Raw genomic sequence first — 1,118,607 nt, forward strand, 5'->3', positions numbered from 1 at the left:
AACATCACACCTGCATCCCTTAAGGTAGCAACACACAATGTAGCATTACACAATCTAGCACCCTCCAAATGTGTTGGACTACATCCTCATTATCCTCAGCCTAAATTTCTATTGACTCCAAGTTGGGAAGGTATTACACCTAAGATGTTTGTACAGAAGGAAAAGCCCAAATGTTTTTCTAGGTTTTTAAGGGAGAATCCAAGTAGTAATGTTGGGTTTTAACATTCATTATATGAGCACAGATGCATCTAAATATGTAATTGTTTTGAAAAGTATATTACAGTTCTAAGACTTATAATTAATTTACTTTCTTTCATGTTGGGTGCAGTCTTGCACTGCATTATGTAATGTTGGAAGACTAGCAAATCATGTGAACATGAAGCACCTTGCCAAAATATTGAATAAAGAACTTAGGTTTAGTTTTCTTTGAGAGACACATAATATTAGGCCTAGATGGTTCAGAAGTTTTTCAAGATCTGATGGTTCGTTGTTGTTGCTAACTGCCCTTGAGTTGATCTCCTCGCCCCTCCTACTAATGAACTCTCTGTGTTTCCTCCTGTTTCTTTGGAAGAACTCTCTTCGCTGCTGAACTCATCCAAACCTACCACCTGTTCTCTTGACCCACTTCCTTCTCGTCTTCTAATCTCTATAGCCCCCTCTTTGTTACCCTCCCTCCTCTATATCTTTAATCTCTCTCTCTCTTCGGGTTCCTTCCCCTCAGTCTTCAAACATGCCTTAGTTTCCCCTATCCTGAAAAAACCCTCTCTCGACCCCTCTTCCTTAGCTAGCTATCGTCCAATCTCTCTTCTTCCTTTTCTCTCCAAGGTGTTGGAACGAGTCATCTATTCACACTGTCTTGAGTTTCTTGAAACCAACTCCATTCTGGATCCCTTCCAGTCTGGTTTTCGCCCACGGCACTCCACAGAGACGGCCCTTACTAAGATCTCAAATGATCTTTTGTGGGCCAAGGCGAATGGCCTTTATTCTATCCTTGTCCTACTCGATCTGTCTGCGGCCTTCGACACCGTGGACCACTGTCTCCTAATAGATGTACTCTCTGACCTTGGTTTCTCGGGCCTTGTTCTCGATTGGTTCACATCTTACTTGTCAGATCGATCTTTTTCAGTGGTCTCGGGTGGTCAGACCTCGTCTTCTGTCCCCTTATCTGTTGGAGTTCCTCAGGGCTCTGTTTTGGGTCCCCTTCTGTTCTCTTTATACACACTCTCCCTTGGCAAACTTATCAGTTCTTTTGGTTTCTCCTACCATCTTTACGCTGATGATACCCAGCTGTACCTTTCCACCCCTAATCTTTCACCAGAGCTAGAGCAGCAAGTGTCATCCTGTTTAACAGCTGTCTCCCACTGGATGCACCATCGGCGTCTGAAGCTCAATATGTCCAAGACTGAGCTTCTTGTTTTCCCTCCTAAGCCCACCCTTCACTATTCCTTTTCTATTTCCGTCAATAACATCTCGATCCAGCCGGTCCAGGAAGCCTGCAATCTCGGTTTCATCTTTGACTCCTCTTTGTCATTTATCCCACAGATCCAGACTACAGCCAAAGTCTGTAGATTTTTTCTCTATAATATCGCCAAAATCCGTCCATATCTCTCAGCTTCTACCGCAAAGACACTGGTCCATGCCCTAGTGGTCTCACGATTAAACTACTGTAACCTCCTCCTGGCAGGGCTTCCTCTCTCTCACCTCCACCCATTAATTTCTGTTCAGCATTCAGCTGCACGCATTATTTCACTCGCTCGCCGTTATGATCATGTCTCCCCTCTGTTGTCTTCCCTTCACTGGCTCCCTCTTCCTTTCCGCATCAGGTACAAACTTTTGCTACTCACCTTTAAAGCCCTGCATGGGCTGGCCCCTCTTTATTTAACTGATCTTCTCTCTCCCTACATCCCTACTCGCACTCTCCGCTCTGGTAGCCAAAATCTCCTCTCTCAACCCAGGATCTTCTCTGCCCCGTCCCGGATCCGTCCCTTCTCTCTAGCTGCCCCTCATTCCTGGAACCTTCTTCCTCTGCATGCACGGCTCATCACTTCCCTAACCAGCTTTAAAGCTGAGCTGAAAACCATATTGTTTAGGGAAGCGTTCTCAAGGAATTTGTGATTGTTATCTGGCTGTCTGACAATATTTGATGTGATGTGATTTGTTTGATATTTGATGTTTTTAATCTGTTTTTTTTCCTTTCTATATGGTAATTTTATCTATTCCTCTTTTAATTATTATTATCTTAGAATGTACGCCTTGGGCAGGCTTTTATTTACTCCTAATTTTACCGACTTTGTACAGCGCTGTGTATAATTACAGCGCTATAGAAATAAAGTTTAATAATAATAATAATAATGAGACATCTCCAAGACCCCTTAGCTTCCACTGCTTTGCTTAAGTCTTCCAGATTCATGCCTGTCACCTCCCTAATTGAGTCTAGCATGCAGTCTTCCTCTATATCTATGACCCTCTACCTTTCCTAGGATTATTGCCTTTTCCAATGAACCTTGCCTTCTCATGATATGGCCTGAGTACAACAGCCTCAATTTCATCATCTTGGCTTCTAGGGGTATTTCAGGCTTGATCTGTTCAAGGGCCTATTTGTTTGTCTTTTTGGCTGTCCAGGGTATCCTCAGCTGTCTTCTCCAGGACCACATCTTAAATGAGTTAATCCTCTTTTTATCTGCTTTTTTTCACTGTCCCGCTCTCACATCCATACATAGTGATGGGAAATACTGTGGCTTGGATGTTTCTAACTTTGTTGCTCAATTGTATATCTTTGTAGTGAGCATTGATTCAAAGCAACAAAGCATGAACAACCATCTGGCCAACAACTATCAGGTCGAATGTACAGGGATGCCACTGAAATCCACAAACACCTAGACAACTTTAACAGGAAAGACGAAACCCTGAAAGTAAATGAAGTTTGGCTACCAGTCCTGAAAAACACCAAAATCAAGACCCAACAAGTGCAAATGACAACCACCCAGGGTGAGGGGTTTTCCCAGCAGACAATGGATCACCAATTTAATAGACATCCTGAGGCCTTGCCATTCAACAGCAGACCAACAAACAGATTAACATGTAAATCACTTCCACTCAACCAAGGGTTACATAGTATATATACCCCACTCACATCCATGTCAGCATTCTATGAAGATGCCAGCCACAGATGCTGGAGAAACGTCAGCAATAAACTCTTCCAGAACACAGCCACATAGTCCAAAAAACCTACAAAAAATTATGGGTGCTGACTGTGAAAGTCTTTGACTTCACATAAATATATTTGTTGTAGCTGCCTCTTTTAACTTTTCAGTTTGTAATGTCATGGCAATTTTTTTAAAATGGAAATTTCTGTTCATTATAGTTATGTTGAATACCAGCTACTCACCACAACACCAAAGATGGACAGTTTTCAGAAAACCTGACATGAAGTGAGAACCCAGGGAGTGAAGTAAATGCTTTACAGGATGTCTTGCTGGAGAGTTTGGGCTGTGTTGACCCCAAGGATAACAACAGTAGCCCAACACACCTGGTTGATATGCACAAGTAGTTGAAGAGAGTGTTGAGGTTTCCAGTTTGAATGGAATTGAATTACAGGACAATGGACAGCTCCAAGCCTTGCCACTTGCTTCAACAAACTTCACAATGAAACTAAACAGACTGATTTGACTCTCCCAGAATAAGGAACATCACCTTAAAACAGGAGTGGACAACTTCCATCAGCCCTTATAAGAAAAGATCATGGTGAAAGATGCTATAAATTGCAGTACAACCACATGTGAAGGGCCAAAAAGTTGTTTGTCCTGGCCATAATTCTGCTCAGACCATTATAGTCCTGCAGAGATATTTTGACAAGCTTCCTGTCACCTCTAAGATACAAGGTGGGTTACTGTGACATCTGATACAAGGTGGGTTACTGTGACATCTGATACTGCTGGCAGTTTGAAGGGGAAATGGTAGGATTGGCAACTTTAGGGTTGAGTCTACAAAGCACTGTCTCTCAGTCCCCTTCCAGCCCCCTGCTTCCATTCTCATCTTCATAGACTGCTGCTTTAGTACAACTCTGTGAACCCTTCATGGCTACCTCATCTTTTTTGGTACCCGACTCTGCATCCAGGTCTAGACATAATTTCTACTCTTCAGACTCTATCTCTGTCATGCCAGTTTAGGCTATGGTGTGTTTATTTAGAATTCACTTATATTACCAATCCAGAGGTGAATCCATTTCATGAGTATTTTGTGTTTTACAGACAGTATATTGATGATATTTTCATTCTTTCTTCACAAGCCACTAAGGTGAAATCAGTTTTTTTCATGGATTACTAATGTTAATCCCCACATCAAATTTACATATCATTTTAATTCATACAAAATTCCTTTTTGGATGTTTTAGTGTACATTCACAATTCTAGGATTGGAATATGTAATTTTCATAAATCTACTGATCAAAATTCTATGTTATATTTTTCCAGTTGTTATCCTTATCATTGAAAAAAGAATTCACCATATTCTCAATTTTTACATTTGAAAAGAAATTCTTCTAATGAAAATCATTATAAAGTGGCTGCAGACCAATATCAACAGGAATTGATTGATATTATTATCAAGGCAAAAAAATAGGGCAGAGCAAAGGGATAGAGCTTTGTTTTTGCATCCTATGGTAAGAAAATACATGATAGAATCATAACAGAATTATAGGTTCTCTGGCATTTTATCATGTTTCTCATCACATCAAATATCATTTTCAAGAATTGGCATTTAGTTCAAAATATTCCAGATTGTTCCAGATTACCTATTATAGGATTACAGAGAACAATGAATATAATGTACCCGTTGGTACACATGGATTTTCCTCAGTATAAACAGGATAATTTAATTGCCATATATACTCAACTATAAGTCAATCTCATGTATAAGCCGAGGGCAGGTTTTGGGGCCAAAATTAGGGATTTTGATATGACCCATTGATAAGCGCCTCGATTGCATTTTTGTAGAGAGGGAGGATATTTATTATTTTTATTATTATTATTATTATTATTATTATTATTATTATTATTATTGTCAAGAGTAAAACTTAGGGACATGTAACAAAGGATATAAGGAAAGGAAAATAATGTCAAAGAACAATGTACACCATTGGCAGGTTTTATTTTTATCGATTTTACTGATTGTATGTACAGCGCTGTGTAAATCTACAGCACTATATAAATAAAGTATAATTATAATAATAATAACATAAAAAAAATCCATCAGACATTGTTTGTGCTTATACTAAAGGCTGGATGGATGTGAGAATAAATAGGGGTCAGTGCTTCCAGGACAGATTATGCTCTTGCCTTTCCCTAGGGGCTGGTTCAATTTTAAAATAAATGATGAAGTACAGTACTTACACTGACCCTTGGATAAGTCATCACAGTTTTTTGGGGTTAATGTTTTGCCTAAAATTTATAGACCTATACATGATTCTATATGGTATTACAGGTCACTTTAAATGCAGACACAGTTCCTGTTGTAAACAGTCTTTGGAAATTAAGAATTTTATACACCTGATATGAAAGGAATGTTATCAATTGAAATCATTCATTACTTGTAATTCCAAGAATGTCATTTATATTATCTTCTGTCCATGTCAAAAGATATATGTAGGCCAAACATCTAGAAATTTAAAAACTAGAAAAATTGAACATAAGAGCAAAATTAGGAACGGCAGCCTAGACATCCCTCTTTCAAAGAACTTTGTTCAATTTGACCATCCACCAGATTCCTTAAGGTTTTTTGTTTTTGTTTGTTTTTGTTTTTGTTTTTGTTTTGCAAGAGAACAGATTAAGTTACGTCTCTTTGAAAGAGGGTCCTTCCAAAGCAAACTTCTACAAAGATAAGCTTTTTTGATTCACAAACTTCAATCTAGTAAACCTCATGGCTTAAATGATTGTTTAGATTTGTCTGTTTATTTCTAATTAATGTTCAATTTGAGGTGAAATACCATGGGAGACATAGTTGGTACATAACTACAAACATACAGTACAGCATAATGCTGGGTTGTTGTATTAAAAATTATCAGTGTTAATGTTGCTACAGTACTTTTAGCCATACTCAGGTTTTCAGGTTTTGGAAAACTAAAGTTGCCAATATAAAATAATGTCAGTCGTGCCAGATTATATTTAAGTAGATTCAAGATTATCAACATTATAATTCTGTAAAATGATATGATTGTTCTAACTGTATGCTGGTTTTAAGTTTCTTCAGCCATGTCTAGCATTTCAGTTTATGGGAGCTGTAGTATTTACAAGGTACTTCTACAGCATTAACAGGTATGTCCCTTTAAGGTATTCAATTGGTATTAAGTTTCATCTGGAAACTATTCCTAACAGATTGTATAAAGCTACCTGCAGAAAACAGCATACAAAAAGACTTATTATAACAAATGGGGAGTAGTTTATTTCCAAGAGAGGTAAGATTTCAGTGTCACCATTTATTACATATTGATTTGGGGGGATAATGGGTATTTCATGATGTTACCTTTATGTTTAAAGTTTTTTGGAAAGTTTGTGAAAAAGCAGCATCTTGGACATTGAATTTTGGAGTCTATACTGAGCTGGGATATATAGTTCAATACAACTGATGAAGATATATCAAAATGGCTTCAAAATAAACTCCAGAGGTAGTCATCTTGTCTGCTACCATTGCTATTTAGTTGCTTTCTGGCTATCATTGCTTTCCAATCATTTTCAACAGTTTCTACAATCAGCAAGCTGCATTGTTGCAACCACTTAAATGGGAACCATTATCTATAACTTATGGAAATATAGCTCGGAATTGGAGTTGTGAAGATCAGAGAGAGCACTAGCTTACTATTTGTGGAACCTTATGCCAGCCTCCATTAGTAGAAACTTTTTCACTGCAGCAGAGGTTGTCAGGACCTGAGGAAATACTTAGCTTGGGATACTCTGTTTTCTGTAGCATGCTAGATAGGTATTTAGTGTTTTTCAGAAATCTACTATGTGGTTACTGTACATAAACTATTCAATGTTGTATATATGTTAGAGTGGTGAATTGAGTCCTTGGATACATTCATTCCCCTTATGTACCACAATTTAGTGCATAGTCTGTTTTTCTATGTTGTTTGTGAAACCCTCCTGTTGTGTGTGTTCTAATCCCCATGCTGTCCCACTTTTTGAACAGCTTTTTAAAATGTTCTAGTTCCTTTCTTCTCCTTCCATTTCCTTCTCTTTATCCTCAGCTTACTTCAGTCCTGCACACTGTCTTTAATGTGAAGAAGTACTGTAGCTGGCACTCAGTTAATTTAGAAGGACAAGAGGAGGGGAAGGAATGGAATCTTACTCTTCCCAGAAGACTCAGGTAAAAGCAGAGTGCTGCAGCATCTCTGAGCTTGTCTGTTCTTCCACATTGTTCTTCCACATAACTCTGGCCAAATCAACCACACTCTGATGTTGCTTGGCCATTTATGTCCTGGTTTTCATCTGTGAAATGTTGGAGGCAAGTTTATGTGAGGATGCTTAGAAAGAGCAGAGTTCCATTTATTGGCTTATTGAAACTAGGAATCTGAAATTCTGAATGGAGCATGCAGGTCTGGTAGAATGAAAGGGGGCTGTATTTCCTACTTCATATAACTCACCATTGCATTGACATGAGTTTAGATAGCTGCCCATATTATAGATTCTCACACTAGTACTTTATTTAGGGGTGCATCTCCACTGTAGAAATGATGGAGTTTGATGCCACTTTAATTTCTGTAGCTCCATCCTATGGAATCCTGAGATTTGAAGTTTTATGAGATAGTTAGTTTTCTCTGTCAAAAAGTGCTGGTGCCTCACTATGCACTAAAACTACAAATTGCAGAATTCTGTAGGATGAAACCATGGCAATTAAAGTGGTGTCAAACTGAATTATTTATGCAGTACAGATGCAGCTTTGGATTGTGATTATACCTCTCTGGAACCTACCCATAGAGACAAGAGTCTGAATACTCATTTGCTTCAAAAAGTATCATTTAAACAACCCTTATACAATACTGTAATGAAAATAAAACTCATGAGTCTATGCCTTTTATGGTCTTGGGTGACTACAAAGCTAACATAGGATATTGATACCAGTGCTGCTGTAGAATGAAAAAAGGAGAGAAAGTCTATGCAAAGTTATTAAATGATATTCATAGCCTAGAGCTTCAGTGCAAGAGGTCAGGTTTAATGTTTGCCCTGTGCTGTCTGAAGGCTGCCACCAATTAAACCCTTTAGGGATCAGTAAATATTCAAAAGACCTATCATGTTCCAGGAATATTTTGAGCAAGGGGAAGGTCCAAGATCTTCTCTTCTGCTGAGGCTCACAGGGGCACTCTGACAAAATATGGAGAGATTCCTGCAGTTGTATCTGTTAGGAGGTCTTTGTGGGACTGGTTGAAAGACACAGAAGAAAGAAGAAATTTGGAGTTCTGCTTCAGCGATAGTCCAGAGCTAATCTCTAAGCTTTACTTGTTTGGCAACAAGGTGGGGTTCAGCCATCATTGGTCTAAACCTAACTCTAACCTTTCTAAACCATGCTTCATCAAAGTGATATCAGAGAAGTAGTAAATAAATATGTAAGAAAAACAATCAAAATAATAAAAGGGTCTAAAAACTACTCCTGGGGACTGCATGTGGCCTATGAGCCATACATACCTTGCTTGCTGGACTAGTGAGAAGCTAATTTTATATGCATCTCAAGAACCTAACTAGAGTTGGAACTTCTATCTAAATTAAGAGGGAATAGAGTTTATAGGGTAACTGGATAAACGATGGTTAGGGGGAGGAACCAGTCCTTTATATAATTAGGTTATTAAAAACTACAGTAAAATATCTAGTGTTACAAGTGATTGTCTTATATTTAAATAATAATATCAAGTGAATTGAGTCTATAATAAGTATAGTTAATATTGCCAAATTGGGTCAAATTATAAAAGTATGATTAAAGTATACCTTGGACTCTGGGAGACCAAGGTTCAGAACTTCACTCAGTCAAAGAAAGCCACTGGTTACCTTGGTCAAGTCATATTCTCTCATCTTAAGAGGAAGTTAATTGCAAACCTCCTGTGAATAAGTTTTGCCAGGAATACCCTAGAAGAAGATCAATATAAGTTGAAGTTCACTTGAAGGCACAGAACAAGTAATGATTAGCCCTCTTCATCATCTACTACAGTTATAGAGTGTTCATTGTCCCTTTATCCTGAGTCATCAGATTTCACCATGCTATGAAGATAGAATCATATACTTCACACCCTGCTCAGCATAGAAACCCACTGGGTGATCCTGGGCAAATCACATTCTATCAGCCTCAGGGGAACGCAAATGGCAAACCTCCTCTGAACAAATCATACCAAGAAAAACTCATGATAGGTTCGCCTTAGGGTTGACATAAGTTGGAAATTACTTGAAAGCACAGAACAGCAAATACACACACACACACACACACACACTCTCTCTCTCTCTCTCTCTCTCTCTCTCTCTCAGAGAGAGAGAGAGAGAGAGAGAGGAAATACAGTGGATCCTTGTTATACGCTGGGGTTTGGTTCCAAGATCCCCCGTGTATAACAAAATCCGTGTATGCTCAAGTCCCATTAAGTATAATGACATAGCAAAATGGTGTCCCTAATAAAAAATGGAACATCAAGGTAAATTTATACTTTTTTGGAACATTTTCAAACTGTGTGTGCTTAAATCCGTGTATAAAAAATCAGTGTATAAGAAGGGCTGACTGTACTTTGCTCACCTATTAGTCAGACAGCTGTCGTCACATGTGAATGTGCAATTACGGATAAGTTGTGACTGTGCATTTTGGTACACCCAGAATAAGTGACCATATATAAAATGGGATTTTTAAAAGGGCAAGTAAAATGATACAAATGATACAGTTTGACAGCTGTTCATTTACTGAAAATATTTGATAACATTCAAAGTGCTTTTAAAATAATTTCATTTATAGGGAATATTTCTTACTAATTGAACCTGTCTCCTCCTTTATTAAATAGAAAGGTTTTTCAGAATTACATCTGACAGTTCAGGAGTTATTCCTCTCTGGAGCTCTGTGACTGTGAAGTGGACTTTTCATAAGGCAAATGCCTATTATTGTGCAAAAATGTGTTATGAAGAAACTTAAAATTGTATTTGTCATGGTGCTAGGCATTGCTTTGAGGTGTTGCTACTTCTTTAGAAAGTACCACACTTAAAAAACTTTCGGGTTTGTTTAGCCTCCAGTGTTTTCAATTATTTTTCCAGCTTTCTCTAGAAGCAGAAACTTTGAAAAATGAAAGTCTTCCAAGCACATTTGTTCACTGAACACTTAATGTTAGCATGACAGCACTGTATATCACTGAAGATTTAAATTTGAAAATCTACAAAGGTTAGGAAAGCCAACCTAATTTCCAATTAGTTGGGTCTGGAGACAGATTAATTGGAAAAATGGGAAACACTATCCGAAAGTGAACATGTTTTTAATAAATGTAAGGCATCCTTAATAGCTTCTCATTTTTGACATTTTTTTTACATTGGATGCATCTACATTGCAGAAATAATGCAGACTGACAGCACTTTAAGTGCTGTAGTTCCATTTTATGGTATTCTGGGAACTGTAATTTTGCAAGGTCTTTAGCTTTCTCTACCAGAGTGCTGATGCCTCACAAAATTAAAAATCCTGGGATTCAGTAGGATTGAGCCATTGCAGTTAAAGTGGTGTGAAACCGCACTATTTCTACAGTATAAAGGCACCCATTGATGGGTAGAAAATAGTGCAGTGGTTCCCAAACTTTGTTCTTTCAGGTTTTTTGGACTTCAGCTCCCAGAATCTCTGGGCATCAGGGCCTTCTGGGAGCTGAAGTGCAAAACACCCAGAAGACTGAATTTTCCTTGCTTGTACACATTATGTGTAACAAATGCAGATCAATCTATATTTCTACATGAGAATCCTACATGGAACCAAACACCGGTCAAGGCTTCCACTGACATCTACATACAGGCAAGAAGAAAAGCGTATGTATTTCCAAACTGTGCTACTCCCAGCACAGGCCAATAGAATAGTCACTCACCCTATGAGGTAAACAGAGCATTTAATAATTCCATTGCAGATTACATATGCTTTTGTATGAGTATATGTTGAGTATGTATGAAATTGAAGTCTATGCTTTCCAGCTTCAGTTAATGGGCTTTTTGAGTTAATTTCTTGAGTTTAAGAGCTATTTCCAATTTTAATAAGAGCACAATGCATAAATCTTTTCTTTGTGCACAACACCATCAGTTAAAGTTGTGCAGCAACAATGATAAAGCAGTGAAAAAGTTCCATTTACTCCATTCAACAGAGAAAGAAATTAAGAATAACCCACATTCTCATCCTCAGCAGGAGCTGGCCACAAATTAAATAGACAACCCCATCAGATACCAAGAGACTTCAAAGTTGTAAAAGATAGAAGCTCTAGTGCTCTGTAATTCAAAACAAAGCTAGGAGGGGTTGAGGAAGAAGCTCTACTCTAGTTGTCTAGGAGTACTGAAGAAGATGAATCAGGGATCTCCAGATACTCTCTAAATATTTCTGTCTCTCTAAATATATCTGCTCAGAGTGTGGTGATAGGAACTGCTTGGTGTGCAGGGGGTTGGACTGGATGGCTCTTATGGCCCCTTCCAACTACAAGATTCTGGGACTCTCCATTTCATTGTTGTTTGGGGGAGAGATCTCTCAAAAAAAATCCTATGCATATATATATAAACCAGAAGTGAACAGAACATATTTTCTGATTTTAGGGGGAAAGTGGTGATGGGTGGCCATAAGGGCCCAAAATGAATGCATATGGCAGAACTTCCACATCTGTTCACTTCTGCTGTAGAGTTGTGGGTTAAAGGCAGCTCCACTTTTAAAAGAAGGAAACCAAATAGCAAGGGAATGAAATACACAAGTGCCTTCACTAGGATGTTGATCTGCAAATCACTCCTGAGCATTTGCAGCATCTTTGAGTTTTTACATTGGTAAGGAACTCTCAATTACGGAATTACATCTGTAGTATCTTCTCAACAGGTTGGTATTTAGGACTAAAACTAGGGTTGCCATAACCCGGCAGGAGGCGTGACTGCCCCGCTTTCTAGGGGGCGGCCCCGGTCCCTTCCCGCCCTCTTCAGGTCCTGGGTGGCTGCCCGGCTCCTGGCCCTGCTGCATCCCTATACTGTGATGAACTGAGGGAACGCAGCAGGGCTGGAGCTGGCAGAGGGCGGGCTCTGCTGCTCTGCCTTGCCCCCTATTGGCCAGCCCTCCCAAGGAGCAGGCTTAGTCAGGCAGGGCTCCTCCTCGGTTTCTCCTCCTCCTCCTCTTGCAAGGAAAGGGCTCTGAAGCACCCGGAGAGCTGCCTCATCAAAGGGGAGGGGCGCCTCAGGGACCCAGCCGTCGGAAAAGAAGAGGAGGAAGGGGCTGGCACCCGGGAGAGGCAAGAGGGCACACCCTTCTGGGCCCCAGGCTCCCCCCAGGATCACCCCCACCAGACATGGGAAGCCCTCTCCCCAAGGCCCCCCAAACACACACCCCTCTCCTCTCTAACCCTCTCTCTGATTCCCTCTCCCTCTGTTACCCCACTTTAGTTAAGCCCTCTCTAACCCCCTTCTATCTACCTCCTTCTCTCCATCTAAACCCCCCTCCAACCCCTCTCTATCTATTCCACCCTCTCTCTAACCCCCTTATTTAATAATAATAGTAGTAGTAGTAGTAGTAGGATTTATTTATATACCGCCCAATCACTGGGAATCCGAGTGGTTTGTGAAATTCACAGATAGCCAAACTACACAGGCAGATCAGCTCCTGGCACTGAACAAGCAGAGCTCTGCTCTGGAGCCACAACAAACTACATTTCCCAGAATTCCATAGCATTGAGCCAGAGCAGTTAAAGTAGTGTCAAACTGGGTTATTTCTGCAGTGTGTATGTAGTCTGAGAGCCCTGCAGAGAGAATGACTCTGGTGCTTTAGAATTTAAGCCCATGCCCATCTAACCCCCCTCTATCTAACTCCCTTATTTATAAGCCTCTGAAATATGCAAGAGGCCACGTTAAATAAAGCCATGTTCAATGCCCAAATGTGCTGTTTGAAATGGAGGGGGGGTGGTTTGGCCAGAAAGGGAAGTACATTTCTGCCATCTGTCTAGGAATAATGCTCAAATGTCCTCCATTTTGATCATGCCTAAGAAACATGCATTTATATTAACATTTTTTAAAAATCATGCAATTTTTCTGCATGTCCTCCATTTTAAAAAAAAGTGTCCTACATTTGAAAATGTTGTCCTACATTTGTCCCGGTTTGGAGGTCCTGACTTATGGCAACCCTAAAACCAACTGTTAATCCCAGCTAGAATAGAGTATTGTGTAGCTGGTAACTTCATAAATCTTTCTAGCTATCCTAATCTCTCAATGGCTTGAATTCCCAGGAGTTAAGTATAACTCCTAATTCTTCTCGTGAGCTACTATATTTATGCCCTGCCTCACTATTCCTTTCAGTGTGCCTGAAAAACTGGCTCCTCCTGGCTCCATCTACTTGTGATACAGTGGAAATGGAAGGCAGAAATCAGTTGTCTCCAAAAATTAAGTCTCATTTCTTTTTTACTATAAAAAATATATATTTATATGTCAATAATAATCTCTAACATCGGCTTGTTTGGTTTATGTAGCAGTTATTTTTGTATGTTTAGCATTTCTTACATTGCTTTCTAGGTTTTTATCTTTCGTATTTCCAGCTCTGATTTTTCAGCAACTTTATGTGTATGTGGAACTACTTCCTGTCCTTTGAAGATTAACTGGAGCATTAGATTTCTTGGAGTACAGTCAAATAGGTTTTAATTAGGACAAAACCAGGTTGAACCCAAGTTTTAGAGCAAATGTAGGGTTACTTAAACAGACGTCTTAGATATCCATTCCAAGAAAACAGAAGGCACATAAAGACATGTAGCCTGAAATACCACATCTGGAATGGGAAGTTTATGTTACAGGCTTCTGGTTTCAGCCTTGGTCAGCTCACTTCAGCATTCAATTCCTCTCAAGTGGTTACACATATGACAAAATTAATCCATACTCCATTGCACACATTGACTGGCATGCAACCAGTTATGAGTGACAACCAATGATAGGTAACAACTATCTTTCCCAGTACAAGAGGAAACACTAACCTGAGACTTAAATGGACCTAAATTAGGAAGGCTAGTAAAAGCTTTCTTATTTAGAGGCTGTATTACAGAAAGAACTTATGTCTTGATATTACTTAAAACATTCTGCAAGGAAAAAAAACACTCAAAATGCCAATGATCTGATATATTCTGGAAGTAACTGTTCTACCAGTACCATCTGTCAGCTGGGTGATAGCTCAGGAATCATAGACAGGTTCCTGTCATGTGCCACTAGCTTGTGTTCTCTTTCATTTTAGAGATGAGCAGGTATTTTGTTAAGCCTTAGCAAATGATTATTATATAGCAGCCCATGTGCATCTGTTCTAACATAGCACATTGCTTTGCTGACTGTTCTCACATACACCTCTGTGAGGAGCAGGTTGTAGTGTGCAGAAGAACACTTCCTATTCTGCAGAAGAGCACTTCCTATTCTGAGGATTTGGTTGTAGCAGCTGCTTACAATGTTTGAGTGGAATGTAAAAGATATAGAAACGCAAGCCTGAAGGCAGATAATTCAGTCAAGAAAGCCAACTGGCCTGTATTCTTGAGGGCTGGTAAGGAACAAGTAGAAAACCTTTGCAGCTATGTAAAGCCAACAGCCTTTGTATATGGGATTCTGCTTCTCAGTGCATGTATAAAAGAAAGGGAGCTCTTGTCTTTCCTGGAGCCCTTTCATACTCCACAATTATCATGCTATGATTCCATTTTAACTCCCAAGGTTGCATTCTATGGAAGTCTCAGGTTGCAGCTACACTGAGGAATTAATGTAGTTTGATGCCACTTTAACTGCCATGGCTCAATGCTATGGAATTCTAGGATCTGTAGTTTTGTGAGTTTTTAGTCTTCTCTGTCACAGATCTCTGGGGCCACAACAAACTACAAATCCCAGGATTCCATAGAATGGAGTCATTACAGAGAAAGTTGTGTCAAACTGCATTAATTCTGCAGTGTGGCAGCAGCCCAGATTGCTGGTTTGATTAGACATCAGAGTTATCTGGTTGAAAATTCTAAATGCCCCTCCCCAAACTGCAGATCCCAGAACTCCATAGGCTGGAACCATAGCTAAGTGAATGATAGCACTACAGTTGTGTAGTGCAAATGGGCCCTGGATCACACTGCTTGCTGGAAGCCTGCAACATCTCATATTGGGTTTCTACCAAACCTGTGATTTTCTAAGGTTTTCAGCATCCTTACGAAAGCCCAGTCACTAGCTGGGGAAAGAACCAACAGCTGTTACCTTTGTTTTAAGCCAGTTTAAATAACTTTTTATATAGATATATCTACCTGGTACTATGCTTAAAATGTTGCAAACACTTTGATAAGCAGATGCAGAGATTTCTCATTCCAGCAGCTTAAAAATCAGGATGAGTCCAAACTGAAAGTGTGGAAACTTTGGGAATTATCTTCAGTAAAGATAAGAGATAAGACAAAGAGGTTTCTTAACATGATTCCAGGTTCCTAGATGTTTTAATTGTTTTGACACCTCAGCTCACCAATTTTATTGCAATTTTAAAGGTTTTATCTGTGAACCACCTTGGGTTCCTCTAGGGGAAAAAATGGGTTATGAAATAAATAAATAAATAAATCCATCCATCCATCCATCCATCCATCCATCCATCCATCCATCCTAGGTTTAAATATAGTCAGTACTCAGCTCAAGTAGCTCCATTTAGTGAGTGGGACTTGTTTAGTTAACACTTATTGAAGTCCCATTGAATCCAGCGGCTTTCTCAACTAAACACAGTTGCAAGGATAGGCTGTAAATCAAGGTTGTGGAGCCTATGGCAATACAGATATTGCTATACTGCAAATCCCATCATCCCTGATCGTTGGCTATGTTGGCTGGAGCAGATGGGAGACACAATATCTAGAAACATTCAGGTTCCCTGCCCTGGAATGGACTATGACAGTCTGCAAAGCAAAGCAGCCATTAATAATGTTTTTAATATCCTCTACATATGCAGCATGTTAAGAGCAGTGCACTGGTTGGAGGGAGAGCTCTTCTAGGTGCTAACCTTCTGCAAGATCTTACAGGATGAAGGTTTTAAAAACAGACAAGTAACCAAGTAGCTCCAAGTAAAAATGAAGTAGAAGGATAAGCTGCACCCCTGCATGGCAGAAAAACATGAGTTTATGCAAGATTTTATTTTTAAAAACCCTCAAATCCCAAAAACATGTGCTTGCAAAAGAGTGAAGTACCCTTCAGGCTCTCTTAAATGGTCCAAACAAGGTTGAACAATGAGATAGTGTACACAGGACAAAAATTCAATCAAATATAGATACCTACTATCTTTGAAACACATATGTGTTTACCAGCCTCCCCAAAGGCAGCATCATAGGAAGTGTCCTAGTCTGAACCAGTTTGTCTGTTCGTAATCAATGTGACTATTTCCTTGTCAGCAGGAGAGGGGCAGAGTTTGGGAATGCTCAGTTTGCAGTATAGCTTGGTTTTCACAAATGGACAAAAAAACCAGGCCACCATCAGCCCTAGTTGGTCCATTATGAATTCTTTAGACCAGGCCTGCACAACATATGGACCTCCCTCTATCCACCATCTTGAGGAAGAGGAAGTCAAGGCAGCTCCAACAGGCCTTGCCTGAAAGAAGAAGAGCTCTCCCTGTATCCACCATCTTGAGGAAGAGGAAGGCGCTCTCTAGATGGGCACATAGAGGCGCCATCATCACGTGTGAGGGGCAGCGTTTTTAGACGCCCCTCGCCCCTCACATATGACGAGGGTGTCAAAATGGCAGCGCCCTATACACATGGGCACCACCATTTTGACATGATGGACAACTAGTGTCCGCACGTCTCGGCGCCCTTGTGACGCCACAAGGGCACCATTAACACCTTGCAGCATCACAACCGCGCCGGAAAAAGACACCGCTTTTTGCGGCTTCTTTTTGCTGTGCAGGGGAGCTGCATGGTTTGTCCGCTGCAGCTCCCTCATGCAGCAAACAAGGGTAGTGGCAGACTGCCCTTTTGGGCAGTCTGTAAAGTTAAGGCAGCTCCAACAGGCCTTGCCTGAAAGAAGAAGAGCCCTCCCTCTATCCACCATCTTGAGGGAGAGGAAGGCAAGCCAGCTCCAACAGGTCTTGCCTGAACAAAGAAGAGCCCTCTTTCTATCCACCATCTTGAGGGAGAGGAAGGCAAGGCAGCTCCAACAGGCCTTGCCTGAAAGAAGAAGAGCCCTCCCTCTATCCACCATCTTGAGGGAGAGGAAGGCAAGGCAGCTCCAACAGGCCTCTGAGGGAGAGCAGGTCTGCTGGACTTTCCCCCTTCCCTACTATCATTCCCTTCTCTTTTTGTGTCTTGTCTTTTTTAGATTGGAAGCCTGAGGACAGGGAAATGTCTAATTAACAAACTGTAAGCCACTCTGATAGCCTTGGCTGAAGAGCAGTGTATATTATTATTATTATTATTATTATTATTATTATTGATTTTGGGTGGCCCATGAGGATGTGGAATGACTTCAAGCCTCCTCCACTAGTAAGCCTTCTCCTTAAGAGAGGGCCATGTGTTGAAGGAGGAGGACAGGCTCCAGTATGCTTGCCCTGCTATGCTTTTCCACTGCTCAGCTTTCTCTTGAGCAGAAGGCCAGGTGATGGTGGAGGAGGAGGAGGACAGGCAAACCCTTGCCCCTCAAGGATCCTCCACTGGCCAGCTTTCTCCTGCTGAGAAGACCAGGTGGTGGTGGTGGTGGAGGAAGGCAGGCAAATGCTCACCCTGCAAGGCTCCTCCTCCACCCAGCTTTCCCCTGAGAAGGCCAGACAGTATACAAGAAAGAGAGGCACATGTTTGCCTCTCAAGGCTCCTCCATCACTTGGCCTTCTCCCAAGGAGAAGTCTGAGTGGAAGAAGAGGACAAGCAAGGCTCTTCTGCCATTGGCTTTCTCCTGAGGAGAAGGCTGGTAGGAGAAGGAGGAGAATGGAATTAATTCTAATTAATATAACTGATTGATATAATTAGTATTTAATTAAAACCTATCTGCGGCCCGAAGCAGTTAGTCTATTGTAATTTTGGCCCTTACCTACTGCCAAGTTGTGCAGGTCTGCTTTAAACTCTGTCAAAAGATACATTTCCTGTGTTACGGTATATATCAAAGTCTAACATTCATACTTACTGAGCATAACTAATAACAAGTGAGCTCTCTAGGACACATATAGGCCCTGAATACACACACTCTCTGTTTCTCAGTACTGCTTTCTTTGAACAGCAGTCCTCACTCTCTCCTTCCTCATCAACACAATTCAGCAAATGTCTTGGGAATCATTTTTACAGAAGATGGGAAAGAAAGGAAACAGAGCTTCCATAGAAGTAGTTTCTAAATGATACTTTCACTCTCTTCCAGGTCCTTGGAAGTAACCAGCCTTGGTTACTTCAGTCTCAACCCAGCCATGGGAGGGAAAATAGGACATTAGTAGGCAACTGTGGAATGCAAAGCTAAGGCGCGTTACAGACCTCCTGTTTGGGGCGGCCTGTAGGCGCTCCTTTCCCCACCAGAACGGCAGCCTCCGAGGCCCCAATCCGCCACTTTCCAGGCCGCGGGGAAGCAGCAAAAGGTCGCTCGCCCGCGGCCTGGAAAGGGGTGTCCTTGGGGCTTCATGCCTCAAGGACACCCGATAGCGGCGGGGAGGAGGAGAAAGGGGCTGCTCAGCCCCTTTATCCTTTGAGTCGCTGGCGCAGCCGTCTAAAGGCTGCACCAGCGACGCAAACCACGGAAGGAGCTCTGTTTTGGAGCTCCTTTGTGCGCTGCGGAAAGGGCGCTCTATGTGCCCTCGTGCGGTGCAAAGACGTCACATCCGCGCCACCCCGTTTAGAGCCGGCGCGTTCGTGACATCATAATGGCAGCCCCCGTGTGGAACGGGCATTGCCATTTTGTATGTCCTGGGGACGTACTAGGGTTAGGTGCATGCGTAAGGCACGCACTTTGCCTAACCCTAGTACTTCCCCAGGACGTACTTTACGCTCGTTTGTAACGGGCCTAAGTAATGTTAATTTAGCATGCAGGGACAGGGGAAAAGAACTGACTTTTCAAACCAGGTCAGATTTCTGAACAGAGAAGCTTGGAATATGTTTTCATTATGGATTGAAAAATATATGATCTCTTGGATAAACAAAAATGTGTAATGTGAAGTCGAAGGCTTTCATGGCTGGCATCCATAGTTTTTTGTGGGGTTTTCCGGCTATGTGGCCATGTTCTAGAAGAGTTTATTCCTGACGTTTCACCAGCATCTGTGGCTGGCATCTTCAGAGAATGGCATCTTCTCTGTAGATGCCAGCCACAGCTGCTGGCGAAATGTCAGGAATAAACTCTTCTAAAACACGGCCTCATCACCCAAAAAAAATCCACAAAAAATATAGTTTTATATTGTTCAGATTGAATGGTTACTTTTACTTCTATGTAGCACTTTCTCCAGTTTAACCTCTCTACTTTCCAGTGAGTTTGCAATATTAATTAAAAGTAGAATGATGCTTCTCAAACTTTTAAAATCTTCTCAAATTTTTAAAAGACATAGATGATGAGCTCTTTGCTAAACTACAGAACAGTAAAATGAAATCCAGTTCTTGCTTTGCTTCTTAAACTCTGAATTACCATGTTCCATATTTGCTGATTTATTGCTTGGAGGAAACAACCAGGTTGCTGAGTTATCACTTGGATTGTTGCAACTGCTCATTTGCAAGAACCATACCAGTTTCTGGGGCATGAGGTAGGGAAAATAGTTTCTGAGACTGTTCTTTTGCTAATTACTTTGGTTTAGATATTTGTGAATGTGCCTGCCTAAGCCTCTGGCTTGGATTCTCACCCCTTCCTTTTTCTCCTCTTTTGCATACCAGAGGATTAGATAATAAGCTTTCATTTCCATTTTCAAACTAATAACAGTTCCCTGTGGTGTTCAAAACTCTGTTGACAGGCTGCTTTAAATTGTGGTTAGTGAGAAAAAGTCACAGCTTGATCTTGGCTTCTTGTTGTCAATTAACATCATTTAAACAGACTACAGTTCAAACATAACAGGGAACAATGGTTTTAAAAGCAGAAGCAGAAACTTGCAATTTCCACTTCCTGGCACATGGAAGGTCAGCAGGGAGCATGTAAACCTAATGCTTTGGGAGACTTATTCATATGGCTGTAAGCTATGACTTCCCATTGCATTTGCATTGGACAATGTACTGAAATACTAATATGTTGTTCTTATTTGCTATCAAGTTGGCTTTGATGTACAGTGACTCTATGAATGATTGATTGCCAAGAGCCCCAGTTATCAACATCCCTGCTCAGGGTTCCTATCTTGAAGAACTGTGGCGTCCTTGATTGAACTAGTCCACCTGTAACATAGGGGTGCAGCAGCTCATCGGTTAAGATGCTGACTCTGACGATCGTAACGTTGGCAGTTCGAGACCTAGGCGCCATGTGACGAACTCTCATCACTAGTCCCAGTTTCTGTCAACCTAGCAGTTTGAAAACATGTAAACGTGAAGTAGATAAATAAGTAACAGTTTGGTGGGAAGGTAACAGCATTCTGTATAGTCATGATGACCACATGACTATGGAGTCATATTTGACAATGCTGGCTCCTTCAGGTTAGTAATGGAAACATGGTCGCACTTGTAATGCACTGCCTGTACAGAGCATCAGTACGAATGATACATTGGCAAAGCACAATCATGGACACCCCCCCCCACACACACACACACACATATATATCCCCTTCATCCAATGCCCCCCTGTTGGACTATCTGGTTTGTGTATATTGTAATTACATTTATTGGAGCTGTTGCACTTTCATTTCTTTGCTTTGTCACACCCCCGCACTTTCATTGGGGCATTTATATGCAGGCGTGAAGATGCACATTTTCTGCCTTGAGTTGGACTATCCTGGCTTCTTTTTGTTCTAGTTTCCAGTCTCTTTTGAGCCATGTATCATATAAACACCCTGCCTTCAAAGTGGCTGGAAACTGCTTTAACTGGCCTATCCGTTTCACCCTACAGTCTTCCACTTTTCCTACTGTATTCCACTTTATCAAACTATCATCTTTTCCAGTGGGTCACATCCTCTCCTGATATGCCCAAAGTATGAAAACTGCACTTTAGTAAATTTGGCTTCTAATTAGAGTTTTTGTTTTGCATATATATATATATATATATATATATATATATATATATTAATTACAATGGCTTGTTTTGCTTTCAAGACCCATTCATTTGTCTTTATTGGCAGTCCATGGGGTCCATAGAACACTTCTCCAGCATCACATTTCAAATGAATTGATTCTTTTCCAATCAGCTTTCTTTACTGTCCAGCTTTCACAACTATGTGAAGAAAACAGAAAGACTATGCTATGGTTTAGTTCTGACTTTGATATTTAGGTTTGAAATAGACAGGCAAGAAAGAGCGGCTTCTGGCCACTCTGGGGGCAAGGCATGCAGATGACACACACCCATCAGAGTGGCTGGAAACCCACTGAAGAGTGGAAAAGCCAAAGTCTGCTCTTTGCCAGCATCCCATTTGGAATTTCAGTGGAGGCCCAGATTGGGGCTGGGCCATGTGGTTGCCCTGTTTGAGGGACCACCAGGACTGGAGTGGCCTCAGGCAGCTCCAAGCTGCTGGTCTGCATGACCCCACTGTCACATATCTTTACACTTGAGGATCTTACCTAGTTGCTTCATAGCTGTCCTTCCAAGATTCAGTTTTTTAATTTTGATATAGGACTGAGCCAAGGTATAGACAATCTTTTACTATTTCAATGCTCTCATAAATTCTAGAGATCTTTCCTGGTCATGATTTTCTGTTTCCTTAATGTTACCTGGCTTTTGCACCTTCTTTCTTACAATTCATAAGTAGCTATTCCAAGTCTTAACTATTTTCTGCTTGTAGTATAGTGAGTGACATCAGCATATACATTTATTTTGTTTCTTCCTCCAGTTTTCAAAATTTCTTCTGCTGATTCTGTTCCTGTTTCCCCCCACAAATGCTCTATGTATAAATTAAACAGATAGGATGACAAAATGCAGCCTTGTCTATTGCCAATTGGAAACATTTTATTTCTCCATATTCTATACTGACAGTGGCCTCTTGTCCAAAGTATAGGTTACTCATCAAAATAACGAATGTTGTGGCACACAACAGGTTGTGGTAATCCCAATGCACAATCTGAGCAGTTGTGCTTGAATGTCTCTGACTTTCTGACTGTGTCTAAAGTTTGTGCTCCAGGATGCTTCTGGCATCACCATCCATTGAGCCCTGAAGCCTCAGAAGTGTGATGCCCAAAAGCCACAAAGGAATTATTTTTTTCATTCTACAGGATAAACAAATGCTTTTTGAACTTCAACTCCCATCAGCCCTAAACAATGGTACGGCTTTGTGAGAGATGCAATTCAAAAGCATTGGGAAGACCACCATTATCCACTTTAGTCTATAGAATCTACCTTCACTTTCTTGTTCCTTCTTGGTGCTTGCCAATGATTGTACTCTCTTCTTATTTCCATTACTGCCCAGACAACTATGACCAGTTACACCCATTGTTGTTGTTATCATTACTGTTATTATTATCCTGCTTTCTTTCCAGTTTAGGACACAATGTGGTTTACAACAGATTTTAATAATTCCGCAAAAATTTACAAAATTTAAAAAGTGATTAAACTACCAAAAAAATTAAACCAGTTAAAAACATAAACCATTTAAAAAACGTGATACAACAAAAACAGCAAATAGAATATCTAGTGCATTGTTTAGACAGGATGGTCCTTGCACAATCAGTTCTTAGAGGCCTGTTCAAACATGAAGATCCTCACCTGTCTGTGGAAAGTGAGGAGGGAAAGTGCCAGTCTAACCTCCCTGCAGAGGACATTCCAGGGCCTGGGACTTAGTAGGCACCCCACAGCAGATCTCAAAATACAGGCAGGTTTTTAAAGGAGAATATGGCCATTCAGTAATGTGTACCTGAACTTTTATAAGGCTTTAGAGCTCAAAACCAGCACTTTCAACTGGGTGCCTGGAAGCACCCAGTTCAAAGTGTTGATTTTGAGTTATAACGTCTGGCAGCCAAAAGCAATCTGGCAGCCAGTGGATCTATTGCAACAAGGGATTTGTTCTTCCTGTAGCCAGCAGCTCTTTGGAACAACTGAAGTTTCCAAGTACTCTTCAAAGGCATGTTACAGTGCTCCAACTGTACACTAAGTACTAAGTCTAGTACACTAAGACATGTGTCACCATGGAGAGGTCTAATATCTCAAGGAATGGGTACAGCTAGTCCACAACTCTTAACTCTGCAAATGAATTGATGGCCACTGCTGAAACCTGAATTTTTCAGGCTCAGAGCTGAATTCAAGAGTACACCCAATCTGTGAAGCTGTGACTTCAGGGAGAGTGTAATCCCATCCAGCACAGGCTGAATCATGTGATCTGTGATCTGTATTTCAACTGACCAGGCCTCTCTATCTTGTCTGGATTAAATTTCAGTTTGTTCACACACATCCAGTCCATTACAGCTTTAGGCACTGCTTTAGGACTGAAACAGCTTCCTTGGACTGACTTATCCAGCCAGCTTCATCCTGTTGCCTCCTTTACCCTCCTCAACTAACAGTGCAGAGCAACAGTAACCAAAACCCTTAGTTTTGGTTTAGTTTAGCCCAGACACAGACAATTCACATTAAGCAGGGAAAATTCATGTTCACTCCACTGCAACCAGCTAAATTTACATTGTACTCTGGAATGATGGAGAAGTGCTGAAAGAAATATAACTGCGTGACTTGGGATTGGGGCAAGCACAGGGCTTCTATAGCCTTGCTTATCTCTTGCTTGCACTGGTATTATGCACCTGGCCATTGGCCAAGCATACACAATGTTGAACACACCTCCATGTGTTTCATGCGCAGAGAGGAGTAGCACCAAAATGTACAGTACTAGTGATAGGTGGATGTATAAATAAATGAATAGCACTGTGCTGAAGATACAGATCTTGTTCCGCAGCCATAAGCATGCATATTTTATCACCAATAGGCTGCCTGTCTCTGGAGAATAGGGTTTACAGCTGAAGATCATAAAGAGGATTTTAAGCCTTTCTAAGGGCTGGGAACATGGTAATATTAATAAGCTAAGCTGATGTGCCCTCTCTATTGAATACAATTTCTAAACTTATGAATACAATGAGTTTATATCCAGCTGCTTACTACATGTTCTTAAAATTGAAATAATTGTCAAGAAAGGACCTACCAAAGCTGATTTCCGATGACTGATGTTCAAGATCTTTTGATCCATTGTATGGTACTTGTGCACTTTGACCCATCCAACAATTAGCTATTAGTTGGAGCAACCCTTGCTTTGGGAAGTCATTCCCACCTTCCACATCCTTATAATTATTTTGTATTCAGTTTTAGTTACTGAACAGGCTTTGATACAGCTCGTTCACTGCCTTGTTATTGTTTCCCCCCACACTCCTTGTGCATTTATGCAAGAAGCTTATACACTGCTGTAAAGAGGCTGGTTCTTCTTTATGATGTCTCTATTTCCTCATTCTCTTAATGGGCTACTTGTGAAAACTGATGTTTCAGCAACATTTCTGTTATTAGTTATGATGCTGGTAAATAGAGGTCGCAGCAGTGGGTGAAATTTAAATTGAGTTGGAAGAGTGCTGAAATAATTCAGCACTTTACTTTCACTCTGCAGTTTGGTTTGCTTGCACAGTGTATGATTGAGTTACCATTATTCACATATAAACTTACTGAATTGATGTTGTTTTGCTTGAATTGTGACTAAGGACCTCTGGTAACCAAATGTCATTTACAGTAGCTAGTACTGAAATGTGTGCCCTTTCCATTCTGCTGTGCCAATTAACACTGGAGCAATAGCTATTTTAATTTATTCAGTACCATATAACCGAGCAAAATCAAGCTCTTTTAAATGCATGAGTTTGTTTTGCACTGTAGCAATATGGAAAGAGGGAGAACCAGCCATTCAAAAGATAACTGCTTGAAGTGTAGCACTCACCCAGAAAAGACCACATTTTTAGTGGAGCTTAAATCCTATAAAGACATAAGAAAGTCAGTCTGATGGGCAGTAGATACAGTATTGGATTTGTATTGTGGAAATTTGGATTTGAGATTAGGGTGAACTGATGTCTCTACTTAGTTATGAAGTTCAATAGGTGAGTTTGGCCCAGTCTTTGTCTGGTGCATTCCACCAGAATTATTGTACAGACAATCTAAAGGGTTGTTGTCTTGAGATTCGGGGGGGGGGGGGAAGGATAATTTGCCAACCTTTTTTTTTAATTGTTGAGCCTCAGATGGATATTTATCACATGCCAAATGATAGTTGTGCATCATATGTTCAACATCTAAATGGGAGGATTTGACTAGAGGCCTTTTCAGCCAATCTTTGCTGTCCACAGCCAGACAGTCAAAAAGGTTTGCTCTTTGAACATACACATGCATATCTTGGTGAGGTGTTGTACAAATACTGTAATAGTTGGAAGGGTAGAAAAGAATGAGAAAGCTAATGTCAGTGGAGGCAGTCTCATGGCAAGCAAAATAATGAAGAGAGAATGGGTTTCAGGGACAAAAGCTGGCAAATTAGGAGCATCAAGACAGAGAAAAATCTTCCCATGTTGCTTAAAGGAACACAAGCAGAATGTCCATGGTGAGACCAGAAATGACATGGAAGGGTCAGTGAATTACCAAGCCGATATCCAATCAGCCAGGTAACAAAGAAAGATTGTATTTGTCCCTCAGCTTTTCATGTATATTCCAAGTGCAAACTTGAAATCTAGTGTTCTTGCCTCACAGGACTTGGCAGGTGACCAACTCAAGTTTTCATCTCAAGAGTTTATACAAAAGCATGACAATAGTTCAAAGCAAAGCATATGAACTGGAAAGTTCATTCTGAAATGGATCTTGCAAAGTGTACATTTCTTGTTCACTTTCCAAATATTTCCAAATTTGATAGTCCAAATGACTTTAAAATTAATCCATGTGTGCAACCAAGAATTCCTCATGACTCTCCTCTGGAGTAATTTTGCCATGCTTTCAAAACAGCAAGAAGGGACAGTTGAAATTCATGATATACAGAACTGACAATCAGGAAGTAGCTAATATCAAGTGAAAGTATTGATTCCAGGTAGCTTAGCATGCATTTTTCTGTAAGATTAACATATTCTCCATATTCATAAATTTCATGATGCACACATTTCTGTATTTATAAAGGCCCCATACCCAAAAATACAGGATTGTTTTTGCACATCATTCAGTCTATATAAAAAGAAAAATCTTTCATTTCTTAAACAGAGGGCATCTCTTATGATACCTGTTATTTCTAACCAGTAAGGGATAAGATTTCTGGCCTTCAAATAAGGGACATTCCTTTTTATAAGAGACACCTGGAAGCCCATTCTGGAGTAGAATATGAATACTAGACTCTTGCTTAGAGACAAGGTGCGTAATTTACATAGGTATATAATAACCATAGTTAAACATGCTCTCGGCCTCAGGCAAAAGCAATGGCAAACCTCCTCTGAACAAGTATTTCCAAGAAAACCACATGATAGGTTTGCCTTAGGGTCACCATAAGTCAGAAATGACTTGAAAGCACACAAGAGCAGCAGCAGCAGCAGCAGCAACAACAACAACAACAACAACAACAACAACAACAACAGAAACATGAAATGTTATCCAGTGGAACAAATGGACATCTTTTTCACAGCTGATCATGGTGATCAAGAACCATACCCATCATAGAGACCAATTCAGTGCTAATGAACTGTCATCCTTCGGCCTGGGAGGGAGGGAATAGACTGACCCAACTCCATCAGGGGCTAGCCTGAAGATAGAGGCTCCTCCCTCCATAACTGTCATTCTTCGGCCTGTGAGGGAGTGAATAGGCTGGCCCAGCTCCACCAGGGCTAGCCTGAAGAAGAAGAGTCCTCCCTCTAGTCCATCTGCCTTGGTCCAGGCATCAGAGGGAGAGAAGAACCACTGGACTTCACCCCTTTCCCACCACCATTCCCTTCTCCTTTTGTGTCGTGTCTTTTAGATTGTAAGCCTGAGGGCAGGGAACCGTCTTATTAAAAATAATAATTGTAAGCCGCTCTGAGAGTCATTAGGGCTGAAGGGCGGGGTATAAATAACATAAACAATAATAATGTAAATATTACATATATTGATAAAGTCCACCAGAAAAAAGGAAGAATGCAGTGTGCTTATAAGACTATATAAAACACAGAAACCCATTTCAAAGCATCTCCAGCCTAGGGGAGGAGGGGAGGTCTGTTGATATCTCATATAAAAGAGGAATATAAGGCAAGAAAGAATTTATGGCTAAGTATAGGTGCCTTCCATAAATTACAGTGGGCCCTTGTTATCCTCTGGGGTTTGTTTCCAGGACCCCCCATGGATATCAAAATCTGTGGATGTTCAAATCCCATTCAATGCAGTGGCAGAGAAAATAATAATAGTAAAATTTATTTGTGTTTCCCCACCTCTCCCAGTGGATCGAAGCGGGGTTACAGACTACTAAAATTGATAGATATAACACTCTTATAAAAACATAAAATACAACAGCAATATTACATCAACACTCATCAATATAACAGTACAAAATTCCATCAACCATCCAGCATCCAGGGGCAAGGCAGAATATCATTGTCAGCAGGAATACACCTTGGGGGGGAAAGCTTGACAAAAGAGTACAGTTTTGAGTCTCTTTTTAAATGTTTCCAAGGGGGTCATGAGACGGAGCTTCTCAGGTAAGCTATTCCAGATCCGCGGGGCCATTATGTTGAAGGCCTTTTGGGATGAGGAAACATATTTGGAAGATGGTGTTTCCAGTAAATTCTTACCAGATGTTCTGAGTGTACGGGGCAAATCATACGGGGAGATGCGGTCCCTCAAGAAACCCGGGCCCAAGGCATGTAGGGCTTTATAAGTGATAACCAACACCTTGTACTGTGCCCGGAAGTGAATGGGAAGCCAATGAAGATCTTTTAAGATAGGTGTTATATGGTCAAACCTAGATGCACCGGTGACCAATCTGGCTGCCATATTTCGAACTAATTGAAGCTTCCAGACTTGGTACAAGGGTAGCCCATGTAGAGCACATTACAGAAATCTAGACGAGAGCTTACCAAGGCGTGTACCACTGTTTCAAGGTCCCTTTGGCCCAGGTATGGTAGCAGTTGGCGTACCAACCACCCCAATTAGACTTTCTTGGCCTAATCCACTTTCCTGATGGACCCTGGCAAGGTCTCTGCAGGCATCTTAAGACAGAACAGGACCCCAAAGTGGTGTCTGCAAACCTTCTTAGCTTTATTAGTCCTCTGTAGACCTCTGCTCTCCTGGGCCCTGGTTAGGCTCCTGAAGACAACTTCAGCAGGTCTCATAGGTATCAATTAGGGTTTTGCAAATCTGATTATGCCTTGGTGGGTCTCATAGACCTTGTTAGATCTCTGCAGACCTCACTGGCCCCCTTGGACACTGACTGTCCTGTTAAGCATATATTTGTGTGCTTGAGTATTGGATTAGGACTGTAGACCTGGTTAGGGATGGTATGGGTTCTAAAAAGACATTGAGAGTTCAAAAGGCAAAGGGCCAGCTAGGAGCTCACCTGTTAAGTGGCCACCACATGAAGTGTCTTCATCTTCTGATGATGAGAGGAAGGAATAGTTTGGGCATAATCCCACCCACCCACCATAATGCTACAGGAAATTAGCTGAAAATTTGGCCATTTCTTGCCTGGGTTATATCAGTACTCTGTCGACTATGTGAGAGTTGGGAAACAGGTTGCTGCACTTCATTTCCATTGTTGTTTTAATTTGTACTTGGGGTGGGCTGCTTGGATATGTGGAGGAGGAGGCACAGTCACAGCCCTGTTGGCTGGTATCCTTGATGAGTGTGTACCAACAGTAGTTCCTTGGTGTCTTATTGCATGGGCTAGTAGAGGCCTGGTTTTCAAACTGAAAACTGAAGCCTGGTTGCAAGGCTACAGATTTCTTTTGGCTAGACCCTCTGTGCCCTTTGTGAACACCCCCCGCAGACCACCCCATTCTCTTTTGTAGTGTTAGCAGGGAAAACTAAGATATCAGCCTCACTGCATTGACCCCAAGTTAGAACTGAACTGTGAGTTGAACCCTGAATTTGTATGGAAAGATTATTCTCTTTGGCCAAAGTGGTTCCCTCCCTCCTTCTATAGAAAATACAATATTCTGTATCTGGAGCAAAGAACAGCTTTCTTAGCACATATCAAAAAATTTTTGTACTTTCATGTTATGATGGCACAGCAAACTCTGAATACAAATGTACATCATGGAGTTTTCTTTATTTAATTGGGTGAAAATACTCACCGAATTAGTTGTTAACAACCACCAATAGAGCATTCAGTACTTCTACAGTGTCTGCCCAGTGTTGCTCAAACATAGCAAAGAAGGATACATTTAGCAATGGGAAGGGCTGCAGTTCTTGTAGTTTTGCAGCTGCAACAAGATCTAGTCTCTGGGAACTCAGACATCTATTGGCAATATGGTTGTGCTTTGGTTTATTTTGAATTTGAAATCTATAGCCCCTCTAAAGGGAAATCTCTAACAACTGTGGACTTCTATTACCAGAGCATATCTGGTCTACCCACAGTCAGTCTGGTTGCTGTCCATGGTACTGAATTTTACAGCCCTTTTCTTAAGCCATGCAGCATACGGTATCAGGACCCTTCTAATTTCTTTCTTTTTGCCAGGGAAAGATACTGAGTTCTGCATGTAGTAGCTAGCTTTATTAATTCAAGATTTTTGCTGTATTCAAAGACATAGCAGTGTTAGTTTGTATCAGCATACAAAGAGCTGAAGGAATCTTGCAGAACCTTGAAGACAGAGAAAGAAATCTCTAGCATAGATTTTCATAGATGGCTGCATTTGGCTTACTGAAGAAGAAGAAGAAGAAGAAGAAGAAGAAGAAGAAGAAGAAGCAATTTAATGGGGGTTGTGGTAAAGGGGTGTGTGTGTGTGTGTGTGTGTGTGTGCATTCAGACATGCATTCATGTATACACAGATTGATAATTTAGGGATTATTTTGTCTCCTGCCTCTGAAACAATTTAGAACTCCCATTAAATCACAATGGAGTTCACATGAGGAGCAGGGGGATGAAAAATGAAAAGCCCCTGGGAAAGTGTTCTAACTATGTGTCTTGCCCAGTTATTTCACCTTCATCCACAAATAAAGGGGGATATAACTTTAGTACCAGTGTCAGAGCAGGGGGCATCTTTACAAAGGGCCCTTTCAGTGCTGACTGTGACCATCTGGGGGCTCCTGCCATTTGGGGAACACACAAGCACACAGGGTATGGGTTACTAATGAGATTCTTGACTGTTGACAGCTCTTGAGGAATGATTGGCATGGTACCAGAGACTGATGCTGCAGTAAGCAATGTTTTCAAGGAGTCAGGGGCCTAGTCATCCCAGTCTCTGTCTCAAGGTTGTCAGGCAGGACAGCATAGACCAGGTAAGTCTCGCAATGCAGCTCACAGTCAGTAGGGCTTTTTAACATAGTCTTGCAGGGGCATGGAACTAATTTGGGACTTCTTTGCACAAGGAATGGGACAATTGCCTATTGGGTTGTATCTACAGAATAGCAAGCCTGCAAACAGCAAATGTCTTTTAGCTGCTTTATAGGGGATGAGAGAAAAACATGGGGGAGGAGCTCAAGAATTAACCAGAGGGAAACCTAAGAAAGAGTAGATGGATCAGACCGGGGCCAAAACCTGGCTCCCAGGTTTTCTTATTTATGCTGCGATCACAGATTGCAAATTTGGCATAGCTTATCACTGAGTTAATATATTGACATCATGTATTATTCAATGTAGACTTCATGAGAACTGCATGGTCTTTTGTGATGAATCATTTAGTATAAGGCTGCAATCATCTCATTCCTTTGCTGGGATCTGAATGCAGAATATTAACCTGTCAGGCACGTGCAAGATGATGCATCTCACAGTAGGATCTTGTAGCATTTTTGAGACCAAAGCCCGAAACACATGGGCCAAAAGAAGTAGCTTCCAGCCACTTTGGGGGCATGGTATTTAGATACCCCTAATGGAGTCAAAAGCCATGCTGAAGCTGCGCTCTGGTCAAAAGGACCAGATCAAAAAGGAGCTGTTTTAATCTGGGCCCTGCAGTGTATGCTTTGGGAATGCAAGCAGTGGCCCATTTTGGGAACAGGCCATGTAGTTGCCACAGTCATGGCCTGATCCCAGCCAGAGACCACTCATTCCTGGCTGTCTGCTTCACCCCATAATGCAAGAAAGAAGTTGGTAGCATGAACTTTCATAGACTTGAGCTTATTCCATGCATCTGAGAAAGTAGGCTCAAGTCTATGAAAGCTCATGCTACCAACTTCTTTCTTTCACTTAGTCTGAAAGGTGCTACAAGCTCCTGTTGCATGCTGATTTTCCAGACTAACATGACTATGTCTGTGAATTCTACTACCATAGTGGACAACACTATGTACAATAGGCATGAACCCCTCTTTCCAGTTGTATTGAGGGGCTTGGATGGCTCTTGGGCTGGTATCTCCTCCTCACATTACGGAGTTTTGCTGTTTCATGATGTTTCATTACCTTTTTCAGAGGGGTTTTTTTGTGTTAGTGAGTTAGAGATGCCACCTAGAGGGGGCAGCTCTGGTAAGACATTTGAGTTGTGGGATGCTCATCTCCTTAAACAGCAGGTGGCCCTTATTATTTGTTCCCCTAAGACAAACCAGAGGAGAATTGTGACAACTCTACAGTGGCAAGGCAATATGCCCTATATTGGCATAGCATGAATTTTTGAAAGTTAGCTGGCCCTCTATTTTGCCTTGCTGATAATTCTCCTCTGATCAGATATCAGTTTCAGGTAGCTGCTGCTAAGGCATTGTCCAGTTTGGGCCTAAGTGTGTTTCGATTTGGAACTCACTCTTTTAAAATAAGAGCTGCCCCAGTAGTATTTGCAATGGGCATGGGCACCATTCAGAAGCTGGGGTGATGGAGGTCTTCAGTTTATAACATATTTGCATTCTCAAGTGTTAAAGTTGGTGGTTCACTAATTCTAGGTACAGCTTGGAGAGGGTCCATGTTTTTATCTGCAGACATAGCATGGTTTATTGGGAGTACAACAACCACAAACATGCTATTTCAGGTCACAACTGGGCCTAACTGATAAAGTCACAAACAAGCAGCTGGAGAAGATGGGCCTGCAGTTGCATGGTTTGCTTCCTTCATCATTCAGGGCCTCTGCTGCACATTCTAGCCATTCACCTTGGGGGTAATGACCTTTGCTTGCTGAAGGGGAAAGCCCTGATTATCCAGGCAATCCATGACTTTCAATTATTCAAGCCTGGTGTCCTAGGGTGCATTTACTATGTTCAGCCATTCTTTCTCATCAGGTTTGGCAGGGTGAGGTTAATCTATGTTGTCTGGATAGGAACCACAAATGCATCAACAGGGAAGTTAAGAATGCATTTGGTTGGACCATTTTTTACATCTCCAAATAGTATTTCAGAGGCCTGAATTTTACACAGCTGATGGTGTTCACTACTCAGCAAGTGAGAACCTTGTTGGCTGGTCTGGTGAGGAAAGGGGGCTAAGCAGACACTTGTCCCTTGTCCATGGTAGGTTATAGAATGAGAAAAGTAAGATTACAGCAAATACCTATGACATCCATTTTGGTGAAGGGATGGCCTCTGGGACTGCCTCTTTAGGTAATGGGACCAGTGGGATGGGGAAGACAACTACCCTTAGAGCTGACCTGGAGGCTGTGCCCACACTTTAAGTCATGCCATTTGGGGGAAGGATTCCCTGGGTTTGCCTTCCATTAGGGCTGGGCGGGGAGCAACCCAGATATTTGGGTTCTGTTTGTGACTCTGGTGTTTGCTCAAGGGAAGTTAAGGAGGGGGTCTGATGGAGATCACCTCAGTTGCTCTCTTACCAGGCTGCTCCCCCTTATCACAGAATTTAAATTAGTTTAATAGGTCAATCAAGCTGCCTTTATCTGGTCTATTTATTCCTACTGTGGGTCAGCAAAAGTGGGTGTTAAAAGTGGGATACAAATAATAATAATAATAATAATAATAATAATAATAATAATAAATGTTCTAACAATTTGTTCCCATGAAAACATCTTGCCAGGTTATTAACACTGTTTTATATAGTCTAAAGCTGTGGCTAGATATTGTCACGGGGCAACTTACACTGATAGTCCTACTTACAGAAAGCTGTTATTAAAGCAGAAAGGGTGGTAGCCATGTTATTCTGTTGTAGCAAAAACAACAAGAGTATTGTAACACCTTGAAAACTATCAATTTTTATTTGTCATAATATTTCATGCAGCCCACTTCATCAGACAATCTGCCTCTGAGAAAGTGGACTGAAACCCATGAAAGCTCATGGTAAAATAAACCTAAAGGTGCTGCTAGATGCCTTTTTTCCCCTCTTGCCCTCCTCTTTACCTTTTGTGCTGCAACAGATTAACACAGCTATCTCTGTAATCTGATAAAGTGGGGTGCAGTCTACAAATATGCATCAAATATAACTTGTAAGTTTTTAAATGTGTTACAAGGTCCCTTGTTGCTTTTTTCACCTCTCAAAAATACAGTTTTAATTTCTATGCTGCAATTTACCTTTGTATAAATCGTTAGTTAAAAAGTTTGTGTGACAAAGCCAGACAAAGACCCAGGGCCAGTTTCATATTCTCGTCATGATCATGTGTGCCTCATGACTTGATGGAGACATTTGTGTTTCCCCACTTTACACTTTCTGTCATGGCAATGATTTACCAAAGTCCACTCCTGTGAATGAAAATTACAATATGGTGGCATTCTCTGCCCTGCTGAGAATATGAATGCTGGTGGCAAGAGTCTCTGCTGACCTGCATTCTTGGGAAGCAGGAGAAAGTAATGGGAGTTACTGGGGTCAACCTACTGAGAATGAGGCTAGAATTGGGTTCCTGCTGTGCTTGCATGAGACTGATGATTTAACCTTTACATTCACAACAGATAATATAACCTATTAATAAGATGCATTTCATTTTAACTGGAAATTTTGTCCAATGGCCTAATTACAAGCTAATTTGTACTTGAGAGGAATGAGAGAGATTTGATTTATACAGCTATCACATGTGATTAAATCACTAGAGGTAGAAAGGACAATTTTCAGTTCTTTCTTTTTTCTATGTTTTTAAAACAGAGAATGAAATTTCCTTCCTAAGAATTACCCCCCTAGCCTTCACTCCTTTCCTTTTTTCTAGTTTAAAAGGATCACTGTGTTTATATTTGTCTCCTTAAAATACTGATATTTCAGCTTGCAGGGTGGCTTTAAAGTCTAGTATGAACTTTCCAAGACACCTAACGATCCATTCTGTTATCCTCCCAGGACAAATCTAGTTTCACTGATTTCATGGGGAACTGATTCAGAAAATGTGTTCTCCCCCCCCCCCCCCCACCACCCCTGGCCATCTTCTAGGCCTTTGGATCATTTGTTGTTAGAGACTTTCTTTTCTTTGTAACAGTATGGTGGAGTAAATAGCTGCAGAATATCAGAAAGACCTGGGGTAAGGAAGAAATATGAAACACACATTGTCTATAACCTGTCAACTGGGTACATTTACCACATCTCAATAAAATAGTGTGAGTTAGATGCTGCTATTCCATTGCCAGATTCCTTTTGAACTTAGTCTCTTTAGTTTACAGTACTCCTCTGCTTGTGTCTAAACAGATATAACTGGCTACCTTAAACTTGACTTCTGTATATTAATTACAGAGACAATTTACTTACAGAGAAATAGTGCAACTGGAGGGGCTGATTATGTCAGCTAAAAGCCTACAGATGTTAATCTCAGGACCCCCTGCAGTAAGAATGTAGTAGAGGCATTACTAGTGAAACCTCAGCAGTAGCATGATCTGCCAATGCAGTATCCCAATGGAGAGTATCATGTGTGTTTGGAAGAAGAAAGGGTTTTTGTCAGCATACTGACGTTTGTTATATCTTGATCCCAATTCAGTGATAGCATCACTGAGTACAGATAAAAGAAGTGGAATGGTGTAGGTCAATCTACCCCAGGGAAATGCTTCTTAAGCTATTTGATGTGGGAGACAGGATTTCCCCCTAGTGTTCAAGGGACCAGCTCCGTATTTGTGTCCCTTGGCAACTTTTTTTTTTCATCCTGGAAACTCATCACAGACCAGAAGCTCAGAGACCAGCATTGGCCCACACATCATCATATTCAGTAACATTGCTGTATGGAAGTATTGTGGGAAGTAAATGAAAACATAGCACCTCTATCTCTCAGAAAGCTATGACAAATTGTTCAAATTCCTGACCCAATCAAGGCAGATCAAAGGATATCAACCTCAGATGAGGAAGTGGGAATCCATCATTCATATACACAGAGCACAGAGGTGTACTGCTTAGACCTTTGATTAATTAACCAGGGAATAATGTTACTAATGGGAATTATATGATGAAAGTGCATCAGGCCCCAAAAAGAAATACTAGAGGTTTAACCCTTACAGTAGACATTGCAGAAATATGTTGTTGTTGGTTGTTGTTAACTGCTATCAAGTCAATGTGAAGTCAAAGGCCGGCATCCATATTTTTTGTGGGGCTTTCAGGCTATGTGGCCATGTTGTAGAAGAGTTTCTTCCTAACATTTCACCAGCATCTGCGGCTGGCATCTTCAGAGAAATGCTGGCCACAGATGCTGGTAAAACGTCAGGAAGAAACTCTTCTAGAACATGGCCACATAGCCCAAAAAACCCACAAAAAACTATGCTATCAAATCAACTTTAACTTATGGTGACCCCATGAATGAGAGACCTCCAAGTCATCTTATCATCAACAACCCTGCTCAGGTCTTGCAGACACAAGTTAGAGGCTTCCCTGATTGAGTCTATCCATCTGGAATGCGGGTTTCCTTTTTCCTACCGCCTTCTACCTTGCCTAGCATTATTGTCTTTTCTAATGAGTCATATCTTATGATATAGGCAAAACACAATAGTCTCAGTTTAGTCATCTTGGCTTCTAGGGAGAATTCAGGCTTCATTTACTGTAGGACCCACTGATTTGTTTTTTAACAGTCCCCGGGATCCATAGAACTCTTCTCCAGCACCACATTTCAAAGGCGTTGATCTTCTTCCTATCAATTTTCTTCACTGTCCAGCTTTCACAACCATACATAGAAATGGACCTGGACCTCTCAGCGGCTTTTGATACCATTAATCATGGTATCCTTCTGGACTGCCTCTCTGGGATGAGCCTTGGAAGTACTGTTATACAGTGGCTCTGTTCCTTCCTGGAGGGTCTAACTCAGAATGTGATGCTGAGGGACTCCTGTTAGACCCCCTGGTCATTGATCTGTGGGATCCCTCAGGGTTCTGTGTTGTCCCCTATGCTGTTTAACATATACATGAAACCGCTGGGAGAGGTTGTCTGGAGTTTTGGGGTGTGGTATCATCAATATGCAGATGACACTCAATTCTACTACTCCTTCCCACCTCAATCGAAGGAGGCTGTCCTGGTCCTAAACCAGTGTCTGTCTTCAGTAATGGACTGGATGAGGGCAAACAAGTTGAACCTTAATCCAGACAAGACAGAGGTGCTCCTGGTCGGAGGGCAGATCAGGGAATAGGGATCCAGCCTGTGTTTGATGAGGTCACACTCTCCCTGAAAACATAGGTTCGCAGTTTGGGGGTACTCTTGGACTCAGCTTTGAACCTGGAAGCCCAGGTCTATGCTGTGACCAGGAGTGCTTTCACACATTTAAAACCTGTGCGCCAGCTGTGCCCGTTCCTTGAGAAGCCAGATCTGGCCACGGTGGTACATGCCTCGGTTACATCACGTTTGGACTACTGTAATGGGCTCTACATGGGGATGGCTTTGAAAAGTGTTCAGAAAATTCAACTGGTTCAAAGAGCTGCTGCCAGGCTGTTAACAGGGGCAGCCCCTGTTGAAACAGCTTCATTAGCTGCCAGTTTGTTTCCGGGCACAATTCAAGGTGCTGGTTATTACCTACAAAGCCCTACATGGCTCAGGTCCACACTATTTGGCAGACCATTTCTCCTGGTATGAACCAGCCCAGACTCTGAGATCCTCTGGAGAAGCCCTTCTTCCTGTCCCAACACTATCACAAACACAGTTGGTGGGAACACAAGAGAGGGCCTTCTCGGTGGCTGCCCCTAGACTCTGGAACTCCCTGCCCAGGGAGATCAGAACGGTTCCCTCCTCGATGGCCTTCCACCGGCAGGTGAAGACCTACCTGTTCAAACAGGCATTTAAGGAATTGCTATAAGGACAAGCTGGGATGTTGGACCAGTTTAAAAATCCTTTTCAATGTACTTTTTAAAAAAAATATTATTATTGTACTGTTTTTTAATGCTGTGAAGCCGCTCTGAGTCCCAGTCCTGGGGAAAGAGTGGGATACAAATAGATAGATAGATAGATAGATAGATAGATAGATAGATAGAAATGGAAAATATGATGGCATGGATGAGCCCAACTTTAGTGTTCCATGATATATCCTTACACTTCAGGATCTTTTCTAGTTCCTTCATAGCTGCCCTTACAAGTCCTAGCTATCTCATTATTTCTTGACTGCAGTCTGACTGATGACTGAGCCCAAGTCTGGAAAATCTTGACAATGTCTTCATCGTCTCCTTTAAAGTTATGTAATTCATCTGTGGTTGGTATTTTTGTTAATGTTCATCTTTTAACCTGCCTTTACAAGTGAAGCTTGCAGCAAGCCCATCAGCAGCAGTAACCAGTACATTTTAGCTGTTTTTCTTATTCTAATAAGATGAATGAAGTGGAGGAATGAATGACAGCAGAATGACATGGAATTGTGGGTGGAGTCGAAGTGACAATGTGATTAGATGATGACAGCAAGGGGTCAGCTGATTATGAAGTAGAGAGCTGATAATCAGGAATACTGTTAAATAGGGGAATTAGTTACTTATGTGAGGTTACTAGAAAAGACAATATACATAATTTAGAATCAAGTGATTACTTTCTTGGGATGTTATGTTCCATAAATATATATATATTGGGTTTTAACTACTTGTCTTGTGATCTGGATGGATTTCAACCGTTAGTTCATCTCACCACACATTTTGGCTTTCAAGTGCAAAGTCAAGCAAATAAAATGGAAACACCTACTGTAGGGGCAGTGGGCTCATACTTGGATGACTTGTTCAGTGACCTCTTCCAGCCAAAGCCTTGTGTGGAAGCTCTAATGTGCCATAGCCTCTGTGTCTATGTACATTGTTTGGTGGACAATTATGTGTCTTTCAAGCCATACTCAGTGTGCAGAAACATAAGAAAAGCCCTGCTGGATCAGAGAAAAGTTTTCTCCAGTTGGGCAATCTGTTCACAGAGTGGCCAACTAGACACCTATGGGAAGCCCACAAGCAGGACCAGGGTATAACACCAAGCTCCCACTCACTTTCTCCAGCAACTGTTATTGAGGGGCATACCAGCAACTGGTGATCAGAGGTTTAAAAGGATTAAACAAGTTCATGGACTATAGGACCATATGGCTACATATTACTTCCAGGATCTGAAGCAATAAACAACTGATAACTTTATCCTCCATGAATTTGTCAAATCTCCCCTTTAAAATTTCAGGTTGACCGTATCTTGTGATGGCAAGCTGTGGGAGGTTCCCTAAGGCTTCAGCCTCTGTTAAGGAAACAAAAATATCAAAATATCAAAGCCAAGCCTATTAGGGTCTAACTTTTAAATCAGAAGAGCAGCAGAAACGTGTCCTTGTGTACTTCTCTAAAAACTGAGGCTGACTCAAAGACAACACAAATAGTTTGAAGTTTTTTTTTAAAAAAAAAACTTTACTAATGACTTAAATCTACATATACATAGAAGCTACATCCTAACCTATCTAACGAATAGTTCAGGTAAAAGAAGAAATCTTTATCTCACCATCTTTTGGAAGAAAGTTGATAGAGTAGGAAGATTTGCACAAGGGTATGTGGTTGCAAGGGCTGGAAGTGAAATATGACCTTTGTATCTGGGAATTCTGTCTGGGAGCTAGAGCTGAAAAGAATATTCTCTTGCTATCTGACTCTCTTTAAAGCATATTTTTTTATACTTTCAAGTATTTTAGTTGCTTGTTTCTAATTGGTATTGCTCACCCTGAGCCTTTGGAAATAGGACAGGTTAAAAATCCAAATAAACACATAATTAAATCTTAGCTACAGGAACAATTCTTGTTCTAAATCTAGGACACCACAGTACAACTATTCTGGCATTACACACAATAAGAATTTACAGTTCAATTGTAAAAAGGTTAACCTGGAAAGTGTTAGAGGTAGCAACCTTAGCACAGTAGTTGTTTATACACAGTAGTTGTTGGGATATAGCAACTTCGCATGCTGAGAAGACCTTCTAGTAATGCATGTCTATGGTATTTTATTGCCTACTAACAACCCCTACACATTGCCCCTCCTCATTTCCTGTTTACCCATAAGGACACCTAACCTTTTGTTCCCAAGAAGAAGAAAGCAAGGATGAGTCGCCATTACTACTTTCTACTTACCTACTAATCTGCTTGCCTGTGTCCGGAGCAAATGAAAGGATGCTGGGGCAGCATCCTTTCCTGAGATGCATGTAGACTACATTTCTACCTCATTTTTCTTGCAACATGAAGCTAGACCTGTGTATTTCTTCATACACATGATTTTGTAAGTAAACTTGTTTCTTTTTTCACTTTTAACCAAGTGACTGTGTTTTTATTGGGGACATGTGGGCTGGGAGAGAAAAGTGGAACTAGTTGAGTTTTCCTGCTTGCCTCATATTCCACTGTGTGAACTCTACTAGTAAGATTAAACAATCTTGCTTACTTTCCTGAGTTTCTAACCATCCTCAAGAAAGAACTACATTTCCTAACAGTAGTTGCTACTTTGCATGTTTCCAAGGGTGCATCTATACCATAGAAACAATGTAGTTTGACACCACTTTAATTTCTGCAACTCCATCCTATGGAATTCTGGGATTTGTCGTTTTACAAGGTCTTTAGCCTTTTCTGCCAAAGTGTGATGGCGCCTCACAAACTTACAAATACCAGGATTCTGTAGGATGTAGCCATGGAAGTTAATGCTGTGTCAAACTGCATTATTTCTACTGCGTAGATACACCCTAAGAATTTAGGCACAACCTGTATTCATGTAATACAGGTATGATGATTCAAATCATCAGGCTAAAAAACCCCCACGACTTCTAAGGAGTCATTCAGATGTTGTTTTTTTAGCACGGCGATGCAAATCATCTCACTTGCACATACTGAGTTTGTTATTCACACTATGGAACCACAGTAATGTGAATCTCTGCAAGTTTGGTTACTCACATGTGCAAGCATTCTAATAAAGATGGAGGTGTGAATGTAAATGTATTTGGAACACGTTCAAGGCATGCAGAGTTTTATCCCTGGTCTATTTGGGTCTATTCACATTAGTTATTCACACTACTGATGATGTGGATCTTGGGGGAAAACCTGTTATTGATTATCTTGGATTACGTGGGGTTTTTGGCAGCCGCCACAAAATTAATCAGGTGCATTCAGGATGTGTGTGAACAACAGAGATTCAACCCAGATTCATCCTGGATTATTTTCACAGTTTGAATAACCCCTGAATGGCCTCTGTGACTTTTAGAGGATATGCACTAGCAACCAGTTTGAAAACCTAGGCAATAAGCAACTTCAATAGGAGGATGTTCAGTCCCCTTCCTCATTCTGTTCAACAGGAACCCTGGAAGGTGGAGAATGAGATATGGGAAATGAATTACAGCACTTTCATTTTCCTGTGCCTGAGTCACCCAAGTTAGAATTTGAGGAATGTTGGTAACATTGGATCGCTACCTTCTGTATAGCTTTTATGTTTGTAATGGATGTTGTTCTTTTAAATGCACTGGTTGGTTATAAACTTTCAAAGTCCTTGTAGTGTATAGCTGTCTGTGTAAAGATGATTAGTATATGACATCCTCTGATACATTAACTCACACTTGCAGCCTTGGCAGTGGATTGTGGCTATGTGCAATGTCACGGCTAATCTAGAAAAAAAGCAAGTGTACACCCAGCATGTTCCCTATCATATGTTCTAACTAAACCCTTCATCTACCTCCTAACATATTTATGATAACTTTAAAACCAATTCTGTCAAATCTCCAAGACTACCAAGCTCAAAATAAGCAAACTGTAGTATATAAGTGTGTTTTTCAACTTCAAGCACAAAGGACTGTGTGATAAACTGTGGTGTGTTTGTGTGTGTGTTTGTTTGTGTGTGTGTGTGTGGGGCAACATAAAGGAACGTTCAAAGAAATGTTACAAAACTTAAAATAAGAGAACCCTTTCAAATCAGATATATTTTGCTTTCAATGAAATAAAATGATAAACAGATCCAGTGTGGTATAGTGTTCTAAGCATTGTACTACAGCTCTGGAGACCAGGGTTTGAATCACTGCTTAGCTGTGGAAACTCACTGGGTAACTTTGGGAAAGTCACAGTCTCAGCCTCAGAGGAAGGCAAAGGCAAACCCTCTTTGAACAAATCTTGCCAAAAAAACAAACAAAACAAAACCCATGATAGGTTCACTTTAGGGTTAAGTTAGAAATGAGCTGAAGGCATAAAATACAACAAAAACATGATAACACTTTCCAGTAGAACAGCTAACTTTTCACAAATTTTAATGGAGGCAAAAGTATCCTACTCTTAAATTATTCTTAATGTCATTATAGAAACAGATGAGGGGAGGGGAGAAGAGGGGAGGGGAGGGAGAAAGTCTAGACTATGTTTAAAACTAACTTATTTATATTTTGGCATGAGCTTCCATGGATATCATACTGAAATGTAGTCCTCCCTCTGTTCTTGTGGTCTTCAGACTCGCATCGCTCACTTATGCATGAGGGACAAATGGAGGGGGAATGAAAGGGGCATGTGCTCAGGGTGCACCCCCATGCGCCAAGGCCTATATTCAAACCAATGGAGCTTGAATATAAGCGAAACTCTTTTTCATGAGGGTGTCCAGAATGGAACCCCCATGAAAAAAAGGGGTGACTGTATATATCAGTTAGACTTAAACGTGCTGCTAGATTCCATTTTTTAAAGTCTCTCCTCCCATTTTTTCCCAATGCTGAAAGACTAACATGGCTGCATCTTTGAAAATTCTTAATACCAGGCTCTAAGACATTTTGGCAGTGTCTGCATGGGCCAAATAACACATTCTTCCTCTCTTCTCACTCACAGCAATCAGTCCAGATGACACAGGGCCAATTTCAAATTCTGATGCAAACTGTCCTAGTGAGATACAACCAGTTCAGCACTGAACCCATGTTATACCACCCTTAAAATGGATGTTAAAAGCTCACCTTTTGCACCACCTCTACCCAGAAAATTCAGAGCTCTCTGGAGCAATGGCAGACGGCTGTTCACACATCTGTCCCACTGTGAGCTGCCTGGCCATGTGATCAACATTGGGCTTCTTGTTCTGACCTCATAGGGAGCCACCCATGCCACAACCAGTGGTGCCAGGTGGCACAGCAGGGCACATGTGCAAATAGTCACCTGGCATCATTCGGCAAAGCACAGATAATGGGGGAATTCAGGGTCAGAATATTCCAGGCACCTTCCAGAGTATTCACATCCATGTGGATGCAACCTTAGTTTCTCCACTCTACTATGTCTTAGTTGCAAGTTAACTTTGCATCATTTTTAACTTTGCCTACACACTGATAGGAGGCATTGGTCTATGATTCTGGAAACCAGGGTTCAAATCCCAGCTCATCCATGGAAACCCACTGGGTGACCTTGACGTGCCCAGAGGATGGCAGTGGCAAACCCCCTCTGAAGAAACTTGCCAAAATAACCCTATGATAGGTTTGCCTTAGGGTCATCAAATGTTAGAAGTAACTTGAAGGCACACAACAAACATACCCTGTCAGTAACTGACCAAGGGATCTAGGGGTTTAAGGCTGACATCTCTATGAATATGCTAATACAGTGTGTGGCTCCTGGAAAAGAAAGCAAATTGGGCATAATTAAAAAAGGAACCACAGTGGTCTTATACCAATCCATGATATGATCACATGTACAATACAGTGCACAGTCCCAGACACTGCATTTCTAAAGGTCATTGCAGAGATGGAAAAGTGCAACCAAAATTACCAAAGAACTGGAGTAACTAGACCATGAGGGCAGGCTGCAATCTTTGGCACTGCTCTTAGAAAAAAGGCAAGACATGAAGTATAAAATTATGCATTGCTCATTATCCTGGAATACAACAGATAACAGTAAGTAAGCAGAGCATAAGAAAATGGTTAAAACATAAAATTATCTGCTGCAAAATGTGATGGTTGCTAACTTGGATGGCCTTATAAGTGGCCTGGGTAAATTAACAGGGTTGCCAGATCTCAGGCTGATCCAGAATTTTCAGCTTTTGTGAGTCATCTCCAAGCAGGAGACCAAGGTTCAAATTCTCCAGTTTTGGTAGGCTCAGCTGCAAGCAACAGGTAAGGGCTGTGTCTGGTAGCCAAACTTTGTTTACTTTTAGGGTTTCCTCTTTCCTGTTGAAGTTGTCTAGCTGTTTGTGGATTTCAATGACTTCCCTGTGTATTCTGATCTGAATTTCAGTGTTTTCAAATAGCATTTTATGCCCAGCTTGGTTTTTAATGTGTTCTGCTACTGCTGATTTTTTCTGATTAACCCAGTCTGCAGTGTCTCTTGTCTTCCTTGATTCATGTTTGAACACTGCATTTGGTGTTCTCTATGTAGACTTGTCAACAACTGCATGGTATGTGGTAAACTCCTGCAGCCGTAAGAGGGCCTCTCTTGTCCTTTGCTGGGTTTTCTTGGTCGGTTTGTTGATCATTTGGAAGTTGTGTTTCCTCACTAGTTTCCCTATTATGTCTGTGACTCCTTTGATGTATGATAAACATACATCATTTGATTGTCTTCATTCCTATGGGTTTGGCCAGACCCAGAAACAATCAACTATTAACTGCATGCAAACATTAAATATCTATTCCATGTTTTCCTAAATCTTCCAGCTGGATTGTATGCCCTATATTTTGTGCCCACTTATTCATATTATCTTTTACAGTCTCTTGTTTCATCTAGATTTTTATCAATATTTTATATAATTTTGTAATAATTTGCTTGTTTCCAGTGTGCAATACATTATCAAATTCTGCTTTGTCCATTAGTCCCTCTGATTTTGAATCATTTTTTAATCTTTTGGAAAACTGTTAATGTGGGAACCAGTGGCAGATAATTCCTTCAGCTCTTACTTCATCTCTTGATTTTATCAGATGTTGTCCATCATCCGATTTTAATAAATCTCTATATCTTATCCAATTTCCTTCTTGCAACTTTTCTTTCTTGTGTAATGCCATGTGGATCAAAATCCAGAGAGGCATTCTTCAATTTTTAAAAAAAATTGTTTTTATATTTTAACCATGTTTTCAACAGTGGTTTCCTTACATAAAATCTTTATGTATTCTACTTTTATTCTATCACAGGTACACATGCCTTCTGTGGCTGCAACCACACTGCAGAAATAATCTAGTTTGACACCACTTTAATAGCCATAGCTCAATGGTAGGTAATTCTGGAAAGTGTAGTTTGTTTTGGCACCAGAGATCTCTTAGAGGGAAAACTAAATGTTTCACAAAACTAGAATAATAGAATCATAGAATCATAGAGGTGGAAGAGACCGCAAGGGCCATCCAGTCCAACCCCCTGCCATGCAGGAAATCCAAATCAAAGCATCCCCGACAGATGGCCATCCAGACTCTGTTTGAAGACCTCCAGGGAAGGAAACTCCACTACACTCCGAGGGAGTTTGTTCCACTGTCGAACAGCCCTTACTGTCAAGAAGTTCTTCCTAATGTTGAGGTGGAATCTCTTTTCCTTCAGCTTGCATCCATTGTTCCGGATTCTGTTCTCTGGAGCAGCAGAAAACAAGCTTGCTCCCTCCTCAATATGACTTCCTTTCAAATATTTAAACAGGGCTATCATATCACCTCTTAACCTTCTCTTCTCCAGGCTAAACATCCCCAGCTCCCTGAGTCGTTTCTCATATGGCATGGTTTCCAGACCTTTCACCATTTTAGTCACCCTCCTTTGCACACGCTCCAGTTTCTCAACATCCTTTTTAAATTGTGGTGCCCAGAACTGGACACAATATTCCATTTGGGGCCTGACCAAAGCAGAATAGAGTGGCACTATTACTTCTCTTGATCTAGACACTATACTTTTATTGATGCAGCCTAAAATTGCATTGGCCTTGTTAGCTGCCGCATCGCACTGTTCACTCATGTTCAATTTGTGGTCCACTTGGACTCCCAGATCCCTTTCACATGTAGTTTCATTCAGCCAGGTGTCCCCCATCCTATATCTGTGCGTTTTATTTTTCTGCCCTAAGTGCAGTACCTTACATTTCTCCGTATTGAATTTCATTTTGTTAGCTTTGGCCCAGCTTTCTAGTCTATTCAGGTCATTTTGAATGTTAATCCTGTCCTCTGGAGTATTAGCTATTCCTCCTAATTTCGTGTCATCTGCAAATTTGATAAGCATGCTCCCAATTCTGTCATCCAAGTAATTGATAAAGATGTTGAATAACACTGGGCCCAGGACAGAGCCCTGTGGGACCCCACTGGTCACTTCTCTCCAGAATGAAAAGGAATCATTGTTGAGCACCCTTTGGGTTCGGCCAGTCAAGCAGTTACAAATCCATGTAACAGTTACCTTGTCTAGCCCACCTTTTACAAGCTTGTTTGCAAGAATATCATGGGGAACTTTGTCAAAGGCCTTACTGAAATCAAGATATACTATATCCACAGCATTCCCTTCATCTACCAAGCTGATAATTTTATCAAAGAAAGAGATCAGATTTGTCTGGCATGACGTGTTTCTCTGAACCCCATGTTGACTTTTTGTGATTATGGCATTGCCTTCTAGATGTTCACAGACTTTCTGTTTAATGATCTGCTCCAGAATCTTTCCTGGTATTGATGTCAGACTAACTGGATGATAATTGTTGGGATCCTCTTTCTTCCCCTTTTTCAAGATGGGGACAATGTTTGCCCTCCTCCAGTCTGCTGGGATTTCTCCTGTTTTACAGGAGTTTTCAAATATTATTGCCAATGGCTCTGATATTACATTTGCCAGTTCTTTTAATACTCTTCAATGTAGTTCATCTGGTCCTGGAGACTTAAATTCATTTAGATTAACAAGGTGTTCCTCTACTATCTCTTTACTTATTCTGTACTGAAATTCCCCTATTCTGTCCTCTGCTCCATTATCCTCAGGTTGATCACCTTTTTCCTTTTCTGAGAAGACTGAGGCAAAGAAGGTGTTGAGTAATTCTGCCTTTTCTCTGTCTTCTGTTAGCATTTTGCCATCCTCTCGATGCAGTGGCCCTACCATTTCCTTCTTCCTTTTGCTGCGGACATATCCAAAAAAGCCCTTTTTATTGTTTTTAACCTCTCTAGCAAGCCTGAGTTCATTCTGCACTTTAGCTTTTCTGACTTTACCCCTACACATGCCTGCTATTTCTTTGAATTCTTCTTTGGTGATTTCCCCCCTTTTCCATTTCTTATACATGCTCCGTTTAAAACTTAGCTCAGTTGAAAGTTCCTTAGTCATCCATCCCGGTTTCTTGAGACATCTCCCATTTTTCTTTCTCACTGGAACTGTTTGAAATTGTGCCTTCAGTATCTCCCTTTTAAGAAACTCCCATCCGTCCTGAACTCCCTTATCTTTTAGTATTTCTGACCACGGGATCACCCTCAATACTTCTCTAAGTTTACTGAAATCTGCTCTCCTAAAGTCTAGGATGCGTGTCTGACCATGCTTGGCTTCTCCTTTCCATTGTATAACAAACTCCAGGAGAACATGGTCACTTCCACCTAATGATCCCACCACTTGCACCTCATTAACCAAGTCATCCCTGTTGGTTAGGATCAGATCCAAAATAGCTGACCCCCTTGTTGCTTCGTCCACCTTTTGGACCATGAAATTGTCTTCCAGGCAAGTGAGGAACTTGCTAGACCTTGAGGATTTTGCTGAGTTTGATTTCCAGCAAATATCAGGATAGTTGAAGTTGCCCATCACTACTACATCTCTCTTTTCTGACAGTGTGGTCATCTGTTCTAGAAAGATATCATCCAATTCCTCAGTCTGACTTGGGGGGTCTGTAGTAGACTCCCACTGTAACATCCTTGTTGTTTCCCTCCCCTTTGATTCTTATCCAGATGCTCTCCACCTGGCTTCCATGATTGATGTCCTGGATCTCTTCACTGGTGTAAATATCTCTGACATATAGTGCTATTCCTCCTCCTTTCCTGTTTGGCCTATTTCTCTTGAAAAGGTTATACCCCTCTATTTCCACATTCCAATTATGAGACTCATCCCACCAGGTTTCAGTGATGCTTATTATATCATATTTGCTTTGTTGTACTAGGAGTTCGAGATCATCTTACTTATTTCCTATGCTCTGTGCAGTTCTCACAAGTCCATAGTGTGAAGCCATGGCAGTTAAAGTGGTGTCAACCTGGATTTTTTTCTGCAGTGTGGATGAAGCCTTTGTTCACTTTAAATCCTGACAATTCTCAGAATCCAATATTCATATTACTCTTTCAATATTGGTATTAGGGTCTTCTAATCACAAGGTCATCTGCGAAAGTGTGTAGTTTATATTTATGGCAATTTTTCTCATCACAATTACTTTTCTCGTCACAATTTCCAACAGAATTAAAAATAATAGAGGTAACAGAGGGCACCCTGTTTTTGTTTGTTTGTTTGTTTGTTTGTTTTCCATGATTTATCCTCCCTCAAGGGAGGATATTATGATTTATGCGGCTGGAAGCCATGCCGGAAGGAGGGGAGCCACGCCCTAGAAGAAAACATTGGTGCGTGCTCCTGTGGCATGTGCCCCATGTGCCACTGTTATGCTGCTGTGGGCACGAGCTTGAATAGGGCTTGAGCATCCGCGTTTTTAACCTTATGCGGGTCGGTCCAGAATGGATCCCTCGTGTAAGTGAAGGGTCGACCGTATTCTATATGTCTACAATGATTCTGATGTTCATATGTCCTCTGGGAGAAAGCCATTTGATCATCCTGAAGCCAGTCTTTTAGAATTCTCTTTAATCTTTTTGCCAGCATTGACACAAAAATATTTTAATCTTTATTTAATAATGAAATGGGCCTGTAATTTCAAAGTTCTGGGATGTCTTTTTTTCTTTGGGAATCAGAGTAATCATAGTATTTCCCCATGATTTTGGCCTTTTCTTTTTACTGATTTCTGTAACTGTCATATGTTGTGGAACTGTTAGTTCTTCTAATTTCTTATAATAATTTGCTATAGGGTCATCAAGTCCTGGCTTTCCTTGAATTAGTTCTTTCAGCGGCTTCTATCACCTCAATTAATGAAACTGGAGAGTCAAATTATTCCCTTTGTTGGTCAGAAATTTTTGGAATTTCTTCTTTGTCTAAGTAGTCCTCTGTTTTCTTTTTCTCGTTAAATGTTTGTGGGATATCATCAAACAGCTTGGAAAAATAATTATAAAACGCCTTTTTTAATCTTGTCGAGTTTGTAATACTTTCCCATCTTTTATTTCTAATATTATTTTCCCCTCTTTTTATAATTTATGAGAAATTTATGTGGTTTATTTGAATGTTTGAAATTTCTTTATTTCTTTATTTCTTTTCTAATTCAACGGTCATTTCTATGCTTAGCTGTTTTTTAAGATTAATACTTTTGGAGTTTTCTTTTTCTTTCTTCTTGATCTCTTTTAAAAGTTTATGTTCTTTCTCTCTTTATCCTTTTTCATTCCTATTAAATGAAGATACCTCTTATTACTACTTTAGAGGCTTACCAAAAGAAAAATGTAGGGCAATATATCATTACAGGGAGAAGGTCTCTAAACCAAGTAGCATAAAAGATTAACAAGGAAAGTCTGGTACTTATGAATACTCATTTAACACTTAGAAAATAATACAAAAAAATTCTGATCATATAATAAATAGCATATATTTACTGCAATAATATCATTTAAACCATCCAGTGGAATAATAATATCATATAAACCATCTAGAAAATGATCATACAGCCAAAATGAGGTTACCAGTATTTGAAAGCAACCATAACGTAAGGCATCCTAGCCATGTAACTTAAAAAATACCATCAAAGGAACAATCATATATATAATGCCCAATAATCATTTTAAAAAGATATGAAATTCATGAAGTTTTTGATGTACATTTTACAGAAAATGAAGTCTGAAGACCTTATGACTTAAAGGAATCTTGGGCCAGAAATGTATGGGCCAAATAAGGTGGCTTCCAGCCACTTGGGTGTGTGTGTGTGTGCGTGTGGCATTCAAACAACGCATGCCCCCAAAACAGTTGGAAGCTGCTCTGATGCCATGCTCTGGCCCAAAGAACCAGAATAAAAAGGAGCTGAAAAAATCCAGCTCCTGGCCACACAGCTTGGGGCCTGTGGCGGCAACCACTTTGGAAGTGAGCTGTGCGGTTGCTGCAGTCCTGGCTCAATCGTAGCTAGAACAGCCTGAGGCTGCTTCTTCCCAGCCATGTGCTCCACATCTTGGAAATAAATTTTACTACTACTCTGGCCTAAATCCATTTCTTATTCCCAACTAAATAAGCTGCTGAACAGTATGCCAGTACTTACAGTATGTGAGTCCCATTGATCCTGTGGGTCTACTGTAGCTAGGACCAGCAATTAGATTTTTGGCTATTAGCCCAATTGGTTTGTTTGCGTGTTTATCTGAAATGTGCCCCAGTGTATTCAGTTGATCTCAGGCACAGCTAAACATGCATAATTCAAAGTAGGACATATTGAATTAAATTCAGTAGAACATATTATGAAGTGAGACATTCCTACTTGATGACAACAATAATGTCATCACTTATATCCTATGTTTTCCTCCAAAATGGGACTTGGGCATCTCACTAAAATTAAAACAAATACAGATAAACATTCATACAAACTCATATAGGGGAAAACATGCAAAACATTTTTGCTAAAAAGTTTATCTATCTATAGATAAAAACAAAAACCTTTAAAAAGGTAAAAGGTAAAGATCAATACTACAGCACATTGTTAAATAGTACAGCACATTATAGTCAGTTTTCTAAAGCCCGCCTCCCTTGCAGGTGGTAGAACTGGGGGAAGGAGCTGTCTTTAGCCTCTTCAGGAAGGGAGATGCAAAGCCTGGGTTTATGGGAGAGAGCTCCATGCTGTTTATCAGACAATAAAGACCTATAAAACTGGTCAATTTTGTTCACTCATAGACTAAGGAGAGCATGGCCTATTGCTGGAATGCACAATATTTTTAAAAGAGCACATGAAAACACTGGACATCCTTTCTGCATGTTGACAATTTATCACTCAGGGCACAGTTCCAGTCCATGTTAAGTACTTAACTTTCCTTGAGCTTAAATGGTATTCAGATTGATTTCTGTACATAGTTACTTAGTGGAGTCCCACTGAATTCAATGGAATTCACATACAAGAACATGTGAGATATGTTTTTTAAAAGTGCTTAATTTTAAGCACACAATACTATGTGCTCAGGCATGGCTTCATGACCTTTTCATTTTAAGCCCAATTTATAATTCTGAGATCATCTTAATCATAGATAGTTTAAAGCTCAAGTAATTAAAAATATACTATTGAGGGGCAGTGTTAGGAGAAAAGGTTGTGAATAGCAAATGAAATGTAGTGTTGATAAATTAATGTGACAGAAATTTGGAAAATAGCACTAGTTAGACCTATTCAGTGCTTCGATGGTGAATTAAAACTATTGACATTCAAGGAAAACATGAATCCTTTGCACCGTAACCTCGAAAGAGATAAATGAAGGATTTGAATCCAAGTATCACTGTTCCATGCCCACTTGTTAGAAGATGCAATCAAACTGAGAATTTGGAAAAGGTAACTTTGAACCCATACAAACTTTGAGCCCAAAATAAAGCTGCTTCAGGTCAGCACAGGAGGTATGCCCAAGAAGCCGGAAGCCATGCCAAAGCCATGCTCCAGTCCTAAGGACTTGAGTACAGCTTCTGGCACAGCTTCTGGCCACTAGAGATGCATGTGTCATTTAAACAGCATATCTCCAAAGTGACCCAAAGCAGCTTTATTTTGGCCTGTCTGTACAGGCCCTTTGTTAGATGTGAGTGCTGTGTACCTTCAAGATATTTTTTACTTATGGCAACCCTAAGGTTTTTTCTTGGCAAGTTTCCTCAAAGGAGGTTTGCCATTGCCATACTCTGAGGCCAAGAGACTGTGACTTGGCCAATGTTATCCAGTGGAGTTCCATGGCCAAGCAGAGATTTGAATCCTGGTCTCCAGAGTCATAGTCCAATGCTCAACCACTATGCCTTACTTGGCCCTAATGCAAGGGTAGGAAGCATTTGGCCATACAGAATTGTTGGACTTCAAGTTCCAGAAGCCCCAGCTAGCACCTAAGATCAAGAGATTGTTGGATTTGTGCTCTCAAATATCTAGAGGACCAAAAGTCCACCACCTCTGTCCTAACAGCTGCTGCTGAAAGTAGAAAGTGCATAAGTTTAAACTAGGGTTGCTAGAATGAAAACTGGAGAGGATTTTTGAACCTTTAAAAGCTATTCTGCTTCTTACCTGGTTGCATGACCATTTCAAACTGGCTTCAGGTCAGGATACGGAGTGGAGACCGCCATGGTCAATGATCTCCATCTGTGCATCGACGGGGGAAGTGTGGCCCTGTTGGTGGTCTTAGACCTCTCAGCGGCCTTCAATACCATCGATCGTGGTATCCTTCTGGAACACCTGAGGGAAATGGGAATCGGGGGCACTGCTCTGCAGTGGTTCCAGTCCTATCTCTCGGGCAGATTCCAGATGGTGTCACTTGGCGACAGCTGTTCGTCCAAGAAGGAGCTCAAATTGGGTGTCCCTCAAGGTGCAATTTATGTCTATACTTCCAGAGGCAATAGTTGACTCTGGCAATATGTAGGACAGACCCCTAAGGTGGCACCATTTGAAAGAATATTCCCTGAAGCAGTGGTTGTCTTTAGTAGGCCAGAGTAAAATCACTCTTATATCTTCCAGCTGTAGGTACATTGTATTCACCACCCTCACTTGCTCTGAGATTCACTGAGGTATTTTGTTCAGTTGCTTTTAGTGATAAAATGTTGCTAGTCCTGAAGAATCATAATGTTTCCTGTTTTAAGTGACTGGTAAGTGCTCAGGTTAGTCTTTTGCATTTACCTCGCCCATATATTAAATACCAGCAGAGAGAATCTCAACAACTAAATCCATTTGTCCTGTAAATAAATACAAAAACCTACATTAGACTATCCTCATGCTTTGTGGGGATCATTTTGTATCTTACTCTGAATCTTTCTTCCTATTGCATCCTGCCCTCCCTGTGTTACCTGTTTCTTGGGAGGAAGTAACACCTAATTCCAATCTATTAGACACATAAAGCATGACATGAAGTAGCAGCTCATGCACCAAACATATTTGTGTGTGTGTGGGAGGCTCATCACAAAATGGTGGGTGGTCCCCCTCACAGATTCCATGCGTAGCCCATGATGACACACAGTGGTAGAATTCAAAGATATAGCCATGTTAGTTTGTAGAATCAGTATGTAGAGAGATCTTGTAGCTCCTTTGAGACTAACTGAAAGAAAGAAGTTGGCAGCATGAGCTTTTGCAGACTTCAGTCTATTTCCTCAGAGGCATTTGGATTGTCCCAACCCTTTGTGTGTTTATTTGGAAGTTAGGTTTTACTGAATTCAATAGGATTTTCTTTCTGATACGTGTGTGAAAGAAAGCAGCCAAGCGACATGATTCTGTACATAATTATTAATCACATTTTTGAAATTCTGAAAATTCCATATTTGGGAATGGTTTTTGTAATCTATATTGGGAGGTTGTTGTTGTTGTTTTTGTACTGAACAAAAAATACAGACTTGTAGGAAATGTAGGTTCTAAAGGGTAAGACAATACCCTTCTCAAACACAACATTTTGGAGAGTAATGTTGTGAAAAAGGTTGTAAAGCAAAATTACTGTCTATCAGATGCTGTGGAGGTAGACAACTCAAGACATATCTTTTCAGTCGTAGGAACAGTACCGAAAAGCAGGATAAAGAGATTGTGTGTGTGTGTGTGTATTGTGGCTCCAAACTGCATCATATAGACAGACCTCCTTTGAAAAGTTCATGAATGGTGGCTGTTATTTCCTTACTGGGTCCTACATGACAAAAAAGTGTACCAGGAGGTGTCAGATAGTTGTCTAATAATGCCTGGCTCTGCCTTAGTCTTACCTAACTGTAGCACCTCCTTTATCCACTTATTTTATGATAATGATGGGATTTAAAGATAGGCTGGGAACAGTGGAAAGTTCTTGTCAAGTTCAACCAGACAGTATGTGGATTTCCCTGTTCCTGCCAAATCAAACATGATTTTCTGTCCAAGTGCAGCAACTGAAGGTGTCATTGGTCCTGGAGGCATATCACTATTGCACTATAAGCTGTCACAAGCCTATATCCAAACAGGAATAATGTGGCATTAGTAACAATATTAGATCTGTTCTAACTTTATAGGATGTCCTAGGGTAGGAGTAAGAATTATGTACCAGATTTTGATGAACTGCAACTCCCAGCATTCATCACCACTATGCTGGCTAAAGATAATAGAAGTTGCAGCTCAGCAACTGGAGTAGGACACAATTTGTGTCCTAGGGAAGGAATTAAACTATGCATGGTTAAAATACAATGTCAAACCAGTTTGCAAGTTTAAAATTAGACAGTCAGAGGATCTCTGTGTATGTAGTCTCCTGCTGCCGTATGGTGATCCCATGAATCTTATAGGGTTTTCTTAGGCAAAGAATACTCAGAGGTGGTTTTGCCAGTCCCTTCCTCTGAAATATACCCTGCAGCACCTGGGATCTGGTTTTCCATCCAAGTATTAACCAGGGCTGACCCTGCTTAGCTTCCAAGAGCTGAAGAGATTTGGTGCCTTAGGCTATTTAGGCCCTCTACCAACCACTAGGCTTCATGAATCCACCTGCTGCACAGTCTCTTGGAGTTCTCAATTTGGCAACAGCTTTTAAAAGCACGATTTAATTACATTGGAAAGGGCTCCTAAAATGTGAGGACTCAAAGGAGCTGCCTAGGTATAAATTCCCATTGATCTCTCCTGAAATGCTGTACAGAGCAACCCCCTCTACTCCCGGCCTTCATTTCTTATAATAGTAGCCTGGAGGAGCTTGCAGCTGAGGAATCAATTTGGTCTGCGGGTGCTACTTCCGATGGGCCAAAAACAGAAGACGGTTGGATGGATGGAGGCATTCCTGCTGGGGTTGCAGGCAAGGTGCTTCAGGAAAGGGATAGAACCAGCCCAGGCACCATTTAGGGCAGAACATTATTATTAGACTGAAGAATCTGACTAGACACAGAGGACACTGGCAGGAGCAAGAAGGGAGCATGTGTGTGGAGATGGTGGCATGCACAGGATGCATCCACACTGGAGAAATAACCCAGTTTGGCACTGCTTTAACTGGCCTGGCTAAGGCTATGGAATTCTGAGAGTTGGAGTTTGTTGTGAGGTCCAGCTCTGGTCTGGGCCCACAACAAATTCCAACTCTCAGAATTCCATAGCCTTGAGCCAGGCCAGTTAAAGCAGTGCCAAACTGGGTTATTTCTCCAGTGTGGATGCATCCACAGACTGGGAGCAGGGGTAGCATCTGGGTTGCTGACAGGCAGGGTCAAGAGGAAAAGAAGTTGAGAACTAGGACTGGTCAATGTGGCTGCCCCCCCCCCCCAGCCTATGCTGTGCACAGGATGACCAGAGGTCCTCCTTTTCCAGGACATGCCCTACATTCCAACCTTCTGTCTAGGAGGAATTCCAAAATGTCCTCCATTTTGAGCATAACTAAGAAGCATGAATGTGTACATGTAGAATGTATATTTATATGAAGTATTTTGTGCTTTTCTTTGGCCATGTCCTCCACTTTTTTGAAAGCCCTCCATTTGGGGCCTGACTAAGAAGCAGGGATTTACATCTCTAAGGAGTGTCCTGAGCTATTTCTTTGGCCTCCATCTTTCCTGAACGCCCTTCATTTGGGGCTTGACTAAGAAGCAGGGATTTACAGTTCTAAGCCTTTCTTTGGTCATGTCCTCCATTTTTTTGAACGCCCTCCATTTGGGGCCTGACTAAGGAGCAGGGATTTACATCCCTAGGAGTGTTCTGAGCCATTTCTTTTGGTCCTGGTCCCTATATTTTCCTCGGAGGCCCTCCATTTTGCGGTGTGGGTGAGGAGGAGGAGGACCTGTGGGGCCCAGCCAGGCAGCCAGCCTCCCTCTCCATCAGCCCAGGCTGCTTGCAGAGGGATGCTTGGTGGCTTTGGGCTGGAGGAGGAGGAGCAGCGGGGAGAGCATGCGCAGTGGCTGAGCGGGGGGGCATGAAAGGGAGGGAGGAGGGAGGGGGAGGAGGGAGCAGCTCGGACGCCTATTTGAGGCGAAGTCCCACTTTCCCTCGGCTCAGTCTTGGCCACAGCGGAGCTGGAGGGCTGGGAGGACAGAGAGAGAGGCCCCCGGAGAAGTGCCCTGGACGCAGGGAAGGAGAGGGCAGGCGGCTTGGTCCAGAGGCTGCCTTCCCTGGAGTAGCCCTCCTCAGGCTCCATCCTGCGCAGCTGGAGGCGCTTCTTGGCAGCCCCCCAAAAAAGGAGAAGAAGAAGGAGAAGAAGAAGAAGGGGAGAGTTGCTGCTGGCTTCTCCCCGCCGCCGCCGCCGCCGCCGCCATCCTCCTCCTCCTCCTCCTCCTCCTCCTCCGGCGCTGCATTTTTAATGGGAAAATGGCGATGTGGGCTCCGAGCTGCCTGGTCCGGGCTCTCTGCAGCCCCGTCCTCCTCCTCTGCCTGCTCCTCTCCACGCCGCCCCCCGCCCAGGGCTACAGCTTCCCCCAGAACTACACGTAAGTGCCAACACACACACACACACACACACACACACCCCAGGGGAGAGGGAGAGGGCTGCGGCCACACTGGGGAGAGAACCCGCTTTGGCACCGCTTTAACTCTTCTTCTGGCTCAAGGCTATGGAATTCTGGGAGTTGGAGTTTGTTGTGGGGCCCAGAGCGGAGCTCCGCTCCGCTCTGGGCCCCACAACAAACTCCAACTCCCAGAATTCCATAGCAGAGAGTCAGACAACAAGTTAAAGCGATGCCAAACCGGGTTATCTCCCCGGTGTGGAGGCAACTGCCGGGTCTCTCTCTCTCCCTCTCTGCCTTCTGACTGACCGACCTCCTTGGCAAAGTAACGGGAAGAAGTTTCCCATGTTGTTGTTGTTGTTTTTAATCCAGGGCTCTTTTATTGTTGTTGTTGTTGTTATTATTTATTTATTTATTTGGGTGCCGTGCATTTTCCTTTGCAAAGCCAGGCTGCTGCGTAACAAGACACACACACTTCTCTTATTAAAAAAAGGAAGGATTGGAACCGACAAACAGGACCCCAGGAAGAGTGTGATGTTGAATGTAATATATATATATATATATATATATATAGAGAGAGAGAGAGAGAGAGAGAGAGAGAGAGAGAGAGAGAGAGAGAGATTAACAGAAACAACTACAGGATTTCTTAATTGCACACTGCAGTGTTTTTCCCCATATATATAGTGTTCATTAACACAAACAACTATATCCATAGATATATATGGAAAGGATTCTTAAGTGCACATCACAGTGTTGTTTCTTTTTATATGCATACATAATTTTCATTAACACAAACAACTGTATATGTATGTGTGTGTGTGTGTATATATATATATATATATATAGAGAGAGAGAGAGAGAGAGAGAGGAAACAACACTGCGATGTGCACTTCAGCAATCCCTTCCATGACTGCTGAGGTTGGGATGGAGCGCTTGAATTGCCTTCCAGCCAAGGCATGAAAGGACCCCATCATCGGAAGAGACCTTTCCTATGATAGCAGCCCCTTGGGAAACGCAGCCTGAGCAAAGTTTGGGAAACGTCACCAGGTAGCAGCCACCCTCGCCTTTCAACGGTGCCCCCTTATTTACAGCAAGATGTGTTTTCTGAATAGTTCAGGCATCAGCGCAAATGTTGGCAGCCTCAAGTTTCTATTTTTAAACCCCGCTTTTCCTGCGCCTTTTATCAGTTTCTGCGCTCGCTGCCTCACGTCACGTAACGTGCCGTTATTTGCTAGCATCCTCAGGAGTGGCATGAAGAAGGTAGCTTATGTTCCTAAGTTTTTCAGTTAAAAAAAAAGATTCTTATTGAAAGGTTAGTGTTAGTCATGGATGAAGCGGAGATGGTTTTTTGGGGCTTTTACAGGTGCACCCACGCAGTCTCCGTGACACAGGAATACCTACAGGAGCTCTAAACTAATAAGGTATTGATAGCTGCATTGCCACAGGCTGTCTATACCTCCTGTGTTAATAATGTCATTAATGCCATGAATGTACTGGCACAAATAGATTTTGTGGCAGAAGATCGCAAAGTATTGCCTCAGACAGCAAGGCGAGAGGCAACATGTCAAATTTCTTTCCATTAGCAGTTTGCTGTCAAAAAGCCCCTCATTTTAATGCCACACTCATTCCAAGCCTCTTTCTGTAAACCTTCCTGATCTATGATTGGGAACTGGTACAAGGAGGCAGTATAAGGAACAGTATAGGGAACACAAACCGGCTGTTCTTGTGACACGACAGGAAGGTTTGCCGGGTGTCTCATTATCCACCTGCTTCTTCAAGCGAAGAAAATAATAATGTCTCGATGACCTGAATCTGTAGTAGTCATGTCAACCTTAACTTTCCATTAGTATTTTTGTTGGAATGCCCTAGATTAAACCTTATCATGTAGGATAAATTTTGTGCAATAATGAAAAATATTTTGACAGTGTTAACTGAGCAAAAGATTTTGAATGCACTTGACCTGCTGAAGGACATGCCTGTCTGAAGGCATGGTCAGAAGCTCATATAAAAAGTACGGCTGCTCTCCCCAGTGGAAGACTTTAAAGCCCCCCTTGGGAAGAATCAGAGTGATCCAGCAATGCCCCCACCTCCAGCCTAAAAGTTCCCTGTATTCACTCGCTGATTCTCTAGATCAGCTGTGGATCATAGCTTGCGTCCTTCTAAGCTTCCACATATTATTGACCTCTGGGACTCAGCTGCTGAGATCTCTTTCTCTGAATCTGACTGTCAAACATGAATACCAATTCCACAGGGCTATGAAGTCTAGAGAGGTTTCTCCCTGGGGTGAGGGAGGCAAAATGCTTCTACTTGTTAAGTACTAAATGTTTAGGATTTTATCTTGCCATCTCCTGTGTGCATGAGTAATCCTTACTCATGCAAGCAATCCTTTTAGAAATAATCAGTTTACCTCGCTCTGTGAATGATCGCAGAAATAGCCCCCATTGCTTGAATCATAGTGTCAGTGTTTTCCTAGAAACTGAATTTGTTACTTTACATTAATAATTTATAAGGAATTCCTGCATTGTTCGTACACAAATCTAAATAGGAACCATAACCTAGGAAGCATATAGGTTTTTACAGCATTTATAGACATCCCATACACAGAAAAGCTGGACATTTTGTTAAATCTAGTGTGCCAAGTTTCCCCATACATTCTTTTGGAATAAATTAGTGGGAAAATAGACAGTGCCGCAGCAGTTTTATATGTACTTACTGAAAGTAAGCCCCACTGGACTCAACAGCACTGAATCTACTTCTGAACAAAAACAGATAGAAATGGGCTATACAAAATGTATGTTTATATCAACTCTTCTGTCGTAAAGTCACCCATCATGTAGGGGTTTGAGACTGCATTCTGAAACCTCTGAAAACACTTGTAGAAATCAGTGGCTGTTAGCATGTGCTCCAATTCTGTGCAGCAGCATCTGGGAAATTAAAAACCACATACTTGTAACTTTTCATGGGGTAGCAGTGTGAGATTTACCCATAATATACAGTGCATACCTCTGGTTCCTGGGAACCAAACAAGTTGGCATTGCAAATGAAAACAGACAGATCTTGGTTGGCCACTTCTTAGATCTTCTAAGACTTCCCTTTTTCGATCCAGAAGACGCAGGAGACATAAATGGATATCTTGGATCTTGATATTATCACTTCTGGTTAATTCCCTTTCACATATGTGTTATAATGCTAGATAACAGCTCTTTAAAGGTCCTAGCTCTGGTGTCAGTAATGGTGGAGGTGGGTAATACTCTCCATTGAATTGCTTTCCGTTATAAGCCTCACTTAAATGACCCTTAATGAAAAAACTGTGTTAGTAATGCATATAACATTTTGCAGACTTTTTCAGGGGGAAAAACCTAACAAAATGAGATTTTTGATCTACTAAAATATTTGCTTTCCTTTCTTCAGACAAACATCTAATTGTATGTAAGTGTATACATCTGTACCATCTATGTGGTACCTTACAGTGTTTCGTAGAGAAACCCACAAAGCTTACAGATTTAAATAGGCAATGGAAAGCAATGGAGCAGAGAAGGAGAATGGAAAAGGAGTAGCAAGTGGTGGGTGTGGGAAAATATAGATATATATGTACTTAAACTTGGCTCCAGTTGGCAATGAGGATTACTAGGTTAAGCCAAAGGCTTTGTGGAGAAGGTAGGTGTTGGGGAGAGATCTGAAGGAATATATGTTGGACACTGTATCACATGAGACTGATACTGGGCTTTTTATTATTATACAAGCTCTCAGTTTTTAGATATTGTTCACATTAAACTCTTAATCTTTCTGTCTCTTTCTTTTTCTGCATATATGTCTGGAGTCTTCAAATATAAGTGCTTTGCCTGGCTAACTAGTCTTAGAGCTGCCTTCCATTACAGTAGGCAGTCTTGCCTGCAGCATGCAGAATGATTAAGAGTGTTTGCACTAGGATTGCTGCAATTCGGATACGGTTTAAACATTCACAGTGGTTTTGCATATCAGTTCTGTACCCTAGAAAACCTCTGGTGTTTCATATTATCTCTCTTTTCCTGGGTAGCATGGTTTTAATCATCTTATGCTGAGCTAAGGAAGGCTTGGCTCAGTCTCTGTTGTCTAATGTGGAATTTCTCATCGAGATTTAAAAAGTGAAATCCCAGATTGGAACAGGCCCATTCAGTCGGGCATGTTGGGTGGTATCCCCTTGATTGACAAGTTGCTTTGGGTGAGTGGGTATGCCTGTGCACACAAATAGGATTAAGGCTTTGCTCTTTGATGCTGATTCTTCTCTTAAATACTCTCCAGCACTGGCTAACTGGTGCTAAATAGAAGTAGGATCATGTGGAGGTATGTCAGCAACCGCCACATGATTCTGTGTTTGTGTTTTGTGGTGCAAGATGATCCTGTATAATAATCAATCATTTAAGAAGATACTCCTCTGTCTGTTGCCATTTCTGTAAGACATTAATGGGAACTGAAAAATGTATAAGCAGTGCAGAATAACCCAAATATATATTCTAAAGCTATAACAATACTCATCTCTTTCTGGAAGAACAACTAAGAGCCCTGTGGCATGTTAAGGCTAACAAATTTATTATGGCATAAGCTTTGTGGGCTACAGCCTACCTTATAAGATCCATCAAATATACATTATCAATATTATAACCTTTTAAGAAAAGCAGTTTTATTCTTTGCTCTCTAAGAAGGTTGCTCTTGTTTTGAATTTTAATGAAGCTTTCTAAACATTGGGAAGCTGTTCTTCTGCTTATGGAACAGAGCATACTTTGGACTAGTATCCATAAAGGTGAGATTTGGCTAGTGAAAGCCTATCATCTGATAGTATTGTTTGCTTGTTAACATGGTTCAGCTCCTATCTCAACACGAGTCACTTTTTTTTAGTATTAATCCCTCTATCTCCTGGGTGGAGTAATGTTAGGTGCCCATGTTTTAAAATGTCTTGGTGCTTTCTTGCATAAATATTTTTTAAAAAACCAAGTCTACAGCTGTTCCTAAATACTAATTTATTCAGTTTTTTATACAATATAAAGTGCATTGCAATAATAATAATAATAATAATAATATGAATTTAACTCTTTTACTAAAAACATCCAGAGCAAGTCACAACATAATTGTAGCATCATATAATATTAAGAATGAAGATGAAAGTTCAAGCAGTATTTCAAAAATCATAAACACCCTTCATTGCCCCCCCCCCAACCCACAATTAAGGCAAAACAAAAACAGAAACCTGGCATCACCATAATTACATACCACACATCAAAACTGGTATTAAAATCCCATCCAAATAAGTGTCTTTAGTTTCAGACAAATAAGTGCAGAAGGAGGCTGCTTGGTAAATGGCAACTGGGAGAAGAATGTGTAGAGTCATGGCACTGCTACAGAAAAGTCACAGCACCACCCATTTCATGCTCACTTGTGGTAATCTTGTCAGACAGCATCTGCAACAAGTCCTATTGGATCAATTATAATTCCATGGCAGGGCTATATGGGGGCAAGCTGTTGTCTCAGATAACTTAGTTTTTACAACATGCCTCTGTTCAGATTCAAATTCACCTTGGTACACGTGTCTGAAGAACACAGAAATACAGGGATCTTTTGAAGAGACATGGCAAGCACACCACAGATCATGCCATCTGCTCCCACAAAGTGAAGAAATTAGTTCACCGATGAAGATGACAAAGAGATGGTGCGGCTTTATTTTACCATAAATGTTTACAGACAGACCCACAGAGAAACATAGAAGCAGGACATCATTTTGCCAGACAAAGAGCAAGGAAGATGCAAACGATAAGATGAGGAAGGGTGGTTTGGACAATATATACAACACAGATTTCTTCAGCTTTTGTTGGAATGAAATGGACCTTCTTAAGAGGTGAAGAGATGTTCCAGAGGATGTTTAAGAAAAAGAGGAAGAAAAGAGTGAAAATGGATATATTTACTTTCTTTCACTGTGAGAAGGACCCAGAGGTTGGTCACAGTTGCTTAGAAACTCACAGCAGGCAAAGACTGCTGTCTGGTATACTGGCATATGGTAAGGAATTCATAATGGAGTAATTACTCTGGAAGTCTAGATAACTGTGTGCACCAGTTTGTCCAAAAACAGCTCAAAGGCTTATGTATCCAACACTGGTTAGGGCCAAGCAATGACAAGGAGGGTGAACAGTTGGCCAAGCCATTATTGGAGACCCCAGAGCCAAATCCATTGTGACTCAGGATGAAGCAGAACAAAGAGATCAAGAACTCAAAGGCACAAAAGGAGACTTTAAAATGGTTCCTAGCTACTTGACTGAATTAAAATGAGTTGTCCAAGCATTTCAAAGATCATGCTTGAGTATTAAGTGGGCTGTCCAAAAGATATTTTAAAAGTGATGCTTGAGGTTGCTGGCTTGTCTGGGATGAGGATGTTTCAGAATTGGAACATCTTTTCTGTCAAGCTTCTAGATCAGGCATGGGAATCATGCAGCCCTTCAGATGTTGTTGAGCTGCAAGGCCCAGCAACCCCAACCAGTATAGCCAATGGGGAGGATTATTGGAAGTTGGAGTCCAAGAATATCTGGGCAATTATATGATTACTCCTTTGCATTAGATTGGCACATTTTAATACCCCTATGAGTAGCCTGGGTGCAGAGGCGTGGTATTCAGGAAAGCATTTGTGCTTTCAAGATTTTTAAGCTTTTTATTCTTAGCAGGGCAACTACTTTTTAATTTAATTATAGCAGCAGAGCCTGTAATCAATGAACTTTAATTACAATAAAGGTATCTACTCTTAACATCTTCTTTCTCCTGGCTACTGTGAGCCTCTTGTCCATCTAACCTTTCTAAATAATAGGTGAAGAATTAGAATGATGCCAAGAAAATATAGACAATACTTGCACAAAAACCCAACATGGCTGAGCTTCTCAGTAACGTTGTCCTAAGCTGTTCAGGTTTTTAAGAGCTAGAGCATGTATCAGTTTTCCAGGTATTCAGTCATAAATCTACTCAATCTAATTACAACACAAATCTGCCATTTAAAAAAACCTGCACAAAAATTAATTTATTTTAATAAGTTATTTGTGTTAATGTTGATTCTGTACAAAAATTTCAATTTTCCATATTGTATTAATTTTGGTTTACTATTTCTACCAATGCATGCATTATTATTCATTGATTTCCCTAATATATGTATCTTTCCCTAATACATGTAACTTTCCTTAATATATGCATGTCTGTCCATAGTTTTGAGCTGAGAACTGCATTGCAGAACTTGGTGAAGTGCACAATATGAATGAACACTGTCTTCCAACTTCCATATTAGTCTGAGAGTTGCAAATTAGATCTCAGTGTGCTTAAATATACGGACCAAATGAAATTCTCCACTATTCCTGTTGAAAGGCTGAATCAGCACTTTGACTTGAAACAAGAAGAAATGGGGAAAGGTTATGAATGGTGACCACCAGAAAAAAAACTTACACATTTTGGCGTGAATCATAATAATTGAATCTGAAGGTGACTGAAGCATGGATGACTGAAGTAAAGTCCACCTTCTTCAGGGAAAATCACATATGTTATATCTGTCAAATCTGGTAAAGGGTACCCTTAGCAACTGTCACAACCCTAATATTCAGAAAAATTGATGGATCAAGGAAAACCTCCAAGTGGCATTTTTGATTCTATAAGGGAATTGCAGTTTTCTCCAGAATAGGTTGAACCTCATCATATAGGTCATCATTATTCTTGATTAATAATATTCCTTTCTTGTCTGAATGAAGCTTCATCTTCTTTAAACATATCCAGTTTTGAACTGAATTCAGATGCCAGTTTGTCATTTTTACTGCTGGGCTTGGATTTTGGAAATGTGGGGACTGTGTAATATGCATATTGATGACACCTCAGATGAAGCCTATACAGATATTATAAAACATGACTGACAGGATGCAAATTCATGGTACCTTACAGGCCAAGCACAGTGGAGTATAATCACACTCTTTGGGTCTAACCATCCATGTAGGAGTGGTAGTGCACATATTCTTCCCAGTCAGAAGTCTCAGACCTGTTACAGACTGCCAAAATAAAGCTGCATGGGGTCTCTTTGGAGGTATGCTATTTAAATGATGCATGGGTCCTAAGAGTCCAGAGGTCACGCCAAAGCCACACTCCATTCCTAAGCACTGGAGTGCAGCTTTGGTGCAGCTTCTGGATTCTTAGGATGCATGCATCATTTAAACAGCATACCTCCAAAGAGACCCAAAGCAGCTTTATTTGGGCAGTCTGTAACAGGCCTTTAATTGCTATTGTGGTGAATAGTACTGAAGGGCTCTGAGCAATCCAAGTGAATCAGCATGGTACCATCTTCCAGTCTCCTGAGATGCAAGCTATCCCACAAAGAGGCCAAAGCAATTCCTGTTATAAAACCAGACCTTTAAAAACCCCTCCAAACTGGAATCACTCTAAATAATTAGTTGCATTCTGGAACAGAAATGAATATACAAACTTAAGACACTTGCTTATTGAGATGTAACGAATTTGAAACATACTGATGCTAATATCACCAGTCTCAAAGACAGATTTCTTCCATAAGGATTTAGCATCCTAACTGCACAACTCACCCCCTCTCTTGTTTTAAACAAGCAAGAGGGTCCAACACAAATGTGGCTGCTCTCTTTCCTCCAAGGATCGTAAGCCCTCTGGACCAACAATGTGAAAGGTAAGCATAAAAGTTTAACAAAGAATTGGTCAATAGCTCAGCTATTTTCACACTGAGAGATCAACAAGAGTATCACAGAACCTCTGGAGATGTGAATAGAAAAATCTCTGAGAGACATCAAGTTGTCAAGAGCCCAAAAGGGATTAGAAACTATTTGTCTGTGGTAATGAAATCAGTGGGTGTAAATACCCTAAAGGCACCAAAATCTGCTCTGATCCTAAAACCTAAGCAGGATCAGCTCTGCTTAGTAACTTGGTTGAGAGACCACCAATAAATACCAGGTGGTGTAGATAATATTTCAGAGGAAGGATCTGGCAAGAGCACTTCTGAGTGTTTCTTGCCTGAGAAAACCCTATGAAAGTCATGGGGCTTCTATAAGTGAACAAGCAACTTGAAGACATGCGCACGCACACACACACTGAAATCAGCAAAAGGCCCCCTTCCACAGATGCCATCATAATCATGATGTAAAGGAAAAACACCAAATCAAGAGTAAGCTATATATGTGCAGCAAGCCACATTAATTTGAGGGAGATCTATGGTTCCCATAATGGCCACAAGGTCTTGAACTACTCCCAACCTTGGGGCATAGATAGTAAAATTTTCCAAGGTTATGGTGCCTACAACACCACTCCCCAGAACAGTTGCATTAGATCAGAAAGAAAACTGTCAGGCAGCATGGTGAGTGGTACGTTAGCAGTGTCCCTATACTCTTTTGGCATCCCAGGACAACATGGAGAAATATATGTCTAGTCAATCGTTGGATGGGGCATCCAGTCATGGAGATAGTGTCTGAACGAACCATGATAACATGTCTCCTTCATCGAGTGTATGCTGATTTTGCACTTGGGAACAAGGTGGGTAAAGCTGTGACAGAACAATTCCTCCTTCATTGAGGTTCCCCTACCCAGGGCAAGTTGATATTATCGTGCAAAATTAAATCTGGGATGGCAGATGTTTTATTATGTACCACCTTGGCACCGAGGAACAGCATTCACAAGCTGAACAGTTGACTGGCATTGGCATGTCTAACTGGAACTACAGGGCTGTAGGAAGGATTGGGAAGAAACATGTTTTATTTGTTATTAACCCAATAGAGGGTTTCTGTTCCTATCATATCCAGTATTTTATGTTAATTAGCTGTATTTATGGAGTGTAGGGAAAATGCAGCACCACGGCTAGCACCCCTTTCTGGGTGCTAGCCAAGTTGGGACACAGGGTACAACGGGACTGCTCAGCCTTTTTCACAACTAAATTCCTTATACACAGTATGTGCCTGTCCTATAAATGAACAGTTTGGGAGGACCTTAACTCTTAGAAATGCATCTCCTTCCTGCAGCACTTTGAGACTCCTGGAAATATTATCAGTGAGAATCTTGGCTGTGCCTGAAGGAGTGTTCTGTGGAAACCTGAAAGGCTGTAAACTCTTTTATCAACAGAAGATGGTCCACTAAAAGCTATCATCATATCTGCTTGTTGAAAAGCTTGGCAGTTAGGAGCCCAAGCAGAAAGCAGGTAGACAGTAAAAATGCTTTTGTTGTAGACTCTCCTTTCCATTTTATTTCCTTCCATTTCAATCTAGGCTTGTTTTCTGACTATATACAAAACCCTCATTTGAAAAGCATAAACAGTATGGAAATGACATTGCTTATAACCCCAATGTAGGTAGCTGTTTCTGATTAATCAAGTTATAAACAAAATCTTAAATAGTTTTAACAGCACTCTGTTTTTTCTCCTTTCATTTTAAGCTCTCTGCACAACCTTTAGCTTAATGTGATACTATTCACTTCATTTGTGGGTAAACAAAATAGAGCAGTGTTGTAAATGTATCAGAATGGCCTATGCATGAGCCACATATAACCAGAGAATCATTTTTTAAAATTTATTTATTTATATTTATTTAGGAGATTTATCTCTGCCTTTCAGCCAAAAGGCTCCCAGAGTGGCTTGCAAATAATTAGTTTGACAGTTCCTTTCCCTCAGACTTGAAATCTACATAAGATGTTCTTTGCCTTCAGATGAGGAAAAAGAAATGGCAATGGTGGACAGGATTAAGTCCAGGAGATGCTGGCTTCTCTTCTTTCCCACTGAGGCCAGAGCAGTGGCAGGAGCAACATGGAGGGAGGGCTTCTTACAGTCACAGAACCCAGTATCTTGGAGCTGTACCTGGTTACTCTTCTCTCCCTCAGTCAGAGCAATGGCAGTTGGAATGGAGGGAGGACCTCTCAGCAGCAGCTATGAAATCACTGAACTATGCAGAATTCAAAGATATAATCATGTTAGTCTGCGGAATCAGTATGTAGAGAGATCTTGTAGCACCTTTGAGACTAAGTGAAAGAAAGAGGTTGGCAGCATGAGCTTTCGTAGACTTCAGTCTACTTCCTCAGATGCATTTGAAGTAGACTGAAGTCTACGAAAGCTTATAATAAATAAAGTATAGATTGGCATTTAACACCAGATAGACTTTAAAAGATCTCAAAGATGTATAAAAATGCTACTGACAAATGTTGGAAGGGTGATCAAAAGGCTGGGACATTTTATCATATGTGGTGGCCATGTGATACAGCTCAGAAATTTTGAACTCAGATTCATATAATGGTGGAGGGCATTTTAAAAATAAAGTTCTGGAAGAAAACTGAATTTTACTTATTGGGAATGATGGAAGGTCAAATTGAAGGGAAATAAGGAAGGATTTTACAATATATAATTACAGCAGCAAGAATTGTGTTTGCCCAGAGATGGAAGAAAGTTGTTATTCCAACACAAGAAGACTGGCTGATTAAGATATTTGAGCATGCTGAAATAGACAAATTGATAGTGCGAATCAAGGATAAATCTTTGGTGAATTTCCAATTTTTTTAATATGTTAACAATGGGGGAATTAGTTTTGAGTTGTTTAAGATTATAGCTACGTGCTTACAGTAGAGGTCTTACTTGATTGTGATGTTTAGGAAGTATAATATAGTTGGAGTTAAAGCTGTGGGGGAAGTCATATATGTAGGGATTATTATGTGTGTTGTTTCCCCTCCCTTTTGTTGTGTAAAGTATGTTTTTCAGGGGGGAGCGTTTTTCAGTGTTATTTTGTGTATTTAAATTTATGTGTCAAATAAAAATAATTTAAAAAATATCCCACTTCTCAACTGAAAAAAAAATCCAGAGAATATTTGATTTCAATTAGCAAGCGAATAAATTATTCAGTGAACTGGTTTCATTTATTTTGTTGGTCCCATCCTCTCTCTCAAATGTCATCTGCACTGCAGAAATAATCCGGTGTGGGACCACTTTAACTGCTGTGGCTCAGTGCTGTAGAATTCTGGGAACTTTAGTTTGTTGTAGCATCAGAGAGCCATGGCAGTTAAAGTGGTGTCAAACTGGATTTTTTTCTGCAGTGCAGATGCTCCTAAGAGGAATGTACTTGGAAATCAGAGTACAGTGGAACCTCGCCATAGGCGGGTGCGCCATACGCGGCCTTGAGCATACGCGCTCAAGCCGCGGTGCGCACGCAGGGCGGAAGGGGCGGCGTGTCCCATTCAGTTGAATGGGCGCGTGCGCCCATTGTGCCACGCGTGCACCCGTTGCGCCCCGCGCACCTCTGCACCACCGTGCACGAGCCCCATTATTTACAATGGGGCTCGAGCATAGGCGGAAATCACCATACGCGGCGGGATCTGGAACATATCCCCCGCGTATGGCGAGGTTCCACTGTATTGGATCTCCATTAAATAGATTGTAGGGGTGAGTCTTTCTCCTTCTTGATATAAAGAAGCCACTCTGCAGAGCTATATACACAAAGCTACAAAGATCCATACAACTAGGCCATTCATTTTAAGTTACTATGTATCAGAAGACACATGAGCTGAAGGAATGTAAGATTCATTTTAAGTGTTCTTTCTCCTTCATGGACAAGAATATCACTCTGCAAAGTTGTAAAGCATGGATAAGTATCATGTAGCCTGGGGCTTGTGTGCTGGACTGTCCCTCCCCTGAAAAATGGGGGAGAAATAGTTAGACTTGCTGTTCCTGGAAGTCTTCCTTTGTTATCAATGTAATCAGGTAGGTGGGTACCTGGGCCAGGCATGCTGTATGGTGCACTTCAAAGTATCCAGTATTGCCAATCTACCAGTTTCCTCAGGTCCATCGGAGATCTCCAGATATCCCACAGTAACTGTGGCCTTTCAGATGTCGGGCGAACTGGACACCAAGCCTTCCAAAGACAAATTGGTTCTTATAAACTTTGCATGAGGCATGGGCTATTTGCTTGCAAAGTGCAAGCATAAATGAGAAAGAGGAAAAGAATGGCAGTCATATCTCTTTTACCTTTCGCAGGTAGGTTTGTCTATGGGGCAGCTGGTGCTCTGCTTCCATGTGTGTCAGTGCAAGCTGAAGCACCTCATCGAGGGGAGTGATGGGTGGGGGATCATTAGACTGTCTCAGTGGGGCCTTCTTCAAGGACTGGCAGCAAGTCCAAAATGCATAGCAACACAACCCTTCATGCCATCTGACATCATCCGGCCTCGGAGGTAGACTCAGCTCCATCAGGCCTAGCCTAAAGTAAGAAGAAGAGCCCCCTCTCCAGTCCATGTGCTATGGTCCAGGCCTCAGAGGGAGGGAAAAACAGCTGGATGTATATTCCCCACTGCCATTCCCTTCTCCTTTTGTGTCATGTCTTTTTAGATTGTAAGCCAGGGAGCAGGGAAATGACTGTCATTTTGTGTCTGAAGAGCAAGGGAAAAAATACAGTAAATAAATATACAAATAAATAAATAAATACATTTGCTTGCCCCTCTAAAAGTGCATTTTCAAAAGTAGGGGTAAACCACCTCTACACCTGTTTGCTTTCTTTCTTTTATGGGGTGATATGATCTATGGCAAGTCAAAAATTGGGTTCTGGACCCTCAGTTGGCTCTGGATACGTATGGATGTTTGAGAGATGCACCAAGTAGTTCTGTTTATATGCTGTTTTGTTGGGTTTTATCTGCTCAGCTAGATATCTGGATTGATAAGAGTTATTACATCATTATTTAATTCCCTGGAATTTAAGTTTGCAGGTCCTGAAACTCCATACTGGAGTAGAATGAGAGTTAGGAAGCAATTTGTTACATATAACAAGTTATTTGTAATTGCTTTCTCCAATGGTAACTTTAAAAAAGTTATTATTTTATCTTAGTGAAAATCTAACTGATTTGGTTGCTTTTAGTTTCTACAGTTTTAGTTACTTGAAGTTACTGCAGTTTTACAGCTACAGAATAGGTAGGACCTAAGTATTTGGGTGTTGTTGTTTTAATCAATGAGCCAGCTGTAATGTTCAATTTTTTTTTCTAATAACATCAAAGGAATTTCTGATTACTTTTGAAATAACAAGGGGACAATGAGTTGCTCTTTAAAGATATAACTATAATGGTAAATAACTACCTTTTTGGGACACTTGGAAATGTAACTGTAACTATTTTAAAACATTCATTTCTATGACCTGAATAAAATATCTATGCTTGCTACCATTTGAGGCAGGAAGAGATTGAATTCCATTGCAAGGGTAAAGATTGTTTTGTTGTATAGAAAAAGGACTTCTCTTCATGGCAGAGGCAAACATTATTCAGCTGCTCATCATGTTTGTCATGGCAGAGGAAAGCATATTTAATTATTAAAAGCCTGGAAGCCTGTGAAAGTTCCAGCACTTGTAGTTAGGAGTATATAGTAGCTTTGATAAGAATCCAAGGCTTGCTTCTTATTTCTCCTTCTGTAGAGCCAGAAAGATCCTCTTTGGAAAATGCTTAAAATCAACAAAATGCTGGATTTTTAATTTCCTTTAGTAGTTTAATGTATAACAGTGACCAAACTCTTGGCATTCTCATCCTTACCAATGAATGACAGTGATCGTGAACCCCTCAGGGATGGAGTGAATCAACATGAACTCAACAGAAATAAGTGCATTTCTGCCTACACATGGCTGAGCATACATAGGCACTGTGCCGAGAATCAGTTTTCATCACAGTGGAGCCATCCCTACAGCAATGGGGGTTGCTGTAGAGAATCTCCTCCAGTCTCTAAAGCTGTATCTAAAAGGGAAAAGCTAATTGGTAAAACACCATCAGGATATTTTAGAAAGTTTACTCTGAGCATTGCCCATCTTAGTAAACTTGTACCTCCAATGAATATAGCATTGTCTCTTTGGATATATAAAGACTACCAACACCCATGGATCTTGTGGGAGGCACAATTATAGTCTACACCAGTGTCAAACAGAAATTCCCACTCAGAAACATTTTTGAAGAAGTGACAGCTATCAGACATTTTTGTCTAAGACAGTCATTTATGACTGTCTTGGATACCATAATGTTCCCAAGGGCATCTCATTATGCCCTGGAAAGTATAAGTCTTTAGTTAATTCTTACATTAAAGGAAAAAATAATTTCCTTTATATGTGGATATGCTAATAGTTTTGGGTGCATGCATATTTGGGTAGCAGATTGTGAGTGGGGAGGCCTTCGTCTTGCAGAGAAGACATCTTGGGGGGTTTAACTATACAGTGTTACATTCCCTCCCCAATGCAAAACTTGAGATTTATAGTTTTATGAAATATAGAGTTGTTGGATGTGGGCAGAGCTGGGTTAAATCACAAGGGGTGAGTGTATCAGCATTTCCAGAGGATTGGCTTCAATATGCTGCATAGTTCTTTGATCCTCTCTTATAGGATAGCAGGAGTTAGACTTGTGGAAAATGCAGCCAAATTTAGGCACTTTTGGCTACATTTGCACTATTTTTAAAATTTAAAATTAGGTTAGCTCTTTGTCCCTTTGGCCATTAGCCAGAGTTAATAGGCTCAATCCTAACCCCTGTGGTTTTTAACATCTACAGGAATCCCCTGGCAGAGGTAGTCTAGAATTTGGGGGATTGGGTCCCACCACTGTGCTGATGATACTGACTTCTATTTCTCTTTTGAAACTCATACTAAAGAGGCTGTGAAAGTCTTGAATCATTGTCTTGATGCAGTGAGGGATTATGTCCATGTGAATAAATTGAAGATGAACTGTCCAAACAAATTCTGATGATCAGGATTAAAACTATGCCAAAACTAGAGCTGAAACCTGTTTGCAAAAAGGTTGCACTTTTTCCTGAAAGAACAGGTTCATTTCCCCATGAAACCAGCATTTTTTTGCTGATGGACCTTTGGATGCTGTGGCCAGGAGGGCTATTACTCCACTGCAATTGGTGCAGTGGCTTCACTGCTTTCAAATGTAGACAGATTTGGCCACAATGGGTTATGTCTTAATTACTTCTCAATCAGATTACTGTACTATGCTCTGTGTGGAGCGTCTCTCTGAAAACCACAGAAAATGCAAGATACAGGCCTCATTCCCACTATGGTTTAAACCAGATTGTGATTTGGTATGATCCGGTTTAAATGAGCATGGTTCCCACTTAATCTGAATCATGAAGCGATTTGGTAAGGGGGGGGGGCATGCTCTAGACTCGTTTAACCCACGTTGAAAAGAGGCTGGTTATTTGCGGGTCTTTTGGGCTGAATCGGTTTATTTAGAAATAAATGGATTTAGCCCAAGTGGAAACCAGGTGGATTCAAATCTGCCGCCTCGCCTGCCTTCTCTGCCCCTAGCCTCCTTCCACCACCACCTACCTGTCAAGCGCTCCAGCCATGCTAGGGATGGAGAAGACCGGATGGCGGAGAAGGGCCCTCCAGTGCAAGTCCCTTTCTTCTGCCATTCAAGGGGCCCAAGGGAAGACTGCCCAAGTGAGTTCCTATTCCACTTCCTCCTGTTGTTGTTACTGGGGTCCTTCTGGAGGCCTTGGGGCCAGCCAGGATTGCCTGTCCCATCATCCCCCGCCACTGGGGAGCTTTGGACCGGAGCAAGGGAATAATGGATGGGCGTTGGTGTGGGCCTTCTTCTGGTGCAGCACACTGACACCCATCCATCGCTCCCTAGCTCCAGCCTGAAGCTCCCCAGGTCTGGGGGAATAATGAGACAGGCAGTCCTAGCTGCTCCCAAGGCCTCTGGAAGGACCCCAACACTAACACCAGGAGGAGGAGGAACACACCTGGGCAGCCTTCCCTTGGGCCCCTTGGATGGCAGAAGAATGGGACTTGCACTGTCCTTCTGTGCCACCGGCCTTCCTCCTTCAGCCCCAGCCTGCCTCTCCTCCACTTTGGCCTGCCTCTCCTCCGTCCATTCCAGCACAAATGTAATGGGAACCACGCTGCTGCTGAATCTGTTCCTGGACCAAATCCAGGAATCGGTTCAGCAGCAATTTACCAGTAACTGGGAATGAGGCCACATTGGCCAGACTGTTGTCTGGTATGTGTATCAAAGACCTCATATCACCAATCTTGAACCAACTGCACTAGTTTTCAGTCTACTTGTGAACTCTGTTCAGGGTAATGGTGTTTACCTCCAAAGCCCAAAATGGGCCAGAATATCTGAAAGAGCAATAGTGAAGGTTTCTCTCTTGTTGGAACAATAGATTTGAAAAGAGACTAACTGAGACAAGGTACTATAAAAAGGCTTAATCTATAAATACATAAAAAGGGTAGCAAACAATATATATAACAGAATCATACAAAACCCATATATACAAAGGATACAAAATAAATCATAGTAGTAATGCCAAACATAATAATAGCAAATAATAATATAAACTATATGATGCAATCAAATAACACAAGTATAATGCAACAGAAAAGAAGGCTAAGAATAAAGTGAGCAAAAGAGGGAGAGAGAGGGAAGGCTCACTACAAAGCTAGCCTTATTAAGGCTCAAAAGTTTATTAGAGCTGTGCCTATACAGCTGTACGTCATCTGTGTTCTCAGTAGCTCTCCATTAACCCTGTATTGGTTATTAATCCTACAATGGCTCAAGTGTAGAGCTTGCTAGTATTCCAACATCTCTGAACCTAGGTTCTGTCCCCCACGCTATTTAACATTTACATGAAACCACTGGGAGAGATCATCTGGAGATATGGGGCGCAGTGTTATCAGTACGCTGATGACACCCAAATATGTTTCTCTATGCTTCTGATTCTTGCAGTGACCAAAGATGGCACATCTCCTATGAATGCCTGCCTTGAGTTGGTAATGGGCTGGATGAGGAAAAACAAACTCAGTCTGAATCCAGAGAAAACGGAGGTACTAGCGATAGGATCCCTAGGCCCAGGCAGGGAAGTTTGCCAACCTGTCCTGGACAGGGTCACACTTCCCCTAAAGGACAATGTTTGCAGTTTGGGAGTACTCCTAGATCCGTCTTTGCAGTTGTCATCTATTATTATTATTATTATTATTATTATTATTATTATATTATTATTATTATTATTATTATTATTATTATTATTATTATTATTATTAGGTCCCTTTCTGCTGGTGCTGAGCTGGATGAGACCCCTTGAGACTATTTTTAAAATAAAAAAGAACCTCCCTGCTACCACCACCTGATGAATTATCCTCTCCTCCCCTTAGCAACACATCAGGACTTTGCTGGGGAATTCCACTAATACGTTTCCTTGCCAACTTAGGAAAGAACTAGTCAAGCCAATGAAAGGAGATCTATAACAAAAGGAGTTCTCTACATCAAAGGTTAACTTGTCCTCCAGGCACAAACAGAAAGTGCAAGTTACCGAGTACAATCATTTCAGCCGAACCAATAAATGAAATTAAAAAACCTAACACCACTGACTAGTACATGTTCCTAATCTTACTCACAGCTCAAATGGGAATTGTAGTCCTTGGCCTTTCTGGATAACTAGGAGCCTGGACTCAGTTGTCCAGATCTTCCAGCTTGGAATGATCTGCTTGATAAGAGTCAGAGGCCTCTACTAGCCAGCAGGCAGGCAGACCCACTCAGATAAGACCCACACAGACAGACCCCAAAAGGCAGACAAAAACCTCTCTCTTAGAACCCTCTCAAAAGTTTGCGCTTCTCCCCAACTCTCATCTCATTGGACAGTTGCCATCTCATCACCTGTGATGTAACCCTAGTTAAAATGTACCTCTTCTAACACCTAACCCTTTGTTATTTAGGAAGAAGGCTCTGATAAATGGAGGGTTGATAAATGGATAAATGGCTCTCATAAATGTCATTTATCACAGCAGTGCCTTCCATGTGAGTCTGGCTGGAATTAGATATCCTGAGCAGAAACCATGTCTAGTAACTGAAAAGGTTAGGCTTCTGAGTGCATCTTTCTCTGTAGCAACATCTCAATTATGGAACTTCCTTCCAAAGAAACATAGGCTGCTTTGTCCCTTATGTGTTTCTGACAGATGGGCAAGGAATGAAAGTTCTGCATGCTCAGCTTTGGGTTGGTGTTTGGAAGTATTTTGATTTCTCCTTAAATAATATTGTATTGTTTGCATTCAACTGATTTCTGACTTAAGGCAACCCGAAGGCAACCCTGTCACAGGTTTTCTTGGCCTGTTTCTTCAGAGGGAGTTTATCTGTGCTTTAATAATTTAAAATAATTTTTAAATGTTTTAATCTGTTTTAAAAGATTTTTAAAATCTATTGTACATTGTATCAAAGACCCTGGCAGACTAAGGGTAATAAATAATACTTATAATAATCACACACACACAAACACACATACATACACAGAAACATATTTATTCATATAGTTGTTTGGTACAGTGACGTGGGCACATTATACACTGCTTTCAGCATACTCTGAAAGTAGTGCTGTTTCTTCTGGCGCTGTGCACCGGAAGAAACAATGGCATGTGCGCCCATGGCGCATGCGCACCGCCGCCACACACCACCATATGGGCTCGAGCATACACGATTTTTGTTTTATGCCTGGAGGGTCCGGAATGGATCCCCTGCATAAAACAAGGGCGCACTGTATTTCCTTCTGAAGAGTTTGCATTTCATTTCCTAGGAGTGTCCAACCATTGGCTGAGTTGGTGTTTGCCTTCCTGCTTGCTTTACTCATGTTATATTAATGAGAGGAAATTCTATTTGCAGTACTATATCATATATAATGGCCTAAATATGCTAAAGGCACCAGATCCTATCTGATCTTGGCAACTAAGCACGGTCAGCTCTGGTTTATAAATGGAATGGGAGACCATCAAGGAATACCAGATGCTGTAGGCTATATTTCAGAGGAAGGAACTGGAAAAACACCTCTGAGTATTCCTTTCCTATGAAAAATCTATGAACTTAATGGTGGTGGTGGTGGGAGGGGGTGGTCACCATAAATTGACCGGCAACTTAAAGGCACATACACCTGGATCATAAAATGTAACAGAAGGCTACTTTGGACTCATACTGACAAAATACTTGAATTTTACCACTGTTTCTGCTTGAAGGAATGTTCTTCCCCTGACTGTGCAATATTCTCATACGGTGAAGGTAAATTCCCCATTGACAAGGTTGTCATGTTCTGCCTTACTGTAGGGGGCAGTAGGAGGCTCATCTCTGATACTAAGCCGAGGGGGCCAGCATTATTAAAGACAATTCCTTGGTCATGTGGCCAGCATAATTGCACAGAATTCGGTTACCTTCCCACCAAAGTGGTACTTATTTATTTACTTGCACTTTTACATGTTTTTGAACTGCTAGATTAGCAGAAACTGGGATTAGTGGTGGGAGTTCACTCTGTCACATGCCATTTGGGCCTCAATCTACCAACCTGCTAATCTTGCAATTGTCAGAGACAGTGTCTTAACCGTTGAGCCTCCGAGTCTCTTGTGAAACCCTGACATTATTTGTTGTACTTAATTTCCTTCGGAAGGTGTGATAGTGTCTACTTTGGGATAGTATTGTATAAAGAGGCCAAAATAGTGGGTACAAGGTTGCATGTGGGATAAGGGCACATGTATGTATAGAGAGGGAAAATCTCTTTCTGCTTACATCTTTTGAATTAGAATCCTATTTTACAATCCTAATCTCTGTCAATTCAAGCCATAGATGAATGCAAATATTTGCACTGAAACTACCTAGCAAAACAAACAAAAAAGAGCCAGTTAACAAATGTTCTTTAGCAGCTTTTGGAAAAGTAGGCATATGGCCTTCTTGTCAGGAAGTGGGTCTGTCATGTCATATGGGAATCACAGATGAGTGGAAGATGTGCCTGCAGCCAAAATAAGCATGTGAGTGGCTTAATCTACTCAATTGTATCCTCAGATTCATTCACCAGCAGTACCACCCTGTGCTCATCCTATATTTGGTGCATAGCAAGTGTTCAGTGCTTATATACACATTATACAATGCTTATGTAATTCTGCTGATTCAATAAATACTGTTCAGTAATTTAGTTAGAAATCATCAATAAACCTACTGTTGGGGTAGGTGATTTTTTGGTGCCCGTTAAGTTGATATAATGTATAAAGCTGTCAGATGAAGACTTTATCTGTGCAGTCCTGAGCATGTGTACTGCCTTGCAAAAGTAAGGGGAAAATACTGCTCAGTAGGCAAATACAGAACTGCAGTGTTAATCTATTTAAGTATGCCTTTTCACTGAATGGTTTTATTAGATACATTTTTCATACCTATAAAACGGATTCTAATATATATATATATATATATGTGTGTGTGTGTGTGTGTGTGTGTGTGTGTATATATATATATATATATATTATTCTAATTCTCTAAATTAACAAAATTATTAATAAATTTAATATATAAAGTGGTACCACTCATTGTTAGATGGCAGGGCAAGGCAAGGGCTCCCTCATTTGGCTCAGGGCCCACTTCAGTTCAGATTGATTTCTCCCTGATCCAGCCCAGTTAGTAAACCCAAAAATTCACACCTGCCACTGACTTGCAACCATTGCTTTTATTCCACACAAAATCACATGAAATAAGAAGATATGTTAGCTCTCTCTGCAGGAATTAAGCTTGTTGAATATAGACAACTGAAAACATTCTGGTGCCCCCGGGCTTTTGGAAACTGAATGGAATGGGCTTTTAATGTTGTGTTTTGCTGTTTTATGGTTTGTATAGCCTGTCTTTTAATTAATGTCAGTGATTTTGATGTTTAATGCTTTAAGTTTAGAAATGTTTAATTGTTTTAAAATAACTTCTATATTTGCCCTTCTTTCATATGATATCCTTTCAAATATTTAAACATGGCTATCATGTCATCTCTTAACTTTCTCTTCTTCAGGCCAAGCATACCCAACTCCCTAAGCCACTCCTCACAGAGCATGGTTTCCAGACCTTTTACTGTTCAGCATTTTGGTTGCCCTCCTCTTGATATGTTCCAGGTTGTTAATATCCTTCTTAAACTGTGATATTCAGAACTGGATACAGTATTCCAGGTGAGGTCTGGCCAAAGAAGAGTGGCACTATGGAGATTATTGCACCGAGGAATCCCGATGGGAGAAACGTGGGATCTAAAAGACGAAAATTGATTTACCTGTGTCCAGCCTGTAGATAGCCCATATCCACTTGGACAGCCCATTTGTAACCCATAGTTCTCCCATGACTTTTTCAAGAACAAGATTTTTCCATTCTTGAAAAAGCCGTAGGAGAAGTCCGGGTTGCAGATAGCAGATGGGCTGTATGAGTGGATACTGGCAGCCTACGGTCTGGACATGGGTAAATGCGATAACATTTGTTTTAGACTTTTAGATCCCGCATTTCTCCCACCGGGATTCCTGGGTGCAATAATCTCCTATTACTTCTCTCAGTTTAGCCACCATATTCCTATCAGTGCAGGCTAGAATCACATTGGCTTTTTTAGTTGCTGCATTGTACTGTTGTCTCATGTTTAGCTTGTGGTCTCCTAGATCCCTTTCATATGTATTATTCTCAAGCCAGGTGTCACCTATCATATAACTGTACATTTCATTTTTTTCCCTGCCAAAATGTAGTACCTTGTATTTCTCCCTGCTGAAATTCATTCTGTTAGTTTTGGCCCAGCTTTCTAATCTGTTATGGTCATTTAGAATTCTGATTCTGTCTCCTGAGGTATCAGCTACCTCTCCTAATTTGGTGTGATCTGCAGATTTGATAAACATGCCCTCTATTCCACCATCCAAGTTATTTATGAAGATATTGAATAGCACTGGGCCTAGGACTGAACCCTTTAATATCCCACTGGTAACTTCTCTCTAGGGTGAAGAGGAGCCATTGGTGAGCATCCTTTCAGTTAGGTCCATAAGCGAACTACAGATCCACCTAACAATAACATTGTTTAGCTCATATTTTACTAGTTTGTAAGAATATCATGGGGTACCTTGTCAAAGGTCTTACCTGAAATGAAGGTATGGTACATCCACAGCCTTCTCTTCATCTACCAAGCTTGAAACTAGTAAAATAAATAAATAAATAAATATAAAATCACTTGTTTTTGAGAAACCCATGTTGACTTTTAGTGATCATGACATTCCTTTCTAAATGCTTACAGAGTGTTTGTTTAATTATCTTCTCTGGATTCTTTCATGGTATTGATATCAGGGTGACTGGGTGGTATTAATCTCTTCCCTTTTTGAAGATGGGGACAAATTTGCCCTCCTCCAATCTACTGAGATGACTTCTATTCTTCAGGAATTTCTCAAAGTGATTCTGAGATTACTTTTGCCAGTTCTTTTAATACTCTTGGATGTAGTTCATGTGGCCCTGCAGATTTGAATTTGTTTAGAGTAGCCAGGTATTTATGTACTAGCTCTTTATCTGTTCTGTGCTGCATTTCCCCTACTGCATCATCTGCTTCATTTCCCCCAGGATGAACACTGTTCTCCTTTTCAGATAAGACTGAGGCAAAGAAGCTGTTGAGTTGGTTGCTGTTGTTCAAGTCAATCTCATTCTGTTACCTGTTAGCATTTCACCATCTTCTCCACATAGCGGTCCTACTATTTTCTTGTTCTTCATTTTAGAAGAACAGTGGCTATGGACATAACAACAACAAAAAATATCCCTTTTTATTTTTTTAACCTCTCTAGCAAGCCTAAATTCATTCTTCACTTTAGTGTTTCTTCCTTCCTGTCTACACATGCTGGCTATTTGTTTCAATTCCAGTTTGCTGATTCCCCACTTTTCTCATTTTTTGTACATGACTTTTTTTAAAATCTTGGCTCAGTTGAAGGTTCTTTAGACATCCATCCTGGTTTCTTGAGACATTTCCCTTATGTTTTAAACTGTTTGAAATTTTGCCTTCAAGATCTCACTTTTAAGAAACTACTGTTCATCACTATTTGTACTATTCCTGAACATGGGATCAATCTTACCTGAATCCGAGTATCAGTCTAAATTGTCCCAAACTAGTTGCAAATCCCTATTAGGTGGAGAGCTGATTTTATTTCCTTTTTATTAGATTTTTAGGAATCAGAAATATTCCTGACCACAATGACATACAAGACACAAAATGTTTTCAGAATAAGCATTTTCAATACGCATATTCTGGATGACCCAGACTGAAAGAATATATTTGTACTGGCAGAACTAAACACTGCTACCTGTACCTCTGTAGTCTAAAAAACTGTGTGTTGGAGGAGGGCTTCTTTCAGTTCCACCCACCTTCCTCAAAGATACACATTAGTGGCAACAAGCAGGGGTTTTCTCAGTGGCTGCTCCCAGGTTCTGGAATTCCTTTACCAGAGAGGTTAGGCTAGTTCTCCTTGCTCTCTTTCTTTTTTAAGACTTAAAAAAAATGGCAGCCTGATCACTCAAGAAGACTGAACCTTGAAGAATTGAGCTATACATGCCTCTCTGTGTTTTGATTTGTTTTTTTGTGTGTGTTTAGTCGCTATGTTTTTAGCCAGCTTTAATTTATGGCTAGTTTATTTTAAATTTTTATATTTTATATATATTTAAAGCTATGTTTCTTTTAACTGTTGTAGGATGCCTTGAGTCCTAGATTGCAAAGAAAGTGGGATATAACAACAGCCACCATCTCAACAACAGCAACTCCTCCACATTGGGAAAGCAACAATAACAATGCACTGAATTATAGGGATGTACATCTTTGACTATTTCAGTCTCATACATGAAAAAATTAAAAGTTTTCTCCTTACGATTTCCTACTGTATGATACCCTATTTGCTAGCTTGATATTAAATGGAACAGTTTAGGGTTTCTTTTCCACCCAGGTTGGTGGAGGTGAATTGGGAAAGATGGTACTTTCCCAGCAGAGGAGATCGGAACATCCTATAGGCTGGGTTGCTCCTCCCTTTTGCTCCTAGTAGGCAGGAAAAAGAAAGGATGTCCCTGACCCCATGTGGGAGGAGCAAGCCTCCCCGAGGGCAGTCTTTTTTCCTGCCATAGCTCTTGGTAGGACATGGTTTCTCTTCCCAGCTGATCATCGAGACATTTGGACAAAGATTGGGATAAGTGGACGCCCCTGGATTGCCTTCCTCTCATTCTTTCTCCCTCCTTTTCCTCCCTTGCCTCTTCCTTTTAAAAAAAAAAAAATCCTTATCCCTTCTTCCCAACCCTCAGGATGTCCAGGGAGGAAGGCACAGGAATCAGAATGCATACTTACACTTTCTAAAATGCCAGTTTGTAATGTTATCAAAACCACTCAGTCGTAGAATATATTTTTGTCTCTACAATTGCTATTTTTAATGTGTTCAATTTGTAGCACTCATATCCTTTGAAAACTGCAAAATTTAGCAGTCCAAGATACAGTTTATGTAGCAGTTGGAAAAAAGCCAAGGTACCTGGCATATATTTTCTTAATCTGAGATTGTATTTTAGTTTTATACCTTCAACCCCATTTTGTAGCTGCTCCTAAAACAACATTCTTATTTTTGACATTATATCTGCAAGGTGGCCAATTTCAGGATATTCTGTTATCGTTAATTCAGGCTAAAGTTAATTTCAGGCTAAAGTTGTCTGTCTATAAGTTGTTTGAAATGGAAGGTGAAATATAAAGCTTACTGTATTCTTTTTGAGTATATGTCAGAGAATTCAGTTTGAATTTACTCAAACTGGGTGAATTCAGACATTTCTTACAAGTGCCAAAAATTGGATGTACTGAACAGCCAACAGTGAGGTCAGCTACACGCTACCCATGATAGGAGCTAATAAATTAGTATGACTGCCGATGAGTCAGTATTTCTTGAGGAAAGGGAATTTGGATGTTTATAAATGTGGTCATCACTTTAATTGCAAAGTCCATCTTTCTGTACAGTCTTGAACAATGCTCTTTTCTTAAGCAGCTAGAAGAGCAAGGCTACAAATTGCCAATTATTCATTGTCTGCAGTATTATAATTTTGTAAATTAAACAGGTGATTTCTGCTGCATAAGCTATTTCACATTTGGTTCCTTACATGTTGTGTAAATTATGGTGGATTTACAATAACTGGTCAACAATACAATTTGTGCTAACTTTGCATTTGTTTCATATTAAATTATATTTATCTGTTCGACAAGGTACAATTATGTTTGTCCCTTAAAGAAACAGACCTATCTTAGTAAGGCTAAAGTCCAAAATTTCTGTTGTCACACATCAAATACTGACCCCTTCTTTTTAGCATGGATTCTGTGACACACACACACACACCCCCCACCCCGATGAACATATCTGATTTGTGTGAATATGTGTGACTAAGAGAGAGAAATTCCAAAGGCCATTAAGCTGAGTAATTTACATGCTTCTTGAGCTTGTGCCTAGGGAAATATATTTCACAGGTAATTTCAGGTCTCTTGGTGTGTGGAAAAAATCATTATTCTAAATAGAAAGGGTTGATGATGTCATAAGAACCATCATGTAGGACCACATTAAAAATGTGTTTTGTCTTCTGGAAAAGAAAGACAAACCCTAGAATATAACCTGAATTTTTTTTCATTGCTTGAAAAAAATAAGAATATTTCAGTTTGGTGCCAAAAGTAGAAACACAAATTACCCTTGGTGTCCCTGTGTATGAACGATTAATCTCCTAAAAATGTTTAGGAATGCAGATTGTTTTCAGAATTTATTTTCTAAGAATATCAGTTTCTGGCATATAATCCATTGAATCTAAAGATCAGAACAAATTTGCAGAATTTATGGGATATTCTGTAGTTTTAGAACTCTGGTATCTGTATAGGACCTGAATGACCAATCTTTAATTATTTTAAATCTTTAGATCAGCCACCCACTTCTAAAAAAGGGGGGCGACTTCTTATTTTCAGCTTTTAAACCATAGCAGGAATTCCATATAACCATAAGCAATTGTTTTTGCAGTCCCGGGAACAGATATGTGTAGAATGATGGAGAATGCCTGTAGCGATTAGAGATTCTCATTAAGGAGCAGCAACACCAATAGTTTGGCAAACCAAACTAATGGCTTTAGGTGAGTCACTTAGGGTGCTAAACTAATCTGGTTTCACTCTAGTGAAGCACTGAGAGAGGAAGTGGCAGGAAGAGAAGAAGTGGAGAAACATCTCAAAGAGTATCAGTTCTCATCACAGATGGTTCAAGATAGGCAGACAAAAGAACACTCTTTGGGTTTCTCAAATTATCTAACTTTATTATCACTGCCCTATCCGAGGAATTCTTGTTCTTGTCTCTTTGGTGTCAAGCTTTGTTGCACTTGTACCACAGAAAAATAACCTATAACAATTTGAAATGTACATTTTCCCCTGTGTGCTTCTATTTTGTAATAACTGTCTTAGTTATTTTGGTTTAATTCAGGCTGATGCATTATGCATGGATTTCCCTCACTCAGTAATATTGCACCATGGCTTTTGGGGTCTTGAAATATACACAAATACATTTCCCCCCTTTTTGCATTCATATTTTTATTTCATTTTTCTTATACAGTTGCATCTCCTTTCTCACAGACTTGAGGTCCGCAGTCTTGAATATTCATGGAGGGGCAACCTCAGTTATTTTCAGTGGGGAGCTCTCCCATGGCACACATCCAAGCCTATGGGACTTGAATATAGCCAAGTCTTTGTTTTAGCGGGGGATGGGTGGGTCTGGAATGGATCCTCCATGAAAATGGAGGGCCCACTATATAACATATAAATCAAATTGATCCATCCACAAATCAACTGATTATATTATCTTACATTCCTTTTTACATTGATAGTCATTTTATTAAATCATTCTAACTCCAAAGAATATTTAATTTTTCCCATTTCTTTTTACATTGTTGCGTTGTTTTCCCTTTGATGAGCATCGTCAGTTTATCCATTATTGCTAACTCATGTATTTTTACTTTCTAATCTTCAATTGAGGGGACATCCTTTCCCCCCAGTATTTTGCATAAATTATGCATGCTTAACGCAACAATATATTATCATATATAATAAAATGTTTTTTCCCTCATAATTGAATTTGTCTTTTAAGTCATCTGTTATATTTAATAAAAATAATTCTGGGTTATCTTGAATTTCTTTTGTAATGTCTCTGATATATTTTTACGAATTTCTTTCCAAAATTGTTTGGCTTTTTTTGCAGTGCCACCACATATGATACACTGTTTCGTTTGGTTCTTCACACTTTCAACAACTGTTCTTGCCCTTATTCTGAAATTTAGCAAGTCTTGATGGTGTGATGTACCATCTATAAAATAGCTTATAATAATTTTCCTTGAGGTTATTGCATTTGGTGAATTTTAGATTATGTTTCCAGACTTCCTCCCAACTTTTTAATGGAATTTGCTTTCCTATATTTTGTATCCACGTTGATAATTTCCTTGATTGTTTCTTCTTTTAACTCTGTATCTAAAAGTATCTTTTGGGCGGGTTACAGGCCGCCGCCGCTGCTTGCTCCGTGTGGGAGCTGCAGCAGCCACACTGCATGGCTTCCGCACGGACCGAAAAAGAAGCTCCAAAATGGAGCTTCTTTAAGCGACGTCATAGACGCCGCAACACGTGCGGACGCACAGCTTCCAATATGTAAATATGGCGGTGGCCGTGTGGAGCGGCCGCTGCCATATTGTACATAAAGAATACGTACTAGGGTTAGGGGGGTGCGGAAGCACCGCCCCTTCCTAACCCTAGTACGTATTCATTACGTACTAAATGGCGGTGTGTAACCCGCCATAGATTTTCATTATCATAAATATCTTTCTTGAAGTTTTCTGAGATTAGTTGATGGAACAGCCATATTGTGCTTGAAGTCATTCTACATCTACAGCTTAGTGGTCCTAAGTCCTTCACTCTTTGGCTTTGTAATGATACCAAGACAGTAAGTGTCCCCAAAGTGAATTGACCAAACATACAACAGTCTCTTTGGTGCAAAAGAGGGAGAGGGAGAGAGAGAAAGAGACAGATTCAATGAGATTATAGAAGGAGTTATGGTTTCACATAGTTAACATATTGTGAGAAGGTCAGGAATGAAAGTATACAAAACAGCTTATTGGTATAGCTTGAATCACTGAAGACCTGAGTGAACATGCAGTAGATAGAATGAAAGCACTGCAGAATTCAATAAATCTACTGAGTATGCATTGCAATATTTCCTTTTTTACATAATTTGCAGAACTTGACATGAATTTCATTATTGATGAAATTCAGTGGAATCTTTAGTCTTTAGTTTTAGGTAGCTTAATCCAACATTAGGCCTACTAAGAAAGAATCCATTGAAATTAATGGAACTTAAATGAATGCATTATATTGCATTATTTATACCCCACCTTCCTCCCAAAGCTGAGACTTAGGGTGGTTTAAAAAGAATTACAAGTGAAAACGTATGATAAAAATTTCCAAAGTTATGTTTAAAATAGCATTAAACTGTCTACAGGGTTAAATCCATTTGAAATATCTATTTAAAATCAAAGGGTAAAAATAGTTCAACCCACTAAGAAAATTCATTTTCTTGTAAAACAGTCAGTTCCCAAAGGTTTGTTGGAATAAAAGGGTCCTCACCATTCAACAAAAGGGCAGCAAAGAGGGAACTGGACTATTCCCCCTAGAAAGGGAATTCCAGACCTGGGTAGCAGTCACAGGGAAGGTCCCCACCCACCTTGACACCTGACATGGCTGAGGGTGATGGGACCAGGAGATATGTCCCCCTTGAAGATGTCAGAGCTTGGACAGATAGGAAGATATGGTCCACATATAGTCAGAATCCAGGTCATATCAGCACTTTGAATTGTGGTTGGAAACAGACTGACAGCCAGCAGAGTTCTTGTAACTTGGCAACCTGGTGCTCTCTAAAGCCAGCCCCAGTGAGCAAACTGGCTGCATTTCTTTGGACCAGCTGTAGTTTCTGCAGATCTTTAAGGATAGCCCCATGATGCATGTGTTAAAGTAATCCAAACTGGGTATAACTAAAGCATGTGTTAAAAAGGTGAAGGTAAAGGCTTCCCCTTTACATGAATGTCTAGTCATGACTGACTGCAGAGGTGGTGCTCATCTCTGTTACTCAGCTGAAGAGCCAGCACTGTCTGAAGACGATTCCATCGTCATGCGGCCAGCATGACTGCATGGAGCGCTGTTACATGTGTTAAGCAGTGGTCCCCAAACTGTGCTCTTTTTGGACTTCAGCTCTCACAATCCCACACTATGGCTGAGGCTTCTGGAAGCTGAAGTTCAAAATCTCTTAAAGGGCACAGTTTGGGGACCATTGTGTTAAAGCATGTGACACCACGGCCTAATAATCTCTAATTATTATTTCTGCTAGTTTCTTGAGGGTTTGGGTCCTCATACTTCATTCAGGGTCTTGAGTCCAGATCCTGCAAAGATCGTACCATTCAATCATGTTCACATACATGCAGAGACACAAGCAATAGGCACAACATTGCAACCCCCCTCCCCCATGACACAAGCAATAGGCACAACACTGCAAACCCCCCCCCCCCCCATTTTGCCTTCCCCTTTTCTGGTTCTTAATTTCAGCTGGTGGTTCATGCTGGCTGGCGTGAAAGAATTTGGAGGAGGGAGGAGTCTGAATCAGTGGCTTGGAGGGGGAGGAGTCTGTGTCACTGTTGGCTGTAATAGAGAAGAAGAAGGGGAGTAGAATGAATTTTCTTCCTCCCCTAAAGTGCCCCCATTCCCATTTCACATAAATGGCAGCATTGGTCATTCTACTTGGTACATTCAGTTGCAAAACAATTAGTGCCTAGATCAGCTCATAATTCCAGATTGAAGTGCTGATTACAGACATCGGCTCAGGTGAACCTTCCAGTTTAAAGGAGTCAAAGTATAAATCAGAATCTGGAAGTGGGTTGCTTATTTATTTTTATTTTTTTAATGATGAAATGTAGCAGCATGCAGTGGTCTTGAAGAGAAGGTAGAAAATTTAAGTCAAATCATGTGAGCATAGTGCCTCTGCATTCTGTGGCATTAAGAGCTTATCCCCACAAGATGAATTTTGAGTTTAGAAAACAGAACAATTCTCTAGATGCAAAACACTGACAAGCTTTATTTTTATGAGTATCTTTGTGATCTTTCTGTCACATGTTCAGACTGAATTCCTTTTTCTTGTTTGACCTATAAAACCCTATACGGCTTGGGTCCAGGCTATTTGAAGGACTGTATTTTCCTGTAGGAGCCCCCCAGAATATTGAGGTCATTGGGAGAGGCCCTCCTCTCTATTCTACTACCCTCTCAGATGCATTTGGTGGGAACAAGAGAGAGGGCCTTTTCAGCGACTGCTCCCAAGCTCTTGAACTCCCTCCCTAGGAAGGCCAAGATGGTTCCATCCCTGCCGTCCTTCTGGTGGCAGGTAAAGACGTTTTTATGCCAGTAGGCTTTCACATGACATGGATGTTTCGTTTTTGTTTTTTAAAAGTTTTAAACTTTAAATTTTAATAATGTTTTTAATTGTTTTAATTGTTAATTTTTTTTTTAAACTTGTATTTTGCATGATTTATAGTGTTTTAACTTGGACTGTTTTAGATTTGTTAGCCGCCTTAAGTCCCTGTGCCGGGAGGAAGGCAGGATATAAATAAACATAAACATAACATAAACAACAACAACAATAATAATAATAATAATAATAATAATATGCTTCGTGCTTCAAAGCCAGAGAGAAGGTTGTAGGGCTTCTCCCAAGGAAATTTGGGCCACATATCACCTATAGAGTCACAGTCTGTTGCCACCTGAATGTTCACTCCAAACAAAGAGTAAACAAAAACAAACAGCTTCATTTATATACCGCTTCATACTGAACTAACAGTGTCTAAGCAGTTTACAACAGTAAACTAATTGCCCCCAACAATCTGGGTACTCATTTTAGCGAACTTGGAAGGATGCAAGCCTGAGTCAAGCTTGAGCCCTTTTGCTGGTATTGAACTCGCAACCTTATGGTTTATGAGTGAGTGGCTGTAGTACAGGCATTTAACCACTGCGCCACCAGGGCAGTAGTCTCTGATTCTTCTTGACCATTACAAGTCATGTCAGACTGCCCCCTTTTTTACAATAGGAGAAAGTGCTTTCCAGAGTAGAATAGCAAAAATATTTAACACAAACATTGGTCTTACTGAATATATCACTGTGCTTGTTTTTTAAGAAAAGGTTTGGGTGAGAGGAGAAATCATTCAGTATTAGAAACAGATAGAACAGATAACAGGAGAGAAGCTTTATAACTAAGAATGCAATCCCCTCTGGAAGCTTCAGCATGTTTACAAGTAGAATCTTGCATTTCTGGCTTATATGGGGCTAAGCTTGAGACTTCTTTCCTCCAAAACTGATCACTTGGACTAAACTGGTAAAAATGAGCTAATTGGATTTAGGATTACTGTGTGAATGTGTTGTTTGTAGCTGTTGATACCACCAATGGCTGTGAGTCAGTTCAGCTGATTCACATCATAGTAATGGACATTACAGGAGTGATGGCTAGTACGATTATACTGTAAGGGTTGTTGGAAGTGAAAAGGTAACATTCAAGAAGGGTTCATCAGTTTGCTCCTATTTTCAGTTCGTATAGAGGTGGTTGAGCCCTGCTCCAGATTTCCTTGATTTTGGTGGTATAGCACCAATGACATAACTTTTTGCTTTTCTAGATCTTTACTATGCTGTAGCAGCCATTAACATCACTACCATTTTGACTTCTGAGGCATTTGTCTTCAGTCACCTGAGCAAATCCACATAGGAGATGAAGCTTCTGAGTATGTATCACCTCCTGAACCAGAAACAGTGGCAAACATAGGTAAAAAGCTAGAGGGAGTCACCAATACTATTATTATTGTGAAGTCAAAGGCTTTCATGGCCGGCATCCATAGTTTTTTGTGTGTTTTTTGGGCTATGTGGCCATGTTCTAGGAGAGTTTCTTCCAGACGTTTTGCCAGATGCCAGCCACAGACGCTGGCGAAACGTCAGGAAGAAACTCTCCTAGAACATGGCCACATAGACTGAAAAACCCACAAAAGCTATTATTATTATTATTATTATTATTATTATTATTATTGGCGCGTTCCAGATGTGCAAAAAGTACGTACTAGGTATGTACTAGGGTTAGGCGTCCAGAAAGGACGCCCTTTCCTAACCCTAGTACGTACCTAGTACATACAAAATGGCAGCACCTGTTTTACATGGGCGCCGCCATTGGGACGTCACGACCGCACCACCTCCAAACGGAGTGGTGCGGAAGTGACGTCCTGAAACCGCACGAGGGTGCCTGGGGCGCCCTTTCTGCAGTGCCGGAAGGAGCTCTGAAATGGAGCTCCTTGCAGGTTTGTGGTGCTGGGTGCAGCCTTTACACGGCTGCGCCAGTGTCACAAAAGAGAAAGGGGCCAAGTGGCCCCTTTCTCTTCGTCCCTGCCACTGTCGGGATGTCCTTGGGGCATGAAGCCCCAAGGACACCCTTTTCCAGGCCTCAGGGAAGTGGCCTTTTGCTGCTTCCCCATGGCCTGGAAAGTGGCGGATCGGGGCTTCAGAGGCTGCTGCTGTGGAAAGGGGCAGGTACAGGCTGCCCCCAAAGGGCGGTCTGTAAACCAGCATAGTTATCTATATAGCGCCGTAAGTGTACACAGAGCTTTACATAGTCATCAGCCAAGATACAGATAAAACCTGCCTACGGCATACAATCTAAAATCAAAAGCAGCAAAAATTATAAAATAACAACTTATAATAATATAATATGTAAAAAATACATAGCAAAAACAATAAGAATCAGATAACAAGGCAAATCACACTAACAATAAAAAACAAAGGAATGGATAGCAGTTCAGAAAAACAGTAAAAAATGCATAACAGTAGGATAGTAATCCCCATTCTCAACCCCCCCCCCCCCTTTTCCCGGTCCTGAAAACAATATTAAACAGCCTCAGCTGTTGCCTTGGTGGAAAAAGGCACAGACAGCCTCATGTTGGGCTTGGAGCTGGAAGACAGAGGTTGCTGGGAGGAGTCTGGATAGGAAAACCTTCCATGACAGTTAGAAGGAACCAGTAAAGTCAGAAATATCAAAAAACAAGGGAAGACAATTCACTTGTCTGCTGGTCTCAGCAGGATAATTTGCAATAGCTGTGAAAGGATGTGGCTGTAGTTTGTTATTTTGGTAGAGCTGGCCAAGAGGTTGAGGGAGAAACAATCAGAAAAGGCAGAAGGAGCCAGCTTGGCTTTACTGGCCAGACTGGGTGAGCCTATGCCCAGCAGCCATTCCAGTGGCCACTATGTCAAGGGGAGCAACTGCAGACAGCCTGATGGATGGCCCAGCCAACACAGGAGTGCCAGGAAGCTATTTTGAACCAGACAGGTGCAGACCAGCCACTGAATAGAGTTGGATCTGTGAGGCCTTGGTTTTTAGCACTTCAAGGGAACTGCAGCCATGCTTCTGCCTCCAGGAAATAAAATTTTAAATTGCACAGAAATGCTCCTTTGAGCTTCTTCTGGTGGCCTGGAGTTCCAGGACACACTGTTTGAGAAATGCTAAGCAATATGTAAACAAATTTTGAAAGAGTTAATAAAATACTAAGGATTGGTAAACTGGCATCTTTTACAAACAACTATGGAGTAAGCAATCTTTCAGAAACAACTATGGACACTACTAAATGTCACCATGTCCAGCTCTTACAGAGATATGGAAAAGGAGCCACTGGAGAGAAAGATAGGAGCGTACTGAAGGTAGAGTGAAAATCATGGAGGGGGCGGGGAATAAGAGATTTGATGAAACAGAGAAAATCCCACCCCAATTAATTTAATGAATGTGAATGGGTGCTGGGATCCTGTCTGAACAATAGTGTTGTTTATTAGAGAGAGATGGAAGGAAGAAATTCCTTGTGCTGGAAGTGTTTTTCCTTTCCTCCACCTCATCCATTTCTTAGCAATTCCTTCCCAAGAAGTCACTGGTGCTATACAATCAAGGCTATGGAGTCTAATTCTGAAGTGAAGAAATGGACCAGCACTCTGTTAGTAACATGCAAAAGCCTAAGTCCCATGTATACCTGCATGTTTGTTTGTTTGTTTGTCATTGTGGGAAACAATATTTCCTGGAAGATTCTGTGGGGTGCAATTTGCCATTTGGGGGCAAAATAGCTTTGAAAGGCTTAATGGGGTCAGATGGTAGGATGCCATACTAAGTGGGTGCCACCCTTGCTTCATGTTTGGAGGCAGGGTGCTTTTGAACTCTGGAAAGAAAGACCATCCCTGGATCTCTTCTGGCTGGTACAACTATCTGGAAATTCTGCAGCCACCTGTATAAGAAGCTTGATGAAGGAAAAGTAGAGGTCAGCTTTTGACTCCATCTGACCCTCAATGAATTTCATCTTAAGAAAATCTTAAACTGCTAGTGCAAGATAGTATAGCAGCACACATGTTCATAGGTACCCCACTGCTGGAGGATGGGGGAGCTAATGACATATTAAGACCTCTCTTAGCATGACCTTAAGACATGAGTACATACCCATGGATTCTTTTCATGTTTGTTTATATAACAAAAGTATGTTTTTTTCCACATGTGCTGGGCTAAGAAGTTAAGTCTAGTTGAATGGAAGGTTTACTTTTTTCATTTGAAGTGTTTGTTGACATCAACTGGAAGCAGGGAAGAGGTACAGTGATATAAAATTATTTTAATTTGGCATATTACATTTGAAACTGTTTCCTGAAGATAAAGGAATTTTCATATAAATAGGTATGTGTGTATTTCTATAATAATAATAATAATAATAATAATAATAATAATAATATATTTATATCCCGCCCCATGAGGTCAATCGGGGCGACTAACAGCAATAAAATACAATACATTGTACATCAAAATTTCCTCCCCCCTTAAAAATTATTAAATCAATTATAATTAAAACCAACAAATTAAACAACATTAACACATACACATTATTACAAGACAAAAAACAGAACAAAACAAAACAAAACAAAACAGATAAAACAGTAAACAGTAAAATTCCTTCCAAATTACTTTAAATTTAGACTTAAAAGAATGTAGAATAAATAAAGATACTGGCAATACTGGAGGTGCAATTTAAAAAAATTCCCAGCTTTGTCTGTTTTCAGGTTTTCCTTGTACATATTTAGCGACGTAACATCCATGCAACTTTGATAGATCCTGTTTAAGAATTCTTTTCATTTAAGCAATTTTGTGTAAAGATCATGAAGAAATGCAGCTGGAATTGTGCTTTACCCAGTTCTTGCCAACTTCAAATCAATTTACCATAGAGCAGTTTGGCCTGATGTCAAGAATAAATGGTGAGCAGGTGCACTCTGACTATCCACACAACATTTGGCTTACGCTCTTCATGGCAGTGTTCCTCCCAGAGTTTGACAGAGGATTTTGGGTGGGTTTTACTAAAAACCATTGTCCCCCATGCTGTGGCAACTATACAATATGATTCTATGCTTCAGAAACTGTTTTTATTTACCTGTTTAGTATCTTTTGTTCCCACTTTGATGGCTTTCCTGCATGTGTCTATGTATTCCACATTCAGCGCCTGATTTTTGCATCTGATGAAAAAGACCTAGTCTTTTGTGCCACAATAAAACAGATACTGTAGATTCTAAAGTGTCACAGTACCTTTTGCCTTGCATGACTGCTGTTTCCAAATTTGTGAGCAAGCATTCTCACCTTTGATTTTGCTCAACGGCTCATATATACTTGGTGAAGGGATTCTGGGAATGAGCCATCTGTAGCTAGGAGGGACTCAGGTTGTTACCTCTGTACAGCATCATTGTTACAGTGCAGAGAGAAAAGGGAAAAAAGTCTCTAGGTCACTGGCTGTAGCAGAATGTTGGAAAATGCTCTAGATGGTTCAGTTCTTCTTTGGCACATTCCACATGGATATGGGTACAAAGTTATCCAAAGGTATTCAAAGTTATCCAGCTTTGGATAAAATCGATCTATGGAGGGCAGGCTGTTCTCTAAGCTCCCTGATTTCTGAAAGTCCATTCATAGTTAGCAGTCTGGGATCACATGAATTTAGAGTTACCCAGTTATCTGCTACATATGATGAGTGGGCCCTCGTGTCTGCTGTGGTCACACTCCTAGTATTTTATTTTATTTCTGTGCCACCTTTTTCCCAGGAATGGACCCAAGGCAGCTTACAATATATAAGAAGGAGACAACTTGTTTGTGTCTACTTTCTTTTTTTTTTTAATGAGGATTAGTATTTTGCTGAAGGTGTGGTTTGTGATGAATATTTAAATTCACACCCCTCCCCCCAGCTCTTTGCTGTACTAGAGGATCCACAGGTTATCAGTACTTGCTTTTCTGATCAGCAATTAATTACTTATCTTACATGATGAAAAGATGCCATACACATTAAATATAGCAGTGCAGATCTAATGGAAAATATTAAGTAAATTCTTTTTCTTTTTATTCTTCCTCCCTCTCTCTCTCTCATTTCTTAAAGAAACAATCCTAAAGACTTCTCCTAGGAACAAAGTACCCTGTATGTAAAATGACAGGGTTCTGCATGCTTGGCTATTGAGAGAACAGAGTGAACATTGCTAAGTGCTTTATAATAACTATGATTATTCCACCCTCTCTTAATGATGCTGTTCTCATGAGTGAGGAACTTTTCTCCTGTGTAGCAGTGACTGGGAATGGGTTTGGTAGATTAACAAAGGACATATCACGCAGGTTGGCTCTCCAAGCTTCAGAGATGCATGATACATAGGATTATAGTGTGTGGGGTAGGGTATCAGACCAGCCCAGCAACTAATAGATCTGTACAATTGGATGCTTTTACACTTCAAAAGCCAGAACTCTGTTAAAACAGAAATCTATATAAGGGACATGGGTGGTGGGATGACGCCCCTTTCCTATCTTGATTGGGGCTGCAACAACCTCACGGCATGGCCCTGATCCAGCCTTTGAAGGGCTCAAAAATGAGCTGCAAAAAGCAGCTCCTTGTTGCGTCCTCAAATGGGTGCCATAGCCACGGCAGAGCACTTATATGGCACTCCTTTGGCGCTGCATCATATGGATGCAGCACCAGAGGAGCACCATGATACTGCACACCGTGTGGAGTGGTGCACGGCATCATAGCATCCTGAGGGCGGAGTTAGGACATGCATCATTTGTACACGATGCCCTGACACCACTCCCAGGTCGGCCTTTCAGGCTGGTCTGTACAAGGTCTCAGTCACTTTTATACACTGCATAATTTTTGAACTTTGAAGGAAACTTGCATTTTGTAATGACAACTTGCAGTATATCTCATGCTTGGTTAGCTAAAATAAATGTGTGTACATACATCTATGGATGAGGTTATGATTATGACTAATAGTGGAAGTAAACAGATATCTTTCTTTAGAGACATTTGTGTGACTCCATGTAGTTGCTGCCTGGAGAAAAGAGGGTTGTTTGCAGAGGCAGTATAGAAATTTTCCTATTTGCCAAAATTTGTGCAGAAAATACACAAAGATATATCTGTTTCTAGATACATCTTTGTTTTTGTTGTTTGTTGTTGTGTGCCTTCAAGTAATTTCCAACTTATGGCTGCCATGAGTTGAAACTGACATGAAGGTGGTTAGCAGCAACTAAATGCAAACCTATCATGGAGTTTTATTGGCAAATTTCTTCAGAGGGGGTTTGTTATGGCCATCCTCTGAGGCTGCCCAAGATCACTCAGTGGGATTACATGGTCAAGGTCACCCAGGGTCACCCAGTGGGTTTGAAATGAACAAATATAGGATGGGTGACACCTGGCCAAATGAGACTACATGTGAAAGGGATCTGGGAGTCCAAGTAGACCACAAATTGAACATGAGTCAACAGTGCGATGAGGCAGCTAACAAGGCTAATGCAATTTTAAGTTGTATCAATAAAAGTATAGTGTCTAGATCAAGGGAAGTAATAGTGTCACTTTATTCTGCTCTGGTCAGGCCCCACCTGGAATACTGTGTCCAGTTCTGGGCACCACAATTCAAAAAGGACATGGAGAAACTGGAGCATGTCCAAAGGAGGGCAACCAAAATGTCCTATGATGAACGACTTAGGGAGCTGGGGATGTTTAGGCTGGAGAAGAGAAGGTTAAGGGGTGATATGATAATAGCCCTGTTTAAATACTTGAAGGGATGTTATATTGAGGAAGGAGCTAGCTTGTTTTCTACTGCTCCAGAGAACAGGACCCGGAGCAATGGATGCAAGCTCCAGGAAAAGAGATTCCACCTCAACATTAGGAGGAACTTCCTGACAGTAAGGGCTGTTCGACAGTGGAACAAACTCCTTCAGAGTGTAGTGGAGTCCCCTTCCTTGGAGGTCTTTATACAGAGGCTAGATAGCCATCTGTCGGGGATGCTTTGATTTAGAATTCCTGCATGGCAGGGGGTTGGACTGGATGGCCCTTGCGGTCTCTTCCAACTCTTTGATTCTATGGTTAAGTCAAGATTTGAACCCTGCTCTCCTAGTGTCCTAGTCCAACACTCAAATGACTATGCCATGCTGGTTCTCTATCTTTTGAGGTTGTATGAAATAAAAACGTCCTTTAAAGCAGGGGTAGGCAACCTTTTTGAGCCGGGGGCCAGGTTGCTGTCCCTCAGGCGACTGGGGGGCCGAAGCCAGGGGTGGAGCTTCAACCATCCGGGGCGGGGCCACGTGCCGGCGGTGGAGCTTCCACCTTCCGGGGCGGGACTGCGTGCCGGGGGTGGAGCTTCCACCCTCTGGGGCGGGGCCGTGTGCCGGGGGTGGAGCTTCCACCCTCCAGGGGCGGGGCCGCATGCCGGGGGCAGAGTTTCCACCCTCCAGGGGCGAGGCCTCCCCATCTTTGCTGGCCCCTGACGGGGCCCCAGGCAAAAAAGCTGGGGGGGCCGCCAGCGCTGGAGGGCCCCCTGGAGGGCCCCAGCAATGGCACCGGGCCTCCCAGAGGCCCCCTGCCGCCCTCGGAGCCCTCCTGGAGGGCCCCGGCGACGGCACCGGGCCCCCCAGAGGCCCCCTGCCGCCCTCAGAGCCCTCCTGGAGGGCCCCAGCGACAGCACCGGGCCCCCCAGAGGCCCCCTGCCGCCCTTGGAGCCCTCCTGGAGGGCCCCGGAGACGGCAGCGGGCCCCCCAGAGGCCCCCTGCCACCCTCGGAGCCCTCCTGGAGGGCCCCGGAGACGGCAGCGGGCCTCCTAGAGGCCTGCTGCCGCGGCCGCCCATCGCGGTTTTTCGCCTCTCTGGGCGCCGCCATTTTGGGCGGCAAAATGGTGGAGAAGTCTCGTGCGACCTCCCCGCCATTTTGGGCGAAAAAATGGCGGCGCCCATAGCCCCAGAGGTCACTATGGGCGCCGCCATTTTTTCGCCCAAAATGGCGGCGAAGTCTTGCGCGACCTCGCCGCCATTTTGCTGCCCAAAATGGCGGTGACCAGAGCGGCAAAAAGCCGTGATAGGCGGCCGCCGCAGCGGCGGCCACAGCAGCAACAGTGGCCAAGGCCGGTCGCCAGGCCTCCGCGGGCCACATCCGGCCCGCGGGCCGGAGGTTGCTGACCCCTGCTTTAAAGTGTTAAAAAATAATCAGAAATAGCTTTTTTAAAAAACCAGATTCTGAAATCCCCAATAAGTACCATAAAACAGAGAATGAACAGAATGATCTTTACATGTTTTTCACATTTGTTTTACATGTTTTCAGGCTTGACCTTTGATAAATCTTCTATAAGAGGGAATTGTGAAGCAGTTAGTGGGGATTCCTCTACCTTTGCAGTTGTTGTCAAGACATGATGTGCATTGAGTTTTTGAAGAGAACTCCTTTAGCCCGTGTTTGAGATTATCATCAGGTGTAGGAAAATAATTGTTCTGTAAATATGACTGCAAGAAATTTTAAAACTTCATAGATGAAAATCAACCAGAGTAGAACACTGGATTGCAACATTGATCAGGAAAGCCCGTAATGTCTCAGTCCCTTCTTTGCATTGATATGAAGTGAAAATTCACACAACTTTTAACTCTGGCAAACTCAGCCTTGGACTGTTTGGACTAAATTAATTACATATCATTTAACATATGTTTGCAACTGTTTGGAAATAGTATAGACTGGCACGTTCCAGTCAATAGTTGATTGCATTTGACAGTAAACATGCAGTAAAGGTTAATCACATTTTAAGTAACTTGAGTCACACATTTTCTAAATACGCAAATTACACCTCTCTGCTATTCTCTAATCCTTGTATAATGAACAACGTGGAGCACTGTGAGACTTCCATAGCAGTTTCCATGAGATTCCATGCAGTTGTCAGCTACTAGACTGGAATCTCCCCATCAAGTGTATTTGGCATTGCATAAGAGTAGCCTTATCAAACTTTTCATAGCTTTAATCATGTCATACCAAGATCTCAGGGTTGATGGTACTAAGCTACTGAAAGATCTTCTGACAACTCCAGAACACACTTTTTGTTGATATTCTCCTTACCCTGCAGGTGTGTGTGTGTGTGAGTGAGTGTGCATACATACATGTGCATTATTCCTAGGTAAACCCAATTGGATGTCTGATGTCTCCAGTTTTACTATGGATCTAAATTCTCCCTAAAATTCCCAAAGAATAAATAGTTGCTTCCACCTGCTAGATTATATAGCATCAGGATTCTTGGATGGTTTGAGAGGACCTAACTGGAATGCCATGTTAAAAGTTCATAGTTGCTTCACCATGTAACTTCAGGTTTCCATACTTACAGACATCATTATAGATGTGCAAAGGAGCTGACCAGCAGAGCTATTAAGAAAGTAGTATCTTCTGCCCAGCACTGCTGTGTCTTCTGAGATTTCGCCAGCTCGGTCAATGCCAGAATTCTTACTTGGCTCGCTCTGCCAGTGGCAGCTTCTGTGTTCCCATCCTGTCTGAGACAAGAAATTCCTGGACCCCATCTTAGTAGAATCTAAGCTGTTCTTCCGGACTGCTTAGCTTTCTCATGCTGTTCCTTTTGGTGGCAATTCTGCTGTTCCTCTTCTCTCTCCTAAGGGAGGTACAGATTCTTGACAGAGCAAACAAATAGTCTGATGTGTCTATCATTACACCTGGAAGTGCTTTAATAATTCAAGGTTCTTGCTGAGCTTCCATTACATGTGCTTTCACTGAGCCTTCCATCTTTTTCATCCTGAGAATTCAGAGGAGATGGCATCTTTTCAACTCTACCCTCCATTTAACAGTTATAAGAATTGAAGGAATGCATAGAGTGAAGCTTTGGAATGAGCATTTGCCATTGGATCATACTGAGTTAAACAAAGGGTGCCAGTCAGTCAAATTGCAGTTGAAAATGGATAGAGGAGAGCTTTATCTGGGCAAGAACTCTTATCCAGTTGGCCCTTGGCTGATTTGTTAACTGTTTTAGCTTGTAACTCATAGTCTCCCTAGGTCCTGTGCATTTATAACCTGGGAGTACTGAGCTTGTGATTTCCTAGGCACCTGAGAAAAAGCCATATTTCTGTTCTGGTTCATCAGGTTGACCCAAAGAGTGTCTCACATATTCATGTTGGCTCATTCTTCCTTTGGATGGAAAGAATTGATGTTTTGGACATATATAAGCTCGTGTAGAATCAATTATTTTTTAAATAATCATTAATTTATTTAGCCCAATATAATTAATTAAATTAAACCAAACACAAACCTCTGCTTTGAATTTGTTGCTAAACAGAAAGGAGACATTAAAATGGGATTTGCATTTGCTGAAACTTGCTGAATCGACTGCAGTTCTTGCAAGTTCTGTGAATTTTTTTTTTTAAAGTTCTGTTTCACAGGGATAGATTAAATGAAAAGCTGGACCTTAGTACTGTGCTCACCTATTGAGAACTCATCCCATTGAACCCAGTGAGTCAAGTCCTATAGGAAGTTCACATCAGTTCATAAATTCATTTATCTGAATGTATCTCTGCCTGCAGAATAAATTTGTCAAGTAGGAAGGTCATAGAAATAGAAGTAAATTATAATGTTTTTACACACACAACACACCATGCTGCTGGTCCTGAAATGTAAAATAAAATACAGTACTACATTAAATCTCCCATAATGTATTTTGGAATGCTTGGTGAATACTGGACATTTTCACATGAGGCTCACTCTCACTGTGATTGTATTAGCAAAAGTAAATGGACACATACAAGTCTGGGAGCCCTCAGTATCACACATTGTTCCTTCAATAGTGCAGCTAGGGCTGTTTCAACCATTATGAACTTATGAACGAATGTGAACTTCCTATAGGAACTTACTCACTGGGTTTAGTGGGATGAGTTCTCAATAGGAGAGCATAGTACTAAGGTCCGGCATTTCAGGTCTCTTCCAGACTCCCCCTTAACCCCGCATTCCTACTCTATTGTTCTACCCAGTTTGCCTTTCATGTTTTTATAATTTTAATTTTAGTTGTAACACAATTTAGCAATTATGGCAATGTGATACTGTGAAATAAAGGGGGGGGGAGAAAGAAAGTGGGAAGGAAAAAACCTCAGCCTATTTGGGGAGATGGAGAGAGGAGGAGACTGAGACCATGTGACTGTCCAATCTTGGGATTGCAGCTGGAAAAATTTATCACACCAGAGCACTAATGCCACAGCAGTACAATTGGCAGCTTATTGATGGATGTTCCCCATCAGTGGCAAGGGATGCCGTAACCACACTTTTGAAGCACAGCAACAATGGTTTGGAGGTGACATCTTGTGATAATTTTCACCAAATGTGCTATTATCCAGCTCTAATTCTTATTAAAAGTCTTGTATGATAAAATTCATTGTCTTTGAGAAGGCCAATACAAACTGAATTGGTTCACAACTCTCAGACTAATCTACAGGTTCATACTTAACTAGTCACCTTATCCAGAATATACCCCTGAAATATTTATTTTTGTGATAAATTCTGCAATAGTTATTGGCTGAAAAAAGGCTGTACTATCAGCCCCCCCCCCTTAACTACAGATTTTGCGTCCACAGATTCAAACATCTATGGCTTGAAAATATCCTCCCCCCACTCTCCAAAAACAAACAAACAAACAAACAAACAAACAAAAAACAAAGTTCAGAAAGCAAACCTTGATTTTGCCAATATATAGAAAAGACATAGGCCATGTACAGACAGGCCAAAATAAAACTGCTTCAGATCACTTTGGAGGTATGCTGTTTTAATGATGCCTGCATCCTAAGAGTCCTGAAGCTGTGCCAAAGCCACACTCCAGTCCTAAGGACTGGAGCATGGCTTTGGCGCAACTTCTGGACTCTTAGGATGCAGGCATCATTAAAACAGCATACCTCCAAAGTGATCTGAAGCAGCTTTATTTTGGCCTGTCTGTATGGGCCCTAAGTTACTATGCCATTGTATATAATGGGACTTCGGCATCCATGGATTTTGGTATCCATGCCTGATCCTGGAACCAAACCCCAGTGGATACCAACACTGTACTGATATATTAGAAATATTTATCTTAAGAGAGAAATTGTATTACATTTTAAACGTTTATGTTTACATATGATTTATGAGGAATTAAATGAAAATCACAGAGTAATATGGAAATGAGACATAACAGACGTATGAGTGACTACATGTCCAAGTGAAAAGGTTATTGCATTGTTTTTGTTTTTGTGTGATTTCAAGTCATTTCTGACTTATGGTGACAGAATTTGCTCAGAGCTAGTTTGCCTTTGCCTTTCTCTGAGGCTGAGAGCGTACGACTTGCTCAAAGTCACCTAGTGGGTTTCCATGGTTGAGAGGGGAATTAGCCCCTAGTCTCCCAGTGTCCTAGTCCAACAGTTAAACCACTAGACAGCACTGATTATTGCATTACACCATTACAATTCTGGTTCAATTCTGTAAGTGTGTTACTTGGAAGTATCATGAGTTTTATATTACTTTCTGGTTTTGTGTGCACAGTTTGGATTATCATGGCTGTAGTACTTAACAAACAGTATAAGCATGTCACAGACGTTATTAGATCATCATAGCAGTAGTCATCTGATAACAGCAGTATCATTCAAGAGGTATGGATGCAAGTGCAAATATCCAAATTCATATTTGATTCTTTAGGATAAATCCCTCAGTGTGGAGCAGGGGGATACTGGAATGGACCAAGGGATTAATAATTTTACTTATCTTGGATTTACAATTTGTGCAAGATTGACATGTGCTGTACCACTGGTCATGGAATACCTTTGTATAATTTTATGCTAATGGTTTTTCAAGATATCTGAGAATTCTCCTGAGTGCTGGATTTCACCCAAGTATTTTTGCCAGAATTAAAACACGAAGTGAAAAATGATGAACACTTGTAAATTTGTCAGACCCCAGTTTTTCTGCCTCAGTTCAGTTTCATAGAAGCTTTCAGGGACAGTGGAATGCCAGTTTTTCCACAGATACACACTACCTTCTTCTGGGGTGTGAGAGTGAAAATCATGTGACTGTAAATGGAAAAAAAAGTAATTCTTTACTTCTCTCCCTTTTGCTTAGATTCTGGAAGCAAAACCAGGGAATCAATAATCAAGGGGACAGCAAGGCCCCCTTGCAAATGTTGAATAAGGTGTTAGTTGTAGACATATTTTATAATATGAATATGCAGTAATTTTAAGCCTGCATCAGAATGTCATTTCTAGTGGTTGCATTTTACCTAATCCTTCTTATGCTGAATGATGGTGAGTTGAATTGAGAAGGCTGAGTGTGAAATGGTTAATCCAATTTTGAGTTTGATTTACCAGCACAGTTCTTTGTTCTAACCTAAAGAGAGCACTGTGCTTCCCTGCTTAATGCTCCATATGCTTCTATTTCTTTCTTAGGTTTTCTGATGTATTAGAAAGACTCTTCCCTCCTGCAAGCCACCTGCTGGCTTCTGAGTTCTGTTCAGCTGGATGACCCAACCTGTTGTTTGTTCCACAGTGTACAATGGAGCAAGCAACTTTAATGCGCCAACCCCAGCACTCCAGATCAGCAACAGCAAACCTCTATGATACAGTTGTGGACTGTTCCCTACTTTCTTCCACCCACCAATCATTTCTTTTCCCCATTCCTTTTAGATCCTTAAAGTATGTTTTTAAATATTCAGTGCAACAGTGCAAACTTGTGACTTTCTCCTTGGCCTTTTTGATGTGTAGCATTGTGTGGAGAACTGTGCTAAATCACCCCACCCAACACACTGCATAAGGTTCTGAGATTTTCATACTTTTTTCACTTGTACACCTGTTGAGATTCACAGTTCCACCAGCTTTTTGAGTCTTCAGTACTACATCTCTCAAACTATGATTCTTCAGTCTCTGCCACATTATATAGCATCCTAAATGTGTGTTTAATTACTGCCCAATATTGTCCATGTCTCCTCAGAAACAAGCCTCTCAGTGACATCTTTTCCCAAATAAGTGCATAGCAGATCAAAGAGGTTTATTGCCTAGTTTGTGCATTGCAGCCTTAAATACTGGGAAAGAACAATGATTTGAGTAATTAATTTTAAGGCTGCAGGCTCTACTTCAGAGGAAGGAATTGGCAAAATCACTTCTAAGTGTTCCTTGCCTAAGAGAATCCTTTGAAATGCATGGGATTGCCATAACTTGACAGGCAACTTGAAAGCGTGGAGACAGACAGACAGACAGACAGACAGACAGACACACAAAACATTTCCCCATTATCTAATTCTCTTAATTAATATATTTCCCAAGGAGAGAAGCATAATAGCTGCATGTTTTTAAAGCCACCTAGGACAAACATAGCCATAAAGTAAAACAGTAGTATCATACAAATAATAATGTGTGCAAAATGAAACGCAAGATTAGCAGTACCAATAAAGAACATATTCACTAGAAATGGTGAATTGTTCAAGAGGGAGTGGGACCCCAGCTTTAAGTAAACAGCAACTTTTTTTTCAAGAGAAGGTCTAGAAAGAGAAGTTTGGTTGCTATTTTGAAGCTGAATGTAGAGTATTATAATTCTCTAAGGCCTGTTACAGACTGCCAAAATAAAGCTACTTCGGGTCTCTTTGGAGGTATGCTATTTAAATGATGCCTGGGTCCTAAGAGTCCGGAGGTCACGCCAAAGCCACACTCCATTCCTAAGCACTGGAGTGCAGCTTTGGTGCAGCTTCTGGATTCTTAGGATGCATGCATCATTTAAACAGCATACCTCCAAAGAGACCCAAAGCAGCTTTATTTTGGCAGTCTGTAACAGGCCTAAGAGAAGAATGGCAGAACTTTGTACCATTTATATAAATCACAAGTATTCTTTGTGAGATATTTAAAGGGCATGTCAGTTTGCAAATGGTAACTTGAATCACACAATGCAAGTTTTGGACTTGCAACCCCACTGAAAAATCAGATGCATAGTTTGGGTGTATTAGCAAAGTTTGCTTTATTCCTGGATTTTCAGGTTTCTAGGCCTCAGGGGAGTGCCTTTGCATAATTATAAATAAATAAAAATAATAATTTAAACGGAGATGTTTAATTGTTTCCCTTTCAGAAAAAAGCAGTCTTTGACAGAGGCTTTAGTCAAATTGAGTTTTGGCTAAACAAAAAAGGCATCTGTGAAGAAACACCATATTTATGAGTTTATGTTTTTGTTTTGTGTACATACTGAGTGTGGCCACTCAGTAAAATTATAATATGACAGCATAGGTGTGATACCTTTGCTATTCTGTTGTGGCTGCCTTGATTATGGATGCTATGAAAAGGAGGGTTCACTGAGTTTGACAGTGACTAAGGGAAAGAAGCTGTCTTGGGTTGGATGAGTCACTGAGGGTCAATAAAAGAAGTAGAAGTTAGAATCATAGAGTTGGAAGAGACCACAAGGGCCATCCAGTCCAACCCCCCTCCTTGCAGGATCTCACAATCAAAGCATCTGTAATGCAGTCTTCCTCTTTTCCTACTATTTTATACCTTACTTAGCATTATTCAATAAAGGAAACAACAGTTATCATCTGTTATTTGTCAGGCCTACAGTGTGACTGGGTCTTGAACTCTGTTGTCTATGTGTGGTTTTTGAAATGGTTTTGTTCTTGATAACTGCCATCATGTCATCTTTGACTTATGGTGACCATATGAATGAAACATCTCCAAGTCACTCTGTCATCAACAGCCTTTTCAGGTCCTGCAAACTCAGAGCTGAGGTTCCGTGACTGAATCTATCCATCTGTAATGCAGTCTTCCTCTTTTCCTACCATTTTATACCTTACTAAGCATTATTCAATAAAGGAAATAACAGTTATCAGATCCAGAGGAGGGTACTGGGGACCAGGGCTGTTGGAAGTCTCTCATTCATTTGTTAATTGCCATCAAGTAGACCTCAATTTATGATGACCCTATGAATGATAGTCCTCCAGATCACCCTGCTATTAACAGCCCTGCTCAGATCTTGCAAACTCAGGACTGTGGATTCATTTTGGATTGTCTAATCATAAGGTTTTCATGGTAAAATATATTCAAAGGGGGTTTGCCGTGCTTCCTTCTGTGCAGTACTAGCAGTCTTAGCTATGATGCCAATGCCATTGTTTCTGAGATTTCATCCACCATTGTCATAGTTCACTAATGCTGCAGCCCAGAGGCTGTTTGGAACATTTAGTTTGGTTCTTCAGCAAAAGCCTGTCTGACATGTGAGATCCTACCAGCAACACTGCTACTAGTAGCATAGCCTCTTGCCTTGCAAGTGTATGTAATCTCAGCACTGCAGAAAGGTAGTGCCAAGGTGAGGAAAAAGTTTTATCTGCTACTTATTGTCCCTCTCTGCCCCAGGCTGCTGCTACTTGATTTTGTTTGTAATTTTAACTTGATGTGCTTATACTCCCACACACCTTGTTACAAAAAATAACAAAAACCGAGATTTAATAAAAATATTATTTAAGTAACGGTTTTATTTTAATTGTTTTCTTGAGAACTGATGTGAGTTTTCAACTGATTTCTAATTACTAGTGCCAGGATACAAAAGCACTGAATACATGGACCAGACCTGATGACTTTGGAAGGCAAATACATCCTACATAACATGTAGTAATGAAAGACCACTACAAATCATGTAGAAAACTCCAAGAGGAATTGGAAGTGGCTCAAATATATAGTTTGGATTAGTTTTTTGTGGGATTTGTTTCAACTAATGAGTCCTGATTCTTCCTTTGTAAAGAAATTAAGGATGTGACAATGGTTTGATTCCAAAGCATCATAATATCAGAAGCATCGTAAGATTAGAAATACGGGCTGTCAAGTTCTAGCCTTGAAATGTGAGAGTGATTCTTGATACCACTGTTTTATCTTTTGAAAGAAACCTTAATTACTGATTATCTATCCATACAATGTTATTTTATTATTAAACAGTACATTTATCATAGTACTAAATAGTATGTATTTCAACAATAACAAAAAATAGTGGGTCCTTGGTATCCACTGGGGTTTGGCTCCAGGACTCCCTGTGGATAGCAAACTCTGTGGATGCTCAAGTCCCTTTATATACAATGGCATAGTAGAACAGTGTCCCATATATAATGGTAAAATCAAAGCTTGCTTTTTTGTATTTTGTATTTTATTTTGTATGTGAATATTTTCAAGCTATGGACGGTTGAATCTGTGGATGCAGAATCCGTGGATAAGGAAGGTTGACAGTATAATCAACAAGAAGGAATTTATGTTCAGCCCTTTCATGTTCCCATCAGGAAAGAGAATTTCAGTTTGAGCAACCAGAGGTTCATATAAGTTTCAGGTAGGTAAGTCTGGAGTAATGTATACTGGCACATACTCATCACTTTACATATACACAGATGGAATCTTGGTGGATAACAATGAATCAAAAAAAGCAATCATGGAGGACATGATGGATTGCTCAGTAAAGATGTCAGTTTCAGTGTGCTATAATGAAAAAAAAACCCAATTCACTGGTAGGAAAAAAAATACTGAGAATAAGACTGTCAGTGTAATAAAGCCCAGTTTTGAGCACTGTTGCTTGTTCCTTTTGTCATGGCATCTAGCAATGCAGGTGAATAAAACAAGCCCCATATTTTCTTGTACTTCTCAGACTAGTGGGAAACTTTCTTTTGTATGTAGACCAACTTCCCTCTATCTCAACTATGTGTGAGCAATGCAGCAAAGCCACTCCAATACTGAATTTGGTGTTCAAACCAGGTGACAACTTCAGAAAGTCTGAGGCCCAGTAATGCCTCTTGAGAGCTGCCACAGTCAATTCTCTAAAAATGTGGCGGGGGTGCATTTTTCTTTCAAAATTCAGTGACTAAATGTTCACTTCCAGTTCTGAAAAGACACCAGAAGCCCACCACATCGACACACTAAAGTTGTGATCCCATACTTGCCTTACATGGAGGCTTGCAAGAACGTTGTTTCTTTTTTAAGGAATCCCACTTGCATTTTTACCAGTGGCAATGTGGGCCACAAAACCAGGGAGCTGGTGCATGTTGTCCATGGGTCTTTCCTTGTCCACTATGATTTTAAATGTAAGGTACATGCTAACAAGAATAAATAGCTACTGTAACTGTAAATAAGGCACGTAGGAAGTATACACCTTCTTTTAAGGACAAAAAGACTTAAAAAGTGAAAACTGCTCTTTGTTCCTCTGCCATTGAATTAAAGCAGTAAATTCAGCTGTAGCAGAAAACTTTCAGGGGCTTTTGAAATGGCCGAGGTTACGTGTTGTCTAACTGTCCTTCAAAGCTTGAGTTGAGGGATTATCTTTTCTTTTCCTTAGCCCCAAGTATCAGCAGAATTTGGTATTTGTGTTGGTTCTACACCTGTGAGGTATAAACAGAAAGCCAAGGTGAATTTCTGCCTCTCATTTTATCTCCCAGTGCAGACACATTTGGTTCTAGCTGTACTTTCTAGGGGTTAGAGCTTTTCAGCTGCCCAGCAGAAGTAATGAAAGCCTGTATGTCCCCCCTGTCTCTTGGTCAATTTCATCTGGAGAGGCAGTGGAGGTATCTTACTCTTGTGCCTTCTTGCATGTGATGATGGAAAAGAAATTAATTGGTTTCATATCTTCCTGTGGTAAGGTACAATTTGCACCTCCTAAGCTTAGCAACAGAATAAAGTAAGTAAAGTCGAAGGCTTTCATGGCCGGCATCCATAGTTTTTTGTGGGTTTTTTGGGCTATGTGGCCATGTTCTAGAAGAGTTTCTTTCTGATGTTTCGCCAGCATCAGCCACAGATGCCAGCCACAGATGCTGGCGAAACGTCAGAAAGAAACTCTGCTAGAACATAGCCCGAAAAACCCACAAAAAAAACTAAGAATAAAGTAGATTGTGTCTGAATAAAGTACATTGTGTTTGAAAGTACATTTGAAAGCCTTGAGATTCATTTCAGCTTAGAAAAAAATGTACACCCCCCAAAAAAAAACCCACCATGCATGCACTAAAATATGCATGATTGCAATATATGCATTTGAAGAATGCACACAAATATACTTCAGCCAATAGGGGAAATTAATTAAAGTTATACATTAAGAAAAATGTGTATAAAAGTGCACATCAATTTCTTTATGGGGAGAAGAAGAAAAGTTGTACAACCTGATACAGAATTAGGATGGGATAATGTCCATGAGAATTTGGAAATGAAAACAACACAGATCTGCACGTCCATAGCTGGATGGACAGAGGTCCTTTGGCTGGAAAGATAAAGCCTGTTTGTCTCTGTTATTTCTAACCTAGCTGCAGAAGAACAGGAGAGTAACCCTGACCTTGTTCTGTGTTTCAAAAATAAGACATGAGTATGTGTTGGAAAAAGACTAAGTAGCTCAAGTGAGGAAGAACTAAAGCATAACCAGTTTAGAAAAACAGACAAAAATTATGCATGTTGTAAAACTGAGGTGGGGAATTTAAGTCCCATTGGCTCTAGAACTGGTTTGCAGAGAGTGTACGGAATGACGCTGCCTAGTATTATCCATAAAAGAGTAGCCAACAAAGGAAAGTTGGGTTCCAACACCATTGACTGTCTCATAATAATAGAAATTCTATTTATCCAATGAAATTGATTGGTCATTCATTCAGACCCAAAGTAGGACTACTTCAGGAAATTCATTCCCATTGGTGTGATCGTTCAGATGACCTTGAACTAGAATTACAAATTCCTGGATGTGAAATGTCACAGTGGTGGGTGGTGAAGAGATTTAAATTGAACCTCTGTGTTTTCAATGGTATCATGGTACTGACTACTGTTTGTTAAAGGGGGACATTATTTTCATGTCCTAGTTGAGAGCTTCCAAGAAGTAGCATGTAGCAAGTACATTTCTATACGACTTATTAGTACACTTAAGCACTCCCTGAGCAGTTTACAATGTGTAAGCTAATTGCCCCTGACAAGCTGGGTACTCATTTTAGTGACTTACAGAAGGATGCAAGGCTGAATTGACCCTGCAGGATCAAACTTGCAACCTTGTGGCTGTGAGAGGTTGCAGTACCAGCATTTAACCAGTGCGCCACCAGGAATATGATGCTTTATCTTGGAAAAAAAGATGCTAGATTAGATGGGACTTTGGTTAGCCTAGAGAGGCTCTGTAGCCTTTTTGATCAGATTGCTAATGAATCCTTGCTGGACCACTCGTTATGTTTGACTTTATAATCTTTGGAAATCTGGCACTTTGCTTAGTGTGCTTTCAGCTAGATAAAGCTGGAATATAAGAGTCACATGAAGTACAAAAAGTAGAAACAGGTATTAGAGGTAAAAAAATTCCAGTTACTAATGGGAAAGGAAGTGTGTTAAAGAAACGATAAAGATTTAAATTTAAACATGAAATGAAAAGAAGGGTTGTGGGGCTTTATTATAATTCTTTAAGGAAAAGTGTTTATGATGCATGATTTAGTATGTATTGTATTGTGGAAATACTTTAATAAAAAAGAAAAAAAGAAAAAAAAGATAAAGCTGGTTACATCTTTTACCCTTAAAAACTCACTAGCTCAGAGATTTGTACCTGTAGTTGTATTTAAACATGCGAGAATGCTTTAGCCAACCAGGCACAGATTAAGTTCTCTTATTGGTTTGATTAGTATTGTTAGGTTGTTTACTACATTTGTGTCCTGCCTTAAATGTCACAATGGCCTGTTACAGACTGCCAAAATAAAGCTGCTTTGGGTCTCTTTGGAGGTATGCTGTTTAAATGATGCATGCATCCTAAGAATCCGGAAGCTGCACCAAAGCTGCACTCCAGTGCTTAGGAATGGAGTGTGGCTTTGGCGCGACCTCCGGACTCTTAGGACCCATGCATCATTTAAACAGCATACCTCCAAAGAGACCCGAGGCTGCTTTATTTTGGCAGTCTGTAACAGGCCATAGGCTGCCAACATAAAACATAAAAACATAAAGTACATTATCAGTAAGATAAACATTAAAACTGTGTCTGTGCCTTGATGAATGACTGGTTTGGCTAGTTTCTGTAGCTGGGATCCTATTGAAGCATCATGCTAGCATGACCATGTTTTACATGTGGTTGCACATTCATGTTTGACTGTGTGGAGGGGGAAGATAATTGACTGCTGCCTGATTAGTAAATGCAGGTCTTTGTGATCAGTTGTGTCATTAATAATAATAATTTTCTTACCTGTCTCTGCCCATGGATCAAGGTGGGGACAAGAACAATTAAAAGACACACCACATCAGTTAAAACACATCAATTAAAATACATATCAGGTTAAAAGAACATGCATACATAAGGGTTGGATCCACCATAATTCCACTATCCTATATTTCCACTACACTAATCTTGCCAAGAAAACCCCAAGATAGGTTTGCCTTATGGTTGCCATAAGTTAGAAATGAATTGAAGGCACGCAACAACAACAACAACAACGACAACAACAACGTTGTATAGAATACTGGCCTTTATGCATTATTATTAAATGAGAGTTTGCAAGAGTTGTAAGAAGTTTTAAGGAACGATTGGTCTATCAACTCTGCAGTACCACCCCGAGGCATGCCTTAATAGCCTAAAAAAGGCACTGACTGTCATGTCTGATCACTTACACTTTATATACAGAGCTGCTTCAAAGTGAAAAGCCCATGTACATAATGGCATATCTGTGTCTTGCCCTTTTCCTCTCGACTTTATTCACTTTCCATAAAATATAAAGTGTTGTAAATAGCTATAGAGTGAGGTGACAGGTCAGATGAAAGTGAACAGAAATAATGACTAAAATAGTCGTAATCTTGTCAACTGATATAGAAAGTGATATCAGATTCCTGGTCATAAGATTCACTCATCTAAGTGTAAATATGCTATTCAACATTTGAACAAAATGCCTAATGGTGAAATAATTAATGAACAGACAGGCATAGATTTTTTTTTAATTCTCAATGATTAAACATGTTTTACACAAGTCTTTCCACATGTCTCCTGTTTTATTTCTTGATCAGATTGAACTGGGATGAGCTTTTGTACAGAGCTTTGCAGTCTCATTTCCTAGAGCTGTCGTATAACATATTTGGGTAGACTCTAAGGAAATACCTACTTGTTTGTTATCTTTACTATGAATTTTGACGTGTACCTCTCCCCTATAAGGCATTTCCCCCCCAAACAACTTTGAGTGAAAATTAACTTGAAAATGAATAATTTAAAATGTATTTCATATAAAATATAATAACATTTAAAAAATAATTCTCATTTCCATATACGGCAGAAACTACTCTTCCTGTTATTGTCTTCTGTATAAATAAAAGACACCGAAATATTGTACATTGTTTGAAGAAATCATTGGAAGTGATTTTTCAAGGATGAGTGAATACTGGAATAAATGTAAGTGCACCACTGACCTGATCAGGCATGACAACCTGTATTCTTAGAGAGGAAAAGAATAGACAGATGTTAATGTGTATATAGGATCTACAGGTAGAAAGATCTCAGTGGAAATTACCAGCTGTTCAGTCATGCTGCAGGCATTCTCAAATCTGTTGCTGTCTACTGCAAAGGTTTGTGAGGCCTTGCTTTCTTCTGTCTCGGGAAACGTGTGCTTTAGTTCATTCTTTTTTAGCCATCTGTATTGTCTTCCCTTCTCAAGCCCCAAAGGACTATGATTCACCATGGTCATGCTTGCTTCAGAATCTGTGATCCACTGTGTACAGGATTACGCTCTGATTTTTGGGATTTAAAAAATATCTTCCATCTGGCAAATGGCAACAGATTAAGATTTAAGAAATGTAGGCAGATATTTGATACTATTCAACTATCCTGATTTGGTAGGGACAGTTCCAATTAATAATCTGTCACCTCACTTTTGCAACTGCTTTTGAAATGTCTCTCTCTTCTTCCCACTTTTCCCCTTTCTCCTCAGCTTACTTTAGTTGTCGCAAAGTGAGTGCAAAGTGCAAAAATACCTTACATTCAAAGGGGAGAGGAAAATGTAGAATCCTTCTCTTCCTTATAGGCTAAGGCAAAAGCAAGCTGCTGCACCCTCTCCTAGTTTGTGTGTGTTCTGCTTCATTAATAACTTGCCATCTTGACCACACGCCGATGTTACTTGCTCACATTTGTCCTTGTTTTCATCTGCTAAATGTTGGAGGGTATATCATTAACCTTTGGCAAATTCTATGAGCTGTGATCAACCCATTCCAGCAGACTGAGGAATGTGGCCTGTTATAATAAAATATTCTTTCAGAAAAGTACACCCCAAGTGTGAATGAATTTTTATAGAATTTTGAATATGAAACACAATTTAGACAGCGGGATTAGTATTTGCTTTCTTCTAAAAGCTTAATTACTGTATACGGGATTTTAAGTTTTAGTTGAAGAATCCTGTTTGTCTGATCTTGTTTTAGAGTAGAAGGTGTGGACTGGATAGGTGTATGTGTGAATACGTTCCTGATCTGGGGAAGCTGCTAGTCTCTATATGGAATGAAATACATACCGTGGGCCCCTGGTATCTGCTGGGGTTTGGTTCCAGGAACCCTTCAGGATACCAAAACCGTGGATACTCAAGTCCTATTAAATATAATGACACAGTAAAATGGTGTCCCTTGCATAAAATGGCAAAATCAAGGTTTGCTTTTGAGAATTTCTGTATGTTTAAAATATTTTCAAACCTTGCATGCTTGAATCCGTGGATAAAAAAATCCGTGTATATGGAGGGCTGACTGTACATAAAAAAGCTAAAACACAGTTAAGTTTGCAATTGTTTATTTCCCTCTTTTTCTCCAAAGTTCTGATAGTATAGCCTTGCAAGTTTGGTGTAGTGGTTTGAGCAGTCAATGATTCCGGAGATCAGGGTTCAGTTCCTTGCTCGGCCATGGAAACTCATTGGGTAGCCTTGGCAAATTACACACTCTTTGTGATAGGATTGTCTTAATTCAGAAATGACTTGAAGACACACCACCACCACAATAGCAACAAGCCTTACAAGCAGAATGCATGGAGGTTACTAGCCTGTGATTCATCATACAGGTCAAGATAGAAAAATACTAGTCTATTTTATACCAGCAGCAGCTTAAAAGAAAAACACACAGCCTACTTGGTCACCTCTTGTTTTTGTTCTCCAGGAGTTGTTGTTACAGGTTGAGTGTCCCTTACCTGGAAATCTGTAGTCTGAGATGCTCCAAAAGACAACGCTTTTTGAGGGCTGACATGATGTTTCAAGGCTTCAATTTTTGAATATATTTGCTTTTGAAAGACTGAAGTAGCGTAGTGCATGTATTGTATTTCTGTGAACTGGCAGAGAGTGGATTTGTGCCATACACTAAGCTTGGATTTTTGCCATTTCACAGACCCTCACTCTCTCTCCAGCCTCACAGGTACATACTATGCTACTTGTATTTCAAAAACAGGGGGGGGGGGGGGAATCCCAATTACAAAATACTTCTGGTTCCAAGCGTTTTGGATAAGGGATACTCAACCTATATGAACTTGTAATGGTGGAATAGAAGCTACTTAGATGTAGTGTTTCACTCGCCAAGATCACCTGCTCAGGACATAAATATGTGATAGGGCATGAAATATAATAAGTGTATTCTTAGGCTGCATCTGCACTGCAGATTTAATCTAGTTTGACACCATTTTAACTTTCATGGTTTAATGTGATTCTGGGAATTGGAGTTTGTTATGGCACCAGAGCCCTCTGACAGAGGAGGCTAAATGTCTGGCAGAACTACAGTTCCCAGAATTCCTTATCATTGAGCCATGGCAATTAAAGTGGTGTCAAACTGGATTATTTATGCAGTGTGGATGCAGCTTTAATTATTCATGGATGTGGATAAGCAAATACAAATAATTCTTATCCCAATGAAAGCTGCAAGTTAGATTTTGGCATGATCAAAAAAGGTTTTGTTGTCTTGATGTGAAGGGGAGTTTATTTAAAGAGTTAGTTGTTTGTTGTTATGTACCTTCAAGTTAACGGAGGTAAAGTCCCTTTTAAAATGTAATTTTCTTTTAATCAACAAATGTACTTAATCCAGTATGTCTAGGACATCTCACAACTACATAAAAGATGTGTATATGTGTGTGAACATACATCTATACATACATATATCAAAGTAATTGACAAAAAGAAATAAAAAAAATAAAACAAGAATGAAATGTTTCCACCCATTTCCGTTGCTCTGTCATCTGAATGTGCAGTTGTGGGAAAACTATTGGGCAGAACTGAAGGGGATTCTTAGAAAAATATCATTATAGAGGGCTACAATTCAAAATTTACGCATGGCAACTCCATCATAGAGTTTTCCTGGCAAAAATTATTCAGAGGAGTTTTGCCATTGCCTTCCTCTGAGGCTGAGAGAGGCTCAAAGAGTATGACATGCCCATGGTCATTCACTGGTTTTTAAAGCTCATTGGGGATTCAAACCCTGGTCACCTAGAGTCCTAGTTCAACCTTCAAACCACCACACAATACTAATTCTTTACCACTACATCTGTTGAAAAGCAGAAGATTTATGTTAATTGAAGGGAGTTGAACTCGAAGAGACTCAGTTCTATGGCAGGTTTTTCTTAACAAAGAAGAAAGCCAACTCTTTATTTTGAATTTGTTTCTGGTGTTGTTTTTCTATAAATTTTAAACTATTGGAAGCTAGTTATCCGGGAAACTTGTCAGATGGATCCATCTCACTTAGAAGTCAACCATGCTTGTTGTTGTGCCCACAGCTCTAACATCAGAAGGAGTGTGTACAAGCTAAGTTCTGGGAACTAATTGGTAACCATCCTTTTTCTTGTACTTCTGTAACTGACTTAGTGTGCTTTCCATCCCTTTGTCTTTCAGAATGCAGTACTGGGCCAGAAGGCTGGAGCAAGAGATTGATGGAGTGATGAGGATATTTGGTGGTGTTCAGGCACTCAAACGGGTAAGTTCTAGCTCTGCCTTGCCTTCAATTTCATTCCATTTTCATTGTGATGGCAATATTTCTGAATAACATTGTCTACTTCCAAAGCAGTTGCAGGCATTCAGTATATATTGACTCTGGATTCTCATGAAGACACAGGCTTTAGCCTTACACTATATGAACAAGCCATGGCAAGCTCCCTTTCCCTCCTCCCCCTGTGTTCTCTTCTCCCCTTCTTCCTCTTCCCCTACCTTTTCATGGTTGGATGAGTGGTCCAGAAGTTTTCATTTCCATTTCTGGACTAATATCAGTCTCTTGTGACTTCTGGATTTGTTGGTTTTTTTAATACTGTACTTTGCAAGAGCAAACCAAGATCTGAAACCTTACTTTTCTCAGCTAACTGTTAGCCCTGAAATTCTGGTAAGCTGAAGAGTCTGTCACTAAGTGTTGAGTCTGGCTAGTTTGACAGGGTGAGCAAGACAGTCTTTTCCTAATCTTGGTTCTGAAGGAGCTTACAAGACTGCTAAATAGAAACAGAAGCTGAGACCCAAAAGTTAATAACATGAGAAATATAGACTACTAATAATAGCTCCTAAACAAAGACTTAATAAGAATCTCTTTTCCTGTACATCTGCATGGCAGCACAGTCAGAGCCAGGATACTTATTTGGGTGCTCTGGGACTCATGCTGTCCTTTCTTAATGTTGTGACTCAGTCTTTTCTGTCTTGGTGATTAAAAATAGCAGGAACATTGTCAGAGGAGATAACGATCTTAGACCTACAGATCTGTCAAATACCATCATTTACAACTCTGGATTTTTTTTGTTTTGGGGGGTTTATCACTATGTGCAGAGTATGCATGTCACACACAAAGAGAGGCAAGGAAACAAACACATATAAACCTGAATCTGATCATTAGTCTCAACTACAGTAGAGCATTTTAGTCAGTTGCATTCACCTACATGTTGACTCACCATTCAGTAATTGATACAATTTAGGTTTACTCTAGATGAGAGACACCTTTTCTTTTAAAAAGAGTTTTCCTTCTTAATGTCTTGTCTCTTTTTTGCTGTACGTGAATATGCATTTGTGCTTTGGTTATTGACTGAAGTCTCATAACTGCTCTGCCACATGAGGCATGAAATTTATTATGAGAAATATAGCATCAGAAAATGTAGAGGTGCTGAGTATTTTTTCTGATGGGTGGCACAAAAACAGTTTTTAAAGATATTTTATTCATTTTCAGAAGCAAAGAGTGTTGATGACTGCCTAGGGATATTTTCCTGTGTCTAGAAATCATAAGCATCACTTACTAGCATTTGTCTACAGTACACAACTTGTTAATCATCTACTTATTTTTGTTCTCCTCAAAGCGAGTCTCCAGTTCTTCCACATTGCAAGGAAGATAGACCAGAAGTGACCCATTCCTGGCCAGTTGTATCTAGTTCCACAGAAAGGGAATTTGTTGGAGGTCTGTGAAGACTTCAGACCCATGTCAGCATACCTAGACTAATAGATTTGGAAACATCAGAATAAATGGCCTTAAACTCAAATAGTTTGGGCAAACTAGCAAATGAACAGTCACCTGTATGCATGATTGTTATTAAGAAAATCACAACACTCCTATCATTGTGAGTTTTTTTGTGGTGTGTTTTAGGTTTTTTGTCTTGTTTTGTTTTTGTAGATAGAATGCAATAACTAAAATGCAGTGGGAGCATAGAGCTCTCCTATATCTTCATCTTACGAAGTAAGAATCAGGCTTCAGAGATGGCTTCACGCCTTATGTTCTTCATATAACTCTGTTTTCAGCTTTCAAACCTTTTTGCTAATGTGCAGTTTCTTTTGTTAACCACTATGGAGGACGTGTCCCCTGGAAGACACTCCAAAAACCAGTTACTCAAGGGAATTTGTATTTAGCTCAAAGGTAGGGGCTGGGGGTAGACAGCCCACAAGATCTTCTACCAGGTATACCAGGTCCGGATTAACAGAACTCCAGAGGCAGGTTTGCAAATAACAATAATAATTTTATTAAAAGGCAAAAGATCAGCAACAAACACACACACTGGAGAGGCTGAAGGAATCAAGGGGTTCAAAGAGGGACAGGACAGGAGTGAGGCTCCTCTCACAATTACCTGAGATTATCTGGTCTTCAAAGGCTGAGGGTTCTTGATGAAATGTCAGACTCTTCAGCTTCCATGTCACAGGGGTATTGGGCAAACTTGCAGAGGAACTTAGCCAGACTGACTAACAGGGATACTGCCTGTCAACTGACTGAGCTCAAGACTGAAGCAAAATGGCCCAGTATATATGTCCCATTTCTACCGTGGGGCTAATACCAAGAACAAATGGTTGGGAAATGACTTTGTTTTTCCGGGTGGAAACAATAAGCCAATATAAAACAGACAAGGGTGATAGATGTGCCATTCCCAGAACAGATAGGCTTAATGCACAGTGTTACCAGGGCTTTTGTTGTCTAGGAGCTTCTTGGCCATTTCCTTTGTCCCAGGTCCCCTTCAGGGTGATTGACAAATACCCTGATTCATGTCCACTATTGTAACACACTTGGGAGTTGGAGTAGCTGAAGAATCTCTTTCTGAAGACTATGAATTTATACTACAAACTTTTGTGATGGCTTTATGTTCCTTCATTAAGTTATAATGTGGTAGTTTGGTGTTATGTCGTAGGGTTAGTCTACATGTCAGTGCATTATGCGAATTGCTGCAGATTTTCACACATTCACATCAACACTTAATTGTCTTCCCTTTTCTGTACAAATTCATATATGTTTGCATCTATTCACCCTTCCTCTGCTGAAGATGTGCAGCCATGATGTGAACTGGATACATGTTCAGTAATGTACATCCTTGTGGATACTTAGAATCGTAGAGTTGGGAGAGACCGCAAGGGTCATCCAGCCCAACCCCCTGTAAAAACTGTGAATCCTTTTTAGTGGCATTTATGGAGTCCGCCACCCCCGGTGCAAAAAGCCTGAATTTCTCTGAATCACTTGTGGCCACAGTCTATTCACTTGGAAAGAGAAGTACAGTTGCCCCTCCAAGTCTGCAGACTTGAAAATCCACAGAGGCATGACTGCCATTAACCTCAATGGGGTGTGAGCCCTTGGCATGCGCCCTGCATGCACACACCCCATTCAAGCCTTTGGGGCTTGAATATGTACACATTTTGGAACCCGTGGGGGGGGGGGCAGAATGGATCCCCCGCGAGTTCCAAGGGGCAAGTGTATTTTAATCCTGTAGATCAGCCCTTAGTTATTCTTGTTATATACCATCCTAAGCCTTTACATGGTGCTGTAGCCAAATCTAATGCTGTTGTCTTGTGTGCTGAGCAAGTATTGTTATTTCTGATATTATAAGAATCACATCCTGTCTACTTTTGGAGACTCTCTCCAACAACATTTGCAACAATTTTAGTTGTTGCAAATGATCATCTGCTCTTGAGGGCTCAAAAATGAGAAAATTATCGACTGTAATGTTGATGGAAAAAGTGAACTTTTTTCACATGTTTACAAAAACACTATAGTGTTATGTGTAAACCTTACCATATTGGGACTCCCCCCCCCCCCGATGCGGTGTGCATATGTTTAGTAATTGTAGTGCAATTCACAAACATTAATTGCAATTATATAAAAACCACATAATAAGGCACAAAGTGATTGATGCCTTCAAATCCAGCAGGGAGTTAATTGGTGGTATGTTGAGGGATTTAACTCAGCTTCTAGAGGTCTATACCTGGACCCCATCTGCAGGGATTATTTTTACCTACCATTTAAAACAAACTGGAGTGTTTCTAAGCATCCATGGAAATGGAAATGGTTCTTTCACTATTTATTACCACTTTGCTCATTTTCCACAGTCAGACAAAAGTTACGCCATACAAATGTGTTTGAGAGTTTCATGTCCAACTAATGTTTGGATGTGTATCTTAATAAATCAGACAAAATATATGCTATAGAAACATGTTTGAGAGTTACATGTCCAACTAATGTTTGAATGTGTATTTTAGCAAAGGATTTATTGACACTGGGTTCTGGATGTTATACTCTCCACCTCTGGATCCAGTTGGTATTGAGTAATATCTGATTCTGTGATCCTAATGGGTTCTCTCTGCATGCCATCTAAAATGAGTTCATTACCTTGTGTAGCTCCTTTAAAGTCTAGAATAAAATTTAGAGCAGATTCACAGCATTACTTAAGTGGAGGCTACTGACCAACATAGCCTCAATTGGTCTGAACCCTCTATTTTATTCCTTTCCCCTAACTTACTAGAGTGGGGAGGAGTGATGTAGCTATTGAAACAGGAGGTCTGATTCAATGTGCAGCCAGTTCAAAGACTAGCAGTTTCTTAATTATTTCCACAGGCCTGATACAGACAGGCCAAAATAAAGCTGCTTCGGGTCTCATTGGAGGTATGCTGTTTAAATGATGCATGGGTCCTAAGAGTCCGGAAGCTGCGCCAAAGCTGCGCTCCAGTGCTTAGGATTGGAGTGTGGCTTTGGCGTGACTTCCGGACTCTTAGGACCCATGCATCATTTAAACATCATACCTCCAAAGAGACCCGAAGCAGCTTTATTTTGGCCTGTCTGTATTGGGCCACAGTGAACTTGGATTTGCTGATTATTCTGTAAGTATTCTGTAAACCATTCCATATTGATAGGGGTCTGTCACATGGACTTACATAGAGACAGAAGGTGAATGGTCTAATCTGCACTGCAGATTTAATGCACTTTGACACCCTTTTAGCTGACACGGTGCAATCCTATGGAATTCTTGGATTTATACTTTGAGAGATATTTAGCCTTCTCTGCCAGAGAGCTCTGATGCTACAACACACTACAAATCCCAGAATTCCATAGCGCTGAACCATGGCAGTTACAGTGGTATCAAACTGGATTATTTCTGCAGTGTGGATGCAGCCTAAGAATACACCTGTTATATTTCATGCCCTATCACATATTTATGTCCTATGGGAGAAGGTGAAGTACTGCACCTGAGTGGCTTCAATTTCACCATCACTATAAGCATTACCAATTTTTTTCTACAGTACAAATTAGATCTAAGTGTAGAAACTTTAGAAAGTTCCCTCTTTTCCCACATCACTGGTTCAATGTATTATGCTTAGCTGACGATCTTTTGTAGAACTGAACTTGGGCGGCCACATGAAAAGTTCTGTAATCTTAACATCTCTGTGGTAGAGAGAATTTCGGTAGGTATAGTTTGTCATGAGAGTGACCTTGCTGAGATCCCCTCAGTCACAAAAAATAAAGCAAGGATGGGAACCTGATGCCCCTCCAGATGTTGTTGAACTACAGTTCTCAGTAGCTCTACCTAACATAGGCAGTGGTGATAATTGCTTGGCACTGGAGATGAAAAACATCTGGTTGTGTACCTTCCAGTCATTTCTGACTTATGGCAACCCTGAGGAAAATCTGTCACTTATACTTGATTTATGGTGACCCTGCCACAGGGTTTTCTTGGCAAGTTTCTTTAGAGGGGGTTTGCTATTGCCATCCTGAGGCTGAGAGGGTATGAGTCAGTGGTCAGCCAGTGGGATTATATGGCCAAACTGAGATTCAAACCTTGGTCTCCAGAGTCACAGTCTGACACTCAAACCATTAGACAGTTCTCACCCTATACTCTAGTTTTGTGGGCCCATATTATTATTTTATAGACATTCCTCTGCCCTTGGTAATAGTAAGGGCAAAAATTATGCTGCTATTTGGTTCAGCCCTCTCTGTCCTTATCACCCAGTGATGGTTTGCTGAGTAATAGACAGTGCTGGCATCACCTCCCAGACTGTAATGAGGAAAACACCCAGTCCATAAAGAAGTCCAGATGGCTTGAGAGCTGAGTGCCATTGATTGGGAGTGGTGCGCAGCTTGCTGGCAGTGCTCAACAGCCGGCTAGCCTGCAGCTGAATTACATTTGATCCTCCTCAACAGGTGTTCTTTCCTGCAGCTGAAAAGAAAAAAAAAACATGGAGAGGGATGGCAAACAGTTGCTAGTCAGGAGGAGTGCTCACACTCTTCCAGGGAAATGTAGAGGATCCATTTCTCCTTTGTGAGGGAGCATGTGTTGGAGAGCTCTGTCGTTTTCCTCTTGCCTTGGGAGGCCTTGGTGGTGAGTGCGAGCAATTGGAAGGAGCTGGCTGGAGTGCCTCTCTAACTGACTTGACATTTCATTTCTCTTAAGTGGCTTTTCACAAACGTTCACCGCATCAGTACTCTTAGTCTCTGTTGTGGTTTCTGTTCCTTGGCTAATTACCTCATGCTGACAGTCTGGCAGGTCTAGTTTCCACATAGTTCTGCTCTTTATTAATTTTGGTGCCTATGAAAGTGAAAAAGGACTAAAAGCTTTTGCTGGGGCTTCAGGATTGATCTAAAGTTGAACTTCTCTGTCTTGGTCTTACCCTGCAGCTCCACCTTCTGTTTGAATTGCAGAGGTCTTGCCAACATGCCCCAGCCGGGCTTTGCTTTTTTTCTTCATGTAAGAACATACCTTGCATAGTGCTTCATTGAGGAAGATGGAATGGGCTGCATTTAGTGAAATACACTTGACTCCTGCTAGTGGCTGTCTACAGCCTTTTATCAAGATAAAGCGGTAGAGAAGCAACAAGCATAGTCACCAGATTATTAGGGGCTGTACTATCAGCCTCTGGATTCAGCAGAGATGCCCAGAGCCTGATGTTTAGGATGGTGCTTATGCATAATAATAATAATAATAATAATAATAATAATGCTTTATTTCTACACCGCTCTCCTGAAATGATCAAAGTGGTTCACAGATCTGTCATTATGCTGATGACAGACAGGTCTTTCCTTTTCATCCAATTCCAAGAAGCTGTTTTTGTACTAAAACAGTGACTGCTGTCAATAATGGACCTGATGGAGGGTGAACAGATTGAAATGTAATCCAAATGAGATAGAAGTGCTGCTGGTCAGTCAGATCAGCGAATAGGAATTGGGCATGTGCTGGATGGGGTTACACTCCCCCTGAAATCTCAGGTTTGCAACTCAGGTGTGCTCCTAGACTTGGATCTGAGCCTGGATGCCCAGGTTTCAGCTGTGGCCAGGAGTGCATTTTCACAGTTAAAACTAGTGTGCAAGCTGTGCCCATTTCTTGAGAAGTCAGATCTGACTGTGGTGACACATGCCTTAATTACATCTCAGGAGCATAAAGGCCCACTGGGTGATCTCGGGTAAGTCATATGCTCTCAGCCTCAGATGATGGCAGTGGCAAACCCTCTCTGAAGAAACTTGCCAAGAAAACCCCATGATAGGTTTGCCTTCGGGTCCCGTAAGTCAAAAATTACTTGGAGGCACACGACAACCAACAACAACTTCTCCTCTGTTCGAAAACTCTCAACCAGGGCTGATTGCAGGGATAATGACTCTCTTGTTGAAACAGCCCCACTGGTTACCAGTCTGTTTCTAGGCAGAATTTAAAGTGTTGGTTTTGACCTTTAAAGGCCCTACACGGCTTGGGTCAAGACTCTCTGAAAGGCCATATCTCCTTGTGCAAGCAGGTGCAAGCTTTAAGATCTGCAGGGGAGGGCTTTCTCTCAGGCACATTTGGTGGGGACTCGGCGGGAGCCTTCTCTGTGGTTGCTCCCAGGTTGTTGAATTCCCTTTCTGGGAGGTTGGTCTTCTCCCCTGTTCTTCCTCCAGCAGCAGATTAAGACATTTTTATACAGGCAAGCCTACTAAAGTTGTGTGCTATATTTTTTAATCTTTTGCTGGAAATTATGCTTTAAATATATTTTAGTGTTTTTAACTGTTTTTAATCATTTTAAAATTAATATTGTGGTTTATTTCTTTTTTTTAACTTTTGCAAACTAATTTTTTTGTTTAATCTTTTTTTAAAAAATTATAAGATGCCTTGAATCCCATCTTGGGAGAACGGCAGGATATAAATTCAATAAACAAACAATTAAATAAATAAAATTATTTTTTTGCTATATCACTGATCTGATTCTCTTTGGTACAGCCTCTGTCAAGTAGTGTGTGTCTGTGGGTGTGGGGGGTTGGTTGAAGATTATTTGCAGGTGGAAGAACGATCACCTTTAGAGATCAGGGAATATTCTTCAAGGTTTCTTTTCTAATGTGACTTATCACCCCTGTAGTCTCTTTCTCTTTGACCAGAAATGTGTGGTGTATCAAATCTTGCCCTCTTAACCAACACACAAACCCTTCTGCACCCTGCGGTGTCCCTGCACCTGGTATCACCCAGTGTGAGGAGGCAGGGCTTCCATGGAGCAGCGCTTCTGGGGGGCATCCTTCCTCCCCTCATGCTGCCTATCCTTTTCCTGCTAAGGAAAAGGATGGGACAGAGCATACAGGAGGAAGCATGTAGGGAGCAGATGGGGGAAGTGCACAGGGATGGCAGACAGGGGAGAGGGCCCAACTGGGTGTCACCCCTCATCTAGGATATCACCCGGTGGGCCACACCACTGCACCACCCTCCCAGTGATGCCACTGTCTGTACCTAGTATCACAGCTATAAGGAACTGCTTTGGGCTCAAGCAATGACAAAACACAGTTATTTAATGTTCCAGTTCATCCTGATTAAACCAACAAAATCCTTTTTATTCTTGCTTTCCTGCCTTATCTCTCTGAATATTTCCTGAACCAAAACCTCAAATTAGGGTGCTGGTAAAATGGGTGATAGATTCTGGAAAGTTTACATTTTGTTAATGCATGAAAAAAAAACCTTGGCTCGGTAGAACTGACAGTCAAGTGCATCAGCCCAATGTCACTAGCGTTCCTGTAAGAATATTGATTTTAAAAAGAGAGATGGAAGACATTTTTTTGCTCACGATAAAAAAAAAATTTAGAAGATAAAGACAGTCAGTCAGTTTTTCAGTGGTATTAATTCAGGGTAAAAACAGTGAGATTTATGTAGCAGGAGATGTTATCTGGAGCCAGGTATTGCTTTTCTTGTGACCCTAAATCCTGGAGCATGAGATTCTAAACTGGTATTAAGAGCTAATGAAATGTTTGCTCTCATTATATTACTTTTGTTCAAATAAATGGACATGGGGCTGGTAATATGTCCAAACTGTATCATAGAGTGCAGGAGCGAATGGGGTGCAGGTGCAAGGAGATGCTGTGCATTTTATTTATGTGGATGGACTGACAGCTCCTCCCCTTGTCCTTTGTCTTGTGTGTTCTTATGCAGTCAGTGTTGCACCAAAATTTTGCAGCTGACTGTATTGCTTTTGCCTGAACCACTTGCAAATATAGCCTCCTCCCCTGTTTTCTTCTTACCAGTACTAGCAAATTACAATGTTAAACCAGATTTTGGAAAAGTTGTGTTTTTTTTTACCAACCTGGACCATCCAACAATCTCTCAATTATAGCCAAAAGTGGTATGTAGGAAGAACTGCTTTTCCATAGGGTGCACTGATTTTGCATATTAGAGCTTTGAGTCTTCCATACTTTAGCTACCTGATTAGTTCAAAACCTTCCTTAGTCTCATGTTTTTTCCTTGCCTCAGCTGGGAGCCATGCACATGGCCTTACCTTAAAATATTACAATAGCTATTCCATATCTGTCCCTCATGTGGGGCTTTCATGTTCTCTGTGAACACATGTTATTGTAGAATCCACACTAAACTAGACCTGAAATGTTAAACTGTTTCCTTAAATTCCAGCAGCTTGCCTGTATAAACTGTTTTAAAAACATAGACTACATTTGGGAAAAACAAAACAAAACAAAAAATCCAAATAAATCTATTGCTTTTGGATAGGCTTTTGCTTTTATAGGATATTGGAACAAAAATGTCTAATGAGCTGTAATGACCAAAGCAGAAGCAACATGCTGTGGTTGTCAATAGGTTGTCCCCATGACTAGAATGTTAGCATTCTCATTGGGGTCAGGAAGTGCAAGAAGACTACAGGAATCCATACCCTCAATATTTTGGAATTTTAGTTGGTGTCAGAAAATGCTCCACAATTCACCCAGTGCAAGCTTTAAAAAAAAAAAAAAAAACACTTGGTGCACAAGGGTTAAAGCATGCTCTTGTGCTCCAAAGTTTTGGCCAGTAAAGTGCTGAACACATTTTTAGCAAGTAATATGTCTATTTTAACTAAAATTTGCCAGGAGAAGTGATATTATTTAATCATAGTTAAATTAAACTTAACATTTATATTTTTTACCTAAGCAGTACATAACAACTCCAAATCATTGTAGTAAAATTTCCTGTTCTCTTCAATTGGGACCCATCTTAATCCTAGATATTCTTTGGCAATAGTATGAATACTACCAGTGTAAAGCAACATGACATTGGCTTTCTAGGTCTCACATCATCTACTTTGAAAGGACAACACATACGATGCTACATATTTGCTCCCTCCCATTTGCTCCCTCCCATTAGGTTTCTGGGTTGTTGTATTTGAGTAACTCCAATAGAAGTGGAGGAAGTTGGTCCTTGTTAGCTTATTCAGTGATACAAGCTGCGGAAGATTTTTGCCCCTGATTCTTTGTCTTTTCACTCAGAGTTATATTGCTATCCATCCTAGGAAATGTCAAGGGAGCATATGCTCTGGCTTTTACTTCATTTGCATAATGAAGTAAATGTGTATGCACAACAAATAGGGAATATCTTCATGGAGTGATTTTCTCTGTGGTGTTTGTGCCCCTTGTTAAATTCTTTCCCGTCTGGAATGCAGGTCCTGTACTGCAGGATACCTTCCAAGTGAAAGGAATGTTAAACTTTGACTTATACAGATGGTAGCTTAGGTAAGCTTCTATGGTGAGAGAAATTCTTCTGGACTCACAACCAGAACATTACAGAGGAGGAGAAAATAGTAGTTTTAGTACACTTTCAACCACTAACATGATGCATTGAAGGAGTCTGAATGAATGTCTTGTATTTCAAACTATATGACTACTTTGTTAATAGGTTTAGGATAGTCTTCCTCAATCTAGGGCCTGCTCAATCTGTTGAACTATAACTCCCTTCCTTCCTGACAACATATTTGGTGCCCATGCTGGATTGGGATGATGGGAGTTGTAGTCTGAGAGGGTACTAGGGCATGAAACCTGGTATAGTCATGAATGAATTCTATATATTGTGAAATACTGTGATACTTTATAACAATGATAGACACATCTTACTTTTTAAAGTTGGCACATCCTCCAAATATTTCAGATTATGACTTCTAGAATTCTAGTGTTTTTATCTCAAGCATCTGGAGAGAAGTTGTTTGCTCCTGGTATAACAGGAATGTTTAGTTTATGAACCTTTACCAACACAATTCATAATGAGGAGCCCTGTGGTGCAGTGGTTAAATGCCAGGACTGCAGTCACAACATTGTGAGTTTGATCATAGGGCTTCAAGGTTGACTCAGCCTTCCATCCTTTCATTGGTTGGTAAAATGAGTACCCAGCTTGTTGGGGGCAATTGGTTTACAGATTGTAAATTGCTGAGAAAGTGCTGAGTTCACTATAAAGCGATGTAGAAATGTAAATGCTGTTGCTGTTGACTAAATATGGGCATGTACATCCCAGAGTTAGATGGACACCTGTGGTCTGAGCAGGAAGGGTCCTTGACCCAGCAGTAGCAGAGTGAGACCTCTCCCTTCTGCTCCAATCAGTTCTGGTTTCAGAGCTGAATAATAGGGGGAGACATAGCTGAATTCTGGTGAAATGCACAGACTTTACTGTAAAAATAAAGAAAGCCTCATCTGTGTGAGACTGAGGATTGTTCTACTCTAGCACTTTGTTTCCCTCAGTGGCCATCCAAATGCCAACAAGAATTCCTGATTTCATGTGTGGATACGTTCGACAATGTCATCAGTGGCTGAAATGGCTACATCTAGCAACAGGCTACATCTAAAAACAGAAAACAGAGTTGACATGGGCTACATATGGAAGCAGCAAATAAAGTAGATAAGGAATGTCTTGAGGAAAGGTCTAGGGATTAGGTTAAAGGTCATAACTGCCAAACTACTCACCAAGTCAAGTGAGGGAAATCCAGAGACATCCAAATCCAATATCTAATGCCAACAGAGCCAACTATTTCTCAGGAATGCCAGGAGCCAAGAAGCACTGAGTTTTGGACTTACTGCTACTAGCTGCTCCTGCTACATTCATATCCAGTTGCTGCTCAGTCATCACAGCTGCAGTTATTCAGAGGCTACTTAGCAACGTTTCCACATGTGGGATTCCACTGTAAGTTTTCCAGCCTTGCACCCCTTCAAGACAGGGCCATTCTGTGCTGCCTGTTTAAGCATTGCAGCTCTCAGGGGTTTGTGAATAGAATTCAAAGTTACAAATACCTCCTCTGAAGGGTGTAACTCTTCAGCCATCTTCTGCAGAACTTCCTCCTAGTGAGAATGGTTTCCATCCTCAGGGTTTGAATCCCTGCTCAGCCATGGAGACATACTGGGTGAATTTGGGCAAGTCTTGCTGTCTCAGCCATAGTGGAAGGCAAAGACCAACCCACTTAGAACAAATGTTGGCAAGAAAAGTCCATGATATATTTGCCTGAGGGTTACCATAAGTCTAGAAATAACTTGAAGGCACTTAACAACAAACTCTATCTCCTTTCATTTGCTGGAAATATTGTGGGACATTTACCAAACCACACATGTGATTTGAGACCATTTAACCCTTGCAGAGGGAATAAAATTTACATTCCCAAAATGTTGACAAGAGAAGGATTATTCCTGATTCATTCCAAAATACATTTCTGGGCTAGTTGATAGATTTGCAAAACATAATGGCGTACCTAGTTAGTTTTTGTAGCTGAATTAATAATTCCGTTTCACTCTCAAAACATGTAACACTTTCTTCCTCCATAGTCTTCCCTGTAATGAAACTCATTTTTAATTATCCAGTCACTGCAATGAAACTCACTGCCAGGAAATTGAAGAAAAACGGCACTTCTGAAGACACTGCTCACTATGTTGCTTCATGGTAAAAACACATCTGCAGAGCTTGATGTTTTATCTTTACTTAAGTTCATACTGTGAAAGTCATCTATTCCACAATACAAGACTTCAAGCTGCTTTTTATTTTTAATGAAGCAGTTAAATTTGTGTTAATAAAAAGACTCAACCAGTCTAATTCTGGGGTCAAAACCAATGGCTGTTCAGTGATTTCTCTTATTTCTGACTGAACCGATTGCCAGAATTGACTCACAGTTGGACACAAGGATCACATGTGGAAATATGAACCGGGGTGTCTGCAATCCTTGCAACATTCAACTGAGCATGACCCCACAATATGCCCAAGTTCTAGGAGAGATAAGATCTGCCTGAAATTAGTTCAACACAATTTTCTCTGATATTAAAAATAAAAAAGAAGAATTTCTATACTCCATCTCTTTGAAAACCGAAAGAGCACACACTATGCCATCAGTAAAAGCTTGCCTCCTTAAAAACACAGATATATTATTCTTTAATGGATATTTAATTGTCCTATTATTCTCTCCATATGGTTCTTCTTTGAGCTCAGCATGAGAACTGATGTGTTTTGGGATGCAAATTCCTGTGAACTACAAAGAAAAGTAAAAATGCAGGAATGCTTGGTGAGAAATGAGAATAAATAAGAAACATGCCCACATTACCTCTTTTTCTCCCATGGCTCAAAATGGTACTTGGTAGGCAACTTGCCTTTATTTTTCTTTGCAAGTTTCTTGTTTGCTAGTTCAAGGAATCTGCTCTCAAAATGGAAAACACTTATTCTTTTGTTCTCTCAAGTGATAAAATAATGGGGTAGCTGTTCATTGGCTTGAGCTGAAGTATGTGGTTATTTCAAATGCTAGAGAGGAAAGAAGACTACTCTTAACAGTGAATGGGAAGGTTTATTAGGGCAACTGCTGATTTTGCAGCTACTGAGTGAAAGCCACTGTATCCCTCATCAACATGGATGAATTTGCATTGAAAGACTTCAGAGGTATTTTTGACTCCATGGAAATTCCAGTATACCTCAGAAGGTTAAATATTCCTGTAGTCAGGAAGGGGAGGGCAAGTAGAAGGTTGATCAGGCAGAACTGCAACAGGAGAGAGGAAAGGACCCAGGGAAGGCTCGGGAGGAAAGGCTGTAGACCTGGGGGAGAGGGATAAAAGATCAGGGAGAGGCGAACGCAGGGAGGAGGGAAAGAGGTGGAAGAGATGGACGCGAAGAGGTGGTCGGGACAAGGCCAGAGAAGGTAATTAGGAGTCCTGGCAGTGAGAGACGCCGAGAGTCTTTACAAGACAGGCCTGGGTTGCTAAGAGCTGGGCCATCACTGAGAGAAAAGCTGCTTGGCCAGAAAGACCAAGGAATGCTGCAAGGAGAGTGGTGGGAGTTAGAGACTGAACAGAGGAAACAGAGTCTGAGGCTCAGCGAGAGAGGCAAGGAAGAAATAGAAACCCTGGAGTCGTGGTCCACTCGGAAGGGAGAGGTTGAAGAGGAATCTCAGTGAAGAAACTAGAGACTGCCTTTGATTGTAGAGTTTATTTAGGTGGTGGGAACCTGTGAATTCTGTTAAGTAAAGTTTGAAACATCTGTGAAGCGTGTTTGTGGATTTGTGCCTACAAGAGAGAGTTTGTTGGAACAGGCATGGCCAATTTGTCGCAGGGTGTGAGCACCCCTCCCACAATCTCATGCCCGCAGGAGTGGTGGTAGGTATGAAATGAAAGGTATTCCACAATGCCTAGACACCAAGAGCCAGAAGACACACATCTGTTGGCAGATAGATCCAGCGTTAATGTTATTTGGGGGTAGCAATGGAAAAATAATTGAAAACAACAACAGCAACAAAAAATTTCTCAAGTGTCCAAAAACAAACAAACAAAAACCTGATAAATAGAACCCCCCTGAAGCCATTTTCTCAAGGCTTTTTCTCTCCCCCGCCCCAGGTCAGACTGAAGAACGACCACGTCAGACTCACTTTTTTCTCATTCCCCCTACAACCTAGAAGGATGGGATTCCCCCTACAACCTAGAAGGATGGGATAGGGTAGCTATGTAGAGAGGACAGTAGGTTGTATTATGTATTATGGGACCCAGCACACGATGACAGCATCTGCATTATATTGAACCAGCTGCCAGAACAGTGGTGGGGAGGGCAATTCTCCTTGCTTAGTTGCATCCCATGATATCAGGATAGGGAAGACCAGCCAATTATAGGCCCGTTCTGCACGGGCAGAAAGTACGTGCCGCGCACGTACTAGGGTTAGAAAGGGGCGTCCTTTCCGGACATCCCTAACCCTAGTGCGCGCTCGGCGCGTACAAAATGGCAGCACCCGTTCTACACAGGCGCCGCCATTTTGATGTTGCAGACGCCTAGCATCCACACATCACGTGGCGGAAATGACGCCATGAGTGCACCATTGGCGACTTGCAGTGCCATTTCCGTACCTCAAGAAGAAGCTGCATTTTGCAGCTGCTTTTTTGTTGTGTTTAGGAATTGCATGGTTTGTCCGCTGTAGTTCCTGAATGCAGCAACCAGCAGGGCCGGCAGACTGCCCTTTTTGGGCGGTCTGTAAAGCACCATAGAATACAGTAGTCTCCCTGAGTAAGCCTAAGTATTTGAAAAGCACTAGATCCTGTTTGATCTTAGAAGCTCAGCAGGGTGAGTCCTGATTAATACTTGGATAGGAAACCATCAATGAATACCAGCTGCTGTAGGCTATGTTTCAGAGGAAGGGACTGGTAAAACCACCAATGAGTATTCTTTTGCCTCAGAAGCTAGCTCAAATAAACACAGGAGACCAAATTGGAAGAAAGGCCACAACTTTATTAAGCAAACCATTGGAAGGGTTGGCATAAAGCATAAGGTCAGGATCTGAAGATATCAAACAACCCCATGTCTGTCTGATAGCAAAACCTGGTACCCACCAGGCATTGGGATGACCTAGGGGCTAATGAACACCGCTTGACCGCACCACTGCCGTGTGTTCACATATTCTCTAAGCCCCTGGTCACCGGGAGGCGTCCTTGCGTTATGGCCCCCGCAATGGCCATACGCCTGCCCAATTTGCCCCCGGGTCCCTACGGACTCCCAAACCAGAGCTCCGTAGCCCTGGTACCCAACCGTGCAGATCCTGGCCTATGCTGCCGCCCCATAGTTGTGACAGCAAACCCACAAAGAAAGCGGTGGGTGGGTGGGAGAAGCACACAGCCGTCTGCTCCCTTCCAGCTTGGCTCCTTCCACGCTGGAGCCAAGCGCCGACTGAGGGCCGGAGCCGTCCGCGCGGCCTTAAATAGGCCCCGGCTCCGCCCCCAGATCACCTGATCCGGGAGACTCCTCCTCCAGGGCAGCTAGCCAATGAGCTGCCCTGGAGGACCGGAACTCCCGGACCATAGAGCCCGGCCCCCAGAGCGTCGTGGGGCGGGAGCAGCATACTTCCGCCCCACACACCAATCAGGGGCCGGTGCGAGCCCCAGAGGCATCTGGGGCTTGTAGTTCGCGCCGCATCTAGCGGCAAAGCGGCCTGCCTGCCGAGCCAGGCGGCCGCTTTTTGCCTCAGAAGCTAGCTCAAATAAACACAGGAGACCAAATTGGAAGAAAGGCCACAACTTTATTAAGCAAACCATTGGAAGGGTTGGCATAAAGCATAAGGTCAGGATCTGAAGATATCAAACAACCCCATGTCTGTCTGATAGCAAAACCTGGTACCCACCAGGCATTGGGATGACCTAGGGGCTAATGAACACCGCTTGACCGCACCACTGCCGTGTGTTCACATATTCTCTAAGCCCCTGGTCACCGGGAGGCGTCCTTGCGTTATGGCCCCCGCAATGGCCATACGCCTGCCCAATTTGCCCCCGGGTCCCTACGGACTCCCAAACCAGAGCTCCGTAGCCCTGGTACCCAACCGTGCAGATCCTGGCCTATGCTGCCGCCACAAAAGCCGTCACCACAACGGCTACCGCCAACCCTGCCAAGAGCGAAATTAGTGCTCGCCGCAGCAGTCCAAGTGCGGATGAACATAAACCGAAAAGGCCTTAGACTTCCATCTCCCAATGCGCATGATATCACGCACCTGCATGCCTGCGCGGGAAGCAGCAGTAGCCGCACCAATGCGGAAAGAATGTCCCCCGAAAGCATCGGCTGGGAGCCCCAAAGCATGTAAAGATTTTTTTAACACCGCAACAAATTGGTACCTCGTCAAAGGAGTACCATCCATGTGAACAAACAAAAACCTGTCGACCAAAGGCCGAATTTCCCAATAATCCCTCAAGGCTTTAACAGCACAGACAGGAGAACCATGCAAGCGACGCAACTCAACTGTCTGTCCAGCCCCCAGCTGGTCGCACTTGGACCTGCGCACAGTAAGATAAACACCATGTCTCGTGAATGAAATGTCAGAGGCACAAAATGCCCTACCTGACATATCGCTCTTGGACCCAGCCACCAGCTCTCCCAATCTGAATGCCCCCAAAAATGCAACAGTATAAGCAGCAAAAAACAGTTTACATTCAAAATTGGAAGAACAAATAACAGGCAATTGAGAACATAGCTTTGATAACAGTTGAAAACAAATCGGCCTGCGAACATCTTTGGCCGCAGCATAAATACGTTTCCAGCCCTCAACAGCCCTTTTTACCAAAAATGATGAGCAAGGATCAACAAATCCACCCGCCTTAGAAAAGAATGTGATCCCGGCAAGATGAATCAACATAGTCTTGGGAGCAATGTTGGAATGTCTGAGCCAAACCAAGAAGCGTAAAACCACATCGGTATGCACCGGCCAAAGAGGCTGCATACCCACTGCAGCATAAAACTCAAACAATTTTTTGATGGCATGTTTATATGTCCGAAGGGTGGACGGTGCAATAGAAGATATCACTCCCTCCATTACTTCAGACATCCAACTTCCCACATGGCAACAGGAAACTGGGTGGGGCACAGGTCGGCCTCTGGAGCCAACTGTCGAAATCGTTGTTCCTGGAAACGAGAAATGGCGTCTGCAATGTTATTTTGTAAACCAGGAATATGGCGGGCTGTGAACGAAATGTTATTGATGAGACAGCATAAAACAAATTTACGAACCAGAGCCATAACTCTCTCAGATTTAGAAGATTGTTTGTTTATGACAGCAACCACGGCCTGGTTATCACACCAGAAACAAACCCGCTTATCTTTAAACTCAGAACACCAAATTTGAATGGCCACCACAATAGGGAATAGCTCCAGGAACGTCAAGTCCCGCAGGACACCAGTTCCATGCCAAGACTCAGGCCATCTCTGTGCGCACCAGTGACCCTGGAAATAGATTCCAAATCCGATGCCCCCAGCTGCATCAGAAAAAACCTGCAATTTGTCACTGAGGCACCACACCCTTTGCCAGATGGCAACACCATTAAAACCTTTTAGAAATTGGAGCCAGATATGAAGATCCAACTTAATGGATTTAGTCACCCTAATAAGATGATGCAGCAACCTAGGGCCAGCCAAAGACCTGGCCAGCCTCGCACAAAAAGCTCTGCCCGGCGTAACAACTTTACAGGCGAAATTGAGGTGACCCAGCAAGGATTGTACCTGTTTAAGTCGTAGCTTAACAGAACTCAAAGCATGTTGAATTAGATCACACAGAATAGCAATTTTGTCTATAGGCAAAGCAGATAACCCTTTATGGGAGTCCAATTGAATGCCCAAAAAGGACATGGATGAGGAAGGACCCTCGGTCTTATTTGGAGCCAAAGGAACCCCAATCTCTTGGGCCAAAACTTTAAAGGTGTCTAACAGCTGAGCACACCTGGGGGAATTAGCAGGGCCAACAAAAAAGAAATCATCAAGATAATGGGTCACCAAAGGCGATGAAGCCCTTTTTTTAACTTCCCATTCAAGAAAGGTGCTAAACGACTCAAAGGCCGCACAGCTGATGGAGCAGCCCATCGGCATGGCCTTATCGAAGTACCAGTTACCTTCGAACTGGAAACCTAAAAGATGGAAATCGTCAGGATGGACAGGTAACAACCTAAATGCAGATTGAATGTCACACTTTGCCATGAGAGCACCTTTACCACAAGCCTTAACCAGCCGAACCGCATGGTCAAAGGAGGCATATTTAACAGAACATAGCTCATCAGGAATGGCGTCATTTACAGAGGACCCAGGCGGATAGGAAAGGTGATGAATAATACGAAATTCACCAGGCGCCTTCTTTGGGACGACGCCCAAAGGAGATATATGTAAATTAGGCAACGGTAATTCAGAAAAGGGGCCAGCAACACGTCCAGCCGAAATCTCTTTTTGGATTTTTGTCCTAAGGACATCAGGCATGGACCTGGCAGATAGTAAATTTTTTGGGAAATTATGGGCCAGGGGAGCAGAAACCGGGATTCTGAAACCAAAAGAAAAACCCTTGGCCAGGTAATCGGCAGCCTCCCGATTGGGATAGCTAACCAGCAACTTACAAAGGGCCTCAGGATTTATCGGGGAAAAGGCCTTCGAGAAAACATGAGATGAAGAAGAGGCAACTGAGTTATTTATGGCCCCCTGCAATTCCGGCCTCCAAACCCCCTGATCCATCCTTTTTGCCGGCAGTTGCTGAGGCAGGGCGCCCACCCCGAAAGGGCTGAGGCGCCTGAGAAGGCCGGGCACAAGAAGACTTAGCATGGGGCCCTTTGCAAATCATACAACAATGGTCATATTTACACTGAACACGCGTACAACGTCCAGCATTAAAGTCCCAACATGGCAAAATACGAGAACTCTTTTTTTGCAGTGTCCTTTTGGGATCCTTTAAATCTGGCTTGAGTGCCAACTTCTAGCAACCAGATCTCATTATGCAGCAAGTCCCATCGCTCCCGCGAGTTTTGTGATGCATGCTGCCTGAATGCAGCATCATAAGCAATGGCCGCCGCGTCACCCGCGAAGGCCTTTGCACGAAGAACGTTCAACAGATGACTGTCCAGGTGCCAAGCACGCTCCGGGAAGGCCATAGAAACAACGGCCTTAAAGACCGTGAAACCTTCCAGCCAGTTAGCAAAGGTATGATCTGCAGGAGCAACCTTAGACTCGTGCTTGGACTTCTTCGTAGAAGTCACCGCAACTGCTTCTTGACCCTTCGGCTGGAGAAGGGAGAAGACATCAACATAACACCCCCGCAGGATATTCTTCCGGACCTTCCTAGACAAGTGTGCCCCAGGGGGGCGCTCACCCGGAGAGCAAATGGGGTATTCAGCTGCATTAGAATCAACCCACACACCCTGAAGTCCAGGGCGCCAAGCCCTCTTTTTAATGGCCCAGCGAGGCAAACCCGGCACCAAAGCGTGCTCAATCCAAAAACCCTCCCTCCCGATTGGCATAGAAGGATGATCACCACCTTCGGAAGATGGCAGCCGCGCTGCAGCACCATGGGATCTGTGTCTCCTCTTGGCCTTGCGTTTTCGCTTCTTTTCTTTCCGCCGCGAAGACGCAGAAGATGGTCCTCCGTCATCGTCGTCATCGGAAGACGAAGTGGACGAGCTCGATGAAGAAGAACTGGACGAGCTGGACACACAACCCACAGCCGGCTGAGAAGGCAAAACGCCGCTGGCAGCTGTGCTCTGCAACAATTGAGATACTGGAGCAGACGAGCTGGCTACATGGTGTCTAAATGGCTGACCAGAGGGAGGGACAGGCGAAGACTCAACAGTAGACCGGGGAGACAAGGTTGCTTGTTGAATCAGCTCTGCAATGGATCTGGACAGAGCATTCAAAGTCTCAGGTGATAGCCCACCAGCCACACTACGTTGAGAAGAAGCCTCTGTGCTCATAGGCAAAGCAGAATGTCTCTGGTCCTGAGATGAGCCTCCACCAAAACCAGCTGACCTGCCAGAACGGGAAGACCCATCACTGGTACTAGCAACCGACTCAACAGGCACAGGGGCAGGAGAAACCTTGTCAACCCCAGACTTCTTAGGCCTTTTGGAAGGCATGATGAAGCAAGCAGCAATATGTAGTTCACAGCGACTCTGTACTGAGGGAGCGGCACAAAAAACAAAAAGGTCCCACCAGCAAAAAACCGGCAAGGAAAAGCCACAAAATTCAGGGAGAGAGAAGGTAACCAGCCCACAGGAAAAAAAGGTGGGGGCTGCTGAGAAAAAGGCAACTGCTGAGTTGAAGAAGGGCAGCAAAACAGAAAGGCCGACAGAGAAGAAAAAATGGGAAGCTGACTCACAAAATGGCACAAACAGGCCAAACAAGATGGCGGCTCCCGCCTAAACAAAATGGCGGTTCCCGCCTAAACAAGATGGCGATTCACGCCTAAACAAGATGGCGGTTCCCGCCTAAACAAGATGGCGGTTCCCGCCAAAACAAAATGGCGCTTCCCGCCCAAAGAAGATGGCGGCGCCCGCCTAACAAGATGGCGGCTCCCGCCTAAAAACAGCGGCGATTCCCGCCTAAACAAGATGGCGGGCGCACCCAAAAAAGTGCAGCCCACAGGCCTGAACAAGCCCCAAAAAAGGGGGCCGCCGGCAAGGCCGCGGACCCGGGTAAAATAGCCCTAGCGGCGCGGGGATGGGGGGAAGACGAGCCGCCCCCCACCTGCTCCGCCCCACTCACCCTGGTCCGGCGCGGCCTAAAAGGAAGGGAGCAAAGGCAGCGCAGAAGCACACAGCCGTCTGCTCCCTTCCAGCTTGGCTCCTTCCACGCTGGAGCCAAACGCCGACTGAGGGCCGGAGCCGTCCGCGCGGCCTTAAATAGGCCCCGGCTCCGCCCCCAGATCACCTGATCCGGGAGACTCCTCCTCCAGGGCAGCTAGCCAATGAGCTGCCCTGGAGGACCGGAACTCCCGGACCATAGAGCCCGGCCCCCAGAGCGTCGTGGGGCGGGAGCAGCATACTTCCGCCCCACACACCAATCAGGGGCCGGTGCGAGCCCCAGAGGCATCTGGGGCTTGTAGTTCGCGCCGCATCTAGCGGCAAAGCGGCCTGCCTGCCGAGCCAGGCGGCCACTTTTTCCTAAGAAAACCCTATGACATTCATGGGATCATCATAAGTTGACAGGAGACTTGAAGGCACACACACACACACACACACACACACACAACTTTGATCCTTGTCCTCCCCCTATTCTCCCCAGTGTCATGCAGGGGGTTGGGAGCAGAGAAATGATTTGAAGTTGAAGGCTTTCATGGCTGGCATCCATAGTTTTTTGTGGATTTTTTGGGCTATGTGGCCACATAGCCTGAAAAAACCATAAAAAACTGGAGAAATGATTGATATTCACTCAGCTTCCCTTCATGATGCCATGCAGAAGGTGGGCAAGGAAGACTATAGCCTCTCCTGATGTTCACTCAGCTTCCCTTCTGACTGCCCTGCCACTGGAGACTTTCTACCCCCATGAGACCTTTTCAAAAACTGCATCGTTTCCAAAGACATCTAGCAGCTGGGATAAAATTGATTAAATGATTTGTTCTGCCTATGGGAATGAATAATTTAACATAGCATATCTCTGTTGTGGGTAATTTTCTACTCCAATAACAAAATAGTTTCTCCTGTGGGAAATGCCTCCCAGTGAAGGGTCTTTTTTATGCTAGCCACTCTAAAGGCATCCAGAGTATGTCACCTAAATGCTACAGTGGTCCTTGGAGGCACATTTTCTGCTGGCTTTCTTACTCATTGCCTTGTTGCTGATGATGATGTTGTGCCTTCAAGTCAATTTATGGTGACCCTATCACAGAGTTTTCTTGGCAAGTTTCTTCAGAGGGGGTTTGCCATTGCCATTCTTTGAGGCTGAGAGAGTGTGAGTCACCCAAGATCACCCAGTGGGGGTTCCATGGCCAAGTGGGGATTTGAACCCTGGCCTCCAGAATCATAGTTTTATTAGGTCTAGGTAAGGCTAAATTGAAGTCCAACAGTTTAAACCTGTTTGTGATCTAGCTGTTACTCAGGCGGGTTCCACACTGCCAAAAAGTAAGCGCTCGGCACGTACTAGGGTTAGGAAGGGGCATCCTTTCCGGACGCCCCTAACCCTAGTACATGCCGTGCACGTACAAAATGGCGCCGCCCATTCTACATGGGCGCCACCGTTTTGACGCTTAGAGTCCGCAAGTCTCGTTGCCATTATGACGCCACAAATGCGCTTTACAGTGTCATAATGGTGCCGCAAAAAGAAGCCGCTTTTTGCGGCTTCTTCTTGCAGCATGGAGGAGCCGCACGGTTGTCCGCTGCAGCTCCTTCATGCAGCAAACACCGGCACTGGCAGACCGCCAAAGTTTAACACATCACAATAGTATACATGCTAAGGGGGGATTTTAACTGCGTCTCACAATCAAGATCATCCATTTTGTAACTAAATGATACAGCTTTTAAATTGCCATGTATGCCCTTTTTGTCATTGTTAACTGCCCTTGAGTCAATCCCAACTCATGGTGACCCTGTGGATGAGACATCTCCAAGACTCCCTACCTTCCACTGCTCTGCTTAGGTCCTGTAAATCCGTGCCTATGAGCTCCTTAATAGAGTCTATCCATCTAGCATTCTTCCCTCTACCTTTCCTAGCATTATTGTCTTTTCCAGTGAGTCACTCCTTCTCATGACACGACCAATATACAACAACCACAACTTTATCATCTTGGCTTTTAGGGACATTTCAGGCTTGATCTGTTCTAGGACCTATAAGTTTGTCTTTTTGGCTGTCTGTGGTATCCTCAGCACTTTTCCCTAGTACCACATCTCAAGTGAATTTAATTTCCTCCTATCTGCTTTCCTCACTGTCCAGCTCTCATAACCACTTCCATACATGATAAAAACAATGACTTGTATGATTTTAACTTTTGTGCTCAGTTAGATATCTTTACATTTTAAGATCTTTTCTAATTCTCTCATAGTTGCTGTCCCCACTCTTAGGCCTGTTACAGACTGCCAAAATAAAGCTGCTTCGGGTCTCTTTGGAGGTATGCTCTTTAAATGATGCATGCATCTGAAGAATCCAGAAGCTGCACCAAAGCTGCCTTCCAGTGCTTAGGAATGGAGTGTGGCTTTGGTGCGACCTCCGGACTCTTAGGACCCATGCATCATTTAAATAGCATACCTCCAAAGAAACCTGAAGCAGCTTTATTTTGGCAGTCTGTAACAGGCCCCAGTCTTCTTATTTCTTGACTGCAGTCCCCATTCTGATCAGTGTTTGACACAAGGTACTGAAAGCCTTTAACATTACAATTTCCTTTCAGTTTCATTGTCTAGGTTGTATCTATGCAGATCTTCCGTGGTCATTATTTTTGTTTTCTTTTTGTTGGGCAGTAAGCCTATCTTTGCACTTTCTTCTTTTATCTTCTTTAGTTGTTGTTCCAGGTCTGCGATATTGTAGTAGTTGTTCCAGGGCTGTGAGTTGTTCCAGGTCTACAATATATTCATTGCCTTACTACCTAGGTAATGGCTGCCTGTTATGGTTTATTCTTTCAGCTGGTGCCAATGTACATTAGACCTTCAATGTGCAATAGACTTCAGTGGAATCTCTGTCAGTTCTAAACTGCTGGAAGCATGAGGAGAGTGGGCACATGTGTTCATCTGTCCCAAAGTTCACCCTAATCTATCTCAATGGATAATCCTGAGTTTTGGTATAAGGAAACTGGGGGGGGGGGGGGGGGGGAGACTACTAGCCTATCCACTTTCTCTACACCAACCCTATTTTTTATATAAATCTACCCCTACTCCTCCTGTGGTTTTTGATTGGATTTGCTATATGGCCAACACAGCTACCCCTGGATGTTTTCCAATTGGCAATTCAAACATAATGCTATAAACCAAACCATATTTTGAAAAGCAAACCATAATTTAAACTTCTGAACATGTCAATCTGTCTATTGACATTTTTCTTCTTCTAAGCAATCCTGTTTTTATAGTTTTTCATCTTCTGAAGCAAGGTGCCAGCAAAATATTGAATTGTCAGTATACTGTGTTTAGTGCAAAACTAAATCAGAAATTTGTCAAACCATAAGTAACCTTTCTTAAACTTAATTGGGAGGATGTCTCTGCTGAGCGTATATCTGTAGATCCTCCTAATATTGATGTGATTATGTGTTTTAAATGTGAAGTAACTTCATAGCCATTCTGTGCTGTGGATTTTGAGGGATAAAATAGTTTCGTGGAGAACAGACTATTTTCTTGAATTGTGAAGTATGTTTTAGTGAGAGCATTCTGAGGTGCTGATAGGATGCTTTCTCTCAATTAATGCTTCAGCCTGATTATGCAATTTTAGAGAGAGAGGTATCAACTCTGGAATCAATTCAGCCACTCCATGTGTTCTAACAAAAAATGTCTGCATATGTATGCCCTTGGGAAGCAGAGATATTGATTTTGTGACATGGTAGCAGTTTCTGTGATACTGAAACGGCAAAAGATTATGTTGAAAGTAGGCTTGATTTGACTTATAGCAGAGTTTGTGTTACTGACGTCTTCTGCCAACTTGCAGAAAATGTCAACTCTGACTTCTATTTACAGGTCTATTCTCACTCGTTTGGGAACTATAGGAAAGTCATGAAAGCTAAAATGTTTCATAGTGGAGACAGAACAAAAATGACCCAATTTATATGTGAACATTTAGGTTATTTTAAGGTTATGTTCATTCTGCAGCAGTGTTGATAATCACTGACCCCCCCAAGTAAGTTAGACATACCAACTTGCTCTCACATAAGAGTCATAGACTCTTAGAGTTGGAAGGGGTCCCGTGGGCCATTGAGTTCAAGCCCCTGCTCAATGCAGGAATACCAGTTACAATCGTGTCACCCCTCAGTCTTCACCAGGATGAACAAGCCCTGTTCCCTTAACCTTTCTTCTTATTTTTTGTTCTCCATTTATCTTTGTTGCCCTTCTACATCTCCTACTTTGAGCCGACCACATTAATGGTAGATAAATAAACAGAATAACTGGATATTGAATGCCCAGCTTTTAGAAAGTTTTGTCTTCTACACAATCTGTTTTTGTGTGCCTTCAAATAATTTCTGAACTACGGTGATCTTATCACGGGGTTTTCTTGACAAGATTTGTTCACAGCCTTTGCCTTTCTCTGAGGCTGAGAGGGTGTAACTTGCCCAAGATTACACAATACTAAAAAATAAAACATCTGTCAGTGAGAAGTGCAGAAGAAGAACACCCATGGATTACTTTTGTTTTAGCATATTTCCCCTCACATTCACCTGTTCTCATTTCATCTGTTCATGAGTCAGCAGGTGTAATCTGGCTCCTTAGGGGATTGCCTTCTCATGGAAGTTCCCTTCTACACTGAAGTCAGGCCAGGCTCTGTGCTTAAAGCCATCCATCTCTAAAGTCTGAGTGGCTGGTGCACTGTAGACACTCTCGAATTCCCTCCTCATGGAATTTTTAACAGGTCTATTCCATGGTGTTCTTTTGGAAAGTAGGAATCTCCTTCCTTTCTGACAGACAGAAGGCAGTGGTTTAGAAGTTCTGGGCTTTTTTAAACTTAGAGATGTGGTGTATTGTCCTGCTGTTTTGAACTGACTGATTCAGTTATTTTAGTTGGGCTTCTGGTTCACATTATACTTAATTGCTGCTGTTTCAAGTAATATGGTCATATACCCTGTGTGCTCAGATGAGCTGTTTGGTAGGGCAAACTTTACTTCAAATAAAATACTGGCTGGCAGGTGAGGGAAGTACATTTATGCAACTTTTGGATCTGCAGCCACCGTGTGTGGTGTATAGTTAGTTTTCCTTCTCAATCTGGTACATAGTAGCTCATCAGTGACATTTTGAGGAGCTTAAAGCATTATGGGGAAGAAAATTAATTGGGTTTGACAAACGGCAGTTATCCCTTGGGAATCTGTGAGTGCAACATTTATTAAAAAGCCAGGCATAGGAAATAATGTTTAAAAAGCTCCAGTGCTCATTCACCTTTATTACAGCTGTAAAAAACAAGAGTGAGACAGTGAGAGTACCTTTTAACCTGACTGAGGTCTCTACCAAAACGTTTGGTGTCCACTTGGGCAATAACCTTTTAAGAGAACTTTCTGGATGGATCTGGCATTCTCATTCTTGATACTGATGTGCTACCTAGAAAGATGCAAGAAAACACATTTTTTTTTAGTCTGGTTAGTAAGCTTTGATTTGTTTTTTGTGTGGTAACATATAGATAAGACTTTGATAATAGGGTGGGGAGGGAGAGGGGAAAAATTTCCTTGCTACATTTTTTATTTTTTAAAAAAAACATTGTATTTTTTTTTTTTTGTATACACACTTAGTAGGAATTCAAGCTGTGTTTCAATTTCACATCCATTTAGAAATGTGGTTTCAAACAAGGCAGCAAATACCTTATTACCACTATAATTCTTCTGCAGAGCACTTATAATTTGCAAAGTGCTTTTACAGTCTTGTATCTTGTTGTTCTCCTGAAATCCTGTAAAATAAAACTCTGTTATCCTAACCAGCAAAGGACAGGTATACATAGGGTGGCTGTATAAGGATTCTCTTCTTGGATCAAGAGTCACTACTCCAGACTGGATCTAGTAAAAACATTTCCAGATAAGATTTTCCTTGTGCTGTCATTCAGATATAAGGAATTTGTATGCACTATATGTGTATAAATGGATGTACCCATTTCCATTAAAGCGCAATGCAACAGAGAAAATATATCCTCACTTGCTGTCTTTGGTGGCATGTGTATTGTTGCAGTCAACTATTATTTGGATCTGGGTCCACTGTTTCTACATGGCCAGAAAGCCACCTAATTTAGCATAGGTCAGGGTTATTTATGATTGCAACACCCCGAATCAGTTGCCATCAGATTGATTTATGTAGTCCAGGGTGTGATGTGTAAATACACCACTGGCAACACTTCTAGAGTCTTAGGTAATTTCAGGTAGCAACTTGAACCATAGAAAGTTAGTGTGTGCTAAATACTTATTTGTGAAAACACATCTCGTGGGACCTGACAAACAGCCAAGCCGAGGCACACTTTGACAAAGTGTGATGTTGTAGGTTGTATATTAAATGATGAAGTGAATCAGGTTGTTGGTAGAAATATTTATGATCATTTGTGCAGGGTCAGACAGTATTACACAGGGAAAGAGAAGGAAGCTTGGATTTCTCATGCAGCTTGCTATCATTCTCCCAGACAGATTTTCTTCTAACATTTCTGAAATTCTCTATGGCAACTGAAATTCTTATCTGATAAGATGTTTCCCAAGGCAACTATCATTTGGGTGTGAGCATTTACGTGTGGCATAGTGTAGCACCCTTCTGTCACTACCACCTGAGTTAGTATAATGATAACTGGTAGGGAACAGAGCAAAATGATATTAAGCTAACAGTTTGCTCTTGTTTATGTTAGATGAAGCCACTTCCATTGATTTTATTGGTATTTGCTGCCTATTAAGTGGTTCATAGGCTTGGCATCTTAATTAGACTTCCTTTGTGAGAGGTAGCTGTAAGTTAGTTTAGTGCAGGTTAGCTACTTTTATTAATACAATACAGCAGCTTTCCCCACATAGTCCTGTTTAGATGTGCTGGATGACTATTGCCTGTGACAGAATGACTATTGCCTACCAGAATGACTATTGCCTGTGACAGGATCAGATGATGATAGTTTTAGCAGAGAAAAGTTGGTTTCTTGGGTCCAACCCCTCAGACTTGGGTGAGACTAGAATAGATTTTCAGAACCAGTAACCCCCAAGCCTGTTATCTAGATAACCATTGACAGAAAGTTAGGAGCCAAGGTGAATATTTTATTGAATTCTAGAAAAGGTGGATTGTAAACTGTAATTAAATAGGTCCAATATTTAGTTCCACACTGTGAAAGCAGAGACATAAGTCCAAAACACACTGCAGAAATAATCCTGCTTGAGACTGCCTTAACTGCCATGGCTCAATGTTAGGGAATTCTGGCAAGTGTAGTTTTGCGAGTCATTTAGCCTTCACCACCAGAGAGCTCTGTGTTCCAATAACTTAGATTTCCCAGGATTCCCTAGTACTGAGCCAGGGCAGTTAAAGCACTCTCAAACTGGATTATTTCTAAACTGTGTTTTGGACCATAGATGGACTTTGTGAGAAGGAATTTCTTTTACCTCTAGTGCTTGTGTGTGTGTGCTCCTTCAAGTTACTTTAGGCACTGAATATTTTTCATTTGGAAACAGATTAATGTTGCTGTTAATCTCAGTGGAGGATGAAATGGCAAAGGTAAAATAATGGCATCCCTCCCCCTTCTTGCTGGTATTAGCCATGCAAATGAATTCTTAACAACAGATCTGCAAATGCAAAAAGAGATACTTGGTAGAATGAACTAGTAGAGCAAGCAGTGTTGAAGTCAGTAAGAAGAGGCGAGCCATAGATGCTGATATCTCTGTTATCTCAGAGATGGGAGAAAAACTACTTAAGTAATTAATTAGGGGTACTGAGAAGTTTCGATCTCTGTGGCAACAGTCATTACAAATGCACACAAATGCTCCAACAAGCACAAATGCAGGATAAATATTACCCAGCAGACTGTCAGGGTACCTTGGCACTGTTAGCTATAGATGCAAATAGAGCTGATACAATATTCTTTCAATCTTCTACTCTTGTCACTAACATCTATTCTGGGTATATGAAGGCTGGTACATGTGTTTCTCAGTGTATGCTAATTAAGGAGCTTAATACTCAGAGGTGGTTTTGCCAGTTCTGTCTCTGAAATATAGTTTATAGCACCTGGTATTCATTGGTAGTCTCCCATTCAAGTGCTAGCCAGGGCTGACCCTAGTTAACTTCCAAAATCAGACAATGTCTGGTGCCTAGGGTGTTCAGGCTCCCACAAGTCTTCACTCTCTTGTAAAACCAACAGTTTGCAAACAGTTTTTCCTGGCCAAGCAGGAATCTGCCACAAGTCTGTGGAATGATTTGTATAAGCAGTGCTTGGCTTATTCTCACCAGAGCCACATTTTCTTTCTCTTGGGAGTAGGCAAGACCGTGAATCTTTTCAGTGACAATGATGGTTTGTTTGGTTTATAAGTAATTGTGGCATTGCCATTATATTCTTATTGGCAATGATAATAATTCATTTCACTCAAACTGGATACCGATTTATAGCTGTGGTGCCCAAAGTGGGGCTGAAAACTAACTTAAGGTGGGCCACATCAGAAGAAGAACCACAAATTTTTTCCAGGTTGTTTTAAAAATAAATCATAAAGAAGAGAAAGGCAGAAATACATATGGAGACAAGAAGAAATTAGAGCAGAAGAAAGGACATGGAAAAACAAGTAGTAAGAAGAAAATTGGTTGCCTCATAACACATTTGGCTATAAGTGGGCCTAGACAGGAAAAGTGGATAAGTGTAAGAAAATCAGACAACTGCAGTATTCTGGAGGGCTGATGCTCTAGCCAACTAGGCACAAGAGTATACTGAAGTAGAGCACAGTGACTGATAATACAAAATACAGCTTTATTCATTACAAGTACAGGTAAATGGTATATGGATGCAGTAACAAAAACCAATCAGTGTGCCAAAATATGATCTGACGAATATCCTAATGGAATTTATAGAGAAAGTGAGAAATAAATTTGCACTATTTAATAATAATAATTTGTTTTATTTATATACCGCTATTCCAAAGATCATAGCGGTGAACAGCAAGTAAGCTAATTAGCAAGTAAGCTAATTTGCCCCCAACAGTCTGGGTACTCATTTTAGCGACCTCAGAAGGATGCAAGCCTGAGTCGAGCTTTGGCCCTTTTGCTGGTCTTGAACTTGCAACCTTGTGGTTTTGAGTGAATGGCTGCAGTACAGGCATTTAACCACTGCGCCACCAGGGCTCATTATATTAAGTATAATGGACTGGGAACTGGAAGAATTATGGTGAGATTCTAGGGATATAATCAGGAAATAATCTAGAAAGACACTATCTGTGGCTACAAAGAAAGAGAAGAAGCAGTGAGTGACAGATGAAATGCTTCAAGCAGTAAAAGAAAGATGAGTAGCAAAAGAAATGGGAGATAGAGAAGATTATCACATGGAGTAAGGAAGGGTCACTCCCATCCTTATCACATCCGTGCTTATCCTGTCCTTCTCCCATCAGTGGCTCCATCATTGTATAAACGGGAGTTTCTGTTAATACACAGTGACAGGGTTATGCTACTTCAGTGACGGGAGAAGGATGGGATAAGTGTGATGTCGTTGGATAATCTTATGATCGTTTGATAAGGACAACTGAAGGATGGGATAAGGGCAGAAGTCATCTGATAATCTTTGCGTGATTGCACCATAAGGAAGAGGCAAGGATGGGAGGGAATCATTCTTTACCCTGTGTGGTAATCTCCAGAGTCAGAAGCAGAACCATGAAGACAGCTGTTGAATGATAGCACAAAAGGATAAAGAGAACTGCTGTAATAATCAGTGGGGAAAAAAATAGAGGTTGACAAAAAAGGTAGAATATGAGAGCTTTCCCACAAGATCCATGAATTCAAAGGAAAATTTAAACCTAGAATGGGGAAGCTCTGTCAGAAGAGGAACATATTATAAGATCAAGATGAAATAAAAAGACGATGGAAACAATATACGAAGAGCTATATAAGAGAGTTGAGAGGATGAATGACACATGGGAACAGGAGTCATATGAAGATGAACCCCAAATCTTGGAAAGTGAAGAGAATAAATCACCAGGAACAGATGACATACCAATGGAATGGCTATAAACCACACAGACAGGATCAACTTTAGTTCTAACTGAAATTTGCCACTCAGCATGACTGATGGGTATACCTGACCAAGATATATATGAAGGACAGCCTACCTTTTGTTTCCAATAATTGGCTGTTGCATCCAACTGAAATTCTGAACAGTTACCAGATAGACATACTCTCAGTAAGATGTATAATACAATAATCTAGGCAAAGATTGCTATATTCTTGGGTTTTTCTCCCACCTTTGTGTGATGGATACAGTGGCTGGAAACTCACTCATCCCAAGCTCCACAGCATTGATGTAGCATGTCAGAATGATGTATCTCTGAGAATGATGTACTACTGGGAGTGGATGGGTCTGATGGTTTTTAGAAGAGCCTCCTCCTATATATCTGTTACCTTGTTGCATGTCATATCTTTTACTTAGTTGCACATCCAGTGTTGCTTGGAAAAATTCAGTTCCTGTGGCATTAACAAGTTAACAGCTTTCACAGCAATATAACTTTCATATATCTGAGGTTACAGGGTTAGAGAAGGGAGCTGCTCAAGTGATGATAGTGAGCTATACCAGCAACAGGCTGCTCATCTCCCAGGGTGAGGCAGTGTCAAACTCATCTCATGAACTCTAGAAAGATACCTTGAAGTGATTCTTGATGTTGGAGGGGAGCAGAGTCAGATAGAAATGAGGCAAGTGGAAGTAATGTTTCCTATTTCTTTTAGTTCTCTGGCCTTGGAGATAAAAAGCCTGAGTAGGCTGGGTAGAGTTGAAAGGAGAAGGAGGAAGAGAAGGATCTAGGCCTGCAGTCTTATCCCTCTATCAACTTGCTGGTAATTCTAACCCACTGGGTCTCAAACTGTGGGGCATGACCCCCAGGGTAGGCATGATAGTTGCTCAAGGGGAGAGGTGCAAGAAAAGTCAAGCCTGCAAGTACATTAAATGTGAAAAAGAAGGGCAAGCATCTCTCTCTCTCTCTCTCTCTCTCTCTGTGTGTGTGCGTGTGTGTGTGTGCGTGTGTGTGTGTGTGTGTACACTGTTGAGGATTGACTGGTCCCTGCAAAAGAATGGGACTGTCTTCCTGATATACCTTCCTCCGACCTCATATGTAACAAAAACTGGCTTTCCCTTTTCAATGTATTTCCTGCTCACTTCTGTCATTGGTGCAGCAGCCCTGGCACCACTGGACAGTGTTCTGATTTCAAAGGGCAAATTCTATTAGCAACCAAAAATGCTGAAATTCACTACACTCTACTGTGTATGGACTGAGCTGTAATAATCTGACAAATGTGAGGTGCTGAACTTCATTTTGTACCTGAGGCATCCTTCTTGAGAGAGTATGGAGATAGACTGCCACCATCCCCAGCATACTCTCTTTCCTCCCCTTGAGACCCACATAATTATTTTCTCTTGGTTTTGGCATAAGGAGTGATGTTTAGCTGGCTTTTCTTGCTGTTCATGTTCACCTATTGTCTTAGAATACTTTGCTTTACTATATCTCACAATTTTCATATAACTCTTTTTGCAATCATAAATTCAGATTTGCCTTTGCTTTAAATGAAAGTTGAGATGGTAAGGGCACTAGGCTGTGCACCCAGCACACAAATTCTGCACTGTTGTGCATCTATGGAACTGAGTTCACTGCATGAGAATCATTAGTGGCTACACCTTATAAATGTACGAAATATTGGTATTTGTATTAAGCAGTGTGCCCCAGTGTAATATGAGCTTCTGGTGTTGAACAGGATAGAAATAGCAAGATGCTCTGGTAAGGTAAAAAAGTAAAACTTTCACATGCACTTCAAAGTTCTCTTTCTCCATAGTTACTAAAAAACAGGCGTTGATGCCTCTTTATTTCCAACAATGAATGACTTGTTCTCCTTCCCCGTCACAGAGAAAGCACAACATAGCTTGTTGATGACTCTTAGTGTTGAACTCTTTCTTGGATACTAGTAGTAGCTGAGATCTCCCATGTTGTTACTCTCCAGTGGTTGTATAACAGACTGTTGGACCCCAAACATGGACATTTTAGCTGAAAAACTGCACAGAGAAGCCACACATTTTTGTTGTAGAATGCAAGTGAGTGGCCCCCATTTCTCTATTGAGCAGAAAGCCATTTTTTCAGTTTGACAAAAGGCACAGCTCATCAATGCCAAGGACAATTGAAAGTACCGATAAGAAGCAAGCTTTGCCTTCATTCTGTTTCCTGGGTTGATATTGTATGCTGTAAGTCTTGCCACTAGATCTCCAAGGAGCAGTGCCCTCCCTCCCTGAAAAAGGTTTTATTTTCTTGACTCCATGTGCCAACAGTTTTGAGGTTCCTGCTGTTTTGCATTAGAGCACCGTGTCAAGAAAAAGCAACTCCTGGGTTCAAGTGCTACCTATTTGCTCTTTTTATCAGATATTTACTTAGGAGGATTTCATTATGCTGAATCTACAGGCTGTGAATAAATTGGCAGGCAGCAAATTTATTCCTTTTAGAAGAGAGACTTCCATGCTGGGTAAAACTATTTAATAAAAAAGGAACGTTTATACAAAAAGCAATTACTTTGTCAGTAATTTTTTTTATGTATTCTCATAGCTGCTACTGTAGATACACTCTATTTGTACTTCAGTATGAGCTTTCTCTCAGTTGCTGCTGTAGTGCTTACAAGTTGTAAGTTTGAATTTTTGATGTCAACTGTGCTTCAGATGAGCAACCACCTTTGAAAAGAGATTAGTAGGTATGTGCTGGCAGAATGACTTTAACTCCACGATATGTATGGCTATTATTTGCAGTGGTCTGTTTTCCTCTGGGAGTCCCTTAGGCAAGCCTCAATCTGCTTAACAACCATGTGGAGTTTCAGAGGGGAAAGAGAGTTTCTTCTACCCCTAAATTAGCTGGTGCATGCTATGGCTGGCATGGGGAGGGGACAGGTCAGAGGTAGCAACAGCAGTAGCATTTACATTTCTATAACACTTCATAGTGAACTCAACATTCTCTAAGCGATTTACAATCTGTAAGCCAATGGCCCCCAACAAGCTGGCTACTCATTTTACCAACCTAGAAAATGATGGAAGGCAGGGTCAACCTGGAGCCTTCTGGAATTGAACTCACAATATTGTGGCTGCAGTACTGGCATTTAACCACTGCACCATGAGGGCTCCATTGGTCATCTGATAAGGCTTATATCTCTGTACAATGCCCTTGTCCACTACCTCTTGTGTCCACCCTGTCCTGTTCTTTTCGCTACCCATGTCATCTGCAGTTCTGAAGCATTTACAAGATTGAGGAGGTGCCCTTTGCTTCCTTTCTGTGTGCATTTTGTCAGTTTTGCATGGAGGGCAGCAGTTACAGGCAATGATGCCTTGCAGAGGAAAAGGGCACAAAGAAAAGGGCTTCTTGCTCAAAGGCTTGCCAAAACCTAGAGCCAGTATAGTAAATACCTAAATTTAGCTATTAATACAACTGTCACTGTGTCATGTTATATACATAAGAGTTATAAAGACTTATTTGTGGATCTGTGAAACAAACCCACCAGGTTTCATTCATTCTGTCTGTCAGGATCTGAGTCTCTCAAAGTTCTGCCATGCTTGTTAGTCATTTATGCTGTACCCAATAGCTTAATAATAATAATAATAATAATAATAATAATAATAATTTATATTCTGCTTTTTCTCAAAGGAATCAAAGCAGATTACAGCAATAAAATTACATACAATTTAAGAAATACAAATAAAAGCCCCAGAGCCCCCAGCCCTCCCCTGTAGTATTACTGGATGATGGGATATGCTGTACTCTGTGGTGTGCTGAGTAGAAAAACTGTTTATTTTTCTGGAGTTGAGTAATGAACAGAGGTGAAGGGGAGGAATTATGTCCGGAGAGTTGTCAAAGTCTGTTCTGTGGGAATGCTTGGTATGGCGAGAGACAGTCAGGCAGTTCTGGGAAAATGAATGTTTTGGTTTGGGAACAAATGGGGTCTCAGCATGTGAAAGGCTTTTATTTTATTTTTTTGGTGCTTTTAATATACTGTATAACTGAAATTGCTTTAATTCTAACAGCAGCGCCATTCTGTAAACAACTTTAATTTTCCTGAATAAAGCGTTCTGTTTTTCTCACTGAAGCTGCATTTTTGAACTAAGGGTAGCCAGTATATGAGTATATGACTCTGTCTGTCTGTCTGTCTGTCTCTTTCTCTCTTTCACACACACACACAAATACACACCCTTGACTAAGGTAGTCAGTTTGTCACATGAAGGAAATAATGGTGAAAGCTAATTATGGAGTACTGTGGAAAGTGCTAGCAAAAATAAATGTTCCATGTTCTATCCCAACAAGACCTTTTAAATATTGAAGATGAGGATAAGCTTTCTCGAAGATGGCTGTCCTCCCAGCACTGTATATTAGACCACCTTTCCCCATCCCGACATATAACAAGAAAGAAAGAGAGAGGAGGGGAGGAGAGAGAGAGCACACTGGCTTGAGATCTTTGGGTCTTCATCTGTCTGTTACCTTTATATACAGCAATAGCTACATGGATACCACTGCCACAGATAAAAACCATCCATTACTGTAGATGAGGACAAGCCTCTCTCTTCAGAGGGTGTCAGTATGTTGGGTTTGAAAGACTGCAGTGATTCTGAGTTCTAATGCTTCCTTTGTGTAGATTTAATTACACAACATTTCAGAAGAGGTCACAGTTGGGATCTGTTTATCGTATTTTTGTCATCTTGGCAAAACACTCTTAGAATTTTGAGGCAATCCCTCTGGGGTCCTATAGCAGATGTTATCCCTTTATTGTTAACTTGCTTACTCTCTGCTTCTGTTGTGCCCCCTACGTTTTCTGTAAGTGCATTTCTTATTATAAAATGCTTTTCTGCTTACCTCAGAATAATTTATGACCCAATATTTGCAGTCCTATTTCTGCTTTGCACTGCAGAGATTCTGTATGATTGGTGCTTTTCTGGTAAGGAATATTTGAGCTGAGAAATAGTTATAAAATGAATTGTATGATGAACATCCAAATGGCAGTAGTTGCAATTCTAGGCACAGTAAGCTTGCTGAAGGAAATGATGCTTGCGTCTGAGTAAAGATGTACAGAATTGCCTTGCATGTCTGTTGCACCATAGACTGCATAAGAAAACAGTCTCTGTAAAAATAGGCCAGAGCTCAGATTGTTATTCCCCCCCCCCCCCCCCAAAGTGCTGCATCAGTTGTTAAAGTTTTGGTTTCTTTTGGTAACATATTAAAGTACTATGGTAGGCCCTCCCCATTCCCTGAGTTTAGGAGTGCGGGAGCCCTATGAAAATGGAGAAGCCACAAATTAAAAAAAACTTTTTAAAAAACAAATCTGAGAAAATACATCTCTAGGAATTTCTAGACTCCTCCAGCACAATTCTGTGATCCACTTCCAGCAGAAGGTGATCATAGAATTGTGCTGGAGGACCTAAAATGCCCAGAGAAGTGTTTTCTCTGACTCTATGGTAAACTTCCAGCAGAGTCATGCTGGAGACCCTAGAGAATCCAAGAGAGAGTATGTTAATTAAATCCATGAATAATCAAATCCACAACAATCAAAGCTGCAAAGGTAGAGAGTCGACTGTACTTCTTTGTTACTTTTTCAATTACTTGTAAAAAAAAAATTAATGAATACAACAATAGTCCCAGATTCTGTAGATGTGTCTCCACAAAACAGTGCTTTCCAATTAAGTAGTAAATGTTATTTGTTTCACAAAATGTACACTCTCCTCACCAGATTTTTTGTTATTTTATGAAAACAGAGTCATTATTGCCCAATTCTCCATCCTCAAAGTAACATGTTACAGATAACATTATAGTTGCTCTTCCCTTACATGGGGGATCCATTCCAGATCCTGCCCCATAAGGGAAATTCTGTGTATGTTTGTGCCCCTTGCAAACAATGGGGTGCGTGCTTGCGGTGCAGCACAGTACAGGCACCATGAGCACATGCACCATTTGTTTTATTGCCACACAGCTTCAGCATATGCTTGAAGCTGTGTATGGTGCACCCACATACAGCAGCACGGATGCACTCTATTATTTGTACATTGCATGTTAACTTCCAAATACTGAGATGGGTATATAATCTAATAAAGCTTGTTGGGAGCAATTGCGGACCAACTGCACTAATTTCTGGGGAAGTCAGATCTGGCCACAGTGGTACATGCCTCGGATGTTTGGCCTGCCTTGGGAATTGCCTCTGGACAATGTTTGGAAGCTTCAGTGGATCCAAACTGCTGTGGGTAGAATGTTGACTTGGGCTGGCTATACATAATATATTGTTAGAACAGCCTCACTGCTTACCAGTCTATTTCTGGGTAGTTTTCAAAGTGCTGGACACAATTTCAGAAGCCCTATATGGCTTTGATCCACCCTATCTGAAGATTTAAGTTTCTTCATGGAGGGCTTTTATCAGTCTCACCATTGTCATGGGCATGCTTAATGAGGAGACATGAGAGAACCTTCTTGGAGGCTGCTCCCAGACTGAGGCTCTCCTACAAGAGGCTAGGCTGTTCCCCTTCTCTTCGCCCAGCAGCCAAATTCCTTCTTTTTAAAAGTAGGTTTCTTGCCCTGATCGATATGGAAGTTTCTTTCTTTCTTTTCTTTTTCTTTTTTAAATGGAAAGTGCTTTACTTTCTCCACATTGTTTTAAATGCTGGGGCCCACATTTGCCTATCCCTGTGATGCAACACTCATTTTGTTACCTATATTTGCTGTTGCTCTTGATTCTCCATCTAAATTTAGATTTCACTTTTTAAAAACTACTTCCTTATATTCTCATTTCTCTTTGGCAGGTTTCCCCACTGTGCATTCTGGTTATTATTATGTACATGATAAAGACTATTCCTGGATACCAAACACTCAAGAGGTTTAGTTCTCTGAGAGCTACTCCTGGCCTAACATATAAATCAGTACATTGACCATTGTTACATTATCTTGAGGTATTTTACACAGTCTTTCCACTGAATGATTTCTCTTTTTAATTTGACATGACAATGCATGATATAATTTTTACCTTACCATTTTGGGGGAGGGGGAGGGGGAGGCAACATTGATCCTGTTCTTACACATCAATGAAGTATAGTTACTTGTGCTTCTCTTGGCATTAAGAGAGTTTTTGTTACTGTAAAAGAGCACAATGGCCTGTTACAGACTGCCAAAATAAAGCTGCTTCGGGTCTCTTTGGAGGCATGCTATTTAAATGATGCATGCATCCTAAGAATCCGGAAGCTGCACCAAAGCTGAACTCCAATGCTTAGGGATGGAGTGTGGCTTTGGCGCGACCTCCGGACTCTTAGGACCCATGCATCATTTAAATAGCATACCTCCAAAGAGACCCGAAGCAGCTTTATTTTGGCAGTCTGTAACAGGCCAATGATATAAAAACATACAGGCACAGAAATCTATCATTTTGTACATTAGTTACATGTCTTGATTGAAGAAACTAGTTTATTTGTCATTGTTTCAATCAATCCATATAGAACCTGTGTATTGTGTACCAATGTACTTTGGGGATTCTTAGTTGAGCCCACAATGGCCCTAAGAAAGAGTGCTGGTGGATTAGATCAAAGACCCATTTTATCCAACATTCTGTTCACAAAGCGATCAGCCAGCCAGCTGCCTACCTGAATTCCACAGGCAGAGCATGAGTGCAACAGCACTTCACACTGATCATGTCATGTGCTCCAGCTACTGACATCGAGAGTCGTACTGTCTTTGAGATCAGAGGGAATATATAGCCTTTACAACTAGCAGCCCTATTCTCCATGGATTTTCCCAATCTCCTTTTCAAAATTGTCCAAATTGGCAGCCTTCATTACATACTGTGATAGCAAATTTCACAATTTAACTGTAGAACTGTGTGAATAAATACTTATTTTCATCTGGCTTGAGCCCCACACCATTCATCCTCTGTGGACAACTCCAGGTCCCAGGATTTCAGGAAAGGAGAGGTTTTTCTTCCTGTCTACTTTATCCACACTAGGAATAATTTTATATACATGTATCATGTCTCTGCTTATTTAACCCTTTTCTAAGAAAGTCTGACCAGACATTATAATTTTTTTTTTTTTGGGGGGGTCTAACCCTTAATCATATTGACTGTTCTTTTGTCCACTTTTCTGATTCTATGATTGTTTTTGAAGATGTAGTGATCACAGCCAGCCAACATGGCCTAATGGTTTGATTACTGGATTGCAGCTCTGGAGACCAGGGTCCAGTTCCCAACTTGATGCTGAAATGCACTGGGTGGCCTTGAGCAAGTCACACTCTCTCAGTCTCAGGGGAAGGCAATGGCAAACCTCCTCTGAACAAGTCTTGCCAAGAACCCATGCTAGGTTCACCATAGGCTCACCACAAGACAAAAATGACTTGAAGGCACATATTAACACCGGCCTGACACATATGGGCCAGATAAAGTGACTTTTGGCTGCTTTGGGAGCATAGTGTTTAAGATGAGGCATGCCCCCAAAGTGGCCAGAAGCCACAATGAGGCTGTGTTGGGGGAAGCAAAAAGCCATCCCAAAAAGGAGTTGATTTAAATCAACTCCTGGCTTGCATAGCTTGGGACAGTGGCAGCAGCCCGCTTTGGGAGCAGGCCATGTGGTCATTGCAGTCCCAGCCTGATCATGGCCAGAGCAGCCAGAGGCCACTTCTACGAGACTGTTTCCTCCAAAGTAATCAGAACTATAAACTGCACAGTATTTCAAGTTACAAGCTGGCTGGAGTCTTCCATGTCAGGGAGGCAGTGAATCAACTCTGTGTTTTCTTCCATAGTTTAAAGAAGCTGTCCAAGATGTTGAACCAGTTTTGGACATAGGGTTCAGCCACTTGGATAGTTACTTTAAAGTCTGGCCACCTTGGCTAAGTGTGGTTTAATTCTAGATTTGTATAATAACGAGTATATTAGTGGTGATTTATTTTTTTATTCCTTTTCTAATTATGCCCAGCATGGAATTTGCCCTTTTACAGAAGCCACATGCAGTGGGTCATCTCTTCTCTGCAAAACAACTCAAAAGCCTGAAGGGGATGACAGATGACATTATTGTCCCTGTTAATCAAAAAATCAGCTTTAAAGTTGATTCTTCAGCATTTTGAGCCTTGTCTGTGCTACACTGCTGTCTAGCATAGGCATGTAACTCCTCAACTATTTCATTCTTGCATGTAAGGACAAATAATTAGGACAGATATTTACACACTGTGGGGGGGAAAACCACATTTCTTCTCAATATGTTCCCTGTATTTGAACATCCCTAAATATTGTGGAAGAATTATTCTGAAGAGAAAATTGTGTAGGTTTTTTTGCAACATTTTTGCTGGCCTGTTATTCTTTTTGAATGGGTTTCCTGATGCCTGGAAACTCATTTTTTAACATGACTATGAATAGTTATGAATATTCTTTCCATCTCCCATTCTAACAACTTCTCAGATCCTGTGGATTGTCAGGCAGGTGATTCAAAGAAAGGAACTGAAAAGAAATCAACTGGACCTGGAAGGCAGCCTCTTAACAGCTTTATTGCAGAGTGGGTAAAGTCTTCTAGGCTACACTTGTTCGCTGAAATTTTTGCAATGCAGGAACTCTAACCTGGGCAGAGTCCTGCTGCCTTTTCAGCATTCTGTTTCATCCCTTTTCTTTCATTGCATTTTGCATTAGGGAGCCAGATCTGACACAACCTCATAATCTTATTCTGACCTATTATATGTAACCTTCCCATATGTATGTTATCTTTGCTGTCGTATGCTTTCTGATAGGACAACTCATTCTCTCTCTCTCTCTCCCTCTCTCTCTCTCTCTCTCTCTCTGTGTGTGTTTGTGTGTGTGTTTCTGTGTGTTATCAAAATATGAGTCCTTGTACTGGGAGGAAGGCAGGATATAAATAAACATAATAATAATAATAATAATAATAATAATAATAATAATATAGAAATAGCTTAAAATAGATATAGATAACTCTTGGGATGTGACCCCACTACGTGTTAAATGGTGAGGTATATTTTCCCAGTCTCCCTTCATTTTTGCATATTACTTTAAGCTGGGGTAGTCAGAACACAGAGCAGTTGTGCAACTGATTTGGCTTAGAAGAGTTTGAGTGCCGCCATAATATAATGACCTCCTCTTGTCATAAAAAAATTGAGAAAGGCTGTTGAGCTCCTCTCCACGTTACTAGCAGCATAGTCTCCATATGCTTTCTTACTACCAGTAGCGTGAAATATTACTCCCAGATATTTAAAGCAGGAGACCTGTTCAGTCTTGTGACCATCTATAATCCAGTTTCGGTTCTTAGGCCTTTTTACAAATGCCATGATTTTAGTTTTTTGGTGGTTAAGTTCTAGCTGATCCTCTTTGCAATACTGTGTTAGTGTACTTAGTGCTCTTTTTAAACCAATAGGTGTTCTTGAAATTACTGCTGCATCATCTGCATAAAGCAGAGCAGAGATATGCCTTCCCTCTAGTCTCAGAGAATGAAAATTTGTGTTGTCTAAATGACCCACAATGTCATGTATGTAAAAGTTGAACAAGGGTGGAGCTAGAATGCAACCTTGCTTGACACCTTTCTCGGTGGTAATGGTGTTGGTGAGATGGTCTTGCAGAGTGCATCTTATTTTTAGTGGGTTCCTTTCATGCAGCATATGAATTTGGTATAGTAGATGCGAGTCAATCAAGGAAGCCTCCAGTTTTTCCCATAGTTTGGTTCGAGATGCAGAATCAAAAGCTGCTTTAAAGTCTATAAAGGCAACATAGATAAAGACTGTGTTGCAGGTGGCATACTTTTCAATGAGGTGTTGAAGTACAAGGCACTGGTCACTGAAGCCAGCTTGTTCCTCTGCAAGTATGTTTTCTTGATCCAACCAATCCACGAGCTTCCACTTGCATAGAGTGCATAGTGCCTAGTGTCTTGCATAGAGCTTGCTGATTGTATTGAGGAGACTGATTAGTCTGAAGTTGCCAGAATTGTTCTTCTTTCCTTTTTTAAATATGGGGACGATGATAGCAAGCCCCCAGTCCTTAGGTGCTCAACCATAGTTGTCCATACAGGTGAAGAGAGATGTCAGAATAGGGGCCCACCTTCCAAATTATTTTTAATGCCTTCAAAAGGTATTACCCTGTGGAGTAGTTGTTACTCACATTTACATTCTGTGCCACTCTTGTGATGCCTGAAATAGCAAAAATACATGAAAGGCATGTTATAGGAAATCATAGAGGACGTGCTCAGACCATTTTCATATGGCTTGGCAGTGCTAACACCAGACCTTCCTTTATGATCTAGCCATACTAAGACATGAGTCTTAGTAGAGTATTATTTATTATGAATTATTTTTGTTTATTTAATTAATACTGGGATATGAAGGCAGTTCAGATTTTTAAAAAAACACAGTTAAAAAAAAAGTACAGCTTCCCCCAATATACAGTCCCCCCATTAAAAGCTCCTTCCTCAGCATCCCAGCCATTTGTCCAGAATGGAAGGATGATAGATAAGGGCCAGTTCCAGAAACAGAGAACAGTACCTGAGAAGGCCATTGGTGGATGACTGTGGTGAAGCGATCATTCTTATGCTGCAATCCACAACTGTCCTCATGCTTAATCATTGAGAAGACTCAGTCAGAAAATATCAGTGTGACACGGACTGTGGAGATGGGTGGTTTTTCCATGACAGTCATTTCATGTGATGCCATAGCTAATACCTCCTCCCTTCCTGTTTGGTGTCGTATCAAAGCCAGCCAAAATTTGTGCCCATCTGAAGCCACTTGCCTCAGCTAATGTGTTATTAAAGTTTTATAAAGCGTTGCAGAAGGGAAACAGTTCATCTCTATCTCTTTCTTTCTCTGTCTGTGAGAGAGAGATCGCGCAAGAGGGAGAGCTTGTACGGTGGCTGCCAGCAAATGTGTGCACTGAGAGTGTGTGACTGTTTTGTTGATTGCTCCTTTTGCTCTCAAGGAGATTAAGCTATTTTTAGACCAAACTATTGGTGTGAAGCCAGCAGAAACATTACATCTTTTAGATTTATGAAAGTTGCTGGGCAGATCTCTAACACTTCCATGGAACTAGCTGCATTTATTTGTGTTTCCCTCAACCCATCTTTAATATATTTTTATCTTTACTCTGATTTGTGTAGGAACCCCTCAACATTGATGCAAACCCTGCCAGGGACAGGGGCTTGTCAGTAATCTGATTCATTCGACATTTGATGGTTGTGCTGGGCTTCTTCTTTTCTTTATTTAAAGTAATTTATTTTCTAATTATTCCTTGTCTAGAACACCCGTGCATTGCTAAAGTGTCACTATTTAAAATATTTATCTCTGTGCTGCGTGATCTGCTTGAAGGCTATAGCAGAGCGATGTAATAAAAGCACTCATTCTCAATGCAGGCACATTACTTTGACTTGTCTTGGGATGTTTTGACATCTCCCTGTAAATACATTTATTTTTCATTATGATGTTTGTGGGCTTGTGGCATCCAGGAAAGCCAGAGCCATTATTCTGTTTTTAAGTTACATGTGAAATGAAGATAAACAAGTGTAATTAACTTCTGGAGGTGTCAATCCTCTTTCTTCTGCTTATTGTGAACATGCATGTGTTTGTGTGTTCTTGTGTATTGCTGTGTATGTGTGTGCATTTCTTAGTTACACACCCATTCTGTTTGGACAGCCATCAGCACATGTGCTATTCATTTGAGATTCCAGTTCAGCTCTCCCGCTGGAAGATCTTGATGCCCTTTACAAACATTAATGAAGTTAGCCTCACAGCATTTATCCTCTGGAATAGACAAGGGTAGTTATCCTCACTTCCATAGCCCAGGAGAATGGCTTGTGCAGAGCTGTGTGATGACCTTGATTTGAAAACTAGTTTTCCTTGTGTCCCCTTATCATCTTTCCTAATACCCCCCTATCTTTCTCCAGTTCTGGCAGGACACTAACCTTTCCAAAAGCAAGGTGAGCTAGTTTCTTAAGGCAACAGCTTGCAGAGGTGGTACAATTTCCATGGCTAAATCCTCCAAGAAATGTGCCACTCTTTAAAAATAAAAATTGGGGAGGGGAGACAGGTGCCCCCTTATGTTTCAGAAAATCCCAGACTCTCTTGTGTCCTATTAGTATAGACTCCAACTGTCCTAATTTAGCAGGGACTGTCCTGATTCATCTTCTGTTGTCCCAGTCCCAGTTTCTCTCTCCTCTGCTTTCTCTGTTTGTCCAAAGCTTATTTCATCTTCTGCAAACTGAGTTCACCATAATTTTCACTCAATAGCAGGGGAGGAAAGGAAAGGGGGAGCAGAGTGAAAAGGGGGAGCCCTTCCCAGTAGACTCAGGAAAATGCAAGCTGCTGCAGCCTCACCTGACTTGCATGTTCTTCATCATTCATAACTTTTTGGCATTATGACAACACTCTGATATTGTGTGGCCACATGTGTCCCAGTTTTCATCTGTGAAATGTTGGGGGTATGTGGTAGACTGAACATAGCTGGAGGGAGTGTTCTGCAATGTAACGACTCTCTGTTCACCTTGGGAAAGTTGTTACATATTTGCTAGCATTAAATGTCCTATTTGAATTGTCCTTTCAAGGCCTTCATGTGTTTAATTTGTATGCAATTATAATGTATGGTAAAGCATTGTTTAGAATGATGTTTGGCGATCTCAGAGATGTTTAGGTCATACAAATCCAGCTCTAAGTAAGTATGGAAAGAGGAATTAAATGGAAAACAAGTTGTTTCCAGTTTTCCAAATTGACAGATTGAATAATTGCTCTCTTTCTCCTCAGACTTTCTCCATTTATTATATTCCCTTTTGCCCATTGCAAACTGATGCCTTCCCAATCAGTTTTTTTTTTAGCTCATTGAGTCTGAGAGTTTTATGCTGAATTTTAAAATAACTTCTCTTTCCTCCATCTCTGAAGTGCTAATCTCCCAAGCTGAGGGATGCTGGGACAATGAGGAGTCCTCGGAGTGGAACTCTGTAAAATTAGCTTTTGCGGTATTAGTGTTTGCACAGTTATAGATTGACGACCAGCACTTCACTGGATTGATTGGCAGCATACTTCTTTTCACAGCAGGAGATGGCTGTGGTTGGCACCTCCCTTTCTTCTGCAGCCAGCTCTATTGTCCTAGGAGGATGCAGGAAGAAATGTTCATCATGATTTGCAAAGTGATTTCATCAGTTTAGTTTTTCTTTTGTTTTTGCTGTTTGTTTGCTATACAAGAATTACTTCTAAATATATATCGTCTACACACCATAGTTGAAGACCTGGTATTTCAATACATGGTAATTATGTACTGGATTTATTGCCATATAGAATCATAGAATCATAGAAAATAAACTTGTGCAGACAATTCAAGTTTGTGAAGCACTGAGTCCCTGGGATCCCCCCCCCCTTTTATCCCCCCCCCCCCCCCCGGAAGAGCTGTGAGTTATGACTATGGTCCTCTGGCAGAGTTTTATCTTTCATGAATCTTTTCTGTCCAGTGTGGTGTGGTGGTTTGAGCATTGGACTACAGCTCTGGAGACCAAGATTCCAATCCCTGTTAGGCCATGGAAACCCATTGTGTGACCTTGGGCATGTTGCACTCTCTCAGCCTCAGAAAAAGGCAAAGGGAAACCACCTCTGAACACATCTTGCCCAGAATCGGATTGCCACTTGTCCCAGAAAACCTGGAAAGTACCGGATTGAAGGGACTAAAAATGTCCCATCCAGCTGGACCAGTTGAAACAGTAAACTCCAGCTGTCTCCTTCATCACAGGCTGATGGGTAGGTTAAAACACAGCAGTGGCAATGAAGCAGGAAAACATGCAAAAAAAAATGGCACTGATGGGAGCTTCATCTTGCCCTTCAGTCTCTGGTTGCTACTGCACAGGGGTCACACAGCCACCTTATTTTTCCATTCCCTCCCCTCTTCCATCAACAAGCTCAGAAGGCAGTAAAGGAAAGAGCAAAGAGGGCCTTGTGTTGTGTGGTGATTGTGTCGGCATCTTGAGCCTAAGGTTAGGCAGCACAGTGGAACTTCACTTCCAAACATCCTGAAGAGAGTAAAGGGCATCCTTTCACTCTCTGGGGGTGCTTGGAAGCCTCCCTCTCTTCACAGCAGCTGGGGGGGGGGGGGAGGCAAAAAAAGCATGGTACTGGTACTGAGGCTGAAACATAACAGTAGAAAAAGTACTATGATTAATGTGTTGAATATACACAATTAGAAGGCAAATTAATAATAGGGATAATTAGATGCTTAGATATGAGGGACTGGAATATAGCAACCTTAGCCCAGAAAAGTGTGTAATAGGGTTGCCATAAATGACTTGAAGACATACAACAACAACAACGACAGCAAGAACAACAGAAAAATTAGACTCTGCTGCTAATCTAAGCAACTTTTTTGGGTTAACCTACAGCTTTCTTGAAGTGTCATTAGTATACATTTATGCAAGAGTTCAACCTGGTATTCCATTTATCTTCCTCTTACCATTTACTGTTATACTCAGGACTAAATAGAGAGGTGTGCTGTGTATTTCTACTGAGGTGAAAAGACAACCTTCTTTGTTTGTTGTAAATCTATAAATATATAGCATGTTATTCATGAATTGGTGGTGGTGGTGATGACAATTGTGATGATGATAGATGGGGATAATAGGTGTGTTATCATTATGCTCTGCCTATAAAGAACTGTTCCTATTTATCCTTAGGGTACTGAGTATAGGTAATATTTTCTTTCTTTTGACAGAACAAGGTATTTTATAAAACAACAACAGCAAACAAACAAGCCAAAATATGTAAATCAGAATGAACTGTAAAACGTACAGTCATTTCTAGATCCTGTTCTATTTTGGAGTTGGAAGAGTATTTGGGAGATGGACTCTGGACAGGAACTGTGGTTCACCAGAATTTCCCTCCCATGTGGTAAACACTGGATGGGGATGCTTAGCAATAATTTGGCAGCAAATGGCAAACAGAAAGTAGGAAAAGGCACAAAAAGTCACAGAAAAATAGGCAGTCCTGGACAGAAACTCTAGGCAAAATTTTATGTTTTGTATCACTAGCTAATTAACAGGCTTTTTGTTTTGCCTTAAAATTTTCATTACCAAGTTTACCAATTTACCAAGTTTACTGTTTTCTTTTCTACAGCAGAATTGTTTGTAAAGTTGTAAAAAGTGTTTGTGAATCCCATTATGGGAGAAAGGTGGGATATAATTCCTGGAAATAAAAATTAATAAAAAATAAAAGTTATTTATTTAAAGTACAGTGCGCCTGTATCATACATGGGTGCACTATATGTGGCTTTCAACTTATGCTGAAAGCTGTGTGCCAGACGGACATGCCGCGCTGCATGCACAAGCCCCATTATTTTCAATGGGGCTTGAGCATTTGTGGAATTTCCCTTACGCGCACGGGGGGATCCGGAACGGATCCTTGCATAAGGAAAGGGCGCACTGTATTTCTGTATTACCTCTCAGCCCACAGGGACTCCCAGGGCAATGAACACATAAAAAACAATTCAAACAATTCAAAGATAAAAATTTTTTTGAAACGCATTAAAATATTCCTTTGAAGTTCCTAAAAGCAGTCTAAAAACAATCATAGAATTGGGAGGAGGTAGAGAAAATTATATTAAAACAGCAAATAGGTGGTACTACACGCCATCCAGAATAGCTAAATATTACAATCTAAAAGATGACAGATGCTGGAAATGTCATAAGGAAAAAGTTTCCTACTACCATATGTGGTGGTCATGTCAAAAAATAAAAAAAAATTGGCTCAAAGTTCATAAATGTATCCAAGAAATATTTGTAATACAATATCTGCTATCTCCAGAATTGTACTAATTAAATATGACATCTTTTTTGGGTGAAAAGTTGGAAAAATCCTTCTGGAGAATTATACTTTATCTGATCACAGCAGCAAGAACATTATTAGCAAAAAACTGGAAATTGGAATATACTCCAAGAATAGAAGACTGGTTGCAAAAAATAATAGAGTATAAGGATATGGAATAACCTATGGGTCGCAAAAATAGTATATATAAGTTTGATGTATTGAAATATATATAAGTTTGGGAAGATTGTATTCAGTAATAGTATTCTGTATTCTGTAATTTTTATAGAGTGCAATATATTGGGAAAATAATATGTAATACACACATTGGTTATGAATGTAAATAACTATGTCAAAATCAAATAAAAATATTCCAAAAGAAAAAGAAAAAGAAAGGAAACAGATCTTATTGCACACTTTTTTGTCCAGGTCAGCCATATATCATATCCAGTCTGGACTCCTGGCGTACTTTTTGAACCTATGATACTTTTCCATCCTTCAGGGAGTGTGCCAGGAGTCTAGATCGGGTGTGTGATGCAGCTGAGCTGGGCAGAGAGGCATGCAGTGAGATCCATTTTCACCTGTTCAAGTCCATGCCCAGATCAGGTGAAAATAGACAATAATCTCCTAAGTAATATGGTATCCCAAAAAAGACAGGAAAAAAGGCATTTTTCGAAGGTCAGATAGGTGGTCAAATGTGCCCAGCAGATATAGCAGTTGTTACCATTCTTGCTAGGATGCACATCCTGTGTGGTCTTCCTTGTTGTAAACATTACACTTTGTTTTCCTAGGGCCTATGCTGTTTCTGGGACCTATGGGAAACTTGCCATAAGCCCCAGGAGATATTTTCTTCCCTGCAACAATGCTTCCTGGGCTTGTACAACAAGAAGGTGTATGCATGGCAGTGCTGGTACTTTGCTCCCTGCCTTGATATACAGTACGTTCACTGTCTTTCGCCATTCCTCTCTTCTGACCCCTGGCTTTTTGGTGTAAGAGAACAACACACACATACCACTTTTGTGATAAGCTAGCTGCAAATGAGTAGAGATAGGTACCTAGTCTTTAAGTACACCTCACATACAAAAACATTTTTTCTTCTCCAAAATCTCTTGCCCTGCATTTTGCCTTTCTGCTTTAAAGAGTCAGAGAAACAGCAATTCCTTGAGACTTTAGTCAGTGCCTTGAAAGCTGGCAAATCTAAGTATGGAAATAAATACAAATGAATATGCTTATTGACTGTGGCAGACATTTTAGTAATACTCTCATACAGTGTTTTTGTGTAATTTCTTCCCTTGCCTATTCTAAGAAATGCAGATATATATGAATAAAATATAAAGAATGCTTATTCCTAAAAGAATGGTCAAGTTGGAAAATGATATGACATCTACTCATTGGGAAGAACTTACTTCAATTACAGAAGACTAGACTAGCGACAACTTCTCAGAGGACTTTTATTTCCATCACCCCAAACTTGTGGAATGACCTGCCAGAGGTCTTATTACTACCTTAGATGCTTTCAAGAAAGCAGTTAAGACAGATCTCTTCTGGCGGGCCTTCTCATCTGACTCTGTGTAAAATAGCCCCATCCACTTCAATACTCCAGTTTACTGATTATGATTAGATGAAAATTTTAACTGTTAATTTTATTATTGTATTATGGGAGGGTTATGGTCTTTGCTAAAAAATATTATGGGTGACTGTAACTGCATTGCTTTTCTATTGCATTTTATCTGGTTGTAATCCCGCCTCAATCCGCAGGGAGAGTCGGGAAGTATAAATAAGTTGTTGTTGTTGTTGTTGTAATGCTTTTGTCTACCAGTTCCTAACTGGTGAGGCCCAAATGCAAACACAAGTGAGATATGTTTTATGAACCGATTAAAGACTTACATCACAAAAAAAAAAAAAAAAAAAAAAAGAGAGAGAGAGAGAGAGAGAGAAAAGAATTGGGAGGAGGTAATCTTTCAAATATCTTGGCCAGTTGGCCCCAAGTCATTTAGGATTTTGTGGGTCAACACCAGCATCTGAATTGGCCTCAAAAGCAAATTGGAAGCCAGTGCAATTCTTGCAGGACAGTTGTTATATGGTCTTTAAAATGCATATCTGACACCAGTCTGTCTGCTGCATTTTGCACTAGCTGCATCTTCCAAACATTTTTCAAGGGCAGACCCACATACAGCGCATTACAGTATGTCTAAACAAGAGGTTTCTAAGGCATAAGTCTCTGTAGCCAGATTTGAGGCAGAATAAGTTCCAAACTACAAATAACCTTCAATAACTTTATCACAGTGGGGAAAATGCTGAAATACTTGTTACTACATCGAGAAGAAACTTTAGTGAAGAATTATATCCCAGTGTCATAGCAGATGGCAGATGAAGCTTGAACTGCACCCTAGTTTGCGTCTTTCTTCCTGTTGAATTTAGTTCCATCATGATCTAAGTCTGCAGAAGAAGTAGTCATAGCTTCCTTGCATCAAGATTTTTTGCACTGGCAAGAGGATATTACAGTAAAGAAGTTGATATTCATTTCAGAATACAGTGCCAGTACTGAAGAATGGCCATAGCTTAAATGGACTCTATAACCAGTTGGTTCAAAGACTCACTTTGACAAGACACACTTCCCACCACTTTTAATCCCTAGGTAAAGTTGCATTATAAACTTCTTTTTCTAATCTGAGTCCTGGGAGCTTTCAAAGCAAAGATTCAAATAGCATCAGAGTCATATTGTTGCTGAATTTCCTATTTGGTTAATCCCAAAACATTTTTATTTGCTTATTCCTTTCTAGTCCTCTGCTTCCTCCTGTAATTCCTTGGATTACATGGCTGCTGTATCAATCTTTTCTTTTTAGATTACTTTGTTGGCAGTCTTCTTGTTCTCCTTCTCCACAGCCTTGGCTAACCTCATCTGTTTGTTATAAGCGATCTTGTACCACTGAAAGGCTTTGGCTCAAATCTGATTCTCATTCTATTTCATTACCAAATATTGCTCCTCTTTTTTGTCGTTCTTTCTCATGCTCAACATCGTTAGTTTCTCTTCTCTAATTCACTAATACACAATTACCCATCCTCTCCTAAATGTGCTTTCTTCACCTATCCTTCTATGTCTTTCTTTCAAATATTTCCTCAGTTCTTTACTGAAGGAGAAACTAACATGTTTTTGCATGGGCTAACCTAGAAAAACATTTGCATCTCTTTTTAATTGTGTTTCTTAGCCCTAGAAAATTTGAAGTTGAAGGCTTTCACAGCCAGCATCCATAATTTTTTTGTGATTTTTTGGGGCTATGTGGCCATGTTCCAGAAGAATTTATTCCTGACATTTCACCTGCATCTGTTGGCTGGCATCTTCCAAGAATGGTGGCATGGAGGTGTGTGTGTGTGATATATATATTGTGTGACCCTTGGTTGAGAGGAAGTGATTTACAAGTTAATCTGTGTGTTGATCTGTCACAACACAAAATCAAGACTCAGCACATACAAATGAACATCATCCAAGGTCAGGGGGTTTCTCAGCAGACAATGGATCACTAATTAAATAGACACAATCATTCTTGCATGTCCTCCCACCCTAGGGTTGCCATAGCTGAGGACCTCCAAACCGGGACAAATGTAGGACAAGGTTCAAAAATGTAGGACTTTTTTTTTTTTTTTAATTTCCTGGCCAGGAATATTAAAAAAAAAAAAAGGTCCCACATTTTTGAACCTTGTCCTCCTTCTCCTTCCCAGCTTGGGAGGAAGCCTCGGGCTGCTCCCAGGCCGGGAAGGAGCATGGGGGCCGCCTGTCATCACGGCCATTGCCGCGGTGGCAAGCAGCCTCCTCCTCGGCCTCTGGGGCTTGGGAGAAGCTCTCCCAGGCCCCTCTGGAGAGGCCTTGAAGGACTCCACAGCCGGAGCTCCGACCACGGAGCCTCTTCCAGGGCTTCCAAAGGGGCCTGGGAGAGCTTCTCCCAAGCCCCAGAGGCCTTGGAAGGAGTGCTCCGCGATCGCGGAGCCTCTTCCAGGGCTTCCAAAGGGGCCTGGGAGAGCTTCTCCCAAGCCCCAGAGGCCTTGGAAGGAGTGCTCCGCGATCGTGGAGCCGCTTCCAAGGCCTCCAGAGGGGCCTGGGAGAGCTTCTCCCAAGCCCCAGAGGCCTTGGAGGACTGCTCCGCGATTGCAGAGCCGCTTCCAAGGCCTCCAGAGGGGCCTGGGAGAGCTTCTCCCAAGCCCCAGAGGCCTTGGAAGGAGTGCTCCGCGATCGCGGAGCCGCTTCCAGGGCCTCCAGAGGGGCCTGGGAGAGCTTCTCCCAAGCCCCAGAGGCCTTGGAAGGAGTGCTCCGCGATCGCGGAGCCGCTTCCAAGGCCTCCAGAGGGGCCTGGGAGAGCTTCTCCCAAGCCCCAGAGGCCTTGGAGGACTGCTCCGCGATTGCGGAGCCGCTTCCAAGGCCTCCAGAGGGGCCTGGGAGAGCTTCTCCCAAGCCCCAGCCTCCAGGCCCTCGCTGGGAGGGGGGTGTCCCGGGGGCGGGGCCAAACCGGGGCGGGACCGTGTGGACCCGCCCCAAACCGGGAAAGCCCCGCCCCCAGGCGGGATATGGCAAGCCTATCCCACCCTGAGACCTTGCCATTCACCAACAGACCAACACATAGATTAACATGTAAATCACTTCCTCTCAACCAAGGGTCACACAGTATATATACCCCACATACCTCCATGCCACCATTCTCTGAACTCCAACAGGGAGAGCATATGTGTCCAGGGTGAAATGTGGAAAGCACTTCAGCCTGGTACTATTCTAGAGGTAAGAGATCCTATTTAAAAAAACTGCTCACTGCTCAGTGTTTTTTCCTTCTCATTGACTAGTGTTTGGCAGAATGCCTTTCCCACTCTCTTTGCCTGGTGAGTCAATTAATCAGCTTAGCCTGTATTTAGGGTCTGGTGTTGTGTCTGTTTTTTTTGGTCTTTTCTGGTTTGGTTATTGCACCCTTCTGGCAGTTATGATGCATTAGACTGTCATTCTATTTCCTTCCTTCCTTCTTTTCCTCCCAAGGATTTCCTACTGTTAGTTCATGTTCCTTAATTTCTCTTCATGTCCCCTTATCTCTTTGTGCTGCTTTCTACACTTTTGATCATGTTTTATTTCATCTTTTAAAATAAATAGCTCCTGCAATTATACCTGTTCAGCTTCACATCTTTGATCTGTCCTTATGCTCTGATTATTTTGCCTCCTGCTTGAAGTTCTTCCTGTAACTATGCTCGTTTCTCATGTTCTTGTTTTTAAACACACACACACCTTTCCATTGGCTAAAATGTGATCCTTTTGCCTAAATTTCAATCAAGGTCTTTATATTGTCTCTGATAATTTGCTCCTATGTTTGAATGATCTTTGTGCCAAGACTTATAGTCTTTTTAAAATTTTATTTTACTCCACCACTTTTTACTTTTTTTGTCTTGGATTTGTTTTTTTGTTTTTTTGCATTTGACACCATAGATTATGGTCTTTCCTATGTTTTTTGAGTCTTCTTATTTCCTGATTCTAATCATTTATTTCTCACTGTTGCTTCAAACATTTTACTAATAGATTTATCTTTTCCTCTCTTCTCTTTCCTGATGTCATTCTGTGATATCATTCTCTGTGCTTCTTTCCCAAAAGAATTTTCAATCTTTTAAACCTTTATATTTTTACCCTATTAGTTTATTGTTTCTTTGTTGTCACTACTCTACTCTATTTTGCTCACTGCCACTCCATCATTCATCTTTTCTCTTACTGTCTTCCACCCTGAAAGTGTGTGAAGTCTCCATATTTCTACTCAGTAGCCAAATCTTGCTGATACTGTATTATCTTTGTAGTAGTTTTGCAAATCCTACAGTATTTGACCTTTCCACCATTTAGATACAGCTTAAACTCCTTGTACACTTTCTCATCATCTCTCTCCTTTCTGATGGTTAGGAAGGGGAGGCCACCATTTCAAAATAAAAATAAAGAACCAATATATAAAGCGAGACGTTTACCACAACCAAGTACAGGCACATTGTCTAGCTAAACAGTTCCAAATGTCTTGCATGTTCTGCTTCTGAGTCATTGTAAATATATTTCACATTCTCTATATCATAACACTTTTTGGACTGAACTTCCTTCCTCATCCTGTCTCTTTCTTGCACCTTGGATCATTCATCTTGGAGATCGTCCTGCTGAGATGTAATTCCTACTTTTTGTTCTCCTCATAGGTTCGGTCCTTCTAGTTCGTGTTGAATTCAGATTTCTTATACAGGCTAAGTCTCCCTTATCCAGAATTACAAAATCCAAAATATTCACAAAATCAAAGCTTTTTTCATGGGTGGAAGAGACACTGACACCTTTGCTTTCTGATGTTTCAGTGTACCCAAACTTTGTTTCATGCACAAATTGTTTAAAAATATTATGTAGAATTACCTTCAGGCTATGTATATAAGGATGTATATGAAACATTCATAAATTTTATGTCTAGACTTGGGTTCCACCACAAGATACCTCATTATGTAAGCATATGCAAATACTAATATTCCAAAATACAAAACACATCTGGTCCCAAACATTTCAGGTAAGTGAGACTCAACCTGTATCTGGTTTTAAGTGCCTTCATTCTCTTGCTTCTACGTAACTATTTTCCTTTCCCTTCCCTTCCCCTCCCTCTATGTTGTTTGATATTCCATTTCCTTCATTGGCACTCTTGTCTACCACAAACCAAATATTACATCCTCTCCTCTCCCACTCAACTGCTTCACCCTTGCTATCACCTAATGTAGGGAAACAACCAGTGTTTCCACTGGTGTATTTAAATGCTTGACAAATGCTTCCCCCTTTACACGGCTGTTTTCTAGTCTCGTATAGCTACCTGTTCCTTCTATTTCTCTTCTCTTGTTTTCCCTTGTTTTATTTAGCTTGTAAGCCCGAGGGCAGGACTTGCCTTACTTTATGTAAATTGTCTGCTTTTTATAAATACTTCATGTGGCAAAAGATTAGCACTACAAGTAAGTGGATCAGCATTGCCAATATGTGCAGAAGAATTCTATAACAGGTACCTTTATCAAGAAACACACAGCTATCACATTTTTGCCTTATATGATGCAAGGTTTATTTTCCATTAAACAAGAGGACTGCTAATATTCTTAACATTCCATCTTGAACACCCTCCAAAAGTTCCTGTTTTTCTGAAGGAGTGATGAAAATTGCAAAGGATGAGTCTCTCCAGATGCTAGGCCATGTGAGAAAAAGCTTCAGTTCAGACATAATGTATAAAACATTTTATATTATATTGTTACACTGAGTGCATAAGATATGAGATCTGAAAATGTTTTGACTGAAGATGACATTGTAATATGAGTGGCTTGGAGAAAACTGAAGAAGAATCATGCTAGAACCTGGACCTGGTCTTCCTGTGTCAGGTGGTTTTTTGTTTTTTGTGAGGAATAATTTTATTGCTGTTCTTATTGTTTTGCAAATGAGATGTACAATTTCAGTCTGATTTTGTTGTCTGTGGCATTTACAGCCTTTCTCTGTCCGTGAGCTGTATTCTACAGCTGCCGTTTTAATAGAATTACTCTTTGGCAAAGTGGCATGGCCTTCCAGAGGCACACTGATACCTGATCCAATTAGGCATGTTAAGTCTTAGTACAGTTGACAAAATTCTGATTCCTTTTGTGACAATATAATATTCAAGGGATTGGCTTCAACCTTGATTTGAAGGGCTTTGATCCTTGCTCACAAAAGACTCAATATAAGACATACATATTGATCCTCCTGTATTGCCTTTTCCCATTGCAAGCATGATGTAAAATGTGGAGGTTAGAGTGTTGTGTCATAGGCCGCTGCTACCAATTTGAGCAGAAAACTACAGGTATTTGTTCATCCTGAGGGCTACCTGGCATCGGCCACTGGGCCCAGTGCCTTGGGCACTGGCCAGTTCTTTCATTTGACAGGGCAGCTGTCTTCCCCTCTCTAGTATTGCCACTTCTACCTCGATACTTATCATACCTTATGGCAACTGGTTTTCTTCTTTACATCTTTCTTCCTTTTTCAGTCTGGACTCTTTGTTGTCTCTGATTTGATCTCTCAAGCAACAAACTGGCTTTTAATTCTGCCTTTGATTTTTGGTGCTTGATTTCTTGCTTCTCCCCATGGATAGTCTTCTGTATATTCTCTCGTTTTCTTTGTTTCCTTCCTTGGACCATATTATAAATCCTTAAATAGCTATTTTCCAGGCAGATTCCAAGTCTTAAGCAAATGTTCTCATCCATAAACAAAATAAAAATAATAACACAGGAAGTAGGTGTCTTTTGGGGATTTTTCAGAGCAATGTAGCTTTATGACACCTGATTTCATGAGACATGTTCCATGAAAAGATGCAATACTTAACCAATCACTTTGTTAGACTAATTGGTAAAAAACAATTGAGTCACACAAAAAAAGTTCCCCTGATTAAACAGGAAATACATTTGTTGTTTTTAAAGGCAACTATTATAGTACAAATTCTAATAGAGTTCTCTTATAAGGATTGTGCTTACTGCAATATAGGCATTAATTTATTTTTTTATTTATATTCTACCTTTCTCCCAGAGTTGGGATGTAAAGTGGCTTATGACAAAACTTAAAAACTTGCAATAATAATGCAATAAATTATACACATTGGCATTGCAAATTAAATAAATTATACTATTGAAAAACCAGTTAAAACAGTTTTGAAACATAGTACTGATGATAAATAAGAATGAAATAGTGAGAGCAGGGCCAGTGTGGGATAGTGGTTTGAGTGCTGGACTAGGACTCCAGGACTCCAGAGTTAAACTTCTCACTGAGCTATGATGGCTCATTGGGAGACCTTAGGCAAGTCATACTCTTTTAGCCTTAGAAGAAGGCAGTGGCAAACACCCCAAAATAAATCTTGCCAATAACCCTGTGGGAAAAGGTTGCCATAAATTTGACTTACCTTGAAGGCACATAGCAACAACCTATTCTATTCTATTCTCTTTTTAAGAGCTAGTGTAGTGTAGTAGTTTGAGTGTTGTACTAAGAAATAGGGAGATCAGAATTTGAATCTCTTTAGCCATGGAAACCCATTGGGTGACCTTGGGAAATTCACACACTCTCAGCCTCAGAGGACACTACCCTCGTTTGGAAGGATGGTGCAGCATCTAAGACGAAAATATGCTTTTCACCTTTCAGTATTGTTCATCTGCAAATTTATGCAGATTCAATTGACTAATAGATTAAAACTTGTGCACTTAATCAAAGGGTTTTGTTTTATTTAATTAAGGACATTTAAAAACTCCTTTTCATTTAAAAAAAAAAATCCAAACCAGTTTACAGTATTACTGTGTTAATGACGAGGAAATATTTATGTCCCAGAAAATACAATGTAACAGTGCCCCAAACCACAGAAAATAAAATATTTCATTAAAATCACTACTACTAGGATGAAGACTACTAGGATAACTACTAGGTTAGCAATCTGGAAAATGGCTAGCCATACAAATAGGACTCTGATTAGATGACAGCCCTACTTCTTGCAACTAGAACAAGAGAAATGAGACACTGGCTATAAACATGTTCTTCTCACCTCTTATTCATTTGTCTGAAATCTGTTTTAGTCAGTTGTGAGATGGTGGCAACTGACTAATAGGTGCTCAGTGACCCAGGCAACATGATTAGCACTCTCTGGTCTATCTCTTCTTTTTCCTTCCCACAGCAGGATGGCAAGTGGCAATCACAGCAAAAGGACCAAAAATAGACTTCTGTGTCAATTGAAAACCAAGTCTTCTTGCCCCCTACATAGCTGATCTGTTGTGTGGAGGAGAAGTGGCATGGACCAAGATTTGCTCAGAAAGCAAACAAGTCAGTGTGCATATTTTTTTAGTTAGCTCAGCTGTGCCTTTTATCAGTAACCTTACTGTGGAATTTGGAGGACTGGCAAGCTTGCTGAATTGTGTGTGGACTTTCTCTATAGTTTCTCCTTTTGAATGTTTCTTAACAGTTCTTCTGACAGTTGTAATGCTAAAGAATGTCTTGACTGAGAGACTAGTTTACTTAGACCAGGGGGCAGGTAATGTCAGTGGACCCAGGGGACCATTTCCTGTTCCAGGAAGCCTCCAGGGGTTGCAAAATGCCCCCTAAGTCCCGAAAAACAACATTGGAAGTCACTTCTGGTTTTGAACAACTGGATTTTTTTAAGGTTGCAATGCAGGGTGACCCCACAACCTGATTAAAACATGCATCACTTTGCAAGGCAATTCACCTCCTCTTTTTGCTGGAAAAAGGGAAGTTGGTGAAATTGGGGGCAGAAGCCACAAGAACTGCTTCGAGGGGCTTTATTCCCAGGGCCACACTTGGTCCCCAAATACTACATGCTATTCGCCACACATTTCCAAAACTCAGAGAGTTGCATGTGAAAAGATAATAACCCAAGTGTAATTGTTATATCTGGAGTTGAAATTTGTATCTATTAAAATGTGATTTATACTCACACACACTCCTTCCTTTCAATTATTTCAATTCTTTGAAGATTTGATACTAGATGAGTCAAAAAGGCTTTGTTGTTCAAAAGCATGGCTACTGAACAATAACTCAGGAGTTGAGTTTGAATCAATACCTGTAAAATAATTTGTACTTACCTTAATGCTGATCCTGTAGGAACACATGGCATTCCCCTGGGTTAAACCAATTTTTTTAAAATCCTTTTTTTACTCCACAATTTCAAGGAATTTTTCCGCTGGGTTTATTTTATTTATTTATTTATTTTTGCAAAGTGTGTCCTGCCGGTTCAGTGTAGTATCGGTGGTGGTGGTGGGGAGTTGGAGTGCAGGTGGGTGCCATCCTCCATCTGCCTGGCATGTGGTTGACTATTGTGCAGTGGAACTGGATTATTTCTCTGGCATGGATTCAGCCAGAGTTGTAGTCCAGTTGAATAATGGGAAAACTCAGGTTGTCTGACTGCCTTCTCTTAGCTATGTTTATGGCATGCTACCGGGACAAAACATCCATCTCCTTTTCCTTTGATATCCAATTACCACTCACTTGACCTCTATTATTACTTCAGGCATAATTGTATTTCAGCAAAGCAAGTTTATTTTCAAAGATCAGGCTATCCAACACATAAAAAAGTCCTCTGTGACAAAATCTTTGCATGAGGAAAAGAAGACATAAGAGCTTTTGCCAGAAAGTAGTGAGAGAATGTGACAGATTTTCTGTGCTACTAGTGAAAATCTGTTTCACTTTTGTTCATTTTATCCATATCTTACTTGTTTTTCTTCTTCTTACCATCCTTGTTTCATATCTTGGCTGCAAATTTGTGTCTTTTCCCCTTCTGCTAAAAATAGTTTCAAAAATATTTTTTTCCTAACTGGCACATTTGTTAAGGTGGTTTACCTAATTTGCACATTTCCTACCTTAAACTAAAAGTTGTTTCTGTATGTCCTCCCCCCACCCCCTGGCATTATATGCAAGATAGCTGTTTTCCTTTTAAAACAGGCACAGTTCATCATACTCTTTCTATTTCTTAGCACCCCCCTATAAGCCCCAGAGATATACAAATATTTGAGGTAAGCATTGTGACAACAGGTTGCAGGAACTACAGAAGGCATGTGATTGCTCCCTCTCTTATCTTGGTTTTCCCTTTGCAGACCTTCAGAATGCAGAATATGCTGTTTGTCCCATTCAGCCACAAAAGCCTGTGCTACCTGTTGGGATGTCCTCTTGGATCTGGCCCGGCCAAGCATACTGTTGTTCTGGCTGGGTGAGGTGAGATGGGTTATAGGGATAGACATAGGAAGGGAAGGTCTTGCTCTGATCCCTCATGCATTCATCGCCATTGGGGACAACAGGGTTGCCATCTGTGGATGCTCATCCGCAGATGGCAAACCCATGGATACTGAGGTCCCACAGTATCTATGGACAATCCCATACTACACTGTCATAGCAATATTATTCCACTTTTACTTTCAAGGCTACCTCCTGTGCCTCCTTCTGGGGTTTGTAGTTTAGTGAGGCCTAAGAGCTCTCTGGATGATCATTCTAAATGCCCATCTCTAGACTGCAAATCCCAGGAGGCAGCTGTACAGGAGGTAGCTGTAGCAATAAAAGTGAAATAATGGTGCTATAACAGTGTGGTGCAGTACTATCCTTTGCTACTGTTTCTTTTCATTTTCTTTGTTGACTGCTATTTGGAAAGTGGTCAGGACACAGAACCAGAGCCACTTTAAAGAGGAGTGGGACCTGCCTGCTCTCTTAAGGGATGGATGAAACCGATTATCTGGACCCATTTCAAACTGGCTTCAGGACTGGAGATGGAGTGGAGATGGACATGGTCTCTTTAGTCGATGATCTCCCTCTGGGCATCGACAGGGGAAGTGTGACCTTGTTTGTGCTCTTGGATATCTCAGCGGCTTTTGATACTGTTGACCATGGTATCCTTCTGTAATGCCTGAGGGAGTTAGGCATTGGGGACACTGCGCTCCAGTGGTTCCGATCCTACCTCTCGGGCAGATTCCAGATGGTGAAGATGGGGACAGCTGCTCTTCTAAAAGAGAGCTGACATCTGGCATTGCACAGGGCACCATCCTGTCCCCCATGCTGTTTAACATTTACATGAAACCGCTGGGAGAGATCATCTGGAGACATGGGGCGCGGTGCTATCAATATGCTAATGACACCCAAATTTATTTCTTTATGTCTCCGACTGATGCAGTGACTAAGGATGGCATCTCTCCTCTGGATGCTTGTCTTAAATCGGTAATGGGCTGGATGAGGGAAAACAAACTCAAGCTGAATCCAGAGAAAACGGAGGTATTTGCTATAGGTTCCTCAAGTCCAGGGTCAACCAGTCCTGGGCGGGGTCATACTTCCCCTAAAAGACAAAGTTCATAGTTTGGGGGTACTTCTGGATCCATCCCTACAATTATCATCTCAAGTAGATGCGATGGCCAGAAGTGCCTGGTATCAACTTCAGTTGGTACGTCAACTCCGCCCCTACCTGGACCAAAAGGAGCTTGAAACATTGATACTTGCACTGGTAATCTCTCGTCTTGATTTCTGTAATGCACTTTACATGGGGCTACCTCTGTACCAAGTTCGGAAGCTTCAATTGGTGCAAAATGCAGCAGTCAGACTGGTCACTGAAACATTTAGATCAGACCACATAACACCAGTACTAAAATCTCTTCACTGGTTGCCAAATAGCTTCTGGGCACAGTGCAAAGTGTTGGTTATCACCTTTAAAGCCCTATATGGCTTGGGCCTGAGTTACTTGAGGGAATGCCTCTCCCTACACAATCCGCCTCGCACACTCAGAACATCTGGAAACATTTGGATTATCCAAAAACTAGACTAATATCAACCTCCCATAGAACATTTATTTCCATGGCCCCCAAACTGTGGAATAACTTACCAGAAGAGATCTGTCTTATTACCACCTTAGACACCTTTAAGAAGGCACTTAAGACAGATCTCTTCTGGCGAGCCTACCCCTCGATCTTCAATAAACGGTAAGAAGACACTTATCCTGAGCATGTTTATTTGAAATGAGATTATTATTATTATGGTATTGAATAAATAAATAGATTTTGGGTTGAAAGCTTTCAAGACCAGGTCCTGTTAAAGGATTGTTGGTCCTTTGTCACTTCCTGATGACAAGGGAATCATGGAATGGCTTGTACCCAGGTAGGATCCTGATCCTGAGGTGTTCTCCTAACAAGCAATGCGGAAGTGTTGGTTTATCAATCAAAAGGCAGATTGACTGATAGCTGGATCCATTCCCTCCTGCTGTGCCAAAGCATTTTTGCTGCAACCACTGAAGTTGTAGCCATATTTTACTCCTGCAATGTGTTTGTGAATGTTTCTTTCCCCCTCCACCGTTAACCTCCCTTTTACTGCTAAAACAGCAGTGTTAACATTTTCTAAGACTGGGGAGATTACTACACATGACTTTTAAATCATGATTACATCTGGAAAAAGCAGCTTTGCCTATACTTACTGCATGACACCACCTCCAACCAAGAGCTGATGCGTTGTCCAACCAGGATTAGAATGAACCTTTTCATTGATGGAAAAAATTCATGAATGAGCTGTCAATGAACATATGCCTACGTGTAAAATGTCACTATCAGCGCAGTCATATTATCAAAGTCACATGATGTCCGTATCCACTCCTGTCCCGCTGTCCCCCTTTCCCTTGCTATTCCTAGATGATGATGATGATAATAATAATAATAATAATAATAATAATAATAATAATACTTTATTCTTATATACCACTATTCCTTTTTCAAGATCATAGCGGTGTACACGTTAAAAACTGTATAAAAACAGCAAAAACAGCATTAAAACATCAGTCTGTTAACTCCCCCCTCCTCATTTTCTTTCCTTGTATCACTTTTTTTACTGACCACTAGCAAAGCTCTGGAACTGCATGAGTTAAATAAATAGATAAATAAAATCAAAATGAGGCATTAGGCAAGGAGTCAGGGTTAAAGGAGACTCACAAAGACAGGATGATGACAGGAGCAGCCTCAGGCATGAAATTCTGAGGATGTGCAATATTGGGGCTCTGAACACTGTATGTTTCCATTTTTTTCCTCCGATGCTATTGCTGCAAGAACAGGGCTGATAAGCTCTAAGCCCAACAAAATTCATTTCTACCCTGCCTTGGATAAGCCAAGTGGGAGATGGACTGTTCAAATGACCTCATCTGTACAAATTACCTATCTTGATTATTAATGAAATGCCAACTATCTACAACATCTCAGCTATCACTGAGCAGGGACCTCATGGAGGCAGTAGGATGGTCCCAGACAAGCACTTCCTCTTTGAAACAAAACAAGACTTTTTTTTTTTTTTTTTGCTTTTTAGTTAAGGAGGACAAACCTTTTGACTATCCTGAATTACAGAATAGAGTCACAGCTTCAAAACTGGTCACATGGGCTTATGCTGCTCACAGTAGCATAGGCACAAAAGAAAGTTTTGGACCATGGTTTCAAAGTAGAGGTTATGATGAGTAAGTGCAGAATAATTGAGCCATAAAACTAAAATCACAATAGCCCTAGTTCAACTGTAATGCATCTTTGCAGTAGCATTTCTGACTCCCATTTCTGCAGTTTGGAAGAAAGTAGGAGGGAGGGCCCTATGGTGTTTTGCACTACTACAAACAAATATTGTGCTCCATGGGATGACCTGAACTTTGCACAGGCAATGAAAGGAATAGTTTCCCTGATTAGGTTAGATCTGTCTAAACAGCATGGCCCAATATCAAAGTTCAGCTGACCTAGTGGTTTTATTCACATGGAAAGAACTAGGGAGCTGATTTAAGAATGACATTAAAAAATCCCCAACTGTCAGAGGGAAGCTATTAATTTACTACTTTTTAGGAAGTGAGCCTAGGACCTGGCTGGAGAATGGTTTAATTTCAGATGTTGGGTGAAAGGATAACAGTTTGACAGTGAGTACCTGCTATGGAATTCAGTGGTTTAGTAGTTAAGATGCCAGATCTGATGATCGTGAGGTTGGAAGGCTGGTAGTCTGAGGCCCAAGTGCTGCATGATGGGGTGAGCTCCTGTCACTAGTCCCAGCTCCTGTCAACCTAGCAGTTTGAAAATGTGAAAATGCAAATAGATAAATTGGTACTACTTTTCAGTAGGAAGGTAACAGAGTTCAGTGCAGTCATGCTGGCCACATGCCCACTAGAGCAGTCCTCGGACAACGCTGGTTATTCAGCTTAGTAATGGAGATTAGCACTGCTCCCTACAATCAGTTATGACTAGATATTCATGTCAAGGGACTACCTTTACTCGCTGTTCTAAGTCTCATGTCTAGTACATTACAAACTGTACTGATGGCTTCCCTATGTTCACACACCCCTCTTCTCTTTGGGTATTTATAAAATACTTGGAGCTGAAGCTTGCTATTAATGTGCCAGTCTTCTTGAAAAAAAAGAAAATTGGTATAGAAACACATCATTTGACTACACTGGCAGTTAGTTTTTAATATACTGTAATATCAAGCTGCGCCTACATTGCTCCCAAAGTATACTGTTGCCCTTCCGCATTGCTTATTCCATTGTTGCCTGGATGTGAGAGCTCACTGAGAAACAAATTTAATGAGAGACACATAAAAGGCTCATGCAGGCATTTTATAAGATATGATATTTCCCCCCGTTTCTTAAACATAATTCACATCACTAGGCTTCTCAGAGACAGAGCACACCATTGTTGCAGAAGACAATTAATGAAAGCAAGAAAAAAATAGTGAAGCGTGCAAAATAGCAGAGGATGGGAGTTGATGGAGAGGAAGAGAAAGCCAGGGCAATGATCACACATTTAACCAACATGGAACTGTAACTCTGTCATCCTGGGAATAAATGCAGTTTCCTCACTAATAGATCACTGTTTTCCCAAGGATCCCTTGGATGGCAAATAAATAAATAAATCTGTTTGAGGCAAACTAATGTCTGGAAGTAAACTGATTTTTTTAATGGCCTTTCCTAGGGTGTCATCAACTTGGCAACAAGGTGTATGGATAGAGAAGAGAGAGATTTAACCAATGTATAGGAAAGAATTTGCTACCTTTCTGTTAGTAAATATTGATGTAACAATTTCTATATGGTCATCTCTTTAATTCACAAATATGGATTTTGATGGTCACTCACCAATAGTTTTGTTTCATACAATGTATGTGAAACAGAGGTGGAGTTCACCACATGGCACATTCTAAATCCCTCCTGACTTACCACTGTCTCATTGGCTCCCCAGTCAGGAAGAAAAATCTCAACTGATCAGGTCTGCATATTTGGTTATGATATTCCCTCCCTCCATCTTACAATCTCTCTCTCTCTCACACACACACACACACTCACACACACACTGCAACAGTGGCTTGGGATAAGAAGCAGTTATTCGCTAACAGAGTTTGGGGACAAAGGCCAGGCCTCCAGGGGTTCTTTACACAGGTGTTTAACAGGGGAAACCCAGTCTTGTTCACTGCCTCCTTAGGAGTTTTCAGGGACCTGCTGCAGTCACCTGCAACACTTGTGAGATATTTGTCTTCTTGCCCACAGATGTGGGGAACTTCACCTGCACCAAGTGCAAGTTGGTAGCCCTCTTAGAAGAGAAAGTACAGCAGCTGGAGGCCCAGGTAGCTACACTTCAGCATCTTAGGGAATAAGAGGTTTTCCTGACCAGAACGGACAAGACAGTCCTGAACGGGAATCACACAGAGGAAGTTGCTGGGGTGGAGGAGATCACTTCACATACAACAGAAGTAGATAGTTGGAGGAATGTCAGACACAAGGCACAGCCTTCAGAATATTTTAAGGGATTATGAGGCTTTGTGTAGGAAGTTGAAAGAGATGGATGCACAGGTTGTCATCTCACCTCTTCTCACAGTCAAAGGGCATGGTCCAGGAAGGGAGAGGAAAATAACAGAGATGAATAACTGGCTCCGCAGATGGTGCCGCCAAGAACAACTTGGATTTTTGAATCATGGTCTGAGGTTCCCTGAGGAGGAACATCTGGCAAGGGATGGGTTGCATCTCACACCAGTTGGCAAAAACGTTTTTGCCAATAGATTCAAAAATTTGATCAGGAGCTCTTTAAACTGAGTTATGTGGGGGAGGTAGCCAGTATTCTGGAAGGCAAAAGGGCTGGAGAAAATAGTCAAACTGACACAGAGGGAACAAGACAAACAGTGAAAGGACCCAAAAGTGGAAGGCAAAAAAAAAAAAAAAACTTGCACAAGCAGCAAGTAAAGGGAACACATGGACTTAGATGTCTCTACGCTAATGCACAGAGCATGGGGAATAAGCAAGATGAACTTCAACCCCTAGCACAACAAAGCAAATATGATAGAATAAGCCTCACTGAAACCTGGTGGGATGAGTCTCATGACTGAAATGTAGAAATAGAGGGGCAAAACCTTTTCAAGAGAAACAGGCCAAACAGGAAAGGAGGAGGAATAGCTTTATATGTCAGGGACGTTTACTCCAGGGAAGAGATCCAGGACATCAATCCTGGAAGCCAGGTGGAGAGCATCTGGATAAAAATTAAAGGGGAGGGACACAATAGAGATGTTATTGTGGAAGTCTACTACAGACCCCCAAGTCAGACGGAGGAATTGGATGATGCCTTTCTAGAACAGATGACTACACACTCAGAAAGGAGAGATGTAGTAGTGACGGGTGACTTCAACTATCCTGATATTTGCTGGAAGTCAAACTCAGCCAAATCCTCAAGGTCTAGCAAATTCCTCACTTGCCTCGAAGACAATTTCATTGTCCAAAAGGTGGAAGAGGCAACAAAGAGGTCAGCTATTTTAGATCTGATCCTAACCAACAAGGATGACTTAGTTAATGGGGTGCAAGTGGTGGAATCATTAGGTGGAAGTGACCATGTTCTCCTGGAGTTTGTTATACAGTGGAAAGGAGAAGCCAGACATAGTCAGACATGCAGTCTATAGTAATCATAATCATAATAATAATTTATTTATATTCCGCCTTTTCCCGAAGGAATCAAGGCAGATTACAAAACAAAAAATGACAATAAAATACAAATTACAATAAAATCACATTTTAAAAAAATATCCCTTACCCCCACCTCCTCCCAATCATAACCCACAGCATTACAGAATAACGAAACACATCAGTTTCAATAATTATACAATTTTTTTTTTTACAAATACATAACATAGCAGGATAGTAAAAGCATAACATAACATAACAATCAACAAAACAATCACCAGCTCTCCAATAGCAGTAAAAATAACAACCAATTACAAATAGCATACTAGGACTAGAACAGGCCACTCTCCCGCTGAGTCTCCCTAGTCCTGATGTTACTGAGGAGGGAGGCAAATCCAGTCTATAGTCCTCCAGAAAAATGCTGCCCAAATGCCCTACGGCATCTCCTCTCCAGTGGGGGGTATTTGGCAAGCAGGGAAGGCAGGTTTTAAAGCCCCAGAGTCCTCCACGCCCAATGCCCAGGTGTCCTCCAGTGTCACTCTAGACTTTAGGAGAGCTGATTTCAGTAAATTTAGAGAAATACTGGGGGTGTACCCATGGTCAGGAATACTAAAAGAGAAGGGAGTTCAGGATGGATGGGAGTTTCTCAAAAGGGAGATACTGAAGGCATAATATCAAACAGTTCCAGTGAGGAAGAAAAATGGGAAGTGTATCAAGAAACCAGGATGACTAAGGAGATTTGAACTGAGCTAACTTTTAAATGGAACATGTATAAGAAATGGAAAAATGGGGAAATCACTAAAGTGGAATTCAAACAAATAGCTAGCCTGTGTAGGGGTAAAGTCAGAAAAGCTAAAGCACAGAATGAACTCAGGCTTGCTAGAGAGGTTAAAAACAATAAAAAGGGCTTTTTTGGATATGTCTGCAGCAAAAGGAAGAAAAAGGAAATGGTAGGGCCACTGCATGGAGAAGATGACAAAATGCTAACAGAAGACAGAGAAAAGGCAGAACTACTCAACACCATCTTTGCCTCAGTCTTCTCAGAAAAGGCAAAGGGTGCTCAACCTGAGGATAATGGGGAAGAGGACAGAACAGGGGAATTTCAGCACAGAATAAGTAAGGGAATAGTACAGGAATATCTGGTAAATCTAGATGAATATAAATCGCCAGGACCAGATGAACTACATGCAAGAGTATTAAAAGAACTGGCAAATGTAATATCGGAGCCATTGGCAATAATCTTTGAGAACTCCTGGAGAACAGGAGATGTCCCAGCAGACTGGAGGAGGGCAAACGTCCCCATCTTCAAAAAAGGGAAAAAAGAAGATCCCAACAATTATTATGCAGTTAGTCTGACATCAATACCAGGAAAGATTTTGGAGCAGATCATTAAACAGAGAGTCTGTGAACATCTAGAAGGCAATTCCATAATCACAAAAAAGTTAAGATGGGTTTCAGAGAAACAAGTCATGCTAAACAAATATGATCTCTTTTCCTGATAAAATTACCAGCTTGATAGATGAAGGGAATGCCATAGATATAGTATATCGTGATTTCAGTAAGACCTTTGACAAGGATCCCCGTGGCATTCTTGTAAACAAGCTAGTAAAATGTGGGCTAGACAAAGCCCACATGGATTTGTAATTGGTTGACCAGTTGAGCCCAAAGGGTGCTCAACAATGGCTCCTTTTCATCCTGGAGAGAAGTGACCAGTGGGGTCCCACAGGGGTCTGTCCTGGGCCCAGTGCTATTCAACATCTTTAGCAATGACTTGGATGACAGAATTGGGGGCATTCTTATCAAATTTGCAGATGACACCAGATTAGAAGTAGGTAACACCCCAGAGGACAAGATCACAATTCAAAATGACCTGAATAGACTAGAAAGCTGGGCCAAATCAAACAAAATGAAATTCAACACAGAGAAATGTAAGGTACTGCACTTAGGGCGGAAAAATGAAATGGACAGATATAGGATGGGGGACACCTGGCTGAATGAGACTACATGTGAAAGGGATCTAGTAGACCACAAATTGAACATGAGTCAACAGTGTGTTGCAGCAGCTAATAAGGCCAATGCAATTTTGGGCTGCATCAATAAAAGTATAGTGTCTAAATCAAGGGAAGTAATAGTGCCAATCTATTCTGCTCTGGTCAGGCCCCACCTGGAATACTGTGTCCAGTTCTGGGCACCACAATTCAAAAAGGACATTGAGAAACTGGAGCGTGTCCAAAGGAGGACGACCAAAATAGTGAAGGGTCTGGAAACCATGTCCTATGAGGAATGACTTAGGGAGCTGGGGATGTTTAGCCTCTTTAAACAGAGGCTGGATGGCCATCTGTTGGAGATGCTTTGATTTATATTTCCTGCATGGCAGGGGGTTGGACTGGATGGCCCTTGTGGTCTCTTCCAATTCTATGATTCTATGATTCTGTTGTTTTTGTGTGCCTCCGAGCCTGTTCCCACTTGCGATTTACAACGCTTTAAAATACACCGGTATCAGTTAAATCGATTCAAAATAACCCTGGTCTTATCCCGCGTTCCGAATCGCTTTTTTTTCTTCGTTCTCATTTACCAATTGATTCGCTTTAAGTGATCCGCTTTCATTCCTATTCAAATAAAATGGTGTATATAAAAATCGGTTTTAGCCTTATTTCGTTCCCACTCACCATTTTGGGGCTGTCAATCAAAGCAACGTCATCATAACGTCACTTTTAAATTTCGCGGTTTGTTATAGAAGAACCAATGAGGAGGCGCTTAAAGTGCCTATGAGTCCTGCAATTATTCGTGGGGAAGGATGGTTGAGGGAGAGAAAACTGCCCAAAGCACTTTTGCTGCCTTGGAAGAAAGACCCCAGGCTGGGGGAGGCTTCTGGCAAAGCGAATTTGGGGAGCCCAAGCTGTTTCCAGAGAAACTATGGGGATGGGTTTTGCAGGACAGCATCCTCTCTTGATGTCTCCCAAGACAGCCAGGGAGAAATCCCTTCAGAGAGCCCAGAGATCAATGAAGTAGGCTGCTGGCAAAGCGATTTTGGGGAGCCCAAGCTGTTTCCAGAGAAACTATGGGGATGGGTTTTGCAGGACAGCATCCCCTCTTCATGTCTCCCAAGACAGCCAGGGAGAATCCCTTCAGAGAGCCCAGAGATAAATGAAGGAGGCTGCTGGAAAAGCAGGGAGGGAGCACTCTTCCCAAAGATTCTCTTTCCAGGGTTGGAGGAGAAGGCAGATTCCGTTTGAGAAAGAGAGGGAGAAAGGCTCTATTCCCCCCCCCCCCCCCACTGATCAGAGCCCTTCCCTGCCTGGGCGAGATCAGATGCCTCCTCGCGAGGAGGCTTCCCTTCCCTGCCTGGGCGAGATCAGTGCCCAAGCGGGCAGGGAATGCCTCTTCGAGAAGAGGCTTCCCTTCCTGCCTCTCCTCCATTAGAAATGGGCTCTCCCCACACAGAGGGGAGGTTGCAATCCACCGGGGGAAGCCTTGTAGTCCTTTGGCAGATGCAGGCGCTTGAGCAGCTGGGACTTCAGGCGCTTAAAGCGCTGAAGAGATTAAGCGCCTGTAAACCATTAAAATAAAAAATAAAAAAAATCCTTATCTCTTATTGAAAGACCACAGCGGACAAAGGGGTGAGGGTAGCAAAAATGGCGACAGCCACGACAGATGGGGACAGAAAGGGCAACTCTCCCAAGGCCAGCCCCATCGCACTCCGCTCCTCCCATCCAGCTAACCCGATTTCAAAGGCTGTCGTTCCTATTTAAATGCTCCGGTTCCTATCCCGATTCAAGGGAAAAATGTAGGTTCGACCCTTCTATTTTTTTAACCCACGTTAAATGACGAAAACATGAATCAAATTTATAAACCGCTGTACGATTCGATTTCTAGTGGGGACGATTGCGGGTTGCTCTAGAACTGTTCTAGATTTAATTCGGTTTCTAATAGGAACGATGTACCTTGGATTCGATTTGTAACACGGAGTATAAGCAAGTGAGAACACCCCCTTCAAGTCATTTGCAACTTATGGTGAACCTAGTACAGGGTTTTCTTGGCAAGATATGTTCGGAGAGGCACATCTCTTATATGAGTTCATGTGCATTTATGAAGGGAGCTCTTAGTTTAGGGTTGGTGCTTTTCCATAATCAGTGGAAAAGATGAGGGGAAAGTGATGCTAAATTTAAAGTGACTATAATTTTAAGAGGGGCTGTAGAAACTATTCACAGCACTCATAATGCAAGAGTTGGGGTAGACCATCATAAATTATTTTCCAAGGGGAATATTTGTACTGATGATTTAATTTATACATACACAAGTTCCTTTCTTAAATTCAAACCTTCTGATTGTAGAATATGGGTAGAATATGTCAAACATTACATGGAAATATCACCCATTGCTAGCTTGTGCATACTTATAAAGGATGAGGAAGGAATAAATAGGCAGAAAATGCTATTCACTGTGGTTGTCTCTCATTTCCCAGTAAAATTTCCATGAAACAGTTCACTTATCCATTCACTTTTATGGAGCTGAGAAAACAATATACCACAATCAGCAGCAAAGCAGTCACTTGTAAGTTCTATTTTTATTGAAAATCACAAATGCTAAAGAGGTTGCATACAGCATATCAGACCTCTCACAGCACGCTTAATTTGAAAAGCTAATTTCAAAATGCATTGGATGCATGTATAAATATAGAAACCCACAAGGAGACTTTTCAGTGTTGCCTCTTGTTCAACACTGTAGCAATTGGGAACATGACGTTCTCTGGAGAAGCATGTTTTTTTAAAAAAAGTAAGTGTGTTGGTGACCTTAAGAGACATTCTAGAAGGGGAAGAAACGGGGAGCAATAGGATAGAACAGACAACTATGATACTGGGGTTTTTTTGTTTGTTTTTTTGAAAATAGTTATATTAGTAGAGTTTTGTGGGGTTTTCAGGCTATGTGGCCATGTTCTAGAAGAGTTTATTCTTGGTGTTTTGCCAGCATCCGTGGCTGGCATCTTCAGAGAATGCTTATATTAGTGCTTGAAGTAATCAGAGGTATTCACAAGCAACAGTTCAGGGGAGGAGAGAGACTGTTAATAATACCAATAAAAGTATCCAGTCTCTTTCAAATCAGTTGTAAAGCAGACATCATCCATTCCTAGGGTTAGAAATCAGGCCATCCAAATTATAGGCCCTTGTGACTGAACAGTTATGTGGGTGGTGGTTTCATTTAGCTGCAAAGCACATAAGTAGCCAAAAGTTAGTTTTGTTTCCTGTCATCCTGGAAAGGTGTCAACAGAATAGAACAAGGTTGTCAGCAGAGTGAAGCATCTTCTAAAAAAGTATTCATTCCATTGCTAGTAGCTTGGCTGTTATTGAACAGAAACCTCTAACAGAGTGTGTTTTTTAGAGAAGGACTCATGGGGGGGGGGGGTACACTGCAAGCAGAGGAGCTAAGGGTGAGCATGTTTTACCAATAATCAGTCATGAAGGATCAAGGTTTTCTCAGTGTGTGAGTACAATTTTCCAGAGGGAAAAGTAGGGTTGCAATTCCATGAAAGCTATTCATGGAGTGGTAAAGGGAGAATGGAAGGATTTGGGACAGGAATGTAAAGGGATAGGGTTAAATACCCTGGCATTTGAGGTGGGGATATATAGAGGTTGCACAGTTTTAAATTTTAATGTGCATGTGAATAAGGTTTAGGGCCTGCTTCCTATTCTGTTTCCTCAGTGGAATTTCTAGTGTTGTTGTTGTTGTTTTAAATCTATGTTTGCTTCAAGCAGAACAGATTCATTCAGGAGTTGGGAACATTTTCTAGAATTTAGAATCTAAACCCACTGGTGAAGAATAACAGCAAGGAGTTTTGAAGCAGAGATGTAAATACCACTGCCCTAATGCAATGGCATGAATATAAATTGTAAGGTTTTTTTTGTTTTGTTTGTTTGTTTGTTTTGTTTTTTGCCCTGGTTAGTTCTGTCTGTAGTGCCTGCATACCTAAAAGCTGAAGTATTGTTTGTTAACTCTACTATAACGCTATCCAGTGCTGAGGAACTTTGATTTGGATATATTAAGGCAACAAGAAATCCCTGATTTTCCACATGAGGGGAGGCTCCAGCCACTGCAGGAGGGCAAGGTTAGGATTCCCCAAGAGCAAATTTCTCTTTGCTTTTTGGGAAAAGTTGTATGGTAGGATTGCTGTTCTTCTTGTCTATTCAATGCATATGCAATAAATTAAAACACACACACACACACACACACACACACACACACACACAGAAGACTTAATAAAGACCAGGTCTTTATCCTTTGCTTCTGGATATGCCCTTGCCTTTTCTTTTCCATGTTTCATTTGCATTAACTCAGTTGTGCCCTCTCTTTTGCTATGCTCTGGATTTGTGCTTTTGCCAGGAAGGAAGAAGGGTCGAGAGAAATGAGAAGGGAGTGCTGGGATGGAATTTGTGCTGCAGAGATGCCAACTCCAATTTTATCATCTCGGCTGTTTTCAGGGCCCCTAAGCCAGAGTTCAGCAAAGGGTGTATTCAGAGACATTTACTGTAGATGCTGATGTGAAAGGCAAGGGTAACAGTGGGCAAAGGAAAGCCTGGGAGGGGAGAAGATTGCTGGGTAAAATGCTTCTGGCTGAGGAGTACTAGCAACTGCAGTGCTTAGGTCACAGCTGGAGGGTGTATGGATAGTGTCGCCACTGTGAGAGTTTCCTCTTTAAATTTTTGTATTAAAAACTTACACTGTGTGTGTATGTCTGTGCATATGCATAGACTGTTTTATATCACATGCTCATCCCAAAGACTTTCACAGCTAAATACAAAATGTAACAAGCTAACTATAAAATGTAACAAAATGTTATAAAATGTAACAGTAGTAACTAATTGGAAATAACTGCACCTATAAATAACTATTTACTTGTAATTAATTTCAGTTGCTAGAGAAAACCATGTTACAGTGCAATTTTAATTTCATGAGAGATAACCTCATTCCTATTGCATTGTAACTAGAACTGTGCCAGTTATTATTCTATTTACTGGGGCATGTGGCATTCTGTCTTATGAATGAAAATAAAGCCCTGCAGCATAAAGAACTTATTAGTTTGCTTCTGGCTGCTGCCTGGCTTGAGATAGCCAAAAACTGGAAAGTTGAATATTGCAGGATAGGGGACTAGACTCTAGGACTTGTGGTTAATGGAGAAAATGGCAGATAACAACAGAGCGAGAGACTTACACTCTGGATTGACCTTTCATAAGATTTGGCACCCCTTTATTGAATATATTCAGCAAGATCTGGGACCCGTACAGACAGGCCAAAATAAAGCTGCTTCGGGTCACTTTGGAAGTATGCTGTTTAAATGATGCATGTATCTTAAGAGTCCAGAAGCTGTGCCAAAGCCATGCTCCAGTTCTAAGGACTGGAAAATGGCTTTGGTGTGGCTTCCGGACTCTTAGGACTCTCGCATCATTTAAACAGCATACTTCCAAAGTGACCCGAAGCAGCTTTATTTTGGCTTGTCTGTATGGGGCCTTAGTCTTTAGACATCCCCCAATTTTAGCTAAATTTTTATGGAAAGATGTCTTTCAGGATCCCTTCGGCAAGGAATTCTCAGAGATGGTTTTGCCAGTTTCTTACTAATAGTTTAATAAAGCATTAGAACTCCTGGGGCATTATTAGTTAGTTCTGGTAGTTAGATAGTACTAGGGCACTATTTTGCCAAGAAATCCTGATTTGTAGCATTTTCTTACTGAGGTGCTGTGTTAGAAAAGATGCATCCTTAGGTCTGTGTAGTCTCGATATTAAATCAAAAGTAAGACAAAAGTATACATTTTATCTACTTTGAGCTGGTATTATTAGTTGATACATCAGGCTACATAATTCATGTATATGCCAGACTAAGGATGGTAAATCTCAATTTCTAGAAGTCCCAAAAGATGTTGAGAACAACCTTTTTCTTTCTTTCTTTCTTTCTTTCTTTCTTTCTTTCTCTCTCTCTCTCTCTGTACCTTTGAGACACCAAAGATTTGGGTGGAAATGATGGAAAACAATATAGCTGTTCTATGAAAACTGTGCAGCTTCCCCACAAAACTGTACCATTTTTGGAAGCTACACAGCTCCTCTTGAGAACTGCACAGCATACTCTGAAAAGTGCATAGCTTTTGCTACAGAAAGGGCTGCTTTTAGGCAGCCATGTGTATGTTTGTGCAAAATTGCCTTTTTAAATGTAGTAAACAACTGTTATTGCCCAACAGAAACTATAGCATAACAGAAAGGTTGTACAAAATTCATCAATGTTTTACAACAAAACCATGTGGCTATATGTTGTACAACATTGCTGACTTTGTGCAACATTATTGTTGTGCAACATTGCTATTTTCTATGTAAAGATGTTGCACCAAGTCAGCAGTGCTGCACAACAAAACTAGGTGTGGCTAGTCTGCCTGTGTTTCTTTTCCTGCTGTGTAACATTTGGGTTGCACAACTTTCAAACTAGGGAAAGTTTCAGTTATGTTGTGGGAAGCTTTCCTGTGTTGTTTGTATAGGGATATAGCGTGCAATTTAGTTTTGCATTTTCTGCCGGTTCCCCAAGGATATAATGAAAAACATTGTAGGTGGGTGAGGGGTTACCCCCCCCCCCTTGGGAATGTATGCGTGTGCATAGTACAAACACTGGGTATAGGTTTTGACTGCAAAGCAATAGTTTCTCAAACTCTTGGGCAGATCTCACAAACTTTGCAGTGTGTGCTGTGTTAGGAACAACAACAACAATGTCAAAAATGACAATGCTGTGTCATTTTTTTCCTCCTGCCTATTTTTTTCGAAGAGTCAGGACCTCCAAATTTGGTCCCAGTCAGGAAACCAATGATTTCCCATTTGGTAAGTATTTCAGACTGATGGGCACCTTGAGCTTAAATATATTGAAGCCGATAGTATTTATCTGTTTAGGGTTAAGGTGAAAAACAAAAAGTGGTTCGCCAATGTTTTCCAGTTTCCTCTTTGGTAAATGGTGCCTAGAAGTAAAGAATGTTTCTATACAGGTCACACAGGTCTCAGTGTAAAGATGTCAAGTATTTTTCTGAAGATGTTGATCAAATTTATCCTGTGGTGGTTGTGAATGTTTATGTACAGTATGTACGAATGAACACAAGGAACTGGATGGACAGAGAAACTATTAATTTCTAACAAGTTTTTTTTAATTGAATTCTTCCCTCATCCTAAACAGCTTCTATTCAAGAAGGTGGCATGTCTTTCTTAAGCAATGGGGCTTTAATGATGTCTTCAGTGGGATCCTGAAACTCCACAGGCAGCTAATTGTGCCCTTAAAAGCAGCAGGACACATGAATATGTGATTCTTCCTTCTCTTTTTTGTAGAAGTTCACTTTTAAAAAATTTAATTCACATATTTCCATTCTTCCAGTTTCACCAATTTCTACTGCTGTTTCTCTTGCTTTCTCATCTAGCCAAGATGCTTGATTCAGCAAAGCATCTGAGTAAATTACCAACATTCTTACACACAAACAATGAGTTTACAAAGTACATATAACAAGTGCATTTTAAGCACTTTTGCTGAATCCAATAATAATAAGTGGAGCAGGAGAATAGTGCAGATTTTGTACTGTGGCTGAAAGGTGGAGTCTGTTAAACTCCTCTCATTTGTACCTTGTATGCCAGACCTTCAGAGACAAAAGGCCAGCATATTAACCTGCTGAATGAAGTACTCAAATTGAGTTTGAAGTTGTTAAGTGGAAAAGAAAATTTCCATGACAAGTGAATCCCCTGATCAGAAGACAAGCTATAATGAAGCAGGGCAGTTTGGCTAAGGTTTATGATGACAGCTGTGTGCAAGGCAGACTTTCAGTCTCTTTCGAGAGATATGAAGGGGGAAAGAATCAATGAAGGGGGAAAGAATCAATAGAAATCCTTACCTATTTAGACAGCATTGGTTCTTGTTACACCTTTACCAATCACAGTACTTTCTTGGCCATCAGGATGTGCATTATTACAGATGTATTACATGTACTTCATTATAGTATAGCTAATAAAGCAAAACCACTATGTTTAGCTAGCATGCTGTACTAAAAGCTACTGTCCTGTCACCCATTATGTGTTCTCTTTTAAAAAGAAGCATTTGCTGCACTTTTGGTGATGAATTTCCATGCTAGGCTGGGTTTTTGTAGCAATATACAGAGATTAATCAAGACTGGTTTAGGGAACATGTGGATGTCTTTGAATGGGACAAGTCATTTGTATAATGCTACCAAGCAACCATTGTTTTTGTTTTGTTTTTCCTGGATTTCTTCTTTGGAAGTCTCCATATTAACATTGGTTTATCGTGGTAGATGCTGGAAAATGTGCAAAGGTCTCTCTAGAATGTGTGTTACTAACGAAGTACCATTTGCAGATCTATACCGGTTTGGGATTGCCAGCAAAAAGGGAGAGACTATCTACCCTGTAAAGCAATGGGATTACATAAAGAAGCAAGGAAGCCTGATTTTGCCTTATAGTTTTGCTGTATCCAGTGTCCTATTCAAGCAGGAACTTGGACATCAGTAAGTTTTTCTTTTTGTAAGGCATTGTTGCTGTGGCAGAAGTGGTCCAACACATGCCTCTGAAAACAAATTAAGACCTGATGTGACACTTCTCCAACATGAAAGTATTATTCTAATTTACAGAAGAATAGATATGCTTTCATAGCTCCATGGGAAGTGATGCCCCTCCTTGTTCCATCCCTTGCACCCCACACCTCTTTTTTCATAAGGCATTCTTGCTCTGAACTGTGACTTCCCATTGCTGGTATCAAAACACCCCCACAGACACACACATCTAATGCATTCTTAGTGGACTGTATCTTGGGATCCTTGCACATGACCCTATGCTCTGCTATTGTTTTCACAGGAGAACACAGGAGTGGGCTAATACAGCAGGATAACAAGGGTCTACTGTAATAACAATTTCATGGATTATCAAAGCATCCTATCAAGTCCAATAACAACACTCGCCTTTAATTTTATGATTATGAATTGTATCATTTTTCTGCACTCACTCCATGTACCTCTTTAGTCTGTGCCAAACATTTTTTTTCATTGATTTATGGCAATCCTCTGCTAGGGTTTTCTCAGCAAGATTTATTCACAGGAAATTAGCCACTGACTTCCTCTTCGGCAGAGAAAGTGTGATTTGCAAATGGCCACTTATTAGATTTCCATGGTTGTGGGGTAATTTAGAAATGGTCTGCTGTAGTGTTTATCCAACACTCAGATCACTACACTGTGCTGGCTCTCAAACTCATTTTAATATATATTAAAGTGTCTATGGGCCTGTACAGACAGACCAAAATAAAGCTGCTTCAGGTCACTTTGGAGGTATGCTGTTTAAATGATTCATGCTTCTTAAGAGTCTGGAAGCTGCACCAAAGCCATGCTTCAGTCCTTAGGATTGGCGCAGTGACCCAAGGCAGCTTTATTTTGGCCTGTCTGTATGAGGCCTACATTTCCTTTCCACTTGTAGTAGTCCTCTGCTCCCATTCCTCTCCTTTGCCCTGAACCCTGTTTTAGACATACAAAGTATGCCAGAGTAAACTATTCCTTGTCCTCCATGCCTATTCTATCAGGCTTGGTTTTGAGATGCTTTGAATCAGAGACTGGAGTAGCTTCTAATACCTCATGATTGGACAAACAGGACAGTTTTTGTGCAAGAGGATTAATGGAACAAATCTGATATGAGAAATGGCAATACCCAAAAACCAGGTGCAGAATATTTCCTCCTTCCTGAACACACAGTAAGTGATTTACAGGTTGCGGTCTTTGAACAAGGAAATTACAAAGGAAGGCTAGAAAGAAAAACTGCTGAATTGAAGTATACAGTATACACAAATTCCAATCCATTGGAAGTGGTATGAACAAAGGCAATGACTTCATGGTACACTACATATATTAATACAAGAGTCTTTGCTACTGCACATATAACAATAATGATCTTCTTAGAGGGAGTTTTGAACCCCGGAAACTGACTTTTGGTAGGCAGAGTTATTGCTTTGAAACATCAACACTAACTAAGCACTAAAGTTCTCAATGACCTGTATCACTTTATGTATGTAGCCTTTAGAAAATGTAAGGGAAGAGTCATGATTTGTGTCCTTCTGAATCCTATTAAATTCTGTCCAACTCCCAAAACTGTATAAATATGCTATAATTCTGAGCATTTATTATCACTCTGTATAGCATCTGTAGAAGTGGGTTTATATTCATGAAATCTCATGCAAAAACAAAAGGCACTTAGTCTTAAAGGTGCTGCTGCATTCCTTTTTCTCCACCTCCTCTTCCTCCCTCCTTTTTATGCTGCAAGAGACTAACATGGCTACTTTGAAAACTGTGATCTTATCTTACTGCTGGGTTAATGCAGTTTCTTCTCTAGAAGGTGACAATGAATCAACCTGACTGTCTGGACACTTCTGTCTGGGACAACCATAAAGTGACCTTCAGGGTGGTTGGATTTATCTCTCTTTTTTTTCTGAGCAGGCAGTGAATTCCTGATGCATAGAGAGATACTGACTAGCAGCTGTTTCAGCTTGCTTCTCCACCTTCCAAATTTAAACTATGATTAGATTTATTTTGTTTCCCATCCTTTTCAGTATGGCCCTCAGAAGAAATGGCTTACTGTATTTCTTGCACGGCTGCTACTGCTGTGCAAACTCCCCACCCCATATAGTTCCATCTGAAGAGACTATCTCCCCCCCCCCCAAAAAAAAACCCCAAATATTTAAGAGCTTAAATGGTTCACATGTTTAACATGTCCCTTCAAGATTGTATCCCATCACACAAATTACTTGCATTTACTCATTCTGTTTTATATCATTCCTGCTGGGTTGCAACAAATGCCATGGGGCTCTGCAGAGGAAGCAACACTACAGATCAAAACCCACCAATGAAACCAGAGAGAGAGAGAGAGGATGCCTTTCAAGACAGATAGCAATCACGGGGCAGGCTGACCCCATTAGGAATTGCCCATTCAACAATGTCAATTAAAAATACAAACCCAAATCAAACACAGTATAAATTGAAATTAAGCACAAGATCAACATTACTGTTACTCAACAGAAAGAAATCAATTCAAAGTAATTCGAATCAGAAAACAAAACAAAAAGTTTATAATAATTACAATAGGAAAATAATAGCAGCAGCCAAAAAGCAGAGTAAAAGCACTATCATTGCGACACCAATGCAAGGAAAGTGAATACAACAAGGATATGAAATGAATGAACTGGACTTCAGTGGATTCAGACAGACTTTACCTGGCCCATTTTACAATATGCAATTAATGGTGCTGTGATTTCACTTTATCAATGATGGCACCACACTACAGAATCCTGGCATTTCCAGTTAAGGGAAGAGCATGGATCTCTAATGCTTCCCCAAACTACAAATCCCAATATTCCATAGTATACAGCCATGACAGCCGAAGTGGAATCATAGCACTATAAATGTCCAGTGTGAAAGGACCCCTGGCGTTTAAAAGATAACCAAGTTCCAACTTGTTCTTTAATTATGGGACAACCATACAGAAATCCTTCTTTGTAATCATCACATGCCTGACCTCGGAAGGCAGAGGCATGCAAAGAGACTCGCTGATGATGCATCTGCTGCTGTATATTTTCATATGGGAAAAGGCTGCTCTTCAGATGACCCCAGTTGTGGGATTGTTGAGGGCCATAGAGCCATCAGTTTGAAAAGTGGGAGCAAAAATCATTTGAGCAGATGATTATTTTAACAGGCAGGTATTAATTTATTTTTATTAATTCATATATTCCCCCCCCCCCCCATATCAAAAGGTCATGGAGTGCATTACAGGTTAATATTAACAATTTAAAACATTGTAAAGGAATGAACATAATTTATTTAATCTATTCAAACAAGTTAAACACAATAACAAGTTAAAACAGATTTAAAAGATTAAAATGATTTTAAAAACCTGTGGGTAGTATTTGTGGTAAATCAGTGAGGGCCAAGAATTTAATATGAATAGCTGGAATAAAACCAAAGGATGCACCAATCAAGCCTTTAAGGGGAGGACATTCCACAATTGGGGTGCCATTGCTGAGAAGGCTATCCACACACAGTGCATTGACCACACTGGTGAAAAACTGAGGAGGACCCACCCAGCAGAACCCAGTTCTTGGGCAGGCACAGTTAAGAGAGAGGTGCTTCATCAGATATCAAGCTCCCAAATCATGTATAGTTTTAAATGATATCACAAGCACCTTGAATTCAGACTGGAAGTGTATTGGTAGCCATGCAGTCATCTGTGTAGCCTTTATTAGCTCAAATTTATATAAAGAACTGTAGAAGACTGTTCCTGTAGATTAGATTAGTCAATGGATAGAAATTCTGAGTCTAAATTTTCTACCTCACAAATCCTGGGATTGTCAATCCTGAAACTGCTAGAAACTATCTTTGAGGGCGCTGTCCTACTTTTCATAGACTCAAATTAAGTGTAGTGCTGCCAGTTCAGGAAAATCTATGGGCCAACTTCATGACACTGGATGATCCATAACTGATATTCTAGAATTTTAATGATTTTTTAAAAGAAGGAAATGTAGGTGGGGTTGGAGTAGGGATATAATTAATAGCAATAGCAAGTACATTTCTATACTGCTTACTGATGTACTATGAGTTTTACAAAGTGTAACCTAATTACTAACTACTAATTGCTAACTTATTTTGTTCTTGAAGGAAGTAATGAGTAATTTTAGAAGCTTTATTCCTTCTGTGTGAAAGTCACAATATGGGACTTATTCTGTGTAAAATTTGTACATTATTGTTTTGTACAGAAAGCAGCATTTTCTACACAGAAAATGTTTCCATGCATAAATATTATTTTCTGCACAAAACAACTAAATGCAAATTAAGTCCCAGATACTGTTTGCTGCAGAGAAAATGCTGGTTTTGGTGCAAACCAACTGTGCAAAATGTGTGTGAGATAAGTCCTGAACTGTGAAGATTGCCATCGGTCCAGGATTCTTGCCATTTGGACCTGGTATCCAGTAATAAAAATGTTTTGCAAAGTTTTTGAATATCCTCTCCATCCTTAGATTGGAGTTTCAGAAGTGTCGTTGGTGGGGAGCTACATAACGCTTTCTGTGAACCTTTTTTGTGATTAGAGTTGCTCCTTTGTACCTTGGTTCTTTCTTACCTGCAGGGAAAACAGTAGAGGCATCCAGAAGCTCTTGTGTTTGTTTACCCACTGGGACATTTTTTAAAAATTAAAAAGTGTTATGTTAGAAAGTGTTAAGCAGACCTTTCCTACCATGGCTACTGCTTTACTCAAACTCACAACTTGCCTTTCATTTAAAAAGGAGGGACCTTGTAGCTTGCTTCCTAATATGTCCTTATGATTAACATGAATAAAGCTGAGCTGCGGTAGAAACATACTGATTTGGAGGTTAGCAGGTGAAAGTTTTAAAGATGAACTTTGGTGTCTGTCATGTGTGTTGGAGGGGGAAATAAAAAGGCCAAAAGCAAGGTATGTGTAGGGAACACATGAAATAATCCAAAAACAAGGTATGTGTAGGGAACACATGAACTAAGATTGCAATGCTGTTGAGTGATTGTGTCCAGAACAACATATGATAACATTTGAAGGTAAAGGAGGCTTTTAAAAGGATCCTTAACTTTTAACAGATTATTTACAAAAACTCTTCTTGCATGTAATTCTTCTGCTGCATACAAGCAAGGCTTGCTTCTACATATTTTTTCCAGAGCAGATTAGAGATTTTCTAATTAAGGAAAGAGCTGAATATTAAACACTGAAATGGATAAGCGACTTATAAAGAGACTAGTAAATTACGAAGTGAAATCATTAAATCACCCCAGCCTCTTCTCCCATCATTGAATAGACACAGTTGATGTTGTATGCAGATGTGTATCTATGTGCTATGCAGCTGCATTTTGTAGGTGTTTGTTTAGCGAAAAGAGAAGATAATGAGATGAGAATGAATTTGAACTTTACTGAAAGGTACTGTAGCTTTAAAAAACAGTGAGGAGTAGGGGATATTGTTGTATGGGAAAAATCAGAGTTTACACCCTACTTAGACATGGCGCTTACTTACTGTACTTACTTACCTTGGTCAAATCACTGTAACTCTGTTTAACTCACCCAACAGATAAGCTGTGAGGATGAAATGGGAGAATCACCCAATGGGAACCCCCTGTGTAGCAAAACATCAGGAATAAACTCTTCCAGAACATGGCCATATAGCTCAAAAAACCCACAAAGAACAATATCAAATACTGTTGTATACTTATCCTCAAGAAGATGTTTTAAACCAGAGATTTGTTTTCATACTGTCTTTTCCATGGAGGAGCCTTTCTCCAACTGTAAGCTATTCTTTTCCAAATATGGAGGCTACTAATATAGATGTTACATTGGTGCCTTCTCCTGCCAGCACTCTGGCATGACTGGTAAACAACAGGAGAAAAGCAAATGAAGTTCACCATTGCCTCCAATATTAGAGGGCATGTGATTAAACTGTGGAGAATCTAATGGCAATGGTTAAAGTAGATTACTGTCAGGATTCTTTGAGGCATATGGGTATGCAGCTGGTGTTGGAAACTGGTTTGGTTACATTTGCTATACTGGCCAGTGGTTTATCAATAGAGAAGACAAGAGTCTGAGCATTTGCAAAATTGTACAAGTATGTTCATCCTTTATCCTTGTATTCTCACAAAGTGATTGCTTTGATACACTGATTGCAAGAATAATGGCTCACAGATTCTTAGAAACCAAAACCTGTAAGTCAGGGAAGCATTATCTCAGCTTTAAAAAAATTTAATTAACCTTCAAAAAGCCTACCTTGAATTCCTGAAAGATTTTGACAGAGTTATTTTCTCCCAGTGTTATGCTATGACTCATGCAGTGGGTGTTGGTAAAAATTTCCTCCACAAATTTAGTCAATTAGAAGAATGCATTGTAGTCTTAGTTTTTACTTGCTATCTGGAAAAAGTAGATTTGCAGTTAGTTTCCTGTGCATGGTAGCTCCTTGTCAAAGCAGCAGGATGTTACTGATTGAATAAGTCTCTGAAATCCTATCTCATTTCCGTGACTTTAGCATGTGGTTCTTTCTGGATTCTTCAATGGTATGATTGCTTCTTGTCATGCATCTAGAAGATTATTTCATATATTTACTTTAATCCATTAAAATGCTTCTCTTTAGATGTCTTTTTTGGGGGGAGGAGTCCAAAGGCTTGTTTCTAAATTCTGTTTCTGTTTAGCTTGATATGTACCATTTAAGAGTTAAGATAACAAGTCAAAAAGCTGCCAAACCATGAAGCACAAGTAGAATAGATATGTCTAAGTCATCTGTTTTAACTCCAAAGCTCATTGTGTGTTTGTTGTTGTGTGCCTTCAAGTCATTTCCAATTTATGGTGATCTTAAGGTGATAGTTTTTTCTTGGCAGGTTTTTTCAGAGGGGGTTTGCTATTGCCATCCTCTCAAGCTGAGAGAATGTGACTTGTCCAAGGTCATCCAGTGGGTTTTCATGGCTGAGCCAGGATTTGAACCCTGGTCTCCCAGTGTCCTAGTCAAACACTCCAACCACTACCTTGGGCCTTTTCACTCTAAAATGTTATAGCACTATGATTCCATTTTAACTGTCATGGCAAGATCCAAGTTTTTACTTGAGGAGGGGGCATTGGAGTTGTGAGGCAGACACTTTTAAGTACTTCCTCCCTAAACTATAAATCTCAGGATTCCATAGGATTTTGACATGACAGTTGAAGTAGAATCATAGTGCTAAAATTGTGTAGTGTGAAAGGGCCCCTAATGCCCTGAAGCACATTTCTCATATTGTGTTAATCCAGAGTGCTCCAATGTAGGGCAGGGTAGATGCGAACCCATGTGCAGGTTGACATGCCTTAGTTTCTGTTCTAAGATGGCGGATGTTGCTACATTGTTGGGGAGTTCATTTTACTTTACTTGTTTGGAGGATTGAAAAGTGAAATTCCAGTAAATGGTTGTTGGCTGGATTTCTTGGGAAGGCCAAGTGGCATGGAAATCAGTGGCCAATATCAGTGGCTCCAATATCAGTGGAATGGTGAATTTATTCCAATCTCAGCTGTATGGTATTTAGCTGAGGTGCTGCACCCCATCACCAAAAATATTTTCAGCACCTTGGATATCTTTTAAGGGCACTGTGTGGCTTCATTGCCTCACTGACATGGGAGCAATCATCCTCTTGCGTCTTTATAAGTGGCATGAAAGAGGGAAATTCAGCAATTAGGGCTTATAGGACAGGCTCTACTGTCATTGGCACAGAAGGAGTCCTGTCCTCTTTTGCACCTGGCCACCTTATCGACAGTGGCTTTGCATTTACCAGTATATTAAATGAATTCAGTTATATTCTACCCAGGTCTGTTGTTTTGTTTATGAGCTTTGGCTGTTTCCTGAATTTTGCTGAAGCTGCTAGCAAAATGTTAAAATAACACTGTATATATGTACATGTGTGTGTACTGTATAGCCATATCTATATCTGTGGGTTGAGCGGCAAGACACATAATTTAAAGAAGCTGAAAAGCCCTGAATTAAAATGCCTGAAATGTGTCCATGGGACCAAACACTACTTTTAGCCAATATATGGAAAGCTGATTAACAAGGTGGTGATGGAGGGAGGGATAATAAACATTTATGTTCAAGAAACACAGATGTCTGTATGTATTGCACATTTTTATGTTAATATTCCCATTCCAACGCCTTCAGTTTCTCTCTCTCTCTCTCTCTCTCTCTCTCTCTCTCTCACACACACACACACACACACACACACATTTACATTATTCCAATTTTAAATTATGTTGATTTTATTTTATTGATTAGGTACTTGAAGACACACGACACACATACTTGAGCTAGAAAGCCTTGTGTAATGGGAATCTCATTCTCTTGCATAGGGACAGCCTTTGGACCTAGTCATCTATGCTGAAAGAACAACCAACTGGGTCAGTAGAGCTGATTGTGACAGGTATCTCCACCTGATTATCAGCTTTCTGTGCCACAGCTCATGCTACTCAGGAGAGCCCCCCAAGCATCTCTGTAGCAGGTTTAGGTACTTCAGAAGATGGCAGGGGAAACAAACCCCTCCTTTTTATCAATCAACATTGGATGCAATCCTTTGATTTTAGGCAGCAGTCCTGGCAATTATCTCTTGTTTGTTACTGTGGTAACTATTTTTCTTTCTAATGGCACAACTTTTTCAACCCTCTTGTTACTTCTTAGATCAGAATATGCCACATTTCAGGTATGTAGGACAAAGCCCTCCAGTTTTATAGAAAGTTTAAAAGGCACATGTTCATTAATCTTGATGCTGATTTCAATGGATAAATATGCCAGTCTTCTCTTTGTGCTAATTTATTTTAGAGCCTTCTGACACAAAGTTTTCATCCATTTGTACCACTCACCCACCTACCAGCACCTGTTAAAAGAGTCTCCATTTTGAAGACTCCCAATTTATAGCTAGCTTTCAATGACACAACTTTCTCTAAATTGTACATGCAGGTCCAGTTTATGAAAAAGAAAGATGCTAACCCACAGCAACAAGAAATATTTGTTCCATTCACTCGAACGTGTATTCATTTTCCAGTATAAAAACAAATGAGATGAGTGAGGCTCATTAGTTTCATTTTCTATTCATTTTCAGAGCAAACAGTATTGCACAGAAGTGATACATTTCCAGGTGAATGGACTTGTTCATCTGTGGCAGTAAAACCAACAAAGACTCTTCTAGTACAAGAGTTTGTTACAAACTAACAAACTTTATTTGGCATAAGCTTTCCTGGACTTCAGCCTAAGGTGCCACAGGACTCTTTGTTGTTTTTTCTGCAGCAGTCTAACATGGCTGTCCCTGGAAGGTTTTGCAATGGAAGCCATTACATTTAGTTATGTGATTCACTCCTGAGATAAAGGCTAAAATAAAATGAGGAAAGAGGGGGAGGGAACAGCTTGGCCAAAAAACTGGAGAATGTCCAGTAGATGCTTTCTACGCTTTGTACATGTGAAGCATTAGCCAGCAAACATGAGTGCCTTGGTGCATCATAGAATCCATTTGGCAGTATGAGGGGCACTAAGAGTGTTTATTAGCTATTTGATTTGTTTTCTTTTTATTGTTTTGGGGTTGTTGTTGTTGTTTTTTTGGATACCTTGTTCCAGACCATTGCATCAGAGGGGAAAGTAAATCACAAATAAATACATCTATTGGTGTGTCACAGGTGTTTAAAGGGATTCTGCACGGTGAGTTGCTTTTAATAAAGGTAAAAGTAGATGACTGGTGGTATAATCTCACACTTGCTGTTTCAAAATATAGGAGTTAGAAAAGATTTAGCGATAGAGAAATAACAAGCAGGTCTATAGTAGCTGTTAAATGATTTTACACCAGGAAAAAATGCCAACCTTAGTATCTTATCATTATACAGAGCACATCCAGACTGATTAAAAGACCAGATTTCGTTCATGCTCTTTCTGATTTTATTTTGGAGATCTATATTTTATCCCCAAATATTGTTTTCATCACCTGGTACAATCAGAGACTTATTATTATTATTATTATTATTATTAAACTTTATTTCTAAAGCTCTGTAATTATACACAGCGCTGTACAAAGTCGGTAAACTTAAAGAGTATATAAAAGCCTGCCCAAGGTGTACACTCTAAGATAGTAACAATTAAAAAGAGGAAAAGATAAAATTACCATATAGAAAAGAAAAAACAAATTAAAAACATCAAATATAAAAACACATCACATCACATCAAATATTATCAGACAGCCAGATGACAATCACAAATTCCTGAGAACGCTTACTTAAACAATATGGTTTTCAGCTCAGCCTTAAAGCTGGTTAGGGAAGTGATGAGCCGTGCATGCAGAGGAAGAAGGTTCCAGGAATGAGGGACAGCAAGAGAGAAGGGACGGATCCGGGATGGGGCAGAGGAGATCCTGGGTTGAGAGAGGAGACTTTGGCTACCAGAACGGAGAGTGCGAGTAGGGATGTAGGGAGAGAGAAAATCGGTTAAATAAAGAGGGGCCAGCCTATGCAGGGCTTTAAAGGTGAGTAGCAAAAGTTTGTACCTGATGCGGAAAGGAAAAGGGAGCCAGGGAAGGGAGGACAACAGAGGGGAGACATGATCATAACGGCAAGCGAGTGAAATAATGCGTGCAGCTGAATGCTGAACAGAAATTAATGGGTGGAGATGAGAGAGGGGAAGCCCTGCCAAGAGGAGGTTACAGTAGTCTAGTCGTGAGACCACTAGGGCATGGACCAGTGTCTTTGTGGTAGAAGCTGAGAGATATGGATGGATTTTGGCGATATTATAGAGAAAAAATCTACAGACTTTGGCTGTAGTCTGGATCTGAGGGATAAATGACAAAGAGGAGTCAAAGATGAAACCAAGACTGCGGGCTTCCTGGACCGGCTGGATAGAGACGTTATTGACAGAAATAGAAAAGGAGTGGTGAAGGGTGGGCTTAGGAGGGAAAACAAGAAGCTTGGTCTTGGACATATTGAGCTTCAGACGCCGATGGTGCATCCAGTGGGAGACAGCTGTTAAACAGGATGACACTTGCTGCTCTAGCTCTGGCGAAAGATTAGGGGTGGAAAGGTACAGCTGGGTATCATCGGCATACAGATGGTAGGAGAAACCAAAAGAGCTGATAAGTTTGCCAAGGGAGAGTGTGTATAAAGAGAACAGAAGGGGACCCAAAACAGAGCCCTGAGGAACTCCAACAGATAAGAGGACAGAAGACGAGGTCTGACCACCCGAGACCACTGAAAAAGATCGATCTGACAAGTAAGATGTGAACCAATCGAGAGCAAGGCCCGAGAAACCAAGGTCAGAGAGTACATCTATTAGGAGACAGTGGTCCATGGTGTCGAAGGCCGCAGACAAATCGAGAAGGACAAGGATAGAATAAAGGCCATTCGCCTTGGCCCGCAAAAGATCGTTCGAGATCTTAGTAAGGGCCGTCTCTGTGGAGTGCCGTGGGCGAAAACCAGACTGGAAGGGATCCAGAATGGAGTTGGTTTCAAGAAACTCAAGACAGCGTGAATAGACAACTCGTTCCAACACCTTAGAGAGAAAAGGAAGAAGAGAGATTGGACAATAGCTAGCCAAGGAAGAGGGGTCAAGAGAGTGTTTTTTCAGGATAGGGGAAACTAAGGCATGTTTGCAGACTGACGGGAAGGAACCCGAAGAGAGAGAGAGATTAAAGATATAGAGGAGGGAGGGTAACAAAGAGGGCGATATAGAGATTAGAAGACGAGAAGGAAGTGGGTCAAGAGAGCAGGTGGTGGGTTTTGATGAGTTCAGCAGCGAAGAGAGTTCTTCCGGAGAAACAAGAGGAAACACAGAGAGTTTATTAGTAAGAGGGGTGAGGAGATTAATGGTGGGAGCCAAATCATGAGGAGTTAACTCAGAACGAATGGTAGTGATCTTTGTAATGAAATAATTGGCGAAGTCGGAGGGAGAAAATAATGGAGAGACGGAAGGAGGAGAGGGTTTTAACAGTGTGTTGAAACAGGAGAACAAACGCTGTGGGCGCCTCTCGTTGGTGCAGATCAATGATTTAAAGTAGTCTTGTTTTGCCATCAACAGGGCGCGTGAAAAAGATAAAAGAATGAATTTATAGTGGATAAAGTCGGCCCACTCCCTGGACTTTCTCCAGAGATGTTCGGCTGCTCGGGAGCAGGACCGGAGGAATCTAACAATGGGAATGATCCAGGGCTGAGGCCTAGTCGTAGAGGAAGAGGAGGACACGCGCGTAGATACTGGGGCAAAGCTGTTATGAGTTGAAGAGAGAGTAGAATTCAGTAAAGACATAGCTGAGTCAGCAGAGTCCCCAAGATTGAGAGAAGCGAAGGATGAGTGCAAAGACTGAGTGAGATGGTTAAGGTTAAGAGAATTAAGATCGTGGAACTGGCGGAGGACGGTATGACAGGGAGGTGGGATGTAGGTAAGAGTAAAGGAAAGTAGGTGATGGTTAGATAGTGGAAAATCAGAAGCCGAGTAGTCGGACACGACACACTTGGAAGGGAGAACTAAGTCAAGACAGTGACCAAGGGAATGGGTTGGAGAGTTGGAATGTGGTTGGAGACTGAAGGAAGCTAAAAGAGAGCTGAAGCGAGAGGTTGAGGAATTCTTGGGATCGTCAAGGTGGATGTTAAAGTCACCTAAGATCAGGGAGGGGACAGTATCTGAAAGAAAAAATGTCAACCAAGACTCGAAATCTGTGAAAAACTGAGACGCTGAACCAGGATGACGATAGATGATGGCAACCCGAAGTTGCAGAGGAAAATAGAATCTAATGGAGTGTAATTCAAATGAGGAGAAGGAGTAGCTGGGGGGAGGAGAGAGAACCTGAAACTGGCAGGACTTTGATAATAAGATGCCGACCCCTCCTCTGCGACCCTCAGGGCGGCCTGTGTGAGTAAAAGAGAGACCGCCAAGAGAAAGGGCAGCAGAGGTAGCGGTATCGTCGGCCGGAAGCCAAGTTTCAGTGAGGGCGAGAAGATTGAATGATTGTGACAGAAAAAGATCATGGATTGCCGCTGCTTTTGGGGCAGTGGAGCGGCAGTTCCAGAGAGCGCAGGAGAATGGGAGTTGGGAGATAGGGAGGGGGCAGATCGGGATGAGATAAGGAGAAGGAGAGGTGCGAGGAGCCATGGGGAAGAGAGGTTTGGGTGACAAACAGATGGGAGGAGAAAATGTAGAAAAGAGAAAAGCAGAAAAATAAAAGTGCAGTCCAACAGTGCTGGAAGGGATGGGCTGACGATCCCAAGACGTGAAGGAATTGACAGAGAACAAAGGGTAGCTATGGGAGCCTCCGGACGTCCCAGGTTCTAAGGGTGAGGGAGGGAGGGAGGGATGGCTGAGGGGATGCTGCCCCACCTCTCTCTCTGCTGAGCTGAAGGTGCTGCTGCTACTTCCAAGGAGACCCAGAACAGTGGGAAGAGGGAGGGAAGGTCAGCATTCAGGAGAGGTTCCTCTCAGGAGGCAGGCTGGCTGGTATTCACAAGGGAGGAGAAGGCTGAGACAGTGCCCTTTTAAGGGGAAAGGCAGCCTCAAGCTCGGTTTGTTTTAACGTGATATAAAATCAGAAACTTTATTATTCTGAGAACAGGAACAAAATCTAGGATTTTTAAAATCAGCATGAATGTGCCATATCTCAGATTTCTAGGAATTCACATTAGTTAGAAGGGTATTTTTGTAAAAGCAGGCAAAAAACTGGGGGGGGGGGGGGAATAATGCTAATTTCACATTTGAGTGAAAGGTGTGCTATTACAGTGAGAGGACTTTTCTGCACTTCAGCCTTGAAAGCAAAGGGGTAGCAGACCATTTCTGCAAACATTACAGGCAAAGTCTTCAGTGTCATATGCCACTTCAGGTAGGAAATGGGAATATTTGTCTAATCATAGGAATGAGTAATACGGATGCAAACCAACATCATAAGATTCTGGTCACAAACCAGTGAAGTGCACAGCTGTACTCTTTCCTCTTAGCTTCTGCATGATTGCTAGAGAATGTGCTTGGAAACTGATAAGGTTAATGAGTTGTTGCTATGGGTAGTTGGGAAATAGACATTTTGATCTCTTAAAATATTTTTTCTCTTTCTGTTTTTACTTTCTGTGGAATTCTTCCATCCCTTGTTCTTTATACAATACATTTTGTTTCTTTTCTTCCCCACACAGTGAATCACAAATGTCATGAAGTTCAGATTTCTCTGTGCTGGTGCTTAATGACCGAATAGTCTTAGCTTTATTTCATTAAAACCTTTTCTTAAAAGTCATGGTACCAAAGATACTTTGTAAGCCAACAGTCCAGAACAGAAAATACAAAGTGAAAATGCATTTGTAAAAACAAAGAGGTGGGTTGGTTGAGAAAACGGGGTATTGTGCACATTGTTTTATGCACTGCACCTTTATATTGACAAATTTGTTGCAAAATAGTTCTGATATGTGAAAAAGCATAAAAATGTACAAAACCTCTTGTAGTCTGTCCTGATGAGAGGAAACTTTTGCAAAAAATCAAAATGAATGAAGACTAACATTAATTTCATTAGAACCACAAAGATATTCTAGTGTCAATACTCATACTGATTACAAAAAAAAGTTAATAGTTATTTTTTTAAAATAAACTTAAAAAATACCCTGGCAAACCATTATGATTGTTATCACTGTTAGCTAAGGAATAAATCTGAGCTATTCATGGAATAATTTTTCTCTTCAATTTTCATCTAAGAGCACCAGACTCAGCATGCAATTAGCATTTTATTTTAAAATGCAGTTAGTGGTAATAAAGCAAAATAGCAGCAACATTTATGAAACAAAAGCCAGGGTTTTAAAGGACACAGAGCATTTTCCCTAGCATCCTCAGTGACATGGCGTCATGGCATAATTGGCAATATTTAACTGTGGTTAGGTAATACCTCTAACTGAGTGGATAGTTGGTAGTATCCATGGGGGAGCACTACACATCCTATTTTTCAAAAGTGCCCTTCATCTGTTTTTTACTCATGATGCCCTTTGCAGATCTGGCATTAAATATATTCTGTTGTTTGGTTGGTAAAGGACAGGCACTTAGGAGCTAAACAGACTGGCGCTTAATGCTGGCATAGGGATGGAGTGGAGGTGTAGCGACTGCATAAGTCATGCCATATCTTTGGCTCAGAGTTCAGATGCGTTGCACCAAAGAAACCCTGAAAAGCCACTGCCACAGTGGCACTTTTGCCAGTGCTAAAAGGAGAGGCATGTTGCTGTTTTTTTTTAGTGCCAGCAAAGCATTGGATCAGGGCTGCATTGTGCGGTTGCTGCAGCTCAGATCCAGTGAGGAAAGGGGCAGTGGGACACTGCACCGAAGGTGTGGTTTGTTTTGCCCCCAAGTTTCCTTATCCACTTGGCCAACTTCCTGGCCTAGCTGTGCTTTTTTCTTTCTTTTTATTTTTTTAGGAGCCATGTTAGAGCTAAGCAGGCAATGTGGATTTTGAATCTGAACCTCTCCTAAAGTGAGATGAAGAATGAATATAAAAAGAGCATGAGGGATTCTGGAGACAGTTACAAGAACAAATGGGCAGCAGGAGCTGAGGGCAGAGTTATAGTAGGTATGCCTATGGTTGGAACAAAAAGAGAAAAGGGGAAAGAAAGAGAGGGATTTGATGGCAAGCATAGTCACCCCCCCCCATAGAAACACGCATATCAGTGTACAGGACAGGAAGGTACTAGAAATCTATAGCCACCCTAGTGAATTATGCTCAGGATATCTATATCAACAAGTAAAGCTGTGGGTCTGTTGCTGTAGTGTAAAACAATGTCATCAGTTTTCAGTGGCATCATTAGGGTTGGTGTCACCTGATATGGTAACTCATGATGTCACCCCCAATATTGACCTCCTCCCCTACCACACCATAAAGAATCCTTAGTAATGTTTTTTTGTATTTATGTTACTCATAAATTGTAATTTCCATATACAGTGCCACTTGAGGGAAACAAAATGGCACGTGCACCTGTGGTGTGCACGCCACACCGCACCGCAGGCATATCAATGTACAGGACATTGATCTGGAACAGATCCTCGCGTAAAGCAAGCGTGTACTGTATCACTGAAGGTGATGTCAGTAGTTGTGACATAAACAACTAACTAAATTAAAATTATACCTTTAAATCACAGTATCATACACATAGCCTAATTTTATTTACATGTACAGTTTCATGTGAGTAAAGTGAAAATTTGATAAGATGTGATGTTTTTAAAGAAAATTTTAAAATATTAAAATTTAAAATTTAAAATTTAATTTTTAAAAAACCAAACAAACCTGAAGCTTCTCCTTTCTCATCTCACTGAGCCTTGCCCCACTCTCACCGTCTCCACTCCAGCATGTTAAAGTGACAAAAGAAAACAAAGATAATGACCACAGAGAATTTACACAAATCCGACCTGGACAAAAATAGAAATAGTAAAAGAGTTCTCATACCTAGCATCAAACATTGGTTGGAGTGGGGACTGCAGTCAAGAAATGATAAGAAGGCTAAGAATGGAGAGGGCAGATAAGAAAGAATTAGAAAAGATCCTAAAATGTAAAGATATATAACTGAACATGAAAGTTAGAATCATACAAGCCACTGTATGGATGTGAGAGGTGAAGTTAAGAAAGAGTTAAGAATGAAGAAAGCAGATAAGAAGAATATAAATTCATTTCATTTGTTTGTTTATTTATTTATTTCCAAAATTTATATCCCACCTTTCTCCTGCAGTGGGACTCAACTGATTTTGTGAGTCATCTCCAGGCAGGATTAAAAGGTTCAAAATCTCCAGTTTTGGTGGGCTGTGCTGCAGGCAACAGGAAAGGGCTGTGTGGAAACCTTCAACTCATCATGCAGTTTACAAGGAGGGCTGCAACTTGCAAAGACTTGGGGAAGTGGGGGGGGGGGGGAGTAGAAGGAAGTAGACTAGATTAAATGTTCCTTACCCTGTGGTTAGAATAAAGAACATTTCACCTATGTAGGTGAGAAAGAATAGTCTCCCCATTTCACCTTGTTGTGTGAACAGCCCCTTTAGCTAAGATTTTTTCTTTTTCCAGATGGAAAAATAGGTTGATCTTCTCTCTTTCAGTTTGAATAACAAGCTGTGAGCAACTGTGGTTGATGTCTAATGACATCACTAGGTGTCATCCCTAGGTTTCAAGGTTTGGCCCAGAAACCTCAGGGCCTGGGAAAACCTTAGTCCCCAATTCACTCTCATTCCACTCCACCCTACTCCACTCCCCTTGAACACGCATGTGTTCTGAGTTTTCATTGCTCTTTGTTGATATACAGGTTGAGTCTCCCTTATATGAATGCTTAGAACCACAGGTGTTTTGAATTTTTGATTATTATTATTATTATTGGATTTTGAAATACCTGTATTTGCATATACATGCATAATGAGATATCTTGGACACTGGACCCAAGTCCAAACACAAAATTCATTTATGTTTCATATATGCCTTATACACACAGCCTTAAGGTAATTTTATACAACATTTTAAAATGATTTTGTGCATGAAACAAAGTTTGTGTATACAGAACCAACTATCTCAGCTACACATATGGCTAATTTTGAATTTTGGACTATTTCAGAATTCAGAATTCCAGATAAAGGAGACTCGATCTGTCAGTTAATGGTCACAGGAAGGAGCTCTGTGCAATTAAGGGGAAGAGAGGTATGCTTCAAGCCCCACCACAGATTGCCTTCTTGGGTAAAAGAACAGAAATGGTGCATCCTAGAGGATGCCATGGCTGACTTTCTAGAACAGTGAAGAGGAGTTTCCACTATTTTTTAATTCAAAACTGTACAGGTTTCTACTTATATTTCCCAGCTATGTAGAATGCACTACTTTGTGTTTGAGTAGTCTTGTTTCAATTTAAAACTGATAACGATGGACTTATGTGTGTTCACTAATAGAAGGAACGTTGAAGATGTTATATGCATAACAGTACTGATATTCGAGAAACTGCCTGCAAAAGGCACACAGTAAAAGGGCTCTGTGTCTGAAAATGCAGTCAGCCCCTCCTCAGCAGATGGTTATTCTCACACCTTAGTGACAGAAAAGAGCTCAAATGAATGACTGCTCAGAGTTGTGGATGACAGGTGTCTCTGGTTCTAATAAATACCATGTATAATGTTAAGAGAATGTATTTATTGCAAACAAATTTGTTCCAGATCTTGTATGCATATACAATCCTCTTAGGTGAACATCTATCTGATAAAGGATTAAAACTGTTAAATGATTAAAGCATTTCCTGCCAACTGGCAGAAAATGCAAATTATGCAATGCTTTATTTTATTTTTCAATTTGCCTTTTCAAACCTTTCCCCACCATTCTGGGATCTCCTAAATCTATTGTATGCTAAGATTGATGGAACATCAGCAGAGGTCTTTCCACAAGCAACAGTTTCCTGGTCAAGCATCTTCATACTGCTTGGGTTTTCCTCTTGTTTGAAGGGGCACGGCAGGACAGGAGCATTTCTTTTTCTCAGAATACACAGAGCCAGAAAGTTCTAAAGCTTCACTGGTGGCAAATCTTTGTCCACAGGAAAATAAAACTGAGCAAAAAGACAGTAAAATGCATTGTAGGCATCATGTCCCACACAGGTACTATGTGTGACTCTAATCTGTTGTCTTCCAGATGTGTTAGACCATCCAAAGTGGCAATGACACAGGTTGCAGGACTTCTGGAGGGTAGCTTATTGGGGACGTCAGGGGAAAAGAAGAGAAATATTTACCTCTCTGTTGAATCCTGCTCAGGTGAGGTTCAAGTATGTTACAGGCACAGCTTGGAAAAGTTATTTGTGGAAGCAGTTTCCCAAACTCATAGCCAGCACCTATCTTCCAACATTGCACAAATGAAAACTAGGACATGTATGGCCAAGCAACATCAGAGTGTGATCGAGATGGAAAAAGTTATTAATGAAGAAGAACACACAAACTAGGGGAGGATGTCTGAGCCCACGGGAAAGGTTAGGATTCTTTACCCCTACTAGTTAATGGAGTGCAAACTAGTTTTGCCCTTTGAACTCACTTTGTAGCAATTGAAATAAGCCAAGGACAAAGGGGAACAGTGGAAGGAGAAGATAAAAACTGGGATGTTTTAGAAGCAGCTGAAAAAGTTAGATGACAGAATTAATTGGGACCGTCCCTGCCAAAACAAGACAGTTGAAGAGTATCATAATGTGGCTAGTAGCTGCAGTGACTATGTGATTCTGTTAGTTGTAATCCAGACAGGGAGTAGTAATGGAGCATGATCTGAATACTTAAAGATATAAGAGAAACAAATCATGATCCAGCAACATGACCAGCATATGTCTGCATCTTGTTGGGCTGCTAGTTCCTTCCTGAGATCAGTTTTGGTTACTTGTACAGGACATGCAGAACTCAGCAATTTTTGGCAGAGACAGAGGACACAGACAAAACAACAAAGATGAAGGAGAATAGAAATGGCCTTTCCTCTCTGCTGTTTGGTCCAAATGAAACCAAGACTCCATCCTCCTTGGGTGGGAGATAGTAGGATTGTTTTTGTATATCCAAGGGTCATTATCACAAAATCTGAATGTTTTTAAAAAACTTTTTAAAAGTCTGTTCACATGTGAGCAGAGGTAGAGCTGTACCTTATTTCACCTCTGGCTCCCCAACTGGCATTTTAACCTCAGAAAGCTTTGAGAACACATTGCATGGATGGAGATTGGAGCATCACAATGAGCAAAACCCAAGTGGACTAAATAAATAGATTGATTTTAAGGTTTTGTTCTATATGACATTCCATCTAGCTTTTGAAATAATCCGAAACCAGCAAAAATGTTGGCAAGTGATGATCCTGGAACTTTAAAGATAAAAAGAATATGTTCCTTTTCAACATCGTGAAATCTGCCTGTTTCAGTTTGCAAATATTGACTGTTTTCCAACTGGTGATTGATTGAAAACAATTTGTAAGTAGCACATTGTTGTGTGTGTGTGTGTGGGGGGGATTTCACTTGGATGAAATCCAGCCATGTCCATCTGCTAGTGCCACAGATTCCTCCACCTGAGTACTCCAGTATATCTGTTCTGGAGTACCTGGGGGCCTTCTGGAGGAGATTTGGAGAGTACATGGAAGGCAGGAAGATGTACTCCTACTCTGGAATCATAAATGTCATGTAAATACTGTCCTTCATTACATCTTGTTAGAATCATAGAACCATAGAGTTGGAAAAGACTTCAAGGACCATCCAGTCAAACCCCCTGCCATGTAGAAACAGATGGTCATCCAGCCTCTGTTTAAAAACCTCCAAAGAATGAGACTCCACTGCTCTTTCAAGCAGTGTATTCCACTGTTGATTGTTACTGGAGGCCCTTCAGAAACTCTAAAATAGAACAGATTTTCTGACATCAAACCCTCCTTCACATTTTCTATTAATCTATTCATTCTCTTTTAGTTTTTCTAAACTTGTTCTCTTGGACAACTCCGATAGGCTTTACTTTTGCTTGACATGATTGTCTTTTTCAGGTTATTGCAATGTGGGGAAAAGCTGCTCTTGGTGGTTTGCCTGCCTGTAGCTCATCAATTCCCCTCTTGAGGAAGGAATCTAGGGTCAAATTGGAACTGATAATGTCTTGTTTAGCATAACCCTGATTAGGCAGTCAGAGGTTGAATCTGACTCTGAGTCATTAGTAGCTGTCAGCACTGAAGCGTTCAAGTGGAAGGACTACAAATCAGGAGAGAAAGTAGATGCAATAAGAACTCAAGGGACAGTTGAAGCAGCAGCAGCAGCTGCAGCTGCTGCTGCTGCTGCTTAGTATTTATGAAGGGGGGGGGGATAATGCTGACTGTTTTATAGTACATAAGACCCTGTTTCCTCTTGGCCTGTTTGATTAGACAGTATTTCCTCCAGGGTCCAGTGGTCCCTCATTGATTACATCTCATTTTGTTGGGAATGTTTGGCACTCCTGATCAATACCACCATTGCTCTAAGGAGAGAAAGCAGGTATTTTGTGCTTTGGGACAGAAAACACTCACAGAGTACCCAGGGCTCTTGCATGGATGCCTTCTTTGCTCCATTCAGTGTGTGTGTTTAAACACAATACCCTCCCTCTCAATTTCACACGTGTCTTCCTAGAAGATATACGTTCTTTAAAACCAATTTTTTTTTTGGGGGGGGGTGGATTCTCTTTGTTTGTTTATCTGGTAGTAGCAACAGAAGTGTGAGAGATGGTGTAAATAACTCTGAAAAGGGGGGGTAAGGATTCTGATAGTGGAACCTATTGGAGGCTATGGATAGAATACAGAAATGATAAAAAAAAGCACCTGATATATTAGCCATATAACTATTTTTTCCCCGTATCATGCCACTCACCTTACTTTTTGCTCATTGGGACAGCACAATACACAGGCATGTTCTCCACATATTCTGTGACTATGGTCCCTGTTTGTGAGCATACCAGATGTTAAAAAGTATGTCGGCAACAATAAATAGCAGAAGACCTGTCCAAGTGAATTTCTTGGTGACCAACATCGTAGATTTCCCAGGGCAGGGGGTTTGACTGGATGGCCCTTGAGGTCTTTTCCAACTCTATGGTTCTATGATTCTAACAAGGTGTAATGAAGGACACTATTTTTAAAAAACAAGATGACTCTAAATCCCCCACATAATTTTTAAAGTTTAAGGAGTAACTTGCTACACCTTCACATTGGGTAAAACCAACATTAGGGATACCACTGGATCTGGCGCTGTGATGGGCAGGTGATCAGATGCCTTGGAGCTGCCACTGCTGTTCTCAGTGAAGGGCCCCACTGCAGCCTATAGGGACAGAAACATGGCCAGGTGCACCGTGATTCTGGGCTGCATCAATAGAGGTATAGTGTCTAAATCAAAGGAAGTAATAGTACCACTCTATTCTGGTTTGGTCAGGCCTTATTTGAAATACTGTGTAGAGTTCTGAACATCACAGTTCAAAAAGAACGTGTCCAGAGGAGGGAGGCTAAAATGGTGAAAAGTGTGAAAACCATGCCCTATGATTTAGGGAGCTCAGTATGTTTAGCCTGGAGAAAAGACAGCTGAGAGATGATTTGATAGCCCCATTTAAATATTGGAAGGGATGTCATATTGAGGATGAAGCAAGCTTATTTTCTTCTGCTCCAGAGACTAGGACATGAGGCAATGGATTCAGACTACAGGAAAAGAGATTCCATCTAAACATTAGGAGGAACTTCCCAGTGGTAAGACACTTCCTCTGAGAGTGGTGAAGTCTCCATTGGAGGCTGGATGGCCATCTGTCAGGAGTGCTTTGATTGTTTTTCCTGCATAGCAGGGGATTGGATGGATGGCCCTTGAGGTCTCTTCCAACTATGCTAGGAGTTGTAGTGCAAAGAAAGAAGTTGCTTGACCATAACTGAAACATCACCCCCAAGGTGAGGGAGTATATAGAGTATAGCATTACTTAAATAATTATAATTTACATTTGTTGTCCCCCGAAGTATGTTATAGGTAATACGTCCAAGCTCTGCTGTATACTCACTATAACTTCTTATAAGCATGTAATCATTAAATTATTGGAAAACCTCTGAAACTGTAGGGGACTATGTGAGAAATGGTCTGTGTGCAACAGGTTTTATGAAGACTACCTATATAGTGGCTGCTGTAGCATGGTTGATGGCGAACCTATGGCATGTGTGCCAGAGGTTGCACTCAGAGCCCTCTCTGTGGGTACATGTGGGTACATGTCCAGCATAGAGTCTGCCAGAGTTTGTTACAAGAAAGCCAGAGCGACATGGCATTTTGCAATAAATAAGTGGGTTTTGGGTTGCAGTTTGGGCACTGGGTCTCTAAAAGGTTCACCATCACTGGTTTATGAGAATCTTTATGGATGAGTATTCTTTGTGCAAATGCTAGGCTTGTGCTGTCTATAAGGCAAGCTAGAAACCAGAATGCAAAATTATCTTTTCTCTCCGTCATTTAAATATTTGCTACTCAACAGGGGAATAGTAAGATATGTTCTAGTACTTGAAAATGCTTTTATAGTTAATGAGAAACATTTTATTTTTCATTGACCTAGTCCTGGAAAGTTGCTTTTTATTTCTTTTCTTTTTGCATGCTTCCTAAGAGAGTTAGAAAGAGCAACTGAAAGCAAAATGTAGCAAAAGGGGTGAGCGATTAGTTGAGGGTTTTGAAATGTCTAGGGTTAGAACCAGTTTAAGAGAGCAGCTGGAGGGGAGAAGAGATGCAGCACTGGGTAGGCTTTGTTCATGTTTTAATAAATAGCCATGTTCTCTTTGTTTCTCTGCCTTGCTTGCCTGGGAGAGTTTGGTCAGCCAGTCCCCTAGCCACCTCCATAGGGACTGGTGCTGGTGCTTCTGAGCAGGGCAAGCCAGTTGGCTGATGGCTGCTGGCATAGGCAGAGGGGTCTGTCGGCTGGGGTGACGTGGCCTTGCCAGCAGCATCTCTAGGCTCTGCTCATCAAAGTTCAGTGATTCCACGTTCCACTTGGCATAACATAGCTAATGAACTTAGCAAGCTCAAGGGGCACTCTCTGCTCTTGTTAGCAGGCACCAGCTGGGAGCATGACAGAGGGGGTGGGTGGGAGCAGGCACAGCCTGGGAAGTTCCTTTAGTACAAGAGAAGGAAGGTCCTTTAGTACACAAATCAAGATCGTAATGGAAATGGGAACACATGGATTTTTCTCACAGTGCTGCAAAGCATAGTTGGCCTGAAGATAGGTGACAAGGCGTGCTGATTTGTCTCTTATGCTGAAGGACACGGAAAGACTTGGGGAGAGATTTAATGGTGTCCTGGTTATGCTACAATTGTGCAGGTGGCAAAATACTACTGAAGCTAAAGAAGAAAGCCCAGGGAGCTGCTGCAGTGCTGCAGTGCAGTTCCAAGCTCAGGAGCTGAAGCACAGCAAGGGAACACAAGACTAAGCCCTGCAGAACAGGTCTAATCCAACAGTTGAATTAACTGCCTTCACTTGGAAATTACATTCCCTTTAACCTACTATTTCATCCCCCCCCCTTCCCGGGCTTGGAAACCTTTGAAGCCTCTTTTCTGCACTCTTGTGAAACAGTGAAGCTGTTTCTTGCTAATTCAGGGGAAGCGCTGGCATTCAGCTCCTGCTGAGAAGAAAATGCTGGAGACCAGCTCTTGCCAGCGCCTGATCTTTCCGTGTCCTGATTAGCGACTTGTGCTTCAGCACATGAGAGAAAGGCCTTCCAGGAATAGGAATAGCAAGCTCTGCTATCACAAAGGGCTGACCTTCAAGAGACTACCTGCCTCTTATAAAAGTAGAAACAGTGTTTGGCCCACAGAACCTCTGTGTGTCATTGGGATTGGTTAGCCTCAAAGTCCTGCTTGGGACTCAATATTTCCTCATGGTAAATTGACCAGGTTTAGCGGTAGAGGTAATTGTGTGTGTGTGTGTGTGTGTGTGTGTGTGCGCACACACACGCACATGTGCATGTGCCTTCAAAAAGCCCATGAACGTATGGAGAGCCTGTGAATTTCCTCGGGCTTTCTTAAGTGAGGAATCCTCCAAGGTGATTTTGCCAGTTCCTTCCTCTGAAAGCTAGCCTACAGCACCTAGTATTACTAACTGGTGGTCTCCCATCGAAGTACTAGCCAAGGCAGATTGACTCTGCATATCTTCCAAGATCCGAATGTTGTTAGACTGCAGCTCCCAGCATTTCTCAGCATTGGCTACCCCAGCTAGGGGCTGCTGGACCTTGCAGCCTTACAATAGCTGGACTCCATAATTCAGTGCAGTGTATGTGCTGAAGACAGCAGGGTAGAGAAAGGAAATTAGAGCATAGAAAAAGTACTTTGGACTACAGCTCCCACAAACTCTTAGGACTTGTAGACAAAACTGAATCTCAACACCCCATTTGCAAGACAGCTTTACCTTCAATAGTGTATGAAAATTCACACCCTCTTGCACCCCTGCCATTTTGTTGCAATGATGCCATAAAGTAAATAAATGAGCTTCAAAATAAATGTCCCCCCTCTGATTGGAATGGCTGATTGCTGGCCATTGTGAGAGATGAGACACTAATTATTTCACACTTTTTATGTGGGAAGAAAAGTAATTTTATTGCCCACCATTCTTCAGGAACTAGAAGAATTATTACGTCATTTTACAACACTACATGGGAAAGGTAGTCCCTTGACATGAATGTTTTGTTGTAACCAACTGTAGGGGGCGGTGCTCATCTCTGTTACTAAGCTGAAGAGCCAGCATTATCCGAGGACTGCTCTGGTGGCCATGTGGCCAGCATGACTGCACCGGTACCTATTTATCTACTTGCACTTGCATACTTTCGAACTGCTAGACTGGCAGAAGCTGGAACTAGTGATGGGAACTCACTCCATCATGCAGCATTCGGGCCTCAAACTACCAACCTTCCGATCTTCCATTTGTCAGAATTGGTGTCTTGACCACTAAGCCACTGCATCCCTGTTCCTTATGTCATTGTAAGACATGACAAAAGGGTGCCAACGATTCTTACTCTACATACTGAAATCTCAGTCTGCATCTGCCCTGCAGAAATAATCTTGTTTAAAACCACTTAAAGTGCCATGACTACATGCTATGGAATTATCTGAATTATAGTCTTGTGAGACATTTAACTTTCTCTGTCACAGAGCCCTGGTGCCACAACAAACTCCAGTTCCCAGAATTCCACAGAATTTAGTTATGACAGTTAAAGTATATGAAACTGGATTATTTCTACAGTGTGGACGCAGCCTCAGCTGTCAAGATTTACAGAGTTGGAAGCAATCCACTGGGGTCATTTGACCAAAATAATACGATAGATATAAGTTTGCTGAGAAGGGGAGGTGAACTTCTAGTGAAGAAGATGATGTGTGTGTGTGTTTGATCTTATTTAAAATCAAAAATGATTTGCCTTGTTGTACCACTCAAGTGTGCAAGTGCTTCTGTATGGTTTTATTTTTTTGAAAGCCAAAGTCAAAGCAGCACCAAGTCTACATTTATAGAAATTAATTAATTAAACTGAACATTTTCAACAGAGATGTGGTTAGAATTAGGGTCTCTGGTTTCAACCACCCGTATGATGTTAATTAAGTTAGCTAAATTAGCAAAATACACTTCAGTCCTAAAACTATTTATTTGGAAATGTGAGGCTTATTTCCAAGTTCATAAAATTAAGATTATAGCCACATACGGTATATACTGAACTATAAGTCGACCTCATGTATAAGTCAAGGTCAGGTTTTGGGGCCAAAATTATGGATTTTGCCATGACCCGTGGATAGGTAAAACTTGGAGGCTCCTTCAGTATGTGCGTGTGTCCATATGGCAAGAAAGACTCTCATTGAAGCTTTTTTGCTTCATCGTTTCAGTTTTCATTTCAGCAAGACACATGGGCGGGAGAGGACTCTTAAACAAACAACAATATCAGTTAGTCACCCAAGACACTTTCTGCTTATCCCGAGAGAGAAATAAACTGCTCTGTCAACTGCATGGGGAGCTGCTATCACATAAATAAGTTGACATGGGATTTGGGAGTCAATTTTTCAGCATAAATTTTTAGACTTATAGACGAGTATATACAGTAATACAATTCTGTATGTGATTTCTTGGAAGTAGGTCCCCGTACTTTCCATGTGTCATGTTCCAAGATAATAATTGCATAGGATTGCGGGCTTAGATAAATAAACTCTTGTAATGTAGAAGTTTACAGTGGTGGGAAAGACACTGAAATTTAGCTACAAAACAGACTTTAAGGAATAAATTAATCAGTTTCAGCTGTACTTGATTAACCCAAAGCAGCTTTGCTGGTACCGAAAATTAAGGACCCCGGGTTGAATTTTAAAGGCTCTTTTTGTTTTGGGGATTTATTGGAATATGTAATAAATTATTACTATATTAAACATGGCATTTCCGTCCAGCAAACATAGGTAAACTGTACATTAACTCACACTACTTTGAGCATCAGAAAGATACTGAAATTGTGGCTTTGCTAAATAATAGCAAATATATTTTATGAATTGAACAATACATTATTTTAAAAGATGGCAAAATGACTAAAAATAATATTTTTGATCTCTTCCAAAAATGTTTGAAAAGTGGTAAAAAAAATTGTTTCTCGAGTGTTGAGAAACACTGACAACAAGAATTCTAGACAAATGGGAATGTTTGCAGCTCAGGTCTTATTCTGCATTAAACTTTTTATCAGGTTTTCTTTTGGAAAAAATGGCATTTTCTGTACAAGAAAACCATATGCATTTTTTCCTGTTTGATGTTTGATTAGATGTTTAATAATGTTAGAAAACAGCATTTTCTTAGCAGACATAATATTTCTGACTCAAGAAGTGCCATTTTCTGCAGAAAAGTGCATATTTTTGTACAGACAAAGGGGCAAAACAGATGGCCCCAAAGGAGCAGCATGACGCCACCCCTTTGATTGTTGGATTGGGGCCACAGCAACCACATGCTGCAGCCTCAATCCAGCGATCAAAGGGGCAGCTCTTTCAGGGCCGTCTCCTTGGGGTGTGCGCTGTCTGAACACCACACTTGCACACCACTGGGAAACTGGCTCTTACTGCCAGTCTGTTTTGCCCCCAAGTCCCTAACTGCACATAGTCCTTGAGAACTGCACAGAAATATATTGCAACAAGAAAAAAATGGTAAAATTATTTTTTCATGCCTATATAAATGAAATTTAGGAAGATTTACATCCCTTCTCTTGAAGGACTGTTGTCAGGGTAAACTGAAGTGGCTTCATGTACCCTGCTCTCTTTGTTGAAGGAAGATCATCTGCAAACACTAACTTTAAAAAAAACTATTTGGGCAATATTGTTTTCCTGCTGCTGTATGCATCAAAATAATTATCCTGATCCCCTCCTGGCTTTCCTCTTGGCCTCTGGGGATTGCTATGATTTTTCTATCTGAAATATCACACTATTTGCCATGCTGCACATCTATCGTGGGCCAGCAGTGGCAAATTATGCAGATTTCCCTCCCTCCTTCCCTCCCTCACCCTTTCAGTTTCCATTATCTGCTTTGGTAGAGGCTGTAATTTATTACAATTGGCAGCCTTGTAATTTCAGGCTCTTTTTTATTATTATTTAAAGCTTTCAGAGACAGTATCTTTGTATATCCAGAGCATTTCATGATAGTGTCTCAGGTCTTCCTGTACTAGCAATGGGTTGGGGGGGGCGGGTTGCAAGTTGCTCATACACTAGTGCAATTATTATTGTGCACTCAATAAAAATGCATTTAAAAAGTGATAACTGAAATGACATTTAACATGGAAAGCACTTAAATATAATTATACTATATGCATTACACCATTTGGTGTCACAGTTATTAAAAAATATCTTAGCTGTTTTGTTATTGGAGATTCTGAGGAGAATAGAAGGCATATGCTTGGCATTTCAAACATTTATACAAATGTGTTTTACATTTCTACCTTTTTTGTCATTGTAATTCCCACCTGCCTTATTATATTTCTGAAGGTTGCTGTGCTGGTAATACCCTTGTCTGTTTTTAGATGGGCTTTCAGATTTTCTGTGAAGAGAAAGATGGGTTTGAGTTAAATCAACAAGAGGTTTTTGTTCCAAATGGTCTCATTTCCTTTCCCTATCTTTCTGAGCAACACTCTGTCTCAGACTTGCAGAACACTTCTCTCTGCCCCCTCATTCCCTAGAGAAGATGGAAACACATGACATGTCAGAATGAGCTTTATGAAAGTGTGGCTTTATGAAAGCTTAGGAAGAGGATGTGATGGCCATGACCATCCTCTGTAATTTACCCCAGAGATCTTGTATTCAGCCGTTCGCTTCTTCTAATTGTGGACATCTCATTATTTCTTATGATTTGGTGCCTCTCTGCAAACTATTTACATTTGTTTTGATAGGTTTTCCTTGAGGAAGAATTTCTGGCTAGCACACAAGACATTGCACACCAGATGGATTTGACTTTCTGGCACAGCCAGAAGCAATCCCATATCTCATTTCCTGAAGGATTAGGGAGCCCTTCAATCATGTCTACCAAGGCTGCTTTGGTTAAAAAAATAAGGAATGCAGTGTTAAAAGAAACATTCAACTGGTGTGTCATGTCTAAATTGGCCTTGGGGTTTCCCATAGTCAGTGATGATGTCCTCACATTGGTTGCAAGACTCAGGAAACAAAAGATAGTAAGAATAGATATTTCTGGGTCATCTAATATTGGTGTATTCGGACCACATAAAATGTAAATAGAGATTCTAATTATTCAATTTCAGGGCTCTTCTGGACTAGCAATTTGTTCTGAATTGTCTTACACCATTTTGGGCCACTTTCTGCTGCTTCCAAATACTCGTCTTGTTTTGTTTTGTTTTGTTTATTTAAAAAAAACAACAAAGTGCTAATGGTATAATACAAGGCTGGCACTTCAAATGGGCTGCAGGTGGGTTGGGATAAAAATAACAAGTCCAAAATTAAAAGTGTCATGTCTTGACACTTTTGATTTTGGACTTGTTATTTTGTGTCATGGCTGGAATTACCCATACTCAGTAATGTCCTATCATTGCCTGCAAAAGAAAGCAAAAGAAAGATGAACCTTTTCAAGGCTCCTCCAACCAAGTGCTATGTATTCCAGCCCTGGTAAGGGATGAGGGAAATCAAAAGTGGCCAGCACCCCCATCCCCATAAACATGTGTCACGTACTCCTTGTCTTTAGCACTATGAAGTACATTCTTCTAGCACCATCCCTGATGCCTTGGAAATGGTGGGGAGCCCTGGTTATACATTAAACCCCAGCCAGTCCATTGGGAATAGGGTTGCCATAACCCGGCTGCAACCGGGATTTTCTCGGTTTTGGCGGCCCCGGGCCCCTCCCGTCCCAGGTGCCACCAAAACCCGGGACAACCCCGGTTGCAGCTGGGTTGCTGCGGCCCGTGGGGCCTCGCTGCCCTCCTCCTCCTCGGGGAGGCGGGGAGGAAGAGGAGGGCAGCGAGGCCTGGGGCGGAGGAGGCGAAGGTGGAGTCGGCGCCTCCCCGCACGCCCACGCCACCCTCCCCGTATGGGTGCGCCACCCTCCTCCTCCTCCGCCGCCCCCTCTCCCCCAGGCCATGCAGCCGCGTGGAGGAGGCGAAGGTGGAGGCAGCGCCTCCTGCTCACGGGCGCGCCACCCTCGCCACCTCCCCGTGCGACCTTCCCATGTGCCCGCACCACCCACCTCCTCTTCCTCCCTGCCTCCCCGAGGAGGAGGAGGGCAGCGAGGCTCCACGGGCCGCAGCAACCCAGCTGCAACCGGGGTTGTCCCGGTTTTTGGTGGCACCCAGGATGGTTGTACCACTTGCACACTTGAGTGGTACAACAAGGCAAATCATTTTTGATTTTAAATAAGATCAAACACACACACACATCATCTTCTTAAGTGAATCACATAGGTTCCTTGGTAGATGGGCAGCTGACATAAAGATAAATTAGATATTCTAAATGTTAATAAAACTGGAATATTGATTTTATGCAGACTTGTAGGTAGATAAAAGAATAGTAGCATCCAGTTGGGAGCTTTACCAAGTAACTGAAGAAAATATAACCTCAGTGTTTCAAGACTCTTGCTAGAATTCAGCTACCGCAGTGGTATAAACTACCTGGAAAATGGAATGGACGTCCCACTCTTGTTTGGAGAAGGGAATGTATGCTAACTGGAATCTCTAAAATGGAACTGAAAGCAGCACAATAAATATTACCTTCGCAAGAAGAGATTGAACGAGGACCTCCAGGTCATGGCCATACCAGCCTCCTCCTCCTTCCCCCTCTGGAAGAAATTTTAGAACTCCTTCAATACACCACATAAACAGCAAATAACATCTGGTGTCATTGTTGGCAGACAAATGTATCTTGTCTGAGAAAGAGTTGTTACATATATAGTTATGCTTCTTCTAAGAGGCAGAAGCACATAAAAAGTAGGAGACCAAGAAAGAAACACTGAGGCAGATTTCATTCAAGCTAAGTCAAACTCCTTTGAACTCCAAGAATTTTCTCTGTGATTCTGTGTTTTTGTTTTTTTTAAATGCAACTTCCTCTTTGAGTTAATAAACATTTAATGACTTTAAAAAGGTTTATGGGTCATTTAATTCAAAATGTTGTGAGAGGCAACTTGGAGCCTAAATATAAGCATGGCGTGTGTTTGGGCATTTTCTGTTTTTTTTTTTTCCCCTTCCAGTGTTCACATAACAAGAAGCCATGCAGCAGCAGTTTCAAACACGGCTAAGAAAGGCATCTCCTGCCTAGATGTGTCCATGTGTATGTGTTGGGTGGGGTATGCATTTTGTTGGTTCTGTTATGTATGTTTTGCACTGATACTTTTGTATTGAAAAAGTATGAGTACAGGCAGGGGGAGGATTCTTTTTCTGACTCTGAACTATAAAATTCTCATCAGTTTTATTATCAGCCTCTGCTGGGAATTATCTGGCATTATGCTGGGTTAGTTCATTAGTATAAAGACTGTAGGGGGGAAATGGACAGCTCTGTTGAGAGCATTTTAATTTATGAAAACTAGAACCAATTTTGCAAAGGAAGGCTCTGCAAGAAAAAGCTGGAATTGGCCATAAAATTATTTTTGTTTTAAATCTCTTTTGGGAAACCATGTGACTTTGGGTCAGGAACAAAGACTGAGAGGCAATGAAATAATTTGCCTGACATATGTCAATAGAGGCTATGTCAAAGCAAAACCTTTGAGATAATCATCCAATGACACCCAGCATTGTCCAAATGTCAAACTGTTGGCTTTGAGCTGTAAATATGTAGTACTGCAAGTACCAAGTGATAGGCCAATGATGGGAAAGGAAACAGGTTAAAAAATGAAGTTAATATAAACGAGGACATTTCTTTGCATTTAAAAAGTAGCAGGAAGCAGATTTCATCTCCTCTAGTGGTTCTTATGCATTTGAATTTCTGACGCTCCTCTCTACACTGTTTCTTTTCAAATAAAGCTCCCTTTGACGCTCCTCTCTACATTATTTCCTTTTAGCTTTCAAGATAACAGCAAAAAGCTTACAGAATGTACTCTTGCTTGGAATGCAGCTAATCTATGCATATCATGCTTTTGAGGAGATAGAGTATAACATTGGAATTTGGCTGCATTATCTATTCTTTCTTAAATGATGTTACTGGAGAGCATAAAACACTGAAGCACATTTTCATTCCATCTTCCTAGATCTGCCCCCATTCCCTCCACACAACCTTTTCAGGGCTCTCCACTATTGTTTCAGTCAACCTACCTTTCTCCAAAATGATCTATGTAATCCTCTGTGCTTTGTGGCATGAGAACCTCCTGTTGGAATGATAGAATATACCAGAGATATCAAAATGGAAAAAGGAAAAAGAAAGAAAATTGGAATAAGGGATTTCTTGTTAATTATTTCTTTCTGGATTATATTTGTCATGGGTTTTTAATGTCTTAGTTATTTGTTTATTATTATTATTATTAATTATTATTATTATTATTATTATCTCCTATGCTTTATCATGGACTCTTAGGGCAGTGGACGGTCAAATCAATTTTACTAATTTAACATTGTAAAAAATAATTTTAAACAGACAAAATGCATTTTTTAAGAAAACTGACAAATTCAAACAAGAAAGGTTAAAATCAGCTAAAACAATTTTAAAGAATGTAAAACTATTCACATCTGCAAAATTGGATGGGATTGATTAAACCTAAACACTTTGATCAAAAGAAACTTTCTTTTTTACATAGCACCAGAATGAAGCCAAGATTGATGGCAACTGGGTCTCTACCTACCTCTTTGTATTCTTCTTTCTTGCTATACATTAATGTTTCTGTTAAACATTGTAATGGAATTTTCATTTCCTAAACCTACTTGTTGACTGTTTTGTTTATTGTTAGTTATATCCTATCTTCGTAGAAAACATTCAAGTGAACTTGTTTTTACAGAGAATTTTGAAGTCATATGACCTGGTTTCTATCTTGATCCAAAATATATGAAGATGTAGGGAACAAGCAGCATTAGTTCATCCAAAGGTGTGCACAGGTGCAACCATTCCATCTGTGCTTGTCATTCTTCCCTTCTCTTCCCTTAAGTAGCTCTTTGTTCTACTGTGCTGCTTACCTCCTTCGAATTATGTCATTTCATTTTAGACCCAGGTAAATCTACAGTGATGCATTAAACACTTAACTAATGTAGACCATAGATGGAGTAGATTATAATAGAGAACTGTGCAGGAGGGGGGAGGGATAAACTGTGAGAGTCTCTTAATTCCATGGCTTGTTATGGTTTATCAGATGACAAAGTAACAATTCTAACTTCCAATTTTGTGAGTGTTTGAATGGTGATGACTCAAACCCAAGCTTTCTGAGACCAGAACACAAAAGACCAAGATGAGGTTTCAGAAAAAGTCAAAGCCCTTGGGATTTGTTGAGGGTTTAGGTAGAAGATGCCAGAAGAGCATGTTGCTGTCTGTGGGGCTAACTGCACAGACAGGATACAATGGGCCAACCCTATTGTATCCTTCTCATGGATTTGGCCTGTTCCTATGCTCAGCACTTTCCTGGTCCAGCACATGGACAAATGGGTGTTCAGAAGCCATTACCCTGCATTATCTGGATGACACCAGGTCAGGGGGGAAATGGGCCTTTCACGAACACCTGGCTGAACGAGACTACATGTGAAAGGGATCTTGTGAAGACACCCAACTAAAGGTGGTGGCAGGTTTGGGTATGCAACGCCGGGTACCCTGGTGAGATCAAACTCTTCTACCCAAAAAGATTCTGAAGCTGAATGTAAAGTTCCATAAGGGGGAAGTTTAATTTAAAGAACAAAATAAAGAGTTTTCTCCTCCCCAGTTCTAGATAAAAGATATTTTATAGTTTCAGCAATCTTCAGGATGTCATCTCTCTGGGTTTGATCTCCTCACTCAATGGAGCTGGTGCAGGGTCTTTCAGCTCCTGATCTCTTTGTCTTCTTTGATGCTGGTAACTAAATTGGCTAACTTGTTCTTGGTAACTAAAAAGGCTAACTAGTACCTGGTAACTGATTTGGCTTTCTGGCTGTCTGGGCCTGTTTGCCACCAAAAGACAGCTCTCTGCCTGCTCACAGCAAAGACTGCTCCAAACTAAAAAGCCTCTAGCTAAAGCAGAGCGTGCTGGGAAAGGGCAAACCAAACCTAGAAAAATGCAGGGGATCCTACAGCTCCTTCCACAACTAATACAATGAATTTTCCTAAAGTATTCTATGGCCTGAACTAACACGAAAGAAAATGCAGGGGGAGATTCAAATAGTCCTGGCTGGACATCACAGATCTATATTTGTAATTTTTATATTTTTATGATTTTAATTGTACAATTTTAACTTATGTTTATATATGTTCACCGCCTTGGGTCCCATTTTGGGAGAAAGGCAGGATAAAAATAAATAAATCTAGGAGTCCAAGTAGACCACAAGTTGAACATGAGCCAACAGTGTGATGTGGCAGCTAAAAAGGCCAATGCAATTTTAGGCTGCATTAAAAAAAAGTATAGTGTCTAGATCAAGAGAAGTAATAGTGCCACTATATTCTGCTTTAGTCAGGTCCTACCTGGAATATTGTGTCCAGTTCTGGGCACCACAATTCAAAAAGGACATTGAGAAACTGGAGCATGTCCAAAGGAGGGAGACTAAAATGGTGAAGGGTCTGGAAACCATGCCCTATGAGGAACGACTCAGGGAGCTGGGGATATTTAGCCTGGAGAAGAGAAGGTTAAGAGGTGATATGATATGGATTCTAAAAGTAAATGATTATAGAGAGTTAGATAGATTATCATGTAATGTTAAGAATTATAGTAAAAAAAGGAGAAAGGAAGAACGGGAGAAGGTAGTGATATCATGGGAAAAAGATTGGGATCTAAATGTATCATATATTGAAATTTGAAGGGAAAATAAGAGATTTGGAAAAAGGATTTATTATGAGTAATTACATGATTACTCCTTCATTTAAAATTGTTATCTTGGCTATAAAATAGGTAAACAGATGAAGAATGGAAGAAACTCCTGCTATAGCTAATTTGTAAAGGGAAAACATTAATTGAAATTGACGTTATGTTTGAATTTAAGAAGGAAAGTTAATATAGGCGTGCTAGAAGAGGAAATGCTACAGACATAATTATTAAATGAGAAATATTTTGGAATTCGTTTGATAACTTTTGATTGTGTTTAATTATAACATATAAGCAAGCAAAGAATATGGAAAATAATTGTTATAAATTATTGTAATATATTAATGTATAAGCATAATGTTATGGAAGCATGGGAAACGGAATATGTAGAAGAAGTGAATAGACTCGAAACCCCAAATAAAGAAGGAAGTCGTTTTATTTGTTGAGTTGAAGGAAGCAAGAAGCCAGAAGAAGACGTGAAGATATGGGGTTTTTTGGACATAAGATAATATACACACACTCACAATGTGAGGAGTGTAATTTTTAATCTTTGTTGTTTTTTGGTGTATTTAAAATTTCTATATTGCTTGCTGATTGTTTGTAGATTGAAACTAATAAATATTATGGGGGAAAAAAGAGGTGATATGATAGCCCTGTTTAAATACTTGAAGAGGTGTCATATTGAGGAGGGAACAAGGTTGTTTTCTGCTGCTCCAGAGAACAATGGATGCAAGCTACAGGAAAAGAGATTCCACCTCAACATTAGGAGGAACTTCCTGACATTAAGGGCTGTCCTTAAGTGGAGGTCTTTAAACAGAGGCTGAATTGCCAACTATCAGGGATGCTTTGATGGAGGGTTCCTGCATGGTAGGGGGTTGGATGGCCCTTGCAGTCTCTTCCAAGTCTATGATTCTATGATTCTATGACCCATGCATACAACCACTACATTGGAAAAAATAGAGCCTATAGTTTGGAATTTCATGAAGCCAGCTTTGGCAAAATCTTGGAAGTTCTGCAGGCCAACTGAACTGTGTTTCCTTGTGTGTATATTTGTTTGTTTCTCTTTTGTATTTCTGGTCAGCCAGATATGTGTTCAGAAAACACAAGGAGTGCAACTATTTTAATTATATGGACATGGGAAAGTATGGTGGTGGTGGTAGAATAGGCAAGGGAAAGGAATCGGGGGGAGATATCATGTGGCTGTTCTTCCTCCTCATTTGCCATCTGCCAAGCAGATTCCTGGCTGCCTGGCAGAACCCCATCAGGTTAATGTCCTGCTTAATGCCAGGTCAGTGGCTAGAAAGAGGTGTATGATCCAGGACTTGATCCTGGGCAAAAGGGTATCAGTTTGATCCAGTTGTGCCTCCATGTTTCTGGGTGAAATAGGTAAGTTACAATAGGTAAGTAGGAGGAATTGCAGTGATCTATTGTGAAGCCAAAGATTCAGGTACCCATGCTTGACAATTGCCAGGGTTTGTGTTCACCTGGTAACAGGACAAAGAGACAGGATTGTAATTTTGTTGCTGTACCATCCAGCCCACTCACCAACCATCTCCCTCACCAAGCTGCTGGAGGTGGTCTCAGAGGTGGTGTTGATCTCTCCCAAACTTACTGTGAGCCAAAACAGACTGACTCAAAGGGGCAGCATGATGGGTGGACGCTGCGGCAACTACAAGCTGTGGCCTCACTCCAGCTTTTTTCTGGTACAAAAAGAGGCAGCAAAATACTGCTCCTATTTGTGCCGGAAAAAGGATGGCTTTTCTGCTGTGGCAGTGCCTTTTCGGCACTCCTGCAGCATGTGGCATCTAAACACAGTGCTGCCTGAGAGCTGAAAAGCTGCCCCCATGTGCACAGCGAAGTGGCATAACACTGACATTGGGATGGCATCAGGGCATGCGTCATGTGTACACCACTGCCCCATGCTGCCAGGAAGCCGGTGTATTGTGCTGGTCTGTACTGGCCCTATGTTGGGGAATTTTGGCATCCATGCCAAGGCCCCCTCATAAGGGGCAGCTCAATATTTGATGGCTTCCATGGCAATCATGAGCCTGTCTCAATTATTATCTGACCCCATACATGTAACAGGCCATGCTCTTGATCTGGTTTTTACTGTTCAAGAAGACAATGATCTGCAGGGGTGTGTGTGTTGAAATAATCCATTTATCAGGAACAGATCGCTACCTACAGTAGACCCTTGTTTTACATGGGGTATCCATTGCAGAGCCATGTGTGAAGCAAATCCCATGCATGCTCAAGCCCCATTTAGATTAATGTGGTGCGCTCGCGTGTGCAGTGTGGCACACACGCCATTCATCTAAATGGGGCTTCCAATCTGCGTGACCTCAAGTCCAAGTATGGGAAGCCCACGTATGGGGAGGACTGACTGTAGTAGGGTTAGATTTGCTGGGACTCCTAACTTCTGTACAGGTGGGGGACCCATTAAAATGGTCCATACTCAGAGACCAATGGATCCAGAAGGATTCATGAATGCTCTAGGAATTTTCCAGGTGCTAAAGTCAGTGAATTTGTTGATGCCATAGTTTCACCTGAGAAACAGGGAGATCACCTGGGCAGCTGACACAATCATTCCAAAGCATTCCTGAGTTGGGTGGACTCTTAGGTTTTCTGAATACCTAAGGGCAATAAAGTACTTGACTAGATGCATAGAGTCATGGTGGATAATGGCTCAATCTGAATCCATTCGATCACAGGTTGGGGCCCACTTTAGACCCTACTACTCAACAGCAATGTGGGCAGCAAAGAAATGATTTGATGGCTATTATGTCAGTCCAATCTCATCAAGTGCAGGTGTTTTGGGTAGTTAGGGGGCTGTTGCATCCTAGACCTCAGACTGCCAAGGAGAAACCCTCACAAAAACACTAGAATGAATTTAATAAATATTTTGTGGAGGAAAAAAATCACTTGGGTACACTCTGACTTGAACTCCACATTGAACGTAGAGTCTGGGGAGGTAACAGATGCACATATTTGTTAAGTTTTAATAGATAAGTTTCAGTTCAGCATGATGATGTGGGCAAGTTGTTGGGAGAGGTGAAGCCAACCAGTTGTCTGTTAGACTCATGCCCATCTTGGCTAATTACAGCAGTCAGAGGGGGACTGGCCAATTGGATGGTGGAAACTGTAGGTGCTTCTTTGGAAAAGGGCACAGAGGATTACATGGATCATTTTGGAGAAAGGTCGAGAAATCCTGTGAATGATTTGTTGCTGGAGGAGCACTCCTGGTACTTCCCAGGATAAGTTCTCTTAGATCACGATGTTGTCTGAAAATCTTCACCACAATCACATGACTTTCCTGGGAAAATTCCTTTTTATTCCCCTGATTTTCTCTGTGTGATAGTCACGTATGATATAACATGTAAAGTAGGATATTGTATTCCTATCCATCGCTGAGAGCTGGGGGGTTTAAGAAACATTTGTTTTTGTAAGCAAATGAGAATTTTAAATGCAGTATTTTGAAAAGAATGGACAGAATTTGGCATCACACTTCACCTTTATTTTGTAGCTTTACTAATCTATATTAGTCAAAGAATTAGTAACTGGTTGCTCCTTTAAAATTGTGAAAACATCCTTGGTCTAATCTGTTCTGCTTGGAATATTACTAATTAACATTCTAGAAAAATGATGTCTGCACAAATGTATGCACAAGAACAGGACCATAAGTCTGAGAAGGTCAAATTATATTTCTGTTTCTTTCTGTGTGAAATGATATATTAATTTATTTATGTCATTAAACAAATATCTGGGGGTGCGTTGACACACAAGTGAGCTCTGCATTTTGGGGGGACAAAGAATGAAATGTGTAGCTAAGTTGGATCATGTGACATGTTTTGTATTCCCTTGAGACAAGTAAGGATGAAATCAGAAATAGGCAACATGCTGTCAGGAAAGATTAATTTCTACTACTGATAAACTGTAGGAGGGTAATAGAGAAACATGAGTATGGGAGCTTTTCCATGTCTATAACCTTAAGTAACATTACTCTCCACTGCTCTAGATTTTGCTCAATTCTGTGTTAAAGAAGTAATACTAGAAAAATGTATGATTAGACTGGTTCTAATGAAATTTGATATATGTCTGTAACTTGGTGTCCTAAGTGTTTATGAATACATGCGCCTATAGTAAATTCATCTTTGCAGCTATAGAGCGTTTTGTAGAATGTTAAAATATAGCATATTTGTAGAGCAATCCTATACTTATTTACTTGAAAATAAGCCCTGCTATATTATATGAAGCTAACTCTCAGAGTAGGTGCGCACTGTACAGGTATAACTCAGTGAAGTAGACTTGTGCCAGGTCATTCCTTCTTTAACAGAATATTAGGTACCTGAGACAGAAATAACATGGAAAAGATAGAGATAGGTTCCCACACCATAAAAAGGAAGTTCAACATGTTTCAGCAAACGTCTTTCCCCAAAACTAACAATACGCACATGTGAAATAAAACAACTAAGTCTGGTAAGCCTTGCATGAGTAATGAAAAACAGAATGAACCTTCTGAAAGGTTCCAAAATTTATCCAGGGATGACTTTTCCTTTCAGCAGCTTCCACTTTTATTATTATTATTATTATTATTATTATTATTATTATTTCATTTTTGTGATTAACCTACAGAGCTTTGCTTTTTTTCTTACTGGAGAGAGCTGGTGCAGGAAATTATCTAATCTCCCCTTTTTGCTCTGCTTTGCTGTTCACACATGCCCAGTAAGGGATTCTGGAGGCAGCTGCTGTTTATGATTCCTATTGTAGGCAGGCACACAAAGCTATAGAAGATTCAGGTAGAATAGAATTTCATGTTTTTCTAGCTTTTGATGTTTACTTGAGATATGCTGGTGCAACCAGGCACAAAATGTCGGTGTTTGTCAATATTTTCCCCTGTTATTGATGCAGCTAAAAAGCCTCCCAATTGGATAGAGCACAAGGAGGGAAAGGAGGGGGTGGTTGCGTGGGTATCAAAATACTTTACTTAATGGAGTATTTTAGGAGATTATCATATGGAGGTTTACAGTCCCTGAAATGTTGCTAAAACATCTGTAAAGCACAAGGGTGTGATCGCCAGTTGCGCTTGTCCCCCATGATTAAATCATAATGGAGGCATCCCATCATTAAAATCGTTCACAGAGCAGCCATTTCGCTGCATAACTGGAACTTCCGCAAATGCTTTAATGATAATGATGATGATGATGATGATGATGATAATAATAGGTTTTATTTATATCACACCTCTCCCAAAGGATTGAGGCGGGTTACAACAATAAAATTAAAAGTACATAAATAAAATACATAAATACATACTAATAAAATTACATAATCCCTTTATCCCCCGTACCTTAAAGTTAAACAACAGCATTATAAAATACAGATTAAAATTATTTAAAATAGACATAATTGAGCAAGACATCCTGGGGCAGTTAGAGGGCAATCCATATCAGTGGAACTGGGACAATCAATCAGGGAAGATCTGCCAGAAGAGATCTGTCTTGATGGCCTTTTTAAAACCATCAAGAGAAGTTATTCCATAGCTTAGAAGTGGCAAGTGAAAAGGCCCTCTGGGTAACTGCAGCCAGCCTAGTCTTCATTGGCAGCAGTAGATTTTTCCCAGAGGACCTGAGTGTGCAGGGTGGATTGTATGGGAGAAGATGCTCCCACAAGTATGATGGACCCAAGCCATGAAGGTCTTTAAAGGTTATTACCAACACCTTGTACTGTGCCTGGATACTAATACACAGCCAGTGCAGAGATTTTAGGATTGGTGTTATATGGTCACCTCTAGATTTTCCGGCGACCAATTTGGCTGCCATATTTAGAACTAATTGAAGTTTCTGAACTAGGCACAAGGGTAGCCCCATGTAGAGCCCATTACAGAAGTCAAGTTGGGAGATTACCAGTGCAAGTACCACTATTTCTAGGTCCTGTGGCTCCAGGAAGGGTTGCAGCTGGCGTATCAGCCGAAGATGATAACAAGCATTCCTGGCCATCACATGTATCTGGGCTGACATCTGAAGGGATGAGTCCAGTTGCACTCCCAAGCTGTGAACACAGTCCTTTAGGGGAAGTGTGACTCCATCCAGGACCGGTTGACATATTTCCATACCCGGATTAGGGCTCCTTATAGCACGTACCTCCATTTTAGCTGGATTGAGTTTTAGTCTGTTTTTCCTCATCCGGTCCATTACCGCCTTAAGACATGCATTTAGAGGAGAGATACCATCCTTAGTCACTGCAGCAGTCTGAGGCATGGAGAAATATATCTGGGTGTCATCAGCATACTGATAACACCCCGTCCCATGTCTCTGGATGATCTCCCCCACTGGCTTCATGTAAATATTGAATAGAATTTGGGACAGGGTGGCACCTTGCGGGACACCGGATTTAAGCTCCCTCTTAGAGGAGCAACTGTCCCCAAGCCTCACCATCTGGAATCTGCCTGAGAGATAGGATCAGAACCACTGCAGTGCACTGCCCCCAACTCTCCCAAGCATTCCAGAAGGATACCATGGTCAATGATATTGGAGGCCGCTGAGAGGTCCAAAAGTACCAACAAGGTCACACTTCCCCTGTCGATACCCAGACAGAGATCATTGACTAAGGCAACCATAGCAGTCTCAACTCCATATCCTGTCTTAAAGCCGGTTTGAAATGGATCCAGTTAATCTGTTTCATCCAAGATGGCTTTGAGTTGAATGGCAACAGTTATCTCTATCACTTTGCTCAGAAATGGAAGGTGGGAGACTGGCCTATAGTTATTTTTGTCCAGGGGATTTAGGGAAGGCTTTTTCAGAAGCTGCTTTACCGTTTTAATGACTAGATGCCTCCATGACGATTTAATCACAGGGTACAAGCGTGACTGGCAATCACACCCTCGTGCTTTATGGACGATTTAATATAATTAATTTGTTTTGTTTTATTTATATACCGCTATTCCAAAGATCATAGCGGTGAACAGCAAGTAAGCTAATTAGCAAGTAAGCTAATTTGCCCCCAACAGTCTGGGTACTCATTTTAGCGACCTCGGAAGGATGCAAGCCTGAGTCGAGCTTGGGCCCTTTGCTGGTCTTGAACTCGCAACCTTGTGGTTTTGAGTGAATGGCTGCAGTACAGGCATTTAACTACTGCGCCACCAGGGCTCCATAGCAATGATTTAGCGATGTTTCAGGGACAGTAAGCCTCCATGTGATAATCCCCTTAGTCAGAGCCTTTGTTAGCTGATGCATGCCTTTTCTTCTCATCTTTCTTTGTTCCCTTCTTTGGGAGGATGAGGGATATCTAATAATATTGACCTTTTTGGAAGGGCCACCATTTGCTGTTCATTTCCAAATGGTTTATTCATTTCCAAAATGGAGGAATTGGTTTGTGTAGAGGTCATGTTTTAGCTGAGGGGAGTGGCAAACCCAGAAATAATAATAATAATAATAATAATAATAATAATAATAATAATAATAATACTTTATTTATATAGCGCTGTAAATAATAATATATAAATCCTGGCTTTCTGATACAGGTGACCATAGCTGTTAACAAATGCTTTTGGAGTATAAATGAAATAAGTGTAGCAGTTTCACTGTGGAGTAGTGGTAATTCATGAGGAATTACAGGTGTAGAATTGAAACAGAACATGCCACATGTCAAGTGTTAAAAATCATTGGCAGTGCTACGAGGAATAGCAGAACCCATTACCACAATTACAGTCAGAGCGTCAGGTCAAGGTATAAGCATATGGACATAATTGTCAGAAAAGGAAAGAAATAAATCCAAGTTGCAATTAAAAATTTAAATCATTACTGTCTTTTGAACTGTATTTGAGATATTTGAAATGAATGCAGCTGAGTGATCTTGACCACGATTTCCTGGTCAAAATGGATTGTAGTAGTGGTTCAGTGATGGTAGGTGCTATTGCTGTGAGAATTACGAAGATATCTATGTTGAAGGGAGCATTCCTAAATTCCTTTGTATCATTATCAACGTCCAGCATCCACATCATTCATTTATATCTGGACTCAAGGCAACTTACAAAAATTAAAACAAATACAGTTAAAAGCATTTAAAAACACATAAGTAAAAACTTATAAAAGTTATGGTGACTAATGTAATTAAACTGCCCATAGAATTAAAACAATTTAAAACAAATACATTAAAAGACAAAGGGTAGAAAGTCAGCCAGACAGAACTTTATTAAAAGCCCTTGCAGTCAATTCCTAAAAGCCTGTCAGAATAGAAAAGTTTGCATTTGCCAATAGAAGGAAGGCAAAGAGAAAACCATCATAGCCTCTCAGGGACAGGATTCCAAATACCTGGTAGCAGTCATTTATTGCTTATAACTGGCGTTTTGAATTGTGCCTGAAAATGGACTAGCAGCCAGTCTTGCAACAAGAGAGGTGCTCCCTGTATCCATTTCCATTTAACAATCTGGCTGCAGATTTTTGCCAAACTGAAGTTTCTTGAGCACTTTTCAAAGGCAGTCCTGAGCAGAAATTCCTAGGAATGCATTCAGCGTGCCTGCACACTAGCTTTAGCTATGCAGGTGCATTCCTGTTCACTATAGAACCTGGGCTTTCAGGCTCAGGGATGAAACTAGAAGTACCTTGGGCCCTTGGTATCCACTGGGGTTTGGTTCCAGGACCTCTTGTGGATACCAAAATCCATGGATGCTTGAGTCCTGTTAAATGCAATGGCAGAATAAAATGATGTCTCATATAAAATGGCAAAATCAATGTTTGTTTATTGGAATTTATATTTTTTCAAAAAAATATATATTATCGAGCTCTGGATGGTTGAATCTGTGGATATGGGGGGCCAACTGTATAGTCAAACTGTGTCCGTGTGCTTTGGGGGGAGGGTATAACCACACCCAACAGCAGCTGAGCTTGTATTCTCTCTTCTGCCTTTACTCACCAAGGATACCTCTGTTTTGTATGGATTAAGTTTTGGTATGTCGTCCCCATTAAATACATTACTGATGATAGATACTGGTTTATCATGGAAACAGCGTCTTTGGAGTTAGGTGGAAAAAGGAAATAAAACCGGGTGACATCAACATACTGTTGTGCCTGACACAAAAACTCTAGGGGGATTATCACATGGAGGCACTTACCGTGGGCAAAACGTTCCTGAAGTGTTTCTGAAGTGTGAAGCTGTGATAGTGTATTGTGTTTCTAAAACATCATTGAGGCGTCCCGCTTCTCTCCCATCAATGAAGTGTTCGTGGAGAAGCCATTTTTTTAATAACAAGATCTTCTTGGAGCCCTGGTGGCACAGTGGTTAAATGCCTATACTGCAGCCATTCACTCAAAACCACAAGGTTGCGAGTTCAAGACCAGCAAAAGGGCCCAAGCTCGACTCAGGCTTGCATCCTTCCGAGGTCGCTAAAATGAGTACCCAGACTGTTGGGGGCAAATTAGCTTACTTGCTAATTAGCTTACTTGCTGTTCACCGCTATGATCTTTGGAATAGCGGTATATAAATAAAACAAATTATTATTATTATTATTATTGAATTGTGGTACCCAGATCTAGACACAATACTCCTGTTGGTGCAACCAAGATTCACGTTGGCTTTCTTGGCTGCTGCATCACACTACTGACTGATGTTCAACTTGTGGTCTAACCCTACTCCTAGATCCCATTCATATGAACTTTTTTTTAGCCAGGTGTCTCCCATCCTATATCTATGCATTTCTTTTTTTTTTTTTTATGCCTAGGTGTAAGACCGTACATTTCTCCCTGTTGAAATTCATCTTGTTAGATAAACTTTGTAATGTGTTTTCTCAAAATTGCACCACTGAAACTTAGTGGCCTGTCTCCCTTGAGGAATTAGGTATCAGAATGACTTTTTCTTTGGGAATGGCCAATATTTCAGAATACACTCTCCTTGGAGGGAAAGCAGTGTGAGATCCATACAGAATCTTCCAGGAATGGGAGAATCCTTTTTCCCATTTCCTCCTAGGGGGATGCGGTTTGTACACAGCAGTGCTGAGGTGTGATGGTTGAGGGATAAAAAATCACACTTGGTGATAAAATTGAACTTTGGTCCCTGTATCCTAAATTATGCATCGGCAGCAATTAAGGCATGTGAGAGAGTGGAAATGGGCATTGGAAATAATGGTTTGCAAATTATACCTCCCTCAGGAGAAAGAATCTGTTCATACCATATGGACCCACTATTATATTTACTGAGCTGGCTAGGATGAGCTCTCTCTCTAAAAGCCTCACCATCTCTTCTTTCAATATCCTGTGGAAATGACAACTGCTTTTCATACTTAACAGCCTCAGTACAATGAAAGCTAAACTGAGGTATGCACATCCTGGAGGGGGGGGGTGTGATATTCTTTTTCCATTGGGAGGTGACCACTGTATTTTCTTTAAGAAATATTCAAGGGTATCTCTCCTTGGCCAGGGGCTAGGATGTGGCAGCTGTACCAGGAGGCTATGCTTTAGCAGCATGTACTCTTAAATAGCACATCACTGAAGCAGCAAAAAGACATATTTGCTGAACATCCTGGGGAACCTGCCTGTAATTTGTCTCTTATGTAAAGTTATATCTTGTTGTTGCTGCTGCTATTGAACAATGACAAATCCAGTGCTCATGGATGTGAGAAGGTAGGAACTTCTGTATGGGGTTAGCAAGAGTACAAAAAGATAATTCTAGTTCTCATCTTCAAAGTGGAAAAGCTATTTTAAATTCTAAATGGCAGCCTCAGGTTTTGAGAAATCAGAATCCAATTTCTGTATACTAGCTGGGTTCAGAGTTAAAGCCGTTTCATATTTTTGAAGCAGGTCATCACTCTGGTACAGCACTCCCATGAGATCCCAAGTTTCACATTGCACAATTATATCACTTGCTTCCACTTTAACTGGGAAAGCAGCATCCTATGGTCTCCTGAGATATCCAATTTAGGGAGGGGTGTTTCAAATTTTCAGCCAGAGAACTCCAGTGTCTCATTAATAATAATAATAATAATAATAATAATAATAATAATAATAATAAAATTTATTTATATACCGCTATTCCATGGATCATAGCGGTTTACAGCATAATAAAAACAATTTAAAAACACAATATACAATAAAATAGCAAGATAAAAACAACAGTACAATTACAAGGCTGACAGGATGGAAAAAACGTCACATTCGGGGGAGAAAAATAACACCAACGTTCATGGGGGGAATGCCTGACGAAAAAGGTAAGTCTTCAAGTTTTTCTTGAAAACATCAAGGGAAGTGGACATGCGGAGCTCATTAGGGAGTGCGTTCCAGAGTCTTGGGGCTGAGACAGAATAAGCCCTCCTCGTGACAGCGTAGCGGACATCTGGAACCATCAACAGATGTCTTTCTCCTGATCTAAGAGTGCGGGGCGGACTATATGGGGAGAGGCGGTCCTCCAAGTACCCTGGGCCCAAGCCATATAGGGCTTTATAGGTGATAACCAACACCTTGTATTCGGCCCGGAAGCGAATTGGCAGCCAATGGAGATCTTTCAGAACAGGTGTTATATGGCTGGCCCTGGAACAACCAGTGACCAGCCTTGCTGCCATATTCTGCACTAACTGAAGCTTCCGAGATTGGTACAAGGGTTGCCCCATGTAAAGCGCATTACAGAAATCTAGTCGAGAGGTTACCAGAGCATGTACAACGGTTTCAAGGTCCCCCCGGTCCAAGAAGGGTCGCAGTTGGCGTATCAGCCGAAGCTGATAACAGGTGCTCCTAACCGTCGCATCCACCTGAGATGTAAGGTGGAGCGACGAGTCAAGGAGCACCCCCAAACTGCGAACCGAGTCCTTCACAGGGAGCGTGTCCCCATTCAGGACAGGTGGAAAAACTTTCTTACCTGGACCAGGAGAACCTATCACCAGTACTTCCGTTTTCTCTGGATTCACACTGAGTCTGTTTTCCCTCATCCAACCCATTACCGACTCCAAGCAGGCATCAAGAGGAGAGATGCCATCCTTAGTTACTGCATCAGTCGGAGACATAGAGAAGACTATTTGGGTGTCATCAGCGTACTGATAACACCGCGCCCCATGTCTCCGGATGATCTCTCCCAGCGGCTTCATGTAAATGTTAAATAGCATAGGGGACAAAATCACTCCCTGAGGGACCCCAGATGTAAGGGCCCTCTTGTCGGAACGACAGTCCCCCAGCTCCACCAACTGGGATCTGCCCGAGAGGTAGGAACGGAACCACTGCAAAGCAGAGCCCCCGATACCTAACTCTCTCAGGCGATCCAGAAGGATACCATGGTCGATGGTATCGAAGGCCGCTGAGATATCCAAAAGCACTAACAGGGACACGCTTCCCCTGTCCATGCCCAGACTGAGATCATCAACTAAGGCGACCATGGCAGTCTCAACTCCATAGCCCGCCCGGAAGCCGGTTTGAAATGGGTCCAGATAATCCGTTTCATCCAGGAGTCCCTGAAGCTGAAAGGCGACTGCCCTCTCGATCACCTTCCCTAAAAATGGCAGCAGCGAGACAGGCCGATAATTATTCCGAATTAGAGGGTCAAGGGAGGGCTTTTTTAATAGAGGTTTTACTATGGCCATCTTTAATGCAGATGGAAATTGCGCATCCCTGAAAGATGTATTGATAATTCGGTGTAACATACTAGTCACAACCGTTCCCCCTTGAGCTGTCAGCCATGAAGGACAGGGATCGAGAGAGCAAGTCGTCTTCCTAACACTTCGCAGAATCCTGTCCACATCCTCGGTACAGACAGACTCAAAGTGATCCAGTTTAACCAAGTCCACGGAAGCTCTGGACACCTCTACTCTAGATTCTGAACTAATGCTGGCATCAAGATCAGCCCTTATCCGAGAGATTTTATCCGCAAAGAAGTTGTTAAATTCGTCACAACAGGCTTTAGGTGGTTCCAGAATAGGGTTCGGGGCAGGGGGTAGCCGAGTAAGCTCCCTCACTACCCTGAACAGCTCTGCTGGACGGGACTCTGCGGACGCGATACGTGCAGAGAAGAAAGAATGCTTCGCTGCACCTATCGCCACTCCGTAGGCCTTCAATTGAGACTCTAGGAGTGTCTTGTCGGATAAGCGCTGGTGTTTCCGCCAGCGGCGCACTAGTCGTTGCAGAGCCCACTTCCACAACCTGAGATCTTCCGTATACCAAGGTTGTTTTTTGGGAGCAGGCCTGAAAGGACGCTTGGGAGCAATGCTGTGTATGGCCCTGGAGAGATCAGTATCCCAGATATTAGTCAGGGCATCAACTACAAACAGGGCATTAAACTACAAACTTCAGGATTCCACGGGATGTTGCCATGTTAGTTAAAGCGGAATATAATCTATAACTGGGTAGGTTGAAAGTGCTACTGAAAGTGATCTCGCTGATTGTATTTGCACATGTTGTTAACCGCTTTGATTTTTAGAAAAGCGGTGTATAAATAAATTTATTATTATTATTATTATTATAGAGCTATAGCGTTGCCATTCTAAACAGAGCAGTGGACTCTCAGGTCCAAAACATACTGCAGAAATAATCCTATCTGAGACTGTTTTATCTGCTCTGGCTCAGTGCTAGGGAATTCTGGGAACTGTAGTTTTGTGAGGCATTTAGCCTTCTCTGCCAGAAAGCTTTGATGGCACAGTAAACTACAATTCACAGGATCCCCTAGCACTGAGCCAGGTCATTTAAAGTGTCCTTAAACTGGATTATTTCTACAGTATGTTTTGGATCTGTGTGTATAAGACAGCTTCATATGTCTATCTGGTATGTATAATACCCAAGGCTTTCTAGCACACGCTGTTTCAGCATCTCCACTTGGTTTCAGCTTATATCTTTGGGCCAGACTTCCCTCCCTACAATTCTAGATCTAGAATCTTGCACACCACTTGAATGGTAACCATCCCTACCCTTTTTATTTGTTGTGGTTGTGTGCCTTCAAGTCATTTCCAATTTATAATGACCCTAAGATCACCGAAATCTGTTGTGCAATTTTCAGAAGTGGAAAGTCTGTTGAACCCTAATCTTCAGAGTTGTAGTCCAACCCTCAAACCACTGTGCCATGCTGGCTGTCACCATTTTTATACAAGTCTCCATACAGTATTAGTCATAATTTATGTAATCTCATTAGTTCTGTACTACAGTATTTTTGGATATTTGATGATCTAGACAAGAACTGAACTAAAATTGCAATAGTAAATTTATGCATTTGTTTTCAACTTGGTGTCAAGTTTGCAAAATTAATTTCCTTCATAATTTTTATTTGCATTCAGATAAGGCATATTTAAGGCTCATGCACAAACACACAGACACAACTTTCATTTCCATCTTTGTCACATGTTCTTGCCACTTTATCAGAGAATGCTTAGTAAGCTTAATAACCAGTCTCCAAGATAAAACAAATGAGTGCATGAATTAGGAAATCAGTACTTAACTAATAAATGTACAGCAGCCTCCAAAAACTCATTTGTGTGTGTGTGTGTGTTCTAATTCCATAACCTCATTACTTTTTAAAGAAATTTACAGATTTAAAGACATTATTTTGCAAATCTGTCAAATGTGTTGAATTCAGGACTGGTTTGGATGTTTAATTTTAGCTCTAATCAAAACGTAGTCATGCACTGGGTAATTTGGGGCCGCTTCCAAACAAGGTCTAGAAAGGAAGCCACCCACTCGGTTTACTACTTGTGCCGTTAATCCACAGTGGAAGTTAAAGCTGGGTCTACTTTCTGGCTGGGAGGGTGATATGGGAAAGTGTCTCATTTCTGTTTGGTGCAACATTAGTTTGCACTGCTAGCAGCACACTTCTGCCTCACTATCTGTTCCTTTTTGAGCTCCAGTATGGAAATTGCATATTACATCTGCACATATAGTACTCATGGAATATATGACCTGCCTATGTTATGAAAGTGTGACCAGAATCCTCCTAATTTCCTTTACACAGCTCTCAAAAGTTCCCCGTGGAAGCAAAGATGATGCTTCTTTTAATAGTATCTTTATAGTTTCAGTGTTATTTCACACTTGAGTGATTATTAAGGCTCATCTAACGTATCTGTCTGTGTGAATGGGTGCTCAACTAAATGTTAAAAGGAGAAAGGGAGGGAGGATGAAGGAAGCACCCCTCATCATTAATTGAACTGAAGAGAGTAGACAAAGAAAGAAGAAAACTATTGGGCATAATGAAGCAATGACCAGCACTGATCACCACTGACAGTTGTAATGTACCTGGTATAATTTTAGGTGTAATGATAATAATACTAATGAATGTGCAGTTTGTGGGTATTCACTGATGAAGCATGGTAATTTGACTTTGGAAATTAGCACCCTCTCAGACACAGCACATTAAATCTATGTCTGCACCATTAACACCTAAAAATATGTGTAAACAGTGCAGAAACAGATGCATGAAATGTGTGCTCAATTTGTCATTGACTATCAGTGAAATTTTGATGCAGGAAGAACATCTAGGTCTTTAGTCTAAACGCTGACAGTTTGATGGCCCTCTATATGATGTTGGATGACAACCTCTCTCCTAATTGACTATGCTGGTTAGGTCTGATGGGGGTTGTAATCCAGCAACATTTGGTGGATCATGTGTTACCGATGCCTAGTCTAACTACACTGATAACAGAGTCTGGCACAACAGAGATATCTCTTGAATTGTATTTCTTAAAAGAAAATTATTTCTTTTCTTTACACATTGAAGGGACTGAAAAAGGAGAAAAGGTTTCATGCTATAATAAATAAACAAATACATAAATAAATCTGTTGTTCATTTTCTTGCATGTCTCAGAAGACTGTGGTACCATTAGCAATGCTGTCCCCTAGGCACTTTTGGATTATGATTTTTGATGATTCCATTCTTGTCTTAAAAGTTGATTCTAGAAGGTGTGGCTGGACGATAACAATTCTGCCATATGGATCCATTTTACTGTACAATGCAGGATACATTAGAGGCCCAATGCTTTTTATAATCTACATCGAACCATCTAGTTTTGTTTTTATCCTTCTTTTACCTCAGGTTCAGGTAAGGTTGTTGGAAGTGTTGAATTGGTGTTAGTACTCATAATAAATGAGATTTGACATACTGATAACCTGTCTTGACAGAGACACTGTTGAGAGGTAGGAAAGGAAATCTTCACTTACTTTATTTTCACATGTAAAAGTAAGTTGAACAAAATGCGGTGTTTCTACTCAAAGATGGTTTAATACAAAATACATATTATGCACAAAATGATTTTTTGTACAAAACCCTTTTTTGTGAATTATTGCTGCTGACAATAAAAACAGGTATTTTTTCTTGCACAGGAAATTTGGCTAATGACAATTTTTTCCAACAGGGTTTCTTAAAGTGTTAAGACATTGTTTCTCACAGGAGATGAGGAAATTTGTGAATATTACCTACATCCCTGTTGGTAGGTGGTTCATCTTATCATTGAGATGGTGGACCTGTACACATGGGCCAAAAGGCCAGCACTCCCTCTAACCTCACACTATCCTGTCCTGATGATGCAGGCCATTAGCCCCAAGCTGGGATCATGCAGATTGGATGTGGATCTAGTCTGATCCTGATCCAAAGGGGCTTTCATTTGTTCTAATAATACTGTTTGCCACAGAGTTTCTAGGAGGCTCTGTAGTGACAGCAAGCAGACCAAATGTCCCTGTGCACCCTGTACCTGTTTACACTGTTGTGTCTACTGAGAAGACCCCCATCATGGCCTGTGACATTGGATGGGGGTGTCTGGCTATGTGGGTGTAGCCAGGTACCCCGTTTCTGCACTTACAGGCCATGATGGGAGTCTTCTCAGCAAGCATGATGGTGGAGGCAGGTACAGGATATGTGGACGTTGTGGGTCCATGGCACGGTGGTGGGCACATATATACATTTCTAGGAGGCTCTGTGGTGCCCTGGCCTGGAGACTCATGTGGGTCAGGAACCATGTCGAACCTGGGCCAGGATAGCATGGGCTTGGCCTGTGCTATCTTGTCTGTCTGCTTTGGGACACTGTTCTTCCATCAAAAGTAACACGTTATTACTTTTGCCATGTTTCTTAATCCAGTATTTATAAGAACAGGAGTGAAAATAGCTGACATGATGGCTTCCCTCCCTTATTTCTTTCCCCTCAGTTCCCTTACTTTTCAGTGTCTCTTCCCCTTCTAAGTGGCTGGAAACAAGTACAGAGACCCTAAGATTACGGTCATGTGCTTGAAGAAGGCAGACCCACATGTGTACCATGTTGAAAGAGTTGACCTCGCAGTCAGAAACAGCTGCTGGGTGTCTGGACACCTGGGTGTAAAACAAAGTGCTAATGATTCTGGGTGGGCTCAGGATGGGGGCTGAATATCACATGACAATAAACAAAAAAGTTTTTTTCCCCCCGATTAGCTGACATTATCTAACTTTTTATACTTTTTTTTAAAAAAAAATACATCCTATTTCTTCTTTTTTGAAAAATTGTTTTCTAAAACATAATTAGGATTTGTGAGGGAAAACCCAGTTTTGCACAGAAAATAATGTTTTAATATAAAATACATTTTTGTAGAAAACCCATTTTTCTGCATAACCCACTAAAAATGAAAACGGAGGAAAAAGGAAAGAACTCATTTTTTCCCTCTCACTAAAGAATGGGCAATCTTTTGGTGGCTAACATTTTTTTGATAGCATGTCTTTCTGTATCAAGACTCCCTGTCTCATCAAGATCAAAGCAAAAATGCAAATATTATTGCTGTGGATCCTGTTTCTTTGGGCTGCCATGAATCACTTGCCCATGTAGTCTTTCTCAGAGCAATATTACATATTAAAAGATGTGCAGGGTTGATATTAAGAATAAGTGGGCCCTTGGTATCTGCTGCAGTTTGATTCTAGGACCCTCCATGAATACCAGAATCTGTGGATGCTCAAATCCTATTAAATACAATTGCATAGTGAAATGGTGTGGCATATATACACAATGGGAAAAGCAAGGTTATATTTATATTATTTTTGAATATTTTCAGACTGGATGGGTAAAAATATATGTGGATACAGAGGACCAATTGAATAAACTATAGGTATATAAACCCAGCATGGCTGAATCTCCAGTTAACAGCAAAGGTCTCCAATCTTAACCCTACCACATAGGCAGAAACTTTCAAGAGAAGATTATCCTTGATGTATCTATGGGCCCATACAGACAGGCCAAAATAAAGCTGCTTCGGGTCACTTTGAAGTTATGCTGTTTAAATTATGCATGTGTCTTAAGAGACCAGAAACCACACCAAAGTTATGCTCCAGTCTTAAGGACTGACCACAGCTTTGACACAGTTTTTGGCCTCTTAGGATGCATACATCATTTAAACAGCATACCTCCAAAATGACCCGAAGCAGCTTTATTTTAGCCTGTCTTTACGGGCCCTATGTTCCAAGTTATGCAGAACTTTAAAGAATAAGCAACAGCATTAGAATTGTACTCAGAAATGACAAAGCAGCCAGTGAAGACATTTCAGAACTGGCAAGAATCATTCTTGAGGATGAGAACCAGGGAACCATTTAATACTAGGTTTATTAGAAAGGCAAAAGGGCAGCAGGTGGTAAAGTGAAGGGGAAAGGAAGAAGAGGAGAATCTACAGCTAAGGAACAGCTGAAGGGAAGCAAATTCTTTTCAGGTTCATAACTCATTGAGATAGAAAGAACAAAGAGGAAGACTTAAAAATTGACAGCTTAGATAATTGAATCTTTGGTTTCTAGGGTCAGTATGTGTAGCACCATAAGGTGACAGGTCTAACACAGCTGCCATCTAAAAAAATGTCTTGCCACTAAAGATTTTTGCCTTTTTCTGTGTGCAGCCTTGAAGAAATAGGAGATAGTAAAAAGGAAGTCCTTCAAAGTTAGACATGAACAGCTGAAATTGACCATTGGAGCTATAGCACTTTTTCTAGATAATAGACACTCATGCTTATCCTTGAAGCTTGGGATATTGTGGCTCTGAATCTGAAAATGATTGAGCAGCTGGATGGAGCTTAGTGGTTGTCAGTGATGGTCTGTGAGTGCTGGTAGACATGCATTTTTAATTTATGTCATGCTGCAAGTGAGGAGGTGAAGTGATGTGTGCTCTCTGTGAATATCTCAGAGCATCAGAGTAATGCATATATTGGGTGGAGGTCAAAAAACATAGTAAAGTCTCCCTTGAGAATATTTTGTTTACAAAATAGGTACAATGAAAGAAGCTTATATTGTTTAGACTTCTGAGAAAATAATAATGGTAATTTCTCAACAACTCACCCACATTAAATAAATTCTTTTAGGAAAAAACGTTGAGACAAAAGGATCTTCTTCAAAAGTCTAAGAGCTTTAGGGGCTGTGCAGACAGCCCCAAAGGGGTGGCCCCCACCTCCCCCCTTTCCAGGCAAATTGGGGCCATGACAACCACACGCCACAGCCCTGATCTAGCCTTTGCAGGGTGCAAAAAGTGTGATAGCTTTGGCTTTATGGCGCTCCCTTGGGGCTACATTGTGTGGATGCAGTACCAGAGCAGAGCTGTGATGCCGTGAGCCGTGTGGTGTAGCATGCAGCATCATGCCGGCCTGGGGGCAGAGCCGGGGCGTGTGCCATATGGATGCTACGCCCCAACTACAACCCCAGGCTGTTTTTTCCTGCTGGTCTGCACAGCCCCTTCGGCAGCAACTTTATCACTAAAATCATTTTATATTAATCTGGTATTTGTTGCTGTTTGAAACGGTCCTGTTAGTATTTCAATCCATCAGCAATGTCACACGTCATGATACACTACTCCATCTTCTCTCCCATTTAGTTTTGCCTTTTTCCCTCCCCGCAGTCAGCCATCATTTGGAGGCCTCTGGCCATACTCACTTATCAGTGGGGTATTTATGAAAGGTTGCCCCTTTGGTGTTTTCCTCCACCCAGAACACATGTATGGGTATACAGTCGGCCATCCATATCCCCAGATTAAAGCATCCATGGCTTGAAAATATTCCCCAAAATACCAGTTCCAAAAAGCAAACCTTGATTTTGCCATTTTTTATAAGGGACATGTTTTACTGTGCCACTGTATTTAATGGGACTTGAATATCCATGGCTTTTAATATCCATGGGGGGTCCTGGAACTAAATCTCAGCAGATACCAAGAACACACTGTAACCTTTGGGTTTCACTGAGCTTGTTAAAACTTCCCTATTTTGTCTGTGTGTCTGTGTGAGTGAGTGTCAGAGGCACCAGACTAGATCAGAAGAATGCTCATTATTGGGCAAATGGAGTTCAATCTTAGTATGAACAGATGAAGAAATAGGTACTGTATGTGTTGGTCTCATGTATGTTAGAAGACAGTTTATGCTTATCCTTGACTTCAAGGGACAGTTCCTATCAGCTGTCAGAAGCTAAGCAGGGTCAGGTCTAGCTGGGGAGCACCCAGGAATGCCAGATTCTGTAAGCTACGTTTTGAAGAAGGCAATGGTAACTTCCTTTGAATAAATAAATTATTTCAAGAAACCCCTCTGATAGGGTGCTATAAGTCAAAATTGACTTGAAGGTACATACCATCACACCCAACAACAGAAACCTTCTAAAACATCCAAATTAACTTAGTGTTTGTGTCTGTGTCTGTCCTTCAGGTCCATCACCTATCAATTTAAGAATCCAAATTCCAGCATCTCAACAATCTTTCCTTCTTGGCACAAATGATTGTTTTCTTTAAGCATATTTCTTTAACTTCCAATAACTATTACTTCTTCTGTATAGGAGAACAGTCTCATTCATCAAATCATCTTTTTGTAGGAGAATAAATAAATAAATAAATAAATAAATAAATAACTCCTCAATAAGTTACTTTTTCATAGGAACCTCTCCTTGCTGGCTTCCTCTATTGGTTCCTCATATCCATGTTGCTCTTTCTTGAATCCTGTCCCTTCTTAATTTCTTACCCCCCCACCCCCCCAAATTACTTAGATTAGAAGGGCACCTTGCTGAAACAGCAGTACTGTTTCAGTCTCCATTCTGGCACCCAGCCCATTGCTCATGCAGAACAAATGTGTAATAAGTATTCACACCAATTAGTTGAGGTGTCGGTTGCTGTCACTTTCATCCTTACAGGTAGTGTTCACTTGTCATAGATGTGTCATTTGCTCACATTTTAATTTCACCTATCTGCATCTTTTCTTACCTGGCTAGTGTTTTTTGGTCAGCCTTCTGGCAGACACCAAGCAAAGTGTCATCAGTATGTAGTTGAATCCATATGCAAGTGAACAAATAGCACTTTCCATTTTTGCCCAAGGAGAGAATTACCAGCATATTAACTTGCTATAGGCAGTTATTTGGACAAGAATTTTGGGGGGGGAGGAAAAGACAAAATAGCTCAGTGGTTTTAGGTAAGACAGATTTTGGTGTCTTCTGTTTCTTGGGGACACCCATTATGGCTTTTTACAGTGTTGCTTCATTAAGGCAGCAAGAATCTTTTTGTTCTTCAGGTTTGTTTGCTTCATTACAGCTGGCTATCCCTAAGGATCAGCTTAACTGAGCATTTCATTCCATCACTCCTCTTCTAAAAGAATTGCTACAACAGTTGCTTTTTTAAATTGTAAGTGGATGGAAAATTGCTTACAAAGGAAGTATGGGGGTGGGGAGATTGGAACCCTTAGCCCCCTTGCCTTTCTGTTTATCTCTCATGAACATTCCATCTCTGCAGGACCAGGGCTTCTTATTTGGGCATGCTAGAGGTTGCGAGCAAGTTGAGATGTCTATGGGTTCAGTCTCCAGGTTTGTTGCCAACCAGTACTTAACATCTGAGTCAGCAGCATGTGCATCCTATCTCAAATTGGCTTATTTCCTCCCCTCTGAGTGTGGAGAGCATACTACAACAGCATTATGGAAACTGCCAGAAAACTAGCAATACTAGTGCAGCTTGGACAGATGTTTCATGATGCTACTGAAAGCATGTTCCTGCCTTTCTTGAACAAAACTGCCCAAATCTCCCATTGCTTTGCTTACCCCCTTCTTCAACAATTTTCCAATGGCATTCTTGTATTCTGTGTATTTCCCTTTCCTGTGGGGCATTTCATCTTTACCATATAAACCGTCCTGCTATTTTAATTAGTTTCCATCGACATGTGTCTCCATTTCTGTTGTGCTCTTTTCCCCATCCCACTTCCCCACTATAGTCATATAATATGCTTGCAACACACCAGCAACAGCACAAATTGTTCTGAGATGCTGACAGTGAGGCCAGATGTCACTCCCATTGTGACCTGCTTGATTATCCCTGATGGTATATGGAAACTGACATCCTGTTAATACAATAGAGTATTAAGTACCAGATCGTGAAATTTAAGAAGACTCAGTGAGAACAATGAATTGGTACTATATGGGAAACGTGTTCTTTATGGAATCTGGACTCTAAAACACTCCAACTTTGTCTTTTAGAAGGATTTGGAGAGTGAGATGATTTTACTCTCAGTCGCTAAAGCTGATTGACAAGGTGTGACTGAGGGAAAAACAGAATACTCTGCAATACTGGCTGACTTCCCATCTGTAGAATCCAGTTTTGTGTTTTCAGTAGTGATCAGCAAGGTTAATAATAATAATAATAATAATAATAATAATAAAATTTATTTATATACCGCTTTTCCAAAACTGATCAAAGTGGTGCACAACAAAGAATACAAAATACAATAATCAAAAATAACAACACAATATATACATAACATTAAAACTTGACAATAAAAATTCAATCACAATTTAAAACCATAAAAACCATATCAAACCAGCTGAGTTGATAATCAATGGTACAAGATACATATCAGGGGGGAAAACACACATATCAAGGCACATGGGGGAAAGCTTGATGGAAAAAGAAGGTCTTGAGTCTCTTTTTAAAGATATCCAGGGAGGTGATGGAGTGGAGCTCATCGGGAAGGGTGTTCCAAATTTGTGGGGCCGAGATGGAAAAGGTCCTTTGCGAGATCGACGCATATCTCGCAGTTGGCACCCTCAGCAAATTCTTCCCGGCTGACCTGAGTGTGCGGGGCGGATTATATGGGGAGAGGCGGTCCTCCAAGTAACCTGGGCCCAAGCCATTTAGGGCTTTATAGGTAATTACCAACACCTTGTATTGCGCCCGGAAGCGAATGGGCAGCCAATGAAGATCTTGTAAGATGGGCATTATATGGTCAGCTCTAGAACAACCGGCGACCAATCTTGCTGCCATATTCTGCACTAATTGAAGCTTCCGGGATTGGTACAAGGGTTGCCCCATGTAGAGCACATTACAGAAATCCAATCAAGAGGTTACCAGAGCGTGTACCACAGTTTCAAGGTCCCCCCGGCCCAGATAGGGTTGCAGATGGCGTATCAGCCAAAGCTGATAACAGGCGCTTCTGACCGTCACATCCACTTGAGATGTCAATTGGAGTGACGAGTCCAGAAGCACTCCCAAGCTGTGAACTGAGTCCTTCAGGGGGAGTGTGACCCCATTCAGGACAGGTGGAGAAATTTCACTACCCGGGCCCAGGAAGCCTATCCGTTTTCTCTGGATTCAGACTGACTTTGTTTTCCCTCATCCAGCCCATTACCGACTCCATAAGGTTGCAAATAATGGCTGGCAAGTGGGGTTTTAACTTCATGATCTTCCTTTTCCATTTATTGATTTACTTGAATTATATACTACCTTTACTGCATAAGTTGGACTGGAGGCATCTGACTGAGTCTGATTGATCATTCTAGTGGCAGCAAAGCTCTAGCAGCCATCACTGTATCTTTTGTTGTTGCTACTGCTGTGGTAGCTGTTAACTTTATTTCCTACTTTTGCCCCAAAGCCAGGTCTGAAGTCAGTTCCAAACCCAAGCGTAATTTATTTTGATCCAGTAATACATGTCGCACACTCCATGATCCCATCCCATAGACAGAAAGTCATTTTTAATTTGTATATACACTAAGGTTACAAGATAAGGTAAGGGCCAAGGTTCCTGCACCTTTAATAGTTCTATGTAAGAGGCATGTCATATGAGCAGCATCTGCTGAAATTCCTTCTCCTACCCAACCATTAAGGGGACAGTAACCCTGCCTCTTATGTCCCCAGGCAACCCTGATATATACACAGCCATAGCAGGATTATATGTGCATAAACTACATATATGTAAGGATGTGAGAGCTGGACAGTGAGGAAAGCTGATAGAAATAAAACCAACTCATCTGAGATGTGTTGCTGGAGAAGAGTGCTGAGGATACTATGGACAGTCAAGAAGACAAAAAAAAAAAAAAAAAAAAAAGTAAAAAAAAAAAGAGGGTTCCAAAACAGATCATGCTTGAATGCTCTCTGGAAGCCAGGATGACTGAATTGAGGTTATCATACTTTGGCCACATCAAGAGAAGGCAGGATTCACTGGAAAAGACAATGGTGCTGAGAAAGGCAGAGGGCAGTAGCAAGAGAGGAAGACCACAAGCCATATGGTTAGACTCTATCAGGTAGGTGATGGGCTTGAGCAGGGCATCTGAGGACTGGGAGTCTTGGAGATGTCTCAGCCATGAGGCCGCCATGGGTTGAGATTGAGTTGAGGGCAGTTAACAATAACAACAACAACACTGACATTCACTTCAGTCCATAAATCATATTAGAAGGACTGACTCCATCTTTTCCTAAGGTTGCTCCCCAAGAGCCATCCAGTCCACACACACCCCTGCCGTGCAGAACCCACAATCAAAACACTCTTAACAGATAGCCACCTAGCCTCTGTTTAAAAACCTCCAAAGAAAGAGACCCCACCACACTCCAAGGCAACATACTCCACTTTTGAACAAGTCTTACTATCAGGAAGTTTTTCCTAATGTTTAGGTGAAATCTCTTTTTTTTTCTTGTTTGAATCCATTGCTCCTTCTTCCATATCACATCCTTTCAAATATTTAAGCATGCATGTCCCCTCTTAACCTTTTCTTTTGCAAGCTAAACATACCCAGCTTCCTAAGCCGCTCCTTATAGTACATGGCTTCCAGACCATGGTGCTTCCTTCTGTCTATCATGTGCACACAGACCTCATGGATTAGGAGTTCCTGAGCGTGCATGCCACATAAGGCAAAACAAGTCTTTGGTTTCCACACTGTAAGCCCTGAGAAGGTTCTGGGCCAGCAAATTAATTGTTCTAAATGTTCTGCTCAAATCCTGGTAGGGGTATAAATCTTTACCTTCTCAACACCATGCTAAAATAGAAATTTTCATATTTTCTTCCAACCGTTCTTTTCCTAGTATTTTTCACATGTGAGGACCCTTTTTTTGCAACCAATTCAGCAAAGTTTTCTTAAATCCAAAGTGCAACATTTTTTCCACAATGTGCTTTATGCAAAAAGAGTTTGTATTTTTAGAAAGACTTATTTGAACAACACCCCCCCCTTTGCATTTATTGATGCCCCACACCCCCCCCCCCAAAGATGACCCAGGAGTAAGGAGGCCCAAGTCTTCGAATCTGGAAGTCTGTGTGTTGTGGTAGAAAGATTTTTGGAAGTGACAGAAACAGTATTGGGAGTCTGGTATAGTTATGTTGTAAGACAGACTACAGCGGGTTATGAAGACCGTTCATGGCATAATAGGTCAGCCTCAGCTTGGAAAAGCATCGTTCTGTTATCCTGTGACATTTAATAAGAAACTGAAACACAAGTCTTTTGATAGTAGTATCTATCTAGTTGTACCGTTTAAGCCATAATTACAGTGTAAGCATTTTTAAGTGTTTTTTCCTCACTACATAATTGGTGTTTGTTATTCTGTTAGTGTATTTGAAGAAAAAATTGGGAGGAGGGGAACACTTCACTATATTGAAACATTTGCTTATTCAGATTGGCGGCACATATATAATTAACCTACTAGGAAATTGTTAGACTAGGGTGGAATCCTAGGCATTCTTTCTTGGAAATAAGCCTAATTGAATTCAGTGGGAGATACTTCACAATAAACATATATGGATGGGATAAAGTTGTCAGTTGCTTCCATTCTTATAAGAAGGAAATCCTTTTCAAGGACTGGATTGATATTTTTGTAAATCCTCTGCTAACTGCATTTCCAAACCCCATACAAAGATGTTTGGATCTTCGTTCTGGAGGGGGGGATCTCTATGGTTATTCCTAGACCTGGGATCTTCCTTCCTTGGGAGGGTAGACTGGCCCTCTAACTGAGAAGAACTTTTTATTCCAGCCGCCTTTTTGAAATTGGTTGTTTTACAAGAAAATAACTTTTCTTTGTGTATTGTACAATATTCTTCTTTACTTTTAAATCAGCATTTGAAATTATTTTAATTCTGTAGAGAGTTTAATACTATAGTATTTTAAATGGTTTTAATTCTGTAGAAAGTTTAATATTGTTTCAATCTTAATTTTTATATTTGTAGCTACATTTATTTTAATTTGTATTTCCTTATATCTTGTAAGCTGCCTTGTGTCCTGGTTTTGGGGGAAGAAGCATATAAACAAAGTAATAGATACAGGGATGGGGAAAAGACAGAGAGACAGAGCTGAGTACGTCAAATTTGGGTTGCATGAGACACTATAAGTAAGAATAAGAATATACATTGCCAGTTTGATACTTTGGAGAGCTTCCCCATTTCCAAAAATAAATGGCTGACCAAAAAAGATCTCTAGAAGTTTTGCAAAAATATTGGTTTCTAGCTGCTGAAATTGTCAAATTGTCAAAATTGTCTATGATCTTTTGAAAGCTGCATGGATATTTAGAAGCATGAAGAGTTTAAAATACTTACTGCAGTCTCATTAAAATTGTTATATTAAATCAAATAATTTCAGCAGTGTTACTTTAGATGAGCTTTTGTGTGTTACCTCTTGTCATTTTAAATTTTGTCCTTCTCTCTCTTAAAAAAAATCTCATTTTGATTTTAGCTCATTTCACTTTTCTTGTTTCTCAGGCAGTAACAGCCCATTATATTTCACCACTAAATAGTGGCATGCCATTAGAAAAATACAGTGGCCTGCATCTTTACCTAATTCACTGATGTTGGAGAGACCTTTTTAGGAACTTACTGTGAGCCAGTTTTATTTTATTTATTTTTTCATTTCATTATAACCAACAACAAGCTTGAAGATCATTTATAGGCAAGAAAAACAAGAAGGAAGGAGTAATGATTCTTGTAGGAGTCTTGGAGGAACTCACCTCTTTACATTCCTACATTGTGAGAAATATTTAAACCTATTTGCTGCTTTTTTAGCAGTTGTCCAGTCCATGTGAGAACCTGCTTTCTTAGCTCATTATGGCTGCTTACTCAGCCTTCAGAGAAGGAGCCTGTCAAAAGTTTTTTTTTTAATGTCTTAGATGATATTGCCTATTAGATCCTCTTTCAGGGAAGTTTTTTGGGGAAATAATATTCAGGAAGATACTTCGTGACATGCTCAATGTCAGAATAAATATGAACTTTATTTTCTTTGTATTACTGGCCACACTATTGGCTATTAAACACACTAGCAGCTGTTCAATAAACACAGTGTGTTCTGCAATAACAAACATACCCAATTATCATTACCATATAAGAGCTAGGTGCTTCTTGTATAAAAACAGATACTATATTTCATCAGCACCGTCTTGTTGAAATGTTCCAGTAAAAAAGTTGGCAAATTCTTTGGCTTGGCTATTTAATTCTAGAAGTCTTAAGGCATGATGTGGCAGAAGAAAGGACACTCAAGTTGTTTTTCATGGGCAATGCCAGGTAATGTCCAAGGCAAGAGATTTGCCATTTCATAATGAAAATGCTGGTGTCAGTATGCCCTCTGTATCCAAAGCATTCTCCTTGAAAATTGTTCCTTTTCTTTTGCTTCCCTAATTGCTCCTTCTCAGCTGGAGCTGCTGTGCCTTCAAAACACATTATTTTGTTATGCTATTACTTATCCAAAGAATAACAGGAGAAAGGAAGAGAGAAGGACTATAAGAATTAGTTATGTCCAGCTTCTGCAAAGTCTTAATCCCTCCTCTAACATTCATGGCTTGTTTTCTCACAAGGGGAAAATACTAAAGTTAATATTCAGGCTCATCTAGTCACCTCCAGCTGCCTTTACATTGTCAGGATGGAGCTTGCTGTTTGCTGAAACCCCATTCTGTGCAGAAGGTCAGAGACATTTACTAAGAATAATATGGAAAGGGCAGATAGCTAGTATAAACAAATATTTAAAAACAGTTACATGCTAGGCATTTGTAGCATTCCATAAGCAAAGTAATCTGTTTCACAAAACTTTCTGTTATTATGAAATAATAATGGATGCACTTAAACATTGAGCACACTGTGTATAATCAACATAGAGGGAAATAGGACAGAACTTACCTGGGACTGGCTTTTCCTAGGCAGGCTGATCTCCATATAATGCAATACAGTAGATAAATTAGGCATAGGTGAATGATTTCAGTGGGTTTAGGCTTGGTGAAAGAGCCAATGTCTCATAGTGGTTCATATATTGGCCTACGGCCCTGGAGACCAAGATTCGATTCCCAGCTTGGCCATGAAACCCATTGGGTGATCTTGGGCAAGTCATATGCTCTCAGCCTCAGGGGAAGGCAATGGCAAACCTCCTTTGAACAGACTTCGCCAAGAAAACCCCATTATAGGTTTGCCTTAGAGTCTGCATAAGTCAGAAGCAACTTGAAGGCACACAACAACAACAAGCTTGGTGATCTACAATTTTGCTTCATCTTATGCAGGAAATGTATGTGTATTTTTCCTAGTAAAGATTACAGGTTATCACTGTGACTCTGTGCCCATGCCACATGCATGCAGGGAGTGGAGTTGTAGGGTGGATCAATCCTGTGGCACCACTGTTTCAAACTTATCCTGGGATTCTCTTCAGGCATTGTGATATTTTTATTAAAAAAAGGCAATGTTCTTGTATTCCAGTATAATTTCACATGCATGGTGAGAAGGGACATCTTCTGACCATACATTCACATGTAAGTATGGTCACAAGGAACATCAGTGGAGACTCAGGAGCTTGACAGACAGTTGGCTAAATACCACACCTTTTAGCCCCACATAATTGCTGCAGCAACCACACGCCATGGCAACTATCTGCTCCCGCTTGGGAGCAAAAAGAAGCTGCTATAAGCAGCTTTTTGGAAGGGGCATCATAGTGGCACTTGTATGCCATAATGACACCCCTTCTGGCCAGCGGCATTTGGGTACTATGCCGCCCAAGCGTCATAATGGCATGTCCCACATGGATGAGCGTGCACTTGCAGTGGAACTAGGGCTTTGAGCATGTAAATGTTCAGCCCTAGCATGCAGTCAGGCCAGCACAAAGTGCCTGTTTGTACTGCCCCTGAGTGACAGGTATAGTGTATTCTGCATATGGATGACGATTAGTTGGGCAGATGAGAGTGGGAGGTTGGAATGTCATGATGACAATGGAGATTCCTGAAGAAGAAATAAAGAGGAAGGATATGAGTTCTGAGGAGAGAATCTGAGACTGTCACTATGTAAGGGATGTTTATATTATATTGTTAAGACACTATTTGTTAGGTGGGTTACAAACCGCCGCTTTGCGGCGGTCTCCCAGCGCTGCTGTTTGCTCCGCGAGGGAGCCACAGCAGCCAAACTGCGCGATTCCCTCGCGGAGCAAAAAAGAAGCTCCAAAATGGAGCTTCTTCCTGAGGCACGGTTATGATGCCGTGAGGCATCATGTGGAAGGAGCGCCGCCATATTGTACGTATTGACTACGTATTAGGGTTAGGGGGGTGCAGAAGCACCGCCCCTTCCTAACCCTAATAGGTATTCAATACGTATTTTTTGGCAGTTTGTAACCCGCCTTAGTCAAACATTAATAGAAAGGGGGCATCCACTCTTTTCTGAATATTGAAATGATGTCAATAGAATATTCTAAGTTGTCTTCAGTATATTTATTATTCATCATAACCGTGGGTGATGGTTATGGTGGATTTTCACAGACCTTTTCTACACTTGCAAGGATACTCCAGGCTGCCCCTGGAGTATTCTGGCCCTGACTTCCCCCCATATTCACTCCTTACCTTGTGGTTTTTCCCCCAGTGATGATGCGATCCTCATAAGTTATCTGGTACCTCTGCTGTGGTCAAAACAAGGTATTCAGCTTTAGTGTTCATGCTGGGCACCTTGTTCTAACCTCACAGTGACTTGTACTGGTAACAAGCAAGGACAGCATGTGAAAAGACAACTACTCATTGACACTGAAACCTCATGAAAAATTCAACAAATGGTGAGTAATTTAAATGCAAGTTAGGAGGAAGAAACCCAAATCAGGTGTGAATGTGAAGTCAGTCCAGACCCAATTCTGGGCTTTGGTCCTGCTTCATGGAAGCAGGATGCAGTGAGACCAAGTGGAACAAAAGGTAAATCACCCATTTAGACAAAGTCACAGACATTTATGCTTTTATCCAGCTTGCATACACCTCAAGAAAGATATGCCATTCCTCAGTTTCCCATGCCCCATCCTAATTTTTCATTGGAGGAGACATGTCCAGAAGCTTTCAGTTGGTAAAATTTCCCACTTCAGGCTATTTTCAGCACCCCACGGCATGTTTTAGGGTAATGGAAGCTTTGGTCTTCTACTTTTGATTTCATCTGCATTGCACACTCACTGCAGTCAGCACTCATTTTTTTGCCAAAAGATGCTTCAAGTAACTGTCATCAAATGATGTTCATGTTGATGTGACAACAACAGTGATGTGTGTGTATTTCTGAAAATCTGATGATATTATCGTTGCCTGGTATTTATTTACCCTAAATATTTTATTTCTTTTATTCCACAAACTTTTAAATCATATCATTCTGTTTGTGTCTCTGTTCAGAACTTGACTGTCTCTGCCACCAGGTTTAGCCTCATATCATGTACTGTGTAGTCTCTCTACTTACTGAATTATATGAACAGTGGGAGGGATGAGGGCAGCATGCTAGTTTTCATCAATTCAGTTGGGCCTGTATGGGATTTCTGATTGAGCCTTGGGGGCAATCCATGACTATCCCGAGAAAATGAAAAGGAAAAAAAAAACCATTTCAAAGCATTCTGACTGTGTGGTATGTTCTGCTTGCAATCATGGAAGAATGTTGTGAAACAAGGAAAAGCTGAAAATCTTTAAAAGGTTAACACGCCAGCCTCCTGTTCCCATTTCCTTTCCATCTTGGGCAACTAGCTACTGGTTGGCTGCTGTTGAAACTCTTTTCCAGCTGACATCTCTTTCATAATATTACTACAGCAAGAGCCATTATGTGTCTGAGTATCTTTCAGCACTGTATTGATTTGCTTATTTTTATAGATATATATCCTTTGTACATGAGACTAGAATATGGTTATCTACACGCCTTTTGCCAGTGAAAAAGCACCAGAGAATGCAACAAAGGCCAATGTAACATTTTGTTATGGATTGATGAAAATGAAGCAGGATCTCAGTGCCCTGAGCATTTATTCTGTTTTGTTTCTTCTTTCTTTCTCAAAAACACATTTTTTCTTTTACAGTTAGGAGGTTTGTGCCTATTTGTCAGAACATCATTTTTCCCCCTTTTAACATCTTTCAACAGATCTATGATGAGAAAAGGAACCTGTTTGAAGTAAGAGAGAATGTCCCAGATAAAATAGTGGAAAAAGTGGCAGGGGACATTGAGAGTCTGTTGGCCAAGAAAGTCCGAGCCTTAAAGGTAAGTCAGCTCTGTAGAGTATTAACCCTATTTAGTGTGTCTGATGGAACAGTGAATGCATAAAAATGGAAGTGGTGTGTATGACTACATTATAATATTGGCACAGTCCCCAGGTTTGCTTGAGATTTATTTTATGCAGAATGCTTCACAGAATGTTTGGGAGACAAAAAGCATGGTATTTTAAAGAGATTCTGAGGATTGTATTAGCAGTAATTCAGACATCTTTGTTCTTGGTATTGCCATCATGCATAGAGATCCAGTTAGAAATCCGTTGAAACTGAGCAATGCACCTCTCTTCCCTGACATGGCTAAATGATCTCAGATTCTGCTCAGCACTGGCATGTTCAAAGAAGTGATCTTTTCTACTTCTTTAGGGAGCTGTAGTCCAAAATATCAATGTGTAAGAAAGTAGTAAATGAGAGAGGCAGAAAGCAATCTGAATTGTAGTAAGGTATACAATTAACTCGGGTTTTGGAGTATATTTTCAATCTAATTTCCCATTTTGTATCATTTCCCTCCTGAATAGACTCATTCTATAAGTACTAGAGCAAGCTAATGTGTTCAAGCTGCAGCGTTAGTTGAACCTGACCCTCTCTATAATAATCTACAGTATGTGGAACAACTGCTTTACTTTTTAGATTGGAAATCATCACAAGGCGGACCTTGGATTTTGCAAAGGGGCTCTTATTATATTTGAGCTTAAGCATATATTTGTTGATGTTATTGTATGGTGCAAGGCCTGTTGCACTAGAAGTTGCACATTTTCAGAATTCAAGGTGGTACCTAATAGAGTCTCACTATTGAGCAACAGCTTGGGACAACTGCTTGTGCAATGGTATGATCCAGTAGGACTGCACTAGCAAAATTTGTATGATGCTATTATGTTGTATATAGGCTTCTGTGGGTTTTTATTTTTTAATTTCAAGTATTTTGAAGTTGCCTATTAATGTTGAAATCTGTGCACTGTTTGTCCACAAAACATAATGAAATGTTACCCAATGCTTAGAAGATAGAATATCAGCAATAATTTCTGACAAGCCCCAACATTTTGATACTGGTTCATTGTGATATCACAATATGAAATATGAATAAAGAAAAAGACCCAAAACTTCAATACAGTGGCAGAAATATTACATAGATGGAAAAATGTAGTACCAGAATACAGATTAAAATCAACTAGATCCTTGAGAGGAGCAAGAATAGTAAGATAAAGTGCATAAATATTAAAGTGCAATTATGCAAAAGTGCAATCAGCCCCAATCAACCCAGTAATGGAAATGTTCACATCTCAGCAACAGTCCAAGTTGCTTTTCTCCTTCCTCATTTCTCCCCTTGGCCAGTCTTTCTGCACTGTATTGCCTTTCATCCAAGTATATATGTTAATGCTAAACTCCTGTACCTACTTGCTCAGGTAGGTCTTTGTTCTGGACAGATGTACATGATATTTTACTGTGGGAGCTTTCACTACTACATGTGTCCTCACACAACAGCTGAATTTATAGATGAGGGGAATTCATTAGTAATTGGGATTTTTCAGAGCCCTACCAAATTATTTGACTAAACATGATAAGGTTTAGTTTATCTTTCTTTGTACCCAAATGTTATTGAAGTTGTCCGGGTGCAAAGAGAGCAGGGACCTTCCACCTTTAGAAGCTGTGCAGAAAAAAGATTTCTACAAGCGTAGGTTGCAGGACAACTATAACATTGCTGAAACTCTCTCTTCAGAACAGAAGATCCTTGATCTTATGTGTGTCTGGCTACCCTGGTTTCAGTTCATAATCATTACAACTATACCAATATTTGTTGAAGGCTAACAATTAAGCAAATTATGCTCAAAGTTCTGCCACATAAACTCCAATCACAGATAGATAGAGAAATACCAGAGGTACAACCAGGGTTCAGGAAAAGAAGAGGCGCTAGGGACCACATTGCAAGCATATGATGGTTAATGGAGAACACCAAAGAATTCCAGAAGAAAATCAGCATGTGCTTTATACACTATGGTAAAGTGTATATGACTGGATAGATCATGAAAAGCTATGGATTTCTCTTTAAATACATAAGAGTGCCACTACATTTGATAATCTTGGACAAGTGGCTACTGATCGAAAAGAATATGGAGAAACTGTTGGCAGACAGTTTCTCCATATTCTGGGAAACTATCATTTCCAGTTGGCAAAGGGGTCAGGCAAGGCTGCATTCTGTCACCCTATTTGTACACAGAAGATATCATATGAAGAGCAGGTTAAGAGTCTAAAGAAGGAGGAGTAATGATAGGAGGCAGGAACATCAACAGTTTAAGATATACAGATAATACCATACTACTAGTGGAAAGCATCATAGATTTGGAACAATTAAAAAAGACAGTGCAAAGGCAGACTTGCTGCTGAACATTAAAAAACAAAAACAAGAATAATTACCATGGAGGATATTCAACCCAGATAATGAGGAAATTGAAACAGTTAAGAATTTCCCATGCCTTAGATAAAATATTGATCAGAAACGAATCTGCAGTCAAGAAATAAGAAGACAACTAGAGATGGGAAGGGCAGTGATGAAATAAGTGCTTGTTCAGGGGTATGTCTTTCACTGAAATATTTCAAAGGAGATAAAAGGCATTATGATGGAATAAACAACTGCCACCTTGTTTTAAAAGTCAATTTTAACAAATCAAACAATTATCTTATCTAACCTTATAATCCTATTCTCTCCTGTCATGGTCAACACATTTTTTCAACGGTGATGCTCAGTTTCCCATTAAAGAATTCAACTGGCTTGAGTGTTGTGTTTTGTTTCATTTTGGTTTTAGATTTATAAACTCAAAGGCATTTGGTCCCTTTTCTATAGCCCTTATTTGCTGATTCCAAACATTTTCCCCCTATTCTTTTTTGCTGAATCATCAACTCCTTCATGATTCATATGAGTGGTGATTTTTTAAATTGTCACTGTCATTTGTAGCTGAGTCAGATTGAGATGCTGAGCATGAGTGAAGAGGGGTAGGTGCATGGGTAATACAAGCACAGCTCTTGCCAGTCTACCCATGCCTGCTTTAAGGTCCTTTTGTGACAACACAGTCCAAGGTCCAAGAGCCCTGTTCTCTGTTACATCTGGGCACTGGGCTTGTTTTGAGCTATACCTCAAGAAAGCTGGATAATACACAGTACTATATAGGTTTACATAGAGGCAAACCCAATTGAGTTCAATGGCATTTACTGCCAGGTAAGTATATATGGGACTATATTCCATTTACTGTCTATGAATTACCCATGAGGAAGTCATGTGGACAGTTGGAATTCTGAATTAAATATGTGCTGATGTTCTCATGTGAATATAATCCTCCTCAACCATCACCACCAACAGCTTGTTTGACAGATGATGCCTATTAATTTTTCACATAATATGCCTGGCCACAGACAATTTTCTTTGCCTTACGAATGCTGCATATTCCACAGTTTACTGGAGGTTATGCCTTGAAGTGTACAATTTCTGTACCATGACCTGAATAAAGACTGCTGTCTAAGTTGATGTTTTTATCTCAGTGCTTATCTTGTCCAATAGTATAAAATATAGCAATTGGAGAGTACAAGAAGGGGAAATAACAAAAGGGCCCTGGGTGTTTTGTACTCCTTTCTAGATTTCCCCCTCTGTCCCTAATCTAGTTTGGCAGCTGAGTTCAGCAGAGTCACCCTGGTTCTGTCTATTCCATCACAGGACCTCTGGTAGGAGTCCTTCAGCAGTGGGAGCTGAGATCTGAACTTTTTTTTTCTTTCTATTTCCCTGCTAGTAACAAAATATTGTGGATTGGCTATTTCGAAAATGTAACAGTCTGGAAAAATATGATCTACCTTGGGAGATAATACCTGGAATTATAACTACAGTTGGTCCTCCACATTTGCGGTTTTGACTTTTGGAGATTTGATTATTCATGGATTTGATTAATATGTTCTCCCTGGGAATCTCTAGGTTCTCCAGCATGACTCTGCTGGAAGACCTAGAGATTTCTAGAGAAAATACTTCTCTAGGCATTTATAGGTCCTCCAGCACAATTTTATAGTCAGCATCTGGCAGATGTTTAGTATAGAGTTATGCTGGAGGACCTAGAAATTCATAGAGGGGTGTTCTCTCAGATAAAAAAAAAATGTTTTGTTTTTTTTTTAATTTGCATTTTTCCCACTTTCACGGGGTCCTCTACTCTACCTCCAGTGAATGTGTAGGGCCCATTGTATCATCATCATCATCCCCAGACCCAGGACTCAAAGTGGCTTACAAAAATGAAAGCTAGAAAACAGTACATTTTGTTCTCTATACTCTATGGTACTGTATTTTGGAGAATGTTTTCAACTCCAGTGATTTCTTTTGAAGGGTGTATATTTGTAACCTGAAAAGTAAGTTATTTTTATATTAGAGTTAATTGAGTGTTGTCTTGTCTTTTTAATACCTATGATATATGTGTATTTGTGTTTGTTTCTAGCCCCTGAAGAAGGCCTTTTCTCATTGAGGCTGAAATGTGTTGGGCTTTTTTTTTAAAAAAACTGACTAAACAGTTGATCATCTCAGAGCATGTGGAGCTTGTCTCCTCACAATTTTCTACCTTTCAAAGTGTTTTTCGGTACTCTTTTCACTTTTACAAATTGCTGTAAAACATGTACTGTACAAATAATCTGTGGGCTCTCTTAAAGCTAATTGGTAACAACCTGTGCCTCTATTCCTTAATGACTGGGAATTCATTAACATTTCAAAATCCACAACCTACTTCTGATTTCTGATAAGATACAGATGCACAACAGAGCTTTGGAAAAATTACTTTTTGGACCAATCTCCACCCTATCCCATCCCTAGACAGCATTCTCAGTAGTAAAAGAACTCTCCAGTATGGGAGTTTCACTTTGGTCAGTCTAGAACTGGCAAACCAAGTGGGTGAAAGTGCAGGGAAATGCTACCACATCAAAACAGATGCTGTAAACTGAGCGCTGTGAGAGGCAATTTCACACTTGACCAAGAGGTAAATGTGTTCTCTAAAAGTACCCCTGCTCTGTTTTTAAAGTACAGGAATGTATAAGATTCTAATTTGAGGTGTTTGTGGGGAAGGAGCTCTTCTTTTCCTTTTTGCATCATATATTTGCATAGACTGTGACCCAGGGTATTTTATTTAACCATACTATGCTTCCTTTCAATGACATTGTGTCAGCTGTAGCCATCTTGCTTATAAGATAGAGAAGAATGAGGAGGAACAGCAGACATATAGCACATTTAAACCATTACCTTCTGACAGGCAATATTGTAGTTTACAAGTAAGACACTGGAGAGTTTGGGCTCCTTGAACTTCCATTGTTTTTCTCTGTCCTTTTGAACCCTACCAACCCTAAATGAGCAAAAGTGGGCCAAATTATATAGTCAATAGTATTGAATGGAAGTGTGTTTTTTCTACGTACTTGGGGTAGTCAAATGCAAAACATGGGCAGGCTCCCTGAACCTTTGTGTAGTAGACAAAATCCCTGTATATATGGTTTGTCATGGGAGCAGTTCTCCCTTCTAAGGGAGAATTATAAAAGTTACAAGAGCCTTGCCCTCTTTTGCATCTGGCTGCAGGTGGAAGGTTGCATGCTTAAATACAGTATTATCCATTATTGTTTTTCAAAAACATCCCTGTACATAAAAAATGGCATGTTAAACAGAACAGCTTTTTGTTAAAAGGACATTAAAAACAACATGCCAAAGAGAAGATCTTCCTGATAAAAGTAGTCCATTACAAAAGAATTTTCTCATCATTGGATTGCTTTTGTAAACTTTTGCTCTTGGTAACAAGGAGACGCAAAATGACTTATTGTAATCCATTTTCTCTGAATAAATCAATGAAAAAGTGAAAGAACCCTTGCTAATGCCATCCACCCATCCCACGGTTTCCTCATCAAGATTAGATACCATCCCCAAAATTTCTGTCACTACCTTTGAAAAACACTTATGCTGTAGCTCTACACAGGTTCTAATATGCTTAATTGTGTCATCCACACTGAATATCTCTGACAGGTGTCTTGCCAAACAGCAACATGATGGTGCTATCAAAACCACTCCTGCAGTTTAGTCCTGTGTATCCTTCTGTGGAAGTAGCCCACTATGCCCAGCAGGGCTTAGCATCGGCCATGTGCGCATAGGATCATTGCTTCATTGCTTACTTTGACATTGTGATGAGAAAGCAGTGGTGGTCACATAGGGAAGTTGGCATCAATGGAGCCTTGTACAGCTGCTTGTGCTCTAATGTGGCTGACATGCCTGATAGCCCAAACGCATCAAGAAATAAACTATAGATTTTATATCATCTGGGACTTCAAAAAGAGCCAAAATCTGTGCTTTGTTTCCGTTCAGTCAAAAGGAATACTGAGCTCACTGTGTGTTTTGTATGAGCAAATACTGTGCATGTAGAACAGACTTCAGGTAGGGGTACTCTTTTAACAGCTCTGATACCTATACTGTTCTCCTTATAGGTTATGTGCTAAGTGGAATCTTTTATTAGTCCTTCAACTCCTTGACAGCAAGAATGAAAAGGGTTCAGTTGTTGAGAGCCTGGCGGGTGGGGGGGGGGGGATAACTGACATGCAATAGAAAAGGTCTTGACTGTTTTCAGAGTGCTTTGTGGCTCTTTTGTGGCTAGAAGCTAAAGATTTCCTGTGAATAAGTGCCTGGCTCATGATGGAAATGGTTGGTTAGGTGAGTTGGGCATAGATGTCTGCTCTAAGTTGGGGTGGGCAGCTGAATGCTGTGCCTGTCTGGTTCTGCTTGTTTATATAGCTCATGATTTTTGAGGTTTTGTTCTCCTTAGAATTATGGAGGAACACAGGATGGAGCACCAATGTGCAGTTCAAGTTCTTTGTGTGACTGTTACATGAGGATGTTCAGAGATTTTGTTCTATCAATAGGTGCATCTGCACTGTAGAAATAATGCAGTTTGACTCCACTTTAATTGCTGTAGTGCCATCCTACAGAATTCTGTGATTTGTAGTTTTGTGAGGCAGTAGCACTCTGACAGAGAAAGCTAAAGCTCTTGTACAACTACAGATGCCATGATTCCCGTGGATGGAGTGGTATCGAACTGCATTATTTCTACAGTGTAGATGCACTCTAATTTTGAAGAAAATAAACCTGATTTATGTCTCCTGATAATGTGGACTGGAACCTTTGGCTGTCTCATTTCCATGAATCCTGTGAGGCAGGTCACAAATAACATATCAAAATGCCTCTTTTAAGATAAAATATCTAGAAATGTGTGCTTGTGAAAGAAAATATTTTCAAAGTTGCCTATATAATACATGAATACATGTTTTTGCACAGATACATTTTTCTAAAATAAAAGAATGATAATGCAGAAAACAGAACAGACTTAGGAGTGAAGAAAGGAGAAATTAACAAAAAGAGCCCTCAATAAAAGTGACTTGTTGATCTCACTGCTTCATTTGTAATGTGATGCTGTAGGAGAGTTCAGTGGACACCATGGACTACAAAAAATAAAATACAAATACAAATGGGTCATAGAGCAAATCCAGCTTGAATTGTCACTAGAGGTGAAGATGACTAAATTGAGGAGTGTTTTGGACAGAACTGAGATGATGTGACTCATTTGGAAATAAGATAATGCTTGGTAAAGAGGAAGGCAGTAGGAAGAGAGAGAAACCACGCTACAGATTGGATTGACTCAGTCAAGGAAGCTGTGGCTCTGAGTTTTCAAGGTTGGCTCTTCTCTGTGTCCTGCAGGTGTCCAGCAACCAAAACAAACAAAAACTAGGCCCAAACAAGAGATGCCAACATTCAGCACTGTCTGAGGTGCTTGACCTCAACAGTAGCTCAAAGCAGAGTGCAGAAGCACAACCCGGTATGCAATGTTTGGCAAAAAAGCACCGACCAACCTGAAATAAGGCACAGACACAACTGACTTCTTCCAAAGTCTTATCTTCCTGTTGCAAAATATACACAAAGTATTTACAACAGAAGCTCTGACTTTTGTCAACATATACCGTCTGCTACAATCCACTTCTCCAACAAACACACTCTGCAAACTTTCTACTGCACCAACTCCTCTCTTCAACCCACTCTGGGTTCCAGAGCCATTATATACAGTGGTGATACCATTAGTGTTGACACCTGTTGTTTCTTAACATTTACAGCCCTAGAAATTATTTTACCAATTCTTAAATGGACATTTTACCCAACATTCAAGAACTTAGCAAAGCCGTTATCAGAGTGTCTTAGCAGGGTGTATTGGAGGTCTCTCATTCATTGGGTCACTATAAGTTGAATCTGACTTGGCAGCAAGTAACAACAAAAACCATTGCCAAGACATGCAAGATAAACCCAACACTGGCTTATGTGCAGTGCATCTTTGTATCCTATAATAAGCTTGATGTCATTGTTCTGGAGGAATTAAGAGAAACAATCTAAGTAGGGGGCAAAACAGACCAGCATAATACAACAACTTGGGGGTGGCGTGGGGGCATGGCATTTATATGACATCATAGAATACAAGAGGCAGAAGACAGTATCTGAATAGGTCATAGATGAGGATGGATATCTGGGAGCAGAACCATAGAAAGGGCATATGACATTAGTAATGTTATGTAGGAGGCTGTTAGTGACAGGGTGGCTTAGGTGAGAACTCAAGCGTCCAGAGCTCTGGCATTGATTTAAGACTCTGTGTCAGATCCCCCTCCCCCCAATTCATACTGGGGGAGAGGAAAAAATAATACTGTACGTTCTTTTCACTGCATTTCTCATAGAACTTGGAGACTGTGTGTGTGTGTGTGCGCACACACACAGAGACAGTTCCAGCATGCAGAACGTAAGACCACCCAACAATAGAAATGGAAATTAGTCTCTTCTGCTGAGCACTTGTCTTAAACCCACACAGCCTAAATTGGAGAAAAACAACATTTAAAGGTATAATCTCCCTGCTTTGTTAATTAATAGTGACAATTCATCCCCTTTCTCCCGCTTCTTCTTTAATTGCTGGTTAGTTGTTTTTGTTTTAATTATATTTTTAATTTGCTCCTAGTCAAATTCTGCCTTGTTGTCTCAGTATGTTTATTTAATTATTTTGCTAGTATATGTGTGCCTGAGTGTGTGTAAACGTGTGTGGTTGCATGCTTCCTTCCATCTTCCCTCACTGCCATTCCATCTCAGGCTGGACCAGATCCAGTAATCCAATTTGAATCCAGTCTCTGAGGTCTGGAATTCTAATTTACAGATTGCAGAGTGGGAGTTGAACAATGCAAACATCAAAATGGGAGTTTATTGTCTAATCTAATCAGGGGCAATCAGATGTTTGTAACAAGTCTATCAAAGCTGCATTGGGCCCTTTCACTGAGTGGTGTAACCAGCCTTCTAATAATGCTAAAGAGATTTAGGGTTTCATGTACTTTCATACAGATTAGTTTGCATGTTTTCCTTTTTTTTCCCCAGGGCAAATTTGGCAGAAGCCCAGCCCACTTTGCTTTTAAAACTTCATAAGCAGCTTCATTCTCTTTGAAGGATTATCCACATTTGGGGGGGTTTTAAGTCCTAAAATGACAGGGTTCTTGCAGTCCATATGTATGTCCCCATCCCCCCCATCCCCTAATCTTGGTGGCAAGGCTGACACAGATGTTTATCACACTATACTCTTAAAGTGCTACTATTCCAGTTTGACTCCTCTAGCTGCCTCCTGTTGCATTCTGGGATTGGCAGTTTTAAGGAGGGGTATTTAGAATTCTCAGGCAGATCTAATTGTTTAGAAATGATAACTGTTGAAGGAGAATCCATATCTTCTCCTCTGTCCCAGCTTCATGATCTAGAGTTATTGATGCAGGGTTGCAGCGCCTTTCACATTATGATCCACTTGGGATCCATTTTGGAAGAAAGGTAGGATATAATTTAAATAAGTAAATGAAATTTTGTTGTTTACGGTAACTATTGTTATCTGCAGAGCGTATTCACTCATTTGTTTCTTATATCCCACCTTTTCCCCATCATTGGATCCAAGGTGGCTAATTAAAAGACAACTTAAAATATTTTTATTAAAAAGAAAAGAAATAAGAACTGTACAGCACACTCTTAAAAGCCCTTAAAAGCTATCAGTTCCTTAAACCTGTCAGCATAAAAAAACCTAAAAGATAGCGGTAGTCTAGCTTTCCTAGGAAGGGAGTCTCAGAACCTAGGAACTGTCACCAGGAAGACCTCTCCTATGTTCCCACTAAATGTGTCTCTGAAGGTGGTGAGATCAAGAGAAATACTCTTTCTGAAGCCCTCAAACTCAGTGGAGAAGTGATATCCTTCAAATGGCCTAGACCCAAGCTTTATTTTGCACTTTAGATCTAGGCTCAGGGATGAATCTAGAAGTATATCCAAAATGTGAATCAGTGTCTTCAGGGCATATGTGACACCAACAACTACAAGCTGAATCTCTGTCCCATGATCCTACTTTTAAACTGACCAGGAGCACCCCTCTGTTGACTACATTACATTTCAGTTTGTTATTCAGATAACAAGTTGCTTTCTTGGAATCAAATAAGGATTGAGAGAGAGACCTGAATGTGATGGGCATATTCATTTCTCCAGACCTCAAACTTTGGACAACTTCTCCCAGTGGTTTCAAGTACATGTGAAATAGCAAGCGGGACAACACTGAATCCCTGGGCACTGCAAAGACTAGAATCCTGTAGCATTATCTTTGGAGTTTGCCCATCTAGAATCCTCCTCCACTGCAAGCTCACCATAACCTCAGTGAAGAAAATGAAGTCCAAACCTTGCCCACAGATCAAAAGCATAGACGTTGATCCCTCCACACGTATAACAAGCCAAGGGAACACCAATGCAATCCTTGAGACTACCCTGGTTTTCTTAGGAAGATGGCTTGTTGAATTGGGTATGTGTGATAGTACCATTACAGTTTACACACGGGACACAAATGGGAGAAGCACATAGGGGATGTGATAATCTTCCCCGTTTGCGCTATTACCACAATTTAATCATGTTTTAATGACACTAATGACGTGTGAAAAAGTCCTTAGAGAAGGGGAACAATTATACACTGCTGTTTGCTTTGCAAGGCAATTTACAGAGATAATCCACAGAGGCTAGTTTAGAAGTTCCTCCTCCCTTCTCTCCCTATGTGTCTGCATAGGCCTTAAAAAGTACTACTAGCCGACATATGAATGTAGAAATGTGTTTAAGGTTTGCTAAATGTAGAATCCTGCAATTCTGCCTCTGAGCCAAGTAACTGTCCAGGACAATCTTGGATCACTATTTTCTAGGTCAGTTGGGATGAATTGCATCCCATACCCTGGAGAGTAGAACTGAAGCCATTACCCACCTAAGGTGATTCCCCATAAGTCTCTGAATTGGAAAGAGATTCTTCACCATCTGTATTTATGTACAAGTGCTAAGGCCCTCCTGATAAAGAGAGATGTTACTGGAGAATAAATAAGTGAATATACTGGTATGTATGTCAGTGTCCCTGCCTGAGCTGGCCAAGATGATGTCATTATTTCTCTTATACTAATTGTGTTGAAAGATTTCAGTCTCCATTGCTAGGCCTTTCAACTGTAACACTACAGATATCATGGCTTCCATAAAACAACCATAGGCCTGTCTCAGCTGATATCTGATAAACAGTAAAGGATTCTTTAATGTTGAAGTAGTGTTTCATCTCTGGAATAGGGATATGACTGCCAAATGCCCTCTATAAACTGATAAAACTTGGGCTTGTTAGTTTTCTGAGGTGTTCAGTGTGATGGAGTTGCTGAGTAAATGGGACTGCTTAAAGCTGAAGATTTCTTTCATAACTTGTTAAGACCAAAGATTCTTGGAGGACTGAAGACAACCATTTGTCTGTTAGGTTTGTTGCATTTATATAGTATTAGCCAGCAGTGTGCTTCTAAGTACCTATGACTGTTACGGGCTAGTCGCCAATGTAGTGATGATGAACCACTGGCATCTTGCTCGAACAGTTTGCAAAGCCCTTTGCCAATAAAGACACCAGTCCTTGTTTTGACTTGGTTGTCATGTTGGCAACAGGACCTGTGGCCATGATCAAAGTAGCTGCTTGTCTTCATTTACTGCAGAAGTAAGGGTCCTGTGCAGGTCCTGTGAGCCCCCAAGCCAGTTTTAATAACCCTGAGGTTACCCCTAATCTAGCCTAAAGCTGACACCCCATTCTAAAGCAATTTCACAACATTTTTGATTCCACCCAGGCCATCTTAGAACTAGGAAATGCCTTTTCTAAATAGGAATTTGATTTTCTTGTTTCAAAAATTACTTCCCCTGGGCCTAAACTGGTCCTGGGCTCCCCATAAATATGGGAAAATTGCTCCCAGTACCTAATTTTATTTAATTTAATTTTTGTACAAAAGCAAAGAATATATATACTCGGGCAGGAGTGGCACAGCTGTGAACAGCTAATATGGTCCCACCAATCCCTGGTAGCTGTCCACCCCTTATTTTTGGGGTGTCAAAATCTGTTAAATTTAAGGATTCCTGGAGGACTGAGGCCAAGCGCTTACCTGTTCATGGCCGGAACAAAGACTATAAATTGGGATGGGCAACTATGAAAGATTAAGTGGATGCCATAGCTACCCTTCCCCAAGACTTTGGAGGGCCTCATCCTGCAAATAAGTAAGTAAATAAATATATTTTTGTCCCCAAATACCCCCAAACACTATATAAGGGAGTGTAGCAACATTTTCTTCATGTTTTGGGGCCTCCCTGTTGTTGTTTTTTAGGCCATCCTGTTCTCTTCCTGTTTTGAAAGAAGGGTTTTCATAAGATGGCCAAGAGGTGACCAAAAACATGGTCTAAATGCCCTTCATGGCCCTAAGGGGCATTTGGAGGCAAAAATGGACCCCTCAGGGCTGTACATTGCCCACCACTTCTGTAATTAATTCGGAAGAGGATGGCTGTGGTCCAAAACAGACTGCAGAAATAATCTAGTTTGAGACCGCTTTAACTGCCCTGCCTCAGTGCTAGGGAATCTTGGGAATTGTAGTCTATTGTGGCACCGGAGTACTCTGACAGAGAGGGCTAAATGTTTCACAAAGCTATATTTCCCAGAATTCTCTAGCATTGAGCCAGGGCAGTTAAAAAGGTTCAAGCTGTATTATTTCTGCAGTGTGTTTTGGACCTGTGTTTCTACAGTGTTAAAGGAAGTTGGGGTGAAATCTTTACATAGAAAGCCCATATATTACTGCATTATCTTGGGTGATTTTAAACTAGTCTCAATTTATCCTTTTTGAGTAAAATGTTTGATTCAGTGGTGGCTACTCTGCTCCAAGCTTTCTTGGATTAAATCAATTACTGAGATCACTTTATTTGGGTCTTTGATCTAATTACAAAAGGTGACTGAAAGTAATCAGTTCAGACCTCTGGCAGGAGTGATCTGGTTTTTCCCCAACAGCCCCTTGGAACTGGAGAGAGAGAATTAGGTGGCAGGAAGAAAGGGAAAGAGGTACGGGTGGGTGTGTAAGAGGGAGGGAGGGATGGTTGGTCATGCACACTTATGTCTCTGGTCCCCAGCCATTTCCAGCATCTAGACAGATTTCCCCTAAAGGATACCCTCCCTGATTGGGGGGGAGTTTATCCCACCATCATGGGAGCCATGGGACTTTGAGTATATTCATGTTGGTGCTGCTGGACTATGCAGAAACTTAAATACCATCATCTATAGTACCCTTTTGGGCTGTGAAACTGGACCTCTCTGTGGTACAGTGGTTGTGATGCTGGTCATTGTCTTGTGGGATTCCCCGGGGTTCCAGCCTTTCCCCTGTGCGGTTTAATATCTGCTGGAAGAAGTCATGAAATGCCAGAGGGTCATCTGAGATCATCCAGTGCTCTCTCTCCTTTTTCAACTGGTGCAAAGAACACTGTCTTCTAGGTGCAGCACTGGAATGGATGTGAGCTGATAACTTGAAACTGGATAAGACAGAGATTCTTATGGTCAATAGACAAAAGTGCAATACTTTCTGGGTGGATTTTCCCTCTTGCTTGAAGGAACAGATTCAGAACTTGAGTTCAGAATTGTTCTTGGCTATCCAAGTGATAGACTGGGCCAGGACTGTATTTGACCAATTTCAGTTGTGCCCCTTCCTTGAGAAAGCAGAGGTGTGTTAGACAGCATGAATTTAGATGGCTGCCATCATGCCTAAATGACAATGCCCTTGAAGTGTGTTTAGAAATGCTGTTATCACAGTATGCTGTGGCCAGAATGCTGCTGCATATCTGTGTCTGACATCATATTGCATCAGTCCCATTCCATTCGCGCTGGCTTCCTCTGAGTTTCCTGTTCAACTTACTGCTTGTTACATATGAAGCTCTAATTGGCTCAGAATCTGGATAATTGAAGGATACTCCTTGCTCATGAATCTGCCTGTCATTTGTGGTCATCATCATAGGTTATGCTGTATGTTCCATCCTCAAGGGATGTGTAGCTGGGACATTCCCTCTGGTAGTACCCCTGCTCTTTCAAAGGAGATGCAGGTGGCACTTCTGTGGATGGTTTTTTAGCAGGCTGGTAGGACTTTTGTTCTGTCATTAGGCTTTCAAATGTTTGTTAACATTGCTGGATGTTATCCGTGTGTGTTTGTCTGTATGTGTTTTATCAGAGATAGCATTCTCAGTTTTAATTGTGCTTTTTGGGGGATAAACCACCTTAGAGATAAATAGAGATAAATGGTATATACATATTTTGTTGTTGTGTGCCATCAATTGATTTCCAATTTATGGCAACCCTAAGGTGTTGCTTCTGATTTATAGTGACCCTAAGGTTTTCTTGGCAAGATTTGTTCAAAGGAGGCTTGCCATGGACTTCTCCAGAGGCTGAGAGCATGTGACTTGCCCAAGATCACCCAGTGGGTTTCATGGCCAACAAGCTGGGAATCAAACCCTGGTCTCCATATTCATAGTCCAGCCCTCAAACCACTACACCAATCTGTCTTCTACATAAACCTGTTACTAATTGTTTTTTCAAATCCTACCAGCCTGCTGAAAAACCATCCACAAAGGTTCCAACTGTATCTCCTTTGAAAGAGAGCCCCATGTTACTAAGTGTTTTTATACATGTTAAATGTTTTATACATGTTACTAAATGTTTTTTCAATGTTATTGTAACAAATAATAAATTAAATATACATGTGCAGTTGCTTTGCCTTCTTGTGTTTTTGTAAATATATATTCCAGCTGTTATTAGCACTACAACTGCTAACACAACACATCTTCACTAGTCTGATGGTGTCTAACTATAGGCCCGAACAGACAGTCCAAAATAAAGCTGCTTCGGGTCACTTTGGAAATATGCTGTTTAAATGATACACGTATCTTAAGAGGCCAGAAGCTGCGCCAAAGCTGTGTTCTACTCCTTAAGACTGGAGCATGGCTTTGGTTCAGCCTTTGGCCTCTTAGGACGCATGCATCATTTAAACAGCATACCTCTGAAGTGACCCGAAGCAGTTTAATTTTGGCCTGTCTGTTTGGGCCCATAGTATACTGTTCTTTTTAGTTCTTATTAGCATGGCCTCTCTAGGTCAGCACTTCCCCTTTTTCTGATGGCTCTTGATTCTTCCACTTGATAGGCATTGCATTTGATAGACATTGACAGGCACGCATAAGGCAATACACTTGCAATCACCCATCACTACTTAATTGCATCTAGAAGTGCTGTGCTCCACAGGTCTAAATTAGCTGAAGGATATGTAGAGCTTTAGCTGTTTTTGTTTGTCTGTCTGTTTGTTTAAATTAAGGGACTTGTTTTTCATTTATGGTGAATCTTTTTCATTCCTACAGCAGGCAAAAGCTAACATAAACTTTACTGAAATTCCTCTTGTTCCCTGATCCACTGGCACATACAAAGGTAGAATATAGAAAGATTAATTTGGACTGGTTTAAAAGAGTGGAGGGCATGTTCTTTTGCTGTTATCAGCATGCACGTTCATCGTCTTGAGTTCTGGGTCCCCAAAGTTCAGATCAAGTGAATCATCTCAGATATAGGACTGGGGGCTCAGCCAGCACTCTTGCTAAGGTTGAACCAAAATAGAAGATATTTTTCTTTTTCTTGCAATAAAAAGGGATCTGTATTGCTCAAGTTTCTCTGAATATTTTTCATCCTCACCATGGACAATGCAGAATGGTTGTCAGGCTGCTAGCACAGTTGCTACTCTTGTCACTTGCCGTGACAGCAGGAAGACAAAGGAGAGAATCCTAAGAGAAGAAAAAGGTGGTGGTGGTGGAATTACAATACCATTACTAAAATTGAATCCTATGCCATTGCTTATAAAGCAAGTTAACTGTTGTTAAAGTTAAACCCTGCTGGAAAATTTTTCCTCCCAACCCACCAGAAGAAATTTGGTGAACTGGTACCTCTCCCTTTTCTGAATTTCTCTGCCTGCAAATGAGGTTTGATGTCTCCTATATTCTAATTCATGTCATTATTAAAAAGGTAAAGCTCTACATGATTTCAAAGACTGACCAAGACATTGAAGGGCCAACCTTCTCCATTTGAACTGCCTGCCCCCACATTCATCCTGTGATGTTTGTTCTGCATTCCATTGCCCTTGGAAGTATAGTTGACTGGAACATGGGGTCAGGACTGAAACATGGGGGCTGTAGCATGCATTAAGACTATGGAACTCCATCCCAAGAGAAGCCTAATTAGCCCCCTCCTTTGTTGCTTCTGTGTGAGATACAAAACCTGTTTTATTTTGCCAAGAGTTTAATACTGCAAAGTGTGGTTCTGTTCCTGCTGCAAGGCGTGAGTTGATGCAAGCATGAGCGCGCAGAGTAAACTAGGAAGCTTGAGTGAAGATAAACAACCAGCAAGCTGCTGGAGCATGCCAGGAAAACAGCTGCCAGATGAAAGCACACTGAAGCCTGGCTTATCTCCAAAGAGGCACTCATTTTATTTGTTGCAAAGACACATGTGAGAACAACTACCAACACCATCCACCAGCTACAAAACCCCAACAAAACTGTACAGTTGGACATCTGGGCTTATATACACATTTGCCATGCGGCCACCTTGCCCAGCCCCTTCCTGTACAAGTTCCTGTGCATCTTGGAATACTTTCCCCCATCCAAAGATGACACAGTATATTTACATATTACTATGTGCTCTCTGGCACACACTGTGACCTTGGACATTACCTGCTGCTTTGAGTCCCAGCTGCAGCCAATTCCAGGCTTCTGCAAAGTGAACGACCATTTCCATTTTGTCACATCTGAACATTTTCATACAACTCTATACATTAACATAGACCTCTCCACAGTAGACTGTTTAGATTGAAATCCTAACTCTGGAAAATGATATTCACTAGGTTCTCAGAACCTTCCTTTCGGTGAAAATGTACTTGAGTAGGCCAGAAGCTGCATGGTAATTGCCTTCACTTCTTGTTTCTTCTATCAGCCTATTGGAATATAATAAACATGGGACGCTAGGGAAAAGGAAATCACATGTTTACTGTTAGTTTTGATGCTTGGGCAGATACAACTAAATGAGAGAGAAATAAAGAAAACAGACATTTGAAACAGATATGGCCCCCATCCTCTGTCTCTTTTGTGTGAAGAACTAAAGCTCTTTTGCCATTACGTCAATCACCCTGCATCTGTCAGGAGCCACCTGGCCTCCCAACTTGTAATAAACAGTATTGTCCAAATCTGCATGACCTAGAGAGGCCATGCTAATAAGAACTAAAAAGAACAGTATACTATGGGCCCAAACAGACAGGCCAAAATTAAACTGCTTCGGGTCACTTCAGAGGTATGCTGTTTAAATGATGCATGCGTCCTAAGAGGCCGAAGGCTGAACCAAAGCCATGCTCCAGTCTTAAGGAGTAGAACACAGCTTTGGCGCAGCTTCTGGCCTCTTAAGATACGTGTATCATTTAAACAGCATATTTCCAAAGTGACCCGAAGCAGCTTTATTTTGGACTGTCTGTTCGGGCCCATAGTTAGACACCATCAGACTAGTGAAGATGTGTTGTGTTAGCAGTTGTAGTGCTAATAACAGCTGGAATATATATTTACAAAAACACAAGAAGGCAAAGCAACTGCACATGTATATTTAATTTATTATTTGTTACAATAACATTGAAAAAACATTTAGTAACATGTATAAAACATGTTTTGCCATTACGTCAGTCACCCTGCATCTGTCAGGAGCCACCTGGCCTCCCAACTTGTAATAAACAGTATTGTCCAAATCAACAAGTTAACATGAACACCACACCGCCACCTTAAACCTCTCTGTGTTGTTATTATGTGCCTTCAAGTAAGTTCTGACCCTAGGGTATTCATGGGGTGTTCATGGCAAGATTTATTTAGAGGAGATTTGCCATTGTTTCATCTCATGCTTAGGGGGAGTGACTTGCCCATGTCTACTCAGAGGGTTTCAATGGCTGAGCAGAGATTCAAACCCTGATCTCCTGGAATCATAGTGCACCCCTCAACCCACTACACCACACTGGCTCTGGCTTGTGTTTGAGTTCAGAACATTTTGTGATGGGAAAATAAACAGGCAGCTTTATATTGAGAGCTACTGTGGCATAGTGGTTTGAGTGCTGAACTATGACTCTGGAGACCAGTGTCTGAACCCCTGCTCAGCTGTGGAAACCTACTGGGTGACCTTGGGCACACTCTCTCAGCCTCAGTGGCAATGGCAAACCCCCTCTGAAGAAGCTTGCCAGGAAAACCCCATGACAGGTTCGCCTTAAGTCAGAAATGACTTGAAGGCACACAATAACAACAACAAAAAGGCTATATGCTCCAATTGAAAGGATCATTACATAACATAGATATCTCAGTCTATGCAAAGGGCTTCTATTTCATATCTTCTGTACAGGAACTTAAACATATCTCATAGCCATTTCATGCATTCATCTCATAGAATCATAGAGTTGGAAGAGACCGCAAGGGCCATCCAGTCTAACCCCCTGCCATGCAGGAAATCTAAGTCAAAGCATCCCCGACAGATGGCCATCCTGCCTCTGTTTAAAGACCTCTAAGGAAGGAGATGCCACTACACTCCGATGGAGTTTGTTCCGCTGTCAAACAGCCCTTACTGTCAGGAAGTTCCTCCTAATGTTGAGGTGAAATGTCTTTTCCCAGAGCTTGCATCCATTGCTCCAGGTCCTAGTCACCAGGGGAGAAAGGGGCCGCTCAGCCCCTTTCTCCCCTGGTGCTGTTCCCAGGACAATCTAGTTGCCGTGGGAATGAGGCACACTCTGGGAAGGAGCTCCGTTTCAGGATACAGGTAACATTGATGCCTTGTACCGTAAATGGAAGAATGTACACAATACTTATAATGTCACATTTGCCTGTCATTTATTGAAGAATTAATATTTCATCTCAAATATTGGATTATATAGGCTATAGGATATGTAACAAATTTGTTACATATCCTATAGCCTATATAATACAATATTTAGACAGAAGGACATTTGCCTTCCTGGCTAGCATTTTGAGTATATGGTATTCAGCTTAGGTAGGAGTCAGCCATAAGAGGCACTTGTGGAAAACAGCTGTATGCAAAAATGTTGGAAGCAATCATGAGATTGTTCAATGTGTATCTATGGTGCGTTCCAGACGGGCCCATGAGGCGCTGTCATCACACGCGAGGGGTGGCGCTTCCTGACGCGCCTTGCTCCTCGCGCTTAATGACTACGTCAAAATGGCGGCGGCCATTCCACACGGCTGCTGCCATTTTGACGTAGCGGACACTCTGCGTCTGCACGTTGCTCCCCGGAAGTGACACCACGAGTGCGCGACCAGCGCCTCGCGGCATCTCTTCCGGGGCCCAGGAAGGAGCGTGATTTTCGCACTCCTTCTCTGCAGCGTCCAGGAACCGCGGAGTTTGGCTGTTGCGGTTCCCGGACACTGCAACCGGCGGTGGCGGCAGACCGCTGCTTTTCGGCGGTCTGTAATGGGCCTGAGATGGCTTTGATAGAACCTGAAAGCTGGTTGACATTGTCCAGATGGCTCTACTGGAACTTTGTTATTTACTGAGGTTTATGGAACTTTAGGGCTGTATCTGCAACTGCAAATAACGCAGTTGTGCATCACTTTAACTGTCATGGCTCCATCCTATGGAATCCTGCAATCTGAAGTTTGTTGTGGCACCAGAGCTCTCTGACAGAGAATGCTAAATATCTCACAAAACCTCTAATCCCAGAATTCCACAGCCTTGAGCCATGACAATTTGATTGGTGCCAAACTAAACTATTTCTGTGGTGCAGATGCACACTCAGTCTGGCATCCTACTGACATATCTTCTGTTTACAATATTGTAATATTGTAATATTATGTTTCCACTAATCAGACATAGATTATTACATGGTTCTCCTAACTGTCATGGCTCAAGTCTGTCTGCCATCAAGAACAAATCAGGCAAGTGCAAGACTGAAATGCAACTTGCTAACTTTTCATTTTTTCTGTCTCTAATGAACTGGGCTTTTTAGTGTTTATATTTATATTATCTTACTTAGAATTAATCGACTAAATGCCCAGCCTGGAGTGCTAACTGTTGTGTAGTAAGGAACAATCCTGTTAACCTTATAACTATGATATTCATCATCCAATGTACAATTATTTTCACATTAACATTTTCTATCAACAGTCTTCCAGGTCTGAATTTGGCTGACTGACAACCTATTTGGAACTTAGTATTTAGCCTATAACAAAATTTCCTCCTTTTTTGCATTTCATGTCCCCACAAAGTTTGCACAGGCCATAAGGATTCCATGATATCAGCCAGCCCTGTCAGCACTACTAGTATAGGTTCTAGTAGCAGCTGCTAGTATAGCTTCTAATCGCAGATACCTCTACTCCATAGAAAACCTAGTTTGAGGATACATTTATTGTAATATGGTAGTCATCATTATTTAGAGACTCATAAACATACCTTTTCTTGCACACTCCAAAATATAGAAAATGAAGCAGCACTGCATTTATCCTAGTCCTACAGATGAATTTTTGTGTCTTTGCTCAGCCATTGATGTCCATTAAATCTTTGAGTGACATTGGAACAATGTATGAACTATCTGCATTGGCTATCTCTTAAATCTTAATAAATAAATAAAAAACCTAGAGCCGACTAGAATGTAAATTGCACATACAATTGTGATAAAAAGGCACAGATAACATTAAAGAGATTCTATCAGTTTAATGCAAGTTTAGCACCAAACTCTGTGATCCATTCTTTAAAGAGCAATCCTTGTTAGCCAGCTGAAAGTATTTAAATTGCCTGAGCTTGCCTTATAAACTATCTGAAAATCCACAGCCGCTAGTTCAAAACACTCTGTGCTTCCTGGGGATTAGAGAGAAACCTGTCTTGCAGCCATAATCACAATAATACCCTATTTCCCTTCCCCCATTTATTTACTGGTTGCTTGAGTCTACAAACCTTTGAGTATCTAACAAAATATAATTAAAAACAGAGTTTTAACAGTGAGGTAGCACAGCTTAGTAAATTTAGAAATAAATGCCTGAGCAAAATCCTTAAAGACAGTATCAGCCCATCTGAACTGCAAAGACTGACTCTAGGTAGGCTAGTTCAAACTGATATGAAAAGGCCTCTAAGATGAGATGAGAATTATACAACTTTAGATCAGGCCATGGAAAAGAAAACTTTCAGTCTTGCAGTCAACAACTGGGCCCTATTGTCTGGATGGTGGGAGGATATCTGTTGGTGGAAGTGTCATGCCCCCTTCCTAGACCCCCAGTTTTGAGTACAGCACAGACAATGAGGCAGATAAAGAGGGTGGCAGACCTACCTCTCAAGACCCAGGGACAGAACAGAGGGATGTGTCCATGCAGGAGACAAACAGGGGTACCCCCAGCAGCCAGATACCTACCGCAATTGAATGCAGACAAGAAAAAGAGGTCTTGCACCAGTCAGAGCATATTACAATTGGGCAACAAGTAACAACAAGATGGCTGCCTGTGTCATTCTCCACACCGGGGGTCTGGGAAGGGGGCATGACAGGAAACTTTAGATCCTTCTAAAAGACATTTTTAGAATCCAGACCTTTAGACTGTGTCAAATGGTGACTCCCATGGTACAATGGGACAGTGAATCCACTCTGTATCCTAGATGCAAAACCTATTTGGAAGATAGGGCACAGCACTTTGAGTAGCTATTTTAAAGTCTGGATTAAAATGCAGAGCAGATTCACTGCCCCGTTTATCTGAAAGGCACTAACTGCCACGATCTTTAGAGTGCTGATTCTGGGGAACCACAAGTTAAACACGATGGATCAACGTGATCAGGTTGTCCTCAGCTCCCAGGAATGACCTGTCCACTGTGGTATGAAGTAAGTGTAATGCTAGTTACATGTGATTAGATGTAGTAATATTCCATTTCATTTTTAAAAAGCAGCCAATGTGTGGTGCATTGGGGCTGCACAGCTCTGGGATAGTGCTTAATGTTTGCCCTGAATGGTTTCCTTGATAAAAGTCCTCTTGGAACACTACTGCTAGCCGGAGGAGGGAAAGGCACACTTAAACACAGAATTATCTCTCATGTCCTTCAGTTGAAGATAGCATCAGCTTACAAGTGAAATGGTGTAAATAATTTTGTACAGGGATATAAAATCATCACTTCCATAGTGTTGCTGCCCCAAATCCAGTCTTTCTTGGTGGCTTTCAAGCATTTAAAAACCTCATGATATATAATTATGAGCCTTTCATCTTGAATGTTTGGCACTTACTAGTCCTTGGCAATCTGAACATAATTGTTCTTCAGGAACCTTTCGTCTGTAATTCACAGTTCTTTATTTTGTGAGTTTGCTACTGTGGACCAGGTCCATCAATTTCAGCTTAACAAGGCCTATTTCCTACTCTGTCTGCTTTCTTTCAGCCCATTTTTTTTCCTCCTGCTTTTGCTCCTCCTTCTTTCACTTCTAATCAATTTTCTTCCACCAATGAATATACCTTTTTCAGCTTCCTGAAGTTAGTGATTTCCTTCTTGTCTTATCTTCTTGTGCTTCCATTGCTGGCTCATACAACTGAATGAAAAAATCTGTAAAGTTATGCTGTCTTCTTGATACATCTGCTAGAAGCATGCATTTTATAAAAGAAGAGCTTTGTACTTATTGCTTTGTTTGGGAGGCTGCTTTGTTTTGTTGTTTCATGGACAACTGCTGCTACATTTCACTCCCACTGCATAGGTTGTTTGATTTTGTAAGGAAAGTTGTGGTTGCTTTCCCCACTGATTTAAAGGGGAAATCACAGCATGCTTTTAATTGATGGATGAATTCTTCAGTGAAGGCAACCCCTTCTGAGAAGATGGAGTCTATTAAATATCAGACAAGTAGGTGCAGGGACTGTCTTGCCAGTCACTTTTGAAGTTCAAGCTTTTTTTAAAGTTTCAGAAACATCTGACTGCCCACTGATAAAAAGAAGATGTACAGCTAGATAGCCTGTTGGATCTAACATTAGAAGTTCTTATAACATCTTGGAGTGCATCTACACTGTAGAAATAATGCAGTTTGACAACACTTTAAGTGCTGTAGCTCCATCTTATGGAATCCTGGGGTTTGTAGATTTACAAGATCTTCAGCCTTCTTTGACAAAGAGTGCTGGTGCCTCATAAAACTACAAATTCTAGGATGCTGTAGGACAGAGCCATGGCAGTTAAAGTAGTGTCAGACTTCATTATTTCTACAGTGTAGTTGCTCCCTTGGTTTGATAAAGATGGTGTATATTGAGGAAATAATTCTAAGAGCTAGTTTTCATATGATTGCACATTGTATAATATCGTCTGATGATCATTACTCTTTGTCAAATATCTGTACTTTCTATTGTGCTTGAGTTATGTCTGTAATTATTAGTATGTGATAGTGATTCAGATATGCAAGTCAATGAGTGATTAACAGACAAGTATGAACTGAACTTATAGAAATTGACTGTGTACTATAATCCAAACTAAAAAGACAAAGCAGTTGATTAAAATAGTAGTAGAAGGAATGGGCTGTTTTCCCATATCTCATCGTGGACTTACAATGGGGTGTGTATGTGTGTGTGTCTGTTCATTTGTAGATCAATGAAAAATGTCAAAAGGAATATTGGGCAGAGTCAGTATACCAGCACAGGACATCTGCATCTTGAATCATCATTAGAATATTATTATCAACAGCAACAACATCTTCAACATCAAAATTTAACTATATTAAAACCCTTTTTAGTAGTTTTTTCTTCATATATGTTTCAACAGTTGTAAAATCTGAGCCATAACACTATTCCTGCTAATTGTATCACTTCAAATTTATTTCTTAGTAACATTATCACTAGCTTCAGGCACCACCACAATCATCAAGAAACACACAATGACTGCAACTTCTTTGCTGCTTCTGTTAAACCAGAGCTAAGTGTTTAGTCTTGTGTTGATGAGAGCCAAGACTGATGAGTCTTTGTGGCTTGCAGAATGTTCCCTTCAGGGATTCTTGTTTTGATATAGCTGTGTACAGATGGAAGGATCATCAAGCTGAATGTGACTGAGTTCTGGGTGAAAATGAAGAGACACTTTTTTGCATCTATAGTTTTATTTTCTTGGGTCAGTTCTTGGTTTCTCCTTTTCACAACTTTTTCCTCCCTGATTTGTTTTGCTGTCCACTACGTCTATAAAAGGAAGTTTGTGGTTTATTTAGCATGTTATAACTTCTATAGAGTAGATCCTAAGGATGTTCTGGAGGCTTGAGACTTGGTTTGTGGGTTTCTTCTACCAAAACTAGGCACATTTCATATCTGATGATTTCCCACTTATTTTCAGGAAAACACCTGGCTAATGATCAAAATTTCTAGTTTTACTATGCAATTCAGGCACAAGACATTCAGTGGGTCAGTGCCAGGCTGCTTCCACACTGCAGAATTAATGGCCTGTTACAGACAGCCAAAATAAAGCTGCTTCGAGTCACAGTGGGGGTATGGTGTTTCAATGATGCACGCATCCTATGAGTTCAGAAGTCGCACCAAAGCCACGCTCCAGACTGGAGCGTGGCTTTGGTGTGGCTTCTGGACTCTTAGGATGCATGCATCATTGAAACACCATACCTCCACTGTGACTCGAAGCAGCTTTATTTTGGCTGTCTGTAACAGGCCAATGAAATTTGACATTGCTTGAATTGTCATGGCTCCTTCCTATGGATTCCTGGGATTTGTAGTTTGTTGTGGCACCAGAATTCTCTGACAGAGAAGGCCAAATATCTCACCAACTGCAAAACACAGAATTTCATATTATTGAGCCATGACAGCTAAAGCAGTGTCAAAATGCATTGGTTCTGCAGAATAAATGCAGATCTAGATTAGCTGAACTCAGGACATTATCACATGTGGCTACCACAATTACTGTATAGTCAAAAATAGCACATTTTGTGCAACCTATAGCACAACAACCCACAGTGCTGTGTATGCCAAGTGTTATTAGGGGCCTCTTTTCACTGAAGGGGGGAACCTATCAATAGCTCCCACTTGAACAACTGTCCCAATATTCTTCACATGTGAAACTGCTGTGGCAGTTGCAATATTGGTAGTCATGAGATGTCACGGCCTCCACCTCCCCCCTTGCTATTTCCAAGCAGTCTGATTTCCCTCCTTCCTTTTTGATCATATTAAAGTAACTGCAGAATTGTGTTTAAGGAGTGAAAATAAAAAATTGGGTAGGGCATAGGGCAGGGAGGTGGGGTAAAGGAGGAATGCAGATGAGAGTGTGATGGCAGCAGCAGCAGCTCCAGTCACACAGTTGTGAAAATGTGTGATAATGGCTGCTCTCAAACCAGTATGTTTGTATTTTCGTTAATTAGCATTGCTGAGGCAGGAATAGGGCTCATGTGATAATGCCCTGGAGCATAAGGAGGTTAGTAATAAGATGTGTGTTTACACATGATTTGTTGGTTGAATCCATTCCCACGTTGGCTGTTGGTGTCCAATTCAGACAATCTATGATAGTTAGATATCCTGATTGTCTGTAAACACCTTCAAGAGTTCCAGTATATCTGGCAAATTTTTGTCTCTTTATGCCTATTCTCAGTTAAACAAATCAATAGAAACTCATTTATAAAGTTCCCCAACAGTCTGTTCTTAGGCAGTTAAGTGGACATATTTGGGTGATGTTAAACTCCTGAATCAAAATCAATCTAGTCTTCAACTTGGTATATGATACTGTATTTGTGGCTATCGTAGATAGCTGTGACCTGACATTTGAAGGAAATGTTATTCTCTGTTGCTTCTGTTATACATTTTACATGCTATATGAGACAAGTATGATTACTGGAAGTGTAAGATAGCATTAAAGTATTGCTCCACATTGTTTTTGTCAGGTAGGTTGAAGAAGGTGATGGTCAGGTGATAAATGTTTCCAGAACATTCTTTTTATCTCTGTACATGTGTATTTCATAAATGAGCCTTCAGTTTCCCCATTCTTCTTCAGGTATGACTCCTAGTTGAGATCCTGTTCAGTTCTGCTTTGTGAATCCAGGATTGCTGCAAACTATTTTTGACTGTAGATATATCAGATTGCCCCTTGGCAAGGCTCAGTGTATGATCTGATAGAGTCTGTCAGATAAAGTGTAATCTAATGTGTAAAACATTCACCAAGGAGGTTCACTTTCAATGAATACACAGGAAAATATTTAGCTAAATCTAAAAGCAAAAGGATCCCCTTTCATCTAAGATTTAACCAATGCAGAGAGCACTGGGTGCTGACCTACTAGTCAGTGGTCCCTGTCAAAATCTGTAAAAAATATCTGAATTGCTATTGATTTTACTGTCTATGGTTGTAAAAGCCCTCTTTGATTACTGTATGTAAAAGCATAGACAATGGACCAAGAAGCTAGACTGACTGAAATGGAATCAATAAATTATATGCAGACAAAAGCCACTCAGACTGCCTTGAATCTTCTAATAATTTCATAACATACTAAGAACAGAAATATGCTGATAATTATTTAAATTATACTCAAATCCTTGAATTTCCCCCCAAGTAATAGCATTTCAGTACTTGTCCAGATGAGTGCTAATTTTCTCAAATTGAAAGGTTTATTAAACACGCCAGCCAGTGCTTTAGTAATATTTAGAACACCAATTTTACTTCATTACAATTTTCAGTAAAAGAGGATTCAACAACAAGGGGCCTCAGGTTAGCTCACAATAATGGGTTTCACCCTTTCCGCACCCATCCTGTTGAATGTTTCATTTTAAAGCTACCTACTTTTCACCCTCTTTACCCTGCTCCTGGCAGGCTGGCATCAGTGGCTCACATCTTTGGGCAGCCCCCAGTGTTCTGGCAAAGGAGTGGGCAAGTTGTGGCCTGATGGTGCCCACAGCCTTTTCTCTTGCACTCTAATTTCAAAAGGGTTCTACAAATGTGTCCAGTTTCTGTCTTAAAATGGGAGGACAAGAGAAAAATATGGGAGTAGGGATATAGCTTTGGAAAGAGGGGCAAAATGGTGGCACTGTGCCCCAAAGAAGAATCCCACTTTCCCTAAAATGAAATTTTCCTTCAGTTCCCAATTTTGTAGTGTTACAGTAACTTAAAATTTCAGTTGGCCATTTAGAAATACAGTTTAGACATCCAAAGAGAAGAGATAGGCAAAGTTATCAAGGGAATACAAAAACAGCAAATGCAGCATAAAAGTGGGTCGGAAGGGGGATAGAAAAAAAGGGGGAGGGGATAGAAAAAAGAAATGTGGCAGCACCTATAAGATTAACTGGTTTTTATTTTCACATGAGCTTTCATGGATATAAATCCACTTCTTTGGATGAAGTACAGAGTGAGTTCTAGGTGTCAGTAGTTTTCAGTGTCTTGTTCTCTTTAACGCTAAAAAGGAAAAATGAAGAAACATTTCATTTGGGAGGGACAAAATTCTTACTTGGGAGGAAAAATGTGCTATTTGGCCCTTCTCAATAGCTACACCCCTGGATATAAGACAGAGAGAAAATAAGAAAGAGAAAGCTGGTGGAGAGAGGGTGAAAATACATATACAGTTGGCCCTCGGTGTCTGCGGGGATCCATTCCAGAAACACACAAAATCTGGGATGCTCAAGTTCAATTGACCCTAATGGTGGCACATGCATGTGGTGATGCAACCATTAGGGTCAACAGAACTTCAGTGATGGTGCGTGCATGTGGCCCTGCCACCATTAAGAACAGCTCCCAATGTGGCTGCATTAAGGACAATGGAAATTAATGGTGGTGCAGCTGCATGCACATGCCACCATGGGACAATTGGGGCCTCCCTTAATGGCAGCACAATCATGTGCATGTGCTGCCATTGGAGACAACATGGGTTTGCCATCTGCAGATGCTTGGATCCATGGATGGCAAGCCCCCGGATACTGAGGGCCAACTGTATAATGGGGGGCAGGCTTTCCAAGCTCCACCCACTCTCCTTGTGTAGCCTCCTGGAGATTATGCCTAAGGAAATATAGTCCCCCCTTCCCCCAAAACAGGATTTAGAGACAGGATGGTATAGTGATTTGAGCATTGGACTAGAGCTGCTGCCACAGTGCTGATTTAATTCAGTTTGACATTGCTTTAACTTTCATGGCTCCCTCCTATGGAATCTTGTTTGTTGTGGCAGCAGAGAAATATCTCACAAAACTACAAATCCCAGAATTACATAGCATTGAGCCATGGCAGTTAAAGCAGTGTCAAACTCCATTAATTCTGCAGTGTAGATGCAGCCAAAGTTCAAATCCCCACTCAACCATGGAACCTTACTGAGTGACCTTGAGCAAGTCACATTCTTTCTGTCTCAGCAGAAAGCAGTGTTGGACCACTTCTGAACAAATCTCACTAAGAAAACCCTGTTCACCTTAGAGTTGTCATAATTTAGGAGTGACATGAAGACACACAGCAAAAACAACCCAAAAGGCATTTGTGTCCTTGGATTTGCTGCTGAGAAGGATACACTGGCACCACTTCCCCCTGCTCACTGCCACTTCATTTCCATGCTCTCTGCCTCCAGGTGACTGTCCAAGGTGTATTAGGCTGTCTGGAGCACTGCTTTCTTCCCCAGGTTCCAGATAAGACAAGAGGAAGAAAGATGGTTGCCATAAGGAGCATTAGCACTTAGAAGGGATGAACTAGTGGAGGAAGATGAAGGCTCCATAGTGCTGACTCCCTGACCTCCAAAATGGGACCTGCCTCCCCTTGTGATTAGGGTTTCATCCTAATCAGTTCATAAGGCAGAGTCTTTATATAAGGGATTTGTTGTTATGTGCCTTCAGGTGATTTCCAACTTATGGCGACCCTATCACAGGTTTTTCGTGGCAAGATTTGTTCAGGGGAGGTTTGCCATTGCCTTCTCCTGAGAGCATGTGACTTGACCAAGGTCACTGAGTGAGCTTCATGACCCAGCAGGGAATCAAACCCTGGTCTCCAGTGCCATAGTTCAACACTCAAACTACTACCCCACTGGCGGTCTATTAACCAACTGTAAAATGGCATCTCTGTAGAATACCACTTCAGTCTTAAGTAAACACTTTGATTTGTGCCCTAGTCTACTCATAAGGAATTGGCCAACTCCTTTAATACAATCAGCCCTCAGTATCCATGGTTTTTTGTTTATCCCTGGACTGAAGCATCCACGGTTTGAAAATATTTTTAAAAATCTATAAATTGCAACATGCAAACCTTCATTTTGCCATTTTATATAAGGGCACCATTTCCCCATGCCATTGTATTTAATGGAAATTGAGTATCCATTAATTTTGTTACACACAGGGGCCCTGGAACTGAACCCCAGCAGATATTAAGGGCCCATTGTACCATGCATTTCCTTCCATTACTAGAAATTAGTTTTGTCTCTCTTCCTCACTCTCTCCATTAGGCCCAGTCAATACAGGTGTACATATATTTTTAAATCTATGTAGCATGTGTGCCTGTGCATGGGAATACATGCCTATAAATAAATCAGAATGAGGGGGAAGTTTGTTGACAAAAGAAACAGTATTGTAGTGGAACAAAGGCACAAAGGGGCAAACCTCTGGGTCTTTCAAAGTACCAGGGACCGTGACATCATCTTCTGCCATCCAGCCATTTAAACTCCAATGGCTTCCAATGAGATCGACTTCAGTTCCTACAGTAGTTGGAGTGGATTTCCCAGTTCTGATACAGTGTTACAAACTATGCCTCATTTGCATTCCCAGAAACTGGGGAGGTGGTACAAAAGAGCTGTTCCAGGTGGGGATGAAAACTGTGAGAAATTATTTTAGATCAACATAACCACATGCAATTTTAGACTCTGCAATTTTGGACATAGGGATGTTGATAAAAGATTGTGCTGGTGAGGACCTAAAGTTCAAAACTTTAGCATTACACCACTGTGTGTAGGTATACATAGGCACAGAGATTGAATCTGAAAGGACCACGAGAGCCACGTAGCCCTGGTTAAGTGCTAGGGAATCCTGGGAATTGTAGTTTGTTGTGGCACCAGAGCTCTGTGACAGAGATGACTAAATGTCTCACAAAACTGCAGTTCCCAGAATGTTTTGGACCTAATATACCCAAAATAATACTCCAACCTCGGTTTAAATACCTCCAAAGAAGGAGAGGCAGTCTTTCCCATGGTCAAACAGCTCCTCCAGTCAAGAAGTTCCCCTTAATGTTTCTTATAATTTGAGTTGATTGATTCATATTCCAGTTTCCGGAGCAGCAGAAGACAAGCACACATCATCTTCTGTATGCCATCCCTTCAGATATTTAAATTCAGCTATTATATCATCTCATCATTTTCTCCCTGATCACTAGGGCTCATTTTGTCCCACACAACATAACATTTCTCATGCATCTTTGTTTCCATATCTTTTACCATCTTCATTGCCCTCCTCTGGACATTCCAGCTTGTGAATATTCTTCTTGATCTGTAGTACACAAAACTGGTCACAGTGTTCAAGGTGAGATCTGATCAAGCAAAATAGAGTGGTATTATTACTTTCTTTGATCTGGACACTATACTCTATTAATGCAGCCTAGAATTGCACTGTTGTTGTTTTTTTGGCTGATGCATCACACACTTCACTCATGCTTAACTTGAATTAACAAAGACCCCTAGATCCTGTGTACATTTATCCCTGTCAAAGGTCATTTTGTTAGTTTTGGCCCAGTTCTCTGATCTGTTAAGACCATTTTGAATCCTCTAGTTCTTAGGTACCCCTCCAAATTTGATGTCATCTGCAAATTTGATAAGCATACCTTCTGTTCCATCATCCAGGCATGTCTTTGCATTTGTGTAATATAGTAATATGCTTGAAGTTTTTTAACATATTTATGAAAAGGTATATGGGACTACTGTCACTTATGCCATTGGACCAAGTGGAGAGACAAAAGGTGAGGAGAGTTTTCTCATTTTACTTCCCTTGCCACATCATAATTTCTTATAAAACTCATTTTTTTCCATTGCTTTTTGGAGGTTTGCTTTGTATTTTAGTGGCAGAAAATGAGTCATACCCATACTGTACAATAATGTTGTCATTGTGCCTTAGGCCTGCTGGGTATTTTGTCACAGCTTGTGCCCTAACATATGGTTTATGTCACTGGGTAGAAAAAGGGAAAATAAATGGCTTCAGAGCTGCCCTTCATTATTTGAATATATGCCTCAGATTATAATGATGCACAGTCAAAGCACACCTTTAGTCTGGAGAAGTCCACACAGGTGATGCCATTTTTGCATTGTGACAAAGGGCTGTGACTCTATACATAGCTGTTGACATCATTTCAAGGTAGGCAACATAAATATCTCTGGTGCTATTGATTTCCCATTATGTAGCCCCATGGCTATTGATTGCCTGTAACAGTTGTGTCAAAGAAATGTGGAAATTTCAGAATTGAAAACATACACAAAAGTTATTTACTGGAAACAAGGAGCAGTTGAGTGCCATTAAGGGTTTTGCTCAATCCAGGTAGGAAAGGCCTATCTTGTCCGTGCTCTTCCATAACAGTGATTCCATCTCTTAAACTGGGTGCAGGGGCACAGGCAGATTCCCATTCTTCTGTTTTGGGCTTACTGCTAAATCAACCTGCTAAATCAGGACTTCTAATACCCCAATTTTTTTGAGATGGGGGCATGTATGATTGACATTCAAGTACTTTCAAACTGACCCAGCTGTTGCCATGTGACTTCTTGATGGTTCCTAACGATGAGGCAAAAGCAAAAAGATTGATTGAATGCATTATTGCAGAAGGCTGCTAGCTAATTTACTTAATCCTCAATGCTGAAGAAACTCTAAAGTGCCTTCTCTCATCACACTGCAGCTGCAATTTATATTGGAAGAGAAAGTGGGTGAGTGCATATGAGAGGCAGAAGCAGACTTGATTTTTGTTCAGCTTGATTTCCCATGCATCCTACTCCTCCACCTGCCCACCTTCTTTCTGCTTAACTTTATATTCAAATATTTTCCTTGCTTCTGATTCTGTTCCTTTTAGCCCAAATGAGATTTATGTCTGCATATACACACATGCATAAACATGTAAAAAAGAAAGTAAAGCTATAAGAAATATAGAAAGGTTCTTCTGAATATTGTGGAACATGTACAGAGTTGCCATTTAATTAATGCAAACTATTAAATTTGATTCCGGGAGAAATCTTCATATTAAAGTTTACTATTTCTGCTCTCCTCCTTTTAGTTGAGAGCCTCAGAGCCTCAGAGTTCTCCATAAATTTCACTCAAACCAACCTGACTTTATTGTTTCAGTACTCGGACTGAATTTTGGGGGGAAACCTTGGATATTGCAATAGTTAAGTGCAGCACTAAACAGTTGTTAAGCTAAATATTACTATAATACGGAAATACCTAGTTGGTGCATTCCCTTCCCTTATGCATTAACATATATAGAATATATTTATTGTATACCAGAGCTTAAAAGATAAAATAACCAATAAAACAGGCAGAGGTATTCAAATTCCTTTTCAACCATTCTCTGCTCGAGAAAGGTAAGACAAAACTCTCTTACTGTTGTGGGAAAATCCAGTGGAAACCCTAGTGAAGCTATGCTTTGCTGGACTGAGTTCTCTGTAAAAGCATTGGGTGTTAAAGGGGAATTCAGTGAAACTAAATGGGGCCACAGGTAATGCCAGTCAGTCATCAGCAATACATTCAAAATGCTATTACAAATGCAGCGTGACTGAAAGGGGCAGCAGAATCCATCACAGAGCAAAGGAGAAAGGGAGGGAGGGAAAGATGGCAAAAACCTGGGGAGAATACCAAGTGGGAAGACAGTGACCTTGAAATGTTATGTTGTGTGGGACAAAATGAGCCTCAGTGATATCCTTCTCTCACAACCCCCGTGACAGCAGAAGATTTCTTTTGAAGCACCCCAGAGACAGTGGTCATGCTGACCAGGTCAAACTGAGAAAATGGCTAAATGAATGCAATACCAAGAGAACCACATGCCTTTATAAATACTAGCAGGTCAGATCCACTAGATAGCAGAGTTGCCAAGGAAGCTGATCTTCTTGACAACTGCCTTGTCTAAGCTTTTTGAGATAATGCATTCAATTAAATGATGGGCTGGGATTGCATTCTGGATAAGGTTACTATACTCCCTTTAGAGGCAGAGAATCATTTTCCCCTGAAAGTGTGGTATTGTTAGCTCTCTTAGGAAGTCTTGTCTACCAGATGTCAGAAATTGAAACTAACAATGAGTTACAATTCTTACAATTGATCTGTATAATATACCCTATATACAAAGAGCATTGGTAAGTTAAAAAAAAAAATAGGAGTTTGATTTCATTTAACTATATATGGCATCAGCAACATGGCAGCTGGTTGCTTGCAAAAATATATTTCTAGTTCTTTTTTTGTTTTGTTTTATTCCCTTCAACATAAAAAAATCTTTCTCTCAAGGTGGCTGACACATTTTAAACAATACAAGTTAAAAACTCTACAAAAGTTAAATGAATATATAATATATACAATGAAACAATCATATATTACATCAAGTATGATTCCTAGATCTTAATCATTCAATTGGTTATTCTGTTAATGGTGTGGAGTTCAACAAATGATACTTTAGAGAAGATTTTAGGCCTCAAGTTTATTTTTGCTACCTTCAGAAGCCAACATGATGTTCACTAGAATAATATAGAAGTGTTAGGGCTTAATAATACCCTATATTCTCTTGCTAGATTTCAGTCTTCCTTACATCCATGTGATGGATGAGGGAAGAATCCACCATAGTAGGACTGTACCATTTTTGTTGCCTAGCCCGGCAGCAGATCAGGACCTTCAGGCAGTTCGTAGTTCCATGGGATTTGGTGAGATTTAGGCCCAAAACAGAAGGGCCAAATAGAGTGATGGGAGAGTGTGCTGGCACCGTTCACCAGGACTGCGGCGACCACACATGCCTGGTCCCTATCTGGGCCACTGAACCAGGCCACCAGAAGAAGTGGATTCTATCTGGTCCTTCCTGGCCCCATTCTTTGCAAGTGACACGGTCTCGGCATGGCTTTGGGACCTGTTCAGGGCGTGCATCATATAAATGGCATGTCCCCAACAGGGCCTTGAAACCAAGTCATTTTGCTTGTGTGTTTTGGGCCTTTGATGTTTTTAGGCATGAAAGGTTAGTTCGCATAGTTGGTTTGCCCTTAGGGGATAATGAATCCACATGATTTCCTCTTGTCCTTAATTATGCTTCTTTTACTGTCCTTGTTGATCTCTGCAATGAAGAAGTGTTTAAGGTCATTGAAAGACATGTGTGACATGAGATCATCATCACACGTCCGTGCGCATGCACACATGCACACACTTCCCTTTCTTTTACAAGTGACAACCTGTGAATCAGAGCAAGGCTGTGAAAATGGTGGTCCCAATGACATTTTGACATAGACTGGGGATTTTTGAAGGCCATCCATCCATCCTCCTTAAGGTGTAGTTTGACTTTTCATATCTCATTTATTGCAAATGAACAGTGCTAAATGTGATCAATCAATCACTTTATTTATATCTTCTCCCCACCCCCCCAAGAATGGAATTGGAGGTGGCTTAAAGAATAAAATTAATACAAGTATTACTTCCCTTACTTTTACTTCCAGAACTTTCTTAAATAACATCTATTGTTCAGCATGAATTTTTCTTGTTGTTCAGTATTGTGTTATTGTAAGTCAATGCTGATCTTTGAAAGTAAAATTTTTGAAATGATGTATTAGTAATGTAACAACCACTTTTCTCCCCTAATCACTGGCATTGTAATTTCATCTTTTAAAAAAGCAGTCCACTTTCCCTTTCAGTATTGCTAAGTTTAGATGTATGGTATGTTTGTTGTTTAAATCCATTAGCCTTTTAAAACTTTCCTGTTTTTAATATTTTGTCATGGTTTGACTGGATGGTATGCAGTTAGTCCAATTTTCTTAAATAGTCACTCTCTTTGCTTTCTATTAAAATCTGATTGAAAAGATTAAAGAATCTCATATCAGAGATAATGTAACAGTGCCACATCCATTTGACAACCTTTTTCTGATGGCAATTTATTTATGCCTCTTTGTCCTTATGGAGCAAAAGGCAGCATTTTTAAATCTGGTAGAAGGAAACAGTCTTAAATCAATGTGAGATTAATATGGAAAACTTGCTGCTGTGGGATGATATTGAGGTGGAAAGGTTAAGGAAGTGTTTAAATGGATTAAATATTTTATGAATACTCATAATAGACTCAGTTCTACTTACATTTTTATGCTTCTGCACTTGAATTCCTCATGTTGTTAATGGGGCTGGTCAGATGAGAACAGATCTTGGTCTTCAGAAATCATAGGAAATGTTTAGAAGAACTGTTTAAAATTTGGAACCAGGAAAAACATCCCTCTTTTGTCCCATCAACAGGTATAACATTGTGGATCAGTGCAGGGACCGTTAAATGCTTCTTATCCCTTCAACTTGTGTATGGTTGTCAAGAGATAGAGGACCTTGTTCATTACATGTTATTTTGTCCTTTCTACCAAGAACCAAGAGAAAGGTTCATTACACCTATAATAGAAGCTAGTCCCAGTCAAAATCCACAGGATGTGATTTTTCATCTTCTACTGGACCTGAATAAATATGTAACCTGGAAAGTAGCTTTGTTTGCCTTAGCAGCTAAAAAAATCAGGAACAAGTATATAACAGGGATAGCCATAAACTGTAAAGGTGATGACTATATTTGACAAAATTTTTAACCCATAATGACAACTGTTGTTCGTTTGTTTAGAAATTCTATACCAGATACGAGATACTTGCATTTTAGATATAATTTACATGTATTGTTATATTGTTATATTGTTATATGTATTGTAATATTGTTGTGCTGTGCAATGACCTTTGGTCAAAAGCAATAAAATTTGAATTTGAATACCTTCAACATTTAGAAAATGAGAACATTTTTTGTATTTTAATGTATACAACTTTTATCACATTTTTCAACAGAAAGGGCTCTCTGAAAAGCTTTCATATGTTCAATAAAAAATAAGTCAGTACTTGGCTTGTTTTTCAAAAGATATACAGAAGGAAAACATGAACATGGAGGGTGGAGGAAATTTGGGTAATGGTTCTCAAAGTCAAATAATAGTTCTTATAATGTCTATTTGCAAAACGTTCAGGAAGAAAGATGTGAAATATATCTTCCAGCATAATGTATAGAATCTTCCTCTGCCACACCTGTGGAAAAGTTCACAAAAAGAACCAAAACAAAGAAAAAAGTTAATGAGACATCAGTCTATTCCTTTGCAATAGGGCAGTAGGATTTTTCAGTCTGTTTTATTGAATCAAACCACATGTAATGCACTTTTCTTTTCTTTTCCCCCTACTATGCCCTCACATACTGACTGCTAAAAAAAAACCATTTCTTTGTGGTGGTTTCTGAGAGGCATAAGCCCCTTACCCTTAAGCCCCAGTGGCCAAGGTGCTGATCAGGAATCCCCATCACTACCTTCTGGGTTTGCCCCTTCACAAAGGAACAGCCCCACTGAAAAACAGTGCCATCAAGTCTCATTCCAGAGAGGAAGACCAGAGTGATACTGTGGTTGATGGTATCAAAAGATATTGGGAGATCCAACAGAACTGACAGAAACACACTCCTCTCATCCAGTTCCCTGGGTAGGTCATCCACCAAGGCAGTCAAAACTGTCTCTATCCCATAGCCAGGCCAGAAGCTAGATTGAAATGGATCTAGATAATCCATTTCATGAAGGAACTTCTAGAACTGGGAGGCCATAATACACATCGGAACCTTGCCTAAAAAGTGGATATTTGGAGATAGGTTGATAATTGTCTAATAAAGTAAGATTTAGGGAGGGTCTGCAAAGAGTTCTTGCAAATTCCTCACAGCAGGCAATCAAGTGGTCTGCATTCTGTCCCCGTGAAGTAGAGTGCAGAAGGCTCCATACCACCTGAGACAGCTTTGCTGGGCAACTCTGTGCAGATGCAATAGTGGCAGAAAAGTATAATTTCTTTTCTTGCCACCATTGCCATTCAGTAGGTCTTCCAATGGGCTGTAACCAATGTTTGGTTGGATCTGCTCTAACTTTTCCATCATCAACACTCCATCCCACTTGTTTCATTGCAGCTAGTCCTTAGTAAACCAGGCAGCTTGCTTACTTCCACTCTGTGGGAGGGGGCACTCAGGGGCAATTGTGTCCACTGCCTTCGTCATTTCTCTGTTCCAAAGATTAACCAGGGCTTTGACATGATCAACTTACTTGGAAACAAGAAGCTCACTAAGAGCCATCAGGAAGCCAGCCAGATCTGTAAGCCTCTTAGGGAGGACCATCTTAATTACCCTCCACCCACCTCTACAGAGTCTCTGGATCCTAGTGATTCTAAATCCAACCAGGTAGTGATATATCTATTGCTATAGAGAGCTCTCCTATCCCCAGATCATCATCATCTGCACAGAAAATCTGCACAGAAAATTAGGTCCAGAATGTGCCCTGCAGCATTGGTGGCAGATAATACTTCGAACATAATACTTGGGACAGAGCCATGGCTGTCATGGAGGACATGGAATCCTGATCCATTGCTGACAGTGGCATCAGCATGGATGATGAAGTTCCCCAGCACAACAAGTCAGGGAAACTCCCAACACCATCAAGATGAACTCAGACTGCTCAGAAAGGGAAACTGTTGAACAGCAGTGTGGGTGGTACACCAACAGAATCCCAACTCTGCTCCAGCCACCCTCTTCAAATAAACATACTCAAAACCAGCAGACTGTGGGATGGAGTGCCTAGTGAGGGAGATTCCCTAGCCTCACAGGTCTTGCCTGTTGCTGTACAGAGAATTCAAATGGACAGAGCTAAGAAAGATTAACACACATAGCTTCGTGTAGTCTAATTTCTGTAATACAAGTCAGGTAAGCATGCTCCTCTAGGATCAAATCCTGGAATCCTGGATCAAGGACTTGTCCTATATACTGAGATGACACTGAGCAGCAGCATTTTCAGTCCAAAGGGTATGTTCCCAAGGTTATCCAGACTATTTGGAGTTTGGGATCAGCCAACAACCTGCAGCTCTCCCCTCTCTCATGGTGATGTAACTGTCTCCCCATTCTGTATCTCCTTCTGTCTATTACTATACCTATGGCTGTTGCTTAGCAAGATATGGAATTTTTGAGAAGGCATGTACTTCACAACTCTGGTTCTGAGATTTTTTTAAAAAAAATATTTTTAAGTACATGACCATGGAGGAATTACATAAATTCAAAGTAGACAGTGAGGAAATTGATATTGTTAAAGGTTTCCCATACCTTGAATCAATCATTGATCAGAAAGGAGATTGCAATCAAGAAATCAGAAGACGACTAGGACATGGAAGGGGGGCTGTGAAGGAAGTAGATGAGATCCTAAACGGCAAAGATATACAACTGAACATTAGAGTTAGTACAGTTGCTCCTCGTTACTCGCAGATCTGGGATCCGCATCCTCAAATATCTGCAGAAGGGTGACCTGCTATTTCCAATGGTTCATGCACATGGCATGCAGGGGCGCACCCCATTCAAGCTTATGAGGCTTGAATATGCATGAGCCTCCGTTTTCGCAAGGGGGGTCCGAAACAGATCCGCTGCGAAAGCGGAGGGCCAGCTGTATTGTTCATACCGTTCTATGTATAGATGTGAGAGATGGATAGTGAAGAAAGCTGATAGAAAGAAAATTAATTATTTGAGAGGTGGTGCTGGAGAAGAGTTCTGCAGATACCATGGACAGCTAAAAAGACAAACAAATGGATGCTTGAGCAAATCAACCTGAACTCTCCTTAGAAGCCAAGATGACTAAATTGGGACTAGGATGTAGAGAGAGAGAGAGAGAGATTGTAGCACCTTTGAGACTAAGGGACGAAATAGACCTCCCCAAAGGGGCAGCTTCAAGCCATCTCTGAGAGCGCTGGGTTGGGGACGTGGCACCCAAATGCTGTGGCCTCAATCTGGGCAGAATCTGGCCCAAATAGGAGCCAACACTCTTAGAATCATAGAATCATAGAATCGTAGAGTTGGAAGAGACCACTAGGGCCATCCAGTCCAACCCCCTGCCATGCAGGAAATCCAAATCAAAGCATCCCTGACAGATGGCCATCCAGCCTCTGTTTAAAGACCTCCAAGGAAGGAGACTCTATCACCTTCCGAGGAAGTGCATTTCACTGTCGAACAGCCCTTACTGTCAGGAAGTTCCTCCTAATGTTCAGGTGGAATCTCTTTTCCTGTAGCTTGCATCCATTGTTCCGGGTCCTGTTCTCTGGAGCAGCAGAAAACAAGCTTGCTCCCTCCTCAATATGACATCCTTTCAAATATTTAAACAGGGCTATCATATCACCTCTTAACCTTCTTTTCTCCAGGCTAAACATCCCCAGCTCCCTAAGTCGTTCCTCATAGGGCATGGTTTCCAGACCCTTCACCATTTTTGTCGCCCTCCTTTGGACACGCTCCAGTTTCTCAATGTCCTTTCTGAATTGTGGCACCCAGAACTGGACACAATATTCTAGGTGGGGCCTGACCAAAGCAGAATACAGTGGCACTATTACTTCTCTTGATCTAGACACTATACTTCTATTGATGCAGCCTAAAATAGCATTGGCCTTTTTAGCTGCCGCATCACACTGTTCACTCATGTTCAACTTGTGGTCTACTTGGACTCCTAGATCCCTTTCACACGTAGTTTCATTCAGCCAGGTGTCACCCATCCTATATCTGTGCATTTTATTTTTCCGCCCTAAGTGCAATACCTTACATTTCTCTGTGTTGAATTTCATTTTGTTAGCTTTGGCCCAGCTTTCTAGTCTATTCAGGTCATTTTGAATCTTGATCCTGTCCTCTGGGGTATTAGCTATTCCCCCTAATTTGGTGTCATCTGCAAATTTGATAAGTATGCTCCCAATTCTGTCATCCAAGTAATTGATAAAGATGTTGAATAACACTGGGCCCAGGACAGAGCCCTGTGGGACCCCACTGGTCACTTCTCTCCAGGATGAAAAGGAGCCATTGTTGAGCACCCTTTGGGTTTGGCCGGTCAACCAATTACAGATCCATTTAACAGTTCCTTTGTCTAGCCCACATTTTACAAGCTTGTTTGCAAGAATGTCATGGGAAACTTTGTCAAAGGCCTTACTGAAATCGAGATATACTATGTACACAGCATTCCCTTCATCTACCAAGCTGGTAATTTTATCAAAGAAAGAGATTAGATTTGTCTGGCATGACTTGTTTCTCTGAAACCCATGTTGACTTTTTGTGATTATGGCATTGCCTTCTAGATGTTCACAGACTCTCTGTTTAATGATCTGCTCCAGAATCTTTCCTAGAACTGATGTCAGACTAACTGGACGATAATTGTTGGGATCCTCTTTTTTCCCCTTTTTGAAGATGGGAACAACGTTTGCCCTTCGCCAGTCTGCTGGGATCTCTCCTGTTCTCCAGGAGTTTTCAAAGATTATTGCCAATGGCTCCGATATTACATTTGCCAGTTCTTTTAATACCCTTGGATGGAGTTCATCTGGTCCCGGAGACTTAAATTCATTTAGATTAATAAGGTGTTCCTCTACTATCTCTTTACTTATTCTGTGCTGAAATTCCCCTATTCTGTCCTCTGCTCCATTATCCTCAGGTTGAGCACCCTTTGCCTTTTCTGAGAAGACTGAGGCAAAGAAGGTGTTGAGTAATTCTGCCTTTTCTCTATCTCCTGTTAGCATTTTGCCATCTTCTCCACGCAGTGGCCCTACCGTTTCCTTCTTCTTCCTCTTGCTGCGGACATATCCAAAAAAGCCCTTTTTATTGTTCTTAACCTCTCTAGCAAGCCTGAGTTCATTCTGCGCTTTAGCTTTTCTGACTTTACCCCTACACATGCCTGCTATTTCTTTGAATTCCTTTTTTGTGATTTCCCCCTTTTTCCATTTCTTATACATGTTCCGTTTCAAACTTAGCTCGGTTGAAATTTCCTTAGTCATCCATCCTGGTTTCTTGAGACACCTCCCGTTTTTCTTTCTCACTGGAACTGTTTGAAATTGTGCCTTCAGTATCTCCCTTTTGAGAAAGTCCCATCCGTCCTGAACTCCTTTATCTTTTAGTATTTCTGACCATGGAATCGCCCTCAATACTTCTCTAAGTTTACTGAAATCCGCTCTCCTAAAGTCTAGGATGCGTGTCTGACTCTGCCTGGCTTCTCCTTTCCACTGTATTACAAACTCCAGGAGAACATGGTCACTTCCACCTAATGATCCCACCACTTGCACCCCATTAACCAAGTCATCCTTGTTGGTTAGGATCAGATCTAAAATAGCTGACCCCCTTGTTGCCTCTTCCACCTTTTGGACCATGAAATTGTCTTCCAGGCAAGTGAGGAATTTGCTAGACCTTGAGGATTTTGCTGAGTTTGACTTCCAGCAAATATCAGGATAGTTGAAGTTGCCCATCACTACTACATCTCTCCTTTCTGAGTGTGTGGTCATCTGTTCTAGAAAGGCATCATCCAATTCCTCAGTCTGACTTGGGGGTCTGTAGTAGACTCCCACTGTAACATCCTTGTTGTTTCCCTCCCCTTTGATTCTTATCCAGATGCTCTCCACCTGGCTTCCATGATTGATGTCCAGGATCTCTTCACTGGTGTAAATATCTCTGACATATAGTGCTATTCCTCCTCCTTTCCTGTTTGGCCTATTTCTCTTAATAAGGTTATACCCCTCTATTTCCACATTCCAATCATGAGACTCATCCCACCAGGTTTCAGTGATGCCTATTATATCATATTTGTTTTGTTGTACTAGGAGTTCGAGTTCATCTTGCTTATTTCCCATGCTCTGTGCATTAGTGTAGAGACATCGCAGACCATGGTTCCCTTTTACTTGCTACCTGTGCAAGTTTTTTTGCCTCCCACTGTTGGGTCCTTGCACTGTTTGCCTTGTTTCCTCTATGTCAGTTTGACTATTTTCGCCATCCCTTTCGCCTTCCTTAATATTGTCTCCCTTCCCCTCGGAACTCAGTTTAAAGCTCTCCTGATCAAGTTCTTGAGACTGTTGGCAAAAACATTTCTTCCAACTGGCGTGAGATGCAACCCGTCTGTTGCAAGAAGTCCCTCCTCATGGAACCGCAGCCCATGATCGAAGAATCCAAATCCTTCTCCGCGGCACCATCTGCGAAGCCAGTTGTTCACATCTGCTATTTTCCTCTCCCTTCCTGGACCATGCCCTTCAACTGGCAGAAGAGACGAGATGACAACCTGTACATCCATTCCTTTCAGCTTCCTACCAAGCGCCTCGTAATCCCTTTTGATGTTCTGAATGCTGTGTCTTGCAGTATCATTAGTTCCCACGTGGACCAAAAGGAAGGGGTATTGGTCAGTAGGCTTGATCAGTCTTGTCAGCCTCTCTGTCACATCACAGATCTTTGCACCTGGAAGACAACACACCTCTCGAGACATCTTGTCAGGCCTACAAATCTTATTTGGGGCGAATTGAAGTTGTCCCATTGCTGCTTAACCTGGCTTCCAGCTGGCTTGGGGGGGGGGGGCGTGTGACATCTAAATGCCATGCCCCCAGGACACCCTGAAGCCATTGTTGTGTAATCTCCAGCACAACTTCTGGGTGACTTGGGGTGTGGTGCGTGTAAATCCTACACCCCCAAGCCAGCTTGAAGCTAATTGAAGCTGCCAATCTGTTCCAGCCCTAACTGAAAGAAAGAAGTTAGCAGCATTTGTGGAGTTTGTGGATGAACTCCAATCGGCTGTTTCTCTTTCCAATCCAACTTTGTAGTTCTTTTGTTCAAAGACTGCTATTCTAAGGTATGGGATAGAATGCTCAGGGAGATTGAAATGTTCTACAATGGTTTTTGTGTATTCTCATTCCTAATGTCTGATTTATGTCGATTTATCCTCTGGCACAAGAACTGGCCTGCTTGCCCAATATAGAGCACTGGGGCTGTCATACTTTGGTCACATCATGAGAAAGTATGACTCACTAGAAAAATCAACGATGCTTAGGAAGCTAGAAATCATTAGGAAGAGAGGAAATCCACATAGCAGATTGATAGAATTAATGAAGGAGGCCACAGCCCTAAGTCTGCAGGACCTGGTCAGAGCTGTTGAGATTGGGATGTCTTGGAGATGACTCATTTACAGACATACCAGGAGTTGAGGTCAATTTAAAGGCAGTTAACAACAACATATTTATATCTTGCCTTTCTCCCATCTTGGAACTCAAAGTGATTTCCCATGGGAATTCTCAAGTGATCTTCCATCCTGCCACTAGTGTGACTAGGATCTACTGTACTTAGTTTTTGCAAGATGGCTGCATCATTGTATACCCACATACCATGCCCTGTGTTTTGCTGTCATTAACCTTCAGCAGGTGCTATCCTGCTGATAGGACATCTACCAGTTGAACCAAGAGGGAGCAATTTTTTTTCTCTCATTCCAGCCTCTCCTCTCCCTCATGCCATCAAAATCTGCTCTGAAGGTTGGAGATTCCTCCAGAGCAGACTGACAAGATCTAGGGGGCTGTAGAGATGGAATGGAAAAAGTCCCTTTCATGCAAGTGGATGTCTGCTTCTCTGCTGTTAGGGTCTTTCTATGGGAATTAGTTTTGTTTCATTTTCTTGTGGGAAATGATTTTTGAAAATAATGCTCAAAATGAGAGCAAGGCATTCTTTTTCAAAAGTTGCTCTAATGAGTTTTTAGGCACTCACTCCTTACCTTACTTTTATTTTTCATCTCTTCTCTCTGAAATTAAGGATGTATTATCTGAGTGTGCATTTTATCCATTTTATGCATTTAAAGATCTTGACTTAACTGTTCCCTTTTCCAGAAAGAAAAAAAATATTACATTGTGCCAATTAGTGCAGGAAATTAGGTGTCTGTGAAGACATTTTCTGTCTGATTGCTTGTATTTAGGTCTGATTATGCTTAAATCAGCCAAATATCAGAGAGTACTATGCATAGTACTGAGAAACATGCTGGCAATGCTGGAGCCATGGAGAAGAAGACCTGGCTGTGTTTTTGAACCATCTGAACAACATCCACCCAAAAAGAAAAGGAAATAACATTGCCATTCTTGGATGTCCTGGTCATCTACAAACTGAACCAATGGGAAACCTACACACATGGGCAGATACCTACCCAAGAACTCCGACCATCACCCAAGACAAAAAAAAGGGGGGGCACAATAAAAACACTGGTAGACGGGACAAAAAGGATCTGTGAACCCTATTTCCTGGAAGATGATTTGAAGCATCTGGACTGGGCTCTACAGGCTAATGGTTATTCCAGCTGAGACATCAGAAGGGCTACCAGACCCAGAAAAACCCATAGAAGTGAAGACAAACAACCACCCAAAGGGGAGGTATGTTTACCATACATTAAAAGAGTCACAGAATAGGGAAAGTGGTGAGGAAACATAACCTCCAAATGGTCTACAAACTGAGCAAGAAAACCCAGCATATGCTGCACTCAGTGAAGGACAGGAGAGATCCTCTCATGGCCACAGGAGTTTACTGCATACCAGCTGCTGACAATTCTACATAGGGACCATCAAGTGCAGTGTTCAAACACAAATCAAGGAACACGAGGGACACTGCAGACTGGGTCAGCCAGAAAAATCAGCAGTAGCAGAACACATTTGAAACCATCCTGGACATAAAATGCTGTTTGAAAACATTGAAATTCTGGATTGTGCCAATAACAATCAAGTCAAAATGCATTGAAATCCATAAACACCTGGACAACTTCAATAGAAAAGAAAAAAACCTTAAAGTAAACAAAGTTTGGCTACCAGTCCTGAAAAACACCAAAATCAGGACCCAGCAAATGCAAATGAAAACCCCTAAGAGTTAGGGGGTTTCCCAGCAGACAGTGGATCATTAGTTAAATAGACACCCTGAGATCTTGCCATTCAACAACAGATCAACACAGAGATTAACATGTAAATCACTTCCTCTCAACCAACAGTATTTATTCCCCACTCTCTTCCATGCCAGCATACTCTGAAAATGCCAGCCACAGCTACTGGTGAAAATCCAGGAAAAAACTCTTCTAGAACACAGCCGCATAGTCCCCAAAAACCTACAAACAACTGTGGATGCCAGCCATTAAAGCCCTCAACTTCACATCAGATTTTACTGTGTTCATATGGCTCTTGAGAGAAAGTTTCAGAGGTCAAAATGGATATGGTCACCAAATTATAGGCTGCCACTGACTAAGGTTTAATCTACACTGCAGAATTAATACACTTTGACACTGCTTTAACTGACATAGCTATGGTGCTACGGAATTCTGGGATTTGAAATTTTTTGAGATATTTAACCTTCACTGTCAGCTCTGGTCCCACAACAAATCATAGATGCCAGAATCCCCATAGGATACAGCCATGTCAGTTAAAACAGTCTCAAACTGTATTTATTCTGCAGTGTGGCAGCAGAATAAATAATTGTATTGCTAATGTATCTGTCTTGCCACAGGTAAAGGAGATCAAGACCAGTCTCAATTGAAAAAATAGGATGCAAGGTGGACACTCACCCTTAATGGTAGATTTATCTAACTCGATTGGCATGTTAGTGGGAAATTGCTAAGAATGTGTTTGGCCCTTTGGAAAGTTTACCAAAGGCAGAAACTTTGTTACGGGTCAAGGTTCATATTTTAATATGCAGCGTAAGTCCTCACTTGTGTTATTCTTACAGCCAAGAACAAGAAACGAGTTTTTTTCTCATCTCAGCTAATAGATGTCACAATATATTTTTGGTCTCAGTCCCAAAACGCATGGGCTAAATAACACGGCTTCCGGTCATTTTGAGGTTGTGGCGTTTAGATGACGCACCCCCCTAAAGCAGCTAGAAGCCACACCAAGTCAACACTAGGCAGCTAAAAGCCGGCTCTAAAAGGAGCGGAGATAATCTGTTCCTGGTGGTGCCATCTTGGGACCTGAGGCGGCAGAAGTGAGCCATGTGGTCACTGCCATCCCTCCCTCTGGCTGCTCCTTCTGGCTTAGGTGCTTTGGCCCATAGAGGGTGTTTGCATTTGTGAAAATGGTTTGTATTAAAATTTTGAAAATTCTGTAAATAAATTCTGCAAATATTATACCTAGTCTAAGATAGACCCATGTTGGAAACAAGAAAAATCATGGGGGTTGATGAGATCTCAGTGGACTGTCCTGAAAGGAATGGGTAATTCCATGCCTGTTTTAGCCACTATTTTGGACCACCTAAACCAAATCAGGAAGTTGGAGAGCTCCTGGATCAGAAGGGCCCAAGATTGAAGGAAGAAGGAAGGATCGATGAGTAGATAACAAATAAACTAGAGACATCTCAGTATCCTCAGACTGATGGCACACATGCCTTGTGCTATATTTATTGTATCCCTATGCAGAGATATGGGAAACTACATGTTTGTTCAGAACATTTTGGCTTTAGAGATGGACACCTATGGCCACAGGTATAATGCTAACCATGTGTATGTCAACAGAACAAGTCCTGTTGAATTCAGAGGCACTTCTGTGCAAACATGCTCATGATTGCACTTTTGCAACACAGTATCACCAAGTTCAGTGATGCTTAATCCCTGGGAAATGTACATATAGTTCTGGTGTTGCTCTCATATCTCTCTCTCTCTCTCTCCCCCCCCCTCTAATTCCCCCCTCCTTTAAAATTATTTTTTAAGAAAAAAATGTCACTGATCGTGAATTTTATTTTTATGTTTTGCCATTGTGCTAGCTTTGATCTGGATGAGTGTCACTTTCAATCTGTTGCAGATTGTAGCCAAGTTGGCCATAACGTGGCTACAAGCAATCCAAAATCCATTTTATGATGATACTTGTATTGGGCCAACCAAAGGTTGCAAAATATGTTACACAAGCCTTTTAATGTCACAGGCCTCTCTAACAGGTAAAGAGGGTGGAAAAAAACATGTAGAAAAACAAAAGTGGATGTTGTGGTGGTCACAGTGTCTGCATTTTTGATTTGAGATATTACAGGGAGTATGTTAGATGAAAAGTAAGGCCAGCCCTATAGCTATGAGGGAAGAAGGGCACTAAAATAGACTCAATAATGCTTGGCTTCTCCATTTGAAGTTACATACTGCACACACACTCACATGCATATGCACACATAAACACATATACACAGAATTGTATTTGCCTCTATCCATGGGGCCTTAAGCCACTATGATGGATGAGTGCAGCTAACATCTGGGAAGGTGTCTGTACTATCAGTTCTCAAGAAAAACATAGACAGTGGAACAAAGTATCAAGTGAAGCCAAATCGGTTTGCTTTACTTTGTGTTCGAGAGGGTCAGCTCCCAGAAAAGCAAGTTTCAGTGAACGATAATACGAAGTTCACTTCCTCAAGTATAGAATCCCACTATTCAGTCTGCGTTTCACGCATGACTTATATTCCCTGGAGTTCATGTAACTATATGTCTTTCTTTTCATAGACATTCAGATGCTACAACCAATGTGATACTATGAATCAGAACTGGGACCACATTTTCCCCCTTCACTTAAATTAAAGTGCTAAGAAAACCTAAGTCATAAATAACATTCATACTGTTGTGTGGGTTTGTTTTGATTCAGTTCATTACAAAAACCCACATTCTGCTGCAACAGCTCTAGAGCATGATGGCAATGTTTTTACTATGAGCGATAGCTCTTATAGAGCAAGTGTCCTAAGGTTAAAAGCTTTGTTAAGGATGCATGTGCCTTGTCATTTGCTTTGAATTAAATGAAATTCATGTGTAATTTTAGCATCAGCTATTGATGTCGGAAACTATTTTTTCTAACCCAAAGGAGTCTCACAGATTGTCATTTTGTATCTTGTTATAAAAAAGGCAATTTTGTTTTTGTAGCTTGTGTGTGTGTGTGTGTGTGTGGTTTTAATTAAAGACTCGGCCTACAGACAGTAATCACATCCTGGAAACAACATGAATGTTTAGTACTTGTGCCCATAAACTATTCATTGATAATTTATAAGATTTTCTCATTGCTGACAATATGCAACAAATTAAAATAAGGATGGATAAGAGGTAAATCAGATAATGTTTTGCATACCTGAGGTTCATTTAATGAGAATACCAAAGGTCTTGTTATATCAGCACTACAGCCACCCCAAATATAAAACTACATACATAACACCTTGTATTTTCATCCTCTAACTTACTTTGTACAGTAATTTATTTTCAGTCAGCAGTGCAAACCTGTTCCAGACAAACTAGACCTTAGTTCTAAACAATCCATAACTAATTTAATTTACATATATGGCATTGTCCATGTGGTAGGATTGTTTCCTTCTTATGTGATATATTGGTTTTTATTATTATATATATATATATATATATATATATATATTACTCTCCAAATTTATGCTACGTGGATAAAATTCAGAGACATAGCTGTGTTAGTCTGGAGTAACAGTATGCGAAGGGATCTTGTAGCACCATTGATACTAACTGTGTGAAAGAAATTGTAACATAAGCTTTCGTAGACTTAGTCTACTTCCTCAGATATCAGGTCTGTGAAAGCCTGTGCTACAACTTCTTTTGCACAATTAGTCTCAAAGGTGTTACAAGATCCCTTTGCATTTATGCTATGTGTCTTTTAAAAAAAAAGACTTCATGTGAAATGACTGTGTAAAAAGTGTTTAGAAATAGCTAAAACCTATATAATATAACAGAATGGAGAAGAAATAGCCTTAAAATAGTTTTTAGATTGAAAATGTATATAGGTTGGAGTTTGAATAATAACTCATAGGTATTGCATATTGTGATATTGATGAAGAAGGCCTAAGTAGAGTAGAGTAGAGTAACTCTGGAAATTTTGGAATAGGAAGTATTTGTTAAACAGAGAAATCGGAAAGGAAAAGACCTATAGCATTTGGGTGGGTTTAACGATGTAGTCATCTAGAGAAAAGAGCTTATCTATAGGAGTTTTTGTTTGTTTTTGTTTTGTTTTCATTTTTCTTTTTGTTAACTGCCTTCAAGTCGATCTCGATTCATGGTGACCCTATGGATGAGACATCTTCAAGACCCACTGTCCTCAACTGCTCTGCAACCCCATACCCAATAGAGTCCATCCAATTAGCATGTGGCCTTCCTCTCTTCCTACTTCCCTCCACCTTTCCCAGAATTATTGTTTTTTTCCAGTGAGTCATTCCTTCTCATGATGTGTCCGAAATATGGCAGTCACAGTTTGGTCATCTTGGCTTCCAGGGAGGTTTCTGGTTTGATCTGCCCTAGGACTCATTTGTTTGTCCTTTTGGTTGTCCATGAGATCCTCAGCAGTCTCCTCCAGCACTACATCTCAGATTAATTGATTTTATTCCTATCATCTTTCTTAACTGTCCAGCTATCACATCCATACATGGTAATAGGGAATACGATGTCTTGTATGATTCTAACTTTTGTGCTCAGTTGTAGATCTTGGCATTTTAGAATCTTTTCTCATTCTGTTATAGTCACCCTCCCGATTCTTAATCTTCTTCTGATTTCCTGACTGCAGTCCCCATTTCTATCAGTGTTTGATCCCAGGTATGGAATTCTTTTACTATTTCTATTTCTTCATTGTCTAGGTTGAACTCGTGAAGGTCCTTGGTGGTCATTATTTTTGTTTTCTTTTTGTTCAACATTAAACCTGCCTTTGCACTTTCTTCTTTGGTCTTCATTAGTAGGTGTTCCAGGTCTTTCAGGTCTTCTGCTAGTACTATGGTGTCTTCTGCATATCTTAGACTGTTGATATTTCTCCCTCCTATTTTCACTCCTCCTTCTTCAGTGTCAAAGCATGCTTTTCTTATAATATATTCTGCATACAAATTGAACAGATAGGGTGAAAGGATACAGCCTTGTCTGACCCCTTTGCCAATTGGGAACCATTCTGTTTCTCTGTGTTCTGTTTTGACAGTGGCCTCTTGTCCTGAGTACAGATTCCTCATAAGGACTATCAAATGTGTTGGCACTCCCATGTATTTAAGGGCATTCCATAGCCGTGATCTATGCAGTCAAAGGCTTTCTATAAAGAAAGTCTATAAAGTACATGTTGATTTTGTTTTGGAATTCCCTGGTGTGCTCCACTAGCCTTCATATGTTTGCAATGTGGTCCCTAGTGCTTCTTCCTTTTCTGAACCCCGCTTGAACCTCTGGGATTCTCTCTCCATGTATGGTTGGAGTCTATGTTGCAAAATTTTGAGCATCATTTTGGTTGCATGGGAGATCAGTGCTACAGTTCTATAGTTGCTGCAGTCTCTTGTGTCTCCCTTTTTGTGGATGGAGATGTATATTGATCACTTCCAATCTGTTGGCCATTGTTTTGTTTTCCATATCTGTTGACATATGTTGGTTAGCACTAGTGTTGACTCTGTCAATTGTTTACGAATTTTCAAATTTATATTGAAAAAACTTACATATGAGAACATTGGGGTCAATTCTGCCTGTTTTCCAAAAGGGCTTTGCCTACTAAATAGCAGCACATAATCAGGTGCTCTGGGGAAATTCCAATAGAATTCTGATCCCATTTACCATTTTACCTCCCTTATAAAAACCAGGGAATGTTGATAGAATGCACCCATCTGGGTTGGAGATAATGATGCTGAATCTCAGACCATGGTGCAGGAAGTGAAAGGAAATGCTGACTGACAGCCTTCTAGGTAAGGAAAGTTTTGGAGTAAAAGATGACTAATTATATGTTGTAGCCTTTTCCAGGTGAAGCAATTGAAAACTAACAGAACAACAACACTTTTAGGAATTGCCCATCAGGTGGCTTCTGGAGTAAGATTAAAGCCACATGCACTTTCTATAGCATGAACTAGAACTGTCCCTGAACTCAGAGCAAGAAGACAAACCCCTAAAAGGAAAGGAAAAACCACAAATTAGCATGGTGCTTGGGTGGAGTACAGATTTTAGTATACCAGATGATTTAAGGAAAGAATGCTAAACGATTGTCTTGCATAAAGGCAAGCTATTGTGCTAGTAGTCTTGATTCAGTTGAACATATGGATCCATGCTGCTTTAAGATACAGTGAATTTTACTCTTGTGGGAGTGAGTTTATCTTGTTCATTCCACTGTTAAGGAGCAAATATAAGTAAGATTATTTTCTCTTCAATTGAACACTTTACATTTGTCTCATTACAGAAGATAACTAAGAAATCCTAAAGGTAAATGCCACAGGTGCTTAAAAAGTTTGTTCAACATATTAATACAGGGGAGTAACCACTGATTTGTTTAAAATACTTTGAGTTAAGTCTCCCTTATCCTAAATGCTTGGGGCCAGAAGTGTTTTAGATTCTGGAGTTATTTTATTTCATGGATTTTGGAGTATTTGCATATACATAATGAGATGTCTTGGAGATGGGACCCAACTTGAAAACATGAAATTCATTTATGTTCTGTATAGACCTTATGCACATAGTCTGAAGGTATTTTATACACAATATTTTAATGGTTTTATGCATTAAAGAGCATTTGTATACACTGAATCATCAGAAAGCAAAAGTTTCACTTCCTTAGCCACCCATGAGGACTGTTTTGGATTTTGAAGTATTTCACATTTTCTATTTCGAAAACAGATTGGAAGCACATGTGAAAAGGACTTTCTACATTTAAGTGTGAATATATCTTCATGTTGTCAGGAATAGATCCAAATCCAACACCCAATGGATGCTTGAGAACAATAGGGATCTTTTGAGTACTTACTAAAAATAATATTTGATGTTTTCTTTAATGGAAGGGCAGTCTGGCCCTCCGGGCATTGTCCTGTAACTCCCAGCATTCGTTGTCATTGGCTATGTTGGCTAGGGCTGCTGGGATTTGCAGTCCAATAACATCTTGGAGACCACATGATTCCCTGTTTCAAAGTATGGGGGGGAGTGTCCTCAAGTAACAGCTAGGTCCAGATGCTTTACTTGTCGCATCACCATAATGAACTGCCAGATAATGGAGCTCTCTATTGTGCTCAGGCAGTATATTGCAGATGGTTAAATATACTGCTGCAGTAATAAGGCCAGAGGTATCGAGAGTCATAGGTGATCCAGTAATCTTCTTTCTGTTAGGCCTCTCCATTGGCCTAACTCCTCAGTCTCAACAACATACTGAAACTATCACCTCAGTGCTTCCCTTTGGCTCCCTGCTTACCTGTTTGTCTGACTCTGGCTTGTCAGCCAGCTAACTCAAAGTCCAGCCCTGTTTCACCTGATCCAGCCCACAAGTGATTCTCTCAAGGCTTCTTCTACCTACATCCAATGTGAAATATCTGGGGACCCTCGGAGGATACGGCTAGCACTTAGCAGTGCCAGATCCTCTGAAATATGTGTGCCACTCAGCCTCCTTTAAGGCACCAGCTGCTTTTACTGTCTTGGTGGGACAAGCTCTCCTATGATGTCAGTACCCCGACATTTTCTCGTGCAACCCAGTGTACTGTTCAGTATGGTATAGTGGTTTGAGCATTGGACTGCAACTTTGGAGACCAGAGTTCGAATCTCCTCTCAGCCATGGAAACCCACTTGTTGATCTTGGCCAAGTCACACACTCACAGCCTCAGAGAACCCTGTGATAGATTTGCCTTAGGGTCTCCATAAGTCATAAATAACCTGAAGGCACACAACAGCAGCAACAACAAATACTGTCCTAGGCCCTGATCATCCCTCGCTCCCCTGGATATGATCATGTTTGACTGGGCCAAACAGTCTTGGCTCCTCTTTGAGTGACACAGAATCCCCAGTCTTGTTGTGGATTCCACTCCCTCCCCAGGATATTTATTCACATGATTATCCACCTTCAGTAAATACAGGGAGTGGGGACACCATCTTTGTCCACAATAAGCTGTATTCAGACCTTTCCCTTCCGGCATGGAGGTGGGAAGTGGAATAGGTGACTGTCATCCTTGTCCACACCTTGTTTCACACCTTTAGTGCACATGCAAAAGATTAAAGCATATGCCTTTGGGCTCAGTTTGTGGTCATCCTCTGAACATTAAGTTGTTGAGACTGAGGAGTTAGGTCAACGGAGAGCTGATTGTTTTGAAGAAACGTAGGTAGTATAAATACAGTTTTGCTTGACATTATTAGTGGATGTATGGAGCTATGAATGGATATCATAGGAATGCAAAACAGAAATTGTTCTGAAAGCTGTAAGTGCCTCTGTTGAGATCAAGATCCCTTTTGTCTGTAATACGAATTGTGAACCACTTTTGATATCTTGTTTATTGAAAAAACATTAGCTAATTAACATCTTAATTTCAGCTCTGACATGCAGAGAATATGCACTCGCTTTGTGGAAGAGCATCCTGTCTCATTCTTAATAATTAAAATAGTCATACTGATCTTCACATATGTTCAGACACATGGCTAATGCTATTGTTTTGTGGCATCCTTACTCAAGTTCATCTTTCAGAAGTGAAACTCCTAAGATGCCCTTCTGAACTGTGAAATATTACTGCAGCAATCAAAATATTGTAAAAGTTACTAAGGATTCTGTAGTGACCTTGGTATTTCATCACATTTGACTGTCATAATGGAAGCCTGTCTTTCAAATCTCAGTATTTCAAATAAAAATATTCAAAAATGGAGGAAGATATTTTAAAAGAATAGGAAAACTGATTCTCTAGACTTCTAATATTGTACTATTCAGTTTAACAAGATGCTGGTTTTTTTTTCTTTTGTAGTCATCTGATAAAGAAATCATATAATACAGTGCTATACATGTTTATATTAGCTACCATGGTTCCATCCTATGGAATCCTAGGATTTGTTATTTATTTATTTATTGGTATTTAGACTCCTTTGTCACAGAGCTCTAGTACCTCACCAAACTACAAAAAACAGGAGTCCTTAGGCTGCAGTCATTGTAGTTAATGTGAAATCAAATTACTTTACTGTCTAGGGTGAAAGGACCCGTTGAACTCAGTAGAATTTACATTGGAGTAGGCTTGCATAATTGCACTTTTCATTTGATTATTCTGCTGAAATTTCTGTAACAAAAAGTAGTCCTGACTTCATATAGCTTTGTTTTGTTAAGAGGCAAATAGGGTGTGCAGAAGAACATACATCATACCTTTTTTACAGAGTGTCTTGTTCTTTGAGTACTAATTAAGATATTACCTTGTGCAACAGATCTTACTGTTAGTGTATTTTCCTGTTTCGCTTTTCTGCTCCACCCAATTTTCCAGACATGATAAAAAATATATGTTAATTGATTTGTTCTTGAAATCAAAAGTAACTAGATGCTCTAATCACACTGGAACACCCAAGGCATAAAATAGGCCTTATATTTGTGTCTTTAAGGCCCCAAACAGACAGGCCAAAATAAAGCTGCTTTGGAGGTATGCTGTTTCAATGATGCATGCGTACTAAGCGTCTGGAAGCTGCGCTAAAGCTGCGCTCTGGTCCTTAGGACTGGATCATGGCTTTGGTGCGGCTACCGGACTCTTAGTACACATGCATCATTGAAACAGCATACCTCCAAAGTGACCCGAAGCAGCTTTATTGACCATTTAGCAACTTCAAACAAAAATCCAACAAACAGTGATACCTGTATTGGCCAACCGAAATGCACAATATACTTGTTTCAAGTTTTCGAAGCTCTAATGGTATCTTCATCAGGCAAGATGTTACAAACCAAACAGGAGAAAAATTGGAGATGTTGGTAAGATACCTGCATTTTGTTGTTTCTGTCCTTAGTTAAGATGGTATGAGGAGGGTAAATTTTGCAGGCTGGCTCCTCCTACTTCAGGCCATGTGGGAATTTGGAGTTTTTCCTAGTCCAGGAAATTTAAAGTCCACTTGCATATCAACAGGACTCTTCTCTTGCAATCCAATCTTTCTCCATTCCTGTGAGGCCACAGGCCTCTTGTAGGCAGTGGACAATGGAACATGGGAAGTTCTTTCATTTTTATAGTAGACAGGTGTGGCTAATACATAATATGCTATGATTATAATTTTCCAAAACTAAAACCAGAAAACAGGTAACAAAATCGTATTTGTCCTACTGTTTTATATTATTCTTAGGCTTTATATTGTTTTTGTCTTACCTGTGTCAAGTTGGAAGTGTTGATCAATTTACAAACTTTTTTTGAAATAGGCAAGAGCATGGTTGTTTAAAACCTTTGATTAAGACCACATCATATCTTGGAGCACTTCCATGCTTAACCACACATTCTTGTTGTGAGTTTAGTGTCTACCAACTATCTACCTTCCTATATGTTGGTTGGAAACAGTACTGGAGAACAGAGAAGCAAAAATTAATCATGCTTTAACTTTCTCCATTTCCTCTCTGAAGCCCATAACTTTTTACTTCAAGTACTGCAGCAAGAAATGAGAAAGAACAGAAACAAGCCATTTTTGTTTCTACCTTCTCCAGTTTTGTGTAATGCATGAATCAATTCGTGGACAGTCCATACATGGAAACCAGTTTCTGTTGCTGGGTCAATTCTAGTACATCTTAAAGGATATACAGTAGGCCCTCCATATCACTAGGAGTTTACTTCTGCCCCCTTCCCCATGAATGTTAAAACCCAGAAATGATTGGGCTCCATATTATTCAATAGTGATGATATCCATATGCACACTTCAGTGTAGGTGTGTTCATGTCACTACCATTGAATAATGGTGAGGGCATTGAGATTCATTAATCAGATGTTTGCCAGTTGGGAGGGCCCACTGTACATCCATTCTTATGCTTTGCAGAAAAATATTATTAATATTCATGCTAAAATGAATGCCATAGTTAATAAAGGACCAGTGCAAGTAACTTTGACATTTGTTTGCCTAGTTATAGTTGACACTTTACACTTTGTATAGATTGAAGTAGAGTCCACTCCCATCTACCTTGGGAGTGGAGTACCAGTAGATCCTCAGGCCAGGCAGTGATAAATACCTCTTTTACATCACGTTGAAGAGATCTTGCTAAAAGTGAGAATTTTGCTAAAAGCAAATACATAAGACACAGTTAAGGTGGTCAAAAGACAGCAAGGCACCTGGGCCTTCCTCCTGTCATGGCTGCCACAGATTGCCTCCCTCCTTCCCACTACATTCCCAGACATGGAAAGAGGAGGAGAATGAAGAACAGTTCACACACATTGCTGAAAGAGAAAAGGAGGTGGGGTGACAAGCAGCCTGCCAGATCCTTTAAATGCTGCTGAAGCCAAGTAGCTGTGGGTGGAAAGAAGGAGAATATCAGCAGATGTTCAAAACAGTACCTGGTACCACTGTTGCTTCTACTTATTTCTCTCTCAGCAACATGTGGAAGCTGCTGTTGTTGTGTTCCTCATTCTCTTCTCCTCCTCATTCAATGGCAGGGAGATGCAGACAGATCTAGGTTCTGGATATGGACTATTTTGCGGTAGTAGTGGCAGCAAGGGGTATTAGGGGCACCTTTCTACTTCTTGCTCTTGGGCTATCAGCTCCTTATCTCCACCTATGCTAAAATCCACCAGATTGGATAAATGCTGGCCAGTTTCTAGTAATCAAGTTCCAAGAAGTTCTAGCAGAGGTGGATTATCTAGATAAAATTAAATCTTATTTCAAGATAGGGACATAGACAGTTTTGGTCATTTGGGTGGATGATCTGCAAAAGGAGTAAGAGAGGAGGAATGCATTAATTTTTAAGGTTTCAATTAAATTTTAAACTATGTTGTTTTGTGATTGTTTTGTGACAATACCACTTTTGTGACTGAGCACTCTTTTGGGCAGAGAGGTAGAATATGAAAGGAGCTAGTAAATAAACAAAATAGCTGCTGACAGGATCTTCTGGACCTGGTACATTGTTTATATTCAAGCCCCTTTTCTGGTAGATTCAGTTCTTGGTCATGTAGCAGACTTTGGAGTCATCCAGTTTTGCACAATCAGTCTTCAGTGTGTGCAATGGGACCTCTCCTCATCTTCCTTCCCTGCACCTCATGTCTTCTGAACCCTCCTCCTTGTAAGGGCATTTGTATACTCCTTCTAATAGCATACAGGGGCAGGGAAAATCTATTCTAATTTTCTTCAGTACCTGATGGCTCATCCAGCATGATATGTACCACTAGGAGTCTAAAATCTGCAGGCAAAAGATTATTGTCTGTTCCACCTATGCACACAGCTCTGTAAATGTGACAGCATTTGAAGATCTGGCTCTGCGTCTGTGGAATGGTCTTTGGACCTCGGGCTCAAGGAGGATCTCACCCATTTTTGTAGATAGTTGAAGACCTTCCTCTTTGATTTGCCAGATTAAGCTGCTGAGTTGTGCGTGAGGTTGCTGAGATGGAAAGTGACTAGCAAGGTACTAGGGATTTCATTTCAGGTGTATTTATTGTATTGTGTTTTTTATTGTCCTTATTCCTGATTGTATAGACTGATGTTCTGCCCTTTGGTGAAAAGGGTGTTATAAATAAATGTTAATAATAATAATAATAAAATTTATTTCTATACCGCTTTTCCGCAGTGATCAAAGCGGTGTACATAGTAATTACCAACACCTTGTATTGTGCTCGGAAGCAAATAGGCAGCCAGTGAAGAACTTTTAAGATTGGTGTTATGTGGTCAAACCTGGAACGACTGGTGACCAATCTGGCGGCCATGTTTTGTACTAATTGAAGCTTCCGAGTTTGGTACAAGGGTTGCCCCATGTAGAGCGCATTACAGAAATCCAAACGAGAGGCTTCCAGAGTATGTACCACCGTTTCAAGGTCCCTTTGGCCCAGGTAGGGTTGCAGTTGGCGTATCAACCGAAGTTGATAACAAGTGCTTCTGACCGTCGCATCAACTTGGGATGACAATTGCAGGGATGAGTCCAGAAGCACTCCCAAACTGCGAATTGAGTCCTTCAGGGGAAGTGTGACCCCCTTCAGGACAGGTGGACAAATTTCCTTCCCCGGGCCTGGGGAACCTATCACTAGTACTTCCGTTTTCTCTGGATTCAAGCTGAGTTTGTTTTTCCTCATCCAGCCCATTACTGACTCTAAGCAGGCATTTAGAGGAGAGACACCATCCTTAGACACTGCAGCAGTTGGCGACACAGAGAAACATATTGGGTGTCATCATCTCTGTCATGGTAGTGACATGAACACACATGTAACACCGTGCCCGTGTCTCCGGATGATCTCTCCCAGTGGTTTCATGTAAATGTTAAATAGCATGGGGGACAAAAATGTTGTTGTTGTTCTGTCCATGGTATCCGTTTCACTAGCAGATGGACAGAATCCTATCTGAGCTGCTGATTACTCTCCATGTACAGTGGATTCCCAACATCTGCATGCCCATTTATGGTTCTAGAAAGAAGGTCTGCAGGAGTGAAATGCTGCCTTAGAATCCTGAATCCTAACTGGGAAAACAGCATTGGAAGGAATTTCTGTATAGAGATGCAGACTATATTTCTATCATTGTGCTTTTGAAGCACTCTCAAGCCTCCAGTTTCAAAGGAAAAATGGTAGAATCCTGAATTTTCTATCTGCTCCATCATCTATCTAATGTGGATACAGGCAGTGATCAGGAAGATTATATCTAAGGGTACTATAGATTTATAGACCATGGCACTGAGATTTTATTTCACATTGATCAATGAAAAGAAGATTCTTTAAGGGTCGTAATGCATCCAGTTTAACGAAGCCAAGATTTTCATTGTTTTCATCTGCTACCCCACTCAAACTCCCCTGTTCCCTCTAAGTTTAGCTTCAATCCCTATAACTGGAGGAGAAATGAGCTTTTCCAGCAATCATGTATTGTTACAAATTCTTAATGTCATAAAACCACCCACTACTAAACATTTTGATTACAAAAGCCTTGATCTTGTAGGGATTAAAAGTGCTAGAAGTTTGTGAGTTGTTGTTTCTTTAGCCCACCATAGCCACTTCCACTTTGGATTTTCTATGGGGGTGTTGCTATAGAGACTCTCCTGATGAGGATCTGTTCTTTAGAAGTGACCATTGTGTCCTGAATGCCTCCCAGTGCTTCTGAGGAAAGGAGAGAAGAACAGGCTGAAGTGACAAATGTATACTCATTGTTTGCTCAAGCAGTTACTAAATATGCATATTTTGTGACATAGTATTGTAGACATATTTAGGGGTGAATCACTATTCCAGTGTCTCCCACATAAATTCTTTTGGAAAGCAAAGAACATTTTGTACTGGAGAAAGAAAACTCAGCTGTTCTACTCCTGTGGAGTCTGTTTTTCTGTCAAATCTTACAGGAATGTGGTTTGGTTTGATTTGGTTTGGGGTTTTTTTTTTTTTTTTTGTATCCTCCCTTTCTTCCATTATCAGATGCAAGGCAGCTCATAATATAATTTAAAATCAGATGCAGTTAAAACAATGAACAATGCAAAAGTTAAAAAGCTATTATTATTGTGGTGGGAATTATTGTGGTTATTGCCTTTCTCTTGATATTTGGACTCAAGGTGGCTAACAGCATATTTGAAATAGTACAAATTCAAATTAAAAACTATATAAGAGCATTAATGAAAAATAAATATAAGATTAAAAAAATCAAACCATTTATAAAGTTAAAACATTAACTATACTACAAATCATTAAAAAACTTTCTACAAACCTTCTGCTACAAGCCTCTGCCTAAAAGAGGAGGAGGTCTATTTCCTTATAAGATGTTAAAATGTGAATATACCTGAACATGTGAAATAAGCACACTAAACAAAATATTTGTATTCATTTACTCTGTGTCCTTGTATTTGCCAGTTAAGATATGGGTGTGGGAATGGGAGACATATTCAGGATACACCACCCGCAAAAATGGAAACTCGCCAATATTCAAGCCCCATATGCTTGAATGGCAGCACATGCATGGATGTGCGCTGCAGGCACCCCCATTATGTCCCCCTTCTGTTTGCTGCTCGCACATAAGCGAGGGCGCGAATTCCAAAGCTGTGCGAACGGAGGGGTGACTGTAAAGTTATACGTGTTTTTACCCCTTCCATCCAATGGATAAATGTCAAAAAGGGTCAGTATGCATCCTTTTACAGTTTAGGGAATTGTGCTCCATGGCCTTGCTTCTGTTATCTACCTCTTTTGCTCTACTGTTCATGAGTGTCACACTATCACTTATTTTGCAGCGCCATTGCCCTACTAGTCTTTTGTAAACACAACAGGAGTCTTGCGCTACCTTAAGGACTAACAAGTTTTATTTCACATCAGTTTTTGAGTGATACATCAAATGAAGGGAGCTGTACTCCACGAAAGCTTATGTCAAGGAAAACATGTTATTCTTTAAGATCCCACAAGTCTTGTTGTTTCATTCACATTTGATGTGTTTGTCCTTACATTCTCCAGTGGAAGAGAAAAAAGAAATTGTATCACTCTTTCTGTAGCCAGGGAAATAAAGGGCAGTGAGATTAAAGGAAAGATTTTTCAAAGGTTAAAAGGGCATGTTTAGTCCCATAGCTCCAGTGAATTTTCATGAAAATCAGATGCCCAAGGGCCCTTTGTAGTTTCAAAATATCTGCTGCTGATTGAATTGAAAGGTCACACGTTAAGGCTACAGCAGAACAGAAATGAATCTAGGCATCCCAGGCTGTATTCATACAAGACTCTGAAAGTACTTCTGTGCTGTGGCATTTAATTATTTAAAGCAACGCTCACATGATCTGTGCATTTTAGGGTTCTGCAAGTGGCCACAGAGATCATCTTAACTGACCCATTTCTAATGGACTGTACAATTTTGGTCCCTGTCCTCAAAAATAAATAAAATAAAATAAAAGGGAGAAAAAGAAGTATAGAATGGGATACAAAAATGGAGAGGGAGCTTTTATATAGATTAATCGTGTTCATAGCTAAATATTCCTGGGGAAGAACAGGGAAGGCTTGTGGCAGCTGAGGTTCTCTTCATCTCCATGGTAACAGTGTTATCACAAGGTATAGAAAATGTAATGTGCCACCCCAGAACTAGGTCCTCGTTTTGATGTTGCCCTTCCTCCCTTCCCCTTCATGTGTGCAATTTTTAGATAAAGCAGTTTTATTTTTCTAACAATCACTAAATGGTGAAGGGTCTGGAAACCATGCCCTATGAGGAGTTGGTTGTGTTTATCCTGGAGAAGAGAAGGTTAAGAGATGATATAATAGTCCTGTTTAAATATTTGAAGGGATGCCAAGTTGAGGATGGAGCAAACTTGTTTTCTGCTGTTCCAGGGAATAGGACACAGAACAATGGGTGCAAGCTACAGGAAAAGAGATTCCACCTCAACATTAGGAGGAACTTCCTGGCAGTAAGAGCTTTTTAACAGTGGAACAAACTCCCTCGGAGTGTAGTGGAGTCTCCTTCCTTAGAGGTCTTTAAACAGAGGCTGGATGACCCTCTGTCGGGAATGCTTTGATTCTGTGATCCTGAATGGCAGAATAGGGCTAGACTGGATGGCTCTTGAGGTCTCTTCCAGCTCTATGACTTTATGATCCAAATGATGTTTCTCTCTTTCTGATGTCTTTCCCAATAATTCAAATTAATTGCTGCATGTTTTTGCTCTTTAGCATGAACTTAGCTCTTTCCTCCCTCCTGGTATATTTTGATTGTCCAATCTACATGCACAGCTATTGTTATAGTTCATTTTGTTTTGGGGCAGTATGTTATGTTGTTTTGGGATGTTAACTCAATTATTAACTCCACCCTTTTTCAATACATCTTGATTATGTGCCTGCTGTATTGTGTTAGTGATATTTTAATTTTGTAAAATTGATGTTTTGGACTGTATGCCATTTGGCAGGTTTTTATTCTTATTTCATTTTGATTTCTACTATGTAAAGCGCTGTGCAAATCCTACAGCACTCTATAAATAAATGTTAACAACAACAATAACAGCAACATCTTCGGGTGTCTGGTCATCATCCTGTGGAAAGAACTGTTGTTGTTTTTTTAAAAAAAATCTCTAGAACTTTAACACTGCCATTGTGGTGCTATCACTGTACTTTTCCTCAATTGATATAAGTCACTGATGTGTAATGAAGCACTAGAAGAAAGTGACAACTCAGAAAGAGGGAGTATGTATATGCATGTGTGACAAGGTGTCTGTGAGTGATTTCACCAAGGAGAGGCTCAGTGATATCATCCAGGCAACTTATAGCATTACTCCAACCATGCAAAAATTATGCAGAGTTATTTTAAAGGTTTATAGAAATAACACTGAAGTTCTGAAGAGACTGAAAAAAATTATAAGGAGGCCTTGGAGAGAAAATAAAATATCTGAGAATTTTAGCACATCTGGAAATACATCTGGAAGCAAAAGATGAAGGGGTGTAAGGATGCTGAGTATACCCACATCTAACAGCACAATCCCCATTATAAGGCAGTAGGGATGTGCTGTGTTTAATTATTCATTCTAACAAGGGAGAACAAATAATTTACTCAATTTCTGCCCCATTACCAGACTTTGAAAACTACAGTCAGCCCTTCTTATACACGGATTTTTTATACACGGATTCAAGCATACACGGTTTGAAAATGTTCCAAAAAAGTGTAAATTTACCTTGATTTTCCAGTTTTTATAAGGGACACCATTTTGCTATGTCATTATATTTAATGGGACTTGAGCATACACGGATTTTGTTATACACGGGGGATCTTGGAACCAAACCCCAGCGTATAACAAGGGTCCACTGTATATAGTTCTGAAGATGGCTTGTGTGGGGACAAGGTCTCCAGCAGCAGGGAGGTTCCCCTTGCTCCGACTCATGCAATAAGGGAGGGGAGAGGTGGGGCAAGAACCTGGAATGTGTTAGACAAAATGCCAGGGTCCCAAGAGGGCACCCACATTTAATATTTAATGGGGGGATCTTATTAGCTAAATTACAGCAGCCTAGAAGGCTTGGGCAACTCAAAGCAGGGATCAAGCCTGTGTATATCAGTTCTGAGAACCAGAACGCCAGAATGCAAGGTCCAAATGTAGTTTTATTTGTGAAAGAGAATCACCACTCACACAAAAGCACAATCACATACACACTCACAAGAACTAACAATATAAAAGGTGATAGTAGATCGTGACTTTAAGGATTGCAGAAGATAATACTGTAGCTGTTCCAGAATCAAAGGTTCCAATCAGGGAATTTCATGAAGTGAAATGGCTCAGCATCTGCCTGTGGATTGTGGAATGGCCAGCAATGTTGAGGAGCCAAGAGAGATACTGACAGAGTGTATGTCTGAATCTAAAGCAAGACCAAACTTGGGGTGCTATGGCAGGAATATTTATAGGGCAAAACATATCCTGGGGGCAAATTTTGGGATTATAATGAAGTTTCTAGGAGAGAAGAATGAGGATAGAATTGGACAATGGAGTATCTCCTCCTGAGGGAAATATACTTGGACTTTTTTCTTTTGCAAACACAAGGTCTATCACCTATCATCACTCCTATCAGTGAAAGGATTATGCAAATTCTGATCTTGATTGATCTGTCCTGGCCATATGCTCTTGAGCTTCCCCCATGCAGAGCCAATCAGGTATCTTTATATGGAGATCTGTATAAGGCAAGGGTAGTTTCCTACACTAGGGGTGCCATCTTGACTACATACCTAGTAGTCAACTTGATATCAACTTGATATTGAAAAACAGGAGAGGTGCAGAGGACCAGACTTCTGGGATGTTAGCTGCCCTTTCCTCTTCCCTGCTTCATGGCTGTAGCCTTCCATGATTCTTTTCTTGTTCTCCTGCTCCCCTGTTGTACAGCATCAGAAGGTGAGTCTATTCAAAGACAAGAGCAAGGAAGTGATTTGAGGATTCTCATCACTGATGTTTCTGTCACTTAAAAAGCCCCTTTCTGAACTCTTTCCTTGAGTATTCAGATGTTCTTTTTATCCCTACAATGTTGTTGTTGTTGTTGCTGTGTACCCTCAAGTCATTTCAACTTATAGCAACCTTAAGGCAAATCCATCATGAGGTTTTCGTGGCAAGATTTATTCAGAGGAGGTTTGCCATTTGGCACCCCTGAGAGTGAGAGCATGTGGCTTGCTCAAGGTCACCCAGTGGCCAAGCTGGGAATCGAACCCTGGACTCTAGTGTCATGGTGCAATGCTCAGAACACTATTCCATACTGGCTCTCATCCCTACAATAAGATTACCATATTTTGGAAGGTATAAAAGGGGACAGCTTTAATGACTCAATACATCAAACCAGTTTGCTATGACCACTCTGACTTTAAATATCCCTACTATAGGAGCTGTAATAATAGAAATATTACTAACATTCATTGTATTCAAATAAAAAAAAAACATTACCTTCCCTTTCCCCCTTTCCCCGCCTTTTCAAACAGCAATTCCACCCACCCCACCAAGCCACCCTATTCCATTGCCCCCACATGACTGAAGGCTCCCTCAGTCACCTCAGTTGCTAGCTCATCTTCCCCCTCTGATGGAATATTTATCTCTGAAAACTAGGATATGTCTGGGAAAAGGAGGATGTACGGTAATCTTATCCGATAAGCAAGATCCCAAGAAAAAAACAGAAATATACCACATTTTTGAACTGTAGGTTTTCTTTAACAAAAAACAGGAATGTGTTTGTATTGGAAACAATAAGAAGTGATAAGAGGGGAAAGATGAGTTAGCAATTGAGGTGGTACAGTGGTACAACAGCATGCAGGACAAATTTCTCATCTGGATAAGCCCTAGGTAAACAAAACTCAGCTAAAGGGACAAATAGTGTGGTATAACATAATTACCTGTTTCTTGGTAATTTCCAGCCATCACACAGTCCCTGAAAGGTGCAAGTCTGGGTTATATTTTTTTTGTCATGCTATACTGTGATAGAACACAAGGAAGGGGGAATAGACCATTGGACATTAGCAATAATAGTTAAGGTAAATTGCCACACAGAGAGAAAGTTCTGCCTTTAGAAGCTTAGAATTCTATTGTTTATAAAATAGTATGTGTTTTACTAATATCTGGAAACTGCATCCCTGATCTAGAAGGAAAACAGGCTCATATCTGCAGGCCCAGTCCAACACATAGAGGTAGTCTTTAACCCCTCTTCGATCCACCGGGAGAGGCGGGGAAACATTAACAATAATAATAATAATAATAATAATTATTATTATTATTATTATTATTATTAGCAGTAAGGTCACAACCCAAGGGTGAGGCCATTTTTCCTCTCCTTTGCTGCAATCCCTCTGTCTCCCTCTTCCAGCCCCAGCAAGTTTTCCAGCAAGCTTTTTTTTTTTTGGGGGGGGGGGGGAGGGGTTGAACTGATGGCTCACAGGAGAAAGCATGAAAGGGCTGCTTGTCTCCTTAAAGGATGCTGGTTGCAACTTTGGATAATAGTGTTTGACTGTGAATGGGGAGAGCCAAGTCCAAATCCGCATTCAGTCCCAAAGATTCCTGGGTGACCTTGGACCAGTGGTTCTTTCTCAGCTGAGTCTGTATCACAGGAGTTTTATGAGGATAAAATGAATTCATAAGATCTTGTATGCTACCACCAGCTCCCTAGAAGAAAAGTTCAATGCAAAATCTTTCACAGAAACTCCAAGAAGAGAGCACCAAGGTATAATATTGTCACTAATGCACCTCATCTGAGCTACAGGTATAGCCATTCTAAAGATGAGAATCTGGCAGCCTTCCAAAAGGCACTGGACTTCAAGTCCCAGCAGCCCTAGAAAGCATAGTTAGTTGATGGTGAGAAATGTTGGCAGGGGCAGCCCCACAACATCTGGAGGTACTCATAGATCATAGAATCATAGAGTTGGAAGAGACCACAAGGGCCATCCAGTCCAACCCCCTCCCATGCAGGAACTCTAAATCAAAGCGTACCCAATGGTTATCCCATCTCTGCTTAAAGACCGCTAAGAAAGGAGACTCCACTACACTTCGAGAGAGTGTGTCCCACTGTTGAACAGATCTTACTGTCAAAAAATTCCTCCTAATGTTGAGGTGAAATCTCTTTTCATGTAGCTTGCATCCATTGTTCCATGTTCTAGTCTCTGAAGCAGCAGAAAACAAGCTTGCTCCCTCCTCAATATGACATCCCTTCAAGTATTTATACAGGGCTATCATATCACCTCTAATCTAAACCTTCTCTTTTCCAGGCTAAACATCCCCACTCCCTAAGGCTTTCCTCATAAAGCATGGTTTCAAGACCCTTCACCATTTTAGTCATCCTCCTTTGGACACGCTTCAGTTTCTCAATGTCCTTTTTGAATTGTGTGCCCAGAACTGGACACAGTATTCCAGGTAGGGCCTGACCAAAGCAGAATACAGTGGCACAATAATAATAATAATAATAATAATAATAATAATAATAATAATATTTTTACCCCGCCCCTCTACACAATGCAACCGGGGCGGCTTACAACATCAAAACATGCAATCCATATTCCACAACCCCTCCCCCCCAATAAAATACAATTAAACAATTTACAATATAAAACATAGCTTAAAATAATAATACTGGCAAGCAATAACTGCAAGGAATTGGGGATAGATAGGTTAGGCTTACTTCTGGTGGCCAGGTATCTATTCAGGAAAGGCCTGCTGGAAGAGATCCACCTTAACAGCTTTTTAAAAGCTGTTTAGAGTGGTAATGTGACAGATCTCATCCGACAGGCCATTCCATAATCTGGGAGCAGTAGCCGAAAAGGTCCTCTGGTTGCAACGGGTTCCTCCCAGAGGACCTGAGTGCGTAGAGTGGATTATACAGAAGGAGGCAGTCCCAACAATAGGTTGGACCCAAGCCATTTAGGGCTCTAAAGGTGATAACCAACATCTTGTACTGGGGCTGGAAACTGATAGGCAGCCAGTGAAGCAATCTTAAGATCAGCATTATGTGATCTCTTCTTGTTGTACCCGAGACCTATCTGGCTGCCACGTTCTCTACTAATTTAAGTTTCTGAATGCAAGCACAAGGGTAGCCCCCATGTAGAACACATTACAGAAATTGAGACGGGAGGTTACCAGTGCATGCACCAGGAAAGGGCTTCCCTTGATCTAGACACTATACTTCTATTGATGCAGCCTAAAATTGCATTGGCCTTTTTAGCTGCTGCATCACACTGTTGATTCATGTTCAACTTGTGGTCTACTTAGACTCCTAGACCATGATTCCCCTCTCCACAGTTCGACCACAGTGTTTAGCAAAGAGTGTTCTTAGAAACATAATAGCCCTGATGGATCCATCTGAAGTCCTCTCTTGTCCCACAGTGACCAACCAATTGCAAGAATAAATAGGAAGCTAGACTTATGTCTTATTTTTTGCTAGAAGAAATAAACCTATGGCAGAGCTCTAGCACTTCAGAGTGTGGTGGAAGAGATGGGTTCTCCCACAGTTAGGCCTTCCTCTCTAGGAAGAAAAAGAAACCAACAAAATCAAACCACACTATTCTTCTAGTTCTCCAAACTGACATGTCTGGGAGTTGCAAGCTAGAAACCCTTCGCCCTGGCATTTAGTTTCTCTGTGTGAAAAGTGTTTTGTATAGGGGACCCTTCAACCTTATTAACCAGCTGAAAGAGAACTAACATTTGGCATCTGAAACACATTTGAAGACATATGTTAACATGTAAAAAGTACTTTTTGCTTGTTAAGGTGTTCCAGGCATTTATGTGTCACTCTCGTTGCAAAGCCAGCACACTTGGCAAGGCACCGCCTTTTCTTTCTTGGAAGCATCTCCTTATTCCCCTGTTGCTTTGTCAGTTCTTGTGCCAGGGTAAAGTTATCTTATGAATATGTGTAACATTTATGTCTGTTTTCATTGTTGATGCAAATAAAACTCGTTTTAAAAAACAAAACTCCCAAGGATTTTGTTTCTGTGATCACTTCAAAGGGTAGGTGAGAATACCCGTGTCTCTATGCAATTGGTGACTTCTGACAGAGTTGTATTATTGCTGCTAGTAGTGGTGGATCAGATGTCTATACAAGAAAGTACTCTCTTGCTGTTGTAAACAAAATTAGGTATAAAACCAGTGCTTGCTGAAGTGACAGGTTTACCCTTCTGAGGCACTTTCATTTTGCAGGTTTGAGTCACTGTGTCAGGTAGCTCCTTGGATTGGAACATGGATGAATGTTAGCAATGTTGTTCTCTTGGTGACATTTTTAATCTTTCATCTTTTTTTCCAGTTTAGTGCTTTCTCCCAGTCATCTTGCCAGACAGAGGGTTGAGTTTTCTTTGTTACTCTCTCATTTTATATGCACTGCCACATGGCTTAACAATTTGCAAGAGTTTTGTGAATAATTTGTTCCCTCTGCATCAAGCAGATTCTGTGTCACTCTGTTGCAGTCAGCTTAGTGGGGGGAAACAGTCAAATGGACAGAATGGTTAGTGACATAGATTATATGCAGGATTCATCTATCTCTTTGTGTCTATCCCTTCCATTTTTATACATGTACACACTCACTGTTTGTACATTAAAAGCCTTTTGGTTTTGTTTCTCAATACATTATCCCTTAAGAATCATTTTTAGGCAGATCAAAGCATGCTGCATGTCTGCCTCTTCTGAATCCTTGTTGTTGTTGGAGTTGGTAATGTTATTTATTTATTTATTTATTTATTTACTTACTTACTTACTGTGTGCCTTAAAGTTGTTCTTGACTTACAGTAACTCTAATGCAAATCCTGTTCTGACATCGGTGAGTCAGCACCTCTGTTAATATTGGTGCTGTGTCTGTTGTGCCAGTTAAATGCTCACCACTTTATTTCTCCCTAGAATTGGTGAGACTTTATAATTATTTATTCAATGGACTGATTAATAGGTTGGTTATTTAATTGACTTTCCAGAAGGTCTGTAGTGTGGGCTCAGTCTGAGTGACTGATTCCACAGGTTAAGTTCGTTGTGCTCCTGTGGATGCATCTCACATGAAAACTAAGAGGATGAATAATTGAACTGTCTCACATTTTCTTTGCAATGTATGTTTTCAGATATCAAATGAAATTGTTTGCAAATGCTTAGTAAAATAGTCCCAATTTGCTGGATTTTATGGGCTTCAGATGTCATTCAGCTTGCTGAATCACAGTAGCATCCTTATCCCTGATATTGTTGCAGCTTTTTAGTCGCACAATAGTTAAAGTGCAGCGAGTGTGTCTTGGGTATCAAATGTTGTTATTCCAGCCTGCTGCACAGACAATGTCAATTGTTTGTTTGGCTGGGCTCTGCAGGCTCCCTTGTTTGTATCAGCTCAGATTTTTCATCTCACTTTTCCTTTCTCTTTTGTGGGCAACCATTGTCTGAAGCTGCTTGTTGTCCTGATGAATCTGAGTCCCTTCCGAATGAGGCACCATTCATCTGGCACCCCTTGTGCAAACGTAGAGGGGCCAGTATAATTGCTTTCGATTGCCTTTTCTCTTCATCACTTGGGAGGATGGGGGGACAGGTGTAATTTTCCTACAAAGAGCTCCTCCCTCCACATGCTCACCTCCCTGTATTCACTTGATTTCCAATGGCACTGGAGCATCAATCTATTAGGCTGCTTTTCTCCTTCTCTTCCCTCATCTCCCCTTATTCTGTTTATATGATGGGTGGGAAGTTTATCTGCTCTGGTTTCTTCCTTGAGTCCAGAGTTGCAAAGATAATTGGCAGTGACAGGAAGGTCACTATGCGCCAAGAAGGAAAGGGAAGTACTATGCCTGTATCTCCTGTGTGCTTCCCCCACCTGCTCAGTTTCTCTGTCCAATGTGATCTTGTCAGGGGACTGGGGATGGGCACCGAACCCCCTGCCTCCCCTGGAGGCTGCTTTAGGCCTCTGCCAGTTACCATTCCCCAAGGGGTCTTGTTTGACATAAACCAGTCTTTAAAGATTCTTTAAGGTCCTTTATTTATTCATTCATTCTTTTTGTTTTATTTATGTGCTCCTTCCTGCTCTTCTTTGAGCAGATCTTTTCTGGCAGATGTGACAGGCTTGTGTGAAATTCTTGGGACAGCTTGATGCCAATAACCGAGAAGAAATTTCTCCATCCCCATTCCCCTTCTCAGTCCATTTCTGCTGCAACAGATTATGGCAGCTTTGTTGTTGTTTAAAATGTATGGGTTTTTCATGTGATGGACCTCTTGTATGACAGATGGATATGCCTGGGTTTGGGTCCATTTGCTAATTTGCTGTGTTAACAAGAGTCCATCTATAGGGCTTATTCTACAAATTGACAATGCTCAGTACCACCCACACATTTTAACCCTTCAGGGCAGGGAAGAGTCACACTTGCTCTTACACTTTTGTGATAAAATTGACTCTTAAATGTTTTGCCACATTGAGGCCAGGGGACATTAAGAAGGGAGGTGATTTGGCATGAGAGCCTACTAGAATACTCAGCCATTCATATGGCATAACTGTTGCTGCTGTTACTACCAGTACTTATTACTCTTGCTCTTGTATATCAACCATCTACTAAGTAGCCCAGGGCAACATACAAGAGCTTCAGACATTTTATCCTCACAGCAACCCTATGAGGTAGGTTTGGGAGAGAGAGAGAGAGAGACAGACAGACAGACTGGTCTGTAGACAACCTCATGCCTATACAGACACTTTGAACCTCTACGCTCTCCATTCAGGTTTAATGTTTCTTCATTAACCTTGGAGGTTTAATGTCTACTCATTAACCCTGCAACAACTACTGGCGTATTTATAAAAGATATTATGGAACAAAGTATGGCATGCATGTTTAAGAATGTATGTCTCAGCTGTGTGTAAAACATAATTTGGACATTGTTTCTTTGTGGAGTGCTTCCATTTCTGTGGGATGTGTTTTTGTTTTTCTTTCTGTACAGAGAGACAGTGAATACATATACTCAATCTCACATTTTCCTTTTTCCTTGGAGATATATCCTGAGAAACACCATGTCAGACTGTGGGTTACTCTGTCCTTATAAAGAACACATTTGATTCCTGATCTGCTCTTTCCAGCATTGCTATTCAAGCTGAGAGGAAACACTGGGTCCAGTGCCACATGTGCTAAGTGAGGACAGCTTGGATACACTGAAGCAGTATCTTTTGAGAACAGAGAAGAAAGGGAAGAATAGAACAAATTTTTTATTACGGTCATATACCAGCACAGAAAGAAAGGGAGGATGCCCTGTTGCATTTTCCAATCCATTCTGCTGCCTGATGGGCCATTCTGATGAGAGCTGTTCCTCCTTGCCCTTTTTCAGGCTCACTGCAATAATTTCTGAACATTGCTCTCAACATCCATATCCCTGCTGAAAATCTATATCTAATCTGAAAATAAGTCACTATATATTTTATTAAACCAGCAGGGCCTCCCCCTTCCAGCTACAATACAGTTGAATTGGAGAAAGTTTTCTTCTTCTTCTTCTTCTTCTTCTTCTTCTTCTTCTTCTTCTTCTTCTTCTTCTTTCCTGTTAACCATGGATTGCTCAGCCTCCTACATTTATGCCTTTCTTTGGAGCCCTTAGGCTTAAGAAATGCTCTTTCTGGGGATCTTCCAACATATGTATGTTGATAAACATATTTGTGTGAAGTATTAATAGCAAGATCCAAATGTGTTTGCATTACTGTTTGGAGCAACCATTCTGGGAACTCTTCAGCCATTGACTTAAGTTTCACCAGAAGCTATTTATCCTGTCTATTTCCTAGAGACAGTTATACAACTCTGCTCATTAGAAATAGGGCACACTAAGGCTGGAATATGGCTGCTTCTTAATATCACATCTGCAGCATTCAGACTGCATGTTGCTTGTTGTAGATGAGAAACTATCATTAAAACATAAGCTTCATGCCGAATACTCACAGGTAGATCCATATCCTTCAGTTCCAGATGGCATAAGGATAATTATTTCTAGCAGATATTGGGGCTTTGTATTATGAAATGTGGGCCCCACGATGCTGTGGATAGGTAAGTTTAAAAGCAGAAATCATAGGTTGGGTGGATAATAATTGTATTTAAAAGTTATACAGCGTGCCCACCCCATCAGTGGACTTGTCATCCGCAGCTTTAAGCTTATGCAGTCAGCAAGCCCCGGATGTTACAATGGTACATGCACTGCATCACACGCAAGAGCACATGGCCATTGAAACAAACAGGACTTGAGGTCCCACGGTTTTTTTGACATGTGTGGTGGGGGTGGGGGTCCAGATCCCCTGTGGATGCAAAGGACCAAATGTATTTTGAAATCCAAAATGCTGTGGGTTTGAAAATCAGAAAGTAAGTTAATCTCTTGTTCATATGGCATATGGTGAGGTGGGTGTCAGTTGTCCAGTGGATTTCAATTTTCTGTTACTAGCAGCTATAAGAGGAATCTCATGATGTTACCTGTTGTTTAGGAATGGTATGTATTAAGTCAGTCTTCCACCTGCAGGGAAGTTGCACCTTAGTTCAATCAGGAAGCCAAGTTGATTAATCAGGGGTTTTGCTTTAAAAGAAATGCATTTCTGTCTCACATTCTGACAGCCAGGATGCTGTACAGAATAAGAGCCCTGAGCTGAAGGCTCATACACTGAAAGCTGCTCAGTCAGTCATTCATTTTGCATATGCTGAATTAAGTTTCCATCCAGCTAACATTCCTAGGTTATCTTTCCAAGCCAGGCATCTAAAACTGGGTTTCCATATAAAAAGACTCCTTCCATGTAAATAATCCAGTCTTCATTCTTTGCTGTCACAAAGCCCTTAACATGTATGGTCAAGGAGAAACTACTTATACTGACTGTAACCTTTGCCATGTCAATTTGTTTATTTTTGGGGGGAAATTACTTAAACTAAGCCACACAGTTCTAAGCAGATGCAAACATTTTTCTGAGTTCATCCAAGAAAGGCCATGTTAGTGTTTCACCCATACAAAACCAACTTAGTGCTCTCTTCCCCTTCACATTGAGTGTGGCAAAATACACAGGACAGTCCTATGTGAAGCTACAATCACAGACCACAATGAAAGTATGTTCCAATACAGGAGCACAGCATTGGCCTTTAGCTTGCCACCCTGCATGTTGGGCATTCAAGAAATCATTCCAAGTGGGTAAATTTAAATATAGCATTCACCAATTATGGTCAGACATTTCTGTTTGTAGGAATGCTTGCATACTTAATTTGGTTTGGTGATGGGTATAATCCTGAACTCTAGCCAAGACATGTAAGAATTGCTGTTAAATGCTTGGACAGGAGGAGTGTTATTCTCCTTCTTCTTCTCCAGACTAGTTGTTGTGCAAGGCCTTTTCGGGTGTGACAGGTCATATGGCTCCCTGCCCTGTGTTTCTTGCTTGTTGGGAGAGAACTGATTTCAGGTCACAAAGGAGTGTTTTGCTTCTGCTGCCAAGCAATAAATAGCAGCAGACAGCAGCCCAGAGACCTGTCAGTCACTGCTCTCAAAAGAGCTGAAATACCTTCTGAACATCAGGGTTGCCACCTGTCCGAAACCTCAAAGGACATGGAAAATGTTAACAGCTCTTCCTCCTTGTCATCCAGCATGAATCTATAGAAATATCAAAGTCTTACTATCACTTCTGACATGACTGTTTCTTCTCTTAAGTGTGACTACTCTTGGAAAAAGCAGTGATTACAGGTCAGCGCCATCTCATGCTGCCAGGGAAGCTGGAACTTCAAGTAAGAGCTTTGTAGACTATAGAAGAGGCCTAGCCTTGTTGTGATATCCACTATCATCACAAAGAAGAGGCAGGAAATAATTATGCCTTCTGTTTTAGCTTTGTTGACTAAGAAGACCCTCCTGACTTCCATACTCAAGGCACCAGTTTTCTAGGTGTTCTGTTGTTGAAAGGCTCAGGGATAGATAACTCACTCTAGGCCTACCCAATAATAATAATAATAATAATAATAATAATAATAATAATAATAATATTCATTACCCTTCTCTCCCCATGGATCAAGACAACAGACTACAAAATCAGTTAAAAACATACATCAGTTAAAAAGAATAAACAAGACTCATAGCATATTAAAACAATCCACATTTAGAAATTCATCATTGAAATTTTGCAGTTTAAAAATCATCTGGATAGGCCTGCTGGTCTTTAATGCTTTTTAAAATTCAGACACAAGCGTATCCAGCTGTGAAATCTCTTTTGGCAGGTCATTCCACAATCTAGGGGAAGCTGAAAAACAGTCCTCTGACTGACAGTTACCAACGTAGTCCTGGCAGACTGGAGTTCATAGAATCATAGAGTCGGAAGAGACCACAAGGGCCATCCAGTCCAACCCCCTGCCATGCATGAAATCCAAATCAAAGCATCCCCGACAGATGGCCATCCAGCCTCTGCTTAAAGACCTCCAAGGAAGGAGACTCCACTACACTCCGAGGGAGTTTGTTCCACTGTCGAACAGCCCTGACTATCAGGAAGTTCATCCTAATGTTGAGGTGAAATCTCTTTTCCTGTAGCTTGCATCCATTGTTCCGGGTCCTGTTCTCTGGAGCAGCAGAAAACAAGCTTGCTCCCTCCTCAATATGATATCCCTTCAAACAGGGCTATCATATCACCTCTTAATCTTCTTTTCTCCAGGCTAAACATCCCCAGCTCCCTAAGTCATTCCTCATAGGGCATGGTTTCCAGACCCTTCACCATTTTAGTTGCCCTCCTTTGAACATGCTCCAGTTAATGTCTCCCTGAGGACCTGAATGAGAACACTTACCACCCTGACCAGACTGCCCTAGCTCTGCCAATGCTTTTTAGGATTCAGGACAGCATCCACTAATCCCCCGCTTCCTATACACCCCATGGGCCATAACATGGCTCCCAGCCCAAACATTTTTGTTTTTGTGAAACTGGCTCCTTTTTTCATTATTAATTAAGAATTATTTTCTTATACCCTTCAGGACCAGGGGACACAATTGCAAGTGCCAGTTTGGATGCTTTTTTTTTTTTTGGGGGGGGGGGGGTAGGGGGCAGATTTTGCCTAGAAAAATCAGGCAATGTTTTTAAATGGGGCAGAAGAAGGCTTTGGGGTGTCTCTTGGGGGATTTCAGCAGCCACGAACTGGAGGCCCAGGGGTCACATGCAGCCCACAGGCTGTGCAATCACAACAGAAACTGGTGGACCATAACTTGCTCACCCCAGTAGTTGTTACAGCATGTAAGAGTCTTGAGATGTATTTCTTATTCAGTGTAGCTATTCTGATTGCAGTACTTTCCCCCAGAAGGAAATTGAAGCTTCTTCTGAAGTACATCAACTTGATTCACCAGTCTCAGTCTGAATAAGTATACATAATTTTACGTATATAAAGTTTGCTTGCTTTTTTGCTTTATGTGGGGAGCAGAGTTCTGAGGAATCATTCTAGTGTTTCTAGAATTCTTAGTTCCAGCTTTGCATCAGTCTTACATGACTGTAAACTTACCAGATTTCCATGGATTGAATACTTTTACTCTAGGGATGTACTTCTTTGCTAATTTCATTCTGAAAGAAAGCACCAAATAATCTTAGAAATTTTCTTCTCATTGCAAGAATGTAACTGCAAAATTCACTTCACTGACTGCCTATTAGTTTCTGGGCACAGTACAAGGTGTTGATTATTACCTTTAAAGCCTTACATGGCCTGGGTCCAACCTATCTAAGGGATCACCTACTTCTGTATAATCCACCCTGCACCCTCAGGTCCTCTGGGAGGAATTTATTGCAACCTATAAAGACCAGATTAGCGGCAGCCTCCCAGAGGACATTATCTGCTGCCGCTCCCAGATTGTGGAATGCCTTGCTGGAGGAGATCCGTCAAATTTTCAGCCTAGACAGCTTTAAAAATGCTGATAAGACAGATCTCTTCCAGCAGGCCTTTCCCAAATAGAACAATCGGCTAATGATTTCTCCCCACCTTAAGTATCATTCTACTGTTTGCCAGTAGATTGTTGTTATTATCAGTATTTTAACAATTGATTTTAAATTGTAATGTTTTCAATCTTTTTTTTAAGGGGGGGGGGTTTAGCTATAGTATTGTAGAGACTGTATGTAGTGTATATTGACTCTCTTTTAATCATGTAAGGATTGCTCCTGTAGCAGAAAAGCAGGGTATAAATAAAAGTTTTATTTATTATTTATTTAAAATTTGCATGAGGTATTTTTGCACAGCAAACATCATTTTCTGAATAGAAAATATTTCTGCACAGAAAAGGCTGCTTTCTGTGGGGAAAATGCTGTTTTCTACTAAAAAAAATACTAGGAGTAAATTTTGCGCAAAATAAGTCCTGACTTGTGAAGGTGCTTATCAGCCCAGAATTCTTTTCATCAGGATTTCCTAACACTTGAGAAACATATTTTTCAACAATGTCTTGAATATTTTTGCATATTCTTTCACTATTTTTGTTCTAGTTGGAACTAACAATTGGATTTAAGACAGACTGTTCTCAGACTGATATGTATTTGCTTTCCTTTGTTTTCATGGATGCAAGTATTCTACTCGGCTTTTAAAAATGTATCATTTCCCACTTCTAGAATTCTTCAAACTTTGCTCTGCAGTTAATTTAAGCCCCATTCCTGCACAGTCATGGTCATTAAAACGTTTAAGCTCTTGTTGCAGCAGCAGAAGTCTTGGAAGTGTCTATGTGCTTACATTCATTCATTCAGACAGTTTTCTCCCATGAGGAATTAAAGTGAATTCAGCTTTTTTAATAATATGGGCTGGGCATCAGACCCTTTGTTAAGAAGCATACTGTCCAAAATGAATTATTTCACAAATTTTCTCTTGTTTTTTCTTCCCCTTGAAACACAGCCTCCTGAGCTTGAGTATACCCATCATGTAGGCCGCCCCCAATTAAACTGAATGTGCCTGTTGGTACTGCAGTGTATTACACTGGATAGGATCCAGGCTGTGTTTAAATCAATAACTTTTACATAGGAATATGCTGTCAGTTACTGTATCTCCTAAAAGCAGTTTCAGCATGTTTCCAAGATTTCAGGGCTGATGTTCAAGGCTTTCAATAAAGGGAAAGTTCTCTCCTCCTTCATCTTTAGTATTTGCAGATTCACTCAAAGACAGCTATTTTTTCATTTATCTTCGGTGTTTGAGTGGCATCCAAATTTAATTTTAAATGCACACAGCTAGTGTGGTTTTAATGTTTGTAATTTTCATAGAATCGTAGAGTTCGAAGAGACCACAAGGGCCATCCAGTCCAACCCCCTGTCATGCAGGAACTCTCAATATAAGCATCCCCGACAGATGGTCATCCAGCCTCTGTTTAAATTTTAATCCAAAAATCAATATTTGCATTGAATAGGTGATATTCTGTCAAAGGCTGAAGTTAAATCTACAAAGATAGCATATAAATACTTTTGGGGGGAACTTGTATATTTTGCTCTCAGATGGTTCAATACAAAACAGTGGTCAGGAGTTGATCTGTCCCTTCAGAATCCAGCCTGTTCCTCACCAATCACATTGTTTTGATCTGCCCAGTCTTCAGCCTTAGACAGAAGATAACATGTATATAATATTGAGGTGACAGCTAACAAACTAATAGGACGATAGTTGGCTGTATATACATACAGTAAATAATTTTGTGCATGAAACAAAGTATATTCATACTTTGTTTCATGCACAAAATTATTAAAAATATTGTGTATTAAATTACCTTCAGGCTATATGTGTGTGTATTCAACATAAATGAATGTCATGTTTAGACTTGGATCTCATCTCCATGATATTTCAGTATGTATATGAAATATTCCAAAATCTGAAAAAATCCATACTCCAAAACACTTCTGGTCCCAATCATTTCTGATAAGGGAAATTCAACCTGTACCAGTTTGCATAGATAATATTAGGGCACAGGCAGAACTTCCCATTATGATTAGTGATGTTATTTCAAATTCCAGTTGTGGGAAAGTAAACCCAAGGTTTGTGGCAAGAGGGGAAGCCCCACTAGAGCTTGAAAAACTTTATTTGCTTCCAAAATATCTTCTAGATAGCCCTGGACAGCATGGTCATATCACTTCTGGAGGATTCTGTAACTTGAAGTGTAAAAATATTAATATTGCCATCCCCTCTGGTTTCTGTGTTCTCTTCCATTAATCAAGAATTAATTATACAAAACTGAGCAAATATACTTAATTTGATTAATTTAATTTTTACTGAAGTTCATCCCCCCCCCCTCCCCAGACATTGATGCTATATAGGTCCTTAGTACATCTGTTTGACAGAAAGAAGCCAGGACTGTTCTGTTCTTAGTTCTGTTTACAAGTTTTTTAGATCAGGACTTGGAGCATATCTGTCTCTTGATGCCCCTCATATCTGTTAAACCTTGGTGCACCTTACTCTAGTGCAAGTGCTTCATTTAATGCGTGCTTCTGTGTGTGTATGTGTCCAATTTTAGTGTGTTTAGGTTTGGATTCATTCTAGCACTATCATGCAATGAAATGCTTTGAAGCTTGTGACTGAGTAATGTTAAGCTAGCAATTTGTATTAGGTGCATGAGCAGTTATGAAACTAAAGCCATGTCCCAGCATGACGGTGAACCTTTCAAACGTCTTGTCCTGCTCTCAAAGAAGTGATATTGGGTAACATGGTCCCTGAGAAGCAACAAGTTTTGTCTCTCAGGAGCCGAGAATTGATGTTGTACTTGCCCTTGGCTCACTGGGGGCTTAGCTAGGAATCCTGGAAATGTCAAGGTTTGGTATCATTTCTGACTCTTTTTATTGGCCTTTGATACATCTTTTGAAAGCTGCCAAATCTCAGTTGTGATGATTATTTGTTTCTTGTTCCCACAGGTCACTAAAAAGTCTGCATCATTCAAAGCCAAGGTTTTCCCTTCATTCTGCCCCTAAAGCTGTTCTGCGAATTCACTCACACAAAGGGCCCAAACAGTCTCTTCAGTTAAAGGGCTGCAATTTAAGATGGCCTTAAGAGGTTTCTCTCTCTAGAGAAGTTGGCATTTTGAACCTGTGACTACATTTTCTTTCAAAATTATGGAATTCTTTAATCCATTATCTACTTGAACAAGCATATCAAATATTTACTTTAACATAACTGATAATTTCCATAGCAAATGTTACTCAATAAAATACCTTTTTTTAGAGCAAGTAGGCTATCATTGCACTACTAGCTGTGCTGGATAGGGCTATTGGGAGTTACAGCCCAACAGCACCTGAAGAATCACAAGTTGTTCTCACCCAGTTTAAAGGAAAGCTAAGGAGCCAATGGTCCTACAGATGCAGATGAGTTCCAAGTCCCATCAGCCCCAGCTGCTTTGGCTAACAGTGAGGAATAAAGTTTACCCCATTGTTGCTATAGCACAGAGTACAGTATTGATTTCTTTTAACACAAATGTGAGGTTTTAATGTTTTAGCATTATTGATAGCAATGTACAATTTTGGGTTGTTGCTGTTGTTTGAATTTAAACTATGCACAGAGCAGCTGCATAGATTATTATTTTTTCTGGAATTTAGTTTCTGTCATTTACTGCATTGACAATTCAGTCCCTATATCAAGACCATTTTGAAGCAAGTTAGCATTTTAAATGGGGTCTTGTCTTTGCCTGCTGGTAGAAACTATGTAGTAAGTGAATCTATGGGGCTCGATAGATTGCCCCAAAAGGGTGGTCTGGAGCTGCCTGTTTTTCTTGCAGAGGGAGCCTGCAGCAACCAAACCGTGTGGGCTCCCTCCGCTCCGCACCACCATCAGTGCGCTATTAGCACACTGTGGCGCATCAGTGACACAAGCACAGTGCAGCGACATATGGACGCTGTGCAGCGCTTGTGTCATGGATGCGCACCCCATGTGGGTGGGGCTGCGCAGTCATGGCGGCGCCCATATGTACTAGGGTTCTGGAGCATGCGGTTGCTGCATGCTCCCGAACCCTAGTATCGGCAGCAGCACACTGCTTTTGGCCCGTGTGTACTGGGCCTTTCTGTGAGTCAACCCCAAGCTTTCTCCCTGTCCCAACACCATCACAAGTGGATTTGGTGAGGACAAAGGAGAGGACTTTTTAGTGGTTGCTCTTCACTTGTGGAATTTTCTCCCATGGGAAGCTCTCCTCTCTTTCTACCAGCAGGTAAAGACCTTTTTATTCAGACAAGACTTCGGCTTTTAAGTTACTATTTAAGGCGGGGTACAAACCGCCAGAAAGAGGCAAGTCCCTGGCACCTCTCTTTGCTCCGCAGAAGTGCCGCAGCAACCAAATTGTGCAGGACTCCTGCAGAGCAAAAAAAGGAGCACTGGGAAGCAGCTCCTTTTTTTGAGGTACACTTCTGCATCCCAATGTGCCAGTGACACCACGGTGACGTCACAACTGCGCCACCCTGTTTGGAGGCAGCACAGCTGCGACATCACCAGTACACACTGCGTTTGGTGGGTGCACTTCATCTGCAGCACCCTCATCATGTGTGAGGGCTGCCGGGCATATGGGCGCTCCGCACACCAGGCAGCCCTAGCACGTGAGGAGGGGGCCTCAAAGGCTCATCTGTTCTGGGCCTAAGTTACTTTTAATGAGGTGCATTATGCTATTAGAGAGTCAGCATGTTATAGTGGTTTGAGTGTTGGACTGTGACTCTGGAGACCAGGGTTCAAATCCCCGCTCAGACATGGAAACCCACCTGCAAGTCTCACCTTGGGAAAGTCACATTATCTCAGCCTCAGAGGAAGGCAGTGGCAAACTGCATATGAACAAATCTTGCCAAGAAAACTCCCACAATATGTTTACATTTAGGGTTAGAAAAACTTGGAGGCAGAAAAGAACAAATGTGCTGTAAATGCTGTAGCTTAGAAAATGCTTTTTAGGTTTTTAGTGTACCTTGTTTTTAAGTTTATGTAAACTACTTTGGGTCCTATGCCAGGATAAAGGCAGGATACAAAATAAATAAGTAAATAAATAAATGTGTTTGTGTGTTGGATATCCACATTAGTTCCTATTATTACCACTATGAGATGTATGCTGACATACATGGGAAATTTAAAACTAAGCACCCAGGGACTGTAAATACAACTCCCTAAGGGGTGGGGTGATGCCACCCCTTTCTTAGCTGGATCTGGGCTGCGGAAACCAGCCCTGATCCGACCTTTCCAGGGTGTGAAAAGGTGCCATAAAAGGCAGCTCCTTTTTGTGCCCTACACAGAGTGCCATAGCCACGTTGTCATGGCTTGGCAGTGCTCCTTCGGTGCTGCATTGTATGGACACATAGCTGGAGGAGTGCCATGATGCCACAGGCCATGTGGAGCAGCATGCAGCACCATGGCACCCTGCGGTGGGGGGCGGTGCGGATTCAGGTTGTGTGTCATGTAGATGCAATGCCCCGACTCCACCCCCAGGCCAGCCTTAATGGCCAGTCTGAACATGCCCTCAGTGAACAGATGGGGCACCACAAAATGAACTGATCTTGAGAATTCATATAAATTCATAGAATCATAGAATTGTAGAGCTGGAAGACATCACAAGGGCCATCCAGTCCAACCCCCTGCATGCAGGAACTCTCCATCAAAGCATCCCTGACAGATGGCCATCCAGCCTCTGCTTAAAGACCTGCAAGGAAGGGGACTCCGCCACACTCTGAGGGAGTGTGTTCCACTGTCAAACAGCCCTTACTGTCAGGAAGTTCCCCCTAATGTTGAGGAGGAATCACTTTTCCTGTACCTTGCATCCATTGTTCCGGGTCCTGTTCTCTGGAGCAACAGAAAACAAGCTTGTTTGCTCCTCACTATGACATCCCTTCAAATATTTACACAGGGCTATCATATCACCTCTTAACCTTCTCTTCTCTAGGCTAAACATCCTCAGCTCCCTAAGTCGTTCCTCATAGGACATGGTTTCCAGACTCTTCACCATTTTAGTTGCCCTCCTTTGGACACGCTCCAGTTTCTCAATGTCCTTTTTGAATTGTGGTACCCAGAACTGGACACAGTATTCCAGGTGGGGCCTGACCAAAGCAGAACATAGTGGCATTATTACTTCTCTTGATCTAGACACTATACTTATATTGATGCAGCCTAAAATTGCATTGGCCTTTTTAGCTACCGCATCACACTGTTGACTCATGTTCAACTTGTAGTGTACTTGGACTCCCAGATCCCTTTCACATGTAGTTTCATTCAGCCAGGTGTCCCCCATCCTATATCTGTGCATTTCATTTATCTGTCCTAAGTGCAGTATCTTACATTTCTCCGTGTTGAAATGCATTTTGTTAGCTTTGGCCCAGGTTTCTAGTCTATTCAGGTCATTCTGAATTTTGATCCTATCCTCTGGAACATTAGCTATTCCTCCTAATTTGGTGTCATCTGCAAATTTGATACGTATGCCCCCAATTCTGTCATCCAAGTCATTGATAAAGATGTTGAATAGCACTGGGCCCAGGACAGAGCCCTGTGGGACCCCACTGGTCACTTTCCACCAGGATGAAAAGGAGCCATTGTTGAGCACCCTTTGGGTTCGGCCGGTCAACCAGTTCCAAATCCATGTAACAGTTGCCTTCTCTAACCCACATTTTACAAGCTTGTTTGCAAGAATGTTATGGGAAACCTTGTCAAAGGCCTTACTGAAATCAAGATATACTATATCCACAGCATTCCCTTCATCTACCAAGCTGGTAATTTTATCAAAGAAAGAGATAAGCTTTGTCTGGCATGACTTGTTTCTCTGAAACCCATGTTGACTCTTTGTGATTATGGAATTACCATCTAGATGTTCACAGACTCTCTGTTTCATGGTCTGCTCTAGAATCTTTCCTGGTATCGATGTCAGACTAACTGGACGATAATTGTTGGGATCCTCTTTTTTTCCCTTTTTGAAAATGGGGAAAACATTTGCCCTCCTCCAGTCTGCTGGGACTTCTCCTGTTCTCCAGGAGTTCTCAAAGATTATTGACAATGGTTCCGATTTTACATTTAATACTCTTGGATGCAGTTCATCTGGTCCTGGAGACTTCATTTTGATTAACAATGTATTCCTGTACTATCTCTTTACTTATTCTGTGCTGAAATTCCCCTATTCTGTCCTCTGCTCCACTATCCTCAGGTTGAACACCCTTTTCCTTTTCTGAGAAGACTGAGGCAAAGAAGGTGTTGAGTAATTCTGCTTTTTCTCTGTCCTCTGTTATCATTTTGCCATCTTCTCCACGCAGTGGCCCTATCATTTCCTTTTTCTTCCTTCTGTTGTAGACATATTCAAACAAGCCCTTTTTATTGTTCTTAACCTCTCCAGCAAGCCTGAGTTCATTCTGCACTTTAGCTTTTCTGACTTTATCCCTACACAGGCTAGCTATTTGTTTGAATTCCCCTTTGGTGATTCCCCATTTTTCCATTTCTTATACATGTTCTGTTTAAAACTTAGCTCAGTTGAAAGTTCCTTAGTCATCCATCCCGGTTTCTTGAGACACCTCCTATTTTTCTTCCTCACTGGAACTGTTTGAAATTGTGCCTTCAGTATCTCCCTTTTGAGAAAATCTCCCTTTTGAGAAACTCTCATAGAACCAGTCCATCCGGAACTCCCTTCTCTTTTAGTATTCCTGACCATGGGATCACCCCCAGTATTTCTCTATGTTTACGGAAATCAGCTCTCCTAAAGTCTAGAATGTGTGTCTGACTATGCCTGGCTTTTCCTTTCCATTGTATAACAAACTCCAGGAGAACATGGTCACTTCCACCAAAGGATCCCACCACTTGCACCCCATTAACCAAGTCATCCTTGTTGGTTAGGATCAGATCTAAAATAGCTGACCCCCTTGTTACCTTTTCCACCTTTTGGAAAATGAAACTGTCTTCGAGGGAAGTGAGCAATTTGCTAGACCTTGAGGAATGCCAGCAAATATCAGGATAGTTGAAGTCACCCATCACTACTATATCTCTCCTTTCTGAGTGTATAGTCATCTGTTCTAGAAAGGCATCACCCAATTCCTCCATCTGACTTGGGGGTCTGTAGTAGACTCCCACCATAACATCCTTGTTGTTTCCCTCCCCTTTAATTTTTATTCAGATGCTCTCTACCTGGCTTCCACTATTGATGTTCTGGATTTCTTCACTAGTGTAAATATCTCCGACATATAGTGCTATTCCTCCTCCTTTCTTTTTTTTTTTTTTTTTGGCCTATTTCTCTTAAAAAGGTTATACTCCTCTATTTCTACATTCCAGGTATGAGACTCATCCCACCAGGTTTCAGTGATGCTTATTATATCATATTTGCTTTGTTGTATTAGGAGTTCAAGTTTATCTTGCTTATTTCCCATGCTCTGTGCATTAGTGTAGAGACATCACAGACCATGGGTCCTCTTTACTTGGTGCCTGTGCAAGTTTTTTTGCCTCCCACTGTTGGGTCCTTGCACCATTTGTCCTGTTTCCTCTATGTCAGTTTGACTATTTTCTCCATCCCTTTCACCTTCCATAATATTGTTTTCCTCCCCCATGGAACTCAGTTTAAAGCCCTTCTGATCAAATTCTTGAGACTGTTGGCAAAAACATTTCTTCCAACTGGCGTGAGATGCAACCCATCCATTGCCAGAAGTCCCCCCTCATAGAACCAGTCTTATCAGCCTGTCTGTCACATCACGGATCTTTGCCCCAGGGAGACAACACACCTCTTGAGACATCTTGTCAGGCCTACAAATCACTGCTTCTGTATCCCTCAACAAGGAGTCCCCCACTACGACCACACCCCTGCTCCGAGGCTTAGCAGTGGCTGTTCCCACTGGTGGAACTCTCAGGCTCCCCTACTCTGTGCCTGAAGTCTGTACATACTGCTCTTCCTCGTCCTCCTTGATAAGAGAAAGAGCTTCAAATCGATTTTCTAGCTGCAAGCTCCCAGAACAATCCCTTGTTGGTCTAGTTCTCTGTGTGACATTCCTCCAGCTGTCTGCCTCCTGTGTATGTGAAGTGACCAGCAACTTCCTCTGTGTGGTCCCTGTTCAAGACTGTTTGTTCTGTTCTGTCCAGGAAATCATCTTGCTACCTAATATGCTGAAGTGTAGCTACTCTGGACTCCAGCTGCTGGACTTTCTCCTCCAAGAGTGCTACCAACTTGCACTTGGTGCATGTGAAGTTCTCCACATCTGTAGGCAAGAAGGCAAACATCCCACAGGAGTTGCAGGTGACTGCAGAAGTTCCGTCAGTGTCCATACTGAGAAGTCTTTAAGTAGTCACTGAAACAGGACTGTGGGCTTCCTCTTCAAGAAATCCTCCGGTAAACACACCCGTTAAGGCCCCTGATCCTGGCCTTTTCACCAGTCTCTGGCAGTGAGCTCAATCAACTCAACCTCTGCTGTAGTTCTCCTTGGGTGAATGGTGCACAGCTCTGGGAGTAGTTATATATAGTTAGTCTGCTAGCTATGCCTCCAAGTGACTCACAGATATGACTCACAGAAGCTCCACCTGCTCAGCAAGGGGTTTAAAAAAATTCAAACACTCACACTCAAAATGGCTGCCCAGCTACTTGTCTCCTTCTCTTCTCTGTAGCAGGAACTGCTCTGGAAAGGTTCTGGGAGGAGTTATATAGAGCTAGTCTGCTAGCTATGCCCCCTAGTGACTCACAGATGTGACTCACAGAAGCTCCATCCCCTCAACAACAAGCACACTCTCCTAAGGGTTTAAAAAAATTCAAACACTCACCACTTAAAATGGCCACCCAACTACCTCTCTCCTTCTACTCTGTGTGGCAGGAACTGATATTTGAAATTCTCTGACATTTGTATTGCAGAGGAATTTGGACCCTTCACCAGCTTGCTTGACATTCTGAAAAGTAATATTTAGATTTTTTTCCTTTACCTGGAGACATGTGTTGTTCTTGTAGGGCCCTGGAGGAGTGTAGTCTCTTGCTGCTATGATTGTTACCACTTCTCCCAAGGCCTTTATGCAGCCTTTTCTTCCTTCCACAGTGGGAACTAGAGGGACTAGCCTGTTTTTTACTACCAATAGATGGTAGTATAGACCCGAGAAATAGTGCCTCAGTGCCTTCCTAGGTGGTCTGTAGAAAATAAAAAACCTCTGAGTGGAAAAGGTGAGCTGGTTTTGCTGGATGATCCAGCAAGTTCATGAATGTGTCAAACTGTACACAGTGTGACAGTATGGTTTGATTGTTAGACTACGGAGATTATCACATGGAGGAGGCAAGCATTCTCCTCCTATCATTGTCATTAAATCATGTTAATTGTGTGATTGGGAGGAAGATTATCACAACCCCATGTGCTTATCCCGTTCTTGTCCTGTCTGTAAACATTAATGGACATGTCATTTGGTATTAATGGGAACTCCTGTTAATACCAAATGATGCATTCATTACTGTTTACAGAAGCGACAAGAACATGATAAGCATGCCGGGGGGGGGGGGTAATAATCTTCCCTCCAGTTGTGCAATTAACATGATTTAAGAATGACTTAATGACAGGAGGAGAATACTTGCCTCCTGTGTGATAAAGTCCTATGACTCTGGAGACAAGGGTTTGGTCCCCAGCTTAGCCATGAAACCCAGGCTGCATAAAGGCACATGGGAGAAGTAGTAACATTCATAGCAGCAAGAGACTGCACTCCTTGGACAAGTCACACTCTCCCAGCCTCAGGGGAAGGCAATAGCAAACCTCCTCTGAACAAATCTTTCCAAGGTAATGTAAGGTACTGCACTTGGGGCAGAAAAATAAAATGCACAGATATAGGATGGGGGACATCTGGCTGAATGAAACTACATGTGAAAGGGATCTAGGAGTCCAAGTAGACCACAAGTTGAACATGAGTCAACAATGTTATGCAGCAACTAAAAAGGCCAATGCAATTTTAGGCTGCATCAATAAAAGTATAGTGTCTAGATAAAGAGATGTAACAGTGCCACTATATTCTGCTCTGGTCAGGCCCCACCTGGAATATTGTGTCCATTTTTGGGCACCACAATTCAAAAAGGACATTGAGAAACTGGAGCGTGTCCAAAGGAGGGCGACTAAAATGGTAAAGGGTCTGGAAACCATGCCCTATGAGGAAAGACTTAGGGAGCTGGGGATGTTTAGTCTGGAGAAAAGAAGATTAAGAGGTGATATGATAGCCCTGTTTAACTATTTGAAGGGGTGTCACACTGAGGAGGGAACAAGCTTGTTTTCTGCTGCTCCAGAGAACAGGACCAGGGACAATGGATCCAAGCTGCAGGAAAAGAGATTCCACCTCAACATTAGGAGGAACTTCTTGACAGTAAGGGCTGTTTGACAGTGGAACAAACTCCCTCGGAGTGTGGTGGAGTCTCCTTCTTTGGAGGTCTTTAAACAGAGGCTGGATGGCCATCTGTCGGGGATGCTTTGATTTGGATTTCATGCATGGCAGGGGGTTGGACTGGATGGCCTTTGTGGTCTCTTCCAACTCTACGATTCTATGATTCTAAGTAAACCCCATGATAGGTTCACCTTAGGGTCACCATAAGTCAGAAACAACTTGAAGGCACACAACAACAACAACAAACTGGATTTCTGCATTTTTTTTTCCTTCTCCCATTCCTCAAGTAATATACCATTTAGTTTGATATCTCTAAAGCTTGCATTTTAGTGGTAGCATGGCTGGCCTGCAGAAATCAACTGATTAGGTGCATGAGAGTAAGAGTACTCAGTCTGGCAAGGAGAAAATAAATTATTATATGATTCATAGCTCTCTAATGGCATCCCGCTGAGACTCAGCTAAAAAGTATCCTGTTTGCAAGGGGAAGACCTATTGAACAAAACACCCAGTCCTTTCAATTTGTTGTTGTGTTTGCCTTCAAGTCATTTCCAAGTTATGGGGACCTTAAGATGAACCTGTTGTTAATCTGTTTTGTTTTGTTTTGAGTTTTTGGAGGGGGGGTAATATTTATCAGAGGAGGCTTGCTACTACCTTCTCTAAGGTTGAGAGAGCATCACTTGACCAAGGTTGCCCAGTGAGTTTCCATAGCAAAGCAGGGATTGAGACTCTTGTCTTCCAGGATCCTAGCCCAATACTCAAACCCCTACACCACACTGGCTTTCATCCTTTTAACAGATGTCTCATATCCACAAGCTGTCATTGTCCAAGGGCTGCCCATCATATGAAAGGTAGCTGTTGAAATGAAGAAAAGAGCAATAATGAAGCAGTAATTAACTTTTGATCTCTTACCTAGGACCCATAAATACCAAGGGCCTTCTCCTGACTGGGAGCAAAAACACATACTTATCCCTCCACTTTCAGGGCTTCACTTTCTCCTCATTCTCTATTTGATTCTTTATAGAAAAGGCACTTTGAGGAAGCCAGATGAAGAAAAACTTCTAAGAGCTGAATATGATTAGCACATGTGAATTTTTAACAGCTGTTCAGTTTTTTCTCATCCTTCAGAGAATATAGGACAAAGATAGGTTTGCCTTCACCCTGAGGCCATTGCAGTTGTACATTTTTCGTTCCTTGTTACTAGTTAATTTCTAGCATGCCCCACTATGTGATAGGGAGGTAATGGGGATCATTCTTACATCATTTTAAAATAAGCAGAGTCTAAAATGTATTGTCTTTAAGTCCAAGATATATTTGTGTTGTTGTTAATAAATAAATTGCACAATTCGCAGAGATTTTAAAAAAATATTCTAAGAATCATCATGCAGAAGGCTGCTTCTCATGAGTATCCCTAGATGATATCCATACTCAAGAATGGTTTTGAGGGGGAGTCCTGATTCTCCTCCACAGCCACCACCAGCTGCTGCAGTCTGCATTTTCAAAAATACTCCATCAAAAACTTATCAGGGTGCAATGGCTGGCCATCTTTGGGAGGCAAAGATGGCATAGGCAGGCAGCCACTCCCAGTCTTTGACTGTCTCAGATAGGGCTGCTTTGCAGCCTGGGAATGAGTGGCTTTGAGTGATGAACCATTTCTTCAGAAAGCTTGGTCAGTGCCTTCCATCCAGGCTCTGAGGGCTGGGCAACCCACATAAGTCAGACTATGCTGCCCACTCAGATTCTGCTCAGAGGGATTCGGTGTGGTTGTTCCTTATGCAAGCAGCTCAACTTCATTCCTCGTGACACTTTCCTAAGATGCTTAATATGAGGAGATGTACTCTTATAAGATACAGACATGAATACTCTGGGCAGTTTTTTTTGCCTTTAGCCCCATACAGACAGACCAAAATAAAGCTGCTTCAGGTCACTTTGGAGGTATGCTGTTTCAATGATGCATACAGCCATAGGACTGGATCGTGGCTTTGATGTGGCTTCCGGACTCTTTGGACACATGTATCACTTAAACAGCATACCTCCAAAGTGACTCAAAGCAGCTTTATTTTGGCCTGTCTGTATGGGGCCATAGTTACCCAATAAAACGACCGGCATAACCAGAAAATATATATAGATTATAGCAACTACCCAAGGTTTAAAATAGAGATATGCATCATATGTCAGCATATGCACTATTGGGAATTTGCTTGCTTTTTAGAGAAGACCCATAAATTCAAATTTCTCTTATGTTAAAAAAAGGACCCACTGGTCCTTGTACCAGTAGCAATTTCTGTAAAAGGAAATAACAAGACAAATCTGTCTGTACGTAAGGTTCTCTGTGATGTGTATGGTGGATCCCACTTATTTTGGGTGGAAAGAAATTTCATTAGACTTGACAGTGTTGATGAAATTAACATTTTTGCACCTCCCAAGACTTGTGAGAAAATATGTGCTACACCTTGAGCTTTCATGTATCTGTGAGGCTTGCAAGGCATTTCTAAAAAAATTAAGTGTGCACAAAATGAACATAATTTAACATGTGGATGGATAAAATTGTGCATAATTAAAAAGCAAATACACAGAAACACAGTTTTCTAAATGGGGAAGAGTTGCTTAAATTAGTACAAACATTTATTGTACAAATAAATGTATAAAGGAGAAAAATGCACAAGAATTTGTACAAATTTTAGTGCATGGAAAATAATAAAGTCTCAGCCTGATACAAACAAACCAGAGAAACAGTGAGATGGAGAGATTTTTCACATTGTACCATTTATTCTACTCCTTGGTTGTGGCGAGGCAGTCATTTGGTGAGCAAGAATGCTCCATACAAATAGAACGTATAAACGTAAAGAAAGAGCAAAATCAGTTATTAAACTAAGGCAAATAATAAGCATAGATCTTTTACATATCTCCTGCACCTAAAGTATTGGTTACCGATTTCAATTCTTTCACATAAAAGGTCATTTATGCCCTGCTGGGAATTTACTTGTTACGGCACCTACTCAATTAGAGCACAAGCTTCTGTATGTAACAATTCATTTATACTCCAACCTTTTTGGTACAGGACTACTTCTTGTTTTATTATTTTTGTACTATATGCTTTTAATGTAGCACATTGTTTAGCTGTCACAGGAACAGACACATAGCTAAAGGAGAGCACACACTGAAAGGACAACTGCTGGCATGCTTTCTGACAGCATCACAGAAGAATTAGGATTTGCGATCTTTCTGATCTTACCGGACTCTGCCTTTGACAGCTGTGACAGACAAGCGTAGCTTTCCTTGTCACTGCAGTTCACTGATGGATATTGACTTCACCTGTTAATTTTTTAATTGTTAGGTAATCTGGTGAGCACAGGAACCTGACAAAGAAAAAAAAGGTGGCAACCGCATAGTGGGGGAGCTACTTCCTACTGCTTGTGGGCCTTCCCCAATCTTCCTATGTTATTTTTGCCTCTGTCACCATTTTTTCTGTTTAAGAGGTTAGAACTAAGAACATCTATTTCATCAATTGAGGGAAACTTGTAGTCTATCTTTCCATCCTGGCAGCCCCCCTCCCTTATCTCCATTGACTTGCCCCAGCTATAGCAAGGGAAGTAAGATGACAGATACTTGTTCCTTTCCTTAGTCCTCTTGAAAGAGTTGTCACTGGGGTTATTTTGAGATCTCAACTCCATACTGCTGGTAGGCATAGCGGTTTGAATGTTGGAGATCAGGGATCAATTCGTGCTCTGCCATGAAAACCTACTGGGTGATCTTGGGCAAGTCTCATGCTTGCAGCCTCAGGAGAAGGCAATTGTAGACTTTCTCTGACGAAATTTTGCCAAGAAATCCCAAGATAGGCTCTCCTAGGGTCACTATAAGTCAGAAACGACTTGAAGGCACACAGCAACAACAAAGTCAACTAAATTGGGATATTTCATTTAATGTCTCCGGTTCTGCCTCTTTCCTGAACATCTTTGTGGGACCAACCTTCTTGTGGTTTCAACACCATTCTTCAAAGCTCCATCTTTTGGCAACACCACTGATTCTGTATCCTCAACTGTTACTAAGCTTATGTAAAGGTAAAGGCAAAGGTAGTCCCTTGACATGAATGTCTAGTTGTAACTGAACTGTAGGGGGTGGTGCTTAATTCCGTTTCTAAGCCAAAGAGCCAGAGTTGTCCAAGGACTGCTCTGGTGGTGATGTGGCCAGCATGACTGCACCAAACACTGTTACCTTCCCACTGAGAAGTGATACCTATCTATCTACTTGCATTTGCATGCTTTCGAACAGCTAGGTTGGCAGAAGCTGGGACTAATGATAGGCGCTCAACCCCTCATGCGACACTTTGGGCCTTGAACTGCCAACTTTCCAATCTTTGAATCATCAGAATTAGCATCTTAATCACTAAGCTACTGCATCCCTGTTAAGCTTATGTATGTAGGGGTATATTTCCTCTCTTTCCCCTACCCCCATTTGCCACCTTGGCTATCCCTCTTTTAGAATTTAAGCTCTTTTAGGATGTTCATATATCTCATTCAAGCCCCATGAAGGTGCTACAGAAGAACAATCACAATAATAAATGTCCTAATGTGTTTTATAAGACATTTACTATATGAAACAACATGTCAATCATAGATTTTTAAACAGTGGCCTGTTACAGACAGCCAAAATAAAGCTGCTTCGAGTCACAGTGGAGGTATGATGTTTCATTGATGCATGCGTCCTAAGAGTCCAGAAGTTGCACCAAAGCCACGCTCCAGCCCTAAGGACTGGAGCATAGCTTTGGTGTGGCTTCTGGACTCTTAGGACGCATGCATCATTGAAACACCATAACTCCACTGTGACTCGAAGCAGCTTTATTTTGGCTGTCTGTAACAGGCCAGTGATATTTTTGGCATACTCTGAACATAATGTAAGGATCTGGGCAATGCATACCTTACCCCATGGTCTATCTCTGACTGCTTGAAAATGTTCAAAAAAAGTATAAATTTCAAATATCAAACCTTGATTTTCCATTTTTTTTATAAGGGACACCATTTTGCTATATCATTATATTTCATGGTACTTGAGCATACATGGATATTTTTATACACATGGTATCTTGAAACCAAACCCCAGCGTATAACAAGGGTCCACTATATGAGGTGTATACAAAACATAAATGAATGTCATTTTTAGACTTGAGATATCTCCAAGATATCTCATTATGTATATGCAAATATTCCAAAATCCAAGGGGGGGGGGAGAGATTCCAAAATCCAAAACAATTCTTGTCCCAAGCATTTTGGATGAAGAAGACACAGCTTGCAATATCCAATTAAAATGTTGCAGACCTCGCCACTGTAATTTGGAGAAATGGTTTTTAACATCCTTCTTCCTGATTGTTGAGGTATTCTTGCTTTTTAGTTGTTGGAGTCCACTTTCCTTTTTAAATTTGATTTGATATGAAACAGATACACCATTCATAGTATCACTAATGTTTCAACTTTCACTTTTCCTCTTGGTACATAGTCTCAATAGCATTTGAATAAGTGTCATAACTGTTACCTAAATGTATTGTTTTAATCACAACAAACTAAGCATTTAGCTCAACTCAGAAAGCAAGAAGAGTTCATAAATGTGGGGTATGCACAGTTTTCTTCTTATGTGGTGGCAAAAGGGCAAGGGGAAAGAAATTAATTGAGGCCAGAAGAATGGGGCAGAGGCATCCACATTATCTGTTCTTATTGTCACTGAAGGCTGGCTTTTCATTGTAACTGCTATTTGCATAAAATATGTATACAAGACCCTGACCAGATATGACACATGCTTTTCCTCCTGAATTCATGCCTCAGCAGAGACTAATAAATTTCACATTGTTATTTTGAATTGGGTCAGCAGAAACTTCAAAAATATTCTGCAGATCGTTATGATACAGGTTACTTAACAAGGGAGATAAACTCGCACTTCAACACAATTGGAGGGAGAAATGGGTTTGCAAAGCCTGAGGCAGTCTTCAGCACGGTAGAATCCATTCTGATACATGCTCTTCAAAGCTTTATATATTTTGCCAGCCTTAGCATTTTTAATCATTTCACTGGTTAGCATTCATCTGGTAATAGAATCAAATAATTTTTTTTTTCAAAAATGGGCAAAATATTTGGAATATTTTATCATCGCTATTTGTTCTGTTATTCAAGCATCAGCTTGGCTTTTTTAATTGAAGGTCCAAAGTGATACATGGTACATAAGCTTTGATTGTTTGTGACACACTTCCCAAGAAGCAATGGAATTTTGTGCTTGTTGTTGTTTTTTTCAATAAATCTTGATAACAAGAAATGGAAAAAAAATGATGGTAAAGGCTGAGTGTTTTTCCAAAAATATGTTAATGAGAAGATAATGTCAATGTGTTAATGGCACCCAAGAGGGGACAATACTAACTAAAGGAGACTTGTAAACAGCAACTCTTTAATCTTTGTGATTTGCTAGAAAGAAAGAATCTTCTGTAAGTTATTAGAAGTCCAACATGACTGAATTTGTTTGGGTAGACTTGTGCACTGACACGTCCAACCTCTGATAACACAAATCACTCTGGCTAATTTTCCCCTAAAGGAATGATGACCATACCAGCTGCATTTTCACTGAGAGTGAACCAGACATTTCCCCCTCTAAAGAATTATTGACTTGAAATGGGGATATGAGGCAAAAGCAGGGTCCAAAATTAAAAGGATTTTCAACATCGTTGGCTGTGTTTTCTAAATTTTCTTTTACTTCTCCTTTTCCCTTTGGGCACAGTGTGTTAGGAATATGTTCAGGAAGACACATGTTTTAACCTCAAAATTTTGGAATACTGTAGTATACATCACCTAGACTAAATAAATCTTATCTAGATTTTCGATTTCTAGAAATTCCAATACATTCGTGTTTGGAACAGCACAGACTTGTATTGCCTATGCATAAATGCCATCTTAGATAGCATGAAATAAGAAAACAGTTTTAGCCTCCTTGCCCAGTGGCAAGTTTTATTGGCTGAGGTAGCCCTGGAAGACATCAGTGTTGCAGTTTTGCCATGGTAACAAAAGTATTTAAAGTTTGGCCATCTTGCCTCAGTTCCTCACATGGAGTAAGGATGCTACACGATGAACTAGGGACTTCTGACAGAACAAAGAATTCTGGCTTATGATGGCCTTGGAGAACTTGTGAGTCAGTCATCACATCACAGACAGATGCTACTCTGTGTCTGTATATACTCATGTATACGTCTAGAAATTTTAGTCAAAAAAATGGACTTAAAAGCCCTAGGTCCACATATCCATGGGTCAATGTAAATACTGTATTTTAAAACAGGAACCATCCCCTTTTCTGAGTAGAGTGGCAAAAAACGAATGCTTATTGTCCCAGGAGAACCTGAAAGAAGCACCTGCCCCGTATACACTCTTTCTTCTGGTGCCACATCTGGACTTTTTGAATTCCTGGGTGGGAAGTGTGACGGGCGGGGCAGCTGACCCCCTGAAATGGTACTGGTGTTTTCGTCAGCGGAATGGATCCAAGGAGCCTCATGCTGAACCCTCCTTTTGGCCTGAATGGCTTCTCTTACTGGCACCTTAGCCCTTCAAATTGAGCAGGGGGGGGGGAGATTTGCTCTTTTCCCACTTTCACAAGGTCTGACACAACTAACCCCTGCAAATGCCAAGAGCTGACCATGTTAAGACAAGGCAATACCTTCAGTCACTGAATATTTTCTTTTTCTTTTGCCCTCTGAAGCACCCTTATCCAGATGCTAGAGTGAGTCACAATGTACTGGTGGCCATTTTGTCTGCACATATTACTTACATTACTGGGTGAGCACAAACATGCCTGTTTGAATGTTCCAGTTTCTTTGGCATCATCCTTTACATCCTTTGTTACATGCCCCTAGGTTTTATCCTCAAATTATCCACGGATCATATCAAAATCCATAATTTTGGCCTCCAACTGTCCTTAACTTATGCATGAGGTCAACTTATACATGAGTATATACAGTAGTTAGTGGAATGTCTTGAGCAGGCCATGATTTCAAGATATTCTTAACATACAGAGAGTCAAAGTTGGTGTTTTTTAAACAGTTAGTGCAAGTGCCCCATTTTGAAGGCCATAGGAGGCACAACTAGTTTGGATGTATAGCCAATGAATATATCTTGGAGGTTCAGATAATTGGGTTCTTTCCTTTCTTTTTAGACTTATATAATGCATGAACAGTAAATTCTTCTATAATTGTTGTAACCATTTTGGATCTGTTTTATTAGTACATTAATTATTTTACTATTTCTTTTAAGGTAATCAAACCTGATAATTCTTACAGAATGGAAATACAAAAACATTGTAAGTAAGTAAAAGAAACAATAACTCTTTGGCCTGACAGATTTTGGCAAACATCAGGGTCCCAAGGAACTGTCTGGGTAGGCAAGGTATTGCGTTGCTTAAAATTGAAAAAACAACAACATATTGGTGTAGATTACAGACATCTGCAGAATTTAAGCCAGTACTTGCTGATGCTGTGGGGAGGAACTACACTGTGGGATGCCTGAATTTTATTTCTGACTTAGCTACAAACAGTCTGTGCCAGAAAGGGTTTGCTATTCCTTATACTTTGCAGTGTGCAGAGGTTTCATTTATTAATGTATGTAAAGCACTCTGAGATCCTTGGAGGGAAGCAGGGGGAGAACTGCATCTGAAAAAACCTGCTGTGTGCATATGAAATCTGCACTGCGGACCAGAGAGCAGGATTTTGTGCCAAATATGTCTGAACAAATTCATTCCTCTGAGAGAGCACTACATGGTAGGCTATGAAACATGTACTGCCCCCTTGAGGACTCTTGTCTCATTACACTCTTCAGAGCTACAAAGGAAAGACTAAATGCTCCTTAAAACTACTATTAATTGAGGAGCAGGGCAATACAAAATGGGAACCAGCTGCAGAGTATAATCTGTTTCTAAGACATTTATAAAGATTCTGACAGAGGATTTTATACAGCACCTCTCAGTACATGTAACCCAGTGGTAAAATCCTCATGGAAGGCTCAATTTTAAAATTTTAATAATGTAACGTTTTTATTGTTTGAATTGCTTAATTGTTTTTCAAACTTTGTATTTTTAATGTTTTATACAGTTTTAACATAGACTGCTTTAAATTTGTATAAATAATATACAGAATAACAACAACAACATGATGTATTCTGGTTCACTCTTGGCATTGAGTGTTAGGGTTGCCAGGTGACCAGAATCTTATTGGCCCAATCAGAACATTCTTGCCTTGGCCATTAGCCACAATTGGATAGTGTGAGATGTGGAACAGGGGGATCCTTTGGTGCTACTTGTACAGTCAATGAATTTGAGATAGCGAACAGTGGATAAATGTACAGTGATGGTGACAGCAGAGTGGATATGCATTTGTATGTCCAGCATCTCAGAGTAGGATATTTTTTACCTTTTACCAATGGCATTTGAATAATTACACATTTCTTCCAATTTAGTATTGTGAAGCTACACATCCCTGCTCCAGCAGATGATTCATTTTCCCTTAGTCAGTCAGGAGAATATCTGGTTGCCATCTTATCCTGCGCTGCCCTTCTGCCATGACAATGTCTTATAGGGTAACAGACAGAAAAATATGTGAGGCCCAAAGCAATAGATCTGAAGTATCTTGACAGAGAAGGGATCTTTATTTTCCCAGAGAAAAATGAATGCTATAGAGGTTGGATACCTGTTTTATCCATAAAGAGACTTTAGGCTATGGCCCATTCTGTAGAGGTTATAGGTGTGCAGGAAAGGTGAGGTGGGTTACTGCTTTCTCACTGACTTCACATTATTATACAGAGTTATCAAATCAGTGTCTTGCAGAGATTTCTATTAAATCTGTGGTTCAGAAAATATAGCAAACAGTTTATAGATGCGAACCAGTCCATTCTTGGATTCAGTTGCTGTGAGGGCTGGGAAACTGTGTGATATAGAACTAAGCCTATCTATTGAGGTTGGCATCAACATTTTTAAAAGCAGGGTTGGGGGTGTGTGTGAAATTTTTCTATATGCCAAAAGCCTTTCTCAAATGAGAAACAAGAATTTATAATTCTGAAATTTTATACTCCATGTGTCTAAAATATATATGATGGATGACTATAGTTTTTTAAAAACATTAAATCAGTCTCCCTACAGGAAACGCAGATAATCCTTTTGCTAAGGGGTGGTCCAGAACCATTTATTGTGCAGATATAGCAAAGGTATAGTTACACGATGTTTAAAAGGTAATAACAACAAGTGTGTTTGGTGTGGGCCTTTTTGCTTTTACATTTCCTATATCTTTTGGCAGTATTGGCTGGGGAGCAGCAAATGCATTTTGAATGCATTGCCGCATCTGAATTATCTTAGTTGAGCTTGTAGGGTGGGGGTAGAAAGTCAGGTACACGAGTGAGTCAGAGAAAGAGAAAGAAACTACATCTGTAGAAAAAATAATCCTATTATTTGCATTTGCAATAACAATAGAATTACTGCAGCGAGTATTGAAGGCTGTGTGTAGGTCGTAAGCATTTTGCTTCATAACCTCAAGAAGATGGTGATGATGATGACCTTTCTGTTGTCTGGGTTTTCATGTACCTGTGTCTCATTCTTATTAAATGTCCTTGTGTTGAAATCTCTTACTAATCTAATCTCTCCGTGCGGCTGCTATATAATTATCTCATTTTGCAAAATATTGCATCTGTCATCTCCCCTCCCCACCCTCCCATCCTTTCCCTGGAAATCAAGGCAGCATGAGAGAAAGAAAAAGGGAAGGAGAAATTGCTGTGAGATGAAGCAATAATTGCACTTAAGGAACAAGTCATACAATATCAATTTATGCTTCAGCACTGCCAATTGGGTCAGGTAGATTGTCAATTTCTTTATGCTGCACCAACCTGGGGAATGGCACAAAAGTGGCCACCAATGTACAGCATCCTAGAATTAATGTTTTTGTGGCCATATTCATTGTATAAAAAGATAATAAAGAAGCCGGGAGAGGGGTAAAGACAGTATTCTCACTAGAAAGTCTGTCTGATCATTGCTGATTTGTTATATATTTTTTTCAAACATTGTATATTATGAATTATTGTTAACATAATGATATCATTTTAATTATCTGTGATGTTCAGCCTTGATACTTTATTTCAGGAAGTTTATCAATGGGCAGTGTGCTATCTTTATATATTGTATATTCATGTATAAGTCAACATTATGTATAAATCAAGGACATGATTTGGGGCCAGAATTATTGATGACTCATAGTTATGCTGAGGGTAAAACTTGAGGCATGTAAAGGATGAAGCAAAGAAAAATGATGTCAAAGAACTTACAAAATTCTTGCAGACATAAACTATTTGTGTTTATTCTAAGGCTTGATGGATGAGAAAGGAACTACAGTAAATGGTGGCTATGCAATGTTTGGGGGAGGTGAACAGGTGCAGATGTTGCTAAGAAAATGTGCATGTGTCAAAAGGAATCTAAAAACAAGAGTTAAGCTATACAATTAACCCCTATTGGAAATGTGAAATAATCACTGTGCTATAAATCCACTGAAATGGACAGCAGGTAAATCAGAAATCTTGAATTACTTGTGGGTTTCCCCTCTTGTTTTTTGGGTGCTTTGCCTAGTGCTTAAATCCTTGGTCAGGAAGAAACCTGAAACTAAAGTTAGTGAGGAGATCAGGCAAAGCACCCTGCCCTGTACAATCCCAAATTCCATCCTATTTGTCAGTGATTACCAGAGAGGGCTATTTTCTTTTCAGTGTTATTCTGTGGCGATAGAGGTGGAATAAACCTTAGAGCCTGCAAGTAGGAAGGAGGCCTGTTAAACAGATGCTGCATGTTTTGTTTGTTTACTGCTATGGATTAATGTCATGATGGTCAAGGACATTTTTTTAAATCCTTTGAGCAAGCTGTATTAGTGCAGTAGGAATAAATGTCTGAACTGTAGTCTGTTGCCAAATCTTTACTACTTATTATTGGAATAGAGCTTTTTCTATTCAAGATAAGATGAATAACTTGAAATTATCAAGCCACAGTTTAATCAACAGCGTTTCTCTAGAAAACAAAGAGAAAATAATGGCCATTTTCTTGATCAGGGTGAGCAGGGTAAGGATGGAAAGAATATTTGGGGGGAAATGAGGGAAAGGTCTCCCGCACTGAGAAGAATCTTTGCAGTTTAATCTGTGAAATTTTGCATGTGGTATGTTTGTATAGAAAACAGTCTTTTCTGACAGGAAACAGCATTTTCTGCATGGAAATATACTGGTTTCTGCACAAAAATACCAGTTGTGAATTTTGCACAGAATAAGTCTCAAACTTCAAATAGCCTTTAAAAACTGCAGCGCTTTCATAGACTTTTTTGCAGTGGAAAGAGGATTACTAAAATTACTTGTTGCTTCTTTCAAGAATAAAAATAGCAAAGAATTAGAAACCTCAGCCACACATAGCAGCATGCGGAGTCCTATAGCCAAAATCTGATAACACAAGTAATTTTAACTGCATTTTTGGCTTAAAGCAAGGCATGCAAGGATCACCAAATTTCTGCAACATTCAACTGTGGGTCTTACAGCTTCTGTTGGCTTCAGAAAGAGGGCTGGCCCCTGGGCCCTCCCCAGTTGCCCACCCCTGATCTAGAGAAAGTTCACTGTATTAAAATGAATGAGTCTGAAATGAATCACAATGAATTCTAATGGGACATAAGTCTGACTAACTCTTTTCTGGCATGGGACCAACATGTTGAAATATAAAGTTATCGGAGGTTAACTCTTGCAAATAGTTCAAGAGGTTCTGTTCTTCTAAGATGCTGTAATTAAATAATTATATATATATATATATATATATATATGATGAAGACTAAACTATTTTAAAGGTTACCTTTGCTTTTATATTTTTGAGTGAGCAGTATGTTTTGTTTTGCTTTGTTTTGTTTTATTTAATGGTAGCTCTCAGAGACCTACCTTTAATTACATGTGTTTAAGGCTATTGAACAATTTTGTCTTGCATCTGAATATAATCCACTTCTGTGTTCTGATATAATGTGAACTTTCCCCTATAATGGAAAAAAAACCCACCTTTGCTCTGGAGGGTGTCAGTTATACAGAAAGGATGTTTCCCCCTTATCTTTTAATTCTAAAGCATCTTTATGTGGCAGTCAATAAATTAAAAATGTTTCTTAGAATGACAGTTAGCTCCTATTTCCTATGCATTTCATGTAAAGAATGTCCATGTATTGAATTCCACAGGAATTATGCAAAATTGGAAGATCTAGTTTTATTTTCCTATGGATATTTTTTAAACAACATTTTATTGCTAAAATTAACAATACAGCTGTGTGTGTGTGGTTTAAGAATACAAATGTGCATTCTTCACTGCAGACAACCCAAAGGTGGAGATAGGAAAGTATGCCACTTTAACATATTTGGAAATAAATGTTTCAATGAATGGACTTAATTTTATCTCATGATCTAAGGCCTTGTATCTCATGTTATCTGATGTGGAAACCAGCTATTTTCCCTCCAGTATGTGGGGGACTGGTATCATATTTTTTCCCATTGGCTACTATTCTTTCTTTCTTTCCTGGAAATTCACTAGATACTGGTAGCTAATGGTTGCTGGGCTGGATCCCTTCTTTGAGTAGCACTGATCTAAGGGATTCTGTCCCATGAAACTTTAGCAGGTGCCTCACTTATAGCTGATGCACTTTCGTCTTTCTGACTCTTAACTCTCTCCTCCAGAAAAAGCACTCCTGAAAAGCAACCATTCCTCTTAGCACTTTTGCATTCACTAAATAATCCCCTTGCTATTAAAGTACAGAAAACACAATTTCCTCTTCTCTTCTGCTCATCCTTGTCTTTGCCAAGGACTGGCTTTGGGGGCATTTTAATATGCCTTTTCTGGTCAACAGTTAGTTGTTTTATTCTGATTTTTTATTTTGATTTGTACAGCTCCATTAGTGTTATACAGAGTACAACGAAGATAGATTGTTCTCCTGAGGTGCTTAGTTTAAATTTCAGCAGGGCCTACAGCAGGGATAGGCAACATTGAGGGTTGAAGGTACCATTTTGAGGCTCCCACAGTTCTCTCCCCCCCCCCCCAGCACCCCATTGTAAGTGTCTAGTTTCTTTCTGATTCCCCCCTGAATAAGCCTCTCTCAGATTTTAAAAAAGCCAGTTAGGACCAAAAATCCAGCTAAATTATCCCCATGGCCCATAGTTTAAATTTTCAAAATGAGGATTTATTGTGGGGTCTCTGGTTGGCTTCAGAAATGGCTTTGGTGAAAGCTTTATGTAGTCCTACACCCCTGAACAAAGAAAATTGGAGGAGAAGGCAGTTAAGAAATAGGTAACAATGTTTGGTTTCTGTTATCTGTGCATAGGGTTAACTAACAGGCTCAGCTGAAGCAGGGCAGGAGTGGTGTAACTTCCAGATATTGCTGAACTATAGCATGGCTGTGAATGATGGCCATGGTACAGGATGATTAAAAAAGAATGGTGCAAAAATAAAGCTGTTCTTATACAGTTTGGGCTATTCTTTTTGAATCACTCAATATTTCAACCATATCTGTAGGGCCAGTTTGTCTCTGCCCATGCAGTCACATCTTTCCAATGGTTTCATGGAGAAGGTGAGTTTTGAGGAAGGATTTGAAGGACATAATAGTGGTGGCATCACACTGTTGTTCCATGACTGTTGTAAGCCTACAGGGCAGCAAGAGGTGGAGGCTTGAATAGTTTCAGAGAGTAGAAGACCTCCAGACATCAGATGAACGAAAAAGGCAGTTTGAGATACAGGTTGAGCATCCTTAATCTGTTGTTGTTATTATTATTATTATTATTATTATTAACCTTTATTTATAAAGCGCTGTAAATTTACACCGCGCTGTACATACAATCTTTTTAATTGGACGGTTCCCTGCCCTCAGGCTTACAATCTAAAAAGACATGACACAAAAGGCGAAGCGAGTAGTGGAGGGGAAGGGGATGAGGTCAAGCAGTTCATCTCTACCTCCGAGGCCTGGACCAAGGCAGGTGGACTGGACCAAGGCAGGTGGGCTTGGCTTCATAATGGGTGGTTAATCTTCTTCCAGGGAGGCCTGTTGGAGTTAGCCTGCCTCACTAGTAGGATAATACATATAAAATACATAGCAATACAGGAAATGATTCAATAAAACAGGCAACAAAAGAACATCAAATAGCAAGTGACAGTTATGCAGTGCCTAGGAAAGCTTCTCTGAACAGGATGGTCTTCAACTCCATTTTGAAGCTGGTTAAAGAAGTGATGGCTCTTGTTCACTGGGGAAGAAGATTCCAGGAGTGAGGGGCAGCGAGTGAAAAGGGGCTACAAAGGAAATCCAAATTCTAAAAATTAAAACTTTCTGCTGCCAGCTTTCTGCTTCTGTAGTTTTTTGTGGAATTTTTGGGCTATGTGGCCATGTTGTAGAAGAGTTTCTTTTTGACGTTTTGCCAGCATCTGTGGCTGGCGTCTTCAGAGAATGCTTGCCTGGAAAGGAGTTGGGTATATATATACTGTGTGACCTGGGAAGGCAGGAGTGATTTGCATGTGGGTTGTTCTGTTGCTAATGGCAGGCCTCAGGCTGGGAGGCTATGCAAAAGAGGATTAGTGTCTTCTTGCTTAGTGCTCATTGCCTGCTGGAAAACTCCTGACCCTGGGAGATTTCCCATTTGCATTTGTTGAGTCTTCATCTTGCTATTTTTCCTGACTGGTAGCCAAACCTTGTTTACTTTAAGGCTTTCCTCTTTCCTGTTGAAATTGTCCAGGTGTTTGTGGATTTCAATGGCTTCCCTGTGCATCCTGACATGGTAGTGATTGGCATGGTCCAGAATTTCAGTGTTTTTCAAACAGTATTTTATGCCCAGGATGGTTTATAACATGTTCTGCTACTGCTGATTTTTCTGGCTGGCCCAGTCTGCAGTGTCTCTCGTGTTTCTTGATTCTTGTTTGTGCACTGCGTCTGGTGGTCCCTATGTAGACTTGTTCGCAGCTGCATGGTATGCAGTACACTCCTGCGGCTGTTTACCGCATACCATGCAGACATAAGGCTGGAGAGAGGCATGAGGCTGGAGAGAGTTGAATGAGCAGAATGCTACAAGGTGGAAGCGGGTGGCTGGCAGCAAAAAAGACATGAAGCTGGAGAGACACTGAGAATCTGTGAAATGGTGGGAATCTAAGCATAGTACTTGGTGTGGATCCACACTTTCCACCATTTCAAAAATACCTGTATGTCCCTCCAGCCTCACAAGTAGCCTAATATATACCTTTAGTATAGGTATGTATTAAGCTTCTTGTGTATTCCAGAATCCCATCTCCAAAATACCTCTGGTCCCAAGTATTTCAGATAAAGGCTACTCAACCTGTATTAAGAATGAAGAGACGTGGAAAGATATGGCCAAGGGATGGTTTGAAGGCAGGCCCTTGTGGATCCAGAAGTAGATAAGAAGCCATTGTAAAGATTTATATTATGCTATGTTATGTGATCATAGTGATACCAGAGGTGCATTATTTTGGTAGTAAATTACTGGATAGAGATAAGGGAACCAAACTGAGACAATAGGAAACCTAATAGAGAAAACTGAAGTAATCTAAGGCTGGATCCACACTGCAGAAATAATCCAGTTTGATGCCGCTTTATCTGCCATGGCTCAATGCTATAGAAATTTGGGAATTATAGTTTTGTGAGACATTTAGCGTTCTCTATCAGAGAGCCCTGGTGCCACCACAAACTGCAAATCCCAAGATTCCATATCATTGAGCCATGGCAGTTTAAGTGGTGTCAAACTGGATTATTTCTGCAGTACAGATACAGCCTAAATGAGGAATGACTTCACTTTTAAAGGACAGAATGACTTGAATTGCCACAGACTGAATATATGGAACAGAGAAGAGCAAAAGATATAGCCAAGGTTGACTTCTTGTTCAACAGCAGTGATGGCAATATAAGCAAGGCATAAGGAAAGTGTTTTTGGAGAAGGCAGTTTAGAAGGAAAGATTAGTTATTTAGCTTTGAACATATTGAGTTGGAGGTGATAACAAAGCACCCAAAGAGAAATTCCAGGCACTCAGAAGGAAATGCAGAACTGAAGGGAGAGGAGCAGCTCAGTGCAGGAACATTTATTTACCTGGAGCAGAGTGTCAGCCACATACAAGGGGAAATGAAAGCAACATTTAAGAAGGTCACTTAGGGACAGTGTATAGAAAGAGAAAGGTAGATACACACCAAAAAGAGGAAAAAACAGAAGAAGAGTATCCTCCTGCAGAATGACCAAAATGATTATACAGATGTGATAGAGAGGGCTTCACATTTTTCATTGAGCAGGTTATCAGGGCTGAGCAGAGAAACCTTTAGCTTTTTCAGTGAATAGGTTGTCAGTGATATTTGTCAGGTTATTTTATGGGCTTCAGGAGCAGGGATGTTTGAAACCAGATTGTACTGGAGCTGAACTGGAGAAGAGAAAATTGATAATTCATCTCATCTACCATTGGGTAGAACAAACATTGGTTGTTAAGTTGCACTGAGTACTTATGGCTTCCATGTCAGGAAGCAGTGAATCGGCCCTCGGCTTTGGGCCAGACTTCACAGGAGCTGCCCAAGGTGCTGGACCCTATCTCCAAAATAGGTCACCACCTTAAAGTTTGGACTAAAGCTTCAGTCCAAAGTTTTGGACTACAGATGGGAGCCTCCAAATTCCACTGAGTTGCTGGAGAGCAAAGATGAATCAAGAGATTTTGGTAAGAGGTGAAAGAAAAAACGAGCATATTGGACTGCAGGAGGAAAGTATCCAAAGTGATAGAAAAACTGATTATATGAATTAAGAGAATGGTAATGGTGAAGGTGAAACAGCAACTAGACAGCAGGAAGGGATGATATCAAATGAGCCCTTGGAGAAGTAATATGAGAATAGCAGAGTAAGAAATTCATCAAGCAAGATGGGAGGAAAAGTAGAAAAAAATAAAAGGAGATGAAAGAAAAGGGGACAACTAGAGGGGAGAGAGAGAGACACATTTAACAGATTGTAACACTGATGCAGTAAGTCTTGAAGAGCAACTGAGTAGGTGGGAAGTGTTGTGGCATGCCAGTGATCATCAAGGTAAAGGTGCTGAGGATTCCTCATGCTGAAGTTGAACATAATGGTGGTGTACTGTTGTTTATCTTGGTAAATCAAGAAGTGGGAGGAACAGGGAGTGAAATTTATTTACAGTGGATTAAGTCAGCCATCTCTTTTATTATCCTGCAGAAAAGCCAGTGACATAACAACATGAGCAAAGATCTCAGATGGAGGTACTGATCCAGGAATAGAGATGGAAAGGGCACATAGTGCACTGGAAAAACAGTGCAACCATATAAACATTTGATGAAAGGGACAAACAGAACATGGCTGCTGTAGGCTGCAGAGGGCAACAGCAATAGAAAGTAAAGTACAGTCTGCTCTCCACATTCTTGGGGTTAGGAGTTTAAGATACCTGCGAAAATGGAAAAACTGTGAATACGAGAAAAGCCCAGGAAGAGAAACACACACACTCTTTTCCAGGCCATGCAGAGGGAGGGGGAAGAGCACAGTTGTCTTTCAGACAAACTCACTAATAATCAAATCCACAAATGTTAAACCGGGGAATGTAGAGGGCTGGCTGTACAATACTTTAGAGAAGGTCTTTGGATAAATAGACTGAACTCCTAGAAGGAATATGAAGCAGAATGTGGAGAGGCCTTTGACAGTGCTCATGATGATGTGGTGGAGAGATTTTCACAGCACAGCATTCCTAAGGAAGATTCACTATAGGAAGTCAGTGAGAAAGATACAGAAAGCAACTGATCCATGGGAATAGTCAAGGAGAGAGCTGAAATCAACAGTGGAGCAGTTCGAGAGCAAGACTAGCCAAGCATTAAAGTTGCAGATGAAAGCTGAGAGGTAACTAGACAAAAAACCTGAGAACCTCGTAGAATGAACTTCAAGTGATTTTTAAAAAGAAGTGGAATGGGGTGAATGGAAAGGGACAGAGCTGGAAGTATAACTGGAATTAGGAAAAAAAGATGCCAACATTATCACAAATGTGTGAATGAAGAGAATGGAGGGTAAACATCTAAAGAAGATGGTAGTGATGGTGGTTGCATTACAGGAGGAAGCCCTGTTTGAATGAAAGTAAGTAGCTGGAAGGATCTAAGAAAGAACAGTTTAGGAGGGCTCTGTTTTCTTGGTGAGAAGAATATGGCAATTCCAAGCTGGATCACATAATGCACGCTTCTGGTTGCTACTCTAGTGTGCAGACTGCATCTTTTGAATTGCTGCTATTTTTTAAAAAATAGTTGGAATGAGAATAGTGGAAAGTAAGCAGGTGGATGGATGTCATGGTGCTGTAAACCACTACCAGAGAGCTGAGGAAATTTTGGTCCCTGCACCCAATCCTCAGGAGGGTTCTTCCCCCTCCCCTCCACCTCCAAACCACTTAAATTTTTGGAGGCTTTTGGTTCAGGACTTACAATGGGTAACTTATCTACCATCCACTTCACCCCACCACCCAGTACATGTAGCAATAACCTGATGCTCTCTTTATAGCTGCAAGATATTCCCACTAGCAGCCTGGTACTCTGTTGTTGTGCACTTGCTTATCTCATAAATATAGGCAGAACAGCTGTTCCAATGATTTCTGTCTCCTGTTGCTGTGCCCATTCCCTGCTGCCTACAGGGGCTTCTCAATGGTACTTAATTCCTTTTAAAGAACATATGGGCTGAGAAATGGAGCATTTTGGCAGCCATACAGTCTCTCTCTCTCTCTCTCTCTCTCTCTCTCTCTGGTAGAATCTGTTGCTGTGGAGCAATGTTTTTCCTCCCCCCCCCCCTTTCCTGGAGCTTCTGCCAAAACCATTACTGAAAACCTCTAAACTGAGTGGAAAACTAAAAATTAATGCATTTTTTTTACTAGTAAGAGTAATTTATAAAATAACAAATGTTTGTTGGTATCTAATTCTGGAGTAGTGTTATTTTACTTTAACACAGCTGGTAAACAGCATGGTTATTTACGTTCAGTCCTAGACTAACATAATGTGTAGACAGTACAAAGCAGGACAATACATATTTGGGTATTCTTGGGAACTAGAAGTTAGCAGCAAAGATTGACTCTTGAAATGAAAGACATCAGCTGTGAACATTTTTAAGGAATTGTAGAATCATAGAATAGTAGACTTGGAAGAGACCGCAAGGGCCATCCAGTCCAACCCCCTGCCATGCAGGATATCTATCCATGCAGGAAATGGATATCGATTGTGAGTACCGATAGGGATTGTCATGTGATGTGAGAATATATAATGTAATGAAGCAGCTGACATTAGCACACCATCTTGGTCTAGTTCAGTGCTTCTCAAATAGTGGGGCGGGCCCCCCAGGGGGGGCGCGAGGCTCCGTAAAGGGGGGCGCGAGGCTCAGGATACAGTGTTATGCAGAGGTGTACTTATAACAATTTTATAGACAAATGATACTATTTACAGTCGCGCGGGGGGCGCGAAATGTTTTCTTCTTCCTGGGGGGGCATGACAGAAAATAATTGAGAAGCACTGGTCTAGTTCCACAACAGTTTGAGGCCAGTTGTCCATGCAAAAGCCTAACTGGCGTATGTTGGCTTAAGCTGTTTTATGCCTCATAGAGGCTAAACAGACTGGCCAAAAGGGCTGACGTCAGGGGGGACTGGGAGTGTGGCCGCTGCAGATCCCAACTCTGCCTCCACGCCGCCAGCCTGGCCAGACGGCAGGCAGCAATGCAGCGCTCAAGTGGCATGGCAACTACACACTGCATGCCAAAACGAGAACTGAAAAGTGCTGCCACAGCGGCAAGAGTACCTGTTTTCTGGGCCAAAAAGAAGCGGCATTTTGCCGCTTCTTTTTGGCCAGGAAAAATGCCAGAGTTTGGTTGAATCTGGGACTTTGCATATTCAGGGGCGCAAAATTATAAATGCCATCATTTCAACTTCATTAGTAATCTGAGCAAATTAGTGTGGTAGAAAAGGGGGAATAGAATCAACAAGACACCCATCTGAATTCTCTAGGAGTGTGCAGTGTTTTGAAACTAATGTGAACATAATTACTGCCATGCTTTTAACAAAACTCTTTCATCTCTGAGACAGACACATTTATTTGGTCATTAATCTCTAGGATTGAAGGTAGTAGCTATTCAAAGGATGCAGCCTTCACACTTGAGTAGCAACCTGAAGTGTGTGTTATGTGAACTGGCTTGAGAAGGGCAAAGCAGACTTACTGGATCACTTGATGCAAGTTTGATATGTATTTTTTTAAAAAAATTCTAGTCTTGATACCAGTTCTGAGAAATGCCCCCTGTTCTATTGCCTAGGAAAAGAGGTAGTATTCAGATGAATATAGGTATGCCATCTACCATCAGCTATTTTGTGAGAAGATTAAGACTAATTTTTGACATGTAGTTTGTATTAGCAAAACATTATGATAAAACTGTTAATATAATGCAGGCATACTGCAGTTAACAAAGCCTCTGACAAAGCACCTTTTTACAAAAGCTTTTTATCCTACCTAGCCTACCTTATTGGGGGATGGTGGGAAATATCTGGAGAAACATAGATTTTCAGTATTGGGTTGCAGCAGCCTGCCAGAAGTAAACAATAAACCTTGAGCTGGGAAAACTTGAATTACCTGTCCTACAATAGCCACATGTGCCTACTCACAACAGACAAAGTAAGCAGCAGCTGTCTCCAGATTAATGCCTTCTTGAGCAAATGTGAATGCAAAAAAGAGCAAAAAGGGCAGAGCAGAGAAGCCACCTCACAGCATGTTTCTAAAAAGGGCATATCTATGTTTGGCCACCAAAATGCAAATCATGCCAAAAATGAAGGCTGCTAAAAGAAATAAAGCAATCATCCCTAGATGCATTTTGGAAGATGCGATTTCAGATGGTCTCTAGGAGGTCAAAATATTTTTGTTTAATTATGCAAGGCTTACCTGACCTAGTTGTTTCACTTCAGGTGTGCACATTTGAACAAAATTAAAACATGCTAAAACATGTTGATCTGCTGCCTAGGAACACATCTACTTTGTTAACTGGGGTATGCCTATATATTAAAACCTGGGACCACAGAAAGTTGCCTTACATCAAGTCAAACCATCTAACTCAGTATTGCGTAAAACAGTCTTTCCCAGTCTGTTTCTACATTTGAAGGGGAGAAATTATGAAGGCTAGTCTACACTGGATTTCAGTAGCTCTCTGCATTTTCAGGCAAGAGTCTTTGCCAACCCTACTTGGAGATGCCAGTGGTTAAATCTGGGACCTTCTTCATACAAAACCAATAGTAATGTTCCTTCCCCAAACAACTGTCCAAAATATTTCACATGTGTATTTATATCATATCAATCCAGTTTATATCCAAACTCCCGCTGTACAGATATTTCTATTCATTTCCATCTCTAATTGTACTGTTTAACATGGCATGCCCGTTTCTACCTACTGATGAAACCAGTTTGCATTCTCACAAATTTTAATTAGTGGCAAATTTCTCCATACTGATTTATATTTTTGATTTATTCATTTATATTATGCCTTGAAGTCCCAACTGGATACCCCAAGGCAGTTTGCAGTCCTAAGCATACATTTTAATACCATCAAAACTGAGAGCAATAATATCTTCCAACAACTGCCTAAAGAACAACATCAAAAGAAGGATTTAACAACCATTTAAAAACTATTAAAGGGCGTATAGAATAAAAGAAATATCTTTACTGCCTACCTAAGAACCATTAGAGCTGGAGCCAGATAGCTTTACCCCAGCAAAGAGGTTATACAATCTGGATGGTGCCAGTGGAAATGCCCTCTCTTGTGTCACTACCTCACATACATCTCCTTGCTAGCAGGAGGCAGAAAGCAAGGTGCCCGATAACGACAGCAACTGATTGGAAAGTTCATATGATACTATGGAATTTATCACACAATCCTCACCATAATCACATTAGTAAAACGAATGGATACATACCATTTTGGGAGCATTCCATAGTCAACTAGGCCCTTCTGCTGTCTTCTGCACTCCTCCTTAACGCTGCCTTATGTCCTCCCTAGTGTGCCTTACGTGTGTTTTTTAAATTTTTATTTTATTAATCTTTACTTTTAACACAATTCCAGGGGTATGGCAGTACAATTAAAAACATAAAAAACATAAAAAAAATAAAAACAGCCTTTTCTGGAATAGTGAGGAGAAAGGAGGAGGGAGAGAAGAGGAGGCTCTGACAGCCCATGACTGTCCAAAGCAGAACTGCCATGAGAAGAACTTATCACATGTGAGAACTAATGCTATAGCAGTGCATTTGGGAGCTTATTGGCAGGTTTTCCCTGGCAGGGACAAGGTGCACTCTAACAACCCTTTGAGGGCAAGGCAGTGATGTGAAAGAGATGCCATCATGTGAGACATATCACCAAACATGCTATTTTCCAGCTTCAATGAGGGTTAAAAAGTAATGTGTAATAATCTCCTATGTGGTCCTGTATTTGTTGCATTATTTTGCTGCCTATGCTTAATTCCCTCTGTGATAGTCTGATGCATAGTTTTCAAAATTCAAAGGACTTTAAGTTTAAGGCTTAATTTGAGCTGAAATACCTGTCATTTCTTCAAATTTAAATAACCCATTTCCAGTAGAGATGTTGGAGATATTTGTCAGGCCTGAATGTTTTTACCAATTTCGCAAGTTAAACCTGCTCAAAACCTAAGAAAAAAAGGAATGCATCTGAACTCCAAAATCTGCACTTTTCAGAATTTAGAGCTCCAGCTTGCAACTGAAGAAATTTGCATGCAATATGCATATACTGGAAAATTGAAAATAAATAAATAAATATGTGTATATTAAAGGTAAAAAGGTAGAAACATGCATTATTGGAGAGATTGAGGCCAAGTGTATCAATACCATGAACAATGCATACAAAAATGTGTATATTTGGGGGGGGGGGGGATAGATATAAAATGTGTAGACTTTTTGGAGGATGATTTTTATCACATTCAAAAACTGATCCAAACACAAAATTGTCCAATGTGAATTTGCATTGGTGGAAATGAGATGTTTGGCAAAACCTGAACATACTAGATATGGAAAGAATATTGAGAAATGTGTTTAAAATGGTAGAAATATGTATTTCCTGTAAAGAAACCTAGATAAGAAGAATCTTGGACTGACAGGAACATTTGAAATTCATGATTTATTCTGTAAAATTTGTACATGGTTGTTCTGCACACAAACTAGCATTTTCTGCATTAAAAACAGCATCTTCTGTGCAGAAAATAATTCATCTGTACAGAAAATACTGTTACCTGCAAAGAAAATTCTGTTCTTGGGTACTTATTATGTGAAACATTCACACATGGTTATGTTGTGCTAAAAACAGCACTTTCTGCAAAATCCTGTTTCCTGTGCCAGAAACAGCATTTTCTGCTCAAAGCAACCACATGTGAATATTGTGTAGAATGAGTCCCCAACTACAGCATTGTTGAGCAAGAAACACTATTTTCTGTATAGAAAATTGCAGAAATATTATTTTCTGCATAGCAACATATGTGAAGGAAGGGGCTTGCTCCCTACTCAGTATTTTGCAACCAGACCAGGTCTCCTGATTGGTCTCCTGATTGGTCCTGTCCTCTTAGATCCATTCTGTCAACTTTGTAGAGCTCCAGCTTTAGTTAGAAGTTTGGGTTTCCTAAATAATAATAATAATAATAATAATAATAATAATAATAATAATAATACTTTATTCTTATATACCGCTATTCCTTTTTCAAGATCATAGCGGTGTACACGTTAAAAGACAGTATAAAAACAGCAAAAAACAATCTAAAAACAGATAATAAAACATCAACTCATAGGGGGGGAAGCTTGACGGAAAAGGAAAGTTTTTAGCATCCTCTTAAATCCATCAAGGGATGAGGCTGTGCGGAGCTCGTCGGGCAGGGTATTCCATAATCTGGGGGCTGAGATTGAAAATGCCCTCTGTGTTGCACTATAATGAGCACTTGGAATAGACAAAAGATGTTTCCCACCCGACCTGAGAGTGCGAGGCGGATTGTACGGGGAGAGGCGGTCCTCCAAGTACCCTGGTCCCAAGCCATTTAGGGCTTTACAGGTAATAACCAACACCTTGTATTGCGCTCGGAAGCGAATGGGCAGCCAATGGAGGTCTTTCAATACAGGTGTTATATGACTGGCCCTGGAGCATCCAGTGACCAGTCTAGCAACCATGTTCTGCACCAATTGTAGCTTTCGAGTTTGGTACAAGGGTTGCCCCATGTAGAGCGCATTACAGAAGTCCAAACGAGAGGTTACCAGAGCATGTACCACGGTTTCAAGGTCAGCCCGGCCCAGGTAGGGATGCAGCTGGCGTATCAGCCGAAGCTGAAAACAGGTGCTCCTGACCGTCGCATCCACCTGAGATGTGAGGTGGAGCGATGAGTCCAGGAGCACCCCCAGGCTGCGAACAGAGTCCTTCACAGGGAGTGTGACCCCATTCAGGACAGGTGGAACAATTTCCTTCCCCAGACCAGGAGAACCTATCACCAGTACTTCCGTTTTTTCTGGATTCAAACTGAGTCTGTTTTCCCTCATCCAGCCCATTACTGACTCCAAGCAGGCATTTAGAGGAGAGATGCCCTCCTTAGTCACTGCATCAGTCGGAGACATAGAGAAGACTATTTGGGTGTCATCAGCATACTGATAATACTGCGCCCCGTATCTCTGGATGATCTCTCCCAGCGGCTTCATGTAAATGTTGAATAGCATGGGGGACAAAATCGCTCCTTGAGGGACCCCAGATGTAAGGGCCCTCTTGTCAGAGCGACAGTCCCCCAGCTCCACCATCTGGAATCTACCCGAGAGGTAGGAACGGAACCACTGCAAAGCAGTGCCCCCGATACCCAACTCCCTCAGGCGATCCAGAAGGATACCATGGTCGATGGTATCGAAGGCCGCTGAGATGTCCAAGAGCACTAACAGGGACACGCTACCCCTGTCCATGCCCAGACGGAGGTCATCGACTAAGGCGACCATGGCAGTCTCAACTCCATAGCCCGCCCGGAAGCCAGTTTGAAATGGGTCCAGAAAATCAGTCTCCTCCAAGATCCCCTGGAGCTGGAAGGCAACTGCCCTCTCGATCACCTTCCCCAGAAATGGTAACAGCGAGACAGGCTGATAATTGTTCCGAATTAGGGGGTCTAGGGAGGGCTTTTTCAACAAAGGTTTTACTATGGCCGTCTTCAGAGCAGATGGAAACTGCCCTTCCCTAAGAGATGAATTAATGATGCGGTGTAACATCTCTGTAACAACCGTTCCCCCTTGAGCTGTTAACCATGAAGGGCAGGGATCAAGAGAACAAGTCGTCTTCCTAACGCTCCGAAGGATCTTGTCCACATCTTATTCCAGGAGCTGCCACCACCCTGAACCTACCCCACTTCTCAGTCTGAACCTGTAACACCCATACTTTTAGAGATGTCCTTGTAGCCATTTGAAGAAAGGGAGCAACCCAAGACACCCATGCTAAAATGCCAGGTCTTTACTCAGAAGTATAATCAAAACAGCTGTTGGATTTAGAGCCAAACAGTCCTACTGAATTCCCTACTGCAAATACATACCCTATGTTTTTGTTGTGTGCCTTCAAGTCATGACTTATGGTGACCCTAAGGCAAAACTATCACGGGGGTTTCTTGGCAAGATTTGTTTAGAGGATGTTTGCCATTGCCTTCCCCTGAGACTGAGAATGTGTGACTTGCCCAAGGTCACCCAGTGAAGTTCATAGCTAGGAATCAAACCCTTGGCTCCTAGTCTTGTAGTCCAATACTCAAACCACTATGCCATTCTAGCTCCCACAGACCTTTTACTGTACTTAGAAATAAATTTATGAAAATAAAAAAGTAAAAGAATATGAGAGGAATATCTGAGCAGTTAGAAACAAGTACTAAGAACAGAAAATAAGAATGACTAGAAAACTATTGGAATCACTCCTAACCACATATGTGACCTTTCAGGAGACTGTGTAATAAGATATTCTAAGACCTGCCTGGAAACAGGCCTGAGAGTAGCACAAACATCCTTGAGATCCAAGAGATCCGTATTGGAAGAAGGCGGGATAATAAATCAACAAAAGGTATTAGTAGATAATAACAGGCTGTTTATTTGTGAAAACCAAGTGGTTGAGGACACAATACCATTAATATGTTACCTTCTCAGTTATATGCATAATATATAAATACATGGCAAGATGTTTAGAGGTTATAGCTAAACTTAATGATAGGAAAAAATTATATATATATAGTTTTGCCATGAAATTGCCAGTGAGAATAACTGAGATTAATTGTTTCATATAAGAAATCTGGGCTGTAAATTTATATGTAAGTATTATATTTGAATATTGCATTTTTGATATTTTGATTCCCTTTTTAATTATTGTTTTTAAAAATTGTGATCTTTCCCTTCATTGTATTGCACGATTGCTCATTATTGATTTTTCGTTTAGCTATAGCCTGTGTTTGGTTGCCTAATAATAAAATTGCTAGATTTGCTATTAAGGGGTTGTTGTTTTTAATCCAGGGCCATCGTGGAAACTGACAGTATTGGGAAACCATTTGTCATTTCTTTCTCTAGTCGCATCTTTATCTCTACCAGTATCCCTCTTACTTTTACTAATTGCACTTACAGAACAAGATGATGCCCAAGCTATACTCTATTATGTGGTGGGAAAGAAACTGAGCTGTGAGCCAAAACAGTAGCCTCTTAGACCAAGTCAAAACATCTCTGGAATGTTTGCTTATGTGCAAATCTGTTGGCAGTGTCCACTTGCTTGGAGCAAGGAGAATGCAAACCACACTGTGGGTGGATGGACAGTTAGAGGAATCTCACACGCCTCTTCTATCCCCTGTCAAGCAGCATTGCCCATGTGCCCAGAGCTAGCTCTCAGCAAGGGCTTTCCCCTGCTCTGCAATTTTTCATTTTGATAAACTGACATTCTTTGACAGATCAGAAAGAGAGAGAGAGAGAGAGAAAACCTTTGCAGGGAAAAATATCCAAATATGCCTTCAATTCCGAACTCTCTCTATGTAGCGATAGACATTCTGTCAGGCAAAGCTGTACTCTCCATGGGAGTCCCGAGGCTCACTCCACTGACAGATACTGGAAGGAGTTTTCCTTTGCTGATGACATGCTTTTCCTACTACACAGTCATAACAGTTTTGAAATTTGGGGCAAAGAGGAAAAGAAATTGTCCATGGCTGGGGGAAAAATGCCACTGACAAAATAGATGAAGGTGACCAACTGCTTCATTGTTCATTTCCAATGCTGACCATTGAAAAACATCTTTCATTTCTTGACCTGTTTTCAAAATTATGCTTATTCTTCTTCTCAAGATTATTCTTATCAAGGTCTTCCTCCCATGGTATCATAATTATCACCATGCTCCAGATATTGAGGAGTATATCAGTCCCTGGTCTTTATGTATGGAGATACGTACCGTCTATAATTTATATATATTATAACAAATACCTCAAAAGTAGTGAATTTTCATATTGACTGTTAGATTTTTGGAAACAAGGGGTGATTTCAGGAGATCAGTAGTAAGTATTGCATAAGTGCAACTCACCCCTCCCTTGAGTCCCAGTTTTAGGGAAATATGTAGTATAAATGAAGTGATTGGTTGATCAGACATTTTCCATCTTTGCATTAAGTAGCAGGAGACTCTCAGCAGGTAGTGTTCCTGGGTCTTCTTTTCCCATTATGTATGTGCTTTGTGAAGCCTAGAAAGGAACACATGTCTAAGGCTCTTAAAACATTTTGCTGTCTCTGATTGTAAATCAAATAGCCCTGTTCTCTCTTTTTTTCTGTTGCCCTTTCATTTATTTGAAGTCCGGAATACATCTGCCTTCCTGTCTGTCACTTTATTTATATTCCAGTCCCCCCCCCCCAAAAAAAAAAAAAAAAAAAAAAAAAAAAAAAAAAAAACCTGAGACTCTAGGTGGCTTAAAAGGGGGGGGGGGGAGAGAAATGCTGGTAAAACACATGCAGCTAAAATATACAGAGTTAAACTTAAAATAAAAATCATTCACTATAAAAATTTACATCATTTGAAGCATTAATTTAAAAGCCATGAATAAATGTAATGTAGCACACTAAAAAAAGGAAGAAAGGAAGAATAAAGTACTTTTCTTGTGAATCAACCAGTTCCTCAAATCCTTCTTTGGGAAAAGTAGTCTTGACCTGATGATGAACTGCCTTATTCTGATCAGAAGTGCCTTCTCCACTCACCCTCCCAGTCTTACGGCTGTTGAATATGGCTGAACTTTATGTTCATATTTGGTGGGTTTTAGTACTTTTGTCAGAAATTTTTGCTGCATTGGGCATGGGGCTGGATCAAATTGGGAGAGGTAGGCCTGTGCACCCATATCCATGTTTCAAAAGGGGGTTCCCTTAAAGCACCTTGAGTTCAGGCATTAGTAGTGTGCTAATGACAGGGGAACCATGCAGTGACTTTTGCCCAAATGAAATCCTGGTTCTGTCACTTCAAGTTCCCTCCAACATTTGGGCTGGCAGGGAGGTGGTTTATGGGCTGACGGGTTTCCTAACCTGTATATCCAGTCCAGTCTTTCTCAGCTGTTTTGCTGACAGTCCAGTCTTTCTCAGCTGTTTTGCTGAGCCTGTTTTGTTCCATGCTGGTCTCTGTGTTTATTAGAGTACTCAACCCCAATTCATTGCTAGGGGCTGTAATAGTTTGTGTACATGTTGTGACTGAGCAGATGAGATTCAGATACTTGTTCAAAAAGACAGGAAAGGAAGGAAATCATACTTATTTTTTTTAAATATCAAACTAAAGTCAGTATTGAGATTCTGTTCTTCTTTTAACATCCAAAAGCAGTAGGCCTGATTGGCATACAACCTGAAAACTGATTAGCAGTACTGAAATGAATTGCTGAATATTTGTTTTTAAAAATGAACAAAACACAAATGGCTGTGAGACACCTGGCAGACTCTGCAGGCTCCCTTAACTAGTTACTTGGCAAGATGGAGGCTGCCATATTCTCTGCACAGTTTCTCTCATTTCCTATGGCGACACCATCAAGTCAGATGTCAGATAGCAGGTTGTGACTATGAAGGACATAGCCTATGTTAGAAGCTTTTAAGGCTTTAAGCTCCAGGTGTGCTCCTGCAACTTATGTGTTTAGAGTAATAATGTGGAAATAATTTGTATAAAGGAAAAAACAAGTGGAATCCTTTTTGTTATTTTCTTTATTGTCTCCCTCCCACACACATACACAAATTGCATCAGAATATACTGGCAATTTTTCTCCCCTAGCCACCAGTTTATTAAACAAAAACAAAAACCCAACCAACTAATGTTGGCATTTTTAATCAAAGAGGTGTGGGTGGAGTGAAGACCTTTAAATACTTTCCCCATGACTACTGAAGAAGAGGTTCTGATTTAAAGCTAGAGCAGGACAGGGTCAGCACTATTTTCTAAGGAGCAAAGCCTCAAAAACAATTGCAAAGATGTCTCCAGCATTTTAACATGTCCACCATAAGTCTATGATGTTTTAAATTAGCGGTGGAGAATCTGTGGACTCCAATATATCCCTTTTTTCCTATTTCCCTCATACCTCTCCAGCCTGGACTTTGGTGAGCAATGACTGTAGTAGTTTTTCAGAGTGCCAACATCTGGAGGGCTGCTATTTCCCTAGCCCTGTTTTTAAAAGGGGATGGATGACTTGAGGCTTTTTAATGTCCAAGAGTGCTTCTTCCTGTTATTCTTCCAGTTCCTTTGTTTAGGAGAACTTAGGTCAATAGTTGTGATGCTCTCTCTCTCTCTCTCTCTCTCTCTCTCTCTCTTTTTTTTTTTTTTCCTGGACTGTAACTCTCTCTCTCTCTTTTGCTGGACTGTAACTCCTATCATCCAGCAGCTGCAGTGGTGGAAAATGAAGGGAAGTGTTGTCCAGAAACATTTGGACAGTTCCCTACCACTGCTCCACAGAGATAGGAGATTATCATACAGGGATGAGACAGGGTCGGGATCACTCTCCCATCCTTATCTCATCTGTGACTGTGATTGCACGAAAGCCTTTCATACATGTAGCGTTGATCCTGTCATTGAAATGGAATTGTATTAACGCGAACTCCCATTACTACAAAATGGCAGGATAATTCCACTTCAGTGACAAGACAGTGACAGGATCAGTGCAATGTCATATGAAAGTCTTTTGCGCCATGAAAGTCATGGTCACTTGCACTTCGCAGATGAGACAGTGTCCGGATAAACACAACATCATCTGAAAGTCCTTCCCACAATCACACAAAAAGGATGGGAAAAGGACAGGATGAGAACTCCCTTCTCCTGTCTGATAGAATCATAGAATCGTAGAGCTGGAAGAGACCACAAGGGCAATCCAGCCCAACCCCCCTGCCATGAAGGAACTCTCAATCAAACCATCCCTGACAGATGGCCATCCAGCCTCTGCTTAAAGACATCTAAGGAAGGAGACTCCACCAAACTCTGAGGGAATGTTTTCCACTGTCAAATAGCCCTTACTGTCAGGAAGTTCCTCCTAATGTTGAGGTGGAATCTCTTTTCCTGTAGCTTGCATCCATTGTTCTGAGTCCTGTTCCCTGGAGCAGCAGAAAACAAGCTTGCTCCCTCTTAAATAAGACATCCCTTCAAATATTTAAACAAGGCTATCATATCACCTCTTAACCTTCTTTTCTCCAGGCTAAACATCCCGAACTTCCTAAGTCGTTCCTCATAGGGCATGGTTTCCAGACCCTTCACCATTTTAGTCGCCCTCTTTTGGACACGCTCCAGTTTCTCAGTGTCCTTTTTGAAATGTGGGGCCGAGAACTGGACACAATATTCCAGGTGGGGCCTGACCAGAGCAGAATACAGTGGCACTATTACTTCTCTTGATCTAGACACTATACTTTTATTGATGCACCCTAAAATTGCATTGGCCTTTTTAGCTGCGGCATCACACTGTTCACTCATGTTCAACTTGTGGTCTACTTGGACTCCCAGATCCCTTTCACACATAGTTTCATTCAGCCAGGTGTCCCCCCTCCTATATCTGTGCATTTTATTTTTCCACCATAAGTGCAGTACCTTACATTTCTCCGTGTTGAATTTCATTTTGTTAGCTTTGGCCCAGCTTTCTAGTCTATTCAGGTCATTTTGAATTTTGATCCTGTCCTCTGGAGCATTAACTATTTCTCCTAATTTGGTGTCATCTGCAAATTTGAAGTTAAATAACACTGGGCCTGGGACAGAGCCTTGTGGGAACCCACTGTTCACTTCTCACCAGGATGAAAAAGAGACATTGTTGAGCACCCTTTGGGTTCGGCCGGTCAACCAATTCCAAATCCATGTAACAGTTACCTTGTCTAGCCCCCATTTTACAAGCTTGTTTGCAAGAATGTCATGGGAAACCTTGTCAAAGGCTGTAATGAAATCAAGATATACTATATCCACAGCATTCCCTTCATCTACCAAGCTGGTAATTTTATCAAAGAAAGAGATAAGATTTGTCTGGCATGACTTGTTTCTCTGAAACCCATGTTGACTCTTTGTGATTATGGAATTGCCTTCTAAATGTTCACAGACACTCTGTTTAATTATCTGTTCAAGAATCTTTCCTGGTATAGATGTCAGACTAACTGGACGATAATTGTTGGGATCCTCTTTTCCCCCCTTTTTGAAGATGGGGACAACGTTTGCCCTCCTCCAGTCTGCTGGGATTTCTCCTGTTTTCCAAGAGTTCTCAAAGATTATTGCCAATGGCTTTGATATTACATTTGTGAGTTCTTTTAGTACCCTTGGATGTAGTTCATCTGGTCCTGGAGACTTATATTCATTTAGATTAACACAGCATTCCTGTACTATCTCTTTGCTTATTCTGTGCTGAAATTTCCCTAATCTGTCCTCTGCTCCATTATCCTCAGGTTGAGCACCCTTTGCCTTTTCTGAGAAGACTGAAGCAAAGAAGGTATTGAGTAATTCTGCCTTTTCTTTGTCCTCCGTTAGCATTTAGGCATCTTCTCCACGCAGTGGCCCTACCATTTCCTTTTTCTTCCTTTTACTGCGGACATATCCAAAAAAGCCCTTTTTATTGTTCTTAACCTCTCTAGCAAGCCTGAGTTCATTCTGACTTTACCCCTACATGTGCTTGCTATTTGTTTGAGTTCCTCTTTGGCGATTTCCCCATTTTTCCATTTCTTATACATGTTCTGTTTAAAAGTTAGCTCAGTTGAAAGTTCCTTAGTTATCCATCCTGGTTTCTTGAGACTCCCATTTTTCTTCCTCACTGGAACTGTTTGAAATTGTGCCTTCAGTATCTCCCTTTTGAGAAAGACCCATCCATCCTGAACTCTCTTCTCATTTAGTATTCCTGACCACAGGATCACCCTCAATACTTCTCTAAGGCGCGTTACAGACGGGCCCAAGAGGTGTTGTCGCCGCACCATGATTACACGCGAGGTGCAGCGCTTCCTGACGCGCCTTGCCCCTCGCGCGTAATGAGTGAGTCAAAATGGCGGCGCCCTATACAGATGGGCGCCGCCATTTTGATGTCGTGGACGCGCAGCATCCTTACGTCGCGCCCCGGAAGAGACGCCGCGGGTTGCCGGAAGGAGCGTGATTTTCGCGCTCCTTTTTTGCAGCGTGGAGGACTCGCGCGGTTTGGCTGTTGCGACTCCTCGCTGCAACAGGCAGCGGCCCGAGACCGCCCCTTTTGGGCGGTCTGTAACGGGCCTAAGTTTACTGAAATCTGCTCTCCTAAAGTCTAGAATGCATGTCTGACTATGCCTGGCTTCTCCTTTTCACTGTATAACAAACTCCAGGAGAACATGTTCACCTCCACCTAATGATCCCACCACTTGCACCCCATTAACCAAGTCATCCTTGTTGGTTAGTATCAGATCTAAAATAGCTGACCCCCTTGTTGCCTCTTCCACCTTTTGGAAAATGAAATTGTCTTCTAGGCAAGTGAGGAATTTGCTAGACCTTGAGGATTTGGTTGAGTTTGAATTCCAGGAAATATCAGGGTAGTTGAAGTCACACATCACTACTACATCTCTCCTTTCTGAGTGTGTAGTCATCTGTTCTAGAAAGGCATCATCAAATTCCTCCATCTGACTGGGGGGTCTGTAGTAGACTCCCACCATAACATCCTTGTTGTTTCCCTCCCCTTTAATTTTTATCCAGATGCTCTCCACCTGGCTTCCAGTACTGATGTCCTGGATCTCTTCACTGGTGAAATATCTCTGACATATAGTGCCATTCCTCCTCCTTTCCTGTTTGGCCCATTTCTCTTTTAAAAGTTATACCCCTCTATTTCTACATTCCAATTATGAGACTCATCCCACCAGGTTTCAGTGATGCCTATGATATCATATTTCCTTTGTTGTACTAGGAGTTCAAGTTCATCTTGCTTATTTCCCATGCTCTGTGCATTAGTATAGAGACAGCGCAGACCATGGGTCCTCTTTACTTGCTGCCTGTGCAAGTTTTTTTGCCTCCCACTGTTGGGTCCTTGCACTATTTGTCTTGTTTCCTCTATGTCAGTTTGACTATTTTCTTCATCCCTTTCACCTTCCATAATATTGTCCCTCCCCCACGGAACTCAGTTTAAAGCCCTTCTGATCAAATTCTTGAGACTGTTGGCAAAAACATTTCTTCCAACTGGCGTGAGATGGAACCCATCCATTGCCATAAGCCCCCCCCCCCCCATGGAACCACAACCCATGATCAAAGAACCCAAATTGTTCTCAGCGGCACCATCTGCGGAGCCAGTTATTTACATCTGCTATTTTCCTCTCTCTTCCTGGACTATGCCCTTCAACTAGCAGAACAAACGAGATGACAACTTGTGCATCCATTTCTTTCAGCATCCTACCAAGAGCCTCGTAATCCCTTCTTATGTTCTCAAGACTGTGTTTTACAGAATCCTTGTTTCCCACATGGACGAAAAGGAAGGGGTATTGGTCAGTAGGCTTGACCAGTCTTGTCAGCCTCTCTGTCACACCATGGATCTTTGCCCCTGGGAGACAACACACCTCTCGAGACATCTTGTCAGGCCTACAAATCACTGCTTCTGTACCCCTCAACAAGGAGTCCCCCACTACAACCACACCCCTGTTCCGAGGCTTAGCAGCAGCTGTTCCCTCTGGTGTAACTTTTAGGCTCCCCTGCTCTGTGCCTGAAGTCTGTCCATGCTGCTCTTCCCTGTCCTCCTTGATAAGGGAAAGAGCTTCAAATCGATCCTACAGCTGCAAGCTCCCAGAACAATCCCTTGTTGTCCTTGTTCTTGGTGTGACATTCCTCCACCTGTCTGCCTCCTGTGTATGTGAAGTGACCTCCTCTGCCCCAGCAACTTCTTCTGTGTGGTCCCCGTCCAAGACCATTTGTTCCGTTCTGTCCAGGAAATCCTCTTACTCCCTAATATGCTGAAATGTAGCTACTCTGGACTCCAGCTGCTGGACTTTCTCCTCCAAGAGTGCTACCAACTTGCACTTGGTGCATGTGAAATTCTCCGCATCTGTAGGCAAGATGGCAAATATCCCACAAGTGTTGCAGGTGACTGCAGCAGTTCTGTCAGTGTCCATACCGAGAAGTCTTAAGTAATAACTGAAACAGGACTGTGGGCTTCCTCCTCAAAAAATCCTCCGGTAAACAACAACATCAAGGCCCCTGATGATCTGGCCTTTTCACCAGTCTCCAGCAGTGAGCTCAATCAACTCAGCCTCTGCTGTAGTTCTCCTTGGATGAAAGGTACATGGCTCTGGGAGGAGTTATATAGAGCTAATCTGCTAGCTCCGCCCCCTAGTGACTCACAGATGTGACTCACAGAAGCTCCATCCCCTCAGCAACATGCACATTCTCCTAAGGGTTTGAAAAAAATTCAAACACTCACCACTCAAAATGGCCGCCCAGCTACTTCTCTCCTTCTCCTCTCCTCTGATAGGACTTTACACAGGGGGAAATTGGGGATTCAAAAAGGCATTTTCCTGAGACATTTGTGTGATTGTGGCAAAGATTTTCCCTTGAAGTTGCAATTGGAGAGGACGTATCCTGGGAAGAACCAGGTTCTTCCCAGGAACTAGTCCATAATCTCCACAGACAATGAAACCAAAGAGAGAAAGGTAGTCTATATGTACAACTACCCCACCCAAAGATGCTTTGCTGGTATGTGTGTCTTTCTGTCATTTTTCACTTTCTGTGTCTGAACACTCTTGATTTCAGTAGCAGTGACTGCACTGGGTTTTTGAAAATTCTCCAGTTTACAGTGCCATATGGGTCCACACCATCAGTCAATTACAAATTCTTTTCCTATCTAAATTAAATGATTTGTTAATTTGGGTGAGTGATCGCTGCATGGCTAGGGAGTTTTGTCTGTGGTGGTGAACAGCTTGCATCCTCTCCGAGACATATAGTGATTTGGTACCACTGGATACTTTCCGGGGTTGTTTTCAATTTAGATGTGAACTGAATGAGGAGAAAAATGTTTCTCTTGGCAATTTGATAGGCACTTGCTTTTCTGACAGATGCTAGAGTTTATTATCCCACTGGGACAATATTTTGTAGTTCAGAATTGCTAATTATTTCAAAAGCTGAGCTGTGAATGAGGAGAGGGAAGTGTCTGTTGCCAGATAATGTTTCTGGTCTCATCTGTTTGTTTGTTTTTCTCCAATGCCTGCAGCACATGTGAGCTATGACTGCTTACTTACATTGGGGACACTTTGGCTAATTCAGACTTGAGTTCTCAGCACACTCTTTATGTCTGCTTTTAGGGGAATCCAGACTCTGAGCAGGATTCCAAGGCTGTGAACTTTTACAAACTTTATGCAGTTCTTCTTTTCTGATGTGTAAGTCAAATGTGCCACAGTCTTCCACCAAAGCAATGATACTTTCATATTAGTATTGCTTCAGAGCAACCTTTTTCAACCTGATGCCTTCCAAATTTTGTGGGGCTCGAGCTCTGCTCAGTCCTAGCCTTTCTGGCAAATGGCCAGTGATAAGAGATGATGGGGTTGTAGTGTTAAACATCAAGAGGTGCTTAGGCTGCTGCCACACTGCAGAATTAATGTGGTTTGACACTGCTTTAACTTTCATGGCTCTATCCTGTGGAATCCTGCAATTTGTAGTTTGTTGTGCTTTCTTTTCTTTTTTTTCCTAACAGAGAAGGTTGTGTATCTCACCAAACTACAAATCCCAGAATTCCATAGCATTGAGCCATGGAAATTGATGCAGTGTCAAATTGCATTAATTCTGCAGTGTAGATGCCCCTTAGTTGGCAAATTTTGCTTCTGAATGAGTCTATGTCAACCTTTCTCCTCCTGTTTAAACTACAGCTCTCATGAGGCCTAATTTGCATGGCCATTGAACATGGACAGTTCTTTTTCCTCAGCCTGTTCTTAGAACGCCTTTTAAAATTCCTGGCGCTTGGGTGCTTAGAGCTCAGGATTGAAAACTGGGGCTTGCCTTCTAGATTGTGTGATGCAGTGAGGACTCTCCCGAAAAAGCCATGTGGTCTACACACAAACACAGACTGGTAGCGTATATCTGTTGGAACAAGTGATGGGATCTGGCTCAGGCCCAGTATGAATGCAGCAGCAGCAGCAATAGGTGCTGTGGCAGAAATATCCCTTTCCAGCCTTACTTATGACTGGTTATTCCTCTGAATAATAATAAAAATCACTCTATGGAGTGATAATAGGCTGTGTCCATGTTAGAATTTTTTGAAATCACTCATGGTGAGAATTATCCTAAAAGGGAACTTAGCAATGCAGTCACTAACACTGCTGTGGCATGTCACTTATATTGATTTCAGAATATGTCTCCTTACATGTGTGTGTGTGTAAAGAGTTGTGTTGTCTGGTTTCTACTCATTTATACTATGCCAAAAGGATTTAACGTCATCTTTAAATATGACACCATAATCATCAAAATACAGCCCGAGCTCAGATTCATCTGTATACATCTTTGATGCTACAGTATCTTTCAGTACATGTGCCCTGTTCTAATAACTAAGTTATTGTGCATGATTAGCCATATATGTTGCTTTTCAGTAAGCAAAGAAATTGTGTGGCATATCTTGGTGATGTTAATGACTTTGCTTGCATACAATGCTGATCTAGCATTCTTCAGAATTCTAGGTTAATATTTATTAACATGCATGCTAGTGCACACTGCCCTGCTTAACTTCTTCTAGAACACTTTAGGGACACTAAACTTGTCAGAATCTTACCAAGCTGAAAAGAGTTAGGAGCTGTGCATACCGACAGGAAAAACCAGCCTGGAGGTGGTGTGACGCCACACACCACTCCACATAGCACACGGCATCACTGTGCTCCTCTGGCACTGCTTCCACACGGAGCAGTGCCAAAGGAGCGCCATTGCATCCTTTTTTTGCTCCCTGGAAAGGCCAGATCGGTTGCTGTGGCCCCATCCAGCGAAAATGGAGGCAGCTGCAGGCTGCCCCTTTGGGGCAGTCTGCACAGCCCCTTAGTGTTACAGCTGTTTCTATACCAAGCTTGGATGTGGAAGCCAAGTATAAAACACAGATTCAAACCAGATGGAGTTGTTTACCCTGACCAAAAAAAAAACAACCCCAAACCAAAAATGGCCTCACCTCCCATTTTCCTGGTCTACAACAACCCTGAAACAACCTGTTAACATGCACCCAACAGATACAGCAAGGTGACATCATCCTAATGGACTATACATTTTCCCCTGGTGAGCTTCACTCCCCTAATTTTTGCCTTCCTAGCATACATCAGCCTACCAACCAATAGCTGTTATTGCTTTCCTGTCAGTCTAGACTACCTTGCATTCTGAGTGGATGCTTCCCCATCCAATTTCTTTTCCTCTTTGGCTGCCCAAGGGAGTTAAGGAGGGAATTTTAAATGTAGACACATACACACACAAACATAAAGGAGAACAACAACAACAAAACCCTGTATATTATTTATTTTATTTTTGCAAATGTTCAGCCATGAGATCTGTGATGAGAATTTATCAAATAAATAAATAAATAAATAAATAAATAAAAATATAATAATAGATTGGGCTATACCCTCCCTATTCCCCCTGCCTGAGTGTCACATTTGTTTTTACTCTGTCCCCCTCTGATCCTCTCCAACTCCCACCTTCCCAGATCAATGTTGTGTTGTCTTTGGTTTTTATTTCAGTGAATGGAATACATGGATTCCCTCTCTTGCCCAGATCATTCACTTGTTTTGCTCGCGTAGAGATCTTACGCACTGTCTCCCCACACATACATTGCAGATCTCCAAATAATAATAATAAGAAGAAGAAGAATTCTTACACGCCTCTCCTCAGGTTGCTTGAGGCAGGTTAGAACATAGTTAAAACACAATCATTACATAAAATATACATATTAAGCTACATCTGTACATAATATTTATATTACAATAATTAGGACAACAAGTAAATATAAAATTCATGTTTAAAATTCATGATTAAAACTGCTTGGATAGGCCTACCGGAAGAGATAGGCCTTCAAATGTGTTTTAGTTGTCAGATCTGCCTATTGGTTTCTGGGCACAGTACAAAATGTTGGTCATGACCTTTAAAGCCCTAAATGGCTTGGACCACCTCCTTCTGTACAATCCACCCGACACACTAGGTTTTCTGGGAGGAATTTATTGCAGCCTATAAAAACTAGGCTGACTGCAACCACCCAGAGCACCTTTTTGTCAACCGCTCCCAGATTATCAGTCAGCCTGCTGGAAGAGCTACGTCATAATACCACCGTAGACAGCTTCAAAAAGGCTATCAAGAAGGATCTCTTACGGGAGGCCTTTCCTGAATAGAAAACCCAGCCACCAATCTGAACTTACCACCCCTCGCTATAGCTTATTTGCTTGATTTGTTATTTTAATGTATGATTTTAAATTATTAATTGTTTAATTGATGTTTTAGTGAAGGGTGGGATAGCAGGACATGGGATTACATGTAATTTTTAACTTGTAAACTGCCTCAATTGTCATTGACACAGAGATGGGATATATATATATATATATATATATATATATATATATATATATATTATGACAGTCTTGGGGCGGCCAATGAGAAGGTCCTCTGGATAACGACTGCCAGTCGGGTTTTTGCAGGCTGCAGCAACAGCCCCCAGAGGACCTCAGTGTTCAGGGCGGATTGTACAGGAAAAGGCAATCCTGTAGATAACCTGAACCCAGACCATGTAGGGCTTTAAAATAATAAATAATAACATAATAATAAAGGTCAAAACCAACACTTTGTACTTTGCCCAAAAACTAATTGGCAGCCAGTGAAGTAAATTGGGTATAGGTGTAATATATTCACTCCTGGATGTTCCTGTAACCAATCTGGCTACCATATTTTGAACCAACTGAAGTTTCCGCATTGGCACAAAGGTAGCTCAATGTAAAGCTCATTCAGAAGTCCAACCTTGAGGTTACCAGCGCGTGTACCACTATCTTTAGGTCCTCCAGATCCCGGAAGGGATGCAAGTGGTTTATCAGCTAAAGCTGATAGTAAGCACTCCTGACCATCACATCTACCTGGGCTGACATTTGGAGAGACAGATCCAGGAGCACTCCCAAGCTGTGAACACAGTCCTTCAGGGAAAGTGTAACCCAATTCAGAACTGGTTAACACACCTCCATTCCCAGATTAGGACCCGTGATGACAAGCCACCTCTGTTTTGTCTGGATTCAATTTCAATTTGTTTTTCCTCAGCCAGCCCATTACCTCCTCCAGGCATTCATTTAGAGGAGACACACTATTTTTAGCTGATGCTAGTTTAGAAGGCATGGAGAAATATATCTGGGTGTCATCAGTGTATTGATAACATGAGTGAGGAAGCAAATGATGGAGAGAGTTGGGGAGAGAGTGTGTGAGATCTCCAGTTATTGGGGGGGAAATGTCTGTAGTCCATTCACGGAAATAAAAACAAAGAGGACACAACAGTGATAAGGTGGGTGGAGGATTGAAGTAGAGGAGGAGTACAAAGAGTCAAAACAAACATGACACTTGGGTGGGGGAGAGAAAGAGGGAGGGGATGCCCTAATCTAGTTCCTCATCACTGATCTCATAATTGAACATACATTGAAGTAGAAAAACATGCAGGCTTTGCAACTAGCGATGCCCCCCAGCAGCTCCTCCTATCCCCATCTCCACACTGAAGCCTCCTTGGAGTGCCAGACACACCAAGGGAAATCCAGATTTTTAGAAGAAGTTCAGAGTACTGTAAAAGGTGACTTTTTAGGAATCAGATTAAAGCCCTCTGAACCACATTCCTTTCAAATTAAGAGGTACTTCCCTGCAAATCATCAAAAATGTTGTGTGCCTGGCTCATGGCCACTGCAAGGTAAGTCCAGTTTTTAAAATCAAACCTGGACTTTTAGACAAGCCCAGACTTGTTACAAATATAAAAACCCTGGAGTCCCAACTTGGATATAATAATACATTTTTTGCCCTACTAAGTTTCTGGTTAATTTAGATGCTCCTGCTTTTATGAGTAGCCCAAAGAGCAACATTCAGGCAGCATACAGAAGCACACAAGCTAGAATTTTATGCAAACATGTCCAGTGTATTAAAATGACTGTGAAACTGCTGGATTAGGTGATAGAATCATTGATGAATGTTGATTTTTCATTTTATGTTATGCATCTTGATTATGACAGAATATTTAGGATTGATCATATTTTCCTTCTGATAATGGGATACACTGTACCTCATTTAAAAGGTATACCTTTCTTTTTCATAAGAGAATGTGCTTTTATTATCAGTCCCTGTGCAATTCTGTGGACTTTATCACATCGGGAAAATTGGGCGTTTAACCACCGATTAACCCATGAAAATTGTGCAATCCCCATTAAAATTTTCACACGACATCGACATTAAAGTGCCATTATCCCAAGAATAAACTGGCAATAAACAGCAACAAATCATTCACTGGGAAATCCCGTGAATGATTTGTTGCTATTTATTGCCTGGTTATTCCCTCATTATTCCCGGGATAATGGTTCTTTAAGCGGAATGTGTGTGAAAATCTGTAATCGCGATTGCGTAGTTTTCATGGGTTAATCGCTGGTTAAACCCCGATTTTTCCCAGTGTGATAAAGTCCTATGTTCTCTTCTTTTTCTGTGATCCCTCAGACAAGGAAGGCCTGTAACAGAGTTCAGATGGGGTGTTGCAGTGCATATGTCCATTCACTGATGTGGTCAGTGCCTAAAGACGAACTTTTTAACAACTACTGGTTCTGTGGGAACCGATGCATAAATTTCCAGTTCTGTGAAATAAAATTAAGCATGCTGTGCACACTGAGGGAGGTAGAGTGCTATAAACCTCTCACAACAGAGTAAAAGGTGTATAAATTCACCCGTGTTTTCTCACAAACAATGAAATTGTTCACTTGTAATGTGTCCTACTCTTTGCTTTTGGAAGAGCAGCTGTGTTGAGGCTGTTGTGACAAAGATAGCAAAAAGTACAATGACTCTTAGTAAGTTTTTGTAGGATCTGTTTCTACAACTTAGAGCTCTAGGCAAAAATGGCTGTTGATATTTGTCAGCTGCTTGTATTCAGAGTAATGAATTCTGCATTCTTCTCTCTTCTGGAAAATACTACTTTTAATGAAAATTCATAGCATGCAGAATATTTTTGTTAACAGTGCTATATAACATCTCAGAAAGGATCCTAAGGGATTTTGTGAAAAGCAGAATAATGAGAATGGATCTGGAAGGAGACACCCCTAGTCATGGCACACATTCTGACTCAAAATCTATTACAAATCTAAATCTACATTTCACAAACGTCCTTCATGCTCTTCTTTACATGATTGCTTTAAGTAGCTATTGGAAATTCTTCCATTTGTCCACCAATTGATTAAGTGAATACTATGGAAGAGAAAACAGCATGGAGGAATGAATTAGGAGCAGCAGGAATGGGTCAGGAGCACTAATGTTATGTGGTAGATAATTTTAGGTTGGTGCTGTGAGACTTGAAGATTTCAAATATTTTGAAAGCAATTGTAAATATGAAGCTGTCATCCTACTCACCCGACCATAAGAGCCCTGTGTGTACATAGGATTACATAGTAAGTCTCTAGTATGGAAGAGGGTTCTTGCTTAGCATAATGGCACAGCCAATGTGCCATCCCTCCACCACCTGTGTGTGAATCAGAAATAATGCAGAGTATGATCCATAATATCTCATAGTATTATCATCTCAACATCCCTTGAGCATTACCTAGTGGGGGGTTGATGGGTCAATTCGGGACACAATGCTCAGTATCAAACTCTATGTAATCAGCAGGGACAAAGCACCCTAAATTTTGTAACATTTCAGCATTATCTGTTTCAGTTATACAGTTGTATTATTTCAATTAGTGTCCCTTCAGATGGTGCTGTGTTTATAAGCTCAGCCTGACAATAGCATCCACATTTCCAAATTCTCTATGCAAAGGAATCTTGTAACACCTTTGATTCTGAGGTGGCATAAGCTTTCATACACTTAAGCTTGTTGCTACCATCTTCTTTCTCTCTGTTAGTCTCAAAAGTGCTACAAGATCCCTTTGCAAAATGATCCAGACTATTACAGCTATGTGTTTAAATTTTTAAATCTTGCTTCCAAAGTATTAATGCTGTTCAGGTGCTTAGGACTTTAACACTTCATTTATTATTCTGTTGCAGGAACATATTATTTGCAGTTGCAACCCCATAGAAAGCCTGCTAATGCTTCACTTTCTTTTCCACCATGGTGATTTTCTTTACTTGGGCTATCCTGGCTTTATATTTAAATTCATTTATTTTGAATTGTGTTTTGAATTAAGTCTTTATCAGGCTTCATGTAAAATCTATTTCGTCCTTCTCCCCAGGACCTATATTTACATCTTCTATTCCATTTCAGTTTTATATAATGGAACATACTATATGTAACTTGATATTACACTGAAATTTGTTTCCCCATCAGCAAATTCTGTCTCTCAGGCAGGCTAACATAATTTATTTCTAGATGTATTTCTGTAGCTGCCTATAACTGACATTCTCTGGACACCTCACCAAACAGTATAACATAAAACAACAGGAACTATTAAATACTAAACCACGGTTATTATTGTGTTATTTTAAAAGCTTGATTGACTGAAAAAGATCTAAACTGGTGCCTAAAAGCCCATAAATATGGTGCTAGACAAATCTTTCTGGGAAGTCTCTCCCATAATTGGGATGCCAGTATCAAGTTGGCCCTCTCTCTAGTGGTCTCCCACCTCAACTCTTTTACAGAACGTCTCAGAGAATCATGGATAACTTAGGTTTGTCTTCTCAGTCTGTTTTCTCTTTCATTGGTTCTTCCGGTCTGTTCAGCTCCATTTACTTGGGCCTATTAGTTCAGAACCATGTGTATCCTTACTTTCTCTTCTGTCCTTCATCCATATCTTTCCTTGATGTCGCACATGTATTCATTCCTCATACATTTAATTTTAGAATAGGTCCCCCTGCATTCTAGCTTAGTTCGAACGTACATAGTTGTTGTGGGAGTGATGAAACGTTAACTCCTTGATTTTAAAACCATGTCTTATCAAGCTGATGCCTCTGAGGGATACAATAATCACAAAGCCATACTTCTCTGGTTATCAGTATGCTGTTAGTGGGATGCTTTGATATAACACTGATACACATTATCCATGGTGGAACAGACACAAAGCACAATCTGTCCTCCTCATGTTTGTGTGTACACAGAAAGAGAGAAAGATAAGGAAAGGTTGCGCATTGTGTCTGTAGGTGTCTCATCATGCACCAGTGTGTGAGGTCCAGTCTCAGTGCACCCCTGGTCTCTTGCTTTGGGATCAGTGACAGGTACTGGACAAACCATTCCAGAATAAAAATGACAATTGGCAAGTGCTCCAAGGGATAAGCAAGATTTAATGAATGAAAGGCTACAAATGTCTAGAATTTCAAGTATGGGCAGCCATGCATTTTAAAACAACAACAACAATATTTTAGGATTAATGAATGGAATGCTACAAATGTCTAGATTAGAATTTCAAGTATGGGCAGACATACAATTTTTTTACAAAAAAAAAGTATTCTAGTAATTTTGATTTCAGCAGTTGTAAAATGATACCATTGCTTCCAGGGTAGCCAGCTCTCAAGTATATTTTTAGTAATGAAGTTTCCAGTTCTGCACAGCAGGGGTGTTGAACGTTTAGAGTAGAAGCCTCATATGTATACAAGCATAAACCCTGGAGAGTCTGTAATTGCATTTGAGGCCTGGTGGCTGTTGTGCACATTGCTTATTATTTTAATGAAGTAGGATTTGATGCTGGCAAATTTACTTTCAAGTTTGAATAAATGGCAGCAAGACTTTCTGTTCTTTCCTAACCTGGAAAGATGGCAGCAGGGAGAGGTGCAGGGAGATGTAGTAACATAATTTTGCTGCAGTTTTTAAAGAGAGGTCTTCTATGCTGCCTTTACCTTTTATTCTGCTGTAGTAGGATCAGACTGTTCCATTTTATTTATTTGGCTGAACTATCTTAGGGCCTACAGAAAAAAGAAAAGCAGAGGTATGTGTGGGGTGACACAAGAAAGCAGGATACGTTATGTGACTACAGACAAGATAAGGAGAAAGAGGGAAACATACAGTGTGGAAGTCTTTGACCACAGTCTCATTTTGTGGTTCATCTTGCATCTTTCTAGGATAAAGCTATACCGTGACATTCATTCTATTAAATAGGGCATGCTCAAAAAAGAAAATTGCTCCTATTTTCCCTTTATACTTAACTGCCATAAAAAATTGATCCCACATGACATCCTAATTTCAAAGGCTGTTCCCAAAAAAAAATCTCATTTTGTACAGCGACAGCTTTGTAATTTAAAAAAGAAAAGAAAATATGAATCATGTAAAAGTATAATAATAATAATTTAATAAACAGGTCTCTCGTGCTAGATGGCCTCCTTTTGGGCAAACATAACATAAACTATTCTAAAGTGTTCCATTTTCATATTTGCCAAAGGAGGATTGGTTGGCTGTGGGGCTGCAGAGTTCTGAGAAGTGTGCAAACATGCACACATACATGTTATGGTCACAGTAACATATGACAAGGCTTCATTGAAGGAGCTTGAGCTGCAAGAAAACCAGAATAAGAGCATGGTCAAGGAGCTTATAGTCGTTATAGAGAACCAGCGTGGAATAGTGGTTTGAGTGCTGGACTGCAACTCTGGAGACCAGGATTCAGTTCCCTGCTCAGCCATAAACCACACTGAATGACCTTGGGCAAATCACATGCTCTCAGCCTCAGGGGGAAGCAAACCTCCTCTGAGCAAATCTTGCCACAAAAGACCCATAACAGGTTCATCATAGGGTTGCCATAAGTCGGAAACAACCTGAAGGCACAAAGCAGCTACAAAGGAGCTTATTGTATGTGTGTTGGGTTGGGGGCATTCTACTACTGCTACAGTTTAAAAGATAAAAGCTCTAGTTCTCCCCAGCACAACTGCAATTGAGTGCTAAAAATTTTATTCCACTCCCCAAATTCTGCTCCATTTCTCTACCATCAGACTGTGAAGAAACTGGCTTTCAGTCTGTATAGAACAGGGCTAGGGAATGTGTGGCCATCCAGATATTGTTGGGTTTCAACTACCATCATTCTGATAGCATAGGCAGTGGTGTTACTTGCTGGGAGTCGCAATCTAACATCTAAATTGCCACACATTCCTCAGCCCTGAAGGAGGGGTTCATTACAGTGCAAAACTCCCCTGGCTATTTCAGAAGCTTCTGACAAGCTTGCAGTTTGCCTGCCCTGCTACTTTGATTACAAAGCTGCTTGTTTACTTAGGATTAAAATACAGTCGGCCCTTCTTATACACGGATTTTTTATACACAGATTCAAGCATACACGATTTGAAAATGTATCAAAAAAGTATAAATTTACCTTGATTTTCAATTTTTTATAAGGGACACCATTGTTCTATGTCATTATATTTAATGGGACTTGAGCATACACGGATTTTCTTATACACGGGGGATCTTGGAACCAAACCCCAGCGTATAACAAGGGTCCACTGTACCATTATTATTATTTTTGGTCATTGTGCTACTTTATAGTTCACAGAGCAGTGGTGGGGATCATATTGCACTCTTGGTGGTGCTGGTGTTTCATTGCAATTCCCAAACAGCATGAGGAATGCTGTGAGTTGCAATCCAACAATTTGTGGAAGGCTACTTGATTCCTACCCTGCCATAGCAATAAGAAATGCATTACATGAAAATTAATTGCCTTTGGAGGAAAGTGAGTGAGATATGATATTTCAAAAGTGTGGGAATCTATTTGTGATGATATAGAGAAGAGTAGGCAGGGAACCATGGCGGGTTATAGACCACCGCTTTGAGGCGGTCTGCCGCCGCCGCCGTTTGCTCCATAAGGGAGCCGTCGCAGCCACACTGCGTGGCTCCCTTGCGGAGCAAAAAAGAAGCTCCAAAATGGAGCTTCTTTCTGTGGCGCCCTAATGACGTCGCAAGGTGCCGCTGGCGCACTCGCAACGTCATTAGCACCGCGACACATTCGGACGCACAGCGTCCGATACGTAAAGATGGCGCCGGCCGTGTGGAACGGCCGGCGCCATATTGTACGGACAGAGTCCATATTAGAGTCAGGGGCGTCTAGAAGAGACGTCCCAAGTGCCAGTCTGTAACCGGCCCATGTCAGACAGTAGTTACCAGGACGTGGAGTACACAATACAGCTTTGCACTGGATTACAGGTTCATGGAATGACAGGTGGTGGGTCCCAGGGGAAATCTGACAGTAGTGTGAATAAAATAAAAGGGATAATGGTATCACAGTACAAGCAGGTCGTATGAAATGAACCTAATGAAATGAAATGAAAATGAAAATAAAGAGTCCTTTTAATACAAAGATTAAACAAACAGAATTCTGTACCAGCAACCTGTTGCCTTGGAGTTGGAAAAGGTAAGGACACCCTCAGTAGGAGTGGGATTCTGGAAGAGAACAGATATCGGGAAAGCAAGCCTAAAAGTGCCAGTGTGGAGAAAAGGTGGAGAAGAGATATTGGGAAAGCAAGCCTAAAAGTGCCAGTGTGGAGAAAAGGTGGAGAAGAGATATTGGGAAAGCAAGCCTAAAAGTGACAGTGTGGAGAAAAGGTGGAGAAGACCAAGTATAATTCTTCCTTCTCATCCACTTTTATTTGGCTTCTTTACCACATGGTTGCTACAAAATCCTGTGGGTAGTGACTAAACAGGAAAGGAATCACGGGGTTCTGGTCAATGGCAACATGAGGTGGCAGTGAAAAATGCAAGCTCTATCCTAAGGATCATTTGGGATGGAAAGGAATAGCTTCCAGAATCTAAGCACCCTTATAAAAATGTGGTCCCCTCTCATTTGGAATACTGTGCACAGCTCACTTTGCTATTTTTTCCTTCTCCCTCTTCCTGCCTGCCTGCCTCCCTGCCTTTTTATGTTTACAGCTCTGGTTACCTCACCTTTTCCCAATGTTGTGCCTTCCAAATATGTGGGACTACAAGTCCCAGAGTCTCCCAGGGAGCCTCCAGTGAGTTGTGAATTGTATTTCATGCTGATCAACCCAACAGGTGCATGCCACCTGTGTGTCTGTAGACATCTCATTTCACTTTATTAAGTGAATGCAACAGCAGAGGACTCCGTCATGTGTCTTCAACCTCTTATTTCTCATGTACTATGAAGGAGGAATTTGTGGAGCATCAAATTACATAAGCATGTTGGGAGAGGAGTGGAGTGGATTCAATTTTAGAATTTCCTCTCAGTTAGAACAATCCACATGAACCATACACAGGTTCAAAAACCCTGCATATTTCTCCCTTTGTATGAAAAATATAGTATTATCTAGGTATGTTGTGTATGTGTTTTAAGTACCAGTTTATTCTGGTTCCTCTCCCTTTTAACTGGGAACTAATGCCAGTATGTCTTTCAGGCTGTCCATATGTAAGGGGATTTGCTGATGATGCCCCCCCCCCCCAAACTGTCAGTTTATTGCTCTTGCAAATTGTCTTATTCCTACACAAAACTGGCTCCCTGAGCAAAAAGCTCTGCCAATAGTATTCTCTGCAAACTAACTGTTAGGATAACAAAAAGGAAAACAGTCCTTTTGAAGAATTGCACCAGTTTACTATTTTCCTCAGATTGTTTATTGCCTCACAATTGGATTTAACCATTTCACTCCTGAATTCAAGTAAAAGAATTATGCTCTTTCTATTTAGATGTTCTACATTCATTCTTTCAAGACAAAAGGGTTATAAAAGATATAAGAGAAATAAAATGTTTTTGTGTGGAAAGGTACTGTGTGATAATAAGATGCCATGATTGATGCCACCACAACAGAGCACCATCCACCATACTGTATACTTTTTCATGGTGGAAAAAAATCCAGTCCTTCAAGCCTATAAGGGGCAGAGTTTAAAATGTGGTTAAATGCCTATACTGCAACCATTCACAGCCACAATCCCAGGCAGGGCCCCAGGGTCAACTCAGCCTTGCATCCTTCTGTAGGTTGCTGAAATGAGTACCCAGGTGCTTAAGTGCACTGATAAGTTGTATAGAAATGTACTTGCTAGTGCTTTTGTTATTCTAGTGTCATCTTAAACAATAAAGTTTACAATTACATGTAATGCTGAACCATGGTTTTAGTGCTACAGACAAGCAACAATAAAGCACTCAGAAGCTTTTGCCATCATCTTGTACCCATCCAATCTCATTTGATTTCAGAAGCTAAGTGTGGACAGGCCTAATACTTGTCTAGGAGACCAGCAGATAATACATGGCATTTCAAGGCAGGACTAGGAAAGAATCCTGCTTAAAATCCTGGACAGCTGAAAGTACTGGGCTAGATGGACATGTCTCACTCAGTATAAGGCAGTTTCCTATGCCTCATTTTTGTTTTATCTTGTTTGTTTTGATGTCTGAAGCTGATAAACTGTAGTTTATCTTAACTATGATATGATGGAACATGACAAGTTCATAGAATCATAGAACTGTAGAGTTGGAAGAGACCACAAGGGCCATCCAGTCCAACCCCATTCTGCCATGCAGGAAATCTAAATCAAAGCATCCCCAACAGATGGCCATCCAGCCTTTGCTTAAAGACCTCGAAAGAAGGAGATTCCACCACACTCTGAGGGAGTTTGTTCCACTGTTGAACAGCCCTTACTGTCAGGAAGTTCCTCCTAATGTTCAGGTGGAATCTCTTTTCCTGGAGTTTGCATCCATTGTTCTGGGTCCTGTTCTCTGGAGCAGCAGAAAACAAGCTTGCTCCCTCCTCAGTATGACATCCCTTCAAGCCCTACTTTATGAAGCTGTTGGTTTTTTCAATAAACCATAGCTAACAATATTTTAGGGTTCATATGTAACACTAAATCATTTAGCTTTCTGATTCAGATTTATTAACCTATATTAAAATATGCCTCAGTAAAGGTCATATGAATGGGGTCAAATACACTTGATTCTCTGTAGCCATATATTTCCAGAAAATGTGTCTTATGTTATATATAACAAGGGACACTTGGGAATTTTGTTCAGCTCTCATTTTTAAGTGTACTGGCCTGATTTGCACTTGTCAGAGCAGAAAGTAAATGAGAATGGTGCCAAGTGTTAACATACAATATATAAAAGTATGTATTTGTAGGGAAATATATTTAAAAACTCTGCACATATCGTACAGCTTTAAAAATAAATTTTGCAGATTGGCATTAAAACAAGATAGAAATGAGTTATGATGGAATTCAATGAAACTGACACAGGCTGAAAATAGCCTTTTTTCTTCACCCCAATAAATAGATGGATATATATCTCCCAGATACAAACAAAACACAGAAGCAAGACATTTATGTATGACATAGCATAAATGTAATTTCAGCTCTCAAAGCATCATTATCCATTTGTGTGCTAGGATAGATGAGAAATATATAGATTGTTGGGATAGATACAGAGATTTACATGGTGGGTTTTGCTTGTTTTTATTGTATGCCAATTTTAAATTGCTCCTTCGAAATTGCTAACCAAACAGTAGGGTGGAAGTATAAATTTATACTTACCGTATTAATAAATTAAATGAGATACTTTCCCCTGTTCTGTGCACTTGACTATAGATGAATCTAATAACCAAGGCCAAAAAAACTCCCTTCTCTCTCCCTTTTCTGGATAGACCTTGTGGGGGGGGGGGGGGGTTGCATGTGTTGTGCCTACAGAACTGTCCTTGAAGCTGCCTGGTTTTGACAGGCTGAGAGAAAGGGAGGGGGAACTGTGTATCAGATGACTTTCTTATACTCTTGGAGGATTAACCCTCCATGACAGTTCCCATGATATAGATTTCATGACCTGGCATAGAAATCCAGTAGACTCACATTATAAAGAGAAATATTAAATCCAGTGTCAGCTCTATAGGACCTGGGTCTTCGCCCTGTCTAGGATCAGAAGGGATAGGTATGGGAGAAATTGCATTGGATATGGTGTGGGATCAAGAGGCTGTAGACAGTTGAGTTTTTTATATAACACCTGGAAGATATAGAAATGTCTTTCAGATTATCTATAATATGATGGTTTCATCTGCTTCCCAACCTGTACATCCTATATACAGTCAAGAGCAACATAGAACAAGAGCCCAATGCCTGTTTTTATGAGTATGGGGTGTATTTCTGCTTACATTAGGGCACAATATACAACAAAGTAATCATACCTGCCCCTGCAAATATCGGGTCATATCGGGTGTCCCTTAAGGTGCGATACTGTCCCCAATGCTATTCAACATTTACATGAAGCCGCTGGGAGAGATCATCCAGAGGCATGGGGCGCAGTGTTATCAGTATGCTGATGACACCCAAATCTCTCCATGTCACTGACTATTGCAGTGAATAAGGATAGCATCTCTCCTTTAGAGGCCTGCCTTGGGTAGGTAATGGGCTGGATGAGGGAAAACAAACTCAGGCTGAATCCAGAGAAAACAGAGGTACTCGCGATAGGTGCCCCAAGTCCGGGAAAGGAGATTTGTCAGCTTGTCCTGGACGGGGTCACACTTCCCCCAAAGGATGAAGTTTGTAGTTTGGGAGTGCTCCTTGATCCATCTTTACAGTTGTCATCTCATATAGATGCGACTGCTAGGAGTGCCTGGTATCAGCTTCGGCTGATACACCAACTGCATCCTTACCTGGACCGAAAGGACCTAGAAGCAGTAGTGCTTGCACTGGTAATCTCTCGTTTGGACTTCTGTAATGCACTCTACTTGGAGCTACCCTTGTACCAAGTCCAGAAACTTCAACTGGTTCAAAATGCTGCAGCCAGATTGGTCACCGGTACATCTAGGTTTGACCATCTTACACCAGTGCTAAAATCTCTTCACTGGCTGCCAATTATCTTCCGGGAGCAATACAAGGCGTTGGTTATTACCTTTAAAGCTCTACATGGCTTGGGCCTGAGTTACTTACAGGAACGCCTCTCTCTACACAATCCGCAACATCAGGGAAGTATTTGCTAGAACATCGTAACATCAGGTTAATCACAACTTTCCACAGGGCATTTTCAGCAGCAATCCCAACACTATGGAACAGCCTACCAGAGGAGATCCATGGTATTACCTCCTTAGAAGCCTTTAAGAGAGCACTCAAAATGGACCTCTTCTGGCGGGCTTACCCAACAGACTTTGTATGAAAGCATCCATAGTATTTTGTGGGGGTTTTGGGCTATGTGGCCATGCTCTAGAAGAGTTTATTAAGCATCTATTGCCTTATCTGTGTTAGAGAAACCCATGTTTCATTTTAAACATGGGAAAAATGTCACTAAAGGAAAATGCATTGCAGTGGGTGTATAGCTATTTTCTCAGCTCCATGGCAAACCTTAGAACTGTACCTCTTAATTAAGGAATGGGAAACTGTGGCTCTCCAGATATTTTCAGCCTACAAATACCATCAGTCTTGGCTAGCATAAATAGTTGTGAGGGATAATGGATATTGAGTTCAAAAACATCTGTAATGCCCACACCTCCTTTTAATAGATTAACTAGATTGGTTGGTCAGCCAGAAAAAATGTCCTCATTTAACTGAATGATTTTAAAAAGTTCTCAAACATTGGATTCCTGATCATAGGGAGAACTGTAACAATGCTCAGCCAAATAAAATTACAAATTACAGTGTGGGAAGAAAAAGAAGCCTAGAAATGTGAGGGTTGGGGGGTGACTGGATAAAGAAGAAATTTAGAGAATCAGGGCCACTGGTAGTTGGGCCCAAGGAAGGAGGTGAGGCCTTGGGACAGAGGTTGCATTTTATCCACTCTCTAACACAATTTACAATAAAGAAGTGCTGAATGGCAACAAATAAGCAACATATAGCAAAGTGATTTTGAGAGAAGTGCAACTCTAAGCAGTAAGAGATATTTGTCATAGTGTGGAAAAGGTCTAATGGCAACCAAGAGTCAGAGTATGGAGAAGTTATTATTTTGGACTATACCTCCCAGAATTTCCTAGTCAGCTTGGTCATGCTAATCTGCATCGGCCCTGGTTAGTACTTGGATGGGAAACTGCCAGGTGCTGGAGGCTATATTTTAGAAGGAGGAACTGGCAAGACACCTCTGAATATTTCTTGCCTAAGAAAACCGTATGAAATGCACAGGGTCACCATAAATTGACAGGCAACTTGAAGGCACATACACACCAACACAACCAGGAAACATGACTGCTTGTTCCCAAACAGTGGTCTTGCCTTCTCTGTAGAGGTACCTTAACCTTGTGGACTTGGATGGCATATTCCAGCTTTTCTGAAGAGTTATTATTTACAGAACAAATTAATATTACACAGAAAATCACTTAGCTATGAAAAGCATGTAGGAAGTCTTTGAAAAGCATTTTCCCTGTGGATATTAGAGTGAATTGGGAAAAAGGGAAATTATGGTAATGGTAAAAATGCATTTGAGACTTAGAAGGAACTAGTAAAGTGAAGCATTTTTTTCTGCAGTGCATTTTCCTCTCCTATGCAGTTGGTTCTGAAAGCATTAGCACTGTAAGAACAATTTCATTTTCCTAGCCCCAGTGAATTCACAATCAGGATGATGTTACTAAGATGTTACCAGGGGAAAATTCACCCCAAAATAGATATTGGGGCATATCTTCTGCAAGGGAGAGAAAATGTCTGAACTATGCCCTCCATTATGTATCAAAGTAACTCCATATCATGCCATTTCAAAACATGTCCAGTTAGGTGTTTGGGTTTTTTACATCTGTCTCATTTTAGGTATGGCCTAAATACCATGAAGGCACCAGATCCCATCTCATCTTGGAAGCTAAGCAGGGTCAGCTCTGATTAGCATTGGATGGGAGACTGCCAACAAATAAATAGGTGCTGCAGGCTATATTTCAGAGGAAAGAACTGGCAAAGCCACCTTCTTGCCTAAGAAAAACCTGTGAATTTCTAGCTAGTAGTTACTGTCAAAAAGGACATGAACACTATAACACAATCAAATTAGCAGTAACGAACCATTTTTCTTCTCTTTGGATTGAAATAGTGATGGAATGTATATTTTCAAAGGATGCTAATTTGAGGGATTCAAAATTTCCTCTTAACTAATGGGCTATGAAATCCAAAAGCAATTAGAGAAATGATGCCAAGATGTTTCTGTAAATAGAAGCAAAACAAGATATAGACAAAGCTCAAAGCATCTGTAATTTATTTCTGTGCATTCAGACAGCTGTTGGGGGTTATTTGTACACCTACACAGGCCTGAATCGGTGGAAGAGGAAGGTGGCTGATAAATGGTGGAGCATCTGTATAACACAACTCTGTGTTCAGACTCTGATGCCTCATAGCTCACTGGGCCAGAGACAGGGAAGGCAGGATACTCCAGTGAGAATTTCCACAGACTGAAATAGTTTGTCCTTGACCACTGAGAAAGCATACATTTATGCCTTTAGAGAAGATGTAGAATGCCTTTGAAAACTTCAGAAACAAATAGGGATGACAATTTTTCATGGAATAGGCTGCTAGTTTATGATAGGGATTAGACCAGACATTTCTTTCAACTCTGATTCAGTGAATTTATATGTTTAAAAATGGAAAGTTTTTTTAAACCACTTTCTTTTTTTGGTCTGTTAGAAATTCTGCATTTTCATGCAGTTCTTCAGTTGTCCCCATTACTTGTGATGTGTTCAATATTTAGCCATCAAGAGGCTGTGGGAGGAATTGGGCCAGGATTATGTTAGAGAACATGGAAAAAAGAGAAAGGTCAGAGATGGAGAACAAGACTGTCAACAGCAATTATAAACTGAGACCAGATGCTGTTGCATAGTCCTAGTAGTTCTGCAGTGTTGTAATTGAAAGAAAATTCAGGCTTCCCAAATGAATAGGTGAACTGAGAGAGTCACTCTTTGATATTTACTGCTTTCCAAAGGTTGCAATATGGTTCTCTTGTGAAAAAACATGTATTTGTTATATGCTATATTGTTGCATATATTCTTATATATTCTGTTCTTATGGGTTTTCCAGTCAACTCCAAGGTATGGCAACCCTATTACTGGGTTTTCTTGGCAAGATTTATTCAGAGGAGGTGAGACTTGCTCTGTGGGTTTCCATGGCTTAGCAGAAGTCTTCCAGAGTCCTAGGTCAAACTGCTGCACCATGCTTTTTCTATATTGCTGGTTCTATCTTGCTGGTTCTATATGGGGATGTATTTGCAAAACACATGGATAGGGTAAAGGTGCAGACAAAATTCTATGTATTAGAACTAATTTTTGTGGATTTACTTAAAAAAAAATACAAACCAGTTCTGAAACCACATGGAATACATTTAAGATTAGAAAAAATAGAAAGATACCAAAATCACCTTGTCAAAAGCTTTACTGAAATCAAAATATACTATATCCACAGCATTCCCCTGATCAACCAAGCTTGCAACTCTTATCAGAAAAGGAGTTAAGATTAGTCTAGCATTACTTGTTTTTGATAAAACCTTGCTGACTTTTAGTAATCACAGCACTTCTTTCTTAGTGCTCACAGACTGTCTGTTTAATGATCTGTTCTAGACTCTTTCCTGATATTGACTGGGTGATAGTTGGTATAATTATCCTACTCACTTAGACCCCCTCTTACACTTGCCAAAAGAATCCAGTAGAATCAAAGGTTACCTTTGAGACATCTGTGGGGTAGAGGATGATGTCATATGTTGAAAAACTAATAGGAATGCATGGGGAGGAGGCTGTCGTTATGGGTCTTATGGTTAGTCCTAAATGGCAAACAAGTCCTCACTGATCAATCATTCCATAAGGAAAGAAGTCATTGAAAACATCTGCCTAATATAATTGAGTATAAAAAGACAATACCAGCACTTTCCTACTGTCTACCATCACCTGCCTAATGTGTTTCTGCTGGGGTTTTCCAGTCTGCAATTCATTAATCCCTGAGAACATTTTGAAGCATCATAAAAACTAAACAAACCAATAACCCAAACCTATCCAAGGCAACCATTTAGTTCTATTTCCCTGGGTCTATCAAGTGACAGCTAAGAATTTCATGATATAAAGCTACAGAGGGAGATGTGAAACTATTTAGTTCAGTTCTTTGCATTCCTGCTTCTTCTGTCTTTGGGAGTGGGGGCACCTGATGTCTTGAAATATCTGGAAAAGATATTAATGATCAATCAATAAAGAATAGATCACTGGGGCATAATGCTTTGAGTAATGGACTACAAGTATGGAGATTAGGGTTTGATTCCCAGCTCGAACATGAAACCCACTGGGTGACTTTGGGTAACTCAGGGGAGGGGAATGGCAAACCTCCTCTGAACAAGTCTTGCCAAGAAAACCCCATGATGGGGTTGCCTTAGGTGGGTTACAGACCGCCCTCAAGCTGCCGTTTTCCCACCGCCGCCATTCGCTGCAGAGGGAAGCCCCAGTGGCCAGACCGCGAGGCTTCCCAGCGCAGCAAAAAAGGAGCGCCGAAATGGCGCTACTTTTCAAAACGCACAAGTGGCGCCGCGAGGGGCAAAGCACACCCTCACGGCGTCACTTCCGCTGCGACACGTCTGGATGCTATGCGTCCAAGACATCAAAATGGCAGCACCCATGTGGATGGGCGCTGCCATTTACGATGCGCTCCATGCGTACTACGGAGAAGGGCCATGAGGAAGGTAAGACCCTTCCTAACCCTAATACGGCCCTTCCTAACCCTAGTATGTGCAGAGCACATACTTTATGGCAGTCTGTAATCTGCCTTAGAGTCATCATGAGTCAAAATCTACTTGAAGGTGCACAACACACATACATCCCCTTACGGACTGCCTTCCAGTGTTCTGAAAAAAAATGTACACCCACACTTTGAAAGCTTTCAGCTTGAAATTTATTCCTTTTTCAGTGTACATGCAGGGGTAGCTGTGTTGGCCATTTAATAAATTTAAACAAAAAAATACCAAACAGTAATACCTTTATTGGCCAACCAAAATGCACAAAATTTTGAAGCTCCACCTGCTTCTTCATCAGGCAAGATGTTACATACTAAACAGGATTAAAATTAGAGATGTTAGTAAGATGCCTGCATTTTGTTGTTTCTGTCCTTAGTTAAGATGGTATGGAAAGGGTATCTTTAGCAGGCTGGCCCCTCCTCCTCTGCCCATGCACCAATTGGGCAAAGTCCAGGAAATTTAAAGTCTATTTGCATATCAATAAGGACTTCTCTTTTGCAATCCAATCTGTCTCCATTCCAGTGAACCCATAGGCCTCTTTGTAGGCAGAGGGCAATGGATTCCAATCCATTGGAATCTGGTCCAAATTTGAGAAGAAAAAAATGGTTTTACCTTAGTTGGAGGTCCCACTCTTTTTCAGTGTAATTTGCTATATATGCCCATGTCCCCTTAAAAGCTCTGATGATATCCAGCACCTGTGAAAAGCATCTCTGGCACACAGTCTTTGGATAAGAAAAATAAGATGCAAAAGACACCCCTCTGAGCTTTCAGATGGCAGGTAACACTGACAGTGAGAAAATGGAGGCTCCCTTTGTTTGATCCTGTATTGTCAAGGAGGAATCCCCCTTATCATTCCCTGCAAAATTTCACAAGTGAAAACTGGGACTTGTGTTGCCAAACAGCATCAGAGTGTGGTCAGATTATACCGTCTTCATATCTCCCCCTGCCTAGTTAACTACTTTTGCACTTTGAACTCAGTTTGCTGCACCTGAAGTAAACAAAGGAGGAAAGTGGGAAGAGAAGAGAGAAACTGGAACATTTTTAAAACAGCTGAAATAAATGGAACAACAAAGGATTAATCTGGATTGTCCCAGTCAAATTAGAACAGCTGGAGGGTATGCCTTATGTATGTGTGTAAACAGAAGGCACTGGATTCTGCCCTAGCTCACTTTGTTTGTAACCAGCCCTGAAGCATTTCACTTTAAATAAAAAAAGACTGAAACACTTTATGCATATATTAATTATTTTGCTGCCTGGAGCCCCATGTTTGCTCATTGCCTAGTGTACAGGCTGCTTAATGGCAAAACCAGAATTGATGACTATGACAGCAAGGTTGTTAAACACGCACGAAGGGGAAAAATACTGAAATTCCAAAAAAGAGCACTGGATGTTAAACATCTCTAATCTAGCAAAGATGGGTAAGCTATCAGTTCTTATTAGGGTGAAAAATGGTGACTTTTTTGAAAGATTGGGAGCCTCTTTTTGACTTTTTGCTGAAAAGGGGAAATATATCAACTGTGGAAGTTGATAATTAATAGGTTTGGTTAAGTGGTAGAAATTTATATGGAAATTTCTTTTGTAATTGGAGAAGTGAGACTATGGTAGTATGAATTATAACCATCGTGAAGAAAGCCAGAGGTCATTGTAAATATTTGTTCCTTTGATTCTTTGGACAGTCTTTTTCTTTTCTTTCTTTCTTTTTTTTTTTTTTTGTTTGTTCTTTCTGTTCTTTTTTGTTCTGTATCTTGGCATGGATGGTTTTGTTTGTACATTTTAATGTAGCTAAATCTCTTTAATAAAAAGTATTATTGAGTATTATAAAAAACCAACAACCCCTCTCCCGACACCCCACAGTGGTCAGGCTGGCTTAAACTGGCCAAACAGCAACCTTAATACCTTTTACAACAAAATAGCCATGTTAAACTGTCACAGCATTAAAAAGAAGGGGGGGGGGGAATCAAGAGGCATATTTAAGAGTAATGAGGTCAATTAATCTTAAAGGTGAGTTAGTCTTAAAGGTGCTGCTAGATTCCTTAATGCTTTTGCCAAAGAGCATCTATTAAGTAATGGTTGCAGATTGATCTCACTCACTTCTAGTTGATGAAAATTACTGGAAAAGCTGCAGTGCCCCCAAGAGAACAGCCTTACAAGAACATGTTTGAATTCCACCTTTAAAAGCCTTGCCATTCTAAATGGGGGAAACCCTTTAGTTCCATTTCCTTCCTAGAATCAAGGGAGAATGGCCAGAGGATCCTAGGAATAAAATAAAAGGTAGGACTTGGGTGCATTAAGAAGTAAATGGGGTTTCTTGTGAAAGCAAGCAGCTGGTAGAGATGGAGGGGGTTTTGCAGTTGGCAAAAGAAGCCATTTATGACAGCAGTACTGTCTCATAAAGAGGAGAGACACAGTAATGCATATGCAGAATCCCATTTCAGAGACTTGGAAGTCAATACCAGAACAAGCTAATGGCCTATTTATTCTATTATCCTGAGTTTCCAGCAGTGCCTAAAACCAAACACTGAAGAAACAAGCTTGAACTCTCACCATGTCTCCTTCTGTGTTAATAGGCTCAGGAGGGAAATTCCCCTCATCAGGAGAAAACAACAAAGCAAGAACACTTATTTGCTCATTAATGTGATGAGAGGTGTCCATTGGATCACACACTTGTGCCCCTCTTCTTCCCAGAACAATCTGCCAAAGTATTTCCCCCTTTCCTTCAGTGATTAAGTGTATGTTTTCATGGCACAGAGAAAGCATGAAATAGGCAGATTAATGGCAAAATTATTTTAAACTGTCTGAGCTACATGATGTAAAGAGACTTTGGTTTTAAGTCTTCTTCTGAGCTACAAAATGGATTGCACATAACAGAACATGACAGAAATGCAGGTCTTTTTGTTTTATTCATTTCCACCAGCTTCTTTGAAGCGATATTGGTCTTAACTGGAGCAGCTTTACAATGAGCTCTCTATAGCCTTCCTTCTAGAGTCCTTTCACACTACACACAAATATAGTGCAGCGGGAAGATGGCACATAAAGTGGAATCATACTTTGATAACTCTATAATGTGAAAGGGCCCCTAGTCATTATATTGGAAAATACGGGAGTAGCCTTCCTACAGCGGATCTTCATAGGAAATGGATTAAAGGAAACAGGACTGAACAGAACACAGAATAATCTCTAAGGCCTCAAGTTGTAATGAAACTATACCCTGTGAGAAGTCGAAGGCTTTCGTGGCCAGCATCCATAGTTTTTTGTGGGTTTTTCAGGCTATGTGACCATGTTCTAGAAGAGTTTCTTCCCGACATTTCTCCAGCATCTGTGGCTGGCATTTTCAGAGCCAGAGCAAAATGTCAGGAAGAAACTCTTCTAGAACATGGTCACATAGCCTGAAAAAACCACAAAAAACTATACCCTTTGAGTTGCTTATGCTCTTCATTTAGCTGTTGGTCTAATCTTTATATATAAAGTGGAATAGAACTATGTCTAAGTAAGTAAATACTTTATGTGAATAATGAAGTGATATGAGAGAGCATGAACTGTGCAGTGCCCTTAGCTCCACCTGCCATTGATTTCAACTTCAATAGACTTCCCCTGTGAGTCAATAGTGTGCCTCATATGAAAATACATTTTCACCCCGTAGCCTTTGGAGAGCTTCAGGTGGCCACTTTGAACCCAATAATGTAATCATCTATGAAAAGGTAAAGGTAGTGCTCATCTCCATTACTAAGCCAAAGAGCCAGCATTGTCTGAGGATCACTCAAGTGGTCATGTGACCAGTATGACTGCACTGAATGCTCTTACCTTCCCACCAAAGTGGCACCTATTTATCTACTTGCATTTGCATACTTTTGAACTGCTAGGCTGGCAGAAGCTGTGTCCTGGACTGCGGCCAGCACACACAGACACACACCGATAAGGAAGACAATTAACTATGAAGCTAGAAGTAGTTCACAAACCTTGCAGGGAGAGAGTGAACAAGCAAACTGAAAGCCAAGCCGAAGTCAGGATAACAGAAGTCACAATAGTCAGTCCAGTCCAGGGTCAGGTCAGCCAGAAGGTAGCAATAGTCCAGTCCTTTCCAAAGTCAAGAGTCAAGGCAACAAGGAGTCAAGATACAGGGAGCCAGTGCAGGCAGCAGTCACACCAAAGGATCATGCAATAAACTCTGGCACTGAGTTGGTGTCTCTCTGCTCATTAAGTAAGAGAAACTCTTCCCCATGCCACCTGAGGCTGATTTGCTAATTGCTTCTCAGCAATTCTCTGGGATCTGCGCCTGCCAGCACTTTCAGCCCTGCGTTGTCTATAGGAGGGAACCTTCAAGCCTGGTTCCTCCCCAGAGTCACCACTAGGCTGCTGTACCACCAGAGGAATCCCACCAGCACTAGGACCTGGCTGAGCCTCCTCCTCTGGGGCTGGGAGATCAGGGCTGGATTCTGGCAGAGCAGGATTAACACCTGGTGTAGCCTCAATTACCTCTTGCTCTGGAAGAGCCCCATCCTCCTCCTCATCCTCTGAGACCTGCTCTTGGCTGGCCATGACAAGCTGTGACTAGTGACAGGAGGCCACCCCATCATGAAGTATTTGGGCCTTTGGCTGCTCATTTGCATGGACTGGGGAAAATGGCATTGTACCACTGGCTAATGGACCTGATCAAGGAGAAGGGCTTCTTTCTTCATCACATTCTCCATCACATTCAGCTCGGCCACCTCCCTGGCTCAGTTTAGGAGGGAGTTAAAGACCCTCCTATTTCGAACTGCATTCCCCGAATGAAGTCCTAGATGGCCTCTCTCTCTTGCTGACGGCAATTTGGAGAGCTGACCGGGGGTTTTATGATTGTTTTTAAAATGTTTTACTGTATGTATTATTTGTATTATGTTGTTCACCGCCCTGATCAATGGAAGGGTGGTATATAAATAAAAGTTTTAATTATTATTATTATTATTATTATTATTATTATTATTATTATCATTACTGAGTGTACAGTGGGCCCTTGCTATACTCTGGGGTTTGGTTCCAGGGTCCCCCCATGGATACCAAAATCTGTGGATGTTCAAGTCCCATTATATACAATGGCATGGTAAAATGATATCCTATATATAAAAATACAAAATCAATATTTGCTTTTTGGACTTCATACATTTTTAGAATATTTTCCAAAAACATTTTAATTCCATGGATAGCTGAATCCATGGATAAAGAATCCATGGATACAGAGGGCTGACTGTACTATGTCTGCAACCCATTGTGAAACGAGAGTAAGTGAAGGAGGGCACTCTGGACAGTCCCTTCTTCACTTTCACTTGTGTCTCTGCTTTGACATGGCTATCCTTTGTCCTTTCTCATAACTCTCCTTCCCCCCCCCCCTTTGTTGTCCTATTGCTGTAGTCGTGTTGTAGGTCATCATTTAGCAAAAGGGTTTGCATGATCAGATGAGTGGTGTGTCAAGCTGATGTCCTTGGTAACAGAAGCACAAGCAAACAGAACCTCTTTCTCAGCCTCTTTGTAAATGCATGGTCCCATAAGAGGAAAGGAATTTTAGTTCTCCTCTCTCTTGCTCTTCAAGGATGGACAGTGAAGGTAAAATAAAATAAAAATAAATGGAGTAGGTGACACTGTCAGTCAAGATGCCATGGAACACAGTTTGTTTCCTGACTGTAAGACTGTAAGACTTCAGCTAGAATCTGGCACAAACACATCTGCAATCTTGCCTTCCCCCTCCCTCTTCCCCCCTACATGCCGTTCCTTGGAGAAATCAATATCATTCCCCAAACAATAGCACACGGCCTCAAGGAGATATTGATCTATAGCACAGCTGATGTGGGGAGTGTTTGTAACATAGAGATGCTCCTTTGTAACTGAAAGATAATTACCAGATCATAGGAACACTTGCTGAATAGGATGACATTAAATGGACATCAAGGTGAAGGCCACCAGTGTCTGTCAATGAAACACTGAAATAACACTTTTCTCCTGGGTCACTGCCTGAACAAAAGTCCCTCCTCCCTTTTCTTCTCTGTCCTTGCGATTTGCTCCTGGATGTCTGATTACATTCTCTCTCTCTCTCTCTCTCTCTCTCTCTCTCTCTCTCTCTCACTCTCTCTCTCTCTCTCTCTCTCTCACACACACACACACACACACACACACACACAAAGAAACACACAATCAATTTTGCATTTGTGCATCCTTAGGGCTCTGTGCCTCCTGTTCTTGTATTTTATCTCCTGTAATTTGTAAGGCTTTTGTACACCCTGGTTTTGCATGGGAAGAAATTTACCAGTTTAGAATCTGGCCTTGCCCAGTCAAGGCTCAGCACTCCTGCCAATGAGCACCGTAGGAAAAGAAATGGTACAGCTCACAACATTTTAAGGGGATCCAGACTCTAAAAACTGGATGCGGAGCACTGGCTTTTGCATAAGAAAGAGTCAAATTCAAGCAGTCTTTCTCAAAAATGGAAGCAGACTTGTACCTTTGTACAGCATTTGTACAGTCCAGCATATTTCCCAAAATACCCCCTTATTTGCTTTTTATGTTGTCTGTGTACTGTCATTCTTGCCCTAATATGCTGTTGGTTCAATGTTTTCAAAGCCACAGTAATTAACTGTCTTCTTAGTCAACTACTGTGATATATTTATATTACCCATATACCCATTTACGGCAAAAGGCCTGCCAACAGCAGATTATTTAACAGCAATCAACATATCTAGGCACAATAAAAACAACAAAATAGTACAGCAGAAAACTTAAAGTGAGAGGGAAGACACGTGCAAATGGAACACACTAAAAAGCAAGTTAGGGATCACATAGCAAAAGAAATGATGTCATGACCTCATCTACCCGACCATATTTGTCTAAGAAGATTACCTCACCAAGGTGCTTTTATACTGTAATTCGGCAGTTTCTTTAACGCGATTACAACAGTAGAAATAATGCTATTAAAACTCTTATTTCTGCATTATATTTCAATAGCACATTAGTCCTTGCTTTGCGATGAATGTTTCTAGCCTGTATTTATTGCCCAACACACATGATCCGAGCCTCCACCCTCTTTTTTTCCTGCTTTGCGCATTCATTTTTATTTATTTATTTTTCTTTCAAAAGCTCACAACCTGTAATCATGAGATTCCTTGGGCAATTCATTTCTGTTGATTAAGGATTCTTGAGCTCCATGCTGTTGTTTTAATTTTGGAACTGGTGGTTCTGTAGATAGCAGTGTACTATTTTATACTGCATTGATGGATCTTGTGAACTGGAAGACTGTTTTGAGAGAACTGTTTAACACCTCACCAAATTCAGTGAAACCAGCATTCTTCTTTACTAAACTAGAAGAAGGGTTTATGGCACACCCACTTGCACCACGTCAACCTTACAATAACACTACAGTAGCACTAAAGTAATTGGCACCTGCACAATCACATTAATGTATTGATATTGGTGGTTATTGACTGGTGACTCTCGTTAATGTGCAATTGCACAATAATGATACAGTCAGCCCTTCTTATACACAGATATTTTTATACATGGATTCAAGCATACACAGTTTGAAAATGTTCAAAAAAATATAAATTTCAAATATCAAACCTTGATTTTCCATTTTTATAAGGGACAGCATTTTGCAATGTCATTATATTTAATGGGACTTGAGCATCCACGGATTTTGTTATACACTTGGGATCTTGGAACCAAACCCCAGCGTATAACAAGGGTCCACTGTAGTATAACAACAGATCAGTACATATTTCCCCACACAGAAAAGCTTCATGCATTTCTGCACAAAGAAATACCCAAATGGTGTTCGAAACAGTGATCAAACAATAAGCAAAGAGCCTTGTGTTCTTGTGCATGGGGGAGAAAACTATGAAAATTATTCTTTTTTGCACGAGAGAATGAAATATGGAAAGATGTATATAACCAGTGAAATTTGAACAATGCCTTCACAGTTATTTTTTTGGATGTTGCCATAAAACAGGATAAAAGCAGTCACTCATCAGAGTGAGAGCAAGGTTGATTCTGGAAGTACTAGCCTCACTCTCAACTGGTTTTGTGATATTGCCACTAGGGAGATTACTACATGAGGTGCTAGTGATGGAACTGAAGTGGAATTACAACATATGACTCCTCCCTTTTTGCATGACATCGTCACTCCTCCATTTTCCCTACACAGAAAACAAGCTTCCTGCTCATATAACAAGGTTTTCCTTCCAAAATGGACTGATCTCTGCTCAGTAAAAAACACGTGTATTTCTGCTCAAAAGAATCCCTGAAAATGGTCCCAAAATGCAAAGGATCTCATGGTGGTGGTGTTTTTCTCTCTGTCGGTTTCTGAATGTCAAGGCATCTTCCTTCTGTCCTTCCTTCTTTTCTTTCTTTCCTTTGTCAAGGCAAAGAATACTAACCATTATTCTTTTCATCTTTAGTTCTTCCCTATTCAGTAATATCTAGCAGAGATAAATATAGGTCATTTGGGCTGCGTACACACTACAGAAATAATCCAGTTTGACACTACTTTGACTGTCTTGGCTCAATGCTATGGTATTCAGGGATTTGTAGTTTGTTGTGGCATCAGAACTGTCTGATGGAGAAGGTTAAATATCTCACACAACTACAGTTCCTAGAACTCCATAGCTTTAAGCCATGGCAATTAAAGTGGTGTCAAGCTGGAATATTTCTGCAGTACAGATTCAGCCTTGGGGACATATGCACTATGTTGCAGCAGTCCTACCTTTGATCAATTTGCTGGATTTGTACTGAAAATGGCTCTGCAAGCCACTTCTCTTCTTCCTCTCTCCATATAGTTAAGTCGAAGGCTTTCATGGCTGGCATCCATAGTTTTTTGTGGGTTTTTTGGGCTATGTGGCTATGTTCTACCAGAGTTTCTTTCTGACGTTTCACCAGCATCTGTGGCTGACGTCTTCAGAGATGGTATAGTTAAATACTTGGTATAGTTAAATAGTTGATGGCCTTCTTCTTGCTCATTTGTCAATACAGGCAATTAGTGAGTTGCATCTCCATTTTTTAAAACAAAACCCACAAAAGAGTGATATCTTTATTGACCAACCAAAATGCACAAAACACTTCATGTAAGCTTTTGAAGCTCAACTAGCTTTTTCATCTTCTTTGCCTGATGAAGTAGACAGCGGAGCTTCAAAAGCTTGCATGAAATGTTTTGTGCCATTTGGTTCTCCAATAAAGGTATTGCTGTTTTATGGATTTTGTTTTATCTTTCTGTATGGTTACCATGGAATATTTTTCTATTTGTTGTAAGACTTACACTTTCTTTCAGTTTACTTCCTTTTGAATGTCATGCATAATATACTGATGTATGCACTGGAGTATAATATACCAAAAGAGCATTCTGTGCTCACGTTGGTATCAGAAAGAGATGGACGATGTCAACTGAATTTGTACATACAAATTTTTAGAATCATAGAATCATAGAATCGTAGAGTTGGAAGAGACCACTAGGGCCATCCAGTCCAACACTCTGCCATGCAGGAAATCCAAATCAAAGCATCCCTGACAGAGGATCTGTCATTGACTGCAATTAGATCGAGGGGGCTGTTCCCTTTTCCAGGTTCACATCCTTTTTCCAATAGATTATTGTAAAGTTGTAACTGGTATTGTTAGTTTCAGGTATAGTTTAAAAATCCTGTCACAGGTATCACAGCCACTGTTTGCATTGTCACATATTGTCCGTGGGATAAAACAGATGAGCCAAATACAGCAGTTTTAAGCTGCTTTGAAAGTGGGGCATTTAGATGATGCACACTTCCAAAGCAGGTGGAAACCAGATTGAAGCTGTGCTCCAGGGCTAAAAACCAGAGCAAAAGAACCTGAGTTATTCTGAATTAACCTGGAAAGTGCGCGCCTTCGGCCCTGCATATAAACACCCCATGTGAGAGTGTTTCTGAAGGAGCGAGTGATCCTAGCCCTCACCCTAATCCTAAAGCTGCATATAAACACACCGATGGAAGTGCACATTTAAAAATTTTAAAAGGGTGAAGCCAGGCAACAATGCAAAAAAGTGAAAGTGTGACAGCTCCAGACACTGAACATAACTACAACATACACAAACCAGACAGTCCGAGAGGGAGCATGGGGTGAAGAGGGGGTGAAAGGAGTATGTAAGGGAGGCATGATTGTGCTTTGCCAGTGTTTTACTGGGCACACCAATGCTCCAATGCATTGGAGTACCAGTGGAGGTGCAACTGTGTGGCCAATCAAAGGGGTGGGTGTCCAATTAGCAGTTGCTGGCAGTGTGTTTGTGCGATGGTGTGTATGCAGGGTGGGAGATGACAAAAAAATAATTACCCAGTGGCAAGGCTTGATGCCACGCTGTGTGGTCTAACCATGTGCATTCAGGCTGCCTTAGGAGCAACTGATGCAGACAGCAGAGTTTTGAACCACTTCTGGAAAATGCAGGGTTGAGCCACTTTTTCTGCTTGTCTTTTCCACCCCCATATCTGCAACGTACCTTCTCATATCTCTACCAAGAAGACTACTAAGCAAACAGTTTTCAAAGATTTCAAAGATTTCAAAGGTTTTTGTAAAGGAGTTCTAAATTAGCTGGACATCTGAGCAGCAGCCTGTTTTTCACAGGCAACCAAATGTATCCCACTAGAGGAAGGTAATCATGGATATTTTGGAGCCATTCCTTGGCTTGCTGGGCTGCTCGCTTGATGACATGAGTAAGTGAAATCCCTGTCAGTAGCATTTCTCTACATTTAATCTGCTTCTTTTTAAAAGATCTATTAACAAAGGTCAGCAAGTATCATAATGTTAATCTTCAAGTGATAAAGTTGCCCTGTGAATGCCCCCCAGTACATTTATGTCAACTCATTATTAATGACTCCTTCAGCTGTTCCTAAGAAGTTTGAGAGCAAGGAGACAGCCCTCAGAAGCAGAAGGAAATGCCTTCCAGCAAAACAGTTTTGTATTTTTAGCCAACCTTCTACCTGTATCACATTCTGAAATGGCATTACAATCTGGTAGAGTGGTGGATTTGAGTGGTATACGTGGTGCAAATATGCACCCAAGGGATATACAATAACAAGATTCAATTCACTATCATCATGAAAAAATGATTGAATGTTATGTCAGTAGTCTCCTTCACTAGCTTTTTCTGGTTATCTAGCCATCAAAATAGAACTGAGGGCTGAGGCTATAACTATCAGAATGTTAAGAGAGAAATCTTTTAGAAAATTCTATAGCTATAGAAAGCTTAGCCCATTGATTTCAATTCAGTTAGCTGTCAGTTCAGTTAGGCTTTGAGATTACTGAATTACAACAGCCTCTCATGGCTGATCGATCCAAATTGATCATTCTTTTTGTGACTTAGGCTGCATGCACACTGCAAAAATCATCCAGTTTCACACCACTTTTACTGGCATGGCTCAATGCTATGGAATTCTGTGAATTGTAGGATGTTGTGGCACCAGAGCTCTCTGACAGGGAAGCCTCAGTATCTCACAAAAATTACATTTCCCAGAAAGCCATAACACTGAGCCATGGCAGTTAAACTGGTGTCAGACTAGATTATTTCTGCAGTGTGGATGCAGCCATAGTTTAAGAAAAGAAAAGAAAAAAACCCACAACGATCATTAAAAAAGCCACAGTAGGTTCAGTGTCCAAGTGATCTAGTTGCAGAGTAGATTCAGTGCCCAACCAAGCTGGAGCAACTTTCCTATGAGGAAAGATTACAATATCTGATGCTGTCTAGCTTTACAAAAAAGGCAAGGTGGGTAGCCATGACATGAGGAAATATGTATGAGGAAATACTGGATAAAGAGGAGCTGTTCTTTCCAAGCCAAGGTCATTCATTGAACCTGCATGTTGTGAGGTTTAGGACGTGGAGAATGAATTACATGATGCAGTGGTGGATGCCAGCTTGAAGGGCTTTTAAAGGGAAATTGGCATTTTCCTGGAGGGTAGGGCTGTCAATGGCTGCTAGTCAGGATGGATGTATCACCTTTCCTTTGAAAAGTAGTGGAGAACAACTAATTTGTAATATGAAATGAAGTGCTTGAGGAGAGCTCGTCTGCACATACCATGGCCTCCCAAAAAGACAAACAAATAGTCCTAGGGAATGTCAAGTCTGTAAAAGTAAACCACAGTAAGGCCTTTTCAAAAGATAGTATGGCTCAGTGAACTAAAAGACATTAGGAGAACAGGAAGCCTGTATTATAAGTGGATTAATGTAATCAAGGAAGCCACAGTCCTCCTGAGTTTGCCAACCAGAAGTCTTTGTGAAACTCATAACCAAGAAATGATGAGGGCTGTTCATGATCTGCCTCTCATTCATCAGCTCACCATATCTCAGAGCTGACTTGACAGGAAATACAGTTGTTCCTCTGCATCTGTGGCATTTGCATCCACGAATTCAACCATTCATTGCATGAAAATATATTTTGCAAAGCTCCAAAAACCAAACTTTGATTTTGCCATTTTTTTAAAATAAGGAACACCAATTTACTATGCCATAGGAAATAGCTAGACATGAGTATCCATGGATTTTGGTATCCATGGGGGCTGCTGGAACCAAACCCCAGTGGATAGCAAGGGCCCAATGTAATAATAAATTATGAATAGTATGCCTATGGGTACCATTTGCTAGGGAGTACAAGATGGAGAAGTCTGTTGTATTAATTTTTTGGTTATGAGTTTCACAAAGACTTCTGGTTGGCCACAGTATGAACAAAAGGCTAGACTAGATAGTGTTTTGGTCTGATCTAATATGTCTCTTCTTATAATCTTAAATCTAAACAATTGAGTTGCAATCTGACACCCATTTACCCAGGGCTTGGTTATACTGAACTCAGTGAGGTTTTGCATGTACAACTGCACTACTAATTAAATAAATATATATATATATAAATTAACTAAATATGTTATATATGGAACTATTAGTATAATAAGTAAGTAATCTTATGTTTCTCTATAGTGGAATCAGTTGTATACTCTTGATTGGAGTTCTTCTTATAAATTGTTGTGTTTGCATTTGCAAAATGTCGCTTCAACATTTTTTATTTACTGTAAAGCTTTCCACAACGTTTCTGGTGGTTCATTTGGAGCCTTTTGTACAGGAACTTTTTAAAAGTGGGTCGGGTTTTTATCTTTATTCAATTGCAATTGTTTATTTTCCCGATGTGTAATTCCCATGCCTTTAAATGATGACGACGACAATGATAATGATAATGTAACATCTATTTGAGACAGTTCCAACCACTCAGGGATCAATATGATGTCTTTTAGTTTTACTGTGTGAGAGAATTATGCAGATATATGAACAGGAAATCAGGAAGTGTCCCTACAATATGACTACATTTCCTAATTATGCCACATAACAAGATACTTATGATATCAATACAAAACCAAATCAGGGTTGGGGCAATGCTTCTTGTCTTCATTCTGAACAGATGGATTCTGCATCCCTTCCCAAACAATCATTAAAACTGTGGGAGGTGTTTGTGTAGTGATGCTCTTTCTTGTAACTCACCCCTCACTGAGACTTAGCCTTACAAAATATATGTGCCTTGTGTAGTAAACAAATCACACATTTAAATTTCTGTTTTCTTGGCAAAATATACAGAAGTAAATGCCAAGAAAGGATTGGGTCTTTGTACATTTATATACAGCTTTCTAATAATTTTTTTTATCCTCACAACTGGCATCCTGGGGCTTTTTTTGAGTAGCTCTCTACTCAGATACGAAAAGAATCCTAAGAACCAACTCCAAGATTTGAAACTATCCTTCTATGTGAATAGGCATTAACAGTTTTATCATGTGTCCTTTTTGTTTTTCACCATTAATGTGAGGTTTTCAAATCATCAGTAAGGGACAGCTGAAATTCATAATGTTATATGTCCACATTAATAAATCATAAGATGCACATTTCTTCTGGGTTTTTTAAGGACCCACAATCAAAAATGCAAGATTTGGGGATATCTTCTTCAGTCTATATAAAAGGAAAATGTTCCAACCATCAAATAGGGACATCTCTTGTAATAAGAGATGCATGCCATCCTTATAAGGCCTTATAAGGGAAAGCTTTCTGGCCCTGTGATAAAGCATATTCTTTATAATAAAGGACACCTGGTAACCCTATTGACTGTTAAATAGCTGTCTTCCATTGTGATATACAGTATCATCCAAAATCCCCAAAACAGTGAAGCCTTTATTGGGCCAACCAAGATTACTGTTATCACAAATATCACTATTTCATGGATTTTGGATGATCTTGTACTTTGCTTTATGGCTAATAAGGCTACTGCTGGATATGTTTTCCACACTGTGTTGGACTCGATCCATTGGGAGAGGCAGGAAAATATAAATAAACTATTGTTATTATATTACTTTATTAATAATAGAGGTCTTGTGATACCTTAAAGGCTTGCAAATTTGTTTGCAGCAGGGCCCCAAAGTTTAGTGTAGTACAATAAGCACATCTCAGCCCAGTGGGAATGAATGTTCATTTAAACCAATAGGTTTGCTTGACACTGGCCTTCCAGAACTCCCACACTGGTGATTATTACTGAAGCTGCAGCCCCTGGCATAGTTTTCTGTGGTTTTTGATTCCCTCTAGCCAACAGCTAAATCAAGAAGAGCAAGGAGGCAGCCTAAAGAATAAGCTGTAACTTCTGTGTGTCACTGCCAACTCTTTCTATGTGTGCTGTTTTCAGCAGGCCCATCACACTGGCGTTAAGTGCCTGCCATCTCCAGGCAAGCATTGGCTTCACAGCCTGGCCAGCATGATGTGAAAATAGCAACAAAGAGAGGAAACAATGTGTCTTAAATAGACCATTGCTGTTGTTGAATGCAATCTTGACATGGGGGTGGGGGGAGGAAACCCTCCTTTAAACACTGTCACTGTGTTTCCAGCTGTTAAAATCAGCCATATTTAGTTATCATAATAACCAAATGCAGCTGTTGATTTGAGCAGCAGGAAGGTGGCCCTATTACTCAGAAGGGCTTTTAAATGATCACGTTTTCTTCATCACAGTGGTGCTTTCTTGCCTATTAAAAATCTCTCTGTAGTCTTGGCACCTCCAGCCCAGATGACTAATATGGCATCTTCCTATTGGTCCAGGACCATGGTAGCGCTTAGCAACACTGAAGTTCTCCATGGCCTCAACAAGATGCCAAAGAAAGATGCTTTGCAGGCATTTCATAAGAAGCAATATGTGGGATGGAAGGGCGGGGAGAACCCAACTACCTCTCTTGCACTTCTAAAGGGAGAAAAATGTTTCTTTTATTTTTAGAACAGCATGAGAATGTGGCTCTGAGACTAGCTATTGGTAACTAAGGGAAACCAAGTGGCCATCCAGTACTGAGGAGATGGAAAAAACTGTGGTTGCAGCTGCACTGCAGATATAATCTGGTTTGACACCGCTTTAACTGTGATGGCTCAGTTCTATGGAATTCTGGGAATTGTAGGTTGTGATGGCACCAGAGCCAGGAGCCGCCTCTTTTTGCTGTGCAACCAAATTGCATGGCGCAGCTACGCAAAAAAAGGACCTCTAAAAAGCGGCTCTTTTTTGCGCCGCTGCAAACAGCTGGCGGTGGCACAAGCATGTTACTGCTGCACAATTCCATCTGGAGGCCACACAGCAATGATATAATCACTACGTGCACCATCTATTCAGCCCTGCGCAGTGAGGACGCCCTCATCATGTGCGAGGGGAGTGTGGGTGGGGCGCCCCTCGCACATGACCAGGGCGTCATTCGGGGCCCGTCTGTACTGGGCCTTAGGTTCCATTGACTTAAGTGGAAATGAAACCAGACTAACTTTATTTCACTGATTTCAGTGACACTGTAAGTCAGCAAATATAGCCTATTATATTTCAGGTTCCAGAAGTTACAATAGGAAAGAATATTGAAGCTGGGGTTTTTGGGGGGGTGGGGTCAGTGGGTATTTATTTATTTATTTTACAAAATCCTAGAATTTTATACAGCAATAAATACTAAATGCTGTCTGCTCTGGCAGATCATTGCAGTTGCCCATGATGGTATAAACAGACAACCATTTTTTGTATTGGATTCAATTAGCTGCAGCAGCTTTGAACCCAGAGCCTGTCTTGAGTTAAAAGGTAATCAGGTGTAGATAAAGGCTATTTCTGCAGTGAAATAGATACAGATATCATGTTTTTTGCTTTTTACGTGTTCTTAATAATGAATGTAGCACCCAGCAAGAGCAGTGATCATTTTCTTATATGATAAAGAGGAAGCTAAGCCAGAATGCTTTCTAGTAAAACACAAACACATGAAAAATCATTAACTATCTGGATCTTACAGTTTCAATCCATTTATCCTGCCTCCAATAGTCATGTTCTTGGAGATTATCTCAAATAATCTTTCCACTTACTCCAAACCATTACCCTCTTTCAACACCAGTGCTCCATTTTTCAAAACTGTCTATGGTGTTCCCCTTTTAAAAGAAGCATTTCCTCTCCTTTTGGATTGCCAGGTGAAACAAGGGACAGGGCTTCTGTAACCACAATAGTTGTATATAGGAAGTGGGGATTTTACCAGGTGCTGCCTGCATGACATCCCTCTTCCACACACAGCTATTAAAGGTTTAGGAGCCTTCTCCCATATTTCACTTGGCAACCCTATCCTCAATTTTTTTTTAACTATTTTCCTCTGGGAGATGGAGAAAGCAGCCCAGAAGGGACTGCAGGAGAGATGATTTAAGGGCAATGCATGCCCACCACCATGGTAAAGTTGTTTGAGTCATGGACTACAACTCTGGAGACCAGTGTTCAATTCCCAGCTCAGCCATGAAACCTGCTGGGTGACGTTGGGCAGGTCACATGCGCTCAGCCTCAGGGGACGGCAGTGGTGACCTCCTTTGAACAAATCATGCCCCCCAAAAAACCATAATAAGTCCACCTGAGGGTCACCATTAGTTGGAAATAACTTGAAGGCAAATAACAACAAGAACACCCTCAAACCAGCTGGAACAGTGGCTGATAGAAGCAGTAGCAGAAAGAACAATAAAGAAGAAAAAAAGCAGCACCCAGTCACCTTGTGAGAAAACAGCAGGACAAGGAGGAAAGCAGTTGCAAGTGATGCCAGGGAATGGCTCAGCAGAATCCCTGGGTATAGTCAGCCTGCAGGCTTGAGGTTCCATATTCCTCAATTGATTAAATATATAAAACAATTTATATATGAAGAGAACTCAGTGGGTGGCCTCAGTCAAGCCACCATCTCATATCTGTATCTTTTATATGGAAGATAATACTCACGTAAATGGCAGAGATTACTGTGATAATGTAAGTAAAGTGCCTTGTGCAACCAAGAGAAACACTGCCTAAATGTAACAGCCAGTTAGTTCTTTTCTTTCTCTACATGGTTGCTCTGAAAGAACTCCAGCATAAGTAAAGATAAGTGAGATCTTCATTTTATTTTTTATAATAATTTAACAAAATCTGCACATTTACTCATAGTCCAAATGAGAGCATTTTGAGATGTTTTTAATTGGAAGAGAAAGTTTTAGCTGCCCAGGCCCATGGCTTCGAGTGCTTAACTCTTAAAAGTCTTAATTTGAATCCCTGCGTAGTCAACCAAGTTAGCGCACAATTAAGATTGTCACCTCTTTTTTCCCTGAGAAGCTCTTCATTTCTAATGTCTATGCCACAGATAGGGACACTATTATCCTCCGTGCTGGGATGAGTCCTTTGGATTTCTGAATATGATTGGTGTAAGTATGCAAGAACTTCATTTTAGTATGTCTTTGAAGAATTTACCAAAAATGCAAATTTCTTCACATTTGAGATAGCAAGGACTTGGAAGTTCCAGCAAATTGAGTATGCAAGAAAATGAAATTGACAGATGTCCCAATCCTTGGTCATAGGATTGAGCCTGAGAACCACAATTATGGTGATGTATCTCTATCAGTCTCAACCCACAGATCTGAAAACCCAGTACATCTGAGGTGAGGCTGTGTGCTTAGAATTCTGTGCCCAACTTAATCTACCTATTGTTGTTGCTGTTTCTAGCTTATGGCAACCCTGAGGTGAACCTATCATGGGGTTTTCTTGGCAGGATTTGTTCTAAGGGGATTTGCCTGCCTCTGAGGCTCAGAGAGTGTGACTTGCCCAGGGTCGCCCAGTGGGGTTCCATGGATTAGTGGGATTTTGAACTCTGATCTCCAGTGTTGTAGTCAAGCACTCAGACCACTACACCATTCTGGCAATACTGCATATAAAAATCTACCTGTACTACACAAAATATATGTTATGTGTAATATGGAGGAGATGGTAAATTGGCATAGGATGTACCTTGCCATACTTTGAACAGAGATTTGTTGTTTTATCGCTTCCATACTTGCATTACAGATTATAGTACAAACGATCCTAACTCAGAACAGTGTCTGAACATGGTTGCAGCCAGTGTCAGAGGACATCAGAGCTTGAGTTGTAATTACTGCCTTGACAAGGGTGGTCCTTTAAAGCAAGCATATTGACTGAAGGGACCTAGACTTTGTGAAAGCTATAAAATGAAGCAAGAGTTTCAATTCAAAACTGACTAATGCTTTGGGAGCAGGTTTGTAGGCAGTCACAGCTGTGACATATGCCCAGAGGGCCTTGTAGGCCTCTTACAGGAACTGTGGCTCAGCATGAGCCAGCTGTGGTTTTGCTTTTGGTGTCAATAGAGCTGGTTTAAAAGGGCACCCACTTCTCAGCTCATGTATAGGAAAGGTTAAGCCACCTTGGCATATGTCACCCATTTACATGGACCAGGGGAACTGGTAGCAGGGCCTTTTGTGGGTTTCACTAGGTCATATCCTTGTTGACTCCAGTAACGAAATTATCCCAAGCCCCCATTCTGCTGTACTTGTGCTCCCCCCCCCAGAGGTTACATCCAAAAGGCAGTGAGGATTGTGGGTAATGAGATGCAAATTGCGACAGAGACAATAAGCCTGTATTGCAAGTGCTTGTGATGGGGGCTAGCTTTTAAAAAGTCAGCCTGATTGCCTCTCTAGTAATTTGCATAGCATTAACCAGAGATATTTTCTTTTTAAACTTGAACTTTTTTTCTTCCAGAGGTCACCTCAAACTAATTACATGCCCAGTGCTGCTTCAAAAAAGAGGCTCCATGGATGTGATTACAGGGTTTGAAGTGCAACCAGGAGATTTCCCAGTACTGAGGAGGGAGGGGGAAAGGCCAGTATCCATAGGAGCTCCGCTAGCTTTTAATACATAAATTCAGGTACTTTAATTATAGGAGACTTGCATGTGCTTTTGTTTATCTAGAGCTTTAGAATATGGAGCTTGTGTAGAATGCAACAACAACAAAATGTAAGGATCAGGTCTCATTGAAAATAAACAAAAGACTCCATCCGTTAATCATATATTTGCCTCATGCCAAATTCCATTTTCCAGCTGGGAGTAATAATGTAGCCAGGTTGCAATGTACTGTATCTCTCATACTCTGAGGTAGGATCTTCCAACATCCTAACCATGCCACTGTCTTTTTGTTGTGATTAATTCCATCTTGATTTCAAATTCCCCCCACAATGTGGTGTTTTTGCCCACATTGGTAACTGGTGTTGGAGAGGAGAATTTATCCACAGCTGATTCTGGCTCAGTATTTCTCACTAAAGGATACCTATAAACAAGTACCTGTGGAAAATGGTACACTGAAATTCAAATCCAAGATTCCCTTCTGTCTTGGTCAGAAAGCCTTGCCATTTTTAACCTAATATTTTCCAGATTTAGTATTCCATAAGTATTCGTCCATGGTTTTTAAAAATATTAGAGTCTGGAGCAATACAACTTCAGTCCATAGCTCCTTAACACGTTTTGGCCACTATACTTGTACAAACTATAGATTTTTAAAATTTTGTTCTTTTGTAGAGTTATAAAAGGCTTTCAAATGGTATTTTAAAAGGCACAGCGTGAGAACACTTCATTAGCATTACTCACGTGTCATAAAGCTGCTGAGTTCCCCACAATGCTGTTTCACACTTGTTACTGCCTAGGATATATCTTCTCAGGGGAGGATTCAGTGAGTGTCACCAGTTGCCCTTCCAGGAAATGTGCCTTTGGATGGTGTCATAAAATTGGTTTGGTATTTGAGGCACAGACCTAACTTCTGGCCTGTGCTCAGTTTCAGTAACTTGTCTTCTCTGATGAGTCTGGGTCCCAAGTAGTAGGTTTGTGTTTGGCCATTGGGCACTCAATCTCTCACAACACCTGAGGCAGGTGTTTCCCCTTGGCATCATTGACATTCCTCCTTCCCAACCCATGTGCCTCATTCCTCTCTCTCTCAGTCTCTCTCTCTTCTTCTTCTCTTCCATTCCCTCCACCCACATCCTTCCTTCCTTTCCTACTCACCTAGAGTTGCCATGCAGTAGGAGATGTGAGGGATACACAGCAGGAAATAGATACTACTGTAGTTTTTTGTGGGGTGTTTGGGCTATGTGGCCATATTCTAGAAGAGTTTCTTCCTCATGTTCCATGGCTGGCATCTTCAGAGAATGCTAACTTGGAAGAGTGTGTGTATATATACACACTGTGTGACCCTGGGTGAGGAGGAGTGATTCCCATGTGACCCAGGGTCACACAGTATATATATACCCACTCTCTTCCAGGTTAGCATTCTCTGAAGGTGCCAGCCACAGATGCTGGAGAAACATCAGGAAGAAACTCTTCTAGAACATGGCCACATAGCCCGAAAAACCCACAAAAAAACTATGGATGCCGGCCATGGAAGCCTTCGACTTCACAATAGATACTACTGTTTGTGTGAGAATATGGTACCTTCAAAAAGTTAAAATCATAGTCAACTGTTAGGCAGTATCAGTGATGTTGATTTTTTTTTATCAGATGCCCCAATTTCATTTGTGGAAGTGGTGGTAGAAAAAGAGTATGGAATCTTCTACCACCAAAGTCGGTTTATAAAAGTTGGCTGCATAATTTGATGACCATTAGCAATGTCTACACTTATGTAGGCATTGTTTGGATATGAATAATCAAATCATATGCTTGGGTGCAGAAGCATTGCTTGCTTTAGCTGGAACAGACACTGGTATGTATGGCTCTGCACTATTGTTAGGTATATTGTCATTATAATGGTTTTATTATTTTCACATCCTTTCTCTGGAACATCAGCTACCATATTAGCCATTGCAGCTAGAGGCAATATATAGTCAACTGTGTGATCTAAATTGACTGGAAGCAAGATATTTGACTAGGTAGACAGGCAGTGAAAGAATCTGCTGGGCGGTTCTGGAATCCCTGTGATAAGGAACTAATGAGCTCTTTCCAAAAGGAGGTTGCAGCTGAAATGACAAGGCTGGGTTACAGGGAAGATATGTCATCTCAAGGGAAGGCTTAGACATGGGGCATACATTATGTGTGTCAACCCACCACACAGCAAGCAGTTTAAGAAAAAGGTCTGTAGCACGTCCAGATTATTCAGCCACATTGACTTACTAGGTCACTGTGACATTTGTCTGCACAGGTCTCTGTTGTGATCTTTCCCTCTTAGAAGGGATTAAAATGGAGAAAAATGCAGGGAACGTGGGTGGGTGTGTTTCTCTCTGTTCCTTCCCCCTTTTCTTTTCTTTTCTTTTCTTTCCTTTTCTTTTTCCTTTTCTAAAGATTCAATATAATCAGAGCTAATCAGAAAATTATGAGCGGCCTGATTGCTGATTAGATTCCTAATGTTAATATAGTCAAGAAGCCTCTTTCTGTGTTGTATTTTAACAGAAGTTTAAAAATAATGTTTCAGAAGGTGAAAGAGGAAAACTAGGGTAGTAGGAGGGATACATGTTGTCTTGGTGGGGAGAAAGAACAGAGTGTGAGGGAGGTGCCAAACATCTTTAATCTAGGGCTGGGATTTATGTGTTGGTATGGTATTGGTATGTTGCTGGTGGATCAGTCTGTGTGAGATAGCTCACTACTTTGCAAGAGTCATATTTATTCATGAAAGACATATTATAGTGATGGCTTTATTGCTGCAAGACAGCAACCAAATACAAGTGTAAGAGGAGCACTTAGTGGAGAAGCTGCCTTTCCTTCTTTCAAAGGCAAGTGTTCAAATTCCTCCATTGCATCATCTAAATGGGAAAGAGCCATACAGAAACCAGTGATTTTTATCACTCTGCTGCTCCAGAATTCTGTATTGTTTTGTCTGTCTTGCAGGTCTTTATGAATTCTTCCATCAATGAGAGATAATTTCCATTGTCATCCTCAATGTATGAGTAGGGATGGAAAGAATAATTTGTTTCCCAAGTGAAAAATGGGTTTCCCAACATTTTGCAGATCACAGTCAGGAAGAATGACATATAGGCAAGAATTTTGCTCAGATTTTACCTGTTATTGACACGTGTCAAAGTATTTCTGGAGGGGGGGGGGTGTTCCACAAAACCAATGTTTTTGTCCAAAAAAAGCCACATATTTGCAGAAGAAAAACAATGTTTCCAGGTGCCCACGTGTGTGTTTTTGAGCAAAATGGCTTTTTTTTCACACACACACACACACACACACACACACACACAAAACCCCAAGAATTATGCACTACAATGTAGATTTCTGAAAATTGTCCTTTTGTCATCCTTCTTGTGAGTGGCTCAGGAGAGAGGCAGCATCAAATATGTTTTTGTGCAACTCTTCACCCAGTTTTCTAGAAACCTACATAATCCTTTTTCTGAAAAAAAATCAGTGGGGTTTGCTTGGAGGAAGCACATATATTTGCACACAAAAAAATCTATCTTTTTGTTTTCTATTTATTTTTTCAATTTCTCCCCATAAGAAATAATGGAAACTTTTTTGCAACTTCCCCTGACTGCAATTTTCACATTAAAAAAAAAACTCTTTCTAGGAAATGACTTGGGCTCTTTTTACAAAATTGCTACATTTTTCCCCTGCAGTTTTGTACAAAATGCCACATGGGTATCTGGAAACTGTGTTTGCATGAAAAATAGGTGTGGGGTTTTGCTCAACCCCATACAGATTTTCATGCAACAAAAAACATTTCTGCTCAGAATAATTTCCTGAAATACTTTGAGATATGAGACTACTGGATGAGAACTGAGAAGGAATATTTGTTTTCTCCTCTATTATGGAAGAAGAAATTGTCTGTCTTGAATTCAAGAATGAAATAGTTGCATATTTACATCTCTTCATGGGGAGCTGCTGAAGATGCATCAGAATCACTGTGACTGCCCTGGGACAGTAACATTTTGAAAACCGCCTCTTCATGTTGACCTTGAGGTTTGGGGCATATATCTAGCAAGGAATGTTGCTCATCATAACAACTATTTATCTATTTATTTATTGAACAGATATGCAGCTTTTCTCCTGAGATGGGATTCAAGTCTCATGAGTATATTTCCAGCAGCACATCATGTTAGCACTGTAAGATAAAAAAATCAGCCCTCACTCAGGTCTTTTTATGAAGTCCATAGGCATTTTGTGTTTTGTGAATCTTTTTTTTCACTTACCCAGTATGACATGCCTCCTTTTATTTATTCTTCATCCATGCCTCCTTTTTAAAAAGGGAATATAACTGTTAACAAGGGAGGAGATGTTGGAAAGAAGATGAAATCTATTGCTGTTCTCATGACAATCAAATCAACAATTCATTTCCCTGATTCTGTGGTGCACAACTGACTATCTGGGTTAGGATGGATTTGTGTCTCAAAGTTTCTGCAACCTGCTGCAAGTATAGGATGGGTGACTGACATTTGTACCTAGATACATGTAACTTACTCAGTTCACCTATACAATTCACTTCTTGCCCAACTAGTTGTTGCTAGCTATATGTAACTCAAAATCAATGAAAGAAAAAGTCTGGAATCAGAGTGAAGCTGCCAGTCCAGCAGGCAAAGACAAAATCTATCGATCAAACTGCAGAAGAATGAGAGCAGGTTCATTTGGGGATCAAAATGTGTGTGTGGGGGGGGGGGGGACTACAGAGTTTTAAACAGCAAGAGAGACATGAAGCAGTTGTTACAAATCAGCATGGGAGAAATGTGACAGAATGGAAGGTCAAGCATGTATCTAGTCAGGCATATATTGTGCAAATACATGGACCCTCACTTTCCCCCCAAAGCACTCAATTTCATGCTGAAAATCAAAGTCCAGGAAAAAGTTGGCCTAGGCCTCTCTCTGTCTTCATTGACCAATGAATTGACCAATGTGCTGCACCTGCCTTTCTCTGTATTCATTTCCCTGTCCTTGTAGTTCTTCTGTCGGTTTCCCACATCCTCAGAAAAATGAGAAAGAATAGCATTTGTTAAGGAATTGTTATTTCTGATACCTTTTTTCAAGCCACAACTAAAAAAAATGGTACCTCATATTCCAGCTTTCAGACAGAATAGTTAGATGTCTTCTGTCAGTATCTACTCTTGTTCTTCTCCTCACATGCTTCAGCTTCTCCTGCCTATGCGAGGCCCTGTGTTTCAATCTGCCCCACAGAACCACTAAGTCTTCAGCTATTCAGACAAAAATAATATTTAAAGGTAGCCTTAACCTATGGGCGTTCACCTCTGACCCCCTTTTTGTTTCAATTTCTCCCCGTATACTTTTGTTATATCCCTCTCGCCCTGCCTTTCTTTTTACATCTTACCCTTTGGATCAGCATCACTATTGTGTTATTGCAAAATGAAGAAAAGTTCAAATCAATAATTTCTTTCAGCTGGAAAATAAAAAGTGGCCAACAGGGTGCCTTTGGGCATGCAGTTCCTGTGGCTTGCTTTTCAATAATAAGGAAACTGAAGCTGGCCATCCTTCTCTGGATTCCCTTTCCGCACGCCTAGTGTATGCATTTGAGAAAGTGTGTGCATACATCTTCGCTGTTTTCATCCTCGAGTACAAATATGAATAATTTCAAAAATGATTTCCTTACTTTGTGAGCTTGTGAGTTTTGTTGCATTTTCCCATGACTCTGCACTTCAGAACTTTTTTTTGCCAAAAATGCACAAAACTTTAAAGTAAAAAATGATTTTTCCAAAAAGTGTGAAAAATGGCATAGTGATTGACTCGTATCTCATTGGTCACTGTACTGAGGCATTCTTTCTCATTGAGGAAGAGAAAAAAAATGTAATATGACAAACTTCTCTACTTAAATAAAGTTGTAGCTTCCAACTTAAGTTCTTATATTTAAAACCCTTCAATCTTCAACTCCTACAAGTATATTCTTCTCTTCTTTCTTCTTTATAAATGATAAAAACTTTTCCCAGTCTTAAAAAAAATCTCTCTCATCAAAGTAGCTAATTTGTCAATTTCCACCATTTCATGGTAAACAAGCATTTTTCCAATTCTAGGCATATAATAATCTTGCTGCCAATATCATCTAATGCATCACCTTGAGGTTCACACCTTGAAATTGCTCTTTTGTCAACCCCAATAAAAGTAACTCAGGTTTCATTTGTATTCTTACTCTCAAAGTATCTTGCATCAAAGTCTGTATATTGTCATAGGCCTGATACAGACAGGCCAAAATAAAGCTGCTTCGAGTCACTTTGGAGGTATGCTGTTTAAATGATGCATGCATCCTAAGAGTTTGGAAGCCGCCCCAAAGCCACGATCCACTCCTAAGGACTGGAGTGCAGCTTTGCTGCAGCTTCCAGACTCTTAGAATGCATGCATCATTGAAACACCATACCTCCATAGTGACCTGAAGCAGCATTATTTTGGCCTGTCTGTATAGGGCCATAGTTTTATTTTATTGTCTTTGCTTGGGAACTTTTTAATGGTTTTTATGTGGGAGAGAGAGTATTTGGGTGTGGGTGTTTAGATGTTAGTAGTGTTTAGTTTTGTTGTGTGTTATTGTTTTAATACACTAATAAAGATTATAATAAAAAGTATATATATGTGTGTATGTATCCTTCCCATCCCTTGTGCAAATAAAGTTACAAAAGAGCATGTTTTTTCCTGGGTTCCAAACTGCCAACCATCCAATGCACACTGACAAGCTGAGCCAGCAGGAGGCGCCTTCATTCACAGGCACAGTAATTTCAGTAGCCTAAGATGTATGGAACTCAGAAAGCTGAAATGGCTTTGCCATATCACTTTGTTTACAATCCATTTAATTAGCTGCTCCATGCAAACAGAAAACTCTTGCAATTATTTTGAAAATGTCTCCGAATATTCCTCAACACAGCTTAACAGATGTAAGATGTCAACAGGCTGACGAGAGCGACAAGAAGTTTGTTGGCTGTGCTTTTTACATCACACATACACACGCACTAGAGCAAACATTTGTACTTCTATTCCCCAATAGAATTTGGCTTTCTATGTCAGGGACCCATCTGCTGAAGCCAAAGTACTGAGAGCAAACCAGCCTTGCTTCAGAGCAGTTCTCTTTGAAGATGACTGGAATGGAGCTCTGCTCCTTAAAAACCACACACAGTTGATGTTTCTTGAGACAAAAGGAGATTACTACTTCTGGTGCTTGTTGCTGCTTGTCTTTCTTTGTAGCATTTTTTCAGTTACTGGAAATACATTTTCTTGACTTTCTATCAGAGTTGTCAATTCAGGATCATCCTAGGCCCTGTGATTTTTCAGGCTGAGACATGAAACCTAGGGACGCTTAATGGTGGTGTCATTAAGTATTATGCACAAAGTACTGTCACGTAAAAGAGGGACCCATAGGAGTCATGCTTGGGTGTCCAGAAATTTACAACTCCTAATTCAAACACACAGAGAGAGAATGAAGACTTATCTAAAAGGGATGTTCCTAGATCAAGGTGAACTGAGGGAGATGGAATAATGAACATTTATTCTAGCCTGCTTGCTTCTAGCCAGAAGATGGGCGAAGAGTAGAGGGGGAGCTGTGATACTACAACAATTGGGAGAAATGGAGGTATCTAACTAAGGCCTGAAGCAGATGGGCAGGAAAGAACAACTTCCAGGCACTTTGGGAGCATGATGTACAGATGACGCACACCCCTAGATTGACCGGACGTTGTGCTGCAGCTGCTGATGAAAGGAATGTGGAAAAAGTGCTCCTTCACCTGCGGCCCATTTGGGACCATAGCAGTGACCCGCTTTAAGAGTGGGCTGTGCAATTTTTGTGGTTCTTGAGCAACTGCAGGCGGAGCACCCTCTGACTGCTTTTTCCTGCCAATCTGCATGACCCCTAAGTGATTACATAGACACTCCCTCCTGGAGAGGCATTGTAAATTGCAGCAAGAAATTAATTTTTGCTATTGTGTACCTTGAATACATTTATGACTTATGGCGACCCCAACCTGAACCTATCATGGGGTTTTCTTGGCAAGATTTTTCACAGTGTGGTTGTCACTGCCTTCCCTTGAGGCTGAGAGAGTGTGATTTGTCCAAGGCCACCCAGTGGGTTTTCATGGCTGAGCAGGGATCTGAACTTTGGTCTCCAGCGTGGTAGCCCAATACTCAAAACACTACACCATGCTGTTAAGCCTTTCAAATTATAGCAAACTGCTAATCTACTAGATGAGCTTGAGAGTTGCATGCACTCTTGCCTCTACCTGAGCCCACAAAAACTGGAGAATTTGCACCCTTGTCTCTTGCCTAGATATGTCCCACAAAAAGTGGAGGTTCAAGGGCAGGCTCAGAGATCTGGCAACCCTGTCATTGGTGGGTGGCATCACATCTATGCAAACCAACAGCATTGTAGCTGCCTACCTGAAGTTGAGGAGAGATTCAGCCAGCTTAACTGTCCTAAGCAGTTAAACAGTCAGGATGTTGCTACAGAGAAAGACTTGTCACGTGTACCCATCAGTGTAACCTCACAAGGTGTTGGGACACACAACAGAGCCCCTGATGTGGATCTCAAATTATGGGCAATGTCATATAAGAGAAGTCATTCTTTATTACTCCATTGACTTGCAAGCAGACGGACTAAAATGCTAAAAGAAAAAAAACAAAATGCAAAATGCAAATGAAGTAACACTTGAGTTAGAGAAAGTGCTGATTTCTCCTCCCTCATCTTCCTTATCAAAGAAGACTGAATACATCTTGCTACTAGAGATGGAGCAAGAAATAATGTCTACCTCAGTAACAGTGATGCAGTACAAACCGCCCCAAAGGGGCGGCCTGCCGGCAGCCTAATTCCCTCCAGAGGGAAGCTGCAGTGCCAAACAGCACGGCTTCCCTCCGGAGTAAAAAGAACCCAGAAAAACTGGGTTCTTTTTGCACCGTAGGGTGGATGTCGTACGGCACTTACGTCACAATGGTGGCACCACTCCATACTAGGGTTAGGGACCATGAGGTTGCCACATGGTCCCTAACTATAGTATCGCCGGGAGTATGCCACATTTGGGTGGCCTAAGTGTATATTGCCAGAGGCTTGGGCTAAATCCAATTGGTGGTTCCAGCTGGAATACATACACTTAACAAATGGGATTTGTCAACCTATATATAAGTCCCATTGATTCAAGGGGTCTACTCTAGTTGGAACTAACAATTGCACTCTACCTATAAAGCTTTAGAAATTAGCTCGTATTAAAAAAAATGGTCAAAAAACATGTTTTCCAAGTGTTGAGAAACCCTGATGAGAAGAATCCTGTAGTGATTGATGATAATCTTTGCAATTATTTTGTGGAAAATTTACAATACAAATCAACCATGTGTGAATTTTGTGCAGAATAAATCCCCCATTGTGGCATTTTCTGTGGAGGAAACAGCACAGTAATTTTGCCCTACAGAACAAGAGATCTTTGGCTTCATGGAGTACCTATAGAACAATCAGAATGTCTGCAGATTATGAGCTTTGGGAATTAAAAAAAAAAAAGAACATTGCACATAGCCAGTTTTCTGTGTTAAACTTCTTACACCATGTACCAAAGGGATGTTATAGATTCATCAGTTTGTTGTGTCCACTTTTAACAAATCAGGGAACAGTGCTTGGGAAATTTACTTTGTTGGACTAAAATTCCCCAAATCCATGGGGGAGTCTAAGTGTCACCATATTGGCTAGGTATTCTAGCAGTTACAGTTTTAAAAAGTAAAGTTTGCTGGCTCTGTGAAAGAAGGGAGAAGGGGTTAATGTATCCTCCCAAATTGGTACAGATGGCGAAACTGGCCTCTGCTGAATTAGTGTCATCGCTATGTAAACAATTTAAAGCAGTGTATTTGTTGCCTTTTTTTAAAGGATAAAAAAGCCAAGGACTAAATGTGAAAATAAACCATTTATATTTAGAGGAGACATACAAGTTTTTTTTAGTTATTAGTAGTCATATATTTTGTTAATGCTATCACGAAGCTAATAGGAGACGAAAATGAGCAGGCAAATTGCAGTGATAACATAGGAGGGCATAATTGCATTCCATTTCTACTCCACTTTTGTAAAAGCTTGCAATAAAATGTTAGCATATCCAGTTGTGTCTAAAATTACACCTTTTAATTCAAGCGTATTATTCTTTTTCCAAAAGGGAATAAGGGGCTGGCCCACCTCAAAGTTAAGAACTCCCAAGTCCTATGGATTCCAGCAGAAGAGATTCAAGCTGCTGCTAAACTCTGCCACTGAAAGCAATGGGACTTTCACTTTAGCTCTAGCAGGCAGAAATGGAAATCATTTCATGAGGGCCATTTTTTCCCAGAACTTGGAAAAGTTACTTTTTGGGGGAGTACTTCTCCTAGAAATCCATACTGACTGGAGGATTCTGTCATTTATAGTTCAAAGGAATAACTCTTTCCCATGTTGCATTGTTACTTGCTAAGAAGGCTAGAGGCGATGGGGGAGAACCTTCAGTATAAATGGCCACAGCTCCCAGGATACGGATGCCTTGATGGAGGGATACCAACACAGGCAGTTGCTGTTGCTTTTGTGAGATCATGCTTTCAGCTACCTAGTAAAAATGTAACCAAGGGTTCCTCCAAGGAGTTTGCTGGAGGTTGTGTTATCTGTTGCTGCAGTCAGAGGTCTTCTGAAATAAATAAATGACTATCTAAATGACTGTTTTCTCTCAATCCTTGGCAGCATCTGCAACATTTTATTTTCAGCATCAAGTAGGTTTCTTTTTAATCTCAAGACATATCAGAAGTTTTTTAAAAAGTATTCTTCCCATCTCCTTTCTATCTTTTACTTTTTTAAAAGTTAGAGTGCTACAGTGCGTTGGGGAAATGGCACTTCTGCACTATACCACTAAGTAAAAAGCATTTCAAAATTCAAAGAGGAAAAAAAAGCCTTTCAAACAGCAAAATCCCATCAGAAAACTATCTCTAGGGTTTTTGTTTTTTTAAAAAAAACTGGAATTATCCTAGTGTGGTTCCAAGAAATTCCCACAGACAACCCCCAAAATCAAAGGTGACAACAACCATCAAAACCCAAGGAGCTATATCATGTTGGAACAGTGTTCCTTTAAAATTGTGTAAAATATTTTGTGGGTCTAGAATTGCTAAGTCAGAGTGCTTGGCTTGATGCAAAATCTTGCTATTGAGATTGCATCATGCTAAATAGCAACAGGTGACAACCATTAGGCAACTATATAAGTGCGCTGAGACTCAGGGCACATGTAGGTTGAAGATAGAGAGTGGATTGTTGACGGTTGGATTGTTTTGCTACAGATGGTGAATGTTGAGAGGAGTCATGATGAGAGTTTGTACATACTTGTAAATAACCCTATTTCCCTTTCTTAACTATGTATATCCGTATAAAGTCTAAATATGTTATATAGAATATATTAGTATATATTCTAAATCTAATTATATTTACTACATTCCATATATTAAGCATTCTATCATAGTAAAAAGAGACAAAGAAAAAATAAAAATTAAATCTAACATAGACCCTTATTCTCTAACTCTTGATCCCTAACACACTTATTTCTCCTTTTGTCTGTTTTACAAAATCTGTGAATAGTTTCCATATTTTCAAATATACTTTCATAGGGGTTCCCTTTAATAAATTAGTTAACTTATCAGATTGACCTAATTCCATCACTCTTTCCAACCGTTCAATACTTGTTGAGATTTTATTAGTTCTCCATTTTGTCACAAAGACCAATCTAGCCACAGTTATTAAATAACTTATCAGAGTTCTGTGTTTCCATTCATTTTTGTCATCTAGATTAATATTTAGTAAATACAATTCTGGTCTCATACCAAATTACTGACCTAAATTTTCCCTATTTGTTTATTAATCCTGTAACAAAGTTTCCCTGCTTTCCTACATTTCCACCATGAATGACATACTTGTAAATATTATTATTGCAACTAATGATAAAGAACCTCCAAGAACTTGGAAAAATATCAACAGTGAGTTTATGGTCAATGCATTGCAAATACTTAAAATGAACTGACGCTTCCATACTCTGCTACTGTTAGCTACATCTGAGAGTGTTTACCTCAGACAGTGCTGTAAGTTGGCATCTCTGATGGGCCACAGTTTTGTTTTTGTTCCTGCACTTCAAGCAGGACAGAAGAGAGCCAACGTATCACAAGAATTAGTAGCCCCAAGAGACACAGAAGAATCTGGCCAGAATGCCTTACTTTGGGGCTACCTCTACCGGCCCTTTATGACCTCTATCTGTCTCCAAGGCTTCTGCACTCAGCTTCCTAGGATGACAACACTGAAGGAGATTCTTGCAGCAATAGCTGTAGCACCCATCTCTCCGCTATCTGGGTGGTGGGGAGGAGACAGAAAGGCGACGGCTTTGAGGCTGGTAGAGGTGATCTAGAGTCTTTTCTGGGGCTAGATCTTGCTCCAGTGGTGGCAGTGGCAGCAACTCCTCCTCTGCTTCATTCTACAGATGGGCCCTACCTAGGCTGACCCAACTGTTTCCTTCACCCATTACTTGCAAAGCCTTGGAAGTTTCAGCTTAAGAGAGTGCTGTGAAGTGAACGAGGAATGGCAGCAGCAGGAGGGGAAGGAGGAGGAAAAAGCAGAGACCCTGGGAGGTTTCTGGCCCCAGTCACTGTTCCCTGTCATTATCACCACTGTTGTTGTTATAATATTTATTTGTATCGTACTAGGATACAAGAACTGGGACCCAGAGAGGCTCAGAACATTAAAAGAACAATACAATTAAAAACATAGAAAAATGATACATTAAAACAGAATTAAATTGTTACAATATTGAAATAGATTTTTTTTTGTTAAAAGAATAAAATAAAATATAAAAGATAAAACTGTTTAAAACACTGAAACTGATACAACACACCAAGCCGGTCCTTTAAAAACATTCTGTTTTATAAACCTGTCTGCAGAAGAAGGTTTTAACCTGACGGTGGAGGCATTTAGGCTATGGATGCCCTGACACTGCCCCTAAGCCAGCATCATGCCATCCACCTGACCAGACGAGATGGCAGGCAGCCGTTTATATGCCACATACTGCAGAAGCAATGAAAAGCCAGCGCTGTGGCAAAAAAGCCATTCCTTTCTGGTGAATAAAGGAGCAGCATTTTACCACTTCTTTTTGGCCAAGAAAAAAGCCGGACTGGGGCAGTTGCCGTGGTCCCAATCTGGCACTTAAAGGGGCAGCATCAAACTGCCCCTATATGATCATCTGTTTTAGCCCATAGTCTGCCAACTATCTGGACCTGAGACACCTGAGCTGCAGGAAATGGGAGAACAAGACCAGCACCTATGGCAGGAACTATCTGTTGTGGAAGGGGTGTTATTCAGTGCCATGTAACTGCCACTTAAACTAGTTAAGCAGCAGCTACAAACTTGTGAATAATCAAATTTGTGGAAGTTTCACCTGTGAAAGTTGAGGACCAACTGTTAATTTGCTAGCAGCTTTAACTATTTAACTAACTGTTACTTTCAGCTCATGGACTCATGTTTGCTAATCCATTCAAGCATTCTCCTGTACTTTTGAAATATGGTGGGAAAGTATGTGCTGAGTACAAAGGCAGATGAAGTAGAAGCTGATATCCCCAGATCTAAAATGCATTGCCCCATAAAATTACAAATACAATTTCAAATTAGAATACTGTTTGTGTATTCCTGCATTTTAATGGCTTATGAGAATATCCGTAGCATGATGGTGACATGAGGAAGTGGCAACATCTTCCATGCTCCCCCCATTTTGTAAATCTTACCTTCAGTCTCTCCATATGGAACATGGTGAGAAATACTCGGACTGAATGGCAGGTATTATATGTTCTTTTGCACCAATGTTCTGATTAATGAGTTCTTTCCATTCATTGTCTGCTTTCACTTTGATTCATCCTGATTGCTGTACTATACAATAGATGATGTACTGTAATTCTCCCCTGGCATTGTTGCTATTTAATAACTTGGCATGATGTTATCAGGATAATTTTAACTAACATCAATGAATTACATTTTGTTATAATTCAACAAAAATACACAGAATTTAGGGGGGGGGGGGGGTTGGTGGGTTTTTTAAAAGAATCAGTCTTCACTACTTGGTCATCAGCTATTTCTGCCTCAGAAATAGTCTGAGAAACTAGATCATGTTTAGAAATACAGTGAAGTAGTGTGACATGATTTTAACTTTAAAAAAAACATTTTGATTCTCTCTCCCTCTCTCCCCCCTAGGTTTTAGAATCTAGAAATATGTTTTGCTTTATATGGCTTTAAGAAGTAGTACAATTAATTCATTAGCAAAACTTTATTTTGGGGTTTAATATCCAGTGGGAGTAAAGAAGGGAAAAAACTTTAGAATTGTTTTATGGTTTGGGAGACTCCTTTTGTGTACTGATGTGTTGAACAGACAATAAATTTATTTCATTAGCATTCTCTAGAAAATTGCTATGAAGACCTTAATAAAAAAAAAAGCTATTTGTTTTGAGTGAACAAGGTAAATGCAGAGAAGGAAACAGACAGTGATAATCTGTAAAATACAGTGAAAATAGGCAAAACCCAATCGTTAGTTTTAACTGAAGTAGATCCACCGAACAAATGGGACTTTTAAAATAATTATCTTCATGAGTCTTATTGAATCTAACCCTAGATGAACCCACCAGTGGGATTTATTTGTACCTAATATATTTTTGCATCTCTTCCACATGCACATGATGTGTACCCAAAAGTTAAATTCAGCTGAGGAGCATTTTGGCAAAACTACAAGGTGGCCAGTTTTTTCACACCAGTAGAGGAAATGGTGCAGCTAGGTGATTCGAGACTCTGGAATCAATAGTCTTCCAGGTACCCTTCATTTACAGAATAGATGATTAACTCATCTCTTCTCCTATTTACATTCCATACTTTAAAGCTGCTTCTCATGACTGAGACAGGAAAGTGAAACAAATAAAAATGCACAAATTAAAACAGCAGACCTTGATTTAAAAAAAAAATAAAAAAAATGCACAAACTGCATCAGTAACCAGGTTAGTAAGTTTGGGGTTTTACAATTATTTTCAGGCTTTGAACTTGGGAACCCAACACAGTTTTGGTATGATGCTCAGGAGAGGAGGAATTTTCCCCAGTCGCACTATGTGCTGTTAATCCTAAATTTCCAGGGGTGTGCCCCTGTAAGTTGTTGTTGTTGTTGAGAATGGTATTTTTTACACCTTTTTTACTGGACAATGACAGGGAGGGTCAAGTGTAGCCTTTTGGCTAAGATCAAGTGTAATAAATACATAAACTGAGGGGGAACAGCTTTGCATTTTCAACTTGCTTCAGTCATGCCACCTTCATGGCAATCAATCAATCAATCAAATGTTTATTGCAACCCACAGATCCAATAAAAAAAAACAAGCATAAAATAAAAAAATGACAGACATCAAATAGGGATAAAACTATACAGTAAAACAGTTTTTGGCCCGATCTAGATGGGCCTAAAGTGCGCCCTCGTCACGGCGTCACAATGCCGCAGAAAGGACCCGCTTTTTGCGGATTCTATTTGCTGCGTGAGGGAGCCACGTGATTTGTCCACTACAGCTCCCTCATGCAGCAAAACAAGGTGCGAATAGACTGCCCTTTTTTGGGCGGTCTGTATCTCGCCATTATCAACTTTTGTCTAAAACACACAAAGCTCTAATCCTCTCTGCCTCTTTTTTTTGTGACAGTTAACATTACTTTTGTGGACTTATCCTCCAACATAAACTTAATATGGAGTTGGTCTGAACATCCAAAAAAATTTCTCAGTAGTAGAGTAATTAAGTCCTGATGCACTTCATTATAATAGCTACATGACAAACGAATATGCATCATTGACTCAACTTCCGCATTATTATAAGGACACCATCTCTCAAGATAAGGGACACCAGTGTATCTGCCTCTGAGTAGTTCAACAGAAAAAATGTTATATCTAGCCTGAGAGAAAAATCTGCGATACCTAGGAATAGTTAAGTTCTTTATATAATCAGCTAATAGAAAGGCCTAGTGTAATGGACATTCAATTGAGATAGCACAAATCACAGAAAGCTATGTCCCACAGTCTCTGTTTAAGAGATTTTAGGGCAATAATCAGTCCCAAATTGATGAGAAGTGAGGAAAAGAGACCAATCGAAGCTGCTTTTTTGGCAAGAACTGCTTACATAACTGTCCTGGAGTAGGTATGCAAGCAAATCTGAACCTACTCCAAAAATACCTAATTTTGACCAAGCCCTTATTGAGTCTCCAATAGTAAGGGAGACAATAGGGACACAATTGGGGAGTTGAAGAAGAGACCTTAAGAATTTTGTCTGCTGCCTTTAAAATTTCAATTATTATTATTATTATTATTATTATTATTATTATTTTCTTATATCCCACCTTTCTCTCAGTACATGGACTCAAGGTGGCACACCCCCAATCCAAATAATAGAAGCATATAAAAGTTGTGCAGCAGACTTAGCATTTAACACTTGCAATGCAAATGGTACATACATACTCCCTTTAGTATAAAATAAGTGTGTTATTGCAGCTGCACTGACGTCAGTGCTCTTCCATGGGAGGACAAAAGCCATGTTTTTTTAACAAAGAAAAAAAACTGTTAATGACCACCTTTCTCACAATTACCCTGTTTGATTTGTAGTGCAAAAGTTAAATTCCACTTTTATGGCAGTTTTGAAGTAATGGGCATCCAGTAGTCAGGGGAAACATGATCAGGGGAGAAGGAGGAGACAGAGGGTGGACATTTCAGTTTCATATCCATTGATTTCCTTTTAAGATCCTATTTTTCTTTGCCAAATGACACACACACCGCCAGGGCTTGTCAAAACCCAAAGCTTTGGTCACTACCCTCTCACCCATGCACTCATTCACACACACACACACACACACACACAGAGAGAGAGAGAGAGAGAGAGAGAGAGAGAGAGAGAGTGTATGGAAAATCTAAAACAGATATACAGTTTAATAAAAATATTTATTTTTCCTTTCTTGTCTCTTCCTGGCTGTTTCTGTTTGTCCAGACATACCAACCACTGTATGGGTATAGATCAGAAAGCTAACTTAGTAGCTGCTCACTGCCATTGATTATTGAGATGTGGTGTACCTAAACATGGGGTGGGGGGGTGGGGAGAGACAAACACACATGGAAATGTAATGTAAAGGTTGTTGTTGGTGTCGACCTTCAACTCATTTCCGATTTATGACGACCCTAAGGCGAACATATCATGAGGTTTTCTTGACATGTTTCTTCAAAGGAGATTGCCATTGCCATCCTCTGAGGCTGAGAGTGTGACTTGCCCAAGGTTACCCAGTGGGTATACGTGGCCAAGATGAGATTTGAATCCTGGTCTCTAGAGTCACAGTCCAATGCTCAAACCACTATAGGTAAAGCTGCTTATGATTTCTGTTGCAGGGGGAAGATCTGTGTGTGTGTTTGTGCAAAATACGATGTGCTGTGGTTTTCAGCATGAATGGAGACTGCAGTGCCATGAAGTCTTACAAATGTGTGACGGGGGAGAGCTGTCCTGTTTGTGTTGTGCGTATCAAAACAGTGCTGTTTTCTAGGAGAGGGGGCCAGTGTGATAAGGTCCACTGTTGGGGCTAGAAAGGAATAAGGTATAATTACAAAATAATAATAATAATAATAATAAAAAAAAAAAAACCAGCACCTACAGTCATATGCATGCCTCATCAGCCATTTCCTGACTATAACCAAGGTTGCTTCTCACTTTATGATATAAGTGAGTAAATACATACTGTAGATCCATGGCATATTACTGGTAGAGCTGTTGTACTGGAAGCACTTTCCTCACCTTAAACATACTTTGAGAATCCAGCCAGGTCCATCCTAATTGTTTTGTGGTGTACATGAAGTAGAAAAGGGCATGTGTAATCTTCAGACGTTGTGGTTTATGTAGTGCATACACAGTAAGTATCTTTACCTATTCAAGTGCAAGGTGTCTTTAAGCCTTAATCATTTCAGACAGCTATATAAAAAAAAAATCATAAGAAAGCACAAGGAGGTATTTGGCTAAGGAACCATCACTTTCTAAGCCCTGTTGGCTCATTCTGGTCTTGGAAGACATGTGCTAGAGTGTCCCCACTCTTGTTCACCTTTCTCCCATTGCTTGTAGTGAGAAGGAATTTACTAGACTTGTTCTCAGTCCCTTGTTGTTTCTTTCTTTGTTTCGGGTGTGCATTGGGAAAGCAAGTAACCTAGGCTTCTGAAGATCTTTGTCTGCCTCAATATATCTTCAAATTGCCTGCTTCCATCCCTTTCCTTGCAGTGTAGTACAAGAGTTTAAAAGCTGTATGGACATCCAAGGACCACCTACAGGGGTGGAGCTCTCCCTCTGTGACATCTCCATGAGTATATAGGAAGAGATCTCTACATCTTCCAATAGCTTCTTCACAACCTGCCCAGGAAACATGGGTCTGCATACCTAGTAGTAGGAGACATCTACTTTCCTCAGTAGGATTGAGCCAAATGTATAAGTGTTTAATTTTTCCTATACTGAAATATGCATGCAGAAGTGATAGAAATGCTCCCCCTCCTCTAAGATAGTTAAGCAAATTCCATGAAAATCAAACTTGTTTCTCCATTTTCATGCAAACCTAGGGGCTTAATCACAGCTCAAACTGAATTGTGCAGAATCCCCCCCAAGTCTGCTTTTTAAAGTACAGTAAATACAATTCTTGAGCGTGTCTAACTGAGCTCTAGAAGCTTTCCAACTTGTCAGAGGGAAGGCTTAGGCATAGTGCCTTCATGTAATCATTGCAATCCCTCCCACTAGGCCTTGGGACTGTAAGCTGCAGAGAGGGAGGGTTAATGCACAGAACATGAATTGTAAAGGGGTTCCATGTGATACATTCATGAATTGCACCATTATTTTGCTTGCAAAGGAGATTTGTGGAGCAGTGCCCTGTAAAGTACCCCCCACAGAAGTAGCATAGCTTCCCAGAATTGTGGAAGAAAAAAAACCAGCTTGGGCAATAGCAACAACTGTGAAAGTGCACTGAGACTTAAATATCCTTTCAACTAAAATGATCAGAAGCAATACATTGGCTGTTGTGCTTGGGCATCACAACAAGGTAAAATTCTGTTTTGTCAAGAGGAGCCTAACAAACCATAGACCAAAGGTCTGTGGTTTGTTTCTTGTGACATGTGAATGTGGCTGGAGCTGGTTTCCTGGCTTGTCTCTTACCTGACAAATTAGAGAAAGAACCTAGGGTTGATTTTATGGTCAGTTTTCTGGCTTGTTGAGAGAGAATGAATTCAAGGGCCAGCACCTTGAGGAGGTTTCAATTTATAATAAAAATTTTTAAAAATGATTAAATCTCTGTGCAAGTGGAAGCACTAGGGGAAACATGAACTAACATGGCCTGTCTGGCAAGCTCGAATGCCCATAGACCCCTGGTTTATTGCCACATATGAACTGAACACTGAGTTGATTTTTTTTCTCTCTGAAAAGTATGTTGGGATGACCAGTTGCAGTATGTTTTACGTCCACTGCAGTTATTCCAAAAAGCAACCCAGAAAAAGACGAGACTTTGTTTCTTTGCTCCTATTTAGACTCAAGGCAATTTATGAACAGTTAGGCTCCAGGTAGAATCAGTCCCCCTCCCTCCCACACACACCCCTTAGGGTAGCATTTTGCACTCTGTTGTGAAGAGATGTATGACTGTTTGTAGGGAACAAAGGATCAAGAGGGCTTTTCCCTTGTACTGAGACATATATAATCCAATATCAGGGGCCCATTGCCTTGTCAATGGAAAATAATTCTTCCTCAGCGTGGATTAGATAGACTGGATGTGCAACAAGGTGCAAAAATGTATAAAAGGGTGGAATTTAAGATCTGTTTGTGAACATTTTAATACTGAACCAATTTCAAGTTTTGCAGCGATAACTGAGCCTCATCAAATTTCAGTGAAGCATTAGAAACTAATCCTCGGTGGTCTGCTTCCTGACTGAACTGCGTGCAGTGGAAGCTAGTGGCTACCATGGTATTGAAGTAGTCAACCCATTCCAGGTTTTAGTCACAGCATTAAAGTTTCTTAAGGTACTGAACCCAGATGACACCACCTTGGATAGCTCTGGAGACCAGGGTTTGAATCCCCACTCAGTCTTGGAAACCTACTTGATGACCTTAGGCAAGTCAAATTCTCTCAGTCTCAGAGGAAGGCAAAGGCTAATCCCCTCTGGACAAATAGTGCCAAGAAACCCTATGATATGTTTGCCATAAGGTCTCCATGACATCAGAAATTACTTGAAGATCAGAAGGCTCTCACCAAACGAGTGATTATTATTTGTAATAATTTTGTGCATGAAACAAAGTTTTTATTTACTCAACCATCAGAAAGCAAAGGTGTCACTATTTCAGCTACTCTTGTGGATAATTTTGGGTTATGAAATATTTCAGATTTTGTATTTTTGGATAAGGGAAACATATGGCCAGCGTCATGGTGAGAGAGGCAAATTGTTGTGTTTTGTACTCTGCCATGCTAATAAGCCTGCAGAGTACAGTCCCACGTATGATCCTCCAGATGTTTTTTGACAGCAAGTCCCTGGAGCTTCCTAGCTAGTATAGTCAGCAGTGAAGAAAGCTGAGAGTACGTGCAGACCGACAGGAGTAGAGGGCCATCCCTGCTTTAAAGGGATGAGATGCTTCCTCCTGTTGATATATGTTTGGATCAAATCCTTCAGTTTAGTGACTGAAAATTCTAATTGGCTGAAACCACACTTTTGGCTCTCACTGCCTGCATCTCTAGGTCTGTCAGCATTATTGTGTACGGATGAGAGAGGGAAAGCCTACTCATTTCATTTGTACCCTGTTGTGAGGGTACAAACATTGCTCCTCCTGCTGAAAGCCAAACCTCCTATGGGGAAAGCAAATAGACAAAATCAACTTTTTGTGGACAGAGCTCCTGGCACATCTTCTCATGCATACAGATCCCAGTTTCTGATGAAAAGTGAAATGAGGCCCTTTCACACTACACCGTTATAGCCCTTGAATTGCCATGGTTTCATCTTGTGGCACCTGGGTTTTGCATTTTGAGGAGGCACAGATACCTCATGAAACTACAAATCACATGATCCCATAAGATAGAATCATGGCAGTTAAAGTGGAAACAGTGTACTATAATTGTGGGGAATGAAAGGGCCCCTGGATGCATCTCAACATTCATTGATCTGTTGCTCTCTTGTGTTTATCAGCTACATTTCACTGCTTATGGGACATTTCTGAGCACTTATTTATTACTTCTGACTGAATGATAACTGGTTATTTAATTAGTATTTGGCTGGGAGGGAAAACAGCACAGGCACTTGAGTATTCTGGAGGGAAACAAAACAAAACTGGATAACTCAAATCCACAGGCTCACAAAGGTCTCCTGGGAAGGAGGGGAGCCAGACCCCTGCTTTCAAGAGACAGAAGCCTAAATGAGTTTTCCTCTGGAACACATGTCCTGACCTTTTTTAAAAAATGAAACCTGTTTTATTAATTTTTTTCCCTTTTATCAAGTTCGCCAGTGAAACATTAAAGATATGACTGTGGAAAAGGTCAGGGAATGTGTAGCTGTAGAAATCTCGTCTCAGTTGATGGCATCTCCCTGGGGGGAATTCTCTCTCTTTCCTTCTCTCTCTTTGTTCTCGTTTATTTGCGCTCTCAAAATAAAATTCATGTGCCAATTGGTGCTTGATTTCTCTATGCTAACACTGCCTTTTTCTTTTCAAGGCAAAAAGACAAAGACTGGGAAACTCAATATCTGTAATCATTGCTTTAGTTCTTCGGTCCCTTTGGTTCATTCAAAATGAGATGCCATATTTCAAAAAATAAACCCCTGAATGGAAAAGTTGTCTTAAATGAGAATGAATGTTTGACTCATGTACATATGGACACTGGGAGTATACAGATAGGTTTATGTATACATATGCTAAGATTTGCTTCTTATATTTACTTCTGGTGTGATTTTTTTAAAAACATAACAAAGTGTCCCTGTATTAAATTAATTCCTGACAGCAGTGTCTTCTTTTCTCTACCCAAATGTGCCCCAAATTGCAGCTACATTTATTTTTATCCCATAAAACTCCAAGCAAACCAAGACACTTTTTTGTTGATCACATACAAAGGTGGTTAATTATGGGCCTTCCAGGTGTAATTGTCTTACAGTTTCTATCATTCCACTTGTTCTCCATACTGTCTGGGGCTGATGAGAGTCACAGTCCTATGACACTTGAAGGACTACATGTTCCCCCTCCCACACTATAGTGTGACAAAGAAACAGAACCAAGTACTGAACATGTTTTCTGCTTTTGGACAAAAGCATGCCTGTGGTATTCCTTGCCTAAGGAGCCCTGGTGGCGCAGTGGTTAAATGCCTGTACTGCAGCCATTCACTCAAAACCACAAGGTTGCGAGTTCAAGACCAGCAAAAGGGCCCAAGCTCAACTCAGGCTTGCATCCTTCCGAGGTCACTAAAATGAGTACCCAGACTGTTGGGGGCAAATTAGCTTACTTGCTGTTCACCGCTATGATCTTTGGAATAGCGGTATATAAATAAAACAAATTATTATTATTATTATTATTATTATTATTATTATTAAGAGCCTATGAAATTCTTGGGGTTGCCATTCAACAGGCAACTTGAAGGCACACACATACACACAGAGAGACATGCTTAGATTCAAATAACACTGATTGTACGGAATTATCTTGTGTCAGAGCATATTTTAAACAGTTAAATACTGCTAAGAGAGAGAGAGAGAGTCAAAGAGTGCTTTTATATATTAAAACCAGGATGTTGAACTGAACAAGGATAGAAATTCATTGTTCTCTGCCTAACTAGGGGCAGGAAAAATAAGCATATCACCAAGAAAAAATCTATTACTGCAGAAAGGCACTTTCTACCCTGCACAAATGTAAAATAATGCAGTCTACAAAATTCTCTTGTGATGAGTATCTTGCCTGCCTGGTGATAACATAGTGCTGCATAACTGTACTTGGGCAAGTTATGTATCTAAATGCAAGATAACCATCGTACAGCCTTCCAGATGTGTTTATGCTGTGACTCTCAGTATTTCTGTTAGTGTTGCAAATGCTGGTTAAGGCTGCTGGGAGTTGCAGTCCAACCATATCTGGAGGACCACACTGTTTCTACCTATGGTTTAAATGCTGAAAATAATCAGAAAGTTTGAGGGTGAGAATTCTGACAAACTTCCTGCTTCTGAGCCAAATTAAAGACAACCACAGACTTTGTTTAAGAGAGTAAAGACAACCCTCTTTCTAAGGCATTTGCCTTAGGAACAGTTCATTGATCGAGCCCACTCAATTTTCTGGGAAGGCTATTTCCGTTGGCTTCAGAATTTGACACAATCAGATTTTGAAAAGAGGTGGACCTGAATTTTCATTACTGGCTGCTTTGCGATTGTTGAAGTCCTTTTTGAACTGGATGTGTCTGCAGGGTAGGATTACTCCTTAAATGAACAATGCAGAATATTCAGCTGAGCATGAGCATTAACCTTCTTTCAGAGGAGACCTCTCCCCTCACATTAGCTGTTGATCACACATTTCAGAACTATAGAGCAAGTATTACACAAAGGGCACATTAAGAATCTGTGATAGCTAAAGCAAACACATTGAAAGTAAAAAGATAGGTTCCATATTTCATCCTGATGTGACCCCAGCATTTTACTGAGTATATTCACAGTGACAGAATAAGTTTTATTTCAGTCCTGGCATTCCAGCTTGGAGCTCTGGTGCATAGAATTAGACATACCACATGGTTTCCATCCCTCCTCAGTCTCATGCAGCAAGTAGTGTAGGCGAGGGGGGGGGGGTTAAGTTTGTCAGAAAATACTCCAAAATTGTTCATACATTGTGCCTCCCAGTCATGATGCCTATTTTGTAAGTTGAGGTAAGAAGCATATTGCTAAAATAGAGAGAGAAAAATGGAGGAAGATGTGAAAATCACATGCTGGAAATGAGAAGCAAATACTTATTTTATCACAGAAAAGCTGGTGGCATAAGAGCCTTTAGCTGACAGATAATAAATTCTCAGCTATCTCTGTTGCTTTTCTATTCCCATCATTAAATCAGCATCTTGCATCCCAGAAAAATAAATAATGTGGGCATCACCCAGCCTGATATTTTGGCTTTAAGGCCCAGTTGTTTTCGTTTTGATGTGGCAAAATCCCCCTAGAGGTTAGTTTGCCCCATCCTTTGTAGCTTGCTTGTTTGTTTTGTAACTGATGTTTTATCATGCCGGTTTCACATGCTGAATTTTGTTCAATTTTTTTTTTTTACTCCAGAGCTAACCTTAGTTTTCAACATTATGTGAATGCATATTCAGAAAAAATGTCCAACGTGTCAAGCTGATTGCTGTGTATGAAACTGGACCTTCTTTAAAAATCAAAAATAAGTCTTAGTTCTAGTTTTTATGAAACTATCAACATAATTACATTACAATAAAAAACACGGGGAATCCATAGAGTATTCCAAGATACATTGTTGTTCTGTGCATTCATAATAATGGATCTTCAGAAGCAAAACTCAAAATTTACTTGATAGGTTGTCTGAGCATTTTTATGTATTATTAACAGTGAACAGTAGAGATGGTTAGAGATCAAAGAGGTCAAGCAATATATGCCCTGCAGCCATTGCAAGACTGTTCCAGGAAGAGGATGATCTGCACTATGTCCAGTATATTTTTCACTGTCTCTAGTGATGGGTTATTTGTGTTCCCCCAGAGGGTAATTTCCCTGATCCCATTGTTTCTGTGTCTTCCTCTGAAATGTATATAATGCTGTGTTGGCTCTGATATGTTCTTCTCTCAGCATTGCCCATTACCCCTAGTTATAAATCCTGGCAATTCTACTATACTGTTCCTGGACACTAGATGCTATATTGCATATACTACAGTAAAATATTATTATGCACTTGAACATATTTAGCCTAGTAGCAAATATGGCAAATACTGGCAGAGCTTGGAAATTTGGGGGGCCTAAATAAAGTCATTAGCTCCAGCTCCAATAGATGCATTGAATCAACATCATTTAGCAATTGGATGTGTTGACTTGCCACATTTCTATAGACTGTATGGACCTAATCTGTTTGGGTGAGAGCCAGTGTGATGCAGCTTTTGTGTTGGAGCAAGATGCCAGCAGGCCAGGATTCAAATCTCTGCCCACTTGGTGATCTTGGGCAAATCATACTCTCTCAGGGCCTTATCACATGAGGGGTTTTGCAGTTCAGATCTGGAGTCACTGCGGCTCCAGCCATGTGTATTCACATTATAACATGATGTATTATCAGACATGATTGCGTTCTATGGGGGGTCGTTCGAAGGCAGATCCACAGTCAATTTGGAGTGACTCCTCATTTTTGTGAATTTGGTAACAAGCGAATTCACAAAAATTGTTTCCAAGCTCACTTCGATTTTACTTCGAATTGGTCTGATGTGGAAGATCACCCCGATCTCGCCCCCAGTGACCCCCTGCCTGCTTCTTCACTCTGATCTCACCCCCAATGACCCCCTGCCACCTGTCCCATCATCCCCTGCCTGCTTCTTCACCCCGATCTCGCCCCCAGTAACCCACTGCGACCTGTCCCATCATCCCCTGCCTGCTCCTTCACCCTGATCTTGCCCCCTCTGCCACCCTGCCACCTGTCCCATCATCCCCTGCCTGCTCCTTCACCCTGATCTCACCCCCAGTAACCCTCTGAGACCTGTCCCATCATCCCCTGCCTGCTCCTTCATGCTGATCTCACCCCCTCTGGCACCCTGCCTCCTGTCCCATCATCCCCTGCCTCTTCCTTCACCATGATGAAGGATGACATCTAAGGAGGGGGCAGGGAAGGGTGACAGCATCCAGAGCCCCACTAAAGCATGTGCAAGGGTACCAGTTTGAATCATTGAATCCCTCTGGTGTGGTAATAAAATGTGCACTCGCTCCGCTTTGCCCAAGTAAAGACCACAGTTTCATTCCTCAGGTATGATAATGCATCCCGTGAATTGCCTTGGATCTGAAGTGACTCTGCTCCCCCCTCACTTAGAATTGGAGCTCCTGTTTCATGTGTGATAAGGCCCTTTGTCTCAGGATGGCATTGGCAACCCCTCTTTGAACAACTCTTGCCAAAAAATCTCTGTGACAGATTTGTCTTAGGGTCACCATAAGTCAGAAATGACTTAAAAGTGGTGACACCCTAAGTGAGTTGATACCACTGCTCTAAATCTGTAGCTTGCCATTTGGCAGAAACAGGCTGTGGTGTTCATTCACCCATGTCCCTTTAAAACACTGGAGCTCACACTTGGTGGAAGAGACGGTGTGAGGTGAGATAGCAACACTTCTTCTTCCACCCATTGAGCCACAAAGGAGTGCCGTGAGGCTCAGTGGGCAGAGAAGGCAGCAGCCACATTCACAATAAAGGAGGGAGAGAGGCCTGAGCATCTTCAATATACACACCCTGTGGCCACGACCATCTGGAGCAGCTCCCTCCCACATTGTTTGGGGCTGAATGTGGTTGAGCATTTGCTTGCAAAGAGCTGCTGCTGCCACTTCCCTTATCTGTCCTGTGATAGGTCTCCTAGAGAGGTGGTGCTATGGAGAAAACATCCCATCTCTGCCTCCACCACCTCCATAGGGCAGGGTCTTTGCCAGGGTAGAGAGGAGGAAGGGGGAGTAGTTCTGCTGTGAGAGAAAGGACCCCACACCTCAGATGAGAAAGCCACTGGAGGAGCCTGCTGCCACCGACTATCCTCTCTCACTTGCCATCTTCCTCCCCTTTCCTGGTAATGTCCCCCAGTGTGCAGACTGGGTGGTTTCATTGCTCCACAGTCAATCTCTCCAGTGTCTGAAATCTTGCCCTGTTAGCATGCTGATATGTGTAGCCTGTAACTAATAACATTATGCCCATTTTAAACCCATTATCTGTTTTCAATTTTTTTTCACCCTCCTATTCTATCCCTGTTGTGAGCTGTGGACACAACTGAAGTTATGTGGGATGAAATTCTCCCATTCCTGTGCTATTTTTCCAGCCAGACTTCTGAAGCCTCTGCACTTAATTGCTGTCTGTATTAGATGCAAAACATGTTTATTCCTTAGTTCTTTTGCTGCATTGTGGTTTTGTTTTAAGTTTTTTTTTCTCTCTCTACCACTGCCCCAGCTTCTTTTCCACTCTTTGGGAGTTTACTGCAGTTTGTCTGTTTCAGGAGGTGCTGGGAAGGGAAAGGCAGAAAATATCCCAGCTGGGTCCCTCAAATGGATCTATAAAGAGCAATTAGGCCAGACCTTCTCTGCTGTGTGTATTTGGCATGACAGCATGGGTAGAAATTCTGTATTTAAGGCTGCTTTGTGATTTCTAGAACTGAACTCCCACTGCTCCACATTGTAGTGGCTGAATTTTGTTGCTGAATTTAGTGCAAAGCCTTTTTAGGAGACAATTGATTTCCCTAACCACCCACCCACTCCCCTTACACCATGTGATTTCCCCCACTTCCAAAATAAATGTATTTATTAAACCAGAAAAATAAGGACTTCATTGAACCTTTCTCTGAAGTTTGTCTAGCATTTGAGCTTTGTTTGGAGATAACATCCATGCCCATCCTCTCTGATCTGCTCTATATTCATATAGGACATAATCCACCAGGATATTTTGTTAGGCAAGTCACATTGCTGTAACAGGAAATTACCAAAGAGTTTTGTACTCTCATCCAGTTCCCATTTCCATGTCAAAGGCCACCACTGTTGAGCATCTGCTGTGCTTGGGAACTAAAAGGCAACCTGTAAAGCCCTCAGAGATGTTCCTCTCACCCTCCTTCTCCTCTGTGCTGTGGGCAATATCCGCCTGTCCATAATGAAGTGAGCAGGCTGCAATGGGAGTGAGAAGAATTAATAGCTACCTTTGAGCACCCATGTGTAGTGTCCCCAGAGAAATAGACAAGTGACTAGGAAGGAAGGATAATGGGGAGTGGAGGGAGGAGTTTGGGGGCCACTGAAAACAACTGGCTCAAGACCCCTCCCCCTAAAACATGGAACCTGCACTAGCAGTTCCCATTCACTTTGAATGTGTGCATACAATCCAAGAGAATTGTGACCACCAAGATGTGCATGCACATGTTCTTTTGCTGAGTAGTAATGTGTGCATTACATGCTTTCTTTTGTAAGATCTTTCTTTTGTATTACAGATCTCAGTTTAGTAGCACACTTACTGCAGAAGGAAATTTTCCTTTGAAAAGATTGCCTCTTGTAATGCTGGCATTTTCTCCCATGCAGACAGAAGTAAAGACAGCATATTTGATAAGATGAAATATGAAATACTAAGAAAATGTGATCTGGGGAAGACTTGGTGGGTTAGCTTTCCAACAGGTCAGCACACTGAGAAACAGAGAGGAACATTTAGCATTTCATAAGAAAAAGAGAGATAACTCATACTTATTTTATGCAAGCTAGAAGAATTTATATATGTGATTGATGAAGATTTTTAAAACTTTCTTTAGTGTGAATTGGAGACAATTTTGTTCTTGTTTGTTTCCTTATATCCTACCCTTTAGTGTTACTACTCCTGGGGCAGCTAACAATCACATAAAAGCAATAACATCATAAATAGGACAATTAGAAGAGTAAAACTGTATCTGATAAAAGCAACAAGGGAATGGAGAAATCACTGCAGTGGGATAAAGCATAAAGGAATTACTCACAATTTATATAGCCTGCATCAGTAAAAAGAGTTTTACCTTGTACCCAAGGGTCCGGGGGTAGATTTAGTAGCCAGCCTTTATTTGTAATTGCCACCACTCTCCCCAATTCCCCTGAGCTTTCTTGCAATCATGGAGGGTTTGGGAGAAAAGCAAGCTCCTCTCTCATTACATGTTTGTTCTTGTGCACCTTCAACTTGTTTTCAACTTATGGTGGCCCTAAAAGAAATCTATCATGGTATTTTCTTGGCAAGATTTCTTTAGAGAAGGGTTATCATTGCCTTTATCTGAGATTGTGACTTGCCCAAAGTCACCCAGGGGGGTTCCATAGCCGAGTGGTGATTTGAACCCTGGTATCTGAGAGTTCTAGTCCAACACTGTAACCAGTACACCACACTGGCTCCCCTTATTTGTATGAGGTATAGAAAAGGGTACGATACAATAGGAGCCACCCCTGTTGCTCAGAAGGTATGTCCTGCCCTCATACTGCAACACAGCGCAGAGTGACAGAATGCACTAGCTGAAGGAAGAAGCCATGTCTAATAACAAACAATCTGGGTCCAGGAATATAAATCAAAGCAGAGTACAGGTAGGAGTAGCAAGATATCCTAATCAAGAAACAGTCCAGGGTCAAAATCCACAGGGTCATATTTCACAGTAGATGCAGGCTGAGAGAAAAACTCAGTTTTCTTCCAGCAAACCTATGGGGAAAGACCCCTGACTTATAAAGCCATCCGACTCAGCCCCATCCAAAATGAGGAAAAAGAGGGCTTTTTCCAGCTGTGTGCATGCAGCCTGTCACATCACCTGCTGGAGAGAGACTGGGTTTGTGCCAAATGCCAAAGCCTTCTCTGTTCCTGAGGACTTGGGGCTTTCTCTCCTACTTTCTCTCAAGTGGCTGTCAGACTTAGCTGGTGAAGAGCATGGCTGTTTCATTCTCTGAAGCCAAAGCCAAACTCCCAAGGGGGTTGACAAAGTACTAACTTCTTTTCTATTCAAAAGTTGCAGTGGAAAGGAAGCCTACAGGCCAGGGATCTTGGAGTTCCTCCTGAGTGTCTTCCTTGCCTGAGACCTAGGACACTTGTCACTGGCAAGTGGACATGTACATATTTATAAATAAAGGGGAACCAATTGCATTATTGCTGGATTTATTTGTGTTTGTTTGTTTGTTTGTTTTGCAGAGGCCAGTGTCCTGATGGGTATATAAACAAAGATTTCACCTGTTGAAAGAAGTAGTAGCCAGGTTTTTTTATAGAGTGCTTTGCAGAGTGTTCACTTTTTATAGTGTGAAATCAATCAAATTTACATGTAAGCAAAAATAATAGCAAAAATCCATGCTCTCTTGGTTTCTGTGTACTCATGTGTCATAGGAAGCATGAATGTTTGCTTCAGTGGAATGAAAGGAGCAACAATTCTTTTAAAATTATGCTTGCAATCTCTCATTTTTAAAAACATTTGTAATATATAAGCACCTAGTTGGAGAATTTTTTTAAATTAGTTGAAATTTTTTCTAACTTTAAATTTTACCAAAGAATGAATCGGATGCTGCAGTCTTATTAATAATTGTGTCAGACACTTCTGTGCTTTCTAACTGGTTTATTCAACTCCTATGGAAGAGTATAATATCCCCCTGATAATTAACAATGCTCCAGAAATAATTGTTTCTAAAGTGCAGCCAAATGTGGCATCCTCCAGATGTGTAGTACTAGAGTTTCCTCCATCCTGAGCCATTGATGTTCTGTTGAGCAGGAATAGTGCATAGTGTAATGCAACACATCATCAAGAGGCCACCTAGTTGAGAAAGACTGATTTAGGACTATCAAAGATCAGTGTTTCACAGGAACTATAAAGAACATGAACACATAAGAGATTACCACACTACACGCTTATCGTGCTGTTATTCCACTTTAACTGCTCTGGCTACCTCCTCTTGTATTCTGGGATTTGCAGTTTAGGGAAAGGCATTTAGAATTCTCAGCCAGAGATCTCTTAGGCCTCACCGAACTACAGACCCCAGAATGTAAGAAGAGGCAGCCAGAACAGTAAAAGTGGAGTAGCAACACTAGAACAGTGTAGTGAGCTAATTTATTGAGTTTTCCTAGTTGCACAGGCAGTGACAGCAAAACCTCTAATGTAATTTCTAGCAACAAGTGAGAGGCCAGTCTTTGAAGTCTGTCGTGTTATTGGTGCTGGCTAGACGGGCCCTATGGGGCACCGTTGTGATGTGCAAGGGGCGGCGCTTTCAGACGCCCCTCACACGTGACGAGGGCGTCAAAATGGCAGCGCCCTGTACATACGGGCGCCGCCATTTTGACGTGACAGACGGCTAGTGTCCGCACATCTCGGCGCCCTTGTGATGCCGCAAGTGCGCCATTGGCGCCTTACGGCGTCACAACTGCATCGCAGAAAGAACCCCGCTTTTTGCAGGTTCTTTTTGCTGCGTGAGGGAGCTGCGCGGTTTGTCCGCTGCGGCTCCCTCGTGCAGCAAACCAGGGCGGTGGGAGACCGCCCTTTTTGGGTGGTCTGTATCCCGCCATAGAGACCACGATATTTACAATAGGTCCAAAGAAAAGCCTTGTATAATGGGGACAAAGCATCTTAAACTTCTGCAATACTATGTGGGAAGGAGTTGAAGATAATGAGATGTTTGAATTCAAACTCTATTACCATCAAAACCCAAGCAGATAGATACTGATACATTTACTGTTTTGATCAAATAGACTGCCCATTTCACCCCTCTATTTTCTATCAGGAATACATAGTGCTATATCCTGAACTAACCTCATTGCTAATTGCTCAATGGCACATATAGCAATATAAGGCCACTCCTCCCATTGCCTAACTGCTGTTTGCTAATACTCTCCTCTGGAGCCTGTTGGTAATAACAGGCTGTCAACTCAAATGATCATATTCAAAGTTCACACAAGATAAATGACAGTTGCTAGTGTCACCAAGAATTGCCAGATCAAGACGCACAAGCAAATGACGATTCATCCATGAAAATTCCAGCCTGGGAGATCAATGACTAAGTGACCTGGCTTGACTTTCTGAGCACATGACATTTACATTGTTTATTACGGATTAGATTCTGATTTCACTCCTGTACTTTGATTATGAAAAGTCATGCTTATGCATTTTTTAAAAGTACATAGTATTTTTTAAAGAAACGTGATGAAATGGTCTGATTCATGTAGTACTCTATCTTCATCTGAAACATTGCATTATGTTCTTAATAGGATACACCTAGATGGATTCCTTTGTGTATCACTTTTTAAAGAAGTATTCCCCTGAGCACTAAATAAAATTGATTTCTAAGTGGAACAATATCTTATAATTGTAGTCAAAATGCCTTGTGCTTATTGTAATGGATTTTAAACTGTGACAAGTCCTGCTTGGTGGCCACAACTGTATCACTGTATTATTTTAAAATAATTTAGGGAATGTTTCTGCATTGAATGGCTTGAGCTTATCTATGGATTTCTCTGTTTTTCTGACTAAAGAGATAAATCAGGAGAAATGGGCTAAAATGCTGATTGACCCAGTCTTCCACCATTGTTTGCTGCTCCTGCTCTAGATCCTGGCTGGTCTACCAGCCTATCATATTAGGTTCTTCCCACCTTATGATTAAAACTCCATTAACCACTTCCAGATTTTTTCCCTTCCACCTTGTTTCAGAAGCTGATCTGGTGTTAGATTTCTTACCAAGTAGGACAGTAGGAGAAAGAGCAGATTTAGCAGAATCATTGATTGTTGGTTACTCTGAATATGGAGTTTGTAATGCTCTTAAGAATTGTTTTAATATTTTAGGAATGTCTGTAAAATATTTATCTCCTAGCAGATAGTTCTGCTGACAGAGCCACCAGTATGTTGTTAACTTTCTATTGCAGAATTTAAATGGGTCCAGCTTCCCAAAAGAGGGGATAGTTATACAGCAGTTAATAGCTATGTCAAACAATTAACAGCCCCCTCAGGGAAAGGGGAAATGTTACTGCTGTTGTTCTTGCTATTTGCCTTCAAGTCAATTTTAACATATGGCTATCTGATGAATGAGAGACTTCCAAGATTTCCAGTCATCAACTGCTCTGTTTGGGTCTTCCAAACTCAGGACAGCCATGGTTTCCTTGGTTGAATCAATCCACCTGTAGTTCAGTTTCCCTCTTTTCCTACTGCCTTCTACTTTGCTGTGTATTAGCATGTTTTCTAGTAAGTCACATCATCTCATGAAATGTCTGAAGTACAACAACATATGTTGACTCATCTTCACTTCTAGAGAGAGTTCAAGTTTTATTTCCTCCAAGACCCATTCATTTGTCTTTTTAAGAATCCATGGTATCTGTAGAACTCTTCTCTGGCACCACAGTTCAAAGGAGTTGATTTTCTCCTTGCCAGCTTTCTTCAGTGTTCAGCTTTCACAAACAATACATAGAAATCAGAGGTGCTATGGCTTGCACAATTCTGACTTCACTTGTAAACCTCTAGAATCATAGTCCTAAAGCCAGAAACCCCTTAGCAGTTGAGATTTTCATTGTTCAACAGGCGCATGGACTTTGTCAGGAAGAAGTATATAGGCCTAAATAGCCTAAAGGTACCAGATCCTGTCTGATCATGAAAGCTAAGCAGGGTAGTACTTGGATGGGAAACCTTCAATGAATACCATGTGCTGTAGGCTATATTTCTGGAGAAGGAACTGGCAAAACTACCTCTGAGTATTCCTTGCCTAAGAAAACCCTATGAAATTCATGTAGTCCCCATAACTTAACAGGCAACTTGAAGACACACACAGAGAGAGTGAATCTGTACATGATAATGTCAGTTTGCAGATCAACAATGCTTGTTGAGTTATAATAGCCTGGAAGTCAGGGTTACCGTGGGCCAATGTAGGTGTCAGCCACACTTAACAAATTCTATTACTGAGAAAGGGTGTTTTTTAAAAAAGATCCAAGTGAAAATGCATGTAGCAGCAGCCACTTCAGTTTATTGATGCTCCTCCTCTTTCTCGCTGCTTTAGAATCTCTGTCACAGAGGAAAGAACTGTTCCAAGAAATTCCAAGGCTCCTTTTTCTGTGTAGAACTGCTGAGCCAGGTATCCCCCACCCTGTACCTGTGCATTTGGGTTTTGCACTTTTATCTACTAAATTTACTTTTATTAATTTCTGTTGAACTTTCTAGTTTATCTAGGCCCTTTTAAATTCTGTTCCTTTCTTCCAGTGTGTTAGCCAGCTCACTCAGTTTTTTCACATCTGCGAACCTGATAAGGATTCTGTCCATCCCATCATCAAAGTCATTGATAAAAATGTTTAAGACTACTGTCCCTAGGATAGAACCCTGAAGTACTCTGCTGGAGACTTCATTTCAGTTTCAGGTGCAACCATTGATGACAACTCTTTCAGCATGATTTTCCAACCAATTATTGAGCCACCTGACAGTGGTCTCATCTATTCCACATTCAATAAGTCTGTTAATCAAAATATTATAGGGGAACTTAATAAATGCTTTTCTGAAATCCAGATAAATAGCACCCACAGAATTCCCACCATCTACTGAACTAGTGCCCTGACTGAAAAAAAAAGATTTATGATTACAGTCACCCCTCCTAACTCACAGATCTGAGATCCGCAACTCTGAATATCCATGGAGGGTCAATCTCCACTATTTTTCAATGGTACATGTGCCCAAGCCCATGCCCAATTCAAGCCCATGGGGCTTGAATATGTGCGAGCCTCAGCGAAAACATAGGGCCAACTGTAGTTTGTCAGGATTTGTTCTTGACAAACCCATGCTAGCTCCTACTGTATACTCTGTTCTATTATTTTTCCTGGTATTGAGGTCAGGCTGACTGGTTTGTACTTTCCAGGATCTTCTTTTTTGAAATTATTTGCCCTTCCCCAGACCTCTGGCACCTCACCTGTTCTTCAAGATTACTCAAAAGTGGTTCAGAGAGTACATATGCAAGTTCCTTCAGTATCATGGGATGCAGTCCATCTTGCCCTGCAGATTTGAACTTGCTTAGGTTAGCTAGGTGATTCCTAACTCCTGACTAATATTTTTATTTAAAAAAGGCATTTGGTGGTTAAATAGTTTCTAGGGGTGGATGGTGGAATTGTGTGTGTGTTATATTTTTATCTTTAAATTGTTATATTTTAAAAATGATATTACATGTTTTACACTGCTTTTGCATCTTCATTAATGCTAAAAAGCAGTGATGCCAGTCAGGTGGGGGTTGGTTAATTGAATGACAGCAGGGGAAACATGGGGACCACAAAATGCATGTCTGGGAGGTGTGTTATACCTTACCTGAAGGAAGCCTCCTTGGATGATGAAGGAAATTAGAAATTCAGGTGGATGATCCTCAACTGGAGCCCAAGAAGGCTGGCAGCACTGTTGTGAAGAAAGACACATTGTGGCCTACACTGAGTTCAGTACAACTTACTGACAGGTTTTGTGGTCTTAAGGACCTTTAATTTCTATTGGTATGAAGTAAGGGAGAACTAAGCATGTCCTTAAATCACCTGTTGAAATTAATAGTGTTTAAAATTGTGATTTCAGTGGGATTTGCATTTCTGTAACATGCCTAGAAGTGCAGTATGCAAGGTTTTCTCTCTCAAAGCCCATAAATGAGAGTGAGATTTTGACACTTGCTTTTCCCTGCCATTGCTGTTAGGAGAATTTCTTAACAGAAACTACTGCTGCTCTGTGGCGGGTGAGAGGTTAAACAGGCTGTGGAGCAGAACTGTCTTGTGTTTCAACAAGAATTAATCAGCTCTTCATGGTGCCATCTGAATTTTTTTGTTTTTTTAACAAGGCTTTGAAACAGAAATCATGCAAAGCAAATTCCTCCCCCTCCTCTCGTCAAAACTCATTTCAGCTCAGCAGTTTAAGAATTCAACATTTGACAGTGCTGTCATCAGAGCTTGAAAAAAGTTACTTTTTTGGACTATAGCTCCCAGAATCCAATAAACAGAATGACCAGTGGCTTGATTATATCTGCAGGAAGCAAAACGGTGAATGCCACACTTTGCCATATTAGAAGAAAGATAGATAGATAGATAGACAGACAGACAGACAGACAGATATTTTTTCCTCCACACACATGGTTTTTGAAGAAATAAGGGGGAAAGAATTGGCTTGTAGTTCTTGTTAAGTTGCACAAGTTTTAAAATCTCTCTGGCAATCTATTTCTGAATAAAATGTCATTTGTGAAAAATTACTCAGAAATAGCAAGACCAGTAATGAAAACCTTTTGTGGTGCCAACCCGCCCATAACAAATGAAATGTGCAAGGAGTAGGTTTGAGGAACAATTGACAAAGTGGGGAAAGGAGGGGCTGTAGATAATCAGGGTGTGGCTTCTGGCATATAAATGGCAGCACCCGTGCAGTTGGTCCCCTTTAGCAAAAGTAATAACGGTAATAAACAAAGACTCAAGTGTGTCCAAGAAGAGCAGGGAGCCTGATTGGCACTTGCCAACAAGGGAAGCTGCCACTCAGCAACTGAGCTTGAATAAAAAGGCTCCTCTGGACATCTGGTTTTCCATAGGGCATTGCAGCCACAAAGTTAGAAGCAATGCTCAGTGGGCAAAAAAAAAATGCATTCATTTCTCATAAGCATTGTGTAATGAAAGCTCGGGCATGGGAGCCATCCCTAAGCTTTTAGCTCACAGCCAGCTCCTATGCAAACCTTTGACTGGGCTCTCATTAGAAAAGCAGGCTGCCAGCCATAGGAGCACAGAAAATGGAATGGGGTGGATGCTCACAGTTTCATTTGCATTCATCTCCTGCATATACTTTGGCAAGTTAATGTAGCCCTTTCACATCAGTGGTTCTCCCAGATTAGACAGGTTTAGATAGTTGTCAGGCAGGGCCAGCACGGTCTTCCTAACATCCTGTTTGACACTACTTTAACTGTCATGGTTCTATCCTATGGAATCCTGGGATTTGTAGTTTAGTTAGGTATTCAGCCTGGTTTTCAGAGAGCTCTGGTGCCTCACCAAACTACACATCCCAGGATTCCACAGAATGGAGTCAAGATGAGTTAAAGAGCTGGCTGTGAGTTAAAACTGCTTTAGTTCTGCAGTATGAATTCACCCCTGGTGGGTCTCTTCCCTGGATGAGAACACAGGGGCAGCCAGTGGCTTCTATGTTAGGTATGAGACCCCTTTCATGCTACACATTTATAGCACTGTGATTTCACTTTAACTGCCATGGTGGCATCCTCTGGAATCCTAGTGAGGCACTAGAGTTCTCTGGCTGAGAATTTACTATAACCCTCCCGAGACTCTCAGTCCCAGAATTCCATAGAATGGAACCATGGCAGCTAACATGGAGTAATAGTGCTATAAACAGTGTGAATGGGTGCCTGCACCGAAACTCTCCATGGAAGGACTCACCAAAGAAGTGAGCTAATAGTGCAAGACTGGACATGATGGCAAGGTAGGTGGCAATTGCACACTAGCTTTTTTTATTGGAGCAGATATAAAGCATTAGTTCCAGTCATCTGTTCCACTGATGTGAGGGCCCCAGGCCACTTACACACTACATGCCCTATCATTTCCAATCTAATTAAGCCTTCCAGTATGCCAGGGGTAGATACCCTGTGTCTCATGGGATGCAGGGAGCACCCATGAGCTCCAACACTTCCAATAAATTTTTAATAACTATGTATATTGGGTAGGAAAAAGAACAAAATGCAGTGAGAGAGTCAGTATCAATATAGTAAATATCATACTGACTAAAGTCAGTTTAAGTACACTGAAATACATTTATGTAAATTTAATAATCATTAAGTGTGAATGGGAGATTTTATTTGATAATAATAAGGTTAAGTTTATTAATACTGAATGGTAATTGATTTTTAGTTAATTTCAGCTAATTTTCATTTTTCTTTATGTCACTATTTCAACTTTTATAAATATCTTTAAAATTCTCCAAAGTACAAAACCAAAACAGGTGGGTCTTTAGCATTTGGGCAAGTTGAAAAGTGGCCTACCCCTGCAGTTCATCTATTGAGTGATCTCTTAGGATCCTAAAGAGGAAGTTTCTTCCCTCCCTAATTTTGCCACAATGCTTTCCTTTGCAATGTTTTGTAGAGTTTGAACAGAGGCTGGATTTTTGTATTCTAATACCCATCTTATCAGTGACTGTATTCTTCTCTATCACAGCCTTTTTATTTGGTGTTTAGATAACAATCAGCAGCTGCTTCTCTGAAAGCTAGAGCAATTTTACATGTTGGTGACTCCTAAGCATGCAAGCATGAACCCTATCTCTCTAAGTAGTATGAAAGATTGGGCCCATTGGAGAGTAGAAGAATATTATGAGGAGTTCACCCCACCCAAAGTATGGTGCTTGAGATCCTCCAGTGCCCTGGTGGCACTGACCAAGAGAAGGATGAAAAACTATTTAAAAGTACCATTGAAAAGTACAATTCCTCTGAACAACTGTTACTTCATGGGGAACCTTCCAGAAATATAAGTGTTTTTTGTTGAATTCATGGAATATCTGTGAAATAATCACATGAGCAATAATAAAATATTTCAAGAAACTGTGCTTAATTGCCTTTATCACTACCTGTCTAAGCAACCAAAGGAAACACAGTTTTGCTAATGGCCAGCCATTGTTTAACAATTACTAATAGCTAACAGTTAGAGATGTTCACTGTAAGAAATGTTAGTCTTGGTATTAGCCTAATTGTTGTTTTTCTATTTATCTGCCTTTCCCATTCATATTGATTCAGAGGATCTTCTTTGTTGCAAATCACCCTCTCCTAGATGGGTGTTGTATTTCTTTTTATCCCTGGAAGGTTGTGTACCTAAACATGGAGACATTATAGTTGACAGAAAATCTATTTTAGAAATGTCTGAAAGGGATGAGTTATTATTTCTCTTCTCTGGGGTCTTGTATATCTGGCCTTGTAGTATCAAGGCACCTTGTCTTTCCACATAGAAGAATGCTAAATATGGTAACAGTAGTCTAGCCTATTCAGCAACATATGGCCTCCAGTAGCAGAGATTCACAACTCATCAGATCATAACCCATTTTCAATATCATAGAAATATATGTGATTCTATTGCTCTCATACTACACTCTAGAGATAGAGTGCAATGTTCGTCAGCACAAGCAGTCCAAGGGGGGGGGGGGGGCAGCAGGTGTGAATACATGGGCAACAATTGCCTAACATGTGGGTTTTTTTTCATTCCTTCCAATAATGTCACCTTTTGGGGAAAAGCTAATTTTGGAATTGGTCTCTTTTTGGATTATGCTTTTAAAAGGAGATATATGGTCCATATACTGCCTTTTTAAATATATTTCTTTTGTCCTCAGTGGGAGAGTGTTTATCAGAACTAGCCAGATCATAACTAGTGTGGGGTTCAGCCTACCCAAAGTTTAGGCTTGTAAATTAAAAATACCAAAAGAAGCCCTTTTCTTTCTCCACCTAGTGGCATCAAAGAATCATAGAACAATATAATAGAATCACAGAGTTGGGAGGTACTGTAAGGACCAACTAATCCAATCCCCTCCCATACAGGAATACACAACTAAATTATTTCTGAGATATGACCATCCCACCTGTAGGACTCCAAAGAAGATTTTACTATCTTCCAAGGCAGTCTGTTTCACTGTCTATTTAAATCAGTTCATTCCTACACTCTGGAGCAGAAAAAAATAGACTTGCTCCATCTTCTACATGACACCCCTTCAAATATTTAAGCATCATCAACTTAGCTTTATAGATACTTTATGTAAGTGTGTGTGTCTGTGTGTGTATCTGTGTATTTTCCCCAAGTACTATCAAGCAGATGTACCTGTATATATCTCACAATTTGCCCACTGTTTGCTGCCAAGTGCACCCTTGGCTGTAGATGGCTAGAACTCTCTGTATTATGAATACCATGAAATCAATCAGATGAAAATGTGTGTGGAATTTGTGAGGAGAAGACAGCTGTCAAGAATGTGCTGTAGCAATCTACATGCAGGAGCAGGGTAAAAGGGATGAAATGAGAACAATTTGGAAATGTGATGCTTGAACTGATGATATGCAGGGCAGCCATTCAAAATCCATTTATGCCCAACTGCAAACGTTAATGGGCCACCATGTTCAGATGCAGCTTCATGGAGTGGGGAAAGGCATGGAGGTGGATGAAATGAATGGGAGATCTATGGCAGTGTATTGCAAATGCAGACAGCACCTGAGATTAGTTTTTGACACCTTAACCTATGTAATAGACCCAAATATGCTCTAACAGGCATGGTCCTGCTAAGCTGAAAAGCAGCTCATGCAATGGGAACGCAACCTATGCTGAATATAGTTATACTTGAAATCTCAGATTCACAATTTCTGTACTGTGCCTTGTGGTGCAGTGGTTAAATGCCGATACTGTAGTCACTCTCTCATAAACCACAAGGTTGTGAGTTGCATACCAGCCAGGGGCTCAGGGTTGACTCAGCCTGGCATCCTTCTGAGGTCACTAAAATGAGTACCCAGCTTGTAACATTGCACATTGTAAACTACTTAGGGAGTGCTGAAGTGCACTGATAAGCAGCATAGAAATGTACTTGCTATTGCTATTGCTGTTACTACTGGTTTATCCAGGAGCCTAGATACCCAGATTTCAGTTGTAGCCAGGGGCACATTTGCACAGTTAAAACTAGTGCACCAGCTTCACCTGTTAGTGGAGATGTATGCTCTGCCCATGGTGGCATAAATTTTAATTTGATTTGTGGTTCTTTAAGTCAGCATGTTGTACAGCCTGAGTGTTGGATTAGGACTCTAGGAGACCAGGCTTTAAATCCTCACTCAGCCATGGAAATTGACGTGGGCAAGCCACACCCTTTGGCGAACTTCCTCTGAATAAATTCTGCCAAAAAAACTGCTATCATAAATTTGCCATTAAAGTTGGAGTTGAGGTGAAGACGCATAACAACAAACAACAAGGTGCTTTACAAGGGGATTGCTTTGGATGTATTCGGAACTGTCAGTGGGTGCAAAATGCTGTGACCAAACTGTTAACAAGGGTGAGATACAATAAATACCCAAATTCGTTGGTATAACAGCTTCTCTGGCAATCAGTCTGTTTCCAGGCACAATTAAAAGCATTGATTGAACCTATATAAGCTGGGTCCAACTGCTTGAGGGATCATTATTTCCCCTTATGAGAATTCTAAGAGCTTTAGGGGAGGCCCTCTTCATTCTCTCACCATTGTCATAGGCACATTTTGGTGAAAAGATCAGAGGATACATTCTTGATGGAACAGTCTGTTTAAAAGAGTGATGGACTCTGTTCCATTGAGGGTTTTCAGACAGGGGTTTGTTTGTTTATTTATTTATTTATTTATTTAGGTACTTATATCCCGCTCTTCAGCCGTAATGGCTCTCAGGGCGGCTTACAATTATTATTTTTAATCAGACAGTTCCCTGCCCTCTGGCTTACAATCTAAAAGACACGAAACAAAAGGAGAAGGGAATGGTGGAAGGAAAGGGGATGAGGGCCAATGGTTCTTCTCTCCCTCTGAGGCCTGGACCAAGTCAGATAGATTGGAGAGAGGGCTCTTCCTTCTTCCAGGCTAGTCCTGATGGAGCTGGACCTGCCTGGTGAACTCTCTCTCAGGCCGGCGGATGGAAGTTATGGAGGGCGGAGTTTACTTCCTTCAGGCTGGCCCTGATGGAGCTGGACCTGCCTGGTGAATTCCCTCTCAGGCCGGCAGATGGCAGTTATGGAGGGCAGAATGGGTTGGATGGCTATTGGTCAAAGACACTTTATCTGTATACTTTCCCCCCCCCCCCTCCTTAGTAGGGGATGAATTAGATGTCACCTAGGGACCTTCCAAATCTACAGTTCTGTGATTCTATGTGGCTGTTCCCATGCTGCAGAACTCCCTGCCAAAGGAAAGAAGGAGTTTAACCTGGTCTCCTCCCTGTTGTTGTTTTGCTGGTAGGCTAAGATCTTTTCCTCCAAGAAGGTTGTTGGCAACTTACTAACTGTTGAGAAGGGTACTTTCAATGGGGCAAATGTAATTTTTCTTTTTAATATCTTTTTACTTTTTTTCAAGTTTAGTTCTTTAATTGATTTTTAATAATGTAATGTGTGCTTTAGCTGCATATGGTTTTTAAATTATGTTGTGAGGTGCCTTATGTCTCAGTGTTGTGGGAAAGGTGGGCTAGAAAAACAAAGAAGTTAAAATTGGGCATCAATACCATAATTTTTGGTTCAGCTCTTAAAAAAACAAATAATGAGAAAAGAGTGGCATTTCATCTCTTCCGTTTTTCCTCACAGCTCCCGTTTGGGTCACTCATAGAAATTGATTAGAAAAGGAAAAGAAAATAGGAGTTTGTGAATGGTATATTACAGATGTACCTTTTTAAAAATGCAAGAATTTTAATTTAAGATTTTTTTTAGATTTAATGGGGAATTGGCACTCAAGCACATGCTGTGAAAGTTAATACAAATTAAATTCATTGATTATGAGCGTCCTCTGCATTGTGGAAGAGATAATAAAAATTATTATTGTGCATTACTGTTCTGAGTGTTGGACAAAAAAATGTAGAGGACTCTCATCTTTTAAGTAATTATGGTCTTCTGAGCTTTTATGCACCACTTACTATTACCATGTTAGCTTCTTGAGAAGTCTTCTGCTCCAAGGACTTAGCTGTTTGGCCCAGGCCTCAAATCTGACCACCTTTACCATCACCCTTCATCCATCATTATAGTTTTCTCAGGGAGAAATGATTGCTTTTGCCCTCGCAGGGAGGTCAGTGCCTGCTTTTGATTTTGATTTCTGTGCATATTCCTGCATATGACTGCCCAGCAAACCACTGATAGTATAAACAGACATCCTATTTTCTGTTAGGTTGCCTGCTGCTGCATGATGTATTCATTATTTCAGTGATCAGCATCTCATCTCTTTTACTATAAAAGAAATTCAAAGGAAGGATGGGAATCTGCTGCTTAATTACTGAAGAAGAAACAAAGTACTAGAGTAATATGCATCAATTACAGTTCTGTTGTAACTAGACCCTGACCATTCTGTTTCAGTTTTCATAGTTTTGGAACTTTTTCAAGTACAGTTTTGTTCTGTCCTATTTCCATCTCAGTTGTGTTTTTAGGTTTTGTGTGTGTATATATGTGTGTGGTTGGTTGGTTGGTTGGTTGGTTGGTTGGTTGGTTGGTTGGTTGGTTGGTGAAATATCTGTGCCAGTGCTACTTAAAGTGGTGGCCTAAGGACCAGTGACATAAGCTATCAGCTGCTGGTCTTTTGAGAGGTTTACAAAAAAAGGGGGAAACAGTTATAGCTAATTGGCAAAAATATGATACCAGTCTCTGGCACACTGGGGAGAGGGGACTGACGCTCCCTCATGCCAGATAGCTTAAGTTGCACTGGTTTGCACAGTCAATTGTATTTTTATGCATTTCTCTTACTATGCATATTTTTCTGCGTGTCTCCTACAATGTATGTTTTTCCTGATATGTACATTTTGTTGACTTTTCTCTTAATTTTCCACAGTGTACACATTTTTGTATGGGTTTTGTGTGTTTCTGTGTGTCTGTGTACCAAACAAATTTCCTTCCCAGTCCTACCTATGCCATGTCTCCCTTTATAATGGCACAGTAGCCCCAGGCAAACATTCAGCCTATATGCAGTGTATACATATGGGAGAAGCAGGAGCAAAGAACCAGCATAGTGTAGTGATTTGAGTGTTCAGTTAGGAGTACAGGAGACCAGGTTTTGAATGGCCACTCAGCCATGGAAACCCACTGAGTAAATTCAGGCAAGTCATATACTGTCAGCCTTAGAGAAAGACAATAGCAAACCTTCTCTGAATAAATCTTACCAAGAAAATGCTATGATAGGATTGCCATAAGTCAGAATTTATTTGATAGTGTATAACCAGTATACTGTCTGTGCAGGTACTTTGAGACACAGTATTTTTCTCAGAGTCTCCAGTGTTTAGCCTTTAGGATATTACCTCTTTTCAATGACAGCTTCCATGCCAGGAAGTTGGTGAGTCTGGTCTGGGTTTTAGTCAGAATTGTTAATGAGATATTCAAGAAGCACTGTGGATATCACCTTTAAAGTTCAGGCTAAAACCCAGAGTGATTTTACCACTGTGCCCTGAGCATTCAAGCAACTGTCCAGGCTGATGTCTAGAGCAATGTCAAGGACCCACTTGGTTACAGCTCACTGCAGTCCAGCCTCTCCTTCTCAGCCCTGTTTCTGCCCCTATTCAACAATTCCTGATACTTCCAGTGTATGCCACATAAAATATGCCAAGTTTTAGACCATAACTTCCATAATCCTAATTATTGTCCATGCTTACTGGAAATTAGGCAAACTGTCATCAGGAAAACGTAGAGGATCCCAGGTTGCCTACTACAGTTTGCCCTCTGTATTGGGGGTGGGGGTTGGTTCCAACACCCACCCCTCCTCGCAGATACAAAATATGACAGGATCTGAAGTCCATATACGCATTGGAATAGCTCCAGTCACATGCTGCCATTGATTTACATGGGGCTGGGCTACCTGCGGACACACAAAACCACAGATTGCTTGGCTGCTGATACAGAAGACTGACTGTATTGATGTTAAATGATATCTGATAGCATAATGCCATTTTATCTCAACCCCCCACCCATGCACCATAAATAGTCCGCATACTGTTTATTCAGTTATGGGGGAAAGCTTAATTTATCAATGCTTTTCCTTCACTTTGTGACACAGAATTTCTTTCCTAATCCCTTAACTGAATGTGATCTAGGATGAGATATTTGAACCATAAAACAGATGGTGACAATTGTTAGTCAGCTTCTCTTACTAAAATTATGCTTCAGTCTGCTGTCAGTGATTGGGCTAATTGTCTTAAATCTACCACAAAAGCATGATAGTTGTGGGAGATGGGTCAGTGTAGTTAAAATCATGTCCCTAGATCCATAGAGTGGGTCATCTGAATACCTCCCACATTCCCTCCATTTTTCTTCTTACAGAGTAAGTACCGCATATCAGAGTCTGTCTTCTATTCCAAAAAGTTCTGTATGCAGTTAAATGGAACAAACAATGAGAAAAGAGACATTTCAGTACTACTCTTAGGAAAAAGGTGACCCTTCTACTGGATAAGGCTCAGAAGCATGAAATGCATGGCTAGATCAAGATACCTTATTTGACACTGACATTTCCCCCTATGGGATAATGTAAGGTCCATTCTGGAAGACAGAGAATTTTAGAATATGGAAAATTTCTTCGGCAGATGTCATTTGTTATCTATGTTTAAAATCAGGTACCCCGGAGAGGCACACATTCAGCTCTGCATGAGGCAAATGTTTCTATTTCAACGGATGTAGTATTGTTTTCATTTAATTTCACAGCCACATGCTTTGTCCTTAGCTGCATGGCTTTTGAGTTTTAATATAACTCTCCATGTCTTTTCCTCTCTGTCTTTCTTTCTCCATTTGTTCCTTGCTCTTTCTCTGCTCCCCCTGCTCTCTCACACATCCTGTTCATATTTATAGATAGTAACAGTATGTTTAAGAACTCGAATTCCAAGCTCCCTCGGTGTCAGCTATTATCTAATCAGTTAATAAGAGTTTCTACAAATCTTCCAAAGAGTGTAAACAGAGTCTTATGTTGTTACATTTCTACCAGAGATTAGAAAGCACTTTTTATTCTGCTTTTTATCTGGAATAACATGCATGCAATCAGACCTAAGGTGTCCCTTTTCACTAGTAATTTAATCTTACATTAATTGAAGAGGTTAATAGAAGTATTCTCAGTCTTTGCTATTTTGCAACTCTGTTTGCAGTGCAAAGAAATGCCTGAATTTTCTGTTCTTTCAGTACTGTAGTATACAATCTAGTTGCTGACATTCTGATATCTCTCTCCTACAGCTCTGAACCAATATGCATTGCATTACTATTATACTTTTCATAGCTATCTACCATAGTGTTAGCAACTTCTCTGTTGAAGCCATGAAAGCCGAGCCTCCCTAGACTCTATAAAATACTTAGGGCTGTACAACACAGCAACATTGTGATGTTTATTGCTACTGAATCATAGAATCATAGAGTTGGAAGAGACCACAAGGGCCATCTAGTCCAACCCTCTGCTATGCACTGCTGGTTGTAGTTATGTTATTACTATTACCACTGCTATTATATCTATGCTACCTTTCTATAGTATAGCATACTGACTGCATTTCACCAGTGGAAGGCTACTTAAGGGTTTGTTTGTTTTTTTGCCTGTGGTTTACCAGGGACCCATTCACACTACAGAATTAGAGCACCGTTATACCCCTTTAACTGCCATAGCAACATCCTATGCAATCCTGTGACTGGCAGACTGGAGGGGCACTAGAGTACTCTTGAGAATTCTTAATGGCCTTCCCTAAACTGCAAATCCCAGGATTCCGCAGGATGGAATCATATCAGTTAAAGGTATAAATAGTACTGTCCTGTAGTGTGAATGGGACCCAGATAGAGTGTGTTTTATTTATTTATTCATAAACAAGAAGATACTGGCAAAGCATGACTCTCTTCACAGGTGACCTCCTCTTTCCAACCTACACCCAATTTACACCATTAAAAAACAACAACAAATATGCAACATTAATTAAAAGGAGACCCAAAAGTTAAGAGAGAGGGAGACAGGGAGGAAGATGGGGAAATTCTAACAGAAGAGGCTTCTTTTTTCTTTCCCTCTCTCTTAATCTCTGTTAAGATAAAAGTTTGCAGCCACTGGGCTCTTTCCTTATGAAAGGCTGACACTTGAGGCAGAGATTTCAGATGGTATATTCAAGGAACTTCATCATGGAGAATCAAGATGAGGCAAGTATAAGCCACTGCTGACAGATTAGATCACACATGTCAGTGTTCAAGTTGCACACATGATTGCAAGAAATAAATTAATGTAGAGAGCATTATTAGCATTGTGCAGATGTTATCTAGACCTGTTTGATTAATGTGTGAAAACAGGATGGTGCCTCCTCAGTTCCTCCACTCTTCCCTCATGGAGAGCAATGACTCTGAAGATGAGAGCTTTTCCTATGTTCCAACACTTTCCACGCAACTGGGAACCAAAAGAAATCCACCACTATGTGAAGAGCGTACCCTTGTTGGTACCCATGTTGGTGAGATGGTGAACCCATTCCAGGTTTTAATCTAGATCTAATAGGAAATGTCCAAGGTGTTGAGCCCTAACCCCTCCCTAGACCAGTACCTTGGACAGCTCCTGTAAAGCTCTCCAAAACCTAGAATGGATTGCTTGCGTCAGTGACACAAACATTTCAGTGGGATCCATCATTTTGGTTCCAAAACCTGCCCAGGACTTATACATGAAGTCAGTTTATAGTATATCCTATCCTATATCATGGGATTTCAGGGCACTATAAAAATAAATATCAGTTTAAATTAGTTTTAGCAGGCCTTTTGCTACAGAATTAAGGGAACAGCAAGTTTACACCTCCCACAAGAAACCTAAGTGAAGCTTCTTGTTGACCAGCAGTCTTTGTTCCAAGTCTTTTTGTTTGTCCCAGTTGGAGTAAGTCCATTGAATCGGGGATTTATGTATGTGTTGATTCCGCAGTTGATTCAGCAGGTCTGCTCTTGTTAGGACTGCCAGTACGATTCATCCCTTTGCATGTTTAATTTGATATCATACATTTGTCCTCAGTTAATTCACTGAAAGACTAGTTTTAGTGAACAGTCATACATCACATTTATTTTTCTAGTAAGGCACCTTTGGCACTGTTTGTGACCTGAATATTAATTTTGGTTTCTTCATAGTAATTTTTGCAAGAAACTTTGGATTAATCTCTTTTTGGTAGATGGGATCCCTGGTTAAGGTCTATTCTTGACAGATTGAAGAGAGCAAAAAGGTGATACCCTAAACCTAAAAACAACAGGTTTGAAAGCAAAAAAGTCTAGGGGGAAAAACTATAAAAACACGGTAGTTTTATTAGGACAAAATGAAATGATGAAATGCGAGAAGAATTGAAAAGATAAAATGTATACAATCCTGCAAACAGACTGACTTGTTTTGGTCTGTGTGCAAAGCCCAAATGTAAATAAAGGGCTGATGTTACCAATATGAACTAGGCTAGAGAACTGTAAATCCCAAATAATGTATCAGATGTATGGAGGTGTCATACATACAGAGTACTAGTACAGATACAAATAAGGTTCTTAACACCTCCAAGAAGATGAATAAAAGGGATAACACAGTAAGCCCATTACAACTGAGAAATAAACCAACCAAGACCAAACACGTTTCGACTAAGAGTCTTCATCAGTGGTCAGGATTAACTGGTGTAACAGCTTGAAAAATATATATCGAAATATGTGGAGACATCCAGTAATAGTAAGCAAGTATTTGTCCAATATGGACCTTGTGCGGTACAGAAACTTGGATGTCCCACAGATAGATACAAGCCCTTGCTTTTAATCTTGAAATATGTTAAACTATTTGCATTATATGCCATCCTGAAGAGCCAACTTGGTGTAGTACTTTGAATGTTGAACTAGAACACCAGGAGACCAGGGTTTGAATCCCCACTGAGCCATGGAAACCCACTAGGTGACCTTGGACAAATCATAATCTCTCAGCCTCAGAGGACGGCAAAGATAACCCCCCTCAGAACAACCCTTCCCAAGAAAAATCCCATCACCTTAAGGTTGCTGTAGGTTGGAAATGACTGGAAGGCACAGAACACCACAAGTGGCACCCTGAGATTCTGCAATAAAGGGCAGAAGTATTTTAACAGATAAATAAAATAAATAGCAAAAGGGTGGTGAATCCAGCTCCCGACTCCACATTCTCCTCTCCATCTCAGCATTTTCCAGCAAAAAAGAGTTATTGACAAACAAGTTAGTGCCTTGAAAGGAAAATGCAGCAGCATTTTGTGAAGCTGCCTCCTTGATCAATACTCTGCCATGGCTAAACCTGTGGTCTACTGGATTTCAGATGCAGTTTGCATGGATAATAAGCGCCCTGGGATCAGCTGTCACAGAGATTATTACAGGACAAGATCATTGGCTGCTTCACAGTGTTTACTGAAGACTTAAATTCCCTATGTTTACAGAAGAGGCTTGTCTCATCTTGTTCCTACTAGGTGCTATTTCTTTTATTCTCTTGTATTATTGTATCATTATTGTTTGTTTGACATTGTACAACCATTTTCTTTCAGATATAAATATAGATATATAAAATGCACATGCAGACTCTGTCATATGCTGAAATCAAAGAGTTGTTGCGAAACAAAGAAAATGTGTACTGGACAAATGGAAAGACATCCAAATGCATCAGGAGATGGGATTAACTTGACGGTGGGAAGGAACTATTCTTTGCTTCAGTGATTTAGGCAAAGAAGGGGAGACCAAATAGTAGAAACAGTGTCATGCCCAGTTGCCTGCCAAGATGTTTGCCCTCCTTCAGGATTAAGGAAGACATGCCAGATATGAAGAGCTGAATTGCCTCAGACCCAACAATCATGTAGTCCAGACTTTTGCTGCTTTCCAGTCACCTATGGGAAGCAACCAGCAGGACATGAGGGCTGTTGCCACACAGAACCTGCTTCCCTTCAAGTGGTAGCTGGAACCAGTCATAGTCAGCCACAGGGGTCATGTTAAAAATCTACCTCCGCTTCATTTCTCCAAAAAGAAACCCACCCCTTTGTCACTTTGAAATGTTCGGCACAGGTTTAGCTAGTTGGCAATGAACAGAGCTGAGCTGGGATGTTTTTATGCTGTCAATTTTGGCAATTGGAGGTATCAGTTTTGACCTAATCCTTGCATTGAGGTGGTTCATTGTTGTTAGTTTCACCACAAGTGACAAAAACATTGCAAGCTAAGAGGCTGTGAAACTGAGGATGCCTTGGTGGGCACCCTGAGGAGTCTTCAGGGTAAAGAAAACTTGTCTAGCTGAGTCCTACAGTTGGATATGAAATGGAAACAACCCTAAAGCTTAGGCAGGCTCATCACATCCGGAGGCAGAAGCTACATGGTGCCAGGAAATTAGTCAAACTCTCGCTTGGTGAGCAGATAGTGAGAAGCACAGATCGGGAAATGTACTCATCATGCCATGGAATAACTTATATCAAACCAACAGGGATTGTTGATAATCCAACATGATTGGGATCTATACTACAATATTATTAATTGGTTGCTAACTGGTTTTTCACATAGGAACATGAAAAGTTACCTTATACTGAGTCAGACCATTGAATCATCTAACCCAGGACTGTCAATTCCAACTGGCAGCTGAGTGACAGCTCTCTATGGTTTCAGGCCAGTGGAATTTTTTTTTCTAGCCTAACTGCCAGAATCAAATACACTTCCATCAAGTCAGTAATACTGTGCTTATTTTGTCTCTGAGCACACTACACCACATTTCTGGTGTCTATGTGATGTGGTTAAAAAAAACCCATACAAAACAAATAAATACAGAGAAGATCAGTTCTCTGTGTAATTCAGTTATATTGTTGAACATTTCCTCTCTTCAGCAGCCTTGCCCAACCTCCAGACATGTTGGGCTGTGTCTTAGCAAGCCATGGGATTATGGGAATTTCAAGCAAAAACACATCTAGAAAGGGTGTGAGGTCAAGGAAGACTGTTCTAAGGCTTCAGCTTGACATGTTTTGATGAAGTGGTGAAAACACTGGGCATCTTCTTACAAGTGAATGCTCTGCTGTGCCACACTCTTGAGGAGCACACTGAAAGTTTTCTGCTGGCTCATCTTGTTTAACAAATTCCAATTTTTGTTCTGCTTCACTGTGCCAGTTCCTTAAGGAATTCTGCTCCCTCATTGGCAGGCAGACATGGAGGCTCTTGCACCATTTACTTCTTTTGGTAGAGAATTATAGTCAGAAATGTTTATCTATTTGCCACAGGTGCGGTTAGTTTTTAAGTAGTTCACTGAAAATACTCATGCCCCACTTACTTCATTTTTCCAGTGATGCAGTATGTTGAGGGAAAGCCATTCCCTCCTTAGCTAGTGGAGCTAAACCTGTTTTGGATATTGTATCACAACCTTTCCTAATCTGATATCTTCCACTGTGTTTGACTGCAACTCCTACCATCCCTAGCCAGTATAACCAAATAGCAAAGCTGCTGTTGTATGAGCACATAGTGCCTAGGAGGCATCTCTGATGTGTAACACAACTTGCCTCCTTCATCTCAATATCATTTTCCAATAGCATTTGCTCCATTAAAATGGATTTTGTCATTATATTCCCCTGACAAGTCATATATTTTGGGAACAAAGATGTTCACCATGAAGCCATATTTATTCTGCTTTCTCTCAATTAAAATTAAAAGCCAATTAAAATAATACAATTCTCTAGGCCTTCTCATTGCTGATTGAAAAGGGATGCTGGTCTTTCAGGAGAAACATTTGCTGGAAAGGGGGGTGGAGAGCTGGCCACTTTGGCAAAGCATCCCAGCCTCTCCAGAGAGGGCTTTATGTGCGGATTATGGACCAGCCTAGCAAATAATGCCAGCAGCATATTATTCCCTTTGTAACACCTGGTAATGCTCTCTCTTGAGGACCTTCTGTATTGTGCCAAAGGGGTCTGTAATCCCTCCACACTGATCTCTTGCGTGAAACAGTTATGCTGTTCCATATTGAGAAATTAGCTTGGCCGTTTCACTGAAAGAAGGACTTGCTGCTTGCCAAGAACACAAGGCTTTATCTCATTTAAGCACAAATCAATTATCCAGCCCCTTGTTTAATTATTTTTTCTTACCTGTGACTTTCCTGGCAAAGGCAAGAGATGGAAAGGCAAGAGAGCCCCTTGATCCTAATAAGGATGAAGGACATTTCAGGTTAATTGGGGCCAGCATTTTATTTTTGAACTCGCATTGCTTCTGTCATAGAAAATGTGATGTCATAGGCAGAAGATAATGGTTAGATCCATAAACACACATGTACTTTCCCAAGTTCGACTAATATAAACTGTGCTGTGTAACTGCATGCCACCTTTCTATCCATTTTGGAGTTTAGGACTCCATTGTACATCAGAGTTTTGAGGTATAAAGAGAATATTGTGCCGCACAGCACCAAGGGGCTACACAAACGAACAGCCTAAGCTTTTATTATCAAAGATGTCCCAGTGTAAAAGCATCTGTTTTTAAAAGTGACTTGAACAATGAAGTGAAACTGTCCTCTTTAGCAGCTCAGTTCTTTAGAACTGTACAAGCATAAAGAGAAGCGGATAATACTTGTGACACGGTGTGGTCTAACCTACAGTGTAAAGCAAGTCTTTGATATCCCTTGTAGATATTGCTTTGTTCACTCTGTTAACTAGTATGGGCAATAACATAGACAGTAGAGCAGCACTGGAAAAGTGCAGCCTCCAAGGCTAATTTTGCAACCTCAAGGGTCCCAATGGTCCACCCCTTAAAAATGGAGGGAGGAGATCCGTGTCCCCAGGGGGTACTATTTGGGGACATCCATCTTTTTTAGACCTGCAGAGGCATTTCTTAGACATAAACAGGACTTTTTTCAAAACAGAAATTGCCAGGCTAGGCTCACAGACTGGTTTGTAAAATGACCGATACGTACCTTCTAATATTTTACAGATGAAAATGAGGACATGCATGGCCAAGGAACATCAGAGTGTGGTCACAATGCCAAAAAGTTTTGAATGAGGAAGAGCATTCAAGTCAGAAGAGGCTGCAGCAATTTGCTTTTGCCTGAGCCCACTGAGACAGGCAAGATTCAGCCCTTTCCTCTCCTCTCCTCTCCCTGAGTTAATGGAGTGCAAACTATTGCATTCAGTTTACACCAAAGGAAGTTAGCTGAGGACAAAGTGGAAAAGTGGGAAAAGAAGAGAGAAAATGGCACATCTTAAAATCAGATAAAATGCAGGATGACAAGGGTTTAATCAGGAGTGTCCTTGCCAAATTAGAAGAGTTGCAAGATATTCCTGTATAGACCTAAGAAAGGTTATGGTAGAAATTGCATAAAAAATGGCAAAATTGTCTCTAGCACCCACTCCACAGCTTTGCAGAGAGCTGTTGGTTATTTCAGGATTTTTTTAAAAAAATGCTCCCATCTCAAATAAGGAGAATAATGCAACCACAACCCCTGACAGATGTTCACACCTGTAACAGAAACACATCTAATGTTCCTTTGAAGTGTGCAGACTTCTAGATTGCCTAGCCTTATGTTAAGGTCCAATTCCTTCAAGTTTCAAGAGTGAAGTTAAAATTATGATTCATCAAATTATTATGCCTGTCTTATAGTGCTAAACAAAGGGAAGGTATATAACAGTGTTTAATGAGGGAGAAAGTGAAAATGGAAGAGGCACCTTAGATTTAGGGTTGTCATGGTAATCTGGCAGGTCCAAATTTCCAGTATAGGTGTGGTAGGTCTGCTAGCATGGACAAGAATAGGCCAGACTTCCATTTATCTGGTTCTATCCAGTTTACTTTCCTTTGAGGGAAAACATATTAGTGGCTCAGTGTAGAGAAAGTAGGTACTTGATGTTCAGAAAGCAAAGCAGATGTAACATGATGGACATCTCACATCTTTGGGATGTATGTGTGATGACTGCAAGGAGTCATGATCAGACCCTCCAATATTTCATATTGGGACATATATGACCAAGCAACATCAGAGTGTGGTCAAGATGGCAAACATTATTCATGAGGAAGAACAGACTGGCTAGGAGAGGCTGCAGCTTAATCGTTTTGTCAGCTTGACCTTCACAGCACAGGCTCTTCTTCTCATTTCCTGCAGTGGTGGGATTGAGAGAGAGGTATGCCATTTTTTGCCACCTCAAAAAACACTTGCAAAAGGTAACAAGCTGAGTCTGAAGAGTCTCTTCTCTGAGTGGAAAATCCTGTTCAAATTCTTTGTCATACTGAGAACTTGAAAAAGTTATCTTTTGGAGCTATAATGTTCAGGACCTCCTGTTGGCCATACAAGTTGGAAGATTCTGTGTGGGCTGTAGTCTGAAAAGGTAATTTTTTTTCCAGCTCTGATCATTACCTTTAGAGTCAAGAGACTTCCCCAGGCTCATTCCCCAAGTGGGAAGTAAAGGAAGCTTATCATTTTCACCACTGCTTTTCATAGCTATGAGAATTAAATAATGTATAAGCAGAGCTGAACTTTCTAGGATCAGTTGCTGGATGGAGAAATCTTTCTCAGCCGTGAGTTTTGGAGGTAGGAAATGCAGTCATCCATAAAAATTGTATGGAAAAATCTCTAAATATTTGAGGTAGATGAATATGATAATCAATTAAAAAATTTATATTCTGCCCTATGTCATGATATCTTAGAACAGCTTATAATAAAATTAGCTTAAAAGAAATTGAAATGTAAAACTAATTTAAAGATTCCCAAAGCATATAAAACAATTTAACAATTTAAAAAGTTAAAATGTTGAACACCATGTGTGGGTAGAGTCTGCTTGGCAGACTGTCAAATGGATGCAGCTTTATCTGTCATGGCTCCATCTTATGGAATCCTGGGATTTGTAGTTTGCTGTGGCACCAGAGCTCTCTGATAGAGAAGGCTAAGTATCTCACAACACTACAGATCGCAGAATTCCATAACATTGAGCCATGGCAGGTAAAGCAGTGTCAAACTGCATTAATTCTGTACTGTTAATGCAGCCCTCATGAGCCCTCGAAGCATTAATAAACAGCTATGTTTTAACCTGGTGGTGGAATTAAACCAGTTATTAATGCCAATAAGATTTTTAAGGGGAAGGCATTCCACAATTGGGGCACCACAGCAGAAAAGGTAGATATATAAGACCATGTGCCAGAGCATCAGAAACAGCTGCAGAAATAAAGAGAAGTTACATGCTCTTCTATTAAGATGCTCTTCATTAGATCTAAGCTAACAGGGTTTGATTTATTTGATTTTGATTTTTGTTCAAATCCCTCTCTCTCCCTCTCTCTCTCTCTCTCTCTCTCTGATCAAGAAAGAAAAAATGGGTAGTTGATTTTATTTTATTTATATGCTTCCTTTCTCCCCAAAGGGACCCAAGCCAGCTCACAGATTTAAAATATAGTTATTTATTATTTATTTATTTTATTTTTATCCCACCTTTCTCCCAAAGTGGGCCCCAAGGCAGCTAACATACATAAAACACAGCAATTAAAATTGTACAATTAAAAGCGTAAAAATATAAAAATTACAAATATAAAGTTTAAAACATACAATGTTAAAATTAACAATCCAAGACAATCCAGAAACATTACAATAAAATTTAAAAACAATATAAAAATATATTAAAAAGATACAGAAATTAAAAAGCATAACAAATATACATGCTCAATATAAAGACCACTGTGGCATGCTTTTGTTTTAAAAGCTTGCTTAAATAAAAATGTCTTAGTCTGCCATCAAAAGGTGGCCAGTTTACTCCCGCAGAAGGGAGTTCCAAACGATGAGAGCAGCCACATGGAAGGATCTCTCTCGTGTCTTCACCAAGTGTGCCTGGGATGGTGGTGGGAGCAAGAGAAAGCCTTTCCCCGATGATCTTAGTGTTCTGGCAGGTTCATATGAGGAGATACAGTCTTCAAATAATCTGGTTTGATTATGTTTATAGAATCCAAAATATACTGCGAAATACATTGAGTTACTATGGAGTAGGCAGGTTTTTGCACTGCCCCCCTTTGATTTGACAGATGTGGGCAATTTTCACATGGGGACGGGATAGGGATGAGATTGCACCCCCGTCCTTAACCCTCCATGACTGCGATGACGCAAAAGACTTTCAAATCATAGCACCATCCCACCATTAACCTGTCATTAAAGCAGCATTGCATTAACATGAATTTATATTAATGTGAAATGCCAGCCAATGTCACTTTAATGACAGATTAATGGCAGGATAATAATGGGATCTGTACAACTTCCTCTGAAAGCATGTCACACAATTGCCGTCACTCAAGCTTCCCGGATGATATAAGCATGAATCCCATCTGCAAGTCTTTCTCGTGAGCGCACAGGAAGGGCAGGAATGGGACGGGACAGGGACGGGACATCCCTTGTCTGATAATCTCCATAGCCCTGTTAAAATGAGTCCATTGCTTGTCCCCTTCAAACTGCTTGTGCTGATAGTCATGCTGAAGGGGAATGATAAGAGCTCTACCAGGGACGTAGCCAAGTGGGGGTTCTTGGGGTCCGGACCCCCCCTTCCATTAGAAAAATGAATGGTGTGTGCTGCTGCGCCGCCGCGCCCAAGCCCCATTATAATGGTGGCACTTAGTCTGGACCCCCCCCCCCTTCCTAAAATCCTGGCTACGTCCCTGGCTCTACTCCAAAATATCTGGACAGCACAGGCTTAGAATAGAATATACTTTATTACAGTCAAAAACCAGCATAAACAGCACAAGCTTGCTTGTCCTCTGACTGTCCTGATTTGGCAGGGATAGTCCAGATTAATCCTCTGTTGTCCCACTTTTTCAGATGCTTTTAAAATGCCCCAGTAGCTTCCTCCTCCCACTTTCCTCCTTTGTCCTCAGTTTACTTCATTTGCTGGAAACTGAGCACAAAATGCAGAAGTAGTTTGCATTCAAATCACTCAGCTAGGAGGAGAGAAGAAGAGGGAGAGGAATCTTCCCCCATCCCCAGTAGATTTAAGTCTGAAAACTCCTGCATCCTTTCCTAGCTTGTGTGCTCTTCCTCAGTAAAAACCTCTCCGTTCTCAACCACATTCTGATTCCGCTTGGCCACATGTGTCCCTGTTTTCATCTGTAAAATGTTGGAAGATATGAATTAAGTGGCCCCTTTGCTTCCTTTGTTTCTCTGCTGTTTTTCTCTAAGGGCAACAGCAGTTGTGTAGATTCTGTAGTTCCAGTATCTTTTTGAAACATAGCTTCTCTCCCATTTTTCATTCTCTGTGAGTTCTACATTGTTGTTTGCTCTGAGATGTTTTAATCCTGGCCTTGGAACCCCTGAATGGCAAGCTCAAACTGGATTTGCCCAGTTGAGGAATGAAGTGAAGACAGTGTGAGAAGAATATTAAAGCACAGAGGTGTAGTATTGTATTCAGTTATTGTATGCCCTTCTCATCCACCTGCCACAAGGTCTGACCCCTACAAGCTGCCTGTTGACTTTAAGAAATGGACCCCATCCCATCCTAACTCTGGGTTTGACCTTTTCTAATCTGCTTGCTTGTGTAAATGTATTTCATTCAGTCTCTAAATCTCCTAACCATAGTCCTCAGTGACACTCAGGGCACAGGTGGGTGGGTGTGAATTTTATAGAGAGAGAGGGTGGAATGTGTTGGACATTAGCATGCTGTAGATGTACCCTTTCATCTGGCTGAATTTGCAGTTTTACGCTGCAGCTTTTTTCCTTCTTGAAAGCTTCTAATAGCCGCTTTGTTTTTATTTGATCATTGCAATCAAGAGATTTGCTGTCTGAAGTCTGGACATGACAGTTTCCCTGTGTATTGCCATAGAGATAATGAAAGCCTCCCCCGTATATACATACAGACTTTTCAAGATGCAGAAGGGGCAATGTGTGAGTCAGGCTTCTAAGGGCAAAATGGCCCAAAGGGGCAGCAGCGTAAGGCAGGAGAACAGTGATGGCCAATTTCACTCAGCACTTTAATTTCGTCTAGAAACCAGCATACCCTCTTTTCTAAGACCAATTTTATTTGTGTTACTGAGGAGGCTTTGGAGCTTTTCTCTACCCCTTGGTATGCAGCAGTTTTATGTAATGTGTTTATAAATTGACTGATAGCCATGCAAGAATATGGATTTATAGCTGTATTTTAAGCTTACTGTCTTCTTTTGTAACAACTGTGAAAAAGTGCATTCTCTCCCCCCCCCCCCCATCCTATTTGGGAATGCACATTTGAACATCTCTACCCTGCAGTACTGCCTCCTTTTCCATGACAGTGGGTTTTCATTTCTTTCTTTTGTTTTACTCCCCTTAATTTTCAATGAAATTGATAGAGACCAAGATATATCTTTCCCCAAAGCAGGTGGTTGAGACAGGAAAGGCCATGTCAATATCCCTGGTGCCTCATGAAGTATTACTCTGTTTGCTAAGGCTGGAGAAGAGAAGGCTGAGAGGTGATATGATAGCCCTGTTTAAATATTTGAAGGGATGTCATATTGAGGAGGGAGCAAGCTTATTTTCTGCTGCTCCAGAGACTAGGACCCGGAGCAATGGATGCAAGCTGCAGGAAAAGAGATTCCATCTCAACATTAGGAGGAACTTCCTGACAGTAAGGGCTGTTCGACAGTGGAACAAACTCCCTCAAAGTGTAGTGGAGTCTCCTTCCTTAGAGGTCTTCAAACAGAGGCTGGATAGCCATCTGTCGGGGATGCTTTGATTGTGATTTCCTGCATGGTAGGGTGTTGGACTGGATGGCCCTTGTGGTCTCTTCCAACTCTACGATTCTATGATTCTAAGAAAAGGGATATGGTAACATGGACATTTCCTCATGTTTCTTTATCCCTTATTCCAGCAATTCCTTGTTGCACACAGTATTTATCAGCTTTCCCCAAAGCAGGAGCTGGTGAAATTGGCATGGCTTACAAAAGAAATGGAGGTGTTTGTCTGACTCCTTGTTAGTGTAACTAGATAGTAATTGGACTAGGACTCTGGAAACCCGGGTTTGATTCCCATCTTGGCCAGGGAAACCCATTGAGTGACCTTGGGCAAGTCGTATGATCCCAGCCTCAGGGAAAGGCAATGGCAAACCTCCTCTGAACAAATTCTGCATTGAAAACCCCATGACAGCTTCACCTTAGAGTCACCATAAGTCAGAAGCAACTTGAAGGCACATCAGAAACAGTGAAGGAAATGGTGGGTTTGGTAAGCAGATGATAATGTAGAAATGATTGTTGTTCACTGTTAAACTACCTTCAACTAAATAAAGATGACATGCCACCAAATTCTTAACTCTAGTCTGTATGGATTACCATTTGCGACTAGCAATTCAGAATGTATACTCCCTCCCCAAATTGAAATACACTCATCCCTCCATATTTGTGGCTTTGATATTGGCAGATTTTATTATTCACGGATTTCATTAATATGTTCTCTCTAGGAATATCTAGGTCCTCCAGTGCAGCTCTATGGTCAACTTTAACTAACAGTTGCACTGAAAGACCTAGAGATTCCTAGAGAGAATACTCTACTAGGCATTTGTTGCTCCTCCAGAGCAGTTCTGTGGTCAGTATTTGTTGCATGTTGACCCCAGAGTTGCACTGGAGGACCTAGAGATTCCTAGAGAGGTGTCCTCTCAGGTAAAAACATGGTGTTTTTGTTATTTGCAGTTTTTCCATATTCATGGGGTCTTTTCCCCCTAACCCTAGGAGGGACAAGTGGAGTTAAAAATTCCTATATCTTGAATGAAACAGAGACTGCACTGAAGGAAGAAGACTAGTAATGAGAAGGTCAGCAATGAAAGCACTAGACAAAATCCTAAATACTAAAGAGATACAACTGAGCACTAAAATTAAACTCACCCAATTATTTTTATTTGCCATCACCATGTATGGATGAGAGAGCTGGACAGTGAAAAAAGCAGATTAAAATAAACTCATTTCAGATTTGGTGGAGGAGAAAAGTGCACTGAGAATACCATGGACAGTCAAAAAGACAAACAAATGGGTCCTTGAACAGATCAAGCCAGAACTTTCCCTAGAAGCCACATTGGTTAAACTGAGGTCAGGAAAGATAGAAGGTAATAGAAAGAGAGGAAGGCCATATGACAGATGGGTAGACTTGGTCAGGAAGGTTGAGAACAGTGGAGAGAGGGGGACCTGGAAATGTCTCATCCACAGGGATGGAAGGAGTCGAGGTCAACTCAAGGGCAGCTACCAACCACAAACTCCCACATCCTGTTGAAGAGGATTACTGTGTTATTTAAATAGGAAAAAGTAGAACATGTGAATGGTTCAAATATCCATTAAATGGAATGAGAAAGGACGTTCACAAGCAATCCCCTAATATTTTTGAAATCCCTTTGTGTCTTTTTTACATAGCTCCTACCTCTATAGAAGCCTGCAGAGATTTTGCAAGACTATGCCAGTTGGGTTTTCCTTGAAAAAAAAATAGTTAAAATAGTAAACTCAAATCAAAGGATGAAGTTTTATGAACCATGTTCCTCCTCACTGAAAGAGAGACCAAACTGATCTAAGTTGGCAAGTGAATTTCAAAAGCAACACTCCTCTTAATGTAGCTCCAAAAGCTAGTGTAACTCTCCTTGTGCTAAGGCAGTATTTTCTTAATCTTTCATTTAGTTTATATTTTCATACTTTATTTTGCACTACATATATTTACAACAGTTCTTATAAAAATTACAGTGAAAGAATAAAATTGAATTAAAACAGGAAATCTCAGACATCATAAAAATATTACCATCCAGTAACAAATTGTGGGATATATTGGACAGTTAACATTCGGTACCTGGGATTTTAATATCACTCTGTACTGCATCTGAAAAAGTGGTTTTAGATCCACAAAATCTCATATTAAAATAAAAACCAGTTAGTCTTAAAGGCTCTGCCACATTCCCCCTTCCCCCTCCCCTTTCTTCCTCTTTATTTTCGAGTACCCAAGGTAATGCTGTTTTCATTGGGAGAAGGGAGATCTTTCTTTTGTCAGCCTCTGGTTTTCAAATTTGTTTAGTGGATTCCATGTGCTGTGTTATTTCATGGCAGGCTGCAGAAATTGTGATATTTATCATGAGTATCATGGGTCTGTAAATGTGTTGGCATCTGCATACAAATATTTTGTCAGTGTGTTTGCTTCCTTCTGGCACATGCTGGCAGTGTTTATATCCAGAGCCATATGGTTATTAGGATTTTTTTTTTTTATGATGGGGCCAAAAGTAGGATATGTTATCCTCTCTAAGAAGAGAAAATCTAAATTCCTGTAGGCTGAGAATGAGTTGTTATTGCTACAGGAATGGAATGAGCTTGTGTTTATGGGAAATTCTTCTGTCCCTTCAAAATAGAGTTTGGACTAATTCTCTTTGCTCCCTAGTAATTGTGATAATAAAATATATATCTTCAATAGTCCATGAAGTGTCTAGCAGGTTACTAGTATTTTTTTTAAAAAAAAGCCAAGAAATGTGAACTTGATCCATGTGTTTTGTTTTGTTTTTTTTAAAAATATATGCTGAGTGTTCCAACATAAAATGGGGAAGTGGTGGATCAGATTCCCATGCCTCCCCCAGAAGCAGCCTTTCTGTAGAAATTGAACTAAGCGCAGATGTTTTGGTTTCTTTCTTTAGTCTATTTGGTTATTTTGTGCTATATCATTCCATGCCATGTGCCACTCTTTATTTGGAACAACACTTTCACTGGAGCAGCAAGAAATGCCTTCTACTCACTTTCATTTCTCCATCTCCTTCCCCAGTTAAAGAAGCATAAGGGTAGCTTTCTTTCTCTACTGTGAGTTTTGCTATCTGGGCTTCAATGTATCTTGGAGTCTGTGCACGTGGCCCATTTTGAGATGGACCGATTGATCTGCCACACTTTAAAAAGTAATGGTTTAATCATTGTTAGGACTTAAAAGTAATCCTTTGGTAGTATTGATCCTGATAAGATTATTCATGATGAACTCATTTGGCATGAACATGGCTGTCCCCAAGAACTTTCTGCAGTTTCACAAGACCCCTGTTCTGGTTTGTTAGATGCTGTCTCCTACACAGCTTGTGGAAGTGACTTTTTGGACTATGGCTCCCCAGAATCCCCCAGCCAGCCTGGCCATGCTGGGAGTTTTAGTACAAAAAAGCTCTGGTCTTCAACATTGAAGGAGGGATGACTACTACCTAGCTGCAAGAATTGAATCAAACCATCTTGATCGTTTTAATTTTGGTTTATTACAAAATCATATTGCAACAATATTGGCAGGCTTTGATTTAAAAGAATGATGCTGTCAAGGCTATAAGATCAGGCTGAAAATGAGTAGTATGTGAGTGCAGCTTAGATGCAATGCTAAAAGAGAATGAGCACCAGGAAAGATCACTGGTGCTGGTTGCATTGGTAGGTCCTATTATAGGCATAATGGACAGCTCTTTGAGTCTGGTATTGGACTGTATTATTCCTGAGTACCTGAACTTGGGTGCTTTCAGGTGGGGCTTTTCTTGTGCATCTTCCATTTCTGAATTCCCTGTGCTCACTCCGCTCTTCCTTTTCTAGTCTACCCCCAATTACCACAGAATACTGTTGGGGGACAAAGACAGAATACCTGCATGTTGCCTTTTGATTGCTAGTGTTTTGAGTTACCTGCCTGAAACTCCCCACCCACCCAGGCAGCCTAAACAAATACAAATCATATTTGCAATCTGCTGCTTCTCTTCTTCTGTGCTGTTCCATAATGGAAGAGATCTAATGCATCGCAAATAAGCAGTCAGGTCAAAAACCAGCAGGCTGGTTCCTCATTTATTCATACTCAGGGCTCACTCCAGAAGCAACAACAGCAAGAAATCTGTCTCTTTATCAGTTGTATGAGAAGTAGATATTCAAAAGGCACAAATGCCCCCCATCATTTCAATGCTGACCAGAAATTACAGTATATACTTTTGGAATATCTGCCTGTCCTGCAATTGCCCATTCTTCTCATGCATTGTTTTAGTCTCCTACAATTGTGGCCTTTCATCATTGCTTTGGAAAAATTTTCATGAAGTGGACCAGGAATGTGGTCTTTACATACAGAGAATCTATTGTACAGAAAATTGAAAGATTTGGATCCTAAATTACTCCTTCTTTTTCTTGGGAAGGCAGCATCTTTTAGCTTCCCCTTCCACTTTCAGCTCCCCACATCGTGTCATACAATTTCCCAAGAAATTCCTAGTCTCCAGGAACAGATCTTTGAAGGTATTTATAGGGACTGCAGAGGGAAGGGAGTGGAGAGTTAATTCCATTCCTTTAATTGGCCCCTTCATGGAAGAAATGTTTGGATCCAAGCCATGAGCAATACATTCAGCCCAATACAAATAGTCATAGATCTTCCCTGAGATTTCAAAACACGTACAAGACTGGAGAAATCACTAAGAAAGCACAGTGATTGTATGAGCTAGGAAGATGTGGGGTTCCTTCTCACCTTCAAAGCCAGGGTGAGTTGAACATGTAAAGCCCATTCCTCCATTGCTCTCTCCCTGTGATTCCTTCCCATGCAGTACAAAGGGAGAGCTGTCCCAATGGTTCTTTGCTGTAGGGTCCCAGCGATCATTAGACCACAGCTACCAAAATGCCTCAACATGGAGGATGAGACTTCTAAGACAGAGAGCTAACTTCCTTTGGGGGAACAAAGCTTGGGAAGCACAACTGTATGCTGTATTCACCTTCTGCTTAATGTAAGGGCTAGGACCAGTAGAGACATAGCAGCTGCTGGCTCTGATGTCAGAGGGGTGATAAATCTGCCCTGGATTTTAAAGGAGCTATCTAAGGGCTCTGAACCGATATGGGGGCTAAGGTTCAGCACCTCAGATAGCTACTTTAAAGTTCATACTAATACCCAGAGAAGATTCACCTCCACCACTGACACTGGAGCAGATACCACCACCACCAGTGTATATGATTCCTTCCCCCCCCCCCCCCATGTGTTCCGTCACTCTAGATTTGAACACAACAGAATATAAGATTTGGGAGAAGAACAGCAAATGAAGTAGGGAAATTATAGTGAGGGTTATTGCAGAGTGCTTTCTTTTTAAATGGAAATGAAATGAATGATGTCTTTTTTCCTACTAGAGATTCTGAGGGCATGCCTACACAGGATGTTTACACCAGTTTTCCCGCACTCTCATGTTGCCCTATCCATACAATGCAGAGTCAAAGCTCCCATTTGACTGAAGATTGCCTCCATGAGGGAAACCCACTTCTACATTGAATCAGGCCATTCCTGCCTTAAACCACATTTCAAAAATTCATGGTTTGCTCCAAATTTTCAAGGAAAATCCATAGCATTCTGGAGCAACCTGACTGTTTGTATGTGGTCCCACTGTGCCACCTGCATTGCCACCACTGGCATGAGTTGATCCCTCTGAGGTAAAAAAAATGAGGCAGCTTCAGTACATGGCTGCTTGGGGACAATGCTACAGACATGAGTCACTCCCCCTGAGGTCACAACAAGGCACCCAGCTATCTACTGAAGCTGGGTGCCTCATTTCTTACCTCAGAGGGACCAACTCATGCCAGCAGTGGCAATGCAGGTGGCACAGTGGGATCACGTGTAGACAGTCACGTGACATTGCTCTGAAATGCAGAGATAATAAGGGGAATTTGGAGCAGCTACGGGGCCAAAATACTCCAAGAGCAGCCCAGAGTATTCTCACTAGTGTAGACCCACCCTGAGATGGGTGTTGCACCACCACAGCCTTCCCCTGCCCTATTCAGATCCATTACTGACCCCTTGGAAGACGCTATTAAATGTTATTGGGAGGAAAATACTGGTGTTAGTGGCACTGGCTGGAGAAAACCTCCATTCTGCTTGGAAAGTTTTGTACAGATATAGTATCTGTTTGTTTCACTCTGTGGGGCACCTCACCTTAGTGAATATTCTTGTTCAAATACTCCTGAGATCCCTCACTCATATTGTCAGGATGCTGGCCATCCTAAATAAATACTCCCTCCATTATTCTCCCCCATCACTGAAGGAATTCCCATGATTTGTTTTCCACTGTTAGATACAGAACGTAAGAAGGTTTCAACCACAAATCAACAAAAGGCCAACTGGCCACAAAATATGACCAAATAAGATGGAAGCAGTTGGTGAGCCATATGTTGAGCCCTCCAGAAGTATAAGCACATTTAAAACAGCAGGCACAATTTCAGTACACAGAAATTCCTTTCACACCATAGGAAATATCTTGGCTATATCTCAAGAGAGTGATGGGGCGGGGGGCACCCATCTGTTTATTTTTAGAGTTTACTTTGGTTAATCAGAAGTGAATGTTTAAATAATTTCTTAACACCTGTAGCATTAGTTCTGGCTGGATCAGCACGTGTAAAATTGAGGTCAGGAAGTTGGTAACCCATGGGAACCAGAACAGGAAAGCATGTTTCAGGTAGAATAAAATGTCTAGAATTGCAGAGCACCTGCACATCTCACCAAAAGTTGTGGATTCCTGAAAACCAAGCTGTTCATTTGCTGAGAGGCACTACCTGGAGACTACTTTACATCATGGTAGCTGTTACTATAGAGACCAGCAATGTTCATCCAGCTGCCACAACTGTCTAGAATGAAAGGTTTGAAATGGTCTAGTACATGAATTACATGGCTGTAAATTGCCATATAGAGCCATTTTAAAGTGGCATCTGTAATATATAAATCAAATGTAAGGCTACCTCTGCATTTTGAGTCTTCCACAGCTTTGTTCTTCTTTTTTCCTAATTCATCTAGACATGTCTTTGCTGTGATGTTGCACAAAGGTTACAATCCAGCTCTCATCTGTAGGTCAACATAGAAAGGCTTCCATCAGTTCCTATTTCTTGGCTGAAAAGACTGTAGGTCTGTGCAAGTTGGACTTGTCCTTAGTGTTTTGACATAATCCACACAGGCCCATTCATTTGGGGATTTCAGCCTTCCAGGTTATAAATGAATTAATTTCATATTTAAAAATAACACATCTTGCAATTTTATGCAGGAAGTTTCTTAAGGCATCATTTCTAGCAAAAGCACAATATGATCCAATGCATTTCCTTCAGGAACACAATTTGTCCTTGAAAAATGCCAGGTGCACTAAGGGCCATTTGGAAGCATGCTCACTCTCTCCCCTCTCTTTCTGTGTAGGTAGAGAATAACTGGAATAAAGGACTTCCATTATTTTCTTATAGAAATATGATGTTCATGAATAAGGAATGGCTTTTTGATTTAATTTAAATTTTTTAAAGGACAGTGGTTAAAATATACAGAGCTACTTGGGATTGCAGTGAGTATTCAGGAAGGGATCTTTACCTTGCTTTTATACAGGATGCAGCTCTGTGATTTATTTTGCTCTGTTTTGTGAAATATGCATAGATATTTGTTCAGATGAAGTACACTGGGCCGGGAGGGGGGGTAGAAGGCAGCGTTTGTTTTCTGGAGGACTCCCCCAAGGAGAAGAGTTTGGGGAAATTTAAGAATGCCATGAAGAAGATCAATTTTTTTTCTCCTACAGAAGCATTACAAGGGGGTGTGGGCTGCACCAGGTAACACCCTAAGGAAGAGTGACACTTCTGCTCCCAAGACAGCTGCCTTTGTGCAGAAATGGATTGTGGTGTTTGCCTGCATCCCTTTAAAGTGCTAGAGCTCAGCAGAAGAGATGGTGTGAATGAGACGTGGCTCGGTGAGAGGAGAAATGGGAGGCTTCATTTAGGGTTTTTTTAAAAATATTTTTAATGTTTTTTTTTTAATTTCTTTAAAAACATCACATCTTACCAGATTTTTTACTTTAACCACATAAACCTATCTGCATGTAAGTACATTTAGGCTGTGTATACGGTATTGTAATTTAAAGCTATAATTTTATTTTTGCTAGTTCTTTATGTCACAAGTATCGCCATTATATTCAGTAATCTATAGGAATGACGATTTATGAGTAACATTAGTACAAAAAATATTACCAAGGATTCAGTATGATGTGGTATGGGAGAAGGTCAATGATACCATGAGTGACCATACCAGGTGATGCCAACCGTAGGGACACCACTGTTCACTGTATGATTTTTTAACATGATTTTTTTTACCTGATGAAGAAGACAGTGGAGCTTCAAAAGCTTGCAGTTTGTATTTTGTACACTTTGCTTAGTCCAATATAGGTAACACTGTTTTGTGGATTAAAAACTATTGTAAGTGACAGAGTCAAACCTGGCAGGTCTCTGCCTGCCCTCATCCTTGATTACACAAATTGCATATATCAACATGGGGTGGGGCTCAATTAAACATGTCGTATGTGCCTTCAGGTTCTCTATTGACTTATGGCAACACCTGAATTTAATAAGGGTTTCTTAGGCAAGCAGTACTAGAGGTGGCTTTGCCCATTCCTTCTTCTGAAATATACCTGGTATTCTTTGGTGATCTCCCACCCAGGTACTATGCAGAGCTGACTCTGCTTAGTTTCCAAGATCAGATGGGATCTGGTGCCTTGAAGGTATTTAGGCCATAGCTAGAAATAAGAAAGATATTTTTTAAAAAAAACCTCAAACACCTGGTCCTTTCAGATTATTTAGGCTGTAAGCACATAATGGTGAAGGCCAAATATTATTGTCATCTTACTGAATTAGTGCATTTACCGATGCATTTGCAAACTCTGGACATTGGTCCCTCTAACAGCAAATTTGGTTAGTATGTGCCAAAATGGAGACAGAACAGAGTTGCTGAGGAATAAGAGCAGGGTTTCATAACAGAAGAAGTTTATGAAGTACAGAGTAAAAATGTAAACAGATAACTAACCCTTCTTCCCCATCAAAACAATCCATTGAGCATTAAACATGTTCAGTAATCAAAACATTAATGTTATTTGGAAATTAAAAACAGGGAAAAGGGTGGAGTGGAATATCTTTTTGGGAGGAAATATCTGGCAAAGAGTCTGAACAGAAAAAGATGGGGATACGCTGCAGTATTTTTGTTACAGGTCTTATGGATGGTCTTGAATGTCTGTTTCACAAATGACAGTTGATGGGGATTTCTCTTTATAGAAACTATAATAAAAGTCCACATTTTCCAGCTTCCCATTGATCTACCTGCTCTGCTGCAGTTGCAAAACTAGTACTGTGACAGGGTGGTCAATAAATTTTTTTATTTAAAAAAATAATATTTTTTTAATCTATAAAAATAAAAATTCATGCTGATATTAGAAATACAACTAAAGCCTTTATGTAATAGAAATGCATATGCAGTTAGGCCAGAAATCAATACTTAGACACTTTTCTTATTAAAATGGTTGCTGCATGTGACATTTTTTCCCAGAAACAGAAATCATAAGTACTTATGGCTCCCAATTTTGTTGTCAGTTTGGTAATGTATTAACTAATATTTTCCTACTTAACTGTAGTTCTGGGGAGTGTGTGTGTGTGTGTGAGATCCTAAAAAGTAATAACAAAAATAAAATCTTTAAACAAATGCACACAATCTCCATAAATCACATGTGAAAATGAAATATGCATTTCCCCCCTTGTTAATAAGAGGAACATTCATTTTATATGCAGAGACTGTGAGAACTGCAGTGTCCTCAGCTGAATCAGAGTGAAAGGGATTTGATAAAGGCAGAAAAGGGGAGGTGAGGACTAAATTTTATAGGAAATATGATGTTTATTTGGAAGTGCCACACCAGTTGATTTCTAATTTTAAATTTAAAATATCCTTGATTTGGAGGAGGTAGTGCTTTACTTTACTTCAGCCTTGGGCTGTTTTACTCTTAGAGTGAATCTTCCCTCTATGATAAGTAAACAGAGGATAGGCACTTGGGTCTGAATAATCTTAGAATATTTTAATTAATCAAAAGTACAAATTACAAAAATAACAGCAATTTCCCCAGGCTTCAATGCACATATATAGAAATATTCCTAAAAACAGTTGAATGAAGTGATACTCAATTTTTTAAAAAAAAATTACTAAGGCTATACTGCTTCACTACATTTGTTCCTTCCTTATACTATAAAAATAATGAACTAACATTATTATGAATCCAGTCTTTGCAGTACTGTATTCTGGCAAGGGTGCGTGTGTTTCTTTGTATGTGGCATCCATTCACATCGTTTTTGTTTCATCCTATTAACATCCTATTAACAAATCCTTAGGGTGTATTCATAGACTTGTTGTAAAACATCAGAATATAATCATGAAAACTATTTATAATATAGAATCGTAGAGTTGGAAGAGACCACAAGGGCCATCCAGTCTAACCCCCTACCTATGAAGAAGGTAAAGAAGAAAAAGAGATTCGGGATTGTGTAGTGGTTTGAGAGAAGGACCAGGACACTGGAAATCTGGTTTTGATCCCCCACCCCACCCCGCCATGGAAAACCACTGGGTGACCATGGACAAGTCACACTCTCTCAGGCCCAGAAAACCCCTTTGGGTTGCCATACATTGGAAACGACTTGAAGGCACACAACAACAACAAAGGCAAGCAATGTGGCATGAAACAGGAAGGAATATCTTGCACAGATTCAGCCCACATAGTTCCTTTCAATACTGACTATCATCTCTGATAGAAGAGGTATTGCAGGTTTTTGAAGAAGGGCAAAACCATGCAAAACTGTTTGGCCACTGACAATATTAGGAAAGAGTATGAGCCCAACAGGTAACAATGTGTTTAACTCTCTAAAGGAGAAAAAAGCTCAGATTTTAACGCCCTTTTAATAAAAACTTCATTTCTAAAAGGCTGTCAAAATTTTAAAAAGCATCACTTGCTATGGAAGAACTGTAGGGAAGGGAACATTCTGGCCTCCATGGGAAGGGTGCTTCAGAGCAGCTACCAAGAAGGCCTTATCATGCATCACCACCAGCTGTGCCTGTGAAGGTGGTAGAAATGAGAAAAGACCCTCTTCTGAGGATCCCAGGACCCAGGCAGGCTCATAGGATCAAGAGGTAAGGTTGCATGAGACAGGAAGGGAAGGCTGAATTGCTTTACTAGTTTGGCAGATCTTTGACTGCAGAATTTTAATATGTTCATATATTTTTTCCAAGGAGAAGTAGCAGAAATCTTTCTTGTATAATGTGTTAATTTTTTAAAAAATATTTATCTTTCATTAGCCTTCCCAGTGACCATATAGGGTTACAGCTTTCAAGAACTGATATTGCTAAGCAATACAGAAATCTTTTGCTGCATTGTTTAATCAGTTGACCAATGCAGATTTCAGTTGCCCATAGAGTCAATGATGGACCAGACTGCTGATCCTGAGGGAACAACTACAACCAAGGGGTGGACCATGAGCCCAGTAACACCAGAAATTTAGCAATGGGACAGAGTGGCTTAGGAATCTCCTGACCTGGAAATATTTCTGCAGATACTGGGAAACGATCTCTCAAAGATAGCATACGTGTATCCTTCATGTTGAGCATGTTAGACTAACAAAGTCTCTTCCAGTTTTTCGATCACATGAATTGCCTAGCAGCACCCAGATAATATTGTCATAATACTGCTTAGGAGAAACCTTTTGGGAAAGCTCTTTTAGGAAACCTTCATTTGCTCCTCTTTAAAGTGAAGTAAGATTGAATGTTGCCCATAAAAACAACCTAGCGTCTGGTGTATATTGTTGATATTTTAGTTTGAAATCAAAGACAAAATGAAAGATGTGAAATAGCTGCTGTGTGCAGCTGTTTAAAAAATGACAATTTTCAGCAGTATGCAGAATATGTTGCTTATTAATACTATCGGTTACTAATGCAACAGTAACTTTATCACTACCCTCAGATCTAGTGTTAATTGTTAATTCATAGCAGTTCTAATTACTTTTCAGTTTGCCATGCAAGGCTCTATTATTGTGTCTGAATCAAATTTCCCTTGTGGGAAGGAACCAGGATGGGTTTTGCTGTGTGGGAGAAGGGACAACAATGAATTTGTAGTGGCTACAGATATGCATATATTTTGGTTCCAAGCAGCAACATCCCGTTAACCCCTAGCCTATTAAAAATGCTGCTCACATTTATTGGAGAGATAACCAACGGTAGGTAATCACTAGAAGATCTTCAGACATCATTTTCCACCTCTGCCTATAGGGCATTAGTTATGGCAGAAATTAGAGAATATTGGGGAGCAATACAATTGAAAGTATCTCCTTTGGGAGGCACCATGGAGAAGTTTTGCTCATTGTTAGAATCTGTTAGATCATTGTGTGGTTGTGTGAGGTGATAACTGGGTTTTCCTGCATTCGAATGTGAGCCAATCACTTTGAGGAGTAAATGGCTCTTTGCTCAGAGCTTGATTCTTTTGTTCTTACATGGCAGTGGTTGGACTGGATGGCCCTTGTCGTCTCTTCCAACTCTATGATTCTATGATTGACACCATGGTTATTACAGCATCTAAGGACAATCTACAAAATACATATAAACAGTAGGTGGTAATATAAAATAGAATTAGTTTAAAAACAGGCAACAATTAACAATAGAATAGAATGGTAGCACTTAGATACCAAGTTTAACTGCTGTAGCTCCATCCTGTAGAATCCTGGGATTTGTAGTTTAGTACAACATAAGGTTCTCTGACAGAGAATTTTAAATATCACATAAATCTACCTCAGAAGATTCCATAGGATGGAACTATAGAGTTAAAATGTTATCAAATTACTGTAATTGTATGGTGGGGGGGAAATAGTTTGATGCCAGGAGAAGGCTATAGTTTATTTTGCTTTCTATTTTTAATTTACTTGTTGATGCAAAATTGATCCCCCAATAAGGCCTCCATATATTCACATCTTTTGTTTCAATTAAACCCCACAACTACCCCACTACCTCTGAGCAATTTCATTATACAAATCAATTCCCTGCACTTTAATTTCTTCCCCCACCTTGCTTTTGGTTGGACTCTAATGCATAAGATTATGGGGATTGTGGATAGGGTTGCCATAACTCGGTGGGAGGTGTGACTCCCCGCTTTCTAGGGGGCGTTCCTGGTCCCGTCACGCCCTCGGGTGGCTGCCCGGCTCCTGGCCCTACTGCATCCCTATATTGTGATAAGCGCAACAGCAAGGGCTGGAGCTGGCAGGGGAGGGCTCTGCTGCTCTGCCTTGCCCCTATTGGCCAGCCCTCCCAAGGAGCAGGCTTAGTCAGGCAGGGCAACAAGGCGCCAGGAGGAGGAGCAGGGCCAGGCAGGTCGGCAGCAGCAGTGGCCCCCGCTCGTCCAGGCAGGCCGCTGGGAGAGGGGAGGAAAGGGCCCTGACCTCTGGGGCAGCCTGGCCTGGAAAAGGAAAGGGCCCTTTCCTGGAACCCCTGCCCCCCAGCCCTCCTCCTCCTGCTGCTCTTGCAAGGAAGGGGCTCTGAAGCGCCGGGAGAACTGCCTCACTAAAGGGGAGGGGCGCCTCAGGGACCCAGCTGTCGGAGAGGAAGAGCCTCGGCAAGGCTCAGAAGAGGAGGAAGGGGCTGGCACCCGGGAGAGGCAAGAGGGCACCTTCCAGGCCCCTCCTGGGCCTCAGGCTCCCTCCAGGATCGCCCCCGTCAGACATTGGAAGCCCCCTCCCCAAGGCCCCCCAAACACACACCCCTCTCCTTTCTAACCCTCTCTCTGACTCCCTCTCCCCGTTACCCCACTTTAACTGAGCCCTCTCTAACCCCCTTCTATCTACCACCTTCTCTCCATCTAACCCCCCCTCCAACCCCTCTCTATCTACTCCCCCTTCTCTCTAACCCAGTGATCCCCAAACTGTGCTCTTGAAGTAATTTTGGACTTCAGCTCCCAGAATCTCAGACTATTGAGTAACATGTCTGAGGCTTCTGGGAGTTGGTCCAAAATCTCTTAAAGGACACAGTTTGGGAACCACTGCTCTAACCCCCTTATTTAATAATAATAATAATAATAATAGGATTTATTTATATACCACCCAATCACTGGGAATCTGAGCGGTTTGTGAAATTCACAGATAGCCAAACTACACAGGCAGATCAGCTCCTGTCACTGAACAAGCAGAGCTCTGCTCTGGAACCACGACAAACTACATTTCCCAGAATTCCATAGCATTGAGCCAGGACAGTTAAAGTACTGTCAGACTGGGTTATTTCTGCAGTGTGTGTGTAGTCTGAGAGCCCTGCAGAGAGAACGACTCTGGTGCTTTAGAATTTAAGCCCATCTAACCCCCCTCTATCTAAGCCCTCTCTATCTTACTCCTCTTTATCTAACCCTAACCCCCTCTAGGTACCCCATCTAGCCCTCCTTCTATAGCCCCCCTTTCTCAAACCCCCTTATTTAACCCCCCTTCTATCTAACCCTATATATTTTTTTAAAAAACCAGCAATTTTTTGTGTCCCCCATTTTTATAAAAGTGTCCTACATTTGAAAATGTTGTCCTACATTTGTCCTACATTTGTCCTGGTGTGGAGGTCCTGACTTATGGCAACCCTAATTGTGGAAAACTATTCTACCTGTGACAGGCCATGTGCATTTGCATTCATCTGAATGGCAGAAAACAACGTGGCAGCAAATAGAAATATTTTTTTTTAAATTCATTGTATTTGGGTGGTTTTGATGTATTTGAGAGGAGTTCACACAAACCAACAAAGGCTCCTGATTTTCACCTTAGGGATGGATATTTAGAATTTAGAAACTACATATCCCAGTATCCTATAGGAAGCAGCTTTGGCAATTAAAGTAGATTCATGTTGCTATAATTGTGTATTGTGAAAGAGACCCCAGATTTTATGGGGATCTGATGCTGGGAACCTTTAATAATATTGTCCCTGACCTTCTTGGAAATGGTTGAAGCTTCCTGCCTTTTTCAAGTTTCTGTGATGGCCAAAGGGGCCGCTGGGATGATGAGACATAGCAGTGAGATGATGCGCCGCTCTTGATGGTGCTGAAATCCTGCCCCATGGGTTCTTGCTAAGTAATGAGGCGTGCTTCTGCAATCACTTGAAGTACAAACTCTACAAAATCACTATGGATTTTCCCTTCTTTTTCTTTCTTTCCCTTTTAAATCTCATACATTTTAAGCTAAGAAGCTGGCTTCTGCATCTGCATTTATCACCCTGCTTGATTAGATCTTGTCAGGTTATCTTTAAATGCTATCTCAGCCCAGAGCTTCTTCCTGCCACCTGTAATTAAAGGAAGAGCTTGCTCAGATACCTTACCTGAGTCCTCATCCCCTTTAAGAGCTTCCCACAAATGGCTGGTGCACAGTGACTGGATGGCTGTTTGAACGTGTGTGAACGCTGCCTTTCCTCAGAGACTGAGGGTGTAAAAATAGTCTGTGAAAGTGAAGGAGAGGTAAATCGGCCTCAGACAGAAATCATTACTTTGCTAGATACTATGAGTAACCTCCCAAATTAGAGTGAGCAATTGTGATCCTGTGCAGACAAAGAACTTTTATTTTCACTAGCCACTCATCATGTTGACTTGCATATACATACATCAGCTTTATGCAAGATGATGAAATCTGCTGTATCTGTTTGTTGCTGTTGTTGTGTGACTTCAGGTTATCGGTGACTCTTTCATTAGGGTTTCCCTGGCCAGCTGTATTCAGAGGAGGTTTGTCACTGCATTATTCTAAAGCTGAGAGAGTGTGACTTGCCCAAGGTCATCCAGTTGGTTTCCATGGCCAAGTGAGGATCTGAACTTTGCTTTCCCAGAGTTCCACTCCAGCACTCAAACCACTATACCACATTGGCTCTCCTACATTCCTTTATGTTGCTTTTGCAAAATCAGTTCAAGCCTGTTGGGCTGGCAGGAGTATGCTTCCACCTCCACCATGGCATCACTAAGTGGTGTGTAATTCACCAGGCATCACAGTAAACTAAAGAGCTGTGGACTTTCCTCTGGTGGTTGATTCCAATTGGCAAGTGATTGAGAGTGAGAGGCGTCCCACATGCAAAGAGAAACTCTCTCAGCCAGTAGTCCTGCACAACAATGATCCTTTTATCTTCTGCTTAGCCTGGAGTAGGGTTGGCTTATGGCATTGCCAAGCAGCTGTCACACTGTACCAGTTTTCAATAAAATGCACATGTTGAAATTAAATCACCAAATGTCTATGTTGCACCTCTTGACACAATGAGCCACTGGTACAAGTCTGTTTGTTTTTTCTTCTCCCATAGAGATGCCCACTACTAGTAACTTTGTGTGGCTGATACTACTGGTATTTCTGTTGAGATGTTTCCTACTGGAAGAAATCATGTGTGTGAGTAGGATGCAGGGTCTCATTCAGTAATGTTGTCCCTGTTGTCACATGTTGCCAGTGTCTGCCTTTTCCAGGCTCAAGATGTAGGCATGGGGTGTGTGCATCCACTCACATATTGTTTCTGTGTGTGCTTGAATAGCAGTGCTGTTGTAGATTAACCTGTTACCTATTTTGAATTACTTTGAGTGCAGTAATTGTAGAAAACGGGTATAAATCAGATTTCATTTGACTAGTACATACTCTCCCCGTGCCCACAGGAGAAAATTATTTCTTCTCTCAAAGAATGGTTCTCCTGTAGAACCAGTGACTTCTTGGAAGATATGTTTGAAGCTTTGGGGGTTTAATGCAGCTGTTCCACATCTGATAAAGGGAAGATGAAACAAGCCACACTTAACTGTTGCAACTGGACCTTTCCTCTGTATGAACTCACCCTCCTCCTCTTTTACTTTCAGAGACTGGCTGATGCAGCAGAGAGGTTTCAGAAAGCCCATCGCTGGCAAGACAACATCAAGGTAAATCTCTTTCAGGAGGCTTACACCCATGTCAAAGTCAACTTCACTTTCTGCCCCCAATTTTCAATAAATTGGTTTAACATGTACCTGTGGAAGCTCCTTCTCACTGGCACACTTCTTTGAAAACCTCCATTCAGTGTTTCCTATATGCAGATCAAACCTAATACTACCAGTGCAAGAGCTATTATAAATATATCTGTCTGACAGATTTATGAATGGTTTTGAGTGACACTCCAGAAGCAGTTCTGGAGTTTATAGGTCTTCTCTCACGGGTGGATGAATTTGCTATAATTCTGAAAATATATTTGCATATGACTCCAGTCATGAGTGTGACTCTGTTAGTATGCTTGTTTCCTTGCAAAACACTTTGGGGTTCTACTTCAATCAGTTAAATGCTTTTTTAATGGAATCAGATCTTTTTTTTAAAAAAATGCTTAGACAGGAACTTCTTAAAGATCAGTACATTCTTCTTTATGTTTTTTTTTTAAATTTCACAGTTCTTCACACAGCCACCCTGTTTTTCTTCTCTCTGTCTTTTTCTTTATTTTTCTTCTTTCTCTGTGCCCATATTCTCCTTCATTTCTAGCTGTCTGATTTTTAAAGCAAGCTCAAGTTCATACACGGATGCCCTTCTTCTTGTCTGTTACTCCCTTGGTGCCTGCCAGCCATAATGAAAGCGAATGAAGTCATTTTCAGCTCATTTTTAGTATTGCCTCTGTCTACATGTGCAAGTAATAAGACTAGCCAGAAGACAGAAGGTGAAGGTCATGCTAACGGTTAAAAACCTGCATTTTAGGAAGCTGTGAAGAGCATCCCAAGTGGCTTAAAATCTTACTAGCCAATAGGCTACATATAGGGGTGTGTTCAGTTAATCTGCAGGGTGTTGGGAGATATTCCTTGCATGAAAAGGGACAGTGGTTGCCAGGACTTTCTCTTTGCATTCACATTTATATATTATTCAACACCACTTACTCCAGTTAGGGTGGAATGAGCAATCTAAGATGGTGTCAACCAAATGTTGCTATTTTAATGATTGCATTTGACTTTGTAATTATGTCTGTGCTAAAGCTCAGCAAGAAATTGTGATATTCTACTTGGAAATGCATTCAACTTATAACAGCAAGACAAAAAGAAGAAAAGATTCACAGAAAAGATTTGAGGAACATCATTAGTGCAAATAAATGCCCCAAAGAAACTCAAACCAGCTTTATTGGAGTCTCCTGATATTGACTGCTTCCTTTAATATTGTATTACTTTGTCCATGGGTATTCTTTGAATGTATTTGTTTATTTAATGCATTTTTATACCACCCACTAATTAAACCAGTGCATTTTCCATCGACCTTCAGAAGTCCATAGAGGACACAAGTGAATGAAAGGAGAATATTCATTTTGATTCTCTTAATAATCATGTGGAATAGCTTAGGTTTCGACAGAACGATTGTCTCAAGGCAACAAAGAATGCTTCATTGCTGAATTTCTTGCATTGTGGTTTGACCCTACTTACACCTACACTGACAGCAATGGAGGAAAAGGGCAAAACTCCAGTCTTAGACTTTAAATTATTTAGGATAAGGAAATGCGATAGACCAGGTAGAGCAATGCCTTTAGTGTGTGTGATGCTGTGTAAATGGTTGTAGTGGACAAGTGAGGGTAGAAGCTGGAGAGTCCTGGCAGAGATCCTGACTATTTGAATCAGATAATATGCAACTGTCTTGGATATCAAGTGTTTATGTCATGGTTTGTTTGTTTGTTCATTTATTTATTTATTTATTTATTAAAATGGTTTTATCCTGCCCAAATGCAAGCATCTAGCATTACAGAAAAACAGAAAAGCAAATTCCAACCTTGCCACCTTTGAATCTTGGATCAAAGAGGTTTTGATCAAGGATAAACATCTATAACTTTATTAGGTTACACTGTTACACTATACCCTGTGTTATTAGAGGGAAGAGATGTTCTTTCCTTTAGAGCAAAAAATGTCTCGGGTTACTCCTGAAAAAGCAGAACATGAAACAGCCTTAAGTCAAGAAATAAGACTTCATAAAATTCTGTATCCCTTCCAAGGTTCACCTTCTCTCAAAATTCTGACTTGGTTGGCAGTATTGCTGTATTGAATACATCGCTAAACATTTTGTGTGTGAGGTGTGTTTTTTTTAATGCCCCCTGAAAGATTCTCATTTTGATAAGATTATTTAAAACAAGGAGAGATAGAGAGAAAAAGCAAAGTTCAAACATCACTGTAAAAAAAAAAACTTCTTTTCAAAGAAACCTCCCTCCATAAGGTGTTCAATTCTGAGCTTGGAGAAGTTGCTTTTGGGGATTCTAACCCCTTGATAGCACCATCACCCCAGAAACATGAGCAGTATCCATTCTGGTTAGGGAATGTGGGAACTGTGGTACAAAAACAGTAATTTTTCTATTCCACCACAGCAGATCCCTCAACCTGCCATTCTGCTTTTGCCAGCAAGGCACAATTTTTTATATACAGGTAATTTGACATTCTTTTTACTTATTTCAAGGATCAAAGGGTAAGCACTTTGAGCACCACTAAAGTCTGTTGTTATAACTTTACACCTGAGTGAGTTCGAGACCTAAGACTCAACCAGAGTATCATTTGTGAAAAGACAAAAGGGTGAAACACACACTGAATGGCAATGTGTAACCCACTGAGGCCTCTCATGGCACAGTGGAAATTTCTGTTCAGAATGGAGGGTAAAAACAAAAGCAGGGACAGAGCCTGTGATAGAAGGGGAATAAAACAGGAATGGAATCTGTGTTAGCTCCAAGGGGCATGTGGTAATATCTTAAAGAGTAGCTCATAGTAAATAAATCGGAAGCCAAGATCAGAAATACTTTCACACAACATGATTCCAGTTTAACTGCTGTGGCAGCTGCATCCTATGAAATCCTGAGATTTGTAGTTTGATGAGGTCCTAGAGCTCACTGGCTAAAAATGGTAAATTTTCCTACTTAAACTGCAAATCCCACAGTACCATATGATGTTGCCATGGCAGTTAAAATGCAATCACTGTGTAGTGTGAAAAGGCCCCAACAATATGGGGGAGTATTCTGTTTGATAATTACACCATGACTGTTCCAGTGTTGGACAATACAGAGGCATTTCCTGAGTAGCATGCTGTAATATCTGCATGTTTCCAAGACTCAAATGGCAAAATTTTTCTTCTTGCTAGTTTCTCTATTGCTGTTAAAAGCACTGCATGGAAAGGGATTACAGCCTGGTATCTCAGCTGCCCCTTCACACTTTCTTGCCAAAATCAAAAGAGGATAAGAAGAGTCCCATTGGATCAGCCCATCAGCTTCTCATTCTGTTCATCCACTGCCAAACAGATGCCTATGAGAATCACACCAGGAGGGCTTAGGAGCAAGAGCACCCTCCCACTAATTTTCCCTAGTGTATCACTTTGATACTAGGGGTAAATACAGTTGGCCCTCTGTACCCGCAGATTCTTTATTCATAGATTCAACCACCCACAGTTTGATAATATTCAAAAAATATAAATTCCCAAAAGCAAACCTTGATTTCGCCATTTTATATAAGAGACACCATTATACTACACCATTGTATTTAATGGTACTTGAGCATTTACAGATTTTGGTATCCATGGTTGATCCTGAGTCCAAACCACAGTGAATACCAAGGGCCCAGTGTACATAGCTATCTTCAGCACTAGCTATTGACAACCTATTCTCCATTAATACAGTATGTTCAATCCTTTTTTTAAAGCTATCCATGGTGTTGGTTATCACTACACTGTGGCGTAGTGAATTCTAGTCTGTATACTACATGAAGTACTTCCTTTTATGCATCCTGAGTCTCCTACCACTCTGCTTCAAGTTCTAGTACTATGAGGCGGGGGGGAGACCTTTTCCTATCCATATTATCCATAGCATGCACAGTTCTCCACATCATGCCCCTTTACTTGCCTCCCCCCCCCCCCCCAGCCAATGTAAAAATTTCCTAATGGGAAATGGTTCTATTACTTTGGTCATTTTGGTTGATCATTTCTTCACCCTTTCTAGCTCTATCATATACAGTGGTCCTTTCCCTTGCGCAGGGAATCCATTTTGGACCCCACGTAAGTGAAATTCCACATATGCTCAGGCACCATTAAAGACAATGGGGCTTGTGCCTGTGGCAGCGCATAGAAACACTCACCATAACTCTTTCCAGCATGAGCGCTGCTTCTTCTGGCATGGCTTTCAGCGTATGCTGAAAGCCATGTATATCACGCCCACATATGACACAGGTGCACTATAGTAGAGCTAGAATATCAGATATAGTATCCAGTCCAGTCTCTGCTCCATGTTTCTTAACCAGTTTTCTATCTGTCTATACTCAACACCCCACTCCAGGTGTTTCTGGCATCTTGTTTTTTATCTGTTGCCCTCAAACCTCCAACTAATTATTATGTTTTATGTTTTATGTTATACTTGGGGCCTGTGTGTACCCATTTCCATTTGAGCAGCACAAAACAATATTCTCCACATTAGGCATTATTTTGCTTAAATCAGAATCTCCTGTCTTCTGTAATTTTTTCCATATGTTTCAGCTGAAAATTGCTCTGCTACCACATTAAGGAAAATAAGTCTGCTTAAGTGTTAAGCAGAAGAAGTCTGGTTCCATTCTGGTTCAGGAAGAACCTGTCCCTCTTGTATAGGCCTGATTTGTTCCAAAGCATACCCCAGGGCCTAACAAAAGTAAAGTCATCTGCTCTATACCAGCACCTCATCCATGCATTCACTCTCTTCAGCTTTACTGCTGTAACAGCCCCTGAATGTGGAACAGAGAGCAAGAGGAAGTAAGTTACCTTGAAGGTCCTGGCGTTCACTTTCTCACCTAGCAACACAGATTTGGCACCTGTGACTTCTTGACCACACTTCCCAATGCCATTGGTTCCAATGTCCACACTTGAATTATCTACTAAGCTACTTTGATGGTGTATAATGTAGGAATAAACAAGTATGTTTGAAAATACTAAAAAAAAGTGTCAGAAAAATCTGACAAGGAGAATCCTGGATTGACAAGATTCTTCACAGTTCAACAAACACAGTGAGAAACTCTTTGAAAGACTTTTGAAAGTTTAGTCACAGTTTGGGATTTATTCTGCACAACATGGGGGTTTTGTTGGATAGAAAATGGCCTTTTCGGCAGAAGAAGCAGAAATATATTCTCTACAGAAAATACTGTTTCCTGCAGAGTTGATGCTTTTTATTCAAATTTTGTGTACAATAAGCTGTCAACTAAAGCTTTTTTGTACAAGAAATAGCCTTTTTTCTGTGCAAAACCCCCCTTTCCTACTAGAGGCGTAATATTTTACTAAGGTTCTTCTCAAAAGAAACAGTGACTAATTTCTACAAGTTTCTTCCTGCTGCTAGAAAGTCTTCAAAAATGATAGTTTTTTAAGCCTATTTTCTATTTGGGATTAATTATTTGCAAAATTTGAATGTGAGCTTATTGTACAAAAAAACAGCATTTTCTGCCCATGAAACAATATTTTTATACAGAAGTATTATTTTCTGCACTGAAAATGCTTTTCACTGCCAGGAGCTGATGTTTTCTATGTGCACAAATCAAACACATACAGATTTTGTGCAGAATAAATCCCAATTGCAGCATTTTCTGTGCAGGAAATAATGTTTCTTCATAGACAGAATCTTTATTTTCTATGCATAAAATTGTGTTTTTTGCACAAAATGGTGTTGTCTGCACAAAACAGTCATGAACAAATTTTGCACAGAATTAAGACCTGAAGTGCAAATTCTAATTGGTCCAGGTTTCTTCTCATCAGGGTTTCATGACACCCCAAAACACCTTTATAACCAACTTGCTGCACAAAAAAAAAAAAAAAAAATTTGCTGGTTTCTTTCTTCCTATGCAAAAATACTACAACTGATTTTTTTGCAGAATATGTTCTAATCTGAGAATAGTATTTGAAAATAGTGTCATTTTCAAAGACTTTTTCACAATGGTGGGAAATTGCTAAAATTATTTGTTGCTTACTTCAAGAATAAAATTAGCAGAAAAATTATATCCCTAGTGTAATGTCTGTGGCCTTATTGGCATGCCAGATGCATACAAGTCTTTACTTCAGATGTTATTCCTGAATGCGGGGTAAATTTACTACTATTATGAATTATTAAAATGTACAAAATGAGCATAACAAATTATGTTTAAGCAACCTGGGTTTCATATTTAGAGCTTAAAAAAATTGTTGTCCCTTTCCTGGCATTGCATCCCAACCATCATCCAGTCGTAAATGGTATCTGTGGAAACAGGTTTTAAAAACAGAATCTGCTTCACAGTGAGGTAAACTTGAAATATATGTTTCTGCTCAGCTACTTTTAAAAAGGGATAAGATTTTTGTGAAGAGCAGGTGTGAAATTAACTTTTCCATTAAGGTATCATTCTATTCCTGGTGATTAAAGATTGGTTACAGTCCTGAAATAAGTGTTTCAGTATTTCAGAACTGGGTAGGTTTAATTGATTCAGTTATGGTTAAACTTCTTGTTTCTCTGTCAAAACTCAGTATTAATCCTGCTGAGTTCTTCATCTCAGACATATATTGACACAACCTTCATTATATGTGTGTGTGTGGGGGGGGGGATCTTTATAAGTTTAGATTGTGTTACTTTTAATTAAATCAGTAATATGTATATTTTTGAGGCAGGATGGGCCATAGTATTCTAATATTCCTTCTCAATATTGAAAATGTAATTTTAAAAAAATCATGCCTTCATTTAGTTCTCTTTCTTTTAAAAATAAATGAATCTAGGCTTTCCAGCCTGCCTTCATATTTCAAAGAACACACAACAGGATTTCACAACAAACACAAAAAGAATAGCAGGGAGAAACTGACAATGTAATGAACTATATCACAACAATGTACCAAAGGAATAAAACCACACCATTGCTATCCATTTACTATCTATGGTTTCCACAATATGTTTGCTATATTGCGGCAACCATTAATGTGTGGACTCTTGTCTATGACTTGTGGAGATATATTTCTGATTCAGAGGTTGTGAAGATCTCAGAGACCACCTTCTACTTTGTTCTGTTACCTGTCTACCATTTGTGGAACAATTTGCCATTTACTGCTTGCAGGAATCATTTTACTGCAACAGAAGTTGTCAGGACCAGAGGAAGCACTTGGACATACTTTGGGATATATAGTTCACTATAGCACTTTGGATTGCGTATTCTGTGTTTTGCAGTATTACTGCAATGTGGTTACTATGTATAAATATATGATCATTGTAAAGTATATATGTTAGAGTTGTGGTTTATGCCTTTGGTATGTTGTTATGATATAGTTCATTACATTGTCTATTCTTTCTGCTTTTATATTTCTCCAAGCTTTTCACTGGGTATCTTTGCTGTCTCAATACGTTTGGACAGCACCTATTATGATTTGGGGCAGGGGAGTATTGCACTGAGATACCGAGGACAGACATTGTGTTATGGGTTAAATGGCATGGCCACAGCTTTAATGCAAACAGAACATTTACCAAAAATATTCCTTAAGTCAACCATGCATAGGCAAAGTAAGGCTGTGGACACACAGGGCTGGATGGATTCCAGACCAGCAAATGCTCAAGCAGGGCATCATGCTGTAGATGTCTGGTAAACATCTAACATGTAAGCTAACCCGGAGGATCTGTCCAAATGATCCATAGGAAATGAAGCCACCTGCATCTGCCCAGACTGAAGGTTCCTTCCTCTCTTTCTATTCATCTAACCATTCCAGGGCTCTCCTACTGTCAATTCAACTCATGGCCAATGTCACCTCTTCCCTTCCATATCCTCCAGTTGTGACAAAGCAGTGAAGGCCATCAGACCATAGGTTACAAAGCAGGGAACACCTAAAGAGAAAGCAAAGCAGTCAATAAAAAAGGCCCCACAAAGCATGGGGGAAAGCCCCAGGGAAGGCACCCCCCCATTCTGCAATAACATGGGGGAAAGTTCCATCCCAGCCCAAAAGATGATCAGAAGCAGCCTGGGAATTAACTAGAAAGTATGATGCAGCATAGGGTGGAAGGATGGGTCACATTGAATGTCTGGTCAACAGTGGCTGGCCAATACATGTGCAAGCCTAGAGGCCTGCCAAATCACACATAAAGCCTTGCAGGGTTTGTGATCCTGTGAGACTTCCCTCAGGATGTGGTGTGACTCAGAAGCATGCCAGATTTTATTTCAGGGTTCGTGATCATGGTGCTATCTGGAGACCTGGGCCTAGGCCTGGTCCAAGCAGACTCAAGTAGCCTGAAGCTACATAGCCAGCCTGAGAGAGCTTGGCGCAACATCGCCCCTTCCACAATGGTGCCAGAGTATACCTTCTTAGTTGTGAAAACAAAAGGGTCTCACTGTGAAAATATAGGCAATAGTTTCACTCTTGTTTGAATTCTGATGTGCACTTTTGTATAAGCCTAAGAGAATGCATAACTAAGCACAGCTAGTCCACTGATATGATAGAGACATTTCATCTCTCTCCTAGGGTTGTCAGATGAAATATAAGAAAAGACTCCTGTCCCTGTAATGGTTGTTTAGAAGATATAATTTCATCAGGCATGGCTTGCCTGACAATGAACATCTGCAGAAATTCCTTCTTTCACACAACCATTAGAGGGACAGGAGTCCTGTCTCACACTTCACTTGGAAACACTATTCCTTCCTATATGTAGATGAATAGTAGTGGCCATTCCCTGGGCATGTATTGCTGACTGTCTATGATATTAGGTGAAAAGGTGGTTGTGAACATCATGGCTATAGCAATAGGATTAGGCTTTATGTTTTCAGCTCCTGTTTCCTTAAACCAAACAACCCAAATAACAGTTTTTGGTTATTTGTTGTTTCAATTCATGAGAATAATGTACCCGCACACCCATTTTCTCTTTGGAAGACAATCAACATCCCTGGGCTCCAGAGTGACCTCACTGAGAACTCCAGATTGCTAGTTCTGAGCACTGAATCCCACAGGAATAGTTCTGCTCCCATCAAGATATTATTAACCTCACTAGATCACAAAGCACGGGGAGCTGGAGGGCAACCATTATGTTTTTCTGTATTTTCAAATGGCAGAGCTGGCAGGCAAGTGGTGGCTTCCTCAAGGCAGCAGACATGAAGTGAGCAGCCAACATTACTGTTCCAAGAGTGACAGATAAGGCCCATAGCAATGGGGTTTGCATGTTCTCCCTTGACCTGTCTTTTGATTTTACTGCCTCTGAGCCTAGCCTAGTTTGGTAGCATCAATGAATCAAAGAAGGAAATTCAACTTTTAAAAACTAGTGCATCTATTGGGTACCAGTGAAGTAAAAATGAGTTGTTTGCATCTTAATAAAAATGGAAATTAGGCTTCAGAGTCACCTGTTTCATCTCTACACCCTCCCACTATCACTATAGAGTGACTAGTCATTCTCAGTCTCTGTTGTTGCAGTACATCTCCTAGAAGCCCTGACTATTGTTGATTTTATGTTTTTAACTGTGGTTTTAACTTGTGTGGTAATAATGTTGTTAACGTTTTAATTGTATTTTTTTAAACTCTGCTGTGATCCTGCCTCGATCCAATTGGGAGAGGAGGGAAGATACAAATATTATTATTATTATTATTATTATTATTATTATTATTATTGGCCATACTAGTTGTGGCTTCTGGAAACTGAGGTCCAATAACTTCTAGGGACATTACTATTCTAGGTGGCTATAGTTCCACCCTGCTCTAGCTTGGCATTTTTTTAGCCTGCAGCAACACATATTAAGAATAATTATGCAGTTAGTAAAAAGTTATACCTAAATAAGTCATATTAGTAAGCTGCATACTTCTATTTCTAGGACACCAATTAAGGATAGTAATACAAGGATAATATTGATCCATAATGAGAATGAAACCTAGCCATAAACAGAGGTTCTGAGTGGTTCTGTGATCTGAAGAAAGTTTATCAGTGGTCCACACTTATCCACAGGGAATATTTTCCAAGGCCCCCACAGTGGATTCCTGAACCCACAGACAGAACTAAATCCTGTACTAGTAATGTTTTCGGACCAAAATTGACCGTGACTAAATGAATTTGCAGAGAGCAAAAATGTGAATAAGATTGGACTACTGTATTAGAACTTCAGAATTGTGTATAGAACTGCAATCTTTTTCAGTGCAGACAGAGATTTTGTAACATCTTTGAGACTAACAAAGAGAAAGAAGCTGGTAGCATGAACTTTTGTAGGCTTGAGTCTACTTCCTCAAATGCATGGAGTGGCATGCACCTGAGGAAACAGACTCAAGTCTACAAAAGCTCATGCTACCAGCTTCTTTCTCTCAGCTAACTGGGAAGTGCTACAAGATCCCTTTGAATACTGATTTTCGAGACTAACCCATGAATTTTACCAAATGTGAACAGAGTTGGGACATAAAAACTGGTATTTCTAAACCTCTCAAGCAACCTGGTTGGTTAGATCCATCATTAAGGAAGTTAACAGCTGCTGTTAATGGGACAAATGGGGCAGAGCCTTAGACTATATAGACTGAGGAGCTGTGCACACCAGCCATAAAGGCCAGCCTGGGGGCATAGTTAGGGCATGGTGTCCACATGACATGACTACATCTCCAGGGTGGTGTGACACTGCACAATACTCCACATGGTGCACAGCATCACGGTGCTCCTTTGGCACTGCATCCACACGATGCAGCACCAAAGGAGCACCTTAAAACCACAGCCCCACAGCTTTCACGCCCTTTCCAGGTTGCAAAAAGAAGCAGCTTTTTGCAGGTCCTTTTTGCGCCCTGGAAAAGGGCTGTGGCATGCAGTTGCCACAGTCCTGATCTGATGCAGCTGGAGGTGGCTGCAGGCCAACTCTTAGGGTTGATCTTCACAGTCTCTCAGACTCTTTTCCAGCTGCTGCTTCATCAAGGTGACATGAGGCAGGAGGAGAGCTCAGGAGATGCCATTATGTCTTCAAGAAAGAGGAGCTATTTGGTACAAGGATATCATTTACCCATACCATTTTACAGCCAGTGAAGATCCCAGTGGCACACTTGGCCCAGTGATTATGCTGATTTGCATCTATTACATCTTTGAGGGAGGAATCACCACATAAATATTTATTATCTGGTGTGCTTAAAATCATTCTGTGTGAAATAGTTCCATGTCAAGGTGCTCATTTATGGTGAGTCAGCCATGCCTGCCTTCTACAATGTCTCAGGAATTTAAGGAAGTTGTGGACATGGTGATGCTTGTTCCACTACCTCACCAGATGTTAACAAATAGTCAAAAGTGCCAAATAGAATTATCTTTTTTAAAGAAGCTGCCATGCAAGAAATTATCACCTTCTTCCATTCCCAAGTACACATACCTTGCAACAGGCACAGCACTTTATGTTTCTTACGTTTCCCCCAGGAAACCAATAAGGGTTTTGCATAACTGTGTAAACAAGAAAAGAAATATCCAAGTTAGGGAACTTTAATATTAACATATTGGTACTAGAAATAAACTGCAAAAATTGTAAGTAGGAGTGAAAATGGTTAACAATTTCAGCAGCATGCCAGGATGGCAGATCAATAAGTGAATCAAGACTGAATGTTGCTATTAAAATATAAGTCTAATCATGAGTAATATGATTGAATCAAGGGTCACACAATCAATTTCATGGCATTATGCAGGTCAGACTAGATGATCATAAAGTCTCCCCAAGGATCTGCGAATCGACTACCCATAGCAGTATGTTTAACTGCAAAGGAGTCAGTTTAAGTACCTGGTGGATGAATGAATTGATTGATTTTGAGGTCCCACTCCATTTCCCCTCTTTGCCTTTGCACAGCACAGTCTAATCAGAGCATCTCATTCTCCCCCTGCAAGGATGGGGGCAGATTTGCTGTGGGATTGAAGTGAACAAACGGCTATGGTAGGGTGACATCATGCTGGCTAATGTTATCTGACATTGTCAGGTGTATAACCCTCCTCTTGGGCTGGTAACAGCAAGAAGTACTGACCTCAGTGAACAATGCAAAGGCCTCTGTTTGTGACTTGCTTTTTCCCTTAAGCTGTAAATGTTCCTTGCCTGTTGTTTGTGACCCATGGGGTGTCGTAACATCATGCAAACATTAGCAAATCATATTTCATCTCTGTTATCTCAGACATTCAGAAACCCCAATATAAAGAAGAGTTTAAAGATTCCACTTCTGCTCTTCATCATTTTTGATATGCAGAACTAACTCATCTTTCTTGCATCCCTTCCAACCCATTTGTCTTGTTTTTCCAAAAATTGTTTCCCCTTCCCCCAGCTTTCCCTTCCTTATTTTTCCTCAAATACCATCATGGATGGTATTGGGCTTTAAGGAAATGCCACCTGGTGTTGATCTTTTGGAGGCACAGCAAAAGGAACTAAGAGAATTATCTTGCCTTAGAAGACTGGGAGAAAGCAGGCAGCCTTACCATTGATGTAAACCTGTTTGGAAGAATAAGAATTAATGGGTAGCCCTTTTGCACTGCCGCTGCCAGTAGCATTGCAGTTCTCACCTTTTAGCCTTCCTCTGAAAACCTATTCACCAGGCCTGGGATATTTCTGGAAAGTGATCAATTGGAGAGCATTTTTGCCCAGCTTCACCTCCTCCCCCAGGCCCACATTTTATACCTCTAGATGGGGGAAGGGGAAGATGCTGCAAGGTGAAGGGAATTGTTCCATGAATTATGCCATGGAGACTTCTAATCCTCCCCCATTTTAATATTTGGGGTGGTTTCTTTCCCCCTTTAGATTTCTTTTGCAGTAACCCAATCAATTTTGGCATCAGTGCATCTGCTGAACTCTAGCTTATCAATAGCAATTTAATATGGGATCAGCTGTGATGCATGTGATTTCTCTTAATCCTATCACATGCAAAGGTAGAGAAGAACTTTTAAAAGAGTGGGCAGGGAAGGCAGGGAAGTCAGGAAAGGGAACTTTTCTGGCATTTCTTCACTAATTCCCACCCTTTGTTCCCCCAGTCTACCCTCTCCCCAAACCAACCGTACCCACCCTCATCCATATTCCTCTCATCCAATGTCAGGATTAAAAATGGTGCCTTTATGTTATTAAATCCTCTTACTGCAGTTGTTGCTGGTGCAGTTGCTCTCCGCTGTGAGTAGTACATCCCTGTGGTCCCTTTGCTCTGTGTGCTGCTGAGTGTGTCCTAGGAGCTGCCTGACCTGATCAGCAAGAGATGATGCTGATTCTGCAGAGTTTCAGATATGCAGGAGTGAAAGAAAATTTCCTCTGGTACTGGAAGGAAGGCGATGTTGAGATGCTGTGGCTCCAAAATGTGTCCTCTGCCTGTACTTCCTGAGTCATTGTGGGGCAGATTCATTTCACACCACCAGTCCATGAAAAAAAAAAAATAGTTGCCAAAGTCTTTAGGCCATGCTGATCAATAAGCAGGGGTTATGATCATTATCCACCCCACCCAGACAGACAGTTGCTTTTATAAATCTTACAGTAATGTCTATCTAGCTCGGTTCTTTAAATTTCCAGATTATATAATATGAAAGGATAATAAAGGATTCAACTGTAAAAATAGAAGAAATCACCAACAAAACATTTGATTACATTTCAGCACCTAAAAATAAAGCCATCTGTTAAAAGTGCAAAAAGCTCTACCCCAACCCCAAAAGTAAACACCATTAAAGGCATTTTATAAGCAATATTTTACTTTTTTTCCATAAAAGGCTTGACCTCAGATTGTATCCTGTGGGAAGAATTTATTTCAGCCACAGAAGACCAGATTGGCTGCAACTTCCCAGAGGAAGGTTTTTTTCTGCCACTCCGAAACTTTGGAATGACCTACCGGAAAAGATCCATCTTATTGCCACCTTTAAAAAGGCTGTCAAGAAACATCTCTTCTGGTGGGCCTTTCCAGGCGGACCTCCCAAAGAAAGAAAGAAAGAAAGAAAGTTCCAACTGCCTTCAATCTGCCCACTCTATCCTGTTTATTTTAGGCTATATAATTGATGTATTTTTTAACAGTTATTGAATGTTACTATTTGTTATGGTGGGAGGGTTAGGGGTTAATATATGTTTTATTATGTTTTTATGCTTTCTTGTATTTTTATCTCTGTTGTAATCCCGCCTCAATCTGCAGGGAGAGGTGAGAATAAATCTGATGATCATGATCATGATGATGAGGGAGAAAACATTTGAGAAGAAATTTATAATGCCAGTGCCACCACTTGGAAGGCCTGGTGACACACTTTCACATATTCTAGAGAGCAGAGTGAACTTCTAAGCAAGATTTCTTCCATTAATTTCAAAGGATTGTTGAGGAGGAAGGAAAGAAGAACACAAGACCCCCTCTTATAACATTTCCCATGCATTCTCTTTTCACCCAGTTCTTATCTGTTTAAGCATCCTTATCCTTTTTCTTTCTTTTGTTCCTTCAGTGCCTGTTGCCCAAAGGTTTATTTCCACATGTAAAGTGCAAGGTGACCAAAGGGCACAAAAAGTGACTAGAAAAAATCATTTTGTGGGTTGTTGCCTGCTGCAGATTCTTGTAGGAGATATATTTTCTGTTACTTATGTATCATAAATCACTGTTTGTCTGTTGTCCCTGTTTTGCAGGGAGGGGTGTCTTTTTAAAAAAGTTTGTGTCCACAAATCTGCAGTGAAAATATTTGTTCAGAAATAGATGTGGCTTTCTGCACACTCACACACAAACAAGTTTTTTGTGCAGGAAACTGGTTTTTGCACAGAAAAACCACATGTATTTCTGCACAAACCAAGATTGCTCAAAGTGTGAAAAAAACATTGTGACTGTTTTGGTCTTCTCAATGTTGTTTCCAAAATGTTGGGAAACCACTTGTAAGGGGGGGGGGGACAAACAAATTCAAAGAAATATGTTTTCCATTGATATCCTATACTTGTGATGTTAGGGTTTCATCTTCCCTGCATGTGTTTGAATGCTCTCATACACAGTGACATCACTAGGGTTGGTGTTACCCCAGTGCAGTAACTAATGCTGTCACTCCCAGGCTGCCTGCTACTCCCACACACACCCCAGCCAGGCCAATGGTTCTGCCATTGGACCTCTGTGGAAGAGAAAGGCTCTGGTTTACTGGCCACTGACAGCTGATGGACTGGGTCATCTGAAGGGGCCATCCATGTCCCCGGCCATTCCAGTCTACCTGCCTTGCTTGCAACTCCCGAAGGAGTCCAGAAATTATTCTGCAAAGAAAGTGGCCTTCAGATTTTTGCCATGGCATGCTAACAGTGTCCCAGCCATCTTCATTGCTGCTTGCGGGTAGGTGGACTGGGTCCTCTCCACGACCTTCATTCTCTGAGAGTCCTGATCTACCCATGGAGAGGCATAGCAGTACACACCAGAAGGCAATCCCTTCCCACAAGTGCACCAGGAGACAACCTTCTTCCAGCTGTCACCTGGTGCATTTCACACACTCCAGACCCCCTAGAAATGCTCTCTCTCTTACACCTACACACACACACACACCATTTTTCTTGCACCTTTCCCCCCAACCAAGGTTGAGGAGAGGTAAACTACAAGGTTCAAATGCTTACAGTGAGAGCCAGCATGGTACAGTGGTTTGAGTTTAGGACTAGGACTCTGGAGATTAGTGCTCAATTCCTCACTCTGCCGTGAAACCTCGCTGGGTGACGTTGGGCGAGTCTTACATTCTCAGAGCCAGAAATGGGTTTTTCGGGCTGTGTGGCCATGTTCTAGAAGATTCTCTTCCTGATGTTTCTCCAGCATCTTCACAGATGCTGGCAAAATGTCAGGAAGAAAATCTTCTAGAACATGGCCACATAGCCCGAAAAACCCACAAAAAACATGGATACCGGCCATGAAAGCCTTCAACTTCATATTACTGAGCAGTTTATTACCCAGGGAACAATTTATTACTGAGCAAAGAAAGAGCTATTCAACAAAATTCGAAACGAAGGTCAGACCTCTTTCTGTATTAGACATAGCTACTTGTAAATGCTTCTATACAAATACATTCATAACAGTGGGACATGTTATATTAATGCAGCCAGTGATGAGGTGCTTTTTAAAATACATCCACCACTTTATTCAGAAGCATTCTCCCCTGGGCTGGTAACAGCTGTTCTCTTGCTGGTATGAGAAAAGGTTTGATTTTATGCCTCTGTTTTAAAAGCTGTTTCCCAACACGAAAGAGCAGTGATGGCCTCAGCTTAAAATCAATGTTGTTCGTAACAGCGTCCTGGAAAACACACGTTTCCTGCCGTTTCTCTTGCTGGATCATTATTCTTCTCCTTTTCCTCCCCAATCCTCCACTGATGTCAACATTTTATCAATGCTTTACCCTGGTAGTTCTGGCTTTGTTGGATTCAGATGGATGTTTCTAAGGCTGGGGAGGAAATCTATTGGATTCACATTTTCCATGCAGAAACGCCCAACTTGCACATTAGAGAAAAGCAGACAAAACAGTATACATTTCAGGAGAAGATGTGTGGATAAATACAAAAGGTGTGGATACATTTCCATGGGATACATGATAAGGGAAAACGAATGGATCATGAATGCTTTTAGGAAACTGAGAAGCTCAGTATGAATGAGATCTTTAACTTTTCACATTCCTCAATGCATCATTCTAGGGCAAAGTATCACAGAGAGTAGCAACATAAAGTGGTTGCAATATAGAGACACATTATGGTGGGTCAGGTCTAGTGAGCTTCCCAGGACCGTGTGCTCCAAAGATCCTGATCCTGTCCTCTCCAAGTGCAGAAGGCAATAGAGTTGAAAGACACTCTCGCTAAATATGGTTCTCCTCCTCTGGAAAATGTGCTAACACACACACACCAAATCTGGATCTAGCCAAATGTGTGAGTTGCACTTCCCATTAGAGGCACTTTGAGAGCCTTAAAAACACAGATTTAGGGATGATCTCTCAACCTCTTCTCCAGGGCAAAGTTTGGGAAAAGGATCATGACTTGATCACGTCATTCTGCCCTTCTGAGATAGTTGGAGTGACTTTAATTGCAGCAGGACTGTGGAAAGGAAGGTTGGAGCTACTCTGTGGGTAGACCCAAACTGCACAGATATAGCAGTTTGCTAGTACCTTAACTGCCATCCTGTGTAATCCTATGATTTGTAGTTGAAGAACTTTTAATACCCTGCTAGATTGCTGTACTACTCTAGATTGGGGATGAACTAGAATTCTCTTGCATCAAATTGGTATGGTGGAGGTGTATGCATTCCAGGTGAAAGTCTCAACTGTAAAGAAGCAGCCCATAATGCAGATGCTAGTTTGGAGATAGTTTCAATAAATCAAATAGCTCCTTCAGAGCAAAATGCCAAATGATGCAGCAGGTCAAATGTGTGTGAAACATTCAGTGTGTGAAACCTTGGCAAAGGAAAGGAAATCTCTGGACTAGGATCTGGACTGGGATCCAGGCCTTCTGAGCTTGCCTACTCAGCAGAGTGTATCTTCAGCAAAGGAAAGGAAATCTCTGGACTAGGATCTGGACTGGGATCCAGGCCTTCTGAGCTTGCCTACTCAGCAGAGTGTATCTTCAGCTGATCGTACTTCTGGCTCCAGGGATTTCTGGGCTTTCATGATCTGTGTATAGCTGTTCATGATCTGTGTATAGCTGTACTGGTCAGCCAGTGGGCTCAGTGTTCCACAGAGATGGTAGGATAAATCCTCTCTTGTGCAGATGAGCCTCAGCATTTGAAGCAGCCACATCTACATGGCTTGGGCCCAGAGTACTTGAGGGAACGCCTTCTTCCCTATTGTCCGTCCCGCACACTAAGGTCCTCTGGAAGAAATCTACTACAGCCAAAATAATCTAGGCTAACATCTGTCTCCCAGAGGGCCTTTTCTACTACTGCTCCTAAACTATGGAACGACCTGCCGGAGGAGATCCGTCACATTTCCACTCTGGTAGCTTTTAAGAAAGCACTCAAGATGGATCTCTTCCGGCAGGCCTTTCCAACTTAGTTACCCTCCCCAGATATAGAGATATTTGTCCCCTCATCTGTCTATTTTCCCCCACCAATGTTTCTGCCTATTTTTTGGTTGTTCAATGTTTTTAATATTTTTAATGTTTTAAATGTTTTAATATTATTACTGTTTAATTCTGTTTTAGTACTGGGAATGGGGGGTGGTGGTAGGTCTAGGGTTTGATTTTTTAACTCTATTGTAATTTGTATATTTTATTGTTGTAACCCGCCCGGATTCTTCGTGATTGGGCGGGCTAGAAATAAATCTATTATTATTATTATTATTATTATTATTATTATTATTATCTTTATGTAGACTAGAGTGAGAAGAGGGAACCTGGCATGCTCCAGATATTGTTAGGTTACAACTCCCATTAGCCCTAGCCAACATGGCAAATGGTGAGGGTTGATGAGAGCTGAAATCCATCAAGACATTCCCCATTCATGGACAAAAGGCTAAGAAAGCATCCCAGACCAGGCCCATTAAAACATCAATCTCTTGATACTGATCTCCCTGATATTGTACATTTAGTCCTCCTCTGCACCACAGTGTACCACTCCCTATTCTGGAATGGCTTTACATTTCCCTTCCCCTTCCCAATTGTCTAAATATAATGGTAATACATCCTAAGAGACATGCAAGTAGCTGGCTGCAAATGCTTGATAAATCATACAGATAAAGCCGCAGAGACTATTTACTTACTTATTTATTTGTGTACTTACTTACTGAAATATTTTTATCCCATCCTTTTATCAAGCAATGACAAAAGAAACAACTCAAACAATTACAGATTAAAATAAATGAATAATTGAAACAAGATAAAAACCATATTAAACAACTCTTTGGCCCTTCTAAGCTGTTTTAACTTGTAACAGCTTTAAAAAGGTAGGAGAAAAAAATGTGCATGTTTAAATTAGACCCAAAGATGTTAATAAAAGGCATGCCTTGAACCTTGCAGTAGAAAAGAACCAACATTGGTGCCAGTCAGGCCTTTGAGGAGGGGGATTGCACAAGTGGGCTCCTCCAGCAGATCTCAGTTCTCAGACAGGCATATATGAGGGATGGTGCGTTCTTTATTTGCTTACAATTAAAACAGCTCTACTAGAGAAGTGGTTTTCAAAGAGATAGCCAGGCAAGCAAAATGGTGAAGGGTCTGGAAACCATGCCCTATGAGGAGAGATTGAAAGAGCTAGATATAGCTAATCTGGAGAAGAGAAGTTTAAGAGGTGATATGATAGCTTTGTTTAAATATTTGAAGGGATAACTGATGGAGCAAGCTTTTTTTCCCCTGCTGCTCCAGACAATAGGACCTGGAACAATGGATGCAAGCTACAGGAAAAGAGATTCCACCTCAGCATTAGGAAGAACTTCCTGACAGTAAGAACTATTTAACAGTGGAAGCACTCCATCAGAGAGTGGTGGAGTCTCCTTCTTTGGAGGTCTTTAAACAGAGGCTGGATGGTCATCTGTCAGGGGTGCTTTGATTGAGAGTTCCTGCATGGCAGGGGGTTGGACTGGATGGCCCTTGAGGTCTCTTCCAACTCTATGATTTTATCATTCTACTCTGTCTCAGCATGAAACGGAGACAGAGTATAGGAATCTAGCAACACCTTGGAGACTAAGGGCCAAAACAGATAGCCCTGAAGAGGCAGCTTCAAGCCTCCCCAGAGAAATTTTGATTGGGGTCGCAGCAACCACACACCACGGTCCTGATACAGCTTTTTGCTGGATCAAAAAGAAGTGGCAAAATGCCTCTCCTTTTTGAGCCGGCAAAAAGCCGGCTTTTCTGCTGTCACCACAGCTTTGCAGCACTCCTGTGGTGTGCAGCGTATAAATGCTGTGCTGCTGGAGCACCACAATGCTGCCTGCCATCTGGACAGGCTGGCGGTATGACACTGGCTTGGGGGCAGCTTGCAGGCATGCATCATCTAAAGCCCCCCCCCCCCCCCATATCCATGGATTCTTTATCCATGGATTCAAACATCCACAGCTTGAAAATATTCCCCAAAAATACAAATGCCAAAAAGCAAAAGTGTATTTTGAAATTTTATATAAAGGACACCGTCTTACTATGCCATTGTATATAATCGGATTTGATCATCCATGGATTTTGGTATCCACAAAGGGTCCTGGAACCAAACTCCAGTGGATACTAAGAGCCCACTGTATATCAATCCACGTTTTCAGATGCACTGAACTCAGTTCTCACATGGATTGAGTTAGTCTCAAAGGAGTTGCTGGATTCCTACTAGAAGTAAAGAGAGTTGATGAGAATCCATGTTAGCCCATCGTGTAAAAAAAACAACAAGATGGTGTCCTTTGCACATTCATGACCCAAAGAGGGCTCTTGGATGTCAAAGAGGAAGCCTTCTCTATTCCATCCAGCATTTGTCTTCTCTACTCAGATTTACCAGTAAATCAGTGATGGTTCACCACTTGCTTCCATAGGAATACAAGCACATACATCCTGAAATGGGAGGACCTTCCCCCCCACACTGAATTCAGTGGTATTAGTTTCATGGGTTCTGACTTTATGGATTGTCTTTGTAATTCACCAAAAGAATCACTATAGCTTAAGCTAGTTTTATACTTGGAAGATGCAAGTTTCATGCTTGATTTGTCTTTCCTGTGGATCTGTTACAAAGGGGAAAGTGACCAGCAGGCTTGAAATCCTGTCTTGCTCCACCGGTAGCTACAGTCTCATTCCTCACAGACCACTAAACATTGCACAGATGGAAAGGGGTATTTGGTCACTGCCAGCATCAACCATATCTGATTCAATGCCTACAAGGGGCATAAAGAGGTTAATTATCTTCTTTAAAATGATATTTCATGCCTGTGGGCTGCTAGCTTATTTTATGCTGCAAACTGTTCAGAAATCCTCAGGAAAATATTTTTAATGGGACCAATCGTACCAGTTAATCAGGACGCAGGTAATTAGGAACGAGCCACCCAAATCCGATATGCTCTGGCACCTCTCAGCAAAATGCAGAGCTGCTTTATCAGGATAGCTCAGAGCTGTTCTCTCACATACCTGGGACACCCTTCACAGCACACCCCATCTTCTAAGACTAGCCTCTCCCACCCCTGATACAGTGCAATAATTTGCAGCTCTGTAAAGTAAGAACAACCAGTTTATTTATCATAATCCTTCCTGCACAAAACACAGTCAAGAAGGAAGGATATAGATTTACCTTGTACATATCCGCCTATAAGTAAGCCTCACTGAGAACAATGAGATTCACTTCTAAGTGGACATATAGAAATTTGGGCTGTGTGTAGTTTATAGGAGCAATCATTGCAAGCCTTGTAATCATGTCTTACTATATTGCTGTCTTGGGAGGGTGTTAGGGGTGTCAATCTATTATTTGATATGAATGAATTATCTCACATCCTTAGCTACCAGTTGCTGAATTTCTGGATGGATTTGTGAATTCAAGTTCCTGAATGAAGTTCACAGAATCATAGAATTCAAGAAGCTGAAGGGCCATCCAGTCCAAGCCCCTGCCATGCAAAAATACACAATCAAAGCACTCCTGACAGATGGCCATTCAGTTTCTGCTTAAATATCTTCAAAGAATGAGATTCCACCACACTCTGGGGCAGCATATTCTGAGGATTTACCAATCTCATAATTCCTTAGTTTATACCTATGAGTTTTACTTACCGTACACATTAGTGTCACTGTGTTCAATGGAAACCACTAACAAGTATGAGTTGGACTTCACTCTAAGGTAATTCTTAGCACCATACAGGATGCATCTACACCAGCCTTTTACTCTGGGGCCAGTTCAGAGCATTATGCTCTGGACCAGCCCTGGACTGACCATAATAGTGACCACATGCACCAGGCCAAACCCAGTATGATGATGTGCCATTGTGCATCTGGGTCAACCAGCCTAACACTGCACAGGCTGAACTGGCCCATCTTCTGTTTTTGCAGTCAGGAGCTCTATGTAAAGTCTGCCGTGTGCCTGTGCTTCTGCTGTGGACAGAAATGGATGTCCAGACATGTGATCAGCTAGGAGTCTGGGTGGTTGTTTCTGACTTCAGCAGAAGCAGTGGTATGCTGGAAAGCCTTTACATAGAGCTCCTGCTCATGATGATGTGGCAATGTCCAAAAACAACTCCAAAAACAGACCACCTCCTTTTCCTGTATGGCTCAGCATACGGAAGGAGATGGTGCAGCTCTTGACATGTGGACCCCGAGGTCACTCTGGGGTTTCCAGGAAATTTAGCCAACTTTGCTTAGCTCCAGGTTCTTTCCCAGATGTACTCACATGTCATCAGGACTGCCAGCACTGGCTTCAAGGTCAGTACAGTGTTCTTCACCAGTGTAGAAGCCCACTGGTGAAAAACCAGTGCCCAGAGAAAAGAGGGAAACTGTGATAGCAGCATTATGGTGTTTCAAAGAATGCCAGGAGAATAGGATTTGGATGTGAAGGAGTAGTGTAGATTGTAGAGAGTTCATATGCCAACTCCAGAGCTTGACTATTAGAGACTGGAGAAACAGCAAAGAATCTTGTTGCACCTTAGAAACAGGTTTATTGACACACCACAAAAATTTTGCTGTTTTGCTGTAGATGTCTCTCTCTCTCTCTCTGGCTTTTCTTTGCGAACAAAGATTCAGGAAAGACTCATCCTGCACTTTCTACAAGCGCGTTGATGACTAAAAAGGCCGATCTGAGATAAACAAGTCCGGTTGCAGAAGGTACAGCAGAATATCTCTTTGGGTGATGTTTCCAAGTTGTGGTTCTTTCTGCATTGCCGTTTCTCTTCAAGACTTGTTTGGCGTGAGTTTTCGAAAAAGGCTGCAGCACTGTAGATAGTGCTTCTCCATGCCTCCCGATGAGAAGCCAGGGCGGACCATTGTTGGTGATCAATTTGGCCGAGACTGAGATGTTGTTTCAGGGAGTCCTTGTATCTCTTCTTTGGTGCACCCCTCTTACGCTGACCCGTGGCGAGTTCACCATAGAGTATTATTTTTGGGAGGCAATGGTCCTCCATCCTAGAAACGTGTCCTGCCCAGCGCAGCTGCATCCTCAATAGCATGGCCTCAATGCTGGTGATCCCTGCTTGCTCGAGGACAGCAACATTCGTCACATAGTCCAGTGTATATTTAGAATTGTGCGTAAACAGCGCTGATGAAAGCGTTCAAGGAGTCGTAAGTGTTGGCGATAGGTGACCCATGTTTCAGACCCATAGAGGAGAATAGACAGTACAATGGCTCTATACACACTGATTTTTGTGCTTCGCCTCAAGTGTTACTCCAGACTCTTTTGTGAAGCCTTCCGAATGCACTATATGCCTTTGCTAGTCTGTGATCGATCTCTTTATCAATCTTGGCGTCTGAGGAGATGATGCTTCCCAGGTAGGTGAACTGCTGAACAGACTTGAGCACAGATTTGCCTACAGTGATGTGGGGATGGTAGTGTCCTTCCTGTGGTGCCAGCTGGTAGAGAACTTCTGTTTTCTTCAGGCTGACTTCCAGCCCAAAGAGTTCTGCAGGTGTCGAACCAGCAGTAAAACAGGAAATTGTCATAGTTAAGAAACCCTGTTGTTGTTGTTGTTCAAACTTCAAACTACTTGTTGTTGTTGTCAAGTCATTTCTGACTTATTGTGGCAATCATAAGGTGAACCTATCATGAGGTTTGCTGAGCCTGAGAGGGTATGACTTGCCCAAAGTTACCCAGTGGGTTTCCATAGCTGAATGGGGGATTGAATCCTGATCTCCAGAGCCCTAGTCCTACATTCAAACTACACTGGCTCAAACCACTTACATGCGTTAAAATCACATTTAACAAAACAGCATCATAGCCAAATTAAAAGAGAACTGCCACACCATTTATAAAAAAGAAAGAAGAGTCAAATGTTTTTGTTTTTTTTAAAGCTGACATTCTTAAAAGCCTAGGGAAAAATGAACCAGACTAAACTTTCTGGAAAGAGACTTCTATAGCTGTAGATACCACAATAGACACTTCCCCTTTTATAGCTTTTATATTATAAAAATACGTAGAAATGTATGGGCCCTTTAAAATAGGAAGGTATCTTATGTTTCTGTGAAAAGTCTTGCAGTAATAATAATAATTTAATAATTTGTTTTATTTATATACCGCTATTCCAAAGATCATAGCGGTGAACAGCAAGTAAGCTAATTAGCAAGTAAGCTAATTTGCCCCCAACAGTCTGGGTACTCATTTTAGCGACCTCGGAAGGATGCAAGCCTGAGTCGAGCTTGGGCCCTTTGCTGGTCTTGAACTCGCAACCTTGTGGTTTTGAGTGAATGGCTGCAGTACAGGCATTTAACCACTGCGCCACCAGTAGAAGCAGACGAGGCTGAATAGATCATGTGGTTCAATGGCCTATCTGGTACAGGATATTCTGTACCTACATCAACCCAATTGTGGCTCCCCCGCCCCCTTTGCAACCTTTTATTAAAAGTAGAAACCCTCAGCCATTCTCATAACTGTGTCATTTTATTTATGCTTTATTGGAGCCTTCCATCATATGCAAAATATTAGGTTCCTATGGAAGCCAAGTATATGGCGCAGCCCCATCTCTATAGGCATGGTTTGAAAGAACCCCTTCATATAGTAAAATATCTTGCTATTGCCTGCATCCTATGATTATGTTGTTGAGAAAGGGAAAAGAACAAACAGACATGAAAAATCATGAGCAGGGGGAGAACAGGGGGAAGGGATGAGATCTGTTTGGCAAGAGAAGGTTGGAGGGGAAAAGTTGATTCTTAGGTATTAAAAGCAAGCCCATTTGTGATTTTTTTTGTCATGAACAAAAGATTCCCAAGAACAGAGACCCAATTCCTCTTGTGTGTCCCCTATGTCAGAATGACTAAAAACAGTATTCTTCTGTTGCAATGTTCATCTGTTCCTATAAGGTATATCATTTCCTATCTGCCAAATTAGCTTATATTATATCTATCATTTATGGGTGTGGTTGCAGAGATGGCTTCATTCTGCATTCCTTTCCTGATACTAGGTTGGCACCTTGATCTTCAGCTAGTTCCAAAAAAGTGGCCAAGTCAGAATCCTTTCATTTGTTTTGTCTTGTTTTTGTCCACCGATGTTATCAATCTGAATCAATTTACCTCTTAACAATTTATTTCCAAGTAATTGTGTCCTCTATTTCAGTTCCAGATTCTGTTCAAATTTAACTGGTGTGCCTGGTAAATATTAACTCAGCACCTTGTCGAGCTGCATCTGTTTGCTGTTTTCTTCCTCTGGAAAGCTTTGGCGGATATTACTACTGCTGTTCTCTGCCTGGTGTCCCTGTACACCATGCATACCTGGTTGTGTATTTACTTGCCTGGCTTTTCCTATCCTCCCTTTTGTTTTTTAACCAAGTGACTTGGCCATTAATTTTGGCCATTTCTCTCTTTCTCTCTCCCAGTATGTCATTTTATAACCTCAAGCTGGAATTTATGACAGATTGCTCCGAACGTGATTATTTTTGTGTTTCCATCTGAATGCGCGACAGCAGATGCTGAGTGTTTGGAATGCATTAGTGCTAATGGCAGGACCATTAAACATTAGAGTCACTCATTGCAGATGGGTTGCTATGGAAGTTCAGGGGGAAATGAAACAAGAGCTGGAGTGAGAGACTGTTAGGCTGTTTCTAGCAATCTTAGGCTGGGCAATCAGTCAAAGCTATGATCCCTACATTGAAAGTTTCTTCCTTTTTTCTTTCCTTCTGCCTTTCGCCCTCCCCCATATGAACTACATGCTAGCATTTTCTGTTTCTGGTTACCACAGCGAAATCCTTTGAAGTGACCTTCAGTGGTCAGCTTAGAAAGGGATGAAGGACATTATTCCCTGCACTCTGGCAGTAGAGAAATGCCAGCCCCTGAATTCTAACTTGCACATCTGTGTCCTGTTCCCCATCACCACCTTGCTCAATATTTCTTTGGTTTAGAAAACCCAGAGCGTTGAAGGCAAGTTTAAAAGACCTTCATCTGCAGCAAAAATGCCCAGAGGGCTGCTCCCCTCTTTGAGGCCATAAATTATTGTGGAGAGGCAGTTCAGAGTAAGTGGCTTTTCCCTTGCCAAGTGTGTGCACACTCTAGGTGAGGACAGAGGCCACACCAGCAGACCTACATCCTCCCTTCCTCCCACCCCCCACCTGACATCTAGTAATGGGAAACATAAAATTGAATGTTATTATGTGTCAGATTTTATGTATCCTTGCTTCACTTTCTTGGGTGTAGCTTGCTAGGTGAGTGAACTTTGCAACATGACTTCATGGGAGAGTCAGAAGAGGAAAGAGGGTATTATTCGATATTCTTAAAGAAAGGAGAAGAATGTAAGCTGGAGATGCTGTTTTTGGCACCAACCATGCTCCTTAATATTTTATACAAGTTTTAATGATCAGCAGATTGGATGGCAGTTTTTTTCTGCTGCTGTTCCTTCCTGTTTTCTCATTAAAGCAGTGGGGGCTGGTGGCTCTGATGTCAGCAGGGGTGGTGAATCCACTCTAGCTTTTAGTCTCAACTTGAAAAGACCAATCCAAGGTTCTGGACTTATTGGGTGATAGATTTCAGCAAATTGGATAGTTTTGTCTTTAAAACCTGGAGTGGATTCACAGCCTCAGTGACATGGAAATCAGCAGCTGCCCCTGCATTGAAGGAGTGGGTGCCAAGTAGACAGGCCTGAAGATGGCATTCATATGAGCAAAAGAATGTCATATCCAAAATCTTAGGATCCCTGACCTTGTTGTTCCTGTGGTCCATTTGCCCTCCAGGGGACATGGAAGTAGAGTCTCACATACAAGTTGGCAGGAGTGACTGAGGAACCCTCCCTCCTCAGTTACATAGTTACGTATAGGGGGAGAAAGTGACTGAAGGTGGGCAACTCTGCTTTGCTTCCCTCCTGTGTTTTCTAGGTGGGAGGGAGGGTTCCTCAACCATTTCTGCCAACTCGTATGTGAAACTCTACTCCATGTCCCTTGGAGGGCAAATGGACCACAGGAGCACCAAGGTCAGGGATCTTAAGAGGTTGGATGAAACATTCTTTTACTCCTATGAATGCTATCTTCAGGATCTGCAGTCCTGTGCAGTTCCTTGAACATTTCAGCTGTTGAAAACAACCATTCCCCTCATGTGGGAGGCCTGTAACTTCCAGCGACTTCATGTATTAAATTATCTTTCATTGTTCACTTTAAATGGTAAATTCCTGTGGTTCTGGCTTTGTTTGCTTCTTATAATTCACGCTCTGCCAGTGCAGTTGCTGCACACAGGATGCATTCTGTTTCTTTGGAGTAATTCTGTAGCAGAAAAGGACTGTGACATGGGGACAGATTAAGAGGGACCAGGCCATCACCAGCACTTCCCGCTCTCTTGGACATTCCTGGACAGCTGGCATCTTGGATGGTTTCAGTCTGGGGTAAGCACTGCAGTGTTATTCTCCAGATTTCAGCCATCTATTTAGCATTTCTTTTAGATGAAGAACAGGTGCAAAATGTCTCTATAAAAATTGCTGAAGGTGGCTTTTCTTTTTGGTTGGTTTGTCCTTTTCCTTTATGTGCCCCTTGCAAATGAGGAAACACTGTTGAAATGAAGAACTATCCAGTCTCTTTTTGGTGGTTTCCAGCCAGTAGTTGCAGATTGAAGATAACTGCCCATAAGTTGATTCTTTGCTTTTTACTATCAGTAAGCTTATTGAAATGGTAATATAGGGGTGGGGGTGGGGGATGCCTACATTGTTGCATAGTTCTCTCCCTTAATGCATTCTGTACGTTACAGCCTAGGCTCTGTATTTTATAGGATTATAGAATCATAGAGTTGGAAGAGACCACAAGAGTCATCCAGTCCAACCCCATGCTATGTAGGAATAGACTATCAAAGCACTCCCAAACTCTATTTAAAACCCTCCAAAGAATGAGACTGCACTACATACTGAGGTAGAGTCGAACAGCTCTTACCATCAGGAAAGAGCTGAAATTCTTTGTTATGTTTAGGTGGAATCTCTTTTCCTGTAGTTTAAATTCATTGCTCCAGGTCCTAGTCTCTGGGGAAACAGAAAACAAGCTTGATCCATCTTCAATATAACATCCTTTCAAATGTTTAAAAATGACTATCAATTCACCCCTTTACCTCCTCCAAGCTAAACCCAGCTCCCTAAACTAGGGTTGCCATTTCACGGTGGTGGGCGGGACTTTCCCGCCCCTGGGGGGCGTGCCCGGTCCCGTCCCGCCCCCGGGTGGCTGCCCAACTCTGAGCTCCCAGGGCTGCTGCCTGCCTTCTATAGAGTGCTGCCTGTGAAGCATGCCTGGAGCAGCAGCAGGAGGACTGAAACCAGCAGGGGCGGGGTCTGCTGCACTGCCCTGCCTCTATTGGCCAGCCCTCTGCTTCCTTATTTGGGCAACATCCAAGCAGGGAGGAATTTACACTCAGGCAAGCTGCTTCCCCCTTTCTCTTTCCCCTCCTTCTCTTCTTCTTGTTACTCCGTTTTTTTTCTCCTCCTCCTCTTCCTCCTCTCCTTTTTCTTCCTTTCTTCCCCCTCCTCATCTTCTTTTTCTCTTTCTTCCTCTCTCTAAGCCCCCCTCCTCTTCTTCTCAGGGGTCCAGGGCTTCTCAAGGCTTTGCCCCCATTAGAAAAGAAAAAAGGCTTTGGATCTGTCCCATAAATCCCTCCTAAGTTGAGACATACCTGGGAAAAAGAGGGGGCGAGGGGTTTGGGGGGGTTGGAGGGGGAAAGGAAAAGGAGGAAGGGGGGAATTGCTAAGAAGGCTTGGGAGTGGGAAATGTAGTTTTCAAAGGCACAAAGGACTGCCTGTGATCTTGCAAATGCTATGCCTGCTTGGGAGTGGGAAATGTAGTTTTCAAAGGCACAAAGGACTGCCTGTGATCTTGCAAATGCTATGCCTGCTTGGGAGTGGGAAATGTTCTTGTAGAATTGGCGGGGGGGGGGGGGTGTTTGGCCAGAAAGAGAAGTACATTTCAGCCTTCTGTCTAGGAATAATGCCAAAATGTCCTCCATTTTGAGCATGCCTAAGAAACATGCATTTATATTAACATTTTTAAAAAAATTATCAAATTTTTCATGTGTCCTCCATTTTTTTTAATGATTTTTATTATTATAATAATAGACATACAAAATACAAATTACATAATCCAAATAAAGGACAAGATTAACAAAAAACGAAACAATACATTCTTGTACAGAGTCCAAAAACATAAAACACAATTATATCTAATTTTTCATTTATCTTCTAACAAGAGACTTCCTCAAAGCTTTGTATTTAAATCCTCTCTTTAAGTGCATCATAGGTTTTCTACATAATAAATCTTATTTCTTCTTGATTCCAATCTCAAATCCTTTTCTATAAATCATATACTCTTTGATTTTTAATCCAAGTCCAATTCTTTAAATTTTTTTAGACATTCCCATTCTTTCTCTCTTTCTTCCAATTTCAGCTCACTCATACGTGCTGTAAGTATGTCCATTTCCATTGCCTCTGTTAAATTTTCTAGCCATTCCTCTATAGCAGGGGTCATTCGTGATCTCCAGTATCTGGCAAAAGTAATTCTAGCTATTGTAATTATATATAATATTAGTCTTCTAAATTTTTTTTCCATTTTTTTCTCTAATATACCCGTCATGTTTAAAAGAAACAACAAGGGGTTTAATGGTATTACAGTTTCTAGTATTCTCGACATGGATTTCTGTATTTTTCCCCAATATTTTTTGGCCTCTTCACATTCCCACCATAAGTGATAAAAAGGACCTCTTTTTTTTTCACATTTCCAACACATACCACTCCCGACTTTATACATTTTATTTAATCTATTTGGTGATAAATACCATCGGTGTTGGATTTTGATATAATTTTCTTTATAGTTCTGACAAAGAGTGAAGGAATGTGACTCTCGCCATGATTTTTCCCATAGATCCATTTCAATTGTTTCGCCTATATCCTGTGACCACTTTATCATACTTTGCTTTACAGTTTCAGATTCCAAATCTCTTTGTTTTAGTATTCTGTAATATTTGGATATATGACCTTTTTTCCCATCAAATATAATGCTATCAATTTCGTTCTTTTCAATTGTTAATTCATGTTCTTTTTTATCAGTTCTAAATTTTTCCATTAGTTGTCTTTGCAACAGCCAATTCCTGTCCTCCATTTTTTAAAAATCGTGTCCTACATTTGAAAATGTGGCCCTACATTTGTCCTACATTTGTCCCAGTTTGGAGGTCCTGCCTTATGGCAACCCTACCCTAAACTCATAATTGTTTCTGGATCTTTCACCATTTTGGCCACCCTCCTGGTTTTCCCGAAAACATAAGTGGCTTCCAGTACAAGGCCAAAAAATGGCTTAAGGGCAGAAGGTTGCCCTTCATGTTATGAAGCTTATTGCTGGGCTTAAGCTGGCTTTGCATCTTTATTGAATATAAAGGCCTGTTTTGTTCAGCCTGCATTGCACAACCTGTAAATGTCAATTTCTGGTTAAAAAAACACTTCCGAAATACACACCCCTGTACACACCAAACCATGGATGCAAGGGGTGCTTCAGAGGGGATTCATGCTCTTGAAGACTTCCAGGCAATTCCCCCACCCCCACACTGTTTTAGCCAAAAAATAATAATAATAATAAGTTGGGTCAGGTTTCCAAAAGGGTTTGGGAAAGTCTGAGCAGCACATTCCACAAGTCTCCAAATGAGTAACGTAATGAACAAGACAACAAGAATACATTATTCCCCACAGAACAAACAACATATTATATTTCCCCACTGTAACAAATAATGAATGAATAGCTTTTCAAAGCAAAGCATCCCAAATGGCTGCCTAAACAAAAAGCTCTTCATCATGTGGTGAAATGCTGTCAGAGATGGTGTCCACCTGAGGCAAAGAATTCCACAGTTCAGATGCAGACACTTCAGGCCTTTTATCCCCATCAACGGTTGTTGTTGTTGCTGCTGCTGCTGCTGCTGCTGTTGTTTTGTGCCATCAAATCATTTACAACTTACGGTGACCCTAAGGCAACCCTATCACAGGGTTTTGTTAGCAAGATTTTATCAGGGCAGATTTGCCATTGCTTTCCTCTAAGAAAGTGAAATTTGCTCAAAGTCACTAGGTTTCCATGGCCAAGGTCTCTGGAAGCCCTAGTCCTACTCCAACACTCAAACTACTGTGCTATGCTGGAACTCAATTATTAGCCCCTCCATTATAACAGGAACATGGAGAAGGCCCCTTCTGATAATAGGGTGAGATTCAAAGGACCCTTTTGACTGATTTTTTATAAAAGCAAGTTCTAGTACATGCACAAATATGAGCTCTCTGCCAATATGAATTTACAATAGCCTTCTTAGGTTCATCAAACGTATTTACAATAGAAAACTAATTTGGCACATAGATAAGTTTAGTGATCAATCATGTAATGTTTTTGATAAAATTTGATTTTCTGTTTCCTTTATATGTGAAATATGCCAGTTTGCACATAGGTAACTAATTTTTGGATTATTCCTAGGGCCAAGCACATAATCTGATTTTTAAAAAGCTATTCATCCTACATTTGCTGTAACGCAGACCCTCTTGATTTGGCTAATGACATTTGCCAAATATAGAAACTGATTATTCAAATTATTCAAATAGGCACTCCTGTGCTGTGGAAAAATGGGGAAAATCACAAGACTGGGGAATGGTCTCCCGGAAGAGATCCATCTTACCACCTCCCTGGAAACCTTCAGGAGGGCAGTTAAGACGGAGCTCTTCTGGCAAGGATATCCACCTGATCTCCTGTGAAATATAGATCTACCTCCCTGTACAGCATTCTGCCCCACTATTGCTTGTGAAACTCTGTTTTTTATTGTTATGTTAATTGCTATTTTTTTATTTTATGAACTTGTTTGTCTTATTGTATTTTAACTGTATTAGATTTGATATTATGCTGTAATCCTGCCTTGATCCACTCAGGAGAGGCAGGAAAATATAAATAGATATTGTTGTTGTTGTTGTTGCTGCTGCTGCTGTTGTTGTTGTTATTATTATTATTATTACTCCAGGTTTTCTCTGTACATATCAAGAAAAATGCATCCCATGGTTAGAGCATAGTTGCTACAAGCTACTGTGCTAAGGTGGTAAACAATTTCCATATTTTCTAAAAATATATTAACCTTAACTACTTCCACCTTTCCTCTCCTCTAGAGCTCACATTACCCATGAAATGGGAGTTGTAGGCTTATTCCTGGAGGTGTATCTGAGGTCCCTTTCCCACCTATATTGTATGTGTTTGTGCTTTCAAGTCGGCTGTTGATTTATAGAAACCCCATTAATTTCATAGGGAGTTCTTAGGCAAGGAATACTCAGAGTTGCTTTTGCCAGTTCCTTCCTCTGGAATATACTCCACAGCACCTGGTATTCATTCATGGTCTCCCATCTAAGTACTAACTAGAACTGACCCTTGTTAGTTTCCAAGGTGAGACAAGATCTGGGGGTCTTTTGGTATTTAGGGCAGCCTAAACCTATATTCCTCATCCCTAGACATTATCCAATGATATCTAAAGTGGTAATATATAATGCCTTTCCTTGATAATGCTACACAAGTTATGTAAAGCAACTAGCTATGTGTATCACAAGATGATGATGATGATGATGATGATGATGATTAACCTTTATTTATAAAGCGCTGTAAATTAAGACATAAGATGATAAGACATCTATTTTTAATGGCATGGGGAGAAATGTTCTGCTTGGGCAGATCAGTCTATTTCTTATAGGCATAGCACAATCCAGCACATACAGCACTCCAGATCTGCTAGAAAAATATATATGTTGTAAAATGCTGGTGCATCCATGCATGTTATCAAGGAAATCTCAGTATAAACCTCCTCTCTCTTACCTAATGAGAACAAACATGTTAGTGAAAGTTGCTGATCAGGATAGCAGAGAAGTGAGTCATGTCGAAAATGTATTGTTTTGCTCCATATGAGACAATCTCATCAACCTATTTCATTATGAATATGAGCTGGGACAAGAGAGACAAGGGGAGAGTCAGACTGGGAAGATGGAAGCTTGAAAATGAAGAAGGCAGTGGAAGGATAGCTGGAGAGAAACAACAGTAATAAACATTTTATGAAGCATAAAATAGCTTATAAAGAAGTCAACTTTTAAAGGCAATTTATATAATCCTGCCAAGTGCACATAAATGGGGAAATAGCTCTCTCTGCAACCACTAAGCATTTCTTTAAATGGGACAAATAGCTTCAGCAAAGTGTTTTGGAAGCCCAAACAAGCCTACCAAAAACAACATGGATAATGATAGACAGCCCACTCCCAGTGAAGTCTGTCATCTGGAGACTGGGAGTATTGACGTTCGGACAATATATGCCTGGTTTTCACTGAGCATCCCTCCTCTCTTAGTTTTTCCTGTTTGCTTGAAGGCAACTCCTTGAGTTCTTGGTATGGCCAAAAGTTCAAGAATGTTTTAGTGGCTTTTGTCATGGTTTGGCTATTCTTCTGTCATAGGAATTTGAGCAAATATGTGTAATACATTTGCTGTCAAGATTTCAAAACAATCATACCCAATACCATACCCAAGATCCTTAAAAGAGGAATAAAACAAAGCCTTTATGTATCTTTTTGGCATTAAGGGACTGGAATTTAACATGGAGTATACAATAATTTATATAATACTGCAAAACATAAAATGCAAAACATTTTTTAATCTTTTATTTAGTACAAGAAAGCACTGAACACTTTTCTGAATATATATCCTGACCTTCATTCATAGAGCATGTTTTGGAGTGCTGTGATATTCCAAATTTCATTGACTATAATTCCCATCAACCCTAGAAATTGGTCATGCTGTCCTGGACTGACTGAGGTTGAAAGTCCAATGACATTTTGAGGGCCACAAGTTTCCCACCAGTTTTAAAGGGTAGACTAGAAATATTGACTAGAAATGTCAATTCCAGAAGAATTTCTTTTTTTAAAAAAAATTCAAAGTGCATTAGGCTGCATGTTTTATTATCTCAGAGACATGTTTTGATGCTGAATTCACACTGATACAAACTGTTTTAAACATCACCAGAGTTCATCCACCCGTAATCTACATCCTCTCTTTAACGAACAAAAAAGAACTGGATAACCCACCACCACCACCAAATTTTGCCATTGGGGTACCATTTTTGTCCCATATAATTTAACGTACTGGAAATGAAAATGACCCAGGCCATTTTGTGAGTGAATCAAGTGAAAGTGCTTAGATGACAAACACTTTCCTCCTTCCCTCCAAAGGGTCTTTGTGATATACACCATGGATAGATCTAATAGCTAGTGGAGAACAGACGTAAATGTCCATTATGGAAGTATATGTCATGTAAACCAAGACAAAATGACATAAAAGTATGGCAGTGCGCCAATGCTAAGTTATCATCCCAGGAGACATTTACCTCAGTTGGCATCCTAGTATACCAGGGGCAAGCCAGTTTGGGTAGATTGTGGTGCCATTACATGGATCCTGTTTTTTTCATGAGTGAAAAGTAGGAGGCAAAGCCAGCATGGTGTAATGGTTTGAGTATTGGAATAGGACTCTAGGAAATCAGGGTTCCCTGTTCAGACACAGAAACCCACTGGATGACCTTGGGCAAATCACCCTCTCTCAGCCTCAGAAGAAAGCAATGGCAAACCCTCTGTGAACAAATCTTGCCAAGAAAATTCTGTAATAGGGTCAGCTTAGGCTTGACTTGAAGACACATAACAACAATGAAATGAGGGAGACAGGATTTTTTAACCAGTTTAGAATTGCCAGATGTTATCATAACTGAAGATCGTGTGTGTGTGTGTGTGTGTGTGTGTGTGTGTATACCATGCCGAATGTGATTTCATCAGAAAGTGATAAAAGGTTGGCACTTTCATAAAATGAAACATTTCAAGTGTCTCAGAAATGCCAGGCTACTTTTCTTAAATAACAGTGGTGATTTAGGACAAGACAGTTGAACATCTCCAAAGCTAATCATTTTTCCTCCCTCTTCAGTATGACATGAAAATTGGCAGATCCCCTTAAGCTTCTTCATCCCCTTGTATGTGTGGGATAAAGAACATATCCTAGCTACCTTCTATCCCATGGGACCTCAAGACCTCTCCATCCTATGGAGTATGGTGGAAACTCAAAGCACTCATAGCTTTTCATGAGTGTTTCCCATTTAGAAGCACTGAATTGTTCTGTCTTTGATTTTTTTTTAAAAAAAAATCTGTACTTAAAAAAATGTGCAGCCTAAATCTAGAATTGTTCTTCAAAATATCGCACATTTTTCCATGAAAATGTCTCTTGTTTTACAATTATTCAGAATTTTTTTTTCCTACAGCCTATCACAAGCGTCACCCTTTATGTTCTGAATTTGGTCAAGAGGTCCTTTGCCTGCTTTCTTTTGCCTTGCCATCATTAAAAGCCTGCTTGAAAAGAAAGGTCTGTCAGTGAAAGGAGACTTTCTACCAGTTGCTTACACACACACACACACCACATGACACAGGACACACATTCTGCCTTCCGCAATCCATGTATCACATGTAGAACTCATTATTCCCATACCTCCATCTTTCAACACAATTTCCTCCATCTAGCTCATTGGTCACAATTAACCTTTTTGGATTCACTTCTATATTTTTTGTATTAATCCCTGAAACTGTATTAATAGCTAGGTTCATTGGGGGTGGGGGGTGGAGGAGAGGTCAGTCTTCCTGTGTAGAGTATATCTTCTCAAAGGTACAGGCCAAGAATCTCAATGAGAGTTACTTCCAGTTAAGTCAGTACAGGGCTGTAGCCTAAATGTGTCTCAGTTTGTGCATGCCAGAGACTCATATCTAGCTGCTCTTTATTATGTGCCTGTCTAATGTTAGGTTAGACTCTAAGCTATGTGGATAACCTTGCCATAACTTGTCTGGCCTCTTTTTACAGTTTAATCTTTAGTACAGCCAGGAGCAGTCTTTGAGCCTCTCTGTGAATCCTAACTTACTACTCTGCAGAAATCACTTCTTTGCCTCCCTCCCAGTAAAATCAGAAATGGCTTGCTGCTCACTTGTTTCTTCAGTTCCAGTTGTTCTTCACGGGGTCCTGATTGTCTTTCCACTCCTTCTCAGTGCTCAGAAAAGACTACAATTCCCCAAAATCTAAGATGTTTCAATGTGTTTTGAATTGTTCTCAATTATTGGTTCACATTGATTGTTGTTTAATGCTTTTTTAAATGTCTGCATTCAGGTTGTTGTAGCTATTTTCTTTGAACCTATAGTGTAGACGCAATTTTGGGTCCCTCATAGGACAAAAGTAGAATGTAAATTTAATAAATAAATAAACAAGCAAAATCATAGGGCCAGAAAAACAGAGGGCAATGACGATCCCATCTGGCTAGCATGCCAAGGACGAATAGCTAGTGGGCATGAGGTCCTACCTTTTTGCTTTAGAGTATCAACCACCATTTTGAGAACAATAAACACTATATACTTTTATGGTTTCCTGTACAATGAGTTACAAAATGAGTAAATTAGACTTCTGTCCTATTTGTTGTCTGTTGTGTTCTAGTCAAGAGGTGCAGAACCTTTCCCCCATCCAGTACTACTAAAACCACCATGATTGGCTCAGTCTACAGGCAATGTGTGTACCTTCTCATCTTTAACCAAACCCTTTGCTGGCTGACACGCCAAGACTATTCAGATTTAACAGGGGCTTTCAAATAGTGGGTCTGGGGTCTTTTCCTCTTCTGGAGAATATATATATAAATATATGAGAGAGAGATTAGTCCAGTTTTCAGGGCCTGCGGAAGAAGCAATGGTCCATCATTTTCCAGAATAATTCCATGGATACTGTTTAAAATGTATAGAAGATATGCTCACTGAATATGTTAGGCACACAGGAGAATGTACACTAATGTATGTATACATATGATGCCTATCATCTTGTTTTTTTCAGAGCTGTTACTGAAGTCTGTCCTTTGTGTTCAAGGCATGCTAAGAAGGGCATTTGCAGCTCGGCACCCCATTGCATTTTTTTTTATTCTCCCTTAATTATGGAACCCACTTATCGGCAGAGAACAGAAAGATCGTCTCTTTAACCTTCCACTTGCCCTTGTGGAAGGTTTACCTAAAAAGCTAGAAAATAAAACCAAATGCTCTAATTTGCAATCATCTTGCCATTTCAAACCCAGTTTTCATTACAGCACAAGAAGTGCATTGAAGCTGTGTTTATAACTCCCTTTCAGATAACAAATCACATTTTCTTTTGGCTGGCGAGTGTGCAGAATTGATATTTTTTTTCGGTTTAATAGGTTTGTGTGTTCAGGAATGATCTTCATCAACTGAGACTCTTTATTGTGTTTGATATAATGTCAGCTTTCATTATGCTGTGAGGGTGCACTGCGAATTCCTGTGTTAAAGCACCAACCTTGCTGTAGAATCATTCTGACTTAAAGTAAAACAAGAAAATCATTCATGGGGGGTGGAGGGAGAGAAATCCTACTACGACTTTGACATCCACTTTTAAAAGAAAACGAAATCCATTAGGGAAAGAGAGGATTTATTTCTCCTTTTGAAAAAGAAAAGAAGCTACTTGCTAATGTCATAGGCACGGTAATATGATCTGAGTTGCCCTATGTGTCTGACCATAAGAGAACTGTATAAGTTCAAGACAGAATGAGATGTATTCATCTTCAGTCTATACATTAGTTTCTCTTTTAAATGACTAGTTGGTGATTGCCTCAAAAAAAAAAAGTGCTTTGTAAGGGTTCATCCATACCTACATTCTCTTTAGGAGCCACCTTGGTTCCAGCTCTGGGAGAAAGGAAGCATAGAAATGAAATAAATATGTAATAAATAATATCATTTTATTTTCCAGTGTGTTGATCTTCATCTTTTTCTTGCAACCAGCCTTTTTCCTAGTCTGGAACTCAAGGCAGTTTGCAACAGTTAAAACAAATATAGTTTAAAATGATCAGAATACAAAAGTTAAAAAGCAATTAAACCATCATAAAACTTGAAATCAGTTGGAATAAATGAAAATAATAACAAACTCCAGTACATTATACATTATACATTCTCAAACACCTTCCAGAAGAAAAGGGGTCTTACTTGCTTATGGAAAGATATTGAAGAGAATGCCCATCTAGCCTTTCTAAGAATGATGTTCCAGAGCTTAGGAGCAGCCACTGAGAAGGCCCTCTGCTGTGTTCCCAACAAATGCATCTGGGTGGCAGGACAGCAAACAGGACCTCTACGGAAGATTGGCAGGTTCTTATAAGAGAATAGGATCCCTCAAATAATCTGGAACTGAACCTTATAGGGCTTTTTAGGTCATCACCAGTACATTGAATGGGTGAACTGACTCATTTGAAAAGCATTGATCTCTGAGATACATTGATATAAGCTTATCTCACGGCACTCTGAGGAATGGGAACAGAACAGAATGGAAGGGAACGGAACAGAACGAGGGGAAAACGTGTGTTATTGCATGGGAGAATGCCACTGATGCCACAGGGAGTCCTCAATCCGTTCCCTAGCCATTCCATGGCAGCTGATTTTGAAGGGCAGTTCAAAATCGTCATTCAAAATTGCTGCTGTGGAACAGCTGAGGAACAGATTGGGGACTCCCGGTGGTACATTGTATTGAATGTAGTTTTATTGCTGTAAACCGCCCTGATGTTTCGAAGGGCGGTATATAAATAAAGTTTTTATTTATTTATTTATTATCGGCAGTGTTCTCCCATGCAGTGACACACAAGTACTATTTTAAGGCTTTGCCTTGCTCAGAGGTCTATATTGTAAGCCAACAAGACATTTTAACAAAGATACGTTCATCAAAAAAATATGGTTGTATACATAATAAAATGCAGCTATATGGAATAGAGCTATAAGTAAACCACATGAAATGAATTTATATTTATATTAGTGTTTTTATTTGTATTTTATTTATTTATTATGGTATTTATACCCACTCTCCTAACAGCTATCAGAGCAGCTTACAATTATTATTTTTTTAGATGGGAATGGCTTAAATTTTTTTAAAAATATCCTACATTTTGTGTTGTCTTGTCCTCCTTTGCTATTATGACATCTGGTCACCCTGCATGCACATCTTGCTACTTAATGATATCATTTGTTGTTATGTGCCTTCTTGTTATTTCTGATTTATGGCAATGGTGAACCTATCACAAGGTTTTCCTGGCAGAATTTGTTCAGAGCGGGGTTGCCTTGCCTTCCTCTGAAGTTGAGTGTGTGTGTCTTGCCTTGCCCAAGGTCACCCAGTTTGTTCCCATAGCTGTGGGGATTTGAACACTGGTCTACCAGAGTCACTGAAACCACCACTTCACCACACTGGCTTTCAGTGCTACCATTACCCTGTGATAAATGTGTTTCAGTGAACCAGTAGTTTCAGATGACCTTCTTCTCTTATTTTGATACTACATAGGAGATGGTAGCTACTTTATTTATTTTATTTACACTATTTTATATACTTTCAGCTGAACAGTGTTATCTTGAAATGACAGTGTTACTTTCTTTTTTTTCCCCACCTTCATTGATTTAATATTATTTTATTTCTAGGAAAATATTTACATGCACTGGCAAATTTTCAAAATGGCTGTGACTACAGTTAACACTCTGCTGCCTGCAGAACAATTAGGCCTCAGTCTTGCACAAGGAAGATTGCTGGCTTTATTCTATAACAATGTGACCCTGGACAAGTGAATGAAATTCTGTATTTCCCTGCCAGGAAGCAATGGCATAATTGAGGCAAGAGAGTTGCAGAGAGGTTTTCATTTTAGGAAATCTTCCTAAAAAGTCTTCCATTTTCATTTTACAAAATCTTCCTAAAAAGTCTTGCTAAAATAACCAGCTGATAGAAGGGGAGAGAGAGAGAGAGAGAGAGAGAGAGAGAGATTTTATCAAAAGAAAAAAGTAGTCAAAAATGGGAGATTAGTTAAAAAACACACTCGAAAGGAAAAAAAGCCCTGTTGATGCATCACTTAAATATTTTCCTAGCTTTGTCAGAGAGTCAGACAGAGAAAATTGCTTAAAAGAAAAAGAAAAAGGTTCCCAAATGGATTATGCAAGATTTTTTCCCCAGTGCATGTTAATACAGTTTGCATTTTATGTCATGAAATGCAGCAAAAAAGAAATACTGGGCCGGAATCTGTGGACAATGTAGACATGGTTTCAGTGTCCACTCCTGCAGTCATCAAATGCCCAATATCCCAAATATTGTGACCTCCCTTGTGACCTGTCACACTGTAGCAAGCTAGCATTGAACTTGAGAATCTTTGAGTAGGATCAGATTTAAATCACACAATATTCAGCATCTGCTGCATGTTCTGACAATAATATTTGGTCCTCAGGTGTTCTTTGCAAAGCACCCATCCTCTCTGGGTTGTTCTTCCAAATGGAATTCAGAGCACAAACTCTAATTCTTTGGCCTTCAAAATAAGAAAATTTCCCCCTCTTGTGAAATGAATCTTTAGCTGTTCTTCCTAGTTAATCCTTCTGTACTGTCAGGACCTGGCCAAGTTTAGAGGCATTTGTTAGTGCCTACAAGTCACCAGTTTACTTATAGTGACCACATTAGTTTTATTGGGTTTTCTTAGGCAAAGAATACTTAGCACTGGTTTTCTTTTTCCTTTCTCTGCTAGAGTGCCTGGTTTTCCATTCAATTATTAACAAGGCCTGACCCTACTTTGTTTCCCGGATCAGATGGGAAGGGTATGAAGTAGCCAGGAACAAATGGAAGTAAACAAAAGCAAACGGCAGCAGTCAAGAAGAGCTGGAGACAAGCGTTCCCTAAAATATCTTGCAGTCCTGGCCAAGGGGGAACAGAGATGGGTGGCTCCATGCCATCCATTTTTGCCCTTCATCAGTGCCACGCCACCAACGCACTGCATAAAAAGTAGCTGCTCTAGGCAGTTTCTTTTTAAGGGCATTAGAATGGCACTCACATGCAATAATGATGCTTCCAGCGAGCGCCGTTTGGGTGCTCAGATGCCCGCGTATCATCATTGCATGCCTCATGTGGACAGGGGTGTGGCAAGATGGCTCACGGGCGCCAAAAGTAGGGCTGGGCACATATGGACACCCAGCCCTACGGAGCCCTAAAATCAGCCCCAGGCCAGCGCAAAGCGCCAGTCTGTACCAAGCCCAAGGCAGAGACATACTGTCTGACAGTTGTACAAGCCAGTACTGCACATCAGTTTTCTTTATCTGCCGAATGAAGGCTCTGGACATAAGTCCAGCCAGTCTCAGAGCCACACAAGATGTGACCCAGCAGCTCTGCTCACAGGTCTGTCCTTTCACAAATAAAGCAGGGGGGAGGTAGATAATACATTAAAATAAGTATGAATGAAAAGGAAGCACAAACTGCCCCCTTCCCCTGTTTACATGTGGCAGTTAGTTGCATTAAGTCAATGTGGTTATCACATGGCCCTCCAAATCCCATCAGCCCTAATCAACACAAGCCAATGGTGAAAAATGCTGAGAGCTGCAATCCAAAAACATCTGGGAGAGTATGGGACACCCACATCTGTTTTAAGACATTTTGAACTATCATATATACTCATCTATAAGTCAAAAAAATTATGCCCCAAAATTGACCCAAATATCCAAGTTCAACTTATTTACGGGTCAGTATGGTAATGTGATAGCAGCTCTTTCAGATGTTCCCATGCAGTGAGGAAAGCAGTTCCTTTCTCTTTTGAGTCCAGCAGAAAGAGTCCTGGGTGATTGATTGATATTGCTCTTTGTTTAAGAGCCTGTCTGCCTCCTGTGCACCTCACTGTCTGGGGAGTGAAGGATGAGACGAAAGCTGAAACACTGAAGCAAAAAGCCTCAGTTAGAGTCTCTCTTTCCACATACACACATGTACACACAATGAAGGAGCCTCTAAGTTTTACCCTCAAATTATCCATGGGTCATGGCAAAATCCATAATTTTGGCTTCAACGCCTGCCCTCGACTTATACATAAGGTCGACCTATAGTCAAGTATATACAGTATGTGTTTGAAAATCTGTTATAAGCTGCTTTGAGTCAAACTGGGGAAAAGGTAGGATAATACTAGTAGTAATAGTAGAAGTAGTAATAGTCCTGTTCTTGCTGATGCATTTCCTATAAATGCCAGTCTCTCCTGTGTTATTGCTTTGCCATTTGCACCACTTCATAGAAACCCAGAATTACAGAAATGAAAGGAGCTGCAATGACACAGAGAAATATACAACTAAAACACTCCTGAGAGTTGGCCATTCAACTTCTGTGTGAAAACCTCCAAAGAATGAGAGTCAACCAGATTTTGAGACAGCTTATTCCACTCTCACATAGCTGTTATGGTCAAGAAGTTGTTCCTAATGTTTAGATGAAATCTCCTTTCTTGTAATATAAACCCAGTCATCCATATTCTACTCTTTGGAGGAGTTGAAAAAAAAGCTTGCCGTGTCACTTCAAATATTTAAAGATAGCTATCATATCATCTCTCAATCTTTTCTTCTCCAAGCTGAATAGACATTTATCATCTTGGTCACCATCCTTTGGACACAATCCAAAACTGGACATCAGTTTTCCAGATGAAGCCAAACCAAAGCAGAATGGTACTATTGCTTCCCTCAATCTGAACATTCCTGATGCTTTTTTTTTCTTGTCATGACTTTCTACTTTGATCACCTTACCCTGAAATAACAGTCATTCTTGCATACACTGCAAGAACTACAACTACCAGTATCTCAAATCTGTAGTCCAAAAATTAGCTTTTCTAAGCAGTTGCTGGAGTGTAATGTGTCAACTCTTGCATCTCCTCAGGGAGGCTTTATTTTTGCAAAGCTCATCCTATAATTCATACTGTTGAAAACATTTTATATTTTGGTAGTCACATTAGTAGTCACATATATGTGTGTAGTACACTGAAGAAAAATAAAAGAATTATTGAATCAGATTTCAATCTTTGCAAGTCTATAAGTGAATAGCACAGCATTTCATTAATGGCAAAATCTAAAATAGCTTTTGCATTCTTAAAAGTTCTTCATAGTTGCTGTCATGTGCCTTTAAGTCAATTCCAGTTTGTAGCATCTCTGTCCTTTATTTATTCAGAGAAGGCGTGCAATTGTCTTACTCTGAGGCTAAGAGAGTGCAGCTTGCCCAAGATCATCTAGTGGTTTTCCATGGCTGAGTGTGGATTCAAACCTTGGTCTCAAGAATTGTCATACAAAACTCTAGCCACTATTCTACACTGGCTCCCATTTCTGCATAGTCGCTCCTGGCAGGTTTGCTGTAAACAGAGGCAAATATTGAGAACTAAAGAAGGTTTAAGGTTAAAGTATTTACACACAAAAAAAAAGTCTTTAGATCATCTCAGGTCCAAAACACATTGCAGAAAGAATCCAGTTTTAACTGCCCTGGCTCGGTGCTAGGGAATCCTGGGAATTCTAGTCTATTGTGGCACCAGAACTCTCTGACAGAGAAGTTTAAATGTCTTACAAAATTACAGTTCCCAGAATTCCCTATCATTGAGCCAGGGCAGTTAAAGCGGTCTCAAACTAAATTATTTCTACAGTGTTTATAAATTTATTGGGATTAAGAACAAATCAACTTGTAGTGCAAGGTGCCAGCTCTTGCATATTCTCAGCTTGCCACATCTTGTCAACTGGGGCACATGAAACAGATTCTTAAGTATACATTGACATTTTGCAGCAACTGGGAGTGAATAAATTATCCCATAAAATAATCCCATAAAACTATACACTTGGAGGAGAACATTATAAAGAATAAAGAGTAGAGTTCAACAACCCTCCTGAGGTCACTAGTAAAAAAATGCAAATAAACAATGACATGAAACCCTTTGGGTATTCCTTAGTATTGCAAAGTCATATTCTGCAGCAAAGACTCCTATCATATATGGATCAAGAAATCCCAGAGGTGCAAGCTCAATTCCGAAAAGGAAGAAGCACTAGGGATTCAGGAAAGGAAGAAGGAGTAGGGATCACATTGCAAACATATGATGGATAATGGAGCATGCCAGAGAATTCAAAAAGAAAATATACATGTGTTTTATTGACTACAGCAAAGCCTTTGACTGCATAGATTATGGAAAGGTATAAAAGTCAACTCATTCAAAATGTGCTGCTGAAGAAGAGTACTTAGGATACCGTGGACAGCCAAGAAGACAAACAAATTAACAAACCAGACCAGAGCTCTCCTTGCAAGATAAGATACTCAAGTTGAGACTATCATACTTTGGCCACAGGATGACAAGACACGGATCACTAGAAATAACAATAATGCTAGGAAAGATAGAGGGTAGAAGAAAGAGAAGAAGACCACAGACCAGCCAGATAGATTCAATCAGGGGGGCGCTGGGAAAGGGCTTGTAGGATGTGGGCAATGTAGTGGAGAATAGGGATTCTTGGAGATGTCTCATCCACAGGGTTGCCATGAGTTGGAGTTGACTCAAAGACAAGGAAACAAAAATAGTGGCCATGAAGATCTAAAAAAAATTCATCCTGGATAACAAGTAAATCGAATTAGTCAGAGTTCCCACAAATATTGATGAGAATGATGACTCAGTCTTATACTGTAAGATGACTGAGCAATAGGTAATTTAGGTAGTATGTGTATATGATGGGAACATTCAGGCACAGACTTTGAAACAGCACCTTATACTCATTGGCCACATAAGTCAGCAACCCTCCCATTGAAATACTGTGTGCCATTTAAAATGGATGATAAATTATATGGGATTGAAAAAGAGATGTCAAGATTCAGGAATCTGTTGTGACATACTAATCAACATTTATTGACAAAATTCTATAAATTTGTTGTTAAATACAGAACTGGAAAATGAATCAGTTAAATCTTTTATGGTAAAATGGGCTCAAGATGTTTGGTGCCCAATAATAATAATAATAATAATAATAATAATTATTATTATTATTATTATTATTATTATTATTATTATTATTATATTTCCCACCTCTCCCTGCGGATCGAGGATGTTTGAGGAATGAGAGAAAAACTGGACAAGGAAGTTAAAATATACACTTAGTTATGATATCAGAGAGAATTATTTCAAAATACAATACAGGTAGTATTTGACCCCAGACAGACTATCAAAAATATATAATAAGATGAAAAATGAATGTTGGAATTGAAAGAAAGGAAAAAGTACTTTCCTACATATATGGTGGGAATGTAAAAAAGCTAGGAAATATTGGAACTATATTAATGCATAAATGACTAAGATGTTACACATTGATTTAGAATTAGCCCCCACACTGTATCTACTGGGGATAAATTTTGCAAAAAAGTGGAAGTCTCGAGAAGAACCAACGGTGAATGAATGGCTAAATAAATTATATGGTTTTATAGAGATTGACAAATTAAAATGTCTGTTGAAGAACAGATCCAGAAAAAAATATGAGAAAGATTGGGAACATCTATGTAAATATCTTAAAGAAAAATGGGGAAAGAATCATGTGATAGGACTGAAGGAATAAACAAATAATCTACTTGGGAAAATGTATTGTGATATATAATACATTAAATGTAGCATAGTAACAAATGCGGCCTCAAAATTCAATTTTCACAAGGGGCCGAGAAAAGAGAAAAGCAAATTATTGGTAGCAAAGGTTTTTTTTGTTTTGTTTTGTTTTGTTTTTTTTGGTGATATGACTTAATAGATAAAATAAGAAAGAATAGGAAAGTCAGAGAGATTACAATCAATATTCAAATCTAGAGGAAAGAAAGTTCATTTTAGCTTAGTTTATGTAATATAATGTTTAAATGTTGGATATGTGAATTTATTTGTATGTATACATGGTTTAAATGCTGTGTTGTTGTTTGTATATTTAGAAAAGTAATTTTATTTTTATTTTTTAAAAAAAGAAATACCGTGTGCCACATTTACCAGCACTTTGTGGCCAGTTGCCTCTATCTTTCTCCTCCCCCTCTCACCTTTTTTTATTTTTAAAGCTTTTAATGCCTGAGGCAACATGAGAGTTACAGCTGTGCAAATAATAGCTGCACTGTTTGCCCACGCAGTACTCCGCTATCAGACACATAATTTTGCAAAGCATCTAGCATAGCAAATGTACTACGCTATGCTAAATTCCACCGTACTCTTTATTTAGTCCCAGAGGAGGGGAGCATTACTATTATCTAAGGGGCAAATACATCCATGTTTACTTTTTCACCATCAGTTCTAGTAAAAGTAAAAGAAAGATCAGATTGGGAGCAAGCCACCATCATCATTTTATGTTTATTTGTGGATTGCCCTTTCATGGCATACCCTGTCCAAAGTTTCTCACAATGATGTCTTAACAAACTATTACAACAACATAAGGTAATGATAAGTAATAAAACAGAAGAACAGGATTTCCAAACAATTCATTAACAATGCAAATGTTATCATCAAAATATAAACACAGAATTAACATTTCAAAAGGCCCATCAAAGCATCTAATATTAAGAAAATCAGTATTACACTACAACTGGGCAAATCACACTAAAGAAATAAAAGTACTGAAGACAGACTCCTAATTAACATCCAAATAGACCCTCTGTTGATAGCTCCCATAGTAAGCAAATACAGTGATGAGACTGTAATATGAAAGAAGATGTAAGGCCTTTCTAAACATCCTTTTAAAAAAATCAAATATGCACCAATTAAATCGACAGACAATATGGTGGAAGAGAAGTCAGCTCTCCATGGAAGCCCATTATCCCTCCGATCTGCAGGGGAATTATTTCCGATTATAATTTCCCTATCCCAAAATTCCTGGGTTCAAACAAACTGATTCATAGAGACTTCTTCTGGAAGAAAACTTCTCCAGGCAAACATTTCCTCTACATCACTCAGTGTCTGTTTTTAAGTTGTGGTCCTTCATGCCACTTTCAGAAACCCCATCTAGCTTAATGTGGTCAGGGATTCTAGGAGCTGAACTGCAAAACAAGAGGACCAGAGGTGGGAAACCAATACCTTTGGTGAATCTGTTCATATAGACATTCAAAGAGCTGTGTAACTCTAATTCTATGCTATGTCTCTTTTTTACCATGATGCACACATCCAGTTTCATGTCTTAAAGGTGTATAGCAAAAATAAGGGGATTGAGCCATTTAAGACTAATGTGTGAGCTTTGCGGTAGCAGCCAGAATGTGTTTCTATGCTCATTTTCTTTTAATCAGGACAAACAAAAGAAAATTAACGCTCCCTTTACAAGCCAATTAAATCTTCATAAAGGCTTGTATACACTGGGGCGCAGGCTGTTTGGGCGAATGAAACCCATATCTGGGTATTATAAAACAGGCTCAGATCAATACAACATAGCAAGAGTTAGTGGAATCATCCAGATCAGTTTGCTGAAATGTCTATATAGTCTATTATTAAAAGGATGACCCTTGCAGGACTTAAGGAGGTCTCCCCTTGAAATTTATTGAACTGAAGGATTATCCACTCTGGTGGGCTTTTCAGAGGAACAGATAATAAAGAAATGTATATAATATCACTCTGGGTCATAGTAAACAAAGAGAAAAGTAACACAAGAGAGTGTTTGATAAATATATATCAACCAGCATCACAAGAAATCATGGATATAGCTATCTGGGGCACTGTCTCATTTTAATTTATTTATCAAAGGTATTCTGGATTATTCTCGGGACATCTTGTAGTCCTCGGTGTATTTATCAGCACACAAATGTTATCTAATGCAAAAGAGAGGTGATTAGATATTCTGATACTAAGCTGAGTCTCTCTTCCTAAATGCTTGGGACCAGAAGTGTGCTGAGTTTTTTTGAATCTTGGAATATTTGTGTGCGTGTGCGCATGCACACACGCACACGCACACACACTGAGATACCTGGGAGATGGGATCCAAGTCTAAACATGAAATTCATTTATGTTTCATATACACCTTATAAACATAGCCTGAAGGTATTGTTATACATAATATTTTAATAATTTTATGCATGAAGCAAAGTTTGTTATTAGGAGGATGACCCTTGTAAGACCATCAGAAAGCAAAGATGTCACTATCTCAGCCACCCATGTGGACAATTTGGATTTTGGAATATTTCAGATCTTGGAATTCTGGATAAGGGATACTCAACCTGGACTTCTTAATTCTATAAGGATTTGCATAATTCATACCCTTGACATTTTATCATGAACACCTTAACATTCGCTCTCTTTTATTCAAGTAGACACAGAGCTCAGTGCAAAATTCCATAGATCATAGATCATAGATTTCTATGAGTAGATATTCAGATTATACATTTTATAGAGTTTCTTCAATCTTTCACCATCCTTTTTTCAAATTTGCTGAACATAGTGAGAGGTGAGTTGGAGATTGCCCCCTTTTTTTCAGCTATGGGGCAGGGGAGGCAAAATTGCGGCATTGTCTCCACATGTATGAATTATCTCCATCAAATGAACATTTTCATGAATCTCCAAATTTCTAGCAATTCTAGCATTGCTGTAGCTTAAAACTTCAGCTGAGCACTTAGTAGAACAGTTTAGATACCTTAACTAAAGAGTTACCAAGGGAATGTGAACACAGCAAATGTAACAATTCTAGAAGTTAATAGTTTTCAACATTTCTCTCTCTGTGATGCGGGAAAATTAAGGACTGAAAGAAAACTTCTTTGGGGGGGGGGCGAAGTCCTACTGTATGGGGCCATGTCCTCATCTAGTCCTAACCCTTAGCTATACCCCTGGGATACAGCCCCATTTGACCCTCTTTTCTTCCCCTATAAATTGCACAACTCTACACAGCAAGAACAGAAGAGCCTAAAGCAAGATAATGGTCCAAAACACGATGCAGAAATAATCCAGTTTGAGATTACTTTAACTGTGCTGGCTCAATGCTAGAGAATTCTGGGAACTGTAGTTTTGTGAGACATTTAACCTTCTCTGTCAGAGAGCTGTGGTGCCACAATAAACTACACTTCCCAGGATTCCTTAGCACTGAGCCAGGGCAGCTAAAGTGGTCACAAACTGGATTATTTCTGTAATGTGTTTTGGACCAAAATGGAAGAAAATATCCACATATTAGAATCCAATTTGGCACTGAGCTCTGTGTCTACTTGAATAAAAGAGAGCAAATGTTAAGGGGTTCATGCTAAAATTTTAAGGGTATGAATTATGCATATCCTTATAGAATTAAGAAGTCCAGGTTGAGTATCCCTTATCCAGAATTCCAAGATCTGAAATATTCCAAAATCCAAATTTAATGTATTCTAAGGATTACAACATATAAAAAACCCCACCGTATATCAAACTTGACTAGGAGCTTTATCACACTAGCAGGCAAACAGGATTTAAACACGGGTTAAACTAGAGAAAACCAGGAAATGCTGTGTGATAAACTTCAGACATTTCCTGGTTTTCTCTAGTTTAACTCTCGTTTAAATCCCATTTGCCCACTAGTGTGATAAAGCTCAACGTCTGTTTAATAGAGAAGTATATAGAAATGTTTTCATTCATGTTTGTAAAAATAATTTTGTTTTATATATGGCTTTGTTGTATAAATTGTAATATTTAGAACACATTGGAATAATAATAATAATAATAACAATAAAGGTTTATTTATATACCGCCCTTCGAAACATCAGGGCGGTGTACAACAGTGAAAATAAAACAATATATATCTCAATACAATACATATTAATACATATCTCAATACATAGCAATAGCATTTAACAATACATATCTCAATACAGCCAGCTCAGAATAGATATTCAATTATACATATTATAGGGTTTCTGCATTCTTTCAACCTCCATTGCTACATCCTTGCAAAACAAGTCCTGCCTATTGCTTGTTGAATGGTGAGTCAACACTTAAGTAAATCCCATTCAGATATTAAATTATATGGGACTAACAAGGAGGTTCAGCACATAAGACAAGCCTAGGTATAATGTGGCATTCTGGATCTTGTTTTGGACTTGAACTAGCTGAAGACTTACAAAGCATAGCCAATGTTGAGGACTGCAGGGAATCTGTGGGGCAACAACTAGGAGGGGTCTCATATCCCTACCATAAAGGGTTTATCTCTTTAAGAAAGAAGATTTGGGGGATAAATATTCCCAGAATCCTCCTGCCAGAATGATCACTAGTTGGAGGAATCTGCCATTTTAAAAAGTAACTCTTTCAAACTCTGGATTTATTTATATGAGCACAATTCTTGGTCTCCCTGCTTTTTGCAGAATTCTCCTTTAGGGAAATTGTGCAAAAACAGGATACAGTCAGTAACCTTGGTCCAAAGAAGTAAGTCCTGGACAGAACAGGGAATTATATCTTCCCATTCATCTCTCCTCGCAACCACCCACACACTGTGATTGTTGTCTGACTGTTTTAATGCTACAAACAGCTCCCACAACAGTCTGCCTTTGCTTAGATTTTATCTCAGTTTATCCCAATAGCTAAGTGTTGGTTACAATACTTTCAGTGCTTTACATATAACTCAACACAGTGAAACAAATATAACAATGTAATCCTCTCTGTTAAAACTGAAAAGAGACTTGTAGCACCTTAGAGATTAACAGATTTATGATGGCATAGATTTTTGTAGACTAGAATCCGCTTTGTGAAATGTTTCTGATGAAATGGACTGTAGTCCAGAAAAATGATTGCTATAATAAATGTGTTGTTCTCCATGGTACAGTAACAACTGTTGCTGGCTTTTTTCTAAAACAAACTAAAACAGCTGGCCCCTGAAAGCAGATCCTACATATATTTACACAAAATTCAGTCACATAAATTCAGTGGAGAATTCTACCCAAGTTGATGTGTTTTTACCTCTGTCTTAAAGCATAACCATATTTCTAATCAATTTATCATTTTCTTATTTCTTTTTCCTTGTCCTCATTACTGGGGACCTTTCCTATCTTCCAAGCTGCATATCCTTCCAAATATATCATCTCCATTCATCATTAGTGAAAGCACCTCCCCTAGTCCCTGAAGTGAAAGGGCTGCAGTTTCCTCTTAAAGTGTACAGGTATGCATTCAAAAGGCTCCACGTTCAGTCTCTGGCATCTCCTGTTATCTTGTCTGAAATCCTGGAATGTCATTTCCTGTTCATATCAACAATACTGGGCTAAATTATCTGACTGAGTATAAGACAGTCAGTATAAGATATGTCCATAAATCTCCATCACCCACACCAGTACAATATAATCAGAAAGGACCCTTCCTCCCATCTTCTCCCCATAGTGATGCTGCACCATCTTTGGATGTTTGCTTGTTTGCTTGCGTTGTATGGCTCATTTTCTCCTCTCCTCCTTATGGCCTGTTTCATGTGGCACCAAGACTTTCTAGGAAACATTTATGGCAAGAGGCCTTGGTGTTTGAAAGTGAGCTGATAGCGTGGAGCTGCTTTTCCAGTGGCAGCTGCTGCCAGGCTCAGTCTGAGTCTCTTTTCCACACAGTTCTGGTGGCAACGGAGGCTCACCTGAACAGCAGACAAAATGGGCCAAGCAGCACTTCCCAGGGAACACTCTCATTTCTTTTTAATTAATTGCCTATTAGCACTTGAGCATCTGTCGTCAAGGTCAACTCAGGGCAGAAACTGAAATGTAGAAGTGGCTTGAGAGATTCTTTGTGAATATAGATATAGATATCAAAAATACAGGAAAGGAACAGGCATTGGATTTTACCCCATCATTGCATACCTTGGGCAGTAAGTATCCTTGGTCTAGATTGCAGTTCACGTTTTTTCTTCAAAAGTCTTGAAACTTCAGGGGTCCCTTAACACTACACAATTATAGCATTTTGATTTCACTTTAAATGCTTGTGGAATTCTAGGTTTTGTAATCTGGTGAAGCACTAGAGGTCTCTGGCTGAGAATTCTGCATACCCCTCCTTTAAACTGGAAATCCCAGAATTCAAAAACATGTTCTCACAGCAGTTAAAGTAAAATCATAGAGCTATGATTGTGCATCACTAGAGGGCTGCTGCCAAGCCACCTCTTCAGCTTGAGGATGAACCATGGTGGACCCCAAAGTTACTTGGAGAATACCGATAGAACACAGGGTCTCCAAGAATATGCACCATATTCTGAATAACTCCTCTGGCCCACCCAATAACTTTAGATTTCCAAAGTCTCCCAGGTACCCTTCTGGTACTTAGCTTCCCAGTCTGTCGCCATGTCTCAATCTAATAGCCATCAGAGGAAATAGCCACTTCTTGTTGGATAATACAGCTGGGGAGCTTTAAACATATTCATATCTTATAAAAGACCAGTAGATCATCCAGAGACATGGGGCACGGTGTTATCAGTATGCTGAGGACACCCAAATACACTTCTCTATGTCTCCGACTGATGCAGTGACTAAGAATGGCATCTCTCCCCTGGATGCCTGCCTTGGGTCAGTAATGGGCTGGATGAGGGGAAACAAACTCAAGTTGAATCCAGGGAAATGGAGGTACTAGTGATAGGTTCCCCAAGTCCAGGGACGGAGATTTGTCAACCTGTCCTGGACGGGATCACACTTCCCCTAAAGGACAAAGTATGCAGTTTGGGGGTACTTTTGGATCCATCTCTACAGTTATCATCTCAGGTAGATGCGATGGCCAAAAGCGCCTGGCATCAGCTTCGGCTGATATGCCAACTGCGCCCCTACCTGGACCAAAAGGAGCTTGAAGCAGTGGTACTTGCACTGGTAATCTCTTCTCTTGATTTCTGCAACACGCTCTACATGGGGCTACCTTTGTACCAAGTTGGGAAGCTTCAGTTGGTTCAAAATGCGACTGCTAGATTGGTCACCGGAACACCTAGATGTGACCATATAACACCTGTATTAAAACCACTTCACTGGTTGCCAATCAGCTTCTGGGCACAGTACAAAGTGTTGGTCATAACCTTTAAAGCCCTATATGGCTTGGGCCCAAGTTACTTGGGGGAATGCCTCTCCCTACATAATCCACCCTGCTCTCTCAGAACATCCGGGAAGAATCTTTTGGATTATCCAAATACCAGATTATTGTCAACTTCCCACAAAGCATTTACTGTCATGGCCCCTAAACTGTGGAATGCTTTACTGGTAGAGATCCGACTGATTACTACTCTGAAAGCTTTTAAGAAAGCGATTAAAACAGACCTTTTCCAGCGGGCTTATCCCCCTGATTTTTATAAAACTGAAGGGACATCCCACTCTGAGTAAATGAATGATATGTTAATATATGGATTTTAATGTGCTGTCTTGATTTTAAGATGCATTTTATATATGGAAATTGGTGTTCCATTTTTATTATTGTAAGCCCGCCTCAATCCATAGGGAGAGGCAGGAAATATAAACAAACTTTTATTATTTTATTATTATTATAGTTGGCCTCTTCCATTGTTCATAGCCTCCAACTGTCCCAGTCTAGCAAGCACAGTCCCACTTAACCTTCTACTTTCCAGTTTCTCAGCAGCTTTTAAGATGTCCCAATTTCTCTCCACTCTTTCCTACTTTACTTCTTTGTCCTCAGGTTACTTCAGTCACTACAAATGGAGCTCAAAGTGCAAAATTAGTTGTATTCAATTATCTGGAGAGTCAGGACAAGGAGAAACAGAATCTTGTCCTTTCTCATTTTTCCTTCCCCCTCCCTGCTTTCCTAAACTCAGTACAGTGGACTTTTAGTATACACTAGGGTTTGGTTCCAGCCCCCCCCCCCCCATTCCACCCTATGGATAATAAAATCAGTGGATGCTCATGTCCCATTATATCCAATGGTGTAATAAACTGGTGTTCCTTATACAATTGGCCTTCCATATCTATGGAATTTGCATCCTCAGATTCAACCATCCATAGCTTGAAAATAGCTATCAAAACAAATTCCAAAAAGCAAATCTTGATTGTACCCTTTTATATACGGTGCACCATTTTACTATGCCACTGTATATAATGGGTCTTGAACATCTAGGGATTTGGGTATCCATGGGGGGAGGGGACTCTTGGAACCAAACCCCAACTGATACCAAGGGCCAACTGTATAAAATGGCAAAATCAAAGTGTGCTTTTCGGAAATTTTTAAAAATATATTTTCAAGCCAGGGATGGTTGAATCTGTGGCTGGAGAATCTGTGCATACAGAGGGCAGACTGTATATCAAATCTGAGGATTTCCTGCTTCAAAGAGTAGTTCTCTGTGTTCTTCTCATTAATAATTTATATCTCTGTGTTGCTTGGCCACACGCGACCAAACTGAATCATCACATGTGGCTACATGTGTCACAGGAGATTATCATATTGTATGGGCAAAAGTTTTGGAAAAGTGATGGGAGAGAAGCAGGATGCTCCCGTCACTATCGCACAATTGGAGGACGATTATCACACACATTCTGCAACATTGCACTCATCCCATCTTTGTCCCATCAGTGAAATGGAATGGTCCCATCACTTTTGTATTAATGGGGATCACTTTTGCCTGTGTCATAATCTGCCCAGTCTTTAGTTGTGAAACGTTAGTGATTGTCCATCCTTTCACTTACACCTTCATTCCCAGGTACAAGCTGGGCTTCTGTGAGGGCAGGTTTCTAGGACCATAGGATTAATTGTGTAAAAGCAATGAACAGTTCATGCTGAATCATTAGACACCTTGGTTATACTGTCAGTTGCCTTAAGAAGACTGCAGCCTTGAAACGTGGTCAAGAAATGCACTAAATAAATAAATAACAGCCATGTGCTATTTCTTTAAGCAGTATCTGTCACTAAACTGCATAGAGCTGTATAAGACCCCATGTAATAAGACACAATGTTTAAGATTTAGGAGCTTATCACGTGAACTTTAAAACTGGCTCAAGCCTCCCAGGTTGCAGCTGGGACACAGGATAGAGTCGGAAAGCTTCCAACTTCTAAAAAGTTCTGGCAGACCACGGCTGGGACCCAGCTTGGACCCGGGCTGATGGTGGCTGGCAATTAAGTGGCGATTTAGCATGCAATAATCCCCACCTCCATCCCACATCCCAGCTGCATCCTGGGAGGCTCGAGCCAGTGTAAAATCCATGAGGTAAGCTCCTTTGTCTCATCCCTTATATATAAAAATGAGAGAGGGAAAGATTTGACTGAGCCTTTAACTACCAGTATGCCTGTTTATACAATAATTTTGGGAAGCCAAAATTTTTATATCTACATCAGCAATCATCTCCCTCATGTCTAATTCCAAAAATATTCTGGCTCTCTCCTTTGCTAGGCAATTATATGTATAATGTCTCATCACCCTTAGCCTGGTACCAGCAAGGGTTATGAGGTCAAATGGCTTCCATTAGTTCTTTTGATGGTGGCAGATGCTGCCGCTGCTGCTACTTCCAAGATAGCTTGGCTGTGTGTCTGGCTGGCTGACTGATTGGCTAGTAGTCATGGTGCCTGGAGGGATGGCGGCCGCTTTACGTTCCATTCCAGCATTTCAGCCAGAGTGTGTGCAAGTGACTGTATCCAGATGGTTGTCATACTGTGCATTTAAACATAGTCCACACACATTTCTTCCCCATAGTGGAAATGAAAATGAATTTTAAAACAAAAACTAAGTGTCTGAAAGATGACGGTAGAAATGAGGAATGGCAAGAGAAATTTCAATATACAAGTTGTTAATCTCCTAAAAAGATTGATAAACACACCAACTTTCAGCTCTTTCATTGACATTCATATGACAAAGGTGTTTCATTTTGCCTGGATTGTCCTTTGTCGTTATGTTATGTAATCTATGGGCTAATAATAATAATAATAATAATAATAATAATGCATTATTGTCATTATTATTATTATTATCATTATTATTATCATTATTTATATTCTGCCTTTTCCTTGCGTAATTAGCTTGGTATGTGTGAATATTATCAGGATAAAATATATATTGGCTCAAGTCACTTGTCAGTCCTAGCTGTAGTAGATGTGATTTGATTGTGTCTTCCTGCATGGCAGTGGGTTGGATTGGATGGCCCTTGCAGTCTCTTCCAACTTTCTGATATGAGTCTATGGTTCTATGCTGAAGTAATTGCTGGCTGTTACATCAATAATTGGCATGTTTCTTTGATTCAGTGGTTTTACTCAAGATGGGACTAGTGATTGGATTTAGTCTGGGCAAGCCAGAGGAGCATAGTTCCCCTGCCTATAACCGTGTAATATATTAATTAGACCCATTAAAGCAGTCCCAGTCCAGATAAAGTCTTGCTGAGTGTGGCTTTGCTTGGTTAGTCTCTACAACAGGCCCCAAAGCATGTTTTTGTGGTTCTTGATCCATACCAATTCCCCTTTGATTACCCTTTTTTCCCTAGATTTAGTTACCTCTCTTGAGAAGCATAAATTCACTTTTTTAAATAGGTTGCAAGGCCTCTCTGCATTAACATTCTAAAATAGCAATTTCTCAAAACCAGAAATAGCACTTCAATCTCTTTTCTTTTCAGAATGTTTGGCAGTCCATGTGGCCTCCATAGGACCCTAGTGGCAGAAACACCAAGATTTGTTACCTGCACCTCACAACTGAAATACATCATCTGTAAGATACATTTTTTCTGGGCGATAATGTAGCCCTTCCACTGACTTTGTATCAGATCTAAATTTATTGACAGTCCCTAGCTTTAAACAACTATTCACCTACCACAGGCTACACAACATGGTAGGAATTACAAGGACCTTGTTGGAAAACTAGATGCCAACTCTGTTCTTGCATCTGCTTTGGTATCATCATTACAGGTCCTAATGATGTCACCCACAGGACCAGGAGCATATATAATTGTTCATCTTCCAATGTCATACATACCTTCTTCTGCCAGCAATGTCCCTCTGCATTCTTCATAGGGCAAACAGGACAATTTCTACACAAGAGAATAAATGGACACATTAGAAGCAGCAATACATAAAAAGATATGTCAAAAAATTTTAGTCTGCTAGAATACTCTGTCATTTATCTCAGAATAGCTGTTGAGGAACAAAAGACTTTAAAGGAAAGACTAAAAATGAAATAGTGGAATTCGGATACATTCACAAATGTATTACATTTCAATCTATCAATAGAGGTTTGATGAAAGACAATGGTCTCTCAGCACAGCACATACACTAACACACTGGTTTCACTGATGTTATGTCTGCACAAATCTTCTTCTCCAAGAAAAAGCTCTACCTCTTTTATTACTGTGTGAGAACTATTTGTTTTCTTTTTTATCCACCACCAACTTTTCTTACCATGCATGTTTTATCTGGTTATTGATACTTGGATGTAAAATGGTGCTATGCTCCTTTGTCCTCTCGACTATTCTTTTACAACCAACCACCACTAAAATGTATTTTATGCTTTGGAGTTAGCCCAATAAAGGTGTCCCTGCTTTATGAATTTTGAATTTTGTTATATTTTGCTGCATGGCAAACACGGCTACCCCTGAATATATTTTCTGAATTTGAAGATACCCAATTTAATCACAACAGGGAGCCAAATAACTGGTACTTACCTCTTAAGGTTTTTTACTTCCAACAAAGGTAAAACTCATTCATTGGACTACAGTTGGCAAGTTTTACCTATACAGCACGTAAAGGTTTTTCCAGATGTAACAGCGCAGAGACTCTTTGGCCCTGTCTGCATAGGCCAAATAAAATGTCCCCCACCAGGTTCCCATGGCAATACGTCCAGATGGCACAGGGCCCAAACACTAGTTCTTGTATGAAAAAAGCAATTAGCTTCACGCAGGACAGGAACAGCTGGATCTCAAAGGAAGTTACTTTTCTGTTGTTAATGGAGTTGAAATTTTATTACCAGTCTTTTAATGCCCTTTTACCCTACTCCTCATGTGGCTAAGAAGGGAAGTGGACTCTGCCTGCCTTCAAATCCCTCAGTACCATCTTAACAGTAGTAACATCTATGACAGAATGTACACTGTGATTCTTAACCTCAGCACCTATCTTCTTCTCCTGCATGATTTGTAACATCTTTGCTTGATGAAAGAGCCAGTGAAGTTTTTAAAGCTTTCATGATGTTTTTTAGGCTTTGGAGTTGGTCCAATAAAGGTATCAATGCTTCATGGATTTTGGATTTTGTTTTGTTTTATTGCCTGGCCAACTGTTAAGACTGTACTTGTCATCTCATTACCTTGCCAAAATGTTATTTTATTTTGTTTATCTTCCATATTCTCCTACCACTACCGTACATGCCTAAAGTTTGTATAAATGTGTCTACTGAGGCTGAATGCCATGTACCTAAGAAAGTGAGTTGTAGTCCATGGAAGTTAACACTGGAATAAATTAGTTATGCTTTAAGCTGACTTGTTATACTGAAATAGACAAACATGAGTGTCTCTCTGAAAACCAATATAAAAGGTTATGCCACAAAAGAAAGCATTTCAATTCAAAATGTTGGGTTTTTTATTTTGATTGATTGATTGATAGATAGATTGATTGATTTTGCTGTTTTAAAATCAATATTTTAAACTTTAGTGTTTTGGGTTTTTTAGCTTTAAAAACCTCCCCTCTCCACCTCAATATTTGGTGCCATAGCCTTTCTATGTTTCTTACTGTTGTTCTGTGTCTATGGACTGTTATGAGAGCCTGAATGTTGTATGAAAAGGAAAATCAGTCTTTAAAGCCCTATCCCTAGAAGCATCTTTATGGCACATTGGCAGGTTACAGTGTCCAATTATTCTTGGCAGCTGAGCAATGCTGGGTTTCACAATGGGGGGACAACATACCATGACCCACACCAGTAAATGGCAGTTTGGGTACAACAGGAGGAAGCTGCATCTGAAACCATCCTTTCCTTTCCTGCTCTTTTGAAAGACAAGACATTGGAGATTTCTATGGAAACTGAGCATTTAGCCAAATGTAAGAGGTAATGGCTGCTACCCGGTGGTTAACGGTAGAGCGTTGCAATGGATTTCAGGAGAAAAGAAGGACTGAACTCTCCTTTGGTTGCCTTTCCTATTTCCTCCTAGTTTCTTCATTTAATCTGAGCTCCCTTCCCTTGTAGCTCTGTTTGCATCTGGAGACAGACAGAGAGAGCAAGAGGGAGGGAGAATGTGTCAAAGGGCAGCTCACTGCTGCTGGAGAGATAACAGGCAGGGAGTGTCACCGCCTGCCAGGTCCTCTGATAACCAGCTGCAAATGGATGGCGGCAATATTTAGCAGAGGAAAACTCGGCTTTACAACACTGCTTGCTCTTCTCCCACCTCATTACTCTGCTGTAGGCACAAGCGTGCAGTCACCTGCTGTCAGTGGCACTGCTGCCAACATGCAGGGCTTGGCCACAGCACTCACCAGATTTAACTGCCAGGCTGCCATGCTTGCTGAACATGACATCACGAAGGCAGAGACAAGGGCTCTTGTTTACTCACCTCTGCCGGCGTTCTGTGCAAATCACCTCTGTGAGACCTTCATTGGCATGACAGCCTTTGCAAGCCTTGCCAAATTCTAACAAATACACAGGACCTCACTCATCCCCCTCCTACTCCATTTCAGTCAAGCATCACTGGGATCTGTCAAGATGAAGCTGCAATGTATCTGTAGAAAAGACCAGTTCTTTACTAAAGCTTTTCTCATTTCTTCCACAGCTGAAAATTGTTTTTCCTTCCTAAAAATAGAACATTATTCCTGATTGTCTTGAAGGAATCTCTTTCAGAATGTTCTTATGGTAGAATCATAGAATCACAGAATCACAGAGTTGGAAGAGACCACAAGGGCCATCCAGTCCAACCCCCCTGCCATGCAGGAACTCTCAATCACAGCATACCTGACAGATGGCCATCCAGCCACTGCTTAAAGACCTGTATGGAAGGAGACTCCACTACACTCCGAGGGAGTTTGTTCCACTCTCAAACAGCCCTTACTGTCAGGAAGTTCCTCCTAATGTTGAGGTGGAATCTCTTTTCCTGCAGCTTGCATCCATTGTTCTGGGTCCTAGTCTCTGGAGCAGCAGAAAACAAGCTTGCTCCTTCCTCAGTACGACATCCCTTCAAATATTTACCGTATATACTCGACTGTAAGTCGACCTCATGTATAAATCGAGGGCAGGTTTTGGGGGCAAAATTGAGTATTTTAATATGACCCTTGGATAGGCCGAGGGTAAAACTTAAGAACATGCAACAAAGGATCCAAATGATGAAGCAAAGAAAAACAGTGCCAAAGAACCTACAAATTTCTGGCAGGCATAATGGTTTTGACTCACTCTAAAGGATGAATGGAAGAGAGAGCAGAGAGAGGTCAGTGCTTCCAAGACAAATGCCACTCTTGCCTTTTACCAGGGATGGTTCTCTTTTCAATAAGAGTTAAAGTATAGTATTTACATTGACCCATGGATAAGTCAACCTAGGTTTTTGGGGTCAATTTTTTGACTAAAATTTTTAGACTTATACATGAGTATATACAGTAAACAGGGCTATCATATCACCTCTTAACCTTCTCTTCTCCAGGCTAAAAATCCCCAGCTCCCTAAGGCATTCCTCATTAGGCATGGTTTCCAGACCCTTCACCATTTTGATTGCCCTCCTCTGGACATGATCCAATTTGTCAACATCCTTTTTGAATTGTGGTGCCTGAACTATTTGCTGTACTTTCTTATTTTGAATTGGTCAACTGAGAGTATACACATATCAAACGTCTGACAGGATCACCCTCACCAATATAGTCATTTAGCAGCAAATACAAGGGATAGCCATCAAAAGTTTCTCGGAGTAGCCACACTATGGCCCGGTACATATGGGCCTCTTAGGTGCCCTCGACATGTGCTGGAGTTGGCTGAGGGCCCACATGCCCTGCAACCCTCGCACGTGACGAGAGCGAACAATGGCGACAACCGGTGCACATGGGTGCCTCCATTGTTATGTAAGTGCTGTGCGGCATCCACACAGCACCGCACGGCACTTACGTAATGAGTGTGACAGTGGCACACTTGTTACGCTCCCGCCGCGGCTTCAAAAGAACCCACTTTTTGCAGGCTCTTTTTCCGCCGATGGAAAGCCTCGCGGTTTGGTGGCTGAAGCTTCCCTCCGGCGGAAAAACAGGCAGTGGCAGGACACCCTTTTTGGGTGGTCTGTGCCGCACCATAGTTATTTCCCAAAGATTGGGATACAAGGGAACCATTGCAGTTAAAAGTGATACGCGGCCACTTTGAATTTGCACCTTTACATAATCCACTGCCTTTGTTCAGAGTCTGCTTTATGTTTCTAGGCCACATGGCACCAAGGTAGTTTGCTGACATTCTGAGGTCTCAGTCCAATTCCCAGCTAGCATTCACCTTCTGAATCCATTGCTGAATAAGTCAATATTTGTGTAAATTGCATTGATTAAGTGGGTCTACTCTAGTGCAGACCAAAAAAGCAGGACCCGGAGCAATGGATGCAAGCTACTGGAAAAGAGATTTCGCTTAAACATTAGGAGGAACTTCCTGACAGTAAGGGCTGTTGGACAGTGGAACACTCTCCCTCGAAATGTGGTGGAATCTCCTTCCTTGGAGGTCTTTAAACAGAGGCTGGGTGGCCATCTGTCAGGGATGCTTATATTGAGAGTTCCTGTATGGTGGTGGGTTGGACTGGATGGCTCTTGTGGTCTCTTCCAACTCAATGATTCAAAGGCAGGATACAGACTGCCCAAAAAGGGCATTCTCCCGCTGCCCTGGTTTGCTGCGCGAGGGAGCTGCAGCGGCTCCCTCGCACAGCAAAAAGAACCCGAAAAGCGCACTTGAGGCATCACAAAGGCGCCGGGACATGCAGACGCTAGGCGTCTGTCACATCAAAATGGTGGCACCCATGTGTACAGGGCGCCGTCATTTTGACGCCCTCGTCACATGCTAGGGGTGAGGCCAGTATGGATGGCCAACCCCTAGCATGTGACGAGGGCGGCGAAAAAGGCCCATTTAAATCGGGCCATTGATTCTTCCAAGGTCCCGATCAGTTTTGCTGACATTTTGCCAGATCTGGACCTTGTTGACCATACCTCAATGTGTCAGCTTTCCTTTTCCAGAACCTGCCTTCAGCTAATATAACTGTTCTACTAAAATAACTGTATTACCACCTGCTATAACTACAGTTCACTTTCCTAGCACATTAAGGTCTGTCTAAGGCCAGACAGAACTGGCATCCAAACCCACAGCCAATCTTACCTGGTTACAGGAAGACAAATTCAGCTAAGGATGCAGTGCACTGGCACCTGCGAATCACCACTCTAGCACTAACTGTGAAGCTGCTGAGGTTCTTCTGGATTTCCAAGGTAAAAATACTAATCAGCTACATAGCATTTCAGATGAATCATGGAGGATAAAGCCATCATTGGATATTAATCATTCATTAGGACTAGAGATGACATCCAGTATCAGATGCAGTATTCTTCTCAATACCAGTTACTGAGGAACATGAGTGAGAGGCTGCTCTTTGCACCTGTTTGCTGCTGGTGAATTTCCCAGTGGTATTTGGTTGATGGAGATCATATGTAGCTGGACTAGACCTGCCTTTGGTCTGATTAGGCATGGCTCTTCTTATGCTCTGTGCGCATTCACACAGAGATGTTAAGAAAGCAGATGTGAGGCCAGCCCTTTCCCATTTGTGATCTCAGGGGTGGGGAAAAGACACAGTTGAAAAGCAATATGCTGAGCTAGTATCTATGTGTATTGGCTTCTTGCCTTTTTCAAATACAGTACCTTTTTGTTTTGCTTTATGTTTAATGTTGGTGTTTTAGGTAAAAATTCTTTCTTTTTTATTCTTTGTGTTTGTCTCTTTGTGTACTGGAATGATTGTTTCCAGGAAACAGTTATAGATAAAAGTGGCTAGTGGTTTTACTGAACTTTAATTGCATACTTTATGTGGCTACACTACTTTTCCAATACCTCTGGGAAAAAGCAGTTATAATTATAAATGGACTAATGTCTGTGCCTTCTGTTTCCAATATACAGCTTTAGAGTGCATAATGACAATGTAATCTAGAGCCCATGGAATTTTCTTAGGTTGGAGTAATGTCTTTTATTCACCTTGTGGAATTGTTTTATGCTTTCTTTCTTTTTCCTTTTTTTTTAAAAAGATATCTCTGAAATGTATGTTTTTTAAAAACTTATTTTCTAAAGAAATTTTCTTCATTTTGCATGAAGCAGGTAGAGTGGGCCCTTGTTGTCTGCTAGGGTTTTGTTCTAGGAACCCACCCACCCCTCCCTGTGGATAACAAAATCTGTGAATGCTCAAGTCCAATTAAATACAATGGCATAAGAAAATGGTGTTCCTTACATAAAATGGCAGAATCAAGGTTTACTATTTGGAATTTATACTTTTTTAAAAAATACTTTCAAGCCATGGATGCTTGAATCCATGGATAAAAAATCCGTGGGTAAGGAGGGCCGACTGTATTCAAGAAAAGCTACTGTTCAGGTACCCTGGTCTCATGGAACCAGCAATACAATGATGTAGAACTAAAAGTAAAAAATCAAAACCATTCTTCTGTAAATATTGTATCTGTTATATGTGATCAAGAAGAATCAGCAAGATCAGATGTCTGGCACATACCTTGTCTCATGGGTTACCCAGACTGAAGAGCCAAACTTATAGAATTCTTATATGAGGTGAACAGAATGTCTGTTGACTCACCAAGGCACCTAATTTCTCTTAGCTGACTGGCTCCAGCTTGCCTTCCAGCTCCTCGGGTAACAATGTGAAGTGGTAAGATTCAGACCAATCAATCTTTATCCCTGTGAAATGTCATGGTGGTATAGAGTATAAGGTCCAGATTTCCTGGTTCAAGCTTAAAGGCACCTCACATGAATGCAAGTCTGTGAAGCTAGCAGGCATGAGCATGTACCATCAAATATCCAGTTCTGATCTATGTTCTGGTGCTCATGGGATCATTTCTTGACCTAACCTGATGTGTGCATTCACACGGGGATGTTGTCAAAGCAGATTTATATATTAATTTTGCTTCAAAAACACAAACATATATCTGAACCCTAAAAGAATCATGGATCATGCTATTCCTGGAAAGGTCAGAGGAGTAATCTAAAGTTGTCATAGTATTTCCAACCTACCAAACAGAATGCAGCTCACTGCAACCTGTCTTGCGCTCATCTTGCCCTCCCGTATTTGTGTTGGAGGAGGAAATCTGTTTCTCAGTATCAGTCAGAAAAACCAAACAGAGGGTGTATAAATACCCAGAAGGGTACATGTAGCTCAGAGTTTAAAAACAAACTCTCCAACTAACAGATTGGGGAAAGAGGTGGATAAAATGCAGGACCATGTAGGGGTGCATACAATGATTCAAGATGGACAAAAAGCGGCTAAGATTTTTTTTTCCTTGCTCTTTGTCTGATAATACAGAACCTGGGGGAATCCAGTAAAGCTGAATTATGTGGTAATCAAGACAAATGAAAAGAGGTACTTCTTCACATGTAGCAAATAGTCAATGGAACATCCTTGTTGTTAATTGCCATCAAGTCAGTGTTGACTTACAGCAGCCCTATTAATGAGAGACTGCCAGGATACCCTGTTAGTAAGAGCCCTACTCTTACAAAAACAGAGTTGTGGCTTCCTTGATTGAATCTATCTACTTGTAATGGTATCTTCCTCTTTTCCTATCCCTCCCCAATGTACTAAACTTTATTGTCTTTTCTAATGACTCATGTCACCGTACAATATGTCCAAAGTATGATAGCCTCTAGTCATTTTTGGCATCTAGGAACAATCCAGGCTTGAGTTGTTCTCAGATCCATTTATTTTGGCAGACCATGGTATCGGTAGAACTCTTCTCTGTAACTACATTTCAAAGGCGTAGATTCTTTTCCTGTCACTTTCTTCACTATCCATGTTTAACAACCATGCATAGAAATTAGAAATACTACAGCATGGATGATCCTGACTTTGGTATTCAATTATATATCTTTACACTTGAGGATCTTATCCAGTTTCTGCATAGCTGCTCATCAAAATCGTAGTCTTCTATTTTCTTGAGTAGAGCCTCCATTTTGATTGAGTGAGCCAAGGCATATAAAGTCTTTGACTTATGTCTTCACCATCCACTTTAAAGTCATGTAAATACTTTGTAGTCATTATTTTTCTTTTCTGAATGTTCAGCTGTAACCCTGCTTTTGCACTTTATTCTTTTTTTTTTCTTTTCTTTCTTTCTTTTTGGTGGAGTGGTAACATGGTGTGATGGAACTAAATGGCTTGAGTCCAACCTATCTTCAGGACCGCCTCCTTCCATATAATCCTCCCTGCACACTTAGATCCTCAGGGGAAAATCTGGGGAAAATCTCCCAGAGGACCTTTTCAGCTGTAGCTCCCAGATTGTGGAATGGCCTGCCGGACGAGATCCATCATATTACCACTCTAAACAGCTTTTAAAAAGCTATAAAGATGGTTCTCTGGCTATCAGAAGGAAAATCTAATTGCTGACCTCGGACTTCACCACAGTTATTGTATTGTTTTTAAGTATGTTTTGTGTTTTAAATTCTACATTGTTTAATTGTATTTTAAGTGGGGATGGGTTGAGGGTTCAGATTGTATATTTTTAATCTTGTAAGCCGCCTCGATTGCATTTTGTAGAGAGGCGAAATGGAAATAAATTTTATTATTATTATTATTATTATTATTATCATTATCATTATTATTAAGTTACTTCCTAAGAAAAGGGACACACCTTAATTGTAAAGGGATATTAAATAAATTCAGGGAGGATAAATTCAAAGATATATCTGTGTGAATCTGTAGAATCAGTACACAGAGGTCTCTTGTAGCACCTTTGAGACTAACTGAAAGAAAGAAATTGGCAACATTTCTTTCTTTCAGTTAGTCTCAATGGTGCTACAAGATATCTCTATGTACTCATGGAGGATTCATCAATGGTACTAGCGATATATATTATGAGTATGTGTGTGTATATATATCAGTTAATATCAGACCCAGGGTGCCTGGTTACATATTGCTGGAGAGCTGCAGAAGGAGGGTGCAGCTGTACTCATGCTCTATATGTGGGCTTCCCAGAGTATCTGAGTGGTCACTGTGTAAGCAGATGGCTGGACCAAAGAGGCCTTTGGTCAGATATAGCTCAACTCTTGCTATATTCTGATTAAATCCTGGAGGAGAATAGGGACAGACCTCTAAAACTAAGAGAGTAGCTGTTCATCTGCATCGACTTGTTTTGTGTACGTTTGTTTTGAAATATAATTCTCTGAACTGAAAGCACATTGGAAGAAGCTAGAGATAGATTTTTACACAGCCCGTTGGCTATTTTCAGCCTCCTTAGCATTGCATCTTTGCAATGCCAAATGGATATTTTTTTAATATCTACTTCTTTTTGCAGTGGCTGGCTTTATTCTGGGTTTCTGTGGGAGCTGGAACCTCAGAAGTCAAAACAGAATTTAGGGTGTTTGGAAGGAATGATGGAAGATAAAATCAACAACAAAGCACCTTCTGGATGACTGTTGTTAGTCACACTCACTTCTGATTAAAGATCATTAAACATGAAATTAGCTCATTTGTGTTATGGGTCCCCTGGGGGTTCCTTTAATTATGAAGTGCAGATGGCCCAGAACCTGGGGAAACAGCAGCTTTGGGGAAGAGGACAGAGCAGTGTGGGGGGCTCCAGGATGCATGGAAATAGATTAAAGAAGAGAGGGAATATAAATTAATTTATCTTTTCTTTTTGCTTGTTGTTATAAACCTCTCAGCATTTCCTAACAAATCACTGATAATTAATACATACACTTCCCTTAATGATTAGCCTTCTTAAACAGCAAAAATTGGAAAATGCAATGCCAGTTCATGTCCTCTCTCCCTGCCTTTTTGTTTTTTCCTAATCATGCCAGATTGAGTCTGTCTGGCTGCTGGAAGAACCAGACCCACTGTAAAGCGTTATGCTGGAAAGCCAGCACCTTGGGTTTTTTCCTGTTCCCTGTTCCATTTATATATTATCCTAGCTGTTCTATTAAGGCAACTGGGAAGGTTCTCAGCCTAGCAATCCTCAATGAAACAGGAGATATTTCATTTGAGGGATGGGAAGGCCCCTGGTTTGGACCTGTGGCATTAAGAAAATGTGAAGGTAGCTGCAGTGTGGGTTCTTGATAGAATGAATAGCTGGAGAGCTCTTTGGGATGGCTGCCATCACATGGGAAGCTTTTTATGGTTCATCATGAGATAGAAAACCAAAAGGAGACAAGCTCCACCTGCTCTAAGATGGTCAACAGTTTATTCAGTGTTTATAGTGTTTAAAAAGCCCAGTGTGTTTCAGCCACACTAGGCCTTCTTTGGGGGCTGAAAACAAATATAAATACTCTTAAAATAAATATTTTAAAAGATAGGACAACACTCATCAAATTATGATACAAAATTATTCTTATAAATTTTAATCAAGTTATATATACCCTTTCAGAGAAATCACTGGAGTTGTAAACACTCTCCAAATTACAGGACCATAGAGATAAAAGGACCAGACAGTGTAGCATTTCTGTATAGATACATATTCCACATGACCTTGGAAAGGCAAAACCAAGTATATGTCTTGGGACAGAGCACAGTAACAAATGATGCATTCTCTCCTGACAATTGTTCATTTTGTACATATCTTTATATAATTATATTACTTTCATACCCATACATGTGTTCTGATGTATAATTTCTCTTTTATACTCAAATTAAAGATTGTAGATCCAAATCGTCATTTAAACCTACAGGCAACAAGGATTTCAATTTTAGAATCCATTTTATCTCTTTTTTCTTTAAAATATGTTCTTTATTATTATAAATTCTTTCTATAACCCAGAATTGGAAATCAGCTGCAGAATGTTGCATTTCTACAAAATGACAAACTAAGGGGGCTCCCCCTCTTCTATTTTTTTTTAGATTAGAGAGGTGTTCCCCTATTCTGCATTTTATTGGTCTAGTGGTGCATCCCACATAAAGTTTCTTACAGGCACACTGAATAGCATAAATCAAAAAACTAGTATTGCATGTGCTAAAGTCAGATAGTTTATATCACTGTTGGTCATTGCAATTTTAAAATTCTGTCAATTTAGTTGTGTCAGTGCAGTATGTGCAGTGACTACATGGATGGTGTCCTGCTGGTTTAGGTAAACCCATCACAGTATTCTCAGCAGAATGTTTTAAAGGTTTTACACTCAGCATGCATTACTAAGTCCCTGATGTTTTTGGTTCTCTTAAATGAAATCATTGGTTTTTGTTGACATCCTGGGATATTTTTCAGCAGATGCTACTGTTTGTGTGTATAGCTTTCTGTATATCCTTGGCGATGTGGTTAAATGTCAGAGTGCAGTGTACAGGATTAGTTTGTGGTCTATGTTGTTGTTGTTTTAATGCAACTCCTAGAATCCCTGACCCCTGGAAATGCTGGCTAGAATATCACAGAGTTAAAGTCCAAAAAAATCTGTGAACCCAGCTCTAGAAGCTTTGAATTCAACTGGCTAGTCTGGATCAAGGAGTGACTTCCTTCTTGACCTATGTTTACTGCAGAAGCTCTGCCAACTCCATCCATTCCATCTCTCCATAGTTCGATAAGAGACAGAGAGAATGAATGGATGCATGCTGGGGGGGGGGGGGTAGGTGCACACACACATATGCAAAAATTCATGAAAGCCTAATCTGACATAGCAGGAACAAATTAAAGGCAAGCCCCAAGGTCTGAAAACATTGAAAACTACTGCTCTGGAGCAGCCTTCAGCTATGAGTTGATCAATTATGCTATGTTGCTTACATCAGTACTTGGCAGTTTGGGGTAAACAGTGTGAGAGGGATAGAATTCAGTGACAAACCCATGTTAGTCTGGAATATCAGTATGTAAGGGATCTTGTAGCACCTCTGAGACTACCATTAGCTTTCATAGATTGGATGTGCATCTGAGGAGTAGATCTAAGTCTGTGAAAGCATATGGTACAACTTCTTTTGTGCAGGTAATCCCAAAGTGCTACAAAATCCTTTTGCAATGTCAAAGGGGGTGATTCTCATCAAATGCAATAGGTACGAGAGTGAGACTTTCACAAAAGACTGGGTTGGGGGGTCTTTGTAGACATGTTTCCTAGTATTGTGATTGATGATGATGACATTCAGGAGAAATGTGTAGACAAATTTTGAAAATACTTTGCTTCATAGATTTTTAAAGAGGCACTAAGAAATGGCTTGTCTTGGCAGTGAGGGATGGATGAGTACTGGTTTTATCTTGGGTTCCTCTAGCACTGGGTGGACAACTGTAGTGAATCTGGGAGTAAGGTTGCCATAAGTCAGGACCTCCAAACCGGGACAAATGTAGGACAACATTTTCAAATGTAGGGCGTGTTTTTTTTAAAAAAATGGAGGACATGCAAAAAAATTGATGATTTTTTAAAAATGTTAATATAAACGCATGTTTCTTAGGCATGATAAAAATGGAGGACATTTTGGCATTTTTCCTAGACAGATGGCAGAAATGTACTTCCCTTTCTGACCAAATAATAACAATAAAAATAGCAAAAAATAAAATAAAAAACAAGGGAAACTTGGATATTAATAACAATAAAAAATAACCAAAAATAATTAAAAAATACATTCAAACTACTGCACCACACTGACTCTCTTAAACAGGCTTGCCCTGAATAAATAAATAAAAAGGGAGACCTGAAATGGCCACTCACCTCCCCTTCTCCTGCTGCTCCTGCTCCTTTTTCTCTTTGTATTTGGTACCAGAGCCCTTTCCCCTCCCTCTGGCCCAGAGTCTGCTCCACCTCTTTATCCTCCTCCTCATCCTCTGCTGAGCCTCCGCCTCCTTAAGGGGAACAGCTCCCTTTGGAGGCTGGCGCACAGCCAGGGCCCAGCCACACAAGCGGGCTGATTGCGCGCTTCCACCGGCCAGGTGCGGAGGAGAAGGAGGAGGAGGTGGGTGGCCAGCTGGGCCCCATGAGCGGCCGCGTGCAGCCATGTAAAAGGAGTGTGCGGGGGCAGAGGAGGAGGAGGAGGCGGCAGAGGGCCCGCTGGCTGCATAAGTGGCCGCGCTTGGCCATTCTGAAGCAGCGCGCAAGGGCGGAGGAGGGGGAAGTGGGTTGCCGCCGGCTGAATGAGCAGCCGCAGCAATTAGGAGGGCGCGTGGGGGAGCGGAGGAGGAGAAGGAGGGTGGCCGCGGGCGTGACAAACCCCGCTTTTGGAACTAAACCGGACTGGGACCGGGCCAGGACCCCCAAAAGCGGGATTGCCCCACCTGTAGGCGGGATATGACATCCCTATCTGGGAGCAACTTTTTGTGTTGGGCATGTGCTCACAGGCCACAGTTTTCCTCCACTATCATTGTCATTATTATCATTGGTTTCACAATCTTCAACATATTACTGACTGGAGTTTTAGACTACCCGGCATTTGAGGTTATCATCAAATAATGTGACATGTTTGAAGTAGTCTCACTTTTTGTAACTGTTTTCCATTCTATGGTGATTTTATTCAGACGTTTTGTCAGTCTATTTGAAATTGTTTTCACAGCACCTATCTTTTACCAGAGGTTCTGAATCTCATTTTGAAGGTCTTGGTGATTCACAGTGTTTTCCCTTTCTTTGTCTTCAGTTCTGACGCTGCTGCTTATTATTCTTATTTTTATTTTGTTAAATAAATTATTATTATTATTATCTTCTTATTCATTATTATATTTTTATTCATTAAATGTAAAATTACATAATTTAATTAATTTTGATTTAATTTTAAACCAACTTTCTTGACCATGAAACTAGATTAACATGTGGAGAGAAATTAATGTTCTCAGGTTTATTGGAAAAGCAGAAGCTGCAACAACTAGGAAGTGGCTGGCTAAGCATCCCAAGATTATAAAATCTTCAACAACTCTAGCAAAACCATCTTGCAGGAAGTCTAACAACAGACTCTGGCAGGAAGTTACGAGCAATGTGTGGGATTTTTTTTTAAAAAAATCATCCTCTTTATAGTTCGGATTACTTTTGTGGATGTTTCCTTTCTAATAAGAATTAAAAGCTTTGGCACTGTTTGAGCCTTAATCCCTTAATTCTCATCCCCTTCCTCTTCGAAATTTCCTTGATCACATCAAGGCAATCAGACGATTCTGCCACCACCACCAGTCTTTGTGAACCAAAGCAGCAAGAGAAAGGAGGAAGGAAGTTGAAAGGTTAAAGAATGAAGAATGTGAGAGACAGAAGTTCATTAACAGTGAGGGACAGCCAAAAAGAAATCATCAAGGGTGGTAAGTGGAGCTAGGAGACAAGAAGGTTGGGCTCTGTAGTGGCAGGGATTGTGAAGTGAGAGCAGAGAAGAGGGCCTCGGGTATATAATGGCTTGCCTCCAGATTTTGGTGGTGGATGGAGCAATTTTTTATATGTATTTTTCCCCCTTGGGGGACTTGATGGGATGACAAGAAAGGGTCATATGGAACTCATGGACTGCACTTTGGCCACCCTTGCTATACCAGTACATCAAAATTTAGATGTGTCATAAGGCATTAGAGGATAGCATGGGGTATCTTCTTTGGTTCGAGCCTGAAAAGCTAATTAAAGAATGGGGCAGGGAGTGCAAAATGGGGCAGGAAGTTCACTCAGTGACACCATTGCTCATCCAAGGGCTAAGTAGCTTCCAATTTGTTTTATTTTTCTGAAGCATGCATCAACTTGACATAGCCTTAACTTTGGCCCTAAGTAATAGGTTATTAGTACTCACCAGAGCTTGGAACCTACTCACCTCTGTCCAGCCAGTATAGACTGTGACCATGCTACGAGGGGACACTGGGAGTTATAGTCCAAAATGTAACAATTCCAAGCTTTGGAAGTCACCCAGGCTTATTAGAAGGAATTCCAGTGCAATAATACAGTTCTAGGCCAGATTGTGCACACGGCTCTGCCCCTCTCTGTATGCATTTTGTGAACAGTGTTGGAGGAGTGGGATGGATAATTTATTACTGAAGAGGTGCTCCTTCTTTTATTGCTCACAGAAGTCTGAAATGACTCCCCTGTGCCTCACGCGGGTCTTTGGCTGCTCAGCATGGAGCTCCAGCATACACTTGTGTAATTAGAAACAGATGCCCCCACTTAGTAGCAAAGTTGCCATTTGTCATTTTGTTCCATTGTGATGACAGGTGAGTCCCACACAGGCAAACTGATAATGTGCTGCATAGAAGCTAAAAGTAGCACTGAGGCTCCTGAAGATTCCACCTGCTGCAGCTGAAATAGCAAGGGAAAAATATTCTCTCATTTACTAGCTGACAGTAGTGAGAGCCCTGCAGGGAAAAGGACCACAGCAAAAGGAGTTACGAAAGGTGGCAAGGAGATGATTTAATACAACAGAATGTGTGACTTGCCTATTAGGGTCACATTGTGACATGCCAGAAGCCCCTGTTTGGCTCATCCCTTCAGAAATTTGCTCAGAGGTCTCAATCAGAAATGGAAGCCTCCATCCTGTCATCAAGCTGGAGAAAGGAGGACAGTAAAGATACTGTACTAGAAACCATTGTACTGCTGTGGTTTTATTTCCAACACCAATACCTTGATGATATTTAGTTGTCAGTGTCCGACGATTGGGAGCCTCCTGCCTGTGGTCTTTGTTGCTGACCAGATAGTGGAGCCCCCTTCCCCCCAAAAGTGTTGTCTTCTTCCCCAAAGCCACATCCCCAAGAATCAGATTTGTGCCATTCACTGATCTGGGAAGGTGGGGGGGGGGGGATCCTATTTTTATCTCTAATCCATGATCAGAGATAAGAGTAGAATTCCCCCAGTTGCTGCTTAAATTGAGAGGATAAGCAATGCACTAAGGGGAAACTACTAGTTCTTTTATAATGGGGGACTAGCATGGGGTTGTGATACAGCCAGTTCTGAAAGACTCCCTCTTCAAAGCCTTCTGTGGAGAGGCATGGAACTTTGTGAAGTCAAAGGCTTTCATGGCCGGCATCCATAGTTTTTTGTGGGTTTTTCGGGCTATGTGGCCACTCTTCTAGAACATGGCCACATAGCCCGAAAAACCCACAAAAAACTATAAAAGCATGGAACTTTATTCCCCATCCCCAGGGAAAGTCAGAATAAGCATTAGGAAGGGAAGGTCCTGATGAACATGAGGGGCTTGTGCATGGACCTGTCCCATGATATCGCCTGGCTTTAGAACCAAAAATATTTCCCTCCCCTGTCTTACTTCTTCCATGTAGAGAGCCCAGACCATGTCTTCTCCCATACAGAAATGACAAAAAAGACTGCAAAGTATAGAGTGAGATTATAAATCCCATTTCAGGGGCCAGGTTTAGAAAATCAGTTACTATTTATTTCCCCATTGCTTGGGGATTTACAAAGCTGTGATTTGACAGAATACTGTGTAGGATCTATTATCTGGATCTATTATCACAGTTTGGATCTATTATCATGAAGCTTAATATGTTCTACATATTGTGTGTGCCCTTAGCTACAATCATAGGATAGATTAAGGTCTTGTTCTGAATTATATAATTTCAATAGTGTGATAGCACAAAGACATAGAAAACAATCGACGATTATTTAATAGAACACAGTCTGTTTCGGAGAGGAGTCAGGGACATGTTAGAAGGATGTTATCTGTCAGTGTGCTAAATCCTTACAACTTGGAGAGGGGGGATCCACAGACTTTAAAAGCTTCCTGGATAGCTCTGCCTGTTTATGTTGCAACAAAGATCCAAACTTTCTATTACTTTCTGTTATTTGGTGTAGAATGTGGTCTCAAGTGCAAATGCATAGCACCTTGTAAATTCTCTTTCATCTCCATGGGCTTCTACTAAGACCCACTGTTTTATCCTGGGCAGAATCTTTTGGACTACAACTCACAGAAGTCCTCAGCAAGTACTCCATGCTGGTTGGGATGTTCTGGGATTCTACATTTCCAAACTCTGGTCTGATCTGAAACAATGCTACAAAATTTTCCTTTGTCAGAAGTAGGAATACTAATAGGAATAAGTAGGAACTACGGTAGCAGTAGGAATGCTAAAGGTGGAGACGCAATTAATATGTCATTTGCAAAAATACCTGTCTGTTTTTTTTTCCTTTTGTAAAAAATGTTCTTTTTTAGATTTGTTTTCATAGTGCAGATGTATGAACATATAAAGGCATGGTTTTATGTTCTGTATTGGTGCAGAGGCTTTGTAGAGAAAGAACCCAGTCAGTTAGTTGCAAAGTGTCCAGGTATCTACTGAATGCAATTCTTCTTTCCTCTGGCTCCCTTAGATCTGATCTCACAGCATGTCTACATCACACAACTTTTTAGTTGCTGAGGGATTAACACAACACAAAGACACAGAGGCAGTCAATAACAGATTATTACGCACCATACAACCCAGAAATATTAAAGTCCATCTGAGGATTAGGAGAAAGGAAATATTTGCACCATGAGGGATCCTTGGCAAACCATCTCCATAAAGCACAGAGGGGAAAAACTGCTTTAGAAGAAGAAACTCATTTTAAAACAGCATGTTTAAAATGAACTGGGGAGTACTGGTTGGTAGGGAATACAATGCCTAAGAACTAGGACACAGAATTTGAGCCATTTTCAAACTGATAGAGTCTGGATGGTACATGTTCCTAATATTTAAATGTTTCTCCAAAAAAAACCCACTCAATAGTGACATTATTTTCTTCACACAAACTACAACACAAACAAGCATCCCTGTCACTTTGGAAAGGGCTTATCTCAGTTTCCTATTTATTATTTTTAATAATAATAATAATAATAATAATAATAATCCACTGCTAATTTTTATTGTTCAGTACTTGATGTCTGAGGATATATTAGTTCAGTCCTTGATCCTCCATGGGAAGGTTATTAAAGATATTTCTATGCTATAGACCAGGCTGGACAAAGTGCAGCCTGTAGGCCCTCCAGACCCCTCAGGGTTCAGTGGGAAAAGATCTGCAAAAAAAACTTCACTCCTTTTGTTGGTTTTAAAAAACACATTTCCTGGGTATAAACTGGCCCAGGAAGCCCCCAAAACATGGTAAACATGCCCCCTAGAAGGCATTGGAAGGTAAAACAGTTTTTAATTTTTTTTTTCTGTGAAGGTTGGTACAGTGTGGGGGGGGGGAGGTTGCAGCCTTCTAGGGGACATGTTTACCATGTCTCTTGGGGGACCAATGCATCTCTCTAGACTTCCACAGTTGCCCATCTTTCTATAGATTAATGATGAGATGAAAGGAGTCTTGTTAAACAATAATGAGAGAAGAAACTGAGATGTAAAAAGGGAAATCAAAGAACATTACTTTAACAGTTAACATTCACACAGTGTTGTTGGGTGGACTGACAACAAGGATATTATTGCACTACTTAGCAGATGGAAACAGATACAGGTTCCAAGTGGATTAGCCATGTTGGTCTGTTGGAGCAGAACGCACCAAAGAACTTGGTGGTACCTTAAAGACTGTCTTTGCTTGTCATCTGATGAAGTCAGCTCTAGTCTGAAAGCTTGTTCCAAATAAAACATGTTGATCCTTGTGGTGCCATAAAACTCTTCGTTGTTCCTGAACCATGTAATTTGATTTTCAGAATAACTCATCCCTTCATGGAAAATAGAGGTGGAATTTTGCTGAATTGTAGTTGAGTGATTTCACCTTACAGTCTGTCTTCGAGATTCGGTAACAACACACTTCAAACACTTAGCAGAGTGCACTGGGAGGTGGATTCTCTTTTTTGAATCCTCCTTTATTGTGTCTGATGTCAGCAGATCTGTTTACTTTATGTATATTTCAGAAAGACATTGCTGGTTAATGCTGAAAAATGAGCAATCTATGGACTCCTAATGTTATGAATGACATGATTACATGCTGTAACAGTGTTGCCCTTCTGCAAATTGTCACACTGACAAAGCTAGAGTATTCGGGCTGTCTTAACACTTAAGTCATACAAATTATCTCAAGTAGCTCTTATGTGCTCTTGACTAAAGACATTAGAAGTACCTTGCTGGGTAAGAACAAGATCCACCTAGAACAACATACCATAAACCAGCAGCCTTTTGTGCCCACCCATGTAATTATAGCAGAAATAGGACATGCATCCTGCAGCCCCTTTGTGCACCTCCTCCAAAGATGCCGGGATACTTTCAAATGCCCTGACCCTTGAAAACAAGTGGGTTTTTTCCCCCCACTTAGTAATCATACTAAATGCCTTAAAGCCACACACAAAAATGGCAATTTCCCCGATCACCACATTACCCCAAACCCAAAAATCATGCAAAAACATCCAAAAATTGGTCCAAACAAAAATGCAATGTCACTTCTGTGTTTCTGGCAACATGCCAGTACAGCTAGAGAGGTGATTTGGCCCCTGGGCCTGGCACATTTTTCTCTCTATGATTTACAGCAAATCCTATATCAGAGATTAGAGGTGGAAAATAGGATATAAAATCTTGCAAACATCCCCACTGTACATCCACTTGCTTCAGAAGCCTAGGTTCTTCTTTGTTGTTATTTTGTTGTTGTGTTCCTTCAAGACATTTTGTAGTTAAGTCAACCCTAAGGCAAACCTATCATGGATTTTCTTGACAAGATTTGTTCAGAGAGGGTTGCCTTTGCATCTGAGACTGAGGGAATGTGACTTGCCCAAAGTCACCTAGTGGACTTTCATGGTTTATCAGGGATTCAAACCCTGGTCTCCAGAGTTGTAGTCCAATATTCAAACTGCTACACAATCCCTTGGGTTACATATTACATATAATCACATCTACAGTTCATGAGGGCAGTTACTCACCTTAAAGTGGAAGGGTCAAATACCCCATCTGCTTCAAACATGGGCTGCCAGTAAAGTATCCACCCCCAGACTAAACTAAAATGCAATTGGGTGCCTGTTTCCCTTTGTGTTTTAGCTATGTACTCAAAGTGACTTCAGGATGCACCAGGATTCATTGACGGTCTGAATATGTAGCTTATCAGTCCATATGATTCACCTTCAACTACTATGGCAACATATCATCATCATCATCATTTAAACCATACCCTTAGTGTTATAGTTGTTTTGTATGTCATGATTTTTAAAATTTTAAGAGATGTGGAGTTACATGTCGTTCAGTCCTCTAAAACCACAAGTATCTGCATTTTCTGTGTTCTTTTCACCTTCATTCGCCTCTAGCCTTGAATTCAATCTCTCCCACTTGTTCAATCTACCATAGACTAGCTTACCACCCTTACTAAGGAGGTCATATTGACATAAAAACCAAAAATCTTCTTTTCAAGCTATAAATGACAGATAGATTTGACAAATGCATTTGGAAGTTGCCACGAGAGGGACATGACTGAAAATATGGTAATCTCTGTTAAGGAGGGTAAGTTTCCCACCAAATGTAAGAGATAAGCTTATGCCTAGTCCTTTATATCCAGCTAGCAAACATCTTCCCATTGATGATTTTCTTGCTCTCTGCTAAAGTAATTGGCACAGATCTCCTTAAGCTGAAGCACTTTTGTCGGCTTGAGGTTTTTTAGCAGTCTGGAGAAGGAAGTAGAAATCGCTTTAGCTGAGCTGGCTTTGTCTCCATGATAACTCCAAAGAAGACTCAGCTCATTGTGGAAGTTCCTCAGCATGACAGACATGGTAATATTGACAAAAGCACAGAGAGCTCTGGGGTGGAGAGTTTACAGCTTAAGATATACATGTACAGGGAAATTAAACTTATGGTCTAATGTAAATCACTGAGTATTTTTGGAGAGTTTTAAGGAGGTCATGGCCTTGTCGATTTAATTTTTTACGACGTAATTTAAAATATAGTTTTTCATTGTTGTCTTTTTGTTATGTGCCTCCAAATCATTTTTTACTTAGGGTGACTCTAAAGCAACCCTATCATAGGGTTTTCTTGACATGTTTCTTCTGAGGGGGGGTTTCATTGCCACCCTTGCTACTCCAATCCTCAAACCATATGCTGGCTCCAGCTTTTCATAGAGATGACCAAAGCAGTGGACTGTTTTACATGTTTAAAGGTATATAAACACCAAAGCAATTAGAATAATAAAACATCCAACAATCCAACTCATGTAGCAGGACAAGCCAAAATGTCATCAATTCCCATCTCATTTACAAAATAAAAAAGCTTGTTTTACAAGATATATCTTTATTCCCACCTAAATAAGCCAAGCAAACAGTTTCACAGGTTGGGCCTACCACTGCAAAAAATTTACTGATTGTAGATTGCCAATCTAGCTTTTAATCAATGTGATCTCCTCATCAATAACTCCCCTTCCAAATTATGGTACTGGTGAAAGTAACCCACTGGTATTCCTTTTAAAATGCTGGAAAAGCAACTTGGTGCATTATTGGGGTTCTGCTTATTTCTGTTCTGTTACTTTCTGTTACTTTATTTGAGTAGGGGAATGTTTGGGATTAATAAAAGAATGGGATAAACTTTGAAAGGTTCCTGTGAAGATGCCTCTGAAAATGCTCTTGAAATGTAACTTTTGAAAGTAGCTAAAATGCTACTTGTTACGTCAGTACAGTAGCTTTGCTCTACCTTATTATGTTGTTTTTGAAATGTAACTTCAATACACACTGAATACCATCAAAATCATTAGTTGAAAGAAACTTTATTACTTATGACTCATTACTTCCAGGCTTTAGATAAGGCATCTGTTTTGTTACCACTTCTGTTTTCTAAAAATACATTTATTTATTTATTTGCATATAATGGGAATTTCAATCCTATTCTGGAACCCTTCATGCCTTTTCCCATCCAATTTTTTGACTGAATTGCATGCAGTGGAGATCCAGCATGATGTAGTGGTTTGAGTTTTGGACTAGGACTATGGGAGACCAGGGTTCTCTTCTCAGCCTTGGAAGCCATGGGTAAGTCACACTCTGTCAGAGGAAGGCAATGACGAACCTCAGAATAAATCTTGTCAAGAGCCTGTAGTGTGACAGGTTTGTTTTGTGGTCACCATAAATTAAAAACTTCTTGAAGGCACACGACAACTACAAGCATGTAGTGGAGGCTAGCAGTTCCAGTGTTGGTGGGGTAGTGAATCTACACTGAATTTTAGACTGACATTTAGAGGATGCTGCGCTCCAGTCCAAAACAGATTCAGCACTTTGAAGACCTCCTTTAACTGTAGTATAAACCCTGCAGAAGATCCAATGGTTGTCAGAGGTACTGCTTCCACCTTCACTGATAGCATATTCATGAATAGGAGGAAGGATTTTGTTAAAGAATAACAGTCTCAACATTTTGGGGCCCTTGACCAACATCTTGGTGGTGTTGCATAGATGCCATGGTGGTGTCACTGAATGCTCTTTGGGTGGGGAGAATCCTGCTGTTGCTCTGGTGTTTCTGCTCCCTTTCCTGCATGCAGAGCAGAATTTGTAGGTGCCTTTCATTATCCCTTTTTGATAGAACATAACGTTCTGTCTTGACAGTGTTTCTTCTCCTCAAATTGCCTGTCCCTTTATGAATTTTATCAGCTTGCTGCTGCATGTCAGACCATACAGGAAGAGAAATTGAAATAGACCTTTCCATGTAAATACTTTCTAAATACTTCAAATTAATGACATTCAGTTCTTCACTGGAATTAGGAAATCACTGCCTAATTTCTCATTGCCTGTTTAGTGGTTCTGAGTAGGAGAACAGGTTATTAGCATATCAGATCTCTTCCATCATTAGCACATATCCCCTTCAAGAAATGAGAATATATTTCTTGTTCCCATAGATTCAGATACTTCAGAGTCAAAGCATCCAGGCAAGGGGAGTATTGTGAATTTCCAATGTGACCTTCCAGTAGCAGCACAACTCTGGAAATGTAACCGTCGGGTGCCTCCATCTATGGCTGAGTTGTTTGTAATGGTAACCTTCCACTGAGATGTTACACATCCTGCTTTGTGGTGACACTTTGAATGAATGCACTACTCAATGCATGCTCAGGGCAGAACTGCATGTTTTAATACACTGATTCTCAAAACGGGTGTTATCACTGTCCCCTGGATCTTTCCACACACAGCCTGGAGGGTGCTCCAGGGCTGTGTGTGAAAGATCCAGGGGACAGTGAGCAAAAAAAAGGTGCAGAAGAGAAGCATTCACTCAAAGTATTGGCATGCAAGAAAGACGAAGGGAACCAGTGGCAATTAGGGCTGTGGTGTGAATGAGGAGTTAAAGATATGACAGCAGAGGAGAAGCATTGGGAACAGCGAACTTTCACATTTTTGACCCTGCCTAAGCTTTGTGACTTTTGCTAGGATTTGGCTGGCAAGTTGGAGCTGCATTGCTGCTCCTGCTTACCCTCATCAGACAGGCTGAGAGAAGAGGTAGCAGAAAAACAAATGCTTGTGTTGTGGGGGACACAAGGTATGGCTCTGGGGAGAGAGTGAGAGAAGTATCTGGGGTCAATTTGTTGCCTCTCTCAAAGTGGGAAGCCAGCTGCTCCTCTCTGTGCCCCAGCAAAGGATTGAGATTCCTTCCTCACCAAGGAGAAGCTTCTCCCTTTGCACCTGGACACCTTGGGAGTAGCAGCTGAGGAGCCAGTCAAGCAGAAACCAAGAAACCTATCACTTGCAGCTGCCTATGCCACAAGACCAGCATGGCTGAGAAGTTTCTCAGTCGCTGCTCAACCAGTTGCTCAGTCACTACTTTTTTGTACCCAGTCACTCTAGGAGCAGCAACAGAGCAGCCAGCCATCTTGCCTTCCTTTTGCTGTAAGCTGGCATGGGCAAGATAAAGGAGCAGGCATTGGTTGTTACCACAGCTGTATTTGCACATGGGAGGCTGAGGCAGAAGAGGATACAGTGGCAAGTGGGTCTGGCTGAGGTAGACACCACTGGCTGGGTGGTTGCTGCACAAACAGTAGACCTAATATCAAGAAATAGACATGGGGGAATGGCTAGGGTTGTCATCCAAGAGGAAAGGGAATGGTAACCTGGAAAAGTTTGGGGACCACTGTTCTAGCTTCATGCTATGTCTACAAAATCTGGTTGCTTCTTCTTCACAAATCATGACCAAGGGAAGAGTTTAGTGCTCTTCACAGTGCAATCTACAACTCATGCTTTAGAGAAAAAAAGAACACAGGTTCAGATTTTTTAATTTGTTGTTGTTGTGTGCCTTCAGTTCACTTCTGATGTACTGTGACTTTAAAGCAAACCTACCTTGGGTTTTTCTTGGCCAATGGCACACTTGTTATGTAAGCGACGTGCGGCGACATGCAGACACCACATGTCACTTACATCACAATGGCGATACCTGTGTACACGGGGCACTGCCACTGTAATGCTGTGGTGACATTTTAGGCTTAGGGACCATGCAATTGCCACGTGGTCCCTAACCCTAAAATCGGTGCTGGTATGCCAGTTGTTGGCGGTATGTACCGTGCCATAATCTCTTGATAAGGGAACATGTGACTTGTCCTATAATTGATAAGGAAAAAGTTGGCTACATTTTTTTTTTCTCTGAGGATACACCTGGGCAAACCAGTTTAGCTGAATTAGATTCACCAAATGACTGAAACCCACTGTGTGCTATATTTTGTTGTTGTTGTGTGCTCCCAAATTATTTCTGACTTATGGTGACCCTAAGGTGGGGTTTTCTGAGGATGAAAGTTTGTGACTTGCCCAAGGTCACTCAGAGGGTTTCCATGGTTGAGCAGGGATTCAAACCCTGGTCTCCATAGTCATAGTCTAATGCTCAGACCACTACACCATGCTCGCTCCTGTGCACTAAATTGCCAGCCCTAAAGATTTTCATGATAGCTGTCACCCTGAAGAATTAATGCAGTTTGGCACCACTTTATCTGCCATGGCTCCATCCTATGGAATCCCAGAATTTGTTGTTTGTTGTGGCACCAGAGCCAGCACCACATCTCAAATGAGTTGATTTTCCCCCCTGTCTGCTTTCTTTATTGTCCAGCTCTCACATGTACCAGTTAGCAAATGGCAAGCAAAGACGCTTCTACAGTCTAGTCTAGATCTAAGTACATCAACATTCTGGATGCTTGAGGAATACTGTTTTCATAAATTCCTTTACAAAACGTCCTAATCATCACACCTAATGTATGGATCAGGCTATGGCTATCCACAGCATTTTGCTGTTCTCTCAATGCTGGCACAGTTGTCGGCAATTTAAATATTATCAGAGAATGCATTTAAATATGTATTTTGAGAGAAAGTATGCTTTTGAATACATATTAAAATGTCTATTGAAACATGAATTTTGAAGAAGAACGTCAAAAGAATTAATGTGGAAAAAGAATGGGACAGATTTATGAGTAAAAACAAGCAAATGGGGCACAGACTAGGAACAGACAGATTCATCCATCCATAGGAAACATGCCCTAGAAAAAAAGAGAATTATTAATATCATTGTCATCATTGTAGTTCAGACTTGGAGAAGTGTTGTTCTTGTTTTTAACTAGTCCTGCTACTGAAAAATTTATCAGGATACACCAGATCTCTCTTCACAGGGACTCACTCTCTTTACCAGCTCTAGTGAAAAAGTTTGTTCTGTGTCAGGTTGCTGTCTGATCAGGAAAAAAGTCCCTTGCTATATTTTTCCCCTTTCATCTCTGCATTAACTGCCAGAATATTTTTCTGTAAAAGCCAGAAATTATTGTTGATTTCCAGACTTCTTTGGGGAAAGGCAGAATTAGTACTGCTGTTTTTTAGATAATAGAAAAAACATATTTTTAGTTTTTCATCAGTTGCTTGCTTCAATTGTGCTCTAAAATTCTAGGTCATTGAATTTAGCTCCAGCTTCATATTCCTTTCCTGGGCAGGGACGTAGCCAAGGGGGGGGGGGGTTCTTGGGGTCCGGACCCCCCCTTCCGTTAGAAAAATGAATGGTGTGTGTCGCCGCACCCAAGCCCCAATATAATGGTAGCACTTAGTCTGGACCCCCCCCCTCCCTGAAATCCTGGCTACGTCCCTGTCCTGGGTGTGACTCATTTACCTCTCAACAGACTTCACCTTCTAGCATCTGGCTTGGAAATACCAGAATATCTTTTCCTACAAATTTGACCTCTGAATACTTTATAATGATTGACATCATTAGGTGGAGGAATAAACTCCCTCCTGTGCTCTATGGACATATATTGTACTGACCACATACTTTCCCTTCATTTTACAGGAAGATAATATTGAATACTATGACTCCAAGGCTGACACAGAATATGTAAGTACTTTCCACTTGTCCATCACTTGTGTGTTGTGCATGCTGATTCCTACCATTTAGAACGGTTCTTCTTATGCAAAGCTCACACTGTTTTGATTGGCTCTATAGTGCAGAATTTATACTTAAGTTAGGGAACTAACTGCTGGAGTTATAATAAATGTAGAATATTTGAGGAGAGTTCTAAACTTTTTATAAACCATTTTCAACAAGAAGGTATTTCAAATAATAGGAGGTGTTAAGAAAAAATGGCAGTTCTGTCTTGCTGGTAGAGAATGTGTGTGTGTGTCAAAAGAGGAAAGCATTTGTGTATGTTGATTATATTTCCTGAAAGGTTTGGCAGCTTTATTTGGCTGTTCTAAATTCATCTTCTTGTTGTTAACTTTGTTCACCTGAGACCCACTGAAATCTGACTGAAGTCTTGTGAGAAATAAAGAAGCATGTAAGGAATGTAGCTATTTTAATGAGAAACATTGAAACAAGCTAGATATAGGCTTGGAATGCAACGGTCATATCAATAGAGAAATAAATGTGTGTGGTAGAAAATGGAAATTTAATTTGGATACTGAAGCAAAAACATAGATTTCTGATAATTCCACTCTTTTTATATCATTGTTATGCAAATATCACATATAATGGCAACAACTGCTTATAGTAAAATGCTAGATTCACAGTGTGGGACTGAGGCTGTGATCCTGTGTGCATGTACTTGGGAGAAAATCAAACTGAATGAAGTGACTCTTTTTTACATGTCGTAGCATTGACCCATAAAGCTGTAAAATTAGAAATGGAATGCTTAATCACATTATTCACACTTCCAGCCAGATATGTTAACACTCCAGTATAGGCCCACCACTCCTGCAATTTGGTATCAATTTAGAAGGTAGCAAAGACTTTTCTTTTCACTAACTGCAGGTCGGATATAGCAGATTTCTATTACCTTGCTACCTTGAGTGCTGGAGGATTTACAAGTTTATATTTGGTATCCTGATGATTGCACTGCCACATCTTCGTAATTAGATGTATGATTGTCTCATACTCCCTCTCTTGTCTGATTATCCCAGCAGGAATTTACTTCCAGAAGAGACAGATCTGTGTCAAGCAAGGCACAGTTGTCTTGGAAAATCTTTTCAGGGAGAGGTCATGTTGGCTGTGAAAAAACTGAAACCAAAAAGATCTGTTGCAGCCACAGGTTTGCACAGTTTGGGAGGACTATCTTTATTGGCATGATAACATAAAAAGCCAACAGGGGTGGGGTTTGCCCCTTAGACCTAGACAAGAAGAAACAGTGGGTGGCCCCACTCTGTGCTCACTTTGTGACAGCCCATCAGACAAAGCCTGAAGGAGCCAGGTGCACTTTTGCTAGAGAAAGTCACTTTGCTTCCTCAGAAAGTTTCTAAAATTAAAGCTGGCATCTGAAATTCAAATGAAGAGCAAACATCTAATTAGAGACAGAATCTAATTCTCAACCCTCCTCCCGGCACAGCCATCCTGTAATTCTGGCAATCAGCATGTTAAGTATAAACCAGAGAGCTTCAATTCCCCAAGGAAATAGGTCTTTGCTAGTTACTGCATGTAATGTGAATAGTTGGAGGGAGCTTATTCAAAACAGCTCCCAAGCATCAGCCACTGGCTTAACTCACTCCAGAACTGGATGCATTTTTCTTAGCCATAGAGATTGTGTGGAGTGCTGTGGGTCCTTCTGAGAGGGACATGAAGCTGGAAGGGGGGTATGTTCAAGGATGCTCCCAAATGATTAATAAGGCCAAAACCAAAATAAGATACATTTGCCAAGCTGTTGACCTGGAAGAATTACAGCATTATTAATTAAAGCATGAGAGACTGGGAATCCTGCATGATATAAGAGCCTTTTGTTTTACCCAGTTATTGTTTGGGAAGTGGAATGGATGTTTGCAAAACTTCCTCTTTATCCTCCATGCCATGAACAATAGCCAGTGCCCAACTTCAGTCCAAAACAGGAATGCCAGGCAGTAAAGAGAAGGAAAAACACCACTATGTCATAAAGAGATACATGAAATGTATCTGTTGTAAACAGAAGTCAACGTAGGGGGGAAAAGACCCCTGCTTCTGCTGTGCTGTTTGGCAACTATAGGCCTGTTACAGACTGCCAAAATAAAGCTGCTTCAGGACTCTTTGGAGGTATGCTGTTTAAATGATGCATGCAACCTAAGAATCCGGAAGCTGCACCGAAGCTGCACTCCAGTGCTTAGGAATGGAGTGTGGCTTTGGCGCGACCTCCGGACTCTTAGGACCCATGCATCATTTAAATAGCATACCTCCAAAGAGACCCGAAGCAGCTTTATTTTGGCAGTCTGTAACAGGCCATAGACTTGTTTGGAGTTTGAATGGCCAGCTGGTTTTCTTAGGAGGAGAACAACGCTAGGATTGAGTGATGTGTAAGTTCAGTCTGCATTTGGAGGATGACTGCCCATGTATCATCAGCTAACTGAGCAGCCCAACACTAAAAATAACAACAAATTTCACAAAAGATGTTACACAGTGGAATGTCATTACTAAGACTAACGTATTTAAATGCCTGATCAGAATGGTGTCTTTCTTTCTCCTCTCTCTCTCTCTCTCTCTCTCTCTCTCTCTCTCTCACACACACACACACACACACACACAGAGAGAGAGAGAGAGAGAGAGGGGGGGGTGGAGGTGACTGTGAGGAACTTAACATGGAGATGCTGGTGGGGAATTTGTGAGAAATTATAAGATTGTCTTCTATCTTGGTCTTCATGCTACAGGACTCACAATTTGACCTGCAAATTCTCTTACTCGTGTTTCCTCCCATTCCTGGCATTCATCTTATGCAAGCTCATCTGCACAAAGCAATCTAATAGCCTATTCTAAGGCAAACACTCTGTTTCCATTAAGAATAACCTCATCACGTCTGCTCTGTCCTCATCTACTTTCTTCATTATGAATTTTTTCTCATTTGTTTTCAGTCTTGCTTGAGTTCCCCAGCCAATGTCTTTGGCCTTGAACCCAAAAGTCATGGTATGCCAGGCAGGCACTCCCTCCTCCCCCATCCTCTTCGGGGGGGGGCGGGTTGTACATTCAGATGGGTGCATGATATAAGAGCAAGATGGTAAATCTCTATCCCTGGCAAGCCTGTTCCCTCACTATTTAGAATTGTTTGTGCTATAAAGGGTAAACATGCAAGAGTTCTTAACGAAACATGGTTTGCAATTGATTGGCTCAATAGTAAATGGATTTTTAAGATCAGCCAGAATTACTGACATCATTGCGGCCAACCTCCTTTTATAGAATTGCTGGTGTTTCAATTTATATACGCTCCACCCTTATGTGAGTTGCAGCTTGTATTTGTATACACAACTTAACTGTCTGCCACCCTTTCCCAAGTGAATGCAGAGCAGCAAGTCCTACGTATTTCCCAGCAAGCATTGGCCTAGGTGTGGGGGAGAGTCTAGATTTTCCCTTGCCAGTCTCACCTGTCAGCTATCTGGGAGAGACCACCTCTCTGTTTTTTCTTGAAATCAGCTTTCATCTGTGAAGTTCATTACATTCATGGCAGGAGGGTGGACTGGATGGCTCTTGTGGTTTCTTCCAACTCTATGGTTGTATGGTTCTGGGCCCTCCTATTAATCATCCTGAGAAGATCCAGATTGATGTAGGTCATGAGAGTGACTATGGTACATTCTGCATCTCCTGACTTCCATTCTTGGCTAAAACAGTTTCACATCATACCCCAAAATATATACACAGTTTGATTATGGATTATTAGAATTACTTTTCATGATAACACTAGACCTAACGAAATACAGGTTATAGTGTTATATAGGGCAGTAATTCCTTTTATGTATTTTACAGGGGCTCCAGTTCTAAATTATACTTGTTGTCACATTCTTTCTGTATTATATATTTTGTGTTGTGTGTTTATATGTTACTATATTGTACTGTAGTTTTTTATTTTAAAAAATATTGCAACTTTTGGACAATGGTGACCTCATCTCCTGTTTGCATATTGCTTTTCGAATGCCTGGGCTTCAGTCTGTAGTACCCACAATTATTTCTAGTGACAGCTGCTTAGAAGCACCTTATGCTGTCACTTACATACAGCTTTGCAGTGTATGTGCCAATGCCATTTGGGCACACAAGGTTGTACTCTGAATTTTAAAGGTGCCATATGAGATGCTGAACTTATTTGGGGAAAGGTCTCAGCCCCTCAGAGAGCTTTAAAGGCCAAACAAAAAGCTGGAGCAGATTCAATACTCTGCTTATATGGAAGCCACCACAGAACATATCACCCTTCAACAGGAGAACCAAGCAATGCCTCCTTAATCTTTCCTGGAGATTACCTGGCTCCTTTATTTGGGTTTAGCAGAAATCCCACCTTCACACCTTTCATGCCAACTGCTGCTATTGTGGATTTCCTAGTAGCAGGAGTTTAGGGTTGCATCTGCACTGCAGAAACAATGTAGTTTGATGCTGCTTTAACCTCCATGCCTCAATGCTGTGGTAATCTGGAATTTGTAGTTTTGTGAGATATTTAGCCTTCTCTATTAGAGAGCTCTGTTGCTACAAAAAAACTACAAATCCAAGGATTCCATAGCATTGAGCATGGCAGTTAAAGCAGTGTCAAACTGCATTATTTCTGCAGTGCAGATGCAGACCAGGTCTCTTTCTCTGGATGAGAGCTACTATCTATTAGTATACCTCCAGCTATCAGTATACATGCAGAAACACACCAGTAAATCACTGCTGCCTACATTAGGGGTGGGCAGAGTGCAGACCATGGGCCACATGCAGACCATGCACCCTAATTTTACAGCTCCTGAAGCCCCTAACAATTCCTCAAAATCCACCCACCCACCCCCATTTAAAAAGAATTCAACACAATTTTTGCCTTAAAAACACACAGGAAATCCTCCAGACACATGGAAACACACGACTCCATCCATGGAGCAAGTCACTATAAGATACTATGTAGGAGGAAATTTTCCTGTGATCCTCTTTCTTTCCCTCATCTCCCCAAAACATTCATATTAAGAAGTATTTAAAATGGACGAAACAAATCAGGAGTTTGAAGCACTCACCTAGACACAGCCAATGGCTGTGCCCAATATACTTCATAATTCTTTAACACAACTGTCAGAATTTGTGACTGGCTCTGTGGTGCCTGTGCATTCCCTAATTTATTGTGGTATCAGAGCTCTCTGACAGAGAAGGCTAAATGTCTCACAAAACTACAACCCCCAGAATTCCATAGCATTGAACCATGGTAGTTGAATTGGTGTTCTGCACTGTGGATGCAGCCAGGGATCTTGTGTTTCATTTAGGTCATGGGTAAATCATATAGAGTAGCTTTGTTTTTAAATAGCAGGAAGCTACTGAAGGCACCGCCAGTAGCAAGTTCAGACAAAGTTGAAGTCCTCAACTGCACAAGGAAAAACTAGTCATTGCCAGCAAAGAGGATATAGTTCAGAATGAGAATGAGACCTCAATGATGACCTTCCTCAGGGAGCTATCACTGGCAGGTCCACAGTGTCTACTAACTTCCACTTCATTAGCTTTGTTTTCTGTAGAGTGTGGTAGCTCTTATGAATGGAAGAGGATGGACTGTAAATGTTTAAAAATTAATCAGCTTTCTGACAATCTATGAACTCCGTAATATAAGGAACTGGGAACAGACAGCAAATGAGTTTCCAGAGCTGGCAATAGACCAAAGCAGACCATTTTCTACTTGGTGCAGATGGCACCTGAAATTATTACACATTTGCATTACTTATTGTTGGGTTTTAGTAAAAATTATTGTTCTTCTCCCATTGAAAATGTATGTAGTATTCTCTTTCCCTCAGACTCTATTAAGCCTATTACGTTTCTCCGTGATATTCCGGCTAATTTTATTCCAGCAAATAAAGAAAAGATTATGATGATGAAATTAAAAAGATATTGAATTGTGTTCGCTGGGACTAAATAGAAAAAAACCTACAGATCCTCTATTTTTCTTAACTTCCATTTTAAAATTTTAAATTGAGCATGATCTCTCTCAAATGAAGTTAGTCAGACAGACAATGCCTATTCAGTAAAACTGTGACTTTATTCAAGAAGCTTATGCCAAATATAAATGCGAAGAGAAATAAAAATGAGATTTCTATTCATTCCACATGTAGTCTTTCCACTGTAACTCTGATGGTAGGGCGTATATGTGTGTGTGTGTGTGTGTGTGTGTGTGTGTGTGTGTGTGTGAGAGAGAGAGAGAGAGAGAGAGAGAGAGAGAGAGAGAGAGTGATATTGGGGAAGCAGGATTATTTGCACATGGACACCCAAGACCAGTAGTGTCACTGGGTTTGTGTGTGGAGGGTGTGAACCATACTGGGTGACACTCCAGAGGGGGATGAGACCCGGTCAGCCCCCCTCCTTGCCATGGCTTGCTTTTCCTTGGGAGAACCAGGCTGCAGCAAGGAGCAGGGCCAAGTATGCATGCACATGCCCCCCGCTCCTCCACAGCAAGAAGGGAAAGGGGTGCACATGCTTGGCCTGGCTCCTTGTCACGACTCAGTTTGGTTCAGGAGAACTGGGCCATGATAAGGAGCCGGGCTCAGCGAGTGCACATGCCCTGCCCCACTTTGCCACGGCCCAGTTCTCCCCTGAAGAAAACTGAGCAACATCAAGGGGGCAGGGGGGTGAACTGCAACAAAGGAGCTGGATCAAGCACACACACACAATCCTGCCCCTCCTTGCTACAGTTTGGTTTTCCTCAGTGGAGAACTGGGCCTCAGCAAGGAGAGACAGGGAGATGCACACAGCCAGCCCAGCTCCTTGCCATGGCTTGATTTTCCTGCAGAAAACCAAGCCACTACAAGAAGGGGTGGGGCATGCCTCCTTGTGGTAGCCCCACACCCCATACCAGGAGACACCATGGCCTGGGACACCACTGCCCAAGATATGCAATATTTATTTTAAAAATGAAAAGTGTTTTCCCCCCTCTTTACTCACTTTTCCAAGAGGAAAAGCTCCCAATGTTTATTCACAGAGAAGTGTTCAAATGAACTAACATTTCTCTATTCAGATTCCAGCAGCAGAAAGGGAGAAAATTACAATGATTTTTCCAAGCTTCTGAGCTTATTATTATATTTACAGTTGGAGGACAGTATTTAAGACATAATGGGGCCAAAATTCTCTGGGCCAGATCTCCAGCTGTATTAAGTTGGCCTCATTCCACTGGTGTTGTTGGAACAGCCCAGTGAATCGTATCCAGAGCATCGTATGCAGAGGCATTTGTGTTCTGTTTCTAAGTTGTCAGTTTGTGTGTGTGTGTGCACATGTATATAGCAGGCAAGCAAGTTTTTTCTTCAACTGAGCCTTTTTTTGTGGTTTGACTGGCACAGTAATCACCTGCTTTGTGGTTTGAATGCAAGGCACTTTTGTTTCACTTGTTCCTGGGGTCTGATCCTTTTAAGTCACACAGCATTAAAGTTCTGCCTTTGTGTGAAACAGGAGTCAGCTTTGTGTTTGATTCGCTTTGCCATCATATTTGGGGCCCTCCTGCCTTGGTACAAATGGTTAGCTGAAGAGAGGAATCACGCAGCCAAAGCCTGAAACCTTGACCCTTCATGCACAAGCTGCTGAACTTGGAAGTACAGTAGTAGTTAGAGGCTTCTAAATTTCCATTGCATAGAGATTTCTCTTTCCATTTTCCTAGCTGTTTGTGACTGTTTGGGGAGGGAGGAGGAATCCAGTTCCAGGGACTTTGTTTAATTCAGGCCATCTCCACAATCAAATGGAACCAGTATAAAACTGGACTTCTTTCTCCTTCATAACAGGATATCTGTCTTTTGCTGTCAGCATTATGGGAGAAAGGAATTTATGTTATGTGTCACTATACATTTTTTTCCTTTTAAACATGTTTTTGTCTTTTATTCAGTAAGTAGCTGCTGATGGAAGCTAAAGAAAATAATTTGGAGTGCTAAAGGGAGAAAGGGGCTACATGGTCTTCCCCTTTTGCATTGCTTTTCTGCTGAAAATTATCTCTGTAAAGAGATAGATATGATTAATGTTTTATCTCCAGCAGAGGTAATATCAATATGCAAGAAGGCTTATTTTTCAAATAGAAAAGAGCACTAAGGAAAAGAGTTGCCATTGCCTTCCTCTGAATACAGCTTACAGCACCTGGTGTTCCCTGGTGGTTCCATCTACTAACCAGGCCTGATCCTGCTTAGCTTCTGAGATCATATGAGATCTGATGCCTTTGGGATATTTTGACCTTTCCTGCTTCAAATTTCAGCCTTACCACGATCAATTTTACACACACACACAAACACTGCATGTAGTAGAGCATACAATACAACTGCTGCAGTCTTAACCATGTGTAATATTATTATTATTATTATTATTATTATTATTATTATTATTATTACCCTGCTCTTCAGCCAAGGCTATCAGAGAGACTTACAGTTTGTTAATTAGACATTTCCCTGCCCTCAGGCTTACGATCTAAAAAAGACAAGACACAAGAGGAGAAGGGAATGGCAGTAGGGAAGGGGAAAAGTCCAGCGGATCTGCTCTCCCTCAGAGGCCTGTTGGAGCTGCCTTGCCTTCCTCTCCCTCAAGATGGTGGATAGAGGGATGGAGTCAGATGCCTTCTGGGAGGACTCAGTTTCTTTAGGGGAAGCCTGATGTCGTTGGGCCTACCTTTCCCTCCCTCAGAGGCCATGTGTAAAGTCTACTCCAGTGTTAAGCATGTTTTCCGAGGCCCTTTCACACTTATAGAGCAATTACAGGGCTACTTTAACATCCATGGCAACACCATATGGAATCGTGGAATTTGTAATTTAAGGAGGGACACTTAGAATTCTCAGGCAGAAGTGGCCAAACTACAAACCCTAGGATTCCAGAGGAGGCAGCCAAGTGGAATCATAGTGCTATATTTGTGTAGTGTGAAAGGGCCCTAGGAAGTAACGCTCAGTCAACGTAGTTAACATTGGTTGTTCAGAGAGTATGCAAATGGGGTAATTTTGCACTATTCTCGGTACATGAGGCATGGCGGACATGTACAACACCACAGAAGAAAAGAGAGAGAGGAGAGAAATTGCTGTGAAATTGAGCAAACAAATGACACTGTGTGGCTTTCCCCTTCCGTTTTATTTCCTATAAAGGAATTTAACATTCAAGGCACAATGAATGTGATTGATGCACTGGAGGTATAACAGCAATGGATGTGTTAAGCAATGCAAATGGTTGGGTTTCCATACAATCAGCAGGAGTTTATGAACTGCATTGCTGAGTACTCCAGAGAATAGGAGACACTGAGGCTGTCAATGCTTGTGTGCAAACGGACTTCATAAAAGTGATCAATTTCATAGCAGCCAGACTGTGTCCTTACAATCATGAATTGATGCTGTCTGTGTAATGATTATAAGTATCAAATATTCATATCAGACCAGTGGGGGAGAGAGGGAGAGAGCACTTTACCAATAAATCATAATACTTCCACCACTCTGCTAATGGCATATCAAGCACAGATAGAATAACATACCAGGCAAGATATAAATACTTCATACATGGAGGAGCCCTGTGAGTCATGGTTAGTCTTCTCTAATACACAAGTGATATAAACGTCTCCAAATCTACTAAGGAAGACTGAAGCACTGTCGAAGAAGAAAAAATGAAGATCCATGCAGGGACAGTTTTGCCACAGAGTGATTTAATAATAAAATAATAATAATAAAAAATTTATTTGTATACCGCCCTTCTTAAAATCAAGGCGGTGTACAGCAAATATGCAGCATATAACATTACAACTATACAAAATTGGTTAAAACAATACAATAATAATAATACAATTCATAAAATTCATACCGGCAAAACAGTGCTGACCACGAAAAAGGGGGGGGGGGGAGGAAGTATTCTGGGGCAGAGGTCAGGGGTAAGCCTGCTCAAATAAGTAGGTTTTTAACCCCTTCTTAAATTGGGCTAGGGAAGTGGTTGAGCGGAGCTCGAAGGGCAGCGAGTTCCAGAGGTTGGGGGCCAAGATGGAGAAGGCCCTCCTAGAAGTGGACATATATTTCCCCTCTGGAATTCTGCTCAGTCAGCACATTCATATGAGCCTACTCTTTCCCAGCTTCCTCATTCCATGCAGCAAGATCTTCATAGTTATTCCTATTTGAACCAAACCTTCATGGCCCCTCTTTTGTCTTTTAATGGCAGCATGTACTCACTTGGTCAAAATTGCCATGACCACACATGAAACATCTTCATAAAAACATTTTCTCCACCAAAAGCAGTATTTTTACTGCTTTCGGTGCGAAAAATGTATCATATTTTCAAAATAAAATTCATGTGACCAAGCAGGCACACTCATAAGACAACTGTCCTTCCAGTATCTTTTGCCCAAACCTTTGAGGGGCTTTAAAGGGGGCACTCATTAAATTAGGGTCCAGAAACAGACTCAAAGTGGAAGCCACATGCTGCCAGTAGGTGGTCCGTATTAACAAGATATTAATAGTGCCATCCCCTTTACATGCTGTAGCATCCAGCCAAGGTTATATGATACAGGTGCTCTAGCATGGTCAGGAATGAGGGAGCAAAATGATGGGCAGAGACCTCTAGGTAGAGTTAATTAGGAGATGTGCCATGCTTGAAATTGTTAGTAATTGTCAACCTGAAGAACACAAGATGATGCGTTCATCTGCCTCTCACTGCAATTCAGGATTGGAGAGATGGGGAGAAAATGCTGCTTGCTCAGTGGTGTGTTTGACAGGATTTTGAGTGAGAGAGCAGCCTCTTGTCTATTGACAAGAACTCTCTTTTAGTCTACATGAATCTGTGAATAATTAGCTAATTGTAGCATAGCCATCCAGGTCAGCTAAGTATATGTGTTTTCTTCCAGGTGTATCCTCATGTCCAAATGCTTAGAGGTAACTTAGGCGGGTTACAGACGGGCAAAAAGGGGTGTGTTCATGACGTCATGAAGGTGTAGCCTTTAGACGGCCCTTACCTGAATGCCGCCATGAACGCGCCGCCTGCACGCCCCAAGCGGGAAGAAGCGGCATTAAAAAGGTGCTGCTTTTTTCCGCTTCTTTTTGATAAGCGGCGTACGTGCGCATCTCCGTATATAAGCTGCTGCACTGGTACGCCAGAATTGTTACACCGCTAATTTAAGTTGCCCATTTAAAAGCTCCGTGTCTGCTGCGTCACATAATGAGTCGGGGTCCTGGAACATGCGCAGTTTGCACCGAGGCTCTAATTAGAGCGTCAGATGCCATGCAGATGTGGAAGCTGCAGCACAGCTGCACTCTATTTTAATGCTCCTAACCCTTACCCTAGAGCAACATGTACGCATGCGCTGCTAGAATTGTGGAAAGTTTGGAATTTAAAGTGAACCCCTACACACATTCCTGCGCCATTTTCACCTAACAATAAAAAAATGCTAAAACTTTAAATATTTACATATGTACAAGGGAGGTGATGGGGGATGGCAGGGGGACAGCGGTGGCAGCGGCGACAGCTGTGGCTGTGCATTGCAGATTCAGCAAGAGCACAGGGACCAAAGGAGAGGAGGCATCCATGATGCCGGTGAGACTGGCAACGTGCAAGTGGACAAGGATGCCAACACCAGCTGATCACCAGCTGGCAGGAGGCCACCTTTGTTCTTGGGTGGGGGGGGGGAGTTTAAAGGGGCCTGGGCGCTTTAAATGTGCACATACGCTTTCTGCCGCCGGTGTTGACCGCCGCAGCTGCGCAGCTGTGCATCCGCCAGCCGGCAAAAGAAAAAAAAAGCCGCGTTTTTGGCCGCCCGTGCGGAAGCTGCCTCTCTTTTTGCAGCGTCCTGCAAGGCGGCGGTATGGAAGCTGCGGGTAAGAAACGGCCCCAGGTGAGGCGTCTTCACTACCCCCAGTGTGGAAGCTCCATCCACCTTAGCCACGCCCCCGGGGCGGGCGGTTTGGAGGCTCCTTATTCAGGGGAAGACACCTTCAAGACGACTTCCCCTGCCCATCTGTAACCCACCCATGTGTAATAGGCAAGCAGCACAGGGACACTACATTGGGCTGGATTAATAAAATCATAGAATATAAGAATTTGAAGGGGCCACAAGGGACATGAATCCAAGCCCCAGCCATGCAGGAATGCACACTTGTAGCACTCCTGAAAGAGACCCATCTAACCTCTGTTTAAAGACCTCCAAATAAGGAGAGTCTTTAAACAGGCAACCTATTCCACTCCTGAAAAGTGCTTATAGTAAATATGTTCTTCCTAATGTTTGATTGGAATCTCTTTTCTTGTAATTAAAATCTATTAATTCATTTTCTAGTCTCTGGAGCAGCCGAAAACAAACTTGCTCCATTTTTTATATTACATCCCTGCAGATATTGAAAGCTAGCTGCTGCCTCTCTCAGGCCCTGTACAGACCGACAAAAAGTGCTGGCCTGTGAGCACGGGTCATCCACATGCTCCAAGCCCTACTGTTGCCAGCAGGGCACCATTGCGGCACGCCCTGGTCTACATGGCATGTGCTACGATGACGCACCTCTGGCGCAGCAGCCAAATGGTGCAGCACCAAAGGATGTCATCATGTCGCACAGCAGTGGCTATAGCACCCCTTTGAGGGCACAAAAAGGAGCTGTTTTTTCCGGCTCCTTTTTGTGCTCTATGGAGGCTAGATTGGTGCCACAGCATGCAGTTGCCACAGCACTGATCTGGCCAGTAAAGGGGCCTAACAGCAGATATCCTAACAGCAAATTTAAAACAGTACACACACTGGAAACAATGGAAGTCAAGTAAAAAATATGGGATAGGGAAGTGGAAGATGGCCCTATACCAAGAAAAGAAGAGAAGTTTATTTTGCTTTCATTTAGGGATGTTATTCTTCATTAATTTTCTTCTTGTAGGAAGCAATGAGTAATGTTGGCAGTTTTCTTATTACTGCAAGAAAGCTTGCTGAAACTGCCCAGATTTTGTATTCACAATTCACAATTTGGGGCTTGCTCTATGCAAAATTCTCACCAAGTTATTTTGCTCAGAGAATGTTGTTTTCTGGCAGAAAAAAATGTGGAGAAAAATTACTTTCTGTGCAGATAAGGCTGTTTCTTATCCAGAAAACAACTTTTAAAACAACTTTTCTGTGCAAAATAACCATGTGCAAATTTTGCATACATTAAGTCCCCAAATGCAGCATATTCTGCACATTATTTTTGTGCAGAAAAGACTTTTTGTGCTATTTTCCTTTCAAAACAAATGTGGGTGGATTTTGTGCAGAATATATTTTGAACTGCAAAGATCCTGTCAGTCTTCACATCAAAGTTTCTCAACACTTGAGAAACATTTCTTTCAACCATTATTGAATATTCTTTCCATCCTTACAGACTCACTTAGCTCACACTTCAATAAAAAATTGAAACACAGGTATCTTTTGGGTTTTGCATTTCTCTCATAATAGTAATCCTGTTCTCTAGTGTGCTTTTTAAGGGTGTTATTATTTATTTATTTATTTATTTATTTATTTATTTATTTAAATATAAAGGCTCTCAGAGTGGGTTACAAATAGTTATTCAGATGGTTCCCTGCCCTCAGGCTTACAATCTGAAAAGACATGACACAAAAGAAGGGTAAGGTGGTGGGGAAGGGGATCAAGTCCAGTGATTCTTCTCTCATTCTGAGGCCTGGACCATGGCAGGAGGGCTCTTCTTCTTCAGGCTAGCCCTGATGGAGTTGGGTTTTCACTCCCTTTACTTTTTGTAAAGTAATAAAGATACAGAAAGCAACACTGTACATGAAAGTGGTGAGAAATTAATTTCCTTATTAGAACACTTTACATATTAAGAGGAGTACATATTTTTTGAGTATGTGAAAATACACAGAAATGTTAATAGTTACAAAAAAACGTATGTAAAAGGGTATCCATGCCAAGCTTTTAAAAATACAGTTGCAGAGATGGGATGGTATTGTCCTTGAAAATGTGCAAATGCTAGAGAAAGCAACCAGACAGATTATTCCCCCAACCCCTCCCCATATGTCCCCTACATCCTGGCTAGAAAAGGCAGTTGGGGCTTTGGAAGTTTCCAAGGATCCTGCAAGTTAGAAATCAAGTCCTTCTCTGAGAATTTTGCTTCTGCACTTTGTCTAAATCCTTCTGCCAGCTGCCAAGATTGGAACTGGCACAGAAACATTTGAAATGAAGCCTTGTTTGCTATGTTGAAGCTAAAAAAATGCCAGTTTAAAAAAACACAAAATCAAAGCTGTTTCAATCTGGCTTAAAAGGAGTTAATGTTAAAGTAGTGAAGCACTATTGCACTGAATCTGCAGTAGATGTGATAAAAAGATATTACTCTTTTGGCTGGCTGATATGTTGACAACTGATAGTTTGATACAAGATTGATTATGGGCAGGATCTTTTCTTTTCTTTTAATCAAATCAATGCCTAGAATCTCAAAAGAGAATGTCGGCAGGGTTTTTTTTTTGCAAATTATTCCATGGTCTTATTTGACGGAAGGAAAAGCTTTGACTCACTATGCCTTGAGAAGCTGTAGTCAGTCAACAAGAGGGAGGTCACTTGTTGTTTTGCTTCTTTAATTCCTATTACTTTAAATCAGCCTGATCAAAAGCAATTCTGACAATGTATGGGCTGGAAGTGTGTTTGTTTGTTTGTTTTTGTAGTCCTGGGTTTAATGATATTGTGGCTCCTTCAACAGATGGAGAAAAACTGTCTTGAAAGAAAAGAACTGCAGGCCATAAGCCAGTAAACACTCATTAAATGATAATAGTAGTTGACCTGCTTAAATTAATGGCTTTTTTAAAAACAAAATCAAAACAAGCATCCTCGATGAAATAAGATTGCACAAAGCTTTGCATGTACCTTGCATATGCATGCAAAGAGCCAACTGCAGTCTTCAGGTCAATGCTAAAGCCTAAAAAAAAAAAAATCCACTTCTAAGAAGCTTTCAAGCAGCCCAGACCTTGGAGTCAGGTGCTCTTTGCAGGGATTGTTTGGTGTGTGTGAGCGTGGTTACAAGATGTTAAGACTGAAATGCAGGAGCTAGCAGGAGGGGGAGAAAAGCTCCCCAAATGTCAGCAGCAGATGAAGGGCATTGGAAAATTTAATCTCCCAACTTTCTCAACTAATGTGACATTTGGATTTCATTCTGATAAGCAATCGGTCTGAGATTTGTTCCCCCTTTTCTCCTCTCCTCTGGCTGGTAATTTAAAAATAAATGATCTAGAAAGATCTCTAAACAGTACCTTTGGCAAAGTTTTTAAAAAGAAAGAGAAGCAAACAAGCGAGAGAGACTGATTGTTATTTATAACCGGTGCAGCTGTAAAAGCTGAGACTCTGGTTCTGCGTGTTGTGACTCCCTGAAATTCCTGTGCAATGTGCATTACTGAAGCTGAGTGCATTACCGTAAATTCAGGTTGAAATCTTAATTGAGTGGTACCAGGAGTTGGTTAATTTATTGGCCCTGAAGGAAGCAGGGGATATTGTATGGATTTTTGTTATCAAAGCTGCTGCCTATAAAAGAGCATTCAGTGTGGCACATTTCAAAGTCACTAGTCTATACCCATCATCTTCTGATTCAGACTACCCATCATTTTCTAGGGGTTTTTTATTTCTTTTTTATTTATTAAAGAGAGACTACCACGTCCATCAATTATCCCCTGGAGATCAGATAATGTATTGGAAACAACATACGCAGTCAGCAGCTCAGTCATATTCTGTATGGTAAATGGTCCAGTAAGTATTCCTTAAATTGTGGGGGTGAGATGCTAAGGCAACTCAAGTACTTGAAGCCATCCATCCTTCTAAGGTAGCCACCTCCCGTGCCCAACAACTGAGCCAACTGCCCTGTGCTTTACTGCTGTCTGCTCAGACACTATCCTAAAGGCCGCAAGAGGATCACTAGCAAACAAGTCAGGGAAGATGAAAGAAAGTTCTTCTTCTGGAAAAACAAACAAATGGAATTTACTGCCACAGGATCATAACAATGGCTGCTAAATTAGATAATTGTTTTAAAAGGATTAGCTTGAGAAGAAGGGAGAGAGCATCCATTGAAAGAGCTCTTTCTTCAACATTTGCTTTCTTCTCTCCCCATTTTTCCCTTTGTGTTTTGTCAGATTCTGTGCCTGCGGTGGACTGTCTTACCATGCAGTATATGTACAGTGCTCAGAAAATTGTATGTCATTTATAGGAGGAGGAGGAGGAGGAGGAGGAGGAGGAGGAGGAGGAGGAACAGCAACAGCTAATTTATAAAAGCTGAGTTGTTTCTTCATTTTAGTCTGATGCTCTCCATTTTGTTCTAAGAAGTCTTACCAGGAGAATGCACTCCTCTCAATGGTATTATGAGGAGAAAGTGGGCCGACATTTTCTTTCACAATATTATAGCTCAGGGTCATCCAGTGAAGCTGATGAACTGATGACTAAGGTGAGATGAAAGAAAATGCATCTTCATAGAGCATGTAACTCATTTATGGAGCTGTCATGAGATTGGTATGGCCATCTTTTAAAAGGAGATAAGACAAATTCCGTGGAAGATAAAAGCTACTTGTCGTTATGGCAATAAGCAATCTCCAGGTTAGGTACATACGAAGCTGCTTCATACTAGATCCAGTTATTTATCTGTTTAGTCCACTTTGGTCTCCAGGATCTTGAACAGCTCTGCTTCTTGTCACATACCACTCAATCTGCCTTCTCCTTCTCCTCCTCCTTCACTTCCATTGAATGGAGATGCCAGGGATCAATCCTGGATGCTTTAGCATTCAAAGTATGTACTCGCTATCACTAAGCTAAGATCTGTCTTCAGAGGGTTCAAAGAGAGGACAGTCTTGCATATTAGTTGCTGTGGGAAGCAATATCAGGAGAGGGCTCTCACCTTCACATTCTCCTTGTATGCTTCCCAAAAATATCTGCTTGACCACAGCAAGAAGGAAGAGACTGGACTAGTTAGGCTTTCCATCTGATTCAGTGGTGCTCTTCTTATATTTGCAGTTGACTTCGGGTTAAAAAGAAATTTGTCAAAAGGTGGACCAAAAAATGTATTTTTCTTGATTTGCTAGAGTTAAAAATGAGAGCTGTCATTGCCCGTTTCTGCATGTCCCTTTTGTTTATATCTCCATTCTACATCGTGGTGTGGAATTATAGAAAACAATTTAAAGCTGCTTGATCTTTTCATCATCTCGCTGCATTCCATAATGCATTGCTATGTTTTTAAAATTTATGTCACATTTAAACAAAATTTTATCTCAGGCATCATGATTCTGCTTAAGGATCCAGACTGTTTAGAGCTGGTAGGGGAAACTTCTGGTAGTGTTAGTGGTGGTAGGTGCATATCCACCACCAATACTTGTGAATAAAGCTGAGAAATAAACCCATCTGTGAGTTTGCTGAACAACCTCACTTTCACCTTTAAAACAAGTGTTGTGCTTTATTTCTAGCCACCAAAACCTGGTCGTGCAGCAACAAGATCAGTGTAGAAGTGATATGACCCCCCCTCCCAAAACTGGTGAGTCACAGGCCCCCTGCAAGCACCATGTGCCCACTTCTGGTTTAGGATTTTATAGCACCTGAACTAAGGACATCTAGAAATTACCGGGCAGCCAGTGCAGCTGTTTCAGCTTTAACTTGAAGTGGTCATATATCTCCTTCCCACACAAGAAAAAGGCAGTTACATTCCACAGCAGCTGAAGTTTTCAGTTTTTCCACTATAATTCACAGATTTGGGGACTAGATTGTATAGTCAGCGTGGGTATTAGCTTCAATGTCCAGAATCAACCTGCTCCAGTTTGTTTCAGAATGCAAAGGATGTATCCAAGACACAGTTCCTGTTCCCCAAATAGGTTCAGCACCCTGGATAGCTAAAGTAGGTCTGGCTCAACAACACTGATGTGGAAGCCTCCAGTGACTACCAACTCCTGTTTCTATATAGTTCTTCAGAGATTCCCCCAGAAGTGACCTTGCCTCTGCTACATAAACTGTAATCAGCTGTTTTTGTTGCTGACATTTAATGAGGCATCATTAACTCTGATGATTAGTACCTCATGGAGATGCTGGAAACATGTTTCAGCCTTATATCTTAAGGCTTCTCACTATTCTTTCAGATGGGATGGTAAGATTTAAGACAGTATAGCCAAAGAGGGCTTTAAAAGACCACAGCTTCATTTATGAGACTGCAAGCGAGATTCAGGTGCAATACAGCGTCATTAAAATGTTGTCAGCTCAGAGTCAGTCACCCAGACAGTGTGAACAGCACAGCAACGTCATGGGCTAAAAGCAGAGCTCAGAAAATTTACATTTTGGACAGAAACTGCCAAGATTCCCCGTCCAGAATGACGATAGCTTTGCTGGATGTAGGATTCTGGCAACTGCCATCCAAAAAGAAAAGCTAAAAGTCTGAACGTAGGGCTTGGCTCCATAGAATCACAGAATCATAGATCTGCAAGAGACCACAAGGGCCATTCAGTCCAACCTCCTGCCATGCAGGAACTCACAATCAAAGCACTCTGAGAGATGGCCATCTACTTAAAGACCTCTGAGGGAGTGTGTTCCACTGTCAAACAAGCTCTTACTGTCTGTAAGTTCTTCCTAATGTTTAGGTGGAATCTCTTTTCCAGTAGCTTGCATCCATTGTTATAGGTCCTATTCTCTGGTGCAGGAGAAAACAAGCTTGCACTCATCCTCAATATGACGTCTCTTCAAGGTGTTGGTTATCACCTTTAAAGCCCTAAATGGCTTGGGTCCAACCTATCTTCAGAAGTGCCTCCTTCCATATAATCCTCCCCACACACATAGATCCTCAGGGAAAAATCTGTTAGAGCCTTGTAAAACAAGGCTGTCCACGACCTCCCAGAGGACCTTCTCAGCTGTAGCTCCCAGATTGTGGAATGGCTTGCCGGACGAGATCCGTCATATTACAACTCTAAACAGCTTTAAAAAAGCTATAAAGACGGATCTCTTCCAGCAGGCCTTTCCTGAATAGTTCTCCGGACATCAGAAGGAAAATCTAACTGTTGACTTCCGACTTCACCACAGTTATTGTATTGTTTTTTAAGCATGTTTTTATGTTTTTAATTCCACACTGTTTCATTGTATTTGGCGGGGGGGGGGGGGGGTTGAGGGTTTAGACTGTATATTTTAACTTTGTAAGCTGCCCCAATTGCTTTTGTAGAGAGGCAAAATATAAATAATTTATTATTATTATTATTATTTAAACAAGGCTGTCATATCATCTCTTAACCATCTCTTCTCCAGGCTAAACATACCCAGCTCCCTAAATCTCTCCTCTTAAGGCATGGTTTCCAGACCCTTCACCATTTTGATCACCCTCCTCTGAATACGCTCCAATTTCTCAACAACCTTTTTGAACTTTAATGCCCTGATCTGGACACATTATTGCTGGTGAGGCCTGACCAAAGCAGAAGAGAGTGGCACTATTACTTCCCTTGATCTAGGCACTGTACTTCTATTGATGCAGCCTAGAATTGCCTTGGCCTTTTTAGCTTCCACATCACACTGTTGACTCATTTTCAAATTGTGGTCTACTAGGACACCTAGATCCCTTTCACATTTACTTTTGTCAAACCAGAAATCCCCCATCCCATATCTATGCATTTCATTTTTTCTGCCTAATTGCTGTACTTTACATCACTCCCTGTTGAAATTCATTTTATGGTTTTGGCCCAGCTTTCTAATCTATTGAGGTCATTTTCAGTTCAGGTCATCTGTCTAAACCAGGGGTAGGCAACCTTTTTGAGCCGGGGGCCAGGTTCCTGTCCCTCGGACAACTGGGGGGCCGAAGCAAAAAAATAAATAACTTAATAATTTCAAATAAATAAATAAATAAATAAATAGAAAACAGAGAGTTATTCTAGCCCAGTGATAGCAAACCTTTTTGAAGCTGAGTGCCCAAACTCAAAGGTATCTCTTCACTGGGTGGCACTGAGTGCCAGGGGTGGGACCTCCTCCCTCTGGGACTTCCTCCCTCTGGGGGCAAGGCTTCTGGGGAGGGGCATCTGCCCTCTGGGGAGCAGGACCTCTGCCTTCTGGGGTGGGACTTCCAGGTAAAAATTCAAGGCACACCCTCTCAGCCTCAGACTAGCAATAATAAATCCCCCTGATGAAATTTGCCAGGAAAACCACATAATATTTTCTGCTTAGGGTCACCATAAGTTGGAAGCAACTTGTAGGCACCATACACACAAGTCACACTCTCTCAGCCTTCAGCAAACCCAAACCTCATGTGAAGAAAATCAGGGTTGCCCTAAGTTGGGAAAGACTTGAAAGCACACAAAAATAGAGGCAAGTCACACTCTCTCAGCCTCAGAGGATGCCATAGCAAAAAGGAAAAATACTTATAAAGCCTTGTCAAGAAAACCCTTAGGTCCCAGTAAGTCAGAAACAACCACAATCCTGCTCAAAATCGGGCATCTTTTGGACAGCCTCCTGGACAGAAAAGCCACATATAAACCAAATAAAATAAATAAAATACAAACAAATAAATAAATTCCTGTTGGTTATTCCCAACTAAGGAAAAAAAAACGTTCAATCAATTGCTAAATGAACAGTGAATGAACAAGTAGGATTCCATCAATTCAATGGCTCTAATGTAGGCTGCAACTACACTGTAGAAGTAACGTTGTTTGAGACCACCTTAACTGCCATGGCTCCATCCTACAGAATCCTGGGATTAGTAGTTCTATGAGGCACCAGCACTCTTTTGCAGAGAAGACCAAAGTAAAACTACAAATCCCAGGACTCCATAGGATGGAACTACAGCACTTAAAAATTGGTGTCACATTGGATTAGTTCTACAATGTAGAATAGAGGATGATAAAAAGGAACCAACTTTGTAGACTGGGGTTCTCATCCCAGCTTGGTCATGGAAACCCACTGGCTCACACTCTCTCAGCCTCAAAGGATGGCAAGGGCAAACCTCCTCTAAAGTTAATGGCCAAGGAAACCCCACTATAGGGTTGCCACATAGGTCAGAAAGGACTTGAAGGCACACAACTATATAACAACAACAACCCTATAGCTCCCCCTTGGACGTAGTGGGGCACAGTCTGCCCCAATACACACACACACACACACACACACAAATACATACATACACACACATAGACATATATATACCCAGCCACTATTTACACACACACATTTATACCCACCCACCCACCCACACACACTTATACACCCACACATCTCTTTATATATAACTCTCTCCAAGGAAACCCCATGAAACCCACTGGGAGACCTTGGGAAAATCACACTCTCTCAGCCTCAGAGAGAGACTGGCAAACCTCCTTTGGAGAAACTCACCAAAAACTTGGTGCCAGGGTTGGAAATAGACTGAAGGTGTACAGCAGCAGCAGCAGCAGCAGCAACAACAACCCCCTCACCACCAACAGAGAGCTGGAGGGGGAGGAGAGTGGAGGCACACAACTACATAACAACAACAACCCTTTACAGCTCCCCCTTAGACTTAGCATGCAGAGTCTGTCTCATATATACATACATACACACATCCACACCTACTCACTGATATATACACTCACACATTCATGACCACCCACACATATATACACAGAAACACACATGCATACATCCACACCCATATATATATATATATATATATATATCCCACACATACACATATATACACCAACACATCTATTTATATATAATACACACACACTCACACACACACACACCCACAGATATATACATATAGATATAAACTGGAAACGACTTGCAGGCATACAACAACAAACATTTTAAAAGCACAGAAGATACAGAGAGGCAGCATGGTTCAGTGGTTTGAGTTGTGTGCCTGGAGACCAGAGTTTGAAGCCCTGCTCATCCATGGAAACCCACTTGGTGCTCTTGGGCAAGCCACACTCTCTCAGCCTCAGGAGGGATCATGATAAACCTACTCTGAAAAACTTTGCCAAGGAACCTCCATGATAGGTTCACCTTAGAGATGCCATTGTCCGAAACAACTTGAAGGCACACAACAACAAATCTCTCTGTCCTCGAAAGTTTGAATCTCCACTGGGTTCCCTCTTGGGAAAATCACACTCTCTCGGCCTCGGGAGAAGACAGTGGCAAAGGCAAAAAAAATTCCCCTCTGAGGCCCAAAACATAAAGCAGAAATAATCCAGTTTGAGCTTGCTTTAACTGCCCTGGATCAATGCTAGGGAATTCTGGGAACTGTAGTTTCATGAGACATTTAGCCTCTGGCAGAGAGCTCTGGTGCCACAATAAACTACAATTTCCAGGATTCCTTAGCACTGAGCTAAGGCAGTTAAAGCGGCCTCAAAGTGGGTTATTTCTGCAAAACGTGTTTTGGACCTAAAAGCCCCATGATAGTTTTGCCTCAAGGTCTCCATAATTTGCAAATGGAGGCACACAACAACAACAACAACCACCACCACGTGGCTGCCTCCTCTCTCCTACTCTTACTCAAAACAGGGGAAGCAGGGAGGGGGGGGGAAGAAAAGTGGGGCCAGAGATTTTGTGTGTGTGAGACAGAGAGAGAGAGAAGGAGAGAGTTGGAAGCAAACTCTCGGGAGAGAAGGGTAAAGGAGGCTGGAGGAAGAGGAAAGCAGAAAAAAACAGAGGAGAAACAGGACAAGGAAGGAAGGGAAAGGCAGGGGTTTCCCTTCCTTCTTTCTCCTCCGTTTTTTCTCTGCCTTCCTCCTCTTCCTCCCGCCCCCGCGGGAACTTCTGAGGGGAAAAAGGCGCCAGCAGCAGCAGCAGCAGCAAAGAAGAAGAAGAAGCGTGCCTTTTGCACCCAAATCCCTGAGGAGGGTGATTTCCCACCTTGCTTTGCCTCTTGCTTTGGGGAAAAGGACGAGGGGGACCCCCGCCTCCTTCTCCCCAGGCCCGTGGCTGTGGAGCAACTGCGGGCTTGGGGAAAAGGACAAGGGGAACCCCGCCTCCTTCTTGCCAGGCCCACGGCTCTGCAGCAACCGCAGGCTTGGGGAAAAGGACGAGGGGGACCCCCGCCTCCCTCTTGCGAAGCCCGCGGCCCCACAGCCTCTCCCTGCCCCCTGGGAAGGCCGAAGCCTTCTCACAGGGTGGGGGGGAAGGAGGGCGCCGGCGGCAAGCGGGTTTGCCGGCGGCCCCAGAGGTTCCCCCGCCCCCTCAGAAGGCCGAAGCCTTCTCACAGGGCGGGGGAAGGAGGGCGCTGGCGGCGGCAATCGGCGGCAGGGACGGCCTGGGGCCGCTCTGATGGTCTCCGCGGGCCTGATCCGGCCCGCGGGCCGTAGGTTGCCGATGCCTGGTCTAAACATTTAACCTAAGTTAAGTCTTATCAGATTTCTTGCCACAAATTGTTAGAAGTGTGAGGAAAGAAGGAAAATTTCACTTGGGAACACAATTCTGACTTGGATAGGGGAATACCCTCATTTTGCCTTCACCTCAGTAGCTATAACCTGTGCTTTGGGTATTCAGAATTGGGTCACCTCTATTCAACCTGAAGGGAGTCTTGACAAGCATAGCCCTCATTAAAATGGCAGCAGTGACAGACTTCTAGAGTTAAGCTTTTAGAATCAGTTTTTTCATCAAGACATCTTATATCAAAGAATTCAGAATGAACTATGCATTTAACAAAGTATTTCCTTTCATCTGACCTCCTGAACCTAGTGCCAGTTAGTTGTAACGGGTAATGCCAAATTCTTGATTTATAAGAGAAGGAGGGCAAAGAAATCTTTTATCCTCTTTCTCCATGCTGTGTAGTGTATGATTGAGCCCTCAGAGTAATCTCTGATTTACACATGGAAAAATTTAGCCCTGTTTCCTTTCTTGCTTATAATTCAATTCCTTGTTGCTAGCTTAAATTAATTCTTATAATAACATCAGTGTCTGTCTATGGGGATTCCCATGGCAATACAGTTGTGATAGAAGAAAGACAGGTGATTTCTGTAAAGCCTGTTCTGATGTCAAAATCAAAGGCAGCGTCAAGGCAAATTAGAACGCTTTTAGGATCAGGACTAATTCATTAGTGGAAAGAATGCTCATTACTTAGAAGAAATCTATACATGACAAAGACCAGGTAGTTGGCAAGAGCTTCAGAGAAATACAACTTTTAAACAATGTTGCTGTCAGCCAGCTTACAAGAGTAGTGCCAGCAGCCTAATTAGGTTTAGTAGAAGTGTGTGTGTTTGTGTGTTAATAATTCCAATTGGTATTGATGTTTCATTTTAAGCTTCCTGGGTATAGGAAACAGCATTCTTGGTTGCAAGTAATGAGAGACATCATTTTTATCAAAGCCCTTTCATCCTTACCCTTCCAGATCTCATATATGCAAAAAAACTCACTGCATTGAGAGCGGCCTTTTACTATATGGATTCAATGGAATTCCAAAAAGACCGATCTCACAGCAAATCAAGCTTGAACTCTCTCTAGAAGCTATGATTGCTAAACTGTGGCTATCATATGTGGACATACCATGAGATCATATGGTTCATTGGAATAGAGCAGGGTGGGCAAGATGTGGTTTTTGGGCCACATGTGGCTCCCAGGGCTATTCTTGTAACAACAACAAAAACAGGTCCTCAGCAAACCTTTTTTGCTCTGAAATGCCCAAGGGGTCTGTGGAGGGCATTTTCACTTTGTATAGAGTCCCCTGGACAGTCCCTAGGGGGTCCAAATGAAGTGTGCAAATTCTTTAAAAACTTTTTACCTCAGAATCTCACAAAATGGCCTGTAGCAGCCTAGGAAGGCCCAAACCATGCCCCTGTGTCCCCTAAAGAGCTTTGTGGGGGCAAAAATGAGGATGTTTTGCCAGAGCCAGTGCACTAGGAGATCCTCCCAGTTCTCCTGGAGGAGTAATGCATAACTAGAGTAAAGTACAGTAAAGTAGAAGGCAGTTGGAAAAGAGGAAGACTGCAATACACATGGGTTGACTCAGTCAAAGAAGACATGGTCTTGAGTCATCCAAACTAACTTGTTAAGGCTCTGTCTACAGAATTCAGCTAAAGTTCAGTTAATGGTATCTCCATGAAATATTATGACTGTAGTTGGAAGTCAGATTTCTCCAGATTTTGGCATAGCTTCAGTATTTTCCTTCATATTTGTGCACAACTGTTCCAGCATTTTGGTGGTAGTGAAAGAAAATGTTAATGTGGGGAATTGGACATGTAGTTTTTAGAGTTGGAAGCAGCAGCAATAGCAGCACTAATAACACAGAGAACTCATTCAACCTTGTAATCAGCATAATGGGTTGGAGAGTTCTTAGGCGGGTTATAGACCGCCATTTGGGACGTCCGCAGGACGTCCCATTTTAAAAAAGGGGCATCTCTTCTAGACGCCCCTGGCTCTAGTACGGACTCTGTCCGTACAATATGGCGCCGGCCGTTCCACACGGCCGGCGCCATCTTTACGCATCGGACGCTGTGCGTCCGAACGTGTCGCGGCGCTAATGACGTCGTGAGTGCACCAGCGGCGCCTCGCGACGTCATTAGGGTGCCGCAGAAAGAAGCTCCATTTTGGAGCTTCTTTTTTGCTCCGCAAGGGAGCCGCGCGGTGTGGCTGCGACGGCTCCCTTACGGGGCAAACGGCGGCAGCGGCAGACCGCCTCAAAGCGGCGGTCTATAACCCACCCTAGACAGGTATCCCAAAAAGGGAAGGAGAGTGATATCAACATGGTGGCTGTGATGTATTACAACTTATCTGCATTTCATTTTCCTCTCAAAGGGCAAGGAATTCCCTGCTGAGGTAGACTGTGCTGGTCCCTTCTCTGTTATCCTTCTGCCCAGAGGAGGCAAAGACCCTTTTTCTCACACAAACTTCTGGCATCATAGATGGATTATAGTGGAAGGGACTTGTTGTTCCCCTTTACTTGTTTTTTTATTTTTTTTAAAAAGTATTTAACATAATTTTTATTCATATTTAATTGTTACAAAAAAGAAAGCACCAACAGAAAAGAGAGAACATGATGTGAAGACATAAACAAACAAAAAAAGGGGGGGGATAAAAAAATAAAATAAGAAGAACAAAGAGAACAAACACGACAAACAGCCACCTCATCCCACCCACTGTCTCCACCAGTAGACTGTACGTCTTTGGCTACAGTCATTCAACTTTACATATAATTTCTCCTTTCTAAGCTTCATCCATTTATATAAACCATCTTTTCTATTATATGTATAGGAAAGTACTTTAAATCCTATAACTGCATCGTCTTCTGTTTTTTTTTCTTTCTTTCTTTCTTTCTTTCTTTCTTTCTTTCTTTCTTGCATATTTCATAAAAGGTTGCCAAGTTAGTCAGCTTCTCTGAAGCTGCAAAATCCAATGTTGTTTTCTTTTATTAAGGTATTTTGAAGCTGGTTGTGTTTATCTTTACATATTTTGCTATCATTAGCCACCAACAGCATCACTTTCTGGCAGAAAGGTGGGATAGCATCTTCATCTAGAAATATATAATGATGGGAACAGTAGCATAGCTGCATGAAGTTGATACAGAGGTTGCCTGACCAAACTGGCTATAGCATAGAGTCAGAGATATTTTATTTTATTTTATTTTATTTTATTTTATTTTATTTTATTTTATTGCACAATATCACTGCCTTTTCCTTGACTCAGGGACAAAACTACGCCAACCAACAACACATTCCATATTTGTATTAGAAGGGAAATTAGAGAAATAACTCTCTTGTATTCTGGATTTGATTGGTTACACACTTGCCAAAATGGTTGGCCTCCCCTGTATTAATGTAATCCCAAGGTAGGCAGTTGTCTCAGGGGTCAGTTTTCTGCCCTTAGCTGAGTAGCCATGCAGACTGCCAAAAGTCTCCCCCCCCCCAGAATCAACCCCCCCCCCCCCAATATTGTAAGTATTCAAAATCCCTGGGCTTTTTTTAAAGTTAAACAATGTGTGTGTGTGGGGGGGGGGTGCAGCCTGTAATCCATTCAAAAGATGAACTGGTGGTACTGGAGGCTTCCAGGAGAGGAGTAATTCATTCTTCCTGCCCCCAAGAAATGGTAATCTGGTGGGTCTGGAGGGTCTCAGGGCTGCAGAAAAAGCATGAGAGCTATGTGTGGCCCCAGGGGCATATTTTGCCCACTCTGATATAATCTAAGTAAGACAAGCAAGTTTCCAGACTGTCTTATCTGTTTCAAGAGGTCAGCTGATATTAAGAAAGAAGTCCTGCAAAACTGTGTATTGTATTGGTACTGTATTGCCCCCATAGCTGCTTTGAGCTTCTTTCCACATACACACACACAAAAGATTAAAATAAGCAAACAGGTAGAAGACACATAAATTCCTATAATGTCATATCATGTTAGTCTCAAATGCTTAAAGGCCAATTTACAACCTTATATAATGTCAGTTTGCAAATGACTTCTCCCATAGTGGTTGGCTGTGTTATTTAATGAGTAAGAGACCATAACACAGAGGCTAGCACATGACAGTTTAAAAGAGGAGATACACACACACACGCACACACACACACACACACACACTGTAGTATGAACAGGATATCTGTTATATGTTCAGGGATGAATTACATTTTCCAGCATTGGGAATCTTCAAAGTAAAAGCTGATGTCTCTCAAGAAAATTTACTGCCTGTAGCTCATACAAAACTCTATTAGCAGAGGTAGACCCAGTAATATTGAAGATAGGTGTAACAGAACTAGTTCTTTAAGTTAATTAATCTATTAGTTATATTTATGTGGCATTGAAACACAAAGTATCATAAACAGTAATCAATGTGAATGAAAAAGTTGCAAGCATCCAAATATTGTTGTGTTAAGCAGGTTGAGTCCAAATATCTATTGTCTTTCAAGGATGAAAATAATGCTATTGAAAAAACAACCCAATCCAGTCCTCTAAAGCTTAGTTCCTGACTTCAGTAAGACATGTATGATATCTGTTTTTAAGAAGTTATACTTTTGATATGCCATTTGTTTCTACAACTTCAGTACTTCTGTTGAGTGCTGGTTGGTTTGCTGTGATTTTCCCTTCCCTCTCTTTGTGGCTCATATAAATTTTATCAAGAGGTGTGCCTGCTTTGGGTGGTTAGGATTAGGCAAAAGCCTCTTCTGCCAACTGAGCTCAGAGCCGTGCCAACAGAGCATCCAACCAGCAGAATTTCACAGTTAAGTTCTGCTGGAAGAAGAAGCAAAAGGATGGAAAAGAGGTGGGGCAAGGGATACAGTTGAGTTACACTAAATTCAAGCCTCCTCCATTGCACTAATTTCCCATGCAAGCAAAGTCATGCTCAAAACTCTCCAGCAAAGACTCCTACCATACTGTATATGGAGTGAGAAATCCCAGCAATGCAAACTGAATTCAGGAAAGGAAGAGTCACTAGGGATTATATTGCAAACATACAAAGGATAATGGAGCACACCATGTAATTCCGGGAGAAAATGTGCATGTGCTTTATTGACTTCAGCAAAGCCTTAGACAGCATAGATCACAAAAAGCTATGGATTGCCCTTAGAGGAATGGGATTCCCACAGCATCTGATCAACCTGATGTGTAACTTGTACTTAGGAGAAGAAGTTGCTGTTAGAACAGAATACAGAGAAACAGAATGATTTCCAGTCATCAAAGGAGTCAGGGAAGGCAGCATACTATCACCATATCTATTCAACTTGTATGCAGAAAATATGCACAGCAGGCTTAGACTGAGAAGCATGAGGAGTGAAGATATGGGAAAGGAACATAAACAACCTAAGATATGCAGATAACACAATACTACTATCAGGAACCAACAAGGACCTAGAGCAATTACTGAAGAAGGAGCAAAGTGCCAAGGTGCACAACATTAATACACAACATTAAGAAAACAAAAATAATGGCCATGGAAGATCTACAAGAATTCATCCTAGATAACAAGAAAATTGAAATAGTCAAAGAGTTCCCAGACCTTGGATAAAAAAATCAACCAGAACAGAGACTGCAGTCAAGAAATCAGTAAAAGACTAGGACTGGAAAGGGCACCCAAGAAAGAACTAGATAAGATGCTAAACTGCAAAGATATAACTTTGAACACTAAAGTGGGGCTAATATAAGCCATTGTGTTCCCCAGTACTATGTATGCATATGAGAGCTGGACAGTGAAGAAAGTGGATAGGAAGAAAATCAACTCATGTGAGATGTAGTGCTGGGGAAGAGTGCTACTGTGAATGGCTAAGAAGACAAGCAAATGGATTCTAGAACAAATCAAGCCTGATCTCTCCCTGGAAGTCAGGATGGCAAAACTGAGATTGTCATACTTTGGCCACATCATGAGAAGGCATGATTTATTAATAACAACAACGATGTGGAAAAGTAGAGGGCAGTAGAAAGAGAGAAGACTGCATGCCAGATGGGTAGACTTGATCAAGGAGGTCATGGGCCTAAGTCTGCAGAAATTGAGCAGAGCAGTTGAGGACAGGGTGTCTTGGAGACGTCTCATCAACAGGGTTGCCATGAGTCGAGGTTGACTGCAGGGCAGTTAACAACAAGAAAAACAACAAGCTTTAGCCCTAGGCAATTTCAAGCCACCTTCAGAGGGCTTTGGATTCACCATAGCATCTGATTGCCTAGTGTCAGCTCAGCCTGCCCTTGACCATTCTGATCTGTTAGGATGGTATTCTAATTGGCAGTGACAAAGTCCAATGGGATAACTTCTGTCATGGAAATGGGAAAATTAGATAAGTAAATCATTCTGATCTCTAAAATATGTAATAGGATAAGCTTGGTGTTAGTACATTGTTAGATTTCTCTGACTGAGTTGTCCTTAAGAAGTAGAGGCTTCTAAAACATAATTGGGCTCTGAATCTTTTCAGACTACTAAAGCTGTTCCATTAAGAATCTTGTATATGATGCATCTAAACTGAGTACATCTACTGAAATTAAAAAGTAAATATTGCATATCCAACCTATCATTCTCCCTTGCTGTGGAGAACGCTGTTGCTACACTTATAGCATTGGAAGAGCATTATTTCTGCATTTGCCTTTACAGGCTATATTACAAAGATTTTTCTCCCCTGTCTGCTCACCCTTCCATTGTTATGAATGAGAAATGACTAGTTGCTAGGTCCTTGTGGAATTTGAGGGTGCTCATCTGAAGTGAACTAGGAAGGCAGCCTTAAAAAGACAGACTACAGGCCTAAAACATAAGTATGATGAGTGTAAGTCCCTGAGAACCATCCTTTTGTGGGGGGGTCCATTGCTGTGAAATGGAGCAGTACTTGATGGATTGTGCCTGATAACTTTTATTGACTGGAGTCTGTGTAGAAGTGTTCAGGCTGTCAGTCTGCAAAAAGCCCTCCTCAGACAAAGCTTTTGAGAACAGAAGCAAAAAATAAGATGGATTGGAGGTCTTAATGTATCCTGGTTTGATCCCAGTGACCTAACATTTTTCTCTTTAAAAATGATTTTGGTGGACTAAATCCAATTGCTAGCCCCAGGTAGAGCAGACCCCTAGAATCAATTCAATGATCAGTCAACACTTACATAAATCCCACTTATTCACTGGATCTGCTTTATTTGGAGTTAGCAACTGAATTTAGAACAAAGAAGCTAAACCCCAAACTACTCCCCTTTTTTGTAGTTTTTTTAAAAGCAGGAACAAAAATACTTCCCTTTTAACATTTTTCAGTACTTCTTGCAAGAGTTCAGATTTCTTTTAGTGCCATTCTCACATAGTCAAATCCCATTGGTTACATAGCATGTTGGCTATATATTGTTGTGATAGCTTCCTGTTCACTTCTTATTTCTTGATTAGATGGGAATGTGTTTCTGATCCAGGAAGAATAAAATAGCAATCAGGGTTTTAAAAAAAAAAAAAAAGGAAAAAGTAAATGTTGAGACAGGTGATTTTCAGGAGCAATTTCCATTTGTTGTTGTTGTGTACCTTCAAGTTGTTTCCAATTTATTGCAACCCTAAGGTCAGGGGTAGGCAACCTGCGGCCCACGGGCCGAATGCGGCCCGGCAAGGCCTTGGGACCGGCCCCAGCCCAGTCCTGCCGCCGATTGCCGCCGGGGTCTTTGGGGGGCAATTGTCTATAGAAGCCTCAGAAACATGCATTTATATTAACATTTTTTTAAAAAAATCAGCAATTTTTTTTTGTGTGTCCTCCATTTTTTTTAAAAAGTGTCTTCCATTTGAAAATTTTGTCCTACATTTGTCCTGGTTTATTTATATATTTAATTTTTTTAAAATTATTTAATTATTTATTTTTTGGCTTCAGCCCCCCAGTTGTCTGAGGGACAGCAACCCGGCCCCCGGATCAAAAAGGTTGCCTACCCCTGCCTAAGGTGAACCTATCACAATGTTTTCTTTTGTTTTTTGGAGGATCTGTTCAGAGGGAAGTTTCCTTGGCCTTCCTCTGAGGCTTAAAGAATGTTACTTGCCCAAAGTCACCCAGTAGGTTTCCATGGTCAAGTGAGGAAGTCATAGTGCAACACTCAAACCCCTATGCTACATTGAATTTCAAATTCCATGCCTCTGGAATTGTTAATTTTTAATCAGAAAACCCATCACATCCTTCATTATATTAGTCACCACCCTAGTTTTGATAATGGGCCCAAATAGACAAGCCAAAATAAAGCTGCTTTGTGTCACTTTGGAGGTATACTGTTAAAACGCTGCATGCATCCTAAGAGGCTGGAAGCTGCACCAAAGCCACACTCAAGTCCTAAGGACTGGAGTGCGGTTTTGGTACAGCTTCTGGCCTCTTAAGATGCGTGTGTCATTTAAACAGCATACCTCCAAAGTGACCCAAAGCAGCTTCATTTTGGCCTGTCTGTTCAGGCCCAAAGTTAACCTCTCTCCAGCTTTTGGATAATACAGTAGAGAAAGTGGCTGCCTACCATCAACAAGTGGACAAACACCTCCTGTTTCCCTATAATATCATTGCAAAATTTCCCTTCCATACTGACCTCTTAGGAATAGATAAATAAAAGGAGCTAGCATTTCTGTTCCCTCCATATGCCCTAGTTTGTCAGGGATTTTTTACTTTTCTGTGTGCCTGCATGTTAACAGAAAATGCTTAAAGAGGCCATACAACTGAAGCAAGTATGTTTTCTGCAAAGTTAAAAAGTCCCTCTCTACCCACCACCACATAAGAATTGGCTGTAGACCACACAGTTGTGGCTAAGAATCATTGACCTAGAGAATATCGAGTCTCTGACATCTAGGGTTTGTTAAGTTTGTGAGGCAATGATCTGGTAGGGCTTCACAGACCACTTGCTGCAACATCTGCTTTGAGATCTTGTGCTGTTTGGAGCATTGACCCAAAGAGGCCCATCATTTTTCAAAATGACGAAACAGATTAGCCTGTGTTACGGATTCAGCCCCTAGTGAAGAATTCTGTTGCAAGGGAAATTCTACTTTACAAGCAGTAGGCCAGAAGAGGCAATTTTGCCAGCAAACACCCACGATTTCTCTGAGTGGAGGTACACATATAAACAAAAATGTAAATATGTGCATTTTAAAATAATTTGAGAAGGTTTTAAAATAATTTTAAAATAATTTGGACTAGCATTTCCATAGTCCCCTAGCTAGCATGTCCAAGCTCTTATTTTAAAATAAGATTGACATTTGCTCTTTCTTATGCTCAAAATGAGTGTAAAAATATGTTTTGTAGTGGAAAGAGAGAAGTGTTCTCACCTAGACTGATAGCTTCTTCTCACAAGATTTACTTCTCACATCTAATATTAAAGACTATGTGTGGTGGGCAGATCATGAAAGAAAAAGCCAGTTCCTATAAATGAGTACTTAAATCAGTTCAGTCAATGGATTAATATCTGTTAAGGTTCATTGATTATAATTTTAAAAACGTGTTGATCCAAATTCCTGAAATCAGTCCAAACTACTCTGTAGAGATTACCTGTTCAGATTCTGTCTACAGTGCTTTCACTTCCTTTGATTTCATGTTGTGCAAACAAAAAGAACTCGGGGATATGTGTTGGTAGTGGCATGGGCTGTGGCCTTTTTATACTGACAGTAAAATAAAATGCTGCTTGGTTCAGGGGCAGCACACCACATTGTTTCATTAAGGTCAGTGTTGTCAAGAGAAAAGTCAGACTAATTGTTACAAGGTATAATGCATTGCTGAATGCAATGTAACTTTCTTAAGTGGATCTTATCATATTCGCCCATTGCTGGGCAATATGCAGCCCGTTCTTGAAAAGCTGTGAGAGAAGCCCAGGTTGCATATGGGCTGCCTGCTGCCTGGCGATGAGTGAATGTGATAAGATCTGCCTTAAGAAAGTTACATCCTGGGTCTATCCCAGTAGTGAAGCCAATGCGATAATCTCCCTTGTCAACCCCAAGGATCACCTAAATACAGATGGGTGGAAGAGAGCTAAATTTCAGAAATCAGCTGTCCTTCCATACTTGCAGGTTGTGTGTGCAGAGGAAAACTAACATTTTTGCTTAGTCCTTCCTGGCTAGTTTTCCCAGTTGGCAATGCTAAATTCACAGCTGGAGAGTCATAGATCTGTATGACTTTTAGCGATGCTAGGAGTAAACAAAGTTTGAATCACTACATCTTTAAAAAGCATGTCCTTCTTCTCTTTGAAGGCTATTCTAGGGGAAAGAATTGTAGCAAATGTAAACTGTTCTAAGTTAGAATTTGGGCAGTTGTCTTTTTATTCCCTTTAGTTCCAAGAAGGAGCAAATGTAAGAAGTTCCTGTCCTGCTCCAAAACTTTCCATATTTTGGGAGAGCTCACATTTAACACACAAATGGTATGCTTTTTTTATGGCAGGAAATCGGACTTCTGTGTACTTGGAAATCATTTGCATTTTAGTGGTATGAGCATTGTTTTAAGATTCGCTGTTTGTATGGGACAGAGCTAGTGAAGCCAAAAGGATTAGTGATACTGCCTGAAGAGGTGGTGACTGAATTGTTAGGTGTGCCTTCTGTTAGGGAGATTGCTGACTGATTGATCTTCCATAGCTGGATCTTTCACAAAATGCTGGATCTTTCCCAAAATATCTCCAGTCTCCTTTCCTCTGAAGAAAAGGAAACCCAGGTATGGCCTGTGCCCATAGAGGTACTCACCATTAGAGAAGCTGGAGGAGGAGAATGCTCAAGATTAAAATGTTCTCTTTTCAAAGCTGGCTGAGCAATCCTAACCCCCAGGTCTGGGTAGTTAAGATGAGACAGAGGTATTCCCCCATTGGCAGAGAGCAGTTGGATAAGGGTTCTCTCTCCACCCTGAGGACACAGTAGGAACATACTATCAGCAGTGTTTCCATGGGCAGTAACAGCTCTAAAGGCCTAGAATTGAGAGGATTCAAAGAGTACAATTAGAGCCAGCTTTAAATTCACTAGAACTCCATTGCTCCACCAAAGGGACCCAGATTTCCTGACCAAAGGGGACCAGGGCCTAGCTATGTTATCCTGGAACAGGCAATTTTGTACCCCTTCACATTCAGTGGGCAGATATTTTAAATAAGAAGTTATTTTATTTCTGTAGGGTATCCAGAGGAGGGTGAACAAAATAGTAAAAGGTCTGGGAATCATGCCCTATGAATAGTGGCTTAGGAAGCTGGGTATGTGTGAGGAAGAGAAGGGTAAGAGGAGACGTGATAGTCATGTTTGAATATTTGAGGAGATGTTATACTGTCAGCCCTCTCTGTTCACAAGTTTTTTAATTCATGGATTCAAGCATCTATGGCTTGAAAATGTTTATATATATATATAAATTCCAAAAAGGAAACCCTGACTTTGCCATTTTATATAATGGACACCAACTTACTATGCCATTGCATTTAATGGGACTTGAGCATCCACACCTTTTGCTGTCCATGGGGGGGGGGGGGTCCTGGAAGAAAATCCCAGCAGATGCCAAGGGCCCACTGTATTGAGGATGAAGCAATCCTGTTTTCTGTAGCTCCAGAGACTAGGATGCAGAACAATGGATTCAAACTACAGGAAAAGAGATTCTACTTAAACATTAGGAAGTTGTTGGGAATGCTTTTATTGTGTCTTTCTGCATGGTAGGGGATTAGACTGGATGAAACTTGTGGTCTCTTCCAACTCTATGATAAGGCTCAAAATCCCCCGAGAAAACTGTTCCATATATCTTGTAAGCCACACACACACACAATATTGAACATCTTGTCTGATTTCAGAAGCTTAAGTGAGGTTGAGCATGATTAGTACTTGGATGTGAGACCACCAGGGATTACCAGGCAGATGTGAGTAAGAATCCCACCTGAATCCCTTGAGAGCCATTGCTGCCAGTCAGAGTTGGCATTCCTGGGCCAGTTGTACCAAAAGGCTGACTAAGGTGTAAGGAAGCTCCCTGTATTCCTGTCTACCTTGGATCCTGTCCAACACAAGCTGGCAAGTCTTGAAATGAGATGGCTTTCAGAAGGTAAGAGAATTCTGGGGCACTGAATTGTGAGACTTTGAACTTTATCGCATTGGCTCCTTCCGTTCCGTTCTGAGCACGGAACGGAAGGAGCAGGGACGAGTGCGGAACGAGTGGGGGACGGATTTTACCGCACGCATCCGTCCCTCATTCGTTCCGTTCCCCCTCTCTTCCATTCTTAATCTGTTCCAGAGGGGGAAATTTTTGAGAACTGTTCTGAACAGTTCTCAAAAAGCGTTCCCTTTGGAACGGAATGGGCAGGGAAGAGAGGGGGAACGGAACGAGTGAGGGACGGGTGTGTGCGGTAAAATCCGTCCCCCACTCGTTTCCGTTTCCTGCCGGGCCAGGCCGAGAACCCGGTGCGATAAAGTTCTTTATCAAGCAAACCTAATTCTAGTTTAGTGCCAGTAACACTTCATCTTGTTGTCCTTGCAGTTACAACTGAGCTAGCCTCCTTCAGAGGTGGCCAGTGCCCATCATGCAGTGCTGAGACACAATACCTAGTGCTGCCTCTCCGCTTTCCTCCCTCTCCAACCTCTCCCCTTTACACACCTGTAGGATTAAATTCCTTTCTTTTTATTTTGCTGCTCTTCTCCACAACATCACTCCAATTATATCGTCAGGCTCTGTCATCTGAGACAAACTGCAGAGTGGGAGGCTTGCTCCCTTACTTGTGTCTGTAGTGGTGCGATGCCATAATTGGCACCTGTCAGGGGAAGGCCTGATGTGGCAGAGGGGGGGGGGGCAGGGCTGATTTTAGAAATGCAAGACTTTCACTCCCTCAGGTGTAAGTAGCAACATCTTACTGAAGGAAATGTCACCTGCTATAAATAAGCTGCTTGCAAGCAAGAGGAGAGTTTAAATTGGGATCTGCACAGGTAAGCAGGTGGCAAAAATCAGGATCATTATTCACCCCCTGAGGGCTGTATTGATCAAGTTTTTTCTGTGAATGTTAGATAATGGGGGAGGGATTCTGAAAATGAACAAACTGTGCCTCCTTATTAGAATTACTATCTCAGCTCCAATCTATATTTTCATCAACCCACTCCTTGTTTCTCCTCATGCATCCCTACCAGGGCTTTCTGCTCACTACTTGACAAATGTGTGTTTTTTGTGGTGGTGGGAAACATGTATGGCGCAAGAAGCATTTTATTTTCAGTTGCTCTGTAGAGCTGAATGAGAGTGGGGAGATCCCAGGGGCTGCACCTGTCAATCAATTCATTTTCTGAGATTAGCATCATGACAAAATTCTAAACTGGTTTACTGTAGGTATTACGACAGTTGCCTCTGAGTAAAGCACATGTGAGCTCAGATTTGTATTCCTAAAGAAGTCTTATCAGCCTCAGCAGATATCATATATGTTGGTCAACCATCCCTGCCAAATAAATTTAATATCTTGTAGTACTCTCTAGTACTGAATTCTACTGGATTACAAAGTGTTTGGGATCCATATTGTCATATTTTATTCTAGTATCCCATAAAATAGTAGCCTCCTTCAACAGGCTACCCTCCAAAAGTTTAAAACTATGGTACCCATCATCCAAAACCACTGGCAGTTGCTGATGTCATAATAATAATATGATGCTTTAAAGTATTCTGCCATAGAGTATTCAAATTAATTTATTTGAAATGTGGTGCTGGAGAAGAGTACTGAGGATCCTGTGGATGGCCAAAAAGACAAACAGTTGGGTCCTAGAACAAATCAAACCTGAACTGTCCCTGGAAGCTAAGGTGACTAAACTGAGGCTGTTGTGAGAAGACACAGTGATGCTATGAAAGGGAGAAGACAATAGAGGAAGACCACACAATAGATGAATAGTCTCAATCAGGGAGACCACAGGCATGAGTCTACAGGACCTGAGCTGAGAGATAGAGAATAGGAGGGCTTGGAGATGTCTCATTCACAAGGTCACCATGAGTCAAGGTTGACTTGAAGGCAGCTAACAGCAACAACAGAGTATTCTGCAGGTGTGGTCCATTTGTCTAAATATGTTCACAAAGAACAATTTCAAAATCAGTCAGAGATAAATGAAAGGAAAACTGGGATGGGGCTACTGGATGTGTGATATGCCACTCTTGCCCCATCTGGTGCTTTTCTTAGAAAAGTGATCATTAACAGCAATGGGGTCCTGGACTTGGGCAGCACACACCACTGTGGTGGAGGAGCCACCTTTTATGGCCTCCAGGGATGGAAACCAAAGGCTTTTGCATTAGGCATAACATGCCTGGGGTGTTGTGCATGGGGGGGGGGGGGGAGTTAGGGTCAATAAAAGGACTGGCTGACCTTCCACATATATCTTTCCACGTACACTTCACAGCCCACCCTCCTGTCCACAGTGCAGTGTGTGCCTGGCTAGTCACTTTGGTGCTGGATAGGAATTTTCTCCCCTTTACCTGTTTCCCCCCCTACCACACACTGTACCTAGGAGACTTAGACTATTGCTATGTTTGGTGTCAATAAATAGGCTTCCACTTGGAAGGTAGTGGAGAAGATTATAAGAGTTTTGGTGTACACCCTGGCACCCTTTTTGTGGAGGTTAAGGCTCTGAAACTGTCTCTCTAGAGTCTTGCAGCCTAAAGGTGGGGAAGGAGTCTATCCGTGAGGCATACCTGGAAAGTTTCACTCTCACTTGTAGAGTCCTGTGGCTTGGGTGGGAGCCCCCTGGGTTTTCCTTCCAATAAAAGACCAGTCAGAAAGCAACCCAGTTATTGGGTTGCCCCTGGGGTCAGATGTTTTGTCCAGGGAAAGGATGAGGAGGTAGTCAAGGGGCCTCAGATGAATTCATATCAGATTGCTACCCCCTCTTATTTCTTCCAGGATCATCACATTGTAAATAGATTCTATGTCAGTAAAGTGGTCCCTGTTTAATCCAGTTCTTCACGTCTGGTATCATTATTCCATGGTAGGTTATCAATTTGATGGTAACTATATAAACTGCCTACTCCCACCTCCCTCCAAAGGTAATCTCAGCAGTACACTTTCAGCATTCCTTTCTTCACCCCCTCATTCCTCTCATGTCTAGGATAACAGCTTTGTCTGCTGCAATCACAAATTTCTGCCCCAACTGTTGCCATGGATTTTGCACACTTTTGTCAAAACACTGCCCCCCCCCCCTTTTCTCACCTGTGTTATTTTCTCATTTGAAAATAATTCCTCTAATGCATCCACCCTTCCATGGATGCCAGCCCCCCCCCCCCCCGGCCGCCCAGATAAATTTAAAAAGTTTGCTGGCTTTCGTGGATGTTTAACATTATCCAGAGGGTCAACTGGAGAAGAATGCTGATCAGCTGATTCAAGCAGAGACCTGGGGAGTTAATACCCTCTTTTTAACTCAGATCTATATGATGGCAAATACTGTTTCCATTGCCTTTTATCAGCTGAGATGTTTTCATATTTTCATGCTTCTTCACTGGACAGACTGTGTATGCATGATATAAAAGCCCCATTCCCACTTACAAATAAATAGGTGTACAATTGAAACCGATCGATTGATTTGATAGCGGAGCGTGGTTCTCACTACATTTGCCCTGATCACATTTTCTCCCACTACATTTGCCTCAATTGCATTTTTCTCTCTAAAATAATCCACTTGTGGTTCCCATTCATAATTCAAAATGATTTGGTTCCAGCCGGCCAAAGGGGAAATTTAATTGATTCCAATTCACATGTGGTTCTCACTTGTGCAGATTTGCTTTATCAAAAAAAGAAGCTGAAAAAAATCAGCGTCAAAAAAATGTGAGTTAAATGGGTCTAGCGCATGGCCCCCGTCTCAGAATCACTTCAGCAATTCAGATTAAGTGGGAACCAGAGTCGTTTAAACTGGTTCAAACTAATTCATGAATAATACCCAAATAATACCCAAAAGCTGGTATTGTTTTCCTTTCCTTCAGAATTGTAACATTATTATCTCTACTGGAATCTATGCAGTCATATATGGCATATTGAAACTTAGTGGCTTTTCACAGTGAACAGTCCAAGCACATGTCTTCGTCTATTCTTGCTTTGTTTTATCTCTATAACCTTATGGTAAAGGGGCAGTTTGTTTTCTCCTCTGTGTTGTTTTTCTGAAAGGCATCAGAGTATGGACCACATGCATACTGTTTGTTTGACAGTGACCAGAGAGGTTCCTTAGCATTCTGGTCCCATCTCTTCCCCCTGTCCAGGATACAATATCAGTCTGAGGTGGCATCTCTCCAGCCAGCATAAAAGACCAGAGGAGACTGTTCACTCCCATCAAACAAAGCCTCATCTTGAAGATCAGGCTACAGCCCAGTTTCTTTTTCCTCAAATTCAAGTGATGGTTGCAGTTGCAACCAGAAAGACCAATCCAGCATGGGATGTACTTGGAAAAGAATGCAAGCAGGGGCAGAGTTATCTGGATGCTTCCTTCTAACACCTGTCATGGCATTCCTAGTAATGTAAAAAATAAATGGTTAGAAGGAAGGCTGGGCTTTTAGAAATCAGATGAGCATTTTTATAGCCTGTGGGCTCACAGTAATTGCCGGCGCAGCATCTTTTATGGCAGTGTTGGTTGAATCTCTGGTGCCGGCCAACCTGGCAGGAAGCTAGCTCTCAAACACTTGGAGTTTGCAAATAACACACTCCAGTTTTTCAAGAGATGTGCTGGAAAAAGAAAGATACTGTGTAAAGAAGGGAGCCAGACAACAACCAAATTACCCTGGAAACCTCACAGGCTCACAGAGCAGATTGCCATAAAGCAGAAACCATGTCCAGAGAAACGGACAGGAAGCAAGTGATTCTTATTCTCACAGCAAATGTCCCAAAGAGGCTGGAATTCTTTCTGTTGCCTCACAAGTCTCTTCTGTGCCACAGCATTAGGATGACCAGAAATAACATAGTTTGCGCTCTCTCTCTCTCTCTCTCTCTCTCTCTCTCTCTCTCTCTCTCTTTAATCTTAACACAGAGCAGGAAAAAATAAATAGGTTTCTGGTTTTTCTTTTTGTTTCTTGAGGTTAGGATTTGGGAAGAAATAAGTTCCTACAAGGTTTGGCATATTCATATCTCACAGAGCTAAAATTAGACTTTGTTTCAAAAGCAACCAATGTCTTTTTATGATTTCAGTATATGTCCAGCAACATCAATGGATGTGATATTTGAATACAACAAAGTCATTAGCCCACGTTCTGCCAGCAAAGAAGGCCTTTGAACATTATGTTGCAAAATAATAATCATCTAATGTTTGTAGGAGTGTCTAACACATACTGAGCTTTGCAAATAGACAGCGATAAACAGGTCCTTGCTTGCCATCTCAGAAACTAAATTATGCCTGTATGAATTGCCAGAATGAACCTAATCCACTGGCCACATATTGTTATCTACCAAAGCACTGTCTTTTGTTAATATGGAGTTTGGAGTTAACATGGAAAATCTGAAGTTAAAAAGCAGCACAAATTTGCTGCTTTTTGCACGGGTTAATGTCAGGTTAATGCCAAAGTGCCCCAACATCTCTGAAAACAATCCTGTTCTTGCAGGATATTCACAGCATTTAAACCCCATTTATTCATGGGATTTGGGTGCTTTGCATCCTGTGTGATAAACTCCATAGTACATTAGAACAAATGAAGGGAGGGCCATAGTTCAGTGGAAGAAGGTCCTGTGTTCAGTCTGTTGTTAATTGCCATTATGTCTACTTTGACTTATTGTAAAGCTTTGAATGAGAGCCCCCCAAGAGTACCAGTCATCAGAGCCCTGCTTAAATCTTAGAATCAATGAATCATAGAGTTGAAAGAGACCACAAGGACCATCTGTCAGGGATGCTTTACTTGTGATTTCCTGCATGGCAGGGGGTTGGACTGGATGGCCCTTGTGGTCTCTTCCAACTCTAGTGATTCTCAATAGAGGTGATGGCTCAGGAAGATAAGAAGCACACAATGGTAGCAGGTACCTGGGCCAGCACAGGGATGCACATGTAAATACTCATCCATCCCTGTGTTACCCTAGGTGCAGACCTGTCCTGGGAAAGACTGTCCAAAAACAATATGTTTACTTGGGGGAATTATGTTAGCTCAAATGTAGTGGCCAAGTAACTTAGCCTAGGGGACCAATCCCTATGTATACCAAGTCCAGAGGTATATAAAATTCCAGAGGCAGGTTTCCCATGATAATGAGTTTTATTTAAGAGGGAAAATCAACATACACACATAAAATAGACAACCATGCAACACACAAGGACTAGAGAAATCAAGGTGTTACATTTGAACAGAGTAAGGCTTCACTAATGATAATACTGTACCTGAACGGATGTTGACCCCAATGCATATGATCCGGAAATAGAAAGAAGACTCAAACAAGGATTCGTGAGAGATAGAGGTGCTAGCCAGCAAACTGACAGAAACTCTGCCTACTTACTGGACTAAGCCGAAGACACAGTGAAAGAGTACCAATATTTATAGTAAATTTAAGGCCTGGAGGCAGATTCCAAGGTATTGAAAAGACCAAATGGTCTTCGGATTCTTTGAAATGGGTTTTGAAGTGCTTTAGAAATGTTGGGAGATGCTTTGAAGTAGCTTTCCAAGGTAGTAATACTGAAGTTTGAATGGGTATTGATGGACGTGCATTTCCAGGCAGAGAGGATTAGTGCACAAAACTGCTGGTGCTTTGTTTATATTAAAACTGCAGCTTATTGATCTATAGTCTTGGATCTCCTCACCTTCTCCAAATGTCCAGAATCGATCAATCAAAGCCAGGGTGCCTCCATGCAACTCCTTACGTGCTGAGGCTGCTATACGGTAATGGTGTCCTTATCAGGGGTATGCAAGGGGCACCCAGCCTATGCCTTATTGAGTTTCTGATATCAAAAGAGGAGGGGTGATGGGAGACACCCCCATGGGCCTAACACCCACTCAGATACTGACCTGGATTAGGCCCTGGGCCAGGATATCATGGAAAACTGAGGGGGTTTTAATGTTAGGTATGTTTTAGAGCGGCCACCTTCCAACTCCAGGCAGTTTTGGATGAAACCGATTATCTGGACCCATTTCAAACTGGTTTCAGAGCGGGATACGGAGTTGAGACTGCCATGGTCGCTTTAGTTGATGATCTCCGTCTGGGTATCGACAGGGGAAGTGTGACCTTGTTGGTGCTCTTGGATATCTCTGTGGCTTTCGATACCATCGACCACGGTATCCTTCTGGAACACCTGAGAGAGTTGGGTATCGGGGGCACTGCGCTCCAGTGGTTCCATTCCTACCTCTCGGGTAGATTCCAGATGGTGCAGTTGGGGGACACTTGCTCCTCTAAGAGGGAACTGACATCTGGTGTCCCTCAGGGAGTGATTCTGTCCCCCACTTTGTTCAACATTTACATGAACCCGCTGGGAGAGATCATCCAGAGACACGGGGCGCGGTGTTATCAGTATGCTGATGACACCCAAATATGTTTCTCTGTGTCTCCAACTGATACAGTGACTGAGGATGGCGTCTCTCCTCTGAATGCCTGCCTGGAGTCGGTAATGGGCTGAATGAGGGAAAACAAACTCAGCCTGAATCCAGAGAAAACGGAAGTACTGGTGATAGGTTCCCCAGGCCCAGGGAAGAAAATTTCTCCACCTGTCCTGAATGGGGTCACACTTCCCCTGAAGGATGAAGTTCGCACTTTAGGAGTACTTCTGGACTTGTCCCTGCAGTTGACATCTCAAGTGGATGTGACGGTCAGAAGTGCTTGCTATCAACTTCAGTTGATACGCCAACTGCGACCCTACCTGGGCCAAAGGGACCTTGAAATGGTGGTACATGCTCTGGTAGCCTCTCGCTTAGATTTCTGTAATGCACTCTACATGGGGCTACCCTTGTACCAAGCCCAGAAGCTTCAATTGGTACAAAATATGGCAGCCAGATTGGTCACCGGTGTGTCTAGGTTTGACCATATAACACCTATTTTGAAAGATCTTCATTGGCTGCCTATTCGCTTCTGAGCACAGTACAAGGTGTTGGTTATTACCTATAAAGCTCTATATGGCTTGGGCACGAGTTACTTGAGGGACCACATCTCCCCATATAATCCGCCTCGCACACTTAGAACATCCGGGAAGAACCTGTTGGAAATACCAGCTTCCAAGTATGTTGTTACATCCCAGATGGCCTTTTCATTGTTGCCCCGAGAATCTGGAATAGTCTTCCTGATGAGCTCCGTCTTATGACCCCCCCGGAATCATTTAAAAAGAGTCTTAAAACCTTCCTCTTTTGTCAAGCCTTCCCCCCTGAAGAATGAAGTGTGTAATTTTTGATACCATCGATTCTTTGCCTACCCCGGATATGTATGTTGCATGATTGTTTTTAGAGCTTTTGTATTATTGGATTTTATTATGATATTGTTGTTTGTAATGGTTTTTTAATTAGTCTGTAACCCTGCTTCGATCCTATGGGAGAGGCGGGGAAACACAAATAAAATTTATTATTATTATTATTATTATTATTATTAAAGTGGCGGCAACTTATTTAAAGGGTGAAGGTTTCAGGAAAGGCAATTTGCCTCTTTGCTCTATTTGTTCAAAAAGAGCCATTTGGAAAGGTTGAGAGCCATGTGTTGCCAACTCCTTCTTTAGGCAATGAATGGATAATATTAAGCCAGATGAAAAGTGGCCTTGGTCTTGTTGTATTGGTCTTGTTCCTAGTAGGATGTTTCCAGGCAGGAAAGAATGGCCCCTGTGATCCATTAGTTAGGAAGTATAGTTAGCATCCCAGCAATTCCAGCTACAGTGCTTGTGGCCTCTGTGATTTTCAGGACATATTCAGGGACTGAGTGGGTTCCGATTAAAATTTGTTCTGTCAAGAAATGCCTGTGCAGAACTGAGGCTTCCTCCAAAGAAGTAATTGATTTGTAATCATAGCTTCATTGTATTCCTCCAGCCTAAGCCATGAACTGCTGTGAAGAAGTGAAAAAACAAGCTTTCATACATGTCCCAGCCTCCATGAGCTATCTTTTTTGGTTGCTTTTTAAAAATCTTAACTACTACTGTTGTGAAATGGAGGTCATCTGTAGACAGCATCTCTGGGGGGGGGGGGGTTGTGTGTGTCACAAAATGAGCCTTTCACTCCAGAAACTTTGGCTATTAAACAGTTTAAAGAATACTTTGAGGCTTCAATGTCATAGATAAAAGCCTTCTGTTATACGTTCACAGAAAATACCCATGTTAGCAGGAAGAAAGGGGAAAAAACATTGAAACAGAGCCATTGCATAGGGAACTAAACAGCAACACCATAAATACCTAAATAAACATGCATCTTGGTTTTTAAAGAAGCCTGCGAACAGTCTAAAAGAATCCCAGTTCGTGACAACTGGTGAAATGAAGCTACCAAGGGCAGGAAAAGCAGTTTTTAAAAGAGACATCATACTTAAACAAGAATGAGTAAAGGGCCAAAACTTTGGCAGCCTTTATCCATAGACAGTCACTGCTAAAGTTTGTCATTTTAGTCGTTCTTATTTAAGTTCTATAGCAAGACACAACAGAGGCCAAGAATGTTTCAGGAAAAGCTATCAAAACTCCTTATGTTTTTCTCCCCTCATGGCTTCCAGATCAAAAAAAGAAAGTCTGCTAGAAAATGGCAGAAGCCATTAGACCATTTCCGAGTAAAAGGCACATTAAACAAAGTTATGGCCAAAGCAGAGAACCTCTGGTACAGGAAATCTTTGCATCAATCTTCATTGCACATGACATCAGGGAGATACCAGCAGCAGAGAAATTGTCATAAATTGATGTGTCAGAAGACGCATTTTAGAGCAAATAAATGAAAGAGTCATATGTCACTAGGACCAGATGGCAGTCATCTGAGAGCTCTGAAGGAACTCAGATATGAAATTGCAAAACAACTAACTGCAGTATGAAACCTTCTCACTATGTTCAGCATCTGTACAAAGAAGCCTGGGAAAAACTAATGTAATGCCAGTCTTTGAAAAGAGACTAGAGATGTGAAACTTCAAGCTTTCATGCTATACCAAGGCAAATTAGTAAAGTCTCTAACAAACAATCAAGCAAATGGCCTCTTCATTTATTGCCATATACTAGAATAGAAATGTGTTTTTTGCAAATGAAAGACATTTCTTGTGGAATCATTTGAGAGTGACAGGAAGCATACAGATAAAGATGTTCTATTATTGTTCCTTGTCTATATGGATTTTCAGACTTTTGTACCAATGGTCTATGCCATGGGGAATGGAATGGGTGAGGCATGCAGATGATAAAACCAGTCAAAGTGAAAAAATGTTTCATTTTCTTACTTGAACATTAGTTTGGATAATAAAGTGGTATGCTTTCTGAGGATAGAAATTGATTCAGCTTAATTTTAAAGTAGATGGGTTCAAATGTTATATAAATCTTTAAAACACCACATTAAGCACTATATTTTACACTTTATGCTGTATTCTTGGATCCATGTTGGATCAAGTATAGAAATTGATCCCCAGGCCTCATATAGATCATAGTACACTAAGGCGCGTTACATACTGCCCAAAATGGGCGGTCTGCCGCCACCATCATTTTCAGCGCGGAGGAACCCCAGCGTCCAAACCGCATGAGTCCTCCGTGCTGCAAATAAGAAGCGCCAAAATACCTTCCAGAGGAGAGACTCGATGGAAGATAATATTAAAACTACTGATCCTAATATGTTAATTTTGGATGAGATACGGAGAATTAGGCAGGAAATTAAGGATCTTAGAATGGAAATGAAAGAGGACATTAAAGAGGCGAATCAGGAAGTTAGGGGAGAGATTAAGGAAGTTAGATCAGAAATTAAAGATGTTAGAAATGAAATAAGGAAAGATTTAAAAAAAGAGCTAGACATTTTAGGAAAAAGAATCGATAAGATTTCAACTGATGTATCTAAAACACAAAAAGATCTAGATACATATAAGGAAAAAACTTTGGAATTGGAAAGATCAAATTCAGACCTAACTCAGAAACAAGAACAAATTTTTTGGAAGGAGCTGAATCAAGATTTGAGATATAGAGAGAAAAATTTTAAAATTCGTGGTGTTAGTGAGAAGTCTGGTGAGGATTTGTATGGTCGAATTATACCTTTTTTGGCAGACTTTCTTGCTTTTCCTCGGGATAAGATGGACTGTGAAATTGATAAAATCTATAGGATTCAATCAAGTCAAGCTAAGGACAGGAACCTTCCCAGAGACATAGCGGTTTGCTGTGTGAAAACTAGAGTGAGAGATTTAATAATCCAAAATAGTTACAGTAACAATCTTATCATAGAAGGAATTGAGACAAAAATATTTAAAGATATCCCACCTTCTATTATGGTTTCTCGTCAGAAGTACAGATCCTTGGTTAATATGCTGAAGTACTTAAAGATTGAATTTAGATGGGAAAGAATTGAAGGCCTCTCTTTTATGTATCAACAGAAGAGACACAAGATTGACAATCTGACAAAAGCCAAAGAATTTGAAGAAAGACTAAGAAAAGAACACAGAGATAAAAAAGGGGATTTTGGTTTTGAAGGATATAAGAAAAAGGAACGGAAACCTAGTGGAATACAAGGAACTGGTCTTAAAGAAGGTGCCAATACGGGGAACCACCCAGATATTAATAAAGACTTGGAACAACAGGATAGTGGAGAGACTAATCTACAGAATTTAGGAGAGGATTTGATAGAAACATACTAAGGGGTCAAGGCCCTGTGAAAGGAATCTACATTCTCATTAATTTTGTTCTGGATATCTTAGCCTTTTAAGGCGAACTTAATTTGATTCTAATATTTTTTAATAAAGAATAACTTTTTCCCTTTTAACCTTACTAGCTTCTCGCTTATTGTGATCGAATGATAGTTAGATAAAACAATGACAATTAAAATCTGTTCCTGGAACGTAAAGGGAATCAATTCAAAATTTAAAAGAAGCAGAGTCTTTCACTATTTGGAAAAACTTAAAAGTGATATAATTTGTGTGCAGGAAATTAAGATCAAAAATAGGGAGGAACGTCTTCTAAGAAACCCTAAGCTAGGGAATTGTTATTGCTCATTAGTAGACAAAAAAAAAGTGTGGCAGTTTATGTGAACAAGAAAATTGAGTCAAAGGAAATTTTTAAAGATAATAATGGCTTGTATGTTGCTATAGAAGCTAAATTAAATGGTAAAACAATATTGGTAGTGGGAGTTTATGCTCCCTGTGATAATAAAGAGGCTTTCTTCTCCCACCTACATGAAGAGCTTAGACAAACAGATCATGATAATATTTTGTTGATGGGAGACTTTAACGCAGTAATCTGCCCTTCTGTTGATAAGAAAACTAATAAACAATCAAAAATTAAAAAACATCAGGGCAAACTTCCTAAATCCTTTTTTTATCTTATGAAAGACTATAAGTTGGAAGATGTTTGGAGACATAAATATCAGAATAGTAAAGAGTTTACCTTTTACTCTGAAGTTCATGACTCTTGGTCTCGGATTGATTTCTTTTTGGCATCTAAAAGTGTTCTCCCTTCTATTTCAAGAATGGACGTAATTCCCACTACTTTATCTGATCATAATTTAATAAGCATGAATGTTTTTGTTAGGAAGCCAGGATTCAATTGGAGGTTACCTAAGGATTTGTTAAACAGTGCGGAAATCAATGAAAAAGTGAAACAATCTTTGAAACTTTATTTTAAAGAAAATAAGACAACTGATATTAGTAATAAGATACTTTGGGATGCTAGTAAAGCAGTCATTAGAGGGGTTATGATTAAACTTAACAGTATCAAAAGGAAGAAAGATGTAAAAACTACTGAAGATCTCAAACAAGCAATTATGGAGGCCGAAAAGCAATGGAAAAGTGATGGTGACTTACAGTCAAAATTGAAAGTTGAAAATATTAAACAAGAATTGAAAGTTTTGGAAATAGCGGAAGTAAAGAGAAAATTACTTCTTGTAAAGCAAAAGTATTTTGAGTATGGAGATAAAGCTGGGAAAATCTTAGCTTCCAGGTTGAGAAAGAAGAGTGATAACAGACTGATTACAGAGATTAGGCATTCTGGGAAGATTTACACTTTACAAAAAGAGATTAAATCTCTGTTTAACTCTTATTTTAGAGATATTTACAGTGGATCAGAGAGTAACCTGAGTGACTTAAGTAGTTTAAGAGAATATATTTCAGACTAGAAGGCTTTGGCATTAAATGACCCAGAGAGGAACTTCTTGAATAAAGAGATTTCGGCAGAAGAGATTTCATTAGTAATTAAAGCTATGAGTTCGGATAAAGCCGCTGGGCCAGATGGTTTATCTATGATATACTATAAAAAAAATGGAGGAAGTCTTGGTTCCTTTTTTAAGAGACACAATAAATGATATTCATTTGGATGGAATTCCTGATTCGTGGAGGGAGGCGGCTATTGTCCTAATCCCTAAAAGTGAGGATAAGAAAACAGAATTAAGTAACTATAGACCAATTTCATTAACTAACTGTGATTATAAGATCTATACTAAGGTTCTAGCAGAAAGATTAAAGGTAGTACTAGCTAATCGGATTCAGGAAGATCAATCTGGGTTCCTCCCTAAACGTCAAATTAAAGATAATATTAGGGTTGTAGTAAATATCATAGATTTTTTTGAACGTCATAATGAAAAAAAACTAGCTTTATTACTGATTGATGAAGAAAAAGCCTTCGATAGATTAAGATGGAACTTCCTATTGGAAGTATTGAAGTTTATGGATATTGGTTCTAAGATGTATAGTTGGATTTCTTCTATCTATCAGAAGCAAAGGGGACAACTTATTATAAACAATGAAAAGACTGACTCTTTTGAGATAAAACGGGGCACGAGACAAGGTTGCCCACTTTCCCCTTTATTATTTATTATTGCTTTTGAAGTTTTGCTTAATAAGATTAGGGATGATTCAGCACAAAAAGGTGTTAAAATCAATAATTATACTTATAAGGTTAGAGCCTTTGCTGATGACCTAATTTGCTTTCTAGAAGATCCTTTAAATAATATTGATTACTTGAATAAGAGTTTGGATACTTTTGCATTTCACTCAGGCCTGAGTGTTAATCAATCTAAGACTGCATTTATTACTAAGAACTTATCGGCTGCTGAAAATGAAAAATTAACTCAAATTTCAGGCTATAATGTGAATAATAAAGCAAAATATCTGGGGATTTTTTTAACAAATAGAAACATCGATCTCTTCTCCAATAATTATGGCAAGCTATGGAAAGAAGTGAAGGCTGACCTAATCTCTTGGTCGAGATTACAACTATCCCTCTCTGCTAGAATGACTATAATTAAGATGAATATATTGCCAAGGTTTATCTATTTATTCTTAAACCTACCGATTATTTCTTCAGAGGTCCAATTTAACCAATGGCAAAAGGAACTTTCTAAATTTTTATGGAATGGTAAACGTGCTAGAATTAAATGGAAAATATTGACGGATGACTGGGAAAGAGGAGGTTGTTCCCTCCCTAATCTGAAGCTGTATTATTATGCGGCTGGTCTATGTTGGTTAGAAAATTGGATCTTCCTCTCAAATGAGAAAATGCTAAATTTGGAAAATTGCGACTTGGGACAAGGATTGCATGCCTTTATGTGGTATGGGAAGGGTAAGGAATATAAAGATTTTAGGCATCATTTTTTAAGAAGATCTCTATCATGGGTATGGGAAAAAATCAAAAAATTATTTTATGTTAAGCTCCCATATTGGGTTTCTCCCCAGGAAGCATTTTTTGGCAGAACTAAAAAGATTTCATTTGATTGGATTAGATATAGTGACCTCTTGACTTTTGACAATTTGGATAATGCTATAATTAGAACAAGAGAAGAACTATCAATATTGGGAATCAAATTAGAATGGTACTTATACCTACAATTGAGTAATAGATGGAAAGTAGACTCAAAAGAATTGGGAATTAGCACTGTAAAAAATGAACTAGATAGTATATTAGAAGATAAAAAAGGAAAGCATTTATCTAAGTTCTACAAGCTACTAAAAGGAAGAGACTTAGAGAATGAAACAATCAAACATTCAATGATTCGATGGGCCCAGGATGTTGGGAATCCTATCCTTCTGGAAGATTGGCATAGATCCTGGAAGATTACTAAGAAATTTACTGTTTGTCAGAATTACAAAGAAAACTATATAAAAATGCTGTTTAGATGGCATATGACTCCTATTAAAATTAATAAGATTTATGGTAATGGAAATCCCAAATGTTGGAAGTGTGGGGTTAAAGAGGGTACTTATTTCCATATATGGTGGAAATGTTCTGTATCTACTACTTTTTGGAAAAATATTCAAAAATTAATGAGTGATATTCTTGGTAAAGAGATCCCGTTTGATCCCTTATTATTTTTATTGAATATGACATGTAATCTGGATAAGGAAATAGAGAAAAAATCGTGTAAATTGATATTGTATATGGTCACCCTTGCAAGATTATTATTTGCCAAAGCTTGGAAAAAGCCATACTGCCCAAACTTAGAAGAATGGATATTTAAATTGAAAGAAGTGCGGAACCTAGACTTACTGACTGCAACTCTTCAAGATAAAGCCGTGGAAGAGACAAAAGAAAAATGGTACTGTGTTGATCATTTCTTAGAAATCTATAATTGGCAGATGTAAATGTAATTTATTTACTTATATATATATATATATATATATATATATATATATATGACTTTAGGTATTTGTAATTTAGATAATCTTTTATGTCTGCATAAAGGCTGATGATTCTTCTTCTTCTTTTTTTTTTTCTTACTATTACTATAATGAACCACTGTGATAAATTTTCTAATCTGGTGTAAGAAGAGAGCCTTGGAAGTCGAAATATAGAGAATAATCTTTTGGATATTTTGCTTATTTTATGTTGTCCTTTGTATGTATGTAAGTTTGGGTTTATGTATTATACATTGCACTTGTTCCGTGTTTGCTTAATAAAACTTAAATTAAAAAAAAAACAAACAAAAACAAAATGGTGCTTCTCTTTGCGGTGCAATTATGACATCGCAAGGCACCAATGGCGCACTCACGGCATCATATGTGCCACGTGACGTGTGGACACAATGCGTCCGCTACATCAAGATGGCAGCGCCCGTGTGGAACGGGCGCCGCCATTTTGTGCATGCTCCATGAGTATTAGGGTTAGGGGCATCAGGAAGTGACGCCCCTTTCTAACCCTAGTATGCACAGAGCGCGTAGTTTATGCCCTTGCAGAACGGGCCTCACTTTAGTTTTAGTTCTTCCTCGAGTAGACCAGTTGAAACAAACAAAATGTATTTATGTCTTAATTTCCCTGCCTTTCTTTGCATTGGACCCAAAGTGGATTATTAGTAGTGTAAGTAATCATACATTTCATTCTTGCAGGCAAGAGTGAATATTTCTGCTAGATCAGTGCTTATTTGGATATATTTTACCATTCTTTCCATCCTTATTTGTTTGTCACACATCTCCAAATGTTGAATTTCCCAACAACAGGGGTGATAAATCTGGATATTGTCAGATTGGAGCTCCAAACATATCTAGTGGTGAAGGATGATGGGAATTATAGTCCAGAACAGTGTTCTGGGGGATCTAGTTGTCCTCCAGTTGATCTAAAACTGGGGGGAATGTTTTTGCTTCTTCAGTGGAACAGGACTTTCAACTTTCTCAGTAGCAACTGTTTTCTTGTGGGATATATCCCCTCCACCATAAAATTGGAGATTTTAATTCTCCTGAGAGTGTTTTTTAAAAGAATATGTGCATTTTTTAAAAATCTTGTTATATATGTGAGTGTTTTTGTTGGTGTGTATGTGTGTGTGTAGTGATTGGAGAAACTCATATTTTTCTCCTCGTTAATTGAGAGCTTGAGGAGAACTTTTTTAAAAAATATTCTTTCCACAAATCTCTCTTTCAAAGGGTGATTTCTTCTCTGCCTTTCAGCAACTAGCGAAATATTTTTCACAGATTTCTCTGAATGACAATAAAAGACAAGGCGAATAATTACGCTAATTACTTTGCATTTCAAACTCAATTACCATGTCAAAAGGAAGTTTGGCAGAGGTTTAAACAACATTCCTATGCTTAAAAAAACCTGAAGACACACACACAAAAGGGAAAAAAAGCCCAGCCTCAACAAGAAATGCTAGAGGGGACCCTCAAGGACCATCCAGTCCAACCCCCTTCTGCTATGAAGGAATACATGGGATCCAACTCTGCACCTCTCCCATGGTGATGCCAAGGTCTAATAATAATAATAATAATAATAATAATAATAGGCAAGGAGAGTGCAGAATATCCACACACACACATACTTATAGTGTTACTGCCAAAAGTGTGAAGCCGTATTTATATGTGTACATACACAGCTGTCTGTATGTGTGTGTGTGTGTGTGTATACACACACACACAAACTGTGGAGCAGCCGAAAGCGTAATGCTGCATGTAATATGCTTGCACACACAACTTTGTGTGTGTGTGTGTGTGTATATATATATATATATATATATATACATATACATATACACACACGCATATATATATATATATATATACACACACACACACACACACAAACTGTGGAGCAGCTGAAAGTGTAATGCTGCGTGTATATGCTTACACACACTTCTTTGTGTGTTTGTATATATATATATACATACATACATATACATATACATATACACACACGCATATATATATATATACACACACACACACACACACACACACACACAGACAAACGGTGGAGCTGCTGAAAGTGTAATGCTGCATGTATATGCTTACACACACATCTTTGTGTGTTTGTATATATATATACATACATACATATACATACACACACACACACATATATATATATATACACACACACAGACAAACTGTGGAGCTGCTGAAAGTGTAATGCTGCGTGTATATGCTTACACACACAGGCTGAGAGAGTGTGTCTTGACCAAGGTGGGCATCCAAACCCTGACCTCCCTTTCTTCATGACCTCTTGGGTTGTCGTGTGTTGTGACTTTGGAGGACTCTCCTGGCATGCAAGGCTTGTTGGGGGGTGGCCAGTGTCTCCCTTCAAGGCTGTGAGAGTGTGTCTTGGCCAAGGTGGGCATCCAAACTCTGACCTCCCTTTCCCCATGACCTCTTGGAAACATGGCTGTTTTTGTGTGTTGTGACTTTGGAGGACTCTCCTGGCATGCAAGGCTTGTTTGGGGGGCAGTGCCTCCCTTTGAGGCTGAGAGAGTGTGTCTTGGCCAAGGTGGGCATCCAAACCCTGGGCTCCCTTTCCCCATGACCTCTTGGAAACATGGCTGTTTTTGTGTGTTGTGACTTTGGAGGACTCTCCTGGCATGCAAGGCTTGTTGGGGGGGCAGTGCCTCCCTTTGAGGCTGAGAGAGTGTGTCTTGGCCAAGGTGGGCATCCAAACCCTGGGCTCCCTTTCCCCATGAGCTCTTGGAAACATGGCTGTTTTTGTGTGTTGTGACTTTGGAGGACTCTCCTGGCATGCAAGGCTTGTTGGGGGGGGCAGTGCCTCCCTTCGAGGCTGAGAGAGTGTGTCTTGGCCAAGGTGGGCATCCAAACTCTGACCTACCTTTCCCCATGACCTCTTGGAAACATGGCTGTTTTTGTGTGTTGTGACTTTGGAGGACTCTCCTGGCAACAACAACAATATCTGGGTATTGTAGTTTTGTGAGACATTTATCCTTCTTTGTCAGAGAGCTCTGGTGGCACAACATACTACAAATCCCAGGAGTTTCCATAGCATTAAAGTATTGTCGAACTGGATTATTTCTGCAGTGTGCAGCCTTATTAGACTGCAGTTCCCAGCAGTCTGTGGTGCTATCAGAGCAGCTTACAAATTGTTAGACATTTCCCTGCCCTCTCTCTCTGCACCTCTCCCATGGTGATGCTAAGAGGTCATGCAATCATAATAATAATAATTGGCACATTCTCTCAGCCTCAGAGGCAGGACATGACAAACCTCTTTCTCCAGCTCTCTCAAGGTGATGCTAAGGCAAACCTACATTTATTTTGCATTGTGTGTGTGTGTGTGTACTTGAATTTCTTGGCCTTGGAGAACCCAAATCAATGTCTCCATTGCAAGGTAGTCTCCAGATCATAGTGATGTAACTGTATTTCATCAAAGTGATTAGTCATTTTTTTATCATCAAAATACCTTTCTTAATCCAAAAAACTGTGGCCAAGACCTTTCCTGCTAAGTTTTGAGATTTGAAGTTGTTCTCTTCTGTGAGAATTTGAATGTCAGAGCATGGCATAAAGGGCAGAAGCCTCACCTTTTGTTCTCTTTTGTTTTTCAAAGCAAAGCTGTTAATGAGCAAAGTTGGAGGGGGAATCAGCCTTTGGAATCACCCTAACAAAGGAAATAGCCTCCAGGAAGAATGGTAGCTTTTCTTACACAAAATATGCAAATAGTGGCCATCGAGAGTCAGATGAAGGTTTCTTCTCTCCCTTTCATTTCGAAATGACTAGCAATCAAAATTCTTACTCATTGATCGAGAACTGCTCAGAATTTTTCTCTCTAAAATGTTATTGAAATTGTCGAATTAGGCATATTTCTCCTAATTTTCGAATTTTGGAGAATATTCTTTACATCCCTGTGTGTGTGTGTGTGTGTGTGTGTGTGTGTGTGAATTACTTCTTTTTCTAAAACAATCCCTCTGGGTTTAAGATACCAAATACATGTAGACCAACAAGAGTTTCTGTTACAAAAAAAAAAAGAATGCATGTCCATGAGGAGAAGATTTTCAGCAGAAAAGTGGCAGGAAAAGTGCTGAAGCATTTCGTTGCTAGTAATTTGTCTACAAATTACCCCATACCCCCTACTTCCAAACTAGTAACTCACCACCATCACTACCCCACAGGATTTCTTTGCCTATCAGAAAAGACGACATGAGGAAACCTGGAGACTTATTCACCCAGCACCATTATAGTGCTATGATTCCACTTCAGCTGCCATGGTTCCATTTTATGGAGCCCTGAGATTGGCAGTGAAGGGCAAGGGATGCAGAATCCTAATCCAGAGAGCTCTAGAGCCCCCCCCCCCCCCAACTAAAAACCTTAGGATTCCATGAGACAGAACCATGGCAATTAAAATGGAATAATCATGCTAAAATTGTGTAGTGTGAAAGGGCCCCTGGATCCAACATTGGCTGTTCCTCTCTTCTCAGTAGCATCAATCCTTGCCTGAAGAATTCTCAGTCCAGAAGCTCCAGAGATCAAGCATTTATTATCATTTTTGCCTCTCCTAAAAGGCTAAATCTCCTTGTAAAGAACAAACGAGCCCTTCTTTCAGTTTGACTGCCAAAGTTGTGGCAATCTGGACAGGGAAAGGAGAGAGAAGCCGAGTGTGAAAAAGCAGGCACATATTCCAGTCTCAGCTACGGGGAGTTTGCCATCTCTTTCTCTACCATAATTAAATATTGTTTGCATTGCTTATTGACAGAGCACTAAGCTCCACTCTGTTTTAATTTGTTCTTTGATAGTCGCCTTTTGCTGCTAATTGATTTTTGGAGGGGGGAGGGTTTGCCTGATTTAATACTTGCCGTGATGCTGAAAACAGAGAGGCAAGGTTAAACAGAGCCAAGAAATGAGCCAGGAATCAGTGCAGTCTTCTCAACCAGCTTGCTTTACAAGCCACCTCTGCCTGATGCAGAAAATCTGCATTTAAAAGAGGTTTAGCAGCTATTCTATTCCCAAGCTTTTCTAGCCACAGCTCCTGCTGCTCCTGCTGTTGCTATGGAGTTTACTTGAGGAGGGCTCAGAGAAGTACAAACGTCCTGGTTTCCCAGCAACGCACACCCCAGGGAACAGGATGGGACCATTGGCTCTGAGGAAGATGCTACTAGTGGCAATGGACTGTAATGATGAAGAGCATGAGGTACCAGTGGAATGGCTGGAATGCCAAACCCAACTCAACCAAGAACATACTTGGTTACCCTAAGCAAGCTATTTTGTTTCAGCCTCCATTTTTATCAAGAATAATAAGCACAATGACAGGACACATCTGGCAGGATTGTTGTAAGGAAAAAATGGTTTTGACTTAAATACTCTCAGTAAAGGGCTACATTAAGAACAGTATTGGCATTTTCAGCAAGGCTCTGTGGATCTTTCTGTACCACTGAAGTAATATTTTTCTATGATTGTCAGACACCTATGTGTTTTGCCTAATGTAAGAGGCATGTTTGTGAGTTGCAGCCAGTCTTGTGTCTTCGGAAATGGAAACCACCATTGCCTCTCTATCCCAATATCCATTTCTAGTTGCAATCTGATTGGCTGCATACCAGTGACTCATTCAGTCTTCAGTCTCCATCTTGGAACTGCTATAATGAAATAAATGAAATGAAGTAAATAAATCAACTGGGTTTCACACATACACACAATCTCATAGCCAATAGAACAGGTAACCAACATTTTGGATCGCTCTGCTTCTTGTCTACCTCCCACCTCCATTTTTATTCTCACAGCCTGATGAAGAATATGTTATTTCTAATGAACTTCAAAGCTTGCCCACTTTTATGGCAATTTTTGGGTTCCGCCTAAAAAAGATATCCCCCAATTTGTGGGTTTTTGTTTTTATGTTATTTTGGAGGTCCTCCCAATAATACACCCCAAATGTTTAAAATCAATTTGTCTAGCTTCCCTATTTTTTGTTGTTTGTTCTACATAGCCTGATTAAATGTTCCGGAGAATTTGAAAGCTTGCTCACTTTTGTGGTGGCAGGTAGTACACGGTGACAGTCAATAAGCAGTGATTGAGAGAAAGGAAGCCTTTTGCTTTTACTTTCAGCAGTGGCAGGACACTACTGACTACATAAAGTGGTTAGCTGTATGTTAAAGCTAGTTGATCAGCTGCATCCCATGTAGCTGTGAGACAGTGATGTCAATAGTCCATACTTGACACTGTCTGCTCTGCACCCTCAATAAAATGGCATGACCTCTACAAATAAGAGCACTGGGACTACCCTTTTTCATCCCCTCTCAGCAGTTGGCAGCAATTAGATGTTACCTTTCACACAGCCCTTCCCTGGCTAGTTCTATGGAAAACTGACTTGAATTTTCATGACATGTCCTCTTTTTTCCCCCCAGGATGATCCAGAGGGAGAAGAAATTGAAAGGGACACTTCCAATTCTTTGAAGCTGGAATTCACAGAAGACGAAAATTTTAAAACCAAGGTTAACTACTCGTACGCTGCTGTACAGATACCTACAGACATCTACAAAGGCTGTGAGTCCCCCCCCCCTCCACAAAATTCTATGTATTAAGATAGGAGACAATCCAATAAGGTCAAGGAAGAGTGAATCTGGTGTCCATACATTCAAGCTTCTTATATAACACAGGGAAGATTAATGGATTAATTTATCTTTACAAATAATAAAAATTATGTATCCCTAACTAGGTGATTGATGACAATGTGCCTTGGAAGTCCCTTATTCATAGGATCACCATAAGTCGAATTGACTTAACTGCAAATAACAAGTGGTGGATAGACACACACACTCCAGCAGCCGAAAGGGAAAATATCCTCATTGAATTATCCATAAAGACGAGGATGTTTGATTCATCTCTTGCTTGAATCATGTGGGGTTGTCTCTTGGTTGGATCCTTAAAATTATGATTTGACTGCTTATGATACTCCATTGCCTGATTGTATCAGTCGATCTGCGGGTGAGTAGAAAAGATGCCTCCTCCTTGCAGTGAATTTTTGTTCCTGTCCTCCCCAACCTGTTGCTCACCAGATGTTTGTGACTACAGCTTCTATAGATATCCATTCATCAGAGACTTAAAAAGCCCACTGACGGGGGGCAGTGTTAGCTGCAGTGCCCTGTTGTTTGTATTCTAGCATGTCCTTTCCATTGCCTTTTTGACAGCCACAAGAAAGGTGTTTTGGTCAGCACTGCTGATATCAATAATCTTCTATCTTTAAAAGTCCCAAAATACCCAAAAAGCAGGTCTGTCTGATCCTGAAAGCTAAGCAGGGTCAGCCCTGGTTAGTACTTGAATGGGAAATGTTCAATAAATACCAGGAGCTATTGACTGTATTTCATAGGCAAACCAACCTTTGAGTATCCCTTGACTATGAAAACTATAGGAAATTCATGGGGTTTGCATAAGCTGACAGGCAGCTTGAAGGAACACACACACACACACACACACACACAATGCTGAGCCTCCTTTTGTCATACAAGTGACAAAGAACAACTTTTACCTGGACAGTTTTCCAAGTAATGGCCTCCTGTTTTGAAAGTACAGTTGCCATTGTCATTCAGATGTGGCTCAGCCATTCTCTCTAGCACCATATTGGAAATGCCTCTCCTGCGCCTCGCAGAGCTGCACCTAATGGCTTGTCACGGTGTGCTTGCCCATCAGCATCAGCATCATTATGCTGCATCTGAGGCCATGTCGTTCTTATCTGCATTATTCTCTCTGACTTTGTCTTCCTTGTTTGGAATAAAAAGCATGAAGCATGTCTTTGGAATGTTCAATCACAGAAAGGTTGGCTATATGCATAATGTGCACAACAGGAGACCTCATTTCTGTTTAGAACGCTGTTGGTTTGCATTGCTTACACTGCATTTTCATCCACTGCTATTACATATGGTGGGGTGGGTTAACAGTGAAGCAGCTGGTCTGTCCCACCAGAACTCCTGAACTTCAGGTCTGTTGACCAAGGGAGAAGACATAGAAAGGAGGAAAGAGGATGATAAATTCTACTCACAATTCCAATCTCTGATCCATAGGATTCTACCCCAAATTCCAGACAAAATTCCAAAAATAAAAATAAATAATAAATAATATTTATTTTTATCCTGCTTCTCCAGACAGATCAAAGCGGCTAACAATAAAAGCACCCTATAGGGGTGGATAGTGGTTTTAAGTCCAACCTTGACCAGGAAATGGCCCATTCATGACAATGTGGTTGTATTAATTACCTCCATACTAAAGACTGCATCAAGGGTATGACCTGCACAATGTGTAGAGCCAGAGACTAATTGGGATACCATGAACTCCCGGGCTGCACCTGTCAGTTTTAGTAAGCTGGTCTCAAATGGGATGTTGAAGTCGGCCAAGATTAAAAGTCTGGGCAACTCCAACACCAACTCTGAAACCAGTTGTGTCAGCTCAGCTAGGGAGTCTGTCAGACAGCAGGGTGGGTGGTATACTAACAGAATCCCTAGAGTAGATAGAGAGGGAACACTTTCTGTAGTCCAGGGTTGGAGATTACATGTCTAATGATCCTTATCAGCTCACAATCAAGGACACTGTAAGTGCCATGCAGGGATCAGATTAAGGTCCACTTGGGATGTCCATCTTTGTAAGAATCCCATAAACCAGTTGCTTCGAAATGATCAACAGAAAACATAAGGCCCTTCACATCTTTTTGCACTATCCCTGAACTTTGGTTATGCTGGTTATGCCTGATGGGAGTTGGAATCCCAGCATCTGAAAAGCAACCTATCTGTGCCCTCCCTCATACAATTCACTTGGAAATCATGCCCTGTTCTCTCATTGAATTCTAGCAGTTGACAAGAAAGTGTTAGATTGAAGCATGCACAAGAACCAACCACATGACTGTGAAAAGAGATTGGCTGGGGTCACTAAAATTTTAAAATACCCACACAAGCTGAAGAGCTCCTTCTAGTCTTGAAAGCTGAAGAATTCCATCTATTCTTGCCCATCACAAAGGTTTTCAAACTGAAAAACCTTCACAGCATAAATGGTTTCGACAGATTTACAGTCTTGTGGGAATAGGCCCTAGGTGTTTTCAGAAGCTCTTAGTGCCACTGACTGTTCACAGTCCAATTAGTGTTTTGTCCCTGCATGGCTCATTGCTATATTAAAAAAACTCATCCTTTCTCATTAGCTCTTAAACAGCCACTACCAGGCCTTGACTCTTCAGGAAGAGCTTGGAATTCTTTGGTATACCCCAAGAAATGATCTGTCTATTGCCATTATGAAACATGGAAGAGGAAAGAAGAAATTCTTGTGACTTGCTTTTACTGGGCTGGATGGCAACTGACTACACAGTAAACCACTACTAGAAATCAGAGATATAACCATGTTAGTCTGGAATATCAGTATGCAAAGGGATCTTGAGACTAACTAAGTAACAGATGCTGTAGCATTAGCTTTTGCAGACTTGGCCTACTTCCTCAGATCTGGGCATTTTGTAGACCAATCTACAAAAGCTTATGCTACAACATGAAGGGAAATACCTTGATTTCAGTAAGGCTTTTGACAAAGTGCCCCATGATATGCCTGCAAAGAAGCTAGAAAAAGTGGCCTAGACATTGCTACTGTTAGGTGGATTTGTCATTGTCTGACTGGCCGAACCCAAAAGGTGCTCACCAATGGCTCCTCTTCATCCTGGAAAGAGGAAACTAGTGGCGTGCCATAGGGATCTGTACTGGGCCCTGTACTATTAAACATCTTTGGCAGTGACTTCGGTGAAGGAATAGAGAGCATGCTGATTAAATTTGCAGATGATACAAAACTGGGAGGGGTTGCTAATTCCCCAGAGGGCAGAATTAAAATTCAAAGTAATCTTGACAGTTTAGAGGGCTTGGCTAAAGCTAACAAGATGAATTTCAACAGGGAGAAATGTAGGGTCCTACACCTAGGTAGAAAAAATGAAATGCACAGATATAGGATGGGAGACAGCTAGCTAGCGTGAAAAGGATCTAGGAGTCTTAGTAGACCACAAGCTGAACATGAGTCAGTAGTGAGGTGCAGCAGCCAAGAAAGCCAACACGATTCTTGATTGTATCAATGGGAGTATTGTGTCTCAAGGGAAGTAACAGTACCACTGTATTCTGCTTTGGTCAGGCCTCACCTAGAATATTGTGTCCAGTTCTGTGCAGCTCAGTTCAAGAAGGATGTTGACAAGCTGGAACATGTCCACTGGTGGAATCAGTAGAGTCACTTGGGGGTGCACTGGTTAACACCCCCAGAAGGGGGAGTGACATCCAGTCAGCCCCCCCACACACACCATCCCCCATGCTCCATCCGGCACGTGTGCCACTTCATCCCCCGCTCTGCTTCATCTCCCTGTGTGCACACCACTCATGCCCTGCTTGTGTGTACACCACTCCATCCCCGCCACTTGTGCCATTTCATCCCCGCGGGCACGTGGCACTTCATCTCCTCCCACATGACATTCCCTCCCCCTGTGTCTGTGTGCTACTTCATCCTCCACAGGCATGTGCTGCTCTGACCTCCACACACCATCCCTTACTTTTCCTCATCAAGAAAAGGATGGGCCGGCTTGGGGAGAGGGAGCGCATGCCCCCAGAAATGCCATCGGAAGTCACCCCCCCCCCACCGGGTGCCACCTGGTGTGGGAATGCCATTGAGGGGAATTTAATACCATTTAGACTGAAAGCTATCAACAGGCATGTTAACACCCATTGCCCTAAATCTGTTAGTCCCAACTAGAGCAGGCTCACTGAATCAATGAGAAGTACCTATGTGTTCAACACAATTCAATAGTTCAGTCAATAGATCTACTCAAGTTGGGAATAACCACCAGTATTCTGGTCATTCTTGGAGAGAGCCTTGTGAGTTATGTGATGGATTTGTCCACAAGTACCCCAGTTGTGGTTAGAACTGATTCTTTACTTAAGTATTGCACTGCCACTGGTGTTAGGGCTACTTTCTCTGTTCAGTGGAGATAATAAGCATCTCTTACACCAAGCATTATTTGCTATCTTCTGCTGATCAGCTAGATAAGAAGATACTCAAAACTGGAGAAAGTGTAATCCAGTGAAGAAACAGATGGCAGTCTATGACACTAATGGAAAAATTAAGAAATCAGGTCAAGGGATCAAAGCATACTCAAAGTGATAGCATTTTTTTGGTAACAAGTTTAAACAGTACCCATTTCTTGTTTAGGCATCTTTTGTCACCTCCAATTATGCATATTAATTTATGGAAAGACTTAGCCTGAGGTACCACCTAGTATTTTCTTCACTGATCTTCAGTTCTCTCAGTTAACTTCATGCTCAATAGCATTACATGCTTCCAGTGTGCTATTTATTCTGATGAGTTTGAGGTTTAGTCATACTGAATTCTTTAGATGAATGAATAAAAGTGGTTTTTTAAAAAGCCCACAAATATGAAAAATCATTGAAAATTGCACAAAAATGCTTATATCACCTGGGGAAAACATTTGAAATGTTTTCATTTACATATAGCAAACTGCCCAAAAATACTTTGCGGTGATACTTTTATTAGGCCAACCGAAAGGCTTAAAATACATTAAGCAAGCTTTTGAAACTCACAATCTGCTTCATCAGGCATGGCTGTTAATAGTCATTTTAGAGGAAGAAATGTGATGAGGGAAGAAGGTCACAGAACTACATCTTTATTGAGATGTTAAAGTGTTTATCTGCATTAGACCTACTACCATTATCATCTTAAATTCAGCTTTAACAAAATAAGGCCTAATAAAAGTATGACTGCAAATATTGTTGTGGATTTTTTTGTAGAATTGCTATATTTTGCTGCATGATCAACTCTAGGATATACGTCTTTCATTTCCATATATTGGAATAAAATAAGAAAAGTTTTACAATTACATTCCTGTTCTGTGGCTCCTTGTGTCTGAGGAAAATTTCTTGCCAGACAGAAGGGACCTTGGAGCATGTGTCTGTTTTTATTTTGGAAAGCTGCCGATAGTTTGCATTCTGTTTGACACAGTCACAAATGGGGATGCCCATGTAAAGCTCACATTATAAACAGAGTGAGGATCAAGAGAATAAACCCCTGCCACCCCAAGTAGAGCGGCTCCTTGGCTTCTACATTCTTGCTATACACACATTCCTTTATGTGGTTGACCCAAGAGAAGTTATTATTTCTCAGAAGGAAACAACCATACAGTCATTTATTGTTCTTATTTGTTATCAAGTTGACTTTGACTTTTGGTGAATGACAGGCATCCAAAAGCCCAGACCATCAACTGCCCTGCTCAGGTCTTGTAAACTCGGGCTGTGGTTTTCCTGATTGAATCAATCCACCTGTCATGTGGTCTCTCTCTTTTCCTATTCGTTCCCACTTTATCAAGCATTATCATTTTTTCAAGTAATTCATGCCCGCTTATCATATACCCAAAGCAGGACATCCTGAATTTCTTGGCTTCTAATGAGAATTCAGACCTCATTTGCTCAAAGACCTATTTATATATCTTTTTGGCAGTTCATGGTATCCATAGAACGCTCCTCCAGCAGCAAATTTCAAATGAGCTAGTTTCTTTCTGTCAGCTTTTTTCACCACCCAGGTTTCACATCCATACATAAAACTCAGAACATTCACAGAGATAAATAAAAAGACTATATTTCCAGACCAATTCAACATGCCAGTGTCTGGTTTATCCCATTCACAACTATGTTGCGAGAAATACAAACAAACTTGCCCCCTTCCCACCATTAAGAAAAGGTGATCCCTTTGCCCTATGTGCTCCAATTGACTGGCCCATGCTGTTGTTTGTATCCAGGAGTAGTTCTAAATGAAAGTTTCTGTGGCTCCCTTCCTTCAGCTATTCACTTCGATTCTCCAACAGCCACAGCAGTGTTTCCATGGATTACATTTCTTTGCAGTTGATGTTTGGGCAAAGCACAAATAATCAGAACAAAGAGCACTGGCAATATGTGTGTGTGCACAGAATGTTAGCAGCCTGGTGGGGGTTCCCTGGCATTTGCATCTCAGAAATTTTCTCTGACAAATGCCCATCGGATTGAGTTCTCACAGCCCCTCCTTTCTCACCATATTCCAGGCAAGGGGAGAAGGCGAGCTCAGATGGGTGTAACATATTTTGGATATAACACACTCTAGAAAGCACAGCTCTTAATCTCCCTTTAATGGATGCTTTGAAAATCAAGATGGTTAAGTCTCCAGTACCTGCTAGCTTTGAGACTGTAATGTGCTTTGAAAATGTTTCCATTGAGTCAGTTAGAAATCTAATCAAAAGCAAGATAGAAGTGTAGCTTTTACTGCCTTTCAGCTAGATTGAATGCTTGGGAAGGTGTGTTTTCATTTCAGGCTCAAGTTAATATCTTTGCCTGAGAGGCTAATTCCACCCAACTTAACCTTGATGGGAAGAGGCATGCTGTTAATTCAGGTTGGGTCAAACTAGCTGCCAGTAGGTCACCATGTTAGTCTGGTTTAGTACAAAAAAGATATAAAGGAATCCAGTGGTATCTTTGAGAGTAAATGGGAAAACTAGATTTCTTGCATACAGTTTTGTGTATGTGCAGTTCTGTTGCCCACTTCATTGGGTGCAGCATCTGATGAAGTGGATTGCAGTCCATGAAAGTTTATTCTAGAAATTTCTTCTTTCCAGTTAGTCGCAAAGGTGCTTCTGGATTCTTTCATGAAAGTCAGTCCATTGAGGCATGGAGTGGGCCACTTTGAGGAGTTTGGGAGCTGCACCTCTGAGAGAATTGCAACCTTCACCTCACTTCTCACCCTGTGATATTAGGAAGTGGACTCAACAACACATCTGTTTCTTTCTGTCTGGAGACTTTATCACACCAGAGTATTCCGGTGCTAAAATCACATTATTTTCAAAAGAGCTATGCAATCAGGATAACTCTCTTCTTTATCTCATCTTCATAATCTTCATAATTTCCCCAGAATTACAGCCTTCATTTGTGCAAATACCTTATCACATGCAGCATTTGGCACTGCCCGCCCAATACCAACCAGTGTTGCCCTGTGTGTGCCTAGTTTGACACACACAAAAAGAGACACCCAAAGAAATATAAATTAAAAGGAGTCTTGCCTTTAAAAATGCTTTTTTCCCCCCGAGTAGGGGGAAAGTAATCAGAGTAAACTAATTCATGGTGGATGAAAGTGATTACTCTGCCAGCAATTCATCTCCTAACTCAAGAACTCACTGGCAGGCAAAGGGCAAGCAACACCTAAAGCCCACCGACAGACCACCCAAAATCAAGATTAAAGAAGAATTGAGTTATTTCACTGTAGGTGGTAGCACCACAGAAGCAGGAAAGCAGGTCATTCATGGAGATTTTGCATGAATGAACAGAAGTGCCTGGTAAACACTCTCCCAATATAACAACTGAAAGGAGGGCATGTCATGTGATAAGTCCTATGAAGGTAACATCTTGTGAAAAGATGCTATTGACCAGCTGCTACTGTGGTTGATTGCCTGGTGTGATGAGGTCCCAAGTCATACTTGTTGGGATATTCCAGTCATTGCCTCACCCATAGCAAGGTTGCTCCTCTGAATAACACACCTGAACACTTACCTGTCTAACCCAGTTACAGGCACAAATGTATAGAGAACCGCATTTCTGGAACAAGTTCACTGCACTGATATCAGTGGATTAGAAATGGCAATTTATTTCATTATCTGTCTAATGCAGGCTGAGCAGCGATTTAAACAAATCATGAGACTGGAGGGAGGAGACCTTAGGGTGGGTGAGCAGGATGAAATATTCATGATTTCCAACCTCCTGTTCTTAATACAGAGTAAGTGTTGTTGCCTTGCCAAAGTCACATAAATCAACACAACCCCACTGAATAAAATTGTGTGGGAGATTAGCTTACTCTGGAGATTTATGGCCTACTTAAAACGTCCCTATTGTCCTGCTTGTCAGAATGTGATGGAGGGCAGTAAAGGAGTGAAGATGGGTTTTCCAGAAGAAAACATCTCACTATCTAGAAACAATTGTTTCAAGGCAGTTTTGGGAAAGGGCTTATATACATATTAAAGGTAAAGGTAGTCCCTTGACATGAATGTCTAGGCATAACCAACTGTAGGGGATAGTACTCATCTCTGTCGCTAAGCCAAAGAGCCAGAGTTGTCCGAAGATGACTCTGTGGTCATGTGGCCAGCATGACTGCACTGAACGCTGTTACCGTCCCACCGAAGTGGTACATATTTATCTACTTGTGCTTTTACATGCTTTCGAGCTACTAGGTTGGCAGAAGCTGGGACTAGTCACAGGAACTCGCCCATCATGCAGCACTGGGGCCTTGAACTGCCAACCTTGTGATCTTCTGTTCATCAGAATTGGCATCTCAACCACTAAGCCACTGCATATGTAAAGTAATTACATATTACTTTCTTAAAATGTGAAGAGACCCCACTCTGCTGGCAGACATTCCTAATTGTCCACATATAAGAATCTTGGAGACCAAATGTGTTTCAAATTTTTTTCAGCTGTACCTTTCCAGCCAAAACAAAGCAGACAAAGAGATAGATGGTGACAGCGTTACTGCTATTGGATTATTTTCATGGCTGTGTGCTTTTGCATTGGATGAAAGCTTTGTTCTGAGTGACCTAAGAGAAAAGGTTAAACATTTCATCATCCTGTGATTGGTTCTCAAATGTTATTCTGAGCTAAACTCTATCCAGCCTGCACTACACAGGTGGGCTTAGACGTCTTTGAGGTATATGGCAGTGACGTCCTATTTAGTTCAGGTAATTCAAGAGTACTCATGGATCTGTGCTGGCAATGTAGACTGTTCTGTTTATGTTTCTGTTGAGCATTTGATACACTATGTGTGTTGGATTGGACTAGAACATTAGAAAGGAGATGTGTAATTCTGGAAACAGAATTGTAAAGTCGGAGAGACTTTCGGCAAGGATGTTCTGTTCCACAATAACTTCTGATTTAGAAACCTCATAAGCTCCCAAGCAGAACTGAGCATAATTATAAGTGAGGCAAGGAAAAATTAGGGTAGTGGTAGGAAGAAGGAAAGGTTATGCGGAGTATTATGAGACATTCACATAGATTAAAAGTTCCTTTGGCCCTGTTTACAAGTGGAATGCAACCCCCTGCTATGTCTCTGAAATTGACTTTGTTCTAGGGCTAGGGTGGGTTGCTGTGTCAGATATACAGTCCATTTTTCAAACACAGCCATACCCTTGACCAGCTCACTTCCAGTATCATTTTCAGTTGATTCTTCCACTTTTGCATGTTTGTTTTGGTGTTTGGGGAGCCTTGAGGATGGAGCAAGTAAGTCATTTTTAAATGCTGTTTTGAACATTTGAGAGCAAAAAACAAATTTTGGTTTTGGGTGAAAAAATGGGTCCGATGAGATGTCCTGAGGGCTTTGAGAGGCTGAAAAAAGGGAGTTGAATGGGTTTATGTGCTCTGCAGATTGCATCTTCCCCAGTCCTATTGTAGGGGAAAGTTGACATAGGATATAAAGGGACAAGTGCAATTTCTTTTTGTTGAACCCAAAGGCAGATAACAAAGCTTGTTCTGTGCATGTTGTGCCCCTATCTGTTGTTAGTGTTATTCCTGGATTACAAAATATTAGCAAATTTCCTAGTCCAGTTAACCACCTGAACCACCAATAAATCCAACAGGTTTTTCCACCTACAAAACGTCTGTGCACTGTTTAATTCTAAGAATTAAAATTATTTCCATGCAATACTGTAGATATTAGGCCAGGCTGAATTCATTTTGAGAAGATCTCCAAAGAATTTATAACATATGGCTTATCAAGCAACACAAGACCAGCCTAAGTCCTTTTGTTGCCTAACAAGTCAACATGCACAGTACTAAGCCAAGGCATGGTACTTAGTGAACAATGCCAGCATTAGCTGTGATTATATGATACCCATAGCTGTTGCTTCAGTCTACTTCAGGGCAACATTTTTTGGTCCAGGGTCAACTTGTGATCTGGCAAAACAACTGCAGGCTGCATTGTGGTGGTTCTTATTTTCTGTCAAGTCTATGGCAACCCTATGAATGACAGACCTTCTAGAGCTACCAGGGCTGGCTCTAGGTATTTTGCCACCATAGACAAGAAATATTTTAGCACCCCTGTAGCCCTTCATTATTTTCGCTCCTTGATTTCTGCTGTTTTGTTTGTTAAAGCTAAACATGACATAAAACTTAGGTTCCAATCTTTCATCATAGTATTGAGAATTAGTCAAAAAGCCAGTTAGATTTTTACAGGTTAAAGACTTTTTTATTGCTGTGATATTCGGAATGGAGACTAATGCACACATATTCCTTTTGCTGGAAGCATTATTCATTCTAATGATGTGGAAAAATCTGGATCCTATCCCCATGAATTTATGGGGTAGTAGTGGTCCATCTATGACCCCTAAAAACTAAAAATCTTCACCCAAGAGGCAGAGAAAGGTGTCACAAGAAAGAGAAGAAAACCAGTAGAGTCACCAAGTGAGAGGACCAGGGCTGCTGCCACACTGCTGAATTAATGCAGTTTGATACCATTTTAGCTGCCCTTCGCTTCCACGGTGACCGTCTGTCCTAACCACAAAGGAGGACAAGGCACTGCAAAATGGAGGGCTTTCAAGTAAAATGGAGGACATGACCAAGTAAAAGCTGAAACCTCTCATATAAATATAAATACATGCTTCTTAGTGATGCTCCAAAGGGAGGACACTTTTGGAATTCTTCCTGGACAGAAGACTGAAATGTGAGATATATCCCAGAAAAAGAGGACATCTGGTCATCTTGCTGGTTCCATGCTATGGAGCCCTGGGATTTGTCGTTTGTTGTGGCTCCACTGCTCTCTGACTAAGAAGGTGAATTCTCCTCCAAAAATCCAAATCCCATGATTCCATAGCATGGAGCCAGGGCAGTTAAAGTGGTATCAAATCACATTATTTCTGCAGTGTAGATGCAGCCCATGAAAAAAGGATGGCAATGGCTCCAGGGCGAGAAAGAAAAGACACATAGTAGGCACAACCACCAAGAGTGTCCAAGCCACACTCTCTCAGCCTCAGAGGAAGACCATGTGTCAGAGTTAGCACCCAGAATCCCAGACAATCAACCAGTCAGCTTGATTGATACAATCAACAGCACTTTATTGATAGATCCAGAATCAGACATGTGCCTCACTCAGCTTCTTAGCTGAGACTGACCACACCCTCCCCAAAGACAAAGGAACAGAATTCCCAAAAGCCAAATCCCCTCCCAAGCAGAAACCCGCCAAGCGAAGCCCCTCCTGGTTCCCAGAGAAGTGAAAGCACATTCCCAGCTCTGAGCGCTCGGAGAGCCAGGCCTTCAAGGCCACTAGATAAGACACCTGGCCCTGCTATGCACTACCATCACTATCTACTCTTCTACTGCAGCTAAAGCCCCATCATCCCCCAACTACTATACTACACTACAAACACTATCTGGTAGAATACTAACAGGATTCTAACACCATGGCAAAGCTTCTCTGAACTCATATTGCCATGAAAACCCCATGGTAGGTTCACCTCAGAGCAGGGCAGACCTCCTCCTCTTCCAGGACATGTCCTCCATTCCAACCTTCTGTCCAGGAGGTATTCTAAAACAGCCTCCATTTTGAGGATGACTAAGAAGCATGCATTTACATTTCTAGGAGTGTTTGGAGCTTTTCTTGAGTTTTTCTTGAATGCCTTCCATTTTGTGGTGCCTTCCTTTGCAGTGAAGACATTTGGGAAGAAGACCAAGCTTTTAAAGCATATTGTTTGAGCCAGTGTGGACCAGTTGTTTGAGCATTGGACTAGGACTCTGGGTTCAAATCCCAGCTCGGCCATGGAAACCCACTGGGTGGGGCATCACACTCTCTCAGCCTCAGAGGAAGGCCATGGTGAGACTCCTCTGAACAACCCTTGCCAAGGAAACCCCATGAGAGGGTGGCCATGAGTCAGAAAGGACTTGAAGACAGTCAACAACAAACAACAACAACAAGGGGGTCTGGGAATCAGAGAAAAGGGTGAGTGAGTGGGAAGGGAGGCAAAGGTGGGTGGATAGGGAAGGAATAGGGCCAAAGTCTGGTAGGGAGGAAGGAGTTATGGGGGGGGGGGGAGGGAGAAATGGGACCATGGAAACCCACTGGGTAACTTTAGGGGAGTCACACTCTCTCAGCCTCAGGGTAAGGCCATGGCAAGCCTTCCCTGAAAGTCTCTCTCTTGGCAAGAAAGAGAGGGTGAGGAAGGAAGGAAGGAAGGAAGGAAGGAAGGAAGGAAGGAAGGAAGGGTGAGGGGGGAGGGACAGGAGGAAAGAAAGAGGGAGGGAGGGAGGGAGGAGGAAGGAAGGAAGGAAGGAAGGAAAAGGAGAGAAGGAAGGAAGGAAGGAAGGAGAAGGGAGGTGCTCTGGACTCCACAACAAACTCCAACTTCCAGAATTCAATAGCCTTGAGCCAGAAAGAGTTAAAGCAGTGCCAAACTGGGTTAATTCTCTAGTGTGGATGCAGCCCAGGAGTTTCAGAGGGCAGCAAACTTCTTCCCCCCTTCCAGCCTCAGCAAGCAGCTCTCTCTCCCTGCTACTCGCAGCACTGCTGGCTGCTCTGCTTGCCTGATTCTATGATCCTCTGGCTCCAGCTACTCTCTCTTGCTCTCTGCCGCCCCCTAGAGTTTGGCGTCCTAGGCAGCTGCCTAGCTCACCTGGATGGACAAGCTGGCCCTGAGAGCTACATTCATCAATAAATCTTTTCTGGTCCTAAAAATACAGGGCTGGGGCTTCCTTGGTTGAATGAATCCACCCAGCATGAGGAATTTATCTTTTCCTACTGACTTTCACTTTACTGAGTATTTTTTGAATGGCTCATACCATCTCTTAATGTATCCAAAGTACAATAACCACTGTTTAGTCATTTTGGCTTCTAAAAAAAGTTCATTGCAGGCTGCACCAGGCTTCAAAATGCAAACAATAAATGTAATCAGGATGGCCAGAGGTCTATTTCCAGTTTCTTTATTTTTACTTTTTGGTTTCTGAGATTTGGGTGAATTTTAAATCATAAACAACACTCATGAAGGCAGCAAAGCGAGAGAAAAAACCTCTTTAGCAAAGTAATTCAGTACTAGGAGTATGGGGGTGGAGGGCTCCAGTAGCTGATAAAAAGGTTTTGCAGCCACATTTTCCTCATCTTTGCTTTTCATAATAGTTGTTCCAGTTGTAAATTTACTGTACAATTAAAGCAGAATGCCTTAACACAGTCTTTGATCTGTAGAGCAGATAGTAGCAAAACTTGATTTGATAACCCAAGATCTCACATCATCTTCACATCCTATCATTGGGAAACCCTCTGGGTGTTATGCCTAGTTAATGCAATAAAGTGGATGCAATGGTGCTAAAACAGTCAGGCACCCACTTGTGTAATATTTTCCCCAAGCCTCATTAAAAAGGGAAAATACCCTTGAAATACACTTGTTTTTGTGTCTCAGGACTGCTTCAGCCTTGTGTTCTTTTTTCTGTAGCCAGTGAAAAACAGCTGGCCTGGAGTCCCACTCAGCATATTACTGTATTGTAGGCTCTATTGACTGCAGTATAAAATGGCCAGTTTCAAGTTGTCAGCTGAGCAGTGTTTGTCAACCACTCTGGGTGAAAAGAAAAGAAGCCCAGTTTTGGAGAGGTACCAGGTTTGGCTGTTCAAATTTGATTGAGCAGCAGCAAAGGCTCTTTCACTAGTTTAAGAGTCACTGCATTGGGATTTACCTTGCTGCAGGAGCCATTGGGCTGTCCTGTTAGCTAATGAACTATGGCAAATTCATAAATGATTCATTGCTTTATAGAAAGTAAGAACTACTGACACCTTTGGAGAAACTGTCAGTGAGGGTGAAAATAAGGAAGGAACAAAGACTCATCTTTTGTGTTCATTTGTTGTTGTTTCTATAGTATGGGGTGTCTGATGGGAAGTTTTTGCTATGGGATATTTGTCACAGAAAACTCTGTGAACCTTAGGATTGCCACAAGTCAGAAACAACTTGAAGGCACACAACAGCAACAACAACTTGCTTTAAAATTACCCTACAATGAATAATCTTTGGAATCTATGGGAAATTCTTAAGGTTTTGAAAAGGCGATAGACTTGTTCAGTACTAAGTAAAATCCTATCACTGCACTGCGTTGTTGCAGATGGATGACAAATTGAGTATTAATATGTTTTTGCACCTCTGCTTTGTGTTAATGGGGGAAATAACATAATCTGGGGAGCTGTAACATTATAAGTTATGTGCTCTCCTCCCACAACCTGTTGATCCAAGAGCTTGGTTTCTCTCTCTTGAAGACCTTGCTAAACTTTCCACTGGAGCTCAAACTACCACCTGTTAAATGATTATCCTTTAAGCACAGAAAAGTGAAGTGCCCTTAATAGCAAAGGCACTGGTTTTTGGTGCCATGTGTGACTCTGTCTTGAAAGTCTTCTCAGCAGGCAACTGTCAGGGGAATAATTCTGTTGCATGAATCCATGTCGTGCTCTTCTGTGTGTGTGTGTGTATTCTGAGCATTGAGATCTCAAGAATACAGTTGTTAATAATAATTGCTTCTGGTGCATCTGACTACATAGTACTTGGTAAGAACCCTAAAGCATTGCTGTTGTCCCTGAAAAGTGCTTCACCGGGGAATCATAGAATGTAAACTTAGAAAGCAAGCAGGAAGATTAGTGGGGAAAATACAATTAGAGTAAGGAACATATTCTGCTCTATGTTATGCCCTTTTGTGTAGTATTTCTGGGTAAGAGCCCAGAATCCACAACCAAGTATTGCCAAAGTTCCAGGAAATGCTCTTTGGACAAAGAGAAACATTTCATTGATTACAGAGAGAAAAAAGAAAACTTATCAACCCGTAAAATCTCAAGTTTATGTCTTAAATTGGACAAAGGGAACTTACTGCATTTTTTATTGTGCAGGATTGTCTGTGAGGTTGATTAATGGGGAAAGAGAAGAGTATTTTTGTTATGACAGAAGGGGATTAATGTTTCCTCTGTTTTAAAAAAATAGGGAAAAATCTATGCCTCAGTCTTAAAAAGAAATCTGTACAAATTTCTACAATGGCAGCACATTGTTACAGAAGTAATTTTGTGAGCACTGACAACTTTATTTTTTAGTCCTGCAACAAATCTTAAAATGAGAAGTATAAATATTGGGCTGAACTCAGTATAAGACATGCCTAGAGTCCATCTACTGAAACAAATGGGACTTGTAAATCACACACAATATAATCCTACTGGTTTCAGTAGGTCTTCTCCCAAAAGGAATTATTTATTTATTTTAGTCCATTGTTTACTGTATGTGCTAGTGATTGTAACATGAGAATAAACAAGATGAATTTGAACTCCTAGAATGGAAGATTACAAGTTGATAGTTGTAGAGATACTTGGTAGGAGGGTCACCAAGAATCATCATGCAGGAACTCATTCAGAAAGAACAGACACAACAGAAATGGAGAGGTGTTAGAATTGTATGGCGCATGCAAACACACACACACAGAGAGAGAGAGAGAGAGAGAGAGAAACTTGTGTAAAAACTCAGCAAAGTGAATAGGTAGCCCTATGAAGAGTTTTGGAGCATAAATTAGTGATGGGCTAAATATCCCCTTTCCTATCTCATTTGTAAGGCTCTCCTTTTCTCAAGAAATTAGGGGAGATATTAATCTGCTTTTTCAGGGGCAATCCTGAGCCCACATCCTTGGGTTTTGTACATTTAAAACACATTAGCAGATTATGAAGAGTGGGACACAAAGATGGAAATTAGCTCTTCCTATGCTAATGTAATCCTAACAGATATTAAGAGCCTCTAATTTTGTCTTAATTTTTTTGTCCTTTTGGTTAATCACCTAGGCAATTGATACTTCACTTACAACATGCATATTCTTTTTTAAAAAAATTATTCAGGTTTACAATATTAAAAACATATAAACAAACACATTACATTCTAACATATACACTCTTGATAAAACAAGATCCATTAGTTTTCCCATACAATCCATTCTTTCTAGCCTAGACAACTCATACCTTAAGCTGACTTCCTCTTTTCTATGGTCCAAGATACATCAGAATATTTAATAATTTAATAATATGATTTTCATTCTCATTCTGTTTACACTATTACTTCTTACATTATGGTAATATGGTGGCCTTTCAACATACAGAATTATATATTCCTATATTAAATCTCTCTCTTTATCTTTCTGTTACCTTTGTTACAAGTAGATGATCATTTCAAGCCTATCTGGGTTATTACCAGGTCAAACAAAGCATGCGGTTTGGCAATTATTGAACTTCGATTTTACCATTGCCAAGACATAAACATCAAACTTCATCCATTAAACATAATCAAATAGTCCATGTCACTTTCTAAATGTCAAATCATAATTACGTTACCACATTCTTTCTTCAGCTAATCTAGGACATTACTCCAATCTTTGTACACTTTGCTTTCATGCAAACTTTTACTACAAATATACTTTTTAAACCTTCAAATCAGCCTGGCTTCTGTGCCAAAAATATCCATCAGCCCCACATTTTGAATAAAGGAGACAACATGCATATTCTCAGTACAATAACTTAAGGCTTGATATCTGAATTTATTGAAAGATCTTGTAGCACCTTTGAGACTAACTGAAAGAAAGAAGTTGGCAGCATGAGATTTCACAGACTTAAGTCTACTTCCTCAGATGCTTTTGGTGGAGTAGACAGTCAGGGACAGACCTATATATTAGTGTGTGAGAATGTCAATTCAAATTCAAAGTCCTTTGTGTATGGAAATGAACTTACTACTTCATTTCCATATACAATGAATTTTGTATTGGAAATGACATTCTCACACGTTAATGGCATATATAGGTCTGTTCCTGGCTTTCTACTCCACCAAAGCATCTGAGGAAGTAGACTTAAATCTATGAAAGTTCAAGCTGCCAACTTTTTTATTTCAGTTAGTCTCAAATGTGCTGCAAAATCTCTCTACATACTGATTCTACGGACTAACTTGGTTATATCTTTGAAATCTACCACTATGGATTTATTGAACTCAGTTCTGAGTACTGCATTTTAAGAAAGGCATTGACAGATTGAGGCATGTCCAGATGAGGTGGATACAGCCACAATGGTGAGAATCACTGAGAAAAGCTATCCATGTTTAACCTTGAGAAGAGAAGGTGAGGACATGGCAGCTTTCCTCAAATATGGCTACAAGAAAGCAAGACTTTGTTTTATTCTGCTACCCAACCAGGACTAGATCTGAAGGGTTTAGATGTCGGTTGAACATCAGGTAAAATTTAATAGTCACAGCAGTTCAGCAATGGAACCAGTGACCTGCAGCAGAGGGAGTTCTACATTGCTACACAGTTTTAAGCAAAGGCTGCACAGCAGTCTGTTGGCATTCCATAACATCTGGATTTCCCATATCAAATAGATGGTTGGACTGGATAAACCACAATGCTGTTTCCAACCTTATGATTCTAGATGTCATAGGATTGGTAACATATATTCCTGTGAAGCTGTGTTCTGCAAATTCACTTAAGGAAACACTTGACACATATTCTGGAAGGAGACAAAATCATATCGTCCAAGAAATTTGAGTACAGATAAAATGCAATGTGCAATCTACAGAATCTTTGTATCCAAGGAAGATTTGTGGATTCCATTCAGCTACTGAGTAACAAATACACTTTGTTGCATTATAAATAAAAAGTACTTCCAGAGTGTTCTTAGTATCAAGACCGTGGAATGCTCCATTCTCCAAAGTTTTGGGGAGAAGTAGGCAATTTGACCTGCAGAATATAATCCTCCCATTTTCCCTCTATGTTCCTTCCTTTCTTTTTATTACGAAAGAAAATCCATTTAAAAAGACATGTAATAGCTGTGCAATGCCTTTTGATTGTGAGCAGTAGAGGCCCTCTGTCTAGAATTGTAAAAAAAGAGCCATAACACAAGGACTGTTCTCTCCATCTACCATGAGAATGAGAGCCATCTTATTTCTGCAAATAAAAGTACAGCCTTCCTAAAAAGAAAAACAGCTGTCTCATTTGTCTGTCATATAAAACATCCCAGTTATGGCAGAGCTGGGAAAGATCATTCGCTAAACCTAGCACTACAGCAGTGTTAGTCTGCCTAGCTGGCTCTACTATTAGGCAGAGTAAGGCAGATAGATGATTTTTAGTTCCTAAGATTTATTTTCATATCGTATGTTTAACATCAGGGAACAGGACAGGTGTTTGTGGGATTTTCTGCTTTCATGGCCAGTATAATGTGACTACAAAATTTGACTTCAGGGAAGAGGTTTTTTTCCTCTATATCATGCAATATTATGCAAAATATCTATGGCCAGCCCTGCCTCAAACATATAGCTTCTTTCTTAGACACCTTTGGCTCTTATCTCAAAAAAGGAGGTCTGGTTGTTGCTAATGTTTGCATGTTCTAAGGCTAAGAACTGGCTAATCATGAACCAGATTAAATTATGAGTGACAGAAGGGTGAGGAGGTGGTTTGGGGCAGCCAAATGGAATAGAAGCTGTAAGGAACCAACATTTGAATGACTAAGTAGCAGCTGTATAGAATGAATGGTAATATGGAGAAAAAGGCATGGATATAGTTGGTTCCTAAGTCCAGTTTCATTTTATTACCATCTGGAGTCCCCCCCCCCCAATAGGAATCACAAGCCAAGCTTGCAGAAGGACAAATTTGTGTGACCCTTTAATTGGAAAGAACCTCAGCTGCTGCCCATCAGAGAAGCTGCACTGATTTTAGCTGAACTGTATGAACTGCTGTTAATATAGAGGTCATTGTGTCTCTAGCTTTGACCAGGGTCCAATAGTGACACTATCATAACATAATGGTTCATTTCATTAGCAGTTATTCACATTCTGTGCATTTGCACTGGGAGATACCAAAGGTCATGATTTAACACTTTCTGTTTCTTTTATAACTGGGTTCTTAGGAGGAGAGCCCATGGAAGGGGTGACTTGGGCCATGGAAGAAGCAGTTGTCCAAGCAATTATTGCATTGCCTTATCCTTGTTCTGACAGTCTTTCAAGAAACAGGCTACCACCACTGCCCACCTATATCTTCCTTTCCTAACTGCATTTGCCTTTGGTCTGAAACACACTGCAGAAATAATCCAGTTTGAAACCACTTTAACTGCCCTAGCTCAGTGCTAGGGAATCCAGGGAAATGTAGGCGGGATACAAACCGCCATATAGTACGTCTTCTATACGTACTAGGGTTAGGAAGGGGCGGTGCTTCCGCACCCCCCTAACCCTAGTACGTATAGAATACGTACAACATGGCGGCGCCCCTTCTACATGGGGGCCGCCATGTTTACGTACTGGACGCATAGCGTCCAGACGTGTCGCGGCGCCTATGATGTCGCGAATGCGCCAGCGGCGCCTCGCGATGTCATAAAGGCGCCGCAAAAAGAAGCTCCGAAATGGAGCTTCTTTTTTGCTCCACGCGGGAGCCGCGCGGTTTGGCTGCTGCGGCTCCCTCACGGAGCAAATGGCGCCGGCGGGAGACCGCCGCAAAGCGGCGGTCTGTATCCCGCCCTAGTTTATTGTGGCATCAGAGCTCTCTGACAGAGAAGGCTAAATGTCTCACAAAACTACAGTCCCCAAAATTCCCTAGCATTGAGCCAGGGCAGTTAAAACGGTCTCAAACTGAATTATTTATGCAGTGTGTTTTGGATTTATATCTCTGTCAGAATAATTACACCAATGGTGGTGCCAAAAGGATCCCAGCCTCTTTTCCCATGTACAGGCTTAGCAAAGTGTGAATTGGCAAAGGTCAGAGGGGAAAGACAAATGTTTTCTTGGAGCTACTCTAATTCTTTTGTCACATCTTTTGTTAAATGTTTTTACCTGTGTGTTCCTATCTCCATTGGCAAGACATTTTAATTCCAGATTCTGGAGAAAGAGTGAAATGATCATGTCTCCCCTCTGTTGTCTTCCCTTCACTGGCTCCCTCTTCCTTTCCACATCAGGTACAAACTTTTGTTACTCACCTTTAAAGCCCTGCATGGGCTGGCCCCTCTTTATTTAACAGATCTTCTCTCTCCCTACATCCCTACTCGCACTCTCTGCTCTGGTAGCCAAAGTCTCCTCTCTCGTCCCTCTCTCTGGTTCACACTACCAACTTCTTTCTTTCAATTAGTCTCAAAGGTGCTACAAGATCCCTTTGCATACTGAAAGTCGAGGATTAATATCCTTGTGTAACCCCCACTGGACTTTTTGGTGGTCCAGATTTTTAACCCTTAGAAAATCAAAATAGTCAACTGCCACTCTGGGAGGCCTTCATGAGCAGCAGCTGTCTTCACAGCCCCCAGTCTACCACCCCAAAAATTGGCCTAAGAGTCCAGAAATAATTTTGCATCTGTTCTTTCAATGCAAATCCCTACTCCACCCCTGCCCCACACACCTGACACAGATGCCTGTCCCTGTGCATAGCTGCCCACTTACTCACTGGGATTTTCTATATAGTAAATTGGAACAAAGAGGAAGTTATAGGTGACTGAAAGCCAGGAAACAACATGCAAAAGATCAATTGTCAGATTAAAAGTTATATTTTTAATTGCATTATTTTACATTGTAAGCTGCTTTGAGTTCTAAAATTTCTCATCACAGTCAAACTTCTGTGTCCCACAGTGAATTCTACATCACCTTGCACTCTGTTGCCATTAAATATTAAATGGAAATGTTAGTATATTATTTCTTGGTCTGAAAGCTATTCACTCTCCATATTGTGAGTGGTGCTGATGTTTTTGTTGCACCTCTGTGAGAAAAATAAACATTGCTAGAGTGGAGAAAGCCAACCTTAATACTTCCAAAACCAGCCAAAGGCAGCCACGATAACTTACAATACTCAAAATCCAGCAGTAGAAGAAAATAACATTACAATAAAATAGAGTTAATACATTAGAACCAATAAGCCTCCAATCAAAGCAATACACACAAGCAATAAAACCACTAAACTGTTTAGGGCTGAAAGTTTTCCATCTGTCTCTGATAACAATGAAATGTAAAAAAATGTTTGCCATTTTGATGAAATCACAAATTCCAGGTGCAGCTTTAAAAACACTGAGAGCATGACCTAAACCAATAGCAGCTGGTGGCATCCAGGTCAGTGAGGCAGTAAATCTATTCCAGATTTTAGTTCAGATTTTAAAGAAGCCAGCAAAGTGTAGAAATCTACTCTCAAAATAGGTTCAGCACCTTGGATAGTTACTGTAAAGTTCAAACTAAATCCCAGAGCATCTACACTGCAGAAATAATCCAGGTTGACACCACTTTAACTACCGTAGCTCAGTGCTGTAGAGTTCTGGAAACTGTAGTTTGTTGTGGCACCAAAGCTCTTTGACAGACAAAGCTAAATATCTCACAAAACTGCACTTCCCAGAATTTCACAGCATTGAGCCATAGCAGTTAAAGCATTGTCAAAATGGATTATTTCTGTGGTGCAGATGCAATCATAGAAACCACTGACTGCCCTCAATTGAAGTCAGTGATAGTGAAAACAGAAAGCAAAGTGCAAAGGTCAGCACATGCAGATAAGCCCCAAACACCCTCCAGTGTTGGGATGATAAAGATATTAAAACTACCCTTCATCCAAAGACATTATCTAGACACCTCCAAGACAAGACCCCCAAACAGACTTACAGACCTAAGATAAAAACAAAGCAAAATACAAACATGATACAGTTTTGAAAGCAAGAAAGTATAAACAAAAAAAGTAACCAGCCATATTGTCAAGCAAACAAAAATGTTTTAATCTGGCAGTGGAAAGATAGTAAAGTTGGGCCCAATTGAACTTTGGGGAGGAAGTTCTCTCAAAGGAGTGACACGACAGGAAAGATGGACTCCCCTGTTGATATAATGGAGGGAACATATTTTGACAAGACCCTCCACAGTGCATCCTAAGGTACAATCAAGCATGTATATAGAGAGGGTTTTCTTTAAGTGTGGAAGGTCTGAAGCCATTTAAGTTCTTAAAGGTCAAAACAAGCACCTTGAATCAACCCACAAGTTGATAGGCAACCTCAGGATCAAGATAATGTGATTCCACTTGATGTGGTGTCAACCTGGATTATTTGACTGCACCTGTTAGCAGTCTAGCCAGCCACATTCTGCACTGGTTGAAGCCTCTGGTTTGACTTCAAGGACAGTCCCACATACCACATGTTACAATATCCAAACATTGCTTTTAATAATAATAATAATAATAATAATAATAATAATAATATGTTTTATTTATAGACCGCTATTCCGCGATGATCATAGCGGTGTACAGTAAAATCGTAATACAATACAAAATACAGTTAAAGGAGGGAGAAGTCTCGTCCTTCAGGCAGTCCAAGATGTTGCTGGTCTGCCTGATGGCTCCCTCTGAGGCCGAGATGACAGTTGAGGAGGGAGGGGCCTCTTCCTTCAGGCAGTCCAAGATGTTGCTGGTCTGCCTGATGGCTCCCTCTGAGGCCAAGATGACAGTTGAGGAGGGAGGGGCCTCTTCCTTCAGGCAGTCCAAGATGTTGCTGGGTCTGCCTGATGGCTCCCTCTGAGGCCAAGATGACAGTTGAGGAGGGAGGGGCCTCTTCCTTCAGGCAGTCCCTGATGTTGCTGGGTCTGCCTGATGGCTCCCTCTGAGGCCAAGATGACAGTTGAGGAGGGAGGGGCCTCTTCCTTCAGGCAGTCCAAGATGTTGCTGGGTCTGCCTGATGGCTCCCTCTGAGGCCAAGATGACAGTTGAGGAGGGAGGGGCCTCTTCCTTCAGGCAGTCCATGATGTTGCTGGTCTGCCTGATGGCTCCCTCTGAGGCCGAGATGACAGTTGAGGAGGGAGGGGCCTCTTCCTTCAGGCAGTCCCTGATGTTGCTGGGTCTGCCTGATGGCTCCCTCTGAGGCCAAAATAACAGTTGAGGAGGGAGGGGCCTCTTCCTTCAGGCAGTCCAAGATGTTGCTGGGTCTGCCTGATGGCTCCCTCTCAACTGTCTTTTGGCTCTTGGCTGGCCTGTGTACCTTGTTTTAAAAAGAAAATTCTATCAGTGCCACTCGAGCTATCACTTTGGACTTGACCATGGAAGAGTAATAGAAAGCCAACATGCACAGAAAGAGAGGCTGCATCAGTACTTCAGAAATAATCCAGGTTGGCACCACTTCAACTGCCGTGGCTCAATGCTTTGGAATTCTGGGGATGGTAGTTTTGTGAGATATTCAGCCTTCTTTGTCAGATAGCTCTGGTGCCACAACTAACTACAATTCCCAGCAATTGCATAGCATTTAACTAGCTATGGCAGTTAAAGTGGTGTCAACCTGGATTATTTATGCAGTGTGGATGCAGCATTAGAGGCTCAGCCAAGATGGACACATGGTCCAATGAGTAAAGGCTGTGACAGAGTGAGAGCACTTAGAGCCATGACCAGCTTCAGCTTAAGAAAGCTGAAGAAAAAGAAACAAGATGCATGCTGAAATCCTCCAGAGCAAGAATAGTTGTTATGTCCAACTCCAGAGTTGTGTAAAGGTTTTCTTACTTAAAGCAACAATAGCTAAAGTGTAGTCCTTGAGGCCACATGTGGACCTCAAGTCTGATTTGCCACCCTGAATGCCCCGGATTCCCTAAACTGCCCTTTTTTGGCCAAACAAAAGGTGAATTGCTCATTCTGGAAACCTCCAAGAGCACCAATTCACTTTTAAAATAGATGATGAGCCCCTTCTAATATTGTGAGATATCAAAAACCACCTGTTTTCAAAAGTAGAGTACTACCAAGTTCCATTTTGTGTGTTTTTCGTTTATTTTGCATTTTTAGCCCAAAGAGTCCTAATTTCAGAAAATTAGGCCCTGAACCCATTGCAGTCACCCTTCCTTTCGTAAAATAACTTGCATTGGTCACAGGAAAATTTTCAGCCCTGGAGCTGCTCCTCTTGCTCGTGGTTGAGCTAGAAGAGAAGGTGGCACACAGGAATATACTTATGCAACACATTGCTTATGTCAAGGATGAGCAATTTGCAGCCTTCTGGATGTTGTTGGACCGCAATCCCACTGCCCCTAACCAGCATGGCTAATGCTGGAGACCAATGGGAGCTAGCATCCATCAGTATCTAGAGAATCGTCTCTGTCTGGAATTTATGAAATGAATCAGACCACAAGTACAGTGTCAACACATACAGATAACTGAAAATAACTCTAAGAGATCTGCTTCAGAAGTTAACCACTTGCTCGTGACCAATTCCTCATACATCCATAATGACATTTAAAGTGGCGCATTAGCAGCAACATAATTCAATTCTAATAGTATTGACTCATTAGTTGTAAATTTATTTATTTTTAAGATAAATATGTCCATTTAAATGAATAGGCTGTGCAAAATGTTAATTTCCTTGTTATGGAGGGGGTGGGGGTGGAAATAATAAGAGCAACATTTTCCTTGCCATTTCAGCATTTAATTCATTAGAATTCAATTTCTTAATCCTGCAACCTGGCATTTATTTCAGGCATGAGGATGACCTTTGCAGTAGATCTAAGAAGCCTGATTTTCTGCTTCTCTGTCTTGTAGACAGTGTGTAGATAGGAATGTACAACCACTAGCAAACAGAAGCTGCTTTTTAAAATGGCTGTGTGGTGCACAGCCCTTTTGTCCAGCTTCGTACTGAATCATTAGACCATCATAACATTAGATAGACATAAATGTCTCCAGGTAGACTTCTGATTGTTGTGAGAGCCTAAAAATGTTGGGTCAGAGGCTATGGCTGACCATCTATTGGCAGCAGCAAAAGCGATCTCAGGGCCAATGTACACCATTAAAACACTCCTCATTCCAGTAGAATAGAATGTGATCTGGCCACACACAATTCACAGGAGTTTAGGGGGGGGGGGTTCATGGTGGGGTGGGTGGGGGACTCCTTAAATTCCACAGAAAACGGCTTTGCAGTTTATACCAGCGTATCTGTGGAAATCCGGAAATTCACATTATTATACAAGTGGCCATCCATCCACTTTGCATGGATTTGGATGGCCCTACATTTTTGGCAGAGGGAGAGTGAATAGATGTGAATAGATGCAAATTTGTGCAGGAAAGTGAGAACCATTGATGCAAATTTGCAAATATCTGCAGCAATTCACCTTATACTTATGTGTACCTGACTTCAGAGATTTTTTAAGCTTCTCCCATCTGGAGGATGGTCATTCCTTGCCATTCAAATAATGCCACAATGAAACTATTCACAGGAGACATCCAAAGAACCTGCACCATTGTTCACAGCACAGAAAAGAAATACCCATACGTTGATATTTTGTGACCAACCCTCCCCCCCCAAAAAAAAATACTCAAAATCCCACCCTGCTTGGTAAATTGTTGCAACTAGAGTCTTATTTTTAAAAAACACCCTCTGAGCTTTCTTTGAGCATTCCGCAAAGATACGCTTCAGTGAGAGTTGGGACACATTTCTCATCTTTCAAAACCCAGCACGTGCCCCTTAACATTCAAATGCTGTAACCCATAACTGTTTAGAAAATTGAAAAGTCCTTGGAACTCACCCCCTAGAAAGTTTCATTAAGATTGATCGGGTATTTTTGGAGATATTAAATGTTTTAGCCTCCATTATATTCCTGATGCAACCTTAATTATTCTTCTGCTACTGTGCCTGAATAATAATGTGAAATTTATACATTTTGACTGCAACACATTTTGAATGATAGTGCTTAAAGGAAAGAAGCCTGGTTGTTGTTGTTTTTTTCCTTCTTTAGCAAGAGCTGAAATATACAAATTTTGTTATAGCCCTTTACAGAGACCAGCACAAACAAAAATACTTTATTTGAGAATAGTCACCTGCACATCTTCCATCCTGAATCTTTTGCCCCAGATATTTTTGAGGCAAAAGAACTGCAGGGTGGAGTTTTCCTCCACAAACTCAAAAATCCTGCCTTTTAAGTTGCTGTTTGCAGGAGTGTGCCATAACGCTTGTTAGTTTTGGTCAGTCTGCCTGCCTGCTTTCTTTCTGCCTTTTTTAACTGTGACTTTCCCAAGTGGTCTGGACCAATCAGGAATGTTAAAAGAAATGCAATGATCACATGATTAAATGTAGCTAATTTTCTTTGGTGATACAATGGTATCACTGAATAGAAATGAAGGCAACTATTATTTTGCCTTCACTCTCCAAAGGTGGGAGATTACTTCCCTGCTGTCAAGACAACAGAGACAACACTTCATGCACCATAGGTGACTTCCCCACCTTTCCAGTGCAGCACAAACAAAACAGACCATTGGTCTGGCTGCCTTGGCAAAAGGGATGCCCTCTGCAACTTTTTGTTTACCCTTTGAGCCCCTGCTTCCAAAATTCACTGACATAGGACCATCTCCCCCCCCCCATGGGAACCACTTTCTGTCCACTCCCCATTGCCCATTTTGACTCCCCACATTTTATGCAAGTTGCAAACACCCTTTCCACTCCCTTTATCATTAGAGTGAGTTTCCTTTCACTGACCACCTGGAAGCTGTTGGTTTATTATCCCTTGAAAACTGGGTCAGCCAGCCAAACAATATTAAGTTTTTGTGGGCTGTGTTCTTCTTCTATCTAGAAAGACAATCTAAGTAGTAGAATTAAATGAGGCTGAAAATCACAGGTATATCAGTCCATCCTGGTGCTGTTCGTAATTAAATTTGTTTCAGAAGGAAGGCGCTTTCCCCTCTAGGAGGCTGACTCTTTTCAGGACCAAGGACAGCCCCTGTCTTCTCATTCCTTTTCTCCACAAAGCAGTGATACATTTGTAATCCCAACTCCAAAGCAGAAAATGCACCATGCCAGCTTTCAAACCCTCATTGGCTTCTTTATCAGGCAAAAATATTTTTAAATTCGTATAGGAAAAAGCCTGTATTTTATGCTTTGGGGCTGGCCCAATCAGTGGTGTCACTAGGGTTGGTGTCACCTGGTGCGGTAAAGTATGGTGTCACCGCCACCCCCTTGACCTCCTCCCATTTCACACCATACAGAATCCTTAGTAATGCTTTTCTGCACTAACATTACTCATAAATTGTAATTCCCACATACCACTGAATGTAATGTTAATAGTTGGGACATAAATAACTAGCAAAATTAAAATTATACTTTCAAATGACAATATCACGTGCACAACCTAAATGTATTTACATATACTGAGTGAAGATTTGGTTAAAATGTGATGATTTTAAAGAAAAGTTTAAAAGAATTAAAAAATTTAATTCAACAAAATAGAAAATATTTTTAAAATTTGGAAATTTGAAATTTTAATTTCAAAAAATTCTGGGGCCTCCCCTTTCTCCTCCCACTGAGCTTCACCCCACTCTCATCATTTCTTAAATCATTTCAAAGGGAAGCAAGTGAATGCCACAGCCCATTTCTGCCAAAAGGTAGGTGTTTGAGGACCAGTGATGTCACTCCCCTTAAGATGTCACCTGGTGCGGTCCGCACCCCCACACACACACCCCGCACCACCCTAGTGACACCATTGGATCCAATAAAGATATTGCTGCTTTGCAGATTTATATATATATATATATATATATATATATATATATATATGTTGTTGTATTCAGAGACCCCTGAATATATCTCTCCCTCTCTGGCTTTTTCATTCCATTTGCTGAACAGTGAAGTTCCTTCTCTTAAACAGATTGAAATCTAATGGTCAAATCCTCTGGAAGACAGAACTGGTTTATCTTGTTGTTAATTCTCATTAGTGGCTTAAATTCTCAAAGTGTAAGACTGCAAGTACCTTGGCTGCGAAGTCCCATTTGTAGATACCTTTAATGCAGAAGTTCTCGGCCTTTTGAACTTCAGCTTCAGAATCCCTGACCTTTGGTCATGCTGTCTAGGGCTTCTGGGAGCTGAGGTCCAAAAATATCTGCAGAGCCAAAGATAGAAGGACTGCTGTGTTAATGGCATGGGGCTGATTTTCTGTATTACAGTGTCATACTATTGCAATCATATGCCTGAAGACATGGCTCTGTACTGCCACTCACTCACAGACCACAAGTTGTGAGTTCAATCCCAGCCAGGGTTCAGGGTTGACTCAGCCTAAGTCGCTAAAATGAGTACCCAGCTTGTTGGGGGCAATTAGCTTACACATTGTAAACCACTTAGGGAGTGCTTAAGTGCACTGATAAGTGGTATAGAAATGTAATTGCTATTGCTGTTGCTACCTTCCCTCCCACAGGACTGAAGTCACCCATCTGCTTCCAGCATTCATCTGTACACAGCATAAATATGAGTGTATTCTGAGTGTACCTCAGGAACATGACTCAATTCCAGGTTCACACAAACCTACTACCAGTGGTTTTTGTGAATCTGTGTCTGATCTTTTTACTTTAGGTGCTTCAACGATTACAATCGCTTACATGTGCCATTATGATATCTCTTACTTCTGAATAGTTGTATAATTCCTTTGGCTCCTTTGTAAGATAAGGAAATAATTTTTCCTAGTTTTACATATGAAGGATAAATGGAAAGAGAATCAGTGGTTTGCTTAGGGTCACAGTAGCAGTCCTTAATAGGCATGGGAATATGTTATCTCACTGTATGTCCACATTGTTAGACCTCAGCTCTTTCCCTTATCAATAGACCACAAATAATGTTTTTGCACCAGTTTACTCTCACTTGTTTGAGAAGACAAAGTCTTCCATTCATTTCAATGAAGGAATTGTGTTCTTTGGAAGTGCATAGCATTGGATACCTACCTTGAAACAATTCCACATCAATATCCTACTCCTCCTCCAGAAAGTTCATAATGATGTGCATAGATTGTTCCCATTTTATCCTCAAGCAATCAATATAAGGTATGGCTGAAAGAAAGCAACTATTCCAAAGTCACCCAGTGAGCTAGGTTTTGAATTTGGGATTCTAGGTTCCAATTTGATTTGATGTGATGTGATTTGTTTGATATTTGATGTTTTTAATCTGTTTTTTTTCCCTTTCTATATGGTAATTTTATCTATTCCTCTTTTAATTGTTATTATCTTAGAGTGTATGCCTTGGGCAGGCTTTTATTTACTCCTAATTTTACCGACTTTGTACAGCGCTGTGTATAATTACAGCGCTATGGAAATAAAGTTTAATAATAATAATAATAATAATACACTGTCTCCATTACACCATACTGGCCCACACTAGAATATTTTATCTGGCATTGTTGTTGTTTTTAATTTTCTGTGTAGCTCTACACAGCATGTATCCTATTTACAATATAGTCATCCTCTAGTTGCACCACTCATAGTCCTGTTCATAACTCTTCTCAGGGAAAAGTAAGAATGGCCCCATACTAATCTGTTAAAACTGTATGGGGAGAACTGAGTTAGCTTATTGGAAACTCTGTGAGGCATTTTTGTTTAATGAAAAAAAGTTTTATCCTGTTCAATGAAATCTAGTTCTAAAGTGAATCAAAATATGGATCAGTTAAAACTAATAAAAGAGAGGAAGTGAAAAACTGAGGTTGTTTAATCTATACCACATATTGCATTGCACTCATAGTGTGTCTTTCTGCAGCAGTTTTGGATTTTTGCTACCTCTTTCTAGAACACAGATGGGGAGTACTTGGTTCTCCAACTGCAGCTCCCATCATTCCACTTTTTGCTTTACTGGTTGATGGGAGTTGCTGTCCAATAACACCTGGTTCCCCATTACTGTACTCAGCTTTGGGGAGCATTGCAAAGATTAGCCATGCTTGAACTCCCCCCATTGAGAATGCCTCTTAAGCTGATTTTATTGTCTCTGGGCCCTTTTGGACCACAGTCAGCAGTCTTACCATCCTGGAATATTTGTTATTTGTGGCTGTACTATACCAAACTAGAATCTTGATGGTTTTAAGAATGATTGCCTGCTCCTTGCTAGAATCTCTGCTTATCTAATCATGCTGCTTGCAGAAATCGTCCTCTTTGTCTCCTTATACAGATAGAGAAAATATCACCTCCTATGTTAGCATTTTCTATTTCTGATCAGATAGAAAAAGATCAGTGAGGAAAATAGATCTCTTCTTCCAGCTTCCTTCTTTCACCCAGCAATCTGTGCCAGCTGATGGCTTCCACTCCAATGAAACAGTGAGTTTACTCTGGTTTGTAGTCCAAACTTTCAAGACAGTCTCCATGGTACTGAATCTATATTGGGGGGAAAGGGAAATAGGTTCTGTATACTACATAGCTGTCTTTAAGTAAAAACCCAGAGCAGATTCAATGCCCCACCAATATGGAAACCAACAAGTGCCATGGCCAGTGAGAAAGCACTTTAATGAAATTTGGTGGTACTGTACTGTACCCAAGAGCTGAGTTCTCCCAAGTAGATCACTTGGACAGTAATGCAGTTAAAACATAAACACCCCACAGATGAATTTGGAAGCAATGTATTACCAGTGACATTTCCTGTAATGCCTTACCTTTGGGACTAAAAAAGAGACTGTGACATTACTTTTGGAAATAATACAGTGGATCAGAATATTGTTACTCTTTTCTGTTTAATGAGTATTTTGGTAAAGATCAGTAACCCTTCTGTGTGGCTTTATTTCTGATGATATCACACTTGCATCTCCTATCCATCTGAAACTTCTGAGTTACAACAAATGGCGGGGAAAACTGTGACATACAAGTTAACCTTGCTATAAGCAGAATTTACATTGTCACATTCACAGCAAACATCACCCTGGCTGTGGTAGGGCCAGGGCCAGGAAGGCAGGTAAGAGGGAAATGTGAACCTGTAACACAGATGGGAATGTAGAGCTGTAAGGTTCTAGTGAGCATAGAGCTTAAGAAATTAAACTGTGAATTGGTGTCTTTCTGACTCACATCTCACCTTCCATCATTAATTTGCTAGGTGAACTTAGACAAGTCTGTTTTTCCCAGCTTCATCCCACCCTGTCACTCCATCTTCAATATGGAGGATAGGATCATATAATTCATAGAATCATAGAATCACTGACCTGGACATGTGTGCAAGGGCCATCTAGTCCAACTCACTATGATGTAGGAAAAGAGAACTAAAGCACTACTGAGAGATGGCTATACTATACATCCCTGTTTAGAAACCTCCAAATAAGGAAAGTCAACCACCGACTAAGGCAGGCTATTCCACTTTCAAACAAAATTTGAATCTATTGGTCCATTGGCCCCTGAAGCAGCAGTGGGGAGGGGGACTCCATCTTCCACATGGCATCCTTTCAGCTATTTAGGCCCTGTACAGACGGGCCCTTTGCAGCGTCATGGCGATATGCTAAGGTTGCCTTGAGGTGGCGCATGCACATGCCTCACAACCCTAGCATGTCAGCATGATGCCATAGCTGTGCGGCACCATCCAGACAGCATGCACAGCTATGACGTCACTGATGCCCAGCCACCAGATGGAGCCATGTAGCAGCAAAATGCTCCCGCCGCCGCCAGCAGTTTGCGATGGCACAAAAAGGAGCCACTTTTCAGCGCTCCTTTTTTTTCCGCACAACCGCACCACGCAATTTGGTTGCTGCAGCGTGGCTACGTGAAAAAGAGAGGCGGATGCTGGCCGCCTCTTTCTGGCGATCTGTACCCAGCCTTAGATAGCTCTCATGTTACCTCTCATCTTCACTTCTGTCAAGTGAGGTCTAAAAATACCAAGCTCCCTAAACTGCTCCTCACAGAACTTGGTTTCTAGATGTTTAATCACCTTGGTCACCCTTGTCGGGGCATGTTTCATCTTCTCAAAATCCTTCTTGAACTGTGATGCCCAGAACTGGATACAGTATGTCAAGTGAGGTCAGACAAAAGCCAAACAGGTAGTGTAATGTTGCTCAGTCTGGACACCAGTCTTGTTGATGCAGCCTAGAATTGCATTGGCTTCTTTGGCCACCACATCACATCATTTACTCATATTTAAATTGTTTTCTACTAAGATCCCTAAATCATTTTCACATTTACTGTTGTCAAGCCATATGTCACCCATCCTATATCTGTGCATTTCATGCCAACTAACATAGCATCTAACATTTATCCCTTTTGATGTTATTTTTTATTTATTTTTTGGCCCTGTTCTCCCATTTGTTCAGGTAATTTTGAATTTGATGCTGTCTTCTAGAGTACTGAACTCAAGGTATACTATGTGTATTTTACTCTCCTGGTTTACCACACTTGTAATTCTATCAAAAAAAAAAGAAAAAAAAAGATTAGTTTGGCATGATTTGTTTTTGAGAAACCCATGCTGATTTTTAGTAATTTCAGCGTCAGGAATAAACTCTTCTAGAACATGGCCATATAGCCCGAAAAACTCACAAAAAACTAATTTCAGTATTCCTTTCTAAGTGTAGGCAGACTTAATTATGTTTTCTAGAACCTTTCCTGATATTGGTATCAAGCTGACTGATCAGTAGTTGCTCAGATAATAATACTAAGGCCTGGGACAGACCACCCAAAAAGGGCGGCCTGGCAGCAGCCTATTTTCCTCTGGAGGGAAGCTGCAGCTGCCAAACTGCATGGCTTCCCTCCGGAGGAAAAAGAACCCGAGAAAAGCAGGTTATTTTTCCGCCGCAGGGCAGACATAACAAGTGCGCCAATGGCACACTCGTTACATAAGTGATGCGTAGCAGCATGCAGACGCAGCGCGTCACTTATGTCACAATGGTGGTGCCCGTCTACACGGCGTGCTGCCATTGTAACACCACTGTGGCATATTAGGCTTAGGGACCATGCAGTTGCCGTGCAGTCCCTAACCCTAAAATCAGCACCACGACGCAAAAGGGCAGTATGTACCACGCCTAACTTACCCAGCAAGGCAGATACTTTTAAGGAGATACTGCATGAAAAGTGCTTCAAATTGTTGAAAGTACTATACTTAGGCAGTCATTATGGGTTCATGGGGCAGTTTCTGCTCCTCAATCCCCCACCAACCCACAGTGGGCTCCATGCCTTACATTCTGGATCCTTAACTTGTTGGACCCTTTCCAAGTGAGCAGGTAGAAGAAGGATAGAAAATTGCAACTGGAAGTCGGTTCTGGTTGTGAGTTCTGGAATCAGTGGGGTTCTGGGATCAGTGGGGCTTTAAGGGAGTTGTAGAGGAAACAGAACTAAATCCATTGCTCCTGAAGGCCTCCAGGTGTGATACCTCTGTTTGGATGAGGTGTTACATGCACCTGAATAAATTAAAATCAAGGGGTTCAGTGACTTGGGGAAAAACTTGCAGTGAGCTCTTATAAACCACAACTTATAATAATCCACAGTGAATGGTTGAGGTGGAGGCAAATCTTCACATATCTGACTGGCAGAGAGTGAGTGCCAATAAATACATTTTGGAACTCTGCCACAACTACAACGTATCTATAAATAAATGCAGTGTTCTGTGTGATCCATTTGAATAACCTCCATTTGATGTTAATTTTGAATTGGCTTCTATAAAGACAAGCAAGAATCTTAGCCTACATTCAGAATTAAGTTTTCAAAACTCTCACTGTTCTACAGCCAAACCTATTTCAGGCTCTCCCGTTTAAATTATCCCTTGATTCCCTGTTATGGGTGGTAGGAAGCAGCAGTGTTTTTTGCAAAAGAGACACAACCAGAGGTTGTAATGGGATTGAAATGAACAAATGGTTCCTCTTGACTTGCCAACCCAGAGCTTGTATGCCACATTTCTAGTCCTCCACCCTCATCCGAGGATTTCAGCACTGAAGCAATAGAGGAGCACTATCGCTAGCTGGCATGCTAATTAAAACATTTAATATAACACCCTCCATAGTCACTCGTCACTACACACACAAATTGCATTTTATATATTTTTTATTTACAGTGCCAGTTTTAATTAAATCGGTAATCTTTTGCCAGAGAAGGGCGGGGAAGGAGGGTGTGGCCTGGATTCTGCTTTCTTTTCCTGGGTGGAGCTGCTGGGTCCTTCGCTGGTGGGACCCTTTCCAAAGGAGTGGGTAGAAGAAGGATAGAAGGAAAGAGAAGAGCAATGTTCAGGAAGCAGAAATGGGTAGAGTGTGTTAGATAGGGAAAGAGCTGTTTGACACAAGGACTTAGAATGGCATTTCAGGCAGGAGACATTTACTTCTGCTGTTCTCATATATTTTCAGTGAAATAACCAGAGAACAGAGAATAGGAGTATTGGTGAGAATGAGGAAGTTGATTAAAAAGGAAAGTAAATCAAGTGGAGTTTTCTACGCATGGTTATCATATTCAGAGTCTTCTTCTTCTGTGGGGAAGGTCAGCGGGAGAATCCACACCATGTCACTTCATGCAAGTATGCCTCCCCAGCCCAATACTCTTCCCATCTACTCCTCAGCTAACCACTGTTGAATGCATCTCACTCTGTTAGCAATTTGTACAAATGCAATGTTCTGGAGAGGAAATGCAGTGTCTCCTGGGTAACACTTTTCTCGGGCAATTAGAGCTAGAGATATTCACACAGGATTTTACTCCCTTCAGAATAGCAGCCTTCCTGAATTGCTCTGAAATTCTGGCCATATTTCACATAAGGGATTTAAAGCAACCATCTCCGACATGACATCCTCCAGGTATACTGCTACTCCCACCATTCCCAGCATGAGCTTGGGATGTTGTTGTGGCTGTTATTTGCCATAAGGTCAATGTAGATTTATGGCAATCATATGAATGAGACACCACCAAGAACCCTGGTCTTGCAGAATCATCAGATCAGCTGATGATGTGCCCAAGAATAGCCCCAGTTTAATCATCTTGGCTTCTAGGGAGAGTTCAGGCATTGTTTACTTTCAGATCCATTTGTTTGTCCATGGTATTCCTAGAACTTATGACCAGCACACATTTCAACTGAGCTGATTTTCTCCCTGTAAGCTCTTTTCACAGACCCGCTTTCACAACCAAACATGGAAATCAGAAATAAGGGGCATGGGCAATCCTGCCTCTAGTATTCAATATGATATGCCTTTACACTTGAGGATCTTACTCTTACCTAGTTCATTCATTGCTGTCCTTCCAATTCTTAGTCTTCTTCTGGTGTCTTGGCCACAGTCTCTCTTTTTATTAGCCTATGATAAGACAGTCTCAGGCTTGAGATGACAGCCACTGTAGTCCAGCCTGGGGGCAAGTACAAAATTGGGCTAAACCAAATTAGAAAGTTTTCTCTAAAACACTGAGCATTACTGGGTTGCCTTAGGGATTTTCCTTAGGCAAAGAGTGGTCAGGGAATAGTGAAACCTGATCTTTTCTCTCTCTTTTTTCTTTTTGCCTAGCTAAATGTGATAGTTTATGAAAGTGTGTCTCTCTGTATATTACTAAATATATTCCCCAATCACAAAAGGAGGCAGCAGTCAAAAACCAAGCAACACACACACAACTGCAAAACATGAGAGTCTTTTGGTAGTCCTTTTTATATCATTATAAAATCATTATACACTAAGCCCAGACCACAATAAACTAAATGAACACAAAAATAATGATAGAACTCAAATTTACATGCACAGGTTTGAAGAGGAGAAATATACAAATGATGCTGTACCAAAATATGTTCAATGTATGTGAGACAACATGCTGCAGTTGCTCAGTCTTTTGGTAGTCCTTTGTGTGAGAAAACAGCACTTTCTTCTAATCCCTTGCTCATTTTGTTTTGAGGCAGTTTTCCCATCATTCACAGGAAGAATTACTTTAAAGCAGTACCATTACATTACAACACATGTAATGTACATGCATATAATGTTGTGTTTGTCAGTGTTTTGCTGCCTCATTTTGGGATTGGGGAATACATGTTAGTAATGTACAGAGAGACATACTTTCAAAAACCATCACATTTAACTAGGCAAAAAGAAAGAAAAGAGAGAAAAAAATCACATTTCATTTGGGGAGGGCTGGGTTTTGAGTATCATAATTTTGTAATTATACACTTTATTTCATGTTTTGCAATTGTGTGTTTTTATTGCATTTTGGTGACTGTATGCCCACGCATCTAATAATGATGTTTTGCCAGGAATAACTACTATATATACTCATGTATAAGACTAGAAATTTTAGTCAGAAAACTTGAGTCAACTTATCCACAAGTCAATATAAGTACTGTACTTTAATTATCATTAAAAAAAAAAAAAGAACCATCCCCTCCCTGAGTAGAATAGTGAAAGGCAAGAGCTTAGTCCATCTGAGAAGCACTTAACTCTGGGGTCATACAGACCGCCACGAAACAGCAGTATGCATTCGCCCATTTTAACTCTGGAGGGATGGCACAACCCCTAAACCGTGCGCTGTCCCTCCGAAGTAAAAAGAACCTGATGTTTCCAGGTTCTTTTGGTGGTGCCGGATTGACGTCACGAGTGTGCCATTGACGCACTCACAATGTAAGCGATGTGCAGATGATGTGCATCGCTTACATCAAAATGGCGGCACCTGTATAGACGGGACGCCGCCATTACTCTGCTGCTATGCCGTGCTGGGCTTAGGGACCATGCAGTTGGTACATGGTCCCTAACCCTAGTATCAGCGCCAGCACAGTGCATTCGGCCCGTATGTTCCAGGCCCCTCTCTGGTGTGGTGCCACTTTTGATCTTTTTGAATGCCTGGGTGGAAAAGTAGTGGTGGTGGTGGTGGTGGTGGAAGCTCTTTGGCACATCTTTTCAAAGAAGCACTGAGAGAATTGGGCTTTGAAGGATGTGAATACAACATTTGTATATGTTTGTCTGTTTTCTGGGTTAAAATTGGGCAAAGTTATCACATTAAAATTAAAGGCTATAGTCACTGCTAACAAAGGCCTGGTCCAGATGGACGGGATAGGACACCCCTGTCACGAGCGAGGGATGGCGCTTCTAGACACCCCTTGCCCCTCGTATGTGACAAGGACATAAAAATGGCGGCACCCTGTACAGATGGACACCGCCATTGTTACGTGCCAGACGCATAGCGTCCGCACGTCGCATGCCATTATGATGTCGCAAGTGCGCCGTTGGCGCACTGTGACATCATAATGGCATTGCAAGAAGAACCCACTTTTCACGGGTTCTTTTTGGTCCATAGGGAAGTCCCGCGGTCTGGAGGCTGCGGCTTCCCCACGGACCAAAACTAGGTGCTGGGAGACCGTCTTTTTTGGACAGTCTGTCCCGCGCCATAGTCTTCATTTTCTTTGCTTTGCCTTTTCCTTCTTTTTGATATGTGCATTTTCTTACCCCTCCTATGCCTAGCCACCTCTCCCATACAGTACATCGCACAGCCATGATTTACTGTAGTTCCCTTTAAGAGCACAAACTTTAGGATGAACACAAACAGTTATGCCTGATGGAATTTTGTCAGTTCTTTGGCTTTGTTTCCCTTTGCTTTATCCTTTATATCCTTTGTTACAGTTTTGTTACTTTTTCAACTGCTCTTGAGTCCACGTTGACTCATAGCAATCCTTTGATCTATCACACCTGTACTTCATTTGATATATGCCTCCAGTTATTCACCTGGATTATATCAAGTGGTGTTCTGGAGGTAGGGCAGTACACCAAGGGTTAATCTCATTTCTTGGAATCTTTTTTCCATTTTTGTGTGCCTCAAAAGATATATGATATGTTATAAAGCCATACTGGTTTGTTATCTCCCATTAAACAAGGACTTAATAAAATTTGCTCCTTCTCAAAAAAGAATTTGCTCCTTCTCATGAAAGCAGCCATTTTGCTTCATAATATTCCCTATGGAAAGCTAACACAGAATAACATAGAGTTAAAACAAGAAATCATACTAAGTACAGTTGATAACCTTGGGATGTGTGTATATTTCACTGAGAAACAGCTTCTGAGATAGTGGCTCAATAAATTATGTGCTCAAATCTGTGTCTGTCAGCAAAAAGACAGTGGTCTCTTCTCAGTGTAATGCATTAGTCCTGCAAAAATGATTGAGGACCAGACTCCAAAAAGAAAGGAACTGGTTGTGCAAGGTAAACTCAGTGTCAGTGTGGGATTCATCTATAAGTCAATAAAACTATATGAGGGCTATTAAGGTTTTTAAAAAGTCACAAAACTTGACTCAATGGCATTTCTAAAGCCATAGAAAAAGAATTTAACATCCAATGCTATCCAGACCATGTGTGTCCAAAAATGTCAATTTGGAGCCCCTGGGTATGAGGTCTACCTCGTTCTTCTGGAGAGAGTGCCTGGGTAGTTGTTGCTCTCTCCATTCAGAGTGCTGGTGCATCTGCTTCCCTTGCCACCAATGCTACACTAAGAGACATTTGTAGAGATGTAGCCAAGAAGACAAACAAATGGGTCCTTGAACAGATTAAGCCTGAACTCTCCATGGAAACCAAGATGACAAAGTTGTCACACATTGGCCATATCATGAGAAGACATGAATCATTAGAAAAAATAATGCTAGGAAAGGTGGAGGCTATTTTTAAAAAAGGAAAACTGCATGCCAGATGGATAGACACAATCAGGGAGGTCATGGGTCTCAGTCTGCAGGACCTAAGCAGAGCAGTGGAAGATAGGGGGGCTTGGAGAGGTCTCATCCACAGGCTGGCCATGAGTGAAGGTTGAAATGAAAGCAGTTAACAACAACTTATAGTCCTTGTACCATTGTGTGTCATTATTGGCTAGACACCTGAACATCTGCTGAGGCTTCCTTTAACAGATATGCCCTCCGTAGGGTGATTAGGTCCCAAACTTAGCAACTGTCATTAGCATTTTCCCACCTGGCTGCTAGAGAGTGCTGGTGTGTCCCACTGCTGGAAAAAGGAGCATTCATGCCTTACCTGTGCTATGTTCATTTTCAGCCGTTGCTGGGAAAACATTCTCTTTTCTCAGTCCAGTTTCTTCAGTGCTGACAGAGAGGGATCCCTTTTCTCTGTGTATACTTTCCCTTCTATTTGAATGTTCAGATCCTCCCCCCGCCCCCCAAACCTCACCTATCTCAGAACACTGGCTCTCTCGTAAGTTGCTCCCCCTGCTAGGTGCTCATAAGAACTTTGTCCTGCAAACTTTGCCCTGAATATTAAGGGTGTCTGAGCAATTCAGACACCCCAGCCAGTGTAGCCCCTACAGATTTGTAGCAGGTCATAACACAGTCTTTTTTCCAGAAGTCTAGAGGAGAGGAAGAGATCTTCCATCCCAGACTTGCTGGTTGGGAGGAGACAAAGAGACAATCTGAAACTCTAAAGTCTCAAGTACTCTTTAAGAAGATTTTGACGGCTCTCTTCTTATGAAGAGAATGTTCCCCTCAAATGAAATATTATAAGAAGCTGTTTGTGGGAGGAATGGGCTTTTATGTCTTCCTCAGAACCCACCCCAGTGCAATGAAATATTACTAGATCAGGAGTGTGCCTTGTGTTTTGCAGCCTGAAACTGGGAGTTTCGTGTAAAATGTGCTCTTTATTTATATTTTTTTCTACATTTATTCCATTTACAATCCTGCCTTTATCCTATAGGACCTAAGGTGGCACTCAAACTAAGTACAAGGTCAGCTAAAACCTGAGAGTGAAAACTAAAGGTTTGAAAGCACTCATCACATTAAAATGATAGGTTTTATAAGCATAAAAGTCAATCAAAAGGACAAAAAGGTTTAAAAAATTAAGTGTGTGCATGCACATACACCCCATACAAAGACCCCCTAGAAGCAATTAGGTATTAAAAGATACTAATGATTAAAAGCTTGCTTGAACAAAATTGTCTTTGTTTGCTGGCAAAAAGTGAATAGACCAGCCTAGCCTCCCGTGGAAGAGAATTCCACAGAGTAGAAGCCACCACTGAGAAGTCTATCTCCAATTTTCTTACTGGATGGGCCTGTGATGATGCTTGGAGTGAGAGAAAGCCCTCCCCGAGGGTCTTAAAACTCTGATGGGGACATATGGTTCTTTAGATAGTCTGAAATAAAATGTATGGGTCTTTATAGATTACAGCCAGCACTTTGAATTGTTTCCAGAAACAAACTGGTAGCCAGTGACTAGCCCTGTGACTGGCACAATTGAAAGGAACCTTTACATGGGCAAACTGAGACCCATGGAGTGCATATAGTAGCTAACTGTAAAATTAAAACAAAAACAAAACATTTTTTTTAATTTCAGTCTCATAAATAAAAAGTTATAATACTTTCTTTCACCTGTAATTCAGCTCAGAAGTGGATAGGTGAAAACCTGAGGGAGATGTTCACCTAAAGTCAGAAACAGATCTGTATGAAGACACTTAATTTTCCCAAACCATTGGGTCAACCATTATTTGTTTATTTCAGACTCCTGAGTGCAACCTGAAACCTCCTTCACTTAAGACAAACCAGTCTTGCCGAGGGGCAAAGCAGATGGGTCAAAAGGAGCAGCCAGAGGCTACTCTGGCCCCGATCACTCCAGGACCATGGCAACCAGACAGCCTGCTCCTGAAGCAGACTGCCACCGTAGTCCCAAATGGATCGCCAGCAGGAGTAGATTAAATTCATTCCTTTTGCTGGCAGCATTAGGCCAATTTAGCCAATGTTAGAGTGGCTTCCAGCTGCTTCGGGGGTACGTGTCATCTAAACACCACAACCTTGAAGTGACTAAAAGCCGACTTTTTTGGCCCATCTCTTTCGGGCCCTAATAATCAATCTCCACCTTGAGACTGAACCTTAGATTAATAATAATAATAATAATAATAATAATAATAATAATTTTTATTTTTACCCTGCCTTTCCATAAAAAAATGATCAAGGCGGCTTACAAGGATTAAAACATCACTTAGCGATACAAGATAAAAACAATTACAGTATTACAATTACAATTACAATATAAAAATTAAAAATTAAAAGATTAACCTTCCCCAGCTTTCCACATCTGTTGGGCTACAACCCTCATCATCCTGCCACTTGATCCTTCTGGCTTGTTTGATGGGAGTTAACAACCCAAGATGTTTGGAGGGCTGGGGGTTTTAGGAAGCCAGTCTGGATGAAGATTATATAGCTTCAACCTAAGCCAATTTTTTATTACACCTTGCTTTGTGAACCTCAGGCCTGAATAACCTGAAAGCTTTCTTACTGTTTGGGTACTGTGCAGGTCCACACAGAAGTGTTACCCAAGTAGAATCTGTTTTGTTATGTCTAATTTGGTAAACATGAATGAACAATCACTATGGAACAGATAAAAGTAAAAACCATAAAAATATTTTTTTGTAAGGGATAGTGAATTATGTTCACATAGAATAATAGAATCAATTGGAAGAGACCACAAGAGCCATCTGATCCAACTCCCTACCATGCAGGAAGACACAATCAAAGCACCCCCAACAGATGGCCATCCAGCCTCTGTTTAAAGACCTCCAAAGAAAGAGACCCCACCACACTCTGAAGCAGCATATTTCTCTGTCAAACAGCTCTTACTGTCAGGAAGTTCTTCCTAATGTTTAGGTGGAGTCTCTTTTCTTGTAGTTTAAATCCATTGCTCTGAGTCCTATTCTCTGGAGGTAAAAAAAAAATTAACTTGTTCCATCTTCAGTATGACATCCTTTCAAATATATAAACAGGGCTATTGTATCACCTCTTAACCTTCTCTTCTCAAGATTAAACATACCCAGCTCACTAAGTCACTCCTCATAGGGCATGATTTCCAGACCTTTCACCATTTTTGTCACCCTTCTCTGTACACATTCCAGCTTGTCAGCTTCCACGAATTGTGGTGCCCAGAACTGGATACAGTATTCGAAGTGAGACCTGACCAACAGAATAGAGTGGTGCTATTACGTCCTCTATTCTCCAAACCTCTTTGTTCATAGAACGACTGGTAGTACACAGCGTAACATGGGCAGCTGTGCACTGCCTTTCTTAAAATCATTGTCCAGGTTCCTCTTGGATCTAGATCTACTCCTAAAGATCCAGGTGGCTTTTGTGTTCATGAGTTCTTTTATTGGCTCTAAGGTCACTGGAGATCATTCCTAGATAACAGTGGCCTATCTACTTTAGTACATACACAAGTAACCTTCTGTGTGTAGGCTAGTGTGCACTTGTGCCATAAAGCACCAGGACTAAAGACATGTGATGAGATGGGATCAGCAAGCATGATCACAATCTCTTTCCCAAAAAGGAGGTTAGATTCAATCATTTTTGGAAGAGATTGTGATCGTGCACAGGACTAACATTATGCATAAGAGTATTACTGTTACAGTGCTCACTGCCTATTCCATCCAAATGTATCAAAAGAGATTAATATTTTGTTTTCTTTCCTCCACTCTGGTGTATAGAGTGAAGGTAATCAATAAATAAAGTATTTTTCTTAGCTCTCGTAATACAGAATCTTAAGCCGTGTAATGTTCCATTGATTGACTGCCAGAAGGCAGGAAAATAAAAAAAATTGAAGGCATGGTTTAAAGACAAAAAGGGGATTGTGGGTTTCCCCCATTCTGCAGAGGTCGAGGAGCTTATCTATTTCTTTTCAGTCCAATCAAGGATATTAAGAAGATCACTTCTGTCAGCATGCTTGGGCTCCAGATAACTAGCCCATCAACTGAAGTTGCCAGTTCACTATTCAGACAAATGTCAATCCAGGCCTATATAGTTTGACCTTCTTATCTGCCTGAAAACTCAGAACAATGCATATGTTTTGTGTCTCAATGCTATCCAGCTAAAACGAACATCGAACAAGAATTCCAAAACAAATCTCTCAGCTTAAAGCTGCTTAGAGATATTCAGATTGTTTCCCAGTTACCAGATGCTTGTGGGTTTAGAGCTTTGGTAAAAATTTAGCAATTCATCAATAAAAGATGCCTTAGGCTTTCTTGAAAAGTAGTAATCACTGCTGATTGGCTCCTGTTCACTGTATTGCTTGGAGAATCTGGGGTATGGTTGGGACAGACAGACAGACAGTATAACTCAACATAGATCCCATTCCCACTACAAAATAAATCATTTTTTAGTAAAATCAATGAAGCGATTTAGCGCCGAATAGATGTTCACACTATTCAAGCTGTGATCGAACCTATCCATTTCAATTTAATTCACTCCACTTTCACATTCAGCAATGGATCAATTCAACATAGAGTCAACTCACAGGCGTGAGGAACCAAATCAAATAGACAACATGTTCACACTCGCACTGAATTGATTCATTTTAAAAGAAGTGGTGAATTCCGCGTATCTGGAAGAACCAGTTTAAATGGGTTTAGTGCTGTGCCCCCCTCACCAAACCACTTCAGGAATTTGGCACAAGTGCGAACAAGGGCCATTTAAACCAGTTCAGATCAATTTCAAAATGGATTTATTATGTAGTGGGAATGAGGCCATAAAGAAACATTCAGATTGAAAGATGAAAATTGAACTGGACTACTGTGTGTTGTCAGTCTATAGGCAGATACATCCTTTCCCTGGGGGTGTCCAGGACCATTCCTGTGCATGGAAGGGAATGAAAAAGGGTTAGAGTGCTCTCTTCATGCTCTGTGGGACCCGAGGACATTCTGTATCTCATGCATGGATCATGTGAGCTATCAATGTTTTTTTGGTGGTTTTCATCTAGAGGCTATTTTGTCACAGAGTGAACAAAAAACCATTTATTCATGCAGAGTTCCAGTCAAATGGTGCAGAAACTCATACTAGGCCAAACTAGACATGACAGTAATCTCATAATTAGCGATCACATCTGTGTGCCTGTTTAACTATAGTAGGTGGTGAGCTATTATTGTCAGAGAGGTTTAGCCCTTTCCGTCCCTGTTATATCTAATGAAAATCCTTTCTGTTGGCCCCATACGTGGAAACACAGGCATTGGAGATGAAGGATATGATCCACAGGTTAGAAAGTAACATCAACCCTTGAACAGCTAAAACATATTTTTATTTGGGCTGAAGAACACAGATAAATTAGTATTAGGATTAAATAGTACAGTAATTCTTATAAAAATGTCTATTCTAGATGGAAGAAATGTGCCTATGGAGGGATTTAAATTGTAAGAATGTATGTTATTTATTTGTAGGAGTTTTATGAGGTGCTTGACAGTATAGTGGCTGGTAACCTAATATTAACAGGTTTTTCATCAAATCCTGCCTGTAGGCAAAACACTACAGTTGTTAAGGGAAATGAAGCACAAAGGTCACACATATTTGAGAATACAGTGTAAGATGTGCTAAGACTCCTTTCAAAGATTCTGGGCTCCTGCAGAAGCTTTCAGACTTCAGTTATTATTAAGAGTGCACTGTAGGCTTGAAGCCAAAAGCCCCAGAGAGTTGCACTACACTTCTTAACAATTCCCAGTCATGTAAAAAGGAAGTCTTGTGCAAAAGAAGTTCCCTATCAATTGTGTCTTACAATGGCCTGAATCCCATTTATGCCCTACACTGTGTAGGTTCAGCTACAGAAGTGGATACACATGCATGGTCCAACATGAGGCATCTGCATTCAGAATCACAGAAGCCGTGTAGCCAATGCAATAGCACATGTGGGTGTGTATTCATGACTGATGTATATCAATGTGCATCTACTGAAATAGTCAGTAATGCTTCTTGTGCATCTGGGTGTGCAACTGGTTGCACATTTTGTTGCACAGCATTACCATTCATTCAACACAAGAACTTCATAACACAATCCATGCGTAACTACACATCCAAAAAAAAGTAAGTGATATGTGGGAGCTTGATCAATATGTGCCTGTTTTAAAAAAAAATTAAAAATCACTTCAAATACAATCAATATTTTACTGTTAGTCTCCATGCAGAAAATCAAGTGGATAAATGATATTATTTGTCTTTCCAAACACAAATCAGATTTTAAATAGCAATAGCAGCTTCATTTATATTCCGCTTCATACCACCTAAGCAGTCTACAAGCAGTTTACAGCTGTAAGCTAATTACCCCCAACAAGCTGGGTAGCCATTTTAGCAACCTCGAAAGGATGCAAGGCTGAGTCGATCCTGAGCCCTTGGCTGGGATTGAACTCACAATCTTGTGGTTTGTGAGCGAGTGGCTGCAGTACAGGCATTTAACCACTGTGCCACCAGGGCTCCTTAGTTTTCAAAAATACAGATGAATAGAAGTAGTATCTATAGGATAACAATGTCCAATATATGCTGCTAGAGCAAATGTGGAAGTAATGTAGCCTTCCAAATATTGTTCAACTGCAACACAAAACAGTGCTATCTAGGATGGCCAATTGTAAGGAATGTTGGAAACTGCAGTTCTACAACATTTAAAGAGTTACCTAATTCCTACCTTTACACTTTTGCAGGTATAGAGGTAGGTGCTTCTGTTGCTTCTCAGGCGGAAAAGTTAAAAGAACCATTATATCTTCCAACATTGCAGGGCTGACCCATGAAATTATGCTGCCTGAGATGAAGGGCAAAATGACATCTCCTTCCCAGTCTGCATATAGAAGCTGATGGCACTGGAGGCAATAGGAAGGAGGCCAAAATTAAAATAGGCTAACTTCTTCAGGTCACAGATAGTTATTAATTAATTAATTAATTAATTAATTAAAATATTAATAATAATTAATATTATTAATATTAATTCTGCCTTCCTTCTCCTCTGCCTGGGCCTTTCCTCAAAAGAAAGCCAAGCAGTGGAAGAGCCTTCTAATGCAAGTATTTACCTGTCCCTCCCCTTCCTTCTACACCTGTCCTCCTCCCCACAAGAAAGCCGGATGGTGGAGGAGCTTTGCTCGGCAAGCTCTTATCCATCCTCTTCCTCTGCTGCCTGGCCTTCTCCCCAGGAGAAGGCTGACGAGCAGAGGAGCCTTGAGGTCATTCCATGCAGACCTGATGTAGCATTTTCTACCACACCTGAGGCAGCAGACTAGTTTCAGCATCCCAAAAAGTTTGTGTGGCCTACACATGTCTATTCTCCATCACAAAGGAACTATTCAGTTCACAAGGAAAATCCAAAAAAACTCCTACCCGACCTGCAGCATCATCCAACAAAAGCAATTCCTTCACTCTTCCAAATGTAGGACTGGCCTTGTTACTTCTCAGGATGCAAATATATAATAAAGACAATTCAGATTTTTCCAAATTGGTATACGGCTGCAAAATTGAATATGGTGTGGTACAGACCTCTCAAAAAGGGAGGCCTGCTGGCACCTGGTTTTCCTCCATAAGGAAGCCTCAGCCACCAAACCAGGTGGCTTCCCGGCAGAAGAAAAAGAACCGGTGAAAAGCGGGTTCTTTTTACCCCACGGCGACCGTTTAATGAATGCACCACTGGCGCACTCAGTACGTAAGCGCCGTGTGGCACCATGTGGACACTACACAGTGCTTACATAATAATGGTGGCGCCCATGTATACAGAGCGTTGCCATTATTATGCCCTCGTCACGTGCAAGGGTTGCAGGGCATGTGGGCGCTCTGCCCACAGGCAACCCTAGCACGTGACGAGGACATCACAAAAGGCCCATCTGTACCAGGCCTATATTTCCCATTAGGTTCATCTCTCAGTCCTGTGTATTCTGATCAGAACTACTCTGCCTATCCTTTATTGCTCCTTCTACTCTAACTTTAGGCTATTCAGCCTTTGTCCTGCCCACTCCACAAAGGGAGACAGGCAGGCAGGCAGGCAGGCAGGCAGGCATTCCTCTGTTTTCTTTGAACCTCTACCTTGAGTTCCAACAGCTTGGTTTTGTTTTAGTGATTGTGCAGCTGATAGTAGAAAGGAACACCTAGACCTATCTCGGGACTATCTGACCTCTGGCTTGCAGGCTGACTGTGGCAGCCAGGTTCTTGCAGAGCTTGGAAAATTTACCTTTTTGGCTTACAACTCTCAGAATAATCCTAGCTAATATAGCCATGCTCAGAATTAGAGTTCCAAAAAAAATTTTTTTCCAAGTCTGAGTTCTTGACATATTGGCATAATGCTGGATTGGGGGGAACTTCCATAGCTCATCACATTTGAGTTAAATTGCAAAGATTCTACCTGGTGTGTATGTTTGTAATAAAAATACTATTTTAAAACATTGTCTGGCTAAAAAGCAACCAAACCCCAAACCCTACATGTGAGCATTGCCACCAGAAATCTAATTCAAATAGATTTGAATTTGATTTTTGACAACAAAAATTCTGAACCTCCTTACCTGCCATGACATTTGTAAGGATTATCGTGAGATCAGAAGGAAAGTATTATACTTCTTTTTAAGTTGGTTTTTTTAAGTGGTGTGATTCATTTGTCAGCTGGCCAAGTATGTGATCTATGGTGCTCCTTGGGGATTTGATCAAAGGGCAATAAGGATAACGGAGTTCAAGAGAGGCGAGACCGCTGCAGGAGGAATTTCCAAAAGAGCTAAATATATACCAAAGATTGTGTGCTCTTTCTCCAAGTACATAGTGCAATATCATGTCTTTTATTTCAGCAACACTATTTCAATCCAGAGCCAAAGAAACATGGATTGTTATGTTTTTAAGTGAGAAAGCACACATAGTCCTATAAGTAAACATTGTGCCCTCAGCCCAAATGTCTGTGAGTTCTGTGATGCACACACAATACCAACATGCCTACTTTGTATCTGTAGTGAGGTGTGTACAGAATTGTTCACCACCATGCCCTAAAAAGAACAGGGAGGGAGAATCTGTTATGTCCAAGGAAGACCCCCAGGTGTCAGCTTTCAAGGAGGCAGATTGGATTGAAGCCACCCACTGCATGTAAATGCTTTCAACCCCATGCACTCAAAACTCCTGCAGCCAACTAGATAGCTCCCTAGCTGTGTGCAAGAATCGTATCAGGCAGCCATCACCCATCCATAAATCCATTCTCTTGACAGCGCTGACATTTAAAAGTGATTGGCCCTAAGAGCATTGTCATTATTAGCTGTGATCCAGACTATTTTTGTTTCATTTGGGAGGTGTTTTATTGTTTATTTGGTTCTACCCTCAGCCTGTAAAGTCAATATCTTTTAGATGAACTCTTTCTCATACCATCTGCTTCAGTAAAACATACATTAAGGACCTCCAGCTCCTGTTACTGAAGGAACAGTGTTTGTAAGGAGGTCGTTTCTTGTCCACTCAGTGTTTCCAAAGCTTCCATGTCCTTATGTGAGTTATGATACTCAGCTTAACATGACCCATAGCAAGAGAGCCCTGCTGTTGCTGTCTTGTTCAGAACCCAAAATGTGCATGATGGTGGGCAATTATTGCAAATATGACCTCTATTATGAAATAGCCAGCCAACCACTATGTTGTTGGCCCTCATGGTGCAGTGGTTAAATGCCTGTTCTACAGCCACTCACTCACAAACCACAAAGTTGTGAGTTGAATCACAGCCAGCGGCTCAGGGTCGATTCAGCCTGGCATCCTTCCAAAGTCACTAAAATGAGTACCCAACTTGTTGGGGGCTATTCTCTTACACATAGTAAACCGCTTAGGGAGTGCTTAAGTGCACTGATAAGTGGTATAGAAATGTAGTATTTTTTGTGGGTTTTCAGTCTATGTGGCCATGTTCTAAAAGAGTTTATTCCTGATGTTTCACCAGCATCTGTGGCTGGCATCTTCAGAGAATGTATAGAAGGTATAGAAATGTACCTGCTATTATTATTGTTATTGTTATGTTTGCCTCTGACCCTGGAAAGATGAACTACAGCCATCAAATTTCCCCAATGGCCATGCTGTTTGGGGGATTCTGGGAGTTGTTATCCCCAAAATGGATCTCCAACCCCAGCCAAGCTCTGGTTTATCTGCTAGTTCAGGGGGTAGGCAACCTGTGGCCCGCGGGCTGCATCCGGCCCGGCGAGGCCTTGGGACCGGCCCCAGCCCAGTCCTGCCACCGATTGCCGCCGGGGCCTTTGGGGGACAATTGTCTATAGAAGCCTCAGAAACATGCATTTATATTAACATTTTTTAAAAAAATCAGCAATTTTTTTTGCATGTCCTCCATGTTTTTTAAAAAGTGTCCTCCATTTGAACATTTTGTCCTACATTTGTCCTGGTTTATTTATATATTTAATTTTTTAAAAATTATTTAATTATTTATTTTTTGGCTTCGGCCCCCCAGTTGTCTGAGGGACAGCAACCCGGCCCCCGGCTCAAAAAGGTTGCCTACCTTTGTGCTAGTTAATCCCTGTTGAGTTTGCTCAGGTGAAGTTGGTCTTCCCTTTGAAAAGTTTTGGTCATTTATGTATTATAAATTTTTCCATGCTCCTTTTCTGTCCTGCATGGAGGACAGTGGCTCAAAACATAATAAATATGTACCAATAAAAATAACTTAAAAGAAATAACTAACTTGTTAAAAACACTGTGATAAGCTAATTGGAGACTGGACAGCATCACAGGCATACCTAAACAAAGCCATTTTAGGCTGTAGCCCTGTACACACTCACCTTACAGCAAGTCCCACTCAACCTGCAGAACTAACTTTCAGGGACATTTGTTGGCTCCTCTGTTCACGGGGATCGGCGCCAGGTTTTAATCTGAACTTTAAAGAGCTATAACCAGTTGCTGACCCTATTTGGGAGATAAGATCCAGCACCATGGAGAGCTCCTGTAGAGTCCAGGCTGAAAACAGGTGTGGATTCTTTGCCCAGCTGACATGGAAACTACCAACCTCTGCTGCTTATTTCTCAGTAGGCATCCATGGGATTGTACTGTCATTTATCCTACTTGATGGGAGGGGAGGGTTTAAGTGAGGTAGCCTATTGACTACTGTGAGGCCACATATATCAGAAGAAAGCACCCTGTGTTGAGTGTGTAATGTGTAACCAATAGGCTTCCTTCTTATCTGCCTGATCCATTGTGCTGGCAGTTGTCCTCTTGGCATGCTTACATCAGGAATGCTCCAGTCCTCCTTACACCAATGCCTTGCCTATTTCCTAGGTCGCACATGCAGTTGGGACCATGTGAAATGATCTCTTTACTCACCTTTGCATAAAATGATTCTTTCTCACTCATCCCATTGTGCCAGCACTATGTTTGCGGTTCTGCCACTCTTTTTTTAAGGTTCCTATTCTAAGCTACTGTTGGACTGGAAGCAAGGCATGGTTGTGCTCTCTCTCTCTCTCAGGGATCACCACACCCCAGGTCAGTCAGTAGTCAAAGGAGCATCTCCATATTTTAAGTGAACATTCTGGTAGAGTTGGGAGCTTTGTGCAATCTCTTCTGTGTCGTTTCCCAAGCACTGAAGGGAGAAGGTCAAATTCTTTCACCATTCTATTGCAAGACAGTGATTTCATCTGTGCATGCAAAGAGGTGTCTTTACAATCTCAGAAATGAAACAGATACAGCTTCTAGGAAAGCCAGAGGGATGGACCAATATAGATACATGAGGACATCTAGGAAATCAGGCCAGAGTTTGCACAGACATCAGCTTAAGCATTTCCCCCACAGGAACTGTTAACAGGAGGCTAAGAAGAAGTTATTTTGTCTGAGCTGTGAGCATATGAAATGCTGGCTCGAAGGGAAAGATCTAGTACTGTTGACTGTTGAGTTGACAAAGGCACAGAATCATCCTTTGTGTTCATAACCTTGGAACCACTCCAAGATGTTCAAGCGCATTCTGATATATTTTCTGTGATACCTTGGACTACCCATCTCTGAGCCTGCCTATGTATTCCATTGTATTGACAGTGAAAGGATGAAAATTCATCTGCGGTTCTCTTATGAAATTTGTCAGATGCATTTCTGGACTATTCTTAGAAAGCTTTGCAGTCCTCCACTGAAAAGGGGAATCATGAGATCTTCACAGAATGAATCTGAAAGATTGGCTAGAATGGTGGCAATCTGTGGGGCTCACACCTCTTTTTTCATAATGCCATACCTGTGCTCAAAAATAAAAATCAAAATCCTCCCTCTACCTTCCCACAAATGAGTGGCAGCTTTTCAGGATTTTCTCCTCTTGATTATTTTCCCCTGAGCACTGTTATTCAGGGCTCTTGGGGTGGAGGGTTTGGTGGGGAGAAGAAGGAAAAAGAAAAACAGAAAGAATGAACAAGCTGGCAGCGACAAGTAACCAAATGCCTGTTCTTCCACATATTCTTTAAATCTTGGCCCCAGCTGATTAATCACAGTCAGGCTGCTCTGAGCTTATCACTTCCCTTAATAGCTGAATAATTTAAAACCTCTGTTTGCCGGCATCTTAATTGCTTTTGCATTAGACGCAGGGGCCACCGTGAATGCAGAATGGGACCTGCCCCACTAGTCTCTCTCTCTCTCTCTTTCTCCCTCCCTCCCTCATTTGATGCCTCTTTGCAACAGGCTTATGAAGGGGAGCAGACTTGATCATGGTTTCTAAAAGGGATGCAGGCAATTTATTTTGCATCTGCTCTGGGTGGCCAGGGGGATGAATACACTTCGTGTTGTGCTAACTCATATTCTTCAGAAGGCGTTAATAGTATTTTAGCTTCAAATGAAATGTCAATCCAGTCAAGTGTTGGATGTCTCTTTGATTGGGTGTAGAACCACAGGATGCCTTGACACTAGCAAAACAAAACTGTGCCTGTACTCCCTCAAGGTTTAAAGGAACAGCCCAGTGATAATATTCAAACATGGGTGGTAAAATAGAGTTCATATTTGTAATAATTGGTGGAAGTGCCATGTGGAGCCCCTATTCATTTACCTATTTATATATAAAAAACCACTACATATGGCAAAAATAGGGTAATCTTGCACCACTGATCTAATTCTCTAAAACGCCCTTCCCCAGTCTGGTGCCATCTAACAATGTTGGATGATCAAGTTTCAGTCCAGCACATCTGGAGAGGGCTTAGATTTACCTCTACGGTTCTTAGATTTACCTCTACCTCCATTTTGAAACACTACTACAAATCAATACTTCAGGTATTTGGGGTCATATAAACAATCACTGTAGATTATAGCAATGAATTTATTATCATGATAATAGCATTATATTGTCCCTTGTTGCTGGCCTTCTACCAGTGGACCAACACTTTTTAATTTCAACAGGCATCTAACCTGCAATGCTAATATGTTCTCTTTACTGCTTTGTGTTTCAAACTTTTTAAAAATGCCATTTTGTTTTAGCTTGCTGCTGTTTTTATATGCTCACATTTTTAGATGATTTTATATTGTTCATTATAAAACTTTTTATTGTGGAGTTTACTGTTGTTAACCAGAAATGCAAGGTACAAATGTAATAAATAAACAGTATGTTCAGGCTTGCTCAGGAAGATGGCAGATATGTTCCCTGGGCAAACCCTTCCAATGGTGGAACTGATATCATTGAGCCCAGAAAAGAGTGTTGACTGTTGTCGACTACAATTAAGAGGTCTGCACCTCTGTGTCCTTCTGTATTTTCATAGACACATTGCATATTTTTAAAATTACAGAGAATTATTATATCTTCCTTTTTGTCTCTCAAGTCCTCAGCACATTCGACTTTCCCCTCTCTGTCTTTTTCAGCCACTGTAATCCTCAATGAGCTAAACTGGACTGAAGCCCTTGAAGATGTATTTGTTGAAAACCGGAAAGAAGATCCATCACTGCTGTGGCAGGTGTTTGGAAGTGCCACAGGTGTAACTCGCTTCTACCCAGGTTTGTGCCTTGCTAAAGTAAAAGTGCAAAAATATACTATTTAGGAATTGAGTAGTGACTCTATATTTACATTCTATAATTCAGAAAAGATGACATGCCTAATGTAGTACAGATCTACAGCATGATTTTCTGGAATTGGCAATAGTGGAAGTGGACAATTTTCCATGGAAAATGAGATTGCACAACTACGTCCATAACAGGGAGTTGAAAAGTTACTTTTTGGCCTAAAGCTCCCTGAATCCCCTAGCCAGCATTATCAGTTGTCATTCTAACCATGGGAGTTTGTTACTTCCACTTCTAAGAAGGTAACATTTCTGAACTCTACTTGATAGTAACAGTGGGCCATTTGTCACCATACAGCTATATAATGCACTTTAACTACCATGGCTGAATCATATGGGACTGTGAGTTTTGTAATTTGGTGAGGCACTAGAACTCTCTGGCTGAAAATTCCAAATACATTACTTAAACTGCAAATATCAGGATTCCACAAGACATTGCCATGGCAGTTAAAGTGGAATTTTAATACCTTAATGCTGTAGTCTATATAGTTCCAGTACCAAAAGCCATGAATGTTATCATGGCAGCTACATGTCTCTTTCTGTCTTGCCTTCCCTTTCTAACTTGGATTCCACAATATGGACATCTGGCTGATGTGATTGTGATTTGCAGGGAAACAGTATCTTTGGTTCTCCTTCCATCCTTCCCCCAGATAATCACTGGGCAACTGACCTAATGTAAACAATATAACCGTCTAGTAGTGCCAGCATCCACAATATTTGGTCTGCTACGAAATGCCTGTAGCTGTTGCCACCTTTTGCTTGCCTGCTTGTCCTACGTTACCCTAACTTCAGTGCTTTCCCTTTAAGCTCAAAATTAAAACCATCTTTCAGGGCTCTGAAGCACTAACCACATCTGTGAGTACCGCCCTTTATGTCCTCACAGTACTCTGGAGCAAGACACCATGAGGAGTACTCCAGGAATTAAAACCATGACTTGCCTAAATCCAGCCACATACTCAGTACATTTGAACACTTGTATCAGTGATGTTGTTATTGCTGCCCATGAAGCTTGCCAGGGTGACTGAAAAGAAGTAGGAGGAGGATCAGCAGAAGTCTCTCTCCCTTTTTAAAGAACCCCTTCAAACTTGATATCAGCCATGAAATGGAGGGTACCTCCAGAGTAGTTCCTAGCACTCCTAGGGCCTTGACAGATGGGCATCTCAATGCCACCCCATTCAGCCCTGGAAGCAGGCCACGGCAATGAGACGCTGCAGCCTGCACAAAGGGGCTTCTTTTTGCACCATAGAAGGGGCACCATAACCACCACAGCACAGCATTATGACGCCCCTTGTGTGTAATGCTGTTTGGGTGCTGCACAGAAGGGACATCATCGTGGCACACCCCATGTAAATGGGCACGTGACAAGATGGTGCCCCGGAAGAGTAAGAAGGGCTTGGAGAGTGTGAATGCTCAGCCCTTCTTCACCCCTAGTACGCTGTCAGGCTGGCATAAAGTGCCAGTCTGTACTGCCTCCTAGTCAAAAAGCATTGTTCAACTATTATTCAACTTTCTTCTTAGTTTTTTTTTCTAATGAGAAAAAAGAATGAATACATTGGTAGAAATACATAGTAAAAACTGATGACATTGTTATCTGGGATACACAGACATAAAATTCCACAAATGAGGTTGAGTGTGGCACAATACAAATCCTCTCTGAAACTATCCTTGCTCTCAGGACTGATAGCTGTGTGCTTAGTGCATCTTAGCAACCGACTGGAACATTCATGACTCTTTTCTCTCTTTCTCTTTTCTCTGTGTCTCCAGTAGCATTTGTCCTGTCATGACTCCTTTTCAGAATCATCATTCTCATCAGTTACTTTCCTTTCCACTGCTTCTTTTCTACCATCTTCCATTCTTTTCAAGTTTGCTCCACATTGCATTCATATGTACAATAATCCTGAGGTATGGGCCATTAGTATACCCATTACACAGATGATGGAACAACCATCCATTCACCCATCCCTTCCCTGATTTTGTTTGTCACACTTCTTCCTGAAGAAATATTTTTGAAAGGTCGTTGCTTCATATACATTGGCAGTGGGCAAGCAGCTCTTTCTCTGCCTAACTTGAGAATGCTACTCTGAGCTCCACAGTGAAAGGATAACATACAAATATCAGATGGGGCAAACTCAAATGCTGTCAAATTTCTTTGATCTAATGGATCACCTCTAGGTGGAACTAGCTATTAAAGATGGATGGATAGATAAAAGCCAGAGACTGAGAGACCCAATTTTAACAGAAGGTAATAGAATTCAGCAAGGCCCAGTGTTGGGTATATTGTGAAAGTGTGAAACCAAGCCCCAAGAAAATGTTGGAACAGCACTGATGTACCTTCAAGATCATTCCTTTTTATTTTTTACACCTTAAAATTACTAACATGTGTTAGCAACACAAGGCAACTGGGTGTGATTTTGCTGGGGGTGAAGGAAAGAAAAGGATGTGTTTGTTTGCCTGAAAAATTATCATTTGCAGAGAACAACTATTTTAAATCTAAAAATTAAATGTACAAGAAAGCTAAACATATGCCTGACCCCTACATACCTAATGTGTGGTCCATTCAGTTGTTTATAATAATATTCTCCCAATGGCTAAGGCCAGAGTTCTGTCAAGAAATATGGATGTTCTTGTCGCATAATCTGGATTCTGCAGTCCTTCTTTCAGTAGCATCCCTGCCAATTTTTCCTTGCTGGTCCATGCTCATTTTCTGATAACACTTCCTACAAGAGCAGCACATTTGCCTGTTACTCATGGCAGGTGGACCTCCATATTTAAACTTTCTTTCTTCCACACCTATTGAATCTTTTTACATCAACATCTTCTCTACCTCTTTTCTTTCAGCCACTCCTTGGAGGGCACCCAATAAGATTGACCTGTATGATGTCCGACGAAGACCTTGGTAAGTGAAAAGTAAACAAATCACATGATAGATGGTGAATATTAGGTTGCATGGCATAGGAATAACTGCATACCTTAGCCTCACAGTTGCCAGCTGTTGCCTTGTGTTAAAATAAATTGAGCTAAGCACACTTCAGATTTATTTATATTTTTCTTTACACTGGTATCTTTTTCTTCTTTGAGAAAGTTCTATGTGGCTTCCTAGAAAATCACGTACTCTGATGATGAGCAGGTTGAGCTGAGAACTGCTTTGCTTCCCTTCTCAAAACTAACAATCTAACTGCATTGTTTACCATCCTCATAGAATCATAAAATCATAGAATCATATAGTTGGAAGAAACCTCAAGGGCCATCCAGTCCAACCCCCTGCCATGCAGGAACTCTCAGTCAAAGCTTACCCGACAGATGGCCACCCAGCCTCTGTTTAAAGACCTCCAAGGCACCTAGGTCAAATTATATGCAAACGTTGATGATCAGTCAGTTGGTTTCTCAACCATATTTCCAATAACACAGTACAGTGGACCCTTGTTATACGCTGGGGTTTGGTTCCAAGATCTGCCGTGTGTAACAAAATCTGTGGATGCTCAAGTCCCATTAAATATAATGACATAACAAAATGGTGTCCCTTATAAAAAATGGAAAATCAAGGCTTGATACTTGAAATTTATACTTTTTTTGAACATTTTCAAACTGTGGATGCTTGAATCTGTGTATAAAAATCCGTGTATAAGAAGGGCCGACTGTATTCCTCCACAATCTACTATCAGGATACATTCTAAAAACAGCAGCACCCTCATGTTGGGAAGATAACCATGCCATGAAAGGACTATTGTCCTAACTGCTGTTCAGCTTTCTAGAGAAGAGCTATAAAGCTCTCTATTCCAGGGGCCCAAGGATTTGTTAGCAGGGAACACATATGATATAGCAATTAATAAGGAGAACAGACTCACAAAATGGAGCATGTGGATTAGAGAAACAGGAGGGTGATGTTGTGTTAAACAGGTGTCTGTGAACGTATTGCCATTGTGAAGTTGAAGGCTTTCATGGCATTTCAGTGCATTCTCTGAAGATGCCAGGCACAGATGCTGGCGAAACATCAGGAGTAAATTCTTCTAGAACATGGCCACATAGCCTGAAAAACCCACAAAAAAAACTATATTGCCATTGCATTTACAACAATATTACTAGGTTGGAAGGGTGGTGGGTTACAGTTTTCACTAACAACATAATACAGTTTGCTAAAAAAAAAAAAAAAAAAAGGTAGCTGTCCCTCACAACAGACATGCTAACTGAAGTGAAATCCCTTACAACAGATGAGCAACAAGTGTGTATTTATTCAGTGATCAAAGAAATTATTTTATGAACAGGTCCTTAAAGCAGTGCATTAAACAAAACAATTATGCATATTTTAGAAATAGGTAGGATCTTATTGCTGTCTCCTTCGTTTACTTTCCAAAAGAATAGTGTTTGGATTTCTGATATTTGGGCATAATGTTACAATTTTAAGTTGTTCTTGTGAGATTCTCACCCATCTTTTACACATACGTCAGACATGTATAATTCTAAAGAAACTGCTAGAGCAAGGCTAGGCAACTGCAGAGCATGCAGGTGGGTATTTTTTTCTTTTACCCATGTAGCAGGCTGCATCTGCCTGAAAAGTGACTGAAAATAATTTGAAATGAGAAACACGGGTTACTTCCATGTTTGTTTTAGGTCACTTTCTGCCTCCCCCCCCCCTTCTTGTTGGGTTGTTGGGTTGCCTCCCCCCCCCCCCACCTTCTTGTTGGGTTGTTTCCTCACACCTGCTCTAGAATCATGGGATGTGATAGTTTGGACATGCTGAGATGTCACATTAAGCCAGAAACCCTGGATTAATGAGCCATGATGTGAATTAGCAACCTGCTGGTGTGGGCCACATAATAGCTGTTCCATTCACATGAACAGTTAAGCAAATCAGGAAGAAATTTGGTGACAATACTCAGGTCTATGGCTAAGTGTACCCACTCCCTGCTGAAATAAAAAATAATACTGGAATCCACCATTTTTTAAAAGGTGGCTGGGATATCTGACTTAATCCTGATGCAGAGCCATCTTGGTTTATTAAACTGGAATTCCTGATTTAACATCCATCCATATATGATCTTCCAGGGGGGTCTGTAGCTGAAAGTGGCCTAAAAGGTTGAGCAATACTGATTGGGGGAAGAACTTTATATCAGGAACAGGTAAGAGAGGGATTATATATAGATCATAGTGTCCTTTTCATCCTTTTCTCCTTGGGTTTGGGAACAGGATGTGGGAGGAAAGATAAGCACTTTGTACTGGTATAGTGGTTTGAGCATAGGACTATGACTCTGGAGACCAGGGTTCGAATCTCAGCTCAGCCATGTAAATCAACTGGGTGATCTTGGGCAAGTCACTCTCTCTCAGCATCAGAGGATGGCAGTGGCAACCCTCTTGCCAAGAACACCCCATGATAGGGTCGCCCTAAATTGGAAACAACTTGAAGGCACACCACAACAACAAACAACAGCCTCTGTCCTAGCCCCACAAACATCCCAGGAGGAACCTCCTTGACTGTGATTGAGCAGGACTGATAAAATGCATGCCAAGCATGACAGAGAACGTGTCACACACAAGGGCTGCTTATCCTATACCCAGCTACCATGCAGTGTTTCTTAAATGGCAGACAGGAGTTTACTAAAGGCCTGAGAGAAAACACCTTGTGTGCCTTCAAGTTTGTCTTCAACCTCTTCTGTTCCTGTAAATTGTCTCAACTACTACCAACCAGCGGAGCATTCTGGAGTAATGAAATGCAAATGAGCACCGTACGCCCAGCATTGCCACTTCAAAGGTCTATTAAACTGACATGTGATTTAGCCGGGCCATGGGTGCATGCAGCCATCCAGCAGACTCTCCCATTCCCTCCCATCTCTAACAGATTCCCGTCTCTCTGCTCCCTCCTTCCCCCAGATAGTCTGTATGAAATTCCAGGTCTGTGAGCAGCCAGCTCTGTCCAATTTTCATTTCACACATCGTTGCCATTGGAAAATGGATACAATAACACAGGCAGGGGCATCCAAGCTGCCGCTCTCATCTGCTTTTCCCCCTCCCTCCCTTTGTATGTCTCAAGAAGAGAGGGAGAGTGTGTTAGATAGATAGATTATAACCTTAGATACAGATAAATGGGGCAGGGTTCCTCCGCCTTCCCCACTGAAGTTGCAATTGTAAATTTAGTCTGTATTTTCAGACAGCTCTGATAGGGCTCTTTGCTTGGGCTGGGGAGGGAGGGAAGAGGAAGAAAAAGGAAACATTTTTTAAATAAAAAAAATCCAACCTCAAATGGCTCTCAAGGAACACAGCCAGAAGGACAGAGAGATAAATGCAGAGCACACCGACAGACTGCATTTAAGGGAAAGCTGCAAGCATCAATTTAGCCACACACTAAGTTAAGCATGATTGAATCAGTCACGATTAGCCCAGGTAAAAGGCGCTCATTTTGGCAGCACTAATTATGGCTGTGCAAGTGCAGAGTGCTTAGGATTTAATTTCCTTCCATTTATTTTGGAGCTCTTGTAAATCAGCAGAACAGGTCTGGCTTCTTAGAGAATGAGAGAGGGAGAGAGAGAGAATGTGTGCAGGGAAATAGAAATGATGGTGCTTTTGCTTTGCAATAATTCACTTTTAGGCTCAAGGTAAACACCCTTGTTTTTACACTTGACTTTGCAGGTTTCCAAGGCAGGTTTGTCTCTGTTTTTCCCCCCTCACCATGGCATATTTACTCTCCCCCCCCCCCACCTGCATGGGTTGAGTGACATTCCTTTTGTTACCTGCATTTTCCTCTCACCCAACAGGCCACATTGCTTGTCCAAACAGGTATTTACCAGCCATGCAGAGAGAGGGAGAAGGGGCCATCTTGAGGAGAAAGCCTTGGCTGGGCAACAAAGGGAAAAATATATGAGTCAAAGGCTAGTTTTCTTTTCCCTCTGTTTTTTTTTTAACAGCCTTCTTTTGCATAAACAGCAGCAGCTCGTTTCAAGTCTGTCCTTTAAACTTCAGGTTTCCTGCTTATCTGGAGACAGACAAAGCACAGTCGCCACAGGGCTGCCTGCAGGACGGATAAGACTCTCTTTCTTGGCTGTGTGATGTGGGTCTGATCTTTTCCATTCTGCAAGAGCTTTAATGCAGCAGGGTGGTGGAACTGAAAGCCCAGACCACTGCCAGAGAGATCTCAGGCAGGCGCTTCTTCTTATTCTCCAACACAATGTCTGTGAATAAAATATTTTGTTTTAGTAGCTGAATCTTTAAATCTGTTCCCCTCCCATTCCTCCCATTCCAAAGATGAGATTGGTAAAGCCAATGAAAACTAGTTTTTCTTGAACTCTTATCCAGCCCGATCATTCCAAAGATCCCATCATGTGAGATCCTGAGGTTATCAGAAAATAAGTGAAAACTAAACCAGCCAGATCACCGTCTTGTAGCAATCAATAAAAGATAGTATGGATATGCAAGGAGCAATCTAGGGCCAAATTTCATTTACCAGAATTCACATGGCAAATAGCCTGCTTTGATATTTGTCTCACAGCACTTCATGAATGCTGCATCCTAGGCAATCATTATCTTTATGAGGGAAGGAACCATGTAATTGGCTATACAAATACAATTAATAATCATATTCCTTGCATTTTCATTGTACTTGTATATTTTAAAAATGTGATTGTGTTAGATGCTTTGCTTTTTTTAAAGGAAAGGTAGAGTGTAAATGTTTTGAACAAATAAATAAATGGTACCTTCCTATATGTGATACTGAATATCACATTCCTATATGTGATATTGAATGAATCTGAAACACATCAGAAGCAAGAAACTCCGTGCCAGTGGGTCTCATCTTTTCCATTCTGCAAGAGCAAAAGTCAGTCAACTTTGTATTATATCCTTTGGCTTCTTTTGCTACATCTCTCCTTGCTATTAATGCTACCCCATCTCTTCTTAGATTTTCCTTTCATTTTTATAGATTTATTTTATTTTTAACACAAACAATCTAATTTACAATCAAAATAATATTAAACCAAAGATAAAGAAACTTGAGGGAGGGAAAAAAAGAGAAGGTGGGTAGTGGTGGAGGAAACAGAAAAAAGAGAAAAAGACATACAACTAATACACACTAGTGCTCTGACCCTCCCCCCAAAGTCTGACTAATGAAAAGAAAAATGAAAAAAAGAAAAAATATTCTACCATTACAGATCCAACTAAATAATACTTCTAAAATTACTAATAACCATAGACATAGGGGCAATATAGATGGGCACCTCCATGGCACCCATTTCTGCCCCTTGTCAGTGCAGTGCCAACCCCATAGCATGGCACTGATGTGCGCCATAAAAAGAAACTGTCTAGAACATCTTCTTTTTAGAAGCACCATAATGGCACTCACATGCATTGGCAATGACGCTTCCATTTGGGTGTGCAGACACCCGTGCGTCATCGTCATGCACCCCATGTGCATGCACAATGGCGCACAGTCTCCACTAGAAGGGCTGGGTGCATATGGATGCCCAGCCCTCTGGAGCCATAAATCGGCCCCACGACAGCGCTTTTGGCCATCTGTATCAAGCCATAGATTATTATAGTGTTAGATTGCTAATTGCTCAAAAAGTTCATAAATGATTTCCAATCTTTTAAAAAATCAAAAATTGGCTTATCCTTTAGATTTGGCCATTTGGGCAAACTCAGCAACTTTAACAATCCATTCTTCCATCACCAGTGCTTAAATTCATTTCCAAATTTGAGCAAATAATATTATTGCTGCTGTTGGCCTATTAGCTGCCATCAGCACAGCTTCTTGCCTCACAGAAGCACACAATCCCATCACTGCAGAAAGGTAGTGCCATTGAAAAAAATACTTGTTAGTTTTACAAAATTATTTGCTACACTTGTAAAATGAGTAGCTCATTACACTGTTCATTAGGAACATGTTAATTTCATATATTTTTTTAAAAAAAACTTGAAATACCACAAAATGGTTCAGCCGACTCTGAAATGACTTTCCAAAAGCAACGTTTTGGAACTAGCCATTAATCATTACATTAAGAAAAATCACCAGTTGTTTTGTTACTGTTTGACACAACTATCCAAAAAGTAACATGTAACTTAAGGATAGAGCTGATACAGTCTTTAGCTATGAAACTACAATCACTTTAAAATGGCTCAGTTCAGGACGGCTGAGATGCATGTCATCTCGGTAAACCTGAATCAAGTCACCTTACTATCAACGCATTTTGGAGTAATGTTTGTGGAAACTCAGCAAGAGTTCAACACATGAATGTCAGATTCCCCCAACTTCTGTGTACTTGAGAGCTCCCATTCTATCCTTTGGGGCTCTTGCAACAGGAAGGTCATGAGCTTTTGTGTAAACATGGTCACCAAAGTTAGGCAAAAAAGTGAGATTAAAACTGGGTGCCACTGAAGTAGTTATTTGTTTAAACGTTCACTTGTCTGAGTTACAATGGAAGAAGCTTATGGACATCTCATTTTAAAAGGTAGTGAGGGGACCTGAGACATCTGAAATGTAGTTGCAGCTACCACCTATCTTCTCACAGTTTCTCCCCAGAATGATCAACTCTTAAACGTGTTCACATCTACCATCGAAACACAAGGAGGTGGTTCTCCATCTTGTTTTTTTTGGTAAATCAAAAATCTCCATCCCAGCACACACTTCATGATTCTGTTGGAACCAGCCTTAATAACCTCAATGTTTTTGGTCTTGGGGATGCCACACGAACACAACAAACACAAGAAATATTTATCTGAGTAGTGTGAATGGGTCATGTGACTCACGTTGTATGATTGGCTCAAGTGTATGTGAACACTCTGCATATGTTTATCCATGAATGAAGGATGTGTGGGATTCATGCAGATGGGGTAGGAGTCAAGTGTGTGTAGAAATGCAATAGGCACCAACAAGATTTGGACAAGGATTTTCTTTTGTCTATGTATTTCATTCTCTTTCTTCTCAGAAAGTAGCTGCTCAAATGAGCAAGTGGACTTTCAGCCCTGCTATTTTACCTCCTTGACAAGTAAGACCGAGTGGCAGCATTGAGCACTTGGATTGATTGGACTTTCTTTGGCTGGAAATTAATGACTGTGCCATTCCGGTTAATTGTTGATGATTGCTTCACATTAATTATTAACTTTCCTCAATTGCAGGTTATTAGGGACAGAGTAGAGAGGAAACTGGCAGGCCTTGTATTCCAGTATAATGTCGATGCCTTTAGTGAAGTGCCTAAAGCTTAGTGAATAATCATCCTGGAGAAGTTCCTGACCAGTAGCAGCTGCAGCTTTGTCTGTCCTGGAGTGAGTGATCCTTGTAGCTGATACCTGAAGCCACTGAATTGTCTGTTTGTTCATCCTGCTAAGTCATTCAAAGTTCCATTTCCTTGCCCCATCATGGAGTCAGCCAACAATCATCAGTTGTTTCAGGGACATAAAGAAAACTCACAGATGCTCTTGTCTTTGATCAGAAAGGGTATCTCAACACACTGAAGTACCCCCTCAAAAATGGCCAATTTTTCACATTTCATTTGGTTCCTCTTATTCAGAAACTGGGTGGTTTAAAAAAAATCCACAGTACTGGTAACTTTAAGAAGACTGAGACAAACTGGAAGGTGTTCAGATGAAGGAGGTGAAGATGACCAGGGGTAGGGAGATTAGCCAAGAGAGGGGAGACCTGATAACACTGTTTAGATACCTGAAGTCTTGTCATACAGAAGAGGTTAAAACTACATGTAATGGGCTTCAGTTATGGGACCATAGACTGTGACTGAGCTGTAGATTTTGATTGGATGTCTGCCACAGGAAGAAGAGAAGATGTAACGGGCTTAGATTATAAGAGTTTAGTTTTTGGCTAAGTTGTAGGACAAAGATCTTGGCTCAACTATGGAATCAAGCACCTAAAAACATGGTTAGAAGGCCACATTGGCTTTCCATAGGACCCTGGAGGGTTACCCTCCTATTACATAAATGTCCAGAGAACACGAAAGTTCATAGAAAGAGCTAATTCATTTAGTTAAACATTACCAAGCTAAAAAAAAAAAATCTAATTTGATTATATTAGAAGAGAGGAAATTTAGCTATTACATTTCTGTTAAATTGCCCTTTACATTTAAGTTAAAAGTCTGTACTAAAATCCTTGTCAGGATGTAGCAACAAATGCCTTCCGTGATTTTATACCCCCCCCCCCAAATCCCTGTACTAAACTTTAAACAGCTGCATGTATTTGAGAAAATCCCATTTCTTAGCCACACCATTCTTCTTTTCCCTTTCTCCCAACTTCTTAACCCACCTCCTTTGCTTACCTCCTTGTGTTCATCCCAGCAGAGGTTTAGGGTTAAGATCTTCAGCACTGCAGTTTCTGTGTGATATCAGGTGTAGAACAGGAGGACCAAATGGATACAAATAAGACCAAACCCTTTCCAAGTTTCCTTTTCAACTTGTTGGTTAAAATCTTTTAATCTTGAAATTAACTAAACTAACATATTCTAATCCTAAACAAAAACAAAGAGATCCCAATAGTGATTCACACTTTTTTTTAATTTTTTTTTTTTTAATTTAATTTATATCTCCCTTTCTCCAGGTATGGGACCTGTTTTATTAAAGAAGCAGCTGCAAACTGTAACATTTACTAGCCCTTTACTTAAGAAATTATTAATTTAGGCTACTATTTTGTATTGCAGTTATGGTTTTGTAACCTAGAGCTTTGAATCCATAATTGCTCTGTATTCAATAAAACTGGCTGCTGACATGCTGCACAATTAATGCAGTTTGAGACCGCTTTAACTGTCATGACTCCATCCTATGGAATCCTGATTCACAGTTTGTTTTGGAACCCTCTGAGAGAGAAGGCTAAATATCTCACAAAATTATAAATCCCAGAATTCTCTTGCATTGAACCATGACAGTTAAAGTATTGTTAAACTGCATTAATTCTGCAGTGTAGATGCAGTCTGAGTAGTCTTACTGTAAAGCTACATAAATGTCCCTCCTCAGACCACATTAACAACCTGTAGTGCCATCAGACAAATGAGATATATTCAGCTGCTGATCAGGGTGCGAAGAGAAGGACATCTCCAGCCTGTTCCCATCACCAAGTGAGGCTGCAACAATCAGAAGCAGGGCCCTGTTGAAATTCCTCATCACAGCTTTTCTCACTGGCAAGAAAGAGTGTGGTGCCATCCTCCTTGTGCCCTGTTGGCAGCTGATCATACCTCCTTCACCTGATGGCAGCTGCTAGCTGTTATTGTGGGCTGCAAGGTCAGACCAGAAGACATTACTTACTTACACTTACGAAATTAAATAGCTGATATGGGATATCTGTTAATTTTTTGCTGAAAAATTCATAATTTAACTGATCATAATTCATTAGTTTCTCTCAATCTCTATATCTTTATTTATCAAAGCTTTGGAAAATATTTGAAAAATTGACACCAGTTACCACAACAGAATCCTGATCAATATTCAGTTCTCTGGTTGATAATACAGAATTCCAGTGATTACCAAATATACGGAGGACAAAACTACACTTGACATAGAGCTACCTGTTTCTTTCCGCTGGCAGCTTCTCGAAATGGAAATTAGCCTTGGAAGTCTGCAATCAAGTGAAGAAGACTGGGGTTGGATCTAGCTGCTCAACCCTTCCCCTTCTTGGTCTTTGTCCGCTAATAATCACACAGCTATAATCACATGTAGTCCTTTCTCATCAGTGGAAGGAAAGATGCAGGGTTGACTTACTATGAGGAAAGTAGAGAAAAGGAATGAGCAGCCCTTCCTCTGTCACTCCCTGGAAGGATGTTTTTTCATTTCTGAGAAAGGGAGAGTGAAGGAGATGTGGACCATGTCAAATTTGGCTCTCTTGTGAAGCATGTAACAAAAATATTGGGACAAATCTCTTTAATTAGCCCAGTTACAAAAATGCTGTTCCTTATTCCATTCAGTTTCTTTTATGAATTTGGAGAGACACAGTAAAGCAATGGCATTTTATTTTATTGTATATTTTATTTTATTTTTATTGCCGTAACCCACCCGGATTCCTTGTGAATGGGCAGGCTATAAATAAATCATCATCATTATTATTATTATTATTATTATTATTATTATTATTATTATTGGCATATCCAGCAAGCTTCCATTATTGGTGTTGTGATGAAGGAATACTGCATTGCATATAACACTATCCCTTGTCATCTCTATGAGGATTTGTGAAGAAGATTATCTTGAGGGCAAAGGAAAATACATAAAATACAACACAAAAGTTACTACTTTAGTATACAGGGGCCTTTTCACACTATATAATTATAGTACTATGATTCTACTTTAATCTGGAATTCTCAGTTGGGAGATTTTGAATTCTAACCCAAAGAGTTCCAGTGCCTCTGATCATAGCACTACAATTATGTAGTCTGAAAGGACCCATGGTTAACAAGAAATGTTATCCAGTTGTAATTACTGTAGCCCAGTGCTGTGTTTTCTATAAGGAAATATGATTTTGAAGTAGAGCAACTCTTAGTCAATGCTGATGTTGAGATATTTTTTTTAATGTTTTATAAGTGGGTCATCTGTATTGCACTGTTTATTACTATCGTAACTCTGGCACACACTTCTCTTCCTGCTAGGAGTCGTCATAATTAATATCATAATTTGATCTCTGTCTTAAGCTTAACACTTCCTGCTGTGGGAATGGAAGTAAGGGTTGTCCACTGTTAACCTACACTTTATTTGTTGATCGCATTATAATCCTCACTAATCTGGACAGGAGAACATTTGGAAGGAATGTCATTTTCTCTTCACTATTTTGATATATTTTCAAAGTAACACTGATAGATTTGTAATGTTTTGAGAGTACACAGTTGTGAACATAGCTTTTAACTTCAGCTATGCCCCTACTTTAAAATCGCCTCAGATCACATATTTCCTGGAACACTCACAAGATCAAGACATGGCTTTGCCGTGTCTCTCTTCTTCCAAGGAGATGGGGTAAAATGAGAGAGATGAACCTTTTTTTCCCTTTTCAAGAGCTACATTCCTTGATGGATAATCTGTCAAAAACCATGTGCCAGCTGTTTTCCTCCCCTGCCAGTTGTTCACCACTCAGTATCTGGAAGGAGAGATCTGAACTGCTTTGAATTCAGGGCCCAGATTAGTGTCTGATTATGTAGAGACCTAGTTGATACCATATCTTTACCTTCGGTGTCAAAACATCATGCAGGGCTCCATAGACACATACATTTACTTTTAGGCCTTGGCTCATAGATTATCTCATTTGTATGACAGAGGGGTGGGGGCTGTCTTCCTCCATCATGGAAATACCGCAGGGTAACATATGAATTGAACACTTTGGAATATCTTCATTCTGTTCAATTGAATTCAGTTCTCAGTTGAGTTCTGCTGTTCCCGTTGAACTCCCATGGAGTCTACCATTCTCCCCTCCTCTACCAAATTCTTGTTCTAGAAGACAACAAAAGCAGCCAACTCCTAGTGGGGAAGTCTGTTTCCAGCTGCAAATTGTAGGCTGTTACACAAGAAGAGAAAGTGATGTGGGGTTTTTTTTGCTACACACAAGACACAGTGCATGGCATCACACCCAAAGAAAATATAATCACTCCCAATTAGATAACATTAGTAATTGGGATTAGCAATCAAAGGCTGTCCATTTACAAGCAATTCCCAGTAATACTGAGTAATTGACAGTAATTAAGCACTAATTAATTCATGCTGGGACTGATCCTGTTTGAGCCAGCCAGCGCCATCAAGCCTCCCTCTAGCTTCTTTGAAGGAGGGATCAGGCTCTATGTAGACATGGGGGAAAACATCAGCTGGTGCTGTCTCAAGCTTTCCTTGTAATTTAACATCATAATGGATTTTTAACAGAGCTAAGTGGAGCTTTCTTTGCCACAGCATTCCTCCTATGCATTCATATTTGATAAGCAGCTGATCAGCACTCGGTGGAAGTGTAGTTCCTACACAGTAAATAACACATTGACATATAATGTTCTATTGGAAGGATGAAGTTTAACACTACTTGATATAATATAACATTGCAGGGGGGAATAGCTCCTCCCTACAAAACCACCCTCCCCTGCTTGTTCCCACCCTGAATACATGTATGATGGCAGTTGCCTTTTTCACAGTCTATTCTCCCTTGCCTCCCCACTCCCCCCCAAAGATATTGGTCTGCAGTACAAACCAATACTATTGGTATTAGTAGGATCCCTTTACAGTGGCCCTTGGTATCCTCTGAGATTTGGTTCCAGAACCTGGTATCCCCTGTGGATACCAAAATCCGTGAATGCTGAAGTCCCATTATATACAGTGGGTAGTAATATATATATATATATATATATATATATATATATATACACACACACACACACACACACACACACACACACACACTTACTTTCCAGGGAGTAGTAAAGGGATGTGGTGGCTCACCAGTTAAGACACTGATTCTGACGACTGTAAGGTCAGTAGTTCAAGGCCCAAGCGCCACATGACGGAGTGAGCTCTCATTACTAGTCCGAGCTTCTGCCAACCTAGCAGTTTGAAAGCAAGTAAAACTGCAGGTTAAATAAATAAATATCACTTCAGTGGGAAGATAACCGCATTCTGTGCATTCATGCTGGTCACATGATCACAGAATTGCCTTTGTCAATCTTCGGCTTCATAACAGAGATGAGTACCACCCCTACAGTCGGTCACAATGTGACAACATTGTCGAAGGGGACTACCTTTACCTTTAGTAAAATGGTGCCCCTTATATAAAATGACAAAGTCAGCGTTTACTTTTGAAATTATTTTGGAAGGGAGGAAATATTTTCAAACTGTGGGTGGTTGAATCTGTAGATGCAGAATCCATGTATACAGAGGTCTGACTATGGCCTGTTACAGACTGCCAAAATAAAGCTGCTTCAGATCTCTTTGGAGGTATGCTATTTAAATGACGCATGGGTCCTAAGAGTCCGGAGGTTGCACCAAAGCCACACTCCATTCCTAAGCACTGGAGTGCAGCTTTGGTGCAGCTTCTGGATTCTTAGGATGCATGCATCATTTAAATAGCATATCTCCAAAGAGACCTGAAGCAGCTTTATTTTGGCAGTCTGTAATAGGCCTATATTTCTGAAAAGTAGGATGAATGTTGGATAGTATGAATTAATATAAGTTACCTATTAGATCTGTGGCTAGACATGATGAGGGACTCAGCTATGCCTATGGGAGGACTGGAATACATATGTTCTGTTGGCCACCACAGCCCCCATGACATTTTTTGTGGTTCATGAGGGCCCAACCTCTCAGGTGGAAAAAAAGTATTATTATTATTATTATTATTAACCTTTATTTATGAAGCGCTGTAAATTTACACAGCGCTGTACATGCAATCTTTTTAGTTAGACGGTTCCCTGCCCTCGGGCTTACAATCTAAAAAGATATGACACAGAAGGAGAAGGGAGTGGTGGCGGGAAAGGGTAAGAGGTCCAGTGTTTTTCACTCCAGGAAGCATCCAGGAATGGCAGTTTTGCCCTTTAACAGATCACAGTAGTAATTATGATATATCAGATCTTGTTCTAGCATTTAGTATGATACAGTGGTATTCAGCAAGGCTGCAGAGCTACCTGATTTTCCCCCCTGATGGGCAGTAGTAACCTCAAGGGTGATTTCAGTCAGGAATCTGGCACTGGGAGAACATATTAGGGCCCTCTCTCCAATGCAACTCCCTAGATCAGCTGCTTTGGACCTCAGAAAATAAACCCATTTGGTTAGAAAGTTTGGAGTTTCTATAGTATGTAGATATTGATTTGTGTATGTTGTGTGCATCTGGGTGTGTTGTTTCTGCAACAGTGACTATTTATAATGCATTTTTGCACTCTTAACAGAGAGTGCTCTAATGGGGGGGGGGGTAACTCGTCTTGGCAGGCAGACAGTACTGCTGTGTGCTTCTCGCTCCATGAGCAACTTTCCAGAGGGTGTCTTCTGTCACATAAAAATGAGGAAGCTGTAAAAAGAGGGATGAGCTGAGTGTAAGAACGAACCAGAGAGTGTGAAAGAGCTAAAAATCCATTCTTAGGTTGTCAGTTACTTGTGAGCATCAAAAGGAAAAATGTGTCCCCTACAGCCAGTGCTCCTGATTGTCACCCAACTCCACTGAATTCATGCACACTCTCACCCCTTATTGCCCTGAAGGAAACAGCTAAACTAGGGAAGATGTTACACGATTCAAGAGAAAGAAAATCTACCAGACAGACTACAACGTGTATAGAAACTGGAGCAGCCCTTTAAATGAGGCTCAGCAAAGTGATGGTTTCGTGTCATTCTTTGGAGTGAAAGTCAGGCCACATAGTTATCTGCATATGGAAACATTTGATAGTGATAGCTGTACCTGATGGATGGCTCATCTGGGTTTTCTTCAGCGTGATTCTCTTTCATCTTCTCAATCTCATGTACTTTATCAGATTCTTAGAATGTGCCCAGGTTGATGTCTGTGCCTCTTGGAAAGCTATCCCTTTACCACCATCCAGAGCCAAAAATTTAAAATGAGGTGACTAGAATGGCCAGGTGGTACAAATAAAAATAAAATAATGGTGGAGAGTTTCACAAGGTTCTCCCCAAACTGGATGAATTGGCATTAAAATGGCAAATATCATCACTCTGTGTAAAAGAGCATAAAAAAAATAATGAAATGTGTTTGTAGAGAGATCTTGTAGCACCAACTGAAAGAAAGAAGTTGGCGGCATGAGCTTTCGTAGACTTCAGTCTACTTCCTCAGATGCATTTGGTGGAGTGAAAGCATCTGAAGAAGTAGACTGATGTCTACAAAAGCTCATGCTGTCAACTTCTTTCTTTCACTTATAGTCTCAGAGTTGCTACAAGATTTCTTTACATACCGATTCTACAGATCAACATGAATATATCTTTGAACAAAGAAATTTTATTATTGCCCCCACGAAAAAGGAAATTCTGAATTTCACATTCACCCTGAGGCATCAGAGCCAGCAGTATCTGTTCTAGAATGAGGTCTTGGTGTGATAGTGGACAGCATCAACCCATTGCGCAGACATTGTAAAAAAAAAAAAAGGCAAATTTGATGGTGGAGGCTGTTTGAAATTAAATGGCCAATATCATAATGACTTGCCTGTAGTATAACTGCACTTTATGTAATGCCTAATATTCTGATCACAGCAAATCAAAAAGATAATTGGAGAACTGTGAAATGTGCAGAGAAGGGCAATAAAAATGATCAAGAAGCTGAAACAACTCCCCTATGAGGAAAGATTAACATTTTGGGGATTATTTAAGGTGGGTGTTTTTATAAAGTGAATAAGTGGGACATATAGAGGTACGACATCGTATATGGCATAATGTAGGTTGACAGAGAGAAATGTTGCTTCGGCCATTATAATAGAATCCAGGATAATTCAATGAAGCTGAATAGTGGTAGCTTCAGCAGCTATGAAAGAAGTTCTGATTCACATAGTTCATAGGTTACATCTACACTGCAAAATTAATGCAGTTTGACACTGCTTTAACTGCCATATCTCAATGCTATGGAATTCTAAAATCTGTAATTTTGTGAGATATTTAGCCTTCTCTATCAGAGAGATCTGGTGCCACAACAAACTACAAATCCCAGGATGGAGCCATGACAGTTAAAGTGATGCCAAAGTGCATTAATTCTACAGTGTGGCAGCAGCCATATTTAAACTGTGAATGGGCCACAGTCTGTCTAAGACAATAGAGAGAGAGAGAGAGAGAGAATACAAAACTAATATAACATATAGCTAAGTTTAATATGCTCTCTGTTACTTTTTAAACGAAGCTTGTTTTAAAAGGTGACTTCCTACCCCCAAATGGTTTGTTGTTTTTTTAAAATTATTTGCAAAGGGAAAGATAGTTTTCTTCCTCCCAAAAGCTAAAAATACCCTAATCAAGTTTGGCCTTTGAAGCCATGGGGGGGGGGGGGGGGGAGTTAAATAGAATCTTGTTATATCCACATGTGTCAGCACAATCACTGCTACTATAAAAAGGGATTCCAGTGATGGAAGAGTTTAGCATTTAGAGCTCATTAAGGTGACACGATGTGGAGCGGCAGCCAGCAGGTCACTCTCACTTAACAATGTCTTTCCATATCCCTTTATTGGCATTCAAGGCAATCTACTACTGCCCTCTGGCTTCATCTCTTTGTTTGCTTTATCTGAGCAGTGGGTTAATAGATGTAGATTTGGTATGAGTTCTGTTTCACTCTATCTTACTATTGAAAAGTGTTGATATAACAGTGTCCTGCAGATGTTCTCTCTTTGAACAGAAAAATAGCCACCTATGCCTTCCAAGTATTCATCTCCATCTAGAACAGGCTGGCATACCTTGTTTCCCTCCAAACTGAACCCAGTTGACCAGTAGATATGAAAATGCAAGGGAGGCTCAATGAATATTTTGCTGCTTAGTTGAGAATACTGCTCCATGCACCTGTTAGATCACAGTGCATTGTTACTGAGCAATGGTTGACTTAGCAGGTTACAAATTGTTCTTGCCTCTTTGAGAATTACTGAGGCAGACTTCATTCTGAAGTCAGTTTCCAGGATAAGTGGCTATGATGAAAACCAAAGTTTCGGCAGTCTTTCTCTTTTGGAATCTGTATGTCAAAAACTTGGGCATAACAGAGTTTCACTTGTCTGGATTTACAAGGAATGCATAGCTATCACCTTCAGAAGTTACTTCTATGTACCAGGGAAGGTGCTAAAATATTACTGTCCTTCACACATGTGTTAGATCTAGTGAACCTTAGGATCATAGCCTTTTAGCTTTCCCCCATACACTTGCAGATCATTATCCTTTCCACAACATAGCATTAAAATGAGATATTTTAGTATTGCTTTTCTCTCTGCTTGCCTTGTTTGTTCCCCTTGATGACAGATGTAGTGCAAGCTGGTACATCTAAGGATTCTGTACAGGCATACTTTGCTTTAAGTTGCTTTGCTACAGAGTGCTTCGCTAATACAATGCTATTGAATTATGCATCACCTTAAGCATCAGCAGTAATACAGACTTCCTCTTTTCCTACTTCTTTCTACCTTGCCAAGCATCGTTGTCTTTTCTGGTGAGAGATGTCTTTCTTGTGATGTGTACAAGGCTCATCTTGACGTTCGTCATCTTAGCTTCTAGGGAGAATTCAGGCTTAATTTGCTTTTCATTTTGGCTTCCTGACAATGTCCCTGCCTTCAGTCCAGAGTTCTTCTGGCTCCTGGTCAGTTAGGCTTAATAGTGCAAATTTATTTTTCATGTTGTCTTTAAATTCCTGTGGGATGTTCTTCAGACAGTATTTCAGCATGATGTTTGGTTTAATATTCTTCTTTACCTTTATTCAATTTTTTGATATTAATAGTTCATGAGCTGTGGCGCAATCTGCCCCTGGTCTTGTTTCTGCAGAGAGAATGGCGCTTCTCCATCTTTTACATTAAAATGCATAGTCTATTTGACTTCTAAGTTGGCCATCAGGTGACATCTATGTATGCAGTCATCTCTTTGGTTGTTTGAAGAATATGTTTGCAATGAACAAACTATTGGCATTGCAGAATCAGCTGGCCTGCGTCATTTCTTGATCTTAGGCCAAATTTTTCCTACAATCGTTCATTCAGCTCTGTTGCCTTTTTTTGCATGCAAGTCACCTATGTATTACCAGCAAGTTTTGTTTTGATGTGTGATGCATTTCCTCTTAAACTCCCACAGAGAATCTCAATTTCTTCTTCTTTTGCTTCTGTGGCTGGAGCATAAACTTGGATTATGGTTATGATAATCCTGCCCCATTTCTTCTTAACATTTAATTTCCTGAATAAAACACTGTGTAATTATTTGCTGCAAAATGTCCCATTCCTGTCCACTGTAGCTTGCTCTCCCCAAGTATTCCAATGTTTATATGTTACATTTCTGGCTTTACTGTGTTTAGCTTTCATGCTTTTCACATTCCATGTTCCTATAATATGTGTTGGGCTTTCTTTTTGCCCCTGAGGCTGTCAGCACTTGAATGTTATTTTAAATTGGGTCCAGTTGTGTCACTAACCACTGTGCTATTCATACTTGTCCTCTGCTGTGACCCAGTAGCTCATTGAGTGCCATCTGACCTGGGAATCTCATCATCTGGCACTATCTCTTTTTTCATTATGGATTGCCTCATCATAAGGTTTGTGTAGTAAAAGATCTTCAAAAGGAGGTTTATTGTGCCTTGCTCTGCACAATACTAACAAGCATTAGCTATGGTTCCACTGACATTGTGTCTGAGAGATCCTCCACCAGTAGCACCCTCTACTACTGTTGCTTTCCAGTAGCTGTTTGGCACATTTAGTCTGATTCTTCATCAAAGCCTGTCTGACATAGAAAACCCTACCAGCAGCAGTGTTGCCATCAACATAGCCTTTTGCCTCACTAGAACACAAAATAACACAGAAAAGTAGTGCTATTGGTTGGCATTAGCGTGGTCAGCCTCATACATTCATAAATGTTAGTAGTTTAAGAGTTGTTATCTTTATCAGCTCTGGTGGAAGTTATTTAGTTTTGTTTTCATGTAATTTTTACTTGTCCTGGACCCTTCCATAAATATTTGCTTACTTACTTAGGGCCCATACAGATGGGAGGAAAGGGGCAGACAGAGGCTGCCCCTTTCTCCCCCAGACTGTGACCACGCCAACCAAATGGCGCAGCAGTGATGCACCATAAAAAAGGAGCCACAAAACGTGGCTCCTTTCTTCGCCGCTGCTGAGGCACCATTAGCACCCTGGAGCAGCATGGTGACATCTCTTGGGTGCCATGCCATTTGGATGCAGCACATGAGGCACGTCATCAGCGTGCATGCTGTTTGAACACGCACGCACCAAGATGGCATCCAGACAGCGTGGTAGGGCGCAGGAGTGTGCAAAAGCTCTGCTCTCTCAAGCCCTAATTTCGGCCCCAGGCCGGCGCATAGCACCAATCTGTACCAGGCCTTACTTACTTAATTGTTCATTCAACATTCATTTAGTTTGTTTATTTGAAGCTTTTTTTATCCTTCAGCAAAAAGAAAATGAGAAGGGGTACCAGAGCAGCTTACAAAGATCAGTCATAAGACAGCCTTTGCCCTCAGGCCTACAAAATAGAGGGCAGAGGAAAAGAGACAGCAGGGAGGTGAGAGGGAGAAAATAAAGTCAGGCAGGTGCTCATTCCTACTTACATACTTCTTGTATCTACTTTATGGAAGAGATAGTGAATGAAAGGTGTACTGGATGCTCAGGGGTGCACAGGGAGTACACACAGCCTGGAATTTGTAGTTTTACCGGGTCTTTACTCTTCTCTGCCAAAGAATGCTGATGGCTCACTAAACCAAATCCCAGAATTTTGTAGGATGGAGCCATGTCAGTTAAAGTGGTGTTGAACTGCATTATTTCTACAGAGTAGATGCCCCCTATCTAGTTTTGTACTTAAAGGGAGCTGAAAAATCTGCCCTTCCAAAGAAAGAAAAAAAGAGCACAACATACCTTAGTCTGAATTTCCCTGTTTCCCAGATGAGCATGTATTAACAAGGAAGCACCCCCCCCCACACACACACAGCCTGTTCTAGCTCACAGGGAAGTGAAAGTAGCACTGCAGGTACTGGAATGAGGATGCTCCAAATAATCATTTCTGCATAGCCTGCTTCCAAGTGGGATACTTAGCTAATGCAGATATGTTTTTTCCTACCTACAATCTGAAGAAGTGTTATCAACAGGAGCTGTTTTGTGTGCAAATACCAAGACTGAACATCAGTTAGAACTCAGTGCTGCTGGGACTTGGGAGTGTATGGCTCTGGGAAGGGTATTTACATGACAGAATGCCTCTGGGGCATAACAATTCATACACGAACCGTCACAGATTTAAATTTCATTGCCCATCGCTTACTGTAGTCAAGAACAGTAGCAATGGGTGACTCACCCTTGTCCAGAATTCTGAAATCCAAAATACACTAAAATTGTCCACATAGGTGGCTGAGATAGTCACACCTTTGCTTTCTGGTGGTTCAGTGTTTGTTTCATGCACAAAATTATTTAAAATATTATGTATAAAATTACTTTCAGGCTATGTGTACAAGGCATATGCAAAACATAAATGAATTTTATGTTTATATTAGGGTCCCATCTCCAAGACATCTCATTATGTATATGCAAATATTCAAAAATCTGAAAAAATCCAAAACACTTCTGGTCCTAAGCATTTCAGATAAGGGAGGCTACACCTATAATCCCTACAGGAATCTTGGCAAAACACCTATAATATTTCTCTTTACCAATACTACATGCAGTTGAGAACTACATACTTTGTGTTATCTCTGCAGTGTCTGAATATTTTATGATAGTATATGAAGCCTATAATTTTATAATCTAATGGATGCTTTACTGTATGTTATATACAGTGGTACCCCGGGATACGAATTGATCGCGTTACGAAATTTCCGGGGTACGAAAAAGTTAGATTGGAAAAAACTGTTCCGGGTAACGAAAGATTTTTCGGGTTACGAAATTCATTTCGGCGCGAAATTTAAATGCGAAGCGCGGCTAGCGGCTTTCCAGCGCTAACGGAAAGCCTTTTCGGGTTGCGAAATGTATCGGGTTACGAACGGCGCCGCGGAACGAATTAATTTCGTAACCCGAGGTAGCACTGTATAACTTTGATTTCCCAGTACTGTTTTATAGGTGTAGGGTATTTTATCTCTGTGACAGCATAAAATACCAAATACATTTATTGAATTAATTTCACAGATATTACAAAAAAATCTGTGATTTGAAATAAATGGTGATTGATTATTCTTATTAATGATAATAAAAGAAATGTGGCAGTTTCCTTGTCAAATGTTTCCAACAATTTAATAATCAAGAATAGAAAACGTGCTTTTAAATTATATTTGTTAAAAATTCTTATGACAGAAATGCAAGTTTAGTAGCTGTAAATAATGTGTATTTCAAGCATGTCTGTATAATCATACTTTTTAAAGTTCATTTAGTAAACGGAATGTTTGAATGTTTACAGAATTGTTCAGTATATCATACAGCAATAAAATGCATTGAATTTCTTAGAAAGTCAAGTTTTATCCAATGTTTTCCCCAAAGATAAAAAGTGCCTACAAGTCAAAATTGTTGATAAACTGTTCACATGTTTCCATGGAAGAAAATTTTGTTGAAATCGCATTTAGAAGGACCTTGATCCACAAAGTACTTGATCATGTGTCAAGAATGTAAATTTGGACATTGTTTTCCCGTTTTGTGTTCATCAGGAAATCTAATTAACCAGTTTGTTTAGAGACTATAGTTAATGCTCTTTTGCTTTCAGACAACTCAGTTTTCTTCACATTTGCTATATGGTAAAATGGATCTGAGAGCTAGCATGATGTAGTACTTTGAGCATTGGACCACGACTCTGGATATCAGGGTTTGAATCCCCACTTGGCCATGGAAACCCACTGGATGACCATGGGCAGGTCACATTCTTTTAGCCTCAGAAAAACCCATCTGAGTAAATCTTCCAAATAAAGCCCCATGATAGGGTCACCTTAGGGGTTGCCCATAACTCAGAAGTGACTTGAAGGAAAATATATGAAACCATAGCATGACTATATGAGCGGAGAAAAACACAGATCAGCAGGATTGCATTCATAGGGCACACATTTGTAACCTATCAGAGTCCCGTTGTTAGCTTTGTGAAACACAAATGTAAAATTGCCAGCATCATATCTGCTTATGCTGTTTTTCAAACAAACTCCTTTTTCATAGAACTGGGTGAGTAACTGGGAGAAGCAATCCCCGAGGCTTTCTGCCCTTCCTGCACCCTGTCCCAGGACTACACAGGCGTCCACAAAAGAAAAAAGAAAGAAAAAAAGAAAAAACAAATCCAGAACTGACCAGACTAAGCCTACTTCTGGTTTTGAAAAACAGAGGGGACACTGTAGCCCATTTAAAAGATGAACTTCCATTCCCAAGGGGTTCTACAGGCTGAAGCAGATAGCCCAGAGGGAGTGGCCTCTGACCGCTTTGGGAACATGCATCATCTAAATGCCATGCCCCCAAAGGGTCCAGAAGCTGCTTTATTTGGCCGGTCAGTTTGAGGCCTACAAGAGGCAACTCCCCCTCTATTCTCTTGGCTAGGCACTAAAAAGACAGCCAAAAGCAGCCTATTTTGCCCACCCTTAATACAGAGAAATGGCTGCAAATGTAAGCGGAGGAAGTATAAATGAATTTGAGCCCATATAGAAAGATGAACACTTTTTTTTTCTTTTTTTTTTTGCATTTTCACAGTCAGAGATTGTTGTTTTGCCTCATCTAAGGGCCAGTTCAGTCACAAGTCACAATTGCCTCTCCTTCTCTCCCATTCTTGTCGCCACCATTGCCTCAGCTTCAAAATTTGCATGTCTGGTGTATCATTACTGAACATGCCCTTGTAGCATTACTGAACATAAAATCAGGGTCTGTTTGTGTGGATCGACACCTCAGTCTATGTCCAGTATGTCCAAATACTCTGATTATTTTTCCTAACACATTTTAATTACCATCCATATTAAACTGAGTCCTGATAAACTCAAGCCTTATTAAGAAATGCAGAAAGAGCCGAGACTAGGGCTGCATCTACACCACAGAATTAATGTAGTTTGACACCACCTTAACTGCCATGGTGCAATGCTATGGAATTCTGAGGTTTTAATTTTGCAGGATATTTAGCCTTCTCTGACAAAGGGCTCTGGTGCCACAACAAACTACAATTCCCAGGACTCTACAGGGTGGAGTCATGGCAGTTAAAGCAGTGTCAAACTGCATTAACTCTGTTCTGTGGCAGCAGCCTAGAACAAACAACTGTTGTAAAAGTAGACTTTATTACACATATTAATGGTTAATGAACACAACTGTGAGTTTACAGCAAAGAAAAACTTTTCAACATTCCATCTTCTGAGATGGCTCCCTTGTCAGGATATCTTACATGTTCCCACCTTGGATGAACATGGGGCTTATAAAGTATTGCTCAAATTGCTGAACAAAGACAAGTTCAGGCCTTTTTGCTAGGAACTCTTCTATTCCTGGAATCCTTAGTTGCTGAAACATGTGTTTCACTCTGTTCCACAGGCAATAGCATGAACCTTTCCCACCCACAACAGCATGAAACCAGGTCCTCTGAACAGTTTCTCCGCTTGTCTTTTACATGCAACTTTCTCCCATTTGTGTGTCTATTACACAACTTTCCTTTGGTGGACCCAAAGCAGCACAAGATCCTAATGCCACACACCCCTGGTAGTAAATATGAAAAAATAAAATTGATAGCTGGTGTTTTCTTCCTTTTTAATGGGATACAAAACCTGTCACCTGAGGTAGGCTGCCTCAGCCTGCCAAATGGTTGGGCTAACCTAACCGACAATGAGAGATTGTAGTTGATTACCTGGTCTTAATTTTCTCTGTGTTTTCACTTCATGCAGGTATATTCAAGGGGCCTCATCTCCAAAGGACATGGTTATCATCGTGGACGTGTGAGTGCTTTTCCCTTTCATGAACTAAATTCAATGACCCTTCCATTTGCTCTGTCCAAAGGTCATGATGTATTACATGGGTAGGCAACCTGCGGCCCGCGGGCCGGATGCGGCCCGGCGAGGCCTTGGGACCGGCCCCAGCCCGGTCCTGCCACCGATTGCTGCCGGGGCCTTTGGCCTCTCGCGCACAGGGGCAATTGTCTATAGAAGCCTCTGAAACATGCATTTATATTAATTTTTTTTTAAATCAGCAAATTTTTTCACATGTCCTCCACTTTTTTAAAAAAAGTGTCCACCATTTGAAAATTTTGTCCTACATTTGTCCCAGTTTATTTATTTATTTAAATTTTTAAATTTTTAAATTATTTATTTTTTGGCTTTGGCCCCCCAGTTGTCTGAGGGACAGCAACCCAGCCCTCGGCTCAAAAAGGTTGCCTACCCCTGATGTATTACATAGCTCTGTCTCCCCCTAAAATGGCTGCAACTCTTCAAAAGCATGCAGGGGGCCCATGGGATCGACTACTCATAACATTCACCTCAAAAACCAGGGAAGAGTTCTCCCAAACAGAATGAAGGTCGTAGACCTTTATGTTTTCCCCAGAAGTAACTGGAGTATGTTTTCTCTTTCTTTGCAGGAGTGGGAGTGTTAGTGGCCTGACACTGAAGCTGATGAAGACATCAGTCTATGACATGTTGGACACACTGTCAGATGACGACTATGTGAATGTGGCCTCGGTGAGTATCCACACTAAGGCTGTCATAAGAGAATGTAGCCCAGGGCATCAATAGTTAGTTGAGTAATTTAGTGGACCCCATGACATCTATAGTAGTCTTAAGATTAAGCAGTAACTAGTTACAGTTACCCAATTTTTCCTTTGTGCTGATCTTTCTTCTCACTTCATATGTACCTCTTACTCCTTATTTCAAGGCTCCTTTCCCAGTCCTTATCGCAGTCTGTGACAAAAAAAAAAAATAGAAATTAACTGTTGGCGTTTTGGGGGGAAACATATGCAAAATAAGAGAATTGTGCAAATTTGTATAATATATAGGCTTTTTTAATATAATCAAAGACTAAGTTTTGGTATTCAGAATACAGAAGCTCTTATTTGTAAGAAGAGAATCCTAGACATTGTGACTCAGGCATAGCTTACAGCTGTGAAGGAAGGATTTGGCTTCTGTCAGACTTATACTTCATAAGTTGTTTTGCACACACTCTCTTTGATATATATATATATATATATATATATATATATATATATATATATATTGTTTGGGAAAGGGGCAAGTTGTTGAGTGGCACAAATTATTCTGTAACCTTTCTTTTTTTTTCCTAACCAGTGCACCAAGGTTCTTATGTCGCTACTCTTTACAGATGACTAACCTCGGTGCTCCTCTGTGTTAAGTGACAAAGGAACTGTAACTGAGATGAGAGCTCAATACACTAGAGTATAAGCAATTGTTATATGGCAATTTCTGTATAAAATAGTCTAAGTATCCTCCAATTGCAGTCTGCTTACTCATCACAAATGGAGCAAATGTGATGGCAAAGATTCATGTTTTCAGTGTGATTGTAAAGGGGTACTGAAAAACCAGAGGGCAATATACTGTACTTTGATGATGATGCCTATTTGCCATATGTGGTACTGGAGCAGCAAGATATTTGTAGCTGCTTCTGTTGAGGTTACTGCTGCTGTACTTTTCCTTCACCTCCACCACCATCACTGTCTTCTCCTCCTCCTCTTCTTCCTCCTCCTTCTGCGCCTCCATATCCTCCTACTACTTCTACTAGAATTAGTACTACTACTTCTCCCCTACTTCTCCTACTACATCTCCTACTTCTCCACCTCTCCTCCTCCTCCTTCCTCTGTTCTACCCCTTCGTCTCCACCTTATTCTCTTCCTTCTAATTTTCTCCCTCTCCTCTTTCTCCTCCACCAGCATTTTTCCTCCTCCTTCCACTTTTCCCCATCCTTCTCTTCCTTCTCCTCTTCATTCACCATCTCCTCTTACTCCTCCTTCACCTTCTCCTTCTTCTCCTTCTTATTTTCTTTCTCCACCATCCCCTCCTCTTCTTTCTTTTCTCCCCCTCTTCCATTTTATTATATCTAAAATTTTCACCAAAACCGGGACTCAAGGCAGCATACAAATTAATACAAATAGCAAGCTTAGCTGATATTTTAAAAGGTTAACTCTGCAATGTACTCAAAATGTCAATAACATTAAAAAAAATTTAAAGCATACAATTCAAAATAACACTTAGACTGCAGTCCTGTGGCTAAGTCCAATGGAGGATTCCCATCTCAGATGTGGTGATTTGTCCAAATTCCTGGCACTTGCTGCCTTAGCAGAGGTGGGGAGGGAGATAGCTGGCAGTCTTTTCTCCCATGCCATGGGCTTCCGCCTCCTTCTTTTCTTTCTTTCTTTCTTTCTTTCTTTCTTTCTTTCTTTCCTTCCTTCCTTCCTTCATTGTTTTTTTTTAAGATGAAACCTTAAAAGGTCCTTTCTGCTGCAAGCAATATGAGTGAAAGTAATTCATTTCGATCAGCCTCCAAATTGGTTTAAATGCACCCAGCTGTTCTGCTGCTGTCCAAGGGTAAAGATGAGGACTGAGAATGCAGTGTGTGGATGAAGCAGATCCATGTCCTCTCCCTCCTCTTCACTGCCCCATACCATACCATACCTCTCCACCTCAATTTTCAGGCTAAAGTTCTCGCCTGAGGAGAGGGTTCTCAGCACTTGTTGGGAGGATGAGCAGGAGGAAGTATTCAAGATCAGTTTTCCCTTACAAGATTAGAGCTTCATTGGGAACCTGGGAAACAGATTTCTGCACCCTCCCGAGTTCCCTAAGATGCTATCCCAGGACAATAAGATTGCAGCCTGAGTGGGAAAGGCTGACAATATCAGGTCAGCTCCCTCTCCTTACCCTCTTCTCTTATAGAAAGAAAAAGAACTTCTTCCTACACACATATTGTATTTTGTCCATAAGTCATGTTCTAGGAGATTGTTTAGCGATAAACAGTCAATCCAAAATGGTTTCATGGTTAGTTTTGTGGAGAGAGTGGCATTTTCATGGCCTCAATGCCATAAGCACTTTTTCCTTGATGGCTGATGTAGATGGCCTGATGACACTTTATATTATGATTTGATTATCCAGTCTATCTGAAAGTTGTTCCTTGCAACGTGCCATGCAGGTGAGTGTGCTAGCCCTGATCTGAATCCCATCAATTCAAAGGGAACATGACTGCATTATAATTCAAGTTTGTGAGTTGTTAGCTACCCTTTCTTATCAAGACAGCTGGTATAATCATATATATATATTTGAATATTATTTATTTGCTGTTTTTTTTTTAAAGAAATTCCAGACATTTCATTTTTCAATCCAAACTAATCCAACTCATCTCAGGTACACCCCATTATACTGTATTTGCAAAATAAAATTTTCAGATGTCTGACAATAGTAAAGGTTCATTACATAGTATGATCTCATGTTCTGAATATCTCTTGTAACTAATCAGTTGGATCTATATCTAGTCAAATAATTAATAAAAGGAGTTAAATTTTCTGGAAAGTCCAGACTGCATTCACATATCTGGTCAATAATAAGTAATTTTGTTCTCCATTAGCATAATTGTCCATAACTTTTTCTGTGGAAAGCCCTGTGGAATGCCTGCTCTTGCACTTACCAGCCTCAAGGAGTGAACCAACTGCTTCTCTAGAAAATGAGTTGTGAAAGCATCTCAAACCAAAATGCCACATAAGCCCTGTGAAAACAAGTGTGCTCTTTAAGTTTGCTGTATTTATTTCTCCATATAATAGGAGAGAAGAGGGAAACGCCCGTCAGAGGCATTGGCCTCTGCCTCCTGCAGCTCCTGCAGCCCAATTTACCATTTCTGTCACCTTTCCGTTTCCTGCACTCCTGACCGTTCTCCGCCTTTGATCGATTGCAAATGACAAAACACACCTGCGAAAAATAAATTGCATCCTTTCACTGCCATTTCCCCCATGCCAGCTTTGACAGACTATTCTGCTTGCACTAGGTGCTCATTGTGGTGAAAGCTCGGGGCTGGGGAGATCATGCTGAGGGAAGGGAAGGATTTGATAGAAATGCCTAGAATGGTATACAGCTAGATTTATTTATTTTATTTATTTAGGTATTTATATCCCACCCTTCAGCCCTAATGGCTCTCAGGGCGGCTTACATTTATTATTTTTTAACCAGACAGTTCCCTGCCTGCAGGCTTACAATCTAATAGCTGTGGAGGCCATGTTTCTCAATGGGCCTGGCCCATAGTAAGATTAGTTTATTGGCAGGTAGCCTTTGTTAGCAGATGATGAGGAATGGCAAAGCTTTGTGCCATTAATTATACTGTAGTCTGATGCTTTTATGACATCTAAGCAAAGCAGAGTAGTTTGTGAATATATAGTTAAGAAAGCTATTGTGCATTAAACGGTGATTTTAAGAAATAGTATCAAAATTCACGTTTCCTTCCAAGGTTTTTAACAGTCCAAGAAATCCACACCATTTCCCTCTCCCTTTCAGTACCTCCTATGCTGGATGAATGGATATGTAATACACTCCACATCCAGTGTTAACAATGTGGCTGAAAAATCAGAGAATCAAATTGTTCCAGTCCTCCTCACCATAACGCTCACTAAGTAGCCTTGTACCAGACCGAGTGCAGGTCTTCATTACATGCAATTAAAATAACAAAAGGAGAAGAATGGGGTCATAAGAGACACACTTAAACATACTAGTATATATTTCCTCAATGGAATAAGCTGTGCTTCTCCTTGCTTGTGCACCACCAACATTTCAAATGCCTGTGAAAGCTATAGTTTTCTCTCCCCAGTGCCATTTCAGCTACTACTGGTTGGTTTATTGGTTGGTTGGTTGGTTGGTTGGTTGGTTGGTTGGTTGGTTGGTTGAAGCATTGCTTGTCTATCTGTATAATTTTACATGTATTTGCTGCCTTAAAAAAAAACATACTGCAAACAGTTCTCCTCACTACTACCCCAGAAGAAGAGACTTTTGATGAAAAAGATGGATTTAGAATTCCATGGCCTGTTACAGACTGCCAAAATAAAGCTGCTTCGGGTCTCTTTGGAGGTATGCTATTTAAATGATGCATGGGTCCTAAGAGTCCGGAGGTCACGCCAAAGCCACACTCCATTCCTAAGCACTGGAGTGCAGCTTTGGTGCAGCTTCCGGATTCTTAGGATGCACGTATCATTTAAACAGCATACATCCAAAGAGACCCGAAGCAGCTTTATTTTGTCAGTTTGTAACAGGCCAAAGTCAGTATATTTCAAAGAAAGATACTGGCAAAACCACTTCTGTGTATTCATTGCCTAAGAAAAAGCTATGAAATCCATGGGATTGCCATGCAACAGGTGACTTAAAGGCACATTCATGCACACAAGCCACCCAAGAGCCACTGATACCTGCTCAGAACTTGAAAAGGTTACTTAGGCAGGGTACAGACCACCAAAAAGAGGTGGCCGGGAGCTGCCTCTCCTTTCCGCATAGCCACACTGCAGCAACCAAATTGTGCGACGTGGCTACATGAGAAAAAAAGACCACTAAAACGCAGCTCCCTTTTGCATCACCGCAAACAGCTGGCGGCGGCGCAAGCACGTCGCTGCTGCGTGGCTCCATCTGGAGGCTGCGCAGCAGTGATGTCATCGTTACACACGCTGTCTATTCAGCTCTGCACAGCGAGGACACCCTCGTCACATGCGAGGGGCAAGGGGCATCTAGAAGCACCGCCCCTCGCACATGATGAGGGCGTCCTTTTCAGCCCATCTGTACCAGGCAACTCTTAAAATCCTGGGGGATTCTTGGAGATACCATCCGAACAAGTATCTTTTCCAAGCTTTGCCCATCATTAAAGAACATATAGATGAGAATGAGAATTTTGTGATCACTTCATTCTGTCCAGACATCATGTTTTCTCAGAGGAAAATGGCTGCCTTCATTCTATGAATGGAGCCAAAAGAAGATTAACTATAGAAGCAGAAGAAAGCTGGTGACTTCAGTGTCAGTGAGGCATGAATTGATGCCATGCTGTAGTCTGGTTTTAAAGGAGCTGTCCAAGATCCTGAATTTGTGTTAGCGATTAGTGTCTTAGATCGTTCCTTTGAAGTCTGTACTGAAATCCAGAGTTTAAATATCTGCCACTGAGTGAAGGGCAACACATTCTGAGTATAACTGCTTCCTGTTTGGCAGCAGCTTCTTTCTGCCAATTCCCATCTGTTGTATAAGATTAAGGCCACATTTGTGAGGAATTCCTACAACCTAAAAATAGTCTCTCTCTCTGTTCCTCTTCCCATGGGTGCTTTCAACCACTGTTATTCCCGTGAGAGGTTGTGGGTGTAGAGTTTAGGCTTTCCCTAGGATTCTTCTCTGCTGAAGTGGCATAGAAAACCAATACTGTAGTCCATTGTCAAATTGCATCATGTCAACTACTCACATGCTTCCAAAATAAAGCCTCCATCCTCAGGGAGACAGAAAGAAGGATCAGATGCATGCATGAGTGAAGATTCTTGAGGCAGGATGGGCTGAAGGGTCAGAAAGGCATGAATATTACTTATTTACTAACCTTTCCCCGACCACCATCACCATTTCCACCATAGGTCTCCAAGGCAACTTCTGTTCACAACTTAAACTACTGGAGCATAAAATGCAAAACAAGAAAACTAAAATCAATAGAAATAGCATCAGCATTAATAGCTTAGAGAAATACCATGAACAGTTTCCTAATTATATTCAACCATGATTATGGAAGAACAGGACAACCTTTACCTGGCACTTAAAAAATAGTACTTGCAAATGTTGTTCTTTAATCAAGACCCCTGTCATATTACATCATTATGGTACTCTGCTTCCACATTAACTGCCATGGCAAATTCCTATGGAATCCTGGGATTTGTAATTTGGTGAGGGACTAGAGCTCTCTGGTTGAGAATTTACATTGTTGTTGTTAACTTGAGTTGATCTCAGCCCATGGTGACCCTGTTGATGTGCATACCCCTTTCTAAACCACAGTTGCCAGGACACCATGGCACAGAATCATGACGGTTAAAGTGGAATTATAACACTAATTGAGCTGTCTGAATGAGCCCAGGGCGCACAATAAAAATGGTGTGTCCTAAATTCTGAATTCAGGGCCCCAGCTGATTATTTTATTTCATGGGCAAGGTCATCCAGGAGCTGGCAATCCTTCAACCTGGTCATTTGGGCCTTTTTATGCCAAAACATTACTTATAATCATCATTTTAAATTGAATATGGAAGGAGACCAGAAGTCTATGAACCATGTGATCATAGATAAAACATTAAAGGGGTCTCACTTAATATCTTGACAGCCACATTTTAATCTAGTTGAAATTTTCAAGTGAGTTTCATAGGTAGCCTCAGAGATAATGCATTGCAGCAGCCTAACCTGAACTGCTCTGTATACTTGAGAGCTTTTCAAAAGCTGCCAGAGGACCCTTTTCTATTTAATATATAAGATGAAAGAGGTACGCTGTGGGAATCTCTTCTTCTGAGATGTGAAGCAATCCTAAAATATAAGATGATCTATTGCATTCTGTGATACTAAAAATTAAATAATAAAAAACAGTCAATCTTTTGGAGTTTTCAAGGGACTTTATAAAGTGTAAGACATCTGGCAATCCTGCAAGTGGAAGAGCTTTCTTTAAAAATGTACGCCTATGTTGACAGATATATGATGGATATATCTATGGAGAAAAAAAGTATCCTCCCCCCCCACAATGGTTTGCTAAGATTTCTAGTTATGAAATGGTTCTGCTCTTAACCCAGCAGTGGTATTTGACTAGTCAAATATCTAGACAAATGCCTGGATGGGGGCGGGGCGGGGGGGGGAGGAGGTATTTTTCACAGTCTTAAGACTATTTTGTAAAAGTGACAGCTGTTGTGGGGGAAAAGATGTGTAACTTCTTTCCTTTTCACCTTAGCACACTCAAGAGAATCCAGTGATGAGTCTTTCCTAGATCAGTGCTGTCACTGTTATTGATTGGCTAATTTTATATCATGACCAGAAATGATATATGTCTGGACTTTAAACAGACAGGTAAAATCAGTACTTGGCAATATTTAGATAGCAAGAAAGGAGACCAAAGACAAGAGTATGAAGTGGAGAATTATGAAGTAGAAAATGTTAGAATAGAATAGAGGGACAATGTGGTGTAGTTGAGGCACATGACACCATTTCACCGGGAATGGGAATGAGACAAGGAGGAACAGGCACGCATGTGCCCGTTCCTCTTCCTCCCTGCCTTTTCCTGGCCTCCAGCTGTCTCTCTGAGACAACAGGAAGCCAGACAATGGCCCTGATGAGAAGGAGCCAGAGGCGCACGCCTCTGGCTCCTCCTCCTAGCCGCCTCCCAGCCTTCAGCTGCCTATCCAAAAGAGCTGGAGGCTGGAAAAAGGGTGGAGGGAGGAGGAGTGGCCATGTGCCAGCTTCTCCGCCACTTCTCCCATGGGCCCTTTCAGACCCATAGCTGTCTCCGGAGAGACAGCTATGGGTCTGATATGGCAGGGGGCGGAAGAGCGGCCAGCAAACTCCAGAGCACAGCAACTAGAGGCGCCCACTTCTGGCTGCTATCATCTGAAGCCCGTTTCTCAGTTTCTGAGGGTCCCTTTGCCAGAGGGCGGCAACCAGAGGTGCCCACCTCTGGCTGCCATTCTCCGAAACCCATTCGCCAACCTCTGAGTATCCCAAAGGCTCCCACCTCTGGCTTCTGCCCTCCAGACAGCTGGAGGTCAGGAAAAGGGGGGATATGAGCCCTGCCCCCTGGAGGCAGAAACCCATCCCCCAGAGGCCAGAAGCCCCATCCCCCAGCACTGGGTAGAGCCCGGTGCCGTAAAAAAATCAGTTGGGGCATGTGGCCCCAAAAAGGTTCACCGTCATTGCTTCAGGGGTTATTTTGGGAGGTAACAGGTAACATTAGCATTAGGGCACATCTAAACTCAACTCATATTAAGTCTACTCTTGTTCCTTGCTGGAAAATGTTTTGCACATTTTTTCTCCACATGCCTAAAGAAAGACATAACTGAGAGTGATGTTGGGAGCTCTGCAATTCACTGTCTCATGTGCCTGGTGCCTGGCAAGGAACATGCCTGAGCTAATTAACAGGTCTAGTCTCGTTACTTTTAGCGGATCACTGCCTCCTAAATGAATGTCTCATATTTCCAGCGAAGCAAGCCATAAGCAAAAATGAGGGCTATCTCGCTTCACCCAGCTGGTCAAGCACTCAGAAGGAGAAATCAGCCTTCTCCTAACAGGAGCTTAGCATTGGATGCCCAGTTAGCTGGACCTAGACCTTTTGTGATAAGGCACTGAGACAACCTACAGAAAACACACCTGAAGGTATCCAAGTAATCGCAGCTATGCTCTCAACAAATCCATCCTGCTCAGGCAGGATTTTGGGGGAGGGGTGTCATATCATTCCATTAATGCCAACAAACTCTTCCACAATTTTCTCCCACAGAATCCTGGGTACAGAATTTGGCCCTCTCCATTGCAAAGACCTTCAGCAAACAGGATGAGAAGTTTGATTATTTCTGTCATCCACGTACTTGCTTCATACCCTGTAATCCAGTCTATCTATCCAGGGGTTGTAAAGTACAAAAGCGTCCAAAATCCAGAAACACTGATAGCTTTACTGGGCCAACCAAATTGCACAAAATACATGTTGCAAGCTTTCGGAGCTCCATAGGTTGGCGCAATAAAGGTAGCACTGTTTTGTGGATTTTGTACTGTTGGCCCACTATATCTATTTATAATTCCCAGGGTTTCTAGAATAAATTCAAATATGTTGTGTAATTATGCCCCACAATGCAAAAAAACCCCTAGTGTCACACCTTGCAGGAGTGTGATTGTTGACTAGTCATTCTCCAAGGTCTGAGTCAGAAAGCCAGTACCAGCTGAGATACATTTCCTCATCATATCAAGGCACCTCTTTTTGTAGCTGCCTGCAGCTGATCATTCCCACTAGGGGGTTGCATGAAGAGCCACCTGCTCTTTGCCACATGTTCACAAATATGAGAGATACAGAACGAGGGAGGAAGGGCGAATGGGAAAGAGGGAATCTCTCTCTCTGAGGTTAGAAAGTGTCTACTAGCTGTGGCAATATCCTCCTGACCTTGCTTGACTTCCCAATTAACCTTCTTAGCTGTCTGCAGCGGCATGAATTTACTCAGAGGATCAAGAAAGCCTCTCCTTTGAATATCTTTCCAAATGTTCATGGTCCCATTATTTCATTTACTAATTTATTATTACATTTTTATCCTGCCTTTCCACTCAAGGTGGTAACAGACAACTGAAAACAATTTAATTAAAAATAAAAATCTTCCATTTTAATTTTGGAATTGATGTGAAATTGTTTTGAGATAGAAATGTGATTAAAAGCAATAGCATCATCAAGATAATAAATATTAACATTTTATCTTTTGCAGCCAAGATGTATTTTAGATCCAGACAGACAGAAATAGAGAAGTAAACATTTTAAATTACTAAATAAAATGCATGGGTCTTGGCTGAGAGCAGATAAAAGTTCATGATTTTCACATTATCTCCTTACCCATCCTAATGCAATTGCAATTCTCTGTCTTGTTCTTTCCAGTTTAACCAAAAGGCACAGCCTGTATCCTGCTTCAAGCACTTAGTTCAGGCAAATATCCGCAACAAGAAGGTCTTCAAAGAGAAGGTGGAAGTAATGGAGGCTCGAGGAACCACTGACTACAAGGCTGGCTTTGAGTATGCCTTTGAACAACTGCAAAATGTAAGCAATAGGCTTAAAGCCTGGAGGGAAACTGTGAAGAGAAGAAACCGGGGCCCTGTACAGACTGGCCTCAAAGGCCGGCCTGGGGGCTGAGTTGGGGTGTCTTGTCCAGTTGACGCATGCCCTGACTCTGCCCCCAGGGCGCCATGACACCACACGCCACTCTACATGGCACGCTGTATCATGATGCTCCTCCAGTGCATCACCGAAGGAGTGCCATATAGTCGTGCCACCGTGACTATGGCACCCTTTCAAGGGTGCAAAAAGGACCCCCTTTTTGTGCCCTTGAAATGCCAGATTGGGGCCACGGCATGAGGTTGCTGCGGCCCAGATCCAGCTAAGAAAGGGGTGGTCTGTTGAGCCCCCTAGAAATCAAATAAGACACTGCAGGAGAATGTGTGGCTATGGGAATGAAAGTCAAACATGAAATGGTGCCAGAGATATATCAACCAGTCTCCAATGTTGCCGTGTTTGCATGCATGCACACACGCGCACGCACACACACTCTACACAGAAAGAGTAGTTTGTAAGTTTGACATCAATAATTCTGTGTCCATTCCGTTTGGTGTTCTCAAAAGGGTCTGGGTTCAACCCCGGGTTTCTTCCACCCTATTCTTTCATTGTTTTTTTCAAGTACTTGTCAATAATCTATTTTTTGATCCTTCAGCAACTACACAGTGAGCTATTTCATCAAGCCCAGACTATTTTTGTCAGTTTGAGATATGTATTACCACAGCCAAAGGTTCCTTGTTTTGCTTTGTTTCCCTGTGCATACTCACTCTCTCAGCTCTTCAGCAGTGGCTCTGCTTTTCTTCTCCTTGATACTTGCTTCTGCCTTCAAAAGCAAGTAGTAATAAGGGCCTGCCCTAGATCTAGGCCTTTCCAAAAAATTGGCTCTCTTCAGTGTGAAAGTGGCACAAAGCATTCAAAATACCAAGACACATCATAAAGGAATAGTACCTTTCTGGGTTTTTTGAGGATTTCACTTCTCTCTCTCTCTCTCTCTCTCTCTCTCTCTCTCTCTCTCTCTCTCTCTCTGTCTCAAACACACACACACACACACACACACAATACCTATTGTACATCAATTGTTGGGTTTTGTTTTGTTTTTGACACATGGATCACTGTAGAGTAATTTAAGTTTCCCAAGGAAACAAAAATATTTAAATATCAAAAATATAGAAGCCAAGCCTGTTAGCATCTAACATTAACTTAGCAGAGTAGCAGAAATGTGCCTTTGCCTACCTATGGCCCAGTACATAGCACCAAGAAGCGGTGTCCAGGCGGCGATTGTAGGGTTAGGGATCACGCACCAACCGGATGGTCCCTAACCCTACGATGTCACAGCAGCGGTGTAATGGCGGCCTCCCATCCATATGGGGGCTGCCACCATGACGTAAGCGACGTGCAGTATATAAACATTGCTGCACATCACTTACATCACAAATGTGCCAATGGTGCACTCGGCACATATGCGCAGCATCCCAAGAAGAACCCGGATTTTCCTGGTTCTTTTTGGGGTGGAGGGACACCACGCAGCTTGGCTGCTGCAGCGTCCCTCCACAGGAAAACCAGCCACCTCCAGCTCACCCTTTTGGAGAGGTATGTACCAGGCCTATGCTTCCCTAAAGCAAAAACATATAGCTTGTAGTTTAAATCAAAAGTTTACTAGTGTTTTTAATCTATATTTACATAAAGGCTATATCCTAATCTAGCTGGTGAATAGTTCATGTAAAAAGAAGTATTTATCTCACCATCTTTCCAAAGAAAGTTGAGAGAGAAGGAAGATAGAGGACCAACAGTTCAGGAACAAATCTTTGAGAGAGAGTCTCTGTTAGTCTCAAAAGGGGAGTGCCCTAAATCACATGGGCAGTTTGAATGAGGGAGTTTGCATGCAGGAAATCCCTATCTAAGGAGGGAGAAAAGGAATGCAAAAATCTTCCAACAATCAGAAATAATAATATTCTGTGCAACAAAATATTAAATGCAACTGAATTCCACCCTCATCTCACCAACCAGACTCCAACCCCAAGTTTCAAGGTGTCTGATTCAGAGACTGGACAGCTCCTTTTGAAAGTTCCTTTTGAAAATCTTTTTTCAAAATGGATCCCACTATCTCCTGAAGCTAACAAAGATGGTTTCTTAGCTCTGTCACAGCAAACACTTTATATTATATGTTGATTACATGTATGGCTTGCCTTTAAATTACTCTAGTTGTCTTGTAAGGTTCTACCCAAAACTGCTTTAGCCTTACAATAATCCTGTGATGAAGGTTAGCCTGAGAAATCATAATTGGTACAAGGAAACCCAGTGAGGGTCACATTAGACATTAAGGCTGATTGTGGCCTTCCTGTAATTAACACATTCTTACTCTCACCGTGAGATTTTCTCAGAGGCAATCTATTTTGACAATCAGATTAGCCAATTAAACCCATGTTTATTCTTCAATCACCAATCACAAAAAAAAATCACATTAAATGCAAGATGTGTTGATTAGGAAAAGCACATGTGATGATAAATAGAGGACTTTCACCACTTGTAAGAACACTTCTTCTAAATATAGAGTAAACCATGCCATCTAATTTGATCCTAAAATTCTGGAATTTGAATCTGAGTCCCCTTGCCATAGTCTAACCATGACAATATATTTGTTTTGCCTTCTGGAAGAAAATGCTGGAAACAGATGATATTCTTCCATCACTATTACTCTATCTCTTAAAATATCTATTGTTGTGTTTGCCATCAAGTCGACTCTGACCAATGACTGAGAGACCTCAGAATCCCCAGTCATTAACTGCCCTGTTCATTTCTTGCAAACTCAATCTACGTATAGTTTTGTTATAGATCTTTTCCTACTGCCTACTGTTTTGCTGAGTATTATCATATTTTTGAATAAGTTGTGTCATCTCATGAGATCCCCACCCCACCCCCACCAAAGTTAGTTATCTTCACTTCCAGAAAATATTGCATTATTTTTTCAGCACTTGTCCCAATGACACAAGTGTGGTACATGGGGCTGGGGACTATCAATTTTATTCTTCCTAACAATGTGTGGGCCTTGAGTACAGGCAGGACATGGGTGCACCATGTGTCTCCCTAGATAAATAGAAAGCTTCAGCAGCTGATACTTAAGTTTCAGTGAGAGCAGCTGCCTCTTCAGTTTCATTACAAAGTTAGCAGGGCCCATCTGAAAGGGCTTGGATCAGACAGGCTACAGTGACGTTGGGCAAAATAAAGATGAATAGCCCTATTAATCTCTGAGCGGTAATAGCCACAACATAATTTCCGTCCCGACAGCCCCTCCTTCTCCCTGTTCATCTGCACCACCTTCACCCCTGGAGAAGCAGCTAAAGAAAACAGATTCTTCACTGCCACTTTCTTGGACTGAGGGTTGGGGAGGGGAATGGAGGATGGGCAACTAACTCTAGGACTTAATAATTTCTGTGTACACTTTTACATAATATACACATAAACAATATGTGTGTAGAAAGGTGTGCCTATCCCCTGCCGTTATTACTTATAAGTAAAGAAGTACACTCTAGCCCATACACAAACATGCATGCATTTCTACAACTGCTTCTTTTCAGATTTGCAGCCTAATATCCTCTTCAGTATCCATGACATACCCAGAGGTTTGAAGGCTGCTTCACCCTGAGAAGTGTACTTACAGAAGGATGTATATAATACATCCTCTGTCAGTGTGTGATGATTGCATATGACTGTTTCAGTATATATACAGCTGGGGGTGGCTCCCCTCCATAACTATATGGCATCAACTAATATGGTTATGCCAGTGTCCCCACCCTTGTGTGTTTTTTTCTTGCTTCAAACAGGAAAAGGTAATACTAAAGAGTAGTCTCAAATAAACAATTCAGGTCCAGAAAAGGGAGTTGCATTTGTATATACATCTATACCTGAACATACTCGTTCTTTCTCTTACACACACACACACACACACACACACACAGGCAGAGCAAGAGCTCTTCCAAATATCCCATAACACAGTCCAGCCATATACACCATCCAGCCAGATAACTCCTCTAAACAATGTGATCACAATTCTGATCTTGCCTAGCCATGCATAGTTTTAACCAAGGGATAATATATGAAAGGCAGTGTGGTGTAGTGATATGAGTGTTGAATTAGTTCTCCAGGAAACCATGGTTCAAATCTTCACTCAGCCATGAAATCCCACTAGGTGCCATGGACAAGACACACTCTCTCAGTCTTAGAAGAAGGCAATGATAAACATCTTCCAAATAAATCTTGCCAAGAAAGCTCTCTTAGGGCGTAGGTTCACCTCAGGGTCATCATAAGTCAGACGTGACTTGAAGGCAAACAACAACAACAACAACAATAACAGCAACAATGCATGGGGTATCCAAGGCACTAAACTCTATTCCACAAAATATGTTCAGCATTTTTGACCTTTCAAGTTCAGACTAAAATCTGGAAGGGATTTATGAGCTCACTGACACAGAACCACACACAACTTCCACTATATTATGTTGCTGGACATTTACCTGTAATTTCTTAGTATCATCAAGATGGCTGTAAGTGATTAGTGTCCTGTTCTAAAAGGAGCATGAACACATGAACAACAGCAGCAAGCGTATGCATGTACTTTGTGTTCTGTCCTCTGAACCCTGCTTCTTTTTTTCTTTTCTTTTTCTTTTTTTGCAGTCCAACATTACCAGAGCCAATTGTAACAAGATGATCATGATGTTCACTGATGGAGGAGAAGATCGAGTACAGGATGTGTTTGAGAAGTATAACTGGCCCAACAAGACTGTGAGTGTTCAGCTTGCATCCTAAAAACATGGCTGTAGCTCTGTAGTTGCTGTTACTGTAGGACTGCCAGCTCACTGGCCCACTCTCACCCTGATGGAATTTAGATATTCATACAAATCTTTGTTCATTTTTTATATCCAGGTGGCAGCTATGAAAAAGCCAAAATTTTGTGTTGGGTGTCATTAGAAAAGTAATTGGAAATAAAGCTGCAAATTTCATACTGGTCTTATACAAAAGCATAATCACATTTGGATTGCTATGTACAGTTCTGGTTACCACACCCCAAAAAAGCTACTATCAAGCTGGAAAATATGTAGAGAAGTTCCATTGAAATGACTAAAGGTCTGAGTAATTCTCTTGCAAGAATAATTTAACAGTGTTTGGTGGGGGGTTATTTAGTTTACAAAAGGAGTGAGTAAGGGTGGGAAGGACATAATAGAGGTGTATACATTTTGCATGTTGTGGAGAAAGTAGTATAGTACTTGAACCCCAGAATCTTCCACTGAGGCTGAATGGTGAGAGATTCAGAGTAATTAAAAGTAAAGATTTCTTCACACAGTTCCACACTTAAACTGTAGGATTTGCTACCACACGATGTAATGTTGGCTGCCAACTTAGGCAGTTTTTAAAATGAGATTGGACACATTCATGGAGGATAAGACTGTCAGTGGTTGCTACCCATAATGGCTATATATTCCCCCCCAATATCAAAAGACAGTATGACTCTCAGCGCTTGTCTACACTAAGGATATTCACAGGACGTTGGTCCTGTTGTGATCTATCCAGACGACATAGGGCCACATCCACAGCACAATTGCTGTTTTAAACCATTGATTCAATTTAAGAGAACCTATGGTTTGCTCCAGAGTTTCCAGGAACCTTTGGTGTGCCTCCACTACGCTTGGCTATCTGAGCAGCTGGATTGGGTCTAATTTGGCCAAATCCAGTGGTTCAGACAGAAATGTGGTGTCACCTCCCTTATCCTGGGCTGAACAACACAGGAAAAGAGATAGATCTTCTTCAAAGTTGCTGCCACCACTGCCTCACCAGCCAAGCTGTTCCCTGCAAGAGCCTGGCTGTCACTTCTGCTGAGGTCAGAACATGACACTGGTGTGATCAATAAGGAGGGAAGTAGAGTGTCCCCCTCCTTGTTGATCACAGGGCAGGGCACCCGGTTCTTATCACAGCAGAAGCTATGGCCAGACTATCGCAAGAAACTGCTTGGTCAGTGCGTCAGTGGTGGCAGTAGCAGCACCAAGGGTAACAGACGAGCAGGGCCAATACAGTATCAACCTGGCTTGCCCATGTGCACAACAATGCACAGCCCATTGTATGTGGTCACCATCCAGGGCCAGTCTGGAACATAATGCTCCAGATAGGCCACAGATTAAGTGGCCAGTTTAGACACATCCTCAGTGTCTGTGGTTGGAGCACATGGGCAGGGGACAAAGTGCTTTGCACTCACATCCTGCCTGTGGGTTTCCTGTAGGCAGCTGGCTGGCTGGCCACATGTGAACAGAATGCTGGATTAAATGGGCCTTTGGTTTCAACCACCAGGTCTTTTTAAAATGCTTTTATGAGCCTCTGAATATGATATGGCATGAATAATTTAAACAACAAAAACTAGTTAAAACTAGAACAGAAGTGGAGCTGTGTAAAAATAAATGCAAAAATAGCATTCTTTCTTAGTTAAAAATGTAAAGCATTTCTGTGCCATGATGAATGACCCAGCTTTTAGCTAGAGATGAAAAATGGTATTGATTCAGGTCACTGTAACTTGTTTGTTATGAAGAAAATTACCACACCATTACAGATAAGTGTTTTTGTCCTTCTGTGAGTGAGAGAACCAAACAGACCTCTCACCCACAGCATCTGATAAACTAGATTCCAAAATGGCCTCTTGTTGCTGCTACAAGGCAGGAGGTGGGAACCATGCTTTTGTATAAGTTTAGCAAGTGACATCACTATGAGTCACAGTTCTATTTTTAGCCAACACAAAGTCATTTAGTTACATTCTGGATTTGACAAAGATAATTGAACTGATCAATTCCATTCTATCTGGAAGCTAGGAAAGGGAATTGTGACATCCACACATTTCCTGCTGTCTGCCAGGAGTAGAATGGCTGATTACTCACAAAAAGCTCCTTATATTACACATCAGAATTTATGTCATGATCTGTAAATCCACTCTTTGGCTCTGAGAGGCTTATAATGCAAAATGGCTAAGTGGTGGACAAGTTAAAGAAATTGCTTTTGTGTGTCTTCAAGCCAACTCCAACTTATGTGCCTCAAACTGACGGTGACCCTGTTCTAGGGTTTTCCTAGCAAGATTTATTTGGAAGAGGTTTGCCATGACCTTCTGCAGAAGCTAGGTGAGCATGACTTGCCCATGGTCATCAGTGGGTTTCCAGAGCTAAATTGAGATTCAAACCCTGACCTAGCCCAGCACTCAAACCACTACACCACACTGTCTCTGTCTCCAAGATAAATACCAACTTTAGTATACATACTAATACCTATAAATAACACAGTGAGTATATGGTGTGGAGCCATGCCCGAAGGACCAGTGAAGTCATTAAATACCTCTTATTGTACACATGGGTGAAATGTAAGGAGGTTTTTCATCCCGAATCTGTACCTGAACCCATGGGAGAGTGGGGATAGCAGAACCTTGCCCAGATATTTTACATGTGGAACATTATAAATGAGTCAAGAAACATGACTAAATGTGACCAGCTGTGTGACCTGAATCAGCGCAGTCACAGGCATAGTGGGATGTGGCTAACTCATGCTTTATTGCTAGATTCCGCCTCATTTGATGTGAGCTATTTAGACAGTTGATCTTCCTGCCTGTCTGCTCCCGCACTGAGCCACTGCCCCTTTAATGGGGCATCTCACATTCCAGCACTGGCTTTATTACCTGCACTGACCTTGAAGTGTCAGAAAAGAAGGTGGACAAGAACTTCCTTTGAAACTTTGCACAATCTGTTGCTACAGGAAAAGGGTTACCTTTCTCAACACTACTGGGTTTGGGAGAGATTCCGTCAGAATTAAGAGCATGTAGAAATGTCAGTCTGTTGGGTGAAAGTACTTAAACAGCTCAGGATCAGTATAGGCTACCTTTCTGCTACCCTCCACACTTATCTCCTCTCTCCTTCTGTATGTTCAAGTGGGGAAAGAGATGGGTTTGAACCCCTGACATCTTCTGCAAAGCCTTCTCTTATTAAACCAGATCAGAGACCTCAAGAGTGAGAAGCAGGATACTGCACTAAAGCATTTTCTTTCACTTCCATATGTAACTAGAATAGTAAAAGGCAGTAAAGTGCTATACCAGAGGAAATAAATGGCACTTTCTGGCTTATGAATGTCTACTCTGCTGTTGTTAGCATTTAATAAGAATCTTTCTGCTACTATAAAGAGCACAGTTCCCCCAAAGCATCTTCAGACTGAGTCCCCAGGCATTGACAAATCAACTTTCCATGTTTGTATCATTTTTCCAAATTCAAAGCACCTGAGCACAGCTGAAGTGTTATGGCTGGAAGTAAGAGGTTGTTTCCTAATAGGATCAACCCCTATTAAGAAGTGTGGGAGCTCAGTATGCCAGCCACCAATGCCAGAAAAATGTCAGGAATAAACTCTTCTAGAACATGGACACATAGCCCAAAAAACCCACAAAAAATATGGAAGCTGGCCATGAAAGCCTTTTACTTCACATTCCCCAAAATATATAAATTCCAATAATTTTGCTATTTTATATAATAGGTACCATTTTACTGTGTCATTGTATATAATGAGACTTGAGCATCACAGATTTTGTTATCCACGAGGGATCCTGGAACCATACCCCAGCAGATACCAAGGGCCCACTGTTTTCTAAGATACACAGAATGTGTATGGATCTCCAAAATAAAACTGAAAAAATACAGGAACAAATTCTGAGACTTTCCAGTCTTTTTAATCAGTTTGGATGCACCCTCAGCTTACCTGACCAAACCCTTCCTACAATGGCCATGATTTCTACTTTTCATTTGGGTTTGGGGATAGTTCAGTCTGCAGAGCCCAAAATATGTTGCTCAAAAAGCTTTCCCTATTCTAGCATCCTCTCTAGCTATGCAACTACAGCTCCCAATAATAACTGCAGACTGAAGGTGCTGTGTGCAGTAATCCAATACATCTGAAGGATGCTACATTGGGGGGAATTAACTTAGATTCACATTATGCAAATTCATGGCCTAACACTTCTATGCTGTGGCACCTCTGTTGTTTAATGCCCTACCCTGGAGGTCCTGTTGGCACCAGTGCTGTTTTCATCCCAGAACCAAGTTACAACATGGCTTGTTAGTAAAGCCTTTGTGGTCTGAAGTCTAAATCTAGACATGTACACTGTTTTAAAGTGTTCTAATATCTTGTAAATTGTTAACTGTGCTTTTAGATTTTTTTCTGAATTAAACTTTCTGAATTAAATGGTTTTTAAATTGTTGAAACAGGTTTTCTTGTACGGTCTTATGATCTTCTAGGGCATAATATAAACATTTTAATTACTATATAATAAATTAAAATCCCCTGCAACTGTAACTCTTAATAAGTCAGGGAAAGAGAGAAGATTAGAGACTTTCCTCTCCCTTTGCACCTCCCCATGAAAAAAGGGAAGGGGAGAAAGGAAATGAGTTGAGTATCTTCCCTCTGCCATACCTTTCCAATGATTTGGAAGGAAAACAGATCCTTAAGAGTAGAGAAGGGTCTTGGGAGGGTGTATCTGTCTTTTCTTCTCTCAGGCTCCGCCCTATTGTTATGCCCAAGTTCTCATATGAGCACCCACGATTTTTGAAATGCCAAATTGTTAAACATAGATTCAAACCATTTTGATTCAGAAGTGCTGTTTGGCCATCTCACATTGTTGTTGCTGTTATTACCAATTTGCCAAATTTATTTTGCATGAACACTGGAGTTTCCTTTTTGTGAAACTGGGTATGGCAAACAAGCAAATTAGCTCTTTCTTTGACATCAAGCTGTGCAGAAGTGTTTTTGCATAACAACACAACATAACAATGACCAGCCTAATTGAGTCACTGGATGAGAGTTCAATAGAAGTATTCACTTGATCAGCTGCTCCATTTTAGGGCCAGTCCACATGGCCATTGGGTGTTGAGCCAGCTGCTTGAAAACACAGGGCTGGTTGCCATCATGCATCGGGTTCTGCTTCTGCCATAGCACAACAGAAAGAAAAGGAAGCAGCGCCACAGTCAGTGCGTAACAGAGTGGGAGACAATATGCAGAGAATCAGCTGGTAGCTCTCATGTTAGTGGGACAGAGAATCTGCTCCAGGCTTTAGTCAAAAGGAACTGTCCAGGGTTCTGGATTTAAACTGGGGGTAATGTTCAGCATCTGGGATGGCTCCTTTACAGTTCAGATTAAACCCCATAGTGGATTCACCATGCTGTCCTCAGAGCCACCAACTGCCCCTAATTAGGCACCTGAATGCTCATGATTTTATTTTCTGTCACTATCATTCCTCTCATAGTTGTGGGTACCAAGCACTGATAAGTATCTCACATTATGTGATTAACGGTCATATACATTAAGTACTTAGTAAGTACATCCAGGCTTACCTGAAGAACCTCAACCTGATAAGAGCTTCAGGTATCATCTGTATGGGAATTTTTTCAGGTTTCTTCTATGTGAGCCTGCATTTCAAATGAAGGCATTTTAATATGGGATGGGGATGTAAGTGAACCTGCTGTTGAGGTTGTATTAAGTTTATTTTAGTTTATTAAGAAGAAACCCTCTGTGTTCTTTTTCACAGGTACGCGTGTTCACCTTTTCTGTCGGGCAGCATAACTATGATGTCACTCCCCTGCAGTGGATGGCTTGCGCTAACAAAGGTAGGGAGAGTGGCTCGGGGCAGAACTATCACCAGCCAGCCTACCAAGTAAAACAGGAAGGCTAGGAAGAAAGGGGCATGTTGCTTACTGGCAGAAGAAGGGGCAGGAAGGTTACCTTCCAGAGAGCCAGGTACTTCACTCACTCCTCTGAGCCAGGTAGCTGCAGCTAATAATAATAATAATAATAATAATAATAATAATAATAATAATTTCATATACCACTTTTCCAGTAGATCATGACGGTTTACAAAAATGCATAAACAATTACATAAACAATTACATATCAAATACACAATAAAAATTCATCCCCTTACCTTAACTAAATACAGGTAAAATTAATTACATTAAAATATATTAAAACATACCCTCCCCTACCAGCCAAACGGACTGGCCCTTGCCCTTGCTCCCCCCGAAGCGGCTCCCCAAAGGGGCAACCCCCCCTTTGGTGTCATCCTCCTTTGGTGGCGGGCCCGCCAATGTTGGCCCTGCCACAGCAGGCACCCAACCTTTCACCTTCGCAAGGGTAACAGGTGTTCCTGGCTGGTTACCTGGGGCCTGGTCCTGGCAGGAAGTAGTCTGAGGCCAGCAGTCCACCAGCTGAGATGAAGCATGCAGGTAGCAAGCAGCAAGTCCACACAGCAGCAGGAGGTACTACACCTCTCTTTCCTGGGGTGGTGGGGTGGCCTGTTGTTCTCTCCTCTTCCCCCACTTTGTGCTGGCTCTCCCAGCACATACCTGCATGAAGACCGTGAATACAAAACAACTCTTCTTCTTCTGGAACTGAGAATCCAAAAGGGAAGAAGTCTTGGGTCAGACCTCATCATTGATCAGTGGAAATAACATGTTTTACGTATGGTAAGTCCTGTCTCCAATCCCTGGCATCTTCAAGCAGAACTGAGCAATTCTCTTGTATGAAATCCTGGGGATCTTAGACTGAGCAGACTGAGTACTGATTCTCTAGTAGGGAAGTCCAGCTGTTATTGGACAGCAGCTTTTCAAAATCCTGGCTTTGGGGCTTTGGGGAGTTGAAATTCAGTAACATAAGGAGCCTCCTTGGTTGAAGACCACTATAGAAGATGATTCTGAGCTAGATGGACAGAAGGCCTGGAAACCAAGCCTTATAAGAAATTACTTGGGGAATTGGGTACGTTTCACTCGGAAAAGACAAGACTGAGAGGTGACAAAACAGCCATCTTTAAATATCTAAATGAATGCAATGTAAAAGATGGCATTAAATTCTTTTCTGCTATTCCAGAGCTTACAACACAAACACAAATATTACAGTAAAAAAGATTCTACTTAAACATGAGGGAAAACCTCTTGACTGTAAGAACTATGGAACAGACTGCCTTCAGAAGGGCATGGACTCTCCTTCCTTGGAAGTCTTTAAACAGTGGCTTGATGGACATCTTTCAGGAGTGATTTTATTGTGCATTCCTGCATGGCAGGGGTTTTACTAGATGGCCCTTGCAGTCCCTTCCAACTCTAAAATTCTATTATTTTGCAGGAAGCCACCTGTATCTTGTTTTCAACCTAATTTCTGCAACAGTAAGAACTAAACTTTTATCTGTCTTTCTTTAAAAAAAATTACAGAGCTTGACTTTTTAAATATAACTTACATTGCTTCAGGAACAGAAGACATATTAAACATGTGGTTGCATTTAACATCTCTGATTTTTAAAAAGCAGTCTGGAGGAGAGAAAGGAGGTAAAGGAGTGGACTCAAGATTGGACCCACAGAGGGAGAAGAAGATGATTTAGCCTCTTATCCCCATGTAATCATTTTGGCATAGATACCTCCACAAATCCTACTCTGGGAGGAAAACACAAATTTGATGGATTTAGATCAACCTTCACAGTGCTTGGAAAATTAACTTTTTTGTACTAGTAGTCCTGGATTCTCTCATCTAGGATGGCCACTGTCTGGGAAATTCTAGGATTTCTACTTCCAAACAGTAATTTCTCTGGGATCAGAGATTCAAAGGCTACAAGCAGACATTAGTTTACATGTATACAAAAATAGGGCATGTGAGAAGCTTTGATATGTGTGAGAATGCACTCAGTCCAGCATCATGTTTAATAGGCTTTTGTGCACCAACCTTGTCATATGCATCATTTGCTAGCCAGCAACCTGTTGCCCATGAGCAATCTGTAGGGAAGCCATGCTTGCAGTTCATGCAGAGGAATTGGTGCATGTTGAAAGGACTCTTAAAACTAGTGCCTTACTAGCATGTACACAGATAACTGCTTTTAGCATTTCCTATTGGTTCTATCTCTCACAGATTCCAAAAACATTTCCTGAATTTGTTTTCTCTGATGCATCTCACCTGTAGTTATGGATAACTGATTGCATCAAAATGTGCATAGCAATACCTCCACTACAATACCTGCAACAAGAACAGACAGCATCAACATTCAAATGTGTGCCTCAAGAGTGGACAACTGTCAGGGCTTAGGGGGCTACCTTTGCCCCAGGGAGACCTTAGAGGGCTAGACCAACCACCACATATGCCCTTGCCCCCCCAAAAAAAGGTTTAAAATTTTAAAAATATATATATACATGGCACTGTCCTGGAAGTTGACCTCTGGGTCATTTCCTGGTAGAAAGAGATCTTTTCAGAGCCTAAAAATGCCACAAGGGGGGGAAACATAGCAAAACTGACACTCATGTCCTCTAAAAAAACATCTAGAGACAAATATTTTTTTAAAGGGCCCTGGGAACCATTAAAATGGCCCTGAGATGTTCATGCAGGTTGCAGGCTACACTTTCTCTACCTCTAAACTAAGTGGACATCCAGTTTGCACCTTCTCTCCTAACCACAGAAATTATACACATGCAGAACTCTGTTTCACATCTCCTAATCTGGAATTGGGGCTACTATGTTTGCAGCCTTTGCCTTAATACTTACTTCAATATTTAGCAAATCCTTTTGCATTAAAAAAAAAAGGCAAGTAGAAACTGAGGATGCATCTGCACTGCAGAGATAACTCAGTCTGACACCACTGTAACTGTCATGGCTCCATCCTATGGAATCTGGGGTTTGTCATTGGATGTGGGATCTGAGTGCTCTACAGAGAAGGCTAAATGTCTCACAAAACTACAAATCCCAGAATTCCATAGTACTGAAGCCTGGCAGTTAATGTGGTGCCAAACTGCATTATTTCTTCACTGCAGATGGAGCCCAAGAGAAGTAACCATATCAACAAGTGTTCTCTCATGTTGCAATGATTGATTGAATCTTGGGCAGGAAACAAAATCCTTCCCAGCATGCTATCCCTAATTATAGCTGCAGAAAAACAGCATATTGTGTGTTTATATGTTTAAAACTTTACAGACCAGGTACCTTCTGAGATGTGACAGCTAGGATAGTAAATAAAGCAGCCTCAAACCACAAATATCCATCATGATTATCTTCTTCTTCCTCACCAATCAATCAAACAGCCCATTAAAAACCAGTCAGACAGGCTGATAAAAGAATTCATAACCAGATTAAACTAGCAACAATTCTTTTTTAAAAAAAATCAGTAACATTTTGAGAGAGCTTTTGGAATGAGCTCAGTTTTTCCTTATCAAAAATACCTCATCAGGAAGCACTGAAGGACTTTTTTATTATTATTTCACTAGGATTCTTTCTGCTTATGTAAATGTGTGCAAGATTGTAGGTTACCAAAATGAACGGTTCTGTGCACGTTGCAAGCCTGAGTGCTGTTGTGCCAACTGGTAGATTATCACTTTACCCATTTTATCTCTCATTCTCTCAAGGCAATGTAGTATTAGCCACCTATACACCTTAACTCAGGCCCCTGAGGCTGCTCTCCCCTCCCTGTCTGCATTCCCCTTTTGTTCATCACAATCTTGTTCACTTTCCCCGGTATCTGAAACCTCCTGTCTCAGCTTCTCCTTTATCTGACACTGTCTCACGTGCCCTTTTGTTCCATAGAACTTGAATTTCTTTCACACATCCTGTATCTGTCAGCAGATGGCCAAGGCCTGTGAACCTTCCAGTCTTGTAGTTATCCATCTTCCCATTGTCCTGTCTTGTGGGAATACCTCTGGCCATTCATGCCCAGATTTCTGTTTCTCTCCTTCCTTGACATTGATTCCTTGCCCTTTTTAGCCTCGCCAGGGCTGGTGTATATGTAAGTGGCTCATCCTCATCCCTGTTAAAATGTAATCATCCCTTTTGCCAGGGGCCCTTTCATGCTACACAATTACAATGTGAGGATTCCTCTTTAGCCCAGTGAAATCCTGGGATTGGCAGTTTAGGGAGGAGCACTTAGATTTCTCAGCCAGAGAGCTCCTTTAGTGCCTCACCAAACAATAAATCCCAAGATTCCACTGAATCTTACCATAGCAGTTAAATTAAATCATAGATCTACAATCATATTGTGTGAACTGGTCTCAGATTAGTTAGCCGCTTTCATTGTGCATCATTGGATACATGTGCAAGTGCTTCCTTTCCTTGACATTCCACCAGAAGAGCTTTTGAAGAAAAGCTTTGCTAGGTTTGCATCACAAGTTCACATCAGACCAACATGCAGCAGTGGCCATTTTCTGACCAGTGTCTTGCACTGTTTCCCCCCAGAACATATCAAGTAAAGTAATGTCAGAACCAAGTCAAAATCTGCTTTCATTTTTTTTAATTGGGAGATCTCTGTACCAGAAGGCATGGCTGTTCCTTGCCTTGACCCCTAATATGATTAATTAATTGTACAGAGCCAGGGCTCAACAGGGCTTAGCCTTAGAACCTGCCAAGGCTCAGCTCTGGGATAGTTGGGAGTAATTAGGAAAAGAAGAAAACCTTTGAGCATGAAAGCTTATACCACAATGCATTTGTTAGTCCACAGTTAAGTACCACTGGATGGTTTGGGTGGTTCATTGGTTTTGCCACAGAGCAAACCCACTTGGCTCCCTGTCTTGAGGTTTCTCTACTCTCAGCTTGTGTGAAGTATCTCATCACTGAGTAATACTATCCCATCTGCATCTGTCTGGCATAAATTGCAAAGACCTTCAGATTAGACTGGAAGGGAGAGCAATTTCCTGGAAGTTATGAATGCCAACATCTTCTTTTTAAAATAATTAAGCAAAAATATCTGATAAACTGCCTTGAGTTCCAGCTTTGGAGAAAAGGCAAGGTATAAATAAACCCACTTTTGCACAAAAACAAAATACAATGTGGTATTTTAACCTCAGGGGGTTAAACTGGTCATTGCATGAAAATAGTAAGAGAATATTGTGAAAATTATGAAGTCCTAACAGGTGTGTAATTCTTTTAAATGATATGTAGCCCCAGCAGGTATAAATTCTGTACAGATTTGTTGAGGAAAAAGGGAAGATGTACTTAATCCTAACTCCACCAGCCACTGTCCTGTTCCAAATGGCCTCTCCAATCTGGCATCCACCCCACTGCTATCTTTATTTCCCTTGCAAATGATGCTCACCCACACTAATGAAGACAGAAGGATTTTAAGCAAAGCAAAGAAAAATCAGCCTTGAGAAACAGTGATTTTGAGTGGATGAGCATAATAGTAGTAACATTAGTTTGCCCCTTAAAATTCCTTTAAAAAGCAGAGGTTTGGACAGCTGTTTAAACCTACATGTCCTTGGCTTTGATTTGGTTTTGCCAGTTTAATTCATGATAAGGGTGTGACACAAGTGCAGCTTTTATTTCCAATTCATGTACCTCTCTCCTCTGTGACCTTTTGGAAACTTCTCTACCCCTTTTGACAATGGTTACCATCTCTCCCTCTACCCTTTGTTCTCCAAAGAGCAGGAGAAAGAGAGGCCAATAATTCTCAAAAGCTTGTCATCTCCTGCTGCTGGTTCCCTTAGCCTTTTGCCTTTGGAGAAGTGTCATGACATCACATGGAGGGAGACTTCCTCTGAAAACAGCAGGAGTTCCTGAGACAGAGAAGAGATGGAGTTTAGACAAAGGGAATGCCCTGGTGCTAGATAACATTGGCATCCATTTCCAGTTTATCACAGAGAATAAAAAAGACATATCATTTAAGAACATGAGGACAAAGAACTCATTGCTCCCTCCCTTGCATTCCCAAAGCTGAATGAAGTCTAAGAATGATCTAGTCTATCATTTCTTAACCAGTGGCCTGTGACTGCAGTGTCCTCACAGAGGTCCATGGGACCTTAGGGGGTGGGCTTGCTCACCCTCCTTGCCTCCTTCTCCTGTGACTGGGACTCACGGGGAGGCATTGAATCCTGCGGAGGGAAAGAGCCCAGGAGAGTGGCTGGGGTGAGCAGCAGGGAGTGGAGCCCCTTCACTCCTTCCTCTGTCAGGCACCACCACTCACCCTTGCTCATGCTCCCTGACTCTTTTTCCACCTGCCTTTATCACTACCTCTTTCTCCCATGGCCATCGTGCACGTGGAGGTGCTGAATGCGGAGGGAAGAAGCCTGGGAGGGCAACCTAGGCAAGCAGTGGGGAGCAGAACCCCCTCCTTCCCTCCCTCTTCTATCAGATGCCATCAGTGTCACCCTAAGGTGTAGGATGTTGAGGGTTCTCACCCACAATGCCAGCGTCTCCTTGAAATTTGGGGAAATTAAAGTTCAAAGGGGGCCTACAAGAAGAGGGTAACTGTGGGGATCATTTCACCTATATATACTGGTAATAATTGCAGAGAGTACTACAGTTTCAGTAAATAAAAGTGTTTTATTTAGAAATGCGCAAGAATGCATGTAGACATACAAGAACCCAGGCAACCTTGAGACTCATACAAGGCTATTGGATTGAAAGCTGTGGAAGACTGGATAGACAGATATCAGGGGTTAAAGAGGCCAATAATTACCGAACCTGAAGAGAGGTCCATGGAAATCACAGTGCTGCATCAAGTAAGGTCTAGAGGGGTTTGCGAGGCTTGGAGTGGCTCAGACTGTATTTGAGGATTACACAAAGGGATCCCAGGTCTTTGAATCATAGGCGGGATACAAACCGCCGCTTTGCGGCGCTTCCCCGCCGCTGCCGTTTGCTCTGCGAGGGAGCTGCAGCAGCCAAACCGCGCGGCTCCCGCGCGGAGCAAAAAAGAAGCTCCAAAATGGAGCTTCTTTTGGAGTTGCGTTTGCGAGGTAGCGAGGCGCAGGGGCGCACTCGCTACGTCACAAAGGACGCGACGCGTACGGACGCTCAGCGTCCGATACGTCAAGATGGCTGCGCCCGTATGAACAGGGCACCGTCATCTTGTACGTATTCAATACGTATTAAGGTTAGGGGGGTGCGGAAGCTAACCCTAGTACGTATTGATGACGTACTATTTGGTGGTTTGTATCCCGCCATAGAATCATAGATTTGGAAGAGACCACAAGGGCCATCCAGTCCAACCCCCTGCCATGCAGGAAATCTCAGTCAAAGCATACCCAACAGATGGCCATCCAGCCTCTGCTTAAAGACCTCCAAAGAAGGAGACTCCACTACACTCCGAGGGAGTGTGTTCCACTGTCTAACAGCCCTCACTGTCAGGAAGTTCCTCCTAATGTGGAGGTGGAAGCTCTTTTCCTGTAGTTTGCATCCATTGTTCCGGGTACTAGTCTCTGGAGCAGCAGAAAACAAGCTTGCTCCCTCCTGAATATGACATCCCTTCAAATATTTAAACAGGGCTATCATATCACCTCTTAAACTTCTTTTCTCCAGGCTAAACATCCCCAGCTTCCTAAGTAGTTCCTCATAGGACATGGTTTCCAGACCCTTCACCATTTTAGTTGCCCTCCTTTGGATGTGCTCCAGTTTCTCAATGTCCTTTTTGAATTGTGGTGCCCAGAACTGGACACAATATTCCAGGTGGGGCCTGACCAAAGTAGAATACAGTAGCACTATTACTTCTCTTGATCTAGACACTATACTTTTATTGATGCACCCTAAAATTGCATTGGCTTTTTTAGCTGCCACATCACACTGTTGACTCATGTTCAACTTGTGGTCTACTTGGACTCCCAGATCCCTTTCACATGTAGTTTCATTCAGCCAGGTGTCCCCCATCCTATATCTGTGCATTTCATTTTTCCGCGCTAAGTGCAGTACCTTACATTTCTCTGTATTGAATTTCATTTTGTTAGCTTTGGCCCAGCTTTCTAGTCTGTTCTGGTCATTTTGAATTTTGATCCTGTCCTCTGGAGTATTAGCTATTCCTCGTAATTTGGTGTCATCTGCAAATTTGATGAGTATGCTCCCAATTCTGTCATCCAAGTCATTGATGAAGATGTTGAATAGCACTGGCCCCAGGAGGCTAGGGCTAGGGCAGATATTTATACCCAATTTCATACCCTCAAGGGATGAGTTGTGTTATATTCAGTATGACAAAGGTCTTAATGGCTTACCCAGGGGACTGACAAAAGAGTTCAAAACGACTTATGCCTTTAACTCCAGAGTGACAATACACTGATTAAATTTGATACAATCCCTTAATGATCAGGCAGAAAGGCTGTATAGGACCATCATCATAAGGTGGATTAAAGGGCATGAGCCCTGATTGCTTTATGATGCAACTCTCTTTGCTTCCAACAGAAATGCAAAGAGCCTTGGGGGGAGCAAGGAGATCAGGAAACCCATTAACATTTATCTTAGTTTCATCTAGGTCTCCAAATGTTATCCAGTCAATGTGACTTTGATATGTATGTAACTCTAGTTTCCTCAGGCCATCACACCCTGAAACATGCCCCACTATAGATATTAGTTATGAAACTGCATAACCAGCAGGAGGGCTGTAAGGTGTGCTAACATTACCACCTCTGTGCTCTCTGGAGGTCTCACTTGCCCTCCCTTCTTCTTTCTCCACCTGCCCTCCCTTGCTGCCTTTTTCTCTTGCAACTGGAGCCCATGTGGAGTAAAACGCAACCCCAGCCATCACATGCCAAGTTATATAGTATGTGCAGTATTTGATGCACTTTAAGGTTTTAAAACTTGAGTTAATTTGCCTATCTGTGGCAACAAAAATGTTTCAAGAGGTTCCCTGGTAAAGAAAAGGTTAATAACACTGATCTGGTCTGTAAGAAGTACCCCTTAGCCTTGGCATTGTTAATAGGAGTCAGATTCTCTTGCTTCTGTTTATCATGACTTGTAGTCTTTTTTTTTTTTTTAGCAATTACTGCTATGGCCCCATTGATTCATTCCTTCATTCACTTTACAGGCATACCACAACTAACAAAGCCTCTGACAGAGAAGCTCCTTTTTACAAAAGCTTTTAATGCCTACCTGGCCCTCCTTTCCCTCTGTATAGTTGGACATTTTTAGCAGTGTGGACATTGGGAGAGTAGTGAAGACAGACTAGAGATACATAGACTTTCAGTACAACTCTTTGTTTTCCACTGCTCACAGGCCCAAAGAGGCAAGTGGCCTCTGCTTGCATTAATATCCCTGGAGACCTTCTTAACTGACAACAAAAATCTTTACAAAATGGAGGCCTATGCTTCTAATATCATCATTTTTTCCTTCTCCCATATGATTTTTAACATCTTTGCCTGAAGAAAGAGCCAGAGAAGCTTTGAAAATGTGCATGGTGTATTTTGTGCATGTTTGGTTAGTATCACTGTTTTGTGGATTTTGGATGTTGTATAAATTTTCAGTGTTAGGTTGGAACAGCATGCCTGCAGTAAACAGTGCAACAAAGCATGAGCCAATCTTACTATAACCTCTGCATGCCTGCATACAACAGGTGAGCCAAATAGTACTTGGCACCAGAATCCCTTACTGAGAACGCAGAAAGAGCAAAGCAGAGAAAAAGGGGGAAAACAGACAAGCCTGCCTCACCAGCTCCCCCCAGCATGTTAAGTAAGCATATAAGTATAAATTTGGCCACCAATGTGGAGATCATAAGAAAAGTAGAGGCTGGTGAAAGGGGGAAAAACATCTCTGGGTGTATTTTGGAAGAAGCTTTCAAGTGACTCACAAGGGGGCGGAGCTAGCAGACTAGCTCTATATAACGCCTTCCAGAGCCTTCCAGAACAGTCTGGCCAGAGTGAGGAGAAGGAGAGGAGTAGCTGGGCAGCCACATTGAGAACACGTGTGCTTGTTGCTGAAGGGGCGGAGCTTCTGTGAGTCACACTTGTGACTCACAAGGGGCGGAGCTAGCAGACTAGCTCTATATAACACCTTTTACATTTTTTTAACTCAACAAGTGGCATCGTGTTAGAAGCAGAAATTGAAACAGAACCTTACCTTTAAGTATAAGATAGCAGCCAGGACATTCCTATAAAGTTGTATTCCCAGTAGACTGAGCTAGCTTCCACAGACTGGTGAAAAAGGCCAAGTCATCAGGGGCCTTAACGTTGGTGTTTACCAGAGAATTTTTTGAGGAGGAAACCCACAGTCCTGTTACAGTCATTTCTAAAGGCTTTGTAGTATGGACGACGAGAGATCTGCTGCAGTCACCTGCAACACTTGTGGGATGTCTGTCTTCTTGCCTACAGAAGTGGTGAACTTCACATGCCCCAAGTGCAAGTTGGTAGCCCTCTTGGAGGAGAAAGTGCAGCAGTTGGAGTCCAGAGTAGCTACACTTCAGCATATTAGGGAACAAGAGGATTTCCTGGACACAACAGAACTAATGATCTTGGATGAGTACCACGCAGAGGAAGATGCTAAGGTGGAGGAGGTCACTTCACATACACAGGAGGCAGACAGCTGGAGGAATGTCACACAGAGAAGTAAGCCAAGAAGGGATTGTTCTGGGAGCTTGCAGCTAGAGAATCGATTCGAAGCTCTTTCCTTTATTAAGGAGGATGAAGAAGAGCCTCATGGACAGACTTCAGGGACAGAGCAGGCAAGCCTGAGAGTCCCCTCAAGGGAACAGCCACTGCTAAACCTTGTAGGAGACATGTGGACGTAGTGGAGGACTCCTTGCTGAGGGATACAGAAGCAGTGATTTGTAGGCCTGACAAAATGTCTCGAGAGGTGTGTTGTCTTCCAGGGGCAAAGATCCGTGATGTGACAGAGAGGCTGACAAGACTGGTCAAGCCTACTGCCCAATACCCCTTCCTTTTGGCCCACGTGGGAACCAATGATACTGCAAGACACAGCATTCAGAACATCAAAAGGGATTACGAGGCGCTTGGTAGGAAACTGAACGGAATAGATGCACAAGTTGTCATCTCGTCTCTTCTGCCAGTTGAAGGGCACGGTTCAGGAAGGGAGAGGAAAATAACAGATGTGAACAACTGGCTTCGCAGATGGTGCCGCCGAGAACGATTTGGATTCTTTGATCATGGGCTGCGGTTCCATGAGGAGGGACTTATTGCAACGGACGGGTTGCATCTCACACCAGTTGGAAGAAATGTTTTTGCCAACAGTCTCAAGAACTTGATCAGGAGGGCTTTAAACTGAGTTTCATGGGGAAGGGAGACAATATTAAGGAAGGCGAAAGGGATGGCGAAAATAGTCAAACTGACATACAGGAAACAAGAAAAAAAGTGCAAGGACCTAACAGTGGGAGGCAAAAAAACTTGCACAAGCAGCAAGTAAAAGGGACCCATGGTCTGCGATGTCTCTACACTAATGCACAGAGCATGAGAAATAAGCAAGATGAACTTGAACTCCTAGTACAGCAAAGCAAATATGATATAATAGGCATCACTGAAACCTGGTGGGGTGAGTCTCAGAACTGGAATGTGGAAATAGAGGGGTATAACCTTTTGAAGAGAAATAGGCCAAACAGGAAAGGAGGAGGAATAGCACTATATGTCAGAGATATTTACACCAGTGAAGAGATCCAGGACATCAATCCTGGAAGCCAGGTGGAGAGCATCTGGATAAAAATTAAAGGGGAGGGAAACAACAAGGATGTTACGGTGGGAGTCTACTACAGACCCCCAAGTCAGACTGAGGAATTGGATGATGCCTTTCTAGAAGAGATGACCACACATTCAGAAAGGAGAGATGAAGTAGTGATGGGCGACTTCAACTATCCTGATATTTGCTGGAAGTCAAACTCAGCAAAATCCTCAAGGTCTAGCAAATTCCTCACTTGCCTGGAAGACAATTTTATGGTCCAAAAGGTGGAAGAGGCAACAAGGGGGTCAGCTATTTTAGATCTGATCCTAACCAACAAAGATGACTTGGTTAATGGGATGCAAGTGGTGGGATCATTAGATGGAAGTGATCATGTTCTCCTGGAGTTTGTTATACAGTGGAAAGGAGAAGCCGGGCATAGTCAGACACACATTCTAGACTTTAGGAGAGCGAATTTCAGTAAACTTAGAGAAGTATTGAGGGTGATCCCGTGGTCAGAAATACTAAAAGATAAAGGGGTTCAGGACGGATGGGACTTTCTCAAAAGGGAGATACTGAAGGCACAATTTCAAACAGTTCCAGTGAGAAAGAAAATTGGGAGGTGTCTCAAGAACCCAGGATGGATGACTAAGGAACTTTCAACCGAGCTAAGTTTGAAACGGAACATGTATAAGAAATGGAAAAAGGGGGAAATTACGAAAAAGGAATTCAAAGAAATAGCAGGCATGTGTAGGGGTAAAGTCAGAAAAGCTAAAGCGCAGAATGAACTCAGGCTTGCTAGAGAGGTTAAGAACAATAAAAAGGGCTTTTTTGGATATGTCCACAGCAAGAGGAAGAAGAAGGAAATGGTAGGGCCACTGCGTGGGGAAGATGGCAAAATGCTAACAGAAGACAGAGAAGAGGCAGAATTACTCAACACCTTCTTTGCCTCAGTCTTCTCAGAAAAGGAAAAGGGTGCTCAACCTGAGGATAATGGAGCAGAGGACAGAATAGGGGAATTTCAGCACAGAATAAGTAAAGAGATAGTACCTTGTTAATCTAAATGAATTTAAGTCTCCAGGACCAGATGAACTACATCCAAGGGTATTAAATGAACTGGCAAATGTAATATCGGAGCCATTAGCAATAATCTTTGAAAACTCCTGGAGAACAGGAGAAATCCCAGCAGACTGGAGGAGGGCAAACGTCCCCATCTTCAAAAAGGGGAAGAAAGAGGATCCCAACAATTATCATCCAGTTAGTCTGACATCAATACCAGGAAAGATTCTGGAGCAGATCATTAAACAGAAAGTCTGTGAACATCTAGAAGGCAATGCCATAATCACAAAAAGTCAACATGGGTTTCAGAGAAACAAGTCATGCCAGACAATTCTGATCTCTTTCTTTGATAAAATTACCAGCTTGGTAGATGAAGGGAATGCTGTGGATATAGTATATCTTGATTTCAGTAAGGCCTTTGACAAGGTTTCCCATGACATTCTTGCAAACAAGCTTGTAAAATGTGGGCTAGACAAAGGAACTGTTAAATGGATCTGTAATTGGTTGACCGGCTGAATCCAGAGGGTGCTCAACAATGGCTCCTTTTCATCCTGGAGGGAAGTGACCAGTGGGGTCCCACAGGGCTCTGTCCTGGGCCCAGTGTTATTCAACATCTTTATCAATTACTTGGATGACAGAATTGGGAGCATACTTATCAAATTTGCAGATGACACCAAATTAGGAGGAGTAGCTAATACCCCAGAGGACAGAATCAAGATTCAAAATGACCTGAATAGACTAGAAAGCTGGGCCAAAGGTAACAAAATGAAATTCAACACAGAGAAATGTAAGGTATTGCACTTAGGGCAGAAAAATAAAATGCACAGATATAGGATGGGTGACACCTGGCTGAATGAAACTACGTGTGAAAGGGATCTGGGAGTCCAAGTAGACCACAAGTTAAACATGAGTGAACAGAGTGATGCCGCAGCTAAAAAGGCCAATGCAATTTTAGGGTGCATCAATAAAAGTATAGTGTCTAGATCAAGAGAAGTAATAGTGCCACTGTATTCTGCTTTGGTCAGGCCCCACCTGGAATATTGTGTCCAGTTCTGGGCACCACAATTCAAAAAGGACATTGAGAAACTGGAGCGTGTCCAAAGGAGGGCGACTAAAATGGTGAAGGGTCTGGAAACCATGCCCTATGAGGAACGACTTAGGGAGCTGGGGATGTTTAGCCTGGAGAAAAGAAGGTTGATATGATAGCCCTGTTTAAATATTTGAAGGGATGTCATGTTGAGGAGGGAGCAAGCTTATTTTCTGCTGCTCCAGAGAACAGAACCCAGAACAATGGATGCAAGCTCCAGGAAAAGAGATTCCACCTCAACATTAGGAGGGACTTCCTGACAGTAAGGGCTGTTCGACAGTGGAATGCACTCCCTCGGAGGGTGATAGAGTCTCCTTCCTTGGAGGTCTTTAAACAGAGTCTGGATGGCCATCTGTCGGGGATGCTTTGATTGTGATTTCCTGCATGGCAGGGGGTTAGACTGGATGGCCCTAGTGGTCTCTTCCAACTCTACAATTCTATGATTCTATGATCTCTAGAATGTTCAAAATGGTTTTGTTTATTAATGCAGGCTTATCTGATCTGGCGGTTTAATGTCAATTGTATATTTGTTAGGTTTGGTTAAAAGATTTGCATGCAGTTTAGTGATATAGGAACCTATCCCGCTTCTTTTCATGTTATTGTTGCCTGTGGTACCAAATGATTTGTTAAAGAACTAATGCCCAGGAACACATCTGCTTTGTTAACTGATGAATTTATTGTTATCATGTGAAGCTAATAATATCATAGTTCATAATATATCACAGTTCCCACTTTTCTGAGCATTAAGAATTCCTGGAGTAGCTGTTTATATAAGGAAAAAAACACATGAGACCTATGGACCATTTGTACATTTTTCTATTTGCATATGTACCTTAAGCAAGGACACATATGGGAGTTTATCAGACAAGGGGAATTGGAAGTATAATCCGATGGCAATCTGAACGCAATGATGGGGTTTAATGTTATTGCATGATAGACTGCCACATGAAAATTCGGGCAATGGCATGCTATTTTCGGGCAATGGGGAGCCAGTTCAAATGCAATGCATATTCACGTAATTGCACAAAACTAGCGACTTTAAGTGAATGTGTTTAGGCCCCACTTTCTTTTCATTCAAATTTAAGAGAAATTCCTCCCGTTTGATAAACCCCATAGACTGTGATAGTTAGTAAGGTAGCAATTGTACCCCAGTAGTCATAACAGCATACCAGCAGTACCACTAAGATTCCTCCTTACCATCCAGATACACAGCCTCAGATTTCCATCTCCTTCATTGTTTATAAAATGTGAAACTATTCATTACCTTCAGCCACTTTACAAAAGATGGGATGCCAAGTTGGCTATTGCCACCTGCTGTCAAACCACCATTAAGCAACCAATCAAGCCTATACAAATAGTAGCAGAGTTGGAAAGTTATTTTTAAGGGAAAAAATGAATGCAGTGGCATGCTGAAATCCTCTATAACAGGACCCACACAAACGGGACAATGAAGTTTATCAGACAAGGGAAATTGGAAGTATAATCCAATGACAATCCAAACGCAATCATGGGGTTTAACGTTATTGCGTGATAAACTACCACAAGCAATTTTGGACAATGGGAAGTCAGTCCAAACGCAATCATGGGGTTTCACGTTATTGCATGATAGACTACCACAAGCAATTCCAGGCAATGGCAAGCTATTTTTGGACAATGGGAAGTCAGTTCGAACGCATTTCAAATTTATGTAAATTCACTGAACTTTCTTTTCATTCAAAATTAAGAGAAATTCCTCACGTGTGATAAACTTCATAGTCAGGTTATTGTTTGAGGATCTAGATTATCATCCTATTGATGCTCAATTAAAGATGGCTTCAATGCATCACTATATTCATTCTGCTTAAACATATTTTTTCCAAGTTAGTAATTCCTTAACGGAATATAACACAGTAGCATTCCCTAATATATGGTCCCACTAAATCACTGAATACAGTGAAGGCTGGGTTCACAGAAAGCTTGACATGTCCATCTCAAGAATGTAGCAATCTAAGTTCACTTGATCTGCTGAGTAGTCCAGCTTTTCCGAGATCACTGTTTAGATCTGCTGGCTGAGCAGGAACTAAGGATGAAAAATTGCCACAGCTTAACTAGATGAGTCATTTAAAATGCAGTGCTGAAGAAGAGTTCTACAGCTATTGTGGACTGCCAAAAAGAGGAATAAATGGATCCCGGAGCAAATCAAGCCTGAACCCCACCTTGAAGCCAAAATGATGAAACTGAGGCTATTGTACTATCATGAGATGACATGATTCCTTAGAAACAATGATAATGGAAGGCAGTAGGAAAAAAGGAAGCAAAGTGGAAGGCAGTAGGAAAAAAGGAAGACTGCATTGCAGGTGGATAGACTCTGTCAAGGAAGCCAAAGCCCTGAGCTTGCAGGACCTGAGCAGCACTGTTGGTGACACAGTGTTTTAGAGGTCTCATTCATCAGGTCACCAGAACTGAAAGCTAACGTGATGACAAACAACAACAATTAGATTGTTTGGCAAGTGATGGATATCTAGTTACTTTATTTACAAAACATAATGAACATAACATCACACTATCATTTACTGCTGTTCAATTTGCTGTAAATGAAAAGAGCTGGAGAGAAATTGAGGGGGAAAAGTTATCTAGAACTAGAGAGGTCGTAAGGGGAATTCTAACAGCTATGGTAACTAAACAGGCAGATGCTGCAGAGAAATGAATAGCATGGCAAACAGGTTCACAGATGATATAGGTCACCAATAGTTGCACTGGGAGGAGTAGTCAGCCAATGTGCTTGATGGATGGATGGATGCCATAGATTCATGGACAGAGCAACAGACGTTTTGCAAGCCTCGGGTGCTAAATGGACTGTAGTTATTATTGCTGCTCTCTAGCCTGCTTCATGCCCTTTCCACCTTCCAGAGCTCCCTTTGGAAAGCAGTGAAAGGTTGTAGTTGCCATCCTAGGCTGTAGCTGCTGAGCAGCCTCCACAGTTTCAACACCTGCTATCTAGTGTGCATTCTGCTGTGCCAACTATAGAAACCAGGCCTCTGGCCAAATCCTCAATAGTTCTTACTATTTCCTTCCAGATCCTGCTTCTGATTCCTAGAAATCCTTCCCAGAATTGGCCAAGTGTGGCTGTCTTCAAATTCTCACCTTCAAATGTCAAAGTTGTAACTTTTTGTTCTTATACCCAGCTGAAATTAAACCAAAGGAGATATCTGATATGAATCTCTTTGCTTGTTTCATTTCTACTTTCCCTCTATTGTCTTTTTACCTGAAACATCTTCCCTTTCTCCCTGTTTTCTTCTGATGAAATGTGATTGTGAAGTTCTTTGGGAACAGGAACCTTATTTTTATTTGGGATACTTGTTTGTGCTTGTGGACAGTATTGTGTTAACAACACTTTTGAAAAGGTATTCTGCACTTTTCATTTAAGATGGGAATGCCTCTTTATCACCCTTAGTGTTATAAAGATGTACAAGTCTTAGATATGGTTCTAAAATCATTTATTGTACTTGAGCTGACAGGCTCTACACTTTGAGATGTGATACAGGAGGCTGTTGAATTCACACATCCACTCCACACTGTAGGCTTATTAAAATCAATGAGCTTAAGCACATTAATTCTGTGCTGCATTGTGGCCTGCATCTGGTGTGCCAAATGAGTTTGGGTGAAAAAGAGGGCTGTGCTGAAAGTGACTTAAAATAGTGGCACACTGAAATGTATTGCTAAATTTTACAGTGTCATTTCTTCTTCTTTTTCTTCTTCTTTGAAGGTTATTACTTTGAAATTCCCTCCATTGGAGCGATCCGAATCAACACACAGGTAAGAAAAGAAAGGAAAACACCACAAAAGAAAGAAAAGCACTCTACAAATTCTGCCATGTGTTGGATCTAGACTCTTCCATCTGCTGTCCAAAGTAATTTCTCCCCATCCTTCCACCCTCCAGCACCACTTGCTGCATCCTTCTAGAGTGTCCACGGAAGAGCAAGAAAAGTGGTTCTGGGGTTATAATGACACAAAATGAATCTGAGAAAATTACCACCCTACCTTATTTGTCCCAAGCCCTCAGAATTCTTCTGAGTGCACATCAATAATAATAATAATAATAATAATAATAATAATAGATTTATTTCTAGCCCGCCCAATCACAAAGAATCCGGGCGGGTTACAACAATAAAATACAACAAATTACAATAGAGTTAAAAAATCAAACCCTAGACCTACCACCGCCACCCCATTCCCAGTACTAAAACAGAATTAAACAGTAATAATATTAAAACATTTAAAACATTAAAAACATTGAACAAACAAAAAATAGGCAGAAACATTGGCAGGGGAAAATAGACAGATGAGGGGACAAATATCTCTATATCTGGGGAGGGTAACTAGGTTGGAAAGGCCTGCCGGAAGAGATCCGTCTTGAGTGCTTTCTTAAAAGCTACCAGAGTGGAAATGTGACAGATCTCCTCCGGGAGGTCGTTCCATAGTTTAGGAGCAGTAGTAGAAAAGGCCCTCTGGGAGACAGATGTTAGCCTAGATTTTTTTGGCTGTAGTAGATTTCTTCCAGAGGACCTTAGTGTGCGGGACGGACAATAGGGAAGAAGGCATTCTCTCAAGTACTCTGGGCCCAAGCCATGTAGGGCTTTAAAGGTAATCACCAACACCTTGTACTTTGCCCGGAAACTAATAGGCAGCCAGTGCAGGGACTTCAAGACCGGTGTTATATGGTCATTCCTAGAAGTTCCCGTGATCAATCTGGCTGCCATATTTTGTACCAGCTGAAGTTTCTGAACTTGGCACAAGGGTAGCCCCAAGTAGAGCGCATTACATAAGTCCAATCAAGAGGTTACCAGTACATGTACTACTGTTTCCAGGTCCCTTGGCTCCAGGAAGGGGCGCAGTTGGCGTATCAAACGAAGGTGATAGCAGGCACTCTTGACTGTCGCATCCACCTGAGCTGTCAGTTGGAGCGACGAGTCAAGAAGCACCCCCAAGCTGCGAACAGAACCTTCAGGGGAAGTGTAACCCCATCCAGAACTGGCTGACACAACTCCATTCCTGGATTCAGGGTTCCTATAGCAAGTACCTCCGTCTTACCTGGATTCAGCTTGAGTCGGTTTTCCCTCCTCCAGTCCATTACCGCCCCAAGACAGGCATTCAGAGGAGAGATGCCATCCTTAGTCACTGCTTCAGTCCGAGACATCTGGATCCAACCCAGTGTTCAACCTCCATGCATACTTTTCTAGCTTAAAGGACCTGCCTCCTCATATATCATTTTGCGTAATACAGAGCAAAGAATATAATCAATTGCCTACATATAAGTTTGTTACTTCAGAATGTGGTTGCATGTATTTTAATGCAGTTTTAGTTTAAAGACTGTATTTAGTGGAAGGGCCAGGGACATAGCTAGGATTTTAGGAAGGGGGGGTCCAGACTAAGTGCCACCATTAAAATGGGGCTTGGGTGCAGCGGCGCAGCAGCACACACCATTCATTTTTCTAACGGAAGGGGGGGTCCGGACCCCAAGAACCCCCCCCCCTTGGCTACGTCTCTGGATGGGCTCCCATAATACATGGTAATCCACTTGAGTTGGCTCCCCCACATCTTGCTGGAAACCCACAAAGTTACTAACCGGGGGGGGGGGGTGTCCAGTTCTTAAGCAAAACTCTGTTACAGAATGAAAGGAGTGAATTCAAGTAGAACCAATTCAAGCATCTTTTTAAAACTTTACTCTTGCCTTTTTAAAATTTTCTCTTTGGGAATGTTTTCACATGCCTCTTGAGAGTGATCAGTTTTTTTTCTGGATCTGGCAGCAACTGGAATTGCAGTATTGCAGTCCCATAGATGATTCAGCTGACCATGGGGCAAAGAAAGGTGCCTGCCTCAAACAGAAAAAAAATTTTTTTTGCATTTTTTTTATTTTAAATCACTCAAATACAACAATATATGTTTATATGTACATAAACCATTTATATAAGTACAGTCCTCCAAGCTTTACCTTAGATTACTTGTTTTTGTTATACAGATAAAATTTCATACAGGTCCATGACTGGCAAGACGTCAAACAGACAGGCAGACCAGGCACTACTAAACGAAAAAGAAAGGTTTCCAAAGTTATCCTCCCAATATTGTAATACTGGCAGCCATTCCTCTGCCAGTTTGTCTTTGGATTTATTTCTAATCATAAACGTTAATCTGTCCATTTCTTTTACTTCTTGAAGTTTCAAAATCCACTCTTCCCAGTTGGGAGGCTCTTTATTTTTCAATTTCTCACTATCACTAGCCTCGCTGCCGTCGCAAGATAGAGCAGTACCCTCCAGTACTTCCTTTCTATTTCACTTTGAAAAACAGATGTCATATTTAGCAAATAGAATTCTGATGACACAGTAATCTAAACCTTGAATATCTTTTGAACAGTTGTGTGTATTTTTCCCCAAAATTTTTGAATCTTTTTGCAAGACCACCACATATGGTACAATGATCCGGGTTCTTTGTTACAGCGCCAACATTTCATATCAGGAAGTTTTTATATATATATATATATATATATATATATATATATATATAGTTGGGGTTAGGTACCATCTATTTGATATCTTCATAAAGTTTTCTTTTAGATCATGTGATGCTGTGAAGCTATTTGTTTTCCTCCAGGCCTTGTGCCAATCATCATATGCTATCGGGTGCCCTATATATATATTCAATACAGAAAATTGTTTTCATTACTAACCTTTGTCATTCTAACTTTGAATCCTGTTGGCTCAGAAACGTGTAACATACAGGCCTGTCTTCTTTCTGTCTTGGAAAGCAGGAAGTTAATGCAAAGCTCTGCTAATATCTTAGTGTGTAAGATCTCCTTCTGTTCCAGCCCAGGGTCATTCATAGAGAAAACTCTTATGTGTTTGTTATATGAACTTATATTTATGTGGCTAATTATTAAAACTTTGTGCTTGAATCAGCACACAGAAAAGCAAGCCAAATGGACCAATCTATCAAGCTATTAGAGCCGACAAGTGGTATGTGAGAAAGGGTTCATGGGATGAGTTATTAGTGCCCTGGAAATGGGGTGACAAGGCAGAGCTAATAGCTTTCCATTCAAATGATGCCTAAATCTTCAGACCAAAAGCCAAGGGGAAAATGGGGAGAGAAGAGGGAGGGAGAGGGGCAAAGAGACGAAGGGGAGAAAAAATAAAGAAATAACTCTCTGTGTGTGTGTGTGTGTGTTTGTTTGTTTGCTTGTTTGTTTCGGTTATTATGTCTGTCTATCTGGAAATAGTTTAAGGACATTTTCAGTCTGTTTGTCCAGTAGGAAAACAATCCATAGTTTGTCCTAATCTCTTCTAGGTGCCTCTTTACAATACTGTTGTTTTTCTTACTCTTGTCTTCTGTTTCTTAAAATATGGGAAGAAAATATATATATTCAATATTATTTGTCTGTAGATAATCTTGTGGTTGGGTTGTAGGAGCAGCTCTAGATGCTTTTTGCATTTACTGCTAATTCCCCTCCTTCCTGCATATCAGCCCCCATGACAGCCACTGTATGCTTCTTTTTCCAGATTCTTGACATCTGGTGCATACAGCATTCTAATAAAAATCAGCAAAAGTGAGCCAAGTGGGAGAATTAATATAAATTGAGGTAATCTCCTGCCCTGGGAAGAGGGAAAGCAGAACATGTCCTTCCTACCCCTTCATATTATAAGTCAGCAGTGTGATGATAGGGTGAAGCATGTCAGTGCCACTCAAGGCAGGATTGCTACCTGCAAGCCCCAAGCTAAGATAGAATCAAGATGCTGCCTCTTCTTTTTCTCAAATCAACCCCAAGCTATTTAATCGTTCTGCCTTTTTCTCATTGACAATGGGGTACAATTATCCTGTATGCTACTAGCAATCTCATTCTTCGAGCATGAATCCCTATGTAGCCAAAATGGCATCATCCATGCACAAGTATTGGCAGTCTTGGGGGAAATGCAATATAGAAAATATAGAAAAGAGTAGAGGAGGAAAAGGCTACCAGGAATAATCCTCCCACCCCCAGTCCTACTGAGGATTAAAATGGAATGCTGGCTGGCTATTGGGGAAAGAAAATGGAAAACCAGAAAGGAAGGCTGGAATGGAATGTCCTGAAGGAGGCCATGGTTTGCTGGAATCCTGAACAGAAGCAGTCTACACTGCAACATTTTGTTGGAGACTTCACTTATCTTTTTTTTAAAAACCATACACAATACAATCTTTGAATACCTAGTGTGGTACAGAGTGTTAGGTGTGGGTGGCACATCAACTCCCTCCTTAGATCAGAAGCTCACTGTGTGGCTCTGTTTAAATCTCAGTCTAGCCTACCTGCCATGCTTCCTTCTGTGGATTAAAAGCCTGAAGTCCTTGGAGGAATGGTTAGATACAAACAGGAGAAATAAATCAATGCTGTAAAGCACTTAAGGCTACAAACCTGTGGATTGTTTGGATCTTACTTCCAGTATGTTGAGAAGAGAAGATCTGACTTCAGATATCCCCTCTGCAATTTTTGCCTCTCTTGTGATGACAGAAGCAAAAAGGAGGTGAATTGTTAGCGGGAGGGTGTTGTGGTGTTGTGGATAGATCAATGGAAGGGGAAATGTCCACAGACATCAACCCTCAACATGGGAAAGCAAGAAAAGGTATGCTACCCCCAGATGTATAGTACATAATTTCCAAATCATTGGTTCCAATGGGAGGGAAATTGTAAATACTCAAGGGCCCTTTCATACTACAGTGGACCCTTGTTATACGCTGGGGTTTACTTCCAAAATCCTCTGTGTATAAGAAATCCGTGTATGCTCAAGTCCCATTAAATATAATGACATAGCAAAATGGTGTCCCTTATAAAAAATGGAAAATCAAGGTTTGATATTTGAAATTTATACCTTTTTGTAACATTTTCAAACCGTGTATGCTTGAATCCGGGTATAAAAAAATCTGTGTATAAGAAGGGCCAACTGTACACAATTATAGGACTGTGATTCCACTTTAACTGCCATGGTTCCACCCTATAGTATCCTGTGATTTTGTTGCTGTTGTTTGCTGTCAAATCAGCTTTGACTTACAGCAGCCCTTCCAAGGTCATCAACAGCCCTGCTCAGGTCTTACAGACTTAGGGCTGTGGCTTCCTCAGTTGAATCAATCCATTGTAATGTGAAGTTCCTCTTTTCCTACTGTCTTCCACTTTTACCAGCATCATCATTTTTTCCATTGATTTGTGTCATCTCATGAGGTGTTCTAAGTATCATTGTGATTTTGTGATAGTAATAATACGATTTAGTAATTCTGGCTTCACAGTACAGGCTTCATTTAGTCTCAGATGCATTTATTTTTCTTTCTGGGAGTCCATGATATCTGTACTCTCCTCCAGCCCTGTTTTAAATGAGTTGATCATTTTCCTATCAGCCTTCTTCACAGTGCAGATTTCACAACCATATGTAGAAACTGGGAATATTGTGGCATGGATTATTCTAACTTGGATATTTAATGTTATGTCTTTACACTTGAGTATCTCATCTAGTTTCTTCATAGCTGCTTTTCCAAGTGTTAGTCTTCTTCTGATTACATTGAATCAAAGAATCATAGAGTTGGAAGGGAGCACACTCTGAATAGGATGTCAAGAAAACCCTACTCTTTCCTTCCTGCCCAACCAGGGCAAGGCCTAGAATGAGGCAGTTGATTTGCTTGCTAACCTCTTCTGACCAGGTGTCTTGTGGTGCTGGTGGTGAGGAAACCTCTGGCAGGGACTGGTTGTGCTGCTGTCAAGTCACAGAGAATTCTGGTGGGGAAAAAGAAGTGCCTTAGGAAGGAGAGGTAGAAGGTACAAGAGCCTGCAAAGGAAAGGAAACCTGGGCCTGAGGAGGTTTCTGAACAGAGGCAAGGAAGAAATAGTTCCTGGAAAGAATGATGGGAAGCATAAAGGGCATCTGAGAGGGGAAAGAAATCTGGGAGGGATTAAAACAGCAATAGCAATAGCACTTACATTTCTATACTGCTTTAATAGTACTAAGCACTCTAAGTGATTTACATTGTGTTAGCCAATTTCCCCAACAAGCTGGGTACTCATTTTACTGACCTACAAATGAATGGAGAAAATGGCCAGAGAGAAGAGTTGCACACATGGTGAGGAGCTGCAAAGGCTAGAAAGCCTGAAGTTCACTCACAGTGGTTTGAAAAATTTGGCTTCAGGTGTCTCTATGGCAAACCCAAAGTTTAAACAAATAGGCACCTTGAAGGAATACAGAAGAGAATGGCAGAATAAGCAGACTTTGTAACCTCCTCTCTTGGTTAGAGCAGAGTAAAAGGAGGCTCAGGAGGTGAGCCAGGGCTGGTAGGTGAGAGGCCACAAAGCAGATGGTGTTGCAGTGAACATAACAGTCTCTTGGTGCTTTTGAATTCTGTATTCCCTCAAAACAACCAAAACATAAATTAGATGAGAAAAACTCAGGGCTTTCACGTTGCCACAGAAAAACAGTACAAAAAATGGACTCTGGGATAAATACTACTGGGAGTTTATCACACGAAGGAGATCAGGAGTTTATCCCATGAATATCCCAGGAAAATTACATAATTGTGCGAAACAATTTCACACAATGTTGCACCAAACCTGACATTAAAGTGGTCACAAAGAAGCATTATCACACATCTTTTTACTTTCGGGATTTCAGTGACAATGCATTTCCAATATCACTTTATTTGCACAATTGCGTATGATAACCATTCACACCATTACTCGCCATTTTCGCTTTATTTGCAGGATGCTTTAAATGTGCTTTAATCTCTCTTTAATGCTGTAATTAGCCCATGTGATAAAGTCCCTAATGCAATTTCTTCCCCTGTTTGCAGAATGATCCCTGAAATTCAGGTCTCCTTTTACTTCCTACAATGTTCAGCAGTGCCTTGAACATCCCTTGTGCAATATCCACATACTGCCTGCAAAAAAGAGAAGACTTTGTCCAGCTGTAGCTTCTTACCCAGCACTAGCACAAGGCCATGCTGGAATTCCTTGCTGGAGCTACTAACCACTTGGAAGCATCTTGGCAAGGTGCATTTCCATGTAGCTCAGCAGGATCCTGCACAGTTTTATAGCAGAGTATTTAGCATGTCCACTCCCCCTGAGGGAATCGTAAAAGGTTAATAGCTCATTACTGAATATTTATTTCTGGTGACGGGGGTACAGATTTTGACAGAAGCTTCCCCTCTGGGTTGCTGATTCATTTTTCTTTGCATGCAAGGGAAGAAACAATGCAAGACCGCCATCTGGTGACATTTTCCCAAACTGTAATTTGTCCTCCCTCAAAAGTCCCTGATGTCACCTTGAGAATTTCACCAGATTTCTTTTTCTTTGCATGTGTCACAGTTGGATCTCTCTTTCCTGACTGCTGTATGTGCGTGTGTGTGTGTGCGTGTGTGTGTGTGTGTGTGTGTTTGAGAGGGAGGACATATTGCCAGCTAGCAGTCTTTCCTTCCTGTCAGGATTTCATCATTCTGACTTTCTGCCTATTCACAGTGCATAAAAAGGCTGTAGCATTCCTCTGCCTCCCTTTAAAACACATGAGGTCAGCAGAAGAGATAGTGTGAGTGGGTCAAGGCTCAATGGGAGGAAAGGAGAGGCCCCAGGTTTTTTTTTTTTAATTAAATTTTAAAATTAAAATAAAAAAAAATATTTTAAAATGTTTTTAAAACATCAGATCTTACCAAATTTTCACTTTAACCACATGAAACTATGTATTTCTAAATAAATTTAAGCTGTGTTTGTGATATTTTAATTTAAAGATATAATTTTGCTAGTTGTTCTTGTCACAACTATTGCCGTTACATCCAGTGATATACAGAAATTACAATTTATGAGTCCTATTAGTACAAAAAACATTACTAAGGATTCTGTGCAATGTGGTAGGGGAGGAAGAAATGTATGAGAAAGAAAAGGGAGCAAAGGATTTCTCCCCCCCCCCCCCCTTTGAAGCCACCCTCCACACACTTTGGAGACCAAGGCTCAAGCTCCACTTTCAGCCCCGAAGTGACTGCTTGAAGACGGGAACTAAAGTAAACTAATCCAAAAGTAGAACACAATTGTGAAATCGAATCCTGGCCTCCTCCACCATCAGAAGGTAAAGGAAGGGCTGGTCATTTCTGAAACATCTTCAGAGGTAGAAAGGAAGAGCTTATCCCCCAACGATGCTTGCCTTACCCATGCATGTCATCATGTAATGTTCTAATTGTTACATGCTGAGCATGAACGTGTGGACTTACATAACTTGGCTCCTCATAGATTGGATTTGGGTTTCTTTGTTTGTTTTTGTTCCCCTTGGGTGCTACCTAATGTTCCTAACTGCCTGCAATTAAAGCAATAAATGGTTTTATTTTATCATGACAGGTAGTCTTGCAATAATCAATACATTTAGATACCAGTTAGTGTTGATAGGGATCCTAGTGGGAGTGGATACAGCATGTCAGCTTTAACTCCTACATGGGTGTTTATGATCACTTTAAATGCCTGAGTACATTAGTACAAATATGGGTTTTAGCATATTATTTATATGAGTGCTCACTTGTATCATAGCAATATATCTGTCTTCTGTACTGAAATATCTTAATGTACATGAATGCATTTGTTTTTCTATGAATACCAATTCATATGCTGACATAGCCATGTCTCTATCTATTCCTATTTCTATGGACATATATGTGTCTCATGCAAATTGAATGGGATGGATATGTACATGTGCATATGTATAGGCATATGAGGGCACACAGAGTCATAGGAGTTTGCAGCCCTGTTTGACTTCAGTCACTTGCCTGTGTGGAGACCTTGCTGCTCCTTAATCAGTGAATAAATTTGCTTGTCTCTTGGCTAAGATGGAAATTGCTGAAACCATCACACAAGCTTTGAACCACCTCCATCACCCCTCACTTCTTTTATAGGCTGCCCACTGCTGGTGTTTAAAGATTAAAGCATTTTAGGAAGAAGAAAAAGAAAAGTGTGGGAAGCCACAGGGCGTCGTAGATCATTATGTATACAGTCAGAGCCTGTTCAATTGAAACCTTCATCCTGCGTAGAACATCTGCTACCCCTCACTGGGAGCATCACCCAGAAACCTTTTGATGGACAGCACATGGGGCCAGCATGCATACTCCCTAGCCTCCCCCACCCAGCTTACTTCTAAGGCTCTGATGGGAATGGCCAGCCTGCAAATTGACCGGTTGATTTCTCACTATGCTTTGTAGCATGCTGCCTTCTTTCATTCAGCTGCTGCTTTCAGCGATTCATCTCTCCATAGGGCCAAGCAGACAATAAGAAGCGTTCCCTGACAAAAATGTGGAGGAGAAGAACCTGTGATGAATCAAAACTGACCTGAGGTCTGGTTTTTCTTGCTCTCCAGGTTGTTCCCCCATTCTGCCACTTTAAAGTAAGCATATATGGAGAATTGCAACAGGAATTCTTTTAAAGGTAATCCAGAAAAATTTACAAATTAGATAGCTGAAGTGCTGATTCTTCCCTGCTACTACCAGCACCATTAAGAAAAACGTGAACTGTTTGACCAGAGAGGGTGCCACACCTTGCCATTTCAACGTGAGATACATTCTATGGCCAGACTGTGTGCTGGCCCTGAATTTCAATTGGTAAAGAAAACTTCACAGCTTGTGCCATATTCCTAACCTTCATTCTTCATAGAATGTGAAAACAGTTGATGCATAAGTAACTCCATGTGGTGTTATTGAGCAGTTTGGGAAGTTTTTTCCCCATCAGTCAGAGCCCACATGCCAACAGTTGGTGCAACAGAAGCCAGCAGTAGGCAGGACTACAGTCAAACTGCAAACATCACCCTAATCCCCCCCTCTTCCTCCATCTCCTCCTTTTCTTACCTTCCATTCATTCTTTCTCTGGTAGCACTTTCTCTTCCTCCTCCCTCCTTACTTCCTTCCCTCCCAACTGGGCTGCCAGGAAAGAATCAGATCAGTGTTGGCAAAGGTTTCATCACTTACAGAAAGCTGAATAAAAATTTTGGGACCAGGACTGTTTTAGATTTTGCGGTATTACATATTTATATTAATAATTGTGTGTCATGCAAAGTTTGTATACATTGAACCATCAGAAAGCAAAGGTGTCACTATCTCAGCCACCCATGAAAAATTTTTTGAATTTTGGAGTATTTTGGGGTTAAGTAGACATAATCTGTATTCTTACAAATTTAAAAATTTCTTGTCGACTAGAACATACTTCTTGGTAAATTTACACAAACCTAAGTTAGGATTCCTGGGAGCTGCAGACTTTTAGAAGAGCTTATTGTTGTGTGTTTTCAAATGGTTCCATTCATAAGGGTCCAAAACACACTGCAGAAATAATCCAGTTTAAGACTACCCTGGCTGAATGCTAGGGAATCCTGGGAACTGTTGTTTTGTGAGACATTTAGCGTCCTCTGTCAGAGAGCTCTGGTGTCAAAATAAAATACAATTTCCAAGACTCCCTAGCACTGAGCCAGAGCAATTAAAATGGTCTCAAAGTGGATTATATCTGCAGTATGTTTTGGACCAAGGTGACCCTAAAGTGAACCTATGATGGAATTTTCTTGACAAAATTAGTTTGGGGGGGGGCATATCTGAGGCTGAGAGAATGTGATTTTCCCAAAGTCACCCAGTGCATTTCCATGACCCAGTAGGGATTTGAATCCTGGTCTGTCAGAGTCCTAAACCAATGCTCAGACCACTACACCACACTGGCTTTCTTTAAAAGAGCTAAAAATCTCTCATAAGAAATTCTCAGCATTCTTTTTTTTTTAATCGACATATTTAGATAAAGAATATCTGTTTAAATTTGTAAGGTACCTTTATTCATAGCTGACTAAGTAAATAATTTAGTAGTAGTAGTAGTAATAGTAGTGGTGGTGGTGGTATCCCGCTCTTTTCCCTGAACTGTAATTTAGAGCAGCTCAACAATATTAAAAGAACAAAGCAATTAAAAACATAGAAAAGAGGTGCATTATATTAGGCCAGGTCTAGATTCATCACTGATAAACACACACACACACAAAGTCTCAATGTTAACTCACATCAGCATAAGGCCTGGAAAAAATGGCAAGTAGTTTTACATGAACTTGAAAATATCTTGGCTAATGTCACCCAGTTGTGAAAATTTCACTGCATAATATTAGTTGCTTAATTCCAGCCACCTTGAATACTCATTAGAGGGGATTTGCTGGAAGACATAACCATGGCAGAAATAAAGACTGATGGCATTCAATCAGGCTGTCTCTCAGTGGATCTTTGCATCAGCAAGCAGCATTGTGTTTCTTTCATTGATGCACAAATGAGACAACAAGTATGCCCATCAAATAATCACACTTAACTGGACTCTCAGCTGCCTTAAGTCTCCAGTCCAATTATGGGAACCTATGATTAAACTGCCTGTCATCAAAAATGTCAGATTTCATCTGCCTGTGGTCTCGGAGAGAAGCCGATCAGGCAGGGTAATGGAGCCATTTATATCCCAGATCTGAAGCATTTGCTACAACATAGAAATTAGTGTAGTAAAGCCAGGCTGCCATGCAGCAATGCCAGATGTTAAGTTATAGGCCTCATTTGTGCCTGCTATTAAGTATGTTTTAGAGGCTGTATGTTTATACTTCTCTTTCTGGAATCACCAAGACCACAAAATGTTCCTGACAAAAACACTGTCTTGGACTCACTGCATGCTCAGGCACTTTTAATAATATCACATCAGGCATCTATTTTGGTAGCAACCAGGCACGGGATTATTCAAGAGTCCATAGAGGAGTTATTCGTGATGAAACAGAATTATTAATCTGTCCACAAGGCAAGCATTCTGTTGAGCTCTTCTGAATGAGTAAGCTAGTTCTATGCATCCAATAGAGATCCATATTCAATAATGCACACTTAAAGTGGTATCAAACAGCATTATTTCTACAGTGTAGATGTACCTGGGAGATGTCGCTTAGGTCTAATCAGTACTGCATAAATAATGCAGTTTGATCCTGCTTTAAATCCCATTGCTCAGTGCTATGGAATTCTAGGATCTGTCGTTTTTTCAGATATTTAGCCTTCCCTGTCAGAGAGCTCTGGTGCCACAACAAAGTACAGATCCCAGGATTTCATAGCACAGAGCCATGACAGTCAAAGCAATGTTAAATCCCATTATTTCTGTAGTACATATTAGACCTTAGTTATGTAACTATGGAGATTATCACACCACCCTTTCTTCCCCCACTAGGTGCAGGATGTAAACTTTAATAGGCAGATTTTATCACACATCACTGTGCCCAGGAAGTAGGCATCCTATACCCAATCTGGGCATCTCCTTCACCTTGCAAACAACAAGATTTTCCTGTTCATTTCAAGGTGCAGGAGATGCCATGATTGGTTATGGGATGCCTCCTGCCTAGGCACAGAGGTGTGTGATAAAATTGGCCTATAAAAGTTTACATCTTGCATCTAGTGCGGGAGGTAAGTGAGATAATCTCCTAAATAGTAGAATTGTAAATGGCAGAATTCCAGGTTTTTTATTTTTTCGTGAACAGGTAATAGCAATGACACCCGCAGAAGAGGGTTCAGCTGGGTTTGTCTGCCTGATAAATCTAAACCATGTCAAAAGAGCTGCTCTTAAGGATAGGAACAGCATTGCTATGGACAGAACATCTGAGATGTACACATAGAAAATAAGCAATATCCCCCAATCCTGTGTTTTGCCAGTTGTATTTCTGCTTGGAATTTACAGTGGAAATGTCATGTTTTCGTTTATTTAATTTTATTCTATTTTATGTATTTGTTAATATTTATTTATTTACACATCCATCCCAAGTGGAGATGTAATGATTTATTAGTACTAAGAGCTGTCTGCCTGGAAGGTTTAAATTGGGCTCACAAGTGGTGCTCAAATTAATGATAGCAAGACTGCCACAGATTGTCTTGGAAATATAATTCAGTTTTTCCAGGCTTTCTCATAGAATCCCATGATATGGGGAGGTGGGAGCAGAATCTCTGTAGAGAAAATTCCGGGAAACCAAATGCTGGTTGCCACCAGTGCCCACCATCAATCCAGTCATAACCCTCCAATGTTTCTCCCTTCTGTCCATCCAATGCAAGCCTTTAATCCCTTCCACACTACTCTTACCACTAACCTCTGGCTGCTGCAACTGTTCTTTGAGAAAACTGCATTTCCCAGGTTTCTGTGCGGCTGTACCAGGGGAGAGGGGACTAACATCCGCCATCTCTTTCCTCATATTAATTTATGGTGATCCTGTGAATGAGAGACCTCCAAGTGAAGCTATTATCACAGCCCTGCTCGGTTCTTGCAGACTCAGGGCTGTGGCTTCCTTGGTTGAGGAATGTAGTAATACGCTCTTCCTCTTCTCCTACTGCCTTTTACTTTACCAAGCATCATTGTCTTTTCTAGGGAGTCATGACTTATGATATGGCCAGTGTATGACATTCTCAGTTTAGGCTGCATACACACTGCAGAAATACTCCAATCTGGCATGTCTTTAACAGCCTTGGCTCAATGCTGTGGAATTCTGGGAACTGTAGTTTGTTGTGGCACCAGAGGTTTCTGGCAGGGAAGGCTAAATATCTCAAAAAACTACAATTCCCAACTTTCCATAGCATAGTGCCATGGCAGTTAGCGTGATGTCAGACTTGCTTATTTCTGCAGTATGGATGAAACCTTAGTAATCTCGGCTTCTAGGGAGATTTCAGGCCTTACTTTGCTCTAGGACCCATTTATTGGTCTCTTTAGTGCTCCACAGTATTTGTACAACTCTTGCCTAGCATTCCAAATGAGTTGATTTTCTTCAGTATAGCTTCCCCTATACATAGCTGGCCTTACAGACAATTGTTTTAAAATATTAGAAGAATCATGTGAACTGTTTGAATGAAGACTGAGATAGAAATGTAATAAGCACTGTAAACTTGAGGCTTAGGACCTCCTATTGTCTTAGGCCCACTATAGACCACCGGTTTGCGGCAGCCTGGGGCCAATTCTAGGGTTCCAGAGTGTGCAGCAACCGCATGCTCCGGGACCCTAGGATATGCGGACATCAAAATAATGGCAGCGTCCCATCCTCACAGGAGGCCGCCATCTTGACGTAAGCGACGCGCAGCATATAGATGTCACTGTGTGTTGCTTACATCACGAGTGCGCCAATGGTGCATTCGTGATGTGCACGCAGCATCCAAAAAGAAGAACCCGTTTTTTCCGGGTTCTTTTTGGGGCAGAGGGACACCACGCAGTTTGGCTGTGGTGGTGTCCCTCCGCAGGCAAACCAGACGCCTCCAGCCCGGCCTGAACGGGAAAGTATGTACCGGGCTTTAGTTTCAACAATGAGATTCAGAGCCGAGAGTTGTTGTTAATTGCCATCAAGTCAACTTGGACTTGGGGCAATTCTACAAGTGAGAGACTTCCAAGTCACCTGATTATCAACAGCTCTGCTCAAGTCCTAAACTCGGGACCATGGCTTTCTTGATTGAATCAACCTATAAAGCAGTTTTCCTCTTTTTCCTACTGCTTTCTGCCTTATCAAGGATTATTGTCTTTTCTTGTGAGTTTTGGGTCCAAGACACATTGCAGAAATAATCAAGTTTGAGACCACTCTAACCGCCCTGGCTCATTGCAAGGGAATCCTTTGAACTGTAGTTTATTGTGGCACCAGAGCTCTCTAACAGAGAAGGCTAAATGGCTCATGAAACTACAGTTCCCAGAATTCCCTATCATTGTGTCAGGGCAGTTAAAGGGCTGTCAAATCAGATTATTTCTGCAGTGTGGATGCAACTTCATATTCCCATATGTCCAAAGTACAACAGCCTTAGTTTAATCATCTTGGCTTGTAGGGACAGTTCAAGCTGTCAAATTGAGATCCATCAAATTGCCAACCTTGAGAGCTTCAAGAAAGCTATCAAGACGGCTCTCTTCCGGCAGGCCTTCCTGGAATAGATCCCAGCCATGTAACGCTCACCCCACAGACATATACAAATTAAGACTCTGCCCACCGTTATTTTATTATTGTAGTATTGTTTTTAGATTTTTATCTGTAATTTTAATGGATGGAATTGTTTAATCCTTTTTTAAGGGAGGGGAATTGTATATTTTGTATTTTTTAAAGGTTGTACACCGCTTTGATTGTGGAAGCAAAAAGCGGGATATAAATTAAAGTTTTATTATTTTTATTATTTAAGCTTGATACACTGTAAGACCCATTGATTTTTTTCTTTTAGCAGTCCGTGGAATCATCAGAACTCTTGTCTAGAACCACATTTCAAATGAGTTGATTCTTTTCCTATCAGCTTTCTTTCCTTTTTAAAAATAAATTTTATTCATTTTCTTAAAAGATTAACATGAAAAAAATAGAACAACAGAACAAAAACACTGACAGTGCTTACATAGGACATCAGTTATGTTTTCATGGTCTTGAAGTGCAAACCAAATCCTTTTGTAAGTGTCTATTCTATTGGATTAATCCCTTCCCGATGGAACCATGGGTCAGTGGAATATGGCTTCTTTCCTCATTAATATGATTTACATAAGAAATGAATGGAAACCATGTTACCTCGAAGATACAGTGCGCCCTTACTTTATGCGGGGAATCCGTTCCGGACTCCCCCGCTTAAAGCAAATACCGCCTATGCTTGAGCCCCATTTAAATGAATAGGGCTTGTGCATGCAGCAGTGCACGCACATCACAGGCCCGTGCCCCATTTATCCCTATGGGATGCATTGCCCCTTCTGTCCGTGCGGCTTTCAGCATATGCTGAAAACCGCGTAAAGTGTGCCCAAGTATGACGCACGCTCACTGTATTATTATCTTTCTGTTCTTTTCCTTGTCTTACTTACCATGTTAATCTTTATGATAGTCCTAAATTCCAAATCTTTTCATACTATATGTCTAAGCTAGGTACTCTAGGATTCTCTAATTGCTGGCAATGGCCTACTTTCCTATCAGTTTGCTTCACTTTCCAGCTTCCTCAAAAATACCCAGAAATCAGAAATACAATGGAAAAAATACCAGTTTTAGAATTCAATGTTATGTCTTTAGACTTGAGGAGTTTGTTTAGTTCTTTCATAGCTGCCTTTTCAGGTTTCAACCTTCTGATTTCATGACTGCAGTCTCGATTCTGATTAATGGTTGAACCAAGTATCTTTAACTATTTCAATGTCTTTATCATCTATTGTAAAGTTATATAAATCATCTGTGATTTTTTTTTTTTGTTTCTTTGCTTAATGTCCATCTGTAAACTGGCCTTTGCACTTTCTTATTTGACTTTCTTCAGTTATCATCCTAAATTTTTGGTAATTTTTGCTAATAGTATAGTATCATCTGCATATCTTAGATTGAGTCTATCCAGCTGAAATGTAGTCTTCCCTTTTCCTACAGCCTCCTACCTTACCAAGCATTATGATATTTTCTAGTGAGTCATGTCTTCTCATGATATATCCAAGGAACAACAGTCTGAGTTTAGTCATTTTGGTTTCTAGGGGGAGTTCAGGTCTGATTTGCTCTAGGGCCCATTTGTTTGTCTTTTTAGCCATCTACAGTATCCTCAGAAGTCATCTCTAGCACCACATCTCAACTGAGTTCATTTTCTTCTTGTCAGCTTTCCTTCACTGTCCAGCTTTCACAGCCATACATAGAAATGGGAAATATGATGGCATGGACCACCTTAACTTTAGTATTCAGTGATATATCTTTACACTTGACAGGCTTGACTAATTCCTTCATAGCTTCCCTCCAAAGTCCTTGTATTCTTCTGATTTCTTGACTACAGTTTCCATTCTGATTAATGACTGAGACAAGGTATGGAAAATCTTGACCTATTTCAATGTTTTTATTATCTACATTAAAGTTATGTAAATCATCTATGGTCATTATTTTTGTTTTCTTGATGTTCAACTGTAAATCTGCCTTTGCAATTTTTTTCCTCGACTTTCTTTAGTAATCATTCCAATCTTTGCTATTCTGTGCTAATAGTATGGTGCCATCTGTATATCTTAGATTTTTGATGTTCCTTCCTCTGGTTTTCACATCCCCATCCTCCAAATTTAATCCTGCTTTATGTCTGAAATTAAAGAAGTAAGATAAGATGATAAAATGCATCCTTGCTTGATTCCCTTGCCAATTGGAAACTATTCAGATTCTCTGTATTCTGTCCTAACAATAGGCTCTTGTCCTCAGTACAGGTTACACATCAAGACAATCAAATGTGGCACAAACATTTATTTAAGAGCAATGTGTGGCTTTTTGTGATTTATACTATAGATTTTGCTAAAGTCTATAAAGCACAATCTGATTTCCTTCTGAAATTCTTTGGTGCATTCCTGGTGATACAGAGGAGTGGTTAAATGCCTGTACTGCAGCCACTCACTCATAAACAACAAGGTTGTGAGTTCAGTCCCATCCAGGGATTGAGGGTCAACTCAGTCTGCCATCCTTCCAAGGTCGCTAAAATGAGTACCCCGCTTGCTGGGAGTAAGTAGCTTACACATTGTAACTCACTTAGGGAGTGCTCAAGTGCACTGATAAATGGTATAGAAATGTACTTGCTATATGTTTGCAATATGATCTCTAGTGCCTCCTCTTTTTCTGAACCCAGCTTGGACATCAGGAATTTCTCACTCCATATATAGTGAAAGTTTTTAATGTATAATTATAGCATCACTTTGCTTATTTGGGAAATTAATTCAGTGGTCTGGTGTTTACTGCATTCCCTGGTTTTTCCTTTCTTAGGGGTTGGAATGTATACTGGGTATTTCCAATCTGTGGATCATTGTTTTGTTTTCCATATTTTTTGGCAAATTCTCCAACAATCTTTGATTCTGCTCTGTTTCCTACTTTTCCTGAACTGACTTCCCTCTGCAAACATATCTTCACACATTCCTCAGACCAGGTAGGAGAGAAAAGCTCTCAAATCTTTAGAATGATTTACTTCCAAGTGGCCAGCCAGAAAGGCTACACTATGCCGGACAAGGTATTATTATTATTATTATTATTATTATTATTATTATCCTTGTTGTTGTTGTATTTATTTGTATGGCCTACTCATGCAGAACAATTAGAATAGGCAAATTACAGAAATAAGAGGATGGGACATTAGTTGCCCCGAATAATAAATACAGTTGTTCGTACTAGTAAAAGTTCAGGTGTTGAAATGTGTCTGTTACAATATTTTTCCTTGCCTCTCTATTTTGCATCCAGCATATTTGTCTTGTGATTGGTTGTTGGAAGGCACACATGAGCTTAATTTACAGGTCTGTTCACTGAGGCATGTATCTCTGGGGAAATCCCACTGATGGAGGGGAAATGAGTTAATGGAAGTTATGGAAGAATTAATATCTAATTCAACCTTACAAGCATGTTATCTCAAATATGTGATTTAAGATCCCCTTTACTCCCACTCTTCGCTCTATACTGGCTTTCAGTAGTTCAGTCGTTCTTTTTCTACAAGTACTTTTCTCTCTGATTTCCTCTTCTTGTGTCTTCCTCCTCCCTTGGGATGTTGTTTTCACTTGACATCTCTCTCTTTCTTCTTCTCCCCCCCCCCCCCTTTGTATTAAATCATCCGGAAATAATACATTCCCCTGGAGCGCTTCAGGGCTGAAGCTCTTGCCTTCCACACTTTACCATGGCAACCTGCAGGGAGGGTTAATCGATTTGGGGAAAGGGCGTGTTTCCTTCATGCTGACAGTGAGGACTGATTGGCACGTACTATCCTTTAACATGCTTACAAAAGACAAACAGGCAGCAGATGTAGCTCTCAGCACATGAAACTGCTGTAGCCATTCGTTCCCCCAGCCCTCCTGTAGGGATCATGGGAAGGACAGACTCCGGAGCATGTCAGTACAGGGTTTACCTCTCTGACCTTTGGGCCCACCAGTAGCTTAAATCTCCTCAAACTGAAGAAGTTAGGAAATGAAGTTTCCAAATCAACTTTCACAGCATTAGTTTGAACATGGCTTAGTTCTTTCCTTGGTTATATTAGTGTGATGCCAGAAATACAGAATATCAGGTGTGACAATCCCACACCTTACACATCTTCCTTCCCAATGTGTCTTCCCTTTGTAACCCTATGTCTTTGGTCTTGTAGTCTAATGGTGGGTATGCAACCCCATTTTGAAGAATGAAACCACATTATTCCATCACATGCATTCCATTGAGGGGGAATGTTGCACCCCTCCCTCTCTGGGTATGGGATTTCATAATTAATATCTAGCATTGGGTCATGATTATCTGTAGATGTTACACATGTAAGGAGTCACACTAACCTAAGGATATGAGAGAGACCTAGATGGGACTAAATTAATTGCTAAATGGGTTTACTGATCACACCATCCTCTCCCCAACCACTTCACATTTCCTCTTACAATGGAGACAAAGTGAGTCCTATTGCAAAAGTAGTCAAAGACCACACCATCCACCACACCTCATGCTGTCTTCCTATTCACCCTTCCTGTCCCACTATCCAGGGACTGTCTCAAATCCAATCAATGTTTTCTCATTCCAGCCTTGTTGTGCCTTCCGGGCAGTTTGTGGTGTCAGGAAAAAGCAACATGGGATATATAGTCACAAGAAATATAATATGTATGAATGTATTTGAAAGTAACATGACACAGCAAAAGCAATTGAAATGGCACATAGGTGTTGCATATAATGTAATTAGAAGTTCCTAAAAGCCAAGGACACATGTGGCAAGGACAAAGTGAAAAGATGCAAATTGATATCACCTGAAAGTCATTGAGTGGACAGCAATGTATGATGCAATGCGAGGTAAAGATTGAGCCAAGTATGATATGTCAATCATAATGTATGTACACGCCCAGGAGGTGGCAACTGTATAATGAATAGAGAGACAAATGCCTATATAAGCAATAATGTATGGTAATATGTTTTGTGGGTATTGAGGAGTATAGTAGTGTGAGTTTTGTGAGTAGTGAATTGTTTTGTGCATAGTGTATATATTAGAATAAAAGTAGATCTTTTATAGAAGACTACTGTGTTGACTGGTGTCTTGAGAGCTGAACAAGAACCAGCAGATTTCAGAGAAGATTGGAAGACATCTTCAGAGCCAATTCTCAGAGCTACTGGTCAAACTGGTTGTTCTTCCGCTGACCAGGGGGGTGAGAGTGAAAGCCAGGAGAAGAGCTGCAACTCCCATCATCCCTAACAAGGGTTATGGGCCCAGCGCCAGTTACTGGAACACCCAGCATCCACAGAAGCTGAACTTTCCTGGAAGAGAAAGAAAGTTTTGTGGACGACCGATCAGAGCAAGCTGTGTACGCTGCACTGGTAAGCTCATGAGTGAAGTGTTTTGTGTTTTGGAAAAGCCCGAGACGAGGCAGCTGTGCAAACTCAGGAAGGACTTTGCCAAATTGAGTCACTGCACAAGATAAGATGGAAGTGTTGAAGTTTAGCAAGTTGAACTCCCACAATTACTCCACCTGGAAAGTTTATGCACAGTCACTACTGATTAAAGAAGGTTTATGGGCCACAGTCCAGATGGGGCTAGCAGCCGATGCAAATGCAGCCGCCAAAGAAAGAGATAGCAAGGCAAAAGCATGCTTATACTTGATGCTCGAGGAGGACATGATAAACGATGTGAGAGATAAGGGCTCCGCAAAAGAAGTTTGGGAGACTCTTGAAAGGCTACATACTCCAACTACAGCTTTTGCCAAAATGCTTTGGTGTAAAAGAATCTATAGACAAAAGATGACTAAGGGACAGTGTGTAATTGAACATTTAAAGAAAATGCAAAACCTGTTTGTGGAGGCAGAATTAAGAGGTGTCCAAATAAGCAAAGAACAGCAATGTTACATCCTAATAGAGTCTTTAGACAGTTCATGGGACTCCATTACCAACAGTCTTCAGAATCTGCCTGAGGCTGAATTGAGCAGAGACTTAATAGTAGCAAGAATTTTGGAAGAAAATCAGAGAAGAGTGTCTGAAAAAGAAGACTCACAGAAATCAGCACCAAGACTGCACCAAGCTCCTGAGTTAAGAGAACACCAAGCAGCAGCTCCCGCAAGAGAAAAACGACATTGTTACCACTGTGAAAAGGCAGGACATTTGCAAAGAAACTGTCAACAATTTGCTGCTGACCAGTACAGACAAAGAGATAACAGACCGCAGACGCGGAACTTTCAGCAACAGAGACAGAACAAGCCGACATTTTTCAGAGGCAGTTACAACAAGAAGGAGCGTGCCACAATGATAAAAGAGAAACATAGAAAAGATACTAAATGGTTAATAGATTCTGGTGCAACTAGTAATATGTGTAATGACATTGAGTTAATTGAAAATAGGAAATCTGCCAATGTTAATGCAGTAGTTCTAGCTAATGGCAATGAAGTAAGTTCAGTAAAAGAAATGGGATCTGTTTACATTCCGGGGTTAAAACAAGAGTTTAATAATGTGCTACATGTAAGAGAGTTGGAAAACAATTTATTATCAGTCAGTAGATTAACAGACCAGGACTACACTGTAATTTTTGAAAAGAATTTTTGCAAGATAAAGTTAAATGGTGAGCTGTGCGGAATAGGGCTAAAGAAAGATAAGCTTTATTTCCTAGAGGAAAATGTTGATCATTTCAAAGTAGAGAATGTAAACAATGTTGATAATGTTCCGTTACACAAGGATTGTATACATGAGTTACATAGAAAATTTGGTCATGCAAGCTTTAAATGCTTAAAGAACCTAATTAGTATGTGCCCTGATTTGAAAGTGGCAGACTGTAAAAATCATTTGGATTGTACCATTTGTAGTCAAGTGAAAATTAAGGCATATCCTGTAGCAAAAAGGACGCAAAGAATTGCACAAAGACCTTTTGAATATGTACATGCTGATGTTGCCCAAGCAAACTGTTTATCTATAGGAGGATGCAAGTATTATTTGGTAATTGTGGACAGATACACTAGATTTACATTTGTCAGAATACTGAAAAATAAGTCAGACGCTGGGCAAAGCTTAAAATCTTGGATAAGAATGGTTGAAAGAAAATTTGTTTTCAGAGTAGACACGATTGTAACTGATAGAGGCGGGGAATTTTTATCTAATGAATTGTTTTATTGGTTCCAAAAGGTTGGCATAACACACCACACGACAAATCCTGCATGTCCCAGTGAGGATGGGCTTGCAGAGAGAAAGATTCAAGAAATCAAAAAGATAACTGCTTGTATGATGGCTGACACGGGTGTAAGTGATAATTTTTGAGGCGAAGCTGTTTTGACGGCAGTACACATTACCAATAGGCTCTATCATTCAGTAATAGATGACATTCCTTATAGAGTTCTATATGGTAGAATTTCAAACTTTAAATATCTAAGAATTTTTGGTCAATATGCATATGTGTACACACCTGCATGCTTTAGAAACAAAGGTGAACCCAAGAGTAGAAGAATGATGTTTTTAGGGTATTCTGGAAACAGTTACAAATTCTATTTGGGAGGAAAAGAAGTGAGACATTCGAGATCTGCCAATTTTGAAAGATATGCTGGTTGGGAAAAACTCCATGCAAATAAGGAAGTGTTTGTGAAGCTAGGAAACTCAAGTGAGGCAGAGACACAGACCCAAAGCCAAGCATCTCCAGGAAATGGAGGGGTTATAGTAAAACCAGAAGAAAAACCATCCACAAGTAGCAGTGATAGCTCCTCAGATAGTGAAATGTCCAGACCAAAAACCACACGCATGACAGAGGACAAGAGATTCAATAAGAAAGCCACAACTTCCAGTGTAGACAGAGATGAGGAAGAAAGAGGCAGAACAACAGAGTTAGTACCTAGACGTAGTCAAAGAACTAGAAAATCTCCTGACAGATTTGTGGTGTCCAATGCAAAAGCTTGTTTGGTTTTTGAAGAACCAGAAAGTTTTGCTGAAATAGAAAAACTTCCTGGAAAGGAACAGGAGAAATGGTGTGAAGCAATGGAGTGTGAATTTGATTGCTTAGAAAAGAAAGATGTTTTTGAAATAGTGGAAAGACCGAAGGATAGACAAGTCATTGGTTGCAAGTGGGTTTATAAAAGGAAAGACATGCCTGATGGAAGTGTGAAATATAAGGCAAGGTTGGTAGCAAAAGGTTTTTCACAGGAACAGTTTGAAGATTATGACAAAACTTTTTCTCCAACCGCAAAAGCAGAAAGTTTAAGAATGGTATTAGCAGTTGCAGGAAAGAGAGATCTGTTAGTAAAGCATTTTGATTTTGAAACGGCTTATCTAAATGCCAATCTAGAAGAAGAAATTTTCATGGAGCAACCTCAAGGTTTTGAAGTAAGTGGTAGTCAGAAAGTGTACAGGTTAAAGAAAGCATTATACGGTCTCAAGCAAAGTGCTAGAGCATGGAATTTATGCATCAACGATGAATTGGAGAAGTTAGGCTACAAGAGAAGTGTTGCAGATGCTTGTGTATACACGAAAGGAGATGTAATTTTGTTGATCTATGTGGACGATTTGTGCGTTGCAGCCAAATCAAAAAAAGAAATTGACTTGGTGAAAAAAGAGTTGTCAGAGAAATTTGTGTTGAAAGATTTAGGTATGTTGAAGTCTTACTTAGGGATAAATGTAGAATGGACTGAAGAAGGGCATTGTTTGCTGAGTCAAAGCAAGAAAATTGAAAGGTTAATTGAGAAATGTGGTTTACAGAGTGTAAAGGTTGTGAAAACTCCGATGACTACAAGTTTTGTGTCAGAGGAAGTTACAAGAGCTTTTGAGGATAAAAGATAGTTTAGAAGTGTTGTTGGATCTTTACAGTTTATTTCTAGCCATACCAGACCAGACATCTCGTACGCCGTGCATGTTTTGGCAAGAAGAGTGAACGACCCGAGAATTGAGGATTGGACAGCAGTGAAACATTTGGTTAGGTATCTGAAGGGAACCATAGACAAGAGGTTGATAATTAGAAAAAGCAATGCTGATTTAGAATGTTATGTAGATAGTTCGTTTGCTTCGGAATCAGGAGACAAAAAGTCAGTGACTGGAATGATTATAAGATACAGCGAAAGTCCCATTGTGTGGAGGAGTAGAAAACAGACAAACGTAGCATTAAGCACTAGTGAGGCTGAGTTCGCAGCTTTGAATGAACTCACAAATGAGATACAATGGATTGAACAGTTATTGATTGATTTGAATGAAAGCTTTAAAATTCCTGTAGAAATTCATGAAGATTCGCAGTCCTGTATAGCAATGGCAGAAACAGAAAGTCTGAAAAACAGAACCAAGTACGTAGGCGTAAGATATCAGAACGTAAGAGAAATGGTCCAGAAGGGAAAAATAGAGTTAAAGTACATAGAGACACGACACAACATTGCAGACATTTTTACAAAGGCTTTGACAGTTGAAAAACATGAGAGATTGTCTCAGTTGATTGGAATGACAATATAAATTCACATACAATATTCTATTTCGGAGGGGATTGTCAGGAAAAAGCAACATGGGATATATAGTCACAAGAAATATAATATGTATGAATGTATTTGAAAGTAACATGACACAGCAAAAGCAATTGAAATGGCACATAGGTGTTGCATATAATGTAATTAGAAGTTCCTAAAAGCCAAGGACACATGTGGCAAGGACAAAGTGAAAAGATGCAAATTGATATCACCTGAAAGTCATTGAGTGGACAGCAATGTATGATGCAATGCGAGGTAAAGATTGAGCCAAGTATGATATGTCAATCATAATGTATGTACACGCCCAGGAGGTGGCAACTGTATAATGAATAGAGAGACAAATGCCTATATAAGCAATAATGTATGGTAATATGTTTTGTGGGTATTGAGGAGTATAGTAGTGTGAGTTTTGTGAGTAGTGAATTGTTTTGTGCATAGTGTATATATTAGAATAAAAGTAGATCTTTTATAGAAGACTACTGTGTTGACTGGTGTCTTGAGAGCTGAACAAGAACCAGCAGATTTCAGAGAAGATTGGAAGACATCTTCAGAGCCAATTCTCAGAGCTACTGGTCAAACTGGTTGTTCTTCCGCTGACCAGGGGGGTGAGAGTGAAAGCCAGGAGAAGAGCTGCAACTCCCATCATCCCTAACGTGGATCTGCACCCCAAAAGTGCCCGGAAGGCGCTTTATTTTGCCCCTCTGTTTCGGGCCATACATTTCAAAACTCATATACATACCTTTAAAAAGACATTTCTGGAGTTTTATAAGACACTCTTCAAAGAACTGAACTGTTAAGCAAAGAGAACTAGAAAACTATCATTATTTATTATTTATATATATCTCAGGTAATCAGGAAAGAACGGAACCAATGATTTCCACAGGAATTGGTCACAGGGATATAAGATGCAATTACTCTGAATGTTTCATCAGTTTGCTTCTCATATATATATCATTATCTTCACATTAGGGATTATATATTCAAATATTAATTAAAACCTGTTGCCACTGGTGATTTTAATCTTAAGATCCATTTTATCTCTTTTCTTAAGTATCTTCATTATTATTTTTAATTTTACCTAGAACCCAAAGCCATATATCTGTTATGGAATGTTGTGTTTCTTAAAAATGGTTTACTAAAGGCACACTGACCCTTTTATTTCTTATACATGTTCATCATGTGTGCATTCTTTATGAGTTCACATACTGAGAAGTCACAGTTAGCTGCTGTTTGTCAACACAGACCTACACCATGGAGTTCATGGAATTCATGCAGGTGTATTTGCTACATGTAGAAGTGTACATATATGGATTGTATGCTCATTCCTATACAGAGGGAATTTTCCCTTTAGCTCTCTTTCACATACGTGATTATGGCATTTTTATGCCACTTTAACTGCCATGGTTTGCATCCCATGCAGTCCCAGGATTAGTAGTTTGGAAAGGCATTAGTTCTCTCTGTCAAAAAATCCTAAATGTCTTATAAAATTACAGATTCCAGGATTCTGTAGAACAGAACATGGCAGTTAAAACTGGAACCACCATACTATAATTGTATTGTTTGAAAGGGTCCTTAAATGTGCATTTGCAAATTGATCTCTGGCAGAATTTTTGTAATATGTGAAGTGCTTCTTCAGTAGTGCAAGCAAGAAGGAAGTCAAGCATTTCTCCTGCCCACCCTGCCTTTTTGTATACACATAGTACTCCAAAAGGTGGGTAACATTTTGAAGAAAGGGGCCAGCTGGTTTTAGTTGATGTTTTGGAATGTGCAAGAAGCACAGCTTTACGATCAGGTGAACATCAGTTCTTCTGGAAAACTTTGCTGTGTCAAAGAGCCTTTATGAGACACATAGAATAAAAAAAGCACTTGGTGCTTTAGGAAGCTTGCACAGATGTCAAAACTGATCACTCATGGATGTTGCTGAGATTCTGGTTTTACGTGACCTCGCGAGATAGATGCATGGCCTCAGGGCTATGTCATCTTGTATCTCCCTGATTCTGATGTTAGTTCTTTGTTCCAGATCTCCTTCCTTTTCTGCCTGTATTGTAACATACTGTGTGACTGGGTATTATCATACAGCAGACCACACAGTTCTGGCATATTGTCCCCTCTAGCAGAGGAGATGGTCTATACAGAATTCCTTAAATATGGGGTGGAAATAATGGAGCTGAATATGAAATGCCAAGTGGCAGAACATTCTCATTAAAGACTCAGGAGCTCCATGATCCACTCTCAAGTTCAGTGGCATCATTAGCAACATGGAGGAAGTGGCTGAGACTTGTTTCGGGGATTTGTTACATACATCCTTAAGGATTTTTCTCTTGGACTTACGGGACAGTGGATGTTATGGATGACTTGTATTTTCTGAAGTGAAACCAACCTCTAAGATTCTGTTCTCACTTCCACAACAGACTACTGTCTTGATTTCTGAAGGGCTTAGACTATCCATTTGCATTTGAACTAGAGTTACAGGCTCTGCCTGTTGCTCCATGGTCTTTCCATTTGCATCTTAGCTCATACACGGTTTCCTTTCTAAGGATGTAAATGCAAAAGCATATCATTCCAAAGTTTTCTCATGCTGTACAAGATTACAAGAGTTTTTGCACATTTTCCAGGGCTTTTTTTGTTTAACATTTTATGGCTTTTGTGAAAATTCATTTGCTGGGGTGGGGCATTCTTCACATTTTAAAAAAGCAATGTTTTGCACAGAAAGCAGTCTGTTTTGCACAAAAGGCATTGTTTTCTGTGCAAGAACACTGGGATTTACTCAAAAACTTCTTTATGTAAATGGATTTTTACAAAGAATTTCTGAACTATGAAAAATCTTGCAGCATTTGACTATTTTCTCAATAGGGTGTCTTGCTGTGAAAGACACCATTTTTCTTTTGTTAAGTATTCATTTCTTGATAAATGAGTGTAGAGCTCATTCTTACACTTTAACACAATTCTGCCTTCACACCATTCTGTGCTGTCTAGAATTTTTATCTTGTCCCTTTAGTGTTCTGTTTTTCAGAGTTTGCACCCTTCTTGTGCCTAGCTCTGCCTTACTTAGCAAATTAGATTTTTATTTTTATTTATTGGGGGGGGGGGGGTTCAGTTGCTGAGTAAATGTGCTTTTGAGCCCAGTTTTGTCACCCTTAGAGATAATGGGAGAGTGTAGGGGGTGGAGAAGATCAAAAGACACACTCCCCCTTGAATCAGGCATCCCAATTCAAGTGGAGAATAGAACAGCTTTTTATACCTTGAGTCATATATGCTGTTAACCATGGCTTTAAGTACCTCAGTGTGTATGCAGACAGACAGAGACAGCCTGACCCAGACTCTCCCTTTCTTGGGCTGGAGCCCCCCTGGGTCCCTGCTAGGGTGAGGATGCCCAACCGTGTCCCAGCCCCCCGACTCTCCTTTAGGCGGCTCCTTTAGGCCTCAAGCCACTCACCACCTCCGCCTCCTTAGGGGTCTGGAGGGCAGCCAGGGCTCCTGTGCCGAGTGGTGGGCCTCTCTCCGGGGCCCATGCTGCTCCTCCTGGCCGGGCATCAGGTCTGCCCCTCCCTGGGAGACCCTCAGCCCAAAGGAGAGCTTCCCAGACCCCCCCCCAAGTTGCCCCCAAGAGCCAATTGGAGAATGCCCCCCAGGAGAATGGAGGACACCCAGGCTTCAAGGCTCTTCCAAAGAGGGCTGGCAGTTAATGCCTCTCCTGCTCCTGCTGCTGAGCCCTATGGCGTCCCCCAAGGAAGGACCTTCTGGGGAATGGCTCCTATATGGGGAAGGGGGGTATGGAGGACCACAGAGGACCCCCCCGGTCACCCTCCCTAGCAATGGCAATCCTCCTCCTCCTCCTCCTCCTCCTACATTTTGAAGCGGCACAAGTGGGGATAACAAAACCAGAAGTGGTTTAAATGGGGTAAGAAAAAAATCCCCATTATAGTGGGAACAAAGGGCTTTTTCAATTCAGTTTTGATATTGGGGCTGGCGTGTATCTTGATGCACTTTAAACTGCAAGTGGGAATGACCCTCAGGACTCAGCAAATACAAATGAGAAACCACCCATAGTCAGGAGTTTTCCCAGCAGACAATGATCACCAATTATCAGACACTAATCCTCCTTGCATATCCTCCCACCCTGAGGCCTTGCTATCAACAACACAACAATACACAGATTAACATGGAGATAACTCCTTCCTACCCAGGGTCACTCTATCTATCTATCTATCTATCTATCTATCTATCTATCTATCCCATTCTCTTCCATGTCAGCATTCTCTGACTATGCCAGCCGCACATGCTGGCGAAACGTCAGGAATAAACTCTTCTAGAACATGGCCACATAGCCCACAAAACCCACAAAAAACTATAGTAGAAGGGGAGACTACCTGCAACTCAGAGATATATCCATTGCACTGAATGAGACAGATAGGTTCCTTAATTGTTGTAAAGCAGAAGCACAGAGAAATATGGCAGTCTTTATACAATCAAAATGGAGATTTAATATGAGGTAGGAGAATAAGTTAAGACCAAATTGTATTACCTATGGTTGGAGAGGATAAGACACTCACTGCAATTCTACTCCCAGCAATATAAAATATTTGTTCGGTAATACAGTAATTTCAACCTGGAATAATGATAGCCAGCTATCTTTGGAGAATAATTGGGAATCCAATGTACCTTACTATCATTTGCATTTATCTCCCCCTCCCTCCTGCCACCTTCTGCTTAATAATGATAGCTGGATACAGTTATCCTTTTTGTTTGGAGAGTTATCTATCCCTAGAGACCTCAGTTGATTTTTAACACTTCTTGAAGTTACAGTGACTGGCTTTCATCATTCCTTTTAATGCAGTCTAAATTTTTTTAGAAAAAATAGATTTTATTTTCAGGGGGAAAAGTCCTAAGGGTGGGGCAAAAAGACCTCCAGAAACATTCAGTGACACATAATGTTGAAAGACTGAAGGGTAATCCAAACCAGAGGTTTTGTTGCAATGTCCTTCACAGTTCACTGGAAACAAAATTCCACACTTGTGATCCAAGTGGGCACAACTTGGATCAATGCACAACAACACTACCCACCCAAAAATATGCCCGCCTTTTTCTTAATTGCCACCTCCTGACTTGACACAAGATATTCCATGCTCTCTCAATCCCTGCTTCTTGTTTATGGGGAGTTGAAGATGTTCTTGGAAGAAAGAAAGAGGGAGTAAACACAAGCAATGAACAGGGCTGAGCACCATAATGTAAAAATCATTGGAGTTGCTCTCACTTTTGGTACCTATTGTGGACATGACACGCAGGATGAAAACCTACATGACAATGACTTTGTATGTTGTGAAGCTCCACTACTATATAGTGCTGAATTTAACTTTAATATTGGGGGAGGGGGTATTGTAGCACTGAAATGACCCCATTTAATCATTGATTCACCATTTTCAAATCTGTCTTCTTCTGTGTTCTGTTGCATCCTCTGCTTTACCTGTATTGTGTCTTTATATAGCAGATACAGTGAGCTGTAAATGGATTGCTGTGAATGAGGATTCCACCTTTCCATTGTGATCAGAGTAAATAATTCCTGTTAGGCCACCAAAAATCATAGTTCAGAATAGGGAAAGAGGAAGGAGAGGCCAGTAAATGAGGGAGACACGGTCATCTTATCACTGCAAATGACATCAGACTCCTCCTCCCCCCACAATAAAAAGCAATACTTTATGGCTGGAAGAAAACACATTGATAAATGTCATTGCCTCAACCCATTTTATTTTAAATTGTTGAGTTTATCGCAGCATGAAAAAAACCTAAAGTTGATGTTGGGAAATGAGGCTGAACAAATCGGAACAAGGAGGGTATCATTTGGATTGCTAGAAAGAAAGCATGGCAATACCTCTGTCTGGATTCCCTCTGGATGGGGGGGGGGGGAATGAAGGCAACCAGGTGGAAGGAGGAATGGAAAGAAGCAGCTACAAAAAAGAGAAGAAGGAGGCAGTGAAACATAGCTATTTTAAAAAGAGACTGAAAGCTGGTCATAGAAATCAGTGGAGAAATCAAAGACTTTAATGTTGACAGATGAAACTGAGCATAAGAGGCTCCACCACCATCTCAAATATTATCATATTAGAGGTAGGGACATTCACTTTAAAAGCCTGAAGTGGAATGGTTGTGCTCAGAAGCCATAAAATATTGACTGACGATGGTGGGAGCCAAGATTAGAACGCAGTACCTAAACCTACAAGCCTTCTCAGAACTCGAAAAGAAACCTTAAAAAATGTATTAGTTAGTTAGAATTAGCCCACTCCCAAAAGCAATGTCTTATTGCTGCTGTTAACAAGGTTTTAAGAAATAATTGGTTGGGATTACTTTTTTGGTGTTTTTCAATTTTAGGGTTGTTTTTTTCCAGATCAATTTAAATAGTAAGATAATAACCTAATTTTGGGAAGCATCTCCTTAGAATGCACCAGGATAATTTTTTTAAGTAGCTTCTTGTGATGCCCATTATGGGTTGTTTTTTTAATTCCTTTTTTTGAAGGAAAAAAACTGGGGGGAAATAGCCTAAAGTTAAAAAGCATTTTCTTTAAATGCCTGCAAGAAAGCCTTTTTTAACCTCAGAAGAATTATGAATGAACATCCGTTACTTGTCACATGCAAAAATACTGTATAACAATTTTCCTAATTGCTAAGATATTTTCTTGTTGTTGTTGTTTTGCAAAAGGAACATTGTTATGCACTTGTAGGCTGTTGGAGGTAACCTGAATTACTTGCAATGTGTTATTTCCAAACTCTGGGCTTTCTACCCGGCACCATTTTGTCCTAAGAGTTCTCTTATTCATAATTCAGACTAAGGAATGGGCTAACCATCTAGTTCTGTTAGATTTCAGTTTTAAAAAAACAAGCAAAAAGGTACAATTGAGATTTGGTGCAGAGCTTTATGCAGCAAAGCATGAGAAAACAGTAAGACCAGCCACACCAACCCGCACTCATGTGTATTAGCCCAGTAAAAGATGAAACAGTCTTCATTTAAAATAACATTAAAAAAATTACTCACAAATCTTGTGCATAGTTCATATACACAGGCACAGCTTCGAGATGAGGATAAAAAGGAAGTAGAAAGTGTACATGTTACTTAGTAGAAAGTATTTAAAAGAAACAAGAAATTACCACAAACATGCATACCTAAGGTCCTTGAAAGTCTCAGCATGCAAAAGTTGCTATACTCAACAAATTCCAGGGGGTTGGAACTTCTTCACAAATGGTTTTTCCACAAATGGTTAGGCAATGGGAAAATCCAAACAGGGCTGTGTACGTTCTGTAGTTGTGAATGCTTCAGAAACTTTCAAGTGCTGTGTGATAAAACAATGGCGGGATACAGACGGGCAAAAAGGGGTGTATTCATGATGTCATGAAGGTAGAGCCTTCAGACGGGCCTTACCTGAATGCCGCCATGAACACGCCCCCCGCACGCCCCAAGCGGGAAGAGGCGGCATTAAAAAGGTGCTGCTTTTCTCCGCTTCTTTTCCGTTTGATGCGCAGCTGCGCAGCTCCATCTGTAAGCTGCTGCACCGGTACGCCAGAATTGCTACGCCGCTAATTTAAGTTGCCCATTTAAAAGCTCTGTGTCTGCTGCGTCGCATAATGAGTCGGGGTCCTGGAACATGCGCAGTTTGCAGTCAGGCTTTAATTGCAGCGTCAGCTGCCATGCAGGTGTGGAAGCTGCAGCACAGCTGCAGCGTATTTTAAGACTCGTAACCCTAACCCTAACCCTAACCCTAACCCTAGAGCAACATGTACGCATGCGCTGCTTGGAAAGTTTGGACTTTAAAGTGAGCCCCTACACACATTCCTGTGCCATTTTCATCTAACAATAAAAACCCCTAAAACTGTAAATATTTACATATGTACAAGGGAGGTGATGGGGGATGGCAGGGGGACAGCGGTGGCAGCGGCGACAGCTGTGGCTGTGCATTGCAGATTCAGCAGGAGCGCGGGGACCAAAGGAGAGGAGGCATCCATGATGCTGGTGACACTGGCAAAGTGCAAGCGGGCAAGGATGCCAACACCAGCTGATCACCAGCTGGCAGGAGACCACCATTGTTCTTGGGCAGAGCGGGGAAAAAAGTTTTAAAGGGGCTTGGGCACTTTAAATGTGCCCATAGGCTTTCTGCCGCCGCTGCTTAGCGCTGCAGCTGCGCAGCTGCGCATCCGCCAGCCGGCAAAGGAAAAAAAAAAAGCCCCGTTTTTGGCCGCCCGTGAGGAAGCTGCCTCTCTCTTTGCAGCGTCCTCCGAGGCGGCGGTTTGGAAACTGCGGGTCAGAAACGGCCCCAGGTGAGGCGTCTTCACTGCCCCCCATGTGGAAGCCCCATCTCCTGAGCCACGCCCCCGGGGTGGGCGGTCTGGAGGCTCCGTATTCAGCAGAATACACCTCCAAGACGTCTTCCCCTGCCCGTTTGTATCCCGCCCATGTAACTATTCACCTTACTTCTCAGAAAAATTCCCACACACTCTTTGCATTGTTTCTCTTGAAATTGAAGTGGTTAGTGGCTTAGCAAGGCAAGCAACACTACAGGAGAGGACAGTGGGGAGGAGAGAGAAGTGGAGAACTCTTTATTTTTCAGTGAGCCCTAAGCTTCTGCAGTTCTTTAAGAAGTACAGTCCAAGTCTATATGGAAGTAAGCCCTCACTAGCTTTTATTTTTCCATACTCCTGGAAGGAAATGCCAACATGGGCCCTTTACTGTATCTCATACATTTTATCTATCTTATGGTAAAACTTATTTATAAGCTGGTCAGTGGCCATAATAAATTATTGATTGATTGAAGGCCAACATGGGTTGACTTGGAGGTAAGTCCCACTGATTTTAACAGGACTTACTCCCAGGTAAAATTGGAATACGATTCCCATGTCTTGGTGAATTTGGGAGATGGAAAGGGACTTTCTGCCACATAGGAGAGGATTGAAAAAAGAATTGCTGCTTTGAAATATACAAGTAAAGGTTTCTTCTTTTATGGAGAGAAAATCCATTACAGTACTACTTGGAAGTAAACCCCATTCACTTGAATCAAACCTACTGTCTCCTGCACTCAGAAGATGCCCCCTTCCAAGAATAAGCAAGGGGGTTATGGTGGGAAGCTGTTGTTCCATATGTTGGCTCCCCTGGCACACATCACCAAAAAAAGTGGACTTTCATGACCAACATTTGTGGCCATTGGAATGGTACGGAGGCTGGACTTTGCTAATGAGGCAGAACATCACTAGTATGGGAGGGGAACAAAGGAAGCAAGATGCCAAAACATACACCCTAAAAAAAAAGACAGTCACTGAAAGTAAGTCACCTTTTAAAGGGGGGGCAGATGACTGTAGATTGCTGAAATAATAAACCATGAATGTGGATTGTTGTTTGCACTGTGGAAGCGGAAGTTTAAGAGATGAAAGATGAGGCATTACCAGAAAGTGACATCATGACTTTAACCCTGCATGAATGGATGCATAGTAGAAAGGATTTCACACCTACAGAGAACCTAGGCTTGAATTATATGAGGTCCCCAATGTGTGCATGGTGAGGGGATGAGAACAAGGAAGTGAATGAGCTTTGTGAAAGAGCCACTCAGGATTTAGAATGGCATGACTCCTTTGCTTTCCCACATCAAACATTGAGTGGCACTGTAATATGAAACAAGGAAATTTTTTAATACTTTTTGCTTACAAGCAAAAATTATGAATTTTGACCTACATTGTGAAGAATATTTGGAAAGACCATTAGACAGTGGGGACTGGAGCAGACAAGGCTTGTTCAGGGGATGCTGTTGGCTCTTAGACTACTGTTGGTTCTTAGGTTTCTGGTTGCCAAAGGCAATGGAGAGACTTAACAGACCCAGCAGTTGCTTCTATTTATCAAAAACATTTATCACACTCAAAGCTCATCTGAATTGGCAAAAAGCCTCAAGATTTAGCATGCATTGTACTTGTACTGATCATGTTTCCCCAAAATGATGTACCTCCTGTCCTACTGTATTCTACATGAATTTCCAAGGCCAGCTATGACTTTTGGAACCCAGGACAGGAGTCAATTTATTTTTACTCCTGAGAAATTCCAATGGAGGCAAGAACTAATGCTGAGATCTGGCTCCATGGTCTCATCTGGGTGGTGGCTTTGAAAACTTCTTGAATGGGGGTATGGCACCTTTCTTTCCTCAGTATATTTCTGGGGAGGGGAGGAGACCCAGCCCACATTGCACTCCAGGCAGGAAGACACAAGAAGGAAGAGCCACTATGTGTTAGGCATGTTTGGATGTGGGAGCAGGCCCAACTGTGCCAAGGCATGATATCAAGACTGCTGCATCACAGGATTTTTTGCTAGTATGAAGGAGCCCCCTGACAATTTTTAACACTATCCCTATAGCCTCTTTTAACATTTAAGAGAAACAAAGCTTGAGCTGATCTAGCATTATCAAATCATCACCTTCACCTCCCTTACCTTAAGAGTAATACCATAATATGTATGCATCACTATATAGTATATGTCCTCCTACCAAGTGAATATGTGTATATAATTTTTCATCTCCTTCTCTTCCCTCCAGGAATACCTGGATGTTCTAGGAAGGCCAATGGTCTTGGCAGGAAACAAGGCAAAACAGGTTCAGTGGACCAACGCCTATCAGGATGCTTTGGTAAGGAGGGAAGAAAAGCTATGTCAGAGATCCAACATATGAAAACAAAATAAGGCACCAAAAGTCAGAGAGAGAGAGAGAGATTTAAAATTTAAAAAAATCTAGTCTTGTTACATGTGTACATGTACTAATTCTAAAAGGAAGGTCTAGCTGTTCTTCAGTGTCACAAGATGTATTGCAAGCTCACCCAACTGCTTTTGTCCTATAGTTGGACAGTAATAGTTCTTTAGTGCTGTTCATAAAACCTTACCAAATGCCCCAAAGGGCCCTCTTGATCTCCTTTCTGATTGGCCTTGTACAATCCCGTAATTGGCCAGGAAAACAAATTTTTGCTTTTCTGATAAGATCCATAAATCTCAATGCAATTTAGATAAGATTGCTCGTTTTCACTTTCCCCAACTCCTTCCGTGACTTCCTTCAGTGACTGAAGTCCAGCATTTCTAGTTTGATTTCTTCCCCAGTTTCATTCAGATAACAAACATTGACTACTACAGTCTACAACAGTATCCATGAAAGATGTCATTACACCTTCTGTGCTGACTATTCTCCTACAGATAGTTATTCCATTTACCATATTTTCTTGCTTTGCATAGGGTCTAGGCTTGGTGGTGACGGGCACTCTACCAGTGTTCAATCTCACTGAGGATGGCAGTGGTGAAAAGAAGGTATGTTTTCATCTTACAGGGTGCTCTCACTTGAATTTGGGCCTATAGTTTATTTTAAATTTGTTTAATCCATTCAGATTAGAGGTCCACAACTGTTAGTTAAATTAGCTGCTGTGAAGAGGGTGTATGCATGAATGAATGAGTGGGGCTGGGGATTGCGTGGCTAAGGGCCATTGGTGCCCAAACTTGGAAATACTGTCTGGGTCTTCTGGAAGTTGAAGTCCAACAACATCTGAAGAACCAAGTTTGGAAACTACGGCTCGTTACAAACGGGCACTTTAGTATGCGCTCCGTGCGTGCTAGGGTTAAAAAGGGGCATCCTTTCCGGATGCCCCCAACCCTAGGACGCACGGAGCGTGCACAAAATGACGGTGGCCGTTCCACACGGCCGCCGCCATGAGAACGTCACGACCGCGCCGCCTCTATACGGGGCGGCACGGAAGTGACGTCCTCGCTCCGCGCCAGGGCATCTAGTGCGCCCTTAGCGCGGAGCAGGAAGGAGCTCCGTTTCGGAGCTCCTTCCCGGTTTGGTCCGCTGGGCGCAGCCTTCAGATGGCTGCACCCAGCGGACCAAAGGAGAAAGGGGCCAAGCGGCCCCTTTCTCCTCCTCCCCGCCGCCGCGGGTGTCCTTGGGGCTTGAAGCCCCAAGGACACCCCTTTTCGGGCTGCGGGGAAGGGGCCTTTTGCCGCTTCTCCACAGCCTGAAAAGCGGCGGATCAGGGCCTCAGCAGCTGCCGTTCTGGCCGCTGAGGCCCCGATACACCGGGGAAAGGGGCGGGTGCAGCCCGCCCCAAACAGGCGGTCTGTAACCCGCCTACAAGACTTCATAAAGGTTTGTTTTATTCTGCCTTCCATGCAGTTGGCATCCTAATAGCTGTTATGGGGGGGGGGGGGGCTTTCAAATGCTGTGAGGTCATCTTGAAATTATTGCTGAATCAACCCTAGATAGGATCCAATCCAGTTTTATGCCATGAAAAATCAACAGACATGTAGGTTGGCAGGATTTTTTTTTCCTGGAGCCATTCAGCTCATCACCTCGCAACCACCATCTTATCCTTTATGCAGTGTTTTTGCTCTGACTCCTCTTCATCAAACTAAGCCCAAGGGCTGTATGCCTAAATGAGGCAGCATTTATTTTGTGGCTTTTGAAGGTAGCTGAAGTCAAGGGTGACAGCAAAGCATATATTCTACCTTCATACACAGGAACCTAGGATGTATCTTCAATGCAGAAGTAAAGCCTTTTGCCACTACTTTAACTGTTATGACTCCATCCTGTGAAATACTGGGATTTGTTTTTTGGTGAGGTATTCAGCCCAATCTGTCAGAGAGCTCTGTTTCCTTACCAAACTACAAATCTCGGGATTCTGTAGTACCCATCATGGCAACTAAAGAGGTAGCAGACTGCTTTATTTCTGCAGTGTGGATATAGTCCTAGTCACATTTTCATTGGGGCAAGTAGTAGGGGAACTGTGCCATTTATAATACAGTGGATCCTTGTTATACGCTGGGCTTTGGTTCCATGATCCCTCATGGATAACAAAATCTGTGGGTGCTCTAATCCCATTAAATATAATGACATAGCAAAATGGTGTCCCTTATAAAAATGGAAAATCAAGTTTGATATTTGAAATGTATACTTTGTTGGAACATTTTCAAACCATGGATATTTGAATCCATGTATAAAAAAATCTGTGTATAAGAAGGGCCAGCTGTAGATGTTATAGAGAATACTTAGTGCTGTAACAGAAACAGACTCTGACATAGATTAACTGCCTGGTAATGTAGAGGCAAAATAGAGGCAAAGTCAAAATTCCCAAGACTAGGGCTTGGAGTGAATGCTTTGTGCTTGCTAAACAGCTACATGGTCAAAATGTTCCAGGACATCTGGATGGGAAAATACTGAAAGTCTTATATGAGCCCCATCAGCTTTCTAGAGGAGCAGGTGGTAATATAATATCGACAGCAAGAGTGATAGCTATATCTTAAGTATTTCAAGAGAATTTTCCACACCTTATAATGGCAGCTGACTACCAAAAGCAAACAAGCGCCAATAAATAGATCACAAATGCTTCCTATCTCCCCAGTGAGTAGAATCACAGCGTGTGTCCACAGTTTGTCTCATCTGCCTTATGCTCCTGTTTGTTTAGATTTATTAGCAGTAATAGACCTGCCATGGCATTCTATGTCAGCTTGTTTTTAAGCAGGCAATGATCTGTTTCTGAGCTAGGTAAGTGACAAGGCCAAAGACCAAGCCATTTATTCTCCAGGGAGACTGGTTATTGCCTCATAAAGCAGCATAGAAGCTCCATTGCAGCAATTATCTCACGCTGTGCATTGTAACATTTGATATGATGCTTGTTTGTATTTGCAGGTGCAGGCAAAAGAAGGATATACTTATCTTACTTACCTTAAAGAGGCATGCAGTTAGGGTTGGGTTCCTTGAGAGGGGACTGACTTTAATGAGTTCAAGCAACATTGGAAAATGCCTTTTTCTCTCTATACTCCATGGAACCTGGGATCAGCTGGCTTTAGATACATACCAGAAGACATTACCAGACATCTGTTGCCCTCTTGGAGCCTTTAGTCCCAAGCAAGATCCAGTATCTCTGATATACTTGAAGTACTGCACTTAATATTTTGTACTAATAAAGTGAGAGATAAATTCCCTTGTTAATGCAAATAAGATAGTTGCCGGACTGCCTACTGGTTACACTGTGCAGGACAGGGCATTAGTTTTCAGCTTGAAAAGTTATCTGACTTTCCAGTGTGGTTTCTGATTGCAGAAGCTATCTCTCTTTGCTGTTCTCATTGAGGCAAAGGGCCTTTTCACCATATACAATTGAGGCACCATGATTCCACTTTAACTGCTGGGTCTATGTCCTATGGAGTCCTGGGATTTGCAGTAGAGAGGGGCATTTAGAATTCTCAGCCAGAGAGTGCCTCTTATGCCTCTGATCAAACTATAAACCCCAAAATCCTATAGAATGGAGTCATGGCAGTTAAAGTGGAATCATCATGATATAACTGCATAGTATGTACGGGCCCAAAGTCTAGTGCACACAACACTGAAGATTTTGATATTGTAGGGTTGCCAGGTTAAATGCAAGATGAGGCTCTTGTGACTTTAACCCCAAATAGATTGGGAAGCAAGATGAGTACTGTGGCAAGGTACTTCTTACCTTTCAAATTCACACTTTCAGCTACAGCCATTCTTTCCCAACATGGGTCTGTCCTCTCCTGTGGAGAGTGGGGGAGCAGATGCAGAGGCACTGATGATGTTTGGTGTTTCTCTTCCCACTCTCCACTGGGGAGGCAAGAGCTGTGTAAGGGGAGAATGGCTACAGATGAAAGTTCTAGTCTGAAAGGTAAAGGAAGGCAGGTACCTCTGTCCATCATGGAAGAATATTATGGTACCTCCTCCTGTTTCTGGGATTAAAGTTAACAGGACTCATTCCTGTATCCAACCTGGCAACTCTATGACATTGCTGGACTTGGTTGTATGTGTCTGGTAGTTTCTTCCATCACAATCCCCATAATCAGGAGGACGCCTAAGTTTACAGAAGTCTTCCCCTGGTTCTCCAGACAGTGCTTAGTACATGGAAGGCTCACATTACTTCCACATGGAACTCTTAATATACATGATGCACCATTCATCATGGCCATTTCACAAGGCCCTTCTAATCTGAATGCAAAAGCTAAGCAGGCTTGGGTCTGTCAGTACTTGGATGGTAAGTGACTAGTGATCTCCAGGTAGGAATGAATTCTCCAGGCAGGAATGAATCCTGCCTGAATCCTGGACAGCCATTGCTTTGTGCTGCCAATATAGGACCAATGTGTGAGTTACAATAAAGCAGCCCTCTTTCCTCCATTCTTCCTTTTTAATGATGATAAATCTATTTTGCTGGAAAGATGTGGGTCAGAAGTATTAGTAGTAATAGTAGTCTGAATTCTATTGGTTAACCCAGTTAAAGTAGACTCTTTAGATCAGTCCTGAAAAATAGCAAAATCTGGACTAAGCAAATGCAGATGAGAAACCACCCAGGTTCAAGGGCTTACCCAGTAGACAATGATCACTAATTAAGCAGACACTAATCCTCTTTGCATATCCTCTCACCCTGAGGCCTTGCCATCAACAACAGAGCAATACACAGATTAACAGGGAGATCGCTCCTCCCTACCCAGGGCCACACAGTGTGTGTGTGTGTATCCAACTCTCTTCCAGATCAGCATTTTCTGAAGATGCCAGCCACAAATGCTGGTGAAACGTTAGGAATAAACTCCTCTAAAACATGGCCATGGAGCCTGAAAAACCCACAAAAACTATTCCATAACTCTTTATTCCCAAAGATTTGGGCAATGGTTTCAATGACCACTGGTGTGGATGGGATATGGTGACTTCACAATGAAACAGATAGCATGGGCACATAAAGGGTGCCATGTTAAAGTTCCACAAGCTACAGAAAACAGAACAGCAATGACACATACCAAAGCAGACTCAGTCTTCTTCTGTTCATGGGTAAAGCATCTTCATCCTGTGGGAAAAAGCAGTAGACATCACGCAACACAATGCAGATTTCAGGTTAAGATTGGATCTAATCTCAGAGAATTTTAAATAATGAAAATTCATAGTTGCAAGTGAAAGGTAACAATCAGTAGTATACAATTCTGAAATCAGCCTTTCTACGAGGGTTTTCGCTTCATTGCCAGTATAGCTGGACTGAATCCCCCACTGTTCTCATTTTACAAGAGATCTTAATCACACTGTATAGAGAAGCAGCTGAGTTCAGTAGTGAGGAATGGGCAGAAAAGGGCATATCCTGTAGTGCTGCTACAAAGGGCCAAAGCAGAAAACAAGTGATGGGTGATGGACTTAACTGTGCTGAAGTTCTGGCCCAAAGTAAGCCACTACATGCCATTTTCAGGCTATTGGCACCAATATTCCACTCTTTGATTTCTTCCTTAGGGGATTGTTGGAAAATTCCTGTGTCCTTTGAGAATCTGCAGTACAGATTTCCTTTCCTCTTGCAGTATTTGACAGATCTCTTGAGAGTTCTAGGATATTACTGACATCCTTTTCACTTGATACTAATAAACACCAAGTGACACCTTAATTTGCTTACTGGGTGATATTAGTACACCACATATGTTGATGTAGACCTGGAAATGCTCAAGCAAATAGTTTCACCATATCATCATTGTACTCCATTTGCAATTCCAAGATGAATGGGAACAGTCAGAAAACCAACATGTACAAGTTTTTGTACATTCTCTTACATGAAAGAGAGTAATAAGTTCCTATTACCAGACACTTTATACCACAAGTTTTTAAACAATTTAAAACTAAAGAATAAATGTATATGAAAACAGAGATACAGAAAGGTGTTGTATCTTCTTGTGTGTAAATGAGAGAACAAGAGAACGTACTTGAATATAGAGAAGTTAATAGAGTGGCAGGCTAAGGTGGTTAATATGTGAAGTATGGGAAGAAAAAGTCTACCCAATTTATTTTTCTTCCATAAGTGTTAGAATTTTGCAAATAACTAGGCCATGATACTTTCTGTCTTCCTCTTCAGGAGAAAGATAAAAGAGTAAAGCAGAGGCTACATATGTCAACATAGTATGATTTCAAATTAAAAACAACTTTCTTTGTTGTTTGTGTGTTTTCAGAACCAGCTCATCCTGGGTGTTGTGGGAATCGATGTGGCTCTGAATGACATCAAAAAGCTGACACCACGATACAATGTGCGTAGAGATTAGATGTCTTTCCCTTACACCCTTCAGCCTCCCTGAAGACTCAGCTACAAGAGAGTAAAGCAAGCAGACAAGGAAGGAAGGAAGGGGGGACATCTTTGAGAATTAGCTTGAAGTTTACTTTTGCACAGAATTCTCCAAGTTACTTCTTTTAACTTTACCTCAAGATCATTCTCTTCTGTTGAAAGTCATCAACTTTCTAGCATGAATTGAATTGGAAATGCTCTCCTTTGGTTTAGAACACCTTATAGAGATTTACAGTGCAATCCTATACATTTCCACTGAGAAGTAAGTCCCACTGAATTTAGTAATGCTTACTCTCAAGTAAATGGCTATAGGATTGTAGCCTTCCTCTGTCCTTGGGTTCTGCACTGGAGGAATAGATAGTCCAGAAGTCTGTGAACAGAATCTGCAGCAGTGGTTTGGGAGTTGCTCTGATGCAATTCAATTCTTTACTTTTGAACTATATTTTGTTCCTCTTCAGAAAGAACTTGTCTTTTTGTCTTCTAATCCAGCTAGGGGCTAATGGCTATATGTTCGCTATTGATTTGAATGGATACGTATTGCTACACCCAAATCTACGACCTCTGGTAAGAACACTGTTTTTTTTTCCCCTTTTTTCACGCACCATCACTGATGAAAGATTATGCACATTTTCATCCCATTGATCTCACAGAGGCCGGAATTCTGGTATGGACATACACATCCTTATGCATGTGGATGTCCTTTTTGAGGTACTGCAGGGTTAATATTCTCTTGCTTTTGAGTGGCGGGGGAGACTAACTTTAGTAGACCCATTCAGTCAACTGAGTCAACATACAGGTAAATGCCCACTGATTCAATGGGTCTATTGTAATTAGGAGTGACATGTAGAGTAGGAATTAGTTTACTGAATGTGCCAACCAGAATATGCCAAGTGCTCATACTGATATAAGAGCTCATCATTAACTGCATATTGTGATGTTCAGACTTTGTATGCCAGTTACTCTGGTGCTAGAACCACAATGGGAATCATGATGATGTTGTTGGGCTGCAACTCCCATCCACCTAAGCTAGCATAGCCAAATATGAGGAATGCTGGGAGCTATAGTCTAACAACATCTAGAGGGCTGCATGCTTCCCACAACTGCTCTAGAGGGTGAATGTTTCTTGTCATTTATTCTGCATATAGTTGGGATCGGATAGTGTAACTCAGCCTGAGGAAAAACAGCTTATCTGGAAGCTGTTTCCAATGGCACTGGAATGGCCCCCTGAACTATAGAACCCCAGTGGCACAGGAAACAAAGGAACAAGGTTTGGGCCACAGGGCTCTTAATTCAAACTTTATGGCATCTGTCAATTATGACTACCTGTACATCTAGATCGGTATAATCATCTGATCTGACAACTGTGACCTCTATTGTTCATTCTCTGTGTTTATATTTACACCGTATGATTGTTCTAATCTAACTGATAAGCAATGACTGAAAGAGACTGAGCAGGATCAATTCTATACATTCAGGAACTGAATGAATCTAGTTTTCAGCTAATTATTCACCACTTTAGAGTTAAGGCCGGTTTACTGCACTTAATGCAGAGCAGGAAATGGTGTTCTTCTCAGCTGAAAAGCCCTAATTGGCCATTTTGGGGAATATGATCTATGAACTTTCCTTCCATTTCTAGCAGGTATAGACAAAAATGAGCTGAACCCCTTGTATGAAAGATTAGCTCCTTGGGATAGTAAGAAAAAGGAAAAATGTGAATGAGGAAACCCCAGCTAATTTATTTCTGGAGATGCTCTGTGTCCATCAGGGTGGGACAAGTCAAAAGGGCTTCCAACTTGAATACAGGTCAGATAAATTGTTCATTAGAAGGCCAGCCAAGAATTAAGGCACTGAGAAATAGCAACAATCAGAGTGAGATATGTTTCATTGGCAGAAATGTCCAACTCAGTAGATCAGCATTATTAATAGACAAGTGATGTGGCAGAGATAGATGGAAGTCACAGCTATTTGCTAAGTCACCTCAGTTCCACTCTGATCAATAACAAATGGCTCATTAGTGTAACACCACTGGCACCACCTAGAGCTTCCTTTTTCTCTGTGTGTTTTGCATGAATTTGCCCAACCTCTGAGAAAGACCCTCCCTTCAAGGCAAGGCACTACTATTTTCTGACATAGACAACCCTTGATAAAGAGCTCTCTTGTCACATACATTATGTGTTTCTGGACACTCGAGGTTTTCTCTGCGAATAGTCTTGTTTTGTTTCTGAAAAGCATCAACCAACTCCTGCCTTTGGCAGTGTGTGATAGATGTGTTGATGGAACACTGAGGAGGAGAGCAGGGATAGAATTGATTACCAGTTTCTTGTCCCTTGGAGCATTATAATAAAAGAATGAAACCATGATTCAGAAGTGATTGGTAGTATTCTACAAAGCAGGATGATCAAATTCTATCCAGACCTAACAGAATTGATCTATTTTCTACTGTGGATATTTTCCCTACAGAAAAATCAGTAAAGGGTTATTATCTTATTTGTAGCTGCAGAGTATTTGACATGCAAAAACGTGTTCCGGCATTTCCAGGACAGGTTCTGTCATGAACAAAATGTCTTTTGACATCTTGACCTGTTAGATTTTGCCCCAAGTCCCATCCTGACTGCACTGATTAGAAAAATCCAGTGAATGATGAACAAGATGAAGACTTCAGCTAAACTTCCCTTAGCTTTATATGTTTTCATGACAGTCTGAAGCTCTATGTTTTTATTTCCTTAATTCAAATTAAAGAATGAAGAGGAATTCTCTCCATCCTCTCCCCACAGTCAGAAGTATAGCTGAGGTGGGAGAATGAAAGCATTTCCTTCTCAAATAGAAATTGTTTCCCCTCAATGAAATTTTCCTTCCTAGCATCACAAAGAGTGAAATATTGAGAACCACTCACTTATAGAACTCTTTAAGATTTGCTGTTTTTACATTCCCTTGGTACCTTTGCCTACCCCCTTTTCTTTGGATGCCTAGGCTCTGTTTCTAAATGCTCAGTTGATATTTTTAGTTACTGGGATGTCAGAAATTTTAACAGTTTCATAGGGTGCAGAATTCTAATTCGGGGCAGTGCACTCTTTTCCACCCCCATTGTAGCTAAGCTCTGCCTCTAGTAAGAGCAGAAGCTTGTAATGGATTGAAGGCTGCTGCTTTGAGTTCCAGTCTGATTCAGATGTACATAGAAGCCCCCAAAATAGAGAAGAGAAAGGAAAGTATGTCTGCTTCTCACTCCCTACCATGTAACATGTAACAAGTGAGATGTAATTTTTTTTTCAATTTCCCCCTGTTTCTAGGACCACTTGGCAAAAAAAAGAAGACATATTCCTGCCTGACTCTGAGACTGTCAGGTGGGAGAATGAGCTAGAGCAGTGTTAGAAATTTGCCAAGGGATCTCCTCGAGCAAGATTGTAGGATGTTTGTGTGTTTTCATTTTCCCTCAAGAGAATTTCTCAACTGTTGCAGGGAAAATAATGTTCCATGAAGAGTGTGGGTTGTGGAGGCAGGGGTTAAGATAACTTCCAACATTTCAGACTAGGGATGGAAATAATATTTGAAAATATTTCAAAAAATGGTTTAAAAAACATGTTTTTTTGAGTGTTGAGAAACTGTGATGGGAAGAATCCTGGAGTAACAAAAATCTTCGCAGTTATGACTTACTGTGTGAAAAAAACACATGGTTGTTTTGTGCAGAAATCAGAATTTTCTGACAGCTTTTTCTGCATCAGAAATAATATTTTTATATAGAAATATTAATTCCTACACAGAAAATGCTGTTTTTTGTGCAGAAAATGTTATTTTATATGCTAATCAACTATGTGATAATTTTACGCAGAATAAATCGACAATACCAGGGTTTTCTAAGCAGAAAACAGCACTTTCTGCACAAGAATTAATATTTCTGCTTAGAAATATTATTTTACATGCAGAAAAGGCTGTGTCATGTGCAGAGAATATTGATTTCTGCACAAAACTACCACGTGGATTTTTTTTCACAAAATCAGCTTCAAATTTCAAATAGTCTTTGAAAATTACAGCAGGAAGAAAATTGCTGAGATTACTTGTGGAAGTAATTTCCTTGTGTAATTACTTCAAGAAGAAATTCACTAAGGAATTACATCCCTATTTCAGACTGCTGAACATCATAATACGTGATGCACAAAATCCCCATGTGGATGTTCTGGAAAACACTGTGCTTTCTATGCATAAAATAGCATTTTTGGAACTTACTTTGCAGAAAATGCTGTTTCCTGAGCAGACAATGCCATTTTCTGCACCAAAAAGGTCCCAAATGGAGATGATTCTGGTCAGTCCAGGATTCTCTTTATCAGCATTTCCCATTACTCAGGAAACACATTTTACCATTATATTTTGAACAATTGTAAACATTCTTTTCATCTCTAGTCTAGAGTTAAGATAATTCTGACTTGCTTACAGTGTGTTGAACAATGAGATCCCTTCCCAGTTCACCATTTCTTTTTCCTTTTAGATCATCAATTTCCAAGAACCGGTCACTCTGGACTTCCTTGATGCTGAACTAGAAGATGATAACAAAGAGGATGTAAGGAAATGAATCCAACCTACTTTTATTTTCATTTATTCAGTTATTTGTTTATTGTTGTCATTAAATATTTGTTACCCTAATCATCCTTAATTCATAGCATGTAATTAAAGGAAAAACCATACAACAAACATAAAATTTAATGGCACTATAATGACATTTTGCTAATTGCAACAAGCAGTCCACCATGGTTCACTGCATATGGACACCTCTTGGTTATCTTTAACTTAGTGTTGCCATTACAAAAATAGCTGTGCAGGCATATACATACAAGATTAATTGCATTTTAATGTCATAAATTGCATGTACTCTATAGTGTATCCTGTTGCTTACATGTCTGTTTTTTCCATGTGCAATAGTCACCCACCATCAAACAGGTCTTCTCACATTTCCATAAATTTCACATGATAGTGTAGATATATGAAGTGGTATTTGCTTGTGTAAGTATCTTAAGAAACAGGATAAGAAAGGGTTGGATTGGGTCTAGAGTATCCAAGGATATAACTCCTAATCCCCTCAGTGTAGTTAGACCTTAACGTCCATGTAGAAAACATGACAGAGTTTCCATTTTTATGGCCTATCCCCTAGTATTAAACAGATTGTCTTGACAGCTAAAGTGAAGAAGGGATGCAGAGAAGTGTTCCCAGTTCACTTGTGCTAGTTTTAGCAATAATGTCATTTTTCCTTTCTTCCCAGATCCGAAGAAGAATGATAGATGGAGAGAAAGGGACTCGAAACTTCTGGACTCTGATCAAATCTCAAGATGAGGTAAAAACTTTCTTTTGTGACTTGAGAAAGGTTAAAAGGAAATTAGAGGAAAGTTATCTCTAGGGAAAAAAAGTTGCCAGAGTAAAGTCTGAATTATAGCTAGTAAGAGGTATGTTTATAGTTACTAGATTATCAGAAAGGAGACTAACCTAAAAATGTGTATTATATTGGATGAACTGAGAATTTCACACAAGAGTTCTAAACTACCAGCATTCAAGATGATGCTTCTGGTATGTTCAGGGTATAGAAATTTGTTACAAGAATTTCTGCAGAGTTCCATCTTGTCTCCTAAGGTTTTAATATTTCTCCTTTGGAAATGCTGAACTGATGCATGGAATTAAGGAGCCCTGGTGGCGCAGTGGTTAAATGCCTGTACTGCAGCCATTCACTCAAAACCACAAGGTTGCGAGTTCAAGACCAGCAAAAGGGCCCAAGCTCGACTCAGGCTTGCATCCTTCCGAGGTCGCTAAAATGAGTACCCAGACTGTTGGGGGCAAATTAGCTTACTTGCTAATTAGCTTACTTGCTGTTCACCGCTATGATCTTTGGAATAGCGGTATATAAATAAAATAAAAAATTAGTAATGGATTGGATGAGGGCCAATAAACTGGCATTCAAGCAAGATAAGTTCTGTTTATAGGTGGTTGTGACAGGAAGTCGGGGTTTAATTTGTTTTTGATACATCAACCCCCTCTCAAATGTGAGATGCATGGCTTAGGAGTGCTTTTAGATCCAGCATTGTTGCTAGAAGAGCAAGGTTTGTGGCACACAATTTCTTCTACAAAGTGTAGGAAGGTATTACTGTTTTTCCCCTTTCTGAAATGATTGGCTAGCCACTGTTATTTATTAGCTGGTAAATTCATTTACTTGCATAGAGTACTACAATTCTTCAGACATGGTTTTTGGGGATGCCTTTGAAATCTTCTTAGTTTTTCTGTTAATGCGGAATACACCAGCCAAATTACTGTTGCTGTTGTTGTGTGCCTTCAAGTTGCCCCTGGGGTGAAGAACATGTAATTTGCCCAAGGTCATCCAGTGGATTTCGTGGCCAGGCTGGGAATCAAACCCTGATCTCCAGAATCATAGTCCAACACTCAAACCAGGGTCAGCTATTTTAGATCTGATCCTAACCAACAAGGATGACTTGGTTAATGGGGTGCAATTGGTGGGATCCTTAGGTGGAAGTGACCATGTTCTCCTGGAGTTTGTTATACAGTGGAAAGGAGAAGCCAGGCAGAGTCAGACACGCATTCTAGACTTTAGGAGAGCGGATTTCAGTAAACTTAGAGAAATACTCAGGGTGATCCCATTGTCAGGAATACTAAAAGAGAAGGGAGTTCAGGATGCATGGGAGTTTCTCAAAAGGGAGATACTGAAGGCACAATTTCAAGCAGTTCCAATGAGGAAGAAAAATGGGAGGTGTCTCAAGAAACTAGGATGGATGACTAAGGAACTTTCAATGGAGCTAAATTTTAAATGGAACATGTATAAGAAATGGAAAAATGGGGAAATCACCAAAGAGGAATTCAAAGAAATAGCTAGCATGTATAGGGGTAAAGTCAGAAAAGCTAAAGCGCAGAATGAACTCAGGCTTGCTAGAGAGGTTAAGAACAACAAAAAGGGCTTTTTTGGATATGTCCACAGCAAAAGGAAGAAGAAGGAAATGGTAGGGCAACTGCATGGAGAAGATGGCAAAATGCTAACAGAAGACAGAGAAAAGGCAGAATTACTCAACACCTTCTTTGCCTCAGTCTTCTCAGAAAAGGAAAAGGGTGCTCAACCTGAGGATAATGGAGCAGAGGACAGAATAGGGGAATTTCAGCACAGAATAAGTAAAGAGATAGTACAGGAATACATTGTTAATCTAAATGAATATAAGTCTCCAGGACCAGATGAACTACATCCAAGAGTTTTAAAAGAACTGGCAAATATAATATCGGAGCCATTGGCAATAATCTCTGAGAACTCCTGGAGAACAGGAGATGTCCCAGCAGACTGGAGGAGGACAAATGTTGTTCCCATCTTCAAAAAGAGGGGAAAAGAGGATCCCAACAATTATCGTCCAGTTAGTCTGACATCAATACCAGGAAAGATTCTAGAGCAGATCATTAAACAGAAAGTCTGTGAACATCTAGAAGGCAATTCCATAATCACAAAAAGTCAACATGGGTTTCAGAGAAACAAGTCACTCCAAACAAATCTGATCTCTTTCTTTGATAAAATTACCAGCTTGGTAGAAGAAGGGAATGCTGTGGATATAGTATATCTTGATTTCAGTAAGGCATTTGACAAGATTTCCCATGACATTCTTGCAAACAAGCTTGTAAAATGTGGGCTAGACAAGGTAACTGTTACATGGATTTGTAATTGGTTGACCAGCTGAACCCAAAGGGTGCTCAACAATGGCTCCTTTTCATCCTGGAGGGAAGTGACCAGAAGGGTCCCACAGGGCTCTGTCCTGGGCCCAGTGTTATTCAACATCTTTATCAATGACCTGGATGACAGAATTGGGAGCATACTTATCAAATTTGCAGACGACACCAAATTAGGAGGAATGGCTAATACCCCAGAGGACAGGATCAAAATTCAAAATGACCTGAATAGAAAGCTGGGCCAAAGCTAACAAAATGAAATTCAACACGGAGAAATGTAAGGTATTTCACTTAGGGCGGAAAAATGAAATGCACAAATATAGGATTGGGGACACTTGGCTGAATGAAACTACGTGTGAAAGGGATCTAGGAGTCCAAGTAGACCACAAGTTGAACATAAGTCAACAGTGTGATCCGGCAGCTAACAATGCAATTTTAGGCTGCATCAATAAAAGTATAGTGTCTAGATCAAGAGAAGTAATAGTGCCACTGTATTCTGCTCTGGTCAGGCCCCACCTGGAATATTGTGTCCAGTTCTGGGCACCACAATTCAAAAAGGACATTGAGAAACTGGAGCGTGTCCAGAGGAGGGTGACTAAAATGGTGAAGGGTCTGGAAACCATGCCCTATGAGGAACGACTCAGGGAGCTGGGGATGTTTAGCCTGGAGAAGAGAAGGTTAAGAGGTGATATGATAGCCCTGTTTAAATACTTGAAGAGATGTCATATTGAGACTAGAGCAAGCTTGTTTTCTGCTGCTCCAGAGAACAGGACCTGGAACAATGGACGCAAGCTACAGGAAAAGAGATTCCACCTCAACATTAGGAGGAACTTCCTGATAGTAAGGGCTGTTTGACAGTGGAACACACTCCCTCAGAGTGTAGTGGAGTCTCCTTCCTTGGAAGTCTTTAAACAGAGGCTGCATGGCCATCTATAGGGGATGCTTTGATGGAGGGTTCCTGCATGGCAGGATGGGGTTGAACTGGATGGCCCTTGCGGTGTCTTCCAACTCTACAATTCTATGATTCTAAACCACTATGCCATGCTGGCTCAGCCAGGTTACTAACTAGACCTAATTACAGAGACTATATCTTACAATTGTTTCAATTTAAATTGTATATCCAATCAACATTTTCCCTTTTTTTATTGTATAAACCTATGAGTGTTTTATTGAAGAATGTGCAAAATAAGCATCCTCAGTAATAAATAAATTCTTACTCTTATTTCTACACTTTTCAACATCCAGAGATACACAGATAAAGGCCACAGGATGGTGAACCTCCAGAGATACATAGATAAAGTCCACCGGATGTATACCTGGGCACCTATCAAAAGCACAAACTACAGGTAAGTAAGTCACTAAAGGGAGCATAGGGTCCTAGCCTCTACTATTCTGTTCAGCTGAATCTTCATGTATAGTTATAAAAAGAAATCTTTAGAATCTCAAGAGAGATATTCAGGAAGCAGTGGGAATTTCTAGGTGTTCGGCTGGTGCTGCAATGGAAGGGATCATTTTGTGGTTGAGTACAGGGACAACTGCATTTCATTCAGGCATGAAAAGTAGCATAATCCACCAAACATTTCGGTAGTACATTCCACATTCTTCCAAGCCCTGTGTTAGTTATAGTGGTCTGGCCTGGCCTGGAAAAAGGGTATCATGGAAAGCCTGATGCAAGGAATTTGTTCTGAGAAATCTAAAATGGGACTGAAGCATTTTTCTTCCTCCAGGGCCAGATACCTTTTCAAGGTATCACCCTTTCCTTGATGAGTGGAATGCGTGCAAGGGGCAAACGTCTGGCTAGGAGCCTATGACTCCTCATTCCTTCCCATCACATTGTCTGTACTGGGAGGCTGATAGGTGCCTTGTGTGGATTAAAATGGTTCTTTGAGAAGGTACACAATTCAGGGGTGATTGTGCACCAACCACACTGGCATGATAATAAAAAAACAAGCTTTTAATTTTAACAGGCAAATGTATTCTTCTGTCCCTCCTAAATGACTAGGGCACACAGGGCAGCTGTATGTCTCAAAGGGTGAGACCACACTGGTAATCCCATTTCAGGCGTTCCAGACTCAAGGGCCACTAGTCCAATAGCACTGGGAGGTGCTTAGTTTCCAGAAACTCTCCATCGAGACCATTGGTCCAATGGATCTAGCAAACCCCTCCTTGTCCCATTCAGACCCCAGGAGCATCTACTCAGAAGCAGAGAGGCTCTGCAGGGATAGCACATTATAGTTTGTACCTTAACTCTCTAATCCATTGTTGCCCATCTGTAATAGGGAAGAATCCTAATTTACACTATCTGTGATTACCTATGGCTAAACAAACTAGGGTTGGCAGAGAGAAGTTTAATGTATTGGTCAAGAGGGATGGTGGAATAAATTTGCATTTAAAAGCTAGGATTTTTTATGATTATGCCATTGGATCTTAGGGACTCAACAGACAGGCAGGAAGGGGTGGTGAGATGCCACCCCTTTCTATCCCGGATCGTTGCTATAGCAACCACACGCCACAGCAACGATCCACTCCCTCTCAGGAGCAAAAAGAAGCTGTTGAAAGCTCATGCGCCTACAGCAGAGCCCTGTTTGGGTGATCCAACCCATCATCATGGCGCACCCCGTGAGGATGGGCGCACACCAACATGGTGCATAGGCGGCGAAGGTAGGGCTGGGCGCGAGTGGATGCCCAGCCATATCTAGCCCTACTTTCAATCCCAGGCCGGCACAAAGTACTGGTCTATTTAGGAGCTAAGTTTTCAGAATTCTGCTATTATTTACAGTAAAGAAATAAGTCCATTTTTAAAATGGATTTTAGTCAAAGAGGTTTTATTGTGGGATTTTGTAAGGAGGCAGCAATATGACCATTTGGATTATTGTGAAGAGTAGCTCCCACATACAAAAATGCACACTAGATTTTGTACCAATATATTGAACTGATATTCAGTGTCAAATTGTCCTTACAGTATTTTCCAGACTACTTTCTTGATAACAATCTCTAGCCCTAGGTGGAAGAAAACACACCAGTAATGGGACTAATTCAAAAACCAATGGGGCGTCAAACAGTATGGCAAAGGCAGTTATTCAGTCACAGTGAGTGAACAGTGGACTGGAGAAAATGAGCTATCAAATGGAGGAAGAGATCATTATCTTGACCTGCAGAATGATGATCCATAGAAGATAGTTAGCATCTTTGTCTTTGAAGCGTTGCCAGTCTATAGTCCATATTGTGTACACATCCATGTCTTAAGATGTGTAGAACTGAGGAATGCTAATTGAATAGCTATAAATTTCAATTGCATAATACCCTTCTCAGGTAAACACCATACATTTAAAACATTTGGAAGCTTAGCATACAAGGAAAGAAAGCAGAGGTTCAGCCAAATTGCAACACCTTTCTCCATGCCTTACCACATGATGTCGTAATCCTTCAGTTATCTTCCCACAGAAGATGGTCATAAAAGCCAGTCTTTTGTCAATGGATTTTTCCAGGAAGAAAAGACTTGCTTTTACAACCATCTCCCATGAGAACAGAACTGAAGGACTACGACATCAAGCAGCAAGGCACATAGAAAGGCACTACTATCTGACTGAAATTCCACTTTCTTTTGTCGTATGATAAGGTCCTTGTATATTTCTGTGAATTCAAACTGCAATGTAAATTAGATAGCTGGCCTGCTTTAATGGTACCAGGCAGCTGTGTAGCTACCGTTTGAGCTTTGGGTGAGGCTGCCATCTAGTGCATAGCTATTTATTGCTAATGTGTGTATTCTTCAGAGGTTTTCTTAGTGTAGCCAATTTGATGCAATACAGCCTAATAAATGCCTGAGCCAATGTAAACTTATCCAAGTTGCCCCACCTCCAAGACAATTTACCTTAGAGAATGAAGCTATAGAATGAGAAATACACAGTGTCTGTTGTGGGTTTCCATATGTCCCCTTTCCAAAACGTTTGTTACTAGATACTCTGAGTTTGAACTGTGCTCATGGAAATGGGTAATAGATCCAATCATGAGGTGATCCCTAGCTCCATGGATTTTCCAGATAGCTGCTTATTCCCGCAAGCACTTTCTGTAATCTCTGCTTATACTTTGTCTGAACTTCAAGTTCATGTCATTCATGCCTGGATCTGTGCCCATATCTCTTGTCCTGCCTATCTTCCAAGGTGGTACCACTACTCTACTGTAGCTCATGCCAGGAAAGGAAGTACACTGCAGATACCTAACAGAAGGAGAAGGGTGTGTTTTCCCTTTGTTAGATGGCTGTCAAATCCTGGCGAGTTTTCCAGAGGCATTCACTCTCCAGAGAAATAACTGGAGACAAGAACAGCAGTTGGATTCATGGTGTCCCTAGCAGTTTCTGTGTGTATGAGATAAATATTCACTTCTGTCTAATAGGCAATGGTCTCTTGAGACTCTGATATACAAGGCATACCTATGTTCCATTCCTTAAATAAGTGGGCACCTATGTTATACAAATGGTTTTTTTATCCAAGCTTTAAACCAAATTTTCCCAACCTGATGCCACCCACCAAAGATGTGGGATTATGCCCTCTGACATCACCAGACATCACTGCCAAATGACATACTGGCTATGAATGATAGGGTTGTACTTTTTTAATGTATAATTGCAAGCTTGGTAGATGAAGGGGATTTGGTGAGTGTAGCATATCTTGATTTCAGTAAGGTCTTCAGCAAGCCCCCCCCCCCCCCCCAATGATATTCTTGCAAACATCCAGCCTCTGTTTAAAAACCTCCAAAGAAGAAGAATCCACCACTCTCCCCAAGAGTGTGTTCCACTGTCAAACAGTTTTTACTGTCAGGAAGTTCTTCCTAATGTTTACGTGGAATCTCTTTTTCTGTAGTTTGAATAACTAGTTCGTTATCAATGACTTGGATGAAGGAACAGAGGGCACACTTTCCAATCTGCAGATGAGACCAAATTAGGAGGAGGAGTTAATACCCCACAGGACGGGATCAGATTTAAAAATGACTTTAATAGATTGGAGCACTGAGCCCCAGCTTCACAACAGCACATTTGAAAGGGATCTAGAAATCTTAATAGACTACAACCTGAACATGAGTCAGCAGTATGATGCAGCAGCTTAGAAAGCCAATTTCTAAGCCTGCATCATTAGGAGTATAGTGCCTAGACTGAGGGAAATAATAGTACCACAATATTCTGCTTTGGTACTGTGGAACTTTCATACCTAGAATACTGTGACCAGTTCTGAACACCACAATTTAAGAAGGATATTGACAAGCTGAAGCATGTCCAGAAGAGGATGACTAAAATGGTGAAAGGTCTGGAAGCCTTTCCCTATGAGGAGTGATTTAGGGAGCTGGGGATGTTTAGCCTGGAGAAGAGAAGGTTAAGAGGTGATATGACAGTCCTGTTTAAATAATTGAAGGGGTATCATAGTGAGACTGGAGCAAGCTTGTTTTCTGCTGCTCCAGAGAATAGGACCTGGAACAATGGATGCAAGCTACAGGAAAAGAGATTCCACCTAAACATTAGGAGGAACTTCCTGGCAGTAAGGGCTGTTTGACAGTGGAACACACTCCCTCAGAGAGTGGTGGAGTCTCCTTCTTTGGAGGTCTTTAAGCAGAGGCTGGATGGCCATCTGTTGTGGGGTGCTTTGATTGTGTCTCCCTGCATGACAGGATGGGGTTGGGCTGGGTGGCCCTTGTGGTTTCTTCAAACTCTATGATTCTATGATTCTAAAAGATCTGGAGTGCACCGAGTCTGAAAGGGCTATCTTGCATAATCCAAACAGATTATTTTAAACACTGCCATACCTGTTTTAGAAACACTTTTTGTTGTCTTCCCTTTTTCAGCCTAGGTTTAGTCTTGCCACGCTACAGCACCTATTACATCCGAGCTAACCTCAGTGACCAGATTCTCCAAGTGAAGTGTAAGTAGACATTCCCTTTCCTATTGCCCTTTCACATGTCCTTTGACCCCGAACCCCCCAGTTAGCCTAAGGATGACTAACAGGAGAAAACGGAACACCAACCTTGTGATATTTAAAAAACAGTTTCTTAAAAAAAATCAAATTTTAAAAAATAACAATCCAACACATTGATGAGAAGTGGTTTAATTTTATTCCTGGAAGAATAATTCAAGCTTTCCAGGGCTGTGAAGATTTCCCATTATACATTGCATAAAACCTTTTAAAACATCCAGGGGAGCTGAGGTTGAGTTGCTGCTTAATATGCTTTTTATGTATAGTACTAGATGATAACTCTGTAGCAGCCCGTTGATTTGAAAGCTGGGGAAGTTCGCATGTTTCTTTCTGTTTTCTTTTGTTTTTATATTTTTTAAACCATTATTATTTTTCTTTAAGTTTTGATTTTGTTTGTTTGCTTTTTCCTAACTAATTTACAGTTGACCTCTGTGTACTTGTGTGTTAGCCTCCCCTTGTGTGTGACCCTGGGCTCTGCTCCCTCATCACAGGGTCTGAGGGACTTCCCAGGGAGTCTCTAACATCCTGCTGTGGGTGATCCTGGCTCTCTCTCTTTTTCTTCCTGTGTTTACCCCCTCTGTCTCTGTAATATGTCCCTTTCCTTCTCTTTCTCTCTCTTTTGTCTTTCTCTCAATCTTTTTCCCTTTCCCTCACCTTTTGTGAGCCCCTTATTCCATACATACACAATAATACTTGTACAATAACATCCAAAATCCACAAACCAGTGATACATTTATTGAGCCAATGAAAATGTACAAAATACATGTTGCAAGCTTTCAAACTTCACTTGCTTATTCATCAGGCAAAGATGTTAAAAATCATACGGGGGGGGGGGGGGGGGTATCACAATGTTAGTCACCAGCCTGCATTTTGTCAAGATGTGGCTGTTCTCAGTTCAGGTGGTATTGGAGGGGCATTCATGCAGGCAGGCCCCTCTTCATTCTGGCCATGTGTGTATTCCAAGAAAAAGCAAGACAAAAAGAGATGCTCCTCTTGAAATCCAAGTTGCCTCCACTGTTGTGAGGCTGCAAGCTCCTTTGTTAGGCAGAGAGCACTGAATTTCTTGAGACTTGTAGTTACTCAGACTTTCATCCACAGAGCAGATCATCCTCAATAGATTACTCAGCACTCAAATGATGCTGTTTTAGCAATAACTTGTTAAATTAACCATTATAAATTAAATTACCTAGATACCATTATTCTCATTACTTGAAAGTCTCACCGAGCTCAGTGGAACTTATTTCTAAGTTGAAATACACAATACTGCACTATGACACATATTGAGGGAGCTATACATTACTAATTCAGATTTTCATGCTTTATTGATAATCATTTCTTTCTGAAGAACATCACAAAACAAAGACAATCTTGGATCCTGGAATATATAAAACTCAAAGTGTAGGTTCTAGCTAACTCAAATATTTTGAAGATGCATATAGTTTACTGTGGTCATGTGTCTTCAAGTCACATCTGATGTATGGCAACCCTAAGGTTAACATGAGCAGAATTTGTTCAGAGGAATTTTGCCTTTGCCTTATGCTGAGGCTGAGAAAGCATGACTACACCCAGTAAGTTTCCATGGCTGAGAAGGGATTCGAACCCTGGTCTCTCAGTGTGCTAGTCCATCACTCAAACCACTACACCACACTGACTCTCTGGCTATGCATATGGTACCATCCTTTAAAAATACATTTATGAACAAATTATTATCATATCCTTCATGCACACAAAAAGTTACTACATAAGAGGGGTGGATGCTCTGCAATCCTTTTCTCTGGCATGCAAGATTCCCACATATATGTGTCCAATGTAACATCTTCCTCCTCAACACGGCTGCCACTACTGGGCATCCCAGAACATTGTGAAGAAAGCCACTACTGCTCAATCTGCTTTTCCTCTTCAGGAAGTCACTGACAGGTACTTGTTTTTAATAGTGTTGAAACCTACATAAAATATCAGTTTTCCCAAAGCAAAATAAGAAAATAGTCAAGGCCTGACCTGAACTCTTCTGCTTTATTTGCAACAAAAAACAAAAACAGAAAACAGAAGCCAAACCTTAGAAGAAAATAAAGCTAATCTTTCTCCTCCCCTGAGGTTGCTTCTAGGTTTTCTCTGCCCCCTAGTTCTTTGGACTAAAGACAAGGGGCTCCCCCTACTACACTTCACATATTATAAAATCAGGCCAAGTACAGCCTCCTCTCCCCTGTACCTTTGTTTCCTTTCCTTCTGTCTCTATCTTGGTGTGTGTCCTTTGTTACTCTTGAGTTTTGCATGGTCTGCTAACTCAGTAAGAACATTTCTATATCAAGACTGTTGCAAACTGTTTGCTACTGGATTTCATTTTTTATGTTGGTTATATAATATATATATCTATATATCTAGTTATATCTATACATTTTTATTGTTCTGTTACTGTGGCCTTTTTATTGGTACTTTTATTATTATTATTTTGTTTCTTTTTCATGTCGTTTTTTGCAAGAGGTTTCCTTTCAGTATGATTATGATACACAATATTTTTATTCAAACAGCAATTGAATAAAATATTGTTTGTACCCCCTTCCCCTTTCCACCCAACCCCCCTTTTTTGTTTTCTGTTTTTTGTTTGTTTTTTCTTGCTTTCTCTCTCTGATGGATTCACACAGTACCAAGCAAATTGAAGGGCAAGTATTTTCAGTCTTAGACCACTACCCTTCCGCCACCCCCTTCTCCCCACCTGTATCCAATACCCCGACCCCTCACTCCAAACCTTCACCGCTCCCCCTTACCACCCACCCGGCCTGCTTGCCCATTACCTTGCCCGTTTGCCACGCCTAACCTTGCAAATCACCACCAAACTGTACCTTCCCCTCCTTCTCTCCTCCTCCACTGCCTTCCCTCAAACTCTTTCACCCTTTATTTGAAAGCAACATGTCTTGTTATGTTCATAATAGCTTCACCACTACTGATCTACCCACTCCTTCCCTGTGCATTGCTCAGAGACTCAATCCGGTATCGTTAAAGACGAGCCAATTTCATATGGAATTGTTATGTTTGAATTCAATTAAGGTTTTTTGTAGCTAGTTTAATATCCTGCTCTTCTACCGCCCTGCAAAAATACCTCCCTCCAACCTTTCTTCCTTTTTCCTTCCCTGTCTCACACTTTTCCTACAAATCTTCTTCCCCTATCCTTATTCCTGTGCTTACCTTCCTCTTGAAGACAGCTCAACCTGAATGGGACAGGGCTGTGTAGAGACCTTCAGACTCTGAAGTGGTTGGATATAAGAGTCCAGTATCACTTCTGCAAGAAACAGGCTTCTAGAGGTGGGTGGACTGACTGAAAAAAGAAAGAAATCTCAGAGAGTCCACAGTGCATACATGTCGAAGGTTTTCCCAAAGACTCATAACCTCTACCATGGTCTTCATTACAAAAACTCATGTCAGCAACAGGTCCTTATCATTTACTAAATACTTGAGCTTCCCAGTAATTCCTTAGTGGTCATAACAACAAGATAATTTACTGAAATTTGGCCTTGTATTTTCTCCCAATTCATAAGAAGTTCAGTCCAGTGCCTTCAGAATCCAGTCCCACAGATTTATGGGGCAGCTATATTGGAACTGGTTTATATCCTCTATATTGAAACAGAGAGTCAAAAGGTGCCCACTGTGAATAGACAATGGCTTGTCATAGATGTCTGTTTCCTCCTACTTTCTTTGTGTGTGTGAGAACTGCACTTCAAACTAAATGTAAAATAGAATTTGAAAGTGCTGGTCACACACATACACACTTCAAGTATTAATATCCTTACAAATGCCTTTCTGAGTCTCAGAGGTTTTCCATAGCTGAATTTCAAAGCCCACTTCCTGGGGCAAATTGTTCTCCTAAGTTTACACTGAGGCAAATGCAGCTATATTGTCCCACTCGTATCATTAGGGTTCTGTGTTAGCAAATAATTTGTAACATCTGCTGTAGCCCTTCTGCCAGCTTTGACATGAACTGAGAAGGAAAAGAGTTTGTAAAGGTCCCTCATCAGTAGGAAAACCAAAATAATGACAATGGCAGGAGAAGATATTAAACCAGGGCAGAATGGCCCAAGTATAAGACCACTACAGTCTACAGTAGTCCAAGGCATATGTAAGCTATTATTGTAAATCTCAGTTATTCCCATGATTCAAGGTCTCCTTAGTCAGTACCCATATAAAACTGACATTTAAGATGGCCAGAAACAGCAGAGTTCATGTGATTAATTAGCACCAAATGCTATGAAACACAAAATGACAATAAAGAGAAACTTTTTATTAGACTGTGAACTGTTAAAGACAAATGAATCTGAAATGGAGAGACATCTCTAGATAAGAACTATGTGGCTTACCTTCCCTATCATTCCTGCCTGCCATGAGATGCATGTGTTCTCAGAGTCTGGTCCACTGAGCCAAGAATCACTGAGGCATTCTCATAACAGACATTATTGTCTATACTAATTATCTTACCTGGCTTACAAGGGTTTCACAGCTTAACCATCTGTGAGCATTATGCAGGCAACAGGCATAAGTAGTACATAACTCTCCTAAACACACATGGAGAAAAGAAGAGGCTCCCATCAGTACATCAGCTACACATTACGACATTAAAGAGTTACCAGCAGAAACCTGATCTCAAACACTAGGGTTTTCTGTCTGATGTCCTCAGCCCTGTTCTATCAGCATTGAGCTGCCTGCTCCCAGTAACCCTGTAATGGCAATGCTGATGGAATAATTACTTTAGTGTTTTTGTACCCTTTCCTCTTCCTCCTTTCATTGGCTTGTATCCAGACCCTGCCTTACAGTCCTGTTCAAAAACAACAGTCCAACCTATGGCTGTGCAGCCCTGACAAAGGGCCACATGTGTCTTGCAATGCATTGTGGGAGACCTTGGTGGGGGAAGGAAAGGCATCCTAGTGGTCTCATAATCAGTCTGTTTATATTGATATACCCAAAGGGACAATTTGCAGCTAACACAAAAATAGAACTGTGGTGAGGTGGTTGGAACTGTCCTTAAAAGTGAGTGGGTGTCCTTCAGAGGAAAGCCTGCAACAGCTATCCATCTCTCTGTCTTTTTCTCTCTCCTGCTCTCTCTCTCTGTCTCTGTCTCTCTCTCGCTTTAACACCAAGGGTGAGTCATGTAGCATAACTCCAAAAGGTATGCAGAGTGCTGAATGAAGAGCTAAAATGGTAATACAATTCACTAGGAAGAAGATATAAAAATAAAGTGTTAAATCAGATTCCTACAGTTTCATGCACAGAACTAAATACGAGTGCTAGAAAGCTATTTAAGACAACTCAGCATCACCTGGTTAAAATATTTGCTGAGCTGTTATCTTTTTGCTCCAGGCTTGGACTACTGTTCCTATCATCCCTAGGCAACACAGCCTAGGTGAATGGCAGTTGAACTCAAACATGTGGCGAACCACACTTTGCGCCTCCTCCTCTAAATGTTCCTGTTCACCCCTGTGGTGATGGCAATAACAAAGTCAGGGTTTTCCTAATTGAAAAACTGAATTTTCTGGCAGAGTTAACACATTTCACTTGTAGCACAGTCAAAAACTGGCTCCCATACTACCTCTCTATACTGGCGTTTATGTATGATGAAGGATGTTGGCAACTGAACTCAGTATATGGAGGATGTGCCTGTGACATTGCTTCTTTAGTCTCCAGGTGGCTGCACACAAAGATGCTATTAACTTGGGACCATTAACAGCCCCATTGAAGGCCTTGAGCATTTCAGTGCCTCTTGATAGAAGTGGTATAAAAACACTGTGCTGTTTTCATATGGCTCTGATTGCACAAGAAGCAAATGGGGCATGATACTCCTGGGTGAACAGACTAGCATTTCACCCCCTCTGCCCTGTTGGGGGTCGGGGGTTAAAGCTTGGTGGAAAGTCACCAGACTGTGACAGCAGGAGAGCAAGGTGGAGATACTACCCACCCCCAGATTGCCATCCATGGGGCTTACACCTCTGTTCTGGTCCCATAGATGAAGGCAACAGCAGGTCATCTAGGATGAGTGTCCATTTGGCTCCACTGCTGTGCTTTACCAGGAAGAGTCAACAAGTGCTCCAGGGCAGTTTAATCCATGTCTGGAACAGGTCACTTAAAATTAAATGTCTGTGCTGCCAGTCAACTGCCACTGAAAGAGTTTAACCAAAGAAGATCAGCCCTTTGAGACACTCATCTGGAATTCTGAGTGAACATAGTCTGTATATTGTTTTGGACCAAGTGAGTGACTCCTATGACTGTGGATGTCACTTACTCATAGAATAAAATGAGTCCTTTATATCATGCTAAATGTTATCCAGTGAGAGTGGGATATATTCCATCCTGGTGCTAAACTGGGGGACAAGTAAAACCATGAGAGCAAGCAGATGTTGCTGGACTGCACCTCTCAGCGTTCTTCATCTCTTGGCTATTGCTGGCTAGAAGTTTTTTGGAAGATACAGTTCAACAATATCTGGAGAGCTATACATTCCTCACCTTGGGCTAAATCCAGATATTAATTTCAACAAGAGTAACCCATTGAATTAATGGAACTCATTAATTCATTACTCATGTAAATATCATTGATTCACTTGAAAGTAACAGTTTTGTTTAGCCCTTGGTAATATAAATGATTTCTTTCACTTTAATAAGAATGGGGTTGTGTTGTACATTTTTGATCCTCACTTGACATAATGTTATATCCCTTAGAAAAAAATAGTTAAGCTGCTAATTTAAGAGTAAATTCTGATGTGCAATTAATTTGCGTTCTTCATAGCTGTCACTGTCCTGCTGCCAAATCTAGAGTGTTAATTAATTATTGCTAACGGCTGCTGTGCTGTGGGGATCTGAGGATTAGAGCTCAGATACGACTGGCAGAAGTTGATGCTTGTGGATTTGGCAGTGCACAGAAGAATTAGTGAAAGAAAGAATTAGACAAATTCAGGCAAGTCCTCATCCCCTGAGCTCTACTCTTCACTCCTAAGGAATGGCCATGGTGACTAGCAATTTCTAGGAGTTGCAGTACAACCCCCCCCCCCATCTTTTCCAAAGTCTGCTTTGGATGAAGAGGAGGGACTGCTGTTGTCCATTGGAATTTGATCTCCATTACCAGATAGCCATTTCAAGCTACAGCCCATTTTGAGTAAAGGATTGGGAGGGGATAAGTATTCCACAGATATAATGATTAACTGCCTCTTGAATGAGCTGAGAGACTGGGATCAGGTATAGTGTGGAGAACCTCCAATCCTTTCATTCTGGGCATTTCAATATTTCAATATTATACCAAGGCCCAAAATTTGAGCCAGGTATAATAAATAATAATAATAAAAAAATTTTTATATCCCGCCCCTTTGAGGTCAATCGTATTTGAAGTATTGGATCTAGTGGACTGTGTTGGATTGGTAGTGTGGGCAGTTATTTCTTTGTTGTGGACAACTTCTCATCCCCTTGTTATTGATTAAATCATGGTACCTAATAAGCCTCAGCAGGGGTGAAGGACCAGTTAGGATGGTCACCCATTGAAATGACTAATGCATTCAAGTTTTTCTGGAGCACCAAACAACATTTGGCAGCCTCCTGTGCCTATCCTTTTGAAGACCTCGTGGAATTCTCAAATAAGAAGTTAACTTGGGAAGTAGAAGCAATAGTTCTCAGGTGGCCTTTCTTTCTTACCAGTGATCCTAACTTTCCCATGGTTACTGTGGCAGAAAAATAATGGCTAAAGCATAAGTGTAAAAAAAATCATTATCACTCTAGCAAAACCGCTATGTGAAAGTGTATTCTGTAGCATGGATGGTATCAGTACCTTCTTAGGTCTTCCCTATTGCATCAACCAGCTGAGCTTTTCAGAATGGCAAAGGGAATGCATCATTCCAGTTTCCATTTATCTGGGGCTAGAAATTGTGGTGTAGCATAATGTGATAGTTTTGCTTGATACTTCACAAAGAATTATTCATATTCATTGAATTCAATTTTGGGAATAGTATCTATAATAGAACCATATAGTTTCTCATTAGTTTTTTTTAAGAAAAAATAACTAGCAGTACAATTACTCAAGTATCCTTGATGTAGAACAGTGGTTCCCAACCTGTGGGTCGGGACCCCTTTGGGGGTCAAATGACCCTTTCATGGGGGTCGCCTAAGACCATTGGAAAACACCTATTTAATTACAGTTATGAAGTAGCAATGAAAATAATTTCATGGGTTTGGGTCACCACAACATGAGGAACTGTATTAAGGGGTCGCGGCATTAGGAAGGTTGGGAACCACTGATGTAGAACCTCCCATAGCTTGCCCACAGGATTGCTCTCTGGCCATTTTTGGCTGGTCTGTCAAGACAAATATCTAAACTATTTTTTATTAAAAGGATGTTCTGTTGAATTAGGGTTTGAAATTGCAAGGAACAATCATTCTAAAACCATAGTTTCAGTCTTCTCATATTGGGGAAATACAGTTGAGTTTTAAAACTTGCAATTACTAATTTGATCCTTTGGTTAACAAAAGGCCTGGCAAATATGTGGCTAATTACTGCCTCCTGAAATTGAGGTCCTTAGACTGTAGATCACGATGACTGATGGGTTTTTTTTTTCAACTCTAGATGAAATGTCACTCTTCCCTGCTTGTGACTTTCTGAATAAGCAAAGCAACCTCTCCCCATAAAGTTGTCATTCTTGCCAAAGCTAATCAAGCAAACAGTAGCAAATCAGTTGATATCAGGTATTTCAGGATAAAACAGAATGTCTCGCTCAGTTTTAGTTTGGTTGCAGGTTGGATTCAGTTCAGCACAGAAGCTGATTTGATTTTTTAGCAGATGACCTATACCAGGAAAAAGGGAACACTGGCTTGATTGATTCTACTAGATGTCTCAGCAGCTGTTAATAGCAGTAAGTATGCTGCCATGTGTTTTCTGTCAAGCTGCAGATATAAGATCATCTGTGTGAGTTAAAAGCTGAGAAAATTGATCTGCATTTTCTCACAGGATAACCTCAGAGATAGGTTCTTGGAGTTTACATCTGTTCCTTGTGAGAACTGGCCTAGTAGACTCTCATTTTGTTTCCCATCATTGTTAAGAACTACATGAAACTATATGGTGGAGGTCATTTCAGGTTTTGGTGCACAGTGCCATCAGTATGTTGATGACACTCAGCTCTTCTTTTCTTCGGCATCCCTTGCAGCACTTTCCTCCATGAATGGATGCAAGAGTAATGGACTGGATGAAGATGAAGCTCAATCCAAACCAAGATAAAAGTGCTGTTATAAGGGCAGGTCCCTTGATCTATATGGGATGTACCAATTCTAGATGACAGTGTACCTTCTCTTAAGGATCAGATTTGTCAAGGCACTTGCTTCTTTTAGCATGGTTCTTTTGGCAGGAGAAAGGCTAGCACAAGGCATTACATTTTAATTATATTTTTTTAAATCTTGCATTTGCTCTAAAAGGGCCCAGAGAGTGGCTTCCAGATTAATATTGCAATCCTATCTACTTCTGAATAACCAGGCATAGAATTGCATAATAAAACAGAGATATGCAATTTTAAAATGTGGGGAATATACACTCCCTTCTACTTCGCCAGCATTATGGTCAACCACAGATTGGTGATACTGGTGTTTTCATTCACTATTGTTCATACTTACATGAGTTCTGGAAAATGGGGAGCCACAAAAATTCAAAACTGTTCTAACTGTTAAACTATTTAATTAGACTTAAATAGACTGAATCCTGCAGAACATAGTAACACCTAGCAAAATGTCACTAGTCAAATTCACCAGTTCATTTCTTTTTAAGGTGAAATTTACCATGCTAGCACTTCACTGATTATTATCCAGCTCAGTTCTCAAAAAAGAAGAAGGATGAAAGCATATATTTTTCATTTTCTAAAACATTAGAATAATGTGATGGCTTCCTTGGAAGGCTGTGGAATGGTGGGGTTTTTTTTAGCTGTACCAATACAACTGAGGACTTTTTGAACATGCTGGTGTTGAGTGTACATAACATGATATGTGTCATGTTTGCACTTCCAACTATTTATTTATTTTATATCTCACCTTTCTGTTAGCACAAGATTCAAGGTGGCATACAGTATTTTAAAAATACAATACAATTAAAATACAATACAGTTAAATTACAATTAAACTAACTTTGATTTTAAAGTTAGAAAAACGGCATTAAAAAGACATTTAAAACACAATAAAATACAAACACTACACCATTATGTATTTATTTAATCGATTTATATCTCTTCTTTCTCCCAAAAGCTCTATGTGCTGCAACATAGTAAAAACCCAAATGCATCCTTAAATAAAAAGGTCTTTACCTACCAGCGGAAAGACAGCAGGAAGGAGGCCAACTGGGGGAAGGGAGTTTCACAACTTGGGAGCAGCCACAAGGAAGGCAATCTCTCATGTCCTTACCAAGACGATCATTCAAATCAAGGCTATGTCACTCAGCCAGATAGGCACATCCCAGAAACTGAGAGAAGGGTAAGGAAATAAAAATCTTTTGGCTTATAGAAGAGCACAAGAAGTGGTCCATCTTTGTTTTGGTTATCATTTGGTTTCTCCTGTGAAATCTGGAAGGGTCTGTTTCATATTCAGGCAAAGGAGGGATGGCTGTTGCAGTGCTTCAAGACCGCTGTCAGCCAGAAGGCAGCTGCTGCACACTCTACAATGCATTGCATGTTACCTCTATCCAATGGGTAAGTCTTTGGTTGGACTGTCTTCATAAAGGACCCTGGTTTGGCCATGTTGATGCCTGAAAATAATTTTTATTAGAATATATTGTTTTAGTAATTCTCTTTCCGTATGAGCAGAGCATGTGATTTCTTTTCTTTGTTAACATCGTAATAAGAGAGAGATGCCCATATGACTTCTGAACATACATATATAAGTATAAGGATATATATGTGTGCATATGCAACTACAGAGTCCCAAAGTGATACACAGACAATTGATCAAATATAATTAATTTCAAACAATATAATGTATTTTTTTAAAAAATACAATGAAATATCAAAATTCTCCAAACGTTGGCAACATATTGGCTATAACTTTCCTTCTTGTACAATGCTAGTTACCAAAGAATATTCTCCTTTCTCTCTTGTTCAAATTAGTCAGTTGTTTTGCCTCTTTTGTTGACTCCTGTCTATTCTCTCTCTTTCTCACTCTCAGTCTCTCTGTTCCCCACTCCGACCCCATTCTCTCTTTTTCTTCTTCTGTGACATTCTGAGACTGAAACCTTCTTCGCCTTCCCTCATTTCAAACCCCCGCCGGATAACGTTACCTTTCTGTTGCAGATTTTGAATACCTGCTGCCAAACAGCTTTGAGTCCGAGGGACATGTGTTCATTGCTCCAAGGTAGCTTTGCGTGTGAGCTTGCTGAGGTGTCCATTCAACCACTCTCCTCCCCAACACTGATCCCCAGGACTGATTCAGTTCCCTTCCCCTCTGCATCCCTGCCACACCTTTAAATATTCTACTCCATCACTCCCACCTCTCTTAGAGCTGACACCTCTTCATTGTGACAAAGTCTTCGTCATTTTCTTCTTCTTCTTCTTTTTGTGTCTTGTCGTCTGCCTGTGTGCCACTCTTGAGACTACAGCTGCCACCTGCACCTTGTTGAGACACCTCTGTGGTTGGCAGCGCAGTGGTCCCGCCTTCTGTTCACTCACCTACATAAGAAGAGTGTGTATATCTATAAAATATATATGTATGCCTGCGTATGAGATATATATGTACACATACATATATAGGTATAGTTTCTGAAAATCCGTGTGCAAAAAAAATGAGACAGATATGTTTGGATCATGTTGAGCTCATGCCATCATATTAGTTAAATCTGAAAAACAAAATGTTTAGTCAAAATTCAGTCTTTACAAGACAGGAAAAACATTTACAGCACTATATAGATTTCCTTGGACTACTTCTAGGTTATATTTTCCAACTACAGAGTTGTTTACACCAAATATTCCATTACTCTGTCTAATTGACATGAGGTATCTATTCTCCACTGTTCTTTCTGATCCCTGATTCTTTAAATAAAGCATTTTTTAACACCAGGATGATATTAAAATCATTTCCATTCACATTTTGGAATTTCACAAATACAAATTTCACAAATATACATTACAAATGCTGACAGCTTAAAAAACTCCCACTTTTTATGGGAAATATTCCTGATTTTTAAGAAAGCCACTGGGTTGTGTAGAAATTATTTTCAAAATGCATAGAGTTCAAAAAGATATAGCATTGCTATCAGCCTATTGGGAGTCATAAGAAATTCCGCTGTAATGAGAAAAAACTCTGTTGCAGTGGTTCCCACAATTCAGCCCTCCAGATGTGTTGGACTTCAGCTCCCAGAATTCCTGATTATTGGCCAAATGGGTTAGCACTTCTGTGAGTCGAAATCCAAAAAAAAGGAGGACCAAAATTTGGGAAATACTCCTCTATTGAATTTTTTTTTTTTTAAATGAGTATCCTGTAAACTTTAATCTATATATATATCTCCATTGCAATATAGTAGTTAACGCTTGAGGCTACATTTGGGCTCCCTATTCACTGGTGAAGCTCACTGAGTGTTATTTATCCATATATTTCAGCATAATCAGCATTGGAAAGCTGATGCCAAGATGGGGAGGACCATGTGTACAGCTGTTGTGAGCTCCTTGCATGAAAAAGTGGGAGTCTAAAATGTTATAAATAAATAAATATTGTGAGGCAATGTAAGTCTGCCAAAATCCATTAAATAATTGGACAGTTGGCTTTTAATAAATTTACAGTGGTCAGTCAGCAACAATGAATTTCTATTGGACCTTCCTCTGTTAAGATGTCCGGGTGCAAAAATAGAAAAGAGTCCCTGCCCTTTTAGTAGCTGTGTAGAAGTAGACATTTCAAGATGTATGCCCCTTTATAGCTGTACGATTTACAGTATTATTCTGATGTTGCCATCCTATACATGCCAATTTAGAAGTAAGCCCTATGGGTCTTATTCCCAAGTGTTTATAGGATTGCATCCTAAAGACACAATGCTCTTATACCAAATATTTTATACATTCTGTCCAGAATAAGAGAAGACCAGTCAAAATGGTTGCTTTAGTAACTATAGATGAGAAGAGCTTTCTTTCCCTTTCTGTGGTAAGCATATATCAAATAAATTGTACGTTTTGTATATTTAGGATCCAAATCAACATTCAAAATTTCATTTAAACTGAAATGTAGACTACAAGCGGTGAGGTTTTCTTAAATGAAATGTACATTTCTTTGAGGTTGGGTTTCTTCTATATAATATAAAAGGGAAGACTAAAAATGGCCACCTGCCCCCCCCCCCCAAATCTTGCAACCCAGTGTCTAACCTTGGTCTCTTTCTATTGCTATCTCAGAACAGACAAGACTCCTGTGCCACCAGGTCATAACAGATCAGCTCATATAAGAACTCTTCAGTTCCACCTGCACTATCTGCTAAACTTTCAACACTAATTATAAAAGACAACATGCTAATGCAACTATATAATAGCTCATCAGTACTTATATGGACAGGAGCCCACAGTAATTTTCAGAAACCATATATCACTAATGATTTATTTGTGGGTGTGCAAGCACATATATTTGTACAGATGTGTGTAGATATATAGGTGGATGCAGTGGTTGTGAACTAACAGGTCTTTGAGAAGCAAAATGATATGGGTAGCCAGGATGTAAGAGCACTTGCAATATATGGATGGAAAATCAAGAGGATAACATTGCAGAAAATAAGACTTGCGTCTCAGCTACCTCTACTAAAATGTAACTACAAACATTTGCAGGTGAACACAGAATCTTGTCTGACCTCTTCATACAAACATATTTTAAGTGCTATTGCATTGATGTAAATTCATTTTCCAGAATTTGACAGGTGAGAAGTATAAACAGCCGCCTGGAGGTATCTGTGACATGTACATGATTGCAAGATGTTCCTGCCCAATACAAAGGCCTATCCATAGCGAGTATTGAATATAAGTGGAGTTCACTGTTTATCTATAGATCTACACTGCTATTTTCTTGGTCTTTATTAGGCACTGAAAAGCATGTTACTTAATTGATTGAGCCAACTACAATACTTTAATGGGTTTAAAGCACATTATAGATCTCACTTTCATAGATAAAACTGACACACCTTCTTCCAATGATTCACAGTGTTAGTTGAATGCAACAGTTAATAGCAGGATGAAAAGAGGACAGAGAATCTTCCACCTTTAATTGCTGTGTAAAAGAGGGATCGAGTTTGAGACTGATTGAAGTATACAGTAGCATCTTCTGAGTTGACTAGGTTAGAGGTTGTAGTTACGTAACACTTAATATTTTCTAGGATGTGTTTCCCAAAACACTAGAGCACAAAACTTTAGGAGTGTATGTTAGAATCCAGCTCATGCCACACAGGTATGTCATACCTGCCTTGGAGAAGTACAATACAATCAAAACTAATCTCTATTGATCCTCCCCATGTGGATTAGGAATCAGTGTGCACTTATTCTGCAGGCTTCCTTATATTCATCATCTTTGGGTAACTTCCAGATGAAGCTTGTATTTGCCCTGCCTTATTCATGTAATTTTATGGCAGGTTCAAATAATATTGCCTTCCATTCTTAACCACCCAGGTATTCCCACCATTTCATCCATCATTTAAAAATTTAATAACAAAACACAGTGCCTTTTGTTTAGCAGAGCTAGTCTGTCTAGAAGTCCTCTTTGTCATACTTTCTAGCAAAAAGTGAGTACTGCAGTTCTAAAGCATATTTATTCAGAGTTGTTGCATGGTATTTTCAAACTCTTTTTGAGTATGTCTCAGTACTACTAGGAGCATTGTGCCAGTAATTTTATCAGTTAAGAGAAATTCTCCATGGATGCAGAACTTCTTGTAAGGTTTATCATAGCTGATTGACTTCCAAGAAGGGACTGCAAGTTAGACACTGCTGCAGTTGTCCAATTCAGATCTCGGTAAACATATAAAGATACAGCACCAATTGAAGTACATCTTCATTGCTTTGAGCTGCAAGGTTTGTCAGTAGAGGTACTAAGTCAAAATCTTGGCCAATCCATCTAAATACAGATCATGCCCAATAGCAGGCATGATATGTTCTGTATGTTCTGTATGTTTTCTCTCATGCTTCCTTTCTCCAATCCTTCCTATTCTATTCCCCCAACTTCCTCGAAGGGGAGAATTATTTTGAAAATTTAGTATTATGCAGAATGAGGACAGGTGTCTTACTCAAGATTTTGTCCGTAAAGGATAATGACAGTCATGTTTAACTATTCAGTTTGACTGAGACTGGAGCCAGTGAAGGTATCATGTTTGGCAAAGAGAGTATATGAAAAGTTGAGCACTGAGTGAATATAACAAATGTGCATTTATTAAGGGTTCACTTTTTTCTCTCTCTCCGTTATTTTGAAGGAAACAAAAACTCTGTGTTTTTATTGTTAAAAACAGACTAGATAATCAATTTATTCAATTTCTTTGTCATATCATTTGACCAACACCTCTTTCCCTCTTCTATAAAGAGGCAGGTAAGTACATTCATCCCTCTAATACAAAACAGAAGATGCTTACCATGAAAGTCCTATGCCCATTATCAGTGGAAAATTCATGCAAGTTGAGAAGTCTTTCTTCCAAATTCAAGGGCTCCTCTCAACCATAGCTCTTCAGAATCTATACACCATGTGCTTAACCTACTCTTCTCTCTGCTCACTTCACAAGTGCTCCTGGATGCTCAGTCAAATTGGAAAGTATTGTACAAAATAGAGAGCTAGACATATATTTGCAGTTTTCTAGTTGATAGTTTCTCATGAAGTTTGCCTCCCCAATGGATTAGTGTGCTCCACTGCTATTACACTCACTTAATCCATGTAGCTTTTTGCAGGGGAAAACTATGTTCAACATATGGAAGGGGAGCACACTGTTACCTCCAGAACTATTGGGCTGCTGCCTGCTGCCACCACTACTGAAAGTGTTGTAGCAGCAGCAAAAAGAATACCCCTTAGTTTTTCTTCTACAAGATACACATCTTATGTGTATTGTTTACACGTAAGATCATGCTTCCAAGAGGTTGCTGGGGTGCAGTTCCACTTATAACTAAGGTATACAGGTATTGTGCACTTTGTTTTACAGGAAAAGTAGGTCTTTTTTGCTATCATCAACTACTCTGGTGACTAATTTGATGCCAGTGATGGCAACAGGGATCCAGGAGGTACAAAAATTGATAGGGATGCATGTCACCTGTAAACCATGAACTGCCATGAAGTTGGGGATATATATTTCCAGGAGATAAGCAGTAGTTGGAAGTATAACAGTCCACTGATCCATCAGCCTGTTCTTCATTGCAGTCTTTTCTCTTCTAACTTTCCTTCCCAAGCCCCAGTTTTCCCCAGATATAAGTATAGTGAGATGAGTTACATGAATGCAGGGGAGAGGTTTCTGAGGCAAACTTTTAGATGTTCTCCATTAAAAATATCTCACACACACCAGACATTGACTGTCTACCAAATGTTTGGGGAAACTAGTTTCCAAAACCAACTTTTAGTTCCACCCTTAATCCATTCAATCTACCCCTTAGTGGTAGTAATCTAATAATTGAACAGCTGCCAGTGATTAGTAATACATTCAGTCTTCAAAGGTCCATTTTGAGTCTGAATCCTTCATCGCCCAACCAGCTAGCCATACATTTGGGCTCTTCTGGTTATTCCTTCATTCCCTGGTTTTGTATCACCTAGTTTAATGAAGAGTTTTGGATGACTCAAAACTTGTACATTTTGTGATATTTTGCTTGGTCCTAACAAATGTATTGCCCCACCCTAAATTCTTTGAATTTTTATTTCTTATTGGCCCAGCATGGGTATCCATTTGTGTGGCAGGGTATTTTATTCAACTCTTAAATCCTATGTTACTCTTTATTGTGAGAATCAAATAAAGTTATATTCAGACATGCAGAAAGGTACAAGGTGACATTGTTAAAGCATTTGCCATCTTTCTTTCTGTATTGCAAACAAGCAAGTAACTGCCCTGTGAGAAAAACATTAAAGTAAGGAACCTTGAAATGATTGCTTTAAGTGAGCCTGGAAAGACAAAGGAACTGCAGAGTCTTAGTGAACAAACTTTAGAACTGCATTTATTAACCTTTCTTTGTGTAGTTTGCACTATAGGTACGTATTTTGCTTTTAGATAGCTATGCATCCTTCTGTTCATTGGGGGTATATAGTTATTTTTAGGGGACAAAATCTAACAAAAAATGTCTGAGGCTTCAAACAGATGGCCCAAATGGACCACCTTTGGGCCACATTGGGGGTAGGTTGGGTCACAAGATGCATGCAGCAAATGCTTCCAGAAGCCGCCCTGGGCATGGCTCGTTTCTAAAGAGACAGTTCAAAAATGTCCTGAAAAGGAACAGAAAAAAAATCTGCTTCTTTTCAGCGGGCTGGTTGAGGACCATGGCAGTGGCCCAAATTGGGGCCAGATGCATGCAGCTGCTACAACCTCCATACAGTCCCCACACCGTCCCAGGATGGCCCTTTGGGGCTGTTTGTTTCACCCCATGACAACATTTAGGGGATAGTAAAGGGATATTATTCCCCAAAATCAAAAATGTAACTGCAGGGTGCAAGACAGGGACATTGCCTGCCCCAAAATAGGAATTCAGCCTCCCTGTGAAATTTTCTTTCATCCTTGAATTTTGAGCATTACAGGGAGTGTGACACCGAAAATCACTCATTCCTAGAACTCTTTATATTTTCTGTGTCCGTGTACCCGTTGATAACTCTGCCTGCCCCTTTCCTTTGGAGGCCTAAACTCTACTTCTAAATTCTCAACTGAAGTTTTAAGTTACTGCAGTGTCAGAAATTTGATGTTATCATGAATGGAAGGAAAATTTAATGAGGGGTACAACTCTTATTTTAGAGGAGCAGTGCCTTCATTCCCCCCCTCCCACATAGCTGTGCCCCTGTCTGTATCCCTGTTGCCTAATTTCCATTGGTTTGTCATATGAATGACATCAAAAATCATGAACCACTACTGTGGCTTCATTGGTTGGAGTATTTTATCCACTTCTATATTTTATATTTGACATATCCAATCCTCCACTAAGCGGAACTAGCCACTACTTGTAGGGTAAATGGGGTTCTTATTAACATCATCTATGCACTTTCAACTTTCTGCATAGGGAACAAACACATTGTTCAACTCCAACTCACACTGGTCCCCTCCAGCATGAAAGGTAACTTTAATACAGCGGTATTTGGAGAGCTACCAGTTTCCCACCCATGTTTTTCTGTGACCAATGAAGTAAGGATTAAGGAAATCTATGGCCAAGGCTAGAGAAAAAGGTGGATGAGGAGAAAACATTGCCACAGAACTGCAGAACCAAAAGTTTAATTTGAGATCCTATAATTATTTTCTTAATCGGCTTGATAAAGAGAGAGGTTTTCCTAATTGGGATGTTCATTGGTTGATATACAAAGGTTGTATTAAAAGATAGATGAAGATAGGATGTTCCAGAGCAAGGGTGGGGAAAGTGTGGCCCATCAGCTTTTTATATGACTGGTAGGACCCCCTCAGTCCCTAATCTTTTCCAAAACAAACCCTGTTAGGACCAAAGGGTCTCTCCTTGGCCTAAAATGATAGTGGCTGAAGGGTGGCTGCTTCACATGCCCCCTCCAAATTTTGTGCATTTGGAAGGGAAAAAAATAAAGATATATATTTGGTCTATAGAGGTTGATACTGGCCTTTAACTCCTGTCAATTCCCCATCCTTGCTCTCAAGCTTCACAATAGAAGATCAGCTTGAAGCAAGAGAGATCTACTTTTCCTGCAGTTCTTTCCATTACTTTAATTAAGGCACAATCTCTAAAAAGTCCAGTTAATCTATTGATTATTCTAAAGAGGACTAGCACAATTCCTGCCCAATTAAAAAACAAATATCATGGTATGGTTCCACACAGTACTGATGACTGTGCATTAGATGGAACTAACTGTGCATTCAGAAGGTGTTTGATGATATCAGTGAAGTACAGGAATGAGTGAATGCCAGTGTTTTTATGAAGCCAATAAATGCCCCAAAACTACCCAATGCTCCTGCATAAATTGACTCCATATAATTTTATAGTCTTCTAGTTCTTGAAGGAAGCCATAATAACTGTGACAGAAACACCAGATATCACCTTGCCTTTAAGCACACTGCAGTCCATGTTTCTTGGTTACTTGCATAAAAATTGGCATCTGTCAGACAGAAGGACACACTAGGATGTTTTGTGTAGACAGCTGTTTTGAGAAATTTCAGTTCCCTACATGTGTGTCTTTCCCCCACTTACTCTCTTCTGCTCTCTTGCTCTCTCTCTGTCACACACACACACACATTTAAAGACATCAGTACAAATAAATTACAAGTGTAGGTAGGTACTGACATATCATAGCTCACAGCATACCTTTGCCCCTATATCAAAATGGAAACCATATCCCTACAGCTGCTTGACAGGAAAGGATATTGATACAAATAAGTAAGTCTACCCACATATCAAATTCCTTATCTCAGGCATGTATATAGACATGTTTGAAATTCCTTTTCTGGTATATATAAACAGATATGATTCAGCATGTGTTCTTCGGCACAGCAACAACATTTCTGGTAACTGGCTCACCCACATTGCATACATGATTATACCCATTCTGAGAGAAAGAAAACTGACCGAAACTTTTTCATCCTTCCAAACTACAAACCTTTTCATCGTAACCCCAGAGAATATTGCAAAGACCTCAACCTGTCGGATAACAACACTGAATTCCTGGAAAACTTTATCGCCCTCATGGAAAAGGTGACACCTGACTCCAAGCAATGTAAGTACCCCAGGGGCATGCAGTGGACACACAGACTCACACAGGCACTGTTTGGGTGAGAGAACCCAGGGAAAACTAAGAAGGATAAGAGTACTTCTCCTTTTAAAGAGATGGATTAAAATAAAATAGGACCACATTCATATTTGCTCAAACTGGTTTATTTATATTGGGGTGGGAAATTGAGAGCCTACAGGTTGTTGGATTGCATCTACCATGAGAACTTGTCATTGGCTGTGCTCATTGGGCTGAAGAGAGTTTCAGTCCAATAATACCTGCAGGGCCACAGACACCCATCCCTGGTCTAGACCAGAGTTGGTGAATGTGTGGCCTGTAGGCAGCCCCCAGAGCCCCCTCTTAAATCCTAAAAGAATTCTAGTGCTATTATAGGGCCTTTTTAAAAAACAGGGAGTATCTCAGAAGTCAATGTCAGAATCACTTCCTGTTAGGAAGAAAGGCTTTTCCTGGGCCAAAAACTTTTGCAAAAGGTTACAAAACTGTCCTCTCAGAGGGCATGTGGAAGCCAAAAAAAGTTTGACTTTTTGGGCACAGATTGGAGACAGTAGTGGACATGGTCCCTAAAGATCAAAAACCATTCCTGCTCTCCCAGATTTAGACCACATATACACTTTGAGCTATTGCTGCATCCTGTATCTAGAAATGACAACAGTATCGGTTTGCCTGTCCTGAAAGAATACAAAATAGGTGGATAAAATGTGGCACTCCAGAAGTTATTCAACTACAACTTAGTGGGGAAATAGATGGTCTTGAAGGGGCGGCTTGAAGCTGCCCCTTCTGATGGATTGGGGCTGCAAGAAACACATGCCGGGGCCCAAATCCGCCTTGAAGCTGGCCAGAAAAGGAACGTAAAAGATCCACTCCTTTTTCAGCTGGCAAAAAGCCGACTTTTCCTGCTCTGCTGTGGTTTGAAACCAGCTGCAAGCTGCTCTGGTGGCATGCAGCATATAAATGCCACACCACTGGAGCATCTTGAAGCTGCTCACATCTGAACCGCCACCCAACTTTTGAGCAGCTTCAGGGCATCATCAGTGCGTGCAGCATATAAACACCATGCTCTGATGATGCCCTGAAGGCATCTTTTATGGGCTGTCTGTTATGGCCCTTAATCATCCCTAACCAACATAGTCAATGCAGAACAGTCCAATCACATCAGGCTGCAACTTGCCCACCCAATATAAATGATTACCAGTACCTACCCAGATTAATAAATCCACAGTGTAACCTTGTGCATATCACTTCAGACATAAGATGCATTAAGTTCAATGGGGCTTAGCTCAGGAAAGTATTGCAAAGTCAGCCATTAATTAACGTTGCTTGTCAAAACCACAATGTGACAGCAGGTGCAGGAGTCTCCCATCTTGGTTGGATTGAGTCAGCTCATACATGCATATGAGACTCATGTTCTTTGGGTCTAGCAATGTTATTACATTTCACAGAAGCACCACAGATATGCAACCCATCTGCTTCTGAGAGAGAACCAAAACCAAGGCAAACATATCATTCCCCATGGAAAGCATGGGAAAGAGTGAGATTACAGCACAAGGGATTTATTAAACATGGGTAAATTTTTCAAGCTACAAATCGATTCAATTGTGAAAATGAGTTTGGAAGACTATAGAATGTCTTTCCTCAGTGGAATTTTTTAAAAGACAGTTTGCATAGGAATGTATTAGGAATCTTTTAGGTGTTAAAAAGTTTATTCCAGAAGGATTTCAAGGTGTGTGAGTTGCAGTACTAATCTCCAACAGCAAAAACAACAAAGAGAGAGCTTTCATGAATTCAAACCCATTTCATCAGGTGTATGGTGAAGAAGTCTGAGGTCCACAAAGTTTATGCCAAGTAGAACTTTTTAGTATTGAAAGTGCCATAAGGCCCCATACAGACAGGCCCAAATAAAACTGTTTTGGGTCACTTTGGAGGTATGCTGTTTAAATTATGCATGTGTCCTAAGAGCCAGGAAGCCGTGCCAAAGCGCACCTAAGGACTGGAGTGCAGCTTTGGTGCAGCTTCTGGACTCTTAGGAAGTATGCATCATTTAAACAGCATACCTCCAAAGTGATCCCAAAGCAGCTTTATTTTGGCCTGTCTGTATAGGGCGATAAGACACGTTTTTTTGTTCAACCTGAGGGAGATGGTTTAAATTAGATGACCTAGAGATTCGCTTCCAAGCCTGCCTGTAACAAACATGCCCTTCTGAAGCAAATGCTCCTTCGTTTCACTCTTAAAGGTATTTAAAAAAAAACCTGGAAGCACTCTAGGTATCTACCTCTGCACACATCCATCAGAAACACATTTCTTAGCATGTCTCCATCAATAATACCACCACCTCCTCCACTGCATGGACCAAGCAAGGGTGAGAGGAGAGTGTTCCTTTCAGCATGACTTATGTAGGATGGGGCAAACAAATGGAGAAGGGAGGGTGCCAACATTTGTCCCTTGAAAGGGCAGCACTGAAAAAAGTGGCCTTAAACACTTGGGGGCATGTGGTTTTCATCCTGTCACCCTCCAGCTGTTGAAGGCTTCATTTCCCAGAAGCCCCAGCCAGTATGTCCAATAGTCAGGGATTCTGGCAGTTAAAGTCCAAAATATCTAGGTGGCCAGCATTTGAGAACTATTGGCCTAGGGTCTACTGCCTTGTCAGTGTTATCAACAAGTGAAAGACAAGACATGTACCTACTTGCTTCCCTACCTCCATGATGGCAGCAGAGCAAAGCATAATAGTGATGCCAAAGTTTGCCTGTCCTTCAAGGACAGCTTAAATAAGCAAAACTTGACATGCAAAGATGGAGAGGACTATCGAATGCAAAATGCAGGATATGGAATACAGAATTGGAGAAAATAAAAAGATGGAGCCCACGTTCACACCTTCATTCACCCTATTGTTAGGTACCTTTTGTAAGAGCAGGTTTTGACACAATAGACATCAGTGCAAACACATGAAAATCCATGACTGAAGCATTAATAGGAGTGATAGGTCTGAGCTAGTCAGTTACCAGCAGCCTTCGTGGACTTCCAGTATTGAGAGGGTAGAGTGGGTGGTGCTAGGAAGAGTCACAAGTGATGGTGCAAGGAATAATGCAGATCTAGAACATATAGAAATACGCTATCTGAGGTATCCATCTGCTGGAAGAGTCTTGTTAAATTTTCAAAAAACATCAACAGAATGGGTGAGTAGTACAATGGTAAGGGTCACACAACAACCTCTGAACTCTGTCAACAAAACACTTGCTCTGCAGGCCCCATAGCCACTCATTAGTGAGTGATGTCAAAAAAGAGTTTTCCAAGGAAAATGAAGGAAAGCAAACCAGGATGGAAGAAGAGGTAGGTTCCCCAGGACCACAGTTCAAATGGGGTGGGATACATTTCACAGATATCTGATCAGCATGATTCTACTTTGAAGTCATTCATCTTTCTTTCTCTCCTTTAAGGTGATAATTTTCTCCTTCACAACCTTATCCTGGACACAGGCATTACCCAACAGTTGGTTGAAAGAGTATGGAGGGACCAAGACCTAAACACGTAAATATTTCAGTTTAGGGGTGCTTCGTATATTAGATGTGTTGTGGAGCCCCAGTCTGAAGATTTTCCAAATAGGGGCAAGAGGGATATTTTTAAAAACAAAATAGTATATGTTTTACCTTGAAACTCTGTTGTGCAATGCGAACTTCCCTATCCAAATGGGGGAAAACTAAATGTCCTGCAGATCCATAAAGGAGTGCACAGCTTAATGATGTACAAAAGAGATGGGGAATGTCAACCTCAGATGCTGATGAACTGCAACTCCTATTAACCCTAGCCAGAATAGTCGATGGTGAAAGACTGAGAATTGATGGGAGTTGCACTCCCTCACTTTGATCTACAACAGTGTGGATTGCCCATAGAATAGCAAAAGTCAGGAAAAGGAATCCTAGATTTGGAAGGGCCTGCAAGGATAATCTAATCCAGGAAAGATCTCTCCAGAAAAGAAGTGACTTTGGTCTGGGTGGAGCCTAGGCACTATTGGGAAGGAGCCTGTGCTAGCAGAGTATCACTTTTGGCATAGTCAAAGTGCTGCTGATAGGAAGCTTGTTGCCCATATTACTACAGTGATCAATACATGTGCTGAAGAAGCACTATAAAGATACATCAGCAAGGAGTACAGTGTTAACTTAAACTAGAGCGTTGAGGTGGTACCTTTTGGGACATTAACTCTCAAAATGCACTAGCAAGCACAATCACTAATCAGGTTATTCTGGGAGTTGTAGTTCAAAAAGTAACTTTTCAAAGCTGTCCCTAAAGCTAACTTTCTGCCTTTCCCTCCTTGTAGATACAGCCTCCTAGCCGTATTTGTTGCAACTGATGGTGGCATCACTCGTGTGTTCCCTAACAAGTAAGTGCTGGGGGGTTTTCCCCTTGTGATCTGTAAGTACCAGTATACAACTGAATGACTAGGAAGAGAAAGTGTTTACATCATTTATGTTTTTCCTCCCACCTCTTGCAAACTAGGCTGGTCCTCTGGAAATAAATAATCCCAGAGTCCTAGTCCAACACTCAGACCACTATACCACTTTGGACCTTGACGGTTACACATGTAGAAAAATCCACTTTGCAATCTTGAACTGAAAATATCCATTGCCCACTGAACAGAAAAGTACAGATGTTACCACATGCAGCTTTTAAACAGCAATTAAAATTGGAAAATAATGCCTTTGCCAATACTTATCACATGAGGTTCTCCAGCCCTGCTGTGCCTCTAAAGCATTGTTAGAGTGCACCTTTTCATTGACAGAGAAACCATCAATAAGCTCCCAATTGTGCTGCTATGCCATTAGACCTCAGGTGCAATACGTTCCTCCTGCAGCAGTTCTGAGATTGGGCAGTCATGTGGTGTCAGTCTCCTCCTCTCCCTTTACTACTCTATTTCCAAACAAGCTGGTTTAATTTTTATTTTTAACTTTCTTTTTTCTTTAAACTTTTTTTCCACTAAATCACATTGCCATAACTCTGGAATTGTATTACAAATAAAAATAAAAAAACAACCTGAAAGATATGCAGGGTAGGGCATGGCTTAGGGCAAGGAGAAGGGGTTAAAGGGGACTGTGGAAGAGGATGTGAGGGACCATTAATGACAGAAACAGCACCCATCATGTGAAGTCGAAGGCTTTCATGGTCAACATCCATAGTTTTTTGTGAGTTTTTCAGGCTATGTGGCCATGTTCTAGAAGAGTTTACTCCTGACGTTTTGCCAGCATCTCTGGCTGGCATCTTCAGTGACATACTAATCCGTTTTGATGTGATCTCCCTGTTCACCAAAGCCCCCATAATGGACACCATGACACTCATCCAACAAATTTTCCAAGAAGACATCACAGCACTGTTCAAACATTGCCTCACCACAAGCTATTTCCAGTGGGACAATGGATTCTACAAACAGAGAGATGGGGTAGCAATGGGAAGCCCTCTAAGCCCTGTGATAGCAAACTTTTACATGGAACACTTTGAAAAGCAAGCCCTGGAAACAGCACCAAAAAAGCCCACAACTTGGTTCCGATACGTGGATGACACCTTCACCATCTGGAGTCATAGAGAAGAAGACCTGGCTGTATTCCTGAACCATCTGAACAACATCCACCCCGACATCCAAATCACTATGGAAAGAGAAAATGAAGGAACACTGCCATTTTGGATGTCCTAGTCATCCGCAAACCGAACCTACGTTTCGGTCACACAATAGACAGAAAACCTACACATACAGACCGATACCTGCACAAGAACTCCAACCATCACCCAAGACAAAAAAGAAGCACAATAAAAATACTGGTAGACTGGGCAAAACACATCAGCGAAACCCATTTCTTGGAAGATGAATTGAAGCACCTAGACCGGGCTCTACAGGCAAATGGTTATTCCAGCTCAGACATCAGAAGGGCTGCCAGGTCCAGGAAAACCCAGAGGACTGAAGACAAGCAACCACCCAAAGGGAAGGTATTTCTACCATACATCAAAGAAGTCAGAGACAGAATAAGGAAAGTGGTGAAGAATCACAACCTCCAAATGATTTACAAACCGACTAAGAAAATCCAGCAAATGCTGCACTCAGCAAAGGACAGGAGAGACCCTCTCACAGCCACAGGAGTTTACCGCATACCATGCAGATGCAGGCAAGTCTACATAGGGGCCACCAAACGCAGTGTCCAAACATGAATCAAGGAACACAAGAGACACAGCAGACTGAGTCAGACGGAAAAATCAGAAGTAGCAGAACACATTATAAACCATCCTGGGCACAAAATGCTGTTTCAAAACACTGAAATTCTGGACCATGCCAACAACTATCAGGTCAGAATGCACAGGGAAGCCATTGAAAGCCACAAACACTTGAACAACTTCAACCAGAAAGAAGAAACCCTTAAAGTGAACAAAATTTGGCTACTAGTCCTGAGGAATAGCAAAGTAAGGACTCAGCAAATGCAAATGGGAAACCACTCAGAGTCAGGGTCTTTCCCACCAGACAATGAAGCAGACACTAATCTTCTTTTGCATATCCTCCCACCTTGAGGCCCTGCCATCAACAACAGAACAATACACAGATTAACATGGGAATAACTCCTCCTTACCCAAGGTCTCTCTCTCAACACACACTCTTCCAGATCAGCATTTTCTGAAGATGCCAGCCACAGATGCTGGCAAAACATCAGGAATAAACTCTTCTAGAACATGGCCGCATAGCCCGAAAAACCCACAAAAAACTATAAGCACCCATCATGTTAGTGAAGGGATGTATGACAGAGAAAGCGCCCAAACCAGTTAGTGTCCATTTCCATTTACTAACACAGTGATTCCCAGAGTGGGTGGTACACCCCACGGGTGGTGGGAAAATTCAGCAGACTGTGGAGGAAAGGGGGCAGCAGAGTAGCAGAAATGTGCCGTTGTCTAACTATGTTTCCCTAAGAACTAAGACTGACTCCAAAAAACAAGACAAGTAGCTTTTAGTTCAGAACAAAAGTTTACTAATGGCTTTAATTGTCAGAATGTGGAACCAGATTCCAGGACAATCAACCAGTCAGCTTTATGAAGAATAAATAGAACTTTATTGATAGCTCCAAGATCAGCAATTCAACTCCATTCAGCATTTAAGATGAGACTAACCCCTCCCAGCAAAAGCAGTACATAAAACCCCCAGGTTTGTCTACTCTACCCCCAGCCAAAAGCCCGCGCAGCAAAATCCCCACCTCTTTCTCACCGTTACTCATTCCCCATCACTCCCCCCATAGCTTCTACCCCTCTATGCTCAAAGCTTGCATTCCAAGCCTCTGAGAGATGCCTTCAAGGACACTAGATAACAGCCACCTGGTACCACTCAGCTCCTACATGCTACATCTAAGCTAGCCATAGCAAAAGCATCCCAGCCCTCATCATTCCCACACACATAAAACATATATCTGGTAGAATACAACAGGATTCTAACATTAATCTATATTTATATAAAAGGCTATGTCCTAATATAGCTAGTGAAAAGTTGAGATGAAAAGAAATCTTTATTGCACCATCTTTCCAAAGAAAGTTGAGAGAGGAGGAAGATTGAAAACCAACAGTTCAGTTGAAAATCTTGGAGAGGGAATGTCTATTAGTCCCAAAGGGGGAGTGACCTAAATCATATGGTTAGTTTGAATGAGAGACAGGGAGAGGGAGAGGGTGAGAGCGAGAGAGGGGGGGGGGAGAGAGAGAGAGAGAGAGAGGAGTTTGCATGCAAGACATCCTGATCTATCTAAGAAGGGGGAAGGAGAATGTAAAAATCTTCCAACAGTTATTAGGGTGGTTTTCGGGTGTCACCCCACTTATGGTGTCACCTGGTGTGGCCTGCATTTCCAATACCACTTAGTGACACCTCTGCCACAAGGCTGGCATGGAAGAGAGGCTTCTCAGTCACTGCTCAGCCAGCTATTTGGTTGTTGCTCCCAGGGTGACCAGGTGACAAAGGGAGCAGTGACTGAGATTGATTGTTTTGAATGTACAGTAGAACAGTAGACCTAATATCAAGAAATACACATGGGGGCAGAGACATTAAGGCTGTCACTTAAGAGGAAAGGGGGTGGTAGCCCAAAAAGTTTGGGGAACATTGTACTAACACAATGGCAGTGAGAACAAGACTCATGTATAAAGTCCTATATCGCCTGCATATGCAGCTAATAGGGGAGCAGCCACAGTCTGGCAACTAGAATCATAGAGCTGGAAGAGACCTGCCATGTAGAAATATGCAATCAAAGCACCCCCAACAGATGGTCATCCAGCCTCTGTTTGAAAACCCTCCAAAGAAGGAGACCCCACCACACTCCAGGGCAGTGTATTCCACTGTCGAGCAGCTCTTACTGTCAGGAAATTCTTCCAAAGGTTAGAGTGGAATCTCCTTTCCCATAGCTTGATTCTGTTGTTGTGGGTCCTGTTCTCTGGAGCTGCAGAAAACAAGCTTGTTCCATTTGCAGTAAGACATCCTTTCAAATATTTAAACAGGGCTATCATATCACCTCTTAACTGTCTCTTCACAAAGTTTACATCCTAATTCTTCTTCCCATATTTCTTTCAAAATATTTTGATTTATTTTTCTTCTTTTCTTCTCCATTAATATTTTATAAATTTTACTAGTTGTTCATAAAATATTAGTGGAGAATAAAAGAAGAAAAATAAATCAAAATATTTTGAAAGAAATATGGGAAGAAGAATTAGGATGTAAACTTTGTGAAAATGAGTGGAATAAAATTTGGGAACAAAGACACTTGAAAAAGTTATCGGCACAAATTAAGAAAAATTATTATAAATTGATTTGGAAATGGTATTTGACACCTGTGAGATTATATAATATAGATAAGAAAAATTCAAAATATTGTTGGAGAGGTTGTCATGAGTTAGGATCATATATGCATATGTGGTGGCAATGTAAATATGTACAAAATTTTGGGAAATAGTAATAGTAGAAATAGAAAATATTATGAATATAAAAATAGAAAACCAAATATAGTTTTGTTATCATTATAGATTGGTGTAGATTGGAAAAAAGAAAAAAGAAATCTCGTAACAAATTTGCTTACAGCAGCAAGATTAGTTGTAGCAAGAAACTGGAAAATGAAAATAAATGTGGAATTGGAGGATTGATATAAAGAAGTTTGGACATTAGCTATTAATGATAAATTAGCATGTAAATTGAAAGTAAAAAAAGGATTACAGAAAAGAAATGATTTTGATGAAATATGGAAAAATCTATTGAAAAAGTATTAAGAAAAGAAGATGGGAAATTACCTTCACGAGATGAATTAAAATTTTGGATGGAGTATAAGGATGGAAATGGCACTGGGTGAGGGGTGCACTGAGGTGATATTTAGTTATAGAATAAGAACAATGTAAAAGTATATATATATATATGAAGAAAATGTTATGATTGTATTGTAAAACTTTGAAAATATTAATTTAAAAAATTAACTGTCTCATCTCCAGGCTAAACATACGCATTCTCCTAAGTCTCTCCTCATAAAGGCATGGTTTTCAGACCTTTCACCATTTTGGTCACCCTCCTCTGGACATGTTCCAGCTCATCAACATCCTATTATGTTTAACAATTACCTGTATGGTTTTTAAAGATTTCTGAAATTTGATAATTATCTCTAAAACCTGGCAGGTAGACAGTAAAATGAGCCTGCCCTGAGCCTAACACAGCTTGCCAGGGACATGATAAGCATCCTGTTTTGTGGAAGAACAGTAGAATTGTCAAGCTTCCATCCTGTTTGAAACAGGAATTGCATTCATAGGCACAGTAAACAAGACCAGGCCAAGACAATTTGCTGCCCTCACCAACAGAAAAATTCAACAAAACTTCAGCAGTTGCAACAGAATAACATTCACCACCACCTCTAAGGGTAGACAGTTAGCTGGGGTAAGCAGAACAGGCTATGTGACACACACAGCTCTGTCTACCAGATAAAGAGAATGGCCACAGCTCTATCTATCAGGTAAAGAGAATGGCCAATGAGCTCAAGATGTTTGCCACTTCCACATGTACCACAGAATTTGCTGCCTAAGGTGGTTGCCTCACTGTGTCTAATGTTAGGGCCAGCTCTGGAAGTACAGTCAGCCTTTAGTATTCACGGGGATCTGTTCTGGATGCCCCCCCCCCCCCCGTGGATAACAAAATCCACAGATGCTCAAGTTCTGTTTTCCCCAGTGGTGGTGCATGCACATGGCCATGCTGCCATTAGGGACAACGGAACATCAATGGCGGCACATGAACATGGTCACGCTGCCATTAAGGACAGCCCCTGTTGTTCCCAGTGGCAGTGCAGCCATGTTAGGAACAGTGGGACCTATGGTGGCACAGCCACAAGACAATGGGGCTGTCCCTAATAGCGGTGCAGCCATGTGCATACACCACCATTGGGGACAACATGGGCTTGCTGTCCACGGATGGCAAGTCCGTGGATACTGGGGGCCAACATTCAATGTGGAATAGTTTATTCATTTAGACAAAGGAATTGTAATACCAAACATTTGTATTATTAACATTTGGACTTCTGCAACCCCTAAGAATAGATGCGGAGGCTACCACTAAAAAAAGTTTTTGATTACATCTGACATATTTGCACTGTTGATTTTCTTCTATGAGAAATGAAATGTATGGTGAGGGTATCTGACATTCTGTTGGGCTGGTTGTTTTTATTTCAGAGCTGCTGAGGACTGGGAAGAAGACCGAGAACCCTTCAATGCCAGCTTCTACCGGAGAAGCCTAGATAACAAAGGCTACATCTTTAAGCCACCTTATCGGGATGGTAAGTGTAAAGAACGCCAGACAGAAATTCTTGGCTTGGATTGGATTCAATTTGGATACTCTTTATAAATATGATGCAACAAAATTTATTTCATTTTAGAGTTATTTTAAAGGCAGTCTGGAGTGTTTTAACTGGCTTTTAGATATGTTTTAAATATCTTACCTATTGTGCATCCATCACCTTGGTAGCCTGAGAGACAATAAAGAAATGTCTTTTAAAACAAAACAAAAAACAAAACAAAAACAAAAAAATGCAAATAGTTTTCTTCCTGCTGGACAAAATTGCTGCAGTTTTTCCCCTCCCCCTCCCCTTTCTTTCTTTTCTTTTCTTTTCTTTTTTAATTTTTTCTTTTTCTTTTCTTTTTCTTTTTTTGAATGATTTTCTCATTTGGAACCTGCTTACAAGTGAAAAGAATTGTTTTTGTGCAAAAAATGTATTTACTACAAATTGTTTTGAGAGAACTAAATTTTTGTACAAAGTAGTATTCAAATGTGAAAGATCATAGAAGAATGTACAATTGAGATGTGTCAAATATTAAGTCATGTTATTGTTGAGATCATGATAATCTGTGAATATTCTTTAAATCCCTTGATTTGCAAGAACTGGCACCACGAGTCTGGCTCTTTGCTAAAAGGCAAGATATTCTGGTTAAGGGCTTACTACAAATACATGAATAGTCATATTTAGTGTTTCTGTACTGTTTTCCCTCTTCTTGCTCTTGGCATGGTTCCTAAAGAGCTCTGATACATGGTAAGCAATCAGCCCTATCATCTCTGCAGGCACTGGCATTCCCAGCTGAGAGTTCCTGCTACATCTTTGCATTAAGGTGTATTACTGAGCTTTTTGTTTTGTTTTTTAAGGAATGAACTAACACATTAATTGTAGTTCATCACTTGCCATATATAATGCAGTTGCTATTCAAGGCCTGAATACTACTTCCAACTAGAATAGCCCATGTGATTCAACAGGATTCATGTAAGTATAGACTTACCATTCAGCAGTTGATTGAATGGGTCTACTCTTGATGGGATTAGCCATTAGATTTAGGTCCCTGTCATAAGCAAAGGGCATTGCCTAGGTAGAAAAAGTGTTCTTTCTTTTTGTAGCCTACCAGATAGGGTCATGAAAGGTAAGGTATCACTTTCATTTGCCAGTAAGATGAAGTGGGTAGCAGACATTGTCAGAAGGCAGCCTTTCACTGTGTCATCCAGAGGCACAGAGCTTTGTCATAGAACCCAGGAGGTTCTTTCTGGCAGTCATACTGTGGCAGTACCATCCACCACAAAAAATAGGTCTACTTTTCTTCTTTTCCCTATAGACAACTACAGAGGATTGGAGTTGGAAAACAACACGGTTGGGATTCTTGTTAGCACAGCTGTTGAGCTCAACTTTGGTGAGAAGCACCTGAAACCAGCAGGTAAGAATAACAAGGTGTTGCTCTTCAGCAGAGACTATGGAGATTATCACATGACTTTTGCTCCTGGCATAGATGCGGGATGTAACTTTAAGAAGGTGGATCTTATTGCATTCACCCATCACTAGGCAGCAGATAGCCTGTTTGCAACCCGGGCTTCTGCTACAGCTTTTCAAGAACAGGAAAATCCCGTTCATGAAAAGATGTGGGAGAAGCCTGGAGAAGGCCAGGTTGCAAATGGGCTGCCTGCTGCCCTAGGATGGGTGAATGACATGATCGGCAGATCATCCCACATCTTTGCCAGGATTAAAGGTAATGTGATAATCTCCTATATCACTTTGTATTTCTACCTTGAGTTTGGGTTTTCTGATTTGTCATAGTTTAACCCGACATTCTTGGGCTCTGAAACCATTTATAGCCTCTAGATGTCTACTGGTGACATAAGCTAGAATCCTGTTGATTAGTCCCAGTTCGAGTAGATCCATTGACTCAACTGTTGTATGGTGAGTCAAAACATAAGCAGTAGATCTACTCTAGTGAAGACTGATAATAGGATTTTGGCCAATAATTCCAGCTTATAAAAATTACATTTCAATAACTTAAAATTTAACTTGATAATTTAAAAATAGAGTTTAGGCATCCAATGAATATGGGCATAGTTACCCAGGGAATATGAACACAACATATATAAGAGTTGCAGGTGTCAGTAATTTTCAGCATCTTATTCTCTGCAGTGCTAGAAATTTGGGGACTGGCAGAACATTCTGTTTAAGGGAATTCTTATGTGTGGGGCAAAGCCCCTGTTTTGCTCCCCAGTAGCTATACCCCTGGATCAATTTTTGAATTTCTCCAGGGCCTCAACTTTAATTTAGCCTTACTCAGGATCCTGGGGGTTGGGGTTTTTTTTTTGGGGGGGGGGGTATTTTGTTTTTGTTTGTTTGTTTTAGATAAGTAGGGAGACACATGTCTAACAAAGTTTTTTCCCCCTAGTGGTTGGAGTGAAACTTGACCTGGAGGCCTGGGCAGAAAAATTTAAAGTCCTTGCAAGTAACCGAACTGAAAGGGATCATCTGGGATCACGAAGAGTAGGTGGTGAAGAAAACAACCTCCTGGGAACAATGTTGAGGGCTTTTATCCTATATATGACACACAGTTGTAGCTGAGAAGCACTCAGAACTCCACAGCATATTACAAATATTCTTGTAGTGCAGCAGCATGGTAGTCATCTTTGATATGTCAGGCTTCTTCCAATGACATGTTTGAATCCCCAGATGTTATCCATATTTCGCTGTTGCTGGAAGGACATTCTAATAGCCTAATCTATCTGATACCTTTTTACCCTTCCAGTTCGTTTTTCAAATTCCTGCCCTCAAAATACAACTTAAGATTTTACACTTGGAACTACTTTAATGTCTCTGAGGAAAGTATTTCATAAAAAGGTGTCAGCACTGTAAAGGCTGTACTCCTCATAACCACTGGTCTAACATCTCAGGTCTCTGAAACTCGGAAGGAGGGCCTCAGAAATAGCTCTTTTGATTCACAGAGTGCAAATATCCTTCTCCAAAATCATGTAGAATTTTCTAGATCATCAGAAGTGTGACTTGAACCCAGAAACTAACAGAAAGCCAGTGAAGATATTTTAACACTAGAAAGATACATTATTTGTTTATTTAATATCCTCTCTTTATCCTGGTACAGGACCCAAGACAGTACACAACTCCTTAAAAGCACAATACTATTCCAAATTCTTAATTTAAAAGTTAAAATACAATTAAACTAACTAATTTAAAAACACAAGTTAAAATAGCATTACATACAAGGCATATAAAACATGATGAAATAAAAAAACACTAAACCCTTTCCCCATTAAAAGCTCTATCTGCTATCACCAAATGCATCCTTAAATGAAAACTTCTCCATCTGCCAGTGGAAAGAGAGCAGGAAAGGAGCCAACTAGGCCTTCCTTGGAAGGGAGTTCCACTGTCTGGGAGCAGCCACAGAGAAGGCACTCACTCAAGTCCTTACCAACCACCTCTACAAAGGTGCAGAGACTGAGAGAAAGCCCTTCCCTGCTAGTTCATCTAAGGAGATAGTCTTTCAACTAGTCTAGACCAAAGACATTTAGAGCTTTTTAAAATATATATACTTTCTTATTTCTGATAGATTTTTTGCAACAATAAATGTAAATCTGGGATTTATAAAGCTTTTCAGAACATCCTGTTTTATACCAGAAGCTCATGTTGTACAGGGGCACATTGCACTCTAGGGCTTTAAAGGTCAAAACTAGCACTTTGAATTCTGACTGGAAACAGACCAGTAGCCAATGCAGCTCTTTTGGGGGGGGTGGGATCACATGATCCCTCTTCCAAGCCATGGTCAACAGCCTGGCTACTTGCATTTTGGACCTGCTGAAGTTTTTGAACAGTTTCCAAAGGAAGCTCTATGTAGAGCACATTACTGTAGTCCAAACAGGATGTAATCAAGGGACTATAGCCAGATCTGACTTCTCAAGAAAAAAGTCTAGCTGGAACACTAGTTTTAACTGTGCAAATGCACTCCTGGATACAGCTGAAACTTGGGTATCCAGGTTTAGTTCCAAGTTCAGGAACAAGTGTTCCACTCTGTAATTTCCAATTAAGGATCTAACAGTGTGTACCATGTTCTCAACCAGTTTCTGTTTCTGAATAGTTTTCAGTTAGTATCCCACATACAACACATTTGGGCAATCTAACCAATACATTGCCAAGGCATAGATAAGATGTTAATGCTATCTTTACTCTCTCTACTTCCTCACAGTTCCCTTCTGACTATAGAATTGTTTGATCTATTACACTGGTACCTCGGGTTACGAAATTAATTCGTTCCGCTATTCCTTTCGTAAGCCGAAAATTTCGTAACCCGAAACACATTTTCCATTGAAAATAACTAATGCGTTCTATGACCTCAGACTGAACCTGCAAGTCAAAACAAACGCACAATAGAGGCCTATTAAGCTAAGTACCCTACAATACAAGTTGCCTGAGGCACTAAAGAGCTTAACAATGACTGGCAGGTCCATTCTAAACTTTCTAATGATCTTAACAATGACTGGCAGGTCCATTCTAAACTTTCTAAGGATCTTAACAATGACTGGCAGGTCCATTCTAAACTTTCTAAGGATCTTAACAATGACTGGCAGGTCCATTCTAAACTTTCTAAAGGATAAAGAAAAAAAGTTTTTTTCTTATCTTTGATGGTTCTGGCATCTCAGAGTGAGGCAGGAGGAGGAGGAGGAGCTCTCAAATCATCACACCCATGACCAAAGCAACCCCATGGTCACACTCTCTGGCCCACATCAAATCAAGGCCAAACATGCAAACCTCACATCCCACACTCTCAAATCATCACACCCATGACCAAAGCAACCCCATGGTCACACTCTCTGGCCCACATCAAATCAAGGCCAAACATGCAAACCTCACATCCCACACTCTCAAATCATCACACCCATGACCAAACCACCCCAGAACCCAAACTCAAAGGCCAGAAACCCCAAATCTGAACATGCCACCCCAAAGTCACACTCTCTGGCCCACATCAAATCAAGGCCAAACATGCAAACCTCACATCCCACACTCTCAAATCATCACACCCATGACCATACCACCCCAGAACCCAAACCCAAAGGCCAGAAACCCCAAATCTAAAAAAGCAACCCCATGGTCAGGCCCATTCTAAAGGATAAAGAAAAAAAGTGTTTTTCTTATCTTTGCTGGTCTTGGCATCAGAGTGAGGCAGGAGAAGGAGGAGGAGGAGCTCTCAAATCATCATAGCCATGACCAAAGCAACCCCAAATCTAAAAAAGCAACCCCATGGTCACACTCTCTGGCCCACATCAAATCAAGGCCAAACATGCAAACCTCACATCCCACACTCTCAAATCATCACAGCCATGGCCAAACCACCCCAGAACCCAAACCCAAAGGCCAGAAACCCCAAATCTAAAAAAGCAACCCCATGGTCACACTCTCTGGCCCACATCAAATCAAGGCCAAACATGCAAACCTCACATCCCACACTCTCAAATCATCACACCCATGACCAAAGCAACCCCATGGTCACACTCTCTGGCCCACATCAAATCAAGGCCAAACATGCAAACCTCACATCCCACACTCTCAAATCATCACACCCATGACCAAAGCAACCCCATGGTCACACTCTCTGGCCCACATCAAATCAAGGCCAAACATGCAAACCTCACATCCCACACTCTCAAATCATCACACCCATGACCAAAGCAACCCCATGGTCACACTCTCTGGCCCACATCAAATCAAGGCCAAACATGCAAACCTCACATCCCACACTCTCAAATCATCACACCCATGACCAAACCACCCCAGAACCCAAACTCAAAGGCCAGAAACCCCAAATCTGAACATGCCACCCCAAAGTCACACTCTCTGGCCCACATCAAATCAAGGCCAAACATGCAAACCTCACATCCCACACTCTCAAATCATCACACCCATGACCATACCACCCCAGAACCCAAACCCAAAGGCCAGAAACCCCAAATCTAAAAAAGCAACCCCATGGTCAGGCCCATTCTAAAGGATAAAGAAAAAAAGTGTTTTTCTTATCTTTGCTGGTCTTGGCATCAGAGTGAGGCAGGAGAAGGAGGAGGAGGAGCTCTCAAATCATCATAGCCATGACCAAAGCAACCCCAAATCTAAAAAAGCAACCCCATGGTCACACTCTCTGGCCCACATCAAATCAAGGCCAAACATGCAAACCTCACATCCCACACTCTCAAATCATCACAGCCATGGCCAAACCACCCCAGAACCCAAACCCAAAGGCCAGAAACCCCAAATCTAAAAAAGCAACCCCATGGTCACACTCTCTGGCCCACATCAAATCAAGGCCAAACATGCAAACCTCACATCCCACACTCTCAAATCATCACACCCATGGCCAAACCACCCCAGAACCCAAACCCAAAGGCCAGAAACCCCAAATCTAAAAAAGCAACCCCAAGGTCACACTCTCTGGCCCACATCAAATCAAGGCCAAACATGCAAACCTCACATCCCACACTCTCAAATCATCACAGCCATGGCCAAACCACCCCAGAACCCAAACCCAAAGGCCAGAAACCCCAAATCTGAACATGCCACCCCAAGGTCACACTCTCTGGCCCACATCAAATCAAGGCCAAACTTGCAAAAATCGATGCCCACACTTTGAAAACATCACAGCCATGACCAAACCACCCCAGAACCCAAACCCAAAGGCCAGAAACCCCAAATCTGAACATGCCACCCCAAAGTCACACTCTCTGGCCCACATCAAATCAAGGCCAAACATGCAAACCTCACATCCCACACTCTCAAATCATCACACCCATGACCATACCACCCCAGAACCCAAACCCAAAGGCCAGAAACCCCAAATCTGAAAATGCCACCCCAAAGTCACACTCTCTGGCCCACATCAAATCAAGGCCAAACTTGCAAAAATCGATGCCCACACTTTGAAAACATCACAGCCATGACCAAACCACCCCAGAACCCAAACCCAAAGGCCAGAAACCCCAAATCTGAACATGCCACCCCAAAGTCACACTCTCTGGCCCACATCAAATCAAGGCCAAACATGCAAACCTCACATCCCACACTCTCAAATCATCACACCCATGACCATACCACCCCAGAACCCAAACCCAAAGGCCAGAAACCCCAAATCTGAAAATGCCACCCCAAAGTCACACTCTCTGGCCCACATCAAATCAAGGCCAAACTTGCAAAAATCGATGCCCACACTTTGAAAACATCACAGCCATGACCAAACCACCCCAGAACCCAAACCCAAAGGCCAGAAACCCCAAATCTGAACATGCCACCCCAAAGTCACACTCTCTGGCCCACATCAAATCAAGGCCAAACTTGCAAAAATCGATGCCCACACTTTGAAAACATCACAGCCATGACCAAACCACCCCAGAACCCAAACCCAAAGGCCAGAAACCCCAAATCTGAACATGCCACCCCATGGTCAGGCCCATTCTAAAGGATAAAGAAAAAAAGTGTTTTTCTTATCTTTGCTGGTCTTGGCATCAGAGTGAGGCAGGAGAAGGAGGAGCTCTCAAATCATCATAGCCATGACCAAAGCAACCCCAAATCTAAAAATGCCACCCCAAGGTCACACTCTCTGGCCCACATCAAATCAAGGCCAAACATGCAAACCTCACATCCCACACTCTCAAATCATCACAGCCATGGCCAAACCACCCCAGAACCCAAACCCAAAGGCCAGAAACCCCAAATCTGAACATGCCACCCCAAGGTCACACTCTCTGGCCCACATCAAATCAAGGCCAAACTTGCAAAAATCGATGCCCACACTTTGAAAACATCACAGCCATGACCAAACCACCCCAGAACCCAAACCCAAAGGCCAGAAACTCCAAATCTGAACATGCCACCCCAAAGTCACACTCTCTGGCCCACATCAAATCAAGGCCAAACATGCAAACCTCACATCCCACACTCTCAAATCATCACACCCATGACCAAACCACCCCAGAACCCAAACCCAAAGGCCAGAAACCCCAAATCTAAAAAAGCAACCCCATGGTCACACTCTCTGGCCCACATCAAATCAAGGCCAAACATGCAAACCTCACATCCCACACTCTCAAATCATCACACCCATGACCATACAGTACAAAAGTGTTTTTCTTATCTTTGCTGGTCTTGGCATCTGGTCCTGGCATCTCGGAGTGAGGCAGGAGGAGGAGGAGGAGGAGAGGGGCAGCCCAAAAAGCCAAATTTAAACCAATTCAAGCAATTTAACCACTTCAGCCAATTCAAGCAATTTAACCAATTCAGCCAATTTAGCCAATTCAAGCAATTTAACCAATTCAGCCAATTTAGCCAATTCAAGCAATTTAACCAATTCAGCCAATTTAGCCAATCCAACAATTTAACCAATTCAGCCAATTTAGCCAATTCAAGCAATTTAACCAATTCAGCCAATTTAGCCAATTCAAGCAATTTAACCAATTCAGCCAATTTAGCCAATGCCACCAATTTAACAAAGTTAACCATTTTTTTAAAAAGAATTTGGTGTTTTTTTTAAGGGTCACCTTTTTTTTAAGGGTCACCTTTTGCCTTCTTGGATGACGGTTCTCCCTCTCTAGTGAAGAACTGGTCCAAGGATGTCTGCTTTTGCCGGCCCTTAAGCAGGTTCTTAAAATGGCTAAGGCAGACATTATCAAAATGGGCAATGGCATGGCTGGTGAGCACCTTCTCAGGGTGGTGCTTCTCCACATATGAAGACACATTGTGGAATTGCCGCAAAATGTCTTTAATTTCTGCCGTTGGCAAAGATGCCCCCGCAGCCTCCTCCTCCTGGCCCCTGTCGAAATGGAGCACGTCTTCATCCACGGCCGAGTGTTGCATCGCCGCCAAGGCCTTCAGGTCCTCTGTTTCAGGTCCTCGTTGTGCTCCTCGATGAGTTCCTCCACGTCCTCGTTGTCCACGTCGAGTCCCAGGGACCTTGCGATGGAGACGATCTCGTGCACCTCTTCCTCTTCACCTGGCTCAGCACCCTCGGACTGTGACCCTTCCAAGGAAGAAGCATCAGGCCACAGCTTCCTCCACGCAGCAATCAGGTTGCGCCTGGTGATCTCCTGCCAGGCCAAGTCCACCATCTTCAAGCACACCACGATATCAAAATGCTGCTTCCAGAACTCTCGAAGGGTCAGCTGTGTGCTCTCTGTCACATCGAAGCAACGCTTGAACATGTGCTTGGTGTAGATCTTCTTGAAGTTGGCGATCACCTGCTGGTCCATGGGTTGCAAGAGGGAGGTCGTGTTGGGTGGCAGAAACTGGACCTTGATGAAGGAGAACTCCGCGAGGATGTCCTTCTCCAGGCCATGCGGGTGCGCAGGAGCATTGTCCAAGAGGAGGAGGCACTTCAAGGGCAAATCTTCTTCCTCCAGGTACCGCTTCACTGTCGGGGCGAAGACACTGTTGATCCACTCGACGAAAAGGAGGCGTGTGACCCATGCGCGGCCATTGGAGCGCCACATCACTGGCAACCTGTCCTTCTGGATGTTGTGTGCCTTGAAAGCCCTTGGATTTTCGGAGTGGTACACCAACAGGGGCTTGACCTTACAGTCCCCGCTGGCATTGGCACACAACGCAAGTGTGAAGCGGTCCTTCATAGGCTTGTGGCCTGGCTGTCTCCTCTCCTCCTGGGTGATGTAGGTGCGGCGAGGCATCTTCTTCCAGAAGAGGCCCGTCTCGTCGCAGTTGAAGACTTGCTGTGGGACGTAGCCTTCCTCCTCCACCATGGCCTTGAACGCGACGACGAATGCTTCGGCGGCCTGGTGGTCTGCGCTGGACGCCTCGCCGTGACGGACGACAGAGTGGATCCCGGTCCTCTTCTTGAACTTCTCGAACCAGCCACGTGATGCTTTGAAGTCCGGGGTGGCTGGCTCCTCCTGCGAAGAAGTTCCTTCGCCTGCCTCCCTGCTGGCCAGGTCTTCGAAAATGGTGATGGCCTTCTCGCAGATGACCGAGGTGGTCACAGTGTCCCCGACTCGCTCCTTTTCCTTGATCCAGAGGAGAAGCAGGCGCTCCATCTCCTCGTGCTTCGGTGTCCTCTGCTTGGCGATCGTCGTCACGCCTTTCGCTGGAGCCACAACAGCTCTGATGGCCTCCTTCTGCTTGAGGACAGTGCCAATTGTCGAAGGGTTTCGTCCATACTCCTTGGCAATGTCCACCAAGCGCACGCCCCTCTCGTGCTTGGCGATGATGTCCTTCTTGTCCTCCAAGGACAAGGGAGCCCTCTTCTTTTTCTCACCGCTTGGCTTGGGAGCCATAGCTCAAGCCTAAAAAGGACAAAAGGCACAGGCACTGAGCAAAAGCCACAATTGGAAACCACCCCCACCCCCATGGTCACACTCTCTGGCCCAAACTTGCAAAAGTCCCACCCCACACTCTCAAATCATCACAGCCATGGCCAAAGCACACAAGAACACAAGCCCATAGGCCAGAAACCCAAAATCTGAAAATGCCACCCTATGGTGGGACTCTCTGGCCCACATGGGACCATGGCCAAAGTTTCAAAACCCACACTCCACACTTTGAAAACAGAAAAAAAAAACCCAGCATGTGAAGCCCATAATCCACAAATCAGAGCATGCCACCCTAAAAGGAAAAAAAGCCAAAAAAAGGCAAGCCAGCATGTGAAGCCCATAATCCACAAATCAGAGCATGCCACCCTAAAAGGAAAAAAAGCCAAAAAAAGGCAAGCCAGCATGTGAAGCCCATAATCCACAAATCAGAGCATGCCACCCTAAAAGGAAAAAAAGCCAAAAAAAGGCAAGCCAGCATGTGAAGCCCATAATCCACAAATCAGAGCATGCCACCCTAAAAGGAAAAAAAGCCAAAAAAAGGCAAGCCAGCATGTGAAGCCCATAATCCACAAATCAGAGCATGCCACCCTAAAAGGAAAAAAAGCCAAAAAAAGGCAAGCCAGCATGTGAAGCCCATAATCCACAAATCAGAGCATGCCACCCTAAAAGGAAAAAAAGCCAAAAAAAGGCAAGCCAGCATGTGAAGCCCATAATCCACAAATCAGAGCATGCCACCCTAAAAGGAAAAAAAGCCAAAAAAAGGCAAGCCAGCATGTGAAGCCCATAATCCACAAATCAGAGCATGCCACCCTAAAAGGAAAAAAAGCCAAAAAAAGGCAAGCCAGCATGTGAAGCCCATAATCCACAAATCAGAGCATGCCACCCTAAAAGGAAAAAAAGCCAAAAAAAGGCAAGCCAGCATGTGAAGCCCATAATCCACAAATCAGAGCATGCCACCCTAAAAGGAAAAAAAGCCAAAAAAAGGCAAGCCAGCATGTGAAGCCCATAATCCACAAATCAGAGCATGCCACCCTAAAAGGAAAAAAAGCCAAAAAAAGGCAAGCCAGCATGTGAAGCCCATAATCCACAAATCAGAGCATGCCACCCTAAAAGGAAAAAAAGCCAAAAAAAGGCAAGCCAGCATGTGAAGCCCATAATCCACAAATCAGAGCATGCCACCCTAAAAGGAAAAAAAGCCAAAAAAAGGCAAGCCAGCATGTGAAGCCCATAATCCACAAATCAGAGCATGCCACCCTAAAAGGAAAAAAAGCCAAAAAAAGGCAAGCCAGCATGTGAAGCCCATAATCCACAAATCAGAGCATGCCACCCTAAAAGGAAAAAAAGCCAAAAAAAGGCAAGCCAGCATGTGAAGCCCATAATCCACAAATCAGAGCATGCCACCCTAAAAGGAAAAAAAGCCAAAAAAAGGCAAGCCAGCATGTGAAGCCCATAATCCACAAATCAGAGCATGCCACCCTAAAAGGAAAAAAAGCCAAAAAAAGGCAAGCCAGCATGTGAAGCCCATAATCCACAAATCAGAGCATGCCACCCTAAAAGGAAAAAAAGCCAAAAAAAGGCAAGCCAGCATGTGAAGCCCATAATCCACAAATCAGAGCATGCCACCCTAAAAGGAAAAAAAGCCAAAAAAAGGCAAGCCAGCATGTGAAGCCCATAATCCACAAATCAGAGCATGCCACCCTAAAAGGAAAAAAAGCCAAAAAAAGGCAAGCCAGCATGTGAAGCCCATAATCCACAAATCAGAGCATGCCACCCTAAAAGGAAAAAAAGCCAAAAAAAGGCAAGCCAGCATGTGAAGCCCATAATCCACAAATCAGAGCATGCCACCCTAAAAGGAAAAAAAGCCAAAAAAAGGCAAGCCAGCATGTGAAGCCCATAATCCACAAATCAGAGCATGCCACCCTAAAAGGAAAAAAAGCCAAAAAAAGGCAAGCCAGCATGTGAAGCCCATAATCCACAAATCAGAGCATGCCACCCTAAAAGGAAAAAAAGCCAAAAAAAGGCAAGCCAGCATGTGAAGCCCATAATCCACAAATCAGAGCATGCCACCCTAAAAGGAAAAAAAGCCAAAAAAAGGCAAGCCAGCATGTGAAGCCCATAATCCACAAATCAGAGCATGCCACCCTAAAAGGAAAAAAAGCCAAAAAAAGGCAAGCCAGCATGTGAAGCCCATAATCCACAAATCAGAGCATGCCACCCTAAAAGGAAAAAAAGCCAAAAAAAGGCAAGCCAGCATGTGAAGCCCATAATCCACAAATCAGAGCATGCCACCCTAAAAGGAAAAAAAGCCAAAAAAAGGCAAGCCAGCATGTGAAGCCCATAATCCACAAATCAGAGCATGCCACCCTAAAAGGAAAAAAAGCCAAAAAAAGGCAAGCCAGCATGTGAAGCCCATAATCCACAAATCAGAGCATGCCACCCTAAAAGGAAAAAAAGCCAAAAAAAAGGCAAGCCAGCATGTGAAGCCCATAATCCACAAATCAGAGCATGCCACCCTAAAAGGAAAAAAAGCCAAAAAAAGGCAAGCCAGCATGTGAAGCCCATAATCCACACATCTGAACATGCCACCCTAAAAGGAAAAAAAGCCAAAAAAAGGCAAGCCAGCATGTGAAGCCCATAATCCACAAATCAGAGCATGCCACCCTAAAAGGAAAAAAAGCCAAAAAAAGGCAAGCCAGCATGTGAAGCCCATAATCCACAAATCAGAGCATGCCACCCTAAAAGGAAAAAAAGCCAAAAAAAGGCAAGCCAGCATGTGAAGCCCATAATCCACAAATCAGAGCATGCCACCCTAAAAGGAAAAAAAGCCAAAAAAAGGCAAGCCAGCATGTGAAGCCCATAATCCACAAATCAGAGCATGCCACCCTAAAAGGAAAAAAAGCCAAAAAAAGGCAAGCCAGCATGTGAAGCCCATAATCCACAAATCAGAGCATGCCACCCTAAAAGGAAAAAAAGCCAAAAAAAAGGCAAGCCAGCATGTGAAGCCCATAATCCACAAATCAGAGCATGCCACCCTAAAAGGAAAAAAAGCCAAAAAAAAGGCAAGCCAGCATGTGAAGCCCATAATCCACAAATCAGAGCATGCCACCCTAAAAGGAAAAAAAGCCAAAAAAAAGGCAAGCCAGCATGTGAAGCCCATAATCCACAAATCAGAGCATGCCACCCTAAAAGGAAAAAAAGCCAAAAAAAAGGCAAGCCAGCATGTGAAGCCCATAATCCACACATCTGAACATGCCACCCTAAAAGGAAAAAAAGCCAAAAAAAAGGCAAGCCAGCATGTGAAGCCCATAATCCACACATCTGAACATGCCACCCTAAAAGGAAAAAAAGCCAAAAAAAGGCAAGCCAGCATGTGAAGCCCATAATCCACACATCTGAACATGCCACCCTAAAAGGAAAAAAAGCCAAAAAAAGGCAAGCCAGCATGTGAAGCCCATAATCCACACATCTGAACATGCCACCCTAAAAGGAAAAAAAGCCAAAAAAAGGCAAGCCAGCATGTGAAGCCCATAATCCACACATCTGAACATGCCACCCTAAAAGGAAAAAAAGCCAAAAAAAGGCAAGCCAGCATGTGAAGCCCATAATCCACACATCTGAACATGCCACCCTAAAAGGAAAAAAAGCCAAAAAAAGGCAAGCCAGCATGTGAAGCCCATAATCCACACATCTGAACATGCCACCCTAAAAGGAAAAAAAGCCAAAAAAAGGCAAGCCAGCATGTGAAGCCCATAATCCACACATCTGAACATGCCACCCTAAAAGGAAAAAAAGCCAAAAAAAGGCAAGCCAGCATGTGAAGCCCATAATCCACACATCTGAACATGCCACCCTAAAAGGAAAAAAAGCCAAAAAAAGGCAAGCCAGCATGTGAAGCCCATAATCCACACATCTGAACATGCCACCCTAAAAGGAAAAAAAGCCAAAAAAAGGCAAGCCAGCATGTGAAGCCCATAATCCACACATCTGAACATGCCACCCTAAAAGGAAAAAAAGCCAAAAAAAGGCAAGCCAGCATGTGAAGCCCATAATCCACACATCTGAACATGCCACCCTAAAAGGAAAAAAAGCCAAAAAAAGGCAAGCCAGCATGTGAAGCCCATAATCCACACATCTGAACATGCCACCCTAAAAGGAAAAAAAGCCAAAAAAAGGCAAGCCAGCATGTGAAGCCCATAATCCACACATCTGAACATGCCACCCTAAAAGGAAAAAAAGCCAAAAAAAGGCAAGCCAGCATGTGAAGCCCATAATCCACACATCTGAACATGCCACCCTAAAAGGAAAAAAAGCCAAAAAAAGGCAAGCCAGCATGTGAAGCCCATAATCCACACATCTGAACATGCCACCCTAAAAGGAAAAAAAGCCAAAAAAAGGCAAGCCAGCATGTGAAGCCCATAATCCACACATCTGAACATGCCACCCTAAAAGGAAAAAAAGCCAAAAAAAGGCAAGCCAGCATGTGAAGCCCATAATCCACACATCTGAACATGCCACCCTAAAAGGAAAAAAAGCCAAAAAAAGGCAAGCCAGCATGTGAAGCCCATAATCCACACATCTGAACATGCCACCCTAAAAGGAAAAAAAGCCAAAAAAAGGCAAGCCAGCATGTGAAGCCCATAATCCACACATCTGAACATGCCACCCTAAAAGGAAAAAAAGCCAAAAAAAGGCAAGCCAGCATGTGAAGCCCATAATCCACACATCTGAACATGCCACCCTAAAAGGAAAAAAAGCCAAAAAAAGGCAAGCCAGCATGTGAAGCCCATAATCCACACATCTGAACATGCCACCCTAAAAGGAAAAAAAGCCAAAAAAAGGCAAGCCAGCATGTGAAGCCCATAATCCACACATCTGAACATGCCACCCTAAAAGGAAAAAAAGCCAAAAAAAGGCAAGCCAGCATGTGAAGCCCATAATCCACACATCTGAACATGCCACCCTAAAAGGAAAAAAAGCCAAAAAAAGGCAAGCCAGCATGTGAAGCCCATAATCCACACATCTGAACATGCCACCCTAAAAGGAAAAAAAGCCAAAAAAAGGCAAGCCAGCATGTGAAGCCCATAATCCACACATCTGAACATGCCACCCTAAAAGGAAAAAAAGCCAAAAAAAGGCAAGCCAGCATGTGAAGCCCATAATCCACACATCTGAACATGCCACCCTAAAAGGAAAAAAAGCCAAAAAAAGGCAAGCCAGCATGTGAAGCCCATAATCCACACATCTGAACATGCCACCCTAAAAGGAAAAAAAGCCAAAAAAAGGCAAGCCAGCATGTGAAGCCCATAATCCACACATCTGAACATGCCACCCTAAAAGGAAAAAAAGCCAAAAAAAGGCAAGCCAGCATGTGAAGCCCATAATCCACACATCTGAACATGCCACCCTAAAAGGAAAAAAAGCCAAAAAAAGGCAAGCCAGCATGTGAAGCCCATAATCCACACATCTGAACATGCCACCCTAAAAGGAAAAAAAGCCAAAAAAAGGCAAGCCAGCATGTGAAGCCCATAATCCACACATCTGAACATGCCACCCTAAAAGGAAAAAAAGCCAAAAAAAGGCAAGCCAGCATGTGAAGCCCATAATCCACACATCTGAACATGCCACCCTAAAAGGGAAAAAAGCCAAAAAAAGGCAAGCCAGCATGTGAAGCCCATAATCCACACATCTGAACATGCCACCCTAAAAGGAAAAAAAGCCAAAAAAAGGCAAGCCAGCATGTGAAGCCCATAATCCACACATCTGAACATGCCACCCTAAAAGGAAAAAAGCCAAAAAAAGGCAAGCCAGCATGTGAAGCCCATAATCCACACATCTGAACATGCCACCCTAAAAGGAAAAAAGCCAAAAAAGGCAAGCCAGCACCTCAAGCCCATAATCCACAAATCAGAGCATGCCACCCAAACAGCAAAAAAAACCCAAAAAAAGCAACCCAGCACCTCAAGCCCATAATCCACAAATCTGAACATGCCAGTAGCAAAACCCACAATCCACACTTTGAAAACACAAAAAAAAAAAAAAAAAAAACCAGCACCCCACAGCAAAAGCATGGTCACACTGTCTCACCCCAGCCCACCCCACAAGAAGAAGGTAAAAATCCATCAACCTACCTGTAGAGAAATTCCTGATGGCCGGTCTTGATCCGAAGATACACCTGGCAAAGGCAGAAAAAGTCCAAAGCCAGGCAAAGTCCGAACCGCAAGTGGAACCAAAGAGTCAGAGCTCAAAATATCAACTCTTCCTCACACAGTCCACAGGGCCAGACAAAGGAGCAGATCAATGGAAGCCGGCTTTTGTACCTCAAGCCAGGCCACCCCCCCCAATTTCGTTAGCCAATACAGTTGATCAGCTTGATTTCTCAAGCCAATCACTGCTGCTAACGAAATTCAAAATTCGCGCCAAAGCTAACCCCTAACCCAGCCCCCTTAGGTTTCCGTTAGCCCTGGAAATCCCTGGAAAATCTGTACGTTGCACTTTGCATCATTTGAATTTCGCGCCAAAACGAATTTCGTAACCCGAAAAATAATTCGTAACCCGAAACAGTTTTTTCCAATCCACGTTTTTCGTATCCCGAAAATTTCGTAACCTGGGTATTTCGTATCCCGAGGTACCAGTGTATTCTGAAACGTGTACATGCTATCTTTTGGTAAACTAGTTTTGATATGCATTTAGAACATGCTTACTTTGATTCCCTCTCTTCTTTGGTTTGCAGTGTGACCCCTCCACAAGCTGTGAGATGGACTGTGAGGCTAATTACAAGGTAACTATGGGACATGCAACTCAACAGTTACTTCCTAAACTGAGGTCTACCATAATAATGACTTGTGTTTAGTGTTTAAAAGCCAAACAGACCTTTTGAACACTAGAATTGTTTGGACACTAGAACTGCTGAAGTAGTATAATATACATTATTAGATGTTCTTTACCTTTCTCCAATAAGTCATATGATATCCACATTTGTTTTTTAGAAAATCTGTTTGAAAGATGCATGCAAATATTGCCATACATGCATCTAGATCCAATGGTTTCAAACATACATGGACACACACTTTCCAGTCTTCATTTCCAAGGCTTCTATTGCATTGCCTATAGACTAGCACTTCTTTGATCTTTACACCCATGGAAGTGCCACAGATAAACTGAGGCTGTTGCCACACTGCAGAACTAATGCAGTTTGACATCGCTTTAACTGTCATGGTTGCATCCTGGGATTTGTACTCTCCTGCGACACTAGAGCTCTCTTACAGAGAAGGCTAAATATCTCAAAAACTACAAATCCTGGAATTCTATAATCCTGGTGGTGCAATGGTTAAATGCCAGTACTGCAGCCACTCACTCACAAACCACAAGGTTGTGAGTTCAGTCCCAGCCAGAGACTCAGGGTCGACTCAGCCTTGCAATAGCAGCTTCATTCATACTGTACTAAGCATCCTCTAAGTGTTTTACAACTGTAAACTAATTGCCCCCAACAAGCTGGGTATTCATTTTAGCCACCTACAGAAGGATGCAAGGCTGAGTTGACCCAGAGCCTCTGGCTGGGACTGAACTCACAACCTTGTGGTTTGTTAGTGAGTGACTGCAATACAGCCATTCAACCACTATGCCACCAGGGCTCCTTGCATCCTTCCAAGGTCTCTAAAATGAGTATGCAGCTTGTTGGAGGCAATTAGCTTACAGTTGTAAACCACTTAGAGACTGTTTAGTGAGTTATGAAGCATTATATAAATGAAGCTGCTATTGCTAACATGGAACTGTGGAAGTTAAAGTGGTGTCAAACTGCATAATTCTGGGACTAGAACAAATGTTGCTGGACTCCTGTTCCTGTCATTCTACAAGGTGGCACCCTTGGCCTGATGGCTAGGTCTGGTGGGAGCTGCAGTCCAACAACATCAGAAGGGCAACATATTTGCCATCCCTTTAGCAGATGTTCCTCCACCAGGATTTTGTAAAATGATACAGGTCTGTCAAGCAGATAGCCTTAGTATTGAGGTGTAATTCTGCTTATCCAAAAATCTACATTAGTCTATGACTAATAACAGCTTTCCAGAGTTTCCAAATTAAGTCTTTCCCATCCTGTAACATGAGATCTTTTTCTTCAGGCTGGGGTCATGCATCAGTAGATGCATGTCTACCACATAGCTACTATTCTGTAGATACCTCTCCTGAGACATTAAAAAAAACCCTTCACCTCATAAACAGCAGAGCCTCCCCAACACAGCAATTTTCATTTTGTCAAGGAGCAATGAGCAGAGACACGTCCACCTGTTTTCTTGTAGCTAAACATGCTGTGACAATCATCTGAAGAGACCTCCTGAGGCCCTTGCAATTTCTCTACAGATGATGCCTTTGCAGTGTGTCCAGCTACAAAAGTAACAGCTGGACCTGTCCCCATCCCCGCCAGACAACACAATATGCTTTATTGGGGGGCTGTACTGTTTATTTGGTGAGGTCTGGGGTGGATTTTGGCTACTGCATGGTTGAAACAGAATTCCAACCTCCACAATGACCATAAAAGTGAATTTTGATTGTGTAGGTCTGTCTTATACCATCATGGGGTTATTCAGACTGTGAAAATAATCGCAGTAGAATATGGGTTGAATCCCTGTTGTTCATATGCATTTCAAATGCATCCAATTAAGTTTGGGGACAGCTGCCAAAAACCCCACTTAACTCAGGATAATCTATCTCATTTTCCCCCCTGCGTTTTCTTAAAAGATTTGCATTGCTGACTGTATGAATAACCAATGCGAATAGACCCAGGATAAACCAGGCTAAAACTCTGCATGCCTTAAATATGTTTCAAATACATCTGCATCATTGACTCCGTCTTTATTCGCATGCTGACACATGTGAGCAACAGAATTCGCAGAGATGTGCACAGATGTGGTTCTGATTTTAAAAAAGATAGTGTGAATAATAAAACCAGAATACATTAGTGAGATTATTTGGATAGTCGAGCTAAAAAAACAATGTCTGAATAGGGCTCATAATTCACTAACAGGATGCTAGTCCATGGGTCTGATAAGCTTTGTGTTCATTGTTCTTGAGGTGATGCGATCTTGAGGCAATGTGATCAGAGCAGGGGTGGGGAGTAGGAGTAAGGAGTAAAGGAGTAAGAGGTTTTTACAGGAGTAGGAGTAGGAATAAAGAGTAACAAAATAGATTTGTTACTCCTTATTCCTCTTATTATATTGCACATGCAAACACCAAAAAAAACCACCCCAATTTTATTATATTGCACTGGGGAAGGGACTGGGAGGCAAAGAGGCATTTACACACACACACACCAGCCTTGCAAACCAACCAGGGCTTTTCCCCAGGGCTGGGGAGGAGGAATAGGAGTAAGGAGTAAGAGCTTTTTACAGGAGTAGGAGTAACATTAAGGAAAACAATCTGGAGTAGGATGAGGAGTAACTCTAAAATCACTACTACTCCCAAGCCCTGGATCAGAGGCAGCCTGGCAAGTATCTTGCTATAGGCCAGGGGTGGGAAACATGTGGTCCTCTCAATATCAGTGGGCTACAACTCCCATCAGCCCTAGACAGCAAAGCCAATTTGCCCACATCAGCTAATGCTGGATAAGAATTTAGAAGTTGTTGACCAGCAAACCCTTAAGTATTGTTCATTCTTACAGGACCTCCTCTGTGTGCTCATTGATGATGGGGGTTTCTTGGTCCTCTCCAATCAGGAGGATTATTGGCTGCAGGTAAGCTTCTTTTTTTTAAAAGGAATCTTAAGAATTTAGATTGTGCTCCCAGAAACAGGACCTCTTATAAATTTCAGTTATACTGAAGCGATTGTGGTATTTATTTCATAACAATGCCTGACTAACAGCCAAACTTTTAATCATGCACATTCAACATTCTTTCCTATATCTAAAAATGTAATAAACATTTTGTGGCTTTTAATGTTTTGTCCTTGTAATGTATTTTCCTTTGGCTTTCTGAAGGCTGGCCAGAGAACCTCTGTTATCAGATGGAGAAAGAGAATATAAGTAAAATAAAAAATGTGTTTAGTGCTGCTTCTTTCTTGCCCTTTATTTCCTGTTTGGGACTATTACTTATGAGAATAGGGCAGGAGGCTGACAGCAGTGCTACAGGAAGGAGCCTAGGAGGGGAACGCACAGCAGTTTCCATGGAATTATTGGTGCCCGTGCTTTTCCAGGTAGGAAAGTTCTTCAGCGAGGTGGATGCTCACTTGATGTCTGCTCTCTACAACCACTCATTCTTCGCAAGGAAAGAATCATATGACTTTCAATCTGTCTGTGCCACAGAAGCTCCAAGCAACACTGGAGGAGCACCACGTGGCGTTTATGTGGTGAGTTGTGGTTGCCATGCACTTACTGAAGTTTAGAAGCATTGCATGTTGATGTGGGAATTTGCTTCAGATCTGGGGATCAGGTGATCCTGGACAGCAACCAAAACAACTGCAGATGTTCAGGAAACTTCAGTGAGAACAAGAGGTTTATGTGGTTCTCTCTCCTGTTACAAACAAAATAGAAAGATGTTTGAGGTAGCATGGATAGGGATTGTTGCATGTTTTAGATGCAAACTAGTACAGTTTGTGAAATATTATTGTGTGATATCTCTTATGGTAACAAGAATTCTGTAGAGATTTTGCAGGCTACAACCTAGTTTGATTTGAAATTTGAAAGCTGTAATTATACAAAAATGTATCATACATTGCAATTGGAGGTGGTATTGATACTTTTCCTATATTGGAGGCAATTTTCAGGGAGAATATTATAGTTGCAGTCTGGGGCAGTCATTTAAGTAACTTTCCAGTTGACATCTATAAGGGATGAACTGGCCCTCCATTTGTCAGTAATGCATTTGTGATGACACAGAATAAGCACAATTCTGTTTGTTCCAGTAAGTTCTTTAATTTTCTGCTATTAGTTTCACTGTGGGTGTGCAGAACATCCAGAAGTGATGTGAAAGATAACTGGTGGCCAACAAACCAGAGTATCTAAACCACTGAGATGTTTCAGTTATCTCATCTTTGTCTAGTAAAAGTAAAATGAAAGTCTGAAATCTTGAACCTTGTGATGTGACAAATAACAATACAGTGGCCCCTTGGCATCCTCTGGGGTTTAGTTTCAGGGCTCCCTGTGGGTACCAAAATCCATGGATGGTCAAGTCCCATTAAATACAATGGCATAGTAAAATAGTGTCCCTTATATTAAATGGCAAAATCAAGGCATACATTTTATAATTTATATTTTTAAAATATTTTTAAAGCATGGATAGTTGAATCTGTAGATAGAGAATCTGTGGATACAGAGGGCCAACTGTATTTACACACCTTCATTTTGTGATTATTATCTGTGTATATTCTTGCAATGCTTATGGTTGGATTGCCTTGGAACTCATTAACATCTTGTTTTCTCTCTGTGCTAAGCCACCCAATTCCTATGTATGTGTAATTACTTTTAGGCCTTTACCAATGGCAAAGCACCATTACTGGAAATCAGTTTTCCTCCTGCAGTATATAAGCAAAGATCATATCCACCCCCAGTAAAGATACACTGAAATATGATGAAATGGTGGGGAATTAACAGTACATTACATGACCTCTCAGGCCTCTTGCTTGGTTCCTACTTTAGTAAGTTGCAGCATTTTGAGTTTGTGCTTACAAGGCATTGTGTTTACAAAGTAGCAACTGGTTTGTTAATAACTAATAACTAGTTACTAATAACTTCTTTATCCTTCCATATCCAGCCAACAATGGCAGATTTCCTGAATCTAGCCTGGTGGACCTCAGCAGCAGCATGGTAAGTCCTTTTGCAGTTTACTGGATAAGTACAGCAAAACAGGAATATAATATATTGAGCTACTCTGCAAATAGCATAATGGAATCATAGAAGCCACATCATGGGGCAGTTCTAGGGCTTCAAATGGAAGGGGGTTGGCAGGGGGCTGGACTGGATGGCTCTTGTGATCTCTTCAAACTCTATGATTCTACGATTCTATGGAGATTACTACACATGTATTTTAAACTGCAATTATAGTAATAAAATGGCATCTTTGGTGACACCTGTCACATGCTGTTGCCTCTGACCCCTTGCTCCTGCCAAGTGTAGTTAGGGTGCTCTTTTTTACTGATGGGGGAAGTCCATCAATAGCTCCCAATTGTGCAGCTGTCCCAGTTCTCCTTCTGTGCAAAATGCCGCTGCTGTGACAGCAGCAATTTTGGCACTCATGTGATGTCAGTCTCCTCCTCTCCCCCGTCTGACTTCCCCTGCACTATTCCCAAGTAGTCTGATTTGCTTTTTTTATTTTTGTATTTATTTTCTTTTTTAAAAACCTAAATTGCATTACCAGAACTGCAGAATTGTATTTAAAAAGTAAAAAATGAAATTAAATGAAAGGTATGCTGGATAGGACAAAGGGCAGGGAGGCGGGTTTAAGGGGAGTCAAGAAGAGAGCGCAATGGCAGGAGCAGCCTCAATTGTGCAGTTGCAAATATGTGCAATAATGGCTGCTCACAAAACAGTATGTTTGCATTTTCATTCATTTCCATGACTGCAGAGAGAACAGGACTTATGTGATAATGTCCTATGATTTATTTCAAAAAATGTTAGTAGAATTCTGGGAGTTCTTTGGCCCTTTCTAATCTTTTGGCATCAAAAAGTAAAAATAGTCATCTTCATGTCTTTTTAATCTTTTAAGACAAGGAACCTATTTTGACTGGTGACATGCACATTTTTTCTTCTCTGGTCAGCTAACAGCTCTTCCATTTTCTTCCATAAGGTCTCTGTTTCAACAGTTCTTGTATGGGCTAACCTACAACAGCTGGTTTCAAACAGGTAAAAATTTCTTGCTGTTTTTGTGCAGTCTCAAAGATATGATGTAGGGGAGCATTGTGGCTTACCTTTATTGCTGAGTGAGGCACTGTACAGACGGGCCCTACGGGGCACCATCATTATGTGTGAGGGGCGGCGCTTCCAGATGCAACTCGCCCCTCGCACGTGACGAGGGCGTCAAAATGGCAGCGCTCTGTACATACAGGTGCTGCCATTTCGATGTGATGGACGCCTAGAGTCCGCACATCCCAGCGTCATTGTGACGCCGCTAGTGTGTCATTGGCGCACTGCGGTGTCACAAACGCACCGCAGAAAGAACCTGCTTTTTGTGGGTTCTTTTCGCTGCGTGAGGGAGCCGCGCAGTTTGTCCACTGCGGCTCCCTCGCGCAGCAAACCAGGGCGGCAAGAGACCGCCCTTTTTGGGCGGTCTGTAGCCCGCCTAAGATTTTGAAATGGGAAATAAGAGGTATCTATTGTCAAAAACTTGGATTTGTTGCTGAAACTATTCAACACTCCTGCAGAATATCTCCCTAAGATCATATTTTCCAGCATATATTTTAAGACTGCATAGGATGCATCTAGGAAAGGATACTATAAAAGAGTTTAAGGTGGCCGGGGGGGGGGGGTAGATCAAATGGGTTTGATTATCAAATCCTCTATGTAACAGATCTCTAGGATGTCTTATCCTTCATTTCCTCCAAAAGTGGTCATTTACACCAGAACTGGCACTAAACTATCAGTTTGATCTTCTAAGCACAGTTACTTAAGAGTATACCCCACTGAACATATTGGGACTTTCTTGATAGTAAACAAACATGCCATGTGCCATGTGTGCCATGTGCCATGCAACTACCCTTGAACGACCAGGAAAAAAGATGTAGCATTCACTCTTCTCTGAAGAGCAACAGCTTTTCATCCCCAGACATACTTGCCCAAATAGTGCCCAGACACATTCATGTGACCAGTCAGTGGGTTGCCTTGGATGTGTAGCTGCATCCAGAAGCCTCCATCTTCCTTGCATACCCAGAGTAAAAGAAACCTGTCTTTCCCATTCTGTGGCTGCACCCACAGTGCAGAAATAATTCTGTTTGAAACCACTTTAACTACTATGGCTCAGTGCTATGGAATTGCTGGGATTTGTAGCTTGCTTACAGAGCCACAGAAAGAGAGAGATAGAGACCAGTTTAAGTAGCCTGGCAGAGATTTACACTCAATCAGCAGTTTTATTGAATATTAGTTTCAGAAGACTACAGTCCTGTAGGCATCCATCTGAGTAAGTCCCATTGAATGTAGCAGTGCTTACATTTGAATAGGCATGTACAGAGTTATAGTGTTACTGTATTTTATTTTAGATAATCTAGGAAGAGCAACAAAATGCTTATTTATCTTACATTTGATGTTGTCTCCTAACAGAAGATGTCACAGCAGAAGGAATGGAGTCCAAGGAGACCAGTTGCATCATGAAACAGACCCAGTACTACTTTAGTACACCTAACAATACAGATATCAACTTCATTGACTGTGGAAATTGCTCCAGGTCAGTGGGAGATGCCCATTGTATAGAGGTTCATGAAACTACCCACAGGTCTTGGTGTGCAGAAAGTCATTTAGGCCCGAAACAGATGATCCTTTTGAGCTGCTGTCTTGGCGTCTTTGGAGCACAGCATTTATACACCACACGTCCTGAAGTTGCCCAGGCCATTTACATATGGGTGGCTTCAAGGCGCTCCGACGGCGCTGTGTTTATACACCACATTCTGCCAGAGTGTCTTAAATCAGGCTTCTGGCAGCGGTGGGGTGGGAAAAGCCCACTTTTTGCCAGCTGAAAAGGAACAGCTCTTTGCCACTCCTTTTTCGGCCAGGGTAAAGTCAGATTGGGTCCGCAGCATGTGTTCGCTGGGGCCCCAATTTGTCTGCAGAAGAGGTGGCTTCAAGCCGCCCCTTCCACCAATCTCTTTCACCCCTAAAACTTCCAAGCTTAAGTCTCTTTTAAAAAAAGGTTAATGATTACCAGGTTTGGGGAGATCAAGGAAAATAATGAAAGACCATGTAGTATTTTATTTTAAATTACAGTATACTCCTGTTGTGGTTATGCAGACTGATTACTTTTGACTAATAAGCAATACTGTACTGAGTACAGAGTGCATATTTATACTAAAGATTGATACAAATTTTATACATTTTAATTATCACGGCTCCCTCTCCTCTTCCACATAATCCTGGGAATCACAGCTTGGTGCAAGTGGTGGTATGTTAACAGACACCTAGCAATACTAAAGGAACTGCATTTCCCAGAGTGCCTTGGGAGGAACCAATGATGGTTAAAAAAGGTAGAGGAGCAATCTACGCATTATGTTAAATACATTTAAAAATCTAAAATACTCCTAGGGAGCTAATAGGATTCAAGACTACGATGGACAGGGATGAGGAGTTTAAATGTCACCACCTTTCTTACACAAAGGCCCTCACAAATATTATACCCTCCAACACATTGTTGTTTGCATTAGCAGGGATGCTGCCAATGGTATCACTGGAAGTTGCCCTTTTGGTGCATACAGCCATAGTGGGAAGAGTTGATAGTGGGAACATGGCAGAGGAAGAAGGGGTCATCCCCCAGAGTCTTGACCCTAATATCACCTCCCCAAGATGGGTCTTCTCGATTTATTAATACAAAGGGGTAATATAAAAATATAGTAAGTGCAAAAATGCACACAACATAATTTGGCCTTATGACTTTTTTGTAGATAATATCCAGTAAATTTTTAAAAAGCAAGCTTGAGTAAGCATAAATGCTTTAGTGCATGTGTTTCAGCCTTTCTGTCTAGATGTTTCAGACTATAATTCTCATCCCCAGCCAGCATGGGCAACTCTTATGTTGGCAGGCAGTGATGGGAGCAATAATTCAACCCCTCTGGAAGGTGCTGTCACAAACCCACCACCACCACAGGGGTTTGTGGCTGCCCACAAGACAGGACAAGGATGACCAAAATTATAGGTTACATTAACTTGTGAAGAAGAAGCTACCAGCATGTCTTTACTGTCCTCTCAGCCAGAGTCAGGATGAATTCAGATCTACACAAGATATCACTAAGGCCTGTTACAGACAGCCAAAATAAAGCTGCTTCGAGTCACTTTGATGGTATGGTATTTCAATGATGCATGAGTCCTAACAGTCTGGAAGCTTCACCAAAGCTGCACTCCAGTCCTTAGGCCTGGAGCGTGGCTTTGGTGCAGCCTTTGGACTCTTAGGACGCATGTATCATTGAAATACCATACCTCCAAAGTGACTCGAAGCAGCTTTATTTTGGCTGTCTGTAACAGGCCTAAGATTCTAGGAGTCAAACCAGCACTCCCTGCCCTACAGCCTTAGGCAAGGAAACTCATAGACAATAAAAGAAGTTAAAAGGTAAGGACTGGATTCAGTCACAAAGGTAGTTTTGGGGATTACTCTCCCCCCTCCACACACACACAAACATTATTTATTTATAAAGGATGAGGGGAAGGAAATGCTTTGGAATTAACAAAACAGACTAACAGGAAGTATAGGTAAAGCTAACTTAAACATACAACATTAACCACATTAGGAAGAGATCCAGAGTTGCAGGGACCAAAGCATGACACATGAAAGAAAATGTGTTTGAGGCAATTGAGTAAACTGCAAGACTGACTTTTCTACTCAAAACTCAAGGCATCCAAGATGGTGTCAGCTGGTCAATCATAGGGCCTAAGTCCCAGTACCTCTATTTCCCAGCCTTTTGTGGACATATAGATGATCATATGAACTGAACTGAAAAATCTGTTCCAGCAGTCAGGCTTCATTGTGGTCCCAAGGAAACAAAAAGAAAAAAGAAATGATGCTGTGCAGGCAGTTATGAATCCTTTGACTAACATAAAATTAGAAGCTGGTAGAAGTCTTCATAAAAATGTTTTTTCTGATAGATGCCAGGTTGGTAAAAGCTGGTTTACTATTTGTTTTCAGATACATTGGGTAGATCAAATTCATTCCAGGTGGTACAGCTTGAGCAGGGAAAAAAATACAGTAATTCATTGCATGTTGCTTTTCTGAGATAAGCACCACTTGTTGCTTTTTACTCTTATTTTAAAATAAACCTTAAAAGACTATTTTTAAAGTCCCAAATCCTCCCTCATGATCCCTCCAAATGTTACTTGAAAGAGAATAGAGCATATCATCATGCTGGAACTTTTCATATTAGATGCAATCTCCCTACAATTAGTACTTGGACATATGTTCTCTTCCTATGGGGCCAAAAGTGACTGCAATATTTGTTATGTGAACTGAGATGTTCTGAAAGAAAGTAAAAGTAGTAAAAATGGCATGATAGCAACACTTAACCATTCTCCATGTTGTTGTTGTTAACTGCCCTTGAGTCAACCGTGGTGTTCATGGAGTTCATGGCAACCCTGAGAATGAGAACTCTCCAAGACCCCTGTCTTCCACTGGTCTGCCCAGGTCCTGAGGGCTCAGTCCCATGGTCTCTTTGACTGAGTCCAGCCATCTTTTCTTTCCTCTTACCTTTCCAAACATCATTGTCTTTTCTAGTGATTTATGCCTTTTCTTGTGATGTGGCCAAAGTACGACAGCCGCAATTTGGTCATCTTGGCTTCCAGGGAGAGTTCAGGTTTTATCTATTCTACAATCCATTTGTTTGTCTACTTGGCCACCCACAGTATCCTCAAAACTCTTCTCCAGCACCATATCTCAAATGAGTTTATTTTCTTTCTGTTGACTTCCTTTACAATCCAGCTCTCATATCTGTTCATGGCTTGGATGATTCTCGCTTTACCTTTTGTTTTTTTCTCCTCCAGGCTGTTCTATGCACAAAGACTGGCCAGTACCAACCTTCTATTTGTTGTCGCAGAAAAGCCAATATGCAGTCAGTGTGAATCCACCAAGCTTCTTCAAGCAGAGATAAAGGGTATCCTTTGTTGCTGAGCACTGTTGCATTAGACAAGAAAACTTTCAACATGTTTGACATGACATTTTCATTCCCAAGGAAAAATACAATGACAGATTGTCATTCATTTACTTTTTTCTGTTGTACCTCAACAAAGTAGAACAGCTATTCCCCCAGCAGCTCTCATGATTTCTCTGATACTATTTTTTTCTTCCCAAGAGTAGTAGTGGCTAAAATTACAAAGTGTTCATTAAAAATACACTTTATTCATTTAGTATAATTTAGTATTATAGAAGCAAACTTAATTCTCCTAATTTGAGTCTTGCATACCTAAAGCTACACCATCCATACATAAGAGGAAGCATTTATCAGACTCAGGGAATCATTAGATTCAGGGAAACCCAAAGGTTTTAAAGAGTACCAGGAATAAATAAGTAAATAAATAATAAAGTCAAAAATCACTTTATGCATCTAAGAGGGGGAACAGCCAGATGAGGACTGAGCATAGTCTGCAACCACAGAATAGTGATAAATTGATAAGATGATGAAAAACAGCACAGAAAACCAGAGATGAGAGGTTTTCTTTGAGTATTCCCAAAGAAGCTGTGGGCAGGTGGTATAACAAACAGGAGTTCTGCATAATCTAGTTCTTTGTTGCAAGAACCACTTGTAAATTACAGAAGAAAATCTCTGATGTCGTTTCACATTGCATAGTTTCAACACTATGATTACACTTCAGCTGCTAAGATTGTTTCCTGTGGAATTCTGGGGTTTGTATTTTGGAGAGGCACTGATGGAGAATTCCAAACAAATTTGAAAATCCCAGGATAACATAGGATGGAACCATGACTGTTAAAGTGAAATCACATTGCCATAATGATGTGCTGTAAAATGGCCTGCAGACAGAAATCCTACATAAAGTAGTGGCTTGTAATGCTCTGCCTGGAGTTTCATGTTCTCCCACCCATTAGCAGCTGTCAAATCCTGAAAGGTGCTGCTGCTTAGCAGCTGGGAGGGAAGGAAGCATGGTGGCAATTCAAATAATGAAGCAGCTGGTCTCACCACAAGGGTGTGCTCACAGAGAGCCAGGAGCCAGGAAGAAGAGCTACAAAATTCCCCATAACTGCTATTTAACATTTAAAATATCACATTTGTATTGAATTTCTTGGGGCCCATTCACACTGAAAAATAAACTAGTTTCCAAACCTGTGTAAATTGGGGAAGTTCACACATGTGCCGGTTTTTCCTGGCGGTAGTTCACATTTGTACCAGGTTTGCCTGACCCAAATTCGGGGGGGACTGATGCAAATCCCCCTTAACCTGGGTTTTTTTTAAATGGGGGGGGGGAGAGATTCTTTTTAAAAGAACCAGGGGTTTTGCGGGAGCCACCAAGGGGAACTTACAAATCAATCACATTTGCCATGCTCTTCCTCCCTCCTCTTTTCTCCTCCTCCTCTCCCCCACCTGCTCTTGCTGCTTTTCCTCTTCCTCCTCTTCCTCTTGCCCTCACTGCAGTGTCTCTTGTCCCTCCTCTTCCTCTGCCTCCCGCACCTGCCCTGGATCAGCCTTCCTTGACAGCGTCATCCTCTTCCTCCTCATCTGTTCCCCCCGCACCTGCCCTGGAGCCTTCCTCCCCCTCGATCTCCTCTCCCTCCTCCTCCTCCTCTGTCTCCCACTGCCCCTGCCTTGGAGCCTTCATCACCCTGGATCTCCTCTTCTTCATCTGCCGACTGCCAGGATTGAATCCTCCATGGCATTTTACCACGTTCCCAAATGTGAACGTGAATCTGGGATAAAATGCCATGGAGAGAGTCGATCATGGCAGATCAATGCCATGGACAGATTCAGTCGGGGCAAATGAATGAAATAAGCCAGTTTCCACACTGGGTTCTTTCTGAATGTGAATGGGCCCTTAGCCTAGTTGTTTTATATCACCTTTCTTTAAATAGCCTATCTTGTGTTTAATTTATTTTATTATTTTTTTGAGCTACATTTTCTTGACAATGCATAGCTCCACCAGGAGATCGCAACCAGTGTGAGCTAGTAGAAAGACCACGGTATCGAAAAGGTCCCCACATCTGTTTTGACTACAATGCAACAGTAAGTTGAAGAAAAGACTCTCATGCAGATACATGGAGTACATGGATGCACCTGAAGTGGGCTTATTCTATGGGAAGGTTATCCTCTTGGTTTTTAACTTCAAGGGTTGAAAGAACAGGACAAAACCTTCCTTGTCAAAAATAAACTACTGGTATGGTGAGAAAGGGCTGTCTTAGCACTTCAAATGTCAAGCTGAGCACAAGTCTATTAAGTGATGTATTCATAAGGAAGTTCTCTAACCTAAAAACGCAAGTAGCATTTTTGCTGCAAAATAATGTTCTTTGCAACATCTGTTCCACATTGTCTCTTTCATGAAGCACTTGCATTCCAGTAACAAAACCTGGAACAGCATCCAAACTAGGGAATGTATCTGAGAGGTAGTGCAGCTTTTATTATCTCTCCTTTAAATCTCACTGGAGTTCAGTTCTCTGACTTTTAAAAGTGCAGGTTTCCTTCTCTACCTCTAGAGAAACTGTAAACAACAAGCTCATTCCAGAGTCCACATAACACTGTGTGGATATAATCTTAGGAGAATGTAGGGAATGACATGTTGACAGAATCTTGACAAGACTGTAATTCTGTGTTGACCCTGCAAAAGTAATGGTTACAAGAGAGACCATAACTTATCTCTGACCATGTGTACAGAAAGTCTCTCACAGAAATCTCTCTTCCTTTTGTTTCCACAGGAAGACACCTCAGATTGTGGCAGAGGAGCCTCCTTCAGGCCATCCTTGAGTGTCTTGTTATCTCTGCAGTTCCTTCTCCTCTATTTGACTGCCAGTTGCCATTCACTGCCCTTGGCGTCTTGCCTTTGAAACATCCATTTAGTCTAGCTCATCCATTTTTGTTTTATGCACCATCTCCATCCCCTCCAGACTTGCCAGAGGAGGGCAGCTGCCTAGTCTCATCAACTCTGGTCTCACCTTGGCACTCCCTCATGAGGACCGTCTTGTTCTTCACTCAGAAGTCTAGAAGCTATGCTCATTGTTTCTCGTTTTCCTCCATCCTCTCCTTGCCCTTCCAGGGTCTCTGCACAGCAGGTTGTGCAAACACAGAGCTCTGAGCAAGACTTGGGGAAGCACGAGCCATCGTGACCCTCTCCACGTAGTGAACATCCTTGGGCTTTTATTCATTACTCCTCTTTTCACCCATTGAGCTGTTGGCCAAATACAAAGAACAGTGGCCTCATACCGTTTTTCCCCATTGAATCTGTGGAATTCTGGGAGACCTTTGTCAGTTTCATCAGGAGATTTCTCGTTATTTTATGGTTTTTTTTAAGGTATTTATTCAGCAATGCTGACAAATTACTGTTCTGTTTGAAACAATTTACCTTCTCATCCCAATCATGCAAAACAGTGGAAGCAGCAGCAACAATGAAAAATTATAACAGGAAAGAAAAATATACTCTTGCCAAATTGATTCTTTAGTTAACTTTTCAGCCAATTCCAGTGGCTTGTCAAACTCAAAGTAATCCTAGGATGTCACTGCAGCATCTCCATTCCACCCAATACACTCTGTGCTTTCTGATGCCATCGTTGCTGAGTCTCTCATTAGTTAGATCCCATCTCAGATCAATTTTAAAATTATTATTTTTAGCCTGAAAATTTTAATCTAGATCTTTCTACAACATCTAATTTCCAAGCATTTTAAACAGATAAATTATGGTATTTATTGTCATCAACAAAGACACAAAGAAAAAAAAAGGTTTTGACTTGAATTTTATGGTCAGTATTATTTATTTAAACCAGTTAAGTGCAAACTAAGAGGAGCTGGAAGGCAAGCAGGGGAAGAAGAAAAAATGTAAAACTCTGTGGGCACTCTTTTCTATTAACCCACACATGGTTGGGAAGCACAGTGGCTCTCACTGTTTTGGCAAAATGAATGGCAAGATAATCTCATTCTAGTAAACAAACAGTATGACCCAAACTCAATAATCCCTGACTCCAATCATTACTTTGCCTGTCCCATTCCTTACTGGGCCCAGACATGTTTGAGACAGTCAAGAAAACAAGACCATGTATTATATTCCCCAAATCACTGGAAAGACTTCACTATGAAATTTTGGTGGCCTCGTTCCTTTTGAGGTTGGCCAGTGGTGGAGTTGGCTAAAACAAAGAGGGCCTTCTTCCTACTTCACGGTGTCCCATTTCTAGTAAAAGATATTGTCCACCACACTGGCAGCAGTAGTCTGTGCCAAACCAAACCAAGAAGGTCATAGCCAAAGGTTTTCTTCCCCAGTGTTGTACAGATACTGTACGATTATAGTGCCCTCCATCTATCCAGTCCTGGGATTACCTGGAAGTGGTGAATTGAACACAACTGAGCCTCTAAAAGCAGGTATTCTGCAGACAGCTAATTATCTTCAGTGATCATGTATTTTACCTGGGAAATATGTGTGATCATAATTGACAGCTGCCATTCAGCTGATACAACACAGGACACTTCAGATGGCTCTCTAGGCACATATTCCATGGTTGAGATTGTTACTGATGGCAACAGCCGCACAATGTGTTGCAGATATTAAAATAAGAGTACATACATCACTCTGTCCTCAAATGCTGCCTATTGTTTAGGACTTTCCTAGAGGAAGTTGCCAGCCTTTGTGCCTACTTCTCGTGCACATACAGTAATAAGCATACTTTCATCATTTAATATGAACTATAACGCTTAGTCACAAGACAGTTCTAGAATCTCCTTCTCTTCAGCCAAATGCCCCCCTCTCCACTCAGGAGTCGCCAGCAAAGTGAGAAGGATCCTCTCTCGTTTCTCTTTCACATGATGTGAGAGCAGCTGTCTGAAATTCACTTCGGGGCAATGTGAAGAACTGCAGCATTGTACATGTAGTACAATTTGACCCAAATTCATCAGTGGGAAGCTGTTAAATGCTGCATTGGTAACCGCAATGGTCTTTCCTTGTGGCACAATGTGATGTGGTGCAGCTTACAGTAGCATGACAAAATGTGCACAACAGTGCTCCTCATTTTGATCTCATATGCTCGTTTTCTCAACCAAAAGCCTTTTCCATGAACTGATCCCTGACATACAACTTATTGTGGGTTAAGAATTTCATTTGCATTTATTACCAAGAAATACAGAAAGCAAACAATGACATCACCGTTACGTAAATCTGTATGTTTCCAAGCAAAAAAAGCAACCAAACTTACAGACCAATTCACAATGTGTCTCTGTGGGTACTTTGTGATCCTGGCTGGGTATAGTTTGGGGGAAATGTCCAGCAAAGAACGAGGTGTACCCGACTCCTGCAGTGGCTTCATGGCTTATGTGTGACACAGACTCTGCCACTTGTATTGGCTCCATAGCTGTGTTTCATTGCAAGGCATATACAAATATGGTCCATCTGGCAAAGCTCCAGTGTCTTCAAAATCATCCTACAGCATACAGTGTAGGTTATCTTCAGAGAAAATGAGTCAGTGATCTTACCTGAAGGAGAATTTCTGTGATTCTGGTCTAGTATAGCTTGAATGGTGAAATCAGGTCACTACTATAATAAATATACTAGTTTGATGCAATTACATAGTATATGTCTTGTGCAAAAAACAAAATCTTTGAAAGATCTGAAGACTTTTGGAGAACATATTGTGGTGATTTTCTCTCTTTCCAAGAATCCTTGTTCTTGGGACCTGGGAGTTGTTTCTTAAATCTCACAAAAGCCAGCTTCATCTTGCATCCTCTGCCCACACAGCCTCAGCCCTACCTGCCAACTGAATGTTGTATGTTTCAGATCATTGACTGAAAAGGTTTTGCCTCCCAAATCTTTCACTAGCTTACTTACAATGACATGCCACTGGTGCTAAGAGTATTGTTTTGCTTCTTTGGTCTTGTACAGGTTTTAGAAAAGTAAACTGGGACGTTCTAAAGAGCTCTAACTCTCTCATAACAGTAGAATAAGTACTGGTGTTCTTTGAGTATACTCCCAGTACTGCTCAGTTGCACTCATTGTGGAGACACTTCCAGTATCTCACTGGTTAATACCAAACTGTGCCAAATTGTGTGATTGTTTTGTGATGTGGACAAGTGTCTGTAGTGTGCTTGGCTGAAATTCTCCCAGTTCATTCCACTTGAGTCTGGCTAAAACCATAGTCTCCCATATGCCACTTGGTCTGTGGCTTCATTTGACTAGTGCTCTGAACCACCATAAGGTGTACCTCCTTAGTAGCAGATATTGAGAAATAAACAAAGCTTAAGCAAATACTGTAGCATTATCTGCTTACCAGGAAATGGCAAAGGATCTGCTGTACTTGTCTTGTTTACAAGGAGAGCTAATTTTGTTTAAAAAGGCTTTTCCCATCTTCTGAGTACCTTACAAGACTGGCAGTATAGATAGCTGTTTCTTGATCAGACACAAGACTGGTTGTTACTATTTTCTATCACACAGTCATGTTACAGCCACTCCAGTCAAATTGAAGGCTCTTTGTTGGTGGTTCCCTTTTAATAGACGTTCCTTTCAATGTTGAACACACCCAAGAAAGTATGATCCCAAATTTACAGTGAGGAGTCCTTTGGGCATTCATTTGTATCACCAATAGTATGCTAGCCTCACTCCCCAAAACCCTGATCAGCCAAGAAAATTTATACAAAAAAAGGGGAGGTGCTTGGCATCCATAATTTGTGCAGACGTATCTTCAAATTTCCATTTTTTTTCCTCTCTTGGGATCAGCCTATTTACCCCTTACCTTTGGTACAAAAAGAGAGTATGCATGCCACTGGTGAGAGTAGATTTGTCTTTGCCCCACACCACACCCATGCTTCAAGTGGGCTGTCCATGTTTTTTTAATAACCACAACATAGACATCTATTCAGTTAAGTGTGTAATCCTACTCTTTTATTTCAATGAAGCAGAATCAATGTTTTAAATGTTGAAAAATACTTAAAGAGGGAGATGACTAAGTGGCATTACTGGTTCCAGCCAAGCATTTGCTACAATCGTGTAGAACTAGTTTCTTCTGAGCTTAGCACAGGAGATTTTATGATGTATATGAAGAAAACACAAAAGAGTATGCTTACACACGGTATGGAGCATTAAAATTAAATACATCTGTATGCATCCTTCTACTTTCCACATAAGGAGTTATAGTTCGAGGGCAAAGCTATGTGACAGAAAGATTATGGGAATTGCTCCTGGAACACTTCAGATCACTTCTTTCTGGGGTTGACTAGCAGTTATTTAACATCACACAATACAAATTAGGCCATCCCCCAGTAACTTGCAGTGTTACTGAAAAGACTACTACTTATGTTTGGACCTTTGCTTTGCATGTAGTTTAGAGATGCCACTAAACCCTTTGTAAATGACTGTGACATTTGTTCAGCTGAAGATGTGCTGCATTAAATCTCGAGATCACCTTGAGAGATTAGACAGATTAGTTATCCGGTAAAAAGCTTTATCTGGTTGTTTTTTTAAATTTCCATCTAACATTTCTATCCTAATGACAGCTCAATACCTTCCTGGCACCTGGCTCAGTCTCCCTTTGAGAGGGAAGTGAAGGCTCCTGGACACTGAGCACTGGAGATAGGATGGATGATCTCCACATGTCCCCATATCAGACAGATCACAGATTATATCAGGTCGCATCCACCACTCAGCACTATGATTACATCTGGGCATCAAAGGAGATCCAGCCTCTGAAATAACCAGTCAGGGAATCAGTCACTATCAATGGTAACAGAGATACTACCCTAACTGCAGCCCCTTTCATGTGTGATGTTTGTGGAAGCCTCTGATCAGGGCTAAGGCAAAAAGGAGCTGAAGTGGAAGGTCTCCCTTTTCTATTAACTCACCCCTTAGTTTAAGCAGTACCCCTTCCTTGTGTTTTTCACCGTGGTTATAAGAAAGAAACAAAGGCCTTGTTTTTCTGGGTTTCAGAGCCAAAGAGGACAAGTATTTTGATTGTGAACTATTCCTAAGATGAGACAACAATGTCTTGTTTTCAGTTGATGTGGATGTTTTTTAATGACTTTTATGTTTGGATTTTTGTTTTGTTTTTTGAGGATAGGTGTTTGTGCATGAGCTGATGGCAACGCTGTGTGTGCAGGTCTGAAGATGGAAGCAAGTATCTTGGTTATTCCCCTACTGGAATTTTTCATGTGAATGTATAAATGTACATGGCTGATATAGGTAACCACCAGCTCTTTCCAAACTGCTGATCAGAAATGTAAATGAGGGCTGGTTAACCCATTTCCAGCACAGCTTGTGTTATCTATAGGGTATCCTTGAGACTGACTGGCCACATGGATGACTCTAACAGTCAAAATTACCCCTGGTTCAACGTTACATTTTCCTCCAGTTTTTCTTCCAGATAAATTCACTAAAGGCAGACAGAGATGGTACTAAGGAGGAGAAATGGCGGAGAGGTGGACTGAGAGCATGACGGCACTGCTATCTTTATCTCCAGACTAGAAAAATGGTAGCCTCATAGGTTATAGTTACTGAGTTTTCAGTAGCAAAAGAATATAAATATTTCCCCCAGGCTCTCAAAGTGGTGAAACAGTTTCAGAAAAGGAAGTGAAAGAACCTAAAATGGGAAAGATTAAAAGAGTACTATTTTGAAATAGAGGAGTATCTGGAGTTGGAAAAGACATAGCATACATAGTAATGAGGGATTTGAACATTGTGATGATTTCCTGAGAGTAGTAGTGGCACTTGAGAGAGTTAAAACTGCATGAGGCAGCAGATCTCTACGAAGGAACAGTATGGGGATGTTTGTGGCTGGAAAGAACCAGTAAAACTTTTAAGGGAGTCGGTCCCAGATGGTGACCCCCATACACTCATTAGAAGTCGCAGAAAAATGCATGTTCAAGCCCTTCCCCTGTGTCAGCTTGTTCTCAATATAGGGAAAGCAGCAATGAGACATAGGTGTAATTCAAACCACCTAACTTGTCTAATCCATTTAAAAATCCATTTGAATGAAAACAATTTCTGGTTAGGTAGGAGGGTGGGGAACAGAAAGAGATGTCCATAAGCCTGATAACAGTCTTGCAAGTTGGACTCCAGAGCCCAAGGGGCAGGGAGACAATTCATTAACAATGACAAGGCTAATTAAAGGTCATTTTGCTTGTAGCTTTTTCAGTGTGTGTTTGGTTATGTCTATGGGAAACGTGCTTTGACCAGATGGCTGGCTCTGTGTTACCAGGAGTGTATGTAAATCTGTAGTCTAGTCAGGTGCTGCTCATTCGAGAAAAAGTTTTTAAAAACAAATATACATAACTATAAATATATATATATATTATATTATATTATATTTTAAGTTAAAAACAAAAAGCAAAACACTGAGCAGCTGTTCTTACAGCTGCTGGGATCCTATTCCTATCATGCTTCATTTGAAAAGTTTTCTTTACAATAATTCAAACTTTTTTATTATTATTTTAATCTCTTTTTTTGTACAGAAGAGTTGGAAAATTTAAAAAAAGATGAAAATCTTTGTAAAATATTGTGTGTGTGTGATTCCTTGTAAAATATTTTCAAATTGTTTATTACAGAGGATCAGTTATTAAATAATGTTCATATTTTCACTTCAAATGCAGTGGTTCTTTTACTGGCTTACAGAATCAAGAGAATGGACAGATGCACCACCATCCTTATTTAACATTCTGGGATTTAGAGGTCCTAATTTCTCATATTCTATCCTGATGGAGACAAAAAGGAAGTAAGAAACGTTGGAGCCACAGGGACCAAAGAAGGTTTTGGGTTGAATCTTAGGAGCTTATCGCATTTTTAAATAAACCAAATTATCTATTTTTTTAAAAGGTGAATGGGGGATGCAGCCTGGTATTATCACACAGAAAATACTGTGACTGTCGCCACCCGGCTGCATGACATTTAAAATGCGCTGTGACCTAATTTCATGATGGACTGCGGATGCTAAAGAACTTGTTTTCTGGCCTGGTTTTAGCTTTCTCTTAGGTCCTGTCTATATTGGTGATTTACCCTAAGTTCCCCGTAGGCTCACTGCATCCTGCTTACACAGCACAGGGCCCAAACCCCGAATCTGGTCCAGACTGTCTTCATGATGCCCCCACCCAGGTCAGAGCTTCTTCCCCCTAACCTGCATTTAAATAACTCACCATTTGCTACAGGTTTTGGGTAGGTTTTCAGCAACAACGGCAACTGCATTTTCATTCACAGACCCTGTTTGTTGCCTGATGCCACTGCTGTGGGCACGAGTCACTTAGGCTAGAAAGAGGTCCCCAGCATAGATAACATGGGTGGGCAACTTGTTCTGACCTTAGCAAAGGCACTAACTGACTGCGGGGGGGCTGCATGGGAGGAACACTGCCACTTGTCACTGCAGAAAACCCACAAAGAGATGAATCTGGGGGAAGAATATTCTGGGGGCAGCAGCTCGGAGTCTTCTGGTAAGCATAGATGAGCTCTTAGTTGCATGTTTGCTCTGGGTTAGCTTGTTTAACAGAGAGATTATTTCCCCCTGTTTGGCACCCAGAAGAGATTCACACAAAACGATGCTCTCCAATTCACCGGGGGGGGGGGGGGGGCAGGTTCATTGACACAAAGAGGACTTGGGGCAAAACAGACCACCCCAAAGGAGTGGCTTCTGGTTGCCCCTTTGAGTGCTGGATCAGGGTTGTGGCAACTGCACACCACAGCCCCGATCCAGCATTTTTCCCAGCGCAAAAAGTAGTGTCAGAAAGCCGCTCCTTTTTGCACCAGGAAAAAGGCGCCTTTGCCATGGTAGCGGCATTTTTACTGGGTTTCTGTGGCACAGCATGTGTAAAAACTGCACCACATAAACACCATGAGGTCACTGTACATGCAGTAAGCCATGCGGCTTCCCAGCAGTGTGGGGGCATGCTGCTGTCTGAACACCACACCTCCATGTTGCTGGGTATCTGGCTCTTTTTGCTTGTCTGTACTGGCCCTTAACAAAAGGGCTGAACTAGAAGATATTCCCCTCCCCTCATCCTTCTGAAGGGATACTGGGTTCTAGGGCTGCTATATAAACACAACAGCTCAGAAGAAAAATTTAAATAAATATGAAGAAGCAGTCAACAGAATACAAAAGCTGTGGGTCCCAGGTTCTTTCTTTTCTTGGTTCCTAACACTTAGTAATTCCTACTTTTAAAAGAGTACCAGGTTTCTCTTCTTCCCACACCTGGCTGCAGTGACAAAAACAGGCTGGTGTCCAGGATTCTCTAGCCTGGCTCACTAACTGGCCTTTCTGGTCTACAGAAAGCTATTGAGATAGCTGCCAAGAGATTTAGAATAACTTAGATGTTATTTCTTTTGATAAGCCTGTTAAAGCACATGAAAGTACTTTCTCACAGGCTGGAGACTAACAGATATATACCTTTGCCTGTTGACTGTAGGTTGCCCCTGGCTGACAACACACATCTGTGTTAGTAATTTGTAACACCCAAATGTCTTCAAAGCAGGACCAGAGACAGCAGAGGTTTAGCACTTGTTTTCCGTTTTACAACTAGCAGGTCTGGGAAAGACCAGGTTGATTTTACTTACCAAAGCTTGTCACACTTTGATCATACCGTTACAGTTAAAAATTGACAGAAGAAGCTGACTGAACAGTTTTGTGAAGACAGCACTTTTGTCCTTCCGTTGGAAATAAGTCTTCTGGAAATGGAGTACAGTGCTGCCTCGGGTTACGAATTTAATTCGTTCCGCGGCGCCGTTCGTAACCCGATACATTTCGCAACCCGAAAAGCCGCTGGAAAGCCGCTAGCCGCTAGCCGCGCTTTGAATTTCGCGCCGAAAAGATTTTCGTAACCCGAAAAATCCTTCGTAACCCGGAACAGTTTTTTTAAATCTAACTTTTTCGTACCCCGGAAATTTCGTAACGCGGTGAATTCGTATCCCGGGGTACCACTGTATAAGAAAAAGGGTAAATGAGAATTTGTGAAGTCTGCAGCTTGGTTCTCTCACTTGGATCAGCTGAATTACAATATATTTACCTAAGATTTAGTAGCCAAAAAACCCCAAAAAACCCCTCAAAGAACAGTCTACCTGCTGATGAAGCCAGTGGCAAGATTTTAAGCAGGTACATAAAAACATACACACTCCAAAAATAGAACACTCTCAAATCCCAGAAATGGAGGAAGAGAGCCCATTAGGTTCACTCCCTTCATTGGTCTGTCTGAAGATTGGATGAGTCTGAACTTTCTATGCTGTCACCATCAGTCTCAATAAGTCATCTCTATGCATCTGAGAAAGTAGATCAAAGTCAACAAAAATTTAGGCTACAACATCCTTTTGCTCAGTTATAAGTTTATCACACGGGACTTGCAGAACTGGAACGGAGCGGAACGGAAGGGAACGGAATGAAAAGGGGGGAAATGTTTGTTATCGCACGGGAGAATGCCGCCAATGCCGCTGGGAGTCCCCAATCCGTTCCCCAACCATTCCACAGCAGCCGATTTTGAAGAACATTTCTGAACAGTTCTTCAAAATCGGCTGCTGTGAAACAGTTAGGGAACGGATTGGGGACTCCCGGAGGAATGGCAGCGTTCTCCAGTGCGATAACATACATTTTCCCCCTTTCCATTCTGTTCCCTTCTGTTGCGCTCCCTTCCTGTTCTCCAAGTCCTGTGCGATAAACTTATTAGTCTCAAAGGTGCTACAAGATCACTTTGCATACTTTGTGTCTTTTGTGGTTAAGCACTGAACAAGGAGTTGAATAAGGAAAGAATACTACTGAATTAAAAGACACAGAAATCCTGTGAGGACACACACACAATAGTCACCATCCACCATCTTCTCAGATTTCGGTTGCTACACTGGGATAACGTGTGCAAAATGATTTGAATATCCAGACAGGATTATGTGTTATGTAATATTGCCTCAAAACACACAATTCACACAACTGCAACATTCGGACACCTAGCCTTTTTAGTCTGGAATATCAGTATGCAAAGGGATCTTGCAACACCTATGAGACTAACTCTGCAAAAGATGTTATAGCATAAGCTTTCGTAAACTTTGTCTACTTACTCAGATGCAACTGCAACATCACATTCTGTGATTCTAATGAAAATGCAAGTGCCAGTTGTGTTTGATAAAAAATATTAAATTTGCCACACTCAATTATTCCCTGTATGAGAAAAGGTAATAACTGATAGACTCCAAGATACACCAAATGTATGCAAGGGCTCCATTATGCATGGTATCTAGTCTACAGCATTGTAATTAATCCAATCTTTGCAGGAAAGATTTCAAATCAGCAAAGAAGAATCCAATTTGTGTTGTAGCTTTCCACAGGGCACCACTGTATAAAAGAGTCTTGTGGCAGCTTTATTGTGGCATAAAGCTTTGCTTTTGTGGATGAATGAATTCACAAAAGCTTATGCCACAATAAAGTTGTTTCTCCTTATAAACAAGTTCATTTTGTGTTACATGACATGTTTTGCCATGTTTTCTCAGGAGCTGCAGAACAAAGTCATGAATCACCTTTGCTAAAATAGTTAATGTTCAGGACCCTGACTGTGACAAAAATAAGCAGCGGACATCATGTTTTGTGTGCACACACCTTTGCATTCTCCAAAAGGGAGCCAGAACCAGAGCTTTCCACTTCTTTTAATGAGCACATTTACAAATTTAGTTCCTTTTCTTCCTGCCCCATCTTATATGTTCTCATTTATATATATATGAATCCCATCCTGGGAGAAAGGCATAGTATAAATTCAACAAATAAATATGTTAAGAGTGATACATTTTGAAATACATTTAAAAAATCAACTGCATTTAAGAAATGTGACGTCCACCATCCCATTCTGCATTGTTCATACAAGTGTTTCAACAGTTACTACAGTGAGTAATTACTTCACCTGGAGTAAAAGGCATATTTGAATGCAGATACTGGCATCTCATTAGTGGCATACACAAGTGTACGTTGCACTGTGCATGAGGGGTGATTTTTTTTAACAATGTGCAACAGTCATATTCAGATGATGGTGATGTAAGTATAGTTGTGCAAGTGGGACCACTGCACACGTGGCATTACATTAAAGTACACACAGACTGTACATTGTCTCTATATGTTGTTCTACACTGTGAACTAAAATTACACAGTGGGTTTTCAGCCATGTGCATTGACCATTGAACCACAAATGTTGCACTACATTGGTATTCTATATAGGAGCTACATAATATAACTCTCCCAGCAGATATTTACAGTAAACTGAAGCATCATAATAGCAAAATTATATTGCTATTATTCCACCTTAAGGAGCTTATCACACAAGGAAAAAAAGTGGAAGTTCAGCCAGATAGCAGCATGTTTCTTCAGGCCTTACCACATGACATTCTAGGAAATAAAAGCAAGTATTTGTCAAACAGATTTTTCCAGCTAGCAGAGAACATGGAAAGAGAGCTGAAAAACTACGACGTCATGCAGTAAAGCACATAGAAAGGTGCTACTATCTGGCTGAGTTTCCATTTCCTTTCCTCGTGCGATAAGCTCCTGTCATGGCACTATGGAGTCCTGGGCTTTGTGGTCTTGTGGTGAAGCACTAAAGGAGCGCTCCGAAAATTCTGAATGCTCTCCCATAAACTGGAAACTCCATAGCACAGAACCATGGCAGCTAAAGTGGGATGATAGTGCTACGATTCTGTAGCTTGAATGGGCCCTGAAAGGCAGTATAGGTCCTCCTTCCTCATGTTGTGCTGTTCTGAAATTACTGCCTCTTACTGAAAAGCCATGGCAACCAGGTATGAAGGGGAACATGGCCATGTTGGAATCCCGCGCAGCTGAGCTTGTGTTTATTACTGTACAGTGATCCCTTGGTATCCACTGGGGTTGGGTTCCAGGACTCCCCCTGGATACCAAAATCCGTGGATGCTCAAGTCCCATTAAACACAGTGGCATAGTCAAACAGTGTCCCTTATATAAAATGGCAAAAACATTGTTTGCTATTGGAATTTATATTATTTTTAAAATATTTTCAAGCCATGAATGGTTGAATCCGTGGATAAAAAAATCCATGGATATAGAGGGCGTACTGTATTCTCTCCATCCCAACAGAACTAGCTAGTGTTCTTTGCTGCTGGAGACATGAGACAAAGTACAAGAGTCACAGGGCTCTCTACATATGGCAAGGAGTGGCCACCTTAATTGCTTGTTGGTGGTTTAAAAAAACTATGCTAAGACAAGGGTATTACAGGGTCTATTCTTTTTCAATCATGATTATTTTTATTTTAATACATCATCATGCCAGTTATATGACACTGGCCGGGCATGAGGGAACAGCCATTTCTGATTCTCCTATTCATCATGATTTCACTCCTTTTACTAAACAAACAAGCTCATGTTGCCTGACAGCATCTACTGCCATTCTTCCACTGACTGTGCTAGTTAGGTCTGATAGGAGCTGAAGCACCACATTTGGAGGGCCCCAATCTTCCCATCTGGGCTACAAAACCCCTTTTTGTACTTAGCTTGAGCCTGCTTCTGCTTCCTCGTGCAGCCCAGTCCTACGACTCTTTGCACAGTCATGTCTCATCTGGATTCAATTAGGCTAACTCACAGGTTAAGTCCATAAAGATCAAGGATAACAGGCATTTTAAAGCATGAGTCGCCAGGTAACAATACCTTAACCTTTGGATTTCTTCTGAAATGTGGCCTTCTCCCCAGGAAGAGGGGGGGAAATAACATAACTAAGGGAATAATCCAGTTTGTGACTGATTTAACTGCCCTGGCTCAATGCTAGGAAATTGTGGAATTTGTAGTTTTGTGAGACACTGAGCCTTCTGTCAGAGACCTCTGGTACCATGAAAAACTACAATTCCCAGGATTCCCTAGCACAGACCCAGGGCAGTTAAAGAGGTGTCAAATTGGATTAATTTCTCCAGTGTGTTTTGGACCTAAGTCTTCACTGCACTCTTGACTATTGGGAGGGAAGTCCCTGATGTTGCAAGCCACCTTGAATCTGCAGGAGAGGTGGCATCTAAATAAAAATGTATTCATTATTATTATTATTATTATTATTATTAAGCCAAGTGGGATTTACAGCCAATGAAACAGGATGAATTCCAAGTGCTATAGGCTATATTTTCAGAGGAAGGCACTGGCCAAACCACCTCTGAGGATCCTTTACCTAAGAAAGCTGTATGAAATATCATGGGGTTGCCATAAGTTGACAGGTGACTTGATGGCACACACAAACATGCCTATGTGCAGGCTGAGCATCACCCTACTCCCAGGATGACCAGATGCCGCAACTGCACAGGAGGACGAGTCGGTGGTGTCATTAAGGGGGTGCGGGGCTTAGGACTGAACTAGTTGACACCCTAAAAGGGGGGGGGGGTGACGCCACTGCTCCTCACATCTTCATTTCGTTAGAAACAAGCTGTGGCAATCACCTGTGTCTTTTTAAAAGGGCTGGAAAAGATGGGGTGAAGATCAGTGGGAGGAGAAAGGAGAGGCCCCGGTTTTAAAAAAGGATCAAATTTCAAAATATTATTTAAATTATTTAAAAACATCACATCTTACCAAGTTTTCACTTTAACTGCATGAAACTGTGCCTCTGTCAATACATTTATTCTGATTTATGGGTAACGATAGTACAAATATATATTTGAAGGGATGTCATATTGAGGAGGGAGAAAGCTTGTTTTCTGCTGCTCCAGAGAACAGGACCTGGAGCAATGGATGCAAGCTACAGGAAAAGCAGGAGGAACATCCTGACAGTAAAGGCTGTTCGACAGTGGAACACCTTCCTTCCTCGGAGTGTAGTGGAGTCTCCTTCCTTAGAGGTCTTTAAGCAGAGGCTGGATGGCCATCTGTCAATGGGGATGCTTTGATTTAGATTTCCTGCATGGCAGAATGCGGCTGGGCTGGATGGCCCTTGGGGCCTCTCCCAACTCTATGAGTCTATGATTCTATATATGACTCCAGAGTCAAAAAAACATGACTGTGAATGTAAATCCCTGCTTCTTAGTCGTGGTCCAAACTGAGGACATTTTGAAAATCCTCCTGGAGAGAAGGCTGGAATGGAGGACGTGTCCTGGAAAAGGAGGACCTGACCTGGAAGGCCAGGGGCAAAGATTTGCAGTGGAGGATAGTGTGTTTGTTTGTTTGTAGATCTTTCATCCACAAGGGGCTCCAGTCTTCCCCTCTTTATTAAAACATAAATGAAACCTCCCCCCCGTCTCTGAGTGCATATATATATATATATATATATATATGAAACAATGCAGTTCGACACCATTTTATCTGCCATGGCTCCTTCCTACAGAATCCTGGGACCTGTAGTTTTGTGAGGCACCAGAGCTGGTTGGCAGAGAAGGCCAAAAGCCTTGTGAAACTACAAATCCCAGGATGCCATAGGATGGCGCTACAAGGCTTAAAGTGGTGTCAAACGGCATTGTTTCTACACTGCAGATGCACTCTGGAATATCACACTTTATCCTCCTCCTCCTCCTCCTCAAATCCCAAACTCTGGAATCCCTCAGCTTCCAAACAACAGGATCCATTTTCGCACAACCGCCAGTTTCACTAAACTCAACAGAATACGTCCAGCATTGCTTCAATGTTGGGGTCTTTTTTTGGACTTCAGCTCCCAGAAGCCTCGGCCATCTTGGCCAACAGCCAGGCATTCTGGGAGTTGAAGTCTCAAAAAAAAACCAATTAGGCAAGCCAGGGCTTAGGGACCACTCCCCTGGACCCTCTCCACTCTACTCTGTGTCCCTGCCCACAGCCCTACCGGCAGCCAATCAGACTCTGGCCACGCCCCCTTACCTCTCATTCCCAGGCTCCTCCCTCTCCCACCCCAACCGCCCACCTTCCTCTTTCTCCTCCTCCATCCTGCACGCTCGCGCTTTCCGTGCCCCAAAGCATGCTGGGAGTCGTAGTCTCCGCTTCGCAGACGCCCTTTGCTAACAATATCTTTCTCGCCTCTATTTCCCGAAGCGCACCGGGCGGCGTCCAGAGCGGCCGCGCATGCGCACAGCTGGTGTTTGTTGGCGTCTGCGAGTCGGGCTCAGTCGAGTGGGGGAAAAGGAGGAGGACGACGGAGGGAGAAGCTTCAACTTCCGGCGGAGGCCCAGCGACGAGGCCTTCCTTGGCAGCCCTCCGGCGTCGCGCTGAATGGAGCGGAGAGGGACTCAGCCGCTCCCGCTGCTGGAAACCAGGCGCCTCTCGGGGCGGTGAAGGCCTCTCCTGGGCAAGAGAGCGGGGCTCAAGGAAGGAAAGGGCGCCCATGTTTCCCTTCGGGAGTCCGGCTGGGTAATAAGGGAAACGGCACAAGGCACCACGAAGAACCGCAAAACGCCTCAGAAACACGAGAAACCGCCACATCCATCTCACAAGACACCACATCCATACACAGAATATCGCAAAACGCCACATCCATACCATAAAACACCACATACGTACTCAAAGCACCGCAAAACGCCACAAACATATCACAGAACACTGCAAAACACCACATCAATGCCACAAAAGACCACATAAACACACTCCCAAACGCCGCTGCCTGGGGCGTCCGTGGCCCCATTTGTGGGGAGCGTGGGAGGCGGACGCAGGAGCATGGAGGCGGTGGTGCGTTGTTGCTGAGGAGCAGCAGCAGCAGAGGGAGGGCCCTGTGGCCTTTGCGGACCCAGCCATGAAGCGCTACCTCCCTGTGGCCCGGCAGCACTTCCTGGCGGCCCTGGCCAGCACCAGCGTGGTGGTGAAGTCTGTGTGCGCGGTGGTGCTGCTGCTGTACCTGCTGTCCTTCGCGGTGGACACAGCCTTGGGTCTCGGGGTGACGCCCGGCTACCTCTTCCCGCCCAACTTCTGGGTCTGGACGCTGGCCACCCACTGCCTGGTGGAGAGGCACGCCTGGGACGTGGGGCTGAGCCTGGCCACGGTGGTGGCGGCGGGGCGGCTGCTGGAGCCCCTCTGGGGGGCATTGGAGCTGCTGGTCTTCTTTGCGGTGGTGAACGTCTCCGTGGGGCTCCTGGGGGCCTTTGCGTACCTCCTCACCTACATGGCCTCCTTCAACCTCTCCTACCTGTTCACCGTCCGCATCTACGGCATGCTGGGCTTCCTCGGCGGGGTCTTGGTGGCCCTCAAGCAAACTATGGGCGACAGCACCGTCTTGAAGGTGCCTCAGGTGCGGATGAAGGTGGTCCCCATGCTTTTGCTGCTGGTCCTGGCCGTCCTGAGGTTGACCACGCTGGTCGAGAGCAACGTCTTGGCCTCCTACGGGTTTGGGGTCCTCTCCAGTTGGGTCTATCTCCGTTTTTATCAGAGGCATAGCAGAGGACGGGGCGACATGTCAGACCACTTTGCGTTCGCCACCTTCTTCCCGGAGATCCTGCAGCCGGTGGTGGGCTTCCTGGCTAATCTGGTGCACAGCCTCTTGGTCAAAGTGAAGGTCTGCCGGAAAACGGTGAAACGGTATGACGTTGGTGCCCCGTCCTCTATCACTATCAGCTTGCCTGGAACAGATCCCCAGGATGCTGAACGAAGGAGGTATGTTTTTTAATATGTATACAGATGCACACTTATATACTATTTGGAAATTATGTGTGGTCATGTTGGTAAATTGTCAGAAGGAAATGGAGGGAGGTCTGAGACTGCTCTGAGATCATTTTATCTTCAAAATACTTAGTATTTTCCAACTGCTGTTTTTAAACTTTTTCACCCAGAAATGTTTTTTTAGTCATTTTATTTTAGTGTTCAGTTTATCCACTTGAGTATTCATGGGCTTGTCAACATTTGGGGGTAGTATCTGAGTTTCAGTTGGAGTCAGGAGTATACTTTTAAACCCTTCTTTAAAACTATATCAGGGTGGTAATTTGATCTAAAATTTCCACATTTTGGGACAAGAGGAAACCTATGATAGCCAGCAGAACTCAGTAGGCTTATATTTCTCTTTCAGGATTGAGGCTGATGTGCTTACAATGTCCTTGTGCATTTGGTAATGTAATTATCAGTATATATGGGGTTGACCCAGCTTGGAACACTTCTCTAGCAAAATTATTTCATGCTGCTTCAGATGCGTACATATGAACAGATTGGAAATGTCCACCTTGGGGCTGTGAGTTCTTCCTCCCCTCCATACTTGGTCTTTCATGTATTGCAGAGGTATAAAAAAGAAGGGGCTGACAAGACACATTAAATTAGACCTGGAAATATACTGTTAACGAAGGATAATGAAGTGAAAAGCATAGACTGCATACCAAGACAACTGTACAGTCTAGATGTTTGTTAATAGTTTGTCTGATCCAGAAAAATTGCAAGCAATCAAGCCTCTGAATATCATTGCTGGAGTTAAATAAAATGAGACTTTTTGACCCATGGTCAAAGTGGAGACCATAACTGCTCAGTCTAATACATGTCTGCTGAGAAATACAAAGCTCATTTTGTTCAGTGAATATTGCTCCAGGCTGTCTATTGACTCTACAGGCTTCATTGAGTTTGGACATCAAATAAAGGAGAGGGTTTTTTTTCTTGTAGTCGCTGTTAGCTTCCCAGTAATGCTATAGTAATACATCTCAAACCTTTTACTGTGTAGAGTAGGGTCAGGCAAAGTACAGCCCTTCAGATGTTGGACTGCAAGTTCCAGGGCCCTTAGCCACTGCAGAGCCAGTGCTGAGGAATTCTGGGAGTCCTAGTCCATCAACATCTATCGGGCCACAGGATTCCCACGCTGATCTAAAACAAGTTAGTAATCTTACAAACAACCATAACTTCACGCTTAACTTGTTAAGGAAAGCATTGTTGTAAGTGAGCATCAAACCTTGATGGATTTGGGATGAAAGAGTTTTCTCCTTAAAATTGTAATAAGTTTTTATTGAACTGTTCACTCCTTATGGACACAGTACTCTGACTGCATGGGACAAATCAAAATGCTTGAGGTTAATTGCTAGGCAGTTAATAACTATATTGTATCAACAATATGTCTTGACTGTGTTAAACTAATAAAGGAACTTCATATTTTTGACAAGGTTAGGTTGAAAAGTGTAGTTTTGACAGTATTACTTAAAATACCCCCTCATAGTCTTTTAGCATTTTCTGTAGATGAGTTTTGAGCAAGCTGTGCACTGTTAACTTGCAGTCATTTTGGCTTTCTTTCAACAAAGGAAGAAGATGCCCTACCCTGCACACTAACTGGGCTTTTATGGGGTTCTGGTTCCCTCCAACACCATAGAGGGATGTCAACACTGCTGTTGAATTTTAGCAGAAACAATGGTGACAGCACAAAACCACACCTTAAAGGACACTAATTTCAGCAGTGGCATGAACCACAACAGATGTGCAGCCCCTGGTGGCTCAGACGTATCCTGCTTGCCAGGATATTGGCTCTTCCTGCCCTATTACAGTCAGCCCTCTTTGTCTACAGATTTTTATCCATGGATTCAAGCATCCACAATTTGAAAATATTTTCTAAAAAGTAAAAATTCCAAATAGCAAACCTTGATTTTCCATTTTATATAAGGGACACCATTTTGCTATGCCATTGTATTTTATGGGACTTGAGCACCCACAGAATTTGTTATCCCCGGGGGGCCCTGGAACCAAACCACAGCGGATAACAAGGGCCCACTGTATATGCTTGGAGCTCTCCTTAGCACAGATGAAATCTTGTTTGCACCGTTCTCCATGTGCACATTGGCAGTTCAGCAGATTGCAAATCTACAGCACTATATAAATAAAGCATAATAATAATAATCATTGTATGGTTTAGGCCTGATTCAAAGTTCTTGTAAGGGAAGGCTCCGTATACACTTGTCCCTCCACATTTACTGGGGTTAGGGACACAGGACCCCCATGAATGTGGAAAAACTGAAAATAACAAAAACACTATGCTTTTACCTGAGAGAACACTCTCTAGAACCTGTAGGTTCACCCATGCAACTCTGTGGTCAACATCTGCCAGACATTGACCACAGAATTGTGCTGAAGGAGCTACAGATGCCTAGTGGAGTGTTCTCTCTAGGAATCTGTAGGTCCTTCAATGCAACTTTTGGTTAAAGTTGACCATAGAGTTGCGCTGGAGGACCTAAATATTCCTAGGGAGAACATATTAATAAAATCCATGAATAATCAAAGCTGCAAAAATCAAAGCCGCAAATGTGGAGGGATGAGTCTGTACTCTTCTTGGAAGGGAAAGGCTCCACTCAATCAGAATGTCCTTGTGAATAGGAATGTCCTTTAGGAGTTCTGTGTGCATATTCAAATGATGCCCATTTGATGGTAAAAGGCTATTTTACTTAGAATGATAGAGTTGGAAGAGACCACAAGGGCCATCCAGTCCAACCTCATTCTGCCATGCAGGAACTCTCAATCAAAGCATGCCCGACAGATGGCCATTCAGCCTGTGTTTAAAAACTTCCAAGGAAGGAGAGTTTGACAAAATTCATTGATTATATCAAAGATAGAATGAGAAAGGGTCTATTAAAATATAGCCTCTTATTTATCCAAAGTTTAAGGGATGTTCTGTTGTCAGAATAACATATTTTGTTTCTTACATGAATCACCTTGAGTACTATTTTAAATAGTAGAAAAAGGATATTCAGTTTTTAAATGTTAACCTTTAAACTGAATGTCATCATAGAGACACTGGGATTGACTCCAGTCCTGTGGACTTCAGTAAGCCTCCATATGGATTTTCATCAAACTTGTTTTTTCCAACAAAGTCATTTTGTTTTTCTTACATGGGATGGGAATCATTCAGCCTTCCAGGTGTTTCTGAACGATAGCTTCCAGCATTGTTCACCATTGGCTGTGCTGATAGGGCTGCTGGGGGTTGCAGACCAACATCTGAAAGCCCACATGATTGCCATCTCTATGTGACAAATGTTCCTAGAAATGTCATCATTAATGGTTAAGATCACAGGCTGAGAAGAACTGAAAAGGAAACAATTTCAAAGATAATGAAGTAGAGTTGCAAATTTTGAATAAGGTGTATTACTAAACTTGTTTTCCTGTAAATACCTGTATCTTTTTGTCAGTATCACTGGGTATGGAAATCTCTTGCACATATGCTAAAGCTGCTCTGGGTGGTCTGAGCCTAGCTCCAGAATGAATAGTTACAAGGGTGGAGTACTTGGCACTGTACCTAAGTGAAAAAGAGAGGGATTATCACTTTCCCTGAAGCAGAACATGAAATGAAAAGCATATGTGCTCATTACACAGCAGTCTAAACTGAACATTTTTACAGCTGCATGCTGTGTTGAAGTAACTCCTGTCTGCTGTGGAGAAAAAGACATGCAGGGCTAATAACATATACAGGCATATTATTTTTATTTGCGTCTTTATCATATAATTTTTCCATGTTTTGAGAGCTTCTGAATTATAGTCATTATGATTAAGGTACATCATTAAGTCCTTCCAATTACTGTTTTTCTCCTCCCTGCACCCCCACTTTCTTTATTTCATAGATTTCTTACCACTCTTCCCTTCCTCTTTATTTATTTACTTTTAATTCAATTTGTATTGTGTTTTTTTTCCTTTCCAAGTGACCAAGGGGGGTTTACAAAATTTAAAATGAACGTTTAGCTATAGTATATACTATTAAAAACAAACATTGGTTCTATTAAAGACACATAGCTAATACAATTTTAAACTATGTTTAAAGCATAATTTAAAACATACAAAATGAAAACAACACACTGTGAACACTCTTCTGCCATATGATTAAAATTAGTCAGAGGTTTGGCTTAATACTCTTTCTGATGTTCTGAGTTATATTTACCATGTTCTCAAATAGAAAAGATCATTGATTCTTTATTCAAAACAAGAAAAGTGAAACAGAGTTGCGGCTGCACAAGTTAAAAATGTTGGTTAGTTGGGCTTGTACTCCCCACAGCAAACCTGGTACTGTCATCTCGCAACCATACTGACCTAACACTGAAGCTGTAGTAGTAGGTGAGATTTTCCAGATAGTTGTATGCTGATCCTTTCCTGTCATTTCCCTAGCTTCAGTATTAGGGATTATATGGCATAGAGTTGCAAGAGGCCTCATGGGCCACCTGGTCCTACCCCCTGTTCAATCCAGGATCTCCAACTAGGGCCTCCCTAGCAGGTAGCTGTCCAGTCTCTGTCTGAAGACATCCAGACATACAGAAAGGAGACATTGCCACCTCTCTAGGCAGCCGGTTCTATTGCCGAACTCTTTTACAGCCAAGAAGTTCCTTTTAATGCTCAGTTAAAATCTCTTTCCCCCCCTCCCCATAACTTAAAACCATGAGATCTGGTTCTAACCTTTGGAGCAACAAAGAACAGGCCTGCCCCCTCCTCTCTGTAGCAGCCTTTGAGGTATTCATGTCACCCCTCAAATTTCTCTTCAAGAAGCTAAAAATGGCCACCTCCTTGAATCTCTGCATATGTTTTGTTCTCCATACTGCTTATCATCTTCATTCCCCTTCTCTGAACTGACTTCCACTTGTCTGTGCTGTTGGTGTGTGTTTGTTTGTGTGTGTGTGTTGTTGCCTTCAGGTCAGTTCTGACTTACGGAACCTCTAAGGTGAACCTATCATGGGGTTTTCTTGGCAGTACAGTAGACCCTTGTTATACGCTGGGGTTTGGTTCCAAGATCCCCCGTGGATAACAAAATCCGTGGATGCTCAAGTCCCATTAAATATAATGACATAGCAAAATGGTGTCCCTTATAAAAAATGGAAAATCAAGGTTTGATATTTGAAATTTATAATTTTTTTGAACATTTTCAAACCGTGGATGCTTGAATCTGTGTATAAAAAATCTGTATTTAAGAAGGGTCAGCTGTACTTACTCAGAGGAGGTTTGCCATTACCTTCCACTGAAGCAGAGCACTTGTGACTTCTCAAAGTCACCAAGCAGGTTTCATTAACTGCCTTCAAGTCAGCCTCGACATATGGTAACCCTATGAATGAGACATCTCCACCATCTCAGTTCTTGCAAACTCAGGGGCATGGCTTCCTTCATTGAGTCTATCCATCTGGTGTGCGGTCTTCCTCTTTTCCTACAGCTTTCTACCTTGCAAAGCATTGTAGTCTTTTCTAGTGTGTCATGCCTTCTCATTATGTGGCCAAAGTAGGACAGCCCTATTTTTGTCATTTTGGCTTCTAGGGAGAGATCTGGCTTAATTTGTTCTAGGACATGTTTGTATTTGTTTAGCAGACCATGGTATCTGCAGAACTCTTGGTCCAGCACCACATCTCAAATAGCTATTTTCTCCTTATCAGCTTTCTTCACCATCCAGTTCTCACATCGTGATAAGAAATACAATGGCATGAACAATCCTAACATTGGGATTCAGTGATATATATCTTTGCACTTTAGTGATATATCTTTGCACTTTAGGATCTTTTCTAATTCTTGCATATCTACCGTTCCACATTGCAGAAATAATCCAGTTTGAGACTGCCTTATTTGCCCTGGTTCAGTGCTAGGAAATCCTGGAAATTGTAGTTTATCATGGCACCAGAGCTCTCTGATAGAGAAGGCTAAATGTCTCACAAAATGACAGTTCCCAGAATTCCCTAGCATTGAGCCAGGGCAGTTAAAGCAGTCTCAAACTGGATTATTTCTGCAGTGTATTTTGGACCCTAGTCTTTTGATTTCTTGACTGCCGTCTTTATTCTTATCAATGACTGAGGCATGTTACATACACGCACAGAGTACATCCCCAGGATGTACTATGTTTAGGAAGGGGCATCACTTCCTAATGCCCCTAACCCTAGTACGGACTAGGTCCGTACAAAATGGCAGTGCCCATTCCACACGGGGGCCGCCATTGCAACATCACAACCGTGCCGCCTCCAAATGGGGCAGCGCGGAAGTGACGTACTGGGGCTGCGCGAGGGCGCCTGGGGCGCCCTTTCCGCAGCCCTGGAAGGAGCTCCATTTCGGAGCTCCTTCCACCTTTGCGTTGCTGGGCGCAGACTTTACATGGCTGCACCAGTGACACAGAGCAGAAAGGGGCCAAGTGGCCCCTTTCTCCTCCTCCCCACCGCTGCCGGGTGTCCTTGGGGCTTGAAGCCCCAAGGACACCCCTTTCCAGGCCACAGGGAAGTGGCCTTTTGCCGCTTCCCCACAGCCTGGAAAGCGGGGGATTGGGGCCTCAGAGGCTGCCATTGTGGCAGCTGAGGCCCCGATCCGGCGGGGAAAGGGCCGGATACAGGCCGCCCCAAATGGGTGGTCTGTAACACACCTGAGTCAAGGTATGGATAATCTTTAGCTACTCAGTTTTCTTAGTTGTCTGTGATGTAGGTCGTCAGGGGTCATTATTTTTGTTTTCTTAATGTTCAGCTGTAAACCTCTCTTTGCTCTTTCTTTAGTAATTGTTCCAAGTCTTTGCTTTTTTCTGCTAGTAATATGGTATCATCTGTGTATCTTAAATTGTTGATGTTCCTTCCTCCAATTTTCACACCTCTTTCCTCCAAGTCTAATTCTGTCTTGTGTACTATCACATTGTAAACATATTGTACATTAGATAATGGAGCATGCCAAAGAATTCCAAAAGAAAATGTGCTTGTGCTTTGTAGATAACAGCAAAGTCTTCTATAGATTGGTCTTAAAGACGTGGGTGTGTCAGAACATTTGATTATCCTGATCTGTAAACTATACTCAGGACAAGAGGCTACAGTTAGAACAGAATACAGAAAAACAAAATGGTTCCCAATTGTAAAGGGGGACAAGCAATTATGCATCCCAACTTTTCTATGTCCTCCTTAAAAAGAGGCACCCAGAATGCAGTATTCCAGATGAGGTCTGACCATTCTACTGTGTGAATATATAGAATATTAGAGTTCTGTTTGGAAGTTAATGATTATTTCTGTATAAAAAAAGTAGGGAGTTTATTAACTTAAAATTGTTTTGAATGTTATGAAGTTAAGTCCTATTTAAAAGCTGAACAAGTGAGGCATTTCAAACAGTACTGGACAATGTCTTAAAATAAAATAAAGATATTCTGGTATAGTTTAGGCACCTATAGGTTGCAATCAAATGACTTGGCATGGGCTTGTTGTGTACATTAGGTGAATGAGATTTGGGGTAGAGTGAGAGGTAAGAGATGACCCATTGGTGTTTGAGAGCTGTTTTGCACCTCTCATCCATAGAGAAATGTGGACTCTTTTCGTGATTAGTACTATTTTTCAATGAAATACATCAAACAACCTGCATTCACTTTGAATCCTTTTCTTGTTCTGCAGGCAGTTGGCTCTGAAGGCTCTGAATGAACGGTTGAAGCGTGTGGAAGACCAGTCAGCATGGCCCAGCATGGAAGATGAAGAAGAAGAAGAAAGCATTAAAGCCGATACTCCATTGCTGTCAGAAAAGAGTCGGGACACTCTAACAGGAGGAAAAGCAGCCAGCCAGGAATCCAGCCTCATAACTTTTGAAGATGCCCCCTCACAGTTGTGACCATGAAACACACCTGCTCTCCTTCTCTGCCTGCTCCTATATGTCAGAGCTGCTAATGATCCCCCATGTGCCCTCCCTCACAGCACTGCCTGCTTTGCAGGAAACAAAACACTATGCCTACTGGCCCAGAAAGGCAGTGTCCTTCCTTCCAGCATTTATTAGCCACATGTGGCGGAGCCCAGGTCTCAGGACTCTTGGGATGAAAACTGTTGACTGACGCACAGACCTGGAATTATGTTTCTTCTCTTCAGAGGGGGTGCTTGAAACTGATTTTTTTTTCAGAATTGGCAGACAAAGAGGGAGATCCACATCTCCTCAGCTTAATAAACAACATCCAGCTGAATAAAAAAGCCCTACAAAATCAGACCTGACCAGTAGTTGCCACTGTGGCTATTAAGTTATCTGTGCTTGTGTCTGGCTCCTTTCGGTGGCATTTCTGATTAATCTGTGTAGGGCCCTGAACTGCCCAGCTTGGTGAGTTCCCTCCTGCTTTTGGAGTTTAAATGCCAAACTGTTCTGTGAGCTTCACCGGGTTGTGAACACAGCAAGCTCAGCAAGTGATATGTGGCACTTTCCCTCTTGATTTAATTTTGACTTAGTGACAGTGTTTATCAAATCATAGCTTCCCCTTTTCCTCCTAGAGTTGGTTTTGTTTTTGATTAAATGAGCAAGCACTTTCTTATGAAAATTCTTTGTGGTATTAACCTTCCTTCATCTTCATAGAAAAGGTAACTCTGGTGAGCCCTGCCAAAACAAGCTGCTGGATTAGACACTTGCTGGACCCAGCAGTTAAAAACATTTTAGTAATAGCATAACCACTTGGGTCCACCTCTTTTTCAGCAGTGAAAAAAGGGTTTAGGGATTCAGAGCCGCTTGCTTCTAGTGTGAGGAGAAGCGTTTTCTAAGATTTTTCTGGAGGGACTACTAGAGGAAACTAATTTTTATTTTGGTTCTTTTGCCTTTGGTTTTTCTTCATTTCCCTTTGCAGTGATTAAAATGTCAAAGCAATCTCTGTCTTAGGTGGGGTGCCATTGCATTCCAATTATTGGGATGAACTTTTTGCTAAGTAGAGTATATGTTGCTGTTTTGTTTTTAAAGGTGCTTTTTGGGTAGGACTCTTGACAATTCTCTGATGCCTCCTTTTTTCTTTTTGGTTAGATCATTAGCCTCTTTCTCTCCTTTGGAATGAGATTTTCTTTTCTTTTTTCCCCTTTTTTTGGTAGGGCAGCAAGCCCTAAATATGTACAACACTGATTCTAGCCCCCAAAGGTACACTTTACCCACATTGAGGACTGGGTTAGGGGACACTTGACAGAATGGGAAGAGTGTGAGATCACATTGTGATAATTTTTTAAAAGGACCACATGAATTTTTGTCAACCAGGAAATAAACACAAATTTCATTATCAATAAACAGTTCTTTCAAAAAAAAGTGCTTAATGAACTTTGTAAACCTCCCTTGATTTGATTACATAAAATCCTAACAAGTTGTCTTGAACCCAGTTTTAATTGCAGCCAGTCACGTAACAGCAAAGGACAAGTTAAAACTGCAAAGATTTAGGTTGGAAATCTCTTGTCACACTCTTGGATGCTGGAATCTTGCTTCCTTTTATGGGCTTGCTCAAATCAACTTTCTAATAACAGTATCATCATCCTGCCTTTTTCCCAAGGTGGCCTACAGTAGGTTTCTTTTTTAATGGTTAAAATTCATAAAACACAAAAGCTCAAATGTAATTATATATCATCCTGCCTTTTTGCCAGATTGGGAATCAAGGTGATTTACAATAATTTTAAAAAATAGTTTACAGTTCACATAACACAAGAGTTAAAAAGTAAACTGTCAGAGAAATTACCCATTCTTTTAAATCCATGTTCATGCTGAAGAACTAAGACAACAGTGAAACAAGGCACATAATAGGGTAGTAATTAGGTCTGCTGGCACAGACCAATGAGCTTTTGCGTGATTTCTGAAGATTTTCAGGTATTTGGGTACAAATACTTTCAGGTACAAATCCTAATGATATTTTATCATGATTTTAATTAAATGGCTTTTCTTCACCCTATTTCATCTTTACAGCAACCTTAGAAGGCAAATTAGGGTGACAGATGCTGACTGCTTCATGCTCACCCAAAGAGCTTTGAGGATGAGTGGGGGGGGGGTGTTGAACCTAGGTCTCTATGCTTCTCACAACATGCTTGTTTCTCAAAAGTGGATCTGAGATATGTTGCAAAATGAAGGTTTGTACTTAATAGGTCCATGTGCTGAGAACTGCTTTACACCGTATGAATTTACCAGGTACACCAGGAAGAAAACCCACCTAGCACATTATCACAGTAAAAAACGGTTGTATACTTGTGTGTGATGTGTTCATAAATTGCTTTGGTAGGTTAATAGACAAAAAGGAGGAAAAAAATAATGCTATAGTTACACATTGGGAATACTCCTTCCTCATGCTTCTCCTTCCTCTTAATGCTAATGAATTGTGGGATTTCTGTATTGGAAAGTCATCTTGTGTGAAGCTTCTATATATCTAGTTGTCTCTGTTAAATATAATGCTAATTATCATGATTGGAAGATCTGATTGCTGATGTGCCAGATGAGCTTGATGGGTGCCTTGTATGGGGATAATTTCTGCTTTAATTTTAAAAGAAGAGGGTGAGGTTTGCAAATGTTGACCTTGGATAGGCACTTCTCAAAAATATAATAATAAGTTTGTGCAGCTGTCAAGAGTTCCAGCCATTCCAATCCCTTTCTGAATGGTAAGTGGTTTGGTTTTGAAGGGTAAGCAAAAACATAACAAATGCAGTATGAGTGTAATAGTTTAGGCTGGATTGTGTGATTGTGCTGAACAGAAAGATGCTTGCAGCTGCTATGGCATTATTTGATCCCAACCTACTGTGTATAAGCTGTTAGTCACATTCTAGTTTGGACAGCAAGACACTTGAGTGGTTTCAACATAACACATTGAAATTTCAAGTTGTAAATCGAAGCACTTGGACTTTGGCTGGTTAAGTTGCAAAAAACTCATATTTATCTTTGACTTTGCAAAGGCAGTAAATCCCAGACATACGCGTTGCAAAATTCATAGCTGCTAGAGATGGGGGTTTGGAAGAATGGGCTGTTGGATGCTTTGTTTTGTTTTGTCCTGGCTGAGGGATAGAAAATAAGTTATCTTGTAAGTGTCCTGGTGTCACAGTGGTTAAATGGTGGTACTGCAGCCACTCACTCACAAACACAAGGTTGTGAGTTCAATTCCAGCAAGGGGCTCAGGGTTCACTCAGCCTTGCATCCTTCCAAGGTCACTAAAATGAGTATGCAGCTTGTTGGGGGCAATTAGCTTACAGTTGTAAACCACTTAAAGACTGCTTAGTATGGTATGAAGCAATATATAAATGAAGCAGCTATTGCTATTCTGTACAGCTGCCTCTCTTCTTGGGGAGCTGGGAGGTAGGGCCAGTAAATGAACCTAATTGACAAAGGTTCACCAAGGTTGGACACTGGTTATACTATATATCACCCAGAGAATTCAGCAGACAAAAGGTGAAGTAAACGTTGACAGTAATGGCTGCCAAACCAACAAGGAAACCAAGAATAAGGCAACACTAGAAGGAAACTGCCTATATTGTATTACTGTAGCAGGTATTACATCACTACTGTGGGCCTTACGGCACTTCTCTGTACCGTGTTGATATCTCCAACCATTCATAGGGATACAGAATTGTACTACACCTTGTCGCTTTTCTGCAGTAATCCCACATTAGCACATTCCATAATTTCTCTTTTGCAGTACCTTTATCATAGCCTCCCCTATGCTGCCCCCAGCTTCACAATTGCTTTGCTGTCATGGTGTGAAAACATCACACTAATTATTGGCAAGACATTTTCTCATGAGAAGTTGAACAGGAAAAGAAGATGGTCACATCTCCCCCATCATTTTATTCCATCTTGTGTTGATGAAACTTTTGAACCTCTGATTTGAACTTATGTAGTGGGGTGTGCTTTGGCATTTGAACTCATGTAGTGTGGTGTACTTTGCTATTTTTGCCATTTCCTTGCCACTGTAATGTCATAGCATATTTGCATTGTAGTGCCAAACTGGTAGGATGCTGCAGCTGAGAGCAATCTTAGACCAAGCACTTGAAGTAGTCTGGATTCCCTGCACAGATCTCCTGGGGAATTCGAAGAGAAGAACTAGCTGGCCATACACCAATCCGACCAGATCCCACACAGTAATGGAGTTCTCTCAGAAGCAGGATCGGAGCTCTGCAGCAAAAAAGATGCTGTGGCATGAAAGGTGGAAATTACCATTATTTCAAGCATGCAAAAATGCACATTTGCAACAGTGCTACAATGGGACGATGGCAGGACACCAACAGAATCACATGGTAGGGCATGATTGCTTGTGGTATTGCTGCATCTATGTTGCCATAGTGCTGTGGTGTGATAAGGCTCTCTGTTACCAAGCATTATGTCGCCATAGTGCTGCACTGCTGTAAGGCTCTTTTGCCTCAGGGTCCTTGTCCTGTTGAAGTTGATAGCCTTGTATTCAGTGGGTGGTCAGGCTTTGCAACCAGGCAAGTGGTTTGCCCCCCTTGATAGCTTTGTAATGCTTCATGAGGCACTTTGTCAGAAAACTGTGAAAGGACACTAGCCAATTATCAAGAGTCTTTTGTTCCTGTATCTGGAGATTCTTTGGAAGAATGCTATGGGAAAATGGAGTGGTGGGAAGCATCTTGCCGAAAAGTCCTCATCCACACAATCTAATAATTCTGCTTCTGGGTGAAATTTAATCTATGTTAAGTAGAGACTTCATACAGAAAGTTCTTTGATGGCAGTCTTTTCAGCTGCAGGTGTTGGATCTGGGTGTTCCTTTGGTCAGCATTACTCATTATTTTGCTTAGTGACAGCTGGTGTTGGTAGACCAGGAAGAAACATCAGATACAGCATGCTTTGTCATTTCTGTGCTGCTCTGATGAGTAAAATGGTTTGAACACCATTATCAGTATCCCCTGGCAGTTTACTTTTACTTCCATACTTCCCTTTCAAACCCTGAAATATCAAAGCCTCAGTTGGAAAATGGGGTGCTTTGCTATTAGAATGGAATTAAAATAACAGCTGGAGGATCCCTATAAATTCAGTTATTGTTTCCAGTTGCAATTAGTAAAATCCATCTTATATCCAAACAACATCTTTCAGTAACTTAAGGCCTTCAGTTTCTTACTTATGATAACCCTAAGCAAAGTTACCATGGGGATTTCGTGGCAAGATGTGTTCAGAGGGGGGTTTGCCTTTGCTTTCCTCTGAGGCTAAGAGTATGAATTGTCCCAGGTCACCCAGTGGGTTTCCATGATCAAACGGATTCAAACCCTCATCTCCAGCGTCACAGACCAACACTCAGCCCACTGCAACACGCTGGTTCTCTTTTCTGGCAATTTTTTGTGTCTTCTGGACTGAGAACTCTTGTCTTTTCCAGATCAAATATACACAGTCCCTTCAATCTTTCCGCAGATGACTTATTTTCAACACTACTGACCATTTTTGTTGCCCTTCTCTAATCTGTTCCCATTTGTATAGATAACCAAAGAGCAGCACTTAGGACTCCAAATGAAGTCTAATTTGTGGCTTGGAAAAATGGTTGTTAATGCAGCATAAAAATCATATATGCTGTTTTCGGTTACGTCACTGTTTAGCTTATGCTCTGTAACCCTGAAATCCCTTTCATACGTGCTGTTGCCACACCAGTAGTCCCATATATTATTATGCTTGTAGATTTGATGTTTATTTTCTATTTTACTTTTCATTGCAGAGCTTTCCATTTCCCTCTGTTGAAATTCATTGTGTAAGTTTTAGTTTTTCCATTCTTTCCATGTTCTATCTTCTGTGTTAGCTGTCACCCTTAGGATCTGAAATGATTCCTTCCACTCCCTTCATCCAAATCATATATTTTAACAAAGTAAAATGTACAAAGCCCAGGACATACCCCTGCAATATATGACTGCAAACATTTATCAGTTTAATGAGGAGCGAATGACTATGGTTTTTGAATCATCTGTGAATCCTATCAATGAGCTCAAATTTAGTCAGTTTCCTAACCAAGCAGAACAGATTCAGCAGCTGAAACAGACACATTAATCTGCTGTTTGAGATGAGCAAACACTATTTCCCCCCATATCCAAAGTGACTTAAATTATTACTTGATAGCTCCAAAATACCTAATGAAAGGTTTTCAGGAATACTGCTAGCAATGGCCATGTTTCAGATAACTCCCTCACCCACAATGATGCCAAGTGAATCAGAAGAGAATGAAAATGAACAGCTATCCACTACAACTGTTTAAAAGCTTCTTTTATTCAGCACTCAAGTACAGCTCTTTCTTGCCCAGGCTCAGTGATGGGTTTACCTGCCCTGCAGAGAGACCCATCAAACCATTCAGTGCAAACTGTCGGGGGGTTTGCTTTATCAGGAAAGTTTCTGTAACTGCAATATTTGTGTAAAAGATCTGTCAACTCTTACTGAAGCAATTATTTGAACCCAATTAATACAGGTAAATAGAGGGAAAGAGAAGCTTGCATGTTATAATGCCTATTGCAGATGCCCATGAGAAGAATTCTCTCAAGCCGTTAAAAGACAAGGTGGAGACAATTCACCACCATAGTTAAGATGGCCAAGGACCCTTCTTTTAAAGCTGGGAAAACTTGCTCCATAATACTACATGGTAAAGTTTATGCTGAAGCAAATAATGCTGCATAGGGTACATACCACTGAAAATTAGACATTTTAATGCTAGTTTTTTTTAATCACTCAGGCCCTCTGCCCTGTCTCAGAAAGCTCTAAAATATCTTGTTATAGGCAGTCTTCCACCCTGTATTTTTAGTATTCTGTGGACAGGACTTCATTCTAGGAAAAGGGACTACAGTCAAAGGCCCTAATCCAGCAAAAGCTGATTGCAATTAAGTGCCAATGAAAGCAGTGAGATTTAACTGTGTCACCTAGATTCAATGAGATAGTCATGATTAGCTAGATCAACACCAACACTCTTCCACACTCTCATTGCTCATTTTTGTCCTGCACAAAGATGGCTCATTTCTCTTCTCAACAGAAAATGATAGGAAAATAGACAATTTGCTTTGATGAACCTTTCATCCCACCCATCCCTACTAGTGGGAGCTTTCACACTCTGTACTGAAAACACATGAAAAACCATGGGAGAAAGCACCATGGAAGAATCCTACTCTAGAATTTATTGGGCCTAAGTCACAAATGCATGTGGCTTTTCTGAGGAGCCTGTCAAGAAGTTCAGTTTTCTTGAGGAGCGAGCTCTTCTTCGTAGAAATTAAATGACTAGATCAATACATATGCTGACTGTACACATATATGCAAGCCCATCACATGGACTGTGTGACAAGTTGTACCCAAATTTTCTTGTGGAAGAATTCTGGAACAACTGCATTTGTTTAGAAAATTGTTCCTTTCCATATTTCAGTACTATGCCTCCATCTTTGGGACAGCAACATCATCCGTATTGTGTAAATAGTGCTATTCATGAGCAATCAAATCTTTGAAAAATTTTGTCCAAGTATGACAGCAGACAAAAACAGCCTTTCTAACTTTGTGTTTGGTTCACCGAGAAACCTTTGTACCTCATTTTTGTTTACCTATCTGTGCAATGAAGCTGTTGTTCATGTAGTACATGGGATTCAAGTTCTCGTAAAATCTAGAAGAGAAAGAACTGAGCAATTTCATTTTCTTTCCACCCCTGAGAGGTCATGAGGATGTATGATCACAGGGTCACAGTCTCCCTATATTTTCAAGCTGGGTCTAGGACAGCTCCCTCATTTCTTGTTTATGAATGGCAGTAGACTAGACCAGCCCTTGTGCTTTCTCCCTAGCATGAAAGATTATAGTTGACCAAGCCTGAACTTTGTGTGTGTGCATCAGTCAACCTGGAAGGAGGGAGAGACTTAGATATGCATATTCAGTTATGGGGGAAGCGCTAGTCTTTTACATAGCCTTTACATACTACACTAAAGAAATGTTTTTAAAAATTAAATGTTAAAAATGTCTACCTATTCCACCCCCTCTCATGCCCAATCACTTTTTCCATAAGGAGAAATCTAGAGCAAGTGAGGTATATCTTTGTGTAAGGGGCTTCTCTGAACTCCTGCACTCAGCTGAGCAGAGGACTATCTAAGGAATTTGTTTCCTTTCATGGGTGGAGGAGAAGTGGCAGAATACTGCTACTGGGTTACTACTCAGTGCCACAAAGCCACATTTCCAAAGAGATGCACACAAAACACTGCATGGACCCACACACTTTTGCTGCAACAGTGCAAGCATCTTCAGGATTTTAACAGTGGGAAGAAGTCAGAAGTCTTTCAAAAATGCCATACAAATTTATAAAGATAAAAAGGGATTCTTCACTCCAGCGCCATAGAAAGCTGTAGTCTCTTTAAAAGAGGATGTGAGATGTCTCCTCAGATCTCGAAAAGTATCTGTTGAGGTTGGCTTTCAAGGCTGGATTCTCTTGCGGTAGAGGTAGGCATTACTCACTTGGTTCATGACAACCAAGCTGGTGAGGATAGGACACAGGATAGACAGATACCAGGAGACTCCAGTCACAGCTGCAGTAAACCACAAGGAACACATGCCCAGCATCAAACTGGCACAACCAAGAAGGTACCCAATCAACCCTGATGTGGCATGGTAAAGCTTCAGTTTGGTAAGTGTCCAGTTCTTCATCAGCTTAGGATACAGCAGAGCAAGACCACCCATGCACTGCATGCTAGCATACAGCACTGTGAGCAAACCGGTCTGGCCATGCCAAGTGACAAAGTGGTCCTTCCCATTGATGTGCTTGTTATAGCTGATGATGGCCAAGCCCAGGACTGCACATATGAGAGAGAGCAGCTGCAAAGCCCAGTGGAAGCGGACCTTGGCCTTACGTGAGAAGGACCGGAGCAGAGAGCTCTCTGGAGAGAAAACCAACACAGCTTCCGTCATCAGGAAGGAAAACTGGAGGGAGGCAAAAATAAGTCTTATCACTGTTGTTTACTAGGTATGTTAGTCACTGAAACTGTTCTTAGGCCAAGGGAAACTGAAAAGGAGTTCCTCCATATAAAAATAATTTCTTCCTCATATTTACTTTAACATGATAATTCGCATGTGGAGAGTGGGGATAGTTTCTAACAGATACCTCCACCAGATATTGATTTATCATAGAGAGGCTTAAAGACATTTTTTACAGTGAGCCCAATCAACCCAGCAGGAGATAAAGCTCAGAGAGTTAGAGGTTACCTGGATAATTACAGCATTTCAGGAGTTAATCATAGCTTTGAACAGAGAAGTGACTAGTAGGGAATTCTTGATTCCAGACTGACAGCATGTAGGAACAGCTGCATCTCCTCTCCCAGCTCCTCAATTAATACAAAAGACCTCTCTACCCTTTATCAAACTATTTTAGTGAACAGAAACAACTCCCAATCCAGATTAGATACAGATATGCTTTGTTATTTTGGAATATGGTGGCAAAGGATGTTTTTGGCTGGCTTACCGCAAGCGACATTAATAGAGGGTGCCAGGAGAATAGACCTGCGGGGGAAAATGAGAACAAAGAGAGTTGAAGTCAAATTGGTGAACACATCTCTGGAAATACACTGAAAGCTCTTCAAATGGGACAAAATCATTGAAATCTTACAATGAAATCAACTTGTGTGAAAGCCCTGCTGGATCAGACTAAAGACCTATCTAGTCTTGTTCTGAGAGTGGCTAGCCAGACTCTTACAGGAAGCCCACAAGTGTTCCAATAATAACTGGGTGACAATCACAAATTGCTGTTACTACTGGATAGAAACACAGTTACATATTATTTTAAGGGTGCTTCCAGGCAAGAGGGTTAAAATGCTCTGCAGTGGGAAAACAAGAGAGAATTGCAAGGAAGGTGAAACATCTGCACCCCATGTAAAACTCCATGCTTCCCATACAGCAACAGCCTTGTCTTGAGGCACTCTGTATCCTCATTTGAGATCAAGTAACCTTTACCTTTCCCCCTTGGATAACACTGAGGGAGAAAAAATACATGCCGAAACCCTTCCCCAAATTTGACTATTAAACTACAAGTATTACAAGAGATGGTGGAATGCTCAAAACAAAGTGCATGTATTCTAAGAGTCACAGTTTTCATCTGTAGCATTAAAAAAGAAACAGCCCTTTAGCATCTTAAAATCTAGCCGATTTATAGTAGTGTGAACTTTTCTTGCTCAGAAATGTGTGTGCTATGCAACAAATCTTTTTGATTTTTAGGTGCCACTGATTCCATGTGGTTTTTTTTTTTACTCCAACACAACAATGTACCTCTTTACAAACAAACAAAAAAATTTAAGCAAGCATGGCGTCCTGTGGGAATGCAACCACAGATGCTCTGTCCAGTGCTGAAGTTATTAGGCTACTACTGAAAATAGGCCAGCTGATCTCATCTGAAGCCATTGTTTGTATGTGTGACTCTTATTACACTCAAGAAACCATTTAATAGAGAGGCTGAAAACACATTCTGAAAAAGCTTCCAGACTGTAACAGGATAATAGGAAACATGGCTGTCAAGGGATCAGCTTGCTGTGACAAAGCTCAAATGTTGCATTCAGTAATGGAACAACAGAAATGCTACACTATTTGACACTGAAGTGCACTGGACAAACTCAACACAATCTAAAACAGCCCATCTAGGCACAGGGACTGGCAACTGTATATATATGACTAGTGGTCCTTGATGTGGATGGATAGCTTGAATTGCCCCCAAGGTATAGATGGACACTAGGATGGAAATGTACATTCCATCTTTTTTGCTAGATTGAGACAGCAATAACTGTCTTAGGCTGCATCCAGGACACCTAAAAGACCATTATTTCCAACAGCAATGTGTCCAATTTTTAAGATCCCGAGGGAAGGCTTTTATTCAGTATGACCCAGTATGACCACTGTTATGGACATGTTTGGTGAGGACACAAGAAAGAGACTTCTCAGCGGCTCCTCTCAGGCTTGGATGGCTCCCCTCTCCTTCTGCCATACCTTTGTTAACTGGTTGTAGCAGAGGTGTTTTTTAAAAAAAATAACGGGGGGGGGGGTGTCTATATTTTTATCATCTTTACTATGTGTTAAATGTGTTTTAAGAAGTTTTTTATTGGTGCCTTTAATAAGACCGCTTATTTAAGAGTGTGTGTGTGTGTTATTAGGTTTTGAAGAACCTACATGATTCAGAAGCCTAGCAATGTAGTTCAATAAGGAATTAGAGCTAAGATCACAGAAATCAACACTGCCCAGGACTATACTGACTTTAAATTGTGTAATGTTATCTATTTCCTTTGCAGGTCAGAAGACTGGATGGCTACACATCTTCAAGGGTAACTGCCCAAGCCTTAGTTTCAACAACTTTGTGAACTATCCATACACCTATAATTGCTCCTGACTTACTTGATCCAGGTCTTGTAAGCACAGCCACAAAGATGGAAAATCCAAGTGAAACAAGGTGTGCAGCAGCCCCAAACACAGTTCTGAGGGAGCGGTATATTCGTGATTCTGTTTCAAGAGTCAGAGCCATGTCTTCTCCAACAGACTCTACAAGGTATTGGCCTTCCACTGTCCTCCAGTTCCAGGCTTCCTTTGTGCAGCACAGATCAGCTTCCCCAGCACGTCCAGGCAAGGGGGAAAGGATAGCACACTTGTCTTTAGAGTAAAAACCACATCAGTCGTCTTGTACCTCTAGTACTTTATCTGTTCAAGGGGAAAGGAAAGATTGCAATACTTTAAAAATCAGTAGCTAAATGAACACGGTCATTAAATAGCACAGAGGCCAGAAATACGTTTCACTAGTGAATATCAAAAGCAAATAAATGGAAAATCCAGGCTATCAAAGGAAGACTCCATCAATCTCTTGCATTAATACCTGGCCAATTTGTCACAAATGTTATTGGTTCCCAACAGCTAAACTCTGCCTTCTTTCCCTGTAATACCACTGTGTGATGCTGGTTTAGCTACGAAAGCATCAACACTCAGACCTGCAGATCAGAAACAGGGAGAATAATGACTTAGAAAAGTATCTCTCAAGGCAAAATTCTATCCTGCATGATTATAAATAATTTTGGCAAACATAATCCTTGTTGTTCTCATCTTTATTTGCCGTTACGTGGAACCTGCAGGACAAGCCCATCTGACATCTTTTGTACCTATAATCTTGTTATTCAGTCTGAGCTAATAGGAAGAGCTAAGTAACTGAACAGGTGTTTTGCTTTTCAGCAGGAATAAAACCAGTCAACTGTAGCACTGAGAGATTAGGTAAACCACTTGCACTGAAGTCACTCCACCATCATCCACAGGAGGATCCCTCAAATTCAGATGGTTTTGGTAGGTCTAGTCCAGCCTTGATATTAGGCAGAGTTCAGCAGCTACCTCTGGAAGGTTTTGGAGCTTACGATTGTTAGGCTTTTTTTTATTACCGAACGATTCACTGGTAGGGATGAAGAGAGGTTCTTCTGAGACTGTCTGCCTTGCATGCCAGTGTTACGCCTAGATTTCAGTTTTATGTACTTTGATTCATATAGTTAGCTGGCATTTTCTGCACCGCCTAAGGTAACAAAATGTCCTGGGCCAGCCCTGGGTTTCAGGTCTGCAACAGAAAGAATTATGTTATGACTGCATACCAAGAAGCCCAGGAAACATCCACAGCACAAATGAGATTTTTTTAAAAACTTGTTGTGCTGAGACAAGTGAAAGGAAGTAACTGTGCATATGGCCCAGCAGACTATGCTAAATCTAAAATTGTTCTTTTGTTGTGAGCAGGCAGAGGAGTGGCTCAGTGACAGTGAAGCTGCAGCACGCATGTACTGAAGAACTGGATGAGCACATCTTCTCCATCTGCAGACTGAATGTCCCTTATCTGGAATTCTGAAATCAGGAACATTTCAAAAACCAAATTTGACACATGGGTGGCTGAGACTGTGACACCTTCTCTTTTTGATGGTTCAGTGTACACAAACTTTGTTTAATGCACAAAATTATTTAGAATCTTATGCATTTTATATGTTTATAAGGTATATATGTATATGAAACATAAATGAATTTCTTTTTTAATTGTTTTTATCTTTTTCACATGTACAATATTATATACAAATTAACATCACCAATTCATTTCTTATAGACTGTACATACATACATCTCCCGATGAACTTCCGTTCTAACTTCTATTCCCTTCTTCCCAATCTCCTTCCCTTTCGCTTACACAAACAACAAAGTATTAACCATTATCCGAAACATAAATGAATTTCACATTTAGACTTAGATGCCATTTACAGGATAGCTCATAATATACATGCAAATATTTCCAAATCCCCTCCTCAAAAAAATGAAATCCAAAACACTTCTTGTCCCAAGCATTTTAGATAAGGGAAACTCAATTGTATTGCCATGCAGACTAAAAATATCAGTTAATTAGGAAACATTAATTCTCACTTAGTTCTTCCACTGGGTGAAAATGAGGACACAGCACCACAAATCTCAGGAAGAAAAAAAAATTAAAGGAATGGACTAACCTAATCTATCTTTCGGCCTAAGCTGGTGGCACCCATCAATTTACTTTAACAAATGAGGCAAAAAATCCCATAAGCATTTTGCCCAGTTGTAACAGTGACAATACAATGACAAATTAAATAGCCAACAATTTCATGATATAGTACGCAATCCATTGCTTCAGTACAGCTAATGGTAAAGCTGGCGCTAACATGGGATACAGGTTTATTATTATTGGCGTCTGACTGCAAACATCAAGAAGCATAATAGTTTTTTTGTACAGAATGTCAGTCATCAAATGCTTGCTTCATTTCTCTAAGGGGCTACAACTGGGTATAATGCAACTGGTGTGCAGACATTTGTCAGAACAATGGATAAAGTAGTGCAAAGGGGGCCTTGGTTCAGTTGTGACAGCAACCTGAGCCTGTCTCAGTCTTATGAGTACCAAGACAGTTTTTCTTGTCACTCTTAAAATTCCCTTCAGCCAAAGGAACCAATGGAAAACAGAAATGGATTCCTCCTGACTTTTATGAAAGCTAATCTGTTCACCAATTGTTATTGATCAGTCCTGTAGAATGTTTCGGCATAGCAAGTTATGTGCAGCCCTATATATTCACATCTACCTCACATTTGTTACAAGCTTTTAAGAGGCTCAGCAGCAGAAAATTACTGAAGTGAGGAGCACAGTACATACATGAAACATACTGCCAAGGAGGACCTAACATGGACTCTCACAGAATTGGAAAAGATCCCAAGGGTCATCCAGTCCAACCCCCTGCCATGCAGGAATACACAATCAAAGCTCCCCTGAGAGATGGCCATCCAGTCTCTTTCATTACTACACTTCAAGGTATTTTGCTGCATATGTCTCTAGACTGAAATGTCACGGTCAACCTAGGGTTTTCAGTTTGCATGACTGCAACAATTTTCACAAAACTGCAGTCATATTAGGCAACATGTACCCATGTATTGCACAATCTATTACAATAAATACTGCTTTCTCTACAGGATCACTGTAACATTCTGAGTAGAAAATAGAACTACGCCCAAACCCAGCTTCTGCCTTTTTCACACCCTGGAACCCTTTAACACTATGCAATTCCAGTGTTGTGGTTTCATTTTAATTGCCATGGCATCATCCTACAGAATCCTGGGATTTGTAGTATATGTGTGCGTGTGTGCCTTCAACTCACCTATTGATTTATGGCAACCCCATGAATTTCTTAGGCAAGATAGGCTCCCAATCTCTGGAACTCCTTCCCTAGGGAGGCCAGGATGGCTCCATCTTTGCTTTCTTTATGACAGCAGATAAAAACATTTTTATGCTGCCAGCCTTTTGCATGTAGACAAAGGTGCTGTTTTGTTTTTGTCTTAAAGAATTTTAAATTTTAATAATGTCACATTTTAATCATTTGAACTGTTTAATTGTTTTTTAAACTTTGTATTTTTAATGTTCCATACTGTTTTTACTTAGACCGTTTTAAATTTTGTTAACTGACTTGAGTCTCCGTATCAGGAGGAAGGCGAAATATAAATAAATAGGATAACAATAACAATAAAATACTCAGAGGTCACTTGCTAGTTCCTGCCTCTGAAATATAGCCTACAGCAGCTAGTATTTGTTGCCAGTCTCCCATCGAAGTACTAACCAAAGCTGACCCTACTGAGCTTCCAAGATCAGAAAAGATTTGGTGCCTTTAAGGTATTTAGACCCTACACTTGAGGTTAAGGGAGGGGTATTTAGGATTCTCTGCCAAAGAGCTCTAGCGCCTCCCCAAACTATAAATCCCAAGTTTCCGTAGGCTGCAGCCATGGACGTTGAAGCAGTAGTATGTCATGTGAAAGACCTCTTACAGATCTGCATTCTTATTCGAATGGTATCATGAGATTAAAAATCCATGAGATTGGAACTGATGAACCCCAAAAGAGTTTGACTGCATTACAGTTCCGACACAACTGGGGGAAGGGAAGGACTGTGTTCATTTTCTTGTCAAAATACAGAATTATTGAATTATTACAGAATTATTAACTAGCAGTGCACCCAGTTGTAGCCACTTAGAGAGATACTATAGTGAAATGAAACAAGATTTGATAGCAGGCTTCCTATACGGAAACCATTATGCTTCCTGATGCTTGCAGACAGGAGCCAGTAGTAACAGACCTATATCCCTTTTTAGGGCCAGCTCTACCATTAGGCCTATTGAGGCAATGGATTCGTGGTACTGTATCATGAAACTGTTGGCTACTTAATTTGTTGCTGTTGTGTTTTCATAGTTACAACTGGGGAAAATGCTTATGGGATTTTCTGCCTCATTTGTCAGAACAACTTCGTGGGTATCACTTACTACTCTATCTTAAGCAGAAAGGTGTGTTGAGCTAAACCTTTCCTTTAATTTTTTCCCCATTTGCTAATGTGTCCTTATTTTCATCTAGTGGAAGAACTCCATGTCCGAGTGAATTAATTTCTCTTAATTAATGGATATTTTTTAGACTGCATGGCAGTACGGTTGAGTCTCCCTTATCTGAAATGCTTGGCACAAGTGTTTTGGACTGTCAGACTGAACCCACACCTTTAAAAAGGAAGAAAGCGTGCCTTTCCTCAGCAGCACAGATAGACACCCAAAACCAGGAAGCTCTAGATGCTAAAATCACACCCATTACGTCTGATCTTTTAATAACCAGATAGCATTTAGCCGAATTACTGTATATACTCGACTGTAAGTCGACCTCACATATAAGTTGAGGGCAGGTTTAGGGGCCAGAATTATGGATTTTGATATGACCTGCTGATAAGTCAAGGGTAAAACTTAGGGGCACGTAACAAAGGATATAAAGGACAAAGCAAAGGAAAACAATGCCAAAGAACATACAAAATTACAGCAGGTATAAATCTTTAGAGTCACCCTTAAGGCTGGATGGATGAGGAGGTAACTGTGTTAAATCATGGCCGATTTGCATGAGAGGTGAGCAGACACAAGCAGGGCTAAGAAAACACGCACATGTCCAAATGGATGAAAAGGCAAAGCAAAGCAAACTGCAATTACGTTGGCAGCCTTTAATGTTGCCTGATTTTAAACCCAGAAAAGCTGGCAAACAAACCAAGTGTCTTATTCAAATCCTGGTTCCTCTCTGTGTTCCTTTAAGGGGAATCGCCAAAGAGCTGCCACCTCCACCATTTTCCCACCTGGGCATTAAAAAAAGGTCAAAAGTGGCATTGCGGCAAAGAGCGTTTCTTTTAGGGGCTCCCAGGGGGCCAAAACACACTGCAGAAATAATCCATCTTGAGACTGCTTTAATTGCCCTGGCTCAATGCTAGGGAATTCTGGGAACTGTAGTTTTGTGAGGCATTGAGCCTTCACTGTCAGAGAGCTCTGGTGCCACAACAAGCTACAGTTCCCAGAATTCCCTAGCACTGAGTCAGGGCAGTTAAAGCAGTCTCAAACTGGATTATTTCTGCAGTCTGGTTTGGCCCTATCACTCCCGTCAGAGAAGGGGATGCTTCCTTCTTGGATGAGAGTTAAAGTACAATGCTTACACTGACCCGTGCATAAGTTGACACCGCTTTTTTGAGTCTTCTAGACTTATACATGAGTATATGGAGTAAGCAGTATTTAGTGCAACCTCCGCTCCTGGAGGCCAAAGCAAGTACTCCCACCCCCAACTCTGCTGTCAAGAAGCATCTCCTTAGCAGGAACCCTGTGCCAGCACAAACAATGGTCACAAACACCACCAGCAACAACCAGCCTCTTCTGTAACCTCAGAAAGCGGTGCCATCCGCACACACGCCTCCTCGCCTCCCATCAGTTTGCAAAGGGACCCTTGCAGCACCCTTGAGTCTGAATCAGAGAAGTTGGGAGCATGGGCTTTTGCAGATGCATCTGAGGAAGGAGGTTCAAGCCTAGAAAGCTCCTGCTCCCAACTGTTCTCTATCAGTGAGTCTCAAAGGTGCTGCAAGGCCTTGTTCTATATTAGTTTTCCAGACTAACACAGCTGGGTCTTTGCCTTCTTCTTTCAGGGTCCAAAACGCAGTGCAGAAATAATGCAGTTTGAGAGCACTTTAACCGCCCGCCCTCAGTACTAAGGAATCCTGGGAATTGTAGTTTATTGCGGCCCCAGAGCTCTCTGACAGAGAAGGCTCAATGTCTCACAAAGCGACAGTTTCCAGAATTAGCTTGCTCTGAGCCAGGGCAGTGAAAGCGGTCTCAAACTGGATTATTTCTGCAGTGAGTGTGTTTTGGACCCCAGTGCCTGGTCCATCTCTTTTGCCCAATGAATGGGAGGAGGAGGAGGAGGAGGAGGAGGCCAGGACGCTTCAGGATCCCTCCCTCCCTCTCTCCCTCCCTCCTTCCACACAAACTCTCCAAGAGAGGATCCCCCTCCGCGGCCCTTCAGCCGCTGGGCCCCTCTCCCCGGGAGGACAGGCAGTGGTCTTTCGGCCCTTCCGAGGGGCACAGCGGAAGGGCTGGCTCTGGATGTGCATGGATGACAACACCCATCAGCCCCTGACACGTAGGAGCAGGAGGATGGGAGCTGCAGTCCATTCTCCCCTGGAAGGCCACTAACCAGAGTTCTGACAATACCCATCAGCCACACCCAGAAGAGCAGGAGAATGGGAGTTGTGATCCATTCGCCCCTGGAAGGCCACTCAATAGATTTCAGACAACACCCATCAGCCCCTGACATAGTCGCAGGATGATGGGAGTTGCAACCCAGCCCCCTCTGGAAAGGGTCAGTGAGGGGGGTTCCTTACTGCCCAGGCGGCGCCAGCACCTGCTCCCTCGGCCCCGCAGCCAGGCTCCGCTCGGGAGGACTCACCGGGGCTCCAGGAAAGGCGGCACTCGCCCGCCCCGAGGGGAGACAGGGAGGAGGGGCCTCGTGCCTTCTGATTGGGCAAGGAGGCCCATTTCGTTACTAGCCACGCCCACTTTCGCCGCTCTGCCGGCGCCCCTGATAGGCTGCTCTAGCTGCCCATCATCATCGGAGGGAAGGCCTGGCAAAGGAAGCCGCCGGGCGAGGGGAGTCACGTGACCAGGCCTGGGAGTTATTCATTAAATTGCGAGGAAGTTGGGTTATTGCTGCTGCTGCTATAATCATCCTTTGAGATCGACGCATGCGCACTCGTAGGACGCCCGACTTTCCCTCCGAGCCGCTAGGATTTACGCATGCGTAGTGCTATTACTACGCCGACGACTACTGCTCTCTAGTCACGCCCCCTTTTCTCCGTATTGCGCTTGCGCAGAAATGGCGAGCTCTTTACCTCCATCTCTTTACCTGTTTGGTTTGCGCATGCGTGGTTTTTCTGAGCTGCTCTCTTAGGACCAGGTGAGCTGTGGCTTTCATGGATGCCATTTTGGGGCTCCTTCTTGGGAGGGTAGCCTTATGGAGCTCTAAGGTGATCCTGTAATGGGTTTTGGTTGGCAAGGTTTATTCAGAGGGGGTTTGCCATTGCTATCGTCAGAGGCTGAGAGAGTGTGACTTGACCAAGGTCACTGCAGTGGGTTTCCATGGCCAAACTGGGATCCAGAGTCATAGGCCTGTTACAGACTGCCAAAATAAAACTGCTTTGGGTCTCTTTGGAGGTATGCCATTTAAATGATGCATGGGTCCTAAGAGTCCGGAGGTCGCGCCAAAGCCACACTCCATTCCTAAGCACTGGAGTGCAGCTTCGGTGCAGCTTCCGGATTCTTAGGATGCATGCATCATTTAAACAGCATACCTCCAAAGAGACCCCAAGCAGCTTTATTTTGGCAGTCTGTAACAGGCCATTGTCTAAGAAGACTAATAGGTGTGCAGCTCATTAGGAGCATGAAGGTTTGCCCTCAGGTGCCTCATGTCAGGGAAGTGGGATGGTAGGTGCCCATGACCATAGTGCTAAAACAGGGCCACCAAGAAACATGAGTGAGGTCTGCTGAGACCGGGGGAACCCTTGGGCACGACTTCCGTCATGCGCTCCACATGGGGCTACCTTTGTGCCTAGTCCAGAAACGCCAATTCGTCCAAAACATGGCAGCCAGACCTCACCAGAACAGCAAGAAGTGACCATAGAACACCTGTGCTAGAATCCCTTCACTGGCTGCCTATTAGTTTCCGGGCGCAGTACAAGGCGTTGGCGCTAACTTTTAAAGCCCTCCATGGCTTGGGTCCAACTATTTGCATGATCGCCTTCTTCCATATAATCCATCTTCCCACACACTTAGATCCTCTGGGCAAAAATTTACTGCAGCCAATAAAGACCAGGTTGGCTGCGGTTCCCCAGAGGGCCCTTTCATCTGCCGCTCCCAAACTGTGGAGTGGCCTGTTGGAAGAGATCCAAACATCACCAGTCTTGACGGCTTTAAAAAGACCCCACCACCAAAGCCTATGGTATATTTACTCCCATGAGGGAATAGCCTGAGTATCTTGACGAATAGCTTGGCCCACTAGCCAGAATGGACCCTGAATCTCTCATGGAAGGTCTCCTCTGTTCCTCATCTTAGTGAGCTCAGGTGGCTGAATGCTGTGAGGTCTTGAGCTAAAATCACAGCATTGAGAAACAGGAGAGATGTGTCCGCATGCTTGGATGAACCTCAAGGTATGAAGAAGTATGAAACCGTTTGAAGACCCAAACAGGCGCACCAAAAACCTAGACATGCGCTGTAGCTTCCAGGAGTCACAGAGTGTTGTATTGGTTAGAAAACAATCAACCGTGAAAGGAATGATCATTTATTACTGCTTGGAAAAAATTACAGCTGCAGTTGTTTGTTTAGAGGGCAGCTCCAGTTGCCAAAATCACCAGTGACCATGCTGACTGGAGACATATTATAGACTAACGCAGCTTTGTCTTTGAATTCTAAAAGATTCCATTGTTTATAGACATGAAAGGCAATTTGTTGCCCTCCACTTGTTGATCTACAACTCCCATCATCCTTCACAGTTGGGCTGTGTTGGATACGGTTGGTACACAATCTCATAACACCCTTTAACCGAGTTTGGAGCCTATGTGGATTTATATGGTATTCTGGAGGAGAGAATGGTTGGCTGGCCTGAATAGGAATACTTTTAGAATTCAAAGATAAAGCCATGTTAGTCTGTAAAATCAGTAAGTGAAGAGATCTTGTAGCACCTTTGAGACAAACTGAAAGAAAGAAGTTGGCAGCATGAGCTTTCGTAGACTTCAGTCTACTTCCTCCAAATGCATCTGAAGTCTACGAAAGCTCATGCTGCCAATTTCTTTCTCTCAGTTAGTCTCAAAGGTGTTACAAGATCTCTCTACATAAGGAATATTTTTAGTCAGTGGAGGAGGGTTCATGAGATATTAAAGTTATAATTCTATAGTTAGAAAGAATATACTGAGGGAGGCCTTTCTCAACAATTCTGTGATCTTTTGTAGTTATCACTATGGAAAGAAGGAGTAGAATTGAGTGTATCTTCTTCAGTGAATTCCACCCAACACTTGGACCTAAAATAACGTACCAGGTTGGTAGTAGTAGATGTTTGGGACATGAATTGCTGATACATGAGTCTGTCTTATATCACATCAGACAATTTGTTTCCTTTGCCCAGGTTTTCTGTTATGACTGGCAGTGACAATCCAGGATCTCAGACAAGATCCATTAGAGTAGAAATGGCAAAGTTTGAAGTTGGGACTTTCTGAATGAAAAATAATGGGCTCTTAAGCCAAGCTGAGGTCCTTGTCCTTCACAAGCTGCATCAAAACTCTGCCCTTTCCTACAGCTGTACTCAGCTGTTTTAAGAATCTTTTTTGTCTCCTTGATTTCTAGCTACACAACTTCAGTAGTGTTGGAAGATGCACCCCCTTTGTTTACAAACTAAGGCTGTCGCTTCTTTACCAGTAGAATGGTTTTTTGTTTGTTGGTTTAGATGTATATGTCCCAAGACTTTAGGGCAATGTAAATAAAACCAATCAGCAATTTGAAACAAATTAAAATGTGAAGCAATAAAAATAATGTACTTTGTAAGAATATATGAAAATGTCTGACAAGTTAAACTAAGTTAAATACAGGAACAGCTACAAACTGGATAAAACTGAAACCCCAAAGGTTTTAATATTTTTTTTAAAAAAAACCGTGTTATAACGTGACATTAAAATCACATAATCATAGAATCTTAGTTGGAAAGGACCACAGGGGTCATCCAGTCTAGCTCCCTGTCATACAGGAATATGCAACTAAAGCATTCCTGAAAGATGTCCATGAAATGAAGGCAATGTAGGGACCAATTGGGCCTCTGAGGAGATGGCATTCCATAACCAGGGTGCCTTAAAGGGTAGCATAGCCTCTACTGTATACGGAATTAAAACAGACTTTACTATTACAGCATAAACATACTTAGTTTTTATTTTAAGATAGCAGAGGGCAAGGAGAAAGACTTAAAGAATCATATTTAGAGATTTTGTCATATTTTCAAAGCTGGTGTTTCTCTCAATCTGCATTCCTTGTTAAAAATGATCTTTTTTTATTGATATGCTGTTATTTTTTGACTCTGCAGGTACCAGAGGATTTCATCTCCCGAGAGCTCTTTGACACAGTTCAAGTATATATCATCACTAAACCTGAACTGCAAAACAAGCTCATCACAGTGTAAGTACTACCCATGATTATTAACAGAAAATGGTTGTTTATAGTTGTTACCATGTAGGCCATACAGGTTGCCCCTTGTCCTTTAACCAGGCCAACTTAACACCATTTCTTCAGTCCTGTCTTCAATTAGGACTAGTCCTGCTTATAGGTAGAATGAGGCAGCTGCCTCATGCAATTGATTTTGGATGTCCAAAAAGAGCAGCAAATGGCCACGTGTGCAAGTGGCTGCAGCAGAGCAGCCGGGCACACACATGCTGCCACTGAAAACTGAGGACTTGAGGTCGTGTTTTTTTCATCCGTGGGGAGCAGGGTCGGAACGGAACCCACACAGATACTAAGGGCTGACTGTATAGGCTGATAACAAGTTGTTGTTGTAGTTGTAGTTAACTGCCCTCGAGTCAGCCTCAACTCATGGCGACCCTATGAATGTGACATCTCCAAGACCCCCTATTCGCATCCTCTCTGCTTAGGCTTTGCATGTTCAGGCCCATAACCTCTTTGATGGACTCTAACCATCTGGCCTGCAGTTTTCCTCTCTACTGCCTTCTAGCTTTTCTAGCATTGTTGTCTTTTCTAATGAGTCTTGCCTTCTCATGATGTGGCCAAAGTACTACAATCTTAATTTAATCATCTTGGCTTCCAGGGAGAGATCAGGCTTGATCTGTTCAAGGATCCATTTGTTTGTCTTTTTGGCCATTCAAGGTATCCTCAGCACTCTTCTCCAGCACCACAGCAAAAATGGGTTGATTTTCTTTCTGTCTGCTTTCTTTACTGTCCAGCTCTCACAACCATACATAGTAATGGGGAATACAATGGCTTGGATAAGTTTAACTTTAGTGCTTGGTTGTATATATCTTTACATTTTAGGACCCTGTCTAGTTCTTTCATCTCTTCCATTCCCATTCTTAGTTTTCTTCTGATTGAATTTATTATGGTCATGATTTTTGTTTTCTTTATATTCAGCAGTAAGGCTGCCTTTGTACTTTCTTCTTTAACTTTCCTTCATAATTGTTTCAAGTCTGTGCTGTTTTCCGCTAGTAGTATGGTGTCATCTGCATATCTTAGATTATTGATGTTTCTTTCCTCTGTCCTCCTTCCGTGTTTAAGCCTGCTCTTTGTATGATATTTTGTTCATAGAAGTTGAGGGTGCTAGAATCCAGCCTTGTCTGACCTATTTGCCAATTGGGAACCATTCTAGTTCTACATAGTATGTTCTAACAGTGGCCTCTTATCCTAAATACCGATTTCTCATTAGGACTGTCAGATGTAGTGTCAATCCCATTTCTTTAAGAGCATCCCATAGCTTTTCTATAATCTATAAACACAAGCTGATTTTGTTCACTCCAAGTTACTGTTTCATAAATGAAATACAGCTACACAGTACATTGTATGCTATGCTATAACAAGTGCCATTAAAATTACATTTAATAACCTTCACTTATTTCTCTTTAACAGTACAGCCATGGAAAAAAAGCTAATTGGTTGCCCAGTATGTATTGAGCATAAGAAATACAGCCGGAATGCCTTGCTGTTCAATCTTGGCTTTGTTTGTGATGCCAGAGCTAAGACCTGTGCATTGGAGCCTATCGTGAAGAAACTGGCAGGTTATCTTACCACTCTAGAGGTAAGACATAGCATGATATTCTGAGTAACATTTCTCTCTTTAAGAGAGTATACAAATTACATAACTGAGCAGTGTGTAAACATGTTTTCCTCTCTCATTTTATCTTCTCTTGCTTTTTGGTTGACGGCAAGCTGGATTTTTCTTGATTTTTGTAAGGCCTTGAATGGTGCTTGACAAACTTTGGAACAGGACAGTCAAGCCAGTGCCACTGTGACAAATTTAAGCCAGTGCTGCTGTGCTAAATGTTATGTGTTCCTAGCACCCATGTTTATGTTTCTGCTTAAGAAGCTAAACAGTGTTATACCTTGCTTCCAGAGGAATAAGCTCTCTTTGTGTCCATTCCAATTACCATGGGCCCTTGATATCCGCTAGGGTTTGGTTCCAGGACTCTCTAGGGATACCAAAATATGTGGATGCTCAAATCCCATTACATACAATGGCATAGTAAAATGGTGTCTTGTATACAATGGAAAAATCGAGGTTTACTTTTTGGAATGTATATATTTTAAAAATATTTTCAAGTTGTGAATGACTGAATTCATGGATAAAGAATCCATTAATATAGAGAGTACATCAGAACTGGACAACATCTGCAGAACTGAAACAGATTCCATAGTATTGCTAACTAACACTGCTCCTATTACTGTGTAAGAATGTTTGTCATTACTGTAAAAATATTAACAAACATTCTGCATGAGGATTTTTTTCTTTTTTTTAAGTGTGCAATATACTTTGTCCATTTTATTGCTAGTATTTTTAGCATTACATTTTGATTCAAGCTAATTATAGATTTTTGTCCTTTCCTAGCTGGAGAGTGGCTTTATTTCCAATGAGGAGAGCAAGCAAAAGCTGATACCCATCATGACTATCTTACTCGAGGAACTGAATGCCACTGGCAAATGCACTCTGCCTATAGGTAGTGTCAACAGACAAATTGTTGAGGGATGCAAATTGAAAAGGGCCATATTAAAATGGAAACTTGTGATTTCTTGGGAGACATGCAGGGAAGATGGGAACATGGCACATTCATAATAGGAGAGCATTTATTGACCCAGTTTCCTATTTCAAAACCCTGAGTGCTGTTTATGAACAGCGTCCTTGTAAAAGCTGCCCTGTTGGTCCTGCTGCAAGCATGAGCAATTAAGTAAAATACACACCTCCATCCGTCTTTTGTTTAGTTAGAGGTGAGCACCTTCCAGGCATGGGGAGGCTGCAATCCATGCCCCAAGAATGAAGATGATTGCTTCCATGCCCAACTGCACAGAAATAGTTTAGCCAATCACATCCCCAAAAGACTATGGAGTTCACTTGGCCAACACAGGCCATTTGGGAAAAGGGGCTTAGCCTTTTTTTTTCTTTTTCTTTTTTTCTTTTTTCAAAACTGGAAGTGGTTTTGTTTTGTTTTTCAAAACCACTTTAGGACCAGAGGTGAAAGCAAACTGAATTAGTCAATCGCTCCCTTTTCCAGGCTTGGAGTTGACCAGTTTTTCATTCCTCCCGCCATGAAGTTAGAGGTGCATGGACTGTAAAAATGGGTTACATGTGGCTTATAGGCCTTGCTTCTCTTGGTTCATTGTATCATGCAGATCAGGAATTCTGCTTTATCTCTTCCCCAAGAAGCTAGAGTTAGACACTTCAGTTTGTATTTGGTTTGTTACTGATTTGTCAGAGGAGAGATAAGCTAGAATTTCTGATTCACACATCAGTGAGCCATGTATAATTCTGCCTTGTTGCAATGTCTGATCTTGTTTGATCTTGTGTTGTCTCTTCTCCTGTACCTCAGATATATTACAACGTAAAAGTAATATGTTTACTATAGCATGTGATGCTGCTTAAGAATAGGAATGAATAGTAAATGATTATTAGATCTTGCCTTGATACCATTGAATTTATCAGTTCTCTTAACTTCAGAAGAACAACACAGAGATAAAGATCCTTTTAAGCAAGTTTTTGCAGATAACTTTATTTTCCTGTATTATGGTTCTTGTTACATGTAAAGGGGGGGGGGGACTTGCTAGTTATCTTCTCTGGACTCTTTCTTTCTCCCATCATTTGCCACTAGCCTGCAGCTCTCCACTTTAGATTTCAAGTGGGCAAGGGAAGGAGGATAGTTAAGGTTATTTTATTGTTTTATTGTGGGTGCTCCCATGGGGAAGTGAGCCTGGTTGTATCATGTAAAGAAGGCCTACTGTCAACAGAGCAGTGCAGTGCCCTGCCCGTCCCAATCCCACCAAAGCATCTCCATCCTACTTGGCTCTTTCTTACAGATGAATCCAATACCATTCACCTGAAAGTGATTGAGCAGCGCCCTGATCCCCCCATTGTGCAGGAGTATGATGTTCCTGTTTTCACCCAAGACAAGGATGACTTCTTCAATTCCCAGTGGGACCTCACCACTCAGCAGGTTGGGACACATAAGAAGGAAAGAACTTGTCTCTCACTTTGATTTTATGCAATAATGTGACAGTGGCAGACAGAACCTCTTCCACATGTTGTTGCTCTGCAAAATAAAATTATCCCTATTTATTTTTATTTATTTCATTTCTATGCTACTTTTCTCTCAGAAAGAGACCTAAGGTGGCTCACAGATACTTGATTTCAAAAGTTTTATGAGGCAGGCTGCCCTCTACCCCAAGGTGGAACTTGTCAATGAGAAGTCTCAGTTTGGGTAACCTGATCCTATACTTTAGGGGTGGGGGTGTATGGCCTTCCAGATATAGACTGCAGCTCCCACCACCTCTCACCATTAGCTGTTCTGGCTAGGGCATATAAGTGTTGCTCTCCAATAATGTCTGGAGTCCCATACATTCCCCACACTGAATTAAATCATTATTCACATTCAATTGGCATCCAGTTAAATAGAATTTATGTTAAAGGAAATGCATGCACAGGAGTCTACATTAATTTCTTCAGCTTGGTTTTGGTCTCACATTATTGTCGGGAGGGGTCTTGTGCCTGTAACAGAAATATGAGTTCTTTAGTTCTTACTGAGTAATTTTCTCAATGAACACTGTACAGGAAGATTGTTCACCAGAATTATCTTGTCTTTCCAGTTCAATTCCTCCACACATATGTGCATGCATCTCTGTTTAGTTTGTTTCATAAATGCTTTCTCTCCTAGATCCTTCCATACATTGATGGATTCCGGCATGTTCAGAAAATCTCAGCTGAAGCAGATGTGGAGCTGAATTTGGTCCGCATTGCCATCCAGAACCTCTTGTGAGTGTCATATGTGAAAAGGAGACAGAGCTGCTGGGTTTAGTCACAAATCACAATGTTTATGAGCAATAGATTTCAGCGCTATTGTGCTGTCCTTTTCTTCTTTTACCTGTCCTCCTCCTCAATTTAGAAACAAACTTACCTAAAGCAAAGAAACAATAGGTTTTTAAAAAATCAATAGTAGGTGTACAGGGACCTGGTGGTTTACTGGGACAACAGAAGGCAGTGCAGGGAGATTTAATATTTACTTCTTCTGCCAATCTCAACAAAAAGCGCTCCTACTTTGCTGCTTTTAGCCCTAAGAAACATTTCTATTAGCATCATAAAATCACAGAGTTGGAAGAGACATCAAGGGCCATCCAGTCCAACACCATTCTGCCATGCAGGAACACAGAATCAAAGCACCCCCAACAGATGGCTATCCAGCCTCTGTTTAAAAACCTCCAAAGAAGGAGATTCCACCATGCTCTGAAGTAGCATGTTCCATTGTTGAACAGCTCTAACTCTCAGGAAGTTCCTCCTAATTTTCTTTTCCTGTAGCTTCCGTCCATTAATCTGGGTCCTATTCTTTGGAGCAGCAGAAAACAAGCTTGCTCCATCCTCAGTATGACACCCCTTCAGATACTTAAACAGGGCTATCATATCACCTCTTAACCTTCTCTTATCCAGGCTAAACATATCCAGCTCCCTAAGTCTCTCATAGACATGGTTTCCAGGCCTTTCACCATTTTGGTTGCCCTCCTCTGGACACACTCCAGCTTCTCAACATCCTTCTTGAACTGTGGTGCCCAGAACTGGACACAGTCTTCCAGGTGAGGCCTGACCAAAGCAAAGTAGAGTAGCACTATTACTTCCCTTGATCTAGACCAGTGATGGTGAACCTTTTAGAGGCCGAATGCCCAAACTGCAACCCAAGACCCACTTATTTATTGTGAAGTGCCATGTCCCTCTGGCTTTCTAATAACAAACTCTGGCAAACTCTGTGCTGGGGCGACGGCACTGGTGCCCACAGAGAGGTTCACCATCACTGATCTAGACACTGTATGTACTTCTATTGATGCAGCCTAGAATTGCATTGGCCTTTTTAGCTGCTGCATCAAACTGTTGACTCATGTTCAACTTGTGGGCTACTAGGACTCCTACATCCTTTTCACATGTAATCTCATTAAGCCAGGTGTCCCCCATCCTGTATCTGTGCATTTCATTTTTATTTTTATTTTTTGCCCGATGTACATTTCTCCCTATTGAGATTGATTTTGTTAGTTTTGACCCAGCTTTCTAATCTGTTAAATTCATTTTGAATTTTGATCCTCTTCTCTGGGTTATTAGCTACTTCTTCTAATTTGGTGTCATCTGAAAATTTGATAAGCATGCCCCCTATTCTCTCATCCAAGTTGTTGATAAATAGGAGTGTTTTTTTCCTGTGGCTAAAAGCAATTGAGATTGTTACAAGGGTGGAAAGGATTACATTTCTCCTCTCTGCATGCTGCAATCCTGGTGAAAATTGGGGAGGAGAACTAGGCACGTTGTTAAAAAGAATACAGGAACCCTCTCATGTTTGGTGTGATGCATTTAGCATCCCAGCTAGTTTAGCCTACCCTGGGCTTCATACATATTGTTTCTTGTTGCTGCAACAATGTAAATGTGTAACTTTTGTCTCTCACCCACTTTTCAGCATCCACATTTGCCTGCATTTGAGAGGGAAAGCCTCCACATCACAAAATGTAGCAAATGTCAGTCATGAGTAAAACTAGACAACACCCATCTTAGAAATTAAGTTCTGATTATTTTGAAAATTATAAATATTTTCTACTCCCAGCCTAACACTATTTTGGTTACAGCTAATATATTTCCTATAAGTAAGGACTATAACCTGCACTAATATCACATATTGAAAATGCTCCCAACCAGCATGTGCCTAAAAAAGATATCATCTTGGGCTTTGTACCACTTCATACCAATGCCTCTTCCATTCTTTTTATTTTATCCTTTTGTGTAAGGTTTAGTCTGTTGGTTAATTTCTAATGGCCTTCGTGTTTTTCAGGTACTATGGAGTAGTGACTCTAGTTTCAATACTTCAGGTGAGTCTGCTGAGTAAGTGGTTCAGATGATCAGGGATTTGGAGGTTTTAAGCTGTGGGATGTCTAGATCATCTATTGACATTGACGTATAATCACTGCAGAAACAAGTAGTAACTTGCTTGTGTGAGTGAGACATCTTAGATCAAAATAATGATGGTAGGTCATGCCACTTTAGATTATTTCAACTGAGTCAGTTCACACATTGCTCTCAAGGTTATGAGAAATCATTTTGTAGATGAATGTTTAAACAGACCTCCCCCCAAATATCTTGGGAGTTGATTTTGTGAAGTTAATTTCTCTTTTGTTAGCCATGCCACCTAACTGATTAAGTTACTAACAAAATAGAATGAAAGAAGCACTTAAACTAGATCAACTGATATGATCTAAATCCATAAACTACCAGGATCTCATTTAAAGAAAGCAGGGATTCCCACTTGTAATATAGCACATTTGGGAAATTTAATAGTGTGTCTGCTGGTACTCCAAGGCAAGATGTTCTCCCTCGCCTGGTTTTGCACCCTGTGAATCCTCAGAAGCCTCTGCCTGCCTTCCATTTTATACCTCCACAATGTCTTGTTTTGTTCAAAAAGAGTATTTTTATAAGATCAGAAAGGGACCTCTGGCTGCTTCTGATTTTATTTTCTTATTTCATTTAAGAGACTATACATACTATCTTATTGTTCTTTAAATATTATCAAAGATAATTATTAGGCAGTTTAAGTTAACAAAAGTGGGTTTATTGTTCTGGGGTCCAGGGTCCAAAACACACTGCAGAAGTAATCCAGTTTGAGACTGCTTTAACTGCTCTGGCTCAGTGCTAGGGAATCCTGGGATTTGTAGTTTATTGTGGCACCAGAGCTATAGTTCCCAGAATTCCCTAGCATTGAGCCAGGGCAGTTAAAGCAGTCTCAAAGTGGTTTATTTCTGCAGTGTGTTTTGGGCCTAGGTCATAGGGTGACATCTCTGTAAATCAAGACTCCAAGTTCTGCATCATACACCAGAAATAAATGATTCTGTTGAAAATCCCAATGTGTTAAAGTTCAAGTTCAAAGTTATGTTTTAATTTTAAATGGTGGTCTATATTCCCATACAAAAGATTCTCTGTAATTTAACAGTGCTCAGGGCAATTGATAAATCTTTTTTTCATTCCACCTTGATTACTGGGTTTTTTTGTAGACCATACACATGAACATCATGAGTCTCCTACTTTCAAATGGTTTTTCAGTAGGAGTTGTTTGTTGCCTAATTTGTGGTAGCCAAGTGAACTTCTTTTCAGAAATACTTTTTGAAAAAGACTAACAGTAGTTGTGTAAGAAAGTTCTAATACTCCATTAGATGCTGTTTTGTCATGTAATCTTAATTTTCCCATCCTTCAGCCCAGCAGCTATGCAGACCATACATCACTGTGTACTATTCTGGCAGTGTTAATCAATCTATCATTGTAATTTTTCTTTCAGTGTGAATATGTCCAGCAGTCACTATGGATTTCAGTTGAATCTGACTGACATTTCTTACTATTTTCTCAGTACTCCAATGTGTATTGCACCACACCTAAAGTCCAGGACCTGGTTGACGATAAAAGTCTCCAAGAGGAATGTCTCTCATATGTCACAAAACCAGGTACTGCAAGAAGTAAGCAACACTGAGTTCATTGGGTCTTAATATCTGGGGAAGTATGCATAAGATTGCACGCTAAGCCTAAATTTAATAAGGACTTAGCAGTCTGGAAGCATTTGTCATGACCTTGTAGTTATCTCTACCTAGCATACTGGCTGCTCCTCTTCTTGTTAATATCCTTTTAGGAATTCAGCATAAAATAAAAGTGTTATTTGCATTATTATTATTATTATTATTATTATTTCTATTTCCCGCCTCTCCCTATGGATTGAGGCGGGATTACAGCAGTCAAGGATTTTTACAGAGATACTCTCATGTTTATCTGCATTAACAAAGCTACAAATCCACCACTGAAATAATTGCATGAATAATGTTTTCTTGCTGATAAATGCATACATCTGCCATTGGCTGAAATTCAAATGGATATGTTTAGTTGCTGGCATGGTCATTAATACTAGCAATTCTATGGAGTAAATTTGGCAGAGTTTATGAATTTGCACTTAACCTGGCAATGTACAATATTATGTGGCTTATTTTTTAACTCTCATTATTACTACATACAATTGGTCCTTTTTGAATAAAGCTTTTAAAATTACTCCGTATATGGAGTGTTTTTGTCTGTCTTGTGCATCTTATAGATCATAAATGCCATCCAGTTACAAATTGGATTTTGCATATGATAATACTGTATGTGCGTGCAGAAGAGAGAAAAATTTATTGAAGGATTATCAATTTTTGTGATTTCCAAATGTTTCTTGATTTTATTTTACTTTAATTTTTGTATAGGTAACAAACGACCCAGCCTGAGAGATATTTTTCAGCTGTATTGCGGGCTAAGTCCTGGCACAACTGTCCGAGATCTCATTTGCCGCTATACTCTTCAAATCCAAAGAGTGGATGAAAGGTCAGGTGGTGCTCTCCCCTCCAACCCTTTAGGCATTATTCTTCAGCAGTGATTAGTTAACGGAGCAGTGATCAGCCTCTTTCCTTTTTACAGTAGTCTCTTTCACAACTGTTTTTAGAAGGCTGAAGATGAACTATGAAACTGGAGGGAACCAATGGGTGTGGGGTGCATGAACTCCATCAAAGGCCTCTTTGCTTTTTTACCCCACCATTGTAGTGTTCCATATTTATTTATTAATTGAGAAAAAATCTACTCTCACAGTTGACAAGTAGACTATAGCCAAGCAAAACCAAAATGATCTATCACCTTATTAACAGTAATAGCAGCAGTAGCTATGGGTAGATAGTTAATGAAGTAACCATGGGAGATGTGGCAGAATCACGAACAGAAAATGGATCTGATGTCTCTAGATCAGAAATGACTAGCTGGTGGTCCAGTGCTTTGATTTAGACATCAAAGTAATTTATCTACTGTAACAGTGGTCCTATCAAATCTTCAACAATGTTTCACAAGTACCTGTATTGCCCATAGATTTCTGCTTAAACTTGTGAATAAGAAGTAATTTCATTCTTTAAATATTACATCGGTCTTGAGAATTCATGTGTGATGGACAATATCTCTGGAAAATATTTGTTTCAATAAGCAATGATAATTTTTTTTTATTTAGGTCTAACTCCAATTGCTAGTCCCAGATTCACCATGGTGTAGTAGTTTGCATGTTGGACAAAGACACTGGGAGACCAGTGTTCAAATCCCTGCTGAGCCATGGAAGCGCATTGGGTGTCACACACTCTCAGCCTCAGAGGAAATCAAGAGCAAACCCCCTCTGAACAAATTCAAGAAAACCCTGTGATGGGTTCAGAAACGACTTGAAGGCACACAACAGCAACAAAGTCCCAGCCAGGGCTCTTGAAAATCTCTCATTCCTATCATTGCCACAAGTCAATGCAGACTGGATGGCAAAAAGTGACAAGAATAAACCCCAACTACAGTAGATCCATTAAATCAATTAAATTTACATATGTTCACTTACCATTTAACAGCTGATTCAGTGCAACTGGACTTAGGCCATAATTTTGACTGTATACCTTGTATGTAATATGTATGCTAGAAGAACTCAGAACCATGACTAATCTACCTATTCAGAAATTCTTTTGATCGCTGTATGTAATTCCACAGTTTCCTATCTAATAAGTGACCTTGCAATTACCAGCACACATATGACATGTAACTGTGACACCATTACAACATAGTTAGTGTTGCAGAGTCCATGCTTTGCCATCTGGAACATTCCCAGTTCAAGAGGGTCTGGTAGCAGTGATAGGAAATACCTCTAATCAAGACCCTGGAGAACTCTCACTAGTCAGACAACAGAGGGCTACCAGAAAAAAATAGTTCAACCTGGTATAAGCCTGCTTCCCATGTGTTCCTGACATCATGAACATACATGAGTATACATGTTGCCGAACTTCTATCCTGCCTTTTATATTAAAAAAAAGTGTACTAGAAGAAGCTTCCAGACTACTGTTTGAAGAACAGAATGGAGCCTGAGGGTGTTGGTGCCAGTCCTCCTTGTCTTCAGCAACATTTTAGTATCTGAATGGGTGTATTTGCAGAGTTGCTGTTTATACTTGCAAAACAGATTTTTAACTGATGTATATAGTAATCATGCCCTCATCTCAGAGAATGTGAAGGAACTCAAGACTATCTAGCAGTGAATTCTCAGAATCTTCATCCTCACAATTCCTAGGATTCTCCAGGACAAACTCTGACAGTTAATCTGTCATAAAACTGAAATGTTTGTAATGCAGATGTGCTTTCTTCTTTTGCCTAGCTTCATCTCAGGTGGTGATCTGTTAACCATTCACCTTGTCTTGACCTTAGCATTCTTTCATTGCCATGAGCCTTTATTACATAAATGATAGAAGAACAAAAATAATAATTAACATCCAATGCAAAATCTGACAATACTAATTAAATAATAGAAAAATGCATCATAATTATTTATATTTTTTTCAGAAATTCCCAAATTCTGTTATATTATTCCAACATTTTATTATATCACTTCTGTATTAACAACACAGAAGGTGTTGTAGAAGGGATTAAAATAACAGCCAAAATGACATGATTAGGACAGTCTTCAGAAAATCTCTGCAGCCATTGTCTATTAACTGTAGTCAGAAGTATTGGAACATTCACTGGTCATCTCAGAATTGTCTCTAGCGCATATCCACCTGAACATAGGCCCAGAACAAAATGAAGCTCTAAGCCACGTTCAAACATTGATTTCCATAGCCTATCTATGAATATTTTATTCTTTTTTTCCCCAGGAAGCTCATCCAGTTTGGTCTGATGAAGGGCCTTATTCGGCGGCTCCAAAAGTACCCTGTAAAAGTAGCCCGGGATGAAAGAAGTCATCCAGCACGACTGTACACAGGCTGTCATAGCTATGATGAGATCTGCTGTAAAACAGGTAAGTATGTGTCTGTCTTGCATCTACAAATTACTGTTTAACTGTAAAGCAATGAAAAAATAACAGCCAATGTACAAAATCAACAAAATAACCAATAGCAAAAATGGCTGCCAAGGGACACGCCTGCCTCTTTTTGACATATTGGTTGCTCTCCTTTCTTACATCACCTAATTTCTACCAAGGAAGTCAGGTTGAATATCTTCTTTTAACATTATTTTTATGCTTCTTCCATAGGAATGAGCTATCGGGAGTTGGATGAAAGGCTGGAGAATGACCCCAATATAATTGTTTGCTGGAAATGAAACTCCATAGAATAGAGTGATCTTCCTGACCTATGAACAATTCATTGGGCTCCTAGGGCTTTCAAGAAGCCTTCAGGCCTTTTTCGAGGTCATTAAATGCAACAAGGCTCAGTTTGTATGGCATGTTGCACTTTTTCAGACCAGTACTCTGGGAAGAATGAGCTAGATGGACTCAGCTATCTTTTGTATGATCACTGAGGATAACGCATAGATCGCATTTCCATGAGTGACAAAACAGGTGCATACCTGTTGATTCTTCTTCAGCTTCAGATGCCACCAGCTCCAGATCCCATGGAGTTCCCAATGCATAGTTATAAGTTGAGACCTCCATGTGGAGAAAACATTGTTGGAAGATTTGAGAAGCCAAAGAATGGCTGATGGAGAATAACTTAAATGCCTTGTCTTGACCTGCTGCTCCTCAGCTCAAAATCCTGTGTCAGTCCCTGGGAGACTGGCAAAAGCTAATTACTTCTGTCTCATCTTTGATTCCCTTTCACAACAGCCAATGAATATGGGCTGAATCCCCCATAACACAAGGATTGCAGATTCTCTTGATATATTTGGAGTCTACTGTTACCATGCAACCAAAAAGCACAATTTCTTTTTTTATATAATTAAGTGCTTACTGACCACTGTAAAAAAAATAAAGCTGAAAATGTAATATGTTAAGTATAATTTTGCTTGCCTGGGGGATTAGGGCTATGGTTCATAGAAGGAAAAATCCTAGAGGTGCAAGCTGGTTTTGAGAAAGGAAGAGGCACTAGGGATCTTACTGTAAATGTATTTCATTGTCCTGATGCATAACCTGTACCTGGGATACGAGGCTGCTGTCAGACAGGCTTGATGCTGACCATCAAGAAAACAAAAGTAATGACTATGGAAGATTAACAAGAATTCATCCTAGATAATGGGAAAATTGAAATAAAGAGTTCCCATGCCTTACTTTGGATGAGACATTATTCAGAGTGGAGACTGCAGTCTTATTAGGAGATTAGGATTGGGAAGGGCAGCTATGAAAGAAATCGAGAAGATCCTAAAGTGCAAAGATATGCAACTGATCACTAAAAATGAAGATCACCCAAGCAATTGTATTCCTTATCCCCATATATGAATGTGAGAGCTGGACAGTAAAGAAGGTTAACAGAAGGAAAATCAACAGATGTGCTGGAGAAGAGTACTGAGGATACCTTGGATGGCCAAGAAGACAAGAGAACAGGACCTGCAACAATGGATGCAAGCCACAGGAAAAGAGATTCCACCTTGACATTAGGACTGTTTGAGAGTGGAAGACAATCCCTTGGAGAGTGGTGGAGTCTCCTTCTTTGGAGGTTTTTAAACAGAGGATGGATATCCATCTGTCGGGGTGCTTTGATGGTGAGTTCCTGCATGGCAGAATGGGGTTGGACTGGGTGCCAACTCTATGATTCTATGAAATGGGTCCTAGAACAGATCAAGCCTGAACTCTCCAAGGAAGCAAAGATGATGCAATTGAGGTTGTTACGTTTTGGCCAGATCATGAGAAGAGAGGACTCATTAGGGAAAAACAATAATGCTAGAAAAGGTTGAGGACTTCAGAAAGGGATGGGGACCACATGCCAGAAGAACGGACTCAATTAAAGAGGCCACAGGCCCGAATTTGCAGGACCTGAGCAAAGCAGTGGAGGACAGGGAATCTTGCCAGGATTGCCATGAGTCAAGGTCGACTTGAAGGCAGTTAACAACAGCAACGTTTTCATGCGGGGATTGCATGAGACTTGAAAATTATATTTCATAGGGTTCCTTCAGGGTAAAAGGGTGGAGAAAGGCTGGAACAGGGAGGCCAGATGTTCTCACTGCAAAGGAGGACAAGGCACTACAAATGTTGGGCATTTGAGGAAAATGTAGGACATTACAAATTGAAAACAAAGTACTAATATACATAATCCATGCTTAGACATGCTCAAAATGGAGGGCATTGTGGAATTCCTCCTGGACCGAAGGTTGAAATGTAGGGCATGTCCTAGAAAAGTGAAGCCCTCTGGTGACCCTGGGCTGGAAAGGGGTATGAACTGACAATAGAAGTCTATGAGGAAAAGGCTCTGTGGCTGCTCTTGCCTGAAGGCCAGGGAAGGCTGTTCCTTGGAAGGCAAGGGGCAGAGCAGCTCTAATACAGTCATGGCAGCTGTTGAGTGGAGTAACGGGGGCACTGATCCCCCCCCCATAACTAAGAAGCCCCCTGATAATGAAACAGATATTCCGTCACCTTCGCCTGGAATAACTGCAACCTACTAGGCGTTTTGGGGGAATAATCAGGGAGCCAGTCATTGTGATTCTTGCTTCAAATGTATCATTCACTTGGTTACTGTATTCCATTTTATACACATTCACTCTTCCTCTCAGCCAGTTGGTAAAGTAATAGCAAGCCCTGATTCAAACAAAATTTGGGATGCCCTTTTTCCTCGGACATGGCCTACATTTTAGCATTCTCAGGGGGACCAGACGTCCTCCTTTTCCAGGGGGAATTCCAAAATGTCCTCCATTTTGAGCATGACCTAGATGCATGAATTTATAGATGAGTGTTTTTCGTTTTTATTTGGCCATGTCCTCCATTTCTGCCTTCTGTCCAGGAGGAGTTTCAAGAGGATGTCTATTTTGAGCATAACTCATAAATTGATGAGTATTTGGGCTTTCCATCGGGCCATGCCCTCCATCCCGACCTTGTTCCTCCATTTTGAGCAGGACTAAGAACCATGCATTCATAGTCAAATGACTCTTCTTAGCTTATAACTTGGCCACGTCCTCCATCTTCCTTTCCCAGGCCTTCAATCCCAACCTCCTTTCTAGTGTGAGCCCCACAACGTCCTCCATTTGGAGCTAAGAGGCATGGGTTTAGATTTCTACGAATGTCTTCAGCTTATTATTAATGTTAGGCCACGTCCTCCAATTCCCAGGACGTGCCTTACACCCGAGCCTTCCTGTCCGGGAGGAATGCCCAATGTCCTCCATTTTGGGCATGATGAACAAGAGAGAACCAAGAGCACATATCCCTATGAGTCTTGTCATTGTGGTCATTAGCTTTTCCTTGGCCCTGCCCCCCCCCTTCTCTTCAGAGGCCCTCCATTTTGCAGCCTCTTGGCCAGGAGGCCTGGTGGTCACTCAGCCACCCCCCTTGGCTGGGCTGCGTCCTGGGTAAACCCCAAATGTCCTCCATCCGAAGGCCCAGCCCAGGACTCCTCCTCCTCCTCCTTCACTTCTGGAGGCGGGAGGGGATTGGCGGAGGAGGCAGTGACGTCATCGCGCCCGGAGCTGCGCCTGCGCCGCCCTGTCCGAGGAGGAGGAGGAGGAGGAGGAGAAGGCAAGAGCAGGACTGAAGAGGAGGAGGAGGAGGAGGAGGCCTCTCTGGGGTGAGTGCCATGGAAGGAAGGAAGGAAGCAAGCAAGCAAGGCAGGCAAGAAAGAAAGTTAAAGCAGGCTGTGGCCAGGCACTGTGGGCTCCCCAGGAAGCAGAAGGCAAAAGTCCCCCCCCCCGCCAAGTCCTCCCTTAATGCCCCCTGCCTGCCTCCACTCCCTTCCTTCTCCAGGGGACCACAGCTGATCCTCCTCCTTTCCCAGGACGCGTCCTCCATTGCAGCCCTCCAGCCAGGAGGCATTCCAGAATGTCCCCCAGTTTGAGCATGGCAAAGAAAGCAGGGAGATAGATAGATAGATAGATAGATAGATAGATAGATGAATGCTTTTTAGTTTTTATTTAGACATGTCCCATTATTTGTCTTTTCCCCAGGACACGTCCTCCATTTGCCCAGGAGGAATTCCTCAGTGTCCTCCATTTTGACTATAGCATGGATGTGTGTCTGTATGTATGTATGTGTGTGTGTGTGTGTATGTGTATATATATATATATATATATATATACACACATACTTTTTAGCTTTGATTGGGTGACGTCCTGGCATTTGTCTTTTCCCCCGGACATGTCCTGCATTTCAGCCTTCTCTCCAAGAGGAATTCCAAAATGTCCCCCATTTTGAGCATGGCAAAGAAAGCATGGAGTTATATAGAATGTTTGTAGCTTTTATTGGGTCACGTCCCTGCATTGGTCTTTTCCCCAGGACATGTCCTCCATTTTAGTCTGGTGCCCAGGAGGAATTCCCCAGTGTCCTCCATTTTGAACATGGCAAAGCAGCGTGGATGCTCATTTCTTCTCAGGGCTTTGAGCTTTCATTTGGTCATGTCCTCCTTCCCCCCGGACATATCCTACATTTCAACCTTCTGTCCAGGAGGCATTCTTCAGTGTCCTCCATTTTGAGTGTTTTTAGGTTGTATTTAGTTATGTCCTCCATTTCAGCCTCCAGTCCAGGAGGAATTCCAAAATGTCCCCCATTTTGAGCTTGGCAAAGAAGCATGCCATGGATTTAGATTTGGATTTATATAGGAATGCTTTTAGCTTTTATTTGGTCATGTCCCTTACATTTTTCTTTTCCCCAGGACATGTCCTCCATTTTAGTCTGGTGCCCAGAGGCATTCCTAAGTGTCCTCCATTTTGAACATGGCAAAGAAGGACGAATTTGCATTTCTATGAATCTTGGGGTTTTGTTTTTTGTCATGTCCTTCATTTCAGCCTTCTGTCCAAGAGGAATTCTTAAGTGTCCTCCATTTTGAACATGGCAAAGAAGCATGGATTTATATTTATATCAATGCTTTTTGCTTTTATTTGGTCATGTCCTCCTTTTTTCTCCAGGACATATCCTACATTCCGACCTTCTGTCCAGGAGGCATTCCACAATGTCCTCCATTTTGAGCATGACCTAGAAGCATGAATTCTCATTTCTTATCAGTGTTTTGAGCTTTCACTTTGTCATGTCCCTACATTTGTCTTAAGCCCCCCCCCCCCCCGACATGTCCTCCATTTCAGTCTTGTGCCCAGGAGGAATTCCTAAATGTCCCCCATTTTGAGCATGGCAAAGAAGCATAAATTTATATTTATATGAATGCTTTTAGCTTTTATTTTGGCATGTCCACCATTTTTCTTTTCCAAGACATGTCCTACTTCTTTCCAGGAGAAATTCTAAAATGTCCTCCATTTTCCGGCATGGCCTGCCCTAGAAGCATGAATTTGTATTTTAGCTTTTATTTTGTGTCCTCCACTTTTTCCCAGGACACGCCCTACATACCAACCTTCTGTCCGGGAGGAATTCCTAAGTGTCGTCGATTTTAAGCGCGGCAGAGAAGCACAACTTTCTATTTCCATTAGTGTTTCTTAGCTTTTATTTGGTCATGTCCTCCATTTCAGCCTTCTGTCTAGAAGGAATTCCAAAATGTCCCCTATTTTGAGCATGACCTAGAAGCGTGAATTTGTATTTCTATGTATATTTTTAGCTTTTATTTTGTCATGTCCTCCATTTTTCCCAGGACATGCCCTACATTCTAACCTTCTGTCCAGGAAGAATTCCAAAATGTCTCCCATTTTGAGCATGGCAAAGAAGCACAAATGTATATTTCCAGGAATGGTGGGGTTTTTTTTAGCTTTTATGTGGTCGCATCCTCCATTTTACTTCTTCAGGCCACGTCCTCCATCTCCACCTTCTGTCCAGGAGGAATTCCAAAATGATTTTGAGCATGACCTAGAAGCATGAATTTATATTTATATGAATGTTTTTAGCTTCTGTTTTGTCGTGTCCTCCATTATTTTCCAGGACAAGTCCTCCATTCAGCCTTCTGTCAAGGAGGAGTTTGACAATGCCCCCCATTTTAGGCATGGCCTAAAACCATGGATTTACATTTATGTGAGTGTCTTTAACTTTTAGTTGGTTCATGTCTTCTATTTTTCTTTACCAGGACATGTCCTACATTTCACAATGTCTTCCTTTTGAGCATGCCTAAACAGCACTTATTTACAGTTATATTAGTGATGTTGGCTTTTATTTTGGAATGTCTATCATTTTTCTTTTCCAGAACATGCCCTAAATTCCAACCTTCTGCCCAGGAGGAATTCCAAAATGACCTCCATTTTGCTCATGACTCGGAAGCATGAATTTATATGCCGGTCATGTCCTACATTTCACAGTGTCCTCCATTTTGGGCAGGGCTAAGAATCATGGATTTACATTCTTTTTAGTCATATTAGCTTTATTTTATTTTATTTTATTTTTGGAATGTCCTCCATTTTCCTTTTCCAGGACATGGCCTCCATTTCACCACTTTGTCCAGGAGGAGTTCCAAAATGTCCTCCATTTTGAGCATGAATAAGAAGCATGAATCTGTATTTATATGAGTGTTTTTAGCTTTTTGTTTTGTAATGTCCTACATTGTATGGTGACTAGCCCTCCTTTGTGATTCTGACATCTGCTCACCTTGACCCTCCTTTTTCCGTTCTGATTGCTGCCTGCTGTTCCCCAAGATTAGTTCTGGCAGATAGGAGAGCTTCCCAACAGCTCTTAAGATATGTTTGCAAGGACTGGGAGCCAAAGTAGCTCCCAGCAAAGAGGAGACTGAGAAGGAGGGAAGCCCCTTCCCCTTTCCTCAAATTAAGCAACCAGCCAGATTGAGATGGAGGGGGGAGGCTTCAAACAAACCCAAGGTAGTAGAAGGTTTGGCACTCCTTTTTTGCTTTCAATCTCGGAGCTGCCTGGAGATATTTAGCCTAAATATCTACCATGGCTGTATCCTATGAAATCCTGGGATTTGGGAGTTTAGGGCAGCATGCTTAGCAATAGCCAGAGAGCTCCACTAACCCCTATATTGTTGTTGCTTTGTGCCTTCAAGTCGCTTCCAACCTAAGGCGAACCTATTGCAGTTTTTTCTTGGCATTTTTTTTCAGGGTTGGCTTGCCATTGCTATTCTCTGAGGCTGAGAGAGTGTGGTTTATCTAAAGTCACCCATTGGCTTTACAAAGGCCCCATACAGACTGCCAAAATAAAGCTGCTTTGGGTCACTTTGGAGGTATGCTGTTTAACTGATGCAAGTGTCCTAAGAGTCTGGAAGCTGCTCCAAAGCTGTGCTCCAGTTCTTAGGACTGGATTGTGGCTTTGGCATAGCTTCTGGACTCTTAGGACGTATGCATCATCTAAATAGCATCCAAAGTGACCCGAAGCAGCTTTATTTTGGCCTGTCTGTATGGGGCTAAAGTCAAACCGGGATTCAAATTATGGTCTCCTGGTGTCCTAGTTCAACTCCCAAACCACAAATTCCATAGGATGTAGCCAGGACAACTATAGTGGAATCAGTAGGGAGAGAGATCTTGTAGCATCTTTGAGACTAACTGAAAGAAAGAAGTTGGCAGCATGAGCTTTTATAAACTTCAGTCTACTTCCTCAGATGCATTTGGCCATTGCCATCCAATGCATCTGAGGAAGTAGACTTAAGCCTAGGAAAGCTCATGCTGCCAACCCCTTTCAGTTAGTCTCATTGGTGCTACAAGATCTCTCTGCAGACTGATTCTACCGACTAACATGGCTGTATCCTTGAATTCTACCACTATAGTGGAATCATACAGCTATAACTGTGTACTGTGAAGGGGCTTCTGCTGACTTTCAATCCTGGAAGCAAGGTGATTTAGTTTAGTTTTATATGTATGTGTATCCTATGTGTAATTTTTTTCTTTCTTTTTTCTCTTTCTTTTATGAAAAGGAATCGCCACCACTTCCGCCCTCCTTCCGAGGCTCTTGCATCCTCTGCAGAGTGCAATCTGCACTGGGACAACCCACGACCCACCTGTCCTTTACATTGCTGGCTGCAGACACACCTGCGGATCATTCAAAAACAACCCAGCAAACTGCTTCTTGCTTCAGGCACAGATGTGACTGTAGGGCCTTTGTAGCCTTGTCTTTCTCCTGCCTTCATCCCTGAGCCTAGGGTTAAAGGTGTTGAAAAATGCCAAAACGTAAATGCCAATTTAGTGATCGTTTATCAAGTAAATATAAGTTATTTAAAGATGGTAGAACTAAATATGAAGCTGAGTGCCTCATTTGTCCTGCAGGAACATACATTTCTGTAGCCAATAAAGGTAAGTCAGTTAAAAAACATTTAACTTATATTAAAGATATGTCAATTTAAAAAACATTTTAAACATATGCTCTCCATTTCAAAAAACTCTCTTTTCAGGGTCACAAGATTTGGAAATTCACCTTCAGTCCCAGAAACACAAGCGGAATGCCCAACGTTGCAGCGCTATTACAGATATATCAAGTTTTTTCAGTCAATTATCAGAATCTGCACTATTAATAAATGCAGCAGAGGCAGCTCTGGCATTTCACACCGTTAGCCACCATTCATTGTATCGATCTATGGATTGTACACCTAAGCTAAATGCTGAAATTTACTGTGACTCTGATATCGCCAAAAACATGTCTTGTGTTAGGACAAAGACTGAAGCTATAATAAACAAAATTCTCGGGCCGCATTCTGTTGATGTGACAATACAGTGCTTGAAAGAGATATCATGTTTTGGGATTACCACAGATGGCAGCAATCATCTATCTCTGAAAATGTTCCCAATTTTAATACAGTTTTTTGATTATAAAGCAGGAGGTATTCAGAGTCGAGTTATAGAGCTTAAAACAATTCCCAATGAAACTTCAGACGCCATTTCCTCCTACATAAGTGATACACTAAGACACCTTGATATTGCTGACAAATGTGTAGCGTTTGCTGGTGATAATACAAACACTAATATGGGGGGCTTTAAAAGGGCTGAGAGCAACAGTGTTTTCACCAAATTAAAGAAATGCGTGAACAAGAATGTTGTAGGGATAGACTGTCCAGCGCACATCCTTCACAATACTATTCAGCATGGGGCTGACAGCTTGGGAGTTGATTTGGAGTGCATAGTCATTAAACTGTATAATTATTTTTCCATTTATACAGTCAGAACAGAACAACTGAAAGAATACTGTGAATTTGTTGATACAGACTACAAACAGTTACTGTCCCATACTCACACCAGGTGGCTATCTCTGTTTCCGGCCATTTATAGAATACTTGAGATGTATGAAGCTTTGCAATCCTATTTCTTATCTTTGCCTAGTCCCCCTAAAATTCTGAAGGACTTTTTTTCAGCCAGGATGAGTAAGGCGTACCTGTGGCACCTCCATTCATTAATGTCTGTTTTTTATGACAATATCAAGGAGATTCAAAAAGAAAGAAATTCCATCATTGACATAATCAATATACTAGAAAATGTCTCTTGCCTGCTAGAGAACAGGTTAGAGAGCTCCTTTATTTCCCTGAAGACTAAAGAGGTGTTGGCAAGTGCCCGGGAGGAGGGATTTGGTAGCGAAGTAGATTGTTTTATGGAGGAAGCAGTATCTTTGTACAGAGAATGCTATGGTTATTTAAAGAAATGGAGTGTCTCGTTTATAGATTTTTACTGTTTCAGATGGATGGATTTGAAAGAAAAGGTACTGATGAAAGATGTGGAAACGTGTATTAAGTTTCTAAGTAAAAGAGGGGTCAAGATTGATGATAAGAAATGCAGTGACCAGTTGTCTCATTTGAACACGTTTCTTGAAGAAAACAGCACAGATCTTGAAAACAGGTCATGTAATGACAAGTGGGTTAAATACTTTGGGAGTAGCAAACACGAATGTCACTCAGAACTGCTGAAAATGGCAGAATATTTCTTTTCCCTGCCAGGACACAATGCAAATGTTGAAAGGGTTTTTTCCTTCATTTCATCACAATGGACAAACGAAAGGAATACTTTAAATGTAGATTCGGTCAAGGGTTTGTTGCTAGTAAAGTACAATTATAAGCATTTGTCTTGCTCAGAGTTCTATAAGTATATTGTAAGCCAACAAGGCATTTTAGCAGAGATCAGTTCATCATTAAATTACGGCTGAGTACCTGATAATATTCAGTATGTGTAATATAGTTGTAAATAAACCATTTGAAATGAATTTATATTTACATGAGTGTTTTAGCTTTTATTTCGTAATGCCCTACATTTTGCGGTGCCTTGTCCTCTGCAGTTCTGACATCTGGTCACCCTAAGCAAGATAAGACACTTTGAGGGGATTTAAACCTGGGTCTCCAAGGTCCATGGAGAGCCAGCATGGTGTTATGGTTTGAGCCCTAACATCCTCTATTTCTAGGCTATGATTCTGGAGACCAGGGTTTGAATCCTGGTTCGTCCATGAAAGCCCACTGGGTGACTGTGGGCAAGTCACACTCTCTCAGCCTCAGGATGTGAAAGGCAACCCCCCTGAACAAATTTTGCCATGAAAACCCCACGATAGGATTGCCTTAGGGTCCAGCATAAGTCAGAAACTCCTTGGCCCTGCCCCACCCTGCACAGGGTGACCAGATATCCTCCTTTTTCAGGACATGTTCTCCATTTTAGCTTTCAGTCCAGGAGGAATTTCAAGTTGTTTTGAGCATGACTAAGATGCATGAATTTCAATATATGTTAGTGTCCTTAACTTTTATGTTGATGTGCCCTCCATTTTGCTTTAATGTCCTATACTTTGCCTTGTTCTCCTTTGCAGTTAAGACACCTGGTCACACATGCAGCTTGGTCCCAGCTGGGCCATGAAAACCCATTGGGTGACCTTGGGCAAGTTGTCCTCTCTCTCTCTCTCTCAGGGTGACTAGATGGCCTCCTTATCCAGGACATGCCCTCCATTTCAGCCTTTTGTCCAGGAGGAATTCTCTATTTTGTGCAGGATTAAGAAGCAGCATGGATTTACATTTCTATGAGTGTTTTGAGCCGTTGTCTGTCCTCCATTTTTCTTTTCCAGGACGCATCCTCCAGTTCTGCCTTCTGTCCAGGAGGAGTTCCAAAATGTCCTCCATTGTGAGCCTAACTAGGGTGGCTAGCCATCCTCTTTTTCCAGGGCATGCCCTCCATTTCAGCTTTGGTCTCCAATTTCCTTTCCTGGGATTTATATTCATTATGCCCTCCATTTCCCCTAAGTGCCCTCCATTCTGAGGTGCCATGCCCTCCTTTCCAGTTAGGGCACCTGGTCACCCAGGTGTCCTCAGAACCAAGGCACCACAAAATGGAAGGCACCCAGGGGAAATGGAGGACAGTGTGGCCAGAAAGCTGAAATGGAGGGCGTGTCCTGGAAAAGGAGGGCGCCTGCCCACCTTGCTCTCAGCCTCAGAGGAAGGCAAAGGCAAGCCCCCTCAGGAGACCCAAAACCTTGCCAAGAAAGCCCCATGGCAGCTTCAATAAGGCTTTTTCCCACTTGAAGGCCCACAACAACAACAACGACAAACAAAGCTCTCTCTCTCTCTCTAAAGCCCAGTGGCGCCTGGGGATGCATGCCCGGCAGTTGCCTCTAGGGGGCGCGCGAGTGCAGCGGCGGAGGCGGGGAGCGCTGGTTGTTGCCATGGCGACCGCGTGGGGCCTGGGCCTTTTCCTCCGGGCGAGGCGCCACAGCCGCCATGGAGGACGCGCTCTGCCCCTCCGTCTTGCTGCCTGGCGAGGTCGAGGCCTTGGTGGACTCGCTGAGGGCTTTCCCGCTGCGGGAAGTCGGGGGCTACGGGTAGGAGGGAGGGAGGGGGTCCTAGGAGGTGGAGGGAGTTAGGGAGGGCTCAGGCCAGGCGGAGCAGAAGTCGTCCTCCTTTTCCAGGACACGTCCTCCATTCCAGCCTCCTCTCCAGGAGGAGGAGTTCCACAGTGTCTTCCATTTGGAGCAGGACCTAGAAACATGGGTTTACATTTCTAGGAGTGTTTTGAGCGTTTTATTTGACCATGTTGTCCTCCATTTTCCTCCCCCCCCCCCCCAAACACACGTCCTCCATTCCAACCTTCTGTCCTGGAGGAATTCCAGAATGGCCTCCATTTTGAGCAGGATAGAGAAGCAGTATGCATTTACATTTATAGGAGTGTTTTTGGTTCTTATTATGTAATGTCCTCCGCTTTTCTTTTCCAGGACACGTCCTCCATTTCAACCTTCTGTCCAGGAGGAATTCCACAATGGGCATAACTAAGGTCCAAACCAGACTGCAGAAATAATCCAATCGGAGAGTGCTTTAACTGCCCTGCTCAGTGCTAGGGAATCCTGGGAACTATAGATTATTTTAACACCAGAGCTCTCTAACAGAGAAAGCTAAATGTCACTCAAAACTACAGTTCCCAGAATTCCCTAGCACTGAGCCAGGGCAGATAAAGCACTCTCAAATTGGATTATTTCTGCAGTCTGGTTTGGACCTAAGAAACACAAACTTACAATTATAAGAGTGTTTTTGGTTTTTATTGTGTAATGGCCTCTATTTTTCTTGAATGTCCTCCATTTTGTGATGCCTTGTCCTCCTTTACAATTAGGACCTCTGGTCACCATGGTTCATCTCCCCCCCCCAGCACCCAAAATGATCTGGCAAAGTTGGACCACCAAGACTGCTACACAGTTGAACTTCCTCAGGAATTATCGATCAAAAAGTATACTAGATGGCCAAGCACTAAAATAATTATAATCATCATAATTGGTAGTATTGTTGCCTCCCTATGGATTAATGCAGCCGTTGTGGTTGAGCTTGTCCGAGAGTAATAAAAGGGCAAGTCACACTCTCTCAGCCTCAGAAGATTGCAGTAGGAGACCCCTTCTGAAGAACTTGCCAAGAAAACCCTGTGTTAACTTCACCTGAGGGTCGCCATAAGTCGAAACGACTTGAAGGCACACAACAACAACAACAACAACAACATGTCCTAGAAACTTGGTGTGGTGTAGTCGTTTGAGTGTTGGAATAACACTCGAGACCAGGGTTCAATTCCCAGTTCAGCCACGAAACTCAATAGGTGACCTTCTGCAAGTCACATGCTCTCAGCCTCAGGAGAAGGCAATGGCAAAGCTCCTCTGAACAAATCTTGCCAAGAAAACCCCGTGATAGGGTTAGGGTAGGGTTGCCATAAGTCAGAAACAACGACACACAACAACAGCAACAATCTGTCCCAGAGAGCCAAAGTGGTTTAGTTGAGTGTTGGACTACGACTAGAAATCGTGGCTCAGGTCCCCGCTTAACAATGGAAACCTAATGGGTGACCTTGGGTGAGTCACATGCTCTCAGCACTCAGAAAATCCTGCAACAGGATCACCTTAAGGCCTCCCTAAGTCAGAAACAACATGAAGGCACACTACCACAATAACAACAACAGTCTGTTCTAAGCGCACTAATTTAGGAGGTGAACACATGGAAGGCACTTCTGTGTAGACATTGTGCTTGTAAAAGTCTTCATATTATCATCCTTATGTTTCAGTAGATAAAGGATGGGGAAAGTAATTTGTCCTTCTCTCCCTGCGGTGGCTCAGTAGTTAAGGTGCTGGCTCTGATGACTGCAAGGTTGGCAAGTCGGCAGTTCAAGATGCAAGTGCCATGTGATGGAGGGAGCTCCCATTACTAGTCCCAGCTTCTGCCAACTTAGCAGTTTGAAAGCATGTAAAAGTGAAAGTAGATAAATAGGTACCACTTTGGTGGAAAGGTAACAGCGTTCCATGTAGTCATGCTGGCCACAGGACCATGGGGTTGTCTTTGCTAATGCTGGCTCTTTGGCTTAGTAACAGAAATGAGTACCGCCCCTACAGTTGGACATGACTTGACAACCTTGTCAAAGGGGAATACAGTATGTTTACCTTTACCTGCAAGTACCTGCAATTAGGCAAATTCCTCAGCAACAGGAATGCCAGTTTTGAATCTCCCTACCTTAAAAACAGTTCCAAGATTTTTGATGAACATACACCAGAACACAGCTGGTGAGCAGATTGGAGCAGAGTAATCCTTTGCTTTTGCATGACATGTTAATCCAGAGGATCTATTTTCCACCCAGCCGTCCAAGGTGGTCCTATGTATGTATGTGTCTTCAAGTCACCTGTTGACAACAACAACCCCATATAGCTTTTCATTCAGTTTTCTTTAGGCAAGGAGTACTTAGAGGTGATTTTGCCAGCCCCTTCCTCCGAGATATACCTACAGCACCTGGTATTCGTTGGTGACATCCCATCCAAATACTAACTACTAACCAGGGCTGACCCTGCTTAGCTTCCAAGATTGGAAAGGATTTGTTGCATAGATAGTTATAGTGCAGTTGTTCTTTGAGATGCAGCTCCTTTGTCATTAACACACACATGACAGGCAGAAATTGAACACATATTACTTTCACCTGTTGGATTTCTGCTTGACATGCAGCTATGAATGTTATATTTTAACTATGTATATTTTTTTTTTCCTTGACATTCAGCAATTAATTTTACTGCATATTTTAACCGTATAAATCACTTTCCCACATATCCTGGTGTCCTCATGAGATGGGATAAAGCCATGGCAATCACTGGTTGAGAGACTGTTTTTTTTTTAAAAAATGCTACTTCAGCTAGAGGTATTATGTCAAATCTGGAGCTAAATCATCCCTGTGACTAAGTACGAGTGGATGCTTGAAAGATGGTAAATCCCATTAAGAATTGTGAAGGCTTGGGTCCTAAAGGAAAGATTTTAACTGCTGGAACATAAAATCAGGAAGAGATGCCATATTAGAGCCAGGCTGATATTTCAAGTATCTTATCTGGTCTGCTTTTGCTAAACTCATGTAGAGAAAAGAGTTAGCTGAAGTTTTAATTTTAGTTACTAGGTTGTACAGTATCTGTTCTCTTACCATGTTTTAACCAGCAAAATAGAATCTAAAGTAAAGGATTCCAGAAGGAACTGGGAATAAAGAATCAACTTCAGACAACAAAGATACTTCATGAAGAGGTGCAAAATCTTCATGATTATTAGCTTGAGAAGAATGAGGTAGTCACGGGAGTGAAATGCCTTTCTCTTCAGTTTCACTGGAGCCCAAAATGTCTCTTGCAGGTTCTGGGATGCTCTAAAGTAAAAATATTCTTAACACTGAAAGGATTGGTAGTTTGGTGTGTCTGAAAGTGTTAATAACAGGTTGTTGGCACCTGCAATAAGCATTGAATTACTTCCCCCATATAAATTAACCACTTCTTCTTTTTAAATTACCTTTAGAAATGTAACATATAAGCCAAAGATGACCTACATAGTGCAACACAGATCAGGAATGGAGAACCTATGGTCTCCTAAATCAATGTTTCTCTTGCTCTCTTATGTGGGACATCAGCAATCTTTTTTTCCTAACATGCCAGGGGCCAGTACCATATTTGTGCCCATTAGCTACAATCATTTTTCCCCTAGAAACTCTCAACAGACTGGCAGTTGATGGTTCATGGACGAGTGCTAGTCTTTGGGACCAACACTTTTAAGTAGTGCTGCTCTAGATGAAGGTGGAATCCCATTCCCTTCAACCTCTGCCAGCCTGGCCAATCATGAGTGTAGCTGGGATATGATTGATTGATTGATTGATTGATTGATTGATTGATTGATTGCCTTTCTGCTGGGATGGGATCCAAGGCAGGTAATTGTTATCAGCCACCTTTCCTTGCTACCGTTTCAGTATTTGTGATGGAGGGCAAGGTTGCAAAATCAGTGAACCAAGTGCTTCCCATTTTCTAACGTGTAATAGTGAGGGAGTAAATAGGATTTAGTCTGTTCAGAATAGAAAACTCTGAAGATTTACTAGATAATGCAACTGACTGAATACAGTTCCTAAAGAAGCAAGCGCTCAGTCCCCTAGATTCCTTTCCCCTTCAGCTTCAACTAAACTCACAGACTTGTGTCTGCCAACTAAGAATTACAATAACACCTTTCCCTGCTTCTCCCATTAGCAAAAGAATTTCACATTCCAAAACCAGAAACAAAGATAGTGTTCCAGTCGTTAATTCTAATTCAGAAAATATCACCCCTGCCTGTTAGCTGAACAAATTGTTTAACAAAGAAAGGATGTATATTCCTGTGTAACAGATGGCAAAAAGAATGGCTGGGAAAAGGTTATCATTTCAGGCTGAAATTGTCTCTGGTGGTGTCAGTCTTTGGTAGCTGAGAAGAGATAGGGTCAATATTAAGACCTGAGTGCTAACAGTTCTCACCCTGCTTCTCAGGTGGTTACGGCAACATGAATATATTGAAAAGCTGAACATGCAGGCAATACTGAGTGCTTCTGCTGGGCACGAACAGCTCCTCACTGAATCTCTTGTGAATAATGTCAAGGTATGTTACATTGCAGCTTGCAGCTTTCATGAAAGAGTCAGTGTGGTGTAGTGCTTTGAACATAATCCTTTTTATTTGTGTAGATTCCAACTCTTATTCAAGAATTAATCACTGTGGAGATCTGGAAACAGAAAATCTTCCCTATACTATGCAAGCTGGAGGACTTCAAACCAAAAAGCACCTTTCCCATATATCTAGTGGTAAGTATGAGGTGGAATTAGATTAGACTTCTACATGTTTATATTTTTAGCACACAGGCATTTGTAAGATGTCATAAAATGATGATTTTGCTTCAGGAAGCTAGTTTGACCTACTTCCTATCACAGTGATCACTACTATGAGAATTTATGTAGAATTGGCATAGAAAGTGTTTTCAGGCAAGTTTACGTGAGAGCTAATAATGTTAGAATTTTAAAATTGGGTGAGCAAATTGAGTGCAGTAGAAGGGGGACATCTGTTATTCTGAATATAGAAAATTACTGTATATACTTGTGTATAAGTTGACATCATACAGCATATAAGTTGAGGGCAGGTTTGGGGGCCAAAATCAGGGAGGTATTTTGAGATGACCCGTGGATAAATAGAGGATAAAATGTGGGTCTCAGTACCCTTCCTCCCCTTCTGCAGCCCTTTGGGAGACAGCTGAGCTGGGGAGCAAGCTTTAGAGACAAGTACTCACTCTTCCTCCTCCTCTGCAGCCCAGCTATGGGAGACATCCACACTGGGGAGGAGGAGGGGAGGCAAGTATTTGCCCCACAATCCTTTGCCTGGCTGTCCCTTTGGGAGACAGCCAGACTGGGGAAGAGGCTCCAGGGTCCAGCCTACTACCGTATTGATCAGTGTATAAGTTGACCCAGGTTTTTGGGTCAATTTTTTAGCTTTTTTTTTACTTATATACAAGTATATACAGTAATTTAACCCTTTACCATTTGAATTTCAGTATATAACAAACTGATTTATTTCAAGCAAGTTATAGTGAATATTAACTACAGTTCATCACTTTGAACAACACAAGTTGTGACTGAGAAAGTGACAGTATTCTAGAATATTATGAATACCTGAAATCCTGCATCCAGTTTTGGGCATCCCAATTCAAAAAGGATGTTGACAAGCTGGAGCATGTCCAGAGGAGGGCGACCAAAATACTGAAAGGCTTGGAAACCATGCCCTATGAGGAGCGACTTAGGGTGCTGGGTATATTTTGTCTGGAGAAGAGAAGGTTAAGAGATGGTTATGGTAGCACTGTTTAAATATTTGAAGGGGAGTAATACTGAAGATGGAGTAAATTCGTTTTCTGCTACTCCAGAGATTTGGACACAGCAGTGGATGCAAACTACAGGAAAAGAGATTCCACCTCAGCATTAGGAAAAACTTCCTGACAGTAAGAGGTGTTTGATGGTGGAATGCACTGCCTTGGAGTATGGCAGAGTCTCCTTCTTCAGAGGTTTTTAAACAGAGGCTGGATGGCCATTTGTCAGGGATGCTTTCATTCTGTGTTCCAGCATGGCAGGGGTTGGACTGGATCAGGGACGTAGCTAGGATTTTAGGAGGGGGGGGGGGTCCAGACTAAGTGCCACCATTATAATGGGGCCTGGGTGCGGCAGCACAGCAGCACACACCATTCATGTTTCTAATGGAAGGGGGGGTCCGGACCCCAAGGACCCCCTCCTTGGCTACGTCCCTGACTGGATGTCCCTTAATGTCTCTTCCAACTCTGTGATTCTATGCTTCTATTCTGAGCTCATGCTTATATAAGAAAAATGGAGCTTGATGGTATAATGCTGAACTGTGTTTGTGTAAGTGCTTCTCAAAGTAGGGGTCTGTGGACCAATGCTGGTCTGCAAGTATTCACTGCCAGTCTGCAGCAAGTTTGCAGGAAAGAAATAAACAGTTGTAGTCAATGGACACAAAATAATTGATCCCTGGCACATGGGAGGGTATTCTGCCAGTCTCCCACACCAGTTTCAAGATGCACTGGTTTCTTTGATGTGTTAACAAATGGTGGTTTGTGTTTCTTTTCCTCCTCCTCCTCCTCCTCCTCCTCCTCCTCCTCCTTCTTCTTTTTGATATACATTCAAATGTGTGTCTTTAGACATCCAGTCTGATACTTCAGAGGGATTTTTAAAAACACCCAAAACCCAAAGCTTGACTTCTTAGGGGGTAAAGAGAATTGACCATCATTCAAAAGGTAGTAGTAATATAGTACTTATTTTCAAGAGCACTAGCTGAGCACAGGCATTTATGACTTTAATATTTCCATACAGTTGAAATGCTCTTCAACCTATGGTTAGGCATTCACTTATGCTTATTTAATTTCAGCCACTATTGAAGACTTTTTTTACAGACAAGCATTTTCCGATTAATAATAAATAAAATATTATTTATTTATAACAATAAATAATATGCCTGTGTGGTATAGTGGTTTGAGTGTTGGACTGCGACTCTGAAGACCAGGGTTTGATTCGCTGCTCAGCCATGAAACTACTGGTGACCTTGGGCAAGTCATACTCTCTCAGCCTCAGGGAAAGGCAATAGCAAACTTCCTGTTGCCAAGAAAACCCCATGATAGGGTCACCATAAGTCAGAAATGACTTGAAGGGATGCAACAACAAACAAAAAGTAATAAATTACTGTTCAATGTATTTGTTTCTACTGTATTTTTTGTATTTGCTTGTTTTAATCTACTGTATATCACTCTGCAGCCTGCAATATGACACAATTAATTAAATAATTAATTAATTAATTGCCATAATAAATAAATACCATACAGACTGCAACTCCAGTCTATAATCAGATGTTTCAATTAAGATAATGGTTTCTTACCATATTGCCTATGTTAATTAGTATATCTTAAGATAGGAATGTATAGGTTAACAACAACAGTTCAGAGAGGATGCAGTGTTAATAACGTAACTGTCACTATTAGTGCTTCCTGGATTTAAATTTCCTCTGCCTCACTTTCTGCAACCTGGCCCTACCATTTGTACTATATATCAACTGAAATTCTAAATAACACTTCATGTATAATGAACTGAGTGATAACATACTTTGTGCACTAGTAGGCTGTAATCATTCATTAAAGTACCAAAGGATTTTGTGGTTTTAGTAATTCCCTGCATCTCCTGTCAATCCTTCCAATTCAGTTCTGACACATTATTGAAAACTGAAAGCTTTAAAGAAAAACATATAGAAAAATTAAAAGGTTTTAAAAATTAAAATTGACATTTTAATATTGTCTTTCCATTTAGGTTAGACAAGAAAAATAATTAAACTTATGTATGAGTGCTTCTGTAACTGTAAGACTGCAGGCTCAACATAAAGGTGTTTGTATAGGGTCACTATGCAGTTTCCTAGAGCCATGCTTTCTTTGAATTATCATAATAGAGGCTGAACTATCATAATGAAGCCTCTTTTTCCAAATACATGCTTCCTCTTTCCAGAATAGCAGAATTTAGGGAGCATCTTAACAGTGTCCCAACTTACCCTGGGTTCTCAACCGTGTGACGTCTTTTTATATTTTGTCACCAGGAAGGCTGAAAAATGGACTGCTGTTCTTAATCAGTTTATTTGCATCTACAGTGCAGTACAATATCATCTAAAAATCTACAAAACAGATTGAGCCAACCTAAATGCACAAAATATATGTTGTAAGCTTTCAAAGCTCTACTGGCTCCTTCATCACTTAAAGGTGTTAAAAATCATACAAGAGAAAGAAAAATATGACAAGGTTAAGTTACAAGTCTACATTTTGCCAAGTTGTTGTTGTTGCTGTTGTTGTTGTTTTTAAATTTTATTTCCTGGCCATTATGACTCTGTCTTCCAGTAACCCCATAGCGAGAAAAAGGAGTTGCTTGTCTGCATGGATATCCCTCCATACTATCTTCACTGAAAACAATATCTTGACAAAATGTAGGCCTGTGACTAACATCGTCATATTTTTCTTTCTCCTGTATGATCTTTAACACCTTTGCCTGATGAAGAATACAGTGGAGATTCAAAAGCTTGTGACAAGTATCTTGTCAATTTTTATTTGATTCAATAAAAGTGTTTGGCAGATTTTGGATGTTACTGTACTTTAGCTATCTGACCAACATGGCTATTCCTGGATATGTTTTCTTAATATTCCAGTGATGTTTATACTAAGCTTAATTTATATTTAATTTATGTTTTGTTATATTCTATCTGTTTCAGCTGCGTCATGAAGCTTCAATTATTAACCTCTTGGAGACAGTGTTTTTTCACAAGGTAGGCAGTAACTTTAGGCTCAAATATCATAAACAAAAATCCCAAGTGATCATTTAGATCACTCTAGATAAATTATGATAAATTCTAGATAAATATTTTGGATGGAGACCTTTTACTACAGCAATATGATCTGGGGGATAATTGTTGTTATGGACTATATTCCTTCTGAGTTAAAATTAGAAAACATAAAATCTTGTTCCATCACAATGGCAAGTTAATGCCATTTAACACACCAGCTTGAATTTGGCTCCAGCTGTTATTCCAGGAAGTACTTCACCTGTCAGTGCTTCCTTCATGTTCAGAACATGAATTTAAAATATCTACACACGTTATTTAGTGCTCAAAAACCTGTTAATCTTTTAAAAAGCTATAGAAATGCCACAAAAATAATTCATATGTTTAGAGCTCCTCCATTGACAAACATGAGCTTGACAGATTTATGTGACTTCACAATGCAGTTATAGATATTAAGCCTTCAAGTTGCACATTGACCCAATAAGATACTGAGGTTCATGGATAACTTTGTTGCTTAACTGTTGTTGTTAGTGCAAAGTTTAGATACAGACCTACGTTGCAGTTCCCTGAGTTAACTTGCTGTTGCCCCTTAAGGACCAGGAATCATGAGCTTATTTCACGTGATCCAATGTGGTCTCTCTGATATTTAATTGCCTATACTTTAGTTTTGCAGAATCATAGTGATGCCTGCTCTGAACCAAGAATTCTTTAGATGTACAGTGGTACCCCGGGATATGAAAGCACCGCCTTACGAAATTCCCGGGATACGGAAAAATCCCAAAGAAAAAAACTGTTCCGGGTTACGTTTTTTTTTTCGGCTTACGAAAAAAATTTTTGGTGCTTTTCGGCGCTATTTCGCACGAAATCGCGGCTTTTAGCGCTAGCGCCTATGGCATTTCGGCTTGCGAAGGCTTTTCGGGTTACGAACGGCGCCGCGGAACGGATTAAATTCGTAACCCGGGGTACCACTGTATAGAAAAGAAACAATCTCTCTTTTCTATGATTAACATAAGAAACAGCAACAACAACAACAACAACAACAACAACAAATCTATTTGTATCCCGCCCAATCAACGAGGAATCCGGGCGGCTAACAACAGTGGAAGTACAATAAAAATACAATAAAAACAAACTAATCCCTTCCCAGCCCCCCAGCCATATAAAGCAGACAATAACAATAAACAATATCAATACAGTGGTAATAAATAAGAAAACATAAGAACGTTACAAGTCAAACAAGGTTAATAAAAAAAATCCTCTCCCCAACCCTTCAACACAGGTCCACATCAAAACAATAGTAAGCAAATTAAATATAAACATAACATGACCCATAGGAAATCAGAACCAGTGTCAAAAGATTTTATCAGTTTACCTCAGTTATTCATTGCGTAACTCTTCAAACGCAGTTATAATAAATTAAATAAATGCTTATTACAAAGAACAATTGCGTCAAAGAGAGAGAGAATATTTTCGGACTAGACTGGAACATTTAGCAAGTGTCAGTCCTTTCCAGTATATTAGTTCCAAAAAGCAGAGGACTGCACCTGGTGATGATTCCAGAAGGTACTTTTCCCCTTGCATTCCTGCTGCTAATCTAGAAGTATCAGTGTAATTCAGTCTTTCCCTGCCTTTGCCCTATCTGCCTCATATCTCTTATAATCCCATGGTTCTTGGCCAAGTATTTGGACAAGACAGCATTTGTCGTCCTGGTCAGGCAGAAAGGGATCTTGAATAAGAAAGCAGTACATCTAACAAGTTGAATGTTAGGATTACCACCTTGACAAGTGTTCCCTCTCCCCAAAGATACACCTCATGCTTCCAGTGACAAAAGCAGCTTAAGGGATCTTGTCATTTTCCTTCATTCTGAAAAATTGGTTCCATATCTCCTAAAGAATCCAGTATTTCTGTCATTTTACAGGAAATCTGTGAATCTGCAGAGGATACCATTCTGGACTTGATAGATTATAGCCATAGGAAGCTGACCTTACTAGTTGCTCAGAGTACCAGTGGGAAGAAACCAGTGGACCAAAAGCTTGTGGCTGAACATCTTCCCAATCCTTCATCTATGCAAGTGAGACAAAGTTACAATTTCTACCTCAGGTATTCTATTTTGGTAAAGGCAAAATTAATGTTTCTGACACCCAAGACAGAAAATTCAAATGATGTCTGTCTGTGCTGTAATTATTATTTATATTTTATTTATTATTTATGTTTATTAGGCAGCTTACAAAAGAAATTCTGCAAGTATCATACGTGCAGTAAGATTTCTTAAAACATCACAATCAGATTCTGACATGCAGATCTTAAGACTAAATAAAAATCCACATGAGCCAGCACAATAGCTAATCTGCAAATCCAGGAATTAAAAAACAAATGATAGGAGAAAAAATTAGCTCAGTACTATAAGTACTGACAAAAATATACATGATAATTTTACAAATACAAATGCTTTGCAGTCCCCGTAACAGATAACAGAGCACTTAAAAAGGAGTGCCCTGATCACTAAAAGGTAACATGGGTTTTTCAAAAACAAGTCATGCCAGACTAAACTTCCCTCTTTTTTGGATACAAGCATGGTAGATGAAGGGAATGCTGTGAGTGTCGTGTATCTTGAGTTCAATAAGGCTTTTGACTAGGTCTGCCATGATAATCTTGCAAAAAAGTTAGTAAAATTTGTACTAGACAATGCTTCTGTTAGGTAGATCTGGTTGACTGACCAAACCCAAAGGATGCTCACCAACTATTCCTTTTCATTCTGGAGATGAACCCTGGTGTGCCACAGGGTTCATATGTTGAATAAGCTATGAATATTTTATAATGTAGATACTGTTGCAAATTGTACATTGTTTAGTACCTCTGTTGTAACCCGCTTTGATCTCCTTGGAAAAGCGGGCTATAAATAAACAGTATTATTATTATTATTATTATTATTATTATTATTATTATTATTATCATATTTATCAGTGACCTGGATGAAGAAATAGAAGGCATGTGTATCAGATTTGCAGATACCACCAAATTAGGATGAGTAGCTAATATCCCAGAGGACAGGATCAAAATTCAAAATGATCTTAACAGATTGAAGAACTGGGCCAAAACTAACAAAATGAATTTCGACAGGAATAAATGTAAGGTACTGCATTTAGGCAAAAAAATGCCTAATGCAGAGCTACAGGATGGTTCACACCTGGCTTCACAACAATGTATGTGAAAGGGATCTAGAAGTTTTAACAGACCACAAACTGAACATGAGTCAACAGTGTGATGCAGCAACTTAAAAATCTAATATGATTCTAGGCAGCATCAGTAGGAGTGCAGTGTCTAGATCAGTGGTTCCCAACCTGTGGGTCGGGACCCCTTTGGGGATCGAACGACCCTTTCACAGGGGTCGCCTAAGACCATCAGAAAACACATATTTGCATGTAGCAATGAAAATAATTGTATGGTTGGGGGTCGCCACAACATGCGGAACTGTATTAAAGGGTCGCGGCATTAGAAAGGTTGGGAACCACTGGTCTAGATCAAGGGAACTAATAATACTACTCTAGTCTCCTTTAATCAGACTTCACCTGGAATACTGTGTCCATTTCTGAGCACCACAATTCTGGACATGTTGGAACATGCTCTATGAGGGGCAGCCTAAAGAGCTGGGTATGTTTAGCTGGAGAGGAGAATGTTAGGAGGTTAGGAGGTGACATGATAGCCAGGAATGCTTTGATTATGCTTCCCTGAATGGCAGGGGGTTGGACTGGATGGCCCTTGTGGCCTTTTCTAACTCAGTGATTCTGTTATTCTAATTAAATACATAACCCCTAGGGCTATGATAACAGATTTTTAAAGGCCTGGGGCAGGATTTTAAAAGCTTTAGCTTGATTAAAGAATAGTGTTGTAGGTGTCAGATTGCCTTTCCTTGGCTTGCATTCTTTATCTTGCGGTTGAAGAAACCAACTTGAGAATTTTCTAGTTTTCTTGTTAGCGGTTGGAAACATCACAGTAGTTAAACTATAGCTACGTATCTGAAAAAAATTCCTTTGTTATATGACTTTTTCTGCTTTCAGGAGTTAAAGAAACAAGCTGAGGCAATGGAGTTCGAAATATCACTGAAAACTCTCTCAGTATTCCGTTTCATTACTGGCCTGTTAGACAGGTACGTTAAATTTTCATCACATGGAAGAGATTTTTCCCCCTCATCGGTTTCTTAGTTCAGAAGTTCTAAACTGGTTCAGAAACTTCTAGTAATTCATAAACTCTTTTCAGATAATCCACAGAAAAGAACAGTCAGGAATATTTGTCTTTGTTCTTACACTTCATATATTTTTTTCTGATTTTTGATCTTACAAAAAAGGGAGCTCATTTTGACCAGAGCCAAAAAGATCCTTCCTTAAGACCATGCTGGTAGGAGTCCACTCTTTTTTCCCCTAAACAAAATTCTGTTAAAGGGGTCTTCTCAAAAACCTGAGCCCATGATGTTCAAAATATTGCTCTTATTTTGACGATTATTGTAGCGCTGAAGAAGATATATTAATAAAATGTGAATTGTTTATATGCTTAAATTTGAAGAAGATTTATAAAGTAATCTGAGAAATTAAAGTAGTCTGAGATTTATAAAGTAGTCCAAGAAATATTCCTACTAGTCTTCAGGGTCTTTCATGAAGAAATGATCTGAGGACTGCTGTTGTTATCTTGTGTTTTTGAAGGCTGGGCAATATTATTTCTAGCTTTGTCTGTCCCTTCATATAGTAACTCTCTCTGAAACTGATTGTATTCATTCTCCAGCATTTGTGACAGATTTTATTCTATCATGACTAAATCTGAGAATTTGTTGTTTTTGGTCACTTACATTTTTGTAAATTAATTTCAGTAATGTGAACCTTGAGAGTGGTAAATCTCCTAGTTTATTGTTAAAAAAAAAACCCTGCCATCTCCAGTATATCTGTTTTCTCTGCCATATGCTTTGTCAGTTTACCAGTGAGTGCTGTGACAAGGATGCTGAATACCCACAACTTTCCATGTCTTTTGGTACAGTTGATAGAGCATTGTCCGTGGAGCTATTGTGAAGAAGGTAAGCATTACAGGTAAAAATCTGTGTTGTAGCTTTTCTTCCCCTCCCCCGCCAATGAATTACGGCTCATCTTTAGCAGCTAAAGTTTGCATGATTTATGACTTAGAATCATCGTGTTGGAAGAGATCACAAGGGCCACCCAGTCCAACCCCCTGCCATGCAAGACCACAACTGAGATACTGCCGAAAGCTGTCCACCCAACCTCTGTTTAAAAATTTCCAAAGATGGAGAGTCCCCCACCCACCAAGGGAATCTGTTCCACTGTTAAACAGCTCTTACAGTTCCGAATGTTCCTAATGTTTAGGTGGAATCTCTTTTCTTGTAATTTGAATCCATTGGTTTATGTTCTAGTCTCTGGAACAGCAGAAAACAAACTTGCTCTATCATCTACATGACATACCTTCAGATATTTAAAGACAGCTATCATGTTACTTCTCAATATCTAATAAATCTAATCTCTCAAAAAAGGGAATTCTACATTAAGCAGACTCTCTCTTGTGTCCTCACCAAATATGCTTGTGAGGGCGGTGGGATCGAGAGAAAATCTTCCCTTGATGAAGACTTTGGCTGGCTAATAAGGTGAGATGGGTTTTACAGATTATCTAGATCCAAGCCACAGAAGACTTCATAGAGCATAACCAGCACTTTGAGGTGTCCCCAAAAACAGATCAGTATTCCAGAAAGACAACAAAATTTTTCAGTTCTCCCAGTTATATTCTCAGTTGTCCCTGACTATAGCTCTGTTTCCAACAGATAAGATTATGTGAATGACAAAGATGGGCATGCCAGAGAGAAAGAGAGACTCCAAGCATACCTTTACCAAATCCTTTTTTGTTTCAGTTTCTTTTGCCCCTTCTAACATATATTGTCCTCCTCTTTGTTCTTCTGTGTATCTTTTCAGTATGCACACACAAAGATAAGTACAAAAATGTGATACAAATGCTACAGTCCACTTAACAAGCTGTGGTGCCTACTCACAGGTTTCACACACACACACACACACATACACATACACACACACACACACACACACACACACATATATATATATATATATTTGTATTAATAGACACCTCATTCTGTCTTTTTAAATAGTAGATTGTCACTGTGTGTATTCAGCACATTAAAAAAGCAAATGATGACACATTGGGGCACCACTGTAAGAGGACAAAGTGTATAAGTACAAGAAATATGAGAGGACAAGTAGAAATTAATTTAAACTTGGGACCTGAACAGACAGGACAAAATAAAGCTGCTTCAGATCATTTTGGAGATATGCTGTTTAAATGATGCATGTGTTGTAAGAGGCCGGAAGCCACGTCAAAGCTACGTTCCAGTCCTAAGGACTTAAGCACAGCTTTGGCACAGCTTCTGGCCTCTTAAGATGTATGGGTCATTTAAACAGCATACCTCCAAAGTGACCAGAAGCAGCTTTATTTTGGCTTGTCTGTTCAGGCCCTTGCTCATTTAAAATGTGTGTTATGTTAAACAAGGAATTATCTGGCATTAATTTACCTTTTCTGTCAATATTCACATATAGGATGAAAGTCTCCACTATGTTGCCTTTGGTATGGGACAGACCGCCCAAAAGGGCTGGTGGCTTAATTTCCTCTGTAGGGAAGCCACAGCTGCCAAACTGCGTGGCTTCCCTCTGGAGGAAAAAGAACCCGGAAAAAAATTGTTCTTTTTGCACCGCAGGGCCAACATAACAAGTGCGCCACTGGTGCACACACTACGTAACTGATGTGTGGATGCAACTGAGCGCTTTTGTAGCAATGTCAGCGCCCATGTACACGGGACACTGGCATTTTATGGCATCATGCCGTGGTAGAGTTAGGGACCGTGTGGTTGCCGCGTGGTCCCTAACGCTAAATTTGGTGCCTGCAAGGCACCTTTGCACAGTCTGTACTGCACCCAAGTGTCCCTTGCTAAAGGTGCACTCCTATATTTGGACATGTTGTTCCAACCTGAAGGGGGAGCTTGAAGCTCCATAGCTTCTTGAACTCATCTTAAAGCAGCAATTGAGCAGAATTACTTTGATGATAATTCAGGCCTCCAGAATTGATGCTAGAGACTAAAGTGTCCATTTATTCTTTGTGTGTAAAGAGCTGATTTACAGCGTGGTTTCAAATGAATTGTACGAAAAACATTTGAAATGGAAAAACATGTTAGAAAATGTTGAATCAACCAGCTTGTAAAATGTCAGCTTTAGTTCTGCAGAGGAGAATCCCTAGAAGGAGGCTTTTTTCACCCTGATAGCTACAGAATCACAAAACATTATTTGATTCTTTTAAAGTCTCCAACAGATTTTGAAAAGAATCAGAAAATAGAGTGGATATAAGCAACTATGCAGTTATACAGTATTGGTAATTTTATTTCTCCTGGAGATGATAGCATTTATATTCTATGTAGATTACAGTTTAATGGCAATAGCAATAGCAAGTACATTTCTATACTGCTTATCAGTGCACTTAAGCACTCCCTAAGCGGTTTACAAAGTGTAAGCTAATTGCCCCCAACAATCTGGGTAATAAGCACACTTTTTTCACATTGATGTAAAGACTTATATGATTTGTATTTATCACATTTAAACACTTTCTAGTAATAAAAGCACTTATTTATATATATTATAGTTGCCCTTTCCCCTCGCAGGGAAGCTGAAAAAGTTTGAGAATGGTGCATGGTATGAGGTGCCCTATGAAGACCATGTGAAGATGACTAAGTTGGATGGGCAGGTGTGGATTGCTCTATATAACCTGCTTCTTAGTTCAGAATGCCAGCGGAAGTACAATTACAATAACTTCAACAAAAATCAACTACTGAAGGTACAGCATTGCACAGTATATAGGCTGTATATATGTTTGATTTAGAATACTTTTCTAGCTTTGAATAGTTAGCTTTAACCACTGGTAGGAGTAATGGACCCTCATCAAATAGGCCACCACAGCTAGAATAATATAGGACCTCACACCTTAATTTGGTAAACTGATGAATACATTTTTAATGTATTTGTCAGTGAGGGCATTTTTCTCTATCCAACTGGTAAAAGCACTCTATTCTGGGAGTGAGGTATTTTTGTTCTGAAAAACATTGTACATCAGACATAGAAGATGATCTTTTCTTCTAGCAATGTGCAATGGTATTTGTTTAATACAGTTTATTTATTTACTGTCTCATGTAATGAGGGTTTGGTTACAGAGGCTATATTGAAATATAATTGAATCATCAATGTATTTGTATTTGTTAGTTTCCTCATTCAATTTTTAGGTACATATACATTACATATTACATTGATTTTAATAATAATACAATTAAATTCAAAATAAACATTAAAAATCCTCAAACCAGCAAACCAGGAAAAAATAAAAACAAATCCAAAACTTCCAAATCATTACATGTAGAACAAGAGCCAAAACCACTTTGAAGAGGTAAAAACTAATTAACTACTACTAGGAAACGAAGATTAATATGCAAACATTAATTGTTACAAGTACTGAAACAGTCTTGAAAGGCTATTTCTGAAAATAGTCCATTGATGCTCAAAAACATGTGCAAACTTTTTTAAAGCTGAAGCCTGGCACAGAAAGACCATCGATGTAGCAGCTATGAAGAAGCGATTGAAAACTAGATTAATCAACTGCTTTTTTAAAATCAGTTGATCACACTACAGAGGTTAGCTATGAAAATTTACTTAGAAGTAGATTCTATTAAATTCACTGGGGCTTACTCAGAGTATGTATAAAATTGACCTAAACGTAGTTATGGGGTCTTTCCTTGCATTCCTCATAACATTCAACAAACACATTTTGGCTGCAACAAAATACCCTTGTAAAATGCAGTATTCTCAGGAAGGGAGAAATAAGTTTACAGTAGAGAAATACTGATTCTGTTTTTCATTCAAAAATCAGATATTTATTATCATATGTATAATTATTAACTGTTTAAAATAAATAATCTATTTAATGTACAAATATAAAACTGACAAAACAATAATAAGTAAGAAAGCAATCCTAGTCCCCAGATTCATGAGCACACCGTCTTCACTGGTATGTATGTATTTGTCTTCAGGTTGCCTGTCAGCTTAAGGCAACCACGTGAATTTCATAGGATTTTCTTAGCTAAGGAATACTCAGAAGTGGTTTGTCATTGCCTTTTTCTGAAATATAGACTGTAGCACCTGGTATTCCCTGACTCTCTCTTCCAAGTACTAACCTGCGTAGCTTCCAGGATCAGACAGGATCTGGTGCCTTCAGGGTATTTAGGCCCTATCTACTGGTTATTTCTACAAACCAGGGTTTCTGGATATAGGTTGAGGTCAGCCTTAGATCCACTGGATCCTAACTAAGCACTTTCATTCCTTGAAGAGATTACAGGATTGCTCCTCAGCTTTGTCATCAGGGACTTGTGTAGTTGAATTTTGAAAAGGAAGACTTACTGGAACAAAGAGGAGAGAACAACTGTTCACCCTCTTATTCTGACCAGAGCAAGCTAGCAAGGCTTTGGAAGAAGCAAATCATCAGCACTCTGTTAGGACTTCTGTGTATTACAGTCAAAACCAGGTTATATTTGTGAATAGAAAAAGAATATTTACAAGCTTTATAGAGCACTCCCAAATGATGGTCTCTTCAGAATTCAAAACATAGTAAACTTGTATTTCTTTTTATCATTGTTTTCACTGTTTTGTTAAGTAGTGGAGTCTGGCCTAAACAATTTGTAGTTAGATCTAAAAGGAAAAACAAAGTTGTGTATTTTCATGTAGACTCTTATCAAATCAAATCAAATTTATTACGGCACACAGCCAGCATAAAACAATAAAAAGTATTCCAAGAGCTCAAAGGTATATGTTCGTGTATACATAGCATAAATAACATATGGATACAACGTTCAACCTCTGAGAATATCTAGAGTGTAGATTATATATGTTTACTGCAAGAAGAACCTCTAGAATTCTAAAGAATGGATTTAACATGCATTTTAACCATTAACATATTGATCTCTTGAGAGATCATTACAAGGACCTGTAATTTTAATAACCCTTTGAGTTAGAAATTTAAAAGATTTATGCGAATTCTTATACATTTACATAAGTAGCCAAGTTATACTGTATTTATATGATACAGGTTTAAATAGTAACAAAATATCTAATAAGCTATTTATAACAGTTTATTCATAAAATGACAGTAACAGTTACTGTATTTGTTTTTTAAAAAATTATGACAGGTAATGGCAGCTGCAAAGAACCTAGCTACTGTAAAGGTTACATATTCACTACAATCTGCAAGAAAATAGTCAACATAAAATTTCTCCTGTGTAGACTCTTCTAAATAATTTGGAATCCTAAATGTTTTGTCTCTCTACAATTTCTGGATTTAGCTCCGTGCCTTCCTGTCTGATGTCCTCCTCGACCAATTCCCTAATCTTTTGGAGTTGCAAAGATTCCTGAGTCATCTCGCTGTGACAGATCCTGCTCCACCAAAGAAAGACCTCATTTTAGAACAGGTATATCTATTACCACATGTTTCTTTCAAAACATCCTGATACCTGTTCCTCCATTTTCCTTCATTCTTTTAGTTGCACAGAGTCCCATTCTTGTAATTCTAATGTAAAGGTGAATAAAAGAATGTAATCATTTTGCTTAGGTAGAAGGTTGCTTGCCAAGCAAACTGTAGATTTGCCTTAAGATTACCATAAGTCAGAAAGAATTCTAAGGCACAAAACAGACTGTGATAATCAGGAAGTATTTGTATTAAAACAAAATTGATCTCGAATTTAAGCATAATAGCTCTGTCACAAAGTTATGTTGGAATATTTATGAACAAATATAAACTGCTATTTTCCATCATGGAACTCAAATCAAGGGAGCATAACAAATGTTCCTAAGTGTTCTTCTCTCTGGGCAGTGACAAAATCCAATATCTTAGTTTAGCAAGGTTGTTGCTCCTCAAATCATACAGTGAAATGGTTATTAGGTCATGTAAGTTCCATGCTTATAAGTTCTAGTCAGCTTGGGATATGCACTTTCAGTATTCAAGTCAGAAGGAAGTAGCTGGGATCACTGGAGATTTCTATAATCCCTATCTCAGAATTTCATTCAACAGAGGGGGGTGAAGGCTCAGTCTTGGACTATCATCTGTATTTAGTGTACTACATGATGCTGGAATTCTTGCAAGGAATACTGAACTAGGCAGAGATTAACCTGATCCAACAGGTCACTCACTTTTTACATCCTTAAGAAAGAGAGGGTAGAGTAGGGTTATTTAAGGTTAGTTATGCCTTAGCAGTTTGCATATCCTCAGTATGCTCAGTCACTTTTAAATTTTTAATTACATCAGGTATGCCTGCTGAGATAATAATAAGAAAAACAAACCCCAAAAGTCGACCATCCAAGATTAAAGACAGTCCACTCTGTCACACAAGATCAGATTGTACGTAACTAGCACAACCACCCATTCCCTTTTTAATACTAACAATCATATTTGCAGCAGCTTTGCTTTTTGGAAGCCTCCACTCCCCAGCTGCAGATTTTTTGCCTCATGTTGCAGCAAATCAGCTAGAATGAAAATCAAGTTTCAAGCCTGAGGTACCAGCCAATATTGTTGTAAATAGTATGGCAATCTTTATTCTGAAAGAGAATGAGCAGAAACTCCTCAAAATATTTTTAATGGCATTCCTGTATAAGTAGTTGCTGACTGACTTATGAAACAACTGCAGATCCATATGGAGTCAAAAGCAAAAGAAGGCATATTTAGAAAAACCTACTGTTGGATAATTTGGAGTTAGGGCTTCTTTTAACATAATTTGAAAGTCATTGGCTATCAAATGCAGCTATAGACGTATTCTTAACTTAGGCGGGTTACACACCGCCAAAAAGTACATGCTTGGCACGTACTAGGGTTAGGAAGGGGTGTCCTTTCTGGACGCCCCAACCCTAGTACGTGCCGAGTACGTACAAAATGGCGGCGCCCATTCTACATGGGTACCGCCATTTTGACATAGCAGACACTTAGTGTCTGCACGTCGCGGCGTGGAAATGATGCCGCAAGTGCTCCATTGGCATGTTGCAGCATCATAACCACGCCACAAAAAGAACTCGCTTTTTGCGGGTTCTTTTTGCAGCACCGGGGAACCACGCGGTTTGTAAAGCACCACAATCAAAATGACAGCATTTGAGCACACAGACATTTAAAAGAAGGAGCTTTATAGTCAGCAGGTAGCAGTATTGTTCAGTGAAGGCAAACTTGTAGGAAACTGACCTGAAGGAAAGCCATAGAAAAGGAATTTTCAATAACTGTGGCAGACACTGGTAAGGATACTGACCTCATGGAAGCAATTACACAAATGGGTTGTGTGTACCCAAATTGCTGAATCTGACATGTTGCTATCTGGATTCTTAATGTTGAATGGCTCTAATCTGCCATTCTCCTGTTAGTTTATCTGGGTACTTACTGTACCATTAACTGAGAGTCAGCAATCTGGGAGGGTTGTGGGTGGGGGGGATTGGAGCTATACTATACACACCCTGGTAAGGGAAACTTCCCAGCAGCCCATGAACTCACCCACTGTCTCTGTGCCAAGCAATTATGAAAAGGCCATTTTCCATCACTCGCTGTCTACAGAGCAGCCCTTCACACTCAGTCTCTGTATCGCTATTTTTATTTGGTAGGGGCATTAGCCTTTTCTTTTTTTTTTTGAAAGAGCAGCCCTTCCTCTAGAGCCTAAACTTCATCACAACTGCTCTTTGCCAGAATTTTTTTTCTCATATTTAGAAACCCACGCCTTGGTGTCTCTTTTCAGAGAACTGACAAATTATAGAAACTTCTGTTTTAAGTAAAAATTTAGCCATATGAAGGGTGTTTGAAACTTACCCAATCCATATCCATTTTAGATTTCTCATCATCCACCTTAAACTTACATTATTCGAAACTTGCTTCTAAATTCTTAATTTAACATAGTACTCAGATGTATTTTGTTAAATCTTCTGGATATTACAAACTATGTTTTAAACACATCATATGTGGAACATACAACAAGATCTGTGGAGAGCTTCTCTTTGGTGTGCCAGCCATACTGCAGTCTATACCCCTGCCTCACTGTTTTTCCCTTCTCAACAGATACTCCACATTCTGTCACTACTTACTATGCTTAGATCTCATTTGACCATTTTTGAGTGGGTTTTCCCCTTAAGCATTATTTTGTGTTCTTCTGCAAACCTTGTTTCTTCACACCTTTAGATACTTTCCACTTGAGTGTGAATGGTGCTGTTTTGGCTACAGAAGAACTGGAAATCAGAAAATGAGTTCACCACAAAAGACAATATATATAGCTGAATCTAATGTGTTTGTGGACAACAGAATAAAATCATGAGAAATATAAATGGTAATAAATCGTTCACATAGTAAGTTTGTCTATCACTCGCTAATACATTTTGGGGCAGAACAGATGGGCAGGAAGGAGTGGCTAGAAGCTGCTCTCAGCCTGATTGCCCCGAGGCCGTGGCAAAGACACGCTGCAGCCCTGAGGGTACCTCTTCCTTTAATCCCTAAAAGGAGTGGAAAAGATCTACTGCTTTTGGGGCTGGATTTGGGCCACCATAGGTGGCCCCGGGGCAGGTTCCAGGCACTGCGGGGGCATGCATCATGTAAACAACATGCCCCTGGAGCAGCTGAAAGCCACCCCTGTCTGCCTGTCTGTTTTGGGCCTTTGTGAATCTTGCTAGCTTCAAGAAACTTCAGTTGATTCAGAAAAAGAATGTAGCATCAGTTAACACAATTCAGTTGGGGGCGGGAGAGGACCATGGCAGTCAATACTACTTATTTCATGAACAGATTTGTTGATAAGCATAATCTGCCTCCACCAGCACCACCATCTGTTGAATCCTCTCACAATAGAAACGTTGTAGGTTTAGCTTCAAAATTTTCCTTCTGTTAATTATTGCCCCTGAGCTGTTTGATGAAGTCTCACCTTAACTGGGAAGACATGCAGTTGAGAGTTGTTTTATGTCGTCAGCACTCCTGACGTTCACAAGGATCACAAGGACTTCACTAGTCCGCATGTTGTGGAATATTACCCAAAGGAAACACATTTGGCTAAACAGCAAATACTTTATGTTCTACACATATTTGGGCTGCTGAAAATTACATTTTTGTGTGGAGTCGAAGGCTTGCATGGCCGACATCCATAGTTTTTTGTTGGGCTATGTGGCCATGTTCTAGAAGAGATTCTTCCTGATGTTTCGCCAGCATCTGTGGCTTGCATCTTCAGAGAATGCTTGCCTAGAAAGGAATTGGGTGTGTGGGTGTGGGTGTGTTCACACACACACACACACACACACACACACACACACACACACACACACTGTGTGAACCTGGGAAAGCAGGAGTGATTTGCATGTGGATTGTTCTGTTGCTAATGGCAGGCCTCAGGGTGGGAGGCTATGCAAAAGAGGATTAGTGTCTTCTTGATTAGTGCTCATTGTCTGCTGGGAAACCCCTGATCCTGGGAGATTTCTCATTTGCATTTGTTGAGTCTTCATCTTGCTATTTTTCAGGACTGGTAGCCAAACCTTGTTTACTTTAAGGGTTTCCTCTTTCCTGATGAAATTGTCCCGGTGTTTGTGGATTTCAGTGGTTTCCCTATGCATCCTGACATGGTTGTTGTTGGCATGGTCCAGAATTTCAGTGTTTTCAAACAGCATTTTATGTCCAGAATGGTTTATAACATGTTCTGCTACTGCTGATTTTTTTGGCTGACCCAGTCTGCAGTGTCTCTCATGTTCCTTAATTCTTGTTTGCAGACTGCGTTTGGTGGTCCCTATGTAGACTTGTCCACAGCTGCATGGTATGCGATAAACTCCTGCAGCTATGAAAGTTTGCAAAACATCAGGAAGAAACTTCTAGAACATGGCCACATAGCCCGAAAACCCCACAAAAAACTATTACATTTTTGTGTTTTTATAATGTTATATCTCCTCTATAATTGTTTTATTATGTTTTCCTCTATGGTTCTATGAACTTAGTTTTGTTCTACATTTTTAGTTGCACTGGAAACATGGGTTGAACTACAAGAATAATTGAAAATCATTGTTGCTGTCAGCGTCTGCCATAGCCTGAGGGGTTAATGGGTCTAGCGTAGATGGCATGGTACAATTAGGAAGTATTGTACAAACTTCAAGAGAGTCACACTAGATATACACATGTTCATTAAGTAGGTCTTGGCTATTTTTCTGTAAACCAGGTTGGAAGTAATATTTTTATATCAAAATAAAATAAAATAAAGCATGTGGTGCAGGGTGCCTGTCTCAGTGCCTGTCCTTACTTCATTGCCCTTGGAGCTTTAGGCCATTTCTCCCACCACCTCTAGTGCTGCTGCTGTTATTTGCTGTCAAGTCAACTTTGATGAGAAATCTACAAGATCATTTTGGATTGTCTCAGAGTTTTCATGGTAAAAGATATTCAGAAGTGGTTCCTCCTTCTGCACTGTTCTAATAAGACTAAAGTGCTACTGCCAGTCTCTGAGAGATCCTCCATCAGTGTCACCTCCCACAACTGCTGCTATCCAGTAGTTGTTTGGCTCATTAGTGTAGCTTCTCAGCAAAAGCCAGTCTGATGTGGGAGACTCTACCAACAGCACAGCCTCTCACTTCACTGGAGCATGCAGTCCCATCACCACAGAAAATCAATACCAAAGTAGATACCTGCAATACTAGAAATGGTATGTGTATGGTTGGGGGGGAATGCCTTGCTAAAACCAAGTGTGGAGAGGTAAGGTGGGTAGGTTTCACTCCTTCACATGTTCATTTTGCCTTAAAAATTAGATCTTCTACACCCACATTTAAGTTAAATTAACATAGGTGTTTCTGCCCTCAGTGCTTTTTCTGGGCAGCTTGTCCCTTGTTACAAATCTTGCATTACATTTTGTAACATGCCATGGAGAAGTCTGCATGCTAGGTGTAACCCAAGAGTACTGTGGATTTCTCATGGTAACACAATATAGGAGATAATTTTATAAGTTTCCAAAGAAGAGGGGGAGAGGCACAGGCAGTTCAGCAATTAAAAGAAAGCATGTTGCTTAACAGTGAATTACTCACTCAATAATCGTCTAGAACAAAGTTAAGGAACCTGTGCCCACTCCTAGATATTGTTGAACTTGAAACTCCTGCCTAGCATGGTCATTGATGGTCGTAGCTGTAGTCAAGAAACATCTTGGAGGACATGGGTTTTCCATTCCTGGTTTAGAAGTAAGAAACTATGACATCTTAAATAATTATACTGAAATTTATTTTCCTTGGTTCCTGTCCAGTGTTATATAAAGCTGCTCAGTGTTCCTCCAAAAACAAAGATATCCTAGCCTTTTCCTTTTATCACACACAACATCCTGGTTTTTTTTCTTTGATGTGAATTGATGCTTATCACTTCCATAGGTGCTTGTGCTTTGATGAGTCTCAGGAATTATTACTGCTTATTTGATCCTTGGATTCTGATAGATGCACCTTTCATTCTTTTCCTGTCATTACAGGTTCCTGTAATCTGGGAACAAGTTATCAAAGAGAATTCAGGAAAGTGGCAAGCAATTGCCAAGCACCAGGTAAAGAATATGTTTAGTCCTTCAGAGGAAGAGCTGAAGAGCCAGGCTCGCAGGTAAAAAGTTCTCTATGCTCATCTCCCTATTATATCTTTATGCTCCTTAGCTGAATGTGGTACTTTTTCCTATCTCAGTACATTTTAAATTTCAAATCCATGAGTGCAGCTGTTTTTATAGTTCATTTCATTTTGGTTTTTGGCAGTGCTTTCTGTGCGCAGTGATTGTGGCCACTGGGTGTTTCCCTTTTGTCTCCCCCCCCCCCCCACCATATTTGTATAGCAATATAATCGGAAATTTTTAAAAAAAGAATCTTTCTTGCACTAGAGCACCTGAGTTTTATTTTTAGAAGCCTCCAGTATTCCTGACTACCAAAACCATTTCCCCTTTCACCCTTCGTCTCTTTTTTGTGCAGTTAGTCTAGCAGCATGATAGTGCCAGAGCACCTGAACATTTCTTGTACTAGAGCACTTGAATTTGAATTTTAAAGACCCAAACCTTCAGTTTCTAAATAGGAAGTTTGAAAAGAAAGAAGGAGTATAGGCCAAAACAGGAGAGGGTGAAAAGGAAGAGACTGGGAAGAGTAGAACAGAAAGGATGAGCACCATACCACTACCTACTATTGTTTTCAACTGTATTTTTGAGTGATGTATTGTTTTATTGTATGCAATCTAGATGTTACTACTGTTTTATGGTTGTAATCCCGCCTCGATCCATTGGGAGAGGCAGGAAATATAAATAAAATTCATTATTATTATTATTATTATTATTATTATTATTACCTTGCCAAAAAACCAATTCTACATTCTGCAAGCATTCAAGAAATGTTTGGAAGTGAATGCAAACACAGTTACAAAAAAAACCATGAAAAAAACACAAAATTGCTCATAATCTTATGCAACAAAAACCAAATTTGGGTGAACTCTTCATGAAGCCCAGTTGATGCAGAGAACCACTATGAAGCTTTCAGATTGAAAAATAAAAAATTACCTTTCCCAGTTCAATTAATTTAGGAGCCTACCATTGAAATTGGACTTCCTTGGTCAAATTTAAAAATTGTGGGTCTCTTTATACATGGGAAATCAACTTTCATATAAGAAAGTTATTCAGAAATAACCTTTGGAGAATTCTGTTTGAAATATGTCAGAATTTATGTCTCTTGTAGGTCTTGAACTTTTAAAATGCTGAGCAGGAGTTTGACCAGTGTATTACTAATAGAAAGAATTGGCAAAAAACATCCAAACTCCTAAAATCCTCAACTTCAGTGGACTGTATTAAATTATCACAGTCTTTCTTCATAGGTTCTTGCATTTACCCAGCACTAGCCAGTTCTGATTACTGTTTTCTAGAAACAAATTATAGTTACCTTTTTATTGTGTTCAGTATAATATTCACAGTGGATAGCAATGTCCAAAGCCAGTGTGCACCTTTAGAATAAGGAAGTGGTCCCCAAAGCACTGTCCATCAAAATGTTGCATTTCATTCTCTTACTTTTAGAAGAACATCTTCTAATCTCAAATTTGCCACTGTTTCTAAGTGTGCATGTGTGTGTGCCTTCAAGTTGCCTGCCAACTTATGGCAACCCAATGAATTTCACATGGTTATCTTAGGCAAGAAATACTCTGAGGTGGTTTGCCAGTTCTTTCCTCTGAAACATCCCTTCAGCACCTAGTATTCATTAGTGGTGTGGCACCCAAGTACTAACCAGGGCTGACCCTGCTTAGCTTCCAATATCAGACAGGATCTGGTGCCATACTGGGCATACTGAGCCAGTGTGGTTTTCTGGTTTTGGGTGTTGGACTAGGACACTGGGAAACCAGGGTTTGAATTCTCACTCAGCCATGGAAATCTCAGAGGAAGGCAAAGACAAGCTCCCTCTGAACAAATTCTGGCTAGAAAATCTCTTGGTAGGTTCACCTTAGGATTGGAATAAGTCAGAAAGTACTTGGAAAGGGCACAACAATGATTCTGGGCATAAGAAACTCTTTGGAAATATATTTTTTCAAAGATGTATATGCAGTCTTCAGCCATATTAGCTATATGACACTGTTTTAACCCAAGAGATGCCCCCTTACTGCAATAAAGTCATCTTAAGGCACCTATCAGCTTCCCCAAAGAGTATTCAATGTGTTATCAGTCTGCATTATAGACCCTCCATCCTGGAGCAGACCAGCAAAAGCTAAAAATCAGCTGGAATTGTATGCTTTTGTGAATCTTTTGTGGACTGCTTTCTATCTCCATTCAGGTGGGCCAAGACATACAACCTGGATGTAATAGAAGCCCTGATCCCAGACAAACCCAAGTGTGGAATGTGTGGCTCTGAGGCTGCAAAGCGCTGCTCCCGTTGCCGAAATGAATGGTACTGCAAACGGTAAGCACACCTGACAATAGTGTGGTGATCTTTTAATAGCAGTTTCAGAAATACTAGCAAACATCATTGACTAGAAACTAGCATTATAAATAGAATCATAGAGTTGGAAGAGAGTCCAACCCTATACCATGCAGGAATACACAATCAAAGCATCCTCCACACATGATCATGCAGCCTCTGTCTGAAAACACCAAAGTAGGAGACTCCACCACACTCTGAGACAGCAAATTCCACTGTCGAACAGCTGTTACTATCAAGAAGTTCTTCCTAATGTTGAGATGTAATCTCTTTTCCTGTAGTTTGGATTCATTGCTCTGAATCCTATTTTCTAGAGTGGTAGAAAACAAATTTGCTTCTGTTGGTGCATCCTAGAATTGCATTGACTTTTTTAGGTGCTGCATCACACTGTTTACTCATGTTAAACTTGTAGTTGTCCAGGAAAGCAGCCAACAGCCAATAGAAGCAGGACAAACAAAGATAATGGCAAAGCCCCATACTATATCTGCATTTTATCTTTTTCTGCCAAACTGTGGTACCTTACATTTCTCCTTGTTGAAATTCATTTTGTTAGTTTTGGGCCAGCTTTCTAATCTATACCATTGGGTATTTCATTAGCGTTCATTTAATTCAGAAATCTGTTCTGAAATTTATTTTGTACAAACCTCTAACCAGCATTACTGATGTCCAAAGAATGAGGTGCAAAACATTGACCTGAAACAGATTAATAGGCCTCAGAAGGACCACAGGAGATGACTCATGACATGCATATGTAATAAAGAGATGCCAAATTTAAATGAAAGTATTTTAGGTCTTTGGTTGTAGAGACACTTAACTGCTTTGACAGCTTCTCCATCAAATTATTATTTAACCAGTACCAAAGCAGTATTTAATCAAACCCTTCCAGGTGTTGCTGAACTGTAAACCTTTCTTCCTCACTGAGTATGCTGGCTAGAGCGACTAGGGCATCAACAATATATGAATGCCTACTGTTCCTACTCCTGCTATAAACTGGAAAATCTATGGTTAGTCTTGTCAACAGCAATGAAAGAGTATCTAGAACAAAGGTTGCAAATGTGGCCCTCCAGATGTTGCTTGACTCCAACTCTCATTGGCCCTTAGCACTGTCAGTTATTAAGGATGAAGGGATTTATAGTTAACATCTTGAAAGGCCACTCATTCCCCATCTCTGGCTTAGAGCAAGTTTTCTTCAGCTGCCCAAAGTGGCCATATCACTCAGTGCAGACTGTTAACCTTCATTGAAGGATGCCCCATCGATTTCTAGCCCTGTTTTCTTCAAAGGAACAAGGGAATCACTTCACTTGTATATGAAATATCATTAAAATTCCCCGCACTCTCCTGTTCATCTTCATTCAATGTAAAGCGAAAGTATTTTTTTTTAAATGTATGTTCCATTGCGAACCTGATGGTGGTGGTAGTTATCTTTATCTTTCCCCTTTGCAGAGAGTGTCAGGTACTGCACTGGCAAAAACACAAGAATGCTTGCAATTTGATGGCTGATACCCTGAAGAAAATAGAGGAAGATGTACAAGTACAAGCAACTCCCGAAAAGTAATTCCAGTAGTCAGAAGAATTTTGTCCTTCTTTGAAAAATAGGCAAAAATTAATAATGTCTTTTAGAAGATAACTTCCAATTAACAACACACAGAGAAAACCTCTCAGTTCTGTTTTAACATACCTCAGCACAACACAGTCTACAAAGGAAGAACAAGATTCTGAGACGCTAGGAGAAAGTCCACTTGAAAAGACTATGCTCACAGATATGTCCCTAGGAACACAAAGTTTGACTTCTTTCCCTTCGGCCAATAAGATTTCAATACACTGGTACCCCGGGATACGAACGCGCCGCGATACGAAAATCCCGGGATACGAAAAAAAAAAAATTAATTAATTATTTCCGGGTTACGAAGGTTTCCCCGGCTTGCGAAAAAAAGCCGGCGCTGTTTTAAATGGAGCCGCGGCGGAGCCGCGGCTTTTCCCCATTAGCGCCTATGGGGATTCGGCTAACGAAAGTCCCCCGGGTTACGAAAATGGCGCCGGAACGAATTAATTTCGTAACCCGGGGGACGAGTGTATATCATAGCTGCTTCTGCCTCCTTGATTGTGAGGCAGTTAATAGATGCTGGCCTTCTATGCTGGTGTCTGACAACTATAGATCTGGTTTTGTTTTAGATATACCAGTACTCATGATCAGTACTGACTTCCCCAGGGACTTAGAGGAGTTGATTTTTAAGTATGTTACTTGTGGAGGTTGTTCTATGCTTTCAAAAAGAGATTGTTTTGTGTGGCATAGAAACTAACTTCAATCTCTGAAATAGTAAATTACAGTATGAAGGATGCTTTTCCTCTTAGAAAATATGCATTACAGCAACTATTCTATCTGCTTTGAGAACAAAAAACATGTTGAATGTTTTAGAGTCTTTATGAGTATTGCCATTAAACTCACCCACATAATTTTGTATGTTGTTAGATACTATCAAGATCAGACTACACTGCAATGTTGTAGTGAAGAATAGGAAAGATTCTGTTCAAATTCAACCCACTTCTCAGTACTGTGGGATGTGCAGCCACAGTGATATGCCCAAGGCTTTTCTGTATTTTAAATAATTCCTGTAAGATCTGAAAATTTTAAGTGTAGTTTTGAAATTACAGTATGTATCCTGAGTATTGAGACATTAGTCCAAACATGTGGCATGCCGCTGTGTAACTGTGGCTGCGAAGTCCTTATTTACTGTTTCTCAAATAAGAGAGTGTTTAACCTTTATCTTGGTCAAAAGTGTCATCCACCCATGCAGCATTTTTCTTTATTCTGTTTCAAATGTCTTGTAAGAGTTAAAAAAAACTTGTGTGCACCACAGAATTTGAGCTTAAATTTGTTATAGTTAATAGAATTTTTGTTGAATTCACTTCTTAAAATCTTACTAATTGAAAAAAAATTTGCTAGATCAAAATAGTGTTCATGTCTCTTACACGGTTAGGATGAGAAGAGTAGAAAGGCCTGACAAGCCACATTTTTTACTCCCCTTCAGAACCACTGACTGCTAAGCTGAAGGAGGAGAACGGGAAAGGATGTGGTTAATTAAAGAATTTCAGCTTGCCGAGTGGTATGGTTTCAGTGCTAAGCATGTAACACATGACATTTTCACTGCTGCTTAGCAAATTGACTCTATTTTATCTTTATTTTTTTGTTGAAAATTAAACGTATAATGAACACTATGTGGATTTGTAATGTATAATCCTTTGTGTAAGTGACGCCTTTAAGCAAGAAGTCCTCCAGGAGTGATTGGAATTCTGTTGGAAAATCCCAAGGAAATGTTTGGCATGATTCTTGACTTGCACACTTCCAAGATCTGAGCAGACAAAACATTCTTCAGTTTCTTAATTGTACTTGCCAAAGAATCTTACTAATGCTCAACACTTCTGCCCTTTTTGAGGGAATCACTTTTGTTAAGATTGATCAGGATCAAACAGAATATGATGGGTCTTCCATGTTCATATTTAAAGTGGGAATGAGGAATCTAATCTTTATTAATTAACTGTATTCCTGCACTGCACAATAGCTGAAGCTATCATTTACAAAGTACATGTAAGATAATGTTTTTAAAATGTTATAAAACATAATGTAAGGTGTAAAATTAGTTTTCAAACAGTTCAGAACTGCTGCAGAAAAATCAGTTGAAGATGCAAGGATTTGAAAACTATTGGTCTAAAAATCTGGGGAAACTACAAAAGTCTTCACTGGATGGTCAAAAGATCACAACATAAAATTCAAGCAAACTACCCCTGTGGAGAACGTTTCACAATAGGGATGGGGTCTTGAAAGCCTCTGCCCCACTTTGCAGGGGAAGTACAGAAAAAAGCCTCATAAAATAACCTATATACAGGTGGAGATATTACCTCAGATAAACTTTTCCCCAAGTGATTTAAGCTTTGAAATTTGACTCAGTCCCATAAATGCACAGTAGATCAGTACAGATGGGAAAGAACTGGCATGAGTTGACATCATATTGATACAGTACAGTCCCAGTTAAAACTAGGTGACCTATTTTGAACTACCTGGGATTTCTGGATCATTTTAAAAAATAGCCCCATATACAACCCATCACACAAATCCAATAGCTGGGTTACCAGAGTACTTGCACTAACATAATACAAGGTGTTCTTAACCACAGAGGTGCCTTGTGCCTCCACTAACCGCTGGATCCAACAGCACTGCCACTGACTAGATATGTTCAAGCAGGAGTACACAACTGTTGGGGAGGGGCCACACATGCCCACTAAGGGACCATAGAGGACTGCACTCCCTCCTGGGGAGGAGAGGTTTTGCCCCCCCCCTAATATCCCCTAGAGGGTGTGGGCAATTATTTCACCACATTTTGGGTTATCTCTCAGCCATGTTAGCCACAAAAGAAGCAATTTTTCAACTTTCAGTTCCCTTCTAGTTGAAAAAAACAAACACCTTTCCTTTTCCCAAAACAGTTCAAGTGGGTCTAAAAGGCATTAAAATTTCCTCCCATGCCCTCTAGGGTGCATAGGGAACATTTTTTTCAAATGTTTTGGAGACCTGGGGTCCATAAAACAGCCTTGGGAGGTCTTCTCGTAGCTTGTGAATTGCATTTTCCCCACCTCTGCTTTAGGAGGTATCTAACCCTTTTTGTAAAAAGATGCTTCTTCTGACATCAGGCATTCCCTAGAATAGTTGCTTTATGTACTAAAATGAAAGTGCAGCAGGAGGAGGTTTCAAGCCCAGTCTATTTTTTACAGAGGGGAGCCACGTGCCACCCTGGTACTTGTATTCAGGAAACAATACATAAAATATATGTGATGTGGCTGGAATTACAGATACAATGCTAGGGTAAGGAGGACTGCTAGGTCATCAGGCATGACCTAGAATAAATCTTTTATGTTCTGAAGTAAAAGTGAATGGTTTCTGATCAGGAGCTTGTACTATTTACATGTTAATTCTGATTTTCTATATTCATCTGTGATCTTGTTATCCAAGACTAAAGGTGTGCCTAGACCTATCTGCAATTGCCTTGCCTCATTCAGGGAACTTTGCATCAAGTGCTGGTTGTGATTTGTAACTGCCTGTTTCCCTCCATCTTTTTTCTTTCCATGAAAAAAAAAACTGAAGGAAGAAAAAAGGAAGTAGCTGTGCAATTTTGACTAATAATACTAGTTCTCCATATGGCAACCTCCAAAATCATGTTTCATGGTCTCTTCGCCTCAGTGGCTATTCTGTATATTATTTTTAAATCTAGTTGGGGCATCTTATCTTGGGAAGAACATACAAGCTTGTCTGGGGGCTTGCTGTTCTGTACTTTCAAGTTGTTTCAACTTATGGCAACCCTATCATGGTTTTTTTTTGGCAGAATTTGTTCAGAGGAAGGTTTGCCATTGCTTTCCTCTGAGGCTGTGAAACAGTACCCTCTTTCCCCCCCAAATAAGACATACCCATAAAAAAAAGCCATAGCAACATTTCTAATCATTTGTGCAGTATAAGCCATGCCCCAAAAATAAGACATAGTGATATGCCAAGCGCGAAACAGAAGAGGGCGGGAAGGGAGTGGAGAGATTGGGGCCAATAGTTCTAAAAGAAATGGAGTCGCAAGAAATTCAGGATAGAATTCTGGGTTTGGAGAGTTATGACCATGTTCCAGAAGAAGACGACTTAACTATATTTGAATAAATGTAGATAGTTGTACCATACTTAATAAAAATAAGATATCCCCTGAAAATAAGCCATAGTGTGTCTTCTTGAGGAAAAATAAATATAAGACCGTGTCTTATTTTTAGGGAAACACGATATAACATGCCCAAAGTCACCCAGGGGGTTTCCATGGCTTAGTGGGGATTCAAACCCTGGTCTCCAAAGTCAAACTACTACACCACACTGGCTCTCACTGGGGGTTTACTGACAAATCTTAGCTTGTGAAATAAAGATCAATATTTCAGAAGTATAATTGTTTTGTCTAAGTAAAGCACTGATATAATCCAAGAACAATCTTGTGAAATCCAAAATGAATTTTTCCCATGTTTTTCCTGTTTTGATATCAGTGTCCTGAATTGGTAGCTTAAGGAAAACCCAAGTTTAGAGTTTTTATGCTGTGTTTCTGTCTTCTTTAATTCCCCCCTATTATTAAAATTGCTAACAGCAAATGTTCAGTTTGGAGCTTCCAGTCTCACTCATGTGAAGCTGCCTCCATTGAACCAGGCACCATGAGAATAAATACTCATTATTTTAATAAGCTATGATGAAACAAACCTATGGCAAAGATTATATTATTTGTTCCTTTTATCTCATTATTTATGTTATGGCTTCCAGTGATTAAAAAGTAAACAGGAACCAGCTGTGGCTCAGACAACTTTTGTAGTAAGTATAATCAAACCCTCATGATTTTAGTACCTTTTTCATTCACTCCCTGCTTGTTCTCCAGATGTATCCCAACTGTCTCCAATGCCTTTTCATGCCCTGTGGGGAGGCAGCTTGTACAAAAATTATGAACCCAAACTTAGACTTAATTTAGAAGTCCATGGACTCTAAAAATGGGAGGGATGTGATGCTGTACTGAAGCATGAAGCAAAGGAAGCAGTTTTTCATTAAACTAGTGCCCAAACGACTGCTTTCAAAGTGTTTGTTGAATCAGTCATTATGTATATGATCACATCTCTACCCATTCCAGTTTCTTTCATTCCCAATTGATTTACAGACTATGCCTACATTGGGAAGTATCTCAGATACACTTTCTTCTTTGGTGCAAAGGAGGAGGCAGAATAAGACTACAGTACTTTTGTTTTCCTGGGGTGTTTAACACACTATTTGAGGCAGAAACCTGGATTTTGGAAGACCATTGGAAAACTGATATCTCTGTACAAAAAGGGAGGGGGGAACCAGTGGCTCTCTGGCTGTTGTTAGATTCCAGTTTCCATCAGCCCCAGCCAATATGGCCAGTTTTCTAAAATAAGCCTTATTGAACTTAATGGCATTTATTTTGATGTAGACTTGTATATGATTATGCTGTTGCTTGTTTTTTACATGTAATATCTCAACATTTATGGGGAAAGCAGATTTTTTTGAAAATTGGAAAACTACTAATGGTCCCTTCACGACCACCATCCCACTGAAATAAAGTCCAGAGCAGTGCTGCTCAAAGGGATGGTCCCTGGACTGGTGCTAGTCCCTGAGCCATTTGCTGTCAGTGGCAGGGTACAGACTGCCCAGAAAGGGCGGCCTGCTGGCACCTGGTTTTCTGCCGGAGGGAAGCCTCAGCTGCCAAACGGCAAGGCTTCCCACCGGCGGAAAAAGAACCTGCAAAAAGCAGGTTCTACCCTGCAGTGGCGGCGTAACAAGTGTGCCACAGTGCTCCGTTAGCACACTCATTATGCAAGTGCCGTGTGGCACTGTGTGGATGCCACACAGCGCTTGTGTAACAATGATGGCACCCGTGTGTACAGGGCGCCACCATTTTGACGCCCTCGTCACGTGCGAGGGTTGCGGGGCATCTGGAAGCCCCGCCCCGAGGCAACTCTAGCACGTGACAAAGGCGTCCTTTCCGGCCCATCTGGACCGGGCTAGTCTTTGGCAAGCTTCCAGAAAACTAAGCAACAATTGTGCCCAATGGGGAATCAATACAGTGCTAGCCCCTAGCACATTGGAAAATAGTTATTTCTGCCCCCACTCCCATCAGCTTGAAAAGTAATGATCTTGTATACAGAGAATATACCTATCAGAGAATAATAAGGCTCTAGGTCTGACTCATTGCTGGTCTCCATGCATTTTGTTAAATTACTTTTCTGGGTCGCAGTTTTCTATATTAAAATAGATGAGATAACATCATGTTGTTCAGTCATGAAGCAATTTGAGGTCTTCAGAGGATACAACTGGTGTAAGCAGCAAGCATTGTTCTTTGGCCAGGAAATAAGCAATGATACACATACAATACTATACAATACGAATCTCTTCCTTTATCAATTTCCTCTTTGTTAGGACATCACAGTTATTGCCTACATGTTTTGTTCCAGGAAAGTGGGGAACGGTTCACCAGAGGTTATTGTCTTGTAGGTTTTTAGCAGATTAGCCAGTTGGAAAGGAAGGAAAGAGACAACCACCGGACTACAAGCCACAAGAGGGAGAAATGTTCCAGAAGTTGTGTTAATGTGAAAAGCCTCAGCCCTTCTTAGCCCAGATGTGAAAGTGGGCTGGCTTGGCTGATGCCGGAATGGAAATTTCAAGTATTGGCTACTCTCACATCAGAACTTCCCACATATCAATCACTGCAGCTATAAAATGGCACCGCTGCCACCAGCATGGTATATTTGAGCAGCTTTCCTTCAAAGTGAAGGGTTTGGTGACATCTCTTCATAAACAGATATTAAGAAATCTGCTGATTACATTGGTAGGATTTCTATACTTGTTTTTTCATAACTTTGGGTTACATAGTACAGGCTAAACACCATTTGATAATAAATGTGAAAGAAAAAAAATCTTAAAACAACCAAGCACCCAGACAGTGCTAGTTGTTGAACACCCGTCAATTTCAAACAGCACTTGGGTACCTTATCCAAGGCTTTTCTGAGGCAAGCTGCAAAAGCCAGACCTCAGTTCTTTTTTCTAGTTACCTTTCAACTCTCAGCCAGTGCTGTACTGGAGCCAAGAACTGAGGTCAAAACTCCAGGGCTTTTTATTTAGCGGGATTCAGATATCATCTGCAACTCTTCCTTTGAGCTCAGCTGCAATCCTCAGGGTGCCTGGAGGTTTTTCACACCAATAGTATGTGGCTTTATCTAGAATATTCAGTTATTGGGCCTTTAGCTCAGGGCTGGGAAACTTTGGACTCGCACAGTCCCTTGCTATTAGCCATTAGCCATATTTTGGAGAGCTGAAGTCCAAAACATCTGGTGGGCCAAAGATTCGCCAGTCTTTGCTTTAGCTTTTAGCAAAAGAAGTTCTCCTGGTGCAAATGAAAATAGCTAAATCTAGTTTGTTTATGTGAGGGATGGGAATTACATGGCCCTCTGGATGTTGCTGGACTGCAGCTCCCAGCAGTTCTCACAATAAGCTCTTCTGGCTAGAGCTGTTGAAGAGTTACAGCCCAACAACATCTGGAGGTTTACATGATGCTCACTCCTGGATTATGTGAGTCAGAACAGCTGCTTGAATTTTTACTCCATGGAGGTATGATTATGGGGCTTCTCATTAGGAGTACTCAAGGTTCAGCATTTACCAATACACCAGTTCCCATCCTACCGAAGTAGGTCAAGGGTCCCCCAGCTAGGAGTCACCCTTTATCAGAATGGGGACTGCAGTCAAGAAACCAGAAGAAGACTATGACTTGGAAGGGCAGCTGTGAAGGAACTAGACAAGAGCATGAAGTGCAATGTATCACTGAATACTAAAGTTAGGATTCTCCATGCCATCATTTTCAATTTCTATGTATGGTTGTAAAAGCTGAAGAAAGCTGATAGGAAGAAAATCAACTCATTTGAAATGTGATACTGGAGAAGAGTTCTATGGATACCATAGGCGAGATACAGACTGCCCAAAAGGGGTGGTCTGCCGCCGCCCTGGTTTGCTGTGCGAGGGAGCCGCAGAGCACAAACTGCGCGGCTCCCTCGCGCAGCAAAAAGAACCCGCAAAAAGTGGGTTCTTTCTGTGGTGCCGTTGTGATGCCGCAAGGTGCCAATGGCGCACTTGAGCTGTCACAAAGGCACTAGGACATGCAGACACTCTCTCGTCAAAATGGTGGCGCCCATATGTACAGGGCACTGCCATTTTGATGCCCTCGTCACGTGCGAAGGGTGAGTCGTGTCTGGAAGCACCACCCCGCACACATCACGATGGCGCCCCATGGGGCCGTCTATCCAGCACCATAGATTGCTAAAAAGATCAATAAATGGGTCCTAGAGAAAATCAAACTATTCCTAGAAGCCAAAATGACTAGACTGAGGCGGTAATACTTTGGACACACCATGAGATTGAACTCACTAGAAAAGACAATAATACTTAGAATCATAAAATCGTAGAGCTGGAAGAGACCACAAGGGCCACCCAGTCCAACCCCCTGCCATGCAGGAACTCTCAATCAAAGCATTCCTAACAGATGGCCATCCAGCCTCTGCTTAAAGATCTCCAAAGAAGGAGACTCCACCACATTTCGAGGGAGTGTGTTCCACTGTCGAACAGCCCTTTCTGTCAGAAAGTTCCTCTTAATGTTGAGGTGGAATCTCTTTTCCTGTAGCTTGCATCCATTGTTCCTTGGTAAAACAGATGACAGTATAAAAAGGGGAAGACCACATTACAAATGGATAGACAATCTAGGAAGCCATGGCCTGTATCTACAAGTCCTGACTAGGTGACAGGGTGACTTGCAGATTTCTCATTCATAGGATCACCTTAAGTTGAAGTCAGCTTGGTGGCAGTTAAGAACAATATCACTTGCCCATTGCTTACTAGTCAGTCACATTATTAAAGAAGGCCATTTCTGTACCTGACACCCATGCAGCCCATCATTTATCTTCAAAATTATGTTCCAGTTTTAGAGCTTAAGAAATGAGTTATGAAAAATGGCTCACAAAACAACTAAGGAGGTAAAATTACAGTTTCACCAGCACTATTGATATTAAACTGGCTGCTGCTCTAATTAAGGGGTACAACAGTTTCATAATAGAAATGCAGTATGCAAAGTTATAGCACCTATGAGAGGGGCTGTGCACACTGGCATCTTTGGCTGGGTTGGGGGCAGAGTCGGGCATAATATCTACATGATGCACATTCACATAGTAACTGGCTTCAGGAGATGATTGGCAGCTGTGATCATCCCCCCCCCCCCAAGTTGGTGATTGCTAAAATAGAAAACAAATTACATGACCATGGATCACCAAAGCACTATTGTGGGGGAAAGCACAATCAGAAATTATGCCAAACTGATATGCTTCCATTCTTAAACTAGCATGATGGTGGTGGGACAGCAAGCTAGTGTGATAAAGTCCTTGGTCTACTTCTTCAGATGCATGAATTGGTGCTCCCATGCATCTGAAGAAGTAGACAAAGTCTATGAAAGCTTATGCTACAATTTATTTTGCTCAGTTAGTCTCAAAAGTGCTACAAGATCCCTTTGCATACTGATATACAGCTATGGGAGTTTCATCGCACTGGGGCTAATTTTGATATTAAAGAAAAATTAAAGCGCATTTAAAACATCCTGCAAATAAAGCGAAAATGGTGAGTAATTGCACGAATGATTATCCCACACAATTGCGCAAATAAAGTGATATTGGACATGCATTGTCACTGAACTCCCAAAAGTAAAAAGATGCGTGTTCATGCTTCTTTGTAACCACTTTAATGGTGGTTTTGTGTGACATCATGTGAAATCATTTTGCTGAATTGCGCAATTTTTCCTGGATATTCATGGGATAAACTCCCGATTTCCTTCGTGTGATGAACCCCTATGTCTCTGAATAGAAATGTATGTACAGCATAACTGCCCCATCAATATTTTCAGAGGCTTCTCACTTTCAATGTAATACTAGAAGTTCAAAGTGTATGGAATTCTAATCTGTTCCTAACCTTAAAACTAGACCAGGAGATGACAATAGAAGTAAATTCAACTTAAAATATTTGAACCTTTAAAAAATAACCTTTTTTCCCAATTTCTTTTCTAGCCAAAATAAAACATTTTTTACAAACGTAATTACAAAATTTAACTCATCATGGAAAGGACTGATCTTGTCCTGCAGAACTGTGGCACAAATCCAAATAGAGTAAGCCCACTGAATGAATGGGAGTTACATAAGTGAATTCCACAACTGAGTCAATGGGCGTATTATAGCTGGAAGTAGTAATTAGATTTATGCATTTAATTTCTGAAATAAGAGATGCTAGGGTCCAAGCTTTTGTGGACGTTGTGCTTTCTAAACAAGAAGCCCCGCTCTCATGATTAAGTAATTGAAACCTTGTTATGGTTGCTCAACAGTGGTAATTGGGTGTAATGCTAATTGGCTCTTTCTTTTACTCCATGTTCCCTTGTATTGAAAACCACTTCTAGTGTTTGCCCAACACAAATTAAGCCCTGCATGCAGTAACTAGCATGTTTTTTTCAACAACAACAAAAATACTATCCTGAAATTATTATTTTTATCCTATAGTGTTTTGTACCTGGTAGTCAGTCTTGATATATAGTTTTTTGTGGGTTTTTTGTGGCTGTGTGGCTGCATTCTAGAACAGTTTTTTCCTGATGTTTTCATGCCAGCATTCTCTGAAAGTGCCAGCCACAGATGCTGGCAAAATGTCAAGAAAAAACTCTTCTAGAATATGGCCACATAGCCCCCAAAAAACTCCACCAAAAAAATGGATGCCGGCTGTGAAAGTCTTTGACTTGTCCCCCCCCCCCCCCCCAAGTTGGTGATTGCTAAAATAGAAATAGAAATCTTGATAGGTTGGTTGCCTTTTACATCCATGTAATTGTAAAGATTTATAGGTTATCTATCTTGTTGCCTTGTGTTCTTGGCAGCAATTATATCTGCCTTTTGTTCCTTGTAATTATAAGATTGTATCTTACAGGAATCAGATAATACAGCTGTATTGTACAAATGTTACTATCACATTCTTCTTGGAGTTACTGAACTCCTGTATGGATTTTGGGGTCACAGTTCAGGAGCTGAACATGCAGCATGTGAGAAAGCAGTGGCTTTTTAAACTATCCCATGTAGCCTATACTAGTGCCTCTCAAACTATCTAATATGAAGATGAGAAATATTTTCCCCCAATATGTCTGGAACTGGGATTGTTGTTGTTGTTGTTGTTGTATTGCATTGTTTACTGGAAACTCACTGTGGACCAGCAAACAAGTGACAGATCACAGACAGTCAGTGCTCTGTGGACCACCACTTTGAACAGTACTGTTCCATACCTACAAGGCAATAGTAATGTTTGTGGTAAAGTATTCAAATGGAGTATGTAGTTTTACAGATAGTTTAGGGCAGTATGGACAATATGTGGGGCATATATTATCATGTGTCTATGAGTTGGCCAATAAAATAAAACTCCTGTTGCTAAGACTTTGAGGTATCTGTTACGACACAAAATGAGAGAAAGATTTAAACAATCTTTGAACCCAACATAAGGAACTACTCACTCCCTTTTCTTTCCCCTCTTCATTGCATTTCCTTTCATGTCCAGTTTTGCAATCAGAGCCCCTTGCTAACTATCGTACCTTACACAAAAGCAGACTCTTGCATGAGGGGAGATTTGTGGCTAAAGAAAACCTGATGCCTGCTATCCTCTGCCTGAGTATGAATGCACCTTACCAAGAAGTGATACCATCTCCATAAAGTTCACACCCTTAAAGTTAGTAATTATTATTATGAATACATAATGTCATAAAATATTTATTGTGTTGTCTACCATATTCAATACATCCTCTCTGACATTGGACTGACAACTGAACCCTTTTTTAAAAAGTAAAACAAAAATTCTAGGCATTTTGATGAAAGTGAGGGATGCACCATTTGAAAAGAAGCAATCCTCTCAACATCCTGGGGCTAAAAGAATAATAAATAACAATCTCCATACACTGAAAGAAAGAGAAGAAAACACAGCCAAATTACTATGAGATCTATTTCTGAAATCTCTTCAAATGTAGTCTTTTCCTGGCAAATACTTGCTCCCAGGAAATGGCAAAAATAGAACAATTTCTGTCCTCTTCTATGAATATTTTTAGATGTGTCCACATAGATTCTGTTTACTAAAGAAGTTCAGACTAGAGCAAGTGTGAGAGGCCTGCAATGTTCTCTCTGCCTTCTTAACCCCAATCCCAAATGAGAAATAGTTTTAGGAAAATAAATTATCTCAACAATACAGTTTCCTAGTAACCATCAGCAACAAATTATTAAGGACTTGAGATGCAGTCAACACCTTTAGTATTAGGGCCTCAGCAGGAACCTGGCCATATTTTTGGTCAGCAATGTGGAGATCAATTTAAATGATTTCATCCATCACGAGGCCACTGAGGCCAAAATGTGCGATCATTTCCAGACGGCAGGAAGCCTTTAGTACATTGCTGAAACAGGAGGAATGTATGAGATATAGTTCCTTCTCTCAGGCTTGGAAGAAAAGTGAAGACATTCAGCTCTTGCAGTCACGTTGGACCTCAGAAGCAGACGCCTGGCAGAAGGGCCACAGCTCATGCAGCCATACTACACTATCATCTATAGTGCTACTTCTGCGAATCTCAGAAGCTCACCATGACCATTGCCTGCTCTTTCTTGGTGCTTCTGATGCTAAGAGCAATATAAATGAATTAGGAGTTGCCCCACAAAGTGAGGAACAGATACAGTCAAAACCGGGTATCAGACTGGGCTGGCCATGAATAATAACCCTAACTTGTGAACCCTTGGCTCTGTCCCAGATTGGATGGCAAACTGATTCTTATCTGATCCATATTCTACTGTTATGCCAACACATATTGATGTAAGAGAAGAAAAAGATGTAGCAGATTCTGTATCTCTGCTAACTTGATTAAGGAGAGAACTAGACATCCCCACTCTGTATTTCTATGATCTCTGAAGATGCCTCTCAAGGTGTTTTCCCCCTCTCAACTAAGTTCTGAAACCAGACATACACATAGTTGTTGGAACACATTTTTAGGTGTGAACCAGTTATCTTCTACAATGGCCCCTTACTTACCCTTCCACTTTTTCAGTGCTGATTTGGGAATAGACATTTACAATAACAATACAAAGTAGCACCCTAAAAGTAAGGTCTGTATAAGCACTTTATGGATTAATGTGTTAATAGACAAACAAAATCCCCCATGTAGAAAAGTCCTTGATGGCCCCGCTTTGGGATATTTCATGCCTCCAAATGAGAGATGATGAAGATGAGATATAGTGCTGACTTCAGGAAATCAATAGGAAATGATATCTGTATACACCACCATTAATGAAAGACTTAAAAAGAGACCAGACTGTTGTGACTAAGCAAAAGGAAAACATTCTTGAGACAAGGATTTTAAACAAAGACAAAGGATGGAGATTAGTTTACAGGCAGGCAGTACTGGTGGAAGGAATAAAGATGTTAACCCAAAGCACCATGCATTGCTTATGGTCCTTTAACTCAGCAGAGTGCAAGCAGCAATGGCACCACATCTCTTAAAATCTGGATTCTAAATGATCTAGTGAGAGCCATCATTTCAGCAAGTAATACCTAGAGCCTTATCTAACAGCTTGTTTGTTTCTACAGCTGTAAGACAGCAGGCTTTCTTCAGACTAGGCAAAACTGTTTGCAGTGACTCAGCCTCAACATCAAAGTATTGTCAGCTACAATTTATCTGGGAAAATATTATACAGATGTACATGTTACTAAAAAATCACAAAACAGTGGCATCTTTATCAGACCCACCAAAATGCACATTATGCCTCTTCCAAGCTTTCAAAGCTCCATGGACTTCATCTGGCAAAGGTGTTAAAAATGATACAGGAGAAAGAAAGGGGGGAAATTAATGTTAGCCATTAAATTTGGTTTGGTCAAGATGTTATGGTTGTTCCCCTCAGTTCAGATGGTATGGAAAGGTATTCATGTAGGTGGGCCGCTCCTCCTCCTGGCCATGTGGGTACAGGGAGATGCAATCCGGGAAACAAACTTTAAATTCCATTAGCAACTGTGTCCCAAATCTACATAAAGATGTAATTGTGAGCATAAACAGTACTGGAAAAGATCCTAATGATACTCAGCACAGAAGGAGTTGATTATCCTACTAGACTGTTGCTTTAATGGAAAATCTTTAGTTCTCAAGATGTAGACAAACTACTACTTTCAATACACTATGGTACATACTCCCAACATGGCATAGTCTCCTGTGACCATTGGCCACGTTGGCTAGAACTAATGGGAAGTCAAGTTCAACAACATCCAGAAGGCTACATTTTTTCCAATCCAAAGATATAGCCGTGTAAGTCTATAAAATCAGTATGGAAAGAGATCTTGTAGCACCTTTGGGACTCACTGAAAGAAGTTGGCAGCATGAGCTGTTATAGACTTCGCATTTGGTACATCTGAGAAGTAGGCTCAAGTCTAAGAGAGCTCCTGCTACCAGCATTGTGCAAATTTACAGTGCTTTATAAATAAAATGTAATAATAATAATAATAATGATAATAATGATACCAACTTCTCTCTTTCAGTTAGTCTCAAAGGTGATACAAGATCTCTTTCCATGGATTTATAAGCATGGATTTATATTTCTATGAGTGATTTTAGCTTTTATGTTGTAATGTCCTACATTGTTGAGAGCCAGTGTGGTATCGTGGTTTGAGCCTTGGACTAGGACTCAGGAGACCAGGGTTTGAATCCCGGCTCAGCCACAAAAAGCCACTGGGGGACCTTGGGCATGGCCAAGGCTGACCATGTCAGGAGGAAATGTGCCAAGAAAAAGCCATGGTAGGGTTGCCTTAGAGTTGCTGTAAGTCAGAAAGACCTGAAGGCATACAACACATACATATACACCCCTACATTTTTTCTTGAATGTCCTACATTTTTCAGTGCCTTGTCCTCCTTTGTGGTTATGCCACCTGGTCGCCCTGTCTTCTTGCCACTCTTAGGAGGGAGCCTCAGAAATAAGAGGGCCTCTGCTATTCTTGCCAAGGGAATTTTACTAAGTGATGGTAAAAATGCTGGCACCCTAAACTTCCCTTGGAGGACAGGCGGGCCCTGCTTGTCTTTGAAGCCATAGCGCTCTTCCTTTTCTTCTGTTCTCACTTGACGTCAGGCTCTGGCCTCTTGAAGCTTTGCGGTTCCCTGCTTCAAAAAACCACCAGCATCACTATAGAAACCCAGTTTCAAAGGGGGAGGCAAAGAAGGAGAGAGGCCTATGGAGAAACAAGGGGGTGACATTCATTCATTCTCTCCAAAGTGGGATACTCGATGAAGAAAAATGCCCAGGCCCTGGGTGGGTTTTTCTGCTCATGGCTTGTTGTGAGGGGAATTCTAGAACCCAGCATCACTAATTTCCTGGGAGGGAGCTTTCTCTCTCTTCTCTCATCCCCAGCATGGCCATAGGTTCCCCTTTTCCAGGACATGGCCTCCATTCCAACCTTCTGTCCAGGAGGGATTCCACAATGTCCTCCATTTTGAGCAGGACTAAAAAGCATGAATTTACATTTCTATTAGCTTTTTTGGTTTTTCTTTGGTCCTGTCCTCCCTTTTTCTCAAATGCCCTCCCTTTTGAGCATGGCTCAGAAGCATGAATTGACATCTCTAGGAGTCTTTACGTTTTTTCTTTGGCCATGTCCCTCCATTTTTCTGGAAGGGTCCTCCATTTTGTAGTGCCTTGTCCTCCCTCTGGTGTCGCCTCCTCTCTGGGGTGACCAGGTGTCCTCCTCACCACAAAAGAGGACAAGGCACTGCAAAATGGAGGACCCTTCCAGAAAAATGACATTGACATAACCTAATAAAAGCTCAAAACAGTCCTAAAAATGTTAACTGATGCTTCCTCTTTAGTCCTGTTCAAAATGGAGGTCATTGTGGAATTCCTCCCGGGCAGAAGGCTGAAATGGAGGACATCTTCTGGAAAAGATAAATGTAGGGACACGGCCAGAGAAAAGCTTAAAACACTCATAGAAAGGTAAATCCATGCTTGTTAGTCATGCCCCAAATGGAGGACCTTCAAGAAAAATGGAGGGGCATGGCCAAAGAAAGACCCCAAAACACTTCTAAAAAAGAGAGGTCAATTCCTGCTTCTGACTGAGCCATGCTCCAAAGGAGGGCCTTCAAGAGAAAGGGAGGACATCATGGCCACATCAAAAACAAAAAACGCTCATCGAAGTGTCAGTTTTGTGCTTTTGAGTCATGCCCCAAATGGAGGACTTTCAAGAGAAATGGAGGGACGTGACTGAAAAAGCTGAGCCCACTCCTAGAAATGGAAATCCATGCTGTTTGGGGGTCCCTCCTGGGCAGAAGGAGGAGGCCGTGTCCTGCAAAAGGAGGACGCCTGCCCCCCCCCCCTTCCTGGAGCTGCTCTTCTTCTTCTTCTTCTTCTTCTTCTTGCTCGGGCGGCTCTTTCTCGAGGGCTGCTGCTGCTGCTGCCGCCGCCGCCTTCTTGGGGCGAGGGCCTTCCATCCGCCCTCCCTCCTCCTCCCCTTCCCTTCCCTTCCTCAGGGAGAGAGGGCCAGAGACAGAGGGAGACTTTCCCAAGTTTTCCCGCCCCGAAACTGGAGGGAAGGCCAGGCTGATGGCGAGCAAGCCCCGGCCCCTGCCCTTGGCTCCCCTGCTCTGAGGGCTCTTTTTAACACCCAGGAAAGTTTGGGAAGCGGCCCCTCGGGCTCAAGGGAGCCTCTTCCTCGGCTTCCCCAGAGAAGAGGAGGAGAAGAGGAGGAGGAAAGAGAGTTGAAGAAGCCTGGAGGAGAGTGGCAATAGTGCCGAGATCTCTTTCTTCTTCTCCTCCTCCTCCTTTTAGGCGTTGTGGCTACAGCTCTTTGGCTGTTTTGTTCACTTTTGTCTTCCTGAGCAAGTAGCCCAGAGAGGAAGAGGAGGAGGAGGAGGAGGAGGAGGAGAAGGCCTTGCCGCCCGGGGGCTCCTGGCGATGGGTCCCGGGGTCCCCTGAGGGAGGGCCGCCCCTTGGGATGGAGCTGATCGAGCTGAGCCCGCTGGGCAGGGAGAGGCCCCTGGACCTGACCCGGACCCCTCGCCTGGAGCGGGCCAACGCCCTGCGGATCCCTTCCCGGCTGCTGGGCGCCCACCGGGACCCCCGCCTCACCCAGCAGCCCGGCCAGGGCCACCTCTTCCGGCCCTGCGCCCACAGCCAGCCCGCCTGGTGCGACCTCTGCGGGGACTTCATCTGGGGCGTCGCCAAGAAGCGCCTCCGCTGCAGACGTGAGTAGTAGAGAGGCCCCGGCCGGGACCCGCAGGCTGGCCGATGGCCGGGGCTTCTGGGGCTGAGGCTGGGGGCCGCGGCGGAGCTGGCTTGGGATGGCGCCCTCTGGCTCCTGTGCAGAAAGGGGGCCTGCCTGCCCTCCCAGACCAAGCCCCCCTCAGCCCGGATGGCCAGAAGCCGGGGATTCAGCAGCTGGAGCTGCTGCTGGCTGGGGAGTCAGTCGGGAGGCAGGCAGCGGGAGCGGGTGCTGCTGGCCACTAAACCAGTCCAGACATCCATCAGTGAGTGGTGCCTTGTATCGGCCAAGCGAAGGCACCATAGACTGGTCGCAAGCTTTCGTAGCTCCATCAGGCAAGATCTTCCAGAGCCATGTGTAATCCCGCTCCGAGAAGAAGCCCCCCTCAGCCAACAGCCAGGGCTTCTGGGAGCTGAAGTCGTCCCCCAGAATGCCTGGCTGTCGCCCAAGGGGTCTGGGGGCTCTGGCAGCTGAGGTTGGCAACCGCTGCAGGTAACTTAGAAGCCCCATCCCTCTTGGTTCCACTCTCCCCCCCCCCTCAAAGATCTAGCCTTGTTACAGAATCCATACACAGAGATCTTGCAGCACCTTTGAGACTAACCGAAAGAAAGAAAGTGGCAGCAGGAGTGTTCCTCTACTTCCTCAGATGCAACATTCTATCTGCTTCCTCCAAATGCATCTGAGGAAGCGAACTGAAGTCTACGAATGCTTATGCTGCCAATTTCTTTCTTTCAATTTGCCTCTGGGTTCTGGTAAAAGCCTTCTAATCCAGGAAGAAAGGGGGCCTACTGGTCTGCTGAGTCTTTTGGGCCTCCACTCCCAGTCTGGCCAATAGTCGGGGATTCTGGGAGCTGGTTTAAAGGCCAGAGCTTTGGGAACCAGGGCAGGTTGGTTCCACAAACAGCACTCATTGCTCCCTCCCTTTCCCCTGGATTGTTGAGGAAAGTGGGCCTACACCCCCTAAGCTCCCGGTTTCAGTCTGACCTTGGAAACTATGCATGGTCACCTCTGGCTAGAACTTGGATGGGAGACCACCAAGGAATACCAGGTCCTGTAGTCAGTTGCTCCCTTCCTCTTGCTCTCCTCCCACTGGATTCTTATAAACGCCTTACAGAACTGATAATGAAAAGGGGCCTAAATGCCCTAAAGACACCAGATCTTGTCTCCTCCTGCAAACTATGCAGGGCCAGCCCTGGTTATTACTTGGATGGGAGACCACCAAGTGAGGTATAGGCTATATTTCACAGGAAGAAACTGGCAAACTGCCTGAGTATTTCTTGCCAAAGAAAACCCTATTAAATCCATGGGCCTGCCATAAGTCGACAGGCAGCTTGGAGGCACACACATACACACAAACAAAGGGCTATCTTTAAATCCTGCAGAAATAGCTGCAGAAATGAATTAGAATTCTTCAATTTCTGAGCATTTCTGAAGAAAGAAAAGTTCTGGGCTCTACAATTCAAGAAGGCTGGTTGGGTGACACTTGGCTGAAGGAAACTACGTGTGAAAGGGATCTGGGAGTCCAAGTAGACCCAAGTTGAACATGAGTCAACCGTGCGATGCAGCAGCTAAAAAGGCCAATGCAATTTTAGGGTGCATCAATAAAAGTAAAGTGTCTAGATCAAGAGAAGTAATAGTGCCACTTTATTCTGCTCAGGCCCCACCTGGAATATTGTGTCCAGTTCTGGGCACCACAGTTTAAAAAGGATGTTGAGAAACTGGAGCGTGTCCAAAGGAGGGCGACTAAAATGGTGAAGGGTCTGGAAACCATGTCCTATGAGGAACGACTGAGGGAGCTGGGGATGTTTAGCCTGGAGAAGAGAAGGTTAAGAGGTGATATGATAGCCCTGTTTAAATACTTGAAGGGATGTCATATTGAGGAGGGAGCAAGCTTGTTTTCTGCTGCTTCAGAGACTAAGACCCAGAATAATGGATGCAAGCTCCAGGAAAAGAGATTCCACTTCAACATTAGGAGGAACTTCCTGACAGTAAGGGCTGTTCGACAGTGGAATGCACTCCCTCAGAGTGTAGTGGGGTCTCTTTTCTTAGAGGTCTTTAAACAGAGGCTGGATGGCCATCTGTCGGGGATGCTTTGATTGTGAGTTCCTGCATGGCAGGGGGTTGGAGTGGATGGCCCTTGCGGTCTCTTCCAACTCTATTCTATGATTCTATGATCCTGTAGGCTACATTTCAGGGAAAGGAAGTGGCAAAACCACCTCTGAGTATTCCCTGCTTAAGAAAACCCTATGAAATTCACTGGGTCGGCATAGCTTGATAGGTGATTTGAAGGCACACACACAAACACACAAAGCAGAAGCTCAGCAGGGAACCCCTGTCATTTTTTCCTCACTGGTGGAAGAAACTGTATCTTGCAGCACAATAGCCCAGCAACTAACCCCCTGGTGACAAAGCTAAGGCACAGATAGAGAAGGGCTGGGTGTTGTTGTTTTAACATTGTATTTCATATTGGGTCAAAGTTTGCTTGAAAGAGTCCCTTGCAAACTTTGAAGAATTTTCAACTTTATGGGGTAATACCGTTGGGAGCTAAAATGAAATACAGTGGGCTCTTGGCATCCACTGGGGTTTGGTTCCAGGACCTCTATGAATACCAAAATCTGTGGATGCTCAAGTCTTATTAAATGCAAAGACATAGCAAAATGGTGTCCCTTACATAATACGGCAAAATCAAGGTTTGCTTTTTGGATTAAAAAATATATTTTTTCAAGCTTGAATCCATGGATACTGAGGGTTGACTGTATGGTATCCAGAGGTGGTCCATAGTCTTGGAGTGGGGTGGGTCGATCCCAAATGGCAGAGTGGGATACTTCCCACCCTTCTAGCAGTGTGATAACTGAGCATTTTGGTAACTTTGGCCCATGTGAATTTTGGTAGGTGGGTCAATTTAGTCATTTAGTGATTCTGAACATAATTTTCTTCATTATGTATAACAACAGAGCCCCTATGGCAATCTGTATATTACTCCAAAATGGGGTATAGCCACACTGTTGCCTTTGGAGGCTCTCTGGTTCATTCTGCTGAGCAGCATCCTGGGCTTCTGCCCCAATGTCCTTTCCAGATTTTGGATGAAATGCCAACGCCCAAGTTTCCAAAGTCTGTACTTTGTGATACCACAATTCAAAGTGTGTTTTTATACCACAAAGTCCAATGCATGTCAGTGGTCATGTCAGTGACTTTTAAGTGAGTATGCATAGGATTACAGCTTCAAACAAAAAGTATGTCTACAAATTCAGTTTTTAAAATGTGTTCTTAGACATACAGACATATATGTCATTTTTCCTATATGGGATATAGAAGAACTTGTCAAAGCTTTATAGGAATGAGAAACTCAATTATATTTCTGATGTATATATTTGGAAAATATGTTGTTGTTACTATTATTACTGTCTGTTGTTATACTATTATAACAACAAAGCTGTTCTGAGTGCTCAGGGGTTTTTTACACCCAAGAAAATCCAGACCACCTGACAACCTGCTGCAAACAACTTACATGGCGCTTTGCTGATATAATTGCTCAGATCCTCTCTGACTTGGATGCTGTAATAAAGATCCAATGGATGTGACTTTGCCCCCTGCTTGTTGCAACGGATATTTTTCAGTTTGTGTAACCTGAGGATGTGAACAGAATTCTTGGAAAAATGAGAGCCACTATGTGTAGGTTAGATCCTTGCCTTTTTGCATTCAGAAACTTCAACAGGTCCAAAGAGCCATAGCCAGATTGCTGATTGGGACTGGCTACAGGGAACATGCAACTCCCTTCTTGAAACAGCAGCACTGGCTGCCAGGTCATTTCTGGGCACAATTCAGAGTGCTGGTTTTGACCTGTTAACTCCTATGAGGCTCATGTCCAGGTTATTTGAAGGATTGTACTCTCCCTTATGAAGCAGCCCATGCTTTGAGATCTGCTGTGGAGGCTCTTCTCTCTGTCCCACCACCCTCACAGGTATCTCTGGTGGGAAGATGGAAGAGGCCTTCTCAGTGGCTGACCCCAAGCTCTGGGAGTCCCTTCTCAGATAAATTAAACTGGCACCCTCCCAACTTTCTTTTCCCAGACAAGTAAGGATTTTTCTATTTAGACAGGCATTTGATTCTATGAGGCCCTTTGGACCAAAATAATGTGCTAGATCTTACTAATTGCTGTGCTAGTGTGTTTGTGTATGCATGCTTAATGATAGATGCTTTAATCAGATTTTAATTTTTTATTGCTTAATCTCATTTCAACCTTTGTATCATTTGGTCTTTTAACAATATGTTTTTTTTTTATTTGTTGTAAGCTGCTTTGAGTCCCAAATTGGGGGAAAGGCATGATAGAAATAAATATGATTAAAAACAACAATATCCTGCCTTTCTCCTTAAACAGGGATTAAAAGCAGTTGATGAACTATCCATAGAATTAAAACTACTTAAAACATATCAATTAAAAAGGCAAAAGGGAAGATTTGATAGAACAGTGTACCGATAAACTCTGTACAGAGTATTGCTCTTTTTAAGCAATACAGAACAACCTGAACTAGATTTCTACTAGTTCCCCAGAAGGATTGCGCAAACGTGGTGTTTGGGATAGCATATCCTCCCACCGCTCCCCAGTTTTTCTTTTTAGTCCTTGGCTCCTACAGACTGCCCAGGCTCCTGCTTTTCAGGCCAGAAGGTGGGTGGGTGTGTTGCCTATCCAGGAAATTTCCAAAAACAGCAATTCATCTTTCAAATAATTTGCAGGGGACCTCTGCACTGTTTAATAGAAGCTGCACTTAGATGGCCGGTTTGCAGAGTTGGAAGCTTCCCGGTTTTGAAAAGAGGCTGGCTGAGCGCAGCTTCTAGCCGGAAGTTAGCTGGGATTCAGCTGGGTGGCCGCAGCGGTGGCATTTTGCATATGATAATACCCGACTTTATCCCGAAAAAAACTTCAACGTGGCAGGGGTAAGTTGAGTTTTTAAGCCATGAGATAAACTCCAGAGAGAAAGTGAAAGATTACCCAGTAAGTTTCATGACTAAGGACTTGAAACTGGATCTCTCGAATCCAAGTCTGACACTACTCCAACCACTACACTGCACTAGGTAAATGTAGCACTGAATTGCCATATTGAAAACTGTTGTTTGTGCTAATATAAAGTGAGGTAGCTCTTACTGTCACGAACCCAGAGGCCAGTAGTGGCTGGAGATAAACTTAAGAGGCTGAGGAATTTGTGGTGCTGGCAGAACAGATGTCAGACTCAAGCACCACTGGAGAACCCAACTCCCACTGAGGCTAAAAGACCAAAGACACCCTTCTCCAGTGTGGGAGCTCTGAGCCCCATGCCCCTGGGCCAATTTCTGTCTGGTCCTTGAAATATCAATCACTGCTACTTATAATGGGGCTATATGGTGTCTCCAGTACTGGAGTTAATAGGAGTTGCTGCAGAGCAGGAGCAGGAGGTTGCTCTTGTTCTGTTTGTTGACTTTGCATCTGGTTGGCCACCATGACAACTGAAATTTGGACTGGGCTGATATTGTGTGGTTCTTTTCATGATATTTTTAGAATACTCCCTTTAAAAAAGAGTGTCTTTAAAACTAGTTGATATCAGTAATTTCCAGTTAGTCATAATTAGATGCTGCATGCTTTCTATATTCCATTCCATTCTATATTTTTCAGGTTGTCATTTCAATTAACTCCACTTTAAAAGAACAAAGACAAAGTTAGTTGAGGCTGAGTCCCATTGAGACCCAGTGGCTTATGACTAACTTGCCCCATTTATTTAACTGAAATTTAAAACCAACTAATTTAATTTTGATTTCACCTAAAGTACAATACAGCTCTGTGTTAGAGATGAATACTAAATGCCTTATCAGAGCTGCATATGTGCTGTGGAAAACCATGGTAGAATGATAACAGGCCAGCTGGGAAAGCAGGATTGAGAGCAGCCGGGAAAGCAGAGAAAGAGGGTTTGTTTACATTGACAGGAAATCCAGTTTACATCTGGGTTACCCCGAACCTCAGCAACCACACACTTGTCTACACACACCAATGCGAGTTGGGGGAAATTATCTATGCAGTTCTCCCTTTTGAACAGACCCCCGTCTGAAAAAAATTGCAGTGTGTACAGCCACATGGCCATGCTACTCTGGGATTTTTTTCTCCACTCACCCAATGCATGCAAATGTACATATTTCTGACCTCCTCCTCTCAGCTTCACACTGACATTGCTATGAACCACAGTCCACACACACGTGTCTCGTTTTTCTGCTTAAAACTGGGATAAATCCTGGCTTTTTTCTTCTGGATTAAGGCTCTGAGGTGATGAAAAGGCCCAGATTTGGCCCCAATCATCCTGTACATTGTTTATACAGCTCGCTATGAAAACTAGGTGAAGCTGTTTTATTTGGTTCATGTAGATGCACCCAGAGAGACAAGATGACAGCTGTTTTCTTGGTCCTCTCAATTAAATGCCAGAACACAGGCAGATTCAGAGAATCATGATTTATGATATGTTACAAGGTGATAAGAGTAACAATGGGGGGGGGGGGAATCGCTAATGACAAGGAAATACTTTGACACTAGCAGCAGTATGTGTGAATACCAGATCTTCTAAGAGTATGGACAGGTTTGTGATGCATCAAGGACCACCAATGCTACTTTTGAATTTCCACCTTATGCACAATTGCTAGAGGCACAGAATTGTTATCAAAGGAAAAAAGGCACATTTTTTGTCTTGTTTATATGAAACAGGGATGGTGGGACCTGTGGTCTTCTAGATGTTGTTAGCCTTCATCTTCCATTAACTTTAGGCACTATGGCTAATGGTAAGGCATGATGATGGCAGCAGAAAGTCAACAAAATCTACAGGACTTTAGGTTCTCACCCCTGATCTTTGGTAAGACTGTATGGGCAGAGACACTGTCCTTTGAATTGTCTAAGTGTATGTTGCTTTCAGGCTTAGTTGTTGCTGTTGCTGTGTGCCTTCAAGTTGTTCCCAACTTTGTCGACTCTAAGACAAACCTATCATGGAGTTTTCTTGGCAAGATTTGTTGAGGAGGTTTGCCATTACCTTGCCCTGAGGCTGAGAGAATGTGACTAGCCCAAGGTTACCTAGGGGGGTTCATGGCTGAGCTGGGATCAAACCCTGGTCTCCAGAGTCACAGTCCAGCATTCACATTACTATGCCATGTTTAGCATGCTACATAAAACACACAAAGTGCCTAGGATTAATTTAATTGTCCTACCATTCTTGGCCCATCATTTCAACACACCAAGAAAAGAAAATGGCTGCTTGAAACTTGGTCTGTGGATCTGGCTTAGAGACTTTTGACTACGTAATAACAGAGTGAATCTCTGAGCCTACTTTTTTCTAGAATTTGACCTTTGCATACTGTGTAAACTTGTTTTGATTCTGTTTTCTGTTCTGACTTCCTCCCCAAATCACATGAAAGTTTACATCTCATGTCTTTCTCTGTACTCTGCCTGGGATCCCCCTCTTTGATTCTCTGACTCTGCAATACTGCTGTTGGTTAATGTTCCTGTATAGTATCTAGCATTCTGTTGATGCTAAATCAATGTTTAATAGTAATAGTGGCACCAGATTTGTAAAAGGAACTGTCTTTCATTGACAGCAGCATTCTTGCCCCTCTTGCAAAATGCTATCTGATTCTTAGGTGATGATATCTAGTAAAGCTAAGTGTAATAATTTTGTGTACAATATCTTTTCAAAACTTTATTGATATTAAAATATCAGTTTGGATCCAGGTGGGAAGGTAGAAGTAGTTAATTAGGTGTACATAAAAATGCAGACTCTTAGGATACATGTGGTTACTTCATCCTAAAAGTGGTTGTTTTAGGCAATCTTTCTATGTTTCTGTGACCCTGTTGGCCTGTAGTTCAAACCCTTGGCCTCCTATCACTTACATCGCCCATTTATCATTAAGATCCCTCCTTTAATTTGGCATTCAAGGTGGTCACTATATTAGACAAGTTGGTGTGCTGATTGTTACATTCCTTGTGGTGCTGCGTAACCAAATCTTCCTTATTAACTCTTAAATTAAGATATTTAGACAGAATTAGAAAATAAAGATTTATTATGTAACAACAACAACAACAACAAAACTAGCCTTATATTGGTTCCATACACGGTATACTGTAGCAACAGAAATACCTGTTGCTCACTCTCAGCTCCAGTCCCAAGAGCTTTATTCGGATCTCCTCCATTCCCCTCTTCAAAATTTACCCTATCCAATCTAATCTTCTCAAGATTGAATTTAACAGACAAGCCTCTAGTTTTTACTTTTGTCCCTCCATTGCCCCCAGCATTACATGAGCTGTGATTGACTGGTTGCACCTAGGCTTTTGGCTTCACACCTTTGAGGAAGAGCAGTTCTGCTTTCAGAGAGCAGGTAGAAAAAGGACATGATTGAAAATGTGGTTAAGAATCCAGGGCAGATTAATTTTCAAGTGACTCATTTAAATTGCAATAGGTTCACGATTGTAGATGTGGATTTTGAGATAAAACCATCCCAGCATAAATAATCCTGACTAAAGTGGTCCAAAATTGTGGTTTTTAGTCAGTGAGGAGTGAACTAATGCAAGTGAATTCTGGTGATGTCAGTAAATCAGAACAGAGGTCATACTACTTACTGTCACTAGGCGGTGACAGAGTGTTTAAAGACCTTCCTATGAAATGTGTATGTGTGAGCATGTGCTGTCACATCATCTGTTGATTTATGGCAATCCTACGAATATCATAGGGTTTTTCTTAGGCAAGGATTACTCAGAAGTGGTTTGCAATAGTTTTCCTCTGAAATATCTTCCTGTCAAGTTAATAACTACAACAAAAATGGTGGTGGTGGTGGTGGTGGTGGTGGCGGCAATATTGGGAGAGGCTTTGCAGTATGCAGTTGGGATTCACTGACTTTGAATAATGTACTTATTTATTTATTTTATTTCAAGGATTTATATCCCACCTTTCCTCCACAACGGGATTCAAGGCAGGTTACAATAATTTAAAAAGACAGAACTAAAACATTGATTACGAAAGTTAAAAAGTAATTAAATATCACCAACAATAAAACATAAGTTAAAATAGCATAGTTAAAACCAGTAAAAATCATTTAAACATTAAGACAGCACACCACACTACACAAGTAAAATTCACCCACCAAAGGCATGAATAAAAATGTGTTCAGCTGTCAGCAGAAAGAGAGCAGGGAGAAGGCCAACCTGACCTCCCATGGCAAGGAGTTCCACAATCTGGAAGCATCCACAGAGAAGGGTCTCTCCCATATCCTCACCAACTGCACCAGCAAAGGTGGTGGGACTGAGAGAAAGCCCTCTCTTGCCGATCTTGGCGCTTGGGCTGGCTTGTATAGGGAGATACAGTCCATCAGATAGTCTGGACCTAAGCCATTGGTGCTTTAAATGTCAAAATCAGCATCTTGAATTCTGCCCGGAAACAGACTGGTAGCCAGTGTAGTTATTTCAGCAGGAGAGTGACATAGTCCCAGTAGCCAGCCCCAGTCAACAGCCTGGTCACAGTATTTACACCCACTGGAGTTTCTGAACAGTTTCCAGGGGCAGCCCCATGTAAAGCGTATTAATAATAATAAATTTTTATTTATATTAATGATAATAATAATAATAATAATAATAATAATAATAATAGGATTTATTTATATGCCGCCCAATCACTGGGAATCCGGGCGGCTTACAACAGAAGGGATAATACAAGGCAATAAAAATAAACATGAATTAAAAAACAAATGTAACATGACAATGTGTTAAACAATAAGAGTAAAATAAAATAGTGATAAACAATAGCAGTGAATAACAAAAAATACATAGCAATTATAGCAACAAAAATACATAGTAATTATAGCAACCATAAAATTAACATAGCAAAATACAAAACAATTAATAGAGCAAAACAAGTAAAAAAAAATAATCCCCATTCTCAACTCCCCATCCCAATCCTTAAAAAAAAAAACACTATATGGAGAGAGAAAAAGGGGGGGGAGACAAGACTCCTCCTTAAGTCCAGGAGCTGAGGCATGGGTGGAGCAGTTAGGACCAAGTGCAGTAGTTCAAATGGGATGTAACCAAGGCATATGTCACTGTAGCTAGATCCGACATTCCAAGGCATGGGCACAGCTGGTGCACTAGCTTTAACTGTGTAAATGCACTCTTGACCACTGCCGAAACCTGGGCATCCAGACTCAGATCCAAACCCATGCTGCGAACCTGAGATTTCAGGGGGAGTATAACCCAATCTATCATAGGCTGGATCCCTATTCCCTGATCTACCTTATGACTGACCAGGAGCACCTCTGTCTTGTTTGCTCTCATCCAATCCATTACTGACACCAGATACTGGTTTAGTACAGAGACAGCTTCCTTGGAATCAGATGGAAAGGAGAGATGTTGGATGTCACCTGCATACTGATGACACTGCACCCCCAAACTCCAGATGACCTCTCCCAGCGATTTCATGTGCAGTAGATGTTTAATAACATGAGGGACAGAACAGACCTCTGAGGGACTCCACAGGCCAACAGCCAGGGGGTCTAACAGGAGTCCCACAACACCACCTTCTGAGCGCGCCCCCTATGTAGGTCATCCACCAAGGCAACCAAAGCTCTTTCTGTCCCTGAAGCCAAATTGAAATCAATCTAGGTGTAATGTAGTTGCCAAAGACTCAGGGGATTGGAAACCTATGGCCCTTTGGATGTTGTTGAATTCAACTTCCCACCACCCTTAGCAAGTATGGCCAACAATGACAGATAATGGAAGTAGAATCTATTTGCGTTTGTAGGGTCAGAGGGTCACTCCTGAATTAGTGGATCTTAATTCCTTCTGGTGAGGAGCTTAATCGTAGACTCCATTTGGAAAGCATACTGACAGCTCATACTTAACAATATTCTGCAAAGGGCCATCTCACTTCTGATATACCAGCATTTGCACAAGACTGTTAGCATCCTGTTGCCACCCTGAGATAGTCTGGTTATTCCTGTTTGGTTACATAGTTCAGTATGAATTCTGTCCATGAGGTCTCAAGCTGGTGGCAGAAGTGTTGTCTGACATTCATAAATTGGGTCAAGACACTAAAGTAATGCTTGGTCTAAATTTATGAAATTATATTTGTTTTCTGGTATCAAAAGCTTGAAAGCACATACCCTTTTCACTTTTCATTATTTCCTTTAGCAATCTATTGGCCAAAAATATTTTTTTAAAAAACAGCAAAGTTAGCATTGTTTCAGTTTTTAAGGAGTTGGGAATGGAATTAAAAAAACAAAGACATGATAGTCTTACAATACAGATCTGTGCTGGTGATAAAGATTGCTTGAAGGAAAGAAGACATGTTTTTGTAAGCTGCAGAAAAGAATCTATATATTAATTTTTGGTTTATGATTCCTTAAATTAAAGTAGCTATTGTTCAGAACTTTATCTCTGCAAACTTAGTAGTTATTCATGGAATCCTAGAGTTGTAAGAGATCACAAAGGCCATCCAGTCCACCCTCTGCCACTCAGGAACACACAATCAAGGGACTTCCAACAGATGGCCATCAGTCTCTGTAAAGACCGCTAAGGAAGGAGACTCCATTACACTCCAAGGCAGTGTGTTCCACTGTTCAACAGAACTGACTGTCAGGAAGATCTTCCTAATGTTTAGGTGGAATCTGTTTTCCTGTAGTTTGGATATATTGCTCTGTGTACTCATCATCGAAGCAGCAGAAAACAAGCTTGTTCCTTCATCAATATGACATCTGTTCAAATATTTAAACATAGCTATCTCTTAAATTTATTTTCTTCAAGCTAAATATACCCAGTTCCCTAAGCTGCACTTCATAGGGCATGGTTTCGCCAGACTTTTTGCCATTTTGGACACATTCCAGCTGGTCAATATCCTTCTTGAATTGTGGTGCCCAGATCTGAACACAATATTCCAAGTGAGGTCAGACCAAAGCAGAATAGAGTGGTAATATTACTTTTCTCAGTCTAGACACTATATTCCTATTGATGCAGGCTAGAATCGCATTCTCTTTTTTAAGATGCCATATCACACTGTTGACAAGTTCAACTTGTGGTCTATTAAGATTTCTATTCTCTTTCACATGTACTCTTGAGAAGCCAGGGATCACCTGTTCTATAGTTCTGCATTTTATTTTTCTTCTCCCTGAGTGTAGTATCTTAGATTTCTCCCTACTGAAATACATTTTGTTAGTTATGGCCTAGCTCTCCAATCTGTTAAAGTAATCTTGAATCCTGATCCTGTCCTCTGGGGTATTAGCTACTCCTCCTAATTTGGTGTCACCTGCAAATTTGATAAGCATGCCCTCTATTCCTTCGTCCAAATCATTGATAAAGATATTGAATAGCACTGGGCCCAGGACCAAACCCTATGGCACCCTGCTAGTCACTTATCTCCAGGAGGAAGAGGAGCCATTACTGAGTACCCTTTGGGTTTGGCTGGCCAACCAATTACAAATCCACCGAACAGTTGCACTTTACTAGCTTTTTTGCAAGGATACCATGGTAACCTTGTCAAAGGCCTTACTGAAATCAACATATGCTATACCCACAGCATCCTCTTCATCTACCAATCTTGTAACTCTATACAGAGAGATAAGATTAGTCTGGCATGACCTGTTTTTGAGAAATCCATGTTGATCTTTAGTGATCACAGCATTCCTAAGTGCTTACAGACTGTCTGTTTCATTATTTGCTCTAGAATCTTTCCTAGTATTCGTTTCAGGCTAACGAGGTGGTAACTCTTTGGGCCTTCTTTCCCCCCTTTTTGAAGATGGGGACAATGTTTGCCCTCCTCCAGTCTGCTGGGACTTTTTCTGTTCTCCAAGAGTTATTAAAGATTATTGCCAGTGGTTATGAGATTACTTCTGCGAGTTCCTTCAATAATCTTCAATGTAGTTTATCCGGTCCTGGTGACTTGAATTCATTTATCGTAGCTGGGTATTCCTGTACTACTTCTTTACCTATTGTGTGCTGTGTTTCCCCCATTGCATCATCTGTCCACATGAAAGCAACTGTAAAGTATTTAAGTACACAAACTGCTCAGCAGCATCAGTCCAGAGACATGTTCAAGATGGCTTGCTAGAGTAACAGGCTCCAGTTGATGCAAAAAGTCAACCCAAATTGTTAAGCAGCAACATTTCTTCTATTTTGGGTAGTTAACTAAAAATGTTGACAGTTACAGGATTTCACAGTTAAGTTTTATGGTCTTTTGTGAGTAAATTTAAATAGCTACCTTGAATCTCACTGTGGGAGAAAGGTGGGAAGTAAGTAAACAAATAAATAAATAAACAAATAAATAAATAAAATTTCTGAAGCAAGAAACTTATAAAATGTTGGCCAAACTATTTAAATCACAGTCCCAAAGTCAAATGCACACACACAATTAGTCTTGTAGCCCTGATATATCCTATTACTAGCAGCTCCCAGGTTCAGTGGGAAAAACCATCATTAACCTTCATTTGCTAGACAATGAACTGTTGGCCAAAGGATGTAGCTGCCAACTTTGATAAATCAATAGATTTTAATTAAACAATAGGCTTTGTGTGTTTCACAGAAAACTCCAATAAACTTTCAGTAAACAAAACTGGACAATTTTGTACACTATGATGAAGGATGTGACAAACTTTTTATATGAAATTTGTTTTTCCCCCAACAATTTGAAAGAGCATATGAATGCTTGAAAGGGCATTTGCATCTGCAACAAAATTGATCATTACAGAGATGCCATCTGAATTGTGCTCAACTGTTTAGTTGCTGTCCTTGCATGAAAACCACATCTGGAAAGGTTTTCAGATAATCATACTCTACAAAAGATTCTGATTTGTGTGTAGCATAATGATTAACCAAGTCATTACATTGCTGATATTGATTTTTGTTTTTGTTCACAGTGTTGTTGTTTATACCAGTTTACAGAAATGCTAAAAGTAGAAATCTCCAGGAGCATCACATTTTAAGGGTGTGGGTTTTTATCTGGTATATGTCAACATGCTACATAAGATTTCCAAAACTTGTATGACTGATATTTTCTCAGCACTTGCTTCCACATTATTGTCAAACTTATGCCTCCTCCTCCTCCTCCAAAAAAAAGTTTATTGCCCTTTCCATATTGTTATTGGATGTTTAGCAACAACTAGGTCACCAGACTGAAAATTGGAAGTCTCCTCTACCTTTAATGGCTGTGTAAAAGAGGGAAATTCAGTAGGTGTTGCTTGTCACACAACCAGATGACAAGAAATTCCCTCTTCTACTGAACCATTAAAGATGCAGGAGTCCTCTCCAGTTTCCCCTCTGACAACCCTAACACATATTTGCCAGTGTACTTAAAAGTTTCTAACCAATTTCAACTCATGTTGTTTGAACGGGTCACAAGAAAACTGATGGAAATTGTACAAGCACATTTGTGCTTGTGCTGAGTCATAATTCTCTTTTGGTTTTAAGACAGAAACGCAGACAATGCAGAATACAGATACTGAAGCCTAGGCTTTCATGGTACTCCCTCCGCCGAGACTGATGTTGTGCACCAGCATTATGTGACTAGTATTAGGCATTCCTCTCATATGAGAATATATCTCGTGCCTCCAGCCCATCCAAGCAGAGAATCATCAGTGTAGGCTTCCCTTTAAAAATGAGGCCTTTATCCTGGCAGGCAGACAGCCAAGTGACTGCAAGGAAAGGTGATGCCTTGCGACAAACAGCCTCTTTCATGTCTCTTCCTTTGAAGAGTAGGGGATCACTATCTTTTTCTGGCAAGCTGTGTCTGTCTATCAGGAGGCTACAAAGGCTACACAGGGCAGGGATTCATTAAAGCAATGCCCCAGAGACAAATCCGGCACTTGCATATTAAGCACAAAGGCGGAAAATTGCTGTCCTAGTGATGGTAAAAATGAAATGCTAATAGCCTTCTAGTGTGATTGCAAGCCTCCTCCAAAAGCAAATGACTGAGACATAGAAATGTGGTGATATAAGCTGCCCTTGTGTGGTTTTGGCAGGAGCCACAGAAAGGCTGGATAGAACTGTTAAAATAAAAGTCTACTAGTCCATGTTTATAAAATATTTTAGTGCTTAGCATTTTCCTGGGAATTATATAAAAGGAGGAGCTGAACAGTTTGTTGTCTAACTGACACAAGCTACTGTGGTTCAACTATTGCCCCCCCCCCCCCCCCTTTCAAAACCATTCCCTTCCTGTTCCCAGCTGCAAAGTGTGTGACATGGGCAATGAATCTGATCTGCCCTTTTTTATAGACTGGAGATCGAGCATATGGTAACTCCTAGAAAACCATTGCCTTTTTTGACCAAACTCATTGATTCCCCTTATGCTTGCACTTTGTCTCCTTGTTTGATGGTTTCATTCTTTCTTTTTTTCCCCCCTCTTTAGACTGCAAGTTCATTTGCCATTATCGATGCCGTGCTCTGATCCGGCTTGACTGCAGTGGCCCCAGATATCAAGACAATGATCACAATGAAGGCAATGAACAGACAGTGGAAACAGACACCAATGTGGTAGGAAAAAATCTTTGATTCTTACATAGATTGTGATAATACAAAGAAATTATTTTGCACTAAGAAATATATGTTTAGAATGGCAGGGAACTCATTATATCAAAAACTTGCATGATAAGCATGTGAGACCATGCCAAAGAGCAAAAATCCTTTGAATTTTCAGGTAAAAGGTGATGGGCAACAGATGATGGAAAAGACTTTAGCCTGAAGACCCACTTTCAAACTACTGAGTAAGATGGATGAGTGTTCTGATTGGCTCAGTAAGAGAGTTGAAAGGGCATTATAAAATTATTGTTATTATTATTAGTGTCAGATGTCCATATGTATGAACAGTTTCTGTTGTTAACTGCTATCAAGTCAACTTCAGCTCATGGAAGACCATAATAATAATAATAATAATAATAATAATAATAATAATAAATTATTTATATACCGCTTTTCCACATTGATCAAAGCGGTGCACAAAAATACAGAGAATACAATAATACACGTTAAAAATACAATATATACATACAATACAATAGAACAATAAAACAAATTACCAATTACAATTTAAAAAGCTATATAACCAAATCAAAGCCAGCTGAGTTGATGTCAATGATGCAGATACATATCGGGGGGGAGGGACCCATATAATATCAGGGCACATGGGGGAAAGCTTGGTGGAAAAAGAAGGTCTTAAGTCTCTTTTGAAAGAGATCCAGAGAGGTGGTGGAGTGGAGCTCATCAGGAAGGGTGTTCCAAATTTTTGGGGCCGAGATAGAGAAGGCCCTTTGCGAGGTTGACGCATATCTTGCGGTTGGAACCCTTAGCAGATTCTTTCCGGCTGACCTGAGTGTGCGGGGCGGATTGTATGGGGAGAGGCGGTCCTCCAAGTAACCTGGGCCCAAGCCATTTAGGGCTTTATAGGTAATTACCAACACCTTGTATTGCGCCCGGAAGCGAATAGGCAGCCAATGGAGATCTTGCAGGATGGGTGTTATGTGGTCCGCCCTGGAACAACCAGCAAACAATCTTGCGGCCATATTCTGCACCAATTGAAGCTTCCGGGTTTGGTACAAGGGTTGCCCCATGTAGAGCGCATTACAGAAATCCAATCGAGAGGTTACCAGAGCATGTACCACAGTTTCAAGGTCCCCCCGGCCCAGATAGGGTCGCAGCTGGCGTATCAGCCGAAGCTGATAACAGGTGCTTCTGACCGTCGCATCCACTTGAGATGTCAATTGGAGCGACGAGTCCAGAAGCACTCCCAAGCTGCGAACTGAGTCCTTCAGGGGGAGTGTGACCCCATTCAGGACAGGTGGACAAATTTCACTACCCGGGCCCGGGGAGCCTATCACTAGTACTTCTGTTTTCTCTGGATTCAGACTGAGTTTGTTTTCCCTCATCCAGCCCATTACCGACTCCAAGCAGGCATTTAGAGGAGAGATGCCATCCCTAGTCACTGCATCAGTCGGAGACACAGAGAAGCATATTTGAGTGTCATCAATGTATTGATAACGCCGCGCCCCGTATCTCCAGATGATCTCTCCCAGCGGTTTCATGTAAATGTTAAATAGTATGGGGAACAAAATGACTCCTTGAGGGACACCAGATGTGAGTTCCCTCCTATCGGAGCAAGAGTCCCCCAGCTGCACCATCTGGAATCTACCCGAGAGGTAGGAACGGAACCACTGGAGTGCAGTGCCCCCGATACCCAACTCTCTCAGGCGTCCCAGAAGGATACCATGGTCGATGGTATCGAGAGCCGTTGAGATGTCCAAAAGCACTAACAGGGACACGCTTCCCCTGTCCATGCCCAGACGGAGATCATCGACTAAGGCGACCATGGCAGTCTCAACTCCATAGCCCGCCCGGAAGCCAGTTTGAAATGGGTCTAGAAAATCCGTTTCATCCAAGATTGCTTGAAGCTGGAAAGCAACCTATGAATGAGAGACCTCCAAGTCCTCCTATCTTCAACTGCCCTGCTCAGTTCTTGCAGACTCAAGAGTCATGGCTTCCTTTGAGTCTGTCCATGTGAAATGGTCTTCCTCTTTTCCTGCTGCTGTCCACTTTACCAAGCATCATTGTCCTTACTAGTGAGTCATGTCTTCTCTTGATATGGTCACAGTACACAGTTTAGTTTAATTTAGTCATCATGGCTTCTAGGGAGAGTTCAGGTTTGATTTGCTCTAGGACCCATTTATTTATCTTCTTAGCAGTTCACAGTATCCACAAAGTTCTTCTCCAGCACCACATCTCAAATTGATTCTCTTCCTATTCACTTTCTTCACTGTCCAGCTTTCACAACCATACATAAAAATGGGGAATACAATGGCATGTATTACCTAACCTGGTATTCAATTATATATCTTCATTCTTCAGGATCTTGTTTTGATCTTTAATAATTGCCCTTCCTAGTCCTAGTCTTCTTCTGATTTCTTGTCTTTAGTGTTAACCCAAAAGGTGGGGGGACTTGGACTCCCCATCAGCAGTGTCTCCTTTAAAAGTTGGGGTTACGGTTAGTGCAAAAGGAGGCATGCAAGAGGTGTGTAACTTACTGAGATCTTTTTAGACCTGTTTATACCAGTACTACAGTGGTCCCTCCACATTCACTGGTGTTAGGGTTGAAAGACCCCTGTAAATGTAGAAAAAACAAAATAAAAAAACCCACTATTCTTTTAACCTAACAGAACACCTCTCTAGAAATCTCCAGATCCTCCAGTGCAACTCTGTGGTCAACATCTGCCAGAAGATGGTTATAGAATCATGCTGGAGAACCTAGAAATGACTAGAGAAGTGTTTTCTTTAGGAACTTCTAGGTTCTCCAGCATAATTCTGTGGTCAATTTCCAGCAGAATTGCACTGGAGAACTTAGAGCCTCCTAGAGAAAACATATTAATCAAAACCATAAATAATCAAATACATAAAAATCAAAGCCACAAATGTAGAGGGCCAACTGTAATTGCACGAAACTTCAGTTCTGATGTTTTATTTAGAAAATGGGCAAGGGAGCAATCAAACGTAGAAGAACTGATTTAGCAATAAGATTCACACAAGAATACAGAACGAGAACATTGGAAATTTGGATAGCGGAAAATTTAAGAGGGGGTATATTTACTTTTCTTGAAGAGAAGAGACTGTTGAAGACTCAGACAGTACCCAAAGGGTACACCTAGAAAAGTGGGCAAGAATGATTGCAATGGGGTAGGGAAGTTATACGCAAAACTCTGCCCTCCGGGTATTTGTTGTTTACCTAAATGCTTTGAGGATCTTCCCAAGGAATGGAAAAACTAGTCTGGAAATGTATTAATGCATTGATGTGATCTGAAACAATTCTTTGATGATCAGACAGACAGGAGAAATGTAGGAACTTCAAAAAGGAAGACAGGATAAGGTCTTTGTCCGTTTCAATAATTGCTTGTTCTTTGTTTCTTTCATTTCCTTTCCCATAGGAAATGCAAAATAAGTAGGTAGGAGGAATGTGTCATGTTTAGCATAGCCCATCATGCTTGTCCTTTTGTTCTATCTAAGCCTGGCATGTCCTGGTCAGTGTGAGCTTAAAAAGGAGCGCGCATCCCCGAAGCTGTCTGGCCAATGGCAGAAGAGCGGGGGCTGGCCTGTTTCCAGCCCCAGTCTTTCATTGGCCAGTGAGCTTTGGAGGAGGAGGAGGAGGCAAAGGAGGAGGAGGAGGAGGACCAAGGCCTCTGGCCAGGGGGAGAGAAAAGCGCCATTTCCTGGCGTGAAATTCAAACGATGAGGAGGAGGAGGTGGGTGCCCATTTATTTCCCTTTCCCTCAAAGTGTCTTTTTTGTGTATTTTTGGTGCTTTTCGTGTTTTTTGCGTGTCTTCCATTTTTTATAAAATGTGTCCTCCATTTGAAAATGTTGTCCTACATTTGTCCCGGTATGGAGGTCCTGACTTATGGCAACCCTACCTTGGGCCATCATGATTCCCAAAATATGTATCAGTTCATCATAATGATGTCCAGTCATGTTCCATGATAGATATTCATTATGAAAACTCCATATACAGCTGGAGGGGGCTAGGGTATGCTAACAGCAGTCTCTATTCTGATTAATGATTGAGCCAGTGGTATTCCCCATACATATACAGTGCGCCCGCGCCATACGCGGACTTGAGCGTATGCGCTTAAGCCGCGGGGCGGAAGGGGCGGCGCGTCCCATTTCCAATGGGGCTTGAGCATAGGCGGAATTCGCCTTACGCGGAGGGATCCGGAACGGATCTCCCGCGTGAGGCGAGGACGCACTGTATAGCAGTGGGTCCCAACCTGTGGGTCGGGACCCCTTTGGGGATCGAAGGACCCTTTCATAGGGGTCACCTAAGACCATCAGAAAACACATATTTGCATATAGCAATGAAAATAATTTTATGGTTGGGGGTCACCACAACATGAGGAACTATAATAAAGGGTCACGCCATTAGGAAGGTTGAGAACCACTGATATATAGGAACACTTCTGAAAAGATTGTATCTAATAACAAAACTTAGTAATGCCATGTCACTGAAAAAGGAGGACTGCTTTCTGATGATATAGAAAGGAACATATTATCAGTTAAGGTTTTGCTCCTAATGTTAGGATGTGTAGAAAAACTTTAGCATGGTGGAAAAAACCTTATACACACAAAAAAAAATTAACTTGGATCTAGGTGGGCAAAATCCATACCCACCCGTGCCAAGATACTCAAGAACTCTGTACTCTAACAATATCCCTCTTTTCATGAAATCCACACTGCCAGGTCTCTTTAATCTTTTATTTTATTAAGTGTAGGAAGAGGCAGCTTGTATATTTTCAAATGTTCACTGCACAATATCCAGCTAAGCTTTTTTTTTTGCATGTAATTAAAAAAAGAAATTGTAAAAATAAATCTTTAAGTGGGAAGGGGGTACCATCAAATATACAAAACATACAGTATGACAAAATATAATGACCCGTATGTACTTGACTATAAGTCAACCTCATGTATAAGTTTAAGGGCAGGTTTGGGGCCCAAAATTATGGGTTTTGATATGACCCGTGGATAAGTGAAGGATAAAACTTAGGGACAAGTAGCAAAGGATCCAAAGGATGAAGCAAAGGAAAATAATGCCAAAGAACTTACAAAATTGCATCAGGCATGACTGTTTGTGTTAACCCTAAATGCTGGATGAATTACAGAGAGATCTTGTATTTTGATACTAACTTAAAGAATGAAATTGGCAGAATGAGTTTTCAGAGACTTCAGTCTACTTCCTCAGATGCATTTGGTGGAGTGGAAGTCAGGTCTAGACATATATATGCCATTGGTATGTGAAGATGTCAATTCAAATTCAAAGTCCTTTGTGTATGGAAATGAAGTTGAGGGTCCAATTTTAACGATGGTTGTTAGTGCACAAAGACATAGGAAACTGGTCTTTGTGCATGGAGATGAACTGGCAGATCCAGTTTTGCAATGGAACTAGCCTGTGGTGAGGGGAATAGATGAATGTAGGGCATCCCCATAGGAATGGGTTCAGATGGTGTTGAAGTGCATGTAGTGTGTCAAGAAACTATCATCTTTGTTCAATCCATTGCTGAGGGACTGTAGTTTGTGGATGAATTCCAGTTCTGCTGTTTCTCTTTCCAATCTATCTTCGTTGTTCTTTTGTTCAGTGACCGCTGTTCTGAGGTCTGAGATGGAATGCCCAGGGAGACTGAAATGTTCTGCCACCAGTTTTTGTGTATTCCCATTCTTAATGTCTGATTTATGTCTATTTATCCTCCGGTGCAGGGATTGGCATGTTTGCCCAAGGTAGAGTGCTGAAGGACATTGCTGACACAGTATGGCATAGATCACATTGAAGGATGAGCATGGGAAGCCCCCCTAATAATGTGGGTGATAGCATTAGGTCTTGTGATGACATTTCCTGGATAAATGTGTGGCAGAGTTGGCATCTTAGTTTGTGGCAAGGCTTACTATGTGCGTCTCCATCTGTGTCATGTGTTTTCCTGTGGGTAAGTACCTCTTTGAGGTTTGGAGGCTGTCTGTAAGCAAGGTCTACCACCAAGAGTCCTTGAAAGAGTGGCATTATTGTCCAGAATGGGTTGTAGTTCATTGACAATGTGCCTGAGTGTTCCCAGTTGGGACCTGTTTGTGACCACTAGTGGGGTTCTGTCATTTCCCCTCTTCATTTTGTTCTGTAATAGATCAGCTCTGTGTACATGTTTTGCCTTGTTTATTTGTTTTTTCACTTCATGTGGTGGGTATTGTAGATTGAGGAATGTTTGTCTTCACACTGAAGGGTGGGTGGGTGAGAGAGTAGAGGGGGCTTCCAGATTATGCCCTTGCCTTTCACTAGGGAATGGTTCCTTTTTATAATAAAAGTTAAAGTACAATACTTTAAGTCAACCCAGGACTTTTGGGTCAATTTTTAAATTAAAATTTCTAGACGTATACATGAGTATGTACAGTATTTAGTTTAGTGATTACAAGTATTAAGTAGGAAGACACTAAGAATATATATTCTTATCAGGGGGAGATAAGGGCTTTTGGTGTAGCGAGAGGCACATTTTAGATCATGGAGATAGGTTTTTATTTTCTTCAGTGTTGCTACTGGATATGTAGGAAACCACCATCCTTCCCTCGACATAAGGAGCAATTAGCTAGCCTTTTCAATACAAGCTGAGACCCAGCAGAAGAGATGGGACCATAAATTTCAACATATTCAGCATGGCGGATCCAGTTCCATGCTGCAGCTGAGGCTGGGTGCTACTAACATGTCCCTGGGGACAAGGAGTGGCAAAAGGCCAAGCACTTAGAGATCCGAGACCCATCAGCCCAGATGGGAAAGTTCATTGCCAATTAACGCTTTGCCACGTGTGGGAGCACAAGCTTCTGCAGTGCGACCGCATTGCCTGGCAACAGCACTTGCAAGCTATTCCCATGACAGACGAAAACACAGAGGTGTACATGTGTAAGGGAAGTCTGTAAGGAAATCCTCAGTTGTGTGCTTAAGCGGCCATAGTGTATGTTCTTCTATCTCTTTGACCTCTCTCCACACTCTGTCATGTAATTTAATCTACCTTAAAAGCTTTCTTGTTTGGTATCCATTTCCCTTCGCTGCTGATCTTTCAACAAAGCGTTCTGAGATCCACGGTTGTGGAGAGAGATTCATGACTCAAAATATTTAACATAGTGTGGGGTAAAACTATGGAATTTGATTCTGCAAGGGGCCAGTCACATGTTTTTTACATGCATCTGTGAATCAATTCAAAATCGATTCACCATTCCCACTACGGTTTAAGGCAGTGAATCTCTTCATGGCATTTAAATCTGGTTTGAAGTTCCTGTTCACCACCATTCTGGATCAAAATGGAGGCATCTTCATTTCCAGAATGGTATCCGCACAGTTCGAATTGATCCGATAGCACATTCATACTATCAGAGATGCAGATTGTTGTGGTTCTTTAAAAAGAACAGTTAAGGGAACCGGTACCAAATTCACTGGTTTAGATGGGCTTTTCAGTCCCTTTCCCCCTGCAAACAGCATCAAATACAATTGGTGGAAGAAGTCTGAACGACAGGGAAATTGCCCAGTTTCCAAGCCGGGTTATTTCGTAGTGTGGATGAGCCCCAGGATGCAGCCATGGGCCCCAACATGGCCAGTGTAAAAGCGGGTTAGAGAAATTCATGAGGGATGAGGCTATAAATAGCAAGCCGTATTTAAATATTTGAAGGGGTGTCATATTGAGGAGGGAGCAAGCTTGTTTTCTGCTGCTCCAGAGACTAGGACCCAGAACAATGGATACAAACTGCAGGAAAAGGGATTCCACCTCAACATTAGGAGGAACTTCCTGACAGTCAGGGCTGTTCGATAGTGGAACACACTCCTTCCTCGGAGTGTAGTGGAGTCTCCTTCTTTGGAGGTCTTTAAGCAGAGGCTGGGTGGCCATCTGTCAATGGGGATGCTTTGATAGAGAGCTCCTGCATGGCAGAATGGGGTTGGACTGGGTGGCCCTTGGGGCCTCTCCCAACTCTACTATTCTATGGTTGTTATGTATTCCCTCCAATATTAGATGCAATATGCCTTAGTCCTAGTTTCCGGAGCAGACACTGAAATGGATGCTATTGTATTGCATGGCTTTTGGGCTTCTCATAGGCATCTGGCTGCCGACTGTGGAAACGTAATGCAGGACTAGATAGGCACTTGGCCTGAAGCAGCACAGTTCTTGTGAGAGGGTTATAGGAAAGTGGTTATTATTTCAACGGAGGGACATCTCATAGATCCCCAACTTCACAGACAATCAGTTCTCCTTTATCAAAAAGCCCTCACAACCCTGTGGCTGTATTTACCCATTCAGGCGGTATTGCCATTTCATTCTGTGTACTGGAATTACACTTCTTAGCTGCACTGGCTTCTCTATCAGGCAAGGTAACAAACCAAACAGGAGGGGGAAATTGGAGATGTCAGTTGCCTGCATTTTGTTGTTTCAGCCCTTAGTTAAGATGGTATGAGCAGGATAAATGTTGCAGCCTGGCTGGAATGGGAACAGATTGACTCTATGCTATGGAATTCTGGGAGCTGGAACTCCCAGAATTCCATAGCCTTGAGCCAGAAAAAGGGTTAAAGCGCTGCCAAACCACTGTTGTAGAGAGAAGGGGCGTGGCCATCTGGGAAAGAGGGCGGGGCTTCGTCAACCAATCAGGCCGCCTCGTGGGGGTGACGTGTATACGTTCCAATCCCAACGGCTGCCGGGGACGGTTGGAAGAGAGGGCGGGGTCTTTCCTTTGGCCCCGCCCACCCGGCCACACCGCGCGCTGTCTTAGCTCCGCCCTCTCGCTTTAGTGCCACTCTAGCAGCAGCAGCAGCAGCAGCAGCGCTTGGCGAAGGAGGGCGCGCTGAACCGTCGGGAGAGACGGCGTTCCGAGGCGGCGGCGTTGGAGGAATTTTGTCCCTTTCGGGGCGCGGTCGGCGTCGTCAAGCGAGAGTGGTTTTTGTGGCATGAGCGAGGAGGAGGGCGCGCCTGCTTCCTCCTTCGAGATGACCTGGAGCAGCACCACCAGCAGCGGCTACTGCAGCCAAGAGGACTCCGACTCCGAGCTCGAGCAGTACTTCACCGCCCGCACCTCCTTCGCCCGGAAGCCCCACAAGGAGAAGGTCAGAGGCAGAGAGGCAAAGCCCTTCCCGGTTTCCAAGCCCTAGTCTGGGTCTGTTCTCCTCCCCTTCTTTTCCCCATCCGTCTAAATCTTCCCATCATGGAAGAAGGCTGCTACGCTTCGGCTGGGAACTGGGTCATCCCAGGGCCATAGGGTTGGGAGAGGCCCCCAGGGCACCCCTTCTGCCACGCAGGGACTCTCTATCAACGCATCCCCATCGACAGACCATTATCCTGCATTAGAATCCAAACAGGGCAGGCACTCTGAACATGGCATGGCTTTGCTGCCCTGTGCCCAGCATTTCGTACACCTCCGACTCTGCCAAAATCTCCGTAGAGTTGGGAGAGGCCCCAAGAATGGCCACCCAGTCCAACCCCTTTATTCTGCCATGCAGGAGCTCTCTATCAAAGCATCCCCATTGACAGGTGGCCATCCAGCCTCTGCTTAAAGACCTCCAAGGAGGGAGACTCCACCAACTCGGAGGAAGGAGTGCGTTCCACTGTCCAACAGCCCTGACTGTCAGGGAGTTCCTCCTAATGTTGAGGAGGAATCTCTTTTCCTGCAGCTTGCATCCATTGTCCCGGGTCCTGTTCTCTGGAGCAGCAGAAAACAAGCTTGCTCCATTCTCAGTGTGACATCCCTTCTTAAACAATATTTAAACAGGGCTATCATATCACCTCTCAGCCTTCTCTTCTCCAGACTAAACATCCCCAGCTCCCCAGTTCTCTCCTCACAAGGCATGGCTCCCAGACCCTTCCCCTTTTGGGTTGCCTGGCTGTCTCTAGCCCCCCCAGAGTTGTGAGGATAGCCTTGGTAGCTCCTCAGTCACTTAGTTGACTGCCAGGGGGCAATTAAGCACTTTCATTTCACACCAGCCACGTCTTCCGCTCTCTCTCTCTCTCTCTGTCCTCCTCTCTTTTCTGTGTCTCAGCTTTTCCAGGAGACAAGGCTGGTGGAAATGAAGCTCTTCTCATGAAGGACTGGCGATTCCAAGATGTGCGAAAACCAAAACTGGCATTTGTTTATTTCATTTCTAATGGGGCCCAAGGGGAATCACAAGATAGAAACACTTTAGAAATAATTTTCAGAAACCACAAAGTAACCCAGATACAACAGTATAAAATAAAGATTAAAAAATACAAACAAAAGTTAAAACGCATCACCATATTTATTTATTTGCTGTCTCTTTCTCTCCCTGGCTGGGATTTTTGCAAGGGACAGCCCAATGCACAGAAACAGCTAAACTCTAAATCCTAAGCAATCAAGAGATAATAAAACCAGTATAGGACCCACTAAATAGGGTGAGCCGGTTCTTGCTGCTAAAATCCAAACTTCCCTGGAGAACAAAACTTAGATGAAATTAGCAAGACTGGTCAGACGGGAAAGATACTTTCTGGAATTTTTTATAAAGCTGATTTAGAAATGGCCAGTTTGGGTTGTCTGCTTGTGTTGTTGTTGTTGTTGTTTGGAGGGGGGGCTACTAAAGATTTAGTAAGAGGACTCCATATTTTGGGCTCACATGCAGTAGCAGTTTGATGGAGGTTACTAAGCTTAAAACATTGCATAAAATGTCAAAACATCAGGCAACAATAAACAAAACAGTGTAGTCTTTTTGAGTGTGTGAATGGGAATGGTCCAAACTGGGATATCCAGTTCCTTTTGGAAAGGGAGGGTTAGAAAGCAGATTTGGGAGAGTTTCACATATTGCTGTCAGCACAACTTCACTGAGAGAACAGTAGTTTTGCTTTAGGCTGCCTAGGGAGGGGTGGCATTAATTAAAAAGCAAATGCAGGTTAATATTAATAGGAATCTCCTGACTGTGTTCAACAGTGGAATTTGCTGCCTCAAAAAGTGGTGGAGTCTTCTCTCTTGGAGGTTTTTAAATAGAGGCTGGCATTTTAATTGTGAGTTCCTGCATGGCAGGAGGTTGGACTGTAGGGCCCTGATGGTCTCTTCCAACTCTGTGAGTCTTCTGGATGAATGTCACATATATAATTTTTCTTAGTATTGTTTGCACATCCATATGTATATGGCAGTAAACTCAGAAGGGAGCAGTTGCCTGTGCATGCTAGTAAAATTGTTCTGTCTCTTAATATGCCATCACCCAGCAACACTAGTAGGAGATACACTTGGCGAGTAGACCTAACAGAAACAACAGGTGTGGGATTATTCTTAATAGGGAAGGGTGCCTATAGCCGGAAGATCTTAAGCCACTGTGGCAGCGTGGCAAGGTTCATTTGAGAGGAATGAATGAATGAATTGGTCATTTGAGGATAAGATGGGATTTACTACATGATGCTCCAGTGTGATGACAAAGCAGCTGACATAACTATCATCCATGTTGGTTTTAAATGAACAAAATTCTGTTGTGTATGTGGGCGGGAAGATCTGCATAGTCAGTTGGCTGTAAAATGTTCCCTTGCTTTGAGTTAATGTGGGGTGAGCCTCAGTTGAGATGAAGGTAATCTTGATGTGTGTGGCTACCAAGTGAAAGTCCCCAAAGTTATTTCTCCACCTGCCTTAATTTCCAGAGAGTGACTTTCCTGTTTTTCTAAGTGTTTGGTTCAAGATATGTGGTATAACGTCACACATTTCTCCAAACATACCAACTCAAGAATTATATTTGGATCCCCACAAGAGAATCCTTGATTTGCTGCCACCTTGTCCTGCCAGTGCCTTTTATCTCTTTGGAGATAAAGCTATTTGGGGATGATACATGAACAGGATATGAAGGCTGACCTTGATTACATCTGATAGGAAAGAGGCGTGAAGATAATGCTTCAGACCCAGAATTTTATTTCTGACCTCCACTGATTTGGACTTTGAACATAATATGATCACATCACCTCTTGGTACCTCAGACTTCCTTTTGCAAAACTGTAAAGATGATTGGAAATGGACAGTTGTTAATACGTGCTAACACATATTAAAACTTCACTTTTACTTTAGTTTACTTCATGCTAGAGAAGAGGCTTGGTTAGTTAGTGCTTAAAGGAAGGGTACATGGACTTGAAACTGCCTAGAATGCATCCACCTGTGAGGTAAAAACTTGGTCCTCATCCCAGTCCCTGGTTGATCAGGAATGTATTATTAGGGAGTTCGCAGAACTGGTTTTGTGGCATTCGGATTAACTCAGGGTCATGATTTGCACTGCAGTGAAAACTAAGCATCTTTGTCTCAGTGAAATAGGTATAAAGCTCTCCTGAAAATTTGTATTCCAGGTCAAATAATAAACAAGGCCAGATTCACACAGGAATATACTTGACATACCTTTTCTTTCTCAGTCTGTTGTTTTATTTTCTCTCCCTGCTACAGTTGGGCTCTTTATTTTAGCAGAAAGTGGTTGTCATAGAGGTTCTCAGTGCTATTAGGTAACTAGCATCATTTTGATGGGTGATGTGAGGTGGTGAATATTCCTGTAGATTCACTACAACATTAAGCTCTGCACGTCATCTGACATTGGGACCCAGGCAACTCAATTTCATAGTTTTGGGGTTTTGCCTCACTTGCACACATGCTGAAGTTTAGCACTTCACTTATCCCCATAAAGAGGGGATGGCATGGGGGCTAAATATTCCAGGTTGATCTTAAGCAAGTGATTGCCTGACTATGGGTTCTATTTCTTGGCTATTATAGATGCTTGAGGCTTGTCATTTTGTGTATAAAGACAAGGTGTGACTTTGTGATGTTGAAACTCACTATGGGAGTTGTTAGTCCAGTCTCTGATTATTCATGTAGCTTCCTAAGCAATGTGTGGAGTGTTTTGCTAAAAATTCCTATGAAGATGCTATGAAAATTCAGAATGGCGCCATATTAAGAATGTTGGCTGGGTTGGAGGACTGTTTCAAAAAAGGCAATTCCTTCAAACTTTTGAGTGCCCACCCCATGCTACTAGATGTCAATTTGCCAGAGAAGAAAAGAGACTGGTTGTTATTATTACTGTGTGATCAGGAATAGCTGAACTTGCCTGAGGAGTCAAAGCAAATGTAGGTGTAAACATGCAGGTACAAGATGCAGCCAAGGCAGTCTGGACTTGTCTGAATAATAATAACAACTGGTTGAAACCTTTGCTAGAGAATTGTTGTTGTTCTATGCCTTCAAGTTGTTTACAACTTATGGTAACCTTATCATGGGGTGTTTGGTTTTTTTTGCAAGTTTCTTGTGGGGGGGGGGTTGCCATTGCCATCCTCTGAGGCTGAGGGAGTGTGATTTGTCCAAGGTCACCCAGTGGGTTTCCATGGCCAAACTGGGATTCGAATCCTGGTCTCCTTAGTCCTAGTCCAGCGCTCAAACCACTGTACCATGCTGACAGAGTTTAAAATATGTTTTTGGCTGTTCGACAGTGGAACAAACTCCCTCGAAGTGTAGTGGAGTCTTCTTCCTTAGAGGTCTTCAAACAGAGGCTGGATGGCTATCTGTTGGGGATGCTTTGATTGTGATTTCCTGCATGGCAGGGGGTTGGACTGGATGGCCCTTGTGGTCTCTTCCAACTCTACGATTCTATGATTCTATCCCCCCTGGAATGCCATCTTGGTTTAGAGTACATCTTGCTTTAGATATATTGGGATGACAGGAATGAAATCAACAGCTGAAAGGGTTCTTGTTCTTGAGACCAGAAGCGTATGACTCGAGGATGATGTAGATCAAGCAGGCCCTTTAGGAAGTCATATTTTTGGAGAAATAGAGGAGAAGGATATGAATCATCAGTGATTAAAGATGAGAGAGTAAGGTTGTAATGTGTTTTATTGCATCTGATAAGAGAAGGTCAGGAAGAAGGAAAAATGGAAAGGAGGGAATTGGTAGTGGAATCACATCTGTTAATGTCCAGATTTAGCAGTCATCTAAAACTAGAAGGTGAAAATGGCACCTGTATCATTCCAATAAAGTAAAAAAAAATGCAGAAGTCATTCAATGCAAATTTTAAAAACAAATTTACTAATTTTCAATCCTGCTTTTCTCCCAGTGCAGAACTCAGGGTGGCTTGATTAAAAACTAAATGTAAATTGCAGTGCAAATTGTTGCTTAGACTTGTCAGATTTCCACACAAAGACTTTAAAACTCTTGTTAACCTAAGAGTTACAGTAGATGAAGTACCACAGATCTGTTTGTTGTTGTTGTCAGCCATCCTCAAGTTGATCTTGACTCATGGTGACCCTGTAGATGAGAAATCTCCAAGACTCTGTCCTCCACTATTCTGCTCAGGTCCTGCAAATTCATATCCGTGACCTCCTTCATAGACTCCATCCATCTAGCGTGTGGCCTTCCTCTCAGCTTCATGTATATACTGCCTCATACCGAATTAACAGTATCTAAGTGGTTTACAAGTTTGAGCTAGTTGCCCCCAACAATCTGGGTACTCATTTTAGTGGCCTCCTCGGAAGGATGCAAGCCTGAGTCGAGCTTAAGCCCTTTTGCTGGTATTGAACTTGCAACCTTATGGATTTGAGTGAGTGGCTGCAGTGCAGGCATTTAACCACTGCGCCACCAGGGCTCTCCTAATGCTTCCCTCCACCTTTCTTAACATTATTGTTTTTTCCAGTGAGTCATTCTGTCTCATGATGTGGCCAAAGTACAACAGCCTTAGTCTAGTCATCTTGGCTTCCAGAGAGACTTCTAGTTTGATCTGCTCTAGAACCCACTTGTTTGATTTCTTGGCTGTCCATGGCTGTTTAGAAGTTTGTTAATGAGAGCAGCTTTCCTTGATCAAGAAAGCTGACAGCTCAAATAAATTGTGGACGGATATAGTTGCCACATATATATAATATTCCATTTTTGTATGTTTTAATTGTATTGTTCTTTTAAATTGTAAGCAGCTTTGAGTCCCAATTCTGGGGAAAGTAGGTTATTAATAAATATATAGTAGTAGGTGTTGGTGGCTGTGATGGTGTCTTTCAGGCTAGTATTAGCCCTGTTTTGTGGTACACAGTCATGAAAATAGTACAGGTTTGTTCCAGGTTTGCGTCCCAGCCTTTCTAGTCAATGAATCATGTTTATGGGCCTCCACTAGCACGGAGGACACTGTTGGTTTCTGGGGAGAAATGAGGAAGAAAAATTAGGGAGAGAGATTGTGTGAGCATTATTGCCCTCATGACTGTCTCATGGCTTTCTCAGAGGAATCCGTTTGGCCCATGTAGGAAATAAAAGTCCTGGGTAGGGCTATGGTCTGATCTAGCAAGGCTCTTGCATGGATGCTTTTGCTTATTTCAGTAGGAATGAAGTTCAATTTTTCTTTCTCCAACATTGTTGTCAAAATGACAGGACCTTGGAATTGGCAAAGTTTGCGTATTGCTGGCATTTCTGACAGCAACTGTTGATTTAAAGAAATTCAGATCTTTAAAGTACTTGTCCAATGCAAATCATTACTTTTTAAAAAAGATTTAGGCTTTTGTTCTTGCTCTGGTAAATTGTTCTTTCTGCTTGCATGTATACTTGACTGCTTGTGCTAAGCAGTGGGCCATCTTCTGTGTTCCTTCTTTGCAAAAGAGCCACATATGCCATAGAAGCACTCTAAGAAAATGGAACAAAACTCAAGCCTTTCCTGAGCAAAGCAGCTAAGAGCCCATATCAGACTGGATTTGAATATTTACCCAAACTAACATTTCTGCTCTGAATGAGCATGGAACTTTTTTGAGTAGGAGGATTTCTGATAGCCCTGTGTACCGGCAGAGAATGCTAACCCGACTACTTAACCAGTAATCATGGCACGCGTTAACTTTTTAGCTAAATCATTTCAAATAGGGTTATTTCTTTCTTTTTGCAGGGGTGAGATGATGTGGGGAGTACTCCTGAGCTCAATCTGATCATAAAGATTGTGTTGTTCATCTCCTTTCATAAAGTAAGCTATTCAGCTGCTTTAACACATGCTACAGCCAAGCCCATGAATTATCGTCTGTCAAAAGCATATGTTTGGTAAGGGCTCTTGTCTTAAACAGAAGCAAACAAATGACAGAGAATGTTATCTGAGGGACGATAGTAGCTGTAGCAAGCCAGGGTGTGATGGGGCAGAGTTTTCAAAATATTTCTTTTTTAAAAAGTTAGGCACAAAAGGGGAAAATAAAACACATTGGGGTGCTACAGATCTAAAGCCCAATTTGCTTTCACAAATTGCTGTGAGTTGCTGCAGTACAGGCATTTAACCACTGCACCACCAGGGCACTACTGTATTTCTAAAATTGATTTTAATCCTTAGTATTAGTTCAAATCTTATGAAGAACCTGCTTGCCTTGAGATTTAGTCTACCACATCATGAGAGTAAGCCTATTGTTTCTGTGGTAGCTTTAAATTATATAATTCTTATTTAAATGTATCACATGGATACTGAAGTCATTAGTAAGGTAGGAAACTGAGGCTATATATAATTGCAAAACTATGATGCTGTTGAGAGAAAAAAATGCTACTATAGGTTTTAGGCTGCAGCTTGCTTTTTTTAAAGATATATTAAACCCTTCAATATTCCACTCTTAAGGTTGCTAACAATTACTTTTAAAAACAATAAAAACTTATAAATAAAATTATGTTCGAACTGGATGGCCCTTGGGGTCTCTTCCAACTCTACGATTCTGTGATTCTATGAACACCTTCTTTTTAACAGCAGAAGCAGGGAAGACATGAAAGCATCAGTCGTGGCAATAGAGTTAAACTAGTTGTGAGATCATTTCAAAAGGCATGGGAAAATTAAAATGCTTTTCTCTGGTGCTAAAAAAACTCAGGAAGGATGCCAATCAAGCCTCCCTGGGGAGACTGCTCCAGAGATTGTCCATACAGCTGAAAATATGCTCTCTTTGCCTGCCTTCTGTCTGACTTCCAAAAGCACCCAAAGAAGGGCCCTTGACATTGATCTCAGTCCATGATCAGGGTCATGCGAGCAAAGTGGCCCTTTGAATGCTTATTTCTCAAGCTACATAACATTTTAAAGGTAAGCACCAGTTACTCAGAAATGGTCACCATTATAGTTTTTTCAAGGCTTGCAGTATTATATATGCTCCCTGTAGCTGGTCCCAGTAAGTAGTCTAGCAGCTATACTGGAGTCTAAAGGAAGTTTCAGAGTGATCTTCAAAGGCAGATCTTCAAAGACATATAGAATACATTGTAGCAGTCTGCAGTGTTGGCTGCCAGGGTATGATTTCTCCTTGGTATCTCTGCTGGCACAAGCTGTGTCCAGGCTGACATTCTTCGCATTGGACCATTGCTACCTAAAGTGGTAGCCTGTGGATCACTGTTGGTTTGCGGAGGGTTTCCAGGAAAGAAAGGAGCAGTTAGAACTGATGGACACAAATATGGTGTTAGTCTCTGGCACGTAAGAAAATAAAAATGGTTGCTCCCACACATTAGGAGGTCTGAGAAGCACTACTTTAGACAAGGTGTGGTTTTGTTACACTATATTGTTGTCACTGACTGTGAATGCTGTATTGCCACCAACCATGGGTGTCTTTCCAAAGTAGGTGCTGTATTGTTTTTAATTGGGGACTGGATCTTAGAGACAGTTCTTCATTTTGTAAACAGGATGCCTGTGACACTGTCTTGCTTGGCCTAGGAGCAGGAGGGAGATGTGCTCTTCCCCTTCTGTCCAGAGCCATCTTTCCCCCTTTGCTTGTCCCACCCTTGCGGATTTCCTCTTGTTCTTTTCCACAGGACACAGCAACTTCCCATCTTGTTCACTGGGTCAGGTCTTTATGCATGGGAAATGCTGTTTTCCACAACACGCCCAGTTTTTCACAATCCAGCCATGGTACAGGCCTCATTGTATTTGTAAGCTTCTGCAGACTGATGAATGGCAGGTTAATAGTAAGAAAATATTTCTTCCATAGAACTCCCTACTACAGAGATATTAACCTGTAGCTGATAAGCTGGTGGCCAGCCAAAAATGCAAGAACAAAGCCACAGCAGCTATATATTCTTCCAGAAGACATGGATAGGGAAAAGGCAGCCTTCTTCGTGCTGTGAAATAAAGCCTAGCACCCTTCCTCAATAGAAATGTCTGCTCTCTAGCTGTGGAATGTACCATTTAGTGTAAAACAGCAAAGAAGCTTCTTATGCTTTCTTATGTGTTTGTGTCAGTCAGAAGAAGATAGCTAAATTGGATCTTTCCAGACTGACACTCAACATTCATATTACATATGATGGGGGGGCACAGTATGCTTCCCTTAAACAAGAACAAATCATTCCCTTAAACATAAATGAAATAAATAAAATAAACTTAATGTGGCTGTCTGAATCTGTGATAGTCATTCTCCAATAGGTATTGACCAAGGTTTTTGAATTGTATCTAATCAGATGTGTTTTCAAAGATGACATAATATCACCTAGCTCTAAAATGTAGTATTAAATTTGGCAATCTGCTTTGGAGACCTTCCTCTTTATCAAATGAGATAAAGCATGTTGGAACAAGAAAGGACCTTTTCTGTTGTGGTATCACTTCTGGGGAACTCAATTTTCTGGGATGATCATGTGGTCCCTGTAGTTTTTATTTTGTTTATGCACTCATTTCTGTACCACCTTTAGGTCCCAAGACTACCATAGCAGTTTACAGAACAGAAATAAGCTTTTTAGTGAGAAGCAAAGGTGAAGAGTTTTTTAATCTTCCCAGACTTCAAAAATGATACAGATGTTTAGTACCAATGTTTGTACTGGTATTTGTACTCAAGTTCCTATACTGGTATTTGATGCTTAGGGCTCTTTGTTGTTGTTGTGTGCCTCCAAGTCATTCTTGACTTATGGGGACGCTAAGGCAAAGCTCTCATTGGGTTTTCTTGGCAAGTGTCTTTAGAGGGGGGTTGCTATTTCCAGTCTCTGAGGCTGAGAGAGTTTATTTTGGTATTTGTACACAATTTCTTTTACCGATGTTTTTGTGATTTCTTTTGGAAGGTGCATATAAACTTATTAAACAAGAAAAAATTCTGAAATAATAGAATCGTAGAATTGGAAGAGACCAGAAAGGCCATCCAGTCCAACCCCCTGCCATGCAGGAAATCTCAAAGCATACCTGGACAGATGGCCATCCATCCTCTGTTTAAAGACCTCCAAGGAGGAAGACTCCACCACACTCCAAGGTGTAAAGATATAAAGAAAATGTAAAGATATGCGACTGAGCACAAACCACATATGGATGTGAGAGCTGGACAGATAAGAAAGAAGAAAGGAAGAAAATCCATTAATTTGAGATGTGGTGCTAGAGAAAAGTGCTGAGGATCCCATGGACAGCCAAAAAGACAAACAAATGAGTCCTAGACCAGATCAAGCCGATTCAAAAAGATGACTAAACTGAGGCTGTGGTGCTTTGGACACATCATGAGAAGGAAGGAGTCATTGGAAAAGATAATGCTGGGAAAGGTGGATGGAAATAGGAAGAGAGGAAGGCCACATGCTAGTTGGATGGACTCTGTTAAGGAGGTCATGGGTCTTACGGGGTTGCAGGAATTAAGCAGAGCAGTGGAGGACAGGGGGTCTTGGAGATGTCTCCAAGGGTTGCCATGAGTCAAGATCAACTCGAGGGCAGTTAACAACAACGAAAACCTTCTTAAACAAATATGATCAATGCTCAGTAACACATGGTAGTTGGCTTGTCTTCAGCTACATGTATTTAGCTCATCCATATGATTAGAATCCCACTGTTCTTTAGAGGAACTGAGGACAGTTTTGTCTCCCAGCCACCTGTGAGACAAATGGAGGGGGGAGATTGAGTCGCCAAAAGAAACTACAGGTGTTTAACCTGGAATTGCCACATCTGAATGTAGCACTGGAATAAAGTGCACTACACTGGCTTTAATAAGACAGAAATCCAAAGCTCTGTTTCAGTACCCTTAGCGTACAGCTCCTGCAGATGCTTGCTTAACATGACTGCTCATTCCTAAATCTGCATGCTTCATTTGTAAAGGCCTCCCTGGGGAAGTGGAAATCAGTCTCTCCCATTTCCCCCTTGCTTGTATGGTTATTCATGGATGGGAAAGGAAGTGGTTTCCAGTAATCTCTGAAGAATTCTGATTGGTGATTGATGATCTCACTCAGAATTCCCCATAATCTCCCTCCCCCTCCCTCCAAAGAGAGTGATGTCAACAGGAAAGGAGGCTGATGCAACTGGGAGCAAGCAACTGCGCCTGAGAAGCTGTGGAAGTGAAACTGATTTTAATGATAGATGCGAGAAGGTGCATGTAATTCTGTGAGGAGGACTACACTTCAGAAAAGCTGCTGTGTTCCTGTTAAACTGTGATCTCTACAGCATAGATTCCTGGTTATCATATGGATAGGGGATGTTAACTTCTTTCTTATTGGGAGGATCTAATTTTTTTAAAGTGTGCTCAGCATTGCTCTTCTAACTGCCATCTGTCTTTTAAAAACAAGTGGATTAAACATTTATTTTACACTTATTTGTAAAGCAGACCATTGTTGGTTAATATAACCCCGAAGCCTTTTGAAAGGCCATCACTGTCTGTGGTGACAGAATAACTCATGGAAATAACTTAATGTCCTTAAATCAAATCTCTCTACTGTACCTTAGATATAATCATGACATGTTGCACACTGAGGTAAAAAGCACAAGGGAGACTTGCTGTACCACATGATTTTACAGTCGCACCCCTGTAAATCTATAAAACAGATTTCCTTCCATTTCCAAGTGTTTTGGAGCAGTTCAGATTTTGAGGCTGAATAGAGAGCCAAGAGCCAGTGTGGCATAGTAGTCTGTGTATTGGACTAGGACTCTGGGAGACCAGGGTTCAAATCAAAGCATACCCAACAGATGGCCATCCAGCCTCTGTTTAAAGACTTCCAAGGAGGGAGACTCCACTACACTCCAAGGGAGTGTGTTCCACTGTCGGACAGCTCTTACTGCTAGGAAGCCCTGTTTAAATATTTGAAGGGATGTCATATTGAGGAGGGAGCAAGCTTATTTTCTGCTGTTCCAGAGAACAAGACCCAGAATAATGGATGCAAGCTACAGGAAAAGAGATTCCACCTCAACATTAGGAGGAACTTCCTGACAGTAAGGGCTCTTCGACAGTGGAACACACTCCCTCGGAGTGTAGTGGAATCTCCTTCCTTGGAGGTCTTTAAGCAGAGGCTAGATGGCCATCTGTCGGGGATGCTTTGATTGTGATTTCCTGCATGGCAGGGGGTTGGACTGGATGGCCCCTGTGATCTCTTCCTACTCTATGATTCTATGATTCTCTTCTCCAGGCTGAACATCCCCAGCTCCCTAAGATGTTCCTCATAGGGCATGGTTTCCAGACCCTTCACCATTTTAGTCACCCTCCTTAGGACACGCTCCGGTTTCTCAACATGAATTGTGGTGCCCAGAACTGGACAAAGTATTCCAAGTGGGGCCTGTCCAAAGCAGAATAGAATGGCACTGTTACTTCCCTTGATCTAGACACTATACTTCTGTTGATGCAGCCTAAAATCACATTGGCCTTTTTAGCTGCCGCATCACACTGTTGACTCATGTTCAACTTGTGGTCTACTTGGACTCCCAGATTTCTTTCATACATAGTCTCATTCAGCCAGGTGTCCCTCCATCCTATATCTCTGCATTTCATTTTTCCATGATGAATATCATTCTGTTAGCTTTGGCCCAGGTTTCTAGTCTATTCAGTTCCTTTTGAATTTTGAATCTGTCCTCTGGGATATTAGCTACTCCTCCTAATTTGGTGTCATCTGCAAATTTGATAAGTATGCCCCCAATTCTGTCATCCAAGTCATTGATAAAGATGTTTAATAGCACTGGGCCCAGGACGGAGCCCTGTGGGACCCCACTGGTCACTTCTCTCCAGGATGAAAAGGAACCATTGTTGAGCACCCTTTGGGTTCGGCCAGTAAAGCAGTTACAAATCCATGTAACAGTTACCTTGTCTACCCCACATTTTACTAGCTTGTTTCCAAGAATGCCATGGGGAACCTTGTCAAAGGCCTTACTGAAATCAAGATATACTGTATCTACGGCATTCCCTTCATCTATCAAGCTGGTAATTGTATCAAAGAAAGAGATTAGATTTGTCAGGCATGACTTGTTTCTCTGAAACCCATGTTGACTTTTTGTGATTATGGCATTGCCTTCTAGATGTTCACAGACTTTCTGTTTAATGATCTGCTCCAGAATCTTTCCTGGTATTGATGTCAGACTAACTGGACGATAATTGTTGGGATCCTCTTTTTTCCCCTTTTTGAAGATGGAAATAACGTTTGCCCTCCTCCAGTCTGCTGGGATTTCTCCTGTTTTCCAGGAGTTCTCAAAGATTATTGATAATGGTTCTGATATTACATTTGCCAGCTCTTTTAATACCCTTGGATGTAGTTCATCTGGTCCTGGTGACTTACATTCATTTAGATTAACCCAGTATTTCTATACTATCCTCTTACTTATTCTGTGCTGAAATTCCCCTATTCTGTCCTGTGCTCCATTATCCTCAGGTTGAGCACCCTTTGCCTTTTCTGAGAAGACTGAAGCAAAGAAGGTGTTGAGTAGTTCTGCCTTTTCCCTGACCTCTGTTAACATTTTGCCATCTTCTGCACACATTGGCCCTACCATTTCCTCCTTCTTCCTTTTGCTGCGGACATACAAAAAAAAGCCCTTTTTATTGTTCTTAACATCTCTTGCAAGCCTGAGTTCATTCTGTGCTTTAGCTTTTCTTACTTTGCCCCAACACATGCTTGTTATTTGTTTGAATTTCTCTTTGGTGATTTCCCCATTTTTCATTTCTTAGACATGTTCTGTTTAAAATTTAGCTCAATAAGATGCTAATACACACACACAAAGCAATAGCAAAAGCAGCTTCATTTATATACTGCTTCATACCACCTAAGTAGTCTCTAAGCGTTTTACAACTGTAAGCTAATTGCCCTCCAACAAGCTGGGTACTCATTTTAGAAATCTTGGAAGGAGATCAGGCTGAGTGGACCCTGAGCCCTTGGCTAGTATTGAACTTGCAGCCTTATGGTTTGTGAGCGAGTGGCTGCAGTACAGGCATTTAACCGCTGTGTCACCAGGGCTCTTTGATGTTGCAACAACCTGCTGTTTCTAACAGTACATTGGAGCAGATGAGTTTGAGAATCTTGGAGTCCACAGAGGGTGTTCCTGTATAACTTATCCCTTTGAGTCATTAGATGGAAAATGATGAATTAAGATAATTAAGTAATTAAAATAGCAAGTAGATTTATGCACAATTCTGTACAAACAAGTCACTATATCATTATGAGTATCTTATACAGTGCTAAATACCTATTTTGCAGCTTCTGAGAACCTAAGTGCTGGATACATGCAGATGAAATATAAATATATCTTGCAGCTGGGTTGGTGTAACTCCAACCTAAGGTGTATTGAATATTTCAGTTTCTCTTGTCACACCCATGTGTGATGCTTATATGCAAATATTTTGTTACCTGTTAGCAGTTGAGAATGGAAAACAAGAAGCTATTGAAGAACTGCAGGTTGGTACAGTGGACTTACCAGAGGAGGTAAAGAAGAGGACTAGAATGGAATCTAGAATAAGGACTTTACTTCAGTCTTGTAGTTTCTCTTGGGACGACATTGGTATTTATGTTAGGTCTGGTGCTGTATCATTCTGTTATTTCTCGTTAAGTCTTGGTGGTTCATACTGTTCTGCCCAGAGCATAACAGTATAATTATGTAATTAATATGATCATCCAGAGTAGGGAATGCAAATATATTCTGCAAATATACCTAGTTTCTCAGAGTTAGCCTTCCAATACGTTTGCTACAACGCACTCAAAGGCGGGATACAGACCTCCCAAATAGGGCGGTCTATCTGCACATTGTTTTGCTGCGCGAGGGAGCTGTAGTGGACAAATCACGCGGCTCCCTCGCACAGCAAAAAGAACCCACAAAAAGCGGGTTCTTTCTGCGGTGCCATTGTGACACCGCAGTGCGCCAATGGCGCATTTGTGACATCACAATGACACCAGGATGTGCGGACACTAGGCGCCCGTCACGTCAAAATGGCGGCACCTGTGTGTACAGGGCGCCACCATTTTGACGCCCTCGTCACATGCTAGGGGTGAGGCATGTATGGGCGGTGCGCCCTCAGCCAGCCTCTAGCACGTGACGAGGGCGCACTTTAGGCTCGTCTAAATCGGGCCAAACTGTCCCTGAAATCCTCCCAGATCCAAAAAGGTGTTTGGGAATTTGGTACAAGACTAGGAGGAGGGGAAGGCACATGCTCTTTTGACTTCAAATCAGTTTTCTGACAGATCTGCAAGTTGCATTTTCTGTGCAGATAGTTTATAAACAGCTTTTGAAGTTTACATAGACAGATGAGAGTTTGAGTTTCATATATATCAAAGGTATATATCCACCTTTAGATTGTTGTTATAATGTACCAGGGTTGGGGAAATTGAGCTGGGGTACCTGAAAATCTTTATTAGGAGAACTGAACAACAAAACGAAATGCCTTCCCTTTTTTTGAGATAAATTTTCCGGAAGGAGGACTATATACATATACACCAAAAATACTACCCCAATCCACAAACATACAATACTGTGGTCAATAGCTTACAGTCCTATAGATTTATACATAGAAAGGGTTCTGAAATATTTGATTGGCTTATAGGTCAAACTATTATTAGTAGTATATTATCCTTACTTTCCCATAATCACATATAAAATACAGTGAATCTGGGAAAGGAATCTTAGTCCTTCCTTATGTTACACTTTTGTACTGTGTTGCCTCACTATGCAGAAAGCAAACCACCCATTTCTTTTTTTTTATATATTCAGCGTGAAGAAAAGAAGGTGGATGAGCTATCTTCCTCCTTCAGGATAATGGCAGTAGCAAGAGGGAAGTACTGCTCAGTCCATCTGCAGCATCCCAGCTTTTGGGGTTACTCTATCCAGAAATTTATTCTAAAAAAGGCAAACAGTTCTTCTCTTATTTAGTCCTATTCTCCTCTATGTAAAGCTTGCAGAGACGAAAGATGCAGTGGCTTTTTTTCTAGAAGAAGTATGAGAGTACTGATCTCAACTAGGGGCAAGGGGTCTAACAGTTGGTAAGCAGGCAAGGTAATTTATAGGCTATATTGGCGTGTACCAGAAGAAGATAGTCATTCTGAATTTTTTGTAAAGAGACAAAGTGCTCTCACAGGAAGTGAGGGTGATTTCATATTTATTCTTATTCTGCATCCCAGGAATTGATGGAAGATTTAAAAAAGGACTAAGTTGTGAGCCCACATGCAAGGCTTCTGATTTTTGAAGCTTAGGCATAAACTAATTCAAAATCACTTATATTTTGCAGGATGAGCAAATTGATTGGGAGAAGCCCATTCTGTCTCAGGCTGAGATTGAGCAGAAGATAAAAGAATATAATAGCCAGATCAACAGCAACCTGTTCATGAGCTTGGTAAGTTTCAGGAGAGGTATACATCGAAATAACATCACACCTGAGCCTCAAAGGCCTGTTCCTGTTCCCCCTACTAAGTCCTTAAAGATATTATATAGTAACCATTCCATGCATGGTGTTCTGTCCCTACTTTTGTGGTTCCTCAGTTCTAACAAGCCTAAAAACCCAACTGAGTACCTTCCTCTCCCCAAGGCAGCACCTCTTAGACCCTTTTCCAAAATTTCTACAAATTCTCTTTTATTTTCTGGCTTCTCAGACCTGCAGCCTGGTTTTGGTACCTTTTAGTTTTATTGTCCTGACCCTTTTGGCCAACTGACTAATTGTTCTTCCACAGAACAAAGATGGTTCCTACACTGGCTTCATCAAGGTGCAGTTAAAGCTGGTCCGTCCTGTCTCAGTACCTGCCAATAAGAAGGCACCCTCCATCCAGGACACCAGGAAGGGTTCCTCCCGCAGTCAAGCTGTAAAGCGCCGCACCTCTTTCTACTTACCCAAGGACACAGTCAAGCACTTGCACATAATTTCTCGTACACGTGCCAGCGAGGTCATTGAAGCCCTACTGAAGAAATTCATGGTAGTTGACAATCCTCGAAAGTTTGCTCTCTTTGAAAGAACAGAAAAGGATGACCAAGGTACATCTTGAAAAAAAAAAGATTGTAAATTATTTCAGGCTTGTAAATAGCCATTTTTCTGGTAACATACAAGACAGCAAGGCAAAGTTTTATTAATTGAAAAAGTGTAGTTTGTTTACATAAGTATGTGAGAACATACTTATGTAAACTTTGCAAAGCACTATATAAAGCCTATGGTGCTATATAAATAAATGTAATAACAACAACAACAACAACAGCCAGGCTAGTAACATTTGTCAGCCAGTAGCATGTGAGTCTGATTTATTCATGTTTTCAGCAATTAATGATATAATCTTATGATTACATATTTGAGCAAAACAATCCAGAGATCATGAAGAGCAGGTTTGTTCACTTTCTCTTGAAGGGTGATTGAAAATACAGTCCTGACTTCATTTGTAAAAAAATTGCAGACGTAAAAGTGATGCTCTATAAAACACTGGTCTCATTATTGTTAATTACAGGTGTGCATTAGAAGTCAGTCTCATCATTTTATGTTGCCTCTAAAATTAGATGGAAGGAAGAGTAGTTAATTCTCCTTCACAACTGTTGCTTCTAATCATCAGTTTCTTCTTTCGCTCCCTACTGAAAGAAACTGGGACTAGAAAACCAGTGTGTTTACAGCACCCTCTCCTGGTAGAGAATGGACTGACCTAAAGTTAGACAAGGTTTGTTTTGGGCTCTCCAGGGAACTGGGTCCTTTATTTAATTCTGATTCTGATGTTCTTTTCTGTCAGTATATCTCCGCAAACTTTCTGATGAAGAGCAACCTCTGCGTCTTCGACTGCTAGCTGGACCTAGTGAAAAGGCACTGAGCTTTGTTCTGAAGGAGAATGAAACTGGAGAAGTCAATGTGAGTATGGGCATTGAGATTTATCTCAGACTATGTGTCACATTATTTGAGGGTAGCTACTGATTTGTCTGGCACTAAGACAAAGCCCATAACTATTTGATTGGTATCAAGGAATTGTCCTGCTTTTTTTTTTTTTAAACCCTCATTCAGTAGAGGTGGGTAGTGAACCATAGGGCCCATGCTCCAGATGCAAGGCTGGCTTATAAAAAATGATGTGGAGTAGAAATTTTCTTGCAATTTTTTCTGTGAACTCTTTCCATTTTAAAAAACCTTTTGTTTCACAACATCATCTAATGAAGGAATACAATTAAAATAAGACAGTTTGAAAGCTATAATTTTATTTTCTGTATGCTTCTATAATATATGCACAGCTTATGAATTATTAGCATGCAATATTTTCAGTGTGCCTTCATTTTTAATAAATGATTAAACAAAAGAAGAAATAGAATTGTCATCCCTTAAAATATTTACAAGTATTCCATTTTTAAAAACAACAACAACACACTCTCATTCGAGCCTTGATTTGTTTGACTATAACATTCAAATTATTTGAATACAATATTCAAACTGCATTAAATGTTCTTGTCTTTCCACGGTTTCTGTCAACATCCTTGGGCTGTGCAAAATGAAATGTACCCATCAATACTGGACAAGCAGGGGCCAAGGTTACATCCACCAAACCTGTATCAACTCTGGTGTCCAAGTCGGAGCAAATCCAAGTGATTTAATCTACATCCTTTTTTGGTCCAGATTGTAACAGACCCCAGACCACCCAAAGCAGGTCCAATGGGCAGGTTTGTCAGGATACAATAGTGTTAGACAAAATAAGTCTTTTTTGCTACCTTTATTGTCCCACTATAGATAGATTTTAGCCTATTTTCAGTTAGACCTGCTCCGAGTGTTTTGCCAGTGTTGCTCTAATCACTATCTTACTTGTTTCATTGCTCCTGAGAAAATTAGGGGGCTGGTTTAACTCCACTTCATGAAAAGGGATGCTTAGGAGTGATAATGTCAACTGCCTTGGTCATTTCCCATTCCAGGAATCAGCCAGGGTTTCAACAGCAGGAAACTTTCCAAGAGCTATCCATCTGGATTATCTATCCACAAAATGGAACAGTAGAAAGCTCCTCCATTCTCAGATCACCATCATCCCCCCGTACAGAAAGCAATGTCTAGAGCAGTGATTGCAAACATCATAATAATAATAATAATAATAATAATAATAATAATAATAGGATTTATTTATATGCCGCCCAATCACTGGGAATCCAGGCAGCTTACAACAGAGGGGATAATAGACTGTTCCCTGCCCTCAGGCTTACAATCTAAAAGACACGACACAAAAGGAGAAGGGAATGGTGGGGGAGGGGATCAGGTCCAGCATTCTTCTCTCCCTCTGAGGCCTGGACCAAGGCAGATGGACCGGAGGGAGGGCCCTTTTCCTAATCGAGGCCGAGCCCGATGGCATTGGGAGTGCCCAAACTCAAAGGTGTTCCTGCACCAAGTGTCACTCATTGCCAGGAACAGGACTTCCAGGGAGACAAGCCATTGGGGTGGGACTTCAAACTTCTGGGGCAGGACTTCCCCGGAGACAGCTGAAGGCCCAGGATGGCTGGGAAGAGGAGAAACAGAGGCATGCCTGTTCTTTCTCCTCCCCCTCAAAAATGACCAGCAATTTATCACAACGGGGCAGTATCCGTAAGCAGGTGATTTGTTCTTATCTGCAGAGCAACAGCAGGATGGGCCCTCATCTTCATGTCACTTCCAAAAGAGTGACTCTGATTTGGTGTGACCCCCTTTGGCAGCGACCTTGACAGCAGTGGACCCACCCCTACAGCAGTCCCACTTATATTCCCCAGTTTGAGGGAGCTATTTCATTCCAGTGAACCTGCTGGAGACTGCTGGCTGGCCCTCAGTCCTGCAGAAAGGCAACTCACTGTGTGTTTAAAAAAATCCCAGAATGAAGGAAGAGGTGGAATATGGTATATGCAGCAGCTGCCAATCTCTATCCTTCACTCTCAGATGGTCTTTGGGTCCTCTTCTCTCTATTCAGGGCTGTAGCCTAGTTGTACCTTGTTGAGAGTGATACAGGGATTTTTTCAGCAAGGATTATCATTACAGCTGGTGGAGTGAATATAGGACACAGATGACAGTAATAATACATAATTTAAAAAATATTTCTATCCCACTTTTTGCCAGGCAATCATTGGGATGGACACAGTTCTCATGTGTGCTATTGATTAATTCCATTGTTCAGGAGCATAGTAGCAAAACAGAAACTCAGATCATTGCCTAGTTTGCAAAGGACATAGAGATGTTCCAACACTCAGAGGCACTCTGTAATAATACATTTCCAAGCTTTTATGGATATTTTAAGTGCTAATTCTGGGCAACTCCTTCAGTGCAGTTCATGGACTTTGGGTGTTAATACATGTGCCAAATGTTCATGTGCTAGCTATAGAATTAGCTTCTCTGCCTCTCCCTCATTTCTTTCTCCACCTACCTACCTATCTGTCTTATCCTAAGTATGGGTCCCTCATTACCATTAAGGCTGTCCTTCTCATTTTGGGGCTGATACTGATTTCCTGAATGTAATGAGAACCCTCCTCACTGCTTCCCTTTTCACCCTTTTCTGCAGTGGGATGCCTTTAGCATGCCTGAGCTACAGAATTTCCTTCGTATCCTGCAGCGTGAAGAGGAGGAGCATATTCGGCAGATCCTGCAAAAATATGCCCATTGCCGGCAAAAGATGCAAGAGGCTTTGGCCACTCGTACACCAGGTTGACGAACTGTCCCATCCCCAATACAGCACTCCAGTAAATGTAAGATGGCATATGCAGAGAAGTGGCAAAGCCAAGTGGACTACGAGTGAAGCAATCCTGGGACTGTCTGTGGACTGAATGTGTTCTGGAGGGGGTGGGGAAGGGAAAACAGGGATGTGTGGATCTCCTTGCGAGCCCATGATTGATGCATGTGTGTGTGCTCCCCATGGATTGACTGGTTAATGGAGATGCGTGCATGACACAGTGGGATCGGGTAGGGAAATAAGAAAGTGTCTGTGGGATGTGTCTGAAAATGAAAACTTTAGTAGTACTGCTGTAGCAGCTCCTTTCAAAAGTGCCAAGATGCTAATGCCACACTGTATCAACAGACTGGCAGAGGCTTGAGTCTAGAGATGACTTGAAATTTAATGTAACATCAACCAAAGTAATTTAAAAATCAGGAGTAATTTCCAAGAAAAGAGATGTCTTTTACAAGTAACAGCCTGAAAAATATTAGTTTTCTATTTCTTTTGGAATTTGACTGTGAGGGCCCTTTGAAGGACTTGTCTAATTTATTCAGTATCTGTTTTAAACTGTTTTACTTTGATCTACATTCCAACTAGATTAACAGCAATGTAAAACCTTTCACAAATAAGCTGGAAGTCTTACTTAGACTTGTCATATAAAACAAAGGAAAATAAAATCTCTTGTTTCCTGGATGTGAGTCAGGGACAGCAATTGGATAGAAATCTTGGTAGCATATGGTCAAAATCAAAATACCAAAGAAAACTCCAGTAATAACTAAACAGGAAACTCTGAAGAGTTCTTGGTAATTTTTCTGAGACAAAAAACATGTAGCCTCAAAGGCATAATTATTGCAGTTCTGAGATTATTGTTGATATTGTTGAATTATTGTTGTTGAGTTTGAAGAAACAAGGTCAATAAATGGACAATACAGTACAGAGTAGTTCTGCAATAGAACGTACAAGGGCCCAAAATCCACCATGGAGGAAGGAATAAAGATCCTTTTGCTTTTCCAGGCATGTGTTTTTTCATTATTTGGTATGGAAGCTAGTGACATAACACATCTCAGGATGGCTGAATACTGTAGCTTAGATGACCATCTTTTATGTATACATATACATGAAGAACCCATTGGTGTATATATGTGGCAGACTTGACTTAAACAACCTGGCAGGAAGTTGTGTTGTGATTGCAGTTGCATTTGTATTAGAGACCTAGGTACACCTACAGTAAAAATCCTCAATTTTCAAAGTCGTGCGATGTCATGGCCAGCCAAGAGCAGGTCTCAGAGGATGAGGAGGAGGATGGGGCTCTTCCAGAGCAAGAGGTAATTGAGGCTACACCAGGTGCTAATCCTGCTCTGCCAGAATCCAGCCCTGATCTCCCAGCCCCAGAGGAGGAGGCTCAGCCAGGTCCTAGTGCTGGTGGGATTCCTCTGGTGGTACAGCAGCCCTAGTGGTGACTCTGGGGAGGAACCAGGCTTGAAGGTTCCCTCCTATAGACAACGCAGGGCTGAAAGTGCTGGCAGGCGCAGATCCCAGAGAACTGCTGAGAAGCAATTAGCAAATCAGCCTCAGGTGGCATGTGGAAGAGTTTCTCTTACTTAATGAGCAGAGAGACACCAACTCAAGAGTTTATTGCATGATCCTTTGGTGTGACTGCTGCCTGCACTGGCTCCCTGTATCTTGAGTCCTTGTTGCCTTGACTCTTGACTTCGGATCGGACTGGACTATTGCTACCTTCTGGCTGACCTGACCCTGGACTGGACTGACTATTGTGACCTCTGTTATCCTGACTTTGGCTTGGCTTTCGGTTTGCTTTCTCTCTTTCTCCCTGCAAGGTTTGTGGACTACTTCCAGCTCCATAGTTAATTGCCTTTCTTATCGGTGCGCGTCTGTGTGCTGGCCGCAGTCCAGGACATGCGCATTCTCCAGAGTACTGGATCTACTAGTAGTGACTGACCCTTCTGGAGGATTGTCTCCTAGCTGATTGTCTTTGAAAACAATCCACTAGATGAAAGCCTTGTGGATTCAAGTTATGAATGGTGCTGCTTATATACCAATCAATAAAAGTTTCAAGGGTGAGAAATGCCACATGCATGTACTGTTTTAGAACCAGTTTCCTCATGGAACAATAAATGCATTCCACCACCACCCCATTAGCAGAATCAGCGTTCAGTACCAAGTCTATTCTACTGTAACTCTATTCTTTGTATTTTCAATGTGGACCTTTGCCACCCTTCATTTAGATTGCAGCAAGGGAGTAAGTATTACTAAGTCAAGACATGTCAATGTGATAAATTAAGTTCATGTTATTGCTGAACTTCTGTTGGCCTAAACTGGTGTAGTGATAAAATTTATAGTGATACACAAAATTGGCAATAGTTAGTCAAAACATATTTATAGAAACAGTAGCTCACAGAAGCCAAATTCTCAAACAGCCTTCTAGACAACAATTGTCCACCATCAGGCAGTTTATTTCTTGCTCATATTATGAGTGACAGCTGTTTGGCTACACCTTGTGATAACAGTGGGCCCTTAGTATCCACTGGTGTTTGGTTCCAGGGCACACCCAGCCTGTGGATGCTCAAATCCCATTATATACACTGGAGTAGTAAAAGGATCTCTCTTATGTAAAATGACAAAATTAAGGTTTGCTTTTGCGGGATGGGGTGGGGATTTTGATATTTTTCAAGCTGTGGATGGTTGAATCTGTGGATACAGAGGGCCAACTGTACAATCTGACAGCAGAAATACAGTATGGAATTGAGCTTTTGCTCCTGGATGTGGATTAATATAGGAACACTGATTGTTGGCCAAGGTCCAACATAAAAATTGAAAAACAGTCATATTTGACAGATTCCACCTTCTGATTATTACACAAACTGCTGATGAAAGAGGACACCATCATACTTTCCCTTTTGTACTTGAGATGTAAAGAATAGCCAAAGAACAAGAACATCAAATTGCACATACAGAAAAATCTTTTAAAGACCCAAAGTCATTTAATCAAAGCCGTTGCAGAATTATATCCTATTTGATGTAGAAAGATGACTATCCAGTGATGACTTTTACAAATACATACCTACTCTAAATATTGCTGTAATTAGCATCAAAAATAGAACAGCCCTGCTGTCACTCTGAGACATGTGTCTAGCCAAAACTATCGGTACCCAAGTCATGAACATTAAAAAGACATGCTAATGTTTCCATTAATATGGAATATACTTCCTTGTAAGAATTTGTATTGCATCCTCTTAATAGCTGAAGATATTTGCCTCCAGGGGTTTCTGAATGAAACGGAGTATCTAGATCCATTTCAATCTGTCCTGGCTATGGAACAGAGACAGCCTTGATCACCTTGATGGATGACCTATGCAGAGAACTGGACAGGGAGAGTGTGTCCCTGTTTGTTCTCCTAGACCTCTCAGCGGCTTTTGATACCATCAATCATGCTATCCTTCTGTACCACCTCTCTGGGATGGGGCTTGGAGGTACTGTTCTACAGTGGCTCCATTCCTTCCTGGAGGGGTGAACTCAGAAGGTGGTACTGGGGGACTCCTGTTCAACCCCCTGGCCATTGACCTGTGGGGTCCCTCAGAGTTCTGTGTTGTCCTCTATATTGTTTAAGCATATAGATGAAACCGCTGGGAGAGGTTGTCTGGTATCTTGGGGTGTGGTGTCATCAATATGCAGATGACATTCAACTCTACTACTCCTTCCCACCTCAATCGAAGGAGGCTGTCCTGGTCCTAAACCAGTGTCTGTCTTCAGTAATGGACTGGATGAGGGCAAACAAGTTGAAACTTAATCCAGACAAGACAGAGGTGCTCCTGGTCGGAAGGCAGATCAGGGAATAGGGATCCAGCCTGTGTTAGATGGGGTCACACTCCCCCTGAAGACACAGGTTCGCAGTTTGGGGGTACGCTTGGACTCAGCTTTGAACCTGGAGGCCCAGGTCTCTGCTGTGACCGGGAGTGCTTTCACACATTTAAAACCTGTGCGCCAGCTGTGCCCGTTCCTTGAGAAGCCAGATCTGGCCATGGTGGTACATGCCTCGGTTACATCACGTTTGGACTACTGTAATGGGCTCTACGTGGGGATGCCTTTGAAAAGTGTTCAGAAAATTCAACTGGTTTAAAGAGCTGCTGCCAGGCTGTTAACAGGGGCAGATTACAGAGACCATACAACGGCCCTGTTGAAACAGCTTCATTGGCTGCCAGTTTGTTTCTGGGCACAATTCAAGGTGTTGGTTGTTGCCTACAAAGCTGCACATGGCTCAGGTCCACACTGTTTGGCAGACCATTTCTCCTGGTATGAACCAGCCCAGACTCTGAGATCCTCTGGAGAAGCCCTCTGTCCCAACACTATCACAAACACAGTTGGTGGGAACGCGAGAGAGGGCCTCCTCGGTGGCTGCCCCTAGACTTTGGAACTCCCTGCCCAGGGAATAGATCAGAACCGCTCCCTCCTTGGTGGCCTTCCGCTGGCAGGTGAAGACCTACCTGTTCACACAGGCATTTTAGGAATTGCTATAAGGGCAGGCTAGGATGTTGGACCAGTTTAAAAATTCATTTTAATGTACATTGTTTTTTTTAATGCTTTTAATTGTACTGTTTTTTAATGCTGTGAAGCCACTCTGAGTCCCAGTCCTGAGAAAAGAGTGGGAAATAAATAAATAAATAAATAAATAAATAAGCAAGCAAGCAAGCAAGCAAGCAAGCAAGCTCTCTTGGCACTTCCTGCTTCAAACAATGCTCCCTAGCAGTCAGGGCCTCTATGTTGCTGTTACCATATCTTCCAGTTCAAGCTGAGGCACAAATGCTTACTGTATGTACCCACTATGTCAGCTGCCAGAGAAAATCTTTGATTGTTGCTGCTATTGGAGCTACACCAGACGGCACATGTCTATTTGCTGCTGGGCCTACACCAGTCTGATGCAGTCACACTCAGTGTATCTCAGACACCATCTAAAAGTCTCCTATTCAAATTTCCGTTGCTGCTATGGCTTCTGTTTCTTCTTGCCAGTCTTCTTTTGGTGCCATGCACCCAAAGAATTTTCATATAATAACTGTCTAGTTTGTGGACTGGACGCCACCTGCTGGGCATACAAATATTTAAATGCAATAGTCAGTGTGAGATAGATTTAACTAAATAAAGCAGGGCCTGGGGAAGTGGGATGCTTCTCACAAACATCTGTCCTAAAGTGCCACTATTGTGACTACTGTGAAAGGACTCAAAAATATTCTCCCATTCAGTAATAATTGCTGTGTCTAAACTGATGCCTCTCAATGATGATCATAGCCAGATCTGGCTAAGAAGTATCATACTGTCCCAATTGATCCCAATTTTGACAGGTTTTGTCTCTGTGACATAATTGGGATGAGAACAACCCAATAATTACAATGACAAAGGAATATGAGAGAAATAACAAAGAAAAGGAATATACCTATAGGTTTTAAACAAAATTCTATGCTACATTATTTGGAATAGAAATCAGAAGATAACCTTCATTACAGCCACTACTACTTGAAGAACAAGAGAGGTAAGATTAAAAAAGATGCTGCCAATGTCTTTGTTTTCCATCTCAAACTTCCAATATTTTACATTGAAGTAATTGGTGTGGTCCCAGGAGCAGAGATGGACTTCTATATTCAATTGCTGCTGATTCAGTTTCTAGTCTTTGCCAAAGATTATGCACTACACTGCAAACTGAAAATCTGCTCTTAAATATCTTTGGGAGCAAGTCCCATTGACTTCAGCAGGACTTAGAGGTAAGTGCGTAGGACACTGCAGCCTATAATGTTATGTAAAATTGCAGCAGAAAATAAAAATAGCTCCAGTAAGACCAGTAAGACATGAGTAAGTAGGACAGCAGCTTTGATTAATGACTGCTGCTTCTGTCTTCAGTAAAAGCCTCTCTGAATATACAATCTGAATTTCTTAACATTTCTCTTTGTAGTACTTTTGTCCTGCTTTTTAGGCAAAAAGACTGCTGGAGTTGTGTACGTACAGTCAATAAAAGGTATTCATTGCCTTCCGTTTTACAGTCTTAAGACTAGTTCCTACCCTGTGGTCTGCATCCCCCCAGGAGGCCACAATGTCCTTAATGGGGCTGCAAAGGCTTGAAGGTTGCTCAGAGCATCATTTCCCTGCAGTGGGATAGCAATGTGACAGGAGCCAAGGCAAAGGCAAGCTGGCTGGCTGGGCCTGAGCAGCTGAATAACAGTGGAGCTGAAAGCCAGCCTTTGCTTTTCTCTCTCTGCCTCCTTCCTTTCCAGGGGAAAGATAGGACATCTGAAACAAGGACCTGAGGTGACACAATTGGGGTGGGGGGGGGGCTTTTCTTCTAAAACCTCTTTTCAAATAGTGACACCAGTAACAAAACTCTTTTGTGTCTCCAACCTTAGGCTGAGGTAACTACACCTTCCCGACTCCTCTTCCACTAACCACCATCACATCAACTGCTCTTACACCACTGAACTTAAGTTCCTAAAGTTTGTAGCTTCCACCTCCACAATAAAAGGGGGGGGGGGATACAGATGCAGGCGAAATGTCAGGAATAAACTCTTCTAAAACATGGGCACATAGTCTGAAAAACCCACAATACACACACACACACACGCACGCACGCACACACACACACACACACATATATATATATATACAGGTGTTTCTTCACCACCACACCACCCTTACACTTGGGGCCAGACTTAATATGGAAACGGGTGGGGGAAGCATCATGGCAAAACACTAGCCTTCAAGAAAGTGCTACAGTGCTAGAAGTCCACCTTTATGAGTTGCCTGTGGAATAAATGCTTCAATTCCCCCTTTTTTATCCCTTCTTTATCAGGAGGGGAAGAGATGAGATCCCTGGTGGTGCAGTGGTTAAATGCCTGTACTGCAGCCACTCACAAACCACAAGGTTGTGAGTTTAATCCCAGCCAGGGAACAGGGTCAACTCAGCCTGGAATCCTTCTGAGGTCCTTAAAATTAGTATCCAGCTTGGGGGCAATTAGCTTATACATTGTAAACCACTTAGGGAGTGCTTTTGTGCACTGATAAGCAGTACAGAAATGTATTTGCTATTGCTATGAGATGGGTGAAGGATGGAGGGAAAGAAAGAGCAGGTGGGTGGGTGAGGAAACAAAGGGTCTGGCAGCCTTTCTCAGATGTTAGTAGGTGAGAGTTTGGAAGAAATGGTTGGCACTCATAAGCCAAAACTCCAAGGTGACGGCAACATGCAGGGGATCTGGCGCACTGGAAGCTTCTTCCACAAGCAACTGCAAAAGTGGGCTTCTAAGGCTGAGGCACTTTCTTGAGGCCTGGTGTTTTGTTGGAACACTTCTTTTCCCCGTTTCTCCCACTCTTGTTTCCCCCTTTCCAGCTTCATCCTCCCTGTGATGCCCTTTCAATGCAGAAATATGTGTGTGAATACTCTGCAAACACCAACACGTCACTTCAGGAGGCAGTCACCACAAAAGGGGTGTGTGTGAAAATCTGGCTCCATGCATGAGGGAAGCATGGCGGAGAAGAAACATCTGTCTCTTCTCTCCCCCTTTGATTGTAGAGGAGGAACTTAACAGCGTTCAAGAAGTGGAGTTCAGGGGTATTATAGGAACAGTTGAGGTGATGGAGAAGGAGAAGGAATCCTGAGAAAGGTGTACTTGCCTCAGCCTAAGGCTGGAGACAGAAACAGTTTGTGTTGCAGGTGTTATTGTTTTAAGAGAGTTTGGATGCAGGGTGACCAGGAGCCCTCCTTTTCCAGGACACGTCCTCCATTTCACCCTTCTGTCCAGGAGGAATTCCACAATGTCCTCCATTTTGAGCAGGACTCAGAAGCATGGATTTGTATCTATACTAGTGTTTTAAGCTCTTATTTTGTCATTCCCTACACTTTTATTTTCAGGGCCATGTTGTCCATTTCAGCCTCCTGTCCAGGAGGAATTCCAAAATGTCCTCCATTTGGAGCAGGGCTAAGAAGCATTATATTAAGTGTTTTGGGCTTTTTTTTTTGTCATGTCCTTGCCTTTTTTCTTGAATGTCCATTTTGTGGTTCCTGGTCCTCCTTTACAGTTAGGAGGACATCTGGGTTTAATGGATAGTACAATTGTAAATGGTTTCATGTTCAAGATTTGTGTTATTTCTTACTGCATTGTGTTCATTACATACAAATACAGGTGTCCCAAAATTCAAAACAAAACAATCCAAAATCCCCAAACTCTTATATCAGGCCCCAAGCATTTTGGATAAAGGAGACTCAACCTGTATTTACACCATGGTAGAATTCAAAGATATAGCCATGTTAGTCTGTAAATTCAATATGAAGAGAGAGATCTTGTAGCACCTTTGAGACTGACTGACATTAGGGAGTTTATCAGACAAGGGAAATTGGAAGTATAATCCAATGGCAATCTGAACGTAATCATGGGGTTTAATGTTATTGCATGATAGACTACCACACACAAATTTGGGCAATGGGAAGTCAGTCCAAATGCAATCATGGGGTTTCACATTATTGTGTGCGAGGTGATCACAAATACAATAGCAAGTACTTTTCTGTACGGCTTATGATCAGTGCACTTAACCCCTCCCTAGTCCAGTGGTCCCCAAATTGTGCCCTTTAAGAGGTTTTGGACTTCATCTCCCAGAAGCCTTAGCCATGTGGGCCAATACTCTGGGATTCTGCAAGCTGAAATCCCAAATTCTGCCCTGAGCAGTTTACAATGCGTAAGATACTTGCCCCCAACAAGCTGGGCACTCATTTTAGCCACCTCAGAGGGATGCCTGGCTGAGCCCACCCTGAGCCTTTGCTGGGACTGAACTCACAGCCCTGTGGCTGAGTGAGTGAGTGAGTGAGTGGCTGCAGTCCAGGCATTTAGCCTCTGTGCCCTGCAGGAGAGCGGCCGTCTCCTCCTTTGGAGGCTTTCAAGCAGAGGCTGGATGCCCATCTGTCACAGGGAGTGCTTTGACTGTGAGTTCCCGCATGGCAGAAGGGGGCAGGACTGGATGGCCCTTGGAGGTCTCTCCCAGCTCCATGGTTCTAAAATCTCTCTATAAATACATGACTGTATTGACACAATATGTAGAGACCTTGTAGCTCCTTTGAGACTGACTGGAAGAAAGGAGTTGGCAGCAGGAGCTTCCCTAGCCTTCAGCCTACTTCCTCAGGAGAATTATGCATCCACTCCGCCAAATGCATCTGAGGAAGTAGACTGAAGGCTAGGGAAGCTCCTGCTGCCAACTCCTTTCTTCCAGTGAGTCTCAAAGGGGCTGCAAGGTCTCTCTCGAGACTGATTCCAGTGCCTATATATGTCCATATAGGATTGATATGCAGTGTCTGTCTCTTTCTATTGTCGCACGTTCTTTCCCCCAACATGGCGGCCACCTCCAACTGCAGAGGGAGCCGGACGTGTCGCGTGAGCCCCACTGAGACCGCAGCCCTTGGAGGCGGCGCCAGGGCCCAGGCCTCTCTGCCGGAAGTTCCGGAGGAAGAGCGGAAGTTGCGTGAGCGAGGGGTGGGCGGGGCTCCGTGGCGGTGGGGTTGCTGGGGGCCGGAGTCCCCGGGAGAGCGATGAGGCCGCCGCCTCCTGCTCCTGCTCCTGCTCCGCTGTGAGAGCGATGGGCGCCAGCGGCTCCAAGTCCCGGGGGCTGTGGCCGTTCGGGTCCGGCGCGGGGCCTGGCGGGTCGGAGGGGCCGGGCGGGGAGCAGGCGCTGGCCCGGGGCGGCGGTGGCGGCGGCGGCGGCGGCGGCAGGGGCCTCTGCTCGGCCACCCCCTTCGTCTTCACCCGCAGAGGGTAAGGCCCCGGGGGAGAGCCGGAGTGGAGGGCTTCCAGGGCAGGGAAGGAGGGGCACGGCCGACAAAGGGCAGCCCTTGCCCGCAGGGAAGCCACGCTTGCCCCGACGGAGAGCCACTGGGGAACATTTGCCCATAGGGACACGCCAGGGATACTCGCCCATGGAGAGAGATGGGAGAATACTCGCCCATAGGGACACATGGGGAACTCTCAGAGAAGGCCATTCGGCCCAAGCCCTTTATTCTGCCATGCAGGAACTCTCTATCAAAGCACCCCCTGGGACACATGGCCACCCAGCCTCTGCTTAAAGGCCTCCAAGGAGGGAGACTCCAATACACTCCGAGGAAGGAGTGCGTTCCACTGGCAAACAGCCCTTACTGTCAGGAATTTCTTCCTAATGTTGAGGTGGAATCTCTTTTCCTGGAGCTTGCATCCATTGCTCCGGGTCCTAGTCTCTGGGGCAGCAGAAAACAAGCTTACTCCCTCCTCAATATGACATACCTTCAAATTTTTAAACAGGACTGTCATATCACCTCTTAACCTTCTTTTCTCCAGGCTAAACATCCCTATTTCCCATAGGGAGTCATGGGAGAATACTTGGGAATGAATGCTATGGGCAAGTAATCCCCATGATTCTCTCTGGGCAAGCAATGCCCAACATTTCCCTATGGGCCAGTATTCCCCAGTGATTCTCTGTTAGGTTTCCCTATGGGCAAGGACTGTCCTTAGTTTTAGCAGATCCCGGCTGAAGTACTCTCAGGATTCCCCAGGCATAGCTCCCAGTGGAGGGCCTCAGGGAAAGCTGGAGGACAGGACCACATAGGAGCCAGAAAGACCCCTAGATGTGAAGAGCCTCAAAATGGAGGGCGCTGTGGGATTCCTCCTAGAGAGAAGGCTGAAACAAAATGGAATGGAGGACACAGCCTGGGAAAGACAGACGCAGGGACATGACAGAAGAAAAGCGTTCAAAACACTCGTACAGATGAATGTAAAATCCATTGCTGCTCCAAACGGAAGACATTTCAGGAACCCCCTGGACAGGACATAGTAATGGAGGATGTGTCCCTGGGAAAAGGAGGACATCTGGCCGCCCTGGTTGTGCTCAGAATTCCTTCTGGACAGAAGGATAAAATGGAGGACGTGTCTTGGAAAGGGAGGATGGCTGCTCGCCGTGCTCACGCGCCAAATGGAGGACGTTTTGGAATTCCTCCTGGACACAAAGCTGCAATGGAGGACACGTCCAGAAAAGGAGGATGCCTGGTCACCCTGTCCCCTTCGTTTCGGCCTTGCTGAATGTGGTCTGTTTGCTGGAGCTTGGTGGGCAAGTTGTACACTGCAAGTGAATGCCCCCATAGTCTTGGCATCTTTCCCCCTTTCTGGGAAAAGAGGAAGAGGAGACTCATTGACTTGGAAACGGGTCCTTCATCAGATTAAGCCTGAGCTCTCCTTGGAAGCCAGGATGATGAAACCAAGGAAGGGTGACCAGATGTCCTCCTTTTCCAGGACACATCCAAAGTTTCAGACTTCTGTCCAGGAATGATTCCAAAATGACCTCCACTTGAGTAGGACTGAGAAGCATGGATTTATATTTACATGAGTGTTTTCAGCTTTTATTTGATCATGGCCTACATTTTTCTTGAATGTCCTCTGTTTTGCGATGCCCTGACCTCTGACCTCAAATCACCCTGAACTGCGGCTGTCGTACTTTGGCCACACCATGAGAAGGCATAAGTCATTAGAAAAGACTATAATGCTAGGAAATTAGAAGGCAGTAGAAAGACCCCATGCTAGAATGACAGACTCAATCAGGGTAGTCATTGGGCTGAATTTGCAGGGCTTAAGCAGAGCAATGGAGGCCGGGGGTCTTGGTGATGCCATGAGTCAGGGCCCACTTGAGGGCCATTAACAACAACAAGCTCAGGGACACAAGTTTCTTCATTAATCACAACTAGGAGAGTTTGTTTTTAGTGGCAGTCAAATCCCAGTTATGGCCACCCTGTCTTAGGGTTTTCATGGTAAGATTTGTTCAGTGGTTTGCTATTTCCTTCCTTTTAGGGTGAGAGAGTAGGACTTGTTCAAAGTCCTGGCTGAGTGGGGAATTGAATCTTGCTCTCAGGGCACCCTAGTCCAGTGCTGAAACTACTACTAAGTACATGCGTGTGTGCCTTTGAGTCACTTATTAACTTAAGGCAATCCCATGAATTTCATAGGGTTTTCTCAGAGGTGGTTTTGCCAGTTCCTTGCTCTGAAATATCACCTGGTATTACGTTGGTGGCCTCATCCCAGTACTAACCAGGGCTAACCAAGATCAGATGGAATCTGGTGCCTTTAGAGTGTTTAGGCCAAAACTACTACTAATACCTTCCAGATAAAGGGCATACCATTTGTCTTCTATACAACACCTAGCACACCTGAAAATAAAAATGGAAAGTAATGATTGTAGATGATGGTTCCAATGGAGAGAAGTGAATATTTGTTTCCAGTTCATGTTTTTAGATAATGGTAAGACAGTATACGTATATGGCTGACTTATTCCTTCTTGATTTGAACTTTGAGAATCCACTGGGTATCTAATATTATCATCCATGCTTTGTTGCCTGAGACCTGGGCACCCAAAATTCTAATATTCCCAAGCTCCTGTGACACAGTATTTAATGAAACTGTTGATGCCATGCCTGAAGTTTTTAGCTACAGCAGTCTGCTGTGTAACACTTTTGATGAGGGCACTCATAATTTGGAAACTCCTGATTTATATAGAGAGAATTCAAATTTAGGCAGATTACAAAGCCATCTGACAAAAGGTAATGCACCTTAGCAAACTGGGAAACAGTATCTACATCAGAACAAACTTTCTTTGCCAGTTCTTACATTAGTAAAAATGAATTTGTACCAAGATCCTTACTTTTTCCAGAGTAATGACTGTCATTTAAATCTCCACTCTTGCTTGGAGATTAGCCAAGTGTTGTTTGAATCAAATGCAGTTACTGACCTTCTGTGAAAGTTTATTTAACGTGGAAGTGAACTGTATAGGCTTAGCTATCCTCTTTCGTTTCATCTCCCCCATCTGCTCTATTCTGTTGCTGGTCATCATTAAGTAGAAAGAAAGAAATGGTACCAGTTCTGAAGCATGAAGTAATCTGAGAATTCCTTTGGGTTTTCACATCTTGCAAAAGGAGAACAGAAATGCAGCAAGTCTGTTAGGTTTGTGATTCCGAATGTTGCTTTGCTGGAGAAAGTGAGGCTCCTAGTGAGGAATGGCTATATTTAGACTTGGCAACATTCTGATTTATGAATTTGGGCAGTGCTTAAAAGTGGCAAAAATATGCTTCAGACCGCAAGTTGCTAGTGAGAGTAGCTGACATTTACATAGCAGGAGTGATGGTTTAATCATCCCAACCAGTCATTTTCAAAATATATCAAGAAAGCAATCTCAGATCTGTCACCCCAGTTGTTTTAAATGCTGGTTCTTTTTTAGAGGTACAGCCATTATACTTTAATGTACATTTATTTTACTATAAAGTAAACTTGATATGAATTGAGAGCTTCTGTCTGATGAAAATGGCATAGTTGCACCAAACTCACTTTTTAATACAGATAGATGTTCTTGAAGACCTTGCAGACATATGGCAAATGATGCGCTGAAGTATGATGGATTGTGGTCATCTGCTTCATAGCATTCCATTTCTTAGGTGTTTTGTCAAAACATGTCTTGTGGAAATACCCACCTACTCAACATATTCCAGAGGTGAAGGACTTAGCATTTCCAGCTGGTGTTGCTCTTCAGCTATCACCAGCCCCTGGCAACACAGCCAGTGATCACAGAAGATGGGAGTTGTAGTCTAAGAGTGTTTAGAGGGTCACAGATTCTTCTGTTGTTGTAAGCAATTAAACACTGAGATCAACATCTAATAGATACAGTATCTTTTAAGTCTCTGGGTTATCTGCTTACTCTCAGATACTAACATGGCTTTCATTGTTCTCTTGTTAGTCAGTAAGATGAATGTTTGGAATTGATTGCTAGTCATAAGCCCCCAGTACCCAGAGAGTATTCTAAACTGCAAGTGGTTACCCACCTAGCATGCATGATTTGTAAGCTTCCATTAAAACAATGTATTTCAGAACTGAGCAGGAAAGTTACAAACAGCTTATCTTTTGCAGGGAGCTGACTGCTTGGATGACCCCTTATTGTGCCCATCAACTAAGGGAAAGAGCACTCTATGGAGGGCAGGGAATATAGTTAACATCAAAAGTGAAGCTCAGGCTTGGTTGGACATAAGGTATCTAAGAAGGCAAAATACTGCTACAGTGGCCATTCATACGGAGTTCTTCATCTTGGAGTGCTAGTGTCTCAAAATAAATTAAAGGATGCACTTGTATGGTTTTCTGAAAATCATTGAGTTTCACCATGCAGGGTTCTAATATCTGCTCTGCTTAGGGGGTTCATTTCTGCTTATATATGGCAATTGACATGTACAGTGATATCCTAAATTAACCTTACCATTATTGTACAGGGAAGTGGGAGGTAGCAAGAAGTACTAGCTGCCTGACTTGCAGATAGCAATCAGTTCCAGCTCTAGAGAACAATTCATTACTTTCTGCCTCACTGATACTTTTTTCTGACTGTTTCTGTGTGCTTGTTTTTTGCAGCTCTATGTATTATGATGAGGATGGCGACCTTGCCCATGAGTTTTATGAGGAGACAATAGTCACCAAGAATGGGAGGAAGCGAGCTAAGCTGAAAAGAATCCATAAGAACCTGATACCTCAGGTAACACAATCAGAAGACAAATGGGTGGCTAATATAGCTTGGATTCCAGCTAACTTTGGCACTTGTAGAAATGTATCACCCATCACAAGGAGTCAGTGGTTCAGTGGTCAGCTTGAAAACGTTACAGATATAAGGCTAGGGGCCTCTTATCAGCCTACTTTCTTGTTTTTTTCTTTGTTTGCTTGATTGTTTTTACAGTATACAGACTGAAATAAGTGTGGCTTTAAAATGCTTTTTGAAGTTGCTGTGATCGGTAACGGACATCCTTGTCGGAACAATGAACCATGTTGTCTCCCTTGAGCTAATGATGGAGGTTCCAAATGAAAAAATCCTAGAATAGGGCTACATAATAATCAGTAAATATTATTCTCTGAAGATGTCAGCCACAGATGCTGGCAAAACATCAGGAATAAACTCTTCTAGAACATGGCCACATAGCTTGAAAAACCCACAAAAAACTATAGTAAATATGGAGTTTGGCTCATTTTGGTAAGATTCCTTGTTAGAGTCTTAGAGGATTTCCTAATGAATGAATGACAGGAGCATACTAAATACTTTATTATTTTATTAGTTTGACCCTACCTTTTCTACTTTCACAGCAAGTTAGATAAAACATGTTAACATCAGTTGTTTTGTTTTTCCCTAATAGATTTTCTTTTGTTCATTTTGACTCTAATAATAATATGACATACTATGGCATAAATCAACAGGCAGAGATTTTTTAAAAGACAGGCTGATTTCTATAACTCTTAAGAATTTAGGTGAGAGGAAAGTATCATAGAATCATAGAGTTAGAAGGGACCGCAAAGGCCATTGAGTCCAATCCCCTGTCATGCAGGAACTCTCAATCAAAGCATACCCAACAGGTGGCCATCCAGCCTCTGTTTAAAGACCTCCAAGGAAGGAGACTCCACTACACTCCAAGGGAGTGTGTTCCACTGTCGAACAGCCCTTACTGTCAGGAAGTTCCTCCTAATGTTGAGGTGGAATCTCTTTTCCTGTAGCTTGCATCCATTGTTCTGGGCCCTGTTCTCTGGAGCAGCAGAAAACAAGCTTGCTCCCTCCTCAATATGACATCCCTTCAAATATTTAAACATGGCTATCATATCAACTTTTAATCTTCTCCAGGTTAAACATCTCCAGCTCCCTAAGTCATTTTTCATAAGGCGTGGTTTCCAGACTCTTCACCATTTTAGCCGCCCTCCTTTGGACATGCTCCAGTTTCTCAATGTCCTTTTTGAATTGTGGTGCCCAGAACTGGACACAGTATTCCAGGTGGGGCCTGACCAAAGCAGGATAGAGCACTATTACTTCCCTTGATCTAGACACTATAATTCTAATGATAAGTAGCTGCAAGCCTCCTTGTGGGGGCAGTTTCATGGCCTTGAGATAAGAAAGCATTAGAAATATACAAAAAGACTCCCTAATAGGTGTTGTGTGTCTTCAAGTTGTTTCTGACTTATGCAGCCTTAAGGTGAACCTGTCACAGGGTTTTCGTACAAGATTTGTTCAGAGGAGGGTTGCCATTGCCATTCTCTGAGGCTGAGAGAGTGTCACTTGCCCATTGGGTTTACATGACTGAGCCAGAATTCGTACCCTGGTCTCCAGAGTCATAGTGCAATGCTCAAATCACACCGCTCCACTCTATAGACTCTCACTACACCACTCCCACACTTGGTGTGTTGGTCTTGCAGGCTCCCTCACAAAGGCAACGGTTTTAGTGCTCCCAAGAGAGGTTTGAGGGGTTCAGGTCAAAAGAGGAAACTTAAGAAATTTCACTGGGATGCCTAAAGTAGATTTTTTATATCCCAGCCCACATTCAAACCATGGGTAGCTTGACTTTGAACACAGTTCAATAGGAGAATGACAAGAAAGTTAAAAAGTAACCCTTCTCAGGCATGAATTGTGGGTCTAGAGAGGCTAATTAAACTCTGCCCCAGTTAAAAATATTGCAAAATGCAACAATGAATGTGACAGTGTAAACAAAAGGAGGAGAATTTGGGACATTGTAATGGATAAAAAAAAATGCAGTAACAATGGGTATAGTTTTGCAGAATTTGGTGTTCTTGGAAGATGCTGAATTGAATATCTAGTGTAGGACAGACATTTTAATACAATTTCACCAAGCTTTCCCCCCATGAGATGCGATATTATGCCCTTTCCCCCCACTTGCACTGACTTTTGCAATGTTTTTTGGATCTTCAACTTAGCTGGCTGTGTAATAGTTTTTAATATGATATTTTAATTACTTATATTGACATGTATGTATTTTATGTTGGAATTTTAATCTATATGCCGCTTTGATCATCGCAGAAAAGCAGGATAAAAATAAAATTTATTATTATTATTATTATTATTATTATTATTATTATTATTTGTAAGAACTGGCTATAACATTAGATTTCCTGCATGGCAGGGGGTTAGACTGGATGGCCCTTGCGGTCTCTTCCAGTTCTATGATTCTATGATTTATTGGAGCAAATTGGTATTAAACTGAATCCAGTTACAATGGCTGCCTCAGTAAATAATAGTTGGCACTGGTTGGATGCATCAAGCTGGATCTGGATTGCAGTGAACATGATGTTTATTTATTTATTCTTATTTATTATCTATTCTGTATCCCTATATTGATTTTTTCTGACACCTTTTCATGAGATGAAAAGTTTCAAAGCTAAGGATAGAGAAAACAAATGGCATGGGACTAGATGTTAGCAGAGACCTTAGCAAAGGTCTTAGCATAGCAGACATGCGCTTAACACGTTCAGTGTAATGAGTGACCTAATTCTGCCCTATGTCCTACAGTGTCTTAGTGCTACCTTTTGCCCTGGTGTCATAACCTGGTTTAGCTTTGCCTTAACAAGAGGCTGTTCTGTCCATGTTGTCTGCTGGCATACAGTACGGACTGTCCTCCCCCCGCCAATGGTCTACAGTTAGTGTGCCAGGTAACACTGTGGCTAGGTGTAAAAGGTTCATTGAAATTACAGGCCTGACTCACCATCCAGTGATACTTGTAGCCATTGTGTCTGTGTCAAAATAACCTTTCTCTCAAGAACTATGAATCCCCTCTCTTGGTACAGTTTCTGCAAGCAAGCCTCATAAAAGATTATGTTGTCCTTTTTTACTTAGTTCTTTGACAATGTTGGATATCAAAGTCTTAAAGATCTTCTTGCCCTTGCATTTATTTTTCTCAATAAAAGCACTGAATTGTATCCAGTTTGGTATTCTGGCTGTTAATGTTTTTATGGGATATAATTATTGTGAAATAATAATAATAATAATAATAATAATAATAATAATAATAATAATTATTATTATTTATATCCCACCTCTCTACAAAAAGCAGTCGGGGCAGCTTACAAAGTTAAAATATACAGTCCGACCCTCAACCCACCCCCCTTAAAGGACAATTAAACAGTGTGGAATTAAAAACATAAAACATATGTTAAAAAGTTATGTTGATCCCTAAATTGTGGCCAGCAGGGAAGTGGGCAAAAGGAAGGCAGGGCTAAAACCTCTTCCACTCTCTAGTGATGCCACTTCTAATAGCATTATTCTTCCTCTCTGTCCCCCATTGGTGGAGAAACAAAGGCTAGAATGTTGTTGCATTTTGTCAACAATTGCACTTTTCCCAGGGTCACACAGTGGTGATGAGGTGAGGCAGGCAAAATCTTCTGGGTCTGAGAAGCCTGTGTCTCCAGAACATTGCGTCATGTCTTCTGCACTTCCAGCTTTCTTCCTTTTGCTGTGACTACCTAGGCCTGTGTTAATGTGGCAGCAAAATTCCAGGCATAATCTTGATGAAGATCACTGGGCTTGGGCTGTGAAGGAGGCAGTTTCTTCAGTTCTCAGGTTTCTAGTGGAGGATGAGACATTGATAATGGTTCACATCTAGAACTCTGCTGTTTTGCTGTGTCCACATTCCCTTGGTACCTTTGCCTGCTCCTTTTCTTTGGGTGTTTAAACTATTTCTGAATGCTTAAGGCAAAATGCTTATTTGGGGGCAGAGCTCTCATTTTGCTCTTTCATGGCTGCATCCCTGACTGGGTCAGAGTATGTGATGTGAAGATTGTGGTTGGGTGCCCTGCAGTTTTTGAAAACAACAATCAGCTGTTGAAAATGGGGACTGAATTGGATTAAATTAGGGTTGGGGAATCGAAAAAATGAGATTAATTACTGTTTTCCAGACCAAATCTTTTAACCACTAATTGCTATTTGCTTAGCAGGGTAAACCTTTACATCAAATAGTAGGGGAGGGGATTTCTGATAGGGACACTTGATGCAAATTTGACCCCTTTCCCTGTGCCATGTTTCTGATCCAAATCAGAGTTCTTGCCCTCACAGCTTCTTTGATCTCTGTTGTTATATTCTGAACAAAAGTTGTCTGGAAGGCAAGTTGGTCATACCATCTTATTCTCCAATCATTTTTCTACATAAAAATGTCTAGTTTCTAGGTTCTCATTCTCATAATAATCTTGAGAGTCCCATTGCTTTTGTAGGCTCTACAGCTGTTGGGGTTAAGCAGGTAGCTGTATCAACAGAGTCAGCATTGCATGTCACTGTTTGGTGTCACTCAGAGAGAATTTGTAGCCTGATCTGGAGAGCATACCAATGTATCAGTATCTCACCCATGTTGCATCTTTCTCATTACAGGGCATAGTGAAATTGGAGCATCCTCGGATTCATGTGGACTTCCCCGTTATCATCTGTGAGGTCTGAACCATGGGGGAAGTATGAACAGTCACAGTGTGCTCTTAATGCACCTTACTTGCCCAGTTTTACTGTACCTCGTGTAAACCATCCTGTGTGGCCACATGTCCCTACAGAGTGATGGATCTGGAGCACAGTTAAACATTTCACTTTGAAGCATCTCTACTAGGAGGAAGTAATACCCGCTGCAGTCTTCAAGTTGGAGAGCAACCAGGAATAGCATTGGCTTGGGATGTGTGTAGATAGGACCTTTGTCAGATGAAATGTCTTGCTTCACTTAGGAACCTGCTCAAAATTTCCCTCATTGAGTCCAGCAACATCCTTCTGGTGGGTGTTAATTGACATTTAGTTGTCAGCAGATTTAAGTGTCTTGAGACCATAGAGAACCAAACTTCATCTTTTCCTGACCAGATATGCTGTTTGTTGAACACCTTAGTCAACGTCTGCAAAAGTTGACACTGAAGTTTCTGTTTATGTGCTGTAGATGAATAAAGGTGAGCAGCAAGTTTTTAAGCTTCTCCCTACCTCCTTCTAAAACATGGCTGAATACCTAATGCTTCTTGAGAGGAGCAAGGAGTGGTAACATCCAGTGCTGCACTTAAGAGGCAAGCTTAAGCTTTCCAAACCAGATTGAAACTTGAGGTCTCTGCTAAAACAGGCTGCTCTATGGAGACCTTGTTCTCTTTGTCACATCTCCCTAGGGACTTGCACTTTTTTCATCACAGGCTATATCTTTTTCAGTTTTACCAGTCAGAAAATTCCACTGACTAGCACCCATGCTGTGGCAGATCAGAAGAGGCAGTTAGCAGCAGCAATATCTGAGCAATGTAATTTTTCTGTTAAGATTTATTTAGCAGGCCAGTTCATGGAAGACATTTGTACAGCGGTGGTTTTGTTTCTAAGTTATACTCCCTCTGGTGATCTACATCCTGTTGATGTATGAGAGTGCAGGATAGGTTTTTTTAATCTTCTGATCTAGGTATAGGCAACACTTATTTCTTTTGGTTACATTGTCAACAGTAAGAAAATGGTGTTGCTTTGATCAAGATGGTTGCCAGCCTGTTCTTGACACCTTTGGCTGTCACACACTCTCTGCACATAGTCATGGAGTTCTTTTATCTTCCGTTGCAGCCTCTGTCATTGCTTGGATTGGGTTGGGTATTGTCTAGTGTGGGATAATGTAGCACAATTTGAAGGTGAATTGAAAAACCATGCTCCTTTCCCTCCAGGGGCATATATGTAACTTTTGGATAATAGAGCCACAGAGTACCAGAGTGGTATGCCTGCCTCTTCTCCCCTGTTTTCTTTCTTTAGAACTACATGCCCATAAGACCCAAACAGGCAAAATCCTGTCATGTCACTCATATAATTTGAAGAGAATTTCATATGCAGTGTACAACAAGGAGACCTTTGCCTGCCTCCCTGTCTTTTCTACCAACCCTTCAGAATTTGTATAGAGCTTTAAAACTGGATTGTGGTTGGCTTTAACTGTAGGAAGTTTGCTCATTGCACATCATACATATTTTGTTTGCCAGAGCATGTCATTGCCTTTCTGAGCACTTCAGGCATTTGCTACCTCAACATTTAATTTAATCAACTGGTACAGAATTCAACCAGAAGCATCAATAAATCTGGACCTGCAAGGAAGTCATATTTAGGCATTCTAAACCAGACAAGTAAGAGTGTGGAACCTATGTAACAATGCTGACAGAGGCTTTTGTAGTCACTGGCTGTCATCTTCCCCATGTCAGACTGTGGTTCTCGTTTCTAGGTCTTATCTTTACTGTGCAGCAAACATGGCTGGCCCTGAGGTTCGACTGCTTTGCTATGCAAAAGCTTTGCTATGAATCTGAAATTCTGGAATGACACTTATAAATGGAGACTTATATCACCTGCAGATATAGGGCATCTGTTATACTTCCACGCACCCACTCCCCATGCACTGAAACTTACCATTTGGTTTAGCTTCAGCTAGATGCTGCTGCTGGTCAACTGACATCATTATCCTTTAGCAGGAAAGGAAATTTTCACTGCCATGAAACAAGAGCATGCCCGGGATAGAGGTATGTTTACAACTCTCCTTGGCAGACGGAGTATTGTGTTGCACAGTGAGTTGCGATCTCAAATCAAGGGCACTGAAACTTGCTTATTCTTGAGCAGTATAGCTGAAAAGGGCAGAAACTGCAGTTCAGTGCGCTTGCTCCATAGCTAGTTGAGAAGAAGCAGTTTCTTTATGTGAAGTGATGTAGATATTCTACACTCCTTTTTGCCTGAGACTGGAGTCATGAAGTATTCTGAGGCTGAAAGGCTCACTACTAATGCCCTTCCCCCTTATCTACATCTCTTAAAAGAATTGATTTATGTTTTCCCCCCTTGGCTGCCTTCTTTCTGACCAAGCAGATAGTGTGTGATCAAAAAAATACTATGTGATGTTGGCTCACCACTTCCCATGCTTTGGCACATTCGGCTGGGAACTGGGGTGTAAATGGAGTCTCTGCCCAGCAGAAGCTTCATTTCTGTTTGGCTTAAAATCTCCTAAGAGGTGGCAGACTCCCTGGAGCTAACCAGCAGCTGCTCTCAGGCCAATTCTCTCAAAGGCTGGCTTGCCCACTGGGACTGCAGCTGTGCCATTAGACTGCTGGATTCTACGATCCCTTTGATGCTGTTTGTATCACTGCACTTTCTGGCAGCCCTGCTCCTTTGCAGAGCAGCACCTGTTGTCAGGGAGAGGGCTTGTGGAGACTGGCTTTATACAGGACAATGCTGATAATGTGAAAGCTTGTGTAAATAATATACATATATATATATTATCACAATTGTTGAAAAAAACAAAAAGTTATATTTCCTTTTTTTATGATTCTTCTGTGCAAATATGGTTGTGTAGAAGACCTGAACCCACTAGCACTACACTTCCTGTTCTTGTAGCATAAGTCCGAAACAAATATGTATAATATTTATGGTTTGTTTCCTCTGCCTTGAAGTGCATTTGTTGAATTTTGTTAAATTTCAATAAAATTATTTGTAAGTCCCAGAACATCCTGCTTTTTTTGACATTCAGACTGTAATATGACAGTATGCCATACTGGGTCTAAATCAAAATAAATCTCTGCCTTTCTTGTACAGCTCTTCCAAGTAAGCCACCTCAGGCAACCTTGCTAATCTGACTAAAGGTTTAACCTTATTTTTCTGAAAATCCAGTATCCTTGATTTGTGTGTCTAGGCTAAGAGCAATGCAAATCTATTTAAGAGCTGAACTAATTTTCTAATGATGAAAATTGAATCCTGAATGTTTTCAGAGCTTAAGCTGAGTTGTGTTTAGAAACCAGTTTGTAAATAGAGAAGCTGGCAATAGCTTCCCTCTCTTACAGTATATGCAATATTAAGCTCATCCCCTTACTAACCAAGTTTTAAACAATTTTGCTGCCATTGTATAAGAAGCTGCAAAGTGGAATACTCCAGAATTCCAAAGAAAAGCACCCACATACCTCTGTCTGGAGTGACTATTTTGTGGACTCGGTTAGTGTTTGGTGAACAGTTATATAGAACCAATGACTAAATACAGTATAGGCTAGGTAACTGTTTAGTAATGGGAGAGAGCATTTGCTTACCGAGGCTGCTAATCTGCAGTTGCTTGAGTTCTGCAAATCCTGAGTTTCACTAACCAAAATAAAATTACACATTAGGCAAAACTGTTCATAGATATATCAGTACAAACTTGCCTGTAAAATCAAACAATAGGCAGATAGTAAAGACAAAAAAAAAAAAGTATAACAGTACATTTTTTTTATATAGGGTCCACTTGATTACATGCTAATTGGTTAATCTTAGACCTTCTTTATCTTGCTGCAACAAATGAACATGGTTGCTGTTCTGGAAAAGTTTAGTGTGAGCTGTCTTGGGTTCCATATTGGAAAAAAGCAGGATATAAATATTAGGCATACAGTCAGTTCAACTATTGGTGGTTGGCATATAAAGCAGTCTTACTCTGTGTTCTAACAGATGTACCATTAATCTTGTTTTGTGGAATAATTGCATTAACTTAATCTACTTGTATAACTATAATACCTACAGTTACTGCTTGGCATCATAATATATGGACAAATATCCTTCATAGTTAACTGCAAAAAATTTCACTGTCAGAATATAATTTAGATTTGCTTAGGTAATGGTAAAAACAAACTATTAGTGATGTTCAACATATTAATGTACCCAAGATGGCATTGTAGATGGATTTAACAAAGGTGAGAATTATGAAGTGAGGAAGGAGCTGGAGATTCATGTATGCTAGTGATGACAATCAATGTATGTGTGCTAACTGTCTTCAAAACAGTTCTGACTTATGGCAACCCTATGAATAAGGCATCCTATCCTCAATAGTGATTCAGGTCTTGCAGACTCAGCTGTGATTTCCTTGATTATGGTCAATACACCCGTATTGTGTCTGTCTCTTTTCCTGATGCCTTCTACCTTCCCTGTTATTACTGTATTTTCTAGTGATTCATGTTTTCACACAATATGACCTGAGTATTACAGCCCCAATTTAGTCATTAATCAGATTTTAGGCCTGATTAATTCTAAGACCTACTTATTTTTCTTTTTAGCAGTCCACAATATCCACATAACTCTTTTCCAGTACCATGTCTCAAATGAGTTGATTTTCCTCTACATGCTGAGTCTCCCTTATCCAAAATGCAAAATATTCCAAAATCCAAAATTATCAACATGGATGGCTGAGATAGTGACACCTTTGTTTTCTGACCGTTCAGTGGACACAAACTGTTTCATGCACAAAATTATTTTAAAACATTGTGTATAAAATTGCCTTCAGGTTATGTGTATAAGATGTATATGAAACATAAATGAATTTCAGTTTGGGTCCCATCACCAAGATTATGTATATGCAAATATTCCAAAATGCAAAAAAAACTCCTAAATCTAAAACAATTCTAGTTCCAAACATTTCAGATAAGAGAGTCTCAATCTGTATCAGCTTTCTTCATTGTCTAGCTTTCACATCCATACATAGTGATGGGGAATACAATAGCATGGACGATCCTAATTTTAGTATTCATTGAAAGATCTTTGCACTTCAAGACCTTGTCTAGTTCTTTCATAGCTGCCTTTCCAAGCCCTAGTCTTCTGATCCGTTGGCTGCAATCTCCTTTACAAATAATGACTGAGCTAAAGTATGTAACATCTTGAACTATTTCAGTGTCTTCATCATCTGGTTTGCAGTTGGCCCTGGCTGATGTAGGCTAATATGGGATGGGCTAATCTGCAGGAGGGCCAATCTACAGATGACTAGTTTACCAGTACTGTGAGCTCATTGTAAATCATCATTGGTCATTCTTTTTGTTTTCTTAATATTCAGCTGTAAACGTCTCTTTGCACTTTCTTCTTTGACTTTCTTCAGTAATCATTCCAAGTCTTTGCTATTTCCTGCTTGTAATATGATGTCATCTGCATATCTTAAACTGTTGATGTTCCTTCCTCTAATTTTCACACCTTCTTCCTCCAAGTCTAATGTTGCTTTGCATATAATATTTTATTTTCAGCACACAAGTTGAAGAGATGTGCTGATAGAACGCAGTCTTGCTTGACCCCTATCTGTTTCTCTGTATTCTCTCCAAACAGTACCTTCTTGGCTCACAGGTGTTCCAATAAATGAAGCAAGGGTAGCAGTTTAGTATCTTGAATCTAACCAGACCAGTTGGTGCTACCTGACTGTAGGATGTTCAGGGCCAATTATGTGCTATGATGGCAAATGCAGGCTAATATGGAACCAACACTAATGTCTGTGTCCTGTAAGTGATTTCAGTCTGGGAAAGATGAATAAATTTTCACATTATTTTATTATTCTTTATTTCATAATGCACTCTCTACGCGGAAGGGATCTCAGTGTGAGAAACCAAATCTTCTATGCAGTTCATCATTATATTCCAAATGCTCTTGTCTATATTGTTGAATGTACACACTATATAATACCCACTTGTACATTTGTCACCTATGAACTGCACATAAGATTCATATAATACAAGGAAAGTGATTTCCATGGGGTGGGGGGCGCAGGGTGCATAAACTGCACAGGTCCCGGATGATTCTGGGAGCATCCCTGAGAATGAGAGATGTACTAGAAGGAGCTACAGCTGTTGTGTTACTTCAAGTTATTTCCGACTTAAGGTGGTCCTAAAACAAGCCTAACAGGATTTTCTTGGCAAGATTTGTTCAGGGAGGGTTTGTCTTTACCCCTCTCTGATGATGAGAGAGTAGGACATAACTAAGGTCACCCAGTGGGTTTCCATGTCCGAGCAGGAGTCATAGCCCAACACTCAAGCCACGACACCACGCTGGCTCTTAAGGAGAATGCTACTTCAGTCCAGAAGAGGGCAGCTTTCAGCTGCTTTGAGTGTGCTCTTCCTACTTCAAACAACTGCTGCTGTTTAGATTTTCAGTTTAATTTCTGGTTTATGTGATGGAGCTATGAGTGTGGTTTGGCCCATCCAGCCCAGACAATAAGCGATTTGTTCCAACTTTGCTGTGTCCTGTGGTATTTCACCCTCTGGTGAGAGGTTTCCTTCGAATTGTGAAATATGACCGACTTCTGCTAACCAAACCCATCAGTTTCTGGCTGCTGTGGCCAGGGAAGCTCTATAATCAAGTTGTGGGCTCACTTCTCAGGAGCAGAATAGAGTTATGACCAGGAGAGTGCTCAAGTTACTATTAATGACAAGTTTTTGCATGGGCATGACATGGGAGAACTGCAAAAGCAGGTTTCAGTCTCCCTTATGGACATTTAGCTTTCTGTAGCACAACAGGATGCATGATTCTTTAAGTTGCTGTTGACCCATTTTAGTCTCAGTAACTTAAGAAGATAAAACTAGATACTCTAATTTTTTGTATAAACTTTAAGAATTGTATGAACAGGACTCTTTGTCAAGCAGAGGACATCTGTGTTTTGACCATTCAGAAAAGACTATTTATGCCAATTTAGGATTGGAGGAAGGTTTCTAGGGGTGGTGAAAATCAGAGCTGGTGCATGGACTTCACTTTGTTCACCCTTGGTTCAGGTAGGCAGTTTTAACTGCAAATTATTTGCTCCAGTGACAGGATTTAATACAGTATAGTAAGTCTGCAACATTTATTCAATGGATTAAGTTGTAATTTAAAAAAAAATTAACCATTTTAATTTGAATATGTATTAATGCCATACCAGCTGCTCTCCTAGAAAACCATGTGTGGTGCAGGCACTTTTTTAACTGAGGTATTCCTCTTTTTCTCACACACTGGAGGAAATGCATTTTCAGATGATGCTGTGCCCCAGAAATGTATAATCTAACAACAGATAGTGTTTTCTCCAGATGCATACGTTAGTTTTTGCAATCATATGTTCATTCCATTCCAGGCATAAATCATTTCATTTAATGGAATTGGAATTTATACAATTGATTAGTGTTCCTATAACCAAGTAAGAATCCTATTAAATATCCCTGTGCTCCTGTTGTACCTGAATTCTTTTCTTTTATACAAGTATTGACCTCAATATATGACATTACATTGTCTGTGTCCCCCCACCCCAACTCCTCTATCTTAAACTTTTGGATCAGGGGAAACTCCAAGTGGTGTTGAACTTCACCTCCAACACAGTTGGGGATGATGTGAGTTCCAGTCTAACAACATTGAGGGCCAGGGGTTCTCAATCCCCAGTTTAGAGAATGAATGTCATGATAGCAAGATCCAAGGCAGAATGAGAATCAGCATTCAGAAATCTTCTGTAGCCTTACAGCATGTTCTGCCCATTCTTTAGGTTCAAGAAAGAAAAGAGTCCAGTGTGCTAAAGTTCACTGCTTCTGAAGTCTTACATGTGTCATACTCAGCATTCATTGTGTTGTACAGTAGTAGTATTTCCGGCATGTATGTTGCATGTGTTTGGTATACTAAAAAGACCTGCGCATATTCAGTCACCCAGCATCGAAAGAATCCTTAATTTGAGTCTAACATGTATTTTCAGCAGTTTCTCTCTGCATTTTACTGCACCAAACAATGGAAATATATTAATTGTATGAAGCATAAAGTACCTTATTTTTCAATGTATGCCCCCAACCCCCCTGTTATAACTAACCAATTAGAATTTTAGTAAGTAAAATTCCAGATCTCAGATTAAATTTAGTTAATCTCAGTTTTGAGCAGCACTCCTGTATTCTGTACACTGTCGCTGAACTTCTGCCCAGATTTAGTCTGCTCCTAGTGATAGAACCAGCATAGCGTAATGATTTGAGCACTGGTTTGAGCATTGGACTCTGGAGACCATGGTTTGAATCCTACTTGACCATGGAAACCCACTGGGTGATTTTGGCTAGTCACACACTTTTAGCTTCAGAAAACCCCATGATAGGTTCACCTTCCAGTTGCTGTACCGTAAGTCGGAAATGACTTGAAGGCCCACAGCAACAACAACAACAACAACAACAACAACAAAGCTGCCGGATAGGGTTAGTTCCAGTGCTTGGTTTTGATGGCAAAAATACCTTCAGCATGTCTGAAATGGCTTTCAGCCAGCACAGCCATAACACAATACCCTTAAGTCATAATGTGATAATGTCATGTTAATATATTTCTGAAGCACCTATCCCCTCAATATATTTCTGTATATATTTATAAAGATGAATGAATACATATAATAATGTATTATTTATCTCAACTTATCTAACCTATCCATCCACCTCTCCCCCTTCCCCAAAAGGGGACTGAGGTGGCTTATAGTTAAATAAGATACAATTAAATTAAAACCACTGAAAAGTTAAAATACAGTTTGAAACTGCACTGATAAAAGAGAATACAGCACCCACTCACTCAATAAAGCCCTTTCCCCACTAAGTGAGCTCAGTTGCCAAGGGCCCACCCAAATATCAAAGTCTTTGGCTGCCAGGGGAAAGACAGTTATTAATGGTTTGACTCCTGTACTGCAAGATCAGAAATCACAGAGGATTTTTTTAAAAAGTGCCTGAGATGTATAGCAGTCTGAATATGGAAATAAAATCTAGAGGTTTTGGCTCAGCTTTCCTTCCCCTCCAATGCTTACTCAGTTCTGATAATATGAAACAAAAGCCTGTTGGCTTTAGGATTTGTGCTTTGTAACTCTTCTTACCCACAAGGCCTCTGAGACCCTGCTGGGTTTTCTGAAGGTCTTGCCAAAGTGCAAGGGGAGGGCTTTCCAGGAACCATTAAAATACATTTCCACATTCACCCCACCTCCAACTGTGGCCTGAGGAGATTGGAAAGATTTGACAGTTCTCCTGATTTGAAACTGAAAAGAGACCTCCCTGGTTTTGGTGAGTGATGCATCTGATCTTTCCTGATGACAAAAGGTGGTTTCACTCTCAAAGCGCACCTGCTGTGCTGTGAGACTGGACAGGAAAAAGCTATCCAAGCTCCAGAAAAGAGACTTGCCTCTGCATTAAAAGGGTTTACTTCTGGAGGAGCAGCAAAGAGGGGTAGATGGAGCCCGCCCCACCACACTACACTAGTATTGTCTCAGCACTGGATCATGTAAGAGTGTCGAGGAGCAACTCATTTGGAAATATGTCTGAAGCAGAATTTAGAGCAATGCATGCAGAGGGAACGGCCTTGGCCACAAAGTAGATTCCAAAAGATATACTATGTCAATGTCATTATTAGACCAACAAAACAGGCACAAAATTCTCAGTGCAAGCTTTTGAAACACACACATTTCTTCCTCAAAGGAAAATGTTTTTTAAAAGTATGCAGGAGAAAGGGTTGAGGAAGAGACTGTCCGCTGAGTCTGCATGTTGTTTTGAGATGGTACGAAGGGTCTGTGCAGACTGTGAAAGCGGGCTCAGTGAGAACAACAAAGGCAATAAAAGAAGAGTGCTAAAATTTGGTTCTGCATTTGAAAATACCAAAACACACACACAACTCACTCCTCTTTCTATCCCACTGTGCAAAGCTTGCAGGCCACTTTGTAGGAAGACAGTTGTGAGTCCCTAAGAAAATCTGTGTCTCTGCCACATTAAGCAATGATACCAGTTTCATACCACTTAACAGACATGGCTGCATCCTGTGGACTCCTGGAATCTGTAGTTTCATGAGAAATTCATAATTATCTGCTCTAGTGCTTCACCAAATTATAAACAGCCATGACTGTTAAATTGCCATAATTGTAAAGTGTGAAAGAGTCACCAGCCCCCTTCCTGGTTGTTAGAACTAGCTAACATTCTGAAATGCCACTAAAGGGATGTTACTAATTGTTCTAGGTTGTCTTCTAGATAAATTATTATTATTATTATTATTATTATTATTATTATTATTATTATTATTTTGAATAGCCATGTTCACAAAATCTTACATGAATAAAAGAGAACAAAATTATCCCTCATCAAAAATGAAACAGTTAGAATTGGGAAAAAAATGGATGTCATAGTTTTGTTGTATGACAAGAACCTGCGAGTATTTGAGTTGTATTTTGGGAGATGTTCTCAAGAAAAAGAAAAGTTGAACAGTAGGCATTTATAAGTATTTCACAAAGTTAAAAATAAAGTGTGTTTGTTTAGTTCATTCCTTATAAATTTTAACTTTATAAAATTTGCAGCACCAAATGTTATAGCATTCATCATAATGCCACTGTCATGGTCAAGCAGTTGTATGCCTTGGGGCCAACAGGTGGTGAACAACATTGCCCTCTGGAAGAAGTATTTCATTTTCTCAGGTGCAAAACAATCACAGTTTGAGTGTTTGGAAAATGCAGTGTCCATGGAAAGTTCCTTAATGATTGTCCTTACCTGGGTGGCGCCTGTCAAATTAACTAAAGCTAAGTATACATATGCTGTTCAGAGATAAACTCTAAAAGTAGTGTGAGTGACTTCACTTGGCAGCATGCCTTTGCATAGCCCAGGCACTGGTTGGTATATAAAAAAGGAGGAACTGTGATTTCTATAAACTTCAGAGCCTTATCAAAGCTGTCAGGCTGGAGTCGGGGGTGGGTGTGATGTCCATACAACCAAAGGAAAGGATGTCTACACCCAAGAGAGGGTGGAATAGTTTAGGACAGGATGGATTTCAGGGGCTGCATGAACTTGGATGGAAAAATAAAATTATATCTTTATCTTCAACAACCTTTGGCACTGACATTTAGCATTTCCTTCAATTATGATTCTAGACAACAAAAAACATAGTATTACCCGAACCTCTGATGTGGCATCCCATCCCATCTGATCTTGCAAGTTAAGCAGGGTCAGTCCTGGTTAGTACTTGACTAGGAGACCACCAACCAATACAAAGTGCTGTTGGCTATATTTCAGAGAAAGGGACTGGCAAAATCACCTCTCAGTATTCTTTGCTTAAGAAAACCCTCTGAAATTCATGGTGTCCCTATAAGTTAACAGGATATTTGAAGACACACACATACATATTGACAACACCAAAAGAAATCACATATTTTCATACCTCATTACAGTTCTTGCAGATACCTCAAAGCAGTGATGGCGAACTTATGGTACGCATGCCAGAGGTGGCAGTCAGAGCCCTCTTTGTGGGCACACATGCTGTCGCCTTAGCACAGAGTTTGCCAGAGTTTGTTGCTGTAAGTCAGAAACGACTTGAAGACACACAGCAACACAATATATTTCATGTTGTTTTTTAAAAAATAATTTATGTCCGAAAAGTATTGGCTGGTATTCAGTGTTACAGTTATGGATTTGTAACCTGGATATCTGGAACTGATTTGTATGCAATGAGACTACATAATTTTATTGCTAGCCTACATAAATGCCTCCTCAGCCCATTTTAAGAGCCAGCTGCCAGACTGTGTGAAGGGAGTCCATTCACAAGTGACATTTCCAACCCCCTCCTACCAGCAAGCAAGGCTGTGAGATCAGAAGCAGGACGCTTGTCCTGTCATAAGTCCCCATGGCAGAGGAATAGAAACGTCCTACTTTTGGCACCCCATTGCAGTGGGAAACTGAATGGACCTACTTTGCCTGATCCAGCCACTGGATCATAAGGTGGACTGGAGGGGTCAGTCCAAGTGATGTTACCTTGTTGCAGAGACTTAATTGGGCAGCTGATCTAGAATTCTGGAAATTGTTTTAAAGGGATTGATTTGACCTTTCCAGAATAAGAAGTAGAGCCCTCCCTCAAGTCCATCTGATTCTGATACCATCTGGCCTCAAAGGGAGAGAGAGGCCGGCTAGCTCCATTGGGCCTAGCCAGAGTAAGAAGGAGAGCCTTCCCTCTGTTCCCTCTGCCATGGCCTTGGTCTCAGAGGGCGAGAGAACCGCTGGACTTGTTCTCTTTCCCTGCTGCCATTACCTTCTCCTCTTGTGTCATGTATTTTTAGGTTGTAAGCCTGAGGGCAGGGAAATGTCTAATTAACTAATTTATCTCTGTAAAGTGCAATGTAAGTTTATTATGTTATATAAATAAACATTATTATTATTACTGATTTTTAATTATTTTTTAAAAAATAGTACTATATATTATTTTAAATATTTTGTTAAAGCCTGTGTTGTAATCCACTTTGAGCCCTATTTGGTGGGGGGGGGGAGAGGTGGGATATAAATAAAGTAAAGGTATGAACATGCAGACATTAAAGTCCAGATTTTTGTATGTAAACTGCATCTTTTGCCAAGGAAAGCTACAGATAGACAAAAGAGAGAAAAGGGTTTGGGAATACAGACATCCTGAAAAAATGACATAAAACATAACTGAGAGTCTAACTAGATGTGATTGTGAGCAGGCCTGTGGTTCAGAGCAAACAGTGCTCTCCAGGCAGATATAAATCAGGGTGAGTGTTGATTTCACAGAGAGAATGGAAGAAGAGAACTGAAATTCTTTCCCTCCTCACAGCTCCATACCTTCTCCTGCAAAATCCCATCCTGGACCCACCTGTTTTCCCCCCAGTTGGAGAATGGAATGAGATTCCTTGGGTGGGAGAGAGAGGCATTTGGTGGCAAGACTATTTTGTGTTAGTTTTCTACCACTTGCCTGCCTTTAAGTTTCACCACCTGCCAGACTTTGTTTACACCTCTGTTTAGCACAGCCATGTTTCTCATAGATGAATCACTCTGTCATGATTTCTTCTTAGATCCTTGGAATATGGGCTCAGACAAGTAGGGTGTTTCTCATGGCATGTGGAACGGATTCTTGTTCTTGTTGTTGTGTGCCTTCATGTTATTTCTGATTTACGGCAACCCTAAGATGAACCTGTCACAGGGGTTTCTGAGGTTGAGTGTGTGACTTGCTCAAGGTCACCCAGTAGGTTTCCATGACCATTCGAACGATTCGAACCCAGGTCTCCAGAGTCAAAATCGAATGCTCAAACCATTATACCACGCTGACTCCCTAAAAAGGAAATTAGGTGGACTATTTCTCAATTTTAAGAGTGTCGGGGTTCATTCAGAAACCCTTAATAGCTCAGCTATTCCAATACAGTCTTATCCAAACAGTTTGGAAAGATCTGCAAAAAGTTTCTGATAGAAGTAAGATGAGATAGATATACCGAAAAGGGAGTCTGCATGAAGGTAGATCAGCTGAGATGCCAGTGTAGGTTGAGTTGGATGGTATATGCCTCTTTTCATTTCATTTTGCTTTGCTTCATTTTGTTTCGTACAACTTGAGGGACGAGAAACACCAATCTAAAAGGAATTGGCATTATTGTTTATTTTGTGTATGTTTATTCTCCTTTTCAGACAAATACTGTCTTTCCCAAAAATGGCTCACACTGAAAAAAATAAATGAGAGGCAGGCCATGGCTTCTGCTTTATAAACTAAAAAGACAAGACTTTGGTAAGAGTAAGGGAGGGGGGTAAAAATCAAGGAGGGCAGTTTTTGAAGACAAGGCAATATTCAAAGCCCTGGCCTTTTCTCACTGGTGATCTTGGTTGGCAAGAGGTGCTGTAAGAACAGGACCATTCATCTGGAGGGGAGCAGAAAGAAATGCTTCTTCTCCAGTCTGAAGTCCCATCAAGAGAACTTGAAGAACCAAATGGTTCCTTCTGCCTCAGTAGATGATCTTCTTCATGACAAGTAAAGGCTACAGGCTTGCATCTGGAATGTGCGTCATTTCTATTCTGTGGTCCTGGGCTATTGAAATGATACCTGGGGTCTACTTTCCACTTATTCCACTTTGTCTGGATCCTTTGAAGTGGGTGTCTGTCCATTACAAGGGGGCTTAATGAAGCTTCAGACTCAGCTAGGGATCTAGAAGCCACTGAATTACAGTCATGATGAAAATCCCCTGTCTGGGAGAGTGCCTTTCCCTCACCTTTCCTGTGCAGTGGTGTTGGTTCCACCACCACCTCTGTTTTATTGTCCAGTAAGTCTTCCTGAGATTAAGCTGCTACGTTCCCCTCCCAGTTCCACTCTCAGGGTCCCTCCCTTCTGTATTTCCTATACTTCTGTGCTGCTTACCCCAGTAGGAAGTCAGCTTCTGCCTCTTCACCCCCTCGCTCAACCATCCACCCTCCTTTTAGGTCCTCCAGTCCTTGTTCAGGCATGTTTTGCACATTCCCATCTTTTCATCTTGCCTTTTAAGTCGTTCCCTCCAAGCCCTGATTGCTCCTGTCTGATCCTCCTTCTTGGAGCCTGTCCAAAAAGTCTAGCAGTGGCTACTACAACATCCAGCGCCGACTCCCCCATTCTCTGCGGAGGAACAACTGTAATGACTTTTTATAACTCAGGAAATCTTATTCCCTCCTGAGTCTTGTCTGTTCTCAAGCAGATTTTCAGTTTAATTTTGAGGACCACACACCTGTTTCCTTTCCAGACGCTCCTGTGGACGTCTCCTTTTGTGAAATGTTCTCATTGCTCCTTCTGTGGGGTGATGGGTGATTGTTGCTTTTGGAGTACATATTAACATATTTGTCCATTGTTTTACACAGGAGCAATCCTATTTAAATATGGCATTTATTGCATACATGATGGTGGGGAGGAAAAGAGTGCTGCTGAACAAACTAGTAATTAGTTTTTTGTGGGGTTTTTGGGCTATGTGGCTGTGTTCTAGAAGAGTTTATTCCTGACATTTCACCAGCATCATATGCTGACAAAATGTCAGGAATAAACTCTTCCATAACACGGCCACATAGGCTGAGAACCCCACAAAAAACTATGGATTCCGGCCATAAAAGCCTTTGACTTCACAAACTAGTAATTTTTACATCCAGTAATAATACTGGCAAAAAAGACAAAAATGTGTGCGAGCTCCTGTGGTTATATATACAACTTCTAATCCATGATGTCTGACAGATAATTTTCTGTGCTATCCAAATCCATCATGGTGAATGGGATGGTTTATGAAGCAGCAGGGAATATAAAGTAGATTAAGATGGTCTACTGGTAATAGCCTGAAGGACTTGCTCCAAACTGAGCAATAACAAAAAGTTCTCCTTGCACCTTAAGTTAAGCTAGTCTGCTTTGGGTCCCATACTGGAAGAAAGAAGGAATATTAAATAAATAAATAATGCTAAATTGACACTCCCCCCCCCCCCACCTCCCAGAATTGAAAACAAAAAGGCATCCTGATTTTTATTCTAAGTGTGTGATTACCATCACTGCTTCACACCTGACTCCAATAGGTGAATGTTGAGATTTGAGAGCAGGGAGTAGATCCTGCAAGTTTGAAAATTGTGCTCCAGTGATATAAATAGAGGGAGAACCTTTCTATTGTAAAAGCTCATGCTGGCTGGGTCATTTTGGGGATTGCAGTCCTCAAAATTCTCAGAATTTTCATGCTGAGAATTGTACAACATAGACTCCAACCATACATGGAGAAAGAAATCCCAGAGGCCCAAGCAGGGTTCAGGAAAGTAAGGCCCGTTACAGACGGGCCTAAAATTGCGTGCTCCGCATGTGCTAGGGTTAGAAAGGAGCATCTTTTCCGGATGCTCCCAACCCTAGCACGCGCAGAGCGCTCAAAAAATGGCTGCGGCCGTTCCACACGGCCGCTGCCATTACGACGTCATGACTGCGCCACCTCCAAACGAGGCAGTGAGGACGTGATGTCCTTGCGCCACGCAAGGGCGCTTAGAGCACCCTTTACGCGGCGTAAGAAGGAGCTCTGAAATGGAGCTCCTTCTGGAGTTTGTGTCACTGGCGTAGCCTTCAGATGGCTGCGCCAGTGGCGCAGAGGAGAAAAGGGCCAACCGGCCCCTTTCTCCTCTTCCCCGCTGCCGCGGGGTGTCCTTGGGACTTGAAGCCCCAAGGACACCCCTTTCCAGGCTGCGGGGAAGCGGCCTTTTGCCACTTCCCCGCGGCCTGGAAAGCAGCGGATCGGGGCCTCGGAGGCTGCTGGTCTGGCAGCTGAGGCCCTGATACAGCAGGGAAAAGGGTGGGTGCAGGCCGCCCCAAACGGGTTACAGACTGCCTGTTTGGGGCGGCCTGCACCCACCCTTTTCCCTGCTGTATCAGGGCCTCAGCTGGGGACTGCAGTCAGGAAATCAGAAGAAGATTAAGAATGGGGAGGTTGGCTATGAAAGAACTAGAGAAGATTCTAAAATGCAAAGGTCTACAACTGAGCACAAAAGTTAGAATCATACAAGACATCGTATTCCCTATTACCATGTATGGATGCGAGAGCTGGACAGTTAAGAAAGATGATAGGAAGAAAATCCATTCATTTGAGATGCTAGATAGATGGACTCTATTAAGGAGGTCATGGGTTTTATGGGGTTACAGGAATTAAACAGAGCAGTTGAGGACAGAGGGTCTTGGAGATGTCTCATCCATAGCATCACCATGAGTCGAGATCAACTCAAGGGCACTGAACATCAACAAGTCCTCAAAATAATTTTTCCAAATCTGAACACACAAAAACTGTGTTGAGAATATTAGTGAACAGTTTTGCACTTGTGTATGTGCCTTCAAATCATATGTTAGCTTATGGTGACCCCTGAATTTGATAAGGATTTCTTAAGTAAGGAGTGTTTTATTATGGTTTCTGATTGCCTTCATCTGGAATGGGCCTGCAGCACCTGGCATTCCTTGGTGGTTCCCTATCCAAATACTAACCAGGGCTGACTCTGCTTAGCTTCCAAGATCAGATGGGATCTGGTGCTTTCAGGGTATCTAGGCTTTAGTGAGCAGTTTTACCCATACTGAAATGCTGTCCACAAATATAGCACTTTTGTTTTCAACTGGTAATTTGAGGGGATTTGAGTGTCCTATTCAGCTGGAAAATGGCCCAGATGCCTTAAAGGCACCAGATCCCATCTGATTTTGGAAGCTAACCAGGGTTAGTATGTTGATGAGAGACCACCAATGAATACCAGGTGCTATAGGCTATGTTTCAGAAGAGGGAACTGCTAAAGCCCCCTGTGAGTATTCCTTGCCTAAGTAAACCCTATAAAATTAATGGGGTTGCCGTAAATCAACAGGAAACTTGAGGTCGGCTATGCACACACACACACACACACATACATTCAGGTAGGAACTGTATTCTTTCTCAGCCCTCTGTGACAGTGTATGGGGTGTGTATGGCTTCTGTAGGTATTTAGCTGTCTGAACTTGTAGCTCTCTTTTGTTTATAGAAATCATTTGGAGACATGGAAAACAGCAGTCTGCTGTCATCTTAGTTCCATTTCATTATCTGCTTGAGTTCTGTTTCTCGGGTATACTGCTTTGTGGCACTGGAATAGGATGGAATTGGGGGGGGGGCTGTTTCTGTAGGTGGACTGGTAGACAATATTTTTTCAAGTTCAGCTGAAGTGGGATTTTCTTTTATTCTGAGGATCTGGTTATTTATTTAAAGACTGTGGAGCCTATGACTGAGCTGTTTGTGGAGCTACGGAAGAGTCTGGCAGCCTTTGTGGGTGGTCATTTGTTTTGCCTCATGCAGATACCAAATTCTGAGCTGAATACAAGATCTCCTGCCAAGGGCATTCACACACATGGCTTGAAATGAAATATACCCCCCCTCAACTTGTGTGCTCACTAGTAAACTTCTGTTCCCCACCATTATTCCTGCTTTGTCCCAGTTCTTCCTTCTTTGTATGATCTGAGCATTGGGAAAGAAGAAACAAGCTCTAGTGTAGCATTGGATCACACTGGGCAAGAATCTGTTTTCCCAACTCATCTCCAAACTGTTCATATCATGTTCTTTCCCCCTTTCTGATGACTCCATCTGGGCTTGAATGTTGAACAATAAAGGTCAGGCTGCAATTCCCCTGGCAGCCCTTCTGTTTACTATCCGCTTTGATTAGCTTGCTTCTTCCCTCATCTCTCCTCTCCTGAGGTCATTTCCTTCCTTTCTTCCATACTTCCTTTTCTCTCAGCCCAAATACCTTCTTTTGCTGTTGGGGGTATAAAACTCCAGCCACAGCAACACTTTCTCATTAGATGTCCCTAATATAGATATACCAACAGCAGTTAGCTAACTAAATGGGGTTTTCCTTGTAAAAACTAGAACGTGATACATATGTACTGGCAAGAGCAGCCTTACCTAAATTGAAATCTTCCTGATTGGTTGGACCACAACTTCCACAGCCAAAATAGAGGTTTTACTCCAAGTCATTTGGGGGGTGCCAGATTGAGGAAGACTGGGCTACAATGTTGTTCTTGATTAGGGAGACCCAAGTTCAGATATTGTTATTGTTGGCTTCCATTGAGTTGGCTTCAACTCATGGCAACCCCATGAATGAGAAACCTCCAAGCCCCCTTGTCCTTAACTGCTCTGCTCAGGTCCTTCAGGTTCAGGGAATTTCTCACTCTGCCTTTCCTCACTTATCTGGTTTTTAAAACAATACAATGTTGGCTCCAGAGAATATCCTTCCAGAAGGTACTCCAAAGTTGGGGTGCTGCAACAGAAAAGGTCTAAATCTCCACCTTAGTTCAAAGGAAAGAGAAATGCATATATTTCAAGGAACTCCAAATGTGCTTTAATTTCTGTGTATTCCATGTATTCCATATTTTCTTTTCCCTAATAACTCTTTCCTTCACAATGGCCACCTTGAATCCTATACAAGGAGATAGATGGGTAAAAAATGAAATAAAACAAACAATATGCATATAGAAGCTGAACTTCAAGCCAGAGTTCACCAGCATTAAATAATTCATCAGCAAAACAGAGGAGGGAAATAATATCTGCTAAATGTCAGTTTCATTTCTGTTACACCTGAAATATACAAATGTGTAGATAAATGGGCACATCTCTTTCCAGTGCCTTCAAAATGGCAACATCAAATTACTTAGATGTTTTGCTTTGGACATTAATTATGAAGTGAATGAATGCACTTATTTAAAATACCTGATCTTGGTTTCTTGCACATTTCTTTCAGCACTGTGAAAACCAAAACCTATCTCTTTGGGATTTTTGTATGATGAAAGCAATAACAAACCAATCCTACCCAGATTAAATAGGGAATGATCTGTGCTATCTTTGGAATAGCTTAAGTTGAGAAACTTTTTGCAGGCAACGTCATAGGCATATTCCCTGCTGAGTTGTCTCAGGAAGGGCAGGAGGCTGCTGGTGTGAGAGAACTGGCGCTATGTCCTTGTTGGCTTTCTGTCCTGTGTTGTCCTGAGATGAGTAGATGTCCCATTGTGAAGACCACACTCCACTAAACCTCTCTGTCTGATGCCAGCACAACGGATCTTTTGGATCCCACCACTTGGCACCAATTATTAATGTGACAGCTATCATTTCCAGCTGCCACCAATCCTTTATGTGGATGTTACTTCACCGCTTGCCACCTCTTCTTATGTGACGGCTATCCCACCCACTATCTGAACTGTCTTTATTAATATTTGATCTTGTTACTTTTGGGAGCGTTTGAATAAACTTTGGTACCATGTTTAATGTTATCTGTGAAGCATTTCAGGCAGCTCTTTGTTGAACACAAAGAAAATAACTTTATTTACATTCAGGACTTAATACTGTATCTTTCTTAGTTCTCAAGCTTATGTTACAGTGAACAACGTACTTCACTTGTTACAAATTGACTATTTTCTCTCACTTGACTCCAGATACGTTTCTTTTCTGCCTTGGTTCACACAGAACCTATACCCAGCTTCCTTAGCTCTTAGCTCCTCAGGTTATTTTTACACTAACAATAAACACAGCTTAGCTTCCTCACCTTAGTTCCCTTTTAATAAATGCGTTCCTCATGTGGTTTCTAATATTTCCCAGCCTTCCTAGCTGTAAATCCCGCAGGATACTGAGAACCTCTTTAATACTGGACTTCTCCCGTCTCTTCTAAAGTTCTTTTCCTGGTTTGGGAGTCTGAATCCCATCCAGATTGAACCCCTTAATCCCAACTGCACCTCCTGGCAGTTCTAAAACAACCTTTTGCCTCCACAGGCTCTGACACACTCTTTCCTATATCACTGGCTTCTCCTCCTTTTAAACTCGCTCCTGAGAGCATCTCCCACCTTTTTCCAGCCGGGTTCCTACTGGCTGCCCTGAAGACTCTGTTCTGCCTGTGTTTCCCTCCACACCCATCATGTGCTGTGTGCAAAGATGTCAGTTCCTAAGGATGCGCCAGAATCCCTCGTTTATCATATGGAAAATGGCAGAAAGTAGGAAATTTGAAGACCTGGTTCTCACATGGCTGTTCCAAATAGAGTTCCAGAGCCCCCTGAAACTTTACATTAGAGTCACAGGTCTTGTTTTCCAATGTTCAAGTGATGCATCTGGATGTAGCTTCTGAAGTGAAAGGAGAACGTCATACATGTGTATTTTGTCAGTTTTAGAGAGCACTGCTTCTTGTATGAGATGGAGCTCTGCCCCTGTAATACTGCAGAAATATCCTCCATTGTTATCATAACACTAGTACTCTGCCTTGAAGTATGGTGGAGTCTCCTTCTTTGGAAGCTGTTTTTAAACAGAGGCTGGATGGACATCTGTTGGGGCCACTTTCATTGTGTATCCCTGTGTGGCAGAATGGGCTTGGACTGGATGGCCCTGGGGTCTCTTCCAACTCTATGATCCTATGAATATAAATGAAAGCCACAGGTTAATCTCTTCCTTACCAACATGAAAGCCTTTATTTTATTTTTCAGTCGTGTGTGTGTGTGTGTGTGTGTGTTAAATGCATTCTCAATATCTGTGTAATTCAGAAGCTTGCATACTATATTTTAATACTTCTTAAAACTTAATGAGGGTGGTTTTACACAGAAAATTTTCTCTTCTTTGGCATTACATCTTGCTCTGGTATGACGCTGTCTAGTGTTGTCTCCTCACATTACCCACAGTGCTGTCTTGGATTTTAAGTTGAACAGCTGTTCTTTCTGTCTCAACTTGGACCTTCTGAAGAGGTGACTCACTGGCTATTTCTTTTCCTGAACACCATTCCTATCCCATACGCCCACCTTACCATTCAGATACTCTGGCATTTAATAATGGCCCAAAAGCTGGGCAAATGCCCCTGCACTTTAAAGGGCCCGATACTTATGCCAAACGATAAAACCAGTGTTTGTATTATAAAGAGACAGTCAGAGGAGTCTTCATATATGCACAAGTTCCATTCTTTCCATGGCACACACCCTTCCAAGTTTGGTCTCCTAAAAAGAATCACTAATAGAGCTAGCACAAAAGTAAAAGGTCACTCTGCCCTTCTCTCCAGTAATTCAAAAACTGGATAAACTATTCATACATTCTCTATAACAAATATATATATATACACACACACACACACCATATTTTAGGCACATTGTAGCATGTTTTATGAAGAAATTTCAAACATCCTCTCATCAAAGCTATACAGTTAATAGCGTTTTGGTACCACTTTAACTGACATGGCTCAGGCTTATGAAATCCTAGGATTACTGGGTTTTTCTCTGCCAGAGAGTTCTAATGCCTTACTAATGTACAAATCCCAGAATACTGTAAGATGTAGCTATGACAGTTGGAATTGGTGTCAAATCTGTAGTGTGAAAGAGAACCAAGTTGTGCTATGGCAGCTTTTTCCTTCACTCAACATGCTATATGTTTCCATTCTTTCAAAACAAATGAGATCAAGTTTTGAAACTGCAATTTGGAGCCACCCTTATCTGAGGCTAAATTCCATCTTGAGCGGAAGGGACTTAATTCCAAGCAAATGTTCCTAGGTATATGCTGCATTTAATGTGCTGTATTAATAGGTGTGATTGAGGTAGCTGTCATATTGTCCAATAAATCTACATATGGAGAAAGAGGTGTGACTCCTACATAAGATGAGAAATGGGAAGCTACTCAGTAATAGAGAACTACAGTGTACAAATCAGACTACAGTGAGGAAGCAAGGTTTTTAATCATAAGAATACAGAAAGCAGACTTAAATACTGAGTCAGACCATTGCTCCATCTGCCCTAGCATTGTCAGCAGGGACGTAGCCAGGATTTTGGGAGGGGGGTCCAGACTAAGTGCTACCATTATAATGGGGTGTGGATGCGGCGGCGCAGCAGCACACACCATTCATTGAATCTAACGGGGGGGGGGGGTTGGACCCCATGACACCCCCCCCCCCCAGCTACGTCCCTGATCTCACTGGCTGAATTTCAGTCAGAGTTTCAGAAATCTCTCCATGATTTCAGGCAGAATCCTTTTCTAGCCCGACTTAGACATTCCTGTTACTTTATGGAGTTTTCCAATCACCTACTACCAACCAGGCCTGACCCTGCTTAGCTTTTGAAATCAAATGCAATCAGATATGTTCAGAGCAGTAAGGCTGATTCATAGGGTTATGGCTTTATAACTCATGAGATTATAATTTATGAAAAATCAGCATTAGGTAATGGTTCCCCTTCCCTTCTGCTGGTAGGTAAAGAATCTATCATTATTGTAAACTGATGCAGGAGCTTATGTGTATGGCTACAAGAGAGAGAGGGCCTTCTCAGTTTTGGCACCTTCTCATTTATGAAATGCCCATAGCAAGAAGGTATGCCCAGTGCACAAACTGTTGTCATTTTTAGCACACATGCACGTACACACACACACACACACACACACACACAAAACCTTTACTTCTCCTAGACCATTTTAGAGTTTTAGATTTTATTACTGTTTTTAACTTACATTCCTGTGTCTTTTTAAAAAAAACATTACATTGCATTTTATTTTAGTTGGTGTAATTCTATTAGCAATTTGTAATCTGCTAGAGAATCTCTATTACCATGCAAATTTAAAATAAAATAAACAACTTTGAACAGCAGATCTTAATGTCGTATCTCAAACTATGCAGAATCCTGTCAAACATTTTTGAGATACAGATATACTTCAGATTACAGAGTAGATTTGTTCCTGGACATTCTTTTTTAAACAGAAAAATGTATACCAGCAGCTGAAATAACATGGAAAGAATAAGGGTTGGTACCTGCACCACAAAAAGGAAGAGCAGCAGAACATGTTTCAGCAGATCTTTTATTCAAAACTTACTATATGCTCATGTGAAACTAAACAAACAGGTCTGGTGAGCCTTGCAAAAAGTAAACAGGGATGATTTGAAGGTTTCGTCTAATATGCATCCAGGGAGGAATTTATCTTACTTTCACCAATCTCCAATCTTATGATTTCCATTTTGGTGGCCAAACTTATAAATTGCTTCCCCCCCCCCCCCCCCCATGTGCTGTTGAGGCAACATTATGTGGCCTACCTTTTTCCCTCTGTTTTGCTGTTTACTCATGCTCAGTAAAGGATTCTGGAGGCAGCTGCTGTTTACATTTTTTGTAGAACTGTAGACACAGTCAACAGTAGAATCCCATTCTTTCCCAGCACATGCTTTTATTGCGCTGCTTACTACAGACACACTGCTGGAGCCCTAAACCAACAGTCTGTGTTTCTCCAGCCCATCTTCACCATCTCCCTAATGCCAGTGTTTCTTTACAAACTTCCAACTAGACAGAGAATGAGGGGGGAAGTGTGTGCGCACATACACATATGCACATACATGTGTAAAAAGACTGTTAAAAAGAGCTTCACTGTCAGACACTTTGTTAACTGAAGTATGCCTGTTCTTTTTAAACATTCAGAACTTCTTTGGATCCCAATGATCATGTAAAGAAGAGCTGGAAAAGTTTCCCACAGTTCCTAGTGGAAAATCCCTAACTCAGCTGTTCCTGGAACTAGCCTTTCCTCATCAAACCCTGCCAAAGCCAGAAGACAGGCCTGCCTTTTAACCATGCAGCCAAGGTTCTGGCTGCTCCAAATGGTAGTGTGCTCTGCTGCCAGGTCTCTCTTCTGCAGATGCAGGCTTTGGAGATGCCAGTCTGGGCACTCTCTTCACAGCAGTATTGTGTCCAGAACCCAGCACCTTCCCTAGATGTGCTTTCTTTTCTTGGCTGCCCTAAGCACAGGAGCATCATGCCACACCCCCTAGCTCAACAAAATCCTGAATACTAAAAACCTAAGGTTTTCCCCTAAACATTGTGTCACTAAATTGGGGGGTGGGTTCCTACATCTCATGGTGTCTATTGCGCACATCATGTTAAAATCTTTTCAGGAGGAGTTAAACTGCTATACCTCAACAGCTAACAAACATGTGACAGCTAACAAATGTGTGACACACAGATCTGTGTGACATGGTGACCATTTTCTAAGGTGGAAGCCTACTTTGACAAAAAGTTTGTTTGGAACAGGAAAGTACCAGGAAAGTGTGGGTAACTGTAGTTGGGATCTTATTGCTGAGATCCTGTGCATTTCTCCCCAAAAGTACATTTATACTTAATGACTGAGAGAGGACTGGAGTCCAGCTCTCCAAAATGAGGACTCAAGTTCCTGGTTAATGTTCTTACATATTTCCATGACCCTTTCTAACCTGGCATTACAGAATGCCATTTGAAGTCTTTCCCATTCAATAGGCTTGTTTTTCCTTTCCCAGGAAAGTAATTGCATAATTAGTTCTGTGCTTTCCTTCTCCTGTGGCATGGTTTCCCCATTCTCCTTTTTGAAGGCAACAGGGAACCGCTTGATGAGATCCCTAGGGAGTTTATAGTGCAGTAGATAACCATGATGTCCCAGAGGGAAGGGTGTGGAGAGAATGGAAACCTTCATTTCCTTTTCGTTTCCTCATAATCTTGGAAAATACTGCAGAGTGGCCTCCTTGGGTCAGGAAGGAACAGAGGGTTACATGCTGATTCAGTTCTTCTGGTGCAGCTATCAGCACTTTGACAAGCAGAGGAAATCCTGCTATCATAGTACTGAGATGTGTTCTCACCTTCAAGCTGAGATCACTGGCATTTGCAAGGTCTTTTGTACATACTGTCCCAGTATCCCCAAGAACTGTGGAAGTATTGCAACTGCATCGGCTGTTGATGCACTGAATTGGAGGGCTACGTGATGCTGTGTTGTGGGGAATTCAGCTGTAGTATATCCGTTTTACACTGTGAGTTATTTTAAGATAACAGTACTTTATTCACTTCAGCTGCTGCCTTGTTTACACTTCCAGGGGTGAATGAGAGGCAGAAGGGAGTTGAAAGAGGATTGCCTCCAGGGCCTGGCAAAAACAGGATTTGGGCTGTGGCCTCAGCTCTCTTTTACACCTGAGAGCGGACCGTATAAACAGCAGAAGGATTTGTCATCTCTGCCTGACAGTGACCCATGAATGGCTCAAAAGAGAGCTAGGTGGAGTATCTGAAAGGTCCTGAAGTCCTTTGTCCTCAGAAGAAAGTTCAGCTGGGGCTGTTCCTTTGTCAGCAGATAAGATTTCCTCATTACATTGGATCCTGTGATTATCTCCTCTTAGAGTGGGAAAGGCAACAGTGGCTCACTGGAGAAACCCAGGACTTGCCATTGCAATGACTGAGCAGCACTGCCTTATGCCCTCATGCCACTGCCTCCCAAGCAGATACAAAGCTAGGTCTTGATGCATTTCCAGACTCAGCTCTTCTCTCTTTCTTTCTCTGCATGTGCACACAGGAGTGGGTGGGCCAATAAAAACAGAGATGGGGTCAACCTATCCTTCCACGGAAGGAAGTTAGTTCCTTCCTTCCTGTTGCAGTCCATTTTATAGTGTAAATCCTAAAAGATTGTAATCCCACACCCACATATATGTATATAGGGACCTTGTATGGTGCTTTCTGTTCTTCTTGTATTAAAACAGATGGGAAGATATCCGTATTAGCAGGCAAAACACAGATAGAGAAACACTTATGCTATCTCCTTTATTTGCAAATTCCAGCTTGCAGCTTTGTTTGTGAGAGCCAGCGTGGTGTAGAAGTTTAAGTGCTGGACTTGGACTCCAGTTAGACCAAAGTTGGAATCCCTGCTAGGCCATGAAAATCTGCTGGATGACCCTGGTCAAGTCAGATTCTTCATTTCAGAGATAAGCAACATCAAACCTCCTCTGAACAAATCTTGCATACTCATATACATACACACACAACACCTCCAAGACCGGGTTGCCATAAATGAGAGTTGACTTTAAAGTACATAACAACAACAAGGTTTTCAACCAGCGCACCAAGCCTCCTCCCCTGGATACCACCTCCACTCTCTTGGGCTGCTTTTCTGTGCTGGATCTCACTGGGTCCTGTTAGTGGGGTGTGTGTGGAGACCAATGAAGGATGCCCCAGCAAGGATTTATAGGGTGAGCGAAATGACAATATGTTACCACTCCAGAAGGATGAAGCCCAAAACTATATCCATGTCTGCCTGTCTGACTCACTCTCTTCCCCCTGCCCCTCCTCATCCCCTTCCTTCCTTCTTTATGCACATGTACATGCAGAATGAGAGGAAGTCTGCTCTTCTCTCTGACTGGCCTGTGCCTTCAAGTCTTTGAGGCTGCAGTGAATCCTGGCCCAGGTGGCTTCCAGCATCTGCCACTATCATCTGTCACAGTTTACCTCTCCTCTTGCTCCAGCTCCAGCTGGCTGAAGGTAGGGAGCCAGCCTGATAGTGGTGGCAAACCAGCTATGGGTGGGTGCTGAGGCAGAGGTGGGAGTCGGGCAGTCCACCACCCCTCCTGGTGCACCAGTTGAACCACCCTTGGCTCATGGCTGGGCCAGCCCTGAGTCTCCCAATTCGTACTTAACAGCCTCCAGTGTTGATAATAAATTGCCTTGTGGACAATATTTGCATTGTTTCAGTGCCTGTTCAACAAGAATTTTTTCCATGCAAAAGTCAGAAAATATATTTATATATTTAGCTTCCTTTTATTAATTTAGCCACTGGAAAAAAAGGGCCCAAGCCAGAGCAATAGGGACATCTGTGCCAGGTCTCCACAGAAGATGAAAACAGCTCTAAGAACAAGTCTAGGAGCCTCTGTTTAGCAGGACAGACTCAGCTGCAAAGAGATTATTGCTTCTCAGCATATACTGTTGAAATGTTCTTGCAAACCTCTAACTCTGCCAGTACTGTATTTTGGCCAAGGTCTTCTCGCTGTACAGGACACTCATAATGTGGCAAATGATCTTATGAACCATTTCCTGTATTGCTATGTATTTTATATGTATTATCCTATTATTTCTTAGATTGTACACCATAGGCAGGTTTACTCTTTTATATTCATTGTTTTTATGTACAGTGCTGTGCAAATCTACAGTGCTATATAAATAATAATAATAATAAATGCCTCACAGAAATAAAAATATTACCTCTGAATTTTTGCTTATCTGACATGTACCTTATCTGGGGTCAGATTTACATAATCTGTCCCACATTTGTTGTTGTTGTGTGTTGTGTACTTTCAAGTCATTTTTGACTTATGGTGACTCCAAGGTGAACCTATCATGGGGTTTTCTTGGCATAATTTCTCCAGAGATGGTTTGCCATTGCCTTCCTCTGAGTCTGAAAGAGAGTGTAATGTGCCCAAGGTCACCCAGTAGCTGGTTTCCATGGCTGAGTGGAGATTCAAACTCTGGTCTTCCACTCAAACTTCTGCATCACACTAGCTCCCAGATAACTGCTTATACTGAGCAACACTGGAGGCAGCTGGACTGTTGTAAGAGCTAAACAGGAAAAAAAATTCAGAAGCTGGTGTAAAATATCAATACAAAAGTCAAATGTGAATTTTTGTTGTTGTTAGCTGTCCTTGAGTCAATCTCAACCCATGGCGACCTTGTGGATGAGACATCACCAAAGTTTCCTGTCCTCCACTGCTCAGCTAAGTTCCTGCAAATTCATACTCATTGCCCCCCTAATAGAGTCCATCCATCCAGCATGCATCCTTCCTTCCTTTCTACTTCTCTCCACCTTTCCTAGCATTTATTGTTTTTTTCCAGTGAGTTGTGCCTTTTCATGGTGTGTCCGAAGTATGACAGCCTCAGTTTTGCCATCTTGCTTTCCAGGGAGATTTCTGGCTTGATCTACTCTAGGACCCATTTATTTGTCTTTTTGGCCATCCAAGGTATCCTCAGCACTCTTCTCCAGCACCACATCTCAAATGAGTTGATTTTCTTTTTATCCACTTTCTTTGCTGTCCAGCTGTCCAGTGTATGGTAAAAGGAAAAACATTGGCTTGTACAATTATAACTTTTGTGTTCAGTTGTATATCTTTGCATTTGAGGATCTTTTCTAGTTCTCTCATAGCTGCTCTTCCCATTCTTAATCTTCTTCTGATTTCCTGACTGCAGTCCCTGTTTCTATCAATGTTTGATCCCCAGGTATGAGAACCCTTTTACTACTTCTGTTTCTTAGTTGTCTAGGTTGAATTTGTCTAGATTTGCCATGGTCATTATTTTCGTTTTCTTTATTTTCATCAGTAAGCCTGCCTTAGCACTTTCTTCCTTGATCTTTCTTAATATTGTTCCAGGTCTGGGAGGTTCTCTGCTAGTATTATGTTGTCATCTGCATATCCTAGATTGTTGATATTCCTTCCTACTGTTTTCACTCCTCCTCCTTTTGTGCCCAAGCCTATTTTCCTTACAATATGTTCTGCATATAGGTTAAACAGGTAGGGTGATAAGATGAAGCCCTGTCTGACCCCTTTGTCAATTGGGAACCATTCAATTGTGAATGCTTATCTCTAAAGTGCACTTTTAACTTGCATGTGTCTCTTGGTGGTTTTCACTGGAACCTCTTGAAAAGTGGCAAATATGAAGTCTCACAAACTGTCAACTGTCCAGTTCTGTTAGAGACTGATTGTGACAGTATGGTTGTATATCACCTAAAGAATTACTATCATATAGTAGTTTTCATATCTTATATACTAACAGTAGGCAATCTTAGTTTTCTTGTTAAATTGATTCTTCTTCAGCAAGATTTGTCCTTCTTTCTATTTGATAAATTCATCTTTAATAATGCTTCCCACCAATTAAGCTGTCCTAAACTTACTAAATTCTGGAAACACATTCACATGACAATTGAAAAGATTTTTTCAGATCAAATTTGAATTAAAACCCCCAAATTTATTTATTGAACATGTTAAACAAAATTCCAAATCAGACTGAAAGAAAATATTGGTGTATTCTACTATATGTAATAATTACTTCAAGGATGACAATTACCCAGAACTGGAAAAGTAAAAACATACCAAGTATAGGGTTGCTGAAACTATCAGAGATGTTAGAGATGGACAAATTTACAGCTCTCCTGAACAATAAAGACAAAAAACAAATCGAGGAAGAATGGTCTCCAATAGTTAAATTTTGCTCAATGTGGTGGAAATAAAGACTAGCAGTGCAGAGGGTGTGAAGCTCAAGTGAAATAATAAGCTCCAGGCGAGCTTTTGGCATGGTAGAATTGTTATTAATGCAGTTTATTCTATTTCTATGCTGATATATATATAGATATATAATGTAGATTATAACTATATATGATATTTGTTTTTTAAAATGAATAATAAGACCTTTAGATAACATGATGCAATAGGACCTGTTATAGAGAGTACATTGGGAAGTTATATTTTGCATTTGCTTGTTATTGGATTATTGTGATATAATAATCCCTTTTTTACATATACGTAGAAGAGATAGATAGATAGATAGATAGATAGATAGATAGATAGATAGATAGATAGATATAAAGTGAAAAAATAAAAATAACAATGTTTCCTACCAATTACTGGTAACTTTAATTGCATTGCATTGCATTGTAATTATTTGATTTAGCTCTTCCCTTTCTCCTTGTACAGGGCCCAAGACATTCTGTAACCTGAAAGATTACAAGATTATTAGATTAACTGGTTTGTAATTTCCTGGACATTCCCACCTGAATTTTTCATTGAAAAAATCTGTTATATTGCCTACTTTTCAGACTGCAGGCATGGAATTTAGGGGCCTGTTCCATCATTTTTAACGAGATCAGACATTTCACATTTGATTTCTTTAAGAATTCTTGTATGGATATTGTTTAGACCTGATAATGTTCAGTTTATCAGAGTCCCTGAAGAACAGGCTCAGACACAAGTATCTGCCCAACAATCTTCAGTAGATTGCAAAGCACTGAGTCAACATCTCTACAATCGCTTCATCGCTTCATCTTTTTTTAGTATTCCTTTTACTTCCTTGTCACCTGACCACGGTGACCAGATGTCCTAACCACAAAAGAGGATGAGGCACCACAAAATGTAGGACGTTACACAATAAAAGTTAAAAACACTGATATAAATATATAAGTTAATGCTGCTTAGTTATGCTCAAAATGGAGGACATTTTGAAATTCCTCCTGGACAGAAGGCTGAAATGTAGGACATGTCCTAGAAAATGGTCACCCTGTACCCAACAGACTATGTGTTCCAGCATCTAATATATTTTCTTTATTTTTTGTCTTAAATGCTGTCAGAAATATCTTCCTTAAAAATCAAATAATAAGGTGTGCAAAATCCATAGTTGCACACACATGTGTGTTCTTTCTGTTTTCATTTCGGTAAGATTGCCATTTTTCCAGAGGAAGATGTCTTTTCTCTAATACCTTCCGTGATACTTTTTATGGTAACTTCTCTGATGTGGTGGTACTTTCCTGGCTTGTGGTAAACATTATGGGCAGAATCCTGACTTACACCAGCATAGTACTTCTAAAGACATTGTGGAAGGAGATATCCTGTATCTCTTTGCACAACACCTTTGCTCCCAGAAATGCAAGGGCTGCTAGAAGTTTCCGGATGCACATCCATGCTTGGTCAGTGTCTGGAGTGGGAGATGCTGTGCCAGGGAGACTCTCCCTTGCGAATCCAAGGGAGGAGAAGTAGCCATTGTCCCTTCCCCCAGCACCAGCAAAAGTCCACTGGCTGGGATTTATTGTCCATTACTGGTGCTACTCACATGCTCTCAGCCTCAGGGAATGGCAATGGCAAACCTCCTCTAAATAAATCATGCCAAGAAAACCCCATGATAGGTTTACCTTAAGGTCGCCATATGTTGGAAATGACTCAAAGCCATACAACAACAACAACAACAACATTGGTCCTACTGGTTCTTAGCCCGTAACTACGCTTCTGTTGTTGTGTTTTTTTAATAACCATCAGCTCCTTTGGAGAGAATTGATCCTTTTGACTATCTCTTTTAACTTCCTTTTTACCAAGCCCTTCATTTTGGAGAAGTTTCCTTTTTTGAAAACAACTTTGACTGTGTTGGAGTTGCTTAGCAGTTTTCTGCTTTTAATAAGACTGTGGTCACTGCTTCTGACTGGTTTAGCAACACTTACAACATATACAAAAAGCCAAAGCACAGAATGAACTCAGGCTTGCTAGAGAGGTTAAGAACAACAAAAAAGGCTTTTTTAGATATGTCGTCAGCAAAAGGAAGAAGAAGGAAATGGTAGGGCCACTGCGTGGAGAGGATGGCAAAATGTTAACAGGGGACAGAGAAAAGGCAGAATTACTCAACACCTTCTTTGCCTCAGTCTTCTCAGAAAAGGCAAAAGTGTGCTCAACCTGAGGATAATGGAGCAGAGGACAGAAAAGAGGAATTTCAGCACAGAATAAGCAAAGAGAGAGTACAGGAATACCTGTTTAACCTAAACGAATATAAGTCTCCAGGAGCAGATGAACTACATCAAGGGTATTAAAAGAACTGGCAAATGTAATATCGGAGCCATTGGCAATAATCTTTGAAAAGTCCTGGAGTCTGGGCACCACAAGGTGCCAGCAGACTGGAGGAGGGCAAATGTTGTCCCCATCTTCAAAAAGGGGAAAAGACAGGATCCCAGCAATTATCGTCCAGTTAGTCTGACATTGATACCAGGAAAGATTCTAGAGCAGATAATTAAACAAAGAGTCTGTGAACATTTAGAAAGCAATGCCATAATCACAAAAAGTCAACACGGGTTTCAGAGAAACAAGTCATGCCAGACAAATCTAATCTCTTTCTTTGATAAAATTATCAGCTTGGTAGATGAAGGGAATGCTGTGGATATAGTATATCTTGATTTCAGTAAGGCCTTTGACAAGGTTTCCCATGACATTCTTGCAAACAAGCTTGTAAAATGTGGACTAGACAAGGCAACTGTTACATGGATTTGTAACTGGTTGACCAGCCGAAGCCAAAGAGTGCTCAACAATGGCTCTTTTTCATCCTGGAGAGAAGTGACCAGTGGGGTCCCACAGGGCTCTGTCCTGGGCCCAGTGTTATTCAACATCTTTATCAATGACTTGGAGGACAATATTGGGGGCATACTTATCAAATTTGCAGATGACACCAAATTAGGGGGAGTAGCTAATACTCCAGAGGACAGGATCAAGATTCAAAATGACCTGAACAGACTAGAAAACTGGGCCATAGCTAACAAAATGAAATTCAACACGGAGAAATGTAAGGTACTGCACTTAGGGCGGAAAAACGAAAAGCACAGATATAGGATGGAGGACACCTGGCTGAATGAAACTATGTGTGAAAGGGATCTAGGAGTCCAAGTAGACCATAAGTTGAACATGAGTCAACAGTGCGATGCGGCAGCTAACAAGGCCAATGCGATTTTAGGCTGCATCAATAGAAGTATAGTGTCTAGATCAAGGGAAGTCATAGTGCCACTATATTCTGCTCTGGTCAGGCCCCACCTGGAATATTGTGTCCAGTTCTGGGCACCACAATTCAAAAAGGACATTGAGAAACTGGAGCGTGTCCAGAGGAGGGTGACTAAAATGGTGAAAGGTCTGGAAACCTTGCCCTATGAGGAACGACTCAGGGAGCTGGGGATGTTTAGCCTGGAGAAGAGAAGGTTAAGAGGTGATATGATAGCCCTGTTCAAATATTTAAAGGGATGTCATATTGAGGAGGGAGCAAGCATGTTTTCTGCTGCTCCAGAGAACAGGACCCGGAACAATGGATGCAAGCTGCAGGAAAAGAGATTCCACCTCAACATTAGGAAGAACTTCCTGACAGTAAGGGCTGTTCGACAGTGGAATGCACTTCCTCAGAGTGTAGTGGAGTCTCCCTCCTTGGAGGTCTTCAAACAGAGTCTGGATGGCCATCTGTCGGGGATGCTTTGATTGTGACTTCCTGCATGGCAGGGGGTTGGACTGGATGGCCCTTGTGGTCTCTTCCAACTCTATGATTCTATGATTCTATGATTCTATCTGCCACTAGTGCCTTGGCACCACCGGGAGGCAGCTACATGGAGGACAAAATCAGAGATTTCCCTCCTCTAAATAATAAGGTTTCCAGCCCTTAAATCCCCACATTTCTAGTATTGTAGCAGCTAAAATGTAGAAATTCTGTGCAATTTAGTTATACAAAGAAAAAAGGCAGGCAAAGTTACCAAGTGAGTGCCAACCCTACAAATATAAGGCATGGGCGATTTTCAGTCTCTCATTCTCTGTAATGCAACAAATTTGGTGACTCAATGAAAATGTAATTGGGGACCTAAATTCCTATTTGGATGACAATGTCCTCTTTTTGTCCCTACATATCTGGGCATCATTTAGGTTTATAGCCAGGTTCACCTCACACACATGGGGTTGTACATGAAGTAAGTCTAGAATATGTTAGATTTTACTTACACTATAATATCCTGATCTCCAGAGTTGTAGTCCAACACTCAAACCACTGTATTATGCTGTCTATACACAAGATGACACAAATCTCTGGAAGCTATTAATACTTTTATAATCAGTCATAAATATGCCCTATCGTTCTCTAATTTAAAGAAATACATTACTTAAGTATAAAGGAAAAGTTGGTCAGTAATAATTTTACATGGTATTCCACTATGTCATTATAGAAAATTAAGAGAAATTGAAATACAGAAGAGATTCTTGGATGTTTTGCCATTTGGAAGCAACAAAAAAGTTTTCAGAGCATAGTTATTTTGTAATCCAAAAAAGCAATTTTTCCAAGGTCTGGATTTGGCTTTGTATGTAGGAGCACTGTCATATATGTCCGTCCTTAACTGTACTCTGAAACGGGATAGCTCAGACTGGATGGTTATTGGCTCATAACAGAACTAGGATTCAGACAGTGCTGGTTTGAGCCTACATTGCATACATGGTGTAAAGCCGGGGATGGTTAGGTAAGTATCCCATTTTGAATCACTTTTATATCTGTGCATATCACATATCCATTCTTTTTCATTTCTGCATAGCTGTGATCAATTGTTTGTAATTTTAGTTGGTAAAAAAGTTGCATTTTAATAAACCTAGTTGTAAAGATATATTCCTATGAAATGTGCATTTGTCAGCAGATTTCCTCTTAAAATAATACCTTTAAATGCATTTTGTTATGTATTTTTAAGCTGAAAACTGAATCACAAAGTTTGAAGCAGTCTGAAGGCTAATTACATTCCTGATTTGCTCATCCAGGAGTTCAGTTTGTACTGGAATTCACGATAATCAAATTCCTCAAACACATCCATGCACTCCATAGAAGGAGTTGCCGTATGGAATGTGACCAGCATACCTTATACTACGTCAGCCTTGCCTACCCTGGTTGACCAGTGGTTACATTTTAAGATGTTTCTCCCATCTTAAATGTCAGTCAGCCAAGAGAATGTTATCAAAGTTGCTCTGAAGTTTCAAAATGGCTTATACAATGTGGGGAGTGGGTGGATTTCGGAAAAATTTTGTGGGCTCCAAGTACTGGCTATAGAAATGAGCAGGCGTTGTTTCACGCCCTATTCTGGAATGTCAGCAAATGTTCTTCTATTTCCTGGCTGTTACAAGCCTGGCTTCCTGTGTTTCATTAGGGTTTTCCTTTGGTTCGGGCCTATGTAGGTTTCCTGCCCTGTCACAAAGTCAGATGGAAGTATATGTTATCTCCAGGACATTATGTGATGCCTTATTTTACCTCTCTTTGTTTGTGGCAGGGAGAGGCAAAGCTTTAATGTGTAGCTCAGCCACAGTGACTGCCACCGATCACACCCAGTGAGACAAACAGTCTAGCAAGGGCACAGTGGGGAAGTGACCAGATAGCGCATGAGATCTGCTGGGATGGGAAGTCTGATAGGAAGAGAAGAGTTGTGCCTGCAAGAGCAGGTCCCCAACATGAAAGGTTCTGGAGTTGTCCAGTCTCTCTGGGTTCAGAGGAAACGAGGCGTTAAGAAGACGTCAACGTTTTGTATCAAATAATTTTATTAATTTTCATAACCTTAAATATAAAAAGAACAAACACAATGCAAATAATAAAAAGAGCTATACATACAAATAACATTTAGACAAAGGCATATGCTGCTGTTGCTGTGTGCCTTCAAGTCATTTCTGGGTTATGGCAACCCTCAGGAGACCCTATCATGGGGTTTCTTGGCAGGTTTCTTCAGAGGAGGTTTGCCATTGTCTTCCTTTGAGGCTGAGAGAGTGTCAGTTGCCCAAAGTCACCCAGAGGGTTTACATGGCCCAGCCGATATGAAAACACAAGCAACATATAGACTAACATCCATTTTACTCTTGTCCCCCTCCCCCCTTAAAAAAGACTCCCCACCACCCTCAAATTGCCTCTGTACTTATTTCTCATCTGAGAGCAACTGAATTCCCACTAGGTCTCACTCTACTCCCCAGTGCCTGTGACACACACTTGTCGGAGCAAATTCTTCTAGATTAGATTTGTTCAAGAGAAAGGAGGTAGTAGAAGGTAAGATGAAGTTGGATTTAAAGAACAGAGGAGATAAGAAGGAAAAAGAGGAAGAGTAAGACATGGAAGGAGAAGAAGAAGATGGTAAAAAGAAGAAAAGAATAAGAACAAATGTGTTGTATGCTTGAATGGTAGTTTTATTGTTTGTATGGTGTCTAGTATGAAAATAAAAAGAGTTAATTGCAACAATAGATTAGATTTGTTCTTTTAGATTAGAATTTGTTATTCATCTCATATTTAGCCTGCACCTAGCAAAGTTCCAGAGAAAGACAAACTGGGGGGAAAAAAGAAAGAAAGAAAGAAAGAAAGAAAGGTTAAGAAAGACAACCACTTTTATCCAAAATTTTCTCCTGCAAGCTTCTTCATATAAGAGGTGTGAGCAATAATCTTCCCCAGCAGACACGCTTGATGTGTTCCCACTCAGTGCTGCTACTGTACGTGATCAGCCTTATACACAATGATTGCACATTTATTTCTGATATAGTTGCACACAGTTCACATATTTCCCCTAGTTGCAATCAGTTGCATATCTTTCACATATTCCAAAAAGGTTGCATTTCTACTGTTTTGTCATTGTCCCAGCACTCAAACTGTCATGTTTCAAATGGAGGAAATTCACTATTTCCCTCAGATAGGCTATTATTTATGCTCTTTGTTCACAAGTGAGCTGTGTGGGATGTGCCTGGCTGCTGCAGGACGTTATAAGAAGCACACCAATTTAGGGACCCATCATATTTCTTAATTCTTTGGAGGTTCTTGAAAAATGGCAGAGCGAGAGGGAAGTTCTCATCCAGTCAGCAGTGACTTGCCATGCTTTAACCCTTTTGTTGAGAGCTTTTTGTTTTACTTCTTTAGAAGCTGTGCAACTTCTTTTCTCCTCTTGAACAGGAATGTGCATCTGTCCAGCTCTTTTTCTTTTCCTTTTCACAGGGGAGTGTGAAGGGCAGCAAGTGGCAGCACCATTCTACAGTGCTAATATCCTCGTTTCACCACCACCAAGTCAGGCCTAATCAATTTTGCTGCCTGAAACCACCACTGTCCAGAAGCAGTTAGATTTTGTTTCATTACTGGTAGCATAAAAATCCAGTGTGGTGTAATGGTTTGGGTGTTGGACTAGGACTCTAGACATCAGGGTTCGAATCCCTGATCAGCCATGGAAATCCAGGGGGGTGACCTTGGGTAAGTCACACACTCTCAGCCTCAGAGAAGCACAATGCCAAAACTCCTCAGAACAAATCTTGCCAAGAAAACCTCATGATAGGGATGTTTTAGGGTTGCCATAAATTGGAAACAACTTTGAAGGCACACAGATACAACTTGTGACATGACAGTGTCTATTACTCCAGAAGAGGGCTGCAGACTCATTTGGGGTGAAGTAGTTCTGTCTTCCCACAGAGGGGAAAGTTCAGTGAGCTGCTTCTGCTAGTCTTTCAACTTTTGCTGCCTGAGGCATTTGATTCCCTCTGGCTTGCCATCTACCCCACACATTGCATATAGAGAAGTTATTGCCATATTATTTTTGCCTATTTCAAAGATTGTAGTAAGTTTCAGGTAAAATCTGGAACATATTTTGGCCAAATGCACCTGAGGAAGTAGACTGAAGTCTATGAAAGCTCATGCTGCCTATGTCTTTGTTTCAGTTAGTCTCCAAGGTGCTACAAGATCTCTCATACTGATTCTACAGACTAACACAGTTATATCTTTGAATATTTTGGCCTAGTTAGTCTCCTAGAAATAGTAAGCGTGTGATATTTAGGCTAAAGATGATTAAAAAAAATTCACTACATACAGTCACACAAACAATATTTCCATAGAAAGAATAATGCATGCCAGAAAGACTTCTCTCTGACATGCTGGCATGCATTATTCTTTCTATGGAAATATGGAGGAGCTTTTAGTCACAAGAACTAGTTTATGCTGCAGTTTGAAATGGTGCACAGCCCAAATAGGTGGTTTCCTCCTCAATGTGCCTTAGGCCTTTGCCTTGTACAGAGAGGCTCTCATTTATGGATGGAAGCAAACCTGTTACTGGAAAGACTGGACATGTCTATGCTACACTGTCATAGCAGTTTGATGCCAGTTGAGCTGTCCTGACTCCATCCTGGAAAATCCTGGGATTTTACAACCCTGGATACAGGACAGGGTTCTTGTAGCTTTGCCTACAGATCCTGGATCAGGAAGAGGTACCACAAAGTTCCATATAGCACATCCCTCCTCCTTCCACCTTCAAAATCCACATTTTAGCTGCTGCACCACCAGCAGCACACAGCTCTTTACAGAATGGTGGTTGTAGAGGAGCATCCAGCTCTGTCCCTGTAGCTGAATGTACAACAATAATGCGGAAGGTGGCATTATTGCTGTGCCCAGCTACTAGAATACAGCTGGATACTTTTGTGGGCCCACTCTTCCCCATATGGTAAATAGTTTTGTGGGAGAGCTGCAGAAGCGAATAGGCAGGATTTGGGGGGAATGAGGGACAAGAAGTGCTCTACTTATGCTTGACAGAACTTTATGGTACTTTCAGTACTGCAGCTCCATCCTATGGAATAGGATGGGACTTGTAGTCTGTTGAGATATTTAGAAATATCTTCTGGATAGCTCTAGTGCTTGAACTGCAGTACCAGAGTGTTGTTGTTGTTGTTCTGTGTTTTCATGTCATTTTTCACTTATGGTAACCCAAAGGCAAACCAATCATAGGGTTTTCTGGCAAGATTCTTTCAGAGGAAGTTTGCCATTGCTAAAACTGAGAGCATGTGACCTGCCTAAGGTCACCCAATGGGTTTCATGGCCGAGCAGAGAATTGAACCCTTGTCTCCAGAGTCCTATTCCAACACTCAAACCACAATGCCACAGACAGAAATTTAACTGCTTCACCAAAATACTATGGTGAATCTGTTTACGCTTACAGGAACACTGTCCCATATTTACCCAGGCAACTCTAGTAGTTTGGCAAAGTAATTACACTTCTGTTTGAGAAAACTCTGCTACTATAGTTCAAGGGACAGCACTAGAGCTCTTCAGCAGAGATTTCTAAGTGCCTCAACAGCCTACAAATCCCAATACTCCATAGGATGGAGCTGTAGAAGTGAAGGCTATCCAACGGCTATACCTGTGTTTTGTACATAATAAACTCTGGGTGGAAGCCAAAGTAGACATAAAATTAGATAAATATTTGCATTTATTTATATTTATATTTATATATATATATATATATATATATATATATATATATATATAAAGCAAATGCCATGTGCCAAGTGACTGGTAATTATTGGGATGACTACAGCAGAAGGCAAGGGAATAAAAACCTTTCTTCCTACTATACTATAGACCCAAGGAAAGTCTCTGCTCCAGAGGGAATATTTGTTTTGGGAGGAATTTCTCACCCTGGTGCTGTGGAGGAGTTCTTCCCATTGCAAAGAGAATCTTCACATTGCAATGATATGTATGTCTGCTGAGAAGTGAGTCCCACTGGGTTCAATTGGAGTAATTCTTATGTGAGTGTGCAGAAGACTGCAGGAATATTTTTCAGGTCTTTAGCAGAAGAATAAAATGTTACCCTCCCTTTTCCTTAGCTGTTTCCTGCAATTAATTATCAACACACACACACCCCTTGTACACATAGACCAATTTGCTGTCAAATTGGCTTCATCTTATGGTGGCCCTTAAGAAAGAGGCCTCCAGAACATGATATTATTAACATGTCTGGCAAATGCAGGGCCCTGTCTTCCTTGACGGAGACAGCCGTCTGTGCAATGATCTTCCTAGTGCCTTCAGCTTTACCTAATAAGATGCCAGTATGCATTATTAAAAGCTGTACACTGTGTAAGACTAATTTGAAATGGCTGGTTTTTGGTGATACTACTAAGATTCAAAATATTTTTCTTTTAAAGGTATAAATTAAAAATAGATTAAAGGCAGAAGTGAGTTATTGCCATGACACCAGGAACCATGGCCTTTGGAAACCCCCCAAAAGTCAAAAGAAAAAACTGGAATTCACTAAAGATCCACTTCTGGTTTTGAAAAATGGGCATTATTGTTTAAATGTTAGACAATCCAGGGAACTACTGCAACATACACAGAAGGATGCCAGAAAAAGGACAATACAGGGAGTTTGTATTTATTACAGTGAAGGTCTGCAAAGCCACCCTGTGGTTGGCTTGCTGGCTGAATGAATAGGTAGGTAGATAGGTAGATCTTTCTCTCTTGCTGTGTGTCTAAATTTACACTTTGCTCTTGTTCTGCACTTTGCCCATTCCTAGTCTGAGAAGAGATATAACAGAGGCTTTTCTTTTCCAAAATGTCTTGAGCAGACCCAGCCTAACATGGGTGAGAAGGAAAACTATGGAGTTGATCAAGCAGGACGTAAACCTAGGGCATTTTCAAACATACTCACTGAAAGTAGAAAAGGATTTTACATTTAATAACAAGTATTAGAGATGCAAAGACAAATTAAAACCTTTTCTTTCTTTTTTTTCTTTGACCTGAAAATGGTCTGTTCTGAAGCACACATAATGGAGAGACCCAGATAATAAAACCTCCTCTGCCACTTCTCCCCTGCCTTACTTATCAGCCGAACACTGGGATCTTCCCAGCTCTTTTGTGTGGGACAAAGCTCTGAGCTCCTTCCCAGTCTAGCCACCCCCTTTGAGAGCCCCTTTGGGAGGGCAGGCTGTGGCAACTCCTTTATCTAGAGAGATTTGCAGCCTGGCTTGGAGTGCATTCATTCAGTTTCTCCCTCCCACTGGGAATTGATCCTCTGATGAAGTGGAAAGAGCTCAGGCCTTTGAAGGCCCTCTAACCATGGCCCCTGGGGGGGGGAGGGGAGGAGAGAGCTGTGATCAGATTGCAGATGGGCTTCCCTTTGTTGCTTCCTTCCTCTTCTCAGGATCCATCTTAGAGGAATCTGGGAGAGGCCCGCCTTGGCTGCCCTCCTGACTCCTGCCAAACAGGTGGTCTTGGGTTGGGGCAACCTGGGGCAGATAGTTTGTCATGCCCAGCTGACTCCTTGCTCCTCTATCCTGCTCTACAACTTCAGATCTCACTACTGAATTTCCCTAGAAAAGAAACAAATGGTTTAACCCCCATCCTCCAAAGTATATTTTGCAAACTTGCTTCCTAGTTGTGTGCCTTCAAGTCATTTCCAACTTATGATGACCCTAAGGTCGCCCAACTTATGATGACCCGTGGTTTTCTTGGCATGATTTGTTCAGAGGAGGTTCACCACTGCCTTTCTCCGAGGCTGAGAGCATGTGATTTGCCCAAGGTCACCCAGTGAGTTTACATGATGAGCGGGGATTCAAACCCAGGTCACCAGAGTCGTAGTCCAACATTCCATGCCATGCTCTCTCTCTATAGTTTGCATGCACAGTGCTGGATTTATGCATAGAATAAGCAAGTTAAACTTTAAGGCCTCAGATTGAGTTGATTTATAATATACATTAGGTTAATAATAGTTTGATGCCAATGCCATGGGGCCTCTGAAATAAGATATGGCTTGAGGCATCCACACGTCCTAAAGTGACAAACAATGAACAAGAGTAAAATTCTGGTTCAGCGTGTACCTACTTAGGGTATTTTCATTGTGGTCATCCTAACTATGCCGCTTCCCTTAATACATTCGCTTTTCAATTAGTGACATTAGATCATTGGGGTAAAGCAGGCAAAGACTGCATCCTCACTGCAGAAATGATCCAGTTTGATACCGCTTTAACTGCCATGGCTTAATGCTATGGAATTCTGGGAACTGTAGTTTGTTGTGGCACCAGAGATCTCTGACAGAGATGGCTAAATGTTTCACAAAACTACAATTCCCAGAATTACACAGCACTGAGCCATGGTATTTCAAGTGGTGTCAACCTGGATTATTTCTGCAGTGCAGATGCAGCCAAAGATGTTCTGTCTTCTGTAGCCCTTCTTTGATTTCCTCATGCCTAGAGACATAAAGAACATGGAAGGTGGTGGTCTGCCAAAAAAAGAAAATAAAAAAGAGTTAATTTCTGTGTCTGGATATCTGTTCTGTTTACAGCTGGCTTTTCTACTCTTCTCTCAGATTCCACCAATATTTACCATTTGGCTGTATGAGATGTAGAAAAAGATGACGGGAGTGCTGCTTGGAAGAAGAAACACTTTCTCATCTGCAGTTTTACCTTTTATTTGTTATTTACCTTTTATTTTTTATTTGTGTATTATACTGACTTTTTTTTCTAAATTGATTTCAGAATTTTAAAGGAAGAATGGATTAAAATATTTCAGCCAATGTAATAAATAAACATGTTTCTTTGCCCCTGTGTCTCAACCTTAGCTGGGGAGATTTACATGGTGATAATATTTAATAAAATTTAGATAGTAATCATGTCTTCAAATGAAAACAACTAGTACAAACAAGATAGAGTTGATTGTGATGATCTGACCCAAGAAGACTGAAGCAGATCCAGTGAGATTACAATGAAATTTCTCACTAATTTGATAAAACATCAGCATTTAAATTTGATTTGATGATTCAAATAATAGTTATTGTGGGCCCTTGGTATCTGCTGGGGTTTGGTTCCAGGATCCCCTGTGGATACCAAAATCAGTGGCTGCTCAAGTCCCATGAAATACAATGGTATAGTAAAAAGATGTCCCTTATATCAAATGGCAAAATCAAAGTTTGCTTTCTGGAATTTATAATGTTTAAAAACATTTTCAAGCTGTCGACAGTTGAATCTGTATCCACATACCGAGGGCCAACTGTAATACAGTACCTGTATGTTTACAACACATTTCAAGGATTTATGAAACAAATCATAAACTGATCAGTTATCATCTAAAATAATGTTAATCAAAGTGATGGTCCCTGGATCAGTGCCACTCCATGAGTCCATGGAGAATTTCTATGATAGCAGAAAACAGTTGTAGACCATGGGTACAAATATGGTATCAGTCACAGGCCTATTAGGAAAAAGACATGATAATCCCCTAAATCAGAAAGCCTGAAGTGTATTACTAACCTCCATCCTTTCCTCTCCATGTTTCTCTCACACACTGCAGATGGTGGAAGGGTCTGATGGTTTTTTTTTGGGGGGGGGATTAATGGCTCACAGCTCATATTCTTAATTTGACTCCCTCTGACATCTTTTCATTTTAAAAGTGTTACAGGTAACAATGTTACCAGGACCACGTTACTTTTGATGGATATGGAGGCTTTCAAAAGGATTTTTTGGAAAAAAAAATTAGAATAACATATTACTCAGCTGCTACTTATATAATAAAAAATAACATTTAACGCTGGCACAGTGCAAGTTTCTAACAAGAACGGATGCTAATGTGTTAGGGTTGGGTTTGTGTAAAGTATGTTCCAAGCTCTGCTGTGCTCATTAAAAGCTTAACTCTTGTGAATGAATTTTAAGGCAGTAATGCTAGGTACCAAATACAGTGTACAAAATACAGGCCCTTGGTATCTGTTGGGGTTTGGTTCCTGGACACCACTGCCCCATGGATACCAAAATCCATGGATGCTGAAGTCCCATGATATACAGAGGGTAGTAAAATGGCAATCTTTATATAAATTGGCAAAATCAAGTTTGCTTTTTGGAATTTATATATTTTAAAAATATTTTCAAGCCATAGATGGTTGAATTTGTGCATAAAAAAAATCCATGGATATGGAGGGCCAACTGTATTCATGTTGCAAGACCACTATTGGGTGACAAAATGGGACTTGGTCTTTTGGGCTTGAATATGTTATACAGATGTACCTCTGTATCCTGTTGTGATCCAGAAATGTGGTAATTCTGCTGTCACTGTCCTGTACTGGAGAGGATCCCATATTAGGTCAGCCCTGGTGATGCAGAATTTGCTTAGCCAGAACACTGATGCCAAAAATGAATTCTGTCAGAGGTAAATGCTAGGAAGAGGGGGTTGGGGGAAGGGGTACACTCAAACGTGGTGCCTGGGCAGGTTCATTTCCTACACAGGAAAGAAAGGGAAGTTAGCTCAAAATAAAAAAACTAAATTGGCTTACAATTGTGTGGAGCCTAGAACTGAAATGGTTGCTTTACTCCCAGACTTGGTATGCAGTGAGCCGCCCCACCCACCAAGACCTTAATTCCTAGCCTGAAAAGTACCCAACTGTATGCCAGCCTGAACCGTGCCTCTTCCTTGGGCAATGGCAGCTGATCAAAGAAATTGGGCACAGAGAATCCCAGAGTTTCATACAGGTAGAGAAGGCCCTTCTGAGTTGGAGATGAGGCTGACAAAATCACATACACCATTTTATGAACAGTATCAACAATGGGCTGGTCCGCAGTAACGTGGCATGGCACACCTGACAAAGAAACAGAGCTGCCAGCTGATTTTCTGTCAGCACTCCTGCAGCTCACTTTTAACACCTTGCCTGACTTGGTGATCTGCAAGCTGCCACATTGCTTAACTGGGAACACTACATACTTTCCCTTTTAGACATATGTGCCTAGTTTTCTGTTAATTTAGGAGTGTTGCCTGAGTCCTTGCTTCCCAGAGGGATTTGGCTGGATCCTTTCTACCTACCAACCTACACACACACACACTTCTGACCTTAGAAATGTTCAGCCACAGCAAACCATGTCCTACACAGTTAAGATGGCAATCTTGAATAACATATCAGAAACAATGAATGCTACCAGGTCTGGTCTATCACTCAAGGCCCAGAACTGCAGCCTTTCATCTTCACGTCTAAAATAATAAAATGCTCACTGACCACAGATTTCACTCTCTGTGGACTTATGTGTGTGCAACACGGCAGAAGCATGTGTGGAAAAAGAGCCAACCTTCAGGGTTGAACCAAATCCAGTTATTTGGCATCTTGGCTCTCCAAAGCAGCTTTTCCTCCAGATTTCTAGTGGCACTTTGGAAAAGCTCCAGAGCGCTGGTTGGTAGGAATGTGCCAATTGTTTGCTATGGCGCAATCTTGCACTGGTGGTGCCCCTGTTGCCAAGACAGTGAGAGTTGGTGCTGGTGCTGCTAAACCCACCCAGGGAGGCGGCAGGCTCATTCCTGGGAAAAAGACTCTCCTCCACAAGACAATGGCCATTCAGGGAAAAGCAACGATGTTGGCCCTCTGGCAGATGTTCATCTGCAGTCTATAATCAAATGAATGCTCCAAGGGATTCCAAGCTCTGGACATAACAACCGCTTTGTGCCTTGATAATAGAGCCAGTGCTCCCAAGGCAATCCTTATACCAATTGCCACTGAGGGAAGGTGTGGGAAGGAGGGTGGCCTGCCAGTCAGCCTGCTGCAACCACTTGTGAGGTTGCAAAAAGTCATCCCAGCCTAGTTCTTGCCCAAAGATGCCTAGCAGAGGGACAGTGGGAGCACAAAGAACTAGGGGCTCTCCTTATTTCCCTCTACTACCCACTACCCCCTGCTTCCCACTCCTTCTAAAAATGACCTTTCAGAAAGTTATCTCAAAAGAGCCCTGGTGGTGCAGTGGTTAAAATGCCTGTACTGCAGCCATTTACTCAAAACCACAAGGTTGCGAGTTCAAGACCAGCAAAAGGGCCCAAGCTCGACTCAGGCTTGCATCCTTCCGAGGTCGCTAAAATGAGTACCCAGACTGTTGGGGGCAAATTAGCTTACTTGCTAATTAGCTTACTTGCTGTTCACCGCTATGATCCTTGGAATAGCGGTATATAAATAAAACTAATTATTATTATTAATTATTATTATTATTATTATAAACTTCATTCCTATCCCACGCTTCCACTTTATCATAGCATCACATCTGGATACACACTGAGGTCTCATCTTCATTGCAGAAATAATGCTGTTTGGGACCACTTTAATTGCCATGGCTCAATGCTATGGAATTCTGGGATTTGTAGCAATGTGAGATTCTCTGTCAGATAACTCTGGTGCCTGTGGATCCTTGCTATCTGCTGGGGATTGATTCCAGGTCACTTCTACCCATGGATACCAACATGCATGGATCCTCAAGTCTCATTAAATACAGTGACAGATTAAAATTGTGTCCCTTCTATAAAATCAAAATCAAGGTGTGCTTTTTGGAATTTATACATTTTTCAAATATTTTCAAGCTATGGATGCTTTGAATCCATGCATAGAGAATCTATAGATATGGAAGGACGACTATAAATCCCTGGATTCCATAGCACTGAGGCATGGCAGTTAAAGCAGTGTTAAATGGCATTATTTCTGCAGTGCAGATTAGATCTGTCTTCCCATTTTCTGTAGAACAATGGACAACTGTGGCCCTTCAGGTAATAAATAATAAGTTTTATTTATAGGCCGCTATTCCGCAAGGATCATAGCGGTGTACAGTAAAAATTGCAATACAAAATTTGCCCCTACCCACCCCCTCACTCCCCCCAGGCTGGATGATGACAGTTGGCCGTGGAGGGAGGGCTGGTGTTTGTTTGGAACTGCAGCTCCCATGATCCTTCACCAATGGCTCTGCTGACTAAGTCTGATGGGAGTTGTAGGCCAGAAATATATGGGCAGCCTCAGTTGCCCACCCCCTGTTCTATAGCCTCCTCAGAGCTGATATTTCTAGGATTTAAAAAGGAAGGTAGTGGGAGTACCTGTGAGCAAGCCTATCAACCAGAAAGTCCCTCTGTTATCAGTTTACTAGCTGAGCAGCACCACTCTCTTCTACATCCCCAACTGTGGGCCCTCAAATATTGTTGGCAGGACAGTCAGCTCAAGACACTTTGCCAACTGAGTAGAGGGCATTCCCCCTCCCATTTTATGTTCAGAAGCGAGATGGCCTTGCAGTTGGTTCTGCATTGCTGGTGCCAACCTAAGATATCTTCCTTTGCTTCATATGGAAACCATGCCCTATGAGGAGCAACCTAGGGAGCTGGGTATGTTTAGCCTAGAGAAAAGAAGGTTAAGAGGTATTATGATAGCCCTGTTTAAGTATTTGAAGGGGTGTCATACTGAGGATAGAGCAAGTTTGTTTTCTGCAGCTCTAGAAAATAGGACCCAGACCAATGGATTCAAATGACAGGAAAAGAGATTCCACCTCAACATTAGGAGGAGCTTCTGCACAGTAAGAGCTGTTCAACAGTGGAACAGGCCACCTCAGAAAGCAGTGGTCTCCTTTGGAGGGCTTGAAACACAGGCTGGATGGCTATCTGTCTGGGGGGGGGGTGTTTTGGGTATTCCTGCATGGCAGGCAGTTGGACTGGATAATCCTTGAGATCTCCTCCAACCCTATTATCCTGTGATCCAAGCGGAAGTGGTCAAGCTTCTCCAAGACCTCACCTCTGCTCTTTGCCTGCCCTGTCTTTGGCCTGGGAGGGTCACCTCAGTTTTCTTGATGGCAACAGCAATAGCATTTACATTTCTATACTGCTTCATACTGAAGTCTCTAAGCATTTTACAACATGTAGGTTGACTGCCCCCCACAAGCTGGGTACCCATTTTATCCACCTGATAAAATATGATAAAAGCTGAAAATACCAATAGAAATGCTTCAGAGTCGTGCCACAAATAGAAGTCATTCAAGAAAAGTGTAGGACATGACCAAACCAAAGCTCAAACCCCTGCTAGAAATGTCAATGCATGCTTCTGGGTCATGGCCCAGATGGAGGACATTTGGGGGTTCCTCCTGGAGAGGAGGCTGGGAATGTAGGAGGCGTCCGGGGCCAGGAGGACGCCTGCCTCCCTCCCTGGCCAGCCTGACTAGTAGTCTCCAGGGTCTGGCCAGGTGGGGCTGGCAGTTGCCCACCCTCCTGCCTGCTTCCCTGGCTGGCCCCTTTCCCTCTGCTCCGGCCCCCTTTGCATTCCATTCCCTCCCTCGCTGGGTCCCTGGAAGAAGAGGCCAGCCCCCCGCGCCTTCCCCAAAGACAGCCCCCCAATCCGCCTTGGCTTGTACCAAAAGGGGCTGGAGGCGGGGGTGCGCCAGGAGCGCCGGGAAGAGAGGCCCTTGGCCCCCTTTGCAAGGAGGGGGAAGACCAGATGCCCTGCAAGCCCGAGAGAGGGCTGAGGCTCCCCCCCAAGTTCCCCCCGGGCCCCCTTTCCCTGCGCTGGTCCTCTCTCTCCCCCCCGTTTCCTGAGCCCCAGTGGGACCGTCCTGCAGCCTGGCCTTTTAAAGGAGACGCTGGCCCGGCGGTGGCGGCGGGGCTGGGCAAAGGCGTCCTTCCCGAAGGGGCAGCCCCACAGCCGACGAGGCACAGGGCAGGAGCCAGCCCAGGTGAGTCGAGTGGGGCGCCCTACAGGGGTCCCCAGTCTCTGCCTGCATCCACACTGGAGAGAGAACCCGCTTTGGCCCCGCTTGAACTCTTTGTCTGGGAGTTGGAGTCTGTTGTAGGGCCCAGACAAAGAGTTAAAGCGGGGCCAAAGCGGGTTCTCTCTCCAGTGTGGATGCAGCCCGTGTGGGTTTTCAAGGCTGGAGGTGGAGTGGGAGCAAAAAATGGAGGGGCATGGCCGAAGAGAAGCGACCAAGTCCTCCTAGGAAGGGAAGTGGTGGATGCCCCTGAGTCCTGGCCAGGATGGAGGACCTGGAAGAAGGAGGAGAAGAGAAGGAGGACCTGAGCAAAAGAAAAGGCTAGAAAGCCTCCGAGACTGAGGTGTCTCAGTTGTGCCCCAAATGGAAGACCTGGATGAAAAACTGAGGGGCACAAAAGACTCGCAAGAAGTGCAAATGCCTGCTTTTTTAGACATGCCTCCAAATGGAGGACTTGGAAGAAAAATGGAGGACATGACCAGCCTAAAGTACAAGCGCCCCTAGAAGTGTAAGTGGGTGCTTCTTGGTTGTGCCCAGAAATGGAGGATCTTGAAAGAAAATGAAGGACACGATCAAACTAAAGTAGAAACACTCCTAGAAGTGTCAGTCAATGCTTCTCAGTCGTGCCCCACATGGAGGACCTGGCAGAAGAATGGAGGACATGACCAAAGTAAAGTGTGAAACACTCCTAGAAGTCTCAATCGATGCTTCTTAGTCATGCCCCAAATGGAGGACATTGAAGGAAAATGAGGGGCATGACCAAAGAAGAGCTCAGAACACCCCATGAAAGGTCAATGGATGCTTCAGAGGCCTGCTACCAATGGAGGACATCTTGGGGTTCCTCCTGGACCAGAGGTGCAGTGGAGGAGCCCTGGTCCCCTGCTTGGGTGGTGTGGCGCTTCCTTTTGGCCTGGGCACAAGGAGAGGTTTTCTGCAGAGCCCTTCCTTTCCCCCGGCTTGGCTTGGCTTGGCAAACCTCCTCCTTGGTGCTGTGCCCTTGGAGGGAGCCCAGCCAGGGAATGGGAAAAGAAAAGGAAGGAAAAGAGAGGATGTTCAACCAGGGATTCTCCTTGAACTTCTTCCCTCCTTCCCCCCTCCCGGCCCATTCGCTGGATAGCTTTGCAGGGAAGATGCTGGTTTGCATCCAGACAGGAGAATAGTGTGAGCAGGGACTGGTGTAACTTATTTGGGGGTGAGTTTTCCTCCCTCCAATCTCCTTCTGGCTGGGCTTGGTGTTTGGGGGAGCACATGGGAGGGCTGACCTGGCTTCAGTAAACTTGGACTTTTCTTTTTGGAAATGGAAGGGTCCTTCCTGGTCTCTGCTCCCTGCCCCTCACCGCATCTGATGGCTTCAGTGTCAGCCTTGAAGAGGATTCAGAGCCAGAGCCCTGTTAGGCTGAAGCAAAAGGATCTTGGAGCAGCTTTGAGGCTAACTGAGCAAAGCTTGGAAAATTAGAGCTGCATCCGCACTGCTGCAATAATCTGGTTTGACGCCACTAAGTGCCATGGTTCTGGGCTCTGGAATTCTGGATTGGTAGTTTGCTGGGACACTTCTGGAGCCTGCCTTTAACTGCCATGGCAGTTAAAGTGGTGTCAGACCGGATTATTGCTTCAATGCAGATTCAGCCGAGGTCTGCTTCCTCCCATGCATGGAGACTTTTTAAGTGGCTAACCTTTTGGGGGGGCTTTGTTTCTTCCAGTCCAGACACACTCCACCTTTGTCTCTCAAACATCCAGCTTCACTTTCCAGCTTTCTTCTGATTCTTTCTTTCTAATGGAAAAAAGTCGGAGAACCATTGTGGGTTTGTGCATTGGGGAGTGTGAAGTTTTAGAACAAAGGATGCCTTTTCCTAAACAAATATTCAGTTGTTGCTGTTACTGTTCTGTTGAAGGAGATTTATTTGACTCAGGTTAAGGTAGGCTGGAATAATTTTAAAGCTTTCTTTCATTCTTTCCAACGCCTTTAGCCTGTGTACACCTTATTTCCCAGGAGTTCCATAACCATTCTTTAAAAGAGCTTTGGTTCCAAGACGGCAAAAGCCATCAAAGCAAATCTCTGTCAGAGTAAAAGCAGAAGGTTCCCTTCTTTGGTTGGCTGCCTTAATGAAAAACTTCCTCTACCGGGGTCATAGTGGGCTAACTTTTTTCTGTACTCCTTCATTTACCTACAGAAATCAATGGAGCTTCTGTGCAATCTGGAGACTTGTGTAATGGTCTTTTTTCCTCCATGAATTTGTCTACGATGATGTTGATGAAAGATTGGCGGGTGGTGTAGGGGGAGGAAGGCAAGGAAGAGAGATGCAGGAACTTGTTCTTGTTTTTTGACTGGCTGCCCTTCTTAGGAAGCATCTTTGTCTTGCTGTGGCAGACTGGAAGCCTGTAAACATGCACACTACTTTTCCAGACATATGTGGCTCCATGCTGATTCTTGAGGCTCCAGGGAGCAGAACAAAATTGATTTTCTGCTCTCTTTGGCTTATTTGATTGTACCTGTTCAACTTTTTGCTGGGCTGTCTATGGACTGGAGAGAGCCAGTGTGGCAGTGTGGTTTGAGCACTGGACTAAGACTGTGGAGACCAGGGTTCAATTCCCAACTTAGCCATGAAACCCTTGGGCAAGTCACACTCTCTCAGCCTTAGGGGAAGGTGTCACTATAAGTCAGAAATGATTTGAAGGCACACAACATGCACACTATGAACTGTCCCAAAAGTCAGTTCTGTGAGTGGGTGGGTTACTCCAGGTTACTGGCTGAGCTGTGAGAATCTGGTACCATCGCATGGGTGGGGATAATGGAGATCATGGCTGTTGGGGTATCACAGTGCAAAGGCTAGACGTTGAGGCAAGAGGTTCAACAATAAGGAAACACACATCTTGTAGGTTTACCTTGCACACTTTATACCAGACTAGGCCAGTGCTCTTGTTTCCTTGTGTGGCATCTCAACTTTCCAAATTAATCCCAGGATTTCTCTCCCCTTCTGAGTGTGATCAAGATTAGAGTCAGGGTGGGGCACTGTTACTGATACAAAAGAAAAGATGGAGGTGCAAGTTGAGGTGTTCTTCTAAGAGGCATTTCAGAATAGTCAACTTTTGTAATTACCATTCACAAGGTAGAAACTTAGTGGTATAAGAGGGATAGTGCTTTTCTTTTCTTCCAGCACTACCATATCACACTGAACTCAATGAATTTTGCTTGATTTTGGAAGCTAAGTAGAAATGGGCCTGATTAGTACTTGGATGGGAGACCACCAGGGAGCTTCAGACAGGGCTAAGAAGGAGCAACTGCTGCTAGTAAGGGCTGCCAGTACTGAGCTTGATGAGCCAATGGCAGCTTCCTGTGTTCCTATGTGCTATAATCCCAGAACTTACTTTTTGTGTCCTCATTGTCCTCTTGCTCTCTCCCCCACCCTTTTTTGCAGGCCTTGTTCTGCCTGTGATCTGCCAGCTTGTGCTCTACCAACTCGGAGAGGATGCAGGGAGGCACTTGTCCGGCAATAGCATGGCTAATCTTCCTGGCTGTACTCGGTGCCCTGGCTGGGCAGTACAAGAAGCCTGCCTTTCCACCCATCTTCACCCGCAGGCCCTTCATTGTGGCCTGCAATGTGCCAACTCAGGACTGCTATCCTCGCTTCAAAGTCCAGCTGGACTTCAGCATCTTTGACGTGCAGGCCTCGCCCAATGAGGGCTTTGTGGACCAGAACTTGACTATTTTCTATAAAGAGCGCTTAGGACTTTACCCCTACTATGATGCCCAGAAGGTAGCTGTGAATGGGGGCGTCCCTCAAAACAGCAGTTTGCAGCAGCATCTGGGACACTTACGAGATAACATTTCTAAGTATATCTGCTCTGAGACAAAGGAGGGTCTGGCCGTCATTGACTGGGAAGAGTGGAGACCCGTCTGGATCAGGAACTGGCAGACAAAAGACATCTACCGCAATGCCTCCCGTCAGCTTGTGCTTTCTCGGAAACTTGGTATCTCAGAGGACGAAATAAAGAAGAAGGCTCAGCACGAATTTGAGTCTTCAGCTTCTTCCTTTATGAGGGAGACTCTGAAATTCGCCAAGAGCATCCGTCCCCAGCAACTGTGGGGCTACTACCTCTTCCCAGACTGCTACAACCACGATTACAGCAAGAACCAGGAGAGCTACACCGGCCATTGCCCTGATGTTGAGAAGTCACGCAATAACCATCTGGACTGGCTTTGGAGGGAGAGCACAGCCCTCTATCCTTCCATCTATCTGGAGCAGATGTTGGCCAACACCACAAACGGACGCAAGTTTGTGAGGTCTCGGGTTCTGGAGGCCCTTCGTATCTCTCAGGAATATCATAATGACTATGAGCTGCCTGTCTTTGTCTACACCAGGCCCACCTATAAAAGCAGACAAAACCTTTCATACTTAAGTGAGGTAAGAAGGGATTTTGTATTAGAACTGGAAAAAATTGATCCCTATAAGTTACAGCAATTGGGGTTGGATGTCTGTTCCACTTAAACCACAACCATTTTTTGCAGGCCTTGTGACCCACCAAGCCAGCAGTTTGGGAAAGTTACTCTTTTGCAGTGCAACTTACAGAATTGAGGATTCTGGGTAATTGTAGTCCAGAATAGTACTTTTTCATGCTCTGTTGCCCAACTGTATATGGTAATAGTTAGGAATTTAATAAATGCTGTGTGCCTGGGGCTGCAAAATGGGAACAGGGTGGGAGGCAGATTGGCTACCGTTTTGATGGCCTGCTGTCAACTTCATGGGTTGCATGTTGTGCAGGCCCATTGGCATAATAACAGAAGCATCCTGAAATTAGCATTTCTAATGAGCTGCTCTTGAATAGACTAGGTTCCCTTCTACTGTTTTGTTGTTCAGTGCCAGGCCACAGGAAAAAATACATATAGTATACCTTTTGCCAAGCATCTGTATTTTCTCCCAATGGGAAGGCAAATTTCTCAACACCTTTATTTTAAGAGTACACTACTGAACTAAGCAGCATGGAAACAAGTACTGTTAGCATCCTGGAAACCTAAGAAGTTGTCTTTGAGGGTAGGCTGAAGAAACCAGCTGCTCCTGTCTTTCATTCATCAGTTCTGCCTGATTGTGGCCAGTGATACTGATGTAGAAGAATGATGTTATTAATGGTGTTTCTGTTATCCTAGAAAGAATCATTTGTCAGTCCTGTTATCTGTCTTTTTGTCTTGGGCTGGACACATGACCAGTCAGATGGAGCTGGAGGAATTCCTGTCTTCTTTAGGTGAATTTAGCTCAGTCTTACAGAAGCATCTAGATTGAGTAGGGGGACACTTTCTACTTTGGATTCCATTTTAGGAGAATGCTGGCTACATGATGGGACACAAAGAAACACAGGTTTTCCAGAGTTCAGGTTCATCCCTTGTGGCATCACAGTGTATTACTCTATGTGTAAACTTGTGCCAAAGTCCAAGCTGCATTTCTTCAGCTTTTCTGTGATTTGGGGGCTAGCTATTGCTGTAGAGTGGAATAGAAACTTGCAGATGCCCCTGGGATGTGAATGTAGCAGGGGATAGTCTCTGGATCAAGATGATGGAGCCTCTGTTGAATGCTGGGAATCATATAGTCCTCTAGAAATTGTTGGACTGCCATTCCCAGCAGCCCTAGCCAGCATACCATGGTGAGGAATACTTGAAGTTGCAGACCAAAATCATTTGGTAGGCTGTCTGATTCCTAGCTTTGATCAATAGGTTGGACCACCTGGCACTTTGTTCTGCTTCAAGTCTCACTTCAAGCTGGAGAAAGTGTCTGGTAAAACGGCCCTGAGGATTTAAATGGTGGTATTGAGGGCTTTTAGAAGTGCAATATAGGAAAGAAAAATAGTCTAATTTACACCTCCTAATTGGGTCTATGATATGGATGGGGAAACTGGTAGGCTAAAACTACAGATGTTTCTTCTTCTTTCTACGGTTCCCATCAGCCTTACCCAGCATGACTAATAGTAGGAGTTATAGTCCAGAACATCTCGGGGGTATCCATCCCTGCTTTATAAGAAAATGGAAGAAAGACACTCAGTAGCAGGGAATGCTTGCTTTCTTTTTACATCCTTCTGAGATCACTTGACTCTGAGATGTGGATCCTTTCTGTTACCTTGACATAATGCTGTATGTTTCTGGTAGAGAAGGTGCTGAAACAGAAACCAGAGCTGTTGAGAAACAGTTGACAACTTTCTTTGTAAGTCAACTAAGGGTTTGTCTATTGCAAGTCGGTCTTTGGAAAAGCAGGTGTTGGTATGGAACCTTCATGCTTCCCTCAATCTCTGGCATTTATGCTTACCCTTAGTTTCTGGCTTCTGACCAGGTTTACAGCTGAGCATTTTGGAACACTCTGTGGCCAGCTGGTGCCTCAAAAATGCAACCCTTGCCCTTCATGTGGCTGGTTTTCCCCCCCATGGATGGAGTGGAAGTTAGTGAGTTGAGGTTTTTATCCCTTCTGCTCAGAAAGCATGCAGACTGAGTGAAGAGTGCTCTGAAGGTAAGCAGCGTAAATGCAGCACCAACAATTGATAACTCTAGACTGCTCTAGGCAAGGATAGCAAACTTTGGGGTGTACAATTGTAGCTAGGTGGCTTGTTGCTCTTTGCTTGCTCTATAGCAGCCGTTGATAATTTTTTTTAAAAAAACACGCTTTAACCACTTTCTGGCTCAGTGGTCCCCAAACTGTGCCCTTTAAGTGATGTTGGACTTCAGTTCCTAGAAGGCTCAGCCATGTTGGCCAGTAGTCTAGAATTCTAGGAGCTGAAGTCCAAAATCCCTTAAAGAGCACAGTTTGGGGACTAGTGCTATGGCTAAAGGTTGACTCATTGGACAATTCCTTTCCCTTGACCTTTGTACTGATTTTTAGCATCATTATTTGTCCTGGATGTCTGTCACACCACAGAATACCCCTGCCATCATAACCTACAGGCCTTCAATTTGAAGCATAGCTCATATGTATGAATGTTATGCCAATTCTGAGATTGCAATTCTTGGCTGGTACTTCCTTTAATCTAAGTTTTGCTTCCACATTTGGGGAATGGCTCCTTTGAGCTCCTGTGCCTGGCTCCCAGCTTCACTCAGTTGTATCCTGAAATTTGGGAGTAAGAACACCATTCCAGCTGCTCCCATTTATATATGCTGATTCTGCTGATCTGGCTTTTAAAAAAATCCCATTAACATTGCTTCATGGCTAGCTAAGAGAAGAAATCTCCCAGCTTTAGCCTAATGCTTCTCTTTTCCTCCCCCGTCCCCCACTCTGTATGGAAAGCTAATAGTAATAGAGTGGTTCTGGGGGTGGAATTGCTTTCTTGCTTCTGTTTGTTCAGCTGGCAATGTTGGCCCTGTCCATTTTTCTAGTAAAACATGGGAAAGTTACTATTTTGTACTACAGTTTACAAAATTGCTGGCCATGCTTTCTGGAGTATTGTGACAGTTGTAGCTCATAAAAGTAATTCTTTTAAAAAGTCAAGATTAGAGAAGCCCTGCAAAACTGGTCTCCTCTTGTGCTCTGACCTTGGGAAATTATACTGTATGTCCCTTGCCAAAAACTGTCATTAAAATTTTGAGACTGGAATATAGTCTTGTTGAGGATTTTCTTTCCTATAGCTTCTGGATGGGCATGGACATAAAGAATATGACATATAGGCAGTTGTGAGAACTGATGTGATTATACTTGGTTGTTAGGAGTAACTTCAAATTTCTGGCCTAACAACAGTAGATGGAGGCTGTATCTGCACTACATAAATAATGCAGTTTGAACTACTTTAACTGCCATAGCTTGAGGCTATGGAATTCTGGGATTTGTAGTTTTGTGAGATATATAACTTCTCTTAGAGAGCTCTGCTGCTACAACAAACAACAAACCCCAGAATTCCAAAGGATGGAGCCATGACAATTAAAGTGGTGTCAAGCTGCATTATTTCTAGATGTAGCCAGCATTGGCTTTCATTGGCCCACTAAATCAGCTGTCGGTCAGTCTATGGATAAGATTGGATTAGATGTGAAAGGCTGTGACCTGGAACTAACAGTGAAAGCAACTGTTAGTTCTCCTGAGTCAATGAAATGGCCCTCGTCCCTTTGTTTTGTTTGTTTTTGTCCCCGTCTTGTCTTTGAGCTGATGAAGAACCTCTGTGGTTCTTGTCAGCAGCCAACCTGAGCTGTTCACTTGTGTGCTGTCTGTCCATGAACTCCTGCTCTCAGAACTTGGTAATGCTACTTTTTTGGATTACTAAAAATGCCTATATTGGCTGGGGTATTTGGGGAACAGTAGCCCCGTAAGTAAGAGGACACGGCGAGATCAGGTGCATGCTGTCTCTTCCCACCCCTGCTCCCAGAAAGACAAATACTTATGCTGTGAGATGCCAGAGGCAAGCTTCTGGAATTTATCATCAGATACGGAATTGTGCAAGGGCAAAGTGCCTGACATATATTACTGTGGCACAGCAACTTTACGGCTGTGTAGGGAATTACAACAGAGCACAATGTGGGGTTAGGGAATGCATTGCTCCACGTATGTGCTGTGGGAACCAGCAACCAACTAGAGCTTCCAGTTTGTAACCCCATCACTCCACAGATATTGCATGTGCTCATTGTTCATGCTGCTGATGGGCACGCTATCTGACCTAGGTAATTATATCCTGTTATCCTGAGTAAGTAAGAAGACAAAGTACAACAGCACTTCAAGGACTTGACTGATAGGGAAATTTTATATGCTTTACCTTTGAAGTATGTCTGAGCTATGCTTTCCTTTACAAAATCTTGCTGTCATAACAGCATCCTGGCAAATAGAACTGAAAGGCGCCTTCCTCCATTATCATGGAGGAGCCACCTGTGTGTTATTTCTGTCTGTCAGTGCATGTTTTGAAAAGCAAATGGATCATAACTTGGCATTAGTGCCTTCTTCGTTCAGCAATGAGAATGGATTATATAACTTCTGACCTATAATATATTCTGATGATTTCTTGATAATCTGTACTGATACCCTTCATGATTTTTTTCCAGATGGATATGATCTCCACCATTGGAGAGTCTGCTGCATTGGGGGCAGCTGGTGCTATTTTATGGGGCGATACAGAAGATACCAAAAGTGGGGTATGTAATACTTTTCACACACACACACCAAGCATGATTTTATGCAAAGATAAGCTGAGAACAGGCTTGTTTTCCTTTCTGTCATGAGCTTGCTGGGTCCTCTATTTCTTCAGGAAGTAGGTGATTTTCCAACTTGCTCCATCTAGGAGCTAAAAATGGAAAAGATGTTGAAGAAAATAGGCAAGGTAGTATCCCATTATATTGGTAAGCAAACAGAGGAGGTATGGGTTGAAAGGTAAGCATAGAGACTCACCCTCAAATCAGCATGGCCAGTGGCAACAAATTTGATGGGCACCTGGTCTGGAAAGGCTGCCATAATTCATTAGAAGTTGAAGCACTGTCTGCCACTAAAGCAAAAGTGGGCAGCTTCTGGTAGTTCTGGGTCTGTACTCCCGTGCTGCCAGTGAATTTGCAGTGAAAAAGAGTGTGTTGGCTCAAACAGTACAATGTTCTGTTTAAACCAAGGTGTATGCTCATCATGAGCTTCATTTGTAAACAAGTAAATGTTTCTGGGAATGTGAAGCCTCTTGTAAACAAAACGCACAATCAACGTCTTATCTTGTTCCAAATGAAAATGGTGTTATGCAAGGCTAAGGCATCAAGTTTCTGATGACCATGAGTAGCAGGGGACTCTTGGAACCCCACAAAAATGGACATGCAAGGCTATACAGGCTTCTAGTTGCCCACCCCTATGCAAAACAATCTTCTCTAACTGTATGTGTTGGGCTACAGTTCCCATCATTCCCAACCACTGGCCATATGGAGTGGGGCTAGTGGAAGTTGTGGTCCAAAACATAAGGAAGGGTCCACAATGGGAAGGCAACACTAAAAGGAATAAGGATATTTTTGCATCTTAGTGGCCTTTTACCTTTGAGATATCCAGAGATCCTGCTATGTTTGCTCTGAGTGGTGTAGTCTCAAAAGAGGCCTCAGTGGCACTTCTGCTATGAAACTGAACGAGTACTTTGATGCTAGTACTCTGTCTATGAACACTCACAACAGAGATGCAAGGACAGAATAATACTCCTGTTGGTGTGCACCAAATGTAATGGCCAACAGCTACTTTAATTTTAATGTTGGAACTGGGGAGCCCGATGCTGCAAAAGTCACTAGTGTAATTTATACATATGAGAAGTAGGGAGACTGTCATGCCTCCAGAGCATCTTTGAAGCTCTCGAGACATATATTTAGTTAAGATTATAATAGGTTTTCTATGTATTAGTTTAGGAGGGGAAATAAAGAGCTACAGCTTTAAGAAAGGCAAGGATTGTGGGAAATCCCAGGGTCTCATACTGTCTCCCTCTAGTTATTTTCAGTGTGTAGTAAGATTTCAGCCAAGTCAGACCTGGAGAGAGTATTTTCCTTTGACAAAAAGATAAGTCCACAAAGGAAGAAAGATAGTCCTCAAAGAAAGATAGAGTACACCAAGAAGAGAGCAAGGTATTTAGAAAGGACTATAGTAAGAAAAAGAAGAAATCAGTTTTGTGTTATTTGTGTTATATCCAGTAGAGCTTTTAAAAAAACTTTAGAAATTTGTGGACAAGTCTTTTGTTCTGGCTGTGTTCCTGAGAGCCAGAGGCCTTACTACAAGCCTTATAGAGCAGTTGTAGGGAACTAAAACAGGATGGAGGGCTGGGTTCTTTTGACAGCTGGATAGCAACGCACCCTGATGTCACTGGGTCCCTGGCTCAGAGTGCTGGGTGGAGCTTTTTCGTCCAGGAACTAGGCTCAACTCCACTGCCCATTTCCCCAAACAGAGAAGGGGCTGGAGTTGGGAAGAGTAGTGCTCCTGGAAGTGCCAGCTGAGAGCAGGAAAATTAGTTCCCTGATGGGGATCTGTTTGTCATCAGAGGGTGATAACAGTCTGCATAGAAACACAGTTAACAAATTACAAATCTGAGGTCACAAATTAAAAGTATCTAAAATAATCAATTGCAAGTGCCTCATAAAATGTAATATAAGTCGTGCAAACAACAAATCACAAATAAAACCCTTGCTTATTCCTCCAAAGAGAAAGACAAGAACATAAAGACAGCCCTCTAATGAAAGGGGGTTCCAAGTTGGAGGTGGTGGGACTCTGGGAAACAAGGCAACCCAGACCCTCTGCAGGCTGGATCTGGATATTCTTTATGTCAGCAGTCCTTTTCTTCCAATTGTTCTGCAGCCAACAACATTGAATTTCTGCCTCCAGTATGCACTGTATTTATTGTTTCCTGCCTTTCCTCTAAGGAGTTCAAGGCTTGGCTCCCCACCACTACGTTAACCTCAGAACAACCCTGTAAGGTAGCTCAGGAAAGAGACTGTGACCTAGGCCAAGACCCTCCAGTGAATAGCATGGTTCATTGGAGACTAGAATGTGGGTCACCTAAGTCCAGTCCAATATACTGTACCAACCATAGCGACTCCACGCTGGCTCAGTACCAAGTGCTGTGGGCTGTGTTGCATTGGAAACTTGGTAGTTGAGCTCTCTGAAGGGCAATTCTTTCAAACTTCATGGAAGGATACCAAGCAACAGCAGGGAGCAATAACTGGATTATGTCATTGATGTCTGTTAAGCTTCCGCAATTACTGGTGAAGCTAGATAGGCCTGGATTTAGTCAATGTCTGGATGGGAGATCACCTGGGAGCCCCATGTACATTCCCTTGAGTTCTTTAACAAAAGAGATATAAATCAGTTAAATACACCTAATGGTTACTGGTTGCAAAACTGAAAAATGCTGGCCAAAGCAGAAGTCCTTTGTATGGTAATCTGGAAAAGGCCTATTGAAGCATGCATAATTTTGAGCTTTATGTTCTCTTACCAGAATAATCTGAATTTCCGTGAGTTTTATCATACTGAAAATACCTTTCTTTGACCTCTCTCACTCTCATCCAGTTCTTGGCTGCAAAACAATAGGGGGAGAATCTTGAACCAGCCTATCTTTCAACTGCACCCACTAGTCTTGTCTTTTCTCTGTATTTCACCTGCTTTTGGACTTGTGGTAGTTCATACAAAATCATCTTCTCTTTAGGAAACCTGCCAGGTGCTTAAAAACTTCATTGAGGAAGACCTTGGTCGTTATATTGTCAATGTGACAACAGCAGCCGAACTCTGCAGCCAGACTCAGTGCAACAGTCATGGACGCTGCCACCGCCGAAACAATGATACTGATGTCTTCCTGCATCTCAACCCAGCCAACTTCCGGATCCTTCGCAATGATCCTATGCAAAAGCCATTGCTGGTGGCCAGAGGGAAGCTCACTCAGGAAGACATTGCCTTCCTACAGGCCAACTTCCAGTGCCATTGCTACCAGGGCTGGCAAGGGGAAGGATGTGAGGAGCAGCTGAATCCACCAGGTGGTGGTCCTGACCTTTCCTGGAACCTGGGACTCCAGTTGCTGATGACTGTCCTTCTCCTGGCCTGCTTACACTAGGGCCACCTCTAAATGGAATCTGTGTGGTGTGCAAATGAGTTCCTGGTGCATAGAGTGGGAGCAAGAGGGGATGCAGTAGGCAGTGAAGGGTAGTCAGAAAAGGAAGAAATAGAAGCCATTTGGTCTCTTGGGTTTTGGGTTTTTTTTTTTTTTTGTATCTTTATTTAGCAGTGATGTAGCAGACCTACTATTTAAGAGACTGTCCTACCTCTCCCATATGTGCCACTGTCCTTTGAGAGGCTCAAGGGACCCTTCTGCCCTCCCACTGACAGTATCTCTGCTCACAGACAGATAGATGACTGTAAGAGAAGATGGTTGTAGGGACTGGCAGTGATGATGGGGTGCTGCCATGAAGCATGGCCTGGTCTGAATTTCCCCCTGCTGCCTCTGGTCTTGGGCTGTCCAAAAGTGCCTTTGGGATAATAGTGACCTTGATGCCTTGGATCAGCTACCCAAAGGGAAAGTGGGATGTGGCGAGTGAGACAGGTTTATTTGAAAAAGAGTAGGGACTGGGGAGATGGGGAAGGGGGGGCGGTGTCTGAATATCTGCATCCATTGTCACAGGCTTTTTTGGGGGAGAGAGAGAGAGAGAGAGAGAGGGAGGAAAAAACCCCTCTGGGTCTTGTCTGCCAGGACTGGTGAAGGGAGTGCTTGGCTCTTCTGTTATAAGGGGAGATGGGGGCACCATTATAGAACTGGATCATAGGTCTAGGAAGAGGAGCAGGGTGGGTGTGATGGAGCTGCTGTAGTAAGAAGAAATTGCTGCTGTTATGTGTCTCTTTAGGTTGGGTGGTAGTGGAGGAGGAGTACTGCTCAGTCAATGGGGATTATCTTGGAGGGTAGCAAGTGCTGAAGTAAAAATATCCTTTTGCTTACTGGTGAATGGGGTAGAGTGAGCAATACGTTTGTTTTAAAAAAATTGCCTAAATAAGGGCATTCGTAGGAGAATGGGAATGCCATGCTCTGTCCATGTGTGTTTGGCCAGTGCTTAGTTGGAGCCCTGCATCTATTACAGGAAAACCAAAAAGTTTTACCTCAAAAGAATTAAAGACACATAGAGAAAAATAATCAGTGTTCTGTATTGTGTACTAATTTCCCAGAGGATGGATCTTCTCTATTTTGCCTCTGCCAATAAGGAGACTCCAGCTCTGAGCAATATTTGCCTTTGGACCCCAATAAACAGTTGGTGTGTTTTTTTTAACATCCTCTGTGAGTGTGGCTTGTTCGCTTCAACACAGAACTGTGGCTCCTGACAGTGCTGGTTTTTCTCCAGTGAGAACCTCAGGTAGCTGTGCCTGAATCAGATAATTCCTGAAGCCCTGAGTATCATAGCCTCTGATGTGATCCCAAAATGGAGACTGAAAAAAATGGCTCCCTCTCACTTGATGCTGTTATTCATAGAGATGCTGTTTGCCAGCCTAACCTTCAGCAATCCTAGAGTTTGTAAAAGTTATTTTTTCTGAGTACAGCTCTCATAAATGTCCAGACCACTTGGCCAAAGTATCTTTCCAAGCTCTGAGCTCTCTTTTTCCAGCCTTGCTTAATTAGCAAGGAGCTGCTTTCTGGTCTAGTGTTCCTGCTTCTTATAAGTCAGTGAGACTTGGTTGGATAAACCAGGCTGTTGCCACAATGAGATAGAGAAGCTCCTGGGCCTGAGAGTCTATTAGGGACCAATTAATGTATGCTGAAGAAAAGGGGAGAGTGGGATTGGCTTCTTCTCTGCTGTTTCCTTCCAAGAAGAAACTCATTCTTGTGTCTGATGAAGCAACATTGGCCTTTTTGTTGTCTTGTTCCTTCAGTCAACTGAGATAGGTTCCCAAATCTCTCAACTTTTACTTTGGATGCATATTCCTTGGCTGACACTAGCTTGGTCATCTCAGAGTATAGTGGCTGAGGTTCTGTGAGCAGTCCTCTTGGAGTACTGTCTGAGATGCTGAGCCAAATAGAATTCTGATGCTCAGTGAGGTCCTGCCCTAATGAGGCTCCTTGGCCAACAGGATGGCCACTGGAGTGAGGTGCCTGCCCTTTAAGCCTGCTGGGAATGTTAGAAGGCAGAGCTAGAACAAATGCACTGCTGTTTTGTCCTTCTTGACCATTGGTGTTGAGGAAATAGAGAACTCATTCAATCTGAGCCAGACCAAAGGCTTAGAAGAATGTATGCAGATCTATGCTGGATCAGAGTGAAAGTCTTGTATCACCTGGTTGTGTCAACCCTTGTTAACATTGTCAAGCCATAGGCAATGGCCAAGTTCTTGATGCTGTTCACCAATGCTGTTTCCATTCCTCCTGCCTGAGGTCACTTAACTGGGATATGCAACCAGCCTTTCTATATGCCTGGCTTCTTTTATAACTTATCTAACTCTCAGTCTATTGCTTTTCTTCTCTCAGGCTGTTTTTTCACCAGGGGCTGCATTGCATATACTTTTTGCAGTATATTTTTTATCAAAACAACATTCTTGGTTTGGGTGAGCATTTGTTTGCAGCAGGGTGAGGAGATTGATTGCAGCTGCCTTGGGAATCTGGCACAGTGAATAAGTGTGGGCTGCTTCTGTAAACCACCTCTTGCTACAGCACCTAGGATGGGTCTCTGAAAGGAGGTGCCTGTTTTTGGATGTGTGCTTTTTTTTGAAAAATCATTTAAAAGCAAATGGTGGGAAGGGTATGGTTGCCCTGGCTCATTAGTCAGACTGCCTTAAATTGGTCCTATGGCTGGGGGGGAATGGACACTGCCCTGCAACACCAAGTAAAGCTTCCACTTAAGACTTCACAAGCACAGAGAAAACAAGGCCTTGTCCACAAAAATGAAAGCTTCCTTAAAAGGTTCCTGGGCACGGAGGAATATGGCTAGCTATGGAGTGCGCTGTGATTGCTGCACGCAACAGTTCCCTGGAGAAAGTGAACGAAAATGGAAAGGAAGCGTGAGCCAGCTTTAAACCACAACCTCAATAGGAATGTGCAAGGGGTGTGCTTTGATATGAGTATTATTTTACTAGCCAAGTTCAACCAGGAGTGTTCTTTTATTGATCCCTTTGAATTGGGAGAAAGGAGGTGTACCACTCCTCCTTTGTTTCCCTATTCCTGCTCATTGAGATCTTTAGCCCATTGCTACCTAGGCCCTGATACAGTTTGGCAGAAGGTAATTGGGAACATAAGAAGCAAACAGAAAATTCTCGCACATTTCTTTTTTGTCCAAGTGAGGTTTAAGCAATTGGGCTAATCACGCCTCTCATTAAGGGAAAAGAGGTAGAAAATTTAAAACAGTTACTGCTGACAGGAGCTCCATGGGTCAAATTCAGCTCTTGGGTGAGTGATGGCTTGCCATGCAGAGCCCGGGTCCCACATATTCTGCCTCTGCTCTCCCTGACTCATCTTGCAAAAGGATGCTTTGCCAAGAGTAAATCTAAAAATTGTTGATCAGCCTCTTCAGACAAATACGTAGGCGGATAGTTGACTTGTTCTGTCAAATCAAGAATATTGGACTTTTCCACTGTGAGCTTGAGAAAAATTAGGAACAGACGAACTGGGCAAATCCCTCAAACCTTCTGCTGCAGTAGGATCCGGACTCAGGGGAGGGGAAATGCTCTGCTGTTCCTTTCCATCCAAGTAGGAGAGCACCCTCTAGCGCCTCAAGGGGAGGCAACAAATCAAAAGATCAACTTTTTTCTCTCTTGGAGGATACAGTGTACAATATAACTAAAGTAATAGCTTGCTAATATAAATGGTCAGATGTCTCCAATTTCAGTCGAATTACAGCCCATGGAAGCCGTGGCCAGATCTCATATACGAGTTCTTCCAGGACGCTGCTGATCAGGTGGCAGGATACACGATGGCTCAGAGCCACTTCTCCTCCAAAATCTTTTTCCCAGGCATGTGCTCCCTGCCTCCTAATTCTCTCTTTTACTTTTTTCTTTTTCTTTCACAGAGTCTCAGAGCTTTTCCACACATTTCCATATATTCAAGACATTGGAACGGAAAACTGTTTTCTTTGCTTTATTCTCTTTCGTCACATTGATTGCACGGTTCCCTCTCACTGAGTCTGCATGTGCTTTGTGCTGTCAAGTTCCACCTCTAGTTTCTAATCAGGCTGTAATTAGACACAGTTATTTTTTTGTTTTAAGAACATGCCAAAATCAAGAAGGGA

The 1,118,607-nt window shown here is 41.2% G+C and overlaps 8 protein-coding genes and 1 long non-coding RNA gene across 24 annotated transcripts; 8 read left to right on the plus strand and 1 right to left on the minus strand.

The window, feature by feature from the left end:
* Positions 1 to 55,684: 55,684 nt before the first annotated feature.
* CACNA2D2 (calcium voltage-gated channel auxiliary subunit alpha2delta 2) lies at positions 55,685 to 878,994 on the plus strand. 2 transcript variants are annotated; one of them, XM_089525311.1, is made up of 39 exons: positions 55,685 to 56,152; positions 114,150 to 114,231; positions 257,852 to 257,968; positions 496,590 to 496,649; positions 579,519 to 579,563; positions 636,879 to 637,017; positions 689,652 to 689,783; positions 692,684 to 692,741; positions 716,241 to 716,291; positions 716,927 to 717,026; positions 726,937 to 727,095; positions 731,779 to 731,886; positions 737,690 to 737,768; positions 755,367 to 755,416; positions 790,544 to 790,633; positions 791,227 to 791,298; positions 796,966 to 797,040; positions 797,565 to 797,639; positions 801,556 to 801,627; positions 802,324 to 802,395; positions 806,013 to 806,113; positions 810,600 to 810,676; positions 813,370 to 813,387; positions 822,010 to 822,070; positions 830,469 to 830,566; positions 834,013 to 834,103; positions 834,891 to 834,953; positions 841,274 to 841,377; positions 842,696 to 842,794; positions 843,782 to 843,876; positions 858,433 to 858,480; positions 861,355 to 861,426; positions 861,885 to 862,037; positions 863,441 to 863,493; positions 864,473 to 864,528; positions 865,939 to 866,062; positions 869,353 to 869,462; positions 871,453 to 871,541; positions 872,228 to 878,994. In XM_089525311.1, the coding sequence occupies exons 1-39, from the start codon at positions 56,034 to 56,036 to the stop codon at positions 872,354 to 872,356; spliced, it is 3,396 nt and encodes a 1,131-aa protein (XP_089381437.1). In that variant the 5' UTR covers positions 55,685 to 56,033; the 3' UTR covers positions 872,357 to 878,994. The 2 variants fall into 2 exon arrangements, with proteins under 2 accessions (XP_089381437.1, XP_089381447.1); XM_089525321.1 differs by lacking the exon at positions 813,370 to 813,387.
* An 8,500-nt stretch (positions 878,995 to 887,494) lies between these two features.
* Positions 887,495 to 898,288, plus strand: TMEM115 (transmembrane protein 115). The gene is made up of 2 exons (XM_089525335.1): positions 887,495 to 888,979; positions 896,647 to 898,288. Exons 1-2 carry the CDS (start codon positions 888,126 to 888,128, stop codon positions 896,855 to 896,857), a joined length of 1,065 nt encoding a protein of 354 aa, XP_089381461.1. The 5' UTR covers positions 887,495 to 888,125; the 3' UTR covers positions 896,858 to 898,288.
* Positions 898,289 to 903,184: 4,896 nt separating this feature from the next.
* Positions 903,185 to 915,300, minus strand: CYB561D2 (cytochrome b561 family member D2). 4 transcript variants are annotated; one of them, XM_089525357.1, is made up of 4 exons: positions 915,227 to 915,300; positions 908,321 to 908,620; positions 906,408 to 906,445; positions 903,185 to 905,869 (listed from the first exon to the last, which is right to left on the minus strand). In XM_089525357.1, the coding sequence occupies exons 2-4, from the start codon at positions 908,445 to 908,447 to the stop codon at positions 905,366 to 905,368; spliced, it is 669 nt and encodes a 222-aa protein (XP_089381483.1). In that variant the 5' UTR covers positions 908,448 to 908,620; positions 915,227 to 915,300; the 3' UTR covers positions 903,185 to 905,365. The 4 variants fall into 4 exon arrangements, with proteins under 4 accessions (XP_089381483.1, XP_089381502.1, XP_089381473.1 ...); XM_089525376.1 differs by having other exon boundaries at positions 915,182 to 915,227; XM_089525347.1 differs by lacking the exon at positions 915,227 to 915,300 and adding an exon at positions 915,162 to 915,222.
* A 193-nt stretch (positions 915,301 to 915,493) lies between these two features.
* On the plus strand, positions 915,494 to 931,859 carry NPRL2 (NPR2 like, GATOR1 complex subunit). Of its 4 annotated transcripts, none has more exons than XM_089525389.1 (12): positions 915,494 to 915,733; positions 917,781 to 917,866; positions 918,899 to 918,990; positions 920,446 to 920,614; positions 921,422 to 921,530; positions 922,882 to 923,018; positions 923,736 to 923,833; positions 925,878 to 925,914; positions 927,441 to 927,546; positions 928,318 to 928,435; positions 930,766 to 930,908; positions 931,143 to 931,859. In XM_089525389.1, exons 2-12 carry the CDS (start codon positions 917,789 to 917,791, stop codon positions 931,208 to 931,210), a joined length of 1,155 nt encoding a protein of 384 aa, XP_089381515.1. In that variant the 5' UTR covers positions 915,494 to 915,733; positions 917,781 to 917,788; the 3' UTR covers positions 931,211 to 931,859. The 4 variants fall into 4 exon arrangements, with proteins under 4 accessions (XP_089381515.1, XP_089381544.1, XP_089381535.1 ...); XM_089525409.1 differs by having other exon boundaries at positions 915,497 to 915,733; positions 927,441 to 927,534; XM_089525399.1 differs by lacking the exon at positions 915,494 to 915,733 and adding an exon at positions 915,745 to 915,803.
* Positions 931,860 to 934,537: 2,678 nt separating this feature from the next.
* Positions 934,538 to 941,081, plus strand: LOC149321606 (uncharacterized). Of its 2 annotated transcripts, none has more exons than XR_016278082.1 (4): positions 934,538 to 934,593; positions 936,882 to 936,971; positions 938,815 to 939,190; positions 939,289 to 941,081. It is a non-coding gene; the product is annotated as an uncharacterized LOC149321606 (long non-coding RNA). The 2 variants fall into 2 exon arrangements; XR_016278084.1 differs by lacking the exon at positions 934,538 to 934,593 and adding an exon at positions 934,972 to 935,041.
* A 1,457-nt stretch (positions 941,082 to 942,538) lies between these two features.
* Positions 942,539 to 973,733, plus strand: ZMYND10 (zinc finger MYND-type containing 10). 2 transcript variants are annotated; one of them, XM_089525432.1, is made up of 12 exons: positions 942,539 to 942,671; positions 947,121 to 947,229; positions 947,313 to 947,429; positions 951,421 to 951,474; positions 953,408 to 953,560; positions 955,548 to 955,636; positions 956,451 to 956,551; positions 959,204 to 959,376; positions 961,925 to 962,050; positions 968,066 to 968,187; positions 970,374 to 970,499; positions 971,961 to 973,733. In XM_089525432.1, the coding sequence occupies exons 1-12, from the start codon at positions 942,571 to 942,573 to the stop codon at positions 972,070 to 972,072; spliced, it is 1,383 nt and encodes a 460-aa protein (XP_089381558.1). In that variant the 5' UTR covers positions 942,539 to 942,570; the 3' UTR covers positions 972,073 to 973,733. The 2 variants fall into 2 exon arrangements, with proteins under 2 accessions (XP_089381558.1, XP_089381567.1); XM_089525441.1 differs by having other exon boundaries at positions 942,571 to 942,657.
* A 14,978-nt stretch (positions 973,734 to 988,711) lies between these two features.
* On the plus strand, positions 988,712 to 1,035,648 carry RASSF1 (Ras association domain family member 1). Its single transcript, XM_089525454.1, has 6 exons — positions 988,712 to 989,383; positions 1,004,784 to 1,004,908; positions 1,030,263 to 1,030,367; positions 1,030,702 to 1,030,999; positions 1,031,734 to 1,031,849; positions 1,034,488 to 1,035,648. Exons 1-6 carry the CDS (start codon positions 989,134 to 989,136, stop codon positions 1,034,632 to 1,034,634), a joined length of 1,041 nt encoding a protein of 346 aa, XP_089381580.1. The 5' UTR covers positions 988,712 to 989,133; the 3' UTR covers positions 1,034,635 to 1,035,648.
* Positions 1,035,649 to 1,044,199: 8,551 nt separating this feature from the next.
* On the plus strand, positions 1,044,200 to 1,096,007 carry TUSC2 (tumor suppressor 2, mitochondrial calcium regulator). Of its 3 annotated transcripts, none has more exons than XR_016281312.1 (4): positions 1,044,200 to 1,044,431; positions 1,049,079 to 1,049,199; positions 1,053,850 to 1,054,400; positions 1,095,815 to 1,096,007. XR_016281312.1 is itself a non-coding variant. In XM_089525468.1 (3 exons), exons 1-3 carry the CDS (start codon positions 1,044,256 to 1,044,258, stop codon positions 1,053,913 to 1,053,915), a joined length of 363 nt encoding a protein of 120 aa, XP_089381594.1. In that variant the 5' UTR covers positions 1,044,200 to 1,044,255; the 3' UTR covers positions 1,053,916 to 1,056,940. The 3 variants fall into 3 exon arrangements, 1 of the variants encoding a protein (XP_089381594.1); XR_016281313.1 differs by lacking the exon at positions 1,095,815 to 1,096,007 and adding an exon at positions 1,083,897 to 1,083,910; XM_089525468.1 differs by lacking the exon at positions 1,095,815 to 1,096,007 and having other exon boundaries at positions 1,053,850 to 1,056,940.
* A 5,702-nt stretch (positions 1,096,008 to 1,101,709) lies between these two features.
* Positions 1,101,710 to 1,115,667, plus strand: HYAL2 (hyaluronidase 2). 5 transcript variants are annotated; one of them, XM_089525489.1, is made up of 4 exons: positions 1,101,710 to 1,101,938; positions 1,105,388 to 1,106,374; positions 1,110,964 to 1,111,053; positions 1,114,065 to 1,115,667. In XM_089525489.1, the coding sequence occupies exons 2-4, from the start codon at positions 1,105,439 to 1,105,441 to the stop codon at positions 1,114,464 to 1,114,466; spliced, it is 1,428 nt and encodes a 475-aa protein (XP_089381615.1). In that variant the 5' UTR covers positions 1,101,710 to 1,101,938; positions 1,105,388 to 1,105,438; the 3' UTR covers positions 1,114,467 to 1,115,667. The 5 variants fall into 5 exon arrangements, with proteins under 5 accessions (XP_089381615.1, XP_089381655.1, XP_089381625.1 ...); XM_089525529.1 differs by lacking the exon at positions 1,101,710 to 1,101,938 and adding an exon at positions 1,102,079 to 1,102,761; XM_089525499.1 differs by lacking the exon at positions 1,101,710 to 1,101,938 and adding an exon at positions 1,102,757 to 1,102,826.
* The last annotated feature ends 2,940 nt before the right edge of the window (positions 1,115,668 to 1,118,607 follow it).

This window comes from Sceloporus occidentalis, unplaced genomic scaffold (assembly GCF_023333645.1).
Source record: "Sceloporus occidentalis isolate IW3139 unplaced genomic scaffold, rSceOcc1.0.p SCAF_1, whole genome shotgun sequence".
NCBI lineage: Eukaryota > Metazoa > Chordata > Lepidosauria > Squamata > Phrynosomatidae > Sceloporus > Sceloporus occidentalis.

Excerpts from the sequence above, each read along its gene's own strand:
- TMEM115 (XM_089525335.1), top strand. The coding sequence starts at position 888,126 with ATGAAGCGCTACCTCCCTGTGGCCCGGCAGCACTTCCTGGCGGCCCTG. Across the intron at positions 888,980-896,646 it reads CAGGATGCTGAACGAAGGAG|GCAGTTGGCTCTGAAGGCTC; the intron begins GTATGTTTTTTA and ends CTTGTTCTGCAG.
- TUSC2 (XM_089525468.1), top strand. The coding sequence starts at position 1,044,256 with ATGGGCGCCAGCGGCTCCAAGTCCCGGGGGCTGTGGCCGTTCGGGTCC. Across the intron at positions 1,044,432-1,049,078 it reads TTCGTCTTCACCCGCAGAGG|CTCTATGTATTATGATGAGG; the intron begins GTAAGGCCCCGG and ends TGTTTTTTGCAG. Across the intron at positions 1,049,200-1,053,849 it reads ATAAGAACCTGATACCTCAG|GGCATAGTGAAATTGGAGCA; the intron begins GTAACACAATCA and ends TTCTCATTACAG.
- ZMYND10 (XM_089525432.1), top strand. The coding sequence starts at position 942,571 with ATGGAGGACGCGCTCTGCCCCTCCGTCTTGCTGCCTGGCGAGGTCGAG. Across the intron at positions 955,637-956,450 it reads ATTACTGGCCTGTTAGACAG|TTTACCAGTGAGTGCTGTGA; the intron begins GTACGTTAAATT and ends ATGCTTTGTCAG. Across the intron at positions 970,500-971,960 it reads AATGAATGGTACTGCAAACG|AGAGTGTCAGGTACTGCACT; the intron begins GTAAGCACACCT and ends TCCCCTTTGCAG.
- CACNA2D2 (XM_089525311.1), top strand. The coding sequence starts at position 56,034 with ATGGCGATGTGGGCTCCGAGCTGCCTGGTCCGGGCTCTCTGCAGCCCC. Across the intron at positions 637,018-689,651 it reads TACAGACATCTACAAAGGCT|CCACTGTAATCCTCAATGAG; the intron begins GTGAGTCCCCCC and ends TGTCTTTTTCAG. Across the intron at positions 790,634-791,226 it reads ACGCCTATCAGGATGCTTTG|GGTCTAGGCTTGGTGGTGAC; the intron begins GTAAGGAGGGAA and ends TGCTTTGCATAG.
- NPRL2 (XM_089525389.1), top strand. The coding sequence starts at position 917,789 with ATGGAAAGAAGGAGTAGAATTGAGTGTATCTTCTTCAGTGAATTCCAC. Across the intron at positions 923,019-923,735 it reads GGGACCTCACCACTCAGCAG|ATCCTTCCATACATTGATGG; the intron begins GTTGGGACACAT and ends TTTCTCTCCTAG. Across the intron at positions 923,834-925,877 it reads ATTGCCATCCAGAACCTCTT|GTACTATGGAGTAGTGACTC; the intron begins GTGAGTGTCATA and ends CGTGTTTTTCAG.
- RASSF1 (XM_089525454.1), top strand. The coding sequence starts at position 989,134 with ATGGAGCTGATCGAGCTGAGCCCGCTGGGCAGGGAGAGGCCCCTGGAC. Across the intron at positions 989,384-1,004,783 it reads GAAGCGCCTCCGCTGCAGAC|ACTGCAAGTTCATTTGCCAT; the intron begins GTGAGTAGTAGA and ends CCCCCTCTTTAG. Across the intron at positions 1,004,909-1,030,262 it reads TGGAAACAGACACCAATGTG|GATGAGCAAATTGATTGGGA; the intron begins GTAGGAAAAAAT and ends TATATTTTGCAG.
- CYB561D2 (XM_089525357.1), bottom strand. The coding sequence starts at position 908,447 with ATGGCTCTGACTCTTGAAACAGAATCACGAATATACCGCTCCCTCAGA. Across the intron at positions 906,446-908,320 it reads GCTTACAAGACCTGGATCAA|GTCTATTCTCCTGGCACCCT; the intron begins GTAAGTCAGGAG and ends TTTCCCCCGCAG. Across the intron at positions 905,870-906,407 it reads CTCTATTAATGTCGCTTGCG|TTTTCCTTCCTGATGACGGA; the intron begins GTAAGCCAGCCA and ends GCCTCCCTCCAG.
- HYAL2 (XM_089525489.1), top strand. The coding sequence starts at position 1,105,439 with ATGCAGGGAGGCACTTGTCCGGCAATAGCATGGCTAATCTTCCTGGCT. Across the intron at positions 1,106,375-1,110,963 it reads ACCTTTCATACTTAAGTGAG|ATGGATATGATCTCCACCAT; the intron begins GTAAGAAGGGAT and ends ATTTTTTTCCAG. Across the intron at positions 1,111,054-1,114,064 it reads CAGAAGATACCAAAAGTGGG|GAAACCTGCCAGGTGCTTAA; the intron begins GTATGTAATACT and ends TCTTCTCTTTAG.